The sequence below is a fragment of the Plectropomus leopardus genome, chromosome 17, assembly GCF_008729295.1.
Source record: "Plectropomus leopardus isolate mb chromosome 17, YSFRI_Pleo_2.0, whole genome shotgun sequence".
NCBI classification, from domain to species: Eukaryota; Metazoa; Chordata; class Actinopteri; order Perciformes; family Serranidae; genus Plectropomus; species Plectropomus leopardus.
In genome coordinates this window covers 6,413,258-7,536,586 of record NC_056479.1, presented here as the reverse complement: position 1 = coordinate 7,536,586, position 1,123,329 = coordinate 6,413,258, and the positions used below count along the sequence as shown (strand labels likewise).

At 39.6% G+C, this 1,123,329-nt stretch overlaps 17 protein-coding genes, 1 long non-coding RNA gene and 3 pseudogenes across 27 annotated transcripts; 11 read left to right on the top strand and 10 right to left on the bottom strand.

Annotated features, from left to right (window-relative positions):
- Positions 1–5,075: 5,075 nt before the first annotated feature.
- Positions 5,076–22,921, top strand: LOC121956678 (myosin-4-like). Its single transcript, XM_042505032.1, has 39 exons — positions 5,076–5,279; positions 5,670–5,813; positions 6,058–6,214; positions 6,293–6,320; positions 6,400–6,508; positions 6,611–6,703; positions 6,787–6,850; positions 6,934–7,032; positions 7,113–7,216; positions 7,302–7,440; positions 7,528–7,646; positions 9,429–9,578; positions 9,659–9,829; positions 9,942–10,248; positions 10,933–11,012; positions 11,938–12,025; positions 12,113–12,230; positions 12,303–12,426; positions 12,512–12,648; positions 14,015–14,270; positions 14,374–14,616; positions 14,704–14,880; positions 15,785–15,930; positions 16,150–16,240; positions 16,323–16,712; positions 16,971–17,097; positions 17,184–17,302; positions 17,375–17,571; positions 17,667–17,850; positions 18,335–18,500; positions 18,586–18,710; positions 18,785–19,093; positions 19,176–19,379; positions 20,443–20,568; positions 20,638–20,808; positions 21,052–21,156; positions 22,515–22,610; positions 22,696–22,827; positions 22,901–22,921. The coding sequence occupies exons 1-39, from the start codon at positions 5,076–5,078 to the stop codon at positions 22,919–22,921; spliced, it is 5,820 nt and encodes a 1,939-aa protein (XP_042360966.1).
- A 1,553-nt stretch (positions 22,922–24,474) lies between these two features.
- On the bottom strand, positions 24,475–42,536 carry LOC121956149 (myosin heavy chain, fast skeletal muscle-like). Its single transcript, XM_042504270.1, has 39 exons — positions 42,333–42,536; positions 41,873–42,016; positions 41,645–41,801; positions 41,189–41,216; positions 40,970–41,081; positions 40,797–40,889; positions 40,572–40,635; positions 40,393–40,491; positions 40,209–40,312; positions 39,994–40,132; positions 39,796–39,914; positions 38,679–38,828; positions 38,424–38,594; positions 38,029–38,338; positions 37,805–37,863; positions 37,179–37,266; positions 36,943–37,060; positions 36,732–36,855; positions 36,131–36,267; positions 35,782–36,037; positions 35,428–35,670; positions 34,011–34,187; positions 33,789–33,934; positions 33,614–33,704; positions 33,141–33,530; positions 32,090–32,216; positions 31,354–31,472; positions 31,073–31,269; positions 29,964–30,147; positions 29,711–29,876; positions 29,508–29,632; positions 29,125–29,433; positions 27,757–27,960; positions 27,551–27,676; positions 27,301–27,471; positions 26,052–26,156; positions 25,824–25,919; positions 25,452–25,593; positions 24,475–24,494 (listed from the first exon to the last, which is right to left on the bottom strand). Exons 1-39 carry the CDS (start codon positions 42,534–42,536, stop codon positions 24,475–24,477), a joined length of 5,814 nt encoding a protein of 1,937 aa, XP_042360204.1.
- A 7,866-nt stretch (positions 42,537–50,402) lies between these two features.
- On the bottom strand, positions 50,403–69,301 carry LOC121956148 (myosin heavy chain, skeletal muscle, adult-like). The gene is made up of 38 exons (XM_042504269.1): positions 69,101–69,301; positions 68,854–68,997; positions 68,598–68,754; positions 67,312–67,339; positions 67,109–67,223; positions 66,920–67,012; positions 66,051–66,114; positions 65,866–65,964; positions 65,655–65,758; positions 64,565–64,703; positions 64,347–64,465; positions 64,021–64,170; positions 63,766–63,936; positions 63,376–63,682; positions 63,219–63,289; positions 62,724–62,811; positions 62,340–62,457; positions 62,121–62,244; positions 61,161–61,297; positions 59,890–60,145; positions 58,611–58,853; positions 58,187–58,363; positions 57,896–58,041; positions 56,633–56,723; positions 56,136–56,525; positions 55,931–56,057; positions 55,726–55,844; positions 54,654–54,850; positions 54,389–54,572; positions 54,141–54,306; positions 53,931–54,055; positions 52,681–52,989; positions 52,390–52,593; positions 51,287–51,412; positions 51,030–51,200; positions 50,843–50,947; positions 50,644–50,739; positions 50,403–50,546 (listed from the first exon to the last, which is right to left on the bottom strand). Exons 1-38 carry the CDS (start codon positions 69,299–69,301, stop codon positions 50,403–50,405), a joined length of 5,805 nt encoding a protein of 1,934 aa, XP_042360203.1.
- Positions 69,302–76,998: 7,697 nt separating this feature from the next.
- Positions 76,999–83,103, bottom strand: LOC121956811 (annotated as a pseudogene).
- A 251-nt stretch (positions 83,104–83,354) lies between these two features.
- tmem220 (transmembrane protein 220) lies at positions 83,355–85,977 on the bottom strand. Its single transcript, XM_042505661.1, has 6 exons — positions 85,866–85,977; positions 85,750–85,779; positions 85,595–85,655; positions 85,178–85,301; positions 83,807–83,866; positions 83,355–83,673 (listed from the first exon to the last, which is right to left on the bottom strand). The coding sequence occupies exons 1-6, from the start codon at positions 85,971–85,973 to the stop codon at positions 83,541–83,543; spliced, it is 516 nt and encodes a 171-aa protein (XP_042361595.1). The 5' UTR covers positions 85,974–85,977; the 3' UTR covers positions 83,355–83,540.
- A 1,606-nt stretch (positions 85,978–87,583) lies between these two features.
- LOC121956465 (dual specificity mitogen-activated protein kinase kinase 4-like) lies at positions 87,584–101,893 on the top strand. Of its 3 annotated transcripts, XM_042504694.1 has the most exons (13): positions 87,584–88,034; positions 88,915–88,950; positions 90,895–90,927; positions 94,368–94,470; positions 94,559–94,733; positions 94,814–94,933; positions 95,029–95,148; positions 95,235–95,286; positions 95,371–95,498; positions 99,790–99,867; positions 100,033–100,181; positions 100,426–100,471; positions 101,111–101,893. In XM_042504694.1, exons 1-13 carry the CDS (start codon positions 87,884–87,886, stop codon positions 101,222–101,224), a joined length of 1,305 nt encoding a protein of 434 aa, XP_042360628.1. In that variant the 5' UTR covers positions 87,584–87,883; the 3' UTR covers positions 101,225–101,893. The 3 variants fall into 3 exon arrangements, with proteins under 3 accessions (XP_042360628.1, XP_042360629.1, XP_042360630.1); XM_042504695.1 differs by lacking the exon at positions 90,895–90,927; XM_042504696.1 differs by lacking the exons at positions 88,915–88,950; positions 90,895–90,927.
- A 968-nt stretch (positions 101,894–102,861) lies between these two features.
- On the top strand, positions 102,862–118,070 carry elac2 (elaC ribonuclease Z 2). 2 transcript variants are annotated; one of them, XM_042505800.1, is made up of 25 exons: positions 102,862–102,928; positions 103,149–103,369; positions 104,164–104,214; positions 104,307–104,377; positions 105,224–105,288; positions 105,396–105,453; positions 105,540–105,608; positions 105,698–105,787; positions 106,099–106,154; positions 106,244–106,302; positions 106,999–107,071; positions 107,156–107,268; positions 107,348–107,446; positions 107,555–107,693; positions 109,509–109,594; positions 109,885–110,006; positions 110,161–110,257; positions 113,551–113,689; positions 113,800–113,838; positions 113,940–114,049; positions 114,685–114,784; positions 114,868–114,988; positions 115,457–115,535; positions 115,884–116,028; positions 117,646–118,070. In XM_042505800.1, the coding sequence occupies exons 2-25, from the start codon at positions 103,161–103,163 to the stop codon at positions 117,883–117,885; spliced, it is 2,430 nt and encodes an 809-aa protein (XP_042361734.1). In that variant the 5' UTR covers positions 102,862–102,928; positions 103,149–103,160; the 3' UTR covers positions 117,886–118,070. The 2 variants fall into 2 exon arrangements, with proteins under 2 accessions (XP_042361734.1, XP_042361733.1); XM_042505799.1 differs by having other exon boundaries at positions 102,862–103,369.
- A 122,128-nt stretch (positions 118,071–240,198) lies between these two features.
- On the top strand, positions 240,199–329,912 carry LOC121957030 (protein shisa-6). Its single transcript, XM_042505523.1, has 8 exons — positions 240,199–240,758; positions 246,008–246,165; positions 257,639–257,734; positions 258,164–258,232; positions 319,049–319,111; positions 320,105–320,125; positions 322,051–322,179; positions 329,057–329,912. Exons 1-8 carry the CDS (start codon positions 240,199–240,201, stop codon positions 329,659–329,661), a joined length of 1,701 nt encoding a protein of 566 aa, XP_042361457.1. The 3' UTR covers positions 329,662–329,912.
- Positions 329,913–363,556: 33,644 nt separating this feature from the next.
- On the top strand, positions 363,557–363,964 carry LOC121956213 (phosphoinositide-interacting protein-like). The gene has a single exon (XM_042504346.1). The coding sequence runs from the start codon at positions 363,557–363,559 to the stop codon at positions 363,962–363,964; it is 408 nt and encodes a 135-aa protein (XP_042360280.1).
- A 2,488-nt stretch (positions 363,965–366,452) lies between these two features.
- LOC121956808 lies at positions 366,453–368,751 on the top strand (annotated as a pseudogene).
- A 5,836-nt stretch (positions 368,752–374,587) lies between these two features.
- Positions 374,588–390,881, top strand: foxk2b (forkhead box K2b). The gene is made up of 9 exons (XM_042504946.1): positions 374,588–375,080; positions 382,096–382,290; positions 383,843–383,996; positions 385,409–385,555; positions 385,760–385,953; positions 386,220–386,422; positions 387,120–387,365; positions 387,703–387,903; positions 389,267–390,881. The coding sequence occupies exons 1-9, from the start codon at positions 374,788–374,790 to the stop codon at positions 389,464–389,466; spliced, it is 1,833 nt and encodes a 610-aa protein (XP_042360880.1). The 5' UTR covers positions 374,588–374,787; the 3' UTR covers positions 389,467–390,881.
- A 50,753-nt stretch (positions 390,882–441,634) lies between these two features.
- On the top strand, positions 441,635–457,764 carry hlfa (HLF transcription factor, PAR bZIP family member a). The gene is made up of 4 exons (XM_042504284.1): positions 441,635–441,955; positions 443,217–443,561; positions 452,387–452,601; positions 453,920–457,764. The coding sequence occupies exons 1-4, from the start codon at positions 441,841–441,843 to the stop codon at positions 454,133–454,135; spliced, it is 891 nt and encodes a 296-aa protein (XP_042360218.1). The 5' UTR covers positions 441,635–441,840; the 3' UTR covers positions 454,136–457,764.
- A 2,910-nt stretch (positions 457,765–460,674) lies between these two features.
- On the bottom strand, positions 460,675–466,995 carry mmd (monocyte to macrophage differentiation-associated). The gene is made up of 7 exons (XM_042504879.1): positions 466,574–466,995; positions 465,281–465,362; positions 464,974–465,134; positions 464,160–464,234; positions 463,942–464,043; positions 463,079–463,148; positions 460,675–462,483 (listed from the first exon to the last, which is right to left on the bottom strand). Exons 1-7 carry the CDS (start codon positions 466,597–466,599, stop codon positions 462,283–462,285), a joined length of 717 nt encoding a protein of 238 aa, XP_042360813.1. The 5' UTR covers positions 466,600–466,995; the 3' UTR covers positions 460,675–462,282.
- An 11,846-nt stretch (positions 466,996–478,841) lies between these two features.
- LOC121956158 lies at positions 478,842–479,145 on the bottom strand (annotated as a pseudogene).
- An 8,372-nt stretch (positions 479,146–487,517) lies between these two features.
- On the bottom strand, positions 487,518–490,697 carry LOC121956117. Its single transcript, XR_006106671.1, has 3 exons — positions 490,654–490,697; positions 490,086–490,225; positions 487,518–487,910 (listed from the first exon to the last, which is right to left on the bottom strand). It is a non-coding gene; the product is annotated as an uncharacterized LOC121956117 (long non-coding RNA).
- Positions 490,698–499,748: 9,051 nt separating this feature from the next.
- Positions 499,749–504,001, bottom strand: tmem100a (transmembrane protein 100a). The gene is made up of 2 exons (XM_042505901.1): positions 503,762–504,001; positions 499,749–501,116 (listed from the first exon to the last, which is right to left on the bottom strand). Exon 2 carries the CDS (start codon positions 501,012–501,014, stop codon positions 500,616–500,618), a length of 399 nt encoding a protein of 132 aa, XP_042361835.1. The 5' UTR covers positions 501,015–501,116; positions 503,762–504,001; the 3' UTR covers positions 499,749–500,615.
- Positions 504,002–506,173: 2,172 nt separating this feature from the next.
- LOC121957286 (phosphatidylcholine transfer protein) lies at positions 506,174–514,141 on the top strand. Its single transcript, XM_042505847.1, has 6 exons — positions 506,174–506,323; positions 507,600–507,717; positions 509,911–509,990; positions 510,157–510,328; positions 511,220–511,287; positions 513,251–514,141. The coding sequence occupies exons 1-6, from the start codon at positions 506,195–506,197 to the stop codon at positions 513,323–513,325; spliced, it is 642 nt and encodes a 213-aa protein (XP_042361781.1). The 5' UTR covers positions 506,174–506,194; the 3' UTR covers positions 513,326–514,141.
- Positions 514,142–555,341: 41,200 nt separating this feature from the next.
- nog1 (noggin 1) lies at positions 555,342–556,518 on the top strand. Its single transcript, XM_042505694.1, has one exon. The coding sequence runs from the start codon at positions 555,588–555,590 to the stop codon at positions 556,254–556,256; it is 669 nt and encodes a 222-aa protein (XP_042361628.1). The 5' UTR covers positions 555,342–555,587; the 3' UTR covers positions 556,257–556,518.
- A 17,814-nt stretch (positions 556,519–574,332) lies between these two features.
- Positions 574,333–1,120,535, top strand: LOC121956111 (RNA binding protein fox-1 homolog 3-like). Of its 6 annotated transcripts, none has more exons than XM_042504222.1 (18): positions 574,333–574,363; positions 649,683–649,863; positions 699,420–699,542; positions 748,048–748,141; positions 819,726–819,788; positions 889,655–889,748; positions 970,390–970,499; positions 1,073,035–1,073,337; positions 1,084,187–1,084,330; positions 1,090,476–1,090,529; positions 1,094,757–1,094,849; positions 1,095,640–1,095,700; positions 1,096,957–1,097,010; positions 1,103,093–1,103,225; positions 1,104,990–1,105,029; positions 1,107,375–1,107,433; positions 1,110,078–1,110,156; positions 1,112,347–1,112,428. In XM_042504222.1, exons 6-18 carry the CDS (start codon positions 889,727–889,729, stop codon positions 1,112,389–1,112,391), a joined length of 1,197 nt encoding a protein of 398 aa, XP_042360156.1. In that variant the 5' UTR covers positions 574,333–574,363; positions 649,683–649,863; positions 699,420–699,542; positions 748,048–748,141; positions 819,726–819,788; positions 889,655–889,726; the 3' UTR covers positions 1,112,392–1,112,428. The 6 variants fall into 6 exon arrangements, with proteins under 6 accessions (XP_042360156.1, XP_042360157.1, XP_042360161.1 ...); XM_042504223.1 differs by lacking the exon at positions 574,333–574,363 and adding an exon at positions 829,656–829,721 and having other exon boundaries at positions 649,443–649,863; XM_042504227.1 differs by lacking the exons at positions 574,333–574,363; positions 1,112,347–1,112,428 and adding an exon at positions 1,120,216–1,120,535 and having other exon boundaries at positions 649,443–649,863; positions 1,073,035–1,073,286.
- cbx2 (chromobox homolog 2 (Drosophila Pc class)) lies at positions 581,673–585,718 on the bottom strand. Of its 2 annotated transcripts, XM_042504220.1 has the most exons (5): positions 585,647–585,718; positions 585,517–585,560; positions 583,700–583,765; positions 583,142–583,211; positions 581,673–583,065 (listed from the first exon to the last, which is right to left on the bottom strand). In XM_042504220.1, exons 1-5 carry the CDS (start codon positions 585,716–585,718, stop codon positions 581,713–581,715), a joined length of 1,605 nt encoding a protein of 534 aa, XP_042360154.1. In that variant the 3' UTR covers positions 581,673–581,712. The 2 variants fall into 2 exon arrangements, with proteins under 2 accessions (XP_042360154.1, XP_042360155.1); XM_042504221.1 differs by lacking the exon at positions 585,517–585,560 and having other exon boundaries at positions 585,647–585,713.
- On the bottom strand, positions 588,924–593,536 carry LOC121956211 (ectonucleotide pyrophosphatase/phosphodiesterase family member 7-like). Its single transcript, XM_042504344.1, is given in 6 exon segments — positions 588,924–588,952; positions 588,955–589,035; positions 589,945–590,179; positions 591,739–592,368; positions 592,731–592,876; positions 593,302–593,536. Coding segments are annotated over 6 exon segments (1,356 nt in total).
- Positions 1,120,536–1,123,329: the final 2,794 nt, after the last annotated feature.

The following is a 1,123,329-nucleotide window of genomic DNA, read 5'->3' as shown; positions in this document are numbered from 1 at the left end:
CAAGTTTTTTTTTTTTGTTTTTTTTTAAAGAAACACGAGTGTGGTGTTGAAAATAATCCGCATCCTTCGTGGTGACCGCAGTCATTTTTTTCTTTGAAGTAAATATTTATGCTGCGTTTAGGTGCTCCTCGGATATTCTCATTTTCAGTGTTGAGAGACATCCCTCTGATTTTTATGTGCTCAGGAGTTTTAAATCGCGGTGTGTCGTGACGATATTTATATTACAAAGTTACTAGATGCTGCACTAGTAGGCCTACATCCCTGAAAATGACTAAAATAATGCTTCACATGACTAAAGCTCATAAATATCTTTTCTAACTAATCTATGTGGATATTAGCTAACTGTTACAACTTAGTACAATCAATCATATGTGATGAAAAAATGATATGATGCAACATGTGAATAACAAGTTATAACCATCAACTGAACATTTAGTTTTATGGCTACATTTCTGTATATATGGCATAAAATTAGCATCTTGTTGACAAAAAAATATTTTTTACTTTAGCAGTTGTTTTTTTACGATTTGAAGGGCTGGTCACATGAATTTTCCTATCAGGAATGTATTTTTCCGATCATTCCCAAACCACATGAAGGCAGGGTTTATGGCTGATAACTATGTCGCAAACAACCAATCAGATTGCAGCAAACTGGGTTTTCAGCATGTGCACTGTTGTTTTACCAAACCCTGCGCATAGGATGTTGCCAGCCTTTGCGATATTTTAGCATAGTGTCAGTTATTTGTTATTATTCCTAAATTTGTTATCATCTGCTGGACCCAAACACTGGGATGCCTGCATGCCAAATATTGTTTTATTAAATCCCTAAATTTCAAAATTTTATGGGCTATATCATTTCAAACATACTTACTTAATTCAAAAACTGGCTATTACATCTGCAAGTTCCAATTTTTGTTAAAGCAGTCATCAAATGTATTTGTTGTGTTTATTATACTGCAATTAAACCCCATTTTTGTTGGCAAATCTAAAAATTTATACTATTTGTCATAAACTCCAACTTTGTTATGGACAAAATATAGTATAAATTTCCTATAAATAATAATAAAATAAATAATAATCCAAAACAATATCAAACATCTACAAATTTAAAATCAATTTAATTATGACAAAACTACTATTTATCTTATTATTGTATTTTTATTATCTATGATTGTTTTATGGGACTGTGGAACCATACAAAGGTCACAGATCAACAACAAAAATAATTAAGTTATTAGTTCCTACAGGATCTTACATGTGAGGCACAAGAGAACAACAGAAACAGAAAGTGGAGGTTATATTTGTGAAGAGTTGTTTCATTACACAGTTTATCCCTTACCTTTTAAATCTTGGTTGTCACATTTTTTTCCACGCAGAACTGGGTTTAATAAATTAATCAAAACATCATCTGCATGTTTCTCTAATATTTCCTCCTCCTCATTCTGTCACCGCTGCACAAAGCAGCTTTGTTCTACATAAAAGAGCAGAAAAATAAATAAATTAAAAAATAGGTTATTTTTGTCAAATTGTCCATTTTTATTTTTATTTTTTTATCATTAAATTTTGGATCAAAAGCAGTTGGATGTCTCACTGGAACACAAAAAAATCCGAGACGAGATATAAAATTAATGACTTATGTCTTCAAAAGGCTAAAAGGAGACGAGGGAAACAACATCATACAAGCTCTAGTTTATCTTGTTCTGAAAAAATTAACATCTGAGAGTGATCTCTCTTTTCTTAGACGGAAAACAATTTTTTTTGACACCACTTCATCGTGATTTGGATGTTTACTTTACAGGATTCAATTCTACCTGCTCTATTTTCCTACTGAAGCCCCCTGAAGGTGTCAAAAAACAACAGTATCGTATGGTAATTGGTAATATATTACCTGCCTCCAGCACCTTATTATGCTTTCTATGCATTGTCAATAGGAGAATATAGAGCATTCAGCATTTATGGTGACTGATGAGGGTCAGAGGTCACTCATCCCTGGTGTATCAGGACAACACAATACAGGCGGATGCAGAAAAAGCAGCATAGAACAATTTGGAGTGTTTGGATCTTTGTGTTGCAGTTTATTCCCTATACCATTGATCAATAATCAATAGTTTAACTGTACTTTACATTCAGTTTTAAAAGCATTCATTTTCTTGTCTTTTCACTTTTTCAGCTTCATGGCTCTAAGTCCAGACTGAAATGTCTCAACAACTATTGGATGGACGCCCATGAAATTTTGTACTAACATTCATTGTCATTGTTTGTCATAAAACAGTTTGGTCTATGACCAAATATCTTATATATCTAAATATATCTAGATTATTAGATATTGAAAAAAAACTGGTGGAAATGTCCAGAAAACAATAATTCATATAATTATATATTTAAAATTATGTTATAGAAAAAAAATCATTTTCTCAAGGTCATTTTTTTCTGTTTTTAAAATATATATATATATATATATATTCCCCCTTTTCCTTCATCATTTTCTCAAGGTCATTTTCTTGTAACTTTTTAAATAATTTCTTGCTTTTTTGGGCCATTTCTTGATAAGTTGCTCATTGCCTTCCTCCCATGTTTTTGAAAGAAATCCAGGGGTTGGAATCTCCCTAAATGCACTTATGCCATGCACTATAAATTGTTGAAATAGGGCCCTCTGGTTAATTCTTGTGTTAAATGAGGGTTTTCCTCATGATAATCACAAATTTTGAGGTCTTAACTATTTTAGATTGAAAAACTGAATTACCACATTACTTTATCTTCTTTTTTATTTACCCTCAAAAGACTTTCCAACCTTCCTCTCCCCCCTTTCTGTAACCTTAAAGTTTTCTCTGAATAAAAATTCTTGTTGTTGCTTTCACACATGATCAAGTTTTATGTGACCTAAAACGTTAATGTGTTCCTTGGTGTTTCATGACTTTTATAGGCATTTTGGGAAGTAAAAAACGAGGTGATACGAGTTCAGAGAGACACTCTAATAGAAGAAATGCTTGCTGATATCAAATGTGCAATCAAAGTGAAACCTAAAGCCTGCTGGCAAAGCCACTCAGACGCTTCGTTGGAATCCGGTCCCTTTGCTCACCTTGCTGTGACATTACGGCTCCATGACTTGATAACCTCCAACACAAGCTTCACTTGAAATGTTAGCCACAAACACCTGACAGGAGTATGTGTGAGTGGTTTACACTGAAGATCATGAAGCGTCCTCACACATGAATAACTTCTGCACTTCTGTTTTGTTTGGAGCGCCGGCACAGTCTCATTGTTAAAACAACTGTATCCCACTCAGGCTTTCACAGCCTTTACTTCCGCACCAGCTGCCTGCAATGATCCTCTAAAAGGAATATAATCAATCCTCTTCAAATCCACTTTTAAAGGTTGTCTGCCCGTCGGTGTCCGGGCGCCTAATCAACTCAGTCTGCATTATCCACCAAAATAGCCGGCATAAGACCCTCAAAACATGTTGGGGAATCAAAGGGAGTTTTCAGCTTACGTCTGCATGTATATCAATGAGATCTTACAGATAGTTTAAAAAACCTGTTTAACCTCATGTCAACTCTGTTAATAGGCAGGCTGAGCTTTTTTATTTGGGGGATTTGTAAATAGAAAAAACATGAACAAAGCAATTTACTTTTCAGCATGGTTATAGTATGATGTGATTTCTATTAATATAAAAAAAACATGGAAAGTGTTTTTGCAAAAATGTACAAAACATGTCATAGTTAATGGTGTTGCCTTAAAACACATCTTCTTAAAACATGAGATATTCAAAAGTCAAAAATGTCAGTTTTTTAATGTCTGTGCAGAAATTGGTCTTACTGTTTCTCTTGTTGACATTCATCAATTTGAAATCCAGAACAGAAATTTCAGAGAACAATCTGGGTCATATTGCCCCGTTTTTTGCTTTTAAAGTTTTTAGGGCTTATTACTAAACCGAATTACTTGTTAAGATTACTTTTTTTTTTGCAAGTAAAGAGACAGTGGTAGATTAATTGGATTTAGTGGCATCAAGCGGTAAGGACTGCAGATTGCAAGGTTTTTACCGTGATCTGGATAAGTTTCATGTAGAAAAAATAAAATAAAATAAAATGAATCTATTTTTCTGATGCTGCTTGTTGCAGTTGGTCTCCTCACTACAGTGGCCAACGCGAACACATGAAAACGTGATTGGCCCTATCTAGAGCCCGTATTTGGTTTGTCAATTCTGGCATAGAAACATGACAGTGCAACATGACAATACTTATTTTCAAGGACACTACAGATCAATACAATTTTCCATTTCTGCCAATAAATGCCCTAAATCCTACACACTGGACCTTTAACTTAATATGTTTTAAACAGCCACATATTCACTTTTTCTACCTTAATTGCTTCTGTAAATGTGCTTTTATTGTAAGCTTCTTATCTGGTAATCTTAATCAATTTTGGTATTGCTGTCACTACTTACTGTCGCTGCTGTTTTAGTCCATGTTAGCTTATTTCTCTCTCCTATTTTATTTCATACTTTTAAATTGCATGAGTTATTGTTGTTTTTGCTGTTTTCCAGTTTCCTCTCATAATTGTCTCTCTTTGACAAATTAGTAAATCAATTTAAAAACTGTCATCATTCATTCAGTTCCTTAAATGTGACATTCTGTGGTGTCATTGCTCTATATATAACTGTGCTGTATTTTGTGCTTAATCTGATCCTTCCTTATGCACAACCAGCAACAGGTTTGTGTAACTCTACCACTGCATGCCCATGTAAAGGAGGGGGCTTTAACACCAAGGACACAATGGTGAGATATATAAAGGGACAGAGCAACTGGTTATGTTCGTTATCGCAGCATAATCAACAAGGTGAGTCCACTACCCTTTGGTGTGTATCCGCCTGTTGGGATTGTTGTATTTTGGGAAAAGCTAAGACTTAATGTGTTTATTTGTTCTGATATTAGAGTCCAATATTCAGTCTTGCTGATTCTGTATCAGTCCAGTAAGTGGGTGAGTACATTTCAAGCTTTATCCAATGTTTAAAATAACTTAAGAGATGCTGACTGATGGGTTTAGGGTTTTTTTGTCTTTTGATTCAGGAGGAGAAAATGAGCACAGATGGGGAAATGTCAATCTTCGGGCTGGCTGCCCAGTTCCTCCGCAAGTCTGAGAGGGAGAGGACGGAGGCTCAGTCTCGTCCGTTTGACGGCAAGACGGCGTGCTTTGTCTGTGATGAGAAAGAGCTGTATGTGAAGGCTGAGATCCAGGACAAGGAGGACGGCAAAGTCACTGTCAAGACAATGGATGACAGAGTGGGTGGACTGAAGGGTTGTGCTGTTAAATTGACCTTCCATTAGACTCTGAGTGCAGACAGTCAATATATTTTTTATGGGATGTCTGACCATGCAGGACTTTATCCTATTGTGATGTGGAGGGATTTAACGTAGCTTCAGGGATCTGTAAAAACTGCAATAAAAAAATCTGCAGAATTTGATTAGTCTGGCTTCCAACTGAGACATTTAGTCTCCCCTGAAGCTCTTTGTACAACAGTAATTTTTCTTAAGAAATTAAAAGCTCACATTATGCTTTTAGAGTTCATGAATATCAAGTGTGTGGTGTCCACATTTGTCTCATTTCTGACAGTAAACTCCAAACTTCATATTCTGTTTAACTGTTAAGTGACTGACATTTATGTTTTCCAGACTTTAACCGTCAGGGAGGACCAAGTGTTCCCCATGAACCCCCCCAAGTTTGATAAGATTGAGGACATGGTGATGATGACGCACCTCCATGAGCCTGCAGTGTTGTTCAACCTGAAGGAGAGATACGCAGCGTGGATGATTTATGTGAGTCCTCTGGCAAATAAAATGCTAATCAGGCTAGATTCAAAGGGGGGGGGGGTTTAAAGGTCCAGTGTGTAGGATTTAGGGGGAGTATGCCTTCCTTGGTGTATAATCACCTGAAAATGAGAATTGTGGTGTTTTCATTACCTTAGATTGAACTGTATAAATCTACATCAGGAGCAGGTCCTCGTCCTCAGAGTCCATCATGTTGTGCCTCCATGTGCCTTAACTTTTCTTTTCCATGCAGACCTACTCTGGGCTCTTCTGTGTGACTGTGAATCCCTACAAGTGGCTGCCAGTCTACAACCCGGAGGTGGTGCGGGCCTACAGAGGGAAAAAGAGGATGGAGGTTCCCCCTCACATCTTCGCCCTGTCCGATAACGCCTACCAGTTCATGCTCACTGGTATGTTAGCAGCCCCAGAACAATGCAACAGAATAATGATGTCAGTTTCTTATGATGTTTCTGCTTTTATGTCCTCAGATCGTGAAAATCAATCAATACTAATCACGTAAGTTTACTGAGATTTTGGTTTATGTTGATATATTAAAACAGTTGAAAACATGATTTAAATATGGGGTTTCATTTAGTGGCGAATCCGGCGCAGGCAAGACAGTCAACACCAAACGTGTCATTCAGTATTTTGCAACAATCGCAGTGTCCACTGACAAGAAAAAGGACACAAGCAGTAAAATAAAGGTGAGCTCAGGACGACCTGTTAAAGGCTGTGCAGCAAGTAGAGTTGGTTATTGTTGTATAGATAGGAGTCGATGTCTGATTTAAAAGATTGCTTTTGGACAGGGGACTCTGGAGGATCAGATCATCCAGGCAAACCCTCTGCTGGAAGCTTTTGGGAACGCCAAGACAATGAGGAACGACAACTCATCTCGTTTCGTGAGTCGGAGCTGAGGGACTTGATTTGATTTACAAAGAATTTACCCAACCCAGAGAGTAAGAAATTGCCTTTTTTTGATCAGGGTAAATTTATTCGAATCCACTTTGGAACAAGTGGTAAACTGGCATCTGCAGATATTGAAACGTGTAAGTTTGAAAACATTTTGTACACATTATTAACAAATTCTGCACCACAAAACAATGTTAATTTTCTGTTTTCTTCCCTGAAGACTTGCTGGAGAAATCAAGAGTGACGTTTCAGCTGTCGGCTGAGAGGAGTTATCATATTTTTTATCAGCTTACATGCAACAGGAAACCTGAACTGATTGGTAATCTGATTCATCCTATTACTTTTCCTTGTTTACTCATTCATACAAAAAAGATTTTGGCTTGATTTCTTTCCCTTAAGATCTACTTCTCATCACCACCAACCCCTACGACTATGCCTTCGTCAGTCAGGGCGAAATCAGTGTCAAAAGCATCAATGACGCTGAGGAGTTAATGGCTACAGATGTGAGTCGACTCCATTAAAGAGCACAAAGCTTCTCCTGTCTTTTCATTCATTTTACAATCTTACTTTGCACATTTTACGCCGCAGGAGGCCTTTGATATTCTGGGTTTCACCACTGAGGAGAAAATGTCCATCTACAAGCTGACTGGAGCTGTAATGCATTATGGGAACATGAAGTTCAAGCAGAAGCAGCGGGAGGAGCAGGCGGAGCCAGATGGCACCGAGGGTGAGAATCATCTATCTAAATTAAGCCTGTCACACAAATAAAAGGAGCAGAAAAATCCAAAAGATAAGCTGTTTTTGTTATGTGCAGAAGCTGATAAAGCAGCGTATCTGATGGGCCTGAACTCTGCTGATCTGCTGAAAGGTCTCTGTTACCCCAGAGTGAAGGTTGGAAATGAGTATGTCACCAAAGGACAGAATGTGCAGCAGGTAAGACCACAGATATGAATAATTTCATTTTTTATAGTAATTCACTGCAAAAGATCATCCACAATGAGATATCTTCAGTGGTGGAAGAAGTATTCAGATCTTTTACTTGAGTAAAAGTAGTGATACTACAGTTTAAAAGTACTGTTATAAGTAAAAGTTCTGCATTCAAAATCATACTAAAGTAAAAGTATAAAAGTAGTAGCATCAAAATATACGTTAAGTATCAAAACTAAAAGTGCCCATTATGTAGAATGGCTATACTAGTGGGTGGGTTATCCTATAAGGATGCATTTTAACCTGTTTGCAATTTTAGATCATTGATACAAAATATAAATAAACTAAGAAATTAGTAATCTTCAAAATAAATGTTGTCAAGTAAAAAGTAGAATGTTGCAGAAAATGAAAATACTATGTAAATACTATCACAAGGTATGAGACTATTTCATGAATACTTGAAAGACAAAATAAAAATGACTAATTCATATAAGCTGTCCTCTTTAACAGTGCTATTTTGTTGTGAAATTATCTAAAAATAATAAAATAATAAATTTCCTCCATCCAGTCAGAATCATGATGTAATTATATACACTGTAGCAAAAGTAATTGGACAGTGTTGTTTTTTTCACTGATTTTTATAGTAACAGTTATTTTATAGTAACATTTTTTGTTACTATATGGATTAAAATGAGAGAGATAAGGAACTATAGGACAGTTGGTCTCCACCCACACCTCTCACCAGTGTTGTTTGATCAGGAGGACAAGGAGGATAAGACACAAATGAATTTTATAGACCTAAACTACATTCTTTGCACAGGTTTTTGCAGTCAAATGCACACTTCTGAACCAGTGGTGCCCCCAAAACAGGGCCCCGGGGGGGCCATGGCCCCACTGCAAAAATAACTGGAGGCTGATATAATTTGCGGCTGAGCATAAGGTGGTGTGAAACTAGACAATGTAAGTCATCTATTGGTACCAACCACGACAGCATAACTCATTAGGAAGGCAGCTAAGTAATGCTCCAAATTTTTGGCGAGGGCACAACTGCCATAACCATTTTCAAAGAGGTCCCTTGAACTCTCGCCTCAAGGAATCTGAATGAAAATTGATTCTAAGAGTATAGACTTGTCTCCCCTAACCCGAGTAGGCTTGTTCCCTGTAAATGTTTAGTTCCTGACAATCAATGCACCTCTTCAAATTAAAGCTGTAAATTTGTCTTTTTAAGAAAAAAAAATAAAAAACAGCCTATTTGAAGAACAATGATTCACCTAACATGTAGAGATGCAAAAACATTAAAACAGGTTTGTTGTCGAACTGTTGACTGTATACCCATGCTATCACTTTGCTGCAACACACCAGTTAACAGTCAAGTGCAGTTTGATGATAATGGGCTAGGGAGTCACCCAAAATCTCATTTAATTGGACCAATTCATCATATGCACATGCCCAAAGTCAAGATGTCATCAAAAATATTGTAAAAGGAGAGAAAGGAGGAAATTTGATAAAAACATAATGAAAAATCATTGAGATCAGAACTTCCTATCCCACTCAATCACCATGTTTCACTGCTTGAAACCACACTGAAGGCAAAAAAGACCTGAAATAAGGAAGACCTGATGTGTTGTGTCGCCTATAATTGGGTTATTATCAATAAAAAGTGTTATAATTCCTACTACATTCATCTGATGCAAATGTGTGTGCTGTAGTGCAGATCTAGCACACACTGTTCAGCCACTTTCTTCAGTGTGGTTGTGTATTGGTGAAGAAGCAGTTCTGTCTTTCCAGGTATACAACTCTATCGGTGCCCTCGCCAAATCCGTGTACGAGAAGATGTTTCTGTGGATGGTGATACGAATCAACCAGCAGCTGGACACCAAACAACCCCGACAACATTTCATCGGCGTTCTGGATATCGCTGGATTTGAAATCTTTGATGTCAGCATTTAAAGTCTGAATATTTTTCTCCATATTTTCACTGAATAATGTATTTAAATCTTCTCACAATTTGTGTTTAGTACAACAGCATGGAGCAACTCTGCATTAACTTCACCAATGAGAAGCTGCAACAGTTTTTCAACCACCACATGTTTGTGTTGGAACAAGAGGAGTACAAGAAAGAAGGGATTGTGTGGGAGTTCATTGACTTTGGTATGGACTTGGCTGCCTGCATTGAGCTCATTGAAAAGGTACCGTATACTGTTTAATTTAAAATATCATCCTATATGAGATTAAGTGTTTATGTTAAATACAAGTAACTCGAATTGTACGCAAGTAGTAAATGTATGGTTTGCTTCCTAGCCACTGGGGATCTTCTCCATCCTTGAAGAAGAATGCATGTTCCCCAAATCAACAGACACCTCTTTCAAGAACAAACTCTATGACCAACATCTTGGGAAGAACAACTGCTTCTTGAAGCCCAAAACAGTCAAAGGCAAGCCTGAGGCTCACTTCACGCTGGTGCACTATGCCGGCAACGTGGACTACAACGTCACTGGCTGGCTGGAGAAGAACAAAGACCCTCTGAGCGAGTCTGTTGTGCAGCTTTACCAGAAGTCTTCGGTCAAAATACTGGCCATGTTGTATGCAAGCTTCTCTGGATCAGAGGGTGAGTTCAGGTGTTTCAGTTTTTCCTGAATATTTACATTGATAAAGGAAGAGGATACTTAAGTAAAAATTCTATTACCACATTGTGAAGATATTCTACTACAAGTAAAAGTCCTACACTAAAAAAGTCCTCAAGTCAGCAGCAAAATGTACTTAAATTATTTTAAATAGCAAAAGGAAGAAATTAAATATCTTACCATTTGAGAAGATGGAACCATGATTTTTTGTTAAAGAAAAAATAACTTCAACCATCAAAATTGTTGGCAATTAATGTTCTCTCAAGCGACTGATTGACCATTGTCTCAGCTGCACTAAATTGTTGATAAGTTTAATTTATAGCAAAACATCATATTTTTGATATGTATAAAGTAAGCTACCTCAGAGAAGTGATAAACCCTAATAATATTTCATATCGCCCTCCCTGAGTTCTAGAAGAGCCATCCTCATTTTTTTCCCCACAGGTATATGCACTGTGGTAATCACCATATTATGATTCAGCTTTCCTATAATTTGTTCTGCATAAGTGTGGAAATGCAGAAACATAAAGGAAATATACTGACAGAGCTGTTTTGCAGAAGGATAGCAAGAAGATGATGCATATGGAGAAATAATGAACTTGCAAAGTGAGAATTATTTATCAAAGTGAGATAGTACTGTTGGTTATTATGTGTTATAATTAATGCAGAGGCCGCTGCTGCGTCAGGAACCAAAAAAGGATCCAAGAAGAAGGGAGCATCTTTCCAAACTGTGTCAGCGCTGTTCAGGGTAAGAGGCTTATAGCCATTTTTGAGAATATACCTTACATAGAAGACATAATGTCTCTGAAATCTTTCAACATTTAAAACACTTTATATTTCCATTATAATAATACCAAATGTCTGCAGCCATGCTTGCAGCTTGGTGATGCTTCTGTTGAAATATTTCACTGAAAGCCTCAAATGTCAACCTCATGGTGGCACTATACGCATTAGACAAATGATTAATGTTTATGCAAATCATCTAGTGTATGAGACATGCTGTTTTTTTTACTGCCTCTGGGAAGAATGAACATGAGTCTGTCCATTCTTGATTAATCACCGACTCAAATAACGATACGTATCCTAATACACAGACTTGATTGGGTGAGTAACATCACGTGAGATCATTAACAACACTTGTAATTGGTCTGTGAGTTTCCAGCTTGTTCAATCAGTGAAGTAAAGGCTACAAATGCTGCACCACTTAAAATGCTCCATTAAAACTGGAATAATTCTCAATAAGGGGACATGGAGAGTGATGGCAGATTAACAAGAGGGAACAAATTTTGGCCATATTGCTTAAAAGGGGAATGAAGTCCCCACCAATCCCACCTCAAATCTCCAGGATACTGAAAAAGTCAGACGTTCACTAGAGTCAGTCAAATTTATCATCTGGGCACTGTGACTGCCTGTGCAAAATTTTATGGAAATCCATACAACATTATAGGATAACTAAAAAACATCAACCTAAAAACTAAACTAAAATCATAACATCACTCTTTGAAACGGAATTTAATTTGGTAAAAACATTAAAAATCAAAAATTAAACACTTGTTCCGACATAACGGAGAAAGGTTTGTTGGTTTTCTGTCAAAATGCTGAATAAAACAAAACAAATCTGAGTGTAAAAATGACCACAAACCCTACAAATTCACATTTGCACTTTCTTACAGGAGAATCTTGGAAAGCTCATGACTAATCTGAGAAGCACTCATCCTCACTTTGTACGCTGCTTGATACCAAATGAGACCAAAACACCAGGTAGTTTAGATAATTATCTAAGTATGGCATGCTGTATATATGCTGTAAGATGCCATTATTTAAAACAAATTATGGTCCTCATTATAGGTGCTATGGAAAACCAGTTAGTTATCCATCAACTACGCTGCAACGGCGTGCTGGAGGGCATCCGGATCTGCAGGAAGGGATTTCCAAGCAGAATTCTCTACGGGGACTTTAAGCAGAGGTAAATAAAGCTTTACTTTTTAATATTTCATAATATTGGGTCCCATACTCAAACTTATTATTCCTCATACAGATACAGGATCCTTAATGCCAGCGCTGTTCCAGAGGGGCAGTTTATGGATAACAAAAAAGCTGCAGAGAAACTATTGGGCTCTATCGACGTGGATCACACACAGTACAAGTTTGGACACACAAAGGTGTTCATATGTTACTGTTGAAATAGTGGAGATATTAAAGATTGTAAATAAGCTGAACAAATAAATAATTATCTTTTGATTTCAGGTGTTTTTTAAAGCTGGTCTGCTGGGCGCTTTGGAGGAAATGAGAGATGAGCGTTTGGCTCAGGTGGTGACCTCCACTCAGGCTCTATGTCGTGGGTACATCGTTCGATTGGAGTACCAGAAGATGATGGCCAGAAAGTAAGAAATATTTCTGCTTTGCATGATATTAGACAGAATTGTCAACTTGTTACGCTTGTTATAATCTCTGGAGACCAACGTATCCGCCTCAATCTAAATTTATTTTAATATAAGACTTATTCATAGCCATGCCAACAAACCTGTTTCGCCTGGATTTGAAAAGTGGAACATAGTGAAATGAGAGCCAAAAACGATGTTGGGTGATATTGAGAAGAATGCTTGAAAACAGCCTGACAATGGCGTTAGTCCCATCCGTAGCACTGACTGGGTAATTATACGCATATGACACTCACTGGATTGATTGGTGCCAAACGAATCAGTCAAATCAGAGGAGTGTGCAGATTTGAAAGCAACGACAAAAAATGTGAACAAAACAAGCCGTAAAGCAAGAAAACAAACAAACAAACAAACAAAAAAATGACCTGAAAAAAGTGCTTAAAAAATAATAATTATGTAAAATTAAGATTTTTCATTAACTTTAAAAATATACATCTTTCCAAATTACAACTTTCTTTGAAATTGTGGGACATTTTTGCTGAAGTTGCTCATTCTCTCATGTTTTTGAAAGAAATCAAACCCGTTTGCTCAGAGCTCAAAGATTTAAATACCAATCAAAGGCGTTTGAAAGCAGCACAAGTAAAGTGATGTCGATCCAGGTTTCAAAGGGTTAAGCATAGCAGGGGTAGGTGGGGACACATTGTCCGTATTTATATACAGTCTGTGAGACTGACTGATTACAGGCTTTGAATCTTTCTAACTACAGACTGTGTATTTTGGGAGCAGTGGGCCCTCAGAGCAGTGGTCGTGGGTTTTTGGGATGATGGGCTGTCAGACAAATGGGACATTTCTCAGAATGTTGCTTCAGAATAATGGGCTGTCGGAACAATGGCATGGCACTGTAAAAACCGTAACACTGCTTCTTTTGCTTAAGTAAAAGATCTCGGTACTTCTTTTACCAATGCTTTGGTGTCAACAATAGTAGCTATGGCCCTGATGGAGTTCTGTGTGCATCACAACAATAATGTGATTTTGATGAAACAAAGACATGATAGCATACTGTGATGGACTTTAGAAATATGAAACTCTGCGTTGTGTCTTGGAAAATGTTTTGCACTGATCTCAAATATGTAAAATCTCTTAAAATGGACTCCAACAGGCAGATTAATTTTGTTCCTGTAGCCGTACAAACAAATAAAACACCAGACTCTAATCTGAGTGACAAGGGGCAATAATTTCAGTCAGGAGGACTGGGGATGCACCCCTTAAATTTGTGTTTGAAAATGACATGATGGGTGTGTTGTGTAAAAAAAGTACCATAACTGCTGAAGGTTGCAGAATAAACTGATCCATCCTTGAACTATCACAGGGAGGCAATCTACACTATCCAGTATAACTTCCGTTCCTTCATGAATGTGAAACATTGGCCGTGGATGAAGCTGTATTTCAAACTCAAACCTCTCCTGAAAAGCGCTGAAGCTGAGAAAGAAATGGCCCAGATGAAGGTGGATTTTACAAAGCTAAAAGAAGATTTGGCCAAATCTGAACACCGGAGGAGGGAACTCGAAGAGAAAATGGTCTCCGTTGTACAAGAGAAGAACGACCTCCTCCTACAAGTCCAGTCAGTAAGTTCCACCACAGACAGAACGTTGTAGGAGCTCACATATCAGCATTATATTATTATTTGGAGTATTTAGCTCTAATATTGGTGCACAAACTTGATATCAGGAGGCAGACAACCTCCTGGATGCAGAGGAGAGGTGTGAAGGACTCATCAAAAGCAAAATCCAGCTGGAGGCCAAGCTGAAGGAGGTATCGGAGAGACTGGAGGATGAGGAGGAGGTGAACGCTGAGCTCACAGCCAAAAAGAGAAAGCTGGAGGACGAGTGCTCTGAACTGAAGAGGGACATCGACGACTTAGAGCTCACTTTAGCCAAAGTGGAGAAAGAGAAACATGCTGTAGAAAACAAGGTAGCGTCATGTACACGCTGCTCTGTGTACAGTGTATCATCATGTTCAAAGACGAAATGTAACATTCATGTTTAATGATGTCTTTAGGTGAAAAACCTGACAGAAGAAATCATGAGTCAAGATGAAAACATCTCCAAACTGTCGAAAGAGAAGAAAGAGCTGCAGGACGCTCATCAGCAGATGTTGGACGACCTGCAGTCAGAGGAGGACAAAGTCAACGCTCTGACCAAAGCCAAAACTAAACTAGAGCAGCAGGTGGATGAGGTGAGGTACCGCACATCAGTGTGGAGGAAGTATTCAGATCCTTCACTGAAGCAAAAGCAATACCAATACCACAATGAAAAATACTCTGATACAAGTAAAAGTCCTGCATTGACAGTTTTTCTTACGAAGTATGTAACTGTAATAAGGAAAATGTGCTTAAAGGAATATTTTACCCACAATATGATCATGAGTATATCAATTACTCAGCCCATGTTTTGTTGAATCAGTGAAGAAAATGTTTTTTTTTCCCCCACATGCCTCCAGTTAACATAGAATCCAAAAACAAAGAAAATTCTTAATTAATTTAAGTAAAAGGAACTGGAGTTTAACAATGCCGAAACTATATGAAATAATCCATTTACAAACTGTCTCACAACCAGCAGCTCAAACCTTGTTATTTATAACACTTAAGCAGTCTCACATAAAGACGAGTTGCAGATTCGGGCAAGGGCATGCATTTGAATTTTGCTTTATGCAATCCAAGAGTTCAAAGCACACAAGATGCGCAACTCATTAAAAAAAATCCCTCTGCATTGTAGAGAAGTACAAGTTACAGTATGAATACTTTTGCACACCTGTAGGTTGACAGGTGTGTAGGAGAAGACCAAGGGCCGCTGAAAGCAGAACAAAAACTTGTGCAAACTGTTGACTCACTTGCGATCAAGAGATAACTTTAATAACAATGTTTCAATATAAAGACCTTCATCAGTTTAGACAATATGAGGGATCATCATTTGACCTCAACCATATAACCATCAAAATCACCTGCACCAGTTGAGTCAGCGACTGACTGAAAAAAATATTAATATTTCCATAAACCAGACAGTTGAGTACATAGACAAACTACACAGCTGATAGGGTATACAATGAAACACGGGCCCGAAATAACAGTGTGTGATTTCAGCTGGAGGGTTCACTGGAACAAGAGAAGAAGGTGCGTATGGATCTGGAGAGAGCTAAGAGGAAGCTGGAGGGGGATCTGAAACTAGCTCATGAGTCCATCATGGATCTGGAGAATGACAAGCAGCAGCTGGATGAAAAGCTGAAAAAGTGAGTTTGTTATGTTTTAATGAATAAAGTTACTATCCTGAATGGTAGTCTGTAGTGGCATAGGTACTGTGGTTTCTATATTAGTTGACCACACCTGTCATGTTTCTGATGCCAATAAAATTTAACATTAGTCCATCAGTACTGCCTCACACTTTGCTAGATGATGCATTTTCTAAAAATTTTGTTGGCCTTAACTAATCAGTGAGCTTTACTTTGCAGGAAAGACTTTGAGTTGTCTCAGCTGCAGACAAAGATAGAGGATGAACAAGCTCTGAGTGCTCAGCTGCAGAAGAAAATAAAAGAGCTCCAGGTGAAGAATTCAGTCACTGGCTTTGGGCTAAGGTTATATCACAAAGCTCAGTTTATACAGCAAGTGTATTTTTCTTCTGCAGGCTCGAATTGAGGAGCTGGAGGAGGAAATTGAGTGTGAGCGCTCAGCTCGAGCCAAAGTGGAGAAGCAGAGGTGTGATCTGTCCAGAGAGCTGGAGGAGATCAGCGAGCGGCTGGAGGAGGCCGGAGGAGCCACTGCCGCTCAGGCTGAGCTGAACAAGAAACGTGAGGCAGAGTTCCTCAAACTGCGCCGAGACCTGGAGGAGTGTTCGCTGCAGCACGACGCCACATCTGCAGCTCTGCGCAAGAAACATGCAGACAGCGTGGCTGAACTTGGGGAACAGCTGGACAACATCCAGAGGGTCCGGCAGAAACTGGAGAAGGAGAAGAGCGAGCTAAGGCTGGAGGTGGACGACTTAGCGAGCAATATGGAAACTATGGCCAAGGCAAAGGTTGGTTTTCAAAGTCTTCATGAATTCCATCTCATCCAAGAGCATTTTTAGAGAGTTGATCATGAAAGTAGGAGAATTTTCTCAACACATAAAAAACCACTTCATCCTTCAGTTGATCACAAACATTCAAAATAGACAGGAAAGGAAATTAAAAAACTGTAATCTGGAGTTACTAAAGCTGGCAGACAAACTGATGGTTTTTACACTCGGTTCCATGTAAAAACTCAGCAAGTGCATTTTTTTTAATCAAATTTCTAGATCAACTTAGAAAAAATGTGTCGTTCATTTGAAGATCAACTGAATGAGGTCAAAACCAAAGAGGAGGAGCATCTGAGGCTAATAAATGACCTGTCGACTCAGAAAGCTCGGCTGCAGACAGAAAACGGTGAGAAATTTCTTATCGCATCTGAGTAGTAGTCACAAACACTCCCAGACGAGGCAGTGCTAACTGTTTTTGCACTTATCATCCAGCTGAAATGTCTCGCCAGCTTGAAGAAAAAGAATCCTTAATGTCACAGCTAACTCGGGGAAAGCAGGCTTTTATTCAGCAGACTGAGGAGCTGAAAAGACTCCATGAGGAGGAGGTGAAGGTAAGAGACCAGTACGGTGAAATTATCAAAAGTCTGAAGATGTGCAGTATGTTAATATTTGTTTGTTTAAAGGCCAAAAATGCCCTGGCTCACGGGCTGCAGTCATCTCGACACGACTGTGAGCTGCTGAGAGAGCAGTATGAGGAGGAACAGGAGGCCAAAGCTGAGCTGCACCGCTGCCTGTCCAAAGCCAACAGCGAGGTGGCTCAGTGGAGAACCAAATATGAGACGGACGCCATCCAACGAACTGAAGAGCTCGAGGAGGCAAAGTAGGAAGAATCTCAACACGGTTCTAAAATATCTTATCGTGAGATATTTATATCTGAATATCTCACAAGAACTTATGATGTATGTTCTCTTGCAGGAAGAAGCTAGCGCTGCGTCTGCAGGAGGCAGAGGAAGCCGTGGAAGCTGTAAACGCCAAGTGTTCCTCTCTGGAGAAGACCAAGCAGCGGCTGCAAGGAGAGGTGGAGGACTTAATGATGGATGTTGAGAGGTCGAATGCTGCCGCTGCTGCCCTGGACAAGAAGCAGAGAAATTTTGATAAGGTTTTGATCTTCAGACCTCCGAAAATGTGATGTAAATGTACTGATGGCTAACTGAGATGCTCATTTGTCATATTACATTATGGTACAATGAAACTGCACAGCAAGCACCATGTTGAGTAAGATATTGGAAATGACTATTTTTAGTGAAAGGTTTGGTCTAGTAGCTGCAGGCATCATAGAGCATGACTACATTTTTTTCCAAAATAAAATAGTAATAACTTTTATGGATGTAATGACACACTGATCAAGATCGATATGTCAATTCAGTGATCAACAATCATTGATGCAAAGTGAAAAAAATGCCTTATTGTCTTATATTGAAGTTTCCATTTCTGTCCAAATCTGCCCAAAAGCTTCAAATCAAAAGAGGAACATTAATTTAAACTACATGTTTAACAAGATCTCTTTCAATTGACAAAATAGTAGTATTATTAGTATTAGTAGTATTTTTTTAGATTTTTAATTGTAATCTGCCCTCCTGTAGGTTGTTGCTGAGTGGAAGCTAAAACATGAGGAGGGTCAGGCAGAGCTGGAGTCGGCAATAAAAGAGGCGCGTAGTTTTGGCACTGAGAACTTCAAGATGAAGAACGCCTTCGAGGAATGCCTGGAACAACTGGAGACCCTCAAACGGGAAAATAAAAACCTACAACGTACGTCAGCACCATCCTAATGCTGTGGATAGCTGATGTTTTTAATGCAGAGATATGAGAGAAACTTTTCTGTCTCTTTTTTCAGAGGAAATAATGGATCTGACAGAGCAGCTGGGAGAGACGGGTAAAACCATCCATGAGCTGGAGAAATCAAAAAAACAGGCTGAACAGGAGAAGCTGGAGGCTCAGGCTGCCTCGGAGGAGGCGGAGGTAAGTAAAAAATCTAAATCATATATGTTGAAACACACTCCATCAAAATGACTGCATGTCATATCTGGACTCAGGCCTCCCTGGAGCACAACGACTCCAAAATCCTGCGCGTCCAGCTGGAGCTGAACCAGGTGAAGTCGGAAGTGGACAAGAAGATAGCGGAAAAGGACGAAGAGATTGAACAGCTGAAGAGAAACAGCCAACGAGTCATCGACACCATGCAGAGTAATTTTGACGCTGAAATCCGGAGCAGGAACGAAGCTCTGAGAGTGAAGAAGAAGATGGAGGGGGACCTGAACGAGATGGAGATCCAACTGAGTCACTCCAACAGGCAGGCAGCCGAGTCCCAGAAACAACTGAGAAACATACAGGTCCAGCTAAAGGTGAGAGTCACGTAAAGACGGAGCTGAGTTTACTTCGTTTGCACATTCAGCAGAAAGAAACTGTTATTATTCCACCATACAGGAAGTTCAGATTCACCTGGATGATGCTCTGAGAAACAACGAGGACATGAAGGAACAGGTGGCCATGTCTGAGCGCAGGAGTAACCTCATGCAGGCTGAGATGGAGGAGGTCAGATCGGCTCTGGAGCAAACCGAGAGGAGCCGCAAGCTGGTGGAGCAGGAGCTGCTGGACGCCAGCGAGCGGGTGCAGCTGCTGCACTCCCAGGTTTGAAACTACATTTGTTTTTCCAGCAGTTTTAGCCTCATATACTTCTTCGTTCGAACAACCCAATGAACACTACCTATTCAGCAGCAAAGCTGCACACAGACACAGTTAGAGACCAGCTAGTGAACATAGTGAAGCATTTAGCAGCCAAAGAGCCAGATGGTGGAGACCAAAAACAGAGCTAAAAAGAGAGTGAATATTGACCTCATATCATTCAGGCGGAGAGAGAGACACAACTTCCGATGCTGGATTTGTAAACAGGCACCAGTTAACAATACTGGTGATAATATGACAGTGTTTACAGCTTATTTCTGCTGCTACTAACTGCTGCTAGCTGCTTTGTAAATCTCTCGTGGATAGTCACACACAAACACATCGTCAAAGCAGCACACATGCCCCACTCGGTTTTGTGCTGTTACTACCAACTCTTGTCAGCTTAAAGCAACTCCGTCCCCCCATTCCACAATTAAAAACGTAATACAGAACAGCAAGGCAGCATAATAGCGCGATATTGCTGCCTTGATCAGGCAGTGTAAAATAGGCCCCATACACAGCTGTAAATCAAGTCAAAGAAGGTCATAAACTACAGCCACAAGGTCAAACTAGTCAGCGCTGATCAAATATGAGTCAACATGCTGTTACTGCATTGCGTATTTCTCATGTCAAATGTTCTCAGAAACATATATTAGTGTACTGTTTAGCTGTAAAATGAGAAAGTTGGTCTGTTCAATGGGTGACGCTTAGTTTTTGCTCAACTGCTTCCAACATGGCGCCCTCGTTACAAACCTATTTGCACCTGTTAGATAATAATGAAACTGGCCCCATCTCGATCAGAAACAGATTTTGGCAGATATATTACAAAATATTTAGTCATAGACCTGCTGGTGATGCATTCACTCACTGAGTGAATAGAAGAACCACTCAAACAAATTGATGACCTTTTTTTAAACTTATTCTACTAAAGTATTTCAATATTATTTGGCACTGACATAATGCTTCAACATAAAACATTTGTTTTAAGTGGAAGTAGTATTTCAAAATGATGTGGTCACATTTCTTACAGAACACCAGCCTGCTCAACAGTCGGAAAAAACTGGAGGCTGATCTTTCTCACATTCAGGGTGAGATGGACGACAGTGTTCAAGCATCCAGGAACGCTGAGGAGAAGGCTAAGAAGGCCATCACTGATGTAAGTGTCGGGATTTTGCTAAAGTGTCAACAACTACTCATTATTTTAACTACTTTTACTTTTTTTCAGGCTGCCATGATGGCTGAGGAGCTGAAGAAAGAGCAGGACACCAGCGCTCACCTGGAGAGGATGAAGAAGAACCTGGAGGTGACGGTGAAAGACCTGCAGCAGCGTCTCGACGAGGCGGAGAGTCTGGCCATGAAGGGCGGGAAGAAGCAACTCCAAAAACTGGAAGCAAGGGTAACATTGTAGTTTAGTCACCAATAAATCCTGCTTGATTAACAAATATATTCAGATCTTTGTGATTCTGTAAAAACACTGCCACTTATTTCAACCATTAAAATCAGAAAAATAAGTGTCTGTAAGCATGTAATTATGTAAAAAGATGTTTCTGCATGAGGCCCGCTGATCTCACAGGTGAGGACAATCAGAGCCTGTTTTATGTTCACAATCAATTAAAAGAATTTCACTGCTTTTCTGCAGGTGCGAGAGCTGGAGAACGAGCTCGAAGCAGAGCAAAGACACGGGTCAGATTCTGTGAAAGGGGTTCGCAAACTGGAGCGGAAGATTAAAGAGCTCAACTATCAGGTAAACTCACTTACCTAAACACAACTTGTTTTTTAAAAAAGTGATCAACAGTGGTAGATGAAGTATTCAGATCCTTTACTCTATTAAAAGCACTAAAAAGCAGTAAAAATACTCAGCAACAAGTAAATTTCCTGTGTTCAAAATTCAAGTATTATCAGAAAAACTACTTAAACTATGAATAGTGAAAGTATTCATTGTGCAGCAAAATGTTCCCTGTCAGTGATTTACTATTCTATCTGATACTTTTGGGATTAACATTACTGCTGCTTTAATGTCAGATGCATTTTACTGTTGTAGATGGTAGAGGTTGCGCTCATTTTAACTCCCTCAAATTCTGATGGGTGGTTTAATCTACAGCAATGCATCATATTTTATAGGATCATAAGAGGGCTTTTTTATATTTAATTTCGTTTAGTTTTGTAATTTTCTCAGCTTGTGAAGGAACATTTCATCCTTCAGTTTTCAAATAAATAAATAAATAAATAAATAAAGCACCAAATCTGGAGTTACAAGGTTTTCACTTGACAGGAAAGCAATGAAATGTCTTACATGAAAAGTAACTAAAGCTGTCACACAAAAAGTAAACAGTGCAACATTTCCCTTTGAAATGTAGTTGTAGAAGTAGAAGTATAATGTTTCATAAAATGTTGAGTCAAGTATAAAATTGGACAAGTTTATCGTGGTTAAGAAAAAAATTGAGAAACGGATTACGTTGATAAATGTTAGTAACTATTAGTCTTTACTTTAAATCAAATTGTTATGTTAAAAATTAAATAGCATTTTATATGCAGTTTGATGGAATGTTTTATTTAGCTTGTAAGTTGGCTGAAGATTGATTACATATAAGTATCTATTACATATAATCAATCTGTATCTGATTGATTTTGATTCCAAGTTAAATGTGTTAACTACGAATACTTGCCTTGTCTTAAGGTGCTAAGAATGGCATTACGTAAAAAATGATCCTGTGAACTAATCATTTTGTTGTGCTTACCTTATTTATGGAACAAAATCAGTTTCCTAAATTCTGAGTAAAATGTTAAATTGGACTAACTTGGGTTACTTAAATTGCTGACACCTAGAAAAAATAAAGTTTATGTCACTTGGCATTTTTTATTCTGGAACAATGTCTCATAAAAGTAACTAAATTTTTATAGAAATTTTACAATTGGATAGAAGGTAAACATTACTTAAGACTAACATCTTTTTCAAGGTTATTTGTTATTTGTTTCCCAGATTATTGTTTGATCAACTTGTCATATTTAACTTAAGCACAGTGTTTGAGGAATGACTGTAATAGTTATGTAAAATGACACCAATTAATTATAAAATGTGTTTCTCTTGATATTCATGATCAGGCTGATGAGGACAAGAAAAACATGATGAGACTTCAGGAGCTGGTGGACAAATTCCAGCTGAAGATCAAAGTGTACAAGAGGCAGGCTGAAGAAGCTGTGAGTGACTTTTTTTTCCTGGTTGAATCATTGTTTGAAGTTGCATCTGGAGATTTTTAATAATCAGTTATTTGGTATCTGGCAGGAAGAGCAGGCCAACGTGCATCTGACAAAGCTGAGGAAGGTGCAGCACGAGCTGGCGGAGGCTGAAGAGCGCGCAGACATCGCCGAGTCCCAGATCAATAAGATGAAAGTGAAGAGTCGTGACATGGGGAAGGTGAGTCAGTCAGCTTCTGGCAACATACTGTACTTATAATTACTGATAATATCTTTTTTTTCTCATTTACCAGGCGAAAGACAGTGGAGAGTAGTCTGTGGCTGCTATAAAGACAAAATCTCGTGTATCTGAAGATGAGTTAGTGTGCAACATACTCTTATCCAAATATGTGTTTAATTTTTTTATTTAAAGCCCTTATGTGTGTATTTGTATGAGATGAATTGAGTCTTTAAGTTTCCATTCAAATGAAGTGCAATTTTTTTCCAAATTAAAAAAAAGCAAGCTAATGTCAAATTATTGCAGTTTTGAGTAAATATTAAGATCTGAGCGCATCAAGATGAGCAGTTGGTGGTGAGCAAATAGGCTTAGTTTCTTTCAAAAACGTGAGAATAAGCAATGAGCAACTTCTCAAGAAATGGTCCAAAAATTAGCAAGAAATTAGTAAAAAGTTAAAGTAAATTACCTGAAAATAAGTGGGGGGAAAAAAAAGTAAAAAACAAAACAAAAAAGACAAGAAAATGAGCTCAGGAATGTGGTAAAAAAAAAAAAAATCTTGTTTCTGTCACATAATGTTAAATATGATATTGAGAGAATCGTAAATATAGTAAGTAATAGTTTTTCTTCCCTTGTGATGTTAAAGAGTTAAAACAATGTAGAATAAGACAGCACAACAAGATAATGCATTCAAAAGAATGCAAGTCAAACTATGTGAACAGCTGTTTGTTGTTTGTTTTTAATGTATTCATGTGAAGAACATTACAGTGGCTAAAATGCGTTTTTGCTGCTAACCCTAATCCAAAGCAGTTCTTTGCTCAGCTTCTTTCTTCTACTTAGACTACTTAGAGAATTCCAACCGTCATCTACTGTATGTAACACACTGACTATGTAGTACTTCATACAAACTTGATTAAAAAACGAAACAAAAACAAAGTATCCCTTGAAGTATCTTATGACCAAATCTTCAAATTCTACACAAAGTGGCTTTAAATATGAAATGGTGCAAAAATGTTTGCACCAGGAATTGTTTGCATTGTGGTAGTGGATGTATGTTGCCTTTAATTTCAATAAAATTACAAAAAAATCTACCTCCTGGATTTATTGAATTGATGTAGAGAGAGATATAATACAATTATTATTATTGTTATTTTGTTTGAATCTGATTGATTTTGTATACAAAAGGAAAGCATAGGTCTTTTTTTTGTTTAGTGAGTGAAATATGACCAATCAAATACGAACGAATATACTTTTTTTAATTTTACAAACATTTATTTCTCTTCTAAAACTAAAAATTACAGCAAAGACAAAAACAGACTAGAAACAAAACTAAACCAGTTGAAAAGAAATGTGAAAACTGTGACCTGGATTTGAAAAATGAGATATATCAAACAAGAGAGAAAATGGTTGCACAAGGATGACGTTGACCAGAGGAATCAAAAGCTTGTGTGGCGATATATTTATAATGAAATATGATCAGAAGAATAACATGACACGGTATGATAGCATCCTGAATAACCCATCCAGTTCCTCCCACTCTCTGTTGAGTATTACTGTGCTGGAATACAGTTAAGTAATGTGATTAAACATATTTAGAAAAATGCAACATATGAAAAGAGTATAATCTGAATTAATGATGGTTTTAAAATAGTTTTAAAAGCTAGACACATGACCTTCTTCATAACCAGGCCTTAGAACCAGAAAAAAACATATTTTATTTATTTATTGATTTATTTATATTTTTATTTTTTATTTCAGTATAATAGTCACATCCCCAAAAAGGACTATAATTAAACAGGCTATTGCAACCAACTGCGTTAAAGTAAGCGTGGATCTTTTTGTGTCCCATCAGGCTCCTGGGCTCTAAATCATGTGTTAAAATGTAATGCATGATTACAACTTCATTACTCATAATAGTATTAGCTTTAGGTTTTTGATCTCATTAAATAAAAATATTTGTTTTTACATTTATCTCACAGGAGTTTTAATGTAATGTTATTATTATTTTGAGACATACATATTGTATCTTAGGTTCATGTTGTTGTCTACATCACTACTGGATCAATAAATATAATATGTGGATAAAATTGTTACTTATTGACTAATGATTGCCCTAGTTATTGTTACTAGGATTTACTGATCTAAGTATAAACACTGGGATATTAATGATATATATGATATATGAAATATTGTATATAATATGCTTTCAAAAACCTCATGTCATGCAGATTTGTCTCCGCTGGTGTTCAGAGAGTCCAACATTCAGCTACTCGCCCTGTCCCTCTTGTGCCTGCAAATGGTGCAAAAACAGCATTAATAAATACATCATTTTATTAAAAAAAACAAAATTCGTAATTACATATTAAAAATTATGTCACAAAATTATAATTTTTAAATGCTTTTGTGTTTTCCTTTTTTGGTTTTGGTTTACAGTACTAAAGCATTTCTGGTAATTTTCTTGTACTTTTTGCTCATTTCTTGCACATTTTTGGGTCATTTCCTCTTGCGTTGCTCATGACGTTCTTCAAATCAAGCCAAATTGCTCAGCTTTCAAGGGGTTAAATGTCACAGTTCTCTTTTCAAAGGGACAGCTAAATGTTAGTATTTACATGTGAAAAAATAAAAGCCACTCCGTACCTTTGTCCCTATTTCCCGGCTCTTTGCTCGCATCTTATTGGCCAGAGCTTCGGCCACATCAGCTCTCTCTTCGGCCTCCTCCAGCTCGTGCTGAGCCTTCCTGAATCTGGCCATGTGCATGTTAGACTGCTCCTCCTGGAAATGAATCATGTGGAATGTATTGGTCAGTGGTGGAAGAAGAAATTTAGAGACTTTAGTTAAGTAAAAGTAGTAATAATATCTGAGGTTAAAGTATTTCTTGTGCAGCAAAATGTTCCTCAAATTTGTAGATCAGTACAGTACTTTAGTAAATGATCTCAGTGACATTCCTGCTCTGGTTTTGGTGATGTGACACAGCACTGAGTAGATCCGTGTGATTCACTCACAGCTTCTTCAGCGTGCCGTTTGTAGGCCTTCATTTTGATCTGCAGCTTGTCGACCAAATCCTGCAGTCGAATGTTGTTTTTCTTGTCTTCCTCAGTCTGAAAGATGAAGAGAAAAACCTCTGGATTCTAATTTTTATGATTTGATCATTTTTATAATAACGATATGGCAATGAAACGCTGAGAGATTCCATTAATTAGCAACAAACACAGAGTAGCTGTAGGCTTTACCTGATAGGTTAGCTCTTTGATTTTCCTCTCATATTTCCGGACTCCTTTGACAGCCTCTGAAGAGCGTTTCTGCTCAGCGTCCAGCTCGTTTTCCAGCTCACGGACCTGAAGAGCACAATTTGGGATATTTTGTATGATTTTAAGCGTGTTAATGTTACAATGAGTCTCTAGGACTTTTGTTTAAGTGTTTGAGTCAGGAGAACCTTTATGGGCAAATACACAGAAATATACAGTATTCTGCAATAGCTGGCGGAGGCCTTCTAACCTTCAATGGTTGGACATGTGGTACTTTTGCACTCTGTGTTGCACTTTAACACCTAATACTTTATTTGGATAGTCTGCCTACAGATAGTCTAATAGATAACCTTAAGAATATATGTGATAACCATAAGCATGCCCACATATTCTCAGAATAATTTAGTTGAGTTATTGACTCAACCTATGCAGCATGCATCTACAGACAAAGCCAAACCGTTGAATTGTTGAATCTGATAAGCTGTTGAAATTTAAAAAAATAGTCTAATTGTAGGTGGACTATCCACATTAAGTGTTACCATTGAGGGCAGTAGTTTTTGGATATAATCCCACACTACCAACATGTAGCTACATGAATTTGTTTTTTTATCTCGTGCAAATTTTAGCCAACTGCCACTGTATTTGGTATATAACACATGTAGATAACACCTCGTCCTAACATATAGTGAGAAAGGGAACTCTGGCAGATATAGCATGAAAAATTGTCCAGATATTCTATAAGACACAACGAAATTCAGGGAGCCTGTTGAAATCTGATTGAGCCTAATGAACACATTATTGTTGCTCTGAAAATAGAGTGCAACACCTTTTCCCTGTGAAACTCTGACAGTTTTTTTGTGGACTTCACCTGACTTTCCACTGGCATTGATAATGACTGCATCTTCATGTTGCCTCAAATTTGAATTATGTATGCATACATCAACACATAGTGTTTTTGTGAGAAGTTTTTTCTTATGTGAGGGTCTGAAGACAGAGGGATGTCATCAAAAAACAAACAAACAATATTGCATTTAAATAAATAAATCTATTTAAATTAAACCAATAGAAATAACATATTAATATTCATATTAATATGGATATTTCCTGATCTAGACATTCTGACATTCTCCATCATGTCATCAAACATTATGTTTATTTAGTGCAGATTATAATCTAAAAAAAACTGCATCACTACTGATATTCTACAACGTATAGCTAGAACCAGCATACATACCCTTGCTTCCAGTTTTTGGAGTTGCTTCTTTCCGCCCTTCATGGCCAAATTTTCTGCCTCGTCTAGTCGGTGCTGAAGGTCTTTCACCGTCACCTCCAGGTTCTTCTTCATCCTCTCCAGGTGGGCGCTGGTGTCCTGCTCCTTCCTCAGTTCTTCAGCCATCATGGCAGCCTGGAGGTGCCACGACAGGAGTATTTAATACCATAAAATCTGTGTTAACCAGGATAAGAGCCCTGGAAGAGCACCTTACATCAGTGATGGCTTTCTTGGCCTTCTCCTCAGCGTTCCTGGCCTCCTGAACGGCCTCCTCTATCTCGCAGTGAAGCTGAGTAACATCTGCCTCGAGCTTCTTCTTGGTGTTCAGCAGACTGGTGTTCTGCCAGAGATAAAAGATATGTTACTTCTGCAAACCTAAAGGGGTTTGTTTGAATATCTAAACACTTGTAAACAACCTACCTGAGAATGTAGAAGTCCAGCGCGTTCGCTGGCATCAACCAGTTCTTGCTCGGCCATTTTGCGGCTGCGCTCTGTTTGTTCCACGACGGCCCGAAGCTCTTCAACCTCAGCCTGCATTAAAGCCGTCCTGCGCTCCATCATCGCGACCTGCTCCTTCATATCATCCTGCAATCTGACTGAGTCGTCCAGGTGGATTTGGGCATCCTAAAAATGCATTTATCCATTGCAGTAGTGGAATTAAACAAGTACATATACTCAAGTAGCATGCTTGAGTACAAATCTGAGGTACTTCTACTTTACTTGAGCATTTTCCTCACATGCGGCTTTGTACTTTTTGCTTCATAACATTTATGTGAGAGCTTTAGTTAAAGTGCTAGTATGTTTTTTTTTTAGTATTTTGATAATTGTTTCAGTAATTTTTCATTCAAAGACATTTCATGTTTCTTGCTCCACGAATGTGAATATTTGCTGCTTTTCCTTTTAAGAATGGTATTAATTTTGATGTGTTAGTAATAATGTTGAGGTTTGGATGGGTTTGTGTAGTAAAACGCACACTGAGTGTCAGGATCCAACAGTTCTCCCATTTCCTCCTGCTGATGCCTCAAGTCTTATTGCCTAAAAGTTCAGATTTTTGGTTTGGCAGTTTGTGAAAAGGTTCTACATTGTTTACCATGTATCTTACCATAAAGCAGTTTTTAGGTATTTTTGTTTTGTTTGTAAGCAGGCATTCATGACAAAGAGCCACAATACTGAATTAATGGAAGGCGATGAATTCTTTTGCGCTCTTGTGGGGGGCGGGACTCTAATGCGCTCTGTCTCTGGGGTGTGGTCACGCGGTCATGTGTGTCTGTGCCCTGGGGCAGGTTAGTTCAGCCATGGGGTTCATTGACAGTCTCCTGGCTACAGGGGCCACAATTATGGTGTAAAGGTTGATGCTAAGTTCAAGAGGGTAGTTGAATGCACATCACATAGGTGCAAGGCTATAAACAAGAGCATGCATGAGGAAAAAAAGGTAACGTCCGACACTTCCTCCATGTCACACAAATTTATTCAAGACAACGTTTTGATCCTGCCTGGATCTTTTTCAGCTCAAAATGTTATCGATCCGAGCATTAAGATGAAACATTTTCCTGAATAAACTTGTGTAGCATGGAGTAAGCATTACCTTTTTTCCTCATAAAGGTTGATGCTAAAACAAGTACATACGGTAGGTAACTAGTTATATGAAACCAAGTATGGCTGTAGCAGCTGAATCCCTCAGTGTATTAAAGTGAGCAATTGTGATTTTTGACTAAAGAACTTTTGCAAGAGTAAGAATGTGTTATTTTCTCTTTTTAAAGTGACATATTCCTGCTTTAACTGTTGTACCTTGAGCTGGCCCTGAACGTTCCTCAGTTGTTTCTGGGCCTCGGCCGCCTGCCTGTTCGCGTGACTCAGCTGGATCTCCATCTCGTTCAGGTCCCCCTCCATCTTCTTCTTCACCCTCAGGGCGTCGTTCCTGCTCCGGACCTCAGCGTCCAGAGTGGACTGCATGGACTCCATCACTCTCTGGTTGTTTCTCTTCAGCTGGTCGATCTCCTCGTCTTTCTCTGCCACTTTTCTGTCAACTTCAGCCTTTATCTGGTTCAGCTCCATCTGCACACGCAGGATCTTAGACTCCTCTTGTTCCAGGGAGGCCTTTAAAAACATTAGTGGTTGCTTACACCAATGCAAAACACATATCAGATGGCTATGTTTATTACCAGCTGTACCTCAGCTTCTTCCAGCGATGTCTGCATGTCATATTTTTCTGTCTCCACCTGCTTCTTGAACTTCTCCAGCTCGTGAGTCGTCTTCCCGGACTCCACCAGTTGTTCCGTCAGGTCTGAGATCTCCTCTGTATTTTCAAAAACATTTCTGATCTTAAAAATGTTTCTCACAAACTGCTGTTTTCTCACATGAGCATTTCACTTACGCTGCAGGTTTTTATTTTCCCTTTTCATCGTCTCCAGATGATCCAGTGCTTCTTCGTAGGAATTCTTCAGTTTGAAAAGCTCAGTGCTCAGGGATCGAGACTCTTTCTGAGAGCTCTCCAGCTCCGCCTGAGACTCGTCGTACTTCTGCTTCCACTCGGCTACAATCTGAATCCAAACAAAACAAATGAGACATTAGCTCGTCATGATTTATGATGTGAAACAAAGAAGTTGATGTGTTATGAAGAACAATACCTTGTCAAAGTTTCTCTGCTTCTTGTCGAGAGTGGCAGCTACATTGTTGGACCTTTCCACATCCACCATGAGATCCTCCATCTCATTCTGAAGTCTCTGTTTAGTTTTCTCCAGCGACGCACACTTTGAGTTCACTGCTTCGATTTGTTCTTCAGCCTCTTGGAGGCGCTGGGCGAGCTTTTTCCTGTTAAAAAAAAAGAATTTTGTTACAGACTGAAAATAAAGTCAGAGATGAAGTCAACCAATATGACAGGTTTTAGTGTTGCTGGTAGGTAGTGTTTTATTTTTACATAAATTTTAGTGTAAATTTTACTTGGAGGACTGCAGGAAGTAATAATACAATATTGCTAGTACGAGAACAAAAGAGAAAAACGTTCTGTCATTATAGTTACTTTAGATAGAGTTTGATTAGTTGTGCTGAGTATAAAAGATGTTCAATTCCAGAAAAAAATAATAATGAAGAAACTATTTTTGGAAACTTTTGTACAGAAAATCATGAGCTGAAAAATAGTTTCTTTGTTGCTGTTATTTTAATTGAATTATTAATAAGAATTATTATTACTTTAATTACTTATTTTAGGTTAAAAAATCAATTCTTGAAATGCAGAAAAAAATGTTTAATCAATTTAATCTTTTCAGAAAACATCATCCTTCATACAGTATATGTTAAACTGAATTCTTTTCTGTAGGGACATTTAATTTTTTTGTTTGCTAAGCTATGCCTTCAAATAATTGGAATGAAGTTCTAGAATTCTTCCAAATAAATACTCTTTGAATATCCTTAATTATCATAAAAATTACAGCGTCCTTTCCAATAAAGTCCCTTGGACATTGTTTTAATTTGTTAGGAAAATATGAACCTGCAAAATAAAGTGTGAGCTTGTATGTATTAAATAGTATTAATGAGCATGAGGGAGACAGGAAAACTCTTTAACTTAATATTTGGCTTTTTAGCTTTAACATTTGTATTTTTTTTCAATCCAGTATTTTAAAGTAAATTAAATATAATGTGTGCTCTTTTCCTTTTGATCATATTAGGAACTGTTTGATGTCTAATATTTACTTAAAGCCAGCATTAGTCTGATGTGTTGATCTCAGTGTATAATTACTTTGCCTCCTCCAGCTCCTCGGTGCGTTGGATGGCATCAGTCTCATATTTGTTCCTCCACATAGCCACCTCAGTGTTTGCTTTGGACAAACTGCGCTGCAGCTCAGCTTTGGCCTCCTGCTCCTCCTCATACTGCTCACGAAGGAGATCGCAGTCATGACGGGCCGACTGCAAGCTGTGAGCCAGGGCGTTTTTAGCCTATCGAGGAAGACATCAAGAAGAAGAGCTTCATGAGAAAAAATGTTAGTAATGCTGAAGAAGTTTTTGCAAACCTCAGATTACCTTTGTTTCCTCCTCGATCAGTCTCTTTAACTCGTCAACCTGTGTGGTGAATCCCTGTTTACCTCTGGTCAGCTGGGAGATGAGACTCTCTCTCTCTTCCATCTGTCGGGTACATTCAGCTACAAGGAGCCAAACAAGTAAATATATTATAATTAAAGCCAGTGGTTGAAAGTAATTCATTATATTTTCTGAAGTACTGTATTTAAGCACAAATTTGACGTGATTTCATTCGAGTATTTTCATGTCATACTACTTCATACTTCAACTCCATAACATCTCAGAGGGAAATATTGTGTTTTTTTACCCACTACATTTGTCTAAAGAGCTTTAGTTACTCTACAAGCCAAGATGTTTGCATGTAAAACATATTAAGAGTTTACAGAATATGATTTTTTTATTAAGAATCAAACTACCCAATAGTTTATACAAGTACAGCTGAAATTATTGGTCGATTAGTCAAATAATCTGGATCACTGTGAAAGCCTTTGTCACTGCTTTCCGAATTGTTATAAACATGATAATCATGATAATGAAATGATGTCGTATATAATAATATAACAGTCACAGGAGACATTTTCTCTTTTAATGCTTCAAGTACATTTTCCTGATTACATCCTTTTAACTTTTTTTTTTTACAATATTAGTACTTTTACTTAAGTAAAGGATCTGAATACTCTCTTCCCACTGATCAGAAGTCTGTAATTTAAATTCAAGTCAACAAGAGAAAGAGAATTACCATTCTCAGTTTGCAAACGAGCCCTCTGATTGGAGAGATCAGAAATCTGCCGTGTGTTTTCATCATTCTTGGTCTTCAGTTCCAGAAGCTGATCTTCGAGTGAGCGACACGTCTTCTCGAGGTTGACCTACAGATGTGTCGAGGTAAGTGAGTTTTGAATTGTTGGGAAGGTTACTTTTGAAATTTAATGGTTTTAATGGTTAATGGTTGCAGATTACTAGTTACCCTATAAACAATGTACTAAGTAACTAATTATATTGATCTGAGTATAAAATACAAAATACGAAAAACAAACCCTAATTTGTTTTTTTTTTGTTTCTGATGAATAAACGAATAACAAAATAAATTGTTTTTCATATTCCGTTTTTGGATTCTCGATTGAATATTAAAAGAACAAATGATACATGGATACACAATCGTAACCCTTTGAAAGCTTTGAGCAAGCTACAGCTTTGGCTTAATTTCTTTCAAAAGCATAAGAAGAAGACAATGAGCAATGAAACAAGAAATAATTAAAAAATGGTCAAGAAATTATAGTGAAAGTACAAAATACAAGTTTCAAAAGTGACTTGAAAAATGTGCTTAAAAGTTACAATAATGTACAGTATTTTAATATTTAATTATGATAACTGTTAATTTAGTTTTTTACTAAAAGTTTTCCCTAGCTTTTTAAAAATATTTTTAATTCTACTAATTTCTTGCACTGGTGTGAAATCACACCAATTTCTTCAGGTTCAAAGGTTTAAATACTTGTGACGGACTCCTGAAAGCCGCACAAGAAAAGCGATGTCGCTCCGGGTTCCAAATGGTTGAACATCTACAGCAGTAAAATGCAGCATATACATTAATGTAACAATAATATTAGTTCTACTGCATTAAATATAATCATTAAACACCGACAGGAAACATTTTCCTGCACAATGAGTATTTTTACTTTTCATATTTTATGTACATTTAGCTGATAATTCCTATAAACTTTTACTTGAGTAAGGTTTTGAATACTTCCACCACTGATTATGCTAATGCCATATTCCAAGTTTAAAAATCTCACCTTGACTTTTGCAACTGTTTCCATATTAATTGACAAATCATCGATCTCCATCTTCATCTCGCTCTTTTCCTTTTCCAGTTTCTGTTTGATCCTCTGGAGGTTGTCGATCTGCTCTCCCAGCTCGGCCATGCTGTCCGCCTGCTTCTTTCGTAGCGCAGCGGTCGTGGCCTCGTGGTGCAGCGTGGACTCCTCAAGGTCACGTCTCAGTTTGAGGAACTCGGCTTCGCGCTTCTTGTTCATCTCGATCTGAGCAGCCGTGGCTCCTCCGGCCTCGTCCAGCCTCTCGCTGATCTCCTCGATCTCCCGGGTGAGGTCGGACCTCTGCTTCTCGATCTTCGCACGGACGGCTCGTTCAGCCTCAACTTCTTCCTCCAGTTCTTCAATACGAGCCTAAAAACAAGAAGCACAGGATGCATACATGAGGGTTGTTATCGCTCTGATTAATGCATGACTTAAATCTTTCGTTTTATTACATGGAGCTCCTTCATCTTCTTCTGAAGCTGGTTGTTAATTGTTTGCTCGTCTGTGATCTTGCTGAGCAGCTGGTTGTTCTCAAAGTCTTTTCTGCAGGAAGATACAAGATGTCAGTTTAAACATAAGATTTATTATCCTCACACGTGCTGCACATAGTTAGTGCATTTAGCTTACTTTTTAATTTTCTCGTCAGATTGTTGTTTGTCATTTTCCAGGTCCATCAGGGATTCTTGCGTGAGTTTCAGATCCCCTTCGAGCTTCCTCTTGCCTCTTTCCAAGTCCATGCGGATTTTCTTCTCTTGCTCCAGTGAACCCTCAAGCTTGAAAGCAAATTGCAGAGAGTTAATTAAGATATCAAGTTACACCATGAATGTATTATTGCCTGCAGCGACTCACATCATCCACTTGCTGCTCCAGCTTGGCCTTGGCTTTGGACAGTGAGTTGACTTTGTCTTCCTCAGCTTGGAGATCATCGAGCGCCTGTTGATGAGCCTCCTGAAGGGCTCGCTTCTCTTTGGTCAGTTTGCCGATGTTTTCATCCTGACCAGCCAGCTCCTCCATTAGGTTTTTCACCTGCAATTGGAATTAGACGTTATTGCACAATAATTATGAACAAAAAACATGAAAACACTGGCGGAGCAAAAATTTCTGCCATAGTTGGTAAATACCAAGACTGATCAGAAAAAAATAGGTCTTGATACAAGCCTTAATGTTAAAAAAAAGGATAATAATCTAAAATACTTATCTTATCTATCTTATCTTGTAGCAACAACAATATCTTGGAATATGTTCAGGTGTTATCAATTTGTCTGCAAAAGTATAATAAAATAAAACAATGTAATATTTACTTTATTACAGGTAAAATTTCTGCTTCATTTTTTAAAAATATATATTTAGTTAATAGCTGATTTTTTTCATTAAACAAATGACTCATGTTGAGTTGCTCACTTTTTTTTTTTAAAAAAAGAAAATTATGTAAACTCTGTGCTGAGTGACTAGTAACCATTGCTGTCAAATAAAATGTAGTAAACAGAAATATAAAAGTAAATAAAAATAAAGATGCATCATACCTATAGGAATTATGCCAATTTATGTGAAATAGCGCACATCCACAACCAATTTCTGGAAAAGGGAAAATGGTATTTCCTTTGGGATTGTACAAATATGGAATATATCAAATTCAATAAAGTTTGGAAGAGATTTGCAGAAGTGTTTAAAAAATGTGTTCAAATCCAGAATTAGAAGAAAAAAAAGACAGAAATGGGGGCGTGCTTTAGGCATTATGAACATAAATGCAATATGCTTTAGAAATGGTGTTTTGGTGGTATTTAATGGTGTCTCCGTCTGCACCAAAAACATATCTATATTACCTCAACCAAATGTAATCGAATTTGGTTGTGGAATCAACATACTTTTTTTGTAGAATACAAAGTGTGAGTAGGAAGAATTGGGCTTGGTACAAGAATTAAATGTCCTTACAGTCCTAATATGATTAAGAATTATGGCATTTACATAACATAGCCTGCACTCATTTTATAAACAAATATATGCATACCATATTATCTATTTGGAAAAAAAAACAATGGTGTTTCCTTTGGCATTGTCAAAAAATATGGAATATACCAAATTCAATTAAGTTTGTTTGTTTGTTTGTTAAGTTTGTTAAGTGTTCAACTCCAAATTCGGGAAATGTCTGCCAAAATGGAAGTGTGTTGATTCTATTGAAATGTTAAATTGTTTGTAAGATATTCTGCTCAATTAAAAAGGAGATACATGGAAGTACCAATCAAACAGTCCAGCTAAAATCACCAACCTTGTTTTCTGTGGCATGTTTCTCTTTCTCCACTTTAGCCAGAGTTATCTCCAGGTCATCAATGTCCTTTTTAAGTTCTGAGCATTCGTCTTCGAGCTTCCGCTTCTTGGCAGTCAACTCAGCATTCATTTCCTCCTCATCCTCCAGTCTCTCAGTCACCTCTTTGAGTTTGGCCTCCAGCTGGATTTTGCTTTTGATCAAGCCTTCGCACCTCTCCTCTGCATCACAAAGATTTTCTGAGTCCTATGAGAAAGAAGATGAGAAGAAGAAAAAAAAATGGAGAGAACAACACTTATGTGCAATTCTTTGGATGATTCGACTGAGATCCGTAGCTTTCATTTCAATGACACTCACAGATTGTACTTGCAGAAGGAGGTTATTTTTTTCCTGCAAAAGAGAAACCATTTTCTCTTCAAGATCCTTCCTCTTGGACTCTGACTTTGCCAGATCCTCCTTACATTTGATGAAGTCCTCTTTCATGGTTGCCATCTCCTTTTCAGTCTCTGCGCTCTTTAGAAGTGGCTTTATTTTAAAGAACAGCTTCATCCACGGCCAGTGCTTCACATTCATGAACAGGCGCAGGTTATATTGCAGAATCCAGACACAGTCTCTGTAAGACATACATTTAGTGAATGTCAAGAAATTTAGTGGTATCGGTTTAGTTTCTGTCACTGTCGAGGAATATTTTTAGTGCTGGCCTTACTTTTGAGCTATTAGTTTGGAGATTTCTTTCCTCATGAGATAACCACGACACAACGCTTGAGTCTGGGTCACGAGAGAAACGAGTTTTTCATCTCGCAGCTCCTCCAGAGTGCCGAGTAAGCCAGCTTTGAAGAAGACCTGCAACAATACGGTGTAGAAATGCTGGATCCAGTCCAATAAAATAAATCAGTGTATTTTCAGGCTGAAGTCTTTCCACAGTGTTTTCAAAAGAAGGTAACTCTATGAGCAGCGTTATAATAAAGACCATCTGGACCGAGATAAGTCATGACCAAGACCAGAGTGTTTTGGATCGAGACAAGACCAGAACTTTGAGGGGTTGAGACCAAGTCAATTATACAAGTGTCACATGAGAAAATTCTTGATTGAAATTCTTGACTTTACCATCTTTGTTCAACACTCCTTTTTTTTTGCACAAGCAATGCCGAGTTCTGTTTGTCTGGGACTGAGACAAGACTGAGTAAAGATGTGGTCAAGACTGAGACTGAGATGAGAACCTTTGAAAAGTGGTCTTGAGACCGATCTTCCGATCAAGATCAATCTCAAGTACTACAACACTGCCTTTGAAGTATTAGGAGACATACCTTTGTGGCCCCGAATCTGTACTGAGTGTGGTCAACATCGATTGAACCAAGAAGCTTCTCAGAAGCTTTCTTTCCATCAATGAACTGTCCTTCAGGGATGGCACTGGCATTTAGAATTTTGTATCTGTTCCAATGTAGATAAAAGTAGATTATCACAAACTGAAATAATTTAGATGAAAGCACAAGTAATAGCTATCTGTATTTCTCTGACCTCTGCTTAAAGTCAGCATAAATAATCCTGCTGGGAAATCCCTTCCTGCAGATCCTGATACCCTCCAGGACACCGTTACAGCGCAGCTGGTGGATGACCAAGTGGTTGTCCATGATGCCTGCAGTGAAATAAACAGGAACTGATTGGCAACAGACAAATGCCAAACATATATACATCATGTTTTTTGATCTCTGATTGCACCAACTAAATCAAAAGTTTTTCTTGTAACTTTATACCTGGTGTTTTGATCTCATTTGGAATCAGGCAACGCACAAAGTGAGGATGGGTGCTCCTTAAGTTGGTCATTAGTTTTCCAAGGTTTTCCTGCAGGAATTCACATATCATTGTCATTCTTAGAAATAGACTTACACTGACAACAACAGTTTTGCTTCTTGTTTTGATTTGGCATTTGATCAAATCTATCCATCCATTTTCATCCATTTGTCTGGGGCCAGGTCACAAGGGCAACAGGCTGAGCAGAGTGCTACAGACATCATGCTCCCCGGCAACACTTCTCAGGTCCTCCTGGAGGACCCCGAGGTGTTCATGGGTAAGATGAGCAATGTAATCCCTCCAGCATGTTCTGGGTCTACCCCAGGGCCTCCTACCAGTTGGACATGCCCTTAACACCTCTAATGGGAGGAGTCCAGGAGGCATCCTAAACAGATGTCCGATCCTCCTCAACTGGTCCCTTTCAATTTTTGAAATCCTTCCTCCTCAAAGTTCAACAGTCCAATCAACTATTACTGTTTGATTGATGGAACTTGTTGGAACCAGAGTTAAACTGTGTGGAGGCACCATATTTCAGGATCAATGCAGGACCATAAAATCATACCCAAGCAGATTATTATCACTTCTGTACCCTGAAAACTGCAGACACCGTCTGAAACGAGCCACCTTTCTTCTTTGCTCCTTTCTTTGCTCCTTTGCCACCAGCATCTCCACCCGATTCTACAAAGCAAACACAGAACAATTATTTGGCTTTTACCAAAGCATGAAGCTCGGTAGGTGGTCTCCATATTTAAAGACATTAGTAAGACCTTCTGTCTTTGACATTTATTACTACAAAGCTTTTAAAATGTGTACCTGCTTCAGCACCAGAAAAGGAAGCATACAAGAAGGCCAGCAATTTCATTGATGACTTCTGGTAAAGCTGCACCACAGACTCGTTCAGAGGGTCTTTGTTTTTCTCCAGCCAGCCGGTGATGTTGTAGTCTACGGTGCCTGCATAGTGCACCAGCGTGAAGTGAGCCTCAGGCTTGCCTTTGACGACCTTTGGCTTTTGGAAAGCATTGTTTTTTCCAAGATGCTGGTCATAGAGTTTGTTCTTAAAAGAAGTGTCTGAGGCCTTGGGGAACATACACTCCTCTTCAAGGATGGAGAAGATGCCCATCGGCTGTTGAATTAATCACAGATATACATTATATATGGTGCCTAGAATCGGTCAAAACATACACTGATGTGCAGTAGATTAATCTTACCTTTTCAATGAGCTCAATGCAGGCAGCCAAGTCCATACCAAAGTCAATGAACTCCCAGTCAATCCCTTCTTTCTTGTACTCCTCTTGTTCCAACACAAACATGTGGTGGTTGAAAAACTGTTGCAGCTTCTCGTTAGTGAAATTAATGCAGAGTTGCTCCATGCTGTTGAACTGTTAAGAGAAATAACCTATGATACATCAGCAATAAAACTGGGAATTATCACAACTGACTGACAAAATTAAGTCAGGACTCACATCAAATATTTCAAATCCAGCGATGTCCAACACCCCAATGAAGAATTGTCTTGGTTGCTTGGTGTCCAACATCTCATTGATGCGAATAACCATCCACAAGAACATCTTCTCATAAACAGACTTGGCCAGAGCACCAACTGAATTGGTGACCTGATCAGGATATTTGAGGATGCATTAATCAGCAACACAAAATATACATTTTATCAAGGTCATTAAACTTGTTCATACTACACATTATTTGGGGTAGGCTGGAGGTTGGGGGGGGGGGGGGGGGGTAGATTGGAGGTACTTTATTCAGCTAATCACTAACTAAGCATCGGGTGCATAAGTCTTGACTTGCCCAAACTTGCGAGGGGGTGGGGTGGGGGGGGGGGGGGGGGGGGGGGGGTAGATTGGAGGTACTTTATTCAGCTAATCACTAACTAAGCAGTTACGTCGGGACTTCTGCTTCCAGTCCAAGGAGTGAAGTGGGCTTATTTTGGACTGACACTTAGGTTATTGTGGACAAGTCATGTAGCCAGAGAGTGGGTTAGGTAGCTGCTCTAACAGCAGTTAAACCTGCTCGAATTTTTGTTGTGGTCAAATGTGGAATTACAACATCGATATCTGTCAAATGATGCCATTCGGCCCAAAAAGACTTTTTCCCATGGACTTACATTGTGACGGAAATGTCTGTAGATCAGTAGATACACAAGTGTCACAACCAGAAATGGATCGTTTTACTTTCAGACTTTGATCCATCTGGTTTAATAATAAATAAAAAAATTTCAGAAGAGCTGCACAATTAAATAATTTTATCCCCATTCAAGTTAGCAGAGCGAGGGTGTGCCTGCTCTATGAGCCCTTTGATGTGTAAGCAGTGCCAGTCATCTAAAGTGAGAATTTTCTGAACCGTTAGCTTTGATAAATCAACCTAACACTATTACCAGATATACATTTTGATCACCATTCAAAATTTTCTTTTGTAACCAGTCACAACAAGATTTCCTGATAGAAAAATTAACAGGGAAGAAATGCCACCCTGCTAGCATCTCTTTGCCTCTACCTTTGTGGATTATTTTCTTATACTAGCTCATAATGCATTATCAGGTGTAAAATGTTGGAGCTGTCAGAGTACCTGTGGGACTGTTTGGCCCTTGGTGACATATTCATTCCCCACTTTCACTCTAGGATAGCACAGGCCTTTCAACAAGTCGGCAGAGTTCAGACCCATGAGGAAAGCCACTTTGTCTGCCACTGAGAGATAAACATTTCATCTTTGTTAATATCACCATGTCTTCATTGACAGGTAAAAGACTAAAATCAAAAGTGTTACCCTCAGTGCCATCAGGCTCTGCCTGCTCCTCCCTCTGCTTCTGCTTGAACTTCATGTTCCCATAATGCATCACAGCTCCAGTCAGCTTGTAGATGGACATTTTCTCATCGGTGGTGAAGCCCAAGACATCGGTGGCAGTCTATTACATTAAACCCAGCATTAGTAGTAGCCAGTTAAATGCATGTGCCATTGAAAGTGATAGATAAGTAGCTCACATCTGTGGCCACCAGCTCCTCTTTGTCGTCGATGCTGGCCACAGTGATCTGCCCCTGACTGATCATGGGGTAGTCGTACGGGTTTGTTGTTATGAGAAGCATTTCTGAAGAGAAAGTAAAAAAAATTGATTGTATTCTAAATTCAAAATAGCTTTATTTACAAGCTACAATGTCCTCCTCTTACCTATAAGCTCTGGTTTGTGGCCAGTCATTATCTGGTAGAAGATGTGGTAGCTCCTCTCGTCAGACAGCTGGAAAGTCACTCTCGACTTTTCCAGCAAATCTACATTCAGTTATATCAAGTTATGATTGTCATTGTGTAATTATACATCTGATGAACATAATGAATGAAAACAAACTTACAGGTTTCAATATCAGCAGAAGCCAGTTTTCCTGTGGTTCCAAAGTGAATCCTGATGAATTTACCCTATAAAATATAAAACACTATGAAAATAGGCAGATTGCAAAGGAAGACACTGAATTCTATAATAAAGATTTGGGGAATATTTAAAGAAGAAGACACGGGTACAGTTCTTGGACCACTGGGCCGACAGTCTTTTGTTCTAACATCCCATTTTGAGAACTTACGAATCGTGAGGAGTTGTCATTCCTCACAGTCTTGGCATTCCCAAAAGCCTCCAGCAAAGGGTTCGCCGAAATGATTTGATCCTCCAGCGTCCCCTGGAAAACACAGCCAGCTTCATCACAATCCCATTGTAGGTTTCTTTTTTTTTCAGGCTTATATCTTGTTGAGGAATTACCTGTATTTTGCCAGATGTGTGCTCCTTCTTGTCGCCACCAGCCACCGCGATTGTCGCAAAGTACTGGATGACACGCTTGGTGTTGACAGTCTTTCCCGCACCGGATTCTCCACTGTGAGAACAGGATCAAAGAGAGAGCAGAAAAAAACAAATCATGCTGTGCAATTGTTACTGACTGAATTATAAGACACATTTTAAGTAATATGCAACACAACTCACGTGATGAGGACAGACTGGTTCTCACGATCTGTTTGTGATTAAAAAAAAAAAAGCTTGGTCTCAGTAAAGTGATGCATTAGTTTAAAATGACAATGAAAATACATATAACATAAATATACATACTTATACGTATTATAGGCAACAGGATCCTACATAAACACCATTTTTTCAAAGTTATAATAGATATATTACTTCAGAGATTCTTTTTTTTATGTTTTTGTGCTACTCTTATTGGTTTGAAGTAGTTGGGCTTCAGCTGGGAAAAAACGTGATGTCACATACTTCTGTGCAGCAATAAGGATTTAGCAATATTTAAATTTGAGTTAGACACCACTGTCAAATAAATCTGATCCGAACAAATGATATGAACTTCGATTGTTTCTAATTCAAGAATTCCACTGAAATTGTCTGTAGGTGGTTATTCTGCAGTGCATACATAATTTGTGTCTGTCTGACCTGTAAGCATATTTTGATATGCATTATCAGAGACGGAGAAAATATGTGGCGGGGCCTCCATGCGCTTCTTCCCTCTGTAGGCCGCCACCACTTTTGGGTCATACACTGGCAGCCACTTGTAGGGGTTTACAGTGACACAGAAGAGCCCAGAGTAGGTCTGTGGATAAGAATATACTGTATGTTAGGTAAGTGAGTGAGAATTAAATAAAGAGATGACTAATTACTTACATAAATCATCCATGCTGCATAACGATCTTTGAGGTTAAACAGCACGGAGGGCTCATTGAGGTGGGTCATCATGGCCATGTCCTCGATCTTGTCGTACTTTGGGGGATTCATAGGATGGCAGTCTTCCTCCTTGACTGTTACAATCTGGACAATAAAGTGAAATGATAATGATTGGAGAAATTAGAATATTCCTGCTGCAGAAGGAGAACATGCTACAGTATATAAAGTAACATAAAAATAAAATAAAATGTGGGTTTCTTTAAACGAGTAAAGCACCAAACCAGCTGAGGTTTAATGCCCCATACTGGTGTTTTTGTATGTTATGGCTTATTTATCACAAATTATGTATTCTTTACATAATTCCCAGGCAGCCACTGGTTCCAGTTTATTTCTATACGGTGTGATTTTTTATTGTTTTGATTATTTGTGCAGTTATTCAGTCGTATACAGACACATTTACCTCATCAGCTTCAGTCTTCACGGTGACTTGGCCAGCATCCTTGCTCTGGATTAGACCTTTGATGTACAGCTCCTTGGCATCAGGTACAAAGCAGGCTGTTCTGGCATCGAACGGTCGGTTCTGAGCCTCCACTCGCTCTTTCTCAGGTTTGCGGAGAAAGATGGCCGCTGGCCCATACTGGGCCATCTCGGCATCACTACTCATGTTGATATCTGAGGGTAATAAAAAGCAAGAAAATGAGGCACATTTAAATGCAATGAATTCAATATTTCAAAAGATTTCTACGACTTGTACGTTTGGATGTCACTTACCGGGTTTACACACCCAAGTAGAATTGAATCAGAGCCACCAATGTTGACAAATGCCAGAGGGGAAAAGGATAGATCTTATCAACTGTCAGTGGATGGCAGGAGTCTAAGTGAACACCAGTGGGAGGTTGAGACTCCTTTTATCAAGTCGAATGTGCTGCTCAAGCCGGACACTCCAAACTTGGCAATGTCACTCCATACAAATGTCAATCAAGTCACATTATCGATCTCTGCTCAACACTTAAAAATGGCAAGGGATCTTCCAGTGGTAATAGGAACGTGTCAGCAGCGACAGGTGATGATCCTCAAGCACTATTTTTACATGCCTTCCATGCTGTCAAGAACTGTCATTAGCTACTTAACTTTTATGTCGTATTTGCTGCTCAGAAGGCTACATCTCCTGCTCAATGCATGATGAGCTGTTAATCAATGAGTTTAGTGTGATGATTTTGATTTAGAGACAGAAATGTATCATTGTATTTATTGATTTGCATAAAGCAGACGTATCTGAGAGTCTCTGTGTTGCATCATGACCTTCATGTTTATCCTGAACCACCTGCTCATTCACCTCCAAGCCACCTTGCCTGGATTAACTGGATTAAATCCCAGACAGATGTCAGTACAATGCCAACATTACTTTTTGGAATGTGTCTTGAGAAAATTAACTTTTGTCAAGTGGACAAATCTGATTGTTTTTCTATTGGGAAATTCTACTAAAATTGTCTTTGGGTTGTTATTTTGCAATGCATGCATGATTAGAACATGCATCCTACCTATTGCTGTTTAATAATAAATAATTAATTCCTAGGTTATCAAGGTTAAGTACTACAGCTTTCCCTGACACAACATGTGATTCTTAATATGAAAGGAAGCTTAACTTTCCACAGGTGGACGTGCACTGTTTATGGTGTGCACATCAATAACAGTCTCTACACCTGCATCCAGAACTCATGGATTGGATTGGTAAAGTTCTTCATGCAGAAGGCATATACAGCATAGGGCTTGGCAATGTATCAATATTGCATCGTTGTCATGATATGAGACCACATAATGTTGTAAGTGTTGCTCCTGTTATTGTAAATGTATATCCTATCGTTGTGCTGCTTTTTCTTGGTTTTAAAGGCTGCATTGCAAATTGAAGTAATCTTCTGAGTTTACTGTCTGTTCTAGCTGTTCTATTATTTGCCTTTACCTACTAAGTCATTTTATCCACATTACGGGTGATTGTTTGTCAAAAAATGTAATTGTGTAATTTTTTTGGTGAAAGCACAAGTTATCATCCCTAAAATATTGTCGCAGTTTCATTTTTGAGGTATTTGGTCAAAAATATTGTGATGTTTGATTTTCCCCATATCTACTCCCATCTGTAATTATACAGTATATCCAATAAAGAGAAATCATAGCTGTATGTTAACATTTAAACCCTTTGGACCACAGAGCACCGTTTGTAAATGTGGTTGGGTTTTTTTTTTGTTTTTGTTTTTGCTGTTCCCCCCCTAGCTCAACATAATCTGTGTTTTCCAGTGGTGTAACCCAGTAAGATATACTTACAATTATATACTATACATGCTGTAATGTACAAGAAAGCATGCAGAGAACACAAAACCTGCCAATGGAATGTCTTTATTTTTCACCCCAAATAAAAAGGGCCAGAAAGAAAACACCAAACATTGCCCAGACTTGTTTTAAATTGCCCCATTTATTCCACTTTAAATCTTTTCAGTCTTAAAATAATGTCAGTATTTAGAAATCGCTCACATTTTGATTAGTAAAAGCTGTCAGTTTGTCCTTGTTGCTGTGATTATCTTAACTCAAATAGCAATATCAACCAATTCAAACATTATCCAAAGAAACTTGCCAGCTCTGCAGCCTAATCCACTTCTATATATTGATTTATGACACTAACAATAATGTGCTTCTAGCATCATAGAATCATGGCAGTAAGATAATTAAATTAGAAGGATAGTGGCACATCATCAGATTAACAAGATTAGATACAGAAATATTAATGATTTGGCTTTGTTGGAACTTGTAGAGAGAGAGCAGAAATGGGCCAAGAATTGAACCCTATGGCACACCAAAAATTATAAAGGCAGATGAAGAAACAATAACACATTGAACTTGATAACAGAGGAAGAAGATGTGCTTTTGGGCAAGGACATATACCGCTAAATTAAAAAAAAGAAATTTAAAAAAATGCCACTGAACTCTGCTGCTTCTGAATTCAAGTGTTAATTGTAATGGGAACTGTTTCAGTCTTAATTCATCTGCACAATTCTCATGCTATGTATTCCATGCCAAGGTTAGAGATAGGCAGCCACCTTGAGGGAAGTTGTCTGGTTTGTCTGCTGTGTTTGCAAGTTAACACGTAGCAGTGTCCGGTGTGTGCATAAACATATGGCAACAGCTTTGTTACCACATTTAGAATAATCATGGGAGCACATCTGTAACTTGAGCTCTGATCATATTAGGGGGAGCAGTGCACGGAAGCAAGTGTGAACAGCAGGTTGTCATCTTGAGAATACATTAAATCATCTTTAATATCCAGCAGTAGAGCAGAATGTGTGTCAGGAAAAGAAATTACCACAAGCATGGAATCAAAGCTTAAAATCCTATTTATATGAGAGCAAATTACCTTATATGTGCATATTATGTGTCTTTTATTAACTGGGAAAAATCAAGTACATTTTTTTAGTCTGATATGATGGATACAAAGTTGTTGTTTTTTTGTTTTATATTAATGTTAGACTTCATAAAAACTGAACTTCAGTTATAGGAAGACAATAATGTAAAAGGTTTAATTAAAACGTTTGGAATTAAATATATTTTTATGGAGTTTTCTTGAATTTGTGTCAGTGCATTTTTCAGATATTTCAATGAGATTTTTAATTTGTTTATGCAACATAAAAAGTAAGATCATTTCAAAATAAAATAATCCTAATCCTTTATCTGAAAAATTAGAAACAGCCAAATTTGGAGATAAATGACAGTGACACTTAAACAAAATGGCCTGAATATGATGACTATAAATATATATATATATATATATAAAGGTAGAGGAAATATATATATATATATGTATATATGTAAATGAAAAATGCTGGTGTTGTTTTGATTTTTTTTTTTTTTTTTTTTGTGATGTGAAACATCTGCGGACTGTTTCACATCACTGTAATGTTTTAAGTGCATTATTTTGTCTGTCTGTGCTGCAAGGATGACAGGTTTTTTGGTAGACCAATGTGGAGGTTAGCATAAAAGCATGGCTTTTATTCCTTATTATTGAAAAAGCCAATGGGATTTTGGCATATTGCAGAAAGTAAGCTCTGAGACAAACAAAAGTTTATGATACTTAACATGTTTTGTCCAGAAAGATAATCTTCTCAAATTTTGGAATGACTGGATTAGGGAACTACAGAAACAGTGGGGGTTTGACGCAAAGTACGCAAGAGATTGTAAAACCTTAATAATAAGCATTTAAGGCTCACTAATTGCCACAAACCAAAAGACAACTGAAAGGGCAAAAGGAAATCATAGCATCTATAACCGATGCATTCTTGTTATATAAGTTATATTCTGGTCTTATTTTTGACCAAATATGTAGCCTAGTTGCTGCATTTTGCCTTAAGCCAGTATATATCATTGTAAAAAAAAAATTCTCATTATTATTTTTTACATCGTAATGTCCTGTGTTTGTATATTGTATGTTCTTTCTGTAAACCTGCACACTGTAATGGCCTTAGCACACACATATTTTTGCCACTAAAATAAGCCTGCTTCTCACTGAGAGTGTATGGCTCTGCAGTCTGACTGAAAATATCATCGGGCTGGTGGACAGTGTTTGTCCCCTCCTGTCCACTTAGTGTCCTGTTAGTGCAAACAACAACCTGTCAGCTCCTCAAGTACCACTCGTCCTCCTCTTTGTACTCTCTTCACTTAGAGGTTACCTTCAGTACTTCTACGTAAGCCTCCCCTGCTGAAAGTCACACATTCACCGCAGTAACTCTAACCCTGCTTCAGAGGGATTTCTACAAATGTCATGAACAGACCAGCTGCTGCTGATTACTGCACTGCTGACAGGAGGGAAAAAGGTGGATTTTGATGGGGTCCATTTTAACTTGCAGGGTGTTCTACAAAGTCCAAATGTCAGAATCTAGTTTTTATCCTTTTATCTTGCTTTTCAGCTGAAGCTGTGAGCCGATGCTAATGTGATTTTTACAGTTGAATAGGTGAGTGACTGCAGTGTTAATGAGCACATTTTTTATTCTTAGCTTGTGTGCCTCAATTTTTAGTTCAAATCAACAATGTGGTTGAAGCAGACTTGTTTAGTGCATTCATTTTTCTCAATTTTAGCAACTGAAATGTTGCCCCTGTATTCTTGCAAATAACTAACAGCAAGCATATATATTTTTAACAGCAATCATATCAAATTTCAGTTTCTCAAATGGTAGCATTGTACAGTCCCAAATAGATCTGGCTTTCCTTTCTTTTTTGATAAAATGTACTTGATTCAGGATGTTATGTTGATGTATTGGTTGAAGCGACTAAAATATTGAACTTGGATTAAGTGTCTCCTCTTTTGCCTGTCTATTTTTATCGCAGGTAGCAAGACAAGACTGTTAGTGAGTTATTTATTTAAAGACTGATAAGAACTAGTCAAAATTGAAGATTAATTGAAAGATTAATTTGTCTCTTTCATTACTCTTTTACACACTTTTTTAAAAATAATGTCACAATATATTTTTGTTTCTCTTATTGATTGAAGGCTGACTGTTGTATTGCACTATATTCTGTACCATTATTACTTACTTTTCATGATGTGAAAATAAATGAAATGAGTTGGATTTTCAAAAAAAAAACAAAAAAAAACGCTTGTATAGACTCATTTAAAAAACAATCGCCCTGAATCATCTCTTACGACCATCTAGAAGTGTGTGGCAGTGTCTGTATCTGCCCTCTGCAATTTCATTATATTTCTGGGTGTCAACCTTTGAGCAGTGGTGTGTGGCCCCCAGCCAATAACAGCATGCAAGGTGTGAGGGCGGGACTCTATTAAGGGGTAGCGATCAATGCTGAAAGAAATCATCAGCACAAATCCAGGAGAAGATGTTGAGCTGTAGCCAAATTTAAATGTTGTGTTTACAAACCATGACAGCTCCTACTCATTCTGCCTTTAAGTAAGTAACATCTTTTAAGTAAGTAAATGTAGATTCGGTGAGATTTGGGATGATTTATTATTTTATCACTGTCTGACCGATGCTGTTTAACCCTTTGAAACCTGGATTTTCTTGTGCTACACTCAGCCACCTTTTTAGAAGAATTTAAACCGAAACATGGGGAAAAAAACAATCAGCAGGTTGGCATGAAATGTCATGCAAATTGGATAAATAAATAAATAAATAAATAAATAAATGAATAAAAAGCAGTAAAAGGTGACAAAAAATGACGTAAACATTTGCTTAAAAAAGATGAGAGAATCATTAGAAAACCATCAAATAACAAGGGAAAAATATCAAGAAATCTATATTTATAACTATAGGTTTAAAATTATTCTCCAGAAAAAAATATTTTTTTATTATATATATATATATATATATATATATATATATATATATATATATATATATACATATAATTATGTTGTAAATATATGTAAAAAAAATTAAGTTTTTATTTTTTTATTTTCTGTACTTGTTTTTCTTTTCATCTTTTTTTTTTTTTTTTTCAAATTCCAGGTAATTTTCTTATAACTTTAAAATTTTTTCTTGCTTATATTTGAGTTATTTCTTAGGTTAATCATTGCCTTCTTTACATGATTTTATAAGAAATCAAGCCAACTGCTTAAATTCAAAGGGCAACGATCTTTTTGTTATCAGCCCACAGGAAGAATTAATATTAATGTTAATCTCCCATAAGGTTCAGGTGCATTTCACAGTGGTTGAAAGGCAGGCAGACTTTCAGAAAGGCATTTTTCTGTGTCTCAGTAAGAATGAGGCTTTAGTTCAGGTCAGTGCATAAATAACTGCAGAGTAGACACTATTCTTGGAACACGCTGAGCTGTGACTGTTTTCTTTGCTCAGTCTAGATTGATCCCAGGCTTAACGACACAGAATGGTGCCCAGATGCTGTAGATATGCAAGAAACTTTGTTTTGTACACAATAATTTAACAACTCTGACTGAAATTTTTACACAGACACAGATGGTGACAAAGCTCAAAAACTGTATCCACACAAGCAACATGGCTCCATGGATGGCAAAGTTTGTCTTTCAGTCTGCCAACACTTTGGTACAGACTGATATATTTTAGCAACTATTGGATAGATTGTCACAAAATTTTGTGCACACATTTATGGTCCCCAGTGGATAAATCCTACAGACTTTGGTGATCTTCTGACTTTTCCTCTTGTACCACCAAGAGGTTGACACTTTTAGATTTGAGTGAGATGTCTTGACAGGTTATTGGAGAGATTGTTATGAGATTTGGTAAAGACATTCATGTTTCCCAGAAGATGAATCTGAATGACTTTTGTGACAACTTAACATGCACCAATAAGCACCAACAGTGGAACAAACTTTTAATTTGTCCAATCCTTTGATTTATGACTAAAATACTTACAAAATGAATGACATTCACCAGAGACAGATTTAAAAACTGTCAAAATTAAACAGCAGAGGACGACAAATGTGGACTATAAGTAATGTGGACTATATACTGTAGTTCCCAGTATGGGGTAATATCTAAAACCCTGGATCCTGCATTACCCATAATGTAATTGCCCCTTTAAAGCTGTAGTTATCAACTTTTATAAAAATAACATTTTGTCATGTTTATTGAAACTTTCACTTTGTTTACACAGCACTACACGAGACAGATAATCTGTAAAAAAAAAAAAAACAAAATCCTGCAATGCTTCTTACAGCATTTGCTAGAATCCACCGCACATGAATGAAACAACCAATCAGATGCAGCTCAAATATGCATCAAAATTCAGTTTCATTGACTTTTCCACACCTCAAATGTTTTAAGGTGTGAAACATTTTAGTGTACAGTTTAACTGTAAAATGAGAAAGTTTGTGAACCAGCCGCCATTCTGAAAACAGTTGGGCCAAATCGAACCGAAGTCAAAGTTATTTAATTAACAGGCAGATTACTTTTTTTTCTCAAATAGTAGTTTTACATTGTCAAATATCTCTGCTTTTCCTTTTGTTTGTTGATAAAAACAAAGGTACATCGTTCAGGACGTAAAATGTGGGTAAAACAAAAAACCTGCTTTAAATTTTATGTTGCTTAAGGAATAATGTTGAACATAGATTAAGTGTCTCCATCTCTTGGGTGTCTGTTTTTATTGCAGGTACCACCCTTGGATTATCTGTCTCATATACTACTGTCTGAACATAGTGACAGTTTCAGTAATTTTGTGAGTTAAGTTACCAACTGCAGCTTGAATGTAATGTAATAATGTCCATCACATCAGCTGCTTGTGTGACATTTTCATTACTGGAGTTTATTTCATTTTTACCATGATTTGCAAAACCCTCATGCAATGATCAAATTTAGTTTAAACTGACTTCAAATCCCTCTTACTGTCCAAAGAAAACTCTGTCTCTCCAAATTAAGTGATTTCAATTTCTTTTAGATAAATTGGAGGATTAAATGTCATGGAATTTCTACTTCTGTTAAATAAACCATTTTAAAACCCATTGGTTTGGCTGGAAAATACAATATTACAAAGCTGAAATAGCAGATTGTACCAGAGTAGATTTCTAATCCCCTTTACCTACAATATCGCGGCTCTTTGCTCGTAATTTATTCAACTGGGATTCTGCGATATCCGCTCGTTCCTCGGCTTCCTCCAGCTCATGTTGCACCTTCCGAGCTTTAGCCAAGTGGATGCTGGTTTGTTCCTCCTAAATGTCACGGAAGACAATATCAGAAAGGAGGCCTTTTGTTTTTAGGTAAACATCAAGCTAACATTTCATACAGCATTTGTGTAATTTTACTCACCGCCTCCTCGCACTGTCGCTTATATGCTTTCACTTTCAGCTGCAGGTTGTTGACCAAATCCTGAAGTCTTGCCACACTCTTCTTTTCCTCCTCACCCTAAAACATAAGTTGTTGCTCTCACATCTTATTTTCTGCATATTCGAGCAGTCAAATCTCATCCAGTGGAACTCACGGTTATATAACTGGATGTACCTCTTACCTGATAAGTGAGCTCTTTAATTTTCCTCTCATATTTCCTCACACCTTTCATGGCCTCGCTGCTGCGCTTCTGTTCTGAATCCAATTCATTTTCCAGCTCGCGGACCTAAAAAATACAGTTGGTTTAAATCACTTTTCCTTGTATTTTTCTCTGTAGAGAATAGTTTTGTCCCTTCTTTGACTCATACCCTGGCTTCCAGTTTCTGAAGCTCTTTCTTCCCGCCCTTCAGAGCCAGCTGCTCGGCTTCATCCAGACGCTGCTGCAGGTCTTTCACCGTCACCTCCAGGTTCTTCTTCATCCTCTCCAGGTGAGCGCTGGTGTCCTGCTCTTTCTTCAGCTCCTCAGCCATCATGGCGGCCTGTATGCAAATGTGCGCTCGCCGTGAAATTTAGTCTGCACTGAAATGACTATCTGCTGTAAACTGGGTAGAAGGGGGAGACTTACATCCATGATGGCTTTTTTGGCCTTCTCATCGGCGTTCCTCGCCTCCTGGACGGTATCCTCCATCTCTGACTGCAGCTGAGTCAAATCAGACTCCATCTTCTTTTTGGCATTTATGAGGCTGGAGTTCTGGTTTTCAGATACAACACATTCATTTAAATTGAGAGTGGCAGACAAGTACTGATATTTTTCACATATTGACAAATTTTTACAAATGTTGTTGGGAAAAAAAGGTATAATAAGAAGATGCTCTGATGGGATTGTTCTCATTGTTACTGTTTAAACTCAAGAATTAACGTTTGACCTCAATACCACAATAATTTGTTGTAATACATAAAGAAATGGTGTTATGATGCATATTTATGCAAAGTAATATCTCTTTAATATCAGGTTTTTGCTGCATCATATTTTTGTGTTTGCACACACAACACATCCTGGTGTTGGTTTCTTTTTTTTTCTTTTAATTGCAAAAAAAATTCTAATAAGCTGTCACAGATTTTAGTTTTACTTTGATTCCCTTTAACCCTGGACATCAGTTTTCTTGTGCTGTGTTAAGATGCCTTTCGAATGCATTTAAACCTATGAAACATGGGAACAAACATGGAAAAAAAGATAATCAGTAACTTGGCATAAAAATAAAAAGACCTGAAAATGAAAAAAGAAAGGGAGAGAGAGGGGGTCATGAGAAAATTATCACATAACTAGGGAAAAATATAACTTGGGAAAAATATCAAGACAAGAAATATACTTTTGCTCATTTCAGGTAATTTACTTGTAACTTTTTCTTCAATGTCATTTCTTATTAAGTTGCTCATTGCTGTCTTTACATCTTTTTGAAAGAAATAAAGCAAATTTGCTCAGTTTTCGATACAATTCAATTTCACAATTTCGGTACAATATTTACTGCTGCCATGTAACGGAGAATAAGTATGGAAAAATACCTTACATTGTCATACGATGCTCTTTACTATTGTGTTCTATCCTGTCCTTTTTCAGTATGTCCTACTCATACTGTCCAGTATGTCCCGTCCTGTTCTATCACTTGCTTTGACGCTCTATCCTGCTATGTCCTGTTCCCTATGCCATTCTATATGTTGTGTCCTCACCTGAGAGTGCAGCAGCTGAATCCTCTCGCTGACGTCGATCAGTTCCTGCTCGGCCAGCTTGCGACTTCTCTCAGACTGCTCCAGCGCCACTCTGATCTCTTCGTTCTCAGCCATCATCAGGTTGTTGCGGCGCTCTGTGATAGCTAGCTGTTCCTTGAAGTCTTCCTGACAGTGAAGCGCTTCATCCAGGTGGACCTGGACATCCTGGGACAGAAGGCAAAATGTTGGAGCTTTAAATATATCAGTCTAACATTTCATGTAAACATTTATAATGGCTGTGCATTAACAAACCTTCAGCTGAGCCTGCAGGTTCCTCGTTTGTTTGGTGGCCTCGGCCGCCTGGCGGTTGGCATGACCCAGCTGGATCTCCATCTCGTTCAGATCCCCCTCCATCTTTTTCTTCATCCGGACAGCTTCGTTTCTGCTGCGTGTCTCGGCATCTAGCGTGTTCTGTAGAGTGTCCACAGTCCTCTGGTAATTCCTCTTTAGCTGGTCAATTTCTTCGTCTTTCTCCGCAACCTTCCTGTCCACTTCTGATTTGATCTGATTCAGCTCCAGCTGAAGGTGCAGGATTTTGGCCTCTTCGTGTTCCAGGGAAGACTACAGAGATGAGGTTGATTATGAGTTTTTGGACAAGGGATAGTTTGGAACTTTTGAAGTTGGCTTGTATGGGCTACTTATCCATCGTCTGTGTAAAACATCCAGATGACAGCAGTCGGCACGGCCCAGTTTGGAGAAGCAGGCTGGAGTACCGACACAAAGGATAAGCAATGAACTGCTGTGAATGGGGTCCAGCACAAAAATGTATTTAAGCCACTTAAAAAAAAGTCTCACGTAAAAAAGATCAATATCAGTTGAAGTGTGTGCTATATTCAGAATATTTTCACCGCATTACCTTGCCATCAGACAGCCTGCTCAAACAATGTAACCATTAACCGCTTTAGTTTCCAATCTTTGCATGTCTATGCCACCAGACTCCATTGAGAAAAACAGTAATTTAAGCTCGCCGGACATGTGACCCGCTGATCCACTCCTCTGTCTTTCAGTTAGTTAGTTTGTGTTATTGTGTAATTTTGGTGTATCTGAATTAACCCTTTTAAACACCAAAGTCAAACAATAACACAAACGAAAAACTGCAATATTAGCAATATTAAATCACTGTATTTCTCAATGGAGTCTAGCTTTGAAGAGACCGACATAAATCTACTTCAGTTTCTTTTAAAAAAAAATCACAGTCTGACATAAAGGTAAAACTGTTAAAATATTCTAAATATAGCATACACTTAAACTGACAATGATTTTTTTCGGAGGGATTTTTTTCTTGGTAGCTAAAGAATAATTTTTTTTTGACCCCGTCCACAGCAGTAGATTGCTTAGCTTCCATGTTGGGCTCCAGCCTGCTTCTCCAAACTGGGGATGTTCCAACTGCCATCTACTGCATGTAATACATTAAGTACCTGTACAACCCTACTTAATGAAATGTGAACTATCCCTGTAATGGAAATGGCAGTATTTTTTTCATTTTATGAAAACACACCAACCTCAACTTCCTCAAGAGCTGCCTGAGTGTCTCTCTTCTCCTGCTCAGTTTGTTTTGCAGCTTTCTCCAGCTCATGGATAGTTTTAGCAGATTGTCCAAGTTGATCTGTGATTTCTGTGATCTCCTCTGAAGATGTAAAGAAAAACATTATCTTTAGGAGTCAAAAACAGACACTACTAAATGGATGATGTGTTTGCAGCAGAGCTCTTACGCTGAAGGTTTTTATTCTCTCGTTTCATGGTCTCCAGATGATCCAGAGCCTCTTCGTATGAATTTTTCAGCTTGAAGAGTTCAGTACTCAGCACTCGAGACTCTTTCTGAGAAACTTCCAGATCTAATTGACTCTCCTCATATTTCTGTTTGCATTCAGCCAGAACCTGACAGAAGAAGGAACGTGTTATCAGTGCAGCCTCAACAAGATGCAAATTAGGGCATGTATCTGAAGAGGAGGAAACATACCTTGTCAAAGTTCCGCTGTTTCTTGTCCAAGGTCGCATTGGCTGCATTTGACCTTTCCAGCTCAACCATAAGATCCTCTACCTCTGCCTGCAGCCGCTGCTTGGTTTTCTCTAGAGATGCACATTTGACATTTGCTGCCTCTGTCATTTCCTCGGACTCCTGCAGTCGCTGGGCCAGCCGCTTCCTTTGAACCAAACACAAATTGTGTTAAAAGTGGAAGAAACCCATTGGCGCTGGCTTGTAAAATATGCTGTACAGTTCTTACTTTGCCTCCTCGAGCTCCTCGGTGCGTTGGATGGCATCTGTCTCATATTTGGTTCTCCACTGAGCCACCTCGCTGTTGGCTTTTGACAGGCAGCGCTGTAGCTCTGCTTTGGCCTCCTGCTCCTCCTCGTACTGCTCTCTCAGCAGCTCACAGTCATGACGAGACGACTGCAAACTGTGTGCCAGGGCACTTTTTGCCTAAAAAAGCAGAAAACAGGGGTTTATTGCCTGAATTAAAACTGCTTTAGCAAGATGCTAAGATGAAGTTAAAGGTTCTCAGTCACTACCAGTGAGGAGCATTGATTTATAAGCCGGTCACTGTTTGTTTGAAAGCATGCAAGGACACTGGCTACGTGCACACAATCTCGACACCTTTTAGAAGCCATTCCTTGATTGTTTCAAGCCTCCAACTTGTGAAGCATGTTGCTAACAAAAGCAATAACTGCAGGCTAGTTAAGAGGGATATAAAAACTGCACACTTTCAATGTTCAAGTAAATAAAATTGAAAATGTTTTATGAGGAAAATCTAATTAGCATTTATGTTTATATTTTTATGGCCTCAAGGACACATATTACATTCTGGTAATAAATATTGCTACAACTAATGATTATTTATAATTATTCATCAATATGCTAATCTTTATCTCAACTTATCGTTTCTGAAAAGTAGTGAAAAATTGCTTTTAAAATTCCCTAAACTCAATGTGACATCTTTAAATTGCTTATTTTGTCCAACCATAGACTGTATATGAAGGACAACTTTACAGCTTGAGCTCTAGCAGCCTGAAAGTAGAGAAAGCATCAGATACTCACTTTGGATAAGCTAGACCTCAATATTTGGCAAAAAGGAATTACTCAAATGATTAATCAACTATATAGAAATAGTTTGCAGATTCATTTTCTGTCAGTTGAAAAATTGATTAATATTTTGGGCTCTATTCATTTTGCCCTCTTTAAGTATCCTTTGACATCACAAATTTCATGCTGCCTCTAAGCAAAGTTCTCTTATGCAGATGTAATCATTGTTGTGACTGTAACAGACTGTGTATCAGTATAATTTGTGTCCTTCAGACCTTCATTTCCTCGTCCAAAAGTCTCTTCAACTCTTCAATTTGTTGACTCCCCACAGTTTTGACTCTGCTCAGCTGAGACAGGGTGATCTCCTTCTCCTCCAGCAGGCGTGTCAGCTCACCTGTTTACGAGAAAGAGGACACAAACTAACTTATCTGTGCATCTTAACCAGTCTTTTGTATCATTTTGAATCATTTAGAAATATACCATTTTCTGTTTGCTGCCGAGCACAGAGTGTAGTGTAATCACTCAGAGACCTCTGGGCTTCGTCTGCTTTAGCTTTATATTCATGCATTTGGTCTTCAAGGCTCCTGTAGAGTTTTTCCAGATTCGCCTGAAATATTGAGCATTTGTTATAATGGCCGAAAAAAGAGAAAACATGGTTCAGCAAGCTTCTCTGCAGATCTTTTACCTTGCTTTTCAGAACACCCTCCGTGTTGCTCGCCATGTCATCGATCTCCATCCTCAACTCACTTTTCTCTTTCTCCAGTTTCTGTTTGACTCTTTGAAGGTTGTCTATCTGCTCGCTGAGCTCGGCGACACTGTCGGCCTGTTTCTTGCGCAGAGTCGCAGCGATGGTTTCGTGCTGCAGGGTGGACTCCTCCAGGTCTCGACGCAGCCTCTGATACTCGGCCTCGCGCTTCTTGTTCAGCTCGGCCTGAGCAGCGGTGGCTCCTCCGGCCTCCTCCAGCCTCTCGCTGATCTCCTCCAGCTCTCTGGACAGATCACACCTCTGCTTCTCCACTTTGGCTCGGGCCGAGCGTTCAGCCTCGATGCCCTCCTCTAGCTCTTCAATGCGAGCCTGCGGTAAAATTGTATCAATTTGAAAAATAGTGGGCTCTTTGGATATTAAAGAAAACGTGTTGAAATGAGACGGTGATTTTAAATCATCATGGTTATAAATCATACCTGAAGCTCTTTAATCTTCTTTTGTAGTTGACTGTTGAGGGCTTGTTCGTCATCAATTTTGCACTGCAGGCTGCTGATTTCAAAGTCCTTTCTGGAAAAAGACAATAATGTCAGCACATAAAAATTCCCTCAGTTTTTGCAATTAAATAAGGTAAGTAAGTTTTGGTAGTGAAAAATAAAAACAGTGGGTCTTAAAAAATATCCACTAAAAAATTCAAACAGATTTCTTAAAAATTATTTATCATTTAGATTTTTTTTTATAGCTTTTTGGTTTTTAATGACCATCTTTAATTATTCTTCATGCCATTCTTTTTTTCCAGTGTCATTTATTTTTATGATTTCTTTTTCTATCTTTTCTAGAAAAATGCTAGCGTGGAAAAAAAAAAGTGGCACTAAGAAGAATGACATGGACAACAAAAAAAGATCATGATTGAAAAACTCACCAAAATGCAACAGATAACAAAATAATATTTAGTGCATATGTTTTATTTTTGCAGCGGAGCTTTTATCAGTGCTAATGTTTCCTTTTTCAATGCCATCTTTTGTTTTTGAAGCTACTGACTTACTGTCACTGTTCTAGCTCCAGAGGTTTTTAGTGTGCTTTTCACTGACAAGTTTAAAGATATTGTCCAACATTTATGCTTATTTGCTGATGATGATGATAATTGATATCGCTGTAGCTGGAGTTGTGAGCCTGCTTAGTTTAGCTTACCGCAAAGACATGAACAGGAGGAAACAGCTAGCAGGGAACTGTTCAAAAGTGACAAAATCCTTCTACCAACACCTCGAAAGCTCACCAAGCTTGGGGGGTGGTAACACGCCAGGTTTTAGTATTCTGTTTTTGTAAGTATTACACAAAAAAGATATAACGTGTTAATAAGTGAGGTTTATTGGATGGTATAGGCACATTTTGTTACCAATGGACAGAGCCAGGCAAGCTGTTTCCCTCTCTCCAGTCTTTGTACAAAGCTTAACTACCCAGCTGCAGTTTCATATTTACTGCTAAGACATGAGGGTGGAATAAATCTTCTCATCTTCCTCTCAGTCACAAAGTGAGAGTACAACCCTCATATGCTTACACTTGCAGTGATAATTAAACCTAACTGCATCCGTTTGTGTTTTCAGACATGCAGCACTTAATATAACTGTCAAAGAGTTTGTATAGACCTGCTCCGTTTGACAAGTGTCATGAGATAACTTTAGTTTTGATTTGACATATATAAATAAACTTAATGCGACATAAATAATCAATGTAAAACTTACTTTTTCAGCCTTTCTTCCATATGCTGTCTTTCATTCTCCAGGTCCATGATGGTTTCCTGGGACAGCTTCAGATCCCCCTCCAGTTTTCTTTTGGATCTCTCCAAGTCTGCATGCACCTTCTTCTCCTGCTCCAGTGAGCCCTCCAGCTGCAGGAGACCAGTAAAGCAAGGAAACCAATCCAGGGACATAATGCAAGTTAAGACGTTTTCTATGAGACACATGTCACACAAGAGTCTCCTAATCAAATTACCATGATGATCCAGTTGGAATTATTTTGTTGTCCAGACTTACATCATCGACCTGTTGCTCCAGTTTGATTTTGGTTTTTATCAGAGAGTTCACTTTATCCTCCTCGGCCTGGAGGTCATCTAACGTCTGCTGGTGCACCTCCTGCAAAGCTCTGGTCTCCTTTGAAGACTTCAGCAGTTTTTCCTCAAGAGTAGTGAGCTCCTCTACCAGGTTCTTAACCTGAGGAGAGAGGCATTCAAAGAAGTTAATATACTTCGAGTTATGATAAGAAGTGTATTTGTTTTCTACAGTTGTCTAACAGCTTTACTATTTTACATATTCCAGTTTTTCATTCCCTCTCTGTTCAGGGAAAACCTTGTAACTCAAGATGTGTTAATTTTGAATGTTTGTGTCAAACTGAAGGATGAAGTGTTCCATTAAGGGGAACATTTCACTACAAAGCAAAGCATGAAATCATCAGAGGTACCTTATTTTCGGTGGCATATTTCTCCTTCTCCACTTTGGCGATGGTGAGTTCCAGGTCGTCAATGTCTCTTTTGAGCTCCGAACATTCGTCCTCCAGCTTCCGCTTCTTCGCAGTGATCTCTGCGTTAATCTCCTCCTCTTCCTCCATCCTCTCTGAGAACTCTTTGACTTTGGCCTCCAGGTGGATCTTGCTTTTTATCAGGCCTTCACACCTCTCCTCGGCATCGCACAGGTTCTCCCTCTCCTAAGGAACAGGGGCACAATGGTTCATTATAACAAAGGAGTAAAAGTCAACAGTTCAGTTAGAGACGATGGTTATTCTAATTAATTTAATTTCTTTTAAACTTTTTTTGTCTTGTGCTTAAACACATCATTATTTATTAATTTTAATACCTTTATAAAAAGATCCATGCAGAAATGTTTTAAATAAATATATGTAAAATTTATTAACTGTGTGTGTGTGTTTAAAATCATTCTCTTCAACATGTTCTCTTTTTTGGCATTTTTATTTACATCTGTTTTTTTTTAAATATTTTATTTCATTTGTATATTTTATTTTAGATTGTTTAAATTTTAAATTGAATCAAGAGATGAATTCTAATGGCTTTTATGATCTCCAAAAATGTATCTAGTGTATTTTTTTAATCAACTTTCGCACATTTTGTTTACTGTGTATGCTGTCAATAAACATAGTTTTCCATATTTTCTGATGCTTTCTTTTTCATTGAATAACTTCATTATCCCAGGAGGAATGTGGATGAAGTATGATGCAAAAGTGAAAATTCTCACCTACTAATTGCTTTGCACAGAATTTTGCAGATAACTGATTTTATTTTATTTTTTGACATAAATTTTGTTTATTTTTACATCTTTTTGTTCGGTGTATTTTATTATAATATATTATATTTTCATATTGGGCATCCTTTATTTTTCAATTAAGCAGAAAGAAAAGTTTCATTCATACGCTTGTCTTAATAGTTAATATTTATTATATTTCTTTTCTAGTATGTTCTTGTGTTACTGTCGTGATTTGCACTTAGTGTAATAACTCCCCGTCTGCTCTGGTCCTATTTCTATTCTACTTATTCTTTGTTGACTATTGCTCCCACGGTGTCCAGTTTCCCTCAAAGGATCAATGACTTCCTCTTATCTTACATTAGTCTGTTATTGATTATGTCATTTCTGAATTTCAGAAAAAGAAAAAAAGGACCTTTCTCTCTAGATCTCTTTGGCCAACAGACTCAAATCAATACAAACAGACCACTTTGTTGTTTACTTACTGCTTGGATTTGAAGGTAGAGGTCATTCTTCTCCTGGACGAGCATCACCATCTTCTCCTCCAGCTCCTTCCTCCGGGCCTCCGACTTTGCCAGCTCCTCTTTGAGTCGTGCAAACTCCTCTTTCATGTTCTGCATCTCCTTCTCAGCCTCGGCACTCCGTAACAGAGGCTTTATCTTAAAGAAGAGCCTCATCCAAGGCCAGTTCTTCACATTCATGAAGGAACGGATGTTGTACTGGATGATGAAGATGGATTCTCTGCAGGGTAAAAAAGCAAAACAGTACTGATGTCTGAATTTAGTGAAAATGAAACAAAAGAAATACTTATGGAGTTAGACAGAGGTATAAAGATATGATTTTAACCCTTAAGGAATGTTTTTCATCATTCATTTTTTGATAATTTAGGCTGTGTTGATTCATATGGCATAACTTTTGGGCAGATATTGTTTTTTTTATTATCTTGAAATTTCCATCTCAGCTCCTACAATAAGTCTAAAATACACTCTGTAAAAATTTTTACAATCAGTGTTGCTACAAATCACTGATATATCCCAGGCTGTGATCATTTACAAATATATATATTATATATATATATACTTTGTAGTGTATGGAAAAATAAGTCATTTTTTATTTTTTCATCTTTAAAAACATAGAGGCACCATGACAAAAACCTGCCATTTAAAGTGTTAAAATTCTGAAAATTTATGAATATTTGATATTTATGATTAGATCTGATGTTAGTCAAAAAAAAATAACTCAATGAAAACAGAAAATAATATTAATGTATAATATTTTTAAAGGTTGATTTTGAAAAGCACATTTTGTGCGCAGAGTGATAAAAGTGTGTGCAATATTAAAGCAGGTTAGCATGCTAATATTGGCTATTTAGCACTAAAATCAAAGGCTGAGGCTGATGGGAATGTTGTTAGTTGGTCAATTTGGTCAGAAAACAAAGAGTTGGACAAAACTAGCTAAACTAGCTAATAGCATGGCTAAAAATATATATTTCATAGGAAGTGCAACATATTTTCATTTGCTATCAACCATTAAATTAAATAAATATCAGTTACAATTTCTAAAGTAAGTATGTGAAGCTGTATTACTGTTAAGTTTGCCAGTAGTAGTTTTCCCTCTAATCTCTAAATATTATTATATTTCTCAAATATTAGATATTTCTCATGCTGTTCCCTAAATTTCCCTGAACCACAAATTCAAGCATTTATTAAAGTAAAGTCACAATAAGTATATGAAAGACACTGATTTGTCAGTGGACCTTTTCTTCATCATCTCCTTGAGCCTCAGCCTGGTGACGTAACCTCTGGAAACGGCCTGGATCCGAGTCATCAGCACAGCCAGCCGTTCATCCCGCATCTCCTCCAGGAGACCCAGCAGGCCGGCTTTGAAAAACACCTGTACATATAAAATTTGGGATAGATTGAACACTGTAATCTACTACTGTAATCTGTGCCAAAATTCAGCCATTACTTCTGTGAAAATGTCAAACTGATACAATTCTTTCAGGTGATTCAGTAGCTGGCACATGGAGGACCAATAACACTTTAAACAGATTACTTGAATTAATTAGTACTCTGATCTTTTAAGCAAAACTAGCAGAACAACTGAGTAAAATATTTAGGTACAACTAAAAGTACAAAAGTATTAGCATCAAAATATGTTGGAAGTAAAAAAAAAGGAAAAATCATGCAGAGTGGCTAATTTCAGAATTCTATCCTTATTTTGTTGGATTTAAACGACTGATGCATTATGTGTTCACTACTTTAATGTGGCAGCTGGTAAAGATGGAGCTCAATTTTAATAACTTTATACACTGCTAAGCAGCTTAATTCAAAATCATACATCATAATGTATTTGCTTATTTACATTCTGCATTAATCATCTATATTTTCAAACTAACTAAAGCTTACAAATAAATGATGTGGGGTAAACAATAAACTATTTGCTTCCAAAATGCAGTGGAGTAGAACCATAAAGTACTGCAGCATAAAATAGAAATTGCTCTTACTTGGACTGAAATATTTAAGTGAATATACTTACTTACAGTCCACCTTTGTCAGTTTGTAATGTCTTAGAGTTCGTTTCGGCTGTTTTTCTGTAAGTAACTGGACTCTGTGAGAATATCAAAAGTGTTGCTGTCTGATATTTAATATATTCTCACATACAATGAGTACACATGAACAGTAACAATGTCAATTTATTTTCTGTGATAAGCTACCTTTGTGTATCCAAATCTATACTGAGCATGGTCCACATCAATGGAGGAGAGCAGTTTTTCCGAAGCCTTCTTGCTGTCTATAAACTGCCCCTCAGGGATCGCACTGGCGTTCAGAATCCTGTATCTGTCACACAGAGAGTTGAGGTTCAAACATAGGTGGGTTTTAATGTGTTGTTGTGTGTTTGTGTGTAACAACACAAACAGAGTGAGGTGTGTCACCTCTGCTTGAAATCTCCATAGAGGATCCTGCTGGGGAATCCCTTTCTGCAAATCCTGATACCTTCCAGCACGCCGTTACAGCGCAGCTGGTGAAGCACCAGATGGTGATCCATGGAGCCTACACGGAGGAGACATTTGGGTTAAAGGAGTAGTTCAACACATGTTTAGCTTAATTTAATGTTACTGAAATCTGGTTTATTTTGTCTGTTTTGAATGGCCCTTTTAGTCTGGGTTTACATGGATTTAGAATTACCAGCATCTCTAAAGCTCCCTGATTAACTCTTTACATTTCCATTGTTTGATGTAAAGACATACTAATGTGAGAGCAATATCAAGCTCCTCATTTTCTCTATCTAACTTTTGAATGAAAATATTTCTTCTCACCTGGAGTCTTGGTTTCATTGGGGATAATACATCTTACAAAGTGTGGATGTGTGGACCGGAGGTTGGCCATCAGTTTATTCAGGTTTTCCTGCAGAAGATCAAAAGATAATAATATCATTTCTGCACCAGTTTTGGATTTGTCAGATTTGTCTTGTATTTTGTCGAAATAAAATTCCTCTGCCGCTTTCATTTGCTTTCATTTTATTATGGGGGAGAATGCACATGTTCTTAATATCGATCGGGTATTTCCACACCTTGAAACTATCATGTAGAGACATTCTGGGACATACTATAAAACTGTTTTACATCAAATATAAACAGATGAGTAAATAAAAAACATAAAAATATCCAAATTAATCACAAAATATTTGGGGATAACAGGTTTGCTGAGTTCATGCATCAATGCCATTCCCAGGAAATAACTCATGCCACAATTACAGCACAGAAATCCATCAAAGTACTCTCTTCAGCTATGATCTTCTTATTAATTATTACCCTGAAAAGTGCAGAAACCGTCTGGAAAGAAGAGCCCTTTCTCTTGGTGCTTCTCTTACTTCCATCAGCAGCTACAGAAACAGAAAAAAAAACAATATGTAGCAAAGTACAGAGTCGACATAATCTCACTGTAATTTGTCATTTAAAGTGAACTGACCTTCAGCAGTTGCATATGTGGCAAACAGCTGAGAGAGCAGCTTCAGGGAAGCCTTTTGGTAAAGCTGCACCACAGTGTCATTAAGGGGGTCTTTGTTTTTCTCCAGCCAGCCGCTGAGGTTGTAGTCGACAGTGCCGGCATAATGCATGAGTGAGAAGTGGGCTTCAACCTTTCCTTTGGAGGGCTTGGGCTTTTGGAAGATGCTGTTTTTCCCTAAGTGCTGGTCGTACAGCTTGTTCTTGAAGGAGCTGTCTGTCGCCTTTGGAAACATGCACTCCTCTTCTAAAATGGAGAAAATCCCCATCGGCTGCAGGACAGAGGGCTGATTAGTTTTGGAATACACCATTATACCGTTGATATAAATATTTGTGTTTATGAAAAGATGTGCACCTTTTCGATGAGCTCAATGCAGGCTGCCAAATCCATGCCAAAGTCAATGAACTCCCATGCAATCCCTTCTTTCTTGTATTCCTCTTGCTCCAACACAAACATGTGGTGGTTGAAAAACTGTTGCAGTTTTTCATTAGTAAAGTTGATACACAGCTGCTCCAGGCTGTTCATCTGAATAAATTAACATAGATTAAACAAATATAGTTTTCTAGAAAGATTTGCTTCAATTTATGCAGATGTGATTCATGATTTTACCTCAAAAATCTCAAATCCTGCAATATCCAGGACACCAATAAAATGCTGTCTTGGAAGTTTGGTGTCGAGCTGTTGATTGATCCTTGTGACCATCCACAGGAAAAGCTTCTCATACACGGCCTTAGACAGGGCGCCCATGGCATTGTTCACCTACAGACAGAAGTGGAGGAATTCAGATCCTCAGAAAAACAGATCTCAGCTCTGTGACGATGTATTTTCCAGCTGATCCAATAAGTTAATTTAGCTGGATGAACGCTGATTTAGTTACTCTCTTTTGAACAAATACAAACAGAACACACATTTAAAGACGTGGAAACATACTGTACCTGCTGAGGAGTCTGACCTTTGGTGACATACTCATTTCCGACCTTCACTCGGGGATAACACAGCGCTTTCAGCAAATCAGCAGAGTTCAGACCCATGAGGTAGGCGACTTTGTCTGCCACTAAGGGATAGACACATACTCTTAAAAAGTGTATGTTGTAAGCTGTGATGTTGCCAGACTGAAGTCTAAATTGTTTTAAATTTAGATCAGATGTCTCACCCTCGGTGCCATCGGGCTCCGCCTGCTCCTCCCGCTGCTTCTGCTTGAACTTCATGTTCCCATAATGCATCACCGCACCAGTCAGCTTGTAGATGCCGACCTTTTCCTCTGTGTTAAACCCCAGGATGTCGATGGCACTCTGAGGATTAGATGCAGATGTTAAAGCAGAGTGCTAAGCACTGTCAGTCAACAATTAGCCATGACACAATTTATTTAAAGGTCCAATATTATGCTAATTTTCAGATTCATACTTGTATTTGAGGTTTACATGCTTTAATGTTCAAAAAACACTTTATTTTCCTCATATGGTCTGGCTGAATATACCTGTATTCATCTTCTGTCTCAAACACTCTGTTTTAGAGCCTGTCTCTTCAACTCCCTCACTGAAAAAGCTCAGCCTGCACTGACTGCTCAGAGCTTTTCGGGCTTTCCACATCTGTGCTCTCGGCTCGGAAATGAATGTAATGGTACTGTAGCCCCAGTTCCATACATTAATAGTAGAGTTGTAACATCACAAATTTATGGAAGTCGCCTGCCAGCTACAGTTTCTGAGTACGGACTGTGTGTGAGTTTTAATACTTTCACAGTATGTATGTATCATGTTTACTTGCTTTATATTAAAAAACGCTATAAACTACAAATAAATAAAATCAGAACAACAAAATTCTAATAATCACAATATCAATGATAAATAGAATGAATAACAGCAACATATAAGCGCATACATTTGTAAATGTAATTAATATACAACAGATACAACATCAAATCTGTTATCTCCTCCCTGAAATTCACCCCTGACCATAATACAATACTGTTGTTCATTAACTTCTAGGGATTTTCTCTTTTTCTTACGATATCCCAATTTCACAAGCCAGATTAATGATGCCAATCGAATTATAATCAGTCAGTTGTTTGAGATTTTAAGAGTTTAAAACATTTTTGTCTTATGCATTGCATGGCACTGGAACAATGATTTGATAATTTAATATTTTGTAGAAATATGAAATTGCAGATTTTTATATCTATATATATCTATATCTATAGATATATATAGAGATATATAGTGTATATTTGACCCATGTGCACTCACATCAGTGGCCATCAGCTCCTCAGTATCATTGATGCTCAGCACGGTAATTTCTCCCTGGCTGATGAAAGGGTAGTCGTAGGGGTTGGTGGTTATCAGCATCATTTCTAAAATGAAATATAAAAAGGACTGATTTCTTTATGCAGGGTCAGCAGCAACAGTAGCTGCGAAAATGCAGCATTGGTATAACACATTAAGTTAAAAGTGTATTTACCTATTAAATCAGGCTTCTTGTTTGACAAGATCTGATAGAAGATGTGATAACTCCGCTCTGCTGGCAGCTGAAAGGTCACTCTGGATTTTTCCAAAAGGTCTAAATAAAATTAATAAAAGCACAAACAGCGATAAAATGTGTACGTAGCAGTGGAATATTAATGACACTGACATGTGCAAACTTACATGTTTCAATATCAGCTGATGCCAACTTCCCCTTTGTTCCAAAGTGGATGCGGATGAATTTCCCCTGGAAAAGTTATTCAATTATAATTTGAGTTTGACATATGAGTTACAAAAAACTACAATAGAAAATTGTTCTGTTATTTGGAAACTGAGACCCAGTGGTGGAAAATAATCAATCACTTTTACTCACCTAATGAATTAAGTATTTCCATTTTCTGCTTTTATTTCTCTATATCACAGTAATTCAGAGGCAAATATTGTACTTTTTATTCCACTACATTTATCTCATACCTTTACTCACAGATTACAAAATAAACATAAAATTATCAACACATAAATTATGATGTAATATTATGAGTAAAGATAAGACTTTATTGATCACCTACTGAAATTTACAATCTACTAAATCTACAAAAAAAGTAAATGAGCTCCTCTTTCACCACCTGCAGCATTAAAGTGATGCACACCTTAATGGACCAATAATTACAATTAAATAATATAATAATATTTATGATTCTGAAATGGACCATTTCGCATTATAAGTACTTCTACTATTTGCACTACATACATCTTAAATCTAATTTTTTTGTACTTTTTAATAAGTAAAAATTTGAATAAAGGACTTAGTAGTCAGTAAAAATAAAGTAAAAGATCTGAATACTTCTTCAACCGCTGGTGAGAAATGCAATCTTTCCTTTTATGTCACAATCAGAAATTTACTTTAATATTTAATTACAGTAACTTCTTTTTCTTGTTATGACAGATCCATTTTCTAATTATGAAGACATAACAGGACACAAAATTACAATACTGTAACGACAATAAAAATAGCACCTTTGAGATTCTGTACTAATCAAATTTAAACTTACAAAGCGAGAGGAGTTGTCGTTCCTCACAGTCTTAGCATTCCCAAAAGCTTCCAGCAGAGGGTTGGCCTGAATGATTTGATCCTCCAGAGTCCCCTGTAAACCCAAATCATGAGTACAGGCTTACTGCTCCAACAAATGTTTTCATATCTCACCAATACATTGTCAGAATGGAAGATCCAAGGTCTGAACCTGCATTTTGCTGGAAAGTTGCTCTTTCTTGCTCGAGTCTCCGATAGATGCAATTGTTGCAAAATACTGGATGACTCTCTTTGTGTTGACGGTCTTCCCGGCACCAGATTCTCCACTGACAGTACAACAGCGTGAGATGAATGATGGAAAAACTGAAGTAAAATGAGGACTTTTTGTTTGTTAACACATAATTAGGCACTTACGTGATCAGGATAGACTGGTTCTCTCGATCTGTTAAAGGGAAAGAAACTGGGTGAACACTGGTACAGTTCAGTTATATTTTGAGTGTCCGTCTCTTTCATCTTGACACTCAATTTTGATTTAATTATTAGCAGTCTTATACTGGAACTCTGAATTAATTTTTGTCTATATCTTTAGTGATATTGCTTTAGTTATATCTCTATTAATTATTTGTCAGAAAATAAATAATAATAAATTTATTAACAACAACAACAACAACAATAATAATAATATGAAATCTCTGCAGCAAACTTTTGGTTTTCTTTCGATAAAAATTTGAAGTAATATTAGTCACATTCTACTTATTTATAATTAAGTCTTGTTCAATTAAAACATACCCAGTTTAGTTTAGTATTATTCAGGAAAAATTATGTAAATTTACCCTACTCAGCCTTTTTTTCTTCTTTTTTTGGTGAGTACCACATATAATCAACAAATAAATTATGATGTATAATTATACATTACGATTAGACTTGATTTAGCCTTAATTTACAAGAATGTATAACTTAAAAACGTAATGTACATTATCATTAAATGGGCTATTATACATAATATGTACTTTTACTCCTTTAAGTCTTTTTTGATGACAATACTTTGGTATTTTTGCTGGAATAAAATATCTGAGTACTTGTAACACCACCACTATAAATTGTGATTTATTTCCACATAGTTACCCTGTGAATTTTTACCATCTTTTTTTGCTAGATAACTAAAAATTGTGATTTATTAGGGATTATTAATGTTATTATTAATCTAAATCTGCAAAGTAACTTGTCAAATAAATGTAGTACATTTAAAGGTAAAAAGGGGTGGAGAGAAACATCCTACAGTTATTTTAATTTAATAAAAGTTTAGCACTAAAAAAATCCTGTCCAAACATTTAGATTCAGAAGTTGCTGAAAAGTGGTTTGTACACGGAGGTACCTGACATCACATTTTTTACGACTGTGTCACGCCCACTGCAAACCAGCCGCATGGCAGAGAGAAAAAAAACACAAATACATAAAATATATATTAAAACTATCATAACTTTGGCAGAAAATTGTGTGTTGTGTGTTGTAAAACCCCTTCACTCATAGTAAGAAGATGAATGAGAAAATATGTTTTGAAAGATTTTAAGTTTTCTTCTGAGGATTCTCTATCTTTGGTCTAAACTTGATGATACAATATTATCAAGGAAACTTTCATCATTATAATAAATGTGCATGAAGAAAAAATTGTCGTTTCAGTATTTAAGGTGTGACTGGACCTGTGAGCATGTACTGGTAAGCGCTGTCAGAGATGGCAAAGATGTGTGGGGGGGCCTCCTGCCGTTTCTTCCCACGGTACCCAGCCACCACCTCCGGGTTGTAGACTGGCAGCCACTTGTAGGGGTTCACAGTAACACAGAAGAGCCCAGAGTAGGTCTATGGATAAATAAGAAGAGAGAAACTCTCACAATAAAGGAAATCAATTGTAGAACATTAAACGGTAATTTCCATGGACAATACTGTGTTTTCATTTACATAGATCATCCAGGCAGCATAGCGCTCCTTGAGGTTAAAGAGCACGGCTGGTTCGTGCAAATGTGTCAGCATCGCCATGTCCTCCAGCTTGTCAAACTTAGGAGGGTTCATTGGGCGAGTGTCATCAAGGTGAACTACGACAATCTGCAGAAGGAATTCAAAGGACCAGTGAATTGAATGGCGAAAAAAACAAGGGATGTGAGATGAAAGCATTTCCCTGACTGCTAAGACTTCAAATCCACCCCACCTTTCCGTCCTCTGTCTCAACGGTGACCTTGGAGCCGTCTTGGCTTCTGATTTTCCCCTTCACATACTCGTGCTTTGGGTCAGGCACAAAGATGGCGGTTTTGGCATCAAATGGCACGTTTTGGGCTGCTATTCTCTCCCGCTCTGATTTGCGGAGGTAGGGGGCAGCCACCCCAAATATTTCCATCTCGGCATCACTCATCTTATCTGGCTGCTAGTTGAACAAACAAATACATTAGAATATCATAAAAAGTAAACAAAAGTTGGTCATAATAATAAAAAATAAAATTGGATGTTGCATCTTACTTACCAGTGCTGCAGACCAAGAAGAAGATTCTTGGCTATGTTCTGTTGCTAAGAGCTTCAGAAGAACAACACAGACATCCCTCACCCCAGATGGACTTAACCAGCTTTTATAAGCGATGGTCATCTGTGTTTCATGGCGCCTTCTTCTCCTATATTTGGAGATCTGGCTTCTACACCACCTTGAATAAGTCAAGTATGTCCATTTTGTATTTCGAACTGTCTATGTATAGCTGTATTGTGTCACTTTTAAACGGTTTCAATTGTAACCCCTCAGACTGTCCATTAAAAAGCAATGAATGCTAAAGACGACAGCTTAGAGGGCTTACAGTCCTGACACGCTGGGCCTCATTTTCTGGGATCAGGGAAGATTAGGTCTGTTAGGGCATCGCTGAAATTTTGGCATTGGCTGATTGGCTGTCTGGAGAGCCCAGATGATCACACACGACTGTTTGGGGTTTGTGTTGGGAGCAGCCGGGCAACATTTAGTACATTCCAGACAGAGGCTCGGCTCTGTTAAAGTTTCTTTTAGTGTATGACTTTGAATGTCCACATTGATGCATATTTAGCATCACATTCATTGTGCCCTGTCAATCAGTGTCTGTAAAGTCTGCTTGAAATCTGTCATTTGTGATCTGCAATAGTGGTTCTTTTGTATGCTGCTTTCCCTTGATGGCTGCTTTGGGACTACACATTTTTATGAAAATGCTGCGTGATTTAAAGATGTTGGCTTTCACCAGAAAGAAAAACTAATGCTGCTGGTATGCTTTTTCAGAACTGCTTATTGGATGGTTGAATAGTTTCCACCAAGCAAATTTGCAAATCCTAGAATAGCAAAGCAATGACCTGCTTTACTCTACCTATAATTGGCAAGATCTTGTTGCCTTCATTGGTTGGGTTGCGTAGATGTAGGTAATAGGAGTGGGACTGGTTAGGGTTAGGGTAAGAAGGTCAGGGTAAGCCAACCAGAGGCAGAGTAAGGCAGAGTAAGGCGGGCCATTCGTTTGCCAGCAAAGGATTTGGAAATTGCCTTCCTTCAACACCGTTGTCTTTACAAGGTCAAACTACATATCGCACAAGCTAGTTCTGATCCAGCATACCCCTAACCCCAAATAAAACCCTGAACAACACCCCTAAGGACTCTATGGCACTGCATTATGGGAAGTGTAGGATCAACTGCTTATAGAACCTATCTTTCTTTCATAAGTTCTAGAAATATATGGTAGTACAATTCTGGAGGATCCTATTAGAAAAAAACTGTGTTGCTTTTTGTCTTTTATCCAAGATTCCTATTCATCTTTTTCAAAAAAATGTAAAACCTCCATGCAGACCATGCTCATCCCTTAATATCATAGAGATTTTCATCCTTGCACTCTTGTTTTTTAGTTTCTAAGACATTTATTTATATGGACTTTTATTTTGAATTATTTGCTTTTGCAAACAGAACACTACGTTGCTTTCAAACAACTCGATTTTTGCAATACCTTCCTCAGAGCAAGGGATATTATGTGGTATTCTAGCGGGAAAGAGCTGTGCGATGTGGGCATTTTGTCTGGCAGTGCATCACAGACAGTCTAATTGGTGCTGATTTAATAGCCTCTTAATGTCACTTGAAGGTCTGGCAACAGCTGCAATTATAATTGGCTCCGGGTAGACAAGCATGGCCCAGGCAGGCAGACTTGTACAGTGCGGTGACCCCTCTGTCACGTCTCGACACGACAGCAAATGTTTGTGTAGACGTTTGACTGTGAGGGGGCCACGAGATGTGAATTCAAGGGTCACGGGACAAGAAAGAGAAGAAGCAGGGAGAAAATCCCTCATCAGCTGGTAGTGTGGTAGAGAGGCTGATGCCTCACCCTGGGGGAAAATAGATCTGACGACGGGTGCATCTGCACAGGATTAGGGGGTCAACGGGGGAGACAAGGACTGGCCTGGGAGTAAAGCTACTGCAAACCACACACTGTATGAAAGTATGAAAGAGCACATCCGAAAAGATGGAAAACATCCAATCATGCCAGGTTTCCTTTGATCACAAAACTGTTACATGTTACCCAGGTGTTTTTTGTCACTTTCAGACTACGTTGCTGGACAGGGTATAAATCCAGCTTCTTCACTGATCTGTGACATTTGTGAATCTTATCTTCAACAACCATGAAAGCGGGAACTTAACTTCATTTGGACTGACAGCCCGATTGATCTGCCCACGAGTGAGCTGATTGTGGGAGCTGTTGGTGGAGCCTAGAGGCCTTACAGATCAATAGTGCTGTCAATCCAAATTCAGTTAAGTTTTCACTTTCATGGTTGTTGCAGTTTATGTTCACAAGAACGAAGAAGTGACTGAAAGATGTTTTATATGAGGAGCACAGTGCTATAATTTACATCTACTGACAATAAGATAACTGAATGGGAGCTTGTTGTGCTGTCTCGATCTTTAACCTTCTTTCCTTCTGTATCAAGGCAGTAAACGTAAATTCGTTGCATACAAACATAACAGCAGTAGGTGTTGGCTCATCCCTTAAATGTTTTTGGTATAGTGTCGTTTCCATATCTTGTCTGACTCCACCACATCATGGGCATGAGTTGAGCTGAACTCTATACTGTACAACAAAATTAAAGCCTTGGCAACTCAAGGCTGTATTTTTTGTATGCATTTTTTAAATCCATAATCTAATAAAAATCATTATTCATAGAAATCTTACACACTGGGTCCAATGCTTGTTCTTGCTGTATTTTTAGTGAAAATATGCAATTTGGGTCAATATGGAAAGACGTATTTGCTCCCTTGCTTCTTTCCACTTGAGTTACCTCCAGGCTGTAGCCACTCTCTGCCAGCGGCTACTTGAATTAGGGTTAAAATGAAATGATACTGTGCAGCCAAGAATTTGCGCTAAGCATCATTGCTGTTATGCATTTCTGGATAGGCCAACATTGCCCTCTATTTGTCGTTTAAGATTTCAATCACAATTTGCCATATTTTTTCACTTCTTCTCACTGGCCCCCTGTCCACTTCTGCCGTTTCTCTATATTGCTGCAATGTAGGCAATATGTCCCAAAGGTTTGGCCAGACTTTCTTTGCTACTTCTTGGCTAAACAAGTTTCTGGTTTTTGACGGATATGAAAAAATGCAGAAAATAAAACTTGTTCCAACTTTAGTGATGGACAAAATCTTCAGAGTCAGTGTGCAATGATTAACACAACGTGAGGCCATAATAGTTTTTAAACTTGTAACTATTTTGGCTGAAAATTCAACCTTTCAGAATGTACTACTGTCTGTTTTCACAAGTTTTAGGAGTTTCAAGAAATCATGTACCATTTTATATTAAAAGCAATCAATACAATATATGTACCACAGAAGGTAAACAAACTGTGACTTTTTCCCCCCAAAGATTAATGGAAGACTTTGCATTTTTAAGTAATTATGGTAATTATGTAGGTAAATTAAAACAAATCCTCTTACAACTGAATTAATAATCAAAATTACTATACATGGGTTTGACTGTTGTAGCCCTTAGTCTGGTGTGACTAGTAAAGTAGCTTCTGGTAGCTAATGTTAGCCAAAGTTGTGAAACTTCAGGTAGATGTAGCAGTGAAACGGTCATTCTGAGTTCAGTCTTCTTGCTTATGCTATTGTTACAGAATGTTTTAGTACTATACTAATACTGTAGCCACTGTGTAGCAAAAGTTAAACTAGCTTAAGCTATTTTAAAGATATTTCAACAGTAAACTACAGTTTCTACTGGTTTTTGTACAGATTTAAGAAAGGAGGTAAAACATGTTAAGTTTGCTTTAGAGATGCTTGTAGGTGGATTTTGTTACCTTTGACATGGCCATGCTAGCTGTTTCTCTGTTTCCAATCTTTATGCTAAGCTAAACTAATTGTATGCCAATTGTAGCTTTATATTCACTGTACAGATATAAAAGTGATATTAATCGTATTATCGCTCAGCAAGACAGCGACCAAGTATTCCCAAAATGCTTATTTTTAAAAATCCTGGCACCTTTCACAGTGTGGTGTGCAAACATACTCTTACTGAGAGTTAACATAGGGGGCTGAAATTAATCTAGTTTAACTTTAAATTTCAGAAGTAACTATTTTAAATTTAAAGTGCATTTTCAGAAAGCCACTGTTCAACTTGTTTTTACACCTGTTTTAATGTATCTATCCGGCCTGAAACACACCTTTTCAAGTGAAACGCCTGGAAACAAACAGAATAAAGTCTCATAAAAGACAATGAAGGTCTTTTTTAAAATAAATTAATCAATCCAGAAATCAATTTGTTCCATTTTGAGTGCTCCATGTGACAGCAGTCCGCGCTGAAAGGCCTCTCCTCCAAGAATGAGCATGGTGTCTGGCTGCTGGACAACTGCTGTGTTTGCTTTTCTAATCCAATTTCTAAAGGAGGAACACAACAGGTGTGCAGGCAGACAAGATATTAATAAATCAATACTGGCTGGTGGCCAGTTCAGGTTAGAATAAATGTAATGTTTCTCTGAATGTAGGTCTTAAATATTAATATAATGACGTATTTTTTTTTCTAACAAACTATTACTGGATGTCATCAGCCTCCTCCAGCAAACAGAGGCTTTTAATGATAATATCAGTCTGTGGTTAACTTCTGTCTGAAAGCAATTACTCATTATGGGTGAGCTCAGCCTTCCTGACAACACTAATGAACTAAAAGAGCAGCATTCTGAATTAAATATTCAGTCCAACAGAAAGTGATTTTTGCAGAAACCAAGTACTTAGTGCACAGTTTATCTCACAAAAAGGTAAATACTGCATCATAAAGCTGCCTTTGTCAAACACATTTGTCGGTCCCTAAAACCTGCTGCACTTGACTGAGGATTGACCACAAAAGGAATTTAAAATTTAACTATTAAACTATGTAAATGCATGTCTAGTGGGAAAGCGAAAGCTGTTAATGCTGTCATGCACTCAATTTTCACTCTTCATAAAATATATATATACAGTCTTATATATATAATATATATAAAAAAATATATAAATATATTGCGCCAAAATGTTTCCACCAGCCTTTCTTACTAAATGCGAAAAGCTAAAGCAGAGGATTTCACATTTTGGAGATTTGACACTCTCCAAAATGTGAACATAGAAGGTAGTTCTAGGGGCTTATGTACACATTTAAAGGGGGAATATGCACATTTTCAAAATTCATACATGCTATTCCTACAGTCTTAGACAGCCCAAAAATATTAGTAGTAACCAACAACTCTCTCAAAATCCAGAGTGCTAAAACTCAATTTTGTGATGTCATAGGGTTTTAAGTCTGGACAGCGTATCGTATCAGCCAGGAAAATATTTTGAGCATATGGGAACATTTTCTGTTTCAGCACCAAAAACACTACAACAGAATAAAGCTCATGGGTATAATCCCAAAACGTGGCTTCCATTCATTGTCAATGGAGCTCCAGACTTTACACTTGATAACATCACATGTTTGTAACCTTCTTCTCTGATTTCTGGCTTTTCGAGAGAGAGTAGCTCATGATCACAAATATTGACGGATGGAAATAACATATTGGAATTCATAATTTAGGTGGAGTTCCCCTTTAACATGATGTTCAGGTTGTCTTGCTGCAACTGACTTAAAAACACTGCATTCCTTATCCAATACTTTTTCTTTTTCAGTACATAGTGCAGCTACCTTTGCAAAGAATGTGTTGTTAGATGGAGTATGCATACAATTTTGGACATACTTTATAATGACATTGAGCCTTGAACTTTGTCCCTCTTGTTTATATCTGTTGCTGTCCTTAGTGAGAAATTTTAAGTGAAAAGAAAAGGGATCCCATATGGAACGCAGCAGATCCAAACAAAGTCACCTTAAATTACCTCGGAGCTACAACAAAAGGCCATTCACTGAGCTGGACAGAGACGGAGGTCAAACCAGAGAGCTCTGCTGTTGTCAATTTCTATGTATGTAGTTTGATTTTTAAGTTATAGTTGCATACAAAGTAGATTATTACATTTTATATTTACAACAGTTAAATTACATATGCATTCCTCTGTCATTATTTCTTCAGCTGACCGGATCAAGTAGGACATCTGTAGGACATTTTGGCATACTGCATTGGACATAGTATGAGATAGGATGTTCCAAATCTTTTTGGGGCATACTAAATAGCGCGGTAATAGGGAATTGGATCGCATGGATAGTTTTAGGGCAATGATTAACTGAGTAAGGGCTTTAAGTTTCCATATCCTCTGTGATGTTTGGCTAATTGTACAAATTGTTGGCCTCCAGAAAATTATTTCCAAGAAGATATTGATCCTAATTTCCCATTGGGATTAATTAAGTAATCCATCCATCTCTATAGATACCTGTGGCTTAATAGTGAGAACAGCTGCCACCAAACAAAAAGGTTTCTGACACTACTCTGACGGTGGCTTGTTATTGTGTTTTCTTTCAGGCTCTCTTATACACTGTAAAATCTAACAAGTTGATTTTATTTTAAGAAAAAAAAAATTTTATATATATATATACATATATGAAAATATATAACTACAAGTCTTAATTCATGTTTAACTTTATATCAATTGAATTTACTTACAATTTAGATGTAATTACTTGATTTTGTGAAGTTGTGAAGTCAATCTTTCTAAGTTTTAGCAACTTTAGTAAACCAAGTGTACTGTGCTATATATCTGTATTCTGCTGGTTGCACATTAATCAGTCATATTTGTATATTCTTATATTCTTCAACATTTTAAGACAACAGCTCTTACCGATCTCCTAACTTCATCATGCCAAATCCTTTGTCATGATCCAGTTAAGTTAGACAAACTTAGTTTACTAGAGTTGCTAAAATTTCACTTGTCATTTTTAACTAACAACTTCACAAAATAAAGCAAATACAGCTGAATTTCAAGTTAACTTCACACTCAGATATAAAGTACAATTAACATAAACATAAATTAAGATTTATACTTAATTACTGTTTCCAAGAATATTTTCAGTAAGATCAACCGGTATGCATTGAAAAAAATGTCTAGTTTAAAAAAATAAAATAAAAATGTTGTTAGTTTCCTGATTTCAGTCACACATTTTCTTAAAATAAAAAGAAAAGACTTTTTCTGGGTCTTATTCTTGTACATTGTTTTCAGTCACTTCTATCACTCAAAATAGCATTAGTCAAATCATCTGGATGGCATGAGTTCTTTGACAAATAAAACAATCCTGGTAAAAACTGGTGCAGTCTGCTTAGTGTCTTTTCCACTACTACCACTGGAAGTCTTAACTTCTACCCGTGCTGTAGGCTGTCAGTTGCTCCTGATTAGTAGTTTCTCACTGATGCATTCAGATGTAATGGTAACAAGTTTTATATTGCAAAGTACTGCCTATTGAGCATGAAAAAATATATCAAAAGCAGAGTTGTATTTTGGATTTTATCACAAAAATCAAATGTTCACTCACTTTATGTCCACCATTTGTCTTCAGACATTTCCTCCTTATTTGCATCAGAAACCAAAGATATTGAGCTCATTGGAGCTGATGTGTACAATAAATTTTAAGAGGGGGCACTTGTAGCCTTTTACAAATTATGTCCACTCAGCAGGAGTGTGAACTTATCATGAAAAGCAATAACAGGCATCAGACCTGTTTTCTTCTGCACACCACTCATTGAAAGGAATGTTACTGCAGTCGCATTACCATCAGCATGGTCAAAATAAATATATCAACTGGCAGTAGTGATTTAAGTTAACACCTGTGGACAGAATCTGTCGGTCCATAGTGGTCTTTTACTGGTCTGCTGCTCACTTTGCCTTCTTGTACTTCCTCATATGTGCTGCTATCGAGTGGTGATCTCCACACTTCTTTTGTTCTGTCCAAAATACTCCACAAATTCTCCGTCGGGTCCAACGAGGTACATGATGATGGTGTGATCGACCTAAGGACAACAAGAGGCGGAAATGAGACCTCATGGGCAACACTATTTTATTAACTTATTATTATGCTTGCACTGTTGCGACATGTTGTATGAGGAACAGTGGAGCAGAATAACTCACAATGTAGTCGTTGTCTTCGTCCTTTGGTCCCTGACTGTAATACACTCTGTAGGCTCTGGAAACCTGCTCAATCTGAGGCGTCGTACCTGTGAGGCCAATCAGCTTTGGAGAAAACTCTGAGAAATAAATAATGTTTTAATAGACTTGATGGAGGAAAAAGCAAAATATCTTTAATATTTCAATAATTGATAACTGAAATAATGAACAATATGTATTAGGGCTGTAAACTTCTGGTCAGTTAGTCTATATGCTTTTGTCCAACCAAATTCTTTCAATCTTTGGTGGTACTTCAATAAGGCCACTGTCCACCAAAGTGTTTCTTTCCCCAGCTTGAAATGCCAGTTAATGTTGCTCAGCACTTGTATTTGTCCTCTGTGATGGTTGGTTTTTGCTGTATTTATCCCGCTCCGTCTCCGATGTGATTGGACGGCTGGTGACAGTGACGAGCGCAGCGCTTTTAAAAAGTTAAACATTTTTCAACTCTAACTTTTAATCGATAAACACATAATCACAGAAGACACATATTTGAGGATAGTTACAGTAGACATGTCTGTGTATAAATTTAGTCTTATAATTTTTTTGTTAAGATCATTACCTCTTGAGAATAAGTCACTTTTTCCAGCAAAACTGGGATCTCGCAACATTATTTTAATACAGCAAATCATATAGAAGATGAAATGTATTTATTCGACTTTTCTGTTGTTATTTTTTAATTTATGTCAGATTATGTGCAACGTTTTAGTATGACAGTAATTCTCCTCAAAAGCACTCGGTCTTTTATGTGAAAACACACTATGCCAAGCAGAACAATTGTTTGATGCTTTTTTAACAGTATTTCTTCATCTTCTGACCAGTTTAACAGTGCTGGCGTGCAATGATGAAACTCCATCAGAGATTTCACCATAACATTTTGGAGCACTGTTATTGGACACTTTGTTTTAACTTTTGTGAAATTCTCTGCCCTTGATGCTCCACCTGCTGATGTGGGAACTGACGCCTGAAACATCTCACTTGTTGAACCATCTGTTTTTGACAGATTTTGCACTTTGTGTAACTAATATGAACTGTAGCTAGCATTCTTGAGGGAAAATGATTTCACAGTAACGTGCTGCAGCTGAAAAGTTGATCCAGTTGTATTTCTGTAATAAAAGCATTTCAGCGTTGGACTTTATTATAACAGTTTCATTATAGTTTGCAGGTGTCTGTCTTTCAGTTCCTATTAGTCTTCAGTGCTCAAACACATAGACAGGTTTTTCTCAGGGAAATAAAGTAGATTTTGGAAAGATCCATGAAAATATGAGGGTCTCAATTTCCCAAATTCAAACATATTGGTGAACCACAACCACCATGTGTAATAAATTATAGTAAAAATAGAATTTTTTTTTTTTTTTTTACCTTTCACATACGCAGCCAAGGCCTCTGGCGTGTCCCTGTCAGGATCAATGGTGATGAGGATCGGCGTCAAGTTTGGAATAGACTTTATTTTGTCTGTGGACAGCCGAACAACAATATGATGTTTAAGGAAGATTAGGATACTAAACATGAAATTTCTCTTGTGCAATATGAAAGTTTTTATTACCTATTTCATCCACCACTTCAATCATTTTCTCTAATTCATCCGGGCAGATGTCGGGGCAGTGAGTGAACCCAAAATAATGAGAACCCACTGGCCGAGGAAATCCTCACTCTTGGTGGGCTTGTTGTTGTGATCGATGAGCGAGAACGGACCGCCCAGCGCTGGTCGCCCGATGGATTTGTTCCGCTCTTTTTCAATGACTGCAAAGTTAAACAGGAGGCCAGGGTAGCATCTTTATCAACTGATTTTAAAGATTAGTTTTTGTCTTTTGCAACAATTAGATAAGATAGTTATTAGTGTGAAAGGGGGAGAGAGAGGAGGACGTGCAGCAAAGAGCCACAGACTGAAATTGAACCCACAGCCGCTGCAGCAAGGACATAAGCCTTTGTTTATGGGGTGCTTGATCTACCAGGTGAGATACTGGGTGCCCCTTTATCACTAATTTAACACAGAAATGAGCTGGTTCTAATATAAACCCATGATTTATTAACCTGTTTTACATATTAACATGACCTTAATGCACACAGTAGAGTAAAAGAGGTAAAATACTTACGTTCTTCTTTTTTCTTTCTTGAAAAATTTCATCGCTCCAAGCAGAGAGCCTCCAATAGCAAATGTTATTGCTAAAGATTTCCATGTCACAGGCTTTGAAATGGAGACAATTAAAAAACAAAAATAATATTATTTATGGGAGGTTTTTTTCCCAAGGAAACTGCGTCATTGATCAGTCTGTAAGCTCTTTTTTCCTCCACACTGCCTGAAGCAGATGTTCAGAGATTCTGCTCTCTAACCAACTCTAATGAGGTTTTTTAAAATGAGACATCACAGTGAGCTCATGTAATGAGTAATGATAAACTTCACAGAAACCTGACTGCTGTTCATGTGATTGCACTGCCAAACTGTTGTCTAAAATGAATGATTCTAACTCTAAATGATAGTGTTGGTCCTGTGTTAAATAATTGTGTGTATAAGTGATTATGATACATGCCTTAGAGGTCTTAATAGTTTCATTTTAAGCTTAAATTTCCCTGCTATAAATATTTCTATGAACATGCTGTCATTATTTCATTAGCAGGTGGGGTTGAGAGTTTTAAAACAATAAAACATTGCATATTTGCACTATAAACACTCCATACTGCCTTACAATTGTTATTATCGTTATTATTTCTCACCTTTCCATTTGACAAGGTCAGTGTTGCCCAAATGCAAGTCGCTTTAAGCGACTTACTGTTTACATGAACAAACATGCATCGGGATCAACCTGGGGGCTCAGTTCCTGGCTCAAATACACGACGAGATATGGATATGTGGACGGGGGAGCTAGGGGTTGAACATTCTACGCTTAAATGATGGCTGACCATTTCTAACCGGTCCATTAATGCCGACAACAAAGAGCATCTTTAAAATGTTTCTCTTGATGCATAAAATAGATAGCAGACAATCAATACAGTCCCAAATGTTTTTTTCTTTCTCTCTTTTTTCTGTTTGATATGTGGTCTTTAATTTGTGGTAGAAAGAAAAGAAAAAAAGGATCAAATCATAACAAATACAAAAATTAGAACAATAAACTATGTTGTCACACAAAGGTGGGACATACGTATGTCTCACAGTGCAGTAAAAAAAAACAAACACAAAATGCACCAAATCTTTTAAATCCCAGAAATTACGTGTGAAATTATCTGACAAGACCCCACATTTTTAGGTAAATATTGATCTTTTTGGTGGTGTAGAGGTCTAAAAAACTCAAATGAGAGAAATGACATAATAGTACAATAGTACTATAGACATAATAGCAGTTAATACACTGATTTAAAAGTTTGAAGGTCACAGTTGACAGCATACAATATGTACACAAAGCAGCCACTTTTAGAATCCTTTGTCTATCTTATTTGAACAGCATTAGCCTTTTTAATCCAATATCAGTTAAACCATTGTATGGGCCTTTTAATATATGACAAGCAGTTATTGTTAACTACTTCTGCAAAATAGGGAAATTACTACTTCATGATAAATAACACCTCTACTAACTGTTTTTACATTTGACAATGCCTTGTTAAAACTTTTTTCTTTGTGAGGACATGTGAATACTCCATGCAACTGTAACATAAACTTTTGTCACTTACCCCAGACTTCTTCTTCTTATCCCCTGATGAAGGCGGTGGAGGTATTGAAGAAAATGCTCTCAAGGAGTGTTGATACAGCCGCTGAGCTGATCTGCAGGTGTACCATTGACTCACATTCACCTGTTAATGAGTGAACAGAGAGAAAGAAGACGTGCTTAAAGTTAGAAACCTTGCATCATAATGTCTCGCCTTGAGTGGCTATAAAGACAGCATACTTCTGAACATTATGCCAAACTCCATTCAAACAAGGTGGTGTTGCATGATGCAGCATTCCTACAGCTTAATAAAATTCCTTTTAAATAATGTGAAAGAATTTGTTGAACATTATTTTCATGAGTAATAAACTTTAAACGTGTGTTCAGAGATATGGTAATTAAATATGTAAAACTTAAAAAATTCTTTTAATGTAGAAAATTAACTTGTATGGGTTATGTGATCAGAATTATGCTAATTAAATGTTCAATTACCATAATAATGAACACACATTTTTTAAGTTTAATCTTCATAAAAATTATGTTTTCAGATTATTTTAAATTAATTTTAAAGTGTTTCGGACTGTTATCATAATTATGAACACACATTTTTAAGTTGATTACTAGTAAAAAAAAATATTTTATAATATATATTTTATATTATATATCTATCTATCTATATATATATATATATATATATATATATATATATATATATATATATATATATATATATATTTTATGTAAATATATATTTTAGTTTATTATTTAAAGGGATTTTTAAAGTGTTATATACTTGATAAACACAATTATGAACACAGTTGATTCCTCATAAAATTATGTTATTGCAGATAATTTTTTTCCAAATTGTTTTAAAGGAATTTCAAATTGTTAAGGCAAGGAAGATTTAAGACTGTTGAGGACTTTTTTAATATCACTCGGAATTAAGTTTAAGACCAATTTTCTAATAACCAAAATTAAAGGAGTGGAATTATTTTGGCCAAATGTTTACTGTAACATAAAACATGACATGCCATGGACTGAATACGTAAGAGGAGGAATTTATTTTATTATTTGACAACAAAAAAGGTGCCAATTATTTTGAGATTTTAGAAGGCACCGTAAGAAACAAAAAAATCATAAAATCCTGTCTGCCCGTTTTTAAGACTTTTGAAAGATTATTATAAGCCAATTTAATACACATTAAGACCTCAATTTTAGATAAATGAATCCAATGTCTTTCAAGACTTTTTTAAGGATCCGCGAGGACCCTGATGACGGAGAGACGTAACTAGAGACGTTTCCAAACTATTCAGTGTCTTTTCGATTCAGACAACCATTTTGGCTAGTATTTTATGAGCTGCAGAACTGCTTCGTCAAAAATTTCGACGCTCTGTTTCAATAAAAACATATTGTGATACACTAAATAGAAAAATAAGGTTTTAAGAATGAGTTCCTCTCAAAAAAATATTAGCCTGCATGTTTTATGTATTCGAAATTGTTATTAAAGTGAATAAAAGTCGTGTTGTAGCTAAGCAGCGTGGCTACGAACTTGACACAAACGCTAATTAGCTAAATGTCTACACGGAGTTTGGTGTTACACCTGATGTCAGACAGCTAGCTTTGACCTACCAGGCTGCAGGGAGCTCTCCGCGGTGACAGTGTGTGTTTCAGTCCCGTTTCTCTCCGTAAAACAGTGTGTGAGAGTCTGACAGTTTGGCTCCGGGTACATTTTTGTAAGAGTTTAACGTTACTGTGCAACAACCGGCATCCCAGGCTGGGATATAAAACGCTCAGGGCCATGTTAGGACCTTGACAGAGCCGCTGTTGTAACGAGGAAGCGGGTTACGAGTTTATAAAACGTGATATGTGAGGAGAAATACGGCATACAAATTACTGTTCTGGGGTCAGCTCTACACCTTGGTGTTATCTTAAAACGGCTAATTCGGAGTTTAAAAGGCTGTTCTCAGGTCAGTGTTCAGGTTATTGAACACAGGAAATTACGTAGACGTCTTCTTCTATGATCTTTTCAGTCGATGTGCTCTCTACTGCCCCCCAGAGTACAGACGAGCTTACTAAAGACACAAAAATACACATAACTTTTATTACTCACTTTTTAAATATTTTATATAATTTATATATTGAACTTAATTTGACGGTTAAAAAAAGAAAACAACACTTCACATTCAATTAAAACATTTTAATTAACATTTAAATTAAAGACAAAGCTTGTAATACTGATGCAAGATAATTGTAAACATTTGATGAAAAAATAGTTTTCTTGATTTTTAATTACACCATTTCAATACACCTTAGCTGTCAGAAATAATGATATGCCACAAAGTTAACTTCGGCAGCATTCTTGGTCCAGGATTTTCAGTCAAAGAGCATAACAAAAGGAATATTTAAACAGCCAGAAAGAGACCGGAAGCTCACATCTAAATAGCATTTTGACAATGTGATGGCCAGTTTGTTCTCAGCTCCTCATTGATATAGTAATAAAGCCAGGCCACAAAGGGGAAGACTGTGATGGCAACAGCTGTTGAGACTCTGAGTATCCCGACTGGAGCCCTGATAGAGAAGAGTGGAGTAAAGATTAGGACAAAACACATACTGGGAAAAAAACAAAACAACTTTTTAATAGATCTAAACCACATTATGTAAGATTGGTTTTATTTGTAATAAGGATTTAATATAATTTTACCTTCCAGAGTGGCGACACAGAAGAAGCCAACCAATGGTTAACATGAGACCAGAAAATTCTCTAAAAGAGAAAAATTATAATTAAACATAAATTATTACTATTTAACCAAACCAGATTCACTTGAAATTTTATGAGCTTTTTTTTGTCTGTACTGGGTTTGTAACCCCAAGTGCATCATGATTTCACTGCTGTAAATAGCATAGAGAGAACTCTAATCATAAAAATAAAATGATATAATATATACTTATGCGCTACAAATCTGTATGACCATGCGTATACCTGTACACACTTACCTCAATGGTTGTCTCACCAATTTCACTTTATTTAGCGCAGACATTAGTGAAGATCTCTTTGCTTTTAATTAACACAACTCATCTTTCCATTATTATACATTTCCTGTTGCTTCACATTTCTTGTGACTACTTTAAAAAATACCTTTCTGAATATATATTATTTCAGGAGACATTACACCTAATACATACAATAAATCAAATAATTTGGAAATCTTAATACCTTCCCTTACCTTACCTTTCCCTTTTAACATCATTCAGAAATTTTTTTTAGACGTCATATTTTTAAACTATCATGATTAAATATTCCAAAACGACCTAAAGAGAGGGAACAGTAAAACCCAGCTAGCAACAACATTTTAATATAATGTTCAAAGAACGTTTTAAAGAAGGGTTTATCATTTCAAATTATGTCCCTATAAGGTTAAATGCTGACTAAGATGTAACATTATAACTGCAACGTCCTGAGGATGTTTTGTGATGTTGAGAGGTGAACGATCATAGAATGTTCTTTTTATAAATTGTTCCCACAATGTTACATGAGAAAAAAGGAAGAACATTTTAAAAGCAACATTCAGAGCATGTTATTGAGGTCTAAGATTACAGGACATTTTTTAATGAAAATGTAATGTAATGTGATATGTAAAACAGACAAACATTTATTGATGCTTACAGAGCATGTTACCCTATTCTTAAAGTTTGGGTAACATGCTCTGAAGAAGAACTTTCCAAGAACTTACTAACTTGCTGCTGAAAATGTTAATAAAACATTGCAGTGGTTGCATTGTACTGTTCTCAAAACGTTTTAAAAAACAGAAATTGCTGGCTGGGATAACCATTGATTAAGGGAACAGGGGTCCGAGTCAGACTGTCACTGCAGTCGGAGCGGAGGTATCATAATATCCCCCTGGCTTTAGAATGATTAAGTGAAAAAAAATAGGAAATCAGAGACACTTCTTTTAAAAAATGTGCAATGGATGCATACTTTGACTTGCAAAGTGCTTGTTAGATCACACAGTGCTGCAGACTCCACGTTTATTTGGAGTAAACAGTCAATAAAGGTAAGTAAGACTGAGTGTACCTGCCCTCCTCCTGCTGGAAGATGTCTGTGATTCTCTCTTTATAAAGTCTCCATCCCAACATGGAAACAACTGCGCTGGAAATCATCACATGGAGATCTGCAACACGCCTCCAGGGCAAAGTCTCTGCACAGACGGGAAAAAAACATGTAGAAATCAGCTCTGCAGCTTCTTATCAGCTTCACTGAACTGTAGCATCATGATAAAGCCACTTGATGGAGCTAAAAACACTGCAACAAATGCATTCCAGCTGAGTTCAACAATGTAAAGTATGGAAAACAGGAAAATAGAAACTGTCCCAGGAAAGGAAGTTCAGTGAAAGTTACTGAGCTCAGGATCATTTCTGAGGGATTTTATTCTCAATAAAAGATACTGCTTCTCCTACAACTACCACTACAGATCCAAATTGATCCGTGTACCTGTCACATTTGGTTTCAAACCAATCAAAGCACACAGGACTGCAGGGACACCATAACCAACCTGTAACAGAAACATGCTGGTTTTAATAACAAACCACGTTCAACGAAATGAAATCTAAAGAGTTCCAAAACATGCCAAATAAATGTACGATTACCATCCATAACCCTGCGTCTGGATCATTGATCTAAAGTCAAAACATAACATTTTAGGTTAATGATCACAATTTTAGAAAGATGCCTAAAAACAGTACATGATGTATGAAAAGCTCACCTGTACATATGTTGCAAGAGAGAAGAAGAAACACATGAAAACGTTGCATATTCGCCAAATGACAGCAATCCATGAGTCAGTGTGTCTCTCTTTACAAACTTCCCCCATTGCTGTTTCTTTCGTTTCACTTCACCGCCCGGGCCAGCGGGACGTAAAGATGAAGAAAGCAAACATCCCGACCTAGTAAGTCTACTTTGATAAAGCCGTGAGGGGTTTGTTTGGTTTTGTCTACAACATCTGCATGTTGCACTGAAATGTTTGGACATGAACCACAATTCACTCATCAAACAAACCACACACTCCCTTTTGACGTGATTTAGGCCCACAGATCATCATTATAGGCGGATGTTCTACTATTATTTGCAATTTGGGTTTTCATAACTGTCAGCACCACACCAAGAGATACAGTCCTATAATCAAAATACAGTTTTTTCGTATTGTCATCTAACATAATATTTCCTATTGTGGGTAGAAAAACCTCATACTGGTTTATTTCTATTTAAACTACAACAGATTAAATTTTAGGTTTTATCTGCCCTGGCTGCTCCGTACAACAAATCGAGCATCCATTCGCCAGGCCCGCAGTGATGCCAAGTTAGCCACAAGATAGCAATATGACTTCCGATATTTCTTTGCAAAGTAAAGCCATTACATTGTAAAATATTCCAATATTGTTTATTGCTTACAACAATACGCTTATCAGATAATCAACATAGTGTCAAACACGAAAAACAGGCTAGCTAATTAATATTTAATTTGTGTTAAAAATGAAAACAAACAAACAAAGAAGATGTAATCACAAAAATAGGCATATATATAAATAATTCATATAATGAATTATATGACCAATAATAAACATTACTATACAACTTTTATATTTTAATATAATAGCCTAATATAATAAGATCTTCCAGTGTGGGGATACTTTTGGCACTTTTTGATTATTAGATTGACTGTGTAAAGAAAGAATCCCTTGTATTGTAGGCTATATCGCTGCGACAGCTGATTATTTGATTATAAACACAAATGACTGACTGTTTTGATGACTAAACTGTTGGAATGCAGCAAAGTATATTTACTCAAACACTGTACTTGTACTTTGCTTGAAATATCAGTTTTATGCTACTTTATACTTCCACTCCACAAAATTTCTGATGGAAATAGGCCTACTGTTTTTTTATTTTTTTAATTAATTTGATACATTTAGTTACTTTGCAGATTCATATTAAAAATAGGTCTACAAAATATTAATTTGTATATTTGTATTAATTAAATACAAAAAAAACTGATTACTGATTAAAGTATGCAGCAGTATATAAGGTTATTACAGGTAGCTCCACCCAGCTAAAACATTAAAGGTAATATTAATGCATTACTAATTCTAATCCAGTGGCATTGCATATACTGCTTTGCATTATGACTATTTTAAATTTTGCCATTTTACCTGTATCGGGATGCAAATATTTAATACTGCACTTTTACTAAAGGAAGATTTGAAATGCAAGTAGGTTTTTACAAGTAGGTTTACAGCATGGACATATATGTATATATGTGTATGGTTTACAGCGCATATCAATGGTTTTACTGAACGATCTGAATATTTTACTAGTTTTCTAGTTTTATTTTGAAAACAAAACGCAACGTAATATCCGGTGTGGTCTGTGCTAGCTGCTGTTAGCTTGTTGTTAGCTCCGGGACGCTGTGGGTGTTGACATGTCAGTGTCACTTGGTCAGCTGATTGCGGGTCTTAAAGCTTCTCGGCTAGTACTGCTAGCCAGCTTAGTTAGCCTAGCCTAGCTGGATGTTTGTTTTTGTTAACGTTACTACATAGGTCGTTTTTAACGAAACCAGAAACTTAAAAAAAATCGTTATAATTTAACGCGTTTCAAACTGCTCTACTGTCGCTCCCGGTTCGTTTCGCGGCGTTAAGTTGGCGTTAGTAAGGCAGTAATTATTGTGGCTGGGAGGGTAGGGTGAAGTTGCTCTCCGTGTATCTGCATTGCAGCCCGGTGCTGCTGATGGAATTCAAACACACAACAATGGCGACTCCCAGTCCTAACAACTCAACAACACCTAGCAGCCACAACAGCAGCAATAACGCAGGATCTGCACCACACCACCACCACCAGTCCCAGTCTCAGCACATTACTACAATGAGCAGCATGCAGGGTAAGTGTAGGTGATGTGAAATATCTGCCGGGAGCTGGGAGCTCCCATTCTGCTGCAGTGAAGGTTAATGTTAGCAGGGCTAGCCGTGGGAGGCTCAGGCTACTCCCAGGACTGAAAATGATTCCCAAGGGAACGGACCAGTATTTTTCCCCAAGAGGAAACTACTGATTCTTAATTGTGCAAAATGTGTAAATGATTTCTTTGATTATTTCCAACGAAATGCATATAATGTCCATGTTACCATTTAGGCATTTTGTAATCACGTTACAACCTGTCCCCTCTTGTCGGGAAAATCGTTAAACTTCGTCTAAAGAATTGGTAATTACACATCTACAACCATAGCTTCTTATGTAATAAAGGGCAATTATAAAGTTTTTATTTCTTGAATTTTAAAAACCGCAAAGACACACAATTCCGCATAGGTGTAATCAGTGTGTCATCATACGTATGAATTGCAGCTCCCTTGACAGCATGACGTCTGCTATTCCCAAAGTAGGCTTCATGTCTTCCTCTCAACGAGAGCTATGTTAATGTTAAATATGCCGAACTGATCAGAACACCTTCACACGAAGAAATTATGTCAAGTCATCTTACATTTGGTTTATATGGTTGGCAATGTATAAAACCAAATTGAATCAATTGTAGGGTTTAATGGGGCTCCGTTCATTCTTTACAACGGTATGGTGCACTAGTGAGTACATGTACATACTGAATGTACTTGTATGGAGTGAAGTCAGTGAAACCTGAAGCTGCTCTGGCCTTTTGAGCACTTGCCAACAGAAATATCTCAAACCAGTCTCTTCATTCCCAACACAAACAAACCAAATGCTTATTTCAATGCTATATTTTTGTACAAACAGTGTCTCATTTTAACTTTCAGAGTCCAACACCTGCTGGAGATGTCAGAGTGAAACAGGTAGCTATACACTTCATTGAATTAGTAGAGTAGGACAAGCAGTTTGATTAGAAACCCATTCAAGTTTTCATTCATTATACACAATGACAGAGTGAACATAACTATGGAAAAAACATAAAATAAAATGCTTCATTAGGGTTGGTAGAGCCCTCCATTTTCTCATGCAGGCAGTGTGAGTGTCTTTTTTTGATCAAGTTTGACCTTTCAGCTAGTTCAAGAGTCCTATATGGTAATGTTAAATATAGTTTATCATTTTTGGTTGATTTATTTTTTGATTTAACATAAATTGATCAATACAGTCAGGCCTATGAATAGGTTGCATTTCTGATTTTTATAGAACTGGCAACCCTCTTTATAAAGAATAAAATGCTACTACCTTAATTAAAACTGCAGTTGTTAACTTTTATGAAACAAACTTTTTGTTAGATTTGCCGAAACTGTCACTATATCCACACTGCATGCAATGAGATAGATAGTATGTCAAAAAATCTCTTGTTCCTGTGCCTCCTTGTAGTGCTTTTTAAGGACTTTTGCTCGGGTCTGAATAAAAACATCAAATCAGAGCTGAGGAGTCTTTGACGCAGCTGTCAATCATGTCAGTCCCTGCTTGTGAACTGCAGTCAAACTGTCAAACAAACAAATGTCAATCAATATTCTGTCACTGCATTGACTATTTCTTGCCCTAAATGTTTTCAGAAATATACTTAAGTGTACTGTTTAGCTGTAAAATGAGAACGTTTGTGCTGGTCAGTGGGTGGTGTTTTGTTTCATGTCAACTTTTTTCAGCATGGTGGCTGTGGCACAAACGTATTCATATACAGCTGAACAGTACACTAAGAAATGTGTCCAAAAACATATTTTAGTGCACTGTTAAGCTGTAAAGTAAGAACTTTGTTCTGGCTGGTGGGCAGTACTTATTTTTTTGGCTTGACTGTTTTCAATTTGGCAGCCGGGTCACAAACTCTCATTTTACATCTTAACAGTACACTAATATATGTTTCTGAAAATGTTTGAGGTGAGAAATAGGCAATGCAGTAACAGAATCGTGATTCATATTTGATCAGCATTGCTTAGTTTGACAGTTTGACCGCAGTTCACGTGCAGTGATTGACAGCTGTGTTAGCGACTCCTTGGATCTAATTGGTTGTTTACGTGAAACACTAGGAGGGGGCAGAAGAACATAATATTTTCACAGGCTATCTGTCTCATTAAATACTTGGGATACAGTGACACTTTCAGCAAATATGACAAAAGTTGTTCTCATAAAAATTACAAACTGCAGTTTTAATCCTAACACTGATAATAATCCAGGCTTTAAATCCTCGATGTATTTGATTTTATAATCATAATTTATCACGTATTAGACTGTTAGCCCTGTTGTGTAATTCTATGCTTTCATTCACTTTTTCCTGACCATATTTCACCTTTTACCTTACTGCTGCTAATTTATGATTCCTAACTCCTGACATGATGCTGAATGATGGTGAGCTGTGCCAAGAAAATGTTTATTAAACTTTAAAATGTTTTTCATGATAGTAAATCCCTTTTTTGTTTTATCTGCAGTTCATTTTGCCTCCTCCATCTTCTGTTACACTAACTGTCACACACCCTACTCAAATGCTCGTAGTTGTTTCATAAATGCGTGTGCATGCTAATGCATTACCCTCCAGATGATGCATTGAAACCTTCGATAGATACTGAATGTTTGACATGTTAGCAAAGCAAGGCCAATTTCTGTGATTATTTGAAACAGAAACTGCAGGATTCCTGTTAGACCCATCTTGTAGGGTGAAACAGGCTCCCTTTTTTATTGCAGGAAGAGGGGATTTAGAAAAGGGAGGTAATATAGGTCTCACTAACATAAGGAGTCTCTTAGCCGACATAACAAGCTGGCAAAGTGAAGGTGAAATATGAAGAAAATAAAAGCTGTCTTCTCACCTCTAGGGTTTCAGATAAACCTGTCTGGAGCTCCCCCAAGTAAGCCAAACCTCTTTTGCTTCAGCACCAACAGTTCTCATCCCTTTGTTTCCGCCTGACAGTCTGGTATGGGGGAGTCTGTCCTGCTGTTCTCAACTAATCCAAGTCAAGACTTCCGATGGGTTCAAGTAGGCTTGTGCCGCTAGCTGACAGCTCAGTGCTTAAAGGGATAGTTAAAATGTTCTGAAGTGGGGTTGTATGGGGTTCTTATCCATAGACACTATATTACATACAGAAGATGTCATTTGGAGAAGCAGGCTGGAGTCCAAGCTAAGCAACCTGCTGCTGTGGATGGGGGCCAGCAACAACATTTTTTTTACCCACCTAAAAATAATAAATATCTGTGCACTACATTGAAAATATTTTCAACGCCTCACCTTATAATCAGAGTGTTTTACAACGGTAAAAAACAAGCCATTTAACACCCTCAAAGCCAAACTCCATTGAGAGAAACAATGATTTAACATTGCTCAACACAGGAGGTGCTGGTCTTCCGCTTCCTCGAACAGTGAGTTTGTTGGTTTTGTTGTGTGACTTTGGTGTTTAATAGGGTGAGTTCGGATTCACTAAAAGTAGCAACAGACCTGCAGCTCGTGTGCTCAGTGTGCTAAAATGACTGTTTTTGTTTATGGAGTCTGGTGGCATTGACACAAGTAAAGACGGAGAACTGAAGCAGTCAACAGTTTTCCATTTGGAACGGGCTGTTTGAAAGAATGGTTTGAAAGAGGTGAAATACTCTAATTATAGCCTACACTTAGGCTCATAGAGACTTTTAAGGCTGAACATTTTTTGGTGGCGAAAACAGGTTTTGTAGCTGGCCCCCCTCCACAGCAGTAGATTGCTTAGCTTCAATGTTGGACTCCAGCCTGCTTCTTCAAACTAAGGACATTCTGACTGACATCTTCTGTGCAAAATACACAGACTATGGATAAGTACCCCACACAACACTACTTAAAAAAATCTGAACTTTCCCTTTAACATGACTTGTTCAGATAACAGGATCTAATAAAGCTGCAGCCTTGAATTTTTATTACATTTACAAAGAGGGTTAATAAACCACTTTTACTTTCATATCAACTACTGCAGAAATAACGTGCTGCCTTAAAAAGTGCAATTTAGTGTCCTACTTCTTGTCATAAACAATAACAGGTAAGTTTAATTTTTTTCTCATCGGCACAAGCCTAAAATTCAGAGCTTCCATTGATGTTTGAAGATCCACTGAAGTGATTTTTACTGTCCTCCCTCGGTGTGATAGAAGAATTCTCCCAACTAAACTGTGTTTTCATTAATTTTCTCATTAAATTCAGTAATGGAAGCTCTACCTTACTGGTTTTCAGTGTGCAACTAACAAGCAAAAGTAGTGCCTGTAGTGTTTGTCTTTTTTTTTTTTTTGGCATGGATGCACCTCAGCATAGCACTTGCTTGTCGAGACAAGGTACACACACTCCAAAGTTGTCATTTCAAGCAATGTTTTCCATTCAAGCCAATTGGAATTCAAGCGCACACATTCTTGTGGTTGGTATTTTGGGTGGAGCAAGCGTGGAGCGCTTTGCTACAATTCAAGGTGAAATCAAAGCAGTTGGCCTTGAGAAGCATGTCATATATTAGTGTTTTCTTTTTTTCTCTCTATTTATTTGATGTTTCTGTGTGGGTTGGTGTGTGTCTGCACTGTGAATGTAGGTGTTTGGGGTTTTAGCAGCATGCTGTGTTTTTGTTTCTGCATCAAACGTTAGGATTTGTATATTTGAGTGTAAGACTGTGGTGAGTGTGTTCAGTTCTGCTGAAAGCTTGAGAGCAGCAAACTCATGATTAGCTCAGCGTGTTAGGCTGCTGCTGACCAGGTAATATCAACATTAGATAAGGTTGGGTGATTTGACACTTTATACAGTGAGAGGATAAAAAAAAAATCAACTTTCACAGTCATCATATTGCAAATCAGAGGGCCCTAGAATAAATAATAGAGTATTTACTTAATCATGGTATATACCAGTACTGCAATATACAAATACATCTAAAACAAACAGAGAAATAAATTGTGATACCTTATCGCCCACTCTTACAATGAGGACAATCTAGTACCATAGATTTAAGTGTAAGAGTGAGTAGGGGTGTAATGATACATCACTCTGGATCAATATATTTATTCAGTGAACAACAATCCAGTATCTTTGATCCAAACTAAAAACATCTTTAAGATACGCCCTTATTTTGAATTTTACATTGCACATCTGTCACCATTTTTGTTCAAGCGCATCTCCTTCCTGATAATTCAGACATCATCAGGCAGACAATGGTAAACAGCCAAGAAAAAGACAATGAGGACATTTAATAATCTAGTCTCATATAGATGACATGCCACTGAATTGCATCGAGTCAAAAATGTTTTGATATAATCCACAAATAATGTTTTATCCAAAGAATGGATGTTATATTGTGCCATGAGGAAACTTGTGAATTGCACCCCTAATGTATAGTCATAACGCAAACAGAATTTTAATAAAAACATGATATAATGTGATATAATGAACTTTCAATGGTTTTAGCAAATGCTGTTTTGCAAATAAAGCCTCTCTTGAAGGCTGAACAGTATGCATTCATACTTTACATTCATTCTTGACATGAGTGAAGTAAAGGAGCAATAAACACTGAAGGTCATATTCTGTATTTTTCTTTGTGTTAAGAAGTTCCATGAAAAGACCAAATGTAATGATGTGTTCAACTGTCTGTGGCCCATTGGTTTATTTAAAAATAATAATAATTTAAAAAAAAGACACGGCTAGACATACTAACTTCCTAGCTGCAGGTCATTGTAGTTTTAGACAAAGAGGAGGAAATAATGCCTTTGTTTGGGACTATTTTCAGCAGTGCATTAATCTACATTTGGTGCTCTTGTGAGTATTTGAGATTGAGTCAATAAACTACAGTGTGTGTGTTTGTGGTAATGATGGAACATGTCACTCAGAGACACAGAATGGTTCAATCATGTGTTTTTGATAGTTTTTGGAAAACAGTGTCGCTTGTGTCACAGAAAAGGAGATACTTTCAGTCTTGGTTTTGGTCTTTTCATGGATTTGTTGACAAAAAGAAAAAAATAAAGAATATCATCACTTATCCCAGGCTCATAGGTGAGTATACTTTTTGAAATATGACAGCAAATTTAGAATGTCTTTTCCAAAATATCCATGTATTGTGATGCAGAAGTTGTCAGTTCCTATCCCCTTGTTCTATGGAAAGCATGACATTCATGAATTTGAGTAAATTTGTATAAATTTACTTGTCTCCTCATTCCCTGTTATCATTTTATGGTTTGTGTTGTTTTCACTCACTTATAATTCTGACTTTCCATGCGAGTTTAATTTGCTTTTGGTCTTGCTCAATCCTCAACATGTGTTACTTCAGTTAAGATCTGATCACATATAATGTTTCTTTTGCCCGATCAGGTAAACGCAAAGCCCTGAAGCTGAACTTTGCCAACCCTCTAATCGCACCCACGACCAGATTCACACTGAACACGGCCGGGCCGCCCTTTCAGAACCCGCACATGTGAGTAGACCTTCGTCCTTCATCATGTCAGTCCTGTAAAATAAAGCCAGTGTTACTAAGTTTAGATATTTTGCTTGTTGTTTGGCAGAGAGAGGCTGAGAACACACAGTATCGAGTCATCAGGAAAGTTGAAGATCTCTCCGGAGCAGCACTGGGACTTCACAGCCGAGGATCTCAAAGATCTGGGCGAGATCGGCCGAGGGGCTTACGGCTCTGTCAATAAGATGGTGCACAAGCCGAGCAACCAGATCATGGCAGTCAAGGTGATTTATCTCAAATATGTAGATATCCAGGTGCAATTTTCAAGTCGTCTACAGGTGTTTGATTATACTTTCTTTTGCAGAGAATCCGGTCGACAGTTGATGAGAAGGAACAGAAGCAGCTGCTGATGGACCTGGACGTGGTCATGAGAAGTAGTGATTGTCCTTACATCGTGCAGTTTTATGGCGCTCTGTTCAGAGAGGTGACACAAAGTTGCATTTCGACTTATAATTCTCATTAATAAATAAGAAAGCGCTGTATTTCAATTTCTCTATAACACAATTTCTTGTGTTTTAGGGGGACTGTTGGATTTGTATGGAACTTATGGCTACCTCGTTAGACAAATTTTACAAATTTGTATATTGCTCATTAGACGAAGTGATTCCAGAAGAAATATTAGGAAAAATAACATTAGCTGTAAGTTTTTGTGACCCTTTTTTTAAAAAAAAATAAAGACACCTCATTTTCGGCTGCTGCTGCTTAAACTTCTCTGTGTTTTTCAGACTGTGAAGGCACTTAACCACTTAAAAGAAAACTTGAAAATAATACACAGAGGTAAGACGATACCTAATCTCGTTCATTCTAATTTCGCACACCTTTAGATGTCTTTTAACCACGTTTCTCTTCACCCTCCCTCAGACATTAAGCCGTCAAACATCCTCCTGGACAGGAACGGCAACATAAAGCTGTGTGACTTTGGCATCAGCGGTCAGCTGGTGGACTCTATCGCCAAAACCAGAGATGCAGGCTGCAGACCATACATGGCAGTAAGTAACACTTGTGGTTAAGTAAATGGTCACAACAGATTATTATGCTCTGTGCCAGCGATACACATGACAGGAGGCATTATGATTTTGGGTTGTCTGGCTGTCAGTCTGTCCATGCATTCGTACCATCCTGATGATCACAATATTTTAAGACTGCCTTGAAGAAATTTCTTCAAATTTGGCACAAACGTCCACTTAGATTCAAAAATGTTTCAATGGGATTATAGTGGTCATGGGTCAAAGGTCAAGTTCTCTGTGACCTCATCCATCTGATACTCCTGAACAGGATATCTCAAAAACACCTTGAGGGAATGTCTTTAAATTTGGCACAAATGTTCACTTGCACTGAAGAACAAACTGATTAAATTTCCGACGTTAAAGGTCAAGGTCACTGTAACCATTGCGTTCATCTCAATCTCCAGAAAGCAATATCTCAAGAAAGCCTTGGGGCAATTTCTTCACGTTTGGCACAAACTTCCACTTGGACTCAACGATGAACTGATCAGATTTTGGTGGTCAAAGGTCAAGGTCGCTGTGACCTGACAAAACATGTTCTTTGCCATAACTCAAGAATTCATACACTAATTATGACAAAATTTCACATCAGTGTATAATAGGATAAAATGATGAAGTGTTTATACAAAAGGAAATGTCTAAGCCCAAACCAAGATAAACCTGATGAAGTCACTCTGACATCATCATGGGTTTTTTTTTCAGCACAGAGCACCAGAGAATATTTATACAACAGCTCTCACAGGCAGAGTTGAGCTCTCCATGACGGGTATACTTGATGTGTAATGATAACAAATCTTGATGTATGTGTCTATAGAATTGGTGGAGTTTTCCTTAAGAAAAAAAAAAGACCTATCAGTTAATTCATTGATTGAATGTCCATCAAGAATCCTAGAGCCCAAGATGATGTCTTCAAAGTGCCTGTTTTAGCCAAATAACAGACCAACATCTAAAGATATTCATTTACAATGACACAAAATGATGATAAGCAGCAGATCCACACATTTAGAAGCTGAGTGATTGCCATTTGTGCACCGTAAAATACTTATACGATCAATTGGATCTCACTATCTCTACTGCGTGTTAATGAGGCCATGTTTTTGGTGAGCCGCCAGTGAGTGTGTAAACATATGCGAGTGCATGCAACATAATTGAGGAGCACCAAATCTTTGGCAGTTCAAAGAAGTGATCTCAGCGTGTCGTCATCACTCGAGGTTATTTTCTCTCGAGGGGTTACGTCCCCCTTCCTCCTCTCAGCCGCCCCCCGGTCTCTCCACAGCAGTTTCCATTCTAAATTTGGTTAGGCACTATCATGACCCAGCGGCACACCACCACCTCACACACATACACACACACACACTCTGCCCTCTGAAAAGCCGAAGCAGGGAGCTTCATTCATGACGTGGGTTGAAGGAAGTCACAGGAGCTTCCCACGGCTGTGAGCTCAGACAGCAGGAATCTCAACTCCAGTTTCTTGTTTCCAGCTGGCAGACTCTCCAGGTGTTTGATCACTGCGGTGCTGGTTACTGCAGGTTTTATGACGTAGAAAAATTGACCTCAGTACAGCTGGGGAGCATGACTTCTTGTTTGGATATGAGGCCACAACTGAGTATAGACAACATGCTCTTTCGCTCTTTAGCATTAGAGTGTTGGATGCATGGGTTTTCACATCACCAGAAGGTCTTATTTACAACTTTTTGTGGTCATGGTTGAGATGATGGTGTTTGGCTGTAATGCTGTTTAGAGCAGCAACTAACAATTACTGTCATTATTTTAATAAACAGATTATTAAGTCCATAAAATGTCAGAAATTAGAACAAATGAGGAGGACTCACATCTGTTCTATTGTTACTGTTACACCTTTTCTATCTCTTAGCATTATGAACAGAATCTCTATTTTAAAAAATGCCCGTTAAAAGAATGCTTCGACCCCTAAATGTTCATATTGATATCATTTACTTACCCTGTGTTATGCTGAATAAACAAAGAAAACATTTTTTTCTTGCACACTTCGACAGTGAATTAATAATATAAAAACTGAGAAAAGATTCGATGAATTGGAGTCATAGGGGTTTAACGACAGCAAAACTATAACAAAACATCCATTTATCAGTTTTATCGAGAATTCTCTCCAATTTTAGATTCTTTGTTCAGAAAAAGAAAGTTTTCTTTCACAAATTCTATGTAAGACTTGGTGAGTAATTGAAATGCAAATGGTCATTTATGTGGTGAAGTATTCCTTTAACAGCAGTAGGGAAAAAATCAGTTCTTAATAATAAGAGATAGAAAAGATACATATCTTCACTTTGGAGAAGCTGAAACCATAAAACAGTTAATTGATTATTAAAAACTGCTGTCTAATTGTTTCCCCACTAATGCTGTTTATAGTTAAAACAATTTATTTGCTGTGATTGTGGAGACTAAACACTTTTAGTCTTGGCAGATGTGAGCGGGCTCTCTGCAGCATTCAGCTGCTGTTCCATAAAACCCATCAGTGCTGCAGCACAGACTGTCCCACTCTGCTGGGTGACATCAGCATCTAAATCAGGCCTGTAAATGGGCCAGCGAGGTGCTTCCTTCTCTCCGCACAGCAGCAGGAGATTTTTCTGCAGCCTCCCCACACACTTCATAACCACGTCTGTTCTGCGGTTTGCGATGAACCGGAGGCGAGGTTGTAAATGACAGAATTGGCAGAAGTGATCGTGTGAGGCATGCAGAGCCACGCTGCAGGAACATGCTCCTCATGTGTGAGCTGGAGAGCTGATGGCATCTTGCTGTGCAGGTGAAAACATGCCCAGAGGTGATGAGCTGTCTTGGTGTTCTCGGGGGCGTGTTTGTCAAGCAGTGGATTTGTTTTGACTCAGTTTGAGGCTGAACACCTGTTTCTGGTACTCAGAATGACGTTAAAGAAACATTTTAGGCTCCCACATGGGCTTTAATATTAAATACTTTTCCTTTTTAAAAAGCTAAAAGTTAAAAATGCTGGATCAGTTGTTTACACACAGCTTGGTGCTGTCGAAGTGAACAAGTTTTGTGGTGATGGGCAGAGGAGGTCTGAGGGAGCTTTCTGTCTGCTAATACTGAGAAAGAGATGAGGCTTTGAATTTAACACACACAGTGACATCTGGTGGTTCTCAAGACTCACAGCAACCCTCTCAGATTGCACCACACCTCTCTAGGGTTGCACAATATGCACAAAACAAAGCATATTGCAATTATTTTGAGAAATTTTCCGATTTTAGCGTGTATTTAATTATGAATGAAAAAAAAACATATATAAAAATGATAATCATGTATTTTTTTGCTAGTCTGTGTAAACAAGCATGTTCCCCTATGCTAAATATGATTTGTAGGTCTGTAGCACCACACTGCTTGCATTTATGGCAAATTTAATCTGTATCAAAAAATCGCAGCCTCTGTGATATGGATGTATAGTAATCCCACCAGTATGTCCTGTACATATGGCAGAATTAACTATAAAGTTGACCGTGACCTTTATTGAATGCAGTTAGATGAATTGTGCCGCCCTACACCTCTTTGATTTTAAATGTTTGAGCTATTATATAAAACTGTAACGATTAATAAATTACTTGTCATCTATTGAATTTTCAACTAATTTGATTATCATTTTAGTAATATATTTTAAATAAATGAATAAAATTCTCTGATTCAATCTTCTTAAATGTGAATATTTTCTGGTTTCTTTACTCATCTACAAAAGCAAGTTGATTGTCTTTGAAATGTGGACATCACAAGGCATTTAGGAAACACTAATTGGCATTTTATAGACCAAACAGCTTTGTAAAAATAAGCCTTATTCAAATACTACTTCAGATTTTACAAATATTACTTCTACTTAGTTGGCTTCAGATGAAAATGTTGCCACACTCGTGATTGTGTACAGTGCTATGTTTTCAGTTTTTCTCCTCTTGTTTTATCCAGTCCATGTGTGTATCATTAGATCACAGTGTTTAGCTGAAAACGTGCTAAACTGAAGCACCAACTCAGGTTATTTTTTCAAAGCGTCTTTTTGCCATATGAACATTTTGATGGTCATAAATCCATACAGTATGGATTTTTTTTGGCTGTTTACCAGGGTTGGATATTAACTTCTTTGTGTACCTGCTGATTGATAACTTCTGTATTTTTGGCTGGTAAGTGAAGCAAATCTAGCAGCCACTTGCATATTTTACTAGCATTTGTCTAGTGCTAATTTCTAACCCTGCTGTCTGCTCTTGTGTATGAACTCAAATTTGAATGTTTCCTGTTTGATTTTCAGCCGGAACGAATAGACCCCAGTGCGTCCAGGCAGGGCTACGACGTCCGTTCAGATGTTTGGAGTTTGGGAATCACACTGGTGAGTCTTCGCTTGACACCGATAGTTAAAAATAAAAAAAAATAGCCATTTTTAAGTGCCTCACATCTTTAGTTATCTGTAGACCTTTACATGTTATTTCACTCATGACTTGTAGTTTTAAAATACCAGTTTGTCCTGATCATGTTTATGCATATTGTGTTTCAGTATGAGCTGGCCACGGGGAGGTTCCCTTACCCAAAATGGAACAGTGTGTTTGACCAGCTGACCCAGGTGGTGAGGGGAGACCCACCACAACTCAGCAACTCGGAGGATAGGCGCTTCTCTCCCAAATTCATCTCCTTTGTCAATGTGTGGTAAGAAAACACTGCTGGGAATGCATTTACAGCAACGTTTTACAGTTGTAAAATTGGAAAAACTGTGTTTTGAATTGAAATAATGTTCTAATGTCAGGAAATTGAAGCTGTTAGAAGTGGGCTGTAACAGATGTTTTCATGGAGTACAAACTGCTGCTGCTTGCTTGTGTGTCCATCTGGTGGACAAATAGCTGAACTGCATCCTCCCACTTTTAACATTTTTTTTTTTTTTGTTCTTTTTAAGCCTTACAAAGGATGAGTCGAAAAGGCCAAAGTACAAAGAGCTACTGGTGAGTTAACCATGAAGGCTACTGGCCTCTCTGTATATAATTGTAAAATAATGTATTACATTGATTAAAATCTAGTTATATGTTTTTTTTCTCACATTCTGTTTTTTAATGCATCCATTCTTGGTACAGTTGTAGCTTTATGCATTATGTTTATGGTTTGTCCGTCCATCTGTCTGTGCATTCATCCTTCCCATTCTCAAAATCAGTATCTTAAACTTTTTGAGGTTTTTTATTTTCAAATTTGGCACAAATGGCCACTTGGACTAAACAATGACCTTATTGTATTATTTTTTATTTATTTTTTTGGTCGAAGGTAAACGTCACTTTGACCTCATGTTTGTCTCATTTTCAAGAAGGCTTTCTGTGAATTTCCTCAAATTTGGCAAAAATGTCCACATGAAGTTACGTGTAAAGCATCCACATTGCATAATTTGTGGCTTATTTGCAGCAGTGTCCATATTGTAAGCATTGTCAACTGTCATGGCTACATATGACTCTGGACAAACATGGATCTAAACTGTAACTTAACTGACAGGTTCAGGGAGGCATACAACCATGAGGCAGTAATTCTGTTTTTTGTTTTGTTTTGTAAAAGTTTATATTGATGTATAACTATTTTCTTTTCTTTTTCCAATACAGAAAGATCCGTTCATTCAGATGTACGAGGAGCGCTCGGTCGATGTAGCGGGTTACGTCTGCAGGCTCATGGATCAAATGCCAGCGTCTCCCAGCTCGCCTATGTATATGGACTGATAGCACGACAAGATAGAAATACATCAATAAATATACACCAGTCTGCAACAATAAATACACTAAAAAAAAGACAAAGTAAACAAAACAAATCCTTGTGTAAATTTGCTTGGTCCCCTTATTGCAGTGTTAAAAAGAGAATTGTAAAGCCTAAAAAAAAAACCAACACCATTTGCAATAAAAGTGGTGTTCATTTCAGTCATGTCTGTATAATATATCAACACTTCTGTTTCTCTCTTGTTCACAAACACAGACGCACAGTCATGTAAGTATAATAGCAGCTGAATCAATCAATCATATGGTCTTGACTCATCTTAAAGAGGACACATCTCAGTGGTTAGTACAGTGATTTAAGACAAAAAAATAATAATAATAACGTGGAACTTGTATTTATAGAACCAGAAAAAAAATCGTGGAGTATTTGATTTGGAGATTCTTCAACATACTGGAATCATGCTCTTTGTGAATTGTCCCACCTCTTCCATGTGCGTAACTGAAAGCATTGTGTTTGGTATCTTAATGGAACTTTGCTTCTCTGGGTATAAAGCAGTTAAAAAGTGTCGGTGGTCAGAATCATGGTAGACCTGCAGTTCAGTCAGTGCTGAGAGGCTGCTGTCCTCACTGTACAGTGGACTATATGCTGATATATGAATAAAGAAAGTCAAAGGAAAAGTGTCTTTTGTCTCTTTTTTTATCAGTGGGTTGAACATAAATATATGGGGAGTTTTGCATTTATGTATTCTGAGCCTGAATACTGCTGTGATGCTGCATGTGGTCCTAAAGTCAATCTGTGATGGCAACAGTATGTTTTCAAGCCTTTTATTCTATCTAGAACAAGCCAATGATTCAAGAAAAAAACATATATTCAGCCTTATTAATTCGCGAAACTATAAGCTGTTGTACGACAAAGCTATTGACTCACTTTTTACAAAAAAATAAAAGGTATAACTTATGATTCATAATGCATTACTATGCAGCTTCTGGGATGACATTCTAGAACAAAAGTAGGTTGACACTGGGCTACATTATTGTCATACATCATCATTCATAGACATTAACCCTAACCCCCTGAGCAAATTATTGTGATTTCTGCTAAAAACATGGGAAGATGCAATAAGCATAAGAATGTAATTAAGAGGGCTAAATTAACTTTAGGGAACTAAGGGAAAGCTGTAGTGTAGTTACTTTTATTTAATTAAATATTTCGATACTTCTTCCACCACTGCAAGCACATTAAATGCTTATCTTACATTGCCTGTGTCATGATCTGACAAAAGTAGAGAGTAATTTTCCCAGATGCTGAGTCACAAGTCCAGTAATCTTTTTTATTCTATTATTATTATTATTATTTACAAATGTATAATGGGTATATTCATATTTTTTATTCTTTTATTTTAATAATCATGATATTTTCGAGTTGTTTGAGTTAAGATGCTTTAAAAGAGCTAAATATGTGTATTATTATATCAGGTCGTTTTATTTTGTAGTGTTTCGTTTATGTTAAACCCCTCCTCTATCCCATGGATGTATTCTATCCCCGCCTAACGCCTTCAAAGAGCGGCTGTGATTGGTCCATAGACCCTGTAAATAATGCTACACACCAATGAGCGAGAAGAATCCTTGACGTCATCATTAGATGCCGGAAGAAGTGTCACATGTTTGACCAACCTCTAAAGTCCTGCTGAATGTGCATCCAGCTATCTTTAGGTAATAACTCCTTTATAAAAAGCGTGTGTAAATGTATAAACAAGTATTAAAAAATCAATCGTAGCGGGCTATTTTAAATTGTTGTGACGTATTTAATATGAATACGCTCCATGTGAAGCTCAGGCCCTTTTTACTTCAGTATGTTAAAGACAGAGCTGTCTTTGCTGCTCCTCCGACTGTCGCGCGCTGTGATTTTCCTTTACATCGGACTGTTTTCCAGTTTTTCCGAACAATGGCTGCTAATAACAGTAATAACCCGGAGATGAGGCAGCCGCCAGGAGGAAGGAAAGCCAAACAGAAGGAGCCTCTGCGGCGGTTTAAGACCAAAGAGAAGAGGGAGAACCGAGAAAACCAGGGACCGTCCACAGTGTACCTGCAGGTGCTCGGTGCTGGGAGCAGGGACAATGCTGCCACACTGTATGTCTTCTCCGAGTTCAACAGGTAAAAATACACAGATATTTCATGAGTCTCACAGGGCTATGTGTGCAAAACAATCGCATGTCACATATATATTTAAGTCACAAAGTGTTGTAGGTTATGTACTCTAGTTAAGCACTGTCTGTTAAAGAAAATGTGGAATAAATTGGCAAAAATATGTAGACATGATCAACGTAGTAATATATTTAACCGCAGCTGAAAATCTTGTTTTTGCTTGCCTCCAGTGGTTTAAGTCACCTGACTGCAGTGATGTACAAGTGTCATATGTGATCAGATCCAGACATTAACTCTTTGGAACCTGGGCAAAAACATGGCAAGAATGCACTGAGCGATGACCCCAAAAATAGCAAATAATTTGTAGAAAATTACCTGAAAAGTAGTTTAAAAAATGAAATAAATAAATATAATAATAATAAATAATAATATAATAATAATAATAATAATAATAATAATAAAGGTAAAAACAAGGACTTGGTGAAAAGTGAAAAATTAAATAATTCTGTACCATAGTTTCAAATATAAAATGACGATAACTTTTTTTCCCCCTTTCCTTCAAAATAAAGGCAAATCTTAAAGATGATGACTTGCATTTATGATATTGGATTGTTAAACACTTAATCAGTGTATCCATCCAGACTGGTGTATTGTTTCTCTAAAATGGATTATGCATAGGGTAAGCAAATATGCAGACTTGTACTTTTACATTCTAATAGAAATAGTATTAAATACATTATGAATAAATATGAAAATATCATGCAGTCTACAAAGGCTACAAACTTCCCTCTTCTCTGCTGCAGATATCTGTTCAACTGTGGTGAAGGAACACAGAGACTCATGCAGGAGCACAAGTAAGCTGCTTTCAACACACATTGTTTATAATCAGAGTCAGTCTGATGGACAGAGACAAGGAGAATCAATATTTTTTTTTTTCCTCTGACAGACTGAAAGTTGCTCAACTGGACAACATCTTCCTAACCAGACTGAGCTGGGAGAATGTGGGAGGTTTATCAGGTCAGTAGCATCTGTCTGATTAATTGGGATGTGAAGCTCCCCTCAGCTCTACAGAGCTTTGTAGTGAGTTTTAGCTCAATGTTTAAAAGTCTGTCTGCAACTTTTCTGTTCCGGTTCACTCTCACAGCTATCATAGTGTCGTTTTCAGAGATTAAGAGATCTTTTGAATCACTTTTAAAACCCGTTTTTATTGACTTGCTTTTATGTGATGTTGTTTTTTTATGTGTTATGTATCCTTTTAATTTGTGTTTTATCTGTTGCACTTCCCGTTATTTGTGGTTGTATTGCTTTCATTGCTTCTGTTGTTGTTTTTCTTTGTATTATTTTATATTGGCATTATGTGTCCTGCATCTCACATTATATATTGTCATCTGCTTTAAATTTTACACTAAATCTACCCTTGTTTCTTCTTGCTTGTGTTCAATAGGACTGTTTGGCTTTCTGTTGTTGTCTTTGTGTCCCATTTCTGCTTTGCTTTGTTTGTCAAAGCACTTTGTAAACTCTGGTTTTAAATAAAGTTATTATTATTTAATTTTTGCCAACATATCCCCTTAAATCTACACACCTTTTAAGATGCAAAAACGTCCCAACTCTTTTAATAATAGATTTTGATCTAAACTCATAGTGACCAGTATCAACACATTTATCCAATAGAATAAAAATTCAAATTTATGATACAGTGTATTACATGAAGTGAATGTAGTTGTTAGCTTTGTAGACATTTTTTTAATTGGTGAAAAAGCACTCAGGCGCATTGATTGATTGATTTAAATAAATTAATGTCATAACAGAGACTAAAGATACATGTTTTTATTTACTGAACATGTGTGTTGTTTTCCTCTGCAGGGATGATTTTAACGCTGAAGGACACCGGTGTTCCACAGTGTGTTCTCTCTGGACCGCCACAGCTGGTGAGAAACTCATGCATACATTATTCACTGTGTGTGTTTCTGCAGCATTTTTTTAAACTTACATGTATTATATATATATATACTTTGTCTCTATTTTTTCATTACAGGAAAGCTTTGTGAGCGCCATCAAGTCATTTTCTGGACCACTGGAACATATCAAGCTGTGTATGTTCAAGTTTTTGAACTCAATTAGCATTATTATTTGTACAATATCAGTCTTGTGTGATGTTTATTGTATCATACTCTTCTAGCGGTTCGACCGTACACTGAAGAGACGTACAGCGACCAAACAATGACTGTTTATCAGGTGCCCATATTTGGTGAGTCTTTCCTGCTTTTTGATTTTCACTTAAGACAACTTCTTACAGTGTTTTTGGTTGACAGCTGACTCTTTTTTTTCTCTCTCCAGCTCAGTTGACGGGTGATGGCAGTCAGCTCTCCTCAACCTCCTCAGACGGCATCCACACTAACAGCCACGAAGACAATCCAGTTAGTCCAGGTTAGTGCGGGATCCACTGGAAGAAATTTAGAGATTTTGCATACATCACAAACTGAAGGGAATGTCATGAAGCTCGGGCTTTGTTACTGATTAATTAAGATTAATTCTCAGTCAGCTTGGTTAAAAAATTAACGTATTACATGTAATCCTAAAGAGGATAATGTCATCATGTTTACAATAACATAAGAGAAATAAATTAGCAACATACAGCTGGCATTAAATGTTAAACTGCGTAGACATTGCTATATTCTGAGTGCCACACTGAATGATGTTTTCTTGTTTTTATTTTTATTTTTTATTATATCTCATAGCTCCCAAACAGCCCACAACCAGAGATAACTCTCTTTTGGTTTCCTTCATATGTAAGGTAGGAAACTTAAAAAATGTTGTCAGCTTGTTTGTGATAAACACATGAAGGAACTTTGTTTGTGAGATTACTCTTCTCCACTTTGACAGCTTCACCCCAAAAAAGGAAATTTCCTCGTCCCTCAAGCCAAGGAGCTCGGTTTGCCTGTGTGAGTGGGCTCATAATAATGTCTAATATGGTGCTTTTTCTGAAGTCACTGATTTTTATAAATTTCAGTATTAACACAAGCTTTCAATACAAAGCTCTTGAGCTCAGCTGACTCTGATGTGGCATTTTAATCATCATATTCATACAGCTAAATGCAAATATCTTACTGTTGTTAGTTATATTATGATTGTTGTTGTTAGTATGTAACAATTAAATTAATAATCTAGTATTTAATTATGTTACATACTAACAACAACAATAATGACTATTATTATTACTGATAATACCAATAATAACAATTTACTATAATAATTATATAAATAATAATTAAAACAATATAAATATTGTATAAGATTTTCGGAATTAAATATTTGGTCAAATCTAAAGATGCCTTTTCTTCTTATTATTTTTATTGTTAAGTTTACAAACTATAAATTTTACTGCAATTAAAGTTTTGTTTTCATTTGGATCCATCTGTAGATATATTTTTTTAATAACTGATTAATTGTTTAGTCCAGAAAATAATGGAAAATGTTCACCACCATATCCCAGACTTGGCCCACAAACAATACAAAGCAATGGAAAACAGATTTTTTTTTCTTGTTGTTTCTAATATTTTAATAATACTTTGATGTCTTGCAATAAAGCTGGGGTCAGAAACTATTATGACTATAATGAAATGTTTTATTCCCCTCAGAGGCACAGCAGCCATCGGTCCGATCATAGCAGCTTTGAAGGACGGCAAAAGCATCACGTACAAAGGAAAAGAGGTGCCGCATAAACATGCTCCGTCATTGTATCAGGCTGCAGCTCTGATTTTTTTGCAGACGCTAATTATTTTTATTGTCTTGTAGATTCGTCCGGAGCAGGTTTGCACTCCCACTTACCCAGGACCAGTCTTTATCATCGTCGAGTGTCCGTCTGAGGAGTTTGTTGAAGCTGTTTGCACCAATGAGCAGCTACAAAGGTAGCACTTTGATTATCTGTGATGTGCGAACTCATTAAAATTGTTTCCGTATTTAACTTGAGTCTGTCGTTTCTTCTAGATATCAAACAGGAGGGACAGAGAACCCCGCTGTGTTGGTCGTCCATGTGACTCCAGAGTCTGTTTTGTCAACAGATCAATACAAAAAGTGGATGGAGAGGTTTGTGTTTTCTCTCTCTTTGACACCAGACTCCAAAGAGACTTGTTCTTTTTTTTTAGCATCTAGTTAAACATGGCGAGTCTGAGAGTTTTCTGCGTGTTTCTGCAGGTTTTCATCCACAACCGAACACCTGATCCTTAATGAACAAGTCTCCATGGTCCACAACATCCGGAGTCATAAGCTTCAGGCTCAGCTGAACATGATTCACCCAGAGATCTTTCCACAGCTCAGCTTTTTTAAAACGAAGGTACCACAAAACCACACACATGCATCTCATAGTATTATTTCAATGAATGCAATGTATTTCTAAGGTGAAACGTCTGATTGTACATGTTAAAATAAATCAGCCTCCAGTCCACTGCAGTCTTTGCAGTTTTCTTCATATTATGTCCCTCTCAGTCTTTGTTTTACTGCACATTTCGGGGTATGTTTCTCATCTTTAAAACTGAAACTTTTTGTCGATTACTTTGGTTTTCCAATCAACAAAAATGAATTATTATAACAATCAGATCATTTATCAACATTGACTGGTTCCAGTTTCCCCAAAGTTAGGATTTACTGCTTTTCTCCGTTTCATACTTTCTGTAAATGAAGTATTTTCGGGCTTTGGACTGTTGGTTAGACACAGGTTACTAGCAAGATTATTTGTAAATGTCACCATTGACTCAGGAAACTTCCGTAGACATTTTAACAATTTTATCCGACATTAATCTGAAAATAATCAGTCAAGTTAGGAGTTAATCTATAATGAAAGAAACCGATAGCTGCAGCTGTTAAATGTCCATATCACAGTATTCATTTAACTTTTTGGTATGTAGGTTTTTTCCCCATTAGCAAAATCTGCTGTCATTGTACATATATGACAAAAGTCACACAGTTATTGAGACGATCGAGGCCGTGGTAGAGCAGCAGCTTTCAATCTGGCTTTGAAGCACAGATAAGTTTCAATTTCAGTTCAGTTCTAAATATTTTTTGTGAAAATGCATGTTTGGCAGTATTGAGAATATGATTGGATAAATGAGACTTGGATTATACTGCATGATTTGTGTTATGAGTTTGTGAACGGATATTTTTTATCTTTATTTTTCTTGCTAAACATTGTCCCCAATCAATCAATAAATCAATATTAGTTTTCTTCACTAATTAAGAGGTAACATGGTATGACTAACTGATAAAGTAATGGTGATTTTTTGGGTGAGGTATTCCTTGAAATATATATTCATAAAATAATTTTTGTCTGTGAAAAATCATGAATAATGTTTTAACCTATGACCCAGCATCTATAAAGATAATGCAAAGGCAAAGTGCAGTAACTACAATTTTAGTGTTTTTTTTTGTTTGTTTGTTTTTTCAGTTTGCGAATAACATGTTTTAATTTTTTATTAAATTCTGTTTGTTGCATTTGTAAATGTCTGTTTTGAGTAAGACATTTTTAAGGAAGACTTTTTTTTTTATTTTTTTGTTTTTGTGTGCTAAATTTTACTTCATCAAGCTTGATGCAAAATAAGTTGGTCATTTTGAGGTTATCAATAATTTTGTCATTTGCTTTGTTCTCATTATCACGTTAACTGTTCGCCGTAATATGCTTACTATTTTCTTGGCAGGACAGAATCGGAAATCACCAAGAATCGAAGACTGAGCACAGTAGCTACATTTACTGCAGTTTTCCTTGGATGTTGGTTTTATATTGGAGTTACTGCAGTTTTTACACCCCATTTTCTCTCCAACGAAACAAGATTGAAACAGGAAATTATGTCACAATATATCCAAAGGTTTCATTTCAGTCATAACTCAGTTTTGACCGAAACTTACTGCGGTTGACCTTAGTAAAGAAAGTATTATATGTCAGAGTTTACCACAGTACATTACTTTATAATCATTCCTTTTTGCTGTATTGTGTTTTTATATCCTGTTTGTTTTATTACCGTATTGACTGCGGTGTCTCTCAGTAACTGTATTTCTACTTGGCTTTAAAAGCAGAGTTCACAAAGTGATAAATCAAGTATGATCCATAAAAAAGTAGTTATAAGAAAACATCAAAAACTTTGTATTCATCCCCCAGGAGGCTCGGGCTGCCCTGCACGTCCCCAACGTCAGAGCCGAGTGTCTACTCAAGTTCCAGCTCAGACCCGTAATGGAGTGGCAAAGGTTAGTTTGTCCTTCAATCCCCCCCAATTTAGCCGACATTACTCTGCAGCTCCGAGCGCTGCCTTGTCACAGAAAACAATCTGGAATGGACCATTGCACTCAGTCGCTTTCTTCTCCTTTCTTCTTTTTTAACCTCGTCTTACAAGTGTCAGTGTTTTTTTTCTCCGCTGTTTCTGTCAAGCACTGTAGAGGCGCATCAAGGTCAGATGTGAAAAGAATCGCTGTTTTCTCGGCCAGTGTTGTTGCGGGCAGTGGTGTGTGTCTTCTTGACTCTGTATCTCATTCGTTAGAGACGCCATCCCCTCCTGCAACGATGAAGAGTTTGTGAAAGAGGCTTCTGAGGTCCCAAACTTTCTGGAAGAAGTGGACAAGTGCAGAAAGATTTGCTCCACTGACGCTGCAGAGCTTTCTGGTGAGTTCTCCTCGTCAGACCCCAGAGGGCTGTTTTTAGTTTTAAAGCCTAACAAAATGTTTTTTACTTTTAAGTGGATGGTCCTTCAGAGATGTGAAAAAAAAAGTATATCATCATGTATCATTGCAGAAAATGGTTTTATTTTCTACTGCAGGGAAGGGAGAAAAATACCCAGAGGTGGTTTTCTTGGGAACAGGATCAGCTCTTCCCATGAAGACCAGAAACGTCAGCGGCACATTAGTTAATATCAGGTACGAATTTCAGGTTTTCACACAAACATGCAGAGATAATTTTTCAATTCTTTTAATTGTGTGTAGTTGATTAATCATAATCTTGTTCCTTAAAACTAAATGAAAAGTGGAAAATAATCCAGATCATAAAAGCATTTGTAACACATCTCATCCTGCAGTTTGAAATTGACATTTTTTTATGCCTCAGCACCGGCAATAGCTGAGACTGGAAGCATTGTGTCTTGGGTTGTCAGTTCGGCACATCCCTGTAGATGCGATATCTCAAAAACGCATTGAGGCCATTTCTTCAAATTTCGCACAATCATGCACTTGGACTCAACGATAAGCTGATTAGATTTTGGTGGTAAAAGGTCACAGTGAACTTGCATTAATCACATTCTTATGAGTGCAAGAACACTTTGAAGGAATTACTTCAAATTTGGCACAAACGTTGGAGCAGATTCAACTGAACTGATCAGATTTTGGTGGTCAAAGGTCAAGGTCACAGTCACCTTACATTGTCTTGTTCTTGTGAAGGCAATATCTCAAGAACACCTTCAGGGAATTTATTTAGATTTGACAGAAACATTCACTGGGACTCAAGGATGAGCTGATTATAATTTGGTAGTCAAGGTCAAGGTCACTGTGGCCATACAGCCGTCTAATTTTTAGGAACGCAGTATCTTAAGATGGCCTTTAGGGAGTATCCTCAAATTAGGCGCAAACATCCACTCAAGAATGACCTTATTAGAGCCTCGTGGTCAAACGTCACGGTGAAGAATCAAAAATCATCAAGGACCACTTTGAAACTGTTGATGCTAAGTATATAGATCCTTTGTGTGTGAAGTGTACATGTTTTCACAGACATGGATGTAAACTGATAGAAGTGCAACACTTGACATACAGCTGCACGGCAGTATCTACTTTCTTTTCATTTCAGCATTTATTTTTCTCACTTTGATGTACCCTTCCAACACATGTACACAAAATATGTGAAGATGAGGACATAAAAATAGGAACAAGTAGAAGAAAAATCTGGAATCTGGAATAAGAAGAAGTAAACTGCCAGCTGTCCACAGAGAGAGGACAATTTACAGTTAGCTGCAGTAAACACTTTTCTTGTAGCAGGAAGGTGAACAATGGGCTAATGCAGGGAAACAAAATCTGACAAAAATCAGTTTTAATGATCTGCTTTACTGTGTTTCACATCTTTGAATGGTACATTTGTGTTTTATCTCTTTAATTTTTTTTTCTACCAAAGAACACCTATTATGCAGTTTTGTATTGTTTTTATTTTTTCCCAGTCAGTTGACAGCTCTGTAATGCTCACATTGAAATAAATATATTTAAATCCAAGATATTTTTAAGGGTTGCAAAAATACAAATCTCAAGAAAGTACCTTTCAATAAGTGATAAATTCCTCTTTGGTAAACCAATGCCTCTTCAATAATAAATGTGTCTTCAGTAATAACTGATGTGTTTACATATGAAGATAGTGGTTATATTGGGTCTTAGTGAAATTCATCACCAAACAAAATCACTATAAAAAGCCTGTACCATTATGTGACCATGAGTCAAGCAGACTCTTGCACAAAAGCACCAAGAACTGCTCAGATGCAAGTGACTTAGTATTAAGACAACACTGAAGTCTCAAAAGGGCCTAAAGAGCTGAGTTTCTGCATCTGCCAACATGAGGTCTGCATTCAATTGAGGAAGGATCAGAATGCCCTGAGTGTGTGTTTCCTCACCTCTCTTAAGCCCTCAGGGTGCCGCCACACCCTGATTGGCCCAGAGGAGAAATGCACCAAGCTGCTCTCAATTCTTAAATCTTAAGTCAGTCCTCACGCCCAGTGCAACAGGTGATCTGAATAACCCTCTAATCAACTTTGGGAAATTGTGACATTCAACTAAAATGAATAAAAAAAAGAGAAAAAACAGCAAGTACCAAATAATGAGAAGTCCATACATCAAATGGAAATGCACTCGTTCATCAGTCTGATGCAACAACCTGCAATAAAAGTCAATGCATTTTGTTATTTGTCTGAAGAAGACAGTGTGTGCTGTAGCAAGCATAAACACACAGAGAAAAACAAGAAAACATACAATATGACTTTGTGCATATGTGTCAACTGCTGTATGATTCAGAGTGGCTCATGCCTATGCACAGTCAAGAACTGTCCTGAGTTTAAGCTCCTCTGGAGCAGGCTTTAAAGGAGCACTGTGTAGCATTTAGTGGCACTGAGCTATAAAGATTGCAGATTGTAGCCAACTGAAACTTCTCCCATGTGCCTAGTGTGAATTCACAGTTAAAAAATCCTTCAGTGTTCATTGTTCAGGAGGTTTTTACCAGCAGATGAATTATCCAAATAGGTCTCTTTCTTTACAAAACAAATGGACCAGCGGATTTAAAACACTAAAAACATAGATAAAGCTGTTTTATATTAAAAAGGGTTTTTTAGCTAAATGCGGAGGGGTGCTGTCTTCAATGAGCAACTGAAATCAACACAAATGGTCCAATCCAGTGCCAGTTTTTTGGTTTGGTCATTCTGGGCTACTGTAGAAACTTGGCGGTGCAACATGGCGATCTCCTCAGATGAACACCAGCTCTCTTTGTAGATATAAACGGCTCATTCTAAGGTAACTAAAACGATTCTTGTTCCCAGGTCATTATACACTGAAGAAAACATAACCATTATATTATATTCCATTTCTGCCGATATGTCCCCCTAAATCCTACACACTAAACCTTTAAGTTTCCACCATAAAATTTTGTAGTCACGTGACCTTTATCAACATTACACACCAGACAGAGGTGTTGATTGATCCCTGTGGTCATTTTAGATGTCTTTGAGGTGCTGTTAAGCTGTATTGAGTTATATAGGGGGTGTTTTGCCTCCCCCATAAATATTTATGGGGTGGACAAAAAATAGTAACACCTCAGAGCAACTGAGTGTCTTCATACCCCCCCCAAAATCATCCTGACATGTTTTGTATTATTTGAAACTAAGAATAAGATTTGAGCACACTTAACAGGAGCTTGTAAAAATGGACTCAGTGGCTATAGCGTTCACAAGGTGATAAAATCTGTTAATTTATAGGTGCAAAGTATGTGTAAAACTGAAACAATGACCCTTAAAAAATAATGATATATTTATAGTTTTATTGCACCGAGAAGTATTTCTTTGTCAAAATGTGGCTACAGCACTTACTACAAGAAAGTGTTGCATACTTTTTTTTTGTAAACGCACTTGTTCAGTTCATGTCTGGTAATGATTTCCTCCTAAAGTCCGTCTTGTGTTTGTGCCTGCGTATAGTCCGAGTCAGGCCGTGCTGTTGGACTGTGGAGAGGGAACCTTTGGTCAGCTCTGCAGACACTATGGGGACGCTGTGGACGAGGCTCTGTCCAAGATCTCAACCGTCTTCATCTCACACATGCATGCTGACCACCACACGGTAAGCAGCTACACATGATAACCATGTTGTGGTTTCAAATATGAACAAACAGATAATCTCAGTGAGCTCTTTCAGAAGAACCAGTAACCTGAGCTGTCCCTCTGTTTTAGGGGCTGCTCTTGTTGCTCTATCAAAGGGAAAGAGCTCTGGTATGTACATGAAAAAGATTACATAAACCTTAATACATCCCTTCCTTTGTCGACTAATGTTTGAAAATGTGTAATAATTGTCATTGGTTTGTGTGTCTTAGACCACGTTAGGAAAAGAGTTCAGTCCCATCTACCTGGTGGGTCCGTGGGACATGATGACCTGGCTCAAGCAATATCACAATCACTGCCAGAGGATCCTTCAACATGTCCTGTATGTCCACGCTATTCACAAATAAAATAATTCACAAATTCATATGCTAATTATGACAAAATTTCACACAAATGACCGATGGGATAAAATGATGAAGTTATGACATTTTAAGTCAGCTTGAGTGTGACGATAAAATGTTCTGAAAGAAAACTTATCTGGCCATTATTCAACGTTATGTCTCAGGAACAGAAGGGGACACATTTGTGACACGAATCTCGGGTGTCCACCTTAAAACTGTGCTGATAGTATAGATCTTCTGTGCTGCCGGGGCGGGGGGGCGGGGGTGTCTGTGGAGCATTCATGTCTTCACAGACAAGGGTGTGAACTGTCAGTGCAACCTGACTGGTTCACGGAGGCTTACAACAGCGAGGCAATTTCTTGGCACAAAAAGGGTAATAAATAACAACAGAAGCAAAATAAAGAACAAACACATGGGTATTGACACAGAATTTCACAATTGATGCACCTCTAGGAATATTTAAGTGCAATTTAAGGTACTTGCACCTAACTTTAGTGCAGCTCTTGAGTAATGTTACTTTCCACCACTGACTGTACAAAGACGAACCCTCTGATAAAGTTATAACAACATAATCTTTACTCCTGTGCTCTTTAATCTCATTTGTTTTCTGTGTCAGCCACATCCCCAGCAATACTCTGTGCGATGGTGCTAAGGAGCCAAAACCATGGATGATTTCATATATCGAAGCGATGCTGAAGATGAATGATCTGGAAAAGGTGCTTTAACATCCCATCCTTTGACATTAATGTCTTCCCAGTTTGTGAAAGTTTACTCATCTTTTTATTCCGGCGTATCTTAGTTCCAGACGTGCACAGTGCGACACTGTAGGAACGCCTACGCCTGCAGCTTCACTCACCAGTCAGGCTGGAAAGTGGCCTTCTCTGGCGACTGCATGCCCTGCGACGCCTTCGTACACATCGGTTAGTACCACTCAGAATGATTAAAGTCCACATTTCACTTCAGTGTATCTAGACTTACTGTATGTAAGAGCAAATTGAGCGTAGACTTTAAATATTCCAAAGATTCATGTAAGGTCATCTAACTGTAGACTGCACGGCTTGTATCTGAATAATTTATCAGATATTTCTTAATGCTTTCGATCACTCTTGTAGCTGGCAGGCTCTTGTAATGGTTCCTATGGGATCCCACTTCATTGACTCTTCTTAAATTGCTTGACTGGATTCTGTCCAAGCAAAGCCTCCAAAGAGACAGCGAGTGTATCCCATGTCTGTTCATTATAGATGGCTCAGCTCAGCAGACAAACAGGGCGTGCCGAATCTTGATTACGCCGACTACCTGATTGATTTCCTGTGGGACAGGAAGAGGCTGTAAGTGCTTCTCTGTGAGTCAGGCCTCTGATTTGGCTTCTTTTTTTTTGTCTTTTTCAGGAAAGAATGCAACCTTACTGATCCACGAGGCCACGCTAGAAGACGGGCTGGAGGAGGAGGCTGTAGAGAAAAGACATAGGTTGGTCAAACAAACGCTGGCACAAACTCTCCCTGCAGGGCTTTAATGTCGTTCATGCAAATTAATAAAAAAAAGAAGAAAAATAGAAAAAAAGTTTTAATCCAACAAAAGAAGTACCCCTCAATGGCTGTTTGAAGTTCCACTTATTGTTGAGTGCATTGTTAAATTTCTCCTCAGATATTGACATTGATTTTTTGGACATTTTTATGGTGCCAGAGTGAGCGTCAGTCTTCACAAAAACATCTTTTATGTCTATAGAAAACAGTATTCCCGTCAACAGTTTTCCTCCGAGCAGCTTTAGTGAGAAAGTGGTGAATCTCTGACTTTATGCTTCATGTTTTCTGACAGCACAACCTCCCAGGCCATCGGTATCGGCATGAAGATGAACGCCGAGTTCATCATGTTGAACCACTTCAGCCAGCGCTACGCCAAGATCCCTCTCTTCAGTGAAGACTTCAGCGACAGAGTCGGGATTTCTTTCGACCACATGAGGGTAAGAATCACTGTAGACGACGGCGGTCACGCTCATGTAATATCTCAACCACTGCTGACTGAATGCGTGTCACGACTGTATTGTGAAGTTTAAAAAAAAAACAACCTGACAGCTACCTGGTGCAGCATTGCATGCACAAATAAACTCTTGAAGAGTCTTTTGCTTGCCTATACGATTGCTCTTGAAAGCACCATCTGAACGCTATGTCAACACTATTTGTTCTACATTTGGGCTAGCTACTGTTTGTAATGTGCCATTGCACCAGCATTATATTCTTTTTATACTGAGTCTCTAATCAAATAATTCCTGATCTAAATCAGAAAACTTTAAAGCTTTAGGAAAAAATTGATCAAAAAAATATCCAGATGAAAGTTCTTGGGTGTTATATTCTCCAAAATAAGAACATGAATGAGTTTTCTATATGTGTAAAACCCTGAGTGGATGTACTTTTGTGTTAACTTTTGCCTCAGATTTTTACCTCTAAAAATGAACAAATACAAATCTAAAAGTGTTTGACCCAAACATTTAATTTTATTTAATTTGATCCTTTTTTAAACAGTCTCTTTAAGATTGTGATCTCATTTTTAAGAGAGACCTGTGTAAAATAATATCATACAGTTCAAACATAGACAGATGCACAATGTACATATTTACACTTGAGAAAAGCAATTACAGGTGAGATTGCACAAAGAGTACAACCTTTCAAAATGTTCAAATGTTGTAAGAGAATGTAACTTCCTTAATTTGAACTTAATCATTTGTGCATTCAACCTATGAGTGCCATAAATTAGTTGTTGATGAAGACCAAGTGATTTGCATCAAAGCTCAGAAGATGAGCTTTGATGCACTTTGATTTTGGATTCTTAGACTGATGATTTCACAGTTAATAAGTGTTGTTTTTATATATATAATTATATGATATGATATAGATTGAATGGGAACAACATGTTTCCTGTTGCTAATTTTGGATAAGAGTCCAAATCGAAAATATAAACAAAGAATGCCAGTTTTCGATAATAAGGCAATCAAAAGTGATTTACATAAGACATAAAAATATGTCATAAGACGATAAAACAACAAGCACAAGGAGATAAAAATGAGATATCATTTAAAAATGGTAAAATAGTCAGAGCAAGCTAAAAACAGCAGTATGAACAAGAGAATAAAGTTACAGTATAATGCAGGATATGAAGGAATTTTCGTGAATATAATTAAATAAATAAAACTGTGGCAAAGCCTTAATTTAAAGCTTAGACAAGACTTCAGACAGTATCAGAATCAGAAAATGATTTATTGCCAAATATGTTATCACTTATAAGGAATTTACTCTGGTGCTTGGTAGATGGGTCAAATGTAACTCACTGACTTTGAGGAAACACTGAATGTTGAGGTGTTGTGTTAATATGAGCCTGCAGGCAGTACGTTTGTCTGCACTCCAGAGTATATATTGTTTTAGTTCACTGCTGATTTCTCCTTTTGAAGTACATAAAGAGGCTAAAGTCAAGTTTGATTTAAGGAAACACTCTGCCACAGTATTTATGAGCCTCACTGCTTTTAGAAGTTACACTTCAGACCTGGTAAAGTCACTTGACCATTTCCTGTTTCCTCTTTGCTCAGACTCGCTTTGGGGACTTTAAAATCCTCCCCAGGCTCAGTCCAGCACTTAAAACCCTTTTTGCCGAGGACATATGTGAGATGGAGGAGAGAAGAGAGAGGAGGGAGCGCTGGAATCCTAAAGGAAGCAGCTCCGAGGTGAACAGTGAGCAGAAGACGAGCGACATCAGCCGAGGTGCCAAAAGAGACCAGGAGGAGGCAGCGACGCACAACATAGAGACGAAGAGGCTGAAGATCAACTGAAGCTGCAGCGATGATCTGTTTAAGACATACAGACTTTTAGTTTCCCTTATTTAAGATTTTTATTCGGCTCATGTGGTTTGGTTAAAGAAGAATCATGTATATTTTCTGCATTGCAGTGTACAAAGCTGAGCTATGAGAAGAGTTTTTGTTTTTCATTAAAGAGAATAAAGCGATACCAGACAGTCTGTTGTGTCATACGATGATGTCCAATCTAGTTTTTGCAGTATGTCATTGTCACCTGTATTTTATATTATACTTCAACCCTGACGAAGGTGAGCTCAATTGACACCAGCTTTTATTGAATTTAAAAGAAGATTTTTTTTTAAAAGCTATTAATGATTTTTTGAAACGTGGATATTGTTCCAATACATATTTTATTTATACAGCATATGATGATCTATTATTGGATGGATTTCCATTAATTGGGTTGACTTGCCCCCCCCCCCCTCAGGTGGACTGTTAATACTTTGTTAATCCCATCTTTTTCATATAGTACCATTATCAGATAAAAAAATGTCCAGTTTTATTTATTTTTTAGTTAGGCTTTTTAGTGTAAATGGCATCATAGAGTATAGATTAACATTGTTATATAAGGAACTATGTAACACATATATCTGAGGTTAATTTGCAGGCTATAAATTCAGGTTGAAACAGCTGGACAAATGATAAAACTAATTCAGGACAAAAATGCTGAAGTTTGACATTCCTGTCAGCCTCAATTGTACTTTTTGTTTTGTGCTATTTAGTAAATACTAACAGGGTAAACTCATCTGGTGAACATGATAAACATTCCTGCTAAACATGCAGATGTTAGCATCTAATGCAATAAATGCTAACTTCCAGCCACAAACATGCTGTTTCAGCAAGTTAAGTCAGCACTGATGCTTCAAACCTTGAAAACAGATTTATTAACACTCTTAAGCCTTGAAGGAGTTTTACTTAAGATCAGTTTTCAGTGACCTCAAACAGTTGGCATATGAAGACAAGAGGCCAAAACTCACAGAAAAAGATGTGTTTTAAAAAATACCAATGTGTGTGTGGACAAAGCCTCAGGATGGCTTGAGGTGCTCCTGTGCAGTCGGCCTGTGGCTGGTAGTTTATAACACACTTATTGTCACATCCACCTATACTTGCAATTTTTTGTTTATGTTACGCTTAAACACACATTTCTGTTTCATGACATTAGCAGAGGTGCAAGCTATAGCAGAACCCACTGACAATCTTTTGATGACAGTAAACCCTCTGGGGGCGAGAGCCTTTACTTCAGGCTGCTCTGGTGTCTGGGCCAAGACACATATGCTGGTCTTTTCGGCTAATCTCTAAACAAAGATATCTGAAACTTAATTCATCAGACTATTTGCTAATACTACTTAGACTTCCAACGGAAACCAGAACACACCCAATCCCCAAATCTTGTCCTGTCGCCTACGGATTCTGCATATATATCCAGGTGTCTATTTATGAGGATTATGCCACGAGTAGGATTTTGTTCAAATTTACAAAAAAAGGAACTTAAGAGCTTTTTTAAAATTCTTTTAACAAAAACTCCTACAATCTAAACTGCTGGTTTTGCAGTAAAACATACTTTTCTTTTTTTCAGTTTGACTTTTATGTGCTTTCCCAGCAACAGATCCTGTTAAAAAAAAAAAAAAATGTGTCCATTCATGTGATGGAAACTTTTATCTGTGAGCTGCAGTCGAGACCTCTCTGACGCCACTGATGTAAAAAATTTCCACTTCAGTCCACATGGGGGCTTCAGTGAGCCACCAGAGCTTCCTTCAGCCAGTTACTGGGGCCCAAAGGAGAAAGACAAATCAGCCAACATGGTAATAATGCTCATAAGAAGTGACTTGGCTGCAGGAATCTCCTCTTCTTCACAGCATCGATGAGGAAACTGGCGGAGAATTTGAGCCCGTGGGAGGGTCAGGTGAGTGTAATTGGCAGCTCTGTTAAAACCATTAAGAGATATTGAAGATAGTGGCTCAGTTTGCTCAGTATGGGGATTGTTTATGTACCCTTTTGATTTGACATATGACACAAGCAGTATGCCATCCACATGCAGCGTCTGCAGGCATGAGTGAACTTTGATTGCAGAGGCTGACCTTTCAATTATAGAGAAGATGAAACTCACAGAGAAAACATTTACTGCTGCCTTGTTTTCCAGCTCTTCTCCTGCATTAACTCCCTATACATAAAATGAGAAAAATGACTAACAGCTGTGGTTTTACTCTAATTTCAAGGCCAAAGTTAAAGCTGACTTCTTCACTGAGAGGATCCCCTGCTCTCTCCTCAGATAAGACAGGTGCCAGAACTCTGTGGTAAATGTGAGTTTTTAGAGATTACTGGGTTGAGCGGTGGGCCAGCGATTAGCCTATTTTCTGGAGTGTGAAGCAGTGAGATGAAGATGCATTGCTCCTGAGACTGGAGTCCATTTAGGGGCCTTTGCTGCCACCGAGGCCGCCTTTGTACAGAGGAGGCATGAATGATAAGCAGGGAGGGGGCACAAATAGGTTTTTTACACAAGCCTTGCAGAGTCAGAATGGTGGATTGATAAACCTAATCATCACTTACGCAGCAATGGACCACCGCAAACCAATATTGAGGGCACAATTCAAATGTATTCATCATGCTGCATTTTTGAAAACCACCTGAGTGCACAAACTCACTGGCCTGCTTTTTTTCCTGTCTGACTTTCTTGAGGAAATTTAATTTAAGATTTTTGGGGTCAAGCATGCTAGGACAAATGGCCACTGTATAGGATTTAGGGGGTTATATTGGCAAAAATGGAATATGATGATTTCATTAGTTTATAATCACCTTAAAATGAAAATAAAGTATTTTCATCACCTTAAAGTGAGTGATTTATATCTATAGGGAGTGGATCCTCATCCATGGAAGCTGCCATAGTGCACCAGCATGTTTTTAGAGGAACCCAGGAAGGACAAAGAAAATACTAAAAACAGGGCCATTAGCATATTTGCATTTGCCACTGTAGTTAGCAGCCCCTCTATGACATGCCAAACAGCCTTGGAAAAACATATATTTTTAACATAAAAGAGCTTTATTTAGTCTTTTCCATGTTTGAAAACACCTGGTCTATTTGTTTTGAAGAGATAAAATACTCAGCACATAATACAGCTTCCGGTAAAAACCTCCTGAGCATCTGGATCTTACGTTACCAGAGAAAAAAAGTGAACACACATTAGCAGGTGCTAGACTAACTTCCTGTTTGCGACGTGCCAAACAGGGTTGGTAAAAAACTGATTTGTTTGTGAAACTGTTTTCAGTGTTTTTATTAGTTTAAATTATCTGGTGTTTTTGTTTTGAAGAGGAAGAGATCTCTACAGATTATTCAACTCCGGGTGAAAACCCTCTTTGACCCTAAACACTGAAAGAATCCTAACCAGAGGTTCCTGTTTGGCACACAGGAGAAGTTTCAGCAGTTGTAATCTATAATTTTCTGACACTAAATCCTACTCACTGCTCCTGATGTTTGTTTATTACATGAAGGGTGTTCTTTTTTTAGTTTTGACCATCAGTTTTATTAGTTGAGCTAACATTGTATGAACTCACCAGAGTAATTGCTGAGTTCTGGGAACATGGTGGCTTGATAAAATTTAGCTCAGATTATCCAAGAACCACAAGGTGTCAGACACTTTATTTGGAGGTTAAAGTGAAATTGTTGCATAAAAGTTTGACCAGAAACCGTGACAAAGAGTTAGGGTCACAGTGTTCCTGTTTGATTTTATTTTTTCCTCAAGTTAAGCTTGGCCAACTTGGGTGATTATTTGAATCTCATCGTCTTGTTTAATGTCACTGTGCTCAGCAATTAACTTTGTGATTGTTGTTCATCCATAGAGAACAATAAAGATCATCAAGGCATTTTGCCTTGTTAGTGTTGACTTTGTAGGTGACTAATGAGGCTTCCTGTACATTGGCTTGAAGAGTTCTCCTGCAGTAATAGCCGTCTGAGAAACGTGCTATCAACAACCATTACAGTATAATGTTTTCAGCTGGCTTTAAATTGCTGCTTTGGACAAAGTCTAGACTCAGTTCACCCCAATAACAAGGAAAAACAGCAACAAGCTGAACCTAAGTTAAAGGTGAAGTCTGCGATTTTAATCCAATACACTCTTTGTCAAACTCAGTAAATATCTCCTCACACTCCACTAGCTGCTTTGTGTGTGCGCTAAAAAAATATCTGTGTTCATACACAGCCCTTTCACTGTAAAGGGGAAACAAACAATATGGCTCAGAGCAAGCTGTACAGCAATATGCCAGCTGAACTCCCTCTTCCATGTCCTCGCCAACAGAGCTGCAGCAGTATTTTAACATAAATAACAAGAGTTTATGACTATATTCTCTTCCTATTTAGGATAATGTAGCAATGTGAGTCCTTTTCTGCCTGAGTAATGAAACAAACAAAAGAAAAAGATCATGTAAGTCATTATTAAGACAACCTTTTTTTAAACAATGACTTAGTATCACAAAGTGAGTTAGTATCTTACAATATTTTAAAATGATAACTCAGTAGCTTGAGAACCTCTCACAATAATGACTTAATATCTCAATAGCATCTCAAAATAAAGAGTAACAGTACTAATTCATCTTAAAATGATGCAAGTTTCTCTAAATAATAAGCAAGTCGTTTTATGAAAGTATGTTAAGATACTAGGTCATTATCATTATTTTGAGGTACAATGTCATTATTTGATAAACTTTTTTTTTTCAAGGGAAGTGAGTCATTTTGAGAAAGTTTCTCATTACTTTGAGATCCTAACTCATTATTCTGAGAAAGTCATTTCTTCTAAATAAGTAAGGCACTTTGAGAAAGTTTCTTGAGAGATTTTTTTCATTATTTTGAGATATGTATTATGTTGAGAAACTTTCTCAAAATTTTGAGATACTAAATCATTATTTTGAGAGTCGTTTTTTAGATAAATAAGTTAGTTTGAGAAAGTTTCTCATTCTTTTGAGATACTAACTCATTATTTCTAATTTTGAGATTCTTCTTTTTTTAAAGACCCTGTGAAATGGGCTTCAATGCTGAACATCCAAACAATCACAGCCCTCTTGGCTGTGTTGTTTGGATGTTTCTTCTGCAGAACTGCAGACTCTACCTTTAACTTGATACATTTAAAGGCTAAAGAGCAACTGTTTTCATGTCATTCTAACCTCTCTGGTTTCCTAGCATTTAAATTGGACTTTAACCAGGATGTAACATATCACATCTGAGCTCCACTGCTTAAAGCTGCTGACTCCTTCAGTAACAATCATGATTCAGTGTAATGTAGTTTGAAAATTAGAGTTTAAGAGGCTACTGAACACCACTAAAATAGAAAGTTGTGCTTCCAATAAAAATTATTGACAGGATGCATAGTTTGTATACAGAGAATTTTTAAAATGTGTTTTTTTCAATGCTGTTTGCCCCATAAATGACATCTATTCTATTGGGATGGAGGTAGATATTACAACACATGCACAACATCCCTAAAGAAGACTTAGGACATAGTACTTTTTGTAATGTAGGTGAATGGGCCCTGTGATGGTGAATTATCGTTCCCTGGAAATACCACCATTTACACCACTTTGGATAATGTATTATTTCTTCTATTGCAGATATTTGCGAATATGGGTTAGCTCCTTAAGGAATTCTTTTTTTTAAATGAAGGCTAATAAAGAAAAAACTTTGCTGCAATCTTTGGATTCGCCATCTAATCCTGAGACTGACTACCTAGGAATAGCCGTGGATGAGAGTGGGAGTCATTAAAATATAACATCATCAAACTAACTGACACCTGCGTTATTCATGTTTGTCATTGTTTATTTGTTGTGGAATGAAGGGAGACAGATCTGAACAGAGCGGGACGCCACCAATCAGATACACCTCCTCCACCTGAATCCTCCGCTTCAATCCAAAGTCAATTATGCAGCCCCTGCTCGCCACCTCTCTTCACATTTTCTGCCTGGCTGCTGATTCAGAGAGCAGCCCCTGTTCTGCTCTGGCAGGAATCAAAGTGTGAGGTAATCTGAGGGGACTTGTGTGTGGAGGGAGAAAAAAAAAGTGGGGGGGGGGGTGGGCACTGGGGCCCTGAGCCTCTCAGATTGGAGGTCACAGTCCAGGCAATTGTGGGCAGAAGATCTATCCCTGCAGATCTGACCGGGATTCCTGCATTACTGTCCATCAGCTGCCACCTCACATCTAGATCTTCATCCAGGGCAGTCAGACACCTTTATCCATCTGCTGCCAAGCACAAAAAAAGAGATCAAAGACCAAAGTCAGACCTTTGATAACTTTCAGGATTGTGTCTTTGTTTCTAAAGCAGCTTTTGTGCATGGATAGAAGAGGCGGCGCGACACAGGACATTAATATTCTATGCACTTCTTGGGTTAGCCTCTCCCCCTCCAGCATGGCTGCTCGCCATTAACACACCGTCTGAGAAAGAAACCTCAGGAGGCTCGGAAAGCACTGGAACCCACCTGGCCCTGCATGTGAATAAAGTAAAGATCTTCCCCCATCCGAGAAAACAATCAGCTGTTCTGATATTCACAAGCGGTCGCCGCACAAATCACACCTGCCTGCTGCTGCTTTCGTAAAAACAAAAAAAAGGAGACAGAATGAAGCGAGGAGGCAGCATTGAAAATCCTTGTTTTAACATGGCAAGCTGGATAAACTAACATTGATTTTTTTTTTCCTTGTTTGTTTGTTGTTTTGACATTCAGATAAAGACTCGCTGAGGATTAAGGAGCCCGTTGTGAGACTGTAAAAAGATGCCTGACATGCATTATTCCTAACTTGTGAAATAAAGTTCCCATGAGAGTTTGTGTGCAATGTGTGGATTAGGGAAATTCTCCTCAAAATATCACTCAATCTGAGGATTAAGGCAGCTTTTTTTTTGGGTCAAGTTTCTTGTTTTTTGATGCTTTGTTCATGAAGGAAAACATCGTAGCTGCTGCTCCAAAATCAGACAGTTTAGAGTATGAGAAGTGACTGACACAGATGTGGTGGAATACTGATGAATTTCAGCATTTCTGAAAACTCCCATACAGCTCGAGGCACCATGTCAAACTGGAGAAAACGACTAAGAACAAGATGTAACAGCCTCATTTTGAACGTCTCCACAGAGGTGACAGGAAGGTGAGGTGCTGCTTTATGTTTCAAGTGTCCTATATGATAGTAAAACAACATGTGAACTTTTAATTTTTTTGACTCCTAACAAAACTATCAAGAGCACTCGTGTCCTGCAGATGGAGGAGAAGAGGCCTCTCTTCAGGCCTGCAGTCATTTAACAGGACATAAGTGATCATTATATTATTGGCTTAGCATATTTTACACCCCTCATTAAGTCAGACTTTTATTTTAATGGTTCTTGATAGTATCCACTGCCTGCTGGCCTTCCTGCTGAAGTCTCACTTTAGTGCCGATTAAGCTCACTGAGGGACTGTTCCTTATTTATGAGAAGGAGGCACTTTAAATGTTTTTACAAGCATGGAGAGGGAATTATGTTTTTTGATTTGGCTTAGGGGAGAGGCATTCAACATTAAATAGCTGTATTTTGTATTTATTTTAACTTTTTGACCTCTGCAATAGAAATGGTCAGCCAGTGCCATTTGTATCTTTTTGGGTATTTTCAAATGCTTCATATCTCTAAAATACTTGCAACCCAATCTAAGTCAGTCAACCATAATAATTGATGAAAATATTGAACTTGTTAATTAAAAAAAACCCCATCATTTGTCATCAGATTTTACACCCCCCCCCCCCCCAAAAAAAAAATAATCCATCAGTTATTTCAATGATTCAACCCCCCCCCAAAAAAAAATATTAATCCAAAAGATTTTTAAATATTGAAACACAAACTAAATATTTCTTAGCACTTCAAAAGTTATTTTTTGATATATGCTTTTTTATGAGCAGAGTCATCATTCATTCCTCTGGCACCACCACACATTTTTGCACTGCAGGTAATATAATGCAATGACATCATTAAGAGTGTGCTATGTGATGAAATGGAAGACAGACGTCTTAGCTTTCAAAGCAAAAGGACGAATATTATAGCTATTATAGTTTCATTTTAGATTGACATATACAGGGTTATGCCAACAGCGATCCCCCATGGACAGAGCTATTGGCATAATAATGGCAAATACCACGTTTGCACGGCATGTAAGGTAAGATAATGTGAGGTCATGATGTAATGATGGGGAAGCCTTTGCTTTCTGCTGCAAAAAAGGATGAATGCTCTAGCTGTTATGGTTTTTATTTTAGATCTAATTAAACAGCATCATGCAAACAATGACCACGGGAGGTCTGATTTTATGAAGGGTTTAAAAAACGTCTGAACCCTCAAACCCACAAGTGGGTTTGAAATACATGTGAGTTTTTTTTAATCTCCATAATCACACCATTTATCATAGAGAAATCAAAGTCACATCCCAGACATCCTCCTACTCTGATAAATAAAATACACTCCCCAACTGAAAATAAACCACAACAAAATCACACATAGGACATCTTCTTTGTGCTGATCCATTTATTGTGTTTATTGAACCATTGGTACAATAATGAGCATGTCTGATTCAAAACAGTAATTTACTTCCTGCTGCAGTCAATCATGTACTAATTAAAAAAATGTGTTGTGAAATATGGCTGAATCAGGCCACGGTGACTCATTCCTATAATGTAACATGTCTTTGTTGTTGCAGGAAGTCTTCTCAGCGCCAGTTTATTGACTTGTACATTTCCCTTTCAATTATGCCTCTGAATCTATTAATAAAAATCTATAAAGGTCCTCAGTGACTCATAAATACATCTTTAATCCCACTGAATAAACTTGTAGGTTTTTATTTGTCACATTAAGTGCATTTGCAGCCCAATTCAACAACCTCTTTTATTTACTGCATCAATCCAGACTTCTATTTATACAACAAAGTCATGACATATTATTCATGTGAATGCATTATGGATTTATTGGAGCAATTTTGAGTTACAATCTAATGTCAGTATGGATACATACTCAAAATTACAAAGCCAACAGGCTGATGTTAAGCAGGTGTGATGTTTGCCATATTTTTTAAACAGAGATTCTGCGATTCAAGAAGATCCTCCTTGATGCCGAGGTTTTGTTTTTGTTCACTGAGCTACACAGTGCTAGCATTGCTAAAGTCCCCCTGTTCTTCAGTTTTGGATTTCACTGAAGTTCCAAAAGCAAAAGTGCCCTGACGTATAACACAATCGGCATCTTGCTGGCTCCCAACTTTTAAACAAACATTGATTTAGCCAGTCACTCCAAGATCTCCTGAGCTGTTTTTGTGATTTTTGCAGCATGATATTACAACTGATTTTCTGAAAAATTACTATGCATGTTATGATGTTTATAGGCATTTTTTGCAAAAAAAAAATTGTGGGAGAAATAAAAACTGCAACTGCTGGGTATTGCTACCTGTGTGATGCTAGCAGTTAGCCCTGTTACTGTGTAGCAGGGACTTGGTCACAGAGTTGCAATCCTGCAGCAGCAGTGTCAAGATAAACGGAAAGAGAGGCTGAGTGAATCAATACACCGATTGCAACTCCACAGTGAAATTAGATTTAATTAGTTTTGGATACTCAAATTTGTAATGAAGATGCAGTTATTGGTCAAGCTTGCAAGGTCGCACAAAATTCATGGGGATATGATGATTAATTGTTGTGATTGTGAAATCCTGGAGGGACTGTTCAGCTCTGTCATTACCTCCATTGTGGTGGAACACACCATTCTATGTTTGTACGTTTTACAGGAAATGGTGTTGGAGGAATAACTGCACTGCAATAACATTCCCACCTTGAACAGGATGTGTAAAAGGGGCTTTCCATGAGTTTACATGATAACATTTGCTAATTAGTGCAAAACACAAAGTGCAGCTGATGGTGATGGAAATGTTTTGCAGGTATTCAGTCACAAATCAAAATATCAGACAAATTGAAATTTTGACCTTTTGATGGGGCTAGATCAAAGGTCAAGAGATCACCACAGTGATTGAAAATTATTCTGAGGCTGAAATATCTGTACCTAATTTAATGGCAATCCATCTAATACTAAAACTAGTTATTGACAAATTTAACTCAAAAATGTCAACCTTATGGTGGCACTGGAGAAAAGGTCAACATATGTTCAAAGTCTTAGGACTCACTATCTGAGAACTATAAATGTCTGTACAAATATTTGTGCCAATCCATCCAAAAGATGTTTTTTTTTCCACAGACCTTTGTTTTCATTCTTTAATACATCAACTATTTCCTCCTTCCAGTAATATCACCCACTTGAAGGAAACAAGGGGTCAAATGCCCAGTTGTGGGGAAAACTCCTGCATATATACAGAGAGACCAGCTCGTTTTCACTCTGAAGTTGTCAAATAGCGCTGCTGTGTCAGTGCTTTCGGTGTACAAGCGTGATGCCACAAGCCACCTTCCGCATCCAACCGCAACAAGGCTGGATGGCATCACATGAGAACGCACTTGGACACATGCAACATGCACGTGTGGCATCACTTGAGAACGCGGCTCGACGGAACTATCGCATGTGCATGAAATGCTGAAGGCCAGCATCGGGTAATAACGCTGCCAGTAACCAGTTTGCATCCCAGAGTGTAAACAGCTGATAGAGAAGAATTCCTAAACATAATAGGTAGATGTGGAAGGTCACTGACAGATCGTCACCATTTCACAAGTTGGGATAAAAACGTGTTGTATGGACATACATGAAAAACGTTTGCATGCAACTGTATCTTTTGCTTATAGAGATACTGTATGGATAATTGCTCAGTAACATTAAAAATATTTCTTTTATTTATATTATTTTTATTGTATCTTATGTGTATTTGTCCGATTTCATTTTTTTATATCAGTCACTTTCTTTCCTTCTTTTTCTTTTGGCACTTGTTTCTTATCCTAGTAACGTCAGAGCACACACATTGTGATACTGACAGTCAACTCTAATAACACACACACTGGTAAAGATGTACAGTAATTGGGCAAAGTTGTCAGGAGAACAGAGAAGACAGAAAAAGCAAGACAAGAGCTGCACATTAAGCTCACAGAGAAAAGTGTCCTGCAGGAGAATTGGAGAGGAATCAGGGGACCTGCGTAACATAAGAAGGTCAATGCATCAGTGGCTACGTTTACATGCATACTGATATCCCAATATTATCAGGAAAATGACAATATTCTGAATTTGAGCAGGGTCATATTTACATATTTGGTAGTAGGCCTTTTTCTGGCTATAGCACTTTCTGGTTATGATGTGGTACATGCCAGTATTATTCAGATTTTTATAGCATTATTTTGGTATGTTTACAGCATTCGGGACTACACGTTTTTTTTTACAGCTGTTTGCAGCACACGACCTCTTGTCTGTTGACGTTTGGCTCTGTGCCTTGTAATGGATACGTTGGAAAGATGCATGCCCTGAAGAAAAACCCACAATTCTGCTCAGAGGAAGACACAAATCTGCTTTTAAACATTATTTAAGACTTGTATATCAACAGGTTCTGATTAGGCACAAATATAACACAAGCCTTTTCATCAAGGTGGTAGATGACTGAAAGGAGGAGACTTTAAAAAAAACAACCCTATTTTTGATGCAAAGAGGCAAATTGATAAGCAGCTCCAGCTGATCCACTTTTTGATATTTTGACATGATAAACAACTTGTTAGGCTAATATTTAGGGTGTTTATAAAGGTATTCAGGGCTGCATGTAAACGGGAGTATTAATTGAATATTAATTTTCACTAGATATGTAAATAGCCTGGGCAGCACGGTGGCGTCGTGGTTAGCACTTTTGCCTCACAGCAGAGACCTGGTTCAAAACCCAGTTGCACGGGAGCCCTTCTGTGCGGAGTTTGCATGTTCTCCCCGTGTCTGCGTGGGTTCTCTCCAGGGTCTCCGGTTTGCTCCCACAGTCCAAAGACATGCAGGTCAGGTTGATTGGTGACTCTAAATTGCCCTTAAGGTTTGACTGTGAGCGTGTATGGTTGTCTGTCTATATGTGTCGGCCCTGCGATTGTCTGGCGACCTGTCCAGGGTGTACCCCGCCTTCCGCCCGATGACAGCTGGGATTTGCTCCAGCACCCCCCGCGACCCTTACAAGGACAAGCAGTTACGGAAAATGTATGAATGAATGACTTTAAACAGCTTAGTTGAAATATTTCAGTATGTTTGGAATAATAATTTTTTTGTGCAAGTAAACCCTGTTGGCCTCTTTAGTGAAAAAATACAACTTTCAATGCTTTTTATAGCCTATAGAAACAACAGGTGAATATAATGCAAACAATGTATAAAAATGCATTTTGTTATGCATTATGATTCCATAAAAGTAGGTTTTGAAAGCCTGGATGAAGACACTGCTGCACACAGCTGCCAGCACCTGACTGCCTGCTGGCGTGTAGCAATTAGCTAGAGCATTGTGGACATTTGTGTCTCTGAACTGAAATCAGACAGGAGGAGGATAATGGCAAATTGCACATCAAAAACATTCAGTCAGTCAATCTGCACTCGATCCAGGTGCTCTGAACAGAGGAGACGACAGCCTGTCCATCCTGAGGGAACGGCGAAGAGAAAAGAGAGAATACATCTGCCGAACAAAAGTAATTTTGACTTGTTGCAGCAGGAAAAAGCACAGGTGGAATTAATTACAATCATGATGGCTGGAGTCCATTTAGATTTTCTCAGTTAAAACATCTCTGGTTCTTGTGCATGCTGGCTTTCTGGCACAACTAAATGGAAATGTTATGAATTACACCTGTGCTGTTCCTGCTATGATAAGACAAGGTGTCTGCCATGAAGAAGAAATTACTTTAACCATGAGGCTGAAATTCTTGTTTAAAGGATGACAGCAGTTCTTACATACTTCCTATAAGTCAACATATTCCAAACGAAAACAAAAAACAAGAATATGTTAGTTTGTCTCGTCTTTTGGACTTCTGTTCCGGTTTGCTACTGAAAAATGTATAAAAACAACTAAAAAATATGAAGTTTATTTTTTTCAAAAATAGGTTCCATTTACTAAAACACCTGATGTAGTTTTGATCAAACAAACAGTAGGAAATAATGCTTTTTTGACTGGGAATATGTTCAGCAGTGGATTATTCCACATTTGTTGCACCAATGAGTATTTGGGGCAGCAGGATGGTGTTTGTTGGATTGAGTCAAAATAAAACAATGTTTGTTTGTTCATGTTAATGTAGGAGCATGTCACCCAGTGCAACAGTGTGATTCATTGATTAGTTTTTAATAGGTTTTGGACCACACCAGAGCTTCTTCACACAGAGGAAAAATCAGGCTTGGATACACAGGCAATACTTGGTAGAATCAGTTTGTCACCACTGGTACATTTTGGCAGCAAAGAGGACAGGTGGAGATGGTCTGGTATAAATACTGCCAGGGATAATTTGGGAATGAGGAACAGGTGAGCAGGTGGAGGAGAGAGTCAGGTGACAGGGACAGGTGGAGTGCATCTGGTGGACAGGTAGAGAATAGCAAGGAAGGTCTTTTCATGGGATTTGTTGACAATAATACAAATATATAACATCTCTAGGCTTATTTTTAATACATACTGTCATGACATTTACAAAATGTGGAAAAAGTCACTTAAAACTGAAAATATAGAAGCTAAACAGTGTGAGTAAAACACTACAGGAATGCACTTAAGATAAGATAATCCATTTTTATCCGGTTACTCTCACACAGCTTTAAGTGTCCGCTTCAAGCTCAGCCTGACTCTAAAGTGGACTTTTTCTTGGACAATTGTGATTTTTCAGTCGTCTCGTGCAAATAAGACACAAAAAACAGCTTTGTGCTGTGAATGAATTTAGACTTTTGAGTTCAAATTGAAATCTGTAAAATAAAAAGAGAGATGAATGTCTCCTCCTTTGGTTTTCACAACCTCATAAATGGAGATTTTTTTCTGAGCTCTACGTTCACTCCTTCATTTACACAACATCGTAAACACAAGCTCAGAAATTCGATTTGAAATGTGGCATTTTATTTTAAAACTGTTGCATAGGTTGAAATTATCTTTGTGAATCCTGCCCAGGACTAATGACAGCCTGAATTAAATTCAGATAAAGAAAAGACCTGAATTATCTGCAGCATTTTAATCAAGGCCAACAGGCAGACGAGTAGAGCTTACTGGTCAATTCTTGAACCATTTATCACATAAAATCTGATTTTATTGATTTTTGCTTTAACATTGTCCTTTTTAATTTCAAGAAATTCCAGATTTTTTTTCATCATTTCCTGAAGTTTCTACAAGTGGCCCGAAGCCAAATACTGTGTGCTTAGACTCCCTAACCAGGACTAACACAGGTGATTGGAATACGGTTTGTTAAATCCAGGACTGTCGTCAAGACGTGACTACCTTAACTTGACAAGGCAAAAGACAGGTTGAACTATGAACGGGGATTGATTTTAAATGGAAATATTTTGTGGCAAATTTAATACATTTCAATTGAATCAGCCAAATAAATCTGCCCAATTGTTCAATTTTGGGGAATTTTGACATGCAAATTTGTGCTGTTGACAAACAGCAAGCTGTCCTGACAGCACTGACCTTTGAAGGATGGAAAACCAGAGAGTCCAAAGTAGAGGACCTATCATAGCTTATGTGTTGCACCATTCATCAGTTTTATTCTGCCTCCTCTGTCGGTTAAAAATTGTTCCACAAAACAACATTGGTTTGTGAAACAGTCATGCAACAGGAGTTGATCAATGATTTTGTCTTTTGAATAAACTGTGTGAACTTTTTATCCTGTTGTAGCTTTATCTCCCTCTTTCTTTCATTTTTTACTGACAGTGGTGTGCAATGGTGAATGAAATATCAGGTAAGCACACCAGTAGAGAGAAAACAGGGAGAAGCTCTGGGAGCTTTTGTTACATTTAGCTCTCAAGCTACAGCAGTTCACAGCTCACCTTGCAGGTGATCACTTCATCACCAAGCTTAACGTCCACACCTGTTTCACTTATTTATTCCCTAACTGGTAAACTTGGGAGTTTTAAGAGGAAAAACAGGGAAAAATGATTTTAAAGAACTTGGCAAACAAAAGTTTTTGCCATAAATGTTTACCAAACTGCTCGCTTAGAGACAAATATATCAGTATGTTCTTACTAGCGCCGGCTCTGTCATTGCACATTATTAGCTTGACAAAACGCTGAATTGGTTTTCTGTTGTACTCATTAGGAAACACCTGAGTTTAGTGTTCTCTCAGGCAACAATGAGTCATATGGGAGGTATTTTCTGTTTCTTTTTCCATTGTATTTTTTAAAGAAACTAAATCTAGTATTCTGCTGTTGGCGAGCTTTATCTGATGAGCTGAATGATCAACAGGGAAAGAAGAGATGAGACTCAGCAGAAAGAGAGGACTGTAAATATGTCGTCAGGGCAATTTTACCAAAGAAGCTACACATGATATAATGAAAAAAACATTCATTATGGTAAACAGTGAGGGAGTGTGTAGAGAAGCTTGTTAGCAGGTGTGTGACTGGAGACATGTAGACATCTCCCACCACAACACATACACACTCAGTCACACTGTGAAAAAAGGAGTGCATTTTTACTGTCTGTGATCCAACAAAACACACATTGTGATTTGTTTCAGGTTCTACAAGCAGCCTCAGTCTACTGGGAGGACAACAGGTGTGTGAAAGGAAGTCCAATTCTGCCTATAGGGCCCCCAATTGTGGTCACAGTGAACTTTGACCACCTTAAGTCTAAGTGGACATTTGTGCCAAATTTTAGGAAATCCCGGCTGAAGATATTGTGTTCACAAGAATGAGAGGGATGCAAGGTCACGGGGACCTTGACCTATGACTACTAAAATCAAATCAGTTTATCCTAAAGTCCAAGTAGACGTTTGCGCCAAATTCAAAGAAATATCATGAGAATTACATGGACAGACAGACAGACAACCCAAAAACAGAAAAAAAGTTTGCTAATATAAAAAGTTCATTTAGATCTTACACCATCTTGACTTTCTACAAGCAGCCCCAGTCTATTCATATATACCCACGCTAATCATCAGTTTTATGACACTGCATCATAACTAAGTGGACTTCTGTGCCCAATTTTAGGAAAGCGAGATATTGTGTTTACAAGAATGAGACTTATGCAAGGTCACAATTACCTTGACCTGTGTCAAGTTTATCCTTAAGTCCAAGTTGACATTTGTGCCAAAATTTAAGATATTCCCTCAAGGTGTTGTTGAGTTATCATGAGAGTGAGACGGACAGATGGGCAGCCCAAAAACATAAAAGTTGGCTAATATAGCAAGTTTGTTTGGATCTCACACCCTCTTGACTTAGCTGTTTGTTTGTTTTCCTCACAACTTTTTCTCTCGCCAGAGCGGAACTGCCAATCAGAGCAACTTCATTTACCACCAGGCTCTGCCAGCTGCAATGCTAAATCAACACGCTGAAAAAAATCCAAAGGGCCAAAAAGTCAAGGCATGGCAGCTTTATTTGTTTAGCACATTTCATACAACAGGGAAATTGCTTTTCAGGGCTATAAAATTAAAAAAATATAATAAAGGATACAGATTTACAATAAAAGAGTACAGAGATAAAACATAAATTGGTAAAATTAATTACAAGATTATTTATTTATTATTTAAAGTCATATAAAATCAAGTTTAAATTGAGTTTGCAGTCAAAGGCAGACTAGTGCCAATACTGTGTGGGACACATCGCAAAAACAAGGGCGACTAGACACTCGTCTGACGTTATCATGAATTCTTTGTTGACTGGCTTCCTTTAGAGCACACTAAATGCAGAATCACACTAATGTAAAAGTGAGTCTGAATAAGGAGCCGATGGATCCGTCGGTGCAATCAGGAATGTAACGCCTCTTTTCTTCAGCACAATGTTAAGGACTTCCAATTACCCCGGTTATTCCAACACTTCACATCTCCTCATGTCAAATCTTTAGAGTTTTTGTGCCCACTGGCCTTCAGCTTCCTCATCCACCTCCGCAGCTTTGATTTCCCTACAGTCCTGCTGCATTTATGCTTCAGAATAAAAAAGGCTTTCCTCGCTTCTTGATGCTACTTCAGACCCCTGATAAGACGAAGGAAAACCCATGCTTCATCACACTGTGTCCTTGTTATGATAAGTTAGAGGAACATTCCCACCTTTCTGAAATAAAAGGGCTGTGATCTTGAATTCTTCTCTTCAGAGTGAGGAATGTGAACATTTTTTTCCCCACAAAAGCTAATCAGCAGTGAAGTGAGCAGCAGCCAGGAAAAAAGAGCGACAACATTTCTTTACCGCTGAGCAGAAGAAGAAAAGGATAATCACACTCTGCAGTGGCTTCAGTGTGGAGATGCAATGAGGAGATAAACATATCTCCCTCGGGGGGAGGAAGGTAGGCAGACAAAGACGGATTTGTCTTATCTTCTTTAACAGCGACATACGTGAGAGGTTGATTTAAGAAGACAGTGAAGACCTCAGCCTGATGTCAGCCCCTTTCCTCCATCAGGACATTAAAGAACAGATTCATAAAAATCCTGAATATTGTTTATGAGTAGTGTGTCTGTCTGGACTGTGCTGAAGTTGTTTGGAGTGTGTTTGCAAATCTGATCTGACAAACCGTTTCAAAATAAAGGCTGTGATTCAGTGCAGTTGTCAGAAAAAAAGAGATTACGACAAGGATTTAGTGTACCAGTGTTTTCAGATGACAAGTGTGACAACTGAAGCATGAAAGCATTTAAAAACACTGCTTTTATGACAAGTTTGGAAATCAGAGCTAAGTAATGTCATAGATTTAAAGTATCCAAACGCCATAAAGTTGATATTTTTTCAAACAGGCCGATGATTCACTTATGATATATCAAAACTGGTAAAAGGTTTGAGAAGGTTTTTCTAAAATACTTTTTCAGGTCTATTTTTTTGGGTCACTTTGGGAATTCATTGTCAAACTAGAAATATCGCCACACGATTGTTTCCCTCCATGCACCACTCAAGTTTTTGCAGAACATTATGATATCACATGTGACCTTTGACCTCTTAGAAATAAAAGGACAAGGCCTCAAATTATATCTTTGAGGCCTTGTCTGATTTTTGAGCATATAAGCTCTGAGCTACTGTCAAAAAACATATAGCTTGACCTTTGACCTTGAACCACCAGACTCTAATCAGTTCATTCTTGAGTTTAAGAGGTTTGTGCCAAATTTGAGGAAACTCCCTTAAGGCCATCTTATGCATTCATGAAAATAAGATGGACACTAGGTCACAGGGACCTTGACCTTTAAACACTACATTCTAATTGTTCTTTTGTTTGACAAGAAAATGCTTACTCACTGACAAATTGAGAATTATTTTATATTATGTTTATAACCTTTCGCATTTATGTCTGAACAGGAGCAAACAAAGCTGTGTGCTCTCAGAATGAAGACAAATCTTTGATAACAGCATTCAGATCAGATCTTTTTTTTTAAGTGAGTACAAACAGCGCGGTTTGCTGTTTGTGTCTGCTGAATGAGGAATGTTACAATACAAATGAATGAACTCAGTGAAATGTTTCTGAATAGACACAAATCCACAGGGAAGTCAAGTGTTTCTGAGTTGGGGAAGTTTTCATTTATCATGAGGAAGAATCAGAAATGGAAAAAAAAAAAAACAGAACAGTTTCTATTGAGGAGAAATGAATGGAGACTTTAGCTGAGGTAAGGGTTCCTGGCTGTGGTGATGAATTGGTGGAGGCTTATTATCATTGTACAGTGTGGTGATATAATCTCAGCCTTTCTATAAATCCCTGGCTGTGTCCTTGGTTTAAATTTACTATATGCTACAAAAACTTTTACTGCTGCAGAGCGACACAAGCTGGTTTTGATTCATTCCGCACGTACAAGTCAAGTACACATAGAGTATAGGCTTTATACACATTCATGAGAACCTCGGAGCTCTTTAATTATAAATTTGTTGATTTGGCTGTAATCTGCCTGGTGATGCAGGATGGCCTGAAGATGGACTTTTTGGTCCCCAGCTCTGACTGGCAGGTGAGTTTCAGCTGTGGGCTTGTAGCTGGAGGGGGGTTAGTTATTACACCTGCCAAATCCAACATCCCCTGTGTGGCCTTAAGCAAAACATATGAACTCCAAAGTTGCTCTTCTGTGCTCTGTACTTATGGAAGAAATTCATATGTATGGAAATGTGTTTATGTGTAAATAGGGGACAGGAGAAATATTTTTCTGCCTTGAGCAGGCTGACAATAACTTGTTGTCATGTTAGTAAATAAACAGATTCAGACATCTATTTGGACTCTGCTAACTTGTGATGGGAGGTTTTCATTGTGTCTATCATTTTTATTAAAAAAAAAAGAAAGAAATATGCTAATTTCTATTACTGACAATAAGGTTTATCTTGTATGGGTTTCACATCCTGGATAGTCTTGAAAAACAAATATGGAAAAAAAAGTCAATATCCAAATGTGTCATTTAAATTTGTGGAATACGGTTGCTGTCATGCTTACAATTCCATAACATTGTCCGTAACCGCTTGTTCTCTCAAGGGTCACAGGTGGGCTGTAGCCTATCCCAGCTGTCATTGGGCGAGAGGCGGGGTACACCGTGGACAGGTCTCCAGACCATAGCAGGGCAGTTCCTTATTAATGCTTGCTCATTGCTTTTTGCCTCTTTTGCAAAGTACTTTTGCAAGACGAAAATCAGCTCTTCTTTGAGTCACAACTCACTCAAATGATAACACACAAATATGAAACATATTTTAATATCATTTAATGTGACTTCCACTTGCTGACTTTATCATTATCTTTCATGTCCATCCCAAAAAATGTCCATAAATCTGCTTAGAAATCTTAAAAAATAGGCCACTAGGACTTGCTGGGGAATCACATTTTTTTTCAGTATCAAAGTAATACAATAATAGGTGTTGGTACATAGATGTGTACAATGCAAACAGGGACTCCAGTAGATAATATAACATACATTTAATAGTGTCATATTGACAAAATAGACAAAATCAAGGTAACTAGATAGGGAATGAAGTTGCATATACTACCAACATGTTGCTGACATTATAACTGCATGAAGCTGTAAGGGTGAACTGCTGTTTATTTTGAGCACTGTCTTCTCCCGTTTTTGTTTGGCTTATGGAGCCATTGTCTGTTTGTTTGCTTCTTTTGTTTGTAGGATCTAGGCAGCCCTCTGGGGATAGATTGGTATGTTTTTATTTGTTATTTTAGCCATGGTTCAACCTGAAATCCTGGCTTGTTCCTAGCACATAACTTTGTTAATGACTACATTTAGCAGATTCTCATTGTATTTTTTCCATATCCTTTTGTTCAATAAATTGCTCAAATTTTTTTCAGTCATTTATGCCTTCCATTTCACTTATGTTGCACTCTAAACCCCCAAGACTGTGATGTTACAATAATTAACAAATGCCTCTTCAGTGATAAACAGATCTGTTTATATATTGGGGTAGGGCTTAAAGTAGGTCTCAGTGAAATCAACAAAATCACTATATGAAGTCCACTGGGTGACTGTGAGGCAAGCCAAACTCTTACACACACTTAAAACAGCCCTGATGCAGGTGACCCGGTGTTAAAGGGTTCTTTAATTGTATGCAGCACTTATGTTTCAGAATACCTCAAATCTCTCTCATACAGGGAAGCAAAAGACAGCACTGAAGTCTCAAAAGGGCCTGGAGACTTTTAGAGCGTTCCTTGCTGACAGTGTCTGCCAACATGAGGTCTGCATTCAATTGAGGAAGGATCAGAATGCCCTGAGTGTGTGTTTCCTCACCTCTCTTAAGCCCTCAGAACAGGGCATCACCACATCCTGATTGGCCCAGAGGAGAAATGCACCAAGCTGCTCTCAATTCTTAATTAGAGCCAGTCCCCACACCCTGTGCAACAGGTGATCTGAATAACCCTTCAATCAGAGAAATTGTGCCATCCAGCTAAAATGAACTGAAAAAAGTGCCAAATACTGAGGCCATGCTACAGTCTTACCCCCTTTTGTTGATGTTAGCATGTTTCCATTGAGCAAAAAGGAAAAAACTGTTTTAATTTACCACATTTTTTTCGCATGCAGTAGAATAAAAAGAGCAGGAAGAGAAGAAGAAAGCAATCTGTACACTCCCACACAATCCTGAAAAGAGTTATTACCACCTTTAAACAGTGAAAAATACCAGTGTGGGTGTAACACTGGTGTGTAGTAACTTTATTGATTTGCTGTAAGATACAAAAATTCCTTTTTAAAGGTGAAATCGGCAGAAATAACTCAATTTTTCTGTTCTCACAAGATGCATAACACATTGGGTTGCTGTCTTTGTCAGTTTGCCTTTCAAGTTATTACTCATTAGAGAATCTATGTTAATATTTGATGGATGTGTGATCTTCAAAGTGATTTATGAATTCATTTTTCTTTGATGGATTATTGTGCAACAACTGAAAGAGAATCAGTTTAACTCATGTGCACAGCTCTCAGTAGGCCGTCTCCTACTGGGGATGGGGGAAAAACTTTAAATACAGAGCAAAAGTCAACTTGATTTGCACAGAAAATTGTCAGTGCATGAAGATGTTAATTCATACCACCATTGTATCTTTAGATATTTAGTGAAAGTTCATGTTTTACTGTAAACACAACAGTAACAATACTGCCATGACTGGTTTGTGTGATTGACAGCATCTGGCTCCAACAGATCAAACGCGACAAATCTGCTTAACGAAAGAAACCTCCACGTTTAAGCTCCTTTATAGGTCAGCTGCTGAAGTTGTTAAATGCAGCAGCAGTAACAAGCACACAAACTGCAAGATTATGTAGAGCTCAGAAAATGTGGTTGTAAGAGACTCTGAGCTTTAAAGGATTTAGACAAACACAAACCATCCGAGTTTTCTGAATACAGACAGAGGAGCATGTTTAATCCCATGTCACATTATTGAATGAATATTTGCTGAAACAGCAATTTGATGAGTCAGGTTCTGGTTAAACATTTCTCCTACTTTAGCTATGTTCAGGAATATAAAGAGATGCCGAATAAGTTCCAAAAGCTCAGAGGGGGGCGCTGCACTATGGGTCACTGAGAGCAATGAAGCAGTTTTTTTTTTTTTTTTATGTCAGTTTCTCATAAATCTTTTGCGTCTTCTTTTGTGATATTATGAGATTAACATTATATTTATTCCAGGGATGGATTTCAGCAGAAGATCCCAAAAAAGCCACCTTCAACTGCTGTATGATACACTGCTGGGCAGCGTCAGCTGAGAACACAGCGGCACAGAACCGTTGTTGTGAGACACTACTGGATGGCTGGAGAGCACCTGCTGCCGCAGCACGATTAGCAGACTGGCGGTGTCAGCTGAGAATGCAGCTGAATGGAACCTGTCATGTGTGCATGATACACTGCTGGCCGGCATCAGGTTGAAACACTGATGGTACTGATGTGATATAAAGAGCACAAACATCCCTTTAGGGCTAGTGGGAGGGTTGGTGGATGGATCCAACAACCCCCAGACTTTCATGGAGGAGTCCAGTGTTCACTTCCCATCTGAATGTGATGTTTTTGACATCTTACCATGTGCCTCTCTCGACTACACCTAAACATTCTTGCAGTTGTTGCCTTTTCCTAACCATCCATGCCAGTATGTGCTTTTGTTGATATCCTGGCATTAATTGCATTCTGAATTTGTTGCCTAAACATAACCACATGTAACATAATCCCACCATGTGGTTTTGTTGATATCATGGTAGCATCCCAGAAAGTCAACAGCAGACACAAAGGGATACATAGAGCATAATATGTAGACTCAGAAGTCCAATACAAAGCACCGATATATGACGACTTAGGGTGAGAACCTGGTTTAAGACCACAGACAAAAGGCTTCTTACTGCATTCATTCTTTGCACTAGTCTTCACCCACCGTTTGGTGCAAAAAATGGCCAATACTATGCTACAAAGCCACTGACATTAAATCAGAACTCTATTCTCAGTTTGCAACACAGCTGGAGACAACCCATGCTGGAGTATACCTTGAGAGATACACTGTATCATGCTGAGTGCAGGAACCACAAACTGTCATTACCAACAGTCACACCCTCTGCTGCCTCACACTGAAGAGGGGCACAAGACAAGGATGTCCACTCTCACTGTTAGTTTTCGCTATCTTCAGCGAGCCTCTTGCTGCATCCATACACCAAAACAATAATATTACAGGCATACAAACAAAACAGCTTCAGCACAAAATCATTTTGTATGCAGATGATATCCTATTATATTTAACAAACCCATCACATTCCCTAACAGAAGTCACCAGTCTTGTTATCAAATTCTCAAAAAAATCAGGCTTCACAGTATCAACAGGTAATATAAAATACCTTTGCATCAATATTTCCATCCATTACTAAAAAATACATAGACGAAGACCTTGCCCTCTGGAACAACCTATCCATCTCCTTTACTGGAAGAATAGCAGCAGTAAAAGTGTCTATATTCCCCAAAATTAAATGGTTTCTTCTCCATGACCCCAGTCCATCTGACCACACACTGCTATAACACCTAGACTCAATCATCAACAAATTATACTGGAAAACAAAAGCTCAAGAATAAGCCTAACCATGTAGCAGAAAACCAAAGACCTCAGATGCATATCAGCACAAAATTTTGGAATGTACCATTTTGCCACCCATTAACAAAAAAACAAAATCAATAAAACCAACACCCTTTGATAGATATTGAACAATATGGATGTCAAGAATTATCAATATAAGATCTTCTATTTCTTTCACAATTTATAAAAAAATACAGATTTGTTAAAAAACTTTAAAATTAAAGTACGTTAAGTTACAGTTCTGTTCCAACAGCGCACAACATTTTCCACCTGCAGGGCTGTAGTACCACTGACCACAATTTTGTTGGCTCCTGCATACATACCAACCAGTTATTTGAAAAACAGAAACCTGCTACTAAAACATTTAAGGTCTGGTTGGAGAATAACACTGAGTCATTTTGAATGTGCCACATGGAATATCCTGGTGGAGCAAGGTTCAGGTATTAATCAGCAAGTGGATGTTATGATCATGTAAGATACTAACTACTGTTTGATACTGAACAATTCCTAAAGAAAGCATCAAACTCTTTTAACACCAGAATTTTTGTATTTTCAAAATTGTCTTTTGTTTCATGTGCGTAAGTAAACTATTTACGTGTACTTCTTGCTTACCTCAAATTCCTCCCTTAGCATTGAAAAAAGTATTTTTAATTGGAATGAAAATACTGCCCAACATAAGTTTACATCTGTGAATCATGTCCTACTGGATTGTTCTTCCTGACAAAGATGTAGACAAATAAAAAACAAAAACCGGCTTTATTCAGCTTCAAACTTTCATCAGCTTTCTCTTATCTCAGAGGAATAAACCTGTTAAAGGTCGATAAAATGAAAAGCTCAATGTTTTATTGGGGTGTGTAAAGCATTTTTTATCTTGACATATAGCTTGATTGAATTTTGAAGTTGGACAAAAAATGTCATTGTGATTGACCAAAGGTTGTTTTTACAGTATTTACTGATACAATGTTTACCGCCTTTTGTATTTTGTCAATCATTTCAATTGAGCACTGAGCTGTTTCGACACAGGATGTGCTTTAACCTTTCTATTCAACAATAAGGTTTTACTGAATCTGAGTACAGGTTGAAGATCACTTGACTTTGATGAGCTGTTGTACCAGGTTTAAGAGGCCATTGATCAAGAGTCATTGTTCAGAATAAGATTGCAAGATAATTACAGTTGGAAATAAAATCTTACCTGAGTCCCTGAAATAATTAGTCTGACACTGACCACCTCTTAGTTAATTTTTTGATTTCCAAGGGGCATTATCAATGGCCGTAGATCAAATGCCTCTGGAAGCAATTAGATAGAGGTATAACCAGTTAGGAGCAATGAAACCCGTGAGGTAGCGCTGAGTGACAGACAAATGTCAGCAGACTCCAGTGTGCAGAGTTGTGATTGTCTAGCATCAATATGTCTGTGAAGGAGCTTTGCGATTTTTGCCATTAGAATTTGAAAATAGGACTTCAACAAAAAGTTCCTCATACTAGCCTAAATAGGCTAGCATTGTGTCTGAGCAGGAGGGGGACCGTACATATCTGCCGCAGCAAATAAAACATAAGTACACAGATTTGTTTGGTTCCCAGGCTATGATATTACTATGACACATTATCTTTTTTTAAGTTACACTGGAAAATAAAATCACCAAAAACATTACAAACAGTAATTCAACACTGCTCTCCCCCAAAAAACAATTGATCATTGGTCATTTGTACAGGCAGCTTATTATGACCTTCATTTACATTCATTGTTATGCAGCAACCTCTAGTGGCTGTAGTCATTATGACCAAAGAAAAGGAAGAAATCTGCTGAAGCAGAATAAAGAGCGACTAAGTCTGCATACATAGGGAGAGGGTCATGGTGTAAGGTCAAACAAACACAGGACTGTGACCAGGAAGATTGCTGTTCGTGTTCATGTAAAACCAAAAGTCAATGTTAATTGATATTTCAAAAAAAGTATGTATGTAATGTTACGTACTTATTGTGATGTCATCACGTTCTGCCAATTTTAGCTTTTTGTTTTAACTCCTTCAGTGTAGTTACAGACTGAACATAACATGACGTGATGATGTAACATTATGTTCAGTACATAAATTAAGTTATGTAACAACACACTTATTTTAACCCAAACTATGGTCATTTTTCTGAATGTAACTGATAGGTTTAGGTTACGCTCCTGTAAATCCTAATTGACAACTACAACAAATGACCTATGTGGTTGTATGGGTTGGACAATTCATTCATTCAATGTGTAGTTTGACCTTCATAATGCAAAATGTGATATTCTTCTGTATCAGAAGTCAATTATAAAGTGAACAACTCAAAAAACTAGAGCCATCAAGTCTTGAATTTCCGTATTTTACTTTTTGTAAAATTTGACATTTAGAATGATGTTTTCAAGTCCTTTTCCACGCAAGTTAAGCAGTGGTCAAACCAACAAGAAGTGTAAAAAAAGGGTGAAATATCCCAAAAGGGTCAGACTTTTTGTTCTTATGGACAGAAGGAGTAGTGTGCAGTTTGATGCAGAATACAGAGTATTGAAATTCTATACGGTATGTTGGTTGTTTTTTTTCCTCTCTCTAAATATTTGTTCTTCCCTGACCAGAGGCTATAAAAAAGAGTTTCATTGCATTTGATTAAAATCCTCCCGTTTCTTCCCCACAGAGCCTGCAGAGTAAATATGATCGTTCTGCCTCATTGCCTCACAATCCAAATCAAATCGTAGACCCTTGATATTGCAACACTCCAAGTTGTTGTTGTTGGCCTCGCTGCCCCTGAAGCGATGCATCACACATTCACCAAACAGTGAGAAACAGAATAAAACCAGACAAAGGCTGAGATGGACACTGGACAGAGGAGAGAGACAAATGATTGGACTGTCAGTTGTTCGTCTCTCTTCCGCCTGAGATGATCTTTTTTTTTGTAAACTGTTTGCAGCAACAACAAAATAATCGTCTCCAGCTGTTAAAATTGAGGAAGACAAACAGTAGGAAGAGATTCACCTGTGTAATCCCTGGAGACAGCCAGCAGACACAGTAGGTCATCCTGTTTCCTTGTCTAATCTGGGCTGTATCAGCATGGAATCCTAACAACTGTAGATCTGATACAGTTTCTTTTATCATGAATTATTTTCGCTGATTTCCACTGTGGACGAAGACCTGGGGGACCTGAGCTTGTCCGAGCAGAGACATTAATTTCCCTCCAGTAGGCCTACATAGCTTGCAGTTGTTCTATTTATACAACTGTGTGAGTAACCCCGGATAAGATCTTTAAATTTGATGTCACAGCAGCAGACTGGACTGGAAGTCGTCTAAAATCTTCCACCAACAACAGAAATATATATATCATGTGAGGACAGCTCAAAGACACAACAGTAGTGATGCAGTTTTAATGCTGATTTGCTCAGAGTTTGAAGCATTAGCGTCCTGGGATCTGAACTCCTTTTTTTTCTCGTTAGCTCCTCTGCTGCCCTGCTTAGGTTTGGAAAAGACTTAAAATTAGCTGAAACAGACATATTCTTCATCTCTTGATGTTTGAGCCTCTCACACTGAAAGGAGTCCGATGAGAAGATTTAGTCAGTCAGTCATTTTCTGTAACCGTTTGTCCTCGTAAGGGTTGCGGGGGGGGCTGGAGCAAATCCCAGCTGTCATCGGGCGGAAGGCGAGGTACACCCTGGACAGGTCGCCAGACTATTGCAGGGCTGACACATATAGACAGACAACCATACACGCTCACAGTCATACCTAAGGTCAATTTAGAGTCACCAATCAACCTGAGCTGCATGTCTTTGGACTGTGGGAGGAAGCCGGAGACCCCGGAGAGAACCCACGCAGACACAGGGAGAACATGCAAACTCCGCACTTCGGTCCCCACCCGGACCGAACCCCGTTCCAACCGGGTTGCTTGTTGTGAGGCAACAGTGCTAACCATGACGTCACCGTGCCGCCCGAGATGATTTATTTGGTTATTTTTTCATTCATTTTGAGGCTTTCTCACAATGTTTTAATGTTTGCATAAAATTAAAACCAGATCAAGTTTTAACCAAACTAGTTGTGTTTCTCTAGGGATGTTTTCATTTCGAGAGGTGAAACTAATGATCATTTTATCATCGATTAACTTATTAATTCTATAAAACAGAAGAAAACAAAACATTGTTTTAGAAGCTGGAATTAGAGATTGTCTGATATTTGCTCAATCATATCCTCAATCATATTCCTGCAGATGCACAGTGCGGCCATTGTAACCTGACACTTCTCCTTATTGCTCTGCTAATAATGCTCATATCTACACTTTTAGCCTCTGTACTTCAGTTCAATTAAGCATTAATTGTGAATAATTAAGTACTTATTATCGTATTAATAATGACTTATGTTCATATGTTTAGGGGGACTAGTTCTAAAGTTCTAAAGAATTGTCACTGCTAGGTCCAGAGTGACATATCTGTTTTTCTCCATCAAATTTGGTTCAGACTTTAATGTTTCAGAGGAGGAATCCTAATGACTTTGGTGACCCCCTTAATTTTCCTTCTAGTGTGACCAACAGATCAAATTTTGATCAGTTCCATACTCATGATACTGCACACACGTGCTTGAGGTTGCAGTGTAGTGCCACACGCACCAGTAAGTGGAAAAGTTTACATTCATCATGTGAAAAATCTCAACATCTTCTACAATCTCAGATTATTCATTTTTCTTTATCAAATTCTCACCTTTTCCTCAGCGGCACCATTAAATTCACATTTTGATTTTGAGTGAAATGACTCCATTGAAAAGAATTTCATGACTTTTGTTTTGGACATGCTGATGTTTGCATTTATAAGCACCACTGTGCCTACAAACAACCTCACAGTTATACCAGCACGACTAAAGGCTCTAGTCCTGTAAAAATCTTTGTAAAAACACTGGTTATTTTTACATGTGCTCAATGAATACATTTACTTGATGCATATGGCACCAGATCAAGTTATTTTGCCACACTTGTGGTAAGAAAGTAAGAAAAACAAAGTTTCCTGGTATGCGCTGAGCATTATGTCTCCACAGCATCTTATATCCCCCAGGTGAGGCTGTAGATGTAATGACAGTGATGTGTTTAAAATATAATACCATGTGTTTTGTTGTATAGGGCCCTTGATTAGAATCACTGATTGGGCTCCTGCAGAGCGTGCAGATCAGGACGAGCGAGTGAGAGAACAACTTCCACAGAAATCCACTGACAGACAACTGAAGTAAATCACCTCTGCCACAAATATCTTCTTCTTCTCGCCTCTCACAATCAGCAGCTCGGCACACGCAGAGTATTGCCTGTCCAGTGTAATCACAGAAGTGTCTCGAAGCACAGGAAGCCTGGGTGTGCACTAGAGGCTGAATATGACAGACACATTCGAGATACATTTCAAGCTGAGTTCAAACAGAGGAGAGGGAGAAAAAAGCATCTTCATGTTGTTAGTCGTGTGGCGCTGAAAGATACGTTTGGTCTGGAGGTGAAAAATATTTAAATCCAACACACTACTGGACTGCTTTTATAGCTGCACCAATCCATCAAATATTCAATATCTAGCATGACGCATTTGGTATCTTTGCAAACTTTGACATCTCAATGAGAATTGAACACAAAGTCTGGTGTGTTTGAACAAAGTTTGGCTGCACAGCATGAGCTTGTATTGACTGGCCTACTGGTGGGTTGTGATGTTTAAGGGGTTGGAGTCTAGGTTTGAGCAGAAAACATTTGGCACATAACTAAAAGTCAAGAGAAATCTGGCTACAGCTACACATTCAAAAATCCCTAATTTATTGCCTTATTTTCTCAGCTTGTTCTCACTTTTATTTCACAATAATCATAAAGGATTTGAGGGCTATAATGCAATAATGTGATGCTGTGTTATGGTGTTGTTATGTGTGTATCAAAATGTACCCCCCCTTGGTCCTTCAAATGTTCCCCCCCATCCAAATTTAGTCACTTCTGCCAACAAAAAAACAAGATGGCGGCTGCTGAAATTCTGAACCTAAGTTTTCAAAATGGGAGCCCGCACAGCGGTGGGTGACATCACAGTGGCTACACCCATTATTTTATAGGCTATGGTAAAACTTGACTATGAAACTACATGCCCAAAAGTGACACTACAGGCGTACTAACCAAGCTTTAACTCCTTTGTCAGTTGATGGTCTGTTCTCTGTCTGCATTTATAGCTGACAGTTTAAGTTACCACTGAAATTAGCCGTTGTTCTTCTTGTCACTCGAGACACAGAGAAAAGCAGTTCCAGTGTTTTCAACACACTTAATCATACAGAAGTTGCATTGCGCCATTGAAGCATTTATCTGATCCCTACAGAGCCCCCCTGAAGGGTCACGGTGGGACTTTTTTTTTCGCCTGAACTACTTTTGCAATCTTTTGCAGTACATTTGTATCTGGCACTGCAGTCACAACCTGGGGCATAACACTGTATCATAATACACCTCAGTCTTTCCCGATGAGCTCCGGAGTTTATGGTTCAAGAACTTCACTAGTGAAATTACTTCATTTAACACTTGCTTCTTCTTGTTTTCATGGTGCCTTTATTTCCTTAGTTAGACTAAAAAGACAGACTGCTGCTGCATAGATTTTTTGCAACATATGTTTACATATTCTCAAGTCAGAGACGGCTTCGTACTTCAGTCCCTTTTGTCCTGCTTTAGAGCCCCGGCCTCGCCTCTTATTGTACAACCAATCACTCCACATTATGGAGGAAAGAAGGCGAGAGGAAACCATGTTGTAAAAAGTCTATTCAAAACCTATTACTGACACTGCAACCCGCCCAGAAATATCATTTCCTATCCTCAATAACTTCCTGTTTCTCTGGTGTCCTAATTTGTGGTGTGGGGATATTGCTTGTTTTCGCAGTATAATAGGCCATGCAGAGGAGTAATGGCCACGCTGCTGTGTACTTGCATTCCTTCTCCTCTCATCCTTCTCTCATTATTCTTCCAGTGGTATGTGTAGCAAGGCCATGTCTGCCTTCATTGCTGGTCAAATGGCTTCTCTCTCTCTCTCTTTCTCTGTCTTTCTCATCGTGGGAGTCGGGGATAGAGGGCGAATCTCCCGAGGAAACAGAATCTAGACCAAAGCCTTCCTGTGCGCCGGCCTCATAATTAAATTGGCAGATTAAATTCTCTCTTATTGTGGAGAATTTAATGAATATTCACTCGGCTTAGGATCGTCTGGGTGATGTGAGCTTTGCTTTAGTTATCACATTGACCCCATCAAACGTCAGCCCTCCCTCTGCTCATCAGCTCAACACACACCCAGGACCTTTTGACTTAATGATCTCTGCTGTAGTGACACCTTGGTTTCGACTGATATCCAGTAGCTTTGACTTGAAGATGTCAGTGTATTTACTTCTTAAGAAGTATGCAACACTGTTGGATTCAACCATTTCTATGTAAAAGAAATAACATGTGTCCGGTGAAAACAGGTTGGAAGAAAAAATACTTGACTAACCCCAAGAAGGCAACATTTTCCTGACAAGTAACCTCTTGGAGTCAAAAGTGTAACAGCTGTCCTCTCTCAGTAGCAAGGGCAGAAGTCACATGATGCCATACCAATGCAAAACATCTCCAGGGAGGAGGTTGGGATGGATGGCAGGGTCACCAAAGCGTTTGACTTTGACGGAGGTCACCACAGCTCTTGTATCAACAGTCAACACATTTTCCTAGCCTTAGCCAAGCATTTCAGTTGCCTCAAAGTAGACATAACTTAATCTTAAAAGTGGCTGATCACATGATGCTCCAATGAGGGTTTTTTTCGTACTGTTTTTAAAGGCATCAACGACAAATTATTTATTTTGTTGCTTGTGTGTGAGGACTTTTTGATGCACGTAAATAAACTCCCCTACCAGTGGATGACAGCTTGTTCGTATCTTAATGGTTGCAGGTTTACACGTGGGTAACATTGCGAAATAGACACCAAAACTGCACCAAAACTACGTAAGGTGTTTTAAAAATTCATATCAATCAAATCATGGTTTGGCCTAAAATATGTATGCATCTCATGCATGTTATGTAAAATCATTCATGCTATATATGTGACGTTACATACTTACTGTCACATAAGTTGACATACTATACTTCCTTGTTAAAATTTACTTTACATTGAGTTTTGGTTTCATACAGGACACAAACACTCATCTCCTTGATGAAAGTCTGGTCCTTGTTTAAACGTCCCACATATTGTCAATTATTTGTTCTACATCACCTGGCTTCCTCCTTTTTTCCCATAATAACAACTACAGTCACAAGAGGTCACTGCCTAACCATAGAGCAGAAATATGGATCATATTTCTGCTTGTAAACATGCCCTATGTGGTCTAATGGCTGAGGAGCACAATCTCCCTTTTTTATATTATTGCCGTCTTTTGTTCTGTTTTTTACTTTATCATATTTTACGTACGTCCTGCTGCCATGTTGAATCTATTGTGCTATTGAGAAATGGCTGTTATGAACCATTATATCATCATTACACATGTTTGAACACAGACAGAGCCTCAGTATTTGTACACGTTTTCTGAAAGTTTACAGATACAGATGAAATGGAGCATTGCCACCAGAGATCATGGGAGCAGTGTAGATGGGACCATAAAAATGGTGGAATGGAACAAATCAGCAATATGGTGAAAAGAGTTGATGGCCACACGTGTCTTGTATTGTATTTAATGGCCTTACAGTCCTTTGCTGTCTACAACGTTGCCTCTATTAAGAGGTTCAATATTACAACCTCCTCCACCATCGCTTGGTTTGTTGTTGCGTGAAACTTTTGACTCTGCTCTCTAGTGCCATCTATTGGCTGTATCTTTACCACCATAAAGGACACATGAGGGCAGTGATGTCCACAGCTTGAAAACAAACGAACTTGTCTATTTTCAAACATAATAAGAGTATAAATGAGCTGTAAATGTTTTTGTCTTAATGTCACTTCTTTCAAATAAAGATTTCAACAGTAATTTGATTTTAAAAAACAGAAATAACCAAGCAAACTATGGAATCCAACTGCTAAATAAATGCCATGGCAAAACATGTTTCTTTCTTTTTCAAAGATTTAATACCTTTTATTTTCTGTAATCTTCTACAATTATCGCCCCAATTTCCCTTATGCACTGTATTGAGAAACAGTAGTATAAATCAACAGCACAATCAACACATACAGGAGTGTTTCAATTGAGTTTTAGGGCATGAACGTGCTGGAGTTAGGATCTGGGAAATTTACACTGAATAAATATAATGCAAAATTAAAACAAAAAAAGTCATATTAGAATCAACTCTAAAAACTTCTCATCGGAAATAGTCAAACTGCAGCATTATTAGCATCACGTAACAGGTAGACGGGATTAGAAACAGCCCTGTAGTGACAGTGTTGTGATTTTGCTTGCTGGATGTGGGACAGAGGTAACAGTGTGACAGATGAGTGTGTGTTACCTGTCGCCCAGAGGAGCAGGAGAAGGAGGACGGGTTGAGGAGTTATTTTTGGGACGCTCCTTTCATGCTATTATCACTGTCATTTTGATGGTTAGGCATTCATTAGGCTTGTCCAGTCACTGCCCTGAACCCTTCCACTGTGGCAGTTAATATGTAATGTGATTTCCACTGTGTGAATATGATTATGCTGTGTGACAGACAGCGGAGGGCAGGATGCAAGGGCAGGTGCAGACAAACAGGGGGGAGGTCACGCATAATGAGGAGAAGGACTGGCCGAAGGGAAACATGAATGGCGACAGCAGCAAGATCAGAGCAGTTCAGGCAAAAACACACAGAAACTCAAGTGTGACAAGGAGGAGCTGCGACGGCATCAGAGAGAATCTGTATGTGTGAACTGGAAGATGGAAGTTCCAGCAGGATGTCCTGCCTGCTTGTGAGTGTTGCTGACACGGCGGAGGAGCACACTGAGGTAACCGCTGCTTTGTCTCAGTTGCACACCAGTTCATTAGACTCCAGACTGCCGTACAGAACAGATACACATCTGCCGGCCGGCAAACCCTGCATGAAAAGTGATTTCCAGCATAATTGATTGACTTATTACTTCAAATTGGGTCAATAGAATGTATCTGATTATTCATTCATCATGTATAATGCAATGTTTTGCCAGATTTTGTATGTGACCAGGGTCATAATACAAATTCTGGCCACGAAAAAGCACTGAAACATGTCTAATTGCAAATTTAGACCAAATGCATGAGCAAACTTGAGAGAATAACACAAGCTCTGCCATGCTCAATGTTTTCCAACAAGATTGCTTCACTTATTCATCATTGTTCAACAAAACCTGAACAATTTTCTTTTGTCGTCAATTATGTCAGCACAAAGCGTTAAAATTGGAGATTCAGTCTGCATTTTTGTGATTTTTTTTCTAAAATCTCGAAATCAATTCCCATTTAAAACCTTTATCAATTTTTTTGAAAACATTAAACCTTATACCTTCTTTACACATAACAACGTAGTTAATATATGAAAATTAACTGTGGTAACCTTCCCCCCCAGACAGATTGTACTTCCTCATTTTCATATGCCCACCACCACAGATACAAAGAGTAAGCCTATAGAATTGGATTTAGAAAGATCTGCCGATTTCTTGCTCTCTTTCTCACTCAAACAGTAAAATTAGGCAGTGGTTATCAAATAAAGTCAAAGATTCTGTCACTGTTTTCCTATTTCTCACCTAAAATGAAAAATATTTTAGTTCTCTGTTTGACTCTAACATGAGAACTTGAAGAAGTGGGTGCCAGCTACTGTTAGTACTGTCGTCTGTGTTGTAAAAAGAGTCCATGTGCACAAATAACTGCAATCATCACTGCACTCTGTACATGTGTGTTTCCAGCATAAACTTTGTTGCTGCTTAGAAATATTGGAAAGCTCCATCAAAGAACAAAGCCATTTCTGCCATTTGAAATGAAAACAGATGAACCAAACTGTATCACTGAGTTTGCACAAATTATTCCTGGTTCAGTTGGAGGTGTTTGGGGTCCAAAAAATCCCAGGGGAAGGAGAATATAGCAGACACCACTAATCTTTTGTTTGCAGATTAGCGGTGAGCATGTCACCTCGCTGTTCTGCCATTTTCCAAATTACTCTAATCATCCACAACACAGTTTTTCCTTGTTAATTTTTTGATTTGTCATAATGACGCAGCCCAATCCGCTGATCCAATTTTGCCAAAATGTTGCGTCTCTCCATGGTAACCTAACACCTGAATAATCACACTGATTGCCATGAGGGATGCAGCTCACTTCCATGTGAAATCAAGGTGCAGCACTTGTCAGATTGACCTGGAGGAGTTCTGCATTATTCAAGAGGAATGATATGTTTCAGCGCTGCCTTGTTTTGCTGCAGCTCAAGTCACAGGTTTTTTTATCGTATTATCCACTGCGGTTCGCGCAGCAGAGCATTAAAGAAAAGCCCAAAGTTAGAGAATTGAATGTTCCCACATAAATCATACAGTGTTATGAGTGGAAACAGCTCGGGCAAAGTTGAGCAACTGTGGTGAACACTGAGGAAAATAAATCATTTATCACCTCTAACTGCACCACTGAACCATGCAGCGGTGAAATAGAGGAGGTGGGCCCGGGAGTGCTTTGTCACCAAGCACAAAAACAGCTCCAGTCTGCCCGCGCTGGACTGATACTTAAAGGCGCTTGCATATGAATCGCACCAAGAGTTGAAATTCAAATGAAGGTTATGAGTTAGGCATGGAGATGAAGGCACGTGGCTGATGGATGTGGCTGAGCTGCCAATGTGATTTAAAGGAGTGCTTGTTAGTTGACCGCCCAGCTAAAAGGAAACAGTGACATTTGTTAGTTTTGGTCTATCATATGACTCCAACAGCAACTTATTGAGCACTGATACTCAGCTTACTGCTGGCAAATGTAAGCTGGCCCCGATAGGGTGCTGGGTGGCCCCCCAAGCATTATCTAATTTACAGTAAAAGTAAATTTATTCACAATGGGAATTGTTTTTGTGCATTTAGTATACATAAGGTGCTAGAATGCATGAAACAGCATCAAAATAGAGCTTTTTTTAATCAAAAAAGTCCCAGTGGAGGTTCCCCCACACACCTTAACAGAGCTAGCTAAGCCCTTTATGTCCTGAGGTCCTAGATATGTCCTAAATCCTAGAAACATCTTAAAATCATAGAAACGTCTTAAAATAATAGAAATGTCTTAAAATTATAGAATATTCTTAAAATCCCAGAAACATCCTAAAATCCTAACAATATCCTAAAATCCTAGAAATGTCCTAAAATCCTACAAACATGTATATGGCTGCTGTAACTCCTGTCATTCTGCAAACATGGTCCCCAGCAAAGCAAGTTGAGCAAAGCATAATTATCCCAGTTAACACCTTGGTACACTGTCAGGGTTCCTAAGTGAAACCAATTTGCTGAATTGGTTTCAATTAAGGCTGCTGAAGGTGTTAAAATGTATTTCTAAGAGGTCATCAGCATAGAATCTTAATTTCCACTGTGGCTGACAACATAAAATAAGCTTCTTTTGTAATCTGTTCATTTTAAAACTGCCCAACTGCCTGCAGAGCATTGTGTTTACCCTATAATCTAACATTTCATTCTCATTCAACATACATTTCCTGCTCTCTCTAACCTCTCTTTGTTCTCTCCTGTGGGAAAGAGAAAAAACATTGACAAGTCAGCAGCTTCGTCGCCGTACTCATTTCCCTCGGATATATCTCAGAGATCAGAAGGTGCTGCAGATTTATGGCTCCCTCGACTTGCGGTGACCAATCTGATTCAGCAGATAATTGCTGAGTATGAGGTGTTATCAAGTGGACAACCAAGGTGTCTTGATTTATTACCCAGATTCTCAGGTTAACTTCATCAGGCGGGCTGTCAGAGCAAGAGCGAGCGAAAACAAGGGGAGTGGAGTGGACTTCTGCAATAACTGCGCAGGAATGTGGAAGTAACTGCTGCCAGGGGACCATGTTCAACTCTCAGTGGTTGTAAAGCAATTAATTATATGGATACATGCCAGAATGCATGAAAAAATGTTAAAATGTGATGGCGTAACAGCAAATAAAGCTCTGGTATTGGTAAAGTCTAAGCGAAATAAACATAAGTGATCTGCTGAAGCAACAACAACACAAATATTACACAGACTGATTGATGATTAGCTTAAGTAAGTCAGTTGTAACTAAAAAAAGTTAAACACAAATTTAAAAACTTTTGACATTTGTCCACTGAATTTTCTTCAATTGTAAACAAATAATTGTGAATTCAAGGCTATTCTATGATACATTTTTGCATTAACTTTATGAGTTCTACACATTTGTACCTATTTTGTCATTTGTGTAAACACAAAACAACCAAAAATATAAGTGCAACATGAAAACATTTGGGACAAAATTTCAGATAGAGAGACAGGGACACAACAAGTTCCAAAAAACTTACTTTAACAAAAAATACACAGTTTAAAAATCATCCATAATTTGTTTGTAAATTATAATATTTCATTACTAATTGGTGTTGTTATCAAGGTAGGGAACAGTTATATCAGACCTTAGCATACATACTGAGCACACCTTCCAGCACCATGGACAGGGCCTCAACAGATGAATTCTTATATTTTGTCCCCCCCAAAAAAACTGCACAATGAATGTATAACACACAAGACCAGTACAGTCCATGGATTGAAAGCTCTGGTTGTGTTTCACCAGATGTAAGAACAAGGTCCCAACTGTAGCTGCCTTTTTCCTGTTGCATTATACACAATTTTTGCCCCATTTTCTTTTTTTTGTAGCTAAAGTTTTGCCTTATAATGTTCCTAATTTCATCTTTAATTCATGCATTTCCTATTTTGTGAGTTGTACAATAGATAATCTATGGAGAAGACAATGTTCACTACAAACTTTATGTACCATTATGTATGTGATTATTAATCTTTATCTCGCTTTAATCTTTGAATATTTTAGCAAGCACTGCAAGAGCTTACACTTCCACTGCCATCGCTGCACAGTCTTTGAAATTCACTACTTTAATAAAATATTTGCAAATCTGCATCTACATCTGGATCTGCATCAAAATACTCTATCTAGTCCTGCCTTAGAATTGCCCTGTAAGGTGACCTTGAGTGCTTTGAAAGGTGCCTATAATATAATTAAAATTATTATTATTATTATTATTATTATTATTATTATTATCATTATTATTAATACTAAAGTACAAAATACAAAATGCCCTAAACTTGCAAAAGTGAAAACCGATTTGGATTAATGCAAATTTTATTTAAGTTTGGGTGCAGTTTGGACTGACTTTCCACCAAATTTAATTGAACTTTTATTTTATTTTTTAAAAATAAATTCTCCAAATTAACACAAAGGACTGAAAACAGACCCAAAGAGTGTAGATATAAGAAGGTGCAGAGTAAAACGCTTGACAACAGCATGTATTATTACACTTGGAGTCAAATGCACACAATGGACCCATACAATGTGTATTTGTGCAGGAAGAATGAAAGCGAGGGAGGCTAAAGGGAACTGATGTTGTGTGGGAAGAAAATGACATCAACAGCCTCTTCAAGGACATTCCAAGGTAACCAGGGAGCTCACACACTCCTCTGTACATCACTGCTCCATATGCCACAGGCCACGACGGAGTGCTCTCTCACCATTATCCCTCTCCTTCCACTGTGACGACAGGCTCTTTAAAATGCCACCCACAAGAGCCAAAAGATGATTGCTAGAATGTGATTGGCTCTGCCGGGCTGCCTGGTTGCTATGGAGGAGCTGGGTTTTCAAAAAACAGATTTTCATACGTCTCAAGAGGATGTGGTGACGCCTATATGGCAGGACTGCTGGGTGATTTGTCATATGTGTCTTAAATTAGAGGCAGATCAGATGAAAGTTTAATGAATTTTAATGATCGCTGTGAGGAAAATGGGTCACTTCAGCTGCAAATAGTCATAAAACACAGCAAAGAAAAATAGGGACTTAATATCAAAACAGAGCAAGTTGACAATGTTAAAATCTATTTGGATAGGAAAACTAAAATCTAGTAGGAGGGGTTTAGGTGGAAGCATTAAAAGGGGTTTTTCAGAAAAAATATCAAAACTTGACTAAACAAAGACAGAATGTGACAATTATAATTTGTAAATGAAACCCAAACTATCTGCATGGCTTGATTCAACAAGATATATCTGGAAAAGATTTTGTAATTTAGTTCAGTGCAGCTTATCTCACAAACTACTGGATCAATCAGCCTTGTATTTTGTGTGCACATTTATGACTCTATGCTCAAGCATCTCTTTTTACAGTGATTCACAATTGTTGAAAAAACTGTTTTATTGACTGATATCCTCATTAACTGCTGACTGTTTAGTCTTCTTAATTATCTGGTCTTTAGGTCCTGGAGGTTTTCTGGAAATCAACTCAGTTAAAAACAAGCCCTCGGGTCTGTTGCAGGCCACATTTTAGCCTTTGGCTCAAAAACCTGTAGAAAAGATTGGTTTTATTTTGAACCAGTGCATCTGCAGATTAATTTCATGCATGTTACGTTATGTTATGAAACATGTTATCTTCACTGCATGTTGGCTGTAAAGGCTGAGAGGGACCACCGGACACAGCTCTTAATGGTCTACCTGTGAGATGGTTTTCTTTTGTTCTCCACTCATAATTATACTCTATCTATTTTTCACACACAGTTTAGCTTCTGGGTTGCTTCTGAAACATGCTGCAAGTCTGCTGAAAGTGCAACAATAGTCTAAAGTGGTTGCCATCATTCTGGGCAGAGGTTGGCAGTGTGTTCTCTACAGTTGCACTTTTCTAGTTTATCATGTTTTCCACAAAGAACAAAAATGCAAAACAAAAGTGGTGGAGTGCAATACACTAACCTATCATCTCATTGATAGATACTTGACTGATTCTGACAAATGTTTAAAAAAATGTTTGACAAAATGACAGTATCACAAATACACCTTTTAATCTCAGTAAATATCACTTTGTTGTTTATCTTTACTACAAAGAAATGCATTTTACTGTATTATATTTCATGTATGATGTTCCAGTGCCCATTTGTACCCAAAAAATGCAGAGGAGTTGCACTTTTTTTAGCCTTGAATAGTGTCTGTAGTTCACCTCACAAGTTGCATACAGTGCAGCTCAAACAACCTCCAAGAAAAAAGGTGAAGCTTCTAACCTGAGAGGCACAATCAGAGGAAAAAAAAAAAAAATCTGCAAATCATCGCTGCTGCTTGCTTTTAGTGTACATATCAACTGAAGGTGACTCAGAATAGCAGATAAAAAATGACTGGCATAATCGTTGATATTTTACCTGAACACAATTTTTATAAATGCAACATTTCTACCATCAAAGCCTCTTCATTAAGTGATGATATGAGTACCTTCCCTATAAAATAGCACTTGTTTATTCTTATAAAATTCATTTTAATAACTGTGTGTCATGTCCAACAACATGTGTAGTGCAAATCTTTATTTCTCAAAGCAAAATCTGAACATTTCCATCATTAGGTTATCAGTTGGTTGCAGGTGCTCTGTGGAGTGTTCTTATGAGCAAACAAGAAGTATTTACTGTTTATCATGTAACACATTGTGCGTCTCCTCGACCTCGAAATGTAGTGAATGCATTCCCTTCCTCATTTCAGGGGTGAGTTTTTTTTCCACATCATGAATTGTTTACATCGAGTTTGACAGCTCGCAGTCTTCTTTCACTTCAGGTTTTGTGGAGCCTTTTAAAAGCGCTCATTGGGTGAATAAAATCCCAGTCTTCATTCATTCAAGATTTACACTGTATAATTTTTTTGGTTCACATTTTTGTGTATGTATTTACACTTTACATTAAGCTCACCCTGAATTAAATCATAGATTTACCTGTCTGTCTCGCTCTGTTGTGCTGGCCGTTATCGACCATCCCTCGAAGCAGCGTGTGTCTCTCAGGGGAACCATCTTTGAATAAGTTATGTTCACTAGTACTGGGAGGTAAACAGAAGGCCTGCCTCCTGTTCAGTAACTCCAGTAGAAGTTTTTTCAATAAAATTGTTATTTTAAAACAAAAAGAAATAAACAAGAGTGCAACATGCTGGAAACAGGTCTATTATTTATTTTTTAAAATTAGCCTGTGGTGGAGCGCTCTGAAAGAGTCAGACCATTTTCTTCAGTGCTCATGCACACTTTGGTGGGAACTGTCAATGGGAGGGACTGATTACACCTGAATGCAAAAAAAAAAAAAATCAGACAGCTTTTACACTGCTGCATAGCAGAGCTGTGCACACAAAATTTGGAATCGAATCCGACTGAAGTTGTTTCAAAATTGGTAATTGGACACTTGACTTGGAAAAATAAAAACTGTGTGTGTTAGTTATTCGGCCTTCAGGATGATAGGTGGGTAGGGTCACAGAGATAACAATGCCATCCCTATTGGAGAAACCTCAAGCAGTGGCAGTGGCAGTGTCTTGAGGATGTTTCCTTGGAAACAAGGATGATGAAGTGATTAGATTTTGGTGGTCATAGGTCAAAGTTCAAGGTCACGGTGAAGGTAACCTTGTGTTTCTTGTTTTTGTGAACATGACATCTCAAAAATATGGCAAAAACATTCAAGTAGAATCAAGAATAAGGTGGTTACATTTTGGTGGTCAGGTAACTGACACACCCCTGAGGGAATTATTCAAATTTGACCGGATCTTCACTTGGACTCAACAATGAGCTGATTAGAATTTGGTGTTCAGAGGTCAAGGTCACTGTGACCTTGCATGAGTCTCATGTTCGTGAATATGTGAAGACGGCCTTGATGGCGTTTCCTCAACTTCATCCATTCATGTCCACTTGGACTCAAGAATGAACTAGTTAGAACCTGTGTTTAAAGGTCAGAGGTCAAGATCATGGTGACCTCGTACAGCATGTTTTGACCATAACTCAAAAAGCCTAGAACCACCTAGAAACTGTGTTAATGTATAGATCGTCTGTGTGTGAAGCATCAATTTTTTCACAGACATGGATGTTCCTACCCTCACCTATGGTCACGAGCTTTGGGTAGTGACCGAAAGAACAAGATCGTGGGTACAAGCAGCCGAAATGAGCTTCCTACGTAGGGTGGCTGAGCTCTCCCTTAGATATAGGGTGAGGAGCTCGGTCACCCGGGAGGACCTTGAAGTAGAGCCGCTGCTCCTCTGCGTTGAGAAGAGCCAGATGAGGTGGCTCGGGCATCTAATTAGGATGCCTCCTGGACGTCTCCCCGGTGAGGTGTTTAGGGCACATCCCACTGGTAGGACACAGGACATGCTGGAGAGACAATGTCTCTCAGCTGGCCTGGGAACGCCTCGGTATCCGCCGGGAAGAGCTGAACAAAGTGGCAGGGGAGAGGGAAGTCTGGGCTTCCCTGCTTAGGCTGCTGCCCCTGTGACACGACCCCGGATAAGTGGACGAAAATGGATGAAATGAAATGAATGGATGAATGGATGTAAACTGTAGGTGCAACTTGGCTGGTTAGCAGAGCCGTACAGCCGCATACTTGTGTATCTAGCTCATTGTGAAAATCTTGCTGTGCAGCCTTTTTCTGTGGATGATGAACATGATGCAAACTTCACTCTGGATCAGTGGTGAGTCAGGAAATACAGTGAGAGGTGCTGGATGAAGCAGCAAGTGAAAACAACCCCTCCTGCATGCCACAGCACTGTCTACGGTGGAAATGCTAAACAGAGCTAGGGTCTAGGCACCTGTTTGTAGGTGTTCCTTTTGTTTCCAAAAGTACTATACTGGAAGCTTTTGATGGAAGCGCAGCTTTTGAGTCCAAATTGAGACCCCGCCCAGTATCCTATTGAAGGAATTATGTCCATGTTCCAAACCTCATGATTTACGTACCTACAGTGTCACCATTAAATGCTGATGGAAGATGTAATGCCCTTAATGTAGTGACACAGAAAGTAAGGATATGGAGGTTTGAGTGGTGGACAGATGATGAATGGATGGCGACCAGCCAAGGAAAATTTAAAAATCTAGCCGATCAGCTGCTGCTTCATTTATACAGTTGGCATTCTGAGATCTGAAGTATTGACCTCTATCCCCAAAAGACTCAAACACAACTCTACTAGGTGAATTCCACTGTGGGTGTAGAAACAGCTGTTCAGGCTTGTTTACACTGACTTTGTCTATGTTGCCAAAATCGTAGACGCTGTCATAAAGTTGTGTTGTGTCCAAAGAATCTTCACCATCAGGAAACAATTTATCTTGAGTAACTAAACTCCTGATGCTCTCTTCCTGCACTACACTCCTCCACCTTGTAAAATCCATTATACTTGTTGATTATCCACTAATTAGAGAGTAAATGTTGCCGAAGACATGGAGGCGGTTAATATGGACAGTGGTGCCATGCATGTGGAATCGATTTCCTGCTCTCAATTTCCAAAGGATAACAGTGAAGATGAATTATTCAGAAAGTCCACACCTCTCAATGGATGGCTGACCTTTAAGACGGACTTTAGCTGCGCTTGTTAGTACCTGACTGACAAACTCAGAGACCTCCACAAATCATCAGGTGAAATGTGAAATATGAGAGATTACTTACGGAGCGAGACTGGCCCGTTCTCGTCTCCGTACATTCGCTTTGGCAGGTTGTGTAAAACTCAATTTGCCGTGACAATCTGCATCGCCATGAGAGACATATCACATTAGATCCAACTGATTGTAAACTCATTACCTCAGATGCAAATTGAGGCACATGAAATGAATTTATCATTTTTGTTACGCCTCAGGATTCAGACCAGCGGAAAACTTTCACCAATGAAGCCGCGCCGTCATTTGTGTTTAGACCTTTGAACATTGATCCAGAGGGAGAAACTCATCCACCTGAAGGAAATGTTCCCATAAATTACACACTCACTTTAAAACTCTGTCTACAGAAACAAACTCAGCACTTAAATTGGACTCATTTGTGTGTTTTTACATTGAAGAGGCTTTTCATTTTATCCCATATAATCCCCAGTAATGTCAATATGGATTTTATTGTTCAATAGCTCCTCCATTAGTGCTCTTTCCAACACTATATGGAGTAGAAAAAAAGCTAAAGTGTGTCTCTCCAGATAGCCTGGATTGCAATATTCCAACCATCAGTCTGAAAGAGAATAAAACATTTGCCCACTACACGTGGCTCCCTTTCCAAGTGTGAGTCCCAGACTGCTGTATGTATAAATTTCAACAGCACTGTCTTCCTTTCATGCATTTTTGAGGAGAGGAAAGGGATCCAGAGGCCGGTGATACTTTGATCGCTCAGCGGTTTGTTTGTTTGCTGCTCTGAAGCTTGATTCTCTTATTTTTCCCTCTTTTGCTTTGAATTGATAAACCATCTGCTCCCGTGACAGTTCAGAGCAGAGTGTCATCCGCTGCAGCGCTCAGATTCTCGCAGATGCTGCTGTCAGAGTGCCAGCCGGAGAGCCAGAGACATGTCCTGCTGCAGACTGTGTGTGTGTGTGTGTGTGTGTGTGTGTGTGTTCAGAGTGTTTACCAGAACACAGTTTCTGGCATCTTGTGAGTGGATACACAACCCCAACAAACAGCCTGCACACTTCTTAGAGCATCTTTGAACTTCTTAAATTTTGTTTACTGACTTAACGTATGAGTCTGGTGATGTTCCATATTTGTCTTATTGTCAATATATCCCTCAAAAAGACCAAAATCAACAATAAATGTGTACTAACATAATTGCATGTGTCCAAAGCCTTTTTTTCTCTTTGCCATAGAGCTCCATTGTTGTCCAAAAACTATTTAAGACAAATCAATGAGCCACACTGTTGCACTGGATGACATGTTCCTTTACTATCATGAACACACACACGCACGCACGCACGCACGCACGCACGCACGCACGCACGCACGCACGCGCGCACACACACACACACACACACACACATATTTACTCCTAAGCCTGTCACAAACACCATAGTCTAGCTGCCCGCAAAAGTTAACATATACAGCATCAAATGGTTAGTTTTGCCGTTCCCTGTTGGTGACTGTGTAACGATGAGTATGTTCCCTGTTATATATATGCGCGAGTGCACACACACACACACACACACACACACACTAGTTTATTTTTTACTCAATCTCACAAACTCCATCTAGCTGCCCCAAATGTTAACTACAGCATCAAATGTTGATTCATCCATCTCTGAAAACAGTCCCCAACTAATGCACTTCCTTTCCTTGTTTGTTTGTTAAAAACTATAGTGACCAGCTTTTTTCGGGGGAAATTACTGAGCCTTTATTTAAACAGGAAATTATATATTTGTGAAGGGTTTTTAAAAAGCTACATCTTCCGAACCAATTAGTATGAAGCTGAGAGCCACTGACAGTGTTGAGAGAAGAAGGAACACATTGTTGACTTTGTTTTTTTTTTATTGGGTTTGTTGACAATAAAAAAAACATATTCATTAGTTCCTTCGGGATGTTTGCAACAATAAGTGCAAATTCAGCTAATGTCTGTGTATTCTGCATGACCTTGCAATTATGTCCAATCACCACAACTTAACCCCAATTTGACCATTTAGGGGCTAAATCATATTTGTTGTAGAGGTGTATGCAGCGAATATATTCGCTCAGCACCTCCTTGCTCTGCTCTCTCTGTGTTTGTCATGAGGCTACTGCTGGGGAAGTGTGAGTTCTTCACACTAACACAGCAACAAGGCTAACTGTGCACATCACATGGTCAGTGTTACCCATAAGATGTTCATGTGTTAATGTGGCATTTTGGTGTTGGTGTGAGTTTGTGGGGACTGGTGAACTGCTTGAGTTTGGATGTTAGCTGCTGCTGCTTTCTTAGCTCGCGCTTACTGAGCAAAGAGAGCAATAAGAGCAGGAAGAGAGTAGATCACGGTTGATCATGGTCAATGCTTTGGACAGCAGCAACAACTGATCATCAGCCCCCATCATCACTGAAAGATTATAATTCTGTGGGAAATCCTGAATGCTCATAAGACATTACAACATGCATTGCAGTTCTTTAGAAAATTTGCTGTGAATTCAAGCATTTAAGGCTGAAAGAATCCCAAAACTGGTATGCGAAATCCTGGGACTGATACATAAAAAAAAGTAATTCTGTTCCTGCCTCACACGTTACATCATCACAATATTGTTTGTCATTTAAAGTGACAAAAAGTAAATGAAACTGTAAAAGAATATATAAAAAATGGTTGTATTATGAAATTTGGAGTTTTGGTTTTAATACTTTCTTTTTTTGTCCAATTTTGTGACTGTGGCTTTAGATCATGTGGAGATATGCAGGAGGTGTCATTGCTGTGGTGTTTTGCAATTAATGCTGAAAAGCAAGGCCTTAATAGTTAATAGTATATAGATAAAGGAACTGTTTGGGTAGGCAGTATATTAATTCCAGTGGGAAGTGGCAACACAACAGCCATCACAAAAAAACACAAAAAGACAACAACAAAACAAAACAACCAAAAAACTTGCAAACACACAAAAAGGAAAAGAAGATAATACAATTATAAACATGTTAATAACTATAATCGTAACTGAAACCTGAACTCTAATAACTAAGACCATACTATAAATACATCAATTGTTTTCCTTCTATTCTGCAACTGGTTTGTTAAATACTGTATTAGTGGAATTCTTCACTGGAACTGCATTAAAGAGTTTTGACAACTTAACAGTGAATCTGGAGTATATACCTTTTACACACAGGTATGATAACAGCAGAAAATGTATATATTAGTAGCTCTTTTGTTGCACCAGTATTCAAATACTCACAACCATAATTCCTGAGATTTAAAAATAAAAAAAGGTGCAATATCTATGAAAACAGGTTCAGTGGAGCAAAAATTATGGGCAGAAAATCAGACATGTTACCATCATTTATAGAAGAGAAAATAACTCTTATGTGTTACAAAATCTCTTCTTGTTGTGTTTATTTTTCAGGACAGAGCATAATGTAGAAAAAGCCATTTTCTAACATATTGAGGTTCTAATCAAGGTTGTCAGGAGTGTACATTGCCAGTTTGATGTTTATTTAATTTGACTGAAGTGAGTCTCCATCCTGCCAGTTCATTAGACCTTCTGACATGAAGGATAGATTATCTATACAATATAAACATATTTTAATACCCCGTGCAGCTCTCTTTGGTTTTGGAAAATGTATTTTTAGAGGCGAAAACAAGATTTTAAAGCCTCCCCCCCGTGTACACTGCACCCTATACACATCCCTTTTAGGATTTTTCTATTAAGAATTATAGACGTTCTGGGTGTTATATTTCCTCCTCAGGCACGGAAAAAGTGAAAATGCAAAGACTGAAGACATCCACCGCAAAAACTGAGGAATAACCACAGCCCTCAGCATTCCCTCTTGTAGTGTAAATGGTTTTTTGAGATGCTGTTGAGCTGAAACATGTTTGTTGGGATTGACAAACTGCTGTTTGGATGAAGGAGAAATAGAGGTACATGTTCCAGCATGCTGCAACCTACAGTGTATAGAAGACAGTGTTGGAGTGAAGATAGCTCCTGTATTTTGGGTTAACTCGGAGCATGTCAGACACAATAGCTGCATGGGGAAATCTCCCTTTTCTTCCATTATTCAACTGGCTTCCTTTGAAATTTGGCTTATGTATGATTGAACAGGGCTTAATTTTAGATTGGATTTTCTGACAAGAGTACTTGCTATTTTAAGCCCCAACTTCTGTCAGACTGAAAGAATGTATGACAAGGGTACAGCTGGTGAATGACATGGTTAATGTGCACTCTGCTCGGTCACCTTAAGAGGAGCTGGCAGTGACTAATGCTGAGGGAGCAACAACTAAGCTGCAGGGAAAAAAGGATCGATGCAACCCTCAGCATGTGTAAATATTCATGTCAACGCAGTAAAATACACTGATGGAAAATACTGTACAGGAAAATTCGAATGTTTGATGTAACATGGGTATCGATTAGAGCCAGAATGCTGAAGTAGCTGTAGTGATAGCAAATGTCCATGATAACCATTTATTTCATACATGTTACAGTTTTACATGTGTAAGAAATAAACAGTTTATATCAAGTTTTTATCAAGTCATTTTGACCTTTTGTCAATTCTAGAAACAACTTGAAAATTGACTGGTGAAAATTGACCTTTACTGGATTCAGTTCTATTGTACAATTGATATTGTTTTGCACACATGCACACACACACACACACACACACACACACACACACACACACACACACACAAACACACAGATGTGCGATTTCAACTTCCCAATAAAATGCATCACTCATGTGGCTTCAGTTGCAGGATCAGTGCAACTCTACTGCTTTTGCAATACATTTCCCTCATAAACAATGTTGGTTTGCAAAAATCCTAAATATTCTGAACCAAAAATGAAATGCAACACTTTTCTTTTTGCTCCTATTTTTCACAGGTTCAAGTTCAAGATTAAAGACTATTTTCCTGCACTCAGTATAGACATATTTCTGTCAGTCTGTGTAAGTAGGCACTTTATCCCTTTCAAAGATAATGCATCCACCTGACAGGTATGGCATATCAAGAAGATGATTAAATGGCATCATTAATACACAGGTCTGTCTTGGGATGGTCACAATGAAAGGCCACAAAATGTATATGCCACTGTCAGGATTTATTATCTCAGAATAAGGGAAATTCTCGCTAAAATAAATGTTTACAAATTTGTGACCAGCATTTGAGGGAAATAATTGATTCCATATCTATTGAGTGCATGAAAAACGTCTTGGATCTTTCATTTAAAGATGTGATATAGATAATTACACAAAAGCATTCAAAGAAGTAAAGTGAAATACAGATAATGTAACAAAAGGCTGTCAGGTGGAAATAAAAAGATTCAAATCTGAATATAAAATGAAAATAAACGCTAGACTGAGGGGAGTACATTACACCCTGGAAACTGTCAGTCGTGATTGAAAACAATAGAATTGTTTCGCTAAGTTTCCATCAACATTCACAGCGGATCATCAAAACAACTGCACATATAGCATATACATCAAAAAGTTTAAATTACAATGTCAAAAAACTCAGAATGAGCCATCACAGTGGATTTGATGATGTGTGGAGCAGCACTGCAGCTGGATGAGAGTCAAGGTTGAGGATGACAAAGGTGTTTCTGTTAAAGCCGTACACTTCAAACAATTCTCTGCCACTACTTTGTCTCCCAGGGATAGTTTTAAATGTTCCGACTTCCTCATGAATATTTTATATTCTGTTACTGATGCACAGATATCATATTTAAAAAGTTCATGGACTTTAGAGATTTGAATGTGTGTGTTTGCATTATAATAACACAATAAACCTGTATTTTCTGTCTCTTGCTTGGATGCACCTGTAAACAAAACATGAACACATTTAAATCTAACAGTTACAGAGCAACATTTGCATTCATTTTGAGTTGTCTATGTGTCCACCTGATGAATGTAAGCAGGGCTGCCCATAAGGGGGTAAGAGGGGGAAAGCTCTCTGGGGCTGAGCCACTAACCAGGGCCCAGGGGGGCTAGCAATAATCATGTTCATCCTAAATATTAGGATGAACATGATTATGAGGGAAATATATTGGTCTGTATCTGCTAAATGCTCCACTAAATTTACCAACTAGTCTCTAACTGTGACCATCTGCTTTTTGGCACTAAGAATGTGATGTATAGTGTATTTTTTTATAATGTAAGCTTTCACATTAAACAAAGAATAAGCCAAAAGACACACAGCAAGGCGGTTTTGGGTATGTTTGCAAGTTTTTCCCAGGTTCTCCGGTTTCTTCTCACAGTCCAAAGACATGCAGGTACATTTTTTGACTCTATGTAGGTGTGAATGTGAACATGGTTTTCTGTGTCTAGTGACAGCCCGGTTATTGACCTGTCCAGGGTGTACATGGATAATACACCTTCACCAACATTTCTATCCAGTATCATGCAGTGGCAGGTAGCAGCAGAATCCATTTCATTTCTGACAGTAGACTCAGGCAGGTTTTCAATTCTGGTGGAAAACTTGCATCATCATAATTGATTCAGTGTCAAAAATGTTTCCTGTGTGTATAAACAACACAATAAGAGGGATGAGGAAAAGTGAAGCAATTGCCAGTTTTATACGTGTAAACAAGGAAAAGCTGAAGTATTTGGAACAACAACTGAGAGTTTTCATTGATATGATATTCTTTTACATATCTATTCCCTTCATGACATGTCCCAAAAAACCTCAGTGACAAATGTCAGAGGAAAATCATCATCATCATCATCATGAAGCAGAGACTCTGTGTTCTCAGTGACTTCAGAACATTCCCCCATTTCTGCTGCTTACCTCTGATTTCCTACATTTCTCAGCCTGTCAGAGACAGTTATGATGTCCTGCCTAAGGACAAAAAGAAAATGAGAACCCACTGTTGTATGCTCAAGGCAGAGATTTTCTCAAACCACAAAACAGTCTGGATGCCTCAGAGTTTAATACATCTGTACGCCGACGGTCTGCAGAGAGAGACGACAAGTCCTTATGCAAAGTTTTACATTTCGCTCTATATTACGGATTATTGTTACCTACTGTTTGTATTCTCTCCCGGAGACTTAACGTCACAAGTTTGTCCCTTTCATCCCATCGTATTATCCATGTGCTGCAGAAAATATAATAGTAAACACTGAGATCTGTATAAATATTCAGCCTCCGTACATTAATCCTTAGGCTAACAAAGGCTACTAAAACTTAGAAGTGATAGAAGTGATAGAAGGATTAGAGTGTAAACATACACCTGAATGGGACTGGTTTCATGCATTTTTTAAATATTTTCTAAAATAAAAAAGAAAGAAAACGAATTACAAGCCAGCCGTCGTGGCTGATGAAGCAGCATACTTTGATCAGTGCTTCACTGCTGTCAGTGGGGCGTTGTTTTTAATAAGATATTTTCATTAGATTCCACACAAGTGAAAGTTTTGAAATCCCCGAGCTGTAGAAAATACTCATACCAGTTCTTGTTCGACAGTGAACCAATAAAAAAAAGATTTCCCTGAAAGATTTAATTGCAAGAGAATGAAACTAATCAGACATCCCAAATGTGACGTTTAGTCCCGAATGCATGTGTGCTCCTCGCCATCAGCAGCTTTAATTCACTCAGAGGATTTTATAAACACAGTAAATTTGGAAAGTTGTGGATGGAAGATGGAAGTCATATTTTGCTAAATGGTCCCACGCTGCTACGGTTACCGTTCTCTACTATTCCTCCCTGGAACAGAAAATTTCAGAGGATTTTTTTTAGTAAAATGAGGCAGATTCTCAGTGGGTAGATTTAAAATATCATGATGCTGTTTTTACCTTCTGTATAACATAAAAATGTGGAGTCTTTCAATCATAATCTATAATTATCATCACAGTCATTATAAATAACATTAAGATGGCTTATAAAGTTTGAAACCAGGTTCAAGGAGTGCATTTTCATGGACATGAGTAACTTGTTTATGACCAGGTCTCTGAAGTATCCCGTTTACGTGTTTGAACATGTTAACACCTTGTTTTCAGAATATCAGATAAGCCCATACCCATTTATGAGATACCCAAATATTCTCCCTGGGGTACTCCATAAAAAACTGTTGCATGCATACACCTCATCCCGATTACTGAGTGGCGTCGACTTCTTGTGCAGGTGCGGCCAAATCTTCAACCATTGCTCCCCTGATGTAAGAGGTGGAAGTGAAAATGACAGGATGACACTTCTCAATATGGTGGACAGCGTTTTAAGAGTGGTTGTTGCTCTTTAGTCCAAAGTGTATACACAGTGAATGTGTAGTTGAGTGCGAGAATATCACATGCCTTAACAAATAGAATGGAGTGACCAGTAATGAGGGCAATAGTATTTGTATGTACAGTTTGTATATGTTGGTATTAATGACCCAGATAAGGCCAAATAAACATGATACTCGAACATGTAAACACACTCATTGGGAACTCTGCTGTGAAAGGCAGATCATTAAAATCCTTGGGCACAGTAAGGAGCTTACCACCTGAGGAGGCACAGTGCCCGAGGTTATGCTTTTAGGAAACAACACTGCAGACTTCCTCTGTGTCCCAAAATGATTTCAGAACTACCTGAAAAATTGGGAAATAATTATAGCTGCTGCGCAGTAGTGAGTCGGGCCAGGCATTTTGAGGAAGGAGGAGGAGGAGGAGGAGGAGGAGAAAGACAAAGGAGAAATACAGCAGGGTGCTTCAGCAGAGCTGTTGGGACCATAACTATTAAAAACTTATTTGATTCCAAATATCTTAGAGATCATGTGTCTCAAATCCACACAGCACAATGTCTGAGTAGGAATAAGCATGTTTATTCATCCAGGGCTCAAATTCAAAACCTAAGGGCAGGTCAGGATGTTGTTGAACTACCTGCCTAGTGAGAAACCACTGACTGCAATATTTAACATGAGCATAGAATATAAAATGCTTTTATTTCTATCTCATCACAGTCATGCCATTTATTTACATGATATTTGGAGATTTATTAAGTGGGAATTTGGAGTAGCCATTTACAGTGCTGCTTACACTAAAACACTTTGATGCTCGCGCCTGGCTGGAGAAGTCCTTTCTGGACAAACTAAGGATGCTTTGTAGCTGCTGTGCATTGAGTTTGCAAGTTTTATGCACTGAGCAATGTGGAGATGGAGGACAAAGAGAAACATCCATAATTGTTGGTTAGATTGCGGTTGGGGAATACTCCATTATTCACAAATTCACTAACTCACTAATTTAATGCTTTGAGTATTAAATACTCAGTGATGTCAAGGTTGTGCATGCAGGTGGACTCAAATGCTGAAGCAACAGGTGGGCAACAAGAAATTGAAAACATTTATTTATTACCATATACTGGGAACAGGCAAGCAGAGGCAAAACAGAACAAGGTGGCTTGAAAGGACCCAAGACAAGCTAAAGCAAAGACTTCACACTGGCCACACTGACAAGCAACAAAGTGAAACAAAGAACAAAGTGAAACACACAAGTATATATACTCAGAAAACCAATCACAAGAACAAGTCAGACCTGGAGTGGGCGGGCACTGGCATAAGGAGGGAAACAACGATTGACTAACAGTGGAGACACAAGGATGCTGTAGGGTGAAGCCAACAAGATTAATACAAGACAGGTGTGCAGGGACAACTCTTGAACAGGCAAGCTGATATGAGACAAATACAAAACAGGGCTGCGTTCAGTCCTGACAAAACATAGCAAAGCATTTATTTAAACATATGGTGGTATGCTGCACACCCTGATGCATTAAACAGGCGCACTGCCTTTAAATACTGTGTGGTTGAAATATAATTCAAAGAGGCTTTTTTGCCTCAGAAAACTTGTGTCTACATTGCAAAAGCAAGTGTGAAATTAGAACAAAACATATGTATGTCATGGCATACCTTTGTTTGTTATGTTATAATAAATAATAAAAAATATGATCACAAAATCTATGTAAAATAAGTGTATATCAACCAGATTTTGTTTTTTATACATGTTGCTGCTGACTGGGTAACACCATTGACACACTCAGCAAACAGGAGAAAACAAACCTCCAAGCTTGTTGCACACTGCTGCACACTGAATTTGAGGAAACATTTCATTCAATCTGGAAATTGTAGCAAAATGGTGCAAAACATTTTGAGACTGAATGTGTTTCAGGTGAGTAAAAATGACAAGGCTGTGTTCAGCCCCTACAAAATGTAGCAAAACGTTTATTTAAACAGAAATGGTGGTGTGTTAGACACTTTGTTGTGTTACGCAGGTGCACTGCCTTTTAACACTACTGGGTTTATTCAGTTCAGTTCAAAGTGCTTTCTTTGGCACTGAAAACATATGTCTACATTGCCAAAGTAAGTGTGAAATGTAGACAAAATGTGTGAGCACAATGCTTAAAGATCTACTAGAAATTTACTCATATACACATCGCTGCTGATTGGGTAACACCTCTGGCAACATGTTTTCAAATTGCATGTATCATGTGGGAGACAGACAAAGGAAGAAAGTAAAACAAGACAAACAAATGGGAAGTAACCTTCTAAACAAAACAAGAAATAAATCACAACAAATCCTCAAGACCATAAAAAAGAAAAATGTAAAAATGGTGCTTTGAAATATCTAGAACCTCCTGATCTGTGGAGGTCAATGGATGTAATCTGCATTTCCAAAAGGATTCCAGTGGGGATCCAAAACAAACACACAAAAAAAATGTTCATAAAAACTTTTCAAAATGTCCTGCAGCACAATCCACTTCTGTGTAGCCATCCACAGGTTTAGTATGTTCCAAACAACCATTGTTGCACCAATACGTCACTAAATTTGTTGCTTTCTGCAAAGCTTTGCAGATGGGAGAGGACAACAAACAAGGATGAGTATTTCACTATTCTGTGGAATAAAACAATAAAACTTCGACTTGTGTTCTTGTCTCTATACTGTCTAACTCGACAAAGGATTCTTCCTCTCTCTCTCTCTGGGGATGAATGCAGGTTTCCATACTCTGACCTTGTTGGGGAGAGATGTTGTGTGGAGTTCACTATTGTCGCATTATGATAAGAACGTATTTGTTGTTGTTATTTCAAACTAAGAAGCGACTTAAAGACATTAGAACACAATGAGTTAATCTCTGCGGGTAAATAAACCCTGTGAACATCACCGCCGATATCTTTTAATCCAACATGGCAAACCACCAAAAAGGGAAAACACGGCAGGAAGCGTTTTCATTTTAGATAGTCATCTTCTCTCTATTTGAAGTGACTTAAGATTGTCAGCCTCATTCTGCAGCCGTCACCTGTCAAACACCTCCTCCATGCCCTCCACACTGACACCGGCCCCCACTGAGAGTGAGAGCTGGATGGCGATGTTGGGTGGCGTGAGACAGGGGGTTGGGGTTACACATATGCACTTTCAAGAGCACGACACTAGCTGTCTGGGAGTTATTGTGTGTTTGTGTATTCCCATTTTTTGGAGGGGTTTGTCGAGCGGCCCCGTCAAATCCTGTCCCCCCTGGAGGACGCTCGGGTGCTGGCATGTTGACAAGAGCAGCTGCCTCAGTCAACCCTGTGCACTGATAAGAAGCAGCACATCTAAAGACTGAATAATGGCCTGCTGTCCTCACGCCTGCAGATCACTCCCATGCTGCAGGACAGCAGGGGACAGGCAATCAGCGCTCAATCTCCGGGCATCGGGAACAAAAGAAAAAAAAAAAAATCTGAGAAAGCGGCTCATGCAGTCAGTGGGAGACAGGAGGATGATGAGTTTACACTGACATCTGCACAACTGGAATACACATACAGCAATATACATATGGTGCTCCTTGGTTCTGAGATACCTTAGTTGCCATACATGAACTGTACATGTGTGTCCCTGATCAGTTCAGAGCAACTAAAGATGATAAATCCTCTACATTTCATCCTGTGGCACTTTCAGCATTTTTAAATCCACCCTATCCACCTGTATACTTTTTCTTCTTTTAGCAAGAAAGAGTAAACCCCTTATCTCTGTCCTTCAAACGTCTTGTAAACAGGATTTGATGGACTCAAGCGCTCTGGTCCAGAAAGCAGAAGTGTGGCTAGAACTGATGAGCATCAGTCCTCCTGCCCAGCTGAAGAGCTCCTCTCTGAAACTCACTCTCTGCACCAACACACTCGCCTACTGTCTGTCTGCAAATAATCGGCGGATGACAGTTTTCTAATTCTGCAGGGATGGTGAGATTATGCTTCACAATCTAAGTTACAGCTTGTATGAACATTGCATTCCAATACGTTTGGATCACAAGTGTCACATTAAGTTATTTTCTGCTGCAGTGCTGCAGTTGTCTGCAGTGCAAATAATTTGCAAAGATCATACCCAGTTATGCTTTAATTTAGGATATAATATATGTGATGGAACCAAATTTGACATTATAGTTGCGGTGAAAATGGTTGTGCTTTTGTAGTTAAATGCATCTTACATTTCCCTTATTATGTAATGTGTCCGTGTTTAAACTTAAGATTTCTTCCCAGATAGCAATCAAGTGAGACCGTTTTCTCACTGTTGTCCTTTCATTGTCCTCCATGCTAATGTGAGTTTGGATGAACTTGGCAACATGTCAAACATTTGTCCTGTTAAAGATTTACTTTTCATCACTGCAGTGCTGTCAAATCCCAATTTAAGAGCTCCAATGACACCACTTTGTTTTTGCAGTAATTAGAAAACATCAGATGTGTATGGAAGACTGTGAAGACCAAGATTGTTATTTTTATATATTTTTTTAATTATTTTGTGGTCATCAAGGAACATATACTCACAATTATCATAACATTTAACACAGTTATCATCATCATTATATATTTTGTGTCCTCAACATAACTTCAATATCTCGGTGTGGAAAGTTTTCTGAGATAGAAACAGATATTAATCTCTTTTTCTGGATCTGTTACAGAAAACAAGACATATCAAACTAAAGTCTCAAACCTAGTTTGTGGTCCTATGAGGCTGTAATCATTAAACACAAAAAGTAAAATCAATGGATGGAGACGCTGGCATGAAAAAGAAAAGCCATATTATTGGTTTTAACAAAATCCTCCTTTGAAGTATTTGAAAAATATGCCATTTTTTAGAGGAAAGGTAACACGATGACTTCCATAGAAGGACAGAAAGGACATATTGGAAAGGATAATCTTCTGCAGACCATGATTATAAGTGCAATTTTCACAAATAAAAAAAAAAGATTATTTTTAGTGTTATATGAACAGGAATAGTTACATATTGGTGAGACAAAAGGAAAAGTGAGGGTATCCTTGAAATTATTATCCACTGGAGATTATAAATCTCTGCACAAAATTGCTTAGCAAAATGACATTTCAGTCACTATTTAAATGCAATGATTTGCTAAACTAAAATAAATTATTATTCAGCAGCCTCCCTCATTATGTTTGGGTCAAGTAGAGTTCAAGGAAACAGCTGCTACAGTAAACCAATATATTTTTTTTATTTGAAAACCCCCATAGGTCAAGTTGTGACAGTCCTTTTGTTTCCCTGAACAGGAAAAACAACAGCAAAACAACCTCTAAAGACATCCATCAGTTTGAGCCTCTGCGCATTCACAAATGGATTCCCTGGACTTCAATCTGGCCACTGTAACTGATGCATCACTGACTATTATGTGCTTTTTGTGTGTAAGAAAGGGTAATTAACAGAGCTGTAAAAGGCTCAGATAGTTAGAGCAGCTGGGTGAACCTTTATTGGACTGACAGAAACAAGTGTTTTGTTTGATGAACTCCTTCCTTGCACGTGTGGATGGTTACAAGTGAGACTTTTTCCACATAGCAATTACAAGAATAGCATTACTACCTTGCAGCATAGCCCACTAGCTGCAGGGCATATGAAATGAAAAGTCTGACAATCCAACACTTTGGCCCAAAGAAAAATATCTAAACATCTCCCAGCCAGATTGCTTTAAATATGGCATGGCTATTCAAGGTCAGCAGATGATGATTTCTAATGATTCCTGCTTCATGTTTAACAAACCCATTCTTAGCCCAACTCATCACATGTTGCTGCTTTGTCAGTAGATATATTATGCATTAGGTATTCCTCTTCATCTGCTATTTACATTCCAGGATTGCAGCTATTGTGATATAAACACAAGCACATGGTGGGATTACGACATGTGGTTATGTCTGTGCAACAAAAGCTCATGATAACCAGTGTCGGGTTGGTACATACTGGCACAGATATTTACGATTAGGGGAAGGAGGCACATGGTAAGGTGTAGAAAAAACAAAAGCCCGTCACATTCAGACAGGAAGTGAACACCAGACTGCTGCATAAAAGTCTGGGATTTGTTGGATTCATCCACCTGCCTACCCTATAGACTCCATCATGTTCCTTATATTATGTCATTACTGGCAGCATTTTTAACCTGTCCTGCCACGAATCATACGAATGTGACAAGCTCTGTTCACCTGTGATCTCAAGTAATGCCATCCGTCCATACTGTGACTGGTTCTGTCTGTCCCCATTGTCTCTTAATGTCATCAGGCAGTGTTTCATGTGGCTTTTGGTGTCGGGATCTTACGCCAAAAGCATTGCAAAAACAGTAGTATTTGACTTTCTTGGTACTTGGGAGTGAGAACGGGCCAATGACAAACATTTCAATTTCATGTTACCCAGATGACAAACTATTTGCATTTTAGACATTCAAACATTTTTTTTCTTGTCTGTTATGTGATTCATTGGTCTTAGGTGGTTATTGCTCCCTTGCATCAAAATATCTGCTGCACAATCACTTCCAAAAAACACACAAAGCAGCAGCGAGATACATGCAATGTCTATGGGGAGCTGTGGTGGCCATTCTGAGCTGTAGCTTTGATTCTGTGGCAAAGTGGGGTTGAACTAAAAGTTGGAGATCGATTAACTTTTAGTGGCCTTTTAAAAGCTGAGAATACCTGCAGCTTATCAGTCAACAGGGTCCTGTGACTCCTGTGAAATTTTGACCAAATAAGTTTTTTTTCTACCGGAACACATAAACAATTATTACAGCGAGCTGCACCTCACCCTGCTGCTTGTGTTTTAAGTCTTGCCAGCTTTTTTGAGTTTTCAGTGAATAGCATAATGAAAATAAATATTTATCAGTGGCTCCAAATGTGCTGATCTCTTTTTATGTTAAATTTGTCACTATGTGCAAAACCCATTTTAAAGGCAATGAAAGTCATGAATGGCAACATGGTGCTTTTATTCAAAGTAGAAAGTAGGAGTTGAGTAATGACTGAAGCTGTAAAAAGTAATCCTGCTTTCTTGTAATATTGTGTCGACAAAGTGTATGCTCATTACAGGAGGCCTTCTACACTCCAATACAATTCAAACAACCCCACCTTCATACTTTGCACTGATGCATTTTCAATGCAGTGTCACCAAGTATCACTCAGGTGCCGAAGACGCGATCAAACATTCACTACGAAATGATTTTGCCTCTCTGATGATATATAGCCAGCTGCCACAGTGGCTGTTTATTCCTTATGCATTATTCATTTGAAATGTATGACCCATAATGCATTCTCTATTCATTAATGAGACAATGCTCATTATTTTCCCTCTGCTTATCACGCTGCCTCACAACAAAACAAAATCAATCTGCGTCATTGGCTCCTGTTTAGTTCATGAAAAAAAGGGGCAAATATTGCTGAGCTCCGTGTCTTCCCTCTGTGTTTCAAATTCAGACACTCTCTTCTGTTTGGAGCAGAGAGAGAAACGGAGTGATCAATCTGATTTGTATACAAAGCCAGCCCGTTTGGTTAGTATACAGGGACAGCGATCTTCTCCAAAGGCTGGAATGACGATTTAGATCAATAGCAGATACTAAAAGACTGCTGCGGCCAAGACAAATGTTGTTTCTTCTGGGCCAGTCTCATGCACCATTAAATAATGGAGCATAAATAGCCAGGCTTATGTTTCATCTTCTGAAAACTAAAGAAGAAGAATGTTCTTTTGAAATTACGACTGAGCCATCACATCAAAGTCCTGCTGATAGTGGAGTGCGTTGCATCTGTATTTGGAGGGAGAACACAGCTCATTATGTGAGAGTGGGGGACAGACGGGGCCATTTTATTGGGCAACATAAGTTTTTCCAACTGATTTATTTGGCTTTAGTGTGACTGAGACACACACCGAATATGATATGCTAGCAATTGTGTTTAACCACACGCTGCTAGCTGGTCCTATTGCACATTCTGCCTCTGGCGATGCTAAATCTGTTCACAGCAGAACATACAGAATCAATAGACAATCAGGTTATCCAGTTGTTTTCCCTCAGTTTGGTAATTACTACCCTTAATGCCTGGCAGGGCTCTGTCATAGTAGTTTTTGTAATCCCCTGTATGTCTGCAGCCGAGAAATGTAACAGTTTTTCCTGACTTCATATCTACACAGATGCTTTTTTAAGCCTTAACAAATATAAGACGAGAAAATTGTAATCCAATTCTCTTCTATATCTTTGGGAGATAACTTTTTTTAGGTAGGATGCTGACACTTTAAAGACACAACTGCAGATTTGATAATAGAACGGTAATACTAATTATAATAAACTTTATTTGTATAGCACCCTTTCATACAAGAAATGCAGTCCAAAGTGCTTTAAAACAAAGAAATTACATGCACCAAGTCCTTCACATGAAAACACATAATAAACACGCATCCTCAAATGGATAAAAAAGTAAGATAAAAAATAGAATTCACAGAATGCATAACATAAGATGGAAAATAAAACCTGTTGAAATAATCTGAATAAAAAATAAAGCTAAAAATAGCTAAAAATCACAAAAATAATATGTATAAAATGCATAAAATAGGAAAATACATTTTAAAGAGAGGCAGCAGTGCATAAGCAAAGCAGTTAAGTCAGAGCTAGTGAAAGGCTAGATTGAAGAGATAAGTTTTTAAGTTTTCTTTTAAACATATTTAATGAGGCGGCTTCTCTGATATCTATGGGCAGTGTGTTTTAGAGTTTGAGTTTCCCCAAATTCAAACTGTGATGAGTTTTAAAACATCTACGGTGACCTGGAAGGAAATGTGGGGATTTGTGTGCACTTTGAGGTTTTTTATTAAAATCAGTGAGTGCATCTTTAATACTCTGTGTATAATCTTGCGGTGGGTGGATAGTATCATCCTCCATATGTACATATGAGTTATCAAAATCAACCAAGCACACCACCATGTTATTTAATCATGTTCTCTAGAGGATGTACCATTTCCACTTTCACCACCTTCATAATGTCAATTTGCACACATGAAATGATATAATTTTCAATCCACAAAACTTACTGAGCAAATTTGTTCTCCAAAGAGGATAAAGTCATCTTTAAAAACTCATTTCCATATAAAACATTTTTAGCCATGTAACATCTGTCGGCTTTAGTGGGTATTTAGTCAATTTTGTTTAATCAATTAGTCGATGGAAAGGAAATTAAATCAGCAAATATTTTGGCAGTGGATTAATTAAGTAATTTTTCAAGCAAAACATCCTCTGCTTCCCCTTTTAGCATGTTGATGCTCGCTATTTCCTGACATTTAAAGACCAAACGATTAATCAATTAAATGAGAAAATAATTGTGAGATTAATGTTTGATGAAATAATCATTAGTTACAGATGTAAAGGATTTCAGATGTTTAATTTATACGCCATACGTTCAGTAAAAAAAAAAAACAAAAAACATTTGGATAGCTTAAGGTAATAAAATGCCAACACTCCTCTCATTTTGGGTACACTGACACGACACTGAAACTCAAACTGTCGTGGAATCTCAGAGAGTACTTCCAGTGACATATGTGCTCCTGTTCCCAGAGTCCTTCTCATAATTTTAACCCCGGAGTGAACCCTCTCTCTGTGGGCTGTGACATCTGCCATGCCCCGGGCCTCGGCAGGGAGGAGGGGGCTGTTTTTGTAGTGATGGCTGATATTGGAGGTTGATCATTCCCCCAACAGTATGTCCTCCACAAAGTCAAGTCACACTTCAGTTTCCAATTTCCTGCCTTGTAAACAAGTATATGTGTGAGGCTAGCGCCGGTGAGGTGAGCACCGTGATGCAAATGTGGAGTGATGGGGAGGGCACGAGAATGTTAATTGAAAGTCAGACTGTGTTTTCCCACTTTGATTTCAGACGAGAAGGAACCGTCTCACTTCTGCTTGAACCTACCGCTGAAACTCAGCCCAACCTCAGTCTTTAACAGGATACACAGTCTTTCAGGTGACTGTCAGGTGGAAAAAACAACTTCCTCCTGCTGGCTCTCTGAGGCTGCAGGGACACTAACAACTCTATCAGCACTATTTGGCCTCACAGGTGATTTGTTAAGAAACATGGTACATGTTGGAGTGGATGTAATGAACACAAAAGACAAGTCTTTTGCGGTAGTAACCCTAACACCTGTACACCGATGTTGATATGTAAAACTGGTGGAGTTCCTCTTTAAAGTAGATTATTTTGCTGTGAACAATGTGGACACCCTGTCTCTTGCCCCAAAATTCAACATCTGACAATAGCAGCCATCAAGAAACCATGAATCATTCCTGTCTGCCAGTGTCCCTCCTTCCTGCAATCTGCAGCCTCAGCGGAGCCTCAAGCAGGGCCACTCTCTCCTCTTGGGGGTACTGGTCTGATAGGCTGCAGTGCTGTAATGACTGTCCCCAGGTGTTTCATGTAGATCTGTCTTGTATAGTGCTCCTCTGACGTTGCACGACGTGCATGCGGCTCTTTGATTGAGGCCTCAAATTCTGCCGGGGATGATTATGTCTGAGGCTGAAAGGGACAGCTGCCAACTGACGGAGCTTTCAGCCATAGAAAGTGCAAATGTGGAAAATGACGATAAAGCCACTCTCTTTTCTACGTGAACGTACTTATATTCATACAGCAGGCCTGCCCGTGGCTTCTGTAACATTGAACTGCTCTCACAGATGGCAGACAAAAGCCTTATCATTTCACGGGAAAAGTAATTCTTTTCACCTCATTTGATAAAATCATTGCAATATATCAATACGTAACTGGTAGAGCTGTTGATTAGTACCAGTGATTAAAAGATTATCTCACCAGGATGCTGAGATTTTCTTGCTATAAAAAATGCTTTTTAACCATGCTAGAAGAAGAGCCAATATCCTCCAAAATCCCCACAATGAACAATGACAAAAAAGACAGCTAGAGGATAATACGCAGTTCCTGTGGTTTTTTGGTGATAAATAAATGGGATGAAATCTGTAGTTGCCAGCAGCGGCAGAGACATGTTCACTATTAGCTGATTTGGGACTTTAAAAGACTCTAAAAGGAAATTTTGACATACATTTAGAGCCATATTCTCTTAATTTGACTGCCCACCGCTTCAAACCAACCAACCGAGATACACAGAGTACAAGAGCTTTCCTCTTCCTCATGAAACTAAAAGTCCTCTTCATGTTAATCCACAGTTGTAGCACTTCTATGGCATTAAACTCTCCTTGTTGAATCCTCAGTTGTATTAGAAAATATCTGATTCTTTGGTAAAAAAGTTGAAAGTACAAGACTGTGTACATTAAAGCATCGGTGGAGAAGTTAACTTCTATTCTCAAGGTACATTTTGTTCAGAAAAATCAATTCACAAGACTTAAAATTCTGTTATGTATGCAGCTAATGGTGGATCGATGATAAAGGTTATGGTGGTGAGGCAGTTTGCATCTTAAAAGGATACTTTGCTGATCTTCAACCAGCCTTGTATCATGACAATGTGTCTTGTGTATGTTAATTGATTGTAAACTTCCCCCCATCTTACCGGCACCAAGATCTCCCTGCTCATTTTCCAGCTCAAATTCTTGCAATTTTCACTGACTTTAGGGCTCTTGCTCGAACTACAAATTGTATTTCCACATTTATTCATATTTATTTATTTATTTATACAGAACCTAGTCCATACCCAGGAAAACGTGCACCGCATCTACAAGCATGTCACCTCCCATGGGAAACATTTATTGGGCAGGTAAGGTGCAGTGCATTCTAGGATTTGTAGGTTTTATACCTTTTGAAGAAAAGCAGATGCCACCTCCCTTTTTTTCTGTTTTCTCTAGTCATGTAGCACTAATTTAAAAGAGCTTGTGTCTTCCTACTACATAGACAACCCGATTTTATGAAAAGGGCATCTTTCTAGCAGTGAAATACTTCTTTAAATCAGCTTGAAAAATGTGTATTATTTTTTAAAAATTCTGAATTCACCCCAAAATCTCAAAATATGGGAAAATAAAAGCAAAACTATCCATTTTACTACATACTACTATATAGTAATAGTAGTATCATAGTAGTATAGTATAGTAGTATCACGAGTAAGTGATAAATTATATATAGATGTTTTTTGTAATGTAGGTAAACCAACCCTTTAATGTCCACTGCAGAAATCCCTGGTGGGAATTTGCAGTAGGAACCCTGTGTAAAGCTGTGCTGATGTCATTCTTGGATTTACTTTTCATCATTTATCTAATGTTTAAAAAAAGAGTCCTCCATAATGTGCACTTCAACAAGAAACCTCCTGTGGAAAAATACAACACAGACACATTTCCTGCTGTGTGTGTGCGTGTGTGTTTGTGCAACAGGTTAAATCACCTAAGCCTCAGTGGCTGTGAGAAATTAGGTGAAGGACAAACTGTGGATTGTGATTCATTGCTTGCCCTCACTTCATCCCCGCTTAGAGCCGGCAGAAGACGTTACCAAAAAAAAAGGAAAAAAAAAACCTCCACTAGCTTTCAGGAGCTTGTTCTTACAGCCCCGGTGTCCTACTTAGAATTCACTGTCAGTACCGCTGGCATCGGGGCTCCGTGTGCAGTCAGCTGCTGCCGATCCGGTGCAGGCGCGTCAAACACACACTGTGCTAGTCATTAGTGGAACAACGTCTGAGCCTGATGATTAAACCGAGTTAAGATTTTCAAAGGAATTTCTACAACCAAGAGAGCAGGGAAGCAGTTTTTTAGCTTCGTGATTAGACAAGGAGCGGGCTCTGTTTGAGTCTGTATGCTTCCAAAAAGGTAATTAAACTGCTTCACTGATTAATGTCAAACACAGGCAAGGTGATTTGTGACTCTGTGATGTTTCTTTTTTAAATGTCACAAACTTGTTTTTGTCTGACAAGCTGTGATGAGAGGAGCATACAACATGAGTGAGGTGAGGTGAAATGAGCTGGAAGTTTTGATGATTGTAACAAATATGCAGGTCGGCCAGGTTAAAGATTCCCCGTCTTAACCTTAGTGTTATTAGCCTGCTTTATCATGCTGCCACTCTGAAACTGAAAGAGGCTGCCACTAAGATAATGGTGATTTAGTTGCATGTGTAATGCAAAAATAATAGGATAGGTTATTTTGCTCAAATATACATTACAGGTAAAACTGTGCATTTGCAATTATATAAAGCTGCACTTCGCTATTATTATATTTTTATATTAAAAATGGATTCATGTGTAACGTGAAAAGGGTCATTTATAGTGACCTCATTTCCACTCAGGTTTCCCTGGCCTGTAAGTTCACTGTTCTGGTTCGCTCTCACAGATAGACACACTTAGAGACTAGCTGGAGAACTCAGTGGAGCATTAGGTGGCTAAAGAGACATATTTTCCTGGTGGTGGTGGAGGTGGTGGAGACCAAAAACAGAGCTAAAAGAGAGTGAATTTTGGACCTACATTCATCAGGTGGACACAAACACGTCTCCAAATGAATGATAATGTTACTGAAAGTCAGTACCATAATGCAAACATGTGAGGCTCCCTACAGTTAGCCTCTTTTGGGCCCCTTTGCTGCAACATACGCATGAATTTTCATATCTTTCACAGTAAGCATACTTATTATTTCAAATGCAAAACCAAACACAGCAGACCACTTTATGACACTGGACACAGATTATTATACTGAGTGACTGTGAGGTCTTTAACATTTCACAACCACTGTAAATCTGTCATAGGCCAACCGGGCTCTCCTTTTGCCTGACGGTGAAGCTGCAGGGCATAGGGTGGTCTCTAATCTGTACTGTAGCCGGTTCCTCCTGTCAATCACTGTCACAATCAGGCAGGCCTTTTTCATCCTCATCAACCTTGCTGCTGTTGCCTTCTAAATCTTCCTGACTGACTCTGATGTGTGTGACAAGCAAAGGTTTTGACCGGCAGATTAAAAAAAAAAGAAGCATCATATCACGATGTGCATTCTATGATAAATTTTTAAAAATGATAAAACTTTAAAAAAAAAATCTTATTATAGTTTTTGACAAGCAAGTGTGCTGCTAGTTTGCAGGGCAATACTTTATGGACCAGCAGGATGTCTGCAAATTAAACATATAATCTCTGGTGTGTAATTATTATGTGTTACATTACTGAATCAGTAGTTTGGCATTATTCTTAGAAATTGCAAATGCAGTAGCACCTGCGGTTCTCTTGATTTGAAGTCTGTGGGTTTTTGTTCAGATACCTGAAATAAGGTCTGTGGTTAAGATATGCTTAAGAAATGTTCACATTTTAGTCTGAGGACATTTACATTTCAGTAAATATCCTACAGTTCAGTTTTAAAGCTTTTACATGTCCTAAAAAAGGGGTTATACTAACAAGTGGCTAAATAAGATGGCAGAACGTCATCACACCAAACATGGGTTTACACACATGTTGTGGCGATGACGCTGAAGTCATGTGACACCTAACAATAGGTTTTTGCTTCTGACAATCATATTTTTGCTTTAAAAAATATAGGGATTTACATGGTGTAAATGATCTTGTTGAACAAAATATGTGTGAGTATAATGTTTGCCCAAAGAGCTTATTTTCTGCAATAAATCTAATATCCAATAAAAAAAAAAATCCTATAGGCTTTTTGTTGAGGAAAAACTTGATGCCAACTTCTGGATCGGCCCACAAAAACAAACAAAATGTCATCCCTGCAGCACTCCATTAAGTAGTAAAAAAAAAAAACTAAAGAAAAGTGCTTATTTTATTTACATAATTTCATCATTCCGTTTTTCCATCTGATGTTACTGTTTTTATGTCTGTCCACCCTGTGTATGGTACATGTGTTTAATTTTTTGAGGAGTTTCCCTTTTATTATTAGGGATCTAAGGATTGAGGATTGAGGCCCTTTGAGGGAAATTGGTAATTTTGGGCTCAACAGATAAAATTGTCTTTACTAAATGTCCCTACTGTGATTAAACATATGACTTCAAGGTCAATTAATCAGTGCAATAAAAGAATTAAAAAAAAAAAAAAAAGGATTCATGGAGACACTAAACTCCCAGTCACCTCTGCATCATCTCTTGAGGATTTGTCATCACCAATGCAATAATCACATGACATTTACAGCGGAGCTTCTTTCACCAGCATGAATAACACCATGCACACACACACACACACACACACACACACACACAAACACGTAATTAATTACTGTAACATACCATCCTGCAGAAAGGAGTGACTTTTAAGGTTGACTGTTTTGGTTACACTGACATGCTGTGCCGTGGACTTTTCACATTCTCAGACCTTTCTGTTAGAGAGCCCCCTTCACAAAGTGTCAAAAGATTTCCCAGCCGAGGCACATTAAAATGAACAAAGTGCTCACCAGCTCCCATTAGCTGAAGAATTTCTTTGAATCCGTGACCCTCTGGGAGGCCTGTCTGAAGAAGAAATAGCTCTCCTAATTAAGTGACGGGATTGTACGCCGAGTCAAGAGTAGCGAAGCGAGTGGACATAAACTTTGACAAAAAAATAAAAAAAAATTGCTGCGAAGGCACTTTCTTTTATGAAACCCAGGGGTAGAGGCTGAACAGGAAAGTCGTGTCGTGTAACGTCTCATCGTCCGCTGGCCCCATCACTAAATGCACAGTGCTGGAGTGTACATTTGACAGCCGCGCAGAGGACCATGGGGGAATGCTGAGGCGGCCACTGCGGCGCCTGCAGCTGATTAACTCCAATTGAGGACTCATTAACATTCCTGCCGGATCATCACATGCACAGTTGTTGATGAAAATCTGTACTGACAAGTCTATAATTATGGGACACTTCTGAATTGGTCTGGATGACCGACTCTTTGCAGGATGAGGGCACAAAGAGAAAACCACCAACTCTGAGCGATGAGGACAAAAATGACATTTGCAGACTTGGGCCGGCTCTCATTGATTGCTTTGTCAACATGTAATCTCGCGTGATATCGCAAAGGGGAAGGTCATCCAAGCAGGGTGGCCCAGGGGAGAATGTGAATAATGCAAATAATGTAAGTGAAACGTAATGATGGCTACGCAGGGAGGGAACCTATCATGCCTTTTTTACCCCCCCGTCTCCTCCCTCGTCGTGGTCCTGCTCCAGTGCCCTTGTCGTCGTCGTCGTCTCTTTTCCCTCTGTGCTTTAGCATGTCCCACTTTCACAATGGGCAAAATTTACCACTTTGCAGACGAGGAGAGCACACTTTCACTGATGAAGGCTATTTATTTTCCCCCCTTCAGCGTGTGGCAGATTGAGAGCTTGATATACAGGTTATCACTGGTGTATCTAGGTTTCCTCCGCTGAGGATCACACTCGCAGCCACATACTGTACTGTAGCCCAGTTCTATCTGGGGGTTGCACTGCCTGGTGCCTACATTCTGGTGATCATTGGTGTGTGTGTGTGTGTGGGACTGCAGATGTGTGCTAGAAAAGAGTAACATGGCAGATAATAAAACATTGAGTGAGTGATTAGAGGCAGCGTTCTGAGTGCTTGTCATTTGTGTTAAGTGGGAAGGAGATATTGTTCATTTGGAGCTGCGTGATGAACAGATGTCCTCATGCAGCTCCCCTGGCAGGGGCTGCTGGAGTCGACAGATGCCCTGGACCTTGTTCCCACCTTGGACATCGTGATCAACACCACCTGTGTGAATCTCGCAGCTAATTGAACATCTACAACCCACTAATGGCCTCCGCTGCTGCCGTTAACCACCTCCTCATGTCTCCTGATGTCATGAGGCCACAGAGCAGCAGACTGATCCAACTGTGGAGCACAGAAGATGGTGTTCATGTTTAAAGCCAAACTCCAGCTGGTGCTACTACCAAGTTGGCGTTTTAGCATTTGTGTCAAAGCAAACATGGATTTTGCCAGAGATATTCAGTTAGATGGATAGCAATAGTGGTCACTCTGAGTCATAAGTTATGAGGTGGAGCATTTTTTGCCACCTCCTTTACCCATGGGAAATATGAATTAATTTAAATTTGAATTTGAAACATTAGCCAGAGTTCAAACACTGCTGAATTATGACCGCTTAGCTTAAAACTACTTAACTGACAGTGGATATCACCAACTAGTTTGTTTGCTAATTTCCATAACGGCAACAACAATTTCATGAAATAAAAGCCTGTTCTCACTCCAAACTCATCAAATACGTCCACTCTGTCAGTGCTTTTGGTGTACGAGCATGACGCCGAATGCCACCTTCCATGTCCAACTGGAATATGACTTGACAGAGATGGTGGTGTTGTTATTATTTTACACGAGCAGGTGGTCAGGTGATACTGGGCATGTCCACATGCAATGCGCACAGGCAGCATCACTTAAAAAAAAATGCGGCTGGATGGACATGGTTGCATCCGCCTGAAATGCTAAAAGATGGCAGCAAGTAATAACACTGCCAGAAAGGATGTAGTATATATGGTGCAATACTGCACTTATAGGATGGGCAGGTGGGCAGGTGGATGGGTCCCACAAACAACTGACATTTTTGCAGGAGTCTGGTTTTCAGTTCCCATGTGGATGTGAGGTTGTTTTTTTGTTCTTCTACACCTTACTATGTGCCTCTTTTGCCTCAATCTAACCATCTATGACTTTGTCGCCTAATCTTAACCATCCTGACAGTCCGTGTTGGTTGCCATGTACTGTTGTGTAAACACAAGGACCCTGCAGCATTATCCCCCCCATGTGCATTTGTTGACTCAGAGCTGCCTCATGTGACAAGCTGGGATGAGAGCGTATCGGAAAAGATCTTGAAATCAATACATCCTGTCAATTTCTGATTAACTTAAAAAAAAAAAAAACAGTTAGCCATAATGTTTACTTTGGGTTCTTTGTCACCCTGTCTGTACTTATTTTGCCAATACCAGCTGGTGGTTGATTGTGAACTTAATCTCTTACTATAGTCTACATGTTAGCATACCCATATTACACACATACACATTTGGTGAAAAAGGTGAAGTTTCAGAGAACTAGGCTGAGTCCAAAAACTAAAGATACAATCCCTCACAATACCAAAGTGAAAGCTCACTCTTGACGTTCAATGACGTTTTGCAGCGTCAACATCTTATTACATCTGCCTTCACTGATAGCTAGAACTTGTTCAAACTGACACATTGCCAGTAAAACTTTGTTTTTGGGTTGCTTGGAGAGTTTTAACGATCAAGTTTTCCTTGGTTGTAAAAGGGTTTCAAGCAAAAAGGTTTGGAATTGCTGGTTACCAAATTTCCCATGTTTGGGACATCATGTGTTTGTCTGCAATTTACTACTTCATCCTCTCTCAGCATCTTGTCTCGTCTCCCTCTGTGTTAAAAGTGTACTTGAGTTTTTTTATTGCACACTGTCTTCTTAACAGGCCTTTGAACGTTTTTGTGTTCCAAGTTCTTTCAATAGTTAGCAGCATGTCTTCCCAGACCCGTATTCGTTATATGTTTGCTCTCTAACTTATTTTCTAATGCTAGTTTTGCTGTTTCTTCTCATCCTCCAACATGAAGTCACTCAAAAAGTCACACACAATTTACAAGATTTTTTTTCAGTCATAGTATTAGTGTACACAGTTTGCAAAGTTTCTGCATTTATTATAATTTAGTCTGGTATAGTCTGGTGCTTGTTATATTTGTTCGGAAACACTACTTAATAAGCTGTGGATGGATCCTGTTCAGCTGCACAACACATCATTTTTATGTAAAACTTCATCTGCCTTATTAAACAATGGGGTGAATTTCAAACATGTACTTTCTCCTGCCAATGTGCTAACATATAACATTTTGTACATGTGGCGTTCCCAGTAGCTTCATATTGTCACCATCAGTTTGATGAACCAGAAATGCTTCAATTAGCTACATTCTATCTCAGTTAGTGAGAAATACGGCAAGGACCCCAGACTTAATGTGATATATGGTGTTCCAGTAGATGATTTGGTGGCAGTGAGCACACCTTTTATGGTGGAACCAGCATGGTTTGACAGAAGTGGTACCTTGGGGTGATCTTGTACTTCTGGCCGATCGGCTCAGAGGTGGCAGGGCAGAAATATGAATGTCGTTGTCGGTGGTTGTGCAGCATATCACATTAATAAACCACGTCAATGCATCATTCTCCGGCCCTCTGGCCTGGACCGTTGCCCAGAACAAAGAGATTGAAAGTCATTTGAATCAGGGGGTGCAGAGCAGAACTTACATGAAATGAAAGCTACCGCCTGCACTGCCACTGAATACCAATCAGGCAGAGAAGGCCATCAGAGCAATTGGTTGAAAGAGATGGGAGACACTGAGAGGCAACTTATTCAGCTTTAGATAAAATACAACACATTGTCTATATTCGTCCTCCAAGTTCTTTTTGTGCAGACTGTCACGCTACAAAGAGTTCATGTTTAAAAGTTTCAATCCCGCATTGCTTATATCCCTGTTAACTTGCTTATTGCCTTTACTGATACATATATGCACTTCTTGGTGTGTTATCATCTCCTGTGAATAAGTGGAACACTGGCAGAAATAAGTATCATGTCACCTATTCAGTATGCAGGTCTTTTCTGTGTGTGCAGAATACAAAAAAAGAAGGCCCACTTTAATATAATAATTGCTCCAAAGTGTTTGCAGAAACCACAGGGCACCTTAAAATTCTTAATTTAATTTACCTATGTTTCTCATTGCAGTTTCTCTTTTTATTTTTGCTTTTAGACATTTTAATGATTAAATTTAGCATTTTTATTCCCATAGTATGGCACACTTGCAAAGTATATTTTGAGAGAAGACATCCTTTATTTCAGCTAGATACACTTGTCCTCTTTATAAATCAGATACAATATCACGAAAGACTGTCCTCCAAAGTACAACATAGATCGCTTGTACAAGCAGCAGTTATGGCATGTTTACATTTATTGTTAGGTGGTGACCACTAGTGGCTGCAGTAATACAGACGTGAACAAAAGAGGAAGTCATGTGACATAATGAGTGATAAAGTTCTGCAAGGGGGACTGGTCAAAGAAACACAGGGCTTCATCCAGGACACTAGTATTTGTTGCTCGTGTGAAACCATAGACTCATTGTCACCCACAGGTTTGTGGTTTTGGATACTCGAGTTTGGAATTCTAGCCATTGCCATATTGATTTTTGGAGCCAGAAGTGACTAAATTTGGATGAAAAGTTGGAGCTGTGCAAGAGCGATGGGTGGATCTCACTCACAGACCACAGCAATGCTTTGCAGAAAACCTGTTACCCAAGTTGCCCCATCCCCAAACATCTGTAACTCTAAGCCTTAATAAAATGTATACAGGTGAGTTACATAAAAATTTAACCCTGTGCAGTTGTCTTGAAAGTTAAAATTAGCTATAGAAACGAAAACTGTGTTTTGTGCCAGACTGTAAACATTTATTTCTGCAGTAAATTTGGACATTTTAAGACTGATATCTTTGTTGACTGGCTTTTGGAGCCAGCCTCAAGTGGCCATTACACGTACTGCACTTTTGAGTTATTTTAACAATGTAATGCAGTATGTCACATGAGATAAGTTACCTTATATTGGTAACAAATGTATTATTTTTAAGCCAAGCCATGAGCTTTTTTTCTAAACCTAACAATGTGGTTTTGGTGCAACTAAGACAGTTTTAATCGTGTGTTTATATCAGAGACCATTCACAGTCATACAAGTTATTTTGTTGGTGGGAGCAAATTTAGAAAATGCTCCTGTGAGTTGTATTTAAGGGGAAGAACATACAACCTTTGTGGATGTTTGGGTTGAAAGAATTGTTGTGTCAAACATAACCATCATTAAGTATACCTTTTGCTATTAAGCATATGGCCTGAAAACCACACGACCATCAACTCAACTCAAATTAATTTCTTTTTTTTTTTTTTTAACATTTCTGCACTATTTGGAATGTGTTTTATTCATGCTCATCTTTGTATTGTGTATGATAATGTGCCTGGTTAGGGTCACAAACCAAAATGCATTAGTCTTACAATAAATTGTTATCTACACTTCAGGCTTTGCCCTCTTCAGGGTGCAATCAAAATCCCTCCCTGTTCTCCTGCTTTAAAAACATCATTTTTTTTGATGGCTCAGTTTGAATTTAGGGGCTGTCACATAATGTATCTAATCAGACCTTATTTGGAATGACATACTAACCACAGCCATCATATAAAAGAGCACTTGACTGTTAGTGTGGGCAACTAGTAGATTAATATCAGTAAGAAGCATGCAATCTTGTCTCTTAGGTCTGCAGGAAGTTACTTTGGCCTCATGTATGTGTGCTGTGATGAGCACCGCAATCTGAGTCTTTTTATAGACAGGTGTGTGGCTTTCCACATCAGTTCCAATCAAGTGAATTGGCCACAGGTGAGCTCCAATCAAGGTGCAGAAACATCTCAAAGGTGATCAAAAGAAATGGAAGGCTCCTGAGCTAAATTTCAAGTTGCAAAGCAAAGGCTCAGAACACTTCTGTCTGTTGTTTTTTTCATGAAATTTGTAAAAAAAAAAAAAAAAAAAAAAAAAGAAAAAAGTAAAAGATCCTGTGTTTGCTTTTTCATAATGCAGTATTTGGTGTAGAATCACAAGGAAAAAAAAATATTTAAAGATTTATTTAAACTTTCTGAACTGTATATTTGTTTAAATGCTTTCATGGCTGACTTTTACCACATATAATTTCTAAATATATTTTTTTACACAAGTTCTTATAATAGGCTGATTGTTCTACAGCTCTGGCTTCTGAAGAACAGACACATAGTTCAAATGTGCTTCAGTTTCAACAAAATCACTATTCTTATATCCATAAAGTTTGTTGAGTGCACTTCTCAGACTGCTTTTATCTTATCTACCTCATCATTGACTTCCATAACAACACTAGGGACGATGAAGTGCGCCACTGCTGTGTTTTTGTTCCACAAGTACACTGAAAAGTAAGTAACCAAATTCTCAGCAGCTAATTGCTCCGCAAGGTCCAGGAAATAATGACTGCTCCAGCACAGAGCGCCTGTAATAGGCTCTTTTGACATTTAGAAACAAACACTAATTACTTACAGTAGATCTACTGCATGTAGGAGGTGATGAATGTGTGTGTATTTTATTTAACAAATCGCTTGATTATTTTGTCTATGATTTATTCATTTTGCATTTTCACCACTTCAGTCTTCATCATAGATTTCTTTTTCCATGTGTTTTTTTTTTTTTTTTTTTTTAGTTTTCACATTTAAGAAATAACAGTGTGTATACAAAAGCACACAAGAACATTTTTCCCCTAGGAGACAAATTGGCAAATAAAATCAAGTTTAATAAGATAATTAGATGTCCCTGTATTAAAAGCACACAAACAACATGAAAAACAACAATAATTGTGTGTGTGTGTGTGTTGACTGGAGTTAACACTTTTGTAGCAAATGCTGAAGACCAACAATTCTTGTGACCTAGGCCGGGAGGCGAACACTGGACTAAATGGTAAATGGACTGTACTTGTATAGTGCTTTTCTAGCCTTATTGACCACTCAAAGCGCTTTCACATTACACTGTTACATTCCCCCATTTACACACACACTCACGCACTGTGGCCGAGGCTACCATACAAGGTGCCACCTGCTACTCAGTTATCATTCACACGCAGTCACCCTCCAATGATGTGGCATCAGGAGCAATTTGGGGTTCAGTATCTTGCCCAAGGATACTTCAACATGTTGCCCAGAGGAGCCGAGGATTGAGCCACTGACCCTCTGATTAAAGGATGACCCACTCTACCTCTGAGCCATAGTTAGCTTATAAAAGTACCGGGTTTGTCCAACATATCCACCTCCTCTCCCAACTACCCTATAGGCACCCTCATGCCCCTTAAGGGCAGCATTTCAACCTGACGCTGTCCTGCTGCGTTTGAATGCATGAGACAGGTTCTGTCTGGCTGTTAACTGGATAACCACAGTGAATATTTTTGTTCAGTTATGCATATCGGTCAGCTTCTGGGTGCGGACTAACAAAATAAAGCCCTACAAAGGCCAAAAACTCCAGAGGCCAGTGACTTTTTGGCCCATGTTTTGCTGGGTTTTTTTAGACAGGCATAAATGATAAGATATTCACAACTTAAGTTTGAATATCTAAGTTCAATGTAAGCCCATGCAGCCAATCAAGCAAGGCAAAATTTAAATGTGGTAGGCAAAGTGAGACAAAGACAAAGTCAGTCAAAGGCTGGTATTAGCTGTAATTATTTACGATGAAGGTCACCCCATTATTCAAATACTAATCGGCAAATGCATGCACAGATTTGTGTGAGCAGACAGGTGAGAGTCTGTGAGGGGGAAGGGGAATTCATATCTCATGTCATGATCGTTTCATGTAGGCTACTGTTGTTAGAGAGGAGAGAGAAAGAAAAAGAGAGAGAGCAAGATTCCCCTACAACACAAAGGGCCTACAGCAGGTTGTCTATCTGGCCCTGTTGCTGCACATTCGCAGGACGCAGTGGTTTCTATAGTATTGACTGGTTTATGCTCAGCCTGGGTGTATGACCTCTGTCAGACTGCCATCTGATGCAGAGTTCATAGGACATCAGTCAGACGTCTCTACTGAAACATATCCTTGGTCTGGTGTGTAGGGTGTCTTCCTGGAGAATGTCATTCATGATGCTGTCGTGTAACTACACAAAGCAAGCCATGACGGCTGTGGATCTGACAAATGGTCTAATTAAGCAGAAATGCACACTGTATGGCTTTGGCGGATAAATAGATCCATTGGCAATTAATATCCCAAAATCTGACATTTTGGCCATTGATATTTCCATTTGCTGGACAACTACACGTGATACTGGCCAAAAGCTGGCATGTAACATAAACTTTGATGCAGAGGAGATTCCAGCTGGCAACCAAAGCAATACACAGGCTATTCTCACAAATGGATCATACGTTTTTTCTACCAAAAAAAAAAGCACTGAAATTTGTGGTTATCCAACGCATTTTGAAAGGCTGTGATCACATGACCAATGAGCTGACAGGAGTAAACAAGGAAGTAGTCCTGAGCAACCATGAGGCATGCTGCTTCATGGTTGCGGTGGTAGATCAGTTACGAAACACCAACGTTACTTTGTGTCATTTTAAGGTACATTATTGTCATGTTACTTTTCCTAAACCTGACCATAGTGACTGCACTATGGTCATCCCTAATTACATAACTGTACATTAAGGACGTGACGTCATTCATGGGGTGCTAATTTGTATGATGAACTGTTGTGCATCCATTTTCGTAGGATATCATACAAACTGATCTATGAAAATATGTTACAATACATAACAGATATTGGGCCTTTGAGAAAAGGAGCTGCTAGGAATAAAACATCTTGAAGCTGCTATTTAGGAATTGAAAGAAATGATCCTGTGTGGCTAGGGGCCCAATCCTAAACCTATGAAAGTCTTAAATAAAAAAAGCTTTATGTAAATAAAATTTAGCTCTGAGTTGATCTTATAAGGCAAAAACATCGGTCCAGATCCTCACTCCAGACCAAGAAGAAGCTCATCACAGATTTGACTTAGCATTTTCCATTTAAAGTCTGCAAGTTCTTTAAGACAGCAGACACATATTTAATTTAGCGGAAACCTCAAAGGAGCTGTTAGGACTGAAGAAGAAAAGGTGTTTGTTTACACATGCTGAGACTGAAACGGTTGTTTGTCAACTAAATCACAGTGTCAGGAAACACTGACGACCTAATTCAAATAAAGAAGAGGCAAATTAAGCTAATGTAATTTCAATAGCTCAACTGCTCCACGTCTTAGTTGCTTTTCGATAAATTCCCGACCCTGCTGAAATAACATGAGCCCCATTTAAAAAAATCGAGCTAAATTAGCTTTTTAGAATAGCCATTCATCACTGAGTTAATTAGCAAACATTACATCCGCTTCCACTTTGAAAGGAGCAGTTGGTGAACTATTTATTATCAAATGATTCAATCCAGTGAAATTAAAGAGACTCAAAAAGGGGCTTGTACTCTTCCACAGACTTTGAGATAGATTTGCACAAAACAAGACAGGAATTTCATACATTAGAATAAAAAGATTCTTTAAAAACTTTTCTCCAGCACTCCAGTAGATCCATGCCTCAAAACTGAGCCACAAAAACATGTTTCAGTGCAGCTAAAATAGTCTGTTGGCATCAGATATTTGGGTTTTGCTGCCCTGCCGTTGATTGCATCTCTGTTTTTTGGTTTCACAACGTGCTCCCGCTCTGATGTTTCTCAGGCCGCCTGCTGTGCATCCTGCTCTGATTTGTTATCTCTGAGAGAGGATCCCGAAATTACAAGAGCTGTTATTTATTTATTTATCTAGCCCTTCTTCCATACTGTTGCTTTGTTTCCCAAACTGACAAACATATTAGAGCTAATTGTATACGACCCGCTGACAGCTGTCTGAAATAATGAAGCCTCTTTTCCTCACATTTTCTCCCCCAGGATGGCCTCTCACTCCTGCACTTCGGTCCACATCAAAGTGCCTTATCAGTGCAGAATCTGGGGCTGAAGGAATTATTGATCACACTGAGAGCCCGCGCCTCCATATTTACTGCTCCTGCATTGAGGGGGAGATGGTATTATGGAGCCAAAAGCCATGCTTTCAGAGTCAGGAGACAATGGTCGGACACTGGATGAGGTTTTCTGGGTTTGTTTTTTTATGTTATTTTAGATATTTTTTTACAAAATGTCAAGGTACATGAAAGAGTGAAATATGGCCGTAATGGACTATATGTATGACATGATTGCTTGTAAATATGTTTGATTATTTGGTTCCTAAATAGCCCAGACCGAGTTAATAATTTGTTTCAAGTCATGGCCAAAATGACTGAGTTGGCTTTTAATTTCATTCTGAGGAAACACATAACATATAATGTCAAAAGTTTTTGATTTTTACTTTTGAACCACCTGCAGCAAGAAATAATGACAGCTCTCTCAGTAAAATTAGTTGATTTAGAAATAATTTTATTCAGTACTGATGTTCTTGATCCCCAGAGGATGATTTATAAGATGTTTTCCTACGAGCCCGGTTTAGACTGCTTTCATCATGCTGTGCTTTGCCTGTTATCCCCCAGCAGTGCTGTCGATTGATAGGTCCACCATATTTACTAAAATATCTCAACTAGTATGAAATAGATGCCATTATTTTTTTTTTTACAGATGTTCATGCTCACCACAGGATAAATCCATCTGAATGGTGATCCCCTGACTCGTCCTCTAGCGCAACCACAAGGTTGACATTTGTGATTTTTAGTGAAATATCTGGACCAATATTGGATGGACTGCAATGAATTTGGTACAGACATTCATGTCCCCTCATTAGCCTCATTTGCACTTTGCTACATGTGCTATTTAGCAAATGTTTGCATCCCACCTCACTGGACAAAAACCCGATAACATTTGGCTTTTTTGTATTAATGGAATGAATACACATACTAATTTTGGTTAAAAAAGGGTATAACATTGTCATCATGGTATATTCTACTTGCTAAACATCAGAATGTTAGCATTGTCATTGCGATCATGTTAGCATTTGGCTTAAAGCCTCTCTTTGCCTGAATACAGCCTCCAACCTTTTGTTGACCATCTGACCTGTTGTCTGTGGCCACTATTAGTTAACAAATTTTCACCCACATAGACCAAGGAAATCCAAATTAAACAGGCAAATAGTGATGAAATATAACAAGGACATTCATGCTTCCCAGAGGATAAAAAACTTTCAGTTGTGAACATTCATTGTGATTCCTCATTAACACAACCTAACCTAACCTCTAACCCAGATTGATAAATTAATTTCTGTGTGAGCAGCCCGTTAAGGCATGATGACCTCCACCTGTTCAGTGGCAGGTGCACTGGGGATATAAACTGCCTTTGAATGTGGATTTAATTTGCAGAATGTGTAAATGGAAAAATTCAAATACTGTAATTGTAGTATTTCATGGCAGGTTTATTGAGTTGTGGTCTTACAGAAACCTAACACTTTGTATGCGTCATATTCAATACAGGTACTATTTGTCTTTTATTTAGCCAAAGTTTGTCTTAATGGTCTTGAATTAACTCAACACACCCCACAGCTTTAACCCCGGGGTCAGTGATCTGTCCAAACACTGTGGTTCACCCATATATTTATAATGAGGCTGACTGATGCTTCCATGTGTGTGCTGGATTAATGCGGCCCAGTGTCATTTGTTTATAAATGGAGATTGGCAGAAGAGGCCCTTGACATCTTACACAGTAATGAAAATGTAAATCTGTAGATGATTAGCCATAGAGTTGGCTGACAAGGTATTATAATGGCCTTCAGATTATAATGAGGTTATGTTAATAGACTGCGGTACAGCAGTGATATACCTTACCCTTGCTGTATGATGAGAGATTGATTTCAGGCAGTTCCCAGTGTACTGCAGATATTCCATATGTAGGTTGTGGCTTACAGATCTTTTGGTATAAAAATCTGTTTATATCACAATGTTTGGTTATTTCTTCAACAGTCTGGCATTACAAATAGGCCCGATAGGACAATTACTGTTTGAGAACTACTTGCTCATGTTTGTGTCATTTTTGTAGAGGAGCATGCATTAGGATCGGTAGCAGTCCAAATCATTGCTAGTTTATTTGATGCATGAAACCACAGTTTTTGGTTAAAATGCCAGAAATTAAACAGTCAAACAAAGACTGTGGAATGATCATATGTCGGGACAACTGTCAAATTCTATTCTAACTGTTAAATTCTGACAATGTACCACAGATACATTCACAATAAATCTATGGGTTTACCCAGATGAATGGGCTAGCTCTCTGGACCAGTGTTTATTACATAAACATACATTGTTGACCAACACATTTTTATCCCAAGTCATCACATATCGTTGCTTTGCTAGTGTACTTTTACGTATGCATATTACACTCTAGGTATCCTCCTGCGTCTGTTGCTCCAGGACACTGCAAGATGCTGGAATGTGAACAAAAGCACATGGGCGGGATTGGGCTACAAATGACCAGGTGGTTCCATTTCAACAAAAACAGGTGTTTAGGGTTAGGAAAAAACATCATGGTTTGGCTTTACAATCATACTGTCATACTGGAAGAGAACACAGGGTGTTAGTTGGACCCATCCACCACTGCTCCCACCACAACCCATAGGGACCTTCCAGCTCATTATATTACCTTGTTACTGGCAGCCTTTCAACCTGTTGGTCTTTGCTGTTGCATTGTATCATATGGCTGCAACTCCTAAAACCTAAGTTCTGTCCAGCTTCTTTATCAACTTACATTCTCTTTCCATGTAATATACTGCGGCGCCAGGTGCTGCCTGGCCAACTGGTGGCATATCATAACACCACAAAAGGTTTTGTCCAGCCACATTACAAACAGACACCTCCCATTGGCGTATGAATGCTGCAAGAGGTGGCTTCTTGCGTTGAGATCTTAAAATCGAAATCACTTACGATTCATCAGGTGCTCTTTTCTGAACTTGACATCTATATTTTCTCTGTGTAAGAGCTGATGTAGCTTAGAAACCTTGACATGCCAGCTAGTCAAGAAGCAGGGTTGGTAACAGAGAAGGTTTGGGGTAAAATGCTGTCTGCATCTGTAAATAGTCTCATTTTTAACTAGAAAAGTGTAGTCAGTAGGGTGCAGATCTCTGCCAGGTGGTTGCCTAATTCTTGTAATTCCATCACACTGCAGTGCATTTCAGAGGTATTCCAGAAGCATCCCTGAAGCGAATAAAAATACCTGCCTCGTCTATTTTTGATGGAGCTACAGCGCTTTGCAAACAGCAGATCAATTTCTCCTCCTAACAGGCATGCTATGTGAGACAGAGATAGCCTACAATGTTATCATGAGGATAAATGTATTTTTAATAACTAAAACGCAGATAGAAATCTTTAATCCATGGTGTTGATAGATGAACCCTAACAATATTAACTATGTCTGTAGGTCACAACACAACAAAGTAGGAAATAAAAAAATAAACACAATCAAAACATAAAACATATAAACAAAAACAACCATTTTACTACAAAATCTGAATGGCTGAAGGCTCTACAACTCCTGGTAGTCAAGCAGGCAGATGGTGAAGTGAGTTGAACTGCAGAAGAAGATCTGAGAGTACAGCAGGGCGTGTAGATATGAAGGACTTCATAGAGATAGAAAGGGGCCAAGTTTTTATGGAGCCTTAAAGGTGAGAAGCAGAATCTTGGAATTGATATTATATTTAATAGAAAGCCAGTGAAGTTGCTGTAGCTAAAATCTGGACCAACTGGGGTTTATGAAGACACTTGAGAGGAAGAGGACGGAAATGCTATATTCAATAGGGGTTGTAACCAAAGTGTGAAAGAGAATAATAGCGTTGTTTGGTGGAGGCGACGGGCAACGATTAATAATATTAAGTAGATGAAAGTATGCAGACCAAGTAACATGTGTGCCTTAATGGACAATGTACTGTCCCTGTTAACCTGAGGAGAAGGAGCTGTCAATGGTCAGAGCAAAGCTATGCAGTTAAGCCAAAGTAGTTATATTACCCCTGTACACACAAAAAGTATTAGGTGAATGGTCCAGTGAGAGGGGCGGCATGGTGGCGTTGTGGTTAGCACTGTTGCCTTACAACAAGAAGGTCCCTGTGCGGAGTTTGCATGTTCTCCCCGTGTCTGCGTGGGTTCTCTCTGGGGTCTCCAGCTTCCTCCCACAGTCCAAAGACATGCAGTGCAGGTTGATTGGTGACTCTAAATTGCCCTTAGGTGTGACTGTGAGTGTGTATGGTTGTCTGTCTATATGTGTCAGCCCTGCGATCGTCTGGCGACCTGTCCAGGGTGTACCCCGCCTTCCGCCCAATGACAGTCCCCCCCCCTCTCCGCAACCCTTACAAGGACAAGTGGTTGCAGAAAATGACTGACTGACTGGTCCAGTGAGATTAACAGAAAGACAGTCAGATACAATCACTTACACACAACCAAAAACATAACACATTCTTTCTCCAAACTCGTCACATGGTGCCATTTCTCAGTGAAGTTCCACGTATATCTATGATGTTTTAGGTATCCTTCTGTGTGTCAGCTGTTTAGGATTTGGGATGCCGTTACTGGGATGTTAACAAATGCACATGTGGTGGGATGAAGCAGCATGTTCCCAATGTTAAAACAGCAGCTGTCATGATGGTTGGGATCAGGCAACAAGGTCAGGGATGGTTAGATTTAGGCTAAAGAGACACATGGTAAAGTGTAGAACACACACAAACACACACTCATCTACACAGGAAGCGAGCTCAGAACTTCTGCACAATAGTCATTAGGGTAAGGGTTAGCAGCCATCTACTTCCCCACGCACTTGCCCTGTGAGTCCTGTAAATATAAGGACTCACAGTCCTTATATTTCGTGATTGAAGGCAGCGTTATTACTTGATGCTGTCCTTCAGCGGTTCATGTGCGGCCAACTGGTTTCATCTGGCCATATTGTCAAGTGACACCGCCCCTGCGGATGCACCCACAGTCCACCAGTGTATGATAACAACACCACCGGTTCTATCCAACTGCTTTCTCATCTGACGCCGTCCGTGCATGCAGACATGGAAGGTGGCTTTTGGCGTCACACTCGTACGCCGAAAGCAGTGACAAAGTGGCATTATTTGACAATTTCAGAATGAAAACGGGTCAAAATACATGGTCCCCTTCAGGATTTACACCTGGTGAAACAAAAACATTTTTCTTAGAATTCAACCAAAAACCAACAAACTTTTATGTTCTTGGTGATATTTACATACAGCTTAAGCACATTTATTCATATTTACATTTATTAATGCATTTAGTAATTTGTGCATCAGGATTTTATTCATGTACAGTATTTCAGTGGGAAATTATTAATTGATCAATTTGTTTACTAGTTTTTAGTTTTTTTTCTTTCTCTGTCTTGCATCATTGTGTGTTACTGTATATTCTATTGACCTTTCACCATAAGGGTTTAATATATTTGTGAAAATACATCTACATGCCATCCATCCCTCTGCCCCGTTGTCTCCACAGACTCAGTTTCAACCTCGCTGTTTCACTGCCAAACCTACCTGTCTAACTGAGCTTTCTCTCACTTTCTGTGGACCGAACATGTATTTGCATTTTAAGATGTGCTTAGTCCATAAAAGATTCATGAGTCCAGACTGACTATTCACACAGAATTCAGGAGGAATCTGGCTCAGACACAGTGTTATAGTCCCAGACATTTTGTCCATATACCGCGTCTTTTAATAAGGGAAGAGACCCAAATTGGAAACTGTGGATTCAGAGTTCGAAGTATAGTATAATGATAAAGAAAAAAAAGTCTTTAGAAGTTATAGAGAAAATGTCATGCTCTTTCCCTCCCCTGTATTGTGTGGAAGTGTATTATTTATAGGTACTCAGGGCAAGAGAAAAGAAATACAACCCCATTCATTACCTGTAAAAGTTGAGAAATGTCCCTGCCACGCTGCAGAAATACCCTGCAGAGTGTGAACAGTGTCAGAATGAACAGCAGACTGTTTCTCACATGGGGCATTTTCAAAGCACTGTATCTTACTTTATTGATTTACAATACGACAAATCATTAGACAATCAAGCTGACAGTCCGCTGCCTTCATGCCTCGTGTACCCAATAGGACAAATCTCTCATCAATCCAGATACTCTTCAAAAATATCCTCATTCTCTTGTTGTAACTCACTTTTACTGAGATGATTTTCCTCCTCTCAGAAGATAACTTGAGCGAAAAGGAAAGCAGGGAGGCATTCTCTGAAGTACATGTCTGCAAACATGGCAGTGAACTTTAAAAGTAATTTATTCAGCAGACAGGAGCTGAGAAAGATTGATGTTCATATTTCATCCATCAATGGTTTTCATAATTCACTAGCCTGGTGGATGGGTGCTAGTCAGAGCTTGTCAAGAAAGCTGTGGCAAGTACATTCTCCATTCAGCGGCCTTATTGATAATCAAATCTTACCAGTGAGCATGTCTCGTGGTACATTATGATCGGAGGAAATGGTGGTATCTGGGGACAGTCGGAGGGAGAGGCAGCGATGCCAACAATGCAGTCACTGACTCCTCTACAGTCTGATACCCCACAAACTGCCATGATGTCACGTCCTAGCGACAAATGTTACCAATGTTCAGTTAAAAGTCTAATTGAATACATAAAAAATTAACACTGTCAATTAAATAATTCAACGTGATTAAAAAATTGCTCCCAACATTTCCTATTTTTTGGTGTTGCTTCTATGATTATGAGAGGTTTCCTTTTTGGCTAATATTTGGCCAAGGATACCTCAAAGGTAACAGGCAGTAGGTGGGTTTCCATTATAGATTTGCACAAAAATTAAGTGATATTTTCAAAATGTCGATAAAACACAATTGCAAGATGACTGCATTTCCATTGAGGGATATTATGCAACTTTTCTCGCAATGTTATGCACTTCTCCTTTCGTGATAACATTCCAAGAAGTATAGCGATGGATTTTCAAAACATTAGCAGGTTTATTTCTTTTGCAACCACCACGCTAGCCATTATTATTTCCAATCAAAGGCGACGTAGGCATGTTATGTGAGCAATAATGGAAAGAAAAGCCCCTTACACGTGGGAATGGCCATGTATGACGGATTTCTTGGAGGTGATAGTCCATGATTTCACAGAGGAATTGTGGATTCAAAACTTCCAGATGATTCACTTAACTATTGAAAAGTTATGTCATTCAGTAACACCTCTTGTAGTGCCTGCTGCATCATGCCAAAAGGAGCCACTTCCTACCAACAAGCACATAATGTGACCTATAAAAGCATGCAAAGTGTCGTCATCGCAGACTAGCAAAATATTGCTTTTTCAAATTGCCTAAAATACCACCTCATGCGAGCGTAAAACTTTTTTTTTTTTTCAAAATTGACGTGTTTCAATTAGGCCTATTTTGTATTTGCAATTACAATTTCTGCAATTTGAGGATTATTGGAAACCACCAAATGTAAGTCTATGATCTGACCTGAAGGTGAAGATTAACTTCTAGTTTTTACCAAAAATAAAAAGTTGTAGGGTCACAGAAACCAAAAATAAGGTTGCATTGCCATTACAGGGCTGAATTCTTAATTGTGATTATCTCCCAATCTTTCTGCCGTGTTTATCACCCATATCTGACATCTGAGTGCAAGGATCTCTTCCCTGAAATGTATCACATTGAACAAAAAACAGCACATATATGTATGCTGACCAAAATATAAAAATCTCATAGTTGCAAAACAGGCATTTAAGGGAGAAGGAGTTAGGGTTTGTTTAAAACATTTTAGTGCAAGCTTCATCTACAGAATGATCGCCACATCAGACAGGTCCAAGCTGTGCCATATGGGGCCCATTTTTCAGCCCAGCATTTCTTGCTCACAGCACTGTACTGGCTTTAAGTGCAGCCTCATAGAGCTGCTTGAGTGGCTGCAAACTTTTGTTTAATGATCAACACATTCATTTTGATGTAGTCAAAATGTGGTATTACACAAACAAAACCAATCTTAGCAAACAAGTATTTCTCATTATCAAACAGAAAATGAGTAAGAAAACTGAAAAATTTTGCATGGAAAAATGGGGGTGAAACAAGAAAACATAGAACTTGAGAATTCTACAATCCATATAAATGATTGAATTCACTCTTTTTATTTATTTACTTCACTATTTATGTATTCAGTTATATGTTTGACTATTCAGACTGCCTATTAGTGTCACCTCTGGGACTCCATATGACCTACAGGGAGCAGTCATCCCTGTTGCCACTTGTAGGTAAAGCATAATTCTGGCCCACATATCAGTTAGTATCAGAAATGTCTAATTTCAGGTGAATTATGGAACAATTACAATTCAGAAAACATCTAATTAGTTGTTTTCCTGCTTTTCAATTTGTATCAGTTGAAATGCTCATATTGACATTCTACAGACTTTCTTAACCTGCCATAAATAATTATATAAAAAAACAATCATCAAAATGCAAGGAAGCCCAGGACTGTCAGTTAATATTTAATGAGCAATATGCAGTTTGCGGAGAGGAAAATGGAATTACTGATGGAATTGTTTTCTCCCCTCTTAATTTCATAAAGGGCACAGAAAGCCGTCAGGAGATGACGCTTTCCTCAGCTAAACCCGGATGTTGTGAAAATGAGAAAACTTTGCAAGGAAAGTTATACTTTTTCTCACGTCTCAGAGACAATCAGAGGTCAACGTTCAGACCGGAGCTGTTGTTGACTTGGCGCTGCTGCCACACAAGCTGCCTGGGTTTGAGTTTCATATGTTCACCAGCAGCCTGTTAGTTACAATCAGCAGGTTTCCAGCTACCTGGGGATTCTCATACATAAAGCTGCCTTAATGCAATTCCCTTTGACGTTATATGACTAATTGCTTTCCGAATGTTCTGCCCAGACGCTTGTTACAATTTGTAACAGAGCAGATAAATTCTCTATGTATGGTAAGCTCAGACAGTGCACTACCTCTAGATGACCACGGCTGACAGCTTATCATGGCCCACAAGTTTTGTTTTCCTCGTTGTTCACAGTTTTGACAGGGATGGATGTCTCACTAAGGCATGGAAGACAAATGATGACAAATCCTATCCACAACACTGAATATCCTGCAAACTGCCAAAGATTCTTTGGATATCCTTCTGAGGTATTTTATTTTCTGCTTCATTTTATCTCTTGTTCTCAATGTACCTTACTTTTGAGAGGATAGATGAAGATGACAGCTTTTAATGATATCTTTTAACAATAATAGGAGAGGTATTCATATCCAAGTCCACTGTATACCATTTGACAGGAATCATTGTGTTTTTGTTATCTTAGATTTCTTTCTACATGCAGAACAGTTCCTCCCCCACAGAGTCCGCCATATTATTCTGTAATAGCCCTAAACCTTACCATGTGCCTCTTTTGCCTAAACCCAATCACCCGTGACTTTGTTGCCTAATCCTGACCATCATGACGGTTGCATTGGTTGCCATGTGCTTATTTTGTGTAAACATAAAGACTGCTGCTTCATCCCTCCATGTGCATTTGTTGACATTATGGTAACGGCACCCTGGAGCATAATAAGCTCACATAGAGGGATACCTAAAATGTCAAAAGTAGACGCAAAATCAGAAAGTCACTGACAGAGTACTTTGGTGAAGCTCCACGCAACTGCTGAAGTAAAAAAAAAAAAAAAGCAAGAAAATCTGTGTAGGGCCAGTGAATGGGTCAAACAAACTCGAAAGACTGCTGTCCATCTCCTGTATAAAACAAAAATCAATCATGGTATTTCAAAAATGCTGTAGTCTGCTAGCATGTCTTGCACACTATGCTGGTGACATGTGTCATGTGACATTGCATCATGTTAATAACAAATAAAGTTATTCTAGGCCATGGTGTTTTTCTCTATATCTCACCACCTGCTTTCATTGCCTTAACCTATGGAAGTAAACCTAAAAGTAATGTTTTTTAACCTTCATTCTGAGTTTATTATTTATATGCATATAAAGAGCAGAAACTGTACATTTCCTGTGAAAATTGAAGTTTATTTTTAAAGAGGCAATGCATGTAACAAGCACAAATTTACAGGCTGTCACTAAGCATCCAATACTGATGCAGGAACCCCTCCTAGCATGTCATATTTTGACATGATGGGCCACTGACCAAGTATCAGTATCTGAGGAGTTGAGAGTGAGAATAAGTTGTAAGAAGAGGCAAAAAAATCACTGGCACTAGATTTTGTGTTGATCATTGAAGTTCTGCTGCATGTTTTACGCATTGGAGACGTTCAGTCCTGCAACCTTATAGTTAAATGTCACTAAACCTTCCAAACTTGACCTTTGAGACCTTGCCCTGCAGAAAGTCTGATAGACATACATGCTATGACAAGAAAGAAACAAAAATCAGGCACACTGTTGATACATTTGGGGACTAAAGCATTGCAAACAAAATTAGTTCTTTCAAGGTAAAAGGGCTGTGTTCCTCATACTTTGTCTTTCATTTCTGGCACTGGAAAAGCATGTGTAACTTCATCAAAATCACCACTCTTGAATACCAAAAGCACACCACCTACATGTTTAAGTTGTTTACGATGGTAAACAAAAACTGCATTTATTTTTACACAGCTTTAATCATCTTCACCTCTAAATCTTCCACCGGCCGGCTGTGATAACAAAGCAGTTTCGGCTGAAGGCATGATGGGCTCCAGCTGCAGTGTGATTGTGCTCCTTATGGACAGAGAGCCTCTCTTACAATGCAGCCCAGACCATTATACATTAGACCTGTGAAAGAGGCCTACAGCTACTTCTCAAAGCTTAATTTGCACATTAATTCTTGCTGACAAGCGTACAGATAGCCGGCGTGAAATGGCTCAGAAAATGAACCCGGTGAATTTCTTAATAGGCCCCCAGCATGTAAAAATATTACAAGTTAATGGAACATCGTTGCTGTTTATTTGTCCCTTTCAGGCATCCTACACACTTTGGTGCAAATATTAGGATGCAGATAAGGGATGTTCAGGATTCTGGTGGTTTATAATGTGGGTAAATGTGGAAATAGTAGATCTTGTGTGTTTCTGTGACATATTTATTTAAATTTGATTGTTGGTGAAAACTGGAGAGACTTATTTTTCCAACGTTTTCACACGTTTGGTATGCATGTCCCCACCACAAAAACAGAACAGATGATAATCTGGCATAGCAGAAAACCTGAATGAGTCATTTTTTAACTGTAATGATATATGAATAATGTATAAATAATGTGCATAGCTACTGTCACGTGATTTGTGGACGGCTGTTTTAAAGACTAGAGACGTCTGGTATTACTACTGTCGCCAACTTGAGTTCTTGAAACCAGATGTGACCATATTTTGTGACCACAAAGGACAGACAGTCTGTCACTATGGTTAAGTTAAATGGTTGAGTTATTAAAAAAAGTAAATTCTCCCCAACACCTCAGCCTCAAGAGACCAGTCAGTGAACTGCAGTTTTTTGCATTTCTAATCATTTTGGACAAGACCAACAAACAAACTAGCATTTTCTTCCTGTTGTGCTTAATTTGGCTAAACATATCCATATCTTTCCAGTGGTGCACCCTAGGGAAGGCCAGAGGGGCCATGCTTTGGCAAAACCTAGGTACTTTAACACTTTAACAGCGTAAAGAAATTCCTGAAATTCAGTTATGGTTTTGGCTTTTGGTGGGGTACCCTCATATTTCCAGAGGCCTCATCTGTCCACCCATATGAAAAAATAAAAAATAAATAAACAAAAGCAAAGAATGACGAACCAACATCATGCAAACAGGGCCTTTTGAATGTCATCATGGCTCCAACACATTAGATGGAATTTATAATTGAGCTTATGGTGATTGGGGGAAATAGTTTAATGACATCTTACCACATTCTCAGTCACTTCTAATCACTAGTCTTCAACATTAGATGGTATGAAGCAGTTTAGCACCCTGGCGTCAATATTGTGTGCTGTTGTTCTTATGCAAAGTGACACATAAACTTAAGTTAATGTTGACATTACTTGAGCACACTATAGCCATGAAATGGAGCGTAGTTGTTCAAGTCGATGGACAGTTCAGATATGTTTTTTAATGCTTATTCAGTCTTTGTTTGATAAAAGAGTCTTTGCTTTCATTTGTTTCCCCTCATGTTCTCAGTTTGGACAGAGATGTGTTCTCATAGCTGATTCTAATTCAGTTACAAGTTCTTAACTGAACACTCCAATTCTAACAAATCACTAATTGAAATATTTTATTTAATCTTCTTTTAGAGTCAAGAGTTTCAATTCAGTGAATATGAAATTATTTTTTAAAGTTGTTACTTGACAAAACTAATTTGGCTGCATTCAGATTTGATAAACCGACTCTGAACCCTCAGCATCTACATTTGCACATGCTTTTGAACTCCACGTCTGTTTTCATAGCTTAAACCAATGAAAGTTCAACCTGTGACCTGAAGCAATATAATGTAATCATTGCTTCATAATTAAAGTGTAATGTGGTGTGTTTCACCCTGTTCTTTTTAAACCAGCTTCTAATTTATACACAGAGGCACAAATTGTGCAAAGAGCCATTATATTAGCCATGCTTATTACGCCCACACATAGCTCATTCATAATTAAGCTGCATATCTTAATAGCTCCAGTTGAATTGTCTCACTTTACTGTGTAGATGTTTTATGGGAGAGGGGGTGGAGGTTGAGTGGGTCTTCCCTTTATGTTTCATTAATATTTGCACATTTGATGACTTCTGGTAGTTTGAACACGGGTGAAGAATTAAACTGTTAACAAAATGTCAAAAAAAAAGACAAAGGCTGAGGAAATGAGGAAGAAATCAGCATGCCAGAACATGACAAATAAATAATTCTGGTTATTCAAAACAAAAATCTTCCTTCTGTTGAGTGATGCTGCTAAATAAATCAATGTGTTTTCCTGCCTGATGCTCTGGGGTCTAAACCAAACCTCTAAAACAAAACCTCCATTGTAATTAAGAGATGTTTGCAACCAGCCCATGTATTCCCTCTGATTAAAAATGTATCCGATTCTTGTTTGTGCATCTACCTGCAAAGTCACACTAAAAAGGCTCTTCCTCAGCCTGGCAGCCTGGAGATGCATCAAGGCAGCAGCGGCCCCGTACATGAATACTATGAATGAAGTTGGGAATGGAGTAATGGTGTAGGAGGAAGGGAGCAGCCTCTGGGCCTCATCCCGGAATTCATCTCTCTGCTATCAGTCTGAGGAAGTTGCCCTTCAAAGCTCTCAGGGGGTGAAGCTGAGAAGACACGCCGATAGATAAAGCCAGCAGCTCTATTGCACCTGTCATCCGACGCCCATCACCGCGCGCTTCCTGGAGCAGCGATAAAGATGGATGAGGCTGCCATGCAAGATCCCAGCCAGCCAAATCACTAGTCAGAACGACGCTGATGGAGAGCTTGTTGAAGAAGATAGGAGTGCTGTCTATCTCACACAGGTGTGTTTACACCCCCCTGTTCTCCATATGGATCCTTTACCAGACTGACATCAGTACCTTGTTTGCAGAAGCTCTTTCATATGAAGGGTCTTTAAGTTGGGTGTGATCAATATACAGCAGTGGGTACCAGTAATATGTTATCCAAACACACAAAATAAAAGTTGGCACTGTACGTTTCTTAACACAACGGATGTGTTTACTTTGTACGTTATTTTGTAGCGGATAGATTGAACCAACACTGTGGTCAAAACTGGAAACCTGACGCAACATTCACTTGTGCTCAGGTGCTTTTCACAAGTATTTAAACTTTTGAACCCTGAGAAAATTGACTGGATTTATTTGAAAATGTGGAGAAAAGGCAGAAAAAGTCTGGCAGATTGGAAGCAATTCATAGATTTAAAAAATTGTATTTTAAAAGGCTAAAAAAAAAGATATGTATAATTACTGTAATTATACAATTATAACTGAGTAAACTGTTACTTCTAAGCAGTTTTTCAAACAGTTCACTTGTATGTTTCTTTTTAATTTCCTTTTCATTGTTAATTTCTTCTCAAGTTGCTAACTGCCTTCGAATGTGTTTCTGTTGTTGTTGTGGTGTTGTTTTTTTTTCAAGACATCAAGCCAGTTTGCTCAGATTTTAAACTGTTAAAGTTTGGCCAGGAATAGGCACAAAATCCTTTTGGTTACAGTTGGGGAAAGATCATGTTTTGGCTTGAAACATACACTTGTGGGAGCACAATCCTAACTGGAAACACAGCAATGTCTTGGTGAAAAACAACTGCTTTTCATGGCACTATTGTTACAGCCTGGCTTTGTAACAAATAAAGGGAACACATATGGAGTTAAGACAAAAGCAAGGGGTTTAATTTAACAAAACTTTTAGAAATGCAACTATCTTAAAACTAACAAAGGGAGCTGACCGATACCCATTCTGTCAGATACACTGAAATAATAGATAAGGAACTAAAATGCAGCAGAGGAGAATTTCAAAAGCAACATGACAAAGTGCCAGGGAGAAGGAGTCTGTCAACAGAAGTCCAGGACGGGAGGGGCTTTATGGAAACCTACAGATAGTGACCAGCTGCCTCTCGTTCCCTTGATTAACCTCCAGCCAGGAACCAAGGAGGGTGAAAAGGAGAAGTCATAGTCTCAATCGCGGCCTTATTGGTTGATTGCCCACAACTGCAGACCAGATTTCATTGCACATGCGCTGTACCCCAATTGTGTGATGTAATTTGAAACCTCTCCTCTTTTGACCCTCCTTGCCAGGAACCAGGAACACTTAGTGTGTTAACATGCACAAATAGTCTAGTTTTTGCCCTCATTCTGAAGAAGATAATATTCCTGCTAGGCTGTTTACATGGGCAATAAAAAAGAATATTCCACCATGCATACTCCTATAATACATGTCCTGACATGTCATTTATTACGTGAAAATATGGAAAAGTATAACAGCTGAAGCTGCTTGTCATTTTGCTTCTTTTCTTCCCCTATTGGTTTTTTTTGCTACTGTGGAGGACTTGTCAGACCATACAAGCTCAGCCTCCTCTTTACTTCCTTGAACAACTGTCTTGAAAAGATCCAGCCTGTTCTAATTACAAACTCATAAAATAGCACAACTCTGTATCAACAATGTCGAGTAAGAACCCAGCCAGACAGAAGCAGTTTCAATGTTATTATTTAGAAGTGGACAGCCAGACGGCACCTGCAACTCCCGCCCAATCTGCGCATGGGCAGCGTCACTTGACAATGTCAGATAAACCCTGGGGCTGTTACACCATCACGGCTGGAAATGCAGCAATAAAAAAACAAGTGTGTTATGGTAGTATCTTTATTGGAAACATTGCAACGGGTTGCTCAATAACTTCACTTTCACTGAAAACAGTGAAAAAAATGCAAAAACAAGAACAAACCATGTTTGGTGGCTGCGAAGATGCCTGAAGATGCAGCAATTATTTATTTAAAAGGTTTTGCTGTTTGTTGGTGTTGAAAAGTGGTCTGCAGATGTCTGTAGCTTAGCAGGTGTCTATATAAATTGTATTTCCAGTCTGGTAAAAATTGCTATGAAAGTGATAAATGAGACAGAACTACAACCTCATCAACAATACTGTAGTTAAGCTGGCACACAGGATTTTAAAGGACCTGATGCATATTCTGTATGATGAATATGAACTTTTACCATTTTAGGACAAGCAGATACAAAAATAACTGTTTTAAGTACTCTTTTATCCCAACATGCATAACATTAAATGAACAACTAGTTAAATCTTAACTGTGGAGTGTTTTAGAATGCAGGGTAAGGAGGTCCAGGAAAATGACTGCCTGTTTTGTTTTTTTTAAATAGTTTTATAGCTTACAGGTTTTTTTTTTTTTTTTTTATAGTTTTACAGTTATTCATTCTCTTATATGCCCATCCCCTTACTTTAACTAAAGAGCAATCTTCATAAAATGCCTTCAGGATTTTTTTTTTTTATAGGGTACGTGCAATCTCCTCATTTTCTATTTTAATTGTTTATCTATCCTTCTTTTATCTCTACTGTCGATGTGTATATTTTTTGTCTTTTTGGTTTATGTTTTATCATGTACTCTGCTGCTGCACCAAACAATTTTGCCTAAGACAAATTCCTTTTGGGACAAAAAAGTTTATCTTATCTTATCCCCTCCACCTCCTGATAACAAAGTCAACTCATACACTACGTCACTTAAGAAACGCTGATGTGATATGAGTGAAACACACAAATCTAATGTCTTAGTGGTTTGCATGTATAATGCCAACATTTTCTTCTCATGACTAAGCTGAAAAATGTCATTTTTGCCCTTTTTAAAGACTCATCTATGCCAAAAAGGCGAATCTACATGACCTCAATACGGGAAACAAGATGTGGCTCTCTGCTGCGGCTCCAGTTTGAGGTATAGCACATAAACATCTGACATTTTGCACCTGAAACTGATCACAGTATGCTTTTAGGCATAAAATAGGTGTTTAGATTTTAATTTCGTCAGTTCGCTATGATATGTAACTCAAGTTGCAGAGACAAACACTCAGGTGAAATCAGAAATACATCATAATCAACATCACATCTGCAACACAAACATCTTTCAATAAGCAATATTGTTTTACTAATTTGTTTTGGATGAATCAAGTCTTAAAACCTGCACAAACTGATTATTTGAGGCAAGATAGTTTACATTCCACACAGCAAACATACTGTTACTCTTCCTCAGCCTCTCAATTTACTTGTTAGTCAGCGGGATGATTAACTGAGATGTACTGGCAGTAATTTGCCACTTCATCACTGTCACATCGGTAATATGAATTCTTGTTAAATCCCTCTCAGGTTATTTTCATGCTGCACATATAACATGAGGCTGAATTATAATCAAACTAGTTTTAACTCAAACAGCTGGCTGGACCCAGAATAACTAAAAGTCTGATTGAGATCATTAGAACAACAATTTTAGAGCATGCTTTTGGTGGTAGGGGCTTGCATAAGTGGTTTTCATAACTGGCCTCAAGCCAGCAGTTGTTACTATTACAACTGTGACTCGAAATGAATTTTGGGTCAACGGACCTGCCCAGAATTGTTTTATGTCTGCTTTGTATCAACAAATTAGTTCAAATGATTCTTCTCACTTTGTTGTGTCAAAAGCAGTCATGCACAATGACCTGAGCAGCTGTTTCCTCAGGAGTAAAGTTTGCTAATTGGATTTAGATGATTTATCAAAGCTGTTTTTGTAAATATTAAAACTGAACAACGATACTTTAATAAAAGTTGAGAATGGCCTTGTGTGTGTGTGTGTGTGTGTGTGTGTGTGTGTGTGTGTGTGTGTGTGTGTGTGTATGTGTACACATCCCTGCCTAATAATGTGAATGCAGCACCATTGATAAGCTGCTTTCTGTCTACAGAACATCTGGCCTGACCTTGTATTGCAGAGCCGACTAAATAAGACTGAATGATAATGATGTTTTCACTGGCCCCAGCGCCCACATTAATCTCTATGAGCAGGTGCTCACACAGGCAGGCCTGTGTTTACCTTCGGTTTGTTAGCATTGTGCTAGTCATCTAACTGCTGTCTTGGGGCAGCGCTGTTTATTCTCCTCACATAATACACTGTGTAAGCTGCACCGTGGCACTATGGAGCGAGCAGAATTGCAGACCAATATTTGAGTCACATTAGAAAAGGTAATAGAAAGATGATGCACATTCCTGTCTTCTATGCAAGCATTTGTACAGTAACACATGTACCTGTAAACAAATCTTAAAAAAAAAAAAAAAAATCCTTAAAAATAGTATTTTGTTCCATTAATGTGTGGATCTCTGGGTAAAGAAATCCAATACCATTGATAGTGAATCTTTTAGGTGAATGCATATGTAAGATGGCTGCAGTTCTACAATGTATAATACTGCTGCCTTCAAACAGGGTTATATTGTGCACTGTTGCGTTATCGCACCGTGTGCATTTGTTGACATCATGGCATTCCAGAGCGTAAGCAGCTGATGCAGAAGGATGGCTAAAATGTCATAGGAAGACAGGGAAGGTCATTGACAGAGTGGCACCATGTGACGAGTTGGGGTGAGAACATGTTGGTGGAAATCAAACCTTACTTTATGACATTTTTATTACCAGGTTATGAGAGCGTTGCTTCTCAATATTGCCCAAGATCTCAGTTTGTTTAACTTTGCTCCACTCTACTTTTAAAAGCTCAGCAAAAGAAGTGTGTAGGCGAGGCTACACATCAGTACAGACCTAAAATGATTCAATTCAGGTCGATATGTTGGTCTCTAGTGATTGGCTAAGGAAATTGAATCCCCTTCCCCCATGGAAATCAGTTACACAATGGAAGGAATGTCAGGCTTAAGATGTTAATGGAGTGTAACGAGTTCACAGTTCTCATATAAGGCGAGTGTCTCTTTACATATAACCACAAAATCCAAATGTTGTCATTCATAGTTTTGCTTGTTGTTTTTGTGTTGTCACAGTGACTGTAGATCCATAAAGTTGCAGTGGATGGAGAATAGAGGGCAGGGTGGAACTCTGCGCCTGTCCTGGTTCTGCCAGCTCACTGTGACAAGGAGCCACATTAATCAACCCCATCCAGTAGACAAGGGGAGAGTCCAAAATTAACGTGTCACCAGATTTAGCCCATTTTGACGACAGAGAGGTTATACCCCACCCTCTGCAGGAATACCCTGGCCCAAATATCCATCCGTGGCTCAGAAATCCTTCACTGGTGTTAAAGGTTAAGGTAATTTGAAAATAATTGGACTCTATCACCAGACTTGTTTGGATAATGTTAGACATAAAATATATTGCTGAGCATGTACGAATTTAGGAAGGTCAAATTAATTTATTACGGAAAGCTAATTAAACAGACATTAATCTATTAGAGCTCCTAGTTTGACTGGCTGATTGCTGCAGGCAGATAAGGTCCAGACACCTTTGCAGGAGACAGCCTCTTTTCACACAGGGAGACAATGGAGCTCGCTGTATTGATTCTGTATAGATTCAAAGTTCAAGACATAGAAAGATCTCCGCCCTTAGCTGCATACTTGTTTTGGGGGAGAGAGCATTGCAGCAAACTAGATAAGATTGTTAGAGAGTGAAATGGAACCCAGTTAGGCTGCAGCAGGAAGGGGTTTTGCGCTGGTGATGCTGTGGTTTGGCTCTTGTCCGCAGACCCCGGCTCTCATCCCACAGGCCGATACAAGATGTAATTTTGTCACACCAGATTGAGCACCTCTCCGTTGACCCTATAGGCGGGCGGCACTCTGTTAGTTAGAGAGTGCAGCCATTTATCAGCCCAGGCGATTTCTTAAATGAGGACATATTGGCAGGTGCCCAAGCACTGTGAGACGGGGATGAAGGCTTCACGACAGCTAAGAGGTGACAGCAGAGATCTCCTCTGATTTTCTTTCAGGAAAGAGGATAACAATTTGTAGCTGAAGTCTGTAAATGTATGTGTTCAGGAATTTGCATTCAATGCACTGTCGCAACACTATGCCGAATGCATTTTAATTAAAAAATGAGGCCCTGAGAAATACACATTGTAGAAATACAAATGAAGGACTGTCATGTCATAGGCTGTCTGTTCAAATATGATAACAAGAGATTTCTTCTGTATACATCAATAAAGTCGCCCTGATATCAATTATAATTCTTTTTGCTAAGGATGCAGTATAGCTGCAGTCAAACAACACCGCCCAGGCAGTATAATGAGAGATGGGACAAGCTCACCGATTAATTTATAACAAAAGAGTCAACAAAAGAAAGAGCATTGTATATCACCTGCTGCAGACAAGATAAGTACAGGGTCTAAATTATATTTGTTGAGATACAAACATAGATGGATTACCTCTCTTCCCAAACAGTGAATTAAAATGCAGCATATTCACCTCAGCAGTCGCCTCCTCCTGCTGCAAAAACTTTTTTCTTCTCCTTTAATTTATTTGCTTATTTATTTATTTATTTTCATTTAAGCAGGCAGCAGGATGGAATAATAAATCGTCCTCTTTGGTGGTTGGTTAAGACTCATTAAAAATCTCTATAAAGCATTGGAGCCAACCGAGACTGTGTACCATGTGAATAGCCTGCAAAATAAATATTGTGCCTCAGCCATATTTTCTTTCAGGGATTTACATTAATAAGATAGTGGGTGTGCAGTAATCAGCTAATGGCAAGCCTTGGCCAGGGAGAGCTAATAGCAGTGAGGTTGTGCTACAATTAGTAGGCGATTGCAGGCAACAGCTGAGATGCTGGGTTACTTCAGAGGAGGATTGAGAGACTGTAATGAGAAACCATTTTTAAGGATTGCTTTGTTTAAAATCTAACACTTGCCGCAATTTGTAAGCAACATGCAGCCCAAGATATTTGCAAATTGCACACCTGTTATCTCTGACATCTGTGGCTGTATTAACAAACACTCTGAGAATACTCACAGAGGACTCCTAACTTAGCCTAAACATTTTTAGCAAGGGGTAATTTGGGAAAATTCTCACAGCAACTCTGAAACTCTGAGCAAGGAGGGAACAGCAACTTGTATCTTAGTGAGGAGGTGTGGTTGACCCTGTTGCGATGATAAGTTTGTGTAACAGATGTGATAGGCTGTCACAGACACACTCTTCTGTGAGCCAGCAAGGTGTGGATACCCAGTGGAAATGGAATGAGCCAACACGTTTTCATTCTGAACATGTTAAATATCACCACAGTGATTTTTGGCGTAACATTATGATGCCAAAAGCCACCTTTTGCATTTTCATTGCAATGTAAGGTGCATGAGGTTGCCTTTGGAGGAGGCTGGAGAGTGGTGGATGGGTCAAACAAAGCCCAAACTTTCATGAAGTCTGTGGTTCGCTTCCTGTTTGAATGTTTTTTTTTTCTACACCTTGCCTAGTGCCTCCTACCCTAATCCTATACATCTGTGCCAGCATGTGCTTTTCTTGACACCCAGCATTCGTTGCCAAATGCTGTTCTAGCCTTAACACAACCACATGGAGCATTATCCCACCATGTGTTTGTGTTGACATCACAATAGCGGCTGGAACATAAACAGAAGACGCAGAAGGATACCTAGGGTGTAATATATAGACGCAGAAGTCACAAAGCAAAGCGGCGATATTTGACAACTTGAAATGGGAAGGTGTTGAAAATTCTTAGAGCAACTCTAAGCAACGAAGGGACAAAAACTTCTATCTTAGTGAAGAGGTGTGGTTGACAAGGTATGATGCATTCTTTCACCAGATGTGATTGGTTGTCACAGACATGCTTTTCTGTGAGCCTGCAAAGTGTGGACACCCGGTGGAAATGAAACAAGCTGCACTACAAGACTTTTAAAGTGCTGTTTGTGTGATCACTTTATTTCTGGTGTTATACTGTTTTTGCGTTGGGTGGGAAATGTGTAAGTATCCCTCATAAGACCATTTGGCTTTTGGAGAATATTTCTCCGACCTCTTTGTCTTTCTGCCATTTTCTCCTCTGATTAAGAAACTATTAAGCCTCATGAAAGTCCTCTTCTCTACTCCAAACAGTTTTTTCACCTTAGGAGCTTTGTTATGTTCTAAAATGCTTTATGAATAACTTCTATCTTTACCAGGATCTAGTCTCAACTTTAAGGGCAAATTCTTAGAAAATGTCATAATTCTAAAAATTTTGTCACGATGAGCAACTCTGTACTAGGATGCTTTGTAAGTGCAGCCCCTGGATAGCGATAACATATCCTGACTGAGACTGCACACTAAGTGCACTATGATCTCAATTTCCTTTAGTTTGGTGTATTTTGCACTAAAGAAAAGGTTCTTCGTTTTCAGACCGGTCACATAATTCCAGCCCATCCAGCCTTTTTAATACAGGAGTTAAACAAAGAACCCAACTGTGAGCAGAGGACCTGACCTCTATTCAAAAGGACACCATGTAAGCCCTTGCAATAGAACAGCGTGTAAAAATAGCAGCCTCCTGGCCCTCCTAACTAATCCCACATTGCTGCGTTTCTCTAACATTTCTGTACTTGCTAGTTGGTGGATGAAGGAGAAAAAGAATAACCAAAGTGAAGATTTTACTCTGACCCAATATTGCAGTTGTTTAATCATTAATGTACTACAGGCATTCAGAATCTGATCAGATTTTAATCATGTTGCCAATGCTTAGGTGGACACCAAGTGGCCACCAGTAGCACAAACTGGTAGACAGTAACAGTATGTACATTTACTTAAGTACTGTACTAATGTACAGTTTTTATGCATCTGTACTTTACTTGAGTATTATTATTATTATTATTATTATTATTATTTTTAAAATCGCATTACTTTGACTCCAGTAACTTTCTATGAAGACTAAAGTTACTTGTTACATTTGCTTTTTTTCCTTTTCTAAAATGCAAAAGTCCATAAACTGTGATCCTGCAGATCTGCAAGTAGTTTTCCAATTGGTGTTCCTGTACCTACACCTCATGAATGCGCTACTGAGATTGGGCAGCTCATCAGTACAGACAGGTAGAGAGGAGAGGTCATCAAAGACAGGTATTTTAAGCTGTGTCTGTAAATATTACTTTTTTGTCTGTTTGCTTGCTTGTATAATCATTTCTTTCTTTTATACATGTTCGAAATTAAATTAAAGTCAATTTGATTAAACGCAGCTACCGTCACTGCTGAGGCCTGTTAATGTGGATGTTTTAATGAGTTTTATGAACAAACTGTACAGATTCCGATGAAAATTTTTACAATTTTATGCAAACTGGGTTTGGAAAAAACAAGTCAGTTGCAATGAAGTTTTGAATGACACACTAAGTTGAAGCATTCGACCAGTCTTGGAAAAATATTTGCAAGTGAATGATGATCAGAAGATTTTTATTTTTTATTTTTTAAATGTAAGACATGATCATGATCATGATCATGTAAGTCATGATCATGACCTTTGTTTGGAACTTAATTGAAATGAAAATTGCGAACTATGAATGTGCTAATTTAAATCTGCGTGAACTGAATTTCGAGGTAGCTCTTACTAAGTGTGAACATGCACAATGCTGTCAACAACTACAGTATTGGTTGGATCAGTTTTGATCAAGATATGAATATCCTCCAGAGGATGAATCCTAATGACATTTTGGTCCTCTCTTTAACTTTAGAGCCACCGTGAGGTTGACATTTTTGATTTTGGTGAAATGTCTTGACAACTATCAGATGTGTTGCCATGAAATTTGATACAAAGATCCATGTTGCCCTCAGGTAGACTTCTAATAACTGCAATCAAGTCAAATAGCAAATCAATTTGATCAATACTTTAGTTTAAGACAAAAATACCTGCTAAATAAATAACATGCCCCATCAGCACAAATTTGAGTCTTAATAAGCAGTTGTTAGCATGCAAAACTGGTCAACTAAGACTGTGAGGATCATAAACATTAAATCTGCTTGTTATGGACTTGTTAGTGTACTGGCTTTTGCTTTTAACTCACTCTTAAAAATATGGTTATTTGTGATGTAATTGTCATGTTTCAATGCAGTACCTACTTTTGCACTTATCGAGCTCATAGCAAGATCTACCTGAATATACATTAGCTGATCCTTCTGCATTAACTGCATTTTTCTTCTAAACACTAACAGTCCATCCTGCTGATGGAAGCCTCGTGAAAAGTTTATTTCCTTTTGCCTTCAAGTCTCCAGGCTCATGTAAGCTTGTATGTGTTTGTTTATTAAAAACCCCAGTGGCTACACAGCATGTAATACCTACACTCTCTGGGTACCACACTATAAAAAACAGTACATGAACCAAATCAGGGCCTGCCAGTGTTAAAAGAGTGGCCACGGGAAAAGTAGAGACGAATTTAAAGAGAAAACAGTAGAAAGAACTACGTGTTTTCCTTCCTTTTCATCAATCTAAGCTGGTGCAAAGACGGAACAACAGGTTGCTACCTTCAGTCAGCAGGGAGGAAAACTGATTCCCTTATTTCCCAAATCTTCAACTTGGCTTTTAGGACCTTTTGGACCTGACCTCCTTAGACCACAAAATTAATGCTTATCATGAAGACTGCTTAAAAACCTTTGCAGGTATGTGGTCACTCTTTTGATTTAGCCATTAATACAATGAGCGCATAAGAGCGTGTCTTAATGACAATCGGAGCCAACAGAGTTATAGATTATACAAATTTATAACTTGGGCATCTGCGTCACTTCAGCTCAGATTGGGTGATCTTTATTCCCGACGGTAATTGAGGGCAAGACAAAGTCATTTAATGTCAGACCTCCAACTCACCAGAGTGGAGGCTAGAAGGGAATTAAATCTGTTAGCTTTGCATACATAAATTATTAAATGGTAAAGTTCACTTTGTGATGTTTGAGTTTGCATTATGTACTTTTAGGTTTTTCTCCCTTTATATCAAATACAGATCTCTTAAAAATTCTGTCACTTGATTTGGGTGGATGTGCAGCAGAAGTCTGCTGCTTCCAGTGATGAATGAGGACACAAAGCAGGGTTAGGAACCACTAACACTCAGAGCTTTGCCTTTGCTCTCTCCTGGAGGGCTATCAAGGACATTTCAAAGATGTTGTTTTGTTATTATTCCTCATCTCTAGACTGTGTATTCTAGTTTTTCTCGATCTCCAGAGGGCCATATCAAGGTGGCAGAGGTACAAGCCGTGGTGCCATACATCCGTCTCACATTAAAATACAGAGAGACATTGCCTTTCCTTCCCCATCCCCTTTATGGTGGATTAATGATTTATTGCTCTGGCTTCTCGCTCTTCTCATCTTACTTGGAGGGGGGGCAGTTTAACAAGCACGCTCATTTTCTCCCCCGGCCTTCAGATAGTCCTCACTCACAGAGAAATGTGCCATGGTGCCACTGTGCGCAGCACAGCTGTGACCCAGTTCAGAGACTTTTTCACCAGAACAGCCTCAGCGGGGGAGCAGAGAGTTCCAGCAAGAAAACCAAACCCAATGGGCACAACTCGCACGGCACGCCGACCCAAAACCACAGTCCTGCTGCTCTCCATGATGCTCTGCCACGTGCACCACAGCATGCTGATACTCACACCCAGTGGACAAAATAATGTAAACGCTTCACGAAAAAGGATATTGCATCAATATAATTACCAAACACTCTAATATTGTGTAAGTTGGGTCATGTAAGGTTACGTGTTTACTCACCCTGTGTTTGGCTGATATAGGCTGCTCCATGATGTGGAGATACAATGTTTCTTATGTGCAATCTTCAGAATCAATAATTTTCTTACCTGTTATCCAGCAGCAGGATGCATCTTCAAAACAACTTCCAAGATTCTACTGATGTGTGTCTGCCCAGAATGATAAAATGTTTGCTCGGGGCATAAACCAATGTCTAAATCCAACATTTCCATAGACTGAACCATTCAATCACCCAGCAAGCGATCCATTGCCAGGGGGGATTTCGGTTAGCTTCAACTTGACCACTGTTCCTGTTTGTTCAAACTAGACTCCAGACCTTGTCCATTGCCATATCAAATATAATCCATTGTTTCCAATGCTTCTGCAGTTTGGGCGTAGATTTTACGCTCAGTCGATTATCTCCTGTAGCCTCAGGTGAAAACAGTTTTTCAAGAACTGGTCAATTTTGCAATTTTGGCCTTTCTGCCTTCATAGCATCTTCTTTTAAACTAGTGCAGCATTTCCAAAGCCTCTTCTTGAGTACCACTAGTCCTGTATGTTTTAGGTCTCTTCATGCTGCCACACAGCTGAGCTAAATTATGTCATCAAGCAGCTTTAGGAGTTCCTAGCAAGTTAATCATATGAATCAGCTGTGTTGGACCAGGGGGAGATCTAAACAGACAAGTGAAGAGAGGTTTTGGAAACACTGGATTAGTGGAAAGAAAATGTCAAAAATACACATCCATGCATTTGTTTTAGTTCAGATTTCTGTTTTGCAATTGTATGCAAAAAGTGCATTTTAATTGGATAATGCATCATTTGTATTTTTCAACATAAATTTTCAGAGAACTTGTAATACAAAAGCCTATTGTATTAATGTAAGTAAACAACTGGGGAAGTTGCATAACAATATCTATTAGTTGCCTGTAAGCAAACTGTTCATTTCACTACCATAAGATATCTCTAATGATGCTTGTGTGTTGGCAGTACATCCAAACATCACAAATGTGTCGAGTGCAGCTTTAAATACTCACTAAGTCTACCTTGCTTGAACTGTTGTGCTATTCAACCTAAACAAAGCTGTTATATTCACAGGCGGTTAAAGTACTGATTGATTGTTAAAATGCATTTTTTTTTGTGCTGATCAGATTCATATTAAGATTAAAACCAACCAACAAATTCAGCGGATACCTTTAGGATACCCTTTCACTCCGTACCAGTTTGCCTTTATTTTTATGACATATACTTTTGGCTTTATTTTTTAGGTTCACTACTCAGAAGAAAACTTTTCAGAGTGCACATAGACTTTTGCAGCCATTGTATTAAACTGCAATAACCTTCAGGATGTTCTCGGTGATTATGGGTACTTTGGTGCTGCACCAACATCATAGCCATAATCCCAGGCAAGAACATCCTCCTGGGTATTTTTGCTGGAGGCAAAAACAAACTCATAATCAATACAGTTTGAGTGTACACCACTTATTTGCCTGTCAGGCAACCATAGAAGAAAAAAAATGTGTATCTGCTTTAGATATGGTGACTCTATCTCCGTCTTGCTTCTACTGCCAACGTGCCATATTTATACTTTGATATGATCTCTGTATGCATGTATGCATGACATTTATATTCCTGTCTATCATACTATCTCTTGAATAGCATGTAATTTCAATGTAAACACAGCAATCATCTGCCGAGTGACAGGTGTATCTTGACAGAGACATGAGACTGGAATGAGCAATGTGACCTTTACAAGAATATTAAAGAGCAGCATTTGTATAAACCAGTACTGTATTTCTTTCTGTTTTTATAGTTACATTGATGTGGTACAAAAATATATATATATATATATATATATATATATATATATATATATATATATATGTTCTATCAAACCTTATTATAACCATTTAGAACTTTGCCAAACATTTTAAAATATTTGAGGGTGCCCATGGCAGAGGCTGATAACCATCATAATCCGCCGCTATCATACGATCTTAATCAATTAGTTTTAAATGAGCAACCCTCCATTCCTTTGCAAAGCAGTGGGTCTTTTTACTCTCCTGGGTATTTCACTCGCACTTTCTCTCTCTTTTTAGGCATACAGATGGGTTTTCCTTCACTAATTTATGGTCTGCAGTGCTCGAGTCTCTGAAATAGCTGTGAAATGGCTTTTTATTAACTCATTTTATTCACAGCTTTATCTTTTCAACCTGCACAATAACCTTCAATCTCTACTGAGTGCAATCACCATAGATCTAGTGAGTGACATGAAGAGTGAGATACGCCTGATCAAAGTTTCTATTTTATCTTTGTGAACTAAAGCAGTGGTTTCCAACCTAAATTAAGCAATGTTAAGTTGTGATCCACCATCACAGGTTGAATATGAGTTGTGGGCAGTGTGAACTGTTTTGTTTGTTAATTTGTATCTGCAAGATTAAGAGGTCTATCCTTACAATTCTAGGTTGAAAAAAAGTTTTGAGTAGCTTTTTCTTGAGTTTTTCTTCTCTTCTCTCTCATTAGTCATCTTGCCACCTGTCAGCTTGTTTTGACACCTACACCTACACCTAAGTTAGTAATTCACTGGACAGTTTTGGAGGGTTTATGAATTAGCAGCAGCACTGGACCTATATATGGTAGCTGAGTGGTGATGAATTGTCTAAAAAAGGACCAAAATAATAAGCATTTTGAAGCTCAATAAGTTTCTATGTGATAGCTTTTTAAAAGAAGAAACTGAATAAATATGTAGAGCAGGACACAAACTCAACACAAAGTAGCAGAGGACTTCTACTGACAAAAGTGGAGGCATTACCACCACAAACTGATGCAGAAAAGGCAGACAGACCACTGTTCCCGGCTGAAAAAAGCAAGCAGTTCCAGACCATAGACTGTTGATTTACATACTGTACATCTACATTACTGTAGATTAACAAAAAGATGGACATAGCTACCACGATGTCACCCACTGGTTTTTGGGTACACCTGTCACTCAAATGGCCCTGGCCATAAATCTACATAACTTCAAGCTAATAAAATGAAAACTTTTTTGTATGTTTGTTTATTTTTTGTTTGTTTGTTGTAAACATGTGTATTTCTGCAATGAAGTTGGGCATTTTAAGTGTCTATGAAGAGTGACTCGCTTCTGGAGCCAGTCTCAAGTGACCATCAGAGGAACTGCAATTTTGGCACACATTGGTTTCTTGTTTGTGTGTTTTTTTTTGTTTGTTTGTTTGTTTTGTCATTTTTCAGCCCTGGAGGTTGCTTGTTTGGGAAATCTCCAGCCATGGTTGGATTCCTATTGAAAATTAAAATGTAAAGATATATAAATTCTCAGCATAGTTGCTACATATAAAACATACAAATGTTGCTAGTCTATAGTTGGCAGAAATGTAACATTCCTACATTTATTCTGGTGATTTTGATCGGAAACCACTAACCTAAAATCTAAAAACAAGGACAGTGGTATTCATGTTAACACTGTCCTTGTATTCGTAAACCAAAGTTTTCATCAGATTCTATAGAGCTACTGTCTGCTTCAGCTTTGAACAAACAGCAATTTTACCATTTGACAGACCATTGTACCAGAAGTTAGCATATTTTCATGACAAGTGATCAATATATTTCTGGGTTAGTTTTAAGCCTTTCTAATAATCACTGATGAACCCTGTCACAAAACTGATCCAACCATTTTTCAGTGATAAAATTGATGTTATCAAAAGTTATAAATGTATGTCAAGTGAATAAAATAAGGTCCAGGTTGAAAAACAAACCTGTATTTAACTTTAAAAACCAAGCATGGTGTTTTTGCTAACCCTGCCTGATTTTTTCTCTTTTTGGCCTGGCGTTATTCCACCAGGACTGTTAGCTCATCTGAACCAAGCTGGTCAAACACAAAAAGAAAAGGCCTCCCCGAGATAATAGACCTGTTTATGTGATTGTCACACGTAGCCAGCCCACCTGGGAACGATGCCATCAGCGTGGGATGTCCTGGTTAGGATTCTTGTTCAATCACTGCTCTTGGCTGCTGCTCGTGTTGCCTGTGGCATTTTGATCGAATGTTTTCTATTCACACACAGAGCTCCCTTTAATGGCCCTTTTTCATGTGACAGTGATCTATATGCAGGTAATTACAATTGGCTATGATGGATAGTGCCGTCCGATTTACAATGATTATCCTGAGATTAAACATGTTTCAGAAATCCAAAATGTCAAAAACTATTACAAGGTCACAGGACGAGTTGGTTCCACTGTTCTAAAGATCATAATATAGTTAAAAAGATATGACTGCACTGCTAACCAAAAGTATATTAATGTCTCTTTGATGTTACAGTTTAGATCATTTGATGTTTGTGAACAGCAATGCTCCACGTGCCATAAAATTCAGACAGTATGTACCTTATAAACCATGTGTGCCTTGTTTATGATGATTAAATCTCTCAGCATGGCTGTCACACTGTGGAGTGTGAAAACACACTCATTTGATGTTTAGTCAGACAGGTTTCACAGGCCTGTCTGACTGACTGAAGGCTGCCAGAACAGCGATGGATGCTTTATAGATATGATGCCAAAGCCAGCGAGTCTTCTGTCAGTGTCTGCAGGGGAGACAAAATTGAGAAAATGGATAAAATATTGCCAAATGCCCTTTTCTGTTAGCTAGTTAATTTTCCCATTGGCATACACTCTCAGAAAAACAAATGCAACTAGAACCATATAAGGTTCTTATGCTAGTGTCCATAAGAGAATGTTTTTGGTCCCATCCAGAGCCGTTTCAGAGAGTCCTACAAAGAACCTTTCTCTGGTGTAATGAGGCCACCCAGAACCCTATCTCACCTCTTTTCCACCAGATTTGCTCTGGCTCTTGAACTGGTTTGATTCAGGATTCTTGGAACCTTAGTGGTATCTGGCAAACCAGCAGGCTTTTCCACCAGTTTTGCATGAAACCAGTGTAATCAAGGATGTGTCATCAACGAAGGGCAATGCAGAATATACAACAGAAGTAAACAGTAGTAGCAAGATGATGGATCACCTTGTTCATCTGCGAAATTCATTCTTTCATTACAGAAATTTTTTTTACCAAAAAAACAATCACAGACCAGTAACTCAGTAATGAGAATGCTGCATGCTGTTTTTGTCTGACAATATCGCACTTGACTTCTCAATTGATGCCTTCTCGTCATCCTGTTTCCAAATACGACACATCCACTGATGTCCCGGTTCTCACCCACTCAAGAAAAACCTGCTACATTTTGGATCTGGATGAGGACCAACAGGTATGGGACCTAGGATGGAACTGGTTCCCTATTGGTGAAAGAGGAGTATCTGGAGGCTTTATGTAGAATTTTTCACCTACTAAGGGCGCTAATTAGAACCTACCACCAAGGTTTTCATCGAGAACCTACTGGGGTGATGGAGAAGTCAAATGCAAAAAATTTTCAGACAAATAACCCAAAACCGGCTACCCATAAAATAAATCGACATTAGCAGAAATCCCAGATACATCTATATTTAAAAAGTTTCATTTAACCACATTAAAAACATTTGAATTTTAGAGTGAGGATCTATTGGCACTCGTGCTTTTGACATTTTTTGAAGAAACCAAAACAGTAATCACAAACTGTTGCACAGCTATTGCACCCAAGTTTGTACATACGCCATGCATTTTAAAAGGCTATGATCACGTGACCAGTGTGCCAATGGGAGTAAAAAGAAAGAAGGACGCAGTCATGAGCTGTCTTGAGGCAGGTTGGGGTGGTGAATGGGTCACAAAAATCCAGACTTTCCCCAAGACTTTCACCTGGAGATGCGTGTTTGGAACTGTGTGAACTTTAAATGAATTTTAAAATAAGTGTTTGCTATACTTATTTTCCAAAACCTGACATGAGTAACTGTTTATTGCCTAAACCTAGCCTGCGTAACTGTACGTTAATTACACAACTGTATGTAAAGGGCGTCACTGTCGTGCTAGCATTTTAATAGGATATCATATGACCTATTTTATGAAAATACATTGGATTTTTTGAGTAAAAAGGTTTTTAATGAAGCCCATAGTCTTTCGTAGAACCCTTAAAGAAACCTTTCTTCAAAAAATAATTTTCCAGGATTGGGAACCTTTATTTCTTAGAGTGATACAACCCCTGTTGTGTATTTTTTGTCTCCTTTTTAGACCCTCTAGAGGCATTTATCTAAACTGTCATAGTACAATTTATTCTAAATTGACCTCCCTTGTTAAATTAAGGTTATGTAGAAAATAAAAATAAAAATATTCTCAAGGTTGTTCTCTGAAAGCCTGGCTGGGTTCGTGCCAGCCAGGCAGGAGGAAGCCAAAGAGTTTCCTGAACTAAGAGGACACCCGCCAGAGAGACAAGGCCTTAAAGTCTAATTGGTCTGATTAGAGGGACTCCTAAGCCAGCACTTCTGATTAAGTGGAGTGATGGAGGTGATAAAGGCCGACTGGCAGGTGGCGCTGGACCATTAAGTGTGCAAAATGAAGCAAAGTTCACTCCCGGCTGGATGGAGATTCTGTCTTATATTTTATCCTCCGGAGCGGTGAGATGTGACCATATCAGTCATCATCTTTTGCTCCGTGCGTCCTCCTGCTACAGCCATTCATAGACTGACACATGCTCAAAGTGTGAACAGAAGCAAGGGCAGAGACAGGAACATTTCTGCTCCAAGAGCTACACAGTTTCCTCCTCAGCCAGAGTTTAATCACCTCATTCTTTTTCATTCTTTTGTGTTTACGCTGCTGGACCCAAACATTTTTCCCCCGCACCTTCTGCAATATGCACAATTCAATATTTGTACTTACTGTATATAATAAGCAGATTAGATTTCATTTTCCTTTGGAGACACACCAACAAGTTAAAATTCAGTTTAAAAACAATAACTGCAAGAAAGGAGAAAGCAGAGACACCCATGTAGCTCTGCAGGGCGTGAGCTTTAACTGAGTTTACAAAACGCAAAAAAAGTTGCTCCTTTCTTCAAACTCTGATGACGTATGGCTGTTTTCTGTTCTTTAGCTTTAACAGATGTGCCTCAGCGTGTTCAAAGTTCCCTCTGGCGTCATGGAAGAACACTCTTTACAAGTCTCCACACTCTGTGCACACTACACAGAACACAAAATATGAAAAATAAAAAGTATTATACACATTGTAAAACACAAGGGGCATATTTTTTTGTTAAAGCTCATGCCCCAGCACTGCCAGACTTGCAGTGTAATTTAGAGACACAGGTCTTGATAAGGAATTAGGTCGTTTGTGCTGGGTAAGTAGAAGGCAGCATATGCATGGAAAAGAGAATATTATAACTGCAGAGAAAACGTTATGCTAATCCTCACTCCTAAACAGCACGACATTGGATATATTAGTATGGACAAGTGGAAATAGCATGCTTCAGCAGGTGATTCAACAATAAACATCATGTAGATTTGCACACAAATGTAAAGGATGTGATAAAACCAATCATTTTTAAATCTGTTTTGGGTGACATAACAATAAACTTCTGAAAAGGTGGATGTGGAGATGGAACTTTTGAAAAGCTACTGTACGTGAGCAGCATCGGGGGCAGAAAGTGTTTGCAGAAATATTTAGGTAGAGCTTGCAAATAAAAGGTGAAGCAGCACCACAACAGGGCAAAACATTGAGCAGAGCACTGAACACCAAATAGGCCCTGTTCATTGACTTAATACTTACTAATGGACATAGCTACCGTGATGTCACCATTGCTTTGGAGAGGTTGGAGCTGTTTGTGAGTGAAGGGGAGGTCTGACTCATTAAGCATAGCACTGCCTAACTGACAGCCTGTCACCTCAAATACGCATATCTTTGGGCCTCAATAAAATACAAACAGGTGAGTTTTATAAAAAATTAATTTCACATAGAGTTGTCATGGATGTTGCAATTAGCTATAGAGACCATCCTATACCTTCCCGTGTTTTTTTGAAAAAAATCAAGCCAGTTTGTACAGGATTAGAGGGCTAAATGTTCTGTATTACAAAAGCAAGACAAAAAACACCCTGTGATCTAAGCTAGTATAAGGACATTTTGATGGGCTCACAAAATCTTCACCATTTACCTGGCAGCCCTGCCGTCTAAACTTGCCTGAATCGACAGCAGACCTGCATTATTGCGAGACAATATCCCAAAAACCAAGTTACACAGCTGCACTGTTCTGCAGCCCGATCGCCTGGATACAATATCTCTGAATGAAGTCAAACTCCAATCTTGTTTGGAATGAGCATCAGCCCTTTCTCCTCTTTTTAACAAACACTGTCCACTAACCATGAAGAGGCGGAAGAAGGCTTAAGAGATTCCTCTTCTCATAATACACGTCAAGTCCTTATTGCCTTTGGGTTATTAAAAGTAAATGTTATATTGACATTTCAATCACACGGCCTTATTGCTTTCTCCGAGACACTGACTGTGAACGCTTGTATCTGAGGACTTTTTCTTTGGTCCTCTGTTTCAGTTACATGCAAAGCTTATGCTGCCAGAGCAAAGGTCATCTATAGAGTCTCGGAGTGTTTCTGTAGCCTGCCTTTACTCCAGATAATTAGGTTTTTATATATGGAACTCACAGTTTAGAGTCTCTGGGGAGAATGGCTACACACATAGCGTGGAGAAAACTTTATGTGCAGTGGATTTTCCTATTTTCTGCGTCTGCAATGCAAGCAAAAGATGAGAGTCTAATTGGAAATCTGTCATTTTTTTTAAAGCAAGAATGTGTGTTTACGAAACCCTCAGCGTCTACTCCATCCTTAATAGACCAGCGGTTCCTCTTAGTCTCTGCCCAGTGACAGTTTCCAAAGCTGTGACATTTATTTCCAAATGGTAATTGATTCAGAGGAAGCTGTTAGTATGCAGCTACAATTTAACAACTCCCCTCTTGCGGGGGTTGGGGGAGGGGGAGGGATCAAGCCCTGGAAAGAGACACGTTTTTCTTTTTTTTGTTGTTGTTTTGCTGTTGTTTTCAAGGCAACCCCCTGTCTCTCGAGATGGGAGACAAGAATGAAAAAAAAAGAGAGGTGGCTTGTTTTCTACGTTTTGCTTCAGACACACACACACACACACACACACACACACACACACACACACACACATAGTGCGGAGGGATGCTGCTGAGGCTGTTATTGATTGGATGCCACTGACAGAATGGACTTTGTCACAGGCAGTACTCTCCACTCAGGCTGCAGGCTGTGTTTACTGGTGCGTCTTACCTGCGAAGTCGAAGCACCAACACCAACAACAACAACACGAGGGAGCGACAGGCAGCAGTAATCCTCCCCAGATGCTGTCAGGCCTGCTGAACAGAAATAATGGCATTGCATCCAGCGCGCCGACTGCACGCAGGCCTCGCAAAATTGCCAGGGTTGTCACTCATGATTAGCACTCGTGAGCACTGGCCACAGAGCGTTACAATTATGACACACTTAAGGAGAACAAATGAAGCGATGATTGGCCATATAATGTGACCTCAAGCGACTGTCATCAGGGTTCATTCTACGTACTCCGCTGTGCGTTTCCCTTCAACAGCTGCTAACGCGGATGAAGGTAATCACTTATGGTGAAAAGCGCTATTAAGAAAACACACCAGACAACCTGAGCAGAAAAAGAGCAATCGTTGCGTCCAAGGATTACTCCTTTCATTAGAGCAATCTAAGGCTCATCTTGAAAACAAACAATCGCCCCAGCATTCAATTTGAAGATGGCGCTGGAGCAGAGGTGAAATGAGTTTAGCACCACAATCTTAGCTAAACAAGACAAATGCAGTGTTTTCTACAGTTTGCACCCTTTAATCTAGTCTCCCCTCCCTGATCATTAGTGCTGCACAAGTGATGAAAAGGAAGAAATCATCAGCTCTCAAGGCCTCTGTTTCCTCTGGTGTCTTTCATTACACTCCATTTTCTCTCGGAATCATGCAAACCAGCATGATACAGATGCACGATCATGGCCAGAAGTTTCTCCTTTACTATGATAATAACATTTTTTATTATTCGATTTTTGACGTGTGGAGCAGAAATATATCATTCTGCTACCATCTCCTGCTTAAAGACTCGAGAGCTCGCTCTTTAAACTGCACTTTATTCGCCCACCAACTCTGACGGCCAGATGTCTTCTCATAAATGCGTGTTTGTTCGTCACAAAACACCTGTGATGGTGTGATGCACTCAACACACACACACAAACACACACGGTCTGCTCCTCGTCTTCTGTTTCAATATTTACTTGAAATCATTGATCTCCTCTGAGAAAATCTCAGCAATTTTCACCTCCTTCTTTCCTGCACTGTGGTTGTGTACTTAAAGTTCACGCCCCGCTTTAATGCAACATCTCAAAAAGAGACATTTCAGACAAACAGAGACACTAAAAGTTTTAATTTCCCCCGACCCTCCTTTGCATTCTTTAGGAATTCATTAAGTATTCTTTAAGGTGTGATTCATCCAGTCACTCAGGTCCAAATTAGAAGTTTAACTGTATCTTACAATCCCCCTCTATGCATTGCAAAGCAGTGAGGTGTGTCAAAGAAAGACGAATTACAGGAATCAGTGCACCAACAGGTCCTCTCTGGCTGCTCAGCTTTACCCAGTTTGATGAAAAGACAGAGATGAGTGCCTGAAACTTTCTTTTTTATCTGTCTGGTGTGATGGCTGCTCCTGATCCCCTCAGACTGAATTACAGGAACAAAACTTCTGTGAAGATGTTCAGTTTGTTCTGTTCTGCCCATAGGATGCTATCATTATGTAGGACATTCACACACTGCTAGGATGCAGACAAAATATTATGAAAAGGCTGCTCTACAAAACAGTTTGTCCATTTTCTTCAAAAAATAAAGCACCCAAATTCGTACATATCCCACATATTTTGAAAGGTTGCGATCAAGTGACTTTGAGTCGTTTTAAACTTTTTTCTTCGCCATGTTTCTTTTTCTAACTGTAACCACAGCAACTTTTGTTGCCTCAACCTAATGTCTGTAATTGTACACAAATTACGTAACTGTACATTAACAATGTAACATCATTCTTTGGGCACATTTTTGTAGCATTTTATATGAATTGTTCTATGAGAACGTGTTTAAAAAGAACAGGTAATACATGGGTTGAGAAATTAGACCCTTGTCAATTTGGTGAATTTGGTCATTTTCCGAAAGAAAACCTACAAAACCTTGAAAAATATAAAGTCCCCCAATCTTCAAAGCATTGTGGCTGTCAAACATTGTAATGTATCCTTGAAAACTTTTCATTTGAACTCATAATAAGGATCTAATGCTCAAAAGTATTCCATTTGTTTTAATCAACATGGAGCATCTCCAAAATGTTCAAACTCTAAAAATGCTTATCGGTGCAATATATAATGCTTGGCCACATGCTCAACCCAAATCAACCCAAACTGTTTCTGTATGTCTCTGTAAAAGACAAGCTATGGCTCCTTAACAGACACACGTTTGGTGCCTAAAACCTGCTAAAAACACAGCAGTGACTTGCTAAAAAACATGTTTTTTGTTGTTTGTTGGTTTCAAACAGTAGTCTGCAGCTTGGCAGGTGTCTTATCAAGGCTACAGCGAGATAATGAGGGCCAGGTGACAGCAGCCTGATGAACAGGTGAAACAAATCAGGGCGGGGCAGGCCATCACTATGGTGGGAAAATACACAAATACGGGAAGTAAAACAAGACACATGAGGAGAGAACCTACAAAATTAAACAGGAATAAGACTACACATGAATGAGTATCATGGAATAAGGAAAAGCACAGTCAGAAAACCCAGAAAGCAAAGTCCTAAAGATATGACTACAAAGAAAAATCCCATGATAATGACCTGTATCAGGAAAACAGTCACATATGAACCATATATTGACTCTATTTGGAATGTTTTACAGAAATGTTTGTGTTGTCATTGGTGGAATAAAAATACATTTAGCAAAATAGCCAACGTAAGATGTTACCAGTCTTGTAGAAACATTATGAGTTCAGTCCTTTCTTGCCAGGAACAAGTGGATGGAATGGTGATGAAGGTCGAGTTTCGGCCATTTTTTGCATTCTAAAAAGTTTTGTCTTTTAAAACAAAAATGCATTAGTATGGATGTAGCCTTTGTGTTTATTGTGCCACTAACATGGGTTATAAATTACACATTATTGGCATGCCCTCGAAGCAGCTCTGCTTCTTCATTCTCTAACGTTGTAACATGATCTCATCCTTAATTGTCATATTTTAGCTCTTGGGCTAAAATATTTGAATAAGTCAAGAGTCTTGTCAATGAATGTTGGCTTTACAAATACCCCTAACCTTGCCGCTAATCTGTTTTGGATCTTCCTTGACCTTTGCAGGTACTGTCCTTAACCTTCCACACTCGAAGCCTAACTTGAGCTTGGATCGTCCCTTTAGGGGATATCTTAGCGCAAAGTTTGTGCATTATTAGACAATAAGTGGTTCAAAGTGCATTTAGTCTCACTTTGTCAGAACCCAAAAATGTTTATAGTTATTCCATGCGATCGTGCCAGAATGTGAAATAAAAAGCCAGTCGTAGGTGATGGAGGTTGGTGAGGATGCAGTTTTGTTTAAAATCAGGATAACGGCACACATTTCTTTAAGAAAAAGTCGCTCCTGGAGGATATTTATAGTGTTACACTTGGTTCTTCAGCTGGAAAGTGACAGAAATAGTTATGTCAAGAACGGAAAAAGATACCTTGAGAGAGAAGGTCAAATCTTGGCTCTTTACTCACCTATGCACATCTGTTTAAAGTGAGTGTGAATAACATATTGTTGGCTTCTAAAATTTACAGAAATTGTTGGTTTCCGCTGCTATTTAAACAATCTGATGGTTATTTACATGTTTATATAGCATGTTTCAGGGGTTTTTTTTTAGGTACACCAAGAAAACTTCAGCATCAGTTTTCTCAAGGATCATTCTCTAAAAAAAAAAAGGTCAACAAATTTGAGCTTTTTCCTTATTTACATAGTACTTGGTAAATAATTCATCAGATCTTCAGGGGCTCCTTCACATGGGAATAAAAGTCTTGGTGACAGGTGATTCGGTATAGTTGAACACGCTCAGTTCGAGTGAACTGCCACCCTGTCAACACTTTCCATATTATCTTTTTACTGCAATGTTTTGTTCTGCCTCAAGAGATTCTAGTAATTAATAAATAACATTTTGCAAGTAAAATTGTCAATCAAAACTTTTTCTCTCTCTCTCAAAACCAAGTAAAAAAAAAGCAAAACAAGTAAAAAGCTCTTGTGACTCTGGAGTAATTGTACAGATTTAATGGAAGAAGTCATCGCTGACATAAATATGTTCCAGGCTTCTTTTTAAGTGAACTGCAAAATGCTTATAAAATAAATAAACCACAGGTAAATAGTGCATAAATATACTGAACAAAAATTTAAATGCTTGCTTTTGCTCCCATGTTTCACAGGTTTAAGTTAAAGATGTAAGAGTCTTTCCATGCACTCAATTGATTTATGTATCTTAAAGTTTGGTTGCAAATTTGTTCAAATCTGTGTTAGTGAACACTTCTTTTCCAAAATAGCCTCTTCACCTGACAAGTCTGGCATATTAAGATACTGATTAAACGGCATTATTGCTATATGCCATGGAATGGTCATTATAAAAGGACCGTATTAAATGTGCCGTCCGTCACGCAATACAATAAAAGTCATACATATTCAACATATTATCAGCATTATACCTTTAATACATCTTATTGTGACAATAGAGTTTTTTTAAATATCATTTTTATTTTGTGATAGAAATATGCTTATACAAAAGTATTTCAACTGGGCTGAAAACCTGGTAGCAGTATGCTACCAGTAGTGAAGAGGTGAGAAGTCGTGACAGAACCACTGCCATGAAAAGTGATAATATGAAATAAAAGTTGCTACAAGTGTGATGGGGAAAATGCCTTTATGAAATGAAAACAGACTTTCCCAAAAGGGCATTCTGAAATAATAAAGAATGAAATGAAAGTCCAATAAAACTGAAAATAATTGGAATAACATTTGACATCAGTGAGTCCAATTTTAATCACTTTTTAAAGAACTTCAAAAGAATCATTTTATTTCTGCAATTACAACAATTTGAAGGTATTTATTTATTTTTTATTGTTAGTTATTCATTTATTTAATGTTAAACACATTGGGTCCCCTGCCTTTTATGTCCCCGCATTAACCTCCCACTTATCATTCTCTTTGTCTCTTGCTTGTACCTTCAACAAGCTTTAAAATATGCTGATAACTTCAAAATGCTGGATAACTCTGCAGACCTATGTGCTTGATGTAAAGTAAAGCCTATTATGGGTCCACTTGAAGTCAAGAGGCGCAGTATGGAGGATCAGTCCCTACAAGGTCGACGGGATATGAGCAGCTTGGCCCCTTTAGTGATACACAGTCACACCAAAAGGGTGTTAATATTCACTTTGCATCGAGTGTTGAGCTTTTGAAACATATCGAGACTGCCTGGCTCATTAACAAAGGCGACGGAGCGGACCCTTGAACAGGGCCAGTGTCAGAGGATAGCAATTCCCCTCTGCACCAGAACTGGGGCAGACATTTTGGTTGGTGCTCTGAGCTAAGCCAAATCAAGACCCACATAAAATCCCTGATTGAAAGACAAAATATAGACCATCTAGATACTAGAGAGAGAATGTGGGGCAAATATCCGTGATACTAATCAACGTGACAATTACAAGGCAAGTGCTTTCAAGAGCCTTCCCACAGTGATGTAAAGAGCTGTATTACTTTCCTTACGTGACTGTTTGGCGCCATTGCCATGGAAAGCCGCCTGCGAGATCTTGTTGTGTCATTCATTATTTAATTCTTCTGTGGAAATATGGTCTCATTATTCTTCAGCCAATGTCGACCCCGTCGTTACCTGTCAGCGCGTTTTGCTGAGGCCAGCTTTGCGCACTCAGAGCTGTTAAACACTAATGGACAATCGCTCTTCCCTTTGTGCTCAACATGCCATCTGATGTGCCATTTTGACTGACAGAGGAATGGAGGGCCAATTTGCAAATGCTGACTTCTAGAGCATCTAGTGTGGAAAGACATTCATCAAAAGCTCCGTGCCCTTTTTCTTGTCTCCCTGTCATATTATCTGTACGGTGCTGTCAGGGGCACCGCCGAGTTGATCACACTTTATTTCTAAGGCCTGGATGAGTGGATGGTGTAAAGTATTGGCGGGCAATTAATATCCACTTCCTCTCGTGTCTGGGATATGAAATTAGCAGTACAGTCCAGAAGTAGAACCAAAGTCCAGAAGTACAAGTAAAAATAAGCCAAGAATCATTATTGAAATAACTTTTCAATTCAGCTATATAAAGTTCCCCAGGGATGACGTTTTTCTGTAGGCCAACACAGAGGTTAGCTTCACCCCAATTCCCTCTTCAAAATTCCTATGGAATATGTGACAAACTAAAATTTATGAAACTTACAAATTTTGTTCAGCAAGATAATCTTCACAAATTAACACCACTTTTAGGATTTGTGGGGCTTAAATACAATTCCCAGAAGTAAAAAACTAATGGTAGGCTACAAATGAACCATGACTGCATAACTTTACATTTTCATCATAATGAAGCTATAAAACTGTGTTCAGCGCGGTATAGCGTGATGATACTCTGTAGCCTCATTTAGCCACTTGTTTGCAACCATCCTTTTTAAGACGCATAAAAGCTTCAAATTTTGTTAAGTATTCACCGAAGTATTTTATGTAATAGAATAAAGTATTAAATTCTTTTAAGTTTGTGTAATATCAGGCATCTAACCAAAAACCCATTAAAATCTGCTGGCTTTGGGGGAATTAGAGATGCTGAAATGCTAACTTCCAAAATTCCCAGATTTTGGAAGTCATTACCAGGGCATTCAATAATACAAAGAGTGCAGAAACCTGTGGTATCATGTGTTTTCCTGACTTATTCAAGAAACTCCAATCTTTCTTACATCTAGAGAATTTCACCTAAGGATATATTAGCTACAAAGATGCTAGGACAATGTTTTTTTTGTGACCCTCTCATTTCAAAATATAAAGTCAAGTCATAACTTCTAATGAAAGGAAACTGTTATTTTATGAATTGTAAGAACTTCAAGCTCAAAACAGGGATCTTTGATTACTTGATTTAATGTTTTGTCGAGACCCAAGGAGGTAAAAATATTGAATATTGTACAATGGGTAAAAGGATACATGCCTTGAAAGAGAGAAACTACTTAATGTAGCAGAAAAAAAAGTTTCATTCTCCTGTTTTCCTTGTTCATCATCTACTTATGATTCATCAATGTCCATCAATTTCCTATGTGTAGAGTAATTTAGCTTAAGATTTATTAGCTATAAAGACACTTAGACAAGAGCTCCCAATTGTTTTGGGGGAAATGGTTGAAAAAAAGGTTTCCCTTTGATACCAAAATACAAAATCAACTCACATCTCCTAATAAAAGTTAACATATTCCTAAAAGCTATGAGAACTTTGAGCTAGAAAGAGGGTTTTTATGACTTGTTTTAATGCTTTATAGAGACCCAAAGAGATTAAAAATAGCCAATATTTTACAAGAGCTAAAAAGATAAATGTGTTAAAAGAAAGAAACTACTTTACCCTTACTTTACTTTCCCCCCAGAATTCTAGTGCAGAAACAAAAGATTCCAAAGATACCAAAAATAGCAGGGCCAATTTGAGGGAAATGGGTTTAAATTTATACACAAGACATCTAGAAAATGTCTTATGTTGGAATAATGCAGCCATAAAAAACATTAAGCCTTAGGTTTCAATATTTCACTTTCACTTTAAAGCAGAGTAAAACTGAATATATGTAACACGTCCAGACAGTGTGAAATAAGGTGGATTTAACAACTGTAAAGCTACTGAAGAGGAAAAGATATGTACAGCGTGTACTACAGTACATATCGAGGTGTCAAGTAGCGATAAAACGTCTTTTAGCCAATCACGAGCAAATTCTACAACTGCTACCAGATTTTGTTGTTGTCAGGTTCGGCAACTTTTCATTTAATGGGGCAAGTAAAATTTCTTTGGCTTGTTGTGCTCATTTGAGCTACTTTTTGTAGCATTGGGCAGTTTTAACTCATGAAAAATTAGACTACATTCTGGTGTGATAACTTCAATAAAGTTAAATGTTGCGGGGAACAATAAATATGATCACCTTGCCCCACTGGGGGCTACATGATACCTCTCTGCTATAAAGGTAATAACAGCAGACCTTGGTCAAACAGCATTCACCTTGATCAAATAGCACTCAGGCTGGCTAAGACAAATAAATCTTGGCAGTGGTTTTAGTCTGCACACCAGATGGATGAGCTTTGACATGCTGGATAATAACTGAGTGAATGAGGACGGTGGAGTTGAGGCAATGACAGCAAAGTATTTGAAAGTCAATTTGATATGGTTTCCTCTCGCTGTCAAATTACCTGTCTGGGATGTTTTAATGTGCTCATTTTTACCATCTGGTACGGCCAGATTTACCAGATTCAAACACATTTGTGAATACGATTAAACCTCCATCAAAATGAAAAGACTATACCTTATTAATATCTGTCTTCCACTCCCAATTTTCTCCTTGTAATGCCTTTGTGGAGATGGACTGTTGCAATATGGAAGGAACTGATAAATTAATTGATTTATAAATGAGCTGAATGTTGATGGGGGATGAAACAAGAGGGTGTGTTTAATGTGCCTCTCAAAGACACCCAGTCTGTGGAGCAGCGTAAGGCCTCAGAGGGCTGACTTATTTTTTTTTTGTCACATCAATTATTCTGTTATCAGACTCAAAATTTTGAGAATACCACCAATATTCTAAGATGAAAGTGTTGGAGTTTTAGAGAATGTGAAGAAAATAATAGAACAAAGTCACTAAAAAATTGCCTACGATATAAATCAGAATCAAACATTCCAAAAGAATTCCAAAAGTGAAGTAAATCCTGACAAAAAAAAAAGTATTTTTTCAGATGAACTTCTAAAAATAGAACATCAGAGAATAAAGTTACAATTCAAAAAAGTCAAATACAAAAAAGTCAAATTTAAAAAAAAAAAAAAACATGTAATAATTTCAGATTAAAGTCAGTGTGATATTTTTCTTTGGCTTTTGAATGCACTTCATTTATTTTCTATTGCAAGATAGAGGACAGAACACTGACAAAACAAAACAAAACAAGAACTACAGGTCAGATAACAAAAATTCCACAAGGAAGAAGCATGTTGATTTTGGTTTTTTGGTTGGTTTTTTTTGTGCGTGCGTGTGCGTGTGTGTGTGTGTGTGTGTGTGTGTGTGTGTGTAGCTAATGGGGGGTTATGTCCTTGACTATGTATAACTGTCCAAGAATTTAAAGTTTGTCCACAGTGAAGAGTGACATTTTTTTTGCAGCTGGGGTGAATTTGTTTGCATTTATTTCTGCTGGATATTGATCATTGTGTCCAAAGTCTGTTCCTTTCAGCTGCCTGTCCTGATATTAAACGTGTTGGTTTTGTTTGGAATGTTCGCGGTGGAATGTGATGTTGTTGACTGTTTCAGGTAGTTTGAGCCATTGTATCATGATGTCCTTGGCCATTTTTTCCCATGTCCTGGTTGTTTCAGAATGCTGGCTAAAGTATGATTGTTCCTCATGCTGTGTGCCTAAAATCTAGGATTGTCTCTTTCATGGTTTTGTGTTCAGCAGTAGCAGGGTAAACTAGGTGGTAACTGTGTTGATTGAGTGTTATAGTGATTTATTTTCCTGTGTGAGTGTATCAATCTGGTCCTAACTCTTTTCGAAGTCAGCATGATTTTGAGGGTTAAGTGATTTTCGAGGGGAAAAGTTGGATAAAGTAATACAAAAACATTACAAAATTTCTTTATAAAAAAAATCACTTAAAAGATTCAAAAGTCTGCCATTATTAATAATTTTCAGAATTCTGACCAAAGAAGAACAAAAATCATTGTTAACTATATAATAAAAAAACCCAGAAAGGTCAAATCAGATTTTTTTTTTTTTTTAATAACGGCATCTACACTGAATAATACTCACTTTTACTTTGAAAGTCAGATAGAAAAAAAGAAATCCCAATTGGCACCAGACACTTTAAGCAACCAAATCCTTTTCCTTTTCACTTCCACTTGCATGGCATTTGATTTGTAATTCTAAAGTAAACCAGCTCGGGCATGTTTAACATTTGCGTGCTCCCCCCCCCCCCCACCCCCACACACACACACACACACACACACACACACACACAAACACACACACTACAACACAGTGGACGTGATTGGTGACTTGTGAGTGGATGCAGCTTGTGTGCGCACTGATGCGTAAATGTACACCAACAGCAGCGCCTCGCCTCTTACAGAAAACTTCTAATACACTGTTATCTCTCAGTTTTTTCCACCTCCACGAATTATCGAGTGAAGCCTGGAGGCATATGACCAAAGCACGGGATGGTGGGGCGAGATGCCGATTGATAATTAACTGAGGTACCTGAATCGGTGACGTGGGTGGAGGGTAGGGGGTGACGAGAGTGAAAACGAGAGAGAGAAAGAGAGGAGGAGAGAGAGAGGTGGAGGGAGGCGGGCCGGAGAGGAGAGAGAGGTCTTGGCTCTTGTCTTGCTGAGGCTCTTTGATTCAGTGGCAGTGGCTGAGACAACCCCGTTACCGGCCACCGTTAACCGGTAAGTCCTCCTCATCCTCTCCCTCTCTTTTTCTATTTTTAATTTTCAAAAAGTCTCCATTTTGATCTTTCTTAAGAAAAAATAGAACTTAACGCCTCGTTTCAACGCAAGAAGCCGGATAAAGGAAAGTTTATGCGTAAAATAAAGGCAAATGAGGCGGAAAAAAATGCTCCACAGCGGATTTTTTTAATCCATGTGCAGTTCAGGACAAGGGATCTATTCTCACGTTAAACCAGTTTTATGTTAGAAGTGAGATCAAAATATATAAAAGGTCGAACCTTTTCACTTTTTGACGCGGACGCGCTCCAAACACCCAAATGGAAACTTGGGCGCTGTCCATGGTGCTGAAAGAGTTCGTAGGTTTCCATTCAGTCCAGTTACTGCGAATTTTTGACCCGAAATGTCTTTTCTATGATGTTTTCTCAATATTTAAGTTTCTCATGAATACTTAGCCTAACATAAAGTAGACGTTTTACCGATGTAATACTTCTGTACATGCCTTTCTTTTTTCCACAGTATAACTACGTGCTTCGATCACACTCAAGATCAACACCTCACGGTAAAGATTTCCTTTGAGGACATCGTGAATTTTTCACGTCACTGCAGCCGAAATCCAAGAGGACATTTGGCCAAAGTGAACTTTTATGAGAAAACATATGTATTCTGCATGACAGTAAAGTCAGAAGATGCTTTGTGTGTCTAATGAGCGCAAAATCTGCCACTCAAAGTCCGTCAGCTTGGCACATAAAGGAGTACCTGCGATGAAGAAACCCGCAAGAAGCTCCACGCGGTAAGAAGTGGAAGAGTGCTATCTAAGAGAGAAAGATTAGACAGAAGAGAGTGGAGGCCAAAGAACAAACACCAGCGCGTCCTCAAATGATGGGGATAAAGCACCTTCTGCTGCTTTTGATTTACTTAGACCCACTGAATGTCCTGTGCGCCGCCACCGCCAACAAAAAAGGCAAAATCCTGCCGAAGAGGATCCCAAAGTTGAAGGAGGTCAACGGCAGCACCACCGCGGTCCCGCTGGCCGCTGCCGTCCCGGGGAAGATCACCCAGGTCCAGGCTCCCACGGTGCAGCACGACACCTGCCTGGGCTACTACGACGTGAGCGGGCAGTACGACAAAGAGTTCAGCTGCAACAACACCGACCACCGCTTCTGCTGCGGCAGCTGCTTCCTGCGCTTCTGCTGCGCGGACCGGGGAAAGCGGCTGGAGCAGAAGAGCTGTACCAACTACAACACGCCGGACTGGATCAAAACCCAGCCCCCCTCACCGGCGCCAACAGGTGATACCTACGACCCGGAGCTAGACCAGACCAACACCACGGTGTACATCAGCTGCGGGGTCGTAGCGCTCATCATTGCCATTGGGATTTCTGCTAAAGTTGCCTATGATAAAGCCACAAAGCCCCCTCAGGAAATGAATGTGCATAGGTAAGATTTTTCCTTTTCATAGATGATGAAACATTTGAAAAAACAATATTTGTGCAGAGCAGACTTCACACTTAAGTAAACAGCATGCCAGCCTTAAGTTGGCAAGCAGATTTGGGGCATAAACACACCCATATATGTTGTGTTTGAAGTGTGCTCACTGCATTTCTGGCTGAACTACAGGTTGAATTATTATTCAGATTGTCCATACTCTGTTAAAAACTGTAGAAAAATGCTATCACATCACACTGCATATATCTCCTGTCTGGCACTCATCTGAACACCTTTTTCTATGTATGTGTGGACTGTAAAATTGACTGTTGTTTCCCTCCTTTGGCCCTAAAGTGAGAATCTCTCCTGGTGACTCACTTGAATTACAGCAGCCTACATAACTTATAGCCTCAATATCATGGGTTCGGACATACTCGTGACCTTTAACACGTGCCATTATTCTCCTCCCCAGAGCCTCCCTGTCAAAAAATGTCAAGATTGTATACCTTTCTTTGGTACACATCCAATTCTGTGTCAGTCCCAGGAGGGGGAGCGGGTGGTATTCTGTGTCCGTTCAACCCCAGAGGGATAGAATAAATGCCACTGAAAGCCATTATGAGTGATCATGTTCATCCTGATGGGAGTTGTCTCTTCTACAATGACTATATTTTTTTTAATGCTCAAGGCACCAGCGGTGGTCACTGAATTGTTCGATGAGCGTTAAGGCAACACAAAAACGCATCCTGTGGCCATTTCAGTCACCAGATGAACAAATTGCTATAAAGTGATGTTGGGAAGAAGGCAACATTTTTATCACCATCATCAAAAGACCAATTGGTTTTGTAATGCATATATATATATATATATATATATATATGTGTGTGTGTGTATATATGTATAACTACTGTTATCTGCACTTAGATAAACCTCCCAGGGAATCTTAGATGTACTGCATCTCATTTTGCTACAAAATCAACTCATATTTTCAATTTAAGGGCAAAATTTGGCTTTTGAAAGAGTGCTGGAGATAAGCTACGTGGTAGTGTAGAGTATGCTCTACAGTACAAATGGTTCCAGTCTCGTCAGAGTGACATGAGCTTAGTGGTGCATTTAGAAAACATTTATAAACTATACTTGGTTTTCTGGATTGTGTTAAATATTCATAATAACAAGTTGATGTGTCTTTAGGAGTGTTTGGCTGTGTTTTGATCAGATTTGACTGAATATTCCCTGAGAAGGGAAGGCAAATAACCTAATTACTGTCAGAAGATTTTTTTTCAAATTGTACCAAATTTTGATTGGTCTACAAGTATGTGACATCACCTTTTGTGACTGAGCCCCGCCCACTTCAAACAAGCACAGCAAAAAACAAGAAAAAAACATGGCATGGAGCTTAACTCAGCTTTTAAAAGGTAGATGAATCTTGTAGCTACAGCTGGAATCATTCAAAGATTACTTGATTAATAGAAAGTCTATTTAATCACTGATTGACTGTCATTCTTAAACCCCCAAAAAAACAAAAAAAAAACAAAAAACAATCGTTTAGTGGCTCTAGCTTCTCACATTTTAGGATGTGAAGCTTTTTCTTGTCTTTCATTACAATAAAATGAACATTTTGGGGGGTTTGGACTGCTAAACTGACAAAGCAAGCAATTTACAGATTTCAACTTGTGCTGTAGGAGTCTGTTATGGATAACATCTTTACATCACATAGACCAAATGCTTAATCAATAATAAAAATAGTCATTAGTTGCAGCTCCACTGATAGCACTTCTGACATTAAGTTTAGCTTAGTGTATTGTGTGGAAAAGCCTGAGGCAAGATGTGAGTGTGGTTTTTATTCCTTTTACTTATTGGGGATCGATACATTTTCAGGGTGGCTCAGGATGCATGTTTTCATCCTGGTCACTTGGGTTTTCTCCCTCAGTTCAATCACAACAAGCTGTCTCTTTGTGGTACACTAGTCTGGAATTTAACTGTCCAGGCTGTCTTGTGTGATGCATGTTGGGGTACCCTCCAACCCCACTGGAGCAGGTACTGAAATTGTATAAAAAATTATAAATGGGTTTTTAATTGGGGTTAGGTCTGACTAAAATGCACGCATGTTTTCCACCCACCTGTAACCAAAGAAATCACAGTTACTTAGTCATTGCTCTTATCCAAGAGTCACTTGAGTCACCTGCCATTAACTGGAGACCGTTCTGGACAGAGCAGAGGAGGACGTTTTGCGTTGATTTAACGATATGAAAATAACAGAGCATTGTTATGCCTCTGTCATGGAACTTTGGCACCTGCTGCTTTGAAAATGTCAAAGGAGATTACTCAGCTTTCAGAGAAATACATCAGAGACAAGTTCTTGATTATGAAAAATGTCCAAATTCAAGCTCTGACAACACAAAGGAGCTTTTTCAGTAGATCACTTATATATTAAAGTTAAGCTCCAGTGATTGTAAGTGCCTTTTCAGAAGCTGGCACAGTCAGCTTTTAATATCCATAAGGACTCATGAGACTTTATAATGTAGTGTTTCATTTGAAAAAACACAAAGAACAACAAAGTTCATGATGCAGCACTTTTTCCATATCTGCTCCGAGATGGTGGAGTTTATGTCTTCTTACTGCGCTGCTATCCTAGCCATGGGGTGTACTTTCAAGTGGATCTGCTTAATGCCACCACTTCAATGTGAGCGAGGCCATGAGAGTTTAGCGAGAGGTCGATTAAATGAGGAGGCATGGCTTGCTGGGTGCTCAATAGTGTTTTTTTCCGTCTTTTTATGATTTGTTTATTTTCACTGACCATTTGGCACATAGAGCTGTCGTAATGATGTCTGCTGGAATAGACCTCAGAGGCTGGCAGCAGACATTCATGCTGACAGGCGTGACCAAAAAGAAGTAGTGGAACATGGGATTAGCTTTATATTTGGCAAGGGTCTGCTCTTAAAAAGTGGGTGCTTCTCTAATGTAATTTAGACTCCTACCTCTGTTACTGAGGGGAGGACTGTGAGCAGAATACTGAGCTGTTGGCAGACCTTTGCTGTTTGGTCTGTGACCTTCACCGAAACACAAGAAATGCAGAGTGAGAGCTAAAGCCAGTGGTTTGAACAGGGTGTATTGATCACCTTCTGCGGGGCGAACCGAGATGCAATTTATGTGGGCTAGGTGGTGAGAATAATGCTTTGTTCTGCGATTGCAGGAATAAGAAACTGAGTTAAAAGGCATGGGTAAAAATAGCAGTGGAAAACTGAAACTTCAATACAAAAGGGACAAAAAAAAATCCCAAAGTTTGCATAAGAAGTCTACTCTGAGGATTTACTATTAGCCGATCTAAGCTTATCAAAGAAACACTGGTATCATCAAATATGTTGGACAATAAAACACAAGGGTTTGCACAGAAATGCCAAAGATATGTTCAAGGTTTTCAGTGTCATGAAATAGTTTGACCACTAGAGAACAATCGTGAATGATGACAGTTTTAGTTTTGTTGTGCTTTTGATTAGACCTATTACTCCAACAAGTACCCCAACCCATTGGACCATATAAGGCGTATGTTCAAACCTCAAAATACGACCCACAAGAGAATATCCTAAATTAGCACAACCACTAGTTGGTAACAGACTAGCTCATTCGACCATATGGGTAATGTTAAGAAATGGTCGAGGTTGCACCAAAACTTTGTAGTAAGGTTTAGGCAGCAAAACTTGTTGGTGATGGTTAGAAAAAAATCTCGTTTGGGCTTAAAATGAGTATATCTGTCAATGTAACATAATGTAATGTGATGGAACGCAACATGATGACGTACGTTACTTGAAATCACCAAAAGGACATTTGTGACATGACTTACATCAGTGCATATATTTTATTTTTACAATAACTCTGGTGTCACGCGGCACATGAACAGTTTTTTTTTTTTTGGATGAAACTCCGATGCTTATTTAACCCATCTGTCTCCCCTCCCTCCAACCCTAAGCGGACTTTTGCACTCTTAATGCTACGCCACCTGACACTAGAGGTCACCGACTAACATCCACGTAAATATGGGTTGTAATCTCTGCTGGTCGTATTATATATTTTTGTGTGAGTCCACCTCTGGCAGAATTTCTTATTTTGTCTGTGGCCCTCAGGCCAATTTTAAGTTCCCCCCAAGAATAAAAAGTGACAGTATAAAAATATACAATATTGCTATCCTGCTGTTAAAGATTAGTATTTTAAAAGTGTTATGGTCATTCCTCTTAGAGGACAGAACTTCATGTGGAAATAGCAGACTTATGTTTCTCTGTAAGTCAATTTAAATATGGCATTCCCCTAGGGTCCATTCTTGGCCCATTGTTGTTTTCACTCTACATGCACCTTATCACAAGGGTTTTATGATATATAGAGTATAAAAAAGAATGATCACTGGCCAATATATTTTTAACAGATGTTTTAAACTCTCAAATAATGCTTTTAGTATCAACCCCAAATGCATGATTTATCAGGCTCATTAGGATTCTAAACAGTCACAGCTTTTCTGACAAATAGCAGTGCAGTTTCCACAAGACTTGACAAAAGTCAAAAGTATTTTGTACTTCTGTTGTTTGTTTTCTAGATCTTTTATTATCTTTTATTAAAACATATGTTAAAAGTCTGTTCCCTTCTTGCAAACTGCTGTAGCTCCTGCAGTACACGACATAGCAGCCAACTGGGACAATGCAAAATCAGGTCGCCTCTGTCTGCGAAAAAGAAACGGCGAAAGTGTGCTCATCCTGGAAGGGAAATGCTATTAATATACTGTATATCTCCCAAAGTCACAGAGTTATGGAAAAGTGGAATGTGTGGTTGCTTTAGGTTGACATTGACACAGTTAAATTGCCCTTTCATTTCCTTTAAGAAAACGCAGAGCCGGCACTCCATCTCACAGGCTGACACTGTGCCTCCAAAAGTTGGAAATTGGTGTTGGTGAAATATTGTTTTTATTTTGTGGCTTCAAAGAACACAAACTGACTTAACTCTTAATAAATGTGCCTTGAGCTCGAGTCCAGCACACATAATAGTTCCTGTCTGTACCTTGTGTACTGTGCTATTGAAAGTCTAAGTCCCTTGTGACTCAAGGTGTAATTAGAATTTCCTCTATGCCTTCCTCCATACCTTTATGATTCAAATTGGAGCGGCTAAATAAATAAGGAGGACCTTTAGGGGTATGGCAAGGAGAATAAAGCAAGTGTTTGTTAATTGGGAAACATTTCAATTGTAACATTTGTTTTTCCATTGGTGTGATTTCTTTCCAGAGCCCTGGCAGACATTCTGAGGCAACAAGGACCAGTTCCAATATCTCAGTATGAACATGAAAACATTGCAGCGATTGATGGGTCACCCAAAGACGAGACGCCGGTCAGAACCTCGAAGAATCACTACACACCTGTCCACACCAAGGCATCAAACCATGGTATGTAACACTACTTTGCTTTTATAAAGATCAATAGCTCCAATTGTAAAATAGAGCAAGGTCTAGTATCATATGTGTAGCATTCTATTCATGCCCATTTAAAAATCCAACTTTATGTTATTACGATGGTAAGGACCCCCATCCTTAATCTGTCACATTCTTTGATTGACATCCACTGAAATAGATGGACGGGCTGTGAATCTTAAGCTCTTCCCCTCAATCTTTCTTAAGAGGAAACACATAAGGAAATATATAGCGAATTAATGCAAGGCTCTGGCTGAATTCTCATCTCCCTCACACTGCGGTCCCATAAGCCTACTCAGCATTGGCTCAAAATTGAGATGCAAAGTATCATCTTCTGCGGGAGACGCAAGCTTTTTGTCCAGAGATAATTCTGTCGTGCTACGCTGTTCCTCCTACTTTTATCCGGTCGGTCTCCAGATCCCTGCTCCAGGGATCAGCTCGTTTGCTAACTGCCCTAGTATGGTGTCCCAGATTCAACAGTGTTGTGTTTCACTCTTGTGTCACCCTGCCTCCACCCTCCTCTCCAACACCACCACCACCACCCAACATGGAGGGAATGTGTCAGAGCAGAGCTGATACAGACTGTACTCAACTGCAAGATGTGAGCAACTTCTCTCACTTTCTTGCAGCAGAATGACTTTTTAAACCCATGTGAACAAGCTGCCCAGATATTAGAAGAAGATGCTTTTGCTTTGTTTTTATTCTACCAAAGAAAAGTAGATTACTCTATACTTGGTCAGCAATCCGGTCTGAAACAATCTCTTAAATTCATGTCTGCATTATACAAAGAGTATCATTTTTATGGAAATAATGCTTTGTTCTCTACTCTCTATTGGTAAATCTAACTGCTGATGTCTGAAGACTTTAAACTTTTTCAAGTCTCAAACATAAACTAAGAAAATATTAACATTTTGGTGGTTTTATTGTATGATAAACCAAAGCAGAGGTCAGGTCAGTTGTGCCAGTATCCATTGTTTATAGAATAGTAATTCAGCCTTCAAATAACATTATTTATGGGATTGACTGACTGACTGACAAGACTGTTCAGAAAGTCACAGAATCCTGGAAGTTAAGGTTTGTTTGCAATAGAGAGCCCAAGGGATGGTGATTTTCTGCAAGCTGATGGGGAAGTTTGCATTGCCCTGGTTCCCTCATCAAAAAACCTATGGGAATTTTCCATTGGATTTTGGATAAAAGCAGAAAATAAGATCTGTGGCAAACAAATGTGTCTGATACTTACAGGTTTTGTTCAGGAAAGCATCTTCACAATTTAACACTGCATTTTTTATTTCTGAAGTCTAAATGTAATCGCCAGAAGTAAAAAGCTAAGGTTGAGCAATGAGCAAAGTACATTATGGTCTCATGGCCACCACAACAAGCTGTAAAGGAGTATGTGGCAGCATTTGGTGTGATGACTTTCTCTAATGTAATTTAGCCAATCGTTAGCAACTGCCTTTCTTAAGACACACAGCAGACTCAAAGTTTATAAGTGGGATATTTACTGACATATATTATGTTGTAGAACAAAATTTAAAAATCTCTTTAACTTGAGTTAACCACAGATCTTATTTCAGGCATCTAACTAAAATCCCATTCAAGAAAACATTGACTTCAAGACAAGGAAACCAGGAGTGCTGAAAAGCTAACTAATTTCTAGGTTTTTTGGTTCATTCCTGGGGCTCTCTAAGAAGAAGAGGGCTAGCCAGAAAGGTAAAAACCACTATGTCTGAAAATAAAGAGGTCCCACCTCTGTAGAGTGGATTATTAACTGCAAAAAATGGGCAAATGGGCAGCTGCCCTGAGGCCCCCAAACCATCAGTTCATTAATTCAGAGATGATTTAATTTTCTTCTGATTTTGTTTGATAATCTTGCATGCACCACTAAAGCACATAGTGAACTAAAATGATAGGGACCTATGATATGCAATACCTGCTGTAGTAGCTGTTGTTAAGGGTCCATCTTTTAGGCTAAAGAAGAGCTGAGGAACACACAGGGAGTGCAGAATTATTAGACAAGTTGTATTTTTGATGATTAATTTTATTATTGAACAACAACCATGTTCTTAATGAACCCAAAAGACTCATTAATATCAAAGCTGAATATTTTTGGAAGTTGGAGTGGGGCTTTTTTAGTTTTAGCTATTTTAGGAGGATATCTGTGTGTGCAGGTGACTATTACTGTGCATAATTATTAGGCAACTTAACAAAAAACAAATATATACCCATTTCAATTATTTATTTTCACCAGGGAAACCAATATAACAGCTCAACATTCACAATGATACATTTCTGACATTCAAAAACAAATCAGTGACCAATATAGCCACCTTTCTTTGCAAGGACACTCAAAAGCCTGCCATCCATGGATTCTGTTTTGATCTGTTCACGATCAACATTGCGTGCAGCAGCAACCACAGCCTCCCAGACACTGTTCAGAGAGGTGTACTGTTTTCCCTCCTTGTAAATCTCACATTTGATGAGGGACCACAGGTTCTCTATGGGGTTCAGCTCAGGTGAACAAGGAGGCCATGTCATTAGTTTTTCTTCTTTTAGACCCTTTCTTGCCAGCCACGCTGTGGAGTACTTGGATGCGTGTGATGGAGCATTGTCCTGCATGAAAATCATGTTTTTCTTGAAGGATGCTGACTTCTTCCTGTACCACTGCTTGAAGAAGGTGTCTTCCAGAAACTGGCAGTAGGACTGGGAGTTGAGCTTGACTCCATCCTCAACCCGAAAAGGCCCCACAAGCTCATCTTTGATGATACCAGCCCATACCAGTACCCCACCTCCACCTTGCTGGCGTCTGAGTCGGACTGGAGCTCTCTGCCCTTTACCGATCCAGCCACGGGCCCATCCATCTGGCCCATCAAGACTCACTCTCATTTCATCAGTCCATAAAACCTTAGAAAAATCAGTCTTGAGATGTTTCTTGGCCCAGTCTTGACGTTTCAGCTTGTGTGTCTTGTTCAGTGGTGGTCGTTTTTCAGCCTTTCTTACCTTGGCCATGTCTCTGAGTATTGCACACCTTGTGCTTTTGGGCACTCCAGTGATGTTGCAGCTCTGAAATATGGCAAAACTGGTGGCAAGTGGCATCTTGGCAGCTGCACGCTTGACTTTTCTCAGTTCATGGGCAGTTATTTTGCGCCTTGGTTTTTCCACACGCTTCTTGCGACCCTGTTGACTATTTTGAATGAAACGCTTGATTGTTCGATGATCACGCTTCAGAAGCTTGGCAATTTTAAGAGTGCTGCATCCCTCTGCAAGATATCTCACTATTTTTGACTTTTCGGAGCCTGTCAAGTCCCTCTTCTGACCCATTTTGCCAAAGGAAAGGAAGTTGCCTAATAATTATGCACACCTGATATAGGGTGTTGATGTCATTAGACCACACCCCTTCTCATTACAGAGATGCACATCACCTGATATGCTTAATTGGTAGTGGGCTTTCGAGCCTATACAGCTTGGAGTAAGACAACATGCATAAAGAGGATGATGTGGTCAAAATACTCATTTGCCTAATAATTCTGCACTCACTGTAGTCTAAATTACTTCATTTTGAACATATATATCGTGCTTAAATGTGTGTCTCACAAAATACATTGTACTAAAACATGTTACCACAATCTAATTTTTGCTAAATAACAATAAGTAGCTACTAGGATGAGAATGGGGAGGTCATTGAGAGCCCACAGTTAATCTGTTCCTCAGGGACCCCATAGATTGTCAATTTAGCACCACCTAAAGGAAAACAAGGAAGATGATGTCAGCATACTAGCCAGACTGATTGGCAGCTGATTGCTGAGCTGTGATTGTAGACAACATCTAAATAACCAATATACCAAATCATGTACAACCAGTTTTGAATTCCACCCCTTCAAATCATCCACATACAACCGTGTTTGAAATACATATTTTTTTATTCCTTTGTCCAGTGTCTGTAATGTGTCTGCTTGATTTATTCATTCATTTTTTCCCATTTTTCTGAAGTGATGTAGCAATTTTATTGGCAGCAGCAGCAAAGTGTCTGAACTTTGAGCACATCTCTGAGGATGTATGGGATATACAGAATGGAATTCTTATTCAAACTCATTACATGGCCTTTCAGATTTGAAATAGTAAATAGTACTTTTGTCCTTGTTCTAATTTCTTTGCAGTCACATTTTGTAAACTTAATATTTTGGTCATTGGCTGCCAAGAGAGAAAGCAACATTCCTCTGTGTGATTCATTAAGCCACACATTATTATTTTGTTCATAATACAAAGTGCCCATTGCCCACAGAAAATATGTCTTACTCGTCCAACCTGTGTCATAGCAGCCTGCTTTTGTTTGCTGCGTGAGTAGCAGTATGTCACATTGCAGGGGTGAATGCTTTTGAAAGTAGACGGCATCAGAGAGGAGGGTGCAGGGTGTCCAATAGGGGATGGAGGCACTCCAGGGAAGACATGACTCAGATTTTATGACAAATTCATGACGGTGGTGTGGATTTAAAATAGATGACTTTGTTCATTTTTCAGTGTAGAAATGGTCAAAGCTCATTATAGTTATAATTCAGCTTTTGGATATTATATATCTAGCTCAAGCTGTTGGACTTTATAGTGTACATACTGAAATTTTCCTGGATGAACATCCGACTGCAACAGAGTATGTGAATGTGGTGCAGGTGTGTCTCTGTGGTTTTTGTACAAATGCATCTATTATAGGGTCTGCTTGTATGAATTAAAGGTTAGACTGCAAGAATAAGGACAGTTTTGAACATTTTGTTCTAAGTCCTTTAAGTGACTATTCAAGGGTTAAAACTTGGTTTTAACGCTAAAGTTAGGATTAAGGTTAGATTAAAGAAAAAGTTAAGACTTATGACAAAAGACAGAAATGCTGAGGTTCATATCATTTGAAAACTTCTGCCATACACAAAGCTAAAGAGTTATCTATTGAGGAAAAAAAATCACTCAAATCAAATCAAATCAAATCAAATCAATATATTAACACATTAAGGAATAAATAAATAAATACAGGAATAAACAGATCTATAAATAAATACAGACTTAAGTAAATGTATGTGTAACTAAAAAAATGACAGAATATATACATGCAGAAAAAATAAATGCATAGACAAAAGAATAAATGCATTGATAAATGTTAAAATACAATTTGAAATAAATAGTCAAAAGTGGAAAATTTAACAGGATATGTTAACATCTTAATTTATTTCTATATTTGTACAACCACAATTTCTATTTCTGTATTACTCTGTATGTTAATGAGGTAACGTCTGCATGTCAGTCTTATTTTTGCATCCCTTTCAGCATTTATTTATTCTTCCATTTATTTATTCATTGATACTTAAGGCCCTTTTTATCCCCCAGTCCCCATTTTTAAATGATTAAAGGGACTTAACAATATGCAGATAACATCTGTATTTATAAAAGTTAGTATTTTGTAAAAGCAGAAAATAAGGAAAGCACAGTTGAGACCTGTGTTGTTTATTATAAATGCTTTCTTTTTATACTTTTTTGTAGCACATGTTTTTTTATTTTATTTTAATTTTTTATTTCAGCTACATAAATGATAGACAACTGGCCACTTAAAAAATCTTAGTATGACGTTTTGTAATTGAAGACACCATGGTTAAATCAAGGTGACACGCTTTCAGTATTTGCTCTGCCCTTGAGGTGTTCATAAATAGACAATTTAGGTAAATAAAACGCTTTGCATGAAAAACACATTTTCAATCAATAAACATCTCTAAATCCCTCTTGTGAAGGGTGCAGTTCACCTCACTGGAAGCAGTGGGCATGTTTTCTTTACAAGTTCTTTTTTCAGGGTTCGTACTGAGGTGAAGGATAAATAGTTGGGAAAAAATGTTCTATGAATCACATCTATTTTATAAGATGGCCCTTATAAAGGAAACCAGCAGCTGCAGCGATTCTCTGGTCTGAAACGATTTCCTGGGTCAGAGCGACGGATCAGAGTTAACGAGAATAAGGATAAATCTGAACAGATTTTTGATGTAGCAGCATAAAGGAGTTTAAAATATATCAGTGCTGTCAGTAGCCACGCTCACTTGATGGTGTCAAATGCATGTAGCTCATTCTCTCTTTGCAGTCCTTTTCATCACTCATTTTTATATGCTTTGTAAGTGATAAAATAATAATTACAATTAAGCCAAAGAGAGCAATTTTATAGCATTTCTACGGAAAAGGAAAGCATTAGCCCAAGGGGAAAAAACAATAAAAAGAGGCTGATGGCATGCAGCAATGGTGGATTTCTGGATCTGAACCCAAAGCATCAGCAATATACAATGCGAACCATTCCCACTCGATGTTCCAGAAGAGAGATTATACCTAGATGAGATGCTGATGAAGTGTGTCTTGGGGTATGGATAGTACTTCTCCAGAACTGTCCTTGAGTGGACATTATCACTTCAATTTCCCAGAGTTCTGTTCTCTCATTTTTGTGCTCTAAAGTTTCTATGGTGCTGTGAAAATAGGCGACAAATGCCTTCCACACTTTGCAGACAGAGAAGGGAATAGTCTCTGTAGGACACTCACGGCAGCTGGGTTCATTTTGAGTTCCAAAACCCTGCAGAAGTTGAGAATGAAATGACAGCACACCAACTTTTATATTTTCAAAGAATGATGTCATGTTGCATATGACAGTGAGCCTGGATGTCTCGGTCTGCCTGTACAGTCACGATTATAGACTGTGCTTGTCTTGATTTACCTGAAACCAGTTATAACCATTTACACTCTGCAAATCATCTAACTCAGCAATAAAGGGAAGATGCATTTTGTTACCCAGGATGTCAGACTGTTGTTCAAAGATTTCCCTTTACTGGGTCTAAGTGGCCCCAGCCATGAAAAACAGGCCCAACCAAAAGAACAAAAAAGTATGTTGAAAGCAACGTGTCCACACACAACAGTTAATATGACACCTAACCAACAAGCTCCCCACAAACAACATTTAGTATTTAATATAAAGTTATGTAGCTTGGGTTTAGACAAGTCCAATTAAATTGGTTAGGTTTATGAAAAGAAACATGGTGACTATTCACCTTAACTTGAAGTTTACTCAGTTTCACATGACCATGAACAACAGTTTCCTGGGGGAAAGTCCTGTGTTGTTGGACCCATTCACCAATCCAAGCCTTCTCCTCCTATGAATGTTAGGGCTTAATACTACTTCCTTCTCTAATCCAAGTCCCCAGGAACAGCACTGAGCTTTGAAAACAATTTTATATAGTGGCCAAAAGTGCAATTACACCATCTGCATCCATCGTGTAGTGCTATAGGGGCCAAAAATACTTTTTCCGCATTGACTTATACTGTCTTTTAACTGGCACACGTAAGCACGAGCACGAGCACATTTCCCCCATTTTAGCCTCACTTCACTGGTTGCCCATACATTTTAGGATCAGCTTTAAAATTCTTTTATTTACTTTTAAATCCCTAAATGGTCTCACTCCCCCCTACCTCTCCGAACTGCTGCAGCCTTACACACCCCTCCGCTCTCTCAGGTCAGCTGATTAGCTGCTCCTGAGTGTACCTAAAACTAAGCGTAAGCTCAGAGGTGACCGTGCTTTTGCTGTAGCAGCTCCTAAACTATGGAATGATCTGCCTCTACACATCAGACAGGCCTCCTCTCTGTCTGTTTTTAAATCCCATCTTAAAACACATCTCTTCTCCCTGGCTTTTTAACATCATGTGAGATGTTGAATGTATTGTTATTTTTATTTTATTGCTCATTTTATTTATTTATATGTATGTATATATATGTGTATATATATATATATATATATATATATATTATGTATATATGTATGTATATGTATATGTATGTGTATGTATGTGCACGTGTGTATATATATATTTGTTCTTGTTTTATGTCTTTTAATCTGTCTTGTATTTTACTTCTGTACAGCACTTTGGTCCACTGTGGTTGTTTTAAAGTGCTTTATAAATAAAGTTGGTATAGTATGGTATGGTAAAAGAGACGTCTGTAAATCATTAGATATGTTTTTTTAAGTGCCACAACCCCTGTAACATGACTCTTTTCACTATGGGGATTTGATCCATTTGGCTCGATATCATTTCCAAAGTCTAGAATAGCTGCACGATTAAAATCTTTTTTCCCCACTGAAGTTAGCAGACTGCTAAACCTGAATAAAAATTGCTATATGGGCCCCACAATGCAAAAGTTGCAGAGAAAGGGATTTTTTTGGCTTCATCTGCTACTGAGCAACTTTCTTAGGAGTGAACGGGGGCCAGCCACCAATGCTGTATCTAGGTCTCTTAATAAATTCATGCTTCAATCCCGTCATCACATTGGTGATGTGTTCATAGCTATCCTGATTACATGGGTTACAAAATAGTGGCTAATCAATATGTGGGTTACATAGTAAGTGTGGTGCATTACTTTTTTTAGGTATACATATATACCTATGAACAGTGCATGAGAACAGCCTGGTTAAGAGGGATGTATTTTTCCATAATGCCATCTGTGGAAGAAGACTGAAATGTGGCTAAAAGCTTTCAAAAAAGTACAATTAGTAGACCTTAACAGTTGTTCAAGATAAACCCTGTTTTTAATACATGACCCCCTTTGACATTAACTCCTACCCTGTATGAATGGAGTGCAGAGCACTTGGGTCACTAATTTAATGACTGTTTACATTTTCCTAAAGGCCAATTCAAATATTACTTTGTAAATTTTACTTTAATCAGGAAATTTGAGTTTTTATCTCTGAAATAAAATAGTTCCTCCTACATGAATACAGTGATGAAAAACTTCAATATTGTGGTTATTTCCTAAAAGAACAGACATATCTTTCTCATTATGTAGTGAAGATAAGGCAATTTTGAGGAACATTTCCAGAGATAATAAGGGACTATAGGTTTGTATTACCACATGGGAGCAATTTATATCACAGTCAGTGTCTCCACTACCTGCTTTAGCTCCATGGTGCTGTCCTTGGAGCATGTGGAGGTTATGAATCATCAGCATTTCACCGTGGGGGACATTACACAGATATACGCTACTGTATCATCTACATGGACAAAACACTGTGTTTGTAAAAACACTAAATGCAGGGAAAGATAGAGCATCAGTAATCAGTTTAAAGTCATCCTCTGGGTTTGATAAAAAGAAACAAATGTCTCAGGCTTGAGTGTCAAACTTTGGTGCATGCAGGATCCTTGGAGAAAGAGGCATTTAACTGTTTGGCAGTTAATGTGGAAAAAGGGAAGAGAGAGGGTTGATAAAAACAACTTTTTTTGTTCTTTTTGCTGTGTTCGTCAACACGGCATTCTTCTGTTTCTTCCTAAGACTTGTATGTGATCGACAGGACAATCGAAAGCTGTCAGGGTGTTAGCAGGCACCTTGTTTTGCTCCTTTGTGTTCAGGCCGCACTCTCATTTACAGCACTGGTTCGGAGCAGAGTTAACACTGATGTGGTACAAATTGCATTACAGAGTGGTCTTTTAACACAGGGGAAATCCAAAAGGGTGGATACCAGGGGTGTGCTGGCATCCTCAAAGATGGGAATTTTAAATCCTTTCTAAAATCAAGTGTGTCCAACCCCAATCACCTTCCCTCTGAGGAGCCAAAAGCACCACAATTGTATCTTAGATTAAATGTAATATTTCACTTAAGGTTTGATAAATGGGTGATAGAAAAGTTGTGAAACCTGCAGAGTGCATCTATGGCATCCTTAAGCAATACATATTGATGAGCGGATGATCCCACCTGAGAGTCATCTGTGCCATTTTAGCCGTGTTTAGTATTCTTGTCATCTGTGGCTACTCCTTTATTAAATGGCAGATATGACTGGGGGAATGAATACAGATCCTCCTTTGTGTTAAGGCCCAGTCACATCAGCATTTAAACTGATTGTATTTTGCAGTGAATTTGGATGGAGCTGCCACAATCAGTGGGTTTACTAGTGGGGGCAAAGGAAATACATGCTTGCTTTGAATTCAACTTTGTGCTGTTGACCATTAGCAAACTGTCTTCTTGACAGTGTTGACCTTTGAGGCAACGGAAAGCTAGATACTCTTAAATGGCACACGCTATTGTAGTTTATGGAGTTGTGTAGCTGCTTGCTCCTAGAGTGATTCCTCCCATTCCGTGTCACTATCTAAGTTTTGACTGCATTTTTGAGAAATCGTGTTTTGTCCATCATTTTGATATGAAGGATGGGTCAAATACGACTTTGCCTGACCAACTTTGGCCATGGAGAGGGAATGTGAATAAGTTGCATTAGCAAATGAAATTATCGTAATTGAATTTGTGAAAAACATGGCATCACAATTGCTGAATTCATACAAAATTGACCTAGAATCTAAAAGCAAATAATTTGAGCTACAGATTGTACTGTCAGTTCATTTCAGCACCAAGGTCATCACCTTTGACCCGCCATTAGCAGCTTATGCCACAGAATTTTACTATGTGACAGAATGTGTCTGTCTGAAATGCACCTTGAATGTCATAGTTAACCTCAAGGAATAAACAGCCAAGTACTGAGAAGATAAAAAGAATCAATGTCAATCATAAGGCAAAAGTGTTACTTTGTTCCTACTATGTTTACGGTATCCAAGCTGTTGGCTTGCCAGTGATAGAAACCCAATAACTGGTGCAATCCCAATGTTGTCAGTCCAAATTCCAATGCCCCATTAGTCTGAAAAATGTCCCATTGGACCAAAAGCCCATTTCTCCAAAAATACCCCCCGTGCTACTAGTTTCAGTTTCCCAGCAGCATTCAAGCCACCGATCTCGGGTGTTTCTTTACCAGCTTTTTGCAGCTTTTCGTAGCCGCATTCTAGGTACCAATCCTGGGTGTTTTTAACCAAGCTGTCCCTGCTTTTTCAGTAGATTTTGTGCCACCAAACGTCTGTGGCGGTTTTAGGGCAAAACATGATCTTTTTCTAACTATAAACAAGTGTTTTTTTACACCTAAACATAACCTTGTACATTCACCACAGCATTGTTAAGAAATATAAAGTTACAATGGATCCACTACAAAATAATGTACAAATATAAGCTGTAAATGTATCTTGGGTTTAAAGAAATGTACAATTTAAACATTATTTATGGCAATTGGTTTGTCTAACTGCAAGGAGTGTGTACTTTTGGAGAAACGGGACACAGGAGCAAAGAATGTTTTCTGGATGACGGTGCTGTTGAAGAAATGGGCTTTTTGTCAGATTGGACATTTTCAGACTAATTTGTCAGATTGGACATTATCAGACATTTTCAGACAGTCCACCAATTACTAGCTCTGCTAGTAGTGTGCGTTACCAAGCCTCTAGCATCACCTATTTCACAACACACCAATGAAATTCACTCCACGACTTTCTGGTGTGACTACACATTTATGCAAAGAGAACGACAAGCCCTACTGCCCTCAGATATTTTGCTGTAATATTATTTTCCCACAATTTCTTGTCTCACTAGGGCACTATGGCAAGGAAAACCTGCGCAGCGGAGGCCAAGACATGCACAACTTCATCTCCTCTGGGTTTGTGACACTCGGACGTGGCCACTTGAAAGGTAATGTCCATCCTCGTTATGTGTTTTCCGCTTCACAGTCTCCTGAAAAACAAGCTCAGAATAATAATCATTGCACTGACAAAGCTACTGTGTCATGCTGTCGTCGTCTTGCTGCCAAACAAGTGTGCACAGGACTGTGCAGTAAAAAAACAAATAATGTGCTTGTGCTTGTTTTCAGCTCAGTGGAAGTTGGACAGTACAACACGTAATGGCTTGAAGTGACATCTTGCAAAGTCCACACACACATTCATTAACTGTGATTAAATCCACACTTCCAATGACAAAGTAACACTTCTGCCAGTGTGAGTGCAGCACGGCACAGTAGTAGATTCCCCTGCCATTGTCCTCCTTTGGAGTTTTAATGAATCCGAAGCAGTGTTGGAGTGAGAATGAGCCGTAAACAAGTGGCCCATTGTCGTGTTTTTACAGCGCAGCACTCCATAGACGAATCGGGGCAGATGTCCTGGCAGGGCGATCTGGACATCCCCATCGCGTACGGTATGTTTTCCAAATGTTCCGCTTTCTGTCGGAGTAAAAGCCACACACCTGCTTTCTGCTCGCACCTGATAAGAAAAGTCATTCACACACACACATTTACACACACAGAACAGTCGAGTGCCCTTGGCCGATAATCACAGCTCAGTCATTGGGTGCAGAGTGCTAGAGTCGTGATATTTTATTTATTTTGTTCTGTTGGTGGTTTTGTGAGCCAAACGAGTTCCACTGGTGGTTGTTTAGCGAGAGCTTTGAATGAATGCAATGGCCATACAATTTATTTTGGGGACTTTAATTGACAGGTGAGGGTGTCAGACATTGATACAGCAACTGTCATTAACAGTGTGAGTCTTGACAACTGATAAAACACATTTTGGTGTCTGCAAGGTAAGTGAAAGTTTGATTTAGTGTCTGTATGATTGAGTTTTATGTATTCATATTATGTGTTTTCTGTGATATCTTTATTCACAGAGTTTGGTTGATTTTATCTTCATGATATTTGAGCATACAGTTTTTGTTCAGCCATGTGTGACAGTGCTCATTCTTCTGTTTGTTGTTTAGGCTTTAACTTGAGTAAGAAAGCAATCAGGATCCAGATTTAACACATATTCATCACCCAAAAGCACTCCATGGACTGAAAAAGCCATAGATGTGTCTGAGTGACATGCCCTGGATCTCCCTTTTTTGTAAATTAATCTATGCAGTTTTTGTAGCTTCGCTTTCAGATCAGGTTCATTATTTTGGACCCATGAAGACTTCTAGTTTATTGCACACAAGTTACTTTACTGTTGCTGCTGGAAGTGACAAATATCCAGAGAACTTCATGCTGAAAGCTGTGTCTCCTTAAGAGGTCTATTTTATTGAACCAATGATTGTAACCTGACAGCTTTATTTTGGAGTCTTTGTGATATAGAGCGACAATTTCTGTGAGTAGAAATTTTGCAGCGGAAATGGGTTTGCTAGATCATAAAATATGTCTGCTGTTTCTGAAAAGGACTTCTAAGCCTTTTTTTTTTCAACTTTCTCAATGTTCTTTCAACTATCAGCAATCTCCACCAGCATGCATAACCTGACGTGGTGAACACGAGCAGTTCAAAGTGACCACACACAGTTCTTGTGGTTTTCACCCCTACATACTCTAACATTTACATGTATTTCTGCTTTGTTGCCACATTGCAACAACACACAAATGCTGCCTGTATCTACCCCAAAACAGGTTAGAAGGGCTCTTGGTTAAAAATCAGGTTATTTATAGATAATGATTCATTTGCTTGGGACTCGTATTATTTCTCGACCTCTGGTAATTTGTACTAATTGTGGAGGTTACGTGTCATTTTAAGTTTATGTCACAGAAATCTACCATGTCAATAACTTGTCAAGTGAAAATTTCTTTGAATATGACCCACCATGTTGGGCCAAACACAGACTCGTGATAATAGCTGTGTGTGAATCGGCACGAGCCATGTTAAATGTTATCACGACCTGGCTCTTCAGCTGGACAAAAAAAATCAGGAGAAACACATAAAGACTAACAAATAAAGTAATCCATTAACCAAAGAAAATGGATTAAAACAAGTTAACAGGTCACACAAGTAAGTATGAAAATTCTGTAGCGTGAGTATTGTATGGAGTGGATGCTTTAAGGGTGTAAATGTATTTATTTTTTTTTAAAAAAGGAAGCAAAGACACAAAGCAGAGAGGTGCTGAGGATACCTTCCAGCATGGACGGACTGCTGGTTTGTCTTATGTGTGCTGGGAGCTCAGTGGGCCCAGGTGTGTCTCATGCCACTGATTGCACTCAATCAAGTCTGCTGCTCTGGAATGAGAAAACTCAGCACAAGCAGAGGAACCCAGCAGAGGGGCCATCACATCACTCAGTTAAATAGGAATTAGAAGTGTTTATCAGCATTATAAATATTGGTTAGATTGGGGCTTCTGCCAAACTGACTACTGTTTTTAGAATGTCTCAATCAGCTTTTAAAAGTTGTTCACAAAACTTTAATTTTCTTACATTTCAGTGGTTAACAACAGTGTTATTGTTAGTTGGTCTTAAATAGTCATATGCAGCAGTTTGCAGCCTGGAAACTGTCTGATCAAAATGTCATGCCATGCAGGCGAGGCATCTATGTTGCAGCATAAATAATAACACAGATGTTTAATACTCGATAATGGCTTTCTGGACATACCTTCTTACATACCTTCTATAACATCTATAAATGGCAGTTTAATAGAGTGATAATGTTCAAACCTGGTGATCAGCATCTCAGTTATTTATGCTCTGTCGTTTGCAAGGTTTTTTGTTTTGCTATGCTATGTTAAGCCTTGACTTCCAGGTGATAATGTCAGTAAATTTAAATAAAAAGACAAGGGGAGGTCCTCTCTAAATCATATGAAGCCCCCCTGCTGATTCTAGTCCTGTCACTTATTTTAACTAGTCCTGTTGTTCATTTAAAGGGCAATAAAAATGTAGCATGTAATTGTAAACAAGACTCAATATTTGTCAAGAAGTAATGTTCTTAAGTGGCCCTAGAAGACTTTCCATGAGGCAAATCTGAGGACACCTATCTTCCTAAAAATACCCGCTATGCTGCCAGTGATGAATTGACTGATATTCATTGTTGGTGACATATTATAATGACTCAACCCCGAAGCCAAATGACTACCACATACTGAAAAAAGCCTAACTGAAACGTCTGTGTATATTCAACTGAGATGAAAATTGAAACTGAAAAGAAAAAATAAAGAAAATTAGAAACACTTCTTGTACTTACCCGATTAATGCCAAAAACTGAACAAACTAAATTTGGGCAGCAAAGAAACCAGCTGGTGAAAAATGAAAGTATGTTAAGGGAGCAGGTTTGTCTTATCTTTATTATTTCAATTATCAAAGGAGATAATATGTTTGGACTAAACACTAATCTAAAACTAATCTTTCTAAGGACCACATTGGTGTTTAAACAGCTTTAACTGAAGACAAATATTTTAAAAAAGGGCGTCTGAGGCAGCGACCCTTGCCTGACTGTGCCCGTCACCCTCTTGCTGCACCTATTAGGTGACACGCTTTAGCGGCCTGATGGCGGTAGCTGTCACTTCAAAGCGGAGGTCCTGTCAGCCTCCGTTGTACATGTCGTAGTTTAACAGCTGGCTGTCAGCAGGCTCTCTGCCCCCCCCCCCCCAAACACACCCAAACACACACACACACACACACACACACAAATTCATACCTCCTGTTAGGGGGAAGCAGACTGACAGATGTGCACCATGTCACCGCTGACTGCATCCTGCCCCCACTCCGACGCTGCCGTACAGATGCCTCATATTCCATTTCTCCGATAGATAACATCCATAGCAAACAAATCTGCACAGGTCATCTGACTCACCTGCCCCCCGAGTTCATCATTCTGCTTTTATGTGGAGAGGTGGAAAATGGCTAACTGCTATACCATACTTGAGTAAATGTACTTTTGCAAATCCATTATGTCCAAGCTTTCCTCTTGTCTTAAGTACCATTTTGAGGTACTTTGTTTGAGTATTTTGATTTTAAGGGAAATCTTGTACTTTGTACACAGTTAATACCATTTTTACTTATTTATTTACTTCTGTCTTTCTCTTTTCCATCTTTACTTATTTTACTTTTGTTCTTTTATCGGTTCCTTTTTCTTTATAGTTGTACTTTTCACTATCTGATGGCTGACAACTTTCATCTTATGCCTGTCCCTTTTTCTTGACATTCTATCATTTTTGCCTTATTCCTTCATTTCCTTCCCTTCTTTGCCCACTCCCCTCTTTTTTTCCTTTGTTCGTTGACTTCTCTTCCTTCTTTCTCTTTTTATGATTCATCTTTTCTTCCTTTCCCCCCCTCTCTCACCACCTCTCTCAAGAGGATTACTTCTGTCTTTTTAACCCCCCCATTTCTTTTTTGCATACCTTTCTTATTTTATCTATGCATTCTTGCCTCTTTTTTTTGTTCCTTTATTTACTCCTTTCTTTCTTCCTTCCTTCCATCTCCCATCTCCTGTTCTGTTCATCATTTATACCTTCAGTCCCTCATGTTTTTCCTTATTGTCTTTCTTAGCCTTTATTCGACTATGCATTCTTATATTGTTTGTTCCTTCCTTCATTCGTACATTTCCTTCCTTCCCTCTCCCCTTTTGTTTATTCTGTATCCTTTCTGTCCTTCATACCTCCTTTTCTTGTTTGTCTATACATTATTATGTCTTTTCTTTGTTCTTTCCTTTGTTCATTCCTTCCTTCCATCTTCATTCTTTCTTTCCCTTCCTTTTCTTTTTTAACTGCTCAGGAACATACAAAACATCCCGAAAAACGAAAGATACAAGTGTTTTTCACCCAACAGCAGAACCAGACCACACTCTTAATCATCAACACTTTTATTTAGGCCTGGAGAACCTTATACTGCCTATATTTGTTAATTAAATATTTGAATTCATGACTTGAATTTGTAAAACAGTATTTTCAAATTGTTGTACATGTGCTTACATTAAAAGCTTTGAGTGGCAGCCTGCTCTAGCTGCGCTTATTTGCATTTCAAATGCTGGACGCCTCAGACAAACAAAACATTTACAATAATTCCTCCAAAATCCACTGGTTTTAAGAGAAAGCACGTCTGAACATCAGTGGCTATGACCTCTCATTCAACCACGGGTGTAGCATGTCATTGTTTGCGTGGGAGTGCCATAGTGAAAGGAACAGTACAAACAGTACAGAATCGAAGGTACGTCAGAGCCAACAAGCTGCTAAACAAAGCTCCAAGTAATGTTGTCATTAATATTCATGCACCCGTGATATAACACGGCACTATGAGCTTTGTGTGCATTGACGTAGGCACACAAGCACCACTGGTCTACCTGCTCGAGTGTTGGCGTGTGTGAGGCCACTGCCAAGGCTATGACGGATGGATTTATGTCTGATATCAGTGAGTGTTGGGGAAGAATGGTGTGTTCACTGGCCCTGTCTGTCTGTCTCTATTCACTGTGATGGATTGTCTGCACTGATGCAGCCATTTAACAGCTCTGGACCGCAGCGAGTTTATTCTGATGGAAGACAAGTGGCTGTCTAACAGTAGATGTTCAAACATAGCGAAATTCCTCAACCTGAATGACAGACTTTGCATTGATCTAAAGTTGGTAAGATGCTTTATGCCTGAGATTCATTTCTACCCTCTGATCTGGCAAAAAAAGGAAAAATTCTTTTCGACACAAGACCCTGCAAGCTCTATATCTTTTTTTCCTGGAGGTTTACTGGCAATGAAAAAGCAGTCAGGGAATTTGCTGTCGAGTTGCCAATTTGATACACCAAATTCAACCTGACATGTTTGCCAATCAACAAATTTCCAAGTTAAAATCATCCTTTACTACAATAGTAGTATACCCATATACTGTCTCATGGTAAATGCATTCAAATGGCTCAGATCAAGCAGATGGGCAGGTACATTTGCAATTCCAAGGATGGCAAAGGAATGACCTCCTTTACTCTCCCTATAGTACTTTGGCAAGAGGAGTGGGATTGTTAGTGTAGTTGTTTTGTTAAGTAGCAATGATGTGTGGAAGATGAAGAAACCTCCGCGGACACCGACTCGGTTGCATAATAATCAATTTATTGCAGCAAAGTTCAGCATCCACCAGGCCCCATGGTCTGCCTGGGAGAGGATTCAGGACCAATGCGAATCTCTCTCTTTCAGCTCATGCAAAACTCTTAAATACGTACAGGCATCAATACATTTGTCCGTAAAGCAACTCTTCACCTGCTGTGAACAATCACAAAACCCCACAATTATCTCCTTATTTGGAAGGAGCCTTATTCCATGTTACTTCTAGCCTGGCGCAAGTATTCTACACACTTGTCTTCCAGGCCTAAACATCCCTAGACCTCTAACCTCGAGGCCTCCTTGCCTGACCAAAAAAGAACTTTAAGAAACTGAGCATAATACACCACATTAGGGTAAGAGGTTAGGGTAAGAATGTCAGGGTAAGCCAAACAGAGCCGGAATGAGGCAGAGGAAGGTGGGCCATTTCTTCAATATGTAGTTGACTATCAAAAGTTGTTGAAAATAGAAAAACTATTGACTGATCGTTTCCAAAACAAGCACACCGCATACCCAAGAATGTCCGAGGTTAAATGATTCCGTTGTGTGCATTTAGCGAACATCTCCCAGATATGTTGTGTACAAACATTCCCCTCGTCCTCAGGGCTTATTCATCTCTCTCCTTGCCTTCTCCGCCTGTGGCATCCACTGATGTGCATCCTGCTTAATTACTTTTTCATGAGTTGCTCCCTGTTTTTGTCCTGAGGGAATTGCTTTTTCCCCTCATCCCAATCCACTTAAGGTGACCTTGTCTTATTGGGACGCACTGCTGCAGTACTCCCACCTCCCTGTGCTGTAATTCCTCCAGGCCAGTGTGTCTGTGCATGGGTGTGTGCGCGGCCGCTTAGCTGAGCGCGAGTGCCAAGTAGGTATCACTTGCCCAGTTTGCCTCCATTACCGAATCCTTATATGCCTCGGTATTTAAAGCTGCTGTTAGTGGCTCTAAACTTGAGCAGGCAGTAACCGAAAACTTTGAACTTGAGAGCCATAGATCAATAAATCATGTAATGTGACATCATCGGAGCACTGCACAGTCATGTTTACCAACCTGACTATGATGCTTTAAATTGATTCAGAGAAATCGAACGGTGGTGAGTCAAGCTTTTCCTGGATCAAGTGCGTGCTCACTGCTGCTGCTCAAAATCCACTCCAAAGTTGTGTATCATCGAGTGTAGACACACTCCAGGTAAAAACTCTTGCGTAGCAGATATCACCATGAAACTTCCCCAGTTGGTTATTTACATTTAGATATGCAAGTGATGTATTGTGTACATTTCCAGAAGAGAAATCTGAGCATTAGATAAAGCCATGTTCAACATTTTTTGTTTCATTTTGTTGACACGGAAGTCAAAGGCTTTTTTTTACAGATTTCAGATATCATTTCATAGATTATAAAATACTTTTATCAGACATTACAAAAAATAATTTTCACCATGTTTTAAGGAATAAAAAGTTATATAAATCAGGCTATGGATGATATTTGGGGGAATTTATCTGTAAAAAAAAATCTTCTGAATACAGACATGAATAACACTGAAAAGTTTATTTACTAAAGTGGAAATTTCTGATTCAGTGTGTAAGAAAAAACAAAAATGGGCCATTACCTAAATAAATGTGCATTTTTAGCATACATTTCCAGAGCAGAAATCTCAATTAAATCTGAAAGGCATGTTATGGAGGCAAAATAGTCACACACACACAAAAAAAGCAAAACCTTTGTTTTCACTTAAATGTTTCGCCCCCTGGGTCTGCTATAGAGTCTCATTTCTGGGTACATTGAATTCTCCTTCCCTTTGCAACCCCTTTTTATAATTTGAGCTGATACATTATAATTATTTTTAATATGTGGTTTTGTACAGCGTCATGCTGCTTTCATTGTATTGCTGAAATTTAACTGGTGTTTTAGTCTTTGTGTTATATATTGACGGAGGCAGCTGTGGCTCAGCAGGTAGAGCAGCTCACTCACTAATCTCTGGGTTGGTGCTTCGATCTGTGGCTCCTCCCGTCCACGTCTTGCTCCTTGGGCAAGATACTGAATCCTAATGCTCTCGATGTATGAGCCAGCTCATTACACGGTTGCTCCGTTGTCATTGGTTTGTGAATGTGCGAATGAATGTGTGAGAGCGCTTTGTCTGATAGAAAACCACCAGTCCATTTACCATTTATATCAGTAAGATTTCTGCTTTTGTGCTTGATTAAAAGCTGTTGAATGACCAGCGAACGCAGAGGGCTGAACTGGCCTGTAACTAAAGAAAATAATAGACAAAACCACCTACCAATCATGACAATAAGTCTATCTGTGCATTAGTGCACACTTTTTCTGTATTTTTAATGGGTAAAGTTGATTGTTGGGCTGGATAATGACTGTAGATGGACTCAAAGTGAAGTCTAGACACAACCAGGCAGACCAGCTAATGAAGTAAAGATTGTATAAGAGCTGTGTCGAATTTAAAAGCCCAGTATCCCCAGGAACTACGCCCATTAAACACCTCAAGCGTGGTGTCCAGTGTCGATGCAGGAATTAGTGTTCCCTGCAGTGATCAGAAAGTAGAGGGACAATGATGCTGGTGTTATTTTTGTTTTGAACAGGTCTCATTTTTCACATGTTCAGCCCTACTGGACCGTTACTGCTTATGAACCCCAGCTCATCTCACGGCTGGCCACATCCATACAGCACAACTTTTATACCAAAGAAAAATGGGAGACATGGGATCCAGCTTTATGTCTTAAGACGATCAAAGCATTCACAGGGCTGAGACTCAAAGACAAGGCATCAGACAGAGCGAAACAGCAGTGAAAGCTTTACCCCCTCAGCTTCCTGTCACCGAGCTGTGAACTTTTCATCCTGGTGATTTGTGTGACAGTGGAAGCTTGCAGCGGCCCACGCTGGGCCAGATATGAACCCAGACACGCAAATCTTGAAAAAGCTGGGCATTTTTGACCAAACGACATGACTCTCAGACGAACAACAGTCAAAGTTGCTTTTTTTTCTCCAAAAAGGTTGAAAAAACAAGCAATGGAAACTTAAATATTTATAGTTGTCGGGGTCACACAGCAGAGGAGATAAAAGGAACAGGTGATGACAAGGTTGAATGAGACAATTTTTGCTTTTTTTTGCCATTGCACAAAAATTAATGTATATTTATTCCAAACACTAATTGGTGCATTTGCATAAAGTTGATGGGGCAACCATGGAATTACATTTTCATAGAAAATCCAATTTTAAAACATGAACCCATTAAAAAAATGTCTCTGAGCAAAAGTCGCCCCTGAATAAGCAGCATTACCCTCAAGCTGCCAAAACTTAGCCAGAAACAACTTAAAGAGTGAATTATTTTCATTTACAAACAGTTAATGAATAAATGCATCAAAGTTCTACATTTATAGGGTTCCATTTGGTCCTTGAAATCCTTGAAAGTTTGTTAATTACAAGGAAAAAATAAGGACTTTTCATTAAAGTTTTTGAAAACAGACATAAAATGACAATGGACATTTAACATACTTGAATTTAAATAGCTCCTTTGATGTGTGCCATCACTGCAGCACACACAATTATTCAGAAGTGTACACACATTCAAGCCTCTCTCTCTCTCTTTTTAATTGTTGACTGTTTCTGTAAAGCCTGCTACTTCTCATAAATATTTTCAGTGTTAAACCAGCAATTAACCTTGATCCGTGTCCCAAACTTTGCTGGACTGGGTCCTTGAATTTGAGGAAAATGGGCTTGAAGAGGCCATAAAAAGTCATTGAATGTGATGTTTGAGAGTGTTCAGTAACCCTGATGTCAGTGTTGGCTAAAGGGATAAAAAAAAGTGCCAGGATCAATTACAAGTGAATCAGTGGGTCAAATTTGGATTGAGAATAATTGAAAGCTAGAAGGTCATGTTGTTACAGGGCTTACAGATACTGCTGAGGCTTTTTTTTTTTTTTTTTTACAAAATTAATTTATTAAAATATGCAAATGTATATCTAAAATGCCATTTACATAAATATGAATGTCTTATCAACTGTGATCCATGATCCATTATTATATGTCCATGCAGGTCTGCGCACACCTGCACAGTTGTTTTCAGTTATATCTGAATAGTGGTCTAAACATGCTAAGCTAGTGGGTGTTTGCAATCTGCAGTCTTAACAGACACTGACAAATCTCCTCAAATCTTACACACTGTTCCTTTAAAGTATAATTTTCAACTATATGTGATCATTGGCTGATTGAGACAATATGCCGCCCCTCAGCATAGATATGTAAAAGGTCCCATCTCTTCTACTGCGCACAGCAAGGCCCCTTGTGGTAGCTTTGCCTCTTTTTTCTGTTTTTTGCTCTCATGCATCTTTTTGTGGTTTTGTATCTCTGTGGTCATTAAGTGTTTTATTGTGGTCATTTTGTGTCTCTTTGGGGTATTTTGTGTCGGCCTGATGTCATTTTGTGTACTTATTTGTTGTGTTTTTTCTTGGTCATTTGGAGTGTTATTGTGGTCATTCGGTGCCTCTGAGAATTTGTGTGGTTATTTTGTGTCTCCTTGTGGTCTTTCTGTGTCTCTTTATGGTCATTTGATGTTTCTTTGTTGTCTTTTTGTGTCCTTTGTTGTCATTTTGTGTTTTTTGTTGGTCATTTGGGATTTTATTGTAGTCATTTGATGTCTCTGAGGGGTTTTTTTTGTTTATTTGTGGTTATTTTATGTCTCTTTGTGGTCTCTCTGTATCTCCTTGAGGTCATTTTGTGTACTTTTTTTGATCACTTCTTGTCTCTTTGTGGTTATTTGATGCTAATGTTTGTTGTTGTCTTTTTGTACCGTTTGTGAGTGATTTTGAGTCTTCCTGGTCAGTCCATGTAAATTTGAGCAACATTTTTGCAGGTGTAGTCAAGGGTACCCCTAACCCCTTGGGTCCCTAGGCTTGGTAGGCCCGTTCAATAATCCATCCATGCATTTAATCACATTGTAATACCACTGAAAGTTGATGTTTATATAGTGACAGACAAAAATTAAGAGACCAGTGTTTGGAGAAATGTAAGAACGGAGACAAACAGGATGCAAAGGTTAAACACAACAAAATTACTTCAGCCAGGAAACTGAAGGCATGAATTAGGTCTTTATTTCTTACCCACGTCATTCCATTCAGAGGCAAATTATGGGCACAAGTTCCTCGATTTGAGTCAGAGACTTTACTTCTCACTCACAGTCATTGTGTACACTTCCACTGATGTGATTTATGGTTTATGTATCCTAGAGACTAACGTAGAGTTTTTGTTTTAAAACTGAGATAAGAAGTTTTATCTAATATGTGAAGTTAAGCTGTTTGGAAATCCATGAAAACTCAAAACCTTCACTCTGTCACCAGGCAGTTTTCAGGCAGCATCAGGGCTCTGATTGGTCTTTATCAGGTCATTTTCAGTCAGCACAGCGTTCACCGGAGTGGTAATTTCCGCTTCTTTCTCAATGAGCATGATTTGGAGCAGCGGGGAGACCGTCCTCTCGGTGCGCACAGATCTGTGACCGCCAAATGCACAATATGAATTGATTCCTCTCCTTATCTCGCCTGTCCATTAAATAGGAGGCTAATGAACCTGATTAGGTTGGTGAGATGAAACTCACACTCTGAGAATCCCACAAGCCTTCCGACCACATGGCCGAGAGTGAACACTGAGATTTATACTTCACTTCCTGACACATACAAACACACACACAAACACACACACATATACACAGATAGCCTCGTAACACCTCTCCTGATCCAGCCTCTCCTCATGCATTATGTAGTGCATGTTTGTACACTGAAATCACATCTGAAGAGCTGACCGGATGGAACGTCAGTCTACGCTATCTCACATTAAAGCACCACTTACCTTTTCCAAACATTCTTTATCTCAAATTGGAAATATATATCGTCCGTCTTCCGTTTTCATATCAAGGCTACCACATATAGTATCTGTTTATATTTGTGTCAGGCATTTCAGAATATATTTGAATATTCCCCTGAATTCAAATATCAGGTGTAGCTGGTAAATATGATTTGACTTTGGACTTAAGTGTTAAAAGCTGGAAATAAATGTTCTATGTAACCTGCAAGATTCTGGTGTGCATTCTACTCAAGAGGTCACTCACCAGTCTGGACAATACTGATCCATCTCCATCTTCAGACTTTGTGGTGTCATTTTTTTTATGTCGCTGCATTCTTCACTGAACAGCATCTCTCTGATGTAATGTAAGAAAGAAAACATAACAGTAAAATGCAAATTTATTTATATTGCACAAGCTGCTCAGGTGAGTGTGGAGGTCAGGTCAGAAAACACAGAGGATAACTAATTCTGAAATGGCAGGAGGTACAGCATTAGTAACTGGCATGCTGGCAGCAAAGCAAACAAGGCATAACATTTTATGAACGAATTGGCTGTTGCTGTAAAATCCATAAATTTGGGGTACTCACAGGAGACAGATTAGAGAAGGAATGATCAGAATTTTTACAACAGAAGCCAAAGATATCCTGCCTTTTAGTCCCTTGTATTGATCAAACTCCTTACCACTGGATCCTACAATTCCCATAATGCTCCCACCAATCTGAGTCTTTGGTTAGAGCCGTTCTGCCGGGTAAATGCCATATTTGTAAGCTCCACACTCCTAACTTGTAAGACAGACCTTTTAATACTTTTTTTCAGGTTTCTGTCCTCCCATTCTCATGAATGCAGTATCTCAAGAATGGGATTTCTTTACATTTGGCACAAATGTCCACTTAAACTTGAACTGATTAGATTTTGGTGGTCATAGGCCAAGGTCACTGTGACTTTATCTGTCTTATTCTTGTGAATATGATATCTCAGGAACACAGAGGAACATTTTTCAAATTTGGAACAAACGTCCACTTGGACTCATTGATGAACTAATTTGAATTTGTTTGTCAAAGGTCAAGGTTACTGTGACCTCGCATCTGTCTCTTTGAATGCAGTACCACAAGTAGGCCTTTGGGGAATTTCCTCAAATTTGGCACGTCCACTTGGACTCAAGAACGAACTGATTATAATTTGGTGGTTGAAGATCACAGGTCAAGGTCACTGTGACCTTAGGAAACATGTTTTGGGCATGCACACACCCAAACTATGAATTGATCTTAATGTGTAAAATCTACAAGTAAATATTACAACAGAAATATATCATTTTTAGCCCTCTTGTTTGTTAACTAAATCAATTAGTAAGTGATATATGTATTTTTCATCATGCTCAGTCCAAGAAGCATCACCTACTCAGTTCAGACAGTAAACCTGTGAATGAGTCAGGCTCCACTTTCACATCCTTCCCTCTAAAGGCCGTGGGCTGTGCCACCGTGAAACACTATTAGCGGCATAACAAAGTTGTGAATTAAATGCGGCAGCGATGAGAAAGCGCTATATGACATGTGAAATCCTGTTAGGATGCAGATTAACGTTATCTGTGCTGCACCTGTCAATATCTATTATGAGCGTAGGGCAAGGACAGGGCAGAGCTGGACATGGAAATGCCTCTGTCAGCACAGCAGCCACAACCGAATACCAATACGTAAAAGAGGACGGCTTGTATTGGTATGCAAAGAATTAGCTCTGATACAGTGGGCAGGCCGGCCCAAGGCAGCGTTGTTTTATCATAGAGGAGGTATTCTCCCTTTACAATGAGGCGCGATTGCATTCAAACCAGAAAGCTGCCAGAACCATGGAATAATTCAAGAGAAAAAGCTGACAACCAAGGACGAATGACAAGAAGAGGCTGAGTGTTAATGGCTGTGTTGTGAAGGACAATGTCCTCATTTGGAAAACAAATAGTGATAAATTTCAAAATGCTTGCACTTGCATAAACACTAAACTGAATGACAAACAAACACACACACACACACACACACACATTTAAATCTAAAACACAGGAAAAGGTTCACACCCAAGAAAAGACAGCAGAACTCTTTTAAGAGCAACTGAACACCCTGCTTTAGTGTAAACCAACCCATTCTCATTCCAAACTCATCAAAGAGCACTGCTCTGTCAGTGCTTTTAGCATCCAAGTGTGATGCCAAAAACCACCTTCCGTGTCCACATGTAACGTGTGGACGCAGAAGGTGGACTCAAGAGCAGACTTGACGAAACAGGTCTTGGAATTACATAAATGAACACATGACAAACACTGGATTTGGAAATGGTGATTAATAAAGACTTTATTGATTTGTTCGCTCATGATTTGATCTCATAATTTAGTTTGCAATCAATGTTTGATTTTACTTTTTTCTAATCATTCGCTGAAGGGCATCTTTTTTTTTCCTTTCCTTGCTTTTCTTTTCTTTTTTTGTTTGTTTTAAGTGATTGAAATATTTTTTTCTCTGTGTTTTAAAAAGATAATTGACTTGTCCTTTTTTGCTTTGTCATCATATTGAGTCTATGTATACAAAACAGAGTATGCCCCTGATAGGTCTATAACACTGGATTTGGAAATGGTTGTTAGGGACTCAGTCATTACAAGTCTAATTGCCAAGAGCTCATCTGAAAATGCCTGTGTTGGTTTTAGAGCTGAGGGTCAGTGTGTGCTGGTGCTGGTTAACTGCTGTATTTACAGTATATGTCAGGGTCTGAATGTGACATTGCTTAATACATTCAAGTTGAAGTGTCCTGGGCATGTCATTAGATTTTTCACTACTTTTCTTGAAGGTCAAGCACACAGAATCACAGGATTTTCTCTGGAGAAGGGGAAATAGCTTTTGTTGTAATACTGTACGCACAAATAGTCTGAGGAATCCCAATTTGATTTTTTATTTTCCGAATTACAAAAGATCAAATGTCCTTCATGAATTGAGAAAACTCTACTCCTTAGACAAAATAAACCATTTTAAAACACACTAGATTGTCTGGAAAATACATACAACTTTTGTTGACTGTAGTGTGTATATGAAAAGACAATGATCTAATCTAGAGTGTTCACACATCCACAATCAGAATACTCTTATACACACCACACAAAGGGACCCGATAAAGGCACAATGAGCTCATCAGAGAGACAGCAAACTGCCGTACAAACAAATCAGCGCCCAGTTGGGGAGAGATGTAATTTTTGTTCCACATCAAACCTCCCACTCTCTCCCACTCCTCTTCATACAGCTCTGCTGCTGCCGCTGCTCAAGTGTCAAATTGCGAGCGGCGGCAAGCTCTCACTCCAGGCACAAATGGCTGGTAATTGTATGTAAAATGGCATCAGAAATTACAGTTGCAACTCATCAGCAGGTTGACGACACCACTGGAGTCTTCTCCTCCATATGCTTCGTTAGTCACTGCCCCCAATTTTTTTCTGTGAATGGGAGAAGCCGAGTTCCACCAGCTGACACCCACTAGTTTCCTGTGACCCTTCGAGCAAAGCTGCAATCGCTTGAGTAATGCATTGTACACACAACGGGCTTCATTCATAAATCTAGCTCTTTTATAAAGCACAGATGTGAAGGAGCCCTCGCCTGTACCAATGTGAAAAATTCAGCATCTGTACAGCACCACGCTGCGGCAGAAAGATCAAGGATTGCAGGCTCACTGCTGTGCAAATCTGTGGAGTTAGACATAGGTGTAAGAGCTCAGAGTGGGTAGGAGTGATCCTCTGATTAGCTCACTCCCTTGTGTGTTATCCTGGAAAAGCAACCAGCACGCTTTGCCCTGCCTGACAGAGTGGCAAAGAGAGGATAGGGAAAAGTGAGAAGAGAAAAGCAAAGGGGCGCTGGTTGAATTGAGGAGATTTGGATATTCTAATGGGGGCCTTTTTCGACCGTAATGTGAAACATCTATCAGAGATGTTTCAACAAGCAGTGTGGCCACTTTTCTTTAGCGCTCATTAAGAGTCGACACCAGCTGAGTGCCTGCAGGAATGCATGATGGTTCATTACAATATTTACCCATTTCGCTCTCATTCATCACTGGGTATAATGTGGTTTGCAGAGTGCCATCAGTATTAGGTATTATTATAAGTGCGTACCGCAGAGCTGGGTGTGCAGCCCGCAGCAGCCTCACAGTTTAAAGGTTTTGAGAGTGGGTTTTTTCTGGGCTTTCTCCTGGTGCTTTAGTTTCCATCAATTGTCTGACTGCAGGTAAGATGAATCAAGACCGATGTTCGACTAGCGTCCTGTCCAAGTGCATCATGCGTCCCACCCAATGCATACTGGGATAGACTTAAGGGACATCAAATAGGACAACCAGTGTAGAAATTAAACAAATGGATGACTACAGAAAGCAGCAATTTAGATGCCATATCTGCATTTTTATACCTCTGCAATGACAATAATCGAGGCTGGAGTCATTATATTTTGGGGTTGTCCGTCCATTTGTCTCATTCTTGTGAAAGTGATCTCAAGAACGTCTTGAGAGAGTTTCTTCAAATTTTGCCATAAACATCCATTTGTACTTTAATATTAACTGAGTAGATTTTGTTGGTCATAGGTCAAAGCCAAGGTCATTGTGACTTTGTCTGTGTCACTCTTGTAAATGTGATCTCGAGAACGCCTTGAGGAAGCTTCTTAAAAGTTGCCCCAAATGTTCATTTGGACTCAACTATGAACTTATTAGAATTTGATTGTCAAAGGTCAAGGTCAATGAGATCTTGCTTTTGTCTCATTCTTATTGAGAAATCTTATCTCATTCAATATTACAGACAACACTGATTTTATGTCTCAGACAGGATGCAAACTGTTGTCTCTGGCATTTAGGTTGGACACCCGCCACCTTACCTTATGCTTTGCAAGTCAACTACTTACTGGCATGCAATCAAATGTTAGCATCAGTCACAAAACTTGCCTTGCCTTTTTATGTGTAATCCATTGGACACTTTATATTTTAATGTCCCCTTGAAAAATGAAGCAATGGCAGTTTTTTTTTTCTGTACCCTCACCATTAATGAAGTTTTGCAGCTAAATCTGATTTAACAGTTCCAAGTCTCTATTTTACAGTCTGTCTCCTTTCTTGCCTGGAGTTACTGATCATACATTTTTTGGCAGAGCAAGTATTGATACAGTGTAGACAGTGATTATGTGCAATTAAAGTTCAAATGCATTTCATAAGAGAGTTTGGACAATTCCAATCCAGACACTTGTTCAAAGATTTTTGTCTTTTGTCAATTGTTGCACTTTAGATTCCTGCGCTAAATTTGTGCCACATGCCAGGGAACATGGTGTCGTTATACTAAAATCTGTATGTGGTCAAATTTAATGATGCTGAAGGTTCCACTAAGAAAGAAAGGACTGATTGGGTTATGAATATTAAATAGGTTTACATGCACAAAATATTCCAGATAATATTCCTACTATGCAGTTTAAATGCCTAATAAAAATGAATATTCGACTAACACTCCTGTAACACAAAGCCATGCATAATCCAATTAAAGAGCCATAACGTCAAAATACGGAAAGGTTGATAGGCTGGAGCTGCCTTTTGTTTCCTTGCATCAAAAAAAAGATTTTTCTGACCATCTTCTTGAAAAGGTTGGCACTGCAACATTTGCGCATATCCAAAAATCTGTCAATATTTAAGTCTTTCAAACTGTATAAAAGTAAGTGTTTCTTATTGTGACCAGAAATGTGTACTTTTTTCCTTTGGGCATGCATCTCTACCGTTCAGCCTTGCAAACTGTTGGCGAGTTGAGTTTGTGTACAAAATATCCATGACATCACGCAGAGCTGATCGTTAACAGACAAGAGGCTGTGTGAATGCCATTAAAATCTAAATAATACCAGTACATCCCACATCTTGGAAAATTCCAAATTTGGCCATTAAAAAAAGTTCAGAATATTTTGGAATATCTTAATGGATATGCTGTGACTCGTGTCAAGATCAAAATATTTTCATATTCAGAATAATAGTGTAATATTAGTGTGTATGTAAACATACCAGTTAAGGTAGGAGACTGGTGCATGTGGGTCACAGGCACAATTCAGGTGGTAGAGCCGGTTGTCCACTTATTGGAAGATAAGTGGTTTGATCCCAGCTCCTCCTGTCTGCATGTCAAAGTACCCTTGGCAAGATATAGTGCCACTGGTTTTTTTGCGTATGAATGTTTAAAAAACTAAGTAGCAGCTGGCACCTTGTACCATAGCCTCGGCCACCAGTGTGTGAATGTATGTGTGAATGGATAAATGTAACAAGTGGCTGAAAGTGCTACACAAGTGAAAGTCCATTTAACCAGTACCATTTACTAAAGACCTATTGTACTGAATACTAGCCACCAGCTTCTGCCCTCGAAGATACCAACATACTTTTGATACAGAAAGTATCCATGAACATGAACACACACACCCTGTGCCGTGTATGAAGGGAAGTGAAAAACAGCCAAACTGCCTCAATTTGTTGAATACTATGGAGTCTACACTTTTAGTTGACATATGTTTAAGTACTTTGACCACAATAAGAAAATAGCAAAATATTAAAATTTCCAATCAGGTTTGGGAATCTCACAGACGCAGAACACAATGACGCACTTTTTATTTCTGAAAATATGTAATACTTGATATCACTGAGAATCTGGAATCCAAAACCAGAAATGTTTGCATGCCAAAGATTGCAAAGTGGTGCTTTAACTTACTGTTTAAGTACACATATCTGAAGTTTTCATACAGAAGTTTTAATGTTGTAGAGTTTAGTTTAATGATGAAATGTTCTTGTACTTGTTTCTGGTGAATTCAATCAGTCATTGTAAGTCAGTCCCTCACCCACACACCTGCGGATGATTGCCTAATCAGAGGGTGATACCTCTCCTGTGGTTTCTGAGGTCTTTTCTGAGAAAATACATCAGCCTATAAAAAACAAAATGGTAAACTGAGGCCAGAGTATTGAGTTGTTTGGGGCTTTTGGAGTACTGCCATTCCACTTTATGTGTTTGAAAATGTTTGAAATTTTCATTTCACAAATAGACTGTGCCCAGAGAAGATTTTATACATTTTACTCAGTGATGTGGAGCTGAACTTGACTGCAGGTCATGTCTGAAAAGCTTACTGTTTTATTTATTTGTATTTGACAACATCAGATTTATCTGCTGACTGTCAATTAACTCAAGTCTTTAATGAAGTCAGATAAGTTGGAACATTTTCTGTTGAATGAGATGGAAAAGAGATGTCTTTATGGAGCAGTAATGATGCATGCGGCCGTGTTGTCTCTCCCTTATCATCATGATGTGAGCTTTAATATGCTGCAGAGCTGTGGCCCTATCAGATCAGATGTGGCTCCGGGCGAGTGGAGCCTTCATGGGTGGAGGGGATGGAAGCGAGGAGGGAAAGGAGCGGCTGTGGCTCCGAGTGCATCATATTCTTCCCATTTCTCTCCAGTTCCAGACAACAGGGCCCCAGCGAAATGACTGTGGGTGCCGCCAACTGTGAAATTAATTGAACTTGTGATCCGAGGGGTAGAGACCAGCATCCGGCCCGAGGAGGCGAGTGTGCATCCGCGCTTACATTAGCTCATGACAAAGGAACAGCCAAGCCCAGAGGCACTGACTGGATCCGTGGTCAGTTTCCTCGACAAGATGTCTCCGGACGTGGCTGAGCTTCACTTGACTTGCGTGACATTGCAGTAGAGTGTGTGAGACGTGCTGTCATGCTGTTGGCTCTTGTTAGAGGCATTTTTGGGACAAGTATCAGATTTGTTCACAGATCCTTCTTGTCAAGCTGGTGATAGGTCTGGAGATAATGATTCCTTCGTTAATTTTTAAAAGTAGTTTCTGTCCGTGATGATGTAACAGAGTCAAAAATGGCAAGAAACAGGATTAATTAGATTGTGCACAAACCTCCAGCTTAACCAGGTTTATGTGGAAGAGGAATTGAAAGTGAAAGGTAAATTTATCACATTTTTTCCCTAGTATTTGATCATTATTCTCATAATCCCCCATCCTTTTTCAAACTAATTTCCAGGTCATCTCCTTTTGTCTGCAACTCACTCTAAAATCATCCACAATGCTTAATAGCACGACAGATAAAATGAAAAATATGTACTTTGATTTGGGTTGAACTGTCCCTTTAAGACTGCAGTATGCGTCAAACAAAGCACTTGTTGGATCTTCTAACAGCAGCTGGAATGGATTTAAATTTGGAGGCTCTGGCAGAACATTTTTCTAATTTATGTCCGAAACAGACAATCAATCACTCACACTGGCTGCATCTCTGTGCGCTGAGGTGTGAAAGTTGGGAGGGTTTTAACTTTTCTCTCAAGCTCTCTTTTATAATTCTTCACACATCTATACTTCTTTGATTGAGTGCAACACCATGATCACAGTCGAGACTATCAAAACTAGTATAATAAACATGTTTGCCTTAAGACATGTAAACATACTAAAGGCCTTGGATTTCATCCTCATATTTCATAATGAAATCTAACTTCCTTAATGAAGATCAGAGTTACTCCAGGTCTAAATCAAGGTTTAAATGAAAGCCTCCTAGCAGGCATGTTTAACCTCAGATTAACGCTTAATGTCTGCCAGTGGAGTCATTGTGGATTATTTGGACTTTTTTTTTAATGAAGACTTCAAAAACACCACCAGGCAGAAGAGTCCACTGGCAGAAGCTGTATGATGAAACCAGAGAATTTCCACACATTCAAAGAAAATGCAGTGGAGATCATTTGTTCCCTTGGAACACATACTTTCATCGATGCTTAGTAGTTCCTAATGTACTAATTATGTTAAGGTTTGTGATAGTGTTCTTTTTGCTCCTCTAATTCCACCAAATGAGGGGCTTTTTGGGGGATTTTTTCCCCAGCTCATATAAGCAGCCTCAGGGCTGGTGCCCTGTGCATGTACTTTCACTAACGAGGACCAGCTCAGGTGGAGGGAATGAATCTCATTTAAATTAGTTTGGGACTAAAAAGAAAAAGAACTATGAAGGCCAAGGCAAGATTCATAATTAAAGCCACTTTTAAGTCAAAATTTACTATTAAAGCCTCATTTGATTAGCTCCCGATAGTGATTATTGCCAAAGAGAGTAAAGTAAATCAGTAGAAATATGGGACATTTGCAGGTTAAGCATCATCCGCCTCTGTGACTGTTGTCATCTAAAAGTCTCCGTTTGATGAAATTTAATCAGTAGGGAGTAAATGAATCTTACTTTTCTCTCATTTTCCTCTTGGCCTCAGACCAGAGGCAGAGCTGAACAGACTGGAGGCTCTCAGAGTGAACAGAGTAGGCCATCTCTATCTGCTTTAAGCAGATTGTGTCCCTGAAGTTTCCCAGCTCTGCGCTCTCCTGCCCCGTGGATACAATGCAATCTGCGCTGCCCCACATTAGATAAGTATCCTCCAGCTCTCATCCAGGTCACATTGCACCGCAGAGTGCAGCAGGGCTTCCAAGGCTCTGCTGCTGCTGCTCAGGTGAAGGAAACACTGCGTACGTGACAAAGAGCCTGTTGGTCAAATTGGTTCAGGTCAGCTGAAACATACTGTCGCTCCAAACTGATCTGAATCTGTCTACTGATAAGTGTTCAAAAGTGTATTTTTAATTGAAAACAATATAAAGGTCTGGCATAATGTCCACCTCAGATGGTACGAAGGTTATCTCCTACTTACTGTAACAGAAAGCTTGTCAGCATCTGTAAGATTTACAATAAAATGTTGCTTTTCCTTCACTTTTACAAAGTGAAAAACCATCTGAACACTTTGGGATTATAATGGTCTAGAATCAATATCACCTCTATGAAATTAAACACATTTTAAAATTCAGAATACCTAAGATTACTACAAAAATCTTAATTTTTTAGGTCTTTTGGAGACTCCAAATTCTCCAGTAATTTACAAACCAATCTTGCAACCCATCAGCTGTCGGTCCAGTGACGGTCTCTGGGGACAGTGACCAATAATTTCAGAGGATCCAGCGAACACCAAGACTTCCTCTTCCATGTGCCAGTTATTTAAGCTACTCTCTATGAACAGCAGAGTTCCCAGGCTCATGGAAACCAGGAAAAGTTAGGCAATTTAACAATCACATGTTCCAGGCCTGGAAAAGTCATGAAATCAGTAAAACTTTTGGAAAGTTTTGGAAAAGTCATGGAATTTTGTTGTGTTTAATGGAACTATTTCATTTATCTTTCCATGAAATGTAGCATAACACCAAATTTAATTACTGTAGCTCTCAACATAACGGTCAGCTCTAATATGTGATAATATTTTGTTTATCATCCATACAGTTTCTTCATTTACTCCCTGAGTTTTATCTTTCCCTTCATGCGTGCCAGCTTGCTGAAGTTATGTTTGAATAGTTTCAAAATGTTTGAAGCCGGCGGGCAACTGGGAAAAGATTGGTCAATATTATTCAGAATATAAATGGACTACAAAAGGAAACCAGAATGTTTGCATTTCCAAACGGTTTTCTCTTTGCCTACAAAGTCTGCATTCATACGCAGATATCTGCTTATGCTGATGACTCCCTCCTTATGTCCTTGAAGACAAGTCACAAATCCAGTCCAGTCAAGTCTCAAGTCCTGTCTGTCTGTCCAAATCAAGTCTTAAGTTATGTCCAAGTCAAGTCTTCCATCAGAAAAAGAAAAAATCTTTCAGGTTTCTAAATGTTGACCACTAAAATGACATAACATTTTAACATTTTTCTTTAAAAACTGTGCTTTACATATAGCCAAGACCAAGTCCATCCAATGCAATTACTTAATATTTTAATGTTTAGTTTCTTAAGGTTTTGTCTTATCTATCCTTTTGGGAATTTAGATGATTGAGTCTAACCCTTACCCCAAACTCTAAACTAAAAACATCGAACTAGAATTGGAGTGTTGCATCACAACATCATGAATGTCACACAGAAAGGCTATAAATCTCATTTAACTTAAATATAACTTTTACAAGAGCGAGACATAATGTTTGTTGCATTAAGAGTGAGGCACTTAACAAGGGTCTGTGATTTATGTTAAAAGCCAATAATCTTCCACAGTTTGTGATCGAAGGCTGTTTTAAAATCCCAATATAGCTGCTGCATTGATCTCTCCAGAAATCTTTTTGACTGCTTTTCTAAACATTGTCAATAAATTCCTGCTCTGAATTTCTTCTTTTTTTTCAGCTGCAATGGAACAACATGTTGCTGTTTGCTTGAACCCTCAGCGTGACGCTCATTTATTTATAGAAGGCAAAGTATAGTGATATTTAATTAGAACTCTTTGAATATGCTGTTGAAATATCACAACCTTTAAGAAACCAGCCTTCTTTGTTGCAAAGCGCCATGGCTGCCTGCTTGCCTTAATCAATTAAACGCGTAAGCTTTTAAGCTCATTCCTCTTGATATCTGTGATATGCATAATAATGACCTCATTACTGGAGGCGTCGGCATTGTGTTGGAGAGATTGGATGCAAAACACACTTTTATCATTTGTAATTTATCCTTCAGAGGGGCTGAGGAGAAAAGGAAACAAATAGTGGAAGCAGACTGAAAGACTGCCACAGAGAAACCAGACACTGCGCGAAATTGAAACCAGCCTGAGTTATTCCAGGCATGAACGCATATCCAACCATATGTGGCACCAGTATTATCTGCCCATGGTCAACTTCAAGGTGTAGGAAAAGTCCATTTTTCAGACACATGTTCACCCTTTACGTATAAAACATGTCATCCACTGTCTTTTGACAAAGCCAGCTGCCAAGTGGAAAAAGAAAAAATGACCTTTATTCAACAGAGATCAGACCTCGGATGCGTTCTCTTTCAAGCTGTGCTGTTTCTTTAGACTCAGTTTTCAAGGTGTCTCTCTGCTGTCAAGGTTTCAGTGTGAGGTTTATCTGTTAAAGGACAATGTTCCTGTTTTTATTTGATAATTGGATGGCTCGCTGGCCCGAGCACACCCTTGAACAAGTTGCAGCTCAGAGTGCTCGGCTTGTTTTTTTATCCCAGAGATGTATCCAAATCTCCTCTCAATGATTCAGAAAAAAATGAGTAGTTTCATACAAAAAAGGGCTCTTTGTGTCATAAAAGAAATTACTTCTGAAATCTATAGAGCTCGTCTTGCATTTGAAGGCATTTTTTAGATGACTAATTCTTGCTTTTTGTTATTTTTCTCATGCCAGCAGACTGTCTGAATGTCAAACAGGGGTGTGAAAAGCACTGAGAACGGAGTAGATTGAAAAAAAACAGTTCACACTATAATGCTAATGACCCAGCATGCTCTCATATGTGTAAGAACAGGCTGATCTCACGCACTGTTTGTACATATATCAGCAAAAGGTAATGCACCAGAATTTGCATGTAACCCATGTAATTATGAAAACGTTATCTGGAAGACTGCCATGTGCTGACATAAGTAATAAAATAACTAGTATAAAGACCAAAAAAGTCCATATAAGGAAGCAGACTTAAGTCAAACAAACACAGGACTTTCCTTCAGGAGACCGCTGTTCAAACCAAGTGAACTTTTAATTATTTTAATGTATTTTGTCACATTGTGATGCTCAACTGTGAAAATCTGTGAAAACCTAACCACCCAACTTGCCTAAACCAAAACCCATTCGGCACTTTGCTGCTCCTTCTACCCATGTCTAGAGTGCGCTCTGACACAGCCTGATTGCGGTGCTCTGGATTAACGAACAGTTATTCTAACAGCTCTTTGAATTTATCAACGGTTCGGTTTGTGTGCTCTGGCACTGTTTTCGAATGCCCCCTATTGAAATGAGCGTTGAGGAATTTCACTTTGGTACGTTAAATTAGTATCATCTGACAGCTGACTCTGAATTTTTGATTAACTTTATCCATATTACATGATATGAATCGAGGATAACCACACACAAATCAACCCAGTTTTAGGAAACAATGAAAAAATTAAAATGACAGTATTTCAAATTTGGATTGAGGCAAATGTCTGATCAATTTTTGGTGCCTTTTATTTTGCATGTAAGACCCTAAATTCTGAGTTAAGAAAGTTTTTGGTGATTTGGGTTCCCAGAGGCTAACCTATGTAAATTTACTTGCCTTAATCTAATCTGTGTAATTTCACTTGCTTTAGGCTAACCCCGTATCATTATGTGAAGTATGTAACATGACAACAGCATTTGTAGGTCACTAATTTCCTTAATACCATACAAACCAGTGTAGGAGAATACACCACAATGAACCTATGAAGACATTGTAACTGCTAGAGATTTGTAGTTGTTTATTTCCTCTTGTGATGATCTCATGTTTTCATTTATTAATTAACATTTGTGCTTAGTGTATATTTTGAGGGAAATGCAGTAGCACCTGGATTCTGTTTCATATCAGTATATGAGACAAAATGTTATTCTGAAAGGAGGTCGCAAAGGAGTTATATGACACACATCTACAAAATAATATTTCTTTTCTGTTTCTTCTGAACATTTTCAACTGAAGACAACTAAGTTACTGCAATGGCCTGGCAAACTGTCCAGGGTGTACCCCACCTTCCGCCCGATGACAGCTGGGATTGGCTAGGACAAGCGGTTACAAAAAATGACTGACTGACTAACTGACAACTAAGTTAATACAACTTAAGCAAACATAAGTAAAAATGACCAAATACCAGTACTAACTTACAATGTGAGATGGGATATTAGAGTGGGTCTCTTTTGCCAAATGCAGCATGTCTTTTTTTTCTACCTTTCTTTTTTATTTTACAGTTTGTCCTCTTTTAAGTCCAATATGTGTGCTTGATGTGATCCATACTAGCTTGCAGCCTCTGGACAGCGCCATGTGCAGCTACTCTCACTAACAAGGACCAACACAGGTGTTTGAGATTAATCTCGTTTAACTTGGTTGAGAACTCCTTTGTCAAGACAAGTTTATTCATACAGCCCAAAGCCATTCTGCAGAGAGTTTTCACCGTCTGTGTGTGTGACACCTCCTGCCATTTGACTCTTGAAACAAATGTTAATCAGTACAAAATGTGAGAAGAGATCCCTCTTCAAAGATTCTCCCAATGTAGAGAAGAAAGAAGTATTACAGCGCTGCAGTACAAAACAGAATTACAGAGGATTAAGAATGTAGAACAGAAAATCATTTATGCAACAAAGAACTGCAAAATAGTGAAGTTGAAGCTAATTACATGTATGTTTTAATGCTGCTTAAGCACAGATTTTTGTGAGTGGTGTTCAAAATCAAGACAAAACATTTATCTTAATAAGATTTAAAAATGTTAGTTCTTCTAAAAATGCCGCTTTTTCAAACTCAATGCTGTCTTCACTGTCAGCCTCTATTGTCACCCAGCAGGGAATGTAACACCTTTGACACGTATTTTGGACAGGCACATCCCTGTGAATTGTTTGTACAGAGAGGATACAGAGAAGCTGAGCTATAACCTCGGTGGCCCCTGGTCACAGAGGGGCAGCATCACAACGTTGACACGTTAATAGCCGCCTTTAAAGCTCATCAGGTTTTCCCACTGAGATCATTAGCAAGCTGTCACTCCACACAGCAGCAATAACTCCTCCTCGGAGGGTTTTCACAGCCCTTTAATCAACAAGAGATTGAACCAAGAGAAGTTGGACCTAAAATGTGACAGCGCGTTCGGCAACAGAATCAACTTTGTTTATTGGTTTGGGGAACTCTATTAAATGCTCATGCGAAGGCTTGAGCAGAATGCATGTTCAGGATCTGTGGAGGTGATTTTGGTGCTTTTTCTGACATGATGAGGCTTTCCTCTTGTTGTTTATTCCTGTTATTTTGACATAAGTCTGTCTCTCAGTTGAACCAAATTCCTGTTTTGTATTCCTCGCACTGTTGTTGAAGAAGAAGCATATTCATTTGTTTTTCATCTCCCCAGGACAAAATCTGCATAATCTGTGTGTCAACACATGATCTCAGACACAGATGCATATATCATTGCACTTTTGTGGCATTTCTGACAATGCAGTCGAATAATATTTCTTTACCTTTTTGTCTGCATAACATGAGGTACAGCTGCTCAAATAATGATTAAATTTAATTTGTCATTATGTCTCTCTCTGATGTATTTCTGCATTTGTAGAAAGATACCGCATCATTAGTTCAATGAGGGTACGTATTCCAATTGAAAGAATATTTATTTAAATGTTGAGGGAAGGATGAAAATGTGAATAGTCTTTTGCGTTGTGATGTCTTTTTAAGGGATGGGGTGACTGAAGGTGGATAGGTTGGAGAGGGTGCGTCAATTGCCTAAATTGATTGCTGACCGCAGCAATGTGATTGGCTGATAGATAGTATGGTGAAATTTGTGAACATTCATAATCTGCTGATTAGGAAGAAGCGGGTGGAGTGTGATATACAGAGGGATTTGTGAGTGAATGAAGCATAAAGATAGTTTTCCTGATTGAACTTACATGAGCTTCTTAAACATCATTTAATCCTGAAATGAAGAGGTGAACTATTTCTGAAAGATTTCTAATTTATTTAGAATCTGTCAAACAGCACAGCGAATCTTATTATTCCATAAAATGAATCACATCTTTCAATATGAGCTGTGAGATTAAATCTGATTTGGGCTTTTGAAAAATATCTCTATTTATTTTCTGTGTGGTGCATCATTCAGAAGTTTTCGTGGCTGTCATGAATACTTGAACAAAATTTATGATCTCATGTGGCTTTGTTTGCTGCAGTGCATTTATGCCTCCGCGCTGGCAAAAGCCTAGGCTAGAGGCATATGTGTTTAGGTTGTTCTTTTCTCTGTATGTATTTCGGCATGTACATACATCCCATTCCAGTGAATGCCATATCTCAGCAAGGGATTTTCTTTCATCCACTTGGACTCAACGATGAATTAGTTAGATTTAGTCGGTCATAGGTCAAAGGCACTGTGGTCCGTCTCACGAATGCAACATCTCAAAAAACACCTTTAGGGAATTAAATTAAATTTGGCACAAATGTCCACTTGGACTCAACTATGAACTGATCAGGGCTAAGATATATATGAACCATTCATGTTTTCACATGCTGCAAACTGCAACTTGACTGTGCAGAGGCATACAACCGCCAGGGGTTAATCTTAGCTTTAATTTCCCTTTATTTTTTTTTCCAATACTTAATGCTAAAACTCCTGGGGAAATCTGTCATTGGCGCCACCATCCAAACATGTCATCACATGAGTTCTCTTCAGAGCATTGGGTTCAAAGGGTATCCCAAATATTGCAGATTTACCTCTTACATAAAATAAAAATAAAGTGCAACCCGCAAATCCTACAGTGTTTTCCCCACACTGTTGTTGCTAGCACTGGTTGCTTCATATATGTAAATCAGATTCTTCTTCCACTGTTACATGCATTGTTCTTGTGGTTAAAGAATGTAAATGTCCTGATCTGACGATCTCTCTGAGCACCCCACCAGTCCTGACAGATTCGACTGCTGTGCACAGATGGTGTTTCCTCTCTGACACGTCAGGGATCCTTGTTGGCTTGAAAAACGTGTTTGTTGGTGTGATAATGAAAATATACGTTGCACCTGCTCTCATGCTGCAGCCTGACTGGTTCAATGCAGATGAACATTGTGTCTCCTTATTAACCTCGGCCTTTAAATTCTCTTCAGTCACAGAGAAGAGAATCCTGGGCTGATGAGGGGCAACACACTGGTTAATGAGTGTTTTTAAAAGAAGCGTGAAGTGATGTCTTGAGCTTTACCAACTTTTAACTAGAGACCAGGGGAAACTTTGGTGACAAGTTTAAACTTCTGGAATATAAGTACTGCTGTTGCTTATACCATAGCATAGTGTTGAATGTGTAGTGTTGAAGTTGAAAAAGTATGTGGAGTACAGCAAAAACAACCCTGTTAACGAGTAGGTTTTTTTGTGTGTGTGTGTGTGTGTGTGTTTTTAATCTTATATACTAGCCTTAAATGCTTACCTTATGTTCTGTCACATGTTACACTGTCAGAAGTTCATATTAAATGTGGCAGAAGTTTCAAATAATGAGGTAAAAGTAAGTAATCCCTATGAGCAACAACCTCACACTTCAGCTGTTCAAAACACTGTTTCCAGCTGCTTTTTTCTTACTTTTGAAATGAGTATCAACTTCTTACAGATTTCTTTTATGTGGTTACTTGCTCCAGACATGCTCCTGCAGGTGTTTACATGACGTAGCCTACTGCCACATGTGGCAACATGTGTCGAGGAAGGATGTGATCTTGCTTGCCAACATTGTAAATTTCTCCCTGATTTTGCATTGTATTCCTGCTGGACCATATCCTGTGCTGAAGATTTGGCTTTATAAGCTTTTATTCACAGTAGAAAGTGCAGCTATGCAGAGATGCGACCGTGCATATGCAGAAAACCCAGAATTGCTGATCAGAGCAGCATGAGCTTTTTGAAAGTGGGTTTCAGGTGCTAAAACACAGTGTTTCAAGAAAGAGGGTGTTTGATTTAGGTAGAATTAAGCTCAATTCTGGCAAATAGGGGAAAAAAGTTTTTTAACACTCAAGAAATTATTTTTCCAGTAATGCAATATGAGATTAGTGAAAAGCAACACAATAATGCATTTAGAGTTTAATTCCCACAAAGTGTGATTACTCTCTGTATATTAAAAAAGACTCTCTGAAGAAGGAGGCGATGAAGGTTTTGTGTTCCTGGTAGCCATGTGAACAGGAGCTTTCTTCTTTTTCTCATAATTATACATATAATGAAGCAAACTGCCCCACTCACCACTTTGTGTAAAATAACATGGGAATTTAAAGTAGTAGATGCAATACTTGGTTACTTAATCAAGTGTCAATCATGGCAAAATGTTTATTTTTCAAATGAGATGAAATGTTGTACACTGAAGAAAACTACTGAACATTGTCCTCCATTATATGAGACAGTGAGGACAATCCAGACACTCAGAACCATAAATAGACTCTTTAACAAGGAGCATTACTTCCTCAACAAGACGAAAGATTGGAAATGAGTAAAGTGTTTATGACCTTTTAATTAAACTGTATGACACATTTTATATTTACATTGAGGTCAGTTGTTTTCTGCTCAATGACGTACACCAGCCTACATCTTCACAGTGCATCTTCACATTATCGCCTTCCTGCTGTTAGAAAGTGGCAGATCTTCCTATAGGCGACGTAGGTGGCCACACAATGGCTACTCCCACCCCCCATCCCACCCTGCCCACACCCACACCCACACACACACACACACACACACACACACACACACACACACACACACATGCACACACACCACACACACGCAATGTTTTTTCCTTTTACATAAAAAGGAACATAGTGGAAATGGTTGTGAAAAGCATGACAGCAAAAGGAATTGAAAAAGCAAGCAAAAATAAGGAGACGAAATTTGCAAATTTGGACATAATAATAAATATGATACAAATAGAAGATAATAAAAATATTAATAATAACTTGGGGGGGCAGAAGGGGTAACTTGCCCAGGGCGCTGAATATGCTAGGTCCGTCACTGCTGCTAGATGTGCATTTTTACACCTCACCAGATTTAAATGAAATGTAAAGTGGTTTCAGTCTTTGTGATGATCACAGTATTCCTAAACACTTCATCAAAAACATCTTAAAAAAAAAAAATCGTAAAAAACTCTAGGTTTCCTTAACCAACACTTGTCACTCTTGGAGATTTAGTCCTTTTTGTAGAAGACGTGTTCTCATGGAGCGAGATGCAATTAGCAGTCAACAGTCAACAGGGATCGCAATGAAAAGTCACATTTCTGATGAGTTCATGAAGCTTAACAAAACAAAACTGGCACAGAGTGATTAAAATATATTTGATGAGGGATTAGAGAAGGTTAACAGATGCTCCTGTGGGTTTTTACAAAATCAGCCAAGCACTTTATTTTTCGTTAGAGACTCTCACATGTATGCACTTGTCCAAGAGAAAAATGGCCTCTGTATGTGCAGCTTTTAATTGGCTTTCACTCCTTTTACTGTTTGAAGATAAAACCTGCTGTAATGTCACCATTCATTCATACTAAGTTGATGAACGACTTTGATGTTCTTGCGTCATGATTTAAATGAATTGTGATGATCTGCTAACTGATGTTGCACTGGCAATATTTTTCCTCGGCAGCTACTGTGGCAATTAAAATGTCACGAGAAGAAGGAGTAAAAAAGGGCTTAAGAATACAGACAGGCAGCACGATGCCGAGAAGATCATAGAGAGGAAGAGAGGAAATGAAATGCACTCAGAGAGACAGCATATTTAACACTTGACCCCATTATGGAGAGTAAGCACAGAGGTGTGTCTCTGCTTTGCTGGCCTTTGCACTGACAATGTTCATTTCAGAAAATTACACGATCTTTGGTTGGGATTCATGGCCTACTTTCTGCGGTGATATCCACACTGTCAAGATCAGACACTAAATTATTAACTCAAATACTTATTAAACCGCTACCCTCCACTTTCTTCTTTGTGAAAATGTTTTATTTTCAGTAACATATTCTTTTCCAAGATTATTTCTAAATGTAGCCTTAACTTTAAAGAACTTCTTACTGCTTTAAACCCTTTACTGATCTCCTGAGAGGAACTCATTGATTTAAAAAGATTAAGAAAAAAGAAACATGTGAAGGAAAAAACATAAACATTAACTTGAGATATTCTCCTTTACTTTATGAAAAATAATCAGTCACAATTTATAAAGCCAACACTAAGCCAAGAAGATAAGGTGTTAAAAACTAAAATTAAGACTTTATGTTAATACGTTTTCCATTAGATTTGAATGTTTGTGATCAGTGTCGATGAGTAACTTGTGAGATATAACATTATTAAATTATAAAGTAAATGTAACTGCAATCTGCTACAGTTATTTAGAAAAAATAACTGTAGCAGTAATTATAATTACTAATCAAAGTTTACTAACTTTACGAACATTCATCGTGTGTGTCCCTTTTTATCATTCTCTGTCCCCTCTCTAAATCCAGACATTTTTGCAGGTCTATGAACACAGCGTAGGCAGAACTTATGATGAGGGGTTTTTTGTTTGTTTGTTTGTTTTTATGAGCAGCAGTTTGAGGAGTTTGGGTTCGTGGGGTGGATGATTGATCAGTCGATCTGGTCAGAGCTGATTGGATCGATGGATGAGAGGAGCAAAAAAGAAAACATTTAGACCTAGCACAATGAACAGTTACGCTAAGTTCACTGCTCCTGGTGTTCTGCTGCTCCGTCTGTGCCCAGAGGATGCTCTGCACTCTGGTGTGTCTATATATACTGGAATAGTGCTCCTAATGATGGTCCAGCTCCAAAAATATAAAATCAATATGTGGCAACAGATATTCAAATCGCAATGGGCCGCCATAAATGAATGAATATGTGGGGAAAGTTATGTACATGGTGTACAGAATGTTTCTATGAAAAAGCTGTTTGCTGCTGGAAAGAAGTGTAATGAGTGGTCATAGTGAACCAAACTACTAAAGATGGGGACCAAAACAATCTGCTAAAAGGAACTAAAATGCCCTGTAGAGCTGAGGGAAACCACAGAGTGGAGTGGTGATTACCTGTGGGTTCGTTTTCATGAGCGGCCCTTTTCACATTGGTCATTTGATCTACTTTGATATTAAAATATTGATGTATGTGGTTTTAAATGATATTTATGAATGTGTGAATATGTGATAACGTCAGGATTGTAGATCACAATGATTTAAATAATCAGATGCAGTATATTACTTTATGCACTGGGCATGCTGGTCTATATATGGTAGCCATGGCAACATAGCTTTTGTAAATTGAGTTTCCTGCAGTGTGTACGGCTGAAGGGAGGTTAGATATGATGCACACTCATGGTGCGATGTGGACATAAGCTTTGCTTGTCCTGCGCATGCTAATGTCCGGCCCTGGCTGGAGATGCTGAGCGGCCCTGAGGCATTCTACCTCACTCTGTTGACAAGCCTCCTGTCATGAGTGGCTGTCAGATTCTTATGAAGCCAAAGGATTCAGGAGGTTTTTTTTTGTTTTTTTTTAAAGTGGGGAGGTGAGTGCTATGAACACTGCTGGAAAAAATAAATACTTTACAGTTTCAGGTTGTTTGTGGCTGGATTTACCTGGTCAGGAGGGGGGAGGGGAATCAAAGCTGTGTGAGTGTGAACCGCTGAGCAAGCTGTTGTCCTCCGAGGAGAGTGTAGCTGAAAGGGTTTAGTAAGTGAAAAACATTCTCATTACCTTGGGGTTAAAGCAGCATTAAATGATCTTGACTTTTAAGACCCAAGTATATTTGATTCAATACAACTCTAAATGTGGCATGTTTGCCATGATAAATGAACAAAATCTCCTGAAGTGTGCAGAAACCTCCATCGTCAATGACACCACCAAATGTGGCATTGACCAACCTCCTTTCACATGCCTGTAATAATGTGAGTGGTGCACTGTCAACATTAAGTGTTTGGAGTTTTGCTGTAAGACAAATTACAGACTAGAGGGTCAATTTTAGAGGACATAAATCCAAACAATTTCCTAAATAATCTCAACCTCCAAAAAGCTGCACTTCTGGACCTTTTCACTTTAACCCTCTGGTGCCTCCATTTCTTTTCAAACCCTCTAAATTCTAGTGGAGATCACAGTGTATCTTAAAATATCAAATATGTCAGACTGAATGTCGGAGAAATGTTTTTTTAAGTATTGCACAAGACATCCGTAATATCATCTGATGGAATGGTAAAGCCCCTAACAGAGAGTGAGCTGATACACAATAATACTGCCAGACAGTGTGGAAAAATGTGTTCTTTCAAAAGGCTTTTTTAACATGAAACTGCGGTTCCCCTCTAAATTCCCCCAGTTGCCATGGATCCACTTAGTTAGCTGTGGTACACAGTGTGAACTCTGTCTTTTTTAGCCTGTATTTGTTTACAAATTTGGCCAACTTTCACCATCAAAAGTATGCCGAGTTAGCTCTTAGGAGTTTGCTTTGCAGTGTGCACATAGATGTACTAACAACCACTACAAGGTTACTTTGATACTGAAGAAAACTTAAATGTGATTATTCACCAGTAAGTTCTGGAGCTATAAGGATTAAGTATGTCTGAATGGTCTAAAAGCTTGAGGGATGGTCTCTCTTTACTCAGAGAACCAAGGTTACAATGTAACCCAATGCCACCTTCCTGCAAGCAAACTTGCAAATCTGGGTACAGAGAAAGAATGACCCACCTTACTCTCCCTATGATTGGCTAGTACTCGTTGTCTTTGTTGGTTGGATTGGTTATGTTTAGGTGAGAATTACAGAGAAGGCCAATCAGGGGCAGAGTAAGGCTGGCTATTCCTTCGCTATCCTAGAATTCGCAAAATTTGCTTCTTGTAAATCTAGTCTAATTAAAATTGAAGTTGTTTCTGTCTGTCCTCTGATGTTCTAGAAAACGCTTGAGACTTAACATTTTCAGTAGTGAATTATGTTTAGTGTGTTGAGCAGGGAACCATGTTAACTGTTATACTGTCACGCGGCATGCTTATGCATTCAAGAACCGATGAAGACAGAGAGACCAGAGATGTTACATTTTAACAAACTCAAACATTTCAGGCATCAGTCTTGTCTTTTTAATTATTAACGGTTTTGTTTGTAGAATTAGCCTGGTTCATTTAGACAGCTGTTTCAAAAATAACATGTATACTCTAGCACTGATGCAACTATGGCAAGTGCAATTCTTAGAACCCAAGGAAGCACAGTGTGAATTGTAAAGTTGGTAACCCTGGTAATGGGTGGTCAATGGACTGGCACTTGTATAGTGCCCTCGAAGTCTTCCGTCAACTCAAAGCACTGCGAATCCATTCACACACTGGTGGCCGAGGCTACCATACAAGGTGCCACTTGCTACTCAGTTTTTAGACATTCACACACAAATTTGGGGTTCAGTATCTTGCCCAAGAAAACAGTAACATGTGGACTGGAGGACAGGTATCACACTTGATCTTCAGATTAGTGGACAACCCACTTTACCTCCTGAGCCACAGCTGCCTCCACCTGTGCAGACCTCCTTTTTCAGCACAGTCTTGGTCTTTGCAACCAAGAAGTCATAAAGAAAAGTGGTTTCTATAGGTTTCCAACATTGAAGCCAGATGAGGTTCATCGCACTATCCCTTTGTATACAGGAAGCTTTGAAAGTAAGGTCCCTTACATCTGAGAATGAATGCTTGGATCAAGAAGTCACACAGATTGTCAGCAATTTCAGTCAGTCATTGGTCCCTTTTTGAAACTTCCAGTGAAAAAAAAAGGGACACTGGTTAAGCTGAGACCTTATAATGTGTGGGAAGTATGGCCTGATGGCTATAGCCAAAGCAGGCTCCAAGTTGTCAGGCAGGCAGCCACTTATCTCCCCACAGGTGATGGGGAAGTGGGTGGTAGAGGTGGGTTTATAAAGCACATTTCAACAACAGGGCAATTCAAAGTGCTTTACATACATAGTACAAAAGAAATACATTGTTAAAGAACATCTAAATATAAGTTAAAAGAGCCAAGAGAACAGAAAACAAAATACAAAATAAAAGCCACAGTGCAGTGTTGTTGTTGTTGTTTAAATACAAGGCAGCAAACTAAAAAGTCTTCACCCTTGATTCGATAGAACTAAGAGTTGCAGCAAACCTGCGGTTGTCTGGGAGTTTGTTCCAGAAATGTGGTACAGAAAAACTGGATGCTGCTTCTCCATATTAACTCTGGGGACACAAAGCAGACCTGTCCCAGATGACCTTAGAGCTCTGGAAGGTTCATAATGCAGCAGAATATCAGAAATGTTTTTTGGCCTTAAACCATTCAGTGCTTTTATAAACCAACAGCAGTAGTTTCAAATTGATTCTCAGAGAGACTGGAAGCCGGTGTGAAGACCTCAGAACTGGAAAGAAAACGTACAAAAGAAAAATCACACAAGTAAAATAGAAATGAGAAAGAAAATCTGACAGAAAGTGCAAAGGTAAAATTATATATGAATAAAATACAACACAATATAAAGAATAATCAGTATATCAATATAAATACATATCTTCCACCCAAGTATCACTACTTAGAAGAAATAAGCACATCAAATAAATCAGTATGATGCAGAAACACAGCATTCACACAACACAGCCCTATACACTAACAAATATTTTTGCCATCAAACTGCTCTCAAGTTTATTTTTGTATTGACACAGAAACATAAAATCTGTTAAAAAGTTCTATGTCATGTTCTATTATTTCGCTCCACAGTATTTTAAACAGTACTGTCCTCTTGATGTATGATACATTGGTAGATAAAGACTTTTTTGTTGGTCTATTAGGATAACAGTTAACCTGGGAATTGTGGATTAAAAAACAAATAATTAAAATTTGCTAGTAAGTTTGCACTTCAAAAATAAAAATATTCATTTGGATAATGTTAATATCACAAATTCTTAATATAAAGTAATTGACTCGTTGTGCAGCAATGTATGTGCTTAGTGATAACCGCTAAGTAGATATATGTTTTACACATACTCATATTGATGAGGAAGACCTGCCTGTCGACTGATGCTTGGGTGTCGGTGTGGGTTCAGATGATAAAGGTTTGGGGATGTAACGGTCTCCTGAAACTCTCCGCTCTTCAGTTCAGGGGCTTCTAACCTGGTTGAGAGAATATCCTCAAAGTCCCGTATTTCATCTGCCATCAACTTCATCTTGTTATTGACAGTTTCTTCAAAGCTATGTTAAACCATTCAGTGCATTCACTGAAGGCCAGGAAGCTCCTCTAAACAAGAACTAGACAGTTCAAGAACGAGACACGTGGATAAACTAATGAATGAAGTCATTTATTAGCCACAGAATAATTGATATATATCAAATGAATAGATGTGTGGAATCTGTAAAGTCAGTAGTGTAGGGAATAGGTAAGTGAAATGTGCTACATGAGTGTTTAGCTGTTAAAACAAGAGAAAGGAACCAAAAGCCAAAAGTATGGTGAGAGGAAATCTACCCAGCTGCTGCTCTGGCTCATATGAAAGGGGCACATTAGGCTCAGGTGTATCTTATGTCGCTGATTAACCTCCACAAAGGTGTGCAGAGAGAACAGCAAAATGCAACAAGCAAAAAGCTCATCACAAACTCCAAATTGGAGCCACAGGACAGTTGGTCTCAGGAGGAATAGCTTATTTTGAAACCAAGGCTTTTTTTGAATATTTCCATTCTATGCTACTTTTACACTTACATTGTACTTACTCATACACATACATTTCACTCAAGTACATTCATTCGACATTTACAGTTACTAGTTTAAAAGAAATTTATGGGGAACTTTAAAGAGAAAATCAAGAGTTTAGGAAGTTAATTGAAGACGGGGCTAATAGACATACCTATCTTTTGTTTTCCATTGGCTGAACAAGGCTGCAGTTTTGGCAACCATTCAGTTACTGGGTGAGAACAATTCCATTTAAAGTCTCCAATTAGTTGAATTGATTCCACGCTAAGCTCAGTCACCAGAGACAACCAGCACAAATAGAAAAGGAGGTAATTTCATCTCATATTTGGGTCAGTCATGCCTCGACTTCAATACTAAATATAAAACTAAACTAATCAACCCTAACAATTTGTTAGAACTCAATTTAAGCACAATCATCTTAATCATTGTATTTCAAGTTTTCTGAAAGTAATATTAATGCCCTAACAGTGTGATACATAGAGCATCAAGTTGAAGTGATAGAGAATAGCTGGTGCTGCATTGTATAATGCAGACCATTACCTGGGTCTACCAGAGCCACAGAGACTATCATGACTCACATTAGATTAGACCAAGCTTCTTTCATTGTTCCCCAGGGCCACATTCATCTTGTGGCAGTCACCAAATATTGACTGTAATGGTGACAAATGTGGTCTGCATTGTACAACACTTTATAGCTTATATTGTGCTCCCCTGTATAAGGCCAGTTCATTACTGGAATTCATTATGAGTGCAGGACAGACTGGGTAATGCTGCGAGAATTGAAAGGCACCAATTTACTTTTAACAATATGCAAGGCTCCCCTAATCCCTCGCTATAGACCTCATCAGTGAAACGGATGGCTGTGAATTCGCAGCCCATGAATCTTTAACCACCACCGCTCCATTTGGTTGTTTTAAAACAGTTCAAGAAGTTGCTTCGTTGGCAGTGCTTAAATTCATAGTAGAAGCTCCGGAGTTAATCCCCCTCGTATGTGTGCGGTACCTGCTCAGTCATCTGAGTCGCCATGCAGCAGGTAAGGTGATGACATTTCTATCCTGATCACTCGCAGGCCCCACCGCTTCACCTTTTATCAGAACTTCCAGTTTGTGGGATCCTGCAGTGACTCACGTTGGTTTATGTAACCCGTGTCCCTGCCTGCGTGGACAGGTTCGCCATGCAGTGTGCAACACCCCGAGCCTCGTGTGCTGCCCTAGTTAAAGGGGTATTTTAAGAGTTCCCACACGGGTTCATTTGCCCTCGCCTCCTTCTCAAGTACAGCCCTTTTTCCTTCAAAAGCATCCTTTAGTGCCAGACCGGAGAGAGGAGCCCAAGACAATTGTCACACCATCGTCTTGTTACAGCGAATAAAGGTGTGCATGTATACAGTTGATACATTTATCTGTCACATAAAATCCTACAAGGTACAACTTGTGCGAAATCCACTGCTGTTAGCAACTTGAACTGTGCATTGCAAGTTCCTCCCATTTTTTGGCCTATTTCACTGCTCTGCAAACATTCTAGACTTCTGATTAATAATAATCCATGTATCCTGTAATCTCAGTCAAAAGTTTTAGGCTGGAGTGCATGTCTTTATGAGCCAGTTTACACCTGGTATCAATGTACATCTTGACTGATCCAATCACAAGTGCACAAAGTGTTCACTTCTGGCATCAGAATGCATCTTCACATGCATCGGAGTGACCACTTTTGATCGGATCTCACTTCCGTTCAAAGGCAAATAAACATATACATCATTTCTATTTCCAAAGACCAAATCTCTTGTTGTTTTTAATCGTTGGGAAGTTTGTTGTGTGCACCCCACCCCTCCAGCTCTGCATTGGGGATAGTTGGTGGGAGTCCACCTGTACACATACAATGACAGGGCTAACTGTCAGCATCACACAGCTAACATTGCCAACATCCTTCAGTGCTGCATCTAAACTTGTTCGCCAGGAGAAGAGCGCCTTCAGAGGACCACCCTTAAACACTGCATCTAACCTGTGTCACAGCAGCAACAGAAAGTTAAATCTGGAAGGGAGTCTGATAAGCAAGGATGTCATCTGAGTAGGTAGTCCTGCAATGTGGCTCAAGACGTGTGAGTGTACACACTGTAAAAGCATATGGTCATATGTGGCCCAAAACACCTCTGCATGTGGTCTAAGCAATTAGATTTAAAGATGCATTTAGGATGTATTGGGTGCATTCACGCCCATATTACAGCTGTACACTTTGGATCCAATTACCCAAGGCACATTAATACCAGCCTGTGGTATGGTTCTGTGAATCAATGGTTTCTGGTTGTGGAATGATTTAACTATAGATTTGGGCACAGTTGCTCAAAAATGCAATATACCACAGACTCCATATATTCATTGATATCTTTTAGCTCATGTGGGTTGTCTAAAGAGCAAAGTTCAATTTCACTGGAATGCTCGGTGAGGTCCTTCAGCAGCAAGGGAGCAGTCAATTGTCATTATATGTGGCTATTTAGTCACATTTACCTGATTGATGCTGCAACTCGATTATCATCATCAAAAGTTAAAAGGAGAATCACTTTAGTTTATAGAACTCATACTATAACAGACTTTACAAAATGCTTCACAATAAAAGATAAAATGAAAAGACCATTACTTGGGCCAAAAGCAGAATAGATAAAAGTGTAATAAAACCGAGCACACAATTGCCAATAAAAAATATACTTTACTGTGCTCACTTGACAACCATAATTTAAATAGCTGGAAGCACATCTGGTCTCTGGCTATAATTTCCATTTTGACTGTGCCATATCCCACTGAGAGAACTGTGGGTTCACATGGTCTAAAGTAATATGCATGAGGTGACCACCTTCTGACTGCACTTTTATTTTTAAATTATTTGGGGGGACGTTTGATGCCAGTATTACTATAGATAGCTGACAGGGAATGAGGGACGAGAGATGATGAACATGTTGGGAAAGTCTCAGGAAGCATACAGGGGACATTGTGGTTGATGGCCATATACATCTGGTTTACACTGCCAAGGAGGTTATGTTTTTGATTTGGTTTGTTTGTCTGTTCACTAAAAAACTACTAGCCCGATTCTCATGAAACTTGGTGAAAGGTGTTCGCAGGCCAAGGAAGAACCCACTTAATTCTGAAGTGGATCAGAAATACAGGGCACATGTTGAATTCACTCTTCACTCTCATTTACTTTCCAAGGTAGGACCAGGCCTGTCACATTAATTCTGTAATCGACTTACTGTATGATACATTAACATGACTTCGACCACCTTGAAATTACCGATTGTGTTAACAGGTGTGTTTGTTTACAAAGAATATCACCAAAATTTTAACCAACATACTAAGAAAACCTTTTTTCATATTCAAATTCCAGTATCTGTATATTCTTAATTAAAAGTTTATTACTCTTTGAAAGGGCATACTTAAATTATGATACTATCAGTTTAGTGTTGGCATAATATGGTCTAAAATGACAATCATGTTGTTTAATGCAATTATTCCATGGACAATATATTGTCCAATAACAGTAGTATTTGTGGCAGGTCTAAATAGGGCATGTGAAATAAATGCCATATATCTTAAAATCCAGTAGACTGTATGTTGTAGATTGAATCCAGCCAATTGTAGAAATACAATGACTCCAAATCGCAATGTAGTTATATCGCAGTATCATCCATGTAGCTACATGTTCGAAATATAGAAGGGGACATGTCCTTTGCATCTTTCTCAAAATCTTCACCTATGCACAAATCATTCTAATCTCCCCTGGTCCTCGAAGCTTTGAAATGATATCCACACGTATAATGGTTATGCTAACAGATTTGCATTTGACTGTTGGCCTTGGACTGTTGGCCTTGGACTTGTTCACGACAATATAAAGTTGTGTTCACAGACTTTGTGAATAGGCATCTATTCACACAATATTTTTTAGACCATGCACTGTGTAGAAAGTGATACATTGAGTTCTATGGAGGATAGCAGTGAAACATTGATTTAATGATGTGGCCCAGCAGTGACTCACTTTTTTTATTTTTTCTTATCACCAGTTTTATCTTTTGATGTGCTTCAGATGAATGCAATTTCAATAACGCTCCACTCAAACAGCACCCGAGTCAGTTTAATGGCTTTTGCCCGACTTTTGGAGAAATTTAATTAGCAGGATATTATTTGAAACCGTCTTTCCCGCTGCGCTATGTTATTTGTGTTTCTCTCTGTGGCCCGATGCAACGACTTTTATTCTTTTCTCAGACTGGTTTCTTTCAAACGATGATCTCCGGTCTGGTTTCATTCATCATGCTGGAAATGAATTATGAATTTGAAATGTTTGTGCTCGATTGTTTTAATCTGCCAAGGTGATGATCGGTTTCTGACTGTGTCAGCAGTAAAGGAGGTGCCCGCCACTTCATAATGGAGGCTCATTACTTCACATACTCCTGATCAGCATTTCTGGGAAGATGGTAGAGACCTTTTTGTAATTAAATTTAAATCTCCTCCTCCTTCAATTATTTGAAGAGCTTCGATCTTGATGATTTGTCAACCAGATAATTTTAAAAGTTAATCTATGACCTCTATCAACCTCTACAATACTAATTACAACATGGCTGACAGCTCCAACTAATATGAATATTTCCTAATAATACCTGGTAGAAGAATAAATTAAGTGTTTATTATACAGCAGAGAAAATCTTCTAGCAAAGAAATTACATAATTTTCAGAAAACTTAAATAAAATTTGTTGCAACATGAGATCATTACCTCGTCCTTACTTTTATGCATTTCACAAATAAATACTACACCTGCAATGTAGGCACGGACATGCAAAAGAGCTGTAGGATTTATCTGCAATTTGTGAGCAATAATGATTTGTGAAATGAGATACTTCCCACGCCATTTGCAGTTTCTTAAAATGCCCATTCCTGATATGTTAATGCTGTAACTTTAGGTGCATAACGTCATTCATGGGGTGTCAATGGCATGTATTTTGGCCAGGATAATTGTGCCATGAAATTGTTATGTTGTCCCATGCCTAGTTGGCAGAGATCTACTAGTATAAGGTATACTTATTTACGGTCTACATATTTTGGTCTGTGATGCAGCACATTGGTACCTCTTGTCCAATTTAAAAACACCAGCTAGCTTATGTTATCTAGCTGTTCTCTGCAATCCTCGAAAGCTGCTGTTTTGACATCATGTTTCCTTGCCAGGAGCGGCAGCCGACAGACAGCAGCCCATATCACTACATGGATTCCAGTCATGCAGTGCCCACTAGGATTTCATCTCCAAGCAGCCATAACCCCTGTGAACCCACAGACAGATGTGTCTGGCACCCAAAATGAACAGACACAGCGAGAGGTGGAAAAACGAGCCACTTTGAGGGCTTGTTAGTGCATTACTCTGTCTTGCGAGAAGTGCCTGGATGTTGTTTGTTCCAGGAGTCACAGAGGTGTGTTTTTTTAACTTCGCTGCACCCTGATTCCTCCAGTATTTTCATCTCTCACTTTAAACAGGGTTCAGTTTTTATTTAGTTTTCATCTATCAGGTACTAGAAGTGCAATTTCCTGTTTTTTTCTTTAATGTATATATAAAGTGCTGTCTGTGTGATCGTCACGGTGTATTAGCCACGGGCTCAGATTTGCAGTAAATACACTTTGAATTCTTGCCTCAGTTAATGCAATCTCCTTTCACATTGAATTATGTATTCCAGGTTCTGGTTAAAAAAGAAAATGCACATGAAAAGCGCTGCAGCCTCTTCCTGTGTCTAATTAAAAAGCGATGTTTGGTTTGAGGGGAAAAAAGAGTGAGAGACATGAAAGCAGAGATCAAAATGTGACTGGTGGAGGCTCACTGACAGCAGGAGTCTTCAGATGGAAGACAAGAGGTAGCAGGAACTTCATTTACTCCACCGTGTGAGACACTTGAAGGCACAACGCGTCTCCGAACAAATCTATCTCACAAATTGTTGTTTGATTTCTGCTCTTCATCTCCAACTGTAAATTAACACCCTGAGGTCTCCCAGTGTACATCCTCTACACACCGAGAAATGCAAATCACGAGTAGCTGTTTTATTTTCTTTTTCTTTTTCTTTTTTTTCAGTGCAGCCTTTGTTCAAATGTAAGGCTTTTTTGTGCCTGCATGATACCTGCAGGAAGCCTGATCCCGTGCAGCAACGCTATCAAGAGTGTTTTAGTGCTTTTTAAGGCTGAAACTTTACCTGATGTGTGGAGTCAATGGCACTTAAATTGGAGAAAGAAAGCAGCTTTTCGAAGGCGAGAGCAGTGGAGGTAGCAGGACTTGTAATGGTGTTACAAAATGTCATCACAGCAGGAGGTGTAAGTGTTGCCCGGGAAAACAAACCTTCACAGAGGGATTTGGTGTTGTTGTGATCGATCGCACAATGTTGGAGCAACTAAAAATGGAAATGGCATTGGGACGGGTTAAAGGGAACCGTAGTTTTTAACATTTTGCATTTGTTTTAAAGGCAAGCAAATACAGTCAATCTGCATTAAGTAATGCTTTCATCTGAGGTAAACAGGTGGCCTTTTAATGAGTCAGTAAGGCAATAATAAAAATGTCAATAACAAAAAAATGTCAAAACAGTGTGCTGAAATGATCAACAGAAAATGTACAGCAGTTTTCATCATTTGTTATTAAAAAAAAAAGGTTAACATTTATTGCTTTTGACTTCTCTACTTTGAATATTGGCTGCTATTTCCTTTCATTTAATATTGCAAGCGACCTTGCTCTGGGCGAGAAGCCATTTTCACTGTTGTGTAGACTGAAAAATAATCTATAATTGATAATTGTATTTATCAATCGTAACAGTTACTGTTCGGCATGGAAGTCCATTCTTGACCTTTTAAATCTGTAATTGATAACATGACTAAGTCAAAACAGTATTTGGCTGGACTGTGTATGGAATGTCAGAAGGCTTTTATTTTGAAATAAGGACTTTTAGTTTGAAAGAAGAAGTTGCGGCATTCGCTCACTCACAGGCAGACATTTGGGTTTATAGTGCTTTCCACACCTGCTGCAGTCAATTCAAAAATGATCTTTACTCAAGGGCCACCTTGCTTTCTTTTGCAGCCTTCTGCTCCATCAACCTCTGTGACAACTGTGCAAAACTCCATGTGCTGATAAAGACTGAAGTTTAAATCTGCAGAAAAGCTTGTCAGTTGACCATAAGTCAACATTGTTCATATCAAAATAATTGTCAGTTGCAGCCATTAAGAACAGAGCAGGAGCATTTCTTAATGTTGGGTAGAAGCAACCATCCGTGTGAGCATTTGAGGGTTATGAGTTATGTCAGCAAACATAATGTTTCAAGTAGAACTGATATAATTTACTATCTGACACAGTAACTAGAGGTCTGGGCAAGCCTGTTTTGAGTATGAACCCACTCATGAGGTAACACATGCAAAGTGGGAGAGGCAAAAGAAAGAGACACCACATATGGAGAAATGTACAGATTACTGAAAACTGGTACAAATTGAAAAATGGTACAAATTAATCAACCCCAATATGAAAATGTACTAACGCATTTTATGTTTTAGTCTGTTACACGATTTGTTGGCAACAAGAAAATTCTGACACTTGTACTTTAGTGAAAATAATTTTAAAATCTGACTGTGGTGTCCCAAAACATTCTCATCCCAAGTCGTTCCATATTTCCGCATTACAGTGGACCTCTATGTCCTCATATTACGCTCTGACATTTAGGGATGGCATTACCGAGACTAGGATTGCGATTAGGCAACAAGGGCATGGATGGTGAGGCTTGGGCAAAATGTACACATCTTTAGGCACATGTTTAGGTGCAGAAAAATAACCTCACATTCAAACAGGAAGCAAAAGCCAGACTCCCAGGAAAGTCCGTTGTTTGTTTGATCCATCCGCGTTCCATCCCGCCTGCCCTATTGAGACCTTTGTTCTCAACTGATGCTGACTGTCTGCTTATCATGTGGCCTGGCCAAATTTCAGCAGATGTCATCCAGCAGTGTATCACCCCAATATGGCTTTTGGCGTCCGATCTTGCGCCGAAAACACTCCAAAAGTGGCAGTATTTGATGACTTTGGAAAAAGAACGGGCTTGGTGTCCCCCACAGGTAGCAGATGGCAATGCACTTCTACACCTTCTCTCGAGGATGACTGGGCTGAAGCAACACAGGGATCGTCTCTTGAAATACACACTTTCGCTGTCCGAATATTAAGAATGATGCTGATAAAAACGTTACATGTTGGGGCTTTAAATCCTGTCCCACTCGGCTCAGTGTTTAAGTGTCGGCGTGTACGTTTGGGAAATACGACGTGGCATTTTGAAACACCCTTTGGTAATTCATTCATTCAAGCCATGACCTTATCTTACCGAATATGTTTGAGTTTTTTTTACTTGCTGTTCACCATCACTACCCCTTTGATGTTGTTCAGGTCAGAGAATGTCTCGCATCCCTCTGGGGGTTTGCATCCATCCTCCGCTCTCACCTGTGTTTCTCGTTCTCTTTGTTTGGCAGTGTGGGATTTCTTCACCTGTGCGTATATGACAGACCACCTATTCTACTCTTATCTGCTCACTGACCCCTCCTTTTGTATGAACCAGACGGCTCTTCAAAAGCTCAGATACAAAAGCCCGACAATCACTTCACTGTTTCATACGCATTCATTCTCTTTCATCTCCAGCCTCTCACCTGCTCTTTATCTCCCTTTGTTTCCTTTGAATCAGAAAGGTTGAGATCAGATAGGAAGCAACTATTCAGATTTTGGAAGTATTTTCTTGATTTCTTATGTAGTCAGGAATGTCCCCAAAAGCACATCTCGCTTGTCATGTTAATCTGATCTCACCTCACTTTTTTGCTGGTATGCTATGTGAAACGTCACAGCATCAAATCAGGCTTCATTTCTGTCATATCTTCAACACACACCTGCTTTAAGACAATATCTTTCATGTAGAATATCACACATGAGAAAAGCAACAAAAAGAAGCTTCTGTAAGCCAGAAATTCTCCAAGTTGCAGCAAGTACGTTGTATTTTCACAGTATGCTCCCCTGCTGTTGTATAATTAGTGGTCACTCCTGGAGTCAGGATCGGGGGGGGGGCTTTGAGCTCCGGGGAGACAACCAACAATTGTGGACACAAAGTGAGTACAAAAAGATCTCCCTGAGAAACGAGTCAATTAACTTGCTCCCTAAAAGGACTGCCGTGTGGTTTCCTGTCGCTATGAATGTTCTCCTTTTGTTCATTTTATACATATGTTACCTTTAGTAGTGGGAAAAAGTAACACTGAGTATGGTGAGGAAAGGGCATGTAGGTGTTTGCATAATGGCATCATAATGAGAGTTTATGCCACCACAAGTGCATGTTGTCTTACTGTAAGGAGGTCATTAAACTGATCCACAATATTAATTTCATTCAGGATTAACTCCAAAAATGTGGATTTCAAATGTGACCTGGGGAAACTTGAGACTGAACTGCCACAAAGACTTCAAGAGCAAAAGCATTCAAGTCTCAAGTTTTGACTCTTACAATCCCAGGAGAATAAAAAACACATGTAAATAAGACAGGGAGCATACAGACCTTTCATAGCCTTTGACCTTGCGTATTTAATTTTGGGCCTTTGAAAGGACTTGGTCTCTACAATGTCAAAAACACTTTGAAGGAAAACTGCCCTTTTTTATTAAATCTGCAGCATTCAGAGAACAGAAAGACTTCAAGGTGCTTTGGTTGTCACTCTACACAAGGTTGGACAAGAAAATGCACGCTGTGGTCCTTCGGCTCTAGTGCTGCTGTCTGTCTCCATTTGAAGTAAGAAGGTTGGGTGCTATGCTTATGCAACAATGACGTTCGAACACCATTATCAGCAGTATTTACCAAATGGGTGCAGAGTAGAGCGATGGCAATAAGCTAGCTGGTGATACACAAACAGGGACTCAAATGCACAAACATGCATGCCAAACATGCATGCTCGGCCAGACAATTTACCACAACGAACACAGTCACTCTGTTTACAACACACATACACACACACAGAGTGGAACTTCATTCTCTGCTCAAGATGCCATTACTCCACTATATCTTTCCCTAGCAAATAGTCGTTTCTACTTTTATAATACTCTGAATGTTGTGGACGGCTCCTTTAAATTTAAAATTCATAAGTACCCAATAGGAAGCAACAGGACAGCAGCACTAAAAGACAACAATGAATCCTGTTTGTCAAGCCAAAATTCATTATCAGCTCTTTGGACAAAGAGACTCCTCAACAATTACAAAAAAACACAACAATTCAATCTTTCTGTTTTGTTGAAGTGAATTAAGATGCTGTTTACTGGAACACAAGAGTATGTGATGTCACCTGTGCAATAATGAAACTCCTGACTATAAGAAAGCATATAAACACTGAGAACAGCATGGGGCCAAGGACGGACGTGTAAGGGACAGCAGGTGTCCACGTCCTGTTAGATAGTGCAGCTGGAACCACTGTGAGGTGACATCCAACCCAGTTCATCAGAAGTGAGGAGAAGGTCATTGCTTCTTAAATTAGAACAGCTTCTGTTCTTGTTTTGAGATGTTTACTCCCAATAAATGTTGCTGCTGTGTTGATGCCGCCTCTCTGGGTCACGCAAGTGTGTCACAATGATTACGGTTGTTATCGCTGTATTGTTATTGCTGTTGCCACTTTTGAGAGAACGTGCCATTTGGCATGGTGACTGCAGGAACGTCCACCAGAGCTTGTGAACTAAATGTTTATTTTACTCCAAAAGATATTTCAAGTCTGTGAATTTGGCAGTACATCCAATCGGCCCCACAACACTTTCATCTGCAAGATCATCTGAGACCAGCTCCTCAAACAGCTGATTCAGCAAAAGTCCAGAGATTGCTGGACCCATTCAACGCCCCTCTTGCTCGGCCCATAGGGACTTTCCAGCTTTCTACTATGTTGTTGTTGCTACTATGTTGTCCAGTTGTGTATATTTATTGCTACAACAGGTGCGGTCTGGCCGACCGGAAGCATATGGCAGGCCCCTTAAAAACTTGTGAGATTTGTGGCATTTTGACTGCACATTTATGAGTGGCCTTTCATTGTGACCATCTCAGGCACACCTGTGTAGTAGTGATGCTGTTCAATCAACATCTTGATTTGCAACACCTGCCTGGTGGATGGGTAAATCTGGAAAAGGAAAAAAGCTCACTAACATGATTTTTTTTTTTCAATGACCAAAAATTGAGAGAAATATTTCTGAGTGCATGAAATTGATCTTTGACTTAAATCTGTGAAATATGGGGGGAAAAAAACAAGTGTTCAGTGTCTAGGCATCACTTCTAGTAGACTGTGTTGCACTGTGACATGTGGCACTTCTGAAAAGGTCATTCTATATGAGTGAAAGTTCCCAAGTGTGTCAGGATTATTACAGCATGTCAAAGGAAATGGAGGCTCAGTTTGACCCGGGGTCAAACCTCCAACCAGACACCTTTTGGCAAACACTTTGCACCTGCAGCCCACCAGCAAGCTGCAGGCACGTTACCAGTTCAAAAGAAACCCAGAGGCTCTTTGGGCTTGAAGCCAACGTTTTAATAAGCAGTCTGACTGTGTACCTGTTGAGGCGTAACCTGACTAGAGGGCATGTTTGACACACGGCTACACAGGGTGAGCAAATGTTCTTAACACTTTCACCCAAGGGCTTCAGGCAGGGCCAATAAAAATTAAAAAGCACAGCAGGGAGAGGGAACAGAAACTTGATTGTATCTTAAATGTATGAATACACAATCAAGACATTGTTAGTAGTTGTTATGAAAATGGGATCCGTGGCATCTATTTAAAAAGGTCCTCCTGTTTGGAAACCATTTAGGTCTGTCTTGACATTTCAAAAAGTCCCACTGCGCTCGAATTTTAACGAGTGCTGGCATTATCACTGGAGTGTTCATTTGAGATTCTTATGAGGGCGGTTGGATATTGTAGATGACAGCACCTAATCAATTAAACCCGCGGCCTTTTAGACAGAGTGCGACGCCGCTGTCACTCCATCCCTGCTCCTGGGAAAAACAGACCTCACTCCGTCTCTTTTATAAAGTCGTGTTAATCTTAAGTCTCCTAATAAACACCATTAGACGAAGGCAACAGTGGCGTCTCTCGACACGTACCGCCTCACAGTGTTCAGCCATCATTAATTAGCATCATCATCCCCAATTGTTTACTTGTGGCGAATGATCATTTAATTAGGTAACTTCAGATGGAGGATCCAAATATTATGGATAGATTATAACAAGATCAGTGGCAAACAGCTCCTGCAGCGGCTTAAGGAAGCTTAACTCTGTAGGACAAGTATCAATCACATTTATATGTAAATAGATGTAATTATCTGTACTAATCATCACACATTACTCATGAGGCAGGGAAGAGAAGGGCGCTTGTTGCTTTGATTCTGTGAAAGTGGCAGAAGTGTGAAGGAGACAAAGCCACTCAAAGACATGCAGCAGCGAGCCAAGAAATGCTCCACTGACGGAGACGGCTGTAAAATAACACCCACTTACTCAGAAGGCTCCCGATAAAAGATTCTCTGAGTAGGCACTATATGGCAAGACATTGATGCCATTTCTTTTTTGTTTTTCAAGATCACCAAGGTTAGGTTAGCCTGATTTACAAAAAATACAAAAAAAAAAAAAAAACAACTAACGTGCAGAGACAGTCTCCTGCTAGAATTTCATATTTGTGACAGACTCAGTCGGCAGCACTTAATATTCTGTTTGCTCACCATTATTTAAATAAACTTGCGGTCTCCAGTATTTTATCATCTACCCATATCACCAATTTTATCTAATCTCATGTAGTCTCTTTGCATTTTGAAAACTTGTCATTTTTCTCAAAACAAGTGAAAACATTCACCACTTAGCAGGCATACACCTTACAATCAGTGTTTTTAAGACTTTATTTGATGTTTTTGGCACCAAATCCTTCACTTTTTGGGGGGGCATTTAACATGTCGTCATTGAATGTGATGCAATTGAGCATCAGCAACAAAATCAGTTTGACTGTCTTATTTTATGTTGGAATGTCCGAACTGGCCACTAGCAATGCAGAGCAACGTGATGCAGCATTTTGAGCTCATCTGTTTTCAGATGTCCTATTGTATTTTTATTTATCACTTTTACATTTCTGCTGAAGCCATAACTGATTTGTGATGCTAAAATAAGGGGTTATCTATACAATACCTGGTTTGATGGATTTAGTGTGGACAGAGAGCATCCAAAGTGACTCGAAGTGATGCGATGGACACTTGCTTGCTGTTAGGACACATCTGTGCTTAGGATTTATGATCAGCTTATTTGAACTCATCACAGGCATATAAAGATGCATTAATATATATCAAAATATCAAATAATTAGTGATGAACTCACAGAGAATTATCACCCAACTCCACAGCGCCCCTCAGATCTACAGAGCATTTCTTCTTTCAGCTCATCATTTTGGTTTTCTTACCCACAACTTTCAACCTAGTTTCCAGCAGCAAAAACAGAAATTAGTTAAAAAAAAAACAAACTCTAATACTGCTCATCACCAATTAGCACACAGACAAAGTTACAAACTAGCTGGTGATCTTTCTGAACCACTTTTAGCAGCTAAAGAGACAGACATGTCCTTCAAGAGTTGGTGGAGACCAAAATCAGAGCTAAAAGAATAAGATTAACCAGGTGGACAAAAAACAGTGTTAATGTTACTTTGTAACTTCTGTGTTTGTGAATAGACAACCATTTAACAAAACTATTAACAAGCTCATATCAACTATATCAACTTTTAGTCATAACTTGTTTACAACTTGTTACAATGCCCCTTATTGGTAGAAAAATAGACTAATGCAGCTCTAAATTTGACTGTTTTATCTGCAAACATTAAAGGAATTTAGAATTCAGAATTCATGTCTTATTCATCCCTGTTTCAACATTTAATTGAGTTGATTTCTAAAGACACAGTTTTAAAGATTCCTACTGCACTGACAGTTTAAGGTTTTGGACTCTAATGCAACTTTGACCACGAGTTTCAAAGCCTTTTCCAAAATATCACAAATAATATGCTGGGAAAAAGATAGTGAAACCTTTTGTCCTAAAACAAGGCATATTAAATAACTGAGTCAAAAGTGTTCTATCACCTATGAAATACAAATTACAAAATAAAAGGAGAAATGATCTGTGTTCTCAATGGTGGCCACAACTCTGGATAAGATGAATATATTTTACAGCGTATATATTTCAAAAATGCGATTTTTTTCTCTCCTTGCCCATCTATGCTCATTTACCGCTGCTCCTTTGGCCTTCGAGCTCTGGAGAGCTGAAGAGTTTGTCTGCAGGAATTTTGTATTTCTGTTAAGAAGTCGCAAGGTCAGCCTGAGGGGGAAAAACAACTGGCTGTGCCTTCTCTTGCCTGGAAAAAGCATGTCAGGAGCACATGATGCGCCCAAGAGCTGCGACACACAATCCCTAATCAATAAAGGAGGAACAAAGATCCTGGGCCTCAGGGGCCCCGAGTGGGAAGTCGTCATGAGTAATGCCAAGCCGGTTGCTTCACTTATTCTGTCTCTGTTCTTTTCAGAGAGGAGGGAGGACCGTCTGAGCCACACAGACACACAATGATCTGTCAGAATTATAGATGGGACTGAAAGGGTGGCACAGAGATGGTGACAGACTCATGGAAACAGCCTCCTCTCTCCTCCACTTCTGAGGTGTTGAAGTGCACATCGGAAGCTATAGAACAAGTATTCTTGAGTTATTTGTTCAGGGTGACTTTCTAGTTCACCCTGAATTGTACATGATGCATGACTGCGCAATCGTGTCTGATCAACGTGTAAACTCGCGTGAACTCAAATTAGCCTCATCTCAACTGAAACGCTTCCCTAAATTAAAGTGAAAGATGTAAACATTTAGATTTAGCATTCTGTACACTCTGTTAAATGCCAGGAGCCGAGCTCAGCTCATAATTGCAAAGTCATTAAATGATCTCAGTTGTAATTTTCCAGTTTGTGGTGTCTTCACAAAGCCTGCCTTTTCTCCTTCATTTAATCATTTCATCAGCCTGCTTATCAACAGTTGCTTTGTGCCAAACTACCAACGTAATTACTGGAAAACATGGAGCGTAATTATGGAAAATAACTTAGTGGATAATTCATTTTTTGGAATACTCTGCTGCCTCTTCTTTACACCAAACCTGATAAGAGAGTCTGAAAATGCTTGGTGTGTCTTCACTTAATTACTTCTGACATATATTGTCTTGTGTTTTTGCCATGAGTCTTATTAAATTCTGCTTTTTAGCTTTGAACCATCAAAGTTTCATTGTGAAACTATTTCCAACAAGAGCTCCAGTTTGTAGATGTTCTCTAAGTGCAATTGCAAGCAAAAAAAAAAAAAGAATTTCACTCTGAGTTGAATGCAGAGAAAAGGAGCTGGAGGTTTTCTTTAATGACTTCAAAAATGGATTTAGCATCAGTGTCATTTTAAAAATCTCTCTCTCAAGGATACCTTTCCATTTTCTGGATGGTTAAAGTTAGTTAAAGATTACGGTTATGGTTAATCGTAAGGAAGCACTTGGTTACAATTAGGAAATTATCATTGTTAGATATGGGTAATGGGTATATTCAGGTTGGCATCACTGCGCACTACAAAAATGCACATACAATCATTAATTTGATTTCTAACCCCAACAGGTTAGGTTATAGGTTAGGTTTAGGAAAAGAGTCATGGTTTGGCATGATCATGTTATGTAATTTAACATAAAACTATCTACTTGACATAAAGTTACAAAGGTTGGTTTTAATAAATTATCATGGTTGGGTGTTGTCATTACGTACTTGATATAAAGTCATGTAGATTGGGTTTAGGACAATAAAGTTAAAAGTTAAGTTGAGGAAAACAATCATCAGGCATTGTCACTCTACATACTTACACTTTATATACATGTAAAGTTACTTAACGTGGTATTGGGTACCTTAAAATAACCTAGATTTCACTTGGTTTCACATGGGAACCAAACAGTGGTCTCCTGGGGGAAAGTCCTGTGTTTGTTTGACCTATCCATCCGTATACTTTTTCTCTTTATACTACTTTCTTCTTTACTTTCATCAGTGCATTCATTACGTGATAGCTTAATGGTTATGTTGGTTGTATACGAATTCCAGTGCATTACTTTTTGTAGGCATACACACAGTATGTTGTCCCTCCCCATGCTGTTCTCAAGCAAACTGTTGCAGCAAAGTTTGAAGTACTCTATTAGCATTACATTAAGGGAATTTAATACAAAAAACATACAATCTCCCAATTATTGTAAAGTGTACCATCAAATGTATGAGCAAAGTTGTTTGTGTTACAATTCAGAATCTACTTTTTAGCAGATACCCATTACAGTACAGGATTTTTTTTCACGACTCTGAGACATCATTGTCATCAGCTGTGTATCCTTCAGTTTCCTCTTTTTTTCAGCCTCTTACTTCATGGAGTCCTATTTTCCACGGCAAGGATAACGGCAGCTTTGTGTGATGTTACTTCTGACATATCGGAGAAGACATCAGATAAATCTGTGCTTATCCTTGTTAGTAATTCACAGACTCCTCAAGACGTCGCTGGTCGAACTCATGGCACTGTACGGGTAAGGCTGAAGAGACTTCTGTGTCCATGTGGCCCAATGCTTTCTGTTGTACACATCCAAAAATGTACTAATATTTATATATATATATATATTATATATATATATATATATATATATATATATATATATATAAAATGCTCTTGCAGCAGTAAATAAGCAACGGAGAGTGACTGCTTCACAGCTGCAGCTTGTGAGATGGAAAATTAACTGATTTGTCATCAGCAAAGGATGTTACTGGAAAAAAGCCCAGTCTGTACAAGATGTGATGATTTCAGGAAGTTCACTAAAAGACAGAATTAAGATCCATTCATGTGCAGAGAGGAATACCGTAATTGAGTGAAGTGTACAAAGTGGAAAATGCTACTAGGGAAGTGTATATATATATTTTTTAAAAACCCAGTATACTGAGATGTGCTATTAAGAGGCTGTGGGGTGTTTCATTGATGAAAAGATGACAGATGTGGTGTCAACAAGATGCCAACATGTTATCAAAGATGAGTTACAGCCAATAGATTAAAGCATCAGCTGCATGAATGATGTGCATTCAGCTCTTGTTATATTGCTTCAGCCGTAGAGCTCTTTGCCACTTGAAAAACATCCACAACAAATGCCACTAATGCCTTGTTGCTGTTTGTATCAAATATTAGCCATGTGGATAGAAACTGTGCTTATTAATCAAGTGCTTTTCTGTGCTCTTGTTTTCAATTTGAGCGTAAAAAACCTCAGCAGAAATGTCAAAATCGAGATGGGATTTCTTTCAAAATGTCCAAAAAGGGGTTTCACACTTGACCATGGTGGAGAGGTTTCTGCATTGATCAAATAAATCAATGTGTCATGATCATGGGTTTTGTTATATTGTGGACTTTATTTTGGCTGTTTTTCTGTTTGTGTTTTAGTTGTTTCTTGTTACTCATGTCCTATTTCCTGTTTTATTTTGTATTATCACACCACATTTGTTGTGTCTGGTTTTACTCCCTGTCTCTAGTGTTTCCCTGATTAGTTTCACCTGTCTTTAAAAGTCTGGTTTGTTCCTCCTTGTTGGTCTTTCCTGAACACCTGTTCTGTTTTAATCTCGTTTGCTCCACCCTTGTGTTCCCAGTCACAATCCCTGTGTTTCCCTCCTGTTCCCTGTGTCCACCCACCTAAGCAGTGTATCGCTGTCTTGATTAGTTTCCTGTGTGTGTATCCTCCCTGCTGCTTCCATCATGTTTGGTCCTGTCTCCACCTGTATTCTTCCGTATTATCATGTTGTTGTTTTTTTCAGCTTAGTTTTTGATTTGTCTTTTAATTGAACTTTGTGTTTTGGTCACTTGTTTGAATTGTGGACATTTCTTTGCATTTAAGTTCGCTGTTTGTTTGTACACCTGGCTGCTCATTTCTGTTCTTCATTTGGGTCCTCACCTGAACTCCCCTGGTTCACAATCTGCTGAAATATGATAATCAAAATGAAATAAAGTGCATTAGAAACAGATGTCACAAATGAATTAGAATGCTGAAGCATCTGCAGCCTGGTCTCATAAAAATACATGAAATTGACACAAATTCTGAATAAAGTTTATGTGGTTGCATTACAATTAGATGCTGGCAACATGAAAATGCCAATGCCAAGTCAATGAGGATAATTTAGTGGTGGTGGACAAACAAATTAAGCATAAAGAGTGAGAAAGACTGCATATGTGGTGGATTGGTCAAACAGACATGGACTTTCAACCAGGAAACTGCTGTTTGTGTTCTGTGTCCATGTTGTTACATGATTTTTTGGACTTTACATAACTTTGCAATGTTCTTTACATACATTCTTTACCAAGTTAACGTCATGTATGTCTAAAATCTTTTTCCCAAACTTAATCAAGTGTTTTAGAACAAAACGTCGACTGTTGGCATAGTTTACGTGTTGCCTGGAGACTGTGATGAAAGATTGTAACCTCCCTCACAACAATACATGAAACAAAAATGGCAGTCTTGGATTTACAGGATTTTGTATCAAAGTGGTGAAGTAGTTGGATTTTTCAGATGTTCACTTGAATACCCATTTAAGCGTTAGAAAACGTACACTAAATTGTGCATTTTAATCAGTTCAGATCAGTTTAAAATTTGCCGTTCTGGAGAATCAGTAGAAATCCGAAAAACAAATACACTGAAGAAACTTACATTTTCTGAGTAGGCCCTGACATGTAGTCTCTGGGGCTGTTTCAGGGACTGTTTAGTTTGATTCTATAAAAGGTTTTTGGTTAAGGTGTCACTTCTCAAAATGATGATAAATTGTAGCTGTTGCCAAGTGCACTAAATCTGGACAGATTAAACTGCCTATATGTCATATATAGATTGTAAATTGTTTTGATTCCACTGTAACTTCTTTAGATTTGGGTATTTGGGGTTTGCTGCCTATCACAGGTCCATTAGACTTTAACGTTCTGAGTACTGCAAAGGTGAAGACATTTGAAATGAAAGCTCTCATCTTTCTCTCTCACTCTCCTTCGTGTCACTTTGCCACTCCATCACACACATACATACATATTCACAAGGGCAAAACGAGGTGATCTGTCGCACCAGGTCCACATGGTACTTCACACTCTGCCAGCATAATGACATAGCATGGGCTCTCTCCGCAGCCAGCGTCTGTCCATCAGCTTCCCCAGAGCGAGCCGTTTAAAATGGATCTGGGTCACAGTGGGATCCCCTCTGTCCACCCGCTGGAACCTGGAAGCATTCGATTCATTTGTGACAGAGCCGCCTGCATTACTACCGCCAATCCATGTGACACACTTTACTGGCAGTGAGAGCTGCTGCATTATGTATTAACACTTAGCAGGTATGTTCTCTTCTATACACTTAACAAAAGTGCTGAGCTCCGTGTCAGCTGGATTTGCTTCAGTGTGAATGATAAAACTGATATCTAGAAGAAGAATTCCCCTGACATTTGCTCCACTTTATAAATCAGTCATGGTAATACTGCAGCAGCAACAGTTTAAACCCTCGAAAGGAGCATCATGCAAGATTTGGTATTTTTGTGATTCGGCACCCCTGCTGGTACACCACTGTTATAAATACAAATGGCGAACAGGTTTCAAACTGTTTGCTGTCCTAACATAAGCTGTAGTGATCTGTCTCATGGTTAATGAGAAAATAAAGACAGTTGAACAGCAGAGTCTACATTGGAACCCATCAGCTGTTTTCTGACAATAGTATAGCCTCTGGGGGCACTTTCAGCGTTTCTCACAAATTCATTCATTTGTTGCGGCCCACCATGCTTAAAAGATGTGCTGCCACATATTTCTTTTATATTTTTGGAATTGGACTGTTTATTAGGAGCACTAGTTGGAATATATATACCGTTTGGTTATTAATTGCACCAAACTCTTGGGGTCCATAGAGAAATGTTTTCCCTCGTGCCCTGTTTGCTGCATGTCATAGCCTCCTTTCTCTTTACTGTCAACCATTAAAACAAGGTAAAAATGCCCAAAAATATTCCTAAAAAGAGAAAAAAAATGGATTCCCAAACTCAGACATGACTGGCCTGCAAAGAGCCTTGACATCAACTCCATCCAACACCTTTGGGATGAACTGGATCACCGACTGTGAGCCAGACCTTATCTCCCTACATCAGTGTTAGACCTCAGTGATGCTCTCTTGGCTGAATGGGAGCAAATCCCTACAGCCAGGTTCGAACATCTGGTGAAAAACATGAAACCAATGGAGCGGAGGTTGTTATAGCAGCTCATTAAAGCCCATGGTTTTGGCATGACATATTTAATAATCACCTGTGGCTGCAATGTTTTGGTGTCCACATACTTTTTAACATACAGTATTTAATTTTTTGTTCCTTCTTGGTTTTTACATCATGAATTTACTGTTTAAATTCATTGAAATCTACAGTGTGCCCTGTCAGAATATCAGCATGTGAGGTCTTAAGGTGCAGCTGGAGAGCGACAAAGAGGGAGAGAGACTCTATCCACAGCTGTTGCAACATACTGTAGTTTTTATTGCACCTACGGCGCACTCAGTTTCTTTTTTTTGTCAATTTTTGTTCGATGATCTACTGTTCCCCCAGCATCAAAACACTACAACACTTGAGCAAACATTACTACATTTCACAAAACATTGAAGCATTTCAGAAAACAAAACATTCCCCCAAAAATACATTTCTCAAAACACTACATCTCCAAAAACACACAGAAAATGCTACAATATTACCAAAATGCTACAACATTACTCAAAGCAATTTTTTTCCAATGCACTTCAGAATTTGAGAAAACACTACATTTATCAAAACACTACATCTAACAAAACACTATAACATTTACCACATTACTACATTTCAGAAAACAGAACATTTCACAAAACGTTTCAGAAAACACTACGCACTGTTTAAAAAAAATTGTTTTGTTTTGTGAAATGTTGGTGTGTTTTCTAATATGTTGCTTTGTTTTCTGAAATACTGCCATGTTTTTTCACCCCCAGGGCCTCCACAGGAAGACAGTGTCTAAACACATTAGATACTACTAGCTGTGACTTCAAGTTTGCATGATGAACTTGTTTTTGTCTTTGGTATAATTTTTCTGTCTCGGAAGTTACAGAACAAAGAAACATGAATAGCATCAGCATACCCTCAACAGGCTCAGTATGGGTGTGCTCTCCTCACACCCATACTGAGCCTGTTGAAGGGTCTTTTAGTTGTTCACATCACTGCAGTTTACTTGAGGACACAGACTCACATTTTCAGACATCTTTGCTGCAGTTTTTCAGTTAACGCTGTTCTCCAATGACCAAAGTAAACTAAAGCAACAAACACTTGAGCCTCAGAAATAACTCTATTTGCTGCGAATGCATTCCCTCTGACTGCTCTGTGTCGTGTGATTTGCCCACTTTCCTGAGGGCTGATTCATGCCTGGCTACATCTATCAAGTGCCGGGACCAGACTTTTCTGTGAAATCCACCCTCCTCATAAACAAATTAATAGTTTCTTTTTCGCAATGTGTGCTCAGTTTAGTTGCTACACAATAGTAGCAATAACAGTCAAATATCTCCCATAAAAGGGATAATTGGATCACACACATGTAAACCCTGAACCGGAGAATACCTCAAAGAAAAACCATCCTCGCTGGGTGATAAACTTTTGAACCCTGGCTAAACACTCGTTGTACATTTTAATGTACAAAATTCATGTGGCAGACGGTTTTCTCTCTGCTGTGGTGGAAAAACAGTATCTGCAATTACACAGATAGTAAAAGGTTGTTATTTATTTGGTGGAAAACTGCTTTCATTTCAAGTTCATAGCTGGGTAATTTAGCTGAGCGCTCTGTAGCTGCTATAATTGGTCCCTTGATCAAACCTGTGAGATTGGAAAGCAGCTGCAGGGAGAACGGACCAAAGACTTGTTTCATAATTATGGTACACAACTACTTTAAACCATTTAACCAGAGTCTTTACATTTCCTCTTTTGCTGAACTGAATATCAATTTCAGTTGAGATAAACAAGAAATACCAGCACCACATTGAAATCTGAACAATTCATCTTTACGCTGGTTTGATCTTAGCAAAAGTCAAATAACATCTGTCAGAAATGTCATATCCAGCCGCTGGGGAAAGCATTATCTTTGAAATACAGGCACTGATCTTTAACAAAAGCAGAACACAATCCCCCTGTCGTCACTTCAGAGCTTGCTAAAGAGCTCGTATGTGTAGGTTTAAGCTATCAGAGGCAGGTTTTTATTGTCTTTAACACTCGTATGGGATGATAGATGAACATATTTAAATGCAAATGAGGTACAACTATCACAGATCCGTGTTTTGTTTGCTTTGCTATTCAGCAGCATAAAGCGTAATTGAATAAAGGCAATATTTTCACTCTGAAATTATTTGAACTCCCATCGCTGCTCAGTGATGGAGGTCTCAGATGATGTTGCTTTGTTCTTTAACCACTTGAACAACACATAACGATATTACCGCAACATCAAATAAGTCGCTTACAGCAAAGATGGATCACCATGAGGTGTAACTGCTTCCATGTTGCCGAATAAAGAGGGTGTAATCAATCATTTTTTTGGCAAAGCAGTGGTTCACTGTGGATTCTGTCAAATGGAAGAAACACTCACAGTCCCATAACTGAGCCGTGACAGTTTACCGCTCACTTGAGACAAGCTGAACAAATCAGAGCTCTCATATCAGAAGAAACGTCAAACACTGACTGGACGGGATGGAAAAGCCATCTGATACTCGGTCGAACAGGATGATAACATTTGTCAGACAGCTTGCTGTGTTTAACTCACAAAGGGACTTTGTTTATAAAGGGCTAGTTTACCAAAATCACCCACTGTGGTTCTCAAACTTATTTTGATTAATGTACCCCTGCTGAAATATTTTTTCAGCCAATTACCCTCAGACAAAACATTTTTGGTAAAAATAAACATAAACTTGACCATAAATGCATCTGTTTCAGAACTTGAAAATAGGAATATTAAATGGACAATAGGTTTTATCAGACATAAAATAATTGTTTAAGGAATTATGCATGATTGATATTTGAGAATCATTTTTAAAAGAATTCTCATGTACCCCCATGCAGTACCAGAAGCAATGATCATCTACAAGGTATTCGTATTATCAGCAAGACAAGGTTATTTAAATAGCATATTGTAGTACTTCATAATGGCCGGTTTGAAGTCCTTGCATAATGAATTGACAAGTAGCCTGTAGACACTGTAAGGCTTTTCCATTGGCATTTTTGGCCGTGCCCATATTATAAAATAATGGATGTAGCTACAGTGATGTCAACCACTGGTTTTTGGTATCCTGCTTTGAAGTGTCAAATTTTATCTGTTGCCATCTTGGTTGTTTGGAGCTAGAAGTGACTGTATTTGGACAAGAGCGTATAGCTTTGCAGGACCAACGGATGGATCTGATTAAGAACCCAAAGACACTATCCGCAAATAGCCTGTTACCAAAAGAGGCCATGTCCTCAATTAAGCATATCTTTAAGCCTTAATGTAACATAAAAGTTATATAAAAATTCCCCTGCAGTACGGATGTCATGAATGTTGAAATAAGCTATAGCATCCAAAAACAGTTCTGTACCAGGTTGTTTATTTGTGCTGTAAAGATGGGAATTTTAACGTGGGGACTGTCTCACTTCTGGAGCCAGCCTCAAAGGTGGCCACTAGAGAAATTATTTTATGGCAAATGTTGCTGTTTGCCTGACCAGGTGAAACCATGCCACATTCATTTGTGTTTCCATTACCAGTGTTAATGTGCTGAGTTGCACCCAGGATGGACTGTCTCCGCAGTTGGGCCAAAGTGCGCCCCACCACATCCAAATGGGTGCTGGGCTGATGCATCGAGTCAACCTTAGTCAAGCAAAGCCAACACGTGTATGGAAAAGCAATAATCGTCTACAGCCATGCTATCCAAAACATTGCAACTGAAAAGAGACATTGTTAAAATTTTTGCGCCTCAATTGATATTTAAAATATGAAAATGGTTTATTTCTGGTGAGATTATTGCAATTACCCTTTAACATTAAGGGTGAGGACTAAACAGTTCTTCTTGTTATTTAAACCTGCCATGTTGACATTGATCATTAACTCTATGTTCTTCTTACCATAGGAAACCACCACCATGACTACCAGCACAGCCACCTGGATCTGACTGCGCTCACACCTAAACTGGGTAAGCCAACACACTAATGTAGTATAGTCCTTAACTGGAGATGTGATGTGACATATAGTGCAAAACGTCACTGTATAAATCTGCACTGAAAATGTTAATGTGGAATGCATGCCAGAAAAGTAACCCAATGTCACCTTGCTGTATCTTTTCAATGCTAAAATAAAGTTCTGTGTAGTCTGCTCTGGCTTTAAGCAGCGGTTATTGACCCGACGAGACATTCCCAAATGATATGCATTATTGTATTTCTCTAAATGAAAGTACTCCAAACAACTCTTGTGATTTCCAATTTCAAGGACAAAAGTTTATCTTTCACAGGGAAATTAAAATCTGAGAAACTGATAAAGAAGTCCTCAGAGAAAATGAAAAGCAAAAGAGTGTATGATAATCAAAGGATCATCTGTGCAGTTTGCTGCAGTTATTGAAAACTCAATTACTGTTATTGCATTCCATCTATTTCTCTAAATGTGATTTGGTGTGAAAGGAGAGCAGGTTTAAGTGTGGAGTTACTGAATGCTCCTGCATCTAAACGGCAATGAAATGAAACACGGTGTAATTAAAGAGGGAATCTGGCTTTACCCGTAATAAAAAATCTCCTGTATGATATTATGAAAACTGCAGAGGCACAGCTTGTGTCAGTGTCGTTGATACATTATACAAACTTTTCCGCCATTAATGGAGTGCAGCAGTCCACATTCTGCATGTGCTCGTCTGCCTCTTAAACAGGACTGCCTTTTCACTGGGAAAATGGGTTTCAAAAGTACTTTCAGCACCAAATAAAACTCTTCAAACTGCGCTTTGGAAGTCTATTTAGCTTCTGATGAGGATGGTAGCTCTTATGCATTATTCCAGATTTGCTGGTTTAGACTCTGTTTAACCCTTGGCAACCTCCTTACAATATTGGCTTTCAGCAACCTATGCTATAAGAGGTTTGGTTGCAACATACTGTGCACATTTATTGTTATTGATCCTTTCTTTCTCACTTGGATTTGTTAGCCCACAGACAAATGAGATACGGTAAGTAATACACATACACGTGGTGTTTATGTGTATTTTTCTTCACTTTTTCTTCCACATATATCATGTAGAGATCAAAATTCTTTACCTGCACACTGGGGGTCATTTTTTTATTATCCTTTTTCTTTCTGTCTTTTTTTTTTCAGCGCTTGTGTATTTTTTGCTATCACAAAGTTTCACGCCGCTGCATTGCAACCCATGACCTTTGGTCCGATCTCGAAATCTCTACTTCACACATTTTTCTTACTGTTTCACTCCACCTAACCGGCTCTATCTTCCCTACAAACCCACACACATGCCGGCGCACTCTTTTTCCAACTCAGTGAATGTCTCCCCTCTACACCATATGTTCCTTGGTGTTCTGTGTCCCTGTCCTCCTTGCCGCAGTAGCCACCCAGTCCTATTTTTAAATCCAGCACCAGAGTCCCTGACGGTATCCCAGCCCTCCCCACCCACTGCGCCTCCTGACCCATGACTGGGCGTCCCAAATACTGAAGCCACAGGAGCTCCGCACAGTGCAGGGAGCCTTCATGGTGCCACACATATCACTGATACCCAAAACTGTTGAAGGAATTTTACAATGTGTCACTTGAGCTGCTTAGACACAGTTAACAGATTTGCAGTTTGCTCAGAATGTGTGACGGGAAAGAAGCAGAGATTAGTACATTTTATTGATGCTATAAGTCGTCAACACTTAGTAAACCATGACCTTGAAAAGCTCAAAGGGAAAGTCACCAGACTCTCTTTACATATCGAGGAGTTCAGTTTGCCTCAATAAGCAATTAACCCTATTTTCTAAAATTCTGTCTATAACCACATTTTAATTATTAGGGTGTTCCCTGTGAATATTTCAGTGGATGAAAGTTTTGCTTCAGTTTTTTATGTTTTACAAGTACATGTATGTTAAGTTTTCTTTTAATTATATTTTTTAATGTATATCTTAGTAAAAACGTGCATAGAGCATTGACCCCCCCCCAACAAAAAGAAGTCAGTGTAAGACATGGATCCCAATGCTGTTTATGTGGCACTTTTCTTTGCAGACGACTCCATTTCATGTATGTAAAAACAAAGGAAGAAAATGACAATAGAAAACAGAAGAAAAAAGAAACAAGATTATTAAATTACCCTCCAGACACATTATGAAGTATGTAAAAATACTTTGCTACGATAAATAAATTGTTAAAAGGATGTTCCAACATAAAAAAAAAAGAAAAGAAAAGAAAAAAACCCAAAAACCTCTGAAAAGGGACCTACCTGACAGGACCTTCTCTTTCTCCCTCATTGATAAATTCAGAATCTGACATCCACCCTGTTCACTATCAATGCTTTAGCTTTCCGCTCTCTCCAGCCCTGCCATAGCGCTACAAGTGCTAGGTTGACTTGCAAAAGAGCTTTGTTTTATCAAGGTCAAACATTTTAGGGGACATAAACATAAGATAAATACATTTCTTGGGTCTTTTAGTCCTTTTAAAGCACATAGTTACTCCCAACTAGCTAACTACAGCTGGCATATGTTCTGTCAGTGCTATGGCTGGTTGCACCAATTAAACACAGTCTTGTGCTCAAATATAGTGAAGAAAATATTCACTTCACATTTGGACTGTATGCACCTCTATTGTTAATGCAGCGGCTCCCTGCCTGCAGCCGTGGCTGTAATAACACAACACGAAATTATTGATTGTGGAGCAAATAGGGTCAGGCAAAATCACACTGACGTACATCTCGAAATGCAAACAGACCTTTTCAACCCTCCTTCCCAAAAGCTAACGACCTCCAGTACAAGTCTTTCTCAATCCGCACATGCTGCTACATCACACCTTGCCCTCTCTATCTCTCCTCCAGTAAAGACTCCCGGTGTATAACCCATCTTTCTGACTGACTGTACTCTGACTGCACCGCACTGCTTCCTCCTCTGTCCCCTGTAGAGAGACCCCAGCGGATGAACAACATTCTGACCTCAGCCACGGAGCCCTACGACCTGTCCCTGTCCAGATCCTTCCAGAACCTCAGCCATCTGCCGCCCTCCTACGAGCTGGCCCTCAAGTCTGACTTAAGTAAATACTCCTCCTCTCTCCACAGATTAAGTCGGCGGTCCTTCATTTGTCCTCCATCGCTGTATTTTTGCCTTATGCATTTAAAAAAAAAAAAGCAAGAATGATGTCACCCTCATACCCTGTAAAATAAAGGGTTGCCACACTCACCGTGTCTGGCCTGATGAAACATCTGAATGTCCATTACAGAGACATGCATCATGATAAGTATCTCCAGATGTTTGGTGGCTCATCCTGCGGATAATTTTCTCACTTTTTCACCTTTTTAGGGAAATAAACTTCTTAAAATGCATGACAGTGCGCAAGAGCCACCATACTCATTCCCATCGACTCATCTATCGGCCCCATCGACTGACATCTAATTGGCATGTAATTTGGCTCCATCTGCAGCCCATGTCATGTTGCTAATGTCTCTTAATGACATATTAAGAGCATTTTTTCAGTTGAATGGCTTTTATACGCCAAAAAGATGGCGCCTTAATGTCTACGCAAAGCTGGATAATGACGTGGATGCAACCTCATGACCACCACTTATCTGTTGCATGTTTGCTGTATACATCTGGATTTTCTTTGGCTGTTTTAACCTTTATTAAACCAAGGAGTCTATTCGGATACATTTTTGCCTCAGAGGGCTTTACAGTGTACGACATCCCTCTGCCCTTAGACCCTCACATCGCCCAAGGAAAAACTCCCAAAAAAGAAACCCTGTACCGGGGGAAAAAAAAAAAAAAGGAAGGGATCCCTCTTCCAGGACAGACAGACGAGCAATAGATGTCGTAAATAACAAATGAAATACAATCATGGCAAAAAAGGAAAGAGAAAGAGAGAGGGGAGGAGAGGGGGAGAGAGGGGGAGAGAGGGGCAGAGAGGCACGGCAATAATAGAAACAGATGCATGTCATATTACAATAACGGTAGGTGTGAAATTATTAATTGCACTCTATGATGATGTTGAGGGTGATGATAACAGTCTCATGCATATGTTGATAGGGAGGTGTCCAAAGGCAAGATCACAACATCGGCGCAACCAAGACCAGACCACAATCAGGGCGAGCGGGGGGCATAGTATCAGTATCGAGCACAACCAAAGGCAGGGTCACAGCATCAGCACAGCTATCACCACGGTCAGGGACAGCCAAGGTTACAGCCAGGATCCAGGAAAACTAGGAAACAAGGGAGCAAGAATACTCCCGAGAGGCAACAGGATTAGCGTAGTGCAATTCAACAGACCCAGGCTCTGTGATCGCGAACCCCAGGTAGTGAGAGTATCACGTGGCTATCACAGATGTAAGGCTAAGCTAAACTACTGAGGCTAAGCTAAGCTTGCAAATGGCAATGCAGTTAACAGACATGCATGATTTTCTGATGGCGGCATTGAGAGAAGGAAAAGGAGCTCAGCGTATCAGAGGAAGTCCCCCGGCAGGTTAAACCTATGTCAGCTTAACTATGGGCTGGTCCAGGCAACCTGAGCCAGCCCTAATTATAAGCTTTATCAAAGAGGAAGGTCTTAAGTCTACCCTTAAAAGTTGGGGTAGTACTTGTGTAAGTACATGTGATGTACTTACATCACATGTATGAAATGTATGAAAGTCAATGCTGTTTGAACACAGCTGTTTGAACACAGTATTACACAACTTACGTATGTACGTCTTGCGGGAAAGGGCAGACCATGATCTTTTCCTAAACTTATCCAAGGAGTTTTGTTTCAGAGTCCAACTGTTACCAAACATTAACCACGCACTGGAACGTGTTTCAGCTGTGCATAGAGACTAAAGGGAGCCTTGTGATTTGTCACTATGAGATTCTTAAGGATGTGACAAAGTGTATTTGATGACCTGGAAATAAGACAAGGGTTGGTAGCAGTCAAGCTAAATTTTTTTAAAGATATATATGAAATATCTGTTTTTTTGTATACATTGTGCATAAGGGGATTGGGATTGTAAATTTACTTTTGGGGCATTCAAGGTTAGATTTCAATGATAAAACAATTGCCAATAGTTGCACTGGGCCTAAAGTTCTGTTGTAGCCTGGTTTACAGTGTAATGGAGTGAAAATGTACAAACTATTTCTTTAATTTGAATGTTTTGTTTAGATAATCCCAAGCTGTATTAAAAGCAGAATTGTGGTTGCATTTATCTCTCCTCTGTTTCAAAGTGATGCAGAGCTCTGGAGAATTTTGCAAACGCAGTTCAAACAGAACCTTTAAAGCATCAGGAACAAAAACATCTTGTAAAATCTCCCATATTTAGTCGCCTACTTACACTTCAGATCCTCCACTTGAGACCATCCATTTTTCATGCGTCACTTTGAGATAAACCGCTTTCAGATGAGCTAAAAATGTTGAATTAAAGCGACAAGATCATCGGAGGGGGACGCTCTGGTCACAGCTGGACTCGTCTCATCTGAGCATGAAAATTACTTTAAGTCAGTGAACTCATCGAACAGCACATTTTTTGGTAGCGGCTTTCACCTTGTCTTCCTTTAATACACTCAAGTAAACAGACAGTGAATATGTGCTGCTAAGTGTGCCATCATGTTCCCTATTTGTCAGTCGATTGATTCAAGCACAACACACTGTATGCTTGCTGGTGTGCTGTGCTGTGAGTTATCGCATTTAACCGATTTGTTGACAGTTAATCTTTTCTAAAAACATTTCCTTTGGGCTCAAGAAGGTACTCTATGTTTACAGTGATTTATCAGTGAAAACATTGCAGAGCGTTAGAGAGTACTTGTGCTGTACTTTTCCCTTCAAAGCATTATTTGCAGGAACAAATTTTAATGCATAGCAGATCTTCAAATTGCTCTGCAGTTGTACCGCACACATGTGAATGCACCATTCACTGTCCTTGAATCTTAGGAGACGTTACACACTCAGAGAAAGCCATTTAAATGTGTCATTGGGTTGTGTAATAGAAAAACATGCATTGGTGCAATCTCCTTTCAGCCCTGTTCAACGTTCGTCTTTTATACATTTGCTTTCTCTCTCCCTTATCAACTCTGGGCTTTGCTCTTATCTCGCCGGAGCCTTGTACACACACACGGAAAACCACGGAGATGAATCACGCCAAACGACAAAGAGGCTTTTCGAATTTGAGACAGGAGCCCTGCAGAATTTGTCAAATGAGCAAGCAAAGTCGTCCCTTCAAGAAAGCCCGACCGCTACAAAAAGAATTAAATTGTGGGTTCAAGCATGTGTGAGGTCTTTGGAAACAAGCCTAAAAGTAATATAATTAGTTGGTATTTTAATTAAACCATCTGGAGAGATGATGATGACTAAATTAAATCAGTACGGTTTATTTGCAATTTTATACATGTGTGTGCTTGTGCTTGTGTGTGTGGCTGCTCTTCCATCCACTTGTCCTTCAGTCATGTCAACAAGGCAGGGATTGAGGATGCTGCTCTAAAGTGACCTACGCAGCTTCTCCAAGGAGGCTACAAAAAGGAGGAGAAATCTTGTTTGGCTTTGTTGTCTTTCACCTTAATCACCCTAAAAGGGATTAAAACACCTTTAAGAACAAACAAGCCACCTTTAATCCGCCCACAAAGAAAAAAAATAATTAAATTGCTGCATGTCCCCTTTTTAATTTCACCGCTTATGCTCCAAACCTCTCTAAAAATCACTTTATAATTGATGTTCCACCAGTTTCACGAGTGTTAGTGCATTATATGATTACAGTCTTCTGTGATCAATAGCTGACACATAAATATACTGCTTATATTGAATCTAATCTCGCAGAGTGGGAGCTGGGGTTTAATTAGCCGTTGTTAGCTATTTCCTGTTTGCAGCTCCACTCCACGTTTGGGACCCTTTAGCCTCTCGCAATCATGTTAATTTTAAAGTGCTGCATTTTATAGGTGCCGCAGAGATGAGATGGAGCAATATGCATCACCCCCCCTTAAATCATTCCAGTCATTTAAAGTGTAAACGGTGTAACGTGTGTACGCTTATGAAAAAGGAGGTCTTAAATCAAGTGCGGGGAAAAGGCAGTTTTCGAGAAAGAAGAGGTGCATTTGTAGTCAGGTGTTTTTAGGCAGCGGAGAAGCCTTCTACTGAAATTAATGTTTCAGTGAATTCTCAAGTCTTCATTAACCTCAATTGTAGAGAGAGAGGCTTAAATTCTCTGAGCATATTATATATTATATTTTTATAAGAAGTCTTTCTGTTGATGCTGACTACTGCAAAATCAACACTGCCTCCATGTTTACATGTTGCCATAATAAATTCGCAATATACATTTCCACAACACCAATCCAATCAGTACAACAATCAACATTCATGTGATACTCACCACTCTTTGGCTCAGAGTTTCTTCTCTAAAAAGAAATACCTTTGCATTCACTAATTATTTCAAATTGCTTCTGTTTTATTAGTCAACCTCGGCAAGGTGACAATCAATGGATATGAACACGTTCAGCAGCTTTTACATTAAAAGCTTTGCAGGAAATAAATAAGATCCCCTCCTGCTGCCGCCCATACAGAAATGTAACATATATACTTATACTTCAGTATACTTGAACTTTCATTTATGAAAAACATAGTGTGCACATTGCTGGAATTTTATTTCCAGCAATGTGCACACTATGTTTTTCATAAATGCCCGAAAGCTTGCCAGAATATCAAGATGCAAAGTTTCTATTAACCATGTTTTTGGGAGCCAAATATGTGAACAAGGACGGGGCGCAAAAGTGTGCAGACTGCCTCTCCTTTTCTTTTATATGCTGCCTTTGTCATGCAACAGCGCACAGCTTGGATACTTGATATTTTCAGAAAAAGTTCTATTGAAGGTTAATTAAACAGCTTTTGGGAAATGTCAGAATAAAAGGAAACTGGAAATTGCTAGTGAACAAAAACTGAATTTCAATTAAAAAGAAAGAGTAGTGGAGTGTGACTATGTCATGACCAACCACCCCAAATGGTTTATATTTCATCTTTATTTGTTGGTGTCTTCCCAGGCCTTGGCTATTACCTGAAACTCACCTTTTATTTGAGAATTAATGTTGCATCTTTTCTCATCATAGCAGGACATAATACACTCCTGCCACATTAACATTTAAGTGTATAATCACTACAGATCTCACACAGTGACTGGAGTTTGACCTATTGATGCAGCTATGGGCCACAGCTTCTCGACTGTGTGTATACTTGTACCCTCTGGTTGAGTTTGGTGACATTTTCTGCCATAATGTCACATCCAAACCAAGCCTTCAGGGAAAAATGCTGAAGTGCATCGCCACAGGCCAAAGTTGGGCCTCTTTCATTGAGAATGCACAGAGCAGTGGACATGAAACCCCTCATGGAGAGGCAATAAGGTGACCTTCTGTATCCAGGCATGACATCTCTCCCAGAGAGCTGAGCATTCGCACAAACAATTCCCATCATCCCTCTTCTCCACGACTCTGTGAAGCGTGGTATGGTCCTAAAACGGCCATTCGACCTCTGTGTTCTGCAATAATTAACTACTGCAGAGGTAACGACCCCTCAGCCGCAACAGTTAATCAGAGAGCTTGTGTGGTAGTGTCCCCCTGTGAGCCATCGCTGCCAAAAACAGGTAGATAAAAGTCTGCCAAGAGCTGAATGCCGCCTGTGGTTAATACATCTGTAAATGACTTCAACATTAGGAGCACCCAGCGGAGAGACCAACCTGCTTTCTGGCAGGGGATCAACTGGTTGCCCATTCAGGCAAAACCAGCTCATGATCTGTTGTGTATTGTGGCGTGCTGATGAGTCCTCTCCACGCTGAAGGACAACTTCTGCTGTCGTTCTGTTTTTTTTTTCACAAAGAAAAAGGACGAAACCATTCAAAACAGGTTAAATAGGACTCTTTAACAACTGCGTGATTACTTTTATCATCTCATCCCTTCAACAGCAGTCACAAGGTGTAGGACAAATATAACAGAGACTAAATGTGCCAACATATTCCTCATGCTTTTCAACCATTCTTGGCCCTTATGGTCCTAGTGCCTGTTTCACGAAAGTGATTTTTTTAGCCATGCTTACGTGCAGATTTCAAACAGTGATGCATCACAATTCATTGGTGCTTGCAAACTGCAGATAAATGTGCATATGTTGCAATAATTCAAGTCAAAATTAACAGAAGAGGAAATTATTTTACACTGTAAATTGCAATTACAAGCTTGTTGCAAAGACCTTTTCAGACTAAATGCCAATAATTTGTGGGGATTATTCGCAACTGAATCTATATTGGCCTTGGTGTAAAAGGTTTCAGAGTGAAAAATTGTCAGTGTATTGTCAGTCTAATAGATACATTTGTGGTGAAGAATGGGAATCAAAATTCCAAATCAAAATCAAAATTGTGCAAGGGTGGAAACACCAGAAATATTCAGAAACATCTTTCTATAAAACATGGGTTCAAATTCCAGGAATGCCGTGTATTTTACACTCTGTGAATGCATGCCACTGCTTCCTATACCCCTTTTCCATCCAATTACCTCTGGTTCTTGGACTGGTGCCAATCAGGGATCTTGGATCTTTGGTGCTATCTAGTGAACCAGTTCCATGTTGGTAGGAAAGGGACACTAATTGAGTTGTTTTAATAATACACTATGTTCCTAGACAGAGATAATAAAACCTGTGCAGGCCTTTTTTGACCACACGGAAAACTGATCAGGAATCAAGGGAGTCCATGAAGAATTGAACCGATAAACAGAACCGATAATGGTATCAATAAAATCTTATAGTTTTGTTTTGAGTGACCCAGGGTTGTTGGTCTGCTTGAATGGCCTTCTATGAAGTGTTAGACTCACTAACTTGATTAGAATGAACATTCATATTGTTCAAGCATCCAGCGGTGCATTTATTCAGAGCAAGGTCAGTGGTCTTGATTCTGTTGTCTGATTAACTTTATCTTCTCACTCCTCAGGTGATAAGGACATAGATGAGTACTATGCGAGGAAGCATCATCATCCTGAATTCGGTGGCCGGGGACCGACCCACATGGTGAAGCTAAATGCAGATCCCCAGCAGCACCAGCAGCGGCAGCGTCCCCGCCGAGTCCAGAGGGCCATGTCCCAGGACCACGTCCTTTCTCCCCCAAGGACGCCACGTCGCGGAGACTATGGCTTATCTTCATACGGCGGGATGGCAGCTGCTGCATACAGCAGCAGTCGGCACCTCTCAGAGGAGCAGCTTCTGTCAGCAGACCGCCTCCACTCCCAGGATCCCTTGCTGCTGTCCCCAGCAATGAGGCGCGACAAGTTCCGGGAGAAGGCGATGGCTCGGGCGATGTCTCACGCCGACATGCTGATGCCCGTCACGCCAGTCATGGACCGCCACAAGATGACCAAGATGCACTCTCAACCCAGTGCCTCTAACGACTACAACACGCTGACGGTCAACCACCAAGCGACCACGTCTAAGAGGCAGGCATTTGCCAACAGACGAACACACACGGTGGACCACCTACAGTACATTCCTGGCCACCACCACACATACCGCACTGCCAGTAAGAACGAGGTAACTGTTTAACTGCAAAGTGGTTAGCTGAAGGATTCCTGAGTCATACCACTGACATCAACAGAAATCTCCAAAATCAGCAAGTCTCCTCAGCAGAGGTGTTCTGTCCTCTGCTTAAAACAATCTCCTACATTAAAACTCCTCCTGCTTTTTAGCACAAGCTTCCTGTGTCATCCAGAATCAACCCCCGGCAAAGACATCTCTTTCTTAGAGCATCATAAGGGCTTTGCGCTTTGACACAGAGGGATCCTTCATGCCAGACATTTGACAGCCTGAAGAAGAATATTTTTTAAACTGGACATGGGACCGGAAGGGAATTGTATTAACTTTATAAATATATAAATATACTATATTTACTATTTGTATTTTCAGTCCTTGTTATAGCTTTAGAGATTCTCATTGACTGATGTAAGCACTTCAAGTGGTGCCTCTTGAAATTGTCCCATTTCAATGATGAAGTGGATTTGTGGGTTAAAAAGCACAATTAATGAATTCCCTTTTTTGGTTTGGTTTATTTTACTCTTCTTCTTTGGTAAACGGCCAGGACATATCAGCTTATTAGTGAAAACAGAGGCAATTTCTGTTGCAAGCAATAGACGATTGTAAATAGGCTATGTTAGCAGCATTAAAAGAAGAAAAGCTGGCCCTTTGACTTTTTTGTTTTGTTTCCTCCCACCTGGAATCTATCATGGATTCTCAATTAATAATTTTAATTTTAGATAAGGCAAAGATCCCAAATCAATATTATTTCCACAGATGTCTGCAAAATATGTGGATGTAATATGTATATGGGGAGTATTTGTTTTTCTTTTTTTAACTGTGCTTGTAGCATAGAATGATTGTGTATGAAACAACCTCTTACCACCGTCAACTGGCAGCTTCAGTCTGCAGACTTAAACCCACAGGTGAAACTGGAGCCTGATGGTTGTTTTAATTAGCTTAATTTCTGTTGACATCTTCTTTGCTTGTCATCCATGAGGATGACCCTCCCCCGCCCTCTTCGCTCAGTTTGCGATTGGCCAGCTGCTTCCATTTCTACATATCAGGTACTCATTGTGTTGAAGCTTGGGGGGCATAGGTTGAGTTGTAGTTTTGTGTTCATGTGTCGACTGAAACAATCAGTACTGAAGAGGACGTCGTTACCGCTAGTCAGTCAAGCATTATTTAAAACTGTGAACAGTTTGTCCAGATGTTTTCATTAAAGCAATGCCTTATAGTATGGAATTCCATGTGCTCTTAATTGAACAATCATGCTTTTGTCACATGTCTTGTTGTCTTAGCTTTTTGTGCAATACTATTAATTATAGTTTACCAGCAGAACCAGCAGTAAAAATCTGTACAGTGATAGATGATACAGTACATATACCTCAAAAAGACTAAATTTAATTAATGGAGTCTCAAACTTTAAAAGTAAAACAATCAGTACATACCAGAGGGTTCTATTGGAAATTTGTTAAACTAATCACATTACCAGAATTAGCTTTGTTTAAAGTTCATGGACTCATAAGTGTGTATACAGTGCTTTTGTTCTCAGCTGTTCAGTCAGATGTACCAGAGAGTAGAGGTCCTTATGGGTTTACTTGGCTTCTCATCAAAGCCTCATTTTCAGCAAGCAGTCTGGTTCAGTCTAGTTTGTTACACATTTGAGGACTTATTTCTACATTTCCATTGTCAAAAGTTGTGGATGGTACCAATACCACCGTTACAATCTTTTCTGTTTTTTATCACCACTTTGTTGGGGTACCAACTGCTGATCTGATACTAAAAGGTGGAGCGAGAAACATTTTAGCCTATTGATTGGTCAATAGAGAATCCTCACTTGTACAATGTACAAATGTACTGTTTTTAAATACCACATTGATTGCAACAGGGACTCTAAACACTTACTCCTGTTCTTTTTTGTTCTGAAAATGACCCCATTATGTGGACAATCAGCACGGTGCTGATGTTCCTCTACATGGCCGATGAGGAGGAAATTGTGATACTGCTATGAATATCATTTAAAAGTACTGTCTGTGGTACATGTCCATCTGGGTTACTTACCGGTTCTAAGAGTACTATACCAAAAAGTGTTTGTTGGAAACACGGCTTTAAGATACAAACCAGGACCACTTTTGGGTAGGGTCAAGAATTTTTTCAAAATGCTTGATTCTAGAGCTGATCCAAATATGATAAAAGGGTGGCTCATAATCATTGCAGGAGAAAAATGCATTTTCAAGGTCGATGGATAGTGTGAACTGCAAAGAAAAAGTTAAATGGCACCCCTCCCTGTTATTGTCATCCACAACTGTGAGTTAATTGATGGATCACCATGCCATTCTTTGGACAGTCACAAGTATGTCTCAAGTCTTGGCAATGGATACTGATTTAAGTCCCAAATCAAGATTATGCTAATTGTGCCATCTTGACCAGGACTACCTGAAAGAAGAGATCTTATATCTCAAGGGGAATTTCCTGGCAAAATATAGGATTGATAGATACATAAATAAAGGAAAAATCAAATAAAATCCCAAATTAAAAAAAAAATATGTTCCATGTCCAGAAAAGTAAGTCTCAATTTAATCTGGTTTGGAGAGGTTTTCCACCGGCCCATTTCCAATTATTTCAACATATTGACCCATGAAGACCTCTACTGAACAGCCCAAAAGTCTTGACAATATGTTTTCTGTCAAACAGTTTGAGGGTCACAAAGAGTTGTCAGTATGAAAATATTTTTTAGTTTCCGTAGACTTGCACTGTTCATTCCGAAAAATTGCAAGAATTCTGGTTGTCTCTTAGCGATAACATTAATCAGATTACAACTTGAACTTATTGTACAAGTAAAACATCAGGAACATTGCTGTTTCTATTATCAGATATTTGAGTTGTGCGCTAATGTATATAAAGACTTGTTATGATGTTATTTGTGATTGGAACTGTCTTTGTTTTCAATGGCAGGAAAGCAGTGTCTCATTACTCATAAATCAATGTTTATGTTGAAAATAAGCTCATGTCACATTTTTCTTAAGTTGGCTGTCTTTTCTTTTTCAAATGATTGATGACCTTGAAGCTATGTGGAAAGTTGGCCAAATGAGTTTAACAAATTAATTTATTTAACTTAATTTAAAATTAATGTGCTTCTTTCTGTTTTTATGCCAGGTCTGTATTAAATGATGTCAATTAGAAATTGTTCTTTTTTTTGGAAACATATTGTCTTTGTACATATGGTATGATTTTTTTCCCTTTTCTTGGAGAGTATTCGCAGGTAATGAAGTATATGTGATAGCTATGGGTGAGGGAGGTGTTAATTGATCAGTAGACTGCTTCAGAAAAATATCTGTACCCACCTCACTCATCTAATTTTCACGAACTTCTTTTCACTTAATTAATAATGATGTCATCCCAAGAGCCTTTTTATCTATGTGCAATATTTCCTATTCATACGGCATAACTCTATAGCCACTTTTAAAATGTTGTGAGGTTCATTTGCTGCCGTAAAAGCTGTGTTGTCCTTTTCATTTAGGGCTAGTTGTCTGTCATAGTCATTGAGAAGGTTTTTTGTTTGTTTGTTTGTTTTCTTATAATACAGCTAAATGTGGAATGAATGAAGCAGGTGACTGTGTAATTGCACAAATAACTGGAGACTAATTTAAAGGCTTCAAAACAACAAAATATGACTGTTCTTGTGCATTTTCGGTTTGTTTACAAACTATTAAAAGCACATCATGTGTGTTGTACACATTGTTTTTATCACTTTCATATAAGTGGTATCACAAATAGACATTTATTTTTTAAGATATCATCACAAGAATTTGAAATTTCATGACTTTTTCCCAGTGATCATTTGGTGTTTCTCGATGATCATGACTAGAAAGGCTAGAAAGGCAGTTTTGGGGGGTTTGACTGAATGTTTAGATTTTTCATTATTATTATTATTATTATAGAAGTGAAATGTAACAAAGAAAATAACAATAACAATAACAATAAATAAGTAATAAAATAAGTATGTACATAGAGGAAATAAGGTATGTACACATAATAATAATTAAGTAATAGAATAGTATGTACACAAAAGATGGATTAAATAAGTATGTACATAGAGGAAATAAGGTATGTACACATAATAATAATTAAGTAATAGAATAGTATGTACACAAAAGATGGATTATTTTTAGTAATTTTTAGTTAGTATTTTTATATTATTATTATTATTTTAATTGTTTTACAATCACTGTATTTATCTTTGACAGAAGTTAAATCTGCTAACATACCTTTTCCCAACCTCTTAACACCTATATGTTTGCCTTAAACTAATTTGTGTCAATTAGCCTGCTAAATTGTAGCCTGCTAAATTGTACGTGCAAGTGCTACTTGCACGTAAGAAAGCTAAAGTCAGATTAAACAAATTCAAGAGCTGTTAAAAAATGTCACCGGCAGGGATGGAGCACTGGGTGGCCCTGAAAGCTTTCTCAAAACAATTTATGTTATTCCCTAAAGAAATTTAATATAATTAAGTAAACGTTAATCTTGTGGAGATTAGTGGTACTTAGCAATGTTAGGGATCCTTGATTTGCACTTGAAAAAGCTCAGATTATTATGGCATGGATTCAAACGTTGCAGACTTGTCAACTAAACAGTATCTTAAATATAGGTTTCAACACCAGCAATGCTGTCAAATTCCTACCCTACCATATGTTATGTAACTTAAAAATAATAGCATCAAATGATTTTGCCACTTTTTAGGTGGCCAGAGTAAAAATCTGTCAACCTCAACATTTGGTCTTTTATGGTTTCAGAATGATAAAGACAATTGGAAACAAATTTGACACAAATTGATGTGGGATCTCCAGGCTTATTTTTTTTTTCCTTGGCAGCTTTCATGTTTTTCGCAAATGAAATACAGACTTCGGGCATTCTATTATCCCAAATGGCTTTTAAAATAGTGCATATAGCTGCTGTAAATAATGAAAATGTTCCCAGGGGAGCATGCCCCTAGAACCCCCTCGGTTTGGGCTGAGCCCTGCATGTTTACATCATCTGGTTCCGCCCCATGGTGTGCAGGATGAATAATGGTAGGGTGACATTATTCGCATAAGACAGAGACAGCTAGCGACCCAGGAGAGGTTCCAGTTATTTTCTCAAAAACAAACTGACTACAGACCTAGTTTCATGAAGACCTAATTTTTTCAGCTGGCATGTACTCATTATCTTTGTTCCATTTAATTATGATGTGTTAAAATGGCAATGTGCCATACAGTTGGAAAATATAGAAGCTTAATTTCTTGGCAATGTTGCTTTCTACTAGAGTATCTTATGTGATGCTGGGACACATTACCATTAGCACTAGCTGGCTAGCTAGCATAACTCTTCATCCAAGACTGAAGACATCATAGTGGGCACTCTCAATACATAAGAGTTTGGTAAAACGCTTCAAATGCGATCTGTGACTTTGATATAAGTAAAGTTAGAGTTGTTGCAAATGACAATGAGATTTTGAATGATGGTTTCTCACTTCTGGAACAGAAACCTGATATTCCAGTTTCACATCTTTTCTCATGATATTGAACCTTTGAAATAAGTTTAACTCACTGGTAAAACAGTTCCTTTAGCTTGTGGAAGTCTATCCATCAAGAGGAGACATTGGTTCCCTGTGGCCTCAGTCTTTTTAACTTCATCCTCCATCAAAAGTTTCATTTTTGCTTTTCACTGAAGAGAGCATGGCTGTTTGCAGCACTATTTTTTATTGGTTCCAGCCCCTCTACCTTGTTAAGACAATGATACGCCACAGTCAATTCTTAACAAAGTAACACAAAACACACATAGGAAACAATAAATGAAATAGCCAGGGTTTTAATGTTGGTCTTTATGCAATCATAAACATGTAATCAAATGCAGCACTTGAGAAGTGGTGTTTTTCAGTTCTCACACTCAAAAGACTGACAGAGTTAAAGTAATCCCCAGAATGTGATTGAACAACCATTTACTTAAAGACAGTCTTTGTAATGGTTTCACATTTAATCCAGTGTGTCTTCTAGTAGGTTTAAAAGATGTTGTCTAAAGGCAACTTCTATTTTCATTTGGTTTGTTGTTCCCTACACATGGCTCCATTTGTGATTATGTCCAAGAATGCAAGCTGATACTTGTGACCTTGTGGAGAGTGTTTTTCCCAAGTTTCCTTGGAAAGAAAGCTGTTTGGAGAGAATGACTTTCTTATAGTTTTTAGACCAACTATATGCTTGACACTGTGCCAGATCAATAGAGATAGCTCACCATGGAGTGGTATCCATGGGGAGTGTCACGCCTGTAGTAAATACTTAGATCTTACTTTACTGTCTTTTTTGCATTCTCCTGTCTTAACATTGGTATGTTTTGATTTGTTTTAATTTCAACCATTTTTCTTGATGCAGTTTTTTGGACATTGAAAATGTTAATTCATGTGTCCGGAGAGGATTTCGCCAGTCTTAGATGCAAACCCTCCAACAGTTCATATGTTATCCTAAGCTCTTATCCTGTTATCCTAAGCAAATTTTCATTTCAGATAGTAAAGGAATGACCTGCCTTTAGCCCCCTGCAGACTGTGAGGTTTTGGCAATCTTTTAAGTTTAATGCAACCTACTAATAAACTTTGGCACGACATCAAGTTTGATGTATGCAGACTGTACAAAGACAACACCTACTGAATCACAGGCTAGATGTCAATATATAAGAACAAAACATCATCGGCATGCGTCATCCATCTAAGCCGCTGTAGTGGTAAGAGAAAAATGTAACAAACAGAAATTTAGCCCTTGCCATAGTGACATTTTTGTGTGTCAAATAAAATCTTAAGAAGAGGAGGGGGAGAATGTGGACATGGTCATGGCTGGGGAAAAGAGGTCAACTTGGCCTGCCAATGTTGCAACTCGAAGAAAGTATTTATTAGCATCTATTATCATTTAGCATTCACTAGCAGTGTCGTGCTGATCAGTGCATCATTTCATGCTGCATTTCCATTGGTTGGTTAGTAGACGTAGGCTGTAACAGCAATCACACAGTGTGATGGGCACCACAAATTTCTGACATGTGAGAATTTTATCCCAAGCTGTCTTTGATCACAAGACTGTGACAACATTCTTGAGCCTCTCTCACTGTGCTACGTAGGACTACTGTTTTAGAGCCATTGCCAAAGATATCGCCATTTTTCTTTCATGTTGGTCATCTTTCGCCAGGGACAGCCCAAAATCGCCATCACCTAACCAATCTAACAAACAAAGGCAACAAGTACTAGCCAATCATAGGGAGAGTAGGATGGGTCATGTCTATCCTAGGACTCACAAAATTGCTTCCGAATTAGTGCCCGGTGAACGACGTTATGTGCTTGATGTCAAGTTGTAAAGATTAGGCTTAAGAAAAGAAGCAAAGTGAAGACATGCCTTAAAATCACCTGGTTATGATCACCAGTGTCTTGGTGAAAGTCCTTAGTGACGCATTGATCTCCCAAACCTTTAAGAACTGCTTCCTTCTTATACTCCCATTAGTGCATTTATTATGAAATTGCATTCCTCCCAAATACACAGGTTACACAAGAATTACTGGCTCATGAATACATGGGGTATGTACCAACAGTGCATAAGAATAGCTTGAACCCTAACCTTAAAAGAAAATCTAAAAGAATGGTCAGGCACCATACTTAAAACTTAGTGCTAACACAGCTGCTTACCTTGGTTTGTGGGAGGAAAAAAAAAATATATATATATATATATACTGTATATATATATATATATATATATATATATATATATATATAACACCTCATGCATTTTTGCTCTAGAATACAAAAATGTATCTTTTAAAACTGCACAAAAACTGATTTAAAAACATATTCCAACCTGCCTTTGCCTTAGAAGCCAAAACTTTTGTTATACGTCTGGCCACTGACACCATCAACAAAAGGCATTGAAACTCCTATTACATTTAAAACACATGCATTAATGCCTACTGTTCCATCAAGTCCTGGGTCGCCTGAAACCCTTCATAGATGACTGAGTTGGCAATGCAATTCTCACAATACCAGAACAAAACCTTATGGTTACAACAGAGCACACACAAATGGGCAGATACCAAGTGGAAGTGGTTTTCACCTCTTTCAGTACCCGTCCATTTGCATTTAGATGGAAAAAGGAACAAGGTTATTTGGACAACTGTGGCCCAAATGGGGGAGCAATGGTCAAATGTTTGGCCATTAAACAATTTCATTCTGTTCCCTGAGTGTCCTTATCAGGTGAATTAATTCTGTACGCTGCTTGAATGATCCTGATCATCAGAAACGACGACGGTCATCAATTTACCATCCGAAAAGGTGATGTTGTGTATATTGTAACATGTACTCTTATTATCAGTGATCAGAGAGGTTTGTACGTGCCTCCAGGAAAAATACTGTGTCTATTTAAACTAAATGCTACTGTCAACAATGTAAAATAACCACATTTGCCCATAAATCTTCCTGTTCAGTCACTGTGTATCACTGAATACCTGCTCTGATAGGATGACCTTTGCATTTTGTATGGAAGAAAACACATGCAGACCACTGGGATGAAGTCTGAACTTTCTGCCTTTATTTTACTTTATTTTATTATTCTTGAAATTTGTTTGCTGAGTTGACTGGCAGAGTGAAGGATTTCAAAACGCTGCAGTTGACCTTCTGCATATATCACCGCAAACCTGATCCGATCAGTAGCAGGATGAGGGACAAGTTGTGCTCCAAGTGATTGATGTGCCAAACAAAGGATAGCTGGACAGGAGGAAGCCGGGCGGAACAGAGCTGTGCACAGTACAACACAAACAAGCACATTTTGAGCCACAGGGGTTAAAGAAGTATTGAGATCGTTTTAAAGATGCACCCTAAAGATGCAGATGACAGTTTTCTTTTTTTCACTTCTCAACATGAAATAAATGTTGATTGCAAAATTAAATGGCTATAGAAAAATGACACTATCTGCCTCTGCCTCATTTGCCACTCTACACACCTGTCCTGCATCAGCCTTGTTAGTCCTTCTCTGCTCATCAGTTTCTCCCAGCCAATCAGCTCGCTTCAGTTTCTGGTTCTTCAGCCTAATCACCTTAGTCCGCTCACCTGAGCTTCAACCCCTCATCAGACTGGTTTGTATTTAAGCCCTGGTTTTCATTTCAGTCTTTGGATCCTTGGGTTTTGGTATGGGGTCTTTTTTGGTCTTGTTGCATAACATATCCCGCATTTAGTTTCACCTGCTCAACACCACAACAGGTTAATTGTCTTTGAGCTCATTGTTTTGGTTTTACAACCTTCAAATTTGCAGTTTTGGTTCACTCTTGCTCATAGTCTCAGCTCACTGTTGACTACCTGCAGCAAACAACAGACAGACACAGACAAGCTCATTAACGCAGTAAAGCATTTAGAAGCTAAAGAGATAAAGAGAAAAATATCAATAAAAATATAAAAAATATAAAAAATAAATGCTGAGTGAATATTGTACTGTGTGTATTGTCTGCTAGTAGTGTTAATAGGCTACCTGTTAGCTATAAAAAAAAAAAAAAAACAGTATTCTCACCTTTTTTTCTTCACATTTTATCCAACATTCTCAAATTTTCCTTCATTTTTCTTAGATTTCATCCCCTTTCATTTATATCTGGTAATACCCAGCTAGCCACCGACATCATTATAAATTGGCTGACCAAAATTTAAAGTCAGAACATCTAATGCAAATTGATGTACTGACAACAGGTGACATTTATATTTCTCTGGTTTTAAGTTGTATTGTTAAGTTCTGAAAATCCAGTGTCTTCCAAACATTTCATACTAACTTCATCTAGAAGTAGAAAAGCAATATTTAGTATTAAATTATAGAAAACAAAGCCCTGCGGCTGCAAAATGTCATAGTGTTAACATTTGCACAACATGGAATTCTAATTCTAACCCAATCTAGTGTCCATGCAACCGAAGAGTTTAACATCTTTCTGATGTCTTGTCAATGTTCGCTACCAGCTGTGATCATTTTTAGTTAATATTCTCAAGTTTCATCAGGTTTACTTGATCCCCCTTCTCATATGTTATTCAAAATTCCCAATACTTAAATGCATCATATTTTATACTGTTAACTGATCATGTTTTGTATGTAAAATTTTTTTTAAAAAATACTAGTAATTATAGTCTAGTCAGATAATTAACAGTGGACTGAAAGGTAGAACATTTTCTGCATTAAAAGGTACATAGTCCAATAAAAAATGTTCTTGGTTACTTTTCACTGCTGACCAACCACCTGGGCAGAAATAGAAACCATTATCTGGACTGCAATTATACCAACAGCATCCAACCTGAGCAGAAATTGGACAATTCATGTTATTTATGGTCCACAGCTCGAGCTCCTCACCTCTAGGGAGAAACGAACGGATGTGGGCATCATGTAAATGCAGAGAGTTAATAGAGCAGGGTGCTTAAGGAGCCTGAGTGTGTAAACACCACAGCATTCACCGGTGACCATACCACCAGGGGAGTATGATGATGAATGCAGCTAATAGGCCGAGGCAGTTCTCATTGCACTACACGCCCATGCACACACTCGGACACACACATAGGTGGTTCTCATAGGCGGCTGGTATCGATCCCTCCGACACACTGCTTCACCGCTGCTTAAATGAGAGCAGTCAATAGCAGAGCTGTCTCTGAGATGGCCCCAAGTGTCTCTGCAGTGGAATGGAAATTATAACGAAGAAAAGTTGTTGTTTTTTTTAAGAGGGAAATTGTGCAACTATGACCTAAAGGTGTGTCTTTTCTGTAAATGCAGCCAATCTGAATGTATATTAGTTCTTTTTTAGGAGGAGACTTTTTTTTTCCTTTTGATTTTATGAGATCCTAAAGCTTTTATGAGTTCTTGAAGAAAATGACTGGCAAAGGAAATGTCTTAACCATTTTCAACTTCCGAATAAATCAGATGTTGCACTTTGATATTGTTTTGATTAAAATAAATTGAGCCACTCTCCTCCCAATATCACTGGTAAAAAAAAGGGGGTAACTGTAGTATCTCTTCATTTCTTTTCTTGTCTGTCTTGATGTTATGCCATCCAAATCTGAATTTATTTCAACTGCAAGCATCCACTCCAAAGGGAATTTTTACCAGTGAGTCCCCCATCAGCGGCCAGAGGTTTAGTAGAGAGGAGAAAACTTGTCATATTATTCACAGAATACTCCTTTAAAATTGCTGCTCGCTGAGGCCATATCCTCACATTAACAGCGAGCTCTCTCCTGTTTTTATAACCCCTTTACAAATGAAGACACTAATGATTATGAAGTGGCTACCTGTACATAGTAATCCATAACTTGGATATGATTTGAGTAATTTCTTAATGAGGCTTGGCAAAGTACCATCGGACCTCAGACGATCGGCTAAATGGGCTCAGGCCTCATCACCTCGGTCTGTTTCACCCACAGAGGAAAGTTATTGGCCCGCTGAGCCACGCAAAGCATCAGTGAGAAGGACTATGTGCAGGAAATGATGATGATTACTATTGTAATTGTAATCACAACAATTATGGGATCAATTATTAAAACCCTCCTCAAATATCATGAAAATTTCCTCATCAGGGAACATTGCATTCAAAAGCCGTATTATGTTTACTACAGTGGCTGCAGTGCTGGGGTTGTATTGAAATCTTCATAAAAGTTAAAACAAAAGGAAAATGAGTTGAGTACTGAAAGAACATGCGGTCTAATGAGTTTCCAAAATCTAGAATAAGGTGTATTGTTACACTAGAGCCAAGAAATGAAGAAAATACATGGAGAAAAATATATTTTCAATGGAAAATAATGGGTGAAAAATGAATTAACTAAGGCTACAAGGTAAATCTGAAACTGGGAACAGACTCACTCAACTGTCTTAAATTGGTAGAAATAGGAACAAGACTGCCATTTGCAGTGCTACATTCTGACAATGAACACACCCCTATACTATATTTCCAGCTATAGAGAAAGTCTTATTTCTATATGTGCTCCACATCCAGAGAAAACATTCTTCAATTATAGTCAGTCTCCTGCCAGACTGATAAATTAATATACCGCCTGCAACGCCTTATTGACAAGCACATTCATTAATCACAGAACATACACACAATTCAGTCCCCATCTGCTACCAAGATAACAATAGCAGTGGTTTGCTAAATTCTCCACACACTGGCTTCTTACTCCTCTCTGTCATTCTCTACCTCCTTCCTCCCTCGCTTCACCTTGAGGTTTTTTTTCATCTTCTGGTCAATGTCACTTTGAGGTTCCCCCCCCCCCCCCAGTCTGGACTTGAAGCCGAGCAGAGATTCCAGACTTCAGACGAGTTCGGGCCACAGAACGGATCAATGTGCAGCACACCAGAGATCAAGCCCCTCTCCAGAGTCTTGGGGCCGGCTCATATGTCCAGTTCATCAAATGCCAGCAGAAAATATATATATAAATATATAGAGCAATCTGAGAGAACACCTTTCACACCTTGTGACAAAATAAAAGAGCTCAGGGGTTTATCAACCTGCACAGTTTATGTGCTGCAAAAACATGAGCTCTATGTTGAGCAGACTTGTCGGTTAAAGGTTGAACCTGCCTCTCAGGTTAAACCAGCCAAAGCTTTCATGTCAACTTGTTGAATTTTAACTCAAACTTCTCAGCTAAGAGAGAGCAGCACAATACCTGAGATGAAATATAACTCTGTCACAGCTGAAAAAAAAGGTATTTCCAACCTATTATCACAAATCTGCAGCTTATCATCATGTGGAACTGGATGATAATGGGTCTTGTGGATGAATAAACAGGCGCCTGCTTGCTAACACTTAAGCCATCACAAGTTTAAAAGGTAATAATATCTCAGAGCTGTGTGTTTGTCAGTTCACTGTGAAGTTCTGCTGCCCCCAAGTGGCCAAAAAATGAACAACCACAGCTTTAACCCTTTAAGACCTGGATCACCTTAAAAAATCAACGTGATGCAAAACCCAAAGTCAAGTACTTTGTTGGCCCAATTTTCACCCAGACCACCTTATTGCAGCTTCCGTGTTGTACAAGAATATAGACCTTCATGACTTAAAAAGAAATAGTGCTGGGAATCAAGTCCAGATGTGAAAATTAATGTTTAAATAGCATATCTAATGTGAGGGACATAACCTCATGGAACTCAAGTAAAAGGACACAATTTTAATACACTGATAAAAAAATATCTGTAAAATTAACAGCAAACTGCTACAAATCATGACACCATAACAAATTGTTTTTGGCATAAATATTAGGACATTGATAAAAGAAAGTTATTTTACCTGCCAATAACAGCTTTTTGAAATTCAAAGAAAAATAATCATGATTTTCTAATGTGTAGATTTTCAATTATTCATTTAATTTGAGGGGGGTTTTTTTTACACATAAGGTGACTGGTGATGGACAGTGTAATTTTTAAAGTTTAAAAAATGTTGTAATAACAGCTGTTTTAACTGTAATATTTAGGGGTTGCTCTCTTAAGTTGTGTACATCTTCACTGTATTTTTCTACAGAATTATTCTGGCAAAAACAGCTGCCAATCTTTGCCATAAAAACAATACATTTTCCTTTTTTAACCTTTTTTTTTTTTTTTTACAGTGAAGTGTTTATGTTTACCTTGAGTGTTACATACACTAGTCCAAGTCTGGTTTCTGGTGGCATCACAGGATCATGATGTTGGACCTCCTGTTTCCTGTGTGAGGAGAGGGCTGAGGTGATGTGTGAGGCTTCCTACTGTTTGAACATGATGAAACGAGGATGTTCGCAAGCCGTCAACAAGATGCTGCTGATCAGACTGTTTCCTGCTGAGAGCTATCTGCCAGAGGGAGCCACCAACAGAGACCAACGCTTGTTTACAAAGACGTTTGAGTGTGTGTGTGCTCATTTGTCTGTAGAAGTGTGTCAGGGTGTGTTTTCTTCACATTTCCTATTGCTCAAGTTTTGAATTAAGACTTTATAAGTAAGGGGAGTAAAAACATCTTTATTGGCTGAAAATATGCAGTTGCAGTGAGGCAAACTCACTTTTCTACTATTCACTAAAAGTTGCATGCCAGCTCAAACCGACCACTTACAGGCAGAAATATTTAATCTCGGCAACTAGGCTGGAGTCTCTCGGAGGAATTTACTGGAGGGGCATAAAGTGAGCACACAAAAGAAAAGAAAATACTCACCACGGTCCGTAAATTTCTCAGCAGTAAACAGCTCTGGGAGGCCTCCAGTAGGTTGGCTGTTCACATCACGAATTCATCAATCAACAGCACTGATGCCAGAAAGTGCACAACATAACGTCCTTTAGAGAATCACCCAGTCCTGCTAGTGTGGAAATGTGGATTTACATGAGCACAAAGGATTCAAGTGTTTCATAAATTCATCTTATTTTGGGGATTAGACTTACAGTTTTACAATAAACCTGCTGAACTGTTCAGTGACATTTGTTCTTTGTGGTGCAGTTGTGTTTGCCTACATAGAGCTGGCTGCTCTGCCATCCTGGTAATGTGAAGTAGATGAACAGCTTGTCTCATGAGGAGAACTGTCCTAGATTTAAAAGACACTGTATGACCTTGATTTCTACAGGAGAGAAACCTACAGAGCACTGATTTATTTCCTTAAGCCTAAAGGAAAAGCTGCACCTTGTGTGATCAGGTGCAGCCTACTTTAGGTTGGTGAGGGAAGAGTAATTTTAACAGAACACATGTTGGATTCTAAAGGTGGGATAACACTGTCTTAAATGTCATGTGTGAGATTTAATGAGGAAACGAAGTGTTCAGCCAGATGTGCAACATTTAAGGGGAATGTATAGTTGTGCATCAGCGGAATGCGGAAGTGCCAATAACTGCAGTACCTCTAATGTCCACTTGAGGTCAGGAAAAACATTTGAAGTTTTGTTTTACAAAATCTCAGTCCATTACAACTCTCAAGGTTCACAGACAGAACAATTTTCTTACACAAGACACATTTATAAAACATGCTTACTTTATTGGCATAAGCCTATGATATTTAACATGGCATAAATAAAAGGACTTAAAATACTTTTATGGGGTACTTTGTCTCCACATTTTTGAATATTTTTTGTGGAATTAAAGTGAGTATAAGCTTTGTTTCCGATGAAGGAAATGGTCTTCTGTTTATAAAAGTAAACAGGAGATCTGCACGTTTAGTTGAGATGTGCACGTCACACAGCATAGGCTAAAGCTTGGAGTACGTGTGTACACCGAGCCTACACCCTAGGTAGGTGTTGATTTGACGCAGAATAAATCTGCTTTATGCCATAGACTGGATAGTCGTGTTTTGAAGTAGTCACTGTGCTCCAAGTAGTACTTGTATAATTAATTCCCAGCATACAGGAACGTTTATATCATATGCAGTCTTCTTCTTAATGCTGTTCATGTTTTTACATTTTCTTAATACATTATTGGTGCCCAGGCTGGCAAGACTGCATCAGCTTGTGTTGCATCAGAGGATATTTGCATAAACTTCTCTCAACTTTCCCCTGCAATGCCGCTGGGCACGTGTTAGATCTCTGCAGCTGGGGTCATCAGAATTTTGGGACTTAAAAACAGGGTCACACACCATAAAAACTGTGTTAAATCATGTCAGAGAGGGCCACAACCAGACTCTTTGAATTGCTAAATGAAAAGTGCCACATTCAATTCCTGGGATGTGGAAACCAGGCTAACTGCTAACCTAATTAACGCGGCTTCCCTCCTGTGATTTGCCAAATCAGAGAGTGCTAATTTCACCCAGCACTGCACAAGCTACCTAAAGTCTGGAAAAAGTGTATCTTTGCTTGTTATCAAGTAACTGCTGCTTAGTGTTTATTGATGTGCTCCAGTGATGCACAATGCTTTTGGCTAAAAGGGAGCAAGATGAAGATTAGAGTCCATTTCAGGGTTGTAAAGTTTCTTTTTTTTTTGCACAAAAGCTTTAAGAGAACATTTTAACAGATTGTTTTACATTCAATAGCTGTGTAGCTCACTTGGCCAATTAAGGGGAGTTTGGTTGTCTGAGGCTCAGTTTTAATAACCCAGACGTACTTTAAAGCAATGGTTTCCAACTGGTCCAGCCACGGGGTACAGATTTCTCCTTAGTGATAAGTTCAAGGCCCATTAATAAATTCACTGTCATACGTGCATTTGACCATGTCATTGAGCTACTTTACTGTCTCTGTTAAGTAGCTGTCCTAAAAAAGGAAACAGCACTTCAAAATAAAAGCTGGTCCATTTAGAAAGGACCAGCAACCCACCAGTTGGGAACTAATATTTTGTTTAACGCAATAATCTAAAAAAGGAAATGTTTTTTGGCAATCCTTTGATTTGATTTGATGTCAGATCTTTCACTATGCTAATGTGAACTCTCATGCTCTTTAGGCCGACTGAGAAGTCAGCTCTTTCTTTCTTTGCCGGTGCCGTAGTCTGTTCTCCCGTTCATATGAGTTTCCTGCATGAGACAGTGGTTGCCGTTTTGTATTAAAGACATTCCTAATCTAGTTTTCCTGGTGTATGTTTGAATGTTAGTGTATCCTTTGAAGGAAAAAGGAAAAAAAACATCTCAATACCGATGCAGCCTTTGATACTGTACCTTATTCAAAAAGATTGTTGTGATGTTGGTGCTTTTAATAAAATTAAGGGTGGAACAAATCAGGTCTATTTAAGCTTATTGAAAATGAATATACTGTAGGACTTTGTGACCCCACAGTGTTTTTGTTTTTCAAGTTTTACTTCTTCCGCTTAATTTTTTAGTTGCATCGTCAGCTTTATTCTTCTATCAGCTGAAAATAACCCTGGAAGCTCCACCACTCAACTCCTCTATCTTTTCTAATTCACTGTCTTCGGGCCGGCTCCAGGCTCTCTGTATCGATGCTATCACAAGTTTAAGTCTTCACTCTCTGGTTTCTGGCTTTGGGAGAATCGTTTACAGTCACATGTATTGATTCGAGTGTACGAGAGCGCAGGAATAACATCAAGAAATCCTTAAATATGGATTTATGGGCCAGTTTAATGGGAAAAAATGCTGACTTTAACCGGTGTGTACTGCAGAAAGAAAGAAATGGAGCAAACGAGCAGTTGGATTTTGTGAATTCACTTCTGGCCTTTCAACTGTCCTGCCAACTACTGCAAGTAATCTGCTGAAGAAAAAATAAAGAAACACATAAATGTTTTGATCTGAAATGGCAAAAAGATTGCCCCGTTAAGGTCAAACCTCTTTGTGATTCCACTATAAGTCTGCAGAGGCAGTGGCGTAATTAAAATGCGGCATGACAGTTTGGAGCAAACAAAAAACAGATTCAGGAGAAAAAGAGTGCACTCATGAATAATTCAGAATGTTAGTCTTTCAGCAAACACCACTTTATAATGAACTAAGAGTGTAAGAAAATAAAGCTGCCAAGAACGTGTTGATACTAACAATTTTTGAATCAATTACAAAACACAAGCGTAAACGTGCAGAAAGGAGGCGACAAATACAATCAGATATACAGTTTGGGTAAATTTGCATGATAAAAAATTCAGACAAGTGATTGTTGTGGGGGGATGGTGGTTTGTTTTGAATCTTCAGACACTGAGGAGCTCCTGTAATTATATTCCTGTTCCTCTTTTGAAATGAAGCAAGTGAATAGAAATCAATTGCTGTCTGGATAGAGAGATGAAAATGAAGGAGGGGATGGGGGTGTCAATAATTTCGACATAATCCGAGGGAGTTAGTGTTCCTCCGCTTGTTTGCCGGAGAAGTGCAGAATGAAATCTTTAAAACTGAATGAAATCTTTAAAGCTCAGACAGCAAAGAGGAAGCAAGACTTCCGTCAGCAGAGAGGAATTTCGTCAATACATTGCATCATCCAAATATCGCATGGAGCAGCTCATTGATGAAATGGTCACAGTGGTAACCAAACAGCTTGACGGGGATGTCAGGATCCAACTTTATGTTTGAAAGGACACAGAGAAATCTACTGCATGCTATGAATGACTAAGAAATTGATCATTTAAACATATGCACAAAAATGTTAAAGGATAATGTACTGTTATTGTTATTGTCGACAAATCCCATGACAAGGACCCAGACCAACAATGAGTTAATCCTCCTAACAAGTAGCCTTAAATATCTTCTTCCTCCATGCCACAGAGCTCTATTGTTGTCCAAAAATGATTGACATAAATCAGTGAGCCACTGATGCACTGACATGTCCCTTCCTTCATTACAATCAACACAAACATTACAGTTTATTTTGACTCAGTGCCACATTCACCATCCTGCTGCCACAAATACTCACTAGAGCAACAAATGTAGATAAATCCACCACTGAAAATAGTCCCCAATGCATGCACCATTGCCTTGTAAAAACTACAGTGACCAGTTTTTTTTCCTGAAAATTGCTGAATCTTTTGAATTTGTTCAGTGTTTCAGAGTGAGTGCTGCAGGGATGATATATTTCTATAGGCTGACTTGGAATTTAGCTTCAACCTGTTTTCCTCATCAAAGAACCCATTGGCTCTTTTCATTGGATTTTGGATTATTGCAGAAAATAAGCTCTGTGGCAAACAAATGTTTGATATTTACACATTTTGCTCAGCAAATGAAGAACACTTTCATGATTTTCAGAGCTTAAATGCAATCACCAGAAGGGAAAATCTAACGTTAAGCTATAAACAAACTACACTAGAGTCTCATGGCTGCAAAGCCATGTTCAGTGTATTGACACTTGAGTCTCATTTTGCCACTTGTTAGCATCTGTGATTTCTTAAGACACATAAAGCTTAAAAATTCACGATTACTGACTAATTTTATGTGCCAAAAAATGGCAAAAAATCTCTTTCACAGACATTATTTCAGGTATCTATCCAAAAGAACATTAAAGAACAAAATGAATTCAAGGGGAGGGAACCTGAAATGCAATAATTCTGCCTCATGTCCATGTTTAAGACTCATTCTAGAGCAGCATTCTCGGAAATCCCAGTTTACTGAGGGAGGGTGTAACACATTGTTGCTTTGGTCTTTTCATGTGATCTGTTAAAATTAAAAGGTATATAAAGTTGGACATAAAGAGTTGAATAATGTCAGACTATCATAAACTATCATAAAGGGTTAATAAACAGCATTTGAGTTTCCTCAGTGCACGATGACATTAATTTAACTTAAGGGGTTGACCATCATGTTGAACAACACTAATGACTCAATAATTACTGCTGCTTTTAAGGTTTAAGAAGGTATTATCTGATCTTCTGTTTTGGACCAAAATACAGTTATTTTGTGCAATCTGTAATAAAAAAATTGTATTGTCATTAGAGAAAAAATGCTGAAAAGCATTTTGGTTTTCACAGAAAAGAACAGCTGTTTTTTGTTTTGTTTTTCATTTTTCTATAATTAACTCATTATTTCTTTTAGGTTTCATTATTCTGTTGGAAACCTAAGTAAAACTTAACTCTGATATATTAGTAACACTGATTATTTTTTACCTACACTGTAAACACGTATTATATGAATGGCACAACATTTTGATTAAATGGGTTATCAGACGTTTTCACAGTAGCTTTAAGTGATAATCTGCATTATTTTTCTGTAATACAACAACAATACATTACCTTGCACATTGATAAACTGCAGGAAAGTATTTATATCTAATTATTTGTTGTTTGGCATTATACCAAACTAGTCAGAACACCTGACAAGGATTATTAATTCAAGTTTCACTTATTAGATTTCTTACTAGTTTTCAATCAAAAAGATTTATCGAATAAAGGAATATTCTCCTGAAAGCACTGGAAAAAATCATGTTCTGTAACAAAGAACCTTAGTTCTTTATGTGGAGGTTTAATTGAGAATTTTCTGTCAAACTGCTATATCCAAGGCCAAGAGCTGTCATAACATTATATCTATACATTTGTTCTCTGACATGTAATGCAAATCTCTACTCAAGTGAATGTCAGAAACGATTCCCTTTATGAGTCCATGATAGGTAGATTCTGCGATTAACAGAGAATAAGATAATATCCCTTTATTTTCTGTTTTACAACCACTCTGGAAAAGAAAGGGTTACACAAGCTCAGAGTCAGCAGAGCTTGTGATTATGATCATGTGTAGTGCAGGACACAAAGTGACTCATTGCCTCGGCACCATGAATTTCTTTTTGCTCTGTCTGAATGTTGCCCTGTATAGAAAGCAATGGAAAATAACAACGCAATCAGCAAATGTGCATAAAAGCAATTCATGCTTTCCTCAGACTGACACAGAAATGGAGCAGGTTGAGCAGGTGGTCGAACTTCATCTAACACTGTGCCATCTCCACGCAGAGGGAGAAATTAATGAAATCACCTCATAAAGGCGCAAGAGGCCGTAGCAGCTCGTCATGCTGAGTGTTTGTGAGAGCCGCTCCCTGTGGTCGCACCAACAAATGGTGATTTTACGTCATGGTAAAAAAAATGGAGGATAATGTGATTCCTGATATGCGAGACGGACCCTGTGTAATAAGAGAAGCGTTATCTTTGACCGAGTAGATTCATGAAAAGAGAACCCATACAAATAATCCCTTCTGTGAAACAGAAGTCCTTAAGGTCTCTGTTATTCTGCATTTATGCATTGCACATTGCACATGACACAACCATGTTAAAGGTTACAGCTTTTATTTTTAATAACTATCATTTGTTTTTGGTGAAATCTTGAACTGTTTTTTCCAGGGCAACAAACTTAAAAAAGATTGTGCATATCTGGATTTCTTAACTGATCATAATGAATATAAACTCATAAATATGAGCGTGTCACATATCTTTCCGAATAAAAATAAAAACATAAATGTTTTAAACCTTTAACAACAGAAAACAGGAAATTATCTCTTCTTGTCTGTGTCTAAAATACAGTTTTACAATTGCTTAATGCATTTTGTGCTAAGAACACCACACAATTTATATCTTCACATGTGATGTTTTCCATTTTATGTGTTAAATATTTGAAAACCACATTTGTTAGCCTGCATACCCTTTCCCATTCTGCAAACTTTCCAGTTGCAAATTAAAATCAAGGCGCCTGCATAAAGTTTCACAACCAAATCGCCACCAGATACATGACATTTGCATGTTATTATGTAGCAGATATTAAATCTTTACATCTCACATGTAGTTAGATACAGGCACAAAAAGCATTTGTAGGAAAACATGTTTTGGCATAAAATATCTACTGTCCCTGCTGGAAAAATAATGTCGGGTGGCCAAAAACACCCATGTTTGGAAGCTAACAAGCTACAGAAAAACACACACATACAAAAAAAGACCAGTTTTGCTGTTTGTTGATCTCTAACAGTGGACTGCAGTTGTCTATACCATGGCAGGAATCTTGCCTAGGTGTAGCACCTTTCACCATCCCAACCTGATGACAAAGACAGCTAATATATAACGTCACTTTAATGTGATACATATGGAAATGTAACAATTCATGGTTTACGGAAATGTCAACATTTTGCTCTGGCAAGTGGGCTCTTTTTTTCAGGATTGTGAGAGGTGGCATGTTGCACTGAATAAAATTTCACTGCCAAGTATTCTGGGGTGCAGCAGAGACGCATATGGTATATGGCTTTCTGCCAAAATACAGAAGAAATGATGCACTTGAATATAATGCTAATGCTGATAGATTTTACTGTATGTTTTAGGGGATCAGGTTAGCTTCTTAGAGTGGATCTGAATGCCTCATCAACATGTTAAAGTAGTAAAAATATTTCATTGGTAACACAGCTTTTAGGGGTTTAGTTTGGTAAGTGTTACCTTTTTGGTCTCACATGAGTCTGCAGTTCTTTAACAAGTGATTTGAAATATAGTATGCTGTTCCCAAAGGTCAAAGTGAACATATGTACACATTGTTACATAAACATTTGAGTATATGTAGTTAAATGATGACTTGTGGCACTTTAAGCTGAAACTGCAGAATCAGAGTTCAGTAGAAGTAAACTTGCTAATTGCTGCTTGTTGCGAGAGTCCTGAACTGTTTCCACTAAGTAATCTAAAGTCTGTCAGGCCTCTGCGCTCCACGGGGAGCCTTTCCAGGTAACTCAGTGGGATCACCATATTGACTTTTGCCGCATACAACCAAAGGCTCCTATTTATCTTGATTAGGCCTGAACATCTGTACAGCCTCAGCCATCAAAGTGTCATTGAACGTTAGTCCTGGTGAGTCTGCTCTGCATATACACAAAATATGGAGGATGTAAAATCCTTATCCATACGAGCACAGGATCTTCTCCTTTCTGTTGATGGGCATGTGGATCAATATCATTGATTGGTCCCCACTGCTCTGGGTGAAATTAGCATTTCAAAAGGAACTCCAGCTAGAGCTGTGAAATTACATCCACTGGAGGGTTTCTCCATCAAAGGTGGGACACGTCTAAGCCTTGACCTGTGATCTCTGTGCTTCAGCAAAGACAGACTGTACCAAAAACTGCAGCGTTAAAGCCTGGTTGCCATGGAAACCTCTGCATTATGGAGTGCTGATTGTGAAATCTCTGTCATATACAGAGACAGGGATAGTGATGTGGCTGCATTGCCTTTATCCCTTTGACCCTGGCTAGATTGCTCTTATTTCCCATGGTTCAGGAAGCCGGGCCCTCTTGATATCTGAAATTAGATGTCAGAGTCTCTCTTGTGAAGCAGAGTCATAACTTGCTCTATATTGCTTCACTTTGTTTGACCCAAAGCTCTTGACTCCGTTTCAGTGCTGACATCTTTAAAGTTTTATTGCTTCTAATAGGATCACACAGAGCCAAAGATGACACGCCGCAAGTTTTTTTTAGGCAACAAACAGTCGATCCCATCAAGGTTTACTGTGAAAATCTTCTGCTGTGAGTGATGGTGATCAGCTGCCAAAAATTCCAAAAATTATCCCTCCTTACCCACAAAAAAAATGGGCTTTCACACCCATAAAAAACTGTCATAATCTTCCATGACATCTTGAAAATTTGATATTCACAGCACAGGTTCACCTGTCTGCTGCAATTCCATTTCACTTCTGACACAAAACATCCAGGTACCATCCATAGTCTAATATACATTACAATGGATAGATTTCGGTGCAACTTTGGTTTACCTCTAAATCAATTACTGTCCAGACCTGTGACTTCATTTACCTCTTGATGACATTTGACGTGATGCAGGTGGCACTTGTTCCTTTATCTGCTCTGCATGCTTTGTCAAGTAGTTGTACCCTACTTTGTTATAAACTTTAACATTTTGTTGGTATTTAGAATATGAAATTTAGAAAGAATCATTTCCTGCACTTTCAAAAACAGATGTACATTTTTAATCAAAAAATACACATTTTCACAGATATACCCGAACAGAAACGTGATAAACCCTTGAGAGAAAAGAAGCTTACCCTTTTTTGAACTTGATTTGCCTTTTTATAGGGTTTTTTAGCCACTTCTTTAACTCAAAGTCAAGTTTAAAGATGCACAGATATAAATTAAGAATAAGGATAAAGAGTTAACAGGATACAGGCTAAGTTAAATTTGCAAAAAATGATGTTTGGTCCACTTGGGGGCAGCAGAAAAAGGCTGCGAATATAACATTAGCATGCGGAACCCGCATGTAGTGATCACAGTTACAGTGATCATCCGCTTGTATGAAAAGCTTGTGAAATAATCATTTCTATAAAAATGCTGTTTAAATAAATTGGTGATGCCTGGTCAATTATGCCCTCATGACTTTACATTCATGTAATACATAATGTCAATAAGATGGTAATCTACAGGAATGAAGAAAAAGGAAAAAAATAATAATAATAATCATCCACTAATATCAATCAACATGACCTGAACAGACATGATCACCATTAGAGGGTTCCAAAGTATTATCTGTTGATTTGGCAAACTTGTCAGCAAACACAAATTCTTGTAGACACAGAGCAACTTTATCATTCACTTGGAGGTATGATTTAATTAATATATCATATATAATTCGGCTCTTTGAGCTCTGTTTTTGGTCTCCTTCAGTCCCTTGGGGAATGATCTGTCTCTTTAGCTGCTAAATGCTTCACTATCGAGCTAGTCTCTAAGTGTGTCTGTCTGCCATCTGCAGGTAGTGTACAGTGAGTTTATCACAGGTTTTCTGCTTGCTGTGGTTTAAAATGACTCCATGTGAGCAGCGAGAGTGATCAAAAACAGTAGAGCTGCAGGCTGTGACAACAAGACAACAAAATAAATAAGCTATAAGGTTGAGGGGAATTGCTGACAGATTATTCTCTGTGGGCTTGTCAGTACAAGCCACCATTGCACTTACAAGTGGCCATGTGGTTATTAATAGAAATATATTTATTATAGTCAATTTAAAGCAATAAAGGATGAATGTGAAATTAATACAAAGGATGATGATCGGCCATGTATTTAAATTAGTTTTCAGTCATTTAAGGGACCACCTTAGGTACTGAAGTAAATAAGGAAACACATTGATCGGAGCAGGGGAATAAAAGGCATGACCACTGAACACAAGTGACAGTGTTGGCAGTGAGAAGCCAGTGGGGGATCATGCCCTTATCACAGCACTAGTGATTAGTATACTGCCTTGTCAGTCACAGATAGGTCTGTTTTTGTCACTTGCTCTACATGACTTTACTTTTTATAAGGTTGGCAAGCATGCAAAGTCTTGTAAGAAACAATACCACAATGCATTTGTACATTGAAAAAGCTGTTGCAACAAGCTTTTATGCTAAAAGGTATAAAGTATGTGAACTTCGATAATTTTTTTAAATAAAAACATCAACCATAAGTGTAAAAGAAAAAGCTCATATTGATCTTTGATCACCATTGTGCTACGTCAGTTGATGTCAAGTAGCAAAACACACTTTTTTGAAGTGAAGTGTTGCATTTATGCAGATAATATTCTAAGACTACATCAAGTGAGATTCTTATATATCTTGTATTGTTTGGGTTTTAAGCTCTTTACAGGGTAAAAAGACAATTTATATCACACTTGTACTCTCTTAAACATTGTTCAGGCTGTATATATTAAACAGGAGGACCTGAGAAACACTTTCATATAGCCTATATCAAAGGATAATTCACCCTAAGTACACCTCCACACCGTCTTTTATATTTCTGCCCTGACTAAAAGTGCATATAACAACTAAGTGGTGAGTAAGTGCTGGTCTTCCATACATAAAACATCTCTGATATTCTTTGATGGAAGTTGCATGGAGTTCAACATGAATATAAAAGGTAAAAGCTGCTATTCTTAGAAAGTACAAAGTTTTCAGTTGGCTTCAAATGGCCAAATATGTATAAATCAGTCTGGCCAACATCAAAAACAATAATACAAAAAAAAACTGTTTGGTTCCCACTCATCGTATTAAACTACACATGCCTTGAATAAAGGCTTTTCTGCTGTGTTTCTGTCAAAAGGCTGCTGGCCCTCTCTTCAGTCTTTTTCTTATCCAAAATGGGCCAAATACATGACTCATCACAGACTCATTATTAGATAACATTTTAGAAAAATCATCAAATTATTCATTTCAAGTGTGAAAATCGCCCTTTGACTGTATTCTTCCGGCCCGTGTGGTTCACCCACTAAGAGAGGCTCTGTCCTGTTAATTCTGGCTGATTTCTCACCTAAAGCACCGTGTTCATGCAGACTGGCAGTGACGGTATTGAAGTGAGCTGACACCTCCAGGTCACCTACCCCACTTTTACCTTTAAAGAAGCTATTTGAAATGCCTGTTATTTCTCAGATCTCTTCTTTTGGCTGAATACAAAGGTACCCTTTGAAGTTTTCTTTTTATGGTTTGCATTATGACAATCCAGTGGGGCAGATATGGAAAAAAATGTTGATGCACTTTGTTAAGTAGTTGAGCGATGGTAAAGCTGCATTTGGCTGTTTATTGAAAAAGTTCTTTTCTAAGAGTTGTTCTAAAATCTAATGTTATAAGGTCACTGGATACTGCTGTGGCTTTAAGACAAAGTTTTGGGAAAACAAGCTTATTTGCTGTCTTCTAGAAAGTTAGATGTGAAGATTAATACCAATTGCATGTCTGTATGAAGTTACAGCCAGCAGCTAGTTAGCTTAATTTAGTATTAAGACTGGAAACAGAGGGGAACAGCTAGCCTGGCTCCATCTTAAGGAACCAAAATCCACAAACCAGCACTGATTTAGCCTCTGAAAACTGTAAATACGTTGCATTTGCATGATTCATATGTATCATATCAACGTTTCTGAAGTGAGCTGTGAAGGTGGAGGGGATGGTTGATGTCAAGCTGCAGACCACTACCTGGCTTTTTAGCCCCTGAACATGGATGTTTTTTCCAATTTTTCCGAGCTGTAGTTATGCCCCTAAAACCAGCCATTTTAAGCCAAAAAATTATATTTTCCTAACCATGACCAAGTGGTTTTGTGTTCTAACCCAGTCTCACATTAACCATGGCATTGTTGAAATATAAAGTTTCAATATATCCGCCACCTAATCACCTCCAAATGTAACATATTCATAGTTTGCACAAGGTACAACTGCAACATTTTTCATGGCAATTGGCTTGCAGGGCAAGCAGCACCAGCTTCCTCAAGTTTTTCAAATAAACCCATAAATCCTTTCAAATTCTTGTGCGTAAATCCGTAAGCTACCACTGAATGATCTCTCTGGATTGTTGTTGCTTACTGCATAAGGATCTACCTCACTGGCCAGCTAACCAAGATAGATTCCTGTTAATCTGCATGTTTGTTTTGTTTACATGTGAAAGGTGTGAGTCATTGTCTATTTGTCCAAACGCTGGAGACATAGCAAAGAAAAGAAGAGCAATTGCTGGCTATTCAGTGGACTTGTATAAAGACAATCATGAGTCATTTCGATTTAATGGCTGACCATATTTATTCCAATTATAGTACACACATGAGGAGCCATGGAGGAGGGAAGACGAAGATGGAGAGGAAGAGATTCCACCTAATGCATGATGTTTTGCTGGAGTCCTAATTTCCCAAATCACTGTAACGCCAATCTAGCATGGCCCATGAAAACGTTGAAAAAGATACAAGAACTTTCTATTAATTTGCAGGAAAGTTGTGTTCTTTCTGTGACAAAAAATGTGTGAGAGAAGTTTTTGCAAAAAAAAAAAAAAAAGGAAAAAGAAAATGCTGTTTATTTAATAACAGTCAGGGCAACGTCTAGCAAAAGTCTTACCTGTGTGTGTCCATTGCTCAGTTTCAGTCTGTCAGCACCTTCCAACATCCCCACATTGACAAAAATACCACAGTGAGCCCAGACAGTGCAGAGACCGTGAACCGTCAGATCAACAGGAGTGTGGAACACTTTGTTATTTGCCCAATTATCAGAGAAGGAAAACAAATCTGTCAAAAATTAGATGTGGCTGAGCTATTGATCTGTTTATACAGTCCACATATTTTCCTTTTCCACAGCATCTATTAGCTCTTCCAGCTTTCCTCTGTCTTTGACATGCCATAGCAGGGGTGGAACAGTGCAGGTCATTGACGTCACGGAAGCCCAAGGACCATCATCAGCAGAATATAGATACTTTTTCCTGTAACTGCTGAGAGCATTCATTATGTGCTCTATTTTTATCCCAGTGTGTTAAATAAACCAGACGGCCATGTATATTAATATATGCCAATGTTTTGATAATCAAAGCAGGAAAATGCACGGCATGAGAGCATGCCATCACTTTTCTCCCTGAATAATCCACCTTAACAGCCTCAACACATATTTGATTCATTCGGATAAAAAAAATATTTTACCCAGTCAAGTCAAGTCAATGACCTAGATATGTTACAATAAACATGTTATATGTCTCATTCTTCATGATAGGCACATTAATCATGCAGCATTGTTTCATTTTAAAGCTGTCCAATGTGCACAGATCATATTAGTAAGCTCATTGTCTTTTGGGTTGTAACAGAAGTGGCAGAATTGATGCCTTAGTTGTAAATATTGTATAATCTTCCACTTTCCAATTTAATCAAGGTTAGGGAATAATACAAGTAACTATGTTAAAATACAAAAAATTAGTAACTGTATTCCATTGCAGTTACATTTTAAATTGCTGAACAGTTGTTGGACGCCCTATTTATTCCTGTCACTTGCTTTAAAAGCTCCACAATAGACAAAGAATGGCTGAGTCATTTAGGATAAATAAGGAGTTATCGACACGCATCAATGCCTCATTTAACAACAAGAACCTATTTAAGATGGCAGCTGACTGAAGAAAGGTAAGCAGGGATCAGAAGGTTTATGTGACCATCGCTTATAACAACCTACTGGCTGCTGGCTATACTGGATGTCATTTCCAGTAAATATCACAATATAAAAAGTAAAAATGTAGAACGATAGAAGGTACTGGCCCATCTTACAAGTGGTTACTTCTCCCATTGAACGCAAAGCTGATAGGTATCCTACATGGTTTGTTTATATGATATAACAGACATGCATATTTAACTGTGTCAGTGTGGACAGAAAGTGATGTATTCAGTAATCTGAGATGGAATACATGTATTATACTATAAAGTGTGTTTATTATCTATTAAACAATGTGCTGATATTTGGACTCTGGAGGGAAAAAACACTGTGCTGCAACATATTGATCATGTATATTTCAGCAACAATAAGATTGTCTTAATTTTGTGTTTTCATGTCCTGTCTGCACTTGGAGTGGTAGTGCGTTGTGAATACTTATGCTTAAACGCTAGCAGCAGCACTTCATTAGTCCCCAGTGGCTGCTGTCTGCATCTGCCTACTTTGAACTGCATGAGACAAAAGATGTATTTTATTTGATTTATAAGATTGTTATGGTTGAACAGCTGAGAGACAAACTGATCTACCATTATTATTATTATTACCATGTTGATCAAATGTTATTCTAGATTTGTTACCCACTTTTAAGTCACTTAAAAGGAAGACTATAATATGTAGGAATTGCCAATTACTTTTTACAAACATTATTGCCAGCAAAAATCAAAGTGAAAGCCAAACCCAGCTTTCTCCGCTTGATATTTTGCCTCGCTATATTTTAGATTTTTGGCACTTGAGTTTTTCCAAAGATTTCTTCTGGATACCTACTGCTTACAGTCTAACACCTTGCACGCTATCTTTTCATAAATTTCTGACTTCACCTGTGTGCACTGTGCTCAGGAACACCCTGAATATAGTAAAATGAGAAGAAAATATGGAAATGCAGGAAGACTGTTGGCAGTCTGGAAGGGCATGTCAGAAATCATTTGTTTTTTGTTTTTTATTTTTTATTTGTTTGTTTGTTGTTTTTTGCCATTATGGACTGACATCTTGCATTTTATTTAACACAGTCTAGTCAAAGCTGGCTCATACCTAAACAACAGAATAGGTCGATTTCCAATGGCTTCCAAAATGACTTATATATCTAATCCAAAAACGACATATTACGGTTCTAACAGAGTTTTAAAGATGGCCTAAATGTCATGAAACGGTTGCAACTCTATTACCCAGTTAGATTTAGGAAAAACATCATGCTTTTGCGTTAAAACAGTACTTTTATCAGCTAACATATGTCATGTGATAACATCACTAGCATAGCATGCTACACATACTAGCTTATAAGGCTACATTGTTGCTCAAATAAGTCAACATTGACTTCAGGATGTGAATACTGGGGCCTGTTTAACAAACGGAAGTGCAACCCTGAATTCAGTTTTCCATCTCAGGGGTCATCTACTTAGAGGCTTGGGTTTAGAGTAGCCCATCAAACTTTGTTCAGGCAACTCTGAGTATGTTCACTCTGAGTGAAGCTCAGCTGGAAAAAAGCCATTATTAATGGAGCTCCAATACTACAATGCACCATTGCAATAGGTAAATAAAAGGCACAGCATCCATTTTACTCCAGTGCACGTAGAGATATTTGTTACTGACATATCAAGGAAAATGATAAATTGTCATGTATAAGCAGAGTTCTTCCAGATTTTTTCAACATTACACAGACTTACAGGCTTTTTATGCTACTGAGCGTCATTTCCTTCTCTGCTCCTGTAATAATTCTTATAGCCACTAGAGGGCGCTACCTGACAGTAAACTTAAGCTGCTTGCACAGTCAGCCTATGCTGTAGCTTTTTCGTTGAGAACAGGATGGTCTGGTCATTGCCTTGGTTTTGTGTCCTTTACATATGTAAGTGTGACATACAGTATTTTGGACTGACACCTCAGGGTGACGTCACAGTGAATACCTCAGTTTGACATTACCTATATTTGTGGTGCATGCCCTTTAAAAAGAAGATGATGCCTCTAATGTAATTATCATCAAATCAGGTAAAAATAGAAAGTTGCTAAAAACAGTAGGTGTTGGCAAGTTAAGGGAAAGTGGAAAGTGCATACCACTGTTAACTAACCAACTAAACACAAAACAGACTACTGATACTGAGAAGAGTAAAAGTATTCATGTTTTCCATTTAGAGTAAAAGTGATGGCTAAGAGAGAATTATGAATATCACACACACTCTGCATTTCCATGGGTGAACGAACCTTTATGCTACGGTTGTTTGCATGCCTTCCCCCCAGGGATTACTCAACAAAAAGCTGTAAATATGCAAAGCAGATTAATTAGTTTCCCAAGGTCACCTGTACAGAAAAGGTCTCCATGCGTTAATATGCGATTTGTCTGCAGATGGATGAATAGCATCAGCAGATGAGTTGCTGCACGGATTTTATTGATATTTGCTCAGGAGTTAACGAGGCTCTATGCGAGGCTTCATTTGGCCAAAAAGTATTTCTGTTTAATCCACAGCCTCGCAAAAACCGCAAGGGTTGGAGTTGTTAGAGCATCTTAGTTCTGGTGGCTTTAACTGGAGGGTGTGCGCGCTGCACCTCAAAGTCCACAGTTCATTTGAATCCAGTCCTAAACCCTCTGCCAAACCAACAAACTCAGCGTGCTGACTCAAGACGAGGCTTATTAGCTCTAATCCCTGGCAACCCTCTGTGTTTGTATTATCAAATAGGATTAGACTGATACCTGTATGTCTGTTTACCAATATATTGGCTCAACTTTTAACTTTATAACACCAATAAGTCAAAAAATCCACTAGTGATATGATAAGTTCTTGTTCACTATACATCTGAGAAACATGAGACTACATTTTATTGGCATTACACTTTTTTTGTAACTGTGATATTTGAAAATAAAATATTTTGTGTGTCCTGCCCATTCAGTAGATGATAATACATGATGACTTGAATAAATTATGCCATTAATTCTATTCTATAATAGAAATAAAAGTATCAATCCTCACAAGTGGATATAACATAGAAAATTTTGGCTTTTTACATAAATTTCTGTCCATCCAGTGCTCCGTTAATTGACAAATTGCTTTATCCTTCGTCAAGTTCCCATATCAATCAAATCTTTTACTACAAAAACACCATCTTGCACGTTACTAAAATGGGTTTAAAGGTGTTTTTCCTGATGTACTGCTCACATGTCATGTTTTAATCTTGATCAAACACCTAGTTATTTGGAGGTCACCAGCTCCACCTAGTCCTTTAGCAGGCTTACTCAGCATAGTGTAAAATACCCTCAAATGACTATGATCAAGTGAATGGGATGCAACCCACTTAAATGGATCATTAAAGAGAATTAGGCACATCATAATCATAAGATACTGTAGCACATTACATGGAATGGTTAATTAATTTCTCACATATGGCTGCAAAATAAAAGTCTTTGATCCATAAGGCACGTCAGAGTGAACTGCAGACAATGGTAATTACAAAAATACTGAATTAACCGATTAATTAACTAATCCTGCTATGAAATATTTCACTAAAAGTTGATGATACAACTAAACTGAGTCAACTGTGTGCCCACATGCCAAGACATATGCTTGTACTGTCCTCTGTTGGATTGAGTGGCTCATTGCATGCACTGACAGGTTTCAGCATATCAGTGTTGCACAACAGGATGCTACAGTTATGTGTTTTAAATAGCAGTAATTTAATGACTGCACGCAAGAGCTTCGCTGTTTGCTAAGTAAGTACACGTAGCAGTGCTGAGAAGCCATTTTAAAGCTCAGGAGCTTGCTGTGGACTGTAATAGTGTTAAAGAGTGAGATCATGTTCAGATCAATGACGGCACACTGACACTTGTGTCTTCCCAAACAAGCCCACAAAGCAAACACAGACACAAATGTGATATCGGGGCTGTTTAATGGAAGCACAAGTGTCATATTGCAGAAGCATCCCTCTTGTGTCCCCCCTCCCGTGAATCCGAGGCAGGACGTTTTAGATAACAAGATGGCAGAAAAAAAGTCCTAAATCTGACCAAAAATTCTATATGACTTCCTCCATTTTCTCAGGGTTAATTATGCTACACAGATTTCATTGATCTCATGTCCAGCGGACAAAACTACAACTTGCAGATAATTGCTCCAGGCTACTTTGGGATCAATACCGTGCCAACATATCAGGCTGTATTGGAAAGTCTCTGTATGGGTGATTGCTTGCTACATCAATCTGGCTATAACAGAGAGCCATTTCCTCGTTGCTGCCCTGCCCTGCTCCTCTTTGTGTGTGGAAAGAGTACCCGCCAATTGAAGCAGATCTTTTCCTCTATCATTGTCTGCTCCTCTCAGCCTTTTTTAACAAAAAGAAACATCTGAGCTGTTAGAAAAAGTTTTTGAAATTATTTTTACAGACCAACGGAAGCGTCGGCCTGAGTGGTTTGGGGGGGTCTATGGATATCCTCTGGGGACCAGAAGGCAAGCTCCTCGCCCTGAATGCAGCATCAGGAATGAACGCCTGCGATGGCAGATGATGGTAAGGGGATGGTGGTGGTCACAGAATTCTCCTGAGGAGGTGGAGATAGCATAGGAGGGTGGGTGGATGGTTGTTGAGTGGTAATGTGGAGCAGTGCATTTTACTGCTTTCTTTGGTCGGACGGTGGGCGGAAATTTTTGTCAGCATCTCCTTCAGATTTCTGGATGTTTTCTTGATGGTTAAGGGATTTAAACTGATTGTTGATTCTTCAAAAATACACACTAAGAAACTTGATCCAGATTTAAAGGTGGGTAATTGTGTGTGTTTACTTCTGTTTGCCTGGTTTGAACTGTTTTCCAGTCGAAATAGAAACAATTTATGTTGGAGCAAGGTGCTTCGGAAAAACTAACACACGAAGCCCTGGATTTATTGGATAGAAAAGGAGGGTTAGGGTTGGGCTCCATAGTGTTGCTTTGGGGAAAGTCAACAATTCTAACAATAAATGACTGCAAATTTTAACATCAGTACTATTCAAGTGCTCCCTCAAAGTGGCTCCCTGTTTACAGTTATCTGCATTTTTGTGACTTATCATAAAACTTCAATTAATAGTCCAGGTTATATTTGCTTAAACCATTGAACTTAACAGGCTTATCAGGGACAGGTTTCTATGTGGGATGGGCTTTTAATTCCTCTCACACAAAATTATTGCTCAGCTGTTGCTCAGAATTGGAAATACAATCAAAGTCCTTGCATCTGTCTTGTTTATTATGCCAGTCTACTGTCTTCTTTGGTGCTCATGGTTTCAGTAAAAAGAAACTGAATGACAGAATTGTAGAATCTTACATCTTCCACTAATCAATCATGTATGCAGAATATCCATGATGACAAAAGTTTAAACATATATATATACCGGTATTTGTATACCTGATCTAAGCAGCTAACTTACATTATCTCCTGTGGGTAGCCAACAACCTGTTTTATACACCCAAAGAACTTCTATTAAAATAAACTGCTTGGTAACCAGACCAGGCCTCTAAGTGTCAAAATGTGTAGCCACACTGGGCTCCTAAATGGGACTAGGCTTTTATTTCAAGTTTTATGGTAATTATATACAGAAAGTAATGATTTTGCTATATTAGTCATTCTGTATTATAAAAAGAGACATCAGAGAGACGAGTCCTCTCTCACAGATCAATTCTTATCCCACATTACATCCACAGATTCATCCAGGAGGCCATGCAAGGCAGCCCAGAGAACATCCCCCTGGGAGAGTGCACCCTCTCCCAGTCCAGGGACCAGCTGACGCCACCGAGCCGCACAGAGAGCACCGTGTTCAGTTTGTCCCACAGCGAGTCCATCTGGACCACCGAGGCAACTCGCAGCAAGTGTGAGGAATTCTGGTTCGCCATCCACCTCATGTCCACCGGGGGCAGCTTCCTGGCATGTGGCATCATCATCAGCGGGCTGTACTTCGCCGGCCACTGCAGCAAGGTGACCAATATCCTGGGGCCAGCCCTGTTGTCCATCGGGCTGATGGTTTTTGTGGTGGGTGTGGTTCTGATCCCGATTACCAAAGAGAACAGGAAGCAGACAAACATGAAGAAGCCCCTCAATTACTACAGGCCTCCAGCATTTAACCTGTGATGACAAAACTTCATGTTTTGGAGTCCAAATGAGAAACTTGAAGAGCAAACTGGATTGAAATTAACCTTTTCAGCATGGGAGAATCTAAAAGACTCCATGTGGTGGCATTTATGTTTATTTCTCCAGGATTGACAAAACTAAGCGCTTATCTCAGTCTCGAGTGTGCATGGCAACATTTGCATTAATAACCACGGCTGTGGAAAAAAAAAGGTGAGAGCACAAGGACAACAATGCGCTGCATGAAATGCAATTATTCACACTTTCACACACAATTTAGCAAGACGGATACAAGAAAGCAAACTGTCCTCATGAATATTCATGCAGGAAAAGTGGACAAGGGGGATTTCCTAATGCTGTGTGGTACAGTATATGCCAATTCATGAATAATTAAAGGTTGTGAGAGCTTATAATTGTTAGTTCCCGCTTTACTGTGTCTTCCTGCATCCACTGACGTCCTCATTGTGGAGCTAAGTCACTTTGAATATGCATGCATTTATCCTCAAATGAATGTAAAGGACAAACATTTGACTACTGTGACCTAAAGCACATTTTCATAGAATTTAAATATGATGTGGCATGAAATGTTAATTAACCCCTTCAGAGCCAGCGTCTATCATAATGGGCATGAAATATTCATTGCTATTGAAAATGAATGTAAAATTAGACTTGGACCTGGAGCAGCTGAGCAGTTTATATTTAAAGCAGCTATAATCAATATGGAATGATCACATGACAACTTGTATTTCATATTGTAATATGCTTTTTTGGCATGAATATGAAAGACAACAAAACATAATTGCTAAATTAACTATTGTTGCATAATTAAATTTTGACAAGCTCAATCATAAATTAGCATTTACCAGCTAAAGGGAGAAATGTTTTAGTGGGATATAAACAGAGCTAAAGGGAGATTTAATACTGGACTTAAAATTCTGAGGTAGACACAAACATGATCCTAAAATAATGCAAATGTTGCTCCATATCTGCCAGATGTGTGTTTAGGAAACTGTTATCGATTAAAAAGGTGTTCATATGTCAGTGTGTTTACAGCTTGTTTCCGCTGCTCCCAAGTAGTCCAAATAAAAAATCAAGTAGACATAGGACAAGAAGAAAAGATAGAGATCTGAACTTCACCTGATGCCATGAATGGGTACTTTTATCTAAAAATACCCCTAAAAGTATATTTAACATCTTTAATGGGGAGAATACATTTTAATACTAATTTTAGAAATACCATTTTAATTAGTTGATATTTAACTTATGAAGTTAAGCTAGTTTCATTATATTTCACTTTTGGTTTTTGCTTATTGGTGGCCATTTAGAGTCTACTATAATACATTTGAGAACCCTCCAGATGAAATGAAGTTATGTTAAGTACTAACTGAGATGTCTGATCCGATGACACAAGCAGCACGTTCTGTGGGTCTCAAGGAAGTTTCCTTAGAAGACACCATCAGAACTCTTTCTGGCCATTAAACAGCTTTGAACAGGTGTCTTCAATGTTTGTCAGGCCAGGGACACCTTGGCTGAGACAAGGCAGGGACACCCTACCTCATATTATTGTATAAAATTGCACTGAATATTAACACAGGGGGATTGAGGTTGTCGGACAGATGACCATATCAACCTCAGGCTGCAGTCTTGACCTGTATTTGCTCAGTAGGTGTGGGAGGAAACTCAGCTTTTGCAAAGACCATAGACCATTTACAGAAAATTAATCAGCAACTGATAAAATCATTGATTAACCCCTTAAGTCACTTTGTCAATAATGATACAAATATGTACCAGATTCGAAAATGTGAATTTGTCAGTTTTTTTCTTAGATATCAAACTGAATACCTTTGGTCAGATATAAAGATGACATCTGAATATGTCAACTTGGCTTTAAAGTTGTAATGAACATTCATACTATTTGATGACATTTCATTGTGATTGAGAATATAATCAACAACTGAATCGACAATGATGCTCCAATGATACAGCCCTAATACAATGCAAATATAGAGAGAAATCCGCTGACAGTACAAATGTTTGTTTTTCTTTGTTTGTTTTCAAAATAACAAAATGTAGCCTCCATAATATCAACACACTGTGGCCCACCTTTGTTTGTTGTTAAACACAGAATTGGAAGAACTGAAAGAAAATCTTAAAAGTGGAAAACATATATATATATTTCAGGCCCAAGTTACCAATTATCAAATAGGGCTAGAAAGTGCTTTATAATACCATTCTCTGAAGGCCTGCATGCTGCACATTCAGAAAAAGGCTGAGTCATTGCATTGCTTAACTCTGTGCACCTGGATATCAATTTGAATGTCAAATGACATGTTAAAAAAGCAAGTACATCTTTTGCATTCTGTCCACATGATTGTGGACTTTTTACCTGAATTTTTAATGTGTTTTTAAGGGACACACTAAAGAAAAAAACAGCCTACTGGAAACGTTTGTCGGTGCGTGTGTGTTTAAGTGGTGTGTGTACCCGGTATAAGCCTGGGGAAATGTCTTGTTTATCTTCACTTTAGAGGTGGGGCGTTTCACTACAGGTGCGCTGCTGCAGCTCAGGTACAAAGAATGAAGCATCCTCCCGTTATGCAAGCTTAAAACGGCTGTAATGTTTCCACCATGGATCCGATTAAGTGTTTAGGAGGATGTGTGACTCTATTTTTCCTCGCCGTGGTGTTTGATGTTATCGGTTTGGTTCTTCTTTTCGTCGGTATATTCGCCAACCTGCGCATCGGCGGCCGTTTTTATGGCGACTTCTTGATCTACACGGGCTCTCTGATCATCTTCATCAGCCTGGGCTTCTGGCTCATGTGGTACCTGGGGAACATCCAGGTGTCGGAGGACGACGGCTTGAAGAAGAAGAGCAGCATCGTGCAGCTGGCACGGAAACTATCCGAGAGGTTAAGCCAGAAGCTGAAAGGGGAGGCACGCGGGAAATATGCCGAGAGTGATGACTGCAGCCAGGTGGGATCACCTGCACACAAAGCCGGCAAGGTGACATGGGGCAAATCCACAGCCTACGATAATAAAGGGTTTGATCTGGACTCCCCTGATGTGGAGAAGAAAGTGGACATAGGACAAGAAGAAAAGATCTGAACTTCACCTGATGCCATGACTGGTTACTTTTATCTAAAAAATACTCTTAAATGTGGCCATGTTAATGTGGATTTGATACATATCATATTAGGTGTAGCAGGAACTTTATGAAGGATTTACTGCAAATAATGATATGGCTGTGGGCAGCTTTCTCAGTCAAAATTAAATTGATTAAAATACACTCTGACATAATGTTAAAATGTTAATATTCAGGGCCGTAGCCAAGGTTTTAGAAATACTGGGATACGAGGCACATCCATGCATCCCCGCCCCCCTCAGATCATTTGGATCTGACACTAAAAGAAGGTTTTTGTTTTTGGGATGTTTTTAAATTGTTAATTGCTTTCATTTTTTATAGTAACACTTTATTTTACAGCTCTGTAAGTTTCCTGGGAAGACTCTGCTGTTCAGTTGGTGCTCTCTCACTTAGTCATTTCCAATTATTTGTGCTTGTAGCCTAACTTATAGAGTGTTTTAGTCAGTACATAGTAGGTCCAATGTACACGAAAACTGCACACAACAAGGATTAAGTTTCCCTGTAATTACGATCTTTTTTTTTTTTTCAAAAAACTTCTTATTTTGAAGTGTGGACCAAAAGTTGTACCATTTCTTTTTTAGAATTTTATTTTATTAATTGAACTGTCTGGTTATAGTTCATGTAGGCCATATTTTATTTCAAACCATCAAGGTCTTAATCATTTCAAAGCTTCCTGCAGAATAGGCAAGGCTGGATTACTAACCAGATTACCAAAGTAACTTCCTGGGCCTCTAGACTCGTATATCCCTGTTCCACCATATTAGCTCTGGTTCTTTAACTGGTTCTGTTCAGAATTCTTGGAACCTTGGTGATATCAAGCAAACGCACCTGCGTTTACACCAGTTTTGAGTGGAGCCATTGTAAACAAGGTAATCAAAAGAGGGTGTTGCACAGTGCACAGCAGTGGTAAACAGTAGTAGCAGAATCATGGATCACATTGATTACCCTCACACTTTTGCCCTGTTATTACAGATACTTGTGTTTATCTAAAAACGTGAACAAAATATTGATGAGACCATTGCACACTTTTTTTTTCTTTTTTTTTTTTACTTGACTTCTCCTTCTTTGACATCCTCTTTTTCCAACCTGCAGTGACACACCCACTGATGTCGTCACAGTTCGCACTTTAGGACAGGGAAAACCTCTCTTTTTGTTTCTTTGTTTATATTTTTGTGGTCCAGCTGGGGACTAACTTTTCAGGTCCTGCAACAATTTATTTTTGGTTAAACTGTTCTGAACAGTTTGAAATCAGGTTTAGTTTATGTTTTGCTTACATGGTGCGTTCAACCTAAACTAATTTCTAAATCCATGCACAGAGAATGGGAGAAATAGGTAGTCAGTGGGTGTCAGCAGCTCTTTTTTGACCCAAGGCTCTCTGGAAGGTTAATCCGGCCCTGCTGCAGGACTAAGAACTAAATCTATTTTTTTTTCATCCAAAAGAACATTGATATATATATTGAATCTACAAAATACTGAAATGAGATGACAACTGTGTATGTTTTTAAAGTACTTGGTAAAGTAATTGTTCCCTTAACAGCCCCTTTACAAAGAAAATACAAAATATGACCTCAATGCCCTTAAATGTAACTCTGGCCCTGCTCACGTCAGCCTACCAAACTATAGTTTGCCCTCTCAGAAACGCTGTTGTGCTCATCCAACAGGGTCATATGATCCTTTGTTGGTTGTCCTCCATTATGTTAGATTTATTTTGATTATTTTTCATACATTTAGTATATTTCTTACACATTGTAGCTGCTGACAGACAGAGAAAAGTCAAGTCATGTTTGCCCTTTGAGTCGCTGTGAAAGCAACACAAACACTGGTCAGACTGGTTTGTCTCAATGTTGTGGCTTTAGTTAAACAAACGTGAAAATCCTCAACAGATGACCATGCTTGACAAGGGACCATGCGTAATAACAGGTAATAACTGTAGATGACCTTAGATGTATAGCATATCTACTAATCACATTTTGGAAAAAGTCGCCTGAGCGGCTAAGCCACAAATTGGAGTCACAATCATGGCACACCTTATGCAAAAGCCCGGCCCTGCCAGCTTTTTGTTTATTGCATCTGAAATGGCCTCTAACATCGAAAGAGTGACTGACAGCCCAAAGCACTTTAAACAAACTCCTGACAATGTTACAGTCAATAAAACATAATTCCACTCTGCTGTGTACACCTGCGATGGCAGGCAGGACGCTGAGTCAAAGCCGCAAAGCAGAGACAAATAGTGGCAGCTTGACTGGTCAAACAAGCTGCTCACAGAGAAGTTTCCATTACGTGTATTTCCTCTTTGTGACAGTCACTTCAAAACAGGTGTCATTATTGTTGAGATGCATGAACTGTGGATTACTAAATATTTAGGGAAGGCTTGAATGCAGTGTGTCCACCCTGCACAGATGCTCCCAAAGTTCAATATAAAGGGTGAATTTATTCCCGAGGTAAATCTGAACTCAGTGGGGGTGAAGTGGAGAGGAAGCTTTGAAGCATCTGATAAAAGATGCAACACACTGATGAAGCCCCCCGAATCACTTTGGCGTCATTAACCAAACAAAAAGATCAGGGGGGCCCCGATTAATTATAGCAAGGCTTATCGCTGTGCAAAAACGAGCTCAATGGCGGCTGATTACTAAATATATGTGCATAAATCTTTGGTGCAGACAATGGGCTTGATGTGTCACATCAAAGTGCAAAACAAGTCAGCCCTGCAAAGGAATGAAGATGGACTGAATAGCTTTCAGCTGCTGTTAATGAGCAGCACAACCCATTGTTGTGGTTGGATACCAGCCTTCCCAACAAGTCTTGTGCTATGAATGAAATGTAAGGTGTGCTGAGAGTGAAACACAATGATTCACAAGACAGGAAAGCACCTTTCTGGGAACACTTGCTCTCACTCCTGTCAGATCTTCACACGACATCCACCTGTCCGTCTCACCCGGCGCCGCCATGAAGGAGAGGAAATGCACCAGCCTCTTCTTGGCGCTGGCTGTGATTTTTGACGTTGTCGGCCTATGCCTCTTCTTCATCGGCATTTTTGCACCATTGAGTTTCTGGGACTTTTTCGTGCTGTCCGGACCTTTGCTGATCTTCCTCAGCCTGGTCTTCTGGATATTCTGGTACATGGGGAACCTCACTGTGTCTGAGGAGGAGCTCAACCTCACCAAGCAAGACATCCTGTGACTGCAGCATGAGCGAGGCCAGACTTGGAAGAGATACTTCGACCCAGCAATGTGATGAAGAGGAGGCGAAGAGGGCTGACAGGACAGGATTGAAGCTTCATCAGAAATCATGAATTTGTGAAGCTCTCCTTGAGGTTTTGCCTCAGTGAAGGATGTGTGATAAAACCAAATCCAGGCACGACCAGGAACACATTTGACTAATCCCGGGAGATAAATAAAACTCTATTCCACCCTTTGACTTCGGGGTGAAAACAACTTGTCATGTTGTTTATGGACAGGAGAGATTCCTGGACTTTGTTGGAGCTGGAAAATGTACTCAGCACTTTTACAGGGAGGAAACTTTTTTTTTAAATGCACCACCTTATTCATGTCATTATGATCACCTGTATACATTATGATATTTATGTTTCAATATGCCAATGCATGTTCATGTAAGATGCAAAATCTTTGAAACTGATAACTAAACATGCTTTTAAATGACAGTTGTGGTGTTCTTTGTGCTCCTCGATCAAAACCGGCCAAACAGGCACTGTGGCTTTTTGCTCTGCATTATTTTACTAAGATCCACCCACTGCAGAGTCCAACAGGATGAATAAACATCACTCTGACACACAAAACTACTGAGCTATGTAGAAAGACATGTACTTTTACAAAGCTTTGCCAATTAGCAGTTTCCCTCCTTAAAAAAAAGCTGTGCCTGAGTTTGTTCCCCACAACAGCCAGAGAGGAGAATGAAACTAATCCTCCTCCTCCACGCCCAATTCTTCCCAGCCTTAATCAGCACTCAAGGCACCATTAGCTCCCTCAGACATGGAGAGTGTTATTAATGTGTCCATTTGGTTCCTGCCCCTGAGAGAGGAAATGGAGAAGAGGCGTAATGGGGCTCTCTCTGCAAAGAGATGGAAATCCTGCTGCTCTGCCCTCCCTCCTCCCTCCTCCCCCCTCCTGTGGGACACCGTCTTCTCTGTTGCGCTCAAATCCCACAAGTTGTCTTGACGGTATGTGTCATTATAATCTTATTCACAACTGTGCTCGTCAATATCGTGTTCCGGGAGAGACGCACATTATGGGAGGGCCTGATATGAGAACATGAGGCTCAAACACAACATCCTGGTTGGTTACGGAGCAAATCAAATAACACAGGATGATGAAGCATGTCCTGTTGTGTAGGTGAGCTGATATTAGGTAGTGAAACGCAATCGTGTGGTTTGAGAGAGCTTTGGGTAATAGTTGATTCCCATTACGTGTGCCACAGCGCTCACTATGCTGGGACAGACTGTCACCAGTGGACAAAGAAGAGTTTACCACAGGTCCACAGAGAGTACAGTACAGAAAGAGAGATATTAACATTTAAATACTTCAGATATTCATTAAGTAGTCTTCATATTAATTATTGAGATTTGTGTCAAATGTACTATCATGTCAAAAGCAATCAACCTGATGTGTATGAATGTTTTCTTTCAATAAATTATGGGTCCCATTAGGCAGCTCTTACTGATATGATCTACTCTCTCTATAGTGCAAAAGCTGTTATTAGTTACAAGATGAATCTTTGGCTACAGGCAGACATATATCTGCCTATATGCAGGTGATGAAGTGATGATACATGTATCATCATCCTGCTCTGTGTGTGAACACTGCTTCAGCCTAAAAAGCTTAAAATGGCTGGTGAGTTTGTGATGTCATCTAAGGAGGATTGTGATGGTGCATGTCTCCCTCCAGTGGCTGGTGGAGCTGAAGTTAGAGGTTAATTGGATATGGTTCTTATGGGCCATTCAACTTTTCCCTCCTGGAATAAAATGAGTTTAATATTATCCTGTATTTTGTTAGAATAATAGGTTTCGGGGAGGATTTGCTTCTGTTATGAATGAGTTGTAAGCAGTGTATTTAAAATAGAAGCAGGTCTGCCTCTTCAAGAACTCAATGTGCCCAGACTCATATTCTCATCCTTCAGAAACACGGTCATCAAATGTGTCTTTTACGGGACTCACATTTTCAACAGCAGACAGTTTTTTTCCATTGCTACCTTGTAACAGTTGTAACATTAAAATTCTGCATATGTGTTAAGATATTCCAATAGTACTATAAATATGACAATATAACTTACTGAGAGGGACCATTCTGCCCAACAAGTACTTGTACGTTAACACTTGAAGTACATTTTGCTGTGAATGCTTACATACCTTTACTTTAAGTTCCAGTGTGTAGGGTTTAGGGGGTTATATTGGCAGGAATAAAATATAATTACTATATTTTATTTAGTTTACAATCACCTGAAAATAAGAATTATTATGTATGTGTTACCTTAGACTGAGTCGTACATATCTACATAGGGAGCGGGTCCTTTTCCATGTTGTTCTACATTAGAGCAGAAAGGACAAACCAAACACTGGCTCTAAGTAGGGCCATTTGCATTTTTGTATCAGTCACCATGGTTCTTCGACACACTTGCCTCACAGGATAAGTTTCAGTTCTGCAACCTCACCTCTAAAAGGCACTAAATCATACATACTGGACCCGTAATATTAGTATGTTAGAAATATTAGTATTAGTATTTACAGAACTGTACTGCTATTTCAGTAAAAAATAGGAGCACTCATCTACCACTGTCATTAACTTACAGATGAGCCACTTTTGTAATCATTAATACACATTTCAAGTTTGTGTCGTGAGATTTGTTTTTAATCACCACTTAACATGTTTTACAAAGACAAGAAACTTGTGCTCATGACAAAGATATGACACTGCACTTTATACAGATATAATATTAATTACTGTAGGTTCCAGGATGAGCAGAACATTTGCCAGTAATAATAACATTAAGTGGAATATCACACAGCATTAAGAAAAATAAAGACTATACAGGACTATGAATAAATACAGAACAGGAAAAGACACCATAAGCATTCCAGTTTTGTTTATTGCATGTTTCAATAGGCTCTTATATACCCCATGGTTTGATGATTTGATTATGCATTGATAGATTTCTGGAGCAACTGAATTTTTTGTTTGCATATTTAATTTTATATCAACCTCATCAATTGAATGTATTTGTTTCAGAAAAAAAAGTTGGAATTTGAGAAGCTTGGTAAAGTTCTTTTTGTATTTATACATTTTTGCATGATATTTGACTTCTGCTTTGTTGACGTCATTGTTTCAGATCTGTTAGTGATGGTTTCATTATGACACAAGGGCAAATATTTTCCTAAGAAGTGGCAAATCATGTCACATAATCTTTTGTGTATCAAATTATTATCTTATTATATTAAATAGGCTACTGCAGGAAATAATGGGTATTAAAAAGGCTTTTTCCATCTTTATTTATTATGTTTATGTTTTAAGATTCAGACCACGTTGTTGTATTTGGCCTTGCCTCAGTGGACGTTTTTAAGTCTCACAAATTTAAAAGGGTGCACCTCTAATGTAATAAGATTATGATTCCTATGTTAATTACCCCGGTTTTTACTTTCATGCTGCATTCAATGAAAGTAATCTGTTAACGCTTTATCATTACTGTAACATCGTCAGAGCTGTTATCATCTGATAAACGTCTTGACTGGTTGCATGCCCGTACACGCACGCGCACACCCATGTTTACAAACAAGTGGCCTACAGATGGCAGGGTCACTCACCCTGCTCATAACAAGGCCCGCAGACAGGAGACAGGACAGCACAGGATTACAAACCTGCAGCTCCAGCAGAGTAATGTGAATAAGGTCTGTCTGTCTGTCAGAGCAACAAGATGTGTTTGTACTGATCACAGAGTGTAGCGATGATTATTTAAAAGATAGCTAACCTCATCATTACAAAGTAGTAACAAGATGCTGCAAAAGGGAGCACGTGAAAAACCAGGCATGGATTCTGTAGTGGAGGAGGAAGTCAGGACCATCACGCACTGTGGCTTTGCGCTGCTGCGACGTGCAGACTAAAGAGGATTGAATCCTGCAAAATGATCTCACACATGTGGTAGCTTCTTGGTTTGAGTGCCTAATTAGTCGCTGATATCGATACATGATTCTATATTGTCGACACTCTTTAGCTGTAGTGATTATTGAGACTGGTTGCACGTGTAAGGTGGTTGCTCCGCTCCTTTCCTGTGTGGTTAAAAGGCACACCCCGCTTCTTCCTTCTCACTGAGCAGCATATGCGCGTATTGCTACCTACCAACCGACCTTGAATCTGTCCTCGGATTAATTCTCGCATGTGATTGGCTGCAGTCGCGGAGCTGCATAGGCTTTCTGGATTCTCATTGGTGAAGCGCGCTGTCAGTAAAGCCATATCCGCCTCTTGCTCTGTTTGGTTGGATCTCTCTCTACCCTTTCTCTCGGCGGTGGGTCGGAGCCGCTGTCCCTGGCCTCGCATGTTCCCCTCTAAATTCCTGTTTTGAATTTGATGCCCCTCTGGTAGATTTGATCCATTTACACGCCTCTGTAGGGCCACAGTCGGGCGTCCACACACCGGTATTTTATTTGTCCCAGCATTTGGCGTTTAGAGACTTTAACCCGAACATGGCCGTGGTGAGCGGATCGTCTGGGCCGGTTGCCCGGCTTGAGGGCCGTGAATTCGAATACATGATGAAAAAGCGCTCGGTGACCATCGGCCGGAACTCGTCTCAGGGCTCCGTGGACGTGAGCATGGGCCACTCCAGCTTCATCTCCCGGAGGCATCTGGAAATATTCACCGCCAGCGACGACGGCACCGGCAGCGGGGATTTCTACCTGAGGTGTCTCGGTAAAAACGGGGTGTTTGTAGACGGAGTGTTCCTCAGACGGGGCGCCCCTCCTCTGCAGCTACCACGAATGTAAGTTTCCCCCCTCGGTGAACATGTGGATGCTAGCTCTGGTAGCCAGCAAGCTAAAGTTAACAGTCAACAACATTGGGGTTTGTAGTGGCTAGCAGGGTCGAGAGGACCACGTGTTTAGCATGTTAGCAAGAACTCCGCATCCTGTTCGCAATGCCATTGTCTTTGTTGACATTCTTGTTAGCAACAGTGTTAATTAGCCACTTGCATTCACCACACATTCCCTCCCGTGGTTATGTTAGCGTTCGCCGCATTCCACCGTGTCTGTATTAGCCAAAATATCTAGCTAGCTCATAGTTATGTGGACGCTATTGTTGTTATTGACGAGTGGCAGTTTTTTTTCTGTCACGTGGACACCCCTAAGTACGAAATGATTGTCGCGTGATACTGTAAACATTGGTCCTTGTTTGTCATGCAAACATGTTAGCTTGCATTTAGCTGTAGCTTCTCTGTAGTTGTGAATGGAGCTCCTCTCGACCCCTAAACGTAAACAAACCAGCCCGTCCCCGCCCTATCTGCTCATAACAGCAGAGCCTGCGGGACCTTTAGCCTCTATTCAAATCCGCCGAAGTCATGCTAGTCGCCGTTTTTCACCAATAGTTTGCTTGCATTTACATTTAAACAAGTATTTGACCATAGTATTGTTTTTAAAATCAATTTCGCCGTTTTTACCATGGGGATTGGTTTGGCACTAAAGGGAAAGTTCTTTGAGCTATGTTGTGCAAGCTGTAGCTTGCAGCATGCCATTGTTTAACACCAAGGATCGCTGATAATGTGTTGTGGTAAAATATGCTGTCCTCTAAACAAACATTTATCACACATGATTTTAATTCCCTGAACTGTACTAAACTTTAGTGATGGGTTGTAAAACAGGTATTTATATTAAAGTAATTATGTGCCTCTTGGTTTGGATGTGAGCCATGTTTGAGTGGTTGATACAGATAAAGCTACAAATAAAGACAAGCAATAAAGTAATAATGTGTCTGGTTAGTGCTGGAAGGTAATTTTATTAACAGATAGTCAATCATTGACTATTGTGATAATCGATTGATTGAATGGTAAACATTTGATCCCAGCTTCTCAAATGTGAACGTTTACTGTTTTTATGTTACTGTAAAACAAATGTTTCTATTAGTTGGGAAAAACAAGCAGAAACCGTTATTTTGTAACCTAATTGATGAACAGAGCATTAACCTGCAACAATTTTGCCAATCTAAAACTAAAAAAATACATTTGCTAGTTTTCTCTCTTGTCTATTGTATTTTAAATATCTCTGGGGTTCTTTCTAGTAGTTGGTTGAAACAAGCTATTTCATAATTCACAGTTAAGATGCCAGTAGAAATCATCATCAGTCCCACACACATAATTGAAACTACATAACCAGAATGGGAAAATCGTCTCTGGCAAAAGGTAAAACAAACCAGCTTATTTACATTTTGGCCAGACAGATTTATTTTGGAATTTGGCATGCCCAAGAGTGCTTACAGTTTACTCATCAAAGCGACTTGTAGTGTAGACAAACCTACCAGCTTGTGCCAACAGTGACCAGACTTCCCACACTGCTCTCAGCTATTGTGCAATCTCTCAATGTGAAACCACTTTTTTATACTACTCAAAGAAAAAGCTTGTTTTGACTTGGTTTCTGGGCCACTAAATTGTCCCTTTGCACAAAAATATTGTCTGCAGCTGAACATGTTTGTGTTTTCAAGGTTGAAATTTACTGTGAGGAGCAAGAAAGGAGCAGCAGTAGTTTCAGATTCTCATATCGATCAGGCTGACTGCCAGTAAAGAGCTTTTAATCAGTAGTAGTCTTTACAACGTGGACATCCATAAGTAAGACACCAAGCACATGCTCACATGCTTTACTGTAATCCTCAAGCTAGAGACAGACACTTAGACGACCCTCACTGTCCATGATAAGACTGCTAAAGAAGCAGATTGACAGCATGAGAGAACTCGCAGAGCCGTGGCCCAGGGGACAGGTCGGTTGTATTCCAGGGATTCCTCTTTGGTGATGTAAACAAACTCAACAGAAAGGAACAGCCTTCGCTTCCCCTTTCTCCCTCCTCCCCTCCCTGTCCTCTCCCACACCCGCAAATTCTCTCCAAGTTGCTGCTCTTCCTGTCTCGCCGTCCTCTTTTGTTTACATTCTTTTTTTGCATTGTGGGTGGGGGGTGAAAATCAAGTGAAAGTTTTTTCAGTTGAACAAGCTTTGTTTGTTGCCCTTCTCACAGCTTAGCAGCATAGCAACTGTGTGTTTGTGATTTTGGAGTTCAGGCCACATTGTTCATACTGGAGAAAAAGAAGGTCAATTAAAGAGGCTTCAGCAAGTGCATGCTTTGAGGGGGGTACTCAACAATGTGGACACAGCTTTCCATACCATTAAGCCTGGATCAAACATTTAAAAATGTCTAATCATGAATGTAAAGTGCTGTGTTGTATAAATGCTGAATCACAGAGTTAATCAATTATTTTGCTGATGGTGTGGCTCTGATGGAGTAGGGTTGTCCCTACGACTAATGCACCTGCTGTTAAAACAGAAGTTTAAATTTAGATGAGCCAAATGTCCAAATTTAGCACATTTAATCTATAAGGTTCAACTTTGCCAGAAAAAATATTGTGAGCCATTTGAAATCATGAATCAAATTTTACCATAACCAAATCATAGTTTGAATGCTGCTGAAATGTGCACTGTGCATTTTGAAAACTATTCATTATCCTGAAAAACATGACATTTCACTAAATACACCAAAACAATAGCATTTATTGAAAACAATCTTCTGTAGCAAAATAAATCTTGAGGAAATGTGCTTGATTATTACAAAAGCTTTTTCATTTGTTCAGCGTAAATAAGATGGTGACGTTGGTTGACGAAGCTTCAAAATGGCTGTCCCAAAACCCATGGCTTACATCATGGTAGCTACGTCCAGTATTTATACAGTCATTGGCTCTGCTGTTCAGTGTGTGCCCAGAGTAAGCTCTGCGGTCTGATATTATAGTGTAATACATAACCAAACCGTATATATTTCAAGCGTTCCTAATGAACACCCTAGCTTCAAAAACATAAAATCAAAATGTGGCGGAACATGTTTGAATTGTGGCGGGCTGCCACAAATAAAGGGATGTGTGGGAAACCCTGAGAAAAGAATTGTTTTTCTGTAGTGTTTTCTAGCAAAGTATAGCCACTTTCCATAAAGACCATCTCCACTAATTAAGATGATCTGGGTCTGTTTCAGTTTTGCTAAAAGGGAACCCCTGAATTTATTGGTTCTTAAAAAGTTGGCTCTACTGAAAACCTGACGTAAGAGATATTTTTGTGAAAGGTTGTCTGATATACTAAAATCGAATCCAACATGCACAGTTTTACTTTGCAGTTTAAATAAACTTTTGCTGCTTGTGTAATATACTTTATACAGTCCTCATTGTTCAGTACTCCCTTATCAAAGTTGCTCTAATGGTAGACAGTCAAGCTTGTTTGTGTTGTTAGCCAATATTTATATTTGAACATACAGTGGGGCTCAGTGACAGCATGGTGAAATACAGACAAGAACATGAAGGAACAGCACCGTTTTTGATATTTTATTATTTATTGATATATTTAGATATCACTGTCCCCACTCTGTCAGTTCTCCACAGTCCGTAGATAATGAGAAGCGCTCTGATGTTATTTAAGGATCTTCCATGACTGTGTTAGATCCACAGTGAAGTCTCTTACCCTTCCTGAAAGGGTGCTGAGAGGGAACATGCACAATGAAAAGTGTCTCCCCTCACCAGTCTGGCTCCAGGAAGTGTTTCAGTCTCCTCCTGTGAGCGGCAAAGCTAATTTGAGATGTAGGTGTCAGGGATACAGTTCTCTCAGCAGATGCCAGCTCTGCGAGGGCCTGGCAAAAAAACTGCTGTGCCTGGCACTCTTTAACTGGAAGAAAACCAATGTGTTCCTGCTCCATCTCCACAGTGTCAGACCGCCTGATCCTAACAGTGATTTAGAAGGGTTTCTTCTGTTCGCTGGTATCTGTGAATGCTGAAGATTTTCCTCGATAGTTCCTCTCCACTCCTCATATATAAAAGCCTACAGTACACCAATGATGAGTCTGTTTTTATCAAATAAAAAATATTTTAATTAGGCAACAAGGAATCCACCAGCCTCTCGCAGTTTCTGTTGGCAGCATCCTTGCATTCCTGAGTCCAATTTGTTGGTTGTTGTAGTTTTTTTAATTCCACTGCATGTCAAGTGGAGAAGCAGTGATAGGAATGTTTCAGGCATTTAACGCAAATCATTAAATAAGCAGCATGTGATTTTGCAAGATACAGGTGTTATCTTGTCAAAAAAATCAATTTTGTGTGAATGAGAACTAACACGTAATGCATTCCAATGAATTCAAACTCTGGTATTTAATGCGGTACATTACACTGTAGAATCGACGTGGTTTGGTTAATTTGTTGTGCCTATGCTGCCTCACTGAGTGACATGACTAGTGACTTCTAAAGGTTAACAGATACTGGATACTGATATCAATTTTTTGAGCTTTTACAGTCTTACGTCGTCTTACTTTTCAGCTGACCTATGCGCTGATACTGTATACCAATGATAGGCTTTTATGGGTGTGACCCTGGAAGTTTCTCAAACCCCAAAAATGCAAAAACTGACATGTTTTGGAGGAGACTGTTCTTGATAGATGTCTTGGAAGAATCAACTCACAAGTTCACAATCACACAGAGCACTGTTGACAGTATGAGACGATACATTCTTGCTGGTTTTGCGCAATACCTGCAGCACAGAGGCCGCCTGCAATGCTCTGAATGAACAGCCAGGCTTCATCAAACAAAACAATTGGTGTTGTGCAATAGCAAACCCTAAGCTCAGCTGATTACTCCACAACTTTACACTAACAATGTTATGTGGTTCTACAGTAATAACAGCAGCAGGCTGTACATCACTGCTGTTTGGGGTTCACTTTGGATAAACAAAAAAAAGAAGGTAAAAAAACAATTAAGATAGGCAATGGTAGTTGTTATTTTTTTCCTCAGCAGCAGTAGTTTGTGGACTTTAAGTCGCGGGGTGGATAAATGATCAGTTGATCTGATCACAGCTGATTAGATCAGATCAGATCAGATCAGATCGATGATGCTGTAGAGGAAAGTGAAAACATACCTTTAGATCCAGTTTAATCAACTCTTAAGTTTCACTTTCACTGGGTCTGCTATTCTGCTGCTCCGTCTGTGCCCGGAGTACACTTTGAGCTTCAAGAATGTGGTGCAATAAAAAGACCAAAGAATATATATAATCTAATAGCGCTCTAATGACTGGCCGGCTCCGAAAATATCAAAATCAGAATCAGAAATATTTAATTGGAACGTTGTTATTTGTACAGTCGCTCTGATACCAAGCATAGAGAATTACAGAAATATAAATAAGTAGTATTGAAATTTATATGAAGATATGCTGTAAATCAAAAATGGAGAGAAAAAATATGCATTTGTGAAAATATAAAATAAAAATATTTGCAATATGCCTCAATTTCACACCAGTATGTAAAACAATTAAAGATGTAAGAAAATGTATAATATGCTGAGTATGTAAAGTGTGTAAATTATATAATGACAAATATATGCCTTGTGTTACATTACAATACAATGTACAAACTAGTGAACTTGTACTCGAAAATCAAAATGTGGCAGCAGATGTTTTATTGTGTGTATTGTGTATAAATGTGTGTTTTTGAATGCAGCCAACAGCCTCACCTGTTATCCATGGGCTTTCCATCTACAGTGTTGAATCCAAACTGCTTCCACACATAACTTCTCAGATGGTTTGGTGTCATAGTTGTCAGCTCAGCACGGCTCACTAGTTTTCATAATTTTGTGTTAATGAGAAGAACAGCAATACCCTAGTTTACTGAGGGCAACAGAACATGCAATAGATCCATCCTGGAGGCAGAGATACCACATTCTGTTACAGGCAGCCTCAGTGGTACATTATTAAATGCTGCAACAAGGCGTGTTGTATTTAAAGGAAAATGGAACAAGTCCTTACCCTATATTCTGCTGTGTGCTGAAAGTCACAATGGAAAATGTAGGAAAGGTTCAGTGGATGTTAAGTCAAACAGAAGAAATGAGAGTGGTTTCGAGTCCTAAATAATGGCTTGAGCTTTAAGTATTGATGATTATCATTATCTATTAACAACCCAATAATATTAGATATATCATATTGCTTATAAACTGTCTAAAAAATGATGAAAAAGGGTAAATTCTGTCTCCAAGAGCCCATTGTCATATCTTGATATCGCTTGTTTGTCCAAACAACAGTCCAAACCCTAAAGATATTCAATTTGCAATATATAAAATGCAGGAGAGCAGCACATCCTCACATTACAAAACTGTAAAAGTAATGTATGTTTAGTATTTTATACTTGATAAATCACTGCAATTATTATCAAAATTACAGTCGGTTCATTATCTGGACGGGTTACCAAATCAGCTCATTTTTAAGCACTAGTAATAATAGAAGAGTATTGCACATTGCCATGTGAGGCATGTTTTCTAATTGCTGACTTGGTGCTGAGGCTGCTGCACTTTATGCATGTCTTTATATTTACCACTCTGCCTAATTTAGACCTAACCTCCACTGGAGCCACCACTCCCCCTGAACAGTCACAGCAGAGCAGCTCCCGTCTGCACTTCAGTCCTCTGCAGTGTAATAACATGGAATATCTGTGATAATCCCGTTTTTGCTGCCTCCAACAAAGATTTTCAGGCGGTGTCGGAAGGAAGGAGGGAGCTTCATCAAGCCGTTGCATCTGTATTCAAATTTAATTAACTTGCACGTTGTCTCTCTCAGCTAATTAAAGTCAGCCAGAGAATCAGCAAACTGTTCTGCCACTGCCGAGCTTTATGTGGCGTTATCAAATGCTCAATGATTTGATTTGCCTTTTGTAATGCTGTTTTCCTCAACTGGTGCCTCTGCACTTGTTTAAAAAAAGAGCTTCTTAAATACTGTGTCTGTTTTCTTTCGCAGGTGCACTTTCAGGTTCCCCAGCACAAACATCAAGATCACATTCACAGCCCTGTCCAGTGGGAAGAAAGTGAAGCGCGAAGCTCCAGAGTCCCCAGTGAAACCAGTACAGCCCCAGATCTCCCCGCTGACCATCAACATTCCAGACAACATTGCTCACCTAATGAGCCCGCTGCCATCACCCACTGGCACCATTAGGTACTCACTTCCACTGATAATAACGTATTCACAGGCTTGAAGCAGACAGGAAGTGACTTTTCTTTGTGTGTACTACAGTGATTATTGATAATTTAGCAAAGTTGTATTTGTGCCAGTAACAGCATAGATATACTAGCATTTAGTATTCATTTACCTCTCTGGTTTTGGTGCTGGTTATGAAGATAAATCCATTAATTATGCTTGGGTGGTACATAATATTTTATACCCTCACACCTTCCCTGTTATTTTTGGGTCGTTCATACAAACGTCCCACGCTGATAAATGTGATATCTCAAGAACCGCTTGGGGGAATTTCTTCAAATGTGGCACAAACTTACACCAGGACTCAAGAATGAACTGATTAGAGTTTGGTGATCATAGGTCAAAGATCAAGGTCACTGTGACCTCATCTGGCTCAGTCTTGTTAGCACCTATCTCAAGAACATCTTGAAGAATGTTTTTCAAATCTGGCACAAACATTCACTTGGACTCAACAATGAATTGATTAGAATTTGGTGGTCTAAGGTAAAGGTCACTATGACCTTGTTTCCACCTCTTTTTTTTGGAAATGGCATTATTTAACAAACACCTTAAGGGAGTTTCCTTGCATTTGGCACAAATGTTCATTTGGCTCTGGAAAAATGAAGTAATTTCTGAATTTTTGTATGAATATAAAGCAGTGATAAATGACCCAATCAACTATCAAAAATGGTAAAAGAAATACTAAGTTTCTGACTTATTTCTATCAGTTCTGTGAACATGCAGTTTTCTGAATCAGTTCCCAGATCAGTACAAGGTGGTAGTTGGTCTCTAGTTGACCATGAGGTGTCAGCTGACCTTGACATGGCCTCTAATGGGTGATCAGCTTAGACTTAGTTCAGTGACTGCAGGGCTCAGAAAGGGTGGTGCCTTCATCTCAGACTCTTAGATCCCCTCAACCTGTGACCTGGGCCAGATGGCATAAAACCAATCGGGTCTCTTCTGTCATGCAGGTCCCATTTCCAGGTTATATGATAAAATGTGTTTACTGTTGGCAAATAAATAAATGCTCTGTGTAATGAAAGAGGCAGAAGGTGTAGCCCATGTGGGAATCCAGAGCTGCTGCTTCTTTGTTTGGTTTACCAGCATCTCCAGAGTCCCCAGAGGCCTGAAATAGACATTAAACATGGACATTCTCCTTTACATTAAGCCTCTTTATCCCCTAGTTATTCGAGTCGATTAAATGGGTAATAAGACTTGATTAAGATTTCAATGCAATGCTGCTTTAGGCCTGATAGTGGCTCCTAAAGTGACTGCAGTGTTTCCAGACAATCTGGGAGGTTGGGCGATTTGCACAGATGTCGGCCAAAAGCGGGCCACTGCAGCAAAGACTGCGGATAAGCGAGCCCCAGAACCTAAGTGTCCCCTTCTGGAAAATGCCAGGGTAGTTTTTTTTTTTCAGGTTTAAGCACTTAATCCAAACCTGTTGTTGGCTGTTTGATCCTTGAATTAATGTAATTCATGTTTACACTAAGTTTCTTGGCAGCTGACAGACTTGTGTTTTTTCCTGCAGTGCTGCTAACTCGTGCCCCTCCAGCCCTCGGGGTGCAGGCTCTTCAGGCTACAGGATGGGCGGTCGCATGGTCAGCTCTGCAGAGCTGCAGCTTATAAATGACAACTCACAGCCTGAAAATGACAAAGACGCATCTGGAGGGGACAGTCCCAAGGTGAGAGCAGTGCTAAATTTCAGTTACTGTTAGGGGAAGATCTTCAAACCTGTCACTTAGTTTGTGATTGTGTTTAACATGTCATCACTTCTTTCTCTCAAAGCCCTTTAATACACATCCACAGGGCACGGAGATCTTTCAAAAGAATGCTTTTGTGATTGCCTAAAATGCTGGATTTCACAGCAGCTAAAATTGCTACCCTTTTGATGCAGCGTTATAGGACCATCTCTCTGATCTACTCTCCTCCTACCTACCTTCCTCTGCCCAGTTAGCACGAGCTAACACAGCAGCAGCGGCTATTATCCAAAACCAAGCCATTAAACGGTCTTAACAATCTCACACCAACACAGAAATGGTTCAGCTACGTCATTAAACTCGTTAATAACCGTTTGATAACATTAGCCGTGTGATGCTAACAGTTAACCCTGTGACTCTGTGTATGACTCTGTCTCAGACACCAAGCTGACACTCTTGTTTTGTGTGAACAAAGAGGGAAAGAGTGCCGGCCAAGGAGGGGCTGAGCGATTCGATACGCTGTATGCAGCGCCACAATAAAATAAGATTTTGTGTGTGTTGAAGTTGTGGTCATGGACAAAAGTGTAAAGTGACGCAGAGTTCAGAGATTGGCTGAATTTGTGTTCGTTATTTACATTTCAACATCCCTCATATTGCTGTTCATAAGTTGGCAACATTGACACAGAAAGTAAAATGAGAGAGAGCTGGAAGAAATCCCAGAAATTTATCAGCAGGAAGAGGTCTACTGTAGATATAACTAGGATCTCCAAGACACTTATTTTTTCCTTTAAATACTCTATAAAATGTCAGGAAAAATGAACATTTCCCAGAGCCCAAAGTGGCACTTTTGTATTGCTATTTCTGTCCGACCAACAGTTCAGCCCGACTACAATTTAAGATGAGAGAAAACAGCAAATTATCGGAATTTAAAAAGCTGTAACTGTCAAATGTTTGGCATTTTTGCTTTCAAATGATATTTTGCCACCTGACTTTCTGCTTAGTGTCTTAAAATTCCAGCTCTAAACATAACATGATGTCCCCATCTGACAACTTAGATTTTTGTTCAGAATCCTACTCATACACATGAATATAGATACACCATATTTTCATCCAGCAATTTTCTGTCCTATTTCACTGGAAACATGAAGAAAACACCCAAAGGTTGTCCAACCAAAAGATATTTGATGTTTTGGTTATCCCCTCCATGAGATGGAGATATTTTTTATCTCCATCTCATGGAAAACCTCCAGTGTGACCTGAACACAGTTTTGCAGTGATTGATTGTGATTTAGACCATATTGTCTATAAAAAGTTTGGCAGTTTGAGGCGATGACAGTTTGATTTCTGGGTGTAGTAAGCTCTGGTTCATAAATCTGTACTTCTCCTTGGCTCCACAGGATGACTCCAAACCTCCGTACTCCTATGCACAGCTGATCGTCCAGGCCATAACGCTGGCTCCGGACAAGCAGCTCACACTAAATGGAATCTACAATCACATCACGAAGAACTACCCCTACTACAGGACTGCAGACAAGGGCTGGCAGGTGAGTCCTGGCCTTGTATTTGTCTGTTACATGCCACTTTGACTCTCAGCCTAGTGCTACAGATTTAATGGACTTGTTGCAAAATTCTGCACCGAAAACCTCAATCTTTACCATGGAACAGTCACAAAAAAAACATTATAACAACAGTAATATATTTTTTTTTCTTGCCATAACATTCCCATTTTTGTTTTTCCTCTGCCACAGAACTCGATCCGTCACAACCTGTCGTTGAACCGTTATTTCATTAAAGTGGCACGGTCGCAGGAGGAGCCAGGCAAAGGCTCGTTCTGGAGGATAGACCCATCCTCAGAGAGCAAGCTCATCGAGCAGGCCTTTAGGAAACGAAGGCCCCGGGGCGTCCCCTGCTTCAGGACCCCACACGGACCCCTCTCCTCCAGGTCTGGATCCATCCCGCTGTCACACACTCCTGCCTACACAATCATTCAAAAACTGTCACCAAGATTATGCTGTGTTGATCTCTCATATAAATGGAGTCTGTTGTTAAACTTGAGTCTGTGTGAGCTCATTTAACAAAAACCAACAACCACAAATAGGTTCTGCTAAAACATAACAGCCACCACAGCCACTTCTTCTATTCAATATTTGATTTAAATACCGATATTAATATTTGAGCATGAAACTAACTTGTCTGTCTGACCCTCAGGAGTGCCCCGGCGTCCCCCAATCATTCTGGGGTTCTCTCCGCTCACTCCAGCGGCGTCCAGACCCCAGACAGCCTATCACGAGAGGGCTCCCCGGTTCCCCTGGAGCTAGACACCTCATCAGCGCCGGCCCCGACGTCCACCACCGTGGTCCAGCCCAAACTGGCAGTGATCCAGGAAGCACGCTTTGCACAAAACACACCAGGTATGAGACCCTCACTGTCTGGGCTTTGTGTTCTTAACACATGAATGTGAATCTTTCTCTCTCTTACACAGAGGTTCAAAGCGCCGTTTGTAGTTTTCAGTGGAGCTGCTTCAGCCTCTGTGGATGTTGAGTCTGGCTTTGATCCCACTTCTCTGCCACAACATGATCCTCATATTTTTCTTATCTCATTGTCGAGATGATTCTAGTCAGCTGTTTTTAGAAGTGCACACACTTTTGTGGTTATCAGCATTAATGGCTTTCACAAATGAAAGATATATTAAACAAAATCTTTTCAGATTTATTGTGAAAGGGTAAAAAGTTTACGGTCACTCACATTATTTGTTGGCATGCTTTATTGTGTTCAGTTAGCACAGTTACAGGTCTTGTTAAACCGTCTGGCTCTTGGCCAAATTTTGAACAGCACTGTTTCACATAAACACGAAAAATTTGACTCTTTTGATTACTGACTTTGAAAACCGCTTGAATGTAAATACAGATTGTTCTCTGGTTTGTTCATTCTGCTGCTGTCATTTTTATTTTTCCCATCTTTTTGTGACACACTGTTGGAGTTTTTTTTCTTTTGCTCACCCAGACTGTCCTGAGATAGTGTCCATAGTTTCAATAATAATAATGAATAAACCTGCATGATTCCTGTGTACATTATAATCCCCATGCGGGTCTCTTGTCTTTGTTCCAGGCTCGCCTGTAAACAACCAGCCGGTACTCATAGCAGTCCAGCGTCAGTTACCTCAAACCATCAAGCCAGTGACCTACACCATGGCCTCCCCAGTGAGCACCAGCACCTCCCAGCCTGCTGTCCAGACTGTCCACGTCCTGCAGCAGATCCCAGCTGGCTCCCTCAGCTCCGCCGCTGTCATCGCTCAGCCAGCCACCATCATTAAGAGCGAGCCGCAGGAGAACGGAGAGCACACAGAGGTCAAAGGTGAGGCAGGGGCACTGCCATAATGGCATCAAATGCTTGGTCTTGTTTACTGAAGTACAGAAAAAGTGCAGTTTTGCTGTCAGGGCGCTGATTTTTTTAACCCACGCTCAATGGTGTCAGTCACTAATTTGTCTACAAAGAAGCCATTCATCATTTATATACGGTTATTGTCAGTGTCATTTTAGTAGACTGATCCTTTCATTGTTGGTTTCATAATCCTTAATTCATCTTTTTTTTTTTTTTTTTTTTACACATGTAGGCATAGCAGTAGAGTCTCATTAAAATAATTTTTCTTTTCACTGGAGTCATTGTTGAACTTTTTGTGTCCTCCTCTCAGTCAAAGTGGAGACAGTTCCCACCATCACCTCTATAGGCGGCTCCAGTCGCATCATCCAGACCTCCCAGTCAGGCACTCCCCTGCAGACTGTTACCATAGTGCAGCAGGCCCCCATGGGTCAGCACCAGCTGCCTATAAAGGCCATCACACAGAACGGCACCCACAGCATCACCACTGCCATCCAGGGACCCGCCAGCTCAGGTGAGAAGCACAGACACAGTCTGGAGAGCAGAGGTGGGGTGCTTTATGGGAATGCCCCCTCAGAGAAACCTCAACTTCAAATTTTTTACTGTTGATGTAGAATTTACTGTTTGGGCTCTGTAAGATTTCAAAACATTTGTTGGCTCAAACTCTTTGAAACATAGTTAGGATGTTTATTAAATGAATTCTGATTGGCCATCTGCTTCATGGAGAAGCTAGAAGAAAAACTGACGTTCAATTTGTCCCTTAAGACTTGTTGGACTCATCATGTATACATTAAATACTTAAAATCAAACAATAACAGACCAAAAGTTTACTGCCATCAACATTCATTTGTTATGCATTACAGTACAATATCAACTTTGTTTTAAATAAATAAATAATTAGGGCTTTGCATTGACAAGAATCCAGTGATGCAATAGGTATCATAATACAGGGATTCAAAATAGTGTGATCTGTTGCAAAACTTAACACAAGGAGGTTTTTTTCTTTTAATTCAATTCATTCTAGCCGTGTGCCCTTTATGACTGTTTCACAGGCCTATGTCCTTTGTGTTTGCGTCTGAATACTGAAATAGCTAAAGTTAGATTCAACACAAAGATGTAGCAGTCAGGGGTTTAAACAATACAGAATGAACCACTGCCACACATCTATGCATATAAACTATTTATTAAAAATCCATTGGTTTTTTTGTTGTTGTTGTTTTGCAAATTGAAACAGTATCACAAAAGATAATATTGTGATCCTCAAGTGTATCAATATTTTCTTACACCACTATGGGACTGCAACTAGCAATTTGTTTCACAATGGATGAATTACTGATTATTTTCTTGATGAATTGTTTTACCATTCGGTCATTAAAAATGTTAGAAAATAATGATATTCACAATTTCCCAAAGTCCAAGGTGATGTCTTTAGATTACCAACACTCTTTCTCTGACCAACAAGACTACTCAGTGTGCAGTCACAAAAGATAAACAAGCAGGAAATCTTCATGTATGAAAATATGGAACCAGATTTCTTTTTGTAATTTTTTTGTGATGTTTTAAATGATTTTCATAATTATTAAAAATGAACTAATTGTTTGTGTCAACTCTAGTTTCATGTCAGTGGGGATTTGGGGTTTGCATGATGCTTTTTTTACCTCAAAAGATTCACGTGAACTGCATTATCTGACACTTAAGTATATGTTCAACAACAAAGACTCCTTGCCTTCTCTGTATCACAGAAAGTGTTTATTAGCGGTACAGCAGCTAAGGCGACCACAGGCCTCCTGCTTACAGATGTTGGTTAACCACAGAGTGAGCTGCTCTGACAGTGGAGCGTTTCCTCGATTAACCCGCCCCTTCCCTTCTGTTTCCAGCTGTGGCGAGCCCGCTCCACCTGCTGGCGGCCCACGCCTCGGCGTCGGCCTCCCTCCCCACCAAACGACAGAACGGGGACCAGCTGGCCAGCGAACAGCCGGACACCAAGCGCATCAAAACAGAGGACGAGGCGGACTCGACCCAGGTCACCGCGGCAGACTCAGACTCGTCGGCAGCTAACAACCCAGGCCTCAACTAGTCTGTACAACCACACACACCACACAACCCACCCCCCACCCCTCACCACCACCACCATCACCATCACCTTCTCCTCCCTCCTCCACGGTTTCTCTCTCTCGTCCCCCATTGTTTGTTTCGTTTCTCCTCCTTCTACCACTGACTCCCGAGGTGCCAAACGGAGAGGATTCTTTTCATTCAGTTTGGTTTATCTGTTCTAGAGCATCAAAAATAAATAAATGTCCACCCCTTTAAAGACTGGAATGTGGGTTGAGAACAAAAAAAATGGGACATAGACAAATTCAAAGGTGTCCCCTGTGAGCCACTGAAACAGGAGAGGGACTAAACCAAGACCACAGGAAGCCTTAACAACAATTAACCCTTAAGAGCTGACCTTTGACCTCAAGTGGTCCAGCGGGGGGGAGAGACCCTGAGTCAGCTCGGGCTAGACGCCACCTTTCTGTCGTATCTACCTCAGAGCAGATAGGAGACGCCGGCAGCCAGCAGACAACATCCCCCGCAGACCTGTCGGGACGGCTTCTGGACGAAGTGACCAACCGAGCGACGAGTACGACGAGCATTCAATGGTTAAAAAAAAAAAAAAAAAAAAAAAAAAAAATCAAGAAAAAAACGGTCAACGCATTCAGAAAGGGATCAACTCGGAGCCAATATTCCTGAAACTCTGGCAGCTAGCCTCTCACAATACTGACCTTCCTTTTTCGCAGCTGTACGTAGATATGCAGTATTTTGTTGTTCAAATGTGGAGCATAGGATTTTTTTTTTATGTATTTTCACTTATCTAGAAAAGTAATAATTTAATTAAAGGAAGCAAAATAATGAGGTCGATGACATTTCGGTATCTAAGTTAGAAATCTCACTTTTTTTATGTGGACTTCCTTTTCTGTTCGGTGAAACAGTGTAATAGTTTTTCGTAATATTTGTTTCTTTCCCCCCCTCGTTCTGACATATCCATATGAAATTTGCTTAGTTATACCTACATATTTTAATACTTGCACAGATAACCAATATAAGCATATAAAAATCTCCATGTGTAGTTCCAGATGTTGACCTTGCATGTATCCGACAACAGAGGAGTTGTTAACTGTAAATTGAACAGAGGAAAAAAGACCTGCTTTGTCCAAACCAGACCTGCACTTGATTAAATGTTTGTGTTTTCATTTCCCTTTTTTTTCTAATTTTTTGTTTTTCCTCCACCTTCCTCCTCCTCCTCCTGGTCCCTCCCGGCTGTGTTGACGTTGTGGTGTTGGCAGACCCCCCCCCACCCCCCCCTTGCTTGATTATTTTACTCTGTTGCGGCGACCTGGCGAGTCTGTTTTCTGATTGTACACGTTCCAAACAATAGTAAAGACAAAAAATTGATGTTTGTTCTGCTTCAGTGGAGAAATGCTTTTTTTTTAATAAATTAATTTAAAGCCCTTTTCTGTATCTGTAAGCTTTGTTCCAGAATCATGGTTTAGTTTATGATGCTGAATAAAGCAACAAACAACCTGTGATTAGAAGAAACACTGGCTGTAGTTCCACTCTCTTCCACAGGGCTGCAGTATAGGAACGCTCTTCAGGTTGTCTGATGGTTTAAAAAGCAGCACATAAACTTTGTCCAGTAAATGGACAGAGCCATAATCACCTGTTTTCAATCAACAAATTCTGTGATCCAACCCTCCAGGGTGTTTCTGAGGAGGGAGATTTTTGTCTTTAATTGACTTAAGAGTTTAATTTAACTACATCTGTTTCCAGACATTTTTTTCCTCATAGTTTGTGTTGTTTTTGTCCATTTTAATTTCTCAATTTCTTGACAGACATGGTTAGGATAAATATGAAGGTAACTCCAAAAATGTGGAAAATGAGGAGGAATTACATAAAAAAGCCTCTGAGTGGCTAAATCATCAAAACAAATGTCTATAAAATAAAATAGATAGTAAAAGGTGACAAGGAAATGACTTAAAAATTAGCAGTGGGAATTATTAGATATTATCCAAAATAAGGGAAAACATTTCCAGAAAACTATACTTACAATTCTTGTATATTAAAAATGATGTGACAGATTATTTTTAACACTTTTCAATTTTTTTAACCATTATTTTATTTATTTTGTCTATTTTTAGGTAATTTTCTTGTAGCTTTTCACTAATTTCTTGCTATTGTTTTGCCATTTCTTATTAAGTTGCTCATTACCCATGTTTCCAAAAGACATAAAGCCATTTTGCTTAGGTTTCAAAGGGTTAAAATAAGGGTCCACGCTTCTACCTGTAAAAGTACAGTGATTTTTTTGAAATGAGGAGTAAAAGAGGAGAAGCAAGGTAAATGAAAGACAGAGGACAATAGACCTTTTTCACAGCAGACAGTTTGACTAGTCGTAACAGGGAAAGCACAGGTGTACTCAGTAACCTTAATGACAGCTGTATTTCACTGAGGGGAGGCCCTGCTATGGTGCATGCTGACTCACTGGGACAATCAGTGGAATTGAGCCATCATAAATGTTATCAGTTTCACCTGTGCTTTGCCTATGACAACATCAACATGTCAGCTGTGGAAAAGGTATGTACATACAAACTTACCACAAGCAAAAGAAAACAAGTTTGGTTTTATTAAGATGCTTTTGGAATATGTGTGTAGTGAGATGTGAGTGAGACTTTGTACTCTGTCCTTTCTTTTTTTTTCATAATGTGATTTTGATTATCATTTTAGATCCTCAAAGTATGAAGCTTTATCCTTCCAAAAAGAAACTTAATAGTGCACATATCCTCCAAAATAGATTAAATTTTGAGGTCAAAACATTAAGAAACAAGAAATTGCAGCACAGAAATGCCATTGATCTGTTGAAAGTCATTTAGAAACTGTCTCCATTGAAGTTAAGCCCCAGAAAAAATACTATTTGTTTAAGAATTTCTAAATCAGGCACACAGTAGCGGTCAGGCTATAATAAGGATGTTCACTGAATAAAACAAGTGTTCATGTTTCCGCTGCATAAAAACAAAGGAGAGAAGATCCATCTTACAGCTACATTTCTGAGGTTAAAAAGTCAACAACTGTGTAATTAAATAGATACTTTGCTGATTCTAAACCACCTTAGTATCATAACAGAGTGGGTAGTATATGTAAAGGAACTGTGGTCTTAACGCGCTCTGCTCATTTCCCATCTCAAAATGTTGTCATCCAGTGGATTTTCCCGGCTCTAGGGCTGTAGCTTGAACTGAGAATTTTACTTCTGCATTTTCGTAAGCCTGCCACCACGGACACAAAGAGTATTGAAGCGTATTGAGAGGGAGAGCTGGGATCACATGGTAAAATTAGACAATGCGGATGAACCAAGATTCCGGTATTGTTTATTTCTCACTGAAAATTTCCTCAGAAAGGAATTAGGGCCTGTATTCACAGCTATGGTTCTTGCATGAAACGGTAAACATTTGTTGCAGTTTGGCCTTTTGTTCACAAGTCAATGGCGTTTTGGGGGCCTGAAAATGCAAACTTTTGAAACGAAGTGTAACCTTTTGAAAATACCTCCTGTCGCTGTGTAAACTGGCAGTGTACAGATCTTGAGAGAACTGTGACATTTCGGCCGCACTTTGAGCATGTGTGTGGTGTTGGCCTGGCACACATACCACAGCTTTTTTAGTTGTTTTTCCAGATCTGTGCACATGAAGATCAATTTCATAATGTTATCATAACAACGCATATTTTTTTTAAATGCAAAGGAAAGACTTTTCCCTTTTTGGTAGGGCTGTACTCGTCTAAACAGGGCCTTAGTGCACTGTTTAGTTGTAATACAAAAGCCTGTGAACAGGGAGGGGTCGCTATACTGCTACTGCACAGTGAAAATGGAGGCAGAAAAACTGAGATCAGACTGTAAAACTAAGCAACGCTGATCAAACATGAACCAAGATTCTGTTACTGAGGCGTCCATTTCTCACCTCAAATATTTCAAGAAACATATTTTAGTGAACTGCCCAACTGTAATTTGAGATAGTTTGTTACCAGCAGACTTTCATATTATTTTTCTGTGGAAAAAAGACAAGCTTGCATCACATCACCCACCAGCAGGAGGGTTTATTGGTCTGGTGTGTTGCAGTGCATTCTGGTAATTGTAGGTTTTCTACCTTTTAAGAAAAAGTAATGTCATCGCCGTTTTTCACTGTTTGCTGTGGTTAGCACCAATGTCAAAAGTATATGCCTCTTTCTTCTACATAGACATCCCAGTGATATGAAAAGATCATCTGTGCAGTTGTGACTTTGTCACTACTTTGATCAAACAAGGGACTCTCCTTCAGTATAAAACATGGTTTCTTCTGGATCTTGACTTTTTAGAATTATCACAATAATAGTTGACACAGTTGATGTTGATTTTCTCTCCATCAGCAGAGTGACTGCACTGACAGAACAGGACACAATGAGGCGGTACAGCCTGTGAAAGCTCTTCTCACCTACTGTTTTTCAGCGCTGATGTTGCTCTGACGTGTTTTGGTATAAACAGACGTCCTGCGACAGTGAAACAATTATCCAGTTTGCACCCTGTGGAGGTCCAGCATTCCTCCTTTGTGTTGAAGGAGCTAAATAAAGCTGCTTTATCAAAGGTGTTTCCTCACTTCAGCTGCTACACAAGATTCAGTTAGAGCTGTGAGCAGATGTCCTGAAGTACAAACACAGCAACAAAACTTTGACTAATTAGCCACTTGCTAAATGCATGATTAGGTGCTAAGGAATATGATAAAAGATACATTCTTTACAAGTCCATGGTGTAGGATTTATGGGCATCTATAGGGAAAATTTCAATATGATATTCAAAACTATGTTTTCATTAGTTTATAATCACCTGAAAATAAGAATTGTTGTGTTTTCATTACCTTACAGTGAGCCGTTTTTATCTACATATGGCAGCGGGTCCTCCCCACGGAGTGCACCCTGTTGTTCCTCAGTAGCCCAGAATGGACTTCCATTAACCCATAAATTGCACAAATCGAAATTGAAAATATAACATATGCCTAATGAAAACACATCAATTTCGAACATCTCCCCTTTAACACCAAAAAGCTTTTACACGGTGGTATTTCAGGTGATTTTAAAAAGGCATACTTTGCAAAACTGCATTGGAAACACTTTGCTTTTATAAGTCAAATGCTATGCGCTTGTCAGTAGGAACTGAATCCCTTAGGCATGATGCAGCAGGCGCTACAAGAGGTGTTATTGTATCGCATAACTCTTCAACAGTTGAGCAGATCACCCAGAAGTGTTGAATCCACAATTCCTCTGTGAAATCGTGGACTATCACCCCCCAGAAATCCCTCAATTATGACCGTTACCGTGTATGAGGGGCTTGCCTTTCCAATATCACTTGTATCACATGCCTACGTCGCCATCGACTGGAGATAATGATGGCTAGTGCAGTAGCTTTAATAGAAATAAACCTGCTAATGTTTTGACCATCCATCAGCAAGAGAGGAAGTTGCATAACATAACTCAATAAAAACGTAGTCATCTTGCAATCGGCATTTTGAAAGTTCTGGGCATATCTGTTACGGAAACCTGCCTACTGACACATGTTTTCTAAGGTTTGTCCAGGCTCTTCTCAACAAAGAGGTTAAAACAATGTACTGAATGTGTGAATATGAGTGGAAAAACAAGTGAAGACAGACAAAAAATTGTCTATTTAAGAGCTTACAACACTTCTAGAAAACCTAGGTTTAGAAGAAAGACAACATAGGAGACATAATCTCTGTAAATTGATTACAGCCTAGGACAGTAAGGGGTTAAAAACTCCTCTGGAGGTGTGGAGTGTCATTTACTACAAGACCTATAAGCCATCAGGCCAAATGCTGGCTACTGATTGGCCGTAAGGCTACAGGAACTAGGGTAGACACTTAACAGGCCCTATTTGCTAGGCCCCCAGGAAGTGCGCCACCCTTTTCAGAACACATTTTTTAATAACCTTTATTAAAAACATTAAGTCTTAAAGACGTAAAATGCGCTATTTTCCGAATCAAGATTTGGAATTCGGTATTTCTCCAGACATAAAATAAACGTGCATAGGACCCGCGGGACTCTATCATGTGAACGCGTATGTAACTCTTGGAGTCCCTGACACAACACAGGCTTTGTGCCGGCCGTAGTAATTGTATGTCATTTTTACCATTTTACAACACATCGATACGCTGTTGGCTGTAAAGCTGTAATATGGACGTCTTACCGTGTCAGTACCGAGACAGTATGTACAGTCTACAGTCTGTATTCAAACTACCGGTTATCAGTGAGCATGTGGAGCATGAGTAACAGTTATTACGGTACTGAACGTAGTATTTACTTAAAGTTGAGCTGTGTATTAATACACGGGGCAATATTACAAGGCACCACCTTTTATTATATTTTTGTGGGCACAACACTTTTTGATTCTGTTGATTTAAATTCTCCGGTCGTGATTACAATATGATTTCCTGATAAGTTGTATGTATATTTGCGTGTGTGTGTGTGTGTGTGTGTGTGTGTGTGTGTGTGTGTGTGGAGAGAGATAAATATACCATTATCTGATTACCACGTAAATATTAAAACCAACTGCACCGCTGTCGTTATACCGCCGATTAGCTGCTGTTGCTCATAAGCTAAGCTACTATGAGAGGAATGCTCATGAACGAGCGCTGTTCACTTCGAGCACTCGATTTGGGTAACTTGTGTGAGCGAGCCAGTGAGTCAGAGTTCGGGTACATTCGACCGCTTTCGTCTGTCGTTAATCACTTCTACGCATGCTCTATGGGCCAGTAAATCTGGGAAAAAAAGTTTTCTCTGTTTCGTGCGCCACTGAGCAGCTCTCATGGGAATGAATGAGGCCCCACCCCCACGGCTGTATCCAGATTTACAATAGATCCATGCTCTTTGCTTATTGAAAACTTGACTGTCAAGAGTCAATCTCAAGTGTCAATCAAAAAGTCAGCAGTTCACCTCCATTTTGACACAGATGAGTCAATATATTTATATGCAAATGGAAGAAGTAGTATGTGGAAAAATATAAAACAATGGTAGTTTATGAATATCTATGGATGTAACCAAGTGTTTGGACTAAATATTTTGTTGGTTTCAGATTGTCTGGACCTTTGGCAGTGTGTGAGTACTGTACGAGGACAGTTGCCATCCAGATAATATTTATCTGTGGATTGAAATCATGCTTCAGTGGCAAGTTCTAATCGTTTATTTATTGTTGTTTTTTTAATTGGACAGAAGTGTTTATTGAAGCAGATGTGGTGCCTGTACCTTAAAATGGTCAGCATTAATGGCACCATGAGGAGCACAGCATTCAAACGATAGGTCGTATGAATAAATTACTATAACAGCAAATGCAGCAGTTGTTTAAAATCATAATAATCAAATGAAAGCTTACAAGTGCCCGCAGGTGGCTATTTAATATACAGATATAATCAATATTATGAAACCTCACCTCTGTCTTGCCCCCAATGTTCAAACTTGAAATAAAAGGTGAATCTTGTGATACACAGTATAAATTGATCTTACAATCATATATAAACATACAGATGTGCATAGACATTAGCTAATTAACACTGACAACAACACTGATGGAGAAACCGGCCTCGGATGCTTATTACCTGCAGGTTTGTCAGTTGATACCTAATGATCCCAGCGGGAAAACAGAGCAGAAGAGAGAAACCTGCAGTTTGAAAAAAAAACACTTCATCACAGATGAATGCTCATACAGTAATTGCCAGAGTTTATTGGGAATAACACAATAAAAAAATTAAAATAAGGCGTCTTTTGCTGACATAGTAGCAGCTCATTAGCAAGTGTGCGCCACTGATTACACTCGCAGGTACACAGATGGAAGAACTTCAGGTAGATGTGTGTTAAGCACAGCTTATTTGCAATATAAGATCAGACAAAAAAATACAATGAATCAAAGCATAAACAAGTACTATAAATGTTATTTTCTTCATTTATTGTAATTTATATTATTTATATCACATAGCAAATAATTTATTATAATTACATTCGTGTTTGTACAGAAAACAAAGCCACATATAAGGGCAGCAAACGAGCTAACTTGGCTTGCAGTAAAGTGCAACCGATAGCTGGAATCAAGTGATGTAAACACAGTAAATAAGAAGGGTCCATGCAAACCAAGACAGCAGCACTCTTTATCATTTTATATACTGTCATGGCAGCATATTACAGCTTCACGCCTTCTGTCATTTACTTTTCACAATGAGACCAAGCTAATTTACTCAGAGCATTTTACTAGGAAGCAACTCAAGAAAACTGATGTCACAAATGCATACTTTCCATACTTAGCAGATAGTCCTATGGCTTCACTAACTAATATCCAAACCTTCTCCTTTTTGCTTTCATTCTGTGCAGAACGCATACTGACGTAGACTTCCGAGTGTGCACAGATGGCCACATTGTTTTTCTTTTGGGAACATCGGTAGAATCTCAGCTAGATCTCAATGCTGGTAGGCTTTCTCAATACAGTGTCAAACTGATTCCTTACTTGAGTTGAAAAATTTCAGCTTGCATGAATGCGTGGAAACATGAATAGTGCGAATGCTGCATTGTCATGTCATTTTCGTCACCCTGTGTAAATTTGCGTCTTTATGTTTACTTTGTATGTAATCTCGCCACGTGAACTCTTGCATGGCGGTCGGGATGAACACACCATAAGAGACTCTTCAGCTCTGATTGGTTGTTTTCTTTCAGCTGTGGTGGATTCTAGAAAATGCAATTAAAAGCAGTAGAGAGAGAGATGTATGAATTTTTTTTTTCCAGATATCTGTCTGGACATAGTGACAGTAGGCGGGAAAATTTGTGCAAAAACTTAAATGTCGATAAAACACAATTGTGAGATATCTGTGTTTCCACTGAGTGATGCGACCTTTCCACTCGAGGTAACATTTCAAGAAGCATGGCGAAAGATGTTCAAAACATTAGCAATGATTTCACAGAGCAACTGTGGATTCAAAACTTCCAGATGATTCGCTCAACTGTTGAGGAGTTATGCAATGCCATAAAACCTCTTGTCGCGGCTGCTGCATCATGCCCGAGGGAGCCAGCTCCTACTGACACTCCTTGTTGTACATCATGTGACCTAAAGAAGCGAAAAGAGCGTTTCAGTTGCAGCTTGAATTGCATGAAATACCACATCTTGTGAGAGTAAAAACTTTTTTTTCAATAAATGGGAATTTTTTTCAAAATTGACGTGTTTCCATTAGGTGTATTTCATATTTGCGATTTCAGTTTGCACAATTTGTGGGTTAATGGAAACACATCTAATTTAAGCACTTAGGACAAAATCCTATTTTTTTTAAAAAAAGTTACCAAACACAGCTTTAATGTTTATTTGATAGGGATGAATGCAGCATACATAAAGCATTGCACCACTCATGTGCAATGTGTCATAGCATTTATACTTACTGCTACTTTCAAATAGAAGGGCTAACATTACAAAAATAAAATATGATCACAGACAATAGGGTAAAAAATACTGTAGTGCATTTTGTTGACCTTGTAGGAAGAGTGAATTGCCAGGAAACTCATACATACAATATATTCATACATACATAGATGTACATACAAATACACTGCAAATATGTGTGCCTACCTACCTACCTGCATCACTTAACTGATAAAACAATCAGTAGATTATTTCATAATGACAACAACTGGTCAGAGTGCATCCATAATTTCCTCTTTTGCTTTTTAACAGCAGCTTACGTTTTTACAGGAAATTAAAAAAAAATCAACATAGCTTTGTTTAACAGCATGGCTTGTAAAAACAGAAAATGTAAGATCTTAACTGTGGAGGCTTTCTCCTTCTGGTTCTCTGTACATCTCAAAATCTTCAAAATGTTAGTTGTTAGTTATGCAACGAGCGTAACACTGCCACAGTCTGACCTCTAGCTCCAGGCAGGAGAGCTCCTCTGTATGTTAACACACACGAGACATCATGGAGTCTGTTGGAATATTCAGCTCACTGACGGTGCTTCCAGTCTCTTACATACTGATAGACAGCAGCGGAAGGTGACTAACAGTGGGAAGAAGCAGCAGCAGAATTTAAAACACTCCACGAGCACATTTGTGTTGCCTCCACTGCTGGCTGTGTAGGTGGGGTCGCCATAGAAACCAGGAGTGATTGCCTGGACTCAGCGATGATACCCTGGAAGCTTGATTTACAGAGATGATAATAAAGAGTGTGCTGTTTGCCCAAAAATCTGCTCTGCATGATTCATTCAAATTATTCTCAGAATTCTCCCCTCAAGAAAGATTTAACCATGAGGAGACAAAACCAGAGCCTGATGTCTTTTATTAGCTCGCCTCTTGGGTCATGAGGTTGTTTGCTGTTTGTATTCCCAGAGGGAAACTATTCCAGGACTCTAATCCTCTGATAATATCTGCTCTCTGCATGTTGACCTGCAGCTCCTAAAGCTGCTGTCTCCACAAGATGTGGATGACGGGGGGTCAACAGAGGGTGACATGAGAATATTTTTGACACGACATTATGTTTGAAAAAAAGGATATTTCAAGCAAAGATTAGCACTGTTTTGGGCGCTGAAGCCCAATCCTGGTTACACAAAATCTTCGCGTGGACTTCCTCTTGTGATGCTGCTATTTTGAGAGACTAAATCCAGTTATTTGGTAATTATTGCAATCCCTGTTTTGACATAACAGCAAAAACAACAAGCCTTTCAGTCTTTTGGCCTCACAGGATTGAGTTTTGAGAGCTGTGGCTGTTGAAACTGGAGCAGAAACTATGCCTGCAAGCTGCAACTTTACTGGTTTTAATATTTTGTTGGCCATATGTTTAGCCATACAATTTAACTATTAGGGCCTTGACAATTTTTTTGCATTGTGTTCATGCAATTCATTTGCACATTAATGTAATTTCTCAAACTGTCTTTTTGTTTTGAGTAATTTCAAACATTATTACGCAGCTAAAGAGCTAAACAAGGTTTATAATTCAAAGTTAACACACCAGAAATAAAGGCATCAACCAATCACATTGTGCAGATCAGACATCTTGTCCTAATATCACAACAAATGGCAAACCTAGCATAACTGTAGCAAATTCACATCGGTGTCAGATGAAGAGCTTTGATGTGAAATATTCGCAGGCGAGGATTTTTGTATTGTGTATTTGTCACATCCCTTGTATGTACTATCCTTTGTTTTTGTGCATGTGTTTTTTGCTTTCACAATCGCACATGGTGGCATCACTCCACTTTACAAATGCACAGGTGTATATTTTGGGGGATATGCAGAGGACATGTCTCCTTAAATAGTTAAAACATGCATTTGTCCTCCCAAAAGAAACATGAAAAGGGCAGAAAAATGCACAAAAATTCACCAGTATTCAGGAATTTAAGTGTTTGATGCTCAAGATTTTCTTGCAAAGGACCCCAAAAACCTTTTCACCGATGTTGAAACAAACCTATGCCCTTGCACAAATGATCGTCATCCATTAATTGAAGATGAATTTGCGAGTCCTATATGGCATGCTCACACATATATTGCAAGTAAAGTGTTTAATTTTATTAGTAAAACTTGCCAAAACAGTCATGAGAGGAAAAAATAGTCCCATGTTCCAAATCATAGGTTGAATATTCCAAATTTGGTAAAAAAAAAAAAATTGCCTGATGTTGAACATTAAACTTGTATTGATTGGCTCAAAATAAGCTTGCATCTAAATATGTGTCTTCATGTATTCTGTCCCCATTCTGTCAAAACCACTGTTTTGCATTTTGTCATGAAGATTTACCATTTAAGGGGATTTATCACTTTTTTCTGATTATTTTTGTTCATTTCTATTTTTGCTGTTTTTTGGTGTCCTGTTTAAAATGATCCTCTTTTGACTGTTATTTTCTATTTCCTATTTTCCTATTCATTTTTGATTTATCACCTAAAGACAATTTACCCTAGATGGACAACAGGATTTCCTTTTTGCATTTGGCTGTTTTGTTATCAAGAGCATCCACCATCTGACTTTTGTAAAAAGTAGCCAGTGTTGCATTGCATGGAACGATTATTCTTCTTGCAGAGTAAACGCATCACTTTGTGTGTTCTGGGTGAAAGATCAGTTCTTATTCCCACAAAACACCATATATACCTATGCAAGTAAATGTAAAAACACCAATCAAATAATTAAGTAAAAGTAGAACAAAATGACTTTCTTCACATGAAAAATGCTGCAGATAATTACTTTAATTTGTCGTGAGACTGCAGTACTCTTACTGACCATATGATGGCAGTGCAGAGCAAAGCACACAAACCTGCACGTCCCCCCCCCCCCACACACACACACACACACACACACATGCACGCACACACAAAGTCCCAAATGCTGCACCGGATGACAGTACGTTCACAACATTGCACACCAGAAGTGCCACCTAATGGAGGATTTTTTTTTTTCCGCCCTTCTCAGCTTCTCAATGGTCCTGACATCCGATGGCAGCCGAGCAGCAACCATTTGAGTCAGCAGCAGAGAGGGGAATGAGGACAGAGGGGTGAGAGCATGATGGAGACAGAGTGGGAGAGGGAGAGCGAAAAAAAGCAGTGAAAGAGAGAGAGCGAGAGAGAGAGGGAGAGAGAGGGAGAGACAAAGATGTGGGTGGTTAAAGCAGAGAGGAAAGATGCTCTACTCTGGGAGGCTGTGTGGACGTTTGTTCGCAGTGAGGAGCTGCCTGTGACACAGTGTCTCTCTACAGCTGACCCAGACCAGATCCAAGAGCCCCAAAACATGCCACACTCCCACTAATCTGCGCCCTTTAAAAACTCTCACAGCAGCAACTGGATGCTGAGAGCACTCAGAGTCATTTCACTAAGAGGCCTCGAAATGCACACATACTGTGCAGCTTGTGCTTACATGTTAAAAACACTTGCATGAGGTGCCTCTTCTTCGTGGCAGCCTCATGCAGAAAACTGAGTTTCTTCACTCTGCCCTTCTCTCTCTCTCCCTGTTTCTCTCTCTCTATCACATGTTTCATCTCTCCGTCTGCGGTGGATGAATTTGGACATGTGGCTGGCTGCTGCTTGCTCTACGTGTTGGAGGGCTGGGATCAAGCGGTGCCTCCGGGTCATCAAGCAGTCTGAAAACATGACATGAGATCTTCTTGGATTGACTTCAGAGGAGCCTCAGAAGGAGGACAGCGAGTTTACCGTCCCGTAACGCATTTATGAAGCTACACAAACAGTCTGGCAGACTGTGAGGGCACATTTCACTGCACGGCTCCTGGAAAGATGCTGTGAAAATAACAAGTACAGCCACATAGGTGATATATTTCTACCTTCTAATACAACCTACATGAGTGTGTCTAAATGAATGCCCCTAACCCCTGGATGACAGAATAGCTTATATTATGCCGTTAATGGTCAAGGTTTCAAACACCTGGTTAATGTTGTGAAATGGTTGCAGTTGCACCAAAACTGGTTTGGTAATTAGGTTTGGTTTAGGTAAAAAAAACCACTCATTTGTTAGGTTTGGAAAAAAGATCATGGTTTTGGGTTAAATAAATTAATTTGTTACTAGCATAACATCAACCAGCATATTTCATGCACATGATTTACCAACACACTTGCGCTATAGGTCGGCTGGTAATGTTCTGGTACTCCACAACTAAAGCCGGGATGTCAACAAAACCACATGGTTGGGATAAGGCAACAGAAGCACTGGGCAACCCACACAAGGATGTCAACTAAAGCACATGGTTATGATCAGACTACAAAGGCACGGGTGGTTAGGTTTAGGCAAGAGAAGCACATGGTTAGGTTAAGGAAAAACATCATGGCTTGGTTCTGAGACTGGCTGAAAGTCCAGGGTTTGTTGGAAAATCAGTTATGGTATGTTGGTTACTGGCTGTCTTGTTTCATGTGTGCATATGAAGATAATATTGTAATTTATGCGCATATATCATTATATTTAATACATCAGTGTTGGTTTATGAGTTGGATTATTATTGTTGACGTCACAATTTTGGTTGCCATGTGCTTTTGTTGCATAAACATAACCACATGCAACACAATTCCACCATTTGCTTGTTTTGACATCACAGTAGCGGCATCTTGGAATGTCAATAGCAGACGCAGAAGGATACCTAGAGTGTAACGTGTAGACGTGTAAGTCCAAGGCAAAGTGGCAATATGTGATGACTTGGGATGACAATATGTTGGGACATTAAGCCTATTAAATGCGACCTCATGGGAGTTATGGGGTATGATGTGTGCACAATGTAACAGGAGCTGTAATGTTGCAGGGTACAGAAGATGGCCCTAGAAATACTGGGATGGTGTCTACTCAGGTGGTCTTTGGGAGCACTTGGCATAACAAGACTTTTAGGGTATGCTTGAATTCATGGCAGCTGATACATAACATTTTCAAATAGGAAATGTTTGTTCTAGGTCTTTGTATCTAAGATTTGTCAGTTGCAGTACTGCAGAACTATAATTCACCACCCATACTCAGGCCAACTGCAGAATGAATCAGTCACACCCATGTCCTTTTGGGAGTGCCAGCTATCGAGCCTTTCTGACTGTACAGATTAGATTTATTTTGCATGTGTTGTAGCCTTATGATATCATGCAATATGACACCATGTCCCAGCCTACATTTAATAGCCTTGGAGGATATCTCCCTGTCATGTTCCTGAATGATATCCTAAACCTCAATTGACCTGAATTAAACTTTGACAATATATCTTCATTTTTTTAGGCATTTAATTCCACCCCAAATTTGAAAACAATTCAGGAATTGTTCTGCTCTTTTTAGTGGAAAGAAACCTCTACTACACAGAGTCAATGGAAACTCGATTTAAACGATTTAACTCAACTGAAGAAAGCATTTAGAGAGTGTCTCCACCAAGACTGCACAGTCCCCCAAGTCTGGTATTTAAAGCTCCTGTGTGTATAGCTTTTATGTGATTGTTCACATTACTCCAGTACTCATAATTGCAGCTTAAATTTTTTTTAAGTGTGTAGAGCAGATTATTGGCACCATGTTTTTACAAGGAAGAAGAATGTGTCGAGTAAACGAAAAATCTCTGGTTCGATTTTAATTCTTGGTTTAAAAGATTGTCCAGCACAACACTGACAGTTAATGCAATGCTAAATCAGCGGAGAAGAATATCTTTTTATCTGAATATTTCTCAAAATTCTGGACTGGCACTAAAATCTGTTCTGTCTGGGGGCAAATTGTTTTTGGTGAGATGTGGTTTCTATAAACTAAACAAGACTTTCTTTTTCCGCCAAAAGCAGACGTTATCTGTGTGAAGTTCAAAATGACCCAGCACATCATCTGGAAAATATGAGCACAGGGATATACAACGGCTTGAAATTGCTCAAACCTTTCTATTATTACCTTTTTATTTTAAAAAAATATCTTCAGTGAGGTCCCGACAATCAAGACTTCATTGTGTAAAAAGCTGCCATCCTCTGTCTCTATGTCATTTGCAAGGGTGAATCTGTATCAGGGACATATTTTTTTTATTAACTTAAGATTAAGAGTTACTGCAACACTGGCAGCCTCCATCACGATAAAGCCAGTGTTATGTTTTGCAATGATATGTAAGACTTGACGACCTTTCATATTATTTTGAAAGGTTAAGGAGGCTTTTTTGAGGTTTGTTAGAGACCCGTGTGTGTTTTCTCAATGAAGATTGCAAAACATCATAGCAATTTTAAATGTCTTTGAATGTGCGACTTTCTCAGTTTGATTTATTTATTTATGTATTGCTTTTAACAATGGAGTAATCATGGCAATTACCACTGACAATGAAAGTGATGATCACAAGTCACTTTAATCTACTAGTGAAGATTTATCAGAGGAGGTAGACATTTAATTTCGTAACGTTCAACTGAGCAGAACACAAGATCTCATGTCTGCTTTGTCTGTTTACACAAATCCATGAAGACAGAACACTGTAACTCTGTAACATTAAGTATTCACATTAGTGAGTGATGTTTTCTCTGAGAGTGAGCAATCTGATCCCAATACCAAGAATGAAAATATTTGCACTCCTCTGACCTAAAAACCCTTGTGATGTATGACCTGTATGTTTGAGTTCAGCTTGTTTTTAAAGAATCCAAACATTCAATCAATAACTTAAACTACAGGCGCACAATATTAGAGCAAAGTAGTTGTTTTTTTCAGTGACATACGGATAAATTATGTATATTTGACTTTGGTTAAATGGAAAGATTAGAATTCGTAAGGTAGAATGTTTTTAGCAAACAAGTTGTTTTGACCCCTCTGTAACTAAAAGAAACCATCAAAATTTTAGTTTGTCAAGAATTTCAATTATTATTACGTATCAAGGTCAAATTTTGATGACTCCATGATCGTTCTTCTAGTGCCACCACAATATACCACAAGAACTAATTGCTTTATTTCACTGAAATTTACTCTACACATTCATGGTCCGCAGAGGATGTTTTTTTAATGATTTTGGTGACTCCATGATCATTACTCCAGTGCCAAACTCTTCCTTTGACCAACACTTTGGTCCTTGACAAGATACCATAACTTAATCACTGTATTTCTGTGAAATTTATTTTGGGTATTCATGGTCCTCAGATGATAAATCCTTGTGTTTTTAGTGAATCCATAAATCTTTCCTCCAGTGCAACAATCTGAACATCTTCAGCTTTACATGAACAAATATCAAGATCTAGTGAGCAGATTACTGTCAAAGTATTGCTGCTCCACAGAAGAATAAACAATGTCAATTTTGGACCATCCACTTAGCATGACAAATGATTAATTTAAAACACCTTTAAAAATCTAAAACCTGCTGGATTTTAAATTATGTGCTGTGGATACTTATTGTTACCAAAGATATTTGTAACCCTTTGACCTCAGCCATCACAACAAAATTTTTAGCATGAAATCAATCATTGCATGCAACAAAAAGAGAATCGAGGAACGAGGAATGAGAAGCTACACCAGTTTCTGAAAACTTGAACAAATGAGACAACAGACAATGCAATTGGACATTTACCAGTAAATCCAAAGCATCTAAGAACATGTTAGTATGTGCCAAAATCAGGCTTAATTGTCTTAACAATCTGAGTGTCCCTTTTACCCAAATGCGTCATAAAAACTCTATTAGGGAAACAAACTTTGATGGCCACTCCATTAGTGCAGTAGGAAAAGAAAAATCCCAAACATGCCACTTCTTTCAATTAAAAGCTGAACATTTTTAGAGAAATTCAAGGAAATGTGATGAAGTTGGGTGCACTTTCGATAAAGCGGTCGCTGAAAGCTTTACTAATTTGCCTTCTTGCTTCTTTACTTGCATTCATCACTGAGGTGAAAAGGCTCTTGAGCATAATCTAATAAGGCCATGTGAGAGGAGCAGCAGAAGAGGGCCTCTCGCCTCTTAATTGGTCAGTGTCTATATCTCCCAGCACTCAGCTCAGAGACGGAAAGCCTCCTTTCAGTTCCCAAGGAAACAACAAGGCCACTTTCACACTGCAGCAGTTTGTTTTTACAGCTCCTGCCAGTGTAGCGTTTGTGGGCTTCCACACAGACAAAATGTGTTTCCTTCCGTAGTATAGTCTGTTTCTATAGAGCTGACAGCACTTCATGAAAACCATCATCGTCCTTTACGTGGGGCTTAGAATTGTTGCAAAAATCATATCTGACGCCACGTTTCCATTTTGTAACGCTTACTTCACAACATGATATAAGAGCTCCATTGAATTTGTTGCATCATGTCTCCAGAACGACTGATCCTCTGATGGCAGAGCCTTTCGTAACGCATGAGACTGCTCATATTGTCAGGAGAAAACACATCAACACACCTGTGGCTGGCCGTAAAGTCTGTGTGTGATGTCATTGCAGTTATTTAATCTGTTCTGCAGTCTCCTAGGGGTGTCCCAGAGGATAATTAATTATTCTGGAAATTTATTTCATTGTGTTTACACAGTAAGGGATACTTTGATATTGTTCTACTTTTTCTTTTTTACTAAATTACTGACCATTTCACTAAAGGAGGTTTTAAAGTAGCAGTGTGTAAGATTTAGGGTGATTTAGTTACATCTAGTGGTAAGGACTGCATATTGCAACTCACTGAAACTTCTCCTGGTTAGAACTCATTCAGTGTTCATTTGTTGAGGAGGTTTTTAACGGGAGCTGAATTATCCACAGAGGCCTCCTCCTCTCCAAAACAAACAGACCCGATCATTTAAACCAGTGAAAACAAAAAATAAAGCAGTTTCACGTTAAGAAATCTGTGTTTTTCTAACATTGCTTGTCACTGAGAGGCTGGAAAGTATGGTGGTCAATTCAAAAATGTGAAAAATCAAACAGTCCTTTTAAAAAAACGTTGGGTTTATCAGTTCTGGGCCATAGTGACATGGCGGTGCAACATGCTGATCTCTGTAGAATAGGACCCGCTTTCTAGATCTAAATACCTCATTTAAAGGTAACAAAAACTCAAAAGATCTTATTTTCAGGTAATTATGCATTTAATGAAAAAATATTTTGTCCAGCACGACACTGACAGTTAATGCAATGTTATATTCCATATACCCCCCTAAATCCTACATACTGGACCTTTTATGGCTTAGAAGAAAGCGATTAAATGCAGATTCTGAGTTTAAATTATTTGGACATGTCACATTTTTTAAAATGTCTTTTGTGAAATGGCTTCTTTTTTGGGGGGGGCATCAGAAGCTGCCCTGCTCAAGTACACATGCAGAATAAAGTTAAAGGTGACCACGTTCGGGCCCACATGCAACATCAGTGAGCCCACAGTGACCACTCGAAACAACAAGAGGCCTCCTCAGAGCTGCTCTGATAAAGTACAGTGTTTTCTTCCACACCACTGTCTGATTAAGATCTGAAATGTGGCGTAAATCAGTTTAACAAACATAAAAAATGTTCTAGAACGAGTGTGCTTTTTTGTTTTGTTTTTCCAGCAGTTTTATTCTCCAGTTTGTATTTGTTTTCTAAAGGGTGTAGTGCCATGATGTCCTTAGAAAATATTTCAAACATCACAAGTATCATAATGAACCTCTCTGAGCAGTGTTTAACCTATAATGAGTTTCACAGTAAATTATAATTGTTATGCAACACTTGCATGAAATAAGACCATAATATAAGCACTCTGGAAGTTGTGAACTACTCCTGTGTTTTTGAAAAGATCAAAACAGTCAAAATGATCATCCTAAATAAAACATATTCACCCATTTTGGATGTTTTAAAATTTATTGTCTCACATTGCTGAATCGAAGCAATGTAATGTGGCTTTTTGACAATGATCAATAAAAAATGATCAATAAAAAAAAATTAAATATAAAAGTGGAATTTTAAAGTCATCTAAATGAGATAAAAATATAAAATACTTCAACCCATTTTTGACTGGGCACACCTGAATCAGCAGCAGTGCAGGCAGTCACATAATGAGTCAAATGGAGATCACCTGTGTGTAATCAAGGAGGTTCAGCTGATGGTAGTATAAATACAGGTCTGGCCTTTCATGAGTCAGTATTGTGACAAAACATCACTGTGTGGAAACACTCAAAACAACTCTGTGAAAAGATGGAAAAGTTAGAGGGTGGGTACAAGAAAATGATAAAATCCTGACTGCTCATGCAAGTCATATTAAATCAGCCAAAGGAAAGAGCGCAACATTAAGAAAAAAAAAAGATTTTGCAAATGGTAACTTTCAGCAGATAAAAAGATATGGAAGAGATTTTAAATTTTTTGTCAGTTATTTTTTGGTTCTTCCTATTACTTATAATGAAAGTGTCAAATTTTTAAAAATCAGAGGACATGCAAACCTTAGCCTAAGCCCAAGCTGAGAATGCTTTATGCCTGCACTGCACAATGCACTGAGTATATGTTGAAAACAATGAGTGTCTGAGGACAGCTGCATTAGTTCTTTACCTGTGGCTGAGGTCAGAAGTCAAGCCCTCTAAATAATCACTTATTCAGTTCAAGATAGCTGAGTATTACCTCAGATAATCCATGAAGGTAGAACTCTGACCACTCAATACATTATATCTGTCCAGTCTTTTTGTTTGTGTCATGGTAAAACCTCTGACACAGCATTTATACTATCATGGGACACTAAAATGATCCAATTAAGCCCAGAATACCTTCCTTAGTTTCATTCTTCACAGCTCTAGGTTGCAATATGGCAAATGGGCCCATTGTCCCAATAAAGTGACATATTGAAAACTTCGTGCTGTATTGTTTTTTCGGTTAAAGATATCTTTGAAAGGCTTTGTTCAGGGTCAGTTAGCAGCATGTGCAAGAGCAAAACTACATGTTGTGTGTAATAAAACAGTGTTTTTTTTTTTTGTTTTTGTTTTTTTTGTTTTTAGGAATGCATCGTCTTAAACATTTAAATTATGATTGAAAGATCCAGAATTGCAGATTGCAACCAGCTGAAACTTCCCCTGGTTAGATTTATCGCAGTCTTCATTGTTCACAAGGTTTTTACCTGAAGTCCGATTATCCACAGAGGTCTCTTCATCGCCAACACAATCAGACCAGGTGATTTAAACCAGTAAAAACACTGAATAAAGCAGTTTGACGTTTAAAAAAAAAGTGTTTATCCAACACTGTTTTAGCCCAGCACCTGCTAATGTGTGCTCACCTTTTTTTCTGACCTAGATATTCAGGAGGCTATTGCCAGAAGCTGAATTATCCACTCCAGAAAGACCGACCATGTGATTTAAACCAGTAAAATCACTGAATAAAGGCTTAAAAATATATATATATTTTTTTTTTTTTCTGACGCTGACGCTCATGGTGACGCTGCGGTGGGCCGCTTGAGTCCAAATGAATATTTATGCCAAATTTGAAGAAATTCCCTCAAGTTGTTTGTGAGCTATCTCATTCACAACGATGAGTTTTTTCTGACGCTGACGCTCATGGTGACGCTGCAGTGGGCCGCTTGAGTCCAAATGAATATTTATGCCAAATTTGAAGAAATTCCCTCAAGTTGTTTGTGAGCTATCTCATTCACAACGATAAGTTGAATGCAAGATCACACTGACCTTGACCTTTGCCCACCAAAATCTAATCAGTTCATCTTTGATTCCATGTAGACATGTGTGCCAAATTAAAAATAATAATAATAATAATTCCCTCTGAGTATTCTTGAGATCTTGCTTTCACAAGAATGAGAACAACAAAGTCACAGTGACCATGAACTTTGACCACCAAAATAGAATCAGTTCATCATGTTGGTGCCAAGGCATTCTTGAGATACTGCATTCCAAGAATGGTAGGAACAGACAATCTGAAAACACAAGACCTTCAGCCACATCTATAGCCAAAACTGAGGCATAAAAATATTAAATAACTGTCATTTTAGTAAAACTAACCCCATACATTTTGTTGTTGTTGTTGCTGCTTTGGATCACACCGGATTACTGTTATGTGTCTTTCTACATCAGGTCCCATAGACAACCAATTGAAAAGTGTTTAGTAGAAATCAACATATCAGTGGTGAAGGAGTGAACTTGGTCATGAAATGTTTTGACTGAACCATATCTTGTTCTACACATTACTCTAAGAATATTTCCTGTGTAGGGAAAATATCAATAAACGGCGACACGATCATCCATCATGATGTTTCACTGTGGATATCATATGCCAGTTCAGGAGAAATCACCCAAACCTACCTTTCAGCAGTGAACTTCAGCCCAGTTCAAGACTGTGTACACTGACCTATTTTTACCAGCCGATGAGGCCCACATACAGTATCCATACTGCTGCTGGAAGCAGTGCTGGAGACGTGTCCCACATTTCCCTCTCAGATATAGATGTCCACTTCTGTGAGCTGCTTAGTGTGACCAACTCAATCTATGAGGCATTTTATGGAAGCTGTAAGTTCATTTTGACTGTATGCATCTAGAAACTGTTCACTTCCTGTGAAAACTGAAGTGTATTTTGAGAAGACACAATGCACAGTCAGACATTTTTTGGACTAACAGGGCTTTAGAATTTTGGGCCATCTGGATAGTCCAAGAATGATAATGTTGCTCCTTAACCCTTTGTAACCTGAACTGACATCACTTTTAGACACCTTTCGCAAGTGCAAGTGAAACGTAGTTTTTTGGGGTTTTTTTTAAAGAAGAAAAAGGGAGAGAAACAGAGTGAGAGAGAGAGAAAAATATTTAAAAATAATTATACCCACATATTTAAAGTGAATTAAATTTACATTTTAGCACTTTTTGTTTTGTTTGTTTTTTCCCACCATTTTTCTTTTCTTTTTTTGAATGCACATTTTTAGGTAATTTTATTATAACCTTTTACTAATTTCTTGCTAATTTCAGGTCATTTCTTGCTGACTAAGTTCCTCCCATGTTTTTAAAAGAGATTAAGGCGATTTGCTCAGGTTTCCAGGAGTTAACTGCTGCATTAGTAAATAAGCAACTGTTTGCTACCAAGTTCAAAACATCAAAATAAAAGGTCCTGGTATGTGAGCTTGTTTCTGCGGGACCCAAAAAATCCATTGTTTCAGAATTAGTTGGATGGATGTGTTTTCATTTCCAGTTTTTATAGTATTTAATGGATTTTCAAGATTTTCTTTTTGTTTGTTTCACCTGGGTGCAAGAGGAATTCCCCTCAAGGATAACATGTTGAGTTTAAACCTAGGTGAGGTCGTCAGCACTACATCTTTGTTTGTCTATAGTATGTGGTTGGGCAACTTTTGTAGCATGTTTGGATACTTACTCGTGACTACAATAAGCTGCAGTAGAGTTTACTCGTACCAACAGAAACGAAAAGAGACTCATTTGCTGACACATTAGCCCACATTAGGATTTTATCTTATTGCAAACAGGGTGAATCTGCAGCATTTACAATTTTTATTTCAATTATTTACAAAGGGGCTGTTTTTACATGAAATAGTTGCCTCTTTAAACAGAGGAAAATAATACAGTCATCTCTTTTATCCATTAAATAACTGCCTCCTGCTCAAAGGCGTAATGTATGTTTTCAGCCTAATAGAGAGCCCCAGATGATTAAAAGTCATTACGCGTTGGAGAACTTATTAATTACACTCATTACAAAACATAACCAGCCCTGATAAACCTGTTATTAACCCCCAAATAACTATGTGATTTATTTCAAAAATGTCTGTGGCAATAAATTAAGGCCAATATGATAATTAGGTGTTTTGAACATGGGGGGGTGGGGTGGGGGGCTGTCCTCTTCGTAAATTGTGTGATTTATGTGTGTGTTTTGGTTTCCTGTCAGTTTTCTGCCTACACGATGACGGAGCAGCAGAAAGTGCCCTGGCAACAAGTGCAACAGCACATCGTACCTGCACCTCCAAGCGCGATAAACACGATATAAACAAAAGGTGGAAAGTAGCAGGAATGCAGAAGGGCGGGTACAGGGTCAGAAAGTGTACATTGCCCAGATTGATGGTGTGACACATGTGTGAGGCCCTGTTTCTGAACTGCATTCCTTGCACAGGGAGGCCTCCAGGATAGGGGCTTGCTGCAGTATTCTTGTGCCTGCCTGTTTAATCACATTTACAGGAGGACACAAGCGGCGGCTGGGGACGGTGAGGCTGTCTGGAGCGGACTCAGGAGCTCACATGGCACACCATGCTCGCTGCTCCTGTCTGGACAACGCAGGCACGCCTCTTTTCTCCAAAAACTTAACACAAACCAATACCAAAACCCGTCCGTCAACGTTCCCCCCGCCCCCTGATCCGCATTTGCTCCTCCCTCAGTCCGCCTCCCTGCCAGAATCCGCTCCATGTCTTCACTTTAGCATGTTCCCTACTTCGAAAGTAGGTCACTGTTTGCTTTGTATTATTCAGCAACTGGAATGATTGTGCGCTGAGGGTTCTTGACTGTGATCTGGGTGACATGCAGCCAGCCAGTGGTTCACAGAGCAAGAGAGAGATAGTGAGAGTGAACGACCAGCTTGGCAACAACACACCTCATCCGGTCGATTAAGATAATGTTTGGCTCTGGAAAGCAAAGTCAATCAGTCAGTTTTGCACTCTCACGCTTAACCTGCAGCCTCAGTGAGCGGCCTCTCTGCCTACATCGGCCTGTCCATTTCATGTCACAGAGGAAACAGATGGATCCTCATTGAGTAGTCATGAGGAGGTCGGTGAATAAACAGTAGAAGCTGAAGTGAAGGGAGGTCACAGTGACCGCGGGTCATGAAATGTTTTAACATGGAAGAGTATGAAATGAAATCAAAAAAAGCTTTTGCACACACTCATCTAAATGAGAGGAACTCAAATAGAGTTCCTCTCATCTCACCGCTGCCCCTCCACAGATAAAATCTGGCAGGAGTTTGGTCAGTGTGTGTGTGTGTGTGTGTGTGTGTCTGTTTGTAAACGTATATACAGCATATCTATACCCACTTGGTATGAAATATTTTCACTTTTTTGTGCAAAATGAATCCGTATTCAGTCCACAGGGGCATTAGCCCAAGCTGGGATCCTACCTGGAATGCAGAGCTGTTATGCAAGACATAGAGGACTTTGGATGATCTGTGATTGATGCACTTTGTGGCATGTTTTTTTGGAGCAGCTCCATCTGAAAATACAGCAGTGACACGAACACACACACACACACTCACACACACACACAAAGCGCACAATGTAGAATGATTGGTGGCAGTGTTAAGCTGTGTGTAAAACTCTGCAAACTCTTGTATTGCCATCTGTTGAATAACAGTGATGTTCTGCAAATTTATCAACTGTCATTGTCACTGTTAGGGACTGCACGCACATCGTTCTTTTTTGCAGGAGAGAGGGTAATCTGGAAGTTTTGGCAGAGCAGGGGAAGGTCTTCAAAAATTTCTTACCACAGATTTATGTTTTATTTTAACTTGAGGTGAACAGAGCTGCTGCCTTTCCCCGATTTATTTGTTCACTTAAGAGGTAACAATGGTTCAGGTAGTTCAAAAATAGAGTGGCTGGAATGCCGCAATATTTGGGATGCATTCAATTAGCACGTTAAAGGCCTTTACACAGAAGGACATTTTTCTTCTGTGCAATTAATTTGTGCATCAATATACTTGTTTGAACTTCTCATGAGTACTTTTTAAGTATGAGTAATATCCAAGCAACATGTGTCTACATCTATACTCCTGATGAAGAAAATCCTTATTTGGGTAGCTGTGTTCAATCTCTTAACTCTTGCAATCAAAAAATGATCTTAAGCTCAATCCTAAAATTGTTCTGTAAATATTTGTCCAATAAAAAACATATATAGCAACTTCTGAACCAGATCAGTATCAGGTTTCAAATAATTTCTGGTTCAGTTCCACCCAATTGAAGGCACACCAGCTTTAAATGCCACCCATTTCAAGTACAAATACAAACTCAGATAATTGAGTTGATTGAACAGATACAGATATTAGGGCACTTGCTCATCCCTATAAATCACTCCTTTCAACCTTGATGAAGGCAGTGCATATAAAATCGAGGGAACTAATATTCACATAAGAGTATTTTGCTTAAAGGAAATTCAGTAAAAATATTGTTGCTAAAATGCACTAAAAGGTTTAACTGTAATCACCAAAGACACTGTACCTGCATATCTTTGTGGTTATGATGACACTGCGAAAATCAGGTCAGTTTTTGTTTGTGTTGAACAGCACAAATCATCTCCATCACCTTCTCTCTTTTTTTTCTAGGTCTCCTCATCTTGTTCCATATTTCTTCACTTCCCAAAGCTGTAAATGATGTAAGGGTTTTTCATTCTCATCTGTCTCAGGAAAGAAAGAAAACACAGTCAGCTGATTTTTTTATGCAAGTGACCAGCCTCTGCTAGGATAATCTTGCAATGCAAATAACAATATATAAGGGTGAAAGTAAAACTAACTAGCTAGCATCATGATTGATGGCCAAAGTTTGATGTAGCACAACTGTACAGGAGTTATAAATCAGAATGTGCTTGGGGATGAATTCCATTAAGCAACACACAGTCCACATGTTTTCTAGTTATCTATATCACACCTTGCATGGATTCAGCTGCCTATTGTTTCCACAAGTTGCTGACATAATCGAAGAACCACACTGTGAGTAAATATTTTGTAGTAACAACAAAATCATCCACCTCACCACCCACCCAACCATCCACAAGCAATGACGGTGGTTAGATTTGAGTCGGTAATCTTGGCAATGTATAATATCTTTGCTGCACCACAGTAAAGTTACTGTAAAACTTCAAATATAAGACTAGTCCCAATTAAATGGCCGGTCCCCTCTACTAGCTGGGTGTGGCTACACATATTGACAAATAAAGGCCTGTCTCAATTAGAAGCCTGTTATGGTTGCGAGTTCATTTTTATAGAAGTTCTGAGTTGTTGGCTACCCTCTGGAGATAACGTTAGTTTGCTGTGTGGATCACGCATAAAAATACCAGTTTACAACTTTTGTCAATGTGGATATGCTACACACGGTTACCTTCGCAAGAATCATTCAGTTCATTGTACCGAAACCAAAAGCACAAAATAATACTGGCATAGTAAACAACACAAATGCAAAAAGTGGTTTAAATAAACAATTTGATTGTATTTCCCATCTGTGCTGAGTAACAGTTTTTTGTAAAAAGATATAAAAGCCCGTCCCATATAGACGCTTGTCCTATAGAAGCCTGTTGGGTTTAGCAAATAATAGTCCAGGCTGTTAATTAAAGTTTTACCAAATTTTTAGGCGCCACTTTTAAGATATACATCTCTCAGTGGTAGTGTAGAGAGAGACAGGTATTTCTCTCAGGAGTTGGTGGAGATCAAAAACAGAGCTAAAAGAGTCAACCACAGGGATCAGCTACCCTCCCCACCCCAGTCATTTTCATACAGTCCCTTAAAATCTCTCACATTTTTCCTCTTGATTCAATTTATTCACATTTTCCCCAGGCTGAATAAATAACTGTCATAAAGACCACTGGTGATATAAGCTGTCATCTCATGAATGCCATTAACGAAAAGGCCGAATGCCTCGAGCACAAAGCCTGCGGGTTTCAAATTGATACACTGGCCTGAATAAAGACAGTGAATGAGAAGGAATAAATCATCTTTTCGTTTCCTGCTGCGGTTCTGATAACCTTTTCCTTTCCTCATTAACAGATGGAGATTACAAATGTTCCTTATTTTGAAGTCTGTCATGTTTTCATCTCAGCGTGATAAAAACCCATCAAACAGGCTATCTGATTGACCTGCCTCGCTGTTTGTAGCTCCCACAGTCATCTCTGTAACTCATCTTTAGTGATTATTTTTGATAAATAATATAAAAAGTAGTCTGAGGTTGTAGCAGTGGTGGCGAAGAAGCCACAGGAAGGCAGTCCCTTTATATCATGACAGATCTGATATCATTTCATTCTGGTTATAAAGAAAATGCCTCACTCAAAAGGTATGAAGGTGTGGATGAGAAAAGCATGTCAATAAAATGTGTTAGGTGTGTTAATAACCACTGAAGGTGACAGTCTTTAATTAGCTTTTCACATGACAACAATGTGCTGTCTTAAAAAACTGTGTAGTGGCAGAGCAGATTATAGTTATTAAAGTCATTTAAGTCACTCTGACATGTGTGAAGTTGTGTGAAAATTCTTGTAAAGAAAAAAAGTAAGAAGAAATAAGGACAACTGCCTTAAGCTATGATCATGTAACTTACGTTCATAAAAGCAAGTCTGGACCAGAAAAATGACAACACCGGCCAGTTGTTGAAATGATTAAAGCCAGTCTGAGGCATCGTCAACACTTTTCTGCGTTTTGCATCTAGATTAATTCCAGAATCAGCAACATCTCTGTTGATCTGACTGAATCAGTCTTAGTTTTCCAGTCTGGAGGGAAGGCGTTGGCTCATGAGCCTGCTGTTTGGCTAAAGCCAGCAGAGGAACAGAACCCTTGTTGCAGTTGCAGGATGGATTTTAACCTTTTCAACAACCTAAATAAATAAATGATAATTTAAAAAGTGGCAAGTGCACTTTTTTTGCTATCAGATGGCCATCTGATCTGCCCAAGACCAATTCCTCAGTTATGCTTTCTGCATTGGCAGTCGCATGGAAATTATGCAGAATTGTTCCAAAAAAAAGACTCTGCTGCACTAGACCCCCATGAAGCAGCGTGTCTGACTGCAGGATGGTACACTGGCTGTGCAGACATTTGCAACCCTTGCAGATGTGTCAAGCATAAATCAAGCGTAAAGGGGCTCTATGCAAAAGTGTATGGGTTGTCTGAACACTGTTCTCAATGGAGGTGACAGCTAGCAGCTGGCAGCTAGCAGCTAACAGTACCAAATCCATAAACAGCGCTAAATAACAGCATAACTCCTCAATATCATCAGTAATCGCTGCATGAGTGCAGTGCAAAGAGGCAGCGATTAGTTAGCAATGGGGTACATATGCACTGATGTGCGTCTGGACCATCTTACTACAACAAACCACTGAAAAGCTTGAATTACAACAAACACAGTGGTAGCATGAGTATTTCATTCTCCACCATTACCCCACCAGGCTATATCTTAGCGGTTTGCTGCTACATATATATGCTCCTCTGACTTTGCATGCAGAACCAAAAAGATGGTACTTATGATGATGCTACAAGTTAATGGTAAAAGCTAGACATAGTGCATCCTAAATAGAGGTACAAATATCTATTGTTTGCAGCTCATGTAAGCTACCATATGCTATTGGTTATCCTATATAGCACACCAAGAAAGGTTGTATTGGCAAATATAGTGTACTAAATAGAGCAAATGCGCATTTTAGTTTTAAAAAAATTGAAAATAATTATTTATAAAAGAAAGAATGTGTTCCTTATAGGCAAGTTGAAGTTAAATACAAATGGTCATCCTTTTACAATACCAAAGAAAGTAGTCAAAGTCGACCTTGGTTTCTCTTAAATATCACAATCATTGTCTAAACGATGTAAAGAGTGTTACTGCAAGACCATAACTCTAGAGATGGAAGATCAGAAAATGGAGCCTGAACCTACAGTCAGTAGCTCCCACGGTCTGCTATTATTCATCTCCTGAACATCAAACTGTGTCAAAAACATCAGCGGGTTTTTGATCTTTAAAGAATTTAAATGCCCGCAGGAAAAGGTTAAAGCATGCATGACTTGATTCTCTAAAATAAATCATTTTCTAACAGGCAGTACAAATGGATGAAACAATCCTATTTACAAAACTGTTTGAAATCCCCCCTTCATGTTACCACTAAATCCTTTCCAGGAAGCAAGATAGAAAGTGCACATGGTTTCAGTGGGAACATGCAGCCCACACAGCTGCCTGCTTGTCTCAGTGTGTCTTTGTTGCCTGGCTCGGTGGTGGGTTTATAGCTGGTACTGTTCTCTGTCTCGTCCTCAACAGGGAACAACAGAAAATCATCCAAAATGTCCCACAGAGCAGGAAATGGAGGATGCTGTCTGCTGCAAAGAAGCTCTGTAAAAAAGGTGGAAAAGCACCGATAGCGGAAGTGCTGCTTCTTTGAAGAAATATTACTGTTTTAGTCTAGTGGTCATGGTTTTTGATAGCTTTTCTTCAAGATAATCTCCAATTCAACACGATTCAAACGTGATTGCAAAAATATTAATCGGTTCCATGGTAGGGAGCCAAATTAGGCTGATTGCAGTTGAGTGTTTGCACTGTATTCGGATAAATGTGAGCTGGTTCTGGCCCAAATGTTTGGGCTAGATTTTGGTTATTTGAGCCAATTTGAACTGCAGTTACTATGAGCAGCAATCAGGCTTGTATTTGCCCAGGCTTGTATTGGCTGATCCTGTATTGGCATCATGCAACATCTGAGTCTGGGAACCTGCTGTTGGGCCAAACAATTTTGGTTACCTGAGTGTACTAGAACACAAAAAAAGATAGGAAAATTTGTCACCAAAACGGTTGGCACATAATGTTTGTGTAGAGGAACTTTTAGGCTCCTGGACTTGTTCATTAGCTTTTTAGCTAAAGCTACAGTAACTTATCTAATGGCAGCAAAAGGTTGATAGTGTTAAACTGAATGGATGGGAACTCCAGAGCTCAAGTGTTTCTTTTGCCTTTCTGCAGCAAAGCTCGAAGCAAGACAAGGCTAATACAACCAATGTGAGGCCTGCGGAGTAAATATATGGATGGCCTCTTGTCTGAATGCTTACTGCTACTATCATATAGTAATTGATGTAAAAATGTAATACTTATGAAGCATGCTTCATATGACTGTTGTTGGTTATGAATTCTAAACTTGAAAACTTGGACTGTATAAAACAATGGACATTACCCATTGGTCTGCGGACTTCCGGTTTTGAAATGTCAAGCTTGGCATCTCAGCCGTAGGCATTCGGTTTTTGGAGCCAGAAGTGACTGTAATTGAAGGAGTAAGTGGCAATGTTTATGAGCAATGAGTGGATCTGACACTGTGGAGACAACTCACAGACAGCCTGTCATTCAAGCGATCTCGCCCTTTAATATGCATAACTGTGGGCCTTAATAAAATGTTTCAGCCAGAATGTTCTATTTTTCAGGCCCAGAGGTTGCCACTTGGTTACCATTACCACACTTATATTTATGAGTCTGTTTATCTCTTTTGGTATTTGGCAAGTTAGAATTTTAAATATAAAAACACCCGTGTGCTGAAATTTGCAGAAAATAGTTTTACAATTCCCACATAGTAGCCTCGAGTTCAAAAATAAATGGAGATCTAGATCAGTAATGGATGGAGTCACATCCTCCTTATCTTTTCTGTAGGATACTTTGTGCTGCAGACACTGCTGACACAGTCAAGTCATCGGGCCAGTGCTAAACTGCAGTCACCATCTGCTGTGTGCCCTGAGAGGCTTCTTGAGCTCCGGCCTCAAAGAGACACAAACCCGAACAGAGTCTTACCTCGTACAACCCCTGAGTGTGGCTTTTATGCATGCTTACTGACATGCTTACTTAACCTCTTTCTGCCTCAGGAGTCAGGCGGGAAGACATGAGGAGATCAGTTACAACAGCACCACCGCAAATTTGCAAAAATACGTCAGACTCCCTATTCATTATTTTTAGATAGAGTAGTAGTGTCACGTAGCTGGTGTGATCATTAAAATTTTATTGCAAACAATACTACAGTTAAATAATTTAGAAAGCACACGCTAGTTTGACAAGTGTTAATAGTTTCGAGACAACAAAGTAAACACTGACATTGATTATTGTTTTGGTATTTTTGCAATACAAGTGCAACTAAGGCTTTCTGAATCCACTAAAATGTTATTGCTCAGGAACAAGTGGAGTGGACTTTGAGTTGAGATTGTTTTGCCAACTGTATTTAGATTATTTTCTGCAACTTAATTATCTTAACATTTTATTTGATTATTTTTGATTAAACAATAAATTTTTGCAATTTTTTTAAAATGCATCTTTTCTCTCAAGAAAGTTTATCTTATTCTCTGTTGTTGTGCAATAACTTTATTGATCCTGTGAAGGAAAGTTTGAGTTTTGCTTACATTTTTGTGGTTTCCTAATTGGCACCACCTGTCTGTTAAAGGTGTTTCCGTGTTTTCCTTGTTTGTTCAGCCAATTTGGGCGGCTCTCACTAATTTACCTGGTTCTGTTTATTTGAAGAGTATCTCTTTTTCTACACCAGGAGAGTTTTTCCAGGAAAGACGTTGCAGGCTTTTAGACAGGGAAATGTGAAGTCATACAAATACATCATCTGTATCAGAGCAGCAAAACACACTTCTTGTCAGGTACTCAAAGCCCCTGAGACAACATTTAGCACATCCTGAGACACTAAAAAGCGAATTTGAAAGCCATATTTATGTAAGAAAATACATTAGCAGCTGCAGGTGATGCATGTTTTATACCAGACTGATACTCCTCCAGAAGCTGTTGTAGAACATCCTCCCACACTGTGCTGTGATTATTGTATCAGTCAGACGTCTGATAATGACAGAAATACTGTAGCAATATTATTGAAGTGAAGGTGGAGGTGGATGAGCACTGAGGGTTAAACTGACTGCTCAGAGCTGCTTCCACTGCTGCAGGCAGAGGATGCATAAATGGTCAGAGCAAGTTAAAGAAAGCACGTAAGTAAGCCATCGTCTAATTAAGAGGTGATTGGCTCAGAGGCGAGCAGTGTGCAAGTGTATAAGTGAAACTAGGTCGCGTTAACCAGAATACATAAGAGTGACAGCACGAACTCCCCTCTGATCCTGTGAACTGCAGTCAGGGGAGATGATGTTGCCTAGAAACAGAGAAAATGCTTATTCCTCAGTTCTCCAAGGTTTCACATTGTTATTGTCGTAACAATGTTCAGTCTGCAGATGGAGAGAAGGCGGACTTTTTACAAAATGCACTCTGGGAAATTAACAGACACAAAATAAAGTAATGTCATTTTTTAGAGAGGAACTACAATAAGTCATTTAACCAATTTTAATGTGTCTGAGTCACATGTATCTGCCATGGTTTTCTTCTCAATGAGGTGACATAAGTGTGGGTTACGAGGACAAGGACTAATCCTTTATTCTTGATGCAGGTTTAGTCGGGTAGGAGCATGTAAAGCACATGTCAGATAAGCATTCACATTGTACAGCAATAGTACAACCTCATACTCCTTTATACTAATTACAGATAACATATTGATCATTTCTCACTTCTGGTTCTGTGTAACTGTAATGATCGAAAGTGCCCTCCAACACATTTAGGTGGTATGTTAAGATTTCCAGGACACCAGAGGATTTACTTAGTAATCCTCCCATCAGCTGGTCAAAGCCAGCAGTCAACTATTTTGGCTCTTGAGATACTACACTGTACTATTTCTGTACTGTTTTAATTGTGGCTGACCATCTCTGCGCAGACTGTGCAGTATGATTAATCATGTGAAGACAGCAAGAATCTCAACTGGTAGTTTAAATATATTTGATTGTTATAAAAATGCACAAAAACTCAGATTTTACAATACATGGACAAACCATTAAACAAATTAATAAATGCGTACTCATGTCCATAGTTTTATTAACTGATCAAAATTTAAAGTCATTCACAAAGCAAATATGCTTCTAAAATTATTTTCTTAATTATACACAGGCTGTTCATGTAAGGAGGCAGGTTCGGCTGGTGGACCCATCAAACAAACACAGGACTTTCCCCCAAGAGACCAGTGTTTGTAATTGCGTTAAACCAAGTGAATTTTGAGATATCTTAAGGTAAATTGTCACCATTTTTTCTATTCCTAAACCTAACGTATTTGATTTTACTTTCCTAAACCAAATGCATTTACGTCTTATTATGTAACTTTAAAGTATGTAATGTGGGGCGCCCAGTTAGTTTACCTGGGTAGAGCCCTATGTACAGAGACAGCTGTCCTCATCTTTGCTGTATATCACCCCCCCTTTAAACTTGAGCTTTCCTATCTCTAATAAAGGCAAAAAGCCCAAAAAATTATCTAAAGGAAAAAAAGTATGTAGTGTCAATTGTGGGGTGCAAATTTGTTATCATAGGAACCATTGTACGAGGACATGTTGTTATTTATCACACATTAAATCTTTGGGGGGATTGGACTTACCAAAATAAGTCATTTGAAGCCATTTTTCTCAAATTTCTGCCATCAAAATAATTGCTTGATCAAACAAAAAACATTTTTTTGAGGAATGTAAACATCAGTTTGTACTCCCTGGTTTCGGTTGATACCATAGTTGTTTTAGAACCAGTTCACAAACCAAACCTTCAGCCTTTCATCCTCAAAAAGGTCACAGAAATCCAAAAATTGAAGTTGCTCATATTTCAGAGTGGCAGTAGTCTGCCTGTAGTCTTCACAAGGTTACAAGAGGGGGCTTATAAAGGGCAGGGCAAAAAGGCCAGATGTGAGAAAGTAGTTTTGTCTGACATAATCACATACTGTGTATCCTGCATCAACTTGCTGCAGCTTTTTATTAAGACTATATTATGACATATTTAAACTGAAGACTTCATATCTGTTATGGCTGATTTTTTCCACCAAAAGGGAAAAAAGGGATTTGTGCATCATTTTACACATATTTCCCAAAATACAGCCATATCTGATATCTTTGAAACCTTTCAGATCAACACTACAGTTTAAAATAAAGTTGCAAAGGTTGAAAAAATATTAGATGCATGAATCTGCAACAACCTCAAGAAGGTCAACATTAGGGGTTAAAATACCAAGATATAAATTTTCAGACAAAAAAAATGCTTTTAGAAGCTTCAGTTTCAAATGATGGTATCTGATTCAAAAAAGCCAGTAAAGCCCTGTTCTTAAGGACTTCCTTTCCCTCATTTTGTGTGTCACTGAGCAGATCCAGTTCCATAGCAACTAAATGTGTGTTACTTGTTAGCGCTGTGACATTAGCGCCTGTGTGAATCACTTGGCCTGAAGGCAGGATGGCAAGCCTCCAAGGGGCTTCCGTGACAACAGCCAGAGGACACCCTGCCCGAGACACACACTTATACAATCACACACACAAATTGTCCTCCTGCTCCTCCTTCCCTCCTTTACTCCAAAGCCTCGGCTGGCTCTGCAGACACTGGCCTGACTCTGCTCTGGCTGCCCGAAGGCACGATGAGGGTACCACCAGGACAGCAGCTGCTGTTGCCATACCAACACTGGTAAACCGGAAATAACATACGTGCCTAAAGGACGCTCAGTGTTTTGTCCATTCAGCTGGACAAATGGTGCATCAGTCTCCATATTTACCTATTCAGTTCTTAACCCATTTGATTAAACAAACCTGGTTCCAAGTAGACGAGCGTAAACATCATCGGATTATGAGAAACCCAGTTAAGATACTTGGCTCACTCTCTTATTAAACAGGTTCCTGCGGCATGGAAAATTCTCTCACCTTTGGTTGAGCCCAGGTAGGACTTAAACTGGAGTTCTGCCAATAAATGGATTAAAGTGTGCACACAGAGTACACTTACTGTATCATTAAAGTAAGTGAATGGTCAACAGGGCTGTCTGCTAGAGGCTGTCACCAGCATGCTAAAGCTAGGTCAAAGATTGATTGTGTTGTACATGATAACCTGAGATAATCTGTCCAATCAGAACCACAAGAGGCAAATGAAGCAGCACATGTTCTGAGGGATTAACATCATATGCAAAAATTGGACACTGGCAGCATTCAGTGTTTGATGCAGGAAGTAGTGAAACTAAGGGTGTGGCTGTTACAGTTAATGGGCGTTTCAACATTGGCATCCTGGTTTAACAGTTTTTTAATTGAACATGAACTCAGTCTTATGAACAAGAACTCAGAAGTAGGATAAAACATTTGTTTTGCAAGTTACACCATCGGCTATCGGTCTGATGAGTTTAGCCTCAGGGGTAACGGACAATATTTTGGGGGTTCAAAATATATCTAGATAATGGATATTCAGGCCAAGACTACCTCATCCATGCACTGGCTATTGTGTACAGTCCAATTAGAAACCTTGGAAGCAATGGCTGTTGATCTAGAGACAATTTATAAACAGATATCTGCATATGCAATTGGTTCAAAGATTGCATTTCGACCAGTGCGTTCCACCAGCGATTGATCACTACGAATGGAAACCAAAACGTTTCTGATGCCAAACATTTTTGGCTATGTTGCCTACAGATTCTGCATTCATATGCAGATTTCTGTTTAGAAAGATTAAATCACAAGTAACCCCACAGTCAAGTCAAATGTCAAGAACAAGTCTGAAGTAAAGGCCAATTAGCTAGGAAGGACAAGTCAAGACCAACAAGTGAACCCCATCAAGTCCTATATCAAATGTCAAGTCAACAGTCAAGGCCAACAAGTCCCAAGTCAGGACCACTTATTCAAGACGGGTATGTTTCAAGTGAAAACCAACAAGTTAACCCCCAAGTCAAAGATCAAGACCAATGAGCCCAAAGTCAAGACAGGCAAGTCCCAAGTAAAGACCAATAAATGAACACCAACAAATTCCAAATGAAGACCAATAAGTCCAAGTCAAGTCAAAGGTCAAGACCACCAAGTCACAAGTAAAGTCAAGGCACAAGACAGACAACTTCTAAGTGAAGACCAACAAGTAAATACCAAAAAGTTAGACCAAGGACCAACACCAGACCAGGACCAAGACCAAGAAGTGAATACTAGACAAATTAGTCAGACAAATAATCCCCAATACAAGTCCAAGTCCTAAACTTTACATTTAAGAGTCCTAACCAAGCCATTATGTGCCCCTCACCAAATGTATTGCCTTACTAATTTGATTAGTAATCAGTACATTAGTCAAAGTCGTATTGCAAGTCCCTTTGATTTTGTCAAGTCTAAAGTCAGCAGGTTTGTGGCTCAAGTCTTACTTGAGTCCAAATCACAGGATGCAAGTCTGCAGCTCTGTTGATAACGACTGTTGTCATCCATATACAGGACCCACTGAGGTGATTGTTGTAGCATCGATATATCTGCAGCTTTGGAGAAGCCAATCAAAGCCAACTCAAGTTAATTGTGGTGGATAATCACTTATTCATTCCTTCACTGAGGGATGCCTCGGCTCAACACCAATAACTTCAATCAACTGAACATTGAAATGGGAGCAGAAAGCAGACGTTTAATGAGGTGCTCTGCTGGGTCCAAATTGTTTATGCTCTGTGTCATAGAAAAATGAAAGGGCTAAATTAAAATGGCCCACTCTGCTGTGTGGACATTCTCTACCTGATTTCTGCTTTCTGACTCACACCACTCACCTCCAAGAGGCATAAATGTGGAAATGCACCAGCACACAAGTCCATACCATTAATTCAACTGTTTGTTTGTTTGTTTTTTTGCTGTTGGTGTTTGTGAGATAGGAGCAGAGGATCAGGAGAGAGACAAAGAAATATTGCAGGGAAAAAAAGGCAGAAAAGGTAAATAGAGAGGAGACAAAACAAGGGAGAGACAAACAGAGAGGAGAGTCAGAGAGAGAGACAGAGGGCATGTGCTTGGAAACGTGTCAGTCCATGCTGACAGCATGTGACTCCGGCCTCAGAGCAGAGCGCAGCGGGGGAGTGTATGTGTGTATTGTGTGCCACGTGAAGGCTGGCGAGGTGACTAGGTGAAAAAGATAGGATACACCAACAAAAGGAGATGATGCACATCAAATGACGACTCAGCATGAAAGAAAAGCAGTGGAAAATAGACCCACATGTTTGACAATATGACAATATACGTCTCTTTTTTTGGATGACAGACATTTTTACTCATGGAGACCCAATCCAAAAGTAAATCAAGATTACATAGATACAATTACTGTGTTAAAGTGAAGAATGGACACTAGTTTTCATAAGCCGAGCTATATTTTCGTTTATTATCTGTTTGATGTCTGCACAAAGCCAAAGAGATTGTATTGGTGCCTATGGGCATTATTGCGATAAGCATTATGGTTATAAACAAGGCTATAATGAAGACTGACTTTTCATGCAAATTACTCTATAGAATGAGCGGTAAAGAGTAAACAATTACTTCCAGTTAAGCGCGAGCAGCGGCGGGGTTGTTTGGTTTTGTCTTGGTTAGAGTAGAGTGGTTAGACTGCTCCTCACATAGTGTGGAACAGCCACACGCACTAACGGGAGGTGTAAAGAGGAGGGAGGGTTACCTGCAGAGGTGGGGAATGGGGAGGGGTTTGTTCCGGTTGGACGTGTTCTTGTGTTGGGCCATTATAAGCTTCTTAGAAAAAATGTTGTTCTATTTTTATGTGTCATTTACTTGGATGAGCGAGGTAGCATTCAACTTTTCGTTAAATTTAATTTGAACGGTTAAAATGGTACATGGAAAAGATATTAATTTTGTTACATGGAACTGCAGGGGACTTCAGAGTTTTAAAAAGGTAAAGCAAGTCATGACGAAGTTAAAGGACATGGACTCTAAAATTATACTTCTGCAAGAGACACATTTAGTGGAGGAGGATGAAAAAAGGGTTAGGAGAAGGTGGCAGGGTGGTGTATATACAGCAGCATTTTCTTCACGGTCAAGAGGAGTGATGACTCTAATACATGAATCAGTTCCATTCTGTGTCAACAATGTTATTAAAGACAAGAGGGGCAGATATTTGATCATTCAAGGATCCATGTTGCTAGAAAACTTAAATTTGGTAAATGTGTACGGCCCTAACTCAGATGACTCAGGGTTCTATGAGGACCTGTTTCTTTTGCTTGCAACACTGCCGGGTAAATATCTAATCGCTGGGGACTTTAACTGTACGCTTGCTCCGAGTTGGGATAGGTCTACAGGTACAGACCAATCTCATAACAACAGCAGATTAACTATAAAAAGATTCATGAAAGATTTACAATTTGCTTGACATTTGGAGAGAATTACACCAACAAACCAAAGTTTACTCATGTTACTCTGCAACATATCAGACATACTCACGGATTGATTATTTTTTTAATCTCTTCTGATTTATTATCTAAGGTAAAAAATTGTTTATACGACAATATTGTAATTTCAGATCATGCTCCGTGTCGCTTAGTTTATAGGGATGAAACGATATGTACTGATCCACCTAGATGGCGTTTTCAGCATAAATGGTTGCAGGATGAGGAGTTTGTCAATTATATAGGGAAGCAAATAGATGAGTTTTTTCAAATAAATACTAACCAAACATCAGCATGTACAAAGTGGGATACCTTTAAAGCATTTCTTAGAGGGCACATTATTAGTTATATAGGTTATAAATCTAAAAAAGCAAAGCAGGATAAACTACACTTGGAAAACAAAATAAAATATACCCAAAAGAAAGTCTTTGAAAAAAGTGATCCTGAAGCCGAAAAGGAATTATTGCTTTTAAGGGCGGAATATGAGAAGCAATCAAGTTTCAAAGCAGCATCCAGTCTTTTAAGGCTGAAACAAACGTTTTATGAACAAGGGGACAGAGCAGGAAAACTATTGGCGTGGCAAATTAAACAGTTGGAAACCAAAATATCAATAACGTCAATTGTTGACAAAGGCCAAACAATAGTAAATCCAAAAGATATCAATGATGCCTTTAGGGATTACTATCAGAAATTATATGAAGCCAAAAAAAACTGTAGCTTACAGGACATTAATGTTGCGTTAAACAGGTTAAATATCCCAGTCATTTCAGACGATGCCAAAGCAAACTTAGACTTAGAAATAAGTAAAGAGGAAATAGCACAAGCCATTGATGGAATGAAATCAGGTAAACAAGCAGGACCAGACGGTATTCCTGCAGATATTTACAAAAAATTTAAGGATAAATTATTAATACCACTTCTAGACATGTTTAAAGAAACATTTGAAAAGGATGCACTCCCTGATACTTTAAATCAAGCATTAATCATTCTCCTTCCAAAACCGGGTAAACCTGCTAACAAGTGCGAGAATATGAGACCTATCAGTCTTCTCAACTCTGACCTTAAAATTGTTTGTAAATTATTAGCAAGGCGGATTCAAAAAATACTTCCTGACATAATAAATAAAGATCAGAATGGCTTTGTAAGTGGGAGACAAGGGTTCCATAATGTAAGACGGGTATTAAATATCCTTTATTATAAAAAAGAGGAAAAAGATACGGCTCTCCTGTCACTAGATGCTGAAAAGGCCTTCGATAGGGTTGAATGGCCCTATCTTTTTAAGGTTCTAGAGAAATTTGGAATGGGAAACAATTTCATAAAATGGGTTAAGATACTTTATAGTAAGCCTACAGCAGAAATTTTAACAAACAAAATTTTTTCCAAGCCAATAGAAATCAAGAGAGGTTGTCGACAGGGATGCCCTCTCTCTCCCCTGCTCTTTTCTTTAGCAGTTGAGCCATTTGCGTTGGCTATTCGTGCACACTCTCAGATTTGTGGAATTACTATAGGCCCCACCGAACATAAGATTTCTTTGTTTGCTGATGATGTGATCTTGTTTTTGTCAAGGCTCAGCTCTTCAATCCCGGCAGTGTTGGAAGTAATTCAGTTGTTTGGAATTATCTCGGGCTATAAAGTGAACCATACTAAATCCTCCATTTTACTGTTAAATACAACAGAACGAGCAAATCCTGCTCCACAAATAACACATTTTAATTTTAAAATAACAGAACAATTTGAATATTTAGGGATACAGATAGTGGCAGATATAGAGCAGACTGTTAAAATTAATTATGAAAAAATAAAAGAGGAAATTAATAATTCAGTTGACAGGTGGATGAAGTTGCCTATATCGGTGATGGGAAGAGTTAATGTTCTCAAAATGACCATACTACCAAAGTTGTTGTATCTATTCCAGAATATTACTTTGCCTCCTCCTTCTGATTTCTTTAAATGGATAAAACATGTTGTAACCAGTTTTATTTGGAACAATGGTAAACCAAAACTCCGTCTCTCCCTCCTCTATTTGCCATTTGATCGAGGGGGGTTAAAATGCCCCAATTTTTTGTGGTATTACTGGGCTACACAACTTCGCTCTCTGACATTCTATTTTTCAGAAAAAGTTAATCCACACTGGGTAGAGATGGAGTCACATAATTTAAAATTACCTCCTCCATCATTTCTATATTCTGACACGGCAAAAAAAAATGCTTAAACAGATCAGAAATCCGATTCTGAAACACATGGTAAAAATCTGGAATGTTGTCAGAAAATACCTGAATGAGTCAAACTTTTTGTCACAGTTTAGCCCAGTTTGGGGTAATCAGTCATTTATACCTGGGAGGGCAGATGTAACATTTAAAATATGGGCATCAAGGGGACTGAAAACGATTTGTAACCTTTACCCTCCACAGTCAGATGTTTTTATGTCCTTTGGGGAACTACAATCGAGGTTTAATTTGGACAGAAAACACTACTTCAAATATTTACAGTTAAGAAGTTTTGTCAATACCAATCAAGGTGGTCTTAATAAGGTTCCTCATACACAACTGGAAAAATTGTTTATAAAGAATGCTTTAAGGAAGGGTATTATTTCAGACTTTTACAATTTGTTGTTATGTAATACATCAGAAAATTCGACAAAGAAATTAATTTCTTGGAACGAAGACCTATCTGCCAATATCAATGAACAGGATTGGGAAAGGGCATGCAGTAAAGTCCATACAATGTCAATTAATAGTCGCTTAAGGATATTACAATTCAAATGGCTAATGCGTATATATACAACACCTGTGAAATTAAATAAGTACAATAGGAACATACCAGATATATGTATAAAATGTGGCTTAAAAGGTACGTTAATACACTGCATGTGGGAATGTGGCCAAATAAAAACGTTTTGGATAGAAGTGAAAAACGTAATTGAAAAGATAATTTTAAAACAGATCACGCTGGATTCCAAATTATTTATAATGGCTATATATCCGGATAAACATAACTTTAGTAAAGCAGAAAGTACCTTTATTGATTTCAGCTCATTGATAGCAAAAAGATGTATTGCTTTAAATTGGAAAAATATGAATGGACCTGGCACTTCCCAATGGTTAAAACAGATGTTAACTAGCCTACCTTTGGAAAGAATAACGTATATTCATAAATCAAAACAACATGTATTTGAAAAGATTTGGAGGCCCTTTATTGACTTTATTAAGGATTTGGATGTTTCTGATGACCTGACCAATTTTTGAATCCCTTGCAGCCATGCACTGTATCTAGTGATGATTACCTCCTAAACTCCAAAGAGAAGTAATGTTTGTGAAAGGCCCTGTTTTATTTTGTTTTATGTTTTATTTTCGGGTTATTTTATTTCTGTTATTGTTTTTTTTTTTTTTTTTTTTTTTTTTTTCTATATTTGGTCTATATATTTGTACAAAACATGTGATACTGAACTACTTTGTAATTACGAGTATAATTGAAAATTGTTTCACTTTGAAAAAAAACATAATAAAAAAATATTTATGGAAAAAAAAAAAAAAGATTACATAGATACAGAGGTAAATAAATCAAAAATAAAAAAAATAAAATAAGAATTAAAAGAAAATCAAATATATTTATTTATTTTGTCATTTATTGATGTATCCTTTTTTTGGGGGGGGGGGTCATATGTATTATGTTGTGGATGAGAGGCCAACATGTAGAGGAAAATATGTGTTTAAAATAATATCTGTATATGTGTGGACATGGCCTTAAGCTGAAGAGTGAGCAAATATACAGGCCAGATCAAAATTGTCATGCACATAATTGATACTGAAAGCAAATGCTTTAATCATTTTCATCTGATGCTTTTTCTTTACAGCACACACAAGTCTGGATATATAACAATATTTAAGATTAGCAACGAACACAGCAGAGGTTAATAGAGATCAAATCAAACAGCCATTCATGTTGTTTTCCCCTGAGGGTTATTCTGCATTTTTGGTTATTAGTGCTGAGAGAACAGAGCTGCCAAATCTCTCATTCAAGTGTCACTCTGCTTCAAAAAAAAAAAAAAAATTGCAGCGTTCTCGAGAATAATCGTTTTAATGGATGAAAAGTCTGCTCACATTATTTAGTCCACTGCCATGCTTCACTCAGACAATCTGAGCTTGTTTTCAATCAGCAGTGAGCAGCTAAAATGAACTGATTTTGAGAGAAACTGGAAGCAGAATATTCCCTCAATAACCAACAATCTCTACTGCCATCAGATTTTACATTTCCTAATTTTTCAACATTTTGACTTATTTTTCCATCTGCATTTTAAATAGCATTATTCACCTCTTTCCCCTCCTACCTCTATAAATGGACTTGCAGAACATTACAGGCTCCAGAAATATACAGTTTCTGTCAGCCTCTTGTTTTACCTGCAGCCCTCTCGATGTGTGTGGGCACCTGAGTGTATGGCGGCAAGCGGATGGATGTGAGTGTTTAATGCAGTGTGTGGGATGAGAAGATGAACAACCCTACACCGTGACATCTTTCACCTGCTGGCATAAGAGAGGATGATAAGCAGGTAGGTGGAGAGTGAGCAGGAATTCTGCTTCTGCTTTTGCAGAAAGCCAGAGGCTGAAGATTTTCCATTTCTCATTCAATGTGGCTCCGTGTAATTATGCTACCACACCATAACATAAATTTCTTAGTGGTTTGGTGGGAATATAAAGGAATCTGTGCCACTGAAATGAGCTAAAATAACAAAACTAGGAGGGTGTAGTCTTAATTTAAAGCCACATTATTTATTAATTGACACCTCAAGCAAATCATGTTTCATGAAGAAATTCTTCTTCCTCTTCCTTTACTGACGAGGTTTCCAGGAATAACGTTAACCTGACACTAAGCTTTTGTCATGTTTCACCCTTTTTCTAAAACAAGGTTTTGTTAAAGACTTTCCAGTACAAGTTATTTTTATTGTTTTCTTCATGGTCCAATTACGTTACCAAGGGAGAACTGTTTCCACTTGTATTGATCAACAAGAGTGTCATGCTCAACATTTTTGAGAAATGCTTCCGATTGCACAGACTGCAGAAGATGTACATTAAAAAAGAAAATACTTTACCCTCAAAATGGCCATTTTTACATATATTACTTACCACTTATTACCTTTAATTTGTGAAGAAAACTGTATTTTCTTTGCATGGGTTTATCCAAAAAAGGTGAACATTCATTAAATTATATCAGAACATCCTATTTAAAAAAAAAAAAGAATTAAAAAAATATATATTTTCCAGTCACAAGCTCAGGACTTCCCAAACACATGACTTTTGCTAAAACATAATGATTTAAAATAGTACAAACAGTCTCATGAGAACAGCCTGTCTAAGTAAGTTATTAACATAAAGAAACACTGGGCAATAGCCCACCTTCTCCTTTTCTTTCCTTCTGTATCTCTCTCCCTCTCATACACACTAAACAGCTTAAAAATCAGCGCTGCTGCATTCAGGGTTTACATTGTCTGGTTTTGGACCAGGAAAATCTGTTGAAGCCTGACATATTTAAATCTCTGCAGTCATAATGTCTGGTGAAATATTTCCCTCTGAGAATATGTAGGCCTAACGCTTTGTCCATACAGAAAGTGTCTTTCTGTCCACACTAAATCACTTAAATATGTACTTCTTTCAGGTCATGTAGACAAACCACCATACCTACAGTATCAGCTGTGTTCTCATGTGAGCAAACCATGTAGGAAATAAGCTGTGCGCTCAAGATCATACTTGAGGTGTAACCACTTAAAAGATGAGTGAGTACTTTCTGTATTACTAAATGTGTGCTTTTTAAACAGAAAAACATGCCTTTATATTGTTTTCAAGACCAAGTGAGCTTGTCTTGGAGGTCGACAACATTGGGTTAATTTTGACCATGGGTGGACGAAACAACAGATAAAAGGCTCAATAGGTTTGGTAACCCTCAAAATGTTTTAAATGACTCTGTTGAGTCATATCATTGGTAATATTTTTCTTGTGTCTGTCATGTGATAATGTCATTCTTTTATGTCTCCTGCCTTTTCTGTTTTTTATTCTTAATCATCAGAAATATTCTGCAAACAACCTCTGATAGAAGCATCAGAAAGGCCTGAGTGAAGGTTTGACTGACTAAACAGGCTGTGTAGTTTCAGATTCAAGACTCTGCTGTTACGCGCGAGGGATAACAGCCTGAGTCCATGTAATTGCTTCGCTAAGTGTTACATAACAGGAGTGGTTCTGTTGCAGATTTGGGATAATTTCACCAGTAGCAGCAGCAGCAGCAGGCTTAAAGCCTCAGTGCTGCTGGATTATTCCACTATATTTCATCAAGCTTATTTGTTTCCCTTCCCCCTTCTGTTATCACATTTCTCATAAAGAGAAAGCTGTGAGTCTGACATCGCTTCGCCCATCTATGTCATCAGGTCAGCTTTGTCTGATATACTCCTCGCACATGGTTCTTATTGTTGATCTGATTTTCATTTTGTCAGAAGGGTCTAAACACAAAGAGTATATTGTTATATTGTTGTTAGTATAAGTGGGAAACTGTCTTTTGTAAAACCCAAGGAAGACAAAGGTCTACATTTGTTTTTGTGACACACCTGTCCACATACTTTTGGTTCATGAGGCTGTTTTTTCCTGGTTGGGTCCAGGTGTTTTAGTTCCAACGAAGAGAAACTGTTAATGCAACAGCATACAATGATGTATTAAACAACAGTGTGCCAGCTCTGTTGCAACAATTCGGGGAAGGCATTTTCCTGTTTCAACATGACAGTGCCCCAGTGCACAAATCCATGGGTGAATTACTAATGAATGTCATGATAAAAGTAAAAAGTAAAAATTTTGACTAACTTTGTGTAGCTGCTCCTTACAGCTTTTTCTTCTTTTCACTTGATACATGTTGCACTTGATACACCGCTATCATTAATATATATATATATATATATTAATGATAGCGGTTATGATAAAAGTAAAAAGTAAAAATTTTGACTAACTTTGTGTAGCTGCTCCTTACAGCTTTTTTTTCTTTTCACTTGATACATGATGCACTTGATACATTTTAGCGTCAAAGTGTCATCACAATTCCTACTTATATGAAACTGCTCAATCCAGAAACAGTATAATAGGCTGCATTGATGGGAAAGTTACCACTGAGAAAATAATTGTACCATCAGTCTTGACAATTGCTGTACACTTGCCACTTCACAACAACGAACACTTGATGAGCATTAAGGTGGAAGCTAAGGTATGAAATTCTTTGCCAAAAGAAAATTAGAATATACTTGAAAGGTAGAATATCAGAGATATAGATTCTTAATCATCTGCAAACAGTAGGCTACAGTCAGCGGTGTAAGAAGTATTCAGACCTTATACTTAAGTAAAAGAATCAATAACAAAGTGTAGAAATACTGTGTGACAAGTAAAAATCGTGCACTTAAAAGTTTTCCTAAGTAAAAGTGCAAAAAACAATAGCTTCAAAATATACTTAAGTACCAAAAGCACTCTTTATGTGAATATCTTTATGTAGCACAAAATGAAAATACTAAAGTACATGTACCTCAAAAATTGTACTTTAGTGCAGTATTTGAGGAAATGTTCTTAGTTACTTTCCACCACTGGCTATTGTGCCAGTTTGCTGTATGTAAAAGTGGAGACATGCACACTTTTCTGCTAAACAAACAGTTGAGAGCTCACGTGCTTCTGCTGCTGTGTTTGACAAGCCAGCAAATATGTTTACACAGTCTCACTTTGAGGACATACCTCCTATTTGGGGACGAAACTTTGGACCCCACAGCGTTGGTCATTTATTTCAGAGATATGCATTTCAGTAATGGTTACCAAAATAACAGAAAGTCATGTTTTGTCCCTATTATACATTGTTAAGGTTCATTTTTAAATGTAATAGGTTATGGATTACTAGTTACCCTATAAAAATGTAATAAGTAATGTAACTATTTTACTACTTCATCAAAGTAATGTTGCATTGCATTTGATTACGTTCTAATGACTTTTCTAACAAATGTTTTAAACTTGTTTCTAACAAATGTTTTAAACTGGCCAAAAAAAGATGAAAAGTCCTAAAAATATGAATAGCAGTGAAAACCTCACAGCAGCGCTCAACATGATTACTGTCAAACCTTTATGAAAGTTTTTTCATTGTAATAAAGAATATAGAATGTTTTATTCCACATACAATCGTTTCACTGAAAAGAACTTTCAACAAATCTGTTTCAAAACGGATGTAATCACAAACATTTTAATAAGAAACTGTGACCTAATTACTTACTTTTTTCTCAGTATCTGTAACATACTGTAGTTCTTTTTATTTTGCTTTTTTTTTTTTCATGTGAACCCATTACATATAACTACTCTCCAACACTGCTGTTATTATACCAAACCATGCAGATGGTCTCAATTTTTATATGTCCTGAAAGCTGTATTTACACCCTGGTACAATGTGAGGGAACAAAATATTTAATTTCCATTTAAAATACTCAACATGTCTTTCCAAAACTATCAACACAGTTGTTTTGACTATTACATGAACTTTACAGCAACAGTTTTCATTGAAAATTTTTCCTAAGAACTAGTTCCGGTAAAAGGCCTCTGGGAAATTGCTGTAAGTCAAAACATGATCTCTTAAGTATAAAAAATTATGTGAGTGTGTGTGTGTGTGTGTGTGTGTTTGCTTCCTGTGTGTAGAACTTGTGCGTAAGATGATGACGGATGAGCAGCCACACAGTTTTCTGTATTGGACAGATTTATATGTGTTTTTCCATTGTGGTATTTATGCTTTAGAGAGTAAAGTTAGATCAAGAATTGTGCCTATTTTTCCTAAAACACTTACACAGTAACCAAGGTTCACAAAGAATGTTTTTATAGCATCTCATAATGTTCTCCTGCAAATTAAATGTTCCCCTCATAACATTATCACTAACTTGCGGATGTGCAATAAAACCCCTGCAGAACACATAGTAAATGTCAGAATATATTAGAATATTTCAAAATAACTTTCTTGTAAAACCTTCCTTCTAATTCACTAAATGCATGAAGACATAGACAGAACTGTCATTTATCATGCAAGGACGTTCTGGTCTTTAGTTCACTTTGAATGACTTCAGCCATATAAAATGATTTCCTTTAACTATGTCTGCAGCAAACATCATAACAAAACAAAAATGCCTAGCCCTGACACTGAGCAGCAGCTAGCCTCTGTTAAACTGTGTAATCTCCTTTGCTTCCACACACAAGTCTTTGTAGTCCGCTGTCACAGCTTGAAATCACATTTTCATAGGGCTGGAGTTCTTTGAATTTTCCTTTTTATGTCTCCTTGACTAACTCCGGTGCAGTGATTCAGGGGCATGCTGCTCTGTTCAGCTGACCGCTTTCATACAACACACGTTTTGTTCGGCTCATACGTCACAAATGTCCTTCTACGGAAGTTTCTCACAGTTAAAAACACTTCTGATTGTTACACAGAACTATACAGGGAGACAGTGGAGTGCTCTTAAAAACCTGACATATCTACAGCTGACTGAGCACATGTGACCCATCAGATACCCTGACCTTTAACCTTTGGTCTCACTGCAGCTCTCAATCATTCGTCTATCTGCAGGAAAAGCATGTTGACGTCTGTTGTTGCAGAACAAAACCAGTTTTGCCTTAAATGAATTATTGAACGTAAACTGTAAACTGCTCAGTGTGTGTATACCACAAGTGAAAATGCTCATCATCACCCTGAAACATCAGTTTGAGGGACTGACTATAAATATAAAGACATACAAGTAACTTTTCAGTAACTTTTTGGTAGTGATCAATATTGAGAATAGCATCTTTAAAACTAAAAAGTCACCATTATTAAGATGAAAATTTCTTTTGCTGAGATTTATTATTTGATCAAGGTTTAGGGCTGTAGAAATCTATGTGTGAATCAGTGCAAGACAAGGCTATCAAATGTTCTTTGGGATATGGCTACTTATCAATAAAGCAAATATTTGCAGCTGCAACAGTAGCTGTAACACATATGTTATGGTGCCAATTAAGATATTTTAAAACCCTTAGCAATTTTCTCAAAACCCATATTCCTTATTAGTCATAATTCAGAAATAAAAGGTGCTCCTTATAGAGTGCTCTGCAGATGAAATTTTTATAGGTGCATTTTTGCATCACTATTGTTCCCTTGACAACAGCCCATGGGATTTTTCCATTAGATTTTGGATATTTGCAGAAAATGAAGCTCTGTAGCAAACAAATGTTTATGATACTTATACGTTTTGTTCAGCAAGATTAGCTTCACAATTGGATATTACCTTTATCATTTTGAAGCATAATTCCAAACATAATTCCAACAAAGAATGAATTACACTACAGTCACATGAATTCAACATTGCCACCACAGTGAAGTTGTAAAGCGGCATGGCTTGATGAAGTCTTTAAGTATTATTAAGCCACGTGTTAGCTACTGTCTTTTTCAAGACGCAAATTTACATTATGCTTTGTTTACATTCCCCAAAAGCATCATGGAAAGTGTAGTTCTTGACCTTGGAGAATAATTATACTCAATAAAGATGGAGAATCATTTAACAAACTCAAAGAAAGCCTCTGAACTGAGGCGGAAAAGCCCTCTATCAGGATAAAATGTATGCTTGCATCTTTACTCTTTTCTATCTCTCGCTATTAGGTGCACAATATATTCAAAATTCTGCATATAAACATAAATGTATGTTATTTGAAAGTATGCAGATGTATGTATGTATGTGGTAATTTATGTTTTTCCCTTAGTTTAGTATAAGTATCAGAGGATTTCTTTTTGGTGTTTCATATACAAAGCCTTGCTGTACACCATGTGGAATGGGCCAAAGTTTTGAAATAAATACTAAATTCAGGTGACAAATTTATCATCAAGATGACACGAGGAACATCCTTGCTTACGTAAACACTTTCTGGATGATCCAGCGGTTCAGCTCGTCCACGAGTCTCATTAAAATGCAGAATTTAAAAAGGCAAATGTTGGAGGAGAGCAACCTGTTTGAATTTCAGGGGGAAAGAGAGCATTTTTTATTCAACAGGGTTTTGAAGTTAAACTTCTGGTGATGCGAACGAAAAAAAAGACTTGCTCTGATGTGTTGAAAAACAAGATCTTTTATGATATAGCATGACACTTTCATTGGTGCTAAGGTAGCTTCAGATAAAAGGATTTGTCCCAGTCTGGTGTGCACAATCAGCTCCTTTCATGAGGTTCTTTTCATACATATCTTCTTCCCATCAGTTTTTATTCAGCTTGATTGTTTGCGTTAAACAAGTGGTGCTGATGATCCAGACTAACTATCATTAAAAACAAACAAATGTGCGAGCGGAGCAAGAATTTCAGACTATGACTCACCCACTACTACACTCGAAAGCATGAGTTTCCATGTGCAACGATCCGCGCAGATAGAATTGCAGTCTGACAACACCCATTGGCTGAAAGTAGGTCAAGTTTAGATTCACGTCATTCTTTGCTGTGGCGCTACAGTGGATTGTGCCTTCGTTGCTCAGATTTACAGTTGAATGCAGCAGCCCTGAGAGGCTTATTTAGTCACGATTGTGGCAAAGACCTATGGAAACTATGTCCACAAATGCTCACTTTGAAATGTGTCATATCTCAGTGGTTTTGCAGAGTTTTGGGCTCATTTATGAATATATTTCATCGGAGAGAAGAAAGTGTACCAGCCAGGGATCTAATCTGTGTCACTGGCACAACATGAAGCAGCCTTATTCATAAAGAGTAGGACACAGTCATACTTTGAGAGCATATTTTGCATCCAAATGAGTTTTAGTTGAAGGCTAATTTGCCACAAAAATGTATTCTTGCACTTAGAACTGGGTGTATTTATTGTTTTCTGAGTTAGTATATGTGTTGTTTTGTTTCTGACATTTACAGTTTATGTTAAAAGTGATTTTGACCTGAGATCATCAGGGGTATAGCACCAAATTCTGGGCCCTGTGCGTAAGAAGTCTCTGAGGGCACCCTCCCTCTCTTGATCCATGTCTGTCTCATGCATTCATTCATTCATTTTCTGTAACCGTTTGTTCTCGCAAGGGTCGCAGGGGGGCTGGAGCCAACTGACAGGCTGTATAGACAGACAGCCTTTCACGCTCACAGTCAATCCTAAGGGCAATTTAGAGTGACCAATCAACCTGACCTGCATGTCTTTGGACTGTGGGAAAAAGCTGAAGACCCCAGAGAGAACCCACGCAGACACGGGGAGAACATGCAAACTCTGCACAGAAGGGCCTCTGCCCACGGCACAAACCCTGTTCCACTCTGGGATTGAACCAGGGATCCTCTTGCTGTGAGGCAACAGTGCTAACCACAACACCACCGTTTTTAAATTTGTTTATCTATTTATTTCTTTTTACAAGGTCAGTTTTCTATCTTTCCCTTTCCTTTTTTGTGGAAACCTGTTTTCCATTTCTTGAGGAAAAACATTACAGTGTATTTTTGTGCTCCAGCAGCTTTCGCAGTCACTCGCTCAGTTTTAGCTGCATTTAGAGACAGTCCATGTGCAGAGTCAGGATAAAACATTTTTCACCTTTAATGCCCCTTCCCGTTGGGGTTCTGAGTAATCAGTACTTTTAAATTCTTGGTATATCTGAAGCAATTGCAAGAAAATGACATGAGAGCTATTTAAACATGAAAGACATTGGTAGTAGACTACAAAGGTACTTTATAGCAGGCAGTATATATTTATTTTACTTCATTTCATTTTTTTAATTTTATTTTTTATTTTTTATTTTTTTACACACATAAAACTGCATAAAATCCAAATAAGTAAATGTTTCAGGAGTAGTTAAGAAGCCACAGGCTTATACAAACAGACCCCACCTCAACTGGAGAACAATAGAATAGAATCGAATAGAATCGAATATAATAGTCTTTATTGTCATTGTACTGGTACAACGAAATTAAAGGTGCTCCTACAGAGCCGCTGTACACCCCAGAAGATTTAAACAACCCCATTAACAACAACCATAACAACCATAACAACTAACAAAAAACGGAGATACATGATTTATGCATTTTTATGGGGGATAACATAATTGCATGATAAAGCATAAAAAAGCTATGCATATTTAAGTAAGCAACTACTATCATTCAAAGCATTTTCACGTAAAAACTGCTGAGTAAATGCATACACGTATACACATGCACACGTACACAGTGCAAAGTATGGACAGTAATGTTCAGCGCCAGCTTGTGTGACGGCCGGATTAACCTGCTGAGAGGCCCTCGGGGGGGAAAAAAAAAAAAATGTAGGCCCCTTGTGACTATCCTCCCCACCCGCATTCCCAGGTCTGCTTGCATTGACGTTAAGGTCATTTCATAAACACAAATTATCAAATTATATTATTAATTATAGAAAATTAAAGAAAACTGCAAAAAAAAAGGTGCATTTATGTGATAATATGCCAATTTCATGACACAAAAACTAGAGGGGTGCCTCACTAATAGGCTGCTATGTTACAAATGTTAAAAACATCAAAAAGAGAGGTATGAAAGGAAGAAAGTATTCAATGTATTAAGTGGGATATCCCATTTCGGTTAGGCTTAAACATATGATCAAAACAGCTGACATATAAATTGTCAGCAGTGGATTGAATTTGGAAAGCTTCAAATTGACAGAACAAATAAGAGTGTTGCATGATTGAATTAAAAAAAAATTTGCACTGTCTGTGCTTTATTTTGCCACCTCAGACGATGAATTGATCGCCTCACCCTTAAATACAAGTTTTCCAATTGTCATTGAATGCAGCATATAATCAGCGGTCGTTTGGGGCTATGATTTTGTTTTTTTCCCATGCAAATTGAACGTCTCGCGAGAAACGTCTCCGCCCTCCCGGTCCTTTGACGTCACCGGCGTCCGTCTCCGCACATGGATGGAGAAGTGTAGAGGCTCCGTTAAAGCTCCACTCCCCCCGCCCTCCTCCTCCAGCCTATTTGCTAGCCAACTCCGCATACAGACAGCCAGCCGTTCACCGTCCTGCTGCTGCGCGGAGTCCCGTCTTCTCCCTCCGAGCTCCGGTGTTGTTTCATCCCGCCTGAGAGGATCTACGAGGGGTTGGCTAGCGAGTTCGGTCGCGTTTCTTTTGGGGGGGGATATACAGTCTTGTCTTTGCGAGCGTTGTTCTCCAGTTGCCCTTCAAGACATATGGAGAAAATGGCCAGACCTCTTCCTATAAACCCAACTTTCCTGCCGCCGACACACGGCGTGCTGAAATCCCTGCTGGAAAATCCGCTGAAGCTGCCTTTTCATCACGACGAAGGTACGTTTTCTATAGAAAACTTGACTTGAACGCAACTCTGCTTTCCCCTCCTTTCTGCTGTGTTTCTCCGCTGGCTATTTTCAGTCTGCAGACGTCCGTGTTTTTTGACAGATTAAACGCAGATAAGGTCAGGTTTTAAAAAATCCTCTGAGAGTGACGCTTATTATTATTCTACAATCTTTGTCGAAAAAGAAACAATGTAATCTTATTAGTTGGCGCGCGGCAGAGATAAATAAAACAGAATGCTGATTATTTTGGTTGAATATTAGTTGACTGACAGGTTGGCATTAACTTACACTCAAGCTAACAAGCTAATTCAGCCTATATTTACTATCTAAATCAGCTTAAAACATACGTGTTCACATGAGTTGTTATTGTGACTGCGCTGTTTTTAGTTGGCAGGTGCGTTTATCACCTTTAAACCCTTCGGTGGGATTTATATTAGTGATACCACAAAGTGACGATAGAGGGCGTCTTTTCTGTCCTGAAGCTGTTGTGGATGTTTGTATTGTTGAATTCACTGAGTGACATTAACTTGCCTGAACACAAATAAAGATCTGGTTTTTATTATTAAAATGTTAGTTGAAAAATAAAATTAAACAATTCAAAATAGATTCAAGGTTCAGTTTATTTGTTATTTTTCTCATATATCTGCATACATAAAAAAGAGGATATGCCTTTAGCCCAGCTCACAGCAATACAACAGAAAATAGCAAAATATAAATGTTAAAACAAATGTATATCTATAAACTTAATGTTAAAAACAACCCCACTAAAACCAGATATAAAAAAAGCTTAACAAGAAATAAAAGTGCAGGTGCAGCATACATATCAGCACAGACATTCTAGTATTTAAATTTGAAATTGCAGTATAAAAACATCAAACTAAAAATAAAACCATATTTTCTTGATTAGTCACGCAGATGTTTTTGGTTTTGTTTGTCTAGGTTCAGAAAATAGTGAAGTCTTCCAAGATTATAGCAGTACAACGGAGGATAAGTTTAATTTAGTTAACTTAATTTAGTTGGTACATTGAAAAATGTACAACAACATGTATAAACAAACAATGCACTCAACAGTTTTGAGTATGAAAGAAAAGTTCCACAAAAAATTGAATAGTCCCCAATTATTATTATTTTTATGGTAAACTGGATGCACTGACCCTGTAAACCCCAGGCACACACTCTGTTTATACCCATGCAATGACCCGTGATCCTCCTCTGCTGTGAGACAATGAAATGACTGTTGCAAACATTTGCAGGTTTTGGGAAAGACAAGGAGAAAGAGAAGAAGCTGGAAGATGAGAGCAGCGCAGCCAACCACCCACAGTCAGCCTTCCTGGGACCGACCCTTTGGGACAAGACCCTGCCCTACGATGAGGACAACTTTCAGCTGGAGTACATGGACCTGGAGGAGTTCCTGTCGGAGAACGGCATCCCCGCTAACACAGCCCAAGGCGACCAGGCCCCGCAGGCGGCACAGCAGACACAGGCGCCACCGCCAGCCCCACCCACGCCCACTGTAGTGGACCTCAGCAGCCGCGCCACCACCTCGGTTCACACAGGCATGGCGCCTCAGACCTGCCTCCGCAGCCCAAGCACAGCAGGTAGGAATCACATGCTGTGCACCTGAAACCTCACCTACACGTCTGTTCACACCTCCTCTGTGTGAGGGGAGGCTCTCACAGGTTGCGTTGCTGTTTGCTCACCTGCGACACACACACCCTTCACCATTAGAGGAACTGTCGGCTCAGAGATGCAAATAGTGAACAAGATCTTGTGTCTTTGAAGGCATCGCCTCTGGGTGCTGATTTAGATCTGTTTCTCATTTAGCATGTGCTGTTTAATTTCTGCTAGTTGGAGCTTTTGACCAGGTACACACTGACATACTTAAATTCTGATTTACAGCCCTGATCTGGACTTTGGAGTCCGTGAGTGCAGCCTAAACAGGCTCAAGTCCAAAGATGCACAAAGCTCTGATTGGCAGAAATGCTCTCTGCCCTGACTTTGTCTGCCATGAGTCATGTTTACTTTAGTTTCTGTGTGTGTGTGTGTGTGTGTGTGTGTGTGTGTGTGTGTGTGTGTGTGTGGTTGTAAAGGTGTATCGTAAGTTTTTCCTTTGTTGAGAGGTTTTGATATTAATTTTAATCCCTAAAGAATTCCCTGTAGGGTTTGGCAGTTGCCAATTAAAAGCTCTTTGCGTTTGTCAGAGACGTGATTCATAAATGACTACATTCTGCGTAATGTCATTGAGCCTTTGTTTTGTTGCGTAGACTCAATGAGATTAATTTATGATGTATTATAAAGATTTTTTTAATGTTACACTTTAATGTTGCCCCTGAGATCCACAATAGGATCTACAAAGAGTCATCTAATGTAATTAATTTTCAAGACAGGCGTCGGTATGAAGCTATAAGCTTACACAGAACCATTCATTTCATTATATACGTGTATTTTTTTCAGTGTTGTGGTGATCAAATGGAGCTTTTCTAGTGGAAAATAATGTAATTGAGATGAGCTGACATTAAGTAGGTAGTTTTAGACTGCAGTGACTTTGTTTAGCAATTCACCAGACAGATCTGAATCATTTAAAGGGCCGACCCTCACTGTAAACATAAACAGAGCAAATTCTCAGCTGGCAAAACCCGACCACGGCACCGGGGAACGGATATTGTTTCAATTCCAAACGTAACATAAAAAGGCTCTTGCTGCTGGTAGAAGATCTGACACATAAACAGATGGATTGTTTTACCTGTAAATGCTGAAGAGGTGGAGTTCTCCTAAAAAGTAACACGTATTCTTCCTCTGAAGAGTTAATGAGCGCCTGATAGAGCATGTTAATGGAGCAACGAGTTACATATTTAAATAACCTAGAATCAGTTAAATGCTGATTAACCTTCCCTGCAGTTCTGTATTGATCCCACAGGTAAAACACTCAATAGTTTGGATGATAGGAAGAATGATTGATCACCATGCTGTCCACTGTTCAAGGGCTGATTTGAACTGTTTTTGAGTGGAAGGTCAATTACTCTCCTGAAGAAACCACAGTCACAGAGAGTCTCATAATTACAGTTGTGGTGGGACTAGTTGTGCCAGATTTTGGGCATGATGTTTGTAGATCTCGACAGCTGGTGAACCGCTGCCACACAAACAATTCCTCTCAGTGTGTTGTGTCTCATATGAAGGACAAAACCTTGAAGACAAACTGTAAGCACTCTGTTTACCTTCACTGTAATGTCGTAAAGACATCTTATGACATCGAGTCTTGGTTTATAAAAATAAAAAAAATGGCTAGACAAGATTATTTGTCACACTGGTGATATTATGAATGCCTTATTGATTCAGTATACTTATAAAAAATAAAAAAATCTCTGAATCTAGGGCTGCAAACAAAGATTATATTCATTGTTGATTAGTTTCTCGATACACATATTAGTCGATCGGTCTAAAATTTGTCCGAAAATAAGGATAATTTTCAATAACAGTTACCCAAAAGCCAAAAATGATGTCCTCAAATGTCTTTTCTTGTTCCACAATCCAAAAATATTTAGTTCACTCTCATAGAGTAAAAAAAATGGAAAATATTCAAATTTAAGAAGCTGGCTCAGAGAATTTTTTATTATTTTATTCTTAAAAGATTTTGCAAAGCATTTAATAGATTCTAATATAAGTTGGTGATTAATAAAAGTTTAATAATTGACAACTAACTGATTAATTGGTGCAGCTCTTTCTGAATCCCATTTAGTTAAACTGACAAAAAGCTAACAACAACCAATAAGCCGACAGTCCAGGCCAGAAACCCAGAATATTCAACAGGTCAGGCTGGAATTAATCGGTCAATTCAGGTCGTTCATAGAGGACATTGAAAAGTAAGGCATTTTGACTTTTATAAAGGTTTAAATGTACAAACAAAAAATTAGAATAGAAAATGAATAACACATTTCACGGGTAAAGATAAGATACTCTGGTTTAAGCCTTCTTTCCCTTCTCCATGCAGTAAGGAACAGTATAATCTAGAGCTGCACAGTCTGCTGTTATTTGTCATGAAATAATTAACTGATGAGTCCATAAAATGTCAAAACAAATTATAAAAATGCACATAACAGCTTCCCAGAGCCCATGGGGATTTCCTTTTGTTTCAGTTTCAGTTCAAAACACAAAGATAATAAGATTTTTAGATACATTAAATGATGGAAAGCAACAAATCCTCACATTTGACAAGCTGAGACTGAGGATTTTTAATATATTGACTTAAAGAAATTGTACACTAATTGTCTGAGCACTAGACAGTTCATCATAATACATTGTTTACATTATACCATCTAGCTCTAGTTTATCAGAAGGAAATCAACCATGAGCAAAATGTAGTTATATTTGATGGAAATTAAGCATTATTCCATGTCTTCTCCTCTAAAAGTCCTTCATGTAGCATGTTTTTTACAAGTGTTCCTTCTTTGGGCCAGTTAATTTTCTTCACGCAACCAGAGAGGTGTGGGCTAAGCTCTGATCATTTCAGCTCAAATCTGAAACAGTGCACAAATGGGTGCTCCAAAGGAGGTGCATCTGTACAGTACACTTTATTCCAGCCTGAGTGCACATGTGCGTACTTCAGACCGTGTGTGTGCATGTGTGTGTTCTGTTTTGGTCTGTCTCTGTCTGCATCTTCACATTTATCTCTCACGTGAACGCGGCTGGGGTTTCCTGCAGCGTGCCAGGCCATGTGACGGACACATGCAGGCGCCGTGTGCAGCACTGAGCTGCAAACAGGAGCTTGTCACGGCATGAACCTGCCTCCCTCCCCTCCCTAATCCCCTTTACTTTCACCATCCCCTCCCCTCTCTCCCTCTCTCTGTCTTTAACACTCTCCACTTCCCGTCCAGTCTTCCTCTCCCTCCCTTGCTGGGCTCGGCTCCGACACAGCCTGGACTCGGAGCCAAGGCACAGGCTGTACCCTGCAGAGATCACATGGACTCTGGTGTGCTTTTGTCACGTGCTAGCAATATTGTTCCAGCTCGCCAAGCCTTGTCTCGTCTAACCAGCCACTCCACCAACAACAACACCACCACCACCCACAACAAGAACCACAATCCCTTTGCGCCTGCATGCAAGCGATACAGCAGGCGGCTGATAACATCGTTATCACAACCAACTAAGCAACAGAGCTAAATGTGGGGCTCATATACTTTTGCAGTAATGATTTAATGTGTCAGAAGGCTGTTGATGCAGATATAAGTCAAAACTTATCAGATTTCTACTCTGAAGAGTATGAATGCTTATCTTTCCTGTCGTTGTAGTAATTTCCTCTAGGCCCTTTTTTGCAAACTGAGTAGCTTTCCTCTCAAATGTCTTGTCATGTGGTCTGCCGACAGGATCAGCATGACCTGCATGACTGACCTGCAGGAATTATTATTGGGGGAACTGTGTGTCGTGGAAACAACACTAAATTCTGCAAAATTCTGTTTGGTTGATAAATTAATTGGAGGACTTGTTAGCATCCTGCTGATGATCAAGTGAAAGACAAGTTTGTTTTTCTTATTGTCAAAATTCTCAAAACCAACAATGTGTTCGTCTATATCTCACTACATTCCGACTTCATTCCCTAGTGAAGATGTAATTCTTCAAAACCGTTTCCTCAGTCATCTCAAACATTTCCCTGTTGATGTAGTTTATAAGAATTGTAACACAAACAGGAGGATATAGTGCATTTGTTGGGAACTATTTTTTTGTGTTAATTCTTAATATCAAATCTAGTGAATATTTGGGGCAGCAGGACGCTGTATGTGGGACTGAGTCACAACAATCTTCAGTGTGTGTTAATGATGATGAAGGCACATGTCAGCCAATGCAACGCTGTGGCATATTGATGCGTTTTTCATATATTTTGGACAGTAGCTTTTGAATATACACACAATACTTGTTAGTTGGATCAGTTGATTGTTGGTCTTGTTCTTTTAATGAGATTTGTTGACATTAAGAAAATATTGTATATTACTTTTGTGGTCATCTGAATCCAGGGTTTCCCACACATTTATTTATTTGTGGCGGCCTGCCACAATTAAAATATGTGCCGCCACACGAGGATTTTATATTACTGTAGCTGGGCTATCCATTAGGAGCGCTATTGGAATATATATACTGTTTGGTTATTCATAAGAACCACACTCTTGGAGTGTAGAATGAAAAGTTAAACTTCACATGTTAATTGCGCTCACTCTAAAAGTTTGCTTTCACCCAGCAACTGCTGACATCTGTTGATCTGATCATTCTCTGAGCGGATCAACAGATAAATTATCCATCCTGTGACTCAAACAACTCAAACTGCACCTGAGGGGAAAAAAAGAACTCATGATGAATCCCGCCTGTGCTTTGTTCACGCCGGACCCACTGAAACGCCCGAGTTTAGAGAGGGGACACAGAATGATTAAAAGATAAATAAAAAGGGACACACGGACAAACAAATTAACTGCTCACCCATCAGGTGCTGCCACACATATATTCTAATCTGCGGGAATCGCAGGAACCAGTTTGACCTTCTGTTGAGAAGAAAAACCAGTTGCAGTAATGCTCTCAGAATTCTGAGCTAAAGTTAATTAGCACTAAAGGGAAAAATATTTTTTGCTAAGTGCAGTCTTAGAGAGGAGCAACGGGCTGTTGTTGGTCCCATGTCACACCCAGTTCAGAGTCCAGCGGCTCTGTCCCTGCACACAGATAGGACCAACAACTAATCACTAACTGTAGTGTTATCACCCGCACAGCTCCATGATAACACTCACAGTAACTCTGATACGATCAATGAGCGTGACACCAACCTGCAGCCAGCCATGCGTGTAACTAGATATACACTGTTGCGTCAAACTCAAACAAATTCCTCAGGTGTTTAATCAAGAGTTATTCCAGCGTTCACACAGCTCTTTGTAGGTCAGCTCAGAACTACCTTTCCCGCTTTGTTAATTTTAGATTTCCTGTTCAGGAGGGGCATTCGTCTACTTCCTCTCCCTTGGAATGTGTCGCATATTAGTCGAGGACATTACATGCCAATGAATGAGCTTGTACGTCTACTTTTATCCCATGACCATGCTGCTGTGTTTTAACTCTGCTAATTAGGAGTTCAAAATGACTCGTAAAGGTGATTAGGGCAACGCTGGCTATTTGCAGGTTTGAGTCTGACAGATTGTCCAAGACAGCGTCTAGTTTTAGTTTGTAAGTAGCTTGCTGTCTGACTGTGCTCAGTTTATTGAATGGTGGGAGGTCAGGTTTGGCAAAAGGTTTTTAAAGCTTATGGATGGATTGCTAATGTCAGGACTCGTGATTTTAATAGTCAGAACTTGTGACAGCAGGAAAATGCTTATGTTTTAAGAGTGCTGGTGTGTAGGGCTGGATATGAGCCTCAGTATACTGAAGCAATTAGTCAATGAAACAATAAGTTGAATGAAAATGTACCTTAAACACCTTTCATAACAAATTGGTCATTTAAATTCTGTTGTTTTTTTGGGTTTTTTTGTATTTCTATAATTTGAAGTTAAATATATTTGCTTTTTATCATCTAGGTTTGAGAAACTTTTCCTATTTTATTTCTTTAGACCAAACAAACAACCAATGAATCTAGATCATTTAACTGATAATAATAATTGGTTGCATTCCCTACTTTCTTGTTACCATAGCTGTACCAAATATCTTTTTTTTTAACATTCAAAGCTTCTACTGAGGTTTGCAAATGAAGCTTTGAATGTTGGTCATCGTATTTGATGGTGTATCGCCCAATTAAAAAAATAAATCTTTCATCAGAATCCTTACTTTGAATAAGATAATTCATACAATTAAATAAGTGAGGGTTTTTCTTTACTTATAAATAGACGTTCTTTAATGAATTCATGCAGTAAATGTTGATTGCTAGACCACCCTGTTACTACAGCTGCATGTCTTCTTTTTGTATGGTAAGCAGGAGGGACTTATTTAACCGTAGTAAAAATGTTGTTTTTGAAAAGCTGAATGCCAACAAATGACTTAGAATTCGACTGTCAACATCACGAGAGAAGCTTCAAACTACTAGGTACAGCCCTATTATCAAATCGTCAAGCACCCATAGTAAGCACTGACTGTTTGATCCCATTCATAGTCTTGTGTACTTTAATGCTTCAATGATAAATCAGAAAATTCATCAATATTTTCAGTATCTTTGGGTTTTGGACTTGTATAGGGCCGATATAATCCATTTGTTCTCTGAGAAAAGGTTAAAGCACAAATTCATGTGCGAAATAATGCATCAATTAATGAAGACAGTAACTGGCAGATCTCTCATTTCACTATTAGACTGATAATTGATGCATTGCACGACGTGTTGTTAATGGAAAAAGGGGTTTTGTAGGAGCCAGTAGGGGGATCGTTTTTGTGTCAAATTGAAAAATGACCATCCTTACCAGCCTAACTAGAGTGTATTGAAGTGCAGCATGTATTTGAAACATATGTTGTAGTTGTTATTTTTTCATTGAGGTATTTTTTCCACATTTCTGCTCAGTTTTATGAGGTGGTAATAAGGAGTTTTTATAGTGCTGCATAGTTTTTCAAACAATCACTCTTGTTTTCCTTATTGGGAACAGAGAGATCTGCATTGCACTCTGCTGAGGATTTCATGTCCCTGTGATGAAGAAGCCCATCACTTCCTCTGGGTAGGATAGTATCTGCCAATGCACGGACTGGGCACAGACTTCCTGTTTGCTTCTGATTCATTCAGAGCTCAATCTGATGCCCCCCCTTAAAACCCTCACCACAGCCAAAAGCAGAGAGCAGTTTGACTGCAAACATTCTGACTGAAGGTCAGCAGCATTGGCTTTCATGGCAAGCTCCCAAGTCCAAAAATGTGGGTCATTATGTACAAACTGCCAGCTTATCAACAACTTCTGAATTCCTGGTTGTTGTGAGTGTTAACGAAATGAGTCACAAAGAAGTAGTTCCACTTGAGATCGGCTAATGAACATCTTTGCATCAGTTAGAGAGGAGCACATCACCTGGATACAGTGAAAAGATTACAGCTGGTGGTTTGAGCTGACAGGAGCTGCTCATAGGTGCACAGTTAAGGATAGTTTGTGGAATGATTGTCCACCTGTGTGATATCACCACCTGCTGGTCAGAGGAAGCAGTTACTTTTCTGCACAGTATGATGTATTTATACACTGAATGAATGGTTTTATTGTTGTCGTTGTTATTGTTGTTTTCCAGAAAAGTAGTCAGTGATTCTCATGCTTTATTTCTGCACCAACCCAACACTCAAGCTTGTACCAGTTCTGAAACATCCAGATCTTAAATACACATATGTGCCCTCACAGTGAAGAAACATATGGAGTCATAGGAGTGCCAAAAATACATCTGTAAATGAATAAGAAAAAAAAGAGAGAAATCATAATATTCCAAAGAGAAATAAGTTGTTGGTGTTTTTTTTTAAAAAAAATGGTGAAAATATAAAGATAAACAAATAAAAGAATTACTCTGTAATTGAATAAAAACTTGGAACTAGAAAGAGATATAGAATAATAGGTAAAAGTGGAAATTTAAAGATAAATAATATTAAAATATCTATGTATTATATCTTTTGTATTTTTATATATATATATATATATATATATATATATATATATATTTATATATATATCTTTAAAAATGACATGTATTTTCTGCATATAAATTGCAAAATTTGTATTCTGTATATTTATTCATTTTTTATTTCTGTTTATATAATGTCATTGTTTACTTCTATACCTTTATTTTTCTTTGAACCTTTACCTAATGCTTTTGCCATTCCTTGATGAGCCAAGCTGTCAATCAGCTGCCTTTGGCGGGAGCTTTTAAGTGCGGACAACAAGAAGTAGACATGTCGCAGACTTGCGCATATGAGTGTGAATGTGGTAGCAGTTTGAATTGGGGATTCAATTATATTTTATCCATATATTTACACTGATATTCATTTATTATTTTATTTATTTCTCCTTTTAAATAACCACATTTTTTTACTTTTTATTTTTTCCTTTTGCTCACTTTTTTTTTATGATTCTCCTGTGAATGCAGCTTTCAGCTCCCCCTAAGAGATGTCCTGCTTAGTACAAGAGGCTCTTTTCAGTTACCCAATGCTGCTCCTCCATCGTCCTTTGTCCAACTTTAACAGCCCCACAGAAAAGATCTGCGGATGACGACTCACTCATGACATTGCATATCCAATTACCCCAAATGGCCAGTACCACCTCGACCTTTAATGGTGCCATTTCTGCCATTAGAGTCAAAATCAGAGGTGTTTAGAGTTTGCCTCCTGCTGATGTCTCCCCTCTCTACCAAATAATTAGAGGTTTTCCGCACTCTTTGCACCCTCTTTTCAAGAAAATAGGATGATTCTGTGCCCTCGCCAGCAGCTAATGTGTGCTATTTTTTTGTTTGTCTCCTGCAGCACTGCCCTCAGCCCGAGACACCCCCAGCCCCATCGACCCAGAGTCCATCCAGGTGCCCCTGAGCTACGAGCCCGACCCACAAGACCTGGCTCTGTCTAGTGTGCCCGGCCAGGAAATGTTCGACCCCAGGAAACGCAAATTCTCCGCAGAGGAGCTGAAACCACAACCAATGATCAAGAAAGCCCGCAAGGTCTTCATCCCCGAAGACCTGAAGGTAACCTTCTGCTCCGTCTCTGTCTGTCAGCCGGGGTGGGAGTGTGTTTGCTGATGTGAGATTAGATCTCCTGTTTTGGCCCAGATGTTGGGCCTGTTGTTTCGTAAGCAGGGTAGGGTCTGAGGCAAGTTTAGCCCTGAGGGAAGAAGGAGCATGGGAGCCAAACAAGCTACAGTCTCAAATGTGAGGAGTTTAGGACGTGGGTAAAACAGTCTAAACAAAACTGGATAATGTAATGTGTTGTATGTTAACTTAAACCTATGTGTAACCCTGATCAAAATAGTACTTGTAGACGCATTGTAGACAGCTGCTGTCGTGTATCTCCAACAAGACACAATTTGTTTTATTTCTTATTTACTGTAAAACCCATCATTACTAGATGGAAGTTTATAAGAAACCATTATAGGGATTATTGTTTGGGGCTTAATATAAAAATTTTCAACAGCAGTACTGATAAGATACCAGAGTTTTGGTATTATTACCAAAGAAAATTTGTGCCTCAATGCCAGCGATAGCTGAAGCCAGAGGCATTATGATTTTGGGTTGTCCATGCACCGATATGCCCTATTCTCATATTCAAACGCCTTTAGGGTAATTTCTTTAAATATGGCACAAACATCCACTTGGACTTAAAAATAAACTGATTAGAATTTGGCAATTGAAGATTAAAAGTCAAGGTCACTGAGACCTTCCCTTTTGGCCATAACTTATGAATACGAACAGTAAAATTCTGACAAAACTTTTTGGTCATGTTAGTGTAATTATTATTTTGGTTTGGATGTGCAGTTTTAGATACTGGTAGTGTTCCACAGGAAGAAGGCTTGAAATGTCATTCTTTCTTTGCATCAGCCTCAGTCCAAAAAATGTTATTTAATGGTGCATGTTGCACTATATTTAGCAGCAATGGTAAGTGTTTTTGTTGTGTTCCGTTTCAAATGAATCATGCAGCATCAGACGGCAGAAAAACCCACACTGTGATGTGATACAGCAGTGCAACAACATTATTGCCTTTATTCTTTTCTGTAGTCATTTCTAAAGAAATTCAGCTCAAAGGTTTTTAACAGAGTGTCTGTGCATTGGAATTTGTTGTGCAACAATATACATTCACTGGCGATAGTTTAAACTGACAGTGTTGGCTCTGCACAGCTTCATATCTTCACCTTGTGATTCAGACAGCACCCCGAGGCCTTCATCATTGGACTTTTTAGACCTCAAGACCATCAGATTCAGGGTCCGTGATGGAGAACAAATAAATCCAAAGTGTTATTTCGGATTAACGCTGCACTTTTGCTGGGCTGACACGTGCTTTACTCTCCAGGACGATCGGTACTGGGCCCGGCGCAGAAAGAACAACGTGGCAGCCAAGAGGTCACGGGACGCCCGGCGGCTGAAGGAGAACCAGATCGCCATCCGGGCCAGCTTTCTGGAGAAGGAGAACGCCGCCCTTCGCATGGAGGTAGCAGAGATGAGGAAGGAGCTGGGCCGCTGCAAGAACATTGTGGCTAAATATGAGGCCCGACACGGGCCCCTGTGAGCCCTCAAAAACCGCAACTAACACCCACCAAGTCACACCCCCTTTACTCCCCTGACCCAGCTTCCCTTGAGTTTGAAGGACAATGTGTCTCTTTTGGTGGCACTGCCCCCTCCTCCTCCTCCTCCTCCTCCTCCTCCTCCTCCTCCTCCTCCTCCTCCAGCCCCACAAACCTCCCATCTCACCCTCCACCCCATTCAACACACACCTGAATGATTCTGGTATTATAACTGTCATTTTGACTTCTATCATAAGCTTCGATTTGTCTGTTCCTTCTTTTATTTTCACATCGTTCAACTAAATATATATAAACATAGATACATGTATGTATTTGCACACGCATACTTCCCACTTTAATGTACTGTGAGGAGTTATGAGCCAACCCACCAGCTGAGTCCCCCGCTACCTTCCACTTTTGAGAAACGATGCCATGCTGTTGTTCACTTTCATACCAATTTTATACGTGCGATCAGGACTGAAAACTGTTTTTTCCCTTCTTCTTCTTCTTCTTCTTCTTCTTCTTCTTCTGTGTTATAAAATGTGGCGTGTCCAAGAGCCTGCTTATACCCCACAAATCTTGTGTTTTTTAAACCCTGTAAATGTTTGTTTTTCTCCCATCAGCAACATCTTTTTAACCCTTTTAAAAACTTTTCTTGTTGTATTTCTAACTTGCCGGCGCTCTAACACTGACACGACTCCCCCTCAGCTTCTCTGACAGCATTTTCGGTTTTTTAACATTCAGATAGCACTATAAAAAATTATTTTTTTCCTGTGTAATTGGGCGTAGATTTGCCGTTATTTTGTTTTTGTTTTGTTTTTCATCAACCAGTCACTGAGCAATAATTCCTGTCCAGAACTTAACTGACATGACTACCTAAATGTAACCCCCTCCTGGCCAATCCCCCCCTCTTTCCATCTTCAACTCACCTGTCAACTAAGAAAACTTTATATAACCTCTGCACTAATGCGTGTCTCACAATCTGATCCGGTGCAATGTTTCCACTCACTCAAAATTTTCCTCCGCCTCATATTTATCTACCTTTTATTTCTCAGATGGAAGATTGTTGTTTTTTTATATATATATATATATATAAATAAATATATGTATTCTGTTAATATAATTGTTAGTATTAATACTACTCTTGACATTGTCGTTGTTTAGCCTCCTCCTTGTTTTCAGATTTAAGCATGATTTTTCTTTCACAGAACGAAAAAGCTTATTTTTCTTTTTTCTTTTTTTTTTGCAAAGTTGTTGATAATTCGTTTTGCTTCTGTTTAACTTTTAGCATGATTAATATGAGTGTTTTTATTTAGAAAATCAATACAGATGTCTGTAGTCTCTCATTGTAGCTCTATGTTTGCCCTCTTTTTAAAGATGGCTGTATGAATGTAAAAGATGTTGACAAAACAAAAAAAGTTGGATGGTGTTGTCCAATACTGTGGTTAACCCAATCAATTTGTTTACTGCAGACCAAACGATTCACAACAGAGATGATATATTGGTTACAAAAGATATGTTTATACAAACCTATTCTATAAGTTGTTCTTTTTGTACAGTATTTTTCCTATACATTACTGAACTATGTATTTTAAAGGCACAACAGATCCAGAATATTATTAAAGAATACAAGTATATAATTCAAAAAACAAATGCATATAGTGGTATTTTGATATTCTATATTAGCTAGGATGTGCTAGTTTTACAGAGATTTGTGGATATTGAACAGCACCCAAACCTCCTGGGCATTATTATTATTATCATTTTCATGATGAATATTATTATTATGACAACACTCCTAGTGTTGGCGGCACACTTAGGCTCCCATATCATAAAAGTCCCATTTAACTCTGAGGAAGCAGATACTGAAAATGCAGTCCATAAGAGAGAATGTACAGTTAAGGCACTTTTTTAAATCCATCGACTCAAATCCCATTAAAAACAAAACACGAGTTTGTTCATCATGTTTAGTGTTGTATCGTTCCCCCGACAGGTGGCAACATTTAAGGTGTCATCCAGTTTTTTTCTTTCTTTCACAGTGAATATTCGTAACTTTTCATGGCTTTTTTTTTTTAAATTGCGCAGCTTGTGAGTTTCTTTCTGATCTGATTTGATGGGATGAAGTTACTATGAAGGAAGGGAAATCTATAGCTGGTTACTATTGCTGCTCTGTTTGTAATTGATTCCTTCAGCCGATGCAGTTGTAGGGTGTTCCTGAACCTGAGTGATGGACACTGGGAAGCTTTCTTTGTTTTCTTAAATGAAGGCTTACAGTGGAGTTTCCCCAAATGTTACTTGTGTCGTAGTATAGAGCTGCATGCTGCTTTTTGCCAACCAGTCCAAGACTAGGATGTGACCGATTCATGTTTTTGAGGGCTGATATTGATATTTCTGGTTATTTGTATGGAAGTCCAGGGTTTCCAGTATTAAATGAAATCATCCAGCTGAATAGTTTTACATTTTGGGAATATTATTTTATCTCTTTTATCTCTGATAGTTAAATATAAGAGAAGATAAATATCACTTACATGTGTGCATTTAATATGACGTTAAAGTCAGCAGTTGATTAGTTGCGTTTAAAGACTTTGAATGGAGAAAAACAAATTTTCATTTTGTTTTTATCAGAAATGAGCTTAAAAATGAAATGAACATTTCACATTCAATGGTAGATTTGAAAAGAAATAAATTTTATTAGTTATTTGTCAGTGGAGTTCTAATTTCTAGTTTGGTAATAATGCATTTTCAAACTTGTAAATAAAAACTACTATTTTATGAGAATATTTTTTTGGCATACATCATATGCACACAAACCACAAAAAATTCTCAACAAGTAAATTACATTAATTTAATATTGGCAGCCCTGGACTTCCATATTTTTGCGATAATTCTTAAAGTCATCAGTATTTGGTTCTTTTTTTAAGGCGGAAACAGGGTTTAAAAACATAATCCAAATGAAACAATCAAAAAAGCCAATATCGACCCAACAAAACAGGTCAAATTGCAGTCCAAACCTGGTTGAACATTATTGATCCAATCCAAAGGCGTTCTTTTCTAACCACAAACTATCGTCTTAGCATTTTTGCGCTTTAGAGTGTGTTGGAAGACTGGAACGATGCTTCCTAAATCTGTGGAGCATCTTTTTATGAAATCGTATATGTATATGTATCATAGGAAAAAGCCAATAATTACTCCATGTGTATCCCAAAAGTACCTCACTGTCAAGTGATTTCACTACCTCACCCGGAAACGTTAACCATACTTCTGAGTCTATTCCAGTGCCTTGAATACACTGACTGTTCCCCAGTCTCTCAGCAATGTAAAGTTCTCATCACAGCACCAATCCGATAGGTTCAGATCTGCACTGAAGGGCTTCTTAGTGCATCAAAAAAATCTATATATTATATACACTGACAACTCTCTTCATTTCTTATTTTGGACATTGCAATAGACTTGTAACCATTGTATTCATGGCAACACCAACGGACTGTTTCAGAGTGTGTAAAAACACAACTTAAAGGTGTATTCGGTCGTGATTGTCATGGAATGGATGCATAACATTTATTTGTGCTGTTCAGCCCTCAGCCTCTCCGTCTCTCTGTAATTTTTAGTGTCTAATAAAATCCCAATTCTTTTCCGCCGTGTCTCATTTCTCTGCTTATGCATGCAGAATGCTTTTAGAAATGACAAAACATTAAAGTCATGATGGAAAGCCTAATTAGCACTTGAGCCGAGAACCTCATTTAGAATGAATATTAATCTGTCCATAGCATCAAATATTGAAAACTATTAAAATGGGTCTAGTCTAGTTATTCTTTTATTGCTTAATCTAAATCTGGAAATGAAGACATTTTGCAAATCAGTGACTTTACATTAGCAAAAGTTTTTGTACAGCTTCTTTATGCAATTGATTCAGCTTTGACTAATTTTGTCAAATAAAAATACATATATTTTATTTAAAAACATTTGGCTAAGGTGTTTTATAAAAATCCTAATTTGATATTTAAATTAAAAACTGAGTAATGATTTTTTTTCTGTTACTTGTCAGTTTTTTATATACAGTGTTCAACACTGGCATTGTATGGCTGTTCAGATTCTTAGTGTGATTAATCCTTTGAAACCTGAGCGAATTTGGTTGATTTCTTTCAAAAATATGGGAAAAGAGCAATGAGTAATTTAAGGAGAAATGACCAAAAATGTAAACATAAAAATAAAAAAGTTATTAGAAAATGGAATAAAATACAAGAAAATTGCCTGAAAATTAACAAAAAACCAAAAGAAAAGTAAGAAGCAAAAATACATATTTAAAAAATATTAATAAAGTTTTCTGGACATTTTCCTTAGCTTTTTAAAAAATAATTTTCTAAATCTATTAGTTTCTTTCAGTTTGTGAAACATTTCCCACCAAGTTGCTCACAGGAAATTGAGGTCTGTCCAGGTTAAGGGTTAACTTCTTATTGATCAGATATTCACCAGTTTAATTCAGGTGATTTAATAATAAAGATTTAATAATTCAGGAAATTTGTCAGCTTGGCAAACTTGAATCTTAATGAAGTTCTTGTATGACTGCTTTGTGTAACATGGTTTGTAGAGATGTTTGTCTTATTTTGGCAAAGTCTTAAAAACAGTTAATAGCTTCAATAGCATAAATATACTTCACTACTTACATCAATGGAAAGAGTATTGTTTTTGGTATTGGTCGTGAAACTCAGGCATCATGGTGTTTCACCACACTTGGGTCAACAGACACCAGAGATGGAGCCAGAGCAGGGAACAACAGCCCTGTCAGCTGATGCCAGCTGCAGATCGTAGTAGCTGATCAGTACCTCCCCGGCATCCTGCGATCACGAGGAGAAGCAGCTGAAGCTCGTCTTCAATCAGCTCAGCACTGGCTGAAAAGACGCCTCTCCAAGCCTCAGTCCAGAGAGAGGAAGGCAAGAAGACAATCCTGTGTTAGGCCCTCAGTCTCGTCCAGCAGCAGACACCTTTATTGAACTTAGAGAACAGCTCGAGTTTCTTTGTTGTCTCGTCTTCACAGTGTGACTTGTCTGTCCTTGCTAGGAAGACAGAAGTGCCTTGGTTAAGACAGTGAATTACTTATTAGAGTGGGAAGAATTTCTGTTTTTTGTTCCATTTCCTTTTCCCCCACCTTTTTCAAATTGAAGGGAAACTTTTTGGTAAAAGTCTGAAATTGGTGCGGACTGACCAATCACCTAAAAATATAGAAAAACATGAATGTAGCAGGGTATGTTTATTTCGAAAAGCAGACATTTATACCAAAAATTGATGTGGAAAAGGTACCAGCTGATGCCTAAAATTCACCAGGATGCAGTTAATTGTTTAATGCTTAAAAGTTTCTCTTCTCCTCTTGATGTTGAAAGGAGACATACGCCCTTGCTACAAAGTTTGCATTGAGTGCCTGGTTAGATTCAAGTCCTGTTAACTTATTAAAGGTTCAAATCAAATCTTCACAAACCCCAAAACCAAAGACTCATAGGGAATTTTTCCACCCTAAAATATCCTTCTGGAGATGTTTTTCTGAGTTACCAAAGAGCCTGAAAAAGGATCTGTGTGGCTAATGCTTTCTTATCAATGTTTCCACCATAGAGAGGGATCATTTTAGCCCTTTAACCATTTGAATACCGGAGTGACATCTCTTTTCCTGTGATGCTTTCAGACTCCTTTAACAAGTATTTAAACCCTTCAACCCTGAACACATTGCTGTGATTGATTGTTGTGACTTTCAAAGACATGAGGAGGAAAAAAGGCCCTAAGCAACTCTGTGAGAAATGTTCCACAAATTGGAAGAAATGATTAGATTTAGAGTTATTTACTTAAAAAAGAAAAAAGAAAAACTAGGGAAAATGTTTAGGGAAAAAAAAAAAAAGTGAGGGAAAAACTCACATTTACATATTTTAAATGTTAAAAATATATATAATTTCTAATACCCTTTAGAGGCATTTCCTTGTTTGTTTTTTAATTTCTTTGTCTTTTTTACACTAATATTCATGTAATGTTCTTGTGCTTTTTCCTCCTTTTTTGCTGTTTTTTGGGTCATTTTTTGTTGCTTATGTTTTTGAATGAAATCAAGCAAATTTCCTTAGGTTTCAGGGGATTAATATAGACAACAAATTAAATGAAAGGCCAACTAAATGAAAGAGAAGTTTTTTTCATTATCTGACCAAAATACATCTCAAACACATAGCATTTTAAAGTGTCAAGTCATAAAATTGGCAGTGAGTGTTTGGTCTGAATCTTGCAAAATAGAAAAACAAACAATTTAAAATAGTCCTTAATGTCAGGTATTTATAAAATGTATGGCTTTGGTATGATAGTCATGTAATTATTGTTATTGTTTCTTCAGCGCTAACCTATCAGTGCTCAATGCAGCAGCTACATTACATTTGGACAAGACATCTCTTTGTGGGTTTTAGATATTATCTTTCCAAATGCAGTTTTAAAAAAAGGTAAGTCAGTGCAAACAGAATTGAAAAGCAAGCCTCTGGGTGCTCATTATGAATGAGGGTCTTTTTTGGAGGCTCAGACGTTGGGGCATTATCATTTTTTTTATTGTCACATTAGAAAGGTGATATTCCGAATGGAGGAGCATTCATGTATATGCAGCACCATTAACAGCCAATGGAACAGACAAGAAGCAGTTTTTTTTCCCTGCCAAGGCCAGGATCATGTCATCATCGGAACAAACAACAGAATATAAACATTACAAAACACAGTGGTTAAGGAAGTCATTTCAACAATTAAGAAATATGCGATCATTCAGCTCCGTACATCACTAAGAGGAAAGAAGCAACGAGAAATGTTAGGAATGTGGAGCCATTAAGCAAATTTACAAAACATGAACATGAGGTTTCTCCACTGATCAAACCCGCTTCAGAACACAGACAGAAAAACACTGTTCGTCCTAGTGGTGCAAATCAAAAAGAGAGAGAATCAGCAGAACGGCAATACTGGACTACAGTACAAAGGTCGTGCATACACACACTCTACTGCACACTATTCACAGTAATAACAAAATTGAAAAAAAGAATCTGTCTCTTCCTATTACCTGAACTGATTTTTCTCTCATTTGGCTCATTAACAAAATCCATCCGTTTCATCTCCTTACATCAGCCCATCAGCAGGGGGCGCTAAACACTTACAGGAGAAACTGTGGATGCTGAAACCTGAGGACTGCATTTGGATAGCGATCAGAAACCAAATATGCAACAGTCAAAAAAGTGTGAATGTGGATCAGATGGGTTTATAGTAATCACTGTGAAAAAGATAATAGGAAAACAAATGACCAAATGTCCATCGAAAGCTTTTTTTTGTCATTTTCCTTCCTGACTTGACTTGAAAATGCACCAGCAGCACAAAACCGAGCACACTTAAAACACTTCCAGTCTGTATTAACTACTGACAAAGGCTGGGCAAAAAACTTCAATACTTTTTTTTAGTATCAAAAGTTGGCATCAAATATCTGGTCAGATTTATGCTTTACTGTATTCATTTTTCCATCAAATAGTTCCTGCTTTAAATTGCGTTTTGCCAAAATTTGTACTGTCTTGTACAACGGCTTGTGTTTAGATTTCCAAACTTTGGTTGCCTTTTGTTTTTTTAAATCAAACAGAAACATTTTTTTAGAAAAACATGTTTTCTCAGAAGCAAAGTATGAAAAAAATATTCTTTTGGTTAAAGTGATACCCAGCCCAGCTACTGAGCTGAAAACCTCACTCCATATCCCCAGTGTTTAAATAACCAGCTGATATGAATGAATCTCCAGGTTTTGACACTCAAATGGCCCCAATGTGGAATGTACTCACATCAATAATACAAAAGACTGCTATCAAATTTCTCAAATACTCATGAATGTGCCCAGGTTCATGTAAAAAGTCAAAATTCACTCCCCTTGTTATGTTTTTTTTAGACTGAAGTTGTACAAAACAGCTTTGAAAGTAGCTTTTGTTCGCAAGTGAGACGCTGAAAAATCTGTTCTCCACGTTAGAAAACAGTAAACAATTCCTGGTCATTATTTTCGTAAACTTCACGGCTGTCGTTGCAGCTTCAGCGGGCAGTTGAGGGAAGTCCGTGTGCAGGCGCTTCTGCTCAGAAGCGTGCAGGGGGAGAAGGTGCCGGCGTCCAGCCCCGGCTTTGGTCATGACTGGAGGGTGTCTGCGCTGGGGGCCCTGTAGAGGTATTTCCAGATGGCGTAGTAGTGCACGGCCGCGGCCAGCGCCACAAACACGTGCCAGATAGCGTGGGCGAAGGGGATGACGCCGTCGCTCTTGAAGAAAAACACACCGAGGCAGTAGATGAGTCCGCCGCAGGCCAGCTCCTGAAGGCCGTCTGTGTTGTTCTGCACGCAATAAGAGGGAAGAAATAAGAAATGTCATGTGGAGCGAGTGTAGTGTGTTGACATGGTAAAATGGCCTAAGTGAGGGACTGATAAAGCCAAAAGCCGAAAATATTCAGTTTAATATCTATTGTGCACATGCATTAAGTCATTTTTGTCTGTAAAATAGTTGCCAAATGAGCACAGCATTTGGAAAGATGGTAGTTTTCACTCAACAACAGGAATGGGATATCAGGGTGCTGCTATATTCATTGAAACCACAGGAGGGCAGCAGAAATGAAAATATGAAATATTAAAGCTTGGTAAATGGCAACAGCATGTTATCAAGCATTATAATTTGTGCCAAACCTTGTAGAACAATATTTGCACTTTGCACAGCTCTTAAAATGCCGTATTTGTTCCAGATTTAATGCCACCATGTGCTGATCAAACTCTGACTGGATCACAATACGCCTTTTAATTAAACTAATCCTCCCTTTCTAGAACACATTTTTAACTACTCCACCCTGCTGCAGGAGCATCCTGTTGGGTGTGATGATTTGAGACATGCTAATAATCTGTATGTGACTGTTAATATATAAAGAAATGGTAACTTTACCATTGATGTCACGACTGATGCGGGGAAAAAACCCATCATCAAATAGAAGGCCAGCTCAACAAGTTTATACCTGGAAAGAATCAAATACAGCATGGTTACTAACAAGTAAACAGATGCAAATTCAAGCAAATATCAGGCACAAGCAAGACAGGAGAAGAGAGGGGTGTTAACAAACCTGAAGAGCAACAAATCTTGATATAAGTTTGAAAACATATCTGCTATCATCTGCTTAAAAATATATCTGAGCAAAAAATAATTTCAGTGATTTAAGACCTTCAGACCTTTTCTTAGCAGCCAAAGTTGTCGTTGTTGTGATAACTTGATGCACCTGGCAACACTCAGGGCATAAAAGGTTTCAACACCCAGGAAGAGCTCATTATTGTGACCGAGCACAAACAATCAAATGAAGCACTGATAAAACTTGCCAAACCTGTCATGACGGTTAAAATTATCTGCTACATCTGAATAAATCCGATCTTCTCATAAGTAAACTATAACTAAAACTCACAGTCTAAGAGATGTGCTTACAGAAGCCACTGAATTTAAGACCATTACATTTATGTTTGGCTGTTCACATTATTTTTTTAACGTGGCCAGTATCAGATTCCAGTCTGATCTGGTCACGGTCTTGGACTAAAGTGACGTAAAAGTCGCATGAATTCCAATGACGGTGGACGGGTCAGCCTGAAGTCGCACTGCAAAAAATTACTTTTAAGGGGTTAGAACCCACACGTTTTTGGCAAATTCTCTTAAAAAGTGATCCATTTTATTTATTTTTTTGTGACCAAAATGTTAAAAAAAAGGAAGACATTTATCACACACAAACACAACCACTTGGTGATCCACCACTACATTTAACTCACTTTTCATGATAATTGAAGACATATATGGTTCCAGCAGCAGCCATGAGCCACACAAACCAGCGCATGTGTGCAGCTAGTGGGCCCAACTCACGTAGGTTCAACCTGAGTACAAACAGAAGAAAAACATGCAACTAAATGAAACCTCCATTTACAAAATCACCATCCTTATATATGTGTGTATATATATATATATATATATAGCTCTGTATGACACTCACCAAGGTGTGTAGGAGGCAGCAATGAAGAAATAAATGACCACTCTGTCGCACATGTGGAAACAATGTTCCATAGACCTAAAACAAACAACAAACAGGTCACTTCTTATTTACTCACGGTCACACACAAGCAGGAACATTATTTGCATGTTCTTACAGGGAAAACCCGACACTTTAGAGGAAGTGACATCATGTTTCCACAGAGGGAGTAATCAAAAATAGGCTTTTTCTTCAGAGCAGAAGTTTTGACTTGGCAGCAAGTAAAGCACATATGTTGTCAGTATGGCTGAGTATCAATGCTGTATGTTGTTTTGTTCCATTTTAAATCAGCCAATTTTGAACTGAATTTCATTTATTTTTTTTCTGTTTATGTTTAGACAAAATGTAACACTTGGGAGCTCTGTCTTCTTTTGGTAAATGAAAAAAGGATATTTGTGTTTTAAAAACAAGGTGCTGAAAAAAACTGTTTTGTACAGGCAATAATCCAAGAAGCATTCATACTCTTTTACTCTTGAACAAATACAAACTCCCGGGGTTTCTGCTCCACAAAACGCCAAAATATGGCAGCCAATTATGCAGTAAACACTTCATCATTTAAAAGAAACTTGAAACCAAAAGAGCCATAGAAGTGTCTTTATACCCAGACATGACGCAGACATTCAACTTCCAAAACTCTGAATTACAATGCAGCTGCACTGTATCATTGCTTTTACTCTAAATATTACAGAAGGAGTGAATGGCTCTTTTGTCTGTGTCTTCGTGCATTATATATGTGTTTTTTTATGTCAGTCAACACGGTGGTTGCACTCTTCCTCACCTCATGTGGCTTTTCTTCCAGGTGATGATATGAAACACAGTGGAGACCAGGAAGAGGGCACACAGGCCCATGCCGTACACCCAGGCGGTGATCCTCTCCCAGCCGTTGTCGGACAGACGATGCAGAAACGCCATGCCCACAAAGGCTGGCACGATGAGGAGCTACAGAGATGGGATGAAACCATTAAAACAACATACACATCAGTTTCTAGATATGCCAAGTTACTGTAATATTTATAGAACGATAATGAGATTGGATTTGCGATTAAGTCATCTACATTAAAAAATGATTAATTCCAGCCACTCACTGCATGGGTGTAGCAGTTTGCAGCATGCTCATAGCAGGTGGGCTGATAGCGGCAGTTAGCAGAGGCCCGTCTGTTCATGAACCTGGAACACACACAAATACACAGAACAAGAAATAAACAACAATAGAGAGCTGAATCAGCACTGTGTCAACTCTTTTACCAATCTACAGTTCTGATTCTGTCCAAATCGAAAGAGAAGTGAATGACTAAAATGTTGATTTAAGGATGTTGACTATATCACGGTGCTTAGCAGCAGATAACAGTTGGGTGATAACACGTGATAGAGCAGCCAAGTCACATTAATCGAAAAAATCAAACAACATAAGATCACTCAAGAGAGCAGATAAGAAGTAAAACAACAGATAATAAATAATAGACTATTTTGCTTTCCTCGACATTAATTATACACAAAGGTAGAGCCTTGTAATAATACGTTGTGTCTGACTGCATGCAAGGTAACCCTTTGAAACGTGGAGCATCAGTTTTCTTGCGCTCCATTCAGACGCCTTTCACATGCATTTAAACCTTTGAAATCTGAGCAAATTGGTTTGTATTCAAATGAGTACATTCATTTGTATTCATTTGTATGAAAACATACATGGCTAAAAAGGCAATGAGCAACGAGGCAAGAGATATCCCACAAATTGTAAGAAATTAGGAAAAGATGACAAGAATGTGGCCAGAAAACGGTTTACTATTAAGTAACTATTAACTATTTTAGACATTAACATATTGTTTTTGTTTTGTTTAGCTGTTTTTTGGGGTTTTGTTTTTTTTTTTTGCTAAATTTCAGGTAATTTCTTTACTCATTGCTTGTAACTTCTTATACTGGTTAATAATAAAATTGCCATTATCATTTGATTTTGTAATTGCATGATTTAGAAATGAAAACTCAGTTTCCACAATTTCCCAAAATTATAGATGCCAGCTTTTCAGATATCAGAAAATAAGCTGCACTTTCCCTTTAAAAATGACTTATTACTTATTACTAAACTTGTTGCCGATTAATTTTCTATAAGGAACTCTGAATATAACGTGCTTGATTCGACTTTACCTATCTCTGTCTGTATTCACTTTTTTTTCTTTGTTCATATGTAATAACTGTTAGCAGACACACAATGCAACTTTAACAATCCTGTCACTCGAGCATTAAGTAAAACAGGTTTTTGCTAGCGGACGTGAAAACTGAGGTAACGTCAAAAAACTGGCATTAATGTGGGCAAGTATGAGCAGCAACCCTGGTCTGACAGCCCAAACATCATTTTAACAGTGAGATTTTTAGATTTCACAAACCTCTGGAAGCTGTTCACTCTCTTCATTTCAGTGCCTTATCCACCACAGGAAGCAAAGAAAAAAAATCAGCAAACGCTAGCAAACAAAAGAGCAACAGTGCCCTGCTTTACAAAGGGAATAACAAAATAATATGCTGTCCTGACAAACCAAAGGAAACGGAAGGCCTAGCATTAGCTATTCGGCTAACCTTATGCTACTCATTAGCTAACTTTCACTACAGCTACAAGGCACCGGCAGCATCAATACTCCTACTACAAAGGCACCATTTTAGTCTTTTTCTTAATACCATTCTGTAACAAATACTGGCTCACTGCCTCTTTTTTAAGCTAGAGATATCCATAAGCACCGAGCGGCAGCCGGGAAAAAAACCAAAAAGACCCCCGCAAGCAAGCAGCTCCGCCGGTCAATGACAGGCAGCTCCCCCCGCTGAGCCGTTCAACACAAAATATGATTTCTTTTTGTGCCCGGCCGCCCAACCAGTGGGGAGATGTTGAGTGATAGCGGGTTGAGCCAATGAGCAGCGAGATGACCGGCAAAGGGGCCAATTAGATGTTAGGTAGGCGGTGTCGTGCAGAGGAGCGTGACAGTCACATACTGAAATGAATATATTAAGATTGAGAGTGTTTATGGGAAAGTAACAAATAAACACGTAGACAGATAAATTGCCTAAACATAGAAACACTGAGACTTAGTTTGCTTATACTCAGTTTTCCCTGATTTCACTTTACTTTTTTGTGTTGTGGGAAGTGGTGTCTGTGTGTCGTGATGTTCAGCCCCCCCCAAATTGTGAAATTGTGAAATGCAGTTTGATTTGATCGTCCACAGTAGGACTGGCAAAATGTCAGATTTTCACTACACAATTATTGTGATCAAAAGAGTCCACTAAAACGGTCTAATAACAATATCTATAGAAATTTTGAAAAATAAATTAATAATGCCATCAGTAAAATTAAATTAAAATTTTCTTTATTGTGCATTTTTTTTCTTTTTGGCGACTGAATTGCGGTCAAAATTACATATGTAGGCAGGTGACAAGAGAGACTGTAAATATAACTGCAAAAAAGCATACTAATAGAGCAATAACACCCAATAAATGGTGAAAAGGCAAACATAGCGAAATCAGATTATTTACATGCTATTATCAAATGTGTATTTTCAACATGATGTAATTTTTTAAAAAAAATATTGCAATTATTGTTAATAACAGTATATCATTGCACCCCTAGTTGACGATAATATTTGAACAGAGGTCAAAAGATCGATTTAGACAAACACTGCATAGCAAGAACAGAGGTATTCCAGTTTGTGAACTTTATGTTGAACTAAACAAATTCAAAAAAATATCTATCACATGAAAATGGAAATTATAAACAGCTATTTGCAGCTTTATGGTCAGCAACACCAAAATTCGCAAAGTTGGTGAAAAATTATGGATACAATGATAAGACTAGAGAATAAGTCCTTGCCATAATACAGTTATAGGCTATAAATTAACCATCTACTGCATGTTCATGTTGTAAACCAGGTTCCTTCTTAAAGAATCTTTTACCTGTCTTTGGGCGTTTAATATGGTCTTAACTCAATTAAATTGAGATCTGATAATCCTGCCACTTTTTTTCAAATGTTGAAGCTTACATTATCATACAGCGAGTTCTATTAAACAAATATGTTTTGTCAAGCACACACATTACATAAGACGTTCCTCTCTGATTGAGGATGCAACATAGACAGACAGTGATTGTGTCAGCAGTGTACACTCATCATGAACTGAAACTAACAATTGCTTTTTTACCTTTAATATGTTTAAAACTTAACCATTTGACAGATTTTATTGTAGAGACAGGTCCCTGCAGTGGGTATCGTGGAATATGTAAATGTATAAATCTGGTGATCCAGCAAGAGTGATGACAACAATCTGGGCGTGATGTTGCAGCAGACAAAGTGACACAGTCAGACGGTGAACTGCACAAGCAGTGTCACGCTGTAACAGCTCAGTTACATAACAGGGCTGTAACTTGATCAGTGACTCTTAGATATAACAGAGGGTTTACGTAAGACCAAAGTGCAATCCCCGGGCTTAATGAAGTTCATGCTGTACACTCAATTGCTGCGGGTATCGCTGTGCACAACAGGAAAGGAACCAGTTGAACCCTTTGTTTTCGCCTACAAATGTTTATTCTATAGACACTAAGCAACAATGATATACCAGCCTATACATAAAGGTATCTGGGCTTTTATGGTACACGTAGCAGTTACTGTACCAGTGTGAGCAGAGAATGGGATCGATCCAGACAAAGAGAGAGCTCATTGTCATTGTTTGGCTTTTAAAAAGGACATTAGCACAGACAACGGGGGAATGCCAGAGGCCATATGTCAGGGGACAGTGTCTCCTTGTTTCTGGCTGTTGTCTGCTGCTCTTTCCCCATGCTGTTTTACTAACACCTCTAATGTGATACAGACCTGAGAGCTGCAGGTTGCCAGCATGTCACAGAGGCTCAGGATATCTTTCTGTCCTGGCCGTAAACAATCCCTGTCAATGTCTGACTCGGACTGGCTACATCTTCTGCTTGGTGGTGGATGGAGTTTCTCTGGTGTTTAACCCGTACTCTCACATCACATCAGTAGCTGTATCCATTTACACTCACTCCTGTCTGTTTATGCTCCTAAGTTGTGCAGTTGAGAGCAATGATTTGACTGAAAGATGCATTTGTGACACACAGCTGCATTTAAGACACTAAGAATCAGCAATACTTAAAAGAGCTAGAGTTAGAGTTGAATACAGTAAAAGCCTTTGCCCAGATAGAAAGGAACGTTTTCACAACATAGGCTAATGTTACCGACAAGATGTAATAATGTTTTAAAGAAAACATTTCAATCAAATGTTCAAATAACATTTAATGATGTTTATCATTCCAAATAATGTAAAGGTTAAATGTTAAAGAAGACGTAACATTTTAACTGCATCATTCTGAGGATGATTTGATGATGCTGAGTGGTGACAGGTCATAGAATGTTCTTTTATTAAAAAAAAAAAATGTGACAGTGTTACATGAGAACAAAGGCAGATCATTTTTAAAAGTAACATTCAGAAAATGTTTTCAGGATGTTATTAAGGCCTAAGATTTCTCAACATTTTGAAAAATAATTAAAGAAATAATAAACATCTTTAATATTTTGATGATGTTTATCGAAAATGTTACCCAGAGGAACACTTGCCACTGAAAACATTACCAAAACATTGCATTGTACCATTCTTAGAATGTTTTTAGAACCAAAAATTGGAAGCTGGTTATACATCATGGTCCAACCACACAGGTGTTTTCATTCATTTTTGTCAGATTATAACTACTCACAGGAGTATTTGCATATGCAAAGATTGATCTCAAAAAGTACTTAACTGATTTAACATGGCACTACAATAACATTGATGACTGTTTACCATGATGGACTGTTTACCACCACATAGGTTGTTTGTTTCTACCCTCGAACACAACCCACAAGAGCTCTCCTGCCCTGAGCACCCCTACCTGCGGTAAAAGATCAATACAAAAATAAAATTAAAAAAAAAACATGGTTTAAGTTGTGGTAAGGATTATGCAACAAAACCTTTTGGTTCAGTTTAGGAAAAGATTATGGTTTGGGTTGAAATAAATATGTTTGTCAGGTACGTAATATTAGCTTAACTAACATCATATACATAATGTTACGTACAGTTGTGTCATGTCAGTTAAGGTAACATAAAATAGGTCAACGCTGACTTTTTTTACACAGGACACAAGCAATGGTCCTCTGGGTCACAGTCCTGTCACATACGTAGCATTATGTTAACTGATGTCATGTACATATCAGTGTGTGAGATCATGTTGGTTTATGTCACTTAAAATAGCTCAATATTGACCCTTTCTCTCACACAGGACACAAACATAGGTCTCCTGGGTCAAAGTCCTGTCATGTATGTTAACAGTAGCTGAACTGATGTCATTTACGTATTGTTACATTAGATGAAGTCTGTTAACGTAACTTAAAATAACTCAAATAATGGCTTTGTGTTTCACACAGGACATGAACAACAGTCTCCCGTGTCATTGTGTTAAATCACGTCAGTTTACGTAACTTAAAATAACTCAACATTTACCATTTTATTCACACAGGACACAATCAGAGATCATGGGTAAGAGTCATGTCACATACACAACATCATGTTAACTGACATCACTTACACAATGTTATGTTACATCATGTCAGCTAACACAATCCAAAACTAACTTGACGGTGACTTTTTGTTTCACATGGGACACAGGAGTGTTCCTGTGTCACAGTCCTTTGTTTGTTTGACCAATCCACGACCTGAACACTGACTTTGTTGCTCTTTATGCTACTTAGACTGACTTCCTCCTTTGCTCCCATCATAATTCCTGCAGCCACTAGAGATCACTGCCTAAATATGTCAATATTGGTTATAATAAGCAGCTTGTGCAAATGACATGATGCCATTTGGGGGGTTTCCTTACTTAAACTTGACGCCTACATTACCCATATTGCAACTTGACCGCCAACAGCTGGGTGAGAGATTATGCTAGTAGCAGCTACTGTATTCTGGAGCCTCTAGCATGCAGAGGGCAGTGTGCTACAGAGGTCACTTTTTTCTTACTCCAAGAATATTCTTACTCTTAATTACTTACCCGATTGTGTTTCATTTTCTTACTTGTAGTCTTTAGCCCCAGCTAACTCAAGTGACATGCTTGAGGACATTTACCAGACTTCACACCCTTCACACCCTCTGGATCTCAAAAGACTTACTACATGAAGGCTACACATCAGCAGTACAACTCCTCAAGACCTGTAAACAAGTCCTGCCACTTTTTTGTTGCATGTTAGGGCGGGATGGATTAACTATGTATCATCCTAGCAGTCACACCCTTATTCACTTTGACTGATGCTGGTATGAGGGCCGACTTAAAGCATGTGTTTCATGTTTCAGTGTGATTTTCTGGGCATCGCCTTCATATACTTTTAGAGCTGAAGTCAACTTTGTTTGATACATCAGTCAATAAAAACAATCAGACACATTGTTTTGAAAGAAAGACTTCATTATTCTTTCAATGTGCCATCATTCTGTTTGTTACAACTAACTGCACCGCTCTCAGAGGACCTTTACATTTTGGCAGAGTGACTGTACCTTTATTAGTAAAGGAGCTTTAGTGATATCGCATAAGTCCCTGCCTGGATCCGCCCGACCTCAAACTGCACTTTGGTCTAATTTGCCAGAAAACACCTGTGTAGGTATGCATGACATTTAATGTAAGGCTCTGGATTTCACCTCTGGATTTCCAAAAGAAAGCCACAGTCCAATCTTTTCTGTGCATATCAGCATAGGTTAAGTATAAACCTATAAAGTATAAAGTTTAATCTAAATCAGAATGATCCACATTTGGAAATTCAATTTTTTGCGATGCGATCCATTATTCCATCCCTGATCCAGATACAAACTTTTCAAGATTACAGAAAAATTGAGAGTATAAATTGAAAGTTCAAATTTTTTGTCTAAAGTCAACTTCATCACTGTAATGGTTAAAAAAATCATGTGCAAAATATAAATAAATATATCTTTACATATATATATATGACCAAAAGTTAGTTTTATTGTATTTTGTTCCTAAAATCCTCCCTGAATCCATCCTTCTGCTGGGATCAGGATAATCCCTAATTTTTGGATCAAAAATATTCCAATCCTACTAAGAAGTTTTGAACAACACATGCTGTAGTCTGAATTACATGCCCTTTCTTTTTTCTCAGTACGCACTGCATCTGCCCTTACCTAGTATGTATCGTTGCACAAAGTGTGCAAACATTTGGGAACAATCCATTTGATAATAAACTTTTTTTTGCATAAATTTGGTTTTAACATTAAGTATGACTGGTGGTTTTGAGATAGTAAGGTCAACTTAACTCAGAAATTCAACAGAAAAAGAAATTATCCATAAATGTTAATGAAAATATGTGATGTTACCAAACTCCATGAACCAATATGAGCAATGAAGGAGGTACAGTATGTCTCTGCCTGTACAAGTGCAGCAAAGCTCACAGACTGTTTCACTGGACTGTCAGCTGATGTAATTCACACATACTGCAAAACATTCTAACAGGAAATACAAAGGGACCCATTAAAATGATTATGTCAAGTCTGAAAAGGTCTATGGGAGGATTGTGTTAATCCAATGGAGTGTATGCATGTCAGTCCTCAGAAGAGCTCTGTGTGGGTATACCATAAACACTGATCCAATGAATTAAGTTCTTTATTGACCTGGTACAGTATTTTAAACCCTCATAAAGACAACTCTTTAATTATACAATGGCTCTCGGTTGTCCACTTGCAAGTTGTAAACATGGGACTTTTTCTAATCCCAACCTTACATCCATATATTTATCAAACTTTCTAGACCCAGCTGTCCACCAGTCCCCTCCTCACCCTGCCCCTCCATGCACACCTGTCCCTCGCTCCCTCATCAAGCCACACCTGTCCCTCATCAAGTCTCAGCACATATTGCTTGGCATGTTGTCTGCCTGCTGCAATAGTCTTTCCCTGCTGTCTGCCTCACATTCTTGCGTTTGTCCAACTATCCTGTAGATGCTGATCCTGAACTTTGACCATTGTTTCATGAAAAGTGCCTTTACCTTTTACTGCATCTGCAGTTGGGTCATTCTCCCTGCTTTCAAAACCCTTAACTCTTACTGATTGTACAAACACCCAAAAAACACTGATAATATAACACTGACAAAGAAAAAGCCATTAAAGAAGTCAGCGGAAGAACTGGATGACTTGTCTACTTCTGCATTCACAAACAAAAGCAAACCAAGAAAGATAATGTGAAAAAGCAAGTTTTGTTATATTAGAACCGCAGTTTGTGAATTTATTTAAGACTGCAAATGGACAACTTCGCTTCAATTGCAATTTTACATTTTCTTTTGGGTGGTTTTTTTTTAAAAAGCATTGCTTGTGTGGATGGGAGGTTTTAGAAAGAAGGAGAAAACCTTGCTTGCTAAAATACCCATTTATAGCTACATGTGGCCTGCAGGCCTCAGTTAACCTCTAGGGCTCACTTTGACATTGCATACACTCGCATAGCTCGGTGCACAAAATGCACTTGCTAAAATCAAGCTTTAAACAAATGTTATACAATAAAAACATGTTTTAGTTTCATTGAGCCTATTTTCTATTAGCACAGCAACACAGCATCAATTTCTGAAACTAACATTATCTCATCGGCCTGATAAGTTAGGGGTCAAAGGTCAAACATGATTATGTTTGACATAACCTCATGGTCATATCAGGACCAGACATCTGCTGACCTGGTTTCAGTACCTTAAACTTTATTACCCTCAGCTGCTCAGATATTATTTCAAACTGAGAAGACTGAACTGTAAAAAGATAAGAATCCTCAACAGGTTTAAACTCCAAACTATGGAGACACACTGGGCTGTAGCAGCCTACAACATCTTCTTCTGGTCTTGCAGGGCAGACATATAGGTGGGAGTGACCTTAGAATGAAAGAGGCTTTATGTACACGCGTGACACGGAGTTTAACAGCTTTATAATTGGTTTACTGTTTCATGCTAGAATGCATGGCCCATAGTCCACATCCAGTAGGTAAGGTTAGCAAATGAATGCAGAGGAAATGTATCTGATATCACATTAATTATATAGCAAAATAAAGACTAAAACTGTAAAAGCAGTATGGAAAACTTAACCTATACTTGAAATAAAAATTACTTCAGCAGAGGATGCTAAGCAAATTATGAAAAAAAGTACAGAAGATTGTTTTTTTAATCAAGTATTAACAACAAAATATGCTACTCAGATTGAAAATGAATATTAATATGTTTTTATTTGTAAGCTATTCTTGCATGTCCCAACTTTCCATTAATGTTCACCTGAAATTCAAAAAATGTATCAGTGTGTTTAGGTCTGAAGCTTTGCTGCTGCAGTTTTGTTTGTTTTTTCCTGAGTTAACTAATCTTGCAATTAACAAACTGAGTCTAGTATGCTCAGTGTCACAGGCACTGTATCATAACAAAGAAAAAATCAAAAGCTGCCCATATTTTGTGAAAACATTCCAGACGTTTAAATTTCAACACATTTTAAGAAAAAAATTCCACATATTACAGACATTAAATGACTGTTATAGCACTTATACCTTCATGTGTCATCGAAAAGTATGTAATGTATCATTATAATGATGATAATAGCAATATAAATGAAATATTTTCCCAAATAATCCAAAAATGACTGTCTTATGATCATAATGGCCAATAAATAATAGATCAAACTGCTTTTAATTCATCATATCAGTGAATTACATTCATTAGTCCAGACATGCAGTACAAAATTGATATGTTATTAGATTGGTTATACCAGTTTTTGTTTTTTCTTATGTTTTCATGAACATTATCAAAGTAAAAAAATGTATTCATAAATGAGGCCCACTGTATGATATCTGGCTTTTATGAGGTTGAATACAATGTGTTTAAAGCGTCTTTCACCAACAGTAATGCAGGTGCTGAGGGCGCTTACTAAATTAATGTTTTCATCGGGGGGGGGGCACCAAATTCTGGGCGCCTTGACAGTCTCTGGCTTCCCGGCCTTCCTCTCTTGATCCAAGTCTCTCCATGCACCTTTTGAAATTTTTTTTCACAAAGTCAGTTTGCCTTCTGTCCCTTTCATCTGTTTTGGAAGCTCTATTTTCCTTTCTTGGAGAAAGACATGGCAGTGTACGTTGATGGTCCAGCAGCATAAACAGTCACTTACTCAGCCAGATGCATTTACACCAAGCAGCAACCTCCACCAATGTGGAGATGCAGCATAAACATAACCCGTTGGTTTGTGGAGTGCTCTGAACATTTACAGTCTATGTGTAGAGCCCCCCCATTCCATTAAGACTTTGGGTACTTAGTCATACATTCCACCAACCATAACGCTGCTGAATGTTGAGTTGCATTAACTCGCTTGCAGGGTTTAATGAAATTGTTGTTTCATTGCAACATAAAGAGAATCATATGTTTCCTCTGCTTGTTTAGATACCCAGAGGCAGGGTTGGGTGGAGGTGAAACTGATAATTTACAGTAACCTTCTTGGTATGGTAAAATATGCGAGAAGATATAATGAGAAAAGATCCAAAGTGAATATCAGCCACTTTGTGGTCTTTATAAATATATATGATGCAAATACATTTGGAGACATTTCAAATAAGATATGATTTGTCTGGATTACATAATGTATTTACCAACTTCTTGGCTTATCTTCACAAACTTAACAAAGATTGCCATTGATTTTTTTATGAATAAGATCCAGTTTCTGCACATTTCTCAGAAGCAGTAGGATTACACTCAGCTTAAGGTTTCTGTCCATGTTCACTGTGAGACTTCTCAGAGCTATGTGATCTATTTCTGTGGGTGTTGGCAGCTCAAAGTGAGAGCTGTAATCACAGTGGGTTGAATAATCAGATGCTAGGCCACACAGTGTCTTTATTAACCAACAAAGATTCAGTTTCTTGCTTCTCCTGTCCTTATGCACTGATTCAGACTGAAGTATTATTCATGCATTTGTTCCTGGGAGGTAAATATGCTCTAGAGGCTAAAAATACCACTAAATACCACTAATGGATTCTTTAACCTGTGTACCATTGTCCATGTTGTCCAATATAAAGGCAAATACAAACTATCACCAATACATCATTAAAAGAATATATATATATATATATATATATATATATATACATACCATCAAATTGTTAGGAAGCAGGGTGGATGGATTGGTCAAACAAATACAGGACTTTGACCCAGGAAACTGTTGTTTTTTGTCCCAGACCAAAACTCAATGCTGAGTTATTTCAATTGAGTGTTATTTACTTCATGCATGTAATATACTTCCTTACAAACATTAACCCAAATCATTTCCAAACCATGATCTTTTCTGCCTAACCTTGTAGTTTTGTTTCCTACAACCGCAACTCCTTCACAATTTTACATTGCTGTGGCATCGGTTCACATGTTACGTATGTGACTGGACTTTAACCAAGGATACCACTGTTTGTGTCCTGTGTGAAACAAAAAGTCAACATTGAGTTATTTTAAGGTACCTAGACTGATGTAATGCAAGTGATACATAACGCTGTGTACTTGATGTCACTTAACGTCATGTATGTGATGTTATATCACATAGATAATAGAAACACTTGTTTTGCCCCAAACCATTATTTTTCCCAAACTTAACTTATTAGTTTTGTTATGTAAACCTAACCAAACTGTGACTCTTTCATCATGTTAACCAGGTGTTTAAAACATTTGTGATGAAGTCATGCCATTGGTAGGGGTACTAACTTAGGAGAAGCTCATGTAAATAGTGTTAGCGGATGGGCCAAGGATGCAAATTTGTGTTTCCTAGGATGGCAAGGCATGACCCGGCCTACTCTGCCTTACTCTGGCTCTGATTGGCTCTACCCTGATATTCTAACCTAACCTTCTAACCATCTCACTCCTCATTCCTAAACTTAACCAACAAAGGCCAAAAGCAGGCCACTAGCCAAACAGAGGGAGATTAGGGCAGTTCACACCTTGCATCCAAGGAAAAGCAGTAGGATTTGTTGAAATGTGATGGCATGCTAGGCCAGCCACCTAATGTAGGTAAATAGCATGCTGGGGTTTTATTCAGCTATCAGCTAATGAACTACACTCTACTACATATACAGCACATATTAATATGATATAAAACATCTTAACCCAGCCATACATTTGCTTTATTTTCCAGAAAACGTTTGTCCAAATAAAACTCCAATTGGGGTCTTTTCCAAGAGGCCCGTTTAATTTATTTATTGAGCAGAATCTGACAGGTTCTTTTTTTTTCTTTTAGTTCCTCTTTCAGATTTGACAGGCTTTGGGGTTTCATTCAGTGCAGTTATCTAGATAACTCAGTAAATCTGCTCCTTGGATGAAAGCCCCTGCTTTGATTCCAGACCCTCTGACTGCTCTGACAGCTAATCGGTCTGATTACAGCAAAACCCTGCACGTAAGATCCTTTGCAATGAGTGGCCTGTAGAATTGCTTGGACAGAGCAGGAAAGAGCATAAAAGCAGATGCCGAATATAATCGAAGTGAAGTCAGAGGCCATTGAAAGAATAAATACTGAGTGCATGATAGGAGAGATTGATCAAAACAAGTAGTTAATCCTGAAGGGAATGGCCGTGTACACCCAACAACTACCCTTGTAGCTTTGTGTCAACTGTACTCCGTTTACTTACTAAACACACCTATCGTGTGCTTCATTCTTGTTTACACAAAACTTTGTTTGCATGTTTCCACAGACTTGATTCACCATATCTGCACTTGAGTGATATGAGCGATATAAGAGACAAAGGAATGTAAGGATGTTGGTAATCTGATGAACAAACTTTCGGCCACAGTTGAGCGTGTATTGTAGCAGGTGCGCTGAGTGCCAGATCAAAGGGTTAACATTTTCCTGTAGTGTGGGTGGAGTGATTAAAGGCACACATCTCAAAATTAGAATGTAGACGCTGCAGGTCAGGACCTTGATCAGAGAGCCTTCACCCATCTGTCTGCCGCTTTGATGACCACATCCATGCACATCACATTTCCTTCAGTTATGCAAGAGGTTACCGTCCGTCCAGACTTAACCAAATGTTGAACACTAATCCTTAAATGGTATCCAATCAAGAGCAATGCACCCTTGATTTCGACAGAGTAGTTAAAGGAGAGATAATAGTTTAATCTACATGTTGGGGAAAACGATCAAAGTCCAAAGACAACAAAATGTGACAAGTGTTTTCACCGGCTTTAAGGCACTTGTTTTTCTGAAAATGCTTCTTTTAAAATCTCCACAGATGGTAAGACTCTCCTCGTAGTTTTTCTCCTCTACTACACTTCTCTGTGTTTTTATAACCCTAACCTTAATCCTACCGCCTTTCTGTCATCACAACACAACAGCAATGCCCTCTTTATTCCTTGTGCTTTATCAGTTGTGACAGTTGTGCTCTCCAGAGCAGGCTGCAGGCTTTGACCCGAGATCCTTGAGATAAGGAGGGATTTCACATACATACACACAGCACTTAAAGGCATCAACGCTCTCCCTTACCTTCCAAGTCTGGTCCTGTGCAGGTCCAATCCTAACATTGTTCCAGGTTGTAGATGTAAAAAGAAATGTACGCACAAAAAGAGAGAGTCAGGTATTTACAAAGGTGAGTCCACTTATTCTCACTCAGACCATCGTGCTTTTCTTCTCTCTGAAGTCCGAGTGCGTTGGCTCGTGGTAGGTCGTTATCATGTTGGCAGTGTCCCACCGTGCCACCGGGGCAGGAGAGCTCTGCATCACCACCAGCCTGATGGGGAGACTGAGTCGGCTGCGGGTCCCGGGCGTATTCTTTGGTGGGATCTTTGCCCCGGCAGTCGTACATGATACACGATATCAGGAACACCAGGAGCAAGATAACGTAGCTGGCGATGAGGATGCAAAGATTCAAAGTGACAGGATCGATCTCCTGGTAGTTTTCCAGAAAGCCCATGGTGCCCGCTTCATGCTGGGCGGCCCTGAGGCCTCGAAGAACAAGCACCTCAGAGCAAGGGGAAGGTAGAAGGTATGGATAGCTGCTGCAGACCGAGAGAAAACACTAAACAAGCCTGGCGACAGCAGGACTATCTCCCTGTCTATCCTCTTCAATCTGTCTCTCTCTACTGTCCTCAAACCCCTCCCTCCATCCACCTCACTTCTGTCTCTCACCTCTCTGTTTCAGATGAGCGCCGTGGATACGTGGCTTTGTGGTAAAAATACTTTAATCCGCGCCACTCCTCCAACCTTGAATTTCTGCGATCAATGGCTCCCTTTAATAACTTAAGCCTCAATTGTAACTCAGCAACTGGGACAGACTCTGTGTTATATCATCTGCTAGCAAGTGGACATTAATTACTGTGTATGTGACGTAATTGAGAGTATATCTTGTGTGCATGTGTGAGTGTGTGTTGTGTGTGTGTGTGTGTGTGTGTGTGTGTGTGTGTGTGTGTGTGTGCGTGGTGTAATCTTAATCTTGATTGTGAGTGGGGATTGACGGAGGAAGCCATCTGGCTAAACAGAGGCCGCACAGCGCGACTAAAAGGCCACTCAGAAAATGCCAACATGCTAGCAAAAGACTTCATGAGAAAAACTCTTCCTTGTAAAATCTATGACTTCACATAATTTTGTTGAACATGGAATCTGGACAGCTTTAAAGCACTTGTCTTCCTCTGTGTCAGACTCCTCTTTGCAGGCTACCAGGGAATAAGAGACGGGATTATCATGGTGGACAGCAACTCCTCGGGTTTATAATCTCTGTTGATGCATGACAAAGCACGCCATGGTGGCGTGGGTCTGCAGGCCTGAAAAATGTGTGTGTTTGTGTAGATGGTGACACTTCAGTTGCGTGTGTCTGAACAAGTGATCTGGATTTCTTGTTGTGAGGCAGTCATTTGAGATTACTGTAGATTGATGGACAGCAGAGGGCAGCAATAAGCAACATTAGCAGTGAGTGCAGAACCACAAGAAGCAGAGCTGGAGGCTGAACTTTGACCCAGACAAGAACTTCATTAGGCAGGGAGGGTGTAACACACAGAGTGCAAATAAAGCATGAAAAATAAAGACAATCTGATTGTCAACACGTTTCGTCGCATGTCCTTCCTTTTTAAAAACTTTTTACCTTTTGCGTAATGTTTGATTAAGACTGCACAGTGATTTTCGGCATGTTTTGAGACAAAATTATGCTAGGGAAAAAAAAGAAACTTAGTGTGTATACACTTAATGTGTGTGTGTGTTGGTGATTGCGACAACTATTGCTCTATTGTGTAGTGCACACAAAAGAGAGGAGACTTTGCATTAGATGGAAAAAGTTAGTTATGAATATCAGGTTAAGGAAATACAGTTCTGGTTTCCTCATGTACTGCTTGAATTTGAGATTTTGGACTATTTGTGTGCTCATAATGCTTCTTTCAGACACACATAGGTGTTTGTTTTTGTTATGTTTCTTTTCTGTAGAAATGCATGCAAAAAGTGTATTTTTATCTAGAAATGCATCATTTGCATAGTTTAATATAACATAAAAAATGGTGATATGTGTTAGGGTTTCTTTCTCTCTCTCTCTCTCTCTCTCTCTCACTTTCTCTCTCTCTCTCTCTACCTAGTGTTTTTTTTTTTCATCTAATAATGTGTAGAATCATACAAATCTTTTTTTTCTTAAACTCTGAGCCCTAATCTTCACTTCAGTAGCACTATCATACACCAAACGTTCCAGTTTTATTCCTATATATATATATATATATAGGAATAAAACTGGAAATATATATATATATATATATATATATATATATATATATATGCTGGAGGTTATGTTCATATATCATTCATAGCCTGAGTATTTAGCATTTTATTCCTAAAAACATGGAGAAAAAGGATCTTTGTATGGCTGATGATTGTCTGATTAAAAAAAAAACCTATATCCAAAATTTCCTCTGTAAACCTGACTATGTCAACAAAATTAAATTAGAATTTCGTGTGAGTGTTCATCAGAAACAGAAATTTTGAACCTAGCTTAAGCCAATGTTCAGATTTCTGTTCCAGAAATGTGTGCAAGTTGGTGCCTTTTTGATTAGATAAAGCCTCAGATTTAAACATAACAGAAAAATCAGAATCAGAAAATCAGAAAATTGTGAAACAAAAAAGCAATCAGCTGGGGAGGTTTCATGGTGATATCCATAAGTTCAAAGTTTTACCCTATTCTAGTTTCTCCCCTCAAAAAAAAGGTCTCTGAACTGTTGCTTGTATACTATGGGTGTCATCCACAGTACTTTGCCAGGAAAAAAATATCTTCTTTCAAGGGTTAACTCTTTTGCAACACAAATGTTTGTCTTTTGGCATCTTTACTCATAAAAATGAAAACTCCAACAACTGCACTAGAGGAGAATAGGACCAACAGGGAAGCACACTAAATATTCCCCAACAAAAAGAGTATTCATAACATAAACAGGGAGAGCATGAAATCAAGCACTAATCTCCTGCAGAACAAACTGTCAGTCATGATGTTTCCTGCCTCCTGGTATATATCAGCCAGTGTGGGCAGCAGATGTACACGTTACATCTGCACAGCACAGAATGACCTCACTCCTATGCTCATGTTAGGCTGTAATCCCTCTGCATGCTCAGGAAACTGATGTTAGGAGCAAAAGGCTTGACCCTGATCCTGCCTGACCCCCACAAAGGACCACCACTCTGGCCTCGTGATGAAAGCTGATGGGGCGGGGCTTTGGTGTGACCTGTGACCTCACTGACAAATCATCTGTCAGTGAAAAATGATGACCCACTCCAGAAGGCAGCATCTGGAGGAGTCAAAGTGCACTCCGCATATACTGGAGTCAGCAATGACTGCACTGTTTCCAGTTTCTATATTTTAATAACATGTGTCATGATTTGCTCATGATGATTGATCGCCTTTCATGTAACAACAGAGATATTACAGAGGATTTATAGTATATCGATCAGGATTAACTGACTCCAGGGGATCTGTCTCCAGGTCATAAATGTTGATATATTTTACAACTCACAAGGGAACTATGCTCAGTTTTTGAATGTATGCATGTTATTCATAGCCTAAGACATAAACATGAACATCTCTCTCCAAAATCCAATAACTAGAGCGCTACAACTCAAATTCGTGGGAATGTTCCCAATGTTCAGAGTATATGGGTATATTTTCTGTTTCAGAACTGAGAAAACTACAATAGAAAAAAAGGCTAATCGCAAAGCGACTTTGTACCCTATGACAGTTTCAGTTAAGTCTGAGACTTACTTCTCTGGTGTCTGATTTTGTGTGACATGTTAAAAGATATTAATTTAACCCTTTCTAGGCTAAAGAAAAAACATACTGGAATTCTAGTTACTGGGATTACTAGTGCTTCCCTTAAGTTACTCTTTTGTTTGATTTTGTAAGCGGCCACACTGAATCTCTCCCCAGAGAGCTTGACATTTCTGTTCTTGTCTGTTCTAATTCTGTCAGATCCAGCCCTCGCTCCTCTATAGTTCCAGCCTCTTATCCAAATATGGTCACTTCTGGCTTCAAAAACCAAGGTGGCAACTGCTTAAATTACGAACTCAAGGCTTCAAAACAGCAGTCCGCAAACCAATGGGTGATGTCATGGAAGCTGCATTCATTATTTATACAGTCTATGGGCTTATTACAGTATTAACCCTGTTTTTAGCAGTAAACATGATTGAAATTAAACCCAAAAAAAGTTTTAAGATTGGAAAGTTTCTGCATACACCAGACATGTAAAACAGTATGTTTCATGTGCAGCATCCAGTGACATATAGTTCAGATTACATATATAGTATAAGAACTGACTTTTCATCCCTTGGTGAAGGGAATGGTGAATGGTGTGAAAACTTGGCAGCAGACCATGATGGACAACATGATTTCGCACCCAAATAGAATGTTTAATTGCAAGATATCAGGCCATTTCCACTGTACACTGCATTGACTGAACTTTTTTTTTTTAAGTCAAAACATGATCTTTTGTCATGTTTTTATTGCCAAAGCATTGCTGGAATGTAGAGTTTCAGCAGTCATTTTGATGACTGGGCTGCACTTTTTAACATGATCCAGAATAAAAGCAACATAATTAATACAATACAATAATGATAAAACAATAGTTACCAGCCAATATTAAGTTATCCAATGTTTTACCATCTATATATTCTTTAATGTGAACAACAAGTGTTACTGGTCTTGCAGACAGTTTTCAATTCAGATGTTACAGACTCTTTTTTTAGGTGTGATACGTCAATATGAAGAAAAACAATAGAAAAAAAAAACATCTTGTAGGACTTAAAAGATATAGATTCACTCTAAAAGATAACAAGAAAAGCCATGTTTGTGAACATGGATTGTCAGCTAAACCAAAGATTTAGAGCTCTAAAAACAGCTGCGCGTCAGAGGAAGAGTGGTGTTTCTGTCCTGGGGATGTTTGTGTTGTTGTGGTCTCAGGGAATGATTAGCTCAGAGGATGTAATAGGTTTGTCTGTGTGTATACCAGGCCTCTGGGTGGAGTTTCTCCTGCTCATATCTTGGAGATAGATCTTCCCCAGCGCCAGACGCATGGTGCCAGGGAGTCCGGCAGCCTCGGTGGGCCCTGGAGGACAGACAGCAAGGGGAGATGGGAAAGGATGTGTTGACAAACTCTGCAGGAGCCTTCAGCTGTTTGAGACAGTGAGGCGAGGATGTTTAGAGTTTGTCTCTGCTTTATATGCTGCCTGGGTCTCTCAGGCATGAAGCCCCAACAGGTTGTTTGTTCATTTTCACAGTGTGAAACTGAGTCTCCCTGCGGTGATCCTCCTCTCGATCAGACAGACTGTGACCTCACCTCTGATCTCCCACCATCAAGCATCCCAAAAACAAATGAGGAGCAAGAAACAAGCCATGTTCCCCCTGTGAACTTACACAGGCAAACATCTGTGATTTTTTTTTGTGTTTAAGTCTTACAGTTTTCCCTGGATAACAATATATGTGGAATCAAAAGTCTAATAAATAACTATTGTGACAGATAAATCTTCAATGGTAGGATAGTTTCCCACTTTTTGGATAACTTACACAAACAGTAAGTTGTAAAGATGTTTTTAAAAATAACTACACTAAACTATCAAACTGCTGCTTACACATGTATTGCATCAGTAATGTTACTCAGAAACATCTTCTGAAGGGAATGTCATTGGCTTTAGAGGTGTTTGATCATTGATGAGGTTTGACCTGATGATGGAACCAAATGAAAAGTCAGAGAATCTCCAGTACATCCCAATGGGAACATGAAAGTCTGCATCGAATCGGTTGTCCAAAGTTTTCAGTTAAAACCACAAATGTGTCCCTTATGTTGTTGCCAGAGGAAAAGTGAAGGGATCATTTAAGTCTTTGGGATTCATCCTCTGGTGACAGAGTGAAAGTCACAACCATATTTCATGTCAATCAAACCAATAATTGTTAAGATATTTCGGTCTGGACTAAAGTGGTGGACTGACCGATACTGATATCCCTCAAGCCACACTTTTACCGCAGCTAAGCAACAGGAGCAGTATTGCCCCCAGAAATTTTTCATATGGGTGAACAAATGTCGGCCAATATATCTTGAAATCTTGAAATTTTTTATTCCCTAATATCGGAAATGACATCGGCCCCCAAAAATCCATATCGGTCAGGCCTAATTGTAAGTAATAAAACCTTTACTTGTAACAAGCCTAGTCAAGTTCAAGAACACCACACAGAGACCACCAGTAATTTTTGATTTTATTTTTGCATGGGAGCAACTTTATTAGGGTGGCAGTGGCCCCCCGTGGCCACCCCTTGGCAGCACCACTGAACAAGAGGCCATGGTTTCAGTATTCTGAAACCATTTGGCAGGAAGGACTTGCTGTATACTCTGGTGGCGCTGGTGTAAAGGGTGACGAGTATTATTTAAAGGCTGAAGAGCTTTGTTCTTTGGATTTAGATTTCCACTTCTTTCTTAAATGAGGGACTCGCCTGCATATAAGTTCCACTAGATTCTTATACCATCTTCAAAGTAAGCCTGCAGACCCAATATTTAAAACTATACAGGGCATACAGTGGCTTAGGTTTCCTCTGTCATGGAAATAAAACGGTAAATCACACTAAAGGAAAAGCTAAGATTACAGACTTGAGAGAATACAACTGAAACTGAGAAGTTAAAAACAACCTCTTAGTCACAGTTACACAACAAAACGGTTCCAGTTACATCCAACATCCAACAGTCTTCACATTGGAAATTGACCTAGTGTCCTTTACTGAACCAAAGGGGAATATTTAGTTCAGTCTGAAGTGGCCTGCAGGCTGGAGGGCACTGGGAGGAAGGAGGGTGTGGTGAACGTGATCCTTCGTCTCCGTTTTGTCTTCCGACTGTTTAAGTTACTGCGGACAGACGTTCCATGAGGTCAGCAAGGAGGTGCTGTTACACGACCAGGAGACAGCTGAGTGAAACTCCTGCTGCGCTGCTCTGCTAACAAAGGCTCTATAAGGATCTTTGATCTCAGGGCAGATGAAGAATGGTCAATAAACTGACATTTATATAAACCAAGAGTGGAATAATATGCCAAAATGTACTGTTTACTTTTTAAAATATCAGAAATGGACTTAGATGACCAACTCTCCAAAGAAGACCCAGGTTAACAAATACGAGAATTTCCCTGTAATCCGATGAAACCTGAATAAATTGGCCTATATTTTTTTTTGTTTGTTTTTTTGTTTTCAAAAACATGGAGAAATGAAAATGAGAAACTTAAGAAGAAATAACCCAAAAAATAGCTAAGAAGTTGTAAATAGAAGAAAATTACCTGAAAATCAGAAAATTAACATAAAAAATAGAAATAAAAACAACAACCCTAACCCAAAACAAACAAGGAAATTTACTGAAAGTGCTTAATAGCAATAATAATCATTTAGTAAAACAATTTGAAATGTAAAATTATGATAATTATAAATTTAGCTTTTGGACATTTTCCCCAGCTTTTTTAAAATTATTATTAATAATTTTTTAAATCAATTCCTGGGATTTCTTGCCAAGTCACTCATTGCCTTTTTTTATCCATGTTTTCAAAAGAAAGCAAAGAAATTTGGCCTAGGTTTCAAAAGTTTAAATTAGAAAAAAAATGTTAAAAAGTGCAATAAAAATACCTGAAAATTAGAAAAACAAACAAACAACAACAAACAGCCAACTGAATTGACCTGAGCCTCCTTTTTTCTTTGTGATTTTCCAAATCTACTAATTTCCTGCAATTTGTAGAACTGAAAACTATTGCCAAGCACTCATTGCCAATTTCCCCATGTTTTCAAAAGGCAAACCAATTTGCTCATGGTTCAACAGTTTAAATACTTGTGAAGATATCAAAACGCAACACAAGAAAAGTGATGTCAATCACTCCAAAGGATAAACACATCAATGTTGATTGCATTAGGCACTTCGTTAAAAAACTCAATATTGATTGTAAAACTGCAAAATCAATCCAACTTTCCTTCTCTTTTGTTGCGTTTTCCTATCCACCACCGAGTCTGATGGTGACGTGCACTGAGTGAGGTCATTTTAAACGTGCAGAAGGAGAAGACTGGACAAGGGTGGGGTCTCACCTCTCAGACAGCAGTGGGTGACAGACGGGCCGAGGATCTTGCAGATCTGATAAAGGCCAAAAGAGAGCCCTTTCCTTCCTGAGTGGTGGACTGTTTGTGTTAGAGCGTTGTGCGTCTCTTCTTCTGGGTGTGGGAACCTACTCCTCCCAGAGTTCATGGTTTCCTCTCGTCAAGGACCGGCCACCAGCCCCAAATGTGTCATTCAGAGGACTGAGCAGGCCTTTAAAACCCCCAAATCTAACTAAATGTTCTGTTTTCTGATGTACTTGTAGAAATTGCAACAAACGTGTTTTATGGACTATAAAGTTAATAATCTGCCCACATTAGACGTAATTTTGGCTCTTGTCAATACATTCAGGGTTATTTTAACCGTTTGAAACATGGATTAACATCAGATATCTTGTGTTCGTTTTTAGACACTTTTCACAAGGTACTTAATCCATTCATATATAAAAAATATGTTTTTTTTATTTCAGCATTTTTTCTGGTCATTTTCTTGTTTGTTTTTCTTTCTGTTTTTGAGCCATGTTGTGTTAAGTTGCTCATTGTCTTCTCCCCATGTTTTTGAAAGCAATCAAAACAAAAAGCAAAAAAAACCCATCAAAAATCTACTGGTACATTCAGAACATGGCTGCACTAACTGAACAAGAAAGCATGACAGATCCTCCAAACTCAACATGAACTCATTGAGATTTTAATTCACTTTAGATGCTTATTCAGTGCACTGATTCTCTCCTTCCGCGTAAATTCCCGAAGACTATATTTCCCTGATTGATGACATGATCTGTGTGTTTTCTTCCAGTTTTGTCTCGGTTTAAATGTCTGCAGCTCACATTCACACCCACTTTAAATCAGCAGGGAGCTGTAAAACTGGCTCCTCGCCATTGTCTTGTGTACGTCATCACAGCAGCTTGTGCGCTCCTTCCCAGGGAGAGCTCAGAGGAATGTCCACAGCACCCCGAGATCCCAACAAAACACACCTCCCCCTCCAGGGCTCACAGTGACGCTGGTTCCACTCGCTCTGGAGGATAAAGGGCGGGCTGCGAGTGGGTCTGGTTCTCTTGTTGACGGGGATACAGAGTGGCGACCTGCTGCTTTATGGGGCCACAACGTTTAGAAATGACCTGTGAAAGCGGAACAGAACATTAGCTGCATTCACATGTCACTGAGTTTCTGATAAATAAGGTCACTTTATCCATTAAGTGTGTTTAGAGTTTGGGTCATAAACCAAATGAATAGACAATGTGAAATTATGACATGACAATACCCTTGAGGAAACGTCATCATCACTAAAGTTACTTCAATGTATTCTAAAGAGGGGGCATCTGTCTTAAATTCATAGCAACCTATCCAATAATTGTTGTATATAGTCTGGTGCGCAGTAGTGGACAATCTAAGAGCTGTTTGATAGACATTAAACACTCAACGTTGTTGCAACTGATGACTTTCGCATTTGTGTTTTCTGTTAATGCACTTTGGATTTGTATAGAGTTTTAAATATGCAGTTCTTCCAACATGTCTCTACCATAGAAGCCACACCACTGGAGAGAAGCTCAGGTTAAATAAAGGGCACAGACAAAAAGGAAATGTTTCAAATCCCAAGAGAATGAAAAGTTAAAGTTAAAATAAATTTGAGATGCATTCAAACATCATCTGGTACTTGGATCCATCAGTGTGCAGCTGAGAATGCTCAGCTTCACCATGTTTGTTTCTGGCTTCCTGACACATTGCAACTGTAAGAAGACAATCCAGCTTCACAACTGAACACAAGAAAAATCAACGGCTAAGTTGATTTTGTGTGCAGGGAGAGGCCTAATTTCAATTAGCACAGCAAAGCTTTGTGTTGTAACTGAAACTGGTTGGAAACAGATGTGGGAGTGTACGTCATTCTTAATCAGATATAGGAGTACGAGCAGTCAACTTTTTTTTTTGCAACAGTTTTCACACGGAATGAGTGCTTTGGATTTATCTCTGGTCACAATAACACAGACTCCGCAGCACAAACTGTGTGTGAAGAGGTTAAAGAGAATGTGGAAACAGGCTGTGGAGTGAGTCGGAGGTTTATGAGGCTTGGGGCAGGAAAGTTTCAGCTCCACAAAGCAGCTCATCTGTTCGGATGAAAAGGAAACCAAGAGCTGTGAAGAAGCTACTTCCCATGACATCATTGTGTTTGTTAAATGACCTCGGCGGGCATGTCAGACACACCTTCTCACTTCCTCCCTGAGCCATTCAAATTATTTACTTAATTTACAGACGGAGGTCTATATTTGCTAATATTTCCCTGGAAACACAAAATTTGATACTGAAACGTCCACAAGACTCACTTTTTCAAGACTCAAGGATGCAGTGAACATTATTAAATATCTAAGACAACAGCTATGGCTGTCCAGCCTCCCTTCCTATCTTTAGTTCATCACAAGGAAAACTGTTGTCCCAGCCAACATTTAAAAACAAAATACTACAGAAAAAGAATCATAGGAGAACAAGGCAGTTTAAGAGTTTAAAAAATGCAAAAGCTGACAAACAGTTATGTAGTTTTCTTGATTATATGACTCCTTCTTTGGTTCATAAAAAGTTTGAAAAAGTGACCAATGTCTGCAATATGATGCCTTCAAATTGCTCTTTTTGTCTGGCCCAAATCCATAAAAGATAGAAAAAGATATTTATTTACTCTCACTTCAGATGAAAAAGAAACAAAACCTCACGACTAAGAAGCTAGAATTAAATAATAGTTACATAATTTTGATTTTCCTTGATTCTGATTCAGTACTCAACAGTGACCTGTAAGGTTTTTATATTAAAAAAAAAAAAAGAACAAAGAATAGGAAGAATAGGATTCATAACAAAAATGCCCAAATACCCTTGTCTGTAGGACTTTAAAGTTTCAATCAGGCACAAATTGAAAAGCTGAATGAAAATGAAATTAGTTAAGACTACTGATTGATCCATGTCATTGTCAAACTTATACATTTTTTAAAATTTCTTAACTCTATGGGTGTAGGCTCTGAACATTTAGGTCAACTATTTATTGCTATGACATTGCTTTTACTTTATATTATGTTAAAATACATCAGTTTAAGCCTCTTGTGCTGGTGTGTCCCCCTGGTTAATGTGAAGATTAAACTAGATTTACATTTGTACATTTGTTACTGTATGAGAAGAGGTCAAATGCTAGAAATTAAAATGGTGACCTGTCATTAACAACATGAAGAGCTGCTTCTTTGTTGCTTTTAAATGAGAAAATTGCAATAGGAAGCTTAGTTAGCAAAAGAAAAGACCAAGGATGGGGAATATAGTACCTGCATGGTTGAAAAGCAGCATCAGCCCTTCACATAGTGGCTGAATACTGCACAAGCTTTCTGCAGATCGTGGAACTTCCCTCTCTGTGTGGGGTCCATCAATAGGAAGTGTGACCGCATCAGAACCCCTCAGACAATGACTGTTTCGGTTTACACAAGGACAAACTGTTTGATTGCTCTCTTGGCTGCATGTGATGTTCATTACTGCTGGACAAGTGGGGGTTGACAGTTTAAAAACAAAATTGGACAAGTTTCTGGTGTACATTTTCCACACTTCCTAAAACTCTCTTTGTGTCTCTGTTTTTAGATTTGTCTTTAATGTAAATAAAGAGATCACGTTGACATGGAAAAAAAAACATAAAAACTCTGGTGGTTCCATTAAAGTAAGACTCATTAATGGCACAGTCATTATCCTTTGGAGTTAACATCATATGACCACTGACACAATTTTCAGCTGCTTAACTTTCTCTCGTCAGACATTTAGGTAATAGGAGAGTAGTGTCAGCAAGTAGGAGCAAATCTTTGATTAACAAACTCAGATAAGTTGCAAGGACGGGTCGTTTTTTACCTGATTTTCACAGATGCCTCCCAGCCATCTACAGTGTCTCATCAGTCTTGTACAGTGTGAGGCTGACGCATTAGTCGTGTATGGGCTTTTCCCATCTTTTGCAATGCACATGCGTCAGAGGAGGCGATACCAATCGCAGTCAGGGGAGAAGCCAAACAAACTGCCTGTAAAGGGAAAAAAAATCTATTTTTTTTCCACACACATATGGACGTAATCATTCTTGATGCATGATGGGACTGACAACAGGGTGTTAACTTTCCTTTTGTTCTATGATCCACTTTATTCCTCTTTCTCCTCCTCCTCCTCCTCTGATGTTGACCACAAACTTAAAATTGTAGAAAGAGGATTCAGATGTGGCCATGAAGTCCAGCAGCTGTTATATACAAAAATCTATTGTTTTTTAATGTTCAGAAAAGCCCTGCTGTCTTTCAACATCTCTAATCACTTTTATGAAATTCAGGAGGTTAAAAACTCTCATCTGTACATCAGAGATGGGTAAAATGTGAGTATGGGTGGCTTTATATACTTCCCTACATCCCTGCTGTTAAGGAGGAAAATGTAACAAAGGACAGTTCTTGACGATATTACACCCCTGGGTTTATTTAGGAAGGGACAGGTCACGGTAGAAACAATAGAAAAGGGACATTAAAAAGATTAAAGGCACCTACATCAAAGCAGTTTATTGGAAAGTTAATATGCTGTCTCAGCAGTTTATAAGCACACAGATCATGGGTGTGATCTCAGTTTTCACTCAAATAATCAGTTAATAAAGTCACATTATATCATATTATAGAATCTGTGATGCTTTTACAAATAAATGTCTCTATTTTTGCTTTCTTTGTAGAATGCAGGGATTATCTTCTTATTTTTTCAAAGGAAAATAAATCATCATTGCAGTCACACATCACAACCGTTCGCATTAGTTGACATTATTAAGTCTTAACGAGCAACTTACAAGCTCGTTAAGATTAAGTGTAAGCATATAATTGTATATTTGTACATCTAGCAGACAAAGATAAACATTGGAATCCCATTGGAGTTGTGTTTGTGTCCACCCAGTAAATGTAAGTCCAATATTTCCTCACGACCATACGACCATATAGGTCGTAGGTTCGTACCCTCTAATACAACAAAAACATTTAAAAAATAGCAACGCTATTGATGGACAACAGAATAGCCTGTGTACTATAACTGTTAATTTTGGCAGTTTTAACACTTGGCTAACATTTTGAAACGGCTGCTGTTGCACCGAGACTATGGGGTTAGATGTAGGCAACAAAACTTCTTAATTAGGTTTAGAAAACAGATCATAGTTTGGCATAAAATAAGCATGTTTGTAACATATGTAACATAATTTAACATAATGTATTGTAACATAACATAACATAACATAACATAACATAACACAACAAAACATAACATAATGTACCGTAATGTAGCGTAATGTAACATAACATAGCGTAACGTAATGTAAAGTTATGTGATATACTACAACATATTATGTTATGTTCAAATAATTCAATATTGACTTTTGGTTTGAATACCACAAACACCTGTCTCCTTGATGAAAGTCCTGTGTTTGTTTGACCCATCCAACTCCCTTCCCTTCCATTCCCCATTCAAAGTGGACTTTAAAAAAGTGCTCTTTAAACTACATCCCCAGACTTCTTCCTTTACTTGCTCCCCTAACCTTCCTAACTTCTGCATGTACAAATAACCTATGAGGACAGTCTGTGAGACAGTTTGCACTTTACTAACAAAAATTACTGTTAAAAGGAATTGAAACATATTAAGAATTAATAGAGATGACATTTACGTATACTTAATTTCAGTGAACAAAGGGTTTTTTTGGATAGTAAGCCTCTTGATATGTTTTGTTGTTTTTCTTTTTTGTTTACAGTGATAAGTTCATCTACAGTTTTGAAGGATAAGGTTTTTTCAAGTATTGTGTTGGAGATGACACCATAGTCCTGTTGAAGTGGGATTTACTGTAAAAATGGGAGGAACTGGTCAGGAAGAGCTATCTCTTTATTATGTGGTGGAATAAGGGCGAACCGATCTGGCTGCACCTCCGGGACTGTGGGCAGCCAACACTTCAGACACTCCAAGAACCACTGGCAGCACATGAAAGAATCAAATAGAGCATATCGTGACCAAGACTGTCACATTGTAAAACACTGCTGGCTCTTATTATGTTCAATGGAGAGATTTTGCACACTTTGGTGAACGCCTTGTGGAAAAAAATGAGCTAAAAAGCCATAAGCTGATAACGATCCACAATGGACAGAATGTTTCTCAGAGACCTGAGGAAGATTGTGTCTGCAGAGGGTGGTATTATTGTCCGTGTCTCTTTGTTGCCTAAAGGCATCTGTATGGTTCAAACCAACTCATGTACTAAAGCAGCATGGCTCTATAGGGATAGCAATGTTGTTGGGCGGGCCAGTCCACCACTGTGGTCCAACTATTAATTGGATTGCCTTGAAATTTGGTGATCTCCTGAATGTCATTGCTTAATTTTAAACCTGCAAAACTAATGGCATTCCCATTAGCCTCAGCTGTTCTGTGGTTATAATAAGCACATGCTAATAAGCACATGGTAGCACCTGTACATGTTGTACTTTTAATTATTGCTTCTGCTACAACTTAAAGTCAAATACTTTTGCATTCAGCAGGATGTGGATTGTTTGTTGTGTTTTTGCTTTTTAGCAACTGTTTAGAACAATAAATGTATAAGGCATCAATAAATGGCTATGATAAGATAAACCTTTATTGATTCGCACCCAATAAAACTGATCTTGGGCTTTCAAAGGATGACTTTTTTTAAATTATTTTTTTTAGTCCTTTTTTAGTCCTATATCCTCCACATTATCTGATGCTATGGTTCAAGAAAGTCACTGATCATGTAGCAGACACACCTCTCTGGGCAGGAAAGAGGCTGAAATGGTGCGTGAGACTGAGAAGCGTCTCATACACAGTTTGGCTCACCTTCATGCCCAGCTCTGAGATTAACTTCCTTCCAGTGGGCGGTGTCCCGTGCAGCAGCAGAGACACCCCAAACAGCACAGCTGTTGTTCATGTGTATAGACCTCCAGGCATAACCACAGCCCAGTGTGTTCTCATTCAAGATCTTTTAGCCATGCTAGCAGCATGACTCGAGTGATGGAAATGTTGGTCTGTCTGTCCACCAATTTGGTTTGGATTTTCATGGTTTGAAGAGGATGAATCATAATGACTTTAGTGATCCCCTTGCTCTTTCTCTGTAGTGCCACCAGCAGGTTAATGTTTAGCCAACTTGTGAAATATCTCAGCATTAACTGAGTGGATTTCCATAACATTTTGTACATACATTCATGGTCTCCAGAGAATGAACCATAATGACTTTACTGGTCACTTGGCTCTTCTTCTAGTGCCATAAGCAGGTCAATGTTCACTCAACTTGTGAAATATCTCAACATCAGCTGAAAGGATTGCCATAACATGTTGTACATACATCTGTGATCTCCAAAGGATGGATCTTAATGAGTTTAGTGATCCCTTGCTCTTCCTCTTGTGCCACCAGCTGGTCAGCGTGTTCACTCATCCTGTAAAATATGTCAACATCAAATGATATATTGCCTTGACATTATGTACAGGCATTAATGGTCCTCAGATGATGAATCAGACTGACTTTAGTGATCACTTGTCCTCTTGCACCACCATGAAGTTCGTATTTTTTGTTTTAAGCAAAATGCCTTGACAAATATTGAATGACTTGCGGTGAAGTTTGATTCAATCATTCATGTTCCTCTCAGGATGAATCATAATTGGTGATCCCATATTTTTCATCTAGTGCCATCATCTTGACACAGTTTCAGTTTTTCAAATACTTTGGTGTATGACCAAATACCCATCAAATTCCTGTGCTGCTATGCTAAACTACAACTGTAAACACAGTGAATATTAAACCAACTACATATCAGCATTTTAGCACTGTTATTGTGAGCATATTAGCATGCTGACATCTGCATTTAGTTAAAAGCACTGTAGCTGTGCCTTATCAGATATCTGACCACTGAATGAGAAATACAGAGAGGACTAACTAACAAAACAAGGCTCTTATGGATTCTGGAGCAAAATCAGACTTTTTTTTTTATGAATCAGTGATATTGCAATATGATGAAAAGGATTGCAGTAAATCTCCCGGGGTTTAGTTTTGATCTGCCATTTCCATCTCCTGACACCCACAACATTTATCTTCGCTCTCAAAATACAGCGCATGAACTCAGAGCCTTTTCTTGGAACAGATCTTATCAACACTGTATTTATTCCTTCTCCAGCAACAGGACACTGCAGAATAATGTTAACAATTGGACGACCTGAACCGGGTCAAATAAAACATTTTGCTCTTCTGTGCTCCAGGTTGTTCTAGAAAATGACTAAATGTCACTTCATTCCAGTCAGCTGGTGGGATGGCTGTCAGGTCAGGTCTGCTTCAGCCTGTTTATGCTCCGTCTGCACAACTGTTTTATTAGACTGACTGGACCAGGATCCCTGTAACGCTAAGCTCATTATGTTTAATTGTGTTGGATTTGAACAATGTGCGATTGGTTGTGTTGCAGTCTGGAATTTCAGACTTTAGCTTGTTAGGTTTTTTGTTTGATGAAAGAGGTGGAAAGCAAATGTATATTTACTTAAGTACTCATCAGTTAAACACAGTACTTGAAGTTTAAGTACTTTCCATTTTAAGAGACTTTCTACTTTTCCTCCTTCTGCATTTCAGAAGGATTTATTGAACTTTTATATCCACTGTATTTAGCTGAGAGCTGCAGTCAATCAGTACCTGCTTTGCAAAGTCAGATTTTACATCCAACATTAGCGAAGATCTTCATTAAAATCATCTTTTGTCTTTACTTCCATGTCTTTCATTTTTCCTAATGTCTTTACCCCTACTGTTCATTTTTCATTTCTGTCTATTTATTTCTCACTTTCATGTCTTTTTTTTTTTAAAATTAATTTCTTTGCTGCTTTTGTTCTGGCCACTTTCCTGCATTCCTTGATTTCTATCATTATTCATTAGTTTTCTTTCCTTCCCAAGTTTTCTTTTTTCTTCCTTCATTCTGAACACTTTCATTACACTTTTCCATCTTTTTGTCCCTCATCGTTGATTTATGTCCTCCTTTTTATCCTTACTTTTTTTTCCTGACTATCTTGATTTTTTAAATTTTTATTTCCTTTATTCCTCTTGTGTCCTATTCTTTCTTCTGTGCTTTTGGACACTTTTTTAAAATCCCTTTTTTATTCTCCTCTTCCTTGATTTATTCCCTTCTTTCTGTCTTTGATTGCTTTCCTCCCTCTGGCTCTTATTTTTCTTACTTTCTTTCCTTTATGGCCACTTATTTATTTCATCTACTGCCTCCTTTGGTCCTAGTTCTCTTTATGTTCTTCCTCCCTAACTTCTGTGTCTGATCTGTAAACCATCAAAACTGGATACAAGGACTATTTCACTAGTAATATTTATTTTACTTTTACTTAAGTCATACATTTTGCTTGTATTAGAGTATTTCTCTGTTGTATTGTAACTAATGCCACAAAAAGGAATTATGTTCTTCCTGTTTATTGATAAACTAACCTGGTAGCATGGCACTGAGTGGAATGACAACTACGTGAATCACAAAAAAGTGACGCACACAGTCCCTGCATGAGGTGCCAGCAGTAAGTAAAGAGGCTAAAGACGCCGGTGGAGAGCACCTGTCAAACATCATATCAAGTCACCCGTTTTTTCCATCTTCAGTCTGCCTTCCTCTAACCTGACAATCAAGCAGGAGACCCCTCACTGTGTTGTGTCCCTTAAATGTGTTACTGATTTGATCTCAGAGTCTATACAGCACCAGCCCTATAGCTGATGGCGTGTATTGTGACAATCGCCCAAAAAGTGACAAAGTGTGTTGTAGGTTCCCCTCTGACGCAAGAAAACCATTTAGTTGTAGTGTCTGGTGTCACAGGGACACATAGCAACGCAAATGCTGCCTATAAATATACTTCCACGTCCATGCTATTTTAAACCTAACAGGGTCATACAGGAGAGTTCAACTTCCTTTTACCACTGAGAATTTAGGCTTAATTATCTGGAGGATACAGCAGAGAAATGAGCGGATGATTATATTGATGATTTATAAACTAGTGAAATGAGTTATTTAAACAGTTTTATTTAACACAGTCACAACAGTTTTATGATGAGGGAACACTAAAAGGTGGTAAAATATCAAAACAGACTGGATATAAATGGTTAAAGGGACAATTCAAGTATTAAACAAAGCCAACATTTTCATCTTTGCAGGTCGCTTTGATTTTGAGGGTAAAGGTTGATACTTGACATTTAAATCTGACAAAAAAAATGTATTGCAAGCTTTCAGAACTGTGTTTATTGGATGCTGCTACTTCTTTGTACATGACATTGGCATGTAGTTTTAAGGCCAACTGTTATCACATCAGCAAAATACCTAGACAACTAGGGATGAAATGGTTACCAGTTTCACAATAAACTACGGTAAAATTTCTGATGGTTAGTGTTACTGTTTTAAAATTTAATTATCAATAAAAATCATGTTTAATCACCACAATTAAAAAAAAACAAAAACTCCTAATATACTGTCCAGCACAGTGTCAGCATCTAAGAAGAATTTGTCTGAAGTGTGGTTGTATTTTGTTTTTTATAGGAGTGCTGAGGGAAACAGCGCAACATCTGAAACACCTATGTCCTTACTCAATGCAACACGAAAGAGTGTCAGTTTATCAGTTTAATTGCAATCAATATGGTTTTTATATGCTTATATAATGGTACTGGCTATGTTATTTTAAATAAGTGCATAGCGTTAAAATTTGGCAAAATGATTTCAGTGTGCGCATTCCTACTTTTTGAACATTTCTAGCACATTGTAATAATATCACGACCATACTGATAACATTGATCATTTTGGTCACTATAAGCATGATATGAAATTGTCTTACTGTTCGATCCCTAGAGACAATAACTAAACTGCAAGTGAAGGCTATAGCTGAAAGCACAGAAAAGATTTAAAGGCTAAGATTTATTTGTATAAAGATTTTGCCACGGGTTTAAGAAAGTTTGGCTATCTCTCAGATTTCTGCCTCAACCCCAAACAAAATAAAGGTAAATTTGAACTTTTTATATAGTGCTTGCAGCATTTACAAATAACATGTATTTAAAAGACACAATGTTCTGGTTATAATACACAGATTCTCCAGGATTATGTCTAGAAAGTACAGAGAACTGTGAATTATTCACATTAATTCCAAGATCAAACTTCATGATATAGGCTGAATATTAACTTGGTTGAGGTATCTCATCCTGTGTACTGTGTCGCAGTGGAAAACAACTGTTGCAGTATCTGAGACGCCTCACAATCTTTTTGCCTTCTCTTGGGAGCTCGTGTCTGCTCATATAGTCTGACTATTTTTATAACTTGTTCTGTGACGTTGACCGATAGGAGAATGGAATGCACTACAGGTCACAACTGTAAACATAATAAAGCGAAAGAGGAATGATGTTATTGGAAAGGTTAAGTCAGTGCCTGTCACCTCTTTCTCAAATATGTGCATTTGTCACAAGATGGTGAGCTATGATTTGTCAAGAAACAAGACATACTGGATGTCTTGTTTCTTGATAAAGAATTCATGGCTCGGATTGCCTGATATGACTCGATGACCATTGCTTAAGAAAATATATAACTGGTAGCTCAACTCTGACATAGTGGAAACAATGTTTTGGGTAATAGATGTTGCTGTAGAATTTTTAAAATGTGACTTTTCAGTGGTTTAAACACCAAAGATAAAATTGTCATGTTCATAAGGATTCAAGAAAACTCACAAATGGATTTCTAAAGCAAAGAAAACCAAAAGCCCCACGACCACCACTCAAGATAGATGTTTTTGATGTTTGAGTGAATTGACCCTTTACTTATGTCATGTAATGACATTGACAAGTCCTATTAATGTAACCGGTATGACATCATATTTCATTGGGGTTTTTTGTTTTGTTTTGTTTTTTTCACTACATTTAGCTTAATTATTATTTCAAATAACAAACATCCACGTAAGTCATGACAGAAGAAAAATTTCCTTCATTTCGGCACTGTCAGCGATGAGCTGGTTGCTCATGTAATAACTCGTCACTCCTCCAGTACATAGACCATCTCCAAGAAATACAAACACTGCCATCACAAGTTCGGTATCCTAGTAACACTGAAAGCCTTCAGTCAGGGTGAATTTTTGTGTTAGCCAATAATAAGTATAAGCACAGAAATGCTGAAGATGTGCTGCTGGTGGTTTTAAAACAGTGATGTCATTAAATCGTTTTCCCACCTGAGACCATGAGAAGCAGCGTAACTTCATTATTTCAAATTAAAGTTTAGTTCTTTATTTTCCTCTGTCAAGTTAATAACTGCAGTTTTTAGTTTTGCCCATTAAATAATCCAAGATATTTTCTGCAGTGACTATTACTCTCGATGGAAAGCTGATTGCTCCTCTAATTTGCCGAATCAGCCATGTAAAGAGCAGAGCACCAGATGGTGGCACACCTGACTGGTTGAATTCATGTTGCGTCCAAAACACACAAATGATTAATTAGGGACCAAATACAATACTTTGCATCCAGATTATGCACCGTTTAACTAGCAAAACTGGATTTGGACATGTCCAAATGTCCCATGCACTATAGATAGTTTAAATGGAGTCCATTTTCAAAAGTCTTTTTTTAAAACCAATTTAAGAAATCTTTATCAAAATTGTGTAAGCTTATTTGTGTTTTGTCTGAGAGCAAAATGAGACTGCCGCTATCAGTTTCATCTCTTTTGTTGAGTGCAGAGCAGAAGCAAGGATATGGTTAGTTTAGCTTGATCATAAACACTGGAAGCTGTGGGAAATTCTAGCAAGACTAACCTCATACTGACTCCAGTTCATCATACAGACATGAGAAGAAACCCAGTAAGAGTATCTAATAAAATGCTATTCTATTAATCCATGTTTGTCCCAATAATCCAGCATGATTAGGTTCTAATAAACACTGAACCTTGACCTTCACAACTGTGAAACTGTTACATGTTTGAGTATCAATGAGTTTATTAAACCTCATGACGTCTTGGCAACAATTAATACATGCAAATGATTACATCGAAACAAAAGCTACATTTAATGTTTTTTAAAGTATGCAAGTACACTGGACAATAAGTGATAATCACCCAAGACAATGTCTGTTTTGATCCAAAATTTGCCAAAATTGGCAAAACTACTCAAAATTCTGGATGTATCACTTACTTTATGTTAATAGATTTTTAATACTGAATATGATGATTATAATAATCAAAGTGCTTTAAGAGAATATGTATTTAAGGTTAAATATTCTCAATATCATGTAATCTGATATATTGAACAGAATATATTGGCAGATTTAAAGAAAAAATCTTCATATTAAGTACCATACTTTCAAAACAGATGATTCATAATCATTCCCTGTGAGATGAATGCAGAGACTTCATAAACAGAGAAGTCCAAGTTGAAGTGAAGCAACTGAGGCATGAATCATTGTCCTGGATTTTCCAGTTTCCCTCTCCTCCTCCCAGGCCTTTCAAACCACAATCCCTCCCATTACAATCAAAGCCGCCACATCCAACAACAGATTAATGGGAGACTTCCTCTACATCGCTTTGCACAGTGGTAATTCATCTTAATTGTGATACATTCCTTCTGGCAGCGTTCCCGGCTCGCCAGATGCTTGACGTCTGTTTGACAAATACATCCCCGACAATGTCTTCAAAGCTTTAGGTTCTGGGCCTTGAGAGTCAAAAGTTTTACAGGTCGGAAATTCAACACATGGTGGGCAACATCTGTCTGCAGCTGGTCCTCCGACTCAATCTAGAAAATTAGGCCCTTTTCAGACTTAAAACAAGGATATGTCCAAGTAAAGTTCAAGTAAAAATACTCCTCTGGTTTGCGACCAAAGCGGTTTGGCTCTCCCGTCGTCTCTCCTTCTTTCTCTCCATTCTCATCTTCCAGCAGACGGTGCTGGACGCTAAGAGCACCAATCCGGCCGAGAGGAGCACCAGGCCAAAGTAAGAGATGGTGGATCCATGGGAGTTGAAGCTGTAAGCCACAGCAGTGACCACGATGCCGGCAATGAGAACCACCACACCAAACGGGATGGTGCAGCGATAACAGGACAGCTCGGCCCCGCCGGTGGCTGCGGTCAGCTGGACTTCATTGACCAGGGGGATGTTTACTGTGGTGGCTACAGGACACTCATTGTTGTTGGCCTTCTCTGGGGTCACTGGTGTTCTCATGGCGTCCTCATTAGCTTCTTGTGGCATTGCAGGATCAAGGAGAACTTCTGTTAACCAGCCACAGATGGTTCCTCCTCACTGTTGTTGTTGGCCTTTTACCTCTTTTCCTCGCTAGGGTCTCTCTAGGGTCTACATGGAGAAAGAAACCATTCATGAAGTGAAAGTGCAAAGAGTCAAACATGTTGCTCAATGTCCCAAAAGAGGCCTTTTGTAAGAATTCAACACCACATTTCACAATTCAGCCCTGCTTTCTGACCGCCACACGCTGCTTCAGAGCAATCTCCTTGCACAATCCCAGCCGCCTCCTGACCCAGTCAGAGGAGATGTCTGAATGACGCAGGACCACTCAGCCCTGCACGAGCTGAGACATTCCCTGGAGAGCGCGGGATATGACATTACAAACTGTCCCGTGAAATGTGAGGAGCTTCAAAATCACAAGCAATTTCACAAGCACTCATTCTTACCCCCCCCAACGTCTGCAACGTGGAGAGCTGTGATTCAGACTCTGAGTGACAATAACTTGGCAGGACAGTGTCAGTTATACTTTCCATCACTGTCAGGGTTTAAAAACACTTGTTGTTTCTTCTTTTTCATTAAAAGAGCAGAAATGATCTCCTGTAGAATTGTGAAAGGTAGTTCAGAAGTCTGACGTGCTCTAGATCAACTTCCAGCTCGTCAAATTTGAAGATTAAATGTTTTTTTCTTTGTCATATGGGATTGTAAATTCAGTCTCTTTCAGTAGAAAAAATTGCTTGACTGTTGGTCAAGCAATTTAAATTCTGCAATTTTCACACATTTCTAACATTTTATTGACAAAATGATTAATCTATAAAGAAAATACTGCCAGTTATGCCCAATTTTAGACTTGTGTTTTAGAAAGAGGCAGTTACTAGATGCTTAACAAGTTATAAAAGAAGATAAAGAAACATTTCTGTTCCATAAAATAATGTTGAGGCTATTTATCTTTTTCTTGTGAAATATTGAAAAGTTTTGCCTCTTTTGGAAAAACTATAGAAAAGGAACAAGAACAACAAACAGTCTGACAAGGAACATAGCCTTTGGTTGAACTTCTCACAGTAGACTATTCATTTGTGAGAAAGGGTTGTGGGTGGCATTGTGAAGTTACTAAAAATTAAAATCCAAAAGAAGTTGGAAACATGTTCTTGAGCAGTTTTTCCCAACAAAGGGTAGGCCAACTTACACCCTTGAGCAGGGGTCGGCAACCTTCACTATCAACAGAGCCATCTTTGGCAAAAAAAAGAAAATCTGCCTATAGGGCCACAAAATACTATGAAATACATTTTACACTAAGCTATTCATGATTATTTGGTACTTTGTAGCATTGTAAATGGAAGCAAACTAATATGTCCATGCACTATGAAATTTATTTTTTTTGGGGGGAGAGTTTTCATTTTTTAATTTGGAATCCATAGCAAAGACCCGCCATCGTTATTAAGGTTCAGCAAAAGTTAGTGGAAAAGTCGCCAGACATAGATGTATGAGGCGCATTTTAGTTGACAAAATGTTAAACCATGTTATATTTGGTGTAAAGGCTCAACATTTTTGTAATTGAACACAATATGTTGCAACTGAGAGTGCATGAAAGCAAGCCAGCTGAGAGGTCAAGCAGTTAGCAAAAAGAAATGTGTAAATGTGGCTTAAAAATAAGCTTAAAATAATGAATATACACTTCAAATAATTAGGTAACTTAAATTAGTGGATAATACCTGTAAAAGGACTAAATTAAGACTAAATATCATTTCTATAATGCTATATTGTTTATTTCATTTACATCATCTGATAATGCTTTGAGGTTTGATTTATTTAGTTGTAACAATACTTTATTCAACTTAACAATAACAGCACTTTATTTAACTTTAAACTTTACTTTATTTAACTTTATTTAACATTATTTAACGGTATTTTTTTTTAATTAAACTTTACCAGTATTTTATGTAACTTTATTTTGTGGCAGTTGTTGCTTTATTTGTAACTGTAGTTCATGTGATAATTTTGTATTTTAGTAGTTTACAGTGGTTTGGAGATTTCAGAATATCAAGATATATATTGTGTATTGTGATATAGCATAAAAATATTGTGATATCATTTTAAGGCCATATCACCCAGCCATATTATATAGTAATATGTAGTTTATGTTAGATAAAGGCTATCGAAAAAGACAAATTCATATTTTGAAAAAGGTGTGGATAACTATCTTCTCAGAAATGTGAAAATGAAGCTACATGGTTGGTAGAGTGACAAAAAAAACGCAACCTCTAAATACAAAAGTCACTTTTAGCTATTGCTGTACTTCAACAGCTTCTTCTGATAAAACAGCAAAATCGCTCTTCAGTTAGAAAATTAGGTGGAGTTCTTGCCTGTAAACATTTAAAGAAAGGAGGCATTTGGGGGAAAAGAGTTCAAGATGTGAAGCTTAAACAGTTTGACAAAAGCAGCAGAAGGCTGGTTAAAGTAGCCTGCCTTAATTTCTTTTATAACGGTCCACATTAAAACCAATAATAAGTCTTTTGACAGGTGTGTTACACGCATGTTCCATGTTTATTAAGGCTCTAATTGGCGATCAAGCAAAGAAATTAATTAAATTAATCTACACCACCGCTATACAAACTCCACGAGGAGCCTGACTTAAGCTATTAATAAGACAACTATTAAGGCTATAATTACGTCCAAACTTTAGCATGTTATTTTTAGTGAGGTAAATCTACATGACATGTTTGGCAAAGCTGTGTATAGAAAGGTTTACAGTTAGTTACCTCACAGCCGTTTTCCATGTCGCACAGTCTCCTGAGTGCTCCTCTGCTGCAGTGAAACTTGTCTCTGAGTAAAGCCGCTCATAAAATATTCAGTCAGTTACAGCTAATTAAAAGTGAATGCTGTTTTCTTGTGTGCTGAACTCAACAACAAACAGCTTCTCTTTCCGGGCTGGAATCTGACTCCCATTCATGACAAGCGTCCCCCAGTCGAGTCCTCAGGTTAAGATCTGCAGCTCGCACTGCCATCCTCATTGAGAACAACTATTTCAAGTATCGATGAGTGGAGTGTGTGAAGCTCAGAACAAGCAGGGAAAATACCTTTTCCGGTCATGCATTTCAAAATAAATCTTTTTTTCCTGCGAGTATCTGTTGCAATCAATTTCAGGTCTGTGGATACATTTATTTTGAAATTTAACCGCTTTATTTTCGTTACTCTATTTAACTTGATATTGCCACTGGAACTCAAAATTATATTATATTATATTATATTATATTATATTATATTATATTATATTATATTACATTATATTATATTATATTATTTAAAAAATCTGCATCAAAATAAAAGCAAATTCAAAAATGATTCAATTATTCTAATTATTTAGTGCTTCACTTCACTGATCAGCAAAATCAGCCATTGGGGGTAAATTAGAAGAAATTTATTTTTATTTTATTTTTTGAAGAGACAAATGTGTGTAAAATTACCTAACTGTCAAACATGACCGATTTTTGGCTTCTATTTGGATCTACACGCTGACCACATTTACCCAGTATGTGAGACCTGTGAGTGCGACTCTCTCAGGGATCACTGTTGTTGACACGATTATATAAATGTCCCACAACAGCCATTGATTTACGCTCTAAGACGCACACACACCTGTTGTGCACACTGTAAATATATTTACACTGTGGTTGTTCCCTCCCCTCTGTTGTGGGATTTTCTCTGCTTGCATAACCTTGATGATCTCACACAAACAAAAATCAACTGAGATGTTTAGTTTGTCATCTCCTTCCCCAATCGCACTGAAACATGTTTCTTGGAATATTAAGAATAATAACATGCTCCACTGATAGCTTTGCCATGACAAGCAACTGTTCACGGAGCATGTAATCTGCTGTACAACTTCATCATTTTGTTTCATAACAAATCAGCGACATAGTAATCGTACACCAAGGATTTTATGCCAAACATTTTCATTCATCTCGTGTGACAGTAAGGACTGATGGATGTGACTGCCGTAGTGGGTGTGATTTATGCGCATACTTCTACATTTCCATCATGCAAGCAAAATTGCATGCTTGCAGTATGTTCTTCATAACACAGGTTTACAAGAATGCATCTGGTGTATATCTGGCGAAATGGCCCTATATAATGCAGAACATAAATGTATTACAAATACCACGCAATACTAGAAAAAATCTGGTGATCAAATGAGAAAGACAAAAGGAGCACAGTTTCAAAAAAATGTTAACATAAAACTGTCCAAGTAAATAAACCAATACATAAATTGTTCGTTTTGGCCTGTATCATACTTTATTGTTTTGTCAGTGTTTCTATATAATATCGTTTTGAATACCATTGTTTTGTTTTAAAAAGTCCAATGATAATTTTGCTATTGTCTCATGTTCATAAGGCATACCAGGAGGCCCCAAGTAACTGCTTATATTACATAATATGAAGGGTTGGCTCTAATTACAGGGCAAATAATTGTGCAGATGTTGGCATTATATGACATAGGAATAGGTCTCCATAAAGTATAGTAGGCTATAGTAAGACGAGACGAGACGAGACGAGATGAGACAAGACTTTATTAATTCCACAGTGGGGAAATGTACACATTACAAGAACAAGAGTCAGAAAGACAGAGAGGGAAAAAAAAGCGACAGAGTGCTTAAAAAATGTTAAACAGTGCATAAATACAAATTCAATCAAATAAAAATAAAACAATATAAAATCTATGTACACTTTTCACTTACACAAAAACTTTATGGCCAAAATAACTAAAGTACAAATATGGTGTATATTTACATATAGCCTATAGATATTATTGCACAGTAAGTGGCACAATACTGTAAATTAGAATTTGACATGATGCACAGTATAAATATAAAAAATACCACTGTGTACGTATATTATGTGAGCATTTAGAATGTTATATATTGTGATTATACAGTGATGGAGACAGAGACAACAACCGTGTTACAGTAGCCTATGTTATGGTCATGTTGAATAGTTTCACTGCTGTTGGTAGTCAAATAACAATCACAAGAATGTTTCTGATAGCAGTTTAACACCAGACTGATATTGACACATTGTAAAGAAGTACAGTACTATGCGCTTACATGAAACCTTAACGCTTTTATTCTGAAAGCCGTGGCCGGAAGCCTGGTGTGTAACTGGGTGACGGGTCAGGTGTTGAGAGAGGAGCCGTCATGTCGCTGCAGTTTACCGACGAAGAATTTCAGAGCGCATGGAAGGAGCTGGACGAGCCGCAGCTGGAGGGAGGATGGGAGCTCTTCGTCGAGACGAAGGGAGTCCAAATCTACCGGCTCTATGACAAGGTAGGAAAACATGAACCAAAGTGCTGCTTTTACAACAGAAAGACAAGCTGCTACTGAATGAATGAGTCTGTGTCGTTTTGGGGTTTCCTCTGCAGAGCCTGTAGCCTCAGTAGCATCACTTATTTGCTCCCTTACTGTCCAAAAATAATGCGTCATTATTATTTTTAATCTGAGTTACTATCTTTAGTTACTGAAAACAGTGTTAATCACATCAGCTGTGATGCCCTAGTGGCCAACTGGGGGAAATATACGGAAATTGAGCGAGAGCGGTTTGATTCAGAAAACCGGCTGCACCAGTTACAGCAAATTCCGTTCACTATCTGGCGATTTAATGATGCCGCTCCATTGGGCACATATGCTTACCTCGTCGAACCTGATTGAATACATTTATGGGATCAGAAAGAAATCGGCTTACAGATAACACAGCAAGGTAGCAGTTTTAATTCATTTTGACTGACAGAGGAAAATGATATAGCCAAAGGTAAACTTAAATTTAAAAAATATGTAATCCAAAACTGCATGCACAAATCCCCATTTAATTCTCTCTTAGTTCATATTAAAAGAAAAAGGAAAAGTTTGAAATAAGTTTTGTGAATTTTAGGAAAACTGTAGGCACCTGTGTTTATGATATTAAAAGGTCATTTCTGATCAACTATTGTTAAAACATTTCATTTGTAGTTTATTTGAACTTATTCTTGTATTGTTTCCAACAATGTTGTCTGGTATAAATCATTCCGTCTCTTAATTTGATTGCAATTTGCATCTAACTGTGGTCGGGACAGTCATTGAGATAGGCCCTAATCTTATCATGTTTGGCTTAAAATGTAAGAATGATCTGATGGGACACTGATGGGTCCCCAGAATCTTTTAAAATGCAATATCCTATTATCAAGAGCATAGTATTTTAAGGGTACATAATAATTGTAAGACTTTAGGCCATGTTATGCTGTCCACTGCCAATGAAAACAACCTTCAGTTGCTGTTTTTGTAAATGGGGTTTGGTGTGACCTTTCTTTCTTTTCAAGTAGACATACATTTGGCCACAAAATCACTGACTATAAATGTCGTTTGTTAGTTTTAATGCATTTAAGTGTGAGAGAGGCATCCACAGACGTGTTTCTGTGATTTTTGAATCAAATCCAAAGCACTCGGAATGAGAAAGGGTGAAACGCAGACTGGCTCTAATCAGAGTGGTGTGGTTTGGGATTAGTTACATACTGTGGGTGTGGCGTGTAGCCTGCATTTGGAAGAGAGAACTTTCATGTGCTGTTTTCAGGAAACGGGACTTTATGAGTACAAAGTCTTGGGTGTGCTCACCACCTGCTCTGCAGAGCTGTGTGCAGATGTCTACATGGACTTGGCGTATCGGAAATCTTGGGATTCATATGTGGCAGGTAAAAAAAACAAACCCAGTAAGGCAAGGTTCACACAGTCATTGTCCTTTCCATCTAGACCAACTTCTCTTCATCTCTCCTATTTAAGAATTACTCTTCATATTCACATTAGTGTCATTAGTTCTGCTCTCCATTAAGTTGCTGATATTTACCAGCGATAAATGACTATTTTTTTTTGCCTGTAGCACACATGTAGGCTTCTGATATCACAGTCTTTTCCATGTTAGATCTAGTCTTGAAATAGTGCTGCTCTGAATATAGGCGGTTTATACACTGAATTAACATTTCAAATGTGTTATCTTTGTCTTCATGCACATCTACAGTAACCTGCAGGTAACGTGCTGTTGTTTGTATTGTAGCTGTCTAGTTTGTTAGAAACGTAAATGAATCACGTCAATGTCTTAGACGCAACATGTGATTTCATAAGTATCTAAAGTAGCTTTTTCCTCCACATGGCATTTTTTGGGATAGTCTTTGTTGTCTGTGGTGGTAGCAGAGTTCTTGTATTTGCTATAGCCCCCCCCCCCCCCCCCGCAAGACTACAACCCTGATTCCAAAAAAGTTGTGATGCTGTGAAAACCATAAAGAGAAATGGAATGCCATGATTTGCAAATTCTGTTAGACATACTGAATATAGTACAAACTACACAATATGCTTAGTCTTCAAGTTGTGAGAATACCGCTGATAGGCAAGAGTGACAAACATACTGTCAAGAAGCCATCAAGGCTAACAACTGAGTAACCTAGCAAGCTGGTAATTTAATGCAAGAAATGTAAAGGCGTAGTGCCAGAGGAAAGAGAAGAGGACGACATCAGTATTTTCCTCAGTTATTTTATAAAATTCAGAAGAAAAACTATATGACTAAAATAAAAATCTACTAACTTATCTGCCACTAAAACATACGTGGTCTTGTCAGTCTCTAAAAAACATGTCACAACAGGTAAACTCTGAACTTTTGGAATATTTACACTCTCGATGGGGGAGTTCATATGGACTCTTCTTGTGAACACTGTAACCACAACCTCATTTGTAAGGAACATAAGTTACTTTGAATGGTTCTTTAGCAACACGCTACCCTCACACCGCTAATATACTGAAAAACTTCAAATAAAAGCCTAGTCCCAATTTGACGCCCAGTCCCTTTCTCTTGCCTGATGTGGCTACACATTTTGACAAATAAAGGCCTGTCTCCATTTCGTTCTGGTTACCATGCAGTTCATTTTTATAGAAGTTCTTTGGATGTATAAAACTACCTGCTGGAGATAACCTTAGTTAGTTGCTTAGATCACTTATACAAATCTGTATATATGATTAAACTTCTGTCAATAGACACACTACTTACAATGATAGCTTGGCAAGATTTCTCTACAACTCAACCATTCGGTGAATTTTACTGAAACTATGAGCACCAAAGAAGACCGGCATAGTAAACAAGAGAGATGCAAAAAAATAGAGGTAGATATAGACGTTTTTTTTTAAGCTAAGGAAAATATCCAGTGAACTATATTTATAAATATCACAATTATATATTTAAAATTATTTTACAGAATCATTACAATTTTTTAGACTTTTTTCTGTTAACATAATGTTTGTATGCACTAAAACACAGCCAGGCCATGCAATAGAAATTTAGGCAGGTTGTCAGTAAAATAGATACTTTATACATACCCATGCAAAGCTAGCCACCCGGCAAATGGCAGAAGACTGAATGTAATAAGGCAAGTTAGCAGCAGGTTAGACAAGATAGCTGCAAACTTGAGGATTGTCTTCAAAATGAAAATATTTTAAAGAGGGAGAAAGCATGTCTTTGGTTGCAGCTTGTGATGACTGAGAGTCTCAGCATGTTTTTCCGTTATTGGATGTAAGACAAATCTATTTGATGTGGATCACGAGAAACTGTACAGTGGGTTTTATCTAACAGGAGGGCTACAGTTGTTTATTACTTCTAATTGCATAACTTAGTCATGGGCAGTATTTGAAGCATATGCCTGTCTGATCAATCAATATCGTAAACATTTCCTTTCCCTTACTTTACCATATAGGAGATAACAAAAAACATCATATAACAGAGTCATTTTAGAGCATTACACATTTTTGAAGTCACTTTTAAGTGTATCCTGGGTCCATCCATGTACATTTAATATTTACTTGCTGTTTATTTTGAATGTTTTCTTCTAATTTTTTTTATTCAGAGCTCTATGAGAATGACTTCAGTGGACAGACTGCAATCTACTGGGAAGTAAAATACCCAATGCTTATGTCACACAGAGATGTATCCTTCTGGTCCACACAGATACATTCAGACAATTCTCACGTACAAACAACACTAAACGTTTTTCTGTTTGAGCTTTAAGTTTAGTTTATAGAGTCAGAATCTGGCTATAATGAGAGCATATTTTTTCCAGAGAGACTGTCTTCCCTAACTGCTCAACCCTCAGTATGTGTACATTAGGGAACGGAGAGACCTGGATGTGGATGGAAGAAAGATCTGGGTGATCCTAGCCAGAAGTGCGCCACAGATACAGTGTGCAGAAAAGAAAGGCGTGATCCGGGTGAAAGACTACAAGCAGAGCGTGGCCATGGAGAGCGATGGGGGCTGTGGAACTAAAGGTAATGCATAATGAAGGCTTTTTATCAATGAGTATCAAGTTGCTCTGGAATTGATTAATTTGTTTGACAGAAAGTGTATCAAAAATTGAAAGTTGAATAAAATTGAAATAGAAATAATTAATGAAAACATTGAAAATCCATGACATGTCGAAGACACATATCCAGTAAAAATATCAAACAGTTTTGGGTTCCAGTGGCATTTTTCAGTTCTATATAAATTGAATATATTTGGATAGGGCTGGACAACATGGCTGAAATAAATATTGTGATAGTAATTTGAATGTTTTTCCAATAGTAAAACACATGGTAGGTACCAGTGGATGCCGTAGCTTGTTTAGTTTCACAAGATACCACTCTATTTATGCAAGCTTTAAAATGAGTGTGCCACAGCCTCTTAAATACAAAAATGTAAGACAAATTATTTTTGCCAAGGGGGCCACGTTTCCCTCTGCTGTCCCCTCTATGGTGCACCTCTGCATGGTATAGTACAGATGTGCAAAAAAAAAAAAAGAGAAAATAATGAAATAAAATGAAATAAATGTTCAATAGCTATAAACATTGTCCCAGTGTTAGCATTTCAAAGGAATAGCTGTGTTGTAAAAATGTGTTTGCCTTTTATTGGAATTTGCTTGAAATCCTGAATTTAAACAACAGAATTTTGTAAACAATAACACAACCTTATAATGGTGTTATGATAAAATGATCATCCAGCCCTTTGTTTTGATTTTAGACTGTTAATTTGAGCTCTGCAAGCTTGCCAAAGTGCATTTTTTACTTCTCTTACTTCAAAGTATTTATTTGGGGAAAAAAAAGAAAAAATTTTGATTGATTAACACAAGAAATCATTAGCTGCAGCACTGATATTTAAAATGAACATATGTTTTGTTTCAGTTTTCATGAATTACTTTGACAACCCCGGTGGCATGATTCCTACCTGTCTGGTGAACTGGGCAGCAAAGGTGAGTGCATTTTCTTCTTCCTTAAGAGTCATTTTACTGCAATATATACCAACAATGCAAGTGTAAAACAGTTACAAATTTAAACCTGAATGACCCATTAAGTAGCTCAAGGGGCACTGGCATCGCTCAACAGTTACAGATGGGTCACATGCAAAGAATTTCATTACTGGGACCAATAAAGGGTAACTTAGCATGACTGCTTTAAAGATTTGAGTCTGTAAGTTGTTTTACTCTCATGTTTTGGAAGTAAATGAACAATGTAGTGACCAGCAAATCCACCATGACTTACAGTAGAAAGAAAAGGGTTTAGTTTATGTACACCAGCCTCGTCTGGAGATATTTCTCAACAAAGGGGATTTGTGTGATTTAAATGGCTGCCTATGGGGATTAATCTGCTTTAGCTGCACAAGCAAAAGAAAAAAACAAGACTAGGAGTGTAAAACATTGAGGAGGTGGTTGTGTATAGATATATGAATCTAAGCTATAACCACATAAATAAGGAAAGAGCCACATTCTGTATCCTTTTCTCCACACTACCCTTACTATTTTAATACAGCAGAACTCACATTTAGTTGCACTAATTTACATCTTTTTTTCTGTTTCTCCTGTCAGACAACTGAGCTAGCAGAAAACAGGGATTTGAAAAGTTGGTTTTCCCAATTTACATTACAACATCAGGATGACAATTTTAGATTTATTTGCTCTTTAGAACAGGTGAAAAGGAAATGCAAAATAACTACAAAAACGGACAAAACAACCACAACGAGACACAAAATGACTATTAAGAGATACAAAGTTATCTCAAGGAGACATAAAAATAACTACAGGAGATACAAAATGGCTACAAAGAGACACGAAACTTATCTCAGAGACACAAAATGAGCTCAAAGAGAGTAAGAAATTACCTCAAAGACACTAAATGACAACAAAAAGACAACAATCACAAAGAGACACAAAATGACTGATGAAGAAACACCAAATTATCTCAGTGAGACACAACATTGTCTCAAAAAGACACATTATCTCAAAAACACATACAGTCACCTCAACAAGACAAAATTATATCAAATAGACACAACCACAAGTAGACACAACATGACCTCAAAGAGACACAAAGTGAATACAAAAAGACGCAAAACAACCACAAAGAGACACAAAATGACTACAAAAAGACCTAAATGACTACAAAGAGACACAAAATGTCCTCAAAGAGACACAGAAGTATTTCAGAAACACACAGTTATCTCAAGAAGACACAAAATTGATTTAAAGAGACATAAAATAACCACAAGCAAACACAAAATGACCATAAAGTGACAAAAAGAAAAACCCACAAAAAGATGCAAAGCGACAAGAGATGTAAAACAACCAAAAAATGAGAGTTTCTTGCTCCTTTGTAGGAGAGGTGGAGGGGCCCTACCAATGCCTGTGCCCAGGGACACATTATCTTGTGATAAGCCCATGCATGTTTGTTGCACTTTCACACGTGAAAAATTCAAAGGATATCCATTTGAGAACAACCTTGTCAAAAGACCTTGAAACGCACATTTTACATTCAACAAAGGCCAAAAGCGACAGTGAAACATTTGTTTTTTGATGATATGATGCATTCAGACTGAAATTAATTGAAAAGAAAACTACCACTGACATGTGGAAGCTGTGAAAAAAGCACTTCCCTCCAGCACATCACCATCTTCAAAATGCGCACGTTAACTGTTGACCCACTCAAATGGATCTTTGATGACGGCTTTAAAGAGGGTGTTAAAAGGGTTCACTCACAGGCCTCGGAGAGCTCCATCCCTCTGCCTGCTTTATGGTTTTCCATCATTATTGTTTGCAGATGTGTTGCAGGGTGATGTCAACAAAGCTCCTCTCCTTGCTGCCCCACCTGGGTGGGTCGTCTTGGCACACGTGGTCATTGTGCTCGCTGATAGACGCTCTTTGTATGTTTGTTTTTGTACAGACTGGTGTTCCAGGGTTCTTAACGGACATGCAGAAGGCCTGCAGCAATTACAGCAACTACTGCCAGAAGAAATGAATGCAGCTGACAGATCCATGGCTCACGCACAAGGGCTTAATTTTCTTGTTTTTAGTCTTGGGAGGTATTTGGATGCAGTATGATCAAATGTGACTTGTCTGTATGGAGTGAATGTGGCATGGTGTGGGCTGCTACTTGTTGTTGTAGCATGCTGTTGACTCAGGCATGATGTGCATGACTGACCACCATCATTACTTGGCTGGTGTGAAATCAGTTCTGTGTCATTGTACTGTATTAATCAATCCCGTATTGTCTTTTCTGTGCAATCACTTCAAACTCCAGTCCCTCTGGGATTTAGGAGCTTTCATAGGATATTTAATCTTTTTAGTGTTTTTACAAAACGCTCTAATGTATTATTACTTTGGGGCCTCTGTGGATTATAAGTTTGTTGCATAGGATTTCATCACTTTTCCTTGTTTTGAATTTGTTTAGTGTACATTGAAATTTTACTGATGCAATGTGGTTTATTGTGCTGCATGTTTGGTCACGCTTGACTCTTCCCACTGTCCATTTCAATTCACTGGACTTCATTATAATGAAGTGAAACTGACAAACCTGCACTTCTAGAGGAATGTTGCCTGATGGGATTCATTTCCACGAGGTCATTACTTTTGCAAAGCTCATGTTATGATACGCTATGCTGGTTTATTTTGGATGCTTATGGTCAAACATACAGTATCTGATACTGTATTGAGCTAGGTTGTACTTCAGTGCTCCTGTTGATACAGGTGAAAGTGGTTTAATCTGGTCATGAAAAGACTATTACTGTGTAATACTGCTGTGTTATTGAGGAGAATAAACTTAATTTTAACTTTAGCACCATAAACTGTCTATTGCATTTTCTCCATGCGTGCCATCACAGTCATGTCCACTATCACACAATGATACAAGTACAATGATAACTCTTAGGGTCAGTGGTTGTCTCACAAGTTGATACATGCAGTTGCCACTTTATTGGTACGCCTAGTGAAAACTGATGCAGTCTGATACAGCAGTCCTGCAATAAATCCTTTATTCATTGAAGTTCTGAGTTTTTGTTGAAATGGGTTCAGAGAGGTGTTGATTTTACTTTATCAATTTGGAAGATGTAGTTTGTGGTGCTTTTGAACTGTATGGCTTATACAGTTTTTGCTTATTTTTTTGCTTACCCTTATTAATATAGCTAAGGGAAAAATAATAACATCTGTTAAGTACTGATTGCCAAAGTTGGAAGCCTCATTTCTTAGCAGGTGAATGGTTTCAATTCAGGTAGGTACGAACTTCAAATAACACTTGTCAGTGTTTAGTTAAAGCGTCCAATAATGTTCTCTCTTATTTGAAATGAACTACAGGAACAAATTCCCAGCAACAGTACATGGACAGGACAGCCATATTTAAAATATGCTTACTTGCATAAATAAACAGTGCTAAAGAGCAAGTCAGACCTGTCAACATTTGATATATCTATGAAAGGTGACAGCAAAAGCTGAGTTGAGCTGTACAGCAGGGTGTTGTTTCAAATTAATTATTTTCAGGTCTATTGGGATCTATGCCTAAACTGTCCAATTTTAATAAAAAGAAGGCACATGGCATGTTATTTACAAAGCAGATCTGTATGCTGTAGAAGAAAGCAAAACAACAACAAATAAAATTGCGTTGCAGGCCGAATTTCCTCCTCAGTGCTTGGTCAGTAGACTCAGAAACTCAACCTTTTCTGAAGTCACTTCAACCCTTTAAAACCTGGGCCAACTGGCTTAATTTCCTTCAAAAACATAGACAGAATGCAATGACAATTTAAGAGGAAATGACCCAGAAATAAACATGACAATAATAAAAATTGCAAGAAAATTACCAGAGAAACCAAAAAGAAACATACAAACACAATAACACAGGAAAAAAACAAAAAACAACCCCCACCCCATCTTGACATTTTACCCTAGCTTAAAACAACACAATTTTCAAAATCTAAAAAACAAAACAAACAAAAAAAATTCCAGGACATTTCTTGCCAAGTTGCTCCATTGATTCCCCCCCCCCCCATGTTTCTGAAATCAATCAAAACACTTTTTTTTCAGATTATACGGGTTTAAAAACGTGAAAGGCATGTGAATGCAGCTCAAGAAAAGTGATGACAATCCCATCCAGGTTACAAAAGGTTAAACATCCGGCCCCTCCTCCCAAAATATGATTTTCATAACTAATTTTTAAAATACCTTTCTTAACCTATTTTGAAACAGTGAATGTTCAGCATAACATTATATTATTACTATACTATGGACTTGGACTCTAGGAATTAGTAGCCAATATGTGAAGAAAACTCTTAATTAGTTTTTGACAGTTACTGAAGCCCTCGCGCACAAGCACGTTTGACGCTACGTGCGCGAGCCTGGCACAAGGTACACATATTCTGACGAAAAGAAGACGCTGCTGCTGGTAAGAGTCAAATGCTGCAACATTTTCATCGATTGATGTGTTGAGTTAAGTTTTAAGTAGGCGTTTTAAGTGAGCATTTAATTTTGTTTTGAGATGGTAGTAACTTTTTCAAGGCATCTGCTAACTGCGACAACCTAACTTTAGCCAGCTAGCTGCCTCTCTGAGGACTGTCATGACTGCAACTCTGAGGCTATTTCTGATGTTTTTTTGTCTTTGACCTAAAAAAGTCACCAAATAAATAAAATAAATAAATAAAATAAATTAAAAATGATGCTAATGGGACAGGCTAGCTTTTAAAGTAGCAGTGCTTCAGCTGTATATCAGTGACGCAATCTCAAAATGACAAACAGGTGGGTAAAGCTCGAGACTGCTAATGATAGCAAGGCTGGCCTTTCAATACAACTGTCATTTGGAAGATGTAAACAGAGTTAATTTAGCTTGACTCAGCTTCCTATATGACAAAACCACTGTTTAAACATTTTTTAAGGATTAGCTCGCTAAATGTCATGAGCTATTAGTTTATTAGTGTGAGCAAGTATGTGCCCTTGTGCACAAGCATGTTTGCTGCTACCTGCGCGAGCCCGGCACAAGGCACACATTCCGACTAAAAGGAGGTGCTGCTGGTAAGAATCAAATGTAGGCCGTATTATTTTAAGTTACAACATTTCCATTGATTAATGTGTTGAGTTAAATTTTAAATAGGCGTTTAAGTGGGCCTTTTAATTTTTTTTGAGATGGTAGTAACTTTTTCAAGGCATCTGCCAGCTGCTACAACCTAACTTTAGCTAGCTAGCTGTATTTCTAACAACTGTGTGACTTTAAAAAGACTGCTTTGTACAGTGCGAACCAGCTTACCTGCAGATGGGGATGGTAATGGGAAATGTTTTTTCCCCCTTTTAATTGTGATTCCAATCCGATATGTTTAGTCATTACAAGGCTCAGTTAAGCACTCTCCCAGGTGTATTATGCCTCCTGTGAAATGTTAAGCTAAAGTGTGAAATGTAGAAGAGTCAGCAGGGATGTGACTTCTTTTCCCAACAGGTGATCCTGTGGCGTCTTTCTGTCCACCAAAACACAATATGGAAACTGACCACCAGATCTTGAGAAGGTTGGTGTCTAGTGTTGTTAATGTGGTTTCTGCAGCTGTATCATAAGCCAGAAGTGCACTGATGAATTTGAAACATTCATATGATGGGTCTGAAACATTGACCAGGTTTGAAACAGACTTTAATTATGACATTCTGGTGCCATAAAACTTAACACATGAACAGCACATGTGCAGCCATACAGGATAGGCATGTCTTAGTCCAAAACCTTGGGCATTGTTGTGCTGCAAGAACAGGCCCCATTCTTCTGGGACGGCTTTGGGTTAAATGTCATAGTCTTGTGATGATGACACCTAACCCAGATGAGGAAAAATAGCCTCAGACCAAAAGTGTGGACATGGTTTTCCACATACTACTGTCAAATTCAGACCTTTTACTTGTAATGCCATATTTTTTACTTTTCTGTCTTTTGTTGAGGCATCTGAATACCCACTTATTTCTGTAAAAGTAGGTACAATGCTAATAATATTAAAAAAATAATAATATAAAAATGGTTGCAATTGTATCTGACACTAACGATTGTCTTTATTATTTTTCCTTTAATCTATCGCTAAATTTTCCGGTGAATCCTAATACAGTTGTGATTTACATTTATTTTCTTTGTCAGTTAATCTGATGATATTCTTAAGCGTTTGGTCTCTTAAACATAAAAAAATATCATATTTCCAGAGCCAAGGTGATGTTTTCAAGTCGCTAGTTTTGTTAGACTAACTGTACAAAATCATCAGCATTCAAAATGTGATGATATGAAATGCAGAAAAGCAGCAAATCCTTACATTTGTGCAGTTATGGTTTGTGGTTTTTGTTACTTATATGTTGATTATCAGTTAATGGTCTACATAGAATAGGATGAAAATAATTACTTTAAGATAAGGGTGGTCCTAATCAGTAGTATTGATCACAATGTCATCAAACTTCATCATATCCATAAGAGATGGTTCATTTTTAAGAAAAGGCATGATATACAGTATGAGTCCACTTATGCCTCAGAGGAGTTTTCAGTGGAAACAATGTATTACATGGTCATTTGTTTGTTGCCCCTATAATCCACCCAATTATTCCTCTAACACAGAGTTAAAAGTTAAATCAGGCTGTGACACACTGTCCCACCCCTGCCCACTTTTTTTTACTTTGCTGATCAGTTGTAAAACTGAAGTGTTGGCACAGATGTTTCCTGAGGGATGAAAATGGTCTTTGTTTCCTATGAGGTAACACTGCTGGTGGTGAAGTGAGGGATTTGGGGACTGTTACGATTGAGTCCCCCCTATATTGTCTGTCTGTTCTAATGGAATGACAGGATCTATACATTAATGCTGTTCCTGTGGCTCTATTAAATCAAAATATTGTGTTTCAAAGCACTATCAAAGCAAAATTTTATAAAATTGTCTACATAACAGCAGTCCAGTATCTCGACCTGTTTAGATTTCGAATGAAAAGAGAGCTCCTGACTTAGTTGGTCCATTGGTTAAAACAAGAGAAAGGACATCATTTCCAGATTTAAATAATTTTGCGGTAACTTGACTAACAAAGGAATGGAAAAGTAAGGGACTTTTGCTTTTTTAAGGTCTGACCCCAGAGATGGGGGTCATAAAAAAGTGGAAAAACAGTGACATTATTGATGAAGACAAATTTGAGGTTCTTTTACTGTTTTATCATTAGCTTGATCAGTAAAATGATGTCACATGCTTAAAGATGAATTATGTATTATGTGGTTAGAGATGAAGATTATAATGATGGTGATGAAAATCAGGCTGATTATTAAACTACACATGCAAAATTAACATGTCACATTGGGAAAACATCCTTATCATATATGCTTTTAGTAAGGGAAGCCTAGTTAATATGTCCCAACAGACTGTGCTGTAGTATTCTGCATGTTTATTTTGATGTTGATTGATGATTTTTGATGTTTTAACCCCCTCTGCTGGTCAAAGTTGCACATTGACCATTTAAAGGAGTATACTATGTGAAGGACTACACTTAACTCAAAATCTTCAGTGCATTAAGTATCAGCAACAGCTTTCACAATTGTTTTTTATGTTGTGAACATTACTTTTATACAGGCCAGGAAAATCTGGGAACACTTGCAGAATTTTGGAATTTCTTTGAAAGGTTGGCAATTTAAGAATTGCCGACAAAGACTGACACACTCTAGCCTCAATATAGTAATGTGTTTGAGGACTTTACAAAATGTTTTTTTTTTTTTTTTTTTTTTACAAATTTCACAATTTGTCAGATTATTTTGCCCAAAGCAACATATTCATTAACTACACTTCTTGCCACAAGATCAAGTGGGAGCCTTTGTGAAGTTGAAACAGATTGTGTTAGTTGAAACAGATTTACCTCTTGAACGAGGTAAATGCAGTAATATTAGCAAGAAAAACACACTATCAAAAAGAACATATAAACATAGGAAACAGAGGAAATTGGCAAAAAACCCAAAACTCATAGCATAGATGTCAGCATTTAAAGGCAAAAGACAATTTACATAAATATAAAAGAGCTTGATGATAATAGCATTAAAGACAGTTTGGGAATCACGTTATCTTATTTAGCCCTATAAAGCCCTTTATAAGAAATGTGACTGAAGAATAGCAAATTTGGAAAGTAAATGTTGTCAGGCTCTGTTTTTTTTTAATTTACAGAAATGTAATTACTTAAAGTGTCAGTAACAATTTTGTCAGCAGGCCTAGTCTCTTTAGTTAAACAGTGACTTAAGTCCTAATGTAACAATGTAAAAAAGTCTTTGTTTCACTCTGGTGGCGATGTTATAACTTCATTTTAGTTTTTATGTGAACTGACTGATTTGATCTGAAATGGTGAGATCTAGTTTCAACAAAATTCTCATCCGTTTGTTTGGGAATAACAGTGGTAGCAGTGACAAAAATCAGACGCTTAAATCCCACTTTAATGCAACATTTTATCCCCTGGAATGCCTCGGGTGAATAATATTCAGTCCTGGAGTCTTTCCACTGCCAGTCTTTCACAAATGGAAGACAAATATATTTCTTGGCCGACTGTTGTGTTTCAGAGTGAGGTTCTTTTGATTGGTAATATACAGGGCTAATTAGCTTAAGAAAGTGATATAGTTTTTCTGTTGGACGGCTGCTGCCCCTTAACGTCAGCTCAGATTTCCCAGGTGCCTCGCTGTCTGCCAGAGGTAACAAAGTAATGGCTCTGCTTGGAAGCCTATTCTTCAATGCGGTTCTTTAAAGTGATTTTTAATAGATTACTATTAGAGATATTGGTGCACTCAAGGGAATCCTTGACCCTGGATAGGCTTTTGTGTTTTCTTCTTCCTCCAGTCTCCGCTGTGCAAATCAGCTATATTTTGGTGGAGGGCCTTCTGCATCCATTATGCATGCAGATACACATGAAAGCTCAATGTGAGCCCATTTTATAGAGAGTGGCAACTGGAGGTAGCAGTCTCTGTGCTTGAATATCTTTTTTTTCTTCATCACAGCATGAAAGAAAATCCTGTTATTTCCTGTGATGTCAGGACCCTCTAATGGCTGGCATTCTTGCATCAGACCTCAAGTGTCATAGTGTAAGTACATCAGTTACCATCTCAAGCCACAAGTTACATTTGTCATGAGTTATCATACAAGGGTGTGCTTTAAACAAAGTATTTTGCATGAAATGTTTTTTGACCACAACTGAAGGCAAAAGTGTTTAGAGTGGCCACACTTGGGATAAAATGTTTGCTGTCATGGGGGAGGGGGGGGTTGATATGCATTCAAATCAGAGCACTGGTACACACTTTAAGAGACACTGTTGCACGCAGTAAATTGATGGAAATAGTTATGTCAAGAATGAAAAAAGAGCTTGAGACAGAGGCTCAAATCCTGCTGCACACATGCCCAATCCATGTGCAGAGTGGTCATGCTTGTTGGACTGTCAGCTTTAGATAACTATAAAAATTGCCAAGCTCAGCCCCTATATTTTTCAGGGCTGTAAAAACTGACATTTTTGTAGCATTTGCAAAAATGCACCCTGCACTAATGTAAAAACACTATGGAAGATAAAAAAGAGAAGGCTGATATTTTTTGTGTTGAGTTTTTTTTTTTAGTTTTGCATTTTAGAAAATAGAGTTGAAATGTTTAGAACATAATTGAACTATCAGTATTAGTGCCAGGCACAGGGAAAAAATAAATCAGGAGGATTTTTTTCTATTCATATTTGAGAATAAAGTCAAAAAGTCAAGAATAAAGTAATGATAAATCAATTTGTGTCTTTTGCAACATATCCTCTTTGTGTTGCACACAAGTGCAACCATGGATTCCCTTGCATCTGTCTATTACCAGACATTTCAGTCTGCATGGATACAGCCACCTTTTCTATGTTTGTGTGGTTTTTCCTAAACAAATGGAACTTTTGTCACAATCTCTTCAAAATCCTAACAGCCTGCTTATTACAACACTTTGTTTAAGTGCTACAAAAGAAATAATTTCCTTGTTACTGAAGTGGATTCTTAAGTTTTACCAATTCTTTTATACTAGGCATTTTGTAGAGGCAGCCACATGCTCCAATGTGAGTAATTTAATTTATCTTCAAAGTTTCAAGTTTAATCTGGAAGTGCCAAGTTTATTCTCAACGTTTTGACTTTATTTTTGTTGTTATGACTTTGACTTTCCTGTAATGCAAAACAAACAAACAAACAAAAATCTTCATCCAGTCATTTTTTCCCTTCTAGCACCTGGCTAAAACACTTGACTGTGGCAGTGAGGCTGAATAAGTTTGCTGCTTGTGTTTGTGTGTATCTGCATGGTGTTTATTTTAATAGGGTAGCTGTTCTCAGTCAATCAGTAGATTAGTCAACTTTCAGTGCAACATCCAGCAGCACCTTTCATAAATCAGCAAATTTAATTTAGGCTTTTATCCAAAGAAAATCCCTTACCAGAGGTGGTGCATATTGAATTCTGATGTTCTTTGGAGCAGTGCCATCTGATTCGTGAGTTTTTGTACTGATATAAAGCACTTTTATAGAGGCATTCGTTTGAGGAATACAAACATGTGCATAAGTCATCAGTATTGAATCAAAGAGAGAAGAACTAAGTGGAATATTGTCTTAAGTTACGTCACCTAATTTAGATTTAAAAAATAGATAAATCAAAGGATTTGTTATCAAACAAAAGAATATTACTGAGCCATAGATGTCAACAGTATCAATTCATATAGTTTCTGTAGTACTCTTTAGTATTCTTTACTAAATGTTCAACTTTTTTATTTTCTATAGATTTAAGATAAAAAAGATTCTGAACTGCACTGTCTGAACACATTTTTAAAAGTTGTCGGCAATTTTTAGGTTTTAAGTTTTTTTATTATTATTTGTACAAAGCTTTCAACTTCATTGACATAACAGCTGCCCCCAAAAAGGAGAGAAATAAATGTGTACATTCAGCCTGCCTGTAGATATATATAATATAATCAAAGTTATTCCAACCAAGAGAAAGACTTGGATAGACACCAGTTGATAATGTTCTAATGCCTGCCAAACATTCATCTTCAGGCTACACAAGTTACATAATGCAGTTTTCAGTGCAGTCAACCAAAATCAGCACTAAGTCAACATTACAGCTGTATTTCTCTGGAGTGTTTCAGTCACTGAACAGTTTGAGTGAATTTGGTAATTTCACCTCAGTCAATGATAATTCATCAAACTAAACTTAAGTAGTTATTCAGATGAGAGGTTTCCTTTAAAAGAGGTAGTTGTCCTTGGGCAGTGTAATTTAGATATGATTTATGTGAGCATTTAAAAAACTACAACAAGGTCATGCTGTTTTTTTGTTAAAAAGAACTTCATTACCTTATGAATATCCAACTGTCATTTACACTTCTGTAATGGCCATCTTAAATCTGTAAAATCTCTAAAGATTTTAGTCAATTTGAAAACAAACCTTTACAATCGGATTTTTATCACTATCTTGGAGACTGTTTTTCTGTTCTTGTTCTTGGCAGAGAAACTTTTTGCAGTGCCAGTATAATCTACGTGGTTAATGAGTGGCCTCTTGTACGAACACATATTATTTATTGTCTCCAAAGCAGGCTTAGGCTATTTATATTGGTAATTATGGATCAAGCTGACTTTAAGGAAATGTTTGATTTTCACACTTTAACTATTAAAGTACAGGTCAAAAAAGCATGCATCCAAACTAGCTTTTCAAGTGTTTTTTGTAAAGTGCTCTGTTTGCATTGAATCATCTGAACAGCAAAATGATTAAATCTTGTCTTTTCTCTTGATTGGCAAAAAACAAAACTGTTCAATTCAGCCACTTTGAACAGCAGTTTAAACAGACAGTATTAATACTCCGCTCATTCATTTTCTTCTCATTCTGTGATCACCTATATCTTAACACAGTCAAACTCACGATTTAGTGGTACTCCTTTTACACATTTGTATGTTCTGTCTGAATACTGAAGGAGCAGGAAATAGTGAATTTGATCTCTTGTCATTGCTGTTAAACTTTGTTAAACCTGGAGCGATGTCACTTTCCTTGTGCTGCTGTCAGATGCCTTTTACAAGTTTTTAAACCTTTGCACCCTTAGCAGAGTGGTGCAGTTCCTTTTAAAAACATGGGAAAAAGACAAATAGAATGCTTAATTAATTATTTGATTTAGAAAATTATTTTTAAAACAAGCTGGGGAAAGATTTTAAGGTAAAAAATAGGGAAACAATTCTAGGTTTTAAAAGAATAAAAACAATTCTAAAAGAATAAAAAGGGGAAAAAACTTTTATGTTATCACAGTGACACTTAAAATTATGTCACAAAAATATTTTAAGCTCAATTTTTCTGTTTTTTTTGTATTTTTAACTAATTTCTCACTAATTTTAGATAATTTCTTCCTTTGTTGCTTGTTTTCTTCTCACCATGTTTTTGAAAGAAATAAACCAATTTGCTCAGGTTTCAAAGGGTTAACCAAAGCCTCAAATCATTTTTCATGATCTCAAAGTTGCCTGACAAAATAAAGTTAAAGAAAGGATCAGGTGCTGTTTTCCTCATCTACATTAAAACGCGAGGCAGAAGATGGAGATCATTTTCAGAAAGTTCTTTCCTTTCTGGTGTGAAAAACACCTGCTTAATGTGGACAGAGAGAAAAAAGATGGCTTTTGAAATTTCTTTGGCTTAGTTTGGATGAGTTTGGATGTGTGATAACCTTAGACTAATCAAAGATACTGTAACAGTGACATTGAAAGCTGTTTTGTGAAAGTTAATTTGGAGACAGTCATATAAAGGTTCTTATTTTGACTTTATCATCAACATAGTAATCTACCCTGTGAATATGGTTCCCTACAGTTTTTGTAGCGCAGAAATTTCTGCAAGGGGTCTCCAAAAAAAAAAGCGAGATGCAGACAGGTTGCATTTAAGACAAGCACCTTTTTACAGTACAGTTACAATTAATGCATTTTTAGATTTAAAAGGGTGAACTCTGCTGCTTGTCTGCGCTAGTATGGATTTGATTGCGTAACACTAGTGCTCATGGGCTGTGTTGCTCAGACTGCATGGTTAATGCCAACTATTTGTTTTCCTGGGTATTTTTTTGCGTTCATTAAAAATAATTGTGTTTTCTACTGAGCATACCACAGACTGGCACCTCCTCTGAGTCACAGCTCCTCTGCGGGCCAACATAAGCCCTGCATACCAAGGAGGGACTAGTTGTGTTTACCTCTCCCTACCGGTGCAGACTGAGGGTCCTCTCCTTTTTCTTCTGTGGTTTCTGGCAGCCTCTGTAGATTCCTCCATGTCTATCACTGCAATCAGCAGGCCAGACCTGCAGTCAGCCAAGCAGCTTGAAACAAAGCAGCATGAATGGCTGATCATAATGTAGGTGAAGCGTTTCTTTTAGGATACTGAGAGGAAGGATCTGTGCTTTCTCTCTCAGCTTTGTCAGCTTTACACTTTTTGTCATCACAGGCCAATTCTTCTTTGTGATAAACTGAAGTGTGGCGTGCAAGAGAAAAATGGAGTAGCATTACTTGTCCTACAGTGTGTTAAAACAACTCTTTTAAAAATCTCAGTATATTTTCTCCATGATCTGTTGGCACACAAGGTGCGTGATTCAGTGTCTGATTGGCTCCTGAGCTGATTCAACACTCTGAGCGCCCTACACCTCAAATTATGTCATTATTCCTCCAGCAGATGATTTTTCTTTTTCTTTCGCTCAGCCATGCACATAAAACAGAGGTACGTGCAGATGTGCTAAATGTCTTGTTAAAATAAGGGTGTTGGTTAAAAATGCATGTAATGCAGAGACATGTTTACTGAGGAATGATAAATAGCATGATTTACGTTGGCACCGTCCAAGTGCTTTTCTTGGAGCACAGCTTTACCTTCAGTGATTATTTGGATTAGACTAAATCATACTAATACCCCTCAGGAAACAGCAGAGAAATACTAGGCCTGCAGTTAGACAATGTGAAGTTTTTCTCTTTGAAAAATGACAAACTTTTGACCTGTGCAGTATTGTTCGGGAGTCTTATGATAATTGGTTTGCGTTTTTTTAAACAGTTTGTGAAAAGTTTTGTCAGCACGTTGTTATATAACTGAAGCTCTTAAAGACCTTTGCATTAATATATATATATTAAATGTCCTATTTGCAACACTTTTGTGGTCATAGCATCTTTCAAATTATTCTGATGAGTTTCCCTTTTTTATTTGGGAAAAAAGGAGACGGTGTAATTGTGCAATTAGCTCTTTTCATCCGTCTGGCTTCATGCCACAGGGAAAGCCAAAGGTGGACATTTTCCTCACATGGTGGCTCTAAAAAAAAAAAGCAGAATAATCAGACTAAATTGTCATTTTGGTTTCTCTTCATTATTTAGTCAGACATTGTGGGCATATCAACAGAAACTGGGTATGTTACCCTGGAAAAAAATGCCAATAATAAATACTAACCATAGACTGCAAGCACAGAGGGCCCCTTCATGATGGATTAATCCATTAACCAGTAGTCTTATTCCCTGACTTTGCGTTAAATTTCGTAACACTATTGTTGGGAGTGCTTTAATTCCACCAATTACATGGTTTCCATGGTCATGGAAAACCTGGAGAAGTTGTGGAATTCCACAATCACATTTTCCAGGCCTAGAAAATCATAGGATTGACAAAAAACATAACCTTTCAAATAATGTGACATAATCACAAATTAATTTTCTGTAGCGTAGCTCTAATGTGCATGGGACATTTTGTTTACCATCATGTACATTATGTCATTTTTTTCTCTTCTTTAGTCTTACTCAAAGCAGACAAATGCAGTCTATTCTTCAGATTTTTTTTGCTTGGTTATGATCTACGTCAACAGACCTAAATTATTTTGAAGCAGATATTGAAAAAATTCAGAAAGTTACTTCCCTGAGTAACAGTAATTCGTAAAGTAATTCAGTTACTTTTGACAGTCAGAAGTTGCAACAGTTAGTGATTAATCATTTTCAGTAACTTGCACAACATTGCTTAACACTGATTGATTCTCCTTAGCTCCTAATTAGAAATAACAACAGATATAACAAAGCAGGATAATTTCAAACTGCAAACAGCTGTTCAGTTGAGTGTCATCCTTTCACAATCTTCATATTCATGTGCTCTTACATATAATCATGTGTTGGTAATAATTTTTTGTACCTAATTTTCTTTAAATGTCTCATTCAGCCATAGGTAGCACTTTAGTCTGTGGTTTGTTGCATGCTGCATTTTACACTGTAATTATCAAATTAACCAAGAATGACATTGTGCTCGACTATGTGGAGACACCAAGGGAGAAAAAAACAGTGAGAAATGTGTAGATATGAATCTCAGTGTCTCCACTGGTATGTGGGTTTCAGTAACCTCGCACTTTCTATTGAGCAGTGAAACGTTTTTAAGAGAAATGTTTGTTATTTCACACCAAGCGCACGGAGCCAGCAGTAAACCCGTCTGTGAACTTAAGTGCTCTTCTATAAACTTCTCAACAGTGTATTCCCTAATAAAATAAAAATGCTGTGTTGGTCAGAGATGGATAGGGGGCATTTTGGGACCAATAAACCCAAAGTACACAAATACCTCAAATGAGATGTCTCATTGTAGCCTGCAGACTGATTTACTGATTCCAAGAATCAAAGGCCAGTCACCCTCATGCCGTCGCCTTTCACAAACAAAGTGGGAGTCGTGGGAGGACACACAATGGCTGTGACAATATTACTGTTATTATCATTCTGCTGGTGTTCATTCCATGCTATCAAATCACTGGTAATAGATATAATTCATGTGCTGCTGCAAGCATTTTCAGACTCCCTTTTTAGTTTGGCTTCTTAAACGCATGATGCAATACTTTATCCATAAAAAGTAAAAGTGAAAAGTCAGAATTTCAGTCCGAGGCTGCATATTTGTGTTCTTAACCTGTTGGAAGACCTTGCCTGACCCGATCTCTCTATACAACGGCAGTAATGAGCAGTAATGACTGCATATCCTCTCCCTGCTCTCTGCTAATGCACTAAGATATGATCGAATCCTGCCCTTCGTCGGCTCCTTTCAGACACGTGCTTGAAAAAGTACCCTATTACAGACCCAGTTAACTGCAGTAATCCGGGCTGTGACGGGAGCACATCTTGCAGTATCATTAATGCCACTGCTCATTATGGCTTTGCCCTTGAATCCACACGTACCGGCAGGAATCGAAAGTGTTTAATGGCTGCAGCCATGGCAACAGAAATTCTGCCTCTTTCACTTTCTCCTGGAAAAATGCATCTTAATCGACTGCACTGCACTTGCGTTTGGCGTTAGTGTCAGTTACAGAGCAGAATCGTATCTCCACATTTTGTTTTGATTGATTTCACGTCGGCTCAGTAATGTAGCGTAACCTCCTGCATCCACAAACAAAACAGAGTTAACAAAATAAAATTTGTGTACATAAATTATTCAATCTACCTCAATTTAATCTGGTTATTTAGTTTGCATGCTTTTGGAGTCAGGAGATAGGCTGAGATCCAGACTCTCAGGGTTTTCTGAGCTTGGCACGTATCAGCTCTGCTGCCGCTAACTTTGTGTTTGTAATTAGTTTAATTCTACCGTTATTAAACCGTCTCACAAATAGTGAAAGGAGTTCAAGCTGCAGACTGGATTTTTACAGAGCTTGCCATTCAGGCTTGTCTGGATGAGTCTGGTGCCACGGTTCTTACGTGGGATGATTCCACATGTTGTAGTTTGTTTTAGCTCTGCAGCTATAAACTGTCAGTGGCACACACTCTCTCCGAAATAAGGATATATGTACAATCACTAGCAGGCTGAACTGTACAAATATTTTGAGAGAAAAAAACTTGACCTTGGAATAACAATCCACACAAGAAATATAGGTTGGGTTCATCTAAACTCTGAGCTTGTTTAAAGAATATTTAGATAGACTTTGGGTGGAGATTTTAGTTGAGGCCCCCTTTTTTTGAAGTGTAATAACATCAGCCCCTTCCATTTTCCCTGTTGCATACTGTATCATAGATCAAAACCAGCCCCTTCTTCTCCACATGCATGGTTCTTTACTATGTTAATTTTGAGTTACTGTTACCTTTCTGCTCTCAAATTAGACAATAATGTTTGAGATCTACACCTAGGGCTGAGTATTATTTGGCATTTTTTGAAACTAGTACTAATAAGGTGCCAGAGTTTTGGTACAGACAGAATATTAGTAATTGCACTACCTTAGCTTGAGAAATATGAACTCTTATTTTTTTTTCTACAAAGCCCTTTATATTTAACAAAAGATGCCAATGTTCTCAAATTTTATGTTTCAACACAAACAGCTGCACCACAACTTTGCCTACTTAAAATTCAGTCTAAAACCGAAAAAAAATTACTTAAAGGAGTTGAGAACAAGTGAACAAGATGAACTGGTTAAAATAAAAAAAGAAGAAGCTTGCACTCAAAATATGGCTGCAACTAGTGAATGTTTTCATTGTTATTTTATTTATTTAACCTATTTTTAAACAGGTTGGTCCCACCGAGATTAAGAATCTCTTTTCCAATGGAGACTTGGCCAAGACAATCAGCAGTGAGAGCACAAAGCTGCAGACAGAGACTCAAGAGGAGACAAAATACAATATACAAGCACAAAAATTTGCATTAAAAGAGAATTAACTATAAGTCAAAAGAGAGCTTTCTGGGAGTCAGTTGTGCAACCAGGCAGACTGAAAACATCGGCATCCTATAGAATCTGCTTATTAATTTCATTATTAAAACAGACCAAAACTCCAAGCTTATTATTTTGTTTAATAATTTTACTTCAAAGTGTTTTTTCCCAAAAACTGAGTGAGGGGAAAAAAAGTATCGCCCCGTTGTGATCTTCTGTGCTGACAAAAATCAATGTATTTCTATTTCATTCCATTTGTTATTCTTATATAAATCATCTTTTTTTCTGTCAATTACCATAATGACCTGCAATGTTTATTTTAAACAGGCATTGATCTGACAGATATGTACATGTTTGAAGTGACAGGATGTTAATTGTTTCTTCAAAGAGTATATGGCAGCATTTCTATTTGTTACCACATAATCTGAACTCGTTGAGTGGTTTACCTGCTGCCTGCCCTGAGCGCTGATCTGGGTTTGAAGTGGACAGAGGAGCAGCTTTGCCCTTTGTAGTCCCCAGAGAGGCAGGGGTGGACAGGTCTTTGTTTAGTCTAACCTCAGCGTGCTTCTCCTGCTCCTTAAGCCTTTGGAGACGCCAATCTCAGAGTGTCTGAATGACCAGCAGCACATCATTCACTGTCAGCTCCCCACAGCCTCATCTACTGCTATACCTCAACCAGTGACACTGTCCTTTACTGGACAGCCATAGATAGACCCTGATCCACTTTAATATGTTATCAGTTAAAGATAAAAGCCATCTTACCTTCAGAAATTATGGACTTAATTAAGGAATTCATCAAGAAAATGATCATTTAAATGTGGTTCTGGCTCAATATAGATGGCTTAAATATAATTACAGTGGAGTTTAGCACTTTCTTTGTCTTAAGTTAAGTGGTAAACAAGGTGTCCTGTATCAGATCGTCATAAATAGTTAAGCAGCAAATATGAAATGTTTTGCCGATGCCATGCTGTACCTTTATGTTCAACTCAGTGGGAGAAGTATTTAGATCCTTCACCAAAGTAAAAGTAGTCATACCACAATGTGGAAACAAATTCTGTCAACATTTGACTTAGGTATAAGAAAAGCAATCACTGCCTTAATATCTTGATGGTGAGATGAATTAGTTTTTTAGCATTAATTTTTGTTAAATAACTATTTTTTGTTAATTAGTAGGTATAAACCTAACCATAAGGAAGCACTACTTAAAGATATACTTTTCTCGTAAACTAAACATTTGTAAATATTAGTAAATTAATCATGCCGTGTAACCCAAAATCCATAAAGAAAACTTTTTTTTCATGTATGCCTCCAAGGAAAAAGGTGACATATTAATTTATTGATTGATTGGGGATCACGTTTAACAGCAACAAAACTAGCATCAAAACATCTGTTGATAAACTATCACACAACTTGTTCAGTGTTGCGTACATGCATCAACCAGCTAAATACCATATAAATTAACGTGTAACAGTATGTGCAGACTCTGCCTTAATATTTTAAGGAAGCACAGCACAGTGGAAGTCATATTATCAGACAGTACAGAAGCAGGCTCCCCACTAAGCAGAATCAGAAAGACACTAAAAACAACCTGACCGCAGACTCCTCAGCTTTCACCGTCAACACTTTCCTATCCGTCCTCACCCGATCAGGCTGTTTGTTGCTGCAGAGAATTCTATGAAATAGGTTACAATATTAAATAAATCAGCTGTGCAGAAGAACAGGATGTGGAACTGCTGTCTGTCAAGCTGTGACAAAACAAGGCCCACTTCGCTGTCTTTCTTCTGCAAACTGCAAAGGCCAGAAGATCCAGTGTCATTGTAGCTTTTAAAAACTCCTCTGGGAACAGAATGGAAGTTTGCACAAAGCCTTAGTGATTTTTTCAAAACATTTTACCCCATCAGCCAATCATCAAAATAATCCAAAAACCCCCATTATTTAAATTTCATGCCTGATTTGCTTATGTCCGACATGTTGTTTTTCCCTTACTATTTCATGTTTTTTGGGAGCTGCATGCTTTTCCTTAATCGAAACATTGTCTCTTTTTTTGTTATTTTTAAAAAAAAAAGATTGACATAAACAGCAACGGTGCTCTCTGAGGGATCTGGGTGGTCTGAGTTGCTCTTCTGTCTTTGTGGGAGCTTCTCGGCTGACTGTCTCTGGACTACTCAGGTAATTTGAGTGACTCCTAATTAATTGTTACAGCATGGCAAATAGCAGTCCCCCTCGTCTTTACTCGCAGACCTCAGCTGGCGTCCGACTGACATTTAAAAAAGAGGGAAAAGTAGAAAATTGTAACCGTGAGTCAGGGTCGGGTACCGGGCCTCTGTCTCTGAGCCACTATTTTCATTCTTCAGTGTCTGGGAAGCTGAATTGGAGCAATAAATGTTCATAGACGGTTTGATGGATTTTCACGGCACAGTTAAGAATGGGTCAGAGCAGCTGGACAGAGCAGAGAGATGTCGGGCTAAATGTAAAAACAGATGGAGCTGATGATGGTGGATTTCATGTCATGTTTATCATAAAGACGCATCATCGTTCCAGTCAATTTAAATTCTCCAGTTTTTCCATCAGTTTAAACTGACTGACTAGGGAACATTGAAATTACATCAGCCTATTGTGATGTGAATTTCTGGAGGAATTTAGTCTAGTTTAGACCAAGGTCTTATTCCTGGTTGACAGCTAAATGAGCAATTTTTTGGTCATCATAACAGTTTTTCTCATGCCACCAAATAAAGCTGATACTATCTAGTAATTATAGATAGTATGAGATAAAGCACATAAATTAATACATTCACCAAAACCTCCACAAACTTTTTTTTACATAACTAAGCCTTCAATTTGTATTTTGTCTTGAAAAAGATTTTCATGCATAGCAGTTTCTCAGTTATGACACCATATATCATGCATACCCACACATTATACATTTACCAAAACTTGACCTCAAGCATTTGAGTAATTTGCCCTTTTAACTTACCCTGTCTAAACATTGCTTTCTTAGAGGTTTTCATAGTATATACAGCAGTTTGCACTGGTCGATAAAGGACGCTGAAACTGAACAGGATTATTGTAAAGTGAATATCTGGAGGAATGTAGTCATTGCTACAATATATACAAAACATAGATCTGACTGATAGCTAAATGAGCATTCTGTCTTCAAAATGTTTTCATTGCGTTATAATGCCCTTAATAATGGTATGACCAGGATTATTATATAGACAATATGATAATATTATATATTAAGGGTGAGACTTACCAGATGTCCCACATTATAATATTATCACAATACTTAAGTCAATATTATTGTGAATTTAAATGTGATGAAACATGCTGTATATTGCAATAAAATATACTGACATTTGTCAACTTTTTAAACTGCTTATGTCCTCAAAGGAAAACTTGTGTTTTGTCTAATAAGATATAGTTTTTATTTTGTTCATCTCACTTCAGTCATTTTTATTGCAGCACATTGTATGTAGTGGATTGAAAAATGAATTGTTCTTATCATTCTAGTAGGCTTCCAAAAATTTTGATTTGTATTTGTAATATTAATAATTGATATAGTTTTAAAAAATGATTTGTGGTGTGATAATGCCACGCAAAAAATACTATGCTGTATCATTTTCCCCCCCTGTCCATATACATAAACTTAGTGAGGTGACATAATCTATCAAATTTTCTTGAAAATAGTCTATGGCATGATATATAATGATTTCACAATATAGAATAACATATCCTAAGATAGAGGATGTGCACAGTCCTGTCATACATTATGATTTGTTATTTTAGTCCACAAATTGCACATTCATCAAAACACCCTCGTGCATTTGAATGTTATGTCCTTCTAACTTGGTAAGCACATTATTTTTCCTGACTAAAAATGGCTTTTTAAAAGAAGTATCACTATCAAGTACTATCTCAGTAGAAGTTACATAATTTAACCCTTTTAGAGACAGTGAAGAATTCTGCCTGCTTAAAGTTCTTTGATTGAGTCAGACAGATTCTCAAATTAGTTTTAAGGGTACAGTATCAAGAATGACTAAAAAATGTTTGACTTCCTAAAATTAACCAGATTTTTACACAGAGACATTGCTCTCGTCTTTGCCTTCATATGGGCATTTAAGCACAGCTTCTGTTTTTCTTTAATAAAGCACCAGCTCGAGTCACAGAGTCGGCAGGGATCGACCATTCTGGTTGCTGAGACGAGTTAAAGATCTTAAGCTGGGTGTCTCTGCTTTGCACCCAGTGGGCTTAAACATATATCACACTGGCAGTAGGCTGTTTGCTTTCAACCCCCTCCCTCGGCCCTCCCTCCCTGCCCTCAGCCGGGCAGGCCACTGATCCCCTCTTTGTCTCTATCTCACAGTGAATCCCTTCTAGTCAGGGGCACAACGCTGAGTTTTCACAGTCAAACAGCACCCATGCTGGCCGAGAATTTCTTTGATCCCCCAAAGAGCTCGTATCAGACGGAGCTACTGAACAACCTCCCTCTGCCAGGTTAATGACGCGTACTTAACTTAAAACTAACAAAATGAAAGGAAAAATCAATAGTTTAGAGTAGGGGAGCATCTATTCATCTACTACAATAGAACAGAATGGTGACTTGATCTACTATTTAGTTCATTCAAGTTGTTATTGTAGCTTTAAATTCCAGGTGTCCCGTAGGTCTTCCTGGAAAAAAAGCAAATCAATACAGAATTTAAAGAGTACACTGGGGGACCCCATCGTTGATTTCAAAAAAGTGCAAAAACACAGAACAGAACAGAAATAATGTTTTAGCACTATATTGGAAACAGAATTTGGCAAAAATGCCACTTCTAAATCAGAAATTTGTTACACTTCATTTTAAGTGCCCTTATTTCACATTTGTATGCAATACATACATTTAATACAGTTTGACACACTATATGTAACTATGTAGCTATAAGGACATAATTATAACTTCTCCTATGAAGACACATTTTAAATAATTACATGATATCTCTTACGGATGTCGACAGGAGGAGTTACAATTGTGACAAATACATTATATCTGCTACATTATAAAGTTTACAAACCAATAATTAAATGATTATGGAGTGCTTATCAATGCTTCATAGGGGGACTGAAAGTAAAGTGTTTCCAGAAATGGTTTGTGTGCAGCCGACAGTCAGACCTCCAGAGTTCACGCAGCAGGGGATAAGATGGAAAAATATGCAGTGATTCTGAAGGAGGGCTGGTATGGGTGTGAAGACTGTGAACTGTCCTGCTGACCTCCTGGGACTCCTTTGATCACTGGACCTTGGTGACAGTGCACCATTCCATGCCAAATTGCCATGCCACAACATGGCAGACCATCTATCAATCTAGATTTCCCCCAAAAGAGACATTTGTCTGCAGCACATTTGAAATGCTACAAGCAAAGAATACAAAAACAGGGAACAGCTCTCTGCAGCATGTGTGTTTGGGACTAATTGAAAATATTGCTGGAACAATTGGTCTATTAATAGATTAGTTAATTGACACATAATTATTGAACAATACCAAACATTCAACTTGTACTCAAATGTAAAGAGTGCCTGCTTATTCAAGTGTTATGTCACTGTAAATTGAGTGTTTATTTGACCCAAATATAACAGAACAAGCAATTCTAAAACATCTCCTTGGGCTCTGGATAGGCAAATAGGCATCTTTGACTATTTCCTGACATCTGACATCACTAACACCAAGCGATTAATAAACAATGAAAATAATTAGAGTTTCAACACTACTTTAATCCTTTAACATGGCCTGGGAGAAGATTTAAATATTACATTTCAGACTGATGAATAATACCGTTATGAGACTGCACACATCTCTAATTTTCCCAATTATGAGTTTCACGTTTAACCTTATTTGAGATAATCAGCTTAGTTGCCATTAATGGGTTCAACATGCTCACTGCTGGCTTATGGTCTTCTCCTGTATGTGCACAAATATGATTAACATAGAATGAAATATTTTTTGTGATACTTATACTATAAGGAAAAGATTATTCACCACGCCTCAGAGTTGATAATCTAAACTTATGAAACCCTCATGCCCTGAACGCTTAATACTGTGTAATGCATTTTTGTAATTAAAACTCCTTTTAACAAAGTCATACTGGTTCTAATTTTGGTCCCATTTCTTAGTTCCATATTTGAACTAAGTTGAAAAATTCTAATGTCCAGTACTGTGTAAAAGCCCAAGGCCACCCTGTTACTTTAGCAAGGTTATAATATCTAAATTTAACTAAAATTCGACCAGAACATACAGGAAATATGTCTACAGTATTAAAATTGGAAATTTTCCGAAAAAAACAATTACAAAAAAAACTTTTAACAGGCTAAAGTTGCAAGTATTTAGTGAGACTTCCATTTCCACTTAGCATATCTTGAACTCTCTGAGGCAGACAATAAGAAATTTACAATAATCTAATCTAATCTTCTGTATTTACACCATGAATGCATACAAGACCAAAGTTCAATATTGATTGTTTGAGCTACCTTTTACTATGTATGTGCGATTTGGAAATAAATATATACGATCATTGTAACCTTGCTAAAATAACAAAGTTTAGAGTGGCCTAAGACTTATGCACAGTACTGTCATTTTCCGAGCCTCCTGAAAACTGATGCTGTAGTGACATATAAGATTGTGAGCAGTGTAATGAGTGTGGTTGGTTAGTAGTGGTTGTTGATGTGAAATTCAGAGACTGTCTTCTCCCTCAAAAAACGTCACCATAGGTTTTTTGTACAAGCAGCTTATTACGACCCATATTTAAGTTTCGTGTAGGCAGCAACCTCTAATGGCCAGTTGAAATTTAAGTTTTGTTCTATTGGCTACATAATAGTGTGCAAATGTAAGCTATATGTGGTTTGCAGAAACGTACAATGCCTGGCGATTTTCTGGCTGTTTAGGTTGTCATGTCCTGTGTAAAGTAAACATGTCAGCACTTAACTGTTAGAGCGTATGTGTGTCTCTAACATTACGTCAAATACTTAACATCATTTTATCTGTTTTAATACGGAGATTGTGCTGCAGGGCTGCAACGAAGTCCCTGCTTTATACCGACCTTTTATTTTTACACAGAACCACTACGACTACGGCATCATTACGCTCCAGAGTGTGATGATACACTGCATCGCTGAATCCTGCAATCAAAACAGGCATGACATGTAACAAAACAGTGTCTGCCTCTAGTGTGCTATGTAACATATGTGTTGGCAACTCTCTTTAAACAGTAACAAAGGCATAACATATCAATCACAATCATTTACATATGACAGCTGATCTCATCCTCTGCTCAGAGGGGGTGAAGAGCTCCCAAATCTGATTGTTTTCCGAGTTTGCAGACATTTACAGCTGCCACTCTTCTTATTTGCACTAGCCACTAATTGCTAGTGGCTGCTTTTTAAATCTGCCACAGTGGATTTGTTAAAACGTCACACACATGGTCACGTCTTTCTGACTTAATGTTTTACACAGACCTTGTTACAGTTCTGTAACTACTTCCCTTTCCAGCTCAGAAATGATACCATCTGTACCCCTATCTGTGATTGTAAGTTATATACAGAATGGCCAGGTGGCATAACGGCGTGATATTCCTGCCTTGAACAGCCATTGTTAATGTGACTATTGCCTACTTTATGTACGTGGTTTGACAACATGACTTTTTGTATGTATGTATGTATGTATGTATGTATGTATGTATGTACGTGAAGTTGCGTAATCAACATACTCAACCATGATTCTTTTCCCATACCTAACCCGACTGGTAGGGGCACTAACTTTAGGAAACGCTCCTGTGGGTCACTTTAGAGACCAACAAATCTTTAAAGAAAAAATTGTCGAGGCAAACTGTTCTCCTCAGCTATAGGCTTAGGCTGTATGGTACTTTATTTCTTTTTTTATCTCCCATGAGTGTGGAGGGTTTTCCTTTTATTTCTGTCAGAGGTACATCAAATTCAGATATTAGGTTTTTGTGTACAATGAGATGCAAAGATCTACTGCATCTGTTCTGTCTGCATCTGGACACTTTCCAATAAAAGTCAGTTTTGCAGCCACATAAGGGCCAAAACTTAGCATGGGTTAAAATACTAAATAATGTGACTTATATTAGTGTCCGCTGTGGAGCCCCATAGGTGCCACATTGGGTGTCCGTTGAAGACTTTATATTTCATTATGCGTGAGAAAAATGCTTGAGAAAACAAACAGCACACAGCCCGAAGCGGTGGAAAATGTCTTTCTTTCTGTGTTTATGTGATGGTCTAATTTAAACTAAAACAGATCTCATTGGTACAAATTGCCTGTTAATTGGCTTGTTTGCAACACAGATGTTTGATTTCATAGTCCAATAAATTTGCCCGCAAGAATTCTTAAAAAAAAAATCAGGGTAGCACTTTACTTAAAGTCCCATTATTTAACATTTATAAGCAGTATATAAATATTCGATTCAAAATTCAACTGTTGTACGCAGCTATAAGGACATGTTTAAGTGCATTTATAATGCACAGTGTTTTGTCAGCAATTCTAACTTTATTTCATTTTCTGTTTGTCCTCTAGCCTCTACTAATGGGTCCTTGTAGGAAGAGTTTAAGTTGTTGACAGCTGTGTACAGATGGATGTAAGATGAAGTGACTTCTTTATGCTCTTTAAGACTAACAAGGAATTCTGGGAATCTGCAGGGTGTGTAAATCAAACTTAATCAGCCACCTGAGCAGGTATGTTCTGTCACTAGTATTTTTATGTTTGACAAAAGAAAGATGGAGTAGACCAACCAACACATTTTTAGTGTTTGACTGCAGGGCCCTTGGGAAGAATGTGTCTCCCACTTAAGCGTCACCTCTTAAAGAAAGCATATTACGTTACATACAAACATGTCATTTGTGGGACACTGGGGTGGAAATGTCTCCCTGGGGAGCAATCAGACTGACTCCAGCTTTTTAAAAAGTCTCCTCTCTCTGCCACTCCTCATTTTTCAGACTCGTGGAATTAGTCGAAATCCTAGCTCATAGTATTTGCCGTACCCACACAGCTCAGTTACATTGATTAGGAATCAATTAACATTTTCCTGTTCTGAAAGTCGCTTTGTAATTCAACTCCACTGGAGATAAATCAGCGCTTGGAACTCTTTCTACACAGCAAAAACTCTGCAACACTTTTTCTGTTGTTCTTTGAAGTTTAAGAACAAGAAACTTACAAATGTCACAAATGCAAAATTATACTCATCATCAAACTAGTTTAGTACATATCTTTGTTTTCCTAAAGGGAATGAATAAAAACACAAAGAATAGTGCAATAAATACAAACACTTGACACATTACAGCATATGGTGAGAACATTGAATTAAGTGAATTAAATGCATTAATTGCTTGTAAAATAAATTTGAATGTGTCCCTAATTTTACGGAGGATGTCAAATTCCTTTAATGGATGTAGTTAGCTTTAGTCTATTTTTCTTAGTGTCAGGAAATGCCATGAAAAGACCAAAACCACCAATATAAGTCTCTCTCTCAATTCTTTCTGACTTCCCTATGTCTGTAGCTAAGAGCCTGATCCTCTCTACTGAAGACACAAGTATAAAAGAATGGCTCACTTGTAGTAAATGTATTCATTTATTTTCATCATGAAGTTTGAGTGATGTCCTAAAATTGCTTGACTTCGTAGTTTGTAGCAAATGTTAGAGATACGATTCAAGATTAAATACTTTATTGCCATGCAACTTAGGGAGGACTTTGCCTCCGTTTGCTCCTGACAGTACAACAATCTATCACAGCTTAACATTTAATACACCTAATATGGAGTAAAAACACATAATACATAACCCCACACCATAAAAGAATTACATGCATCTGTATAATAGATAGATGTAAGAATAAACAGGGAATTTGTTGGGGACTAATTTCAGCTGCGGAGTAATCCACATTTTGTGCTTTAGTGAGTATTCGTGGCAGCAGGACGTTGTATGTGGAACTGAGTCAAAATAAACTGCAGTGTGTGTGTGTTCATGGTAATGAAGGAACATGTCACCCAGTGCAACAGTGTGGCTCATTGATGTGTTTTTAATTGTTTTTGGACAACTATGGAGCTCTATAGCAGAGAGGAAGAGGATGTATTAGACTTTAATACACACACTCTACTTGTTAGTAGGATCAGTTGTTTGCTAATTTGGGGCTTATCATAGGATTTGTTGACAATAATAAAAACTGAATATCATCAGATTTTTATCATTTGAAAAGAGAAACATGTAGATTCACTAAGAATGATTTTGTATGTATTATGATTTGTTGACTGAAAATGTCTGTTATTTGTATTGAACATTTATATTCCCATGCTAACAAATCAGTCATATAGATAGTGGAGGAAATATTTGTACATCGCGAGCAGACCAAATTCTCTCTTTACAGACTCCAAAAAGCGAGGATGAAGATGTGGTTAAAGTTGTAACTGCTGACCGCATTCCTTTTTTAATATGTTTAATATTACATGGAAGCAAAACCAACATAATCTGCAAAACTTTGACTTTGTTTTGTTGAGGACAACAGATTTCCCTTTGATTTCTGTTTTGCAAACAGTTTCTCATTAGCCATCAACCACCATCCTGGCTTGACATTAACTGCTTTTTCTCTCTGTAAGTTAGAAGGATTTATTTACACTGTGTAGTACTTTTCAAAACAAAAGTTAAAGTGCTTCACGATGAAACAATTAAACTCAGAACATCAAACAGGCAGCACAGTAACAGGCACAAGAACGACTACATCGAATTGAAATGAAAAGGCTTAAAACAACTGAGAAAAATCATTACTTAAGATGAGCAAGAGGATGAGTCTTGCATTTTTAATTTGTCAGTTAAAATTTTATTACATGAGGAATAAAAGTGGGGGAGCATCCAGCAGGCACTGATCACCTGAGAGATAGCAATTTTGGAGTTGTGCTTTGGGGCTTCAGCATTCAGTCCAAAGACCCACAGCCGGTCCAGCCTGTTAAGTGCACCAACAGAAAGGGCATCTGCTCAGTGGGACAGAGGGTGGCTGTATAAGGTTGCACTCGAACATTTACACACTTGGCACAGGCAACAAAGCAGCCATTCCTCTGGCAACCACCGCCGGTCATTAAGCATAATTTGTCTGGTATCCCTGTGTTGAAAATGCACAAAGGAGGGTGAGTAAAGCCAGCGTGAGGTTGTCTTCTGGGCTGTCATGTGGAGGGATGGTGGGGGCCCCATGCTGGGCGGTGCTGGTGGTGGTGAGGTTGTAGACAGCGACAGAGAGGCTGGCTGGGGGAGCTCCCATAGGACTGTTTGGGGACAGCAGCAACCCGAGAGGGACGCCTCCCCCTCTTCCCCTCCAAATCCCACCTACAACCTCTGCACCAACCCCCCTCCCCGCAGCCGTGTGTCTGACGGTTAAAACAACAGCCCCTGTGGCCAGCCAGGCTCCATCTCCCCTACTGGATTTACGCTTGTTTCTCAGATCCCACCACCCTCTACTAGAACCCTCCCCTCTGTCTCCTGCCTCTGCTCCATCGTCCGTCAGCCAGGAACCTCTTCTTCTTGATTCTCTTCCTCAGTCAGGACTCCTCAGCTGCTCCAGTAAACAGCTTCTACAACAATATGTATAAACACTGGCAGTGCACCACAAACCACAAGTCGGAGCACTTGAGTGACTGAATTTCACTTAACATTTAGGGTATCCGCCAAGTAGCAGCAGCAAAATGTATCTCCTGCAATGGTTTTAAAAATACTTAAGTATTCAAAGTACTCATCTCAAGTAAAATCTCAACACATTGGTTAATCCACAGTGAAAGTGAAAACGCTGAATGAAAATATATCCTGAAGTGATCAACAAATTTGCAGGCAAATCTGTAAACAGTCATTTGACAGAACTCCTACAAGAAAAGACAAATTTGTTCGAATATTCATTTGGAATTAAGTAAATGTTGACATACCTGTGATGAAGTTTGTGCATGGTAAACAGAGTAAACATTTAAAAACTATATGGTGCATTCTTCATTTGTAAAAACTTAAAAAAATAGGTAATCTGATGTAGAATTTGCATCTCCATCTTCTGCCGTAGGTGTTACTAACATCGCATAAACAAATGGACCTACCTGCTGAGGATCTCTCCTCTCTACCTGTCTCTACCCATGAGCCGCCTAATCTGAGTAGTGCATGTGTGAGATAGAGGCACCACTTCGACAAACAAACCACACAGAACTGCATAATTCTGTATATTAGAAAAAAAAACAAATCATCAACTGACTTCAAAGCCAATGTAACGAGTAACAAAGGCCTTCATAGAAATGTACTGGAGTCAAATGTAGCGGAGTCAAAGTAATATGTTTCCAAAAAACAATACTCAAGTAAAGTACAGATACCACCACCACTTATCTGCTGTGATGATGTCTGCTTGGATCCTCTTGGGTATTTGACATTTTGACAAACAGAGCAGACCTGCAGCTGTTACCCTTACCTGAACCAATCAGACTCTTTACAATTTGAACCTAACGTGACAAGAGTCCAGAGCTCGTGGAGACATCTAAAACATGGTGCCATTTTCTGGCTGTGGGCAGACATGCAAATTAAACCATCTGTCTTTTGCAAAGACCAAGTTGCACCAAGAATGTGTTTTGGATTTTGATTTTGAAGAGCAGTCAGTGTCAGCTACATTGTAGATTAATTTGAAAGCAGTGTTTATGAGTGAAATCAGGTTTTTGTCCATGCTGGCACTTTACAGCAAGTAAGTGTTTATTTTGGCAGCTACTTTAGATTTAGTCTTAGTCTTTAGATAAAAATGCTTATTAGTTTTAGTTCTTTAATTTACTTTGGGTTTGGGGCATCATCTTCTGTATGGCTAGGATTCTGAGAATCTGCACACATCCCTCAAGCAGTTCAACTAATGAAAGTGCATATTGGTGCATACAGACAATTGGTGGAAAACATTATACTCTGGACGTTCATTGCCCACCTTTTAATATTTAAATCGTTCGGTGCTATCTTAGAGCAAGTATGGTTAAAATCTTGTTGAGGCAGCTACAACCTAAATTTAAGCTGCATGGCTGTCTTTGAGGACAGATCCAGTTATAGTTTAAAAACAACTACTGCAGTCTCCAATATAGACCCCATTCATCTGCAGTGACCTTTTTTCTGTAACTGCTACAAACAAACAACAAAAAATCAATTGCTTGTTGTTCTGGAGATAAACATTTTTACATTGTCTTCTTCAAGTTTGCCACCTACACTGAGATGCTAAACCAATAACATGTTGTTTGTCTCTTCTTCTTTTAGATAGCAGTTCCTCCATCACCCTGTGACACGCACCTGGTTGACTGCTGACGCCTGCTGTGACCATGACCAGGAGAGGCCAGTGCAGATGATAACTGCATGGACCGACATCTTCTGGTAAGAAGTGTTGAATTGATCAACCATCAACCATTTGGTCAACCATTTGATATATTCAGGGGAAAACGCTTTACTTTTTATCACCACTTTAGCTTTATTATTTTCAATGTAGATGAACAAATGGTACAGATGCCCACATTGAAAAATCTGTTGACAGACTGCAATTGTGCAAACTTTGATTAGAGTCTGGGTCATAAATTGTGACTTTTGCATTGACATAGACAATGCAATCTCTTTCATACATGTACAGTCCAGATGGGAACACGAAAATTTTCTAAAGCATCCACTGCGATGAACAAACTGGAAAAGCTTACACAGGGCAGATTGTTTTATATACAAGTATGTAGTGGCAAATTAAATGTGTAACCCCTAACATAAATCCTTATAAACTGTAACCTCTACATGATGATGATGGTGCTGTATGATGATCACCAACCAAACGGTGGAATTGCCCCTTTTTGTTCCTACTCTGTGGAGTCACATATATGATTTGTACTATGCACAGCACATCAGGCTGCAATGTGGAGTGTTAATTATCCGACAAATAAGAAGTGGAAAGGTGGATCTAAATCCTGACTGTTTAAGAGTCTGTAACACAAATTCTCACCAAACAGAGTTCCGTGTTTCTTACGTGTCTGTTTGCGACTTTCTGACAATGTTTGAGAAACTCCTGACGTAAACCAGCAGAGCTCCTGTTAAATAACAGGACACTGAAACTTCACGGGTTTAGTGTCCCATTTTTATGATGAAAGGAAAAAAAGGGAGAGAAAAACAATTCGGTCTGCCAGAAACGGTATGAAATCCTGTCTGTCTCCACGTCTGTTTGAGTTCACAGCAACAACACTGTCACATGTTGAACCAACACGAGAGGCAGACTGAGGTGTGAATTAGAGGAGGTGTGAGAAGCTTATAGAGCCAATAAAGTGATTATAGGTTCCTTCCTATCTAGCCCACGGAGCTGCCTGCTGCCTGGTTCAATTCAGCAGCAGCTGATAGTTAAACAAACATGTTGATTTTATCTTCACAGAGGCTCAAACACACAGAGATCTGTGAGTTAAATAAGGCTTTTTTAAAATTAGAACTTTTCTTTTGAAATTGACCAAATTACATTCTTATTGCAGTACAGCATCTAATAAATATTTTCTAGACTTGATTTTTTAAAATTTGGTCCGTATGTAGGAAAATGGTGACGGTATCTTTAACCAGGAAACATTACAAATTTTGGCTTAAAAAATAACTCAATCAATGTGTATTGTTAAATTTGTTAACAATATTTTTTGTAGAATTTCTCTTTGATTAATTAACTACTGGTTTGGGTCTAACTTTCATCCTTTTGATCCTGTTTCTGGTGGAAACCCAGAATATTCATGTGGCATTTAAGTTGTCAAATTTAAAGATATTCAGTAATTGAGCTTCAAACAAAAAATACCTGTATATCACCACATACACTGTATTTCAGAAACCAATTTTTAAGTGACATAATCATATGAAATCATTCCTTCATTTGACTTGACACAGAGCAGTGACTGAGATGAGAGTGAAGTATGAAGTCATGTGTCTGTCGCCCATTGCTCTGCTCAGGGCTAAACCGCCGGCTGGTGAAAGTGGCTGCCTGTCTGTCTACCTGCCTGCTGCTTGTTTGACACGCTAAAGCCACGTGGAGGATCACCCCGCTGACGCTCTCACCCCGCTGACGCTCTCACCCCGCTGACGGCCTCTCTCCTCTGACACTCTCACCCTGATCTGCTGCGGCTGCAGGAGCTGTGGAGGTGAGCTGGGAAGCGCCTGGGTGGCAGGGCAACACACGGGGCCTCCCTGGCTGGCGCCTGTAATTTTACCTTCCCATTCATCAGCCAGAGATATTAATAATAACAGCACATCTGGATTCACTTTACTGTCTCGTGTTAACCCTTTCCACTGCAGCGCTGACTGCTACTGCAGCGTCTGGCTAGGCCCAAACATCAACCCCCCCCACTTCCAACTCAAGTCCCATTCCTCTTGCTGTCAGTCTTCATTTCTCTGTCTCATCTACAGCTGCACTTTTTCCTTTCTCAGCTTCACAGAGAGCCAGCCAGCTCATCTAAAAAAAAACCTAATGTGCGCTCACACCGACACTTTTTTCTTTTTTATGTTGGCTTTCTCATCCATAAATTTAGTCCATACCTATTTATAATCTCTGAAAACCTATCCCTGTTTTTTTATTTAACTTTATTTATGTCTGTGTAAATAGTTTGGGATGCGTACAGTATGATATATCCTAACCACAAGGAAATGGCTGCATTCATTTTAAAGATTCGATACTGTATCTGTAAGAACAATACTCTTACAGTACATACCATAGCTGCTCTCTGTAAAGCAGCTTATTTGCATAAAGCTGAACTCTGCTCCGCTGTCTCTTGTCACTATAACACTTTTACGCAGAGATCATGCTATAGGGCTGCAATAAAGTCCCCTCTTTATACACCCCCTGCACTTTTACACAGAGTCAAATGATGGTGGCATCATGCAACTCCAGTGTGTGATTGCGGGATGCCGCGAGGCAGTGTATAATCAGAGGACTCATGACGGGTGTGACGTTAAACATATGAGCGCCCGCCTCTAGCGTGACATGTAATATACGCTGCGGCTGCACTTGATAAACAATAACGAAGGCATAACATGCCAATCACAATCATTTACCCTCTCTGTTGTATAGCAGTTGAGCTTGTTCTCTGCTGGGAGGGTAAGGAGCTTCCAACTCTGATTGTTTTCCGAGTTTGCAGATGTTTACATCTGCATCTGACACATCATCAAAACGTCACACTCTTGCTGCCCATTATCAAGTCTGTCTAGCTTCATGTGTTACACAGACCTTGTTTCGGGGCGACTACCTTTGGTCCTGGCTAGGCGAGGCGGCATAATGTTGTGATATTCCCACCTTGAACAGGCAGCGTAAATGCGGCTACTCAGACACTAAGGTGATTCTGACAGCCATACTTCCACTCTCTTGACTCTCCTAAACCTTTTTTTATTTTAAGTCCCCTTCTCTTTCACTGTCACTTCCACTGGAAAGTAACAACAGAATCACAGATATGATGCTGCATGACCAAATCGACACACTCCATTGGTACACACATTAGACTTGAGTGTGCTTCAAAGTTGTACTGTCCACAGGAGGTTACTTCCCTTGTCTACCAAAAGGTGCATAAAAATAACATTGTTGCCATTACAGTACTGAATGTAGGTCCCCCTTTTGCTTTTTTAATGCCCTACAGTGTCATTGATGACAGCTTTATGAAATCGTGAACCCAACATGCATGGCCACTTTACACAGTATTAGCACTTTTCCACACTTGCTGTAGTTTGGCCTGGCAGTGCAGGCTGGGCTGTTTGGAGGCAGTCAGATGCGCTTTAGCACGTCTCCCAAGATGGTCAATCTCAGGTGCGACACGACACAACTTGCGCATTTAAACTTGTAGTGGAAAGTTAAATTAATGTGGCATTGTTTGACTCAATATGGCCAGAAGTACTAATGGAAAAGCCCTACAGTTGGCCTTGAGTGAAGAGGTGAGGAAGTGTGAACGATATGAACTTCTCTCTCAAGCTCCTTTGCCATTTTTCACACAGCTACATTGTCACTTCTCTTTGTGTATAACCAAAGCATCATAAATGCATCATGAACATTATAAACTTAAAATGAAGCGTGTCATTAAACACACACCTTTAAGTGGGTAGCTGTGTTGTATGGAGATGCAAATCTCACACTGTGAAAACCGAGTAAAGACAAGCCAGCACGTATATGGAAAAGGCCTGTTACAGCCCTTCTCCAAAGTCTACCTTTAAACTGCCTGCAGAGGTTCTTACATCCACCTAATTCAGTGAAGAAAACTTAGTAGCTGTACCATCCATTTGATTTCTGTCACCGTGCCAAACAATCCAAAAAATAAACCGCACTTTGTTTCATGTCAACATGAGACGATGGGGTATAAAAACTCAGACATTGGCCTGGCTCCATGCCGCTGCTACTATAACTCTGTATACATGAGTGTCCGTAGACACCTCTGCATGGAGGCAGAGTAAATCACCCCGCTGAGCTGTCTATAGGTGGGGCCAGGGCCGTGCTACTGGCCGCCAGGCTTGGCTCCACGCCCGTCGCCCGATCCTCCCGCTGGTGGCAACAGGTGACAGAGGTCTGCTGTGTGTAGAGCTGACAGCCCCCTTGCATAGGAACACTTGCTTCATTACCAGACCCCCCCTCCCTGAGCTGTAGAGAGAGACAGGGAGACAGACAGAAGTAGAGAGAGGCTTTACTGCTGTTTCTGTGGCACTAAACATGAGTTTGAGAGGAGGCAAAAAGCTCAGTGTGCATCACTCATCTGCTCATGAGTCAACACTCATGATGTCACACACTGCCTTGCCAGCCTCACACACAACTATACTGTATTACAAATTTTCGTATAAAAGACCTTATTTATTAAAAAAAGGGGAGAGTCGGCTCTTTTTCCATGCAGTGGACTGAGCCGTACCTCCCAGAGAGCCCTGACTGTTAAACCATCGTGCCACAAACAACCTGCTAAAAACACTTAGAGTATTTCTCCCATACAGAAATAAACACTGGCCAATTAGTGTTCTTATTTTTGGAACTATTTTAGCTGCCAGAGAAGTTGAAAATATAACCGACCAGACGTGGCCTGACACGGAGGACTGCAATTTCAGTCCTGGACGTCTCCGTGTGGACATCCAGGAGCTGCTATAGCTATCAAGGCCATACATCGGCCCTCGAGGATAGTTTATGTCTCTGAAATGAATCCTCGCAGCGGAACAATAGCGCCACTATTATCCAGCACGGAGAGAGATGAATTCACATGAGGACAGGTCATCTTGATTTATGAAGTGTGAATTAGGAGCTGAGAGTATGAGACCAAGGTGGGGTCGGTGGGGGTTGCATGGCACAAACAGCCGTCTGTGTTGTAGGGGCTGGAGACACCGCGACCTCCCGTCCCCCCCTCCACCACTACGCTCTGACTCCTGGCCTGTTCACTCATTCACAGGAGCCTCTGGCACGGCTGCAGCTTTGGCTTCTGATGATCTGTAGAAATCCAGCCAGATCGCCATGTGGGGATCAACGCCTCAGCTTCGGCACGGCGCTGAAATACACTAAATGCCCCGCTAGCCGCAGCAGACGCCTGCTGTGTGTCTGTGCTGCTCGTCAGGCTTCATTTATGTCACACGGCAGGTTGATGAAGTGCTGAGTCATCTATCAGGAGCACAAGTATTTACTCTGATTCCAGTAAAATGAAGGCTGATCTAAAACTGCAGACGTGGGCTTGCTCTTAAGCCAACATAGCAAAGTGTGAGAGAGTAGACGGTGGTCGGGTGTGCATACTTGTATTTGTCCATAACAGGTTTTGACCACTACAAACTGATGAGGATCCTGTAGAAATTAAGTTGATAATGTTTATACCTGCAAGTTGCACTTGCTGGGTCCAAATCTATGGGAGAATAATTTGACAATGAGAATAAACTTGATTCATTTTGGAAAAACTGTAAAGCTTAAAGAGCAGTAGTTGCAAGTGAAGTTAGAATTGTCAAAAGCTGTGATTATGGAGCTTTTACCGTCAAACATTCAAGGATTTTGTTTGTGCCGTTTCACCATAGACTTGTGTGTCATTGTATCATATTTATCACAGTTGTGTCCACAGGTGAAAGAAAATGTCCAGTTTGGCTGTGTGATAATGCCTGAGCCAGCTGTGTTTGCTGAGAGAGACTGTAACACTTGGTTGAATGCTCTGAAGTTAACTAAAGCTTAGATTCTTGACCCTATAGAGAGGATATATGAGCTGTAGAAAATATAAAAAATGTGACATCAAAGTTGCAGAAGAAAACCAAAATTGTTGTTGCAAATTGTCCTTATGATGGTCCTTTCAAGTGACACCTTACATTAATGGGCACAGAAAAAACCCACGGCCTAACTAACAAATACAAATGGCTGCATTGGTGGGGTGTGTTGCTTCAGGTACTGGTGATGGAATAGTATTTAGGAAGTCCATTTTCAGATCTGTTAGTGCCGAGGCTTATCAGAAGGCGTAACATTGCACAACAGTTTGTTGTACTCTCAGATGATTTTGTAACTCTTGGAAGTTCTCACAGCAGCTATCATTGTCGCTTTTATCGCTACAATTTTAAGATAAACAGAAATACAGATAATCTACCAGGAATGTGTGCTTGCTTGTATTTAATTGACCGCCACAGACACTTGCTGGAATACAAGCACATTGCATTGTGTTAAAAGTTGCAGGACAACCTCTGAGATAATGCCACAGCCCTGTGTTGATTTCCCTGCGAAGCTGATACAGCATTCCTGTTGAAATGAATGAGGGGGCTGCATTTTTCTCACGCGGAGCTACTGTCAGTCTGAAAACAGGACTCATTTTCTGTTTGTGTCCTTTGTTATAACATCACAGTGAAATAATGTGGGTTATCAAAATCCTTGGTATTAGTTGTAATCTTCAGAAAATCTATATACTTAGTAAAATTTCATTTAGATTAACCTTGACAAAGAATGTTATTTCAAGAAAACTGGGGGGAAAAAAACTGAAAATATTGCTTTGCAAACAGGAACACTGGTATGCACAAATAGCCAAAGCCAAATAATTTATTTATTTTTAATTTGTAAGTGCAAATAGCAGTACAAAAAATGAAAAAAAAAAAAAAAAACAACTAACAGTCACAGGTTTCTAAAGGTAATCATAGTTTGAGGCACAACATTAAATAAAATACTTGTTGCAGGGGCCCAGTTAACATGTAACACTTAATACCTAACATGCAGTGGAGAATTCAACTTAATCAACTGTCATTTTTTTTCATGTATATCATAATGTTAAATTCATCTGTCACCTGTATGCCTGAATACAAAGTCAGTCTTCAGTCTTCACTGGGTACTTTGTGCTGAGCTTTGGTTTAATGACTTTGTTTGGATGCAGAGATTCTGTCTGTGAAAACTTTTATGGAGGAGTGGAAGGAACACACACTCACACCAGGCACCAGGCTCTGGGTGCTTTGAGCATCAGCTCTACAACCTGTGGGAAAAATGAGCTAAATGTGCTAATTATAGTGCTTGTTAAAAGCCACAGATATTTATGAGTGTTCTCTACAACCTGAAGATGATAGAGATTTGTCATAAAGGGTCCATTAGAGTAATATATTATCTGACCTTAACAATTATAATGCACAACGCTCCAGGGTTTATGACGTTGACCTAGGGCCATTGTAGGTTTAAAAAAAAAAAAAAAGAAGAAGAAAAGTGGAGCCGGGGACGGCGGTAATATTACAATAAAAAAACTCAGAATTTTTTTAACAATTCAAGTCTTAAATGTACAAGATAAAAACTCAGATTTTCTCTGACATCAAGTCATAAATTTACAAAAAAATCCTCTGAAATTCTCTAAGATAAGTCACAATTTTATGTGGAAAAAAACCTGAAAAATATTAATGAAATCTATCTAACTCAGAACATTTACATTGTTTTTTTTTGTTGTGATTTGTAAATTTAATTTCAGAGAATTTGTTTTTTTTTCTGACAAAAATATGACTTTGTAATCTTAGTAAATATTTGATTTTTGTCCTCTGTATATTTACCAATTTATTCTCAAGGAATAGCCAAGTTTTTATCTCGTAAATTTAGTACTTCAATTGTGGAAATTTCCGACATAAATTTCAGAAATTCTGTGGTGGTTTTTTTGTTAGAATATTACTCCCTCCTCTTGCTCTTTATTTTTGTTTGTTGTTTTTTTTTGTTAACTTGAAATGGCCCTAATTTGCCATCACAAGGGTTTAATACTCTATATTTAACTCTATTTGAATTCTCTTAGTGCCTCCCCATATACATAATAATAAAATTAAACCTTTGCAAAGGTTTTCATAGTGAAATACTGATCAGACATTACAATTTCCCAGTCAATAAAATAACTAAGAGTGCCTTAAGATGACTTAGAAATTTGATTTCAACAGTATTGGGACTAGGCAGGTAACAAAGTCCTTAAGTTCTCATGCAGAATAAAAATAGTGTGCCTTGCAAGAATGCAAATCTGCCATCCGACTCATGGTCAGTGGTCAGAAGTAGCAATTAATTTTAATTAAGCTGACAGCAGGAGTGATTATTGTGATTGTGTGCTCTTGGATTGCAGAGGAATGGAAAATAGTGCTAAACAAACTAGCAAATTGCACACCTCCCAGGTGCCAGAGTAAACAGAATAGCACCCACTTCATGTCTGTGTGTATTCAGCTTGGCAATGTGGCCTCAATTAGCACGAGGTGTGAAACAGCGTACGGAGGGAGATAAAGTGTGTGAAAGGTGCATTGTGTTTTCTGAATGACACTGTTACTGCTTTCTGTCATTGATAACCTTCCACTGGAGATGGGTTATCAAGCCTCAAAAGTCTGCTTGTATTATTTTGTTAAAAAAAAAAACAACAAAAAAAACTCCTAAAGCAGTCTAAAGTATCTCAGGTCTTTGTGGTTTGCTCTTGCATGGATGACAGCTATCAGGATCATTGAGTCTTTTCTGTTATGTGTGTTTCTACCTGAGCGTGCCTTTTCTTGGTACCAGCCCTGACGCTGCCTGCCAAGAGAGAAGTCTGCTTTTCCTCACTAAATGAGAAATCAGCAGGGAAGGCTACAATGACCTGTACATGGCTCAAACAAGGAGATTCAGTTTGAACACATATCCTTAAATGCAGGTTTAAAAGTCTTCTCAAGAAACAGACCCCGCAGAAAAAAAGGTCATTACATCTGCCCATTTATTAGCCAAAGGGAACTGTGTTTGGTTAAGAATAAAAAACTCCTCAATTAAGCAGGCGTCTGTCTCAAGTAGCCTGTCTTTCTAAGGAGGAATATTTCACTATCAAAATGTTCCTGTGGTAAAACAGTAGGAAGGGATTAGAAGAAACAAAAACAACTCAGCGTTAAATGAGCTTGGCAATCCTGATGACACTTAATGAGAACCATATTTGGACTTCAACCATGTAGCCACATTAAAAATGAAATATTTCCAGTGGGTGAAATATTATTGAACATGCCTTTTTTTTTTTTTTTTTGAAAGTCCCTGCAAGTAAATTCAATTTCAGTTGTCAACAAGAAACGTGATTGATCTCAATCTTTATTTGCGTTATGCTTTAAAATCATCACATTTTTGTGCACTGAATGCATTTTAAGAGGCTGACATTGGGTTTATCTGTAATCTGCATGTGAGTAGTTCACTCTGCACCATCCCACATGTGAATGCATTGGATTGAGCCTATCTGTCAAGCATTTTTGGGGAGCGATAGTTTATGATACGTGCTGGTCAGATGAAAAATATAAGGGTGACATTTTCCAGACTTTTCACCATCATTTACCGTAAACTAAATGAGTCGCTCAAGTGCTTGTGTGAATTAGCTCATTCAAATTGAAACAGAGATGCATTTATCTAAAGCGGATGGTTTATGGCTGATGTAGCAGCTGGCTAAGTTCTTCCATTAAATTATTTTTCAAAGAATGATTCTCTGAGCATGAGTTTAGACAGGTTCGCAAATTGTGATACTTTCCATGGCTGCCGCTTAGCGAGCGTTGTTTATTTGGGAGCTAATTTGGCCGGCTTTATTGAGAGGCTCGCTGTGGCACCGTTACAGGCAGAAATATTGTCCCTACATGAGTTGGACACAAGCAGTAAATACACTGCAAAAAGTGTACTTAACAGGCCATTCCATCTCATATTCAGGCTGTAAATTGTGCAGTTCTACAAATAAGGGAAAGGTTCTGCTAATTGGGTGATATGACTTTGCTTGGTTTAGGTGCAGTGTGGTTTGTTTGATTGTCTTGGGCCATGTGTTATAAAAGCAACTAGACAGGTCATTCTACTTTCAGAAAAATACGCTTTAAGGCTGGGTTGCACCAACAAGCATTAATTTAATCTTAGATTAGTTCTAAAAGTGGGTTGAGTCTGTCTCTCAGCTTTCTTTGAAAAACTTGATTATTTTGATGAATTAATCTGAAAAAGGCAGCCATTGTAAAAGTTTAACCTCCTTAACTGTAGGTTTAAAGTTAACCCTAAATCAAAGTTTGAACTGGAGTTTAAAGTTTTGGTGCAACAGAATTACATTTATTCCATGTTTAGAGTAAAACTAAACTGAGATTTAAAGAGAGGTTTAAGTCAAATCCCTCCAAATTTTGAAACACATTTAAAGTTTGGTGCAACAGAATGTAACATTATTTATTCAGGTTTAAAAGGGAATCCTTGTTGGTGCAAACCCACCTAAATGAAGAAATTCATGAGCAAATTGAAATGTGTTTATTGAAATCTGGAAAATGCAGAAAAAAAGGTGAATTTGAAAACACATCCTCCTCCTGCAGTTCTCTCCTCTCTGTCCTGAGCCCCTCCCACATGGAGACCACCACTACATGCTACACACAGTGTTTCCCATACATTGATTTATCTAATCATATTTTGTTATATTGTGGTACAGAGGTCATTCACTTAGCCCCTACTTGGCTTGCTCGCTCTTTCAGACCACAAATGAAGCAATAATTAACGAGCTAACCATCCCACAATCCCGCCCCGCTTCCCACTGCTGTGGACTGCTTCCTTGGAAGGAGATTTGTCAGCAGCACGGGAGACTGACCTTTTGTCGGCGACTGTAGCAGCTTGAATTCAGCCAGCACAAACCTCTCAGCACCGGGTGTCACAGCTGGTTGTTGTCCCGCTACAGTACGAGGTCTAACCTTTGTAATGGCAGCAACAGAAAGTTTTATGCAGAGACTAGCAGCTGTGTGGTCTCCCAGAGCTGTGGTGTGTGCTGGCTGGATTCAGATTGCTGTGGCCGCTGACTGGGGTCCATCCCCGGAGCTGCTGCCCGCTCTCTTTCCAGTAAGGTGGTCTGTAGAGGCAGGGGGCGAGGTGGAGGGCACACTGTGCTTCGGTGCTCCACCTAACGTTAGCTACATAAACATGAATTTGAAGCCGCAGCTGTGAGCTTTTGTCTTTGGTTTGCAGAAGGCTACAATAGTAGCAACCTTTTTTCTCCATCTCTGAAACTATTTGTTGATAGTAACACTAGTTTAGTTTTTGTTTGTTGACAGACTCTCTCTTATAATATCTCTTTTTGATATATTTTTGATAAGTCTGTCTTCCTTTTTTGGGTTGCTTTGCAGTGTAGGCAGTTGTTGCCAATTCTGGAATAGAGACTTCTAATTCTCTGCCTTTGAATTAGGCTTTCGAATTAGGATTTGCACACACAACTGCATTTGCAAAACAGCCAATAGGAACACCCTCTCTCTGAAATAACTTGCGATTGGCCCAAGGTGCTGTTTTGGGCTAGATTTTCTAAAGCCTGAAAACTGAACCAAGGACATTCAGAAGTCTGTGTTCTTTGAGACAATTTTAATTACAACATGCTCAATTAAGCTAAATAAAAGTGCTTACTCCAGCTTTAACACACATCTCTCCATGTGTTTTCCTCTAACTCCTGTAACTTTTATTCCTCACTGACAGTATATACCAGTATCTGCTTGGTTCAGCTCTTTATTGAACTATTTGTTTACACCAAGTGAGACATTCAAAACCAAGACTTCATGTTTTAATGCTACAGTTACATCAAATTGAAATAATGTTTTGAATCATTTCGTCCACATTTCCCCAAAATTCAGCCTGCCATGTTTGATATCTTTTCAAACTTTTGGACCTCCATTAGAATTTTAGATAAAGTTCGGCAGGTTTGACCAATGTTTGCCTGCACAGCATGATTTTGTAATGACTGACCCACAGGCTAGCTGATGCTTATTATGGGCTTAAATAAAAATTAGATCTGTGAATAAAATAAGTTTTGCAGTTTTGCTTTATTTGACAAAATAATGCAATTAATTCAATTCCCAGAGTAGATAATGTCCCAACAATAGCTGAAGATGTTGTGTATTTTAGTGGGATACTATGTATTTATTTACATGCTATATCTAAAAATAAAAAACCACATCAGGTGGGCATTGGGCAAACTTTTGCTGACCCATGCCTTTGATTAAATTTGTTTGTTAAAGTTAAAGTGGTTGAAAAAATATTGTGATCCTTTATTAAGGTTAAAGTAGTAACTGCTGGCCAGAGCAGAACATGTAATGGAGAACTATCGTATAAAGCAGTCATGTCCAAAGTCCAGCTTGGGGGCCAGTTGTGGCCCTCAGACTTAAACAGCCCTCAGCTTGTTTTTCAAAATATACTAAATGATTAACACAATATGGTTAACCAAACAATCATACAGTTTGTAGACATACACTAAGGAAATAAGTTGGCGAAACTAATGTGCTTTAATAAACAGAGAGTAAACAAGCAAATGAACAATTCCCTGACACCATTTTTTTCTGCAAGGTAGCTGACATGGCCATGGCAAAGAATCATAAAGTTTACAGTAAGGGGTGCTGCTTTCAGGAGCAGTGGGGAGTTGAATGATTTTTTACGTAAAGCTTAGACAGTTGCATTTGTGTAATTTGTATGCGATTTAAAAATAAAACAAAACAAAACAATGACAAAAAAGCATGATGCAAGAAACAGCTGCACCCCTGGTGTAAAGTATCTTAAAATGGAAATGGAAGTGCCTGAAATTTGCACTGCAGAGTTACTGTTCTCATTTTCATTTTTTTTTTTTTTTACAAAAAGTTTTGGATGCTGTGGGAGGCTGTGGGAGGCTGTGGGACTCTGTGGTACCTTTGGGAGCTTTGTACTGACGGATTCTCCAGATGAAAGACTTCAACAACCATTCCCACTGTGAGACTGATTTAAGGATGTCTGGAAAACCGACAGGGGGCGTCTCCTCTCCCTGCACAACCCCCCCACACTCCCCACCAGCCCCTTCAGTGCGGTGGAAGAAGGAGGTATTGGGGATCTCCTCCTAGACAACAAACCCACATTCAAAGAGGGGCACACGAATTACGTCACGGTTCGTGTGGAGAATATAACGGAGGTCGCGGGTTACGCTCAGCGCTTTTCTGTAGAGGAGACAAGTGGGATCATCATGCCGAGCCCGCGCGCACGGAGCCCGAGGAGAGATCTGAGCTTTGTCACGCAGTTTGTCATTAAAAACAGTTTTCACTAATGCTGCTGCGGATGAACTTAATTTCTGTCTCGGATTTTCATCATGGGAAACTGTGAACTTTAAGGGAAGAGGTTTGGATACGACCCACGCGTAATTGCGCACAAGAAAGTGGCCCATTAGCAGCTCCCCGTGCGCACTGATCTCACCACTGGATCCTCTGATATGGATCAGTCTCAACAGTGTGTAGCCATGTATCTGCTGGTGCTCTCCCTCGGACTTCTGATGGACAGGGGGATTTGTCAGCACTATTACCTTCTCCGGCCCATCCCGAGTGACAGTCTGCCGCTTGTGGAATTAATAGAGGACCCGGACCCGGTCTTCGACCCCAAGGAGCGGGACCTTAACGAGACCGAGTTGAAGAGCCTCCTGGGAGACTTTGACAGCCGCTATTTGTCCGTTTTGCCGCCGGTGGAGGACAAATACACTGGGAACGACGAACTCGATGACTTCGAGGTGCAAAAACCCGGTGGAGTACTGCCGAAAGAGATCCGCGCGTTGGATTTCGACGTGCAGTTCGGCAAGAAGCTCAAGCCCAGTAAGAAACTGAAGCGGCGGCTGCAGCAGTGGCTGTGGGCGTACTCGTTCTGCCCGGTCGTGTACACGTGGACCGACTTGGGGAACCGATTCTGGCCGCGATTCGTGCGCGTGGGCAGCTGCCTCAGCAAAAGGTCGTGTTCGGTTCCGGAGGGCATGGTGTGTAAACCTGCGAACTCGACCCACCTGACGATACTGAGATGGAGATGCGTGCAGAGGAAAGGGGGACTGAAATGCGCCTGGATACCGGTGCAGTACCCGATCATCACAGACTGCAAATGCTCCTGCTCAAGTTAAAACATTGACTCTAAATAATAAATTATAAGCTCATTATTTTTGTGATTCTTTTTTCACGTGCACTACCGAGTGTAGGAATGTATTTTCTGTATATGCGGTGCCATGCAGTTATATATAGCTCCCTGTACAAAGTCAGTATTATTTGTAACCAGAGCCTACTTTATTTGTGGAGAATATTGGTTATATATTTTGTATTTATGGAGATATGGCGCATAGAGCCACGTAAGAACTCCCTGTTTTCCATATTTGGGTGAAGCAGATCGACCTCAGAGTTCAACGTGGATTATTGATACAGCTGTGTATCAGTGACTTGTTTTATCCTGTAAATTAAGGAAATGTGCTATTTATTCTTTATATTCGTACAATAAAACAACACTGAAATGACTTTAAATGTTTTTTTCCCTTTCATCCTTTTGATCACTTGTGTCCCATTCTGAAGGATTGGATACCTTTAAGTCACCTGCCACAGTACGCACATGAAGTTCTCACGCTAACACCATTTTACGCATCAAGTACTTTTTACAATCACACACTTATGTACTGCATCATGGTATCTGGTTTACTCCGTATTACAATGTATGCGGCAACACTGGTGATTATAGAAAGAAAAGAGGATTTGGTTGTGAAGTAAAGTATTTCTGGATTTATTGGACAATAATCCAATATCAGTGTTCGATTTACAGACAGCATGTGGTCAATAGTTCTCTCAAGTTAACTAACACTATCTTATCACTATAAATGTGTCAGCTATAAATCACAGCCATTACATGCTGATAGGAAGAGGCAGAGATTCAGTGATTGAAGGAATCAGCAGCTGCTAACAGCTCTCATTCTTTCATCTGCTCAACTCCTCCTCCCCATTTGCAGCCCAGCAGGAGCTGAGCTGAGGCGAGGAGCTGGGAGAAGTGCAGGCTGATGCTCCTCATGTCTCTCCTACTGAGTGAGACCAAAAAATATAATTTATCTAATTTTCTGTCATTAAAATCACAATGTATAGGCGGTTCATCAAAGATTAAATCCACAGTGCGTGGTGGGTGTCTCCTGTGCGGAAATAGAGTTACACTTAGAGAAATTCAAACTTAATTGATTGATGGATCGACAAGTGATCCGTCAAGAAATACCACGATAAGCACTTAGCAGCAAAAGATGGAAATAGAAATATTAATTGAATTAATTAAATAACTTCAACTCCATTACACTTCAGCAGTATTGTTCTTTTTATTCCAATACATTTATTTCACAGTTATAGTTTTGAGTTACTTTGTAGATTTATATTTTTGATACAAATGATCAACTCATAAAATATGATAGTCAGTGGTGGAGGAGGATTCAGTATACAAAGTATATAAGTAGCAATACCAATAATAAGAATAACAAATATGATCCTGAAAGTAAATTCTCATTTATGTGTAAGTAGCGTACAGATTACAGAAGTATCACTGGCTAAATTTATTAAATTATTATTATTATTATAAATACTTTCATTTGTAATTTATTTTTTTAAGACGCGACAATGTACATTAAACCACATTGAAACAAATGTAAACGCACCCGACCACCTTGCTGGGGAGCAAATTTTCATTGGTGGTTCCTTGCCTGATGTTAATAGGCATCCTAAAATTATTAAAATAATACAATATGCAGAAACAGTATGTGCAATGGTTAAAGACAAACAACATTAAAATAAACATACACACAATACAGTTAAACATGTACACGTTAAGCATATACAACACAATTTGACAATGTGCAGATAAAATCCAAATATCAGATGCAGGTACAGTATGAATATAGTCATTTTAAAATATGATCAAATTAACCTAACATTGGTGCTGACACTTTTGGTTCTCCATAAACCATTTATTAACATGAAACTTAAATGAATAATATGATGGGGACTCTCTAAGTAAGTATCAAAAATAAAAGTACCTTTATTAAAATAAAAGTACCCTGATAATACAATATTGAAAAAAAAACAGCTTTGTAAGCAGCTTTTAAATGTTGTTGCTGGTGGAGTTGGAGTCAGTTTTAGCTATTTGATATAGTGCAGATATATTGCATTATATTTTTTAAACAGATTTTTTTGTTAGTTAATGTAAAACATAATATAATGGAGCAAAAAGTGGGGCATTTCTCTCTTCTGAAATGTAGTGGAGTAGAAGTACTTGAGTAAATATATTTACTTAGTTACTTTCCACCACTGATTTAACTACCTGACAGTATATAAACTTGTTGAAATGGGCTCCAGCATTCCATTATTGTAATATGGAACACCCCATGTCTGCTCTGCATGTTTGTTTTCATATATAGCCACCTTTAGCCATTAATACCTCTATACTTTTTCTTAAGTAAAATTTTGAATGCAAGACATACAGTATGTATGATAGTGCTACTTCAGTGAAGTAAAAGATCTGAGTGTGTCTTCCACCATTGTGTAATCGGTGATTGCTTCACATTTGGCAGGCGGGTATCTTCCTCTCATTTTACTACCACCACTTAACCGCTATTTCTACAGAATCTGAATCAGAAAATGCCAGTTAATCTCTTAAACTCTTGAACTCTTCCCTGAAGATTCTTTTAAATTTAGGTGAAAAAAATATAACCCTTCGTTCATGGCACATGATGCCATATTGTTAACGACTGCAAAGTCACATCAAATAGATATATTAAAGACTGTCTTATGCATAATTTTATTAGAATCTCACCCAGATATTATTTGTGTATTATTGGAAACATTGGGATCTTTCCCAGAGCCTTAAGTACTGTGGGTTTAAACAAAGTTGGCCCGTCAACATAAGTTTGTAAAAACAGAACCGCTGATGGGTTATGACAAATTTAAGAGGTAAAACTAATATTTTCCAATAAATTAGTTGCTCTAATCGCCTGAGTTTTTTGTAGCTGCTTCTCCCTCACACTGACGAAAGACAACTCCCCCCTCCCTCTGTGGGGTAGACTGTGGGGCACCAGAAAGCCTGTGTTTTGTTTCAGTTGTGTTTAGTCAGTAATGATGCTCCTTAGCCTCAGAGCCAGCTCTGCACATACACACGCAGCAGACAAATCCCTGTACTTGTCACCGGATAGCAACGTAAGGGCGAAGATCTCCGCTATACAGCTTAAACAAACACAATAAATAGCCCTTGATGTATGAGTGTGTGTTGGATCCTCAGTGTTTGACAGTGATCCTCTTGTCTTTTCCATGATACAGTTTGTCCTGTAGCATAAAGCTCATGATGGTCAGGCTTTACAGTTGACAAGCTCTGTGGATATCCACCTATTTCGGGTTTTGTGTGTCATAGTCGGGTGTTAAAGGATTAAAGGCTAGTCAGTTAACAGCTGCCTGGAAAAATACATAATCAGATAATACTTTCTCAGAGTTTTTACCCTCTATTGTATTTTCACCTGATTTTGTCTTTTATTCAGTTCTGTCACCAGTAGAAAATGCACATATCATATCAACATTTCTACAGTGATGCTGCCAAGCAGCAGATCATCGCTGACCACTGTTCGAGACTGACAAAAAACAACACCAAATGTTTGTTACTGAGACATTTGTGCATTTCTAGCCACAATTATGGCAATTAGGGCATTTATTTTTTGGAGACATTGGGGGTGCTTTCAGCCATGGTTATGGCACCAAAAATGGGTATTCTTCAGTGAGACATTGGGGCATGTCAAGCCGCAATTGTTGCAAGAAAACCAGGTATTTTCTAGACATCAGGGCATTTACAGCCATAATTAGAACTAAAACTGTGTGGTTATTAGTGAAAAATCTGGCAATGTCAAGTCACAGTTGTAGAAACAAAACCATGTTTTAGTGAGACATCACGGCAACTCTAGCTACGATTGTGGCACTGAAATCGGGTGCTTTTTACTGAGATATTGAGGAATTTCATACAATGATTGTGGCACCAAAAATATTTTTTAGCACAAATTTGTGGCATTTCCAGCCACAATTGACAACAAAACTGTTTTTTTAGCCAGACACTGGGGTATTTTAGGACCAGAACCATGTGTTTTTTGTGGCAAGACATTGTGGCATTTCCAGCCACGACTGGTGCAAAAACAGTGTTTTTTAGTAAGAGAAAAAGAAAGAAATGTAGCATTTCAACATATCTGTTACATATGAAATGCACAAATGTTGCTTATCTGTGGTTTGCAGAAATGTAGAATATCAAAATTTATTTTGGCAATTGGGTCACCATTGCCAAAATAAAATGTTCACTGAGGTGGACAGGTGTCCTGCCAAGTGTATCTCCATTTCCTTGTGTAGTCAGTTCACTGTAAACCTTTCAATATCTCTTGTGATTATTTTTACAACCATATAGTCAAGATTTTGCCTCAGGTTTCTATCACATCTGAGAAACACAGGTTTGTCCTCTTCAAGTTTCTGTCCATGTCTCCCTCAGTTTTCCTGCGGTGAGTGCAGGCAAAGTGCTGATGCCGGTCAGATGATTTGTGTGTGGAGTAATACGTGTTGACAGAGCGCTCGGTGCCTGCTAATACCAGCTGCAGACTGGAGGATGCAGGGCTGCTAATGCCCTTCGTCACTTCTGAGCTGGCTCTCAGCTCTCAGCGTCGTCGCTCAGCGTGCCGCTCGCCGACCTCAGCTTTCCGCAGATCTGTTCAGACTGAGATACCCAAAGATGTAATGCTTTTAGCCACTAGTAATCCATTAACTTAATGATCTCTTTGGGTATGGGCTCATTTTATTGCCTCTCCCCTCCCTCCCCCCTCCACCTAATCACCTTTCTTTTTTGCTATTGAGATATTCTGAAGCCAAAACCTTGGTGCTGATTAAATTCTCCTGCAGGCTTCAGATATTTCCCTGATCAAAGCAAACTTCTCCTTGTTAGTTTTGCCAACAATATCAAACATAAGTCGCGCATTTTTCTTTTCAGATGATAAAATTAGTTTTAATAACTTTGACTGGCTCATTAATAGGCCAAAGGTAGTTTTTCTGGCACTTTCATTAAGAATACAATAACAAGCGAAGCATGCGGGCTAAGTTTGTAAAAGTCAGATGGTTGAGTGATGTTTATTCAGTGAAAATGAGAAATTGCCAATAATGCTGCTAAACATTTGAGCACATGAAAGGATGTGCTGTAATGATCAGGTTTGAAAGCTCTGAATACATGATCACCACTGTACTTGGGCCACAGCTCTATAATAACACACAATGTTTTGTGCTTTTATGCAGTGATGAAAGCTAAAAAATACCTTTTGATCTTCATACCGCTGGTAACCCAGAGAAATGGCTCTGTTGTGAGACCCATTATTTAAACTTGAAAAAATAAATCAAAATTCAACCAAGTGACGAATTCAGTTCTAAATTAAATTCTAATTTAAAAACTTAATTTGGAATGAATGACAGTAACCTGCTATTTTTCCATTCACTTCCTGTTTAGGTAGAGTCTGTCTTTACCTGCTTTAAAACAATTTATTCAATTTGCTCTTTTTTAATTTATTTTTTTTTAAGTCTTTAGGTTGAAAATAAGATAATTTATTACGGCCCCTTATATAACCTTAACCAAAGTAGAACAAACATCTAAACTGATGGTTTCTCCATCCTCACAAACGTGTGCTGTGCAGAGAAGCTTCATTTGAAGTTTCAAAATATACTTAATCGAGTTTAATATGTGGGAAATGTTAATCAACAACAGCAAACTACTCCAGACATAAGTTTCCTCATGATGAATTAAAGCGGACATAATTTACAAAAAAACCAAACACATTTGGTTTGTTTTGACCAAAAAATCTTTACTCAAGTCCAACTTTCTAACTTTTTTTAATACATACAATAAAGGAAATAAACAAGATTAAACCTAAGAAAATAACCTGCATTGCATTGATTTATAATTTGTCTTAAAGCTACAGAAAGATGGCTGTGGAGGAGAGTGTTTGTATTTCTCCTGATTTCATGTCACGAAACTTTCCAACAAAGAGAGAAACCCAGTAGATGAATATTTCCTTTTATGAGGGCTGAATTATATTTTTAAAGATTTTTTTTGTTGTTTTTCTCCTGGTAATATAACACCTTTTGATTCTGTTTTTAATCTGTGAACTGACATCTGTCATAAACCTATGTGACCTATTTTAACTTAGATTTCATTAGTATGTCAGTAAGGACAAACCCTGCTTTAACGACCCGAGTGATGTGTCCGCGTACATCTGTCAATATGAACAAATATAAAGTGGTTGCTGTCCAGATGTCCAGCTGTGGCTGTAGGGAAACATGCCTGAATGAAGGCAGGTGTTCTAACTTTTTTTGGCTTCCATTGAGCAGTGAACAGCTGTTTCTTTGGTTCACACAGCTCGCATATGAACCTGACACTGGGCTAACACCTCATCTTTTCCTTCAATCTTTTAGTTTATTGTCAAATAGAAGGGTTTTATGCTTGTACCTTTGTTGAGTATGACCTACGTGTGTCCTGCCACTGGCAGTTGGTTTCAGTTGGGTGTTGGTAACAGCAACCGTTACTGGCACTGTTCCATAGCAGTTCCTGTTTTAACTAACATGAGGCATTTTTGGACCAAATTGTTTTGGGGAATTCCAGAAATGAACTGACTTCTTTTTCTTTTCAATGAGCTGTTGTTTGTGTTTTTTGTCTGTTGGTAACAGGGCTAAAAGGGTTTAAAAGTGGTAGCTGCCTTGGCTGTGTCAGACCAAATCAACATACAGTTACATCTGGTCCAATCAATGTAGCATCAGTCATTGTTCCTCTTGTGCTTAGAGAGTACCTACTCTGAAATAGGAGCTAAAAAAGTTCAAAGCAACGTTTCAAGAATTATGATTGTTCCTAATTTTTGCAGTGCAGACACAGCAACATGGGAAGTTCTTAGAAGTATGTTCTTAGTATAATAAAAAAAGTTCCTCCTCTCCGAAAGTGCCAATTGGTACATCATGGATATATAAAAACAACTGGATCCAGGATTGGAGGCGGGGCCGTGTTCATTCCTATGAAATTTGCTCAATGGAAGCCAAAAAAAGTTAGATTTACAGGCATAAAATTACCAAGACCTTCTGGTCCATAGAGTAAGCAAACTAGTGTTTCCTATAACCCCCCACTGCCCAACCACTCTGTCTCAAGCTTGCTCACATGATTGATTGTCAGAGGATATAATGATTTAAATGAGAGCATTTAAGTGTTCGTATATGGAAGTTGATGTACCGACCTATTTTTCCCCCTCAATGTATAAATAGTGATAGGTACAGTACCGTTATCATGTGCTTGATTCTTGTCATTCAAGTTAGTGAACTCATACATTGAAAGGCCTCAGTACACCTCAACCAGATCTGGATCCTCCTTACACAGCTATTTTTGTATCTTTTCACATGTCCAGACAAGTGCAGCGTTATCCTCATTTGAAGATTATCACATCTCACCCCTCTTCATGACTTTGGAAGTTTATCCTCTGCCTTTGAATTTATACGTTCAAAATGGCTCTTTGTTCTTAGCTTTGTTTCAAGTATACTCATGCCTGAAGAAATCCTTTTAATTTCATGATTCGGTCCTTGGTCTATGGCCCAACTTTGTACCAAATCCCATCGATATCTGGTAAAAATATTTCTTGAGAAAAAGTGCTAACCAACCACCATGATGGCAAAATTTTTAGAAGAAAATGTCCTGTAGACATTTTTAAATTTTAGTTCCTGTCAGTATGTTTAATACCATTGCTTTGTAAAAAAAAATCAACCAGTATTCTACTTATGTCTTGTATTTTCACTGTGACTATGTTTTAAGTAATAAAAGCATCAGTATTATATGTTACATGAAGTTAGAGAGATCAATGAGCACTGAATATGAGAAGTGCTTACCGCTGCCCCGCCTGAGCAGTTTGTTGGTGTGCAGTCCTCGGAAAGGCAGACACGTCCTGTCAAAAGTTTTATTTGTTTGGTAAAGGATGCTGTTTGGCATGCGGCCCAGCTCATTGTGCTCTCCCACACATCAGATAATTGGAGGCTTTTGAAATATCCTCTCTGCTGCTGCTGCTCCCCGTCCTGGTCACGATGTTCAAACCGAGATGCGTGGCAAGGTTGATGTTGATTTTTCCAGCATTTTTGTCCGCTGTAAATTTCACCGAGCTGGGTTTGATGACTTGTGGGGAGTGATCCTGCTGTTTGATGTCCAGAGCTCGTTAATCCAAACCTCATCTGGTATGCAAGGTCAGACCCTACTTTGATGTGCACGGGCCAGCGCTGCCAAGTCTAGAGAGTCGAGAGGGCACTGTTCATTTGAGAAAGATCAGGAACTGTAGCAACCCTGACACATTTTGGCTTTTGTCCATCAACTACTGTGAGGATGAGGTCTGGTTTGTTAAAGGGGCCTCTTAGCTCTCCAGCAGCTGAAAGCACACACATGAACATTTTCCTGAGAAGCTGAATCAAACACAAATCTTTTTCCAAACACACAAAATAATCAGAGGAATGTGTGGAACTTTTATGTTTTCCTCAGGGAGCCACCAATGCAGTTAATAAAATGAGAGCTCCATGATAACACTGAATAAATAACCAAAATATTAGCGGGTATTAACCTGCTGCTTCCATTTATTCTCACCATAATTGTCTCTGTGATAAAAACTGCTTTTACTTCTGCCATCACTGAACTATATGACAACAAAAAACAAGCAATAATTAATAGTTTCGTTAATAATAATAATTAACAGTTTTGTCTCGTAAGGGCTATTGATTTGCAAGAGCTCTAAACCTCTTTGCGTCTTTGGTTCAAGTTCCTTGGAAACAGAGAGGAATGAGTTGAAACTGTGTTTGTTATGTAAAATAAAGCAACAACGGCCCCCACTTTGCACCCAGCACAGGAATTCACTGCAATTAACTCTTGAGCGTCACATGTAAATATGAAGGTTTGGGGCTCCGCGGGCAGGCCGGCGCTCACTCACTCACACACAGGGGATCCTGGGCCTTTGTTCTCCCGGGGCTTTGGCTGGCCGCCACACTGCCTCAGTTGGCGGCACCTAGCTATAATTTTCTCACAATGGCTGGCGTGTGAGCCGTCCATCATTTCTCTCCCGTGTCTCCCTATTTCTCCCAAGCAACCCCTCCCTCCCCCCTCCCCTTCACTGGCACCTCTCATGCCTGGAGCATGTTCAGGTTTACCCGTTCCCATGTGCTATCACCGTGTTATCTCGCACAACTACACAAGCCGCCTGAGGATGTTTATTAATTCACTCTCTTCACACTTGGCTGTGGTTTGATCTGATGTAAAGTGTCTAAAGAGATCATTTCTGCAAGTCTGTGAGATTCTCAGATGTACCTCAGGATTTCTGCAAATAGTTTCCAGGCCCACCCTGTTTTTGATTTAGCCCCTCACTTACAATAACTTCAGACAGTAATACCAGGGAGTACTGCTCTAGTTCTTAAAATACCTTTCAGTATTCTCTTGATACCAACAACAACATTTTAGAAAAAAACAAAAACAAACAAACAAAAAACGCAGGGTGCAAAGAAGGTCTCCACAGCATGGCTTCAGAGAGTGATTAAAAAAACAGCCAAGCTATTTGATGACATTTGCATTTTATGGCTAATAATTTGTCGATATATAGGTAATATAATATATATATAGGTTTGGACAGTTGCCTTTTTTCCTGGAGTTGCACTTATTCTAGATTTGCTTATTCTAGATCTTCAGTTAGTGTAATGTCGTGTAATTATTGGTCATTCAGTCACTCAGTGGTTAAAGGGATTCATTTAGGTCCACCATGTAACCACAGCATTGGTTTGAATCTGGCCAGAGATTGCTTATTGTTGCTTCTTCGCCCAAACCTCTTTCATTCTCTACTCTTGGTAATAAAGAAGAAAAAATAATAATATTCCTAAGAAAGCAATGTGAGAAGCAACCAAAAAGCTGGGAGGAAGCTGGAAGCCTCCCATCACGCTGGATCGGTTTTGTAACTACAATCTTATCTTAAGGTCTTCATCCTTGGCCAGAGGTTTTGGTTCAGGAGGGTTCAGGACAATTCATGTTACCTGGGATTCCTGGCAGCATTAGGATGGTAGGAGGCGAGGTGTCTGGTGGAAAATTGGGGATAAGTTCAGTAGCTTTCGTGGATGTGCTCAGCTGGATTGTCTGACCTTCTCTTTGTTCTCTGGGTGTTGAACATTACATGGATTCACTCCAAAGTGTTGTTCAAACAAGGTTATTCAGGAATTTAGAATACTTAATATGCAGGAGACTGAGAAGCGTTTCTGCAGATGAACACTGTGTGTTGCCAGCCATATTCTGCATCTTATTATCATGTCTAGATATGTCTGAAGAAGTCCTGCTCTAGTAGGATGGATGCTGTTTCAAGGACCTGCTTTTAATAAGCTTTTCATAAAATGTATTCCTTCCTAAACTTTGACAAGGTAGTAGAGGTGCTTGCCTAAATCCCCATTTGGGCCTACCCAGTGTAGCTTTCTCAGCAGCTGAACTTTGTCTCATCTTGCTGGCACACCTTAAAATGCTGACAGTCCACTGTTGACCACTAAAGGACAATGGGCCCAAGTCAGGGCTGTTTTGCTGCAGGAGCAGGCCATAATGTTGGAACAAAAAGGGAAGAGGGGAACGAGGGCAGTCAAAAGAAAATTGTCATTTGTCAAGCAGAAGCTTCCCCAGGATTAAGTCTCGTTTTCAGACATCTCTGCTGAGAGTTTCACCATGTGGTCATCACAAAATTAAGAAAAGAGAGTGTGAATGCACCAATGACAGTTTTGGCAGCCTTACTCGCAAGCAGGGTTACCAAAAGTTTGTGAAACATAAAGGTTATCAGGAGCAAAAGGCCTCCAGCACCAGAAACTGAGACTGAACCAACCTCGTGTCTCCATGCTGATGACAGAGCACCCTCATTAACACGCCTGTGGGTTGCTGATATAATTGCATTCTGTCAAGGTGCTGCACAAACATGTCAAATAAATACTGCATGTTTCATGGGCAGGACTGGTACTTACTACGGGCATAATCCCAGATTTCAGCAATGAGAATTAGGAATATTTCTCTGTCGTGAAGATTAATGTCTTCATTGTGTTTATATCTCACTTGTTGCAAAGGAAACTGATTTACAAGTATCTCCCGTGTGACCTGCAGGGTCTAATACCCGCAGTGCATTGATTTGGCTTTTACAGGCGTTTCCACAGTTATTGCTTGTCACGAAATAGTTCAAGCACCACACTCCTCCTAAAACCACAAATTGCCGCTTTTACTTTTCTGTTTGTGTAGGAGGTAAACAAACAAGATACATCATGTTAATTAGTGAGCTTTAGGTGTTGGTGAGCTTTTTTTTTTTCATGTTTGAAAGAACCGGGCAAGAAGTTTCCCCCTGCTTCTGCTAAAGACAGCTTCAGATCACACACAGATTTGACAGTGGTACTAATTTTTTAATCAAATGCTCAGAAAGACAGCAGATAAGTGCATTTCCCGTAAATGTTTAAGTATTTTGATAATTTAGACAGATTTTGTGGACACAAAGTATTTAAAAGGATAGAGTGATTTCTTTTTTTTTAAGTGGGGTTGTATGCGATACACATTCAGTCAGTGTATTACATACAGTAGATGGTGGTCGGCACACCACCAGTTTAGAGAAGAAGGCTGAAGTCTGACACAGAAGCTAAGCAATGTGCTGTTGTAGATGGGGGTCAGCAACAAAACAGAGGTTACGATAATGTAACCCTAGTTCTTTATGCACAGGTGGAGCTGTCACTGGACTCTTCAGTGTATGATGTGTACTTGTGATTAGAGGAGTATTACCTCAAGAGTCTAGAAGAGGACGGAGCCTGTTTGAGACGGGACATATTTTAGCCACTCAAAGAAAGTCCTACAGAAAAAAAAAAATAAAATCAGTTTACATGTATGCTATATTGCAAGTATTTTAATTGCTTTGCCTTTCAGTCACACAACCTTTTTCAAAAGGCTAGCCGTTAATGTCAAATTTCTAGTCAGTATATTTATAAAGCCCATTCTCAGAAATAGCAATCGGCCTCAGAGGGCTGTACAGCATACGACATCCCTCTGTCCTTGGACCCTCTCAGCGAGTAAGGAAAAAGTCCCCCCAAAAAACCTTTAACGGAGAACAAAAAAGGGCCTCAGCTTCTTATCTATGCTCTTGCCAGAGCCACTAGACTCCACTGGAAAAAAAACCCAATAATTTTAACTCACGGGCTGCTGGTCTACCTCTGCTTCAATCAGTTAGTTTCTTCTTTATTGTGTGAATCCAAGTTAACCCTTTTAATTTTTGTGTACACATTTTTTTGTTGCTGACCCCCCCTACATTGGTAGATTGCTTAGCTTCTGTGTCTGACTCCAGCCTGATCTCCAAACTGGGGGCCTGTCGGCTGACATCTCCTGTATGTAATACATTGGTATTTTGTAGTCACTTTTGCTTCACATTCACATGCATTTACAAATGTGAGGTGCCTATTGTTTGCCCCTCAGCATCCTCACTGGAACAGTGCCATGCTCAAGGACATTTTGTTGCGCTGATTTCTTCAGTTGTTCTGCAGATCCAAACTCACAAACCCTCAGGTCTTAAGTCATTTTTCTCTGCCTGTTTCCGTGAGCAAACTGCTGCTGCCTGAACAGAGAGAGAAGAAGAGAGCTTATAAAAGAGAGGAACAAGGGAAGCAGGCGGCACAGTTTGGAAGCATACAGATTTATCACCCAGCCATGGAGTGGAAAGAAGTGCTGCTCGTCTGGAGAGTGGGTTTCCACTTCAGTTTAATTCAGTGTGAAGTGTTTAAGACATGAGTGTGGTTTGGGGAGATAGATGGGAAAGCCAGGCTTTTTTCCGATGAGACTGACACCTCGCTCTGTATTCTGATCTGTAATGAACTCTCTCGGTAGTATTTGCAGCAGTTGGTTGTCGACAAGCTTTAGTGGTAATTTGCTGCATGTTGATTCAGTATTTGAAGCGTGCCTTGTTTTGGTTTCGAACTTCAGATAATGATTTACTTTTAGCCGATTACGTTTTTTTTTTCTGACATGACTCGAAGCCATTAGTTTTGAATTTTCATTGAAGCAATATTAATGACAGCTGCTATGTTCTGAACACATTGAAGTATTTTAGGTTATATCCGCCATCTAGTGGTACAGATGTGTGCAGATGTTTTCCACAGCTGCACTCAAAGTGTAACTTATTCTCTTCTGTCTGTCTCAGTGATGATGGAGACAGCATGCAAAGTGCAGCACTGCTGCGGTCCATGATTAAAATGCACAAGTGTTCAGCATGTTAACTAATATTAGTGCAGGGCATTAGCAAAGCTTTTATCTGATATATTTAGATCTAAGGCTAACACTAAGGAATCTGTTTGAACAGTTTTATCATGATAAATCAAGAGCTCTTAAAATAGTTAACAAAAAAATTAGTAGCCTTATTCTGAAGATTTTATAGCATGATTTTGGCTGTTTGAAGACAATTCCTCTGTGTGATAAATCTGTGCTAAATGGCATGTTTGATGAAAGTCGAATGACTTGGCTCTCACATTCTGAGGTCATTGGCACGTTAATGGCTGCTTTATTACCATGGCATGTTAACCTGAAGCACTGCTTGCAGTCTAAGAAGAAGCCGAGGAGCTGCATGAAAATGATTACACCGCAATTATATCAGCCACTCTGTTGCGACTCCTCGCTGCCCAGCTGTCTGCCGCCTGCTGCCAAGAAATGGATTAGTTTCACTGCTCCTCTAATAAGACTGTTAGACCAACAGCGTGAGCTCAAATAAATAAATGAAAGCTGCAGATAGGGGGACAGAAATAGATTAATATTGTCAGACTGCAGCGTGTGTCTTCATCCAGTCATAGCTGGAAAACTGGCAGAAGCAAGCGGAGATTCTCATTATCTCGGAAGAACAGCGAACAGCCAGAAGACTCTCACCACGATCAAAACCTGTCAAACGTTCTCACACAGGACAGGCCAACGTCAAACAGAGAGTGTTTTGTATCCCCGGAGGGCAGAGGTACAACCCAGGCGGTAATAAAACTCAGGCAGACCATGTTGGTCCTGTAAACGTAATCTGCAAAGTGTTAATTACAACCTGGCGCCTCTGTGAAGCTGTGTGTGCTGGAAGTCAGCTGAGTCGTCAGCGGCGTCCTGATCTCCCTCCTAAACAACACGGCTCGAGCCATGGCGACAGCCTTGGAAACGAGATTTTCGCTCTGTTGATGATCCTGTTTGAATGGGCTGCTTTGAACAAATTAAGAGCCAGTCAGATGCTGTGTTTGTGTGACCCCTTTCTCCTCAGGGGTGGGGGGGGGGGGGGCACAGCCAGAGATCCTGTGTTGTTTACTGTCATTCATGTGAAGTGCTGAGGGTTTGTGTGTTTACCACACAAACCTCCTCACAGATGACACTCAATGAAAAAGCTCTTTAAGGTGCTGCATTACGGCCCACACAGCTACGAGAGGCAATAGTGCAGATATGCAATGATTAACTGTGAATAGTCAACTGGCTGAAAATTAATTGGCAACTATTTTGATAAGAGTTTTTGGTCGTTCTTCAACAAAAATGCCAAACATTTTGTGGTTTCAGCTAGTTTCATCTTTGGGTTTTGGACTGCTTGTCAAATAAAAAAAGGGAATTTTGGAGACATAGCCTTGGACTGGGTAATTATAATGATCATTTAATGGACCAAACTGTTAACTGATTAATCAAGAAAAGATTTGACAGTTTCATCAGTTATGAAAATAATCATTAGTTGCAGCTTTAGATGGCGGTCCTTTTTTCATACCTTGTGATTATTTACATCCATCAGCTGTCAGCTCTGTTTGATCTTGAAGAGCATAAAAAACAGTTTTTATGTGCTCGCTTTGTTATTCAGGAAATTCATCCCTCCTCTCTGAGGTGCGACTTAATTCAGAAACCTCTTTCTCCATCTACCACTCTCTCTGCGGCCCCAAAGGACAGGGTTCAGTCAATGAGCCCCTCTCTCCGATTTTGTTATTTTGTTATTGTGTAATGGCCTCCAAAGGTTGAAGGATGACTCCTCTACAGGTCTCCCCGAGGAGCAAACCCTCTATCTAGACATTAATCTACTGCTGTGAGACAGACACGCTTGTTTAGCTAGCACAAAGCCCAGTAAGCTGTTGTCTCTGAGAAAAAGCTGGCCGTCTCCAGAGCCACTGGAGGCTGCGATGGCTGGAGCCAGAGTAATGACCTGTGAAATTCACCGATAGAGTTGTCCTGTTGCACACAGGTCTGCCGGCACCGGGCCTTGTTCGTGGCGTGCCGCTGATTTATCAGCGCGCCTCTCCTGGTGCCATTGGCTTTATGGGGTTTTATGTAGGTTGACCATGGGACCCCAGTTTTGTGAAAAATAATCTAGTATTCAGGAATGTCAAAGCTTGGGAAGAGGTGCAATCATGATTTCCAAAGGAACAGCTTGACAAACCTGTAACGCATCTGTTGGAATGCTTTTAAACATGCTACACTTGTAGTTTTTGTCTCTACGTTATCAGATTAAATTGTCAGTATTTGAGCCCCATTTCCACAAGTGTATCATAGTAATGGTTTCAAATATTTACACTGCTTTGTCCTGTGAAATAGTCAATATTTTCTCCCCTCCTCAATCAGATTAGGATGTGAGGCTGAAAGTTAAGGGCAGGAGCCTTTGAAGGTGGTAAGGAGAGTAGCTGTGTCTTCCCCAGAGCAGATTATGCTAAGATCAGAGGAGCAAACTTCCCCGCTGGCACCTTCTGTCTGGTAGATACAGTTTGACTTTGTTACCTCAGTTTCACAGCAGAGGGAGATTCCTCCTTATTCCTGCCCTGTGGGTGTTCAAAGAAACTGCTCGCTGGAAGAGAAATAGGTTTCTATGTCAAAAACTGCTTTTGTACCATATCTCTTCATACTCCTTGTTGTACTTTCTTCTGTCTTATTTTTTATTTAAATTCTCCACTCCTCTCTGCTATTTCTAATATTTATCATATAGTATGATTCACCATTAGTGTTGTTATTACACTACAAACATGATAGATTTCTGAACTTGACACAGTAAAAACCATGATTTACAGCATGATATCTGTAAATTTGCATCAACACCTAAACCTAGTGGCTGTGCGATGCTGTAGAGTGGTGCTTTGAGCAAAATGCTCATGCCAGCTTGCTAACGTGCTGATGTTTAGCAGGTATCATGCTTAATATGTTCCCCACTTCAGTTTGGCATTAAACAAAAAGTACAGCTGAGGCTGATGGGGATTTGATCAGTCTTTTTTAATGGCAGTCAGTCCATCCAGTTTTTCAATATTTCAGTCGGGACCAAAGGGGGGTGGACCAGCCAACATTAAGAGCCACACCACTAATGTGGGTAATAAAAAATGAATATAAATGTTGGATAACACAGTTAAGATAACAAAAGACATAATGTCCATTTTTTGTCACTGAGATAGGCATTGGTCAATATTTTTATATTAACATTTAATCAATAACAATGTGAAGGCTCATTATGAACCAAAGCTTTCTGTGAATTCTTCTTTTAATTTAATTATCAATACCACCATTTTAGAATTGTCAAATCTTCCTTGGTAGAAATTTAAGAGAAAATGTGAAATCAAGTTATTGTGTGATTTTCCCTTTAGAAAATAAAATAAATTTCTGTTCCAAAAAAGGGTTTTTGATAATTATTGATTCATTTAACCCCACACATGTTCTAAATAGATTAAATTTAAATAAAAAAATAAATTTAAAAAACTGTCCTCAATTCCTAATTTCCTTGCAATTCTTTTGTGGTTTGGAGTTACACTTGTCTTGCCTCAAGGCTCAGTTTTAGGTTCTTTAATTTTTGTCTTTAAACAAAATGATGCCATCTGCAGACACATCTGTGCTTATGTTATGCAATAGACAACATGTTGCTTCTTTTTAAACTGTTATATAGAAAGTAGCTCTTGATCCCCTAGAATATCTTACATCTTTACTAGGACTTCACTGTGGTACTACTTATTGAATCCACTGGCCAAAGATTTATTGTCAACTGGGCTATAGTGGATGGTATTTCTACCTTGTTTTAAGGGGCAGAAACAAGAAAGTTTGACATGAAGTTTAAATGATATATTAGGACTTTTACCGAGTTTGTAATGTGTTATTTTTCATTCATTCGTTAAGCTTTCTAGTTAGTACTGCGAAACTGTTACATACTTTTCTTTCAAGCATTTTTAACACTTGTTATTTTGCTTCTTTACAACTTCCAAGCAATAAAACAGTTGTTGTTATCCTGTTGTTATGTACCATTTTGCTAACAGTTACTGGAGGAAGTGAAAATATCGCTCTTAATTTTAAAATCACTTTGTTTTGCTACATGTAGACTGTCATTTAATTAGTGTAAGTTAGTCTCCGGACATATACTTTATTTAAAATGTCTTGGTTGTGCCTTTAAGTTCTAACATAATTTCTCTAAATCATGTAAGGGCGCCCAGCTCTTGATCCCCAAAAGGCTAGAAGACTTTTACTTTTTAAAATTAACTTTTAATTATCTCACTTTATAAATAGCCACAGTGAAACTGAAAAAACAAAAACAAAAATAAATTGTTGATAGTATCATACTCGAGCTCCAACCTTTTTAGTCCGGTCTAAAGTATTTATTAATTCCTATTATTTTTTTCAGCATCACAATACCTAATGTTGCCAAATTCAAACAGATTTGTAAAGAAAGTTAATGTTTCTTTATAAAATGTTAACATAAAAACTTAATTTGCAGAGCAGCCAATTAATTAATTGTGCGCTACTAATCCCACTCATTATTAACTCATTCACTTACTTCATATTTACATTTATTTTGTTTATATCTTGACATTTTATGTTTCCAGGTAGAAGCTTAGAATAAATTATTTTTGACCAATATGGCTCTGAAATTGTTCTCTCGTGTTTTAACAGGTAGGTGAGTGGCACCTGAAAAAGTGTTTATCGAGCCAAAATGACATCAGATACCATGACTAATCAATAGCTTTTCTCTCTGCCTGCTTGCCCTTCAGGTGTCCGTGAATTCAGCGGTAAGGAGGCGGAGTTCATCTGCTGTAATAAAAGTAAGCTTGGAGGAAAATGTGACAGATGTGGAGGCCTGTGCCAGCGAGAAAAGCGAGAGTGGGACTGTCAGACATGTCGACTCCGGCGCAGTGATGGATGGAGAGTGAGGTAAGACAGATGACATCGTCTGTCTGAGGCCGTGTTGTCATAGTGGAGGATTGCCGCTTGTCTTAACCTCTCAATATCAGAGAGCAAACTGAAGTTTGTTTACACTGCTCCAGTGGAGTGATTTAGAATGAGGGGCGAGGGAGACGTGGGTGTAGAAGGTATGCTTGCTGGAGGGTCGGCTCAGGTTTCTAAACATTCCCTTTGAAATCGAATAGCAACCATCCCAGGCGTTTTAAACTCAACCAGCCCAGTTTGGTTACAATCCTCAAGGTAGAGAGGAGTTGAAACACAAATACAAACAGAGAAGATTAAATATCAATATCAGAATTGGCCTTTAAATGCCCAACATTCAGCCTGGAGTCTGGCAAATAATAGAAGTAGAAAAATCGTGTTGACTCTTCTATGAGTCAACACGATCATAATAAAGCAATAAAAAAAAAAAAAAAACTATCAGAGCTGTTATTGGAAGCACTATTGTCTACTTTTCTGAATAGGTGGCCTTATTTCTGACAATATTTTCTATATTTTGTGCAATTCATTTACGTTAAAAATATTATTGTGTATCTGCAAAGATAGGAAAAATCTTTTCTGCAAATGAAAAGGTAGGTAAAATCAGTTCCCATATGCCCCTAATCACCCCTTTTGTTGCATCCTTTTGTATCAGTTGCTTACTTTCAACGACGCATCATGGAAAAAGCTTATTTCTGGCTTTTAAACAAAGGCCTGAGTTAAGCAAAGAGCTGATTGATTTATGGCATTTTGTGTTGCTAAAACAATAAGATGTCCTGGGGAAAAAAACAAAAACATCCCCAGAGATGAACTTGCTGAATGCTCTTCAAAACAACATGGTTTGGGGTGTGTGTTATTGCGATGGAAGATGGATTGGAGTCTGGCTTATTTTGCCAGGAGTCAGGTGTGGGGGTGGGGGGGCGTCTTGGATCGGGGTTGGTGCATCGGCGCTGGGGCTGAGGTGGGGGTTTAGGCACATTTCCAACCCCAGCCTGAAGTCAGTGCTGGGCTGGGTTGTTGGGTATATGTATGTGTGTGTGTGTTGGGCTGGAGGGGGGGTGGTGGGGTTGGGATTACACTGTCACACTGTTCATACTGTTTATGCATACCAGGCCACTGTGAGTGCCTCTTTGTCGCGTAAGTGTTTACTTGAATTTATTTTGGGAGAATTCCACATGACTGGGACGGGGATCTCTATAAATTATGGAATTGAGCGCTTTGTGTAATGATAACTTCTGTCAGTTAGTCAGGCTGTGTGACAGTGTTTTTAAGAGTGTGTAAATACAGGGGTGGTGAAAGAGAGAGAGGGGTGTCTTTGTGTTGAAAGGTGCTGCAGACTTTCTTGTTCATTTAGTCTCTTCAGTGGAACAATAACAATGCTGTAAAATGAGCTTCTTACACCACTTTCCTTTTTGGCCACATTTATGTTACAAAGAACCAGCCGTGGAATGTACTGTAACTACTTGAATTTACTCAAGTATTGTACTTTTCTGATGTATTTGCACGTCAGTTGAGTATTTCCATTTAATGCTGCTTTACACTTTGACTCCACAACATCTCAGAAGGAAATGATGTTCTTGTTATCCCACAACATTTACTTGACAGCTATGGAAACTACTTATTTGCAATTTTTACATACAAAAATCTGATTTTAAACATATATGTGATGCATAATTTATTAGTTGTTTAGTATATGAAATGTCTTTTGGAAACTGTCAGAGCCCTGAGGCGCATGGATGGATAACAGAATAGGCCAACTGGGCACAAGCCCAGGGGCCCAAAGTGATGGGGGGCCTCCTGACCTTTACCTGCAAAATATCACACAAATAAACACATACCATACCAACCAGAAAGAGACTCAAAAAGACCACAAAAAGATGCTAAGGAACTGCAAAGAGACACAAAATAACTTAAAGAAACTGACAAAACAACCACAAAGACACAAAATGGCTTCAAAAAGAAACAAAATAACCACAAAGAGACATAACACAACCTTAAAGAGACATAAAACAACCTTAAAGAGACACCAAACAAACACAGATAGACATGAAATGACTGCAAAGCAATATAAATAAATAAAGACACCTCTAACAGACACAAACTTGCCCCAATAAAAAAGCAAAATTACCTTAAAGAGACCCAAACAACTACAAAAAGACACAAAACAACTGCAAGGAGACACAAATGACCACAGAGACACCAAACCACAAAAAGGTGCATGACGACTACAAGTAGATGCAAAACTTCCCCAAAGTCTGTGTGCCTTGCTCTCGTGTAGGATAGGTGGTGGGGCTCTTTGCACCGTGTGCCCAGAGGCCCACTGTCTCAGAAACCGTTCCATGCTAAGGTGTCATGTTTGCATTTTTTGTATAACAGTTAAACCACAAAAACCATAATGATATGAGCTATGGCATTTTGTTTTATGAGTTACAGTAACAGTTAATAGATTGTTAAATTGTTGATTAATTTTCTATCTTTTGACTCAAACATCTGCCAGTTGTTTCAGTTAAGAGATCGTAGCACTTTTCTGATCCGTTATGGTCACAGGTCATGCATATCATACGCGGGTCAAGTGTGAGCTGCCAAAGATTAATCCAACAAAATAGCCTGTTCTGGCAGCTGTCTGCAGCTGAGGAATGATGGGAAACTGGTGAAACCGTCAGACAGACTGGCTGTATTGTCCTCCGTCCTGTCAGAGGGCCGCTCTGCTGTTACTTAGAGATTATATGATTGGAACGACTAAGTGCCAAATCAAAAGCTGAGTTATTCTGCGGTGGCCTCCCCTGTCCTCAACGGAGCTCTGGACTCCAAGTCTGTGGGTTAGAGACACAAGGTATTGCGCAGCTGAGCCATGCACTCAATGCCGACACAGACCCGAGGCAAATCAAATGGAATGAGTGGCTGAAATTTAATCACTGGCCATACAGTCAAAGTGTTGGCATGTCAGAGGCATGTACAGGTTTCCAATGTTATCCAGATCATCAGATGAGGATGCAGTGGAAACAGAGGACACCTACATTTCTCTTGGCAGGCTCTTGAAATTAGAAACTGTGGTCGTAGATAACTTAAAACTCAAGCCATTGTTGAGAAAAAACCCTGCGGTTTGTATCATTGTACATCTTTCACTATCGAGGAAATACCACTGTATGCTTTTGTACTATTATGATAGAGTGAATACTATTGTGGAATTGAATAGTGAGCTTTAAATGTGAGAAAGGCAGATTGATAGTTTGTTGCATATAATGCGATGCATTAAAGGATCTCAATGTCAAGTGTGTAAACCAACAGATTATGTAATTATGGTTAATTAAGAAACTCAAGCACCTTTGGGTGTCTTTGCCTTCAAGTACAACAGCACCATCTAGTGGCTGCTGCATTACATGTATCCATGAGTCTTAGTGGGGAGTCTGGCAGTGGAGAGAAGAGATAGACAGTCTTATTGACTGGGCTTCTGCTATCTTGTTTTGTCACTAATGGATTTAGCAGTTTTGCCAGTGAAGACTGAAACTGCGCTGTCTCAGAGAAAGTGAAAGATCAAATTCAGTCTTCACATCTTTTAGGCGTTGGTGAATTTCTGATCAGCATGATGAGTGTCATATTTTAATATTCTGAACCATCTCATCTTAATGCTAACATGCTGAAGGAAGGCCCACAACTAGCATCACTTTCATTATCAATTTATTTATTAAAATGATTGTTTTAGGGTTCCTACAGCTTAAGGAAAGTTAGATTTAATACTTCTTAATACCAGAAAGAAATTGAAGACCAATTTTAAAATAAACAAAAACTGAAGAAAAAATGAAAACATGAAATCAGTTACTTAGGGTTAGAGACAATTTTGGCCAAATGTTTATTGTAACATAACAGGTGATTTTTTTTGTCTTGTGGGAGAGACAGCAGTAGAGCAGAACTGATGTTTGTTGATAGTTTTCTTGGGGATTTTATTTCTGGCTCTGTATTGGGAATTCCACTGCCTTGATTACCATCATGCCTAGTTTTAAAACACTTACACCGAGCCTCGTATGCATCGCCTTGTACAGGTTTCAGCCTTGCCATGAAATCTTGGTTGAATAACCAATTTTCATTGTATTTGCACTTCCCCCTGTCATCCAGGGTACAGTCTCAGCTTGCTGGGGATCCTCTGCTCTGAGCGTCCCTGGAAGTCAGTTTCCTGCTATCCTGATCTGAGTGATGTTAATATTTAGTTACCAATTATTTTTAAATTTTACAGGCAGTCAGAAAAACACAATTTAAAAAAATCCAACTTCCATGTCTTAGCACTTTTAAGACCCTCGATTCTCGAAGATTGATTTTCAACAGTGTTATACCAATTATTGAAATCAATGCCTTTTAAGATTTTTTTTTAGGCTCTGCAGAAACCCTGTTGTTTAATCTGTAAAATGGCAGGAACAATGGTAATCCCGTTACAGGAACCCAGTGTGGTGCTTTTGAATAGCTCGTTTTGAAAGAATAAAGAATAACTTTCCAAAACCCAAACATAGTCAATTTACATTCATATAACTCAGAGAAAAGCTGCAAATCCTTTCATTTAAGAAGCTGGGACTAGCACGTTTGGCACTTTTCCTTGATAAAAACAAACAAGTCAGACATGAAGTTGTACCATTTATTAGTCAATTTGACAAGTGGCACAATACAAGGATTGATGACACCGTCCTACCCTGAAAAGCTCTTGATTTGAAATAAATAGATTATAAAGAGAACATCATTCCACTGAGATGGTTAGTAGATCTAAAAAAGGACCACAACTGGTAACACGTTTACGCCAAGTTTGTAGTTTTCATTAATTCAGAAAAGCAGATACAATAGGAAAAACAAACATTTTCATATAAACACTGTGCGATACCCTCACAAGGTAGTGATACATGTCAATCTGATTGAGCCTAGACTAAACTTTACCTATTCTTTGATGCATTTCTTTGACTTTGAAAGATATGTATGCTGGAATGATATTGCCAAGAAGACGGCAAATGCTGAACTAACACTGTTCACCTCTAATATGAGAATTCAGAACTTTTTTTTTCCAGTTGGTCTTGAAAATACTTCAGTAACTCTAATCCATGGTTTCAATAAGGCATCAAATATGTGTCTGTTCCATACATTTGTGATAAGTCTTCCTTTTTTCCATTTCAAAACAATCCGGTCCGGTTTCCATGCTATGCTCTAGGGGTACTCCTTTATTGAACAACCTGAAATTCTAGCTATCTTTGGGGTAATGCCTTTGTGTTTAGTCTTTGACAGAAAGAAAGGCACAGTCTGCAGAGCAGGATTAGACAGAAGAGTTCAGTCGAAGTGCTTTGTTGCTGAACTCCTCTCAAGGGAGCAGAAAGTAGCGCACATTGTTGTGGTTTCTTTTCCGTTACATCAGATAAAGATCTTTTTTTTTTTGGGAGGCCGGGCCTGCAGCTCCTGAACCCATGCAGGCGGGTGAAGTGAGACGTCTGCAGCTGCAAGGAAAAGAAAAAAACAAAAGAAAAAAAAAACAAAACAAATCTGGTATTTCAGTCCTCAACATTTTGAAAGACCAGTAGCAACTGACACAAGGACATCTGGTGTTTTGTGGTCAGAGACAAACAATGCTGAGCGGTTTATTGTCAAGCTTTGTCCACACCCAACCTTCCCCCAGTGGTTTCAAGTCACCTTCAAAGGCTCACGTAAAGCTCTGACAGACTGAGGGAGAAGCATCGTCAGGTGTACAGTCCACGACTGTCCTTCCATGTCAGTGCAAGCACTTATTCTCCGGTTTTTGTCCATATTAATTACAAGTCCGAGAAGATTAGAGTTGCTGGTGAATGAAGGATAGAACTGATGGAGAGGCAGAAGAGCAAACCTCAGGCCGAGTCTTATCTGGACACCGGGGAGGAACAGAGATACTGTATCTGACTCCTCACATGCTTCAGCCCGTTTGGAAAAACTGTGCTGATAAACTGGCTGCACTGCAGAATGAACCTGCTTTTTGAGGCGATAAAAGTGCGCACAGTTCAACCGCGGGTGGAACTCAGAGGCTGTGCTGATGGACTTTTTCATTACACAGAAATGAAGCTGTTGTCTGCTGCCGCAGCTGGTCGCTGGTCCTAACACAAGTTTATAAAGCATGAGAGTCCAATACATTTAGAGCTATATAAAAACAATAATATGGACACAATGATGGTATACCCTGGAGGGACAAATTCCATATCCCACAAGAAATGAATAAACATATGCAGCAAATGTGGAAAGAAGAGGTAGCTAACTTATGAAATGTTAAAAAAATAAACAATACTATACTACGAATTAAAACTGGTTTACATAGCTATTAATTGATATGGATTCACAACACTGACACATTATGAACTAAATGTCTGCTACCCATAATCGAAGCTACGCCTCCTGCTCATGCCTACCCTTTCATTATTTCTTCAGTTCTCTTACCTGCTGTTATTACATGCCTCCTCGACAGAGAAACACAGAAAACATCAGCTAGAATTAATTTATAGATGATATTTCCCATAGAATCAGCAACCTACACGGGGTATGACAGTTTTATCTCGATACTTAAAAGTAGGGGTGGGAATCACCAGAGACCCCTGATACAAAATGATCATGATACTCTGCTCACGATATGGCGATTTTGGAATGTATTGCATTTTGCTGGGTATTGCAATAACATATTGTGATATATTGCAAATTACTATATTTTATGAACTGCAAATTAAGGAAAGACTTTATCAATAAGAGTTTTCAAACCATCTCACTTTTTTATTGCAGTAACATGTTTCTAGTGGACTGAAAAAGCAATTGGTTTTATTATTCTAGTAGGTTACCAAAAGTAACATATGTATTAATTATTTATATATTAGAAAATCCATAGTAGGTGTCTCTGTATTGATATAATATTGCCATGCAAAATATTGCAATACTATATTGTATCGACACCCTACCCCACCCCTACTTAAAAGATGAATAATTTATTTTTCTCCAAGCCCAGGGAATGATGCAATTTTGGACTCACTGAAACCAAAAAGATTTGTTTCTTTGAGATTATCAGGTGAGACCAAAATGCAGCCTCTTGCCCTTCTGTGAGCCTCCACTGCCATTTCTTGAACAATTAGTAGACATGAGCAATAAAAATAAATAATCACAATCAATAACTGGTCTTTTTTTTTCCACCTAAAACTGGTCTCTTGCTAAAAAGAAGACGAAGCGCAAATTAACCTCTGGTCCCTGATGCATTCCTCAGGAATTCTCCAGCCAAAGGTCTCCCCAATTCCATCAGAACTCGAAACCCCCCCCCCCCCCCGTTTGCTTCAAAGCCCATCTGGTTTGCAGTGTACGGAGTCCTGTCAGTAGTTGCGAATGCTGAAGAAGCCCACGCTGGTCGGTGATTCCTTGACTGTGACAGTAACTAGATTAGCAGTGACATCCGTTACAAACACGTGTTCTATCAGACTACGAGTGGGCTTCCAGTCCTGGCTCTGGACTGCTACCGAGCGATCCTGTCCAGTGTAAGTAGTATCCTGGTCTGAGTCTGAGCTGCTCTCCTCTTCTCCTGTGCTCATGTCATTCATTTTGGCTTTCTTGCCATCTTTGGAGGCTGATCTTTCTTGCTGGCTCTGGACCTCTGCAGAGGATTTCTGCACACAGCCCTTCTCCAGCCTGCCTTGGACTCTGGGGGTCTGGTTTTCAGTTGCCTCTTTGACCCTGTCTGCTCCAAGCTGGCTCTTTCTGGCCTGAAGTCTTCCAGGGGTTGCTGTACTCTTGGGAGGATTATAATCCTGATTCTGTGAGGCAGTACTTTTCCTTGCTGGGTTTGTTGCATTTCTCAGGCCTGACACTGAAGTAGTGCCATTTCCAGGAGCATCAGTGCTTTGCACCAGTTTGTTCTGAAGGTTGAGGGGCTGAGGACCAGATCCTTGATTGGAGGAGGCATTTTTTGATGGTAAGGCAGCCACTGCCTTGGTATTGGGTATCCGCTGCAGTGTTGACACAGGGGCCTGGGGTTTCTTTTGTCCATTGGGGGAGCTCAGTGTATGCTGAGTGGTGCCTTGAATGAGGTGTTTGGATGTATTCAAATTCAGCGCTGCTACCCCTTTTGATTTACTCGCAGCTGCCTTTAAATCCAGACTTGTCCCGCTGTTCATACTGGAGATGGACAGTTTACCCTCCGCGACATTCCTGCTCTGGTTGGATTTGTTCAGGGAGAGGGATGCAGGTTGGACTGACCTGCCAGATCCCACTGAGCTTATGGAGTTTTTAACAGCCCCGCCCTGGGTCAGAGAGCTCCTGTTCTGACCACCCACAGCATCTCGAGCCTGGCCCCGATGAAAACCCATGAAGGTGAAGCTCGCTGGGTGAACTGGCTTCTTGATGGCTCCAGGAAGATCAGTATCCTTGGAAGCCTTTAGGACTTTGCGCTGGCCCTTGTTCTGTTGAAATTCCTTCGCTTCAGGGGACGAAGGTTTCCTGCTTCGCTTCTTTGGGGGCTCCTGTTTTGCAACGACAATCTGTGCCTTCTTCTGGGGGACGGGGTGAAGGTCTCTTGTTCTGATGCCCGGACTTGCATTTTTAACATGGCTGTCGTCGTCGTCGTCGTCTGAGGAAGATGAAGAGGAGGAGCATGAGGAGGAGGAATCAGAGGACGATGATGATGAGCCAGATGAGGAGCTGCTTGACTTTGGAGTTTCAGGAACATTTTCCTAAAGGAAAGAGCAAATAGTAGATACGATCTGCTAGGACGACAAAGAATAACAGTCTGCTTTAAAGTGTACTTACTAGAATTTTCCGTGGTCGTCCCCTTGGCCTTTTCCCTTTTTTGCGCATCAAAAGCTCCTTTTCTTGCTCTCTATAATGAATAATAAAATTTTAAAAACAAAATAAAAAAACAACAACAATAAATGGTTTATGGGGGAACTGATGCTGTAGCTCTTTTTTTTGTATTTTTTTAATCATTTTTATCTACCATGTTGCAATTAAATTTTTGTTGGTGTGGCATATGGTTAAAACATAAAGTAAATTAAAGTAGCCAACAAATTTAAATAAAACTTGAAAATACGTTCTATATTCGTAAATAGTATTTAAAATATCACCGGTATTACTGATACATCTATCATGTATTACTTAGGCCTGAAAATGTTTCCTATTTTGCAGATTTCACTATATTTTCTGACAAAAAGCTTAAAATGCAGTAATGTATTTTATAAATACTGTATAAATTAGCTATTTTTTACACGATTGTGCATGTCACTTAATTATATCACTCCACGTATGTCTAAGTGTTGTAAAGCTAATTTTGAAGTTAAAAGATAGACCACTATCAATGATGATACTCACTTCTTGTTGAATGCTGCCAACAGTCTCGGGTCCAGGATGTTTTCTTGGGGCTCCCAGCTGTTGTGTCTGAAATGAATTGACATGAAGCATGTCAAACATCACAGTATTAGACAAAATCAAGAAGCAAGGTGGCCAGCCTCAGCAGGGATCGTGAATTTAGAAAATAACTCCAACAGAGCATTTAGAAACAGTGGACTCTGGTGACCCAGCAGCCATAAACTTGCTATAAGCATGTTACTATAAGTATGTTATCTGAGACAGATTACTCATGAATTTGCGGGAAAAGACCTTTCAGTTCCCAGAACTGTAAATTCTAACAATGAAATACATTAGCAGGAAGCTTTGTGTGCAGTGTAAATAATTTAAACAGATGTGAACTGTTGAAAACTGCAGTGGCAGTGGCATCTGACCAGCTGTTTAGAGGTGAGAAAGTAACCAGGTTTTGAATTTGCCTTCTAAAGTTAAATATAATGATCCATTTTCTGGGGCTGATGCAGAAATATGTGGGGGCTTTTTGGGAAAGTCTGGCTTTTTCAGTGACAGGAGGTACTTTACAACGTGCCTCCCACACCTACAAACTCAGATTCAGCTTTGCGTTACCCACAGTGAGCATAGTGTAGTGAAAACCAGACTGTTCATCTCTGTAGAAAAACATGAACACACCAGGAAGGAAGAACATTTTTAGGTCGTTGAAGTGCTCTGGCATTTATGGGAAGTGATGAAATAACAACTTTGTTGTGCTTGTGATGGCACAGCATGGAGTGTGTTTTCAATAGCAAAAATAGCCTTGTTTTTTGTTGCCTCTTTGGGCACCTGTACACTGTGGTGGCCCTGTGGCCCAAGTGTCAAATTTAGCTTTGGTTTAGTCAGACTACGTTTTTTTTTTTGAAAATCAAAGCAGCTGTTAGCTCCCTTTTTGTGGGCCTGGTGGGCTACATTGTGAGTGTATATTCATTTAATAATTTGTACAAATATGGGGGGAATAGAAACGTGCTTAACTGCAGTAACACACTGAAAATAGATCATTGTGTGCCAACTTAAAGTGATCTGAACTACATGCATTTGCAATGACCTTTCTCCTCATCACTTGTTGTTGAATAGCCTATTCTGATCAGCAGTCACCACTGAAATAATCAACCCCCACCCTTTCCCTACAAACACACACACACACACACACACACACACACACAAAGGATGTGGTTCTAACAGAAAGCCATGGAGCTGGCAGGCAACAGTGTGCATTGATGGTGGATTACAGCAACAATGTAGAGAGAACAGAAAGGGCAAGTGACAAGAAATGAAGGCAGAGTGGTGCCTAACAAAGCAGCAACATAAATATGCAGAATAAAAGAGCAAAATATCAATAAAATTGGGTGTTATGTAACGAAGCTAACATTAACCAGTTACAAATCAAATATCAGATAGTCTGAAATTGGTCTGACGAATCGGTCACACAAAAGTAACTTGTTTAAAGTCGGGGATTAAAATAACTAAAACATCGCGATGGTATGATTAAATTAAGGTATGTTAAAGAGAAAAAAGGGTATAGCCTTAAAAAAGTGTCTGCTTTGGCTCTCCGCTAACTTCCCAAATTGGAGGTGTTATGAACAAAAGAAGGCAAATGTGAAGGCAGAATTTGTGAGATGAATTTCAACAAACTGCAACCAGAAACAAAACGTGATGATATCGAATCGTTGTTGTGGTTCGGACTCGAAAAATCACATCGCTTTAAGCTAACAGTTTGTCTGAAAGCAACAAGCGACACGTTGTTGTTGTTTTCATTGTTTCGGGCTGAGCAGAGCAGCACTTGTACTTACTTGGATGACCATCCCCTCCACTTCACCAGAAACTCCAACTTTCCCTGCAAGAAAACCAAGAGCGGGAACACGTTTGTAAACAGCCGCTAGAAAACAAAAGTCCAAAGTTAAAATATTTCACAGCTCTGACCTTTCTCAGCCGTTTGTTTAAAATGCATTCCGCATCAAAAACCTGCTCTCCCACAGCGCTCAGCTCCTCCATGTCTGCCTTCACTCCGAGTAAGAAGCCTTTATCAAAAGACAAGAGGCGCGTCCAGCTAACCGGAATCACGCTCGGATAGGACCGGATGCTCACAGTCTTGCCTTCAAAATAAAGGTCTTCTCAGCTAAAGCGTCGACGATACGCCGAGGTTGGTCTGGTCTAAAAATATAAAAACACTTCATGCCAGTGCAGATCTACTCATTAATGCGATAAACAAATCTGATGCAATACATTTGTGAGTCGACTCTGGTACACTTGGTGACCTTTGCCAGAGCTTACTCTAACAAAGAAATCGACTTGTTTTATACTTTATTTTAATGAAAAAGCCATTACAAGACTATGTTAATTTCAACAGTTTCCCCCCTTTTCTCCCACGTTTATTGTGTGCATTATGCACAATATTGAAAACCTACTTAAAAATACAAACAAAGCATTTTCTCATCTCTAATTCTGAATTGAAATAGACTAAACATTGAAAATGAGTAAGACTTTTGTCTTGTCCCAGGCCTGATATCACAAATGCATCCTAAAGATTAAATAAAACAAAATTTGTCATAAAATTCACATAAATAATAGCCCCCTAAAAGCATTTTACGTTAGGGTTGTGGGGGAATGAGCTCAGGCAACTTCAGCATTGGTAGTTGGCTTTAGTTTTAACCAGTCAGTTAATTAAACTATTTATATCAATGCGAATGTTGTCATGTGAACACTCATAAGTAAGTTGATTGAAATAATACTTAAATAAAGTATGTTGGATATTGTTGGCCCATCATGTAAGCTGAATATTCGTAATGTCTATTCAGTGGAATAAGATGGTCAGTTAATGAAGGGGCGTTTTCAAAGATGAATAAAACCTATGCATAGTTTGGCGATGAGATGTAAACTTGCATCCATTTGTCAACACATGCATGCCTCATAACATGTTTGTCTCATTGTCATATTTCATCTAAATGAAAAATAACAGCAAAATATGCATTACAAAAGGTGACACTAATTCATAGTAATTTAACAGTTTAGGAATTGTAGTGTATGTTTTTTTTTTCACAGAAATGCCTAAATATACAAATTATGGGCAAACTTCATGGAAAACACCCACTAAGCTGTCAAGCCTAATATTATTTTGAAAGTGTAAACCGGAAATCGTATGTATCTGTGCATAACTTGACACAAGTACGCGAAGAGAGGCGGGCAACGGAGAATATTGTTACTTAAATATGTGCCTTGGCAGCCACCGTCCCCTGATCGAAAACTGTTCACTTAAATTGTAGCCTAAGTGAAAGTGGAAACGTGGACGGGATAAATAATTGATTTTTTCTTCTTAAATTAGATCCTAAAACACATAGTTCAAGAGTAAATGATTTAATATTTGTTGTATTGCTTTTAATGACACATCCCTTTATGCTGTCTTCTTGGTTTCAGCCTACTTGTTTGTGTGTGTTTAAATAATTAAAACTGCTTTTACATCAATAATTAGGGTGGAGTCAGGTAATTGGGACCTTATTTGTAGATTACCATGAAAACCACCTAAAAGGTTAAAAAGATAACCTTGAGTGTTACTTTTAGATCTTGTTTTTGTTCTCTACTATATTTCTATAAAGTTGACTTATGAAATGATTTAGAAATAAAGACTTCAGCTGAGAACACCTTGAGAACCTAGGCAAAACGGGATGGTCGTATTTGCTTGTTTTATAAATGGTTAAATTCCTTTTATTAGTTCCATCATTGATTAAACCATCAATGAAACCTATATTTATTAAACTTGCCATGCTTTTAAGTGACAAAAATTCTAAAAATGTCTGTAATATTACAGGGTTGCATATACAGTAGCATAATTAGTATTTATGACCCTTTGGCAGCCTGAAAACGTGCTGTTTTAACTTTAGAAAAATGTCCCATTTTAGGATTTTTTTTGTCACATATTACCAGAATGAAAAGTAAAGTGCGTTGTGAAAATATGTCTTCTGTAAGTAAAACATTGGATAAACTCTGACACCATTTTGTTGTTATACCCTTCTTTTAGCTGCAGTATTACTAAAATGACAGAATCAACATACCACACAGCTTTCTTTGCAAGTTCTGGGACCAGGCATTTTTGTACTCTTTGCTCTGCCCAAACTAGTTATCTCAGACCAAAACACATTATTGTAAACCACATTTGTTGTACCAATGCAGTAACATAGAGGATTGACTGCTAATATTTAAAGAGCCCACGATGTAAACCCCTTCACCTTGCAGATACTACAAAGGAGAGTGATATATACAGGGTATGCCATTGTAAATGCATATGATGAAAAAAAAAGTGGAGAAAGAGGAAAACCTCAACAAAAATTCCCTCCCACCCTCCCACTCCCCCACCGAACTGCCCATGTCGGTTGTGGCCACATCATGCGAATAGTTAAGCACATATACAGACAATGGATAAAGGTAAACATTTAACTACAGCATGTTGCAAAACAGATAGTAATTGGCTACAGCTTATAAACATCGTTAACTCACACAGCTGTACCAGAAGTTGCAACCAAATACCCTAAATAAACACACATTTATCTGATAAGTTATTTTATTAGTTTGGTCATTATCGAAATGTAATTTACAAAACAGTTATACACAACTCCTTGTGAAATTCACAGAATTCATTTCCACACATGGGATGAAGAAGAGACATAAAGACGCTCTATCCACAGGCAGATCTTTTTCATTGTGGGATTGTAGTATAAAGGGTCTTGCGTGCCTCTGTGATGATCAAAGTGAATTTAGTTTTATCTTTAAATTTTCCGGAAGATGTTCTGATGTTCCCAATCAGAAAAAATAAAAATTTAAATTAAATCATGAGGGTAGGGCTGAGAGCTAAAAAACGTTGTTCATGAACTTCAGCAAAATGACATCAAAATGATATGAACATATTTTTTTCAACTCTTGCTGATCTTGATTTTACAAGCAAATTCTATTTTAATATCTACAGTAGCCAGTAGTTAAGTTTTTGTTGTATATAGGAATTTGGTCTGATGTAATGGTTATAGTAGAATATATTTAAATGTTGTTATAAGTTTATTTTGAATACAGTAGCCATATTATGACATTAATATCGATAAAAAACATTTTTTTTTTCTGAGGTATTGTTTCAGAAATATTACCAAAAATATTACCAAACGATACAGGTGATAAGCAATAATGACAAATATAATTATCATTAATTACTTAGTCATTACCTTTTATTCTTGCAATTGTGCAATTCATCACTATAAAAACTACAACAAGAACTACAGCCACTGCAGCCAGCCCAATGAAGATATTTTGAAGGATTTTCACATCTTTACCTGAAACAAAACAGAAAATACAGAGAACTTATCCACATATGAAGTATATGTTTTTATGTTTTTGCTGATATTTCTAGACTGATGTTTCACATTACTTGAATTTTGGGCAGATATCAAATATCTGTATATAGTATATAAAGGATCATCGTGTTATTTTTTTGTCACTTGGCTGCCTTTCCCCTGAAATAATCTGGTTTTGCAAAACAGCAAAACCTACAGCAACCAAAGAACTGCCTCTACTCAGCTCTAAGTCACATCAACCAGCCACATGATGGTGCTATAATTACTGTTACATTTTGTCCAGGATCGTCTGAACTGCGTGGCCCAGACACAAAATTTTCCTTGATGCAGTCAGTGCTGTCAGAAATGCACCATATAGCACCAAATGTGGATATATCTGCTGCTGGTAAGAGTCCCTAACAAATGCACTTTTTCCTTCTGTTTTAGAAACATTTACCAAGAACTATGGTACCAAGCTATTTTAGAAAATTACAGAGCCTTTTTGTTTTAAAGATTAAGAATGACAGGTTTATGGCTAAGTTTTACACACAGAGTAGGAAAGTCAGAAGATATTGAGGAAAATAACCTAGGATATTGTTGTGTTTGGCCCTCTCATTGCATTTATTGGTAGTAAGAAAAATATAAATATTATATAATAAAATGCCAGCATCGTCCTTTGATGATTTAACCCCAGACACTCTAAATGTCCTTTCTTAAAATTTTTCCAAAGTTACCATGAGCAACACCAGATCTACTTTCTCGTTGTAACCTACAGTAGCTCTATGTTTGATTTGGACATTTGTGAAGTTGGAAATGATGGATGAATAGCCTAGTAATGAAGGAGCAGGTGTTGGAGCGACACACTTTCGAGGCCACGGGGAGAGACTCATTAGTCTGATATAAACTCACCCTGAGTAGTAGCGCTAGTGACCAGCATGTGCTTGGTGGCATTCAGGTGGCCGTCGTTGACCTCCGGCTGGATGCCCAGGATGTGACACATCAAGGGGTAAATGTTCACTGTCTCAAAAGGCCCCACCTCCAGGTTCTTGTGAAATGCTGGACCCACTGCCCTGAAGAAGGGCTTCATGTCCAACTCTTGGTTGTCAAAGCCGTGCTCACCCTTGTGGAACTGAACTGGGAAATACTGCAAGGACACAAAGAGACAGATGACATTGCATGCTTGACCCAGTTTGTTAGATTCAATTAGACTGTAACTTTTATAAGCCAGTGATTTTAGTATCAGGATCTTATCAGCAACAGTCGTCACATCTTGGCTTACTCTTACTTAGTCAGCAGAGGGAGGTATTGTCCAAGTGAAAGAGTTGTTTTCATAATGTTGAATGAGGGGCAATTTTTTCTTTGTGACTTCCAGTAACCAATGAAAGTGACTAAATGAGAAGTTTAATCCTTTCTCGAAAATTTCCATTTTCCTAAAATCCTCATAATGCATGCATTGTTTGATAATTTCATAGTATGTTGTCTGTTAATCACCAACAAAGAGTGATATCTGTGATATCAGTATGCAGAATAGCCAGTTATCTCAGCAATTATGTAACAGCCTCAGCACGCTAATCCTTTTCTGAGATCAAACTAAAAGGAGTTTAACTGGCCATAAAGGGAGAGAACAAAGTCTCAGATAATACAGTACTGATTATGGCAGGTTGTAACCTATAGACTTTATATAATAGTTCCATCAGTTTATTCACAGGGCTGGTTATTTCCTCATGTCGGCATATGAAGATATGATATGATGATGATATGATATGAAGATATCAGCATATGAAGACATTTTATGATTTCAGTTATTTACTCTTTAAATTAATTCATGATTTGTTGGTTCTCAGTGCTGACTGACAAATTTAGAGGCAAAGTTACCACCCAGTGGAGTGACTGAGTGTGGAGCCAAATGAAAATGCCACTTTTGAATTTTGAGACATGAATGGCTTCATGAAGCATTTGAGAGCACTGCATGTCATCAGACAGGACTGGATTATCCTGAGGACGTGCAACTCCACTTGATTGAAATTGTAATGTTCTAAGATGTTCTAAGAAGTTTCACCAGTTCCTGTGAGCAAAATGCAATTGGTAATTTAAGTATTTCTGCAATGAAGACTTGAGGATATTTTTAGAATAATCTGGATGGCACTTAAACATTGTTTATCTGGCTATTTTCCTATATCAGTATATCAGTGCCCTTTCATCTTCATCTTTCCTTATAACCAGTTAATAGTATAATGGCATAATCATTAGTAGCTGATGTCAGTACTGATGCAATTACAGTGTGAAATGTAAATGTTGTAGCAGCTTTCATTATTAGTAGACTCAGTATTTAAAGTAATGTTTTCACATTCTGCTGCTTTAAAGCTGCACTCAGCAGCTTGGCAAGTTGATAGGCACAAATGGCAACCTGAGGTAACTGTTCACTTTAAAGGGTAAATCAATAGGACTTGCAGTGGGCAGAAAACTGCTGCTTCACATCTCTCTATGGTTGTAAGCTTTCCACCATGATGCATTTCTGGCTAAACCCAAGTCAGTGATGTCAGAGAAAATGTGTCTGACCATTGCTATTGCCTCTTAGTGATTGGGTAGCAATTAATAGTTGTGTTACTGCAAAATGCTTTCCTTTAGCCACCCAGGTCTCAAGCCACCAGTTCTTGAGCAATGAAGATATAGAGGAAAACTGGACTCTATCTGTCAACGCACCCCATTGATCACATATCCAGGGTCGGCCCATAAAATGATGGGGAGGATGCGATCATTTTTGGCAAAGTGGAGACGCTCTGGCATTTCATCCTTCTTGTACACATGGAGGTGTGGATGGGCCCCCTTCAAAGCATTGTAAACCTTATCCAGCCTGCCCGGCTTCGGCAACAGCATCCCAGAGGGGCCGAAGTCCACAAGGTGAAAGGACAGGTCACGGAATGAGAAGCCCGGGATCTTGCTCAGGGTGATCTCTTCCACCAGACCATTTCGGTACACTGTGGTCATGCCATGGTCTGCAGTTATGATGATGTTTAGGCGGTCGGTAAGCAAGTGCTGTTCAGCCGAATGTCGAATATAACCCACTGTTCGGTCCACTTGCTTGACCATCTCCCGACGCTCCGGGGAGTCTGGGCCGTATCTGTGCCCTGTGCCATCAGGCTCACCAAAGTACAGGGATACGAAGTCCAGATCCTGGTCTCTGAACCAGCCCATCACCTTGTCTACGTTCTCTTGCCAAGCGGTTTCGTTCTTGTAGTCGTAAAGCAGTGGCTCCACTTCCCGCACCATAGCAACCTGTCCCTGGTAACTGGAAGCCGTGCCAGGGAAGTGAAGAGAGCCAGCTTTAAGGCCCTGGAAGGGCAGGAAAAACATACATTAACATCAAACCCACGTACATCTATCTGACATGTTAACAAGCATGCAGAGAGCTGATCTGCTCATACTGTGGGTCAACATACAAGGAAACAAAATTAGAAGTCTCTGGATTTTCATTAATTTTCTGAAACCTACAGCTGAACCTTTTAAGCAGCAGCTGTGATTTGTATGCAGTTAACATCTATACCTGCCAAATAATTTGCAGTATAACTGCGGTGATCTACCTGAAATTATTCAGCAGCCCCTCAAAGCTGTTTTGTCAAGAGAAATGGTTTCTAGTGCTGTAAACTGCAAAACAGTCTCTCACAGTGATAAGATGGAAATTGTGTAGCACAAACCTGTCTCTGTGCTGTGATCCAGATAGGCAGAGTGCCATTGTCCCACCACTCATTCACAAACTGAGTCTGATAGTAAGGCTTCTTCTCGGTGCTGGTGATGTTGAACCACATGTTGTGGATTACCCCATGATTCTCAATGTAGCGGCCTACAGAAGAGAATCACTGTCAAGTCTGCTTGCACTCATTCATAGCGTGACACATTCACATTAAAAATTCTATCAACTTAACGGGCTGAGTGGCATGACGCTTTTGGACAAGGTCTTATGACCAACTTCGGAGATTAGAGGAATTTAATTTCAAGGAAGTTAAATTTCTTTTAGCTGGCACTGATGATTTGAGAGTCAAAATAAGAAAGGGAGCAGAGAATTCTTCCCTCAGTCATCCAAGCATAATTATCTTACTCAGCTATAAAAGCTGTTGGACCTTGGGACATTCAATTACAACTAATTCCTTTTTTCCCGTGGCTTTTTTTCAATCCCAGCAAAGTAAACTCAGAGAGGTTTCCTATTCTGCCATGATATGCAGATCCCCTGCCAACTGGATCACTGTTGTAGAAAATGAAACACTTTACCTGTCAAGAGGGTGAAGTGTGTAGGACTGGTGATAGTGAGGTAAGGAGGTGTGACATACAAGGCTTTGACTCCATCCTTGGCCATTTTGTCGAGGTGCGGCGTGTCCACATCCCGGTCATAATCCCACCGGAATCCATCGAAGGAGATCAGCAGCACCTTCTGTCTCTGTTTGTTCGCCGGAGCTCCGAGGATGGCCGGGGCCCAGAGGAGGCAGAGACTCGCAGTCCACAGCATGGCGAACACAGGCACTTCTCAAATCTTTACTGACTATATCCTCCAGCTAACACTCTCATTTACAAGAGGATCCAACCTCTTGGCATCCCACCTGAGGTTTCTGCAGCCAACAGCTCCCGAGCAAAGTTTCACCGACGTATCTTATCTCGGAGATTGGACAGACTTATCGCAGCGTTTTCTACATGCGGCCTGATGATGTTTATGAGTCAATTTTACGACTGGGACTTGTGTTCACAGTGAATTTCACCCCCCCTGTTTTGCTCTTGAGGACTGGCAGTAAAGCAGATTAATCTCTCCGGGCATCATGGCTGTTTGTTTCCCTCTAACTCGCTTGTTGATGCTGTCTTTCTGTTTGCCTGCCTGCCCGTCTGTGTGTCGGAGTTTCCTGTGAATCATTGACAATGGGGGAATGACACTTTGATGGGTTTCACCTTGAGTTGGGATGGTGCATGATTGATCTGACACCAGGAAAATGAAGAGGAAAATGAGGGTATATATCTCTTCGTCAGCTAGCAGTGGTCTCTCGGGAAGAAAATACCCTAATGGACATATTCATTTTAATAACTCTAATGTGTATATTAGCCCCAGGATATTGTTAAAAGATCTTCTAAAATCTAAATTGATTTTTTTGGCAATTGTCATGACGATGGACGAACTGTTAAAAAGTGAACTGCAGCCTCCTCAGTGCTTCAACTCAGATCATACTCTGCGTTCTCATCCAGACATTATAAATCACTACGTTGTGATGTAACCTTATCAACGTCCATCAAATTGCTAGACAAGCTAACTCTTCAAATTTGTTCTTTATTGTGTGTGTCCTTGGCAGAGGTTCAAGGGAATTGTCCAATCTTTATGGAGATAAGGGATAACATTCATCAGCTTTCATTTACCTCATTCATATTCATTAGCTTTCTCATATTAACTCTATCCGCTCGTCTCCACTGTCAGCAAGATTTGGAGGAGTGTTTTGGACTGCTGAGACTGGCGCGAGTCTCAGATCTTTGCTATGAGAACTTTATCAAACACACACACTCTGAACTTGAGGGGCAAGCAAACTTTATCTGACCCTCTCAATCCTGCACAGAATTTCCTCAGGGATTCTCACATTTTTCTTGAAGAAGAAAAGTCAAGATTTTGCCTTTAGCACTCCCTGCTGCCTGTACACAACCACTGCAGTACACCATCCCCAGATGGAAAACCAAAACAATTTCATCAGTTTGAGTCAGAGTAAAGTACTAATACACAAATTAGGAACACTGTATTTCCCAGGCTGAAGATGCAGCATTTTATCTTTGAGCAAAGTTTCTGTTACTCTAAACTTCTGTTTAACGTTTATGATATCTTTAGACTGATATCTTTATTTGTATTAGATTTAACATCAGTATATTCTCTGAAATATTAAAAAGTAAATGCTACATACTTCTGAATCTGTTTCTCTTACCCAAACAACTCCTGAGTCAACTCACCTCTTTGAGGGAATTTTAGATTTTGTTGTAGTTATTTTAAGTGTTGGACTCTGGAACAGCAGTAACAAACTCCCACACACCGTCTTGCTTATTGCTGATTTATTTATTTTACTGGACATTTCCAAAACAACTATCACAATATTTCCATATACTGTACACACATGCACATACATAAATGCAGGGCAAATCATCCAACTGGAAGAAGACAAAAAGACAATAGATGAATAATGCTAAATCTATGCTATTGGGCATAACAAATGTGATTAGTGATTTAACTGATAAGTTTCAAGGTACTTTATTTTCTCAGCTATTAAACAGATAAATCATTATGTAGAACTACTGTATGTATTAGACAGTCTTTGAATTTGTGTTGTGTTGCAATGTGTTTAGTTGAACTGTGAGTATGAATGTTGTGGATGTGTATTTATGTAATCTAGTAAATGAAATAGTTTTATTGAAAATAATAGAGACCCCTGGAAAAGTAGCTATTGTTTAACACAGAAGCTAATGGGGATCTTAATAAACAAACAAACACAGCATTTAAACAACATCATATAACAACCCAGGCTGTTCTCATTCACTATGAAAACTCATACCTATAAAAAGTAATGCACTGTAATTCATATATAACCTACATAATTGTGGGCCTTGAGGCTATGATGACATGACCTATGCCCTGCAAGCTGTTCTCTGATAGGAGTGAGGGAGGAAGTCAGGTCGTATAGTATAAAGAGTGACAAAGTCCATGTAGGTAGGGATGTTGGGGAGGTGAATGGGTCAAACAAACACAGGACTTTAATGCAGTAGACTGGAGTTCGTACCCTGTGTGAAAGCAAAAGTCAATATTGAGATATTTTACATTATGTAGGTACCTTACGTCACACCATCAAATAATGTCACATCATGTCAAAATGTCATGTCATCATGTTAGGCACTTGAAGGGGTTTTCTGTGGAATTCAGAGCATACGAGTTGTCATGGAGGTGACTGAGGCAGTGGCTGGCAACTAACAGTGTTAACTCCTTATACAGTGGCAACAGTGCTAACAGAACTAATGGTGTTAAACAGGGGGGACCGGAGGGTGGGCACTATGTCTCTGCGATGCCAGCATTATGATATCAGCAATAACAGGCGTATGAGTGCAGTGCAAAGTGGCGGCAATGAGCTAGCCCGTGGGGTACAGACATGCACTGACATGCATGCATGCTTACACTGTGGTTGGATTGACCACAGAGAAATTCAGAGTACAGCACACAGTGTGATTTAATCCTCTGCTCAGGATGCCATGTCTCCATTGTATACAGTAATGTTCTAAATGTCACATAAAGAACCTTTAAGGTAATATGACAGTGGCCAACCAAGATTCTTTCCCCTAACTAAACCTAACCTAATTTTAGAGATTTCATACAAACTGGGGGATTCACAATTTATGAATGCTTATATTTACCATCCTTGAAATAACGTCATGCTGTCTAAAGAATAAGGAAAGTAACAGTTGATATGGGCATAATCTAACAGCTCTGTCTTTTGCTCTATGTATCATTTACCAGTTGACCTAATTTGGTGATTTTAGATTTTTGATGGCATATTGTCGACTCTTCAGAGATTAGAAATTTGAGATTTGGGTAACAACACAAACCCCAAAATGGCTGTTTTTTTCATGAGGCTGTTAGCCTATTTACATTTATCTAAAGTGCCTCTGAATAAACATGCAGAGTAAAGCTGCTCTGTTTCAGCCAGAGAAAATGTAAGTAGGTGTTTCAGAGCTTTATGCCTGGATGTAAGGATTTATTCTAAGCTTTATACAATAGACCTAGATGTCAACAGAGTTATGTAAAATTGTGCTTTTTTTCTTTTCTTTTTTTCTTCCTAAATGCAGTATTTGATTTTAACATTTGGAGTCAGGGAAGTTTTAATCACCAAGTTTTTAAAAGCTCTTATGTTTATACTAGTGAGGTTAAAAAACATTAACTAACTCATCCACAATGCCCTCTTAGATCAGACTTGCTGAGGAAAGAGAAGCTAGACATACAAGTGTAAAATACATAAACACAACCATCCTTTAAATTCTTAGCTGCATCTGTATTCTGCTCACTTTGCAGTTTGAATGGCAAGCTGCTTCTCTCCCTGCTGTGACTGGAAGTAGACCATCAAGTTCATGCCAGCGTGCGAGATCGATGTGTTTTGAATTGTGAGCAAACAAACTTTTAATGCATGAATGGCTTATTATCCGGTTACATGCAAATAAATCCAAGCGTAAAACTTCAAACCACAGGAAGACTCCACTGGAGGTGCACTGTACTCTCACATATAGTTCTCACTAAATAACACCTACAGATGTCTTTGATACCACAACACAACTGCGGAACATAGTTAATTGCCGTCATGCTGGATAAACCCAGTATTTAATTTTGGTAGCAGCAGCTTAAACAAGATTGATTATGAAATATTGATCATAATCCAAACAATCGGACAATCGGAAAAACACGTGCATTTCATTGTTATCAATTTGGGCCAAAATATAAGAGTGTAGACTTCAGCAGAACTGAATGCAGCTGAATTATGGTCATCATGTTACCATTTTCCATGTTTGAAGGAAACACCATGTCAGCCAGATTTTCCATTATAAATCAGAAACAAATTTCTCCTAAATGTTCACTATACATGTAGAAAGATTTATTTTCGCCCCAAAAAAAGACCCTTTTATAAATCAGTTATACGCTTTTTCCAACAAAATTAAACACGGAAAACCCACTAAAATAGGCTATAGACTCATATAGTCCCATTGCCTGTAGACCAGAGTTGTGAACACAGCTCTGCAGCAGACAAGCATGCTGTTTTTTTATTTTATTTATTTATTTATTTATTTTAATTTTTGTAATGCAGCGTTATTGCATCTTGCCGGTAAGGGGGATAGCGCATTTACCCTGGTTTTGTATTTCCGTCGCTGCCAATAATAGCCGGGAGCCGATGAATACTCATGACTACTGCAGAGTCATTTGACCAGGGTGTGAATACAGATTGTAACCTTTCCCATTACATACAAAAGTTGGCAGGTGTTAGTGGCTTTTTTGTGCAGTTGGAAAAGGGGGCTTTAGCCATGCTGTGTTAACTTGAACCTGTGAAGTAAGTTTCACAACAAAAAAAACCATCTGTCTACAAATGCTCACACAACTGGCGCAGTAAGTGTCATTTATCCAGCTGTATGCTTAGTGCTTCTCAAACACATGCATTTTCATTAAAACCGTACTATTTATAACTCAATTGAAAGTAAAACTTACCTATGCTGTCTTCAAAGTCAGACGCCAGTACTAAGTTGTTTTTTTTTGCAAAAAGTGTTTGGAAAATACTGTGCATAAGAGTGGATAAATGAGCAGGCCACAGCAGGCAGCTGCTTTCAACAAAAAAACGCAAAAGCTAAAAGGGAGTGAATATTGAACTTACAAGGTACAAGGTAGATTGATCAGGTGGACACAAACAAGACTCCAAATGAATGATAATGTTGCTCTGTAACTGCTGCATGTGTAAATAAGCAACTCTTTGCTAACAAGTTTGCCAACTTTAACTTCAAAGGTGGCCAAAAAATCAGTGATTGCAGGTTTAAGTATTTTGCTTCACCACTGACCCCCGTGTTGGTCCCATTAGGTGTGCTATTTTGGCACTCTAAAAGTAGTTGGCTCTGTTATAAACCTAAGCACCTCTTCAGTGCCAACTTCCTGCACGGTTGCTGACCGTTGCCATTGAACATAGATGATTGATTCACAATGGTTGCATAAGAACATCATTCATAGCTCCTTCTCCCTCACTCCTTAGTATTTGGCATGTTTTGGTGCATGCTGATCCACCGTGGATCAGGCCAACAGTCTCCAACAGGCCCCCTTATGGTGCAGTTTTATCAGGGAAACAGACCAGATTTCTGACTGGACTTGAACTCCTGGTGCTGCAGAATAACGGCCATGTGCTGCGAGGAGATGACTCCTTCACACCTGTCAGAGAGTGTGCGTATGATGTTGATGGCCCAACACAGTACACACCCACATATGGTCAACATGTGATGACAGCAGAGGGCTCAGGGCAGCTCAAAGAGTCAGAGATCAAAGTGAACATACATGAGAAGCGGATGTTTTTAAAAATCAGCACTTCAAATTGGATTTATCCTCAAACTGACCTTGAGTGTCTGTCTGTATCCTTTGGACTGTATGAATGCTGCTCCTGTTATGCGTGTTGACGTTGATTTGATAACAGTGAGATTAACATTTAGAGAGGGTGGCAGTCAGTTCCGCCTGAATGGCACAGTGTACGTAACATACTGTATTAAAATTGAACAGCAGGGATATGACAGCACATATTCCTATAATATAGTAGCTCTTCCTCCAGCAGGCCACCAGCATGTAATCATTTCCTCTTACAGTTGCTAACCTACAGTGTATCAGCTTTCCTCTTCATTAATTCCTTATTCGCTCTCTTGAACAGGCCATAGTGTAAATATGAATGTTCTTTCTTTGTTGTTTGTTGCTTGCTGAGGTTAACCAGCACTTATTTAGTGGTAAGTCAGAATGTGAACAATAGGAAATCTAGTTAATGATCAGCTAAAGGCTATACCATAAAATATGCCATAAATAGAGATTATACTGTAGCTTTAGGAAAAAAGTTGATTGTACTTTTACCTTACTGCAACCATCCATGTTTAGTTTACCACATCTGACAAGGGTTTCATGAATGCAAACATTTTTTCAGGGAAAAGCTAGCCTTTTGTGGTAATGTTCATTCATTATCTTTATTATGAATTATGTTGTTTATATTGTTATTGACCAATATTGTGTTATGTATAATTAAGGCTAGACCACTTTGAGCGACAGACTGTCTGCTGATAGTGTCCTCGACTTCCCCTCAGATCCACCCCTCACTCCTCCACAGCTCCAGCCTCAAATATGGTCACTTCTTCCTCCAAAAAACCATAATTTCCAAAATGTAGAATTTGATGATTCAGAACAGCAGTTCACAAACTAATAAGTGACATCACCTTGACTATGTCCATTGTTTTTACGGTCTATGGAACACGCACATTGTAGTTTATTTTGGCTTATCCCACTGAAATGGGTATAGTGGTTGCTTCTATTTATATCTTTTACTCAGCCAGTCTCTTTCAAAGTCAGCGTCAGCTAATTTTAAGCACTGCTTGGACAGAGACGGACAGATTTTATGGCGGCACATCACTGCATCACTCTGCAAATAGGGAGAAAATTATTGTGTCCTCTTGTGTGTTTACATGTTTACATCTCATCAGAACCAAATCAGAGCTGCAGCCAATAAACACCCATGACTACTGCTGCAGAGTGATTTGTCCTGGGAGTGAACGCCGATTGTGGCCTTTCCCACTAATGACAAAAACCAGATGTTTGGGGGCGTCAGTGGGTTTTTGTTCAGTGGGAAAAGGGCTCTAGTGACTACTCTGCTAAGAATTTTACCAGTAGTGGGATTCAAGACGTATCAGTTGTCCTGAGGGTGATGCTATAGTGTCCTGAATGCAAACGATATTTCCTGGCAAAGATTTACTTCTTAGTAAATTCCATGCCAATCTTTACCTTCTTTTCATATTTCTTGTGAATTTTTCATGTGGAAATCTTTGCCTGACAGTGGTGGGCATACTTTAAAATCAGCCTCCTGCGGCTGATGAAAAAAATGCGAAGAAAATATATTTGTATTGAATTGCAAATATTGCTTTAACATATATCTGGAACCAAGAAGGAACATTTATATTAGCAGAGGACAACACTGATGAGCCAACATGCCATATGCAGTAAGTAGTAAATGGCCATTATTACCCTGAAATATGTCTAACCCTAGCCTGTGTACCATATGTGTGCACTGTGCATGTGTGTGTGTGAGACAGAGAGAGGGAGAATTAAGGTGAGAGAATGAGTAAGAGCTGGGAGCAGAGTGGAGGAGGCTCAGGCTTGTGGAGGCAGCTAGGCTGATTTGCGGCTTCATTCCAGCGCGTGGGCCCTTTCAGGCTCTGTTGCCTGTAACAGGTTGACGTGATAAACTCTGTAGCTGAGCCAGTCAGATGTGGCACAGTGGAGGCGCCCTCCTCCTCGCTCCTCTCCCCTTGGCCTGGTGTCTCATTGTGGCGCTGTGGGGCTCCAGTGTGCTGGCATTACACTTTCACACAGCAGTAATTGATTTCTTTAATTTGCTTCAAGAGAAACTGTTGTCAGCCAACCAGGCAGCCATTTTTCAGGCCACTTTAATTAAATGCCAGGTCTTTAGGTGTGATATGAAATTCGTTTGGCTCCTCTGATCTTCTACTCCTCAGACAATTCATTAACATTTTCGTTTCTGCCTTTATGTTTTATACAAAGCTTCAAAAAGGAGCTCATCAGTGACATTTCGGTTCCTGCGCTATACATTCAATCACATATTTAAGTGCATTTAAACTAGAGATTAAGTGCAGTGTGGCTGTTTCACATGAGATAATACAGAGTCGGTAGAGCCTCAGTCAGCCGAGGAATTCAAGAGAATAAAAAAGCAGGCCTCCAGTTGGGTCTCTTTTATTGGAGGTTCTGTAATATATTGTAACTGTTTCAGGTTACTAAACTGTACCTGAAGACAAGGCGATAATAGAATTAACTGCAGTGAATGTTAAACAAAGATTCAGGTCCATATACCTTACTTTTCTAAATTATTCTCACTTTAGCAGCTACATTAATATATATCCCTGGTGAACAGGGCTCATCCTAATGGCTTTGTCTCTTTCACAACAATCAAAAATGCCATAAGCCCTATCATCTGATGGGAATTATAGGTTTAACAGTATGGAATCTCTTTTACATCTCACATGTAATACCTGATGAAACAACACAGGGCAGGTGTATCTTCGGTCTAGAGCAACAGAACCATTTATTTCAGTCATAATAGCAGGGCAGCAGGCACACCTCCCTAATAATATCCTGATGCCTCCCCACTCGCTCTGACTCAGAGATCTTCTGAAAGGCCCCTCTCCACTCATCCTCTCAGAGTGGCCTTCCTCTCATGGAGATGAACAGCAGCTGCCTCTTCCTGCCTCCCACCATACGTCAACACATCAGCACCACTCTGCCTGCCTGCCTGCCTTCAAACACCAAAAAATATGAGGCTTGCTAAACCCGAAAGAATAGCCTGCTGCAGTCCACATTACAATGGCTGATATGTATTGACAAAAATACCTTTGGCTGGCAAATATCTTGGTTACAGCTAGACTGAGCTTGCAGAGCAGAATTTTGTGTTATAGTTGTGGAATTGAGTGGAGAATCTTGGGAATGTATGAACATTATTTTGGAGCACAGGGGCAGAGATAGAGGGGGATTGTTCTTTTCTTTTTGCAGAGGTGAAAGTAGTTTAAATTTATATAAATGTAATCGCATAGCTTTTGGTTGGTCCACCACTTTGTTCCAGATTGAAATATTGAAAAAACTTTTGAATGAATTGACATTTATTTTGTACATACATTCATTACTTTCATAGGATGATCCAGAACTTAAGTGATCACTCTCTCTTTTCCTGTAGCACCATTGTGAGGTGGATATTTTTGATTTCAGTTAAATATCTCAACAACTGCATGTTGGATGGACTGTCATAAAACTAATTTACCAGAATAAAAATGTATGGTCCCCAAAAGATATAGAAGATAGCATCATAATAACCTTGATTTCCAATGTTTCATAGCATCGCCATTTAGTCAGATTGAAAAAAAAATCCAAAAAGGACCGCACAGCTTAAGATGCCACAAAACTTGCACACTTAAGACAAAAAGAAACTGTGAAATTCTCAAAGAATCTGCAAAGAGTGAAATGCACCCTTAACTGCACTGCCAAGCAAAGAGCATCTCAGTGCTCCTGTGCTATTTGTACATATTTATTTATTGGGTTATTTGGCAAAAAATGGGACACTTTTCTATGCGTCTGAGCCTCACTGCAAAAACAGTCCAATTCACAAAAGACTGGTGCCAGTAGCCACATGCAGTTACAGTGAAATTATTAGCGTTTAAAGAGAGTCGTATGTAACTAAAGCACATTTAAATGTTTTTCTCTGTCATATTTAAATTCCTTGCCTGAAGTTTTGAGGGAATGCCTCCAAACCTCATTGTTCAGGACCTGTAGCTGTTGTATTCAAATTTCAGTTCCCTTTTTCTCTTTGCCATTTTTCTGCCTACTGTCTTTCTTGGCGCAAAGGCAGCATTTATTCTTTGCCTCATGGATTATTGCAATCATACACAAAAAGAAAGAGCAAATTTGTCTCAGCTGCCAAACTTTATGGGTGTGTTTGCGCTATAATATCATTAGCACAGTATCTTTTGTGAATCTGATCTGAGACAGGGCAGATAGCTGTTGCAAGTGATGCACAATTCAAGTCACTGTCAGTGGCCCAAATCCATTCTTTGTGAATTTTTCTTTGCAATAGTGTTTTCACCTTCCCAGTGAAAAGTGACATCTAGATGAGGAATCTTAATGACTTTGGAGCTCTTCTGACCTTTCCTTTAGGACCACCATGAGGCTCATATTTGCAGTTCTAAGTGAAATATCTCAACAACTATTGGATGGATTGCAATAGACATTTTAACTTTGCCCAAGACTTGGTTTATGATCAACTATGTGGAAAACCAAAGTCGGCTTCAGGTGTACTTTGTGTACTTTGTGTTTAGTGCTAATTAGCAAATGTTAACATGCTAACACCGTGAATCAGAATCATTCTAAAATGACAGGCACATGCCCCCATTTCTCTGTATGAAGAAACAGATTTGCCGCAAGGTGTATCATGGAGAAGCAGTGAAGTTGCTGCTGCACACATATTAAGGGCCTGACACATCAGTGTCGGACCATCAGCGTCTGTGAATGTAACAATAGGAAACAGCTGATAAGTTATTTGTAACTTTCAAACATGTTGAAACATTTCAGTTTCTGATGCACACTCTACTGAGGGCACAGTCTGCTGCCTTTTTTTTTTTAGCAGGTCAGATATGACATCTTAATACATGCTTGGAGGTCAATCAGAATCTTATGGCCTGTATGTCTATTGTTAAGCTAGCAATTAACCAGTTGGCTAAAAATGAACGTATGCACATTTTTTTTCATAAAAAATAAAAACTGGGACACTCAATTTCAATGGTTTCATTTTTAATTAATGATTGTTGAGGATGAATGGTGTCAGTTTCATAGTTATTCAATACATTTGACCAATGCATTAGTAAATTTATGGTCATGAGTATTATCTATTATAGCCTTTTCAAATAATCATAGTTTTAATATGTAATGCATTTAGTTAAAAGGAGTGTATTTATATTTTCTAAGACAGCAAAGCCTTTATCATTTGTGAGTATTCATAGTCTGAGGCTGCGGCTTAGAGGATCGTCTGCTAATTGGAAGATTGGTGGTTTGATCGTCAGCTCCTCCGGTCTGCATGTCTAAATATCCTAGGGCAAGATGAACCCAAAATTGATCTTGATGGCTGTTCTATCAATGTGTGATTGCGTCTGATTTATTACTGAGAAGCAGGTGTCACCGTGAATGGTAACCTCAGCGCCTGTGTATGATGTGTGTGAATGGTCTAATGTGACATGTAGTGTAAAAGTGTTTTGAGTGGTCAAACGACTAGAAAAGTGCTATACAAGCGCAGGTCCATTTACCATTTCTGTAGACTCTTCTGGTCTTCCTTTCTTCTCTGTTGAAATAAAAATTTGTTGCCCTGAACTTATGTTCATAGCCTGTATTTCAACTGAGCATATGTTAAGAAAGGAAACTCTGGCATTACACAACGAGTTGTCTGACAAAGAGATCTCCAAAGACTGAGCCTAACCCTGGATGTCCAAATGGATGTGGCTGCGTCGCACTCCACTTAAGCCTTTCAGACTCAGGGGCGTTTTCAAGCTGTCTGTTCTTTTGTGTTGTGCAAGAATATTGAACACACGTTGGCAGCTTGTTTACACAGCACGCTGTCTAATCTTTATTTTGTATCTGTATTTCCTGCATAGAATTCTGTCTATTAGCAGAGAGACGAAACACTACAATTCTTTCTTCTGCTTCACAGACCTTGGACTAGTCACATAAAAAAAGAAAAAGTGAGTGCTGCATGGGCGTAAAGACAAAGTCAATAACTATGAAACACATCGTTAAATATGAATGTTGTAATAAATAATGGCATTTATATACATTGACTGGTGAATTTCGCACTGCTGCTCCAGCAAATATAGACCTAAACATGGTGGCCAAAAAAACTAATTACCTCGACTATAAAAAAGTTGTCCACCCAAACATGTTGGTTTCTGAGAAACTGGAGACTCGTGGTGCATGCAGTGTCAGGACTTCATCCCAAATGCATTTGAAGAAAGGTTTTCATCTGGAAATAGAGCTGGAGGTATTGTAAATGGGACATTAAAAGGAATCCCACATCAATTTCCCATACCAAATGCTGCATAACAGGAGTCATTTTGACAAAGTAGCCGTGTGATTATTTTTTATTTCCATTTGAAAGCAATTAGCTGAAAGGTCCTTCCCTTGAGTTCTGTGGCAGAATGTGTGGAATGACTCAGTATAATTGCTGTGAAATGAACAGAGTGCCAAGTTGAGAGAAGCATGAAAACCGCAAGGGTTCCCTCTCCATGGAAACGCCCTCTGCCTTTGTCAGTGCACCAGGAAATTAGGCAGCAAGTGATAACGGGGCTTGAATGAGTAACAAATGCAGGGGGGCGAGTGATATTTACTCCATTTCAAGCCATTACAGAAATTGAGTGTTTCCCCACGTCTCACGCTGTGCCTACTGAGTGCTGGATACAGGAGGAGGAGGGTCATTAAACATGGCAGCCGCCAGCGACGTGCTAGAGGAAGCCGGTTGAACAACACAGCGTTAGCACCACCGATGGGCAGGACAGATATAATGAAGCCCAGCGCTGTCAGTGTATGGCACCAACTGATGATACTGATGCCTGAAAGGAGGACAAGGTGTTAGACGAAAGACAAGGCTGAGACAGTGTTTGCAGCTCATCTCATGCCCTTGCCACAAGCTGCCTCCTCAGCTCCTGCCCTAATTGCTGCCTTGCTTGGAGGCGGCTCTCCCTCGGTATGCCTTTCATGCCTCCCTTAATTACGTCAGCCGGAAACCAACGTGATTGTTATTGTCATTACTCTCGTTAGTAATTAAGCAGCTATTGACTCCTTTGCTACATTCAGTCCGTTTGATTAGGCCTGAGGTCTGGAGATATGGATTAGGCTCTCACAATGTTGCAGCCGCGCAACGCTGCCGTCTTTTGTTGGCCGGGAGCCATGCGGCCATACAGATACAGACTGAGGAAGAGGAAGGTGGAGAAGAGGAAGAGCTTCTGTTTACTTTTTGTCATTGAAGCAGACATCCTTCAGCCTGTGTTCACCATGGAGGAGTTGGAATACCTTTGACGCAACATCATTGCTGGACACCGGAGTGTGCACCCTCCCAGAGCTGGGGCCAAATCACCAACGCAGGGATGTCAAGAATCTGCTGAAGGAATACTTGATGGAGGGGAGGAAAGTCATTCTGCATACTGCATAGCTAAAGTTCAGGAGAGCCCCATATAATACAGAAATTATGTTTTGTGGTTGATCTCACTCATACATCTCTTGGTAAAAAAGTTTGCTTGAAATTATTCAGTGATCGCCAGCACAGGTGAAGAGATGAGAAAAGAAACTTCAAAATTCTACAATGCAAAGTGTGAAAGTTTATTCTTGGCCTCAGAAATAGTGGTTGAACAAATCTTTTCTCAAGGTTCACTTATGGCTTTTGCAGTTGCAAGCTCTGTTAAAAGCTAACAAGTAGACCTTGAGTTACTTTTTTTTTTTTTTTTTTTAATCTTAAGCATTACCAACCACAGAATCAGTGTTTTTGTAGAGCCTTTTATTCGACTACCAAATCAGCAGTCAGAAGTTTTAGAAAAGCCTCAGCTGAAAACCTCGATCATAAAAACATGTCTTCTTTTCAAAAGATTTTTAATTCCATTTTAAAGGTGTGTTTGAACATTTTCCAGACCATTCATCATTTAAGTATTTGTCATGGAAATGATCATTCTGAGTACCTCGTTTTTGTCACATTTGCTGAATGCTTTTTGTGCTTGTTTGTGAACGTGACATTTGTCATTTTTGATGAATTGCTTGTTGAAGTGGCACACTTTCAACTGTGAGAGAAATAAAACTTTCTCCAGTAGGCTTAGCAATCTGTGTGAATACCAGTGCAAAGGAGGGATCTTCACAGATCCACTTCCTTTTTATTTATGGCCCTGACACACCAAGCTGATGTTGGGCCATCGGTGAGCACCATCCACCCTGGTCTTTGGGATGTGTTGACCCTTGTTGGCCCTTGTTGGCTTTTTTGGCGGAGCTTGTTAGAGAATGAAATCACTCTGATTTGCAATTTAGCTCGGCGCACAAATGAGGTTAGTAAACAGACAGCTAAATTCAAGAGGGAGTGAGATCAAAACAACCTTGTTATGCAAGGTACGGTTATTTTTATGAAGCCATTGTGCTCTTTCACAGAACCGCTCCTGATGGTTTGTATTATTGTTTGCTAATATGCTAACTGGATAAGTAGAATCCTGTTGGTCTTCCAGTTTCTCTTTTAGACAGACAATCACAGACTACTGCCGTCTGTTAGTACGGAGAGTTATTTCCTCTCAAGGTGGCACAGAGTGTACATGCTAGTTGGCTGTTGGTTGTAGTCTTTGCAGTGTGTTCATGTGCAACTTTTTGGCCAAGACACAGGCAACATGAGGTGACACAACAGTCAGCTTGCATTCTTGATGTTGGTTTGGAGTGCCTGGACATTAAGACATTGCACATGACCCGAGTTGGTACAGATCCAAGTTGTATTTAGGCTTACTTGGTCAGGATGGGATTTCCATTGTATTGCACTCACTGTGTCCTGGGTTGGTGTTTCAATATATATTGCTTTTGGCTCTGATCAAAGAGTGGTCATATTGATCATTGAGGCACAATGTGTTTTGACAGGTGAGCATGAAAATGTAAAATGTGAAGTGTGGGGAGAACTGCTACTTTGCTTGAACACGGCTGCTCATTAATTGTTGGAGCATCATGCTGCTGCCAGTGTCTGTGTTCGCTCTCTGAGTCTGTTCAGGTTCACCACATTTTTCGATCTGGTTGAATTATCTTTGGGTATATTTCATACGCTCTGTTTTAGTCTATGGTGGCAGAGCATGGAATTGTTTGTCTGCTTGAAATAATCATGATATACCCTATATGCATGCAAATATAAAAGCCTGTATCATTTCATTTTGGAATGATTCACATAGATTGTCAGATATAAATTATTGGCTTGTGTAAACACAACTTATCACCAAAGGTGTCACTGAAATCAGAGACAGTCAGATCCTGTGGGTTGCCATTTTATAACCCCAGGGATTCCCTCCCTTTGGGAAAGTGGCAGGGAAGGATGGGAATAATAGTCTGAGTATAGAAGAGGGAGTTCAATAATCGTGCAGGAGTGACAAGGACCCAAAAGCAATTCCTGACTGAGCACTAATCCCCACTTTTTTGTGGGACGCACAGAGAGTGAGATAAGCCTGGAGGTTAATGCAGAGGCGTCTCTCCTCTGTCCTCGGTGGTGACAGCCCCTGACAGGCGGACCCCAGCAGCACGCCTTGTTTATGTTAATGTAGGTGGCCTGGGCCAGCTCCCACACTGAGCAGCGCAGATAGAGACGTCAGAGGCTCGTCAGAGTGGCACTCGCAGCCTCTTGCTGGGCTGCCCAGGATCTCTGCGTTTGCATGTGGGGGGTTGGTTGTGGAGGAGTACCCAGGGTGAGGGAGATGGCTGAGGTGAGGCAGGCCTGCTGGGACTCCCTCCCACCTAATCATCTGTGGATGGTTCATCTACTTCTCCACACTTCGTTTGAACCACAAATGACATCTCAGAGAGCAAGGGAGAGGCAAAAGATTCTGCTTTTAATATATGCGCCTTTGAAAATGTGCATTTTTATACGGACTCTTTCTCTATTCTGTTTTATTTGATAGGGTCAGACCCTGACAGTTACAATCAAAACCAGCTATGCACTGCCAGTTTTGCCTTCATTTTCAATGCACGCGTTGTGTTATTCATAAAAATGGCATAACTGATGTACCAAACAACTTACAGGATACTTTAACTGAGTGTAGAAGAAAAACACCATTTTATTTTATGGTAGAAATAAAAACAATGACTTGTGGCTTTTTTTTAGAATATAAAATGTTGTTATTTATTTTTTTACCTAATATAATATTATATAATATAGCATAATATAAACTGATTTGGGGCTTTTACCATCATGCATCTACAACTATAAGCACTAACCTTTTATTATTTTAGTTGGTTGGTATATTTATCTTCTTCAGTTACAATAATTCATTACTCTACTAAAGTTGTAGTTGGTATTACCACGTTGGTAGTAGTTATAGTTGTAGTTATGGTTGGTATACTTCTATAAAAGTAACTATTTGTCATACTTGCTAAAACTGTCACTATATCCATACAACAATACTTAAGACAGATACTTGTAATGCTTCTAACGGCCTCACCGCACCTGAACAGAAACAACGAATCACAGCTTAGGAGTCTCTAATGCAACTGTAAATCATGTCAGTTACTTCTTATGTACTGCAGTCAAACTGTCAAATATGTCAGTGTTGATCAAATATTAATCAAGGTTTTGTTACTTCATTGCCTTGTTTCTCGCTTAAAATGTTTTCAGAAATGTATTTTAGTGTACTGTTTAGCTGTAAAATGAGAAAGTTGATCCAACAGGTGTGTGGTGAGCGGTGGGTAGTGCGTCTCTAAACTTTTACCAACGTGGCAGCCAGGTCACAAACTTTCTCATTTGAGAGCTAAACAGTACACTAAAATATGTTTCTGAAAACATTTGAGATGAGAAAAATAGGCAACGCCGTAACAGAATTTGATTAATACTTAATCAGTACTGCCTAGTTTTACAGTGTTTTGCCACAGTTGATTCTAGCTAGCTATCCATTTCAGCTGTTGCCATCTTGGCTTTTTGAAGTCAGAAATGACCATATTTGGGCAAAAGGGTGGTGCTGTGGAGGTGCGAAGGGTGGATCATGACTGAGAAGCCAAGGACACTATCTGCAGACAGCCTGTCATTCAAAGCAGCCCGACCTTAGATATTTGTAACTTATAAAATGTGAGATATACAAAAATGAATGGTTCCTTTAACATGGGTTTCTATGGGGATTGACTCGCTGCCTCAAGTAGCCATCCATGTTGGCCTCATTTTTCAGCTCATTTCTGACATTGTAAAGACTACATGATTAGAAATCAATCAATAATAGATATTTATGTATATCCATATGGCTGATATGAGGAGACCCGAGTATCCTTCTTTATTTATGACTAATGCTAGTCTCTGATCCAGCCACTTAGGAGTTTTCCATGATTCTACTTAAACTCGGAAATGGAAACTCTGTACCTTCTGGTGTAGCTGCCCCGTATCAGTTCTGCTTTGAGTGCACTTTGCAGTTTGTGTTGCCCCATTGTTTATGTGTGTGCTACTCTGAGGTATCATTCTCATCATATGCCTTGTCTCTCACTGATGAATGGCTGTGCTTGGTGACCTGCCCCCCCCCCCCCCCCGTTTGTGTCAGTGTGATGTAGGGCTGACCCGTGAAGTTGGGAGTAAGGTGGGGGACATTGAGACAAATGAAGGGTCAGAAATGTGTACCAAGAAGCTTCTCCTCTGGGTCTCCTTCACCCCCGTATGCTCGACCCGCGTCAGCCTTTCATTCTAATCTGATGATAATGATATTTGCTCAGGACGACCTCTGCTTGCACAGTGTAATTACCCCCCCAGCTTTCTATGATCTCAGCTATTGGAAATCGATGGGCCATAAGAGGGCCCCATCAGAGCTTATTATTATCACTGCTCGCTTTTCGTTACGGCGCGATCAGATTTAATATATTGTCGAGATTTTTTACTGCATGTTTTTCCTCTTTTTGTATTTTTTTTCTTTTTTTTTTACGTTGACTACTATCAGTGTGATAAGTCAGCATCGGGCTATTTTTTGAATAGTTACTAGTTATAGTTGTGCTTTGTACTGTGCATTGAGTATATTTTTGATTGTTTTCTGTTTGTTTTTTTATCCTGCAAAGATAAAAATCCCAATAAAAGACAATCAAAGGTTTAATATCCTAGCCTAATCTTAAATTTTCAGTCTGTTTTTTCTTTATGTCACGCTCCCTAAACTATCTGCTCCGTACACACCAAAACAGCTTCTGTGGATATTGTTGAGTGTTATTTTGTCTCCTTAATAGCACCTTTGGCTTAGTGGCACTCAGCAGTACCACGCTTCTCCATGCATCTGTGAGTGGATGCCTATTTAAAATTGGTTAGGTGAATCTGCTCTGGATGACTCCCTCCATTAGCTACTCATCCAGGGTTAAGTACCCTCTGGAACAGACGGCACTAGCCATCAGGTGACCCTGCCTCTGCACTGCCTTGATTGAGACACTTCAGTTGAGGCCTTGCTGCCGTGACCTTCCGAAAGCCTCCTGCAAATAGACCTTTCTTGTACTGCCAAGGGTATGCGTGTGGTCCACTGATCTGGACATTATTGCCACTCTTTCAGCCTTATGAAACCCAAACTTGTTATTTCAAGAGTAAAGCAGTGTCTTTGCAGTGACCTTCGCGCTTGTTATTGTCAGTCTTGTCAAAGAGATAAGAGGATCACAGGTGAGATTTCATCAATGAGGGTAAATGGGGGCTGAGTTAAGACACACTTTTGGGCCCAAAACTGGGTCTGGCCATACAATTAAACACCGACAATGTTTTTTCTCTTTCATTTCAAAGACAAGGGGCCTTGAAAGCCTGCGTTCTTTATTTATCATTGTTTGGATCGGGTCATAGTTTGAGTTGTATGTCTTAAGTCACACTCCCACAGCTCTTTTGAGCAGCAATTTCCTTTTATTGACCCTTGTAAAGTCCTTGGCTCTGTAAACATCTAGGGACTGTCATGTTTTTATGAGCTATAGGAACCTAATAACATAGCAATCAGCATTTATTTGAAGACGGTACATTTGTGGGTTTTCACAAAGGAATACAATGTGACTCCGAGCGTGCAGGAGATCCTCTGACCTCTGAATAACAGCGATAGTATCTCATGGTCACAGAGTCTTCAGGAGGTTGCAAGACAGATTTTGATGAAACAAACATTCTAGACAGAAATATGAAAAGGATTAAAGCCAAAGGAGACAGGGGGTCAAAGGATGAAGGAGAGAGGATTGGAGGTGGTCGTCAGCGCCACGGACCGGTTGTAAAAGTGTATTTTTAGCCCAGGACAGAAAAGGTGACAAAGGAGGAGAGGTGGAAGTGATCGATATGTTTGTGCAAAAGGCAGAGGACTGCCGAGACACAACAGTGGAAGTCATGAGTGAAGCAGTCCCTCAAGGGGACGGCAGGCTCGGCCAATGTGGAGACACAACAAATGAGGAAATGGTAACAGCGAAATGGCTGATGAGCAGGGGGTGCGCAGGGAGTGCGGGGGTGCTGCTAAGTGACAGGAAATATTTGTTATGAACAAACTGTCGGCCATTTGGACACAAGTCCAGGTTTCTTGTTACCAGACTGAGAATAGATGAAATGCAAAGAAATATGTTGGCATGAACTAGGTGAAGTTTGCCCAGTTCTATTCTAAGGGAGGAAGTAAACATGAAAAGAGGTTCTAACAATTCCTTAAAGGTTTGTTTATTTACGAAAAAGAGAAAATTATATTTGCATCTATAATTATAGCTCTTTTAGATTGATCGTAAAACTCCAGTTGCTTATTTTCGAAATAAGATCTGACCCTTTATCAAGTGCTGTAGCTCTGACAACTGATTTTACTTTCTGAACAGACTTTTCAGGGTTAGAGGACAGGAGTCTGAGATGCTCCTACGAAGTTGATATACAGTAGATGGGTGCCAAACTTCCTTTTGGCAATAGTAGTGCTTCAGCTGAACTTATTCTTACTCTGGTGGATAAGAAATATACATGGTTAAATGCTTGCAGTACTGAAACTGTTGTTTTTTTTAGATGTGTTGGCCTTCTGCTGTTCTTTTACTGATTCATTTTGTTCCCCTTTACTACCCAGGCAGAAAAATTTATGTCACTCAGCCCATTTTGGAAATGTATCTACCATTTTTTAAGTTATCTACCATTACTCTGGTCAATCACGTCTTGAACCTACAGTGTCAAATTAAAATCAGTGGCACAACATTTGTAAAATGTTGCTTGACGTTTTTCCACTTTTGCAATATTAATGAAAATACTGTTTGATTTTGGCAGTTTGTTGGTCTTATGGCTAACTCATCAAATATCTGCACCTAGTCAGTGGCCCTTTTTAGGCACTTTTTACTGGCGGTATGAGATGCACAGAGCAGCAGCTTTTTTTTTGACACTCTGAGTAACTGCCATATAAAGAGTGAGAAAGTCTGCATAGGAAGCATGGGAAAGGAGGTGGATGGGTCAAGCAAACTGCGGAAGACTGCTGCTTGTTTGGTGTGTGAAGTCAAATTTCAGTTATTTTAATAATATGTAGCGTGCTAGTATAAGTAGCACACTATGCTAGTGAGATATGTCACATGATATAAGTCACATCATGCATGTGTTTTAAGTTTATTTTGAAAACAGACTGTATGCATTTAACAAGTAGAAAACTACTTTTTCTGTCAAAAGAGAAGTTTGAGAAGACACAATGCTTGTAATGAGCATAAATTGACATGCCAACCCAGAACTTCCAAAATTGATGCTTGAGGGTTCCTAGAGTGTTGTAGACATGAAGGGCTGCTGACCGAGGGTCGGTATTTGATTTGGTCATAGAGCTATGAACAACATCGCTTACTCCATGGAAATAGTGCTGTCCCTTAGATGTCATTGTCCTTGTTGAATGAAAAAATAAGTTGTCTTTGGGTTGTTTTCTGACATTTCAAGAGACATGACAACTTCGCAAACCCCATGCACTGATGAAAATTTAGGGATGTGGCCAAAAATAAGTGAACCTTGAGCTGAGATTATAAAGTCAATATCTCCATACTAACTTATTTACATTTACATCTTAAACTTCATCTGTTTGTATGTGACTAAATCCCTGAAATATTCTCAAATAGTTATTTTGAAAATCACCTCAATCAGTAAGATTGATAGTGTTAATTGTGCATATGCTGTAATTGCACTGTAAACATCATAAGGTCCCATTCAGTCCCACTGCCTCTGTAGTAAATTGTGGCTTTGACATTTGATTTTACTTTTTGAATGCGTTCTGTGTTTTTGCAGCATATAACATGATTTACAATGACACAACTTTTCTTTACTTGTAGCCAAACAGATTTCTTAACGTCCCATTTTCAATGCATGGCTAATGTATACTAGCAACCTTTGGTCTTTACTGTATAATGTATGTGTGTGTGTGTGTATTTGTGCAACTTTATGAGTGTGAGCGTGTGCATGCATGCGTGTATTCCTCTCAGCTGTGACTGGTTAAATGATTTCTTGAAGGGCTATAGAGCCACCATTTCATTTTGGCACCTAATAACAGTCAGGTCACACTGTGCCCCAGCTGATCCTCTTTGATATGGTCCGTGCACTTGCCCAAGCCCTCTTTCACAGGTGCCAATCATTATAATCAAGCCCCCACCTCCAGCCCCGACACCATCTCCACCCCCCTCCCCAACCCCTGAGGGCACGTGGTGGCCTCACTGCAGTTGTTTTGAGGAAGAGGAGAGTTTAATCTATCCCCTGTTCTGGCAGACGGGCCACATTCTTTGACCCTTGCTAACATCAGTGGGCAGTCTTGTACCCCATCTTAAGCTTTCTTCAAAATACAGTTTTGAACAAAAGATTCTCTGAAGGGCCATCCACACCATGACTATAAAGATAACTCTTACGATGTGAGCATCCTCACAGATGAATTATAATGTTCTATAAACAGGGGCAGCAAGCATATGCTGCACTGTCCAGCTGACAGATAATATGACAGCAAACTGTTATTATTTGGGGTTTTTTCTTCTTTTAAATGCCAGTGTATCCCCCTTGTATCATTCTGTGTCCCCTCTCTCAATTTAGAGTTTTTTTGCAGGTCTGTAAATTCAGTGCTGGCAGAGTTCTCCATGAGTTCTTTTTTAGTTCTTTTTTTGTTTTGTTTTTCATTTGTGACTAGCAGAGTGGATGATTGATTTGTTGATCTGTTCACTGCTGATCACATCAGATTGATTGGATGAGTGGATCAGCTGCTGCAGGTGAAAGCAAACATTTAGCCCCAGCAGAGTGAACAGTAAAATTTCACCCTCAATGAGCCTGACATTTTGCTTCTCTGTTGCTGCCCCGAGGATGCTCTGTGTGCTGTGTTGTGCTATAAATAACTAAACAGTATAGATATATATATATATATATATTTATATATATATATATATGTATGTATATTCCAGTAGCACTTCCACTAGCACTCCTGATTAACAGTCCAGCTCCAAAAATAGAAAATCTATTAATGGCACCAGATGTTTTAATCATGGTGGGCTGCCTCAGATAAAGAAATGTGATGTGGATTCTGCCATGCACTTGAGTTATTGTTACAGATATTGTTCTTGGTGTGGACGGACCTTTACCCTGACACTGAAGATATCATTTGTAAATCTAAGCATCATCACTTGAAATATTTCTACAGAAAGTTAAGCTTATATGCTTTTACACTAAAGCACTTGTGCAAGGGCATCTTGACAGTAGGAACTAATGCTTTCCCCACTCATGTACCCCAGACACATTTCCCAGCAGGTGTGGGGATTCAAACGGGTCACCCGGCAAAGGTTGCCCATTTCAAAAAGGCCAAAGGTCAAAGGTGAGCCTGGTTTCCAGATCCCCATGAATCGCTGGCGGCACATTATATTTAGCGATTGGCTGGGTCTGACACTGCCCTTTTCTGAGATGAATTACTGACTTCATTGCTCTCCCCAACGGACTGGTCAGTGTTAAACCAATGACAGCACGACAGAAATCAAATTGAACTCAAGATCAAATCAGGGCAACAGATGCCAAAGGCAGCCTCACCTTTAATAAAAAATTGTGGACCAGCTGATTGCTGCTTTTTTTTTTTTTTTTTTTACATTTGTTGATGCTGTTATATTTTTAAGAAGTGGTGAAATTGCCAAATATAGCTTGTTGGTGAAGTAATAACTTCATTCCTGTGTGGTCAGCTTGTCGTATGTTATTCTCACTGTAGGATTGTCCACAGATTTGTCAGTGATCTTTGATTTATCCGTACTGATTCTCCTACCACAAGAGAAACACTGCATCCTAAGTACTACACTTATGTACCACTAATTTGCAACAGAGAAGTAATTTTGAAAGAAATGTCATGAAATTTTTTATCAACATATTAATGGAACATTTTGTCGGATGTGTCGGAGTGTCTTGCAGATACGCTAAGTTTAAGTGATTTGGCAGTGTCAGTGCATTTAATTTGGTTCATCTTTATTATACTGCAATATCTTTCTAGTTATGTTTACTCATTTAAAGCTCTTTTTTTTAAAGTTAAAGGAATACTCAACACGCAAAGAATAACCAATTGTTTATCAGTGAGTTATGCCTTGTTAGCGTTACTTTGTGAAGAAAACTTTGTTTTTCTCACGTGCCTCCACAGAAAACAGCAGACATATTGATTTATTGATGAGCTTAACATTTCCAAACTACATTAAAACATTCGTTGACAATCTCTCAAGCAACTCTTGCAGGATAATCCAAGTCTCAGTTATCCATTTGTGTGCACAGTACTTCCCAAACACATGCATTTTCATTAAAATGTTTCTATTTAAAACTAAACTGAAATTGGGACTTATCTATGCCCTCTTCAAGACCAGACTGTATATTGAGGGGTTTTTTTGCAAAAAAAGGTCTTTTCTTTTTTTCATTTTGTGGGTGAAGTATTTCTTTAAGAAAAGGTGGTCTTAGTTGAATATTTTAAAAAATCAATCCTGACGCACAATATTTGAGTTGCCAATATTTAAAGTAACAGTCCGAAAGATTTTCATATTAATAAAGTCACTATCTATCGCCAGATGAGATAACATAATGGTGACTGAGCCTGTGGCCCACTGATGAAAGCCTTTGAAATTGCAGTGTTACTAACTGGGTGTCTGTGGCTGCATGGCTAAAAAAAATTCCAAGGGATGCAATCATTAATAATCTGCTGTCACACTCACCAAATCATACATGCATACATGCATGTGGTACCTTTTGATCTCGCCACCTACAGTGAAAAAGTGAAACAATGAAATCTAAATAAATTCACCAGCCTAGTAGGTGCTGCCAAAGACATTGAAATTTAAATCGCTGAGACTGTAACTTATATCAAAACCATGATTTTGCCCAACCTAACGCGTTTGTTGCCTAATCATTAGTGAGTGTCAGGACTTAAACTTCAGTCCACCTGCACTACTGACTCTTAAGTAAATACCAGAAGTCTGTATATTGCTCTAAGGAACCAGAGCATTGCTTTCAGAAAGACCCAGTGCTATAGTCATTTTCCACGTCTTTAAAGGTCCATTTAGTGGGAGGGAGCAGCCATGCTGTTATATTCAGTACTGTTTTTGTTAGTGTATAATCCCCTGGAAAGGGATAATTGTTTTTTCGTGAACTTAGAATGAGTTATTTATATCTGCATAGGAAGCGGGTCCTCTTCTGTGGAGTCCGCCATGTTGTTTCTACAGTAGCGCAGACCAAACAGCTAAACACTGGCTCTAGAAAGGACTATTTGCGTTTTCACGTCAGCCACTATAATTCTCCTACACATTTGAGACATAAGAGTTTAATTTCTACAACCTCAGTGCTAGATGCTGCTAAAGCCTACACACCAGACCTTTAACCCTTCACAAATAAATTCTACTCAAATACTAAATTCACTGCATTGAGGTGGTTTGAGGTGGTTGGTGGTTTCATTGTCATGGATGATGTCTCAAAACATTATCAAGTAAAACCAAAACTACAGTATCTGCGTGGCTAGATGAAAATAGGTGGAGCTGAGCCATTAAAAAGTTAACAATGCAGTGCTCCAGTATACTGTATGTACAAGTTAAAGAAGCTACTCAAATATAAAACAGTTTCTCGATCGCACTTTTGCAAGAAATGTGCAGAAAACCCTGACCAGGTATTCCTTTTGTTGCATTAAAAACATAATTTACAATATATCACATCACCAGAGGACTGCTTATTCATTTATGTATTCATATATTCATTCCTGCCCAAGGCTGAGCCATCATATGTTTTATGCTTATACTCCAAGTAACATGGAAAAGAATCTATGGTCTGTCACACAGTGATTGTTTTTCCTTTAGTGTAGTCTTTTTTTAACGGCCAATATGAAAATAATTTAGTGAAACACTTGTAAAAAATTATGCATTCTCTCCTTCTTATGTCAGGATTAGGTGGACATAATGTTGTGCTACACGGGCACAGATAATATGGCCTATATGGCTTGTCAAAAACTAGATTCTTATAATTTTACAGTTTGATTATGACATTATTTCAGTTTTTCTTTTCTGTATGCATTAGTTTAATTCCTGGAAATCACCTCTAGCTCACACATTGACTTTGCCATAAACCACACTGTTTCCTGTCACATACAGGGCTGTTCTCCTTGCCCACCTTCCCTTGGGACACATTCCTTCCACCATCTGCTATTATCAGAAACTCTAAAAGCTTTAGTTGTTTTCCTGCCAGAGGAACAGCACCCTCTCCCTTTTTTATGCTGTAAAGCAGAACCCCCTTTTGCCTAAAAACGATCCAGCAACGTGCTAGCCAAATTTCCAGCCTGGTGCCACACAGTGTGGTCTAAAGGCCAGTGGAAGCTTCCAGTATTTTATTTTATTTATTTATGTTTTTTACATAACCACTGAATTTGTAGCCCAAAAGCCCATAATTTTTTTATTTTATGATTCAGTGATGAAGTTAATCACCTTATTGGGTAAGATAATTCAATTTGATATGTAAGAGATGAAAATGAAGCCATAAATTTAATTTATGCTCCTCTTTTATCTTTTATTGATAATCAAGAGTTTGGAAATAACTTAATACAAGATTTACTTAAGCAGCTTCTAAGATGACTTTGACAAATGAAGAGAAATTGTAAGCTTGGATACTTGTTTTTTCAATGGGACCACTTTTTCAAAATGATGGGACAATTGTAGCCCCATACATGTTTTCAGGATTTAAGGACACTTCTGGATTTTAAGCACATTTTTTAGGATTTAAGTACATTTCGAGTATTTTAGGGCTTTTCTCTATTTCTAGGATTTTAGGACTTTTCTCGGATTTTAGGAAGTTTGTAATGCAGTTTTATGCACTCTGGTACTAAAAGCACAAAAGCAATTTTCAGTGTAAATCACTTTATTTGTGAATTAGAAAATGGTTGGGGGGGGCACCTGAATCCCTATTGGGGGCCAAAGTTGGCCCATTGGTCGTAAGTTGAGTAATACTGTTGAAAGCATTCAAATCCATGATTTAAGGAAATTATAGATTATTGAGCAGTGAAAACATGTTTATGGGATGTTTGTCTGCTAGTTTATGGCTGGTTTGGTTGATGGTCTGCAGTGGATACAAAAATATTATTTTTTTTTGTGTGACCTAAGACTTTAAACACTCATTTTTACTTAAATCTCAGTTTATGATGAACTACAAGTTCTATTTTTCAGTAGTGTAAAAAAAAAATTAATAACCTTTAAAAAGGTTAGAACCTGCAGGTTTTGTTTGTCATCGTGTTTCTACATGTTATGAGTGATGAGTCATTTATAAACATTGTGAGAACAAGCTGTTTCTGAAATGTGCCTTGGCTTAAATCTACATGTAACACTTTTTTAGTTTATTTAACTCTACCTTATTTCACCAGCTCACAGAGCAGACTTTATCCCTGTTACTCAGTATGTGTTATTTTTGGTCCTCCTCACACTGCCTTGCATTCAGCGGAGGCTGGAGCAGCTGAAGATGTGGTAGCAGCATGGCCTCAACCTGTGTTTTAGCCCTAATCTGTAATTGCATCCAGTGAAGGAGGAACAGCCTTGCTGACGTGACCAGCCATGGAGCACGAGGCCGGAGCCGCCGCGCAAAGCCAGAGAAAGATGGAGAGATTGAGCAGGAACAGCAAACACAGATAAAAATGAATAAAAAAAAAGAGAAAAGCAAACGGATTGACTTTGGTAAGAGGTCACTTTTGAAAGTCCTCCCAAGTGATTGTTCGAAAGTACCATTTTTTCTCAGTTCAGGACACCCCAGAGATGTGAAGTGTAAGGTTATAGTATGGCCCAGTGCTCTATATTAATGGTGACTTTGGCTCACCTAATACGGATTCTCAGGGTTATAGCCCCCGGGTGCCTGCTGAGCAGAATGTGAATGCAAAAAGAGCCAATCCCTCTCCCCATCCCCTCCCTGGTCACCAGGGCCCCACCAGCCCTCGCTCAAGGTTACAGCCCATACAGCCTGGCAGCGATGAAGCCATCAGCGCTGATTTTAAATGATACCCTGGACTAGCCACCACTTAATGTGTTCCCTCTTCCTTTACTTTTTCTTTAAACTCTTGATTATGCCCTTTTCAAGTCGATATTGTAATGCATGATCAGAGGAGAGGCTGAATGGAAAAGACGCTTTTCTCCTTGAGTCGCCGGAGTTCCTGCTGATAAAAAAAAAGGAGAGGTTATGATCAAGGGCCTGCCTCTTAAGCCCTGAGCTATGCGCAGGATGTCTTTGTATTTCACTGTGTTTCAAATGTGAACCCAGCCTGGGCATAACAAGCCTCTGGACGGCATACACGTCATGTGTACATTGTCCAGGAAAACTACACGCTTACATTCCCATTCTGTAATTACACTGTAAGATATCCCCGCGCAGAGAAAAAAAGCTCCCTGCCACAGCTGTCAAACGATAGCTCCAACGGACACTGACACTTTTTCTGTGTTACTCCCTTCTCATTGCTCATGTAGATTCCGCTAATGCTTACTTGACGAGTAAAAATGTTATTCTAATGATGGTCGAGGGAGCAGGGTTTTTGCAGGTAGTTGTTATGGAAACTGCAGCTGCAGCTTAACTGTACGATAAGCTTCCTCTCTTACTGCTTCCCCCCATCTTTTCTTCCTTTTTCTTCGATCTAGTGAACACAGCATGTTGGAGTCATTACCAGAGTACAAATGGTTAAGGACAGAGCTGAGACATGGGGGACAACATTCGCTCAGATGCCCAGAAATTGTGTGAAAACTGGTCAGTGATCCAATCTATAAGCCACAATCTGGCCTGCACACAGGACTATTCTGATGTGTTTCTGTTCAATTTTAGATATTTTATTCCTTTACCTTATTCTAGTTGATCAATTACTGATAAATATCATATAGTTGTAGCGGATTTTTTTAAATGTTGAATTACTGCATTATTACATCTATATGGTGGACCTCACTGAAATTACTCATTTGCCATTTGGAGACAGTCATCTTTGTTGTTGAGAGGTGATCAGAGTTGTCAGATTGCTTCGTTAGATTTTCAATACTAAATGTGGAATATTTATTTTCTTCACTTTAGTGTGCTTAGTGCTCATTTACAGCTAAACTGCTGAAACAGCTCATGATGATCTGATTTATAGGCGGTGTTGTGTCAGTCCTCTGTATTTTGCCTTTGGATACTAATGCACTCAACAGAGCGGAGCTGAAATTCCCAAATTGTGATTAAATTCTCCAAAACAATTGCTTTGACAAATTGCATATTTGTGGCAAATCACAGTGTAGTGCTGTCGATGAGGATGCTTTTACATTTTTTTTTGTTTTGGTTTGTTTTTGTTTTGTATTATCGGAATTTCTACTGCACAAACACTGTCACCATGACACACCAGAAAGTTTTAAAAGTAGCAGATTGCTTTTCAATTAACATACTTAAAATGTGTTATCTGCTGCCATTCTCAAAACAGTTTAAAGGGACAGTTAACCCCTGAAATCAGATATAGATATTTTTACTTTTACCTGTAGTGCCATTTATCAATCTAGATAGTTAGTTAGATAGTCTAGCTTGTGGTGTGAGTTGCCGAGCATTGGAGATACTGATAGTAATAGATTGCCTTCTCTTGAATATAATGGAACTAGATGACACAACCCAGTTACTCAGTATAATCTACAGACCTTGTTGTTACCAGTGTTATGCAGAACTGTTTTCACTCAACGCTTGACAACCGTACCATCACGCAGAAGGAAGAATGCATCTACCCATGGATGAGAGGATTATACTTATGACAGCGCATAATGTAAACATCGGCTGAGCTGTAACTTTGGCTAGCTCAGTGGTGCTAGTTGAGCTAGCAGTAGATGCAGTGATACAGTTGGCGGGTGTAGTTCAGTATCAACAAAATAGTTCATAAGTAAGCGGGTCATGATTGCCGATTTGCCTTGATTGTCTCGTTCCTTTATATTGGGGAGAAGGCAGACATCTATACAGCTGATATCCCCAACTCTCAGCAAATCCAGCCTGTTCTCATTCCAAACTCATTAAATAGCACCACTTTGTCAGCACTTTTGAAGTAGGATTGCAATGCCAAAAGCCACTTTTCGCGTCTGTATGAAACACAGCAGGGTGGTGTCAGGTGAGAACGTGGTCAGACAGAACCGGCTGCACCGACAGATGGCCACACAGCACCTTCTGCATTTGCATGAAATGTAGCAAGAGGATAACAATGTGATAAAGGAGCACAAAGGGGACTATAGAGTGGGCGGAGAGTTGTTGGGTGGGTCCAACAAACCCCGGACTTTCATGCGGGAGTCCATTGTTTGTTTCAGGTCTGCATGTGATGTTGTTTTCCCACACCTTACCATGTGCCTCCTAATCTAATCCTAACCATCAGTGCCAGTGTGTGCATTTGTTGATGTCCTGGCGTTAGTTGCCATGTACTTGTGTTATGTAAACATAATCACGTGTAGCATCATCCCACCATGTGCTTGTGTTGGTAGCTGCATCCTGGGACATAGAGAGCAGACACAGAAGGATACCTAGACCGTAATATGTAGATGCAGACGTCCACTGCAAAACGTCAAAATGTGACCACTTGCAAAGCAGCAATATGTGATGACATGGGATAAGAAAGTGTTGGCAACTCACACCAAAACAATCTACATCAATATATAGCACTGCAAGTAAGAGAAAAAAAGTCTTTATTTTTGGGGTAAACTGTCCCTTTAAAGTAAACTAGTTCATTTGAGATTAGTATTGCTTAGAAAATGTTGTTCTAAGAAAAGGTCAAGAGGAAATAGAGAAACACAATCCAAATAGAATGGTGATTATGTCCAGAACCAGAGCTCCCCAAAGTAATTGAAACAGACAAGCAAAAAATAATAATATAATAGTCAAGTACTGCTTGGAAAATGCAATGTGAACATGTAAAATTTTTAGGTCGCACTTTGTTGACCCAGCCATTTATCCTGATGTCCTCCCTACTATGTTGTGTGAAGCTATGCCACACTTCCATTTCTGCTTCCATAATTTGCATGACCACAAGAGGTCCTTGTCAGGTAAATATAAATATAGGTCATTTCAGACATTTGAACAAAGAGCTGATTCTCTCATTTTTTTTCTGGTGAGGACAATATCCAACACAAAATGGTCCATTGCTTTCAAGTAAATACATGAAAAACTGAGAGAAAACCTTGACTTGCAGGTAATATGGAATTACATGTGTATGTTTAGCATTAGCTATTGGTAGACAGTTCCCTTTGTGACCTCATCTTAAGGTTCATATCATCTATATGCCACGCAGAGCCATCCAACCCTCATCTGTTTTGTGTTTGACCCAAACAAAAAAAGACTTCAGTGGTTACGCTAAAGTCTACGTCAAGGCTATGAATAAAACAAGTCTTTTTTCTGGTGTAATTTGAAGCATAATACTGGCTTTGCTCATCGATGCTCAGTGTTTCCCTTTCATTATGTTATTGAATAAATTGACATGTTTTACTTGATGGAGGCATTATCATAGGGTGCTCAAATGATGCTGAACCCCCCACTGTGAATGTAAAACGCTGCAGCAGGGATTTATTCCAATTTAGACTTCTTAGTCCCAACACAAGCCGTTCAATTAGTCAGTAACAGGAACCTTTTATTAAGAAATACCTTCAGATATATTCTGTGAACCAGACCTCTTACATTCTCGGCACAGCTTGTCTTTCATACAACAAATGTTTAATTCGGAAAAAGAATTTAGATTGGAGATGAAAAATTTCTCAGAAGATTGAAGGCCAAACAAAATGTAATTACTGTGAATAAAAAAGGAGAATGTTTTTGACTCTTTTTTTCTAATTTTGACACGGCTGATACTAGGATTGAACTGTTTGCAGTAACTAATGAGCTCCATGTGAAATCACTCAAGGTTATAGCCAGCAGCATCACAGCTTAATGTGACTCGGTGTGTGACAAGCTCCCTCAGTTTCCATCGAGGCTCTGTTTTACTGAACTTCCACAAACTTCAGCTGAAAGTATGGTGATGTCAGTAATGATCTCCAAGTAAACCCAGCTAAAATAGCACAGTGACCTCATTATTGTTTCCATAGTTACAGAATGGCAGGGTTACAGTTCCTATCTATAGCGGCATTCACTTCACACAAAATACTTCATTTTCACAGATGATAGTAGTTAACAGCTAAATTGCAAAAGCAGTTCGTGGTAATCTGATTTATAGGCGTCGTTGTTTAGTGGTGCTCTTTTTTTGCGGCTGGCTACTAATGCACTCAGCAGAGTAAAGCTCAAATTCCCAAATTGTGATCAAATTCTCTAACAATTGTTTAGACAAATTGGATATTTGAGGTGGATGATGGTGTAGTGCTGTTGATGATGGCTTACATCGGTGGTTTTTGTCTTGTTTATCCAATATTATCATCATTTAAATTACACAAACAATGATATCGGTTCCAGACCCTGAAACTGCTTCACTGCCACCCACCCACCTATTTCACTTTCTGTGCCAGAGAAAGCATCACACACTTAATTGAACCAGCTGGCTTTGTCAGGCAGGGATCCAAAACATGGATCTATATTTACTAGGTAATATCAATGTAAATGAGTTAACTAAAATAAAATTTAACTTGTGTAATGATAGAAGACCTCAGTGTCTCTCAGGCCTGTAACATGTAGCCATGGCAGACCACTCTGTTTTCCATTTGGATAAAAGGTACAATTATGTTCTTGAGTGTCCTGAATTACAGTTCAGCCTTCAGCACTGAGGTGGCTTTCTCTGTTGTTTTGCAGTCACAGTCTTGCCTGTTCCCATTTGGTATTTTGGTGACTCATTGTAAACTCCACTGCGCCAAAGGTGGAGGAGAGGCACAGCAGGGGGTGTGTCAGCAGAACTAGGACAGATTGGTGTCAAGAATAACAAAAATTTCAGCTTTCTTCTCTCCTTGGAATAGGTCAGTTGTTTATACCTCAGATTGCTGACTTGTTCTGTAATTATACAACATATTCAATAACCATGGCTGCTGATATGCTTTTAACAATAACAGCCTCCACTCTTCTTTTGTGAAGGCCTTTGAACCAGATTTTGGAACTTTTGGCTGCAGGGATTTGCTTTATTTTATACCAAAGGAGCATGAGAGTGGTTCAGCACAGATGTTGGGTGATAAGGTCTGGCTCTCAGTCGGCGTTCCAGTTCATTGCAAAGGTGCTGGATATTTCAGGTCAGGCTTCTGAGCAGGACAGTCAAGTTGTTCCACACCACACTGGGAAAAGGTATTTCTGTGGACCTGCCTTTCTGCACAAGGGCCATCCCCAAACTCTCTCGGGGAATAGTTTTGAAGCACTGGCCCCACTGGCCCCTACATTTTTGGCAGTCCAGTTAAACACAACTTAACACAGCCCTCCTTCACTGTGATAATTCAATAAATGAAGACACTGACAGATTTAAATTGATTTATAGAAACATGGTATAGTCCCTAATAGTCTCTTAGTTCACAGTCTGTTGTTTCTTTACTTATCAGCTGTCGTTATTGGCTGCAAAGTATAAACACCAAATGGTTAATTAATAAATAAGTATATTTATTTTACTAGTCCTATAGAAAAAAAGTTCCACCAATAGATGACGGATTGATTTTAAAGCAATTTAGATTGTGTACGGGTTAAATGTTGTTTCTTATTGTTTAGTATGTAATTTATGTTAAGCACTTTGTAATAAGTAACAGCCACACACACTTTGCACTTCAGTTACTACTTTTACTGTATTTTGTTGTCACATTAAACTGCAGTACACTGTTTAATGCTTCATGTTCCTCTGAAGAGACAGTCTTCTGCTGTGATTAGGTCTACTGGCTGTCAGCATAGACTGTAAAAATAGCTATAATGGCATTACCGGTTGGTTTGTGGACTCCAGTTTTGAAGCCTTGAGATCGGCATATCAGTTATTGCCATCTTAGTTTACTGGAGCTAGAAGTGACCGTATTTAGGCAGGAGGTTGGTGCTGTGGAGAAGTGAGGGGTGAATTTGACTGAGAAGCTGAGGACTCTAATCAGCAGACCGCTTGTCATTCAAGCAGCCTGCCTTTAATTATGTGTAACTTTAAGCCCTAATAAAATTGAAATAGGTGATTTATATAAAAAGTCTAAAACCATTCAGTTGCCATGTCATGTTGAAATTAGTTAAAGAGAGGAAAATAATTTTTTGTACCAGGCTGTATACATGTTTACTTCTGCTGTAAAATTCGTCACTTTAACTTGGGGGTCGATAAGGACTGACTTGCTTTTGAAGTCAGCCTCAAGTGGACATTTATTAAACTGCAGTTTTTTGCGCATCCGTATCGGCTTTGTTTTTCAACTAACCAAACACACTGCAGCACTCTGCTGCCCAGCGGTTAATAACAGCTAACTAGCTCTGCTCCCTCCCAGTGATAACAATAAAAGAAAATGCGCTCTGTTTTAGTCCGTGTTTAGTTCAGTTTGTTATTTGCTAAGTGATAGTTAAAGTTACATATAAAAGTACCCTTTGTCCCGGAGGCGTCCCTGGCAACGATTACTATTGGCTGTTTTCATAAAATGTTAAACTAAAAGGTACAAATGATGTGAGATGTCTGTGGAATTGTGATGTTGTGTTGACAAAGGTCCAAAGCTAAGGGCTTTTTTTAAAAAATTATTTAACCTTTATTGAGACAGGTAATCTCATTGAGAAAAAGTGAGCAGATAAAACTGAGTGGCCACAGAGGGCCATAGTGTAACGTTTTGTGGCAAAAAGCCATTGGGCCATCAGCCCATACTTAATATTGAGCCCTGACACTTTTGTCTATATAATATTAATGTGTGCTGTAGCTTTAGGATTTCCCTTCATTGGAACAAGGTGACCTAAACCATGAAAACAACCCCAAAGTACAGTTTATGTGGACAGGTGTTCACTTACATAATAAACACATACAGCATAGTGTATTTTTGCATTGCCGACAGTAGCTGTACTCTTCAAGAAAGAACAGCATGAAAGATAAAAATCATCCATTTTATTGTTTGACAGTTGTCTAGAAAACAAAACCAAACAGTGAGAGTATAAATGAGCAATGCAGTTTCATCAGATACGTTAAGAATGTTGAATGTGCAGGTGCACAAGATGATGTTTTTTGTCGAGCTGAAGAGCAAAATGTTTAAAACAGACTGAGATATAAATAGAATTACAACAAAATACATCAAGAGAAAAACTTAATATCCATTTATTTAAAAATAGGTAAATCATCTCTATTTAAAAAAGTGTGTATTCTGTTGAGTGCACACCAGTGTGTAACCCAACACATGCTTGCGATTTCTCATTTCGTGAGGTGTAGCAGGACTCCATCTTAGAGACTCCAATTGAACGCTCCCACCACGCATTGTTGAACCGCAGGTTCAGCTGCAGACAGGTGCTCTTGAATATTCATTGGCAGTGAGCCCTCACAGATTCTAATCACTGTCAATATGTGTGCACTTTGCAACTGTCAACTACTCAGAAAACAAAATATGCCCCCCGCTTCAACTGCTTATGAAAATGTATGATGCAGATAGAAAAAGAGAGGTTTCTCAGTTTATTTAACTGAGATTTACGCTAAGCCTGAACAGTAGAATTGTTTTTTAAATTATGTGGGGTTATGGGAGATTGAAAGTAGTGCACAAATCTAATATGAATGATGGACTATTGTAGTACAGTATATATAGTGTACATAAAGATATAAAAACAGCTTCTCTTGATGGTCAAATGTCTGGTTTGTAGCATCAGGTCAGCTCCATTTCCTTCAGCTCTGTCTCCGCTGTCCTGCAACAATGTTTTGGCCTCCTCTATCTGCGATTTCTCCAAGATCTCTCTAAGGGGTGTCAAGATGTCACTTTCTTGACGCCACAGAACACTCAAACTCCACCCACTCCTTGTTATGGTGACATCCATACATTCCTGTCCTGTTTGTTCAGCTTGCTGTTTATTTGAAAAGGTTAGTGTCCAGAAAATCTTAACGGTGCTGTGCAGACATTTGTTATGAACAACTTTCTGACAACATTGTGAGCCATACAGCAAGGTACATTTGACAGGGTCCTGCTACAGCTTCAGTCTAGATAATGCAGCCAAGGATCTGATTTTACATAATAGTTTTGGTGACGGATGTGTCTAAAACTCGCTAAAAAACCTGCCTTCTTATCAAAGAGCTCCTAACCCACCTATTAATAAACATACCGCATTTCAGTGTAAAGCAGGTCCAGACTACATCTTGAAAAACAGTTAATGAAACAGTGGTTATATGTATGTAAGTATATATGCAGGGTGTCTAAAAAATGTAAAGTCCTCCTCCAGACACATTTTAAAGTATGTACAAAAATACTCTGCTATGACTTGTAGAACATGGTTTTTCTATGTAATTTCTCCCTCATTGAGAAATTCTGAATCTGGCTTCTGCCCTGCCGACCAAACCTGCATACACTAGGTTTCGCTCTAGCTTTCAATTTGTACTTCCTGCTCTCCGCACTCAACTCTCTGCTTTCCGCTTTCTCCAGGGCTGGCACAGCGCTAAAATGAAGTTTGGAGGCAGGCTCACATGGTGGTGTCGCCAAAACACCAAAACGGCTCGACTCAGTTGTGAAACTTGTTAATAAACACTGGGTAAGGTTAGCCGTGTGATGCTAGCAGTTATCACTGTCTCTGTGTCTCACTCTGTTCCAGGCACAGCAATAGTCAAGGTAAAGTTGTTGTGATCTGACAAAATCGCAAGGTCACTCAAAATTCACAGGGACTGGCTTAATTTGCATCATTTGATTACAGTATCTTAAAAAGTCAGAAGGACTAACAGTGTTCATTGAGATGGCTAGTGTTAGCATTAGCCTGAAACATCGAAGAGAATCAGTTATACATGTTTTAGCATCAGTTACACCCAGACTCAGATAAGGAGTCTGGTGTGCGCCAAAATTGGTAACTAGCAGTCGTATCAGAATAGTTAGTGTAGTTAATGCTAACTCTGTTTTCTCTACTGGCTAGTTCACTCTGTGCTGGAGGTTTTACCTTTTTTTTGTGTGTGTTTTGTGTGCGTTTGTTGAGTTTTATTACTTCCATTGATGTGTTGCTTATTAGATAGCGATTGGCTTTCAAAATAGTGGTGCACCTAATCTATCTTACAAGGGGTATGTTTGAATCTCTGATTTTAGCGAAATGCTCAGATATCGCCTCCTCCAGTAGAAGATTGTAAAGACACTTCTTTGATGTCAAACTTTGCACAGTTACAAGTCAGTATAGTCAAGGTCGGACATTTTAGGGGACATATACAAAAATACATTTATGAGTGAAGGAAATCTTTATCTTTTCATCCAAAATGAGTTCTGTTGTTACAAAGATGCCTTTCAACCTGCAAATCTCTAAAAGGTGCTTACTTGAGAGTATATCCTATGTGTGTGAGAGTCATACAGACCTGCAGAGGCTTTTGTGTCAGAGGATTTAGTTTTTTAGCTTTTGTCGAAATCAAAGACAGTCTTCATCAGATGAACAACAGCATTGGTAGTCTGCATCAGTAAAGTGAGGGAAACTAATGTTTGCATCCTATTTGAACCCAAACCTCAATGTTTCCCCAACCCTAACCAAGTACTTTTTGTGCCTAAACCCAACTAAGCCTTTATCACAGCAATAACACATGAGAGAACATATGAACCACTAAATGTGCTGGTTGTAATGGTTTTGAAAGGAGAGACAAACAAGGGTGTTTTGCCAAATGGGAAGCAATATCATCAAAGTCTTATTTGAAATGGTGTGGATGGCAATGATATGTATATATATATATATAGTAACAATAGAAGAAGGAAGTGCTGCTTGGCTCTGATGGTTGGTCTAACAGGTGCTCTTTGGTGACGCAACCTATTTCGTTTTTTGGTTTAAAAGACCTGTTGACAGCTAAATTTCTAGCTTTTAAGTAATTTTCAAAATTAGACTGCCCTCACCAGAAAAAAAACAGCATAGTTTGTTTGTTCAAACAATTAAAATGGCAAAGAAAACCTTTTGGAAGAGAGGACTGGGTTGGATGGGTTGACAAAGTCAGTGACTTTGACACTGGAGACATTCACATCGTATTTCTAATCCTCAGTCAAGGATGGATTGTTTTAACCATGAGCATAATCATTTTTGAAACAGTCATATGTTTTATGGAAAGCCCTCAGTGAAACAGTGCTGTCATGCCCATAGGGGGACACAGGATCAGAAACTCTTGCATCATTTTGGAAGACAATGACAAATGACCAATTTTGTCCTTTAGTTGAGAGAACTTGTTGACATCTATCCTCTGTGTGTGAAACACTGTCAGAGTCTGGGGAGGTCTTTGTGTTGGAGGTTTTACAGCTTTTTAGCTTTTGTTGCAATCAGCAGGTTCAAACAGTGTCCTACAACCAGCTGGCACCGTCCTGAACCTCAGGACTCCACTGAACTGGGATGAGGAATGCGAGGTCAGAGCCAATGCCATTGCCAGGGCTGACTGAGTCATTTTACACTCTGTCATCACTCTTATCACAATTTTACCCCCTCTTTCACTCTATCTTGATTGGTCACTCCTCTCTGGAACACGTCTGCACCCTAGAGGCTTTATCTGTGATTCCTTATCATCCCCAACTCTGCCTATCTCTCACAGCTCCCCTCCCTCCTCCTTTCTCCTTCTCTTTTTCTCACAGCACCTCTCTCACTCTTCCTTTCCATTTGTCTGTTGTCTGTCATATTTGTCCTTCTCTATCTCCTGTAATAGAGTTGGAATTATATGTTGAAAGTAAATAGTAAAATAGATGTAGGTTTCAGTCAGGGCCCCGAGGAGCACACATCTATAGCTCCTGACTTAATTATATTATTCTTTCATTGGTACATTCTGTGTCATATTTCCTGGTTTTACCCTGTAATCACAGGGATGAACTTATCACTGCTGTACATCAGTGAAGATAGCTGGACTTTACACTTTGCACAATGTCAGCAAGGCTTGACACTAATTATGATATTTTCAAAGTCACTCACAGCAGAAGCACATTTATGCAAGGTCCATTTAAATTCTTAATTGTGCCTTACTGTTAAAAGTAGAGAGTCTGGGTATTTGGTGTATAGCCTTAGGAGCTGTTTGCCCTTGGCGATTCTTTCATCTTCAGATTTAATAGCATGAGTCAAACAGTGTTTGGTAAATTTGACTGGGGTACATCAAGTAGCTGGAGTTCCTTGTGCTAATATTGACCTGAAGGAGTGGGTGAAAAGGAACGTGTGGGACATGAAGATCCCTATGAGATGGAACAGGGACGGAATGCAGCGAACATTGTTAAAGGACGAGTGTGTTTGATATGTGTCCTTTGTCTTTCTTGCCTTGAAAGTCAGTCGTTTCCAAGACTTTTGTTTGGCATCTGATTTTCATAATGAAGGTGATGGTAGCTGCTTTAAGGTCTTTCAACACCGCTTTGAGCTTTTTACATGAACCTGTTACAGAGTTTAGTTAACACTTTGTTCCAGAGCAATACCTTGTGTACCTCAGAGCGGATTTAAAGGAATGTTTTACCACTTTTACTCACAGCTACACATCACAATGGTCCAAAGCCAACCACAAAAGCATCAACAAGACTTGCAAATTTGACAGAAGTGCCTAAATTTACTACAAATTTTGTGGAGCTCACAGCGGGGCGCCTGGAAGCGTCCATTAACTTTGGACAGTAGTAACACATTATGATTACTGCTAGAAAAAATGTGAATGAAACAATGACTTTTTAGATTGACATTTTTTGTCAACAGCTGACATGAATCTATCTGCCTACTTATAGGTCAGCTATTTATTCACAATAACAGAAGATTTGCAGCTAAAAAGAGAGGGAAAAGAGGAACCACAGTTAGTAGAAGAAGAGGCTCTGTACTGTTAGTGTCGCGGCTGATTTTTCGTTATCAGTAAAATAATTACATAATTCCATGAATCAAAGGATGATGTCTGCCACTTATATATTGTGCATGCCTATGACTGAGTACTTTGAAAACCATGATGTAGTATTTCATATTAACATGTTGTCTTTCCTCCTTGCAACCATTCATCTCTATTCAATTAACAGACTTTTGAAACTTCACTCAGTTATGTTATCCATCACAGCGAATGTTAAGGCTGCAGAATTTTTTTCTCAAAGTTTCAATATTCTTACAAGGTGACGCCATACGATAATGGGAAAAGCCAACAATGCAGACATGATTTTACCTGTGATGGATTGCACAACCTTGGTTTCCACAAACCATAAACAAACTAATGGCTGCTTGTAATGCAGGAAAAATATTTTCAAAAGATGAGTAGTGTTGCGTTATTTGTAGCTTAAGCACAGATTGTGTAGAAAGACTGCATGTTAGGTTTCTTTAGTTGATGTGTCCTGATTCTATCTTGTAATACATTCAAAGGTTATGTGCTGGACTACTTCTCAGCTTGGTGCAGAGATGGGCATAAATACATCAAAAAGTATCTTGTTACAAATGACAAATACTTGCTTATCAAATGTATTAGAATTAAGTACTAAGTATTTACTTGAAGTAAAAGTAATTTTTATTTTGACAAAAATACATTCTAGACAAACTGATATTATTATTTGTTAGGCATGTAATAGCCTCAATATTGGTCTGACCTAAACCCCCCTAACTTGAAAAGATTAACTCTACTAGCTTCCCACATCATAGATTTGATGTGACCAATCAGGATATCTTAAAGTTGGAAGGCTGCAAATTTAGAAGGGCATGCTGGGTGGTTTCTGTCAGTCAAAACAACCATTAACTGACTGAGCAAGTGGCTAATTGAAATGCAATTGGGAGAACAGAACTTATCAGCCATGGTGATGCACTAGTTCTTTCAGATGACAATAAGACTGAACATAACCCTCTTCCCCTTAGCCACCCCTTTACCAGCATCAACCTGAAACAAAAATATTCCCCTTTGTTTACGACCTAACACTGCAAAATTAAATACAACGATTCACAACAAGCACTGAACCTGACAGGACATGTCACTTAATTCATTTTGATTAAGCCAAAGACTGTGATTAAGCCATTTTTTTGTAGAATTTAATAATTCTATTAATTTAATTAGGGGATAAAAATGTGTCTTATTTGAGAGTAAAAAATATACTAAAATAATGTATTTTAAGTATTACAAATAAAAAAGTACAAGCTGTGAAGGTATTTTGTTACAGATTCCATCTCACTTGCATCTGTGTAGTAGAATACAAACTACGAAAAAAAAAATCAAAAGTAATTAAATTCATATTTCAAACACACTTAATGGAAATAGTACCCATCCCTGGCTAGGAGCAGTTGCCAGGCAACCAGGGGAGACACCTACTGCTCACATCCAAGAAATAGTTCGGCACTTAACGCCCTGTAAAAACAGGACCTTGTCACTCTTAATCTTAATCTTAATCTTAATCTCTGTATTGTATGGATTAAACCAACAAGATATTTCATGTGAATTCATGAGCTTTTGGGGTGCTGGACACCCTTGACAGTCAGGCGAGCTGTTACTCCCTGTTTCCAGTCTTTGTGCTACGCTAAGATAACCAATGGTAGCCTTATATTTAGGGGACAGATAACCCCTCTAACTAATATTCTTTGCTAGAAGGTGAATACGCATATTTTCCAAGCATATTTTCCGAACATATTTGCAGTAGCCTTTGAATAAAATCTAGATCTAGCAATTTAAGACCATCAGAATAGTAATGATGACGTATATGCAGTGTATTAACCATCCCAAATGTCCATTAACCATGAACTGTTCCTGAAAAGGTTTATTTCTTAATGTCAGACATTTGTGTAACATTTTTACTTTTTATCATGAATTTCAAACTAAATGTATCTTTGGCAAAACATCATCAAATCCTGATGCAGGGTCAGTGGCCCATCACTTCAAAAAACAACACACAAAGTATCCTCCTGCATTGAAAACTGATGGGATTTCTGTGTGAACTTACTTGCTTGTCACATGCATTGTGTCTTTTAAAAATAAATTTCAGTTTTTACAGCAAATACATAGTTTCTGCTCATTATATGCATATAGTCTATTTTCAAAATAAACTTAGAACTCTGGTAAGAAAACAACTTTTTTTAAGGTTTTCTTCCTAGGGTTAAGGCAACAAAAGCATGTGGTTAAGTTTAATAAAAAAAAAACATCATGGTTTGGCATTAAATAAAATTACTACCTTTGTTGCTAACAGAATATAACGTCACCTGACATATATCGCTTACGTCATGCAACATACGTCACTAGCATAGCATTGCACACATATTAGCACACTACATTGTTATTAAAATAACTTGACTGACTTTTGGTTTCACACGGGAGACAAACAGCGGGCTCCTGAGTAAATGTCCGGAGTATGTTTAACCCAACTAGCTCAAGTCCCGCCCACCTTATGCAGACTTTCTCGCTCAGAGCAACAAAAAAAAATGCTGCCACCTGGAAATTTGTAAAGCTAGCTAAAGTTTCTTACCCTATTTTAATTTACCACAGGCTTTATGTTTGTTTGCTTTAGGATGAACTTTAATTGTACTGGATAAGTTTGAGTTGGTATTGTTTGATTTGTCCAACATGGAAGTTCTGGATGTGACATTTCTCTGGCTGCAGTTGTTAGATATAAGGTATAGACAGCAGTGGCACTGAACATGTTTATTATTTTAGATGGAAAAACACATTTCTAAATCAGTGTTTCTTAATTATAACTGCGTCAGTTTGTGTTTGATTTAGTCCCTTGTCATTGACTGTGTGCACTCGACTTTTAATAGCACATTAGTATGTGTCTGTGACTTACCCCCCCAACACCTGGCTTCCCCATTTCCTCCACTTCAGTTCATTCAGCAACACATTTTTCTGGCACTGAACTAACTTTTGATGATTATTTTGGCAGCAGTCATATTTTTATACTCTTTGAAGTGAATATATTGTAGAGACAGCTTGAAGTCCTCGCTGCCTGAGTTTAGTGAAGCAGTGGTTATCGTGGGTTACAGATCTGGAGGCTTCCCTCATTTCCCTGTTTATCAGTTAATTCTGGCCAAAATGACTTATTGTTATTTCTGCTACTTGTCTAATGGAACAGCATTATCAAGGCTCTGTTTTTGTGAGATAATGCTTGGGAAGACACTGTTCAAGGTCTGGCATGGTCTACCAGATGTCAGATTACCACAAGAAAAGGCACTGTAAATAAAAGCACAGGCTGTCTTCTTGCTGTTGCACAACATTGTGAAATATCAAAATTATCAGCCTATTACAGTCTTGACTGCATTAAAATCCAATACATGGCCTTCTTGTGTGCAGTGAAAATCACTATCACCTCATCCATAAATAAAGTGAAAGCATTGTACGAAAAAAAAGGACTTGTCCAGTCTCCAGCAAGCTCCATTCCATTTTTTTTTTAGAGGCGAGTCACAGCTTACATTGTCTTATGTTTGCTCCATGTTGTCATTCTCAGCACATTTCATAATGGATGAACATATTTCCTTCGTATACAGGAAAGCGCTGATAATGAGAGTTCTCGTTCTTTAGAATTTGCACCACTGATGATAATGGACTTCATTATGTCCCTCTTCCAGTAAGCTGTCACCCTGAACAAATTTAAATTAGCCAGCCCAGAACAGATCTTACACCAAGATTATTTCCATTCAAGACACCATTTGGAGCTGTTTTGATTCCCTTTAATACAGGACTTTTCACTCCAGCAAGCAGCAGCCCTGTTTATTTGACTGTCACAACATTATAAATTACTGGCAGCTTTCTAAGCAATGACAAGAGGGGAAAAAAGTCACCTAGAACCAGCCTCAGCTAAGAGAACGGGCTGATGTGAAGGATGCTGGCTCACTGGCTCCGAACAGTGCAAGGTGGGGTCTTGGGCAAGGGACCCTGAGGGAACCATGTGGTGGAAACCATACTGTGACTCATTCAATAAAGTTAATTAATGATATTTTACACATAATGAGGGTCGGTCTCCCATGTGGTCCTCTCTCAGGTTGAGTTCATGGAGAGACAGCAGTTTTGCTGGGGCTGCAGGGACCATTCTGGAAACAATACAAGGGTTGTAACACGTCAGGTTGTGTTAAGGTCATTTTGTTATGACTTTGTATGTTTGAAAAACACATTTACTGTGACATAAATATTGCACTAATAATATTCATTTGTTTATGGGTGATTTTTTTTTCTTTATATTAAGTCAATATATTCATATATTCGTCATGAATGTATTCACTCATCAATATTACCATCAACATGTTTTTTTAATAGTAATTTTTACATGAAAGGCACCACACCTGTATTATAATCAAGCAGGTCAGTTAGAAACCTTCTTTTGCAACATAAATAACAATACCCAAAAGACCACACAATAGACCACATGCTGGTTATATGGCACAGCTAGACTTAACATTACAAACCACAACATGAAAAGCAGCATACAACAGTTATTAATTACCATGTGTACACAAAGCGATACAGTGTGTTAAACCAAGATTCAACACCAAACACCAGTGAAAGCGATAATGTTGACAAAACAGAAAAAACTGACGTGCAACATTCAAATTAATCATTTAATACTAAGGCAGGCACTGAATTACACGTAAAATATCTCTATATGTTAATACCCATATTTTAACATAGTACTAACTGTCACAGACAAAACAAATCATCATTCTCTTTATATGAAATTAATTCTTGAAGACACAAACCTGCATGGTTGTCTTTTTGTTATCAGTGATTACATCAAGGTGTCAGATTGAATTTAACAGTAATAATGCAGATTTTTATAAAGGCTACTAAAACACCTGTATGATAATATAAGCTGTGCCAGCCTAGTTGCCAGAATAAAATGTTGGTCATTGTACATTTCTGCAAACCACTGATATGTTACATTTGTACGTTTCATATATTTGTTTATTGATTACATGTTGATTATATATTGATTACATGTATATGACATAGTTATATTAAGAGACCTGGATAAGGCATTTGAGGTGGCGCCCCAGCCATTGCGATGAAAGTTTCCAGTGGTGCGTGAAGACAAAAATGCTTTCCATGGAATGAAATTACCTGGATCTTCTGGATTATGGGGCCCACAGAGCATGCACACTAGAGACTTAGGAAAGCTGCTGGCTGAATGAATGACTTCTGGTTAAGCGCTCTGCTATCTTGAATGGGAATAAAATGATTTAATCTTGTGGCTCTTCTCCACTTTTGATATGTTATCGGACTGAATGCAACAAATCCCGATAGTGAAACAAATCATTTTGCAGGGGTTTTGACACTTAAAAAAAAAAAGTATCACAGACGGCTCTCTCACAATGTAAGTCAATGGGAACAAGTCTTTTTGGGCCCTATGGCATCAAGTGATGGCTTAATTCCACTTTTTCCACAATGAAAATGTGAAATATTCTTCAAAACGGGCGCTGTTCCTGGGGACTTGCTATATGAGCTGACTTTCTCATCAGAAGGAGGAGGGGACGGCAGGTAGTGTGACATCTTTGCAAGAAAGCTGCCGAGCAGCAGATCACTGTTTGAAACCAACAAACAACAAAAGCAGGTATTTTTAATGACACACTAGGGCATTTCTAGACAATTTGTAGTGACTATATGGGGAAGTTTAAGCCAAAACACTAAGTTTTCCTACCCAGGACAAAATAAAACTGACAACTAAAATATAAAGGAGCTAATAGTTTTAACATATCCGTTTTGTACAAGATGTACAAATATAATGCATATTTGTGGTTTGCAGATATGTACACTACCAATTTTATTCTGGCAATTGGTTTGGCTGTGCAGTCATTCACAGCTCGTATGGGTTGAAGGTTAGACCCTGCCAGAAGAGTGGACATGCTCAGAGAGAAGTGAACTGGATTTGTGACACAGCCAATTACTGAGAAAAAGAACAAAAAAAAAACACATAGAGCTTTCATCCTTTTCAGCTGTTGAACCTCTTTTTTTCTGAGTAAAAGATGTCATTCACAGAATGAAGTGTACACACCAAAATCAAAAAAACTGCAGCCAAGCTTTTCCACATTTCATGTTTATCCGTTTCTGGGCCTCGGAGTTGGATTTGCTGCCAGTTTGTGGTTCTGATTAGCATGCTTTCAGCTGGATTGACTCGTGGTGAAACTCTGGGCTGGCTTCCCTCGAAAGGTGTAATAAACAGAACCTGGGAGGCTGCAGCATCTGCATTAACACCTTGCCGGGGATGTCTCCTAGGGCCCAGGAGCCGAGGACAGTGCCTTCCCTTCACACCTCGTTACTCCTGTTCCCTCCCGTGACCTTTCCCTGCAGGCAAACACGCACCCCATGAGACGACAAGCCAATCAGTACCCCTTTCCCATCCAACCCCACCCCTCACATTCCTTCCTCTTTGCCTCATTCGCTTCTTCCTCTGCCCAAATACACGGTCACTGCGACTGTCATACACTCTTTGGCTGAGTGGTATCGTTGTTGCCGGCCCCCCATCATTGTCCTCCACTCTATCAGTCAGCGCTGTTTATATTCAGGTGATTTTTTGCTTTGAATCACTCCAGCGGAAACTGATGTGACCTTGAAGAGAATGTCTGTGTCTTTTAGACCTGAAGAGGAAGGAGAAACGCTCTTTGAAAGTCTTGTCTTTCATGTCACTAATAGACAGGAGGCTGTCTGAATTACTTTTTTTTTGACCAGTCATTACAAAGATCAGGACGGGCTTGAATGCATCAAGCCTTGGAGAGTGAAAATGGAGTTCTCCGGGTGAAAGGAAAACGGGCCCTCTGGCAAGGTTGCGTGGTTTGTCTTTGATGCTCCTGGCTTGACACAGGGAGCTCACCTTGACTGGGTCATTTATCCAGACACACACTAAGTCACCTGGCACTGTGAGGCTGAGAGACAATTGCATTTAGCCTTCATGGAGCAATGATGCCAGGGCACCAGAAAACATCTATATTTTAAACTTTCAATGGCCTGTCGCTTTTTGAGTGCCAATCCAAAAATTAATAAACTTTTTTTTTTGCGCTGGATTTAAAATTAAAAATGCTTTCAACTTTAATTAATTCTAAGGTAAAGGTTCCCACTCCAAGCTAATCAAAATATGAAAAAATAACTTTTTACAGTCAGCCATGCGACCCCCCCAAAAAAGTAATAAAATAAGTGAAAGCAGGCATGAGAAACATGTAAATGGCACAGAAGCATTGGCTAGATGGCACTGCCCTTATCCCTTCTACCCTCCGAACAAACCATCCCAACCTGACCTAGGACGTCTGCAAGTCTCACACCATAGATGAGTTGCAAACTGCAGTGTGGCGAGTCAGAGCACAGAAAAACCCTGTTAATTGGTCCAGTCTGGCTGGCCCCTGTCAGACGAGGCCTTTCATGGCCTTTTCATGAGTTTCTCCTGGGAGAACTGAGGAGGCTGCCTGTAATGAGGCACCGTACCTGGTTGCAGAGGGGGGAATCAGGAGGGTCACTCGTGGGCAATTAGGGAGAAATAATGAGAGCTTTCTCTTTCTCTCTGTCTCTGTTTCTACCCCCCCCCCCCCCCCCCCCCCCCCCCCCCCCCTTTTTCCGGGGGGGGGGGGGCCCCACCGGGAAATTTTTTGGGGGGGGGGGGGTCCCGTGAGAGGCAGCTCCAAGCAAAAGTAGCACTGCAAGAAGAGAGCCATAGAGAGCACAAAATAGCATTCACCACACATTCTGGAGCTGTGTTGACCAGCGAGCGGTTCTGCAAACTTGAAAAGATGTCGAAATACATGTGACACCTGTCCCTAGGGATCTTAAAGTGACACCTGACACGTTATCAAATGAACCTGCTGTCGTCACTGACGTGCTGTAAGCACCAAAGGGATGAGATGAGATACTAGTTTGTATACAGTTCATTATACAGGGCCAAGGTGAGATGCTATATCTAAGCATGTATACAGTTCATTATACAGAACTAGTTTCCCCATCACTCCTGGGATTGCAGTTTTCATGCAGCCCGTGTTAGCTACTGCAGCTCCTTGCCGGCTGCTCCTGAGACAGATTTCTTCTTCTTTGACAGAGATTGATGTGCTGCCTGTCCCCGGCTGTAATAGCACTCAATATCCACTGCACTTAATATCCAAATGGCACCAAATCAAAATCGCCGCCAGTCTGACACTGGGGTTGAAAAACCTTGGCTAAGTGCAGCACCTTATTTACATGCATAGGACTGATTCATTTTTTTAGGGGGTTGAAAGGTGATCAATAATTTACATGCAGGTAAGTGCCTTATATGTGTGAAATTGTCTACACCCTTCTAAGAATAATGGAGAAGTATTTGAATTGCAATACAGATGGGTTAGAGCGGCTATTAGCTGAAAAGAGCCATAAAAATGGATTAAAAATCAAATTGAAATCGTACAGGGCAGTGAGTCCTTTTGTTGTGCGTTTGCAGGCTAAAAGGAACATGATTAAGTTTAGAAAATATATTGTTAAAATAATTAGTTTTGCCTGTTGAGGTGTGGAGAAAAGCCAGAGAATATTGGACAAAAAGAAATTCTTTTGTGCAGGTTCTGCATTACATCAAACTGTGAGATCCACAAAATAAAATCACTGTGAATCCGGTCCTCCCACTTCCTTCTCCTTTAATGATAATGACAGATTCCCTCTCTACAGGCTGCTCCGGTCTCGCTTTTTTCTTGCTTTAGCCTTCAATTTTGCTTTTGCTGCTTTAGCACACTGTTGAAAAAACCCTTTTGAATACATTTGTTGTTGAGGAATACTAATCCACAGTGGGTTGAAATGCAGCTGCTGCCCTTTCTGTGGACAGATCGGACATTGAGCTCGAAGGAGAATGAAAACTGTAGGTGCAGACTTGTACTGAAGGCTGTGTTTTTGCATTTTGAAGTAGTGCGACGACACTGATGGCATGACAGATTTGGGTTAGGATCCAGACCTTGTTTTGGATCTTGCTGTTTTTTTGCCTTGGAGAAAGGGCCATAAATGTTATAGCAGTCGTGGAAATCCCTCCCTGGTTAAAGCCCCATCTGTGCACACGGGTAGCAGAATGTGCACGAGGCAGTAAAAAATGAATGTGAGGATTGCGAGATGGCCCAGGGAGTCTGTTGCGCTGATAGAAAATGTAAAGTGCTATAGTCATGGATGTAATGTAGAATGATTGTCTGTCTCCCCTGTTTATTTGCCGGTGTAAGGGCTGTAATGGAGACAAATGCTCGTCTGAGCCTGTGAACCTGCTGCTTTTGCAATCTAACTCCTCGGTATGTGGAGCTGTTCAGACAGCCTGCACTGTGAGGACTGTGTGAAGGCAGGTGAGAGGTCCTCAGGTGACTAACCTAGGTTTTATGCCTTGATGACTCCTTGTTACTCTCATAGCTATTTCCCAATTGCCACCAGCAATTCCACCTTCTGTGTCCATTAGATGCAGGGAACATGGATCAATATGTGATGCAATTTCCCTGGGGAATGAGCGAGGCTTCTTTAGGGTGGCCCACTTTCTCCCCCTCTTGTTCCCTCTCTAATTCTCTCTCTCCCTACTGCTTCCTCCCCCTCTTTTACATGCCATGCCGAGTAAACCTGCAGGTAGGAGTTGCAAAGACAAAAGGAGATTTTGCTCAATCATTTATCTAAGTGAAGTAAAATTCAGCGGTGACAGGAAACACTTTGTTACAGCAGCTAAAACAGAAACCTGTCACCCAGGTCTCTCTAAAGGCAGATGAAGAATGAGTCATCACCAGTCCAACACCCACCCAATAGTGAGGCTGGCACTCAGCATGCCAGCAACATCATCTGCCTTACAAGGAATGTTGCCCAGCTATTATCTTTGAACAATGAGCCACGGTTTGCTAGTATTCGATTCCGCAAAGGTCAACATCATTTTGCCACTGGAGTAAAGTGTTGTTTTCATAATGAATATGCCCTAGATCATGCACAGACACAACACAGCCTATACAGTTTCAGTGCATTAAAGCTCAGAGAGCGAAAGCACATTATAAAGCAATTGCATACCTTTGTTAAAAGAACCTTTTTTTAGTTTTGTGTCAAGATATTTTACTGCACACTGTGTTAGTCCTTTTTGCACTATAAAACCTATTAATAATTCAAGTATTGCTGACATGAAGAGGCTGTTAAAAGATGCTTTTTATGTACCTGGACCTCCTTACTCAGTGATATGTATCTGATTATGTTGATTTCTGAGGATTCAATTTTGACCACAATGAAAATCAAGATAATTTAATGAAAATACTTGTGTTATTGAGTCCTCACTCATCTTATCTTGATAATGTTATTCCTCAGCATTCTTAATAAAACCCAGAACAGGCCCACAGCTCTCCAGGGCCTATGCCTTAAATTTTCTCATAGTTGTTCTGTTTTGATGACCAAAAAATTGCACCCTCAACTGTTGAACAGTATGAGGAACTGCTCAGACCAAAAAGCTCTGTACCCTTTATGCAGGACAATATACACTGTCAACTGGAATTATGCCAACCGGGCAAAGCCCCAAGTCTCAATGGCATTAAGGCAATGCTTATCAAATCCAATTGTGCATTTCTGGTATATTTCTGTATAACCTGAACAAGATAACTATACTGTCCACTTAACAATTGTTATAGTGGAGGACAAATCAATATATAGCATGACAATTTTCAACTGCAACTGCTAAAATTTTGATTTACTATTCAATCTAGCCATCTAAGGTCATTTGTCTTCATCTCACCAAAACTTTCAAGGGAAGTGGTGTTGTATGAGGTACTTACTCTAAATAGTTAGTGTATTACCTGCAGTACCCCCAGTTTGGAGAAGCAGACTGGCGTACACAGAAGTTAAGCCCTTTGCAACAGAGTAACTGAATACCCATATGCGCTCTTCAAAGCCACCAGACTTTTTTTTTTTTTACAACTGTAAATTTACCTCGCAGCATATAGGAGCCACTGGTTTACCCCTACCTCGATCGGTTAATTTGTTTGTTTTATTGTGAATCTTAACTAACCCTTTTAAGGGTTATTGCATAATTTAGTTTAATTTATTTTATTTTATTATTTTTTCATCATTCTGCAGGTTTCCAGTAGTGCTCCTGATGTATTCACATTTGGAAATTCAAGGTTTGCTAGAAGTTGTATGTTTCAGCCTTGAAGCGCTACTTTCCTAAGCCCCTCTGAAAACTTTTTCCAACGTGATCTGATGTACATTTTTGAACGATGTTGTTGCTACATGTAAACCAATGTAGTGTGGAGTGTGTTGGCTTTGAAGAGAGCATAGATAACGGGTTTGGTTCTCTTGTGGACATGGCTGTCTGACAGCGAGGGAAAGTGGTGAAAATAGACTTAATATAGTGTACACTTAAACTGATGTCAGTGCTCCTTTTTTTGGGAGGCTAAAATAAGTTTTGAACTTCTCCTGTCCACAGCCACCAAACTCCTTTGACTGAAATAGTAATTTTACTTTGTAGAATACAAGTAGTGTATGTTACCACTTTTTGATGACGACATCATTTTGTCAGCGAGTAGATATCAATGGACGTACTTTGTATTCTGCAATTCAGTGGGTGATGTTATCATACAGTCTGCATACATCATACTTCCTACCTACATACATACTGTCTTACCCAAGTTTATTAAGATCCATGTCGCACAGTGTAGCTTGCACTAAATTTATAAGATGACAGAAATCCCACAGTCTGCAGGAGGCTTAATGCAGTTCACACGTTTACATAGATTTCTCTGTGAATTTGCAGCATCACTCCTGATTTCCCTTTTTTAGAGTTGCAGTTGGCCTGGTGTTGTGTAAACTAATTGCTTCATTCGGTTTGTTTTGGAGAGGCGCTGTAATGATGGGGGTTATGGAGTGCTGCATTTGAATGTTCCCTTGCTGGGGTAGTTTGCAGCTTTTCTCAAGGTTAAGTGTTTCATGACAACAGATTGTAAATGCAAAATGCAATGTTTACAAGGCAATGGACCACATTTTTTTTCCCGCAGTCCACACTGCCATGGGTCAGTGATTTTCTGTGGGCTTTAGGTTTTGTAGTTAGCACACCGTAGCAGTTGAAAGATGTGCATGGTGCGCTGGGTGATCAGAAAGTCTGAAATTGGCCCAGAGAGAGCACCGCTGTCAGAAAAAGACTACAGCATTGAAGAAAAGAAATGGAAAATGCCATCCCCTGCTGAGTGAATGAATACATGAGTTTCTCTGTGAACTTTTGGTCGCACTGCTTGGATCAAAGCATCAGCAAAAAAAACACTCTTAACAGTCTAAAGGTTTCTAAAGGGTATAATAAAACAGGAAGGGTTATTTATTTCAAAATGCATAGGTTAGGGTGATGCGGGAACACGAGGGGGTCCTGTGTGAAAGCAGGAGGAACTAAAAGTTAACATCCTCACTTATCCCATTGTTATATTTGTCTGCAGGGGGATATTTCTGTCAGCCCTTCTATGTCGATCCGAATAGATGCTTTAGGTGTCTCCCTTCATGTCTTTAATCAACACACAATGTTATCTTCCGCCAGCTCCGGCCTTGCATTTGTTTCTTTGACTGTTTCATGACTGTGCCTCGGCTACTGAATGGCACCATTTGAGAGATGAGAGAGAAGCGGTGCAAATGTCATAAGAAAAAAAAAAGCAGAAAAGACAAGACAGACAAAGAGAGAGAATGAAACGGAGGAGACAAAAGCTACGAAACGAAGTCTCAGGATCTGTAGAAGAGACATCAGTATGTGTGGGCAGTGTTAAATAATTTACTCCTCCCTGATCAGACCCTATTTAATTAGGCCTTGTTCCACCGATTTAATCAGGCCCTCTTGGTTGGGGTGTTGGGCTATGAACTGTGAGGGGCGAAGAAGCATCATATGCTCGCCTGCTGCGTGATCACAGCGGGGCCTCAGGTAGAGGACACGGTGACACGTCCTGCAGGCTGACTACAGTTATTGCTAACAACACTAACAGGGCACAGCGGCAGACCCCGCTGACTCCTATAGGCCTGCTAACAGGCTGCCGTCTAACACCTTCACTTAACCAGAGTTCTAATTACACTCCTCTAAACATTTTATACAATTATCTTTGTATCTTTGTGCACAGGTGTGTTGGTGAGTATGTTACTGAGCAGCAGCCCTCCAGCCGCTTTCTTCGGATTAGTGGCAGCATGTTTAGAACTGGGATCTTTCTGGAAATGATAGCAGAGAAGTAGGGGTGCATCTAAGTATTGTGTCGCCCAGGGCTAGTTTAGAGGAACTGCAAGCTGCTAGAGGATCCAATTTCAGGCCATTTCCCCCCTAAAAAAATTGTCTGAAGTGGAAAATCACACCTGATGGCCCACCAGCATGGCTTTCAAGCCACTAGATGGTATTATGGAAGTCTTTGTACAAATCAATTTTCTGAAAAAAAGGGGGTTATGATAAAAAAAAAATAAAGGTTGGACAAAAGTCCAGATGACCATCTGTGTCCTTTGCTAAAAGACCGTGTTCTCGTTTCTTCCCACATAGCGAAAAGATGGACTCGATAAGCAGTTTTTCTCTCACACTGTAGGATAGATGTGAAACGGCCAGTGGATGGCATTGAATTTGTTTTAAGCCACACTCCCACGACGTGCAGCCAGTGCTGAGGTACACACTTTGATAAGTGACATGCAGAGAAGGGGGGGGATGATGTGGAAGAGGAAGAAGAAGCAAAGGGAACAGAAGTGTAGTGTCCCGCTGAGGTAATTTGCCTTGGGTCTTATAGAGCTTACTCGCACTGCTGGCAGAGTCATATGCAGGCTGATACGGGAAAAGGAGAAGATGTGGGAACAGCATGAGAAGCCAGCAGAATCACAAGTGTTCGAGCTTTTACCTTGTAGCTTCAGAGGAAATAAGAAAGAGTGAGAGTGAGAGAGAAAGCTGGGAGTGGAGTAGGGTTTAACTAATGCTCAAACAAAGGTAACTGAGCATGTGTGCACGGGCACATGCGCACACAGTCATCATCCGGTGCGTTTGGGAAAAGCTAAGGCCAATTTTCATGGGAGCGTAGCGGTTTTGAGCACACATAAGCACCTGTGACACCTTTGGCAGTGCCAAGAGCCCACACATCAGCCGGTGCTGACAGCATGGCTGGCACATGCCTGAGGGGCTGGGAAACTTCCCCTCTATAATTGCATCCCATGTCAGCCTGTGACAAGTCGGGCTCAACCAGCACTAATCAGCAGCCAGACGACCTCCACCTCCTTTACCCTCTCACTTCCCCCCTGACCCTAACTTTCACCCCGCTCAGCACTGTCCCACTCGAGCTATCTGTTGTCCATCTTTGTTTTTGCATCATAGGGGTATCACCCCTGAGCAAGCCATTACATCTTTATCTCAGCACCTGATACCATCAGCATGACTCAGTTCTGTCTCATTAGTCTGCTTTAAAAATATCTGTTAATGTAGCCATTTTCCATTGAATCCATCTGTTATTCTCACCGGCGCTCTGTTGCTGACACATTTTACTCATTTTATGTTAATTACATCAAATTAGTTAAAATAATGCCGGGATGAAAACGATAATGGCCTGTCTACTCATACAGGACCGCTGGCTGGGGATTCATGAGCTTCTTCACACCTCCCATGAAAAGTCTGAGTGTGACTATGATACAGTCAGTTAGCAGACGCGTTAAAGCAATGTACTTTTGTGATTTAACACGAGGAGGCGATTCGTAACAACTTTATGTGCGTGACGGCAAGTTTGTAAAAGTCTGTACAGCGGAAAGTCCTTGTGATCTTTGATGAGAGATACCAGTGTGTGTGTATGTGTGACCACATCTTTGATCTTTGGTGAGTGATGTGTGAGTGTGAGTGAGTGAGAAAGAGAGCGACACGGTGCAAGTGCCTCCTGCCTCCTACAGATTGAGGTGAGAGCAGCCAGGTGGGGCCCGGTCGTGTCTGTGTGCCACAGTAACTGGATGTGATGGGTGGCCTCTGGGGATCTCTGCCTTAGAAGTGCTAAACGAGCGAAGCAGAGCAATCACACTGTTCCTGTGTGCGTATGCCTCTGTGTGTGCGCGCGCGCCGCATGCCCACACACACACCTATAAATATATATAAATAATATATATTGATATATATATATTTATATATATATATATATTTATGATAGTCAGTTTGGTTTTCTGTTGCCACTGGCTTTATCTCTGTGTAGGTGTGCGTGTCTGCTATAAAGGACACTGCATTTATTTCCTGACTAAATATAAGCGCCACGAGATGGATGATAAGATAAAAAAGCCTTTAATGTATTAAATGTTGCCAGGTAACAAGCCTTTTAAGTACATAAACATGGCTGCCGTTTCAGGTCAGCACAGTGATGATAAGTGCTGCAGACAGTCCACATGTGGTGGAGCTGTAATGCTGCTCTGCTAGCATGACTCCAGCCACAAAGGTGGTGACAAGACACAGGTTCCAGTCTGCAGACTGTGACCCCACCCTCCTCTAACCACCTCCACCCCCGCGTCTCAATATGATTGTTAACCTGATGCCTCTGAAAGGGTGAACCACCCCCCAACCCCTTCATTAACCAAATGGAATTGACTTAATTCAATAAAGGAGAAAAAGATTTCCTCCCATGAGAGTTTTTGTGTGCACTTATTCCTTTTGCACAGCAGCTGCAGCTGCGTGTGTGTTTCCGTGCATGCTTGCACATATATTACACACGCAACCTGCAAACTGAGCCCTCATGCATACGAGAACAAAACAAACGAGCGTGTGTCACAGGTTGTGTTCTTGCCGCGGGCCAACGAGGCCCCAGCGGTGACACTATAGAGGCCTCTGGTAGCACCGGCGCCCCATGGCTCCGCCCGCGCCCTTGTGCACCTACCTCGAGCCGAGGTGAATGCCAAGGAGTCTCCGAGCCACTCCATCAAGCAGCCCCCCAACCCCCCACCCCAGGGGAACACCAGCCAATGAATTACAGATTAGATCATTGTTACAGGATCATAACAGTGATCTAATTGCCAATTTCTCTTTTTAATTGAATTTGGTGGAGTGAAGAGGCAGAGATAGGATTCATGGGACTGTGTGTGGAGCCGATTGGAGTCGGTCCACTGTTGACCGGACACGACAGTTAATGAGGGGAAAAATACCGGAGCTTGACATTCGGCTGCAAACTGGGCGTTGACAGCAGAGACGTCAGGACTAATATCCACGACAGTGCTTCTTGTTTGAGCTGAATCTTGTTTTTGGAATGTTTAGGGTGTTGGCTCACTGACATTAGTCAAATTGTATTGACAGCATTATAAATCAGAGTTAAATCAATGCAACTGGGTTACACATGGTTGCTTGTTGATAGCCTTTTATTGCCTTTTTTGAATTTTCTTAAGTTTTTCTACAGAAATTTAACAACTATGTCCGTTGTTGTTGGTTTTGTTTTTGTTGTGCAAATGGCTTTAATCTGACTGCTGCTCTCTGACCTGGCTTTGGCTAATTGCAGTTTGTCTGTTTTCATGTCCTCACCCTCACACCCCCCTCACCTCCAAAATCCTACATCCACTCCAACCAAAAATGAGCTCCACAGTGTTTTCTGATTATAGCTCGGTTAAATTAGATGAGATAAGTTAGCCCACATCTCCTGCACAGCCTTGCTTGAGAGCTGACAAGCCCAATACATCTGCCGCGGCCATGGTAATTGAGATGGGGAGGGGAGGAGGGGGTCGGTGGTTGGATGTGAAGTTGTGTGTGTACATGAATATGTGGGTGTGTGTAGAGGCGTGTGAATGGGAGGAGGGTGAGGGGGGTGGGGGGGTGGGGGGGCTCTCTCTGTCTCTTGTTCCTCAGTACCTGTCATTGATGAGGAGCCAAGGAGAAGCTTCAGCTTGAAGCTGTCATCGGCCCTCTGAATCTGTCTGCCTCACTCTATCATTCCTCCCTCCTCCTTCCTCTCTCTCTCTCTCTCTCTCTCTCTCTCTCTCTCTCTCTCTCTCTCTCTCTCCCTCTCTCTCCCTCTCTCTGTGTGTGATGTGGATGCAGAGTGTGTGAGTCGTGAGCCAGCCAGCGAGCGTGTGTGCACCGTAGGAATCCGCGCGACCAGCTCTTGAGGCGTTCAAATCGGAGACGCCGCAGACCAACTGGGGTGCAGGCAGCCCACCACCCTGACACCACCGAGACCGACGCTCCCTCTCCCGGACTGACAGGCCAATCGCAGGCCACCGCTCGCCCTCCCTCCATCCACAGCACTCTCTCTCTCTCTCAAACACACACTCACTCCTCCTCTTGTTTCTCTCTCTCTTTCTCTCTCACTCAGGTTTTCATTCCTTTGCGTTCAATCCGTGCATCCCCTCCTCCTCCTCCACCACCACCTCCTCCTCCTCCTCCTCCTCACACCTTTTGGTCAGAAGAGGAAGAGGAAGCCCAGCCCAGGGAGAGACGCTGAGAGGATGAAACTCTGACACGCCGACAGACCACAGGGAAACAAGAGCACAACTGTGAGTACAGCAGTCCTTTCACCTCTCACTCAGGCTTAACGCTGTCACACACACCTCGTCTCTCACACACTAACACACACACACACACACGTGTCCGGCATTTACTTCAGTGACTTGACTCCAAAACCGTACTCACCATGCGTCCTCTGCTCAAGTGTCTTTGTCTTTTTCAGGCAATGACAATAACAGTCAAAGAAGTGCAGGAATGTTGTTTGAACATGTGCAGTGTGCTCCTTTATGTCTGCTGTTTGGTTTGAGCTTTGTCCTGTATTTAATGCCATGCCAACAAAAACAATCCAGCAAAAGTGTGTTCCTTACTTTCCAGTACGTGTGACATTCTCCCCCACTTTAATGGGCTCACTTTTGTGCTTTCTGCCAAAAGTCAGCAGTGCATTTTTATGTTTCTTTGTTTGGCTCAGATGAAAAATCACCCCAGCAATATGCAAGGTCAACTGAATAATGTTTCACATCCGACACCTCCTGTTGTGAGCTTCTTTTGTCTGTGCAGTTCTGCTGTGTTTTTATTGCCAATATAGGCATGCTGGATCACAACATGAGGGAAACGTGCCTGTTCTTATCTCCCATCTTAAACGTATAAGCTGCTATAAGCCAATAGATGCCTGCGGGGTGAAAAAAGGGGGCGTACTTTCCTCTCAATGGCACAAGAATCCCGAGCAATCCCCACTGCTTATTGTTTAGCGCTCAGCCAGGGGAGGTCTGCATGCCAGGCTGATCTGCGCCGTTTGCGCCACACTATTTTTTGATTATGTTCCTGGTTCATCTCTGGCCGAGGCGATTTCCTATTTCCTTCTCCCATTTCGAGAGCGGGGAGTATAATATGATAGCGGCTCACATGCGGGGAAGTGCAGACAGTGGATCTGTACAGAGGACACAGATTGCATTTCCCCTGGAGAATGCTCTTGCTGTATTAAAGGCACTAGAGGGCTGCTCGGCACTTGTCATCAGCTCCGCTAGTAATGCTGGCGAGGGGAGAAAGTAGACGTGGTGTTTACGGCCACTCTCTCATTTAAAGAGCTCCCATTGGCCCCTAATGCCACAGCTGCATCACACCGGCCCGTTGCAATCCAGGTTATATTACATTTGTGAGGCCCAGGATATTGTGCGGTGCCTCACTCTGCTCTGACAATCTGATGAGCAAATGTTGAAAATGAAAAGATATATATGTTAAACATCCCACAGTATATTAGATTTGTTGTTGGACTATAAACTCCTGGAGAGTGAAGTAAGGTATTTGCATTTTTATGATGTGGTTTAACATGGATCACATGCACCACAGCGCCTGCTTCTGCTCCAAATTGAATTCATATTACTCCTCACTTTAGTTGTTTGTAGTTCTGTTTTCTGTCATTTTCTATTCCGTTGTTGTTCATTTATAACACTAATGATTTTCTTGCACGCTTAGCCGCTATAGGTGATATCTTTCAATGCTTTCCACGTTGCTGAATCTAAATGAGGGATTGATCTTGACTGTAAGAAATGTGAAGTGACACATCAATGGCTCTCGAGGCCCAACAAGCCTCTGGTTGCCGATGTGTCAGCAAAAGTGAATGAAAAGCTTGAGACTCCCGTCCTCCTCTGTCTGGCCTTGGCAAATTTACTGAACCCTTGTGGTTTAACACACACAGACACACACAGACACACAACGTTAAATCAAGGTAAACAAGACAATTATCTGCTTTCCTCCTCTGTAGTTCTTTCTCCCATGCAAGGATTTTTGGGCAAGGCTGATTAGTTAGAGATAAGAATAAGTGTCCTACATAACAAAGTGTAACTCCTCTGACCACGCTACTTCAACTATAACCACCATCAAAGCTGTGATATCCGTGGCACACGAAGATTACAAAAGCTACATCACAAAAAAGTAATTTAAACCCTCTAAATTAATGCAACTTTCATTTTGGATTTGCCTGTGGCTTTCAGAGAAAATTCCTGCAATTTAAATGCAGAAAGGCAGTCTGACTTGGTCTCTGACCGTAGATTTAAATGTATCTTCCTCATGTTATATGTTTCATTGTTGAGAAAAATATTCAAGGGGAAGTTAATAGCCTTTTATGCAAGGAAACATATTTAATAACATATATCTTTGACTGTGAAGCTTTTACCCTAGAGGTGCCGTAAATGTAATTCTGTGATCTTTGCAGTTATTATAACTGTTGCAGGGTAAGATAAGTTACTGTCACCCCGTATTTATGACTATCTGCTCGTGTATCTGCACTTATTGATTAGATGGTTGGTAACCAGTCCTGATCATCAATAGAGGTCCTTACAAGGCGAGGGCCAGATAGTCTTTCCACTCTCCCTGAAGGCTCAATTACACAGCATGCACAAGGAAATGTGGCGGGGGGGGGGGGGATCAGCATCTGACAAGGTCAAATTATATATGTCAGCTTCAAATCATTTTGTTGAGGTATTCGGCCACATCTGAATGTAAAAAAGACACATTGCCAAAATCAATAAATGTTGTATGCTCGAACTCTTTAAATATTCAGATACTTCGCTGATTAAATTATGTCTACTGGAGGAGATGTTTGAGCTCCTCGTGGGTGTTTTTCATTTATTTTCAGAAAATCTCCACCTGACTTTGGGGTATTAGCCGCCAGTAATTGCACATCTTGAATAAATGAGTGGCGGAATTTACTAATTTACCAACTTGTTACCATTTAAACGATGTTGATTACAATTGCAAACCCATCATATGTTCTCCAGGCTTGACACAATTGTGGTGCTTCTTGTGTTGCAGAGTAGAAAAGTTGATGCTGTAATTGGTGCTTTGCGGGGCTGTTTTCTTTTGCTGCCGTCTGTAGACAATGGAACACACAAGCCTTTTCAAAAACCCATGAATACCACAATTCAGTGATGAAGGACATGTGTTGCAAATATTGAAGATACTTTTTTTTTTTCACTTGGTGGAAAGCCAAAAAGCAGAATTGATTTGTTGAGTGAGCCTGGGAAGGATAGCCTCTCTTCAAAAACCTTTGTGAGAAAGATGGTAATTGCAGGGCAAAGTGCTGCTGACAAAATACAGGAGGATTACCATATGACACCGATTGCAAGGTTTTGGAAGGTATACATATCAACAAAAACATTAGTTTTATCTCCCAAAGTAGCATCTACGCCAGCAATACGTTTTATGGGTCAGTTCACAGCACATTTTCTCATTTACCTGGAGTGCTATCTATCCATGCAGATAGGTTTTATTTTATTTGTCTGGAATTTGAGATATCTGTCTGTAAGATTTCTGCCACAAGCCTAACACAATGCAGGGAATTCGACTTTTGTTTGTGGTGTTCAAAACATTGAAAACAAACATTTTAAGAACAACAGCAAGATGTCTTCAAAGATGTCTGTAAATAACAATGGTTTTCATAACCAGTTATGAATCATTTCTACCATAAATCAATTAATCATTAGTCTTTAATATGTAAAGCATATAGAAAATAAGTGCACATCAAAAGTTCCCAGAACCCATGCTATCTTTTTAAAATGTCCTACCAACAATCTAATTCTGTCATAGAAGACTAAGGAAACCAGAAAATATTTGGGAATCTGAAACCAGTGAATGTTTGCTTAAAGAAGGAAAAAAAAGCACTTCAGAACGACTTCAATTATTACTTGATTATAAAAATACTTACAGCTTGTTGCTCTTCTGTGAAATTAGCTAAAGGCGCAATTGCTGACCAGAACAACGCACCAGAACGACGCACGGCCAAGCTTTTTTTCTCCAAGTGAGGAAACAGAATATATGCAGGTCACATAATTTTGTGGTCACCGTTTTTTTCTTTTAAAATCGACTCATTATTAAAAGTGTAGGTCATTCAAGAGAGACAATGAAAACAAATGGAATGGTCAGAGTTGTCATATTAAAAATTGAAGGTGTTTTGACGGATTTATGTTGTCAACTCATGCATTGAGTAACATGCAAAAAAAATCATTCCACCTTAAAAGGTGCCAGCAACTGCTGTTAGTTGGTAAAGTGAATTAAATTATTTTTTCTTAGTGTATAGCTGCTTACTGTTAGCTAAAGATAAGATGAGGAGGCAGCAAAATATCCTTTCATTTTATAGTTATAGTTGACTAATGTATGAAAAACTGTATATGTACTGAAGCCACAGTATGAGCAGCCTCAATACCAGCCACAGCTCTGTCCTGAGCAAGAGTGAAGGTTCTTTATTGACCAATCAACGGACTGCAGGGTTTACAGGCAAGCTGGAAATTCTATCTTTAAGAAGCTATAGTAGGTTTAGTTTTAAGTGATCACACTGACATCATCTGAATCTAGGAAGGAAATCAGCGGTACCAACCATGTCATGCTAGCTCATTTGGCAATGGAAAAATGACATGGTCATTTCACCAGGGTCCCTTGACCTCTGACATCAAAATATCCCTTACAGACATGCCCACTTTATGCTAGTCCCATGTAGTTTATTGCTTTCATTTAATTTCTTAATCAAGTCAGTCTGGTAAGAATTGCTTTGCCTTGTCAAAGTTGACTTCAAAACTGTTGAAATGCAAAATACTGGAAATAATAATAATAATAATAATAATAATAATAATAATAATTAATAATAATTGAAAATGTGAGAAAACAATACTATTAATTACAATTAACTATTGAAATTCTGTGATTAATTTTTAAAAATGATCGTTTGATAGCCCTAGTTTTAATGTGTACTGAACTGAACTGGACTGGACTAGCTTTGTGTTAACGAAGCTCATGTCAGCAAAGCTTGTTGGGAAAGGGGCCAAATAACGCTCCATATTTCAACAAAATTTTGACAAGGGCCTGACAAAGTGTGTTCACAGGGGTCCCTTGAACTGTCACCTCAAAATGATATCTGCTTTGATATTAGTCGATACACATCAGATAATTAGTAATATTAACTTTTTCAACAAGTCTATGCAACAGTATGAATTAATTCCTGACATTCAGTCATGGCTTTTGGATTTTGGTGTGCCACCTTAATATTTTCATTGGCCCCATATGGTCAACCCGATGAAAAATTTCTGGGGGCAACACTGCAGTTAGCTGATGATTTGATTTGGCTGTGATGGAAGCTGTCTGTTGATTAAACAGACTTATTGAGACATTTCTTTGTGGAAAGACACATTGCTGTTGAGTCAAATGTCCTTTTTCAATGCTATGAGCACCACGTGAAATTCCATAGTTACAATGGAGGCAGCAAGACAAATATCGTGAAGTCTGGGCAAATAAGCCAAAACTATTTGCATGGATATCAGGAGGAGTTATTAGAAAAATATGCTTGTGTGAATTACCTTGTTAAAGTTATCCTGGACAAAAATTGTGTTGTGAACAGAATGTTTATTTAGTCCATTTTATTAGAAACTTTATAGCAGCCCTGGGTGGGCTTTTGCCACTCAGTCGCTATTTAATCAGTCTGTACCCTGAGCGTTAACCTTCATTACCTCTCTGTGTCATTCTCTGCAGGGTCATGCAAAGTATCATCAAATATTTATGATATTAATAACTGCCTTTAGGAAGGAAAAAAAGAACATAAATAAATCTGCTCTGCAAAGCACACGATTAAGGAGTCCATTCGATGTAATAAATGGGTGAGGGGGAAATAAAAAGACAGTCCTGGAGCAAAAAAGGGCGACACATTGCAAAACCAGCGACTAAAGACGGAGATGCCACAAAAGTCGGAGCAGCAGACGGCTTTTGTGGTACAGTTGGATATTTCATCTGTATATTTGTGCATTATCTGGTGTGCAATTGTTCTTCTGAGAGCTTATACGAGCCTGAGAGAAATCGTTGTTGTGGATGGCTTGAGCATCCGCGGTCCCCGGGGGGCCTCCTACATCGACAGACTCCAAATAGACAAACACGCAGACACCCACACACACACGCACACATATGTACACAGAGCTGTTTAGCATGGAAGCCGATTGAGGCAGGGCCCAACATTAATTATCTGTTTTTCAGCCGAGGTCTGGTGACAGTGATTAGAGTGAGGGGTTTTTTGGAGAGTGGTGCACACACACGGTCTAATGAGGAAAACTGGCCTCTCTATAGAGCTCTCCAGGCACACTTGATCTGCTCTGTGGCTCTGCAAGTGTATGTGTGTGTGCACACAAGTGTGTGGGTGTGACTGTTGCTCCTCCAGGCTCGCTGCTGGGAGAGACACACTCTGAATGTGAGGTTTAGAAGCTGATGTAAGAGTTGAGACACTCCCAAAGCAAAAAGGTCTTTTACATAATTGCTGTTTAATTGTGACTTATTGTGATGATTAATGTTTGGTTTACTGGTCGAGGCCGTTCTGGCTTTGGTGCTCGCTAGAGCTTGAGCTCCTTAAAAAAATAATGTGATGTTTTTGCGAGCACACCACATGACAGCATGGACCAGTCTGTATCCCATGGAGTCTGTTTGGAAAAAGAAGCAAGCTGCTTTCCTTGCGAGAGAATTATAAATGGCTGTGTCCAAACTTTGGCAGCACGGAGCCAAAAATACTCTGCACAGTAGTGTGGAACAGCAGTGAATCTTGTGTTCATCTCAAAACAAAGGAATGATTTTCTACAGGCTGAGAGAGAGATGACTTGAATGAGGTTAGAGCTTTAAAATTCAGAGTCAAATGCTCGCAAGGTTCGCGTTACTTTGACCTAAATAAGCTGTGATACGCTGCAGGGTTTCCTATGTAAAACATTGTTTTATCTGAACACGACAGAGTTCAAACTGAACCAAATGCACAGACATTCTCAGCAGCAGGAGCAGCAGATTGCGTGGCTTGAAATAGTAGTTTTCTTTCACCAGAAGCACTGGTCCAGCACATCAGCTCTCCAGTATCGTTGACTAAATCACATTTGTGAAAATGCCAATGTTGGTGTGCACCTGACTGATAGATTTCTGCCTGCACCAGGTTGGCTTTAGGCAAGGGCCTACACGTCATTTTCCACACCATTTTGTCCCAAAGTCGATTACTTTGCCTCTGCAGCTATGGCCGCCTCTGAATTGAACCACACATTTAGCTCGGGAGCTGCCAATAAAAGTCAGAGAGCCCGGCTTCCATCAGCGTAATGATATTTCGGCCTCAGTATTAGTTCAGCACTGTTCTCCACAGCAGTTTCTGCTCAATTAAAGATGGTCCATATTTAAATAAGTAGAAAATCAGAACGCCGGGCCGGCTCGTGTGCATTCAGATATGCTGTCGAACGGTTAAATGATGAAGTTTGAAATGGACTTTTAAGGCAGCCAAACGCTCCACACCTTTCGAGTTTGAATAAGGGGAACTGTTCATTTGTGGCTGTGAAATTTTCCTTTAACGTTATTGATGTAGATTAACTTTTAAAAAGGTAAGTAAGTGAAATGTGAAATAATTCATCAAGAGTCAGCCATGTAAGAAATGTGATTTTCGCTGGCAGAAAAAAACTCGTAGACCATTACCCCAAACAGAGGAAGTAGATTAAGGGTGGGGCTCGCTCGCTCTCTTTCTTTCTCTCTCTCTGTTTCTCTCTCTGTCCCTCTCTCTCTCCAGGCCTTAAAGTATGAATAGCACATTTCCAACTAAATTGCCAAGCAGAGCGGAGGAAATAAATTTCAGCTAGTGTCAGCCCTGCGCACTCATGGTTTGGAACTTCCGTTGTCTTCCCTTCCCCGGCCACTTCGGCTTTATTTAGCGGGAGCTGTCATTTCCCATAAATCCCTAGGAGGAGGCGTCCGTCAGAGCTGCCAGCTCCCCTGTGTGGAGCACCTGTAACAGGGGAGCGAAGTGACAGTTGTGCTGGGATGGTCCCATCAAACGCACAGACACACACAGAGGATTGCTTGCTCTGAGACCTTTGTAAATTTCTAAACAGAGTAGCTGCTTCCACAGTCATTGAAAACTCAATACATCATAAGAAATGTAATAGATTTCTGGGCCAAGAGTTAATTTGAATATCTTTAGAAGCCTTACCTATTTTCGTGAAGTATAAGTAAGCACCATTCAAATAACACCGTTCTGGTAAATAAACAATAAACATTGCACTGAGTTTCTTTCTTTTGTGCCTCAATCACAGTGTTTTGTATTTATGTCTCGGCCTGTCAGCTTTGACACTTTAATAAATGACCATAGTAAAAAAAATGTACAGTGCACGCAAGGTCACAGTATCTGTCAATTGTCATTTGCCACAGACTAATTGTTTTATTATTATATTTATAAATGTCGCTTATAAATGCTCGAGAGGTGGAAAAGAGGAGAAGTCTTTTCTTTTCCTTTTTTTTTTATCAGATTCAGCTGTCAGCACACATGCTCCATCATCTGCGCTCCAGGAAATTAGAAAGGAGAAACGTTTGACAGCACAATTTCACAAAACACCGCCACGCCATCATTTCATTTTCTCTGAACCTTTTTTTCCTCTTTCATTTATTTATTTCATTGTCTTTTGAAAAACAAACAGAGCGATAACAGCGGCTCCTTTTCAGGTAATTTATCCTTGTTGCCGTGTTACGCTTTACTCTCCCCTTGCAAAAGGTTTAACCTCAGCTGATTAGCCAGCGCACAGGTGGGATGTCACCTAATCAAAAGAAGAGGGTCATATTATGCAGGAGATGACTAACATGAATAAAGGGCGGTTTGGATTAACAGCTGGTGCTGTTTTGATGAGTAATCTCTTAGCAGAGGTGCTGGTTGGTTGGTCTGGCTCTGTCCTTGGCTGTGCTGGCCTGAGTTGCTCTACTGAGTCTTGACCAAGACAGCAAGAAGTCATCAGTCGCTGCGCAGCTACGGCGGTTATACATCACCAATATCAGTAGCTGACGGCTGCTTATCTCTCAGGTATCGATTGGAGGACTGTGCAGGGGGACCAAAGCGGTGCGGCCAATCAATGGGGGCATTTCATTCTCCTTGAACGTCTGCTTTTTGATCCTCAACACTGATTGGTCGGGCTCACTCCGATACTGTGGGGATTTTTTATTTTCTGTTCTGTGTTATGAAAAGGAGTGGGTGGAGAGTGATGAACACTTTGGTGTTGGCAGCCTGCTGAGCTTCTCACGGATGTGCATGGCATATGTGCGAGAATCCTGTTGTGTTCCCCCTTCACTGCCAAGAACCCACAGATCTCGCTTAGAGGTTTGATTCAAATTTGCACTCTAATTTCGGTACACATAATTCCATCACAGAGATATGGAGACCAAAAAGCCCCTCCACTCACAAAGTTTCCCTGGATTACCTCCAGTGTCTATGCAGCTGAAATACATGTGTAATCTGTGCAGGAACTGTGAGACGTCTTTGTATTCCACATGGTGGTTTGAGGATTTCATAGAATTATTGAGCTTTGCTCTGTACAGCTGACACTTGAAGTCGTTAGAGTTCATTGTACGCATAATTTGTCTATTTTCAGCAAATTGACATTTGCAAGTTGTTTATTACATGGTTAAAAAGCAGATAGTGTGTTACAGGACACAACCTGAAGGTCAGAAGCACCCAAGGGGTCACAAAATAAATGTGAGGCATTGAAAGATGATTAGCAAGATGGCAGAGAAGCAGGATTTTTTTTATAGCCCTATTCACACCGGACTAGTGTTACCAGGGGACCTCATGTGATTAGAAACTACCCTCACATGTCTGTTGTCTGTGCATGTGCATAAGATAAACAAAGTCTGGATTTTACAGGAATTTATCCTCTAAATATGATGTCAAGGCTTCTTAAACGTCAAGAGCAATGGCTGCTAATAAGAGAAACAGGCAAGGGATGTGCGAAGAGATACTCAGTGGAAATGCTGAATGGGGTAGGTTTCCATGCTGTGTAGTGGGATGAACCTACTAAATTAGCACCCAAAATGCTAAATGAATTTTAGCAAGCAATTTTGGCAAGTGCGGCTAAGGCTAGATAGCTTGCTAGTGATATTTTTTTTTACGTGTGGGTCTTCTGTTACCTGTGAACAGTATTTTCCCAAGGATCTGTCTCAAAGATGGAGAATCAATCCTAGAGATAAGCAGCATTTCATCTGCCACATATCCAGCCACAAGCTTCAATTGTTCTTCCTCACTTGTAGCCTGAAGCTGTCCGCAATTAAAATCCAGTTTTGGTTGTCTAGCCAGTAATACAGCCGTCCTCTGCAACCAAGGAGGGCTCTCCTTTAGTGGGATGTGCCTCCACGACCTACACTTTGTTATGCTGTTGGTCATATTAGTTGTCTCCGGAGGTTTGAGGTGGTATTTTTGGCAGTTGAGCAAGTCTTAAAACCACTACCTGGATGCTCCTGTTAACTCTTCTCTTGATAAAATCAAACAAATGGAAATGTTTCCAACCACCAACTGAAAGCATTTCCATCTTTCAAGCTAGCTTGCTGCTTGGTGAAGTGCATACATGCGCGACGATTATGAAAATGAATTTGGGGATATGATTGATTGTTTGATTTCAAATCGGTAGAAGATGACAACAGAAGTTAAGTTGCAACAAGTATTTTTTAACTAAAGTAACTTGTAAGTAACTGTAAAATTATCAGTGAAACTGAATTAGTATTTTTTTTTAAACTTACTTGTTATTTGTAAAAGCAATATTACTACTGTATCTGACAGTGACTGGGAAAAAACACAGTACCTCACAAAAAAAAAGTTAAGACCCCACATCACAAGATGCTGATTTGTATGGGACTAACATATTATCTCATGATGAGGGATGTCCCGACTTGATCTTGAAAATCAATATTGTGATAGATCAAGGCATTTTTTAAATGATCGGGATCAGCTACATTGAGCTCATTGCCTGATCTGATCTTTTGTTTTACGTCAGCTGTCACACAGGTGCTTTTACTGGCAAAGCTCTCAAGTGATGCGAAATGCAGCCTTCATGAACTCTTTGTCTCTCATCCACTCTGCAGCTAGCTGGCATTAAAAATACATAATAAATGACAGCAAAGAGCAGTGTTTAATTATGTTCTTAATTGGTGTTATGAGCATGTGATATCAGCAGATACTCAATGTATCTGATTGGGGGGAAAAAAAAACTTCAGGACATCCCTACTCATGACCTCTGAAATATGGTAGATAATTTGTGTTGAAATTTTTAATTGACAATTTAATATGGCAGATTCTGATGGAATTAAGATCACAGATGACCTCCCCAGTTACAGTTGTATTTGCTATTTGTCCCTAGGTAATACTATTCTTGTGAGAGTAGGGCTTATGTAACACAGAATTATGTTTATTATTTCTGACTATGCTCATATGTTTTCTCCTAATATACAGCAAAATGTTTTGAATTTTTCTGGACTTAAAAACTTTAAAATGAGACAATCTGAAAAATGCTCACAGACATGTAGAGTATAAAGGGACACAAGCTGATAAAGTCTGGATCCAGGGCTCGAGGACTGGAATTCTATAAGCAATATAACTTTTCTTCCCTTACTCAAATCTGTGACATTTTCTTTAAACCTCTTTTGTCCCCTTGAGGCAGTGGTAGCCGGTAATGGAGAGAAAATAATTAAGCCAAACAGAGCTGGTGTCCGACAGAAACAGCATGGGAAGAAATAGTTGGTTTGACGCAGACCTTTTCTACTTTGTTGCCTCCCTTATGAAACCACTTTTGCTAATCAGTTGCACTTCCCGAACAGAATACCTGAAGCTAAGCGCTGAATGAGCACATGCAGCAGGTGAAACATTGGTGCATGTTTTAATACATTTTAAAGAGAGACATGTATAGTGATTCTGTATTGTGGGATTTAGAGATAACGGTATGAAAGGTTTGTGGAGTTTTTGTCTTGGTTTGGCCAGACTCCTATTGTTTTTTCTGGTTCCCCTGAGCAGTGTTTAATAATCATCATCATCTTCACAATGAATATGATTTACGGTCTTAAAATCTGTTAATTAATACTCTGACATTTACAGGACAATAAATCTCAGATGGAGGACACTGTCTTATTCGTCCTTCTCTCTGTTTGTACAAATAACCCAGCAGCCAAGGTTCTTTAAGTTAGAGAAGTTAGTTCTTTCTCTGAGCATTAAGTACCCTTCAAATTCTCATTTTAAGCAGAATTTTGTGTGTCATAATTGCCATCCTCAAACATAAACGCTCAGCTATCAGGGCAAATCTTAAGGTATGCAATTTCATCTCCTCGTGATTAGTAAATGAAAGTCTTCAAAGTGAGTTTTGAAGCCACGACTGCCTGAACCAGCTGCAGAAACCAATGAGTCACTGCGTAATAATGAAGAAATCCATCAGCTCCCCGCATTTTAAAATCTATAGAAAAATCTTAATTTTACAAATGATGCTTGTTCTCTGTAAGATACTGCCATTTCTGCAATTTGATATGCTGTCTTCCAGTTTTTGTATTCACAAAGAACTCTGCGTCGAAGTGTATAGATGGCTCATATTGAATTCATAAGCCAGTCATGCAGGAAAACGGAGCACCTTTCTGTGATTTACTTTCAGATGGAAAATGAACAAAGACGGTTATGCCACTCTATTTGTGGTTCTGCTGGATCTAGAGAGATCACTGTTTGCATAATATCTTCCTTATAGGTCTCCTTAACCTTTGCGGAAGGCTTATTGACTCTCACTAACCTTGCAGGGAGCTGCTGGAGGACAGGAGATGATGAGCGTGCTCAGTGTATGGAAAAAGGCCCATGTGGAGGTTTTTCCGCCCCCACCCTGCGCTTGCTGAGTGACACCTCTACCAACGCTTTGCGTGACCTTTGCCTTCTGATCTCTGTTACCATGGTGAAGCCCACAATGCTGTGGATTCCGGCACAATAGACATATGATACAATAGCACAGTATGCGTTTGATGTACTTCCAGTAGGTACTGCATCAATATAATGCTGTTAAAGATAGAGGTTAAAAGGTGAGATCACAAATGCGAGATGATCTCTGCAAATTGTCAATTTCGTGGAAGCTGTAGGTCCGTTGGGCAGATTTTCACGGTCACTCATGATATGCAAGAACACTCTGTGGCTGTGGATGCCTCCACAACTTTTAGTTATACCCTCATCTGACCACTAGGGACACATTTGCCCTGAATTAGTCAGCTATACTACTCCACTCCTAGATTTCTGTAAATGTAAAGAAGTACTAGGAGCATAACATATATATATATATATATATATATGTGTGTGTGTAATACATCACTGTCAGTTTAAGAGCTTTGTCATGTGCTTGGTGTAGTGACCACGGAACAAGACCTGCCTAGGTTGATAGAAAATTGTATCCTTACAAATCAGTAAGAAAGACAGAAAATGTAATTTACAGCAAAAAATATACAGAATTATGGAAGCCCTGAGAGGCAAGTGTGAAAAAATAACTGATCTGTTTTCTAAATCTGATCTAAATGTTTTCTCTCTGGTGTTTATGACTTAAGATCAGGAGAAAAAAAAAACATTAGTAAGAGCCAGGATCTCTTACTAATGTTTTTCACTTTTACTTTCACACATGCACTGCAAACTTGAAATTATTTCGACATTACCCATTAACCTAAAGCTCAAATCTGCTGGTTAAGGACTTTCCCCCTCATTTCCTTCTTTTGAAATGTCATTTCTTCTCAAAAAACATATTTTAACCGCCAAATGTACGTTGTAAAATTGTACCAATTTGCAAATAATAGCTGAGTCCACACATTTATTGTACCTGAACAATTCCTATTGTTGCTCCTGCATGTCCTCAATAGTGTTCAGTAAAAAGCACATGACCTTTGTTACGCTTCAGAGACTAAGGTTGCACAGGTAACCATTCCATTTCACTTCATATTCTCAGAGGCCCTGTCTGACACGTTTCCTCTGTGATTGATGGTGATGTTTAAAGTACAATTATAATCCTCCAAAGATCTGGACATGATCAGCCGTTATTGGAGAAAAGGCTTGTTTTCAGTGAGTTTTGGTAAAAAATTTGCAAAAGATACAGTAAATATGCCACAAAACATCAATTTAATACATCTAAGCAGGTTTTAAGAATGTGAGGTACGTATTATCTCTTGGTGTTACCGCAAAACAGTGACCGATTATAGTTATGCCATTTAGTAAACTCATTTCATTGAAGTCAGTCAAAAGTAGATTTAACACAATTGAATTCAATGGAGACTTTGCACAGACTGAAACAAAAACAACACTCAAGATATATTGACTAGATCTTGTGAATAAATTTCAACATTCAACAATTCACATCTTAGAAATGCTGAAAAGAAAAATTAACTTCATCTTTTCTATGAATGTGAAGTACGTCAAAGGGCTCATTTTATTCAGGTCTTTGGACATAATGCATTCTCAATGTTAGTACAAAGATACCACAAAGTAATTCAAATGTATTTTTAGCACAAGGAAAAAAAACTAACTGCATTAAACCAGGAGCTGAGAGTAATTTTCTGTTCAGGTCCACTTAAGTTGAGGTAGACTATCTGTCTGCCAGCAGATAGGCCGATAACACATCAAACAGAGCCCATTGTGTTACTGTTGCAGGTGAACTTCTCTCTCACGTTGAATCCAGAGAATGGGGTCTTGATGGCAGCTGTGTTGGAGGAGACTTGGGAGGGGTCAAAACAAGACAGAGCTGTCGAAACACTGAGAGCCATCCTTCATGTCTGACTGTAGTGGTTAAAGGGCAGCCAGGCTCTTAAAGAAACCATTAGCATTTAGATTTGAGACGCTTGCCCCCCCCCCCCAAACACACACACCCACCCACAACCACCACACCAACACCAGCAGCAGCAGGGAGTGTTGGCACACCACCTCCACCTTTTTTTTGCCTTGAGTGGGCCCAAGTGGCAGCTCTGTTGCCCTGATCAATCTCTCAATATGCCTAAATTGCTTTGGATGACCTCCTTGTGAAGAGACAGGATTGGCCATACTGATGCTCCTCCAATCAATAGCAGATGCTATCATGGCTCATCAACAATGAAGTGTTTTTAATGGAGGTCAGGGCATGGAAGATCTAATTCATTTTAATTTGTAAATTGTGGCATGACAAAATTCTAATCAGGGCGCTTTGCTATCAGATATGCAGACTTCTGAGTCTGCCGCTCTGTGTCTTGCTCTCGTTCTTTCATCTCATTTGCATTCATGTCTGTCTGTGATTCCACACAGGACTGGGAAGCATGAATGTATACATGACATATATTAAATATCAGTGAGCAGCGAGTATCACTCAGTTTTTAATGTTGAGCATTTCTTTTTTCTTTTTTTTTTAAGGTGTATCATCTTTAGCCAAGACAACTTTTACTCAGAAACACACCCTTGCACATGTTCCACCTCATTAAGTAAAGATTGAAAAGATTACAAATATGACATGTGCAATTTATTATCTTAATTAATTCACTGTCTTCTGTCAGAGACAGGCAGGGCGGCTCTGTCATCCAGAAACCATTTTTCGGCGAGGACGTTCATAGGAAGCAGGCGCTGTGTTGTTTGCTCAGATTAGTGTAAGAGGTGAGCCTTTTCCATCTCCCCTTCCATTTCAGCTAAATTTGCCTCAGCCACAGTAATATGCACCACGGGATCTTTTCCCCCCGTGAGCGGAAATGCAATTGGAATGGGATGCGGCCGTCCGTTGTGATTGTGTGCAGATGAACCTGTCTGCCCTGGCACCCGGTGCATGAGTGAGGCCATGCAATGCCCGTTGTCTATGAAGGCTTTCAGTGCAAGCAGAGAAGAGGGCAGATCTGGGGGGTCAGTGTCTCCACACAAGGTAGCACGCTTGCTGAGCTGTGACAAATGCAATCGGTAGAGAAGATCGCCACACCATTTCAAATGAATTAGGCTTCCTTTCAACTTGGAGGGAAATTGGCAAAAGCCTCCTGTCATTGTTGGCATAAACAAGGAATAGGTCGCTGTCATTACAGAAATATTCTAGTCAAGGATACTGCCAATAGAAAAAAAAGCTGTTTTGTGTGCTATCAAAGGCCTTGACAAATTCCAAATGTGAGCTATGCACATTCAGTTAGGAAACATTTTGTTCAAAGGCTGTTACACCTCCTCCTTTGGTTGTAGCACAGAAATCTATGAGTGAATTATGGAAAATAATTATTGATGAGAGGCAAGGGTATAGTGCTGTTCAGAAAAAAAGGGAGCTTCAGAAGCAAGCAGCATCAACCCCCCGTCTTCACTCTCGAGTGTCCCCATTGATTTATCAGGACTCTATTTTTAGTTGCACATGGAACAGTAATGGATTCATGGGAATTAACAATGATTCATGCGATGCTAATATCAGAGATTTCAGAGGCTCGATTAATGTTGGAGGAATTCAGCGCCTCAACTCCCCAATTATTCATAATATTTCTCTCACTGCATAAACACAGACGCTACCTTATCGGGAAGGCTTGTTAAAGGAGCAGGTGTGTTTGTGCTGTTAGAACATCTAATGGGCTGCAATTAATAGCATGAACTTTTTCCCTTCATGGTCCAGCTGATAATGTTTTTGGATTCCTGTTATCAAAACAACAACTCAGCCCTGATGGTATCTAGCCATCCAGATCATTTGAGGTTTTTTAGCTGATGTTGTCATGCACTGAGATTTCTGCCACTAAATGGAAGTGAGTGGAATTGTGTGTGTATTCTAAACCCAGCTTTTGCTAATAGTTCAAATAGGTCATTTATAAATGATCTAATTTGTCTCTAGCATGCTTTGTGCAGCAGCTTATGGACACAATGGTACACCTTTTTAGAGTTAACTTTATTTGGGTTAATCCAGCCCATTTTTACTCCCAACTCGTCAAATACCGGTGCTTTGTCAGCGGTGTCAGCGTCAGAAACTGACGCAAAATCGCATCTTTCACAGCAGTATCATACACAGCAGGTGTCAACAGTTTTAGAGGTAGTGGGCAACAACGCAATTCATCAGGTACTGTCGCTTTGTCAGTGTACATCAATGTCAGACACAGATTTACTGAGGCAGTGGTGTGATATGCATTGGGTGGTGGCAGTTTTAGAAGCAATGAGCAACAACTGAACTCATCACGTACCATCTCTTTGTCAGTGGATTTTGGCGTCAGACACAGACGCACCAAGTCACCTTTAACAGCAGTATCATGCACAGCATGCGTCAGCAGATTTAAAGGCAATGGGCAACGACCCAATTTATCAAATACAGTTGCTTTGCTTTGCTCAGTGGACATCGATGTGAGGTACAGGTGCACTGAGTCACCTTTTACAGTGGTATGATATACACTGCATGGTGGCAGTTTTTTGAGGCAGCAGGCAGCAATTCAACTTGTCAAATACCACCGCTTTGTCAGTGGGCGTTGGTGTCGGACAGTGTGGTGGTATGATACACACAGGTCGGCTTGCAATGCAGCCGGCAACTAAGGTGATATAGGCAGGAAGAAATCCCTTGGGAGGGTGGGGGTGGGCGTCTTAAACAAACTCTGGACTTTCACCTGCTATTCACTTCCCGTGTGAATTTGCAGCCAAACCATGATCATAAAACCACTTGGTTTTATGGCCTAAACATTACCATGTTCTTTTGATGCACAAGGGAAAAAGAGTGTTTTATCTACATTGTAAGTTTATTTTGAATAAGACTGTAAGCGTGTAACTAGTAGAAACTGTACATTTTGTGTGAAATGTGCATATTATCCCTGAGTGTCCAAACCAGTCACAGGAGGGTACCTAGTGCATCATTTTTAGACGTGTAGGTTCACTGACAAAGCGATGGCATTGACAAGTTAGCGAGAATATGTTTATTAGTCTGGTCCTAGACTTTTTCATAATTTCCTCTAGCCTAAATTTGTCAGCAAACCAAATAGGTCTTGTGTTTAAGGGTTGGGAAGGGGGGATTACAAAAATAAAATAAAAAACAGTCCAGAGCAAGAAAAAAGGCAATGGAAAAATTGCCAAGTAAATAGTGAAAAACATACATTAGACTGACAAACCTGTCCAGATAATACCTTGATTTTTTTCCGAAAAAAAAACTAACCCCCTTAATTTCCAAATTTATTTAACCTGATTGATCCTGAAAATTTGAAAATGTTTACTGTTCCTTTCATTAGCATAACAATTATTTGTCTACAGAAAGTAACACTGACGGGACAGAAACATCACACACTGCCATAGCTGTAGATTTCGAGGGGAGAGCAGGGGATATGTCCCCCTCAGTATTTAGAACACGCACCTTTAAAAACATAAAAAGTAGCAGTAGCAAGTAGCAAGACTTTGGACAAAATAAAAGACATTTACACCTTAAACTGATGCAGAAAAGACACAAATTGGTACATAAAAAAATCACCAAAATGCTGAAAACTAAATGTTTCATACAAAACCTATGCCCTTCCATGCTGAGGGCAAAATAACAACCCCCTCTTACCACAAAACAGCCAACACAAACACAATGTGAGGCTGAATAATGAAGTGGAACAAAACGGTGATTCAGTCTGATTGTCAGGCTACATTTATACTGCATTATCTGTTAGCCTGCGATTATGTTTAGATTCAGTTTGATGGTTTGCTTCGCTGGACGAATGAGCACTTTGTCTGTAGTTGTATATATACTGTATGATGGCCTGTGTGATGTTGGAGTAGACCCTAATAGACTTGACTGGTCAGGTCTTTTGTATCATCTAATTGAATGAGCCAAATGGTGTGCTGGGTCAAGCTGCAAATACTGCCAGAGGGAAGATCTTATAGGCTAATAAACGTGTATTTGGAGTCTTTTTATTGCTTTTGTGCACAAAGCATTACACAGTAACATTTTTAAAAATTCAAAAACAACAATATCCCAGTTCCTCAAACTAATCCACAGACCTCGCTGTGAACAGTTTTCTTTGGTACAGCTTTCTACAGAGGAAATAATCCACACTTGAGTATCAAGCGTGTTTATTTGAATCAGTGTCTTGAATACAGTCAGTGGAAGAAGTAATTTCAGCGTTATTACCCCAACGGATGCATTAAGAGTCAACAGCAGAATTCAGATTGTTGTGAAAAGGGAAGAGAGTAATCGCACTCCATATGCAAGATTTGATAGTGTGTATTGGGGTGTGTAATGTAAAATTAGTTTGAATGTGTGTGTTCAGGCTTGGCTTGGCATTGTGCTTTACTGTCTTTGGTGGGCACTCGGGGGATGACGATGGCGGACATGGCGGTGACCCCTGCTCACGTGCCAATTCTACTTGCAGGCATGTATTTTACAGTGCTGTCCTCCATTAGGTGGGAGTCCTCACCTCACAACATTAACCTTACCTCAGAACTCCAGATAGCATCTTGTTGTTGTTGTTGTTGACAAGATCAATGAAGCGCAAAAAGCTTAGCGTTGACTTTATGAAAGGAATTATGAAACGGTTCTTATGAGTTTAGTCTCCCAAGCGAGACTTTTCCTATAGCAACTCTGCAGTGTCTGGCAGAAAAGACTCGGGTCTCCTGTTGAGTCAATATGTTTCCTCTCCGAGCTTTGTTGGCAAATGTTCTGAAGAGAAATACTTCACTTGGTGCCCTGTACCATTAATGTTTAATCAAATCAATTACCTTGTCACAATTTTTCAATGATATTGTGATACTTAATATGATATTCCCAGTTAGTCTATATGACCCATTGTATTTATATTAATAGGAATATTTTTTGCCTTAACACAAAGCCTGAAACTGACTTTTGACTATTTATGGTACGTATTATGGTTTTATTTATTTTGTGTCATATACTGAATCAATCTTATCAATATTTAAAACGGCCAAATTTTCAAATAATTAGACAAATATAAATGTAACGTCTGTGAGCATAACGGTCAGACTATTTTGAATACTTTGAGCTTGAGACAAGTTGACATCAACTAGTGATAGATCTCTTACTATTATCATCTGATCCAGGCACGCTCCTGCAAGTGTTATACACTGCTACATGCTACATGCTACATCTGCAAAATGTAATCTTGGTTGCTGATATTATTTATTTATTTCCATTTTCAGATCATATTCCTGCTGTGACATGTGTGCATATTCATATTTTGGTGTAGAGGCTTTAATTTGTGATTTTGCTCTGTAGAAAGTGCCCCTATATTCTGTTACAGTCATTCCCAGCAGCAAGTAAACTGCTACATTTGGCTACATGCTAACAACAGGAATGCATGTAATCTTGGTTGCCAATGTTGGTAATTTCACTCTGATTTGAACTGGTTTCCTTCAGGGATGCGTAATTGTATACAACTGTGACAAGTCAATCCTGTCTCCTTAAAATTCTGTTCATGTACAACCATTTTGCAAAAGCAAATGCATTTTTAGCAAAACTTAATGCAGACCAGATTATGTTTTCTATCACCGTAATGAGGAAATACTGTTAATTAACATATCTGACAAAATGTTGATGCTTAACATATCAGTAAAATGTTCACTGGCATATTTATGATATATTTCTACATATACTAATAGAATCTGCTTCTTTTTGTAAAATGGCCATTTAAATGCATTTTACATTACATAATTTGTCCAAACTTTATTCCAGTTTTAAGCATCAACACTGAAATGTCTTTTGAGTGTCAAATCTGTCCTCACTCAAGGAGCACAGTAACAGGGAATATTGTTGTATTTTTCCTATTTAAACCTTACTGTTTACTACTGACTAAAGCACAGAAAATAACGGGAAAAAAAGTTTTACAAAAGTCTGTAGAAGACAACAAAGCTTACATGTACAGTATAAAAGCTGCCTGTGGGTAGAAAGAGACAGTCTGTACCAGATCCAGTGTTGAGGATGTGAGATGTCAGAAGGTTCATGTCCAGGTTATGTAACATCTTGTTGCCTTGAACGTACCTCAGACTCAACAGTTGTACTTGCGTTAGTCATTGTGCTTTGGTTACTTTATCTGAAGTTTTCTGAACACAACGAACACTGTAGACTTGGACTGTGAAACTTTGGGGCTGAATTACATTATCTCATGCAGAGTGTTACCTGAAGCGTGACCCAAATGTATTTTAGTAGTTAACTGGAGCTTTCCAAAAGCACATTACGCAATGCACTCATCAAAATATGGCACTTATACTTTTCTGACCTGTTCCACAGCCATCACTCCTTCAAACCTGTTCTGTGAATTAATAATTAATTCTTCAGCTCAGCCCCTGTTGAACACACAGAATTTAGAGTAAGCTACATCAAAACAAATCCATATATGACAAAAATATAACATAGTAATGATAAAAAAAAAACATTTTGAAACATCAAAAATGCATATGAAATATCAAAAAAGCCTAGAAAGCTTTAATTATTGCAGTTGTCACCATAAAATGAATGGCAGCTTTATGATGGACTTCATGTTTTAAAGTCTGAAGCTACTCAAAAAGAAAGTCACTGTATGTGAAGCATATTTCCAAAAGATTCATATTTTTGTGCGCCACCAAATTATCTCTGTGAGCTGCTGTTCTCTCTTAAATAACTAACAAATACTTCATGCAAGCCTTTGATATCCAAAATGTTTTTCTCATAACTTCAAAATCTTGGAAATTGGACTCAAATGCTGCCCATGAATGATCCATGAACTGTACTCAAATGTCTGAAAAGCAGCATGCACAACCTGCCATCCAATCCAGTCCAATCCAATGTTTTTCTGTTTACAGCACCTATTATGGTTTTTGATGTTACCAATCAAAACAATGTCAAAGCATTGAAATGAATTAAGTGGAACACAAATACTCTCAGAGAACTATAATTTAATCCTGTACAGGTCTGTGGGGTGGCATAGAGCCTTCCCCAACTTGCAGTGGTTCAGAGGTGGGGTCTTCCTAGCCTTGAGGCCACGTTACTTACCACAGTTTAAAAAATCTCTACTCCAACCCAAAACTTATTCCCTGAAGAAAATTTATGAGACCTCATAACAAACCAAGGCTCTTGTCGGAGCAGCAGTTTCTTTCTGAGTCACTTTCTCATTGTAAGTGTCAGAGTTCATTTTTCACATGTTGTCAGGGAGGCAGCTATTTGCCACTTTCATTGTGAACTATAAACACGTAAACAAGTATGTCAAAAAAGGATCAACAATGCTACTTTTTCTGAATAAAAGACCAAGAGGAAAAAGCTGATGAGAAGCTGCAGTTACACACACCAATGCAACTGGTTGTGTTTGTTTTCGTTTTGTATAATTCAGCGAAAGACTGATCGATCATCTCACTGACATGGCAGTTCCATTCTTTTATAGATGTTATGCACCACTATACATACTTTGTATGAGAAAATTTAACACATGAAGTATTCTGTAAACAAATGATAGCGTTAATGATAATACAGTTAATACAGTCATTTTGATTATATAAAGTCGATATTGTTTGGCCCAATCGCCAGGTGATCTCTAGCGTATCATAACGAAACTCACTGCAAAACCAGCGTAACTTGATGACTCCGGAATGAGAACGGGCTGTTTGTTCTAGTAAAGCATTATCACAAAACTATATAAAAGTAAATCTATATGATTCAGAGGGTTTTAGTAGAAAATGACAATACATATAATATCATCATGTAGTTCCCTAAGGAGCCTGCAAAGGTTTTATTATTGTTGTTGTTGTTGTTTTCTGTAAGTCTGTGAGTTTATTGCACCTGGAAATGACATGATTAGCAGTGTCCTTGGTTTGACAACTGTGATAAAGTTTGCTTTTTTTTTTCATTTTTGTTTTAAAAGAAAATCTCAAAAGTAAATGTGACCTGTTGGTTTGCATTGCTATCAGTATCTGACATGATGTGCTCTTGTAACTTCTTCTTTTAGTGGCTGCTAACATGCTCCACAAGCCTAATGGTTAACTAAGGTATTATTTGAGATATGTTTCTGTTTTGTAATCCTAAAAATTGTGAACAACAAAAGTGCACTGGGAGGGATAAAGACCCTCAGGCTTAAGTTCTACGGAAAAAAAAGTTCTTAACAATAGATTAAGGATGTTGGTTTGTTGCAGTCATAGAGTGGATTTTATTTGACTTTGGCTTGTAAAAGTGTCTCTAAATGTGATTATTAATACGTGAAAGACTGCAGGGACTTAAGAACTGAAAATAATTCTTTCAGCCTGATAATTTCTTTGTGGAACTATTTGCCAATATTGCAGTTATTGGCTTTGATATTTTTTGTAATTGCAAGATTGTAAATTCCTTGAAGGACAGACTGCTGTTAACACCTTTTCCTCATTGAAACTGCTGGCTAGCTTGAACAATGCAGAACATGCATCTAGAAATGAGACATTGAACCAAATTATATTCATCTCAATATCCCACCTAACCTGACAGACAAAAGTGTTTCAACACCTGAGGGAATATTAAAAGTTATCTGCTAGTCCTCTGCCATGTAATGTGATATGAAAGATGGGCGGAAGCAGGGAGGAGTGGAGGCCACCCTCTCATCACCTGGTCACCCAGACCAGCAGACAGAGCGCTGGCCGTCTGTCCACTCGTCTGATTTCCATCCCCTTGGCACACTGGGTAATAGAGATCAGTAATTGGGTGCTATAAATCCTGGCCGAGGACAAGGTGGGTCAGAACAGGCTGATTACTTAGGCATTACAGTCAATCTAAGCAAGTCCTTGAATTGAAAGATTTGGTGAGGTGGATTCTCATTATCGGGCTCGGTGCATGTATGCATTTGTGTGAAAGAGTAAGGGCCAAGGTCCCCTTCCCATCCCCTGTTGTAGGATGACATTATGCAATGCTCCAATGCCCTCAACCATGCAGACTCGTAAACATCACAACAAATTTATTTTCCTCATCCCCCACAGTTTTATAAGAATGTTTTCAGAATCGTCAGAGAGCGGTCGGAGGGCCAGCCCGCAGTTTTAAGACCACTCTGCCCGAACGGCTCCTCGTTGCGTTAAGGACCTGTGTCTGGGAGACTCATTCACGGCAGGTTAAAAGCAAGACCACGGGAAGGTCCTCGGTTTCAATCTGCAACAAGCGTGCGACCAGGACTCGCCATCTGCCTCCATCATCCCTCGGCTTCAGTTTCATAGAGCGGTGTTTATCTTTCAGTGTCACCAGAAAAACAAGCTCTCAAGGTGATTAGCTCTGTCATTTAACATGAAGCAGATTGATGGCTATATGGCGAAATGCACCTTTCTGTTATTTTTCATCTCAGGGCCTATGAGCTTAATCCATTTTAAGCTTCTCAGTAAGAAAAAGAGTCTATGGAAGGTGAATTAGAGTGTAAAGCCGATAGTCTTTCTCAGCATTCTCTCCAGCTGAGGGTGTGACTTACTGGATTATGGGAACAGTAGTTTCTGCTCCAACCCCCTTAAGTTCTCTGATGTGGCTTTTATATTCCTGCGTATTTTGATACAGTTTTTTTTTCTTTTGTATCGAGAGCGCATCGACACATTCTGACTGTGAATTTCTTCATCACGAGTTATTTTGCTCCTTTGTGCCATCAGCCCCCCCCCACCCTAAAAAAACTGTCTTTTATTCACAGTCTTCAAAGTCATTTGTCTGAAAAAATAAAATCAGCAGAAGCCTGAAGATGTAAAATCATGTTCTGCATAGTGATGTGGCTGCGATCCAAAATATGGGCTAAATGAGCAAATGTGATAAATTATCTCAGCATACGTTAAGAGCTGTAGAAAAAAAATAAGCAAGAGAAAAAAGATATATGACAAATTTATGCTGTGGCATCAGTGCAAACCCCTGCAGTGTGAAGTGTTCCCACTCAGAAAAGCACTCATGCTACCATCATCCCTCGACTCCTATAACAGCATGCTACTTCACTTAGCAGCCTCCATTTGGGATGCAGCACAAACACTGTTTTAGCGCTTTTATCTTAATGCACTGCAACACTCTGTAGCACTAAAGGCATGATTATTGTACAGAGATAGGAGCGACGTGCATTTAAGCAAGACGTATTTAGACAGGAACTTAGCACCAACCTAACCACTCAAGGGCAGATGGCTTTGTGATTCTCATTGCTCATTCGGTTCATTTTGTTAAATGGACTCTTTCCATATATTTTAATATAACAGTAATTCTTCGCATCGTTATCCCAGTTTAAACCATAATGTCCCACTGAGTGTGTTTACTGTTTTGGAGAGCAATTTATCTGCCAGATACCAGACTGTTGTCACTTTAACCATCTGCTGGCTGGTTTGGCTGTGAAATACTCCTCAAGGAAAAAAAAAACAGCTGAAGGTTAGAGGGATCACAGTGAGGTTGGGTTGCTTATTTCCATTTTTGTGATGGGAGCTGAGCGGCATATGGCTGCTGTCGGCTTTGTGGTGAAGCCAGGTGTGGAGGTGAGCCCCAGCAAAGCCTCACTGCCACACCCATGTGATAGCGTCTTCAAAACAGAGGATAAAAACGTCCGTCACCCCTCGGCTTGGAGCATGCTTGGACCTGATGTGACAGTGAGGCTTGTTCTCACACTTTCAGAGGCCACTGATTTAATAGAGGCACAATGTCAGCGCTGACCTCATCCACTGATGTCTTCACAGCTAATGCCCTAACATGTGACATTGACACTCAGCAAGACAAACAGTAAAGGAGGGAGATGGATTGGCAGAGAGACTCATATGTCTCTCTCTGGATGGAGGAGAATGATGGACATTAGACAGGAGGACAGTGGTGTCAGGAAACAACAGAATCAAGCATGACATACTTTATTTTGTGACTTCTCATAGTCATGTAAGGTTACATCACATTATGCAATGTCATGTTACTGTGGTGGGTGGGCATGTTTTGATCATATTATAGTAGCTTGGCCTTTAATATGGTGCAGTATATACTCTTGCAGTGCAAAGTATTAATCTTATGTTCTGTAGTCAGTGTGTGTTTTGTTTTGTTAAATTAAAAATTATTTAAATAAAACCAAAATAAAGACTTAAATCTTAAAAAAAAATTAAACTGAGAAAAAATCAAGTCATCCAAAACTAAATTGAATCAAAAAAGTCTCAAACAAAATGTTAATTGACTTGGAAGTGTACTTACTTTTTTGCTTCCATGATTTCAGAAAAACACATAATGGTGTGCAGGCATCCACTGGATAGAAATACACATATATAAATATAGGCCTCTTCATACTTGAACAAACTCGCATAATATGTAACAGTTTATGTAACATTTTACGAGAGCTGATGTCATCTTTAAACATGTTGTAGCATTCGCTTACATAGTTGCACAGCAGAAGATGAGAGAGAAATGATGGCGAATCAATATCAAAGGTATTAAAATTAAGCACAGTCACCAGAAGAAAATGTTGACATTGTCTACAAACCACGGATACTTAACATTTGAATGTGTCATATCTACCATATCAGCATTTTTAAAATGATGTAGTTCTGATTATATGTATTTGAGCTGACTTTGTTATCTAAAGGTGAAGGGGATGGACGATGGGGTGACAATGAGGCGTGACAGCTGCCAAACAGCAGACAACTGATAGAGACCAAAAAACAAAAACACGGGGTGTTTTTTGGCAAGATATACCTGTATTTCCAGTGGAAATTGAGCTGCCAAATCTGCATGTTTTTTTGGCAAACCATTGCTGTGTTTCCCACAGCAATAGTGCAACCAAAAGTATCTTTTAGAGACATCACTGCATTTCCAGCAGTGATTATGTTGCCATACATTCATGGTTTTTGATAAGCCATTGACGAGTTTCTCGTGGCGATTTTGCAAACACAAGTGTTTTTAGTGATGCAGTGCTCCAATTCGAGCAGCGATTGTGCCATCAAAAGAAGGTGTATTTTTGTGACAAATCGCTACATTTCCAGCAGCATTTGTGCCACTAAAAGTAGATGTTATCTAGTAAGCCATGGCTACATTTCCAGCAGCGTTTGTGCCACCAAAAGTGGATGTTATCTAGGAAACCATGTGTACATGTGATTTTGTGACATTGCTGTGTTTCTAGCTGTATTTGTGCCGCCAGAAATGTTTCTTTTCTTTTTACTGAATCATCACTGTGTTTTCAGCGGCGATTGTGCCACCAAAAGTAGATGTTTTCTAGTGAACCATGGCTACATTTCCTGTGGTGATTGTGCCACCAAAAGAGGGTGTTATTTATTAAGACACTTCTGTGTTTCTAGTAGCGACTGAGCCACCAAAAATGTTTCCTTTAGTGAGTCATAGCTGCATTTCCAGTGGTGATTGTGCTATCAAAAGAGCTACATTTTAGTGACGATTGTGGTACTGAAACCGATAATACTAAGTCAAAGTATGATCTTTTTCTAACCATAACAAAGTGTTTTTGTGTCTTAAAATAACCACACGTTAAACACAGCATTGTTGAAACACAAAAAAAAACAATAAGAATTCAAATTATCTACTACTTAATTAACAAATCTTATACCAGTCTATCAGGGGTTTGCAACTTGTACACTGCCAACATGTATTTTGGCAATCGGGTTGAAAATTATTATCTATGCAATTAAAGTATCACAAGCATCAAGTATGAAGGGAGGATCAACACTTTTAAATACTAATTCTAAATAATGCAGTCTCCCCTCCCTGAGTTTTGCCATAAATACAGATTCCTCTGCTTCTATTTGCTGCTAAATTGTAAGCATATGAGCCCAGACTACAGCACTGTCACCACCTACAGTCAAACAAGAGATTAGCTGTTACATTTCTGTACTCACCAGCGATCAGATCCTAACAATGACAGTGAAAATATTTTGGTCAAATTACGCCCACCAAGGCAAAAAATTAACTTGTATGGAGTGCCTTGGTGATTTAGCGGCTGCAGCACATTCCACACAACCGCAACGTTCCAGGTTTGATTCCAGCCTTGTTGCATGTCAGCCCCCTCTTTATTTGCTCCAATTCCAGTCTACAAAACTGTCATCTGTCAATTTAAAAAAATAATTAACTTGTATGCAAGATTGTTCAAATTATCAGAATTAATCAGGACAAAATGCATAGATCTGCAAGCAAAGAGAAAGGAGGAGAGAGAGGTCAAATGCATTTTGATACTGAAAGATGCTCTCCAGAAAGGCAGAGTTTTCAAACAGGCTGCATACAGAGTGAAGAACTACCGAAATCGCCTGTCAGCTTCTTTTGACAGACTGTGCCACTGCTTTGTGATCAGTATTTATTATAAAAAGCAGCCTGTAATGTCAACCCACTTCTTAATTGTACTCCTATGTGATTGTGGGTGTATTAAATTGCATCAAAGTTGAATGAAAAGTTGCCATTATCAGCAAAAACACCTTCTCTGGTATTACTTGGCATCAGATCAAAATCAAAAAGTATGGTGTCATCTATCTGTAAAAGAGAGCAGTGTTGTGGATCATATGCACAAAAGTAAGGTTTGCTTGCTTTGTGTAATCGCCATGCCATGGACTTAAACTCAGACAAAAACCCAGAAATCTGTTCAAAGTGAGACAAACTCAAAACATAGTCAGCAAAAAAAAAGAGCTAGCAAAAATCAGTTAGCCAACAGACTGTCACATCATGCTTCAGTAAAGCTGCTGTGGTCAGAGCAATCGGCAGGATACAAGAGAGAAGCAGATTGTTTAATCAGGGATGTTTACCAGATTATGTGAAATAATCAGCCTTCAAAAGGTGCTGGGACAAGCATGGACCCAAATTTAAAAATTCCCAGGGGAGTTTCTTGTTGCCATTCTCCTCCAATTTGAGTTTGAACCGAGATAGTTTTTAAGGTAAAAAGTAATCAAAATAAGGGAAACTAAAACTGAAGTGAAACAAAAATCAACTTCTGAAGCAAAGTAGAACTGATTTGAAAATGTGGAACTAAAATAACCTTGATGTGATCCTTCTCCTTGCTACGCTGTGCTGTGTTTTATTATGTTTGTGTTGTATTATATTCTGTGTTCATACATAGCTGAACTCTGCTTAATGGACTAACCTGCCAAACTCACAGCAGCACAAACACAAAGAACCTGCTGTTTTTAAAATGATTGAGCCATGACTTGTCAGCGAGAATCTACTTTCGCCCTTGAATGCTAATTACGTGATGTTTATGCAAAGTCACGTACGCACTCCCAAAGGATCTGGTAGTGTGTACGTGGAGGCAGAATTTCCAAACTCTTAAAACAAATCTTAACATGTTGTCAGCATAACAATGTCAATAAAATGACACTTCACTTTCAGTGTCAGTGAGGTATTTTTTTATTTCCCCAACAGGAAAAGCTTCAATAAGATCCCTCCCTGGCACTCCACATTATCTAAATCTGTGACACAATTTCTACAATCAGCCTGACAGCTGCCCTAAAACAAATTAAAATGTATGAACTGAAAATGCAAATGCAATCCAACTCATTTCAGAAAGTTTTCTGTTGTTTAAATGTTTGCTGTAATCATTGTTCACGCTGTTCAGGGCAAACCCAGAGGCATATTTTATTAATATTTAAAACTATTTTTATAGGCGAGTTTCCGGCAGAAAAGTTGCATAAAAAGTTTGGAAAATGTCTATACAGAGTTAAGATTGTCTTACTTTTGTATTAGTTGGTGATTGCTGGAGACTCAGTTTTCTTTTCTCTTTGCAGTTGCTGGCTTACTTGTGATTTAAAGACACGAGGTTTGAGTTTGATGGGTACATCTGATATACAAATACAAGACACATCTCACATAATTAACACATATTTGAGACTTTTGAATGACATATAAAGTAGGTTCAGATGGCTGTTATCAGCCCATTAAATGGCAGTTAGGTTTTAGTTTTGCATTTGTTAAGTTTATGCGCCAAAACTACATAGTTAGATTTAGAAAACAATGGAGGTTTAACTTAAAGTAAGTACATTCGCTATGTAATGTAACACAAGTTAAGTGTAATACGTCAACCTTGACTTTTGGTTTCGCAAGGGACACAAACAACATTCTCCTAGGTTAAAGTCCTACATACAGTTATGGGCTCTATAGCTAATTTGAACATTCATAACTGTAGAGGGGGCGTGAATTTTCATGTAAATGACCAATGTACATTTCATTAGGACCCAAATGAATGCATGTTTAAGGCTTAAGTGACGGACTGTCTGCGAGGTGTCGCTACAGACTGAGTCAGAACCATCCCTCTTTTCATCCACGACTCCAACCTCTCATCCAAATATGGTCACTCATGGCTCCAAAGGACCAAGATGGTGACAGCGTTGATGCCGAACTCAAGGCTTTAAAAAACCAATGGGTGACGTCACGGTAGCCATGTGTATTAATTTTGTAGTCTATACTTGAATTGAGTAATACTTGGTGTTACTTGGGAAATTAAACAAATGCTACAAGATAGATACTACAAAATACAAGAACACCTACCAGACAAGCTGTGGGTCATTTAACATACTTCATTTTATAATACAAACAAAAATGAAAATTAGTTTGCTGAAGTCTTTGGGTAAAATTTAACAACAAACATCCTTATGTGTAATAGTTTGGGACACTTTAGTGATATAGTATTGCTTTTGTATAATGTTGGGGATCTTGCATGAGAGAGATTTTTTTAAAAAGGAGAGGTCAAAATGGATGCCTCAGAGATATCTTAATTTTTAGTTCCAAAAACGGTCAATCCTTCACTCCCCATAATTTTTCTTAATAACATTCCTTCATTAGACTGTCCTTGCCTGGTAAAGTCCTTCACACTCCATCCCGCCATTTCATTGTACCATATGGGTTAATATTGATGCTAAGCTGGTTAAATTTGTATTGTTTTAAACTAATTTAATATTGAGAGATTCAAGTATCCTCAAGGCTTTTTCCTTGAACCTGGAATTGAGGTCAACATCTGAACCGTGTGAACTACAAAATTTAAAAATCTGAAATTGCAACTGTCTCTTAAAATCAAAATGTTATCTGTCCAAATGCCGCCAAACTATTATCTGTACAAAGCTTTTTATTCTGCTCTGTGCAAATCATAATTCTTGTGTAAATCCACTCGATGGGTCAACATCTAATCAGCCCAATTTGGAAATAAAATGAGGGGAAGACAAGGAGAGAAAAAGAAAGGCTAAGAAAAATGAAGTTGGGGGGAGGGAGTGGTGGTGGGGGGAAGAGTCACCGCCGCCCACCACTGCCTGGCCCTGACACCTTGTGAGGAGTGCTCATTCATCACGCGGCGCGGGGCTTGAGCCTCCGTAAATCACTGTGGATAAAGGACGCGCCATAAAGAATGGAATTGTGAAGGTAAGGGTTTTAAATCCCCCTAGATGATCCGAGATAAACACGGAGAGACTTTTGACAGTCCCTCGTTACCGCCACGAGCGAGAGGAGCTGTCACCGCTCCCTCCTTGCCTTTCATCTCTTGGTAACAGTCTGGCTGCTAATATCCTCAATTATCTCTGCAATATGTTGCTGGGAAAAAGGGAAAGTTCCGAGGAGGCATTCACACAATTTAAAAGTTTTAATTTGACAGCTTGTGGTGTAATGATGACTTGTGATGAGGGTAGAGGGGGCCTCCAGCCCACACGCAGTGTGTGACAAGTGATTGGACCGGACTGAGAATGGTTTGTGGATGTCAAGACTTTCTGGATCAGACGTCAGAAAGCCAAATAGATGTTTCACAGGTTGATGTGGGGAAAAAGCTCTGAGCTCCTAATTGTAAATGGCAGTGGCATTTCATCTATCAGCTATTTTTGGCACAGAGGCGAATATTTGCTAAAATTCCAACCAAATTAAACTCCTCACTCCCCAGATGATACCTGTAACCGTCTCATGTTAATGTCTGTAACGCCTCCATGACATTTTCTCTGTCTTGTATCAAAGAGAAAAATGTAATAAAGCAGAGTGTTGCGCAGTTCTTGACTCTTTTCCTGAACCCACCACTGTTCCTAAATCCTCCCGGAGAAAGAATAGAGTGCATTTGCATAGACGGAGAAGCCGTCCGTCTGATAATGACGGCTAAGTCACAGTGCATGATGGAGACACAAAGGGCACAAGACTGTCGCATGAAGGTTGACTCTCAGGAAATATCCTCCCACATAGGTACCTAGACAGGTAATTGTCTTTTTCCCTTCTTTTTTCCCCCTATCTGATATATATACATAGCTTCAACTTGGAGGATAAACCAATCGATCATTCCAAGTGTCTCAAGTAATAAGTGAAAGTGATAAATCACGGCTTTGCACTCAGGTTTATGAAATATCGTCCATCCTGCAGGTGTGGATGCATTATCTAGCAGTCAGTGTTCCCGGGCTTAGGTGCTGGTGTCAGAGCACGTAGGCAGCACTGTGCTGCGACTAATAGGAGGATCCGCCTACGGTGGAAGTGCCTACTCCATCAAGGGCTTTGTGCTGCAGTGCAATTAGTACACAAAATATTAACATAAGGATCAGACGTGGTGTTTCCACCAGGGCGCCACTTAAAAGTTCAAGGTAGTTCACATCGGTGTAGTTGTGATCTTCTTTCGCTGGAGTAATTGCCTCAGGTTCATTCAGCTTGAATCAGTATAAGGTGAAGTCAGTAGCCTTAGTAGCATAATGACAGAGTACACACTTACTTGCTCACATTAACAGCTTTTTCTTGATAGATAAAAGTCCCAAATAATGGCTTCTGTGATGGAGTGAAACCGGGATAACAAATTGGCCCTTTGTGATAACAACCCCCCTGTGAGCTTCCCGGGTGTGAGAGATAGACAGACAGCTTTGAGGAGAGGCAGGTCTGCAGCAGCTTTGCGCCAGGGGAAAAGCTCCATGCCCTACAGAAGGATGGATAGTGTAGATTTGTAATGGTTCCTCTGCTTTTGACAAAGTAACCTAACCGGCAACTTTCATCCTCATTGGCTGAGTGAAAGGGCATTGGCAGAGGAGCTGGCCTGAGATAAGTGAGGTCTGTCGCTCGGGCTGGTACGTTATAAATTGCAGTTACCTCAATCATGTGCATGAGACAAGCGAGCTGTCTCCTGTGACAACCTCCTTCTAACTTGACATGCAAAAAAAAAAAAAAACAAAATGATACAAGGCGGAGAAGGAGGGATTGAAAAGAATGAGGGCTGAGCAGATGTGGGAGGTGATGTCTTCTTCCCCAAGTTTTATTTAACATTGCATAATGTGAGATTTTAATATTAAATCAAAATGCTGTACACGATTCTTCTTTGAAAAAAAGAAAGGTAGGGCTGCAGGACAGAAGAGTGTCCAACACTTATTAATTAAAACCCTTTAGATTCTCCTCATTTGTCCAAATTTGGAACAAGTGGTATTTCTGCCCAGTGTGCAGGAAATGTATCAGAGTTTTAGACTTTCCACATGGTTAAAGGCATAGTTAAGATCTTTTTTTTTTAAGCTGGGTTCTATGAAGTACTTATCTATAGTCAATGTATTACGTACAGTACAATTGGAGAAGAGGCGGGAGTACTGATATGGAAGCTAAGTAATGTACTACTGTGGACGGGGGGAGTATCAATTGTATTAGTCACCTAAAAAAATCCCACATGAAAAAAAAAAATCTATCAATCAATACTTTAAGTGTGAGCTGTATTGAAAGAATTCTCACTTTATGCTTAATCTTTCCAGCAACCTGTTTTCACGGGGTAGCTGTTAATGACTTAATTTCCCCATCTATGCTCTCCTCAAAGCCACCAGACTCCATTAACAAAAACGGTAACTTTAGCTTTCTGAACTCGGGGAGCTGCTGCTCTGCTTTAGTCCTGATCTGTTAGTTTTGTTTGTGTTGTTGTTTGACTTTGGTGAATCTGAACTAAGCCTTTAATGTGCCAAAGTCACATGATAATGCAAACAAACTAACTGATCATGGTAGCGGTAGATTAGCAACTCCTGTGTTAAACAGTTTTTAGAGAGTAATATAAGAATATTTAATATCATTTTTAACTCAGAAATCACCTTCTGATGGTAAAGTAAAGCAGAAAAAAATGTTTTAGATATAGCCCACAGTAAAATAGATACAGATTAAAAATAAGATACAGATTTTTTTTTCCATGTTAAATTCAGGTTTCTATCAAGTTTAACCCTCTCTACCACCCACCCAGAGTAAAAATGTTGATCCATTAAATATAAAGTTAACTGGACTAAGGTGATGACTCCTTATAAGTGGATCAGTTCACCCATTACCCCAAATGGTACCGATAGGTTTGATTTTATCTGTGGCAAATGAAATTTCCTTTCTGCCACTTAAAAGAGAAAACTGACATTTAGAAAACTCAACAGCAACATTTTCCAGAAACAATGTCCTGGGTATTCTTTATAATATCAGACCTTTCATGAACAGTTTAGCAGTTAAGCAGTTGTAGGGACTTTTTGTCTGTTAAATAAAAAAAAATAAGTTCCAATAAGCTTCTTTGAAAATTTGTTGTGGGTCTCAAACTAAATGCCATCACCTCCGTTGTATTGGGGTGGCAGCAAAATTCTCTGCAGCAGATATCTCAAAGCCTCGGGACATAAAACACCAACAATCTGCATAGTGCTTTGGCTGAACTAACCCTTTCATTCACGTGCACAGCCATACTTAAGCCACACAGGTGTTTTCACTTTTCTGGCTAATTAAACTTTTTCCTCTGACTGTGTGGGCATGTACAGACTGCAGTTGATTGGCAGCTCAATGTTTGTTATTTGGCACCTGTTTTGGTAAGTTTAGACCGATGTGTTGGGTCATTTTACAACCCATGCTATACAGTGAGTAGTCATAAATACAAGAATGTATTTTATGGATGAGCTTGTAAGAGTGGCATCAATTTCTGCAGGTCAGTACCCACAATGGATATTTTGTGTGCTGTAAACAGAGGAAAGTCTTCTGTTACATGTCATGCAAAAGAGATTACACAACCTCGACTGTGCGCTTTATGTGGGCGTTGCCATGGACGAGCACAGTACTTTGTTGATCAAAGTCCCTGTGAAATAGCGGAGATATTTGACAGAGGAGTTGGGCTGAGGAGATAGATGTTTCCTTTTAACCCACACTCCTCTGTTCTTGCTCTGGAAAAAGCCTTTGACTTTCTGTTCTTGTTTTGACCGTATGCACAACACAAATCTCTTGTTATTGTAAACCGAAAGCCAGGCATTAGCTCTTTGGCAAAGTCTCAGACAAGGGTATTAATCACATGACCACAGTTCACTGAACTCTGCCTTGAAATATGAGACTCATTTCTCCTTCCTGGATAATCAACTTAGGGAAAGAAAAAAAAAATCTGATATTTCACCTTGAAATGCTTCATAACTTGCTTGCGGGATTTTAAACTCGTCATGCTCATGCCTGATTATACTAGACTGAAAGAAACTAATGAAATAAAAGCTGGGATTCTGCAGCACAGCTCCTCTTAACACATGCGCACCGCTCTGTGCATGCCAACAAGCAAATGAATAAATCTACACAAAAGCTCTGAAACTGAAATGTAGTTTTCCTACTTTTATAGCTAACAGCAGATGCAAAAAGTAGTATTTTTTTTTTTTTTTTACAGTATTTTGGCCAAATCGGCCCACATAGTAGGCAACGGATTAGTTTACCAAACCACTACCATGAGGATACATGGAAAGACCAGAGAGACTCCTCTGTCCCTTACTTTCTGCCTATTTAGTGTAGTATAGTAGGGCATACCTCTCCCTAAAAACAAGACCTTACCCTTACTTTACCCAGCATTACTTTTCTTAGCTTGAAGTTATCAACTTCAACATTATGTTAGAAAATCCTGAAGACGTTTGGAGTATTATTTTTTGGCACATTAAAAGAGGAAACACAACAAAATTCACATCAACAGAAAGTGCCAGGGGTCTCAGTATTTCTTTGGATATTGCTTATTTTTTTAGTCGTAATGTGGTTTCACACATTATTTTAGAGGCGCGCGCTATTTTATGCAAATGATCCACTTGTCAGATGCTGAGTTTTAGCACAATAACACCTTGTCGAGCACAAAATATTGTTAAAGGACAAGTTTGTTGCTAATTATGTAAACATCCAGTCTCCACTAACATTTCCATAAGCTCTCACTGTGTTTGCCACTTCTAACAAACATGCCAGAGCAAATATTATACAACCTTATGTTGCAGAAAAAGATGTACTTTGTGAACTGCACTCTTGTACCTGGAGGTAACATTTCTTTTTTCTTTAAAATTGTTTTAGTAATAGCTGAGTTTCTGTTGGTCTTGTGTGATTTTCATGCTCTTGATTCCCTGCATGAAGAGGCAATCCACCCACATTTAGCCAGCTAAGGGATGATGGTTATCTTTATAATACATAAAGTTCTGGATTTGGATTTTCATGTACTGGCCACTATCGTTGTCCAGTACCACTATCGTAGCCTGGTTCCAGATTTAAAATACCCCTTTTCCACCAAATTAGCTCTGGTTCTTGAACCAGTTGCACTTAAAGTCACGGTAAACCTGTTTTTTTGGGGGGCTTCCAGTTGAGAATCAAATTTTCAGATACTGTACAGATTTACGTTTGGTCAGAATGCTCTAAACGGTTCAAAATTAGGAGTGGGAACCACAACAGAACCCATTTCATGTTGGTGGAAAAGGGGCATAAGTCACCACCCATATCTTAGAGTTTTTTCTCATGATTTGAATACAGGCATGGCTACACAGCCACAAAATTAACATTTGCGAATATTAGCCTCCCATTTATTTCTATTCAGTGCAAGTAAATGAACAAATACAACGTTTGCGTCTGATGGCAAAGCAAAGTTGCATCTTTGTATCTGATGTAATTCAACTTTGGTGATCTTTGACTGGCAAAGCCACAGCCTCAACTAATGGCAAAGAAGTATGCGTGGTTGACCCCACTTGACTGTCATTGGTTTTGGTTTTTTAAGTTAGCCAAGATGGAGGAGCTATTGATTGTTGCTGTGTTAAACTAGTCAATGTTGTATGATATTGGCCATGAAAAACATTATCTGTTCCATAGAAGAGTTGCTGTCTGGCTAGCACTGAGTTGGGAGACAGGCATGGAATGGAGGAAAATTGAAACTGTAATAGTATCAGTTTTTGTGGCAGGCCTATATATTAGGAAATTGGCTGGCTAACTAGCTAGTTAAGCCAGCTAACAGATACAGCCATTATTAACGTTAACTGTCAAAGTCACATCTGCCCATGTTCAGCATGGATATAGTCTTAACAGGCTTTATGTATGGAAATAGAAAGGTCCATTTCAAACTTTGTAAATGTTACTGCCCTCCTACTTCCATTCTTTTTGTTAGCATAAATAGAGCCAAAATAGATGACACTATAGGGCAGAGTCAAAAGTGTCACACAGCAAAAAAGGTGACGGTGGAGGAGATCCTAATAATGGACTTTTTAACAGAGGCAGTGTGGTAGACGGCGGTGGTCTTTGTGGCCATTAAATACATCCCAACATGCAGATGGAGAATTCTTTTTTCTTATTTTCAATATATATTATTTTATATCATTGATTTGTTCCGTTCTGTCATCATTTACATTTCTTTGTTGTCTCTTACGGTCGTATCTCTCTTGAATTGTCCACGATCTCTGTTGGCACTGCTCTGTTTTATCCGTATCCGTAAGCTTCCAGAAAACATACACAAATACAGACAAAATGAATGCAGAGTACGGACAGAAGACTCGTTCCATCTCTGTCTCTGCCCTAAGTCTGGTGTTGTTTTTATTGACCTCTAAGAAAACTGAACCATTCAGAACTTTATTGGTCAGGATTTTGAGATAGGGATGTCATCTTCTTTTGCTTCTTGTTATAGAAACACTGCCTTGAAAATGGTGACAAGCATGGATAAAAGATCTAGACTGCTGTATAGGTTGGTGTAGGTTCACAAATAACAAATCTAAATTGTCATATTTCTTTGATTACTCTATCCAAATACACCTATGTTGATGGGATGGCCATATCATTCACTACGCATGATTATCAGAATCAGAAAAAGAATGAGAAAAAGATTTATTGCCAGGTATAGTTAACACAATAATGAGGAATTTGTTCTGGTGGGTTGGTGCAACATAAATATAGAAAAAAAAACAGATAAAATAGAAGATACAAATATAAAATATAAAATATAAAAAGTACGAGTACTCTGTACGAGTATGTTTACATAATTAGTAATATGGATGTCTCTCTTGAGGTAGTCCATGTTTTTATTGTCCTACGTTGAAAGGCTGCATCTCTCTCTCTCTCTCTCTCTCTCTCTCTCTCTCTCTGTGTGTGTGTGTGTGTGTGTGTGTGTGTGTGTCTCTTTTAGGAGTTTCAGAGGGGAAATCAAAAAGTAAACTTGTAAAATATATTAATAATAATGTTTATTTAGAAGTTCTCTAACCAACCACTGATTAATCCCAGTCATTTCAAAAACACTTCTCTGATTTACCTTATTGGTATACATTAAGGCACATCTACGCTGCCCAAAAAAATGCAGCCAGACTTGTTTACCTCCTCCGCCCATTGATATCTTAACATCAGTGGTTGGTTAGAGAACTTCTAAATAAACATTATTATTAATATATTTTACAAGTTTACTTTTTGATTTCCCCTCTGAAACTCCTAAAAGAGACACACACACACACACACACACACACACACACACACACACACACACACACACACAGCGGCCTGAAAAAGATAAACAAATTCCAAACATGGTCTTCCATTTTTTAAAAGTTTGGAAAACCCCAATTACTCGGAGAGACTTGAGGAAGACAAAAAATGACTATTCATGAAGGCGGTCAGATGTTAGAGGTCAGAGTGGTTCCCTGATGGTTCCACGTCCTCGTGCTGAGCAAAGCCTCCTCTGTCACCTCCACTGCTGCTCTCCTCTCAAACAACGCTCTGCATTCAATCGTTTCAGGAGAAGCTGTGCCCTTCCTACCAACATACTGATGTTTAATTCATTCGTGGACACCTGGGGGACACTCATAACAACAACAGAGAGTGAGAGAGGGAGGGAAGGAGGGAGAGAGAGAGAGAGAGAGAAAGAGAGAAGAATTAGAAGGAACTAAATGTTTGCTTTGTATTTTCTATCGCCGGATGTGAAATGAATGAAGGGCGTAAAATGAGACCAAGGAGACTTAAGACGTTTGAGAAGGAACATCAGGAGCTGTGAAGATGAATACATCCTGCTTCCTCCTGTTTTGTTTGACTTGAGAAGTGGATGGAGGAAGCGAAGACGTTGCTGGACACCTCGGCGTGCTCCCACTTAATCAGAGGTTGATTAAGCACACTTTGAGAGGCATGGATTAGGGGGCTCCCCTCGGACTCCGCTAAATTGGTCGGAAGGGAAGGAAGGCAGAGTGTTGAGCACTGCTGAGGGAACTTTTGATGTGTCAGTCAGAGAGTCTGGCATGGTTTGCTTTTATTGACCTTCCCATGCTTGATTTGTGACAGATCCCCTGGTGCTAGGGTAGGTGGGGAAGGTGCTTTGAGAGGTGGGTAAGGTTAAAGGAGATGCAGTTTTTGAAGAATTTCCAAATTCTGCTGATCTGGTAGAGCTGCCACAAGCATTCCTGCTATTCATAACAATGAAGGGCATTGAGCTGGGAAAGCATTTGCAGCCTAGACGTTTTTGGAAGATTATATAGCTGTCATTTTTGCTTTATTTGACAACAACAGAAAAAGACATGTGGCGAGGGTCCTGGGGCAGATTCAAATCCAGCTGTTGTACTTGCACTGTGTGTGTCTTAGACTAGTAGTTCCCAACTAGTGGGTCGTGGTCCAGAAGTGTGTTGCGAGTCCATTCTAAGTGGACGGCAAGAGACTTGTGAACGTGCCAAGTTTGCAAAAAACACAATTTATTTTGAAGTAGCAGTGATGTTATGTTTTTTTCTTTGTGTTCTAAGCCAATGTGTTGTTTATATTTTTTGAAATAAAATTAAATATGTGGTATTTATCTAATGTCTGGGTCGTGAAGCAATGACTAAGGAGAAATCTGGACCCTGTGGCTGGACTAGTTGTGAACCAATGTCTTAGACAACTGCTCTGCCAGGAAGGTCATTGTACTTTTTGATCTTTGAGTTTTCAGGAAAAAAAAGATTAGAAAAAAAGAAAAAAGAAAGATTATTTGATTTTCATTTCAAAATCCCAAAATGAAAAGAAGCTTTTTTTTTTTTTTTTTTTTAACTTTTCAGGGTCAGAAATGGAATATACAGAACAGAAATGCCACTTAATTTTCTTTTTCCCCTTACCAAAAAGAGTAACATTTGCATCTTTTTGAAAAATGCAAATTTCCTTTTTCTCCTATCCAAAAAATACAATAAAATCTTCCAGTTTCAGTGAAGAATCTCCTGATATATCGTGCAGAAAAACCTCTGACTTCCTATACTCATGCAACAAATGAGACTAACGCAATTTCTGTAGATGATAGACCATGTTTTGACAAGTCTAAAATGATGTCATAATACAGTGTCAGTTATGACAATAAGTTATGTCTTTACTCTTCACTTCTCTCGCTGACTATACTAATTTGATTTTTGCGCCCATTTATGGAACAGTGTTTTTCTTTTTTCTTTTTTTCCAAGGACAACAGCTTTAGAAAATGAAAAGACAGCTGGTTTCTCGTCTTTTTTTTCTTTTCTTTTCTTTTTAAAATTTTATTTAGGTTTTGTTTTTTTCTGATTGGTGAAAATTGAAATTAGGTGACATTTGTATTTGGTATATTCCATTTATGACTCCCCAAACTAAAAATGGCTTGGTTTTCATTTTTCAATTTTGGATTATGAAATAAAAATGAAATAACTATTTGCTTTTTGTTTTTAATTTCTGTTTCTTGAAAGTAAAAATTTAAACAAAAAGTACACTGACCCAGGAAGTGCTGGCTTTGTCATTTTTTTATTATCTGACACTTTCTATCTTTTATTTGAATCTAAACAACTGGTTTTACTTATATCATCTTGCATCCGCTGTTAATGGATTCACCAAGCTTAGCTCTAAATAGATCTGCCCCCCTGTATGGACAGTGTGTGTCATTTATGGATTTATGGTTAATAATAGTCTGATGCTTTTTCCGCTGTCAGACTGGTTTGTAACCCCTTCACAGAAGGAATGGCATTATTCATGTTGCGGCTGCCACCGCTATTAATGTAATGAGTCAGGCTGTTAATGTGATCCCGCTTCAGACACAAAGGGGATCTCTCAACCTGAGCTCCTGCCGCAGACAGGAGACCTCTGTGCCCTACATAACAACGATGGGACGTGTCATCGCTGATTTATTTTGCCCTTGAACCTCCTAGTGATAGGACCTTGTGGGATAGCCTTTAAAAGAAGCGCCCAGAGATGAAATGAATGCTCTGTTCCAAACTATCGAAAGACGTGCACTACAGCTGAACGCTTTTAGAGGGAGTGCTGTAATCTAAAATGTGCTATTTCTCACTCATAGCACAGCTCTGGGATGGGCTGATCAGATAGCCCGAGATGAATCTGACTTGACCTGTGAGCAGCAGTCGCCGCCTCCTGCATTGCTGGCCATGAGAGGAATTTGCAATGGATTCCGGATAGATAGAAATCAATTCAAATTCAGCTGAGGCGCTATACCCCGATAAGGCATTGCTACACCTATACTCACAAAATTTCATAATGAATAGATAAGGATTAATGTAATTTCAAACTGTCAGCGACTGCCAGATGGCATGTCATGAATGAGCTTATCATTGTGCCATGATTTTATTTACATCCAAGAGCATAAACAGACGGTTCATATCTGTAAACATGACTCCATGGTAACCGTCCATGGAGGTGCATCCTCACAAGTGTTTAAAACACCCTTATTAACTCAGTCCACCCGCTCATGTAATTAATGCGTGCTTACAATGCAGCTAATATCCACTATGTAACCTGTGAAGACACACAATAATTATGGGACCGTTTGAGTGACAGAGATCAGGAAAGCAAATAGAGGAGGCCTGTCCTCAGCCTCATCAGCAGGGGCAGAGTGTTGGTCCAGGTTAATAGGCATCCTCCAGGGAGGGATTAGCCGGAGTTAAAGAAAGTAAAGAGGGAGGCATTTGAATTTGGAATAATAATGTCAAATACCCCAAAAAATCTTTTTTATAATCTCATTGTCACGGGCCATTTGCAAGTTCTTGGTCCAAGGCATTATGAAGTTCCATACGCAGGCATTAAAAAAACTCTAAGATCCTGTGAAAGAACACTTTATTTGAGTTGGACACATGTAGTACCATCCAGAAATAGCCAGCCATCTGTTTCCTGCTTTTGCACTAGCCAACCACTGAGCAAGAAACAAACTGAGTCTTGAGTGAGGAACAAAGGAGGCGGACAAAAGTGCTGCGTCGTACCGAAAACGAAGATATTGCTGGACCAAAGTCCTGCCAGGTGTCTGGATCCTGAAAGTCGGGCAGGAAAATCTTACTTTACAAGGGGAATGGCACTTGTAGTGGAGTGGACCTGTGATCGATTGGGATGTGAAGTGGCTTAGCCGTACCTCTGTGTGTCAATAGCTTCACCTTCTCCCTCAACCCTGTGATAAAACAGAGGCTCATGGTGCTAAATCTCAGTCGCTGTACACCTGTGAAACCGCCTGTATGATTATATTCTCATCGTCTAACTTTACTCACTTGATCTGCGGCTAACTCCTCTGATCAAGTGCCCAAACTTTTACTTGAGCAAACCCAAGCCAGGACACAAGACCTGGAGGAGTTAAAGGTTGAACTGACAACAAATTAGAATGCACTCCACAGCGCCATAGATTGAGACAAGGATTTAATTGGCTCCATATCAGGGTTAGATAGCAACGTTGTTGACTTTTGATTAGAAAAAAAATAAAAGAACAAGGTGACTTGATATTGTGGTGATAAGCAAAAAACACAACTCGATCACATCAATACGTTTCCTCGGGTGCACGTAGGTGGCTCACCTTGTAACCAATGACAGTGGCCGCAGTGGCTCGCCGGCAGATAGACATCAGAGGTTTTTCCAGCGAGCGTGCATTGTCATACATTTATTGCTGTGTGTGCAGTGTCTGTTTTCCTTGCGATCGTTCCAGTTGTTCTCGACATACTGTTGACTTAGAGGTCAAGCCGCGCAAAGGCATAAATTTCTGGAGCGTTGATGTTGTCTAATTCACAGCATGTCACACAGCGGCTCTTCAAAAATAAAGGTCACCTCTGAACAGCACTTTATGGCTTTATATCTGTTTTATAGGCAACCGTGCAGATTCACCACAGCACATTATCAGAATCTGAATCACCTTTGTGTGTTCTTTACTTTCATGCGAGACTTTGTTTCAGTGGGAAGCAAACTGTGTACAGCATAATCAGATTAATTACTTTAAAAAAGTGTACCCATATCATTAAAAGATCTATTCCAACTCATGTCCTGCTAAGTAGATGATGATACATCATCATCAGAGAGGACAGTCAGAGTGGAGGGATAAGGTCTCACTCAGCCTTAACAGAATGTTATTATTTCCGCAACTGCCTGGATTATGTTGATTAAATTTGGTTTTAATTGGCTTTTCCTTCAATATTTGTATAGAAACTACTATATTTCAACGGTCTATGAAAGTTAAGGACACTATTGCTTCTTGGTTAACCCTTTGAAACCTGGATAGATGTAGACTTGGTTTTCTTGTGCTGCATTTAAGTGCCTTTCACAAGCTATTTAACCCTTTCAAACCTGTACAAATTGGTTTGATTTCTTTTAAAAAGTGCGGGGAAAAAGGCAACTGGGCGAGGAATGTCTCACAAATGGCAAGAAATTAGTTTAAGATGGCAAGAAAATGACCTAAAAATTAATATTAAATACGTGGGTTTATTAGAAACTTATCTAAAAAATAAGGGAAAACATCCTGTCCTGTAATTGTATATTTAAATTATGTTACAGAAAATAAATAGATTAATAATTAAAGTAAATATTTTATTTTGGCACTTTCCTGGGTCTTTTCATGTTTTTCTTTGTTTTTTTACTTTTTGTTGCTACTATGTTTTGCTGTTTTTTAGGCCATGTCTTGTCAAGATGCTTATTACCTTCTCCCCATGTTTTTGTAAGAAATCAAACCAATTTGCTCAAGTTTTAAAGAGTTAATGTTAGTGTCAGTGCAAAAATTAAAAAGCATTGCAGTGGCTATCAGTATTTATATTTAATAATCAAGTTATCCTATATTAAATTCACTTTGGGGCACTGCCCTTCGAAAAGGGAAAATTATACCCAAATAATTAACTTCATTTCATGTAATATGCAAAACTATCAGGTTGAAGCTCTATTTAGTAATTAAAGCAATGATTACAACCAAAATCACTTTAGCAATAGCTAGAAAAGGTTGAAGAGTTTTGGAAATCTGAATATTGGAGGTTGTCAGCATTCACGCTTGTGCAAAATTAAATAGACTGCATATTCGAAAACAGTTTATGAAAAAAAAGGTAGCAGGAAAACCCACAATATGTCCTACACTAAATATACCTAATGGAAACAATGAAGAGTGTGTGGGTATGTATGTGAGAGAGAGGGTGTGTTTGTGAGTATGTGTGAGTATGTGCTTTTCGGGTGCGCGCCAGAAAGTATGCGTAGGCTTTTGTTTCTTTGTTCTGCCCCCGTATGTTCCGCGTACACAAGCATGAACACACGTGGTCGGTCAGAACAAAGGAAACATGTAGGTTTCTCTCCGCGTGTAGTTTTGTTTAAGGCCGAATCAAAGTGATCTGTGTCAGCGTTAATGGCACTGCTTTAGAAAAGGTAGCGGTTAGTGTGCATCCACGACGCTGTGTCAGTGTGAAGCATAACTTCAGTATATGTACTTGGCACTACCCAACAGCCTGACATCTGCAGTGTACTTTTTAAACTTAAAATAAACTTCTCAGAGGAATAGTTATAATGTCTATGAAGATCTTTAATCAAAGATCTGAGTTGGTTTGCCAAGCAGCTGAAGCATGCCACATATGACAGATATTCTTTAACTTCTCATAGGGGCCGGTCCTTTTTCACACACCAATCAAAACAGACATTGGATCCACTCTTCCTAAATTTTAACCATTCCCTAAAATCATGTGATCGACGTACCTTAAAAACATGTACAATAAACAGAACTTTAGAGGTGCTTGTTTCAGGATGAAACCAAGGTAACACAACCTATCACAGTGACCTAAAATGTGTCATTAACTTAGGACAAATAAAATATAGAGTAGTGTTTTGGTATATGTGAAAACATGCAAATAATAATGACATAAGTATAGATTTCCACAAGGAAAACAAGGAAATTCAGTGAATGACTTGTAACACAATAAATATATTTGCATTGATAAAAGTTAAGCAGTCCTTCTTAGCTATGTATGCTGTGTTATCCCCAGTAACATTACTAATCCATCGAGGGAGAAGAGTTGCTTTGGCGTCTTTCTGCTGTGGATGAGCCGGGCTGGAAAGAGTTGCGGCTCCAATGCAGTCTTTGCTTTGCTGTGTTTCCATTGTGCTGGGTGGAGGAAACCGTTCGCTCCTTGCAGAGTTAGATGCCTGGCACAACTGCTTGTGCTGCTGGCAGATTTTGTGTTGTAGCTCCGTTGCTAAACTTGTACACTCTTGGTAAAGCTAACCAGTAAACTTCAGGCAGGCTGTCCTATTGCTGCCATAAAAAAAGTCCTGTGTGCCTCCTAAAACAGACAACACAACAGACATCTGAGAGCCACCCAGAGAGAAAACACGACAAGAACACAACAAACAACAAGGTGACCTAGGGTTTTGTTGATAAGATGACATCATAGGTCATCAGCTACAATAACGTACAGTTACTGTTAATGTTAAGTTCATGGGCAGAGCTCATGTGGAAGTGTGAAAATAGAAGACTGTAGTAACTCTATTTTTGCTTTGTATTTTGAAGTAAAAGTTGAGTATTAGAAGTTGTAGAGTTCCAGTGGGAACTACATTAGGAAAAGATCATTGTGAATGTTATTTTTTAAAAGGCCAATAATATCTAATGGCACTAGACCTAAAAACCCGTACCCCATAGTGTAAAAGGCTAATGCATTAGAAGCTGGAGGACACATTATGCACATCCTGTACTTCTTTGGAGACTGGACTAGCTAGAAATATTAAAAGTGAAGAGAAAAATGCAGAAAAAAAGTAGTTTCCTTGTAAGGATGGGCCAAGTGGAAGAACACACGGAGGCTGTAGTAATCTTTCACCTGGTGTATTATGTTTTATTTGTGGATTGCATAACACCAACAAGCAGTTCAGGCTAGTTTTGATGAGGTCCCAAAAAAGAAACAGTGGAATGAAACACACACACACACACACGCACACACACACACACACACACACACACACACACACACACACACACACACAGAAATAAACTAATAAGGAGATCCATAAGTTAACAAACAAAAAATTGGCACGGTTTAGGCCAAGGTATGAACCTGAACTGAAACAACTCCGACTCTAACAATTCTGTTTTTAAGAAGGAAGCCCCTCCTACACAAAAAAAACAGTGCATAATCACTTAAAACAATAAAATATAATGTATCGAAACAACAAAAAATCTTCTTACCTTTATTCAAACTATCCTAATACACACATATTAACAAAGTGGTTAAAAAAAAAACTATTACCTGATACAATGAAACACGTCCGACTGTGCTCAACATGGTACAGTCTAAGTTCCCTCCACTATAAAGCCCAGTGGAAGAGCTCACTGCCTGTCTGGCAGTTTGGACCCAAAGTCAGCGGGTTATATGGATGACAACTTATTAAGAAACATTTGTTGTGTTGATGTTTGTCGATTGTAGTTACATATAACCAGTAAAAAGCATTTGAATGGCATTTATTTCTAAATAAATTGGGTGGTTATTTCGTTAAGAATGTGAATGTGAACAGTTTGCACATTGAAATGACCTGGCATTACTCTTGTTAGCAGGTAAGCATGCTATACCCACTTGTGCTTACTATGCTAACATAACTCAGCCACAGAGGCTACAACCTAGCAACACTACTAAGATTACAGCTCTATTGTGTCAGGATAGAGAAGAACTGCAAAAACTAGAATGTGGCCAGTGTGAGATCTACTCTTAAAATGGTAGTTTAATGGTTTTGTTTTGTTTTTTAAACAATGTATTTCATGCACTGGTCAATTTTGAGATTTTTGGCTATTTTGCTCCCATAGCATGTCTTTTTTCAGACTAGGGGAAAGATAAAGTCCAAAATACACACAGCTGTTTATTTTAGTTCAGGCTTTTGTTATGGAAATCTGTGCAAAAAGCTAATATTCAATCATATAATGCTTTATTTGCATGTTTAAACAAAACCATTTTACCCTACTGTCTTGTTTTTTTGTCTAAAAATGTATGAAAATTTACACTATATATATTTAAAGGCATTTTATTCAGAATGTTTTTTTATCTCTCATGTATTGAGCCAGAAATCTCCACTTTGGTAGCATGCATACGCCAAACCCTCCAGTTTGGTATATGTAACTGCAGAAGGGGTTTGTTCATACATTTTCATAGACTGATTTTATGTAAGATTTTATTCTCCAAAACGCGTTGAAAACAGCATTTTCAGATTTACGGAGTGATCAAAATAGATATCCAGAAGTCCCTCTTTTAAAACCTTTGAACCTAATATGACAAGACAATAAAATGATCATTTTTAACCTGCCTTTATCCAATGTTCAAATTTTTGTTCTGGAAATGTAAGCAAAACAGTGCATAATCAAATAGATAATGTCTCCTTTGCATATTTAAACATAACATTTCAGAAAACTTGTAATATAAAAAGTGACTGTTGTCATGTAAGTAACCAATCATTATAGTTTTAATGGTGATATCTGATAGTTGTTTTTGATAGCTTTTACCTTTTGATAGATTTTACCTGGATATTTGCATGATTTTTTCAATCAGATGTTTCTTTTTCTCTCCTGAACTCTATCCGTTGCCCTAAAGTCAATATACCATATTGGCCAGGGTACAGTATGACACCATGGTTTTTTTTCCAGTTTGAAAAATTAAATAAAAAAATTTAAAAACTAAATAAATAAAACAGTCTTTATTCCTAAACAGATATTGCAGAGGGAGAGGTATTCTTATAATCAGGGTTGTTTTATTCTAGGTTGATACAGAAGTAATGAATTCTAAAGTTTTTCTTGTAAATGGAAAATCCATTATCCATTGCTGCTTTATATTTATGCTATAAGCTGTTCAAGAAAAAAACAACATAATATAGGGCCTTTTACACACTTTAAACATATATTTAATTTAATTTTGTATATAACCATTGTTAATATGTTAATAATGTTCTTTTTCATACAGTAGTCAGGGCTTGTTTCTTGGAAGACTGGTTTAAAAAATTGCCCTATAGAGCTAATGTGTTATGCCTGAATGCAGCTTTTAGGGTTTGAGTCAGCTTTAAATGTTTTGATTCACAGAGCACTTCATTTACATTTGACATTCAGCTGAGTAAAACGTCTACCACCTTTTGCAGCTACTGTACATGTTGATTACAGGTTGAGCCGTGTGTGGTGAGGCTGTGTTGACATTACATCTCTTTGTCTAAGCTTGTTATCTTTGTGCCCCATGGTTTGCTTCACTCCATTCCAAAAAGCCACTCTATGTGTCTTTAGTTGCGAGCATATTAGTCTCCATGGAAACTAATTTTACCAATACTTCATTGGTGCCAAATGACCCTGTACTGTTACTTAGCTTCTCGCTGCTTTGTGTGGAAGTGTTTTCTTTTGGAGATTAAACGTTCGAAGGCAAATTGAGGTCCTGCTGGTTTTATCACTGGGATATTGAATAAGCATATGTGGAAAATACCAGAGCGTGGTACTGTAACACATCATTTGAAAACAGATTATGATATATTTCTGTGCTTCTTAGGGGCCAGGGGGTAACAACACGTGTACTGCGAGGGGTACTGCACAATTTTATCAGGTAGAAACAGGGTTTGGAGGGTAGCACCAGACAAATTTGACTGCCATTTGATTTTTTTATGTGATATTTTACCAAAAGAATGTTCCTGACCCTTTAAAGGGATAGTTCATATTTTTTGAAGTGGGGTTGCGTGGTATACTTGACCATAGTCAGTGTGTTTGTAAGTAGATGTCAGTTGGCATACCTTCTCTGGTTAGGAGAAGCAGGCTAGAGTCCTACATGAAAGCTAAGCAACTTCTCTGCTATGCATGGGGTCAGCAACAAAGCATATTTAAGCCACCAAGAAAAAAACAAAATGAAAATCAGTTTTAGCGGGTGCCACATTGAGAGTTTTTAGTGCTTTACCTTTCTGTCAAATGGTTAATGCAACCGGAAAACAGTTAACCACTTTAGTTCCTCATCTATGTTCTTGTCAAAGCCACCAGACTCCATTGAGAAAAACAATAATTTTAGCTCCCTTAACACAGGAGCAGCTGGTCTACTACTGCTTTGATCAGTTACTTATTTTGACTTATTGTGTGACTTTGGTGAATCCGAGCCAACCCTTTTGGACACCAAAGTGACACAATAACAGAAACAAAATAGCTGTTTAATTAAGCGGTAGACTAGCAGCTCCAGTGTGCAGCGATGTTAAATCGCTGTTTTTCTCAATGGAGTCTGGCTTTGAAGAGAGCAATTTAACGTTGATTTTTATTTTTCAGGTGGATACATTTTTTTTTTTTTTTTTTTTAAGTCAGATTTCAGCTTGTTTCTCCAAACTGGGGCGTGCCTACTGACATATACTGTGTGAAATATACTGTCTATGGATAAATAATCCATACAACCTCACTTCAGAATAACTGAACTTTCCCTTTAATTTAACACATTTGACAGCAGGACATTTCCTCACATTATTGATAAAACATGGAAATAATGACTGCTGATTGTTTTTTATGTAACCATCTTTTGCTTCCTGTGGTTCAACCTGTTCTTATATTGAACTGTATGTGCTTTGGGATTCCCTCTGGAATATTTACACTCTTTCTCTCTCCAAAATGTCCACAGATAATTGCTAGAAGGCAGCGCCCAGGAAGGTCAGCCAAGAATTCCGCCGTAGGTGCCAAAGTGAAATCTACAGGACTACAATTACTTGGACAGACTGAGGCGGCAGAGCAAAGTGAATGACAGGTTGGAAATAATTCATATGAATCACCTGCTGTATTATGAATAACCACCTGCTGAGAGGACATAGCACGGTCAGTTATCCTCAGAATTGGTTCTGAATAGCCCTTTTTGTCATTTGTTGGTAATTGCCTTAATTCTCTTGATAATATAGTGAAATTAACCTCTGAGAACATTTCTTCCTTATGGCATTTATGAGACAAGGTTGAAGTTGACATGCCAGCCGTCACACAATTATATTTAGATTATTCTACTCCGCTGCTGTTTGGCTTCCGCCTTTTGATGTCGACACTTTAGAGGAGTCCTTCTCACCACCGCTCATAATTCATAATCTTCATTTTACCAAAACATACAGTGTCGAATCCTACACGAAGGGCGTTCTTTAAGAAATTCAGGATCACTCACATCTATTTTCTGTTTGGGGTACATCTGACCTTGTAGTGAGCAGACATAAAAGGCTGTCAGTCAAACCATCATGCCGTCTTTGTTTCTTTGTGGTTGTCATTCTCAAGAGGAGTCAGGCAGCCACTGACTTAAATCTAGTGATTCTGCGCTCCTGGCAAAATGCTTCTCTGTCCTTCTTTCTACCCAACTCAGCGACCGCCTCAGGGTAAGGTGGAAAGAAGGTGAAGAAAAAAAGTTTTAGAACAGCGTTTGGATAGTTACAGAATGTAATCAAGGCCAGTAGATGGTTAAATAGTTCAGCTTTTTCTAATGAATTGCTCCACTTACTTAGCACTCTGACCTTTCAAAGACTTTAACCTTTTCTGTCAAACCTTAGGATCAAATATTGAAGGAAGGTGGGCTGCTGTAAATCGACCTGAAATTTAAATTCTCTATGGTTTTGCGCGAGGAAATGTGCTCTATAAAGATAACACAACTGTTGTGAGTAGTTTTCCATTTTTCAAAACCGTTTTCGACCTATTTGTGGAAACAGCATCCGAGCCAACTGTTGACTGACAAATGAGGGCATGCGTTGCTAAGAAACGCACGCATGAGGTTGTGCTGTATGTGTTGACCCTTTATGTGTTATGAATGTTGACACAAAGCGTTTTTTTTTTTTTTGTTTGTTTTTTTTTACAATAAGTCACGTTTTGGCAGTTTAAGGTGTCCGTCCATTCACACCATTCAACATTTGGGATATCCATCACGCTCATAAGTTTGTTTTCCACCTGGAAAGTAAAGGCTACGCAGCCTAGCTTGGTACCATCAGTATTTATTCCCACTATTTATTCCCACCAGACATCACGATTATGTTACATACTGTTCACTCCATATAGCAGAAAAGAGGAGGGGGGGTAGCTCGTGTTTGCCGTCTTTCTTTCTTGGGTCTATTTTTTTTACGTTAGCTAATGAGCATTCTGTAAACATACATGTAGAGTTACCACCACTTGAAGGAAAAATGCTGCGTTGCTCTCACAATGTTGAATAATGATGACAAAGAAGTATTGCAATTGATTTACAGACGACAAAACATTTTGGACAGACTGGCCTTCATCAGTGTCACAGTCGTGCTGTGTAGACGCTCGATAACAAACAGGTGATCCATTTTAGGAAATTTGCATTGCACCTGGCAAGGTAATCAGCTGCATATTGATCAATGAGCATCCAGCACTGGAACAAATGTTTTTAAATCATTTGTTCTTGGTGATTTCCATTTTGGCCAATTAAGTACACAAGTTTGAAAAAACACCAAAAGGTAATTTTAATTTCAGTTTGATCTTGTGCAGTCTTAACATTGCTTTGAGCACCAAAGAATGCTGCTTCATTTTAGAAACATTTGTGTTATTATTTGGCATATCCTCTTTCAGTGATTTATAGGATATTGCACATATTAGCGCCCCACGAATTATGTTAACTTCTTAACACAAACGTATGTAGGTTAGGTTTAGGCAAGAGGAGTTAATCCTGTATTTGGTAAAAAAACATCTGGACTGTGCATGAGAGCAGACTGAATTATTATATATTTATTCTAATCAAATCATTAAAATGTTACAGTTAAAGGTAGAATGAGGATCTGAACAAAATATTGATGTCCCCATCAAAATTGAAAACACAGTTTTGTAGGCTGCTATTGCAACCAAACAAGCTTAAACTCTTAATAGCTGCAAATTATTTAACATTGTAAATACACCAGTAAACATGACCATATATCTATTACTATTTGTTTAGATGCACAAACATTTTTTTAACATTAAAATCTTGAATTATCTATGTCAATTTACTTGTGTTAATGCACTGTGTGTTTTTATGGCTAAGGCCTTAGTAATAGGGCCTCATATTTGACCATGACACAGTATGTTAACGGTTAAAAAGGATACACACATCACCTTTAACACATCATATTGGTTTGTGTTTCACTGCACTGGCATCTCAAACACCCGTGTATGTTGCCTCAGATCTCTCTGCATGTTGTTGACTGCAGTGTTTAGAGGAATTTCAGACGCTTGTCCGTCTAACCACCAGCTGGCCGACTGACTCAAACCCTCAGCAGAACATCAAACATCACAGTATCTCACTGCTTGGCTCAGTTTCACATAAACAGATCAAGGGTACCACAATGTTTTTATTCCAGTTGATATGGAAATGTCACATCATTTCAAAGAGAACTTCTGTTTTATTCATGTCTAATATCCTTTTACTTCTGACTGCCCAGTACGGACCTGGGAGAGCTCTAACCAAGCAAAAAGCAAAAGAAGCTTTACTGCAGGAGGCACAGTGCATTGCACATGCAATTGTTTTACTGCAGAAAATGTGGAATTTTTCAATTGGAGATGCACATATTCGTGAATACTTCTGAGGAAAAATATTAGCCTTCTCTGCGCAGAGGCAATTTCAGTCCAAAGATTCAAAAGGAGATTCTTCTTTCCCTGCTTTGAGACAAATATTTTGAGATTTGTGCTCCATTGATGCCTTGCGGTTTGAAGTGATGATCAGGTGAGTGGGAAATTGGTCAGGATGAAGGATGAACTATTATGATTGTATCTGCACTTATTTAGAAGCAGAACAAATCTGATATCTTTTGCCCTTCCTCTCTTGTTGTGATAAGAGTTGTTCTCTACTTTCATAATGGATTTGTTATTCTAACAGATGTTATGAAGGCTCTTTGAAAAATGAGAATATTTGGTATACCAGCTGAGTGGCGAAGCATCTAACAGGAAGATGTCTGAATAGTATACTGCAGTATTACTAATTTCAGTTTCTGTCTCATGAAATTAAACATGTATATTTTTCTTAGATAATGCGGATGACTCTGTAATTAGTGTCTGTACTCAAGCGAAATATCTGGAAGCTAACAGGGCAGAGTGTGTAAGTAATTACAATAATTTATCTGGGGCTGCAACTCATAGTTATTTTCAGTTACTATTAATCTGCCTATTGTTCTCTTGATTAATTAATGAACAAGATGATATTTAAAATGTCAGAAAATAGTGGAAAAAAAAAACATTACAATCTTTTAACCCCAAGGTGGCTCCATCATATTGACCATTTATGTATGATTTAGGTAATACAAAGGAAAAGCAGCAACTCTTGGCAGAGAACAAGGCCTATATATAGTATTTTTCCTTAAAAACTGATAAATGATACTTTGTTGTCATGGGAATGAAGTTGAGTATCACTTGTTAAATTACTTAAAGGCATGAGAGAAGAAAAACTGATATGAATATTTCAGTGTAAGAGAGAGAAGCATCACAGTGTTAAAGGAATACTTCACTCACAAAATGAACATTTTTATCTCAATTACTCACCCCATGTTACAATGAATTAATGAAGAAAACGTATTTCTCACAATCCTCAACAGTGAACGAAGAATCCAAAAAAGTCAAGCACTCTTAATGAATAGCGGTAAAAGGGAACTGTATTTATTGTGTTTATATCAAAACATCTGCTTACAAATTCTTGCCCTCGTGCAGTATAATCCAAGTTATTTATGCATTGTTGTTTACAAACTCTCACACGAGTTGTGTGAGGGTTTGTAAACATTTGTTTCGATATAGTTATTGTTGATATTAAATGTGGCCCTCATTTACTTAATTTATTAAGAACGGTCACAGTTTTTGGACTCTGTTCAGCGGAGCCATACAAGATAAACAAAGTTTTGTTTTTTTTCCATGAAATCAAGGTGACATGGGGTGAGCAACTGATATAAAATATGATTATTTTGTGGGTGAAGTATTCCTTTAAAACGTCAAAGTGGAGTGCGAATTAGTTGTTTGGCAGCAGCAGTACTTTGCAGACTCTCTAGTGTTCTGTAAACTAACAGCTTTAATACCTTGTAATGACATGTTTGACCTCATCTGTATGTTTTCCTCAGTCTGTTACAGTGCCAGGACTCGATTGTGAGTATGACTGGCAACTTCCTCTAGGGCCCTGCTTAATTTCTCCACTAGTATGTCTGGTGCCACACCCTATACATCTCCATTCTCAATTATACATTGGCTGGAATGGGAAATGAGCATAGGGCACATCATAAAAAGCTTGATAACAGAGCTAATACAATTACATTAGAGTGATTAAAAAAGGTTAAATAGGTGATCTATTACATTGATCTTAAATGCATTCAGACTTAATTTAATTTAACAGTGCTATAATGCTGTAGTTAAAATATGTCCTATTAGTGTTTGGAGCCTGCATGTATAACGATTAATTATTGAATAATTGTTCATGCATTTCAACACTGGCAGGCTCTGAAGGGTGATTTATTTTCTTCAGTGGCTGTACAGAGATAGGGCTTAATTACAGTGGATAGCCTTATCTCCCCTCTCTAATCCTCTCTTTGGAGTCTCCCGCGTTCACGCCATCTAGTCGTCGATATCATCAGACTGTTGGCAGAGCCAGACAGAGAAAGTGATCCCCAATTTCTCTGTCACATTAAGGCTCATTCATGAAGTCTCTGCTGTGGACCAGACTTAAGAACTCCAAAGTGGGAGGAAGGAGGAGTCGCTGAGTGCTGGAAACCTCTCCTCCAGGCTGAGGTCAGCGCCGGCTGGCACATTACCCACTTGTGCTGTCTTTCTCAGCTGGATGGACTGACAAATGTGTGGTCAAATCTGATCAGATAATAGGCTCAGTTTCTTGCCAGGAGCAATTTGTTGCAGATATTCTTGTACTGATGTAGGCAATTTGGTTGTTTACTACCTCACTACAAGTACAACACTGCATATCCATGCTATTCACAACAGTGTTGGCAAAATACTTGAAAGACAAGACATTCTAGCCAGAGGTGCATGCAGACAAATATCTCATATGACTTTCAGTTGACCACTGGTTTCACTTTATGATTTACAGTCAGCTGTGCTAGATCTTAATCAGGGAGTCTCACAGATTAATTATTGTAGATTGGTGGAAGATTTCCACCACAGTTGGCACAAATAGTTGCATATATTGAATAAACTTGCAATGAATGAGATGTTGGCAGCTGAAATAGATTGTATTTTGAGGTGCCAAATGGGAGGGGGATCAGCTCATGTGCCCAGCATGATGTGTCTGAGCCACAGTGATGTGACGCCACTGAAACTGCTGCCATGAAAGAATTAACCTTACAGTCAATCAAGCAATGACATCAGTATACTCTAACTCTTCATGGCAAGTAGTCATTTCCAGAGATGTTCTTTTAAATCTTATACTACAATAATATAATAATTTTACATGTATTTCTACAGAGAATAAGGTACCTAAATGCAATATTTGGCCGAAAGTATGTTGACACTTCTGCCTTATACATTTGCTCCAGGGCTCCTTAGTTCCAATGAAAGGAAATCTTAATGCAACAGCTATGATACTTCAGATGACAGCGTGACAACAGTTTGGGGGAGACACTTTTCAATTTTAACAGAACAATGTCCCCATGAACAAATCCAGATCTACAAATAAATAGTTTTCCCAGTTTCATGTTGAAGAACTTGACTGGTCTGCACTGAGCTGTGACCTCAACGCCAGCATACACCTTTGGGTTAAACTTGAACTGGAGCCAGGCAACATGAGCACTTGTGGCTGAATGGGAGCAAATCTGTGCAACCAGGTTCCAGAATCATGTGTTATGTCTTATAGCAGAGGCTTTATTGCAGTGTTTTATTGCTGGAATGGAATGAAATGTTCAACAATTACTGACTCTGTTGCCAGACAAGGAATTTGACATTGGAGGATTCTGCAAAACCCCAGGCTATCTTCATTGACATTTTTTAAGCGTTTAATGCCAAGGTTGTTAAAATTCTTTTTACAATATCTGCTTGTGGCAGCTTTGGTTAAGGTTAGATGAAAAGATGGCTATGGCAAAGATACTCGTAAAATGGTTAAGTTATGGTTAAGGTTTGACTTCTGAAGAAGTTTGTTGGTGTGGGTCTCTGCATGAAAGTATAACATTCCATGTGCCCATCTACCAACCAAACCTCCACACATCGAATTTCTTCCTTACTACATAAGAGGTTCACTTCTTCCTGCATTGGCGCTGAACATTGGCATTGGATGTACTGATCAGATGTAATTCCTATGTCGACTGGGCTTACAGTTACATACAAACAGTTACATATGACTCAATCTGCATGAATCCACACACTTTATTTGGGTGCCCACATACTCTTAGGGAACTACTAATATTATTACTGCTAGGAAAAAATGTTGCAGTTATGGCAGGTAGTTTAATTAAGCTCCTGGTTTTAGCTGGTGAAAGAAATCGTTAGGTGTAAATCCATCCAGTTAAAGTATTTATATGCAAGAACCCCTTTACATCTTGCATTAAAATGCTTTTTGTGTGCATCTAGATACAAACTGACTACATTTATATTTGGCATTGATATGCACTTTCAGTGTTCAAATTGAGATCCATGTAACATCTGACTGTAAGAGCTGAGGGTTGTAACTGTTATCCACCATTTGCTTAGCCATTGTTACATAAATGGCTTGGCTATGATATGAATTGCCATGTGTGGATTGTAGACTTTTTATCGGATCAAATTAAAATCAGTTAGTCTCATCTTGATCCCATCCACAAGTTTTTTTGACTATCCATTAGCTTTCTTGATGCTGTCTTGCTAGAAGTTCAGCTTGCCTACTGGCTAATGGCTGCTACCTTGCTAGTTTTAAAAAGAAGCACAGGCTTGCATATTACATACATCCTAACACCTTCAGTCACATTCTTGTGAAAATAGCTTTGAATCAGGAGAAGATGTCATCAGGTGGTGACCATGTTTCCTTGGACATTTAGAAGCTGAACCATGATATCCACCAGTTTGCAGTTCAGAGGTGATGACCAGTCCCTGCCCATCTTTTCCTGGCTTCCAGTTCAACTCCTCCAGCCTATTTTAGAGCCAACAAGAGGCTCATTCCGCTGCGTCCCCCAGCCTGCGGGCAGCTGCCTTCTTCTACTTGCTTTTCCCAGAGCGTGAGTGTATTCCATACAGTATCTGAGCAGCCAACCTCAATTTGAAATAGCCAGGCCTGCTACCCTTTGTCTTTGCACTTTGGACCAGGTCCTAACTTGGTGGCTTTTCTCCCCAAGGCCTCTTTCCACTATTCTTCCCATAGGGCTGTCAATTCCACCAGGATGATTTCCCTTACCTCCTCAGACCACAAGACCACTTCAGGCCTCGGGGGTGTTTGGACCACCCGGGGAAAGTACAGTTTTCCCAAGGTTGTCCAAACACAAGATTAAGTATATCCCTCCACCTATTTGTAGTATGTGGATTGAGGTCACAATGACATTTATATGTGTTCAGTGTGGTCACAATGAGGAGATGGTTTGGCTGATTGGATCACAATCAGTCCTCAATGCCTTCCGGGTGCATTACCTGTACTTTAATGTTTCAAGCGCTATCAGATTGCAATCTGATCACCCAAAACATATTTTAACACAAGGTGTAAAGGGGGTGTAAGAGAATAAACCTTCAGTTAAAATGGTCTCCTTCACATTTTAAGGAGCATTAGTTGAACCTTCAGTGGGATAATACATAGGCAGAGATTGGGAAGTAAGGAACAAGAAAACTAATCAAGTTAAATGACATTAACAGGTAGGTCTGACAAGAAGTTAAAAAAAAGGTCCAAATATCGCCATTCGCTTAAGAGTAAAAAGGAGCCTTCCAAAACCAATCCTAGAAAGGTGATGTGCATGGTTATTGAAGTGGAATTATACACACACCAACTCTCTTTGAGTCCCTCCCTGCCTACCTGTTTTCTGGAGTGATGAACACAGCACCGAAGATGCTCAGTATGCTGATTTCTCAAGAAGATGACAGGGGAGGCTGGATGTTCTGCTGTACCTTCATTGGCTGAGTGGGTTGATGTTTGTCAGAGCAGCAGGCATTACGGCTTGTGACTAGTTTGGGCATCCTAAACATCAGATCTGCTGCTGCATTCATAGTTTTCAGTGACCGAAGAGAGAAATGTCAAACAGAATATAGTGCAAAATTCACTCCTAAACTGTCCTTCCTGTCTGTTCGGGCTCAGTGACAGCTCTACCTGAAACTGACAAAGCTCCCAGAGCAAAGAGATGAGTAAGCTAACTAATTAGAGATCCAACACAAATGTTTAATGAGGAGATTATATATCACTGAACAGAATCCTGGAATAATAAGACTACTTTGTCATTTGCCTTTTTTTTATTAAGAATGAGATTTTTCTCCTTTTACCCTTCTTACTGTAGTTGAAAAGTCCTCACTCGCTTCAAGAAATTTTTAATAAAAGTTGGGATAAGTTTTATAGTAACTTTCCACTTGCTATTCTTACCATACTTTCATGATGAAGTACCCTTCCCCTGGATTTCATTTAGTTTTAGAAGATTAATCCTTTTTTAAGGCACATTAAGCTCATTTGCTCCCATTTATTTTCAACTGATGATTTTTGTATTTTTTCCATCTCCTCCATATTTTCTTATCATTATTCTGCCATTAAGCTGCATCAAGACCTTGTTTTCAGACTTGATGTTTTCAAATAGAAAAAAAATATTTAATTTTCTTAATAATTCTCTTGTTGCTGTGGTAAAGTCCCAGCTTCCTACCCCACATCATTTACTTTTTTAATAGTAGCATGTTTATTAGGTCCAAATTAAAATGTTTTTAAGCTCCATTTTTTTGGCTTTGTATTCACCATTTAATTAAAATACTATGAATAATAATACATTAAAAAAAATCAAACACAGCCTCCTTCTCACCATTCCTTTACATTAATTGTATGAATGACCATAACCACTGATAAATTCATATTAATTACATTGCCTGTCAGCACTTTAAAGTAAAACTTCACCCAAATGATCATTTGTATATTAATGACTTACCCTGTGTTACCTTGAACTTGTGTTTTTCTCACATGCCTCTACGGTGAATGAAGAGTCCAAAAATGAAAAAAACAAAATACTTAATGAGTTGAAGTAAAAGAGGGCCACATCATGCAATTAAGATTCAAGTCTCATTTATCCAGCCATATGCTCAGTACTTCCCAAACACATGCAAAGGGTTTAAGTAATAGGTTTTAGCAAAATTAAATGTGTTTAAGAAGTACTGACCATATGACTGGATAAATGAGACTTGGATTAAACTGCACAAGTTGTGTGAGAGTTTTCAACTTCTGTTTTGATATAGTTATGCTGTTGTGAAGTGCGACCCCCATTTACTGCATTTCATCTAAAATTGTTCTCAGTTTTTGGATTCTTCGTCCACTGTTGACACATGAAAGAAAAACAAAGTTTTTTTTCACAAATTCAAGGTATACCTTTGGGAAAAAATAATTTCAACAAAAGGGGCCTTTGGTATGTGAGCTATAATTTGTCCAAAAGACTTGTATTGACAATAGGAGGAATTCAAATTAATTAAACTTAATGAAAATTAAGTATAAACCCATTGACCTCATATAGATATGAGGTCCCTCAAACATACATATAAATATACATATACATATACATACATATTTTAGACTAGATCCACATTAAATCCTTAACAATCGTCCTGTAAATTAAAATTTTAAAACCACACATCTCAGCACCTTGTCAGCTAATTATCAAACGACTGGTTTTGATCAGTAACTTTCATTTCAACAATTCATACTCATCCTCTCCTTCTTTCCCCATATTATTGCAATTTTAGTCTTATTACCTTCTTTTAAAATGTCAGTGCTATAAGTCATCCTCTCTCCTGGAATGTAATCAATATTCAAACGAGGTAGCTGATTTCTGCTAACTGAATACCATATGCCAGCACCTGATGTTATAGTGATGGTAATAGCACTGTCAAGTTTGACAATGTGGAGAAAGCAATACTGTCATTCCCCATATTCACTTTTGAAAATCTCATTTTGCTTTCATCTCTTCACTAACACAGAGCTGTCAACATGTAATTCAATGAGTGTCACCACTGCGCTTGAACATTTTCTTCATCTCTTTTGCCAACGGTGCTCTCAGCATCCAGCATGACTTCTGTTGTGTTTAAATCATGGTACAGCCACTTTGGTTGTGATTGTAGTTAATTATCATGCGTAACAGTGTCCCACCTTTTGTATTGTACATCGGGTTTCAATGAAGGTCTTGGTTTGTGGGGAACATTTGATCTGAAAGTGATGTGTTGATGTTTACAGTAATGCCTCTGCACAATAGCCGCCTTTATTCAAAGTTGCGGCTGAAATGGGCTGTCAGAATGGAGGAAATTGAAACCAGTCAATATCTTGGGCATTGTGAGAACACTATCTTCTGTTTCCAAAAGCAGTCAAAGAACAAAACACAAACACACACGTATACATCACTGTGCACGCAAACATACTCTGCCCTCTCTCAGCAAGTGAAATGCATCTCAAGAGGGAGCAACCATTAAAAGTCTGCTTGGGGTATTTCAAACATCCAAAATCAAGTATACCTCTGCAGTTCTTTGAAAGATGAGGCCATTGGTATTATGTATTTTTCTTATTGTGAACAAATCCCCACAAAAGACCAAAACTAACAATAAATCAATTTTACTCACAACTGTTATCTATTTCAAATCAATTTTGTTAATAAAGCCCAATATCACAAACCACAATTGGCCTCAGAGCAACACAGCAACAGAAGATAAGTAAAACAATACAACATTAAAAACACACAAATGTACAGTATACAAGATACAGTAGTGCAAGCAGGCAGTCAGAGCAATAATTTATATAAATATAAATAAATAATAAAAGAGAGCATATCTTACTAAATAGTAGTTCCCCTAATACAATTATCCTGTTTTCGTCGCCTGAATGGCATATGAAATAAAGGACTTCCTATAAATGTTATGACTGGTTTTCGGGACCCTAAATGGACGGCCAGACAGGAGCAACTCAAACTCAAAGCTCAAACTCTTGAGTGCAATGGATGTAAGGAATCTGCAATTATTTGTTTGGCCTTCCTGCGTACAGCACTGTCAAATATATCGCCGAGTTGTGTCTGTGACTTGCTATTCACCTTCCCTGCAATGCTGACAATCTTAGAGCACTTGTTTTTGTAGATATGTTATTGAAGTTGATATAGATATGTTATATGTATATATTAATATATGGTAATATATGTATGTGACAATAACAATCATGTGTATATAATAATAGTTAAAGTATGACTGATAGTAGTAGCAGTTGGTCTGAGAAAACTTTTAAGACTAGGAAGCACAAAGGCTCTGCTGAAGCTGAAGAAGCTGGATTAGTAATATGCACTAATGGAATGTGAATGTTTGCAAATTAAGAGAAGGGGAAGGCGAAAGGAGCTCAGTCTATCCCCTGGAAGACTATGCCTGTATAAGCTTTACTAGGGGCTGGTTCAAGGCCAACCTGAGCCAGCCCTAATCTGTGTATCCAGAGTCTGATATTATTCTTCCTCTGTGCCATAGAGCTCAGTTCTTGTCCAAAACAATTTAAAAGACATGAATGAACCACACTGTTGCACTGAGTGACATGATCCTTCATTACCTTGAACACACACTGTAGTTTTTGATTCAGTTCCACAAACAGCAGCCCAAAATACTCACCAGAACAACAAATGCAGATTAATCCTCTGCTTAAAGGTGTCCCCAGCAAATGTGATTTTTCCGCCTATTTGTCTGATTTAAAAACTACAGTGACCAGCTGTTTTAGGAAATCACAAACAAAGGCAAATATATATTTGTGCGTTGTTTCTTTAACATTATTGTCCTCAGTTTGCTTGATGTCAGACAGAATTTTCAAGTCACCACTCTAACTGATTTCCATGGGGGAGGGAGGATTCGATTTCACCTAACCAATCGCTAGAGACAAATCTGCCTGAATCTGAAGTCGTGTTAGGTCGACACCGATTCGTAGCCATGCCGACAGACGCCATATAAGCCAGATGCAATGAGCCAAGTCGGTGGAGTGGGCGGATTGAAAGGTCTGGACCCAGGCAAGTCGTCAGTAGGAACAGATGGGCTTGGGGCTTAGGTCAACAAAGAGAGTTGGGGAGTAGGAGTATATTGAGAGACATTATCAAACAGTCTCATCTCAAGGTCCATATAGTAGCTGTTCTTAAGCTTTTTATAATCGAATTCATTCAGTATCAGAGTTTGTCCAGTTGTCATGGAAGTGTACATGTTCAATACTCATTGTTTTCTGAGTGCTTCAAGGAGTTTTTGTCTGTGTTGGCTTACAGTCTGCCTCAGTTCCATCTGCAAATCATGTAGCATATTCCGAAGCTCCGCAACAGTGACCAAATAGACCTTGAGGTGAGATTGATTTTTCAACTACAAGGCCAGCAATGGACTTTGTAACTCAACTTTTGAATCAATGTAGAGAAGTCCTTAAGATTTCACAACAAAAGAGAAAATTCAAAAATGTGTATTTCCATGACAACTAGGCTGATGAAAATGAGTTAATATGATCAAAAGCTCAAAAACAGGTGAGATTGTTTTCCCAGCTGCTCTTTCCAGCTATTGAGAGACAGGACTGTTGTTAGTTTTGGCCGTTTTGTAGGAATTGTCGACATTAAAAAGCAGAATGACAGTTGTGTCTTTTATGAACACATTTCCAGGCAGACATTTTCTTCCCTTAGACAGGATTTTAAGTCACCTGTTAAATCTGTTTCCTTGTTAAATGGCAAACACTTCTTTCGTCTCCCTTTCTTTAGCAAAGATCCAAAGATTCAGACGGATCATTTACATACAAAGGGATGATCCCTCTCTCTCAGCCTTACAAGTGATGGGAATTATCTGCTGTAGTGCTACTTGTGTTGTTGGCTTGTTTCACCATAAGACGTGTGAACAACACTTCAGTTGTTTCCAAGCAGGGCCGACACTACAGTCATTTTCATCAACACTCTTGTTCAGGTAATGTTCCTTCAGGCTCGCTGATTTCAGGGCTTATCTTGTTAAGAGCCCCCTGCCTTGCCGCAGATCTGCGCGGCTGTCAGAAGCAGGGGCCTGCACATTTCAGTGCTATTATTGGTGATTGTAGAATGACACTAATTAAAGTCATTGATGGTTAAAATGAAGCACCGCACGTCCCACTTGTTTTGTCACAAAAGCTCAGATAGCTCCTCAACCTGGCCCCGTCGTGTAGTTAGCATGTCATTTGTTTTCAAGCCATGTGGAGAAACTAGCATGTGTGTGTGTGTGTCACTTCATTAAAAAAACAAACCCTGCGATGGGGAAGAGCTCTGCTTGAGGTGTTTACATTTTAATTTTAGCAGTGGTTTTCATTTGCTTATGGCAAGGTGTAATACTATAGCTCAGTGAGTCAAACTTTAATCTAGTGTTTATCATAATGGAGCCAAACCAAAATAGCAGACACTATTTATAGAGCATCCATTCCTTCCCTCGCAGCTGGAGTGACATAATTCATGCTAGATTCATCATTTAAAATACCAAGTGATACACCAAGTCATATTCCTTCAGTATGTGCAGTTCATGAAAAATGAGTGTGAATGTTGCTGTACTTGTCCCCAGCTGTCATTCTTAATTATATTTGACAGTCAGCCAGAAAACTTTGGTCTTTATAGAATGAAAAGTCCATTAGATATACTTTCATTTGGAAAGTTGAACCTAACTTGTTGAGTAGGTGGATAGTGACTATACTGTTTAAATTTTATTTGTCTGTTTTCATTTCTTTATATTTAAACCTGCTATTTTAAGCTGCAATCTGAAGAAGTAAGCTGTAAGCACAATACTAAATGTATTATCACCTTTAAGTCAGTATTTCAAGTTTACCAAACAGTTGCTAATTTAGCAGACACTAAGCAACATGAGCATTCATTTGGAGTCATTTTTATGTAATCACTGATGAATGCAAGTCCACTATTTATACTCATTTTAGCTCTGGTCTGTCTCCATCTTTTCCTGAATACGGATGAACTGGAAAAGCAATTCAGCCCTGAATTATCCACTGGGACTGGCCCAGGTGCTGAAGACAAAAAAAGGTGTCCTTAAATAAATATGGTGATGATTTCCTAGAATAAATGCATAACATTGCCATCATATAATATAGTTTCTTTACTCAGGTATGAAGGTATTTTACATATTTTCAAACAAGCAAAATAAGATAAGCAAATCCTTATCATCCTTCAGCTGGAAAGAATATATTTAAAGAAAATGAAACAAATGGCTTTTGTTTGTTTTTTGTTGTTTATTTGTTACTTTTTAGATCAGCCTGCCAAAATGGCCTGACTTGACTTTAATTTTCACTTGTCTGCTGTTTTATTTTCGATGAAAGATTTTTAAAAAAAGTAATAATGGATCATTATTTACCTTATAACATTGTGATCAAAGTCTGATTCTGAGACTAGCCATTTCACAGGGTTTGCAACACCTAAAACCATTTATTTATCATTTTAGAGCTGCAACAGTAGCAATTGTATAGGCTACAGCAAAGTTTAAGTAAGTTGGTTGTGATTGTCCAGTGAGTAGCTGCAGAACAGGAACCCAGCATGCTCATGCTCACCTCCTTAGTCAGGGCTGGTTCTAGGCAAGCCTGAACTAGCCCTAACTATAAGCTTTATCGAAGAGAAAGTTTTAAGTCAACTCAAAAATGTGATTTGCAGGTAGCATGCAGTTGTGTAGTAAAACTTTTGTTAAAAACAGGTATCATCTGTATCTGGGAACTATGCGGATGAACGGTGCATGTAGTGTGATATTCTGATGTCTAATTGCCGGTAGCAAAGAGACAGCACGAGTGATAACTGATAACCAATAATTTATTCTATTATTGGTGAATATTTACATAAGACAGACACAGTTTATCGGAAAATGAGTCAATACGATTTTCAATTAGCTGCTCAGAATCAATCAAAGGACCCCTCAGAAATGACTTAAGGGCCTGATTCGACCCAAGGACCAACATTTGAATAACCCTGCCTCAGGGCGTAATGAATTAACAACCTTTGATTTGAGACTTTTGCTTCAGTAGCCGCACATCAGCCCTCACCTTCCTGTTGTTGAAATGGCTCTACGGATGCTCGATACATGTTCCACCTTTATTTATGGCCGCAGTAGCATCTGGCTGGCAGCCACAGCCAGCCGCCCCCCAACCCCCCTGCTTAAGATGCAGTGGAGCCTCTATGGGTTAGGAGGGCCAGCTCTATCAATCTGCTCCCTTCCGGCCCCCACGTTCCCCAGTGCGGTTAATCACTGCCACTAATTAGTGCTAATTACTCATCGCTGCCCGGGAGAGCCCCCCTCGCTGGCTCACACTGATCTGAAGGTCCTCTGTGGCACCCTGCTGCTTGGCATTCCTCAGGTATGGGAGGAGGCGCAGGGACGTGGGAGGTGCTGAGGGGACGGAGGAGGCTACAGAGAAGCTCATCTTTTCTAATTTACTTTTTTTTGGGGGCACCATTTTTGGTAAATTAAACACATCCCTGGTGTTTAGCCTCCAGTGGCTGCAGGTAGAAGGCTATATCCCCGTGGTGCTGCAGGGCTGCGGCACCGTTTTAACCGAGCAGACTGGTTTGTGCTGGTCTGCTTTGGTCTGGCTGGTGGCCTTGTCTGCATGCACAGGCCGGCCAGGCTTAATGAGCCAGCACCTTTTTGCTCCCTCTGTCATTAATTGTCTGCGCCCATGACTCTGTGGGTTACGTTGCGTTTGGCTGATTTTTTTTTTTCTCCCAGTAATTTTGCTTTAATAGATTCAATTTGCTTTCATTTGCTTTGTATTGATTTATTTGTCCTGCTTTGTCTTGTCAACCATAGAAACCTATAATTTCTCACAAAAGTTTGTGATGAAAAGGCAGCGAAAAAAAGCTCATTTAATTTGCTAATATTGAGCGAGTTATTAAAAAAAGAGAAATGACAAATGATGTTGATTCGCTGTGCAAGTGAGGCTTGACTAAAGCCGAACTCATTTCTCGGAGGCAAGAAAACCACATAAAAATATTACAGATTTTAGATCAGGTGCAAACAGTGAAGCTTAATAACAGGTTGAGAGGTTGTTAAATGCTATCATTTCATCTTTTAGGTTTTAACCCATCCAAAAAACAAAACATCTCAGTAATAACTGAGAATAAAAGGTGAGCATGTCATGTCGACCCCAAATAATTATACAATGACAGCTGATAGGCAGAAATGAGTAAATTGGTATTTCAGACAACAGTTTAGATGAGACGGAGTTAAGGACAAGTCTAAAATAGATTGCTTTAGCCTCTGTCAGAGGGACACGGAGCACAGCATCGAGTGTCACTCGGAATCAACGAAAGGGTAAAGCCTTTACCTCTCACTGACCTCTAAATGTGAAGTGTCCAGCTGTAGTAACTGTGACAGATGAACCAGACACAATCATAGCACGCACGCACACACACAAGTTTCAAGAAGAGAAAGCTAGAAGTTCTCTTTAACTGAAACTCTTGCACTTCAAAATTAATGATAAATATTTTAAGTACACATAATTAGGTACAATATTAATGAACCTGTTAATGCAAAATATTTGCATTATTCAGTTGAAGAAATTCTGTATGCCAATTCATTTATGTTAGAAACAGAATCACACTATCTCAGATGAGCCAAACTTATCAATGAAAAATCATCCGAATTAATGTCCTAAAAGACTGATTAAAAGAACAAAAATAAGCAAAAATGATGCAATACAGTGACACCATTTAGCCTAATTATAATACAAACCAGGTTGTTTTTAAGTCGAGGGTTCTCATATAGAATGTCCTCCTCCAATAGGTGACCACAAACGTTGTTTTTACAAGCAGCTGGATTCATATTTGCATTGTTTTTAGGCAGCAACCAATTATGGCCAAAGTAATTGTGACAGGAGCAAAGGAGGAAGTCAGCTTAAGTAGTAAAAAAAAGCAATACAGTCCACAAGGGAGGAGGTCGGGGTCAATGGATGGGTTAAATAAACACAGGACTTTTACCTAGGAGACTGCTGTTTATGCGTTGCATATGTCAGGTTATGCTATGCCACATTATGTTATGTTACGCTACGCTACTTTCTGTCATGCTACTTTACATCATGCTGCTTTTCGTCATGCTGTTTTTATGTTACACTACTACACTATGCTATCTTATGTCATGTTACTTTATGTTAAGCTACATTTCTGTTACGCTACCTTTCGTAAGGCTACCTTACGCTACGCTACTTTGCGTGACGCTACTTTGCGTTACACTACTTTGCATTATGCTACTTTAAACTGCGCTACTTTCGTTACGCTACTTTACATTACGCTACTAAATGTTACGCTACTTTGCGTTACGCTTCTTTATGTTACGCTTCTTCACATAACACTACTTTATGCTAGGCTACTTTACATTGTGCTAATTTACATTACTCTACACTACTTTACATTACTGTACTCTATGTTATACTGTCTTTCATTATGCTACCTTATGATATGCAACTTTACATAATGCTACTTTACATTACGCTACCTTATGTTATGCAACTTTACATTACTTTACGCTACTTTACATAATGCTACTCTATGTTACACTAATATATATTATGTTACCTTATGTTACGCTAATTTACGCTACCCTACTTTACATTACACTACTTTACATTGTGCTACTTTATGTGTTGCCACTTCACGTCATGCCACTTGTTTTACTTTTTTGTAAGTAAATAACACTTTGCGACTGAATCACAGTTACAAATCAAGTGCATCTCTGCCTATCAGTTAATAACCAGTAAATGAAGAAATAATGATCACAAGAATATAAATTAGAATGACAAGCAAAAAATTGAATCCACATCTATTATAAATTTAGAAACCAAAATAGAGTAAAACCAAAATCACTTCTATCATCTAGTCCTTTTAATTTGTGTGAAAACATAACCAACGCTGAATGTTCGAATTTGCGTTCACTGAGCAGCTGAACTGAACTGACCAGACATTTTCATGTTGAAGCATTTCTTATCTTTGTGATATTTACAGTCAAGGCCAAAGAAAAGCTATACGGGCAGGTTAGACCATGAATAGAAAACACTCTCTGTTTATGTCTCTCTGTATCATTACTTGCGGAGAATAGCGGTAGGTTTGAAAGCAATCTCAGTAGCAGCCTCTCAAAGAAAAGAAGAAAGGTGTCTGAATCAGAAATGCATTGGGGGCAGGATGCTAAACTTTATACAAATGACAGGATGACGATGACTCTCCCCACGCTGATACCCTGATGGGTTTTTATTCCTCTGATGACAGCAAGGTGAAATTAGGTTATGGTTAATAACATTTTTCAGACAAGCCCAGACTAGAGTGACAATGGAAGATGTCATATAGATAAACATAAAGATTTTATTTTTTAAATGAGTTATGTAAAGGTCTGCCTGTTTGTGGTGCATTACGAACAGTATAGTCACTGTCATAGGGTTATAGAAATGTTGTCATTCTAACCAGGTAAACAGCAAACTGCTGAGGAGTCACAGTACTTCCGTACTAATCATGACCACATGAAAACACTTTGTTTCCACACAACAAGTCCTCCAAATTTAATAACAAAAACCTCACAGCAGGTATTTTTTGATGTAAAGCCATCATCGACTGAAAGACATCATTTGACTATGCCTTCCAAAACCAAAAAACAACCAGTGTTATTATGTAACAATGCTATGATTAAGGTTTGGTTAGGTTATGGAAAACATTGTAGTTCAGGGTTAAACTTACATAGAGTACTTTTGTCGTCATGGTCAGTTATAAGAATGTGGTTAGGCAATGATCGTGGTTATGATTAAAAGATCATCAAATAGAAATAGAAAATGTTAAAGTTCTCCTCCACTCAAAAATCAGTTTTCCGTGTGGTTATGACTTCTAAATTGTCTGACCTTGACTAAATTGACTTGTATCTGTGCAAAGTTTTTCAAAGTGTTTTCACAGTTCTCTACTAAAGAGGGTGATGTCTAATTAGCCTGCCTAAAATCTGATATTCAAGCATGTGCCGAGTAGCTATTTGGCACATCACTAATAAGACAACCAGTTGCCTACATTTAGCATTTTGCTTTAGTTTGGTTCCTTTTGTTTTAGCTTCACTACATTCACTACATTTCAGACACATTTTGTAATTTTAACTCACATTCATGTATTTAAAAGCTTTATATGTGTGTGTGTGTGTGTGTGTGTGTGTGTGTGTGTGTGTGTGTGTGTGTTACAGATTAAACTACCAAGCTTTATATCAAGTAATTACAATTTGCTCCACCTGGACCAGCTCCAACAGTAAAGACCTACATGGCTGTGACTGCATTAGAAGACATGTAATATGAAATGCATAAAGAGTGTGTTAACACTTGCATTAATCACATGTAGTTGCATATTACTTCTTTACACTTACTTAACTTCTGGGATTTTGAATGTGGGACTTGTTATTTCCAAAATTGTAAGAAGACATAACACGAAAGCAGCAGTTTATTTATGTCTCATTTCAGTCCAAGAGAAGTACAATGTGCTTTACAAAGATACACATCCTGCTGGATGAAGCTAGCCTTATTACACTGAGCTGTTACTCAGCAGCACTGCCCTTAAATGTGCCCAACAATGCTTTATGCAGGCATTGTTCTCTTTCTTTTCTCGTGTTTCTTGTGGCGGGACTTAAAACTGAGACACCAAAGCAATTTTTTTCTGAATGACTTTCTCTAAATGGAGATATGAAGCCTCTTTACTGTGTGAAAAGACATTTATTTCTCGTCAGTATGCCTCCCCTGAAAGTGTATTCATCTCTCCAATAAGATAAATTCCCTCTGCACAAACTTCGTTCATTAAACCTCCGAGATTCATTCAGGTTTATTTTTAGAGGGAGAGATATTCTTCGTTATGGTGTTGTTGATTTTCCACAGTCTAGTGGGTTTTTTATTCTGTTGCTGCAGGTACTCCAGCAATATGTTTCCTTGGAACAAACACGAATGAGATGAGGTTAGAGGCGATCTCCTCAATAGTGGCTTTCAGCGCGTTTAAACATTCAGGTCCAGGGACAGGGATGTCATCTCGGCACGACTAGCATTCCTTTGTCAGACGCCTTTTAAAAGGAATCTGTGGCATTCAAACATCCATGTTTTCTCTCCGCTCCCTGACAACATCAGGTATGTGAAGGTCAAGCTTTTCTTTGTGTGCACAAGCACTTAAAAATAAATGCTTGCTGTGTTTTATTTACCCAATCAAATTCTTTTAAATCAATTTTAATTGGCAGTTCATTATTTTTCACAGTCAAACTGTGTTTTAAATTATTGCACAAATTGACAATTTTTAGCAAAAGGGAAGAAAATCTAACACAAAAGGACCTCGGATAACAGAAGCAAAAATAGCCCGTGCCAACTTTTCAATTGCAAAAGGATCTACTTTGCTCATGTGGAATAGCTATTGATAAACAAAAAGCTCCCCCGCCCCCTAAAACATGCCAAATCTGTGCTTTGTTTATGGGAGTCTTGTGGAGGATTTGTCAGTATGATACTTTGTTTGCTTTGTGTTACATTCCCCCCACCACTCTAAACCCAAAATACTTTCACATAATCGAGACACAGCGGGTTTCCAATAAAGATACACTGTCTGCAAATAAGGGTTTTTTTGTCGCTACATGGTTAACTTCCAGATGTAAATGTATGCAGATGTCCCCAAAATACCCTACAAATGCTCCTCCAAATGAGAATTAGAAGGAAAATGCAACCCATCCCATCATTCTGCGCCCACCCATCGACCATTTGCATGTGTAAATTAGATGTAATATTCCAGCAAAAATGGCACAAATGTCACAGACGTGGGGGAAAACATCAAACAAACTGTAATCTGTTGCATTTCACAACTCTTAATTGACCTTTTGTTCTCTGCACTCCTTTTCTTTTCCTCTTAATTCTCAATTCACAAGAAATATAGCCATAAACCTGAGGCAAAAAAAGCCTGTAAAGCCAAAACCTAAAGGCCATTCTTATTCATTAGACCAGCTCGCAGTGTTTTTGGCTGTCACTGCCACCGAGGGGCCTGTCCATGGCTGCAGCTGACATCTGTTGGCATAATGTAGCATCCAGGGCTGTGATAGGCAACGGGAACTGATTTATAAGGTTCCCCCGTTTAAGTGGGTGTCTTAAGGTAATTATAAACTAGTGGGGGGGTTGCTACTAATTGCACCTTCCCTGATCTGTAATGAAGGCCAAACAGCATGAACGAGCTCATCCTGCGCGTCTCAGGCAGCGGAGGAGCGAGGGCAGCTGAGCTTGACCAGTTAGTGTTGGTTTAGCTCTGGGCTGGAGCTCCTCACCTGCTGTTACGCCGCGTCTTCAGCCAATTTCTCTTGAGTAATTAACTGTGATGCCACATATGGCGCAATGGTAGAAAATCTGATCGCTGGCGGATGTAGAGGAGTCGAAAAACGCGCGGGGAACCCTGCGGTGACCAAAGCTTCCAAAATACCCAGCACGAGCATAAATGGGATGACTGGAAAATTCTTTTGACATGCACAATTAAAAACAAATGTTGTTTCCACATGACACAAATGAGCGTAATTAATCACTGAACAAATGAATTATTAGGAAGATTAGAAAATGAGGTAGATTAAGTGCACCAATGAGGCTTGAATTATTAACAATATTTGTATCAGTTGATTAAGATGTTGTAGAAAGAGAGCACGTTTTCACATATGTTATCTCACACATATACATTGGAAAACTCAGCAGCCAAGAAAATAATGAAAAGCTGTACATACCATTATTAATGCAGGGCTTCTTCTCTTATATTCGTATGTTTCACTCACGTTAGAAAACATTTCATTTTCATATATGTACATTTAACCCTTGAAACCTGGAGCGGAATCACTTTTTTGTGCTGCTTTCAGATGCCTTTTACATGTTAAAATTTTGAACCCTAGACAGATGGAAAAAAACTTAGTTAAAAGGAAAAAAAAAATGGAAAAAAGGCAGGGGGCAATTTAATAAGAAATGCTCGACAAATACATTGCAAGAACTAGGCAGAGTTAGAAAATGTCAAGGAAAAAACTATATTTCAAATGATCATAATTCCGTATTTCAAATTATGTTTTAAAATTATTACAATTCCTAAGCACTTTTTCCAGATCATTAACTTGTTTATTTTTTGTTTCACTTTCTTTTTTAGAATATTTTTCAGGTAATTTTCTTGTTCTTTTTTAAAAAAAATTTATACTAATTCCCATGTTTTTAGCAGGAATCAAACCAATTTGGATTAATATGATAAATATATGCACATAAGATTAGAGTGTATGTCTGCATGACTGAATTCAGTATGTATATAAGAGAATAACTGATTTAAATATCTGACAGGAAAGTGGAAATGGAAGAAGTCAAGTGACTCGTTGTGCTGTGAATTGCTGAGAAGGTGGAGTAAGTTTGTTTTCAGTTACCAAGCAGCGTAGAAAGAGATGAAACTACAGTACTACAGCAAGCAGTCTGGGGTATTGAAGAGAGTTTCCACATTGTTGGAATTCATGTTCCAACAATGAGTTGGCAACAAATGTTAAGATTGACGGAAATCCAAAAAACATTTAGATTCACATATCCATATGACTGCTTGCAAATAAATCTGTTGCAACTTTTTGCATATGTTCAATGCATTGGAGGACTACTGCATGGATGATAACCCTGGTAGCATTATTTTGGAGGACAGTATTTCTGTGTTTGAGAGGGTCAAGGAGGAACATCATGTGCCAGTGAAAGTCAAGTATATCAAACGTAACTTTGTCTGATAAATTATTCAACACTAAGTGGTTTTTACCAGACATGCGTTGGAGGAAACATCATTCCTGCCTGAATTGTGTTAACTTAAAATGTGCAATATTTAACCAAGATTACAATATTTCCCTTATCTTTACCAAAGGCTTTGAATTGCTTAAAAATGTGGCCATGAATCCATAAATATTTAATCACGCTCAAGCTGCCATGAGTAGATGCTGAAGAGAAAACAACTTAAATAAGCTACCAGTGATTATTTGGCAGATACATACATACATATTCCTCGTTGATTAAAAAACACAAGGTGTGCATGGCATTGCATATCAGTGTTAATTAAACTAGTAGTTTAATTACATTTAACTGCTTGCAGTTTAACAACATTCATATTTGCATGGTGATTCAAGTGCTATTTTGCCATTTTTACATACTTAACCATTGACTCTACAAACATTTTTGGGTCATGAAGGAAAGGAATTATTCTTTTAATTTTGACTTCACCACAGCTTCTCTGCTGTGAATGAACCCCCTTTGACCACAATTACTTCAAAGTATTGATTATGATATTTTTGAACAAATGTTCTAACTGAGTAGTCCTGTTTGGTGCGATATCCATCGTCTACAGTTGTATACAAAACCAAAGCCGACATTCTTTGCACTTTCCCATGAAAAGTGATTCATTTTATTGTTTTTTGGTTCATGTTTGACCTGGGAAAAAGTCAGTACTTTTGTAATAACCTCAAGTGAGTGGCAGTTTTTGCTAGCAAGTTACTTTATATATATATATATATATATATATATATATATATATATATATATAATATATATATATAGACACACACACACACACATATATATATATACATATATACATACATATATACATATATTAGAATTCTAAATCACATATACATTGTGAATTTCATCATTTTTTATGAATTACTTTAAGTCTCTAACTCTAAGTCTAAGTACCTTTTGTAAACCAAACCAGATTTCCCCTCGAGGGTAGCTTAACTGTAGTTTAACTTTATTTAATGTGAAGTAACTGTATTTTGCAAAGCTATGCTTTCAAGGTAGCTTTCCCAATACTGTGCTTTTTTTTTGTTTTTTTGCTTTTTCAAAACTTATTTGTTTTTGTTATGTGGTAGTATGTATTGTAAACTTTATATTTTAGGAGACAGTTGAAAAAGGACGAGAGGGTAAAAATACACATACAGTGGGTAAAGTAAATACATATGTTACCATATTCCTGCATTAGGTATGAATAATATATATTATTAACGCTTTCAAAATAACATCCGACTGATGACTCCTGGAGATCATTGCATGATTCTATTTAAATAGATCTAAAATAAGAAACATAATAGTTAGAACATTCATTCTTTTCGCAGCAGAAAGCTAAGACTTCTGTTTCTTTGTTGTCACATTGTATGCTCGGAATGACATCATTGCACCATGTTATGTGTGGTGCAAAAGCCCACAAAAACGCAAAGTGGCATCGGAGAAATGAATGATGAATCTATTGAAATGCCTTTGCTCTTCAATCATAAACATAAACATTATCTAAAAATCTAAATAATGTACGTATTTTAAAGAACTTATGGAGTGTTACAAAAAATGTAGTTAATGCTTCTACATTTGAGTAACTTTTGGAGCAATATCTTTTGTTTTCTTTTTTTGTAAAATCTGATGAAAAAACATGTCAGATTTTTGTATTTTTACACAATTTTAATGCACTCTAAAAAACAATTAATTGGCTCAAGAAAATGATAATTCCATCAATCATTTTGAGTTGTGACAACTTTTAATGAAAGCACATGTAACGATCTCACTACTTTGAGGGGAAATAGGTTCTCTTCTATAGTCAGAGGCATTTTTAAGTAGCGCTTACTTAATAACTGATAGCAAAACACAAAGTTAAGTAAAGTAAGTAAAAAAAGGAAGACATGTCAATGTGTCCTAGTTGTTTGGCCTGCAGGCATTACCACAATCTTAACTGTCTGTCTATTTTATGTCAACACAATTCATTAAAATTCTGTATGCAATTTAAAAGGTGTATCTAGATCAATAATTTAGAATTTGTATCCTGCAATCATGCATTTAATTAGGTGGTAGTGATAGATCCCCCTTTATTACTTTTTAAAGTGTACTTTTATCAATTATTATTATTATTGACTTTCATAACATTTCAGCTAGATCATTTCTATTGCAGAGATAAAAGGGTTAATAATGCCTTTTTATGAAAATAATAAGTGAGAGTGAACATGTATATGAGTGGGACTGTAATTATATTTCTGAAGTCGCCCAAAATGAATTATGACGTGCATGATTAATAGGAAATGACATGACACATGGCACTTGCATGTCATGAGCACTGCTGTATATTTCATTAGCTTTTTTATTTGTAGAATACTTTATAATGTTCATGAATAAATTCAGTAATAAACTGTTTGTCAAATGATCACACGTACAATAAGCCGTCGTTCAAGATCGCTGTTGTATAAAACAGACGGGGTATTAAAACAGGGAGGTGAGGCTGTGTTTAAGCACTGAGTTACAGAGGAAGAGTTTCTGTCGAGTGAGTGACACAAAAGCAAGATTAGGGGATCAAGTGCTGAGAGATGAGAGAGGAATTTAGTGGAATTGACAGCACATTCAAGGGTTTCCGAGAGGAAGAGAAGACAAGAGACAGGCCGATAATTTTAGAGATTTGAAGGGTCAAGATTAAGCTGCCTGATAATAAGCAGAGTGAAATGAACCAATTTTGAAAATATATGCTGATGCTGTGTAGACGGGGTGGGGGGAAACAAAGAGGGTTGTCAGTGCTTCCACAAATGACTTGGTATCAGACAACAGGCTTTTTGGAAATATTGGATTGTACAGTCAGACAGTTTCACCGCCTGCTGCACTATATTTATGCACAGATCATATTCGAGGCAGCATTAGGTCTCCTGCGCGCTGCCATTTCTTCACGGTAAATGTGAAGGACCAATAAAGAATCCAGATTTCTTGTGGATGTAATTAGCCAATCGTTTCTAATAGTGTCCATAGCAATGCATTTTCATGGCAGTGTCATTTTACCCTGGGCAATATGCCTTGAAGTGTAATTTCTGCCCAAGCGTTTAGACACAGAACTATCGATTGCATTCAGTGAATGATCTGCTCAGAAACCCATCATCTACTTTAATAATGTCACTCACCGCCACATTCTCTCTGCTTGGTTCCCATTAATAGCCAGCCTACGTGACATTGTCAACATTCACTGCTCAAACAACAGGGTCTTTGAAGCATGGCTGGTTCGCAATTGGGTCATTTAATCAATTTATACAATTGAACCTATTTAACATATTGATATGCAGTTACCCTGTAATGTGTGTGGCCTTTTATCCCCTCGAGTGAAGGAAACTCCAAGGGAGCTTTTCAGATCTTCTGCCGTTATTTATCATGTGACATTTAGCTGGGCCCTGATGGCGGCAGCTCTCCACTTTAATTAAAGGTTCAACCTCTTCACTGGATGACAAATTGACTGGTTTGTGCCTTGGAAAAGTGGTGGAACATGTCTAGTCCACCCTGCTCCTCACTAACGGTGGGCTAACATCGCGGGAGAGGGAGGTGGAGCTGGCATTTTAGTCAAGTCATCAGCGGGCAAGGTCAGAGAATGAGCCGGATTAACTACCGCACAACTCTCTCCGACCACATAGAACAAAGCAATTTCCATCTTTTATTAGTTCGGTTATGAGCTTATTTTTCTTCAATCATGAGATTTTCTTTTTCTTTTTTTGTTTGTCCTTATTATTTCCTCCTCGTACTGTTCTTTTGTTAAGTTTCTTTTGACCTTCTGTTTGTGCAGATGCAAGATCTGCAACTCGGTCGGTAGCAGCAAATGGCTAATGGTCCATCCCCCGGTTATTTTACGGCAGGCTGGAGAATATGTCCACTTTGCATGGTTCCCTTCTTCCATTTTTCAAACTTCGCCTGAGTTGGGGGTGACACAGCTTGAAACGGGTTTCAGGAGAAGCAGCAACACAAATGGAAGAGTAGGCCCAGATGATACAATCACTTTGTTCAGCATGAACACTTCTGCAAACATGTTGGGGGGGTTTCTGCGGGGCAGCCGCCAAGGCTTCTGTGTAAGATGAGATGGTGTAAACAGGCAGATTGGCTCTCTTCTCGACGTTAGCTCCTTGAGATTTCATGCTGGCTGGATTTATAGAGAGTCACAGTGCAGTGGAATCTGCCTTGGGCTCCTCTGGGGCCAGTATCAGAGAGAGCACGGAGCTGTGAACTTCAGATGATAAACCAAATATAAATCTATAAAAAAAAAAAAGAAATGAATACATTTTACCATCTTAAAAATGGGGCCCACCTTTTTATTGTGGCTCTCACATTGAAGTTGTCCTGCCTCTTCAGCCTTCATGTTCAGTATACCTACACTGTATACCTACATGTTGTGGAACAAGGTGTGGAAATTACTTTTGGTTGTTATCAAACCATTTATATATTACTAATTTGTTTGTTCTGTTATTAAGCAATTGAGGCTGCATCTCTGCCAGAGAGATAATATTTTAAACATTGTTTTTATGTAGTTCATTTTATTGCAACATTTAACAAAAGAATAAAGCTTTAGAAAAATACATGGTATATTTTAAATATGGTGACACTTCTGAAGATGTTTTCATTATTTGGGTGGGCCTCACAATTAAAACATCTGCTACCAAAAAGAGATTTTGTAGAGCTATCAAAATATATATATACTGTGTGGTTATTCATCACACCGCACTCTCAGAGCGCAGAGTGTACTGTTGTCACAGATGGAGCAGTAGAGCACCAGGTACAGTGAAAGATAAACTTAATTGTTTATTATGCTGGGACTAAAAGCTTGCAATCACTTACTCTGCACCCTACTTCTCTTCCCATCCATCAATTTGATCAGCTCTAACCACGACTCAAACTGCTGCAGAGGGATAAAACAGACCTGCAAAAACAACTGAATTTTGAGAGTTGCTACAAAATGATAAAAAAAGAGGGACACACGTACACAAGATAAACACAAAAAACAAAAACAAACACTTAAGCTGTTTTGTGTTAAATTAACTATATGTACAGTATGATTTTTTTTTTATAATTGTTTCTTTATTTATTGAGAGAGTGGAGTTCTGAAAACAATCCATTTTGCTTCTACTACATAATCATCGTTTCTTCAAGAAATCAGGTTTCATGTATTAACCCCGTTTGAGATACTCATCCACAAATACAATGCAGTCATACAGTTTTCATCACAAGATGTTGCGTCCCCACCCACACAGACATACATACTTATTGCACACAGATATAGACACACACACAAAACGCGCACACACCCGCCTGCCCACTCAATCTATAGAGCTTCATAAATTGAGCTCCATATCTTGTCCAATTGTTTCTCTGTTGCTGTAATCTGACATTGTGCTTTGCATGCACAAAATTAAGGTTTCAGTTTTGTAATGTAGGTGGTTCCTTTTCTCAGCTTTGCAATATGAGCTTCTCAGAAAGAATTTGCCATCCTATAGTGACTATAGTATAGTCAATATATTCTGTCCCCAATCTTAAATCTATAAAATAGCTGTGACGTAGCGATGCATTTGGGGTACTGGAATAAAAGCAATGTGTATTCCAATCTCTGTCACGTCCTCCTCAAAATATATAAATACAGATATAAACTTCTGACACAGATTGTGTAAATCCAGGTTTTACATAATGCCATCCAGATCTCATAAAACTAGAGATCAGTGGTGGAAAGGTATTTATATCCTTAGGTCGAAGTACTAATACCACATTGTAAAAATACTCACTACAAGTTAAAGTCAGTCATAATATTTAGCAGTAAAATGTTCCTTGTCAGTGTTTTACTACTCCATCTGATGTTTTTGGATTTTGCTGTTCCTGTTTTACTGCATTAATGTGTATGTCGAATTTTACTGCTGCAGATGTTTAGGGTTGTGCTCATTTTAACTCTTGCATATATTGTTAGGTAGTTTAATCTACAGCAATGCATTATACTCCCTAAAAAGTCAAATTTTCACTGTGTCAGAAAAACTGCCCTGTTTTCAGCTTTGTGATGATGGAGGAGGTGAAAATCTAAGGAGGGGCTGTCCTCCAGGAATTTTTGAGTATTACACACTTAAGTACAATATTGAGTATTTCAATTTTCTGCAACTTTAAATTTCTTCACTAGACAAATATTGCACTTTTTACTGCAGTACATTTCTTTTACAGTTTTAGTTCATTATTAATAACCCTAACCCTAACCCTAACCCTGCAATGTATTATTATAGATTAAAGTACCCAGCAGTATACGAATTCATTAAAATGAGCCCCTCCTTCAATAGTGCAACAATTATGTGAGAAACACATTAATACATCAGTGATTATTATCCAATAATATAATGTATATTATTCTGAAATAGGCCATTCTGCATGATTAGTACTCTCTTGGTACTTTAAATCTATTTGGTGCTACTTTTCTACTTTTATTTGAGTAAAATTTTGAATGCAGGACTTTTGCTTGTAACAGTATTTTACAGTGTAGTATTTCAACTAGTGCTGGGCATAGATTAATTTTTTTAATCTAGATTAATCTCACTGCAATCCTGTAGTTAATCTAGATTAATCTAGATTAAAATTATAGATTTGAATTTTGCCAAAGACATTCAAAATAATATCTATCTATCTAAATGATGACAATGCATCACAAAATGCTTGAGAAAGCTGTTCTACTATAATATTTGGTAAAGAAAAATAATGTTCCATAAGATTTACTTTGGTGTTTAACTTTTTTTTATTTTGTTAAACACAGACATTTAGGAACACAGGTTCTGTCTCCATGTGGAAAAAGCTTTTTCCTGCTAACTGGAATGAACAGCAGAGGGCGCAGCCTCTGATAACATGACCCTAACTGAACTGTGGGCCTACATTAGAGGTCATGAAGAAGACCATTAACAGTCAGTAGCTTTGTGACACGGCTTGAGCCAATCACTCCAGTCACTCAGGCAGACCAGCTTCCGCCTTGTTCACGCCCCCTCCGCGTAATTCGACCAGGTATACATCCGCGCTTAAACGACAAAGTGAAATTGGTGCCTTGCTCACTGTATAGACCCAACTTAGTGATTAGTTTATCGCGCGATAAGAATCCCGCGTTAACGCAGCACGTTAACGCCGTTAACGGCCCAGCACTAATTTCAACCTTTAATTAAAGATCTCTTCCATCACTGGATGTAGTGCATTTGAAGCATAAGTAGCACTTTTTTAAATTTTATTTATATTTGCACTTAAGTGCAGTACTTGAGTAAAGTTACATTGCACCACTGTATATATGTATACAGTGGTATATATATATATGTATATGTATCGGCACTTTTGCAGTTTGAGACCTGGAAACCCACCATATTCTCAGTTTGCAGCCAATATACTTAATGCAGACTATTTCCCATGATCCACTGCAATTGACATGCCAGAAAAAACGGAAAAAAAAAACAAAACAGCCAAATGCTGTAGAAATGATAATGAAACCACCACAGAGATGATTGTTATCACCAATTTTAACAGAGATTTAAAAAAAAAAAAAAAAAAAACATCAAATATCTGCCCTACATTCTTACATAATTTTCTCTAGGTGTTCATTGATATAAAAAATTAAAAATTCAAAAGTTTGTGTACAGGGGGGAAACCATCTCACCAATTACTTACCTAGGTGCGACACTGGTCATCAATGACAGTTAAGGAGGACTTATTGTTTGTATTCTCATACCATGGCAGTAAACGGGCAGGAGAAGCAGCTCGTCCCTCAGCACAGCAGAATGGACGAAGACTGATTTGAGGGACCCGGCTCCCGCGCAGAAGGGACAGTTGTCTCGGCTATAAGCCCTACTTCCTTGACAGCCCCTGGGATCCCTTTGTCCTGTTGTAAACTATTCTGAAGGAAGGACATTTAATTGCCCGGCACACACTAATGAGTTTGCAAACTAATTAAAGGGGGTATATTACGCCCTGTGGAGGCCCACATCACTAAGAAAGCCAGGGACATCTTTAATGAGGAGCCTTGATAACCCTTCAAAGGAGGAATGTGTAGTGTCTGTAATGATGCCCAGGGTAAAGCCGAGCTCAGCCAGGGAAAAGCGCGCGAGTGTGTGTGTGTGTGTGTGTGTGTGTGTTAGTGTGTGTCCCTCACCTCGGGTGTGTGGAGACTTGCAAGCAGATGCCAAGTGTTTTCAGTCCATCGCCCACAGCTACCTACCTACATGTCCTAATCAAAGAGTTTCACTCTCCTTCCAATAGGTTCAAAGATAGCAGCTTCAGCTCTTCTCTCAGTGGGTGGTACGGGGCGATTTCTAACTTGTTTCATTTTCCTGTATTGTATTATTTACTTCAGAATAATTCAGTTTATTAGGGAATCAGAGGAGGCATTTTGGGAGCATTTTTATGAGCAACTCGTTTGACCTATATCACACGTAAGAATGGGAATGCACAAGATAGGGAGGGAGAAAAAATCTTGGCGGAGTAAGAAAGGTTGGACAGATGGACTGAATATGCCATCAGAATCGATCAAGGTCATGATTAGTCCTCATTTTGGAATTCATTAAATCACCCCGGGCGCTTTATGTTTTCAAACAAATTAAACCCTCTGACTGTTGCTGAGGTTGAGCCGTCGCTCCTCCGTCATATCTGCCTGAGCTCCTGCTGCGGCTCGATGCAGCCGGCAGCCCTTTTCTCCCTGTGAAAGTCAGTCCTCCCTCCAGTAAACAAGTGCATTTTTTGTTTGGTCACAATATTTTCCTCCCAGACAGTGACGGCTGTTATTTTGCCCGTGGCTCCTGTCAAAACTAACATGGCTTAATTGACTGCAAGCGAATGAGCTCCTGGATTGATCCTGTCAGGCTCCTCAGGAAGTGATGCTGCTCCATCTGTGAGGCGCAACTCCAGCGACAGCAGCAATCTGTTGCTTGGGAATGAGCCAAGGCTTAAAAAAAAAAAAAAAAAGTAAAAATTACAGAAAGTACCTCAGGCGCTGTGTGTATTCTGATCAGCTGTCAGTGATGACACACTTAGATGAACACGCACATGCAAAAAGCGAGTGGAATAGTCAACAGAAAGACAGACATGCACATATACACAATGTAATTTTTGCATCATGGTTAGCAATGTCACATTCAAGGAGGCCTGTGTCTCTCCCTGAAGGTACGGCGGGAAATCAGAATGGTCTTGTCTGGCTTGTTAGACATTTGATGTCAGGCGAGGTTGTCCTCGGGGTATATCCAAAAAGCAGCCTGTCATCTATTCCTGCACCGCTGTCATTTGTCCAAACAATTGTGGCATATACTGTCATCTTGGGTTTTTACCTGTAACTCAACTCAGCCAGGCCCAGTCGTGACCCCCCCAGCCTTTCACCTCTTCCTCTCTTTTTCTCCGTCCTCGCCTTTCATTTTTCACAGTCTATCTTTTCAGCTGGTGATACTGTATTTCCCCGGCTAAAGTGTGCGATGCTGCAGCGCCTTCTGGCACGATTAAATATTTAGACGGCTGTCTATGTAGATGGCGGCTCGGAGACGCGGAGGAATAATCTGGGAGACAGCTGCTATAGCACATCTGGGTGTCACTGATAGCAGAGGAAGGTATGTGGCTGGTGTTGCCATGGAGGGGGAGACTTAAGAGACACAGCTGTCAATCAGCCGGGCGGCACCGGGCGCTGAGGCTTCATAGCATCCCCGTGCATGGTGGGCCGGCTCACACAGACTGACGACTGACAGACTGTTGACGCCTGAGCTGGATGCACTTTTTTTTTTTTTTGGTGGAGACGACCATATGCTAATGTTGCCACTAGTCACACTTTAAAAATATATCAGTTCAGCCTGCCTACACCCCTGATCTAATCCAGTTAATCTCACGTTAGCGCCGCGCTACTATGATAGCTTCGGCAGTTAATGACTCCCCGATTTCACTCTCACTTCCTGCGGGAGACGCTTTGGCTTTTTTAATAGTACTGATCCGTGTTTAGGTTTGCTGGTAACAGGGGGTGGCTGTAGGTGCAATGTGTCAGAACATTTGAAGAAGATTGAGTGTGAAAAGCCGCCCACTTCTTCCCCCTGCACTCTTCATCCGCCAGCAGCCTGAACTTGGAGGCTGCACAGCGGCGCTACGAGGCCGGCTGGCCTGAAAATCACTTTGTGTTCCTCTCCCAGGCACATGTGATATGGATGCGTCTCGGGCTCGGCTCAGGCCCTCCCGACACCGTGATTAATGGCACTCGCTTCTCTCCCCATCTCATTCTGTTACTGTCAGAGTTAAGTGGGCCGAAGACAATAATAAACAGTCAGTCTTCTGTGAACCCCCTAACACGATCATTCCACCCCACCCGATTCCCCCTTTCCAATGAGAAAAAGAGGAAGAGAGATGGAGTGAGAGATAGAGAGAAAGTGTGGCGCGTGTGTGTGTGTACATGTGCTGCACAGGGCAGACAAATGCAGAGTTAAAGACACAGAAACGGGGCTCAGTGATGGAAATGGAGGCTGGGAGATATGTCAGTGAATCAGATTGTCTCATGAGCATGCAAAGTTTACAGAGGGGGGGGTTGCTTGGTTTTAGTCTTACAGCACCACCACAGCATGGGTGCAGGTTTTAATTATTTATATATTATGTGTACTTCAATTTTATACATTTTTTTCCTACTTATTCTATTTTTCTCTTCATCCCCATACAATATGAAAGTCAATTAGTAGAGCCATGAAAATGACACTTAATTGCATGTAATATAATTGCATGGTAATGCTGTTTACGTGCAGATTGATTTAAAAAGTCTGCACTGCAGTACCTCACGATAATAATGCAGCACTGATGACAATGATATTAACTGTGATAATTAAACAACTCATAAAAGTATCTAATAGATTTTAATACATTATGGAAATAAATAGAAACCAGTGGGTGCCCAGAACATTAGACAATCTGGATGTATTAAACATTGCAATTGGTTTTGCAAAATGCGTATTTGTGATGTAAAGTGTATATTATTTGTAGTTAATGGGCAAAAACATGCAAATCCACTGCTACAGTATGGACTTTTGAGTGTTACTCAAAAGTACTATTTAATATTTGTCCAAAAATTTCCCTCTGCTTTTCAGGGAGTGCTGGTTATGGAACTGACTATCAGATGCATTGGTAAAAGACAGAGGCGACTTCACATTTATTGATTACAGCTTCACCATTTCAACATTTCATATTGATCAGATAATACTCAGCTGAAAGGTCCATATACACAATATATAGTACATCACCTGATTTCACACAAGTAATCCCAGGTTGACTTCTGTCGTAAATCATGTAAACATGCACCCATGAAACTGTTTATAATCTTTACAACAACACTCAACTCCTGAGATATCACCCATGTGACAACTGAGAGGATGCATTCAAAAACTTTCATTTCATTCAAAATCCCTAGGTGCAAAATAGTCTGAATATAATGATTATAATAAACATCATAAATTCATTTTAGGTACAGTTTGTTATTTATTAGAGAAAATTGAGTAGCGCTAAACTGAGGAAGTACTTCAGATAATTAGTGAGGGAGTTTTTTTCATAACAAAAGGCACGTTTTTACATGTCTTGCACACCTTTCCATTGCACTTTACTCAGCTTAGGGACTGTTTGCTACTTACGAGAGGGGAGTGGGTGGTGCAAATGGGGGAGGCACTTTAGATATTTTTTTAAGCACTGGGGAAGAAGTCGTGTGTTTTTTTTTTAATTTGGTTAGGGAAAGGACAGTCATATTTAAAATTTTTTATCATGTATTTATTTTAAATTAACTCAGAACCACAGAAATCTGCAACTGGAATAAAAATCCACCTTTAAGAAAAATCTCCCAAATCACACCATTTATCACAGCCAGAAACTGTGAAATATTATTATCTGATTATCTATTATATTATTATTTTTATTTAAGGGAGTGTCATGTATTTTCCCTCAGTCACCCAAGAAGGCACAGGGAAAACATATCTAGCTCTCATGACGGTCATGAAACAAACAAAAAGAACAACAAAACAAACAAGAATGAATAGATAAACTGGTAAATTAAGTACAGTCCTTTACTTAAACAATTTAAACTCATTATACAGTAAAAGTGGTGAACATGTTTTTACCCAAAGATAACTCAACAAATAATTTTGAAAATGTCAAAAAGATGAGCAAACACAGTATACCAGATGATTATCATTAATTAAACTAAACTCATTTTCTGGGTGTTTGAATAAATATGTAAAAAAGTTAAAGTCAAAATAAGAAAAAAAATAAACATTCCTAGTTATCAACTCAGTCATTTAATTCGAAGATAATCAACCTCATGGTAATAAAGAGCCATTGTTATTTTCTTTGGAACAAAACAAGATATAAATCTAAGACAAGATGATTAACAGGAACATCGAAAAATACCTTTGTCTGATACCCAAGATTATTAAGATAAATACTCTGTATTCAGACATTCTCTAATATTTGCTAGATAATTACATTCATCAGGCCTCTAAAAATGATTAATAAAAAACAGGCAATAAGGGAAAAAAACTGTTAATGTTAGAGTAAACTGGGATGATGGGTCTCTTATTTATTTATTTTGGTTCAAAGGGTCATAAGACAGATTACTTGGAAACCACTGATATATATATAAGAGGAGGCTGATTAAGAAAATACTCTTGTCAGAGCCTTTAGGAAGAAAATCTAGAATTTTGTCAGATTTATATTAAAGGAGGAAATCAAGATAGTTGCAGCCGATAGTTGAACAGAGCAAGCTAAGACACTCTGGAATCAGACCTGCCGTTTCAGTCACTAGTGAGTTGTCTCTTCCTGCAAACTCCAGCCTCCTCCTCCCTCCCCGGACCTGTCACTTCACTCTGCCATATCCTCTTCAGTCGAGCACTCCCTCCTTCTCTCTCTGTCTCTGCAAGACACCAACCAACCCGCCACACAAGCCACTCAGTGCTCATACGGCTGCAGCACCGCTCAATCCTCCGAGGGTTTCCGTACACAAGCAGGAATAAAGGGTCAGGGTTTGAGTTCCAGTCACTGCCCTCGGTTTCAGGGCCTCAGAAGCCTCCGCCGAGGCTGTGAGACCCTTCACCACCATTACATCCACCTCCTCCTCCTCCCCGTCTTCTTCGTCTGTCTTATTACTGGGGATGACCTGCCTCACAGCCCCTGGGCTCAGTGACCGAGAAATCCTCCGGCCCTCACTGTCCCCGTCCTCCTTGCTGCTGGTGGATTGTCTTTGTGTCTACCGGAGTGGCCTCGGAGAAATGAAGTGCCATGATCTCATCACGCCGAGCCCATTGTTTTCACTCTCATGCACACTGTGTAATAGCCATGGAGATAAGGGGATGATTCAGGCCTTTCACGGAAGGAAATGTGAAAAGCCTGCCTGTGAAAAAGTGAAATTACTGTTTTGATGGCTTTTGATGGCGGGGGGCATAATTGCTGGATGGAAGGAAGGATGGAGGGTGAAATACACATAGGAGATTAGTATTTCTAATACTGGAGACGGTTGGTAGGAGGCCCTGCAGAAGGGTATGCACGCAGTGGGTAGTTCTAATGAAGCTGCCATGTATGTAGAAGAGCAGATTGACTAAAATAGCTCATTGTTCTTCTTTTCCACCGCCACCTTTGCCCCTTCTGGATTGAAACTACATTCTTGATGGCAGCACTGATTATGATATTGTTCGACGCTCATCGCCATAGTAACAGTGATTATTTTCACATTGTTTGTGCATGAAATAGTTGCCGGAGCCTTCAGGAATGGCAAACGAGCTTAAGTATTTTTGGCAACTGGCATAAGGCTCATCAGCACATGCAGACAACACGGGTCGGAGGATTACAGCTTGTAGTAATGACAGGGGCAAAGCGTAAATAGTATAAATACTCCATGGGATTATAATTAGCCTTACTCTGCGCATTTAGACACACTCAAGTGGAACTAAAACCTTATTGACTTCTGGAGACAATTTCATATTAATTGGATGCCTCGTTTTTCTCACTTTGTTTTTTTTTTCTTTTTTTGAGCATCTGACAAACGCGGTGGAATAACAGAGAGCGTAGCGGATTAGCATTAGCCACAGCGACAACTCCGACGCCACCTTCATTGCCGTCACCTGGGCTGGCGACGATGGCGCCGATGAAGGAGGGGATGGGAATCAAAGGGGAGCTTTGAAGTTGTCAACTAAAAAGCGCAAAAAGGAGGGATCAATGTGAGCGGGAAGCTGATAAGATAAGGCTGGTAGGGATATATCCTCTGGGTGGAGAGACATGGAGGGAAAGAGGACAGGGTTTCCTGGTGGCGCTGGTGCCCGGACATGAGAGGAATTAATGTGTCCGCCATTGCCACCACCCCTTCAAACACACACATAAATACACACACACTTTTTCATCTCCCATCTCAGCATTCGGCATATGTCCTCCTCCCTTTTTGTCTCCTGTGCTCCCTCCCCTCGTTCTATCTGCGCGTCGGCCACAAATTTCTCCCTTATTTTCCATCCAGAAGTGGGGGAAAGTTGTAAAGCTAATTAAGGAGCGGGGATGCGGCAGCTCGACAGATGTGCATTGAGATGGGTGCTATTGAGTAGCGGGGATAATGGTGTGTGGACCTGGTGGGCAGCGGGGTTGTGTTGGAGGGAGCTCCTACCTGGGCGTGCATGTTAATCAGCGCGCCTGTCTGTTGAGAGCCGGGGAATTAAGGGGGAAGGGAAGCGTGTCGCCAGCCTCCAGTGAAGAGACAAAGCTGGCAAGCTGATTAAGAGCACAAATTTGCCAGTTTGGTCAGACAGGGAGATATGTGTACGAAGGAGGAAAAGGGCAAGAAAGGTGTGTATTGATTAACAGTGCTGGTGGTGGTGGAGTTGGGGGGGGGGGGGGCTGTGGGTAGAAATCTACCTACCGTTGTCAGGCTAAATATTTCACAGTACTTGAAGGCATCACAATACTTCAAAGGGGGCAAAAATCACAAAATGGCCATCACATATCTGCAGGGAGGCTGTGAAAGTTGTTGATAAATGTTAATAACTTAATGATTTCTCGACCCGACGCTGAGATTTCTGCCTGTGAAAACTCACTTTGCCTGCACTCTGAACAAAAAACCCTAACAGCCTGATGAATTTCATGACATTCACAGTCTCCTTCACGTCCACACACATTTTCAGCTGCTCAATAATGGAGGACGGAGCTCCAGTATGAGCAAGCAACATTCCAGTGATGAAAGCGTTTTGCTTGTTTTCTTTCCTTTTGCTGTATTTTACATCAAAAGGCTGGAATCTCCTGCTAGTCACTGAAAGATAACCACTGAGATAACCCACAGATGTCTTTATATCATCTTACAGAAAAACTGACTGACTGGGCCTTTGAATACTCGGTACCAGTCCTTAACCTGCTTAAACTTACTATGCATATGCAGTGCAGCATACAGGATGAGATTATGTTATACTGTATATACAATATGATATTACATTTTTCAACACTCATCCCAACTTGCCAAATATCATCACTTTGTCAGCATTTGCATTGTGTCTTTTCTAAATGCACTTCATTTTTCATGTGACATGTAAAGTTTCTACTTGTTCCATGCATACAGTCTTTTTTAAACATTAGCATACATTGCAATGTAGGTAAAACATTTCCCTTTTTTAGGCTTAATTTGAAGACAATTTCAATTTCATGAATCAGCGATACCTTGTCTAGTGCAGTGCTTTCAAAGCGTGCAACATGTATAAATAGAAGCACCGCATCTGGCAAAATTTAAGCTCAAAACCTCAAACCTTTAAATCCAAAATGTCTTTCCATTGATGCAGTTTTAATTTTAAAAGAGTAACTGCCTTTTTTCACCCCAAAAAATACACAAACTCTTGAGTAAACAAACGGTGTGGCTACTCATCCCTCCTCCCACCTCCCCTGAAATGTGATCTCCAGTGTTGCCAACACCGGCCTGGGCTTGGCAGTAAACACACGGCCTGTCAGACACGGGTGGCTCTATTAGTCTATTTATAAACACATATATAATGTCAATCATTTTTTAATATGCTTATTACTACTGCAATACGAGCACATTTAGTGCAATCAGTACAGCAAATGTGTCACATTTACAAATGCTGGTTCAGCCGGTTAGCATAAAATCAAAACGCATTAATGTCGCACACCAGACCAGGCAAGCAAAACCCGTAATCAACCCAACTCTGGTATTTGACGAGTTGGGTTGTTGTCCGCTACCTCTACAACTGACACACCCGGTGTATATCATACCCCAAAAGGTACATCTTTGCATTGGTGTCTGACACCGACACCACTGACAAAGCAGCAGTGTTTGACAAGATTGGAGTTAAGAAGGGAGAAATATTCATCGACTGGGTTTAAAAGTGTGTAAAAGTGACATGGGAAGGGCAATCCAAGGTACTACACTCACAGTTACAATACAATACAAAAAGAACATCAACAGATCAAGTTTTCGAATCCACAAAATGTGATACAATATCTTGTATCCCATACTGATAACAAAAATGAATCCAACTGTAAACAGGCAGTCTTATTAAAAAAGTTTTGAGAGAATGAGTATTTTTCAGGTTATTATAATCAAGTCCCAAATACTTCCTCACATCACAATGTCCAAGATTCAAGGTGGAATTAATTGTCATCCTCTCCATGTACAATAAATATATGAGAACAAAGTTACATTCCCTCAGGGCTATGGTATACAACATTATAGCAGACACAATAAAATTTAAGTACAAAGACAAGTACAGCGATGTGTTAAGGTCAGTAAAGTGCCTTCACACATGTAAAGATGTGCATTGTTTCATCAAAAGCAGAACAAAGTTCTAATGGGTAAAAAGCTAATTATAATATCCTATATTATAATAACAATGTCTTACAGTCCTTTAACATTGTCGATTGAGCTGAAACAATTAGGTGATTAATAGACTGACAGAAAACTGTCAACAGTTTCATTACCAACTAATCACTTTCAGTCACATTTGCTACTATCAGCTTCTCTCTGATCAGATAAAAGAATAGATGAAGACAGATTACTTGATAAATTTAACAATAATTTGTTTTCAAAATAATTTCACCTAAAGATCACACAGCTGTAGTTATAAAAACGCCTACAAAAAGGTGATCTGGTTGAACGCTAATTAGCAGCATGACTCATGTAAAAAAGAGAGGGCTTTGAGGTTTTGGAGCAACATAAGAAATTTTACACACAATGAAAACTCTTCTGTGTCCAAAGTGCAAATACATAAGTCAAAAAAGTATTTTTTCTCACATCCAAATGAATAGATTTACAGCATATGCAGCACAGGCAACAAAGATGTACGGCGATCAAAAGTGGAGACTACCAGCAGAGAGATTATGGATATAAATCATGAACAGAAGCTTTAGAAACTAGAAGTTGTTATTTATTTCAAGCATAAAGTTCTTTTTTTTTTAAGTATTGATGTCATTTTATCCAACTATTTCACCATGGTGGGAGAATGACACTTTCTGAATAGAAGTTTGAAAAAAAAAACTCCTGGCTGATATTTTAATTAAATAAGAATAGAGATTTGCTTTAGTGACACCTTGTGAACAGCACAAAAGTTTTTTCACACTCCAATGAAAAATAATTCACTCCTTTAGATAGATGCACAGCTTTATGCTTTCTTCCCCAGATATCTGCAAGTTTTTAATTAGAATTATCTCCCTTTTCACCAACAGAGCCTGATCTAATTTCTCCCTAATTGTTGTTATTTACACAGTAAAGGTTCACGGGTATTTATCGACATTTACTTCCCCAGATCTCAGTGTCTGTCGTCGATAATGAGTGGGGAAATTATTTTTAACACTCAGTCATTATCTGTGTGTTCAAGTAGTCTTCCTTTTAATATGCTAATGCAGCTGATATAATCAGCTGGTAATTGTAAAACACTTCAAGTACGACACATTTTGTGGCACTCTCTCCTGAATGAAGAAATCACAGCCAGTCGGCGGCAGTGGCACAGCGCTGCGGTTGGATGTACCGACGATCTGTTTATGTTCTCGGGAGACGTTGTGGAGGGAGCGCCTGCCATTCGATCCAGCATGGCACAAATCCAAATCACACACAGACTCCTATAGAAATGTGTAGGCTGGCGTAAAAAGCCCTCTCCCTGTGTTAGCAATGCCACCACCACCACCACCCACTTCTGCAGCTTGTTTTTGCTTTCTCATCTAGCTTTTTATTCTTAAAAATCCACCTTTGATTACCATTGATCCTCCCACACATTGGTTTATACCTGCGTGCTATTCATGTCACAACATCTTAAATGAATCTTTTTTTATTATACGTTAACCAGAATGATGAAAGAAGTGTTCTCCCCATGTCCTCCGGGGATGCTAGTGCTTTTCTGCGGGAGAGGATGGGATCCTGACTTTGTTTTTCTCCTTCGGCTGTTATTTCCCTGAAGAGAAGAGCAGAGTGAAGGGAGCTATGAGTGATCGACTCTGCCTTTATTCTCCAGGTTTTCGGGGGATTTGAAGTTATTGAAAGTCTGGGGATGGGTGACAGCTCGGAGATGTCTATGTGATGCCTATCAGGCGTATACGCCGGCCTGCGCCGTTGTGTGTTTGCGTGCATGCATGTGTCCAGGCTCGCGGGCTCCGAGACAGAGGGCACGGGCTCCATGTTCTCAAATACATGTTATTCTTGTGGCCAATCATTTCTGCTCACACATGACATCTCTCCCAGATTGATTTCATTCAGCTGTAGAGGGCGGCAAGATCAAACAAATGTTGTCTGAAATAGCGGCGGCAGTGGAGGGAGGGGGGGGGAGGGGGTCAGGGGTGGGAGGTTGCTTGCTTGAAAGATGAAGTGAGGGATGGAGATGGAGAGAAAGAGAATCAGTCATCCAGTCAGCACTGTGCCATGTGGTGACATGGTATAGCGCTACTCCATAAACCAACAATCCTTTTCACAGCGAGGTGGCTTTTTTGTAGAGGTGGTTGTGGGGCCCTATTCCTTCACGATGCCTCTGAGTACCCATCCAAGGAATAATGGATGCGTAATATGGAACGACAGCTTGCAGAGCACTATCATTAATGTTGTAATTCACTTTTAGTGTTTCTACTATTGCGCTGCAACAGGAGGCACAGATGTCACCTGAATCTGCTCCTTCTAGCAGCCAGAGCACACCCGGTTTTCACCAGCTGTCTTGGAACGCACCCTGCCAGACCCCCCCCACCCCCCGTGTGGGCAAATGTGGGCACGAGTGAGTTTGTGTGTGTGTGTGTGTGTGTGTGTGTGTGTGTGTGTGTGTGTGTGTGGTACATGTAGTCTTGTCTTGCTCGCCTTTTGGATAAAAGTTGGGGTTTTTGAACGGAAGATTCTTTTCTTCGTTTGCATTTTATGTTTGGTACATTTTGGTCCTAAACTCATTCCAGGGTTTAGTTTACAGTACAGTTTGGGTTTAAGGATAATTAATCATTTCTGCAAGTTCTGTTTCTTCTTTCATCATTTCTTTTTTTCTAATCTTAAGTTATAAGATGCACACAATGAGTTTTCACTTTTCTTTAAGCCCCTTTGTTTCCTCCAGTAAAGTTAATCCATCACTTTGAATGAGAGGAAGACAAGCATGTTTGGCAAAGCATCACAGAGCAAACATCAAGCTCTAAACTTTTACATATTGGAAAACAAAAGTTCAGTTTATCATTTGATAATAATACACATATTGAAAAACATTGTGTATCAACACATTGTGTTATTGTATCTAACTGTAAACCAAGGACTCTGTCTGCTTGTCTGTATGTATGTATGTGCTTGTGGCATATCTCAAGAAGTGTTTATCTGATCTATTTCCCACATGGCGTGTGTATTGTTGGGGACCCAAAGACATGCAGTGTTGAATTTGGTGCAATTAGACCATTTGACATGTTCACATACTAATGTTACAACCGAATTGTTCTTCACTTCCCTTGAGTCTTCCCACAAGCTGATAGCCTGCAGGAAAAGCACCAATCTACCAATGCAACTCAGACTGTTTGTCATACTAACTTATAACACTAATAGCATTACTGCCGGCAAAATACCTCAGCTAATTTAAGAGAAACTAAATCCCCAAACCACTTTTTTTTCAGTTGAAAAGCAATACTTATGGGTATTTTAGGTCCAACTCTTGACATCTAACTGCAAAGTATTAAAATTGTACATATTGTGTTATAAATGTGCATAGTGACTGCCCTCTAAAGGTTGAAACCTCTCTATTACAATTGAATTTGGTTAATGACTGATTCTTTTACCAGGAGCCTGCTTTCATTACCAACCTTGGCCCCTGTCGCCGCCCCATCTCCACCTTCTCATCAGCCAACTGCTAAGTGTGTGTACGAGGGGCAGGGAGGTGCTGTGGATCAAGAGGCAGCACATTTGGGTGACTGAGTGTGTCTTAGCTTACCTTCCGGCCCAGCCCATTCTTTTTTCTTTTTTCTTTTTTCTTTTTTACATTCCAGGGACAAGGCATTCAAACCAAAAGTGTGGGGGCTTTTTAACCGAGATGGCTTTGTTGAAGAAATTCACTAATATGCCTATTTGGAATTTAATACCTCTGTTAAATGTATTTTACTGGACCACTACTGACTGTGACTTGACTGTTTTATAGGGGTGGATTTAGTGATTTGGGTGCTGCAGGAAATACCATTTGTCATTAGTTTTCACGCCTTCACCATCTGGTAATATTGGTATTGGCAGTGGTAGAAGAAGTACTCAAAACTTTTGCTTGTATGAGCAGCAATAACACAGGCCAAGCAATCGGCCAAAGTTGGAAACAGGAATATTATGAACAGGCGCTGCATTAGTATATATAATAATGCTAATAATATATTAAAGATGAAAATGATTCATTTGACTTTATGCAAAGCAAATTACAGTGTTCTACTGTCTAGCATCTATTGTAATAAATTACTGATTATTGTATAATAGCAATCTATACAGTAGTCAATTTATTTTAGTTTTGATTCATTGTAACATATGAATCTTTGTGTTTATTCTGCATCTTTATGTGTTTATTCTTTTGTTTTAACAACTTTCCAACAAGAAATGTTAACTTCCACTTCACACAGAGGTTCAGATCATAACAAGCAAACAAGAGACAACCTCCAGTATGAAAAAAATTAAGCCAAAGCCGCAAGTGCCAAAAAAACTGCAGTTCCTCAAATGGTTACTTGAAGCTGGCTACAGAGGCAAGTCAGTCCTCATAGACCTCCATGTTAAAATGCCCAACTTTACAGCAGAAATAAACATTAAATTCAAATGTATTTCGAGCATGTTAAAAAAAGGAAAACAAAAGAATGTTTATACATAACATATAGACATACACAAACATAAAGACAAACCTGAAAAGGAGAGGGAAGAAGTGCAAACTTACCCAAATTTACCCTTCTCCATCAGTTGTTCAAAATAATTGACCCATTTCCATTTTTATATGGATCAAATTTTCATAAACTATGTATAGCTATATATAACTATATGCAAACATATTTACATGATATAGAGATAATTTAGAATTTATATTTAAAGAACAAGAGGAAGAGATAAAAAGGAAATAATACTACAACATAGTACAAAATAAATAATAGCGATAATCCCAGTGACTGTCAAACCCCTTATTCGCAAATGTACGTATATCATGAAAATCATATCCTTGTATCATATCTTTTTAAGTTGGTCAATGTTTGAACATTGCTTCAACTCTATCTTAAAACTGTTCCATAATTTGGAACTTTCATAACTGTCATACAATAACTTTTTACAGTTGTCCATATCCTGTGAATATTTAATTTAATTATAATGTAATTAAATTCTTTTCCCCTTTAGATTATACCCTCCATCTTGATCACAGAAAACTCTTTGAACATTTATTGGTAGTGAGTTATTTATTTATTTTTTTAGCTTTAAACATTGTTTGTGCTGTTTGCAATTCCAGATGATCCATGAATTTTAATAAAAGGCTTTGGTCTTCCTCGTCATGACAACTGTACAGGAGGGGTGAATTTTTATATAAAACAACGCCAGCCTCTCACCCAAATATGGTCACTTCTGGCTCAAAAAAATAAATGGAGGCAGCCAGAATACGCAACTTGAGGCTTTAAAACAGAATGCCACAAATCACTGGGTGACGTCTTGTTAGCTATGTCAATTATTTTTTCAGTCTATACATTCCAACTACCTATTACTATCTTGTTACCAGCTAACTGTGGTTGGGGGACACTACTACGGGCAGCTAATCAGATTCCAGTAGGGGGGGCAGTGCCACCCCATGGCCACTTCTCTGGCCCACTTATGAATGTCTACGAATTGAGGTTATGCATCATAATTATTTAAATTAAGCATAATCCCAATACAGCGGAGGCAGTGGGGTTGATTTAAGAAGTATTTTATTTTGCGTCTTTCATTACTGTATTAACATTCACCCTTACCAATGTCTGTTTGTATTTGTGCATATGTCCACTATATTGCAGTTTAAATATTCCTCATTCCTTCGAAACTACCGCAATGTGCATTAATAAACATGAAGCCCATCTGTCAAATATTTTGTCACATTGCTTCAAAGTGCAGTGCTTCCTCTTCTGCTGCAAAATGCAAAACAATAAGTAAATAATGATATGGATTTCATGGATACCAGGCCTCTTATTGAAACAGGTGTGATTAGCATATTGTTTGTGTTTCATGCTGCACCGTAGGCCTATTTGTGTTATACAGGGACCTATATGGAAATGAGCGCTTTGAAAAAAAAATCAACAGAAATGTATCCTATTTCTTTAAAAGGGGCACAAATTTACTGTGAAGATCATCCTGGCAAAACCACAGAGGGAAATGTCAGAAAGGGAAAAAAAGGTTCAAAGAGAAAATAGCTGACTGACTCTGTAAGTGAAGCTAAGCTCAAAATGAAAAATGTTCATTATATGCCCGTCAAGGTGAAAGGAAGCCATCTCCTCGCCGCTGCAGTTAAAATGTCGACCTCTCCTTCTCTGAGGGCGAAAAGAGGAGAAATGTAAAAAGAGGAGAAAATGCTGCTCCGTGTGTGTGTGTGGGTGTGTGTGTGTGCATACATGTTTTGCATGTGTGTAAGTGTGTGTGTGTGTGTGTGTGCATGTGTGTGTGTGTGTGTGTGAGTGACTGATCTGAGCTGCAGTTCAGACAAGGGCAGAGATGTTAATGGTGCTGCTCAGTAAAATGACCCTTACATCCGTTTCTTCATACATTTTACATTGCTTCAGAAGTCCTCATATTTTCCCCTTGTCAGCAGTGTTTGTGTATCATTGTTTTGTTGTGTGTGTGTGTGTATGTGTGTGTGTACGTGTGTGCGTGTGTGACCTCTACAACAAGCTCTGCGCCCTCTCGGACCTCCACTTGTCTCTTTGTATGTACCTGCTCATGTTAAGGCTGTTAAACTGCACTCAGGATGCATTTTATTCAGCAGTGAAGCAGAATGTTATGGTCGACCTCTGCGGATCACAGATGCTGTCCCCAGTGCCTCATTACTGACAATTTATATAATCTAATGTTACTTGAATCGCTCGCTGTGCTGGCACATGTGTTTATTTTTAAAACAACTCTCATTCAGCGTTACAGCCGCCATGTTGCTACGAATCCCTGAAAAATAAACCAGCAGGTGGGCAGCTGAGCGGCTGACCACGTTTTTTTGGTTTTTTTTTTTCTTCCGCAAAAAATTTTTTTAAGAACAACCTTCATGGCTCTGACTGCAAATGAGCGGAAGCCTCGCAGTTTTGATTTGTTGGATTCTGTGCTCGTGCCAAAGTCCGTTACAATTTTCATAAGGATCCGACGCCAGTCTGGCCACACTTAACTATCTGTTATGGATTATGAGCTAACCTTCCACCTCACCATCTTATTTCTTACTCTAGAGTTGGATGTGAAAGTTTTTCACATTTTTATGAATGTGAGCTGCGGCATTAAACTATAACTGCTCTGAACTCAGTGCAGATATTAAATCCCATTATTAGAAACCTCTCAGTGTTTTAAAGTTTCAATTTTATTTCGTTGTTGCAGTATATCAGTTAGTACAGGAAATTGTGAAAAGTTTATGGTTTAAGTTTGGTTAAAATTACATGAAAAGACCAAAACCTCTAATGATTGTATCTAATAACAAGTAATGTGTGCGTATGTAACACCTAATATATCTTCCTCCTGTGCCATAAAACTCCATTGTTATCCAAAAATTGTTAAAACACATTAGCGAGCCACATGGATGCGCTGGGTGACACGTTTCTTCTCTTTAATGAACACACACTGTATTTTATTTTGACTTAATTCCCTGAACACCATCCTGCTGCTTTATTTTTTTACCATAGCAATAAATGCATATTCATCCACCACTAAAAATAGTTCCAACAAATACATATCCTTCTGTTTGTGTAAAATTTGTTAAAACCTACGATGGCCAGCTGTGAGAGGGAATTATTGAGCCTTTTTTAAAATTTAACTTTATTTTTATGAAACTATATCTTTGTAAGGTGTTTTTAAAGATTTGAGTCCTCAGTTGAGACAAGGGGCTTAGAACTGAATGCACTGACTTTTGAGAGACGGACTAACACATTGTTGGTTTTGGTCTTTTTATGGGTTGTCATCCTTTAACTATTGATTTTATGGCGTACTACATTAAAAATGCATCACCCATTAATTACTATTTGGGATAAATGATTGGGATATGGAGCAGATCCAAAACTTCTACAGTCAAGAGGTCATCTTTCTGAAGTTTCTCTTGTAGATCATGGTCCCAATTGGAGGAATAATGACTAAGGGCTCATTTATGCTCAACATTAATTACATATATAGAGACAGATGGAGCATTTTTGTCTGGTGTTTTAATTTTGCCCATATTTGTGCGCGTTTTCTAAATGCTTGCGGATACTGACAAAACAGAGCAGTGCCACCGGAGAGTGTGGAGGCAGTGCAGCGTAGTTCAAGTGAGATTCAACCATATGAGATGATATAGGTATTTGTAAAAAAAAAAAAGGACCAGAATAAACCAGTATAAAAATAAAAAAAATTGCCTGTCCACATGACTCTATGTATTACCTCCGTTTAAAGGTACATTAGTACAACCTTCTCCATCTTCCCCTTGTATGTTGTTGTCAGAAGCTTTTGACTTCGCCATCTGTTGGCTGTGTTCATGCCAACATGAAGGACACATAGAAGTGTAAAGGCAGTGACATTAAAATTTGAAACAGACGTATTTATTTCTGTACATAAAGGGATTATAAATGAGCCTTAAGAGGGCTTTATTCTAACATGAATATGAAAAGAGAAAAGAAAAGTTAAGTGCTTAGTTGTAAAACCTTCATTGAAACTGAAACTGTAATTTCTTGCCTCATAATGCAAACAGATTAAGTAACATATCACTATCCAACACACCATCTGCTCTTTTTCTTCCAGAAACTGATTGGCATAGTGTGGCGTTGACATTGGACTTCGCTCTGAGCACCAACAAGTGATTTCTTCTCTTCTCAACAACTCCAGCCTCAGACAGGTAGGATGACTCACTTTTACAAGACATACATAACTGATGAATAATGATATATGAAGCAAGGAACCTAAGGGGAAAAAAGGAGAGTATCCTCAAACTGGGTTCAGGCAGCAGGCTATGTAAACTTTATCGTACAGAAGTCATTGGAGCCTGCTGGGTAACAACTGACATTGTCACAGGACACGGTCATGGCAAAGACATACACCAACATATATAAAAAGTTAACAATAAAACAAGATTGTCAAAAATCTAAGTATTAGAGTTATAAAAAAAACCCCACACTTAATATAAAGTAGTATTTGATATGACACCACCTAATATTCACCAAACTCAATTTACCAGAAACAATAACAGCACAGAAGTTTGCTCTCTCAAAATTCAGGGTCTAATACAATGATCCATAAAAAAAAAAAAATCTAACTCGCATTAAAAAAAAAAAAAATTAAAAAAAAGAGAACTAAGTACAAATAGTAAAGAAACTAATTTGCTAGGGCTGAGATGACCTAAAAGTAAAATTAATAAAACATAGAAATCTTTTTTTTTTTCAGTACACTGCGCCTGTACCGTCTCATTATTTAGCTCATCTTCTAATTAAAAGATGTCTCAGCAGGTCTCCAAATGCCATATTGACTTAAGTTACAAACCACTGGACAACAAAGGAACACCATTTCTCTTCTTTTGCCATTTTGTGTAATGAGCCACTGTTTCCGTGTCCCCCTGCACAGTGTAAAATGAAGTGAAAATGCTTTCTTCTTGTCAGCTCGTGCTTTCTGCAGACGGTTTAAAGACATCAGAACAGACTCATTGGAATGATAATCTGGTATGCGTCTGCACTTATGGAGAATATCTCGAAGCATGTCAGACTCGCATCAAAGCCGTTGTTGTAATTTTCTTTTCAAGGGCAACTTAAAAGAGGAGTCAGGAAGAAAGTGGCATTAGTTTCTTGTTTTCTCCTACAAGGCAGCCGGTTCAAAAGTAACCCAGCACTTTCTGATGGGAGTGTAGGATGATTCAGCAGGAACCCAACAGCCCATCTGACTGATTCACATTTAAACATAAACAGAAATATGGTTGCTCCAGGGAGCTCCGTAGAGAAATGGAAAGTAGCCCCAAATTTCACAGCAGCAAATCAAACGTCTTTTTTTTTTTTTTTAACTCTTCTCTTTCTGTTTTCCCTTTCTCTATGGCTCCCTGTAGCATTGTGCACACATAACAGCACCTACTGATTGGGCTTATTTGAAGCACGCACCCTGACAAAAAATGGAGAAGAGGAGATTTTCCCGTGTCACAACGGGATTGAATGTGGTTCTCCAGAAGAGGAGGGCCTGAGAGGATTATATGGCTCAGTGGGCGCTGTATTGTGTGGGGAGTGGATACAGCAGGTACCCACCGAATCCCAGCCAAGAGACAGACACAGTGTTGCTAGGGATAATGTTGCCTCCCAGCAATTAAACTCTGGAGGTTTTGGAGTGGTTTAGAAGGAAGCTTGTTAAATTATCCCATCGCTTCTTTCCCCTTTTCTCTCTCTGTCGCTCTGCCTCTCCGGTAACCACGTCCTTTCCCTTTTTACCGTTTCACTGGATGTAAACCTATAAGAGGCATCATTTGCCTTGAATACCTGGTTGCTTAATTGAATCCTCCTCTGTTGGTTTATTGCATCTTTTTTTTTAATCACGTATAGAGAATGCAGACATAAAAGAAAACTGCACCTACACCCTCACTCTGTTGAGGTGAAGTGACACTAAGAATGCCAAAAGCTGCCAGTTGATGGCAGCTTTGAATTAGTAAAATATAAGCTTTTTTTTTAAATGACATTGAAACTCTGAAAAAGCAATGATAACCTGAATTTAATGCTTTTTTATTAAAAATTGAGTCATAAGAGGTTACTCACTTTTTAAGGTCACTTTTCATTAGTTGTGTATAATTTATTTGCCCTGGTTACAAAATAGTATTCAGGTGGTGTATTCTAAATCATATAACAACAACAACAACAATAATAATAATAATAATAATAATAATAATAATAATGCATTAATGCATTTACTTATAGGCACCTTTCAAACACTCAAGGACATCTTAAAGATAGTTAAAAATAAACAACAGTGTTTCCAGACAGCATAAAATCAAACAAAGCAGTAATATACAAAAATGAGTTTGTCAAATCACTAAGTAAATATCATCCTCATAAAAAATAGGTATAACCAAATCATCATAAAATTATCAGCAGTGCAAAACTCCATGTGGGTGTAACCATTGGAGACAGCATCAGATGGAATATGCCAGCTTAGATCCTCATTACTGCAACATACATTAAGTTTGCATTACAGTACGCCTCCTATATGCTTCATTAAACTGTTTGTATTTTGTCATATGTGTCCGTGTAAATTAGCCTTTACTTAAGTAAATTGAAATGTTTATACATATCTGTTTATGTGTCTTTAAAAAATACGTTCATTACAATAGAATTAAGCATTTCCTCCAGGAAGGTTTTTCTTCCCCCCATATCTTTTTCCACTTTTTCTCCTACTGGATTATTCCTGTTTCTGTGAATTTGACATTGATAACATGCTGTTAGGATTTTAACTAAGAGCTGTGTTTTTCTAAGTGTTCTTAATGGTCTGACTATAGTTACCTCTGCTAAGGGGGTAATGTTCATTTTGGTTTGTTTGTTTTTTTTTTCTTTTTAGCCTGTCAGCATATTATATAGCTATATATATAAATATATATACATATATATATATATATGTATATATATATTAACATTGCAAAATAGGCAATTTGGCCTTGGTGAAGGCCGGCTTTAATACTTGGTTCAAACATCAGTAAATCATGTACAATAATATACCCTCTTGCATAACGACCTCTTTCAATTTTGATATTACAAGCACATTCTGCTTGTAATAATTTTGTACTTTTAATTAAGTAAAATTGTAAGAATTTTCAGTCCAATCAAATGTGGCACTGCTATTTTTATTTATAGTAATTATCCTTAAGACATATCTTAAGTCATGTCCCATTGTTGTTATTGTTTTCTCGAGTATTCCTTTTAAAGCTAGAACCACTCAATCATATTCTGTAATCACCTCGCTATATTGTATAGTTTTTATTATTATTAGTGGCGGAGTCCACCACTCCTGCCACAAATTTAAATTGACTGCTTACATATACTTATATGAGTTTGTTGACTGCACTTATACAGATGCACCAGTTGCCTTTCTTTTTTATTTTTGGGAAAAATAGCTACTCATGAAGTATTTGCTGCCCTGAGAATTCTGGGATGTATAGCATTAAAGGTTAAATGTTTCTGATTCAGTAGCATCTAGCATGAGGGTGCAGAAGAGAATCTTCTACTGTGTGCCAAGCAAGTAGCAGAACTACAATGGCTGATGCAAAGAACAAATGGCCCTATCTAAACTAGTGTTTGGTTTGTCCATTCTGGGCTACTGTAGAACAACATGGTGGACTCTGTGGAAGAGGACCTGTCCTAAAGTACTGTAGATATAAATGGCTTATTCTAAGGTAATGAAAACACAACAATTTGGGTCATCTTAATGATATCATAGTAATTAATGTCACATACTCTTATTATTATCACAATTATTATATAGCCCACACACTTGTACTTTAAAGTGCACTTGCAGTAACCTAGTAACCAAAGGTGTTGCCAAACCAACCAGGTCTGAAATCTTAATGATGATAACCTTAAGTGAAGGATCTAAATAATTCAGCTACATCTGGGCCACACAACACAAGAAGTGATCTGCATTTAAACAGACAGACTTGCCGTACATGATGCATTCAAGTTGTAGTTACCAAACAGAACTTAAGAAGCTGGTTCTGTGAAACTGATGCTGGATCTACTTTGTCTTCACTTTGCCTTTGAGTTCAACCTCCATAAACCTTCTGTGTTGGTTTTGATTTTATGGGAGGGGTGGTGCTCACTAACTTTGACCACTGTCCTCGTCCTCGGGCAAACAAACAGCCCATTTCAAAGGTGAAAGTCCATGGCATTCCTCCTGAAAAAAAAAAAAAAAAACTTCTCTCATTTATTTCTAAATGTGACACTGTGCTTCCTAATACCCTTGGGACTTCTGTGTCCGTAGTTCCAGGTCGGTTCCCAACAACACAGCAGTGTTGCGCTAACCTCTTTTCCATACCCCTACACACACACACACACACACTCACACACACCCCAAGGTAACTGTGGGTAGTAGAGCCCCAAAGCTTCGTCGTCCAGGACAAATTGGTAGCAAGCGGCTCATTTACTCGGAGCCGTCATGAATGGACTGTGCCGTGACTGTGTAAACAAGTGCAAAGACTCCCAAGGGCATTCCTGCATAAATAATGACTCCAAGAGATGTTTGCCATTTGTACCACTCACTGGTTGCAGACATGGGTCAGCTAGTCTCCTCTGTGGGGAGTCTTCAGTAAACAACAGCCGCCGTGTCCATTAACGACTGTGTGGAAAGTTTACCTGGTCACAGGTGCAAGGGCTGGTCTCCCAGGCTGGGGGATATCGGGAATTTATTTGGCTTCTTCTCCCGCTTGTTTGGAAGCTTCTGGTTTTCAGAGACCAATTCAGAGGCTTTCTGCTTTGGTGTAAACCACAGTGGAGGTTATGAATTAAATGTTTACTTTATTACATGTATGCAGCTGGTTTACATTCACATTGTCTAACTTAAATGAAGACAGGACTCAAAAGTGGTTATTTTGTCATGAGGGTATTTGAGGGCCTGTGTTTTGTCATCCTGTCAGGGGAGATATTTTGACTGCAGGTGAGGAGTCAAATCGTATCACATCTCCTGTCATTTTAGCCAAGCAGTGGCTCGTCCATAGTCTACTCTAAAAACACATGAAGCAGTAGTTGAATACAAGTGCCATGTATTCTTTTAGTTGTTTTTTTTTGCAGGTGGGACGAACTTTGGGAGTCTCCTGTTATTTTTGCTTCATTTTTTAAAAAACATAGCTGGGACTCCAGAATGTCAGTTGTATTGTTTCATCTCTCCATGTTAACCAGAAGAAGAACCAGAAGGCACTCTGGCAGGTGAATTCATAAAGAATAAAGTGGTCGCTGATAGCAGGGGGCCTTATGCAAAAGTGTTCTTTTTGGCTCCCTCTGCTCTTTCTCTCATGCACCTTCTGAATTTGTTTTGATAAAGTCTGTTTTCTGTCTTTCCCTTTTCTCTCTTTTTCTTTCTGTCTTTCTTTCTCTCTTGGACCCTGATTCCTATTTCTCGGAAAAAGACACGACGGTGTTGGTATGTCAGCATCCTAAGCTCGCTTGGCTTTAGCTGTGTTTAGAAACAAATCCTCATGCAGGAATGGACTAAACCATTTCTTGACATCAAGGGGGTGAGAGGGGCCTCAGAGAGCTGCCACTATTTTGTAATACAAAGTTACGTCTTTCAACTGATTTATTCTGCCTATTTAGGTATGGCCTTAACTAATTGGAAATAAAAACTACTGCAAACAAAACCAAAGTTTCCATTCTGGGCTTTTTTGAGGGCCTTCCTCTCGTAGGTGCCCTGGGTATTCAGTCTCACTATTCCCCCTACTACAACACCCCTGGCAGGTAGCACCATGAGTTGTGCAACCCCTATCGACTCCGTCTCAAGGTCTGATTGGCTAAAGATATTGTGCCAAAAAGTAAAAACACACCCAATAAGTTCTGCAGCTGATTGCAGTTTGCCCTTCCTTTGCATCTGATTGCAATTATCCATGAGACAAAGTATTAGTGTTGCCTGTGTGCCAAAAAACAGGAGGCCAAACAATGGTAGAGAGAAGAAGAAAGCTATAATTTTGATGCTGCGGGCTTCAGGTCCTGACTGACGAGGTGCAGATGCATTTCCCAAAATTTCAGGCAAGGACTTACAACTTATCAGAGGAAAACCAACTTTCTAAGTACGCTTATAATTTCCCCTGCAACTGCGTGTGGGTGTCTATGCTGATCTTTGTGAATTGGACTGTTTTTACAGTGAGGCTTATTTGCTTAGAGGGGGAAATTTTTGCAAATTATGCATAATAGTTCATCTAAATATATGCAAACAGAGCAAGAGCACTGAGATGCTATGTGTTTGGCAGCAAAGTTTGGGGTGTGTCACCCTTGTTGTGTGATTTGCAAATTACACAGTTTCCTTTTGTCTTAGTTGTGCCAGTTAGCAGCTGCAGAAGCCACACAACCTTTTGTGAATTTGCCCCTGAGTTTGATTAAACTGCTCCAAACTCTCTCTCGCTCTCTGTGTCTCTCTTCTGTGTGAATGCTCCTGAGGTTGACATTGGAGGAGGGTGTAGTGTAGCTGTAAGCAGTGCTTGTTGTTATGGTCTTATTTTGATTAAGCTGTTTCAGGTTCACCTTTGGTGTGTGGCTGAATAATCTCAGTTTCTGTGACTTAACAGTTTAGAGGACTGCCTTTATTCCTTTTGCAGAAATTGTAAAAAGTAGAGTAAAAGGTCAAAAATGATTTTTTCCATGAAGAAGAAAGTTGTTAAACAGGTCAGGAATCCTACCTGGGTGATAATACTGGTTATTGTTGAGATGTAACAGATGAAACAGGTCACTTTTATTGCTTAACCCTTTGAAACCTGAGCATTGGCTCGATTTCTTTCAAAAACATGGAAAGAAGGCAACATACAAATTAACAAAAAAGGCCCCAAAATTAGCAAGAACTCAGTAATAAGTTACAAGTGAATTACCTATAAGCCAAAAAAAAAAGAAAAAAAGGGCAAACTTAAAGACAAAAACAAACAAAAGATGACCTTGAGAAAGTGTTTTTCTTTACCATATTTAATTTATGGGACATTTCTCAACTAGTTGCTCATTAATGTTTCTCCCCAAGTTTTAGAAAGAAATCAAACCAGTTTTCTCAGGTTTCAGAGGTTTCAATTCTTGTTAAAGGTGTCTAAACGCAGCACAAGAAAACTGATGTTGATCCAGTTCTTGAGGCATTAAATTTTCCGCGTGTGGATAGATCCATTGGGTGGACTGTTCTGAATTTTTTGTTGAGTAATTCGACTCTGAACCAAAGTGCTGGACTGACTGACCGTCATCCCTGCAGCCACACAACAGTGGCTATAAACTGCCACTGAACTGCACTCTTCCTCTTCACTTTGCTGGAGAAGCAGCGGTGCACTGACCTGATATAATCTCGAGCTCCATGAGCATTATGTTCTTTTGACTGTTGTTACTGCACGTCAGTAGCTGCCGGGGAACTCTACAGTCGGCTATGTTTTTTCAACGGCCACCCAGTGTGAGCAGCACTCCAAATTGTGTTTCATAATTGTTTGGCATATAGGTTTCTGCTCGGAGCGTGGGTTTGAGGGAGAATGGAAAGCAAGAGGATGTGTCAGTGGGAGAGAGGGGAAGAAATAAAGAGGAAGACAAAGCAACGCCCACTCCTCATTAGCTTAAACATTGCGTGTATCCGTTATCCTGTAAGATAACATTTGAAGAAAAAAAAAAGAAGGGGAAGCTTACATCGACTGCGCCACAACATGGGATGGAGATATAAAACAAATCTCCACACTTAGACTCTACCATCTGTTCATCTTGGAGGAGAGCATGCCTTTGCGACACTTTTTCCTCCCCTCCCTTAGAAACCATCAAGCTCTCTCAGAAACCAGACATCTTGACAAAGTGACATGCCTGGATGCCAACCCCGTGGCTGCATGTTTTCTGTTTCCTCCTTCCTTTAGATTTTCCACATAGTTTGCATATCTTAATCCAGTTTTTGATAGCATATGCGAAATACAATGTGACATAATACAATTTGAGCTACATGTGAGAAATGGAATTGTCTTGGTCGTGATTGTCGATGCTGTGTTACAGTAATCACTTTCTTCCAGGGGCGACGACGTGACTCACTCACAACTTGACCTGCTGTCATTATCTATTCACCCCGACAGTATTTATGCATTTGGCTTGGTATTTTGTTTTCCTTCAGGTAAATTAGAAATGAATTTGGAAATGGAATAAATAAAGGAATGATGAAAAAATGAGTAATCCCCCTGCAAATTGGAACAAGGAGTAAATCCCACCGGCAGTAAATCCCCCACTGTTTCTATCTCTGTCGCTCTCTCTTTCAAAACGCTGTTTGGATGCTTTAGAGGAAGTGGTCGATCCTCACAGTGAAGACACGTCATGGGCTTCTTCTCTGTCATCTCCACAGTCAGACAAACACCCCAGTGGTCTAATTGGTACAGGATGTGTTTTCCAGGTCCCCAGAGGAAGGTCACACCGCATGCGTCTGACTCACTGTGGAGACAGAACACAGCAGAGTCTGAATCTCAGTACCAAAACCAAAACAATTTTTAATGCAATACCTTGTTTTTAGGAACAGAAACATTTTACAAAACCTTCCCTTTTCATTTAGCTGTTGCATATATGCTAAACCTTTCTGTTTGCTTTCCTTACAAAATCACCTTAATTAGAACTTGCCTACATAACTTACAAAAATGAATAAAAAATGTTTAGAGGAGAAACAATCATCTGATCTGATGATAAGTAAACAGAGGGGAAAAAATATACATTTAATGCCAACTTTTGATGCTTGACAGTTTTTTATACTTAATTTGGATTGACACCTTTTCCCATTTAGATCTTATTTCAGGCTTTTACTATGAAAAGTAATCCTGTCAGTGACTAATGTTGCATATCTTTACGGTGCATATTCACCAAAAATGCAAAGAAATGTAGGCTTAAAAAGCCAAACAACCCTGAAAATAAAACCCACAGCTGACTTACCAGAGGCGTAGCAAGGGGGGGATGGCTTTGGGGAATCCAGTCTCAATTTTTTTTTTTTTTTTTGCTACAAAAATTCTGAATACAATGAAATGAAAATTGAAATCCCTGAGTCTTTGAATTTTTAAATTACCTATGTCATCAACTCTATGTCATTCATAAAACATAAAATGCCCATTTTGTCTATCTGACTGTTATCCTGAAAGAAGTCTGTGATAATTTAGCACATTTACTTGGCATTTTTCTAGATATTTTATTTGCAATTAGAGCAGCTCAGCTAATTATGGCATGGATTTAAATGCAGCAGATTTGTCACTGTGTTTTGCAACAAAAACAGGTTTCGAGATTAGTTTATGCCAAATTTCTACCCCGCCTATATGATGTTACTCAAAATATTAGCAGACAGTTTTTTGCTTCTTTTTAGGTGACAGGAGTGAAACGTAGTCATCCTCGACATTTGTTTTGCTATGTTTCAAAATGATGAAATAATTTTTCCCAAATACACTTTTCTCAGCACACAGAATTTTTAAGCTTTCTGTTATTTAAAATGGCCTAAATAGTGAATGTAGCTGCTAAAAGTGAAAGGAGAAAAAAAAAAGAAATTATTCTAGATTTTGGGCTGAGCTCTGATTGTTTACACGATGGCTACACCCCTGTAAGTCACTGACATTTTGAAATTTTAAGACATTGTACTTCCTGCATGATGACTATTGTAGTACCAAAACTCAGATATCATTAACCGATATCTGTTGACGTTTAATCCATGGTCATACAGGCAAAACAAACAAACAAACAAAAAAAAAAACCTAGAAAACAAACTCAATTAGAAATTGAGTTATTTTGCGTTTTAATGTCTTTTAGTTTACTGGAAAGAAATATGTTTGTTAGCACTAATTATGAGACTTTATAGTTTTTGCATGATGATAATTGTAGTTCCAAAACATTGTTAACATTAACAAATATCAGCTGAAAATCTGTGGACTTACAGGAAAAAAATCTGTCATTTAATTTTTTAATTTCTTTTAGTTTCTCGGGAAGAAATATGTAATTTAGAAGCTATTATATTTTATATTTATATTAAGAAATTAAATCTAGCTATTTTAGTTACAATTCAGTTGACTCTGTCAAGGTTATTAGCAGCTGTTGAAAGAACTGCATCATTAAGCCCAAGTTCATATTAAAACATCGTTGTCTTATTTCTGAAAATTTCCTTAAAATATGTCAAACTATATTTTACATTAAACAATTTTGCATTTAAAGTTGGAAGTGTACCAATTCAACACTTATTTTATCTACTGTTATTACCCAATTAAATGGTTTTCTATCCAAGAAATTATTAAGGAATTGCAAACATTAAAAAAAAAGATTTCAGAGACAAAAATTCCTTCTTAAAATTTCTTAAATTTCTTAGCGTATATATAGTATTAAGATATCAGTTAAAAGCATTTCTTAGGAGGAAGAAAAAAACAATACGTGGCATTCCCAGCTAAGACGTGTACTGACAAAGCCACAGGCCTGTGAATAAAAGGAGTTAAGACTGAACAAAACCAGCTCAGGGGTTAAAACAGTATTGATGCATTAAATGTTAACATGGAGGACAGACACTTGAATCACCTGTCCTCCTGATTGCAGTGGATTAAGTGGAGCACATGTCTCTGTGTTTTGGGCATTGGTGTTTGGGTGCCGCACTCCTCCCACCCGCCTGTGCCAAGCGGTGACACATGGCCGGCTATGCATTATTTTTTGAGTGTTTGGCTGAAGCCTCGTCCTCTCTCCACGGCCCCTCAGCCTGCCTCCACAGGCCGTAAAGAGGACATCCATCAGGACAGGTGTAATTTGCCATGCAGTCACGCTTCTCCCCTAATACAATTTGTTAACCAGTTGTTAAGCGCGTATGTGCATGGGAATGTAAAGTGCGACCCTTGTGTTTTCGAGGATTATTTTCTCCGAACTTTGCTCAACTTTTACTTTTGAATTGTATTTCCCATTACATCCTTTAGAATTTCCAGCTGGTTTGTGAGGATGTAATTGGCTCATTGGCTGATTAACTTTTGTTTTATCAAAATGATGTTCAAAGAAAGGCAAACTTCTTTTTTAATCCCGTTGAACATGGTCGAGATGAAAAGGGCCCTTTCAGCTCATACAGATACAGCGATTATTTGCAGGCTTAACTGGTACTCTGGCTGAGAGTGACATGGCGGTGTATGATGGTCCGCGCTGTATACTTCACACTCCAAACTATTTGTTGCTTAGTGACATTGAGGTCACCCGGAAAATTCTATGTCATTAAATGCTTGGGAGATTTTTTTGCCGCTGACTGACCCAGCTCGACAACACATCGTTTGTTTTTCTCACTGGACTTTTTGAGTGTCATCTTTTTCGTCCACCGCGCTGTAATGAAATGCTACAATTATTGGGCTCTCCACGTCTGTTTGTTGTGTTTTCCCAGAGTCTTGCATCACACTCACAGCTTTGCACTGAATGCTCCCAAATGGGTTTCCTAGATACCCTCACACAATGCAGTTTAATTCTGGTTACACAACACTAGATGTCACTCCAATGTGCTGAGATTAGTTTGATGTGACTGCATTTGCCCACAACCTAGGTGGACATCCCTATTCGCCTTTTAGTGCATTTCCACACATCAGCTCGCATGCTTTCACATCACATTACATCACACATCCCCATAGTTAACCATGGATCAAGTGCTTGTGTCATCGGAGTCGAAGATGCTGCCTCAGATAAGCAGATTTAAAGTGTGTGTTATTTGAGCAGAAAACTGAAGAGGGGTTAGCACTGTGGTGTGATCCTGGGTCTCAAGGGGAGGCTCGCGCTTGTCAGAATGTGCTGTTGCAGGATCTTCCTGATGAAGTCATTAAGAAGTCATTAAGAAACCATTAAGAATCATTAAGTCGGCGAGGTGGCACTCCAATGTGCGCACAGCGAAGCGCCAGGCATCAGGAAAACTTGTTAATCACGCAGTTTATTTGTTTCCCCAGTGTGAGACTGTAAATACTATGACAGTGTGTTGAAGTGTGCATCCTAATGAAAGTCTGTATTAGCTCCTTTGCCAGTGTGTGAACGCCCGTCTCCAGAGGGGCCACTCTCATCATCACACAATGGCTGCCTCCTCGCCAGCTAACTCTCTAAAGCAATAAACAAGACCATGCGTTTCTGATTCTGTTCACTCATTTTCCCCTCAATCGGCCAGGTGGCTGATTTATAAAATGGCAGAGATATTAGGGAACACTGTGCTTTGTTTTTGTCCTCTCCTGTTGCGATTTGTGATCTTTGGGCTGCACGCTCATGTGCGAGCATGGGTGTGTGTGCCGCCATGTGTCTGCACTTGTCATGCATATAGGCGTTTTTCTAGCTGATTGTCTGCGGCCACTTGAAGCCCCATACTGTGACAGGTCGGGAGGAGGAGGGCGCTGCTTGACAAACCACTGAAGAGCTCTTATCTTAGTCATTAAGGCCTGAGCGAGATGTTGCCTCCCCCCATGATTATCTCCATACAGTAAATCTCTCATTAGGAGGTCCCTCTAAACCAAACCCTCAGAGACACGGGGCTATCTCCTGGATGAGTAGGGAAGGACGAAGGCGCCGGTGCAGCCTGATGCTGCTATCAGCCAGAATTAGGCTCTGTGGGACGAGCTCTGACGGATAAAAAAGGTCCTTTATGACAGGAGGTTAGGGCGAAAGGTAACTTCTAAACTTGTATGCAATTTCTTTCTAGATTTTTTGCTAATAAATAACTGTAAAATGCACAAAATAACATGCAAAAGAACTTAAACCTTGAAGGAACTCACGATTTACAGAAGAAGAAAAAAACTGTCAAGGAGACCAATTTTGAAAAGTCATATTATGTCAAAGCTAATAGAATTTGTAGAAAAAGAACATGATGGCTGACTAACTAACCTGGAGTGTTAAAGAGAAGCCTTAGCTTACTGTCCTTTTCTTTGATGTTTCTGTTTTGCGCTTATCTCATATTCCTCCACTTTTGGTGGCTTCAGCCTCTGTTATGGAGGTAATTAAGTTACTGTGTTAGCTATCACACTGTGTGATAAAACACTTCCTGCAATTAGCTGTGCTGGCTTTCCTTAGGTGTCTAAAAACATACAGGCGAACAATTTTCTCTGAAACTGTGAGAGGCTGTTGATGGCCTGCTAAAAGAAAATACAACTTTCTTCATTGAATAATTGTGGCACTTCTACCCAGTTGCCAGAATAAATGTTGGCATTGTACATTTCTGCAAACCACAGATGTGTAACATTTGTACATTTCATATATGTAGCCGTTGTGTTGAAACTTAATTTATATTTTAATTTTGTGTTGTGATGAGGTTCATGTGTGGTTAGGTTCAGGCACAAAACACTTTGGTATAGGGAAAGATTGCATTTGGTTTGAAAGACCTGGTGTTGTTGCTGCTAACACAACTTCAAATGTCCCTACATCTCATAAAAAATACCTGGTTTTGTTGCTGCAAACACAGCTGGAGATGTGACATCTCAGTACATCTGCAGATGTCACTACGTTTTGTTAAAATACTCGGTTTTGTCCCCACAAAAAGATGTCCCAATGTCTCATTTTAAAAAAAAGGGAAAAAAAAGGTTTTGTTGCTGCAAAAATGGCTGGAGATGCCGCAACATTAAGTTAAAAGTACATTGCTGTGTTGCTACAAACACAGCTGGAAAAAACACTTTGTCTTGCCAAAAATACCTAACAATATCTTGTTAAAAATACCCAGGTTTGATGCTGCAGAGACAGCTGGAGATTTCCCAGCATCTCATTAAAAATATGCAATTTTTGGCACTACAAACATGGCTTGAAATATCCCTATGTCTTGTTAAAAATACCAAGTTTTGCACTTCAAACAAGACTAGAGATGTCCCAGTGTCTCCTTAAAAATACCCCCAAAAATGTTGCTACAAACATAGCTAGAAATGTCCTCACATTTTTTTTATTCATATTTTTATTCAAAATTCTGGTTTTGTCTCTACAAACATATCTGGAGATGTTCCAGTGTCTTGTTAAAAATTCCCATTTTTGTCGCTACAAACACAGCTGGAAATATCCCTACAGCTTGGAAAAAATACCCGTTTTTTTCGCTACAAACACAGCTGGAAATATCCCTACAGCTTGGAAAAAATACCCGTTTTTCTCGCTACAAACACAGCTGGAAATATCCCTACAGCTTGGAAAAAATACCCGGTGTTGTTGCTACAAACACAGCTGGAAATATTCCTACAGCTTGGTAAACTGGGTTTTGTCGCTGCAAACTAAGTTAGAGGTGTCCAAGCATCTTGTTCAAAAATACCCATTTTTGTCATTGCCAACATGGCTGGAAATATCTTTACATCTCATTTAAATTACCAGTATTTTTTACTACAGCTGGAGATGTCCCGTTGTCTCATTAAAAAATATCTGATTTTGTAACTACAAGCAAAGCTGGAGATTGCCCCTTGTCTCGTTAAAAATATCCAGTTTCATTGCACAAATGCGGCTGGAGATGCTCCTACATTTAAAAAAAAAAACCAAACAAAAAAACAAACAAACCCTGTTTGATCCCAAAAAAGGGCTGGAAATGTGTCTCTTTAGAAATATTGGCTTTTTTGCCTGTTGGTCTCAAACTGTTGTTTTCTGCTGTCTGCTGCTTGTAAGGCTTGGTGTTGCGCCATCTACCATCCCCAGAATCTCAGCATACATACATGTTATCTGAACTACATTACTTTACAATTGTTGATGTGATGCATATGAAACATATACATATGAAACATACAAAGGTAACATTTCAGTAGTTTGCAAAAACTTATAATGCCAACACTTTCTTTTGGTGACTGGGCTGGGCACTTTCACTGTTTTCTTCCTGTCAGTAAGTTTCTTTCATCCACCACAATCTGATCCTTTAAGTAGGGACTTTGATTGATAGTATAACAGCTGTTTTGGAAGAATACGGTGAACACACTGTTTTGTTGTTTAGTTGGGAGGACTTGTTTAATTTGAACTTATGTCTTTGTATCCTTTCATGACATTTACTCCCTTTTCGTGGCAAATTTGGTCAGTCACTTTACTCAGAGCATAATATAATCTGATGCAACTTCATTTTAGAGCTTGCAGGGTCTCCCCCAGTGTCTAGTTTATTCATTAAAAGAGGCACATGCCCTCGATGCTTGAAATTTTTGTCCCCTTGAAAACACCTCAGTTCTGACACGTTAAATATCCCTCATCCTCGACATGTTCCAGGGCTTCTGTCCAGCTCTAGGGCCCCTAAATCATTTAATGCCTCCCCCACTGCCTGCTGTGACCAAACATCCAAAATAAACAATAAAAAATGCAGGTGTGCTCAACAAAGCGTCTCATGTGATCACAGCCTGGTGAATCCCTGCGTGAACTTTTGCCGCTGTTCAGCTGTTTTACAGCCGTCGAAGAATATCGACACAAATGCTGTCAAAATACCAGCAAAGCTACATGACAGATGGCTTTCAGCTGCTGTGTTATTAGCTTACGGATGTGCCTTTGTCCGCACATTTGGCTCGATACCTCCCCCCGCTGCTTTTCTCCCCGAAAAACACAACCCTCCTGCTGACCGTGTGACCCGGGTCAACCAACTTCTCTCCAGGTTTAATACGTGTTGTGTGTAAACACATTAACTGGCAATTAATATGGTGATTCTACTCCAGATGTGCTTGTAAAAGTGGAGTTTGGACTTGGCAAGCAGCTTTTCAGATCCATATGGGTTAGCTGCCGAAGCAATATTCCACCTGCTCCTGCCGCCATTATTTTTCACACAGGCAAACAAATGCCCCAAATGAGAGCCACAGCATTTGCTTTAGCGGTGTTGATGAGGAAAGGAGGGGTGTGTTTGTGTGTGTGCCGGGGGGTGCCTCATTCTTGCAGCGTTCATATACACCTGGTTAGTATGTGTTGAGACGTGGCAGAGAATCTGTCTCTGCTCTTCCGTTATGTTAATTTCAGTCCTCCCACACTTGGAACATGATGATGTGAGGGTTTCATCAACAGCTGCAACTGTCTGTCAAGTGATACAACATTACTGCAGTATCAGTAGTTTTCTGTCAACTAGTTAAAGTCGACAAACTTCCACTGTCGGATTGCATTGATAACGCGGGGGAAAAATGATGTAAAACATGGAAATAGTCAAAGCCTGAAGCGGTGGCTCAATCCCGTCTGTGGCATTTCACCTCACCTGCTAACTCAGACACATGAACGGCCCGGGATTCCTCACACAAATTGAACCGAATTGTGCTAAATTACTTTTTTTATCGATCAGGCTTATTTCCAAGCCATGTAATTTAATCCCCCTATTACTCGGCCTATATATCATCTTTGTTTATAAAGAAAGGGCAATCGATAAAAAATAATACCGACTCTCTTTGAAAATGAATCAATGTGAAACATGATGCTGCAGTATTATCATTCAAAAGCGGTGTGGCAACCTGATCTGCCTCAGATGTATTGTCACAGCTTCTGTGGCAAAGGTCTTATCTGACTGGCAGCATGGAGGCATTAAAATAAAACAAACAGGGAAAATAACACACTGAAACAGATAAAACTCGTGCTGCGTGTCAACCACAAACTGATTTTTTTTTTACCCTGAGCTTTGGACAACCGTTGTGCTCGCCTGTTGCTTTGCAGTCCTCCGGTTTCTCCCAGTCAGGTGCATGCAGGTCACAGCTGACATATTGTGTAATGCCTGCTGAGATGATCGGTCGCATCAACCAGCTGCAGAAAGAGTGATTGCAAACAAGCTCTGTTAACTCCACTTCTCATCAGGATTTCCTCAAAAAACACCCACTATTTCAGGATTCAGAGCAGTGGCAAAACAAGTGGCTAGTTTTCATGTCACACATTCCCTCTCTGCTTGTTTTTTTTCATTCTCTGCAGCACTCTCATCATCCACGAGATAGACTGCATGATAGAAATATAAATGCATGCATATTTTAAATCTGTCCTCAGTAGAAAACACCCACATTTTAATGTATTTGTACTGAACAATCAAAGAATTCCCAAGTTGGTTACATCAGGTCCCTGTTTTTCCTCTGCCTGCACCTCAGTGTGATTAAAAAGCAGGTGTACAGCAAGACATTGATCTTGACTTGACATGATACTCTTGTGTATTCAAACTCATTAAATGTTTCTCCTGCATGTAACAATAAACCTCATATGCAGCTGCTAACCTTGATAGTTGAATGCATTTATTTTATAGTGTTATGCAGGCATTAGCAGAATCGAGAGAGTACTGTATATTAAAAAATGTACATTAAAAAGGGCCCCAGGATACAAGCCACTGCTACAATCAACATTCTGGGATATTCTTTATGTATAGAAAATATTCAGTTAAATAAGTTTAATAAATAAGTAAAGAATATGCATTCCTCACCAAGGCCTTAATGTGTTTAAGATTTCAAAAGGCATGCAACTTTTAGAGCCATTTGTTTCCCCCCTTTTCCAGATAGAAAACACAACTTTGCCGTTTAAGAAAAAGGCAACAAAAGACAAATATTCTGCTGCCACCATTACTGCCACATTAAATTTGAGACAAACGTTATTTAGCATGCAACAATAGGTGTGTTTTCTCGAGGACAGGTAAACTTGCATGAAATGTAGTTTACCAGCAAGCAACAACTAGAACCTCACACTAGAACTACAGGCAACAAGAAGGCATAAAACATGATGCCAGTGACGTTTTCAAAACAATTCCACATGTCAGGGCCTCAGGACACTTGGATTACTTCAGACGAGCAGTGTGTAGACATTGAGTGGTTTTATTATGTATTTTTTTAACGTTTGAATCCTGGTCACCATTTGCTTAATAGTTTGGGCGATGAGTGCAACACTAGCAGTGTTTTGAAAACTTCACCCGACTTTCCATCTGCATGAGGATGAGCAGATAATGACTGAATTTTAATTTTTGCGTGAACAGTCTCTGTAATAAATCATGTTCATTTAGTAAGTTATTGGCCCTGTAGAGTAAAATAGATGAGGAAGCAAGGTATGTTTTGGGCATGGATACTTTGTGATGAACAAGCTGCTGCCACGGGTGTGACCTAGGGTTCTCAGTCAGATCTACCGCTTGCTTATCCCAAGCTCCACCCTCTCCGCCAAATATGGTCACTTCTTTTACAAAAAAATCAAGACGGTCAAAATACAAAAACTGAGGCTTCAAAATGTTTGTCCACAAACCAAGAGGTGACATCATAATGGCTACATACATCAGCATCTTTTATACAGTCAGTCACTTATTTAAATAGGGCGTGTTTGTAGATATGTCACTTTTGGAAAGTTACTATACAGAAGTTTGTGGATAATAGTGGTCAACAATCAACAAACATTTTGTTAGAAGCAAACTAATGTCTTTAATATTCTGGCTCTTGCTGCGAAATTGAAGCAGTGGGAAAAACAATCTAACATGTATCTTCATTATTAAATGAAAACCAAAAACAAGCACTGTCTTCACTTCATGGAAAACTTCTTTATAAATATCCACCATGTGACAGGAAGCAGTGGGATTTGTATGAAATGTGACCCTAATTTTGAGAAACACTACCACCCAATATCACCACTAGCCTCAAAGGAATCACAATTAATTGGACTATATTACTGTACGTTCATGTTGAAAAATGCTTTCCGTAGCACTTTTCAAGGCAGCGGGGATGCTTTGGCTTAAATTAGACATCAACAGTAAGAAACTCAAACAAGATACCAGGCTGCTAGCTGTTTTTCTGGAGTAACGGCCACAAACCTCCCACTCCCCGCCGCACGGGGTCTGTCCTCCAGCTCGGCCCGGATGGACTAGTGGTCCCCTGATGGTTGCATCCTTTCCCCTGAGGTCCGCCGTGTGCCGACGGGTAAAGGGGAGAGATGCACTAGCAGACGCTGGCCACAGTTGCTGTGCCTGGCATGAGCATCGTGTTGGCTCCGACCAGACACGAGTCTTCCAAGAGCTCTGTCTTTTCCGGCCGGCCTGAGCGCCCGCATGGGGCCTGGCATGCTGAGCATGAGCTTGGCATCCCGGACAAACAACAGGAGGTGGAGGCATCCTCGCTCTTTCTCTCTCCTGATGATCTGCTCCAAGGACGATTTCCCTTCTCTCAAAACTGGCTGCGGTTAAGCACACAACAGCAGCAGCGTTTACAGACCTTCAAAAGGAATAGAATAGAACAAAAAGGAACTGAGGGAATAGGTTTGATTTGCTTGATTCAAATTGTATAGAATTTCATCCAGGCTAATTAAATTGCATTCATGCAGACACTTATTAATTCTATATTTACATGCAGAAAATATATGCATTGTGTATTAGAATATGTGGTGGGGCCTTGATGTCAGTGTGCAAAAGATGGAAATTATTTGCCAATCCTTCTCTATATCTGCTAATAGTGAAAACAAACTACTGACATGTTTGCTGCAATGACATTATCCTGATAATCAGGCTGAATTAGCACTTTGTTTCACTGCATTTTTCAGTCAGACGTCTTCACTTTGCTATTCAACCAATCAATTGAGACTGACGTCTCTGTCTCGTCTCTGTCATTATCAGTCGAGATTAGCAGCAGTAGTTGCTACAATGGGTTATCGCTCTTCATATCGAAGAAATGTGCATATTTAAGTTGTGTCTCTAAGTTTACTTTCAACAATAGACGCAACAGGGTTGATCTCATTCATGTTTGATGCCTTTTTTTTAAATGCCAATTTTCTGTTGCCATTTTTCTAGCTTTGGCACAAGAAGATAAAATCTGCATGCTTAATCTGACCCACAAAACTCAGTTTCATTGAGCTTTTCCAAACTGTGAAACAGCCATCACAGAACCCAGCGCTGAAACCACAGCAGTCAAATCTCTGAAAAATTTAGAAATGTGAATTACAACCCAGAAATAAAAGCTGGCATAATGTGATGATTGAATCAGATTTCACACTGCTTAACTATAAAATCAACCAGTTACAATATAACCATTTCATGCACGATGTATATGGACAGATATTTGGAAGCCATTTTGAGCTATTTAAGTTGTAGTACCTGTCCCAATCACCAGGAGGCAGACCCCAAATCATTGTTGAAAATATAATTTGCCTATTATATTAAAATCTCTTTGTCATTTTATGATTTTGCATCATAAATTCAGCATGATAGAAAGAGGAGATGCTTCAAGACAGAATAGGTTTTAAATCCTTTTATACTCGGAAAACCAGACAAGCAAAAAAATGTATATATTTCAACTAAGATCTGTTAAGATTTTTACATTTTTCTTATGCTTTTTTTTCTGTGACTGAAAAGAAATTTGCCCACAACAGTGAAAGTCATGTGCAAATACAGTATATACTGTGTCAGTCCACAGTAATGTAACGAAAGCAATTCATTGGAACTCAGTATAGCGCCGCCCCCCCCCCCCCACAAAACAGATCAATCTTATTTAATGTGTTGTTTAATTTGCTAAAAACATATACTGTGTTCCTGTCCATCAGTTTAAGTTGTGTTGATGCAGTGGACATATTTATAGGCATGACTTTTTCCTCATTTATAGTAAAAACTAACATCAAAAGTATAACTTTGTAATTGAATAATTCATGCATGACAGGGTAAAATTAGACAGTGATAGGACCAACCTTCTCAACAGCTACAATGCTTGTAACAATGTTGAAATCAAACGTAAAATCTTATCGCAGTTGCACAGAATTTCCTGAATGCATCAGAAAAAGAACCAATAACCTGATTAAGACATATTATGACCAACAACTCAAAGTATTACTAGAAAAAAAAACCTTTTTTTCAAATCCTCCACCACATTGCCCCATGTTTTAAACATTATCACAATGCATATTTAATTTTGTGATTAATAGTCGGAGTGTACGATGTTACAAATAGCAGGGGCAACCACTAAAGCATTAATACTCTCCAGTCATCATGCACTTTGTAATGAAGTGCTTTAACAGAATGTCTTGGCATATTAGTAATTTAAAAATTCTTTTATGCATAAATATGAATAATAGATATTTCATATTTACCCCAAAAATCATAATTCAACAATTGTGGAGTAAGGAAGATTGTTTGCCAAAATCGTACTCTTACTCTGAAAATATTACAATGTGACCATTTTTTCTAAGTTTTAAAACTAGTGCCTCACAAACCTGTGCAGCAGTTTTCAAGGTTTTTGTTGCTTCTACAGAAAAACATTTCAACTTAGAAGTCCACTAAACACTCTCTCGGTATTCAGAAATACACTAACAAACAACAACAACAAGAGAAACTAAGAGAAATGTTTAACAAACTTTCTGTGCAAAAGCTGCCAACTGAAATGTAGACAAGCGCAGAAATCCTGCAGCCGGCTATATTGTTTTTGCAGCCTAGAGGTATATATGTTCCTGACATCAATTCAAAACACTTTCTACAACTGTCTGAATGTGTTTCGCTTGTTCTGTTATGTCACACTGTGAAAGTTAGAGGCTGCAAAAGGTCAAAAGCGACCAGTGATGTGATAAGAAACCATCCATCGCGCCCTGTTTATTATTCACAGAGCTTTAAGAAACTCTTTTATTTGAATTACATCTCTATCGCTGTTTCCTGTGTGTCAGCATCATCATATTGATCTCGTACTGTGGCTAATGAGCTGGAAGCTATACTCTCTCCGCTGCTCCCACCACACTGACTGACCAACAGGAGTTTTGAATCCTAACAACGTCCTTCAGGCATCACGTGACCGAAAAAAAGCATCTCATTTCCATACACAGCTCTGCGGATGGCTAGTTTTCTGACCGCCCCAGCTGATGAAAATAAAGGAAACTGTATTTTAAAGCAGCGCCCTTCCTGCAACCCCCATAATTCATGCTGTTTATGATGTAAATATTTTAGAGAGGTGAGATGACCCCACAGCATGGCAAAGGCCATTAATAATCATAAAAAATATGAACCGCCCTCTCAATGATTAATTGCATGCATTTTGCATAATGCTTTGTTTGCGGTGAGCTTTAAGCAATTTACTATCAGCCGACCAAACTGTCAAAGTAACCAAGGCTACTTCAAAGTGATTTTTGTCCTCATATCACTAGTTACTCTGCAGTTATCTCCATAAAGATGTAGGCCCTGTTATTAAACCAAGAACTGGCTGTCTATGAGCAAGCATTATTAAACACTTGTCACAAAGTGATTACTAAAAATGTCATCAAAAGCTCCTAAAAAAAGAAGGAAAATGCTAGCATGCTCCATAACACAGTTATATGATGAGACATCAAAAAACTAATTAAAATTTTAAGAAATGGTAAAAACAAGGTTTAACGTACAGAGATTAAAAAAATAAGTGTAGCAGAAAATGAAAGCAGCACAGGCTGAGATAATAAGCTCCAAAAACACTTGATCCTACACTTTCCATTATCATTTTGTTAGACTCTCCCTGCCCATGAACACCCACGTCTTTTAAACTCTGTGTAATTTTACCACTGTGTTGCTCTTGTAAACTGATTTAGATTTTTTTAAATTTAGTGGAGAGCCTCCTTAAGATGATTCCATCAAGATATATTTTGACTGACTCCTGGTTGTATAGATTTTACTGCCAAGAAATACTTGTATTCAATATTGACTTGAGTGAGATAAGGGCAAAATATCTCTGCCAAATGTTGGCCAAGTAAGCCTGGTATCTTGGCAACTTGAACACATCCTGCTCGACTGAGAACAGTTTGTCAACTGGATCGTTCATTTTAATTTATTGAACATTTCCTTTCATGTAGAATAAACTGATTCCTTTGTTCTCTGTGGAAAATATTAGCTTATTCTAACGCAGAAATATTAGAGAAAAGGTTAACTAATTCAACACTGAATCGTTTGTTCAATTTGTTCATTAATTCTAGCGAGCAACTTGTTGAGTCAACAAAAATATGAATAAGGCAAACATGAAAATGAAGTTCAGCCAACAACTGGTGAGTTTTATTTTCAGCAGTTTCTAATTAGATATGATTACCAGTTATGTTTATTTTTTTCATGAGTAAAACAACTTCATGTTTGATCGTGCCAACCTTTTCCCTTTAAAAACTACATTTATGTATGACCAATTTGCATCGGCAAACACAAATTTGAATTGTTACGCCTTCTGGATTGTTTCTCTCTATCAACAAGAAAACATTTTTAATGAATGGATTTGAAAAGTGGCAAATACAAATGATCTCATCATGTAACCATTTTCAAATGTGAACTAAAAGACGGCTTTGACCAAGAATTTGACATCAAATACTTTGTTTGCAGGGAAGTACGCTGTGCTAAACTAACCATGTTTGTCAGAAATGTATGTGATGAATTAAATGAAGGATCACTCCATTTAATTAAATATGTGATAACTTAAAATTAGGCCATTTAAATTCACATAACTTAAAAGTGAAAAACAGATTTAATTACACCTAGTTAGTGAAAAAAATGAGTTGATGCTGTTAAACTAATCATACAGTTTTACAGTGTATTCATATCCCATTAAGGGGTTTAACAGAGTAGTTTACTAGTCCCGTGGTTCTCAACCAGGGGTCCAGGTACCCCTAGGAGTTCTTGAGGATGTTCCAGAGGGTCCCTAGAATAATGACAGTTTATTTTTCACGATTTGATACACTAAAGAAATGGGTCCAATGTGAGTAAGAGTTATCCATGACTGTTCTGATTATAAGTTCCTCCAAAGGCGATCTCCTTAAACTGTAGTCAACAACTATAAAACTCTGGTCTTAATCATATCTAACAACCTAAATCTTCTCAGATCATCCCTAAAATGAAATCTTATCAAATGAGGGTCAGTTGAGGTTGAGAACCACTGGACTAGTGGACTATCAAAACCATCAGTCAGCATTATACATTGTTGTAGACTAATCGTTTATCTGTGGTTTTAGCACAGTGCAGTAATAAAGCAATGGTAATGCATCTACAGCAGATATGTGTCAGGAGGTGCTGTGGCGTTGTTTTTTTTTTTTTAAAATGGCCTTTTAACCACAGAGACAGACATCACTTCAGTTGTTATTGAACATAGATTTGTTTATATGATCATTTTGTTTCTTATGCCATGTTAGATAAACAAGTCGCCCAATCAATGCCATCACATAGGTTGTATGTTCCTACCCTCTAATATAACCCACAGGAGCGTTTGCTAATTTAGTGCCCCTACCAGTAGTCAACAGAATAGCTTATATAAGGCCATTAATGGCCTCAGTTTTATACATATGGTTAACATTGTGCAACATTGTACAACATTGTGTAACATTGCACCACAAATATCAGGGTTTGCTTTGAAATTAATACATTTGGTACAAATGTCACTTAGCAGGACATTTACGTCAAATATATCACATACCACGACATACTATGTTGTGTTGTTAAAGTGACTCAACGTTGACTTTTGGTCTCACACGGGACACAAACACCAGTCTCCTGGATGAAAGTCCTGTGTTTGTTTGACCCATTCGCCTAACAATATACGTAAATACGGGTTGTTATTGCTGTTGTACAAACAACTGATGTGGTCGTGTTTTGGGGGAGGACTGTCTCAAAAGAAACAGCATTTAAGGTATTTTGAGAAGGAAAGTTTCTTGCTATCCCTGCAAGGAAGCAGTAACCTTGTTACTACAGTCAAACAGTTTTTCTAACTCAGAAAAGCCTTCCGGGAGTTTTGTCCAATCAAGTCGTGACTCATTTGTAAACAGCCAATCAGAGCCAATCAATGACTGCTATTTCATCTACCCCCAGGGTGGGTCCAGCTGACATTACCCTTTACTGTTTGTATTCGAGACCTTTTTGACGAGAAGTCGTCACTGTTAAGAGGTAAAAAAATTGATATCTCCCACAATTAACTGACTAGTTGACTACTTTTTGGTAGAAGTTGATGCCTACTCAAATACTGCAGCCATGAATGCCCTAATCCTGTGTCTTTCTGATGACGTCTTTCACTTGTTGCGTCAGTACATGTGTGCAGTATACACTCGGGATTATGCTGCACTGTATTTTTTATGGTGGCCTCTGCTGTCATAAAATCCAACTCAGCAGCACACAGTTACATTTGGCGGTAAATCTGCAGGATTGTTTTATGCCACAAAGACGGATTGCCTCACAGCTCGAAACAGGAAGCAGGTATTGTTCTCTCAGTGTATACAGAGGGTGAGCATCAAATACAAGAAAGCCAAGTCGGTGTTTGTTTGTGTCCTTGTGGCAAACGATCCTTCCAAGTTATATTGGAGAAAATTGAACAGAGAGAAGCTACCTTACAATTTTGGATGGGCTGCGTGCTTGATATAGCATGTGTGACCAATTAAAACACACAGCTGTTCTTTCTCCCATCTGTTTGAAGCAGCTCTGTATTATAGACTGTTGCGGTGTTTGGATGTGATGTGTCATTCTCACAATGAATCACCGGGCTCCTCATTTGTTCTCATCAGCCGAGTTGCTGTCTGATTTATCCTCATCCATCTCCTGTCCTCATGTTCTTTTGTTGTTGAATTTTAACTTGGGCGATTAGACAACAGAACAGGTTTTTTGAGCGACATTTTTTTTACTCCAAATGTGATCTTGAAGAAGTGCTGTTTAACTTTTGAAAGTAGGAGTATCAGTCTTCCTAAAAATGAAAAAAATTAATTAATTGGCAAACTTTGTCAATTCAAATTCAATCCACACTCTCTGCTTTGGCCCTAGGTGTGTATGATCAGTAGCTTTTGGTGGCTAATTTTAATTAAAGTTAGTTAGTTATTTATTTCTTCAAAAACACAAAAAATGTGCTCCTGTAGTCTACTGACTGGCTTTTCTCTACTTGTCTTAATGTTACACTAGCAAAGACACACATTTAATAATATGACAACAAAAGTAAGAAAATAATTTAACACACTGCATGTAACTTATTCCTAATCCCATTCCACTCACTTTCATTCAGCTGCGTTCTAAGACTTCAAATTCTGTGATATTATGCTGTCATTGCCTCTTGTTGCGACAGTGAACACTGTTTAGAAAAACGTTATGCAGTGCCATGTATTAGATGTTAGCATTATTACTAAAACAGTTAATCAATGAGTAAATCAATCAACAGTATAAAAGTTGTCATTATACATTTCTGCAAACCATGGTTATGTTACATTAATAATGTAAACGTGGTTAGATTTTGGCACAAAACCACTTGGTTAGGGTTGGGAAAAGATCCCAATTTTGCTTTAAGTATTTTATGTATTACATTATGTATATGCTATTTAAATGTTTTTTGTTGGCAAAAACACTGCAGGAAATTTGTCAATAAAAAAAATATCTGGTTTTCTCTTAAGAAACACACCTGGAAATGTTCCCACATGTAATTAAAGTGGTGAATTAGTGGTGACGTTGCATGACTGAACCCCCCCAGTGATAAGCATGTAAAATCTTGAGCAAAACTTTGTCCGTTCTGGGCTACTACAGAACAACATGGTAGACTTTGTGGCAGAGGACTCGTTTGCAGATATAAGCAGCTTATTCTAAGCTAACAAAAACACAACAGTTCTTATTTTCAGGTGATTGTAAAGTAATGAAAACATAGTTATGAATATTATATTCAGTTGTTTCAAAACGGACAAGCTGGCATTGGGAGTGTTTATTGGTCCAGTGCGATGCAGTGCATTCAAATGCCATAGTACTTTTTCTCTGTTTTATCTGGTTGTATAACACCAATTTCAAATGTATTTGCGTCTTTCCACTGCAAAGACAGCCTAGTTTTATGAAAAGACTTTCTCTCCAGCAGTTAAATATGTCTTAATGTAGAGTCAACACAAATGTAGTGCCTCCCGATGAGAAATTTAGGTTCCATACATGTAATCTGTCACTATGTCACTTTGACAACATCAATATGATTCACAAAAAATGGTGAATGTAACATATCTGTGGTTTACAGAAACACACATTTTTTCCTTGCCATTGGACTACAGTTAAATGATTTGTTTATTTTGACAGTCAAGTCATATATCAAGCAGAAATGCCCCAAAAATCCAGTTTTTGTCAATTTTTATTTCAGCTTTTGAGGGTGTTTCTTGACCTGTAGAATACTGTGACAAGGGTCTTCCACTAGGTCCTGACCTCACTTGATGAACAGTTTTATAGAACTAGCACTGTTCACCACACCAGCGAATCATAGCCATGTATTGATAGGCTGAGCCTCAGGTTGACTGAGTCACACAGACAGAGAAAACTGACCAAACAAAGGGCTCCTCTAGTGGAACATTGCGAGCGCCTGGCAGTCAATAGTCTTATTTGATGTAGATCCCTGAGAGGCTGAACTAACCCAGAGCCTGAGTGAAGGCTGGCCCTGGATACAAACCACTACTCCCCCCTCTCTTTGGACAAAGACAATACATCTTGTGGCCTTGTGAAACAGGTGCTGGCAATTTAGCCCGACCAGCGAGACATAATGTTTGATTGGAGTGGAGCCGGATCAGATTGTTCCCTTCCAATTGAGCCACAACCAGCTGACATTTCCACAGTATTTAATAAAAGCCACTCTTGATTAGTGAGGCCTTACCACAATCTTTTTATTTATTCTCGGTGGCAGAAAAGCATTAATTCACAGTAATTAATGAACAAGTGGTGGAGGGCCTGGGAACAGCTGCCTCCTCTGGGAGGCTGGAGGAAGGGACTCTTTCCTTTGCCCTGATTAGATGCACTCCATTTCCAAGCTCCCCATGACACTTTTACTGTCTAATGATAGCTGCTGCTGTAGTGGTGTACCTAGGTTTTATGTTGCACAACATACTGGAAAGACACAGAGATGTTTTGGTTTTCTGATTGCTGCTGCTGTGCAACATATTCTTGTTTCTTTGGAAGCAATACAGTACTGTTGTGCTCTCTCATCGCAAGGACGGGGGGATCACACTTGTTCCAAAGCAGTACAGTACAGAATACTGACCAATTTATGAATATTTAAATACCCAAATACCACTTTGCATGTTCTGCCCTGCAGCTACAGCATTAAAGATGAAATTCACAACAACTGATTAACATCAAAACTGAGACGAAACCGTTAAAAGCTGAAACAACCCAATTTCAGAATCAGATTTTATGCAGCAGCCACAGCAGACGTGTTATGAGTCCATTTGGAGTCGTTCAAGTTGCCATCCATCTTATAATGTGCCCATTCCAGCATTGAGATTTTTTTATTTATTTCAGAGTCATTTTGTTGTCTTCCAGCCCTTCCCTTCTCATATCCTCTGTCTTTGGCTGTCACTCGATTTTAGTCAGACGGATAAGCTGATCTCTTATATCCACACTTGATCTTTTTCTCTTTTATCACCACGTCTTGATTTTTTTTCCCCCTGACATCCCTCTTCCTTCCAGTTGGCTGGCCATAGAGCTCTGCTTTATGAAAACAGTTTAGACTTGAAAGGCAGGAGCGAGGTGGCGTAGAGGGGGTCGGCCAGCCCACTGGTCAGACTTTCTTTCGTATCTTGTCTGTCACAGTGAAAGCCAGGCATCAGCGCTTGGCATGCCATCAGCTGCTAATTGTCTGCTTGCTTCGTATAGATACTGTGTGAGGACCTGGACATAAATTTAGACTTGCTTACGAGCCAAAAAGTAAGTTTTTCCTCCCACAAGGAAGTGGTGGTGATGAGTGAGCTATGTTGAGCCAGAGGAAATCGTTTTAGTTTCTGTTGCTTCCTGGCTGACACAGGTGGAAGTCGCCGTTTCACTGCCGACATGGACTCCAGTTATACTGCGGGGGATGCAGCTTGTTTCTCTGCAATTGATTATTTTCATCATTAAAAATTCTAATAAAAAAAATGTTTATCTATAAATCAATTAATTGATTAGTCTACAAAAAGTCAATAATCATTCTTTTTCATTTTATTGTTTCCTTTTCATTTGCTACAAAAATATAAACCGCAATGTGTGACAAAGTAATGACAAAGTAGTGACATCCCACAATTAAGATTAGCGAGAGAAATATCATATGAAAAACATGATTTCATGAGAGAGAAGTTTTCTTTAGTCATATGGTACCAATGTCAGAAGTATTTGCATCTTTCTACTGTACAGACAGCCTTTGTACATGAAAAGATCATTTTCCAGTGCTGGAATACCTCTTTAATGTTAAAGCAACACAAAACTTCAAATGCTATTGTTTAACAGCATCTTTTTAAATCTGAACATAGATTCTCAAACTTGACTCAGGTTGAAAGGCATATTTCTTATACATACAACAACAGAAATAATAACAAAAACCAGGCATATATAAAAAACTGCCATTTGAATTTTAAAACCATCAAGGCCATCAAAATGGACTGTTCGCATGAAAGGCATAGCTCCTATATGCGTTAATAGAAGTAATAACAGAACCCAGGCCTAGGGTTCCAGTAGAATTTCAAAACCATCAAGGACATTAAAATTAGGCAACAGCTTAGAAGATGGAAATTCTTAAATGAAAGAACAGAAATGTTAATCAGCAACTAAAAGATGTGTTATTAGATGCTGAAGTGTCAGCTGAATTTAAAAAAGGTTCACAATAGTCTGTACAAATGTGAAAAAAAGAAAATTTAAAGATTCTGTTCACTTTTTTTCACTTCATAGAAACAACTAGGCTGTCCTTCACATCCAGCCAGTTAATGAGTCAGACCAGTCTGTTTACATTATCAGGGCACAAAGCAGCTCTCGTCTTTTGGATGATGGAGCCTGAGAGTGAGTCCTTGAGTGACAGGTACTTTGTTTTTCCAAAGATCTGCCAAGCAACTTTTAAAGTGAAGCTTTCCTCCTTAAATTCACCCTCAACTAATTTTATCCAGGACTGTTCGGTTTGGGGGTTAAAATTTTACCAGCCACTCTGTAGATACCTGTGCTTTTTTGCGGACTTCTTTTGGGACGGAAGCAAATTTTCCAGCCATTTGAATATTTTACTAGCTTTTGACTTATTGATGGTGCTAATATTGTAACCATTGTATAGTTCAGCCACCACAAGAAGTAAATAATACGCACTTCTGTTAATTTTGTATAACTTGTCACATTGATCAGCCACAACAGGAAGTTAATAATGCACAGCTGTATTAATTGCTTTAGTTTTTTATGCCTCTGTGCCGGAAACAGCCATGACGAGAGACATTATGTTTTTGGGTTGTCTGTCCATTTCTTCAAATTTCAAACAACGTCCTCTTGGTCTCAACGATGAAGTGATTACAATTTGGTTGTTAAAAGTCAAAGACAAAGTTACTGTGACCTCATCTATCTCATTTTTGTGAATGGAATATCTCAAGAACAACTTGAGGAATTTTTTTTTTTTTAATTTGGCACAAACATTCACTCTAACTCAATGATGAACTGATTAGAATTTGGTGCTCAAAGTCAGGGTCACTGTGCCCTTGGATCTGTGTCATTCTCGTCAATATGATAGATAAATAACACAATGAAAGAATTTCTTGAAATTAAGCTCAAACATTAACTTGGACTCAATGTTTAACTGATTTGAATTTGGTTGTGAAAGGTTAAGGTCACTGTGACCTTGTCTGTCTCATTCTTGTGAAAGTGATATCTCAAGAAAACCTTAAGGGAATTTCTTCAGCTTTGGCACAAACATCCACTTGGACTCAGTGATGAAATAATTATAATTTGGTGGTGAAAAAGTTACTGTGACACTGTGTCCATCTAATTCTTGTGAACGCTATATCTCAAGAAGGCCTTGAGGTAGCTTTTCAAATGTGACAGAAACGTCCACTTGGACTCAAGAATGAACTGATTAGAACTTGGTGGTCAGAAGTCTAAAGTCAAAGTCACTGACCTCACTAAACATGTTCTTTTTCTGTCTTCCCATCTTTCATTCCATCCATACATTCATCCATCCATCCATTCACTTTTGTAAAGCACATGACAGCCTGTGCTGTCTGTGCCACAGAGCTCCTTAGTTGTCCCAAAACTATTAAAAACACATCAGTGAGCCACAGTGTTGCACTGGGTAACATGTTCCTTCATTACCATGAACACGCACTCTGTAGTTTATTTTGACTCAATCCCACATGCTGCTGCTGGAGATACTTACCAGAGCACCAAATGTGTCCTAATCAGCTGCTTAAAATAGTCCCCAACAAATGAACTAGTGCCTCATTTTAGAGGCATGTTTGCAACAACATAAATAGACATATTGCAGAGTTTTAGGAAACCAAACCACCAAGCCTTGTTTTCTGTTTACGTCTTCAGTAGGAATCACTGTGCTTGGGGCTGAGTTACAGTGCAGGGAGGTCAAAGGTTGCTTTATTTTGTTTTGTTTTTTTTTTTAAATGAGATTTATTGACAATAACAAAAAGTATACAATTTTAACAAACAACATCTGCGAAGTTTTAGGCAACAATCTCTTCGGCTACATACATAGTTTACACGCTATGTTAAGTTCACAAATTTATAATTCTTATTCATTTTTATGTGTCCATGATTGAGTTGTTGTGCATACTCTGGGTACAGTTTGGATTTAGGTTTATGAGGGAAAATGTTTGAGAAAAGCTGTAAGTATTCAAATTAGAAAAGCAAAACCTGGAAGTGCTTGTCACTATTAAAGTATTCAATTACTTAAATTAATTAAAAGATTATTAAAATTGCTGTAAATTAATATTATATTATTTGATTAAACATTTTATTCACATTGTACAGCTAAAAAACAAACCTAGTTGGTTCAGCAGAACTAGTACAGCATCTGCTTCTGCCAAAGTCAAACCATCTGGATGGTTCTAGAGCGAACCGGCGCCTATGCTCTTTTTTTCCACGGGGTATGTTTTGATTATTATCTCTAAAAATCAATAATGACAGACTCAGTGAGAAACATCAAACAATGCGGAGGCAATAATTATCTAAACTAAAAATAATAACTGTAAAAATATGGAGTATTTATTTGTCTCTCCCCTCTCCATGCATGAGTCATCACAGGAAATCAAACGCAGCAGGTAAAAAACTCAGAAACTTTTATGCTGAAAAATTGAGGAGGTAAAATGATTTCTGAAAACTCAGCCTGACACCAGTGAACCTGTCCGTTGCATTAACAAAACTTTCCTGACATACCTGGTGATTTCGTACTTATAGAATTATAACTTCATTGTAAGAACGAAGGAAGAGCAGCTGGCCCAATTTTCACCTAGGATAGTCGATAATCTCTTAGCACTATTTGGGCAGCATTAAAGATGATTAGTATTTGTAGATACACGTGTAGCCATGCTATGTGCAAGTTGTAGATATTACATTTCATGGCATGCTGCCGATTAGATTGTATGCATGATCAAGTTCTGATGGTGTCACGTTGGAAATGGACAGCATATTTTATTCAACCTTCTGTTCTAATTTGTTTGAATGTATGAATAATGAGGAGAGCAGAGCGGCTGTCTATTGAACCTTGTATTTATGGGCCCAATGCATTAGAAAGTGCAATTCCTGAATGATAGAGAAACCCATTAAAGTAGTAATAAAATTGCAAATGTCTCCCTTCTCTGTTTTCCTGCCTTTCAATATGGGCAGTGGAACACGTTGCTCTCACCAACTGTGTGCGAGCCTCTGGCGAACACATACATAGCAATATGATACAGAACACATTTCCCAATCCAATTCCTCCCCGCTGCGTCGGTGAAACACTTGGTGAGATCCATCTTTTTCAATTACGCCGAGAGAGGACACGCATTCCTTTAAGCCTGGAGGGAGAGGGAGGTTTTAAGGACAGGTCTCATCCCTAGATCTCAGCCTGCATTAAAATGTATTGGTGCCATTGGATATTAAAGGAGAGTCTGCCGGATTAATCGGTGAGAGGCTCGCTGAGGAATCGTCGTCCAGAGACACACACTTACTTACAGGAAAGACTGCTATGATAACAGATTTTTAAAAGCAGCAGCAGCACGGTCGGGTGTGTAAAACTTGAGCATTTATCTGGTGTAGAGAAACATTTTTAAAGGAAAATTCCACTTTATTATTCATTTATTATTTATTGTTGTAACAATGACATAATTTCATCAGAGCTGACAAAAATCTTCAAAATTCAATGACAAAATGTCACCTTTTGATAACCTTCTAAAATGAATCACTGATTTGCCTTTGCTGGGGTTTAAAGGGATAGTTCTGTTTTTTTGATGGGGAACTGTATGAAGTACTTATTTGTCAGTTTATTACCCACACTAGATAGTAGTCATCACACCCCCAGTTTGGAGAAACAGAAAGAGGCACTGACATGGAAGCTGTTAAATTATATATATATTAGCCATCTAAAAAAAGGGCCTTGCCCTTGCCATCAGACAGCCCTTTGCTTTGGCAGTACATTTTTTAAACTGTAGAACTTTCCCACTTATAAAAACTATTACAGATGTTTTTAGGCTGCTAAAATTTGTTTTGCTGTTGACGCATCCACAGCATAACATTGCTATGCTTCCACGGCAGTACTTCTGTCCACCTCTCCAAAACTGTGAGTGTGCCAATGACCATCTACTGTTGGCAATACACTGACCATGGATAAGTACCTTATACAAATCCACTTCAAAAAATATAAACTATCTATTTAAGATATGGTATTTTTTTTTGCACAAATGGAGAAATTGCGTCAAGAGAATCCAGTGTTGAGTGTCAGCAGAAAATGGTAAATGAACAGCAGTCTGACAAGTCAAAGTCACACGCTTTGTTGACAGATCCATCCAAAGGGTTTTCAACTTTTGTTCTTGATAGACAAAAGCAATTGTTTCATGACAACTAGAACTGTTTCCCAGAGAAGTTCAAGACTGAAAAGGTAATAACTTGTACATTCTACACATCCTTTTATATATTCTCCACCATGCATTGTGTTAAGTTATTTGGCATACAGTATGTAGTACCTCAAGAGTTTTCTGGGTCTGCCCATGGGTCTCCTCCCAGTTGGATGTGCCCAGAATACCTCCACAGAGAGGTGTCCAAGGGCATCCTAAGCAGATACCCAAACCACCCCATGATGGCTGATTACGATGCAAAGGAGTACTTGTTGTACTTCAAGCTTCTTCAGGATATCCTGGCCCTCAGCCCAAAATAGGTAAGGCAAAGCAAGGCAGCTTCATTTGTACACACATTTTATACAACAGGGCAATTCAAAGTGCTTTACAGAGTAATAAAATATAAAAGCATAATAAAAGATACAGATTTACAATAAAAGAGATAAGAGATAAGATATACAAGGTAAATCAGTTGCTAAATGATGAAATAATAATAATAATCACTATTAAAAAACAAAAGTGCATAAGGGTGACTCTAGCCACCCTGTAGTAGAAATTGATTTTGGCCACTTGAATCTGCAGTTCTTTGAGTCATAATTAGGGCTGTAAAATGATATTGATGATTTTTTTAAATTGCGATAATTCACAGAGTTTCAATAGTTAATTGTTGCTTTCGATTCCATTATTTCGCATTTCAAAACAGCTTTAAACTCCATAATAACAAGATAAAGCAATTCTTACCAGATTGTCTTGATTAAGAATCAAATGACTAAGCTTCATTGGACTATCATAAAGTGGGCGTGTCTCTAAACAGTAGACACATGGGTACCAGAGTAGGGTACAAAAGACGGGCACTGTGAAAAAGCCAACAGACTCACCTGAAGGTGTAAGCAAAGATTTACAAGTCAGCCACTAATGGTGTCGCCCAACTGCAGTGTGAAGGACCAGGAGCTGTGCAGTTAAAGGTTACGGGAGCGTACTGTGCCCCCAGCCAGGCCTCCCTCGCAGCGCACTATAATCAGTTCAGTGTGTTCATGGTGTTTGGTGTGTGATCACTCAAAAACCCTATTGTGAATGGGGATTGGAAACACCAGGAAGCTTATGAGTAATGGACAGAGAGGGGTCCCTGTTCCCTAACCCACCTTCTCCATCATACACTGCAACTGCCCTGCAGGCTGGTGCAGGGGAGGGTAGGTGAGCCACACCAGCAGGTGGGAAGGCAGTGGCAGGCCTGCGAGCGTTTGATGCTCGCCCCACCTTGCCCGTGATTCACAGCTGGTCATTTGTTTTCCTGTATGTAGCGCGGCGTGAGTGCTGCACCAGCCTTTCTGATCACCTTAAACATGCACAGGGGTGTGTGAAAGCACGCCTGCAACAAGCCAGTCACATCCTTAGCTCGTAATCAGGGAGCCAGGCAGCATCCCTCCTCCTCCTCCTCCTCCTCCTCCTCCTTCTTCTAGTCCTCACTCCCCTGACCGACCAGAGGAAGGGAATTACATTTCCCCTGGGTGGCCTAGCGCTGGGAAACAAGCCCCCACTGGCCTCGTGGTGGGGGGAAGATGAAGATAGCCTGTGGGGTAGATTGAAAAAGTGACAAAATCTTCCCCAAATCAGAGAGGTGACCTAGCCCAGATTGTTTGGCAGATTAAAAGTCTAAGTTTGTGATACTTTTCATTTGTCAGACTACAGTGATTGATTTGTGCTCTAAACCCTTTTTAAGTGCAGTGGCATCACGGCAGTCACAGGGGGCTGTGTCTCTCTCAATGACAATAAGAAGACTGAGGCGGCCATATAGAGAGGCTCATACCTCTACACATTTTTTTTGTACTATTTTTATATATTGTGACGAAAGGATTAGACCATTACTCAAAGAGTCAATTGACAAAAATTAATCGACAAGAATTTTGATAATCGTAAACCTCTTTTATCTAACATTCTGTGTAGCTTCTCCAATGTAAAGATTTGTTGCTTTTTACCAGCTGTGGCAACAACGCTACAGCTTGTATTGTTTTTATCTTCTGAGTCTGTGTGTGTTAGGGCAAAATTTGGTCCTGGTGACACCTATTCTAACAGGAACTACCATAGAAGAAATTTTGAGCACTTTGCCAGGTGTTTGACAGATTTTGTCAAAGCAATATTGTCACAACCGAGCTGGAGCCATTGACCCCAGCACACACACGCACTTCATGACCCTGGCCAAAATTTGCTTCAAGTTGCAGATCACTGTATCACAACTGGAGTGAACCCATCACAACATCGTGTCTAGTTTTGTTTTTCTATGACTGATCACGTTTTTTATTTTTTTATTTTGGACAATTTGTTGGAAAAAGCTAAAGATTTAAATATGTCATGTTGGGCTTTGCCAAATCATAAGACCTTTTCACTCATAAGTAGTGCAGTAAGTCCTTCGTTAATGCCAGACAGCATGCTGGAACCACGGAACAAAAGAGGCGTGACAGTTGTGATTTCACACAATAGTGTTGGCTTGTAGTGTGACATATAACATACACATCAGTTGCCCTTTCTAAACAATAACAATGTTATATCATGACAATAATAATAATTCACTGTTGTTATGGCAGCTGATCCCGTGTTAAACCTCATTGTTGTCTAAATTTGCAGACATTTTTGGGCTCTATTCTTTTTTTGAGTTAACTGCTAATTGCAATCCCCCCCATTCCACGTACCTTTTATACAGCAGAGCAAGGCTGCATAATAGCACAATATTCCCACCTAATGTAGGGAGAATCACCACAGCTGGCTATATGTCTATGTGTGGTAAGATTTTTGTCAACTCAATACTGTTACTGGCAAGTTGCAGTCATGAAACTTTTCTGGTGTATAGGTGAGATCAAAATGAAGGCTGGTTGTAAGAGAGCTATGGTCTGAGCAAAGGAGGCCAGAAGAAGTGGGTAGGGAAAGAGCAAGGAATTTGAAGAAATGATTTGAAGCTCCACCAGATCATAATGGGTGTTTTAAGTTGGTGGAGGAAAGGGAGTTCTCCAAATATCTTTAAATTATTTGCTTGCTTAAGAAAAATTGTCTTAACAACCCATTTCTCAAGTACTGTATATGTAAATCATAGTCATTAATTTCTGTGTTAATACAAGTGCATACAGGCCCTCATTTAGCTGCATATTTGCTCCAAAATTGTTCTGCTGCAACTGGAGCTGTGCCATAAACCTACAAAATAATTTATTTAAAAATCCCTGCATTATCAAAGAACTACTTTTAAGCATTGCGTCAAGTTGCTGCAGTAACATTGACATAGCTCTGCTCTATCAACAGTATTATCTAAATCATGTTATTCCACTAAATCTTTTGTGAAGGCTCCATAAAGAGTCTGTGTCATTTAAATAGGCACTGGATGCCTCTTGCCTGATTCTCTGACCCCGTGAAGGTCACTGTCAGTCTTTGCAGTAAAACTTTATGGGATGAAAGAATCCCCAACTGAGTGGAGACCTTGGTCTGTAATTGCTTGATACCCTTCTGCTTAATACAAGAGAAAGAGAAAGAGAGAGCCACTGAGGCTTAGAAGGCGAGAGAGTCTCATCTGTGATATTCACAGATGAGATTGAGTGACATGGAGTTGAATATTCTGGATGATTCCGTTGGACGCTGCGATCGGGCTCATCCTCTATTGTTTTTTTTGTATCACCACAGATGGGATAAGAGTGTAAGGGGCTTTTGTTGTCTCCGTGCTCATCGCTGGTCTGTTCTTTATGATCCCGATGTCCCCAGTCTATTCTACACAGAAGCAGTGATTGTCTGTGCAAACAAAACCTCCCTCCCAAGTGATCACTTTCATTGAACCATAGACACTGTATGAAAATATGTACTCCTGTATTCAGGCAAGGGAAAGGGCAGCCGTCAACAATACCTTTGCCTTTTTCAATTCGCAGCGCACATCAAAAGACAAGGCGGGAAAAAAATGCGGAGGAGTTGCCAAGGACTTCACAGTGATTCCACTTTTTTTCTTTTATTGTGGCTTTTTGTGTCCTCTTCATAAAGAATAACAATGGCTTATTGTCTCTGTCTCTCGCTGGGAGCCAGGAGGGGACTATCAGAGAAAGAGTAATAGGACGTACAGGTTGGGGCATATGCTGGCGCAGACATGGCCCCTAAACTTCCTCTCCATCATTCTCTCCATTTACCCACCGCTGAGACACATCTGGGTCCAGGTGGCATCCGAACATGTTGTCAGCATGTTGTGGTAACTGCCTTAATGGCTTGAGTCATTCTAACTGACAAGATGGGAAAACAGACATGGCAGAGTCTCACTCAGCCTCTTTATCTTGTGTTTACCCACCACTGTTCCATTGATAACAAAGAGCCTCGTACCTCTGTGGCCTGCAGAAGCTCCGACGAGGCCGGCTAGGTTAGAGTCCTCTGGGTTTTCTTAAAACAGATCAAATAGAGGAGTTTGTGTTAACACACAGCAGAAGATTATTCACACGTGAATTCAATGTTTTTGTGGTTTTTATGTGCTGAGTTGGGTTTCTGATTTCAAAGCCTTAGAATACTAGAACTAATCAGTCATTAATGACCGACACGTTGGTTCAAAATCAGTTGATTAGACAAAGGAGCTGCGATAGAGGTCACCAGGAGCAGTCAGCAGTCATAATGTTTTTTTCACAACAATCAAAGATGTAAGCTGTTGCTGTGAGCTGACTTATAACAAATTGCCATATTGTGGATTTCATCTTCACTACATCACCACAGAGTGCCCCTGGCATGATGTGTTTCTGTTGGCCAACTCGGAAGTGAATGTCACCCTGGTTCTCTCGTCAAAAAGTCCACTGGATTTTGAATCATTGCAGAAAATAAGCTTTGAGGTAAACAGACATTTATTATACTTGCACATTTTGTTCAGCAATATAATCTTCACAAATGAACACCACTTTAAGGATTAATGTGAGTAAAAAGCAATTGCTAGGCTAAAACAAATTACAATACAGTCGCATTGCCACCACAACAAGGCTGTGAAGCCATGTTCGGGGCAGTACTGTGTGATAACGTGATGTAGTCAACCCCCTTTTTTAAGACACATAAAAGCTTCTAAGTTTGTGAGAGAGGTATTTACGATATCTCTAGTGAGTGTCAAGCACAGACCTTTTTTAAGGCTTCTAAGCAAAAACCCAGTTAAAGTAACAATTGACTTTGAGACGAGGGAACTGGAGGTGCTGAAATGATAAAAGATTTCCAGGTTTTAGGACTCATTACTTGGGTTCTCAATTTTTGTGGCCATTTCTCTGTCACTATTTGTCTGGCTCTGGCACAACAAAGATGACATCCCACTCTTAATCCAACCCAAAGCTCTTATTAACTCGGTTATTTGTCCAACTGGGGAAACACACGTTGATAAGCATGACATGATGTGATTTGCCTAAAGGGACACATTGACAATTTTCAACCTGCTTTGTATCATAACAATGTGGGTAGCACATGTAGATGAACTGTGGTAAACGTCGATGAAAACGTGTCATTTGGTTGAGTTTTACTGAACTTCATGCTGTGCTGCTGCGTTTTCATATCGTTCTCCACCCACCACAGACACAAAAAAAGTATAGAGACAGATCAAGAGACAGACCAGCCCCCTCTCTCTGGAAACCCAAAACTCAGATCAAAAGGTAAATTAGGCAGTGCTGATCAAATATGAAACAAAATTGTGTAACTGCACTCACTATTTCTTACCTAAAATGTTTTCAGATACATTACATTTAGTACCCTGTTTAGCTGTTCCTGTGAGAGTTTGTGAATAGGAAGTTTGCACCATACTGTTTCCTAAAACGGATGCCAAAAAACAGAGCTAAACAGTAAAACTAAGCAGTGCTGATAAAATATAAACCATTGCCTATCCTCAAAAGTTTTTAGAATCATGTTTCAGCTTACCGTTTAACTGTAACATTAAATCCTTTTTTTAACACCTGGCCACCATTGTGTCAAACAGACAAGTTTGAAGCATTTAGTGTTTTGGTATGGCGCAGTGTACTTTGGTAGTTGTTGGTTTTTCAACTCTTGAGGAAAAACAAATGCCACAGTCTTTTTCTTTTTTTCCGTTGGCCATGTTGCGCCAGTTTCAAAATTGTTCTTTCTCCTGCATAGAAGGGGCAGGTTTTTGAAAAGACCATTTTTCCAGCAGTAAAATACTTCTTGTAAGGATGATCGCAGTTTAGAGGTCTGAAAGAAGGCTAAAAAAGTAGCTCTTGTGACAAGATTTGCCCTTTTCACTGAAAATAATAGCACTGAAAACATTCATTTCGGCCTCTAATATGTATTCTAATACAGGATAATTGTTCAGCTACATCTACATCTGTGTAATTCTTGCAAACACAGCCACTGGTGTGATTGTGCTAACTAATTTGGAAGGGCAGCTAGAGCTAACCTTAGTGCTAACTTGTCACATCATAAAGTATGGTGTTATAGGCCTATACAGTTTTAGAATTTACAGTGTAGTAATATGGCTTTGCTCACTCTTACCCAAGCTCTTTCAGCTTTTGTTTTGCCTCTTTACAGTACTAACTTTGCACTCTGGTAGCCCACATACAGCGACTGTTTGTTCTCTATGTCTGACTCTTGGTGATGTCAGGAAAATCTCTACGCTGAAAGGCTTTTGTAATACAGTTCCTCACAATTATTTTGCATTTCACTTCCGTTATTGGGGGGGTAATATTTGCATCTTTTCAAGTTTTTGTATTTGTATTGACTTGTATTTTATACGGTACAAAAAACTTGCTTTGAATTTGCTCTGAACCATAGAGAGTACAAATAATCAGACTGGTCTATTTAAAGATATCCACAAAGCTGCATTTAATGTTGGCATTGGAAGATAGTAGAGCAGTTTGATCTTCTGTTTTGTGATAACAACAGAAATACTGTAATACTCACATGCTTTTAAGGACATTCAGAAATGCCAGTGCACTCTTCACCTGCTCAATGCTGTTAGCTGCTGTGTTTGTTTAGAATGTAGCAGCTGTTGGTAGGTGAGCCAAAAAGTGGAGTTTAGGCACAGCATGCTGCAGGATATATGCACAACTGGCGTACACATTGAGTCGATAAATTCAGCATGCATAACTTTTAAAGCCTGTATATATGCATCAGTTGCTGATACACCTAAATTTTGTCTACACTCACACACACACACACACAAGTTAACACCTAAAAATTCTGAAATAAAGGATAAAAGTTAGCTTTGGATGAATCCTAATGAGCTGAACTCCCAAAATGAGCTCGAGGATTTTTAATTGACAGCACAGTCAGCTTGTTGCCCACACACACACACACACACACACACACACACACACACACACACACACACACACACACGTCTAATAAATTGGCCCTTGCCTCTGTTGAGCTTTGAGTGTCGGATAAGAGCTTCCAGGTAAAATTTTAAAACAGTTTATTGTGTAAAAATAAAAAGTTCAAGATCAGACCTTGTTTGTGATGACTTGTTAAGATCTGATGACCCAGAGGAGTTAGGGATATTATCTGGATCGAGGAGGGTTTGTGAACCACCATAAGCTATAGTGAAACATGCACTTATGTTTAATTAACGCAGAGTTCAAGAACTGCTGGCTCCATCCGTTACAGAGACGGGCAGACGGAAGCTTCTTTAATTGGGAATGAGGAAAAAAAGAAGAAAAAAAAACAATTGAGCTGAGTAGATGGGTCATGTGTTAAGGTCAACATTTTTCATAGAAATCTCCAATCCGCTTTCCCTTACAGCATGATTAACTTGTCACAGCTTCATTCTCTGTTTGTGTTCGCTGAGATAATGAGTTTAAAGTTAGAGCTGTAATTCATATATTTTTAATTTATGCCTCAGTAGAAAATAAGATGATTTTACAATTTGTTAATGGTGGAAATTACTCAGGCCGGTGATGCCGGTGTGACCTAAGGATAGACGAGGTGACTGAGATAATCAGAGCTTTTATAAACTCAGAGCAGTTCTCAGAATGACATTGTCACACGGGCAGAATCAATTTACATAAACACAGATTCATGCTGACGACTGTGGCCAATGAAAACAATGACAAAATTACATTCCTTGATTTCATTTTCTTCTTTACAAATTAATAAGCTGCTTGACCTGTGGCACTAATGAGTAGCATTTTTAGTTTTAGTAATGCTATTATTGCTATTTGCTATTATTAGTCAAATTCTTGGTAGGAAAACTTACAATTAAGGGTTAAACCTGTGCACAATATCACTGAAAATCAGACAATAAGGACAAAAGCTGAAACAAATCATGAAAACATGCAGCCCATCACACTAACATTTCTAAAAGCTCAACAAATCACCACCCTAGAACTCTAAGGTTCTTTCTGCGTTTTCAGATATTTAGCTTCAAGGTTTTGTAATCTAAATAGCATAAATTAGCCTTTTTATTGTCTAAATAAAAGTCAAAAAATGAATATAACTAAAAAGAAAAAAGCAACTCACATAGTGTTGACAAGTCAGTTTTAACAAATATGTCAGATAGAACCTTATAATTCTGCAGTGATGAAATTGAAAGTGTAACATATCAGGCTGTGGATAGGAGTTCATGTTAGCATTACTGTTCGACAACTGTCTTTTATTTTTTACTTTAATGAGTGCATTATTAATGCCCCCTGTCAACAATTTAGTTCTCGCTCTTCAAGCGCCCAATTAAGCAATTCATTTTCTTCCCTGTAGTGAGAAACACAGGTAGCTTCAATCAACCTTGTCTCACTTCCAACTTGGTCAGCTACTGACGTTTTGTCAGTGGCCCTCAGCATCAGATACCGATGCGCAGAGGTACCCTTTAGTGACCCTTTAGAGATGCACAGGGAAGCTCAATTTTTTGACACTTTAAGCAACTGCGGTAGTATACAGAGCAAGAAAGTTAAGCAAAGGGTGTATGGGTCAAATAAACTCTGGACTTTCACCCAGAAGACTGCTGTTTGTTTCCTCTGTAGCACCAAAAGTCAAACACTTGTAAGAACAAAGTAGTGTACTAGTATGTGTGCCATTCTTCACTAGTGATGCATGTCATGGATAATGTATGAATGACGTATGTCATGTAACGTTACATAACATTAGTAATAAACATACCTACTTTTAGCCAAACCATGATGTTTTTTTCTTAACCTAACCGACTACATCTGTGGCCTAATCTTAAGGAAATAAAACTTGAAATCGAGTGTTTCTCCAAAGTTTTAGCTTTATTTTGCAACAAGACTGCATACAATTAATGAGTGGAAACTGTATGTTTTCTGCAAAAACAAAAGCTTATTTTAGAAAGACACAATGCATGTAACAAGCATAAACAGATATGTTGTCCCTGAACATCTCAAACTGAGGCAGGAGGGGTAACTAGAGGGTCATTTTTTATCGTGTAGATTCACTGACCAAGCCTCAGTAATTCACTAGTTGTTAGGGAGAATGTGTTGCTGCAGTAAGAGAGACAGAACATTAGAGTGACTGGTTTTATACAGAGATCTGTCACTTGTCTAATTCTGTGATGCTAGAGGATCAACTAAAGGAAAAAGACCAATCAAACAGCAAAGTTTGGAAATGACATCTGTATTTACTGAGGAAAGAGAGTGTTTTGTAATGTCACTGTGTTTGTGAACCACTACAGTCAGGCATAAAGATGAACTCTGCCTTTCCTACTAGCCTCACAATAAAGAACCATAACGCGTAACCATAGACTTTTTTTTTCGACTAAAACTAGCTGTAATTAACAACTAAAATAGTTAACAATTGTCAAAGGAATAATACTAAGTCAATGTGCAAAAATTAGCATCGTTTACTATGAATTATCACAACATCAAGAAAATCTTAAAAATATATGCACATACACTATTTTGGAGCATGCTTTAAAAACGTATATATATATAATTTTCAGTCACATTTTAGAAAGATATCAGCAGTTTGCTGTCTCTTGAGGTCAGTTGGGGAGGAATGTAAAAGTATAGCCTTAAATAAAAAGATAGGTCTATCTTTTTTTTAAAGAATTTTGGTAAAAATATATGTTATCCTAAGAATTGGACATTAAGCTAAAACGTGAGTCCCCTGCATAGCCCTCGTTTTAACTCGTCATCTCTGATTTACTCTCGCAGATGGAATATTAAGTATGTTCCTTTGAACACAAGAGGGAAAGAAAAAACAGTAGAGAAAGGGAATTTAATCCGCTTGGCTTTATTTTGATAATGTTTTAGAGCTACGCCTGCCCAAATCCATTGCCAGAGCTGTTCTACTTTCTCTTCCACAGACGAGCCAATTCTTAATCCCAATTCATCTAATTGTACCTCAGAGTGCTAATAAATATTGTTATGAATTATTCAGGCTGTGAGTGGGCTGATGACACAGAAACGGGTGCAGTGAGCAGAATTCAAAGCACTTCAAATTGGAAATGGGAAAGTGCACTAAATTCTCTCAGAATTTGAATTAATGAAAGTTACATGGAAAATGAATAGTGTAGGGACCTTCTCCACATGATTATTGTACTAATGGGGATGTTAGTGCAACTGTCCAAGGCAAAATACTGCTGGTTCATAGAATGCAACTGATATAAAAGGTAAGTGCCATTAAAGCATCATGTTGTCAGTGATAATAAACACCCCTGCATTAATATTCCTATTATACATGAAAGTTTCTGCACTCCACAACACCTGGCACCTAAGATGCAGAAAAATGGTCCAATGATCTATTCACACCACACCTGGCAGTCATTTTTATGTCATTGTTTGTCAAAGTGCTGCTTTTAATGCATGCATCTCTTAATTTGCCGCCCAGATACTGTATGTTTTCAAATGTCATCCATGTTCTGCACAGCTGGGGGTTTTACAACTTGCTTCATGGCTGCGGGTCCACAGGGAGCAACCGGGGATTAGGCTCTGTGGCAGCATTGTGCCGAGCCTGTCTCGTCGCGGTACTGTTCCACTACTGAGCTCCACTAATGGCCACTGCTCAGACCAGGCCTCATTAAGGCAAACTGACACCAGGAAACGGGGGCTCGCAGTAGGCGTGATTAGATTAAAAGTTCAGACAAGCCTTTGGTCTGTGTAATTTGTGGGGCTCCGGTGATACACAAATAAACAAAATGCAAGAGCACTTTAGAAACAGCCCCCTTAATTAGCTCATTGAGACTTGGGTAAGCAATATCAACACCGTGGCCTTGGGCTCTGGAAGGAGCTGCTGGAATAAGGGAGGAGCAGAGAGGGGTGGGGTGGGGTGGGGGGAGTTTTGAGCTGAGGGGAAATGAGGGACAGCAGAATTATTCACTGTATGGTCGTGTTTGTATGAGTGTTATTTTTCTACGACAGAAGCAGGCGGGAGGTCATTGAAAGCAGCAGCTCAGGTCCAAGCTGCTGATTTGGGGCTGGAATTAAAATGTTCCACAGCTGTTTGGCTGGTCTCTGTACCTTGACTAATGAGTTGTGGAACAGGCTGATATCTCGCCAGTCGGTGACAACCTCACTCCGACCAGTCAACTGTTTCAAAGTGTTTTCCGACTAAAATGCCACCTGCCCCACTCAGCTGTTGCTACAAACAGCTGCCGTCCCAACATGTGGACTGCATCACACTGTATGCAAACTTAACTTTTCATCAGACCACCAGCATAATTACACAGCTTTTTATACTTGACATCAGAGACGGGCAAACTCTTTACACAATGACTGTGCTATTGTCTGTTCACATGCCAGTTTTTCAAGCTCTGAATTCAGCTACAGGAACAAGAAGAATGACAATGTATTCATTGTTGCCAAAAACTGTGAAACACCACAATTGTTCCTCACCTGAAAAATCTTATGTTTTAGGGACTTTGATGAGCTTATTAAAGGTAAATTTGTTTATTTTTCTAAAAGAACATAACATCTAATAGGCAGTGTCTTTGCCTAACAAGTGACTGTTGTGACCCCTGCGTGTTTATCTTTATTTTTTCACACTGCTTACACTGGTAGGCCAGTAGAAGGGTTTGATTGATAATTGATAAGCAGTGACAGGAAGTCTCATATTGTATTCGCATTTCCCAAAATTTTTGAGCTATCTCTTCAACCTCCATACCCTGTGAATACCAGCCAAAAAACAAAAACCGCAGCTCTGAGTTGGAGCAGATGAGAAAACAGAGTTTGCTGTCAGCAGTGTTCCTGATTGTCGATGAAGATTAGTGGGTGCTCATCCAAGAGATATGGTAGAGGAAACTCTGAGGAATCACAAAATATCTTGTCCTGCAAGACAACCCTGCTCCTAAAAAATACTGTTATATATATATATATATATATATATATATATATATATATATAACCACATAGTTTTTTGTCCCACTGTTTGGTGAAAACTCAGTTGCAGACTTATGTTCTGACAATGTTTTATTGTTATTTTTTAATCAAGACACTGGAGAACTGGGTTAGTAACCTTCATCTATGTGGTTTGGTTTAGTCTATAAAGAAACACTAATAAACACATCTCTTCTTGTAATTTTTTCAATAAATGCAGCCCTGTCTCCTAGAAATTATGTTTATATACAAATCAGCATGTATAGTACATTTCAAGGAAACATAATGCAGACCAAATTACCTTTTCTTTTATCATAATGAAAAAATATTGTATCTGGCAAGCCACAAAAATGTTGATGCTGAATGTGTCAGCATAATATTCAATGAAAGCGTATTTCACTTGTTTTTAGGCATTTTTGCGATACAGTATCCACTCACAGTGACATTTTTATTTATATAACTCCTTGGCAGTGATGGCTGGGCTGGAAGCATTATGTTTTCCAGTCGTCTGTCCCATTCTCTTGAACATATTATCTCAAGAAAAAGTTTAGGGAATCTCTTCTTATTTGACACAAGCATCCAGTTGGACTCAGTGATGAGATGATTAGATTCAAGTGGTCAAAGGTCAAAGTCACTGTGACCTCATCTGTCTCATTTTTGTGAAGATATCTCAAGAATGCTTTGAGGGGAATTATATAAAAAAAAATTACTACAGACATTCACCTGAGCTCAACAAGGAACTGATGTGAATTTGGTGGTCACAGTTCAAGGTCACTGTGACCTTGTGTCCATGTCACAATTGTGAACTCAATATTTGAAGAACATCTTGAGGACGTTCCCTTAAATTTGGCATGAACGCCAACTTGGACTCAATGAACTGTTTACAATTTGGTGGTTGGGTCAGGGCTTTTATGTGCATGGTACATCATTTTAATGTTGTTGTTTTTTTTACTGAAAGAAACATTTCCCAACATAATCCAAGCAGCTTCTACACTGCTGCAATAATGCAATTTAGTGAGCAGCTTAGGAACATACATAATTTCTAAAAGACAGGGTTGACAGGGTTGCATCACTTTTTTAATATTTAAACAAGTGCATAAGTTGCCCAAACATAACCATGGAAACATTAATCATGCTTTAGTTGCCTCTAGCGAATATTGCAGGAGAAACAACCGTGTTGTCAGTCAATGTTTTTTTTCCAGATATAACTAGTTTCCACAAATTCTTCATGATTTTGGACCTAGCGCTTTTATTCCATGAACAAAAGACATAATCGGCACGGCATAATATTTATTACAAAACATATTTGCTGTTTTAGTGTAGTGTTACATTGTAGTAGTAGTCATAGACATTTTTTGGAGATTAAGTCAGATGCAGTCTTACTGCAAGGTAGATCTGCTGAAAATTGAGGCATTTTGGATTCAACCTATTTAATTTTTTTCTGACTAAAAAGAATGATGGCAAGAATCAGATCCAGCATTTGATAAGCTCTAGCATTAAGGTGCACAATTGGAATAAAAACTCACTTATGATAAGTTGACCCATGAAGGCCATCGAATAAAAACTGTGGGTCTTTTCTTTTGGTTGGTGATTCAGAAAGTACAGCTGCTCCGTCCATTGCTCCATCAGTAGTGGCCTGATTGTCATTTTGTCACTTCCCTGGAGTTTGTAAAATGAAAATAGCCACATCACTCAATTTCTAGTCTTTTAATGAAAAGTCCTGCTAGGCATACAGCTGTTCTGCAGCTTGTGGCTACTGAGGAAGGATGAAATGAAAAACAGACCAAATAAAACAAACCAAAACGAAACAACCTTGACTGTCAGGGGCAGCCTGTGGAAGTCAAAGGCCCGTCCAATTAATTGTGTCTGGTGCCAGCACTGATTGGACCCCTGTCCGGTGGTCTGAGGTGGTTTTTGAACACCGGTGCTGGTCCTGGATGTTTTGATGCCAGTTTGTTGGTAATTGATGACAGTAAGCTGAAACAGGCATAAACATGTCCACACTATAAAGTTGATCATCAGCATCTCTGCACATCTTTTTTTCAGAACCTTCGCTAAAGTATAGTAGTATATATTTTTTCTGTTGCGAGCTCCATCAGTAAACATTATTATAAACGCAGCATGATAGCCAATCTGATTGATGGATCATGCATGAGTAATGGTGACACGTAAGTGATGGATAGTGTTAATATCTTTGAAAACATTTTTTTCCTTCTAAAAAAGACAGCAGCAGGCAGCGGCACTCCTACACTTATTTTCCATCCACCAGTTAACTTCTATTTATCATCACATTTGTCAAAATATGTTCAGTAGATGTATTTTTACTCCTTTTCTCAGTCTCCTCGGTCGATAAAGTTTCCCATGTGCTGATTTGCAGCCCTTAGGTAATCAGATTTAAGTGATTTTCCAAATCTTTAACATTCAGGCTTTAAAATTGTCATTTCAGGCCAGCTGTCAGGGAGAAGAGAAGGGAAGGGAGGCAGTTCAAGAACCTCTGCCAGCCTGTTTGTGTGTGTTGTCATGGCTGCACCACTGCAATATATTTAATAGGCCCATGTCAGGTGATAGAGGAAGTTGGTGCATTCTTAATAGGAGATGTTTTTGTTTTCTTTTTGGCTCAAATGCAAACTTTTTCAGGTTGGAAAGCCAGAACCAACTGGTTGTTATTCAAAAATCACATATTGCCTGGTCACAAGAGCCAGTTATATTATATATGAAGCTCTGTGATAACATTCTTATGGGAATGATCAATACCATACTGACATTTAATAGAAATCCTTTAACCCTAAACAGCTACCCCGCTTACTAAGACATAACTTTAATGAGCATCCAGGATTTGAAAACCTGCTTGGAAACACTTCCTTTCAAAAATGAACACATTCCTTGTGGACCATCATAACGGCAACAGGGGAAAAAAAGCTTCATCCAGAGCTGATTATGTAACTTATTTTGTTAAAAAAACGACCTCACCCCCCAAATAATCATTTGTATTTATCAATTACTCACCCCACACTATGATAAACTCACAAAGAAAAACTTCACGTGTCTCTTGTGAATAAAGAATCCAAAATTTCTTTAAATTTTTGGTGACTTGAAGTTCATGTTTAACAACAGCAAAAGTATATCAAAATATCAGTGAACAAACTCTCACAGCACTCAAGCAGTGTTATCCAAGTCTCATTTATCCCTCGTTTATCTCATCTAGCCCTTTGTGATTAGGAATTGGCCAGAAAATGGTGTTTATGTTCTCCTCAAGGCCAAATTCCATTGACAAAAACAATAATTTTTCCTCATTGAAGTAGGGAGCTGTTGGTCTATCACTGCCGCAATTCATATTTAATATGTGTTATTGTATGACTTTGGTGAATCTGAACTCACTATATGATCAAGGCAGCGTTAGACCTACAGCTTCCGTTTTCAGCAAGGCAAAATTGCTGGTTTCACTCATAGACTGTATATAAAGATGGAAAACATGACAGCTCCCCCAAAATGTAACTTTTCAATCTTGATCGCCCCCTTGTGTCTGATTGCACTACAGGTCTTAAACCCCGCCCCTCCATGTTAGTGAATGGGACACAGGCCAACTGTAGGTAGTTCTCATCATCCTGATGTTTGTTCTAGTGTTCGTTTTTACGATAAGTTTGGTTTTAATGAGTTATTCAGTTCTACAGAAAGGGGATTTTCTGCCATTATTGATTGGCACATTGAACTGTGTCAGCCAATCTGAGCACTCGCATTCAATGGAGTTGCTCGTGTTTTGGCAGGAACTCCCCCACTGCAGATATCGCTACTGCACAGAATCCGGCTCTCAATGACATCACCATCACAAGACGGCAACGCCCGTATCCCAGGTATTTAACCTCACTTAAGCATAGTAGGAGTAAGTGGGGGCGTGCCGTCCATCTTTATGTACAGTCCATGGTTTCACCAAAGAAATCTGGCTTTAAAGTGAGTTAGAAGTATAGTTTAGTTCTTTGTTGGAAGGGACTGTCTGAGCATACAACTGGATGAGTGAGACTTGCATTATATTGCACAAGTTGAGAGTTTGCAAACAGATGTTTTCATATAGTTTACTGTTGTTAAACACAGACCCCTATGACTTAGTTCATCAACAATGCACACCTTTTCATATTCTTCATTTACCAGAGGCATGCAAGAAAAACAAAGTTTTCTTAACAAATTCCATGTAACACAGAGTGAGTAACTGATATACAAATGGTCGTTAGAGGGGTGGAGTAGTCCTTTAACAAAAAAACACCAGAAAGCTTCGGGCTTGTGAGAGGCAAGCGGGAGCCTGCTACTTTGAGTCTTTTGTTGTGATGTAGCATCCTGCAACCGTGCAATGTGAAATTCTGTACTCCACACTTGGATGGAGAGTTCAAGTATGCTTACACCTGCATTTAGTTTCAGAGGCTTTTCCACTCTGACAAGCACAAAAATGCAAGAATAGAAATCATGAAACTGTAATGATACCCATAAGGAATTTGCATTATTACATCAGGAAATAGTGAAAAATGACTACAAATGCGGACTGGAACGAAGTGGAGTTATGGAAACACAAGCGACGGATGGTAATATTTATGAATGAAAAGTGAATGCAGAAATTCTTCATGAAAAATTGTAGAATATTCAGATTATTCGCAGAGAATGTCAGCTGTCTGCGGCAACCTTATCAGGCCTCAAAGCCAAGTTGATCCCTCGCGGAAAAAGAGCTGATGCTGCTGCCAGGAAACACCATCTGACCTTACATGTAAATAACAACATTATGTAAATCATGAGTCATTTTTGAACCAAGTTTTTCTTTCAAAATTGCATCTTCTAGTCAAAATACATTCGGTCAGGCTCCAAAACTTTGCACTTTCTACTGTCGGATGTAATATGAACTTAATACAGTCAGTAGAGCAGTTAATGGACAGATTTCAGAGATGGAACATTGACATGGCTTCTATTTCTTGCCAGACAACACAACATAAAGACTGTTGTGTATTAATTTATTGCTTAAATGTATGCTTCTTTCAAAATAACTTTAGAGTAAATAGAAAGTGCCAGAACACAAACTCAGTAAACAATGTATTTGCTTCTCTTTTTGCACCAACAGCCTCACATGGGAGTGTTTTCCAAAAATCAATCACTTCGCGACAGAAAGGAGCCTTTTTTGCAGGTCTCTGTCACAACTCAAAATCTTTTGATTATCAACTAAATTGTGCACATAGTATCAAGTATCAAACTGTCAAGTACATAAAATTGGAATTAAAAACTCATAATAAAAACTCACTTAAATCTTTATTGTGCAACTTTTAGAATGTGTTTTGGTTAGTGTAAGTTCTTGTTCAGCTGCTTAGCAAGAAATGAAACAGCACAGATAGATATCTTTATTGTCATTGTTCAAGTACAACGAAATTAAATGTGCAACTCTCGTACAAAATCCAGTAAAAGGACTGTCAGTAGAGGATGTAGGATATGAGAAACAACAGTAAGGTTTATAACCAGTATGCTCATAAAACTGTCTATAAACAACCCAAAAACAGTCTTAAAGCAATCCACAAAAACTACAACAGCTGTGGTCATGTGAAAATTTCGTATTAAGATTGTACTGACCAAAATGATCACAGTTATCAATATTATCAGGTCATTGTTAGTGTTAAAATGTGCTGAAAATGTCAAATAAGTACTGATACCTAGACCAGAAAATTATTTTTGTTTATATTAACATTCAAATAATAACACAACCAATACCTCAAACATATAAAAACCATAGTAAATGTGCATTAACATTAAAGGGTAACTTTGCTGATTTTCAAACAGTTTTGCACCAAAGCGATGTGGGTAGTATGTGTAGATGAACTGGGGTAAACTTCCCTCCATCTAATCAGTGCCTGGATATCCCTCCTTCCCCCCACAGAGAAAGTTTTGCTGGCTCTCGGGGCTATTGCTCAAATTAAAAGGCTGTACTTCAAAATTTTTGTATTGCCCTCCAAGACACAGAGAGTATACAGCATATCAAGAGAATAACCCATCCCTCTCTCTGTCTCTCAAACTCGGACCAAAATCTGATCAAACAGAAAATCTAGGCAATGCTGACCAAATATAAAGATTATGTTACTGCACTGCTTAGTTCTTGCCTAAGATGTTTCCAGAAACACATTTTAATGCCCCTTTTTACCACAGTGAAAATGGAGGCTGAAAAAACAAAGATCAAACAGTAAAGTTAAGTTGACCAGATATAAATCCAGATCCCTTTACGGTGCTGCCTATTTCTTGTCTCAAATTCTTTCAGAAACATATTTTAGGTTATCATTTAACTGTCATACGAGACCCGGCCAGTCGCCATTATGTTGAACAGACTAGATCGCATTAAGTCACCCAACAGCAGGAATGTTAATTGTTCTGGTGGTGCGTGCTGCATTCTGGTAGTTGAAGGTTTTCTCCCTTTTGAGCAAAGCACCCATTTTCTCTGTTTTCTCTGGTTATGTAGCACCAATTATAAAAGTATTTGCCTCTTTCTACTGCAGAGACGGCCTAGTTTTGCATGAAGACACTCTGTATACCAGTAATATACTTTACGACACGATGCGTCTAAATTAGGCTTTATTGGTAGGTGATATTCAAGTTTTTCTATAAAAATGTTTTTTTTTTCTCATAGTAAAATAGTGAAAAAGGGGATTTTGGTTTTGTTCTGAAACTAAAGTATCACATTGCCACTGGCATTCTGAAATTATATCCAGCATACAAGGAGTCTAAAGATGCAAAGGTTTCATACCCACAGTCGCTCAAGGGGTTTGTGGAAAAAAAAAAAAAAAAACTGGCAGAAAACGACAGACAAGTCAGGCCATTTTCTATTCCTTTCAGATTCCTGTCTTCTGCCACCCACAGTGCTAAATCAAGGGGCCAAGTCGAGCTCACTTCTACTGTGTGTGTGTGTGTGTGTGTGTGTGTGTGTGTGTGTCTGTGTGGTGGGGGGGGTCACAGAGAGCTGTGAAGTGCATCAGTCCCATGCCTGTCAGCGGGCCTACACTGCACGCCTGGTCCAAAGGCCAGTCCCAAGCCGTGGAGAACACCGTGGTCGCCTCCACACCGCTCTGCTCCCAAAACATCCACACTGCCCACCAAACAAAACCCAGAGAGCGAGCAAACAAACCTCAAAGTAATATTATACAACATATATACATAGCATATTTGCACAGGGGGCTTTCTGTTTACAGTAGACATATACAGCATACATACTGTATATGTATATATATAAATATATACACCACCTCATAGAGCGTGTAAGCACACACACCACCACGCTCTCGTCTCAGGAAGTACAGAGTAGGAGGACAGGCCCGCTATCTCAGCTCTTCCCTTCTCCCTGTCACTGTGCGGTGGTGTGGTGGATTCAGGCCGTGTGTTTGGCACAAAGGCCTCCTACATGCCTGGAGGCCAACTCCTACAGGCTGGCTTTTCCCAGCTGGTTCCCTCCCACCAGGATCCCGGTGTGAATCATTAACTCTTACTGAGGTTTTTCCACAGTGTCAGTCATTGACAGAGCTAAACCTAGCTAATGGGTAACACAGAGGTCAATGTCATTTTTTCTTTTTGTCAGAATTTTGCATTACTCCTACAATACCGAGCTTAGTATTCTTGTGACAGAAAGTAGCCGTGCTTTTTTTTTTCTGACATGTCCCTTTCTGCGGTACCTCCTCAGAGGCAATCTGACGGATTCCTTTTTCTATCTGTGAAATAATCCACTGCGCAAAAAAAGAGAAGAAAAAGAATTCTCAAAGACAGAAAAGCTCCACAGGCTGGAATAAATTCACATTTGAGGTAAACTCTAATGGGAAGAGCCAAATAACCACCACTTTTACTGAGAGCATTTTACCAAAGTGCTAAAGATATAAAACTGCTTCATTATATCCCCTCTCTTTCTGCATTTTCATCTGGGAATAAGAGTATTTTTTAAGTGAGGTTTTGGCTTCTGCCCCTGTGATTTTTCCTCCACTAATGAGATTATTTCTCAGCCTGGATCCGACCTCTGAACTATATCATTCACATGTTGGACTGTTTCTTTTTTAGCAATTGAAATAGGTTTGGTGGTATACTTTCACAGCAGATATTTTGACTCGTCATAGTAAGAGAAGCACAGGTGTTACTAAGAATTGTTACAATGGCTGTTCTGCTGTCATCCTGGCACAGCTAGAATCCATTCCAAACAAAAATGGCTGCTACACAGATGAGATCTGTGAGGCTGTACTGGTTGTTTAAGTCAACCAACTTCTTTAAAACAGATGTATTTTTCAATCGACGTGACAAATATTTAACCCTTTGAAACCGGGAGTGATTTCACTTTTCTTGGGCTGCTTTCAGATGCCTTTCACAAGTGGTTAAACCTCTGAACCCTGAGAATATTAGTGTGATTTCTTGCTACATGGGTAGCAAGGCAATGACAAACTTTGTAGGAGATGTTCCACACATTGCAAAAAATCAGTAGATTAGGAAAATTATTTCTGTAAAAAGCTAGGGGGAAAAGGAAATAAGCTAGGGAAAAAAACAATGTTTATAATTATCATAATAACATATTTAGAATTATGTTATAGAATTATTGTAATTTTTTAATTTTCTTTCTTGTTATTTATTTATTTTTTTATTTTTACTAATTTTTGGGTAATTTTCATGTACTTTTTTTAAAATTAATTTCTTGCTCATTTTTGGGTCATTTCTTCTTCTGTCACCTGTTGCCTTTTCCCCATGCTTTTAAGATAATCAGGCCCATTTGCTTAGGCTTCAAAGGGTTAACTGCCATCCCAGCTTCTGTGATGACACAAAGTATATATAAATACATAAATCACTGGTTGGTTTGGGCAAAATAAATCCCCTTCAAAACAGAAAACATCAATTATGAACGAGATGTCAGACCGAATAATGAAGTCAAAACAAAAGTCTGATTATCAAGCTGATAATTTCTTCTCTCTGCCGCCGTTCCCTCTCAAAGAAATGTTGTCAATAAGTAAAACTCCAGTCTGCCGTCTCACCCCAGGGGACATTTATTTCAATGAGATGACCTTCAAGGAAAAGCTGGTGACACGACAAAATTAGTACGGAGGACAATGAGTTGTGTGTGTGTGTGTGTGTGTGTGTGTGTGTGTGTTTGTGTGTGTGTGTGTTTGTGTGTTTGTGTATGTGTCAGGGGTCAGAGATGGTTCAAGGTTGAGAAACATTAGTCAGTGGCCAAATACAAGACACATGTTGAGACATGTTTGAAGTCACAAACACTTAATTCATGGCTATTTTTTATGCGTTCATATTTCCAGTTGTGTAGCTACATACTAATGAAGCTGAGAATGTAGACTAGTTTAAGTACATAATACACTGTAAAAAAATAAACTATTAAAAGTAAAAAAAAAAAATGAAGTTGACTGAATTTTAGAAAACAAGTTGAAGTAATTGTGTAATGATTCAACTAAAATTCAGTCAACTTAAAACAAAAATAAGGCAGTAAATTAAAACAAATAGTTTCTCTTTAATGGCAAAATGATATTTCTGCACTTTCGGAGCATGTTTTAAAAGTGCGGCACTGTGGCTATAAAGCCTGATATCAGACAGAATTGTCAATATTATGTTTCCATCTTAAGTCTGAAATTGTGTCCACTCCATAAAGGTTGGTTGAGGTGTCTCCGCTTACTTCCACTGTACAAAACTGAAGCCACTGTCATCTTGCGCCCATGACATCATTTGAAGCCAGAGTCTGTGTAGTAGCTGTTCCGCGATGTAAAATTTCTAGCCTATACACCTGCCCAACCAATCACAAGCAGCACTGCTGAAAGTGCCAATCGATAAGTGACTCGAAAAACAAGCACTTGAACATACATCAGTGTGATACGAACTACCTTAAATGACAGAAACCATCCTTGATGTGTACTTTTGAGTTTTTAGTTTGACCCATGGTCCATTCACTAACATGGAAGCGGTGGGGTTTGTGACCTAAACTGCAGCCAGCCACCAGGGAGTAATGGAGATGTTTTGGCATCGCTTTTGAGGAGTTGTCATGTCGTCCGTATACAAACTATTGGTCCACTTTAGCTGACTTCCATGGGGGACGGGGGTGGATTTCCCTGACTTATCACGAGAGGCCAACATATTTGCCTTGATCTCATGTTAATTTAAGTCGACACTGATGCATAGCCATGCAAACATAGCTGTTTTTCTGTGGTTTTGTCATGGTTTTAAGAGTGAAGCGGAGCAGAGTTAAACAAACTACGATGTCAGGCAAAACTGAAAAGACATGTCGATTTAGAACAGCCTTGATAACAGTGTCATCTTGTCTTTATTGCTCGCCTTTGTTATTACTCCTCATTGGTTCTGGTGCAATGCCTGAACCCCTGCAGTGCTCATTGGTTGTTTTTTATTTTATCTGCGAAACTGCTGTTAAATGTCACGGTACCAGACTAGCCAGTCAACTTGGTGGAGTGGGCGGATTCCAAGGTCTGGATCCAGGCAAGGTAAAATAAACTGAAGCACTTGAAATCAGATGTCTGGGATGATCCGCCAGGACAGTGAGTGTGGAAGCTTGGAAAAAAATAAAAAATAGATCCAACGAAATGGACAATGTTCTCAAAGCAAATAATGCAACAGATTAAAAAAAACAACTGAGAAATAAAGTTTTAGTAATAAAATGTGGCAAAATATTAGGTAGGATAGGTAAATGGGATTGTAAAAGATGCTTCACGGTCTTTCAGCTCTGTAGCTCTGTAAACTAAAATATGGTAATTAATACAGTAGCACACTCTTATTATATATGCATGTTGTTTGCATTAATTGCTTGAATGTAAAAGAGGTTGTTAGACTTGACGTATGAACTGGCCACTTTGACCATAAACCTCGCTCCCTGTGTTTATCTGAGCATCATACATCTCCGCATCCCCAACAACACCAGCGTTAATGACACGTGTTGGAAGTGAGGCGACTCTTGGATGTCATAATGAGTCTGGACAGAATCAATAGGCATCAAAGGTATGATTGATTACGACCCAGAGCTCCGTGCACCATCTCAGTTGTGATCCGCTTATAGTAAGATGCACATTAGCATGTCTTCTTTAACAAAGGAAAAAAAAACACAAGGCACGGTTCTCAGGGGACTGTTGTGTAATTTTTTTACGTCGTGCTTGATTGGGCTCTGTGGCGTCCTAGTAGCCCATTCCAGTCACCATCAACTAACTGCTGTACTCTGGGGCCTCTAGACCTGACTTAATCAGACCACATATACATAAATAGCAGTCCAGCCATATGGTGACGGCTAGTTCCTCATTACATGGCTTCTTTAAAACAACTAGCAAGCAGCTATCTTGAGTCCGGCAGGGGTTTAAAGTAAATAATAAACAGCTGCATTGTGAGTGAAGGGACGGCCTACTGTAAAGGATGCTTGTATATGTGGTGTTGTAGCCTCAAGCAATGCTGCATTTACCGTATGCATTGGCCCCTGGGTCAGTGCGGAGCTGAATTCACATCATGTAATTTAGTCAAACGAACACACGTTTGTCAAGCAGGTTAGTGGGAAAAAAAGTATTGGCTGTGCTGGCTGTGGAGTTGATGGGAGGGAAATCTATAAATATTTGCCGTATATTGTGTCAGAAGCAGTGTAATTGTAGCCCATTAAATCAGCAGGGTGTCCGGTGGGCTAGCTCTGATGAAGCACCGCTCCGCGGCTGCCTCCACCATCCACAGCAGGGTCAGCAGGCTGGGGATCACCAAGATGATTTAAGGCCCGAGTTGCTGGTTAATAGTTAATGAGAGTGAGTCGTTCAGAGGCTCTGGATGGTTTCCAAGGTCCAGCCAGCTCAGGGGCGGCGGCCCCGTAGCCTCTCAGGGCGGCAATTGAGAGGCAACAGAGAGGCCTAATCACTCTGTTAAATAAAGATGGCCTTCTCCTCATCCTCCTGCATGGTACCTTTTCACACAATAAAACAAACACAATAGATACACGCTCCCGTGCTCGTGTTGCTGCCTCATCTCCTGCCCCGTCCCGCCGCCAGATTTACGGCTGTCCCCATTGCCTCGGCAACTTGTTCCCCCTGAATTTTTTTTTGTCCTGTTGTTCATCATTTTTCCATTTTTCCGGCCCGCGCGCGTCAAACCATAATTCAGGATCGCCGGATAACTTGTCATTCAGCCATTTCCCAGGGAAAAATAAAGGAGCCGTGTTCAGTGGGGGGGTGAAACCCGAGGCTTTTACACACCTACAAGGGTACCTCTGTCGTGCCCCTCCATCCATAACTACACCTGGGAGGAGTGATAAGTGCGAGAGAATCAAGGGCACATTAGTCCGCGGAGAGAAAAAAAAAAACGCATCTACAGTAGGAAGCCATTATTACTACAGGTGTTTTGCTAATGCATAAAGTGGCCATTATCCGAGCCCGGCTGTGACACTTCTCCCTTTGGTTCAGGTGTTTATTGGTTTATTAGGATCCTTACTGACTTCACTGTACCAATTTAATGCAATGCAATTGAAATAGAGCGAGATATTAGTGTTGTCTGCAGGAGTAGAGAGAGCTGTCATGTAATGTTGTTTCGTCGTGAGAGACGATTTAGACAGCTGTGTGTCCCGCGGAGGCGACAATGAATTTTAACTGGACACATTCAGACTCTGAAGCGAGCGCTGGTTGTGTGTTTGCGTCTGCCTTTCCTTTACGAATCCGTGCATGCGGCATCATGCATCCGGCTTTGTGTGTCTGTACCTCGTTGGCTGTGAGAAAAGACAGAGATTGGGTGAGAGCTGCAGAGAGACTCTCCAGGGTTTAGAGAGAATGCTCATTAAGGCCTCCTATAGCACAGCCAGCTCATTCCTCACAGTCCCAGCGGCCGGCTCTACTACGCTCTGCTTCCTCACCACATCCTCTCCCCTCTCTTTATCTGCTGTCCTCTATTTCTGTCTCCTTCTCTTTCTGTCTCCTTCCCCCGTCTGTGTCTCACCTGATTCCTCTCGCTCGGTCTTCCACCTGCCATTTGGAAGCTCAAACAGCAGATGTTTTGACGTGTGGTAGACGGCAATGTGACGGGCTCTGCGTCTAAGCGTCGGGTACTTTCTGCGAATCAGAAATATAGAGAAGACAGTCTGGCTTGAATTAAACTTGAAATGAAATGTGTAGTTAAATTATTTTGCGTAATTGGGGCTTTGCGTAATCCTCTGGGGTCAGCTCTGTATGTTGACAACAACAAATGGCAGCTGGATGCAACACTTTTTATTTTTAACACAAGAAATCTTCCCATCAGTACTGTATATGCACACTTTGTGGTCTTAGATGTCTTTTTGAGCGCTCATGTCAGAGGTGTTGTAGCAGGTGGAGCCATTCCCAGTGAGCCCAGCTCTGAATCTGTAAAAGCTTGCTTTAAGAGACAGTTTTATATTTAACTCGCCTGTTTTTGCATCTTCACTCTTCAGCTCGTCTCACAATTAGGGGTAGAACACTCATCTTTGTTTCTGCCTCATTTCCCCGTTTTGAAGTTAATGAGGTTACTGTATTATTGCAGGAATATCTCATACAGCAGCTTTAAAGGAAAACACTGGTGTTATGTTATTTTTATTTTATGAAGAAATCCCCAAAAGAGAGCAAAACCAACAATGGGTTTATCCTGCTATCTGATACTGTTAATGCTTTCATGCTGCAGAGATTTGTTTGTCCAAAAACTATTAAAAACACACAAAACAGCTGCACTTGAATAACATATTACTTCATTATGTACATAGAGAGGTAATTTTATCAACTCTGCGATGGTGTTTTCAATCTCTGGAAAGTAACTCTGTTGTGGGAATGCTCATGAATGCTGTTTAGTATTTACTGCAGTGTGACAAGCTAAAGGAAATATATTATACTCGTTGTCACTATTGTAATGAAGGAATATGTCCCCCAAATGCAACTTGTGTTGTGTTCCTCTACACTGTAAAACCTGATGAGTTGATCTTACTTAAAATAATCTAGGAAACTATAACTATTAGTGTTAATTTATGTTGACTTTATATCTATAATTGTTAAGTTTACTTAACATTTTGCTGTATTTACTTAATTTTGTGAAGTTGTTGTCCACTGGTCGCTGGTGCACTGCAGTTCCGAGGCAAAAAGGCTCAGTGACGGCATCGACTGCTTATTTTTCTCATATATCTTGTAACGTTTGAAAAACACCATATGGACATGTTACCAAGGTTTAAATCTTTTCTCTGGAGGAGGTCAATAATGATAATTTCTGTGATGCTGTAATTCAGTGTGAAATTTTGTTGATGAAATTCACACTTTGCTGTCTCCTGCACATGCTTCATTTGAAACTAACCTCCAGACATGTGTGTGTGTGTGTGTGGGGGAGTTGGGTGTATTTGCGTGCTCGTGTGTACAGATGAGTGTTAGTGACGTTATCTGTCACGCAGACAGGCAGCCCGCTGTCGGCTTGATTACTGCTGGCCAGCCAAACGCTTGACCCGCAAGCGGTCGAGGCCCCGGCGGTGGCAGCAGTGGGAGCATTATCCACCTCCACCCCTGCCTGTGTATAATGGCCGCACCGTGTGATCGATGGCCTGTGTACCTGTGGAGCCCAGCGGCTACAAAGCCAGACACACACACACGTATACAACAGGGCGGCTCTCATAAAGGCCAGGAGACACGCAGTGCTCCTCAGGAAACACCTCGAAGTCACACCCTGACACATGGATCCATTATACAGGCTTGACTAGATGTATGGTATTCATCATCTTGTCCAAATACACTGCAGTCTCAATGCTGAATTGCCTGAATGCTGAATTGTTCACCACTGCAACAGCTGCTTAATGCATTTTAGCTATTTGTTTTCACATAAAACACACAGTTTTGTTCAGATTATAAAAAGAAACCCTGCATTATCGCACTTTTCTGTGGAAGTCAAAGTATGATATATTTTTCCCTATCTTGTTCAAATAGACTGCACCCTCAAGGCTGAATTAACCGAACACAGAAAAGCTCAAACACGAATTCACTTGTATAACAGTTACGTCATGCATTTTTGACGCTGCCTTTGGAAATACTGAGAGAGGCTTTCACAAACACTCTATGTGGATTGTAAAAAAACATTAAACTTCCCTCATCCATTTCATAGGTTTGACTAGACGTACGCCCAATTGCCTGAAATGCTGAATTACTTGAAAAAATTGTTCGCAGCTTCCTTTTGCATTCCTGTTAGCTTTTGAAAAACATCACCAAAGAATTTCATATCAAAAGCATATTCATCATCCTGCACCTTTACCCTGCACCCTCAGTGCTGAAGTGCCTGAATGCTTAATTGTCTGAATGAGGTTTTCACCTGTCCAACTGGTACTTAATGCATTTTTTCCTTGGTTTGAGAGAAATATTGACTGAGGCTTTTCATAAACAGTATGTACAGATTCTAAAAAGCATTCCTATATTATCAAGGATCCTTGTTTGACTGTTCAGGAACATGTTATCCCTGACTTTATAAATGCAGCAAAAGGAATAATGTCTTACAAGTTTAACACATTACAATGTTGTGCTCCAAACATTAAGGACATTTACTTTTTTTACTTTACTTTTTCGTATTGGTGCAGTGCAGGATGTAATGGTGCAAAATCCCCAAAATCCAAAATGGCTGCTCCACACATCAACAGTCAGGAAAGTTGTAGGAATATCCTGCTTACTGGCAATTCTGTCATATTTGTGTCAAATTAAAACAGTTTTACACTCAGTCTTGTCCAGCTTCTATCGGTGGGCATGTTGCTGAGGTGTTAATGTGTGCAAAATGCGTAAGCATTGTTAGCAACCAGTATTGCAGACGATGGCTAACCTGGCTTGAGCTGGTATTGCAATGCGAAATCATTCCAACAAGTCATACTGCCACTTTGTTAGGGAACCTATACATCAAAATATGATGCATTAGGTTGACTCCTGAGCCAGTTTTGAACATTCAGGGATGACTTTTCAATTTATCCTTTTTTTTTAAAGGAAATGTACAGTTTCTGTTTTAACACGAATGCAGTCTTTTTCAAAAATAATTTACAACGTGCATAAAACACTTCATTTTTAGGTTTATTTCTGTAGGTTTAGGCAACAAAAGTACATGGTTAGGTTTAGAAAAAGCAGAATCATGGCTTTGTTAAAAATAAGTAGTTTGTTACTAACTTCATGTCATGACATGCCTCATTGCCATAGCATGCTACAGATACTAGTAGTGGGTGGAAGTCTGGAGTTTGTTTGACTCATAGACTGTATATAAAGATGGACGATGCATATCCACCTCCTCCCACTACATAAAAGTGAAGCCAAATATCCCGGATACCGCCGCTGCCATTTTGTTTCAGCGACACCATTTGCCGCCAAAGTCTGCACAGTGGTGATTTCTGCCATGTTGGAGCTCCCACTCACACATCCATCTGACCAGTCGCGAGTATTGTCATTTAATGGCATGCACACTGATTGGCACACAGAGATATTAATCTTGATGTCAAAGCCTGTTTTTATAGCGTCAAGAAACTAATAAATCCAAACTAACCAGAAAAATGAACACACAAATTACCTTAGATGACAGAAATCATCTTTGGGAAAAATTTATTTGGTATGTATTTTTATTCCTGTCCTATTTGCTTGCAAGGATGGAGTAGGGTTTATTCCCTATACTGCAGCCAGCCACCACAATCACAATGTTTTGGCTTCACTTTTGGGAAGCTGTCATGTCATCCATATTTGCTCTATATACAATCTATGGTTTGACTGATCCACCACCCCTCCCGCCTACCCTTTATGGACTTTCTTGCTCTTTACAATACAGTAGTTAACCGACAGAGTTACAAACTGCCAGTGCATTTCATACTGCCAGAAAGGGTGCTGCTATGTGTCGGTTTCTTTTGCTAACGTCCACTGATAAAGTGGCAGCATTTGATGAGTTGAGAATCAGGTCATCATTCCTTGCTCTGACCTCCAACAAATGAAAAGAAGCATCAGTCTCGAGAATGATAGTTTATTGTTGAGTCTTATTCCCAGGTCATCAAATACTGATGCTTCGGATTGGCATGGCTACCATCCCAAAGTTTGATGACTTATGAATTAGACTCAACAATAAACTATTGCTCCCCAGAATTGCATACTGAACCTTTAAGTTGTTAGGCTCTTGTTTGAGTTCATCTTGATATGAAAGGGATTCTATGGTGCTTGATCACACATCTGTAAGTAGGAGAGGAATCCTAGAAAGCTCTTCGTGTGTTACTATATATATATATATTCCCCCTGCACACCTGTGTTCCCTGTACCGTCCTGTTCCTGTCCGTCTCCTCCATAAACAAAATCCCCTCCCGCTTGATCTTTTCAAAACTCTCCGTTTGTCCTTTGGAGAGCCAAGGTTACCATGTCCATCTCTCCCTCCCGCCACAGCAGAGATCTGTCAACAAACTTCTGAAGACTTTCTCACTTGGCAAACTTAAAGAGGAGCGCGCTTGTCCCAGGAGGTAATCAAGCTCCTTCTCCCGCAACCGGTATCTTTAAACAGAATAGATAAAGGAGGAGCGGGTCATGCAGGAGAGCTCAGGTACTCGGCAGGAAAAGTTCAGTGTATTGATGTGCTGCAAAGGGCTGCTGCTTCACAGAGAGAGGAGCCCGTCAGACCCCAGGCTTGATACCTGCACAGGTAGCCCAAAGGGAGCTAGGTTAGTGCCCAGAGAAATTGACTTGCTGAAAAAAAGATTACTCCCTCTTTCTATCTTTTTTTTTATTTCTTACCCACAAGAAGAACCTTCTTTTGCACTTAAACTTTTGTGGAAAAGAGGAGAAAAAAAAACACTTGGATAAATGACTGGCTTCTTCACTGGAGACTAATGATCCACTGGTGTCTTTCAGTCTTGGCACTGAAAGTGGAGAAGAGCCTTGATGATGGAGGATTGCGGCTGACAGATAAAAGCTGGATGCCCCCCCCCCCCCGAGATGCTCCCTATCTTTCATACTACTTAGTTATGTGCTCCACTGTTATTGCTATGGTAACCCATTGTTATTGTATTTCGTCTTTGACACAAAAGTTCAAGCTGAAGGCAGAGGAACCTGATGCGAATGGAGGCTGCCGCTCACTCTTGTCTGCCTTCCTCGTCTGCCTTTCCGTTCTTTTTCTGTCTGGATGCGTTCCTCATACAGATTGGTAACGCGATGGCATGTCATTGAAAGTCATCTTTTTCTATCGGTGTTTCTACAGCAAGAGTTTAAGCTTCCTTTTGTTAGTCTTCCTATTCAGGTCTTGGGGTAAACACTGGCATTTTTCTAACGTTTTTTCTTATATCACACATTCTGTGACACAATTATACAATGAAAGGTCACAATATTGAGTGCTACATGTCTAAAACTCTGCAAAGCTCTCGCTGATCTTTGTATTCTCCGCACTGACTTCCTTACCTACCCCTCCACTTGACTTTGTCTCCAATAAAACGGTTGCCGCCTTAAAGTTGCCTTTGTGCAAATTCATCTGCATTATTTACTAAATTGCTGCTCTGAGCTATTAAAGGGTAGAAAGAACTTGAGAAAATGTGACTGTTTTTCAAGCCCTTTTCCCTCTCCTTCCCCCACTCCCCACTTTTTCATCCAAGCACAATTTGATTTGACTTGATTTGATTTGAGCCCTGCCACTTTCAGTTTGAATAAGGTAACCAAGAGTTATTTGCTAGGAGAGACAAGGGCCTCACCGGCCGGGGAGGTTTGATGAGTTTTCCACGCTGCTTAAAAATTCTAACTTTGCTTTATTCAAATGTAACACATGACTACAAAGACCTGGTGTTTGATGAGGTGTATGAGATGTAAATGTCGAACGGAGCCTCTCCACTTATCGGCCCTGCTGAGGAAGGTGCCCAGCATTGTAATCATCTGATCTGAATGGATTCAAAGTGTGCTCCTTTATGTGAATGAGTGCTGCTCCATTGCTTTGACGGGAGAGCCGTACAGTAGCGTCCCCCGGGGGGCTCGGTGGATCAGATGGAGCGGGCTGGGGAGATACGTGCTTTGGCTTCTCAGGGATCTGAGATGTGGAGTATTTTTCTCAGCATCTATTTTTCCTAAAGAAGAAACACTTCAAATCCTAGAATCCCACTACATTCATGCTACATTTTAGTGGTGCCCCCCCCCAAAAAAAAAAAAATCAGCTCTGCTGGTGCTCCATTTACTACTAGATCGTGTATTTCCAATGCATTGAGATTTTTTTTCCCATCATCTAGCCACTCTGATTTTAACCTTTGCACTCCTCATTGTCAGCTGCAGCTTAAGTATTTGCAATTCAGTCATTTGGAATTGCTCTTGTATGTATAGTAAGGCACTCTGACTAAGAGTGTCAGCTAAATGTCTAAGATGTAAATGTATGTAAATGTGCGACCTCCTGTGTACAACTATGTCTGACTGTGCATAACCATCAGCAGCTCTAGTAGGGAACCACATCAACTCCTTTCATTCAGTCCGCGGAGTGCCCCACTGTTCAGCCACTCTGCAGTACCCATTCATGGCTGCAGTTCTCTATTGGCTTAATGAAAAAAACAGTAAAAACTAATAAAATATCAGAGCTTAGGTCTGAACTATTAAACAGCAGATGTTTAGCAACACAGCAGATGTTCCTGAATCATCAGCAGTGAGAGGCTGCAAACACTCACTCTCTGCTTGTACAGTAGCTAATGTTTGAGCTAGCTCTGCACGTGCCTCTGGATGGGCCGTGCATTCGTCTGGGGGGACTGAGCTAAGCTCCAACCTTAAACACTTTTGGGCAAGTGTGTGTGCATGCATAGGCTTGCATTTGTTGCTGTGTATTTGTGTGTGAGCTGCGAATCAAGCTGCTCACTGCCTGCCTGTCTCTTGTCCCCTCCAGAGGGTCATTCAGCGCCTCTCCCAGCTTCTAATCCCGTCTGTCCGGGGGAGATAGAGGGGAGCGGACGGCCGCGGCGCACCCGGGGCGCCGCAAACACAATCACCAGCCTTTCACAGACACTTAACGGGGCTTTGCGCTTGTTCAACAAGGCAAAACGCGGCAGGAGGGATCAATTTAATACAAGGCCTGACTCAAATGGAAAGAGGGTAAATAAATAAGCAATGACAGCGAGGACTGTTGCACAATTTGTGTAGTGGCTGTCCACTTTCTCTCAGTCTCTCCTCTGTGTCTTTTTTTCCTCCATAGCACCTATATGATTCCATTTCCTGCCTCAGCGGCATATGGGGACGAGCTAAGAAAGAGCAACCCTGGCTCCTCTCTCTCATCAGGGTGTGTTATTTTAATAAATCACTTCTGCCATTGCTTGGTACATTAATTCCCCGGGCCCAGAGGGCTGTGTTGCCACTAGCAGCGATCTGCATGAGGCGCTAAATGATGTGGGGGATCCCCCGGTGAGAGAACAGAGGCTTGCTGAATCTTCCCTCCATCTCAGCCTTGTCGGTTTGGCTCTCACCCTGGGCTGGCCCGGCTCTCAGCAGACATCATAATCAGAAGAGAGCCAAGGCCTCATCGCGTCGCACATACCAATGAGACGCACATATAGCCAGGAGGAAAGTCACCTGACACCTCGCTCTGCAGACACTAGCCCCTTGCGTGACTTCATTACGCTTCCTCACTCTGGGGCTTTGTCATACCATGCATGTATGTATGTATGCATGTATGAGCCATGCGCTCTTTCTAAACCGATTTTTAGAGCCGTGTATTTTCTCTTGGGGAGTTGTTCCTTTCTCGTGTAATCCAGTGTTTAACCTCCATCTTCCTCAACCTTTCTGTTTGCAGGAATGCCCCCCTTGTCAAATGAAATTCCATCACGTTGGTGCGTACTGAGACAACCATAGCCCTCTGAATGAGCCATGTGTCTGCAGGTGGTCGCATGCATAAACACTACGTAGCTGTTTTACATGGCCGGTTGATTGAATCCAGCGCAGTGTGACTGCACAGAGGCAGGTGGTAGGAGTAGCAGCCGCCAAAGTGGTAACACTGGCACTGGCAGTGTTGATGGGAGTGATGTGAATATATTTCTCCACTGGGGGTTTCCAGACACCCCCATTTCCCCCAGCAACATCTTGACGCATCATGGACTGGCTCGCAGTTATTTCCCTTTTCTTTATACATCATAACTCCTTAGACAGAGGTGAGGTTGCCATTGGTATGCACAGACAACACTGGCAGATTCACCACCCAGAATACCGCTGGGAGATTATACCCTTCCCGCTCCACGCAGCAGGGATCCGGCCACCGTAAATAGAGCGCTTGGGAGTGTGCGGTGTGCCCAGAATGACAGAGCACCGCCGCAGCTGAGCACGCCAGCCCGACGCCGAGCACAAACTCAAGGACTGCCGCAAATACAGTAATCTCTCATGCTTTCGGTTGTGGTTTTTACCTTTTCCTACGGGGACTCCGATGCACCGGAGATCCGTCTGGCTGATTGTCAGTGTGCAACCGTTGGGGCATGCAGGACATAAACTACAAAGAAAATCTGTTGGACTTCAGAAGAGATATATCACACAGGAAAGCAAAGAGAAAATGACTTTGGTACAAAGTTGCTCACACAGAAACCTTGTCGTCTACATATGTCATCCTTTATGTTAAAGCTACTCAGTCAAGGCGAGAACTCAGCACTAATCTGAGTTTACAAAAAAGAAAGTTGGCCCCATTTATTTGTTTTTTGCTCAAATATTAAACTAGTTTATCAATAAATTATTCATTGTCTGTTTATATCAAATCTTCTAAGGGCTGGAGCACAAGTTGTAGCAGTGGTTCAACATGCAGATTGAATCATAAATGAAAAGCAGGAGTTCTTCTGAAGGGCTTATGTAGTACTGGAGAGAAAAAAGCTGAATGACGGTGAGGGAGGTATTTTGAACGAGTATAATGACTGGCTGTTGCTATGGTGTGCAATGACACACAGTGGAAACACAGACGCAGCACAGTGAAATTCTAGATAAGAAATACTTTGGCATGTTTTAACAACAAGTCCAGCCACCTATTACGTTATGAATGGGTAAATAATGCAAGCGTACACCCCAACTTCAAGTTATTTCAAGTTTAATTAAAACATTTCATGGTCATTTCCAGTTTTCATCATCGCCGGCGTCTGTTTTTGGCACATGCTGATTTCCATTTGTCTTACTTGTGCATACTCTGACCCATTAAAACTGCATCTGTGCATTTGACTTAATATGGACACGGAGGGCTGTCTTAATTAATAAGCAGGCATCCACCAAACTAATCTGCCTGTGTTGTGAAGTCTGTCCTTTCCATTAAGTGGGACTCACATTATCTCCTAATCAAATTAGTCACTTAATTGTGGCCCTCCCTTGATGGATCCCATGAAAAAAGGAGCGGCGTGTTTGCTGGAGGGGGATGTGTGAAGATGGAACACGGCTGTTTCATTACGATATGAATTTTTTAATAACCAAAGCGTTCGCTGTCATCTCCTTGCTTTGAACCTTTGCGAAGGGTGAAGTTGAATTTGACATTTTATCCACTCTCACCATTGAGTGTCTAGCTGGTGTGTTGGGGCTAAGTACCTCGCCCAAGGCCACTACCCAATTGCCCAACAGGGGATTGACCCCTGTCATCCACTGATCACTAGTCTGCTTTCTTAATCACTTCCCCACAATCGCCTGCTGCACTACCTGATCTTAGTCAATACATTCGCTCCTTCAGCCCTGATAGAACTGCTATTCCCCGAGTCATGATTAAAGAGAGAAACCTGATTTGACCAAAAGACGCCACTCTGTCCATCCTTGGCTGTGTAGATTGGCCCCAGGGAGCTCACGTTTTCAAGGAGCGGCGAAGGCTACCCCTGCAGCGTTAGGTGTCTCGTGGTAGTCCACGGGGGGAAACCCCGGGCGTCTGATGAATGGCGGCATGTGTGGTCGTTTGTCCCGCTGATGGAGTTTTATCCCCTGCCCTTTCAGAGCGGCCAGACAATAAAGAGAGCCACAGCCAAGCGTGACAGGTTAACCCAACAGTAATAGAATACCCTTAATAGTCTGGCTTGAGCCAAAGTCGGCGACGGAGCCCGGCCAAATCGCCAGGCTACCTCGGCGGTGAGAGTGCGGGGGGGGGGGGGTACACCGGCTCTCGCTGTTGTTGTCAGACGGGAGCAAGGACAAAGAGGGCAGCCTGATGGCTTAATGGGTGGTTTGATGGCTTCATAGGGTGAAATTGGAGTTGGTGAGGGCAACCAAACAGATGAAACAGGGCACAGGGGGCATTCTACAAAATGGAAATTAGCCATCTATAAGATGATGTCAACCAACTGTATCACTTATATACAATGTCAAATCTGTTGAGTTGATTTTACTTTAAAAAATATAGGAAACCGATTGCCTTGAAAAATCTAAATAACTATAAATATTAGTCTTAATTTATGTTTACTTTGTATGTAATTGTTAAATTTACTTAAAATGTGATTATATTTACTTAATTTTGTGAAGTTGTTGCAACTTAAAAATGACTGTATTCTGCTGGGTGAAAACTAGCTAATCATATTTGTATTTTCTTAAACATGTCAATAAAACAGAGCTTGCAGATCTCTGAACTTCATCATTAATGATGATCAGCAAAATTGTCTTTGAGATGATCAAGTTAAGTCAAACTAAACTGGTTTACTGGCATTGCAACTTAAAAAGCACACACTTAGAAAGCAAACACTTACAAAGCACAAAGTAATTCCACATGCCATTTTTAAGTTGCAATGACTTCACTAAATTGAGTAACAAAAATTTAAAGTAAACTTTAAAGTAAACTTTGAAGTAAACAATTAGAAAGAAGTATCATTCAGAGCTTTTATATTGAAGTGCGATTTTTTGCCATAGAGTGACATTTTTTCCCTCAGTACCTACAACAACATTGTATCACTTTGTTCTTGGTGTTATTTGGCTTATTAACATGTCGTGCCTTTGCAGCACTTTTGTCACTGGTCTTGAAACAATAATATTGCACTTTTTTGAAATCAACACTTTTTTTCTTCCAAGTTTTAAGTGATTGAACTTAATTCTTCTAATATGTGTTGTTTCATTGTGTGCAAAGCCCATTTTGTCTACATTTAGTGAAATTGAATTGAAGATGTGGTAATTTATCTTATGTGTGGACCTTGAATAGAGAAATCTGGACCCCATAGCTGGACCAGTTGGAAACCACTGTTTTATAGAAATCCTTGAGCTTTAGCGAGGTGGCATTGTGTCTCTGCCACTATGTTTATAGTTTATAGTATGACACTGTGTTGATGCCTATACACAAGGTTGAAAATAAACATGATCAAACCGAGCAAACAGTCAAAAGAGATTTAGATGATGTTGTCATGACGTTGACGTGAACGTGCCTGTTTTCTGGCAGATAATCCTCACAAAGAGAATCCTCCGGGCTACGCGCACCCGCGCAGGAGGCGACGCTTCTGTCGGTGTTTGTTTCTGTAGCACCTCTGCTTGCAGTTTGTCATGTCTGACTCGGGCTTTAATTAGGCCTGCGAATTGAAGCGGCGGCGGCGGCAGCAGGGCTGGGAGCCCCTCTGTCCACAGCTCAGCCGTCCTCCACGGCGTCTCCTCGGAGGACCTCTCTTGCTCTGTGTGGTTAAGATAATAGAGGCTCGCTCAGAAGATGTTAATTGAGGGGAGATAAAGTGCAGTAGTGGCTGGAGGGATGCAATGTGCGGGGGTGGAGGGGAAGGAGGGAGGGCTACCTGATTAGAGGCTGAGGTGTTTGACTTACAGCTCCCCCTTTTTTTTTTTGGTGATATATGTACTGCTAGATTTTCAAAAGAGGGAAAGAAGAAAAAACAGGAGCAGCATGCATCAAAAAAAACCAAAAAAACCCCACACCTGAAAGACAGTTATTAAAGTTTCTCCTGAATCATTTGTGCCGTGCCGTGCTGTGCCGCACTAGCCTTGCAAGACCTGATAAGGCCGGGAGGATTAATATATTTTACCTCTCAGGAGCTGCTGGAGCTGAATGGTGCTGTCAGAATGTGCAAGGTGGAGTTTTGTGGATGTTTTCTGGGGAAAGGTGTAGCGGGAAGGAGGCCGAGGAAGGTGGAAGCGGGAGTGATGTGACCAGCTGAAGTGACAGAAGCTACATTAATAGTGGCATATGTCTAGAGTGCGGAGAAACTGAAAGAGAGAGAAAACAGACCCTCCGTCAGCCTGAGAGAGGACAGAGGGAACGGGAAGAGGAGGGAGGACGCAAAAAAAAAAAAAAAAAAAAAAAGCAGAAAACAGTGCCAGCAGCCTCTATAATTGCCTCAATGCCACTGGGATTGCTTTCATTCAATTGAAGCATTCTCTTTCTCTGTACATTCGAGGTGGAAGAGGGGAGAGGGTGGGGAGCGGGCGGGTGGCGTGGGCGTGTGGGAGATCCAGCGGTGCCCTCCCTCTCTTTTGGTAACATACAGCGATGAGGGCGATAGCTTCCCTGTAGCGGCTGAATCTCTGGCATCAGTGTGAGCAGCAGAGAGAGAAAGACAGAGCTTGAGAGAGTGAGAGAGTGTGTGTGTGTGTGTGTGAGAGAGATAGTTTTGTGTGTGTGTGTGTGAGAGAGAGAGAGAGAGAGAGAGAGCGAGAGCTGTGGATGAGTGAGGTAGCGATAAGGAGGTAGGTGGACCGCAGATCAGACCTGTCAGATGTGATTGCGCACCCAAGTGCAACCCTGCATGTGTGTGTGTGTGTGTGTGTGTGTGTGTGTGTGTGTGTGTGTGTGTGTGTTTTATATTTCCCAAATACAACCCCCCACCACCGACTCATAACACACACAAACACTGCCCAAACACACTCACATTCCTCGAGGAATCCTTTATTTCTTTATTTGGGCTCCTGTTGGTGCGTGCATTTGGATGCTCTGCTCCCTCCTCCTTCTTCTTCTTCTTCTCCTCCTCCTCCTTGTCCTGCTCTTCTCTCCTCCTCCTCCTCCTCCTCCTCTCCCCTCTTTGCCGCTCTCACAGCCTAGTTTTCTTTTTTTTTCCTCTTCAATCTTGTGTGTGCAGGTTGTATCTGACGGAGGGACCGGTGCCGCGCTCCCATCCCCGCGCTCCTTCAACAACAACACTGTGAGTATTCTCATGCTAATTTGGCTTCTCCAGCCTTTTCCCCAACGTCGGTTTGTCTCTCTCTTTTTTTCCCTCCAATTCTTTGCCTCTTTTATGTTTTCATCTGCCGCGCCAAATGCAGCGGTAGCGCGGGAAGGGAGAAAAAGAAGTGGAGACAAAAAGGAATGAGAGAGGCTGTACGGAAATAGTGAGAGGAGAGGAAAAGGGAACGGGAGGGGAAACAGAGACAAGGGGGGAAGGAGATTGCTGCTGCCGCTGCTGCTGCTGCTGCTGCTGCTGCTGCTGCTGCTGCTCCTGCCGCCGCGAGCTGCCCATTCTGCTTTCGGAGGTGTTCCTCTTGGAGGATGGTGGAATTGCCGAAGGGATGAAGGGGGCGGGTCTTGGTTTTGTGAGTAGATAGTTGTGCGAGAATGATAGGGGATGTTGTTGACAAGCATAGAGTGTCTCATCAGACAGCCGGGCAGCTGGAACCAAGGTTTTCTCTGTTGACTAAACTTCTGATTCATCCGTCACTTTCTATATTTACACTCAGAACCTCTCCTGTGTCTTCTGTCCTTTTTTTACTCTTATTTTATTATTTTGGACTTTTTGATGTCATCTAGTCACATCCCGTGACGATGTGAGGTGTGTGCAGATGGGAGATGAATTCTTGTGGAGTGAACTGCCATTCATAATATGCAACAGCGTCACAACAGCAGCTCTGCAAAAATGAGCTTTTTCCATTCAACATTTGTGTTAATAATTGTCATTTGTGTGTTTTTGCTGGCAGGAAACATGCTAACTGTTACGCTAGAACTGTAAGAGTCGCCTTCTTATGCATTCACAGTAATGAGTACAGTGTATGAATATATATTTAGTGTGTGTGTGTGTGTGTGTGTGTGAGTGTGTGTGGAGGTCAATAAGCCAGTGTCCATTCCCACACGCTGCCCTTTGATCAAAGGGCCACATTTAGTCCGCCCACGGCATGTGTCTGAGCCATATGAAGAGTGGGTGTACTCAGTGTGTGTGTGTTTGTGTGTGTGTGGGCTGAGATGGATAAGGCCCCTGTGCCCCTCACTGCAACGCCATGGCTAATGGGCACGCAGGTCAGCGGGGATAGACACGCAACCGGCTGTGCCGATATGTCACCGCGACCTCTCCCAGGCCTTCCGCCCAGGGACGGAGTCACGAAAAACACGAATCTTTGTAAGAGAAAAGCATATTGGGCCAACAAAAACGCTCGCAACATACTTTGGCAGATTCATTTGGCAGAGTAAAAGGGATTGATCTGAGCGTGGCAATTAGGCAAATTTCAGAACTAAGCATCTGGCGAGGCGAGAACGCTTCGCCTGGCAGAGGATTACCATTTTAGTTCCATTTTGAGACGACGCAGCCCAGAATGTGTTATTTCACAGCACTCCAGCAGCACGGGGGCTCAGGCAAAAAAAAACACATGAGGGATCTCTGTGCAGCGTTTACGTTGTGTATGTTGATTTCCACGACCCGCGAAGTAAGAGCAGTGCTTTGATTAATGATGATTAGGTTTAATATGTGTGTTCGTAGCCGCCGCGGCCGACCTCCCTTTCCCGGGCCCTTTATGAAAATGAATCGTCAGAGTAAAATGCCTGGGATGATAGCAGTCTGCCGATGAGCTTGCTTTCTAAAGTAGGCTGATATAAATGAGAACCATTCCCCCAATTACGGAAGATTAGGTTACCCTCCACCAATCTGAATCCTTAAATCCCTTCTGTTTTTACAGCTCTGTCTGCCGAATGTAATTCAGCCTGGAGACCTGGGCAGAATAGCAATAAAAGAAGGTAGAAACTTTAGCAGTGAAACCAAGGCAGTAAAAATATCCATTGGGAGAAAGCACATGATAATTGACACAGCACTGTGTTGCACTTGGCTGTAATTAACTGTGTAACAGAGGTTGTCAGTTGGAAAGGGAGAAAGCCCAGGCTATCTTAGTGCATTTCACACACTTAAAAGTGCAACATTTATCGTGTCTTTCAGCCTTCGCTGAGGGTGCGTTCCAGGTTAGCGTGGGCCCTCTCAGCTGTATTTATCCAGATCTTTCAATACACTTCCAGTCAGAAATTATACTTCCTTTATCCTTTTACCACCACAGTTTGAACAAAATCAAAAGAAGCCATTGTTTCTGGGGCGAGCACGCAAAAAAAAGAAAGAAAAAAGCTTATCATCTATTTTTAGTGCGCTTTTTCCTCATTGTTGCCTGGGCCACGATTCATGCTTACGTCTAGTGGTTGTGTGCCATAAACTATGTTGTGCTTCGCAGCCAGGCGCTGGCTGGTGACAACTCTCACCCACACATTAGTGATCTATGAGCCATATACCACGGGGCCCCCTACTGCCTCGCCAGCCGCTTTGAAACGCGCAGGACCACAACAATGTCATTCTCCCCGTGTGATAGCACCCATATGTGTGGAGAGCACCTGTATTAGCGTAATGCGCCAACCCCTTTATTTCTCATCACTTATCACAAGCCCTGCTACATGCTGTAGCGAAAAACGGGGGGGGGGGGGGTGAAAAAAGCTCATAAAGATAAAAATCACATTTCACTAGAGGGTGCTTGTGTGACAGTGATATATGCTGTGAGCATCCTGCCACCTCATTGAGATGGGAGTGAGTTCTGGGTGGCTAAATCAATTTGTGCAAAGGCTGTTGGTGCTCGGATTGGTGTCGTGATATGATCTTTGTTGTCCATTTTTAGAGGTCAGCGGCAAGCGCAACGACAAGGGCAAAAGAATCTGACCGCTTTCTCTCTCGTTTCCATGCTGGTAAATGATCTCGCCCAAGAGGATTGTGGGTAAAGTCAGTCTTGTTTGTTTTATTTTTTTTAGGTTTAGACAATATGGATTCTCTATTAAGAATGGAGTTTCATCCATTACTGCACGCGTCCTGATAGAGTGTCTAGAGCCAGAGGCGAGCTCCAACCATGCATTAATCGCTGTAATTACTCAGTGAGGGTGACAGTGATTCTGGAGGTGCGTCTGAGTACATATACCAGTAGAGGAGGGGGGGGGGGGGGGGGGATGATGGTAGACCAGTCAATTGGTGAACCTGATCTCCGGACAGGAAGGAATGAAAAAGTAGGCTTCAAGATCAGCAAGTCAAGCCATTTCCTCATATCAATCTCATGAGGTAGACAGGTTGATCTTACTCAAAATTATCTTGGAAACCGGTTAGGAAAGTAAATATAACTATAAATCCCAATTTATTTACTTTATATCTAATTTAATTTACTTGAAATTTACTTATTTTTATTAAGTTATTCCAACTTAAAAATGACAAGTGAAATCACCTTGTGTTGTTAGCAACTTTAGTAAATCTAGTGAGTCTGACTTAACTTGATCTTGACAGAGAGGATTTTGCCTGTGATGGAAGTAGGAGATCTGCAAGTTCTGTATTGTTAACATATTTAAGAAAATACAAATATGACTGATTATTTTGCAACCAGCAGATACAGATATGTAGCATAATAAACAGAATACAGATATACAGTAAACTTGGTTTACAGAAGTTTCTAAAATTAAAAATATTGATTTAATTTAACTTGTAATTTTAAAGTTGCAACAACTTAACAAAATGCAATATACGTATAAATAAACATTGATTTATATGATTTTTTTTAGTAAAATTAACAACTCAAATTAAGACTAAAGTTACAATTACTTTCCTTGATTTTTTAAAGTAAAATTCACTTGTCAGATTTTACAGTGAGTTACACAATAAAAGACCATAATCTGGTGGATTTTCTCTCTTTTATTGTGCGTTCATGTGGCTGAGTATTGCATAGCTTTTACAAATACTGTTTGATGCACATGAAGTGATGCGTTTCATGCTTCAAGTGTAAAAAACCCCAAAGAATAACCGAATGTGAAGCATTCAGATAACATAAAAACACAGAAGTCAAAGTTCCCTCTCATCAAATTCAGGGAGGAAGACGTCACAGCCCCGGCCACACTCTTTGACTGACTTGTGATCTCTGGGAAGTGCAGTGCAAAATCACCACAGCAACGACTGCTTAGCAACAAAGATGTTGCCATCATAAAAAAAAGCAAACAAAGAAACAAAAACAACAACAACAAGAAAAAGGAGATCTCGGCATAATCACTTGATTTGCTGGGATGTAATTCTGTTTGTTTTACGGCGGAGACTGCAACAATGCTGGCCGTACAGATGTTCAGTGTGAGGGATGCTCGTAAAGAAAAGGAGGCGAGTGGTCAAATCAAGGCTGTCAAGTCAGGGAAATAAAAAGCGGAGGAGTGTGAGCTGAACAAGCAGCACCTCCGAGGGCTCCTTATTGTCTGCGCGGAGGGCAGCGGAGTTACTCTTTGTTTGACGCTTCTCGTCTTGTAACGATGTGAATGTGCCAGTTAATCAGAGCGGCATTGTTGGTCATAATAAGTGAATGGAGTTTAATAGGTGAATGTCCTCCACTTCCTTTCTTATCTTACTGTGACTTTCACTTTCTTGTACCGCCTGCAGCAAGTAATCATGGGAAGTATACGACTCAGACACATCGCTTTTAATTAGGAAGCATTTTTAGCATCATGGAAGGGGGAAAAAAGGGACATTTTGGACGTGCGGGAAGACTTGTGTGCACACACACATGCATGTCGAGCCATTTTCTTTGGGTTTGGTTTTCTCATTAATCACAGCAGAACCATGTCTGATACTAGCGTACAGGAGATGAAACCAGGGCTGGAACGACGGAGTCGAATATTTGAACATCTCAGTGCTGATGTGTGCAAAGCAGAGTGTGTGTCTGCAGGGGAGGCTTTGAAATTTCATCCACTCCATCCCTTTTAACTCTGCGGAGGGGATGTGTGTGTCTCACTCCAGTCGGCCAATGGCTGTTAGGGAAGCTCCTGAACACCCCCACCTCCACCGCCGCCGCCACCGCTGCCGCCCCTCCAACCATTCACACACACACACACACACACACACACACACACGCCTCACTATCTGCCTCCCCTCTTCTTCACCCGCCTCCCCCCTCCTCTACTCCACAGACCTGCATTGTGTCAGATAGTTTAATGTGAAATTGCTTTTCTTTCAAATTTCCCCCTGGAAACGCAGGTCGTCGCAAAATGTTACATCTCATAATGCCGTGTTATTGTTGTTCTTTCATACGAGTCCTTGGCTTCTTAGTGCAGGATTTTGTCAGCGCCGAGCTGAGGTCACACTCGGCTATTTCTCTCTCTGCTGCTGCTGCTGCCGCTTCAACTCTCTCTTTGCCATCTCAGATTCTGCACCGAGCTCTTCCTCTGCTGCGCCCATGGTAACCCCGCTGAAAAATTTATCACCACCTCACTCTATGATTACGCTATGCATTAGCAGGGCTTAAATTTAATTTGTCGGCGGGCCCTCGCGGCAGTGCTACGGGCCTGGCCTATCAGAGACACTTTGTAAAGGCCCTGGAAGAGCCTCCCGGGGTGATCCTATCAGTCAGACACACTGTCAGCAGACACACTCAGTTAGTCAGCATTGAGTCAGAAATGTGGCCCAGCCAAGCCACACGCCACCGTTGGCTGCTCCGCTGGGCCGCTGCTCTGGGCATCAAGCTCCCCCGCCTGCCAATCAAAGCTCCAGCAAGGATGCTGACCTTTGTCCCCCTGTTGAAATGAATGCTCTTCAACAGGTGATCCAACCGACATCCGGCCTCGGCACCCTCAAGTTTAAATATAGCATTCTTTTTTCTTCCAGCCTCCCTTCACATTAGTTACAGCACTGCTGTGTTTATGTCAGGAGCTCTGTAGGATGTACTCACATTATTTCATATATTTTTAGGCTTTATTCAGCACACACTGTCAATCCTCCGACGATCGCCTCAATAATGATCACCTGTCCTAAAGTGGCTATTAGCGTCTTCCACTCCTGTGATTTACATTAATACCTGGTGGTTAATGTCATGTTTCTTTACCGAGAGTATGCTGAACATTTAAGTGCAAGGCGCTACCTCTGCAGTTATACGCTGTGTGATTATGTTCCCTTATACTTCGCCTTATTTTTACTTTCACATTTTCATCCTCACAGACGACGATCAAAATAGCTTGATCCGAGGCCACTCAAGGCTGCTTTTATCGCTGCCCGCCGAATGAGAAGGTCAATTTTTAAGGCATTTCGTAGGGGCGAAGTGTTTAAACCAGCTAGTTACTAAGAGAACCAAGAGGGCCTTATGCTTCCCGCAGCTCTAATTGGGATCCATTTTCATTTTCATATGGTTTTAAATGTCAAGAACAGAGCGCACGCAAAGTGTTTTGAATTTGCTCGGGAAGGCCTCAGTCCCTGGGTCAGAAAGGTTGAAAGCATATTCGTTTATTATGAAAAGAAGACATACTGTAACAAGGCACTCTGTGGCAGCGTTTTTCCATTGAAAAGGCAAAGAAAGAAAAAAGATGATATACTGCTTCTGACCTCGTCCGTGGTCCGCTGAGAACATAATGTCAAAAGTTGCCAGTGCCTTTCTTCATTTGACAGAAACAAATCCTCAGGAAGGACTCAGTGGCCCTCCCTGTGTGGAGGCTGTACACTCTCTTCATGCCTGTGTGGGTTTCCCCTGGGTGCTCCAGTCTCCCCTCATGGTGCAAAGATATACAAGTTAGGTGGACTGGAGACTCCATGTTGCCTGAATTTATGAATGGGAATGCGTATTGTATAGTGCTTGGTCAAAGACTTTTAACACATACTTATATACTATACTTACTTATATAGCAATATTTTTAAATTTCATTTATGATAATGTAATGTTTGTTCAACCAAATCTAACCCTAATGTTTTCATTAGGGTTATCTGAGAAGGTAATTCTGAGTGGTAATAATAATAAGTCTGTATTACCATGATACTGTGAAACCACAATATTTTGTGAGACAGTTATCTTACTATGAAAATCTCATACCAGTGCCACCTCGTGCCTAATAAAGATTTATTTGGGTTAAAGGGAAAAAGCACCCTAGCAGTGGTAAGAATGATTCTTGTCAGAGGGGGAAGTGGCATGACAATTGCTATGAATCTACAAATTCAGCAGAGGTTAGGCTGGTTGGATGGGTAAAGGGCGTTTCATTTCAACATTGATGGGGACATATATCCGCGAATTTTTGTGCATCAAATGCTTACTTTTCTGCATTCTGGATATTTTTTTTTCTGCATCAGTTTTTGTCTTTCTGCATTATTTTAGGGCTGTGCCCGACTCAGAATTGGGTGAGGCAAATGCGATGTAGCCATTCAATACAAATATTCGTTTTGTTTTCCATAAAATAAAAAATATAAATGTGCTCCTTTGGACATTCGGTGTGACAACACAGCGTTCGTGTCAGTTAGTACAGTTAGTAAACTAGCAAATGGCCCCAATCATGGGTCCTAAATATGCAACATTTTTTGGTGACACTACATATCAAACAAAAGCTAAAGACTGTGTTGAATTAAGTTGTTGTGAGCTATAAATTCACCACTACTAAGCAGAAGATCTCTCTAGTTTTCTCCTCTGTGATGTTGCCTGCATGTCTGTAGCTCCCTGTATCAAAGAGCAGCATGAAACTGCAGCAAAAAAAAAAAAAACGACTGCTCATTTTGAAGCAATCTCAGTCGATCGAGGGGTCTCTGACTGATGATTTGAATTTCCACTTTCAAGGGGCAGCCCTAATCAATTTATGATGGAAATGTCTTTAATTTTATCAAGACAAACATCCCCTGATACTTTGATTTTTTTATTGGATATGGAAATGCAAATGTTCTAAATACTGAGGGAGACGTGCCTCCTACACCCCCCTCTGGAATCTACACAGTTTAAAAAATGGTTTATTCCACCAACAGTTAACCTTGGTTTCTATTAACAATACACACACCTATAACTTTTTTTTTAACCCAAACTACAATCTTTCTCAGACCCTGATAAGAAGTTTTTGCACAAAACTATCAGAATCCTAACTATCGCAATGTCAGATCAGAAAACATGTATATAACATAGTCAGCCTGATCTCACTTATAGCTGCTGTAGAGATCCCACTGGAGGGAAAGCTCTGTACTGTATGTTAGGCATCTATCCTGATCACTTTGCCGCAGGCCGCAAGGCAGTGCCCTTGATTAATATATGCCTGCTCCGGGCTACGAGAGTGATTACGTTCATGTGGAAGAATATGGATGGCCCTACACCTGAAATGTGGTTATGGAAAATAGCTTGCTTTGGAGAAATTAACCTATGTGGTCTGAGGGAAATCAAATACATTCAGGGAAATATGAAACACTTTCATGCACTAGAAGCAGGGTGGAGTTTCTGGCACAACTTTAGTTTTTATCAAGGTGCATAGAGAAGGGAAATAAATCAGCAGAAGTTGAAGCTCCAGCAACACTTGTAGTGTTATTATTCATCAGGGTCATCAAGAAAACCATTATAAACAGCAAGTAAATAAAGTACAGACATCTTACCAGAAAATGACTTTGGTATAAATTAAAGGCACCTATTACCATATTACTTGAGTCAAAGCCTTAAAGTAACTGATCTTTACTATACTTAGTATATCAAAAGTAATTTTAGGATATGAAATGTACTGAAGTATTGAAAGTAAAAGTACAAGTACATGCTATACACATCCCCCCTTAAAATGGAGCCTGTATTACACCTGAGGAGAAAACAAGGTCTTTCTTTAAAAGGTACATTAAAAGTAATGTCTGACCACCTATCTGGAATACTGTCCCTCTTATTAATGTACTATTATTGTTATAATTTTTCTCATTTTCTTTTTTTCCTGAATATTTGATGTGGAGGGCGAGGGAAGGGGGGGGTGTTTACAAACACTAAATAATGCTCCAATGAATGCTTTTTAATTACCTTACCTCAGTGGTGATTAAAAAACATTAATGGGAGCATTAACTAATGTGCAGACTCTATCTTTCTGTCTTAAACACTCCTCCGGCCAGCACCGAACATTTATCATCCAATGCGTGCATCATTTTTTTAAACCTTTTTTGGTGCTTACAAATGTCAGTGTATGTATGACTATATGTTCTTACAATGCTAAAAATCAATACATGTAACATTAAAGAAGCACAAAGAGAAAACAACTCTATGTTTTGCTCTGGAGAGCAGTATCCATGTTAAATACTAAGTTACTGAGTTTTTGGGAGTATTTACTTCCTTCTACTCCTTTTCGCACATGAAATACTTATGTTTTTAATATGTCTAATACATCTCCTAGGTTTTCTGTTGTTGTTTTCATCTGTTTTTATTTTTTATTTTATTTGCATGTTTGAAATACAAATCTTAAAAATCTGTTACAAACAACATCGTTTGTGGTTTAATTAGGTGGACTTGAAATTAACTAAAATGGTAGATTCCTACCTCTATTTTGGACTCTCTGACTCAAAGGTCAGAAGTGTCAGTTGCTTTGCATTTGGTTAATTGCACGGCTTCATGTCATATTTTAAAACTTGTATGCAAGCAAAGTAAACACTTTTTCAGATTTGTAGCAATTTATGTCACTCACCATTTTAAATGCTGGTGTGGAGGATCCCTCAGCCCAGTAATTTGCACAGAACTCCGTCCAGGTTTAATCAGGAACTTCCACCTAATGCTGTGTATATGTGACCATGAATAGCTGCCGGGAAAATGAATTAATGAAATACCCTGGAGACTGGATTTTGTATCCGAGGTTCAAATGCAATTCTTCTTCCCATAACAATGTATAATCCCTTGTCCAAGCAGGCCTGTATTTCTACCTTAAACATCCCTTTCATTCCTTCATTTAATAAATGACACCCAGAGGACGAAACGGGGACAAGTCCCCGCTGACACCTGTGAAATATAGACTGATAATGCTCCTGCCACTCGCTTAATGCCGCTCCCTTCCACCTTCTTCTGTCTGACAGGCCGGCCCGATGCATGTATCATAATGAGCGGATCTCTACGCCGTCAATTAGGAGCACCTTAAGCATGTGAGTGAACTTCTGTGATTCCTGAGAATAAAGGCAGAGATGAAGGATCTCTCCTGGCTCATGGGAGCGGACGCCATTTCTCCTTCGAGTGCACGTAGCATCCCCCTATGCGTTAGCTATTTCTGCCAGACGCTTGTGAGCAGAGCGTCTATAGGTTCTCCATTTTGTGTATGTGTGTGCAGTGGATATGCGGTCCCAGGGGTGGTGCGATGGAGAGGAGCAGGGCGTACCAGCTCTTCCATGCCCCCCTTCCCCTCGCAGATGTGAAAAACTCACTCATTGTCTGTGTGGCTCACTTTGAATGATTTAATTACTTGCTTTAGACTTGAGCAATTATAGCTGAGCAGCACATATGTTAATTATATCTGACCTCACATTTTTGCTGCTCTGTTAATTGTTCGCTCAGATGACATTCCGAGATGACTGTCATTGCTGCCTGCGTATCGGGCAATTTAAGAAAAAAATGACAGCGAAATGGCTGTGTGACAGATTTTGGTCGACGGAAAAGTTTAAGCTGCGGCGCTCGGTTCCAGATGGAGGGGCTCACGGCGTGTAGGCCTCATGACTTGTCCTTTTAACCCCTCTTGTCTGCCTCTGTTGCTAACGGATACATCCACCCCCTCTGAATCTCTATGAACAAGGACTATTTGTGTTTTTATTAGCTATTTTAACAGGCTGACAAGCACATATTACAGCCGAGGACTGCAAAAATTGTGCGTGCTGGCAGGGAGGGCAAACTTTTTCCGAATGCAGAACTCACTTCCTGTTGTTTATCAGATGATGCATTTTGTTTTTCTTTTGCCATTATTGCCCAGGAAACATCTAAACCCACTAATGTCCCAGTTCAAAGCTCATCCTCTCTGTTCTAATGCATTCCCTTCCGGAAGTCCTCGGCTCCGAAAATCCATTAAAAACAGCTTGTAGAGACAAATTGCTACCTGAACTAATACGTCTTGTTGAACGACACATGTATTGCAATTTTTTCCGAACATGGTTTTTATCACGCGGCTTATTATCACATTTAATGGAGACTGTTTTCACTTGTGCCATTACTGCACACTGTGCTTTAATTCTCCTGGCAGTGAGGAGGCAGAGCAGAAGTTAAGGCAGCGTGGAAGGCAGATACACACAGCGAGCTCTTCAAATTCATTTTGTCTTGTGATATGATTGCAGCTGCGTGACTGTGGCCTTATGAAGCAACGGCAGGAGAAATGAAAAATACATGTGCCGCTCAACACGATTACATTTACTAATGCAGCAGTATGTCTCAGCGTGCTGTTTTCTAATGGACTGTGCTTTTGTTGTCACCTTAAGTGAGCAGAGACGTTTTCTTGTTTCACTTCACTACGCCGGCGTCGAATTTGGGGAAAATAGGATGAATCTGTGGTGTTGTTTTTCAGGAAGGAATGTTTCCTGTGTCAGAGTTTGTTATTTCAGATACTTCTAGTGCAGCATAGCTTAAATTGCTACAATTGTATCTTAAAGGTTAAATGTTGTTACTAGTTATTATATTAAGTTATGTCTATATAAGTTGTCATAACTGATGTGAAACTGTCACTGAATTTCGTCTTCCTTCACAAATATCAAGAAAACACATCCTTATATAACGGTTCATATTTTAGAGTCAAGTTATTGAAGGTTAAAGATAAAGTGGTTAGATTTAGAAAAAGAAACAGTGACCAAGTACCTTAAAGTACATGCGGTTCTGAAATTTTTGTGCAATACTTTTAGTTGCAAAACATATTTAGAGTGCAACTTTTGTGGTCTGCTTTGAAATACTTTTTCCATGCTGACATGAAATGTGACAACAATATGGTTAAGTTCTGGTTAGGTTTAGGCACACAAAAGCACTTGGTTACGGTTGGGAAAGATAATGGTTTGGGTGAAATTGATCACTTGAAAGATAAAATATGGGATCTCGTGGGAGTTTTTGTGAATCTTGGGTTATCAGCTAGATGCAGCCTTTGACCAATATTTCCATTTGTTAGGCAGTGATTTCTAGTGGTTGTAGTAAAAAGAGAAAAGAGAAAGTGTGGGGAGCTGCTATAAAGAACTCCAGAGTCTGCAGACTGAGGTGGTTGCAATGGACGAATGGGTCAAACAGCCACAGAACTTTGACCAGGGAGATTGCTGCTCATGTCCTGTATGACACCAAAAGTAAACAATGACTTATTTCAGCTTATGTACCTATGTGATATCACATTAAATACTTAACGTAATGTCATCAGGTTATGTTAGGTACCTGTCATGACAACTTGACGTTATATACGTACACAAGTGAAGTTATATTACAGACATACCCATTTTAACCAAAGCAATGATAATTTTCCTCCCCACACCGGTAGGGGTGCTAATTTTGGAAATTCTACTGAGTCCTTTGATTGGAGGACTCTTTGTTTCTAACGTATCAGTATCAGCTGCAGTACATAAAGCCTGACCCATTTCCTATTTTCGGTCTATTTGCTCCAACTGAAACCACAAAGTGTTGTGACCTGGTGAACAGAAAGTCCCACAAAATAAACAGCAGCCAGCAGTTTCAGCTCATGAGTGATGCAACTAGAGCCTGACTGAGTTTTAAAGACATGCAGAGGTTGTCAAAACCTATCCAAAGCCTCTGGCAAAACATATCCACCCTGACACTTATCTCTTGACATAATATATACAGAATATGATAGAAATAAGCTATAGGACAGCTGGAATACAGGCTGTTTTCTTTACAGTTGTGAAACTGTATTAAAAATTACAAACAAATTATTTTCCTTCCTTCAATGTGTAGTGGTATTATGTTGTATAAAAACATTTCTTTACGGAATGTAATAGTTGGCTGATATACAATACAGTATCTATGTATATATGTGTGTGTGTGTGTGTGTGTGTGTGTGTGTGTTTGTGTGTCCCGGTCAAAGGTCACAGTCTTGCCTCAGGGAAACAGGAGACCTTACGGTTTTCTTAAAAGAAATGGTGATAACTGTTATTGTTAATGAAAATTTACAGTACTCAAATGATTTTCCTTCATCCTTCATTGTGTTAGTGGTATTATGTGTATCCCTTAAAAACCTGAATAAGAAGAGGGAAATGAGCAAGGAAACAAGATATGGCCCAAAAATTAACAAGAATTTAGTAAAAGGTTACAAGAAAATGACCTAAAGATGTGTGTGTTTGTTTTTTGTGAATATGGGTATATATATATATATAGATATATATATATATATATATATATATATATATATATCTGTGGGTTGTCACGTCCCTGTTGGTATGTTTCAGCATGTGTCTGCTTTCAGTATTTGGCAGATGTTGTGCTCTTTTCCAGAATTGTTCCCCTTGAGATATTAAATCATTTAGCCTTTTTTGTTTGACTGATGCCTTCTAATGTGGGCACAGATGATTTGTCCTCTTTGGAACTGTTATGTTAGTTTGAAAAGTCACATAAGTGCTGGTTGCCAGACGTTTTTTTATAGCTGACAATGCTGCTCATTGGCATTCAACCTAATATGAATCACCACAGTGTTTGTAATTGTGATTAAGTTTATCCAAATAACTATTTTTCTATTAGGAGTTTAGATTTTTTGCTTATGTTGCAGTATACTTCATGCTTGTGTATGTGTGTGTATATGTGTGTGTGGGCTCGTCTGTTTTGGTTGATATTCGGAGTTGATGGCAGCACACATTCATTAAGCGCGGTGGCTCAGGCTTCTCCCCACTAGGATTCACAGACAGCTGTCAGTTCAGTGAGGGACTCCTCCGCTGATTGTACGTCAACATTCACTCCGACTTGCACATTCCACTGCACATCTACTTCCTTCGACATTTACATATCCATCAACACGGGACCGCTGCAGTGTGAGCGCTGGGTGACTGTCAGGACCGATTACACATATATGACCTTTGCTCCCCCATGTACCCAAATGCAGCCTTGTCTCCAACAAATTAGGTGTATATACAACTAATTTGAGACAGCATATATATTTTTGAGGTTAACACAAGCAAATTATGTTTTCTGTTAACTTTGCTAATTAGGTAACTAATTACTAATACTAATGTATCAATTAAGTCATATTAAATGATTTTTTTAAACTTTACAGAAAGCAGTCACGCAGACACGCAGCCCTGACCGCATGGTTGTTACACTGAAAATTTTATCAGAGTTTTTCTATTTACAAATCCAGCAGTCTAATAGTTGCTCCACTTTTAGCTAAGTTTTGGTCTCCACCAGCTTGTTTGACTCTTGTTTGGCATCTGTTTTACAGTACAGTGGGTTTATCAGAGCTTGTTTGCTTATAGCAGTTAAGTGCTGCTGCTAGAAATGTGGTTGATGGGACCCCTGAGACTGACCGATACATTCAATTAGGCATAAAACTTAAAACTATGAACAAAAAGAGGCTAAAAAAGTGCAGTTGGTGAAAGTAATCTGCAAATGTTATAACTGGGATGTCATATTCTGGAGCAAATGTGAAGATTTGCTGTTTCTATCATTTTAAACAGCATGTTGTTGGTTTTGGACTGTTGGTGAGACAAAACAAGCAATTGAAAATGTCACTGAGAGCTTTTTGAACTTAACGTAGCAGCCATTTTCATTGTGTTTTTGATATTGTATAGACTATACAATGAATTAAAGGGGACCTATTATGCTTTAATGATTAGAAAATTATATTAATTTCCTCATACTGTCTCTGGTAGAACACCTGTATTTGCACTCTTTTAATTGCCTGTCTCTTTAAGACCCCCTCCTAAAGAAATACATAGTCTGCTCTGACTGCCTTTGCGGGTCTTATGTACCTGTGCTCAAAGCTTCCCTGCACTGCTGCTACTACAGCCAAGGAATAATTGTTAAGGAGACACCAATTAAAGCCTCTAAACCAAAATCCTGCAGGAATATCATCAGAAATCTGCAACTAAGATGTGTTTCCTTGGCATAAGCCTGTAGCTACATGTAGCAGTATACTTGCAACCCAGGAATGACTGTAACAGAGTGTAGCTGCACTTTCTACCATGACAAATTACAAATAATAGCTTCTAGCCCAAAATCTTCACAAACAGACCTTTTCCAGCAAGAACATGATACAAAATTGTGAAGAAATGAATCACAGTATCAGCAACCAAGATTACATCTTCCCCATGTGTTGCTACATGTAGCAGCGTAGGCTACATAATATTAACACTTGCAGTAGTCTGCATAGAGCAGACGACCATATAAAGAAGTCAGCTTGCCTTGAAAGAATAGAGAAAAAAATGTTGGAAACAGATTTCAGAACTGTCTTGAGATTTTTGCCCACAAATATTTTTTTTTACAAATGTTTAACTCATTATTTGAAATGTTGGCAATGTCTAATATGAGCATTCATTATTGTACCATGACAGAAAATAAAGTAAAGCAATAGGTGCCCATTATAAAAACAATATTTGTATAATAGACATAATAATGAAGAATGAAAATGATCCATCGTTGCAGTTCTATTTGATTCATTTTCAATACATAAGTAAAAATATGAACTTTCATTATAGTACAAGTGCACGCAAAGAAAAAAGTTGACGGCCTAACTTTGTGCCAAAAGAAAGTTTTACTAGGTCACTGTTTGTTATAATGTATGTCTCTTTTGTTTTACCTCGCTGTTCCTGTCCGTTGCTGCAGTCAGGAGGTTTTTTTTATTCATTGGTATTCAGGTATGCTGGCCTGAGGTGGCAATCTGTTAAAGAACGTGGAGGGGGGTGTCACCTCTCAGTTAAGGTGGTGCTGCCATCCTCGAGGCCTGGTGTGCTTGGACAGCTGGCCTCAGAGTTAGCGAGTGTGACTGTGGAGGAATGGACGCTAAATAACAGAGCCTACAGCTCTGCCCTCCTGCCTGGCCGGCTGGCTGGCTGGCTAGCAGGCGTGACGCGACAGGACGGAGGCCAGAGCCAGCTACAATCCATTACTTTTACCTGAGGAAGAGAGGGGAGGCAGAGGGAGAGAGGGAGAGATTGAGTTAAGGGCCAGAGCACCTTTCAGCGCTCTCCTCTGCATGCTAATTCCTGCCAGCGCTTCGAAAGGGATCAAAATCTGCTGGCTGAGAAACGTGGCCTCTCGACACACTAAAGGAAGGAAAAAATCCTCCTTCCTGCTTGACGCTTCACGAGCAACCAGTTTGCACACATATGCATATTAACACAGCTGCACGCAGTGTTTAAATTGAGTGTTTTGGAGTCTGGCATTCTTTGACTGTACCATCAGCTGGCTCATAAGGACCCTCAATAGATATGAAGACTGAACGTGGAAATTCAGTGGTATTCTTCTGTTCTTCTTACTATTTGATGCATTATGGTTACACAAAAGCCCCTCTTCTGAATGCAAAGCAAGTATAAAATTAATTTAAATTGATGGATTTTTCAGATTAGTCTGCTGTTTTGATCAGTCAAGTTTTGTTTTTTTTTTCTGATGACTGATATGAAAAAAGGGAAAAAGGTACTAAATGCCTACCTGTCACGTACCATGTTTTTCCCAGATTTATCACTTGCTCAATGATGTCACGACACACACATCCACCCCGACACAAATCACCTAAAATTTCCCATGCACGCCAGACAGCGAACGCGATGAGCATTTGTGCAGAGACCATGAAGCAGAGGGTGATTTTTGAGGCGCTGCTTAAAGCTATCACTATCGGAGTGGAAAGTACACATGACAACTGGTTTGCAGGTTCCAAATGAGAAACCACCACAAACAGTGTAGGTGGGGGTGACGGGGGGGAGAAAAAAAAAACAGCTTGGATTGGCACCCGGTGACAGTGATAAATTTCACCAATCGTCCAGTGTGAAGATCTGTCTAATCTTTGCGGTGGCTCGCAGCGGGGTAGGACCCCATCACTCTCCCATTATTTGACAACAAAACATCCACGGAGAGCAGTGAGCCAGGTTCAGTTAGCTACAATACACTCCCCGCATACACAAATACCCAGCGAGGGGGATTATAAAGTAGCTCATAGCCGGCCGTTAAAGGGGCAGGCCATTAAAATGCTGCCGCAACCACCTATCTCCACTCAAACCGTAGAGTGGTTGAAAGAGAACAAAACAACGCCGTCTGTCAATAGCCTTTAATTTTGAATAGAGAGCAAATAAAATTCAATGCCTATAATGGCCTTAATTTTCCTCCAGACTCTTGAAATTGATTCGATGGCTTAATTTGGCGCTGGCAGGTGGGATGCGATTGGCAAACATATACAGCCGCATGCAGTTCACACCAGATGACTCAATAAACAGCATTTGCAGCAGTTTAGCAACAAAACATTTTTCCGAGGCCATGCATCACGCTCCATATGCATCTATCACGGCCATGTGGTGTTCTGTTGGCAGCTACAAGCTCGGCGTTTACACCCAAAATGTTATTTTGATTTCACTGACACAGAGATAATGTTTCATAACACACAGTCAGTCACGAATTAGCCCATCTGTCTGTTTGAGCTTCCCAGTGCTGATGGAGTCTCTCTGTGTTTGTGTTTGGGTGTGTGTGTGTGTGTGTGCGCGTGTGTGCGTGTGTGTGTGTACTGTATGAGTGTGTTTGACCACAGTGGCTCAGCCCTCTCCCCACCAGGATTCACTGACGGCTGTCAGCTCATTGAGTGACTCCTCCACAGATTGTATTTGAGCCAAAATCCTGATCCCTCGTCTCGCTGCTCCTCTCGTGCTTTGCTTTCCTCGCTCCTCCCCGGCTTGTCGACATGCATACTGACACACTCGCACATGTATATACACGGGATGGTTTTGTTGTGTTACAGCTTGTGGTGTTCAACAGGAGACACTATGCGAAACTGAATCTGAAAGTATCTGTTGATTCTAATCAGCCCGGTCAGATCCAGCTCTGCAGTTTCTCCTAACAAACCAAACCACTGCTTGCCAATCTTATTCCTTTTTGTCAAAGAACTTATTTACTGCTGTTCAGGCCTCTTAATCCGACTTCAAGTGGCTCAGTGGCCTGATGCTTTTATAGAGATTCTGTTTCTCTTTCTGAGTGATGATACAACTCTGTGTTTGCCAGTGCAGATACTAGTGTTTGGCAATAAGAAGATAGATACCATCAGAGATTTCGCCATATCGTTTTTGCAGTGGTAGCCCTTCTTCAAATATCTCTGTTTCTATTGCGCCATTATTTTGCAAATCAATGCGTACTTTGCTTTATGGCATTATCTGATTTTCATCGTATTTACTGGATTAGCAATTACATGCATTTGTGTCTGGTTATTACCCCGATGCTGCATTAGTGGATTTTCCAGAAATGCACTATTTCTCAGCCAACATTTGTATGTGGGGCCCATGTGGGTAGTAAATGGGCTGAAAATGGGCCCTATATGGGATTATCCATGAGTGTCAAAATGACCCCATGCTAATTGCCCACATGGGTGGGTTTACCCAAGTGGGGCCCAAATGCTTGTGCTACCTGGGTACCAGATGGGTAAGAGCCTAAAACGGACATCTTATCTGGGGCTCACTTGGGTCATTTATTCATTGCATTAAATGAAGTACTCTATTAGCATTGGTATCAATTTAAGGGTACTGGTCTTAGTACTGCTATCATAATTGTTTAAACTACACTTGGCCCTAATAATGCTATGGATCAAAATTATATGTTAAATATAAATGACATATACTACAATTGGAACCCGGTTGCTATCATCAGATGATGATAGCCTTTGGGCGAAGCTACCAATATTTCAACGGCTACGGTGTACCCAGCAGATATTCAGGCCAAGACTTCCTCTGCAATGCGCTGCTAATTGTTTGCAGTTCAATTAGCAACTTGAGAGAGGTCCAGGAAACATTTCAGCTGTAATATAAACAGATATCTGCATTTTAATGCCTGTAAAGCCAATTAAAACAATTGTCATGTGATAGCAAATGGGTTCTGAGATTACATTTCAGCCTATGCTTTCCACCTCTTTTGCTTTCTACTCAGACTTTTTACCTGCATGCAACTAAAGCTCACTCAAATGTGATTGGTCAATACTTCTCTTAGTACAAAAGGACACCAGAACACTTCCAATCCCCAACTTGCCTACAGATTCTGCATACATATGCAGATATCTGTTTATAGAGATTACACATATCATAATAGAACATTTTTATTCAAATTGCCCAACCCTTGCTGATGCTTATCAACACTAGAAAGGCATTGGTTTTTATCAAATTCACTCCCCTGCTATGCTGCCTTTACTGTTTGTGTGTGTGGTGTGTCTGGTGTGTGTGTGTGTGCTACAGGAGTCAAATGAGGTGACGCCACAGGGCCACTTAATACATCTATGAGTTTGAAGGATTAATAGATGTCACAACACTGTGCAGCTGAGAGGCAAGATTTTACATTTCGAAAAAATGTATCACAATGACAACCAATTTATCCCCCAACTTGATGACCTCAAAGGAAGCAGAATTTTGGCTGTTCATGTTGCTTGCATCTAACTTATTGACCAGTGCAGGTGTTGGTGGATGACATTGCATCGCTTTGCTCCAAAAAGGTTATTTGTTTGAGCTGACCATATTTTGTTGTTCTTTAAGGCAAACATGAAGATTAGAAATTGCAGGATGCCCTATATAATTTTGGTTTGATTAAGTTTTTCTTTGCTAATTTAATGTTATTTTTAAAGGTTAAAAAAAGTATTTAATCCTCTTTATACAGTTAAAAAAAGTTTCCCCTCTTTACTCTTTTGCCTGACATTTTAATGAGACCCTCCTCAGTGATTTTCTCCTATACATTACTATGTGGCACTAAAGCTGCTCTGTTGTGAACAAAGCTCATACAGACCTCCTTGTCCGTCCCTCTGTCTCATCAGACTCCTTCTCTCCATCTTCTCCTTATTCATCATCAAAGAAGAGGCTGAAAGCCTTCGTGCTGGAAGTCTCAATTTTGATCACGGTATGAATTTTTAAATCTGAATCCAACAGGAAAATTGAGTTCAGCTCTGAATAAAGAATCAAAGCTCCTTTTTTCAAGTGTTTTTCATATCCTCCTCCTTGTCAAACTCTTCTTTTATTGTCTTTTTTTCCCCTTGTGCTCTCTTTTTCTCTCCCCTAAACCTCACCCATCGCCTCCGCATGCCATTTTCTAAAACAAGTACAAAGAAATGATGATGCCCAGATTGAGAACCAGTGCGATTTACATGACTGATTACAGTGTAATTTCACACTTATTTGCATGGATCTCCGCAACATCCTCAGCGAGCTAATGGATTGTTAGAGCTCTGCATCCCAGGCCATGTAAATGAGAATGAGCAAGATGGAGTGAAAGAGGGAAGAGAAGAAGACAGAAAAGAGACGGAGAGGCAGATAAAGTTCAAGTTAAAGTTCAAGGTCATTTATCTCCATAGCCCTTTATCACGCGTGAGTCTCAAAGGACTTTAAAGGGATAGACCAAAAAATAAAAGACACACAGGAACAACAACAAAAATACCCCTGAAACAATTACATCCAACTAATCAGCAACCAACCACAAAAAGAAAATGAAAGAATGTGTGGAAAGGATGTACTAAAGATTTTAATCAGCTTGAGAAAAAGACTGAAAAATCTGCTCAATAAAATAGCTCCACACTTCTCTGCAGGGCCGGTTTCATTAATAATTGTTCACCTATCAGCAGCACTAAGTTCAAACAGCCTTGTTATAACCTAAGTATTTCCTAGGTGGAGATTAAAGCATTACTGAAATAGGTTAAACCAAACAGAAAGGAAGATTAGAGTACTACTAAATACTTACACCCATGTACTAGCAGGTGTAACCTGAAAGTAAGTAACTGAACTGTTAACACTAGCTTGCTATTATATGACCTGTATAGAGTATATAAGGAACCATTTAGTTGACAAACTGTGACTTACGCTTGATCAAAATGCTGTTTAATTGTAAATGTGAATTGTTGTAATATCAGAGGCCTTGTGAGACCAACGAACCAGATATTATTTTAGTGAAGGGGAGGAGGACAGTAAATTTAAGTGAGGCTAGCAAAAGAAAGTGGTAGCAATATTGATGGACAGCATTGCCATTCAGAGTTCTTGTGTGTTCAGTGGCCACTCTCTCTGTGTTTCACAACACCGCGCTGAGAACAAAAAACGAAGGGAAGGGGCGAGGTGTCGCTGATGCACCTCTTTGTTTTCTGAAATGCTGTTTTTACCTGTGTGTGACTTCCAGTGGTTCTGAATGTCATTCAGTGTTGTAGTGGAGGGTATACACAGGTATATGGGGCATATTTGCCTCTTTTTCTGGCTGTTTACAGTATAACCTCCTTAGAAAACATTGGATACACACTTTATTCTCTGTAACCTACCCATCTCCTTAGTAGTACATCCACCTTGCCAGCTATCACTGCACCACTAACAGACTTAAAATAATGCTCTTGAAAAATCCGTAACCATGTAGATGTAGATGCCCAACCCTGAATTTACTTTGTTTTTTTCCCATCTTTCTCTAAAATTGATCATATCATAATGGTCACCTGCAGATACTGTTGGAAAACATAAAAAAGAATACTTCGGGGGTGCCCTAGTCGCTTACATAGGAAAGCATGAGTTTAGGGTCACTTCTGATCCCCAGCCCTTCGCTTCCTCTTGCCCCCCACCCCCACCCCAATCCCCACCTCCCCTATTTCTCTGTACCTTTTTTCTGTCAGCTATACTATCAAATATAGGCAAAAAAGCCCCCAAAATAATCTCCAAAAAAGCTCTTAAAATAGGGCATTATAAAACATTCTGCAATATGCTGTGTTATGTTAATTTAACCTTATTATTACAATAAAACTTGTTAGAAAGTTGCTCGCACAGCGCAGTGGGCCAACGGGATAACAATTAACTACTTGTCATCAAAACACACAAAAACACACAAAATATCAAATAATTACCAAGACCACCACAGCAACATTTAGAGAGAATAGGAAGTTAACTTTAATAAATTGCACACTCTTATTAAAAGTGTTGTTCCTGCAACTTCTTGTTTACATTATTAGCAAGCGCTGCATACACTTTAACAGCCTTTATTAGCGAGGGCAATCCTGAGTTTTAATGAAGCAACCTGGTGAAAGTAGCTGGGAGTTACAAAGACTTCAGGGAGGTATTTGAACACAAACTCGAGTGATGTATTTATGAATCACCGGTGCAACCCCATTCAAGTGTTAATCAGCGGCAGTCTTGAAAAAGTATACAAAATGTCAAAGTGCAAAAGATGTAGAGAGGATGCATGGATTGGATTTTGTGCATCATTGTGATGCTGAAGGCTGCAGAGGATTTGTGTTGCTGCGATTAGTGGTCAAATGTGTGTCAGCGGGTCTTACATATCTGACTGTAAAAAAGCACTAAAGCAGTCCAGTTCGGCTCTATAAAGTGCAGTATTTTTTTTTTCTCTACAGATGCCATTTATAGTTTTGTCTGAGAATTTCATCAGTGCTTTTATGAGAGGTTGGCCGTATTTGACACGCTTTTATGAGGCCAGTTACTTTTTATGTGAAGCCTTCAGTGGAAATGTTGATGTGGTATGATTGCTGGATTGGGAAGTTTATAGGGATCAGTGGTTTCTGTCCAATATACACAGCTTCTGTTTAACAAAAAGACAGCATCCAAGAAATAGTCATTGGTTCTACTTAAAATACATGAATGTGTAGATAAATTACTTTAAGATTAAACTCCCACTGTGTTGAACGTTTTCATAATTATGTGTGTATTTTAGAACTCTTAAACTGTTTTTAGAGTTTCCTAAAAAGTTTTTTTTTTTTGTTTGTTTCTTCAGTGGCTCTTTTCTCTTTTTTTTCTTGCAACAAGTAATTAATTTCCACTTGTTGTCATTAGTTAAAGTGGTTGAAAAAAGAAGTATGGCCGACTGCATGCAAATAGTGATTAATTGTAGTTGGCTGTAGTCCATTTGTTCTCATGGAAGCTGTACAGGGCAGCTCCCCCGGTGATTCATTTCTCCTGCTTCCAGAGATACCTAGCTCGTCTGCCTTTTCATCACCCTTTTTGTTTCTCATTGTTTCCCTTCACTTTCATCATAAGCCACATGCTAATGTACAGTGCGGCCGAGGGATAGAGGCTGGAATATATCATTGTCTGATTACATTCTATAAATGGATTTGTGGCTATTTGCACAGAGGAAGTGTCACGGCGACATTAGATATCAGAGGCTGACTTTTTCTGCACAGGTACAGCCGCAGCAGGTTGTCAGAATGTCCGTCTGCTCTGCGGCAGCTCGCCGTTCGTGACGGGCGAACACTGCTGAGGGAATTACCGGCCGTCAAGGGGAAGCTCTATTAGAATATCTGTGATGGATCCCAGAGTGAGAGTTGAGTTTTTTTGTTTTTTTTTTTTGAGTGATTTTTTTTAGGTACCTTATGCATAAATGGTGCAATTCAGAGTGCTACTTAAGCCCTTCGCAGAGGTGCTTAAGTCTTCTCGCGCACACAATTTCCTCCCTGCTCATTCTGACATTGAACTGAAGTGCAGAGCCGTGCTGCTCCCAGCAAGTTGCACACTCTGGATTGGTCATTTGCATTATTTAAAGGTTCCTATGAAATCCAGCACTCCCTCTGACCCATATTTTTATAATTTGGGATATTTTTGTTGTTAATGTGAAGAAAATATTAAGTTTTCAAACATGATGATTAGTGTAAATATGTTTCAATCTAACGCTTTACCTCAAGGAGCTTACTTACTGAAGCTTTATTTAATCGATTACTCTCACTGAAATCAACATCTGTGAAAAAATCCTTGAGGACAAATGACATCTAACAACAAGGTGATTCAGTCACCAAAGCACTTATCACACAAAGACAGGTTTCTTAAAACCTGTGTACACGCTTACTGGTAGAATATGCACCCCATGTATTAAGGCTGTGTCCTTAATACAGGTTTAATTCCAAACTGACGCCGTCTTCCTGCGTGTCGAGGGAGAGGGTCCTCGAGAAAAGACTGTCATGAAAAGTTTGGTTTTGTTTGCTTTTTTGCTTTACATTTATTTCTAAGTAATTTGTGCCATAACTAATTTAAACTTGGCTTCATAAATTGATATATATATATGTTTTAGTTAAAAAATAACGTAGGCTCTCCTAGGGCCCTCGCAATTCTTAAAGGCACAAAATGGTCGAGTCTGGCCCTGTACTAGGATTTATTAAAAATGCAGCTAGAACCGAGTGAGTGACTGCTTGTGCTGCTGTTCGACTGTCATAAACAAGGGGAATTTCGACTGTATGATCAACTGGGAGTTAAAGATAAAGACGGAAATATGTCATTTTTTGGTGAAACTGTCACTCTATTTGGAACATGTGAAATACCACAGTTTCGTTTTTGGTGTAAGAGCACAACACCAAAAGGCAACTTTCACGTTCACATGAAACACAGCAGGACAGCGTTAGGTGACAGCACTGCCAGAGAGAATCGGTCACAGTGTTAATATATACCGCGGCATGATGGGGTGGTGGATGGATCAACTAACCTGGACTTTGATGCAGTAGTTCAGTTTTCTTTTCCCATTTGAATGTGATGTTTTTTTCTGCCCCTTACCATGTGCGTCCTTCCCCTAATCCTAACTATCTGTGACTTTGTGCCATCATGTGCTTTTATTGATGTCTCAGCATTGGTTTCCATGTGCTGTTGTTGCCTAAACATAACCATGTGCAGTGTTAAACATGTGTACTGTTAAACTGTAGAATGAAAAAGCAAAATATGTTTTTGAAAACATTTGATGTGAGAATGCAGCAACAGAATATTGATTTATATTTGATTAGTGCTTCCTAGTTTGACAGTTTGATTGTGGTTTAGTGATTGACATGAATGACAGCTGTGTTACAGACCCCTCTGCTCTTATTGGTGGCTTTTGTTGACATGCAGTTTTTCACAGAATACCCGTGTCATTTAGTGCTGTGGGAAAATAGAGACATTTTCAGAAAAATCTGAAAAAAAGTTATTTTGCATTAAATTTACTAACTGTAGTATTAATTGTATTAATTTCAACCTCATTTTTTCTCCTTTGTGTTGTTATCACGTAGATTTTTTTAATATGAATGAAAAAAAATAGTAACAGCTACCACATGGAGATGTGCTTCGGTAGGTCAGCTGCCCAATTTTTAATCATTCCATGTCAGACAGTTTTTCCTAATTAAGAAATTTCATTTAGCTCACTTTAAGCCCACGTCAAGTGCAAGAAGAGATCTTTTTCAACATCCCAATTTGAATCTCAAGTGTCAAATTTAAAGCATAAGTATGCTCAGTTGAAAATACATTTAAGAAAGGAGTACCTTGAGCCTTAAGAGGAAATAAAAATAAATACATGCAAGAGCAAAGCACCAATATTAAGGAAATGCACTTCAAATTCAGAAATGTAAAAATTGCCTCTCAAGAGTGGAAATACAAAGGAGCATTAACTCTTTAAACGCCGAAACAGAAATTCTCTGCCAGTGTCTTCATTGGTATTTTGTTTGAAAGATGTTTAAATGTTGAAACATACACAAATAGTTTTAAGAAAAGAAAAGAAAAATCACTCCCAAATCCAAAAATATCCACGTGTAAAAACTGTCAGCGTTAATATGTTAATTGCAATGTGATTAACGTCCACATAATGCTTTATTTTAGTTTGGGGTTTTTTTAAATTTTCTTTGGGGTTTTTTGTTGTTAATTTCCAGTTGACATTTCTGTCTTCAAAAGGCTGTACCAGGCTGAGTTTTTAGTGATCATACTGTTATATGAAACTAGAAGACCCGAGGAATCCAGTAATAATGTCATTCTAAAGAAACGGGCTAAATAATGTTCCAAAGTTAGGCTTAATTTTGATGACAGAAAAATAGCATGGGCATTTCACAGGGGTCCCTTGACCTTTGACCTCAAGATATCTGAAAATGGGTTCAGTGGATACCCATGAGTCTTCACTGTATAGACCAGCCAACTTTATGTTAGTCCCATGCATTTTTTTGCTGTCATTTGATTCCTAAACAAGACAATTCAGTAGAATTGCTTTATCTTTAACATGGACGTCATAATTGTTTTGTAATGCAACATAATGGAATTAATAATATGTGGTTTTAAAAGATGAGCTTAATTGGGATTAACCACTTAAATTCTGCGATTAATCGTGATTTAAAAAAATATAATTTGACAGCCCTGGTTAAAACATAAACAATAAAATAAATTCAAAAATGTCCTCACGGGCTTGCAGGAAAGAGGTCTTTAATAGCAGGGCTCAAACAACATTATCTTCTTGAGTTTGCTCATAAAATATCAGGAAGTTAGTCAAGGGAACTCAGTACCCAGCTATAAAAAACAAACAATTTTTTTATCATTGACCTGAGGGAGTTGAGCCCCCTTCTACAGTTTAAAAATCTTGTTATGCCTGCTGAATCACTACTGGGTCTAACCTGCTGTACCGCAGCTCCGACGCCTCTCCACCACTTACTGTACTGTACCTCGGTCCAGTCTGCACCTAAACCTCCACACTGCCACCCCCTCCTCGCTCTGTACTGTACTCTTTATCTCTCTCCCTCTTTGTCTTCCTCTGTCTCTGTGTCTTCCTCCCTCCTCCTCCTCACCACGGTGGGGCTCTGCCAGGGGCTTGTGATCGGATTTAGCGCTGCGTTCTCACTCCGTCTCCCAGAGATGAGTGACAGATGGTGGCCATTAGTGTATATTCCATGCATCTGTTGCAAGGCGCTAATTTATCTCATTAGGGGAACGTGTGGAAGGGGAGGAGGAGTGTGTAGGAGCGGGATGGAGCATTTTATTATGAGTGTAAAACACAGGGAAAGATGCACCGAGCTGGCTGATACGGAGAGAGGCGCTGGGCGGAGCATCACAGTCTCGGAGGTCATGGAGTACAATCATTAGGCTTTAGGATTTCTCTGCTTGTGTGTGTGTGTGTGTGTGTAAAGGTATGAGTATGAGTATTATGGGTCATTTTGAGGGGCTAACCAGGCAAACCCACTTCCATATGTGCACCCCACCCACACACACACACTCACACAAGCAGCCACGCCCCCACACACCTCTGTCATACTGCGTATTTATATTAAGAAAAGCATGCCGTGCATATGCTCGGGTCTAATTAATGTTCCAGTGCTGATATGCTTGTCTACGTGCTCTATAGACTGTGTGTTTCTTGGGGGATGGGCTGACAAAGTCTGTTGAATAAACCATTAGTGAGTCGATGTATGCTGCTACTCTGCTGTGTAGCTGTGGCTTTTTCTGTGAGCCATATATCTGCATTATGCCATAGCTTTGGAAAACACTTGTGTCCTTTTTGGCTGGCAGGAGTCTGCTGAAATCAGACTAACTTGTGTAGTTTAAACTGCAGTTGTAGTTAAAATTACCAGATACTAATCTTAAAATTAAACATGATCATCACTGTGAGTTAAACTGACTACAAACAAAATCTGAAGGTTCTGACATTCAGCTCATTAATACAGCAGCAAGCTTTGTAAAGATGTAGTGGATTTATGGTGTCCTGGGCAGAGAAGTCACGCTACCTCTGTGGGTGTTGTAATTCGTGCTTCTCTGTTGGTTGTTGTGGTAAACAGTCCAGCCATACATAAGTGTATGCGACTCCCTGTGAGTGTGTCCCACTCATAGACTGTATATAAAGATGGACAATGAGCCCCCACTTACCCCAAGTAAGTGAAGCAAGAATATCCCGTTCATGACCGCCGCCACCTTGCACTGGTGAAGTCATTTGTCGCCGGGGTCTGCACTGTAGCGATCTCCACAGCAGGGGCGTTCCCGCCAAAATACCTGTTTGACCAGTTGTAAGCAGCCCCATTGAACTCGAGACCAGGACTTAGTGAACACAGTTGGTAATCATGGTGGAAAATCCCCTTTTTATAGATTTGCATAACTCAATAAAGCCAAACTTATCATAAAGTGCTGCTTGACAAACATAAGGTGATGAGAACTAGTGTCAGAAACCATCTTTAGGGAAAAACTGATGTGGAGTTCTATTCTGTTAGTTTGGCCTGTGTCCCATTCACTAACATGGAGAGGCGGGCTTTATGACCTATGCTGCAGACTGACAGCAGGGGGCGATTGAAATTGAAAAGCTGCACTTTAGGCGAGCTGTCATGTTGTACATCTTTATATACAGTCTATGGTCTCACTGGCTAGCTAAAGCCTATCGCTGCTGCTCTACACTGCGCTCATGGTAGTTTCCACATGAAAACATTTTTGCAAAAGTGTACCTATGTAGCCACCCTCTGGGCTCAGACTCCAAGTCATAGATATGCTCTCAATGTTGTGTACAGCTTGTTTATAAAATCAGTTATGACTATTTTTGTATGCATTGACATCTTGTTGTGTGGGGCACCAAAGCTAGCTGAAAAGACAACGTCTGATATAGTTATCACCCTCCACAGTGAATGTGGAGGCAAATACTACATCCAGCAGGACCTGCACAACATCCTCCCACTGGAGGAAGTTCCTGTCTCTCTCATTTTAGCTCCGGTTTGGTCTCAACCACCTCTTGAAAAGAAAAAAAGTCACTACTTAGTTGCTAGATGTTCTGCTTACTTCATTAGTTAGTCACTAGCCTTTTTTGCCTGCCGTTCAGTGCTGGGCAGGTAGTGTACACTGGGTTCACCTGAGCTATTTTACTGAAAACGGCTTTAATGAGAGCATAATGCATGGATGCTTAAACCACAACAGTGAGCTAAAAGATGCTAAAATGCCCCTGAGATGTATAAAAAGATGTGAAAATTACTGTGGGTTTTCCACTCTGAGCAGCCACTTTTACATTATAAGACTGTCACATGATCTATTTCTAGTGTAAGTATAATAATTAGTGTAGCTTCAAATTAAAAAGGTTTCTTGTTGTGGCGGCTGTCATGATGATCCTTTTCTCTTGCACATGAAGATGAAGACAGCTTGTCAGTCAATCACTGTATTCTTCGCTATGACAATTTTCTCCTTGTATTTTCTCTTAATGAAGGCTGATTGTTTCTGCAGCACTGGTTGTTAGTGTTCCTGTTGACTAAATGGTTGAAAGACAAGTTAAATGTGACATTTTCTGTGTGGCAGCTGCTTTCAAGCCTTCGTGATCTCTCTGTGGTTCATCAGGGTCACTGTTATGTTACATCAATCCTGTGTGAGAGACAGTTTAACTATATAAACAGCTTGTAGACTGTTACTTAATGCCTGTATCTCCAGCTTTCTTTACTACTCCTTTCCATCACGTCTTTACGTTTCCTGGGTTTAATTCAGGTGACAATAATCGTGCATTGTAATGAAACAAAAAAAAAAAAAAAATGCATCCGAGCTTGTCATGTAGTCCGAAAAATTATACTAAAATGGTGTAACATACATTATTTTGACATTTATACTCATTACTACATGAATTTTGACACAGTGGTGTAATTAAACAAAGAAAAAAAGGGAAAATTGCAGAGAAGATTGGCAGCCTCCTCCACATTTTACACTGTGGTAGCATTTCAGAAGTGAGCCTAAATCCTTCAAGCTAAATTTTCCATCCAAGATTTTAGTTGAGAAAACACCAGCTGAGAACCAATTTTAGCCCAACAGCTGGAAACTGGACTAGACAGTGATCTGTGGAGCACCCTGTTTTTTAGACAATTGCGAAAAATGAGCAGTGAATGAAAGAGCTAAAAAGTTCAGATTCTCTTGTGTGGGTGCTGTAAAAGGCTAACAGTAAAAACAACAACAACAACAACAACAACAAAAAACATTTATCTTCTACATTAAAATTGATACTCTTAAGTAAAGCCTTAAATAGCACTATCTGCTTTATTGGATAAAGCAAAATGGCCTGTTTAGAAAAAAAAAAAAAAAAGAACGAAATAGTGCTCACAATACCACCAGAATGAGTCGGAGGCTCCCAATCATTGCCGCCACGGTCTCATTTGTTTGCAGTAATTATACCTACAGTAGGTAGCCTAATTACTTCAACAATAACACACCGATGATTAAAAAAGTAAAAATGTTGCCTCCACAGCCGGAGCAGCCAAAGGTGCCACATCATTTATCCTCCTTATGGGCTTAAAGTGCAGTAGTGAGCATGTTTAAATTTCTGTCCAAAGTGTTAACTAAAGTGGATTAGAGAGGCCCGTACTCTGTTCACAAACTCCCTAATACCTCCAAAAGATTGTTTCAGCACATATTCATGAATAAAGAGCGAGTTTAAGGAGATTTGGCATCAGGGCTCTTATTGACCCGTCTTCAGTGTACGGTTTTGCAGGGCTATCTGGCAGCCCAGGGGAAGGATTTAGCCTGCCCAGGAAAAATCTAATATTTCTCCACATTAAAGTCAAATAAAAGCCACCTGGCAGCCCCTGTGTGTGTGCGGTGGGGAGATGATACAGTGGTGACCTACAGCCATTCACCGCAGCCCGAGTTAAACACTCTGGTTCGGCCTCCCGCTATCTGCTCCGGGTGCCACAAGAGGTGACACATTCTCATAAGCAGGCGGGAGGCCACAGTGGGTGTTGATATGCTGTCGATTGATGTGTGTGTCTGAGTGGGTGTGTATGCCTCAGGAATGCGTCTTGCTGTACGTGGGGTGAGGCTGGGTGAGCTGTTCTGCAGTTATATGTTATATTTAGGATGCAGGCTCTGAATCTAGTGGAGCAGCATTTTTCCTGGTTTTCATTGCATGCATGGGACGTACAAGTAAGGAGAACGGGAATGCATTTTAGGTAACTTATGCAATTATGTTTGATTTATAATTCAAGTAATAAACTTGCAGGTATTTTAGGAGTTACTGTATTTGTAGGAGTCATTAAAGCACAGGCATTGATTTTAAAATGGAAATGTGAAGGTTAAAAATCTGATTTTAAAAGTGTCATTTAGTATATACACTATTATGTTACCTTACATTACATACGGTGCAAACACAGTATTTTGCCGTAATTAAGCCAAAGTTTTCACAGGAATTTCACTGTAATGGCCATGGGAAATCATTATTATTATATAATATATTAATAGCTAGAACTTTTATTCTTTTTGCTGCAGAAAGCAAATGCTTTTGTCATCCATGTCATTGTACGTTGTACCCTCGTAATGACATGATTGTGGTACATTACACGTGGTGCAAAAACATGCAATGGTAGCAAAGGAAAGAAGGATGAATCCATCACAATGCCTTTGCGCTCTGCTCTCTCTCGCTCAAATAACTTATGGAGTGTTAAGGAATATTTTGTTTATACCTCTACATTTAAAAATCTTTTGGATCAATGTTTTGTGTTTTTATTTTGTTAAATCTGATGAAAAAACATCTGATTTTTTTTTATGACATAATTTCAATACTTTTATCATACTATAGTTTATTGACTGCATCTGATATCTGTAGATCTGAAGCATTTGAAGATACTCCATGAAATGGCATCACGATAAGCAAAAATACCAATGTAGGTACTGGCAGCCCATTTCTATTGCAGAGTTTGAAGGGTTAAATCTGTGTTTTTCTTTTAACCCATTTATGACTGGCAGCAATACATGCCAATGACTTTTTATGTTTTACATGCACAACATTACAGTTTACCAGAAGTGCTTTTCTGTGCTGTTGTGCTGCGTTCACACAAAATCAGGCAGACAGTAAACGGCACGAGGACAATTACCTTGACAGTCCAACAGAATAGCAGGATGGTAAAACGAAACATGCATGAGGATATGTTTAGATTGTCAAATTGCTGACAGAATAGAATAAAATGATTCTGCGTGTAATATTTTATGTAATTATTCCACTAATGTCCAGCAACTATCGCTTCTATTTTTGTATTCATTCCTTGTGTGGAGGCTAACATCTGCTTGTAAATTCTGTCTCAGAGGATGGCAAAAAAGTTAAAATATTTTAACATAAATGGCAATGCAGTCTACTGTTAATGCTGCTGGCATTCTCTACCAACCTTACCTAATTTTACAGTTCTGCTCTGATCCACTAAAATTATATCCAGTTTGCTGTCTACAGTCTCCCTGATCAGTATCAGAATACAAGTGAATTGAATGAATAAAAAAGAAAGTACAATGAACTCAACACATAAATAAATAAATTGTGAGTATATAAACTCTACTTCTGAATCCAAAAGGCGTCATGGGGAGCTGAGGGCTCATCTAACACATACAGCCTGCTTTAGTATGGACACAGTGTACCTATAACCCTCTGGACACAAATACTGAACACTCCCACAAGCAATGTGTGCAGCACCTCGAGCATTTGGAGTTTGATCTGCCCCATTTAAAAAAAGAAATGCTTGTGTTTCTCTTTGGCAACTAAAAGTTTCAGAAAAGACGAGCCTGAAGTATATCTTCCTGTTGTCTTTTAATGCGAAGCTCTGTTTCTGATCGAGAAAAGTCTTATCTACATGAACTAACGTTGAGGGTATCAAGGACCAAAAGCTCCAATAAAATAACATAATAAAACGAAAGGAGGTGCAGAAAGGTTTGATCAGAATCTTAAATAAAACCCAGAGAGAGTTTGAACAATGCAGAAGATTTAAACCGTGTATATCATCAGGATTTTGGAATGTTACTGTGCGATTTAGCTCTGTCAATCATCTCTAGTGGGTTGCCTCGAGTTGCTTCTTTTTTGCCTCTTCTCTGTGCGTCGTGAAATAACATTGTCAAGAGATTTCATCATTTCCTGTGTAGTAGCTCATTTGGGAAAATAAGTGAACAGTTGTCACAAAGCAAAGAGGAAATAATGCACCACGCTGGCCTTGTTAAATCAACTTAACACCTTTTGGGATAAAAAAACAGAGATTTTGTTGCAGGTTTGGGGGAGATTTATTGCAGGATGGCAGGATCTTTATCTCAGTTTATGTCGCCATGGCTGCCGCGGAAAGCATTTTGCTCGTATCTCTGTGTACTTGTCTCAGGCTGCCGTCACATGTCTCTGTGAAGCTGCTGTATTGTATGTTCCCCGCTGTCTGCAGCCACAGCGGATGAAAGCGGCATTGGTAGCAGATGAGGCTCAGATGCAGGCGGCCTACAGTGAATCAGTGAGCAGCGACTTGTCTTTATGGGGGCCAGGTCACTAGGAGGTCTCCTTTCATGATGGTGACAGATGTACGGGGAGATGCACATGACTGTGTGTGTGTGTGTGTGTGTGTGTGTGTGTGTGTGTGTGTGTGTGTGTGTGTGTGTGTGTGTGTGTGTGTGTGTGTGTGGTGTGTTGTGTGTGTGTGTGTGTGTGTGTGTGTGTGTGTTTGTGTGTGTGTGACTCTGCGTGTGTGTGTGTGGAGGAGGTCCTCTTTTTTGGATTTTTGCATTGATCAAATTAGACCTTCCCATAGATGAGAATGTTCATTTAAATGTCAACACTCATATTAGCAGGCCTCCTGTGAAATATGGGGGATTGGGCGGAATCATTTAGATGTCAGCCTTCGTTTTCTATCTTCACTTTGGTGATGAATGGCGCCAGTTTGTGTCTACTGAGCAGATTCAAGGGGAAGGTCTCATCATGTCAAGTCAATATTCAAATTCAGAGATGCTGGAGATGGAAATCTGTTGAGACTAAGGAGAGGAGTTCCACAAATGTGCTTTTAAAGAGTTTTAAACAGCAGTATTCAATATTCTTAAAAGACAAATGGGGACAAAAGTGTGACTGGTTGCTATGAGAGCCAAAATCGCACCGATTCAATGGTTGGAGACAAAGCTGGATTATCACCCTGGTGAAGCTGTTAACTCCTTTGAGGTCCCAGACACCAAGGGGCCACATGGTCACAGATTCATTGCATGTAAATTCAATTGGTATTGAATTTAGAGATTTTGGGTGAATTATTATATCAGATGGGACATAATCTTGTGATCCTGTCTTTTTGAGGGTTTCGGTGTCGCAGTCTAGTTTTTTCCTGAATTGTTGCACTCACATTTTGCATGAAGTTATGTTTAAGCAAATTAACACAAACTAACGCATACCGCTTCTCCATCAAAATTAGCGCTTGTATGCAGGTTTTTAAACACGGGAAAATCCACTAGGATAGGCAATAGACTCCTTTTAAATTAAAAATGCGACCCGAGCCCTGGCTCTGCAGTAGAAAAGTGTCAAGTTTAGTGTCATAGACACACTGGAAAACTGGTAAAGAGACATTAGGAACCAGCATGGAGGCCAGTGAAAATGTAACAGTGGTTACCTCTTTTTTATATATGTTACTTATTAAGTCTCTTTTTCAAGCTTGGTGCCAACTGATTTTAACGATATTTGAGTGTGGACAAAGATGGACAGTATTTTGTGGCAGCACGTTAGTGTGTTGCATTAGAAAAAAGGTAAAAATCAGCGAATCCTCTTGAGTGTCATATTTCCATCACTGCCGATCAGAACCAATCAGAGCTGGAGCCCATAAAAACCCATAACTACTGCAGAGTCATTTGTTATGTGAGTGAATGTCAATTGTAACCTTTCCCATGTAATAAAAAAGCCAGGTATCAGTGATTGTTCATGGCTTTTCTTCACTCTGGGAAATGGGCTGCAGAGGACCTGGGGCCAGGTTGTATTACTATATTTCAAGAGTACTTATTGGTTTCCGGTCCTGTCTCTTAGAAATCGGTTTATAAATAACTAATCTGAAAGAAAAACATTTTTGAAAGAAATATAATGCCAAGGTGATTATGTCTTTTATTAAGATAATTACAAAACAATACTATTTAATGTACCTGGCAAGACAGAAAAATATTAATTTTGAACTTATCAGCAAAATGTTCCCTGCAATACAGTATCCACTCATGGGAACTAAGGCAATCTTTTTTTTTTTTTTTTGTCATAACTTAGTAACTTTTAACCAGATCGCTATCTTTCTCTGATGTCCCTGACCTGACTGCAGACATGGGTCTGGATACAAACCCAAGATTCTGGAGTCACAGTCCTGCAATTTCTATGTCCCCCATCCATCACAACCACCTTGTTACAAATCTGACATGGTACATACTACATTCTTAAATACAGTGTAACTCAAAGACCTATTTTCTCTAAATATAATCCAGATATGAATACACTGTCACTGTGATGAAATAATTAATAATATTTAATATTATACAAACGTAATTTCTCTGAAACAAGGATACAGTGTCTCAACAAATAATGAAGCCGTCATGTGAGGTCTGATGTCTGTGAATTACTGTTGGGCCCCAACAGGGGGCCTGAACACCACCTAAAAAGTTGATCTAGCCATGACAGGAGGAACATCTTGAATACATCTGGCCCTTAATGAGGAATTAATTTGTTATCAAAACAGCCTCCTATTAATGAATAGAGTCTATATTAAAAACCAAAAAACATTGCATGTTTTGAAGGCGACTATATACAAATCTACAAAGTGATGAGTCTGTGAGGCCATAGTAGGATGTTATGTATGAGGTACCATATAAAGTATAGTGGAGTTTTTCAGCTGAGCTACTTCTGCACTTCTTGTCCGAATCACCACCAACTTTTACTGTGCCCTGAAGCAAACGCACAGCACATTATAGCTGAATTCCAGTGAGAGTCAGGCTGACACCCTGAATAATTCACTCTGCTCTATCAACATGTTTTTTGGAAAAAAACAGAAAGTAAGAAAAAGTCCTTGCTGCCTCTCTCCCTTCTCCTCTCTTTTTGTTTCATTATAAATCACACCACTTCCTTTTTTTTCTTTCTTTCTCAGGCTCGGGTTTGATGTGCAGAGACGCACTGAGAGCCGTGCGACGCTAACAAAGCTAAAGTAGCTAGGATATACCCCTGTGAGAGACAGTCAGCCAGACAGGCACCTGTGTGCTTGTCAGCCTCCCTTTGTGTCAGCCACCTAATTGGGAACAATTAGCCCAAAGGTTGTTTTACATGGCAGAACATGATAGACTTCAGTTATTCCATTGTTCCTGTTTTCTGAATGGCGCTATCTGAATGAAGCTCTGATTGGAATTGTCTTTCACGACGAGGCACAGCGCCGTGTCAGCCTGTCAAAAAGACACTTCCTGAAAGCTCCCTGAAAATAGGCGGCAGAGTCGGGGAGGTCATTGTCATCAAACGAGCAGGCGTGCAGTTTTACTGCATGTATCTCATGATCGGGCCGGGTTGGGTGCTGCGGGGGCGGCGGCAACAACAAGCCTCTCATTTCTATCAGCGTTTGTACCGAGAAAATAAGAGGCTGTCATCCAAGAACAGTACAACCATGCGTGTGTATGATATGATCAGTTATGGTGATAATAAGTCATGATGGATTCTCATAATGACTCCACTGGCTTTGCCGCCGCACACACATCATCACCTTTCCCTTCCACGCTCATTTGTGAACTCGCCGAGGCCAGCTCGGCCTGCTGGTTGCCAAATGGAGCTAACCCGAAGCCAGCCAGCGCTGAGTCTCCTGTCTCCTGTGGCTCTGGAGGGGAAGCCATCTTCTGGGGCCAAGGCAACGTCTCCTCGACAGATCCCTCTCTTCTGTCACTCTGCGGGCGCAACTGTGTTTGTGTCAGAGTGTGTTCGTCTTCCTCTGTGTCTCTATTGGCTCTATGGTGGCCTTTTATTGGAAGTCAGATCTGATCCCGTCAGTGTGGACCATACCGAATATGATAAAGAAATATGTAGTTTGTTTGACTTTATATTTTTTGAAAGAATTAATGAAACAATTCTTAGAATTCCACTATTCCAGCTTCCAAAATATGAAGGTTTGCTTGCTTTTTTTTCTGTTTTATATCACTGCACATTGTCAGACAAAGCATATTTTCCATGTTTTATAGACTAATTTATTACCTAAAGTGTCCATAAATAGCTAACCAAACTAAAAAAAAAATTCTGCGGGCCTTAGAATTGATTAATAGTGCAACAGGTTGTGCATGGCAAGCTCTTAGCTTAAGATAAGATAAACTGATCCCAGTCAGGAAATGAAAGAAAAGGGTGGTTTCAACTGGTCTTGAACCAGCAGCCTCTTGTATGTAGAGCAGACAAGATAACACTACACTGAAGTTAGATAACGTACCCCTTGACTGAAAACCAAACTTTGGTCATAGCAGTAAGAGTGCCAAATCTTAACAGCCATACCAACAGGAAATCAAAGTCAATAGGTTTTTTATTGCTTTAAATGCCTTTACTATTATAGATAACTCAGTAGTAGTAGTAATAGTGTTTTAATGTTAATGCTGCAATAATTATTATTTTTTTACCACTGTGACTCCCAACCAGGGATAATAAGACTCAACAAAAAGCAAGCACATCTCAGACATATTTTAGCCAACTCACCAGAAGAGATGCTGGGATTAAACTTTTCTGCAAACCACAAATACATTTGCAGAGTTCTTATAAATCATGTAATACAGTTTATGAGTTGACTTTGTCATCTGGAGGTAGAAGAGTTGGTGGATGTTGTGACATCTTGGCAAGACACCTGCCAAGCTACAGACCACTGTTTGAGACCAACAAACAAAAAAAATAGTATTGATATAGTGAGGCATCACTGTTTTTCCAGCTGCTTTTTAGCTACCAAACGTCTGTGTTTTTAGGTATCCCATCACTCTGTTTCCAACGGGGATTGCCCCAAAAATTGGGTATTTTCAGCCAAAGCACAACTTGTCCTTAACCATGTGGATTTTGTACCTAACTAAACAAACCGCATATTGACAATGGCATTGTTGAAACAGAGCGTTTCAGTGTGTCTGTAACAGCATATATATATATATGCAAATGTATTGTATCTGTGGTTTGCAGACATGTACAATGCCAACTTTTTTTTTTTTTGCCCATTCAGGGTTTCTTACACATTCATTAATATGTGTCAGCCTGCTGCGATTAAAACATCTGCCAGCACATTGATATTCTATTTTTGGAAGTCTTTCATTAGTAGCACTGTTGAAATATACCTAGACCATTTGATTATCCATTTCAACACACTCTCAGAGTGCAGAGCATACGCTGGGCACAGACGGAGCAGCAGAATGACAAGCGCATTGAAAATGAAACTCCTCTCACCCACCAATATGATCTGATCAACTCTGAACGGATCGACAGTACAATTATCCAACCTGCGAATCAAATCACAAACTGCTGCTGAGAAAAAAAAAGGACTCATGGAGAGCTCTGCCTGAGCTGTGTCCAAATTTAGAGAGGGGACACAGAATGATACAAAGGGACACACACGTTAAAAAGAACAAAAGTTTGCTGTTGTTGTTGACAACATTATTGTTGTGGGAAACACTGCAGTTGGGTTGCATATTTTAATTTTATAAATGAGTTATGGCTTATATATTAGCAACTAATTATATGTATTCACATTAAGGAGCGACTTTATCATCCTGTTGGATTCATGTTTTTGTCCACCTGTTTTCCGTAAGTCCAATGTGCACCGTCCTTAAGCTCTGTTTTGGTCTTTACCAAACTCCTGAGAAAAATGGCTGACTCTTTATCTGCTAAATGTTAACTGCTTGGTGCTGAGCAGATAGTGAACACTGTGTTCATCAGAGTTTATTTGTTGAAAACAGCTGCCTGCCGGAGCTGGAAATAGGCTCGATGAGAGCGGAGAGACTGAACCAAACAGCAAATGTGCTGTAAAAGTGTAACTATGAGCGAGGCGAGGCTGGCTCCAGAGTCAGTGATGATTCTCTGTAGGTTTGTCCTTGTGAGAGCCCACAAATATTGCTTTGATTCATTGTTAATATAAAACTATTGATGAGTGGAGCTTCAATGTTACTTCCATTATCATTGAGCAAGGAGTTTTCTTGTCCAGAGATGTTCCAACTTCTGTTTCAGAAGCTTCTGACAAAAATAAAAATCCGGAGGAAGTATTGAACATTGTTCTTCATGGGATTTTTTTTTTTTTTTTGGGCAAGTATTGGATGTCGATGTGCAACTTTGCACCCACATCTTCTTCTCTTCTCTCCCTTGTGTTTGTATCAGCAAAATATATTTGTCGTGCATGTGTGTCCACTCCGTTTTGGGACACCTGCCACAGTCTTCCCACATCCTTTTGTGCTTTGCTGCTGGAGCTGAGTGGGTTTATGTGAGGGGCAGTATGGTCCTGTAGGGAGTGGGGGGGGGGGTGGTTTGTGTTGGCAGGCACACAGGCCTGATCCATGGCTTCACTCTTTCTTTAGAGCTTGGGCCTTGGCTGTCATTACCGGAAGTAGCAGCAGGAGGATGGCAGTGTGCTGTAATACCCAACAGTGTGTTGGTGTTGTGTTTGTGATATAAATACAGAAAATACATACCTGTGTAGTCAAAGCGGGGTTGTGTATTTTCCTGCCAGAAGAGAGCACATTACTCATTGTGTTTGTTTACATTCAGTCTTGTTATGAATATGATTTGTATGTGTAAATCCAAGCAGGTCTTTGTGCATATGCATGCCTGTGCATGTTTTTCCTGACTCTGAGTGTGTGTGTGCCAGCGGGTGCAGCTTGCAGCTCAGTGTGTTTATATATTCCTGCTCTCAGTGTGCGTCCGGCACTGCGGCACCGCGCCCGGCTTCACCTGAGGCCAAGGAATGTCCTCTCTTCCTCCTCCTCCTCCCAGCGTCCCTCACACTCCTCGCCCACACCCTCAGCGGGGCAGCGGGCGCCTCCGCACAGCCCGGGCCAAGCAGACCTGCCGGGCATCTGGGTCGACTGAACCCGTCTACACTCACCTGGACCTGGACAAGGTCAGGAAGTTGGGAAAGAATACATAACCACAAAATGCTCTGGCCTGGGGCAAGGAAGAGCAGAGGCAGCGTGAACCCAGCAGACCTTCTGTTCCTTTTCACAATGAACTGAAGGGATTCCACTGTACAGTTAGAGCAGGCTGAGAAAAACCTCGACTTTTCTCCAATAATTCAGTGATCAGGAGGTTAAAGTGAAAACAAAACTCAAATAAAAAATGTAACTCAGCCAATGTCAGTAAAAGTAGATGAGTTACGTGTTCCAATCCGTGTTTCCTTCGCCCAAAACATTCCGAGTCTTCTCTGTGTTCAGGCTGCTGTGGGAATGAGTGAACTGGGGGGTTATTCTGGGGATTTTCATGCTGTGCTGCACACCAAATAGGCAGAACCACAGTCAGTCAGAGCAGGCAGAGAAATTCAGAACTAACCCCGGGATCACTCGGTGTCTATAGCAAAAAAGCCAGATCTCTCCTTCAACGTCCTGTGTTCTCACACAGCAGACAGCATAGCTTTGTCTCGTCAATCCCACACTCCCAGAATTCAAACTAATACAAGCCCGGCCCACGAGTGTCTGACTCCGTCAGGATGCGAGCTACAAGAGATTTGCTTCACTTCAGCGCCTTTGAAACAGGTTTTCCCTCATCGCCATTGTCTGTTTGACTTTTAAAGACGATACTCCCGAGGAATATGGGCATGGCACATTCCAGGCTTTACTGGTAGACAGAAAAGAGGAGGACTGCGGGTACACAGCGGCCTCTGACTGAGAGCCAATCAGCCCGTCTAATGCCAATAGAGCTCACCGTCGAAATAGGCCTGAACTACTTCTCATGCAGAGTGATTCCCTGGATATTTTTCCGAGGCCTCGATTCTTCTCACAAGCTCATTCTCTTACTGTCACCGCTCCCCCCCCCTCCTCTGTCCCCTCTTCCTTACCCTCATTTTTATCACCGTCGTTAAACTGGACCTCCTCGCCCCCCGACAGCGGTTTTTATAGTCCTTGAAGTTATTAAACATGTATAATTACTTTTAGTCAGTTCTGCCGTGGGGAGATGAAGAGAGAGTGTAGAGGGAAAGGATGGAGATGGAGGGAGGGGGGTAGTAGAGACAAATAGAGTTGGATTTTGTGTGCTCGTATATCCTCATTCTTCATAGAGAGAGTGGGAGCACCGTGTGTGTGTGTGTGTGTGTGTGAGTGCGCGTGTGAGTGTGTGTTTGCCCTCTCGCTACATCCTGCTCATATTTCTTTTATTGGCTGTGTGGCGTTGCTGTTGGAGGGCCCGGGGCAGCCATGGGGACAGCAGGTGCAGCCTCTCTCTGCTACTGTATTAGAGGGTATAAAGGCACGGACTGCCCAGGAGTGAAGTGCATGCTGGGAGCCATCGCAACAGCTGCAGAACGGGCACCGGGGCCTCTATTGTTAAGAACGGCGTTCATCTGCTATTCATTATTCACAAGCCGACTGTGTTTGCGAGCAATCTAATTTAATCTTTTCTTTTTTTCTTTTTTTTTTCTTGTGTTTCCGGGCCTTTTCAAACAGGAGACAGGAGTGTTAAGGTCACGCTCCAGTAGGGGGCACTCACCCCGTCGTGTAGGCTGACAATTGATTTAGGTCATCCGGTGAAGGACGTACAGTAGGAAGTGGTGTGGGTTTGTGTGACATTTCGGACATGGCTTCTCACAGAGTTCGTCTCCTAGTAGCGTGCGCGCGCTAAATATAAACCAGGAGACAGTTTGCTGCTCAGGAGGATTTAACTCCTGTTTAACCGGCTGAATCTGTTCCCTCTGCAGGGTTCAGAGAGGTGACATGATGGCTCGCCTCAATTTAGGATGCAGGGGCTGATGGGTATATGCAGGCAGGTGGTTTGGTGGGGAGGCGTCGGAGGGGCCATGTTGGGTGGTTGCTGCAGTTTTGGAAGGGGTCGGCTGAGGACAGAGGAGTGGCGCGCGCCTGTGGCATTTCTGTCTGCACAGGGACATCTGGTGGACACTGACGGGACTGCAGTGTGATGTTGCAACAAATGCATAAACGTTTCAGGTTTTTTTTCTCCATGAATGTTTGTCAGCAGCAGGTTTTACAGCAGAGGTTTGGAGTCTAAAGCATTGTGAACTTAAAAAGATGGATGACATTGTTTGGTTATATGCTTCTGGGACAAATACACTGAAGTATAACTACCTTATGAAGCACTTATCAGATATATTATATGTCCTCTCAGCCGTGTTATATCCAGATGTGTGATATAATACAGTTGTGGACATGGATCTCATGCATTTGGAGTTGTCTATGCGTCTGTGTGTTGCTTTGACTCCCAGTACTGTGCTGCTCTGTTGTCAGTGGTGGCCAGTAGATGGCAGCAGTGCTCTGGATTTGCTTTTCCATAAAAACAACAATCTCAGTGAACACCCCCAGTATGTGAAGGAATGAAGCATTTATCTGTCTATTATGTTTCTTAACTCGCATGCTTGTGTGTGATTTTGTTTTTAGAATTAATAGAACACAATAAACACATTGTGTGACTTCATATTGCAAAGGAAATAATGCTCTTAATGAGATTATCTCATATCCTTCCATTTTAATACTGAGCATAAGCAGGAGGAAATTACTCAGAGCTGTTTACAAAAGCAGTTCGGTCAACTTTTTTTTCAGTGTTTGGACACCCACAAAAAAAAAAAAAATGCAAAAATGTGGTCCATTTGACAGTGATATGCATATGACTGAATTCTTACAAAGAAAATTCAAATTAATTAAATTTTCTTCCAGGATTTTTTCACCTTGATTTTTTCCATGGTTGGCTAAAAGGAGCATTTGTATTTAAATTTCATCAAGTGCACGATGACTGCAACAAATATTTTTGAATTCATGATACTGCCTTTTTTGTCATAGTTTGCTTACATAAAATACTTTATATAAAATGTAACCAAACTATGACAAAGCCCGTCACAATTTCTCTGGACCTAAGATGATTTTACTATGATAGATTTACTATGATGAAGTCTAGTATGAAAGTATGAAAAACAGTAAATATTATCATTTAAAATCTAGAACCAGGCTGCAGTGTAACAACTCTAAGCATATTTGCGCCATTAATTTACTAAAAATGCTTGTTTTTGCCCCTGACAGGCTCAGATAGTTAATACTGATATTATCTCTTCAGAGATAGACCTTTTTGTTAAAGAGTAAGATCATTTTTATTTAACCAGAAACAGCTCCCAAATTGCTACCCCTAAACTCACCAGACTCTGTTTATGTAAATGTTAATTCATCAACCTAAAACTCTCTTCATTTAAGGATGACAGAAGCAAATTACAACTAACCAAAACCATTTATATTTGTTTTTTTCATTATTCCGACGATCACCGACTCTGGTTTGGTTAAAATTAACTCACAGTACATCCAGTTAGATGTGAAAATATGCTGGTTATACACATGTTTAAATGATTGTTTATTTAAATGGAGTCTGGTGGGTATGGCATTTGTGATTTCAGGGCTGTTTTTGGTTTAAAAAAGGGACTTTTCCATTGAGATCCTTTAAATAATGTGTCAAACAATTTAAAGGAAATAATCTACTTAAAATATACTGAAATGATTAATCAGTCATCAGAATTTTTGCAGTTTAATTTTCTGTTGTTTAGCTCTGCAGTGCATATAACACTCACAGCAATGCTGTCGTCTTTAAACCCCCAAAAAATGTAAGTGTTGAACGCGTTACTGTAAATACAATGCTGCAGGAGAAAAGGAGAAAATTCATTCATGCGTAATTATCAGTAGTGCTCTGATGTCATGTACACAGCACATGCAGGGTTCCAGGCCTCCACCAGCACCACCACCAGCAGCAGCACACTGAGAATAAACTGGGAAAGCCTTCCTGTGAACATATCAGCAGCTCTCTGCCAGCTGCCTGTCTGGAATAAACAAACACAGGCTTATTTGTTGCAGGCGGAAATAGGCAGAATCAAACTCTATGCCGCTTATTAAAAAGCTCTCCTAATCTTTCGCAGAGCACACATTGCTCTGAGATAAAGACCACCAAATTAATTACCGGTTAATTATCATTTCTCACACTGCTCGTTTCGAAAGAGGACAATGGAGTCTTTTTCCCTCCTTTTTTCGGTCCCGCTCCTCCCCCGTACATAGGTTTCCCTCGCTTCCGTGGCCCGATAGAGTGTTTATTTATTCCTACAGTATGTTTGGCACACACAACCTTTTCCCAGTTACCTCTGGAGCATCTGCACTTGAGCATGCTGGGAGAGAAAGAGGAAATATGATTTGAATGCAAATCAGTGATGTAAACACAGACAAGCAGCAACATGTTGTGTTGATTATGGAATAATATTCAAATGGAGGATATTCAAGAGGAGAAAAAGAAATCTTCAATAGGGGTGAATAATCAATTCAGTGAAGCTGCCAATGAGTTAAAAGAGAGGAGGAACATTTACAGTAAATAGTAAGGTGACTGTACTTATCCATTTGTCCTTTCACAAAGACAACATTTTTAAAATGTAATGTTTAAATTATGGAAATGTTTCATTGTGCATTCTTTTTTGTGGGCGTGTGACTGGAAGCAGCTGCTTTGAATCTGCAAGACAGGCAGGTAGTGGAAGAGAATGAATCATGCTACTTTTGACATGCCTTTAGGCAAGGTGCACTTAACATTAGAAAGACACCATTCAGGCTCCTTGAAAAGGGCGACAACAAGATGCCGCAGTTTAAGTCTGCAGACATCCTATACTTTTTTTCCCCTTTTACTCTCGACAAATCCCGTTTAAAGACCAAAACTAACAATGAATTTTCGTAATGAGATGTCTGTGTTTAATACATCTTCTTCCTCTGTGCCATAGAGCTCCATTTTGTCCAAAAACTATTAAAAACACATCAGTGAGCCACACTGTTGCACAGTTTATTTGGGCTCAATCCCACATACGCCATCTTGCTGTCATAAATACTCACTAACACACCAAATGTGGAGCAATCCGCTGCTGAAAATAGTCCTTAACAAATCCAAAACATTTGCTGCTAGTTGGCTGTCGGTCAGCTCGGCCTGCAGCTTGTGGTGGTTCTAGTTGTGTGTCTTTCTTCAAATAGAGTGTCCCGCCGTTGACAGAAATTCATTTTTCTCAGTTTTCTGATCCGGTCCAAAATGCCTCACTCTGTAAACTAAATAAATCCTTTTGATGGCAAGCCCTCTGCTGCCATGAAGTTTAAATATGTAGATTTATTGCTTTTTGAATGTGCCATATGTGCGACAGGGGGTGTGCAGTTTGGGTGTCAGCCCGTATGAGGGAAATTTTTTGTATTTTGGTTTCTCATCTAAAAAAATCACTCACATTTCCCAAAGTGTGACACAGACGTCACCTATCCTGAGGACACAAAAAAAGTTGATAAGGTACTGCAATGTTTATTTCATAGTGCCCAATAACTATGACTATAACTGTCTTGCCATAAATTTGTCTATGGAATCAAATTGAAACATTTTTGAATAGCTCCTATGCTAAATTGATAAGTTGCTGCAATATTTATTTCATATTCCACAATACTAAATATAACTGTCTTGCTTTAAATTTAGTTATGATACAATTTTTATTTTTATTTAAAATTTTCAACAAAAGTATAACAAAGGCATCACCTGTCCCGAGGACACTTAAAAAGTTTATTAGGCACAGTAATCTTAATTACATTGTGTACAATAAATAGCTGTCTAGTTGAAAATTTGGCTTAGAAATAAAATGGAATAAGCTTCAACAAAAGTGTAACTAAGAAGTCACCTGTGCCAAGGACACTGAAAAACAAGTTGCATACTGCAGAGTAAATTAACTGTTCAAAATAACAACAAATATAACTGTCCCGTTGTCAGTTTGGCTTTAATAATTTGATAATTTCCACCAAGATGCCACCTGTTCTGAGGACACTAAAAATGTTAAGAAGGTACTGCAATGTTTATTTCATAGTCCATAATCACAATAAATACAACTGCCTCACTGTAAATTTGGCTTTGGATTAAAGTTTAACAGTTTTCACAGAAAGTGTAACAAAGACATCACCTGTCTTGAGAACACTGAAAACAAATGATTTGTTAAAGTGTTTATTTAATAATAATAATAATAATAATATGATAAACTTTATTTGTTTAGCACCATTCATACAACACATGCAGCCCAACGTGTTTCACAATAAAAAATTACATAGGCCAAATGCTTTAGATAAAATGACATATTTCATAGTCTATAAGACTATGAATGTAACTATCTTGCTGCAAATTTGGTTTTGGAATAAAATGCAACAATTTTCAACAAAACAGTATCAAAGACGTCTCAATAACACTTAAAATGTTAATGAGGTACTGCAATGATTATTTCATAATACACCATAACTATGCAAAAAAAACGGTCTTGCTGTAAATTTGGCTATGAAAAAAAAATATTTGACAATTTTCACCAAAAGAAACTCATTGATTCATCTGGCTCTGTCACTTGTTTTTTATCTGCAAAAAGTGAAACTTGGATGAACTTGTGAATCACGCCAAAGGCTCTGCGACAACTTTATTTATCTGCATCAATATGTTATTTTCAAAGCCGTCTCTATCAGTTTATCATTCAAGGTAAAAAATTTATTGAACGTGTAGGAGTTTGGGCACAGAGTGTTTGACACAAGAAAGTTTCACTGTCACCGCCTGTATTCACTTGTAATGCAACAGTAAGTGCAGTGTTATCAGCTTCCCTGCAAACACACACACACACACACACACGCAGTCTGTTGGATTGCCTCTGAGATCTGGCAGATTTTAGTTTGGCCCCTTACCACTTTAGTCCAACAGTTAATGACAAATCAGTGAAAGGGGTCAGAGGTCACATCAAACATGACATGGTACGTACAGGAGCTAATTAAGTGGATCTCTTAGTGCTCAGAGTGTTTGAGTCAGTTTATCCTCCACAGTGAGACAGTCAAAACCAGATCAGAGCACGGATGGATGATCAAGTGGGGATTGTCTGATACATATGTGCACATATAGTATGCAGTGTTCAGTCTTTATGATTATTGTGGTGTTTTGTATGACAATGGCATATAAGGGCCTTTATAGTTAAAAAAAAAATCTGAATTTCCAAGATTAAAGTCGTATATATACAAGAAAAACTTGAAAATTCACCACCAGAAAATCATCTGACATACTACAGTATAAAAAGCAACATAGTAACGAGGATGTTGTGGTGGATGAGTGGTCCCATTACAGGACTTTCACCCAGGAGACTGGGGTTTGTGTCCTGTGTGAGTCAGTGTTTTCTTATTATTTCTATACTTTTTTTATTTTCAGTTTTTAGGATTTTCAAAGCTGCTGAAAGTATGTACATTGGTAATGTCGTGTACATCTGCAAAACTTTTTCTGGGAATATTTTTTAACCATAACAGGACATCTTGATTGAATGTTCAAACAAGAGTGAAAGTTCTGTGCTTGGTCCACTTTACGTAGACGGTGTGTGTAAAGCTGTAAAAATTGAAAATAATAAGCTAGTGTTGACTCGCACAGGACATGAACCCTGGTCCTCTGCCCTGCGCTTGACTCATTCATCCACCACAAGTTCCTCCCCATGTGGACTTTTTTGCTCTGTAAACTACATCATATGACTCTCTAGCACTAAGTTTGTACGTTTTTTTTCTTGTAAATTTACTACTTTAATCTGAGAGAGCATCCAAGTTTTTGTTTTTCTTGTAAATTCTGACTTTAATATTTTTTTGAAATATCATCCCCTTCCCTTGGCTCAGTAATTTCTTTTACTCTTTTTCTTTTTTTTAACCAACAGTGGCCTGAAAATGCTGTTATATATTTGCTTGCTGGACTGCATTGTTACAGTAATTGCTTTGAAGTTGTTTTTTTTTAAGCAGAGCATTTATCCATTTACATTTGTTGTTTATTTTATAACCCGATCCCATGCACTGTTTTTCTGTAATGAATAGAACACTGGGGGAGAAAACAAGCAGGAATTTGCCACATTCTGAGTGCTTGTGTTATACTGCCAAGCATGCATGTCTTCTTAGAACTTACACCTGCAAGTTACAAGGGTTGTATGTTTGCAGATTCTGATTTGCACCTTTTGGTAGATGTTATGTGCTATTTTAAGGGATTGTTTGTGGTATTCAGAACATATGAGTTGTCTGCATATGGTTCTCAACATGGAGGTGACTGAGCCGGTGGAACAGCTAATACAAATACAAGCTCGATTTATAACACACAGAGAGGGAGTGTGGCTTTATTCTTTGCTTTGGACCCCAAATATAATTTATATTTTTACATAGCAAATAGTAGTTTGCTGCTGTATTAAAGCTGACTGTTGTCCACAGAACCTGTAAAGACCATATTAGAGCATAAAAGCACTATAACACCTTTTACACCAACCACATCTTATTAGTTAGATATGAGCTTCTTTACTTTTTGCCAAAACACTTTCATTTATTTAGTTTTTATTGTCACTGCCCCTAAATACCCCATCAAATGAAATATTCCTTTTTGCCAATATAAAAGCTTTTTCATTAGATCACTTCAACCCCGAAAAAAAGGAGGAAAGGGGAAACAGTGCCTTAACAAAATTGTAGCCTCACTGTGGCACATTGTGACACTTCATCCTGGGTGGATCAGCCATTATGTCACTGTTACATCTCTTGTGTGAATAGTTGCTGGTTGAGGTATAGCTCCTCAAAAGGCAAAAGTACATTTTTAACCAAAACAGATTTCATTTCATCCTTCTTTCTCCTCCCAACCAAATAGCTAAGCTGAACCCAGCTGCCATATTGCTGCAAGCAGCGCATGCTAAGTTTCCAGCTCCCTCACACTGTTTGCCCCACCGATGGCTGCCAGTGTCAAAGACTTGACTTTGCTTCAAAGCTTGTGGCAAACAGTAGAAGGCTGTAGTTGGACCGAGCAGCCTCCAAGTGTGCATTTGTAAATGTGAATGAATAAGGAGACGCTGCAAACCTGTTCAACACACCTTTTCTTTGCAAAATGTAAACGAGTAAATGTTGGACCCGCTGTTTAATGCTGGTTGCCCTCCATATAAGGAGTCAGTAAACAGAGTGGGTTTTGGGGGCTGAGCAGTGCAGAGCAGGTACATGGATATGGTGATAAGACCCAGGGACGCAGAGGAGACCCAGCACAAATGAAAGGCTAAGTAAGGCAGGCAGGCGATCTTGTCATCACATTAGCCCAGCCTCATTGTAATTGTGAGGCTGCTGCTGTCAGCCACGGAGCAGCACAGAGCTCCGAGTCAGAGCTGGAGCCAGCGCCCCGGATAAAGTGCTCCGCCGACTGGAGATAATTGAAAATCCAAAAAGACTCGGGCTAATTTGATTACGCCAGGCAATCGCTGAATTGTTCCCATTATTAAAGGGATTTGATTATGACATGAAGTCAAGTCATTATTGGTGCCGAAACTGCAGGAGCTGTCCCTTCTGATGAGGGGCCACTGCTACAGGGAAACAATGGTCCCCGTGTGTGTGCACGGTGTGTGACGAGAGTGAGCATGAAGGTAATTTCTGTTCAAAAGGAACGAAAGAAAAACACGACATCGGTTGTAATAGTCCTTTAATCTAACAGCATTTTGCCCAAAGTGATCCTTCAGATTCAACAAGAAGCAAATGCACTGATCCACTTATTGTCCAAATGAGAAGCAAAATCTCACACTTTCAGCTCCAACAGAGTCTGAACTTCAATACCCAGATATTCTGTAACACGATGCCAAAATTCAACATGAAGACAGCTTTAACTGACTGCCACCACACTCAAGAGTGAGAAGTGATGTACAAAGTGGAAAATGGTCCCATTAGAGCGATCATCAGCTGTGAGATAAAGTTGTTTGTGAGAGAAAAAAAAGAACTGCAGTACAAATAGATAAAACAATAAAACTACAGTGCTGCTCAGCCCGATGTATATTACATTTGTGAAGGCAGCAGTATGGCTCTGCAAGCTGTTTTTTAATGGATTTTTGAGAGCAATGGGCATAGAAGCGAACCTGCAGCCGAGCAGACTGTCGTGCAGTTTCTGAAATACATCGTCAGGTTTCGCCTTTTTTTTCCAGGTTTTAACGGCGGTGAGAGAAGGGAGGGGTTGGGGAGAAAAAAAGTCAAATTGCAGCAGTTTTAGCCTTTCACTTTTGATTCATCACTTCCTGAGGACGAGGCAACCCCACCGACAGCAGAGTATAATTTGGGCAAATAGAGTGAAACTACAGCATCTCACTTAGGGGACGAGGCAGAAGCTCTTCTCTGTTTCTGCCCCACTTAAGTGATTTAGGCTGATGGGATGGGTGTGTTTGTGCACCGCAGCTTTTGGGCCACTCATCTGCGTTCACTTGCTGGGGATGTTTCCAAGCAGGTGAATAAAGGAAGGTTCAATAGTTGGACATGCTCATCATTCTCACCTCCTCTTGTTCTTGCAGCTGATTTAAATATCAGCGGAATTCACTGAACTCTCCCATTAAGGCCAAAGACAAGTCGTGTGTAATGTATGCCCCCTCATGCAGCTCCCTCATATTTGCCACACACACCGCCTCTTCTCTGCCTTTGGGCACCACATTCATATGAGGGATTAAGAATCCTTTGTCACTGGACCCCATTGACATTTGAGTGAGCATTAGTGAAATTATAACTGCATCTGGACAATATCCAGCCACGTTTTTGCTCCTGATGTGACGATGGGCTTGCTCAGGGGGTCGGGTGGTGGGGGGAGCAATGTAGCCACACGGTGCGACCAGAAGGGAGCAGTCTTGTGCCTGGGAGTGTGTGTTTTCAGTGTGTGTTTGTGCCGTACAGTACTCATGCACACACGAGGGGTATGCAGAGATGGGAGTGTGGAAGTGTGAAAGAGTGATTTTGTCCCTTTTGTATCTCGGCGAGCAGCGCCCTTAGTTCTGCTTGGATGGAGGTATGAAGAGTCACAGTAGGGGAAAAAGGCGTAGCTCTCTTTAAGGCAGGCTTTACCCACTCGAGTGTCCCCATTTGAGACACAGTGCCCAGCTTACCCCCCTCCCCCCTTTGACTTGGGGGACTTGGGGCACCTTTGACTAGGCCAGCTTCATTCTGCTCCCCACCCCACCCGGTCGGACCTCGCGCGAGGAGTGTGGGCAACCAGACCAGCAGAGATGACTCATCCTCCCTTCCATCCTCTCTTTCTCTCTCTCTCCTTTAACCAAATTTAAAAATGACTGTGTTTGTAATTCACCTCTGCGCTTGAATAAAGCTGCGCTCCTATCCGAAATGAGCTTTATATACTGTAGATGTGTGATGGCTGTTTGTGCTCCCCGCCCGTCCTTAGTGGCAGCAATAGAACATGAGTGGTTTGAGGTTTATTTATTTATGCCTTTCAGGCTCTCTTTTCCTCTTCATTTTGGGGCTAAGAAATGGCAAGCAAGTGCCGCTGAGGCTGCAGAGATTAGGTTAGCATTGATTGCTTTATTGGTGTGGTTGGATTGTTTCGTATCTGGGAACATTTGATGTAAGCACAGACATTTGTCTTGTCTCGCGCTGTCTCTGTTTCGTGGAAAGATCATTCATTTCTCTCAGTGCGTAGGATTTATTGGTAATACAGAAACAGGGGAGCAAATGCCTTTTGTTATGTACCTTGCATTTTTTGTTTTAATGATGAATGAAGACATAGGTCCACTCTTTGGACTCCTGTCATTATCACTCTCTTTGGAGCTGTTGCAAGTAATGTTCCAATTTTAATCAACACCTAATTACATCCAATAATGCACATGTAGCTAATCGGCAATTGTAATTACTACGTAGTCCAGCCTGAGATGTATGGATCTTATTGGGAGCTCTGCTGCTGCAGACTTTTTGGACGTATGGCAGCATTGATCATAAAAGTCAATCATGACACACATTATAGTAACTTTTTTATGAAGGCTCTGCAACATTATGCAATCCCTCCTCCTCAGTTTGATGCCCCTTCCTTTATTTATTGTGCTGAGCTGGTGCTATCCCCTCCAGACCTCATTGTGGATGTGTTTGAGCGCGTCAATACCATACTCTTTTGGCATCAACCATCAATAGTCCGCCCATTAAAATGTGGAATTGCTTAACGCAACACAGTAAGATGCATTTCTCTGTATGGAGACGGGTATTTGCAAATAGCCCTCAGATCAATGGTCTTTTACTGCCTTCTGAAACCATTGTCTGCAAAACAATTGGAAATCTTTGGGAGAGTATAGTGGGGGCAGCATGAGAGGGGCTGGAAGAGGCGAAGCATCCCAGCACAGCGGCGAATTAATTACCCTTGTGAAGAATGAAGGTCTGTGAGATTTGCTTTTTGGGCCATTATCAAGTGACACTGCGAACGATTGTTTGTCCCTCTCTGGGTAATGTAGCCCAAACAATGGCTGGCCCAGGCCATCATATGGATCATTAGCAGCTCGCCGTGGGACCCCGTCCTGTGAAGTTGCCCTTCCGGGGGACCGAGGGGTTGCTGGGTCCTCTCCCTCCTTCCTTCCACCAGGGGACAGACAGCTGACAGCCCACAGGAGGAGGCGGGCGCTGGTTGCCGCTCATTAGGAATGGATGCGCTCGAGTTGGGTCGTCAGAGCAAATCCCAACGGGTGAGAACGCAGCTATTACTGTAACTGCTCGACTGCTGAGGGACACCAAAGCTCGTGGAGACACCAGAGAGACGAGATGGTGCCCTCAAGTCCAAATAACAAATGCCAACAGTGTGTTTTGGGGATGGGTTTTGCTGTTGGGCTTATAGTAAAGAGTTTAAAATAATGAATTGCTCATAAAAGGAGATTCTTCACTCTAAAACAGATACCATCAGTCTGTGGTGTTCTGTGCATTTCAAACCTTTAATCATAGCATGTTCATCCCAAAGGAGAGGCACCAACTTTTTCCTCTCAATCAAAAAAATAGTCATATATGGCTATGACATGTGGCTGACAGCCAGCTAACTCATGTGTTGGGGCATGTCTAGGAGCAAGTACATTATAGCTCCTGTCCAGACAATAGCTTGAATTCTGATCCATTGTATGTTCTGTGGTTTTTTTTTTGTTTTTTTTTTACACTTTTCTTATTGCTGTTATACATCAACACAAACTTGGTTAGTCGAGAAACAAGCGTCAGCTGTTCAATTCCACAGAAATAATGGCAAGACCTGGTGGTTACTTTATCAAGAATATGATGGTTGCTATTTGTGATAGCATTATCCTGTTGTCTGTGTTGTGCTGATGGTTGCAAGCCTGTTTTTGATGCAGATATTGCTCCCTTAAAGAAGAAATTTTGATATCATCAAGCTTTTCGTCTGTTGAAATTAAGGCCTATTAATTAAACCAAAAAGAAAGAAAAGATTAGTTGCCTAACTAGGTAATTTGGGGTGGGAATCAGCAAAGGCCCCAATTCAATGTTTTTTGCAATGTTAAACCTACTAATGAAACATGTTGCAAAACACGGAGTATTGTGACAACATATATTGCAACATATTTCAGTTTATTACCTTTTAATAACTGCAAATTATGCCCTCAAAGGAAACCTTTGTCATCACTTGTTTTATCTACTTCGATATAAAGTTTTCAGTCTGATCTTCTCAATTTAGTCACTTTTATAGCTGCAAATTGTATCCATTGGACTGAAAAAAGCAAATAATCTTATTATTCTATAAGGTTTATTTGTATATGTAATATGGATACAGCATTGCCATACAAAAGTTGTGCGATACTATGCTGTGTCGATTTTCCCCCAGCCTCTAGAGGTCATATGTGCTTTGTCTTGTAGTCAGGCAGTGCCAGACCTATCATTTTTAGCGCCCTATGCCAACCTCTAAACAACCCCCCACCAAAAAATAAATAAATAAAAATAGGATTACCTTTTAGATTTTTTGTGTTTATTACAAACAACAAAAAGAGCTAATGATAAATAAACACAAATAAACAGCTTATCTAACAAACAATCGATAATAATAGATAACAATAAATTAAAGAAAACATTATGTGCAAATTTGCAAATTTTGTCATCTTCTTTTGGAATTTTGGCCCCCACCTGCCTCTGCCTCTGAAACAGGCCAGTGTATAGGCCCTCCCCAAATCCATCATACTCATATCAGTGCATCTGTCTTCTTCTCTTTTCTAGTTTAGAACACTAGAATTCCAATTACGTTGTTTTTCTGCAACAATTGCATATCGTTTTTTTTGTTTTTAGAACATACTCATACCATTTTCAGGAGAGGAGGTTTTCGTTGTAAAACAGGCTACCTTTTATTGAAGCAAAAAAAAAAAATCTGGATTTATTTTTTAATAAATTATGGGGAATTTTTTTGTTCAAATATATTATGGTTATTATAACTTATATAGAGAAGGAACATGATTAATGCAGCCCTTCATAGGGCTCCCCCTGGAACCTGGGCCCCAGAAAACCCCTTTTTCCTCTTTACGGGCAGCCCTGCATATAGTGTAAAAGAATCCACAGTTGCCTTTCATCCTCTTTGTACAGTAGGAACACAGGAAATATTTGCCAGTGACATGAAGCCAAAAGGAAAAATGTAATCATCGGCATCTGAATACTTTATGAAATGCACAGTTTGCCGCTGAACCAAACATTAATGTATCAAATACAAATAAGACATTGCAGGGTGGATTTTTTTTTCTGCTGCAGCATGAAATATTATCTTAAACTTTCTCACACATTCTACATTCTTTCCCAAACAAGCAAAGATAACAAATGTCACAATTTAAGGCTTTTCTACACACAAGCTCATATCAGCACTAAAACAAACAAGCTAACGAAATAAATGAATAAACGAGTGAAACAGTTTACCTTGAACCCATGGTCCAATTTGTTTGTCCAAACAGACGTATAATTTAATTCCAGTGCATGTTTTGAATGTAGTGTGCATTGCAAGAGAAACACATTTCCCCAGCGAAATGGGAAAAGCACAAACAAAATTGGCAAGGTGCTGATGGATTTTATGTACAGAGGATGCATAATGCCCCGTGTCAAAAAAGCAAAGTGAAATTTCCTGTTAAATATGCAAAATCCCGGCTGTCTATTGAATGATAATGGCTCGGCACCTTGTCGCTGGGTTGCTGACTCCGTTGGCTGCGCTTCAAAGGCCTGTTGACTAACTTTGAAAAGACCTTGTGTTTCCTGACTCTGGGCTTTCTAAGATTGGACAAATGCAGCAGAAAGAGGGCTGTACGAGTGCCAGTCACGGCTTCCCCGAGACGCCGGAGGGATGTCAGCCTTTGAAGTGATAAAGACCCACTGTTTCTCAAGACAGCCGTCTCATATGGCCGAGCTCTGTGATGCGCTCATGTTTTTTAAAAATGACCGTGTTGCTTTTGTGCACCGCGCCTTTCTTGGGGGGGGGTCACATGCTGCATGACTTAAAGTCTTTACAATTTCTATGAAGTCGGAGGATCTAGGTTTTGGCATGCTTGGGATGTACACTTAAGGGCCATAAGTGTGTGGACACTCTGGTATCTGGCGACTTTTGTTTGTTGTTGTTTTGTTTGGACCCATAAGTTCCAGTGAAGGGAAATTTTGACCCCACAATGACAGGTTAGACAATAGTGTGTTTCCAAATTTGTGGCACTAGTTTGGGGCAGCCACTTTTTCCAGTTTTGTGTGGACTGGCCTGCACAGACTTCAACCTCATCCAACCATAGCTGGATTCACCTGTTCAACGGCCTCAGGGCAATCATTTGTACAGCCTCTATTGAAGCTCCCACCTCCTGTCTCTTGTCTCCTGCCCTGCATGCTTTGTTTATACCCTGCAGCCCCTAAAATCCCTGTTGAATGCACATTTTTTTGTGTGTGAATTGATTTGTCATACAGAAAGTATTTTGGTAATATGCACCATGTGAGCACAGTGTGAACTGAAATAATCAAAGCTTTAAAACCAGATATTGTCACAAGCACCCTATTGTGCAGAACGTGGCCACAAGAACATCTGCATTAACCCTCTGTCTGAAACACTCAGTTTTAGTGCTGGTCTCTGTTAGTTTCCCTCACAAAAACGTTCAGTCTGCTCTGATTGGTCAGCGTTTCCAGGTCTTTGATACCTTGACGTCCCTGCATTGTCATTGCAGCCGGGGAAGGACTGTAACAGACAATAGCGACACTTTCTACCTCAAAATATTGCCATTTAAAGGTCCAGTTTGTAGGATTAAGGGACATCTAGTGGCAGAGATGGAACATTATGTTCATCACTATGTTTTTATTAGTTTATAATAACCAGAAAATAAGATTTGTTTCCTTAAAATGAGTTGTTTATATCTCCATATGGAGCAGGTCCTCCTCAATGAAGTCCATCATGTTGTTTTAAAGAAGCCGAGAATGGATAAAACAGATACCGACTCTGGGCCAATTCACTTTTTCTCATTTTGGCATTGGCCACAACAGTTTTCCTACATGCTTGGCACACAGGATAATTTTCTGTTGGTTTCAATCTGCAACCTCACTTTTGGATCCAACTCAGTCCTAGAACCTAAAGCTTCTAAACCAAAACCAAAGCTGGCTTTCTAAATTGGCACGTCTGTTCTAAACAAAATTGTCTCATCTGGACATGTTCTCATAGAAATATAATCCAAAATCGGGGAAAAAATTAACTGCATCAGGAACCAAGGTTATATGATTCCTCATGTGAGCATGTAGCTATATGTAGCAGTGTATGCTTCATAATGTAAATGCTTACAGTAGCCTGCCTGGAGCAGATGACCATATTTAAAAAAAAAAAAAAAAGAAAAGTGTGTCATCTTGTAGTCAAAGGAGGAGCAACATATTCTGATCGGTCTGCAGCCAGCATGCTGCGTGCAGGGATTACTGCTACATGCGGTTACCTCATTATTTGAAAGTGGCCATATTTAACATCACCAACCAACACTGTAATATTAAATGTAAGAAATAAATAATAGAAAACACAATAATACACTAGTGGATTACACTACATTAGTGGAGCATATTGTCAACTTTAGTAGCAAATTAGCAGTTGGCATACAGTGAATTCGATGCTTTTTGGGCCATCGTGTGGCCTTGGGCCAAGTCATAATATAGTATGTCGTCGAAAATGGCACAAAAAACTCATAAAATGGTATGTCGGCACAAAAATGGAACAAAGAAAGCCATAGGATAGTATCTCTTCCAGAAATGCAAATGCGGTCAACGTCACTAATGCCCTGGTGGCTAAATGGACGCAGACGGATTCTGAAAGCTGGTGAAAAGCCTGAAACCAGAAGACTGGAGGCTGGTATTGTCATTTACTACACAAGAAATGTTCAACAATCCCATTTGTTGAAAAGCTTACATGTCCACATACTTTTGGCCACTTTATACATGCCACTTAGTGCAATTCATCATCATTGTCAACAGGCCTCACCACTGCATCCTGATTCCACCAAATCCAGTGTGCATTATGCGCCCGCCAGTTGTTATGTCACATGTGTAAAGGCTTAATAAATGGTGTGTGGAGCTCCACTTCATGAAAAATGGGCTGCTCCTTGTAATCAATGCGGGAGCAACGTGAATCCGGCCGGCCATTATTCTGTTGGCCTAATCATTTGAAGAACCCGAGACAAACTACCACCTGTGCTCTGAGCATTGATCATGTGTAGGTATTCTATTAAATCTAATAATACACTTTCTTTTGGCTAAATCACCCTGCACATTTCAATACCAAATGACTTCTGTTCATTCTATTAAACTGGAACTACTCTCAATTATGTTTCATAGTCCTATTGTCTGATACTAATGAAGATGAAACACTTTCATTTTTCCAGTTAATTAGTTCATATTTAACAAAGGTGCTGTGCCATCAGACTCCAAGGAAGGGGGCTTTTTTTTTTTTTTTAAATTCCTCCTCCTTCCTCCCTCTCTGTTTCGCCGTCGCCTCCTATGGCATTGAAAATAATCCTTTTGCCTTTCATCCAGAAATTGTATTGGTTTTTTTTTTTTTTTTTAATTTCAACACTGATTTAATTGAATTCCTCAAAAGAATCCACCTGATCCTTAGCACGTTTTTTTTTTTGGTTTTTTTGAATGAGCTTATGCCTTGTGAATGTACTGATACTCCAGGTCCCGTTGGCAGGCAGTGCCAAGGACAGCTAATTGAAGGTGAATTGATAATGCCCCAGCTGTCTGTGTGTTGCAGCCTCATAGCCGGTCTGCTGTGCGTGTCTTTGATAAGTAATTCATCTGTTTGGCCTCGCAGCACTGCCTTGTTTCTTTCATGTCACTCTCTCTCTCACTCTCTCTCACTCTCTCTCTCTCTCTCTCTCTCTCTCCGTGTATGTGTGTGTGTGTGTGTGTGTGTGTGTGTGAAGCCTTGGATGCTCCCTACCCCAGGCTATGTGTCTGTAGTCATGGTCAACAGGGGGTGAATCCTCTGCTCTCTCTGCTCTCACACTCTGGGTCTCTGGGTGGCATTATAGTACTTCATCTTTCTCTCCCAGGCTTCATTCTAATTGGATCCACTCCTTACTTGCCAAAAAAAAAAAATCCCAGCAAGTCACCCACCTATCCTATCCTCCTCTCCAAACGTCGTCTTCAATCCAGCAGTGATGGTGAGACGCCGACTGATGTGACACTCAGAGGTGCAGCTCACCAGGCCGCCACCGACCTGCTCCCCAAACCTCCTCCTGTTGCTTTAAACTTCTTTCCCCTCATGTGACCCCCCCCCTCAGCCGTCTGCCCGCCCCACCTCTGTTTCTGCAGCACGATTCATTAACATGTTTGAGGTGGACATGGCGGGCCACAGAGCGGCATCTGAATCAATGCCCTCGCCTCCCAATCTGCCCTTTATCATGTTAATATGATTTCCATTGATGGAACGCTTTTTCAAAATGGCATCCCTCTATGGTTTTACATATTGACTTTTTAATTCATGGCCCTCAGTGCCGCATCACTCTTGTTGTGCCGCCGCTGCAAGAACGCTCCCAGATCAGAGACGGATGTTGCTTGAGTGTGGAATTGACTTCAGGGCAGTGTTTTTTATTTTCTTTTTTCTCTCTTTTTTTTCTTACTTTGTGCAGCTGTGTGTGAGTCTCCGGCCCCACCCTGTTCGCTCTCTACTCGATGGTGTGTGTGTGCGTTCTCTTGTTAGGCCTGAGCCAAAAAGTAACAAAAAAACACAGCTCCACTCCACTTTCATGTCGCTGGGGCGATGAGTAAGTTGCCTCTTTGCTAATGTTCTCACCAAAATACAACCCAGCCTCAATAGTAATAATGTTTATAGCTCATCCCAATAGCCGGTGGAGAATTGCCCGAACCTGTAACACAGCTATAACAGGAAATAGAGAATTTAATGCTCCGTAGAGTTACATCGTACAAGCAGTAAAACATATATTTCATTATATATTATGAAGACTGAAGGATGTCTTTCTTATTGTGTCTCTTTTCTGCAAAGCTCACCGGTCTGAGTGAGAAGATTAAATTAATTTGTTTTGCACATTTAAATACACTGTCCTTATTTTCTGTCATATATACGTATGACAGAAAATAAGGACAGGCATAATGAAACAATGTTGGATGTCCATATAAAACATGGCTAAAGTTTCAAATAACGAGGTAAACATATGTAAAAGTAATCCCTGTGAGCAAAAACCTCAGGCTTCAGACTGTTCTGAATGCTCATGATGGATTTCCTTAAATGCTCATCTGCTCTAAGCACATCACTGCTGTGTTTTTATTATATAGTTTTCACTGATACATGCTAACATGTAGCCACATGCTAACAGCAGGGACACATGTCTTCTTGGTTGCAGATGTTGTTCATTTCTCCCCATTTTTGGACCATAATCTTGCTGGAACATGTCTGGTTGTGAACAATATGGTTTAATATGGTTTATGGTGGATTTTTGAGTTTTGATGACCAAGTGTCAATTTAGGTAGCCAGCATATCATTAAGGGCCACACAGGAAAAGTGCAAGTTCTTGACAGAAATTGCTAATTTTAGCTAACAGCACAAGCATTATTGACTGAAAGTAAGTTGTGAGGTGCCACTTCTGTAGTTGCAATGCAACCAGTGGCTTTCTGCAATTTGTCATTCCAAATCTGACACTCGCTTGTTAGGGTGGCACAGTTTGATGCAGTAGTCTAGTATTGTATTAAAGGTAATCTATTAAAAGTGAAAGTGTTGAAATGGGTGGCAAATGATTAAGATATAATTTGTGCATTTCATGTCATTATCGAGGGCTGCAATGAATGTATTTGAGGGCTGCTGTAGGCCCGTGGGCCATACTTTAGGTAACAATGGTTAAGAAGCTTTTAATGGTGATTTGGAAAGTAATGCTATAGTCTGTTACACTCTTTCCCTGGCTGTAAGTACACTGCTACATGTAGCTACATGCTAACACTAGAGAAAAATGTAATCTTGGCTGCCTTCATTTTTAATTTCTTCCTTATTTCTGATAATATTCTTGGAACATGTCCGGTTGTAAAGATTTTGTTTTATAATCTAGATTAGAAAGGGTAATAATAATCTAGGTAGAAAGGGTTGCTATACTCAGTTTCAGCATGTAGACATGTTCTGGTGGAAACCCAAAATACAAGCAAGAATCAAAAAATTAGTATAATAGATTCCCTTCAACTCAAACAGTTTCTCATTAGTCCTGGAATTTCGGGAATATCATGCAATAAAGATCTCCAATAATGAGGAGTCTGAAGTATCCCATGTGTATTTTTATTTCATGATTTTATTTTATTTTTAAATAGGTCACTCAGTCTTATAGCTTATTTCAAACATTCGTTGCATTGGCTGTTTTTCCAGCTCTATATACACATGAACAACATTAACGGCAATTTTAAGGGAAGAAAAAACCTTGCCATCTGGAAAGTCAATGAGAATTTATGGAGTAGAATTAGAAAATGAATATGAAGTCAGTTTTATTCCACACATCACAAATAATTCCCTCATTTTATGGAAAATTTGCCATCAATGACCTGATATTTGATGCATGACACTACCTCATTTTGGTTTATACCATAAGAGAAAAAAAGTGCTTCATAGAAAAACGTCATTGTGCCAAATGAGTGTAAAAAGTAGAATTGCCGTTGAAATTGCATTTAGCCAGACAGTTGCCTGATGCCTTTAAGAGACATCAAATAGCTGCTGTAAACTTCATCACCACCAACTGTGAGCAACAGTGGCCTGCTTGTATACCAACAATTAAATGGAAATAAAATTACTGTCAGCGCATCAAAATTTGATGCACAGTGATTCAATCATCCAATCACATGCATGCGTCGGATCATAAAACGTTTCATTTACAGCAGCGGCAGCCGCCAGCCCGTCACTTCGTCTTTGCTTTGGCTTGTTGACACTGAGCTTCAACCACGTACGTCTGGGGTTCCTCAGTGGAGAGCCTCGCAGATCTATGTTGAGCTCACTGATTAAGCAATGGCTCTTCTCTCCATTTCAAATGACAAGCTGCCAGGGACTTTGGTTTTAAATTGTGCAATTAGTGATCTGGCATGCTTTGCTTGGCTTCAGTCAGACTCAAATCCCAGTCCAGGGCCTCGCCGAAGCACAGTCGACAACACATACTCCAGGAGCATTTGTCAGACAAATTCATCTGAGCCTCCACTTCCACTTTGCTCTCTGAGCACACTAACCTCCCTCAAATGTCAGCCAGAGTATTTACCGTCTCACCGGTGGGTAAACAGTGGTGATCCGGGTTAGGAAGCAGCAGATTTACTGTGATTCTTCTCAATCAGAGCAGATAATAATTCACTCTTTGTTTATTGTTGTTGTTTTTATACAGATGCTCAAAATTATGTTGAGTGTGCACTGGCCTCTGCCAGAATTTGTATCGCTCCTCATATCCACTGTGTTAAAAATGATCTATTTCCCCGCAGTCATAAATTATAGATATATTTACATTTACAATATCCACCTAGGACTGCTATAATAAATCTACATAATCTTGTTGGGTTTACTGCAGCAAATATATAAATTAGGTTACTCATTTTAGGTTGCAAAACTACAAACCGGCCACCTCTTGATCATTAATGTTGGCTCAAAAATGAAAACCGGCTTATATAACATAATTATTACTGTACTATATAAATAACCTAAGCTCGGATAATATTGGGAACAGCTTAGATAATAGCCTTAATATTTAATTTCCCCCTTTGAAGTCGTGGCTGAGTACATTAAAAGTTCAAGAAGAATATGGTAAAACTTGTCATCACCACCAAGATTCATTTGAACATGTATTTTTAATAGACTCTTGTAGGAGTCGAATTTCCACAGCTCTGAGAAGTGCTTTCATTTCAGCAGTAGTTTGTTTCATGTCTAAAGCCGAGCATCAGGAGTCTAGCATCTGACCAGCTGGGATTTAATGTGCCTTGCTGATAGATGAAAAACTTGCTAAGTTGCAGAAAAAAATATTCTGAATTACAAGTACCTTTCCCCTCCTCCTCCTCCTCTAGCATCCAGAAGTACAGCTGGATACTAAATATCATTTTTCTGGTTGGCGGAAACGACAGTCATCTGCAGAAATGGCATTATCTGCCATTTATCACTGCTGTATTTGCTGCGGTAATTAACTTTTTAATGCTGGGAATTTTGATATCTATTACAAATTAGCACTATTTTTTGGTGCTTCTCATCAGGGACACAACAAACACGAGACGTTCGACACATTAGAATGCAAATTTCCCCTCTGCAGCCTTTGTTCTGTCGCAGTGACAACTGTTGGATCGCTGTAGCGAGCACAAGCAGCCAAACAGGATGTTCGAACATTCATCCACAGTACATCCAAGCACCAGTGGTGAGGGGAAATAAAATTGTAGAAATCATGGCCTACAGTATATGTCCCAATTTTCAGTCGAGGCTTTCAAATCTATGAGAGTGATTTTACTGATGATCACTTCTCTCCCTCAGGAACAGGAGCTGTAAATGTTAACAACACAGAGTTTTTAGAATCTGGCACAGGCTGAAATCCCATCTCACTGCCAATATATCTTTCTGCTGTTTAATATGCTTTAACCCATCGTCACGGCCAGTGATGGAAAGATACTCTGTGCATTTATTATTGTGCTCTACTTACGTACAAATCTGAGGTACTTGTACTTTATTGTATGCAAGTATTTTCCTTTACTCATATTTCTGCTAAACTACATTTCAGAAAGAAATATTGTTTTGTTTTTTACACCACTACGTCCGTGTGACAGCTGTTGGCAATAATTTCTTGGAAATTATGATCTGACACGCAAAATATCAGATTACGAAATAAGATGCTTTGTCCTGGATTGAACTGTTCAACAAAATATGAAATAGTACAAATAAGCTGCAGTTTCATGCTACAAAAAATAAATTCTGAATAAACATCATGCAAAAATGGGTTACTCACCCACATCAAAACTTTTCATACCGACAGCGTCTTGGCATCAGACCAACGCGATTGGTTGATGCATTTATTCGTGCTACAAAAGCTCAGAAAATGGATCTTGTTCTGGAAGAAAAAAAAAAATATTTGTAATGTAAAATGTGCATTCTCTATGAAAGTACTCATAACAAAGGCAACAATTGGGGGAATATATATATATATATATATGGCAACAGGTCCGTCATTTGTGGTGTGAAAGCTCAGAAAAGTTGACCTTATTTAAAAAAAGTAAATAAATAAAAATTCACTCATTCTTGAAAAAAATGACGTAGCTTTTTTGCTGACTGGGTGATCCTGTTATTCATGCCGTGAAAGCTCAGAAAAATGTATTTCATTCAGGAAAAAAAAATGACGTTGCCTCTTTGCCATGTAAAACTTGCATTACATGTGAAAGTACTCACAACAAAGACAACTATACATAATATTTACTTTCTGTGTAAAAATACCCATGACAAAAATGTCAATTCGAAAAATGGTTATTGATGGCAACAGGTCCACCATTTTTGTGACGTCCTTTCCGCTCAATGTGATTGGTTGATGCCTTTATTTGTCACTCAAAAGCTCAGGAAAATTGATGTTGTTGCGCAAAAATATTAGGTTGCATTTTTGACTTTAATATTTACATTGTGTGAAAGCACTCCTGACAAAAACAACCATCTGAAAAAATACAGTGATAACAAACAAAAAAAGGTGCCCCCGGCATGTAAAGGCATATAGATCTGAATTAACCAATGTTTTCTTTCCCTGTGTCTTCATTCTTCTGTTTTCTTTAAGTCCTTTTGAGACTTGAGTCAAAATGCTATATTGATAGTAAACTTGAACATCACTGATTAATGAAAACAATGTTGGATCGAATACTAAATATCACTAAAGTACAATTGGGAATCGCAGCGTGTGTTTTATTTATTTATTTATTTTTTTAATATCATCATGCCACAAATGTCTCTGATCACATCAATTCATCAAGGAGCTCACAACACACAGGCTGGTAGACCATGACCATTGTGTACTATGGTGTAATATCCAGACTTGTAGGAGGTTGAGAAAGGCCCGCATGTTTCCTCCACATGGTCCCACCATGACAGTTTGCTCTTCTCCCAAAGCAAACATAGCAATTAAAGGCGCTGTCAGTCACTGTCAGATGTGGCATCGGTGATCAATCCAGCCCATTGGACTCAGGACATTAGACATGAACATACATGCAGGGGAGTTAAATCCTCCCCCAGCTCCCCGGCCTGCTGTTCAATCAGCTTTCTCCGCTGGGATCGAGTGGGAATCCATTTTGTGTCGCAGGCTGCTGTTTCTCCTGCCACTTCTCGAGCAACATCTGTCTATTCCAACCCACAAAATTCCAACTGTCCCCCTTCATACATAAAAATCTAATATTTAAAAGTGTCTGACAATGTGCCTTGTGTTCCTGGCCATTCTCATTTTGCTGTTATTTTTTCCCCTGTACTATCCGTATTCTGTCAGATAACTGGCCAAATGCAGGAATTTCATCTTTCTCCACAAAACAACAGGTTTCATGAAATAAACATTTTTTTTTTACTCCAACTGTCCAAAACATCAAAGTGAAATGTCAGGTTTTAAAGGCCTTTTTTCCCCCATAAAACTGCCATAGTAAACTGACGCTGAACAGCAAGCCAGTCTGTGTTGTGTGAAGAAATACCCTCCTCTGTCTTACTCTGCCTCTGATTGGCTAATCAATCTCATGATGCATTCATGTAATTTTGGACGGTCAGAGTTTTTGAGCTGAGAAGTCGTTCTTCTGACTTTGTTGTGTTCATGTGTTTTAAGGTCAACATCAAAGCTAAAATGAAGATGGGTTGCAATTTCATGCTAAGAGCTTTTAAATGAGAGACTGATACCAGTTTTTTCATGACAATGAAAAGAAAGGAAATGGATAATGGGAGCCATCATTTTAAAGATATGTATTTTAAACCACTAAAATCAACTTTAAAATAGCTTTACCTGACTTGTAATCAGGATTAATGCTAAAAAAACACTTTTAACTAATTTAGGTCACTGCACAGCAGTTAACATTAACACTTAACGTGTTAAAAAACTGATATTTAATATCAGTTTTTGATCAAGCATTTTTTAAAATGTTATATCTTTTTTTGTTATAATGTCATCACAAAACCACCTTTTAAATATATTGTCATTTAAAAAACATTTTGATCAGACAAACTGTAATCAAAATGTTATCTTTTTGATGAAATATTTAATTTAGAGCACTGAAAAGATTTTGCTCTTTTCAGCAGCAGGTTTCTTTCTAGTGTTAAAATAGTCAAAACAGTGAGGTGGGTCTTCAGGGGCCACCGGTGATGGCGCTGCCCCTCTCCCCCAGATGTGCTTAACACGGCCCTGCCTGTAAGGGTCAGCAGGAAATCAATAACTGAAATAGAAGCTGAAGAGACAAGTGGTAGACCAGAGGCATCAATGGCAATACATGATCACAAAATAACTCCTGGAACACAGTGAGCACCACAGATGGATGGATATAAGAGTATCTGAGAGCAGAGTTTTTCCTTTAAGTGCACAGTTATCATGGTGTCAAACCTCTGAGGGGAAAAAACGGCATAATGGCCCCATTCTTAACTTTATTTCATTGTAGCTTCTGTGCATGTACATTATTCTCATCCGCCCCTGTCGCCCTCTCACGGCACAACAGATAGAGATCTATAACTGCGATCTCCAGTCTCGAGTGGGGGGGGGGGTGCTTTGTTAGGCTACGGGTCTCCGCCTGCTTGGCTGCACCGCTCGCTCCTGCATGGGTAAAGAAACCAGCCATACACACTGACCTCAGAGCTGTTGTTTAATCATCAGGGCATTTTAATGGCTTGTCAGAGTAATGAAATATGGTTGGAGGCTACCTGGTGCAAACATTACGATAAATCCCTCTCACACAAGCCTACGCAGGGCTTAATGGTTATAAATCATCACTTTGGGGAGAGAAAAATGACAGCTATTAAAATAATGAATGGGATGATTAATTTTTCACATTAAAGATTAAAAGCTATGAGAGGTATCATCAGATATTTGAGCCGCCGTAAACGTTTGAAAGTGAGAGCTTATTTTCCGCACTTTATGACGCCCTCCGTTTCTTCACTGTCATCCAAGTTTCTTCCCCTTTTTTTTAATAGTTTTTTTTTTCCCTCCTCTCTTCTCTGTGTGCTGGCTGGGTGCGCCCGCCGACACAGGCATTCCTTACACCTAATTTGTGCTCTTGTAAAAGTGCTCTGAGGAAAAGCCTTGAAGAACACTCATTGCTTGAGGCAGTACAGGACCCTCTCAGCCTCTCTGCAGGGGCTCCTCAAGGCTCTCACTGACATTATTTCATACCTCTAAAGCTGTCATACCTATAGCCTTTCACAAGAAGAATAAGAAGAGCTGGCCAGAGGTAGTTTGCCTTGTTTTGGAGCCGTTTTTTTCCTGTCAGCTTCCCCGGCTACATGTGTTCTTTTGCTAGCGAGAGCTGATTAGTCAACTTTCTGCTTCGAAATGCATGTCGAACAAAGACAGTATATAATAACACGTGCTCGCCGAGCTGGAATAAATCCCCATGTATAGACAAACTATGACAAGCTTTCTCTCTTCGTCAGATGGCTCCCAGGAGAAGGTGTGTTATTGCACATAGATTCCTAATTCGGCTTTCACTTCCAGGGGACTCGCCGTGTTGTTCCAACATATATCACCCAAATTGCAAGGCGAAAGATTAGAGGGGAGAAGCATAATTAGAACATTAATAACCATACATGTTAGGGAACATAAGTAATTGAGTTTTTTATGATGAATGGGAATGTAAACAAAAGGCAGGAGAGTGAGAGGTTCAATTAGATATTCCGAGCAGGGCTGTGTCTCAGCAGAGAACGTGGATGTAGGCTTCTCCCACTGTTGCCCAATTATTTCTGTGTTCCCAGGCAATGATAGTATTGCTTGTCCATCTGCAGCCTTCAAAGGGATATTCAAATCATCTCATTGAAGCAACGGCTCCATTTGTTGGCAGAGAATAAATTGTTGGCTAGACTTTTTTTTTATTTTTTATATCCGCTCAGAGCAAAGCCAGGTATTTGTGCAGCTAAAGTTATTTACAAAGTGGTGGGAAATTTAAACGACTCCTCTGGCATTTCCGCGTGCCTCTTTTTTTAAAAAAAAATTCTTTGATTCCTTTTTGTGTTTCTTTTTCTGTTTTCATTCACCATCACAGGAGACACGTGTGACGCCCGCCCACACCTCCTTCGTGTTCTTCCAGCTTTTTTTCTTTTTCGCCGTCTAATGATCCAGGGACACCAAATAAAGGGCCACTGAAACAAAATGGCCACCTCAGTTGTCCACTTATACCTCAACCCTCCCCTCTCGAATCAATTCTGACATTTCATTCTGCCCTTATAGAAGGTAATGGTGCATTCAGAGGTTGTTACCGATAATGTTGAAACGGTATTGCTTGGTTTCATTGGGTAGACGTACTGTAATCTCTGCAGGAGGATGGCTTCAGCTCCTCTCCCTCTCTTCTCCGCACCTTCTCTCCTGTTGTTTTTGCTCTCCGACTGAAACGTTGGTATTTACCGGCTCAAATATCTCCTTTGGCACAAGTGGGAGCAGCGTTTTTCATTTTCTGTTAACAAGTAACCAACCAGTGTTTGTATTTTCCTCCCACTCTTGTGTTCACACAACATGAAGTGAAAACAGCCTTTTAAGTCTGCTAGTCAATACGCTGTTTCTAATATATTATTTACTGCCTATGGGTTGTATATCAGAATGCGCTAAACAACTGTTTCGGTTTTGCAGTCATAATCATGTAGAGAGAAATCACAGAGCCAGATGTCTGGCCCTCATTTTACAGCATTTATGTTTTCCTCAGAGTTTATGTAAAATTCATCCTTCCCTGTTTTATTTATTCCCCCGTTTTCAAAGACTCAACAATTAGTCAATTCCCAATCAACAAGAGAAAAGAAATTGCTTTTAATTACTTTTGATAAATGACAAATTGTGTTGGCATGGCTCCCTGCAAATGCTTAATCAGGTGCGGGGCGGGGTAGGAAGGCGGGCACCGGGAGAAGGGATTTCTGCTGGGATGAAATCAATGCGCTTTCTCTGCGGTTCACCGGCTGGGCTTCTGGGCAACAGCCAACCTGAGGCCGGCGAAGATACACAAGTCAGCAGAAAAGCAGCCGCTGTGTGAGAGCAGTCGCACACTGAGGCAGTAACATGCTGCTGTATGTATGGGCTGTGGAACACACACACACACACATATATATATATGGGCCATAATGTTTGCTCACAGGATCAAATGTTTGCAGACATTGATGCAAATGCTCATTCAGACACAATCATGCACTCAATTAGTCACTCTGACCAAAATGATAAAATCCCTGCCAGATAATCTTTCCACTCAAATGCAGTAACACCTGTCTAAATTTGTTGACAATCAAATAAAACCTGATGTGCCAAACATTAATACAAGAAGTCCCACCGTCATTACTTTTTACACGACCAAATTAAGGGAGATGCTTTTTCCATTTGGACAAATCATTAACAGAAGTAGTGTTTAGATCCATGACTTAAAGGTGCATTGGGTAATGCCTGGCCAAATGCTCCAAACTAATGGGGGGCAGCATTTCACCTCCGAGCTAACTACTAATTAACTGCTGAAACTCTGAGAGCCGGACCAAACACTGCTTTCTTATAATCTCCCTGTGTGGCATCGGCCTATAGCTACAGCATTATAATGTTATAGCTTGCAGAACAAAACCATACATTGATGCCATCTGGAGTGTTTTTTCTGTATGTTTTGTCTTGTCATTAGTTGCATTTAAGATACATTTTGCTAAATTGCAAATGCAACAGTAACTCAATATTGTCTCATGAAGTGGTATTGCAAGACAGAACAAGCTGGGGCTAGCTGGTTAGCATTCTTATTTCATTATCTCTGCAGCAAAATACATCTTTGACCTAAACTCAGCTCTTCACATTCTGTTAATAATGTTAGCTAATTTTTTGAATGTTTTGATCCACAATTCTGGCCATATCTTACACATTGCACCTTTAAAGGCTTTAATTTACATGTTTCTTAACAACAGCCCAGAGATCTGTCATCGCAAAGAGGTTTGGTGCCATTGTGCTTGAATAGAGAACAAAACAGAAACTTGCACGCACCAACTTTATCTGGCAGCCCATGTTATTATAGTTAATTAATTTAGGAGGTGTTGGTGGGTGTATTTTTAATTTTTAATCTGACATAGCCAGGCTGGCTGTTTCCGCCTGTTTCCAGTATTATGCCTAGCTTGGCTAACCACATCTTGACTTCAACTATGTAACTAATGACCAGATATGATATTTACATCTAACTCTAGGAAAGAAGGGGAATTAAAATGTCAAAACCTTGAACTAAGCTTTAAATTAAAGTTGAGATTCCACAAAATAAAAATACTTTAAGGTTCATTTAATGAGACTGTGAAGCTCAATATAGCAGCAAACAACTATTTGCTAAGTAAAAATGCTCCGAAGGTCCAGGAAAGGCATGAACATGTTACTCTAAACCCCAACCAATCTAACTCCTCATGTCTAAACATAACCAACCTAACCAACAAAGGCAACCAGTACTAGCCAATCAGAAGCAGAGAAGGGTTGGTCATGCCTTCACTATTATAGGAAAGATGGATGAGGCCATTGCGATTGATAATTAGTCATGTGCTTCTGTTTGGGAGAGTGTGTACTTTCCTAGAAGCACCACTTGTTCCTTTTTGGAATGTCAGGCTTTTGTCCAACTGACCATTTTTCTGGACCACTTGGGCTTTGAAATTATGATCAGTAAGAACATGGGCAAGCTCTGGTGACAGGACAATGACGTCATGAAAACATAGTGGCCACCCTCCAGTTTCCCGAGGATAACGCTGTTAGCTCTGTCAGAACTGTTGCCGTTGTCACTACTTTAGGCGCTGTCAGCACTGTTAGCGCTAATAGCACTGTTAGCACTGATAGCGTGGCTGGCACTGTTAAGTGCCATTTCGTCACCTCTTTCTATTGCAGTCTGTATTTTAACAGGAACTTCATTCTTTTCTCCTTCTTCAGGGTCGATCAGCACCTGTGGCAGCAGCAGCGAGTTGAGTGACCCAGCTCCAGCCCGACCGGCTTTACCTGTACATGGAGACCCCCAGCTGGGCAGGTCAGTCTCTCAACAAACCCCCTTAGGGCCTCATGTCCATATGTTGTGCACTGTAGGTTCTGTCTGTCTGTGTCTGAAGTTACAGTCACTCATACTTTAGATTTGTTTTCTTTGGACGGAACCATGGTGGAAAATTACATTTCATTTTAGGATCATTTGTGTTGTTTAAAGTCACACTGCCCGAACACAAGCTTGGAATCAAAATGTTGAATTTGCTACGAGAGTGCAGAAGACATTCAGCCTAGAATCCATTCAGCCCACTTACAACGTTATACTTCTAGGATTTCAAGCTTCTTAAAACTCCCCAAACTCATTAACAACTAAAATCAGGTGCAGATATATAAACTGAGCATAATCTGCAACTACAGCTGCTCTACTATAAGACACTGGATGTTTCCATAGCCTCCAACATTATTTTCCAGTTTGAAGATTGGAAAAAAAAAGAAACCAGCATTAGCCCAAGAAGTTGTGTATTTGTCCAGTCAGATGTCGGCTAAGTTCATGTTGATGTTTGTGTGTAGAGGAGAACTGTCAATGCCCACATTAAATTACATCTATCTTAAGATAATTTATTTACGGCCTTTCCAGGAAAGAGAAATACTGATTTTTGGATTGTGAATGGGCTGAATGTGTCTGTGCTTTTTGCATCTTCTATGATGTTTAAACCATTTTCCATCTACTTGTGAATCCATATGTTTTGGCTATCAAATAAGTTATTCATTATGGCCTTTCAAAATAACTCATAGAACTGTTATGAACTCATGCCTCTATCAGTTGTCAGTGCCTTCCAAAACTAAAATGATTCATATTTGCTTATTTTGATCATCAAGTTTAGGTTTGGTTTAGACATATAAATACCCTAAGCAGGGTTACGGAAAGGTCATAGTTTGGATTTAAGAAACTGCTGGTTAAAGGTCTAGTGTGTAGGATTGAGTGGCATCTAGTGAGGTTTCAGATTGCAACCAACTGAAATGTCTCAAGTGTGGCAAGCGTGTAGGTGAACCACGATGGCCAATGTAAAATCATGGTCATATCTAAAGCCAGTATTTGGTTTGTCTGCTCTGGGCTCCTGTAGAAACATGGCAGATTCTGTGAAGAGAACCCACTCTAACTGTAGATATAAAAGGCTCATTCTAAGGTAATGAAAACACAGCGAAGCTTAATTGCAGATGATCATAAACTAATGAAAACATAGCTATAAATATTTTATTTCACGTCTGCCAATATATCCTCCTAAATCTTACACACTGAAGAAAACATGCAAAAAAAGAAATCCCTGACTGCTCTTAAAAACGGAACCAGATAGAAATGTAAACAGGAAGCGATAGGTAGTACATCAAAGTGGTTTAACTTCTCAGCATGCTGCAGTGATGTAGAGGTTGCACTTAAGGGTGCGTCAGTACACGGTGGTGTCACTGTTCCGTTTCAGATGCAACAGAGTTACAGCAGTTATTTCAGGTGCAACAAACTAAAACCTTCAGCCAGGCAGGGCCGTGAAAAGCTGCTTTTCAGCTTTCAAGTTCCTCTTTAAAGTGGACCCACCAATCCAACATATAAATTGGTTCAGTAAGTTGTTTTTGGTCATATGAACAGCTGAGGCTATTATTTATCTTGAAATGCCATTCTGGTTTTGCAGTTGCTTGTTTCAAATTTCGTCTCCACTCTCACGCGCGCTTCATTTGGAAGTGAGACTCACATTTTCAATATGGCTATTTGAGCGGTTCCGTCCTCACCTGGACTCACACCAGAAGCCAAGTGCTCCAGAGTTTGAGGAAACGGCTTCACGCCCTCTCGCCATGGATGCACCCTAACTGTAATAAAGCCTGTATGTATGCACGCCTTACTCTCCCCTATTCGGCCATATTGTGCTAATGTGTGCTGGTTAAGTAGCGGAAGACTAGAGAAAGACTCTTATCCATATGCCTGAGAGCCCAGGAGCCGGCGTGATCTCTCCCCAGATGGAGTCCTCTGCCTCCCCGCCCATCCTCCACGGAGCCATATAGCAGGTGGCAGTGAGGATCAATGGGCCTCCGCCATTACCTCCTCTCCACTTCACATCTCCAGCCTCATCTCCAGGGGGGGCCCGCGGGGCACGCGGCGCATCTAGCTGCAGCACACCGGGAGAAATAGGGACGTTTTCCATTAGTCTAATTGCTCGGTTATAGTTCTATATTATTGCCGTGATCACCACTGTGGCTTGGTAATGATGGACCTCCCGTGCCCCCACGTATAGCTGGTGGGTGTTATGTCTCCCCCGTCACCACCCATTGAAATTCCACTTGCAGTGGGTGTAGGAGGAGAGACCAAACTTAACGCTGAGAAGAAAACAGAAGGATAAACAACAAAAAAGAAGAGGGGGAAAAAATAGAGCTCTTCAAATGTTTTGATGTAAGAGTTTAATCAAATAGCCTCAGCTATTTACATTCTCAACAGGTGCAGCATTTGGCTGATTTATGGAATAAACACTGGAGTTCTAGTGCTTGTTCATTTGCCTCCGCTAAAAACTGGCAATATGGGGCTAATTTGCAATAATTTGCTGCTGCTGTGGCCACTGGTTAAGAATGTTTATATAATCATGATATAATAAGAAAAATGAAAATGAGTTTTTCACGCAGTTCAGGCCCTGTCAAACACAGCTCACGGACTCGCTAAATGATAATTACATTCCTCAAGCACAGTATTACATTTTACCCTCCTACATGGACTTTGTTCATGGTAAATGGGGGAGTATTATTTTCATTTTAAGGCGATATGACCCAGTATTATTCCCACATCTGAGCTCCCTCAGTGCTGTAGAAGGTTTTCCCCCCCATAAGCGATTACACAAGAAGTCTTCCATCAGTCAGCAGATGAGGTGAGGATTATAATGAATTCATTTACCCTCAAAGACTCTGCCTTTCTTCTTTCTGTTTATAATATCCTATTTGCATAACGTAGTCTCTCATGATCGAGACATTGGGAGAGCTTTAGTTTAAGCTGCGTTGGGCTAATCGGCGCTGAATATTTCACAGCTGACCTGTAGCTCTCCCTACAGGTCAGCACATAAAAGCCGCTTCCTGTTTTGGATTTCCTCTCATACAGTCGGATTGTTGCTGATTATCTCGCCCCTTATTCCTTAGAAGGAGAAAATCCTTGGCCGTGATTCCTGTTTTTTCTCTCTCTTTTTTTTTTTTTTAGTATTTTTTAACAGGTGCGGGTATTGATCTTTGCCTTTGCTGCAGGGGAGTGTGTTCACTTAAAAGGCCCACTGATGTAGCAGAGCTTATTAAACAAATAGGCCAGAGAACAAGGCCACAATCGCTTTGAATCATGAAGGAGGTTGCCCGTCTTAAAGCACCACTGTATCAAATATGAAACGCTCTGCTAACAAGGTGTGTAATCTATTTTAATCAGATCATATTTTATGAAACAAGGAGAAGGTTGAACTTAAGTAAGAGAGAAAGATGGAGATACTGGGGGCGTGGGGGGGGGATTGTATTTTGAAATTGGATGTGACGGCTGGGGACCATGACTTGATTTTACATGCATGGCTTTATAATGAAGCCACGCCAAATGGTCAGTTATGGTTAACTTTAGGGGGAGCCGGAGCCTTGCTGTAATGGGAGGCTAATTCAGGGCCCATAACGCCCTGACAAGCTGCAGAGCGGAGCTGGAATATGGATAAGGATGTACGTTAGAGGCTCTGGGGCTGAAGTAAAGGTTCTGTATTTGTCTGCAAATTGCCAGGTTGCCTGAGGGTACAAGAGGGTCAACAGCAGCGTGGCGTATTTTCCTGAGTGTACACAGACAGCGTCGCAGACATAAATACAATCCAGGAGCACTCTCGCTCAGACGGAGAGGCTCGCTAACTCGCTCCGAGTGTCGCACAGCAGTGACTCCGTGTTGTCATCGCACTTCAGGCCATGATCCTTTTTATATATCTTTACACTGGCTGGGTTCATAGGCGAGTGTTTTCAATCACGTCCTTTTTTTTTTCTAGTGCCATAAATTGTTTCAGATCCTGTGACACTAGACTCGGTTATGAATATATGAATATATATACACTCCCAAGACCTTAGGAAGCTCCACTAGTCAGACAAGGTAATGGATAGAGATATTATATACTGCTCTGGGAAGCACTTGTTAGCAAGGCTTTGCCCAGGTTTTTAATAATCATAAGGCAACATTTAGCACCAAATATGTTCACACAACACTAAAAAAACATGAAAAATTGAGTTTTAACTTTACAGAGTCATAGTTGCGCCTGGAAAAAAGTAAACTCTCTGCTTTTATGGTAAATTATCAGAAAGACATATTCTACGCTGCTTTGGGAAGCACTTTTTTTCGCAGCTTTGCCTGTATTTTAATAATCATAACACAACAATCAGTGCTAAACAAAAATATAAAATAAATATTGAGTTTAAACTTTAAGGAGTCATACAGTTGCTCCTGAAAAAAAAGTAAAAGTAAATCCTCTGCTTTTATGGTAAATAATCAGAAAGGTATTAGATGCAGCAAGCAAAATACCCAGATTTTAATAGTCATAAGACAATATTTAGTACCAAATATGTTCACACAACATTAAAATAAAAAATAAAACAAAAAAAACCACACATTTACAGAGTTATACAGTTGCTCCTGGGAAAAGTAAACCCTCTACTTTTATGGTAAATAATCAGCGAAAGATATTATATACTGCTGTGGGAAGCACTTTTTCACAAAGTTTTGTCCACATTTTAATATTCATAAGACAACATTCAGTGCCAAATATCTTTCCACAAAGCAAAACTAAAAGAGAAAAAAAATAGAAATGGATTTTTTACTTGAAAGAGTCATGCAGTTCTTCCTGGAAAAAAGTAAACCCTCTTCTTTTATAGTAAATAACCAGAGAGATATTATATACCGCTGGTGAAAGCAAAGTTTTGCACATATTTTGATATCTAAGACAACATTCAGTGCCAATTATCTTTCCACAAAGCAAATCTTAGAAAAAACTTTTGAGAAATTGAAATTGAAATTGAGTTTTAACTTGAATGAGTCATACAGATCCTCCTAGAAACAAAGTAATTCCTCTGCTTTTATGGTAAATAATGAGAGATATTATATACTGCTTTGGGAAGCTCCGGTTGGCATAATTTTGCCTGGATTTTAATAATCATAAGACAACATTTAGTACCAAATATGTTAAAGAAAACATTAAAACTTGAGTTGAAACTTGAAAGAGTTATACAGTTCATCCTAGAAAAAAGTAAACTCTCTGCTTTTATGGTAAGTAATCAGAGAAAGAGATATTCAATACTGCTGTGGGGAGTACTTTTTCACAAAGTTTTGCCCATATTTTAATAACCATAAGACAACATTCAGTGCCAGATATATTTCCACAAAACAAAACTAAAAAAAAAACCCACACAGTAGAAATTGTGTTTTAACTTGAAAGAGTCATATAATTCTTCCTGTTAAACACTAAACCTCTGCTTTGATGGTAAATCATTTAAGAGAGATATCATGTAATATCAGTAAACCTTTGTCACAATTTTAATAATCATATCACAACATTTAGAACCAAAATATTAAAAACAAACATTAAAAACTGAGTTTTAACCTTGGAGTGTCATACAGTTGCTCCTGGAAAAAATAAACCCTCGCTTTTTATGGTAAATAAAAAATAGAGAGCGATATTATATGCAGCTGCAGGAAGCACCACTGTAAGAAAATCCTTTCCCAGATTTCAGTAACAGCAAAATATTAACTGAATTTAATGGTGTTATCTAGTTTCTGCTCTGCTGTAAAAAAGAAAAAAAATCCTCTGCTGTTCTGGTGAATAGTGCAGATATTAATAGATTTCTGTAAGAATAGATTGGAAGATATTAGTCACTGCTCTGGGAAGCACCACTTGTTAGAAACGCTTCCTGTGGACAAGGCCAGAGAAATCCCCCAGATATCTGTCACTGTTCCAGCACTAACACAAAGCATTTAACACCAAAAACGTTAACAATTCTAGATGACATGTGTCTCTTTTTGTCATATTGTGTTATGGTAAATTCTCCATTTTGGGGGGCCTTGAGTGTATCCAAGGCCCTCCGCCACCGCCATCACCTCAGGGGTGATGAGGAAAAAAGGGAGGAGGAGCAGCAGGAGGAAGAGGAGGAGGGGGGTTGGGGGGTGCCTGCATCTTTAAAAGCTAGATGGAGTGAGGGAGTGGGGCGGACGGGTGGCTGGCAGGATTGTGCTGACGGCAGGGCTTTGGTTCAGAGCATGCCCATTAGAGGGAGCCATAAATCCTGGGCTCTCTGGGCCGGGCTGTGTCAGCAGTCCACTGAATGAATTGATTTTAAACGCCACTGAAAAAAAGAGAAAGTGCAAAAGAGAGAGAGAGGGAGAGAGAGAGGGAGGGAGAGGGAGGGAAAGAGAGTGACTATTTAATTCACCCTCCGCCAGAGGCCCACACCCCGTTCCATCCCGCTTCTCAATCCAGGAATGTCGTTGAAAAGGGGGAGGAGAGAAGTCTAGAAACACTGAAACTGTCACCAGCAACAAGCCCAGGGCTACACGGCCCCCACGCATTTGATTTAAACAGGAGGGAAACACACAAACCAAATACATAATCTCAAATTCCATACAGCATTTGTTCTCTCCCACCCCTCTAATTTTTCCTCTCAGCCCTCTCCTTTTATATCTCCACAAGAGAAATGAGACATATCGTAAAAAAAAATAAATAAATAACAAAAAGAGGCACAGCTGCATTTGAATTTCAAATGTGTTGGATTTTGAAATTGATGTATGTGTTTATTCATTTACGAGCAGCATCCATGTGTGCATGCATTTATATATTATCAGCAGCAATGAAACGCTGCATAGAAAGCTTGTAGCCCATCTTTCTCCCCTGTGTGCCCCCTCGTCTTTGTTTCTTCCTCAAGCCGTGCGTGTTCGGCACTGCAAAAAATATGTCTGCAAACAGACACACAGTAAATTGTGCATGAGGAGCCGTTTCAGGCGGTCATACTTTTTTTTTTATGTAAACACATTTAGTATCTGTGCTAACTTTGTGTTTGTCACACTTTATGCCCACACTTTGACATCCCCCCTGTGTACGTACCTGTTGGAGTGTGTGTGGAGTGTGAGTGCTGCTGTGCTCCCTTTGTGCAGAGAGCAGTGTTACATGAGGCTGCGAGGCCGAGCTGAGGACACACACCCCGTGTTAAACCTGCAGTGCAACTGGAATATAGGGAGAGGGCGGGACATGAAGTGATGGATCAAGTACCTGAAAGCCATACTTGAGTAAAAGTACAGATATTTTACCAGAAAATGACTTAATTAATATCGCCTATAAGAATATTACTTTAGTAGAAGTATCTGATGTTTACTATTGCATTGAATATTTTACAACTTAAAGGGTTTAACCTTTTGACTCATGGATCAGTATCACTTTTATTGTGCTGCGTTCACCTTTAAAAATCTATTTAACCCTTTAAAACCTGAGCAAATTGGTTTGATTTCTTTGAAGAAAAAAACCATAGGGGAAAGGTAATGGCCAATTTGGCAAGAAATGTCCCACAAATTTCAAGAAATTAAGACAAAGGTGTCAGAATTAGTTATTAGTTAAATATTTTGTACATTTTAATATTTATAATTGTACAAGACAATCAATTATACATATATTAAAGAAATACAAAAATAAGCACTTTTTGCATAATCAAGCATAATTTTCTTGTTTGTTTTTGTTTTATTTTTAGCTTATCTTCTCGTAACATTTTTTAAACTAATTTTCTGATAATTTTTGGGTTGTTTGTGTTGGTAAGTTGCTCATTGCCCTCACCTGAAGTTTTTGAAAGACATCTATTTAATTTGCTCAGGTTTTAAAGGTTTTAAAGAGCAAAATTATTTTTTTACTTTCATTCATTTGTCTCTTTGCCCCCTTTCTCCTTCCTCCCTTCATTCCTCCAGTACCTACAATAGTCAGGGGAAATGTGGAGTAAAAGAGTACATTTTATCTAGTAAATGAAATGGATTGAAAGTTGGCAGGAATATTAAAACTCAAATAAAATACAGAAACTTCCAATAATACTATAAGTACTGTAACAAAGTATTATAACTTGTTACATAACATCACTTAGGACATGTACTGTAATATGAAAAATCACAGTAACAAAATAATCACATTATTTCTGTGGTTGACCTGTTTTGCTTCACACAATCATTGGTGAGACAAAACATATTGATTAGCAGCGTTTTAAATGCTGTATCTCATTTTGTTTGTAATTATATTTACGCACTTCAGTCGTTCATTGAGAAAACAGAAAAATCTCTAACGAAATCTGTTTATATCATTTCAACATGAAATGATATAAAGGGAAAGTGAGGGACTGGGGGGTACGGAGGGGAGGGGGGCAGCGTCCTCTCTGGCTCATTACGCTGTTTAAAGAGCCGGCGCCTCTGAATCACCTGCCCAGCTCCACGCTTCAAACAAGCTCAGCCACCAGGGATCATACATCAACTTCTCCATCAGTCCCCCCGGCTTCACTTTTTCACTATTCGCCTCCCACCGCATGACTCTCACACACATACATTCAGCCGGCACGGGAAAAAAAAATGCACATCGCTTGTTGAATACTGATGTCATGCCTGCTACAAAAAGAATAATAAATTAGTTACAAAGCGGCCTTGCGTTGTTATGTATGCGATCATGAATTTAATTGAACACTTCCAGTGGACTCCCAGCATCTGAGGCCCAGTTTGTGGCCTCAACATCCTTAATGCATGGCTCTTCTGCCTGTAAAAAGTACACTTTCTCATGCCTAATTACCCACGGGCTAAGGCATGAAGAGGACTCTCCGCGTATTACTATAAAGATTGGGAGGATATTTCACTTTGAAAAATGGCAAAGCACACAGGACTAAGGGCTTGATTACAAGGAGTGGGGCACACAGCCTCTACATCTTCCTCCCTCATTTCAATTATGGCTGACTGGAGGCACGGTGCTGCCACCGTCCTCAAATAAAACTAAAATATGATAAAGCTGAAATATCAGGCCTGGGACGGCTGCACGCCTCGAGCCATGTAAGGCTCAGATACTCGGCACATAATTACAACATTTGCCAATATTTTTTTGACGGGGAGGTTCGATGTGGATGAGTGAGAGGGGGGCAGGGAAGGCATGAAGGGGCCTTCATGACACATGATAAAAAGCACATTTCATTTTGACTTCCCCATGGAGAGCAGGAGCTGCATGCACCTGGCTCTCCCCTATGTGAAAGTGTAGGATCGCGGTGTTATTTCTAAGTTGTGAGATCATTACTCATGTGTGAGATGCATGAGCTAAGAGAAAGGATCTGCTGTCATAACGGAGGATGGCGAGCATGGGGAGAAAAGAGCATGCCGTCTCCAGTTATATGTTCCGTGGAAAAATTCCTGTTTGAAATATGTATGGCATCCCAATAAGCGTGGCAGCTGTAAGCAAATGTGTGTTATAATGGAGAAAGCATATTCTTCATTCAACTCATGTTTGCCTTTTTAAACACTGCCCTTCACAACCCCCTACAGATGGAGGTGATGTGTGATGTGGCCCATTTCTCGCCCCAACAAGGTGGATCCCCTCTGGTGCCCGGGTCCCTCGGTGGCCTCCGCACCCCGGGCAGCCACGTCCCTGCCTCTTTTACGTCAGTGTTAATAACAGTCCGGCATGCTCGCCACACCATCGGCGCCATGTGGGGTCAACGCTCCTCATACCCCTCCAAGGGGAAAGCCCAGCCAGTGTGGTGCAGACTCTCCTGCTACACCGGGAGCATGAGAATGAATGTGAATTGACGGAGGATTTGCAATGAATGTAATCTATCTTAGCACATTTTAAATTTAGCCGTTAATTGCTTTGAGAATAGTCTCGGTTCAGGCACTTTGTTTGTCGAGCTGCGGTCTTCTAAGACAAACAATTTAGCAATTAAATTGAGCAAAAACACATATGTTTATGAAACGTGTGGTTTGGGACCTGACATGTCAAGTCTCAACAGAGTGATGTTGGCGTTATCTCTTTATAAATCCTCTCTTATGACTGCATGGCTTCTAAATGAATAGCACCAGTGTGGCTGTTAAGAAGAAGCATTAGTTAGTTTTCAGGAGTTTCTTTCTTTTTTTTTGGGGGGGGGGGGGGGGGGGGGGGTATGATTAAAATTAAAAGAAAGAAACACTCTGAAGTCTAACATTTCTAAATTTTTAGTTATGCATCATTCAAAGAAAAAGAAGTGATGCCTTTTATCTGAAGTATATAATACATTTTTGAAGTATATTAGATTGAAGTACATAATATATCATTTTGTAGATCTGATCTTGCTCATTAAATGTGAAAAACAACTCCTTCTCCTCTTTCCCCTGGCATGATTTACTGGAGTCAGTCAGTAGAGCTCTTCAGATAAAGAATATCAGGCTCCTCGTTTCATTTTTTTCATGTATTTTTTTTTCTTGGACAGTTAAAGTAGCTCCAGCACCTGCTTTTCAAAGTGAAGGAGGCAATGTTTTGCAGAGGGAAGAGCCTCTGCAGCAAAATCAAGACCGATTCCGCCCCCTTCACTCGTCACAGTGTGGGGGATTCAATCAAAAGTCTGCCCTGTGACCTGTTCCCCGACAAACAAACAGCCAGCAGAGTCTCCCAAGACCAAAGCCATCAGAGGAGGGCGGCCTGTGTGTGAGCTAAATCGTGGCACCTTTCTGAAAGCTTCCATCATAGAAAAATTGTTAGTTGTCGCAGTGGAGAGTGACTAGCATGGCGGTACATTGATACATTGATGCAGTGAATGCCTCGGACAGTGCAGTAAAAGTGCTGAGGTTGAAATTAAGCTGTTATCTCTGGCATGTATCACTAGGGAGGCAAGAAGCAGTGGTGCAAAGGCAGCAGCCTGTTTGCTTTACTGTTATTGCCTCTGCACGTCCTTCCTCGTCCGACTCTCCTCGTGTTCGGACATTTTAAATGTAACTCTAAGTTTGTTCCTCTTTGATGTTTCCGAAAACCGTCTCTCCTGTTTTTAAAATAAACATCAATCATCTCTTTATTTTGTTCTTTCTGTAAACTCCATTAACATAGCTGCATGTGGCATTTTAACATCAATAAAACATCACTTTAAGAAATCAGTGTAATTACCAGAAACACACAAGACCATCACTGAGAAAATTGGTGGCCTGATCCAGTCTGAGAGTGCTCGTTATTTTTCATTTTTATTTACTAAAAAAAACAAAAAAAAAATATTGATGTTTATTTAAAATGTTGGAAAATGGGTCAAAGTTGTAAAAGAAAAAAAAGTTACAGTTTTGGTGAAAATTGAAGTTTAACTGTGTATTGTTTTCGACTCATTAGCACCTCATTAGTGTTTTGTCCCCGTTTTTGTCTTCACCTTCATCATATTCTAAGCCGCCCTGATATTACAAGGACTTAATTTACCGTAGAGTGAACAGTGTCTTCTTGCAGCAGGAAACAAAAGAAATTTGCATGGGGGTCATTAAATCATGTTAACATCAGCTCTAACTCATGTACTCCTTTCATAACATTTGCGTATATTTTGGTGAAACTCTGTGAAAACCTTAAATGATGAGCCTTTGCGGTGCACCACTGGGTTCGATTTGGTGGTGTTCACCATAAATTCTCATTATAGTTGCCTTCAAGGAGAACCCAGCCCTTTAAGACAGGCTAATAGACAAACCCCTGTTTAACACTGCATTCAAACTTAAAACTTTATCTCTGTTTAGCTGTTGTCTTGATAATACCAGTATAATGTGCATTCTTTTGCAGCACTAATTCCATCACTGCAACAAAACAATGTCATACCTACCACCTTGAAATATTTCTGTCATTCAATTTTTCTTTCCAAATACCTTCACTTTGCTGTTTAGTGGATTACTGCTCAGCTGCTGCCAGTGACATTTTACACTTACTTCACAGATGTCTTCCGGTGGCTCAGTGGGATTCATGCATTCCTTCCCTGGAAGGCTTTTTTGTAAAATACTGTATTTGAGTTGAGATGGTATCTTTACACGATCAAAAACATGGCAAGTGAAGCTGCACAACTCTAGAGTGTTGAGAATAGAGACTGTTCCCCCCAAATTCAACCTCATCATTCAAACTTTAAGAGATATGTGTAAATCTGTGGATACATTCTTTGAGCGTCACAAAGCAACTGAAATTACGTGTCTCAATAACAGGATTCATCCATTTGGTCCAGTATTGTTTCGAAAGTCTAGAACAGCTGCACAATATATCATTTTATCCCCATTCAAATCCGCAGGGCGTTAAACCGGATATAATCTTGCAAGCAGAAGTTAGTCATTCAGCCAGACTCCACCACCGTAAGTCTTTAGTTTTTTTTGTTCTTCCCAAAATGCAGAAGATCTTGGCAATTTCATATATTAAAAATAGTTTATCCGGATTCATGCACCACTGAGCAACTTTCGTAGGTATGAGCAGGGGTCTTCCATATAGGGTGGACAGATGGGTCAAACAAAAACAGAGCTTTGACCCAAGAGGCCACTGTTTGTGTCCATGTGAAACCAAAATTATAAACTTTTTTTTTTTTAATTTATGTACATAAGTTGACTCACCTAATGTACTTTGCTTTTTAACGTAATGTAACATCTAGTTATGCACGTTCATTGTTATACAGCTGAACGTAACAGAAGATACGAAAGAAACACTGTTATTTTGACACAAAACCATGATTTTTTCTTAAACCTAACCAAATAGTTTTATTGTCTAAACCTAACAATTTTACAACATTAACCGCATGTTTAAAACTGGTACCGTTAGCAGTGATAATAGGTTTGTGTTGATCCTCTGCTCCTGACAGGGGAGCTAATTTAGAAAATGTTCCTGTATGTGGTTTTAAGGGTTGGATGACCTGAATGAAACTTCTCAGTTGATGTATTATTGGAAATTACCTTACCTTAAACCTAAAATCTTGCTTTTATTTGTGACCGACCTTAATTGGTATATATGATCATTTGCAGCAATTGGTTTACGGCATCAAACAGAATGAGGGCGCTGCTCTGAGAGTGCAAGCAGAGATCCAAACTTTAAGTCCACAGTGTATGATTAATCAGTTACTTTCCACTAATTTCTCATCTTCAATAAACAAAAAACAAAAAACAACCTTTCTATAAAGAAGCAAACAACGCCAGGAAGTATTGTGGCGCAAACTTTTAGAACCACTGCCACAAACACTTTCAGTGGCATGAGCTAGAGGCTATAATGGTCTCATTTGTATACAAGTGAGGTAAACAAATGTATCACAATTAATTTGACAATGATATATTAATGTTCAAAATGCTGCACATAGCACCTTTAAAAAACCTCTTTCAATGCATATTATCGTAGAACAGACAGTGAGTAATATCCCTGCGGCACAACAATTGGTTGATGTGTCAGCACGAGATAATGACAAAAATCAACAGATTGGTCTTTAAAGATGGAGCCGAGATACCATCCTTCAAAATCTGGCCCTTTGCGTTTTCAGATTTCCTCAAAACATGAAGGGCATTATGTTTTCCGGATCCCGAGATAAGTTTGCTCGTTAAAAGTTCAGGACGCTCGTACGTCATATTTGTCTTCCTCCGGTGCAGTGAGTGAGGGGAACATAGGTGGAGGTGCTGGTTCTGTCACGCCGTGCTGACACCCCCATGAGTAATCTGGTGCATGATAAACAGAGGGTCGAGGTGTCACGGGAACACCTCAGCGACTGGCACAAGGGTAATTACTCTTCCTGCGTGGGTGCAACTCAAAATTTTTGAACCTTTTCTTTCTCCAATCATACTTGATGGATTGAGTGGAAGAGGGCGATCATCTGGTTCTTAGCAGGCTCACTGAGCGTGGTAGGCCTCTGTTGATTAATGATATCTGCTGCAAGTCACCAAAAGCGGAAATTAAGTATTTCTGTTTAAATGTAACATTTGTCTCCTTTGCTGGTGTTGAGAAAGGCATTTGTCAAAATCCCCCGGCTTTGGAGGAAGGTGGATTTCCTCTGGGAGCATGCTGGGAATTACTCCCTACTTTCACATTAATGGCATTCAGTGTTCCTATTTTATACCTTGAATCTACTTTGCACCCTTTCACCTTTACGACATATTTTGAATAGGGAATTGTTCCTTACCCGTGTGACAGTTTCAGGATTAAGCATGTTGTAGATTTTTCCAGAAAGACTCGGCATGACCTTGGCCGTATGAAAGGAAGTGATTCCTGATGGCATCTCTGTCTGTGGCGGGCACATGGGAGGGGTTCTGGTGGTTTCACTGGTTGAGTTGGGTTACCGCTTGTCCTGATGGCGAGCCCTGCTGCGCTGGAACAGAACAGAGCCCGGCTCCTGAGGAGACTAATGGTTACAGGACCTGGCCATCGTCCAGTGCTGCCCCAGCCACTGCCTCTCCCGTCGCTGGGATATCATTACCTCCAATGTGTTACATCAGACTCGCTTGGTCAGGCTCTGAAACAGTCAATACTCCACAATTTAGAAAATCAGCCAAGTTTGCAGAAACAAAGAGGCAATATCGGAAATAAAGACGGATATATAATCTGACGCCAAGCATTTTTTCATGCTGGGTGAATTATTTGTTGTCCGGAAGGTTGGGACGTGGAGGGGGTAGAGGGAAAGGAAGGAGGGAGGGAGCCAGGGATCTGTCAGGGGTTAGAGGAGGTGGTCAAACGGCCTGAATAAACGTGCAAATCACAGCGCCCGACCACTGACCCTCCCCATCTCATACAAGCAGCCTCTACTTTTTCCATCAATGGAAATCTAATTGCTTGAAAAGCGATCAATGGAAACTAAATTGGTTTTGTGTGGAAGCGCGCATGGAATAAGCTCTGAGCTGTTTTAATGTGTGCTGGTTTTGCATCTTAAATCACGGTAATATTTGGAGTGGGCCCCCCTGCTCTCTGGAGGGGGTAAAGTTTGGTAGTGTCGAGACACCGGGGAGGAGGCACTCAATCAAGCTCCTAATAAAAATTACGGGCTTAATTGTTTTTCCAAACTCATAAATCGGCCAACTTAATGGGTTAATATTAAGACTTATACAAGGAAAGCGGTGCGGGTGCTTGTTTCGGAGCGGCCGGGAGCTCCTCGTTGTGGAGCTGCGACCACTGATAACCCTCTAGTGATCTGATATGACTAATCCCCTCTAATCCTTAATACACTCCTTAACATGCTCCTAAGTGACAGCAGTCGATATGGGTGCACTTCTCTGTCTTATCGCTGATCTCTTTGTCTTTGTACACTCTCTTTGCAGTAAAATTTGCTCTTCCACTCATCCTTTTGACTGCAGATCACTGGCACATCTGCGTCGGTGTCACACATTTTAGCTCCAAGTGCTTCTTGATAAGCAAAGGGTTGATCAGAGTTTTTGAAATTGCACCTACTTGGGGGAATGGCTCACAGAAAGTGAAGAATAGTAGAAAGCCTTCTTTTTCTACCGCAGTATCCGAGACTGCTTCTTTTTCCCCCCTCCACTTGTCATTCCCAGTGGACTCCTAGATGGACTGCACAGGAGGTTGGGTTGTGGCTGGTGCCCGCCGATCGTGTAGCCTTACCCAGGAAAGAACAGTCCCAGCAGAGTAATTTATTGACAGCATTGAGATGTGTTTCTGGCCAGGTGCTTCTCTCAGCCATCCCTCAGGTGCTTATCTATCAGTTATCAGTGCAGACAGAGCACAGACCCAGGTTGTATTTCTGTCTGCTATTGTAATTACATTGTAATTGATCCGAGGGCGTGCTGGGCAGTGCCCATGCAGTAACTTTGCAAGGGCTTTTCTTTTCTCCTGTTATCTGGAAAAGTGCTACAGTATCGCTGTAAGCAAACCTTGTGATGTTTTTTACAACCCGCCGTTGTCGCACCAGAATCTTCCCGTAAAACTCAGGCAGATAAAAAAAGTGATTACATGGCAGACTAAATGAAACCGAAAAGGCGAGATTACATTTTCATGGTTCACAAATGTTGCTTTGTTGTCGTATGCGCATTTGTTTTAAAAAAAATCTATCCCATGGTGGGGTTAAAAAGTGCATGGAACTGATAAACCAGGGCCACAGTTAGAGAGTGGGCCTTCAAAAAGCTTGTTTTGTTCTTTTAATTGCAATTCTTTAATTAATTTGTACCAAAATGTAACTGATAAATCATTTAAAAAACTGAACTTTGAATAAATAATAGGCTATCTATGACCCCTTAACCCTTTCAAAACTGACCTAGTTGTTCGCATGATCCTGTTTAAATAGATTTAAAGTAAGAAGCACAATAGCTAAAGCATTCATTATTTTTGCAGCAGAAAGCTAACACTTCTGTCATCACACCATGACCTCATGTTACCTTACCTTATGTATTTCCCCATAATTAATCTGGTATTCCCCATACTGGCTGCAGGAGTTTGCTGTTTGAATGATCCTATTTATATATCATTCTAAAATAAAAACCATAATAACTAAAGTATCCATTCTATTTGCAACACAAAGCTCCAGCTTTGTCTTTCTTGTAAACACTTCATTACCTCATGGTATCTTACCTTAGGTGCAGGAGTATTCGTAGTATCTCACCACACTTAACGATGGAATTTCCCTCAGACGGCATCTGGGGATCTTTGATTGCATAATCCTATATATTTATTGATTTAAATAAAAAAAACTTAACAGCCAGAACATTTGCTCTTTTTTGCTGTAGAGAGCTGAGGTTTCCGTCCTCTGTTTCATCACCTTGTACGCAAGTAATGACGACACAGTACCTGCGGTGCAAAAATGTACAAAATGGTGTAGTTCGCCCTTGCACTAGGATTTGTCTGCTTGAGCACAAATAAACATTCTCTTCTTTCCCCATGAAAGGGAAATCCAAAAAAGAGAGAGAAGAAAGAAAGAAAGATAGAAAGAAACTGAAGAATGAAAAAAGCTGAAGAGGTGCATTAGACAGAGAGACATGGATCAAGAGCGGAAGGGTGGGGGGGCCTAGAGAAACTCTGTATGCATAGGGCCCCGCATTAGGTGCTACGCCCCTGCCTACGTGTCAATATCTGCTGTATTGGAATGAATGTTGATCCCATGAATCACAGAGCGTGTCTTTGCAGTTTCACTCTCCCAACAACAAACAGCCCGCTTTGTGTATCATTCCAATCACGCATATTAACCAGCCCTCGCCACCCATCAATCTTCCTGCCGCCATTTTGTAACTGATGCCGAAATGATGTTATAAATGATGTTTGAAAATATCCCCACGCCGCCCTGCATCAGCAGTCTGAAGGCCTATCAGATGTTCTCCGCACACATCTGTGAGCTGTACTCACCTCCGGGAAATTAGCAATCAACCTTTTACCAGCCAACACCTGTATACGGAACACAACATTCCCCCCACCCTCATCCAGCCGCTCATAATGTCAGGTCACACACTCTGCACGCCTGTTGTGTTGAAAATGTTATTGTTACGTTGATAGTAATTTCACATTCCTAATCAGTGTCGTGGCATGTAATTTGCATGTGTGTGTAATAACAACAGCCTTGAAGCGGCACCGAAACCATCTGAAACCAGCGTTCGTCCATGCTGTTGCAGCTCTTGAAGCTCTTGTGCAGTCTAATGTAAGTATGCACGCTCTCCCTCATGATCCCTCATTTATCATTTTGACACTGGCTACTTTTTTGAAGTGGAGAAAAATGTTGCAGTCAGCTCTTCCTTTGGTCTCGGAAAATATGTGCGAATGAGTGCGGGTGCGTTGGCGCGCGCACGTTTTGGCTGCTTGTGGAAGATAGAGGGGAAGAATGTGTGTGTGCATGCGTGCCTGTACATTATTGTGTACATGCATCAGTATGATTAAGGAGCACGGGAACATGGCACTGGCTATTTACTGCTGATAAACCAGAGTGTGCATATGTTGTTGTGTCGCAGCGCCATTTCTTGGTTGCTTGTTATTCTCATTCCAATGCTCCATCTATCCTGCTTTATGCAAGACAAATTGTATCCTATTTTAAGAGGCGTGTTGACCTGATACAGAAACAAAACTGTTTCAAAACTGTTAACCTTTTTTTTTGTCTATCGCCTGGTACCATTTTAGCTCACTTAAGTTAACTTTATGCAACCGCCCAGTGTCATTTCGGCCCCTTTCAATCCAATTACGCCCTAGAAACACTGTTTAGCAGAACTCCTGACATTTACCTGAGCGCGGACTAATATCCCTGTTAAATTGCACCAATAGATATCTGAATAGGTATCTATATTGATTGCCATGGAATCGATTGCTGACATTATGATCCTTCTTACAGTGTGCTGGTGGAGAGCCTCTGATAAACAGTCTGATCCATCTAGCTGCACAGAGGGATAATGTTACTTGGCTTTTCTGTGCTGTGTGTGTGTGTGTGTGTGTGTGTGTGTGTGTGTTAGGAGTGTGTCATGGCAGGTTACAAATGAGTTTGTTTGTGTTCTGGCCGCAGAAACCTTTTATGCCCCGGGCTGTGTGTGTTGTGTGGGTGGGTCTTGGTGAATGTGATAGAGACTAAGGATCTGTATATGTGTGTGTGTGTGTGTGTGTGTGTGTGTGTGTGTGTGTGTGTGTGTGCGCCCAAATAGCTTTATATGAGTGGGATGGTTATGAGTTTGAGATGCCTTTTTAGTATTTTGCCTGTTTGTACCACCCTAAGCCATATAGTTCCCTGTCCACTCGGTTTCGATCCCCGTGCTCGCGCTGGGGTCAAGCAGGTGACCTATTGGTAAAAGTGCCTTGCGTGCCAATAAATGCCTAGCAGTATTAATCACATAGGAGCCCTCACTCTGTGAAGAGGTCAATGCTTTAAAGGGCACCCAGAGAGCTGCCTAAGACTGAAATACAGCCAGGGCATCTTTCCGGTTGAATGTACCAAAAGTTTTATTAGTTCCCCCAATGAGGTCAGTCTGCCCTGCATAAATGAAATCTGTCGATATCCCATTATAGGCTTTTGGAACTTGATTGTGAGGCATCTGTCAGATGCATATTTCATTCTAAATTTAGTTAGCTGGCTGTAAGTAATGCATACATTACCAGTAGCTTATTTCCCAGTGTACACGGCTGCAGAACATCTGTTTTTCTATTAAGTGAAAGATGAAATATTAATCTGAAAGCAGATCTGGTGCGAGTCAATCACTGACAGACCGCAGTGACAGCTGCTGTGAAAGTAACACCAGCATGTCAGGTGTCTGCCTCGATACATCTGATCACGACATCAACACACACTGTAGCACAGAGCCAAAACATGAATGGGTTCACCGGATCAAATGGACTGTTTTATTAACTCGGTCGATCTAAGCTGGTAATTGGAGAGCAGTTACAGTTAGAGAAATGGAGTGTTGATTTGGTCAGAAGGAAGATGCTCACGTCCTAAAATTCACCTCAGTGCTACAGTTTGGCTGTTAGCTGCAAGTACACACAGAAAAGCATGGGTTGTGAACTGTAGATCGCTACAGCACCCACTTTTCAACATTATCAGCCCACTGAATGACTGTTATTACCTGTCATCAGGAGCATAGACTTGAGCTAGTATGGCCCTACTCTGTGTACTATATAGAGTGCCCCAGAAAAAAGTCCAGATAATGAGTTAGTATTTTTGCACTCCCAGTTCCCTCATCTCAATGTCAATGGGTTTTTTGAATGGGTTTTGGTTAGATGCCTGTAATAAGGTTTGTGGTTAACACAAGCTTATAAGACTTTCACGTTTTGTTCTACAATAAAAATTGCATCAGTAAATACAGCACTCATGAACTTTGAAGCTTTTATGTGTCTTAAAAAAGGCGGTTGATAACAAGTGGCTAAATTAGACAATAGAATGTCATCAAGCCGAGCCGTGCCGAAGAAAGCTTTTCAGCCTTGTTGTGGCATTAAGTTACGCTAGCATAGTGTTGTTTGTTTTTAGCCCGATATTAGCTTTTTACCTCTGGCAATTACATTTGGGCTTCAAAAATCCTAAAAGTGTTGTTCATTTGTGAAGATTATCTTGCTGATCACAACATGTAAGTACCATCAACAAGCATATTCCCTGCTATATTTCAAAATTCAATGGAAAAATCCCATAGGCTTTTTTGACAAGGGAACCAGGTCGATGCTAACCTTTGTGCCAGCCTACAGAAAAATATCATCTCTGGGGCATTCACTTTATGTTTATTTTTAGGTGCCGACCTCTAGTGGCCACAATAATTATGATGGGAGTAAAGGAGGAAGACAGGTGACATAGTTTAAACAGCAACAAGGTGTAAAATGTAAAGAGGACATTGGGATGAAAACAACTAAAAATCAACACTGACTTATTTTAAGTTGTGTATGTGAGTTAACTAATGTAAATTGCTTAACTTACACCACATACATAACATAAGCTAATTTATGTACTTAAGTTGCCTAACAAATGACTTATTCAACATGATCTTTTCCAAACCTGTCATTTTGGTGCCTAAACCTTACCAAATTGCATCTGTTTCACAACATTAACCACATCTTTAAATTATGTATCCTCATATGATATCTTACAAAAATGCACACACAACAGTTTGTATGATATCCTACAAATTAGCATCACAAAAATGGCATTAGGTACTTAGCGTACAGTTATGTAATTAATGTTTACTTACAGAGGTTATGTTTAGGCATAAAAGTTGCTGTGGTTAGGTTTGGGAGATGAACATAGTGAGGATGTAGCTTAAAATGACTGTGTGGATTTTTATGACCCATCCACCACCCCCACTTGCCTCTTTACAAGACCACTCAGTACTGACTCATGTTTACTTTTATCAACGGAGTGGTCACGTGATCCCAGCCGTGGAAAAAACGTAGGATATGCACAAATTTGCGTGCATTATGTTTCATAGGAATAAGAAAGTATGACAACAGCCTGGTTTAAAAATGTATGAGGACGTTAGGGTTGGATGTGCACCTCCTGGCCCACTGGTGGGTGCAGTTTGCCCCATGTGAAGTATTATAATGGTAGCACTAACAACTGATAACGGCCATTTAATGGGTTGATAACATTCAAAACAGTTGCACGTGGGTGGTTTCAGTCAGAAAGAACAGAGACCAAAATCAACATGGATAGCATGGCTGGGTAATGGAAATGAGAAAAACACTGATGGCCATAATTTTCAGCAAAATTAGTCATCTGCGTCAGCTCAAAGTCATTCCCATCTACAACTGCCTTAACAGATGTGCACAATCAATATAATGAATGCTTCACATTTTCTTTCTCTCTGTCTGCCTGCTGAGCATGCTGGATGAGTAGAAATCACGCATTTGGATAACAGGACTTCTGATGAGCTGCGTGTGATGTAATGTAGAAATAGAAGAATGGTAAACAAAACCAATTTTTCAATTTTTCTCCGTCCAAAGAAAAGTCCAATGACCCTTGGACAGCATATGGAATAGATTGTGCACTAATTACCAAACACACCATCTACCTATTGAATGTATCAATCCATTGGATGAATTCATTGAACAAACAGAGATCCATACTATGCAATTATTTCCCTCTAAATAGCCCCTGTGAATACTTGAAAAGCTAATTGTATGTCAATACAGCTCAAAGGCGAATTCTATTGACACACGGCATTTGAAGAATTTAGTGTTTTGCTCGGTTGCCAGGTGACGGGCACTAGACCTTGGCTGCAGGCGACTGTATTGAATGTTTCTCATCATCTAGAGTAATAAGCATTGCCATGTTTATTTTAAGATGATGTGAAATATTGTGATCTCAAACAATAAAAGCATATGCATTTTGCACTTTAGCGTTAATAAATCATCACATATAACATTCATTTAGAGCGAGAGTTCAATTAGACTTTTCATAATGACACCACTTCTACAGTCGTTGCAGCCTCCACATTGCTTTTTAATGTTGTGTAACGCCAGGATGTATACAGCAGGGAAATTGCTTTATGGGTTGTGATACAAAAGCCATATAAGTTTAAGGCACAAACTAGTGAATTAGTATGAAATCCACAATTTGATTAGAGAACAGGAAAGAATAGTTTCAACCTGCACCCTGAGCTGTGCTGGTCTAAATGCATGTCTCACAGTTGTTTCCTACCTATTTAAAAAAAAAAAACAGACTATGTTGTGGCAGAGGGCACTAGCAACATTTCTTTCTTGACACGATACAATGCAATGTGTAGGAAGTTCTTAAGAGGACACAGACCTCAACCAAGGCTGCAAAATCTTTTTTATCCTGTGTACTGAAATAATCAGCCCAGTTGCCAGAATCAAATTTTGGCATTGTATGTTTCTGCAAACCACAGATACAATTAATTTGTACATTTTGTATGTATTATATCAACATTTCTATAGTGACATTTTTTCAAATTATATGTTGAGGAGGAGGGGATGGTGGATGGTGCGGGTCCTTGATGAGTAGGCTGCCTAACAGCAGACAGCAGCTGTCCACTGTTTGAGACTAGTTAGTTTGGGATTTTTGACATGGGGCTGTATGAGAAACTTATATATAATCAGTGTATTACATGCAGTAGCTGGCAGTCAGCGCACTCCTAGTTTGCAGAAACAGATAGGAATGCGCACCCCAAAGTTCAGCATTATCCTGCTGTATAGAGGGATTGATATCAAAATATGTTTTAGCCACTTTAAAAAGGCCTAAAGAAGGGGACACGGTGATGATTTTTAATCAGAAATTTCATAGTGTCAGTATTTTGTAAAAGCACCCAATAGTCAAGCCTACAATATTGGTGCAGTACTGATATCAAGGTATTTGGTCAAAAATATTAAGATTTTTTTCTTTTTCTCCATATCGCCCAGCCCTAACTGTACCACTTTTTTTGTTACCTTTTTCTTTTTTTGATATTAGTCTAACAAAAGAAAAGGAATGAAAACAAAACAAAAAAATTAGTAAAACAAAATAAAATGAAACAAAAATAAAATAAGATGCTTCGGAGCATTTGTTTTTCCACATATGCAGAAATAAGTGACAAAATCCAAATAGAAAAAAATGGCTTTATTCTACATGTCTTGTTTTGGCAGGGGGAAAAAAAGTGAAAAACCCAAGTCTTTTTTTTAACTTTTTAACATTCAAACATCAAATAACATCTAATAACCCCAGTCCCCCCTGTCCTCTGATAAATTAAGAACGCTCCCTCATGCAGTCTGCATCGCCCACATGACCCACTCACTGTATCACTGTCTTTCGTTGTTCTGAGGACACCGGGACAGCTGCACTGTACGTCCCCGCAGACTTCTCTTCAGGCCAGACTGTGTTTCCTGACACGGGCAGAACTGTCCCCTCTCTTGAGCTAAAGATGCTTGGACATTAGCATACACAGGTTGTCACGGGTAAATGAATGACAAGACTTTCATCTCCCTATGTGTCAGCCTCGCTTAGCGGTGACACGGTTCAATGTGCCCGCAAAGTGCCACTTTGGTTGCCTGTGGAACCAGCGTGCGATTGAAACCCTGCCTCACAAAGATTACTTAATAAATAGAATAATTTCACCATCAATATTATCCCAGCTTTGTGACAATGTCAAAAGAGAGCAAGAAAACAACCAATCTATATTTGTTATGAAAGTTTGCCATCCTCCCAGTGTTGCGTGCAGCCATTTAAACCCTAATGAAAAATGGAGGTATGTTTTTGTACACAGAGGAGGGGTTTGTTTCTGATTTCACATGTTTTTATTGCTTGGAATTTGTATTGTGCACTGATTTCCTGCTGTTTTTTTCCTCACATTTGAGTTATGACACTGTTGGTCATGGTGAGGTTTTAATATTTGACAAATGCACACACACATATTTTTACAGGTTCATGCAGATATTGTTGCTAAACTCAATAACTGTACAAAATCATAACCCCCGATAGTTGGAGCAATGTCAATTAATTTTTGTTGGGCCTATTTAATTCTCATTAAAGAATTAAATGTGCAAAAGGCCTCACTTTGCAGAGAGAAAATTTCAAACATGAATATTTTATGAGACCTGTCTTGTCCGTCTTGATGACTGTGACTAGTTCTGCTCGCAGCTGCTCTAAATTTCCACAAAGCCACCCGTGATCCAGCCCCCCGAAAAAACTTCTGACACCCTGTCCTCAAAAATGGATGACATCTTGATTCCCCGGTAATGAAATCATCACTGGGATATTGCGGACGGTTTTAATTCTGATTAAAAGTCATTTTTTAAAAGAGATGACCTCAAACATCTCACTTCTCTCATCTCCGCTCTAATTCTTCATTTCCCATTGCTCGGAGCCGAAGTCCTGAGTTGGCAAAATTCCGCTCGCGAATAGGAGACGTTTATCAAATTTCTCCATTAATCTGATGTGCGGGCCTTGATTAAAATGCTACCCCACACAGACAACGCAGATGCTCAAAGTGCAGACTTATAGGAATATACAGATTGATACAGATGTGCTGTGCGCCTCTACCTTGTTTGGACGCAGAGGGTGGCTGCGGAGGGAATCGATAAAGGGAATGCTCGGTGATCGGGGGGGTCGGCTTTTGTCTTTAGTGTTTATCCTGACTCAGCGCAAAGTCAAAAAGGCAGCATGTGACCGAAGGGAAGACTGATGTGCCGAATACCCCCCTCCTCTCCATTTTCCTCCTCCCTCCTCTTGGTATCTGACGGTCAGGGATTCCACAGAGCGAGCAGAGATTGATTCTCTCCCCACCCAGAGATAGGGCTTGTTTTTCACATGGGGTGATATGAGACTCTCAGAGAGGGTCGGCTGAGGTTGGTGGGTGGGTGGGGGGAGGGGGTATTGTGCAGGGGCAGTGGGATTGGTATTGGTGGAGATGACAGGATGGTGATGTGGGGATAGGCAGGACTGATTGGAGTTGAGAAAGAAGTGAAAAACTGAGACAGAGATGGAAAAGCAGTCTTGCTCCCTGAGACCGAAGGGATTGGCCCGCTGCCTCATTCCAACCGCCCTGCGCCCCGAGACTCCTCTCCGGCCGTCTGCTGTTGCTTCTGGACAAGTTGTCCTCCGGCGTATAGATCCGCTGTCTTCTAATGCTGATTGATATTAATCAAATTGTCTTTGACTGACACAGCGGGGCCAAGAGGCACGATTTTTTAACCCAAAAGGCAATTTTCTAAAATGGGCCCGGGTTGAAGTCTGCAGGCGTTCTTGCCGACTGCTCCTGCCAGGGCCACTGACCCCTGGATAGCACATGTAATGGATGAGTACATATGCCTTGTGCTGTCTCCCTCTCTCTGAGCGGAGGAGACATGAACTAATTAATTACGGGGGATGTTGGCCAGGCTGGACGCTGACACGATCGTTGTGGCTGTGTGGTTATTGACTACTCCGCAGAGAGAAAGTTGCTCATTTAGCACTGTGTTGCGAGCCTGGGAGGTCACTGATCATTGTGGAAGGAGCATATGCTCTGTGTTTGTCTGTCTCTCGGCTTGTGTTTGCTCTTGTCACATGCAACACGGATCGCACGATCTCAGATGTGTGCGTGGTAATAATTGCATGATGTAATCCATGAACACATTTGCACCTGTCACTTTTTACTCGCAGCGCCACTATTTTGGTGTTGCAGGAAATCGAAGCCGGTTATAATAAGCAGCGTTTATTTCTCCAAGCTCAAGAGCAGTTGTGGACATTCCAAGTGCATGGCAAGTAGAGTAGATTAGAGGGTTATGCCCTTGAACATCTCTGGTTCTCTGTATTATTCTGAAAATATAGATTACAGACTCGGGGTCAGGGAGAGCGCCACAGGAGACTATAGAAAACCACTGCAATCATCTCAGCCAGTCTCCAGCCCTGATTCACAGATGCTTTTGAAATTCTAATGCGCGCCAAGATGGATGTGGAAAAGTACTCAACTGCAGCTTAAAAACAGATAAATTATGATGGCTATCCTTTTACAAAACAGATTGCCTTAATGGCGCGGCCTAACTGTGTCGTGGCATACAGTGTTTCCACTTTAAATGGCGCACCTCAGAGACCTGTCACGGTGCTGCAGATCAACCTTGTTCTTTAGGGGAGGAGATGCTTTTCTAATTGCTTTGGCTTTTGCCTTTTGCCTTTTGGACCTCACGCAGGCGTACCGTTTGGCCAATGAGAGGCTGAGGAGGAAAGGTCTTCTGGGAGATGAGTTAGACAAGTGATACGAATATTGTCAATGGGAGAGGTTAAGGTGGAGTCTGTGATTGTGCTGTTGTTTTATTTATGAGGGTTAACATAAGGCTAGGATTCATGGTGGGAACAGAGTATAAAAGTTTTACTTCTCTGACAGGTATCGATGCCCAGTTCTGTATTAATACTTCCAGTTTTAAAAGAATTGGTAATTTGTTAAGAGACAAGTTTTAAATTCCATTCATCGATCCTGAAAGAGAACTTTGGACCTACTGCTCTTTAATCTACATTGCCTGTTATGCATGCATCAAAGCACATGCATAGTATTTGTAATAAGGCAGACCAGAGCTGGGGCTCAAAAGTGTGGCTAAGCAAAGTTATACTTTGAAATCTAATCATGGCACAGACATAATTTCATTCCACCGAAGAAGTCTGTCAAACATGATGATGTCTCCAGTCATTGTCAGAATGATCCAGAACCTCCAGCACAAGTCAAAACAAACAAAAGACATTAAACTTTTATAAGAGTATTTGTTTTTATTTCTTTTATTTTATAAAAGAATCAAAAACACTTTTGACATCACTTTTAACTTTTTTATAACAGTCTATGTAAATCTGAAACATATCGCTGGTTTGCTCTCATCATATTTTGTGTACTTTTACTCAAATGATATGCCAAGAATCAGGACCAGGATTCAGTGAGAAGGTAGAAGATAGGTGACATGGGGTTGGATTTTTACTCCTCTCCTATCGCATGTCAGAGTAAAATTCCTTTCTTGTCCAGTCACATTTCTGAGTTGTTTTCAAATGCCAAAAAAATAGTGTTTATTTATATTTTTTTAAATAACAACTGCATATTTAAATAAAAGCTAAGCTTTTCAATTAACAACGGTATACGGTACAGTGAAAATAGCTATATTATACATATTTGTTATCTTACAATATTTTATAGTATCTTTTTGTATTGTAATTGTAATTTTTCTATTCCATATCTATGTTCTTGACTGTTGCAATATTGGACCTTAAATTTCCTCTTAATATGTTTATCGTTTACTATTTACTATAACTAAAACAACAAGTACTAGCCAGTCGAAAAGTGGGTCAGGCCATTTTCTTGCTATCCTAGGAACATAGAAGTATAATAATACCTAGATACCAGATCCCAAGATGGCACCTTTTCATTCTAATGAAGGTGCTTGCCTGGCGCATGTGCCAAAAAAAAATTCTAGCTTCCCGTGTACTTACATGGTATGTGACCTACTGAATATTCGCAGTTGTGTTTCTCCCGCTCTTTCCGCCCACAAGTTTCTGCAAGGCTCATTGACTTTACATTATGATGATGTCACAGATGTTTAAATAGCTTTTCTCAGCTTGAGGAAGGTTTTACAAATATAAAACCACCATGGCTCAAAAAATCATCATAGAAGGGTTATAATTGACCATGTTTACAAATAGAGATGTCCTGTGACCAGTTTTTTTTATGACTGGCAATTTTTATTTTCTCATATTCAAATTAAACAAACATACTATGGTCTAACAACAAAAAAAAAAAAAAAAAAACCCAACCCACCCATAAACTACGAGGGGTCAACCTTCTACCATATGACTTATTTCTCACTCTGTTAAGAGAAAAACAATACGGATGGACACCTTAGGAAACACCTTATTAATAAGATCAAGGGATCAATTGCATTAAATGCTCCCAATAATAAAAATTTTAAAGAAAAAAATAGATAAATAAATAAAATATAAGATAAAAATAGAATAAATAAATCAATTTATTAAGAAAGAAAAAAAAAACTGTAACCAGTTTTATAGAACTTTACAATTTTGGTGCATGGGGAAAATTCTTTTAGGGCTGTGGCGAATTTGTTCACCGCAATACCGTAGGTGGCCACCAGGAAAAATTGTAAGCCAGGCTTGAGTTGCTTTCCTAGGGGCCTGCAGAGGAACCACAAATATGCCTGATGCTGACTTTTTTTCTGTCCCATCCCAGTCAAAAGAAGACTGGTGAAACTGACCCCCCATTTGGGAATCCCATAGGAATTCTGAGACCAAGAGAATTTCCCAAAAAATGTCAGCCTCAGCCTCTACTAGGCAGACCAAAAAAAGAAGCTCCTCTAATGCTTCAGAATAATTGTCTCTCTTCAATAATTAAAACATCTTTAACTGTTGTTTCTGTTAGTTAGAACGCATATCAGAGTAGCTCTCTTTGCCTCTCAACAAAAGGAGGAAGCAGCTTCAACACACGGCTCAATTAATACAAAAAACTGTTAATAAATTATACCTTTAGCATCTTTTCTCTCTCTGCTGTCATAAATCCAATAAAACTAAGGTCCTGTGGGTCTCCTCATAATAGATGAAGACAAAGCTCCCCCCCGGGACCAATTAGACCATCAGGAAATTACTATCTATTGGATTGTGTACCATTAGAAAAATCATATTGAGGATCTTTTCAACAAACACTTGTCAGGAAAACGTGATCTAAGTGATTCACATGAGACCAGGAGATTTTATACTTGTGGATATCGTCTTTATTTCTTTACAGCGCCCCAGTTATAGTGATTGCCAGTTGCACGGGGTATTTGCTGTGAACATCAGTGTCCATGTAATAAGCCGGGCAGTATCAGAATCTAACAGCTGATGGAGAAGAAGTGACAGTCGCCTTTTTTCCATCTCCAGCTGATGGCGGTGACAGTGATGCTCCGCAGACAGGTGACAGGAGGGAATTGGCAGGTGCACCTTGTTGCAGTTGTTTGGGGGTGAGCTGAAGTTGTGGGTGGCGTGATGATCCTCTGCCTGGCCAGAGGGAGATGGCAATTCATACATTTTTAATGGTTGTCTGGGGGTGCTTACGCAGCTCCTCGTTACTGCCCATCCAACCTGTCATGGCACCGGGCCCACCAGCCCGAGCAACAGGCCCTCCTTTAGACACCTCAATAATTTAGTGCATGTGTTTACAGAACGTTGACAAAGTCAAGTGCACTGGCCCCTGTATACATCCCAGGATGAATAATACATGTGGCCGATTCAGGAATGTGCCTAGCGGTATGGAAGTTCAGATCTACCACACATAAGCAGAGTAAATGTCCTGACATTTCAAATATCCACTGTGCTGAAATGTGCTGAACGCACAGAACTGCTCAGACTCCCCGTGAAGAGGGAGAGTTGGTTAGGAGGTGGTGGTGGTGGTGGTTGGGGAGCGCAGTTAGTGATAGTGGGAGGAGTGAGGATTGTACTCCAGAAATAAAGAGTTCCTCTCTGAGAACAATGGCCTGAAACAAACCCTGCATGGCCACAGGCTCTTTGACGGGATCTCACTTGTTTGATGCCTCCATGCTTTTATCTGTTGTTTGAGGTGCTTAGGAGAATTACAGACAGTGAGAACGTGTGGGTGTTATGTTAAGCCAGAATTACATTTTTTTTTCTCGTTTAAGACTGGGAGTCCAAACTATGATCCCAGGAGGATGAAGAAAAGATGAGGAGCTCTGGGGAAGGAAGACAGGAATCTACATCGCTTGTTTTTCCTCCACTTTTTTTCTTCCCCTCTCCCATCAAATGAAGTGTTGGAATCTCATCAGGAGTGAAACGATGACTAATCAATTTTTTACAGTCCCCCCGGTGCAACAGCCTAGGACAAGGAAAAGCCTCTAATTTTACTTGTACTTAACAAATGCATGAGTGTGTTGGAAATGGGACAAACAAAATGACTGTTATGAATGATGCTTGTGTAAGTAATCCACGGGCCTGAATCAGTAAACAGTGTCCTCCTGTTGCTTTTTTATCCTTTCTCTCCTAAAAATAACAATCAACACGGAGGTATTACAACTTTGGAAGCCACTGCACCATTTTACAGTGGACAGGGATGTAAACCACCTCCCTTCGGTCCCTCCCAATCAGCGTGATTTTTATGCACGCCATGACATGTGTGCAATGCAGTGGATCACATTTCAAATAGAGTTATTTGCAAGGAAGACATTATGCAATATTGTGTTAGACCTGTGTACACTACATACGCAAACATAAACAGACATTGCTTGCATTTTGTTTTCCCCAGGCGGCATCGGTGTTTCTGAAATGAAGCAGACAGCAAACATTTCCTGTTTGTTACATTGTAGGTATTATTCCATCTCTTCTGGTGCAGACGCCTCAACCGCTGTTAGAGGCTTAAAAAATACACACCACCACAATCCCTATAAGTACTCCAAGCCTAATGAATCGCATAATTCAGATTTAAGTTTTGTCAACAGTTTGGGAAACAAACTGCTTCAAAATGTGACTCTTTTTCAATTTTACAACTTATATTTGAATATCAGGGCAGGTAAAACAAGGACTGTTGCCCTTTGCAAATTTCTATATTTCTAGCTTGCAAGGCTGAGTTACCATCCAATCAAGCACTACAAGCAACTGCCTGGGGCCCCAGACCCTGAAGTGCCTCAAAGCCACCAGAATCACTGCATATCTGTAAGTTTAAATTGATTAATTGAAAATGTGTGCTTGTACGCAAGAGTGTGATTGTATCCAAATTCAAGGCATATTGCTTTCTTAAAGGGAAAGTCCACCCCAAAATCATACAAATCGTGTATTTCCTCTTACTTGTATTGCTTTTCATCAGTCTAGATGTGTTTGGTGTGAGTTGCTGTGTGTTGAAGATATCTGGCCATAGACCTGTCTGCCTTCTCTCGAATATAATGGGAATAGATGGTAGGTGAACCTAACTACATTCACCAACCATACTATACCAGATGTAAATGTTAATGGCATACACCTGGGTTGAGCTGTAATGTTGGCTAACTCAGTAAAAATTCCTGAAATCCTCGTCGGGCGAATTGTGAAAGACAAGCACAGTAATGCGGTGGGCCGATACAGTTCAGGGGAAAGAAAATAGTTCATACATGAAACTTCCTCCATCAAAGTTTGTGGATTATCTTGAGTAACCAGGTTGTTATTTATAGAAAGAGACATTGCTGTTGAATTTTTCAAATAGATATTTTTTTGGCACTTCGAGGACCACAAGCCAATTTCTATATAGTTTCATTATATTCAGAAAAAAAATGTATTTACATGTACCTTGGTGATCCTATTACATGTGGACAGCTCTGTGGTCTGCCTGTTCACACCTGGCATGAGAATGCATCTCGGGTGACCATTTGTGATCCGATCTCACTTCCTTGCTCTATGCAAATAAACATACATCATTTCCGTTTGCCAAGACCAAATGTGTTATTGTTTTTGACCAGCTGGAGGCAAAAATTCATATCCCGTGTCTTTTTATAACCGTAACCATTTTCCCTCCATCTTGTTCAATACGTCTACTTAAATCACAGGGTGGCTATGTGAATCATCCAGTTTTTGTTGTTCTGATTCTTCTGCCCAAATAGGACAGCTTGTTTTGTGTGTAGTCTGTCCATGAGAATCCATTTTTGTTGTTGTTGTTTTGGCTTCTTCTTCTTGAGTAGGTGTTCCTTCTGTGTGGTAAAGCACACAGTAGTGTACACACTGCTGAAAGAATGAGGCCACCTTCGAATGTTGTCTGAGCAATTGGATCTCAAGATGCACTGAGGACGTATTGGCATTGGGTGCCGTCCCACACGTACTTAGAGCTGTCCACTTGACCACTCAGGACGCATTTTAATACCAAGTGTAAACAGGGCCTGAGGCCAGCATTTGGTATGGAGCCCCATCATCTTTTGGGACTTTGGGGCTTCCGTAATTTAGAAAGAGCAACACATCATGTCAATAAAGTGTCAACATCCATATCCTTCAGCAAAACAGATCACAGTAGACTGACCTGCAGGGACACTGGCTGTAGGGTAATATAGGGTGTTTGTTGGGGAGTATTTGCAGAGGAGGAAATATACATTCACACACATGTAAGCGCTGCATTCACCTGGGGGGACATGTTGACGGGAGCTGACTCTTGATTGAGGGGCTGTCCCTCTCTCCCTTTGCAGATTTATGACTGAGAGGATTTGTGTCCAGTCTAACTTATCTTGCTGATAGACAGCCTTGTAGATTTCCTCAGAGTGGATTTATGTTCCGTGGGCACTGGCATTATTTGGGTAGTGCTCTGCACCTCACATATCCCCATTTTACACTTTATTTGAACTTTAGATTTCCACACGGCTGTGTCGTCCTCCTCTGAGTGGCTCTCAACCTGCAGCCATTTACTAGAAATGTAATTATTTATGCTCCAGTGTAGAGAAAAGATTTTATAAGGAGTCTCACATTTTATCTAATTTTCCCTCGTCTCTGAAGATGGCCGATAATGGTGTTGAATTTCTAGCGATGCCATATATGGAATATTATTTTACTACATTATTTTAAAGTCAGTGTGATTTATGGGGCCCAGACTCAAGACGTGATGATCGTAATTAATCTGAACCGTCGTGAGAGAGAAAAGGCCAACCACTGATCTGTACACGGCATATGGCTGTGGGATCTTATTCTCCCTGCACCAAATCTCACTGCTTTCACCTGAATCAGCACGTTTGGCTTCCCTGTGCAAGGGTGCTCCGCCAGATTCCAGTCATCCAGCCATCACTCTTTAACACCTATGTCTGTTCATCCATATGGTTGAAAGGGTCTGATCCGCCCCCCAAAAGATACTCCATTTTTTCCATCTATAGCAGTAAAAATGCATCTTTTAGATTAAATTTGAAAGCAAAAACTATCTTTTATGACTCCTTATTGTAGACATTGTTTGGCAGGAAACAGGCAGCACTATATTTTTTAGTTTGCATGCCCCAGACAGAGAGACTGCCTCATGTGTTGACCTCCTCATACCGAGCACATTTGCAGAAATAAAACTCATCTGAGCCTCAGACTGGCAGACAAAGGAGACACTAGTAGCTGGAGAGCTGGAAAGACAGAGAAAATTCTGAGTAATATTGATCTTAGTTAATTAGATTCCTATCTAGTCTCTGGGGACTGGTGTTCCGGCAACACATTTTAGAGTGAAGAAAGTGGCTGAGAGATATACCAGTATATGAACTCAGTTAATTTAATTTCAAAGCCCCGAGTACAAAATGTGATTTGATTATTGGGAATATTTTTCATGTCTAATTACAATTTCTCTTTTCGCCCCTAAAGTTTATCTAAACTTTTTTTTCCCCCTTCTCGGTGAATCCTAATGAATCTCAGTCCTTGTTTAGAACTAATGACCAAGTGTTTATCTCCCCACCCCAGCTCTCCACCACCAAATCCCTCCCCATGCATTTCAGTAATTCAATATGTAGTGCAGAAAAATTAGATTTGAAATTGAACGCTGATATTGTTAGTTTCTCCACTCATTGAAACTAAATGAATTTGCACATTGAATCGCTAATTAGAAGGTATTTTATTTCACTTTACCTCAAGTTGACGCCTGTGCAATAAAATATGATATTGTAAAGGTAAGTCCAATCACCAGTTCTTGTAGATGCATTTAGTAAAATATGAGCAGGTTCCATTCAAATGAAGCAAAAGAGCATTATGTATGCTTTCAGCCTCACACTTCAGTTTTGTCAGTAGATTGAAGTGTGATGGTTTCACTTCATCTCTGTCTATGCTGTGCTCTCTCCAAGACTAATTTAATGTGTATTATATTGCTGTGGGTGTGTTAAAAACATTATTTACTTTCAATTAAAGTGGCCACAATTAATTTCATAGTATTTGTATCACAGAGAAATGTTTAAATATTGATAATATTAAACTTAAATTATCCACTTTTGAATGAAAAAAAAGGTTTCTGTGGTAAACAAACCCTTATTAGGTAAAAGAATGGGTACAGACAGTTCCACTGCAGTATATGTCACATAAGGATGCAAGTGTTCCCTTGGGGATTTATTTTAAAAAAAAATTCAACCAACACATTTGAAGTTATATTGTGGGGAAAAAACGTAAACATAAATTTTCTATTCCAATTTTCCTTTTTTTTTTTAAGGAAAAAAAAAGACCACATTTTGTTTGTTTGTTTGTTTTAATTAAAACCACATTTGCAGTAATATTATGGGAAAAAAAACCTTAAACTTACTTTTTTCCCCCCAATTTTTTCCCTAAAATGACCAGAAACAAAGGCCCCCACTTTGTCACTGTAGACTGATAGCCCTCTGTTGATGATATAGGAACAAGTCTACGTGTGTGTGAATGTGTGCATGTGTGCATGTGTGCATGTGTGCGTGTGTGTGTGATGGCAGGGGGGAGGGGTCATGTTGGGAATCAACGGCCTGACGTCCCGGGGCCACACACCAGGTCAGCGGCTTTCATGGCTGATCTGTTTGTCATAATGGCTTTTAAAAGGTCACGTGTTGATTAAAATGACTGATGGTTAAAAGCATCCGTTGGTAACCCTCCCACGCACGTGCACGCACATATCCGCAGGTCATGTCCAACGGTGTATAGTGCCATTTGTTATGGATGGATGCAGAGAGGGCTGCAGATAGATGAATTAGTGGAGTAGGTCAGGCAAATATATGAAAAGCGCCACACTCTGTTGAAATATCGCCGCATTCTTCTCGTGTCACTTGCCACAGCGGGCGTGCATGTGAAGGATTTCTCAGTAATATGGTCAAAAGCAGAGATACAGTACGAGCAGGGGAAGAGAGACGTGTAGCATTAGCACTCTCTGAAAAGGATTATCCATGTATTCTCCTCACACTTGTCACCATTTATCTCTTACACATTATTTTTGCGCTGCTCCGGCCCTCTCCTACCAGATTCTGGCTTTGCTGCGAGGCAATTGCTCTCTTGCATCGCTGGGGAATTCATTGCACTGCTCTGCTAGAGATCCAAATGTATTACTATGAGGGTGTTGTGAGTGGCTGGCTGCATAGGGACGTACCTGTGTCTCACTTAAACCCACCATCCCTCCAGCCCCTTCCTGAGCAGCTCCCCGCCCCCAGGCATCTCGTTGTATGGGGGCTATAATTGTTGCTGTAAATTCTGCCGCTCCCCTACGCCCCTGTCTTAACCGCCCATTACACATGGTTCACTACGGCCCTTGTTGATTGCAGCTGTCAAGAAGGGCAGATTTATGCACTCTGGCTTGGAGATGGAGGGATAGAAAGGAGGAATGAGAGAAGGGTGATTAGGGGGAGGCGGGTTTATTGGGTGAGCCCACGCTTGACCCCTCCTCCATCTCGGTTTACCCTCGCTGGCGTAGGTGAAGATGAGTGAGGCTGATCAGCCAGAGCGGCCCCGGCATTGGAGGACTTGGTCCAAGCCTGCAAGATGGAGGGAGAAACAAGTGCTCTAAAGTGGGCTGGTGATGAGATCTGGGCCCGATCCGTTGAGCTTTGTTGTGTGTGTGTGTGTGTGTGTGTGTGTGTGTGTGTGTGTGTGTGTGTGTGTGTGTGTGTGTGTGTGTGTGTGTGTGTGTGTTTTCTGCTGTTCACACACACATACACACTCCTGCCAGCCTCTCAGACACCCTGTCCTTTCTCAGAAAACACCACTTGTGTAACAAAGGCTGCTAATCTGTTGAGTACAGCAGCGAGCCCAGTGTGGAGGAAAAGCACTTCCTCAGCCCATCACAGAGTCCGCTGTGGTCACACTCTAATCCACTGAGCCATCACAGCACTAAAATAAACCATTATACGCTGATAGGTCCTCTGCTCTACTCTGCTCCACTCTGTTCAGCTCCACTCTGTTCAGTGCCACGGTGCTGTTATGAAGCAACAGAAAACTAATCGGTTACAACTGATTAATTGTAAAATCAAATTGTAAGTGAATATAGCAAATAGTTTTTGGCTGGAAGTTTTCAAATATGAGGATTTGCTGGATTAGTGGCATTTTTTTGTTCATTTGTTTAATTGACTGATCGAGTATAAGAAGTGAAAATCGCAGATGATTGCAACATTCACGACATTACATTATGTCATGTATAGTCATATTATGTAACGTTACTCTACATTATATGTAGTTATGTCATGATTTATGTACAAAATTTCATGAAGATAAAGATGGATGGCATGGCAGTTCCCCAAAAGTGAAGCCAAAACATCTCCATTGCCCTCTGGTGACTAGCTGCTTTATAGGTCACAAACCCCGCCCGCGCCATGTTGATGGTATCTGTCATAGGCAGAAGTGTGACTGAGTCATTTTTTGCATATCAGTAAATCTCAAGTATTTGAACACAAGTCAAGACAGGCAAGTCTCGCATCAAGTCAAAAGTCAAGTCCCAAGTCCTAAACTTTGAGTTTCAAGTCCTAAACAAGTCATAATGTGCTCCTTACCATAAATAATGCTATTGTAATAGCAGAGTGATAATATTACAGATTTACATAAATCATACATTTGTATTTATCTTATTAAAACAAGTTTGTTTAAATAAGTGCAGCTGAGTTTAATAAAAACAAATAGCTTTGACTTTGCTCTAACATATAGCACTAGGGCTCTTGTTGTATTTATCTCATCCCAAAGTGGAAAAATATGAATAACTTTCACTTCCCAAAATAGCTTGGGGGAAGATAGCAAGTATTTCAAGTCAAAAGGCTTAAGTCCAAGTGATGTCACGAGTTGCAATTCTTCTTTTGATTTTCTAAATTCTAAAGTTATCAAATCTGTGACTGTCATGTTAAATGTATGCTATATGCTCTTATATTTTGTTTGATGTTATTTAATGTCACGCATAATTATGTCTTTTATGATTTGCTAATTTGTTGAGGTGAGGTTAATCTTAAACTCTCTTGTGTTTTACCCTGTTATGTTGTGTCTTGATGTATTTCTCATCCTATTTTGTCCCACTAGTGTCTTTTAAACTGATCCATCCACAGCTGCTGTTTGTTAGATAGTGATAGATAGTGCTTGTTGCCCAGTTGGCAACATCACTGTAACGCAGCTAAATGTGCACAAGTCTCTAAGTGGTCCCTAAGTTGTCCTGCGGGATGATGGGATGCCATAGTAGCAGCAGTAATGGAATTACAGGAAAGACCCTGCCCTGGTCGCACTGGTGAAAGGTACAAATGGAGGAGGAGATGGAGAGAGGAGAGAGAGCCGGAGCTAACACACCAATCTACACTATGGCACTTATGAAATTACCCGGCTCACCTTCTTTAGACCAAGGAATCAATGGCGCTCATTAATCATTCACACAGTCTTAGGAGGGAACCATAACTGTCATAAATGGTAATTTTGTTTGATCATTACAATCCTTTTCATTGGGATAAACAGACAACATTATTCATCAGCAGAAAGTATAAATATTCATGACACGAACACATTCTGACATTCTGTATACAGAATAGCAAGCGACCTGCAGAAAAAAAATATACATATATTATGTTTATGTATACTTTCCGCCGAGGTGAGTATATCCAGATTATATTGATGTGATTCCCCTGCATGATGAAATAATTTACAAAACTGATTAAGACAAAGGCTAATGTTTACGAGGCATATGTGGCTGAATGCGAATGCACCCGCGCAGCCGCTGTCATGTGCAAGATAGATGATAAGCTTGTCTTTCAGCAACATGGAAACATCGGAGGAAGTCGAGAATTCTGTGGCGCTGTTTGCAAACGAACAATACGTCACCTTCATTTCATTAGCCGCCGAGAGCGTCAAGCACTTTGAATTTTTATTTATAGGTCCATTGCTTCCTTAGAATCATCGAAAACACAATCACAGTTACTGCTGCAATCCATATCTATCTGTTGTGTCTAAAATAAGTGGTCTGATATTACATTGTGGCGACGGCGCTTTGCTTATGAGTAGGAAGAAACAGATGGGCTATTACAGATACAGAGACGGAAGCAAATTGAGGTCATCGAGCAGGTCTTGTGAATCGCGCGTTCAAGACGTCGGGCGTCGTGTGTACAGCAGAGAGGAAAGAGTTTTGTTTAAAGAGGTGTCTTTGGCGCAAATGTATTCAGCGCATATGGAGAGGACGGGCCTCTGGGCACAGACAGCCGTCAATGGGCAGGGATAATTTGATGAATGCGTTTCTCAACCCCCCCCCCCCCCCCCCCCCCCCCCCTCCCCCACCCACCCCTTCATAACCAGATTTCTTGTTCTCTGGCTTCATTTTTGTCTCAGATGAAGTGAGAGTGGTGGAATTTGCTACATTTTGTATTCATGTTGGCGCGTCTGTGTGACCGCAGGGCCGGGTGACTTCGAAAAAAAAAAAAATCTGTGTTCAGCCTCCCTCCAGCGCTGTTTTCTCTCCTCTTTGAGCTTGTGTTGCTCAACACGGGTGTTTAGGAATGTAGCAGGAGGGGGGGCGTGTGTAATGTATGTCCTCGCATTGTGTGTGGCTGTGTTGAAAATGTAAATGATGAGCCGTCATTACAGTCCCACATCACACACGAGCGAGGCAGGTTTTTGTCTTTCTGTCTTCAGCCACAGGATCTGATCTTGTTTTCCTTTTTCCTCACAAGTGTGTCGGTGCGTGTACCACAGATGTGTGGGAGCAGCCACTGAATGCATGCTAGTCACCACCGGGGAGCGATTTAAGAGCCTTTTATAGAGATAGATCCGTCCGGTTTACTGGGCTGAAGCTGGCTACCAAGAATTGTGACAGACATGTGCCTGCTAGACCTCATACATAAACCACTGGGGTGTTTGTATGCGTTTTGTGTGTGTGTGTGTGTGTGTGTGTGTTGTTGGAGATAGCAATAGCTGTTGTATCTCCGCTCACGTGCCTTGCCTTCAATTGCCCAATCAGTCAGTGGAACCCTTCAGACAGTCTCCTCTTAATAAGGAAGCTTCCAGCCCAATTCCCACAGATAGCCTAAGTAAATCAAACCGGTGAGGAGGAGAGGAGAGCCTCTTCAATCAGGCTCTAGAGAATGGAGCCTGGGCAACTCTGGCACTCCAGACAATAAGAGAGAGGGAGGGAGGAGGAGGAGGAGATACAGTGATATCCCGTATGGTGATGACTATGCTCAGAGTGAGGTGTACTATTCATCTAGCCTCAGCCATCTTCTCAGAGCTGCATCTCTGCACCCTCAGGTCCTCTACGCTCTGCATCTCGCCGTAAAACATTCCCCATTGTAATTCATGTTATGCCGTGAGAGCCTGGGCTTTTGGTACAGGCTCGCAAGTGCATGCACCCCCCCCCCCCCCACCCACCCACCCCCCCATCCCTTCCTCCTCCTCCACCATCCAGTCTGCTCACAGCCTTATGATACGGTCCTCATGGCGAGCTGAGCGAGCCATAATACCATGTTTTGTATTCAACCCTGATAGCAGCCATTTCAGCACAGCCACAAACCAGGGGGCCCCAGCTTGCGCGTTGGTCAGGGTTCAGGTTTGGACCATTCGGGAGCAGTCCCACGTCGGCAATTTGGGCCAAGAGCGCTCCAGGCCACATGCGCCTTGTCCGTCCATCACAGGTGAAGGGAAGTTGTGGAGGGAAAAGAGGGAGCCGGAGGGCGAAGGGGAGGAGGTGGCAGTGGGGTGGGGGGGGGGGGCAAGCTGAAGTCAAAAGGCGAGGCTCTGGCATCTGCATCAGGCCAGGCCAGCAGATGTGGCGATCCTGGTCTATTTGAGCTAAAGTGATGATTAAGGGATCATGGCCCCTAAATAGACAATCCTGTTTACCCAGTTTAGGGCTGCAATCAATCCGCCACTCGCCAGATTAATTGAGACGCTTCCGATTGATTTTCTCCCCCCCCCCCCCCCCCCCCCCCGCCTTCACTTTTCCTCTCCTCCTCCTCCTCCTCCTCCTTCTCCTCTACTCCTGCTCAGCCTTCCTATCAATGACTTTTCAAACTGCAAGGCCATAATTCATGAGAGAGGGCTGCAGGGGTGGAGCAGGGAGTGCATAGGTAAGTGCATGTAAAAATGTATGACATCATGTTGCCGCCTGCCCACAGTACTCTAACGTGTGGCTTAATGTTAAAGAAGTATTTTAGTGCTGGTCTTTTCACAAAACAAGGTTCTCTATGCAGTAGAAAGACACTAATACTGTGGCATTTACTTTTGCTCAAGAGGTAAAAAACCTACAACAACCAGAATGCACTGCAATGCATCAGAAGGATAAACACTCCAGCTGGTGAATAACATAACACAAACTGACATACATCAGTTTGACACAGTGGCGGCCAGGTTGTAACAAACAATCTAATATTACAGTTAAACAGTACACTAAAACGTGTTTCTGAAAACATTTAAGGCCAGAAATAGGCAGTAACAGTAACAGAATCTTGGTTTATATTTGATCAGCATTGCCTAGTTTTACCGTTTGATCTTTTTTTTCATTTTTTATACCTCTGTTTTCATGATGCAAAAAACTGTGTGGCGCCCTCTTCCTGTTAACTGACTCTTGCTATTACAGCCAAACAGGGCACTAAAATAGGTTTCTGGAAATATTTTAGACAAGAAATTGATAATGCAATAACAGAATCTTGGTTTATATTTGATCAGACTGCTTGTTTTTAGAGTTTGATCTCAGTTTTTTTAGCCTCTGTTTTTACCATGCAGAAAACAGTATGGCGCCCACTTCCTGTTTATAAAACGTCACCTTGAGGAGAGGAAAGGGCAGTGCAGTCACATAATGTTTATTATTTATTATTTTCAATCAGCACAACCTAGATTCACAGTTTGATAAGAATTTCTTTGTGTATGCGGTGGCGGGAAATACGAAATGTTGAAGCACAGTGTGTAGTTTGAGCAAGAGCCAGAGCCAGAGAGCCAGCGAAACTCCACTGGATGACACGTTTTGTGTCAACCGGCAGATGGAGAGAAGTTTACCATAGTTAATTTACAAACACTACCAACATTGTTATGATGAAAAGCTGATTGAAAATTGAAAGTATTGAAAATAAAGTATTCCTTTAAATTAGTCAAACTGAGAGACATGATTACCATCTTTCGGCTGACACACTCTAGGAAAAGCATTAATCTAGTCTTTTACATTAGTGCCAATTTTATTTTAACTTTCCTGTTTATTTCATTGTTCCTCATCATACACACTTCTTATTGCCTCGTCTCCATTACTTAAATGTATATCAGTGTAAGAAATGTCGTAAGAGATGTCAGGAGGAAGTCTCTGTATTATCCCACCTGTAACGATCCTCATTAGTGACACAGGAGGCACCAGGTAATGAGGCCAAAAGGATGAACTTTGCACACACACCCCTGGCACCAGCTGATAACCACATCAAGAAATGAAGTGAGAAGAGAAAGGCCACTTAAAGCTCTTTTATCGGGACTCACAGCACTTTTTTTTCCTATCTCTCTATTGAGAATCATTTGAATGGACACGTGTGCTTATATGTTCGCCATATGTTTTTTGCACATTTAATTGGGTGCCTGTTCATTTATTTCTTTATCTATCTTGATGGGAGAATGATGGGGAGGAAGGTGATCACGATTGAACTCGTCTCCAGCAGATCTCCTTCATGTGAGACAGTGTCTGTCAGCCATCACTACCATCTGTCAGCGCCAAGAATCTTTAAAGACTCTTCTCTGCACTTTGCCTTCAGGGCAAACACATTTCTCATGTTGCTACCCCCTCCCCCCCGCCCCCCTCCGCCCCCCTCCCACCATCACTCCAACACCCCCACCCCCCCAACCCCAGCTTCAATAAGCAAAAAGAAAAACAAAAGCTGGAAAACAAGGCAATGAGGGTATCAGCTTTGGCAGCGCCTTCTGAGCGCTCACTCTCACGGAGGCAGATTTGTCAGGCTTTGCGAGGCTGCTCCTTGACAGCTTAAGCACAGCAACTACCTCACTGTGAATTTTCTGAAACGTTGTGTGTAAAGTAGCCATAGATCATCTCTGGATCCCTTTTTCTCCGGCCAGCGTGATGAAGCAACACGGATGATTGCATGAGCATGTTATGTTAATCACGTTGGTAATGCAGTTTGCCTGTTGGTGATGCTTTATTGAATGTGACAGCGAACATCAACAGGGACAAGATGACATGTAGTTAGCCATACACATAGTGTTAAAAAACAAAAGGAGCGTCCTTCGATCGATTTCTTTCTGCCTGTCACCAGGATAATAAAGGAACTGGTCTCAAACAACCACAGTTAGGTTTGCGGCATGTAAGCGAATATAGAAATATATTTTTACAGTCACAGTTGCATTGCAGTAAGTGAACTTAAAGTGGCTTTTATGCTCAAAAATATCAAGTGTGCATGCGTGCCACAGGATGATGCACACTACATATGTATAAAAAGCATTTTAAATATAGATTTCTCAGATGAGACCTGCAGGTGCGCAAGCAAGGTGCTTTGTGGAAGCGCGGCACTTCCTCCTTCTGTCTTGTGCTCTAATTTGATTACAGACTGATTAAACCCTCCCTAATGCAGTCAGAGCTACGGCATGCTAATGTAATAAAATCACTTACAGCTAAAACAGGTTAGCTTAATTGGCAGGAGGCACGATGCTGGGATTTGCATTAAATTATTTATTTGCTTAGCAGACGCCCTTATGCAGGGCAACTCTCAATTCCATTATACACATTAGCCATTTGCGCAACCAATTTAGCTTGAGCACCTCGTTCAAGGATAGAACAACAAGTGTCGAATCGCCCCCTCCGCCACCACTTCATCCACAACACCTTCCCTCCATTTTGTGTGGTTGAGGAACATCAAGAGAATAGGAAGTGGTTCCCGAATTGGAGGCCACCATTGACACATTGTTGGCATCCTTGCAGAGGCCTCTCAAAGTTTGTTTTTTGCCTTCCAGCAATCCAGCATGTCCACTCAGTGTCTGGAGTTATACATAAACAGCACACACCAACATTAGTGCGCTGTCCCGGTCAGCAACTGAAAGTCAAAGCGTAATTGAGCTGCTCCATTAGCACCGGGATCAACCAGATGGTGCCCCCGTTCTTTTATTCACCCATTTATGTGGGCATGTCATTCTTCCAAGTGTAAAAAAAAAGAAAAGCAATAGATGGAATGAGTGTTTGCATGCATGTGTGTGTGCATACACATGTGTGTGAATGTGGTGGGGGATGGGGGTGCTCATGGATAACTGTAGGGGCCTCCATACTCCCACCTGTTAACTAATCTTCCAGCTTGGTCTGTCAGCACGATCATCTCTTCTTCCAGCAGCCTAATGGCTAACCTCGTTATCAGACAACCTGTACACACAACTGATTGGTGTCTACACTTAAATGAATAAATTCATGGGTGTCATGGATATGGGTACACGGCACTTACCAGACTAGGCCAGACCAAACTCTTAACTCAGATTGTTTAAAGAGCAGTATAAAACAAATGCCAGATTTATTTTTTATCCCACATAAAAATGATAAGTTCCTAGATATTTTAAATGTCCAGTGTGTAGGATTCTTCTCCTGTGTGCCAAGTGTGCAGGAAAACTATGGTGGCCGACGACGGAGAAAACATAAAATACACAAAAAAAACCTACACACACAACACACACACACACACACACACACACACACACACACACACATATATAACAACATAGCAGACTTGAAAGAGGACCCATTCTGTACGTATTGCAGATGGGCATTTTAATTAACTTCCATACTCAAGTAGTCACATTAAATTATTTTAGAGTCCATAGGTCTTGCTTGAGGTGCACCAAGCTCTTCAGTTAATTATTTCACTGTTTTCAAATTATATATATATATATATTGACAGCAAGTACTCTATACATTCAAATAATACTGATGTCAGAACTAGTACATTAGTACTTATGCCCACCCCTACTATGTATGATATGTAATAAATGGCTTTTAATGGATTTTAAGGTAACCATACCACAACAATTCTATATTTTCAGGTGATCATAAACTAACAACACAGTTATGAATTTTATATATTATTTCTGTTAAAATGTGCCCCTAAATTGTGCACTCTGGACTTTAAATTATTACAGTGACCACATAAAGTTTTCACCATTATCTGATATTCTTCCCAAAAAAACATTGCATTTTTATGTCTAATTGGAGTATTTCGTGAAACTGTCATACACACTAGTGACAGTATAAACAAAACATGTGCATAATCTCTTTTTGCCTTTTTATCATATGACAAAACAGCCAGTGACGTATCCCACTTAGTAAGCGTGTTGATGAGAATCCATTTCTGATGAAGCAACACTTGCCAAGGTTTATATTTGGCTTTGCGCATTCAATTTGCTTTACATTTAATACAGTGTCTTTCACCCAGTAACAGAACTGGCTGGCTGCCACCGAGGCTTTTGATTGGAATTGAATGCACAGTCATTTTCTCTAATATAAATCAATACTCTCCAAACCTGCCACAACACATTTTAGATGCTCACTATTGCTCAATTGCAGTTTGGAGCACTAGTGAAACGGTCAAATGCTTTGACACATTTTGTGCGGTGAGATTAGTCTGTTTGCGAAATCTCGGAAAACAAATCACTTAAGAACCACTCAGACTTAATCATATTACCTTGCTAAGTAAGAAGTTTCAGATCCCCTCTTCCTCCCAAACTTCTGAAATGTCTCCCCAAGTGGAGTGTGTGTCAGCTCTCGGTTGTTGTCTGCCCTGGTGGTTTGTGTCAACTATTGTTTCGTGTCATTACGTGGCTTTTTTTTATTCTCTGCATTTACGGTCCCGTTTGAAATGTGACGAGGGATAAATGGCTGCATCAGTTTTAAAAAAGGAGTGTATTACAAAGTGAAGCGGTTGACCAAATGATCAGACAGTGGATCCCTCGCTGCACCCGTGTGTGCTTCTCTCCCTTTTTCCCTCCTGTTTTTTCTTTGTTTTTTTCGCTGCAACAACAGTATTGTTTGCATTAAGGGCCTGGCTGGAGTAAATGGAGCTGTTTTCAATTAGTTTTCAAAGTGCTTATCCCATTAAAGGTAATGACTTATTGATTTAACGACAGTGGCGCTTTTGGTGTGAAACGTGGTGCTATTATGACTCTCTCCTCTGTTGTTTGAAAGGGGCCAGCGATACCGAGCGTCGGGTGAACGCCTTCAGTCTTAGCCATCCCATGACCATTGCGCTTGTTGTTTTTGCAGCAGTCCCCGGGTCATTATTGAGTGGCATAAGTAACTCTGTGCTCGCAGGGCGGAGCAGGTGATTTTTCTCCTCCTGGCCTCTTGCCAGCGGTGTCAGCTGGGATCCAGGAGCCATCACAGAGGTGGGAGAGCCTGATGTCATTGTCAATGTTCCTATGCGTCCCGCAAACCGCAGTGCAGAGGAAGCGACGGAGGGCCCCGTGCAAGCTAATGTGCCCGCTGCCTCCCCGTGGGTTCCACTTTGCCATGCAGCCATATGGCCATGCTCCTCCCCTCAGTAATCCCTCACTGGTGTCAGCATCCAACCCAGGAGGGCCACACTTTTGTGTTCTCTCCTTCTTACTCTCCCACTGTCTGTCTCTCTCTCTCCCTCATCTTTCTCCTGCCCTCAGATTTTTTTTTTTGTTCCACACACACTTTTTTTTCTTCCTTCTTTGGCATTCTGTGTATCTCCCTGTTGAACTCCTTTTGTTTTCTGTCTCATTCTTTCAGAATGCTAAAGGTTGAAACATTGTTTTTTAACCTTGACAGAAGTTTCAGAGGCCGAACAGCTCATCGGTACAGTAATATGCACCCTGCTGACATAATTGGCTTTCACTTATAACTCATCATTGGTTGCCACTTGGTGATGTGCTGTGTGTCCTCAGTATCTTTAGAAAAAACATTGCATTAGTTAAAAGGAAACTATTGTGCTTTTTATAATTTTCTGTCAAATATAATATCACAATGTCAGATATTCATATTAAAAATGGCCATAGTTACAGCTAATGAGGTAAACGTTTGTAAAAAAAAATAAGCCCTATGAGAAAAACCTTAGGCTTGAGACCTTTTTGAATACTCTGTTCCCCTGTTTTCTCTTCTTTGGCTCCAAGCTGACATTGTATTGTGATAGATTTCTTTATGTTGACATCTGCTTCAGGCAGAGAAAATGTAGCATACACTGCTACTACTAGTAGCTACATGCTAAATGCAGGAAAACATGCGATCTTGATTGTTTGTGTTGTTGGTTTCTACACAACTGTAGATCATATTCCTGCTGGAAAATGTCCAGTTGTTTTTAGAAGCTCTTTTGGTGATTTTTCACTGTGAAAAGTGCTGCTTTGCTCCGTTTCAGTCATTCATTTCTCAGCTGCCGATGTTGTAAACTTCTCCCTGATTTCTGATCATATTCCTGCTGGAACATATCCAGTTGTATTTAGAGGCTTTTATTTGTTATTTTTGATGCAGAAGTGCCCCTTTCTTCAATACAGTCATACCCCAGCTTTGTCTCTGTCTCTCTCTCCCTATCTTTTTCCTGCCCTCAGCCGCTTTGCTCCGTTTCAGTCATTTCTCAGCTGCCAGTACACTGCTACATGTAGCTGAATGCTAACATCATAGAAACATGCAATCCTAATGGCCAATGTTGTTCATTTCTCCTTGATTTCGGATCATATTCCTAGTGGAACATATCTGGTTGTGTTTAGAAGCTTTAACTGATGATTTTTCGCAAGAGGAAGCGCCACCATACTCAGGCACTAAAACAGAGGGTGAATCCAGGAGTTCAAGCACAGACAGTGTGAAGCATGTGAACATGGTTAACTAGAAACAGAAATCACAAGTATGAACCTGAAAATGAGCATAATAGGTCCCCTTTAAAGGTTGACATTATATCTTTATCACTATTACAAGTCTTTTAAATATTCTCTTCTATTACCATTTTGTACTTGAATAGACTCGGTCATCCTCATTCAGATCTCTTATCGCTAATTGAGCTCAAAAGAAGTTGTATCACTGAAAGAATAACCAGGAGCAATCTGAGTTAGCTTCCTTGTTCCACTGATTTCTTTTCTGCTGGAGTATGGATATGTACTGGACCAGGAGGAAGATGCGCAGTTGCTGACAGTCGCTGTTTCAAGTAATGAGACAAGTGATAAGTCAGCCAGCGACCTTGTCTTATTCACTTTTGCTTTCTCTCTCCCATTTCAATCTGAGATATACTGTAAATATACTGTATGCGCACCTGCTGGGCGGGGCACGGTTATGTCTTTATGTTTCCCTATAATAAGATCTGCTTTAACAACCAAAATAAACAATTCCAGCTAGACTAATGTGCTGAAAATATTAGACAATTAATAAATGAGAAAATCAACAAGACATAAATTTCAACTATTCGCGAAACACTTCATTACATGTCCAAAAGAATCAAACATTTCAGATGTAGAAGCGATTGTTGAATGTGTCATTCCAAATCCATAGGCATTAACCTGATGCTATAACAGCCCCCAGTCTTGCAGTTTCAGCCTTTTCTCCAGACTTTGGAACCTGACTGCAGAGATTTGCTCTCATTCAGCTACAAGATAATTGGAGAGGTCCAACAACAATGTGGGTGATAAGGCCTTGGTCATAGTTTGCATTGCAGTTCATCCCATAGATGTTGGATGGGGCTGAGGTCAGGGCTCTGTGCAGGTCAGACATGTTACCAAAATCAAACTGTGGAAACCATTTTTTTTATGGACCTGGATTTTTGCACAGCGGCATTAAAAATGTTCCCAAAACTGTCAAGACAGAGTTAAAGTTAGAATATTATTGTATGCTCTGTTACTAAGATTCCGTCTTGGTTGACTACAAGTTTGCAGTCAGAGATATCCTCATACTTTTGGTCATATCCCAGCCAACATTTGTGTCAATCAGCTAAAAAATGGCCCTATGTGGAATTGTCCCCAGGTTCCATAATGGCCCCATGCTAATTTCCCACATGGGTTGGTTTACTCATGGATCCCAGTTAAGATGCTTATTTGATGCCCATAGCCACCTGGTACCAGGAAGCCCTAGTATAACCCATGTGGGTAATTGGCAAGGGGGCAATTTGGAACCCATGGGCAATCCTATCTAGGGCCCATTTTTCAGTCCATTTACTACTTACATGGACCCCACATACAAATTTTGGGTAGGATAATAACCAATAAACTGAACTCTTTGATGGAACTGCAACAGCTATATATCTCCAACTTTCCACCCCTGTAAATAGAAGCAAAACCAATAGAAACTCAAACTTCATCAACAGAACATCTAGTAAAAAGATACCACAGGAAACACAGTTTGATTGCGACTATGCGCTCCTCAGTGGAAAAAAACACCACAGCAATGACTTCTTATCACCAAAGATGGGGACAAAATCAATAAAAGAATGAACCTGCAGAGTGCCACTTTAACAAAGATACCCCTGATGAGGCCGTCGACATGTAATGGGAACTTTTTCTACCAAACGAAAAGCACCTTGGCTTCTTCCTTTATCGGATTTTTAACTGCCTCTAGTGGCTTTTTGAGTCGGCAGGACTCGCTGTGAAAACCTTGCAGCTTGTCGAGCCCGTACACAGTTATTGAACAGCTTGAGTCACTGCTCACTGTCAGCGAGCAACTTGATTTCTGTTTCCCTGAGGAACGAAAATGAAATTATTTTTGCGCTCAGTAGGATGTGTGATTGACACAGCCTACGGTATGCACACATTTTCTATTTTTTTTAATGCTTTATAATGTCCATAAGAGCTCAGTTTTTTCATTTATTGTCATTACTTATTTATTCTTTTCATTCTGGTTTATTTACTATTGATTATTTTATCTGTTTGTTGAAAATGAAAGTGTATTACATTATATGTAGTTTACCTTTTGCCCTCTTTCTACCCTTTTCAAGAGTAACACTATAGAGGTGATGATTTGTCATATTACAACCTCCTTTCTATATAGTTAGCACCTGTGATAATACAAATTTCATAGTTTATACGATAACAGATCCAATTTTGTCATATTGTTCAAGGTAGCTCTTTTACCTGCAGTCGGTAATTCACAGGGGGGAGGGATTGAAGAGATTCTGACAGCAGCCCCGTCTGACAGCGCTCAGCATGTGTGAGATTATATGAACATTGTGTATTCCACTGCAGAGTGCGCGTACACAGTAGACTGAAGCTGTTTTTCGCGAAAGGAGACATCTCATTTGTTCCAGCGCATCACATTCTTTGTAGAGAACCTGGTCGGAGCAGCAGTCAGGAGTCAATCAGGCCAGAGGCCAACAGAGGAGTGAAAATACTCTCACACTGTATGTGCATGAAAGTTCGGGCCTGTGTTTGGCGCACTGCATTCACATCGCCCCGAGCAGTGAGAGGTTGGTGCAACTGTACACCACCTAGTACTAGAAACAACAGGGAAAAAGTAGTGAGCAATATACTAGAAGATCATAAGGTCATCTGAGAGGAGAGCCACAAGGTTATGGTCCTCCTCCGGATAAGTCCTATAAATAAACCAGAGCTTGGTTTCAATCCAAGAGTTTTTATGCAAATTGTGATGGATTCAACCAGAAAAGCTCACTCAAAGTGGCACATTTACTGGTTTTCTTTTTAATATTGTGAAATAATTTTTTTGGTAACAAATAAATCATATGTTAATAAGCCAGGAAAATACATTTATTCAACAAATAATGGTGTTATTTTAGTAAGTAAGCAACTGTTGACAAATCTGATGGTTGATGTCAATGTTAAGAAAAGTTTCCAAAAGAATTCCTGTTTCTGCATCAAAAACAAATTACTTGTGCTGTGGATTGTGGATTACCTTGCTTAAGTATTGAAAAGGGTTAATTAAGTCCAAAAATATAACCCTACCTAAATCTGCTTAAAGATGGGCATACACTGTATGACTTAAGCTTGTTTCTGACCCAAATTTTTTAGCCACACAACTCATTTTAGACTATTTTCAGCTTTGTTGGGCAGTGTGTTGTTTGCAGTGTAGTGTACAAGCAGGAGCAAGGACCTATCATGGGCCAGTCATCAGCTGCTCCCAACTGGTACTCGCATGTTCGAATGAATTTAAAAGTTTTGGTCCCTTTTTGTCTGACTCTTGCACAGTTAAAGTAAAGCCACAAGTCGATTCCTGGAGGTCATTGTTTTTTTTCTCAATGGGCCTACGTGAGTTGGCAAATACAGCTTCTGAAAGTGCCCTGGCAATGCAACTTCTCTGTGGATGGAAATTATGGAGGTTAAGCTGTACTTCTGGTTGCCTCTTTGGCACAGATAATCATCACAATAAATTGTACAGGTGAAACGTTACAGACCTCCACTAGCAAACAAACTTCTACTATAGCTAGAATGCTCTACAGGAGCCGAGGAGACATTCTATTTTCTATTTTGGGCCAACAGTGCAAGCACTAAGGTCCTGGCTTGATAATCGGACCATACAGTATCTAAATCGTCAGCTCTGGCTTTACAGTGCAGTCAGTTTACTTGTACAGTAGGACTGCGAATTAAACAACATTTCTAAAATTGTACAGCTCAGTACAGTATACCTATCTTAGCCCAACCCCCTAACCTTAATCCCCTGTTATACATTCAGCATTGCCGATGTCTCTCCATCCAGAATATTATCCAAACTCCCTGCTTTTTTCCCATATTTTTCAACCTTTTCAAGACAAATTGCACTGCACATAAACAGTGTAAGCTGCCACTTGCTGTCCAAGTTTGTTGTTGTAAAAAACAAGCAACAATTGGTGTTCTCGCAGGATTTGTGAGTCACCTAGCGCCAGTTGTTTATTGTTTTGTCTGGTATATTTACTCACGTTAAGGGTAATGCTCCTGCCTGACTGTCAAAGACCAAAATGTCTGTGGAAGTTGGTGGGAACAATTTTTATTTTTGGTTTGTCCAGTTTTTGTAGATTTAAACATATCTTCAAGTTTGTCCCAAAGTTATCATGGAGATGGATCTGTTGGCATGTAAACTGATTTGCTGTTAGGATATCATTCATAGCAATTCAGGGCTACTTTAGAAATAGAAAGTGGTCTTTAAGTTAGGACTGGTAGAAGGACCCTTGAGGTTGAAGCCCCGTCCAAAAACTGCGTTTCCTCAATATGAAGATGTTACCCTATGCTGCAGAACAACAGGGAACTAACTCATTCAAGTCAAGCATTTTTTTAAAATTATTTGGTCTAGTAACAGAAATCACAAATTTGCTTCAGGAGGCTTTAAAATCTGCACAGCATCGCTACCCTCTGTCCTTTTGGTTCCTCACTTCAGATAAGGAAAAACTCCCCCCAAAAAACACTTTTATGGGGAAAAATGGGGTTAAAAAAACTCAGGAGGAGTATCTGAGGAAGGACAAACTATGATGCACTTAACATGACCTTTATTTTTTAATTCTATCACAGGCCAATCTCTGAAAAAAAGTTTTGATGGTTAGATCAAGTTGCCTTCGGGAGTCTAAATTAGTCTTAGCTGAATTTAATGAAGGTGGTACAATGCAAATGGGGGACTGTGGGCTGTGTGAGGGTGTGCTGTGTTGTCTGTCTGGCGTGGTGCGATGATGGATAGGGCTGCCAGCCGACTGGGGTTTCACTAATACTGGAGCTTCTGTAGAAAGAAGGGGTGGGATGCATTAATGGATGTGCGTGTTTGTGTGTGTACCTGCATGTTCTAGTTGAATGTGTGAGTTCAAGCACAAGTATTTCAGTAGGACTGTGTATTGTTTGCCTCGCTGTGTTCACACTCTCCAAAGCAAGGTACTGCTTTGGAGGGGTCTGCAACAAAAAGTCCTTCTTAAAAAAAGATCTGCACCAATTAAAGTTTATTCTCGACTGAAAGTATTTTCGCTGCTTTATCGTACCTTCAGACAGTGATTTCAGACACGGCACTTGAGCTGTTACACTGCTCTTTGCAAAGCCAGACTCCATTAAGAAATACAGTGATTTAACATCAGTGAACACAGCAGCTGCTGTTCTACCACTGCCTCCATCAGTTTGTTATTTTGTGCTATTGTGTGACTTTGGCGTCTAAAAGGGTTGGTTCAGATTCAACAAAGTCACACAATAACACAAACTAACTGATGAAGGCAGTGATAGACCAGAAGCTTCCATATTCATTGAGCCAAAATTGTTGTTTTTTTCAGTGGAGTCTGGTGGCTTTGACAAAAGCATGGATTGGGAACTGAAGCCATTAAAAGCTTTGTTGGAACAAATGTCATACCATCCACAGCATTGCATAGCTTCCAATTCGAGAGTCCTGCTACTTCTTCAAACTGGGGGTGTGCCAACACACATCTACTATGTACAACACATTGACTATGGATGAGATATCTTATACAACCCCAGTTAAAAAACAAACTACCCCTTTAACAGTTAAGTCTGTCCTGAGGTTGGCACTGAAGTCTATGAAGTCATTTCTTTAAAATCAGAGGACTATCGTCATAAGAACATGAATCTGTTCAATAAATTTCATGGGAGTGTTTCTGCCTTGAAACTTAAAAGTTTGACTTGAAAAAGATACAGGAAGAAAGTTTATAGAGTGACCATAAATAAAAGGATTCATCCTCTGGAGAGCATAATCATCCCCAATAACTGAGAACTATGAATATCTACAGTCTGACTGCCACTTATAAGGACAAAATTTGTTCAAGAACATTGTGCCGGACCAAATGACCGGCCTACATTACCATGATCATTTCTAGGGTGGACCATATTCTTTACCGCCACAGCTGAAAGCAGCGGTACTGACAGCCGCCTCAATTTCTCCACTGATGTTGTCTCGTACGCTCATAGTCGTAAAACTTTCATTTTACTGACTGAAAATTGCTTAACAGTGTAAGTATGCAGCGTCCCAGCTCGAGATGGCCAATCTGGGCAGCTGCTACATTGAGAGTTGTTGCGTTATGACTCTGCAGAGTGTAAACAGCAGTATATATTTGTGTGTGTATGTGTGTGATTGAAAGCCTCGGCAGCACACCTGCTCTGCTTGGACCAGCAGTGTCTCTGGACCTCATATCCCATTCAGGCAAGCTCCTGTGCGGAACAGGAGCATATGGTCTAAAAAAAAAAAGGAGTTCTTCCTTCCTTTGTGCCACTGTTTTACAGAAGGCCCATATACCCTCAGCGCTCCCAGGAAAGCTGTTCCTTCTTCTTACCCACAGCACTTTGCCCCTGTCTGTCTCAGCCGCCTCATCCGTGATGGCTTTGGCGGTGTTCATCGTCTGACATATGAATATAGACACCCTGGGAGGCAAAGTGAACCATCTTCACTCAGCTAAAATACGTGTATGACTTGAATTTATAATTTATTTCAAATGAGTGTCTTTTGGCGTTCTGAAAATGAAGCACAGACATATATTGTGCCTGAATAAGAAAACATTTTCCACACTTTCCATAGTATTTCAGTAGGTTTACGTGTTTAAGACGAGGCAGTGGATGGATTATTTCTGCATAAGAGATTTTTGGATTGTTGCTCTCCTATGTGCTCCTTACTATTGATGTGTTTTCTCATCGATGCAGAGATTTGGGTTGAGGGAGCGCCTCCACTTTGGAGGAACACCTGTTTCAGCCTGCCTCCAGATGGTTAGCAAATCTAAATGCATTTTATATGATGTCACACTAATCTGAATATAGCACGCCGTGCACATGAAAACCTATGCCTTAGGTGCTAACAGTGGCATCCATATGCCATCATACATGGAACATGTTTACAGTAATGTTGTTTTATTGCAGTGTTTTGCCTGCAGAGCCTGTATTACTGAGAAGGAAGAAAGTAAAGAATACAAGAGGACTACATTTGTCACAATGTCCTTCATCACTTGCAGACATGGAAAGGACTCCTGTCAAGTTTTTTAATGTATCTTTTTTAGTCCTCATTGTAATTAGTTTGTACTTGTGTATACATTGTTAGGGGTGTCAGTTTTGGTTAATTTTGCTTTTGATAGGCCGATATCTATTAACCAGTAGCTAACTAATTAAGAAAAAAAAAGCTGTAAAATTCAAGAGGCCTTTCTTTTCAGTCCAGCTCCATTGCTTGAGTGAGCTTTGGTGCTGCATTTCAAAGCGCTATCCATTTAGAGGTGGTGAAGTTGGGCCTCAAGTCGGGCGGTGGGCAAGTTTCCTCGGTTCCTCGGCACTGTGCACCATCCAGGTGGGGTGGAGCTAGTATTAGCTAGCCAGTGGCGCCACTTATTTGGCGATCACCCTACGCTCTCCCGTCAAAACGTTTAATTTTAAATGCAAAACACTTTCAGCATTGTCAGTTATTTTAGCGCCACTAGCTGTGCTGACACAATTAACAGTGTTGACGTTGTCAACAATGTTGGGTGGAGAAACCTTGTTCTTTATTCTGGCATCATGTTGGCTAAAATGTTTGTAAGATTCTAATGCAAAGAAACATACATGGATGCAAACAAACATATAAATACAGGCCTAGACTACACCAGATTTCATTGTTTATATTACTATTTTAATCATATACTAATGTTATGATTCTCCTGGCTATAATGCAACTAGCCTTTAGCAGGTTCTCTTCCAATAAGATACAGTATTCAGAACTACCGAATACTTTAAAAAACTGAAGTTAATTGGGATATTTTCTGACATGAACACGGCTGTATTTAAAGATACTCGATGTCAGTTAAGAAATAGTGACAACCAGCAGCTTTGGTTCAGGAAAACTAATACTGAAAGATATACGGATTCACCTTCTTTTACACTTGTAACCTACTTAAAACCACATCCAGTTACATGCCCTGAGATAGCGGAAACATGTTATCCAATCAGGCTACGTAAAAGGAAGCACATAAACATGCATGCTAACATGTAGGCCAAAGCTTTGATCACTGCACCTCCTTCATCTACAGGCTTGCGTGACATCCCCTGTGTGATATGTTACAGAGAGCCTGCTACCCTGGCTTCATAGGTTCACATGTATATTTAACGTCCTCTCTGGTGCATTAGAGAGCGGTACAGCCGACTTGCCAAGACATTTTCAGTTCACGAATGTCCACATGTGTAAGCAAAGATTTTTGTGCATTAGCCTGGGAATAATGACATCCACTATATATTTATATATAAGTATATCCGCATGGGTGTGTTTTTTTTCCCGCATTTTCTCATCAATATTTAAAGATGTGTAACATATTCCATAAAGCATATTTTTAGATCAGTCTCCTTCTGCCTCTGCGTGTGTGTTAAGTTGAGTTTAGTTATATGTCTCTTCTTTTTTTGGCCTCTGCATATGTGTGTTTCAGTGTGTGTGTGCGTAGCCCCAGCCCCTGTGATCCATCCTCCTCTGCACCGGGGTTAAAGCCGCACACTCAGGGCACAGGGGCTGCAGGAGGGAAAGCGCGGGTGGGCGGCTCATTAGATAGCACTCCCCGCGGAGTGTGAAGGAGAAAAACACCCATTAGCAAAACAAACGACGTGCCCATCGCTCACACAAACACGCAGATTGTTTACTGAGAGCCAGGCGGCCCCGTCCGTCGGCAACCTGTGCCTGCTGGGGGCTTCCTGTCAAAGTGCTTCCGGGGTCACGCGTGAGGGTACAAGAGGAAAAGGGTTATCTAGGATACATACCGTACCTTATGGATGCCTGTGGTGTGTTTATTGCACGAACAGGAGCAAAAAGACAAATTATTACTTTTGCACAGGTACAATTGTGCTTAAAAGAAAGGACAATATCAGATAGTGGATACAAATTAAAGCATGACATGACAGTGCAGCTCTATACAATTGTCTGAGCATTTATTACCTTACTACTACTACTGTCTTCCACAAGTTCTTCACATTGACCCTCATAAATGAGTCTGAGGGAAGTTCTTCAATTGTGAGGCCCTCATTAACATTTAGGTAATTTGTCATTGCCTTCCAAAATGACACATTTGAGCATTTTCTGATCCACTGCCCCTATCAGCAAGACAACATCATTTATAAGTGCCATCCAAAGCTGTTGCAAACGACTTTTACAAGAATGATTCATATCATTGTTTCCTGGTCTGCTACCTCCATGGTTAGGTTTGGGGATCTGCAACTACCTGGTTAGGGTTAGGAAGACATTGTGGTCGTAGTTAAAAGAAACCAAAGTCGTCTTTTGGTAGCAGAATTGAGAGAAGATCACACATTTTCAAGTCACAAGCAAGTCTTAAGTCCTCATGTTCAAGTCTCAGTCAAGTCCCAAGTTACTGTGGTGAAAAAGAAAGTCAGATGCTGGAAGTCAAGCAAGTCACAAGTTAAGTCATGTGAAATTCTGATGATCTTTAGCTTGATGATCAATATCTTGAAAAATGGAAACATTTAATTTTTTACAAAAGTCATTTCAAGACATCTGTCTCAAGTGTAAATCGTATTAAGTCATAAATACCAAGTCAAAGTCAGCTGATCCAGAAGTCAAGTCTAGTATTATATCAATTTTAATCAAGCAAGTCCAAGTCCTCAAAGTTACAACTTGAGTCGGACTCGAGTCAAGTCATGTGACTCGAGTCCTATACCTCTGGGTAGTAGAGTAGGACACAGGATTTCAACAGCAGTCATAAACTTTGTTACATTCTTTGTACATTCTGTGTGCCAATACAGACGCTGCACCCAAAATTGCATATTATGCAACCTCAACTCCACCAGCATCACAAATAACTGACAGCAAGCATAATGATGTATGCTACATCCCCCATCCCCTCTAAATTATGTCACATAACTTAACAAATTAAACTTGTAATATTATGTTTCTCTTAATTAATGTTAGCTAGCTCTTCAGTTAACTCAGTTTAAGTTGCAACCACAGTGCATCTGCCTTAGTCACTGTCTGACATTGTCTGTTATGAACTTTGGTGTCACTACCTGTTTGCAGTGTGGGATATTTATGCTCGCATAGTATTATATATTCTAATAATTCACCGCAAATCAAGCCCTTTGCGTTTCTGACATTCTAAAAAGATTCACATACTGCTTTTAACATGCGAAATACAGTGTTGGATTGGAATTTCAGATGCAGCCAGAGAGTGAGGTTGAATTTCTATCAGTCGTGTGGAAAAAAAGGTCTTTGGTTTTCCATCCTCACAGTATGATTCTGGTTCAAAAGGCATGTGGGTTTTTTAAAATCCAGAAATCCCACTCATTTTATCTGTAATTTTACATCTTATTATATTAATGTCTCTTCATATGAATGCCTGGCCATGAGACTGGACCAGCTCTGATGCAATTTTTATTGAGAGCTTACATAATATCTACTCTCTGACAAATGCAATTTAAAATGTAGTTCATGCAGGCATAAGAGAGGTTCAGAAATCACTTAGGCATAATTATTCAGTTTAGGAAATACTTGAAATACTTTTTTGGCCAACAGTTCAAATCTAAAAGATATTAAATATAAAACAGAGAGTAAAACAACAGCAAATCCTCACATTTGAGAAGCTGTTTTTGGTCAATAAATGCCTTTACGAATTGTTCCAGCGCTCAGCGTCAGCAGACCGAAGAGATACTCCATCACAGTTAGGACAGTAATATGAAATATGTTAGTTGTGTCTTGGTGAATGCGTGTGTCATTTGTGCAGTGAAGCTCATCCCTGTGTGTGAGCAGCAGGCTGGGTGTAGCCTCCTGGGTAATTAGCGTATCTGAGACTGGTCCGTCTTTCTGACCTCCGACCCCAGGAGTTGTCTTCTAACACACACACCCCCCTCGCTTTTCCTCTCCTGCCCCCAACGTCAGCGCTGACATCTCCTCATGAATCTCTGCCAAGCAAAACAACCAAACTGTATTTGATCCACGGGTAGTAGCACCAGAGCTAATTTGCTATTATGCGAGATCTTCCAGTCATTTGTTTGGCTGACTGACTACACAGTGTGTGTTACGGTCTGCTGGCTCTGTCTGCGGAGTCCTCCTGCCGTCAGGTGAATGATGGAAATAATTTTCATCAGATGAAAATCAGGCAGAGCATCGTGTCTTGTGTTTTTCTTTTTTTTTTTTATCTCTCCTGGTTTATTGTTGAGTTTTCTGGAGTCTGGCTGGGTTTTTACATTCATTTCGCTCTGTTTCTCTCAAGGAACCTGCTTCAGATCTTAAGTGGATTCACCCAACCTGATCCTCACCCTCGCTGTGGTCTCTATCATGAGGTGGTAGGAGGTTGCTCTCTCTCTCTCGTCTCTCTGTCTCGCTACAGCCCGATAATTAGCTGCCGACTGTCAGATAATTAGCCAGGCTGCATCTAATTTTGGTCACAACCTCGGACAATAATGGTCAAATGAAATCAATGGCGTACAGAAATGTGTGGGATTAGCTAAGCAGCATGTGCTCAATTGGCTCATTCCAAATGGTCTGTCCCGATTAATGAGTTAGTTGCTTTGTGTTAATGGCCACAGTCACATCATCAGAGTGGTCACATGTTCTCATTTATGAATATCTGTGATATAAATTCATAAGAATATGAGCTGCATTTGAGTCTGTTTTCCACTTGTTTAAACAAAGTTCCCTCACAATTGAAAGCAGCCTTGTTATTGTTATATATTTCAAACTGTGTCACCTACTGATACCAGCTGAGGCGTTGAGTGAGAGGAAATGGATAATAATGAGAGCCATTGTGTAGATTTCCTTGGCTCTCGTCAGTTTTTCAACCAAACACACTTATGTACAGGTGTTCTGAAAATATTGCAGAATAGCTTCCTGAGTTGAGCATTTTGTCAAGAATATGATCTCCACCAAGACATTCGGGATGCCTGGGAGTGCCATTAAGTTGAGTAGCAAGCGTAATAGGCAGGTGTGACTGAGGAAATACCCCACCTTCAAAACCCCCACTGACGCCTCCCAGTGCCAGCCAGGGATTTGGGTTAATGCAGAGTTATAAAGACATTCAGTAGAAATGGGGGATTGGAGGCGTATATCATCATGATGCACCTCGGTGTGATGACAGCCGTACTGTATGTGACAGTAAATCCTTGATACTTATGCATCATTTCCTATTTCTTGCTCACTGACGAGTGAGGGGAAGTATCGGCACTCATACAACAATTTCTGCTGGGGCATCAGTCTCCCTGAGAGCTAAAACACCGGCACTCTAGTGTTTAGTGGCAGATATGGCTGCCTGCAAGAGCTACGAAAGGCCCACTGTCAGTACCGCTGATTCATGCACAGTGTTTTCCTGTGCAATGAGAGATCATCACCGACATTGCAGAAGCACTCACTCCTGTTTTGACCTCAAACAGACATTCAAGCTAAACTTTTCGACTTGTTTCAAACCCATCTTACAGTTCAAGGTTCTTGTCCTGTGAGACTTTGTTGTAGCACTGTTTTATTTTTACTGACAGAGTTGATGTCCAACAGGATTTCCCACACATTAATTTATTTGTGGCAACCTGCTACAATTAAAACATCTGCCACCACAAATAGATGTTCTATTTTTGGAGCTGGAACGTTCATTCATGAGTGCTGTTAAAATATATATATGTACGTTCTGTTTTTCACTGCATCACATGTTAAGCACTCTGGGCACAGGCAGAGTCACAGAACATTTTCCGCATTGAAAGTGAAACTTAGAGAACTGCAGAGTCTAAAAGTTTGCATTCACTCACAGCAGCTGCTCCTCTCCACAGAGCTGGGTCTGCACTGCGTTCACAGACCTGCAAAAACCTCTGAATTTAGGAGGGGGCAAAAACGTGCATTTAAAAGAAAAAAAGATTGTTGTCTCCCTTCTACTCCGGGCACAGATGGAGCAGTAGACCATCAGGTGCACTGGCAGTGGAACTTCACTGCTCATTCTACTACCAGTCGTCAGCTTCTGCCACATTTATGCTTTAATTTTGTGGGAAAAAAATAGCCAAAAATACAAAAAAAGATCCACGTTTTAATAAATCAAAATAATCCTGTGAGTCCCATGAGGCAGTGATGTTTGCATCATGTCATGTACAATTTATCCATTGGCACAGTGATAAGACAGTGTGTTTGCCTAAACTAGATATTACTGAGCCACACGACTCATCCAAATTGGACGGACCACTGGACCATTCATTAGGAGCACTGTTGAAATATATATACAGTTCGGTTATTCATTGAATCATACTGTTAGAGCACAGCGCATACTCTGGGCACAGATGGAGCAGCAAAACGTGAGGCACACTGAAAGTGAAACTTATCTGTTCATTCTGCATTCACTCGCAGCAGCTGCTCCCCTCCACAGAGCTACACCTGCGCTGCATTCAGAGACCCACAAAAATGTCAGAATTTAGATTGGGGACACAGAATGATGCAAAGGGACATGCACAAATTTTAAAAGAAACATAAAACACACACACATTCTAATTAAGTGGGAAACACTGGCCAAAACTACACGATAAGATCCAAGTTTTAATAAAACCAGATCATCCTGTAAGGTCCATGAGGGAGCGATGTTTGCATCATGTCAGTTACGAGGTGTCCATCGGCTTTGTGATTAAACAGTGTGTTTGGACAAATTGTTTCTTAGTGGACCAGCCAGCTAATCCAAATTCCTGTCATCCTGATGGCACCCCAAAGGGTCTCATTTGGCGGACGTTTTTCCCAAGATTTCACAGTTTCCTCTATCCCGTGAGTTTAAGGACCTGGTGGCTGTCGTGCATGTGTCTGTGCACGTGCACGTACCCAAGTTTGTCGTGTGTGTTTACCAGCCACACTCCCCTTATGCACTTTGTTCCTTCAAATCTTTTTGCTGGGGAACTTTGTGCGACATTAGTATTCCAGCAACATCGCAGGGGTCATGCGATCTACGCCCCGCTCCCTCCCAGCAGTGCATCTCGTTGCACCCCCACCCCCCCACTTCCTTTCCTCTCCCCTTTCTCCATTTTGTAGGCTGCAGCACTGCATTAACTAGAAGCACGGGGAACAAATAAAAATAGATGGGCAAAGTTGTGAGATGTGAGCCCTGAGGGACGCACAGTACGGATATACATTTTCTGTGCACATTTGGAGCGGCCCCTCTCGTCAAAGAATATTACCCCCCCCCCAACACCTCCCCCTTCACCCCACCTCACCCCTCCCATCTTTGGATCACAGCAGTAATTCAATTGGGGATAGACAAGAGCAGGATTTCCTTGATGCTTTTTTCCCCCCCTTCCCCTATAAACGGGTTGTCTGCCTGTCAGCATTGATAATGCTAGCTGGTGCACACTGCGGCTAACTTCTCCCAACCCACGCTGCCATTCTCCATACTGCTCCGGCATTGAGGAGCTTCTCCATGATTTACTCTATGCTTGTCTGACCATCTGGTTTTTTTATCGGCTCTCCCTCCAGAGGACTCGGCTGCCCGTCTCTCATTCTCTCCCGCTGATCTGTTTTTCTGTTTGACAATCCAAGCATTGTCCATCTGATACGTCTGTGTGTCCGCAGCTATCTTTCCATCTGTGGAGAAGGGAATGAAATGTGATCTGACAGGAGGTTGGATTTACTGTATGCTACCTTACAGTCACCCCTGATCTCAGCTCACTGTTTGAGTATCTGAGCTGATCCATTCGCCATCGTATGTGATCAGCGAGGCCGGCTTAAGTTATGGTCAGAAATAAGCTGATCTACAGCAGCAGGTAGTCCAAAGCTATTCACATCATCAGTCAGCTAACAAGGACCCACGTAGGTAACTGATGTACGGGCTGACAGGTGTGATCGACCAAAAACCTTCACGCCGAGTGTGGTCGGTTTCCTCTGAGAGCTTCATCTCTGAGATTTTATTCTGACAGTTTCCTGACAGTGTAGACTTCAGAACTGTATCTAGCTCTCAGACACCCTGTTATCATTTTACAAAATGTTCAACATCATATTAATGGGTGTCAGGAGAGTGTGACAAGGTGTGGCAAACATCACAGCTGCACTTATTCAAGCTCGCCTTAAAGCTTTTTGTCACTGTAGTTCTAAGCAAAGATCAAGCAGAATCCATTGAAGTCTGAGAGGTGAGAGTTCACACAAAGGACAAGGAGAAGTGATCATCCCTATTAGATGAGAGTTCAGTGAACATCACTATGTAATAACTTGTTTAATTTACCAAATAATACATATTTTCAGTCATGTGGTAAAAATTTGGTCTATTTCCAGGTTTTAATCAGCAGGCTAAGCATATGGAGTCCTGTTAAAATCAGAATCTATGGATGTCAGTAATATTAAAGAAGCAGTTTGAATCTGACATTTGCTGTGCAAGATTTTCCCATTTCATTAATGTATGAAATATTATTTTGGAAATTATTGTATCCACATTTTGACAATAAGGACTTAGAGATGCACCAATTGCAGCTTTCCTGGCTGATTCATTTTTTTTTTTTTAGAAAATCTGACCTGCTGATCATAATTTTGACCAAACTATAACTGACAGCTTTGAGACAGCTTTATCACTTTTCTGGAGTGGTGAAAATTCTCTTATTATTATCATTATTATTATAAACAAGGATATCTTGGCAATATTGACACTAATTTGAAACTGGAGGGAATGCTGAAGGCAAACCATATTTTGTCTTAATTTATACTCTATGATGCAACAATGAGGTAACTCACACTGTCTCAGAGTACTAACACCCAACACATAATGGTAGTCTCTAAAGTTGTAAATTAAAAGTAACCATGGAAGTACATAAATGTTTTAGCAAAATGTTCGCAAAGCCATATCAGAACATCATCAACACTCAGGAGAAGAATCTGCATTTTATTACTTAACCCTTTGAAACCTGGAGCATTTTCCCTGTGTTGCTTTCAGACACATTTCACCAGTATTTAAACCTTTGAGCCAATTTGATTAGGTATTAAAGGGTTAAGCAATAATGAAGAATTTTGTGGACATGACCAGATTTAAAAAAAAAAAAAAATTATGGTCTGTAAAGCAATAATTTCCGATTAGAAGATGTCACTGATGTGGATATTTAACTCCTGTCCCATTAGAAGTAGTGCATTTTCCATATTAGAACTACGTATTTATATATAAAAACTAAGCCTAGTCAATGGGAAAAAAAAACAAAACAAAAAAAACCCCTCTAGACTACATGTTACAACCATGTTGGATATTACTAGTGCTTAGTCCTTGAGCTAAACTTTATTAGGAACTACTATTAGTGTGTCTGCGGAAATTAGCATCGCAATCATAATAATATCATAACATGATCCATTTTACTTCACATGCTTAACATGAAGTGACGTATGCTCATACTAACAGGAATATATTTAACAGGAACTGCTGACTTCACATTGCTAGCTCAATATTGTCATTATGATTCCCATACCACCCACTCCTGCTGTAATACCAGTCTGTATAATACCAGTCACATGATGAATAGCAAAGTTGACTCTAATCCCAGGGGAATCTCACAGGAATCCTGTGTCCCATAGAGTTTCCTACAAAAAATCATTCTCTATTCCCAACTAGCCTACTGTTCAGTAGTGCATTGTGGTTAATATAAAAATGTCCCTAGGCACAACTTTTTTTTCATACCTATTATTCAAACAAATGTCCCAAATCAAATCTTTTGTGGATAGCTTTTTATCTGAATGTGACTGGCTAATAATACTGAGAATACTGAGAAAATCCAAATCTTGACTTATGCTGTGTTACATTCAAAGCTGGAGGTTAGAATGTCCCAGTTGAAAATTTCGACTTCTGACTTCTAAGTGTTCCAGGTGCCACCAAATGTAAAGAAAAAACATGACAGACAGTGACGAACTGTGTTTTTGTTGTGGATTTTACTTTTAGTTTTTGGCATTTAAAGTTTTTCACCGCTTTCCAGATTAACTTCTGTACAGAGATCACGTTCAGAGATTGTTTACCGTAATCAGCTACCTAATGACATTGATGATATATATTTTGACATCAATTTACATGCAGAGCATGTTTTACTATATGATAGCAGATGTAGTATTTTAATTAAATACATATGTTGCCTTTTAGTTGATTTCTTACCATTTACAATGTGCGCCTCCATGGATGCTGCCATTGTTGCTTGATGTCAGACCGCTAACGTCGTGGTACATGAATTTGCCCCGAGTTCACGGGTAGTAACTTTGAGTTATTCCATTATACTTTTTCTAGTAGGAGGTCGGAATATCTCGACTTCTGAGTTGTCTGGAATGCAGCATTAATTGCCAAATATCTAGATGTTTTTTTCTGATATAGCCACAGAGTGGAGCCGGCCTCCAAAACAAAACCGTTAAACATAGAACAAGATGGAGCGAGCCAGAGTAATAGGCTGCATCAGAGTGGTGAGGAAGCTAATGCCTCTTGAGACTGTTTGTAAGTGAGGGAGGCCTTTGGATGGCGAGCTGACTTCAGTATGTGCATTACTCAGCCACATAAATCTGGGAGCCCCCGCCTCGTCTGCCTGCTTTGGTTTGGCTTTAATTACCTGAGCTATCCTGCACTCACCACCAGCACTTCCCTAATGGGGCTGCCTCGCTCGGGCATCACTCACACTCAGTCCGGCCAGCTGGCAGGATGGCCTGGGGGGGGGGGGCTGGCCCTCCTATTATAACTCCAAGTCTGTGCCCTAACACACCTGTAGTCTGAGAGTGTGTGTGTGTGTGTGTGTGTGTGTGTGTGTGTGTGTGTGTGTGTGTGTGTGTGTGTGTGTGTGTGAGTGAGTGCTTGTATGCTTGGCTGTCCATCTACTCAGCTGTCACACCGACTAACTGGAGCAAGAGGAAGACAGAACATTAAGATTTCTCATAACAACATTATTACTATTATATTGTGTGTTTTCTATTTGAGCTGATGCTGACCATGACTCTCCATTAATTTGGCCTTCCATTACACCATTAAGTAGCAGGTTAGTTATGTGTCCTTGGGGCTTTTGCTGTCAGTCAGTGACATGTCATGGCAGCCTCGCCACTTGTCAAGTATGTGTGCTTTCATTCTCCTTGTGTACAGCTGCCTAACAATGTGCCAAGAGCTTTCAGCGCCGACTTAAAATGCATCAGACCTTTTTGTTCCCCCGTGTGAAAAAGACAGAGACGACTTGGTATGAGATGCTCTCGTCCCGGGCCCCGCCGTTGAATGACTCACAGTGACCTTGGAGATTATTGCTATACTAGACAGAAAAAATGCTATATGTTTGTCAAGAGCTGTCTGTCATCAATGAGCTTTTGTGTTGGCTATCGATCGGCTCCTAGGCAGGACACCGGGGTTGATGGATGCACAACAAACAGACTCTGCATTGCCAGCAAGCCGCCCAGCCATCAGGCCCCCCTCATGATGGGATGTCAAGTCTGGGAGGCTGCCGCTCACCCCTCGTGCTTCCGATGTGAATTCATCCAAGTGTTGGCCCCGCCCTCCGCCTGATGCAGAATTGAGCTGCATCCCTAAATGGCGATTCATTAGTAAACATGAAGTGGATTACTGTAGTTTAGCCCTGCTACCCATGCGTCGATAACAGGCCCTGATTGCTTTGTAAAATGTTGTGAGCTGCTAGTGAGAGCTGTGCCACTGTATCTGCAGCATGCACATATAAAGATAACAACACAATTCCCCTATCAGTTGACCTGGTTTCTCTTCAGTTAGCAAGCTCCAGCCTCCAGGGTGCAATTGAGAGTGCCTTGGTCCGATACTGGATACAACACAAATGCCAGGCGCAATGCAACAATCATCATCCCCTGTGATTTTGGCGATTTTTCAGGAAGTGAGCTACCGCTGCTACATTATTCAGCCTCTGCCTCTCAGACAAGAGAGAATGGCATTAAAGTTAATTTCAGCACAGCTCCAGCTGGTGCTGTTGCATGCACAAAGTAGCCACAGTATTTTGTATTTTTGCTGTTAAAGGAGAAGCAGCAAAAAGGCGTCCTGTTTGGGAAAGTCAGCCATTGTGAAGTGTTTGTTTTCCTCTCTTGACTGGGTTTAACCCTGCCTGGTTGTGAAGCGTGGATACGCTATGAGGTCAGACTGATCGATCTGCTTTGATATTTTATGGACCCCACTCAGCCTCCACCAGTATGAGCTGCTGCCGAGTATTTTCCCAATGTAGGATTACTGATGTGATCCACCTGTGGCCACCAGAGATCTTTCAGGATAGGGAGAAGGATAGTTCAGATTTTTTGAAGTGGGGTTGTATGGGGAATTTTTCCACAGACTATACATTACATATAGTAAATTGGTAAAATTCAAGGCCCCGCTGGCCAAATCTGGGTGCAGGTTGGCCCCTCCAAACATTTTCTAATTCACAATAAAGATATAGTGATTCTCACTGGGAATTGTTGTTGTATTTTTAGTAAACATAAGGTGCCAGAGTGCATAAGCAGCATGAAAATAGAGCTTGTTTATTGAAAAAAGTACCAGCAGAGGATTCCCTGCACCCCCTGACAGAGGTCTTAACTAAACCCCTAAATTTCTAAAATCCTAGAAATGTCCTAAAATTTTAGACATGTTAAAGTTAGAAAATTTAAGAAATTTGCTAAAATCCTAAAAATGTCCTTAAATCCAAGAAATGTAAGAAAAGTCCTAAAATCCAAGAAATGTAAGAAATCCTAGACATCTCCCAAATTATTATAAATATCTGTAAATTATAGAAACATTCAAAATCCAGAAATCTAAGAAACATGTATTGGGCTGCTGCAACTGGCGCTGGCATTCCTTTCATTTTGCAAAAGTGGCCCCAAAGCAAGTAGAGTATCCCTGCAGTAAATGTAAGTTCGAAATGGAAGCTATCTGCTGTTGTGAATTGGGTCAGCAACAAATGTATTTCAGCCAAAAAAAGTCCCACCTGAAAAAAACATATGTTTAAGTGTATGCTGTTTTGTAAGATTTTTCACTGCTTTATTTTAATGTCAGACAGAGATTTCCATTGTGAAAATGAAGCTGTTTTATCGCTCTCTTTAATGCCAGACTTCATTGAGAAAAACAGTGAATTAACATCACTGAACACAGGAGCTGCTGGTCTACCACTGCCTCCATCAGTCATTTTGTTTGTTTTATAGTGTGACTTTGGCATTTAAAAAGGGTTAGTTAGGATTCACCAAAGTTACACAATAACAAACCAACTAACAAGTCTAATGGGTTTGATGAAAGCAAAGAAAGGAAGATAGCTGTTAATGGTTTTCTATCGAAACAAGCTATCTGTCGGAAAGGTATAGCACTGAAAATATGCTCAATATAGCATACACTAAAACTGGGGATTTTTTAGGTGGCTAAAATATGTTTTCTTTCTGACCTCCATCCACAGTAGTATATTCCTTAGCTTCCTTGTCTTACTTCATCCTGCTTCTACAAACTGTGGGAATGCCGACCTACAACAATGCTAGGTATTACAGTGAATATGAATAAAAAAAAACATGCAACTCTACTTTAAAAAATCCAAACCATCCCTTTAAACAAACAGATGTCAGACACTAGCCGGACACACACATACGCACACACACACACACGCATGCACGCACACACGCACGCACGCACGCACGCACGCACACACACACACACACACACACACACCTCTAGCCAAACAAATCAGAGAGAAGCAATTGACCTCCACAGTTAAACACCTTACAAAACAGAAAACATCGCAAAATATAAACGGTGAAATTTTTACTGCCTGTAACCATCTTTCTTCGTGGTTTTACTGTCACATTATCCCCAACATCTGGGCTTAAGAGTGTGTGGCACTAAAGCCAGAGTAATTCAACAACACGGACAAAAAAAAAGTATCAGCCATACTGTGCGTTTCACAGGTGCTGGACTGGATCCAAATTGATAACAATTTTTCAGAGTTTGTCGACTCAATAACACTTAGAAGGATACAGGAAAACAACAGCGCCGGACATGGAGGGGAGGTCTGGCAGATTACAGGAGATTTGTTGGCCCCTGGGAGTTCTCACTCAGCTGATGTTGACAAAGCAGGGCTGATGTAGGTTAGTGGGGAAAAAAAATTACCTTTTGGAAAAGAACCTGTTCATGTATCTAGGCTGGTGTGTGATACATTTTGAACTTTCTTTGTCCTTTTCAACACCCTCTCTCCCACTTCTCTTGCACCAAGGATAGAACATCAATGAATAATTCATCAGTCAAATCCAAAAATCTATGAAATAAAATCATTTGTTGCCCTATAGTGTGCTTGACAGAGAGATTGTTTATAAGGGTAGTAAAGCAGGACTCGAGCGCTGGTAACAATCAATAGTCTGATGGAATCCCGAGGCCCTCGCTTGTTGCCAACGCGCATCCAGACTGAGACATCAAAACAGCTTTTGGTTTCTATCCTCTCGCTCGTTTCTCTAGAACATTTCGGGCCAGATGGGCAGTTGAGACATTTTTTCATTGGTCGTTTTGTATTTGCATTATTTATCTCTGCATTAAAAAGCCCCTTCTCTCCACATCTTGAGGTTGTCATTAGCTGCAGTATGTTGCGATGATGCTGAGAACAATTAGGATAATAATGCCGTGACCGATCGTAATGGTGATAATGATAATGAAGAGATAATGATAAGAAGGGATGGAAATGACTGTGGCAAATAGGGATGCTGTTTTTAGTGGGATTGCACAACAGCAACAACACACTTTTCCAATAGTAATAATAATTATTATAATGATGAGTCCAAAATCAGCCTTTCCCCTGTCATCCTCCTTCCCCCTTCATCCTCGCTGCTTCTCATTAGAAACTGGAGGTGTCACATCACTACTTGCAGTCATTTTACCAGTAAACCCACAACCAGCCCGGTCCCTGTAGCCTGGGCCAGTGACTGGTGAATAGTGCCAATGACTTATTAATATCTCCACTGTAAGTGAACTGGCCTGTGCACTAATGAGCAATGATTAAAGAGAGCGAGGAGCCACTTCTTGTAGAGACAGTGCAGAGAGTGTCAAATGAAGAGAAGCAAGGAAGAGAGTAAATCACTGTGTCACTGGTTATCTACCAGTTTTGACCAGTTCAGTCAAAGACCATGTATATATTTGCTTAATTGTAAGCCTGAAAAGGTCTGTAAATGAGAGTGTTGGCCTTATTACTCAAAAATATTAATTATAAGTCATTTATCTTTTCAATAGAAATATTACTACAGTATACCAGTCCCCGCCAACAGTAATTCGCACTTCTTAACATATCCTTGCAGGATAATAATAATTCATATGACATCCATGAAAATGCACACCTCCCAATTTGTATGATATCCTACAAATAAGCGCCCCACGAATGATGAAACATCCTTAATGTACAGTTAACTTAAAGAGGTTAGGTTAAGGAAAAGAGAAATGGTTGGGTGTCTTTCAGCTTAGGCAAATAAAGTTACTGTGAAAAGAAACATGTTGAGTAAGTACTTGAAACTTAAAAATGAAAGTTAGCACAAAGTTCACATGGTTACGAACATGCGTGTCAAGAAGAATGTCGGCGTTAGTGTTTCCGATCCACCATGCCAACCTGCCTCCTTTCAAGACAACTTGGGACTGCTTCCTTGTTAATTTCTGTCAGGGCATCAGTCACATGATCACGGCCTTCCAAAATTTGTGGCATATGTACAAATGTGGGTACGGGTCTTTTCATAGGAAAATGTACAAACAGTTTGTGAGAACAGCTTGACAATACTCATACTACTTTTACTTTACACTCTACAAAAGTGGTAATTGCGTCCTTTCTCTACAAAATTCAGACTTTGCATGTGCGCCTCTGTGTAACTGTAAGGGTAATCTCTGCTAATTGCACCTAAGGCTAACGTTTGATAGCTTGCAAATGATTTTATCCTTACCCTCTGTTGTCTGTGACCGCTATTTTCCCAAGGATGTGTCTGAAAGACAAAAAATCAATCAGGGAGATTGTCAACCTTTCATCCAGCCACAAGCTTCATTAGTTCTTTGTGTCTTATAGCCAGCAGCTGTCCAAGATTAAAATCCAGTTTTGGTTGTTAAGCCATTGTAGGACTACAGCATCCTGCGAGGTGGGAAAGGGCTTATCTTTGGTTGCATGTATTTCCATGAGCTTCATGTTCTTGTGCAGTTGGTAATCATGGGTGTTTCAGTAGGTTAGCAGTCGTGCTTTTAACAGAGGATCGAGTCTTAGTAGCTTGTGCTTAGTACTTTGCGCTGGGATCCAAATAAAGGCAATAAGAAACAAAGTACCACCACACTGAACAACAATTTTCTTGTCATTTTTTTCCCAGACAAAATCAAAGTCACAGGAATATTTTAGGTACTGAATGTTAGTGCTTCCATCTTCCAGGCTAACATCAGCCTGCTGCTATGTGACATGCATCGACAATTCCAAAAATAAATGAGGATGATGTATGATTGTTTGTTGGATTTCAGATCTGTAGGGGAACTGACTACAAAAGCAAGGTTGCAACAAGTTACTTGTTTTTAGAGAAACTGTAATATTATTCCAGAAATGTTATAGTATTTTTTTATGAACTTGTAACTGGCAAAAATAATACTTATACTTGTTACCTGTTACTTATCATTAATTGGCAGTAACATGTTACTGCCGAACACCTTCAAATGAACATACTGTAACATTGTAGTGACAGTAATAGTAGTGTTGTGGATTTTGTGCTGTTGTTTTCTGCTCTCCTATCTTGTTAAATCACACAATATCTCAGTGGTGACCTTTCGTAGAGGCTTCGGAAAAACCATATAAAATACTGTATGCGTAGCATTAAACATTACCTTCATTGTAACTGAGAGACCATAGCAAACCATGAAGGAAAACCTCAGACCAAAAGCACAAGAGGTGGACTGGGGTGTCCACATACTTTTGGCCATAAAGTGTATATTATGCAATCAAAACAGCCGTGTGTGTCAAGGTCAAAGATCCCTGCTGCTGTGAGTCTGTGCTTTGTCTTGGTCTTTATTAGCTCCCTCCCGCCTCCGCTCTTTTTTTTTCATTTCCTTACAGCAGAGAAATGTACAGTATTTTCACTTTAAATTCAGCAACTGATCTATTAAAGCAGGCTTGTGTTATGAGAAAGGGAAGACCACCGAGAATCCCCCATGGGGAGTAATGCTTTCCACTGTATGTAGGTGTGTATACATTCTGTAGATAGAAATGGGTCCTAATCGGCCCTGCGGCTCCACAACAACAAAAAAAAAAAGAAAAAAAGAGGAATCCACTTAGCAACGTGGCTAATTTACATAGCTTTGAGGAAAATGGGGTCTGTGTTTAGTCAGCTTAGACGGCAGAAGCAGGAAGAACGTCAGAGTCTGACACTCAGCGGGAGACGACGCAGCTGGCTGACTGGTTTGTCTGACGGTTAGACTGGGTGGATGACTGGCTGGCTGCACTGGTGTTGCTTTGATGTACAAGGCCTCTCATCAAACTCTCATCAAAAGCTGTTTGTCAATTGTGTTCTCTTTTAAATTGCACTGAAACCAACCAGCCATGCAAAAATAATGTCAGATCTGTGTCGGCATTACATTTTATCCTCTCAGTCAGCGTTTTCCATCTACTGAATACAGCAAGTATAAACATATAGTTAAACGCTTTATTGGATACTTTTCTTCACCTTCAAAAGCTCTTTTCTTTGCACACTTGGACACAGTTCCAGCTACTGCGTCTGTCTAGGAGAGATACTTTTGAATATTCTGTAATATCTAGGAAAGCTAAACTAGTAAATTACAGTAGACCTCATGCACGCCCACAGTAAATTGATATCTATAAGGTCCCATCCAGACTTATCATGTTCATGTCCAGAAACAGCTATGATGGCTTCTATGTGTGTTATCACTTGGTGGAATGACTGTTATCAATTGCTTTCAGCCTCATACATAGGGGTTAGAAGGGAGCCGCATTCTGCTACACATACAAGTAAGTTAAAAGACCGTTATCAGCCCATTAAATGACCGTTACCAGTTGTCATCAGAAGTATAGATTCAGGGTATGTGGCCCTACACTACCGCCTGCACTAACGTTTGTTTGGCGGCGACCTCTAGTGGCTGAGGTAATTATAATGGCAGCAAAAGAGGAAATAAGATTATGTAGTATAAAGAGCTACAAAGTCGACAGGGAGAATCGATGAGGTGACTGGTCAAACAAACACAGGACTTTCAGCTGGGGGACCACTGTTTGTGTCCCATGTGAAACTAAAAGTAGATGCTGACTTTATGTTACATTATATTTCAAACCACAATCTTTTCCAAACCTAATCACAAAGTTTTGACACCTGAACCTCACAAGAATGACACAGGAAGCAAATGATAACAGCCTGCTAAACCTACTAGAAGGCAAAACAGGCTCCTTCTAATACATTTGCAATAGATTACCACTACCATTAAGAGCTAAATGATATTGACACTACTCTTCTATCTGTTGAATACAAACCTTCCACCAGCTTATAACTTGCCACAATCTTAGCCTAGCACAAAGACTGCTAACATGGGTAAATAGCCATACTGTTTTTGTAGGCGTTAAATAAATTAATTATAATGTGTGCATTGATGGGACTCAGAGGTGCTGGCATGCAGTTGTTACCTTTGGATGAAGCAAGGGTAGCTTGTTTCTAGTAAATATGCAAAGCTAAATGTCTCCTGTCTCTAGCTTCATACTGTGGTCATTACACGACATGCGAGTTGTATCAATATTCTCATCTAATGCAGCATGAATGCAAATGAGTGTATTTTGCAACATTTTGAATTTTTATTTTAACTATGGTTACGGTGAATATTATTTGTCATTTGTCTGTAACCTGATCATGCTGCATCAATTAGTGTCATATACTACAATTAATGTGTAATTGGAGTGTTTAATGTCCATCACTTCAGAGATGTACAGCATTGGCTTGACCACACTGATTTGTCATAGAGGGCCAATATATCAGACAATCATAACACATCTGATATCCACTGTCTTCCTCATTCTCTCCTGATCCGGTATCTCTGAAATGTCAAGTTTTCACAAAGAAAAACAGCCTGGGTCGAAGGCTGAACACCACTGTATGTGAAAGGATTTAAAAGGATTTAATAAATAGTGGGGTGTAGCTTTTCTCAGCCAAAACAGATGCATGCATACCTTATTGTATCAGCATAAAATCTGGCAAATAACCAAATATACCAAATATTTATAGGCTGAGTCTTAGGAAATTATGTATAAAATGTGTCACTTAACATCTGGGATATTTCCATTTGATGGAATGATGCAGCCATAAAACATTTGAGGCTTAAGTATTTCACCTACTGTAGAGTAATGGCTGCCTGAGCAGAGAATGAAGTCATGGTCTCTGTGTTTTGTAATCTGAGCTTCTTTGTTCTTTGTTTTGATAGCAGGGCCAACCGTGCATGCATCTTAGTGCATGTGAGTTCCTCCTTTTGTGTTGCACTTGCTGCCACTCTTACTGTGGGTCTGGACAACAATGGCGTTAAACTGTAATGCCCATCTGGTTAACCCCCAGATTAACACTGTTTGTGCTGTTAGCAGTATTAGCTAGCACTGCTAGATGCTGCCATTTTGGCTCAGCCACCTCCTTGTATGCTTGTGACGTCAAAGTTGAGAGCCATGTGCAGGCAATCCCGGCCAACACTCTGAATGTCGTAAATAACATCTTTAATTCCATTCATAACAGGGCTCTTGTTAGGCTGCATTTACACCAAATCTGACGTAACGGCAAAAATGGCAGTGCTCACATTCATTTGAATGTGGGTAGCACATTTAGGCTGCAGTGGTGGGGTCGAATGGGTGCTAAAAAAAAAAACAAAAACGTTGCAGCCTACGGCTAAAAGTTGGAACAGAATAAACTTTTGGAGAAACACATCCTGACATCACGCTGCGGTGCCCTATGATGTAACCTATGATCCGGTCAGAAGACGTTTTCAGTCCATGGGATCAAGTAATACAGTCTCTTTGTGTCGTGAAATATTTAGTGAGTATGAGAAATAGCAAAGTATGTTGTGGCAGTAAAGATACTACAGTTACACTAATCAAAAGGATTTCTAAAGATTTTTTAAGCCAACAGAAACAAATTCACCAAAGACAAATAAATACTCAGAAAGCTGATCTCTCCATCTCAGCAACTATAGTTGGTGTCCAGCCTCAACTCCGCGACAAATGGATTATCTCAACGACTCTCCCATGCCATCACACAGTTTTGCGGCTAATTGCAGCAATGCCTGATTTGGTGTGAATAGCACTGTCAGCCTGGCTAGCACTGCTAGCCACTGCCATTTTGGGTCATCCCCCTGAATGTTTTCTTGTGACTTCAGAGGTTAGAGGTGTATGAAGGCAATCCCGGTCATCACTCTAAATGCTGTATGTAGCTCCTTCCAAGAACGGGGCACAGTGGATGTTAAGGAGTTAATGCAAGGTACAAGGAACAAGATAAATTTATTGTCATTTTTCTTAAACATGGTTTACAAAGAAATGTTTTAATGTCAACACGTCAGTCAGATTGACCCGGTGTATGCATTGATGCGCTGTTTTTTCCCAGGATAACATAATATCATCAGCTCATCTGAATTTGAGCTCGTCCCCATTTTTGCTCTGCCTCTGTATTTTTTATTCATATTCCCTCTCTTTGCTCTGGAAACTGCCATCAGGCTCAGAGGCAATTTACGGTACCTTTGAACACGTCCTTAACAGTACCATCATGCGTCCATCAGTGCCACAGCGAACACGATTTTATTACTCAATTTGATTCCATACAAGGTTCATTCCCCACATTTTTTATGCATCGTGGGCTTAGCTCAGGCAGAAAATAATCTGGACAGTGAGGGCTCTGTATTACGGTTCAAACAGGATAAAGCACTGACAAATTTCGGACCAGAGGACTAGTGAGCGGGGAGGACAGGAAGAAAGAGAGATTAAGAGCTACACCATTGTTTACCTCCTCCTCTAAGGTGCAGGATACTCTGTCGTTTATAAATGTTGGTAGCTGTTATTGGTTACCTTGCAGGCTTTTGGGGAAAGAGGAAAGGAAAATGAAAAAAAAAAAAAACTTTGGGAAAGACCCAGGAGGGGGTTCGATACAACTTTAATAATGCGTAGCAGGAGCTAAATGAGCCATTCTGCGGTACTTTAAGACGTCTTCCCTCCACCCATCCCCCCGCTCCCCCCCCTCCACCTCACCCCCCCCCCGGTCTCAGGGCCTGAATTATTAAAAGTGTTGTTTTCCCTTATTGCATTGCAGCAATGTGCCTCGTTGCTAGAAATGAGCTGCACATTCTTGAGGTTTGAATGCTTAAAGCGACCCACCTCCAACGGCAGAGCCAGGGGAGGAGGCCGGAGAGCCGGGGGCACTGCACACACACACACACACACACACACCAACTTACACACACACACACACACACACAAATGTGTATCTAAATAACCAGTCACCTATAATGTTGACACCAATCTCAGATGGTTTTCTTCCATCTATTTTCTCAGATATTAAGCAGGTTGTGAACAGGATTTCTTTCTTGATACCGCAACTAAATATTATTCCACTGCATCTAAAGATTATTTCACTGTAATTAAAAAATATTTCACTACAGCTAATGATTATTTTGCTGCAACTAATGATTATTTTGCTGCATCTAACATTAACTTTACTGCAATTAACAACTTTTCGCTACAACTAGCTATTTTTTCACTGCAACTAATGATTATTTTGCTGTAAATAATATTTATTTTACACTGCACCAGTTTTTTTCATTTCAACTAATGATTAATTTGCTGCATTTTTTTTCTTGTAGCAATTAGGGACTATTTCCCTGCAACTAAAGTTTATTTCACTGCAATTAATTTTTTCCATTAGCGATTTACTGTCTCAGTCTACTAAATATCAGGAAAATAGTGAAATAATCAATTTCCTAAGACAAGGTGACATTATTAAATTGCCTTTTCTTAGATCAAGAGTCCTAAACAAACAACAGCAACAACACTAAATAATAATAATGATCATATACATTTGTTTTAAAAAACTCCTTTCAACATCATATTAGTTAAAAAAAAATGCATCAAATCCACACCGTGAAGTAGCAGGAACTTGGAAATATCTTAAATTTTTCATAAAAAAAAAGACTAAAATGATTAATATGTTATTTTTATTTTTTAAATTTTTTTTACGTTAGTTATTTGTATAATCATTAAAGCTTTAATACCATGCAATTTGATATGAGTGCATTGTTTTTCGACATAATTGTGTCTTTAACACCCATAAAGGCAATTAGCTTTTTTTTCTGCGGTATGGGTTATACTAAAACTTCTTTAACAAGTAAAAATTACTATTTTGGAAAAGCCTAGGGAGTTCATAATTTATAATGTTAAAATCTGTAATAAGCTTAAAAGCATGCGTTTATGAGGGACAGTTCATAAGGATGGACTAAAAATGTAAAATTGTGTAAAATAGACAATTCACATGGTTGAAATTGTTAAAATGTTTACAAAGTTGGTTATTTAGCCCACATATTAACTTTTTCCTTCATTGTTTAAAAAAAAATATCTAAAAAGGTTTGATCTGTGCTCTACTAGGTGGTCCCAATCTAAGCTCCTGACATCGATTGCTTTTGTCTGCACCCACGCACCTGTGAAAATCGCGATATTTTACTCATTAGAGACAGGTTGTGGCTGCAGATCTGTTGCGGATAGCTTATCCTCGCTCTCGTGATTATTATTCCCCTCTTTCAGGTATGTTGTCATTATTTAACAGAGTTAACACAACTGTAATAGCTTATTAAGACTTTTGAGCAGAGTTTGTTTCACATTTTGAGTGAATTAGAGTTCGTTTTTGCCGAGTTTAGTGAAGAGTGTGTGAGTGAAGTCCTTGTCAGTAGCCAGTACTCGATCCGTTGCGCGCATGCGCCAGAAGTTTACCATCTTGGACAGTTAGCTACAGCAGCCTCGCTTGGATAAACAGCCAGGTGCGTCAGTACCTGGTCCGTGCCTTCTACCCGCGAATATTTAAGTGAAGAGTGAGTGCGTGAGAGATGATTTAGGATATTTAGTTTAGTGGTAGCCTATTTGAGGAAGCAGGATTTCTGCCTTAGGTAAGCATGCTGCAGTGCATATTTTCACTGAAAAAGTGGTGTGAAATGCTACTCTCTACAAAAAAGATGTTTTTCCCTTGTTTCTTAGTTAACTGTAATACTGTACTTTTGTAAAATGATGACACTAAAGGTCTTGCCAGGGGAACATCACTTTAACTTGCATGATTATCATTGCTCCCTCTTGGGGGGCACAGCACTTCCACTTACTTTTAGATCGATTATTTAAAAATCAGATATTGGCCGCACTGGTAATACCTCTCTCGCATCTTATCAAGTTGATTTTGTCTGTTTACACCTTACATTTATTTTTTAAACAAATGATTTGTGTTTATCGTCATGGCAAATCAGATTGTTTAAACTAGTTTATAAAGTCAGTGAAATTTTTTATAGATTCCCTTGCAGCAGTCTGCCTTACTCTTTCTCATTTCCAAGACGCAGTCGTCCATGTGTAGAAAATTGTTGAAATGTAAGGGTTTCTTTTGGAAACTGGAAAATATTCTTACTGCAATGGCAGATTTTTTCACTTGAAAATGAATCTTTGAAAAAAATAGAAACTAGGTTTTTAGGACTCAAATATGATGACTTCATGTGATCAAAAGTTTTGCAGTGTGATCAGTGCATCATCTCTGATGTAGTAGATGTGTGGAGATGATAAATACTACACCGTCTGTGCAGAACATCGAACTGATTCTAATTTCATAAGTTTATCCTATTTCTTCCAAGTACACATCTTTTTTTTTGTTGGAAAAGTTTGAAAGTTGGTGAAGTTTAAGGCAGAATATTGGCATTTAGAATAACTAATAAGCAAACCTGAAATGTTCGTAGCAGCATCAGCCTTGAAACCTACATTGGCCAAACTCTCCATGTATGTCTCCGCTGAGTTAAAAAAAAGAAGCTCTGACTTGCAGCCAAAAGAAAATTGAGCCAGACTCAACCAGGCATCACTCACTTAATAAAACAACACCCTCACCTTCTGCTCTTGCAGCCTGTATTGTACACGCGCGATGATTTGGGTATTAAATAATTTGATGCCTGTAAGTAAATGCCTTTCTTTAAAATTCAGTTTTCCCAAAAAAATAGAGTACAAAGTGTAGATAATGCAAAGTAGACTGCAGGTTACATTCCTCCATCCTTGCAAGCCACACACATACACACCAAGGCACGCTTTAATCACACAATTAATAATTAATCAGAGGCTGGGCTCAATGCTGTTGAGTCTGCAGATGAGAGAACACCCAAATGCTGAGAAGGGCCCTAAAAAAGCAGGGTTAACAACTGGAAAAAAAAGGATTATCAACAGTTCATTGTTAACCGCTAAGCAACATGCCATCAGTTAAGGTTAGATTTTATTTAATGGAACAAAAAAGCAGATGCTCCAGCGATGCAAGCATACAGGCTTGAATTTTTTATAAAGAAAAATAAAATAAATAAAAAAAGCAGCTGGCTTTACAGCTCTGCAGAGTTTGTGAGGGGGGAAATTAAGATGTCTCTTCTATGTGACATTTTCTACATGCATATGTGGAGAATTTGATTATATGCTCTGTTCGCTCCATGTAAACACCATCAATAATACCGTAACAAACTGGCCGCAGAGGAATAGGTCAGGGATGTGTCTTTATTGTTTGCGCACTCTGTTATCTAACAGTAAAAACACCCTGCTGCATTGATTCCAACGCTGCTCTGGAATTGATCATAACAAACACAGATGATCATTTTGTTCAATTTATTTATTCTCACTGATGCATAAAATATTTTGCAATACTGTAAGCAGAGAGATCAGAAGTCGTTGCTTTGTATGTTTCTTTATTAGTCCTGCATGCTCTCAGCATTGCAGCAGAGAGCAGAGTGTTTACCCAGCTGTAATTACAACATGCACAATGACCTCATTCTGCTGTGTCAGTAGCGGTAATGTATAGCCCTTGATCTTAAACTGCAAAGAAAAATGGTATGCACTTATTTTCAATATGCTGACTACATTCCCGGCATTTTTTAGACATGGCCGTGACGGTGGATCAGAATTTGATATAAGCACTGGTGCTCCTATTCGTCTGACAAGGTCTCTCTGCCTTTAATATGCATTCAATAATGTGAAATGATATTAGCTGTAGGAGCTCATTGACTGTGCACTCGGGGTCTCGCCGTGTCTCTCTGTCTCTGTCTGTATCATGCTCTTCATCTGTTCCTCTTCCACACACGCACAGAAGGGATGGAGGAAAAGGGGGGGGCGGGGGGGGCTTGAACCACGGATAGCAACAGCAGCAGAGCAATCACACCGAAGAAATGCCCCCCACGCCTGGCCCATTAATAACAGTAATACGCACACCGCGCCCAAGCCAGCACTGCCGAAAGCACCACTGACACTTTAATGGGCATTTTTTACTTTTGTTTTTAAATAATGCATGTGCTGCTTGTCAGCACTGCTTCACTCCACCCCTGGTGTGCCTTTGCAGCGTTCCTTTGTGCAGAAATTACAATGGGGACCTGTGTTTTCTGCGCCGCCCGCTCCATAAGCTGCATTCATCACATACATGGGGACGTCAGTGTGCAGTACATCACACTCTTGGGGACATGTGTGTGTGTGGGCACGCATGCATGTGTGTTTGTGTTTGTGCAGGCCCCTCATTGGCACTGAGCTAATTAAGAGTGTCTTTGAGAGGGTGAACTGTGTGCCGAGGCTCAGTGGCAGCGGACACGACTTATGGAGGAAGGTTGCTGCTATACATTTTGCAGCAGGCTTGACAGCATGCCAGTGTTGTTGTGTATCTGTCAAACATACACTGTTGGATTTTTTTTCACCTTTGATTTAACAAGGAGGGCCTCACAGAGAGCCAATGAAAAAATCCAGCCTCGGAATATGAACGTACTCATCAGAATGTCATGAATTTCACTTAATTGTTTTAGAAAAAGAAGGGCTTAAAATAGAGCAATAATGTATGTAGGGTATTGCTGAGTATTGCTATTTTCAAACTTTAATTTTTTATTTTTTTAATACAGCTAATATGTAGGGGGGAAAACATTATGAAGCTTTGACAAAAGAAATTATGCCGGTTCGTCAGTGCTCTGCAATTTTGGTAATGTAATGATGCTTCTTTCAATCTGGTCAGGTTTTACTGTGTTCTTGTACTGTGACCCTGTTACAGACTGTATACTGTAAAGAGAACAGTCGCTGCAGTGGTTTTGTATTTCTTAGTTGTTGGCCAACTTCCTCTTTGCCTTTCATTTTTCTTTCATAAAGTAGCTAATTGCTAAACACTTGCATGCACCTGCTGTAAACTGAGAGTAGTTTAATACATGATCACAATCACTCCTTTTCTAACAACATGGAGCAAGTTCCGTTCTGGTTCGCACGTAAAACTGATTACAAAATGGTCACAAAATCAGTACTAAACAAAATAAAACTGGAAAACTTGTAAGAAGATTTTCATATGGCTGCATCACTCACTTGGGCTGAACCGAGGCTGCTGTTAACGGCCAAATAAGCAGATCAGGAGGGCGGTTTGTTAGCTTGTTTGGGATTTTAGCTGGTTCCATCCTCACTCATTTTCGGGAAAGTAGACATCATTTAAATCTCAAAGCCTCGAGGTGCTGTCTGTGTAAACCATTTTAGAATCCCAATATCAATGTAGCAACTGTTGCTTATTTTGTTTTGGGCATGCCATTTTTTGTCTTGTCTCGTGCTTTATATGAGTGTTTTAGTAAAGGTAACAATGATGCCTTTAAAGGTTAAGAATTTGACACTTTATTTTTTTTACAGGTTTTAGAGATTTTTCCCTCCAATGTCATCTTCATGTAACACCTCATTTGGCTATTTAGATAATAGACTATACCACGCTGTAAGATCCGCCTGGCTCGGTTTGCAACTCTATTGATCGTAGACAAGCTACATATCTGTGTTCGACATTACATGTAAGGTCAATAGACCTCTGAAATCAATATTTATAACAATCAATGATGCATTCTCTATTATTTCTCTTCCTGTACAATCATTTCCTTTGATTAAATTTGCCTTTTTTTTCTCCCTCAGAGCTAAGTGTCTTGTTGCTGGAGTGCATGCAGCAGTTGCCCCCCTGGCCGCTTCCTGTCTGTTTCAATGACGCCTGCCTGTGTTTCTTTGTGTCCCCGTAGGAAACACGTTGTGTAAGTCAGGAAGCATTGCTGTCTTCGGGAACGTGGTGTACAGCGGACTGCTGAACGATCACCTCTGGCATTTGGGAGTGCCCCTCTTTACAAGACTGGTAAGAGCATGAAGCCCCTGTGTGCACACTTACCTCCATTTTGTCAGAAGAGTTTCGTGCAGTTCTTGTCGAACCCCAAACAGGCTTCAGGTGCAGAATTCCCCAACGTCTCTAATGGGCTGTGTTTGATGCCTGCTCGGCTGACATGTGTTAGTTGAAGTCATATTCAGCGTACAATCCTCCGCTGTGGATGTGAGACGAGGGAACCCCTTCACATCTTAGCATCTCATTTTCGAATAAGACCTTTTCCAGCTTGAGCTTGAGGTTGTAAAGTCACATATGAGGCAAAACAAATACGTGTCGCAGGTGAAGATATATATGGATTTTTTTCTTCTCAGTTGAAGCCGGCCTGATGTCTCGTTTGCACTGAAAGACTAAATAATTCATGAAATGCAGCTTCATGGCAACAACTTTAAAAAATGATAAGCTTGTAATTAAGAGCTGGAGCAGTTGAAGCCCGTGTTACGGATTAATGATAAATGTCTATCCCTAATTGTCAAAAGGGAAATTGAATGTTTGCTTTACACTTACTCTCACTGGTGCTGGAATGTGGGGCTGCGATACAGCAGAGATTCCTGTGAACGGCATGAGGATTACAGAGCAATTTTCCTAAAGAAAAAAATAAATTCAGCACAGCACTTTTTCTTCCCGTTAATTACCCTCTTTCTAAGCGGGTCGCAAGTTTTCATCAATGTTTATTATTGATTAAATCTGTCGCTGTAGCTGTCATTTATGAGTCGGGAATTACTGTTGATTGGTGCACAAGGGTTGCATATAATTGGGTTACATTAAATAGATAATTCAGCTGATCTCATAAATGTCTAATGTGAAGGCTTGTTTGATTATCAATTAATGTCAAACGGAGATGCAAGAGGCTGTTAGGATTCCAGTTGGGGTTGCTTGTGTTGCAAAGCTACTGAATCTCTCTCTGCACAACTGTAAGAGCCTGTAGCTTGTGCAATGATTTTTATATATCATGTCTGATATATACACTAATGAATTCAAAGTAAAACCCGAGCATGCACTGACACACGCAGTGCACACAGTAGCCAGTAAACAAGTCTTTGAAAGATGCAACAAATGATACAGACATCAAACACGACAGCTGACAGAGATCTGGCTTTCAAATACACAGAAATTGTTGCTGTTTTTCTGTTGTTATTACTCATAAAGAGTATGAAGGAGGGAAGTAATTAAACTGATATTTTCGTAGCTCAAACGTCTCTTCATGGCACCTTTCTTAAACCATAGAATCAGATATAATAGGATGGTCTTATGAATTACTACCATAGAAATAGTTTCTCTAACAAGTTATTCTTAAAGGGGCAGCGCACTGATTTTTACACATCACTGTCTGTTTACTTGCCGTGTGTAGCACTGCTCAGTAGTTTTCAAACTGTTATGTGTTATATGGCTCTTTGACAGGACTTGACCTATTGATGTCACAGTGATGTCATCGGGGTTAATGTTGAATGGGATGCATTTTTAACAGAATGCCTGCTTTACAAACGGGAGGTGTTGCGTTTAGATTATGTTTACCAGGCAGAAAAGAGCGAATGAAAAGATGCTTCTCAGTTGCATTATGGGTAGTGTATCAGTGCTTAATACCTTTTGAAGCAGGGGTCCAACGTTTTTCAGGCCAAGGACCCCATAGCTGAAAGAGAGGCGGTACAGGGACCCGCTACTACATATATTGTATAAAACTGAGTTGCAATTGAGATAATTGTCAGAATGTTTTATTTTGGATCTTCTCTTGTTTGAACTTTCCTCTAGCTGCTAAGGCATCAGCAGCTGAAGCACAGGTTCGTTAGCGTCACCCTCTGAACTTTCGTCTGTGGTTTCTGAGGCGGATGGTGTGTATGAGCATTTTGCTCAAAAAGTTGTAAAACTACACAATGCAGCTGACAAGAATGTCTGTACATTTGTAATAAAAACACAGCTATAACTGTTAGCTTACTAATGTATCTCCCCATCATGGATAAGTGCTGCCCAGGGATTCAGCATCATGTGACCTAGCTCACGTGATTGCACAAGGAGTCATGGGTTAGTTGGTATACTGCATTTTTTTTAATGAATAGGTTAATTTATCTTTGTAATATTGGAACTTAGCAGTCAAACAATACCTGCATACGATCCTTTTAGTTCAAAGATCTAGAAAGAAATGACTATTTGTATAGTGTTGCTCGCAGCCAATCACGACAAGCACTCTTTGGTCTTATTCAACGTGTAATTGGCTCGATACCGCAGCAGCTACAACCCATACAGTCTGTGGCATGATGAAGTTGAGCATGGTGTAGTTGGCAGTTCAGCGTACTTACATACCACCCAAATAATAATAAGTGTAGCTATACCACACGCCTGTGCTGTCTACTGGCATTTTACATAACTGTATGCTTCCATTTACATGATGGGTATCGAATTAGGCAGAAAAAAATGTATCAATATAATGGTGTCCATGCCACTTTCAGGATACTAGTATTTGTAATGGTTTTGTATTTTTTTTTATTCAATCCCAAGTCCATGGAAAATGTATGGATGTAGGTTTCTGGAGCTTGAACCATGCTAGAGACTTAAAGTCAAGATATCTCAGCTTATAATGTTTTGATATTAATCGCTCTATATTTTCTGTCTCATGCAAGTCCCCCACCTTTACAGGCGTTCAGTACTATATTTCCGGTGTGCACCTTTAAACCTTTAAAACTGCACCCTTTCGTTGATACATTTGTCAAATCAAAACACACAGAAGTCGTATTCAAACTGCTGAAACCAGTGTAACATTTATCAAATTGCAGAGTCTTTGACATTCACCACAACTAGACATCCGTATGTTTAAAAAAAATCAGACGATCATAAAACAAAGACAGTCCCTTTGACTTCAGATCTTCTGCATCCACGGTTACTGTGCACCAAGGACAATTTGATAAGATTTGACAAAAACAGATAAATAAATAAATTAAACATAGACACAAAAATACAATAATTTACATTAACATAAAGGGTTAATATTAATGTGTCCATTAACACACAGACCTCACAGGCTGTTCATTTTGTGAGGACAGCTAATCACTGCCTAATGACACGGCTTTAACATCCTCTGTGTCCCTTAGTGGACCGCTGAGTAACAACCGAGCTCACAGGCCGCAGGAGTGCATGTTGAAGTGAAAGGTGCAACTTCCTGCTGTGACACAAAGGTGCGGCCTCGTGTCGCACTTGGCGTGCCTGCTGCCGACACACCGGGTCTGCCCGGCAGTGGTATCAGCATGACACGCAGCAAGCCTTCACATCCCCAACACACAGCCCCTAATTACTGCAGCCCTGCCAGTTTGCAGCCCTGGGCCAGTTCTGCCTGCTCTGTGCCAAGGTGTAAACACTGCATTATTAACACTACATACAGTCTGCGCACACGGCTATGTTTAATATACTCGACGTATGTCTACACGGAGGCGTTACTTTAGTGGGATTCTTTACGTGGAGCCATACAATAGATTTATTGTTTCCCAGACAGTGAGCTCCGAAATCACCAGATGGGCGATTTGCTGCGTATAGTGTAATGTATGCTTACAAATGATGTTTAATGATGTCTTCCAGGGCTAGGAAACAAAACATTACCGTTTCAAGGCTAAATATGCACGCTCCTTGTCACAGTGCCAGAGTTAAAGGAATATCTAAAACCATGTATTTTTCTTGTTTTTGTATTTATGAGCTGTCAGGGTGTCTTGATGACATAACATGATTTCTCCTCTGTCATTATGATACACACATAAGCTAAATTCAGTTTTATTTCGCAAAATAAAAGCTAAAATAAAGTTAAGGCGTAAAAGCCATCCACCCATAGTCTATACCTACTCACCTTGTGCAGAGCTGTAGGGGGCTGGAGTCTGTCCCAGCATACATTGGGTTAGAAGCAGGGCACTCAAAGACAGCTGATCTATTTATAGATGTACAACCATTTATACTTTTATTCACATAGTGCCAGGAAGTTCAGATCTTGTGTTGCTTTGGTAAATACCAGGTCATGACTCCAAATAAATACCAAACCGTGGTTTTTGAGGTCTTACTAGTTGTACGCATTGTGCAACGTTTAGACTAGAAAAGAGCAAGTCACAAATACAGGATGTGATGGTATGAAGTGGAAGTATAGTAATTGCTTTTACATTTTACTTTTGAAGTAGTTGATTCCAGATAACATTTCGTGGATGATTTGAAATCAAGCAATACTTTATTGTGTGCAACTGTAATAAAGAGTCTATGACATGAATGTTGCATTGTGAGAGAAGCAGAAAAAAATAAAGTTCAAGTATTGAATTTCTTCTCCAGACACATTTTAGAGTATGTAAAAATACTCTTTCTCTCACAAAAAAAGTTAACAAAAATCTGACGTCACGCCTCCCTAACCACCCCAACTTGCTCTAGGTTGACCAGTAAAGCAGTGTGCATAATGATGGCTAATATTAATGTTAGAGGAAACATCAGCGATAATTAGCCCTACATGTTTGAGCCTCAGTCAGACCCAGACTAAAACAAGGTGTCTGTTTTGCACCAACATTGCAAACTAGCATACATATTAGGATGGTAAGTGAAGATAGCATCTTGTATTTGCTTGTTTTGTTTGTTTGCTTCTAACTTGCAGTCGCTGACACAGAGTTAACAGTTGCTGAACATACAGAAGCTAGTATCTGCTATGATGTTACAGTGTGTTTACACTGTCAAATTGTTAATACAAAATCATATATAATGTAAACACTCTCTGCCATAGTTTTGAGGATAGTGAAAGTTAGTGTGTGGAATCGGGATATATGGCTATACTTGGCTTCTTCTCTGATAACTCTCGTTTCTACATTGTAGAATGCTAATGATGTGAAGAGCCCCACCTTGCAAGTTAATGGGATTGTTTCCTTACGTTTATGACTTATGAAACCCTGGTTGTCTGAATCAGTTGTTTTTGACATTGTCTTTAGTACACTGCAGCTCCAAAGTGGAAACTTCAGCTATGGTGTTAACTGCTTATTTGCCAACAAAATGTAGCATGTACACAAAAGCCATATGGACATTTAAACATGGCTAAAAACTTGATTTTCATTGGAGGGCGGGTCTTTAAAAAACAATACACATAACAATATTAACACTAACAGGGAAATAAAACATTTAACATTCAACCAAAAGTGCCAAACCTTCGCCAAAGTCAACAGGAAACCAAGAGGTTGTTTGTTCATTTGTTCATTTTACATAATCATAAAAATCACAATATTTGAAATGTAATTTCTTAACTTAATTCTGTTAAAACTGAATTCTTAGAGACAGATACCTCAAAACCTGTTGGCATATACCAGAAACAATCGCAATACTGGATACCACCAGAGCTTATCTTTTCTTTTTTTTGTGTAATTTGGTTGAATTGACTGTTAACATGAAATCATCAATGATCATAAGCATAATGTTTGACTAAAAGACTGACCCAAAAGATGTTACACATTACCTAACTTTTACAGTAGGTTTGTATTTCATTTCCAGATACTGGACCAGGTTCAGTCAGTACACTCAGTGCTCATTAGCATATGGATACTGTTCCTGTGTGTACTGGTGTTAGTAGCAGGTGTGTTGAGGAAATATACATATAAATTTGCAGTCATCTCAGCAGCAGGCAAATCATTACATAATGTAAGTTCCACTTTGTCACAGTACTCCAATTATTATTATTATTTTTTGTTTACAACTATATAAGATAGCAATGCCTCCATCTTTATCACTGGCAGTCAGCTTGGTGACATATAAAAGCTAAGTAGGCATGAAGAAGGTAGGAGGTTTTGAAAGTGTTGTGACTGTTAGAGTGCTAATAGCTTCCTAATTACAAGACTTTTTCAAGCTTTTCCTGCTACACTATATGTGTCAATCCAATAAGGCCATGATACTGTCATGAAACAGTTTCAATAGTTTTTTTTTTTTATGTGATATCCAATCCAGATAACAGCTCATTATGCCATTTTAGCTGAATTTAAGTATTTGGCAGCAGCAACTTATAAATATTCCTGTAACTATAAGAATAAAAGTAAATAGAAATGCAATAGAGTACCCCAGGAATGAGTCCTAAAACCTGGAAATGAGTTTGCATTTTAACACTCCTGGTTCCCTTGTCTCAAAGCCTGTTGGTTTCAAATGGGTTTTTTGGGTTTTTTTTCAGATAACTGAAAATAAGGTCTGTGGTTAATGCTAGCTTAGGAGACTTTCAAGTATTGTTCTGCGACATAAAAGACTTCAGTAAATACCCCACTGGCGAACTTTGAAGCTTTTATGTTTCTTAAAAAAGATGGCTGCTAACAAATAGACAAATTGAGATTGCAGATGGCCATCACGTTGAGCCATGCTGAACACAGCTTTACAGCCTTGTTACGGTGGCAACGTTGAATCATGGGACTGTAGTGTTGTCAAAAGTGTGTTTGAAGTCAACGTTAGCTTTTTACTTCCTCACTTCCTAAATCCTAAAAGTGCATCCACTTGTGAATTTTTTTTTTTTTTTTTTTTGCTGAATGAAATGTGAGTATCATAAACGTTTCTCTGCCACAGAGTTTATTTTCTACAATAATGCTACGGAAAAATCCCATAAGCTTTTTCATTAGGGAACTAGGATGAGGCTAACTTCCATGTCGACCTACAGAAAAACTGAATCTATCCAGATTCCAGTTCATGTGACCATTTTCAGATGACTGCAAGTATTTATCAGTAGCAGCTATTGCAACTTCCTGTTACTACAAGAATGAAAGTAAATAGAAATGCAATGTGTAAAACTTTACAACTTAACCACCACAAAAATATATATATATATCAATCATGATGTTTAAGAGGGGCCAAAGCTTCTCCTGTTGTTTCATTGCAGTATTGCATAACAGCATCACTGTGCACAGCCTTACTTTGACGACGTGCTGTATTTAGTATAGAAATGTCAATACCTACCTGTGGAGCTGATGAAAGCAGATAAAAAGAGCATAGCTGAGGATCCTTGTCAGCCAGTAGTAAAACGGGTCACTCCATAAAGTGAAGTGTGTGATTAGAGAAGAGTAACCTGGGAGGCTCAGGATGGAGCAGCACCTCCTCCTGTCTTCACCTCAACCGCTCGGGTCTCACACCAGCTGCGACCAGACAGCACAGGGCCCTGGCGTTTGATGAATGAGGACGATAGGTCGACACAGCCATAACTATCGCCCAGGAACTCTGCTGGGATTTTTGCGGGGTTGAGCGTGAGAACTCCGGGGGGAAAGCGCAGCTCATTGTCTCCCCCCGAGTCTTTCTAATGACGGCGATGTGAGTGTAGTCTGACAGAAGATGCTCTGTAAGTAGCAGCGCGCTACAGAAGAGAGGTGAGATCATAATGAAATATTAAGACAACAGATCTCGAGCCGGTGAGGGTCGGAGACAGACGGACATTTTAGGCAGAACGCGCTCTGTGTGAGGCCTTCACTTCCTCCTCCTCTCTGAAAGCTCTATCTTTATAATGGATGGCGGAGTCTCCAGGGAGTGTCTAGACTTGGATGGGAAATCTAAATGGTCGGGAAAAGCCACTTGCATCCTTGGTGCGTGGAGCATGGGAGAAATGCGGAGGGAGACAGGAAGCAGCCAAGAAGCATCCAAGACCAGATCTGCACCCCGAGCAACGCCATCTTAACCCGAATTCCATTTTTCATCTGTAATTGAAGGAGATTTCTAGAGAGGAGAAGTGGGGATTATATGATGCTAAAACGCCCTCAGATTCTTATTTTCTACCTTTTTCCCTAATCCCTCCAACCCCAAGTGCCCTCAGCTTCAGACCATGATGCTCTCTGTCTACACCACCCCTGCCTGACTGCCTAACCCTTCCCCTCCGGTCTCTCCTTCTATTTTTTTGTGCCTCTACCCTTTTTCTTTTCCTCCCTCTCTCTCCCCTCAGTTATTTATGAGCAGGACTTGAAATAGACTTCAGTATTTGATAAAAGCGTGATCCTTAATCCGAGTTGCCTGAGAAGTGCATTTCATTTTTATTTCCCATCAGAGATTGATGTAGGAGTGGGGCGGTTACCCACTCTGTGATTGCTAATGTAAATCCATTGGGTTCTGGTGGACATGTGGAAAGATATGGAGGACTTGCATGTGCATGGTAATGCCACCAATGAGAGATTGTGTGTGCACGAGGTGATGGAAAGGCTGGATTGTGACGTGACAGAGAAGGAAGGAAAGAGCAGAATTATGTGATTTATCAACAAAAGCAGCAGCTCGCCTCTGAAACCCAAAACATCACAAATTTTGCAAAATCACTAATTGCGATTCTTTGACTTTGCCTTTAAGCCATTTCATATTTCAACGCTCACTTGTTCCTGACGGAGGCGGCAAAATAAAATGGGTGATAAATTCAAGATGACAGTTACGCCATATGAATGAGGCCCCTTGTGTATCAATTCGCTCAAAGCCAGCTGCAAATTTAACTCAGCCTCCTTATGTGGCAATTACTGATGGGTAACATAACCTGAATATATCTGCTCTGTTCATTACGCCAATGTTCTCTATAGCTGGCAAATGTTCTTTAGGATCCTACAGCAAATTAGCTCATCCCCCAGGACGTCTTTTATTGGATGATCCAGCACTAGAGGATGCCGCAAAACCACTCGAGCTCTCCGCAGCCTGCCCCGGTTGCCACAGGGTTAATATTTAAAAGCGCGAGCTCCCAGTCGTGTATTGATGATATGTTTTGAAAATTGCTGAGGCAGGCTCATTGTTACAGTGCTGTCTAGAAGATAGCCAAGCCCCCCCACCCCCCCCCCCCACCCCCCCAACACACACACACACACACACACACACACACACACACACACACACACACACTCCCACTCCCTCCCTCCTCCTGTTTCCCCCCCTCCCCCTTTACAGCCGCCAGATGGAAAACACACTAAAGCATGTAATGTAATATAGCTTGGCACACAAAGGTGTTTCAACTTCATCTGGCCTCTGATCTGCACGAGAAAAGGGTTTTCACCACTCCTGGTCACCAAAGCGTGAGTTTGGTTGCAAAAAAAAAAAAAAAACGAAGAAAAGAAAAAAAGCACCCGCACAGACATAAAGACAGTGAAGCTCAGCAGCTAAAAGCAGAGAACAAGTGGAAAATAGGCTGTGCCTCCCAATTGCCTGTGGCATACTTTTAGGTTTCTCTCTGAGATCCCCCCCCGCTTTTTTCTTTTTTTTCTTTCAGTATTGTCTTCTCTTCAATGAACTAAAACTGCCACAACTTCAGTGCAACATCTCAGTCACAGACAGCGAAAAGAAGAAAGAGGAGCAATCTGTTAGTCCTCCACTATCACCAGCATCATCATCAACACAAGCCTCTTCCCCTCCCTCCCACCCCCCACCTCCTCCTCCTCCTCCCCGCAGAGCTCTCCACCACGACTCCCAGCTTCCTGGCTCCCCCCTTCCTCACCCCCCACCCCCACCCCTCCTCCTCCTCCTCCTCCCCGGACGCTGAATTTTACAGTACCGTCTGCAGGATCCCGGTTTGTTTCGGCGCACTCCTCTATGCAGAGCTACACGGGCTCCGGTGGAGGAACGCTGGAGGCAGCTGTCAAGCGCAGGCTGCTGCTGCTCTAGTTGAGCCTCGGCGCCGTACCGACTGATTTCACATTCACCAATAAGACGGCACGGGGGGGGAGAGAGAGAGAGAAAGAGAGAGAGAGAGAGAGAGAGGGAGCAGAGAGAGACAGAGGGAGAGTCTCGAAGTGAGTGGTGTGGAGAGGCAAGTGGAGTGGAAGAGTGTCAAAAGAAAAAAAGAGGTTACAACACCTCCCAGCTCTCTTTTTTTCTGCCTTTTCCCCCCTCTTTCTTGTGTTGGCTCAGAAGAAGAAGAGAAAGAAGGGGGCTTTTAAAAATTAACTGAAGACTGCTTGTAGAGAAAGAAGAAGGGGGGGAAAGCTCAAGTCGAGCCCTATTGAACAGTTGAGAGGGAGGGCTGCCTCAGTGGAACAGGGACCAAGTAAAGCTCTGTCCAGACGCTCGGACTCCTCTTGACACCCTTGCTGGTTGGACTGGTCCCCGGTGCTCGGCCCCCCGCTCTCCTCTGCCCGCCCGCCTGCCCACACCTGTCCTGCTTCCGCCATGATGATGTACTTTTGGGTGAGTAGCGGACCACAAAGTGTATGCTCACACTGCTACAGCATGAGCAGAAAGTGTGTGTGAGGTTTCAGGCATATGTGTGTCAGTGTTTTGTGTGTGTGCGGGTGGGGGTGTGTATGTTGCACCTCCCACATGCATGAACAGAGCTGATGGTTTTCCACTTCCATGTGTTTTATTGATGCTGGATGCTGCAGCCAGATGCTATAGAGGCCTGTGCGTACGTGTCGGACTTATTCTGCGTTTAAATGAAAGAGGATATCTGAGTGTGATTATTATCCATACTTATACCTTTACAAGTATTGTTATTCAACTTCCACTGACAGCCATGTAGCACACCTGCCATTTGAAACTCTGCGATTTAACGCTGGCGTCTGAGAAGGGGCTGCTCGGGGTCTTCTGGGGACACATTTCGATTTTCCTCGTCTGTGTTTCAAACACGTTTTTTGATGCTGTTGCCTCCTTAGCCCATACATCTAAGTCAGCCAGAATTCCTCCTATTTTTGTCTTTTCATAAATTAAGCGGCATTAAGCGCAGAATGAGGATGATTACAGATTGTTCGCCAGAGCTGCTGATTAATTCTGTTTGAGATCATGTGTGATTAGTCAGATTGGTTTTGTCTCCTCAGTGGTTTTGCATTCTCACCACAACAATACCCGCCCAGTGCTCGCTGCTTTAGCATTTACACTCCACACTACATTTATTTCTCACTAATGCCGTTGCAGATGATTTTAATCCTCCACTGTTTTGCCAACTTGTGTTTTGTACCTTCACAGAAATGCAAAGTAAATGAAATTATTTTTTTTTTCCCATTGCACCACATATTTCCAGCTTTGCCTCTGTAATGCACTTACAGATGTGTCTCCTGCAGACTGTGTGTGTGTGTGTGTGTGTGTGTGTGTGTGTGTGTTGTGTGTGTGTGTGTGTAGCTATTGATCGTGAGTTCAGATTACTATGGAAAAAAAACGTCTTTTTTGGGGGGGGGAAAGTTATTTTACGTGGATGACTTATACTACAACCGCATTTTTTTTTTAAAACGTGGAAGTGAGAGCAAAAGATGAATAACAAAGAGCATGTTAAGCATGCTATGAATGAAGCGGTATTGATTTAAAGCTCCAATTTCGAGGGAGAGAGGATGTTTTGGGGCCAAAGTTACTCTAAGTGGATAAACAAGCTCGCATTTGGACCTCGAGAAAAAGTTTTCCTTTTGTTTCCAAGTAGAGTGGAAGTGACAGGGAGGTGTAGGATTTCCAAATTGTCACAACTAAAAGAAACTAATACAGTGGGCAGTATTTTGAGGCCTCGCTCCAACGCAGGCCTTGCGTTCTCTCGTGATGCCTCCTGGGTATTGGTGCTTATTGAGAGAAGCTTGTCACTGTCTGCTGTCCTGTCTGAAGGTGTGCTGTGAGGATACAACTTTTCCACATCTCGGTTTCATCATTAATTCTCCCTGCAGCCAGTCGGAGCGATGACCACACACACACACACACACACACACACACACACACACACACACACTGATGTAGGCTGGAAAGAGTGAAGCGGTAATGCTGACAGTTTGCAGCCTTGCAGGCTCATCAGTTTAACGTTGGGCCTTGTGTACTGTAGTGGCCTGTTTCTCTCATCATAGCAGTTAATGCTTCAACGTTTCTCTGTGTATGTTTATGAGTGGATCCATTTATGTTAGACTAAAAAAAACATTTTACTACTTTCACTTTCTACTCTCTCTAGAATTAACTTTATTATTTTAGCTCTGAGCATTCATTCCAAACACGACTCCTTATTTTATCATTTCCAGCTGTAACTCTAAAATCTAAAATTGTGTCATCTTTACTTTGAAGTATCAGGATACTTCATCTCTGAATGAGCCAAATGTCCAGTGCGAAGTGGTGAATATTTTTACAATATGCAGTAAAAATATTATTATTATTTTTACTAATTATTTATTTTAGATAACCACATTCCAAAGAAAACTGCGAAAAAGTGCTCTTTTGATAAGTCACTTACTAGATGTGTTAATCAGTGGAAACTCACTGACATTAATTGAGTTAATAGATTAATTACTTGCCAATTAATTATTTATAAAGCAATAGCTCTTAATATTTATTAGCTCCAGCCCTTCAAATGTGAGGATTTGTTGCTTTTCTCAGTTTTATATCACTGAGTATTTTACATCTGTTTGATTTTAACTGTTTTGGAACAAAATTTGATTCCACCTCGGATTCTGGGAAGTTGTGATGGGCCTGTTTGACAGTACTTGTTTTGACTTAATTCTTGAGAAAATAAACCGAAAAACTAACACTCACATTTGGAGACAGTGGAAATGATTGTAAGCTAAAGGCCCTAAATGTGATGTCAGGCTGGTCACGTTTCAATTCAGAGTATGGAAACAAGCTTTTGGTAAACTGAAATCGGAAAAAACAAAAAATTGTTGATAATTTGTCATTTATCGAGACAAAATGCGGAATATTATAGTTATATTTTTAAATATCACAAGTTGCTGTTTTTTTCTGTTCTGTATCACTTAGGATTTAATCAATTTAGGTTTTGGACAGTTGCTATGACAAAAGCTTTTCTAATGATGATGCTTTTCTTTTCTGATGTCTTTTATTGTCTGATGTCCTGGGTTTTTAATGTTGTGTGGTGAAACTAAAGACAATTCTCCACAGTGTGGACATTTACATTATCAACTAACACAAAAACAAAGCATTGGGTTCTCTGAAATTATGCTGCACCTTTTTCATAATATTTTGACATTTAAAGTCAATAATTCATTGATTAAACTAAAAATTAATTAATTTATAATAAAAATGAATGTCACTTTATGCCCCACTGTAATAACAAAAGCAGTGACATAACTTTTTGCTTGCTGAGAAGGTGAGACCTAGCAGGAGTTAGGCAATTTTGCAAACACTTCCAGGTTCCCGCAACACAGCAGGAGGTGGTACAGTAATAGAATTTGGGCGCCTTCTCACTCCTCAACATCTATTCAGCAGAACTTTGGATGGATAACATGAAAAGTGAAACTGCAAGAGTATTTCATTGCACTTCTTGAGAACAGTAACATTACAACCAGTGTGTGTGATCAATGTTTTACCACCCATCCCTGGTACTAACTGTGTGTGTCTGTGGCTGTGTGTGCGCGCGCGCGCGCGCGTGTGTGTGTGTGTGTGTGTGTGTGTTAGTCGGCCAGCGTTTAGCTGCGAAAGGAGGGTGGGACCGCCTCCTGTTTGAACTGCAGGTGGTGAGCATTACCTGCGGTCCCTCCGGAGGCCTGTCAGCCGTGCATCAGTCTGGGGAACCTGCAAGCTCCCCTCATTAGAATATTTATTCACCAAGCAGATGTTCTTATCCGGGGCAATTACCTTTGGCTTACATTTCCCCGTTGCCCACTGATATAGATGAATGTGTATACAAAGACGTCCCAGGTTATGCATGGGGCCCCTGGGTGCCACCCACCTTTTTTCTCCCGCCTATATGCATGGCGGGCAAGCCAGCGAGCGTCTGCTGTGCCACAACCCCAAAACCCTCAACTCCACTGTGGTAATTGGAGGAAGTGGAGGCGACATCTCCTGCGATGGCCACACAGTGATGGAGAGACGGCCTGTATATCATTCTCTCCACCCGGCTGTTCCTTTGCATTAGAGACAGAGAGAAAAGGGGAAGAGGCATGGAGTGGAGAAACCATGCATGCTTCTGTCCTCCCCTCAGTGTGATGAATAATTTAGCAGTGCAGGGCCCTCGCTGTCGAGTAGAGATGGTGGTAATGGGGAGACTGGATATATATGGCATGGCAAGGAGCAATGGTTTACGTTAGACTTCCCCAACACAGCGCAGTCAAGTGTGCCGCGGGCTGCTCACATGGTGTGTTTGGCCTGCATTAATGCTTTGTTTTTATCTGCAACTAAAAAAAAAAAAAAAAGACAACAGACACCTCAACAAGGAGCCGATTTGAGGTTTTCGAGCTGTGGTCATTAGAAGGAGTGAATTCCCTTCAGGCTGACGTTCAATCAGAGCTGTTGTGATTTGGTCATGTGTTGTGTTTTACATTGCAAATTGTATCAGATTTTCTTTGAAGGTGAAGAATAGCTCGGAGCGCTCCTATATCTCCCGTTATTGCTTGCATATATGTACAGCATGTGTTGTAGTTACAATGCATGCATATGGTGCGAGCCTCTGGTGAGACATTACAAACCCAAACAGAGGGGCTTTGCAGCCGAGGATGTTGAAATTCATGGCGGACTGTGTACAGAGGCAGAGCTGATCAGCCATTCTGGGCGGGAGGGCAGCGAGTCCAGGCCGCCGGTTTCATATTGCAAGATGAAGTGCTTGCGATCGTTTGTTAATGTATTAATTGATCTGTGTCCTCAGACGGGCGAATCAGGAGTAGTGTCACGTAGACTCTTTAGTACTCCCCGAGACGCCTTCATTAGCTGCTGCTGGCCGGCTCTCCACCCCCATTACAGGACGGCGTTGCCACACACTTTACCTGACTGCTGTAATAACTTTAGACATTTCTATCTCCCGGCAAGTCCTCCGACAGCCAGAACAGTTTGGGGGGCTTAACATCAAATGCGAGGCGCTTCTTTGAAAGGCTTATACTGCAGGTGATTCACTCCGGGGGATGTCACGTGTCGTTGTTTTGTCTGCGAGTTGTTGCTCTCCTTTTCTCTTCCCAAGTTTTTTTTTTTTTTTATTTTTAGTAAAGGCTGTTGCAATCAGTCATTAATTTCCAGCTTAATGTTTTATAATCTGGAAGGCACACATGGCTTTGTAGCAGAGCTGATGTAACAGCTCTGCTACAAAGCCGAGCTAAGGAAGCAGAGGAGGCAGTACATCCAGGAAACGTGTTATCTGTTTAACCACTAATACCAATGAGATCCAAGCTTGTAAATCGTATATTTCTCCAGTGCAATTTTGACAACCTATGAGATCAATTCCAGAGGAAAAATTAGGATAGAAGAATTTTAACCCCCCTCCTCTTTTTTGGAATCCCAGTCTCCACCCTTTGTGCTCTGTGGGATCATTAGCAATCAGTAGCTTTAACAATAATTCTGTCAGCTTTTGGTCTCTTCCCCTTGGGGCTAATGGGTCTAGAGCCCAGCTAATTGTGATTAGAGTCTGACAGCAGGTTTTACTTGCAGGATTTTCACACCACAGTCCTCTTTGATATTAGCTGCACAGCTGATAAAGAGATTAGATACAGGAGGAGAGCGAGAACGGAGAGGAGGGAGGGAGGAGGAGGGGGTATGGGGGCTGTTCTTAAACTACAGAAAGACACCTACACGGGGGAAATCACTGGCGAGTTTAGCAGAGGAAAATAGATCCGGACGCAGTAAAAGCCTTGCGCTCGCTTATTGCACCTGCTATCATTAGCGCTTTTGTACACATGGTCAGCCTCCCAGGGAAAAGTCATTATCCAGCTGTGCCGTTATTTTTCTGCTGTTTTCTCCTAGTGGAGTGTGACTTCAGGGCTATAGCCAGCGCACCATTTAATGCCTCCAACACAATAAAGGACTCTAGCCTTAATGATGTGGGATTGGATGGCCATGCCTCAGGTTGTCCAGGGGCTTGTGAGCTGTTACTACGAGCGGCCATTTTGCCTCGCCGCCGTCGAGGCGCCGTGTCAATTCAACCCCAGCCATTCCAGAGGAGGCAAAAATAAAAATCCGATTTAATGATTAACGGCGGCGGCGTTGTTTAAAGGGTCTTCTCTCTCTCTCTTTCTCTCTTAAGGAGAGAGTAAAGGAGTGCATCTCAAACAGCAAAACAATGAGGAGCTGGTGGAGTAGTAGGATGGAAAGTTGCCAACGCACACCAATGTGCCAAAACACGAGACATTATTGTCTGTTTTTCACTCGTGACTGAGTGAACAAACCCGGATGAGTGAATCATACGCGGGGGGATCTGAGATTATGCAAAAAAAATGTTTTAAACTTAAGCGAAGCAGACATTTTATGTCTTACTGACTTGGAGAATTAAATATTAAAATTTGGCTTCTCTAACAAATGATGATCTGAAAGAAAGTGGAGCAAAGGTTCAAAGATTTTGCCCCAAATTTCATGATGTCTTAAGCCTAAAAATAGATGAAGACATCATTTGAGCATTGACAGTGAGACAACAAGTAAGTTTCAGGATCACAGCATGTGTCACCTAAGCCTTGGAGGAGCAGGAAAACATTCTTCTTGGCAATTTCGACGCAATGGCCTAAAAACGTCCCCCTTCAGCTGATCTAAAGAAAGAAATGGCTTGTCTCAGCACCGATTCATTTGCAGACGTTCTCTTTCCTCTCCTCTTCCAGTTGAAAATGTACTTAAACAGAAGTATCTGTTTAAGTGAGCCTTCCCATTGCCAAATGCCATTTCGCAGTAATTATTTTTCACCGCTTTATTTATTTATTTAACTTTTTGCGGTCGGCCTGTTGCGCTGCCAGTAACTCCAGAAGTCTCTCATGGCAGTCCTTCATCCTCCTCAGCAGTGTTGCAGCAGAAGGCGTGTGCATCGCTAACACGTCTGTGCCATAGATATGCCCTGAAGTGTCAGCTCTCACATACGGAAAAGATTGGAGGAGAAGCCCCTGTGAGAACAGCAGCAACATATCCACTGGCAACCTGCCACGCATGATAAGAAAACCACTTCTGCCCTCTCTCTCACAGCAACAAATGTAATTTGTGCGCTTTCCACTTTTTTATACTCAGTTATTCAAATAGAATCATCAACTTCTTTAAAAATTGGGAACAAAAAAAACGCCGGCAGTAGGTTTTGCTGTTGTTGTGATATCTATCTAACAAACTGTTTTGAGACTTGAAGCTCAGAGGTGTAAAACTGTCATTTTTGCTGTTTTATCGTATAAAAGTAGAAGAAATAAAAAAACAAATTGGCAAGTTCTAATAAGATAGGTGTCCGCGTAGTTCGCTGAAAATTTTTTTTCATAGTTGGCAGATACATTCTTGAGTTACAGCTTAAAAAATTTTTTTTTTGAGGTCACAATGAATTTGAGTTTTGACCACCAAATTCCAACCAGTCCACTGTCGAGTCCAAGTGGACGTTTGTTTCAAATTTGAAGGAATTTCCTCGAGGTGTTCTTGCGATATCTCGCACACAAGAATGAGACAGATGAGGTCACGGTGACTTTGAACTTTGAGCTATTACAACCAAAATCTAATCAGTTCATTGTTGAGTCCAAGCAGATGGTTGTGCCAAATTTGAAGAAATCTCCTGAAGACGTTCTTGGGGTAACACATTCATGAGAATGAGATGTACTGATGAACAATACAGACACATAATGAAAACATAGGCTTATATGATATATATGAGGCTCCAAACTATTCCTTACAGGGCCATAGCTGCCATTGAGACCACAGAAAGTAATTTGTTGTAAAAAGTGTGTAGAAAAAGTGATCCAGCTTTGTACAGGTGGTAATCTCCAAAGACAACAGCCATATCCACTTTTCCACTGGCGTTTTTCATATATGTGTTTATCTTTACGGTTGCAAAGGCTCCATTCAAAGCGCGTTATATACTCTTCTCAATCAATCCGTGGGAGTATAAACCCTGCTGTCACGTAAAAGGGGGTTAAGAAACAGTGTGGCACACAGGCTGTAAAATTAATGGCAGGAGAGTGACATTAGTGTTATAGGTTATTGACCGATTTCATGGAATTTATGACCCTAATCGAGAGGAAGTGTCAAAGGGAATGAAGCAAATAAGAGTGGCGCTGACAGCAGGGCCGCTCTGTGGCCACTGGACACCACAATTTGAGCCTTCCCAGTAAATTGTGGCCGGGACTTTATAAGTCTCGGCGGAGGCCCCTTTCACTCCGGCAGCCCGGGTCCTAGGGCCATGCCCCGGGCCTACCTCTGTCCTCCAGGTCAGACACAGCCAGGCTCAGCAGATGATGAGAAACGCTACTTCATCTCACCTCATGTCAGGCTTGGCCTCTCCCGGTGTCAGCCGCTGTCTGTGTGTGTGTGTTTATGTGCATCCACACATGCGCGCACGCTCCTCGGCTCCTGTCAGTGTCATTTTGAGTGTGTTTGTTGTGGGGGAGGTGTTCTTTCTCATGTAGTTTTCATGATCATTATATAATCTGCAGTGTGTTTGTAGCTACCGGTCTCTGTTTCCATGCCCGGTGTGAGATGGTCAAAGCTCCTGTTTAAGCTTCAACTAGAAACAGAAATATTCAGCAGTGTGCAAAGGGCCAACCCATAAAGATGACTGAACTCCTGCCGATAAATAATTCTCAGTTAAAATGGCGTATAAAAATAAATATACTCTGCATCACGTATGTGTGTGTGTGTGTGTGTGTGTGTGTGTGTATATATATGTATATATAAGCACACACGCATGCAGGTGACTTGTGTTTTCTTTGTTTTGTTTTGTTTCTGCTTTAACTTTTTACACCCAATAGACATTTTGTGCACCAGAGTTTACACTTGTCTTTCGTAGAGCAATGTAGAAAAAAAATCCATGAAAACTAACTTCTTCACTTTACATTATCAGTTGATATTCAGCATGGTTCATATGCTGCTTTCACATTATATTACGTGTAGCCGCATTGGAGAAATCGTTTATTAGCCAAGTTGTCATTTTGAGTTTGAGATATTAAGAATTTCTGACAGCTACGAAATCTCCCACTTGGTGTTAAGAACTACTTAAGTGTCAATGGACTGCTTGCATTAATGTTTGCAAAGCCACCATCAGTGGCAATTACATCTAAATAAAATCCAATATTGCACTAATACAATCAGTTCACCTTAATGTGAGGTGAGCCATACACAGTGTCTGGCTTCACAAGTTATCAATTAATGTACATAAGATTGCTGTCTTTAAAATGTTTGGCCATACAGGCAAAAAAACCAAATAACTGCATTTTTTTTTTTATCCTAAAACCACTGAAATCCCAGAAGACAGTTCTTCTAAGTTACCTTGATGATCATACTTGTCGTGCTGGGCTAAGACATGTAGTGACTGCCATAAACCTGTAAATAAAGGAAGTGAAAACTAAACAAAAGCAATAAGTCCTCCAAACAATATGTCTTCTACCCACTAATACAACCCACAGCGGCGTTTTCAAAACTGCCACCCCTATGCATGGCAGGAGGTCACCACAAAAACAACTTATATGGCCATAAAGCTTATGCTATGCTCAACTTTACATATGTATACGAACACAGATTGAGCCTTCTGTCCATACAATGTGTTCATTTTGTTTGTATTTGTGCATGTATTCTGAAAGCTCAAGGATTCAGACGAAACTGAGAAGTGCCGCTGGAAGTCATTGGGGCAGATTAGTGTAGTCCATGCTCAAAGGCCACGGCAAAGACATTTTAAAAATGGCCACATGGAACAAGTTGGTATAAGATTTAAAAGAATAGTCTGTTCACGTGTCACAACCATTATTAGTAGCTTCACAGAGTAGCTCCACCTACAACGGTGCCTCAGTCAAAAGGTACATCATGACAACCAAACTAATGTTACCTTATTTTTGTTGTCAGAATCTTTTGACTTATTTACAACGTGTCTATTTTTGTACGTCAGTGGAGTGTAAATGAGCCTTAACAGTCACAGTTTTCAACATGTGGCTAATGTTAGAAAATGGTTGGGACTAGGCTTAGGTAACAAAAATTCTTGGCTAGGTTTAGTTAAAGATCATGTTTTTTTTTCCATTTAGATCTTTATTAATACAAATATTTGTGACACTGACATGTCAGTTATGGCAGAAAAACGAACCCAAAGACAAGAGTTAACAAAATCAAAACTGGTTGGGTGCATATCCATTTTTACCTCCTTGGAGATTAGTATATCTAGTGGTTATTGTTCCACTTCAGTGTCGTCTTGAGTCTTGTATAGAGTCCTTTTTTCCCATAATCTTTTTAGATGTGCTTCCTGTAGTCTCAGCATGTGTGTCAGTTTTTCCATTGAAAAGATTTCTTCCAAGATTGTTAGCTGTTGGTACTTCATTGGTGTTTTCTTGAAAAGACCATAGTTTGACTTAAAATAAGTATTTTTTTAAGTTACGTATCAACCAACATACGTAACTTCCCTTTTTGTGATGAAAGCTAACTACACACTAATTTTTACAATTGAAAATAACATAGACTTTTGATTTCACGTGCACCACATACAGGGATCTGCGGGGTAAAAGCCCTGTGTTTGTTTGACCAATCCAAGCAAACTATGTTGCTCTTTATCACCTGACTTCCTCCTTTGCTTTCATTTGCTGCCTAACAGTAAACATAAATGTGGGTTGCAATAAGAGGCATATACAAACAAGTTGGACATATTTTAGGGGCTGACAGTCAAAGCAGAAGAGTTGATGTTCATCAAATTTCAGTGACTCCTGATTGGAAATGGTTTTCTCTCCTTTTTAGTTCAGGTGCATGGAGATAGTGCTAAATGGAGGCAAGGAATGAATATTTAAAACTGTCTCGCTTCACCCAAAGATACTTTCATTCATCTAAAAATAGAGTCTGACATTATCTTGTTGTCAACAACTTGGCTTGGACCTCCAAACAAGCGGCGACTCGGTGCTGTTTGTTTACTCGGGGTCCTTCAGGCTGTGTAAGGACGGTCAGCTGTGGCAGCAGTGCCTCCGCCGTTCTGCCCCGGCGCTCTGTGGCTTTGTGTGGTGGCTTTTGTGCCGCGCTCTAACCTGCTTTAAAATCCCTTTAGTGTGGCTCTGACATGCTGTGCTATCACATCGTGGCCTCTGCAGAACGTATAGAGCCATTCAGACACTGTGCCGAGCGAAATGAGTTTTATCCAGCGGTTGACGATTGAATGTAATGGCACTCTCTCCGGGGAGCAGCGTTTTCTATCCACTGATGTTCGCACTGATACGATGCAGCGCTTGCTCGGCACCGCTGAGGAACAGCTTGGTCTCAGCTCTTTTAAATTATGCATTTTCATGACTAGAATATGGGAAGAGAGTGTGCCACTTTTGGACGTTTACATTGAACAAAACGAATGCAATGTCTCACATGTTACATAATCCATGGGCATATGGATGCATTAGTTTTCCCTCTCTCGTTGCATCATTTTCTGAGGAAAATATAAATAAAAGGATGAAAGTTGTTTTGCCGGTGAAAACATTAAATAGGAAATGATGTTGCATGAGCATAAAATAAATAATACTGATAGTTTTAGAGCTCACAACTGACATGTAATGAGAATAAATATCTATATGAATGTCATCGTTTGTGGTTTGAGAGCTTCGGTGACAGCTTAATCCCAAGACACAACAGAGACAAACAGAAAATAAATTCCTCTGCCGCGCTGATTGATGACGCGCCGACACACCGCCTGGTGTTTTTCATATAGTGATGAACATATAAACAAGGACAACACTCTCGGCTCCTCATCATCAGTGATGCCGTGGTATTTGACAGAGAGCGCAGTAGTATGCTTTTTAATTAAAAAGAAAATTCAATAACCTTATCAAGACTTGCCATTTTAGCTTGAGACGTATTGATCGGCCGTTCAGTTATGCAGATCCGTCGCTTTCATCTTCTGGGGCAATTTTGTGTGGCGTCCTCTGGTTACTGAAAAGATCTCATTTCAGAAAATCTATTTCATATATTATTCAGGTTATGTTTAGTTCGGCTTACAGTACAATATTCAAATATGTTGTCATGTCATGTACAGTGTGTCTTCCCATCAAAGGGCAACAGATTAGAGGTTAAAATGAATGGATGGAGCTGTTCAAAACAGCTTGTTTCCAGGGACATTCCTACAATTTGAGCATATTAGGGGCTCAGCCTGCATCTTTGTAAGGGGTTTCGGTTTTTTAATGAACAAGCTCTATTTGGATGCTTTTATTGCACTCTGGCACCTTATTTACCCTGAAAAACTTTAATTTTTAACTTTATTTTCATGAATTGTGATTTTAGAATACTAATAGTTGTGGTAATAAATAGAGTAGAAACACAATGCATAACAACCGCTATCAATACAAAAATATTGATTAGAGTTCTAAAAATGGTATGTATTTTTTTAAGTGGTGGAAATGAAGTACATTTAGTTAAGCACAAGTACGAATGAAATGACAATTATTAGATGAAGGGCTTTTTGTCATTATCAGGGACTGATAAATTTCATTTATTTCATTTTATTTTTTGGGTTTAGGGGAGAGACTTACAACTTCAGATGGTTGTATTTAGTTTTTAAAGAAAACATGGTGAAAAAGTGTGAAAAACCAAGACTTTTTTAAACTGCAAGATTTCATCTTCAAATTTGAACTTTCAAACATCAAAGAGTATGTTTTAAAAAAAAATCTAATCTAATAACTAATTCATAGTGGAAGGAGGTTAATGCATTTTCCACCAAGTCACTCAGGGACGTTTAAGGAAAAATATTTGTAGCTTTGGGGAGGGTCAAAATAAAGTACAAGAACAAAAAAAGTCACACAGCAGTCACCCCCTTCCTCTGATAAGTAAAGAGCAGTCCCTTAGGCCTGATTCTTATTTTTGAAACACATAAAGCCTGTATACTGTATATGTACAGCCTATATATCTAGTTTCGGGGCTGAAGCCTCGGACACCCAGGGCTAATGCCACCACTTTTGTTTCTAAGAAGTCCAAAACATGAAATTAGTGAAGTGTGTGTGAAGGTGAGTGCTGTCACCAGAGATCCAGGACAAGATGGACAAACTCCTGCTGCTGAGAGTAGGGAAACTGTGCCACTGATGATCTGTCGCAGCAGTAGGCTAATTGCCCACACACCTCTGTGTATCTCTCTCTCTCTTTTTTTTTCAATATGTCTGCTAATGGAATTAAAAACATGTTGCCAGGGGTCTTTGCAATTTAGAAAATAAGTCCATTAAGTTCATTAATTTAATAATGGGCAATAATAATGAATAAAAAGTATTGCTCAATTAGAGGGGAGCGTACGGTTGGCTGTTTCACATTCATTCGAAATCACCTCAGTGTGCAATAGCTTAATGAGATTATAATGGAATTGATATCGCATAGGTAGTGAATTAAACCGTTACCAGAGAACCCATTAGGAATGAAATTCTAATCCTGAAACACTTGTCACAGCTAAAATAGGCTTCTACTTTTGTTATTAGCCGTCAGTAGAAGTGGCGAGGAATCAGTCCCGACTGGAGTCTGAAGGTGAATCTCTCGCGACGATGATGAAATAAAGTGATTGCCGTGGATGTGTGTTAATAGCTGTGAATGTCAGGCAGTCCCTCAGTATTTGTTTGGTATTGTATCATGGCTGTATTGGCGGCATCAGCCCACTGATCCCATCAGCGGCCGCCTCCTCAGGTTTCATAGCCAGTGTTTCCAGACCAGCAAAGCTGCTGAGGACTTCAGTTAAAATTACACAGACAGCACATTCATAGTAATCTAAAAAGGTCAGGATAAATTACACTGCTTATTTCAGTGAAAAAGGCAGGTAATGTGATCTGCTGTGTGTAGTTTTTCATGCTGGCCCCAGTACATTCTCACTCTGGCGCAGATTTGACTCTTTGACTTTTACACGCTTGACACTTGATGTCAATTTACTGTCTGCTTTTAAAGACCGGGAGGGATCGCACGAGATGAACTTTTCCTTTTCATCAAGACATTACAATAATTTGAGGTGTTTTATATTCATAATGGCTCTTTTACAGGAACACTTAAAATAATGTGTCGTCGGAGGATGTTGTTAAAATCAGAAATAGATTGGTTCATAATTTAACTTTTCATTTAACGCGGGGTGCAGGGATACACCTTGTAAATCCACGTTATCAGCAGTTTGCGCGGCCTCAGCAAGGCGAGCATGTCAAAATGTATTATTAGTGTCAGTCTTAATGTACTATATATAATGTGTAATGTGCTATGTATAACTGAATCAATCAAAAAATGAGATCTGCACTGGTTGAAAAATGTGGAAACAAGAAATTAATCAGGAAAAAAAAAGAAGAAATTGCAACAATTTACAGTACTTTTAAAGGAGCTGGCTGCCCTTGGCTGACAAAATGAGCTCATTTTTTTAGCCGGAGACCTTTTTTATGTTAGAGATAAAACACAATAAAAATGATTCAGATTGGTATTTCTTTCCAAAAATGGAAATATTGTGTTTTCAGATGAGGAAAAAAAAATCTTATGGCTACACTTTAGATTCTCCACATAACGCACTTTCATGAATTCACAATGAGCTGTAATCTGAATGTAACATTTTCTGAAACAAGCAGAAAACACAAGCGGAACAAGCCGCAAACTAAATCACACACTGCCCCGGACACACAGGTGTGTTTTTAGTGTACGTTTGGGCTGCGCAAGCTTGTGAAACCTCCTCACACAGAATGCTGTATGCTGCAGCCTGAGCTTATTTCCTCATCCTGAGCCATTGTGGCGGAAAAAAAGAAAAAAGAAAGAAGTCAAATGAGGATTTTGGGTCATGTGAGAGGAGCGGCAAGATGACAGCACTGAGCATCCTAAAAAAAGACTGAAAGGAACTAATCAGTAAGATATGGTTGTCTGCGATATCAAAATAGGCGTGTGTGTATTTGTGTGTGTGTGTTTGAGAGAAATGGAGGTTTTATAGAAAAAAAAAGAAGCAGCTTGACAAAATGAGACAAAGCAATGAGGAAACTCCTGGATGTGTATAAGTCCTGAGCCAAGCGAGTACTCCATATACTCTGCTGTATGTGTGCACATATGGGCTAACGTGTGTGTGTGTGTGTGCTTAATTAATATTTAAGCCACCTTCAGCATACCCTGGAAAGGAAGTAAAGGGGATTGTGTTCTCATGGATCCTTTAATCCTCTGAATTAGCAGTTTAATAACAAGAAGCCATTTGTAGATTAGTAAGATCAAGCTTCCAAGACGTGCTTGTGTACAATCTACTTAAATGCTTTGATTTTTGATGTTGGAAAATTCCCCTCACACACCCTGCGTATACAGTGAGATTGCTGCTGTACATGTGTTTGTGCCCTTATGGCTGTTATAGGGGTAAGGCAGGTGCTATTTTGTTATACATTGTACATTTAGTCATATTTTGGATTAGGCTTAAAGTGATTTGGTTAAATTCAAAGCACAGGATATTAACTAATGGAGAACGTGATAATTGATTAGTTGTTTGAGTCATTTATTAATTTCTCTGGTTCCAGCTCCATACATGTGAAAATGTACAGATTTTCTCATAGTCACCGAAAAAAAAAATCCTTATAGTCTAAAACATGTTTTTATGCGGTTTGGTCAAAGAGTTATCTTCTATTGTTTGAGTTTGTAGAGTTTATATTGTTTTGTGCTGAGGTATGCGTATAAGGAAACCTCCCAGCATGCATCAGGACAGCAGCTGCATGGACATTAATCTTGTTTTATTTTTTTTACCCTGCATTGTTACTGCTGTTATTGTGTTTTTTCTTTTGTTCTTTATGTTTTCACTTTCGTTACTGTTAGGGAGTGAGTGTTTGAACACAGTTAAAAAGTGAGCAAAGCACAATCCAGGGGGCCAATCATGAGAAACATTCATCGGGTGACATGAAGACTTTAGGCAAAAATATACATATGCTGATTTATTCACAAACAGTCACATTTGTCATTGTTTGCTTAGAAGAACCCCAAAATTATTATATTTTTTCTCAAAAACATTACATCATTGTGGCACATGAGGAAAGCTCTGAACAGAAATACCAAAAGGTGGCATGAGAAATCATAGATCATAGATATATGTTTTAAGGCATTTTCATTGCTCATAAGTCTATACAAAGTCTAAAATGTATCTAGATCAGATAATTAAATTATGTGTATGTGTGTGTGTGTGTGCTAATTAGCTTGCTTGTTACTTCCCCAAAAATGAACATGTATCTGCGTTTGCATTTCTTTGTTTCCAGATTTGCGTCAGTTTCATAAGCCTTTATTAGGTCAGTGGTTCCCAACCAGAGGTCATTAGATCCCCAGCGGTCCTTGTGGGAGCTCCAGGGGTCCACAGAAAGATGGGAAATAGGTTGCTTTCACTAATGAACTCACTATAGAATTGAGGCCAGTGAAAGAAGAGTCACAAGAGTAAATATTTTGATCACAGTTTTCACTTTTCCACTTTTCTTTTCAGATGTAGAAATCCTTGACAAGAACAGAGGTTGAGAAACACTGATGTAAAGCATGCTCATTGAATGCATTTGAGATATTTGAGCATGCGTGATAAAGTTTTAATTAAAACTAGTGAGACTTCACATTTGCTTCCTTGCAAATACTGCAACCACCATATTACATGGAGTCCACTATAGCTTACCCTTTTCTGATTCTAATTTCTTCATAGATAAACATTAAAAATCACTATTACGTTATTCTTTCACTGTTTGGATTGCAGATGTTATCTTCAGCTATCTTCCTCTGTTGTTGTGTCACAGTTAAGGTTGCTCAGAATGCACTCTCAGTCTCGCACAGCTCCTGTTGGGGGGAAGATCATAAAACTAAGGAGTGTATGGGCGTGGAGCATAGTCTCTTGCTTAATGCACATTCGCTCGAGTGAGAGTTTTGCTCTTGCAAATTTCTTACAACCCATAACTTTTCATATGTCTCTATTTTTACTTATACTGTCCAAAAGCAGGGTGATATCTGGGGTGACAAGGCATTATTGGTCAACCGCTTCTGGCACAAATGGTGATTTACTCACAGATAGTTATGTATGTGAACATAACATGTATGTGTGGATATGTTCCTGATTAAAACAATGGACCGCCTTATGTGACTAGATCAGTGTGTATGGACATTATTATATGAAAATAACATTTTGGGTCTGTTTATTTGACTTGAAATTATTCAAGCTCAGTGGAGGCTTAATATTTTTTTAGTGCAGTACATTGGATTTTGGGGATTTTTTTACACACACACATGCACACACACGCACACACGCACACAGACAGACAAGAAATCCCCTGCTTAATTGACAATCGTCAGTTGCAGCCTTCCTGTGATAAGAGAAGGAGTGACTTATCTTTTTAATTGGTAAGCAAGCTACTGATGCCGTGGACTATATTTTGACATGAAATAAATGATTAATCAAAAAATACTAGATAATATAAATAAGCATTCATTGCAGCTCTGTTTGGATATCAAACTGTTTTGAGCGTCCGGTGTTGGTACAGTGAAGGTTTCTGACCAAAGGCCTTTTTTTGAACTTTTCATTTAATTGTTAAGCATAGCTTTAAGCATTTTTAAGTGACCTAAGTCATGGTTAAAAAGATGTAAGCCTCTGGGGGTTTACCTGCTGCTGAATTGTTTTTTTTTTTAACACATATTTATGTGTTTCATTCTTTTTTATTAAGACTACAGTTTTTTGTTTTTTTTTGCCTGTAGATGAAAAAGTACCCACAACTGCACTCCTTACTGCACCGCTATAGGTGCGATGCGTACAGTACGTATATGTTTGTGTTTTTCATTGACTGGTCTGGATCTTTCCATGTGTGTGGCCCTGCCTCACTGTGTGTGTGCGTGTACAAAGCGTTGCTGTGTTTTGCATCAACACAGCCCCTCTGATCCTCTAACACACACACACACACACACACACACACACGCCTAGATCCCATCTCCTCTATCGGCGCTCAGCGTCATCATTTGCCAGCGATGACAGCCGCCTCTGTTTAACCGCCGCAGATCAGCGTGTCACAGCAGCCGCCGTGTTTCTAATCATCCTCACGCAGAAAATCTCCGTCTTTGTTGGCGTTTGCTGATAGCGTCTGTGTTATCCCCGACTCTCCCACCCGGCCAATATCAGAGATTGATTGCTTTTGTCTTGTTATCAGGGTCGTTCAGGTGAGATTGACATGTGCTCGCAGGATAAGGAGACTCTGAGGGGCTCTCAGGGTGCGAGGGAAGGGGTCCTCGGTACAGTAGCGACGTGCCTTTAAACATGCATGATGACCTGCATGAAATGTTGATGATGAATAATCAGCTGCATCATGGGGGCTGTAAATGGGTCAGAGTTACTTCTCTGTCTTTATGTTTTGGCAGACATACGTGTGAGCAAGTAAATTTTTTGTGCCAAATACGGAAACACATTTTGCTCAACTCTCGAAAATCTACTCCTCTGTCTGTTCGCTACCGGCCCAACCTCAGTCTCTCACTCCACCAAACTGATGGCGAAGAGCAGAAATAAAGACTTCAGTCGGGCGAATGTTTGCTGCACACTGAATTCTCTCGGCCACTCTGCCTGGCGGTTGCCGGGCGGGGTGGCTTCATGCTCTGCACACTAGCCACACATCCTAAATAATTCACACTCTACTTGAGAATTCTCCAACAGACTCACTGCCGCCATTAGACAGTCTCTGGCTGCCAGTGTTTCTTTTTCTTTTCTTTTTCGGGGGGCTTGTTTTTCACATTCTGACTTCAGCATTACAACCTTAACCACCAAAAAATGGAGGAGAAGAAGAAGACGACGGCATGGCGGGGTGTTCGGAGCGGGGGGAAGAAATGAAAAACGAGTAATATCTCGGGTCGATGAGAGTTCATGGACAATCCAATATATAAAAGTGAGTTTACATGCATAACACTTCAACATTAAGATTTTTCACGGAGTTCAGCATATTTTCTAGAACTCTCCCTCTACTAGTTTTTTTTTTTTTTTTAATCTGAGAGGCCTCTTTGACAATGTCTTCCTCATGCAAAATGCATGAGCGCTTGTGGATCGATACAGGCCCTTTAATCTCTCTACATAGACAGCTCCCGCGCTCAGGCGTTGAACCCACACCCATGGCTGCCACTGCTGCAGCCCAGATCAGAGGCCAGAGAGAGGGAGAGAGATCAGCCCGAGCCACGAGAGTCCCCGACACGACGTCCGCGGCCCAGAGGTGGGCCTGATGACTGCGGAAAAACTCTCCAATATCCTCTAAACAAAACCTTTTTATGTAGAGTTTGTTCCTTCTTTATGCTTCTTCCAAACCTGAAGTTCGCTTGCAAAACAGGTGCTCACCAGAGCTGAAGAATAGTCATCTCTGGTACACAGGAAGTCCTTATTTTTTCTGTCGGTTTCGCCATAGAGACCATTATTACTCATCCTTTTTTCCACCCTAAAATAAAAATTCCAAACACGTCGCTGATGCTGCTACCAGATACATAAAACACGTGGTGTAGGAAGACATATTCACCTCTTGTGCTCAAGAAAAAAGTAGAAATACCATAATGTAGAATTTCTGCAATGCAAGTAAAAGTTCAGAAGTTAAAATGCTCAGTTTCAAACAAAAAATACAGATTTTTTTATTCATAAAGCTGGTGAAATTCAACTGTTCTTATTCCCAACAAATCCCATGGAATGTGCACTGTCCCCTTAAAAGACGTCACAAATGTAAAGATAGATGAGGTGGTGTAAAAGGTGGAACGGAGTGAAAGTATAAAATAATGTAAAATGTAAAGTACAGCTACCTTAAAATTGTGCTAACAGTATGGACATTACTTGAGTAAATGTACTAAGTTACTTTACAGTGCACAGATGACGAGGTTTATTTTGGTTTACACATGTGAGAATTACCCACAGATTCTGAAATGAATGGGCGTAGCTACTGTGACGTCACCTTTTGGCTCACAAACTCTAGTTTTACAGCCTGATGTTCAGCATTTTCGCCTTTGCTGTCTTGTTTTTTTGGCCCCTGAAGTGACCATATTTGAGTGAGAGCCTGGCGTCGAGGACACAATCAGCAGACAACCTTTCACTCAGAGCGGTCCGCCTTAATTACTTTGAGCCATAAAGTTCCCATTTTATGCTCATTTTCAGATCATACTTGCATTTTCAGTTTCTAGATAATGTTTTCTGGCTTTACTGTTAAAAAAACACAATATTTTTCTCGTACTGTCTGCATCAATATACCTGTGGCCAACCAGCAAAAAAGCAACGTAATTTATTCATTTATTTTTTTCACAACGAGACAATGAGAGCTTTAGCAGTGGCATGTAGTGGCATCAGCCAGTCATGTTGTGTGGAACACATGTGACGACGTGATGTCACAATAACGGCAGAGGTATTACAACTATGAACAGTTTTGATGCGAAATATTTTACAGGCGAGTATTTTGCATTTTTGTGTGGTGTATTGTCCCGCCCCAGGTGTGTTTTCAGTGTTTTGTTAGATCAGTTTGCGATACAGATTATCACAACGGACATTTGAGATGTCGCAGCTTATTAGTTGAAACCGGTTGTGTGTGTGATTACAGAGAACTGTGCCTGTCTCTCATTTGAGCCTCTCCTGGTTGAGGTGCCTGAGCTGAAACGTGGGGCTGCCACACAAAAAGAAAACCTTTTTTTTTTGTAAATTTTGCGCACAAAAGAAGATTGCTTTGGCTTCCTTTTATCAACACTTTTGTTTACTTAGAATGTGCCAAATGCAGGATTTAGTGTCACATTTGTCTGAGTGTCTGGCACTTTCACTGAGCTCACACTTCAGCGGCTCTTATTATCAGCCATTTTGAAGCTGTTACTCATTTTGCCAGTCATTTAGTTATTTTTGAGACGTTGTCATTTTCATGTTGAGGTACACTCTGCCTGCGTGCAGCTTTGATCATATTTTGTACAAACAGATTTAGGAAACAAAGAAGAAGCACTGAAGGTTTCTTTAGAACCTTGGTGTTTGTAAATATTAAATGAGGGGAAGAAACATTATTGCATTTAACAAAAGTAGACGTTCACGAAAGGAATACAAGGCCAAACAGAATAAAACATTATCACCGTTTGCGAGCTTTTTGAAATTTCACTCGTGTAAACTGCCGGCAAACTCTTTTGATTAAGTCGCAGTTGATCAGCCCGCTGCCTTTTAAACCTGGCGCACGAAGACGGAGAGAGAAATTTGAAACAAAAAGTTAACTAATGAACAACACAATTTTTAAAAAAAGAGCCCTTTGAGCGGAGACAGGGAGCCATCAGTTAAGTGGAGTATATTGGGGCCCACCTCCGGATAATGTGTTGCGTTTTAGAAATGATCCAATATGGCTGATGCATCAGCTCTGCCCTCCCATTGTCTTCCACCCTCAACAACTCCCTCCCTCCCTCCCTCCCTCCTCCACCCCCCATAATGCAATGCAGCTTTTGTTCACTCATTCTTTTAACCGTTTCTTTGGCTGCGAGTTGTCACGGCGGGACAAATTAAGGAAGCGGTAATAGGGTTATGTCAAGTAGACGGAGGTGCTGGCTCTGTGTGGATGCCTCCCTCCCTCTGTCTCCATGAAAGGTTACTGCGCTTGCCGGGTTTTGTCTCCCCCGCTGTAATGAGAAAGGCAACAGACGAGCCTCTATCAGTCCTGCAACACCTACTGACAGATAGCATTTAGAGACTGGAGAAAAAGAAGCATTAGGGAAAGAGCGAGCGAGCATCACAGGAAGTAATACAGCAACATGAGCATGACTGATCGCAATGGACACGCATGACCAGAAAAAACAATCCCTCTCGCCAAGGGTGCTGTGCTTGAACATTTACCTATGTGACACCTTCACGTGTATATATGTATGTTTGTAATTTTCTTTCCCACAGATAGGCGCCTCGCAGAGTTTGACACTTTAACATTTTCCATTGGAACCATCGATATTATGCCCTCAACAGGGCGGCATTAAAACCAGACATCTTTTAAAATATTGAGCAGCGATCGCAGCATTTGGGTTCAGTATAATATTACATTCATGACTCCCACTCAGAGATATTACGCTCACATTTCTTCCACCTCCTTTGGGCAGAATTTCTTACACCCTTTCTCTTCGCGCCGCCATCGTTTCGGGGCAGATGTCCGTGGAAAATCTGTATCAGTGCGAGAGTCCCCGTAGCTACGTTTTGATGGCGGTGGAATGGGAGGAATGCAGGAGGTGGCGGGGTTGTTGTTGTGTGCTGCCGGTGATGTGGTCAGAGGGCAGGGTTGGATCTTAGGTAACAACAGCAGACGCTGCAGGCACTTCATGCTACACAGGAAGGTTTTATAGCCCGGCAGGTGTCTGCACAAAAAAACATCTCCAGCCGGAGACACACCAAACACTGAGGGGAAACACACTGGGACTAGGACAGAGGCGCACACCCACACAAACTTTATATTTAGAGCCTCTATTTAAGTAGCACTTCTCAAAACACAGGCGGTTACCAAACAGGCATGGTAACAAAAAAAGACACGGGTAGAAAAAAACCTGCTCCATAAAACATTCAGGCTTATGAAAAGGCCTGTTGCAAAGAAGAAGAGGCGATTCAAAGGAAGGTACTGATTTAGACGCTGGGACGACCAGAGCCTCCAGGCCCCAAAGGAAAAGCTGGGTCAATTTTTAGTCTTTAGCCTGGTCTTAAGCTCAGAGGGGGTAAAAGATTTAAGATGGAGCTGAGGACAAGACCTTGGTGAACTCTTAAGCTATAAAGTAAAATCAATTTCAAACTAACAGTCAACCATTCAGTGTTTGAATGCCATGATTGTTAGAATTTGGATCATAACTTTTTGCAGTCCCAGACCTCATGCATTTCCTGGTTGTTGACTGTATTTCTGGTATTTTATTTTTTCAAATATGAATTTAATTTCATTTTACACTGTGAGCCTGTAGTGCAGTTGTGCCGGATTGATTAGATATGATAGATTGATGGAGAGCTATCTTTGAGAGTTTCTGGCAATTGGAGATGTTAGGATGAGTGAAAGATTCTGTGTAAATGATCAATCATATAATCTTTCAAATGTAAAAACGCTGTGAAGAAAATGCAAATTTTAAAGTTACCAGGGCCTTCAAATTGCTTGTTTTGTCCTATTAACAGGTTTTGCTGGTTATATATGGTTAAGCATCATAGATATGCATTAGAGGGGGCCTTCCACACAGACTGTTAGGTTCAGTAGGTCATAATCAGTACATGAAATGGCAGCTAATGTTTAATGTTAGGCCACGACTTTACGTGGCCATGATCGATTCTTTGAGTTTCTTTAACCAGAGATGTTTGTTTTAAGTGACATACCACAGTGTGTTTTCTAAACACCTAATTGTGCTGTTTTTTGGTCTAAACCTAGCAAAAGTGGAAATGGAACCTACTGGAAGTGCCACTTTTTTGCCGTGTTTGATATGTAAACAGACATTTGAAAGGCTGATAACCGGCCTTTGAAACCTGTAGCAGATGAGGCAGGCATAACATGTTTATTCTCATCAGTTAAGTCAAGGATAATGCACATGCACTAACAAATGAGCAAGTAGGAGGAAGGTTGTAGAAACATGGGATAACAGCTTGAATCTAAGCCTACAACTGACACCATTCATTGGTTTTTACTCTAAGGTGTGACTGTAAATACACCAAGAATGTTTAAAATCGAACAAAGACACATTCAACACAAGTAGTCAAGGTGTTTCAGAAGCCGAAAGTTGTACAGACACACATATATCCACACATTTCCTGACACCCCACGGCTCGGCTGTGGTTTGTGACGCTCCATTCTGATATGATATGTGTGTGTTGGAGGCCGCTGTGGCCCTGCGCGTCTGGCAGTATTGATGTACCATTTCTCACTCGCCGCTGCTAAATATGAGAGCATGGTAGCTGCAGCGTGAACCCCTGACCCCTCTGGGAGACACACCAGCATTCACAGTTGTGGGAAATAGGTCTCTGGTTCCCCAACTGCCTGTTTAGAGTAATGGTCAAAGGTATGCCTGCTGGAAGGGAACATTACTGGGCATGACCAATCTGCTCCCAAATGGAATACACTTTATGTCACCGCACCAATCTATGTAATTGACTTCGCTTTGGGCTGCAGCCATTATGGTTAAGGTTGCTTTTTTTTTTTTTTTTTCAACAGAACGTCAATGAAATCTGAAATGCACACGGATGGTAGATTTTGAGAATGATTGCTTTGGATGGATTTAAATTGTGGGACATTTTGGTTATGAACAAGCGATTCGTGTGCTTGTCAAGCAGCACATCCTGTCAGGTGTCTTCACACTCAGTACTCATGAGTCCAGAGCGATTCTGGTTTTCACTGCTGCCAGGTAGTATCCACTCTAGCTGTAGAATCAGGGACTGATTTCAGGCCAGGACAACAGGTGAACGCAATCAAAAAGGTGGCAGAAGAGAAAAGCTGCCATACTGTGTACCCTGACCATTTGAGAACATTGGCTTGACTTATTGATTGGCAACTTAGCATGATTACAGTACTGTTCAGTTGTGTGTTTGTGTGTGTGTGTGCGCGTACTTGCACTTGCACTTCTGGGTTATGAAAATAATCAAAATGCTTCAAAGTGAAGTTAAATGTCAGGACTCAGAATCGGGTAATGGTTTGGACTTGAGTGTAGATTTAAGGTACCAACACCTCTGAAGAATGCTACATCTAATACTTGGGAATGTGCAACATCAATAAAATAAAATCATAAAATAGTACATTTCAAGATTCAGTTTATAGATAAAATAACAACACTGAACAAAGTTTAAATTCAACATAAATTCATAAGTTTAAGTTAAAGATCTAAGACTTTTTTGCACTCAATAGACATATTTCTCTCAAAATTGTTAAAATTTGTGTTAGTGAGCACTTCTTCTTTTCTGACGTAATCCATCTGCCTGACAGGTGTGGCATATCAAGATGCTGATTAAACAGCATTATAAATACACAGGCATGCCTTGGTACGGTCACAATAAAAGGTCACTCTAAAATGTGCAATTTGAGAGTTTTCAGGCAGTGTGCTATTGGCATGCTGACTGCAGGAATGTCCACCAAATCTTTTGCTTTGCATGAACCAAATGTGATTTTTCTTTTCACTAGAATAAAATGCTTCCAGTGTCATTTTCCTGAATTTGGCACAACATCCAACCAGCGTCACAACTGCATAAATGAGTTGCAATGCCAAACTGCTGTCAGCTCAAGACCCTGGTGAGGACGATGAGCATGCAAATGAGCTTCCCTCAAATGTTTGTTGCATCAAATGTTTGTTGCATCAGCTGTTGGTGTGGCTGGTCTCAAACGATCTTGCGGGTGATGAAGCTAGTTGTGGAGGTAATGAGCTGGTGTTGCTACATGTCTGTGATTTTGATGCTGGTTGGATGTACTGCCAAATTCAAGTAAACAACATTTAGGACACTTTATTGTCGTGAGTGAACAAGTCCACAAGCAACGGCTCTGGTGGACATCATTGCAGTCAGCATGCCAATAGCACTCAAAATGTGCAACATCTGTGGCATTTTTGACTCTAAAATGCAACCGAACCTTTTAGAGTGGCCTTTTATTGTGAACATCCCAAGGCACACCTGTGTAGTAATGATGCTGTTTAATCAGCATCTTGATATGCCACCTGTCAGGTGGATGGATTGTCGTACTAACGCAGATTTGAACAAATATGCGACCAAAATTTGAGAAATATATGTGTAGTGCATAAAAAAGTCTTAGAAGTTAAACATAAAAAACAAAAGTGTTATATTTTTTGGCTGAGGGCACAAAGGATCAAGTCTTCGGAAATGTCTTGAGAAAATGTAGCTAATACCCTTCAAAGTTTTTTGTTATGTTCTTTGTGAGAGACGAGGAATTATTCTGCTTCGCAGCAGTTTCCAGTGAAGTACTCTTCCTGTGGAAATTACATCCTAGAAGTGATTTACAACAGCGTACTTATTTTCAATATCTTTAAATGTTTGTTTACCTGCATTGAGGCACAGCAGCAAGAAATTACATGGATAATTTTGATGTGTAGTTGATATTGATAGACAGTTGGAAGCAAACTCTCTGTTGCTTTCCATCCCTTTTTTCAGTGCAATGATTTTTTGGAAGGTACTGAGGGTTTAGGGATGGAGGATAACTATCTGAGCACTACACATTGTAAAGCCCCAGAGACAAACTTGTAATATTTAATACTAACAGATGTGTACATCTGCAAGTATAGCTCTACAAACATGGCTTTTTCACTCTCACATATTCATTTTCTGCCTACTATTAGGCTCATTTCTAACCAAGCGCTCCAACCCCAGAAGACAAAATGGGCGAATGCATATTTGCTGGCTGACACATTAGCCTCTCCATGTACAGTCAGTAGTCACACGCTTACATGCACCATGTGACATCGTCCCCAAGAGCGACTCTTGCCGCCACTGAATTTTTCATCATTGATCTGATGTGATTTCCATGCTTGGCCGTCCCTCTGCCCTGTCAGCTCTCTCTCTATCATAGCCTCTCTTGGCCTAGAGGGCTAACAGGGCGTGAGCCATCGCCCCCGTCGGTTGTCTCCCACCATGCCTAGACAAAGCCCCGTCTTCCACCCACCACCTATCACACACACCCCGACCTCGGCACTTTGTAGCCGCGAGCAAACCAGACCTTTGGATAAGAGGGTGGTAAAACGCTCAATGTATTGACGTCGACTGTCCACAGCCATAAAGCTCCATCAACCCCCCCTGCTTTCCTTCCTCGTCGAAGCAGCAGTGCCTCGGTGTGTGTATGTATGTGTGTTTCGAGTGTAGATGTCGTGGCGTGGATGCTTGATGTATGACGGTGTGGGAGGCAGAGTCAGTACCTCTCCGTTTCTGCTCTGCCTCCTCCGGTGGAAGCTTTTTCGAAACGTCCTAATATCTGGCCGGAGCTGGGTGAGCGATGGCCGGGGCCAACCTGCTGATCTTAGCACCCGGTGCATTAGTTTGCCATAAAGAAGCAGTGATTGTGAGACGCGGCAGGCGAAAACATATGAGGATGAATGACACCATATAAAAGCCAAGCTCTGTTTCAAAATCCATTAGCAGAAGCAAGTGCCTAAGCTCCGAACGCAGCAAAAGCCAGGGCCCCTCACATCCTATCCCAGCGTCCAATTGCGGCATGGATCACAGATCGCTCTTGCAGTTCCTCTCTTAACTGTCCATTTAATCAAAATTTTTAATCAATGCATTAGTACATGACAGCTTTGAGGGAAGAAAAAGCATACTTCACTTGGAGCCAGATATTGGCATCCAAAGATAGGTGGGAGATGAATGCAGCTCATTTGGTGCTGAGATTGAACAAGAGCTTTTTTTCCCTCTATGTGTGCGTACACTTTCTTCTGGTTTATATGAGTGCAGGCATGTGTGTTTTTCTTTATATGTGTATATTCTTCCATGTGAGCTCCACCCTCCCTCCCCCCCGTGGCACTGCCTCCTAATTACTCAGATCTGCGCTCAAAGTGAAGAAATAATGAACGAGAGCTTTAATTATGCCTCTAGACAAAGGATCCCTGATGCCTCCACAACACCGCTGGCACGCTGAGATGGGTGAGGGCAGGTTAAACAGGAACCCTTTCCTCTGGGTGCAGAAAGCTGGTCAGCCTTGAATACAGACCAAGCCTGCAGCCTGCCATACACTGCAAAATCTTACAAGTGAATTTTTCTTTTTTGAAAATCTAGGAAACCGTTTGCCTTGTGAAATGCAAGTAAGTATAACTGTCAGTCTTAATTTATGTTTAATTTATTTCTAATTGTTAAGTTTACTAAAACATTTAGTTGGGCTGCCCCCTTAATTTGGAAATTGAAATCATCATTCGGAGATCCCTCAGTTGACAGAGATAGCTTCAAGTCGAGCAGTCGTTTTACGGTTTTTGTTTTTTCAGTGTGTTGAGCGGTCTGTTTTTGGGGATGTTTTGGTCCCTAGACTTTGCTGCAGAGTGAGTGCTCTTGACTGTCACACTGTCACACTACTCTTTGGTAGAGGATGCGGCGGATGTGATGCAGCAACACAGAAGAAGAGAGACTCTGCTCAGGCTCTAACATTATCTTCTCTCTTCTGCTTAGAGGCAGTGAATTAACAGCTCACAGCAATTTAATACAACACAGTCTATGGCTTTTGTTTGATATCTAGTGTCGGCAAAAAATGGTGTTGCACACAGCTGGTCACCAAAAAAAACAACAACTTCCAACACCTAACTTCCTCATTGGCAAAATTCTCTTCCTGATGATCAGTTTAAGTAACTGTTTAACTCGGTTTACTGAAGTTGCTTACACTTAGACAGCACAAGCTAATTTCACTTGTCATTTTTCAGTTGGAACATCATAAAATTATGTAAATACAGCAAAATGTTTGAGTAAAGTTAACAGCTACTTATAAACTAAACATAAATTAGGATTATATTTACTTTCCTTTCTCAGGGCAGTCGGTTTACAATATTATTTTAAGGAAGATCAACTGGTGAGATTTTACAGTGTAACACCGCAGAATGCGGATATCCGCGGGGAGGAGGGAAGTCTGTAAAATGGACTCCCTGTTTAAGGAAAAAAAATGATGAGCTACATAGGTTTGTTATCTCTAACAGATATGACACAACCTTTAATTAGTGGGGATCCCTGAAGCTCTGGGCCTGAGATATAATCAGCGGACCTTTAGCGAGAGCACAACCCTCCCCTCTCTGAGTACCCCCGGGGCCGGCTGATCGAGGCGTCCTCGTGCCCCCTCTTCTTCAGCGGGGTTGGCTGGCACTCTGGAGATGCCAGATAATGAGGAAGCCTGTCAGAGGGGCACTTCAAGGGTGCCCCTCCAAAGGCCTCGCCGCTTCTCAACAAAATCCACCAGCACCAACACTGCTGCTTTGTTTTCTTCACAGCGCCTCTCCAGAGGTCTCCGTTGTGTGTCCAGTGGGGTGGGGGGAGGTGGACGGGTGGGTGCCGCTCCCCCTTCGGACTCTGCACTCTCTCCTGCAGCTCGAGTAATCACATCAGTGGCTCAGATGGACTAATTATACTTCACACTGTGACTAATGGAGAATATGACAGAGTTCCATATTTACTTTCATACATATTTACAAAGTTTGGGTCCGTGCATAATATTGCATAATCTGCATCCTCACATATTTGTGTTGTTGTAAGTGGCGGTCCTCCTGATGAGGGAGCTGTGTCCATGTGTCCAAGTGCAGTGGTAGAAAGTACATTTACTATCTTGAGGTACTTGGCTTTACTTGAGTATTCCCTACATCTGCATCTGTCTTCTTCTAATCCACCACATTTTAGAAGAAACCACTTTTTTATTTCTCTACATTTATCTGACAGCTGCAGTCACTTATTAATTGAAGCCAGGGCCATAACTACAGGTGAGGGCACCAAGGTCATGTTCTCTGGATTTTTGGGGGGAATTCAGAGAGTTTAGCAACCCAGGGCTACTTTACATTCTGATATTAAAATAAAACCAACACACATTTTGGTATTTTATTGACTGATTTCATTAATTTTAGACTCAATATTTCTATTTATATACTTTTGGGAGATAACCACATTTAAAAAAGATTGATTCTGTTTTGCTCCACCAAAACTTTCCTACTGACAGACCGAGGGGAACTTTTTAAAACAGGCTTTGGAGAAAAAATAACAGGAACTTTTGATTTAAGAATTAATAATAATAAAATAAAAGGCCCAGTGTGTAGGATATAGGTTGATATATTGGCAGAATATAAAACAATGAATGTTTTCTTTAGTGTATAATCCTCTAAAAAAAAAAAAATAAGAGTCTTGTGTTGTTTATATTATCTTAAAATGAGCTGTATAGATTTACATAGTGAGCAGGTTCTCATCTTTGGATCATCACATTGTACCACCATGTTTCTACAGTAGCTCAGAATGGACAAACCAAACAGTAACTCTAGTTAGGTCCTTTCATGTGTTTGCATTTTTGTGTTGGCCACAAAAATAAGAAAAGGTCTAATTATAAAAACAGCCCCAGATCTAATTATGTGTCATCCTATTTATACTTTTACTTGAATAAATGAAGTAAGTTACATTCCACCACTGTTTACTTAAATACATACATTTAACTTTCCTCCAATAACCAAATTTTCCATGATAGCAGTTCTGTATTCAGTATTACAAATAACTACTAATATATTTTTTTCTCATCACAATTCATAATAAAAGTCAATAAGATGCCAGAGTGCATAAAAAAATTATTAAAATAGAGCTTTTATTAAAAAGAATTTCCCCCCCTGCTCCCTCAGCAATGAGTAGCATTAAAAAAAAACAAAAAAAAAAAAAACACTGTTTATTTATTTTATTTTATTTATTGACATAAAACTGCTTTATTCAGTGTTTATACCAGTTTAATCAGCAGGTCCCTTTGTTTTGGAGAGGAAAAGACTTCTGCTGACAATTTGTCTGTCGTTAAAAACCTTCTGAAAAAAGAACACTGAAGGAATTCCACCAAATCCGACCCACTGTTTCTTGAAAGAAATGTCATGAATACACTACTATACATATATATATAAAAACGCAAATAAACATGGTAAATGATAACAGAGAACAAAACACGTGAGTGAAAACAGTAACATTCAGCTGATGATAATGTCTCAGTGATTTCGGGAAACTGTGAGAAACTGAAGTGTGCCAAGTTCAAGAACATCCCAACGGTCGTGACTATAGATTTGAAAGATTTTATGAACAGAACACATGATTGTATTATTAAATGTGGTTATGGATAAATTATCAAGCAGTATATACATTTCTTAAAATGTATATACTGTAACCACCTTGAGCAGCTACTACATTGCCATCCTGATTACACTCTACATAATTTATACATCAGCATAAGAAATATTTTGTCTGCAGCACTTTAATGGATTATTTTACACTGTGTTATTGCTGCTCTTCCTTAAGTAAAGGATCTGGGTACTTATTCCTCCACTGTCAGAGTGATGGGAGTTAAGGGAAATAAACAGTCATCTCTTATGAAGATTTGTGCGAGTGGACCGTATTGATCAGCGGTCATACGATAAACAGTGGAGAACAGGAATGCGCCGCCAATCGTTTGGGCCCCATTAGTCTCCGCTTGTATTGCCTTTGATTATTGCTGACTGAGCTCCCAGTGCATGTGATGGCTTTTTACTGCTAGAACTGCTGCTTTCAACCTTTTTTTTTTTTTTTTGAGGAGCACATTAAAATAACACCGGCTCCGAAGACAAACCACTCCATATCTTCTGTCACACCAAAGCTGTGTGTCTTGTATACAAAGATGGATGTTGGTGGATGTTTCTGAGAGGAGATTAAAACCGGATTTAAAATCTTGTAATGCCTCAAATCAGCTGAATCTCAGAGTGGGGGCACTCAACACAAAACGCACACACCTGCGCAAATCCACACACATGCCGACTCTGTAAATCCTCGGAGGGTAAATCCTGTTCTATAACAGGCCAGCAGCACAGACTCAGGAGACAGACATGACAGAGTTGACAGTGCCTGTGATGATGATGGTGATTGTGGTAATAATGATTATGCTGATTATTACAGGGCTGCCACAGCGATGTGGTGATTGCGCCGCGAGGAAGACACAGACAAAGACAAAGGGTGACGGTGACAAAAATGATGATGAGGATGATAGTGATTAAGATCACTTTTTTTTCCTCTTTTGGTGATCAACTGTGAGCCGTTCGCAGCGGTTGTTGATCTTTCTTTAATTGGCAGAACAGCCGTGTGGGGAGTTAACTGAGGATATCTCTACCGTGTTTGAGGGCTTTGATTTCACATGACAAAAAGAAAAGGCACCGTTGAGAACATTCCAGCAACTCCCTTTGAAGGGAGTGATCTGGCAGTGCTCATTTGAATTATTAACTGGGTAAGACAGACAGACAGAAAGAGTGAGAAAAAAGAGTGAGAAAAAAGAGCGCAAAAGAGCGAGAGACAGAAAAATACATAGACAGGGAGATGGATTCCCAACTTAAGCAGGCGATGCCAAAACGTTCAGTCTAAACAACGTCACATATCTGTGACGACTGATCTTTGCATCAAACAGTCAGGCCAATTATCCAGGGACGAGACTGCATAGAGGCAATACAGAGGGCTGCTAATGGAGGTGAGAATTTATTTGAGTTACTGATGTTTTGTTAGTTTCTTTTACTTGAGTTCACAAAGTACAAGTATGAATGTGTAATTACGGGTCAGCCGTCCCCCCGCTGCCTGCTTGGAATTGTTTAATCTGCAGAGGGAGTGTCCCAGAGCGAGTTAATTCTCCTCTGTGCTCGTGTTGTGTCTCCCACAGCAGGACCCCATTATTACTGCCAGTGTGGCCAAAGCACCAAAGTTAGAAGGTGATACTCCAGGTAATAAACTCGCAGAAAGACTGAAAAAGAGAAAATGGATCAGTAACCCCTACAATATGCGTATCAGTCCCATCTGTGTTATTTTCAGGGGACACTGGAGCTGTGGTAGTGCTTGCTTTTGGTTTCTATGTTTTTACTTCAGGATCTGCGGTTACGTGGACAATAGTTCTTCAGTCTAATAGAAATAATTCTGATTAAACATTCCAACTTAACTGTTTACATGGAAGCTAAATGGAGTGATCTAATAATGAGGATATAACTTTTGACTCTTGACTTGTGTACAGTGTACACCCACTGTGAAGAAATATATCAGAGGAAGTTTCTCTTCCAAGGTTATTCAGGAAATTCAATACGCAAGTGAAGAGTAAGAAGTGGTTCTGCTTGTTCAGATCATTTTGTAGTAAGAAAATTGAAGCGTAACCCGGACTGTTTTATGTCCAGCAACTCCACATTGTGGCCTGTAACAACAATATTGCATAAGGCTGCTGTTTCAAAGTCAGATATGACATTCATCAGTCACAGCACTCACATAACAACATGGCATTCAGAGTTCCCACAGAATTAGAATCTTTGTGTGGCGGTGATCATTCCCGAGGGTGTCAGCAAACTTCCTGTTTTGTGTGTGTGTGTCCCCTTTGTATCATTCCTCAGTCTGTATCCCCTCTCTAAATACTGAGGTTTTTGTGGGTTTGTGAACGCAGTGCAGGCAGAGCGCTTCAAGATTTCATTTTTCCTCAGATGATTCGAATTGTTGATAATTGATCTGTCAGTACGGTCAGAGCTAATTAGATCCGATAGATGGACTGCTGCTGCGGAGAAGAGTGAAAGCAAATTTTTAGAGCCACCATATCAAAACACTTCAGTTTCACTTTCACTGTGTCTGACTTTCTGCAGCTCCATCTGTGCCCAGAGTATGCCCTGTGCAGTCAGTATGGTGAAATAATAACTGAACAGAATATATGTTGCAACAATGTAACAAATGAACGACACTCTTTCAAAACAGCAGAGGTAGCTGCAGAGAAACAGCTGTTGCAGTGCATGCACTCCCTTTGTCACTTAATGTCATCTGCAAGCAGGGCAAACATTTGGAAAAAAAGATGTTTATTCCAACTAGAGAGAAACTATGGGATTAAGCATGTATATGGTAATTAGATGCTTATATTTTCCTGTGTAACAGTTTCTCAAAACTTTACACCACCCCTCTTAAATGGATTGGAAATTCCTTAAGATTGGGCTGGATGAGGGTGGTCTCTTCTGTTTTAGGTGGTTGCATTGGGCATTTTTATTCTGATTGGTTGTGATTTTGAGTGAAATATTGGGGTCAATGTAAACACCTAGTGAAAGAGAAGATGTTACTTCTGTATTGCTTAAGTTATGGTCCAACAAAGATTCATGTGAAAGTTGCGTATCTTTGCAGACTATGGTGTTCTAAGCAGTTGATTGTTGACCTGACTCTTGTAAGGAGGCATGTTTGAAAAGAAAAAACACAGAAACACACTTAAAATACTTGTAACCATAAAAAAAGCCAGCCACACATTTTTTTTGTGAACAATACTAATCTTTTTATATCCACCCTGCAGAATCCAGTTCAAGCCTTAACTTGATTTCAACAAACTGTATAGCTACGTCAGTCTCATCCATGCTCGTTGCCTTGTTTGAGACAATTTTTCTGTTGCCATTATTCTTGCACCATTATTCTTGCTCTGGCACAGGAAGATAACATCACTCTTCTTAATCCTGCCTAAAGAGCTCTGATTGTCTTAGTTTTTTTTTTCTTTTCCAAATGGAGAAACAGCCATCAGCGAGCACACCACTAGACCTTTTTGAATTGCTGAAAAAAAGCCACCCTAAAGATAGAAATCATCTTGTAAGTTGTATCGTTTGACTGGCATCGTCTTGTTCACTCTCCATCTATCCTTTAATTCCTGCGGGCGCTCCTTGGTGTCATGTGATAGCATCATGCTCGAGGATATACAGAGATAGTTGCATGTCGAAGAGATTGTAAAGGCCTTAGAGGCAAATTTGTGACTTTGACTTTGTAAATACACATTGTCTTGACTTGATTGTATTAAGAGGAATTATAAGATCAAGAGTAAAGACACCTTGTCGCACCTTGGCGATGGCCCACCAATCTCTGCTGAGGCATCAAGGTTTTCAAGCTAGAGCTGTTGGGTAAGATTAAAGATTTGCATTTTCTCCATCTTTAAGGTAATGGAGTCTCCATACCCAACTGGCGCCTATGATGTAACAAATCCATCTTGTGCATTCTCTTTGTCTGCTTCTTTTAAAGCCGTATCAAACAGAATTAATCAAAAAGATACATTTAAAAGGAAGCCCTGGGTTGTTTTGCGTGTTCTGTTTAGCGTGCATTACAGTACATGCTTGGCTGGATGCATATTAACAGCTTGGTCGAGGCACGAGGCAGATGAAGAAGGATGTCACAACCGGCCCTAATAACAAGCCCTTTTTTTTTTGTTTTAATGCATTTTCCCCCGGCTTTGCATATACGTATGCTATACATGCTGTACAGTACGTGTCCTTGAGCACACACACACACACACACAGGGGCGGAGGAGAGGGAGGTGGGGCCGGCCACCAAGGGGGTGTGTGTTTATGTGTGTGTTTGCGGTTTGGGGGGGCCCCGCAATTAAAAGGCAGCATGCAGTGTCCCAGGAGGTGCTAATGCCCAGGATCAGCTGTTCTAATGTCATTCACATCCCCTCTGTTATTCAGCCAGCCCCGTTTGATGTATGAATCCATCGGGGACTTCATCAGTAACCCCCCTCCACCCTCCCTCAATGCTACCACCACCACCACTTTTATAACCCCACCCTAACCTACCCAACCCCCTGCCGGCTCTACAACCCCTCCTCCTCCTCCGCCTCCTCCTCGGCTTGCACAGAACCTCCCCTTCTGTGTCTGAATGCTTATGTTGGCTTTTATCGCGCTCAAAGTAAACAGAGTCGCGCCAGGGATAGTGTGAGAGAGAGAGAGGAAGAGAGAGAAAGGGGGGAGAGACCTAGAGAGAGAGCGAGAGAGAGAGAGAGGGAGAGTGCAATAGTGATAAAGGTGGAACATGCACATTGTCTGCGCACCGCTCGCCTCCCCGCTACATCTTCAATAGAGGCACAAAAGCCAGCAAAAGGGAAATTTAAAAGGCAAGAGGAGGCTGAAGAAAGGAAGTGATCCGAAGACACAGAGTGTGAGCGAGCGAGCCAGAGAGAGAGCGACACAGAGAGAGAAAGAGAGTAGAGCGAAAGGATCTCCCTGCTAAATGCGCAAAGCGTCCCGTCACCCCACGCTGAGCTCCATGGCCAACTCCGGCTGCCTGCTGCTCTCCGGCTCCGGGATGCTACCACACTCGCTCCAGTGTCCCCCTGCCTTCCTCTACCTGCCCGAGGTAAGACTGAATGAAGCTCGCCTCCGTCGCTCTCTCTCTCACTCTTTCCTTCTCTCTCTCTCCTCCTCCTCTTGTCACTTGCTCTCCGTCTGTGCCTTTCCGTTCCCTCCGTGCGCTCCTCGGCGGCACGTGATAGCATCGCGCTTGCTTTTGTGTTGGTACCGTGAGTACTTTCACCCCCCCTAACCCTTGACCCTAACCCTGCCTTTGTGGGAAAATAAGAGGCGGGGGCTGAGAGGGGGGCTGCCTTTTTAATTTTATCCTCTCAACCGTCCCGTTCTTCATTTCCTCTCGTCTTTCTCTCCTCACTCCCACCCCCTCTTTTTTTGTGAGTGAAATATAGCAGTGAATTAGCGGTTGCTGTGACGCTGGGCCACGCAGTGTTTGTATACATCAATGGCTTTCATGACTCATTGTGCTTGGAAGTGTTTTGGCCACTTTGTTACTTCCTGTCACTTATCTGCTATAGATGAGGGTGTTTTACAGTTTTTAAAGTGGAAGATTCCAAAGAAATTGCTTCTTCTTCTTGGCTTTTTGTTTTAACGCATGAGGATGTCAACTCTTTCTTTAGCTGTCTGTTGTGCAGGAAAATAATTCATACGCACTGAGTACCTGTGCGGTGTCCAAATTCTGAGTGTGTTACCTAAACTGACCCCAACATGGATCAGCTCAACGCCTGGAAATAAAAGAAAAAACCCAAACAGATTCCAGCTGTTTAAAAAAAAAAATACAATATATATATATATATAAATATATAAATAAATATATAACATATATATATATATATATATATATATATATAAATTTCAACCCTTAAAATATGAAAGTTAGAGGTGTAAGGCCTCTGTGAGTATTAGCAGGCAGTATATGATTTTACATCACCTGTATTTATATTATTTAATGGTTGATATCTGTACTCAGCTCCAGTGTGAGTGCATTTTAGTTTTATGAAGCGAAAACAAATATAAGACTAAAATGCTTAGTGAGAGATTTCCATTTCTCATGTCATCTTATCTCCTCTTATCACTGATTTTAAAACCTTACATCCCTTTGATTTTAAATATCTTTACTGAGTAAACTCCTGCTGTTACAAATAAAAGAAAAAATGCTCACAACACACACTGCATCCAGACTACAATTAAATTAAAACTTATTTTATATTGAGCATTGTCTCAATTTATCCAAAGGCCACAGCGGGCTCCTCAGTCTCTCCCACACCCCTTCATTTTTCTAATGGTGATCACCATCAAGTGACAACACTTTGAATAATTATATATCTCTGCAAATTAACATTGATTTTCCCTTTCTTTTTTTTTGGTTTTTCATCCTCCTCCTTTGGAAATTGATTCTGTCACTGATCCCCTTGTTTTGTGAAACCTGAAGACTGCAATTTTCTGAAGGGAAGGTGGGAGAAAAAAAATCAACAACAAGGTGACTCTTAAGAGCCCGTGTGCCTGTCTGTCTATCTGCTGAATTATTCACATGTTTTAATTCAGCGAGTTGGGGACGGGAGCGCCGTTAGTGATGGGATGATTTGGAGGGGGTTGTGGTGGGGAGGAGGAGGGGGCGGACGGTCCAATTCAGATTTTTACTACCAGCTGCATGAGTTGCAGTAAACAGTGTGTGTTACCGCAGTGATTGGGGGGAAATAACGATGAAGCTGGAAAACATTCTCATTTTGAAATCTTCCTCCTCCCCCTTTCTCCCACACCATCATGGTAATGGCCCTCACCCCCTCCCACCCATCTGTCCAAAGCGGGCACACCCCGCCGGCCAGCCGGGGACGAGGGGGGAGGCATGTGGACAACCAGGTGCCACCAAAACACACACTGTAGAGGAGCCAAGGCTGCAAACTCTTATTCTGACACTAAAATGATACTCAGATTTGTGTGTGTGTGTGTCTGTGTGAGTGTATAGGGGACAAAAATGATAATCTGTCACTATGGGATGCACGATATATCGGCACGTCATCTGTTACGGCTATTGGCTTTAAAATGAAATAACGGAATCGGCCATCATGCTGATTTCTGCCAAAATCACGAACCAATATTTATTTAATTTTATTGAATAAGTGAACATATTGAAAACATCAAGTGTGTTTCTTATTTTGCACAATCAATGAATATTATATACAATGAAAAAAAATGTATATCATGTCTCCATCTGCTGGTGGGCCATCACAATAAGAGTATACATAATATGATGTTTAATCAGCTGCAGAAGAGACTTGATGATCTGGGGCACCTGGTAGCTCACCTGGTAGAGCAGGGGCCCACAAAGGCTGCGTTCTTGCTGCAGGGCCCACGAGTTTGAGTCCAATCTTGGCCCTTTGCTGCATGTCAGCCCCCCCCTTCACTCTTGAGACTGTCCTATCCAATAAAGTGGAAAGGTCCAAAGAAACTCTTTAAAAAAAGAAAGAAGAAACTTGATGATCACTAAAATTAGGTGGGGAGAAACAGTGGATATTTGATATCAGTATTGGTTATTGGCCAATTGAAATTGATATATATATTTTGGCATATTGGATATCTGCCAGAAATCCAATATTGTGCATCTTTATCTGTCAACTCAGGTTGGTGATCTGAAATTTTCGGTTTTAAGATTTTTAAATTAAATAAAACTAAAGGTTTTTTTTTTAAAATTTATATTCCTTTAAGTACCTTCAGTTTCATTTTAATTGTTTGCATTTTGACGACACTTATATTTTATATCTTCTGTGTTTATGTCAAGCTGTTAAAAGCCTCCTGAGCTCCTTTCCGCAAGTAAAAATGTTAGCAAACAGAGTTTAGGTGGCTTTACCTTCCACTACATCCCTGTAACATCCAAATCTTCCCAATGGCCAGTAAGCCTCTTGAGCGTGTGTGTGTGTGTGTGTGTGCGTGTGTGTGTGTGTGTGTGTGTGTGTGTGTGTGTGTACCTGGCCACGTGTGTGTGTGTGTGTGCACATTTATGTCCACACTAGGTTCCCTTTAAAAGTCCAAGACAGAGCTGAAATTGAAACTTCCTGTGTGCTATTTTCATGAAACATCCCTTTTTGTTTCAAATCCCTTTAATGTCTCAGCAGCTTTTGTTCTTTTCTCTTTTTTTCCCCCTTTGCGGTAAATCCTCGCCCTGCAGCGCTGTGAGGGGAAACAACCCTCTGAATCACACTGTGGCCAGCACCCCCCCTCACCACTCCCACCACCTCACCACCACCATCCCTTTTTCCTCCCACATCACCCATCCTTCGTAGGATGCTGCCCCCACCTCCCCTCCACACCACCGCCGCCACTCTCCTGCTTCCTCCTCCTCGCCACAGTGCAGGGCTGCAGCGTCGGCTCGTGTGAGATGACAGCCAGAGAACAGAAGGGGAATAGATTGAGGTGATAGCCTCTGCCTCACAGTTTGTTTGCATTTCAAATAAGACACTGTATTAAGTTGGGCTCCGAACAGCTTTGCTTATTATGTGTGAACATGGCGCCGCATGATATCACAGGAAGACAGGAGTTTATTACATAAAAGATTAGTGAAGCATACCTTGCCTTTATTTGTGTGCAGCAGTGTTTGGGTGTGTGTTCCCAGGCAGTTTGCTTTGATGCTCTTTGTAGTCGGCTGCGGCGCATATAAATCCCGGCTAAATGTTTGTTTTCATTAACACAAGGAGAGACTCCCTGCGGTGTGGTGGGAGAACTGTGGGCTTCTGATTACAAAAAAAAAGTGGCGGTATCACACCGCCGCTGAAGGGCCGTCCCTCTCCTCGACAGGGGGAGAGTTTCTCTGCCACATGAGGTGCCGGCTTCATCCTTCCGCAGGATGATGTCACTTTTCTCCTACCGTCAATTTGTATTGTAGGGGCTCATTTCGTGAGTTATGGCGCTGGATATTGAGGGAGTTATGAATTACAGTGTGGTGAGGCTTTTACGGGATGCAATGCTCACCGCTGTAGGCCCGTATTTAAGTATAAATATATTTATGGCACGAGCCGAAGCTGACGGGGTAGCTCAGGTTTGCTCATGGTAGTTAGTAGCTGTCTCCAGAGCCATAAAAACATGGCATCTCATGGATTTTCTATTTACCAGGCACTGGGTGGGCATATGGCAACGCTCGTAAATGTAACTCTATTATCTAAGACGATGCTGTTGGGTGGGAAGCAGGGTGTTACTTATGTCTAAAGAGGGAAAAAAGCAGCAGTTGTTATTGTCTTCATGTCACATCTCTCTCTCTGTCTTTGCCTCGGACTTATCTCGAGATCTCCCGTTTTCTAAAATTGCCTTCCTTTGATTTGTAATTGGATTTTCTATCATGGCATTCCGCTGCGCTGATGTCTATTGTTATTGTTGCATCTATTGATTTCTTTTTTGTGGCTTCTTTGGTCGGGCTGTTTTGAATTTCCCCCTTAACTGTACACGGCTTCGGTATCGTTCTAAATGGTTAGGTCACCTAGGAGAGGCGATCCTTTTATGTCGGTGGATCCTGAAAGGAATTGCCCAGGCTCTCTGGTTACAGCGGCCTCCTCCTCCTCCTCCTCCTCCTCCTCCTCTTCTTCTTCTTCCTACTCCTGCAGATCTCTTTTCTATGACTGTACTGGAAGAGACTCTCACTCTCCTCACACACACACACTGATACATCTGGTTAAAGGCGAAGGATGCAAAGAGGACTGGGAATACTCATGACACACTTCCCCCCTCGGTTCAGGCCTTGATCCTGCCTCCCAAAGCGGCGCTATTCACGGGGACTTTAGATATCGAAGGATTCAGGTTGGCGGTCTCGGGGGGCCGGACTAATGCGAACAGCGCAGAGACGGCTCCTTCCTGGGGGATAATTATTGTAGGCCAAGCTGTACTATTGACAGCTGTAAATGGAGATGCTGTCTGTAACTGGGGAGGCCTAATAGGTTTTTGTCCCTACATGGGCTCTCGTTAGGCCGGTGTGGGTGCATTGGAGATGAGTTTGAGAAATGAGCCGCAGCCTCGTTGGGCTGTAAATGGGACTCGCCACCCCCACCATAACACCTCCTTCCTGACCTCTCGGGAAACGGGTTAACATACAGTAGTTGGTTCTGTTTTTATCTTCCATTGGACTTTTACTGCTCAAAGGCTCCCATCAAATTTAAAGGATAAGGCTCTATAACAGGGGTGGTGATATATTGAATATATAGTATTGCCGCTTCTTCCACGTGAGATATATAAAATGACTACATGGCGAACATCAAGTACGTATTGTCACGTTGTGTTTTTGACTCGCTGGCATGAGCATTTCAGTTCTTTCCTTCCTTACTTTTCCTCTACACCGTGACTATTTAGTCATATTTTGTGAGCATGGAACACTGTTATGGCTTGCAAATATTGTTAATAACTAGAGAGCTGTTAGTTTGTTTCAAGAGAATAAATCATTACGTTTAACGGCACTGTGGTAACAGTCTGTCCTTAATGAATGGTAGTGACTGTAGTGTAAGCAGGTAGGGTGTCTATTTTCTATCTGCAGAGGTCCAGTCGAGACTGTTTAGTCAAATTTTGTGACCCATCAGTGCAACTTGCAAATCTTTGTAATATATGAACTGCAGAGCTGTTAGCTTTGTTGCCCCCTCACAGTGAATGAATCCTCACATTTAAAGGCGTTGTGGTAACAATTTAACAGTCTGCTAATGCTAACATCCAACTGTTGACCAGAAGCTTTATGTTCACAGCAAAAACACTTGCAGCCTGAGATGAGCGGGGCACTTCAAAATAAACGTACTATGGGTTCCGCTTTGATTTATTTAATTCTAATAAAATTTTTTTTAACTTTATCATAACACTATTTTAACTCTATTGTAACACTGTATTATTCAGTTTTACACAGAACAACAGTGTATATGTGGTGGTAGCTGACAAGGGGAGGGTGGTCAGTATAAAAAATATATCTATTTTTATTTTTTTATATTTTAAACATTATCATATAATTATATCATTCTGTGTTCTCAATCTAAAATTGGACAATTTTGCAAGCACGATTTCAACGCAGCAGGCAGAGTTTCCATGACTTCTTTTTTTTCCCCTGCAGCAGTCTCAGTAAGCACACACACACACACACACACACACACACACACACACACACACACATACACACACACACACACACACAAACAAAAGCGAAAGGTATATATATTCCAGTAGTGCTCCTAAGTAACAGTTCAGCTCCAAAAATCCATTTGTGGTGGTGGCCCAGCACAAATAATTTAATGTGTGGGGAAACCCAGTTAGTTAACTTCATTATAACAGTATTTTATTAAATTTCATTATCACAGCAGTGCATTTAATAAGTTTGTGTGTTAGTTGTCTACATTAGTTTAAAGAAGATTTAAAAATACTGAGGTATATATTATGAATTGCAGTAAAGCCTAAAAATACAGTGATATCATTTCAAAGCCATATTGCCCAGTCCTATTTCTATAGTATATATTCTAAGACCAAAACAGTGTCTCTAATAACAAGTATTGTGTGTGTATCAAAGCCTTACATGTACTCTTCCTCTGTGCCATAGAGCTCCAATGTTGTCCAAAAACTATCAAAGAGCACACACCGTAGTTTATTTTGACTCAATTGCACATACGGCGTCCTGCTGCTGTAAATACTCACTGGAGCACCCAATGTAGAATAATCTGCAGCTGAAAATAGTCCCAAACTAATGCACTTTTTCCTCCTGTTTGAGTAGCAGCAAACGCTACCAGCTGTTTTAGGAAATTACTGAGCCTTTTTAAAAATGAAGCTGTGTTTGTGAGTCGTTTTGAAGATTAACATCATCATTAGGAGCTGTTGGTGTTGGGGCTGAGAGCCACAGACAGGGTGGAGAGGTCAGAAAGTATTTAGTTCATTATAAAGACATTGTTGTTTTTGGCGTTTTTGGACCATTGTTAACAACAATAAAAGCCTTGTACTTTAAACCACTTATAATTCAGACTCAGATCTTATCATAAAGCCATTTGTTACATCCGCTTTCACAAGCTATCTGATTTCCCTCTGTGCTGTTACAGGTAAATGCTGTATTTGAAATATTTCCATTATATCACAAAGCAACGCCAGCTTTGTTGTTTTTCAGTCAATTTAGCCGAGCACAATTCACTCAGATTCAATCAGGCACAAATCAAAAAAAAAAGAAAAAAAACTTAAAACCCAATTTCATGGGCTCTGGAATATACCTCTCAATATGTTCTATGTTTTGGTGTGAAATCATTCAGAGTCTTTCTCTCGCCGCCGTTCAGCTGTTTTGTCCCTTAAACAGCTGATTCATAGCAGCATAACAAAGGCGGAGGGACTGATTGAAATGTTTTCTCACTTTTCTCTGCCCCGGAGGAGAATTGTAAATCACAGCTCAGTCGTTTATTTTGAAATTTCATTTGGTGTGTGAGCGAGTGCTGCCTTGTTCTTTACAGAGACTTCACAGTCAGGCTGACTTGTGGGTTTTTTTCTTTTTTTTTCTTTCTTAAGGCTACCCACCGTCTTACTCCACTAGACCTTTGTAAATGGAACAAAATTAAATTTGTTCCCTGTATAGAAGAATGGCACAAACAGTGCAATAGATTTACTCACCAACAAAGCTTTTCCACTGGGGGTCTGGCTGTATTTTTAATGCGAGCGTACACATTTTGAGCTTACATATGTATATTTATTTGTCTGCCTGGGAGGAATTCTTGTCATCTGTAGGTGGATGCTTGCAGGGGCCGCGCACACACGCCGTGCCGTGCAGTGCATCAATAAATGTATATTTACATTTTGCCAATAATGCTAAATATCCTCCAGTCATTAATGTCGAGCGCTAGCCCAGTGTGCTCCTGTCTATATTTTGGACCTATAGTGTCAGGGAATTAGCATGCACAGTGCTGCTGATGCTAATATACTCCACTTCTGGAAAACAAAGCTGCAGTTGCAGATGTCCTCGCCTCACAATAATTACAGACCTTTTTTTTTTTAGAAGGTGGCACATTTCTAATGAAGCTTTTAATTAACAACAAGGTCAGACTTTTACTGCTGCTCATCATGCAAGAAGGAGAAATATGACACTGTAAGAGATGTGTTACCTGCTCATCTGCTGGGCTGAGACTTGCAACATTTTTGGTTAGTGGTGGTTTTTCAGTTCCTTTTTATTTTGATCATTTACTTTAATGAAATTTAAAATGTTTTTCATTCAGAAAATAAGTTCAAAAACTATAAGGGATTGTCTGTTACTCATGAGAGGGGATGGGGTGGTGCAAAACTAACCATAACCCCCTTATCCTAAGAGTTATGTTTTTTTGTTTTTTAATTTGGCTTAAATGGCTCTGTTTATTTCAAATAAACACTGGTGGGTTTTGGCATGAACACTTTGGATTTATTTGCATAATTTTTTAATTTCTAAGTAATTAGTACTATAATGAGAAATGAGAAATCGGTATTGAGACCAAACTCGGCAAGGCTCTCTTCCCTTGGAGGTGCAAAATGGTTTAGTCCACCCCTGACCTAGGATTCGTCTAGAAACACAGCTAAGGCTGAGTGAGTGACTGCCTATTTTGCTGGAGTGCCAACGTACACTGTAATGTCTTTCTTCAAAGAAAAAGAAAAGCTTCAAAAAGAAAAGCAAGAAAGGAAATAGAAAGAAGGCAAAATGACTTTGCAAAAAAAAAAAAAAAAAAAAATCAAAAGGCAAGTAAGAGCAACATGGATTAAGAGAGTGGGCAGGGGGCCCATAGAGACTGTTTGTACATAGGTCCCCAGAATTTGGTGCTATGCCCCTGTATATGCCAGATTAGTTAGTGGGGATGTCCTATCCCATTAGCTCTGACCAAAAGTGTCAAAGCATTGCCAAAAGCTGCAAATGTTTCCTTTAACAATCTTCCAAAACATGCCATTAATCATACCCAGAAACTTAATATAAAATAAAATAATAAACACACACACACACACACACACAGTCCCTCAATGTTGACTAACAGCCATCTAAAAAAATGCAAGCATAATAACTGATTTAAGGAACCTGCTAATCTCAGACTACATAGACAAGATTATAAATCTATAACACTTTTGGTTAAGCAGTCTCAGATGACCCCCTACTCTCATGATCCATGTATGCACGCCTTTAGCCATTCATGTATGATTTTTAAAAAAATTTTTTTACAAAGTTAGTTTGCCTTTTTTCTTTCTTTTCTTTTTGGATGTTTTCCCGATTTCCCATTTTAAGGAAAGACAATCTGGGAGACGAATGCTAGTTCAGGGGTGGACTAAACCATTTTGCGCCTTTAAGGGGTAAGCAGGGTCTCCGCTATTTTATTTTATTTTTTTTGTTACAAAAAGTTCAGTTGTTATACAACCAATTTTAATAAAGTTATAGCACTTATTACTTGGAAAAAATGCAAACAAAATCAAACTTTTCATTCCAAGCTTCTTTTTTTCCAGGCATCTCCCTTCTGTTGGGGCCCTGGGTAATCAGTCCACCCCCCCCCCCCCATAAGTCCGCCCCTGGTCATATGATGCCTTACTTCACTAAAGTTCAGGTAAAGGCCACTGGGTGCAGAGAGTTGTTGACACTCACTGCTGTCAAATCTGCATTGCAGTGGCCTTATTTCCCATCCAGGCCGTTTAATCCAGCCACAGCAACGTGCGCTTGCTTTCGAAAATCTCTGCCACTCAGTTCGCTTGAGCGCTCCTTCAGGCCAAACGGAGACCGAGCACTGGCGAGAGAGAGGGGAAGACAAGACACACGACACAACACCTCCCTGTCTTTACACTGTGGGTGCTCTCACTACATCACACACACTTACACACGCATACAGTTACAGGAGGATAAAGACAGGAGGATCATCTCGCAGTAGAAAGTGTTTGTAGCCTCTTTTTTCCCCCTGAGAATATAATCTGTCCTGAGGTTTTCTATTTCTGCAAATGGCATGCTAAAATGCTTAAGCAGCCAGACCAGCTTGAGTCCAATTATTTCTTTACTGCAGTATCTTAGCCAGCTGTGATTAGTATGTTTATAATGTAGTGTCACTCTCATACTGTCCTTCAAGCATTCTCCTCTCGGCGGGAACCTCTCAAATGAGACGCATTACCCTGTGTGCTGAGTTAACAGAGTGGCTGTACAAGTGAAAGCAAAAAAAGAGACGAAGAAGCTATCACAAGCCATTAAAAGCACTGCACCTTTTTATCACCAGCGGCTTAATGGCAGTGGTGAACAGCAAAGCATTATTACCGCTTCTCCTTGTGCTCCTGCGAGCCCGTCTCCACTGCCAGGAGTCACGCTGCTGCTGCCGCTACTGCTGCCGCTGCTGCCGCTGCTGCCGCTGCTGCTGACAAATAGATCTCCAGGCAAACACTGAAATTTTGTTTTTCAAAAGGTCATTATCTGTCTTCATCGGAGCAGCAGGCGCGTTGCAAGGGAACCAAGTTTGAGGGAATTATTCCTCCTATCAAAACGAGAAGTTCCATTTTTTCCCCCTTGTTTTTTTTATCTCATTTTAATTTTTTTTAAAGGATGCAACTGTACGGTGTGTTTGACTACTAAGAGGCACCCTGGGTCACCCGCTAAAGAAGATCAATATTTGAACTATGCTGTTGTGGGTCAGCATGTACGGGCGTATAAAATTAAATGGGGCTTGAAATTGATTTCAAGTTCTCCTTGAAAAAGTCTACAGGTATTCGGAAATGAAACCAAGAGGAGAAGTGCCGCAGAGAGGAGATGACCTCCACCCAGGCAGATTCATAATTGTTTTTGTTTCTCCAAATTAAATGAGCCTTTTTATTATTATTATTTTTTCTATATTGCAGAGCTGGGGGTCCAAAATTGCCAGTTATGGCATGTTCGTTTTTAGAGACCTCAAGTAATATAAAGTAATGGCCGTGATTCCCAGCACATCTCCACTGGCTACTCCCTTTAACACTATGAAACAAATGATTATGGGGTGGGCTTCAAAATAAAAAATGGGGCCTTCGTTTTTAGTTAATCTCAGCTCTGCGTTGCATGAACAGCAGGAGAGGGAAAAAAATAACAAAAGCTCAGACTTTGTTTCTCCCGTTTGCTCGCAGGCAACCAAACAGGTATCCCACTGATTACCTCTCTTTGGGTAATCTGTAAGAAAGGAGAGACGCTCATGTAATTTAGCCCAAATCAGAGCCCTCCTCCTCCACCTCCTCATCGTCTTCCTCCTCCTCACTTTTTTCTCCTCAGATGGAGAGTCTAAATATCACTGCTTTTTCTCGCAGCACTTTGTTAGTGGAGCACGCCTCTGTGTTTTTCTAAAATCATCTATCAAGGTGAGATCTGTGGGAAAGAGCAGCGCCTCGGGCTTCCTCTCCGTGTGCTTATGAGGTTTTATTAGGTCCCACAGGACCACTGCTTTGGTGTGTGTTAAAAACAAATGGAACTTACAAATTACAGATTACAGCCTCCGCAGGCTCGCGCATTCCTCCCTGAGTGTGTGCTCGTATGTGTGTGTTTGTGCAGAGACAGATGCAAGTGTGGCCAGTTGATGAGGGAATAGGTTTGTTGGAGGGAGGGATGTGGTGTGTTTCGGTCCGCCGCTGCTGCAGCTGCTGGGTGGGTGCTGTGTTAGTGATGGTGTGGGGGCTCCAGGAGCATGGTCTTATATTTAGGATATGTTGACCCAAATTGCAAAAGTAAATTCGACCTGAAGTGGTATCTTCCCATCAACCCTGTCTCCTAAAAAATGTGTTGATATGCTGCGTAACTGCAACAGCATGTTTTGAAATAAATATTTTCCATTTTTATCATCATAAAAAGGAAATGTGTAATGAACATGTCTGCAAAAGAACAAAGTCTGCATTTTCACAACATTCACTGACAATACATTTAAAATGTTTTCTTATGACATCTGCTCTTGGCAACTAGAGTGCAGTTAACACAAGAATGGTAACACCTGATTTCTTTTGAATAAAAAAAGACCACCTCGCCCACCTCCCTTTGAATCCTGTGCTGTTCTGTAGCTCAACATTAAGGTGGAAAAAAATGCAAGTAAACATAATGCATGCAGCAATTATGTTTTTTCCCAAACCACATTTGGCAGAAGTATTCTGTACTAAAGAAAGAAAGAAAGAAAGCATTCCTTTATTAGAGGTATTAGTTTATTATTCAATTGTTAATTCTATTATTTACAGTTTACACACACAGGCCTGAAATACAGACATACATAGATGTCAGCGAGGGGGCTGGCCGTGGAAAGGCGCCCCAAGTAATTGGTAGTTCAGTGTTTGGCCCAAGAACTCAGGAGCATTAACTGGCACCTCTTCAGCTCCTGGTCCACACTCCGTGATTGTACTGTACGTGGACTTGAATTGCCGACCCTCCGGTTCCTAAGCCAAGCCCCCACAGACTGAGCTACTGCCATCTCTGTTTATGCAGATATTTTTGAGATATCAGTACAATGCAGGTGAACAGATTTCATTTGTGGTGCCTCAATGTGAACAGTTATCAGTGGAACTACTTTCTATTGAATATAGTGCACTATATATCGTGCCTGGGAAAAGTGTTGACAGTGTTAACTGTGGATTAATTAGAGTATAAACATCAATGTTTTTTTTTATCACTTACCCAGTCAGAAATCTATTTGCCCTTAAGTCAGCCCTATGCAACTTGTTTTATTTGTTAGTATTTATCAAATGACAAAAACTAAAGTTACCTGCAGTGAAAAATTACATAATTTTATCGCTGTGTTCTCAAACTTGTAGCAAACTGTGCAATACATAGTTGTTTCACCAGAAATCTCAAATGCTTACTTGCAGTTCAGCTCATTAACTTTCTATTACGCCATTACGTCATTTTCTCATGAGTGCCTGACTGTTACTGCACAAGAGTGTAGTTTTCATTTCAACAGTGGGGGAAACATGAAATAAGAAGGTTTGGGTGCCCTCAGCAAGAAAATTTTGAGCATCTAACAATTAATTTTCTGTATTTTGGTCAATTTTAATGCACCAATTTGTGCCTTCTGCATCAGTTTATGGTGTAAATGTCTTCAATTAAGTCAAATTAAAGTTGTTGGCTCGTTTATAATTTGGAATTTATACCAATGTTTCTGCACAAGTGCAAATCTAAACAGAAATGAGAAGGACGGGAGCTGAGCTACTTCGTCGTCTACTCGAGAAAAAAAATGATTGCCGATCGTGTAAATGAGTTGCTGGATTTACTAGCCGAACATGGGTTTTTCCTGATTGTTGAGCCCTGCATGTTGGCATATTGACTACATATTGAGGTTTTTTTTTTAAATAAACTGTGCACCACAAATGAATTGTACTCAGCATCACTGGGATGGAGGTAGAAATCTCCAAATCTCTGTTCACCAACCAGAACTCTCTGCATGGTTAGACACTATTAGAGGGAAGCAGGGAAATGAGGTTTTTTTTTGCCTCATTTGTGTGAAGCGACCCTTTAAACGGTAACACACTGTCGGGGCTCTACAGGGAAGAGGATTTTCCATTGCCCACTCCTCCTATTCATCCCCTTCCTTCTAATTTAATGACTCAGAATTGTAACTCCAACATTGTTATCATTCAGCAATAGGGAGTAATGAATAGCAATTAACGTTTTCAAAGGAGGGAGTAAAGCTTGAGAGACGTCGCTTTTCACCCAGAAATGTTGAAACAGCGCAGTAGTGGGAGATACTGTCATGTAGAGAAAGGGCCTAATTTATCCGTCCAGCTGTTTTTGGTAAATAACTTTTTTTTTCTCTCTTCTTCTTCCTGTCACACAGACTGCTATCAGCACAAACACAAGTAATCATTCTAATATCCAACACATTCTGGCTTCCTCAATGAACTGTAATAAACTGTAATAAATTACTCTACACATTTTGTCCAATGATTGCTCTTTCTGGTGCCGGGAGAGGAAGTGCTAATTAACTGGATATGAATGAAATTCTAGGGCAGCATGGTATCAACGGCACGGAGACAAATGCGATTTAGTTCTGTCGCGAGCGAGTGGAAAATTGCTGTGTAAATAGGAGGTTGTTGCGGCGGAGCGTTTTTCTGTGTGCTTACATTTCATGGGTGAGAATCCAATCTCACAGGGCAGCATGTGCGGACTGCCCTCTCTGATACACTCCACCGTCCTCCACCTACTCTATGATAGCGTTCTAAAAGCTCCCCCAAATCTCTTCACACACACTCACGTACACCCCCACTGACACAGAGAAACACAAACACATATTTCAAAAGGTAAAAGCTATTGTGGGGCTCGAGCAGCGGCGCCAGCTGAGGTAAAATTGTAAGCAGTGGTACGCCTGGCAATTTGACTCATCTTCCATTTCACCAAATTCCCCCGACACTTGATTTCACGCAACGTAAACAGAGCAAATTCTAATTGTTACACTTGTCCTCTCCTTTACTCTACTTTTGCATATTCTCCGGTCGCTTTTACCTGGATATAGTGGGTGCTCGAGTCAGAAAAAAAAAAAAAAAATTTCACTTAGTGTCCCTTCTTGCCTCTTCTCGCTTTTTTTTTTTTTTTTTCTTTTCATGTGTGGCTGCGGTGGCCGGTTTTTATCTATGGGTTTGGGCAGTTTTGGAGAGAATTACGGTGACAGAGCCATGGAAATGATAGGCCGGCAGTGAGATATCTCTGCCTCATAAATTCTACATCGCTCAAGATAATTTACGAGGGAGGTTTGTGTGCGTAAGACAGACAGTGCTCCATGGTATCCATCCACTCCACAGCCTCCGTTCACTCCAGCCTCTGCAAGTGCAGTCGATTTATCGAAATGTATTTTGTTCTTTTTGTTCCCAAAGCGTCACTTTTGAATGATTATGATAATTTTTTTCACCCTTTGTGTTTTTTTTTTCTTTCCTCAGAATATGCCCGGATATTATTTGTTCTGTCAGGATTATTACAGATAAAAGAGCAAACTAATAGATCTTGTGCGGCGTGTCTACTACTTTACGACGGAGAGGCCTTCACGATGAGGTATTCCGCCATCAGCAAAGGTCATCAGCTCCCCTGATTGTGCTGTATGAGCATGAGGCCGGGCCAAAAGGCAAGACGGCTCTGACATTGGCAATCATTCTTCATACATATTTTTTTGTTTGAGGGCGGTTTGCGCTCTGTAGCTACTAAACTCGGAAACTTTTATCCCGCCAAGAAATAAAGACAGCATCAGCTGCTGAGGTCAGTTTTTTTCCACACTGTAAAGGATTTTTATTTTTTCCTTGAAAGTTTCAAAGGCATTGATATTGCTCCTCAGAGGAGAATTGCTTTTTCTTGACTTATTTTTCTTACTTATTTCGTTTGCATTGTTCTCTCTCTGTATACACTGTCTCTCCACGCCTTTATTTTTTATTTTTTGTTTTCTTGACAAGGTCTGAATTTACTCTCCTATGTTACGGGCTGATTCGATGAGCAGAGTATGACTGCAGCCCTAGGGCAATAGAAGTTTACAACTCAGTTAGGACGAGGCTCTATGTCTCTATCCAGTTAGGTTTTTTTAGGCCTTTATTTTGGTTGCAGCAGCGCCTCAAGTCTCCACTCCCTGCAAGGCCTTTTTTCAATAACACCTTCCCACCATGTCGATTTACAAAATGGATGTCTTTGCAGGGAAAAAAACATCCCTTAAGGGACCGAGCGTGGAGTCCGGTGGGTGCGGTGCGGTACAGTTTGTACCCCGGTGGCTAAAGAATCACTCACTTGATCTTCATGTAAGACGGTTGCTCAGGGGGGGTTATAGGAGCTGCACGTCAGTCGCGTGTTTGTGTTTGAAGAATCCTCTATAGGTTTTCCAATCAGCGCCAGTATTCCCAACACAACTCTGATGTCAGTGCACCTGCTTATTGCCGTGGCATACCTGTGTCGTTTTAACTAGACAAGATGCACAATGGAAGCAGACAAGGCTCTTTCACAGGGGAGTTAATCTAATCTACTCCCACTCAACTTGGACATTGGCTGTCACTGACACGCCGGCGTCGTCTCCAATAAAACAGGTGAAGGCAGAGCACGTCGACTGCGGCTCCGCAGGTAACTGGGGCTGGCACTCTGCTGGGCTTTCATGTTAACCCTCTCCGGGTTCCCTTGCAATCATTATACATGAGCGTTCATTCTCAATTTGAGCCCGCTCTTCCAATACTTTTGCTTGTCTCCTCGTGTCACCGTGATGCCACTGACAGGGTAGCGCTCCAAAAATATGTATAAACTCATTGTTGCGTTGTTTTGTCAGGTGCTTTGGGATTTCAAACGCCCCCACCACAAGGCAGATGTTAACATACCTTCTCTTTCCTCTCTCACTGTGTGTGTGAGTGTATGCATCATGCACACACAGGTGACGAGTCAGTAATTCAAGTGCTCAGCAGCAGGTTATTTCCTCTGAACCGGGGCCCTTATTTAATGGTAATTGTAGCAATTAGCATGTGAATGAGGTAAGAATTGGATAATAGAACTAAGATAAATATTGATGTTAATTCACATTGGAGGAGTTGTGTGTGTGTGTGTGTGTGTGTGTGTGTGTGTGTGTGTGTGTATGTGTGTGTATGTATGTATGTATGTGTGTGTGTATGTAGGGGGGGTGTATAAGTTCCCGTAAATTTATCCTGAACTCTCATTTGCATGCATTAACGCCGGGGCAATTACGACCTCAAAAAACATCAATGCCGCTGACGTTAAAAATAAATCAATTACTCTTCGAAGGCGGCTCTATCACATGAGGAGAAAATGGATCCGGGGCCCCGTGGAGGTGTTTTCAACTTTCCTCCCTCCGCCTTATTTACTTTGGTGTCTAAACCAGTAACCAGCTGCTGAGAAGGTTAAATGACATCCATCACCTGTCAGACAGCTGACCTGGGGATGAGGCTTTTCATTTTGACTTTGTAATAACTGCAGCTTCGCGCACAAAATGAGACGGATGACCTTGCGTGGTCTCCCCAAAGCTCTCTCATAGCAGGTATATAACAGGTGATGGGACCGTGTCATTTTCTCCACAGAGACGTGGTGGTAGTTCTGTTGTTGGAGGGGAAGACGGTGAGGGTGCATAGGGAAGAGATGGCAGCCTGTTTTTTGACGACCGGTGGCTCGGAAAAGAAGTGACCCAGGATAGCTGATGCTAGGAGGTAGCAGGGGTCTTGGTGGGCTGCTGTGACTGAGCAGTTGTTGGGGTGGAAGTAAAAAACGCGCTCCCGGAAGGCGCCTGCCATCTGGACATCGGCCGATGTCTGCAAATCAGCAATGTGCAGCCGATGGGCCGCCCTCGCACATAGGAAACATTACGCCCGTACGCCCACTCTGAAGGTATAGTGGGCTGCTGTGCCTGAGCAGTTGTTGGCGTGTAAGTTAGTGACCCGCTCTTCCCCCTGTCTGCTGTTTTTGAAAGAAAAATGTGAGAGAAGAAAAAAGCGAGGGAAAGAGTGCAGTGCCAGGGGCGGGCGGTGGAGAAAACCTCATTTCTTCCGGCGTGCTGCAGCGAGTGGGTTATTGAGGTGGCTGTAATTTGATAAGGAGAGGAAACTCAATGGACTGTGAGCAAGTCAGCAGTTTGAGGCCAGTCACATTTCTGATGTGATGTGGAGGTGGCGGTGGTGATACTGGAAGGAGGGGGGAGCCGGGGAGGAAGTGAGGGAGACGGAGAAAAGGGATTGAGGACGAGAGGTAAAGTGGGGTTCCCTGACATCGGCGGCCTCCACTCTCTTCCATGGGAACATAGAGGAGCTCTTATCCCACTGAGCAGGGTTCCCACAGTCATGGAAAACCTGGACAAGTCATGGAATTTCACAATCCTATTTTCCAGGCTTGGAAAAGTCATGGAACTAGTGAAAATCATTGAAAGTTTTGGAATATTCATTAAAATGTGTTATGTGTGATAAATTAAATTACATTTATGTAACAGTGAATTTACTTTCTGTAGTTGACGAAGTAATGTAGCTCGACTTGTGGCAACATTTTGGTTGTTTTTGTTTATCTGTTGAAATTTTCTTCTCTTTCTCCCTGCGTTCTGTCTCTCCCTTTATGTATGTAGACAAGGTATTTTTGGCTTTCTGGAAGAGGCATTCAACATTAAATGGCTGTATTTTGTTCTGTTTTTTGTATAATTTTTAAAATATTTTTTCTGTAGATTTTTAAAGAAAACATGCCTGTTTCTCTCTTTAAAAAAAGATATTTCCTCTTCTTTTCTGACATTTAAGATGATTTTTTATTTATTTTAAAATGTGGCAATTTTTTATTGTTTGTTTTGTTTTTCCTTATTTCTTTTTTTAAGAAAACCAAAGCCATTTTTTCTTGTGCATTTTTGTGTGTGTGTGTGTGTTTTGTTCTGTTCTGTATTATTTTTCAATTTTTGAAAGGCATGTTTTCTTTAAAAATTGCCAAAAGTACACTGTTTATCACAGCCAGAAACTGTACAAACAGAATTTTTTGTTGGATTTTCAAACTTCTGACGGTCCTTGACGACATCATTGGGGACACTAAAAATTATGATTGACTAGAGTTTGAATCTTACATGTTTTGAAAAATGCCGGGCAAGTGGGTCAAGGGAAGAAAAAAAAGTTGGGTCCCTGAAAAGTCATGGAAAAGTTTTGAAATTTTGTCCATGACAATGTGTGGGAACCCTGCACCCAGGTCCGACTGTCTTGGACGGAGCCAGAGGCACATTCCCAGGCAGATGGCCCATATACATCGGCCTGATCACTTCTAATCTGGAGATCTCCCCACAGAGCCTCACCAAAACCCTTCCCCCTTCTATTTCAAACGCTCACGCCTTTATCCCTACCTTTCTCTCCGTGCTCTGAATTTCCACTCTGCTCGCAAAGTCACTTTTTGTTGTTGTGGCTGTTTCTCGCTCGCTAGATAAGAGACACAAGTGTGATCAGCGGAACCTTTGAAGTTCCCATAAATAATCGGGCAGCGTGGCCCACTCCGGAGCCCTCAGCTTCCAGTTCAGATCAAAGATTAGCCTCACGTCGGCCCCAGCCCTGGAATAAAGCACTTTATTGGATTCCAAAAGCTAGGCAAGCAGGCCCCTTTCTCTCTCACCGCGGGTCCCTCGTCAGACACAAGGCCCGAAGACTTTCACACGCAGCCTATCGAGCTGTTTGTACTCCCAGGATCCACAAGAAAGAGAAAACAAGAAAGCCTGAACAATGCTGACTTTTTAATCAACACCACGTTCAGAGGCAATCAGCAAGCAAGGCCTGATGTCTGAGAAATCTCTTTGTGGAGAAGAAGGGGGGAAAAAAAATGGGACGGAGAGGGGGGGATTTTTGAAGTTACTGTTAAACAGGCTGTAAAATGCTCCCTCAGACCTGCGGGGCATTTGGATCTGGCGAGCCCATGCAGGCAGTCAGGGCTGTTCACACATGAGCAGGCTCTCTCATCTGGCTGAGGGCGAAGTCAATCTGGGGCCTGGTGTTTGAGAATGGCAGCCCACCATTCAAAAGGTCGGCGCTGGGCTTCTCTGGCTCGTGGTCACACATCTATCTGGGTATGCTGTTTGGACTCCACTCCAGGTTAGAAAACTGGCCCGAGCCGATTCTCCCATGCCCGACTAAAAATGAAAGCCGCCAGCATTTAGATGTCTGGAGAACTGAAGGGTAGGCTGGGCTGTTGTTAGCTGGTTAAAGACAGGGCTCACTGAGCCTTTTGTGAGGGATGAAAAACGATGTCCCTCTGCATGCTAGACTGCTCTGAGGAAGAAACGGCTGATGAGGGTGGGGGGTTTCAGCTCCTCCGAAACCCCTCAGGAGAGCAGAATTATCTTCCTTTATGCGCCTCCCACTCGCCACCTTTCAATAAGTCTCCTGCACCACTCAACACCAAGAGTTACTGTCAAGACTTTACAGGTCTACAGGAGCATCAACAACACTGTGTAAAACATTAACAGGCCTGTTTAATATCCCCATCCTCCATCGCTACAGCTCTCCTAACATTGCACATTTTTGACAATAGGTAATACTCAAATCTCTCTTCCAGAGCCTAAATCCCCATAAAAACACATCTCATCGTGGCAGCTGTATTCTCTGGGGATTTGATGTTCATGTCATGAAAAGCCATACTGCGCGAGCACACTGAAGCGCCCACGCACAGATTAGGCCGGTCATACCAGCTCTCTCTCAATTTTTACATTTTTGTCTTTATTTTTTTTCTCTCCCTCCTTTTGAATTATACTTGGTAAACAGCTGAGGATTGTACCGAGGGGAGGGATTTTATGAGCAGGAGAAAATGTAGTGATAATAAAAAAAAAACCCACATCATCACTGCAAGATGAAAATTGTTTCAACCTGAGAAGCCTTTTTAAAGGTGCACGCCGTAGAGGGAGGCTGACCGAGCCCAAAGACGAGATGAAAAATAATTCTGTCAGCAGACACTTTCTCCCTACATCACCCCATTGCACTCCTAATTGATAAATGATGTCCATTCATTTCGTCAAGGTCAGCGTACAATTAAAACATTCATGATTTATCAGCCAATGAACAGAAACCAAAATCAGCAGGGATCGCAGGCAACAAACCTTGATGTTTGATGACACGCACACACACACACACACACACACACACACACACACACACACACACACACACACAAAGTGGAGGAGTGTGACCTGAGAGGCTCACTGGGGATATCAAATAACTCTCAGCCCAGAGTGACACTCCGGCTCCTGCTGCTCCCAAGTGTGTGGACTCTGGAGGAGATGAGTTATCAGACACAATGGATACATCTTGATCTCACATCTCTGACAGACAATGTATTTGATTTAGGGCTGGCTGATATAACTTAAAATGAATATCGCAATATTTTTATGCTATATCACGATTCACAATATATATAGATACAATTAGAAAATTGTTAAATGAACTACAGTTGCAATTAAGTTAAATAAACTAGCTACTGATATATTGAAGTTAAATAAAGTCTTGTTATAATTAAATAAATCAAAACAGAACCACTGGTGCCACTGTCTGGATCCCTGCAGATATAAAATAAAAAAAACGAGTTTGTCTGCTCACATGTTATGGCTTAAGAGAAAGTCGTCTGGATAGGCATAGAAGAGTGTGAACGTTTCATGTTTGTGCTTTTTTTTTGTTTTGTGTGTGTGTCTGTCTGTGAGAGTGAAACTCAGAACTGAGTCTTATGGCGGTGACTCAAATAAATGATTCAGAAATTAATACTTGATTTGGGCGTTATTGTCATCACAGGGGTTTCACACATCCATTTATCTAAGGAGGGCCACCACAATTAAAATGTCTGCTGCCACAAATAGATTTTTGGAGCTGGTGTGTTCATTCGGCGTGCTATTGGAATATATGGTATATAATGTTTGGTCACTAGTAGTGCACTTTGGGCAGAGACAGCGCAGCTGAATGTCAGGCGCATTGAAAGTGAAACTTGACTGTATGTTTTTCTGGGTCTAAAAGTTTGCTGTCACGTACAAATAGCTTATCCAAAATGTTATCTGATCAGCTGTTATGAATTGACAATTCGATTATCCATCCCGCGAGTGACAAACTGCTGCTGAGGAAAAAAAGAACTCATGGAGGGCAAAACGTTTGATTTTAGAAGGGGGACACAGAATGATACAAAGGGATGCACAGGCATTTAAAAGATGCAATAAAGTCCCCTTTCGTCATCCTGTGGGCAACACTGCAGCAAGTGTATTCGATATGTCCAACCCTAATTTTAATATATGCTAAATGTTTGTGTTTGTTTCTAAGATGAGAAGAGATTCTTAAAACATCGCTTAGTCAAAATTTGGTAACTAATACTTGTTCTTTTACTATATTATCTTTGTTCTCTTAAGCAAATATATTTGCTACATTTTTGGAGAGAAAATCCCAAATATCTTTAGACTAAATTCCTTCAGCATTGCTGAGATGATTTTCAACATTTTTGTACTCAACATTCCCATATTAGTCATGCATTCTCATCTCCACGTTTCCCCTTTTTTTCCACACAAGCGAGATAACTACCACGTCTTAATCTCGTAAATTAAAAGAAGCATATGCTTCATGATACGAGATAAAGCAGAACCATATCCAGTATGACATTAAATTAAGCATACAGGCAGCTGTGAAATGGAGAACCATGCCATGCCAGGCCGGTGCAGTCATGCCACAGCCTAATTGTGCTTGTGCTTTTTTTTTTTTTTTTTTTGGTGGATTTTCACTCCCTGAATCTGCATTACCTTTGCATATGAATTAAAAAGGTCATTACAAAGTCTCCTTTTTGATGTCTGAGTGATAAATAATATATATAAGCTTTTGCAAGATATGCTCTTTCAAGTCCTATCAGCGGATCTTTCTTAATATATGCGCTACATTACTGTGCATGCACACCCTTTGGTGCACATCCCCCCATGCATACTCTAGATGTATGTTAATGACTTTAATGGGCTGTTCTGTTTCCATTTAATCAGAATCTAAGTTCTGGGATACAGCTGCGCGCTCAGTGGTGTTGAGGCTTCGTGTTCAGGCCCAGCTGAACATTGCTGCTGCTGCCCGCTGCAAACCTCTCAGCTTCCCCAAGACTGGCCGGGAAGCCTGCTTGATTGCAGTCTGCCAGTGTGTGTGTGTGTGTGTGTGTATGTGTGTGTGTGTGTGTGTGTGTAGAGGTGTCAGGTGTAGTTTAATGTTCTTAAGAGAGAAATCTCAGTGTGAGAGAATGAAATATGAGAAGCGTGCTTGATGTGTGGCGACTGCAGTCTTACAGCCTTCACCTCAGATGCTTTCGCCTCCCCACTGCTTCAGTGAAGACTTGATAATGGGGCTTTCCAACTTCTTTCCTTCCATGAACACTATGATTTTTCTGAGCTGAAAAAAGAACAAAAGAGATAAACAGGAATGCATTTGGCCGATTTCCTTATCAACTGTAATGAGTTGCCTCACATTTCAGCATTTACGTTGTCTTCTCCTTCCCCCTGCCTCCTCTCTATCCTCCCTGTGGTGTTTCTTTGGCATTCCCTCCCCACTCCAGTACAGCCCATCTAACTGAACCTGATACTGAGATTTGTGCGGCTAATTCCCTGCACTCACACGGCTCAGTGTGGTGTCATAATTGGCACGCCATTGATTTATGTCTCCTCTTACAGCGCCCTGAATGGCTGATGAGTTGAGCTTCCTGTCATAATAGGCCTTGTCCAGGCCTCTTGCCGCTCGGCTGCTCACCACACTTCTTCCTGTCCTCCGCTATTTGTTGTGGCTGAAACCCGGCTGAAACTATGTTAATTTCCTTTTTACACGGGGACAACATGGGACAAGTGCTCATATTTTACCTTGTAGCTAATAACATTCTGTACATTTCCAATCATTAATGGGCTTTGAAACCACATTGTTCAAACTCTGTCAGCCGGTAATCACATTGCAGTCGTCTTGTAATGCGATGCAAGACTATAGTAGAGGTTAATGGCTTGAATATGTTGTTTTGTTCATTTAAACGTGAGACCTAATCTTCATTAGGCTGACCCGTGTAAGGGCCAGAGAGGGATTTTGAAGTGCGCTCTCGTTCTCATAGAGGCAACCAGCAGGGGACTGTGGCGCCTGCCGGGAGCTGGGCTCTCCCCGGGGACCGCTGTAATCTCGTTGTCTCACAGTAGGGAATGGAGAGAGGAGGTGGAGACGAGAGCTGCAGCCCAGGGGAGTCCCAGGCTCCACCGAGAGCACTTGCTCCATCTTCCCACCTTATTCCGCTCTGCCAAAATGCTAAAAGTAAGCAGTAAAGATGCTCTAGTCATCACAAGCACTCCTTTGCAAGCTCGGCCATCATTGATTTGTGTTAGATCTGATGAGGAAGTGTTCTTGACGTAATGAGTGCCTTCTGGGCAGTGTTGATAAACTTTGAACATATCTGTGGCATGCTCCTGTGGTCATTTCCTAACAGGACCTCCTTATAAAGAGCTCTGCACACACCAACGAACAAAAGAACCCATATTAAGGCTACACTGTATTTGAATTGACAGATTTATGAAAAATGTAGTAAAAGCTGTAAGCCATGTGGATGGTAAGAATAGCACAATAGTATATTCTGCCTTGATGTTAGTTGGCTGGCTCTGAGAAATCAGATACTATCACAAAGGCAGTCAATGCATTGAAATCAGACTAAGGAGGACAGAGCAGCGTGAGCGATGGAGCTGAGTCCAGGGTCGGCCGGGTTAGGAGTGCTGAGCTGGAGAGCGAGCAGAGCTAAGATCAGTGCAGGGCTTCAGCCCCGGGCGTGGCCCTGCCTCGTTCAAACTCCTTGCATTCGTGGAGCTTCCCGATCGGACAGGCGGGGCTCAGCCCAGACGAGCTGTCAAGCAGAAGTCAGGGCATCCATGGGAGGCTGTGTGAGAACAGCAGCACGTGGCTAGGAAGGGAAGAAAACAGCGTGGATGGAGAGGAGGAAGGAAGGAGTGGCAGGGAGGCAGGCAGAAAAACCCCAGACCTTGTGTTTCTAAAGCCCAGCTCATACATTGCTAATGCCTGGAGTAATATGGGTTCATTCATAATGGATAAACCCTTGGCCTCTGCTTGCAAAGTATATCATGCGCACTGTAAAGAGGTTAAAGATTGGGCTGTGTTTGCCAGGAATGTGGTGACCACTCCTGGCCCATGCATTAGCGTATGCTATTGTTGTGAATGTGGGATACAGGGAGGGGCCACTGCATTACAGGCCAGGAGGCCTGGGGGTCCTGATATACAGACAGTCAGAGGTAACCCAGTTGAAGACTTCTTAACTAGCCCCCCAGAACCAGAATTTATTGGCCAAGTATGCCTATGCCTACAAGGAATTTGACTTTACTTTTTTGCACTGCTGTAAATAGACTTAAATATACACAATAGCTAGGAATAATGACAACAATGTTGGACAGCTAAAGGTTAAGAATAGACAGGACTACTATGTACACAAGTATAGGTGTACATTTAATATTATAGAAATACATATAAAAACTGGCAATGGCAAGAAAGAAAACAACATCTAAATACAAGTCACATTAAAAAGTGAAAAAAAAATTAATAATAAATGGATATACATGGAATGGATGCGTTTTGGGAATTTAGTCAGTTCTTGCCTGTCATGGTCTGTTTCTAGTTTGGGTATTACTTTTAATGCTTCTTATTACGGTTGGGCGAGATTATGGTAGAAATGTGTCCAATGTTAGGGATTTGGCATTACTGTGGGAGTACAGCATGAGCAATTCAAGACACAAATTTGCACTTCCTAGGTTAGCAAAGGCACACCCTACTCTCCCTTTTATTGGCTAGTCCTTGTTGCCTTCGTTGATTGGATTCGCTAGGTTTAGGCAAGACAAATGAGATTGCTTAGGGTTAGGGTAAGAACGTCAGGGTAAGCCATTTGAACTACATATAAAGTGCCATGAAATAGATACAGAATGAATGGGCTGGATGGTTTTTAGAATTTAGTCAGTTCTTGCTTCTCATTGTCTGCCTCTCGCTTGGGTCTTAGCTTTTGTGTTACTTATTGGAGTTGGGCGATATGACTGTGCATAGCAGGTGACAGTAGAAATGTATCCATTGATAGCGATTTGGCAGTACTGTGAGAGAGCAGTGGAAGCTATTTTGGCACAAATTTGCATTTCTGAGGATAGCACAGGCATGATCTGCCTTACTCAACCTCTTTGTTGGTTGCATTGGTTGGATTTAAGTATGAGGAGTACCACTGGTTAGGATTAGGGTAAGATTGTCAGGGTAAGCCAATCAAAATTACGCATAAAGTGCAAAGAAATAAATACTGAATGGATATGCATAGACTGAGTGTGTTTTGGGGATTTGGTCAGTTCTCGCTCGTTATGATTTGTTTCTTGCTTGGGTTTTAGATTTTATAGGGTTGGGAGACATGGTGGTTTATATTGTGCTATGGGAAATGTGTCCAACGCTAGAGATTTGGCAGAACTGTGAGTGTACAGCATGAGCTATTTGGGGTGCAAATTTGCATTTCTTAGAATAATGAAGGCATCGCCTCTACTCTCTCTCTGACAGGCTAGTCATCATTGTCTTCATTGGTTCGACTGGTTAGGTTTAAGATAGACGAATAAGATTGGTAAAAGTAAGGGTAAGAATATCAAGAAAAGCCAATTGGAGGCAGAGTAAGGCACAGTAGGGAGGGTCATGGCTTTGCTATCCTAGGAAATTATTGGTCTCTGGAACCCTAAAGCTTCCATTTTAAAAGAAATTTAGTTTTACTGTTTTGAGTCTTTTTTTCTAAACTCTAGTAGTGTCTTGTGCGAGGCAATTGAATATCAAGTAAGAAGTATTGTTATTTTATACCATTTCTTATCTGAATTTATAGAGCAATTACTTTGTTGTGTTATATGCTGTTACACTGATGTAAAATGACATATCTCGTAATAGAGGACTTTGGCCATATCACCCACTCCTATTACTTGCGGCTGCCATAACATCAGTTTAAATGAGCCAGAGGGGTATAAAAAGGGTGAGCATGCCTTGTATTTCATAATACCCTGATGACAGTATCACTGGGCTTGCATTGTGTCGTGCAGCAGACAGGGAGGCTGTGTGCCTGCCTGTCAGCAGCACACGCCACAGATCAGTCAGAGCTGCTGGGTGGTACTCTGCAGCCCACCATCTGCTACTTCCTAGAGGTAGCTTTCAACTTCAACTTAATCGACAGCCGAGAACACACACAATTAAAATTACAGTAGATGCAATTTAGGAAAAGTTTAACCTTAGCGTCGCTGGAGCTCTCAGCATCCCGAGCACTGGCTGTCCACTGATAGCTGGGGCCAAAACTCGGTGCGGTGCAGAGGAGATGAACTGCTTTTGAAGATAGAGCATCAGCGAAGCGCTTCCTCTTCCTTTCTGCCCCTCTGTTTCTCTTTTACCTGGGTGACTGTGCACATAAATCAGCACTCCTGTTTGGCCCCATTACCGAGCACTTCCTCTGCCACCATCCGGCCTCCTCCTCCTCTGCTCTGCTGCCTAAACAATGCATGAACCTCTCAAAGGGCAAAATGCTGTACCACTTAGCAAATGCATATTTTATAGTGTGTAAAACTATGTGCAGCCTTGCATTTTGACTGCCCCCCTTTTCTGCTCCCCCGCCTCCGTCTGGGTGCTGGAGGCCCCTCGGATGCGTTGTTGGCTCTCCAACAGGGTCAAAGATCATCACTCGTCTTCCGCCACATAACATCTGGCGCTTCTTTTAAGTAGCATTCCAATTGCTTCTTTTGATAAGGCGTGCTGCTGCGGCGCATTGAATGTGTTGTAATTTAATTTCGTATAATCGCATCAAGCCCTTGATGCCCCTAGTCAGATTACACACGGCACAGTGGAGTCCAAATAGGAGGCAAAACTGTAAAGAGTCCAATAAAAGCTGAGAGAACTTATGAGAATAATGTATCACAGAATCGCGGTTGCGGCTTCATTTACGCCCACAAGCCCGCCTGCTCGTGTTCTGTGGTCCCATAATTCTGAAGCAATCATCCAGAAGGCTCCTTAATGCTCTGCGTTTCAGTCAGGGATCACCGAGCATTCTCCTTAGGTCAGTGGTCTTTGGGTTAATGATCTTATTACGGCATCAAGTATTAGATGTCTGTTTGCAAGGGATTGAGACACAACGCAATCCCTTATCCTTTCCGCGCCTTCTGTTTTGTTGCCTTCCACTACAGTATCCCCCTCTCCCCAAGCGCCTCACAACCACTCTTTTACTCATGTCACATGGTTGTGTGTGTGCACAGAATTCGCTAAGAAACTTTCTGCCATTCTGCAACTTACCCACATACTTCACCTTTTTTGGCCTCCATTTCCGCCTTTCCCTCCCTCGCCCCCATCCCATCTCTCCAATTCCCCCCTTTCTCTGCTTTTTTTCCCTACCCATCTCTTTCTTTCAATTTCTCTCTCTCCCTCCCTCTCTCTCTCTGCGCTGATCGATATTTGGGGCTGAATTGGCTGAAAGGGGAAAAGAGGCCTGTAAAATTGAGGAGACAGGCTGTTGGAGGGTAGCCAGCCTATCTCCCTGGCTTGTTTATGCTTCAGGAATGATTCCCGATACCAGATAACCTGCAGAAAAGTCAGCATGTGTCTGTCTTGAGGGATGGCCATGGATCCGCCAATTTCTAATTATCGGCCAGCCGACCACTAATCTGAGAGTATTTATTGTTATTAAAAATGTTAATTGCATTCCAAAGAGGCTGTTTTTCATGTTGTTTTTATGTAATACTAATGAGGAAATAGGTTTTTATATCACTAAAAGTAAGATGGAGGATGCTGTTTGGTTCAGTTGCTGGAATGTTCTGTCCGGTCTTTTGCACTGTGGCGCTCCGCATCCGTGTGTGCACAAAGGGGCCCCTTGGGGAGTTTGTCTTTCTCTATTTGTGTTTGTCAGGGGATTTTTTGAGGCTAACACACACTTCATCACTTTGACATTGATTAAAAATACATGGCCCTATTCTCGGGGACAGTCAGTGCACAAATCAGCACAGTGTTCAGTTCAGCACTCGCCGTCCAAAGCTCTCCGGCCCCTGCTTCCTCCGGTCTTAGCGTCCAGGCCTTTACTCGTTTAATTGCAGTGCTGCTCTGGGCAGCGTAACGGCAGCTCATAGGGCTGCGGGCACACATCCATCCGTCAGCGCGCTCCGCCACGCTCCACCGCTCACGCACACACACTCACACACCCCTTTCAATCAAGTTAAAGGTAAAGCTCAGTGTGATCATTGTTTTAAGAGCAGCCAGAGAAACCTGCCCGCGATGATCATGCTTCCCTTTGCATCGTCTCATCCTGTCCGACACCCATGTGTTGCTGTGCCTCTTTGCGGCTCTTTCTTGCCTCTCCCTGTCACTACCTCTACCTTGTCCCCCTCCTCTATCCTCATTCCTCTCTTGGTTCAGTCCCTGAGTGGCTCTCTTGTTTCCTTTGGCTCATCTGTTAAGTGGGAGATAAACCTCAGTTAGCTTGTGTGGAAGTCTCTTCAGTGGGGACAATGTTATCTGAGATGCAGCAGTACTCGGAGAAGCACAGAAAGGTATATGCTTCAGTGTGTGCAAATGTGTGTTCATGCTCGCTTGCACACACTCTCAGGTGTGTGGTGCCCTCGCGGTTTGTTCACTGTTGTGGTTATGGGCCCGATTTTACCCACTTCCTGCCTCGGCTAATGCAGCCCTTCCCACTCATCCCACCGCCCTCCACTCTCGGAGCGTCTGGTGTGGTCATCCGTGCCTAATGGGCTTACGTCGGGGCCCGTTTTCGAGCTTTGCCAGCAGAATTGTTGCTCCATCAGTTAGTGCGGGGGCCATTTTGCTGTGAAAGCTGGGTGCTAGTAACCCAGGCAGGGCAATTAGAGGGTATACGGAAGGGGTAACACATCCACTTCTCCCCCTGCTCCTCATCACAGCGCTGGGGTGGCAGTCCTGCCGATCGATGGCTGGACCTAGAGGGGGAGTGGGTTTGCTGATTAGGGAGGGATCAGTTAGAGAGCCCCAGAGAAGCCACAGCCACTTCTCCCTGTTCGTTTTCCCCTCTGTCGTTCTCACTTCACTATCTCCACCTCAGACATTCTTGCCCCCATTTGAAAGCAGGGTGTGTGTGTTCCAGTGTGTGTGCGTGTGTGCTACCTTTACCCTGACATCAGTGTGACATGGCACTTAATGGACTCTGCCATGTGAAACAAGCACCCTCGGTTAATTACCTTGCCAAGGCCCTGGCCTTTCTGGAGCAGTTCATTCCCACTTGGGCAGGGACTGCTCCTGCGTGTGTATGTGCGAGGCGGCGCGTGTGTGTGAATGCACGTGTGAGTGCACGAGCTCCCCATTGTTACTCTAATCCTCTGAAGTTGAATCAGATTCGGGCTCTTTCCTCTAAAAACAAGTGTTTTGTTTGTCGCTTTTGCACAAATGCAGCAGGCTGAGGCTAGAGGCGAAGCGTTAACAAAGAGCCAAAGATACAGTAAAGCTGGAGGCTATTCTGGGAGTGGAGGGCTGCAGTGGTACACTTCCTGAATAAGCTCGCCTCCCTGGCTTCATTCATGTGTCGATTAGCATTGAGTCCTTGGTAGAATCTCGCATTTGAATGGAACTGACAAGCACTTTGTCAACAGTTGCACAAATGTCCCCTTTTCAGTCTGTCTGTGAGTTTTTGGTGAATAGCTCCTTAAAATGTGGAATCCTTCACAGATGCATGTTTGTTTTAATATGCTCAGTATTTCACACAAATATTTTTTTCCTTTTTCTTTAATCTATATGCATATGACTTAGCGCTCCAGGATGGGAAATTTTGGGCTTTTTGCTCCTTTCTCAGTTATTCATTCTCCTGCTGACAATGCAAACAAATGTCTGCGAGATGTTGGGCAACACTCTCGGGTTGATTGCCCAATCGCTCTGCTCCAAAACAGGTGGTGTGGAATAAAATATTTAGTAGCATTCTCTGAACCTACTCCAGTCCTGCCCATATGTCGCAGAAGTAAACAAATCCCACAATTTCATGTAGCTGCACACCTACGATACTGCGCACCTCCTCTTCATATAGAATAATATGTGAATTCATGAAGCCAACAGTGTCTAACTCAAACATTTTCAGATGTATTCAGGCAGCTTGTCAACACAAACAGCGAAAGGCTTTGAAGGCTTAATGGCAAAGCCAGGTCGACTACTTTTATTGCTAATTATCTGCTACATAAGAAATGGTGCATCCGCAGGTGTGTAATAAGCTTAATGTTTAAGACCACAAATGGAAACGGAATTATCTGCAGTTAGAATTAACTTCTGCCTCTCATTTGTCCCCCGCCTCTTCTGCTGTCTCACTCCACCTCAGTCTGTATTTTCTATTGTTAAAGTGAAAGTGAAAATTAGTAATAAAGACCAAATGAACAAAGGCTGTCTCCTTCTGAAATTGAAACTCAGTCAAAGCAGTCAGTCCAAACATTTCAGACAGTTATGGACTCATCAGTGAGAAGTACACCATTCTTGAATAAATAAACAAAAAAATATGCAATGATAATAAACTTTATTCCAATGGGACACTTCACTGCAGAAATACTGTTAAAAATGCTTCAAGTTCAGAGAAAATTATTTAAATAAGTGCAATGTAGACATTAAAACATTTAAAAAAGAAGACAGTTTCATATTTATAATACTAATTCTAAAATACAATTTCATATTTTTAATTCTAACCACTTGTTTTCAAAGGTAAAGCCCCTCCACTAGCCAGCTAGTCCATTTAACATTGCTATCCTTGTTAGTCGGCACCAGAAATACTTGCTGGCTAAACTTATTCTCAAAATTACTATTATTTTATGTCATTTCATTGACCCAATGAAAATGCTGTTGTAATAATCATGCTAAAGATGCACATCGCATATTGTTTTTCATTCAAGTTTGTTAACTTTTATCAGGTGGTTTGCTGTCATGTTGTAGGATTATGTGCAATGTTCATAATGCATGTTGCAGATTGTAAGTTATACAAAGACAATGTATTGATATTACTGTGTGCCTACATTTGCATGCACACTTTTGAGCAATGGGGATTCAGTTTGTCATGCCTTTCAGTATTTCTTTGGCCTTCCTGCTTGGTGTGCAACAAAAACGAATTTAGTCAGTTCTGATAAACTGTAACGTACTGTCAGACCTTGTAGTCCCACTTTGTGTCACTGGGATGTTTCATATTGGGCCTCAGAGTGATAGTTCCCTGTCCCTGGTTTCAGATGTTTTAGTGAGGCTGCCCTGTGTTTATCTCTGAATTACAGGTTGGGCCTCTAAATACAGTTTATATTCTGTTGTCATCTGCTCGCTGAGATTTCTGAGAAGTGGCAATTTTCAGGCGAAATCAAAAAGAAGTATCGATTGCGCGGACGGAAAGTTCAACTCCCAGAATGAAGTATGGATGTGATTTGAAGGCTTGGAACTGAACTAAGGCACTTTGATCAGGAAATCTGAGGAGGCAACAATTGTGACATGGTTGTCTTCACTGTAGATGAAAGGAGAGTAGAGGTAGGTTTTTTTTTCCTCTCGCTTTCTGTCTGTCTCCATCGTGCATTTTACAGTAAACACTCTGACAGAGCCTCCATCTCTCTTTGAGATGCAAGTTATCCAGGATTCAATCAAACTTGAATTTTGAAAAAAAAAAAAACAACGTTTAATTAGTTCATTGTTCTTCACTGTTCAGTCGAGATTAAATTTCATCGACGCAGACAGCAGCTTTCATGTTCCGAAGTTTCATGTGATGAAGTCTCTTTGAATTCTTTATTACTCACAAAATTCACAATGGAGTCCAACATGTGCCAGCCCAAAGTTAGCAGACCTCCTTGTCTCCGGGGTTGTTCTGTTCATCATGGCCAATTATACAGCATGGACTGCCAAAGCAGAGCGAGACCTGGCTTTACCTCTGTCATTACCATAGTATGGATATACACTACATCAGCTCTCTTTCAAACGTCCAGGCTAGTGGCAGGCAGGAGACTTTGGCTGCTGGGCACTGCTGCACGGGGCGTCAACCGCCTTCATTAATGATGCAGGAGACACTACCTCTTCTCTTGCCAAGACAGACAGAGGGAGAAGAGAGAGGCCCCTGAACTGAACAGCCCCATGGGTTAGCCTCTAACAATGCCCCCTCCCTTTGCACGCCCAACACTCCCCTCCTCTGCCTGCAGACTCAGTCCAACTCCCCGTCTACCTCATCCTGTCCGACCGCAGCCAGGTTGAAAGTGAGCTGGTCCCAGAGCAGCAAAAGAGGGAAAGGCAGGTGAAGGGGGGGAGGAGGTAGAGTGACAGATAGCGGTTAAGGATGCTGACCGGAGCCTCAACCGCACTTTACCGACCAGAGAGATAAGCGACATCCTGCTGGATTGGCGTTCGAGAGGGAAAGTTGGTTTTCCTTTCCCTTTCCTTTCTCTTTTTTTTTTTTTCACGCATCATAGCTCTACTCCTGCAGGATAACCTTGCTTCACCTACACTAAAAATCTGACAATTTGGTTTTACTTTAAAAAAATCTAGTAAACCGATTGCCTTGAAAAATGGACTTTAGGTCTTAACTTAGGTTTATTTTATATGTTATTGTTAAGTTTACTTAAAATTTAGTTATATTTACTTAATTTGGTAAAACTGTTGCTAATTATAAATGACAAGTTCAATTAAATCAGTCCCTCAAAGTTTTAACAACTTCAGTAAACCAAGTTTACCAGGCTATATACATGTATTCTGCTGGTTGCAAACTCATCAATCACAAAAGTATGTTCTTGAGCATGTTAACAAAACAGAACTGGTAGATATCATGAACTTCATGATTGACCAAATGCTGTTTATGATGATCAAGTTAAGTCGGACAAACGTGGTTTGGAAAGTTGCCAACACTTAGACTGAACATGTCATTTTTAAGTTGCAACAGCTTCACAAAATTAAGCCAATACAGCTTAGTTTCAAGTAAACTTAACACCTAGATGTAAAACAGACGTAAATTCTGATTTATGGTTATATTCACTTTACTTTTTCAATCGGTTTCCAAGATTATTTTAAGTAAGATGAACGTGTGAGATTTTACAGTGTACTCCTGCAGAATTAACTTGCTTCACCCACACTGTAAAATCTGACAAGGTGATTTTACTAAAAAAAATAAATACATAATAAGGAAACCAACTGAGTTGAAAAATGAAAGTAAATATAACATTTGGTCTTAATTTATGTTTGTGTATCTCGTAACTTCATTGTTGGGAAAATCCTCTGTCATGATCAAGTTAAGTCACACTAACTTGATTTACTAAAGTTACTAACATTTAGAAAGAACAAGGTAATCTCACTTGTCAATTTTAAGTGTCAACAACCTCACAAAATTACGTTAATTAAGGTAAATTTTAATTAAACTTCACTGTTAGATATAAGCAGCAAAGAAGTATTTACTTTCCTTTTTACAAGGCAGTCTATTTCCAAGATTATTTTAAGTAAGGTAACTTGTCAGATTTTACGGTGTAATGCATTTTGTCCATCTGCTTGTCTAAAGGTACAAAAATCCAAAAATCCAGAGCATAATCCAGGAATAACGTGCCATTTTTGATTAAAGCACGAAAAAAGTTTGTGCCACGTCTGCCCTCTGGCCTTCTTTTATCAAAGCAGCTGAATGTACCAATTTGTTGCTCTGCCTTGATTAGATAACAACACGCTGTTATTCTGAGGATGTCATACTTTTATATCTTATGCAACCATATGTAACACAGTCCCCAACACTAATACCTGTAAGGCTCTTTGGTTGTTGTGATCATGAACTCGCAGCATTCATGTTCCATGGAAAAACAGATAATGCGTCCATTTTTTCTTTTTTTTCAGGAAAACTGATCCGCAGCCCCAACTGAACTCTAGGTCTTTTAAATTGCTCTAATGTAGCGCAATTAAAGGACTGCGGTTTGTGAAAAATGTAAGCAGAGACCAATTTAAAATTTCACCCGCCGTGTCGTGAGGCTGCTTTGTGGTTGATGTAAGGGAAGAGGTGCGGCGCGTCCCACCCACATCGGCGTAATTATTTGGCTGAAAGCTATAACCCACTTCAGTCAGGTTTCGTTGCACTCAGCACAAACTCCGCCGTGGATTGTAAGAAACATACAGACATTATTGAAAAGTGTACTAACGGTAGGAGATGGTGTCTTGCCATGCAAACTATCCCTCTTTCTCTTCATCTCTTCCCCACCCACTCCAAGCAAAGTGGCATTTCCATTTTAAGATTGCCTCCCAAGCCCCTTTGTGAATAGAATCGAATTACGCTGAAAAGCACCAATTGATTCTTTCTGAGCACAATAGTTTTCATCATTTAAGCCAATCCCAGCAGGTTTCCTTTTCTTGAAGTACCTATTGAATCCGGTCCAAGAAGTCATTGTGGCCATTTCATTGTTTCAGAATGGGTAAATGGGTGAATGGGTTCTGGGATCAAGAAACACAGCTCTGAGGAACCGTGTCAGAGGTGCCCGATGTGAGATGTAGATGGGATGGGGGGTGGGGTCAAGAGTTCAGCCTGTACATGCTCGAGGTCTAGGGTATGCATTTCATCGCTTTAACACACCAATGGTCTTGTCACAGAGCCTACCTAGGACCCAAGGGCCCTTTTTAATGGAGGCATTGAGGACTGGATTCCAGCTCATTATGAGTGCTAATTTGCTACGAGGACGGCACACCAGAAAGCGCAGGTTCAGGCTCAAAGCAAAGCCGGTTGAGAGACTTTTTTTTATCATGCACGGCACATTTTTTGATGGAGGAGAAAGAAAGAGATGGGAGGTTATCCTGGAGGTGTTTGATAAATGAGCACCCACCATCCAGCTCTTTGCAGCCACCCACACCCAAGCCACCCTATCCCCACCCACCCCCGAGCCTCTGATTACCCTTTGAGGGCAATGTAATGTAGCCTTCATGGCCATAATCTCGGTGCATACACAGCACGGCGAAGTGGGGCAGGAGGCCCCACCCCAATCTCCCCACCCCAATGGTGATGAAAGGCAGAGCAGGTGAGGAGTTCACATCTGCACCCGAGCTTTAATCAACTTTCCTGCAGACATGCAGTAATGTAAAACAGAGGATGAGAGGCCAATCCAGTTTCTGACACTATAACAGCACCCCCCACCCCCAGTAGCTGCCTTATCAACGACTAAGTGCGGATGGGGAGCAAAAGGGGGAACATTGCTTTCCCAGCCCCGCTCAGCAGCTACTGACATCAGCTGCCAAGTTTACAGGAGCTGGGAGGTAGACATGGGCAGTATCACATTGTCACGTTATACCAGAGTATTTAGAAATCCCGACAGTGTGATTCCAAATACCGTCAAAAATACAGACCCTCATCTCTCTATTAACTTCATACTGCCTTGTAATGAGGATGTTTTGCATGCAGTGTGCATCATGTACCCTGGAGGTAACGCCTGGGCCACACTGCATGTGTGAGCAGTCTGTGTTCACATTGGCAGCGTTTGTTGTTGCGGTGCTGCTGCAGAGCTGCCTACTGTTACAACTTCTGTAATTAAAAACACATACTCCACTCATTTATGAAGGCATGCTGCAACTGTATAGTCAACAACACTGACCTGAAAATGTTTTACAATGAAATGTCTTGTGTCAACGCCTCAAGGAATTCTGTCAACAGAAACATTGTCAGAGAGCTTTTATTTTGACACAGGAAAAGTTTAGTAAAATAGATATATTTGTATTTCTTCATCTCTGTGACAGATAAAGTCATTAAAAGTGTAGTTAAAGGTGGTATAGAGTCAATGTAATTATCAAAAGACCCTTTTCATTGTCTGTTTTTGCTTAAAAGTGTGCATTCTCAAAAAATATGGAAAATGGGTGTAAGAACATTACTTTTTGTTGAAATCTCGTGAGTGTATTGTGTACTGAGTAGAGTAATAATGGCGAGACAGCAGGCAGAATGTAGTGAACTTTGCATTTGGCTGTTGGGAGGGATTATAGTGGTATTTCGCTGATACTGCCATATACTGTATACCCCAGCGATATTCTAGGAAGGCATAAAGGGATAAAAAAACAGATGCCACCAAGCCCTACTGGGAGGGTTGGGGGTCCAGCAAGAAGCCTATGGACCAGTTAGGCTTTGTCACTCCATGCTTTGACGAGTCACCTGACAGACAAAGAGAACAAGGGGCACTCTGGGTAGTCCACAAAGGGTTTTAGTTGGATGTGTCCGGAGGAGCTATTGCAAGTGATGTTGAGCCAGCAGTACATGGATGAGATCCATGTGCACTGTCACACCGGCACTGGTGTTGTATATCAGTGAGACACTCTTGGAGGGATGCCAGTCTGATGAGCTGGAAGCAGGGATTTTTTTTTTTTTTTTGATTTGACTTTTTTTACTCCCGTCGTCAGCAGTGCACTTAGAGACACAAGAAAGCTCTTTAAGGCTTTAAAACCAGATATGACTGGGGAGGCTTTTTTGTTGCATTAAAATGTGTGAAATGTGGATCATTGCGAAATGTCACTGACAGTCATGGTCACGTCCCCCCTACTTGCTTATGAGCACAGACCTGAATTTTATCCCTTCTCTAAAGGCAACTTCCTTTCGCTGCATCTGAGGAAATTAGACCATTAAATGTGAGAAAAAAGAGTTTCCTGTGTGTGTGGAGCAGCTCTGGTTTGTGTGCTTGTGTGGGATGTTTTATTAAAGGTGTCTGTCTATTGTGTTTTAAAATGGGAGCTTGCTTGACCTCCACCACACGACCAAGCACTGTTGAAATATTTACCATCCGCAAAAATTGTCACTTTGCCCGACGTCCCCCGCCCGATCAGTCATCTGGCCTGTGTGACCCTCGATTACTTCCACCCCCTGCCTCCCTGTCAGGCCTACATGATCAGGCCCTGGTGGCTGCTTTTGTCCTTTTCCCCCTGTAATGTAGTATTTCATGCTTTCTTGCCCAATCTGCTCGATCAGCAGTATTCCCTCTGTCCCTCTGCACTTCCCCCTAGTTCACCCTGTCCATTTCCTCCCTCCATTGGTTTGACATACACGGTGGAGAGCGGGGAACTCGCTCCTTGCCGAGGTGGATTCGGCGGAAGTTTAGATCATGATGCGCTTATTGACTTTCCTTCGCCTCCCGACTTTGAGGCTTGTTTCAGAATAACGGGGAATAAAGAGAAATGTCAGAGTGACCGGATATCCATCCTCCTGTTCTTATCTAATTAAATTGTGATATTATCTCGCAGTGCAGACAGTACCTTCAATGTTGACGAATTCTTAACTGTCACAAAGTAATTATAAAAAAGTGCGATCCGCCGCAAAAAATGATGAATTAAAGTTTTCCTAAAACAGTCAGGAGTGGAAGTTAATATGTAACACGAGGTTCCTGAATGAGATCAGATATAATCCTTCTGCTCTTTCCCTCCATCGTTGGATAAACAGAGACAATCTCCAAGCTCTCTTTATTTATATCCTTAAGACCAAACCCAAACCTTGACTGTATATTTTTCTTTTGAAGATCCCTTCCACGGATTAAGGTGCTCCTAATTGACTCAATTATCCCGTCCAGTCCAAGTTTGAAAAGTAAAGTGTGGGTTGCAAGGATTTTTCTGGCATTAAGTCGTCATGGAAGGGGCACGCCGGCCCGGTGTATTTACTGCCAGAGCCCGCGTTTATCCGACCTGATGCCTCTAATGCAGGTATTAATCTCCACAATGCGTTCTCCCTCCAATATGGGTCGTGTCATCTCTGGTTAGTGGAGTCTCCTGATGAAATTGTCCAAAACTCCACCGATCAATCAGGCTTGCCGAGGGATTGATTTTCTTTCATCTTTCTCGTCTTCTCTTTCTCTTCCTGCCCCTCTCGATTCCGAGGCCTCTGATGTTTCTCAGTGTAAGACGAATGTCGCGCAGAGGGTAAAAGAATGGCTCGCTTTGACCCACTCCTAAAAAACATTTTTTTTTAAACTCTCTTTCTCTGCCCCCTTCAAATCCTTTCGCTTCTCTCCTGGTAAACGAGGCACCCCCTCTCATCTAGACTCTCCCGCTCTGTCTACATTAGCTCTCACCGCAGTGTGTTGGAAAACATTTCTCCAAAAAAAAGTCCTTTCATTTCGCCTCTTTCTGCAGCTAAAATATGCATTGTGTGAGCAGTGAAAAGGCTACAAGGCAGGCAGGACTGCCCCCAGTTTCCCTCTCCGGCTCGGGACAGCACAGCTCGGCCGATCAACACCCCCCCCCCCCCCCACACACACACACTTCTGCCCCCCATTTATATGGGCCTCACGACTTTCCCCATAATGAAATATTCACAGGTCACTGGTTCCCTGAGAAATGATGGGGGTCAGTCAATTGCTTTTCAGCGAGTAATTTTCTCCCCCTTCAGACGGCCCTGCTTGTCGTGTTGACAGTCATTAGCGCAGGAGGAAGGCTGGATCGAAGCGCAAGTGTGACACTTGTCAGACAGTAGCAGTCTTTAGCTCCTCTGCCTCTCTTTTATTTCCCACCACCTTTTCTTCTTCCATTTTATCTCGCTCTTACGCTCCTTTTTTGTGCACCCTGCTGCTTTTTTTCGGCTGGATAAATCATGCAGCTGCATTTTTTTTCTTTTTCATATTTCTCCCTACCTTGTTTTTTCTTTTTCTCTCGTTTTTTTTTGCCAAGCTGGTGATTCCATACAGAGAATTTCCCTCGTGCTACTATGTAAAAATTAGCTGCCTACCTCTCTTCTTAATGTCTTTTTTTCATGTAATGATTCACTTTGAAATAAGGCCATCAAAAGCCAATCAAAAGAGACACTTCAGATTTGGTGATTGGTGATTAGACCTCTGGAAATCCCAGTGAAAGTTTAGCCAAGGCTCTTTTTTCTTTATGACTCGGCCTGACCTTTAAAGATATTACCGTTTGACATGATGAATGGAGCACAGAGGAGACAGAGACTTTTCCTATTAACCAGCTGCGGTGGAGGGAGATCACATTCTTTCCTTAATCCCCCCCCACACCACCACCACAATCCTTTCCTTAAAGGGGGAAACAGAGAAAGAGAGTCACGTCAAGCGGTGACACAGTGTTAAAAATGATGCGGCGGGGGGGATTTTGAGAGGAGGGGGGCGGGTCTTCACTGGTAAAGGCACCACAGATGGCTAGCCTGACCCTGAGGAAAACTCCAATTAGCTAACAGTAATGGCTGGGCCCCGTGCCTTGTGTCTGCAGGCAGCCACTGCGCTGACCCTTAGGCCTCACGTTCCCCCTATCTGCTGCGATGTGATGGAAAGCTGCGGAGCAACCATGGCAATCTGTTTCTATTGTGTCAGCTGCCACATAGTAGCACTATATTCAGAGCCTCAACACACACAGATACACACATGCATGTCTGGGGTTACATCAACATGCGCAGATGATTCTGGCCTTTAAATAACCAGCGGATGTCACCATGTAGGTTGATATGATGCCAGCGTGTCGCATTTGGACCAAAACTTGTGTTAAATTAAATAAATAAGGGTCAGGATTATTAACTCTGCAGAGGGGGTGTTTTTGGTCCAGTTTGGTGGTTCATCTGGTTGTTAGTCTGCAGGGTAAAATTTCCCCCAAAAAAGTGAAATTTATTGAAAATATGGACATGGCCAATTAACTTAGTTTTTTAGTGTGTGTGTGTGTGTGTGTGTGTACTGTGAAATTGTCAATAACTTCTAAAACTTTGTTGTGTTAAAAGCAAATGTCCTGTAATTATATGTCACCATGTGCATTTTGATCTAGATGCAGACTGAAGAAATGTCATAGTGTATGTAGCCTTGGCAAGGTATGAATGCCTTTTAGAAGTACTTGTGATTGGATGAAAGCTTGTGTCGCTAACTGAATTAAATAAGTGCCCTCTTGATTAATGGGTACTTGATAAGAGTGGCCCTTCTATGGCTGCATGTTGTAACTTAAAGTATATAAACATCATCGCAAAATTAGTGTTATGGTCAGTGCTGGACATAGCAAATTAGTCGCCTAGGAAACCCTGTACCCCCCCACCCCTCCCCAAAAAATAAAAAAATATTAAAATATTAAAATATTATTTTATTTCTTTATTACTTTATTTCTTACAAACAAGAACAAGAACTAATGAGAAAACAATATCAATAATAAACAATAATAAACTAAAAAACAAAGCAATGATAAATAATGAACAGGAGTATATGGTGTGTGCAAATTTGCATATTTATCTTCTTGTTTTTTCTACTGTGACCTGAATGGCTTTTGCCTTTTCCTTTTAACATAGTCTAGTGGTTATTCCTATGTTCCTATTTAGATTTCCCTCAACTATTTCCCTCAACTTTGACCCTGTTTGTTTGTTCGGGGCGAGGAGGGGTTGAGTTTTCGTTGAGTGGTTTAGCGGGACGGCAGATTTTTCATGTTTTCAGGCTTTTGTAATTTGACTTTACATAGCTGGTGAACCAGATGCACTGTAAATTTTCTCAGAAAAGTTTTAAGACCATTATGTTGCTAAAAAGTTAAGCTTTTTCATTTTCATTGAGTGCCTTTGTCATGATGATGCATCAATCGCCATGAAACAGGAGGCTTTTTTTGCGGGGCTTGGGATGTTTGAACACTCATGAAACAAGGTTGCGCCCAAGGCGGTTGCCTATGTTGCTTATAGGAATATCTGCCCCTGGTAATGGAATTGTAATCCGGTGATGTATTTGTCCAATTGATTGTGAGAAGCTAAAACGCAGTGTTACTTGTTTTAATTTCCCAGTTTGTCGCACTATCCACCAGTTTAAATCTTCTTTTTGGGTCTGTTAATAATAAAGTATTATAAATCAAAGCATTTAGATCAAATAAGTGGGATAAGTCACTTTGCTGTAGGAAGCTTCTAGCCTAACCTGAACAGTTTCTGTTTTTCCTCACTGCTTTCGTCTGACTGAGTGGTGTTAAAAAACATTTGATAACCCTGTCATTCCACCTGAGCCTTTCACAGCGAGTGTTACAGACTGACACATGCACATAAATGCCTACACACAGAGCAACTCATGCACACCTATTTAATACTTGTCCATCATCAGGGTCAGACTAGGACAGTCAGACCTTTTCTTAGGTTGCAGGCCGTGTCTTTTTTTGCATCATTACATCCTTTAATCTGCCATGCTACTCCAGAATGCACACAAGTCCCTTTTTTCTCTTTGACAGCATTATTTTCCTTTGCAACCGGCTCATTTTCTGATGTGCAGCATTCTAAAAAGTATAAAATCCTTCATTAAGTGCTTGAATAATAAAGAATGTAGCAGCCCTTTTCCTATAATGTGAATCGATGTTTGTAATCCCCGTAGTTTCTGGAACAAATTCTTCGCATTTGGTCCTCAACTGTTCCCACAGAATCAAAAACATCTCTTACAGCCTTATTTATATATTTTTTTCGCTTGCTTGTTTATTCATTCATTACTTTTTTCTTTTAATTTAACGAGTGTTTGCTGAGTATGCAACCCCATCTTTCAGGCATCGCCCTGCAGTGCTCTCACGCAGCATGTTAACTCTCAGTCTCAGTTTTCTGCTGATGGCAACCGAGCAGCTCAGTTAGGGGATAAGTGCTTTGCTGAAGGGCACGTAGGTTGGAGATGGTAACTTAGAGGGAAGTTAATTTACCTGCCAAGACTTTTATGCTCGCAGCCACTGTGAGGAATTATATTTGGCAGAAGAAATTCCAGGTTTCTGCTACCTCCGATAACAAATGTATTCCTCTTAGTGAATACCAGATTTGAAGTATTATGCAGTTAATGTAATGTATTCGAATGAGGTGTCAGATGAAGCGTATAGCAATTCAAATTGTGTATACATCATAATAATCAGTTTTCCTGGGTCTAATTTAGAGGATTAGGCTGGTGTTTTATTGTCTACAAATTCCATGAACAGACTAAAGCTCAGCTCCCTACCCTGTATGTGGCACTAAGCCCACTGGTTCCTACAGAAGACATAAATCATTATAAAGGGAGAAAAACAGCTCACAAATATATAGTTTAATTTTCTAAAAAGGCTCAGTAATTTCCTAAAACAGCTGGCTACTGCAGTTTTTAGCAAACGTTGCTTCAACAGGAGGAAGTAGTGCATTTGTTGGGTACTGTTTTCAGCAGTGGATAAATTTGGCGCTAGTGTAGGGCTGTACAAATACCAGTTACCAGGAGGACATTCTTTTAAACAAAATTTTACAGTCCTTGAACCTAAAATGTGATAATTATCCACTTTGTTAGCATGCAGGTTGCAGTAACATTAGCATGAACAGTCAGGAAAAAAAAATACTTTGCAAAACAGCTAAGTATATAATATGTAAAATATTCCAATGGCATTCTTAATGAACAGTCCGGCTCCAAAAAGGTAAAATCAACATGTGGTGGCAGATATTTTAATTGTGGCAGGCCGCCACAAATATATGAATGTGTGGGGATCCCTACACTAACTTACTTTGCCCGGGGGCCACTTTTGCAAAATGACAGGAGGCCAGGGGCCAGACACAGCATCCCCGCACAGAGCAGGTGTGCACAGGAATGTTTCTTGAAATTGAGGACGTTTGGGCTTAGACCTGACCTCTGTCAGGGGGTCCAGGAGATCCTCTTGTTTCACTTTTTTGATAAACAAGCTATATTTTACTGTTTTTTAAATGCTCTCTAGAACAGTGTTTATACTAAAAGTACAGAAAAAAACTAATTTATTTGAAAAAATGTATTTTTAATGTGAACTAAAAAATGGTTGGGGGGGCCACCCAACACCCTGTTCCAGGCTGTAAGTTGAGTATCACTGCCTTATACAGTTTTCAGGTGATTTCCCAATCTTGCTGTAGATTTATGATTTGCCAGTTTCCTCTGGCATATCTGGCACTTTGTAGGGCCATCTTGACGCTTGACTTTCTTGACATCTTGCTTGCGTATCTGTAAAGTCTGGCATGGGCTTTGAAAGTGTCGGTGTTGCAAAACTAGGCCTAGTTTAAACGACCTTTTCTGAAAATAACTAATAATGTCGATGATGAAATATATATTGGATTACTATTTTTTGATGTATGGGCTGTTTGGGTTCTTTGGAGTAATGGGATAGAAAAGATCTGAGCATATGAATACTGATTTGGACATCGATTACCATGGCAGTGATCGAACATTCGGCCTACACTATTGTGTTTATTTCTGGCTTCACCATGATGTATGTGGGATTGAGTCAAAACAAACTACACAATATGTGTTCATGGTAATGAAGGAACATGTCTTACTTGTTAGAGGGATCAGTTCCTTGTTGGTTTGGTCTTTTTATTGGATTTGCTGACAGTGTGAGAAATATAGAATAACACCAGCCTTGTTCTTTATCAGTAGCATTGCCTGCTGTTATTGCAGCCTCATCCTAATACTCTGCGTTTTGTCTTGAGCATATTGAATACAGAGAGAATCTGCCCTACGGTTCACATCAAAATGTCACTCTCCTCATAATGTGCCGTGCAGTTTGGCCTCTGTATCTGTTTTGGGGGGGGGGGGGGGGGGGCAGCAGTTGGAAGCCCCGTTATTACAAACTTTTTACTTAAAAACGAGTGGCGATTAATTAGAAAAGATAGATCTCTGCTTCCGCCTCTCTACTTCTGTATCCCTTCTTTCTGTTTTTTTTTTTGCTCTCCGCTGAGGGGGCAGATGTTTATTAAGAGTAGATATTGCAGTGCAGCAAAGCCAAATATACAGCCTCGATCAGAGAGCAGAGCTGTTTCAAAGATGGTTTGATCTTGTTTAGATTTTGATAAACATGACCAGAATGTGAGCAGTCATTCACATTACAGTACATCTGTGTGTTTGTGTGTATATGCGTGTGTGGGTGCGTGTGTGTGTGTGTACGTGCACTGATTATTTTACATGTAAACACGGGACCTGCTGTGTATCACTATTACAGCTTGTGTCAACATGTAAACATTGCACAGCATCAATCTTGCACTCAGCACAAGTGGACAGAGCTATTATGTTAAAAGCCTATTTGCCCGACATATTCTTACCAAAGATGGCCTCTCGCGGTGGGAGGAGTCTTATCTAGCGAGTATTGATAGGCTCATTGATTGATCGATGGTCCCCCGTGATTTATCGATTCATCTCGGTTCCAAATGAGCTACGAGTGCTTTCCTGCCCAGAGGAAAAACAAGCACGCTCTCACACAAGCCCTGTAATGAGAATACACCGACTTATTTTGAGCCGTGCCGCACCACGTACATTTCCCACTTCGAATCTGATCTTTTTTCGGTGGGGGGAGAGATGCTCTATATTTGAAATTGAAAATGAAAATTGTTGCATGGTGTTGTGCTGTGAGATTTAGAGAAAGATTCACTCAGGCAAAGCACTTTACCCCATCACTGTACAAAGTCAATCTCCTCCTCCCGAGGTTTTAAGAAGAGTTTCGGGGCGTCCTTAGGTAGTTAAAAGTGCATCGACTGTGGATGGGCGAGTGGGATGTGTAGATTAATGCAGTGGAAAGCCATCCCTCAAAGTGCTTAGAATAATTAGAGTCAGGCTTCCAACAGAATGGGCATGTCACTGGAGGAAATTGTATTTTTATTTACTGTGTCGGGTCTCCCTTGGCCTCCCTCTCGCTCTGTCTCTGCCTCTCTCCATTTGTATGGCGGCGCAGCTCGGTATTCAGGAGCCGGGTGTTTCTCAAAGTGTCTTAAAGGTGCTGTCAGCGCGGCGTGATGCATCTCTTGGATTTGTATCTCTGCGTGTTTCCACGTGTGGGCGCACACCATTTGTATTCAGCACGGGCATTTGTATTCAGGAGTGGATCCGAGTTCTGTAGGTGTGCATATTCACCTATGTATCAGTGCTCGCAACTATGGATGTAAATCTGCGGTATTAGCATCACTTTAAACTTTTAAATGTGCATATATGCAAGGGCATGTGTTTTTCTTTAAACGAACTGAGTATATCGACAGGTACTGGGCTAAGCAGCGATTCCAAGGTACTTGGTCTTTACTTGAGTATATTCATTCTATGCTACTTTATACTTCTTCTAAACCACATTTCAATGGGAAGTGTCTTGTTCACTTTTACTCCTGCTGCAGTTACTGGTTACATTGCAGATAAAGGCTGTGCGAGAAATAATTCACCCTTCACACTATAGAAGAAATCCTCTGCACTGGAATACACAGCACCTGTAAGAAATATTTTAATGTATATTTGTTATTAACGTAGACATCTTTCACTTTGATTGTTGATGGATACCTATAACAGACACTGATACACCAAATCGAACTATTTGTTTAGAAAATCTATACATACATGCTGTATTGATCAGTTTGTAAAGTAAAGCGGTGAAAATATTCTAAATATAGTGTGCACTTAAACTGATACAGATACTGCTTCCGTGCCAGTAGATTTGGTTTATTAAAGATGCTTGCAAAGCAACACTGTGCATGAGATATGTGTTTAACTTTATATCGTTTACACTACGCTGTTCTAGCTTATGTAATATTTGCCTTTACCCACTTTTACTCTCATTACTGATGATCATTATTAAAAATCTCATTGTGTAATTATTTTGTGAAAGCACCAATAATCAGCTCTGCAGTATTGTTGCATTAGCAGTATCAAGGTATTTGGTCAAAAATACTGTGACATTTTATTTTCTACATGCTACCCGGCCTTATTGTAGTATTGCTTTTTTTACTGTGATAAAGGATGTGAATGCTTCCTCCACCACAGCTTGTGTATGTGTGTGTGTGCGTGTGTGTGTGTGGCTGCATGTTGGCTCGCACACCAAAGTGTTAAGGCATTTCCCATCTCAGTGCAGTGGACGCTGGTGGACAGCGAGGCGGGCCATTGATAAATTGATCACAGTGAAATTGTGGAGTAGTGAGACATGCTCTAAATCCCTCCCCCCTCGCTACACATCCCACGCACTCTCTCACACACACACACACACACACACACACACACACACGGCTCTGGCATCAATTATTGTGGATTGCGTGGTTGACAGAGTGTAAACCAGGTGCCAGCCCTCAATCCAATTAAAGAGATTTAATTGGAGAAAATAAATGGAGTGTGTCCACAAAGTGCTGGCCTACCCACATTTAGTTTTTTTATTTCTTTTTTTTTTTTTACTGTTTTTTGAAAAGTAAGGTTTTGTTTTTGAAGAACGATTGAATCTAATAAAGCCTCAAGGCTGTTGCTTTTCCCAGACTGCCTTGCTCCACAGGTCAGTAATGCAAACAATCCAATTTCTCCCGTCTGAGAGCTGTTCTGGCATGTAGAAATGGGATTATTATCTAAAATGGGCCCAGCAGGTGTTTCTGTGATACAGTGTAATTTTAGGAGGGCGATAGTGTTTCGCGTGGTCCGGGCTGAAATTCCCAGAGATGCTTTTAAAAAGGAACGCCTAACAAATAAGTCGGAAAATCTGCCACTCCGGCCCATTAGCATTATCACCGCACATCAGGCTTCATAGCGGGGATGTTTCCTGAACCGACTTCCTGCGCGTCGATGGGCTGCAGTTGTCAGCAATCACAGTTTGAGGAGTTCGCCAAGCTAAAGAGAGGCATCTGAAAGCGGTCAGGTAGCGCTCACGGTGGTCCGACTTTTCCACACCTAGCTCTTTTCTATCCAAATTTGTCCCCGGGGATAAGAGAGTGTGGCTCATCCCTGTCGCCATCCAGCCCCCTCCACCTCCACTCCTCACAAGGGACAGACATGCATAATTCAGGATTGTTATCCGTCTGCTGCTAACCTCCTTCTTCCCCCATACACATACACACACACACACACACGCACACAGATCTGCAATGAAACAGTCTGACTGCACATCAATGATTCACCAGACAGCACCCCCACCCCCCTCCGTTGAGGGAATCATATGGAGCCGACAGGGACTCCACAAGCATGCAACTCCATATAATTGGAATGAAAAAAGGGGTGAGCGGGAGAAATGCTGTATCAGGGATCTGGCGAGAGCAGCATAGGTGTTCAAACAGCCATTCAGCAGTGTCAACCAGCAGATGGGCGGCTGGGTGCGTGTGTTGGCCCACTCGTTAGCCACCGGGAGAGGAATCAGGGAGAGGAAGTGAGAGGCGACGCAGCGCCAAGGGGTTTTTAAGAGGGAGAAACACTTCAGAGTTTGGATTCATCTCTGTGAAGAAGACAGATTTTAACTGTCTGAAATGCAGCAGCACTGGGACTGGAGACAGTTGCCTTAGCCTTAAAAAAAAAAAATCCCTCCCAGCTTCCTGCTGCGAGCATCTCTGTTTCCCCAGGTTGCCCCTGCCTCTTTATCCTCTAAGTTCTCTCCCTCTCTTTTCTCACCGCACTCACCTTTTCTCAAACATCACAGGAACAAATCAGCAGACAAGCGATTGTACAAGTTTTCTCAAGCTTCCAAGAATTACCACCATTTCATCATGGATAATCACAGTTAATAACCCTTCTCATTAAGGAGACGAGAATCACGGGTCATTAATATTGTTAATATCTTCTCCCTTTCCTTCTCTTCTATCTCTCTTATTCCCCCTCTCTGCGTGCCAGAGGGAGTGGAAACAAAAGGATGACTAAAAAAGAGCTTAGTGCGACAGTGATTAACCGATAGGGGTAGATGGACTGTGATGAATCAAAGTTATCTCTCAAATCTTAATAACTGGAATTAGCCCCTGATTAGATGAGCTTTGGCTACAGCAGGGAGTAGTCGGCATTTTCACTTCAAAGAATCCCGCACATGTAAACCTGTTCCTCCCTCCACTGCAGAGCAAAGCCCAAAAAAAAACGAAATCAGCGAGGCAAATAGGCCAATGGAATAAATTACAAAGAGGGTCAAAAGAGAGCAGAGAGAATGAGGAAAGACGGAGATAACACAAACAACGTTACACCTGTTTCCTTCCTGAATTTGGTGCTTCTTTTCCCGTTTATCTCTCGTTCGCCTCCTCCTCTAACATGCTCGGGGTCCGGTGGGAGGTGTCAGCGTCTCTGTGACAGGGTCATAATGACAGTGGCACTCTCCTTCATTTGCATATGTTTGCCATTGTCACAGCGGTCAAGGAATGTCATGTTGAGATTCCTGCATGCTTAAGTAATGGCATGTTGTCCCCACGAGGAACTCTGGCCCCCGTATCATAATCCCAGCATGCAAAAAAAAGGACTGAATTAACATGACAATCAGCTGATTCTAAAACAAATGTTGGCATTTTTAGCCCCCACAGAATTTCAGACGCCTCATCTGTAGTCAGAGGAGCGCTACGCGCTGGCATGACGACACCGTGGGATTGATTTACGGGTTTATATGACCAGAATGACAGAACATCCCACTGTTCGGTTATCATTTGGTCTTTATCTTAGTGATCAATAGCAATCTCAAAGACATTGTTCAGTTTGGAGGGGTTTTAATAGCGTGTGTGTCAATATCACTTTGTTGCGACAACTTTAGAAGAAGAAAACACTGAGAAGTAGAAAAAGTAGATGAAAAAGTTCTTTGGTGTGCTTTTGACTGGGTCAAAGCAGCACAGTGCCTGTTCTCGCTAATAAATGAGTCTAAACACCAAACTGGATGCATCCCCACAAGTTAATCCAAATTTTGACACCCAGTCTGGAGTAATTAGTCCCAGATGTAAATATCTGTTATGCAACAAAAGCAGCAACAGCACTGAAACAGACAATTATCTCCTCTTATGGCGTTGGCAAAATGCTATGAGTCTAACCATGTGTAACTGATGGCTTTTTCACAGAGCCTCCAGGCTTATTTGGATGTGCTTTTGCTTCTTTATTTATTTATCTGCGTTTTTACCATGCACAGCCTGAGCTCAGACGGAGCTGCGGCTGAGACAGACAGGTTCATTACATGTCACCGGAGTTCAAAGTGATCCTCTGTCTACTCTGTTTATTAAGTGGCGCTCCAGCGTCTCTGAGGTATAGTAACACTCGCAGTTGCACGGCTAAGAGCAGTCCCATCTTGGTTTGCGAGGGCTCCGCGTGCAGGCGTCTCCGCTGCAACGTAATGAAGAAATCAGCAAGGGATTGAGGAAAATGAACTCTCTTTCTAATGCCTCCATCCAAGGCCGCGGCAGCAAATAAGTGCTCCCAATAACGAGGAAAAATCACGTTAGAGGGGATGAAACATATGTGACATGTGAAAACGATTAAGCCTCTTGGAAAAAAGAGCGGCAGAAACATGCCCGAAATCTAAATTGACTCGGACGCGAGGCGAAGACACCGAGTGTTTATTTCCATGAATTGATTTTTCCACAAATGAGGTGGAAAAATGGAAAGACGGGAGTTTGCAAGGGAGGAAATGTGAGACAAAACAATAACCCTCTCCCCAGCCTATTTGAAATCATAAACCTACTGTAGTGGTGAGGAAGACCGGGGTGTTGCTGAAGTGGGGGTGTGTTGTGAATCTGCATCAAATTGGGCTGCTTCTGCACATCTCCCTCCTCTCTCTCTCTCTCCCTCTCTCTCTCTCTCCCGACATGCTGCTGTAATTGGTTGACTGGGGGGAGGGGAATAGCCGCTGCACCAAATATGTGCCTCATCATGAGAAACTCAGCTGAAGGTGTTTTGTTTTTGTTGTTGTTGTTTACCTCTTCAGAGTTTCTCTTTTCTGGCTCACCTTGGATTCACTGTGTGGCGTGTGGTTGTAATTAACACATGCTGCAGCCTCTGGTGAGTGTTAACAGAGAGACTTGGAGTAAGATCATGTGGCTCGCCTAATTAAAATGGACCCGGCTAGACAGCCTTTATTTATGCGCCTTCAAGACAAAATGAATGCCAGTTGCCTGTGGAAATCATCTCGGGCCGTCTTTTCGCCTGCCTGCCTGACTGTCTGTGTGCAGGGCACAATTAACTGAGCATCAGCGGCAGAGCCGGGGACAACAAGAGGCTTTCATGCAGCTGGCTGAAAACCACTCAGTGTTTCGTTTGTGTTGCATCAACTGATTGCCGTGCGTTGGCCCTCCGCTCAGCTGCATTACACTTTTCACTATAAACTCGGCTCGGCTTGTGCTGTGACGGCCCAGCGGGATTTGTCACAAGTTTGCCACAGTCACTGTCAGGAGGTCATTAAAACCAAATGAGCATTGTTCTAGAGAGGATCGCTTGGCGCACGATGCCGTGCATGAGAACAATTTTAGCACGCTGAAAAAGCTTAAGATTCACTTAGAAAATGTTATGTCATCTGTAATCTGACAAAGCAAGAAGCTTGTGTGCTTTTTCCATGACAGCGATGCTTTATGTTAAGTCAACATTTAACTGTTTGGATTACGCTGAAACACTGCAGCGCTGTTCATAAATCTGTTTGAATTGCTTAGTGTATAGAATCAGGAGGAGCTGCTTGAGACTATTAGTGTCATACAGTAGGAGCCGTGTAAAGCAGGAAGGCCTTCGTTGAAAAATTACCCGAGCCGCGTGTGACCGAGCTGAAGCCATAAAGCTGCCCACTCCATCACGGCAGAGATCGCTGAGATTGATCAGCCCGCTCCCATTTGAGTGATTTCCCTCCGGATTCAATGCAACGCAATTAGTTGCCTGCTGTATTTTGCCTTTGCGCTGCTCCCTGACCCTCCGTCGGCACGTATGAGTCAGTGCAGCACTCTGCCGATATGAGTTCCTCCTAACAGCTCCTGTATTTGCACAGCACCATCTCCTCTTGGCCTCTCAACACCGTCCCTCCCAGCGCCGCTAAAGAGGATCACGGATCACTGGCTGGCGGCCAAGACGTTGTACCTGCTGAGATGGAATACAGCCTTGACCACGTACACTGGGGTTAGCAACCAGTGAAAGTCTCTCTGAATGCTGGGAGTTTTCTCTCAGACTGCCAGCCTCAGCAGTGGGCATCGCCACAAGGCCTCCCTGACCTCCTTGGCTCCTGATGCTGACTGTAAAAACAAAAACTCCGCTCCAAAAGTGATCTCCTTAAGTAAGGGTGTCCAATCCAATTTTACACAAGGAGAGTGCTTAAGATTAGAGATAGTGTTTTTTATTGTGCTCTTCAGTAATAGGAGTAGAAAGGGTGAAAGGAGAGATGGAGGGAAGGAGGGAGAAAGGAATGGAAAGGATGGGAGATCGATAAAGGCTGCTCTCTCTGGTTGCCTTTATTCTTTGTCGTCATGTCCATGGAGACGAGGTTTAGGCGTCTCATGGCAGCGGGCCATGTAAGGGGGGCATTAAAGTGCCGCAAAGGGACCTGCTCTTTTCCCATAAACAGGCCCGCAGGTAGAGAAACACTCGCCGGGATCCCAATATAACGACGAGCCGTTGCGCTCGTTCGCAGCCATAATGAACAGCAATCTCTTTCAGTGGAATGAGATGTGCTGTGTACCTGACTGGTTTGTCATGGGGGGCTTTTCATCAGGCACCATGGATTATCTTGACGACGGCGAGTGAGACCCATCGGAAAGGGCACGCGGCCGCACTGGGGCGAGCACAACTCCCCTGATTTGCACGGGCCTTTTTTCTTCTCCCAGTTCATTTCCAGTCGAATAACTCGTTTGTCACATACATCAGAGGAAGGCGAAGATCATACGAGAGCCAGTGTTACTTTGTGTTTCACTAATGAGGCCTGTACTCTCCGCCTCCTTGCTTTTGCCTTGCTGCTTTTTGAAACAGCAACGACATGGTGCTACAACGCTTAAGTAGTTTTCTTTTCTCCAATACTGAGCTCCGGGCTGTTATCCTGTTTGTGTGTCACTTGGCTCCGTCTCAGTCCTTTGCACTTGTTTAAGGCTCAAACCGCAACAGACCTGACACAGATACGCTGGCCTGGGTGCCCCCTGAGAGCGTAACCATTCAGATTTTGACTGACCCGCGTACGAAGGGAACACTCGAAGGCAGATGATGATTTAGCAAGTTTAGTAGAACACGTCATGATGAATGCAGAACTAAGGCATGGAGAAATAACAGAACAGTGTCCAGCATTGCTAGCGAGGAAAGTAAACTAAATCACAGATTTCCCTAAACCAAGCAACTGTCAGATAAATAGCTGGAGAAACTGGAAGCAAAAACTCTCTTACAACTTGCTCATCAGAAATTGCAGACAGAATAAAGCACCCGACAAAATTTAAATTTCATTTCCTAACCACACAGGGATCCACAGAAAACAAGACAAGAATACAGTCAACACCAACTGCTGATCAATGCCACAGTCCAAGTCTACATTCTCTCACAGTGTTTGTTTACATGTTTACACTAGTGTACTGAGTTTTAGTCAAATCCTGGTTTGATCAATCTAGGCATGTGGCACTAACATGGAACACAAAGGAACATGGTTTTCAGTTTTCAAGCTTTTGACTGCATTGATTCATTCCCCAACCACCTTGCCGTCTTTTTTTTTTTTTTTTTTAGTTACCTCAACAGTTTGTGGCAAACCCAATTTGTTCTCCAGCTACTGGAACACTAGTAATGGATGAGAAAAGCAACAATACTATTTATCCGTAGATCTTACCTTTATTTCAACATGTACTTTTTTTTTTGTTTTTGGCTACATTGATCAACTAATACTGCAGGTTGAACTGAGAGCACACCTGTGCATGTTGCATTACTCAGAAACCCTTAAATAGCACTGTATTTGGGCTGCAAAATTTTTAGGCAATATCACGATACATGATATTAATCTCAAAAATCTTCTCTGAACTACTGTAAACTACAAGTATACTAAATAATGAAATAAAATGTTACAATTAAAGTTCTTAATTATTTCTTAATTATTCTTAATTAAAGTTCTTAAAATTAAAGTACTGTTATAGTTGCAGTTGCAATACTGTTATAATAAGGTTTAATAAAGTACTGTCATGATAAAGTAAAGTACTGTTATACTTAAGTTTAATAAATTACTGTTATGATAACGTCAAATAAAGCAGTGTTAAGATAAAGTTAAATGAAGTGCTTTTATGATTAAGTTAATTCACTGTTGTACTAAAGTTAAATAAAGTACAGTTTTAGTAAAGTGAATAAAGTACTGTTATGATAAAATAAAAGTAATGTTATACTAATGTTAAATAAAGTCCTGTAAAGTAAAATAAAGTACTGTTATGATCAAATTAAAGTACTGTTACACTAATGTTAAATAAAATCCTGTTATTATGAAGTTTAATAAAGTACTATTATATCAAGTTCTGTTATGATAGAGTTTAATTAGTACTTAAGTTGAATAAAGCATTGTTATAAGAAACTTAAAATATTGATATGATAAAGTTTTTTAAAAGTACTGTTATGATAAAGTTAAAGTACTGTTGTAGTTAAGTTAAAAAAGTACTGATATAATTCAATTTATTGCAGGACTGTCATGATAAAGGTAACTCACTGTTAAACTATTTTTAAGTAAAGTACTGCCATCAGGGAATTAATCAAAGCTGAACCACTGGTGCTTTTATTCTGAAACAGTGTTTTGCAGCCCTGCAGATACAAAAACATGCCTCACCAGCTCACACAGTATTGTGTCATGTTTTTTTTTGCCAATGGCTTAAAAAATGACCCAAAAATTTAGAAATGATGTTTGTGATATGGTCATTTTAAACATCTGACATGATACAAGCCGTGATACATCAAATAAAATCGATAAATTGCACCATCACCCCCACCCCCCCCACCCCCCGCCCACACATTGTGTTGGTGTGAGTGTGTTGCTTCAGAAAGTGAAATATTTTGGTTTTATGTAACCTTTATTTATACAGATAATCTCATTGAGATACAGTCTCATTCTCACGAGAGGCTGTACTTGAGAACATACAATATAACGACAATTACTTCCAGACAGACAGATTTATCAGTATAGTACATAGAATATGGTTCAGGAAGTCCAGTATGAAAGCGAATTCAGACCACAAAACACTGCACAGCTGCTTATAATTCTATGAAAGAGGTTTTTACATCTTACCAGGACAGTAATTTTATTCTCAGACTCCACAATTGTGAGGTATGACTTCAGAACGTAATCTACCAGCAATGTATGCTTGCATGGATTTGATCGGCCAAAGAAGTGCATTTCAGGATGAATGCCTCACGGAAAAGGTTGAGTCAGGTTCAACCTATCCGCGGCGTGACCCTGCGTTGTTTTGCCGGAGGCCTCTGCGCCCAGACCTCCGCTCCTAATGAGGAGTCTGTGTTTTTGCCTAAGGTGCCGCAGTATCCCGGATTAAATCAGAATAACCCAGCTAGCATAATGAGAATTCCCCAAACCGGGATAAAGCTTCATTCTGAATTCCAAAACCAGGAATTGATGTTACATGATGATGCTTTCCGAATCATAACCTGGGAATTAGTGAAAACGCACTCCTCCGCAAAAAAACAATCAGGACCACGGGTCCGACAGTGGCTAACAAAAACACATAACTGCAGCTTTGATCTCCTTAATGACACGAACAGTGTTTGATGTACAGTCGAGCGCAGCACCTCTGTGTTTCCGGGCTGCTGAGCTTTCCGTCTCCGCCGGACCGCTGATGCACCGACGCGTTGACGGGTTGCTCGGGCTGGTTAAAAAAGGAGGACACAGGATCTGGTAGTACTTTTCAGCTGTCATACCAGGAGGTGCATCTTTTTTTAGGTAACCAACCCCATTCTCCTTTTAAAATGGGCGCTTAGAAGTTGAAAATTGCCAACATCAAGAGCTTCCTTGAATTAGGATGCCCCGCAATGCAAGTGTGTTATATAATGCCATGACTGGAGGGAGAGGAAAAGTAGAGCACAGGGGTAGAGATTAAAAAAGTTTCTGCATAAAAAGAGAAGGGGTGGGGGGGAGGAAGAGATGAGCATGAAAGGGAAAAGTGAGGGTGGAGGGATTGAGGGAGAGACAGAGGAGATAGAAATACAGTATAATGAAAAAGAGAAGGGGGATTAGGTCAGGCAGGAGCGAGGGTCCACTCCTACAGCGGGAGCAGCCTTGAGGCCCCGCAGGCTGCAGGAAGCTGGTCAATCCCTCTCCTCTCTCAAGGCTTCTCTCTTTTTTCATTTAGATAATGGAGCATTTTCTTAATTGGCAGAGCGCAGTTTAGGCCGAGGTTTGTTTGCCAACACGTCAGAGCAGAATTATTTCCACTACATTTACAGCACAGTGTTGCTCGGCGCTCTCATTAAAACCGCAGCCTCTTCCTGCCCAGATAGAGCTTTCTGTGGAAGTCTGCAGAAAGAGGCCAAACACCACAGCAGCAAAAAAAAAAGGGGGTGGGGGGGTGGGGGGTATAACACATTTATCTCCTATCTCACCATCCCCAGCCAGCTTGTAAAGGAAGAGACAGAAACTTCTCTATCTGTTTACTGTTATTGTTTTTCTCCAATCATAAACCTTTACTTCTGTGTGCCTCATCCTCCTTCTCTCTTATCAAAAGAGTTATGCATTGAGCTTCGCATGATCTGTATCTTTAAATTTGATTGAGGGTATTTGCAGGGGGTGTTATTGGATTTCGGTGTTATTGTCTCACCTTTTTCCCTCTGTGTTTTTAATGTTGGGATGGATATCCGCTCCAGCAGCACTGATCTCACTGTTCTGCTCATTAGTCTTGGATTCGCAGAGCCCGGCGCTTCGCAACAATAAGACATGCACTTCTGTAGTCCGGCTATTACTGAGTTTAACAATGTGCACCAGCCAGAAAAGTCCATTATTTCTGCAGCTCATCATCTCAAGCATCCACACGAAACAAAGGGTCTGTGAAACTGCTTCATTGCAAAGGGCCATCTATCACTTAAGTCAGGAGCAGAGACTAAAAAACATATGTGGTGCAGACACCACGTACTGTGTTTTCTGTAAAAGCATATGGAGGAATGTGAGTTTCCTCAATAACACTTGGATTGGTTTTAAACTTTTTTAATAGACAAACTGTGAGTATTTAAAACAGTAAAACCAAAAGGTGGAATCAAATTATTGGTTTCTTAATCTCTTATAGGAAATGTCCTGATTTTGTTAGTTTTAGACATAATTTCATGTTGCCCAAACTATTTCAGAGCCAGGGATTTTTTTAAATTTTTTTTATGACAACAAAAGTTTCTAGTTATAATGTGAAAATGTCTTGTCAAAACACAAAAATATCTTCTAACAGCTAGAGTTTCTTGTCATAACATGAAAACTTCCAGTCAAAACTTTGTTATAACATGAAAATATAGTATAAAATTTTTTTTAAAAAAAATCATCCTGTTATAACTGTTATAAAAGTGTCTTGCTGTGAAAATAAATTGTAAAAATGTGGAGAAAAAAAACCCCATCTTGTTACAATAAGAAACCTTTCATGTTCTTACCTTATACTGATTTTTTTTTTCACTGGCCTGGCAGTTTTATGTCTCTGTATATTTGAGATTTCAAAGAGGTGCATTAAAAAATGTGTTAAGTATCCTCATTTTGGCAAAAAAAAAAAAAATCCAAATAACACTGTAGAAACAAAGGCAGGGGTAGCGAGCGAAAGGAGAGCTCATAAAGTGAGGCACAGGTTAATGTTTAAAGTAGGAAATTGGAGCTTGGAGAGGGAGCAGCTGCTGGTTTAACAGACCTGTCATTGGAATCAAAGGCCCTAATCAAAATTTTATCAATTAATTGATCTTTCCTCTTGTGCTTTGCCATGAGTGCAATTGAGATTCCCCCTGACTCTTGCCCCTCCAACAGCGAGCCATGCTCTACAACATAAACTGTGTTCATTAGCTATGATCAAGGAATTCTCTAATCCGAGCTGAGATGTGATATGATGGCTGTTTCCCCCCTGACTTAGTTGGTTTGCAGGACAACTCTCCCCAGTCGCCTTCCCAGCCGCACTGGTGAACTCGTTCGTCTTTCATGCTGCTCGTAGGAATCAAACAATGTACTTGGACTTTAATCACAGCTAAAGTTCTAACGCTTGCCTCCTGTTGTGTGTTTCTCGCAGGGTAACCAAGAGGCCACCAACCCCCCAGAAGCGATGGCCCAGCCGTACACCCCAGCCCAGTACCCACCTCCCCCACAGAATGGCATCCCCGCAGAGTTTGCGGCACCGCACCCGCTCCCAACGCAGGACTACACCGGGCAGAGCCGGGTTCCTGAACACGCCATGACCCTCTATACGCCCACACAGACGCACAGCGAGCCGGCCGGCACTGACAACAGCACGCCAGCCATCACCGCCACCACGACCGCACCGGTCAGTGTCCTTCATCACCTGCAAACACTGTTCTCAACACGCTGTCAGCAAGTAAAATACATTATTATCACTCTTTTACCTTTTCTTTTTTATAATTAAATGTTAACAGCAATTCAACATTGCCAAATTGTGATTTCTGATATTTTTACCATTAAAAGGATAGTTCAGATCTTTTTGAAGTGGGGTTGTAAGAGTTGCTTGTCCATAGTCTGTATTATTACATACAATGCATGGCAGTCAGTGCGCTCCCAAGTTGGAGAAGCAGGCTGGAGAACCGCCACGGAGCTAAGCAATGTACTGCAGCGGATGGGGGCAGCAGTAAAATGTTTTTTAGCCACCAAAATTAACAATAACAGTTTAAGTGTATGCTATATTAAGAATATTTTCACGGCTTTACCTTGATACAGACAGCCCAAGTCGCTGGTCTACCAGCGCCTCAATCAGTGAGGGGTTTTTTTGTGTGTGTGTGTTGTGTGACTTTGGTGAATCCAAACTTACCGTTTTAAGTCAAACAATAACAAAAACAAACCAACTGATCAAGGGAGCGTCAGATCAGGAGCTCCTTAGTTCAGCGATGTTAAATCACTGTTTTTCTCAATGCAGTCTGGTGGCTTTAAAGAGATTATAACGGCTTTAGTTCCCCTTTTAAATTGTTGTGAGGCCAAAGTAAAGAGGTGAAAATTGTTCTAATCATAGCGTACATTAAACTGATTTTTTTAGGTGTTATATTATATTAGTTGGGGCTTTTTTTAGGTGGCTTAAATTAGTTTTGCTGCTGACCCTTATAAAACGCAGTACATTACTGAACTTCAGTGGCAGTACTCCTGCCTGCTTCTCCAAACTGGGGGCTTGCCATCTACTGTATGTAATACACAGACTATGGAAAATGACATTATACCACCCCGCTTCAAAAGATGTGAACTATCCCTTTAAAGGTATACTATGCAGGATTGTAGATTACAATATGTAAAAAAAAGCTGGCCAGCGAAAGCAAAAGTAAAAACCAGCTGCAGATTCACTCTCATTTTCGGCCTCTCATTTTTGCGTTTTTTATGTGGTGTCTCTTGAATGCCTGCTGCTTACAGTCTGGTACCTGGTCACTACTTTTTATAAAGGCCTGACCTCACCAGAGCACTCTGGGGGCACATTCCCATAAATGTTGTAAACGCAGAAACAAGAGGAAAATAAGAAAATCCAGGCAAAGGGCAGAGTGTCTGCAGATAAATACACCACCACACACTTCTGGTGGGTCACAAGTGATGATTGAGAGAGATTACTTCAATTTGAGTCAAAGCATTTTTAAGGTAAATCCTGCATGGTATATCTTCATCAAAAGAGAGAAACGTCAACATGATGGTGGCTTCTATATCACACCACTTTACCAGTTTGACACTAAAGCTAAGTTTTACCATTTATTGCTACTTGTTTCCCCTCCCTGACTGTTGTTTCACATAGGAAAGTCTTTTTTTTTATCGTTTTTCACTCTTTCCATTGTCTGCCATTTCCTGAAGCCTGAAAGCTACAGCAAAATCTGTGCTGGAAGAAATCTGCACTCTTCCTTTATTTGTGCCATAAAGCAACATTTCTCTGTGTTGTACAGAAACACAGAACATTCCCAGATTTGCCCTAAATTCAACTCGGTTGCACACAGCATTCAAAGCACCTTGGAGGATACATACAGTATCATGCCATCGGTTTAATACTGAAAGTATATAGCCTTAATACTCCCACAAAATTAAAATGATCAATGAATTAATAATGATTACACCATCAATTATACATTGCATAAATTATAATATTATGCAGTTATACATGATTTTAACCAAGGTATGTCAAAAAAAGGCTGCAGATGCAAATGTGTTCCCTGCATTTTATTATAATATGCTGTATATTTAAATGTATAATTATAGCTCCATAATGTTTACCCAGAGTTACATTTGGAAACTTCCCAGTTATGCTTGTAATGTTGTGATGGAGTACATCAAAGCCCCCACCCTAGATATATATACCATAAAAAGTGATTTTCTTTTTTTTTTTTCTTTCAGTTGACAGTTCAGATGTTCCCGGCATCACAAACACACAAAAAATGACCTGTCTTAGTAAAAGTATGGGTTGAGAGTAAAAGTAATACAGTGAGTGAGTTTAACAGCACTAATCATTAGTAAGCAGCCGAAGACTTTGATGTCATGGCAGTGCTTTGTGCTTGACGTGGGAGGTGAATTTGGTTGAAAATATGCTCATAAAATGAAAGTGCATTTCTGAAGAGCCATTTGGGGCTCTCTAAAAAACATGTAAGCCCGCGCTGTTTTATTTATTTGCGTGAAGGAGATGTGACATGCTGTAGACATGAATGATTCAGGATCTTTGAAACGAGGACACGCCCTTCTCCCCTGATCTTTTCAGTCAGTTAGAGGAGCAGAAGAGAGACGCAACTTTTCTCGACCGGCCAACTTCAGTTCAGTCATATCGGCTGATTATTTCTAACTGCATCCAAATGTTTGAGACATTCCTTCAAACTTAACCCATTCAGATCTCCCGTCCATTCCAATGAACATGACTTTTTGAGTTGATTGATTTTCTAACAATACAATCAGCTTTAAATGCATCCTTTTGATTATATTTACAGAATATTCATTTTGGAGGTTGTCCACATACCGTTTTTAGGAGAAATTTTATAAATGGAGGATATTTTGATTCACAATGATAAAAACAATAAAAATATATGTGTAATGTGTTTAAACACATCATTTTATTCATTTATATGAGTTAAGGATCTATCGTTACAATATTTTTTTTGTGTTTGGTAAATAATTGGGTTCTGAACGGGTTAAGACATTATCGTCTGCGTAGCTGTGCCAGCACCTGATTATACTCTCATTTTCCCCTCACCATGAGATTGCAGATGTTTAAAATATTGGCAGTCCTAGTGGAAAAACAAACCCCTGGCAATGCTGCATGTGGAGATACACGGCTTGGGACTGAGTGAAATTCTAAATTATATATTATACATTTCATTCTTGTGTACTGATACTCTGATATGAAATACCTTGACCTGGGATTTACCTTCACAAGAGGCAGATGCAGATAAAAGGGAGGAAGACTTAGCTGCAAACTTTGGAGACGTGTCTAGAAAGACGGATAATGCTGGCAGAGATGAAAAAAATAAGACCTTCAGACCTTCTTTTCTCCTTTAGCATGAAAACACCTGCTGGGAGAGGTCGCAGCGAGGCCACAGCCCTCCTGAGAGAGATCTGGGTCACTCATAAAGAGCATTGTTAATAACTCCATTTGCCGAGCTCCACAATTACCGCGTGGCTACGGACATTTGGTGGCGGAAAAGTGCTTATACGGCAGAAGCGGAGCCATTGCACCGCATGGTGTATTACCGTCAGCCTGTAATGTAGCAATGTTTGATTTGAAGATTTGTGTGACGCTCTCCAACTGCTCCGTGGTTATGCGCTGCACTTACAGTAATGGCTGACACACAAGAGAGTTTAAAGTGAGGAGAGACTTGGCAGGAGGTTCAGCCTCCTCCTCCTTCCTCCCCCCGACACTGTACACCACTCCTCTGCTCGCTATCTCTCACTGCCTCCTCTCTCCCTCTCTCTCCATTTCGCATTTGATTTCATTTCATCTGCTCACCCGCTGTGAAGAAAGCCCAGAGATGGTGGCCATGGAGAGATGAGAGCTTGCCTTGCTTTTCCTTCATGCTTCTCCTCTCTTGCGCCGTCCCTGCTTTCCTCCATCGTCATTCTCTGCATCCACGCTCTCCCACACTTCCACCCATCTTTTCTCAGGGAGGACAGAGGGATGAGATTAGTGGGGTGTAAACAGAGAGTCTAATCCTCAGGGGCCGCTGGTGTAGTGTCGCCCACCGCTGAGTTCCCCAGCTTTAATGACAGACCCAGCCTGTTTGCTCTGGGTGCCACAGACGGGCCCTGGTGCCTTTGATTAGGGCACCCTGCAGAAACACAGATTGAGGGAGCAGATCAGCTACTCACTGCGACTCCCCCCCCCCCCCTCCTCCCTAGGCTCGACTCTGCTGTGCTCAGCTCCTCTACCCCACGAAGACGCTTTACTCTGCACATCTTCTCGACTTAAAGACTTAAAAAGAGTCAAGAGAGAGTGAAAATTCAGTGAAACGTATGGATTCTGTGCGAATTCCCCGCAGAGAACGGGGAGTGTGTATGTTTTAATGAGGCGTGGGGACTCTCTTTGCTTCTCCTCTCTGTTTTCTGTCTGTGTCTACCAGTCCCTTGTCTATACTGGGAAGGTGGCGTTGTCCAGAGCCAGACCTCTGGGACCTCGCTCTGTGCCATGTTCAAACAAGCGGACTTGAAAGCAGGCGACTTGAGGAAGAGAGGCAGCCCCCAACTTTTTCTCCAAATCCTTAGAGATGAGGGTAGCAGAGGGCTGCCAGGGAGCTCTGCTGGAGAAAAAAAAATAGAAAAAAACTGAGCTCGTTATCTGGCTCAGTTCAAATAGTCTGAGGTTTGGTTGAATTTCATGAGTAATCATTCTCTTTTCAGATAACAAATTAAGGCAGTGGCGTTAGGGCAGCACTCAATTCCAGATTTTTCACAGCCCGTGTCAGCGGCATGAAGACTTTCCAAAGGGTATTCTGGGGGACTGTGATAACATAGACGCACACACACGCGAACACACAAGGGCATGCAGAAAAACACGGGCGAGCACATGCAAACATTCATACATCCACGCGCACACACTCTGTCCTCTCTCTCGTGGGCTGTGTGCAAGGGATTGAAACTCCACCAGGGTGTAGCTTTCAGAGGCGGTGCTGATGGCAGCATGCAGGCGGCCATTAAAAAGAGGATGACTGTGTTATCTGGAGGTGGGAGGAGCCAGTGATATTCCACCGCTGTAAATTCCCATTTTATAGATGTAGATACCTGCAATGCTCCTCAACATAAAAACTCTCCTGGCAAATTTAAAGGAAGCTGGTGTTATTCTGTATTTCTCTCCTTGTCAACAAATCCCATGAAAAGACTAAACTAACAAGGTGTTTTTCCATCTCTAAAATTTTTCTGACTTCTCTACCCTCTAAATCTTTAAAAACAGCTCACAAAGTTTCAATTTAATAAAAAAAAAGACTCTTTTGGAAAACCTGCTCACTGTAGTGTTTATCAAACAAACTGGGAAAAATAGTGCATTTTTCAGGGACTATTTTCAGTGGCGGATTAATCTACATTTAGTGCTCTAATGAGTATTTGTGGCAGCGGGACGGTGTATGTAGAAGTGCGTCCAAATAAACTGAAGTGTGTGTGTTCATGGTAATGAAGAAACATGTCAGCCAGTGCAACAGTGTGGCTTATTGATGTGTTTTTGGGCAACTATTGAGCTTTATGGCACAGAGGAAGAAGTTATATCAGGCTTTGATACACACAAGATACTTGTTAGTAAGGTTGTTGCCTTGTTAGGTCTTTCAGTGGGATCTGTTGACTATAAAAACAACTATAGAACACCAGTATTAAAGTGTTACAGATACTATAGGTTGATGATAGTCCATTAATTTTAACTGTTTCATGTTTCTTTCAGTGAAATCATTCTCAGCCACAAATAAGAGCCTGTCATTGATTGTTGCAGTTGGGACCAGGCCCCCAGGAAGGCCACCAAGCTTTTAAGACAATATATCATAGTGGCCAAAAGTAAAACTACACCGTCGTCTGTCACATGATGCCATAGGGCCCAAAAACACTTTTCCCTATAGACATAAAGTTGTCTGTATATCAGTGGATACATTGTTTTGAGCGTCGAAACCCCTGTAAAATTACTCATTTCACGAACAGGATTTGATCCATTAAGTCCAATAAGATTTTGAAAGTCTAGAAGAGATGTAAGATGGAATCATTTTAACCCAATTCAAGTGAGCAGAGCGCTAAACCGGAAGTCAGCATTCAGCTGCTGAAAGTCTCTAGTGCGCATTTTCTGTGGGCCCCATAATGCGAAAGATCCAGATAAATACATACCCCTGTAATGGAGCATTTTTGACTTTACGAAGCACTGAACAACTTCCATAGGAATAAACAGAGGCCTGCCAGCACACAGCTCTGAACATGGAGGTGTCTGAGCCGGCGGCTAGCAACTACAGCTACAGTGCTGACAGAGCCAACAGTGTTTAGCAGGGGACAAGCAGTAATTGCTGCATTAGCACTGTGCAGAACGCTGGTGATTAGATAGACAATGGGATACATACACAGGGACTCACATGCACATGTAGCTGGACAGTCCACCACAAAAACAAAAACAAAAAACAGAGAAGCTCAGATTACAACACAAACATAACGGTAGCACTACTTCATTCTCTGTTCAGCATGCCATTACTCCACTATGCCTCTGCAAAGCAAATAGTGGTTTGCTGCTATATTAATGCTCTGAATATTGTAAAGAGCTCCTTTAAGATCACTAATGCTTCTTACTGTAATGCACCCGTAATTGACTTCTCTTTCTTTTTATTTCTGTCCACACTTTTAATCAAAGAAACAGATATTTTCAAATACAGTTATTAATCTTTTGTATTGACGACTAAAGTGGGAGAGTTTAATGTCCATCCAAGCCATATTGGTGCTCCAACTGTCAATCTCCTAAAATTGTCTACACAGATAGTGTTACAGTTCAGTGCTGTCACCAGAACGCCCAAAATAACTCTTCTACCTTTCTACATTTTATATGAATCAGGGGGAGGAGGGTGGAGGCGGCCCTTCCACTCCACACACCCCACTCTCTCGGGTGATGGAGAGGATATATTTGCTGCTTCTTTAGAAAAAGAAAACAAACATTGGAGGGCCGGGAGAGGAAAATAATGAATTAAAACTCAGGCATTATAATTCTTGTGAGCGAAGACTCAGTATCCCCCCCTATTTAATCGGATGTAATCTACCTGCTTGGCAGCATTCCAATCAGATAGTTTCAATTATGCTCTTGTAATGCCACTCTGTGAGGAGGGGGAAAGTGCTGAGCAGAGCACTTTGCAGGCGATTTGCAAATAACAGCAAGGGAGTCTTTTAGAGAAATGACTGAACAGGAAGCTGGAGAGTTGCTGGAGTTGACAGCTCTCTCACTCTCTGGTTTGCTGGCTTTTGGCGGTGACGGCGTGTTTTGCATCCCACCTCCTCCTCCTCCCCGTGACAGCAGCTGTCGGGACAGTAAAGTGCCACTGAAGGTGGCCTCCTATGGTAATACGGAGGTAATTATTTTCCACTGCAAAACCACCATCTCACAACCAGGCAGGCAGGTTGGAGCCACAGGAGCGGCGCGCGGAGGCAGGCATCCCGGATCTCAGTGACACTCCAAGTTATTGAGTTAGTAGGATGCAGTCTGGTGTGCTCGGGAGTCAGCAATTCAGTATTTGTGTTCTCCGTATGTGTATTTGCCCCCGATGTCAGCGTGCTGCCGGCCTGTCTGAGCACCGAGTGAAAGTTAATCTGGATGTTTGCAAACACGCGACTGCGCTCGCCATGATAAAAAGCCAGACAGACAGAGCTGGAGGACAGCGGTGCTCAGTAGTCTGGCAACATACGCTAAAGGTCGATAGTGTCATGTGTGACCGATGAAACAGATTGACCCGCAGGGCTCTGGTACCTTGTCACCCTCCACGGTCCCAGCATCTGTCTGCAATGTGTCACCCCCGGGGCCCAACATGGCTACTCAGGCTATTAACCTCCAGCGCGCGAGGACACGGCCGAGTTAAGACCCCTCCGCCCGTCTCTCTCAGTCACAAATCCACTCCTTACCAGCCGGCCGGCCAGCTCGGTGCATTTTCCGGCTGCTGTGTCCTTCGCCACTTGTTACCCTCTGGTCCGGAAGCCGTCAAGCCCAGGCGGGACTTAGGATGCCGCCACCAACCTGCCCTACCTGGATGGCTGCAGGGGAGACAAAGTGGGACCTTGAATCAAACAACTGTCACTGTTAACAATGTATGTCACCATCCCGGAATGGGCCATAAAAACCAAATAAATGACGGCCATTACAGTGGAGATTGTGATTATGATAATGAGAATAATAAAGGCGATCATCATTACGATCATGATGATAATGATAATACTGTGATGATGAATTATAATGAATAAATCCCTACCCCATTTCCTAAATGGTGGGAAATGTATCACTAAGAGTGGCCTGCAGCCGTGTGACAGCCTCCGAGCGGGGCGAGGGTTATCAGTGTGTGCGCGTGTGCGTGTGTCATTTGAACCGTTTGTACTCCGGCAACAACCTACTCCCTTTTCACGTCTGTATCTCAGTACAAGATTGTGTCTGTGTATGTGACTTCCCCAGCAAGTGTATAGTGTGTTTGCCATGCTCCAAGAGCACTTCCCAGGAGACCTTGCAGTTTACAAATCACATTCAAACAGCTTTTGTGCTCAATATCTGCCACTTCCACTCTCTCGTTTCTCAGCCTCCCCTCCACTATGTGTTTCTCAATTTAGTCCCTTTCTGAGTCACCCGCACTAAATCAGGGTTCATTTTTGTTCATTTTAATCATCGTAGAATGGAGGCTGTTCCCGCCAAAAAGACAACAACACTGTCTGTTTGTTCAAATGCGACAAACAACCTTGATGTTGTCTTGATGAGTGACCTCCTGTGGTCATGCAAGTAATTTCTGTCCTCTCAGAAGCGTTAGAAGTAGATTAGGTTTTTTGTATGACTATGACACCACTTCTTTGCAACTCACTTCCTGTCTCTGACCAACAGTTAACATTTATACTTTTTAACCATGACATAGTTTGCTTTATCTGCGGAGAAATGCCAGTTTGTGGTTTTTACATGCTGATCTTTCTTGACAAACAGTGGTTTGTCTGTGTGCTCAGGGCTTCTGTGTAGTGTACAGATACAATTGGTACATACAGACTTCAGTATAGGTCTCACGCAACACTGTACCAAACCTAGCAACTTTACTGTGATAACAAGACCACTAGACTCGGCTGTTGTTTGGCTAAAAATAGCAAGTTGTTGCTTATCCATTGTATTTATGTATGGATTAGCAATGTCAGTTTTTTGCTAATTTTGCTTTAGATAGACGGACACCCATTAACTGGTAACTTACAGGTTGATTTTTAAGAAAAAGAAAAAAGAATTCACCTAATGACATGAGATACAAGAGGCCTCTCATTTTATTCAGGTGCTCCATCAACTCACTGAGCTTTAATAACACATGTCAAAGTGCTATCCATTTAAAGTTAGTGATTTTTCTTATTGTAAATGTCTTGCCTTTTATTTTATTTCCTGTTACTTTTGCTGACAGAGTCAGTTAGCTGTGTTAATATGTCAAGATATAGTACCCACTGTCCGCTCTCTAGTTTTTACTGTTTAGCAAACGTTAGCCTTGGCTCACACTACCAGGGCAAGTTGGGAGCCAACTAGCTGTGCAACTCATTTGGTTATTACCGCTAGCAACGCTGTACTAGTGATGGCACAGTGTCGCTGCAGAAACATGGTTTCCACCCTCTGGTCTTGCTCCAAATGGCCCGAGTGAGCAAGTGGCTTCATTTTCGAGCCGTAAAGCCTCTTCAGCATTGCTTTTAACTGCAGTAGCACCACTAGCAATGCCGACACTGCTAATGGCACTAACAGAGGTAACAGTTGCAAGGCTAAAGGGGCTTTGCAGCTCAAAATTGAGCCTCTTACTAAGGGGGTCAACCCCTGGGTAAAACTGGAGAGAAGGCACAGTGTTTCCTTAGCAATGCTGTTGGGTCGGGATGGCTTTACAAACAGTAAAATTAGCTATCTAAGGTTACCCTCGACCAGACCAGAGTGGTGTGCTGTTCAGTAAACTGAGGAGTAGAAAAGTTAACATTTAGACAAACATACATAACCAGTCAAAAAAATTCTCGTCAGTTAACCGTTGGCATCCTTGCCAGGGTTTGCCAATAAAATATTTGTTAATTTGTCAACATTAGCAGTGCAAGAAAGATCAAGGTTAGTGCTTTCAATATTTATGCTAAGCTAGGCTAATTACCTCTTGACTGTAATTCCACATTAATACATGAGAGTGTTGCTGATCTTGTGGTTTTTCTGAAAGAAAGCAAATAATCATACCTTCATGTTATTTTGTTTTTTATTATTGAATTAAATAGCTTTTCAAAATGAGCTAATCCTGAACTACATAGATGGCATGGCGCAAAACATGTAGGCCATGTTTGTATAAATAATTTGCGCTACATTTAACTGCATTTTGAAAGACACTAACCAGTGACCTATTTTTCCCGAATATGAGGACATGTAAGGATAGACTTATCCCACAATGCTTTATAAAAGAGAGGATGAAATATGCTGTTGACCAGTAAGGTTTGTCTGCAGGAAATACATCAGCAAAAGAAACTGCCTCAAAAACAAGGTCCATCTAAACAGACAAGCCAGCAGGCCCCTCAGTGAGATCCATCACCGGTGTCACAGGGAGAAACAAGTGGAATTTGTCATTGACATCAGACACGTCATTTATATAGAAATGTCAGCATAGCATTCGCATAATGATGGAAACAACAACGCTGAGGGCTTTGGGCATCGCACTCTGATGGCTGTGTGCAAACGTCACCAATAATGTGTCTTTAGTCTAGACATGTCAGGGCTCTGTGGGATCTATATCCACGCCTTTTTGTCAGCGCCTTCAATCTTCCCCGTTGCTCAAGAGCTAAGTGCAAGAGATTAATAAGTGGATTTGTAATGCACAACCTCAGGTTTGACACTATAAGTCATCGGCTGTTTATCGCTTTGGCTTTCTTGCTGGATTGAAAAATGGCAGACGCTGAGTAAGTTAGTTAGCCACCCTGCACCCCGCCTCCCTCCTATTTCAAACCCCCCTCTTGTTCTTCAGCACCGGGAGGTACAGTATACTGTAGCAGCTAATGAGCAGCTTGTGTCTTTTCTGTTTGTTTCCCTCTGGCAGACAGATGATGTGACGCAAACAGAGGGCTCTCAGCAGCTCCAGCTCCAGCACTCAGACTCTTCAGAGAAGCAGCAGCCCAAAAGGTTACATGTCTCCAACATTCCCTTCCGCTTCCGGGACCCTGACCTAAGGCAAATGTTTGGGGTGAGTACCTTAAAGCAAAATTCTGATACATTACAACAACTATAGCCTTTTTTTGTATGTATGGCCTTTTTCTATTGGGTAAAGTGGAAGCAGACAACCTTTCATTCTCTAGTGTTTTCAAGTGGTCTTATTGTTTTTGTCCCTGTCACGAAGACGACCCGATCACTTTGTGTTTTCCCCAGTTTCCACAGTTACTTTGGTTGTTCCACTGTCTCCCATTTGAGCTATAGGGCATAGTAACTGCAAAGAACTTAGTTTGATACTTTGGGCCGGGCAATATGTAAAAAATCAGATATCATATTTTTGACCATAGACCTCAATATCAATACAATTAGACTTTTGATAGATAATCATCAGTAATGTGGAGATAGTGGCTAAATGGGTAAAAAAAAAAATAACTAGAGAGAGAGAATCTCACCTTCATGTATTTTTCAAATGGAGACGTTTTACTTATAAATCCATTAAAATGTGTTTCATGTTTCAATTGTAGTAATAAAACATTGGTTCATCCAAACAAAAAAACCTTCTTTTTTCACTCCTTTCAGGGTAATTGTTACTAATAATAGTAATAACTCTATAATACTGTAATGCTGTGGAACCACAATATATTCTGTCACAGTTATTGTAGAGTGAAACTCTCATACTGTAGCAACCCTACAGTGGATACAGTCTTTTACTGTAAACTCTAAACAATCTAACATAAAATAGAAAAAGATTTAAATATTTATTAAAAAATAGTTGTCAGTTAATTTTCTGTCAGCTAATTGATTAATCGACTAACTATTTCAGCTGTTCTTGTACTAAATGTCGGGTAGTTCAGTTGATCACAAAATATCATATTTTATAAACTAAAGTTTTAACAAACTTCCTGATAAATATTACTTAAATAATACCAATACTTTCCTCTGGAATGTAGTTAAGTTGAAATATAAAGTGGCATGAAAAAAAAGACTCTTAAGTACATGTACCTCTAATCCGCACTGAGGCACAGAACTTGAGTAAATGTACTTAGTTACATCTCACCACTGGCACTTGTTTGGAAACATAATTGCATAACAAAAGCAATGCTTATAGGCATCCAATCTAAACACAGATGGTGTCAGTATTCCATAGTCATTAGACTGTGCAATCAACATTTAGTTTGAGTTAAAGGAAAAGAAAAAGTCTGCTTCCACTTTAAGGTAATTCTAAACATGCTGAGTTAATTCCTGTGATCTGGCAACATGGTGACAAAGAAACAACATCAGAAATACAAGCATGCAGGTGACCAGACCCCCAGATGTTGGTTATCATTTTCATTGCCAGGTATAAGCACTGGAGGCGTCCCACCGCACCTAAAACAAAGAGCACCTGCGCTAACGCCAGAAGGAATTATTACACTTTTATAAAATAAAATGTGCAGGTTTTAAACAAAATGAGCAGTGGGGTTAAATCACAAAACAAAGGTTCTGATTTTTTTAATGATGATCTGATTGCTTGAGACAGCATCTAGTAACTGGCATCTGGTAACTCCATTTTCAGGGAAAAAGAAAGCCTCCTGAGTTTCTACAAGTTGGGAAAAGTAAAGAAAAACAGCCCAATCAGTCACAATCAGGTGCTGATGGCTGAGAAAAAAAAATAAAAAAATCACTGCTACTCTGACACCAGACCGGAGTTAGTTGAGATATGGAACGGTGATCATTTGACCGTTCATCTTTGTCCTCTCCCCTCTCTGGCGAAAACTGAGGTTGATTTAAAACCCGATCAAATTGATGTGCTCCAGTTGCTTCCCCTGCCCGACTTCTTTTTAGCAATGTTGCCGTGTCCCCAGTCTCAGCAATTAACTTGATGAGAACAATAGTATTACAAAAGGAATGGTGGCCAAATTTGAAAAAAGAAAACATAGAACAAACCTTAATTTCTTTTATCTTGGTCATTAGCAGTGGTCAGCTGCAGACAAATGCAATCAGATTACATATCAGCACACAGAAGGTCCTCAACGGAAATTCCCTCTTTCTCTCTCCGTCTCTTGCCCAATTAATGAGGCAATGAATAGTTCAACAGCTCACCCTTGTGTCTCACAAAAGCCTCAATAAGAATTGAACCATACATCCCCAATTCAATAACCATAATGGATCTGAATGGAAACGATTGCCAAAAATGTACTTTAAATGTTATGCGCTAATTGGACCATTAGAACCCAGAGGCGTTAATTCTCGTCGTTATGAAGACAACATCCAGCTGATGATATTAATTACTCAAGAGCCCTGGCTGTGGCTTTATAAATTGCAGACAACATGGCTGCTCTCTCTCTCTCTCTCTCTCTCTCTCTCTCTCTCTCTCTCTCTCTCTCTCTCTCTCTCTCTCTCTCTCTCTCTCCCTCTGATTGTTGGCTTTATTGTTCCCAGCTCTGGTGCAGGTCGTGTGGAATCCAAATCGCCTCAGTAATTAGCTCCGAGGCTTTGTGTGCCTGGCCGACGCATGCAGATATACGATACAAAATTGATCACAGCCCACCCAGTCCCCCTCAATCACCGGTTCACCCACGAGTTGCCCGGTCCTTCCTGCTACATGCCCCCCTTCCCCCTCCTCTTCCCTACTTGGTGGTTGGCATAGTAGAGGATTGTGGGATTGATTGTCTTGGGTTGAACTTGGCAAGGAGATAGCTGGTGCGCTCCACCCTCTGACATGGCCTCCACAATGGGCCTTTGTGTGATCAGTGTGTGCAAAGCCTCATCCCTCTAGCTCTAATGGCTTCTGGAGCGCCACCGGCTCAATACGCCATTACTGTTGCGCATGAGTGGAACCCACAGACATGCAGCGGGGAAGACAGAGGAGAGGTGCTGCACGGCCCACTAAAGAAGGCCCTTAAAGCAGAGCAAAGCCTCGCCAGGAGCTCTGAGAAACTCTCTCTGGTGACGGCATCAGCAGAAATCTTTGTAGCAGCACCCTAAAACAAGAGGGGAGGGCCTCAGACGCACCCTGCACGCCACAGGGTTAAGGGTGTGGAGAAACCTGTGAGCCTTTAACGAGGCGCTGAATGAAGGGCTCATTAGGACGACCACAGCGGACCTTAATCAGTAATTAGAAACTGTGATCTCTGAGAGCGAGCAAGTGCGGGGGAAATGAAAACACTCCAAGCGGCAGAGTGAGCTCTGCGCGGCGCCCATGCTGCGCTGCTTGAGGGTGCCCTCGTTTGTGCGACCGGGTTCTTCAGCAGTGCTTCTCTCGGCGCATGTAAGGGCTCTCACAGCATTCCCGGGAGCAATCAGGACCTCTGCCCTCCCCCCCATCCTGCTGTCACGCTGACTGCTGTGCCTGAGCATGCTACACACTGGCACTCTGCTGTTTGAATACACAGCGCTGCTGTAGCGTAATTATAGCTTTCTTGAGAGCTTAAAGATATTCAAGCAAATCAAAGGTGGAGGCGCAGTGGCCTCGATATTATGTGTTGCTTTCAAACTGGGAGGCTTAATGCGTAGGAGATACAATGTCTTGTAATTTCATTTAACAAAAAAGGCCACATTGTATCAAAGGACCATACCAGTGTGTTTAAGCAAACTGCAAATATTGTATACTTTACACCTCTGATGACTGTTTTTTTTTTATGCATGCTATACGTCAATGTCTTTTCTACTGTTACAGGCATCCTTTGGGTTCTGTTCATTTCTGCATAGATATCAAAAATCATGGGCGGGGCGCCTAATAGATCACCTGACCCCAGGCTATGTACAGAGCCTGTGTCCCCGCCACGGGTTCAATCTGTGGAGCTTTGCTGCATGTTGTCCTCTCTCTCCTCCTTTCATGCTTAAGACTTAGCCCTGACTTCCTAGGGGGGGTCTAGGCTAAATTTCAGGGGGTTTTTTTCTTTGTTTTTTTTGACACACAAGTTTATTTTGATGTTTTGGGGTTTTTTTGTTGTTTTTTTTTAATGCACTTGCATCTTTTGTGCCCTTTGAAACTTTTGTATTTTATTTCCAGAATTATTATGAATTTTGATGTTAACAGTAGTAGCAGTTGTTAGTAATTACTATTGAGAAAAAACAAAACAGTTACCTAACAGTTAAGTGTATCAATTTATGTTAACATTGGTGAAGTGTAACAAAGTACATTTATTCTAAACAGAATGACAAATCATTAGGTCAAAGATTTTTATCATTATTATTAGGACTACTCTTATTTTTGAAGCATATGTAGCCTATATATTTAGATCCAGGGCTATCTATAAAACATCTGCTTATAAAAATGACCATATCTCAAAAACTAAAAAAAAATGCATAGACATATTCTATATGGAGTTGTAAAGATACATATTTCTACATGTAAAAATATTTCGGATCTCTTGAAAATACACCAAGATATGACATAATAATTAGTAAAGATACCAACATATGCACTGGTTTACTGTTCTATGGCAGAGTTCAAGGGGTTAATAACCATAATGCAATTGAACCCATGTGGAAATAGCAATTGCAGGATGCCTAGAACGGCAGAAAAAAACACATTAAAATGTCTGAAATGTTGCGGCATGATTTGCAAGCTGTAATATAAGAATTAAATATGTAATAATGGTATGAAACATGCAAAACCTTTGGAATGCTCCTATAGCCTGTGAATGCTTTTCTCATGTATTTACGCTCTGATATTGGATTGTTTTAGTGGTCTGGGATGGATGCATGTAGCTGCAGCCTCTCACATGACGTCAGTCTCCCTTGTCCTCCCTCTGGAGACTCCTCCCATTGAAGCTATTGTTTATCGGTGCTGCTGATGCAGCTGTTTCTCTGTGTGTGTATGTGTGCGAGTGGGTGGGCGGGGATAGCGGCGCATGAGATCACTGGTGAGCAGCGAGCAGTCCCCAGCGCCATGTGGAAATCCACAAAGACGACTTCCTCTGAAACTAATTAATCGACGCCACAAGCCCATTACGCTCGGTTAAAACAATTAGCATCTGCACATTGCGTGGGGGAAGCATTGTCATCTCAGGCGAGAAAAGGGGCATCACGCTGGGATATAAATGCCTGTGTGTGCGATCGAGCCAACGCTTCCCATTCGAATCAATGAAGCTGAGCGCCATATGAGGCAGATGTGGGGATGGGATCTATGGAATCCTTTATATAGGGGAGGAGATACACCCGGCTGGTACAGGGGAGGTTTTTAATAACCAAGGCCTGTTTTTCCTCGTAACTCGTTAGGTCACCGCATAACCCTTTCAAGTGGGAGGGGACATGTGTTTTTTGCTAACCCATAAACTCTCACCTCCTCGAGCCCACTCCACTCACTTCAGCCAGATAATAGCCAGCTCCTCCTAACCCCTATTAGTGGCTCAGTCAAACGATCCATCCATTCCCATTGAGCGTCGACCACATGGAAGGCCCATTTCTTCCCTGTTGTGCCGAAATGAAGGCGATGCGGACCGCTTGACAGGGTAATTACTTTTAATGAAATAATACGGCCATTGTAGACAGCAATTAAAAGTCGCTCTCACTCCACTCATTAGAGGAACTTACAGTTTACTTTCATTCCTCTGTTTTCTAATGATCCGAAGGCAGGCCTTTTAAATCGAAAGGCTGGAGCATGTTAACCCCCGGGGACTGGCCCTTAGGTCCTGTTGACTGTGAGAGCACACAAACAAAGAGCGGAGGAGAGAATAGAGAAGAGACAGCGAGGAATATAAAAGGATAGGAGGGTGTATTCCGCAACTGATCTACCGAACTCTCCACAAGTCGGAGCCCAGTTATCCACACCGGAGACGAAGTTTTTCCCAGGTGATCATGAAGGTAGAGGGGTGTTGCATATCTCAACTTCAAAATATAATGCTTTTTTTGTGTCAAAACAAGCAAGCAAACAAACATCAGAAATGCTGATATGTAATCAAAGATCTAGTATTTCTACAGATGCTGTGATCTCATTTCATATAGCATTGATAGAAACACAAAAGCGCATTAAAGCGGCAGCTATGCGTTGTCTTTTTAAAGCCAGCCAGCTTCAAGAAGTGTTTGCCGAGCTAACAAATGCAAATTGACCACCATTTCCTCACAAAAGTAACATTTCCATATTGCCTTAATGGTTTTTCTTTCTCCAGTCGTCCTTCTCATGAATTCACAGTCAGTGAGGCTTTCTAACTCCATCTCTGCCCCGCTCTTCTCTTTTTCTTTTCTCTCTGCAGCAATTTGGAAAGATTTTAGATGTGGAGATTATCTTTAATGAGCGAGGATCCAAGGTAAGTGAACTAGAACACCAGCTGCTTCATTACCATGTACTTCTTCTGTTTCCTAATGATGGCATTAGTGTAGTGTGTACATTGGCTGAGAGTAGTGGTCCCTAAGCCTGGTCCTGGAGAGCTGCATCCACCATGCCTCTCTTTCTCGTTCTCCCTCCCTATTGTTTTTGTTGTTGCAGCTCTAACCCAAGTTGTGAATCATTAGCCCTGTCAATCAATTCATTATTGAGCTGTTTCACAATTCACTTAATCCACCAGCAGGCTGCAGGTCCTGAAGCTTATGGAATTGAAACTGCTTGTTTAGGGAGCAGGCGTTTGAAGCCTGGGTGTTAGTCCTATTATTCAGGTTTTCTCATTTTGTTTTTACATATACTATAATTCAGGATAAGAATAACACTCTCTGGGGTGTTTTGCAAATAAAAGTAGTTTAGCAAAAGGAAATTTGAAGGCTAATCCTGCTTTCACCTCATATTTCAAGCTTTGGACAAACGGTGTGTTATGTGTTTCCTATACAGAAGCTTTTACATAATGAATTAATGTCCATGCTTATTTAATTTGTGATTTTAAAGGAGGCAGTTAAAGGAAAAGCCCATGAAAAGACCAAAACCAAAAATGTTTTAGTCTGTCTCTTTGTGACTCCCCTGCTCTGTCTTTAGCTCTTAGTTCAAATTCATTGGTTCCTATTGAACATGTGAGGCTTTAAATTTGGGTCACACATTCACAGATTTATTTAAAAAGGCTCAGTATTTTCCCAAAAAAAAGCTGGGAAATGTAGTTTTTGGTAAACGCTGCTGGAAAAAGACTAAATAAAGCTGTTGCTGGGGACTATTTTTAGTGGCAATAAATGCACAATCCAAGTTTAAAGTATCATCCTGTGATTTGAGTAGCCTTTTAATTATTATAGATTGGTGTTCATATTGTTCCCTGTCTTCATTGTCATTGTCATATAGATCTAGTGACAGTGCTGCTGGCATTTTTGGACGCTATTTGACTTTATGACAGGGTCTATACTAGGATTACTAACTTGGGAAATCCCTGAGTTAAGAGCTAAGTTATTATCCTGAGATTTTCTTCCTAAATACAGTTAGGAAACATGTTTCTGTAATACCAAAAATCCAAAATGTCGTCCTAAACTGAGATAAGTTTTTCAGACTTCCTGTAATGAGGCCTCTGGTCCCAAAAAAACTCTGTGATCATTTTCAAGTTGTTTTAATGCAGCATTTTTAAATAATTAAATACTAAAGTCTTACCCAATATGCATATTTTTTTTGCCAGCAAAAAGTTTGCATTTTCAAACTAATTTATTTTATTTCTTTATTCAGTCATATGGTCATCACTAGGGCTGCGTTCACCAAAGAAAACCTTGATCGACTGATATTCTACCCGCTCTTCAACCAGTTGATTGGTCAATTGGGGCAAAACAAAAATAAAAAAATCTGCATTTTATCTTTGGATTAACGAAATCGTGCTCTCTACCTGGTAGCATCGTGTGTCCACCAAAGTAGATTTTTCCTGTCGCAGGGCCTGGTGTATTTTCCTTGAATGAAAAATAAATGCAATCTCCAATGTTGTATCATCGGAAAATAAACTGCGCACAGTAACACTTTTCCATGTTAGCTGCATATGTGAGTCCATCTCAGCAATGAGGGTTAAACAGGACTGACAAAAAAATCTGGCATACTGGACACTAGAAGATGTCGTATACAACATAACATTACTAACGTTCAATGTCTCTGTAAAGCTACATGCGAGAGAGAGAGAGAGAAGTAGAGACTCAGTATTTTTAGCCCAGAAGCTAATGTTAGCTATTGTTGCTCCAAGAAGCTCTATAATCCAGCCTTGAACTGCAGTGTCTTTTTGAAGACTTGGTAAATTAAATCCATAGTAATAAATCCGACACGGAATGTTGTCTGTGAATATTTATGCTTTCCGATAAAAAACGAGAGCTGAAAAACACTGCGCTTGTCACTGTCACTAGCCGTCCAATCACAGTGGATAAGGGGTGGGATAAATACCACAAAGACCAACCATTACAGAGGACAAATACAAGTGCTGAGCAACATTAACTGCTGTTTCGAGCTGGGAAAAGAAACACGTTGGTGGACACATGGCCTTATTAAAGTTACTACGACGATTGTCTGACCAGTGAGAATTTGGTCAGGCAAGAATACAACAACCAAACCAGAAGTTTACAGCCCCACTCATTCCATATAATAATGTCGAGTAATGTTATCATGCATGTTATCATGAGTTTCTGAAAGCTCATCAATGTGTTTTTAATATTTTGGACAATGATGGAGCTTTAAAGCATTGAGAAGTAAGGGACTGACTGCACAAACAAACGGTTTTTTGTCTTTTCATGGTATTAGATGACATCAAGAAAAATAAAGAATGAAATTAGCCCAATCCTTCGGTCAGAAGTATTCAATATATATATTTTAAAATCTTACTTTAACAGTGTCTTCCTTGCACAGCTTTGATCATGTAGCTATTCCAAAACACAATCTGGACGCCTTAAAGCAAGAATACCAACGAGCCAGCAGAAAAATAGCCACGGCGCCGCAGAGTAACTGCAGTATCAGTCTCCTAACCACCTACCATGGACAGGTAAAGCCCGCGGTGGTGTGAACAGCCGAGTGCTACTCATCCAGCTGTTCATTTAATAGAGTGTACTAAGCTCCACAGCTTTCCATTCATAAAGGAGACAGGATCCGTGGCTGGCTGTTGAGCCATGAATACTATTGATTCCCATTCATACCTGCGAGTAGTTTGGGCGCGTATACAGGCATGCAGGGATCCCGGGAACCAGGCGACGCCGCCGCGCTCAGCCCCCTCTGCCAGACAAGATTGAGCACCGGATAAACCTGCCTCCTCCGCCGTAACAAGCATTTATTGTTTGTGCCCTACAAAGCCATTACCCATGATGCCTCTCTCTCTCCCGCACCCCGTGTGCTATATAATGAACCTACCAGGCCATTAATAAACAATCTATTTTCTATGAAGCTTTGGCAATTTGCATTCAATATGTTTGTCTCCTTTGAAAAATGGTGGCTCCACTCGCCCCTCTTGTAAGCTAATTATTTGTGCATGATAAAAAAAAAAAGAAAAGATAGGGGGGGTAACCACAGTCGGGTGAATGTCCAAAGGATTAATTTTGCCCTCAATTCCTTTTTTGAATTTATTTCTTTATCTCTCTTTCCCCAAGGACAGGTCCAGTGTTATTTATGCTAGGAATAGCAGCCCGGAGATCCTGTGTATGCATACAAGATCACACCGCTTGCCATCTCTCACATGTATTACATCCTCAAGCAATTATCAGGCAGTGCCGGCCATGCTCCCTCTTCCCCCCTGCCCATACCTCTATATGTATATATAGAAACCAAAGGAATGGGACTTGTTTGGCCAGCATATCTTAATGCTTCCGCGATAGAGCTCAGGTCCAGTATCCCAGTCCACATAACTCAAGGAAGTGACAAACCCCCCCAGGGGAGCCAGGGAGTCAGAGAGTTGGGGTGGGGGATGGAAATGAGAGGTTGGGTGTATTTTGGTCAGAAGTTTAAAGTCAATATCCTCGCTCTTCTTGATTGCAGAGGATGGTATTTGCGGTGACACCATTCACTTTTTTGCATCAATGAGCTGGCTGCAATTTTTCCTCCATAAAAATGTCCTACTTATTAGAGCAGTGAATTAGAAATAGTCAGAGATCAAGTTAACATATCTCCTCAGAGGATTCACACTCCTTCTCCTGTTGCCCACGTCTTCAAAGGGAGACGGGGCCGTTTGAGCGGCCGCGCTGCTGCCGAAGTTGTGTAGATAATTATACGACTATTATGGCAGCTAACACAGTGTTTTGCATCCGCTGCTTCCTGACATTCACCCATGGCACCGGTGCTGTGCTGTTTAATTGGGTAAAGCAGGCAGGTTTGTGGGTGTTGTTGTGTGAGGTCATGTCACCGTTATCCTCTCCTCCTCGGATCTCTCTGTTTGCTGTTTCCTGACGCCTCACTAACTGCCTCTAATTAATCTGGCTGCTTACAACTCGACTCTGCCGCTGCTGCTGCTCACCTACTCCTGTCTTCTCACCTCTCTCTTTCCCTTCTCTCCTCCCTTCCCCTTTCTTTTTTCTCCTCTATGCGCGTGTGTGTGTGTGTGTGTGTGTGTGTGTGTGTTTGAATGTGTGTCCATTCTTTCCTTCTTCTCTTCCGGTGGCTAACGTGGTGCTCTCAGGGCTTTGGGTTTGTAACTTTTGAAACAAGCACAGATGCTGATCGTGCACGGGAGAAACTAAACGGTACAATCGTAGAGGGACGCAAAATAGAGGTGCTTTCATTTTTTCCCTTCTCCCATCATTTTCTACTTCCTGCCTGCTGCCTCCTAAACTTACCTATAAACCCATGCATTAGCATGTGGCTGCTGTGTGTGTGTGTGTGTGTGTGTGTGTGTGTGTGTGTGTGTGTGTGTGTGTGTGGATATCTGCATCCCCGTGTCTGGATGCATGCATGCATAATGGTGCGTATAACTTGTTCTCAGTAGAATGCGGGAATCCATACATGTCAACCTGGACACGCCAGTTGTCCATCATTACCTGACAATGCAGAATGAATGCATGCCTTCATCCTCTGGGTTCCTGTCAAATCTGAGAAGACCTGCATTCCCCTGTCACCATCGTTTAGTGTTGCCTGCTCTAATTCTGCTCTTGTTTACGACGAGCCCCCCCCCCCCCACTCAGTCATTCTCATCAGGTCAATAGAAGAAAATCAAAGCACTGTCTGTGTTTTTCTTTTGGAATCCATTTGTTTATCCAACCAATTACTGAATTTGGAGGATGTTATTTTTCATTCATACCTGCTGGTAATTGGTGCATGCTTTCCCTCCTATTTCCAGTAATTTAATAATCTGTAAGAAAACAGAAATGATGAATAAATTCATGAAAGGGTGAACCAATCAAACCAAAGTGCTACAAACATTTGCATAATTTGTTTATCTATTATTTTATGAGTTTGTCTTTATTCGTCGTGGTATGCTGCTTGCTTTTGGCCCATCCTGGATATCTGGATAGTAATTGTAAAGGTCGGTAATAACAGGCTGTGTGTTTTGTTGCTTCGAACAGGTTAACAATGCAACAGCACGAGTGATGACAAACAAAAAAGTGGCCAACCCTTACACGAATGGTAAGTGACAGACTGTGTCATGAAACCTAGAAGAAACATTTAGTTCTCATTGAGTATGTTTGCATGCATCAAATAGTCTGTTTTTGCCCTTATTCCAAAAAAATACAAGACTCCTACAAAGCTGTTTACATGGCTAATGACAATGAGTATCTCACTAATATTCCTGTTTACATGCAGCTGTGCTTACGCAGATTAACCCTTTGAAACCTGGATCAACATCAGGTTTCTTGTGCTGCGTGCAGGAGCCTTTCACAAGCTGTTTGACCCTTTTAAACCTGAGCAAACTGGTTTGATTAGCTTTGTATACATGGGGGGGAAAGGCAGTGACCAACTTGGCAAGAAATATCCTGAAAATTGCGATAAATTAGTGAAAGGTGACAAGAAAATAGACTTAGAAAATACTTTTAAAAAGGGGAGGATTATTAGACAAGTATCAGAAAAAATGTCCAGAAAACTATATTTATATTTATAATAATTTTATATTCAAAATTATGTTACTGAAAAAAATTAAAATATGCATTAAATACACTATTACTTTTGTTATTTTCAGGACTTTTAAGGATATTGTCTTGTTTGTTTGTTTGTTTTTTCTTTTTATCTTCTTAATGTATTTGTTTTCAAGTAATTTTATTGTAAATTTTTATTAATAATTTTGAGTCATGTCAAGTTGCTTGTTGCCTTCTCCCCATGTTTTTTAAAAAAATCAAATCATTCAGGTTTCAAAGGGTTAACATGTGCTAACGTCTCATTTATTACATTAAAATATGGATAAGAAATACAGCCAGAGCTGCTTGTCACATTGTGTAAAAGCAGGAGTGTTTATCCTTCCAACCAGAAAGTTTGGCTTTTCTTTTGGGCATGCTTGCTACATGTCTGCTCCAGCCTTGAAAACTGTTGGCGAGTTCATTGGTGTGTAACGTATCCATGAAAATGCACAGAGCCAACTGTAAACAGACAAAAGGCTATGTGTTGCAAACTGCAGTAACAACCCCGATGAAGGTTCTTATTCAGAATGTGCTGTAAACATGTCAGAAGAATGCTTTTAATACCTGGATAATACTAGCATATCTCACATCTTAATCTGCAAAATGTCACAGTAGGAAAAAGGCCTTGTTTGGAATATTCAAATGGAATAATCTGTCTACATGAGCTGCATTAAATGCAGAATATTGTCATATTTTGAATAATAGTAGTGGAATGTCAGTGTGCATGTAACTGTAGCTGTTGTCAATTGAGTGTTTCTTTGTGTTCACCAGGCTGGAAGCTGAATCCAGTGGTGGGAGCTGTCTATGGTCCTGAACTGTATGCCGGTAAGAGACCTACAGCCTCTGCTGTTTGAATTTTGAGTGTTTTTCTCTACCTGTCTTCCACCACATGCACTGCACCGTACCTGAGGCCACTATCAACCGCAGCCAATCCCAATCTGACCCCGGAATTTCTACAATCGGGCTCATCCTGAACCTACTGAACATGAAATTCCCCTCAAATCAAAGTGAATCTGAGAGCGGCCCAGATAAGCAGTGGATGATCCAAGCCTCTCTGAGTGGCTGAGGGAGCCTGAGCCATTGTTTGCGCGGTGTGCAACTGTAAAGCTGAAAAAAATGATTTCAGGAGCAAGCGCCCCTGCAACTGTTATCAGATTGTGGAGGCTGCTGCTGTGGATGGATTTGCCAAGTGCGCCAGATTGACTTTTACAGAGCTAACCGAATAAGGGAGATTGAGTGAGCGATATTGTTGGCACCTACCCTGTCGAAGGCCGCTATTCCTTCTGGTCTCAGTAATGGAGGAATGAGATGAGCTCAGTGGGGTTTTCCCTATCTCTCTCTGCCTCGACATGCCAGCTTTATTGCTGTATGTTATATGAACCCTTTGCATTTTAATGAGGGGGAAATGGTACTATTTCATTTGGAAGAAGTGCTGAGCACATCGCGCCACTTTAACGGCTTTCCTTTCTGCTCATTAGACTAAAATCTGTTCATTCCCTGGACAGCTTTACGGCGAACCTCTAAATAACTGTCCATGACAGAAAGCAGTCATCTATCATTTTTATTTCATCCCCAACCCCTCACCCCCTCCATGCCTCCTCCCCTGCCTCCCACCCATTTCTTCCTCCACCCCCCCCGCCCCCACCCCCCAACACTCCCTTGGTTTCAACATCTTCTCCTGATAATTATACGCACACATAAACATACACACATCCCTCTGTCAGCGCATGCTCAAACATATATGCCATGGTCAGGTGGAATTTTCACCAAATTAAAAATGTTGATTAAGTTTTCCATAAACAACCGATTTACAGACCTATATAGGCACGCACTATCCCCTGCTCTGTTTTTTACATTCGGACCAAAGCATTCCAGCATACAGAAATAGATAACCTATGTAGAACACAGACACTAATGCATGTCCCCCTCTTTCATGCGCACTTTCTCCCATTTTACACTCACACACACTCACGCACACACACACACTTCCCAAATCATCTCATAAATCAGAGGGAGTGTGGTCCACCACTCCAGGCAGGGGAAGCAGGGGGTTGGGTGATTTATTGGCTGCTAATTTTTCAAGTCGTCTTGACATGGCACTGGAGTTTGCCAAGCCTAAACGACAACATATGCTTGCCAGCTGGGAAGATGGGAAACATAAATAAGAGATACATTTTTGAAACAAAACCGCCCTAATGAGCAGCAAAAGGCCGTTTTAGCTCCGAAAAAAAAAAAACTCTGACCATGGTTTTCACAATGATGTTCCTGCCTTTCCGTGAGAAAAAGAAATAACACAAGAATGAGGTTCGCGTGATGCAGGACTTATTCCAAAATCATCATAGCTACAGTTAATATACTTTTGGTGGGAGTAAAATGGGATATAAAGGCGATTAATCACTGTTTATCAGTCCTCATTTCTGTGCGGGAGATCAGTGAAATTGGGAGCCATAAATCCTGGCTCAGTGACAGCACACTTCGTCTCCATTCGTCCTGGCGCTACAGGTTTATTGTCCTCAAAACCCATTCAGGAGAATGACGGATGAGAGCCTCATGCCGGCTCCCCGCTCTTAACCTCTTCCAGGGTAGATTGGCTCCTCCTACTGATGGAGGACGGGGGGTGGGGGAAGTAGTTGGCAGGGTACAGGCTGGCGGCGGCAACCCTGAGTCCATGTCCTCTGTTGCCACCTATCACCCAAACCTCCCCCAGAAGCTTGCTACAGAGAGGAGGGGGGGTCGTGGTCTGGGGGAAAGAGGAGCAAGGTGATTGGGTTCCAAGTCAAATGGAGGGATTGGCAATAAAAACATGGCAGTGGCACAAATCATGGTGTGTGGCAGCTGGTAGGCATCCAGTATCTGTGCTCACCTTTGTCCTCTTTTACTGTGCGCTGATCTGGTTTACATGAAAAGTTTTGTAGAACAAACCTCAGACGGTGTCCTCCAACACCTCGTATATGTAGGTCTGTCCATATATAACTGCTACCAGCTGACTGTCTCTGTCCTGGTCCATTTTGTTTGCCTGATGACACATGTGCACTTCTGTTTATGCAGTTTATTATTATGTAAACAGTGAGTGGGCGTGTTGTTAAGTTGGTAGAAATGTGACTGTGCACAGGAACAGTTTGTAGTAGGGAAAGGGGAAAAAAATTGGTAGTGCATAATGTTGCAATATTTTTGTGTGGCAATATTTTTATTGATACGGGGGACACCAACTATTGTTGTTTTTTTTTTCTTAATATTATTCATGAATTGCTAACCCTTTGAAATCTGGATTGACAACAATTTTCTTGTGCTGGGCTCAGATGCCTTTCACAAATATTTAAATATTTGAACCCTTGGCAAGAAATGTGCCACACATTTCAAGAAAGTAGTAGATTTAGTATGTCCATTTTCCATTCAACTAGATTTATAGTTATCATAATTAAATGTTGAGAAATAGGTTACACAATTATCGTTATATTTTAAGCACTTTCTTTCCAGGTCAATCCTGTGGCCTTTTTTTTTAACTTTGCTTTTTTTGGCTAATTTTTAGGTCTTTATTTTTTTGTACATTTTTTTTAAACTAATTTTGTGCTATGTGGGGATTCATTTCCTTTTTAGTTACTCATTTCCTTCTTTCCATGTTTTTGAAAGAAATTGAGCTAATTTGTTCAGGTTGTTTCAAAGGGTTAATATTGCAAATGCAAATTAAAATTTTTGCAGCTCACTAGATATATTCTATTTATTTTATTAGACATAAAGATATATATAATACAATAATAATAATACATTTTATTTATAAAGCGCTTTCCACAAACTCAAAGACACTGTACAATAGAACGTTTCAAACGACAACAACAAAAACAAAAAAAAGAAAGAAAACATGCTATGTTACCGCGATACTGTAAATTGCAACATTGTTGTATGGTGATTTAAGTATGACAATAACATTGTATCTTGGGGCCTCCGGTGATTCTCATCCCTAGTGTGTAGGATTCTGTATATGCACATGGAGTTTTAATTAAATATGCATACTTGCATGTGGGTATCTATATATATATATATAAAAAGAACCTTTTTATCTATGTGCACAAGTATTCATGCTCATTGATATGGATCCATGTATTCATATAAATTGGCAATAATTTTGTTTTTTCCATATTTCTTTTACAAAATAACAAAACATTGGCAAAAATATTATTACATCAAAACATGTTCATTTATAATTAAATATATAAGAAAACATTCAGAAAAGGAGCTGCATGCAGTACATTTTGCACTGTTTAGCTCATTTTACAATAATTGGCAAACGTTTCTGGATTATTCCTCCTGTTGGATGTTTTCAGCACCATGGACAGCTGCCATTTAGAAATCCCTTCATATGGCCAGTCCCCTCAGGCTAACAGAGGGAGACTCTCCTCTGCAGCTAATTCCAAGGGAGGCAGGAGACGAGTAGCTTTTCATTCACCGGTTCACATTTTCTGCTACTAAGGTGGAGTTTTCTCGAGGACTTGTGAAAAGCTAGCAGCTGTATAAATGACAGAAAAGAAAGGCTAATTGCCATCTTAATATATGTAGACAGATCCTTTCATTGTTGGAGTGTACGTTAGGGGGATAATTAAGCTCCAGACTCTTGATTAGATTAAGCTGTTTTTGGTCCCCAGTGCGTGGATTAAGTGCTCATTGCCCGATGTATTTGAGCAGGAAGTATTAGAGAGATCAACCTTGTGGAAAATCAGATCTTTCTTTATGGGAGCCGGTTATGACCCCATCATTGGCACAGAGCTGGATTACCTCAGGTCCAACTGGCTCTGCAGGTATTGAGCTTCTCTCAAGTTGACACATATGACATATGAGGTGCAGCGTGACCCCGCCGCCCTCCAACGCATAACTCATATTTTCTCCAGCCCCCCTCCCGGAAAAGGTGTTTGACTTTGGTGGCTAGACCAGGTTTGTGCTCTCATACGCCGTAGCTGTTGTTGCTTTTCACGGGCTTACCAAGGTGTGACAGTGCCTTTGATTTATGGGTTATTATTGAAGCAGTGTAGCCTATCGCCAACTCATTATAAGTTTACATTCACATACATCACTGCATGCATATTGCATACAAATTTCCAAAAAAGAAAGAAAGAGGCAATTGGACTTTCTGGGGCCCAGAAATAGTAGCAATTTGTTAAGAAGAGGGGGGGAAGAAACACACCTCGGAAAACTATCAAAGAGGATTGTTTTTGCCCTTTAGCAACTACACTCAGATGTCCACTGCTCCAAAAAAAGAGACTAATTTAAATGTCAAGGTCAGCATTATAAATCACTTGGGGGAAAGGGGGCACCCTGCGAGTCCAGGCAGTCTATTGGTACGTTGGCAGCAAACAAAGCACCATGCACCTTGGTGGGTGTGTGGAGGAAGGCAGGGGTTGGGGGGGGGGCTACATGGGCGTTACCTGGCCAAATGAGACGCAGAGTTTGAATATGTGTGCGAACCCACTAATGGAGCGTGATGTTAATGGCAGAAGACATTAAACCTGGCTCTCTGTGTTTTTAAAAGCACCACTAATCTGTCTCCCTGTCAGCTTTATTGAGGCAGTGGGGCTAGGGTGTGCATCGTTCATTAGGGTGTTCACTGGCCTCGTCTACCTGCAGGGTTAACGCCGCGCGTGGCACAGTAACGCCGGGGCCGTCGCTCCCCAGGCAAAAAACCTATATGCCACCGATTATATACGAGCTACCATGGATCTTCATTGCGGTCTAGTTTATCTGCCATTGCGAGGGACTGCCTGGTGCCGGCGGGTTCATCTAAAACACATTGGATACATGTTATTAACCTGTGTTAGTCACCCCCCAACAAGACCAGACAGGAGCTTCACAGCTCCCCAGTCACACAGTGATCTCTGATTGGAGAAAGTGAAGTGGTCTGTGATGAATTCGGCCAAAACATGTCATGGAAATGAATAAAGAATAATAAGGTGAGGGGAGGGTGATGAGGGGGCGTTGCTGGGGATGGGGATGGGGATGACTGTGTTGTGATGAACTAGGCATTGGGGGAGGGTGAAGAACAGTGTGATGGGGGTGTGAAGGAATTTCGATTGCTAGAGGAGAGGAAGTCAACTTAATCATGTCTAGAGATCGGTGTGTTTGTATGCACCTCCACAGCTTGTAATCAGACAGCCACTGGACTGATTGAAGGTTAAGTAGGGAGCTGAGGATCACGTCGCTGTCCTCTAATCTGTGACCGGGGACGTTTTGCCGCACCATCACGCTAACCCCTTGCTACCCACCCTGAAGCCTTTTACCACAACCCTCCCTTTCTTTTTCACCGGTTTAGCCGTCAGCAGAGGACATATGTAAGGTGTGATTGGTCAAAGATGGTCACAGATGGGTTAGTAGATAGGGGTCATGCTGCGGTTTGGGCCTTGGCTGTCCAGCCCATCTGCTCCATTTCCCCTTGGGGGAAGTTCTGAACATCTAGTCGGGTTGCTCAACAATGTTCACCTCCCTTTTGACTGTAGCCCACACCTAGAAACGCCCTCTACCTCTCCCCCGTCCACCCTCCTGCTGTTCTCCTCGCTGCTAGCCCATTGTGTCTAAACTATGCAAAAGCTGTGGTGCGAAACTAGTGGTATTGCATCCATTACCTGCCTATGCTTCAAGGCTGCCCCTCGCCAGGCATCAGGAAAGGATGCGTACAGCAAATGTGGATCCTTGCTGAGTACGGCACAAAGCAGCGAGCTGGGAAAGGGGAGAGTGCTCGATGAGGCGCACCTAGAAAAGATTAAATCTATTGTTTCCTTGTCTTCCCCATAATGCATTCTGTCATAGGGAAAGCAGTGCCACACGTCTCTCTCTAATGTATTCTGTCATAAGGTAAGCAATGCCAAGTCGAGGATGTTCTCTGAAAGTCATTTTCTCTTCTCTTGTGTGTTTTCTTCCATAGTAACAGGGTTTCCCTACCCTGCCACAGGCGCTACGGTGGCCTATAGGGGTGCCCACTTGCGAGGTCGGGGGCGGGCTGTGTACAACACGTTCCGCACAGCTCCACCGCCACCACCAATCCCAGCTTACGGAGCGTGAGTATCGAATTTAACTTAAATCTAGAAAACAACAGTGAGCACTTCAGACAGTGGCTGACTTTTAGTCATGTCCATGACTACAAGTGTGAGTGTGTGTGAATGTGCATGCAAGACTCTCATGCTCCAGTTATTTGTTCGCATGCACATGCTGGAGTTATATTTGTCTGGTATTGTCAAAGAAGTGATATCTATGTGATCATCAGGGTTCCCATGGTCATTGAAAACCTGGGAAAGTCACAGAATTACCCAGGTCCAGGCTTGGAAAAATCATGAAATCAGCAAAAATCATTGGAAGTGCTGGTAAAAAATAATAATAAGTGCTGGTAACAAAGTATGTCCCCAAATGAATAAGAATTTTGTTGTGTGTAATGAATTGTTACAATAATTTTCTGTGGATGACCTTCCACATAATGTAATGTATTTTGTGTAGCTTTCAGTGCTGATATGCAATTTTGACCAGTGTTTTGTTTACAAACACATATGTTTCTTCATTTTCTCCCCCACGTGCATTTCTCCTTTCAGGCTTGCCAGCTAGCTAAAAGTATGTGTGAATTCAGTTTGAAGCTGAGATGTTCGAAAAATGCAAGGGAAGTGGGTCAAGAAAAAAAAAAAGATGGGTCCTTGAAAAGTCATGGAAAAGATTTTAAATTTTGTCCATGAAAATGTGTGGGAACCCGGGATTATGTATCAAGAATAGGTACTTTATGCTCTATACAGGACGTGTCATAAAACTGTTTTGTCCTTATTAGGACTGTCAGCATTAACGCATTATCACAATGCTATTAAGGTCTGTACATAACGTGTTGCAAATATATGGAATTGAAAACATGTGACTAAATAATGCGATTAATCGCAATTAACTTTTAAAATTAAAAATAATAGTTTGACAGCCGTAGTCCTTACATAAGAATAGATGACATAATGTCATTAAATATAGAGTCTGAACTAATGGTATTTACAGTTTGTTTGAGTAAAAATACTGGCCATTAGTTGTTGTCCTTTTATTTTGTTCTTCTCGCTAGAGGGGTCTTTGTTTGGGAATAAAATCATTGTTGCTATCTAGGTATGTACATGCCCTAACTCTGCCCATCCTTATATTTGTCAGTTGTCTATTGACAAAGGAGAGACTAACAAAGCCACAGGGAGAGCTGTAGAGAGCTGAGATAGCGTATTACTGGGCAGATCTCACTGGACTGTGACCAGGGTCTATGCTGATCTCCTGGCTTTGTGCAGCCCTGCCTCACACTCGTCTCTTATCAGCAGTGGTCTGTGTGGCCGTGGGAGAGGTCTGACGGAGGCCGGCCGAGGGCCCAGTATAGCTGTCTATCTGTGATTAGATCAGGATCCGTCTTACTGCAGAGAGACTCGCTTGCCGAAGCCCGGACTGGAAATCCCACGTCCCCTTTCCCCTCCCTCCCACTCCAGGGCCTTTTGCTACTGATGGCAGCTGTTTGATTTATACAGCGTAGTCATGTGATGGAGCTCCTTCGCTGCCTTCTTTTGTCCTCCCCTCCTCTCCCCCGCCACTAGCAGCCCTCCTGACAACACTGCAGCAACTGGAAAGACAAACAATTTTACCAGAGCAGAAAATTGGACGCGGATGTGAAACGGTTGCACTTTTCGCTTTAATGTGTCATTCATTATTTGTGGTACAGTACACGTAAGCTGCTGAGAGCTGACCCCGCAGACCCCTCAAATGGTCGAAGCAGTAGCACGTTCACCAAATCAACTAACGGCGCTTTCTATTCTCTAATTTCGCAGGGTGGTGTACCAAGATGGCTTCTATGGTGCAGAGATCTATGTAAGTACAGTTGGCTTTTCTTCTTGCCTGCTTAGATGAAACAGAAGCAAAGCAGACAAAAAGCCCAGCCCTGGAGACAAAAACGTGATCTCCTCAGCCCCCAGCGTTCTCCCGGCCTCGCTGCCAAGCCGGCGTCGATTAGGCCTGTGTCTGCTGTGCCAAGAAACCCAACAACAAAATTTAAAACCCCCACAGCTCCTCCCTCCTCTCTCTCCTCTCTCTTCATATGATCTCAGACTTTGGCAAAGAGGCAGACCCGGGCTCAGTGTCCCGTGTCAAGTTAGGTCATTTCTTACTTTAGATTTGTCTGGGTTTTTGAGGTGGCTTGTCTTCTGCAGCCCTCCTTCCCCCCTTCAGCGCTACCTCTTTCCTCCACTCTCCTGTTTTGTGTTTGTGTACACTCAGAGGGTTTGGCTGGGATATCCCTGCTTGCCCCAGGGGGTCTACGCAGGCCTGAGTGGAGCCGGTTCCTCCCAGCCATCACCATGTGGGAGATAAGACGAGCGGCAGCAGATAAAGGGATTAGCCGTCCCTCTGGAACTGTCCGTGCAGGCAGGGTCATATCAGGGGTTGGCCCTGCTGCACGTCGCCCTTGACAGAGAAAAGCATGGACGCTGTGGAGATAATGCTGAAATTACCACGCTGCCCCACTTTGACATTAGTCCAAACGTTTGCGGGGGGATGTAATTTGTCCCTTTGATTCTGCTGCTGCTTTTTTTTTTTCTCTCTCTGCCGCCGTCTGCTGAGATAGCGAGATGACAGTGGGCGCAGCAGCAATGACAGTTGCCTCTCACTTTCACCCTGACGACTAGTGTCTGGGAGCCAAACGCTGAACCCCGGTGATATATGACTTACACACCGGCCCACATGATAGGACTGTATTTCACTGGTTTTTATTGTAGCGACATCCACCGCCATAGACGAGACCCGGGCTGTGCTCTGAGTGATATTGTTTGTCTCTCACACTCGTTCAGCCACCTCCAGCTAAGTCCTGCACCCCAGTGTCCCCTGACCAAGGCCTGGCCAGGTTGGTCCATCACTCAACCCGTCACGCTAGCCCCTGGTGCTTTAGTGCCATTAGTTTTGGCACTGGCCACTGCACTGCTTCAGACTGGCTGAGTGTGCGTGAAGGTCTCGAGTGACCAAGAGGAAGCCGTCCCTTAGCCCTCAGTGTCCTCCACAATCATTCAGTGGACAGTGGCTCGCTGTCAAAACCAGCCGGCAGATGTATCGAAGCTCCCTTTTGGAAATAGATTACCTGCCAGTACATTAAGGGGGAAACTAGATGCATACGTACGTCGCCTGTGCTTATACATATGCATGCACGCACCGCCATGTAGGAGGACACACATCCACGACTGCACAAATGCACACTCCGCACGACAAAATAACAAATGTGCTGCACTGTTGTGTGCAGGATTTGACAATGTGGGAGAGTGATTTATTGGCCGGTGTTTGTTCAGGCTGTTGCTGTAATCAGCGCAGTCCCAAGGCATGGCTGTCCCACAGGAAGTCATCTGCCTCGAGTGTTGTAACTTCCTGCCTCCATAGAGAAACCTTAAGGGAAATCGGGAGGAGTGAGATCCAATCGCTATGGCCCCTGACCTGATTTCACACGCAGCCGCGACCATCACAGCGCTGCCTCTCTGCACCACTCTCCATCGGATGTCTTCCCCCTTGAGTTTAAAAATGAATGAAAACATGCATTATTAAAAGCCACCTATCCACGGTATGGACGCAGATGGGCACACACTCCACTGGCACTAATAGAAAAACAGTGGGAGAACGGCTTCATTTTTCAAAGAGAGTAATAGCAGCACTCCACAATGAGGTCTTTAATTCCTTCCCCACTCTGGCAAATGAATACAGCGGTCCTGACTCCCCAACGGTCCGACCGTCTTCTGCCTTCGTACTTCATTTGTGAGCCAGGGGGGTCGTGTAAAGGAAAAAGGGTTTCTTCAATAATGTAGCAGCAGAGTCTCCTCAATCTAAAAATGGGCTGAATTTGGGGAGTTGGCTCACGTGGGCCTCTGTTATGCTGTTGCTGCGAATGGTGTGACAGTGACCCCCCCCCCCAAATATGCTCGCAACATCATTCACTCCCCCCTGTTGCCACCACTTGCCTAATACACCATATATCAAACAGCACCCTCTGGTGTCTGGAAGGGACCCTGCAGCTGGGGAATGTGGGCAGATGATCCAAACACTGTGCAGTGACATTTAACTATTAAGGCAATTTAAAGCTCTATGTCTGCATTGTTGTTTCCGTTGCGTCTCTGAGATCTATAACCTTTCTCCACGCAGGTTGAGCTTAATCATTGATTAACACTGTGGTATTTTTACAGGGTGGCTATGCAGCATACAGATTTGCCCAACCCACCACCACCGCTGCTTACAGTGACAGGTGAGAAGCCCTCTCATCTACTCTCTTTTGCATCATTATGTTGCACAAAATCTAGCGATTGTTTATGTATGATCTATGCTTTAACCGTCCCAGATGTAAAATTATATAAGATCAGAAATCAATATATGTATATATGTGACTACAGAGGTCTTAAAGGCAAAGTCCATTTAATTGGATTGATTTATGTTTAATTGATCTTTTTATTGTGTTTCTTGCACATGTTCAAGAAAACACAGATTATAGAGTAGGAATTTTTCCCCGATCAGCAGTAGGCAGAAGAAACAGAATGTAATGCTAAATAAATAAAAGACACGCTGAGTTTCGAGAAAAATCACAGACACGTCTGCACTGTGTTCAACAAGCTATCTTTGTTAATCTGAACTTCGATTTCAAGCAACAAGTTGATCCTGCAGGCTGTCAAATAGAGGAAATTACTGACTGGAGTAGAAATAGATGAGGAAGACTGAAGGAAACAGAGTACATTGCCAAACACACTTCATCATAAATAAGTGTCGGAATGCAGTAAACATCACAAAATGAACAAAGTAGCAAATGGTGGATTTTTTTGGTTTAAGCAACAGAAGTGTTTCCCAAACAAAAAGCAACACATCTGTGAGCCAATCACAGGCAGAAGATGTAAGTGATGAATGAGAGGCTGCTGCAACAGCATTGTATAATATTCTATGTAGGTTATTAAAGGTTTCTTGTTTTTTTTTCCTCCCCAGTTATCTTATCTATTAGGCAGACCGCCATATTCTTTTTAGCTCGGAGCTAAAGAACACAAAAAAAGAGACTAACCTTGTTGGACTGGATGAGAAAAGCAGTGATATATGTCGTGACTCTCTGCTTGTGATGGGAGAGTGGGTATATCACTGCGGTATTTATGAATGGCCTCAGGTCTGTGGAAGGGAGGCAGGGAGACAGAGCGAGGGAGAGATGGACCGGCAGGAACTCTATCACTTCTGAGTGATGTCACTCTGGTTCAGGTGTGCTCCGTTTGAGGAGGCGTCGCTGATTCATTTCGGCCCCTGAAAGCCGTTGTCAGCCGGGATGTGGGCTGGTTTGGGAATCTAATCTGGGAAGGATTGAGCATGTCACTTGTGATAACGTACACCCTGCCTGAGCGCCTGAAGATCATATCGATAATGTAAGATTTATCAGGCCTCGCCGCGGCTCGAATTATGAGCAGCCGTGCTCGGCGAGAGCAGAAATTGGACAGCGGCTTTTTTTTTTATCTTTTTTTTTTCCCTCTCAGAGTGATTTAATTCCTGTTTCTCTTGCCTATACTTTTCCCTGAGATTTAATGTAATTCGCCCCCAAGTTGTTTGTTTTGCTTTGTCTGTTTGTTTCCTTTTGAATAAGCGGTCATGCCCATTGGATCAATAGGGGTTTGTTGGTATTGTTTCAGCAATACCTTATCAGACTTAACTGTGGAGCAGTCAGCCAATCATAAAAAGAGGTCAGCAGGATTGTGGAAAGGCGTGTGAAACCCCTGCAAAATATGAAACATTTATTATCTGAAAAGCCTACAGTGCTCACAGACTGCATTACCAAAGCCCTTTAAGTAACTAAACAGAGTTCATCCCAGCGAGTGTGATGTATCAAAGAGGCCTTGTGAGGAGCCAGTCACATTGTAGAGTCGCTGCTGGCTTCCAATCAGCTCTGTCGAGGCTGGGTGACATTGTACAGGGTGGTTTGACCTGCCGGTCGTCAGCAGTGCCACTCTGGTGAGAGTCATTTTGTAGATATATTAGCCTTAGAGGGCCTGTGGGGTTCGGTGCTCACTGAAGATAAGAGGACCATGGAGACTTCCCCTGACCATCTCATGGCACTGGGCTCCTCCCCAAGGAGCCTCGACAGCCTTTCAGATTTCACGTCCTGCTCGCTGACCTTGGGTGCTGCTGGACTTAAACGGGCCGAGCCATATTTAGATCTTATATAACTAAATGTAGCTCATGCAAAAGGCATGAACACTGTATGTCTTGTTGTCTCCTTTAGGAGAATTTCTCCCTCTCTCCACTTTTTTTTTTTTTTTTTATTCCTGGTTGATTTGGTGCCCTCAGTCCTTGGCTGGGTGTGCCTTATCTGCTCCGTGCAGACCCTCATTTGCAAGCGAGCATTGAAGAAAAAAAAAGAGAAAGTAAATAGAGGAATATGTGAAGTCGAATAAATAAATAAATGAGGCAGACACATCTTGTCCTGTCTCAGAAGGAAATTGGAAGGATTAGTTCCAAACCAGCAACAATGAAAAGACAGGGGCGTGCGCCCAGTGTGCAGCCTGGGTAAACAAGAACAGGGTGAGAGACCAAGCCCTCCAGCACCAACTGTTTCCCTCTGCATCTTTCTCTCTCTCTCTCTCTCTCTCTCTCTCTCTCTCCCTCTCTGCTCATTACCTATTCCTTGCGCCTAATCAAGATGACAATGAAAAGACAAGTATAATTCACCAACCTTTGAACTCCCCTTTTTGAACCACCTTGTATAATGCAGGAAGCCCAGGAGGCCGAGGAGGGAAATAATTGATTGTGTTAGAGACTTGAAAGAGTTGACTTGAGGGGTTGAGCATTAAACAAGCATGCATAAATGTTCTGCTCTCCTCGTCAATGATAGATCAATGACCGTGTTCTCTGTGCCTCCTGTTGTGCAGCTATGGCAGAGTCTATGCAACAGCAGACCCCTACCACCACACGATTGGCCCTGCCGCCACATACAGTGTGGGGACTATGGTAAGTCTTTGAGACCGCCGCCTGTTTCTGTCTGCACCCTGTCTGAAAGATCACAACACGAGCTAGCACACACACGCACACACACACCACATACTTCAAAATAAAGACCAGAGACTGCAGCAGTCACTGGTTTTTATTTATGTATTTATTCATCAATTGATTTAGTTTTTGTCATGCTATCTGGCACACCCTAGTGGAGCTGAGCAGTAAAACCCCAGCATGTGGAAACTGGCTCAGACATTTAGTGCAACAAACTTATGTTATGCCACCTCATGCAATATTAATTTGACACAAGTTCCTCCTGATATGAGAATGAGTGATTACTGCAAACTTTTCATCTTAACATACATTCTCAAGCTTTCTGTTCGTTCTACATCACTCAGCTCACTTAAGAGTTGGATCACCTTTGTTTTTGTTTTTGTTTTTTTTTTCTTCCATTCAGACAAACCAAACTTTGAAGGGATGAAGTTGAATTGTTAATGTCTGTTTTTAGCTAGCTTTTGCAGCCACTGTAACATCAAAGATGAAAAGTCATGTTAAATAAAAAAGCATCTTTTTCAGAGAGAGTTTCTCTTTGCTTTTGTTTTACGATGACGAGGGGATGGGACCGGGCTCACAGACCAAACCTAGAGATTAAGGACCATCAAACGCATGCAGCAGTGTGCCGTGGGACATAAAAAGAGAGAGAGCGAGACGGAGGGAGGGAGCTGTCTCGCCCTCCCCTCCTGCCCACAAGCTTGATCGGAGGCGTGCTCTCAGCTTGAGAAATGGCTCAAATTTACCATTCCGGCATGCATGCGATTTTTCAACAACATAAAAAAAAAGGCGTACAGTTCCCCGGTGCAGCTGCTAGCTAAAAGCTTTCATTAATTAAGACATTTCTTTTTCCTCTTCATTTACTTAATTAAAAAATGTGCTTGAATGTTTTTTATTCTTTCTCCTTTTTCCTCCAAATTTCCTTCCATTTCTGTGACACTTTGATCCTCCGCTCAGTGAAAGTAAAAGACTGGATTTGGCCCCTAAAAATATCAGAGCTAATGTTGTGTGTGTTGGGAGCTCAGGGGAGCTAACACAGACTCGAGAGGGTGTGTGTGTGTATGTGTGTGTGTGTGTGTGTGTGTGTGTGTGTGTGTGTGTGTGTGTGTGTGTGTGTGTGTGTGTTTTGGTGTGGTGTTGAACAAATGGCAGGGCTACTGGGAGCAGGGCTGCGCTGAGGCCAACATCGAATAAACTCATAGGCTGAAGAGAAAAGACCAGTTTGGTTCCTAATTCTTTAATCATATTTGATTAATGGTTCTGCAGCAGAGAGGAGTCATTTTTGCATTTTAAAGCTATACAATAATTAGTTCCTCTGAGGTTGAGGTTGGAAAATTGTCTTTACTCATTTCCAGCGTACAGAAGCATCTTGCATGGATGAAAGTTTCACACAAGCAAGAGGGCTCCCCGAAATTAGGCAAAATTAGCCTTTGAAGACATTCAGTAGCCTTTGGAGTTTGTCTGAATTCCTAATTGCAGCAGAGCCACTGAAAGATGAGAGGAGCGTGTGTGTGTGTGTGTGCGCGCGAGTGTGTGGGTGCATGTGCAGGTGTGCATGCATAGGCCCACTTGCATGCTTTATGTGTGTGTCTGCCCTAGATATCTTGAGCATGGTGCTAAATCTAAGGGCTAATATCCTGTGGTGGTTTGGCCCTCCAGAAAGGTGCAGACACCTGCACTAGACTTGAAAAGGAGCTGTGATTAAACCTCTCTGAACTTATTCAGCTTTGCTTGAATCTCTGATATTGTTACGGCCTGAAAAGGAATGGTTTTGCTCCGATTAAAAAAAAGCAATTTAATTTATTTCTTAATGAAACTAATTAAAGAAAATAACTAAGCCCAAGCTTTTTTTGCAATAAAGTGCTCTATGCTACTATATTAACAATACTTTTTTTAAATCAACTGCCCCAATTGAGCTCTAAGTCCACCAATCCAGCTTAACTCCAGATGACCCTGTTCCTAACACACACACTGATTATTGGCTTAAATACATCAAACTGCCATGATCACTCCCATATGGAAACCGTTAGTCCGATATGAAACCCCATATAAAAAACTTGCATGGAAAAAGGAAGGAAATTTGTGGAAAAAGAGAAACAGACTAAAGCTGTCACCTGAATACTGATTGGTACTTTTTCATCTTTGATGTTGCAGGCTAGCCTATACAGAGGAGGGTACAGTCGCTTCACTCCCTACTAAAAGAAAGAAAAAAAGCGAGAAAAGACAGAGACATTACCCCAACAAACAAACAAAAACTATCTTAAAAAAAAAAGACAAACACAAAACAAGCAAACGCCCGGTCCTTGGTGGAGAGCTAAATCAAACTAAAAGCTTCCAGGTCCCCATGCTGAGCCCCTCCCCTGACACCCTCTCAAGCCGATATTTCTACAACAACCTATTTGATGTCATCATTGGTCTGCTCTTGTTTTGTATTCATTTTGTGCTTTTTCTTTTGGAAAGTTTTATGCACATGTGCATTATCTTGACTGCTGTATATGGGTGCTGTGTCACCATAACCAATGTGAGCCTACTGCAGCACGCATGATGCATGCTCAGAGGTGTGTGTATGCAGCCGCTGTCATCTGACTAAGAATATACTGGGGCATTTTTTTTAATGATATATACATGACAAACAGGAAACATACCAGGTCTGATCAGGTTGACAACGATCACTGATCCATTCCAATTAATTTTCTAACCTTCCTTTTAACACATGTAGAGCTCAGTCTACGTGCTGACTAACATGCCTTGGTGATTCTTAGTTCAAAGACAGCACTGCTCTGATTGCTTTCTTTTTTTTTCTTTCAACGTTGGAGTGTCCTACTGTTGTGCACTTGCAGTGGAGCCCTACAAGCTGAACTATGTGGTATGACAGCATGCAAAGTAAAGGGTCATGGAGGTCAGATATCTGTCTTGGACTCACAATACTCATACGCCGCCAAGTCTCCTGCAAATTACTGGATGTTTATATGCAACTATTCTGCACAGGTGGACATGTAATGCTGACTGAGTACAACCAATGGGAGTAGAGTGTTAGGTGTTCCTAGTAGCAGCCCAGGTTTACAATTCTTCTCATGCTAGCAGTTGGCAATGGTATGTAAACTTCACAAGACCAATTTCAAGTGAACACACACCAAATTTACTATGTGCTCTTAGCTGCCTAAAATGACTACTCTTAAGGGTATTTGTCTTTCATACACCCTTCTTGATAAACATTTTTTTAGTACAGGATTTCTGAAAAAATGGTAAAAAAAAAAAAAAAAAAATTCCAGACTTAATAGAATTCCTCCAGAAATCACAGAATACATTATATATGTTTTTTCATTGGTTAAATAGCTTTCTAAATCATTTAACTCAACCTTATATATAAAAATGGCAGAGTGCCCTTTTCTAAGTTGCCATCAGTTGCTATAGTTGATTGGAATTTTGTCCAAAATTCTGACCTTACTTAAAAAATGCAGTATTTTTGTGTTAGTAGTTGTTTGTTAACCCAGCTCTGTGGTACATTTTGTAGCTATTTTGGAATGTTGTACTGGGATGCAACAAAAGGAGCAATAATGTAAAGCAGTCCTATGGAACATCACGACTAATAACCATCTCAGTACAAACTGTAGCTCGTAAATAGGATTTATTACAAGAGTGTCGTAGCACAGGTAGAGCTCCCCATGAGTTCTTTTTTTCCTCAGCAGCAGTTTGTGACTCTGGGGTTGGATAATTGATCCGTCAATCAGGCCTAATCTGGCCTAAAATTAAGTAAAATGCCTAAAAATTGCTGGTTTTAGTTTTTTATATATATTTTCTAAATATTATTGTTAGTGCAATCTCTTTGGTTTTGGATTGTTGACACATTTCACAGACACCCAGTTAGGGTGACCAATTAATCAATTTCTGTTTGTCTACAGAGTTTGTTTCCTTAAAATCTAATCGCGAAATAGTTGGATATGAATGCAATTTGCAGGAGACATGGTTGCATAATGTCACTAACATACCACAGCAAACGAACTGTACTCAAGGCTCACTCGTACACCAAACATTTTCCACATAAACTCACACTCACTAATGACACAGCACCGAGGTGGGCGAACCCGACAGAGGGCTGTTCTGCTACGAGTCACTGGTCTCTTTTTTAAGCATTGCACAAAATGTTTTACCTCAGGATAAGCTAACTGAAACTCACAAACTGGAATACAGTGCTATTCACTCCTCAGCAGGCAGGATAGTTTTATTTCTAACACAACCAGCAGGTTTGTCCTCTTTGCAACGCGGCTGTCTACAAGAGATGATTTTTGTTTAAGCAGAGGCCCCGAGAGAGGATGATAAAATAAGACTGTACTGTTCTTTATTAAAGCTACTGTATTATATATATATAGACATATACTGTATAACTAATTTTACACAGCATACACACACAAGTACAGTTAGATATTATATAAAAGCACCCAGGAGTTAGGAGATGTAATGTAAATGTGTGTAGAGTGCAGCAGTGCTCGCCTCTTAGTCGACATACAGTGGTTGCATTGGCTTCTATTACAATTTTGTGCTACGTGAGGTGGGTTGAAAAGAAAACTCTCTGTGTAGCTGTAAGCTGTCAAGATTTCAGTGCAGCTATGGAAATACAACTCAAAGCTAATGCCAATAGTATTTAATTTATATGTACTCACAAAAGTGTTTGTGGTCTCAAAAGAAAAGAAAATCTGTTTGTTGCACTTTATTTGTTTTCTGCTTTTTCAAAACTTTACGAGATGTAACATATTTATAAAAGTATCATATACAGCTAGTTATGTTTAGTCAAGATGTTAAAATGATATAGAGTAATGTTGTATATCAAAAAAAAAGAAAAAGAATATTAACCCATTATCTCATAAGTCAAAGAAAATCTTTATGTGGGTAAACAAACATCGTTCTTCCTTTTATATGCTAGTACGTACGCACCATTTGGGGTTTTTATATGAGTCAAGATGAACTTTGAATATTATTTTTACCATTTTCAAACGGGAGAACTGGTTTGTGCATTTACAAGAGTTTAACGTATAAACTCTGCACCAGAGTACATGTGTGGGTGTTTAGCTAGTGACCACTATTAGAAACCTAGACTGGACTGAAATAGATTTTTTTGTTTTTCTGATCTGAATGTGTATGCCTATGTGCTACATATATATGCATTAGAATGTGTGTGTGTGTGTGTGTGTGTGTGTGTGTGTGTGTGTGTGTGTGTGTGCACGCGCGCACGTGCGTGCGTGTGTGTTGGGAAGAGAATGAAGGAGGAGGTGAGTGCAGAATGCTAACACACCGTAGTTAGCTAACAGTTAACAGCTAACAGTTATACGTGGCTTTACTATTAGTCCCTGTAACAACATCACAAAAACCTCAGATATGTCAGTGGCAAGATTTTTAACTTTAAGTTGAGCCAAATTGTCATATAGATACAAAAAAATCCAAAAAAATGTCTACCTTATGTAAATTTATACCATGTGAGGAGGAGCAACACAACATTACCATAAACTAAAATCTCAAACATAATGTTAGAATGTATCACAGGACTGAACCGCAATTCATTTAACTGAGTAGTCAAGCAAGAGAATAGAATATCAGTTTCGTCATCAGGCATTCATCATACACTACACTAATTTGAATAACAAATTTTAATATGTAATTATGTATTTGAGCTCTTTAATTTATAATTTGTGCTTACAAATTAATAGCGCGTGATCTCAAATTAAGAATAACTATCGTAATTTAAAGAGATGTCACAGATCACTTGGTATTATTTAAAAGATCAAATCTGAAGAACAAAAACTAAAGCGCACCATTTTTTTAATATATTTCTAAGTTTGGTCACAAATTTGTAAAAATCCAATTCAGCACTTTTCCTTATCCAAGACACTCCATCTACAGTGTTTCCAATATTTTGGCAGTACATCCAACCAGCCTCAGAACCGCACCAGTCTATTACGATGATGAACCGCTGTCAGGTCAAGACCCTGGTGAGGACAATGAGCATGCAAATGAACTTCCAATCGACCATTTTTGACAGTTTGTGCGGATTTTTTTTGGTTGTTAAGACTAATTATTGCATCAGTTATTTACATCATTGCTGGTGCTGCTACATGTGGTCTGCGGTTGTGAGACGGTTGGATGTACGGCCAAATTAATGGAAACGACATTTGAGACAAATTATGGTAGTAAAATGCACATTCATTTCATGGCTAACATCTATGGCATTGTGTTGTTTGATCAAACAGCACATTTTTGAGTGGCCTTTCACTGTGACTGTCCAGCACATCTGTGTAGTAATGACACTGTTTATTCAGCATCTTGATATGCCACTCCTGTCAGGTGGATAGATTATCTTGGAAAAGGAGACGTGCACACCAATACAGCAACCAAAATTTGAGAGAAATATATCTATTGAGTATGTGAAAAAAGTCCAAGCCTTCAATTTAAACCTGTAAAAAATGGGAGCAAAAACAGGTGTTGTGTTAAAATTTTTGTTCAGCTTATATCAGTGTATCTCCAATCAAGCTCAGTTAATTAAAACCACAAAATACGAACTTATGTGCAAAAAAAATCAAAACAAACAAAAAATGCACCAAAACAAGATTATCCATCATGTTCTATTGGACATGTTCTTAAGTCCTTTAAAATTGTTGTAATTTGCTTTTAGTGATCACACTCTATATTAAAGCATAACATATGCAATGGCAACAAACTGAGCTGCTACTCACAGATTCTACAGAGTAACCAACAGTCCTCACTCCTAACAAGTTTATTCTTACAAAATAATAACAGACATCTGCAGATTGTTAGTGCCGGTCAACATTAATGGAAACAATAACAAAATAAGTAGAGAAATGTTTGTGGCTGCACACAGTACATTGCCATGTCATGTTATTACAGGGACAGGTTTGAGTATTGTCATCTGGAATTGCTCCTATCAGTCTGCACGGGTTTGTCTACAGTTTACAGAAAAAGTTTAGCAATTAGCATTGTTTAACTGTCTCAGTGTCAGCTTATCAAGGCTTAAACGTGAAAGACAAAACATGTAAATAACTCTTGTAGTCAGTACTGTAGAGGTCTGAGCCGTTTAGTTCTGCTTACAGTTTGTCGAAAGTAATTTAAATGTAAATTTATTAAAAAAAACTAAAACTTTGATATTTTTTGGTTTAGTTTGTCTTTGTTGTATTCCATAACCAGCTTAATATGCAACCAGACCTCTATTTGATCCAAACATTTGTTTGTACTTATTAATAGTAGTATTGAAATATGTTTACATATCAGCAGAAAATATTCTTTATCCATAATTTATATTTAATACAAGTATTTACTAAGCCCTGATAAGCTGGCAGGTGCATTTATTAGTCCACCTAAAAGATTTGTACAAAAGAGAACCAAGCAAAAAAGTTACAGTACTTGTAAATACATTTAAATGTATATACACACACTATATCGCAATTCTCTGAGTAACTGTTTTATATGTATTCCTATATGAAGTGGGGTTATCTGTGTATTTTCAATTCAGCTCAACTTGTTCTTGAATTGTATGTAATTTCTATAATGAGAATATATTGTCTGAAAGGTGTAAAGTAACTTTCATTTGGGTTCATTTCATAGGTAAAAGTATACTATTATGACTTTTTCTTCATTCATGAATTATTTTTGTTGTCGATATGTGACATATAAGTAATCTCTGATTGTTTTGAGTGTCAGAATAAAGCAGTTATATGAACATTATGTCTGCCTTTACACATGGATGTTGTTGATGCTGTTGTAAGGGTTCTCCATCATATTTTTTGTTGTTGTTTTGTTCTTTGGTTTTGTTTTTTGTTTGTTTGTTGTTGTTTTTTTTTCCTTTTTGTATGTAAGCACCTTATTTGTTAGTTAAAAGTGTTTTCTCACTTAGCCCTGGTGGTGTCTAGCCATACAGATGGATACAAAACTGTATTTCTATGGTGGCCAAGAGAGCTTAACACAATGTGACTTAAAGCGATGGTTCTTCCCAAAGTCAAAAGTATGTTCTCTTGCCTGTAGTGCTGTTTTTTAATATTGACTGTTTGTTGTGTGAATTGGTGCTCAAAGTGCCAAAATAACGCATTTGAAAAACTAAAAAGCAATGTCTCTTTCCAGAATTGACAGAACTGTTTCCGCCAACCATATCGTTGTGGAGAAGTATTTACAGTATCGTTAGCTCATTCAGCTCAGTTAGCTAACGTTACAGCGTAGCCTAAGAAGATGCATTAATGTTACAATGAATGAACAGTTTATGAGAACAGTCTCTAGAACACCCTAGATTTTTGGAAAAGATGGTATAAAGCTTGGCTTTAGACGATAACTGAGGGGTTCCAAGATTGCATTTCGGCTAGTAAATTTTGCTACAGATGTATTGGACTACAGATAGAAAGCACTTCCATTACCAAAAGTTTAACGTTTTAACTTTGAAGTTTAAAGTTGTTTGAAGTCTCAACCGCTATCATAGCTTCTTGTTAATTGAGGGTAACATTAGCAGAATGGATACATCACTTAGACCATTTGGTTGGAGTTTGAACAGAAATTGGCAAACATAAATATGACGTTGTTGATGTTGTAAGTGGAAACAAATACCAATTGTCTTATTATCAAGTAAAAGTTGCATGTTGAACTCTTTTTGCCACCACAGTCTGACAAAAGACAAGAGTTTAGTATGTCAGTTTTTAAGAATTTGAGTGTTGCTAGCGCCAAAAACTCAATTTACCCTCATTGTATTGGGGTAGTAGTAGAACTCTCAGAGACACATCTAAAACTATCTGTATGGCTCGATGTTACACGATGCAAGTTGACAAATGCATCTTTTTGTAATCTGGGTGAACTGAGCCTTTAATGGGCTCCCGATTTAATGCCAAAAGAGACTTGTTTTAACAAACTATGACTGAAAGGAGCACCTGAACTAACCCTCCTCTGAATCCTTCACGTCTGTGGGTGATTAATATATTTGTCTCTGCAGCCCTTCCACTTCTAGGCTGCCTGTCAGTGAGGACTATATGTAGCTACGGCGCTATTGTGCTCCCTCCCCGCTGAGCTATAAGACTGTGTGTGGATATTTTTGTATGGCAGTCCCTGGCGAGCGCTCAGTAAATCCGAGGTATAGGCTAGATAGGAGATGTGGTGAGGCCAGTTCCTCCACGAGACAGATACTAGGAGAGACAGGGCAGACGCTGATTGAGCACGCCACTTGTTTGACTGTTTGTCTCTCTGGATCGGGGGGTGGTTAATGCACTACAAAGGCGTTTCTAAATTAAAGCTTCGTCTTCTTTCATTTCTTTATTTATTTCTTTGTCAGAGGCTCCACGGAGCTGCTGGAGATCACTCTGAATTAGCGAGCATCTGTCATGACGAGGGTCCTGGGACACTCGCCTCGCCTGCCCCCGACACCCACACACATCCCAACCCCCCCCCCTTCCCTTCCCTGCTTCCATCTAGCCCCATTACACTGAGATTTTCACTTTGCACTGCCAAACTGCCGATCTCCACTTGTATGATTACAGAGCACTCTGATCTTTATTCTGGGGAGAGCAGCAATACTAGTTTTGGCAGGCGGAAGGCCTCTGCTCCCGCTACTTTCATGCCACATTACAAGAACGCGATGAAAAGTGAATGAAGCTGTTGTCTCTCTGCTCTCAAACTTTTTTTGCAGTCGAGTTTTAAACGTTGTTTCCTTTTCGGCTGTTCCGTCTCAGTCCGTGTCTTAACCTTACATTGTGAACATTTTCTCCTTGTACGTTACGTAGACAGAGAAATTTCGGGGCGGGAGAGCTTTACACAAACTCTGTGTTTACTCCGTACATTATCCCAGATGTTTACTTGTATTTTTTTTTTTCAAAGAACTATTTTCTAGCGTATTCTTTCCTTGACAAGCAAGAAACTTATTCGGAAAGGAATAAACTTGCTGCTCCGCATTGACTTTTAATAAGACCTCTCATTTTATATGCCTATCATAACATCCCATTCTGCATATTTACCAGTCTCCCCACTTGTCTCCCCTGTTTCCAGTAAATACAAAAGGAAGAGCTGTACTCAGTATTGATGGACATCACAGATGAAAACAACGAAGGGAGGAGAACTAGCTTTAAGAAAATAACACAAGAAGAAGAAGAAGACGAGAAGGAGTCCCTCTACTGAGGCTGGCGAGGGAAGACGGGAGGCGTACAAAGTGGCGCCGCGGCAGCGGTGTCAAACCAGCCACAAACTTGACAGACGGAGTGAGCCAGTTTCCACCAGGGACCACCTTTTTGCCGGTTAGAAAAAGACAGAGAGAGAATGAAAAGTGTCCCGTTATTATAAAACATTTTATTTTTCTATACTTTTGTGATTTACAATGGTAAAAAGTGTGTATAAAGCAGTATATATGTACAAATCTGTTTTTATGTTTTTTGGTAAGGGAGATGAACAGTTGGCCCTTGATGCTGATTCTGTGGTATGCAGGAAGGAGGAGGGAGGACCCCCCCCTCCTCTCTCTTTGGCACACTGCTCTGTCGCCGAGGTCGTGTAAACAAAAACATAAACAGAAAGGTGGCAGGGAGAGCTCGGCATCCAGGCAGAAGCACTTTCTACGCTGTACTTCCTGTGGGTGGAGTCAAAGGTCAGCCTCCTGGTCTCACTGCTCCGCCTTCTTCCTTCCAACCCCCCCACGACCTCCTTCCTCACTTCCTCCCTTCCTTTTCGGGCTGGTGATGTCGCTCCTTTCTCCTTGTTGCGGTGTCACCGGCCGGCAACGCCTACTGTTAACAGCGTCCCCCGTGGATACTGTCGTGATGTCACTTTCTTCTGGCAGCACCATTGGGCATCCCCGCCCTCCCCAATGGGCAGCGTCACTGGTTTACAACGTTGGGGAGTGGGGGGGTGAGCCACGGCGGGACGGTGAGACGGTATAAAGCCGAGCCTCCCCGGTCTGCCCCTCTCCACGCCCCAGCAGAGGTCAATGACTGAGGACTAGTTTGAGAAAAAAAAGCGCAGAAGTCACCGACTTTACTCACCTGCCAGACTCCGAGCCCCAAGCCTTTGTGTCACTCTGCACCGACGGACAAACTATCAGACCAACGATGATAAGGTGCATACAAACTACCAAGGATGCACGTTTCCACCTGACGAGAATAACTCATCAACGTCCATGTAACAAATTGAATTATAATCGAATAATCCCATTGTACTACATCAGCAGGTGCATAACCAAAACACAAGCCTGAGGCATATAGACTATGTCGCTAGATAAAACATTATAGAAATACAGTAGTGCCCATCCAACGGTAACAAGGAACGAGGGCTGAAATGTCAATTTTTTTCTTTTCTTTTTTTTGTCAATGTATTCTAAGAATATTTATTTGTGTGTTTTTTCGTTTTTTGCAGCACTGAAAACTTTTAAAGAGGAAAAAAAGTTTTAATTTGGTGGAAGCGAAAACCTTAATTCTTTATATCAGAAGAGTCACTGTAAACGTGTTTAAACAAGAATGTTGGTTCAGTTCTTTGAATGTACATTAATGTCTAGGGTGTCCAATAAGTATGTATTCTTTTTCTGTATATAAATATATATACATATCTATTATATGGGCTGTGGTGATGTCAGGGAGTAGAGGGGGTGGGCAGGAAAGCCTCTGGCCCCCGAACATAGATATCAGACCCCCTCCAACTAAATATGTCCCTGATATTTACTGTAACATGTGATCATGTGTTATATGATTGAAAGTGTGATGGTGATAGTGTGAACTGATCTCCCCCCGATTCCCCCCTTTTACCACACAAACACAGCAACACACACACTGTGCAGATACTCATAGACTGACAACACACAATGTTTGCCCCATCAAATGCAAAACATCACATCCTACTTTTTTACCCAACAGACACTTCAGGAAAAAGAATCACATCTGCAGTAATTTCAGCCCTTCATTGGAGCTGGGAAAGACTTGCTAATTAGCGCAAGGTGTTGTGGGTGTCAGTTAAAGGAGAAAAAAAAAAAAGTTTATGAATATTGATTTTTCTTTTCTTACTTGAACCAAAGTATGATTTGAACACACAGTCTCAGTGCTCTTTGATCAGGAGACAGCGAGACTCTGTGATGACAGTGGAGCCCGGATGTGTATTGACGTGACCCAGATTTCATTCGCTCATCACTGCTGAGGAAGAGCTCGCTCTTCTGCTAATGTACGGAGCCCCGCTGATCAAGCGCAGCTCGCAGCTTCCTGCAGCAGCCTCGGTTTCTGAACTGCTGTTCTCATGCTGACCCTGGTGGGCAGGCGGTTTTATTGCATATTGGAAATAACCTGCTGGCCCTGACAAGAAACTTTTTTTTTTCTTTTTCTTCTTCTTTTTTTTTTATCAGAGGCAAGCAGGTTCGGGTGAAGCACAACTTTGAGAGTTCAGGGTACACTACTTAGTTGGTAGTGGTTTTCTGTGAATCGTTCCGAGAAGGTAACACTAGGTTAAGCTCCCGACTTCCTGTACAAAACTACAGTGTGTACTGTTAATATCCTGTACAGTAAATCTCACCTCACACTTCTTGATTAACTTCATCTTATTTCAGGTTAAAAAAAGAAACTTGTTCTGAATCAGGGCTCCTACCCACGCGACCTCTGTTCATCTGTAGACAGCTTCTCATATATTACAGAGTATCTATATCATGGCAACTAACTGTTGTGAAGTCTAATTGGGGTAAAGTCGGTCATTTGTTCTCCCATGCAGCGATCATATGCAGGCTTAGCATTTTTTATACCTGTAGATTTGTTTCTGAGAGTCACATGATTCATCTGGCCTACTTACAGCAAACTTGTGGTGGGTCAGAAACGACTCAGGAGCAGGTTGGAGTTTTACTTTGACAGGAACTTCCTGGGAGGCAAAAATCAGCTTAATGGTCGAGTTAAGTGACAGAGATGAAGAACCAAAGCTTTTATTTATTTATTTATTTATTTCTTGGCTTACTAGCATTATGGGTTGGTCACATGGTCCGATTTTGTCCACTGAATGATCTATGCACTTATGCAACAAAAACAGATATGATGTCACATGTGAAGACACCACCGTTATCTACTTATTCTAGTTGTAGTTCATAAAATCTTAGGCAATGAGGCTGGCGCTACTCTATATTTTCATTGTCGAGAAAACCCATGAAAA

What these genes read in the sequence shown, in the direction of transcription:
- LOC121956111 (XM_042504222.1), top strand. Translation starts at nt 889,727, where the DNA reads ATGGAGACCCCCAGCTGGGCAG. An exon ending in TTAATGAGCGAGGATCCAAG is followed by an intron (nt 1,090,530 to 1,094,756) that starts GTAAGTGAACTA and finishes TGGTGCTCTCAG; the next exon opens with GGCTTTGGGTTTGTAACTTT. An exon ending in TCTATGGTGCAGAGATCTAT is followed by an intron (nt 1,105,030 to 1,107,374) that starts GTAAGTACAGTT and finishes GTATTTTTACAG; the next exon opens with GGTGGCTATGCAGCATACAG.
- hlfa (XM_042504284.1), top strand. Translation starts at nt 441,841, where the DNA reads ATGGAGAAAATGGCCAGACCTCTTCCTATAAACCCAACTTTCCTGCCG. An exon ending in GCCTTTTCATCACGACGAAG is followed by an intron (nt 441,956 to 443,216) that starts GTACGTTTTCTA and finishes AAACATTTGCAG; the next exon opens with GTTTTGGGAAAGACAAGGAG. An exon ending in CCGCAGCCCAAGCACAGCAG is followed by an intron (nt 443,562 to 452,386) that starts GTAGGAATCACA and finishes TGTCTCCTGCAG; the next exon opens with CACTGCCCTCAGCCCGAGAC.
- cbx2 (XM_042504220.1), bottom strand. Translation starts at nt 585,718, where the DNA reads ATGGAGGAGCTGAGCGCTGTGGGAGAGCAGGTTTTTGATGCGGAATGC. An exon ending in TGGAGGGGATGGTCATCCAA is followed by an intron (nt 583,766 to 585,516) that starts GTAAGTACAAGT and finishes AATTCATTTCAG; the next exon opens with ACACAACAGCTGGGAGCCCC. An exon ending in GACGACCACGGAAAATTCTA is followed by an intron (nt 583,066 to 583,141) that starts GTAAGTACACTT and finishes TCTTTCCTTTAG; the next exon opens with GAAAATGTTCCTGAAACTCC.
- tmem100a (XM_042505901.1), bottom strand. Translation starts at nt 501,014, where the DNA reads ATGCCACAAGAAGCTAATGAGGACGCCATGAGAACACCAGTGACCCCA.
- tmem220 (XM_042505661.1), bottom strand. Translation starts at nt 85,973, where the DNA reads ATGGGGGAAGTTTGTAAAGAGAGACACACTGACTCATGGATTGCTGTC. An exon ending in CAGACGCAGGGTTATGGATG is followed by an intron (nt 85,656 to 85,749) that starts GTAATCGTACAT and finishes TTTCTGTTACAG; the next exon opens with GTTGGTTATGGTGTCCCTGC. An exon ending in TTCCAGCAGGAGGAGGGCAG is followed by an intron (nt 83,867 to 85,177) that starts GTACACTCAGTC and finishes TTTCTCTTTTAG; the next exon opens with AGAATTTTCTGGTCTCATGT.
- LOC121957286 (XM_042505847.1), top strand. Translation starts at nt 506,195, where the DNA reads ATGTCGCTGCAGTTTACCGACGAAGAATTTCAGAGCGCATGGAAGGAG. An exon ending in TTGGGATTCATATGTGGCAG is followed by an intron (nt 507,718 to 509,910) that starts GTAAAAAAAACA and finishes TTTTTTATTCAG; the next exon opens with AGCTCTATGAGAATGACTTC. An exon ending in TGGGGGCTGTGGAACTAAAG is followed by an intron (nt 510,329 to 511,219) that starts GTAATGCATAAT and finishes GTTTTGTTTCAG; the next exon opens with TTTTCATGAATTACTTTGAC.
- LOC121956465 (XM_042504694.1), top strand. Translation starts at nt 87,884, where the DNA reads ATGGAATTCAAACACACAACAATGGCGACTCCCAGTCCTAACAACTCA. An exon ending in ACCAGATCATGGCAGTCAAG is followed by an intron (nt 94,734 to 94,813) that starts GTGATTTATCTC and finishes TTTCTTTTGCAG; the next exon opens with AGAATCCGGTCGACAGTTGA. An exon ending in GGAGTTTGGGAATCACACTG is followed by an intron (nt 99,868 to 100,032) that starts GTGAGTCTTCGC and finishes ATTGTGTTTCAG; the next exon opens with TATGAGCTGGCCACGGGGAG.
- LOC121956213 (XM_042504346.1), top strand. Translation starts at nt 363,557, where the DNA reads ATGCAAGGCAGCCCAGAGAACATCCCCCTGGGAGAGTGCACCCTCTCC.
- LOC121956149 (XM_042504270.1), bottom strand. Translation starts at nt 42,536, where the DNA reads ATGAGTAGTGATGCCGAGATGGCCCAGTATGGGCCAGCGGCCATCTTT. An exon ending in TGAAGACTGAAGCTGATGAG is followed by an intron (nt 42,017 to 42,332) that starts GTAAATGTGTCT and finishes TTTATTGTCCAG; the next exon opens with ATTGTAACAGTCAAGGAGGA. An exon ending in AACATGCCACAGAAAACAAG is followed by an intron (nt 34,188 to 35,427) that starts GTTGGTGATTTT and finishes TTCCAATTGCAG; the next exon opens with GTGAAAAACCTAATGGAGGA.
- LOC121956678 (XM_042505032.1), top strand. Translation starts at nt 5,076, where the DNA reads ATGAGCACAGATGGGGAAATGTCAATCTTCGGGCTGGCTGCCCAGTTC. An exon ending in TCAAGACAATGGATGACAGA is followed by an intron (nt 5,280 to 5,669) that starts GTGGGTGGACTG and finishes TATGTTTTCCAG; the next exon opens with ACTTTAACCGTCAGGGAGGA. An exon ending in CAGGAAACCTGAACTGATTG is followed by an intron (nt 7,033 to 7,112) that starts GTAATCTGATTC and finishes CTTTCCCTTAAG; the next exon opens with ATCTACTTCTCATCACCACC.
- mmd (XM_042504879.1), bottom strand. Translation starts at nt 466,599, where the DNA reads ATGAAGAGAGTGAACAGCTTCCAGAG. An exon ending in AGAGTGAACAGCTTCCAGAG is followed by an intron (nt 465,363 to 466,573) that starts GTTTGTGAAATC and finishes TGTGTGTTCCAG; the next exon opens with GTTCATGAACAGACGGGCCT. An exon ending in CATCAGTCGTGACATCAATG is followed by an intron (nt 462,484 to 463,078) that starts GTAAAGTTACCA and finishes TATTGCGTGCAG; the next exon opens with AACAACACAGACGGCCTTCA.
- nog1 (XM_042505694.1), top strand. Translation starts at nt 555,588, where the DNA reads ATGGATCAGTCTCAACAGTGTGTAGCCATGTATCTGCTGGTGCTCTCC.
- LOC121956148 (XM_042504269.1), bottom strand. Translation starts at nt 69,301, where the DNA reads ATGAGTGATGCCGAGATGGAAATATTTGGGGTGGCTGCCCCCTACCTC. An exon ending in TTTTGGACGAGGAAATGAAG is followed by an intron (nt 54,851 to 55,725) that starts GTCTGAAGGACA and finishes CTGCTTTTTTAG; the next exon opens with GCAAAAAGTGCCCTGGCACA. An exon ending in GAGGAGCTCGAGGAGGCAAA is followed by an intron (nt 54,573 to 54,653) that starts GTAAGAACTGTA and finishes TTTGGTTCAAAG; the next exon opens with GAAGCGGCTGGCCCAGCGAC.
- foxk2b (XM_042504946.1), top strand. Translation starts at nt 374,788, where the DNA reads ATGGCCGTGGTGAGCGGATCGTCTGGGCCGGTTGCCCGGCTTGAGGGC. An exon ending in CACGGACCCCTCTCCTCCAG is followed by an intron (nt 385,954 to 386,219) that starts GTCTGGATCCAT and finishes TCTGACCCTCAG; the next exon opens with GAGTGCCCCGGCGTCCCCCA. An exon ending in AGAGCACACAGAGGTCAAAG is followed by an intron (nt 387,366 to 387,702) that starts GTGAGGCAGGGG and finishes TCCTCCTCTCAG; the next exon opens with TCAAAGTGGAGACAGTTCCC.
- LOC121957030 (XM_042505523.1), top strand. Translation starts at nt 240,199, where the DNA reads ATGATGGGGATAAAGCACCTTCTGCTGCTTTTGATTTACTTAGACCCA. An exon ending in TGCGCTCACACCTAAACTGG is followed by an intron (nt 319,112 to 320,104) that starts GTAAGCCAACAC and finishes TGGATTTGTTAG; the next exon opens with CCCACAGACAAATGAGATAC. An exon ending in CCACAGACAAATGAGATACG is followed by an intron (nt 320,126 to 322,050) that starts GTAAGTAATACA and finishes TGTCCCCTGTAG; the next exon opens with AGAGACCCCAGCGGATGAAC.
- elac2 (XM_042505799.1), top strand. Translation starts at nt 103,026, where the DNA reads ATGAATACGCTCCATGTGAAGCTCAGGCCCTTTTTACTTCAGTATGTT. An exon ending in GTCTTCTCCGAGTTCAACAG is followed by an intron (nt 103,370 to 104,163) that starts GTAAAAATACAC and finishes TCTCTGCTGCAG; the next exon opens with ATATCTGTTCAACTGTGGTG. An exon ending in TGACGCTGCAGAGCTTTCTG is followed by an intron (nt 110,007 to 110,160) that starts GTGAGTTCTCCT and finishes TTTCTACTGCAG; the next exon opens with GGAAGGGAGAAAAATACCCA.